Here is a 1,144,576-nt window from a genome sequence, read left to right on the forward strand (position 1 = left end):
CTGACTATCTAGTTCTATATTACTCTATTTTTCCCCTTTTAATTTTTTTTTTGCTTTTCCTGGGTTTTTAATAAAGTCCTGTTTAAAGGTTCTAGTCTTGACCCTGCCGTGTGGATGGCGCTGAAGGAAGATCAAGGGTCCCCCGTGGGGCCAAGGTGGGAAAGGAGGGCAGTACCCAATCGGATCCACCTGGGGGCGCAAGGGGGACTCAGTGAGGGAGTCCAGAGAAGGTGAATATGGTGCAGCACGCACCCCTCAATTCCACTCCCACCGACTACAACCTCAGAGGGGCAGGGTAGTTTTTCTTACAGATCCCCTTTGGGCATCAAGGACTCCAGTTGCCCTGTCACTTTCCTTTGACGGAGCAGCCGTCCCTGGCAACTTTCAGTTCCGGGCCAGAGCTTCTTAGAGGAGAAAAAGAAATGGTTGTTACTTTGAAGACCCTACCTCTGTGAGGCCTCCTGGATTCCCACCCCAGTCATGCCAGAAAAAGACTCTTTAAAAATGTGACGTCATCCATGTCAGAATTTAAAAATAATTATATTAATAATAAATATGTTAAATTACATTTAAAACAATAAATAGAAAAATAAACTGATAAATAAAATCAACAGGTACAAAATGTTTCCAAATTTCAACCAAAAAAACACACAGACGACAGACGCGACAGATGACAGAACGGGAGGGTGCTAATTGCCGTCGGGGGGCCCTTCACAGTTTACACCGCGGCTCCCTCCTCGCCTGGTCACCCTCTCCTGTCCCCAACTTGGACACCAGGGGACTCTGCAGCTGATATCTTTGGGGACTCTGGCCAGTGCGGGAAAGCATCTGGTCCACCTCAGTGCCCTTCTGCGAAGCAGCCCTGAACCCCGGCGTGGGGGTTCGGGGCACAGGAGCGGGAGGCGGAGGCTGGGCCGGGCGGAGGAGGGGCGCCCCTACAGAGGCAGGTCGGTGCTGTTGTGCCGGGTTTTCCGGGCGGTCCCGTCGTCGCGGGGCAGCGCCCTCTGCAGGTTGGACATGGCCACGGTCTTTTTGAGGTCGATCACGGCGTAGGAGTCTGAGCTGCGGGTCGGGTGCGTGGTGGGAACAGGGGCTCGGGGGGCGGAAGGGTTCGGGGGCCCCTTGGGGCGGTCTCCACCCCAGCCCTTCAGCTCCACCTGGATGTAGTTGAGCTGCCTTGGGGGCTCCGGGCCCGGCCGGCGGAAATCAAAGTTGAAGACCCTCGGGGAGCCTCGGCGCCGGGTCAGCGGCACGGGGAAGCTGCCGTGGCTGCGGAGGGCAGCCCGGGTGCTGGTGGGCTTCTGCAGCGGGGTCTCGTCCTCCTCGCCTTCCGGGAAGCCGTTGGAGGAGGGTGTGAGCCCGTCCCTTGAGTCACCGTCATCCCCGGCCTCCTCCCCTGGCTGCGGGGCCTGGCTCTCCCACACGGGGGGCAGGGAGGGCAGGTTTTCATAGTGCAGTAGTGCAGCCCGGCGCTGGGCCAGGCCGTTCCAGCCCGGCTCCTCCGGGCTCAGTCTCCAGCCCGCCCCTGGCCGCAACCCCCCGCTGACGTTCTCGTAGGTGCACTTGGGCTGGGCCGGGCACTCCGAAGGGCCCTCGTTGTTATTGTTGTGGTGGGGGGCGTCCTGCAGGCTTGGGCACAGGCCTTGGCACTTGGTCATGTGCCGCCGAGCTGGGGTGGGGCCCAACACGAACTTCACCTGGCCCGGCTGCAGGAACACCTGTGGGTCCCGCTGGTCGGGGCCCCGGGCCTGTGGCGTGAAGGGCGCCCGGCCCTCAGGCAGGGGCTGCAGGCAGTGCCGGCTTCGGCGCTGCTCCTCTTCGCCGGCTGGCGTGTTGACGTAGGTGTGGGACTGGGCGTTACAGTCCAGGGCGGGAGGGTCCAAGGGCAAGGAGGAAGCAGAGAACAGGGGACAGGATGAGAGGAGAAGCACGTGGGAGGAAGGCTGCAGTCTCCTCCTCTTCCTTGCCCTCCAAACCTTCCAGGGAAGCAGCCTCCCTTTCTTGGGACAGGAAGGGGCCCTGTCCACTTTCTTCCCTCCCATGAGCCTCACCTTGAGGAGGTGTTGTATTTTCCCACCCCCAACCCGACCAACAGGAAGACCCTGGGCAGCCACTTGCTCACCTGCTCATCTGGGGCAATGAGGGCATGGGTGGACTCTTCACCAAGCGAGGGGTGGCGGAGGCTGCTCGTTGAGGGGCGCCGGGGTGCTGAGAATCGGGGACCCTCCCCTGGGCAGCCAGGGAAGCCATTGGAGAAGCTGGAGACAGTATAGCCTAGAGCTGGGCACACAGGAGACAAGGGGTCCTTAAACCACCTGGCAGCTGCCTGCAACCGTGTGTGTGGCAGCCTGGGGCTCTCCCAGGGTCCCTGCGGGTCCACCCCATTGAGCTGGCAGTCCCCACTGTCTTCACCTTGTGTCTGATCTCTGCAATTCTTCTGAAAGCTCAGCTTGAACTCCACTTCCCCCATCAAAGCCTTAACTGAAACACTTAAGGCACACCTTGCTGTCACTGACCCTACACTTCATTCCAGCTCAGCCACTGAGCTCCAGGGAAGCTCCTCAAAATCAAGGACCGTGTGTCTATTTCTTCTGTCCCTCAGGGCCAGCTGATGCAGGGCAGGACACGGAGCAGGTGTTCGATATGATTCAGTGAATGAACAAGCAGAAACTGTGGGAACCTCTCCAGACAGCCGTGGGCAGAGATGGTGCACCAGCTGTCAGGAAAGGTATATGGGTATGACCCAGTAGACAGAAGGAAGGAAGCAAAGTGGCTCCAGACTGCCGTTTCCGTGGAAACCCAATGTCCTCCTGTCTGCTCCCCGACCATCCGTCAATACAAGGCTCTGGACTCCCCAGCCTTGGCTTAAGTCACCTGATTGGTCCAGGCCAGGACTTATCCATCCCTGGGAGTTGTCTGATGATGGATGATGGTCCTGGAAGCCTGGCTCGCCCAGCCATCCTCCACCTGCCTGCCTGACTCATGTCTCCAAGACCAGTGCTCCCTGGACCTATGCTTGTGTGTGCGCTGGGGTGCTGAGGAGAGGGGTCTCCTCACCATTGGGAGGCTGGGGGGCCCGAGGGAGGTCAAGCTCAGCCGGGTGGCTGTTGCGGGTGATGATGACTGGCTCTTCCATCACATTGATGCTGTTGCACTGCATCAAATCCTGGAGGAGGTTGAAGATTTCCTCAGCCCTGGAGCACTTAAATGCAAATATCCCTGAAGAAGGAGAAGAAGAAATAAGGTTCCTCTGACCCTGCATCCTATAGGGGAGGACCAGAGAGGCTGAAAGGATGCACAGAGTTCAGGAAATGTCCCTGAACTTCAGTCCCAGGCCTGAGGGGTTAGGGTTAGCATCCAGACTGTTCTCCGCACACTCTCCAACATCCAAGAGCCATGGGAGGAGCCGGCTCAAGGCCTTCACTCCCCTCCCCCAACACACACTATCCATTACCATCATCTTAAGATCTAGCGTGCTGTGCTTAGTCGCTCAGTTGTGTCCAACTCTGTGGCCCCATGGACTGTAACCCGTCAGGCCTCTCTGTCCATGGGGATTCTCCAGGCAAGAATACTGGAGTGGGTTGCCATGCCCTCCTCCAGGGGGTCTTCCCAACCCAGGGATTGAACCCAGGTTTCCCACATTGCAGGCAGATTCTTTACCATCTGAGCTATAAGATCTGGTACTTCAACTATATTCCTCTGAGGTTAAATCACTTTCATAAGGATGTGTGTGCACAGCGGTGAAGGAAAGTGAAGTAAAAAATCCAAGTGGAAAGAATGGTGTCAGATACCCCTTGCTCCCCAGAAAAAAAGAGCTCTGCCAGGGCCCCAGCCCTCAGCGCTATGCCCAACAGTCTCTAAGCTCTTTGAGGGTGGGAGGGTCTGTCCTGTTCACTGTCTGTTCACTGTATTCTTAGCCCAGTGCCTGGCCAGAGAGTGACTATCTACTGTGTACGGGCTTCTGACCTCATGGAGCTTGAACTCTGGTATAGAAAGGAAGGATGGGCTGTCTAGCTAAAGGACAAATATGGCATGGCTACCATGTGGGTCCTCCATGCGGGTACCCTTACAGCCCCTCAAACTCCAAGGCAGCAACACACGGTCCTCAGCAGGATTGGGCTGAGGATGCATGACTCAGGGAATCCAAAGATGTCCTTGGGGTGTTGGGCCAGCCTGGGATTCTACATCCTCCTTTAACAATGGGGACCAGGACTCAGGGAAGCTACTTGGGATGTGCATGTGGGTGTCCACACAAAGACAAACTAAGCTGGGGTGCCAGGTCTGCAGGATTGGAATGCAAAGGGTAGAAGGGAGGAGAAGAAACAGGACTCTTCTTTCCTCATTCTATTCTATTACATCTCATTCCAAGATATGTCAAGGGCTTAGAAAAGGCTGAGAAAGACTGGAGTTTTATAAGAACCCCGTGTTGGGATCTATGGTGTTCCTCTGGGATCCCCAGTGTGGATTAAACCCCACCAGGAGCAAAAAGCCCCCTTCCTCCCCTCTCGCCGCTCAGCCAGCGTTAACTGTCTCTGCCTCTTGAGTTCCACAGAAAGGTGCATGGAGGGGAGGGCTCCCCGGGCCACTACAGCCACAGAGATGCACTGCTGTGCTGGCGGCCTCATCAGAGGAACTCACTAGTTCCATCACTGCCATCACAGCCCCATGCTGCACTGAACACAATCCTGTGGGGGATTCCTTCTAGCAGCTCAGCTCAAAGTCAAGCCCAGACCATGCTTGCCCTTCAAAGAGCAATGGTTGGCCCCAGACTTAATATCATGGAACAACCCACTCCTCCTTGACCTCCAGCTGCAGGGAGAAAGGGGAGGAAGGCCGAATATATCACACTTCACTGTCCACAGGTGACAGGAGACAAAGATTAACCTTGTGAGGGTTACTCTGTACACTGTGGACCTCTCGGAATCTATCATTCCCACCCTGCACAGGCCCAAGGCAGTGAGCGCTCCTGCCTGAACTTTCATTATACACAGGGACCTGGGCATATGATGTGGGGCTGTTTGCTCTTACTGAGGGGGCAACAGGGACCCTGAAACTAGAGTAATAAAGGGAGGAGGAACGGCTTGATTTCCCATGCAGGCTCTGCCTGGGACCACTGCCTGCTTCCCATGGGTTGTGCAACAAACAACCCCACAAAGCCACCCAGGCTGGAGCTGCAGTGACTGAAGAGAAAAAGCACCGGCATGGGAGTCCACTTACTCCTGTGCACCCTTGGCCATGACCCTCCCCTTCTTTGGGCAGCACCTGCCGAGTCAATGGACTTCCCTACTGACCCTCCAGCTGCGACTTCCGGCCGCAGAACCTGTTTCCCATGGACAAGTCCCCATCCCAGCGTGGGGCAGGGGCTGGTACTCACCCTGGCCAGTCTGACACCGCCGGCCACTCTCAAAAGAGAAGAGGTTGGAGTCGTAGCCATAGCGCCTCAGGCAGAGGTAAGGCCAGCGGACAGCCTCGCGCCGATGCAGGTGCAGCACCAGCTCACTCTGGGTCAGCTCCATCACTCCGGAGCCCAGCTCCACCCCCTCATCATCCACATTCGTCACCTGGCAGGCGCACAGGACAGAGGGGTCAATGACTGAGTCCCTCAAGTGTGTGTCGGTCCGTGAGCCACTAGGAACGCCACACGATTACTGGGACATAGATGAGGCAGTGTCAGTGACCCAAGGCAATTCTCTAGGCTTTAGTTCTGTCATTTGGGCAGTGCAGGGAGGGGTGGTGAGTTGACCCCTAAGGTCAGATAGTTAGACATCCAAGGTTAGATGACCCCAAACGGTCCATGGCTAGTATCCAAGGACCAGATATTAATGCAAGAAAAGGTTTCATCGTGAATTCAAAATCCTAAGACCCTGGGAGAGTCAAATTCAAGCAGAACAAATATAAAGGTCTCCACCCCCTCTCCCAATGGAGGACCTTGCTGAGGGCTCCCTCTTCTGGTAAGCGGGAGAAACCTGGGCTTCAAGATGCACGGGTGAGGAGGAGGCGCCCCCTACAGGAAGTGGAAGGAGTGGGCGGTGTACACAGGTCCACTGGGCCTGGCCTTAGCCTCCCAAAGCAAGCAGCAAACTTAACAATGCAGACTTTCGTTGTTTAAAGACACACTGACGGGAGTGAACGTCGGTCGTGATGAAAGCACAATCTTTACTACTCTCAGCATTTCTTCATTCTTAGCAAGACTAAGAGCTGCAAAAACGGCAGTGGACTGAGCCTGTTTTCCTTGGGCCTGCTCAGAGATCCTGAGCTTGAGAATTCTTAATAAGTCTTAAAAAAGGCCACAGGCTCAGCAGGTCATTTCACCTTCTCTAGGCAGGCAACTCGACAGCTTGGGCAGAACCCAGGAGGCCATTCTGGGTACGCGGGAAAGGAGGGGGCTGTGGGTACCTTGAACTTGGTGGGGTGGTTGTCTGAGACGCTGTCTCGGTTCAGGCAGCTGCAGCAGCTCCCCATGGTGTCAGAGCAGCCTGCCTGCCCTAGGGAAAAACACAAAGGACAGTAAGGTCATCAAAGCCAGCTCCCCAAAGCCCCACTCTGGGGAACTCTGGCAGAACCACCCCGCTGTGATCACCTACTCTGTCCAAGACTCACACAGTCCCTTCCTCAAGGAATTCACACTCTCAATCCAGGGCCAGACACACACTGGATAAACATTAACTCGAGTTAGGATGTGTTAAGGATTAATGCTGATGGGGGGATGGAGAGAGCTTCTCAGGGGTAATGCTTGACCTGGACCTTGAGAAGTATGTAGGATTCTGACTGACAGTATGATAGGGAAGGGCAGCCTGGGCAGCATAAAAAACATGGCTAAAAGGAGGGACCTAGAGGAACAGATCTGCATCAGGAGCTGAGTGCCAGCCGGGGGCCTCATCCAGATTCAGCAAAGAAACTGCAGGTGGGGAGTCCCAGACACTTTGGCCTAGAACTTTCTCCTTTTCCTCCTGTCCTACCTCACTCAGATCCTCTCTTTTCCTTTCTTACCACCACCCCAACATCTCAGTTCAGTTCAGTTCAGTTGCTCAGTTGTGTCTGACTCTTTGCGACCCCATGGACTGCAGCATGCCAGGCTTTCCTGTCCATCACCAACCCCCAGAGCTTGCTCAAACTCATGTCCATTGAGTCAGTGATGGCATCCAAACATCTTTTCCTCTGTCGTCCCCTTCTCCTCCTGCCTTCAATCTTTCCCAGCATCAGGGTCTTTCCCAATGAGTTAGTTCTTTGCATCAGGTGGCCAAAGTACTGGAGCTTCAGCTTCAGTCCTTCCAATGAATATTCAGGGTTGATATCCTTTAGGATTGACTGGTTTGATCTCCTTGCAGTCCAAGGGACTCTCAAGAGTCTTCTCCAACACCACAGTTCAAAAGCATCAGTTCTTCGGTGCTCAGCTTTCTTTATGATCCAACTCTCACATCCATACATTACTACTGGAAAAAGCATAGCTTTGACTAGATGGACCTTTGTTGGCAAAGTAATGTCTCTGCTTTTTAATATGCTATCTAGGTTGGTCATGACTTTTCTTCCAAGGAGCAAGCATCTTTTAATTTCATGGCTGCAGTCACTATCTGCAGTGATTTTGGAGCCTAAGAAAATAAAGTCTGTCACTGTTTTCACTGTTTCCCCATCTATTTGCCATGAAGTGATGGGACTGGATGCCATGATCTTAGTTTTTTGAATGTTGAGTTTTAAGCCAGCTTTTCCACTTTCCTCTTTCACTTTCATCAAGAGGCTCTTTAGTTCCTCTTCGTTTTCTGCCATAAGGGTGGCGTCATCTGCATATCTGAGGTTATAACATCTATCTCAAATTTATTTTTGATGTTCTCTTCAAATGAGACGTTATGTTATGGTTAAGAGATATATTCAGGCAATTGAAATTGAAAACAGAGCACTATTTTCATAACCTTGAGTAGGCATTTCTTCATTAAAAAAACAAACACTCGGTTTATTTCCCTTTGTCCAAACGGGAGACCAGAGGCCTTACTATCTGGCTTTTCCCTCCCAGATTGTGGCACTCAAATTAGATGTCACCACATTTGGGCCTGTGGCTGGAATGGAGATGACACCACCAGGCTACAGTGACCTAAGGGACCAAGCAAACCCATGGACCAATCCCAACCAGAAATTATGGGTTTGCAACTTGCTGCAAGAAATGAATCGGTGGGACTAGATACCTTCTAGAACTCCCATTGAAAGTGTAAAGTCTTGAACAATCCTGACCTGCACCCTCAATTCCTCCCAACTTGGGAAATTCCAGAAAAGTGGCTCCTATACACAGGTCTCACCTCACCCAGGCCATCGGAGAGCTGACCATGGGAGGGGCATGGGGAAGGACCCCCACTTTATTCCCCCTGTTCTTGGTGGGGTGGCATGGCAAGCAGTCTGCAGAGAAGTCACCTGGATCTCCCTGTGACACACCTGGGGCTCACCTAGCATAGGAGACAGAGACCACAGGTTAGTGGAAAACTTCTATCCTCACCCATCAATGGTTAATGAAAATGACTTGCTGTCAGTCCATCCCACTGGGATATCCGTTCCAGGCTCTAATGGTATATAAATGCCAATGAAGAAAGATCAAGGCCAAAGGGACCACAAATTCTAAGCCCTGTAGGCCCTGAGAGGGAACGACTCCCCTGGAAACAGTGACTTTGAAGTCCGAGACAGGCCAGAACATTTTAAGTCACTTCTAGACCTCCTCTGAATCCTGTTACAACCAATACCAAGATCATCACCTTACCTTTGCAGAGAACTTGAACTCTACAGAGAGATCTCTCAAGAAGACACGAAGATGTATTGGAAAGAGCAATGGCTTAAGATTCAGGAAACCAATATTCTAGTTTTTATGTTGCTGCTAAGTATCACAGAGAGTGTGCCAAGCAGATCCTCCATCGCCACCCACAACTCCCACCCCAACGCCTTTAAGGGAAACAGCTTTCCAGTTTTTACAACAGCTGTAAACTATGGAGCTTCACGTCTAGAAGTAAGTACATAGGACAAACACCACTAAAATCAACATTTTCCTCTTCTAGGACAAGCTCCTTCAATCTCACATTTGCAACCTTGATAGACTTTCTGTTCTCCAAGCTCCAAAAGGCCTATAATTTAACATAAATGCTATCAACCAAAATTTCAGTAATCTGAGCCCTAGGTGGACAAGTCAACAAGCCAGGACCCTGGAGATCCTTGAAATCCCACTCTCCTGGAAAAACAAGGTCATTTCCCAGGGCCCCAGGTGCTCCCCATTTTTGGGTACTTTCCAGGTAAAAGGACCCCTGCCCTCTGTCTGGCTTACTCTCTGGAAGGGGCAGCGGGCTGAGGAAGATGTGCACAGCTGGGTAAAGACGGGCAGCTGGGTAAATACTGGGGCTTGAGCCACCAACAGGGAGTCTGGGGGTGAAGCCAAGAACTGCAGGGTGCAAGATCGGTGAGGGCGCTGTATCTTTTCCTGTTTCCTTCACTGCTCTTAAAGATACCAGGACATATGACAGCCCAGCTAAGGGGGTGACATCGGGTGACAGGAGGAGAAGGCTCTGCTCTGAGACAGGTGTGGACTGGGTGTAGGAGTTTGAGGTTATGGGGACTCAAAACGTGTGAAAGGGATTGGGGAAAGGTGGACAAATGCTTTGGATTTGAGCACGGTGCAAGGAGAATGGAGAAGCCTGAAGACTTGGAGGAATTTCAGGACGGTGGAAGCATCTGGGTTCATCCCAGAGAGAATGGTGGTTCTGGGGGCGTAGCAGGGGAATTTGCAGGAGACAGGGGTTCTCGGGACTCCAGGACACGCGAAGGTGTGTCGGGGGTGGGGATGGGGTGGTTGTGGGAGGTTAGAGGCAGATTTAGGTAACAGAATTGACGGGAATTTCTAGATGCCGGGAAGGAATAGGGGAGGTCAGGGCCGCGCGTAGTCCCTAGATGCCCGCCCCCAGCCCCGGGGCTCCACCGCCCGCCCTCCCGGGACTTCCTCGGGAGGGAGCGGAGACTGCGGCGAGGCGCGGTGCGGCCTCGGTGGAGCCGCTTCGTCCCCGCCCCGCCGCACCCCGACTCACATCGCCCCACGGCCCGGGCGGCGCCGGGCCCCGCTCCCGGGTCCCACTGCAGCAGCCGCCGCCCGCCCGGAGCTAAGGCCTCCCCACCCGGCAGCGGCGGGGTCGGAGGTCACCGGCTGCACCAACGAGACGCTGCGGGCAGGCGGACCCGATCGGGGGCGACCGGCGCGCAGCCTAGAAGGTCCCTTTGGAGGACTTTGCAGCAGCGAGCAGGGAGCATGCGCAGACACCAGAGGGCGCTCCGGGCCAGCGGCAGAGCTCGCCTAGCGGGGACGGGGCGGAGCCTGGAGTGGGGGCGGGGCTAAGGGCGGGGCTGAGGGAACCAAAGGTTTCCACTCCCGGGATAAGAAAAAGGACCCGAGCCGGGGCGGGACCGGGGAGAAACACGAAAGATGGGGGAGGAACTTGAAGGGATGGAAAGGGGAAGGGTGGTACAAGGGACCCCCAGAAAGGGGCTGGGGACAAGGGGGAGGGAATTAGGTGGGAGTAGGGACACACAGACAAGGACGGGTCTAGGAGACCAGAAGGAAGGTTTGGGGGGTCCTGCAGGCTTCGAAAGGCGTTCTGTTCAGCGAGTGCTTGAGGACCCGGCATAACGATGGCTCCTGGGTGTCTGCTCAGCGCCCGCAGAGATGCGGTCCCAGGACTAAGCCCACGGGCGTGGGGGCAGTGGAGCCTGCACCGTTTTCACCCGATATCCCTCAAATGCTTTCCTTCACTTAGCAGCTCTAGGCCCCTCCCCGAGCCGTCGGGCCCTACCAGCCCGGGAGAGGCGGACGGGGCCCGCCGGGCGGGGAGGGGGGTGCTGGGAGAGGAAGGGCCGAGCTCCCGGGGGCGGGCAGAGGCGGGCGCCTAGATCTGGAGGTGGAGACTGGGTGAGGGGCCCGACAGCGGCGTCTGTGCAGAACCGCCCAGAGACCGGCGCTCTGCAAGGTGAGACCCCAGCGGACTCCCGTCCCCTCTCCTAAACTCCAGCAGCCGGACTGGGAACCCCAACTGACTCGGGAACCACACCGCGTCCCGCTTCGGAGGTGGGCCCCGAGAAACCCAAGAAAAAACTTGGGGATCTGTCAAGAGGGCACTTGGCAGTACCAGAAACTTCTCGAACCTTTCTTCCTCTCTCTGTCCGGGAAATCTTTCATCCCTTACACCCCACCCCCCAACTTCCCAATCCCTAGCCTCTGCCTTTCAGGAAAGTAGAACTCCTGAGCCCGTTTACACCTGCGCCCGACTGGGATGGGGTTCAGTCTTGTATTATTTGTAAGGGGGGGAGGAGAATTCTGGAAGGAATCCAGCATGTTAGTAAGATGGAGTCCAGTGCTAAGTGAACGTGCAGTTATCCAGTCCAGGGGTGAGGGTGAGGACTGATTTCTGAGCGTTGGTCCTGTGTGAGACGGTTTCATGCAAACTAGACGGAGGAGCCTGGTGGGCTGCAGTCCATGGGGTCGCGAAGAGTCGGACACGACTGAGCAACTTCCCTTTCACTTTTCACTTTCATGCATTGGAGAAGGAAATGGCAACCCACTCCAATGTTCTTGCCTGGAGAATCCCAGGGATGGCGGAGCCTGGTGGGCTGCCCGTCTATGGGGTCGCACAGAGTCGGACACGACTGAAGCGACTTAGCAGCAGCAGCATCAGCAGCAGAACCTGGAAAAGAGGGTCTCAGTCCCCTCCTGGCCCTGGGTGTGAACAGCCCATCCTGGTTGCTTTCCACAGGAAAGCTGACCTGAGGGACAGAACAGGAAGGAAGCCGATGGGTGTGGAGCCAGGAAGCTGGGAAGGGTGTCAGAGGGTGAGGGCTCAGGGCTAGGAAGCCATATAATTTTTATGGTCCAAACCCTGTACCCAGCCCTAAAGCTGGGTCTCACGGAGGCTAGGGATTTGATGATCCCTTCCGGTGCCCAGCTGCCATCCCAGCTCTCAAAGGCAACTTCCTCCTCTAAAGCTTCCCTTAGCCTTCTAATGTGACCTCAGGCAAGTTAGTTAACCTCAGTTTGTTTCAACCGTAAAATGGGGTAATAGAAACTACTTCACAGGATTGTTGTGAGGATGATTATGTAACATGGTAGAAAAGTCTCTGCATGCAGTGGGTGCTAAGTTGCTTCAGTGGATTGCCATGCCTTCCTCCAGGGGATCTTCCCCACCCAGGTATTGGACCTGAGTCTCTGACTCCTGCATTGGCAGGGGGCTTCTTTACCACTAGCACCACCTGGGAAGCCCCAGAAAAGCCCCTGGCACAGAGTAAATATTCTAGAAAAGTTTAGTCTTTTTTTTTTTTTTCTTCCTAGGATGCTGTGTCTATCTGCCCAGAATCCTGGCCCCATGCTGTCTGGTTTCATCCATGCCTGACCCAGTAGACGATGAGCTTGTTATGGGCAGGGTTCATCCCTTTACCACTTCAGTAGTCACCTCCCATCCCCAAGAAAATGTAGCCATAGCAGGATTCGCCCAGAGGAGGGCTAAAGAATTGCACTTAGAATTATCCACTGAAGTTGCTACTAGAGACAGAAGATAGAAGCACAGGATTTTCCTGTCCTGGAAGAGCTGATAGACCAGATGAGGAGCTGAGAGAGGCATGGGGGCAAAGAGGAACACTAGGTGAGAAATCTGGTGACACTCACTGTACCTATTTCTGGAGCATAGGGAAAGGTGAGCTGGTATGGGCTGGAGAGGCTAAGAAGTGGTTCTTTCACCTGGCCGAAGCCTAGTCGGAGAAGTGAGAAGAGATGAGGAAGCAGGCTTCCTGGGTGCCGAGTGCCCAGTGAGGAACAGTGGGAGTTATGACTGGGGAGGTGGGGAACAGGGGCCAGTCTACCCAAAGGCTCACGGGAAAGGTGGCTTGTCTCCCTCTTCCATTACAGGGCTCTGCTTTCCTCCATCCCAGTGCTGGGAGACCCTAGAGTTGGAGCTTCAGAAACTCTGGAGCTGAAAGCTTTGGCCTCAAAATCTGACTCTGCCATTTACTAGCTTTGTGACCTTGAGTAGACCACTTACTGAGCCTCATTTGGACCATCTGTAAAATGGTGACCAGAATACTACCTAACTCATGTAGTTGATGGGAGGACTGATGGAGATAATGCCTGTAAAGCACTTAGCCTGCCTAGCTCATTGTTATGGTCAAATAAATGGGAGGCCTCTTGCTGTTTTCTATGCAGACTTTACCACCAGTGTCACTGCTGAATTCTGGCTGGCCCCACCGAGTAAAGAGGCTGGCCTCTCCAGAGCTGAATCCACCAGTCAACTCAGACAGCGATCCAGAAACCATGCCCAAGGAGGACCCTGAGGAGACCTCTGCTCAGGTGGGAGGAGTCCTGCCCTTCCCTCTGAGATTGCCATCCCCTTCATCCTCTGGACCTCTTCCCATTTCCACCAAATGGGAGATAGTTAGTTAGCCTTTGTGTCCAGCTTCTTGCAACCCTTTTCCTTTGCAGAAATCCCTGTCCATATAGCCCCCTCAGAACACAGGGGTTCAACTTCTCTACCTTATTTTTTTTTTCCCCAATTTGGTTGTGCTGTACAGCTTGTAGAATCTTAGTTCCCCAACCAGGGATTGAACCTGGGACCTTGGCAATGAAAGCACAGAGTCCTAACCACTGGACCACAAGGAAATTCTTCAGCTTCCTTAAACTTATTCACATGTATACATGAATTCTCTCCTACTGGGCTTATGTTGCCAAAGCAGAACCTCGGGGGTTTGGCCCTAAGGAGTGAAGGGGGTGATTTCAAGCATAAGAAGGGAAGATGTTTTGGGGTGTGTCCCGCTAACCTGCCTCAGTGAGACCACAAACACGAGAGTGGATCAACTGTCCTTGTGATCGTGAAGGAAGAGTCTCCAAATGCAGGAGGGTGGACATTGTTGTGGATTGATGAAGAGGTGGCGATGAAGGAGGAAGGGCGGGAGGGGAAGGAAGGACAAACCGAGCTCTGCCCCTCTCCTTTTGCTGTTTCCTCAGGATCCTGAAGTTCTGAGCTGGGGGCATCCTGGCCTGGACACCACCCCAGCCCCCAGTTGGCCTGTGCTCCGGAGCCTCCTCCAGCAGCTCCCTCCACAGGACAGTGATGTGGGTCTCCCTCTCCCCAGCTTTCCTCTCTCTTGCCTCCCTCTCTTTACTTACTGTGGGAAGAAGCGAGGTACAGAAGGGATGGAGGCACAAATTTACAGCCTAGATATGCCACTAATTGGGGGAAGTCATCCCCCCACCCCTGGCCTGAGCTTTCATGTCTACACAATGTGGGCAGTGACATCCGCTCTGTCCACCACCACACTTAGCTGAAGAGCAAATGAGAAAATGAACATGACCAGCTTTTGAACCTGATAATGGAATGTACAAATGTAGAGCGTATGGTGGTTAAGTATTTATTGAGGCCCCTATGTGTGCCCAGCCTAAAGGCTTACAATTCAACTGGGGAGGTGAGGCAGGAGAATATGGAATAGGGGAAATCCAGTGGGAAGTGATAGTGAGCTACAGCTCATTGGGAGCCAGGATCTAAATACTGGGTTGGTCAAAAAGTCCATTTGGGTTCTTCCATTTGATGTTACGGAAAATCCTGAATGAACATTTTGGCCAAGCCAGTACAGGAAGATGGGCTAAGTGCTACAGGGCTGTCAGGACCTGAGCGATCACCATTCCTTGGGGGAATGAGACACAGGTGGATGTACTCCACCTCTCTTCCCTCTCCTCAGTGCTCATCTGTGCTGTTATTTCCTGCAGCTCCTTGAGGTTTTACAGTCTTTCTTTGACCAAACAACTAAACCTCCTCTCACTAGTCAAACTTCAATCTTGCCTCCTGGGGCTCTCCCAGTTACAGTGGACACCTATTTCTGCAGGAGCGCTACTGCCTGGCCCTTGGGGAGGAGGAGCTGGCCGAGCTGCGGCTCTTCTGTGCGCAACGGAGGCGGGAGGCCCTGGGACAGGGGGTGGCCCGCCTGGTACCTCTCAAGCTTGAAGAATGCACCTGTGAAAATGTATGTAACACCCAACCTGGCTACCATATTCCTCTTCCTCCTCTCTTTGCCCTCTCACTGCTGCAGAAGGGGATGGCTTTGGGGACTCCAGAGAGGAAAAGGGGTTTGGGGATTGACAGTTTGGCAACATTCAGGAAAAAGGGAAACCAAATGTAGGGGTTCTTGGTGGAGCCTGCAGTGGAGGTGGGTTTGCTGGAGGTGTGGGAAGAACAGTTAGGTTGGGGTTGGGATAGAAGAGCCTGGAGGGTGGCATACACAGCCTGTGACCAGCCCAGCACCCACGCCCCGCAGTGCAGGGAGCGGCTGAGGCCAGGGGAGTACGGAGTGTTCGCAGCTCGGGCAGGAGAGCGGCGCTGCTGGCACCGGGCTTGCTTTGCCTGCCAGGCCTGTGGCCAGGCCCTGATCAACCTCATCTACTTCTACCACGATGGGCGTCTTTACTGTGGCCGTCATCACGCAGAGCTGTTGCGGCCGCGCTGCCCGGCTTGTGACCAGGTACAACCTTGAAGGGAGGGGCTGGAGGCATCTGCCCAGGGTTAAGAGTGGCAGGGTGCAAGGGGATGCCTCTTTCCGTACCACGGAGTAGGGTACAGAGAACTGGAAACCAGCCTGGGACTTCTGTATTCACCTTGCTCTGACTTTTGAGCTCTGGGCACCTGGGGCCCGTTGCCTTTGTGCCCTTCCCCACTGCAAGCAGAGTCCCCCAGTTTTTTTGAACTGAATTTCTCCAGAGCAGGGACTCTAAGACAGACGATCATCTCAGTACGCTAGTGCTGTGCCTGCTCCAGCGAGGAACTCGTTCAGTGTCTGCACAAGAGGCAGTATGGAAACCTGGGTTGGGCGTCCAGGCGACCCGGGTCGCACTTCTTCAGGATGTGCCACCTGCTAGCTGGGGGATCCTGGCTAATCCAATCAGCCCTCCCCGCGTCTGAGAGTGTTTGAGTAGATCAAATGGGAATGTCTGGAGACGTGCTTTAGCGTCAACTGGGTATAAGGCGCGGTTATTGGATGAATGAATGAGTGAATGAATGAATGAACCGTTCCCTTCTCCCTCTCTCAGCTGATTTTCTCCCGGCGCTGCACCGAGGCCGAGGGACGGCGCTGGCACGAAAACCACTTCTGCTGCCAGGACTGCGCCGGGCCCTTGGGCGGGGGACGTTATGCCCTGCCGGGGGGCGGCCCCTGCTGCCCCAGCTGCTTTGAGCGTCGCTATTCGGATGCGGGTTCGAGTCCGGCCCCGACACTGGAAAGCAGGGCGTCCCCGGGTAAGGGAGGAGAAGGTGAAGATCAAAGGGGAAGGGGATAGCGGCTCGGGCTGGGCTGAGGGGGGTGGTTCTCCCGGGCTGGGACCCTCACCCCGGTCCCACGCCGTCCCGCCCCTCCAGCAGCGCCCCCCACCCCACCGCACCCCCAGACCCGAGCTTCGGGGCCCGCAGCTCTCACCGCGCGTCCCTGGCCGGCGCGCTCCGAGGGCCTCCAGAACCCACCCCGCGCCGCCGTTGGGGCTGCGGCGCGGGACTCGCTCCTGGGCTGGGGCCGCGGCCGCCCTCTGCTGGGCGGAGGCGGGGAGGGGCGGGAACCTGGAGCGGACCCACGGCGGCGGCGCGCACGGCTCGGGGCGGGGCGGGAGGCTGGGCCCGGACTGGGACTGGCTTCTGGCCGCTGCCCCGCCCGAATCTGGGAGGAGACTCGCGGCTCTGAGATGGGCGTTTCTGACCCCGCCCGGAACAGGAGAGGAGGGGCTCTGCAGAGTTGGAGCCCCGGACTGCGCCCAGCTGAATGCCGCGACCATCTCCCGGGCAACCCTTCTCGCCACTGCCGCCAGCTCCAGTCTGGAAACCCGGACCGAGATGCTTGGATCCAGCGCAGAGCAGGAGTATCGAGCTGGGGACCAGACGGAGGCACGCCAAGGGCAAGCGCAGGGCCGCCTAGAGACGCCCCTTGATCCTAAGGAGGACGCTCCCTGCCCCACCTGCTCCTCTTCCTCTGAATCGGAACCCGAAGGCTTTTTCTTAGGCCAGCGCCTTCCCCGGCCCTGGGAGACCCCGGCCTCTCTCCAAACTGGGGACAGCGACACCTCCAGGAGGCACTGTACCATTTGCTAGTGGCGCAGCCTGGAGAAAGGGGGGATTGGGGGAAGTGATCTGTTAAGGCGAGAGAGCGAGGCTGTCCTACCCCTCTAAGTCCTAGACTGAATGCCATCAGGATCACGTCTGGGGAGGAGCGGCGAGATGACAGGTTTGAGTGCCTCCTCTCAGCCCGCGCACTTTATGACTCTTCATGGACACTCTTGGAGAAGCCCATTCCTCAAAGCTACGCATCACCCGCAGAGTGCCCCTGCCCCACCCCCACAGGCTGGGCGGCCCCATCCCCAGCGTCCTCCTCCCGAACCAATGAAGTGATCATTCGGAGAACACCTGGACTGTGAGCGGGTGCGCCGGCCGAAGGCCAGGAAGGAGCTGGAGGTGGAACCCGACCAGGGAGACTGGAGCGCGGAGGCGCTCCACCCCTGGCAGAGGTGGCGGACGCGCACATGGGAAGTTATGTAGGCTCCTGTCGGAGCGCGAGCCGCTGCGCCCTCTGTTGGCGGGTGGCCGGCGGAAGTATGAGGCCGGAAGTTGCGTAATCTGTCGGCGCCCACCCGGTGCGTGGTGAGCGTTCCTACAGAGCGCGGAGGTGCTGCTATGGCTTCGAGTGGGGCCGGCGTGACCGCTGCGGGCTCAGCAAATGAAGCTCCCGAAATTCCAGACAACGTGGGGGACTGGCTTCGGGGCGTCTACCGCTTCGCCACCGACAGGAATGACTTCCGGAGGTAACCGAGGCCCGGGGGCTCGGTCCCTTTCCGGCCCTTCGCGCGCGTTATGCGTACCCCCTGGATTTCCGTTCCTTGGAGCTGGTTCCTCCAGATTTTTTACACCACCCACATCTTGGCCTCTTTGTGGCTCTGGCTGTGCTTTGCTGAGGTCCTTGATCGGGAGGATTTCCGTGCTGCCGGAGCGCTCTTTACAGTCACCGGGCTCTGTCTAGAGAATCACGGGGACCCTGGGGGAGGGGGCGCCAACAAACAGGCTTTTTGGCCCTGGACAAGTGCTTAATTGGCCTTTGCGTTTGACCCTGCTCTTATTCGACGTAGAAACGAATGTTAAATAACCATGTGGTTTTGGGCAACCTATTATGTACCGATCAGTGCTGCTTCAGGAGGGGACGGTTTCCTCCTGTGTGTGATGATGGGAACCCCACCCCCGCCTCCGCCCACCACCAAGTTTCTCGTTAACCAGACACGTGACTCGGTGACCACAGGGTTAATGGAATGCGTTTTTTCCCAGGAACTTGATTCTCAATTTGGGACTCTTTGCTGCTGGAGTTTGGCTGGCCAGAAATTTGAGTGACATTGACCTAATGGCACCTCAGCCTGGGGTCTAGCCTGTGAAGGTAAGCACTAACCACTGTTCTTTCAGAAGTCCTAGAGGCTGGGAGAAGAAATAACTTAGATCAACTGTTCACAGACTAATAGGAAAGAGACTTGACAAAAGACCCTTGGCTGTTCCTAGTTAGATAAGTTTCCAGATGTTGCAAGGGATTTGAGTCTCTTAGCAATTTTTACTCCAGTAATTTTACCTTTCTAATGCCACCTGTTGTCTGATTGCAGACACATGGAACCCCTGTGCTGTACTCGACCCCTTCAAAAACAGCCTCCAGTCTGTGACCATCACAAGACTTGCCCTGATGGCGGCTGAAGTTTGATTCAGATGGCACCTTCCCTTCCCTTCCCTGCCTGACTTCCTTTTCTTTGCTGAGTCCACTCAGGACACCCTTCTGTGGTCAACAGGCAGGTCAGCTAAAGTGTTGTCTTCTGTTCTGTAAAATGCTGTACATAGTTCCTAAATTTCTGCAGGGGATGATCTTTGCTCTTGTCCTGAGGAATAATCTAATGGTATTTTAACAAATAAAGCGTGTAAACAAAGACATTTTATTCTTTTAATAAGAAAACTTCAGCTTACAAAAACAAGGTGTAAAAAGTCAAGATTTACAAAAATCATAAAAACATGATTTATATTTCACACTCAAAAGAGACAGGAACAAGTCCCAAACATGGATTTTAACAGATGGTTTGCTTCATAGTAAAAGAAAAATAGAAATGAAAACTGTAGCCACCATACAGTGATGTTAGCATAGGTAATAGCTTATTCTTGAGGAATTTCCATTTTGAGCAGTACTATGGGAAGAAGCCATTTGGTGTTGCATAGCATTTTGGTGCACCAGGTGGGTTTTCCAGGCACCAGGGAGGCATTGTTGCTATAATACAGTGGGATTTGAGGGCAGTAATGTGCAGATGGAGGCAAGGTGTGAGGAAGCCTGGACAGTGGGCTCTGAAGCAACACTGCTTGCGGAAGCTGCTTCCTTCACAAGTAAAGAGAGATTTTTCTGACCCTGAAATTCAGGGTAGTGCCACTGTCCAGGAGCTTGGGGTTCTTTGGAAATGGAGTATGTAAGGAACTGGCATGGAAAGAATGATGTAGGCTTAGAAAGGTGTGGACATACAGACAGGCTCCCCTTGGCGATTTTTTCTGGTCGATTTGCTCTACTAGGTGTTTAAAAATACACATACTCCTTTTTTGTGCCAAGTCTCCTCTGGAACTGGTATGGGATTAAAGGGTAAGAATTGGGAAGGAGGGTCAGTATAAATATACCACAGTGGCCTAATTGTAAGTTAGGCGTTATCTGTAGCAGTCTGTTCACTAAACATAAATAGAATAAAATGGTCCTTCTTGACCTGCTGGCATAAACCTAAGAAAGCCGTTAAGAGAATTAGGCTTTTTATATGTTAAAGAAAAGCACCATCTTCTTATGAGCTCTAATCAGGGAGGTCCCAGCTGTTAGGGGGAAGGAGTTTGAGCCTGTATGAATTGAGGCCTGTGGCTGGCTTAACATGACGTCAGGACCCTTTAAGAATCTACATAGGGATCACAGATGCTCTGACAAGTTTATATCTTACTAGGCTGTTAAGATGAGGAAAAGTAACATACATTAAGTAAGGCTTTGGTTTGAAGCCATCACCCCCCAAATGGTGACCAGGAAGGAAACTTTTAAGCCCCAGCAGCCTGCATGAGACCACTGCCAAGCCGAGAAACACCAGCACTTGTTCTTTATAGCAGTGAAACTTACGTCCTTGAAGTCTGCTACCTGAGCTACTCATAATTGTGAAAAGTTCTATTTGATAGCAATTTTCAAAGGTAAAATTCAAAACATGGCCAAAATTAAGGACATGGCAGCTTCCAAAAGCATAATTCAAGTTTCACTTGTAATGTCTTAGCTTCAAGTAACAGTGTTGCTGTTGGTTTATAAAGCCATAAGCTGATAAGGTAAAGTTTCATTTCAACTGGCTTAATTCCTGAAAGCGGTAAGAATTTAGCAGGTTAAAGCTACCAAATCTACACCAAATTTTGATGGATAATTATGATTCTGTAAATGAAAATCCTAGCTTTCACCATTTCAACACATTTTTCCTCAAGGGAAGTCAGTTTTACATCCTGTCATGAGGTGTTTAGCCCAGGCTAGTTTAACACTATTATGAAAATCTCCTACACTACCTAGTTAGATCTGAAATAGAAACATACCAGCAGAAGTTAGTATGGAAACAGTCCACAAAAATGACCATTCACTTCAGTGCTCTAGTGACTGAGGTGTGCTTAGAGCAGTGTTTGGGTTGAATACACAGTGGTTAAAGTCAAAGTCCTAGACCAAGAAAATGGTTAATTTAAACATGAAAGATAGAAACTAAACTCACAGTCATATTTAGAAGGCGCTTTTCAATTTTAGTGCTAACTTCAAAAAAGAATCAACCACTAGGGAGATGCATACTTACCTGGTAAGGAAACTAAGTGGCCGTGGGAGGTTTTATTCCAAAGATACAACCTCCTCACCTAATTAGGCCAGTCATTAGGCTGAGGGACCCAATTATCAAATGTGCTTTGAGTAAGCTTTTTAAACACCCTTTGGTGAAGACTCAGGAGCTCAGTGGAAACCTTAAGGTGGGAGTAAAAGGAACACGCTGTTTACAGCCCTGCAGGTGAGCAGGCCGGGTCTTCTCGTCCACAGCTACTCAGTATCGTCCCCGTCAGTGGGACTGGGTTGCTGGGACAGGTTCTTTGAGCCTTCTTTTTTGCATATTACACAGTGCACTGGCTTACCTTACAATCTAAAGGTTCACATATAGGGGATTGTGTTTTACACTGCTTCCTGAAACTTTGTGCAAAAGAACTTCAGAACTAATGAAGGTACCACTTCAGGAGGAACGGTTTTTGACTTGTACTATGTTGCCTAGCATTAGAAAAACTAAAATACCTTTTTCTGAACATTTGTGCTCTCCCAACCAGCTGGAAAAGTAACCCTTCCACTTAAAAGATAAAACCTTAGATAGGGATACATTATATGTTTAGGAAGGGGAAGCCCTCCCAGCCTGATTTTTAAAAAGGCCTGAGTTAATGTTCGGAACATAAGGGGTGGTAAAAAAGAATAGGGTATATAGTTTGCCTTGAAAAGGAGACATTGATGAATAATCAAACACAAAGATTTTGGACATTACAGTAGAATTTTCAGAACTTGCTGGTAATAATTTGCTTTCACACACACAAGATACGAAATGTTTTTAAAAAGTGATACCAAATGTCCTTTACACTATACAGACCCATTTGCCACTTGAAATGATAAGAAAGAATCCTTTCCCTTAATCTTTTCAATCCCATGCAAACCATAATTAGGTACAAGGCACCAAATTTTATGAATTGTATAAAATTAGTTCACAAAGCTTTATCAGTACATAAAACAAACTCCCTTCTCCCTCCCTGCCCACCCATACCCCACCCCACCCCCACACCCCCAAGTGTTCATTCTGTACTACTGTCAGCCTCTCACGTTTACGCTGGGACCTGGCTAGGGCTGTGCCCACTGCCCGCCAACCCACTTCATCACTTCTTACACTTGGATGGAACTGTAATCATAGCCAGAGGGGAAAACTCATACAATCATTGACTCTAGAAACCTTGACATTAAAAACAAAAATAAACTCTGCTATTGAGTCCATAGGACACATTAACACTTCTATAGTTCCCAATTTTATTCACGACATTTAAGAGACATCTGGAAATTCTTTACAATGCGGCACTGTCCGTCAGCCTGAGAGGGACTGGATCAAAGCAGGCAAGAGGTTTGCCATCTTGAATAAGAGCGTCAGTTCCTAGCCATTGAGGGCATTTGTAATTTTTTTTAACACTAGCATGAATGCTTGTCTCCGAGGCAACCACAAGTATGAGGGTCAAGCTAGATTGAGGTAAAATTTTGAGGGCCAGGGTGCATTCATCTTGGCTGGCTACAGCAGGAAGTAAACACACCAGCCAACCACAAAGGGTTCCTAGAACAGGGATGTAACTACTTGTCTGGGAGAGAAGCAGGCCCGTAAGGTTCAGTTAGGAGATCTTGGATTTGATTTGGCAGCATCTAGTCAACTTCCACCTGGTTCTTATTTTCTTCTTTACAATGTTTTGACTTAAAGTAAGATGCAACTAAGAAACTCATATACTTCCAGTATGTAAATAAATTAAAGGCAAAGGGACATTTCCCTCACAACAGCCATTGGCTTAGGCAGCAGGAAATTCTTTTCTTTAATAAAAATCTCCATAAATACTAACTTCTCAACAGCGTCTATTGCTGCTGCCTCTGGGTACCTGAGGTGTCTGACTGCAGGGGCACCTTCAAGTGTGTGCAGCTCTTTGAGGACTCTGGTACTGGTTTCTGTTCCAACTCACTTTAAATGATTTTATTAATTTGAAGCACTTACCCTATTAATACAAAGTCCTTAGTCTGCTTAATTCTTTTGGTATAAAACTTTTTTAAAATTAAATTTGAAAATGTTTTAATTTTCCATGAGATGTTTATTTTTCTTATTTCTCCCGCCCGGGACAGCCTGAGGGATTTAGTAGATGCTGTATAGTATTTCTCTATTTGTCAGTTCTCTTTTTCTAGAATAATAAATATAGCATTCAGTGAAAGATGAGGCACAATTTATATTTTCCTTCCCTTTTTACTTTTTTTTTTTTTTAAGTCAGTGCGCTTTTCTTTTACCACAAAAGGTCATCACCAATCACGCCAACTTAAAAATGTGGATCTAGAGACTATAGTCTCGTATCAGAGCCTCTGGCAGCATGGGCGGCTGTGACACTTTAAAACAGTGTCCAGGTGAGGGTAAGCCCGGGCCAAGCTTGTACAAAGAAGCCTGCAGTAGACAATATAAACCAAATAGCATAAAAAATGCCATACGCTATCGCTTCCAAATAAAAGCTAAATATTACAGAAACCTCACAGTGTTGGAAAAAGCAAGTTTAATTTAAAGTATAGTCACTCCCTTTCCTTATCACAGTGAGCCATCTTCTGTCTGATTTCCTCCAAATCTCAGTGCTGTCTGGTAGGTCCTATAGGAGAATTCATCTCAAAAGAGGTCAACAGCAAATGCTATACAGATCTGCTTGGGAAATGTGGCCCTTCAACATTGCTAAAGCTACACCCCTCATCCTTTAGCCTCTCATTTCCCAACTTCCCACCCCTCCCCAAACTTCTTCACACCTACTCCCTTCAGGTGACAGCTGTACTTCTACCTGAACTGAATGTTAGTATGACACAGTCAAAAGATGAGCATCCCGAGTGACAGGCTGAGGTGCTGTGGCACTCCCACAGTGGGAGTTACAGTACGCATTCACTTTTACTAGTGAGTCGAAGTGAAGGACTGAGGAGGGAAATTCAGTGATGCCTGACAGGGCAGAGGGCTTCCATCTGGGCAATTTCATGCCACTTAGAAACTGACCCAGTTTAAAAAAGAAAGCTATATCTTACTAGCACTGAAGTGAAGGACAGGACACTTTTTTTCTCTGATGGACTGAGGGTGGGTGGGTAAAGAAACCGTAGGGATTAGATTTTGGAGGAAACCGGCCAGGGCTGTCAACAATAAACTGTTCAGACATATAGGAGGAAGAGTCCTAAGCCTTCGAAAAGCAAAAGCTCCCACACCTTGTGAACAGGAAATAAGCTGCAGGTAAAGAAAAGCTGCATGCTGCACCAAGGTGAGAACGGGGGACAGGCATTTCGATAAGCCCTGGACCACTGGCTCCCCCACTGCCCCCCTCTGAGTTCTGAGAAAGCTTCAGAAACCTGACCTAAAAAGACCAATTTAAACCAAACTATGTGCTTGCCCTAGACCCGAACCAGGAGTTTGCTACAGAACTGGGTATCCAGGAGTGCGTTTAGGCTCAGTGTGCCACAAAGAGCATGTCATGTACCAGTTTCTTGCTTCCCCATATGAACTGCTCCTTCTTTAGAATGAAGGGATGTTTGTGCCAGCTCAGAAGATGTGGAATGATTAAATGACAGCAGCAGCCAGGTAGAATATGACACGTGAAAAACCTCCCATTTTTCATGGAGAAATTTGCTCCATGCACCTCCTTCCATTCTTCAACTGCTATCTCCTAAAAAAGGAAGTCTCTAAATTTTCAACCCTTGAGGACTACTTCCTCTGTAGGAAAAAGTCCTGACTTCACCTCCCGCCTTGGAACCAATCCTGTCCAGCAAGCTGCCAGCCCAGGGCCCCTCCTTGCTCTCCAGTGCTCTGCCGAAGGCTGCTCACGTCAGGGGGCTCTTCCAGTGCTGCAAGGGGTCCTGATTAGCAAGGGAATCACATAATAGGAAGAAACACAGCTGGATATGACAAACTCACTCCCTCTTTCCTCCACCCCGATCCCTCTATATTCAGAAGCAACTGTTGAAAGAGTCTTCATAGAAGTTACTCTTTTTGATTTGCTTTAACAAAGGAGGGAATTTTCTAAACCCATTTAAAAGAAAGTGACTACAGATTTTGTGATAGGACACCAGTCACCCAGCACCTTCTGCTCTAAACCCAGTGAGGCAAACCTAGTGATCTGTTCCTGTAGTAAACCTTATTTCCTGTAAGAGGAAAGATGTACCAATACCAAGAGTTTAAAAGCAAGTCAGTCCTTGATAATGTGCCTCCCATTCAGGGGAAGGTCCGTGGTCTGCCCTCATCGTTGTTGCTGGAATGCACCTGAGTTTGGAGTTGGGTTTCTGAGATTCTTGCATTGCCCTGAACTGTTCTTTGAGTGTAAAAAAGGATGTAGGCTTGAGTTTTGCACACTTCCTCGACACTGCATACATTCAGCTTTGAGTCATTGCAGTGGACCCAAAAACCTAGGAAACCAAATGAAAGAAAGAGAGAATATGACTACCCAACTTAAATTTCAATCAGCAGGCAAACGAGGAGATGAAAATAGTGACAGAGAAGTTCTGAATAGATCCAACCTTTGATTGGTGGTGGTGGAGGAAGAGTTAAGTAAATGAAACCATTGGTTTTAGCCCCACAAACCCCACCACAATACTGCTTACAGTATTGACTAATTTTTGTCCTCATTTCATTCAGGCTTTTTCACTGCCCATTAGGGACATCTACAAAGACAGACTGGGGGCTAAGAGATGTGAAAAAAAGGGGGAGAGGGAAAATGTACATAGACAAAGGTACGGAAGGAAAGGAAAACTTAGAAGGAATAAAGTTATTTTTCACAGGCTCACTGTGGTAGCCACCCCAAGGGCTGAGGGGTTCAAGATGGGTAAACTGTTAGAAACACATCCATAACCCACCTGCCTTAGCACAGTAGCTGGGAGGCTCTGCTCTGGGGGACAAGGACTGAAAGAAAGCTCCTTGGAAGGGCCCTTGGATCCTCACACCTCCCATGTTAAGGGAGGTAATCAGGACATAGTATTGTAAGTGCTCAGAAAGTGTCCTCAGCTTTACTATGGGCTGATGCTAATGAGACTCTCACAGTATGAATATGACCACAACATAGCTAGGTCACACTGTTTATGTAAAACCAAGAAGGAAACAGGTCTGCAGCAGAAGTATGAACAACAGCTATAACCTCTAGCATTAATTGACCATTATGTGCTAGGCACCATGCTCAGCACTTTTACATGTTAGTTCCCGTCAATTCTTAGAAGAGTTATATGTTGTCACTTAGTGATATAGTCAAAATTTGAATCCACCTTTCATAATTCTTTCCACTGGATTTTAATGTATGTACTATCCCCCTACAGATTAAATAAAAGGAGAGGAATGAAATGTGGACAAACCAACCCTTTTTGGTGTCCCCCACCCCACAGAGTAAAGCGCACGCACCTCCCTCTGTATTGTAGCAATAGGCTGTGTAGTGTCCTGAGCCAAACCCTTTCCCGTGATGCATGACCACTGCGGAGAGATCATAGGCAAAGGTCTCTTTGTCAAGAGAGGAGAGCATGTCCCTGCAGCAGTAAGGTTCCATGGTTAATACCTGGTCAAAGACGACATGGACCCCAATCTTCTCTCGGTGATTACGGCCAGACCACCTGTAACATGGATATAAACTTCTCACCAGTAAGAAATGGCATGTGTGATCATAGGCAGAGGTAGGTAAAACGGAAGTGGAGAAAACTTAACCTGGATTTGGTTTTCACAGCAAGGTAGGGGTACTCAGTGTTCACATGTATTTTCTGTGAACATTCAGATGTTCTCTGAAACCAGAAATCTCTAAACAAGCAATCCAGGCAATACTCTTTATAGTTTACTTTCTACCCTTCTTTTCACAGATTATCTCATACTTTATTCTGAAGATGGCTCTATATAAGCCCAAGTGAGGCTATTAAATTTTCAAGTACAGACACCCACTGCAGCCTAGCTGGTTTAACAGGGCTGTGAGAGCAGAAGCCCCGTCCTGGCCCCCAACATCCGCTTGCCTCACCGGGCAGGTACCATACACTCCATGGAAAGCCTAAGGACTCCAGGGAGCAGGCTTCTCCCCCCAGCACCAAAGACATTTGCCCTCACCAAAGTCTTTGAAGTAGCTGTTGCCATAGCTCACCAGCCACCTGGGATGCCCCAGAGCAAGCTCACCTGAATCTTTTAAGGTGCAGCCGGAGGACCTGAGGTAGTCTGTAGATCATTAACTGCTTTCTAGCTTCACTCAGAACAAGGGGTTTTGGATTGGATTTTCGTCGTTTGCCTAGATGGTTTGGGAAGGTATAAGACATGGGTCGTGAGGAGACTCATTCTTTCCGAGCCGTGCAGAGACAATGACTTGCCACCCAATACGCATTCTCCTAGTTTCTCAGTACTTCAACCTCAGTTTCATTTGGGCAGCAATGTGACCCTCTCTGAGACTGCATTTCCCAGCCTCACATGCCCACATGGTATGGCCACGGAAGTTCTGGCTGAGATGAAAGAAACGACTGTGTGGCTCTCTGGGGATGGCCGCTTCAAGAAGGCTGATGCAGTTGTAAGGTGCCTCCTTTGTCCTTCCCACTTTGAAAGGAATCTCAGTTTCCTTTCCTGTGAAATGGGGGATAATGCATGTATCTCGGGTTTAGGGAAAGGGTAAGAGGACACGGGTTTTCCCAGGTGGTTCAGTGCTAAACGATCTGCCTGACAAGGCAGGAGATGCAGGTTCGATCCCTGGGTTGGGAAGATACCCTGCAAGAGGACATGGCAACCCACTCCAGTACTTCTGCCTGGGAAATCCCATGGACAGAGGAGCCTGGTGGGCTACAGTCCATGGGGTCGCAAAGAGTCAGATACGACTTAGTGTTTGAGCATGCATGCATGCAAGAGGCACAGGATTACCAAAGGACAGTGTATTTAGAGATTTTTTCCCCCACATGACTTGCTTGTGGCCTATACAAATATTTAGAAAATAAACTTCACTGTTTTGTATTTTTATGCCATACTTGTTTTCTGAAACGTGTTTCTTGGTAACAGCACTGCTAGACATGCAGAACAAGGCTGGCCATTGGCTAAATATACTCCATTCAAAACAAAACCAATGCTCAGGACTCCAATTTTGTTTCTAAAGATACTGAATTGTGGGTGAAATGCATTTCTAAATTACAGAGAAATGAAGTTCTCTTAATTTCCATCAGAAGCCTTCTCTATAACCATTTACTGATGACTGCTCTGTTATATTAATTCAGTCAGTGAATGGACAGGAATATAAAATTCATGGTCCACTGTGGTGTCTGTTGATTGTCTCTGAGCTGTTGATATCATGGTCTCTGTCTGAGGAGCCTGGCACCTGATTCGAAGCTTGTGAAAAGTAGCAAATCACAGGCAGATGACGTATCGTGGAGCTTTCTCTGACAATAGGTTGTGGAGCTGTTACTTCTCATGATAGACTGCAGCAACTAGATGGCAGCTTTTACTAGGGCTGGCAGTCATGGTATGTGAGGGCATGAGCAGAAAGAGAATTCAAAGAGGGGCCTGGCCTTATTTTACATTCCTGTTCACCAGCAGACTTTTGAAAATTACTGCAGCTCTCTGCCTGGGAATCCTGGCAGTGACTGCTGCTCTCAGCAGAGGGAGTATGTGAGCTAAATGAAGACAATATAGAATCTGGCTTTGTTTCTCTCAAATGAAATTCATGAAGAAAAATCACTGATTCTGTTAAGACTGATCAGTTCTGTCTCCCATTTGATTAAGCTGGCTACACAGAGAGGTGAAAGACTGATAGTTTTGAAACTTTCACAAGCAACAGATCAGTGCATCTCATCCCTTCACTATAGCTTTCCTTCCTTGCTATTTGAACCTGTCTACAGAAATACTGATAAATGGGCACATCTGACAACCAGAAAAACAATCCTTTCTTGCAAAAATAAATAAAAGTGTTTCTTGCCTAATCTATCAGGTCCGAGAATGACAGACTTAAGGCTGTTAACATCTTTCTGTTCCCTACAAGTATAAAACTTCATGAATCACTATTTTAAAAAGAAAAAAAATACATACTGTTCTAATAAGATAATTTAAATCACTGCCTTTATATATCTCTATGTAACAGGATAGATAGGTGAGTTTATGCTTAATCAAGTACAGGATTCACATTTTGTTTTAAAATGGCAAAACGGTATCAGAAGTGTGACTTTTGATTTTTGACTTGATTGTTCAGAGAACAGGTTTCCCACAATTCACTACTTTAAAAAACCATATGCAAAAATATTAAAGGGCTACCATAAAATTGTTATTCCCAAACCAAAACTTATAGTCTGAACTATAATATGGTTGCACATTGTTCTCAGATCTCTGCACAATCCATTCATCTTAGTATCCAAATCTCTATATGCCAAAACCCCCAAACATCAGTTTCAAAGTATTTGCTCTGCATTTCCTATGTACATGCTGGGTTAGCAAAAGCATTGCTAGTGTGTCAAGACACGGGGTTGGGGGATGCATAAGGTGCTCTCAGAACCATATGGAAAAAATTCCACTTTACAGTTAAAGCCATGATAGAAAAATACTTCCTCTGACCCTTCTGAGATGTGAACCTTTCAGGCATGTGAAAATAATGATGAAGCTGCCATGGAGCAATGTACCATATGTCTTCCTCTCTTGGTCTCACTGTACCCTTAGCATCACTTCTGACTGACTTTAATTCAGAATAAAAGCACACTTTTCTGATACATAGCCCTCAAACAGGCTATGCCACCTGAATTTAGACTAAATAAGAACTGTCAAACTCTATTCATGAATTTAAGCAGGACCCCCATAACCCATGAAGCTAAATACTCACATTCTTGGAGTCCCCATTTCAGGGTCCATACTTTCAAATGCCTCCCAAGATAACAACTAACTTCAATCACAGCAGGAGTCCAAGGAGGTCCAACTGCTAGGTTTGGTTTTATTTTTTTAATATATAATGTCCATATGTTTTTCTCAGGAAAATAGGAGGAAAAAAATCTTTAAAAGATGCTTTAGAACCACTCAATATTACAGTGTTATTTCTGACTAAAAGGGCAAATTAAATACCTTAAACTGATATTCTAGTTACCCACACCCCCCCAGCACTCACTGTTACACTGGTCACAAGCGTAGATTCTGCCTTCCAGGGCCTCTGTCTCTGTGAACTTTGCCAGCATCTCAGTGAGCAGGCACTCTGTCTGATTCAAAGGGACAAACCCCTTTTCTATGCAGTGATAGCGTTCAGGGAACTCCAGGGACAGATCCCAAAAGGGCTCAATGGTATTGGATTTGTAATTGCATGATACACAAGTGACCTAGGATGAAAAAATTAGTTTATAGGTTATGTAACTTACATGCTTCCCACATTCATTTTTGCTAGCACATAACAACCAAAACTAAGTGTATAGTTTTCAAAAAATATTTAGTATTTAAATGATAAACATAACTTTTAAGAGAATTAGAGCATATTACTTCTGGTATGTATCTCTATGATGCTAGCTGGAACTGGACAACCACACAGCACAGACAGTATTACCTACTCCCCTTTCTCTCTTCTCTCCCATTCAGTGCCACAGTATTACAGATAGAAGTTATCACGGAGTCATCAAGCCATCAGTCTGAGATGGAGAATTTATAGATTCCTGTCTGCTTCTCTCATCCTCATACTCTATCCTCCTCTAGACTCTGCTCCTTCCATCCAATCCAGCTTTCCTCTCTTTTTGCTCTTGTTTCTAGCAGCATCCCTATACTGATGCCTGTGCTCCAAGAGCCTCGAAGTACCTTGTGATTTGCCCTCCTCCCCAACTATAACCTTCCCAGATGCACCTTTCTTCCTACAAACTTTCAGGGAGGTTGAGGAAGTGCTGAGAAATACTCCCTTTTCACAAGCTGAAAAACAAAAGCCGAAATAAACTTTTCTTCCCCTTCTACTCATCATTCTTTTAAAACCCTAACTACCTCAGTAGCACAGTGTAGAGGTTTTACCTGAATCTCTCAAGTTGCCCACTTTTTTAACTCTATCAATTCTTTCTGCATGTTCTCACAAAGCCTTACCTGAGTCTTCCCTCATACCTTACATGGCTAAGGAAACGAAAGGTAGTGGGGAACCGGAGGGAGGGTTGCTTAGGCATTTGGCATCTTCCTAGCCACCTCCCTCCCTTGTATGTTGAATAAAGGCTTTAGAAGGAATGATGCTCTTTCAAACAACCATGGAACCAAGGTTATAGACAAACTCTTCAATTTCCTAAGGCTGATCAAATAGGATGGGATGCCAGCAATGAGTACTTAATTGTAACAATGAGAATATTACATTACCGTATCATCATTATAGGTTAAAAGACATTTCCTGAAAGTGAAGTGATCTGGCAAGTTAAACAAAAAATCTGCCTGGGAAGACAGGAGGCAAGTTCACCAACGAAGCCCTCACATAGTACTGTGAAAGGCACCGCGGCCGCCCTCCACTGTGCATAGTTACAGCAAACGTACCCTCGTTAGGCCCACAACTTGGGGAAGGCACTCACGGGAAGCCTAATACTATACCAGCCCCGCTCCAGCGTGGTGGGCAGTCAGGGCAGGCCCGAGCACACACCTACCTGGCTAAGTAGCTGCCCGTGAAATATGGTGTTCACCACCTTTAAGACCTGTTTGGTGAGCTTCCTCTGGGAGAAGGGGATGAGGATCCGGCGCGTCGTGCCTTCGGACTCGAGTTCCTGCTGCACTTTGTGCAAAAGCTCGCAGAGAAACTCCTGCGCGTCCTGCTGGTCGTAGCCGCGGAAGGCGGGGATCAGGCTCCACACCGAGTGAAGCATGGCGAAGGGCGACACCAGGGCCCACTTTCCCGACCACATGACGCGAAAGAGGGTGTGCAGTTCGTGGCAGAGGGAGATGTGCTTCGAGCTGGGCTCCTTGTTCTGGATGAGCTCTAGGCTCCTGCTGAGGGAGGTCCCACCGTTCAAGCAGAGGCCCTCGCGCTCGCAGGCCTCGGCCCCATCACTCCGGGTCGACGACAGCTCTGTGGCCGAGCTGCTGGCTGGCCTGCCTGAGAGCGGGGCCTTGCCGTTGGCGGCCCTGGGGAACAGCTGCTCCGTCTTGGACGGGTCGAGGTTCAGAAAGCACTCGCGGAATTTGCGCAGGTGGCTGAGCACCTGCAGGATGGAGTTCATATAGCAGGTGTTGCCCAGGTTGCGCAGGCCCGTGACGCCGGGCGCCATGGCGGGCGCGCGGCGCGGCGCGGCGCGGGGCCCGGCGGGCGCGCGCGTGGCGGGCACGCGCAGCGGTGCGGTGCGGGGCGCGTGCAGCAGCAGGCGCGCGCTTTTGCGCGGAGGGGCGCTGGCCAGCTCCTCCAGCAGTCGTCGCTTCACTTCGCGCCGCCGCTGCCGCGCCGCCTCCTTCTTGCGCTCCAGCGCCTCTTCCCGCCGCTGCTGCTCCAGCTTGGCCTGGCCCCGCGAGGTCTTCTCGAACCAAAGCCGCAGCGTCCTGGCCAGCAGGCGCTGGCGCCGGTACCACAGAGCCGTGAGCATCTGCGGCTGTCCCTGAGGAGCGCGCTGCGGCGGGACTGCGTCCTCGCCCGCCGCCATGGACCGCAGCGTCCGCCCGCGCCTCAGCGGCGGGTCCTGCGTCTGGCCCCTGACCGCCAGGAGGGAGCTTCTCAGCAGCTTCAGGTCCCCCTCCGGGTTGTCGTTAAGCACATAGTCCTTGCACAGGTAGCAGAACACGTAGAGATCCCGGACCTCCATGGCTAGCGGGTGTCTGGTCTCTTCGAAGTGTTTGAGGGCATGATCTTCGATGTAGCGGCCGCAGGCCACGTGCGAGCACTTGAGACAAGCCCACACCGACTCGGTGGTGGCGCACTCCCGGCAGTACCACTTCTGCGGGTTCAGGATGGAGTGGTCCTGGGCGAGCCGCAACCGCCCTACATGTTTGCATCTATCCATGTCTTAGGGAAGGCTCCACTCTTTCAACCTGGCACGATAAGGGCCCCCAAAGAGAGAGAGAGAAAAAAAAAAAACTTTCAGCAAAATATTTTTCTAGAAAAAGGCTTGCAACCGGCATTTCCCACTAAGTATTCATTAGTTTTCAATTCAAAATTGGTTCCTTTGGAAGGAATTTTTATAAAAGGAAAAAGCAGTTTTGGCATAGACCGGGAATTACAGAAAGACAATTAAATTCCTTAAAAAAAGGAAGAATCACAAAATACTAAACGACAGACCTTAATGTGTAACTTTACATTTTCTAAGACTGTTTTAGTTCTTGAGTATCAGCTAATTTTTACGTAAGGCTGATTTAGAAATGTCATTACCCTCATTTCACGTTGCACCCAACTGGCCACTAGGGGAAAGAAGCCCATATTCTGATCCATCTCTGAATTGATGATGTCCTGGAAGTGAAAGCCTCTCTGACTCATGGTGACAAGATCCTGGCTGTATGCAAAAAGGGACAGGGCAGAGGAAAGGCGAGGAGAGACAGAGCTCACAAACCAGTGACACCAGGACCTCATCACAAACCAGGAGAGATGAAGACACTCAAATACAAAGGCAATCTTAGGTCAATTTCACTGTATTTCAAAGTAGAGAGAACAAAATATGGTTAAAAAAAGAGAGCGAGAGAAATGGTAAGAGAAAGTCCTTTGCAGTACAAAGTAATATTATTTTCTTGTGTCCAAAGATCCTGGTTAAGTAGGTAGACTGAGCCTCAATCTAACATTTTGTCTTCTGTGGTCTACAAGTTTGTGCTTCATTTCATATGCTAAAATCGTAAACCCCCTCCCCCAGGTGATGGTATTAGGAGGTGAGGTCTTTGGAAGATGCTTAAGTCATGAATGGGTTGACCCTCATGGCATAAGCCTTCAAGAATGGGATTAGTGCTTCTAAAAAGAGCTCCCTCACCCCTTCCTCCATGTGAGAACACAAATGAAAAGCCAGCCACATGTCTGTGAACCAATTAGTCTTTGCCAGATATGGAATCTGGTGCCATGATCTTGGACTTCCCAGCCTCCAGAACTGTTATGTATAAGCCACCCAGTCTACGGCATTTTTGTTACAGTAACTCTGAGGGACTAAGCCAAAGTGTCTGTCTGTAAAGAACATTTACATCTTGTAAAAAGGATGGAAAACATTTACCTTCCTTACTGAAAGAATAAGTAACTAAAGAACTAGACGAATCTGACTTGGTGATATAGTGGCTACTGGTTATTACAGTATTTAATCAAACTATGAGACCAGAAAAAAAAGCAAACCTTCCAGATAATGTATGCACAAATGCTTTTTATTTTTAAAACAGTGGTAACTCACTAAGCATTTTTTTTTTTTGGTCTTTCTAACATTGCTTCAATATTGTTCATCAGAGAAGCCTAATAAGCAATTTCTTCAAGGGAAAGAGGCTATTTTAAAATAAAACATTTTATTCTTTGGAAAGCTGACCTTCCAACAATATCAGCATTTAAAATTCCCTAAAGGGAGTTCCTCTTATAAAGTGGACTTCCTTCACCTCATTTCTTGTCCACTCTCATTTCTGGGAGCAAATACAGTTCTGTCACGATGGGGTCACCCAAGAGAAGTTCTAAATCCAAAGCACTCTAAGTAGTTCCTTCAGTTGGTTTTCCTTTCTGGCTTGGCCCTATTGCTAAAACTCACAAATATACCACAGGACCAACCAGAGACCCTTCTCATTTTAAAATTGCCCATTCCAGCCCATTCCTATATAAGAAATCCTTAAATCGTCATACAAAGGAAACCAACCTAGATTATCTTCCATCAAATCAGATCATCCTTTGAGTACTGTCAGGATTTAGTTTCTACTATGTTATTTTTCTAACTATTGACTTGTTGCTAAGTGCCCTTTAAGTCATGTCTATGGATGTATTTCTCCATACAACTAGATATAACCTCCTTCAGAGAGGAGATCAAGTGTTATATTTCTTTTTTTCTTTAACCTTTATAATTTCAAGACTTGTGGGTGTGCTCACCTCTTTAGTGGTCAAAGGTATTCTGTCAGAATTACTTCTCCACATAGCCCAGAACAGTACTGAAATAACCATTTCTGTTTACTTTTTGTAGGGCATAGTCAAATTAAAAGACATGTTAGGAAGATAAGATGGTCAACAAATGAATTTTCTTTTTGCTCTTTATTACCAATCAAGAGTTTAAGTTGCATACACATGATGCTTACAACCAATTACTGGGGACACAAATAAAAGTAATAAAAGAATGAAAAGGGGAAGTCAAAAGATTGGTAATTCCCAAGTTTGTCATTAACTTGATATTTTTCAAAACGTAGTCGCTAAACCACCTACGTAGCAACAAAACTCCTTAGGATACTTGTCATATGTACAGATTTCTGGTGATGACCCCAAACTTGATGGTTTGGGGGAGGGGTCTAAAATCTCCATTTTCCACAAGCTCTACAGGTGATTCATTTTTACATTAAAACCTTAGAATGTAATCCAGGAAGTTATATAGGGATGAAGAACATCTCCTAGAAATCAAAGAAAGAATTTTATTTCCCAAGATCTTTCACTTAGACCAACGCTGTCCAATAGAACTTTCTGCGATGATGGAAACATTCTTTATCTGCATCACCCAATACTGCACTACTGTCCCGTGTGTCTCCTGAGCACCTGAAACGTGGCCAGGGAGACGGAGGGGCTTACTTTTATTCTAATTAATTTTAATTTAAATAGCCACATGTAACTGGTGGCTGCAGTATTAGCAAAGATTTAAATACACCAGGACATACTATCTTTAGCTCACTTGGCTTTTCTGTTTTCTCCCTCCAGAAGATTCAGTACTCACTGAATCATGTCTGAATAGCCTCTTCTTATAACTCAAAACCTGACAAATCCCCACTTTAGCCAAGAGGAACCTTGATGTGTCTTTAGAAATTTAATTGCTACTGAGATCTTATCACATGAAACACAGCACAGCTTCAAATTCTATAAAAAGAGAGTATATCTGTGAACAAGAATATAGCAACACAACACCCAGAACACTGGTACCTTATAAAATCAGCTTCTGTCTAGAAAAACAAAAAACAAAGCAAAACATGTTGGAACAACAACAACAACAACAAAAAAACAAAATAGAAAAACACTAAAAAACCATTCCACACCCTCTGCATGGAATGCTGCCAAATGGAAAGGGCACTCTGGAAATTCTTTCTTCCGATTTCATTTTCTGATCCATAAATCTGCTGAGCACGCGTATCCTTTCCTGCACAGCCTTTTTCCCGTTACAAATCTGTCGTGGCGATTCACTAACCTGCCATATGGCAGAGTAAATCCATTCAGGAAGACACGAGGCTACTCTGTACCTTACCACACTGATTTAACCTAGGCAGACTAGCTTCTCTAGAGGAAAGACATATCTGAGGCATGAAATGGAAATCACTCAAAAGTGACACAAAAGCCAATACACAATAGAGAATAAAGAGAACACAATCATGGGTATACTCAGTTCAAGAAATTTTGATTGTATTTTCTTTGTATATTATAAACATTTACTTAATTTGTTGCAGTTTGAAGTAAAAAAAATTTCCAAAATGTATGCTCAACAATAATCATTAAAATGTTTGCAGCGTACAAAAAAACAAAAACCAAAAACACACCAAAAGGAAGACCATGTGCTTCACTCACCCCTCATACAACCTCCAGCCACTTTAGGAACAAGGCCTCATCTCATGCTCATAGGCACAAAGAGGACATTTCTTTTACATTTTTCTGACATGTACCCCTTTTCCTTCATAATCACTGAAGGTCATAAAAGTCCTGATAGTTCCAATGAAAAAATATATCATCTGGTGTGCAGGCACCCAGCTTCCCAGTGTAACTTTAGGGAATTAACAAGATGTGCCTTAATAGTTCTCCATCATTAAGTAGATCAGTAACTGTAAATAAATGTCCAGGACACCTTGGATTGATCTGCATATAGGGAAAGCAAACCTGACAAAATACTGGCTTTTGCTTCTTCAAGTACTATAGCTTTATATTTAAAAATCTGAATCAGCTCGAGCTAAAAACCATAATTAATATTTAAAGGATTCTACTATAGTTAATGTCACCAAACAGTAAAAGAAGCTAATGAAATCTATTTAGTATGAGCGTTTTGTTCTGAGGAGAAACTTCTAGATTATTTAAAAGGTCCCTGTTTGAGAAAGATGACTGAATGTTACAAAATCTTTCAAAAATTTATAGCTTGAAAATATGATTTGCTTTTTAATTGGAACATTCCTGTTCTCAATTAGCAGATTTCTTAGCCAATCTGAAATGGATAACAGCATCTCATCACCAGAAATAAAATTTCTGGGGAGAAAATCAACAAAAATAAAATAGGAAAAATTTAAAAGAATCCACTTTAGGGAGATTTCCATTTCTTCTCTCTCATCGTTTTGATTTCTTCTCAGTTCTTAACTATGGATAGTGGAAAAATCCTGCTTGGTCTTGGTGAGACCAAGTGGCATAAATTCCAGCTTCAGAGCGAGTAGACACTATGGTAACATGCTGACAGCCTTCATTTACATAAAAGAATACTAATTACGTGGTATCATCAACATCTGCGATTCTGCTCACTGCCATATGCGACAGTGCAGGGTATTTTAACCCTTCAACTTACTACACGTATCCTACATGACATGTCCCACAAAACCTGCAAAGGATGCCTGAAAACACAGTGAACATGTGTTTACAAATAACTAGCGTTAAACATGAATTTTATTTTCAGCTAACGGTTTATTTCTGAGAGAGATTGGAAAATGTAATTTAATATCAATATACAATTAAGAAAAAGAATTATTTTAAAACAAAGTAGACATCACATTAAGATACAGTTAATAGGACTTTCCTGATGGTCTAGTTAAGACTCTGTGCTTCCAGTGTAGGGGGCACGGGTTTGATTCCTGGTCAGGGAAGTAAGATCCCATATACTGTGTGGCACAGCCAAAAAATAAAAATAAAATAACTAAGATACAGTTAATAACCCAAAAGGGAAGAATGCTACATTTTAGAGTATTATATGGGGCTTTAAAAGGTTGTATTGTAAGTACAATGAAACTAGCATTTTGAATTTGTGAATTATGGCTAAAATAAAAATAAAACAAAGAGATACAAAATAACAAAAACTAGGGACAAAGACTGAGAAGGGTGAGGTTAGCCTCTGGCTAAGTGCAGTGTTGGCTTGAGACTCAACATTAAAAAATCAAAGATCATGGTATCCAGTCCCATCACTTCATAGCAAATGAAGTGGAATGACGGGAAGCAAATGACGGGAAAAAAGTGGAAGCAGTGACAGATTTTTTTTTCTTGACCTCCAAAATCACATCCAAATTGTGGATGGTGACTGTAGCAGGAAATTAAAAGATGTTTACTCCTTGGAAGGAAAACTATAACAAACCTAGTGAAGTGAAGTTGCTCAGTCATGTCTGACTCTTTGCAACCCCATGGACTGTAGCCCACCAGGCTCCTCTGTCCATGGGATTTCCCAGGCAAGAATACTGGAGTGGGTTGCCATTTCCTCCTCCAGGAGATCTTCCCAACCCAGGGATTGAACCCAGGTCTCCCGCATTGTAGGCAGATGCTTTACTGTCTGAGCCACCAGGGAAGTCCTAACAAACCTAGATAGTGTATTAAAAAGCAGAGACATCACTTTGCCAACAAAGGTCCCTACAGTCAAAGCTATGGTTTATCCAGTAGTCGTATTCGGATGTGAGAGTTGGACCATAAAGAAGGCTGAGTGCTAAGAACTGATGGTTTTGAATTGTGGTGCTGGAGAAGATTCTTGATAGTCCCTTGGACTGCAAGGAGATCAAACCGGTCAACCCTAAAGGAAATCAACCCCAAATACTCATTGGAAGGACTATTGCTGAAGCTGAAGCTCCAATACTTTGGCCACTTGATGTGAAGAGCTGACTCACTGGAAAAGACAAAGGCAAAAGGAGAAAGGGGCAACGGAGGATGAGATGGTTAGACAGCATCACTAATCAGTGGACATGGATTGAGCAAAGTCCAGAAGATACTGGAGGACAGAGGAGCCTGGCCTGCTGCAGTCCATGGGGTTGCAGAGAGTTGGATACGAGTTAGTGACTAAACAACAAGGAAGTGCAGTGTGGAGACTGGCTGGGCGCTGGGGGATGATGGCTAAAGGGGTGGAGAGCCCTCACAGCTGCTGCAGTTTCCCTTGTCCCCTCCATTACCATTCTTCCTGAATGTGGGTGCCTGTGGTAGATGGGTGAGAGATAACCTGTAGGTCAGAGCATCCCTCAGAGACTCCTCCAGAGGCTGAATTCTCTGAGATGGGTTTGGAAGCTCTAAGTCAATGTGTTCTTGAGCTCTTAGACCTGAGAGCAGACTGGCCACTTGAGCAGTGGCTCTTGGCCACAGGTGATGGTATGCTGATGTGCTAGGTATGTCGGAGGCTTGCAAGGTGGGCCATCACCATCAGTAACCAAGTGCTGATGTTCAAGAATGAGTCTGTCTAATCATGGGTTATAGCAGATTCAAAGTTATGTCCACGTGATAATGTCTCACTTGCATTAGGATCTGCTCTCTTCAAAGATAAAGGAGGAGAGTTCATCTAGAGAGCCGGCCAGCATACAAGCCTGACTTGCCACAGCGCCAGGAGATGACAGAGGACAGAACCTCCGGCACTGTACAGATGCTCCGCTCTGTGCCAAGTACCAACTGATCTAACTGTATGAAGAGCCAGCACTGGGCGAAGCCCTCTGTACCTCCCGTCTCTGCTCTTCTGTTTGCCTTCTTCCTCTCCAGGTTCAAACGTGCCCAAGTCTCTCCTGTCTAAAAGACACACAGGCCCAAGTCTGCCCTGCTTCTGGACTCTCCCTGACGTTATTTTTAGGTTCTTTCTCCTTCTGCCTGCTTTACTTCTGGCAAGAGGAATGTGCAGCTTCATGTTTCTCACAACTCACTCCTTCACACCTTTATTTCATAGAAACCGTTTTCTCAAAGGCCTTTGCAGTTTCCTCAGAGCTGAGTCCATCGGCTTTTTCTCAGTCCCCATCTACATCTATTTTGCCCGACAACTGAACACACACTCACTTCTGCATTTTCCGTGACTGCTCTCTTCTGGGTTTCCTCCTGCGTCTCTAATACACCTTTTTTGTTTTCATGTGTGGTCCTTGAAATGTGAACTCTCCTCCTTAAGGTTCTATCCTCAGCTGTCTTCTTGGTGATTTCATCTGGTGATTTCATCCCAGAACATCATGTATCATTTCTATTAATGTATTTTAACCTCACACTTTAGAAAAAGCCATTTTATTGAGATATAGTTGACATACTGTAAAATTCACTCATTTAAAGCACACAACTCAATAATTTTTAGTACATTCACAGAGCCCCACAAATACTCTTGCATATAACATCTGTCCATTTCCTTGCAGAGGCTTGGTCTCGGGTTGCATCTTCACATTCTGATACCTGCATTATGGTACACTACTGTTAATGTTATTTGCAGGATGAAGCTTCTGAACATTTGGTAGCAGGGATAATCATACATTGAGCTATACACACTGTTTCATCCAAGTCTCCTGATGATCAGGACATATAAGATGACAGACAGGGGGTTAAGGATATGCCATCTGTGGAACAAAGCTAAGTAGCTGCCCTTGAAGGGATCTGGTTTTTTTTTTTTTATTCATTAACCATATACTCTTTCCAAAGAGATCTGTGCCTAGAACTGAATCCAGGAGGATAGTAGACTGGGCACAAGGAAAACTGTTCATACCAAATTCAGAGAAATTCTGAATACAGTGCGAGCACACACACACCCACCCACCCACACACACACAAATGTCATCTGTGACTCTATACGAAGCGGCACACAAGAGAGGAGGAGAACTAAACTGGCTGTAAGGGCTGAACACGTCTGCTTCCGGGCTTAGTCGTTCATGCTGCTTACAGATCAAACCTGATGATGCTTTCAGTTTGATCTCCCTGACAAGCCAGTGTTCAAGCAAGGTCCAAACTAAAGGCTTCCTCTTCTGCTCCATGTGCTGTGAGTCTCAGTTGTGTCCAACTCTTTACAACCTTAGGGACTGTAGCCTACCAGGTTCCTCTGTCTATGGGATTCTCTAGACAAGAATACTAGAGTGGGTTGCCATGCCCTTATCCAGGGTATCTTTCCAACCCAGAGGTCGAACCCGAGTTTCTTGCATTGCAGGTGGATTCTTTACTGCTGAGCCACTGGGGAAGCCCTTCTACTCCACAGCCACAGGGAAGAAGTCTATTGCTGCTGCTGAAAGAATGAGTTTGCCCTTTAAATATCTGACCACCAGGAACTATGGTTTGTCCCTGCAGTGTGACTCCAAAGCACTGTGTCTAGAGCAGCTGGGCAGTCATCAAAAATGCATACATATGTCAGACTTCCTGAACTGTACCCTTTAAATACATGCAGTTTATTGTACATAGATTACATCTCAATACATTTGTTAAAAATTGCATAGACACCCACACACAGACACATACATGCACATACCTCTAATGAAATAATAGATCTAGCCAGCAGCTCTGTCAGCGTCTAGGTGAAAGCTGACAGGAAACTTTACAATGGATGCATAAGGCTGACAGCACCTGACTCCACTGACCAATTTTACATCGAAAATAGGACAACCAGACATTATATGCTTTCCTGATGGAATGCAATAAGAGGTTCACAGGAATATCACCTACTGTCATACTCTTCCTAAAATAACTAAACCTGAGTCCACCAAAGCCTTTGGATCTGGCGCCAGATCATAAGCAATGTGTGACAGGAACACGCTGCAAGGCTGCAGTTAGCCAAAGCACCAAGTCAGAGTGTGGCAGATGTTACAGGATCAATGGTCTGGAGTCTTAACAACAAGAGGAAAAAAGCAGGTGGGTAGACCTGCTATAGGTTCTAAGAAACCTAGAAACGTATCAACCAAATGCAATGTGTGGTTCTTCTTTAGAGCCTAATCTGAACAAGCCAAATATAAAAATGTATTTTTGAGAAAACTGGGGGAAATGTTTAAAATACTGTTTGTCTCTCGCTATACCACTCTGTATTTTTTTTTTTTAAACCATTTCGTTGATGTAGAACTGACATACAATGAACTGCACATATTTAAAAGGTACAACTTGATAAATTTTGACATATCATATTTACTTGTGAAATCACCACAACCAAAATAATGAACATGTCCATCACCCCCAGAAGTTTCATGCCCCTTTGCAGTCCTTTCCCCCAGCTGCCCTCCCCTAAACCCTAAGTCCAAAATTGGAGAAATTTAAATACAGACTAAGTATTAGATAATACTAATTATTAGTTTGATGTGACAATGGCATTATGGCTGTATTTTTTCAGTTTTTATATGTTAGAGACATCTCTGAAGTATTTACAGGTGAAATATGATGATGTATAGAATTTGCTTTAAAATACTCTAGGGGGAAAATGTGGCAGGAAGATAAATGAAACACAATTGTCAAAATGTTCATAATTTTTGAAGCTGATTGATGGGGACATGGAGTTCATTATAACTAGTCCCTTTATTTTTGCGTATGCCTGAAAAGTTCCATGAAAAAAAAAATTTAAAGACAAAAAAGCAAACAATATACTCTCTGATAGCAAAGAAGACCTTGAGCTATGAAGCATTCACAAATTAGACAAGTTACAAGACACCTTTCCTCTCTGCCATTTACCATCGTATCTAGTTTACCCTGCAACGCACCCTCCCACCCCCTACGACACCCCCAATCAAGGCGGAGCAGTTTTTTGAGGCAGTGTTAGTCACAGACATGGCTTGCATAGTCCTCTGGTCTGGGCCTCAAGAAAACAGCCTTTAGACTCAGGTGGCAAACTCTGTAGCTTCCCCAAGAAACTTCATCAGAATTCTGCTCACAAAAATTTCCAGAGGATATTTGTCTTTAGCGGGCACAAGACCACTTTAGTGGATCTGTTGAAGTGTTCTTGCTTAGTCTAATGTTTTCTTTCTTTATGAAACTTCTTTATTGGGAAAGAAAAATGTTTTTTTTTTTTTTTTTGCAATTCTGCTTCTTCCTCACTAACTCTGATTTATCCAAATGGCAAGGAGCTCATCCTATGCCTTTCCGAGTTTCACTGTAGTCACAGGAAAAAACAGTAGCACAACAAATACTTGTGTTCCTCTGACTCCCGTCAGATGAAGGTTACTCCCAGTCCATGCGATGTTTGCGGAAGCAAAATTCAGCCACACAGAATCAATACAATATTCACAAACATACTGCTTTGTATTTGGCCCCTCCTCTTTGGACATTTGTCTTCTTTGCTCTTGAAATAAAATGCTCAAAAGTTGTGTTTTCATTCATGCAAAATAGGATGGACCTCTGTCCTGACAGATGTGCTCTGGCATATTGTTGAGCCCATCATGAATCCTTGGTTTCATACCAGAACACCAGTGATACCACTATAGAAGTTAACTCTCAAATGCATTATTCTGAGAAAATTTATTCAAAGTTTCAACTTGAAATGCCAAGAACTGCTTTCCCAGCTGCAGCCCAGGCAACGAAATTGGGAATCTCCCTCCTCCCACTTTCCCCACATGGCTGAGGAGGGCTTTCCACACGTGGCCATTTGTATGGGAGACACATATATACATTAGGAACTGCCTGCAGAGGAAGAAAAAGGAACAATTTCTGTGAATAGAAAATAAATCTGACTAGAATTTAGACACGGATCATCCGGATGAGATGGTGATTTCAGTGGCTGCTCTAAGGAAAGGAAACCCCATCATGCTGATGTCTTGTTTCTTAAAAAAGGATGGTAGTATATTTAATCCAGTGCTTTCCCGATGATATGCCAGGGCACATCCGTCAGGATTGAGGCCCTTCATATTTTGCATCAATGGAGAGACAGCTTTTGAGCACTTTATTTCAAGAGCAAAGAAAACAAATGTCCAAAGAAAAGGGCCAAATACAAAGTGGTGTTTGTTACATACACACAAAAGGAGAAGACTAGAAGCTACAAAGAAAACACTCAGGCGCTTTAAATGAGAACAAGTTATACAAAGTATAAACTGGCCATATAACTGAAACTACCAGTCGTTTTTCGTTTTGTTTAAAGAGGCAGGCCTATGTATACAACACTTTAAAATACAGTATGTGAAGGAGAAAAGGGGTAGACGAGTGCCTATAATATGCCATCAAGACTGGAAAACACTACGCAAGCACAATCTCCCTCCCTCTTATCACATGCCCTGTAGTGGCAAACTGGGGTGGAGGGGAGTAAAGGTAGGAAAAAAAAGAGCCACTAACATTTGTACCTTTTGGGGGAAAAAAAAATCATGTGTTACCTATTGTCCAAAAGGATACAACACTAAGGAAACTGTTTCAATAATCTTAAAAAGTCAGGCATCAGCAAGATGGCAGAAGATAAGCACAGAGCATACATGATTTACTATATCTTTATTAGAAAATAGGATTCGGGGACAGGCAGTCTGATGGTACTTATGGCATATGGAGAACCTAAGGAGTTATATTCTAGTAGCACTCAACGTTGCAAAAGGAACCCCCTCACACACTTTTCTACAAGCTTATGACCTGCAAAGTGCAGACCTCTTTGGCTTATTGCAGAAGCCTCAGTCGGTCATGTCAATCACCTGAAATTTCATATCAGCCAAGGTACCAAGGTAATTTCTACTCTGCTTCCCCAGAGGCCACTACCGAAAATTGTCAATAGAAGGGAATTCTGTGAGCAGACTCTTCCAACTCTCAAGAGAGCTTCATTTCCTTCATGGACAGCTCCTAACATTATTCCAGTTTACTGGGCAGCAAAGTAATTCTCTCAACACCCAGGCCACTTCCCTGAAGGAGCGTGAGTGTGACAGTGCAGGTGTGGTCGGGATGGGGAAGGCCATCGGCTGGGTGATGGAGGCCTCCTCCCTCTGCACCACTCCAAGTATATCAGGTACATTATAAGCCTCAATTTCTTAAGTCTGTAAAACTGAGGAGCAATAAAACCTACTCCAAAGAGTTGTTCTGAGGGAGATGCAAATGAGATGGCCGTGTAACTGCATTCTGAAACTGGCTGACTCTAAACAAAGTACTGGCTGACTTGGCTACCTTGTCACTCATTCCCCAAAAGTTATTTTTGCTTCCACAGGGCTTAGAGTTGGGCTGGCTAATTGAGCAGCTTACAGTAACTGACTACCTGGCCTTGACTTTATCAATAGTTTCATCCAAGAAGCCCGTCATACCAAAATATTATTAAATAAGAAAACTGAGGATACTTTCATATTAAAAATAAGAAAAATCACTACCTTTCCAAAACAAATGAGAGTTTTATTATTCATTATCTCTTTTTCTTAGGTTTTTGAAAAATTGTGTTTAACAGTAACACAGAGCAAGGATAGTGAAAGTCCAAATAAGATGTTAAAAACAAACCCAGAACACCATAAAATGCCACTGAATTAAAGAAGCAGACTTGGTCTCAGCTCACACTCTCCAATGGGGGTATGCCCATTGAATACTTACAGGTCCAACAGAATGTGCTGCGTGGCAAAAATATAAAGGGGGCCTTCTTTCAAATAAGGCATAGAAGGCATTTCAAAGACATGAACTATGCATGAACCCTCATCTCTCATTAAGAATAAAGCAGAAGTACTTCTGGGAACTCAACTATAGTGAGCTGGCACGAGAGAATAGAAGGCCAGTGCACACCCAGGCAACCAACTTCATGTAGTTTAAATCTCACAAGTCCCAGCCACTTCTTCTCCTATTTTAAATATATCCTGGCCTGCCAGTGGATCCCACCATTTAGATGAAGGCACTGACACGCCCATTAATGGCAAATAGAGAATCTTATAAGGGAAACACATAAAGCCAATCAACTGCTATTAATTAATTGTAGGTTAATTTACAACAGCAGGAAGTGGAAAACTGGTGCTAAGGGGCAGGATACTGCACAACTGAAATGCAAGGAGGAAGAAACTAAAGAGTGAAAGGAAAGTATGAATCACTGCCTGAGACCCTGGAGAAGAAAGACTCGAGCCTTAAGGAGTATTTGACAGCAAGGAGGGAGGTCCCTAAAAAACAATATGAGAACAAAAAATAAGCTTTACTGACATCATCATTTTTTCCCCCTGTATCCTTCCCATGTTGCCTGCGGTAACTGTGCTGAATGTTGTCCATACCCATCAAGTTATAACTTCAGTGGGGTTTAACAAAACAAGATTCCGGCAGGCCAGAATTAGTTATTCATATGTATTAAAAGCTACTCATTATCTGTAGCTTTTAATACATATGAAGAACTAGAATGGTAATTTTTCTCAAGTTAAACCTTTCATTTCTGAATATGTGCTTTCTGAGTCTGACATCTCAGAAAACTTCAGTTTGTTATTTTTAAGTTACTGGTCACTGACAGCCTACAGTCAAAGGTAAAGTCCCCATCAAACAACCCAATTCCACTACAGCCAATTTATCAAAACATATATGTTATCACTCTACCTATCACTCACATAAGAACTTATCAGGATTAATAAGAACTAAACCACTTTGAAGGAACTGTCAGTAAAAAAAAAATCTTATCTAATATTGGCAGAAGCTAAATAACAGACATTACATATTCCAAGAGACCAATTAACAGTCTTCTGAGGGACCACTTAATGCATTATTTATTCTAAGAGGCCAGCCTGAGTCTGCCAGTAAAGAAAATATCTCAGAATTTAGTGGGAAGTGTGGCAGGACACATTAATTAATTAATTAATTAATTAATTAAGGTGTTGATGTCATTAAATAGTTTTAAGAAATAAAGGAATCCTCACTTTGTGTTCATATGTGAAGATGATGCAGAATGTCTCTAAAACTGCAGATAAGGCTTTATCTTCTAAGGCTGAAGTTCAAAAGAAGAAAAATGTATTGGATACAATAATCCATCTGTTAAAAACACCAAAATCCTGAGGTCTGGATGACTGCAGAGTTCTAGGGCCCCCCAAACCCATTTATGAAAAGCCCAGGCAGGGCTAATATCATACTCAGTGATGAAAATTGAAAAAATTACCTCTGTTCATAGATGACATGATATTATATGTAGAAAACTCTAGAGATAACACACACATACACACACAGTTAAAACTAATAAATTCAGCAAAGTTGTAGTATACAAGATCAATATATAAAACTCAGTGTGTTCTATACACTAACAATGAAATATGAAAAGGAAACTAAGAAAACAAATTCATTTATAAAGAATAAAATAAAAAAGAATACATACTTGGGAGTAAATGTCACCAAGGAAGTAAAAGACTTATACTGAAAACTACAAAACACTGTTGAAAGAAATCACAAATACATGAAAAGACATCTCATGTTCACAGACTGGAAAACTTAATATGTTAAGATGTCAATATTACCCAAAATAATCTACTGATTCAATGAAATCCCTATTAAAATTCCAGTGGCTTTTTTTTTTTTTTTTGCAGAAATAGGAAAATATATCCTAAAATTCATATAGGATCTCAAGGGACTCCAAAGAGTCAAAACCATTTTGAAAAAGAACACCATTGGAAGAACATACTCATGTTCTCATTTCCAAACCTACCACAAAGCTACAGTAATCAAAACAGTATGGTACGGGCACAAATCCACCGGTGGAACAGAACAGAAAAACCCCGAATAAATTCTTGTGTATATGGTGAAATGAACTTCAGCAAGGGTGCCAAGACCACTCAGTGAAGAAAGAATTGTCTCTTTAACAAATGTTTTTAGAAAATTAATATCCACATGTAAAGGAATGATTGGACCCTTACACCATATACAAAAATTAACCCAAAATGGATTAAAGACCTAACCATAAAACCTAAAAATATACAAGTCCTAGAAGAAAACATAGGGGAAAATCTTCATGACACTGGACTTGGCAACGATTTCTTGGATATTATACCAAAAACACAGGCAACAAAAGTAAAAATAGAGAAGACTATATCAAACTTTAAAATCTTTGTGTATCAAAGGATACAATCAACAGAGTGAAAGGCAGCCTACAGAATAGGAAAAATATTTTCAAATAATTAATAACCAAAATGTATAAAGAATTTCTACAACACCAAAAAAAGAAAATCAAGCAACCCAAATAAACAATTAAATATAAATCAAATAACCCAAAGGACTTGAATAGGCATTTCTCCAAAGATGATATGCAAATGGCCAACATGCACTGAAAAGACGCTCAACATCAGTAATCATCAGAGAAATGCCCATCAATGGATGAATAAACAAACTGATACATGTATAATGGCACAGATTCAGCCTTAAAAAGGAATTCTGACACATACTACAACATGGATGAACCTTAAGAACATTATGCTAAATGAAATATGCCAGTCACCAAATGACAAATCAATATGATTTCACTTACATGAGGTATGGAAAATATTCGAAGAGTCAAATTCCTCAAAACAGAAAGTATAATGGTGGTTACCAGGGACTGAGGAGAGGAGGAAAAGCTATGTATGGATGGGGTTTTAGATTTGCAGGATGAAAAAGTTCTGTTTCACAACGAGGTAAATATCCTTAACACTACTGAAATGACTAAAATAGTAGTTTTTAAAAATATTTCTTTATTTAGCTGCCCTGGCTCTGAGTTGTGGCACACAGGATCCTTTAGTTACAGCCTGTGGGATCTAGTTCCCTGACAAGGGATCGAATCCAGGCCCTCGGCACTGAGAGCGAGGAGTCTTAGCCACTGGACCACCAGTGAAGTCTCAGTAGTTTTTTGTAGTTTTTTTTGCCTTTTTTTTTTTTTTTTACTTTACCACATTTTAACCAAAACTAGTTAAGATGATACTTTTATATGTTTCTTTCTTTTTGAAGAAAAACCATTAAAACATTTGTTCAGCACAAATGAGACCTGTGAACTCAAGAGTTTCCAGTCTCACATGGAAGATGAGAAATAGAGAGAGCCTGACTAGATAAGGGCCCCTTATGAGGCCGCCAGAGCAAACACAGTAAAAGCTTCACTAAGAAGCAAGGTAAACTACACGTCAATTGCTATTTCCTGAGTGTGCTTTCAACTGATATGACTGATTCAATCACCTGGGAGTCCACTCTACCCCAAGGTAATTTTTACCCCCACAAATGGATCTAAACCTACCAGTCTAGACGAAGACATTCCCCAACTACTCTCCAGACCAATAATTCCACTGGCCAAGGTAAGATGCCTATCTGTTTTGTTCTTGGGAAATACTGTTCTTTGTTAAGAAACTACATCTGTCCAATGTTCTTGGTGTTAGGTCCCCTTCTTTACAGTGATAATAGAGAGACAGTTTGGGTTGGCATACATGTGTGCATGCAAGTGTGTATTTTATAGATCCATGAAATTAAAAAAAAAAATCTGGGAACTACTGTTTTAGATAAAGTCCTCTTAAACCAAAGCCTTGGAGAGCCTTCTAACCTTCTGAGCCTATGATCCTAAATGGCTCAGAGAAAGGCTTCTTCTCATGGTAATTGCCAACATTGGTTTTGGGCTCTTGACTATGTTTTCTTTTACACAGAACTATTTCCTTATTAAAAGTACTTTTATTTCATCTTCAGCTTCCTACCCTATAAAATAGTTATGGCACATATTTTTAATGTGTCATTTACAAATAAACTAGAGGCAATACGTGTGTGTGTGCTAAGTCATTTTAGTCATGTCCAACTCTTTGTGACCCTATGGACTACGGCCTGCCAGGCTCCTCTGTCCAAGGGATTCTCCAGGCAAGAATACTGGAGTGGCTTGCTACGCCTTCCTCCAGCGGATCTTCACAATCCAGGTATCAAACCTATGCCTCTTATGTCTCCTGCATTGGCAGGTGGGTTCCTTACAACTAGCAGCACCTGGGAAGCCCCCAGAGGCAGGATAGCATCGCGCTTAAATGTTCAAGCCAAACTGCTGGGGTTGGAGTTCAAGCTCTATCGTTATTAGTTATATATGACCTTGGGAAAATAATCTTTCTGGGGCTCAGTCTCCTTCTCTGTAATATGGAGACAATAATAGTTTATACTTCCTAGGGTTGTTGTGAGAATTAAGTGAGTTAATATCTGTAAAATGCTTACAGCAATGCCCAGTCAGAGCTCAAGAAATGCCCAGCACAGTCAGAGCTCAAGAAATGACTGTCAGCATATAAAGCGACCCTGTAGCTTGCTCCACATCACAAACTGGCACTGCCAGTGAAGGATTATAACTATGATTATGCTCTCTGCTGAAATCCTTCCACTACCCACACAAACTCCTCTTCCCATTGGTCCAAAAATATAAGGTAATGTACAGGTATTTGGGGGCAAATTCTTACTCTGGGCTCTTCTCAGTCACCTTACATTAGGTTCCTGGACCCACTTCAAGGGTGTGTGTGTGTCTGTGTGGTGTGTGTAGGCTTCCCCACACCAACAAGCAATTAGTTCCTGGACGCCATCAGCGTGTCTGAGAATTCAACTGAATTCTGACACTATTTACCCAGAGATGGAATCAGATTCCACAGGTAAAGGGTTCAGTCCTACAAAACCATCTCTGCTTCAGACACCAATTGAAACCCCAATTTGTGACCTGTGGTTCTGACCAACTGGCTATTAATTAGAGGTTCCCATGACTCCCTCTTTGGGTTTGAAGCATTTGCTAGAATGGCTCACAGAAGTTAGGAAACTGTTTACTTACTGTATTACCAATTTATCATAAAGGATATGAATCAACAACTAGATGAAGAGATACAAAGGGCGAAGTCCTAAACGGGACTTGTGTTCTCATGGAACTCAAGGCTCAGCACAGCAGCACATGGAAACATTCTGGTTTCCCAGCGTGGAAGCTCTTTGAGCCCCATGTCACAAAGAGTTGGACATGACTAAAATGACTTAGCATGCACACACATATTGCCTCTAGTTTATTTGTAAATAAATAAACCCATTTTAGGTTTTTATGGTGGCTTCATTACATAGGCATGATTTCTTAAATCACCGAGCACTGAGGACTGATTCAATCTCTCCCCACTGCAGAGGTCAGGTGGTGAAATGAAGAGTTCCCACCCTCTAATCACATGGGTGGTTCTGTGGGCAACCAGACCCTGTCCTTAGGTGCTTTGCAAAAGTCATTTCATTAACATAGCAAAATATGCCTCCATCGCTCAACACTTAGGAAATTCCACGGGGTTTTGGAACTGTGAGCCAGGAACTATGCACAAAGACCAAATATACGTGAGAAACATATTTTGGTCATCTGCATGATCTATATATATATATATATTTTATAAATCACATTACCGCACACCTCTTCAAGGAGAATCCAACTTAGTCCCTCACAATCTGATCCTGCCATTTTATGCAGCAGGTTTGTTTACAATTTAAAACTACCTTCTTCTAGATATTTTTCAGACGAAAAATGTTTGCCCAATTAGAAATCTGACACACTTAAGGCTTTAAGAATATGTAATATTAATCAGCTTCACCACTTTCAGGAGCCTCTCTCTCAAGCATGCTCTCTGAGATGCTCTGCTTTGCATTCTCAAGTAGCTGTTGTGTGATGAGCTGCACAGATATAACTCAAGCAGAATACGGAAAGGAAACACTTTGAAGACATACCAAAGCAAAACTTCAAATGATATAGCACCACTGGGGACTCAGAGAAATCACAGCGGCTGATAAGCCTAGGGAGCATCGACGAGCACCTGCAGTATCTCTTTCTGAAGAGAGGATGGCAGGTGCACACTATGCCAAACTCCACACAGCTGCAAATCATGGACCAGCCTGGGCAGCTGGTGGGGACCCGCTGGCTAGATGGTAATTATTGGTCAGGCATCTTCAGCTACAAAGGCTAAGGTGTAGCTCATTACATCTGTATTCTTTGATGGGTTATTTATCTCAGTGCTAAAGTGATGGTTAGCCTCGAGGCATGTTTACCCATCTGCTAAAAAATAAAAATAGAAAGAATCATACACAAAGGGAAAACATATAAAGGGCTTAATAAAATTTGTAATGAGTCCTATGAGATATCATCTCTTCTCAATCCTCTCTGTACCTTATTATAGAAAAGTCCCTTAAAATCTGAGAACGAAGTTAGATAAGCTCTAATAAAGTCTAAAAGTAGGAGTTGGTCTCTCTTTGCTTGCACCTGGAGTAGCCACTCTTCCTCCGCAGGGCCATGTGCTTCAGCAGAAGCTGACTTCAGCACTAGCTCCAGGGATGGGTCCTGTGAGGTCTCAGCCAGTTTGTGCACAGGCAATGGTCACAAGTCTAGCAGTGGGCATGTGGCCTAGCTTTGCCAAACTGAAGGGGAAGGGCATAATCCACATGCAGGTAGAATAATTTTGTATTAAATCTTGGACATTTTGAATATTGTGAGATTCTGAGTCTTGCTTAAATCCTAAGGAAAATGTTAATATTTGCTTTAATAAGTAATCAACCTGCTGGTTGGATTCAGATCACAAGTCCCAACTAACCCTTCTGTGAGGTATGGTTTAAATATCAGTTCTTCTATTGAGCCTGTGCTCCAGAGCATGGGAGCCGCAACTACCGAAGCCCACGTGTTCCAGAGCCTGTGCTCTGCAACAAGAGAAGAAGCAATAAGAAGCTTCTCACAGCAATGAGAAGCCTCGCAGCAACAAAGACCCGGCACAGCCATAAATAAATATATAAAATTTTTTTAATTATAAATAAATAAATATCACTTCCTCGGTGAAAGCCTTTGCAGAAATATTAGGACTGTCTGGCATGAGTGCTAGCCAGTAGCCTAGGCCCTGGGCAGTTATTTATGGCATAATCAATTCTAATAGTTTTTGTGTGCTCTTCAGGACCAGATTCATGCAGCGTGCTGTTGAGGAGGGGACCCGGGAGTGCACAGATAACTCTGCAGACTTGGTTTCCTGAGCTCCTCCTCCTCCACTGTCTTCCCAGGTACCTTTCAGTTCCTTTCTGTCTTCCAGCCAGAAAGCCAAGGCCTTTGTTATCCTGTTCTCTCACATATTTTGAGGGCTAGGCAGCAGTAAGACAAAGAGAAAGAAAAAAAGTGAGAGGTCCTTTTTAGGACTATCGCTTCTCTAACTGGAGGGAACTCAAGGAGATCGTGAAGGACAGGGAGGCCTGGCGTGCTGCAGTTCATGGGGTCTCAAAGTGTCAGGCGCAACCTAGTGACCGAACACCACCAGCAACTGCAGGGGACGGTTCCCCTGCCTTAGGACTTTCAGGCAGCTGTGGGCCCTGCTGCCGTCACGCCAGCACCGATTCCACAAGACTGCCTGGCGGCTGGGGCCTGGGAGAAGGGAGGGAGGCTTTTTTAAGGAAGGAAGTTTCTACACCTCTTTCTCTGAGTGTTAGAAGTCTCCTTCCCCATCAAGTCAAGATTGGAGGGTTTCTCCTGGAGCTCTCTCTTTCCATGCCTGATTCCCACTTCCAGGTGTGGGCTGCACGCCACCCAGGCCAGGGAATATTCATAGCTGTACTTCAAATCCTGGTCTTTTCTAATCCACCTGCTACTATTGACTTCTCAGAGTCCTTAAATTGCTAGTCCATGAGTTCTATCCAGGATTTTAGCTGCATTCAGCAGGAGACACTAGGCAGAGGGTGCTTACTTCGTCTTATCCAGAAATGGAACTCTCCAGAGGCAAGTATTTTTAAATGCAGTAGTCAAATACGGTTATGTGTCTTATAAAATAATAGAAAATCCATAACTCCGTAGGTATCTTTTTTAGGGTGAGGAAGTAGGCTTTTAGGTTAAAAAAAAAAAGTAATCTGGTTTACAGAAAAATATTAAGTTAACTCAACAGATGTTACCAGACTGAGGTAAAAATCATGCAGTGGTATACACATGTCATAAGTTTGAGAAATGCCGATCTACAGAAGTGACTCACTTTTTAGAGCTACTTACAAACAGTTCTATTTTACTACATATGAATCTGCTTATACTATTTGTTTTATTAACTGACCTTGTGGTTGTGTCCTTCTGGCTATTATAGTCTATAGAATGCTGGGGAAGAACAAGCAAGGTCATTCAAAAGCAGAGACATTACTTTGCCAACAAAGGTCCGTCTAGTCAAGGCTATGGTTTTTCCTGTGGTCATGTATGGATGTGAGAGTTGGACTGCGAAGAAGGCTGAGCGCCAAAGAATAGATGCTTTTGAACTGTGGCGTTAGAGAAGACTCTTGAGTCCCTTGGACTGCAAGGAGATCCAACCAGTCCATTCTGAAGGAGATCAGCCCTGGGATTTCTTTGGAAGGAATGATGCTAAGGCTGAAACTCCAGTACTTTGGCCACCTCATGCGAAGAGTTGACTCAACGGAAAAGACTCTGATGCTGGGAGGGATTGGGGGCAGGAGGAGAAGGGGACGATAGAGGGTGAGATGGCTGGATGGCATCACCGACTCGATGGACATGAGTCTGAGTGAAATCCGGGAGTTGGTGATGGACAGGGAGGCCTGGCGTGCTGCGATTCATGGGGTCGCAAAGAGTCGGACATGACTGAGCGACTGAACTGAACTGAACTGAAACAAAGCTTTCCTCGGGAAGATGGGTCTGAGGGACTTCCAAAGGAAAGACAGTAGAAGGGAGTGTTACACACAGATCAGGCAGTAAATGAAGAAGGTATGGATTCAGAAGTTACCTTCTTCTTTTAGAAGGTTGCCAAGGGAGGTGGTGGAGGCCAGTGTCCGGTGTTGCTCCTGGCCTGGCTTTGGCCCACAGGCCTCTCAGCCTGGATCTTTGCATCTGAGCCTGCTTAGCCAATGCCACAGCAGACAGGATGTCTAGGCAATTCACAGGCATGATCAAGGATCCCCATGACAGATGATGGCAAGGAGCCATGCAATCTACCATAATTTCTTCATAGCTTGACTGTACATTAATTCAACCCCCCCTAACAAAGAGTATTCCAGAGTATGAATGGATTCTCCGGAGACCGCAGTCTCTTTCAGTAGTGCTTCACTTGACAAGGTCCTGCTAAGTGTTACCAGAAAATCTACCCAGCTTCACCATTACTGTGACATCTGAGGCCGAAGAAAGTGATGAAACTGTTCAGATCCTCAAATCCTCAAATCTACATACAGTGAGAAGTACCTGGATGAAGCACCCCTCTGGGAAATACTCTCCCAGGTAAACTGAGAAGATAATGACGTCACAGAATAATTTCACAGCAATTATGAATAATGTCGCAGACATTAAATTATCAGCGTTGCAGGCAAGAAGTAAGCCCTGGTATGGTGATGCTCTTTACTTTAGTGACAGCGATGCAGGAAAAATTAAGTGAAAGGGCAGATCAAATAAAAACTATAAGAGAAGAAAAGCAACAAAAAGAAGCAGAAGCAGCTGGAAAGCAATTATTTCATGGCATTCCTGATACAATTGAGAATTTCTTAACGTGGAAGGCCAAGTTTGATGCAGAACTCCTGAAAATTAAAAAGGTTAAAATAATCTTTAGAGATGACTTTTGGCCTACAGATTTTGCATGTCAGCTTCTTTTTCCATTAATATTCTAATGGTATTCCCAGTCGTGTGCATTCGGAAATGGCTGAAGTTGTGAGTGATACAAGAGACATCCAAATGCTGAGGAGGAGCCTGACGGCCGCATTAGTTAACTTTGCAGTCATTATTAAGTGATTCCATCTAATGAGCCAAGTAGTCTCCTTCTGTATAAAAGTCTATTAAACAAATTATAGGGTCTTGGGAGCAACTCACTAGGGAATGAAAATCTCACACATATCTGAACATTTTTTCTTCAACAAATAAAAAACAATTAGAATAAATTTAACATCAGGTACTGAATTTTTTTTTAAGTTACACTTCTTGACAAAAGTGGTGCTAACTTTGAAAACAAGATAAGATTAAAACCACCACAATACCGGTGACTGGATAGGCCCACTTTTATTCTTATACTGGCGATCTAGATAAGATTTGAAAAATCCCAAACCGTTTGGTGCCTTAAAAAAGAAAATTGCAAAATGTCAAGCAGCTCCCACTTTATTCTCGGTTCTTAGCTACTGAGAAACACCTGCTGCTGCTAAGTCGCTTCAGTCGTGTCCAATTCTGTGCGACCCCATAGACGGCAGCCCACCAGGCTCCCCTGTCCCTGGGATTCTCCAGGCAAGAACACTGGAGTGGGTTGCCATTTCCTTCTCCAAAGCATGAAAGTAAAAAGTGAAAGTGAAGCTGCTCAGTCGTGTCCGACCCTCAGCAACCCCATGGACTGCAGCCTTCCAGGCTCCTCGGTCCATGGGATTTTCCAGGCAAGAGTACTGGAGTGGGGTGCCATTGTCTTCTCCGTGAGAAACAGCAGTCGGTGTTCAAGATCCACCATAGCTTCACTGCCATGAACTCAGACTGCCCTGAAGAGGGAGCTGTCACTACAGCAAAAGACTCAAAGGCTGGGATGGAAGCCCCATGAGGGTAGAGGGGTTTTTTGCTGTTGTTGTTCACTGATATTTCCAGCCCTAGAACAAGACTGGGACATCACAGATGCTCAATTAATACTGAAAAATAAAAGCCTGTCCAGGAAGGCCTTCTGGTCCTCCCAAAGTTGGGAACAACCGATAAAAGAACATTCTGAACCTGGGATTTATCAGTGGGGTCACTGGCAAGGTTGGATGGTGTGCCTTCTTAAAATCAAACCCTCCTTTCTCCTTTAAGTGCAGGTTTCCACAGATCCTGATAATCTTTATCATATTCTCTAGCACAATTATGAAAAAAGGACAGCATTTTCACTTTTCTAATCTGGGGGACACAGCTGCACTCAATTGGGATGTCATTAGAATCTGCATAGGTTGCTGTGTGGCAGGCACAGTCCGCCTAGTCACTAGAGAGAGCGCCATGACTTTCTTGCCTACATTGGGGTCACTGTAATGTGCTAATGTAGAAATAAACCTCAGTAATTATCATTATATATCTAGTGAGAAAAATGGTTGTATGTTACATTTTTACAAATCTTTTAAATGCCTGGAATAAGTAAGACAGCTGGATTTTGCTACTTCTTTTTTTGTTTCTTTCTGAGAAGAGGATATGTGTTTATTTATGTTTAAACTTTCTGTTTTATACTGGAGTACAGCCAATTAACAGTGTTGTAATGGTTTTAGGTACACAGCAAAGGGACTCAGCCACACACATACATGTATCCACTCTCCCCTAAACTCCCCTCCTGTGCAGGCTGCCACATAACATTGAGCAGAGTTCCCTGTGCTGCACAGTAGGTCCCTGTTGGCTGTCCATTTTAAATACAGCAGAGTATACATGTAGATCCCACACTCCCTATCTCCTCCCTCCATTCTTTGTACATCATGTTGTCTTTGGAAAACTCCACTGCATACTCATGTGCAAGTATGTTTTAATACTGTTATGAAAACAGCTTTGACTCCCAAAAGTTTCAGGGGCTCGGCCACCCTTTAAGACACTGTGGTAAAGAGTATCTAAGTGTGGTAAAGAGTACACTGAGAGCCGTAACTGTTATGAACATTCAGAAGGGATTCTCAAACAAGGAGAGAGAGTTCAAAAAGATGGAGAGGGGAAAACATCACTGCTTATAGCCACACTTTACAGGAAAGCCGAAATATTTCATCAGTGTGCTTGTGTTACTTTAAATGTTGCTTTCTCTTTGTATTTTACCATATTTCAACAGGAAATGAAATTGCTATCTGAAGAAAAGAAAAGCCAGTATTTCTCTCTGACAAGACAAAACAGAACAAAAACCAAAAACCACGGACTCTAACTCCTTCCAGTTCCTATATAAATGTCGACTGCTCATGTACATTTACTTTTTAGATCATCACTTATAATTGACACTCTTATAAGACCCATATCGCCTTTTCTCCTGCCTTTTCTTCTCTTCAACAACTTCCTGCTCACTGTCAGTCAAATGTTATTTAACAGGACAAAAGAACAATTTCTAATTACCAATCAGTTACAAACTGCTGCACAGTTCAGTCTTTCTGTCTGCATGTTTCCATGATCAGCAATTAAATAGTAATCTACAAATCAACTCACTTCTTAACATGTACTGTTCCTTAGCTAGAGTCAGGTGATTTCTATCTACTACAAACAATTCATAAAGAAGTAAAACAGTTGTATTCATTTAAGTATGGTCAAGAAAAAAGTAATTATTTATGAACCTCACTTCATCTCACACCATTATTTTTCCCAAACTTAAGAAGAAGCATGATTTTAAATTTTCTTTCCCAAAAGCAAGCAGAAACAGATTGGTTATGGTGACTTTTTCAGGTGATATTTGACTTTATTACCTTACTTAAATCCCTGTGCACCTTAGCAAATCTTCTAAGTTGATCAAAAACTAGGCCAGCACCCCACTGGTCAACAGCACAGGCTCCAGAGCGGAGGACCTGGGTTTGAATCCTGAAGCTGCCACTTGCGATGTGACTTTGAGCAAGTTCATCTATGCCTCATTTTTCTCAGCTTTTAAAATGACGATAATAACAGCATCTGCCTCGTAAGTGGAAGACAGGATTAAATTCACTAATGAATAAATGAGCAAAGCACTTAAAATGGTGGCTAACACAGAATAAATACTCAGTGAATGTCAATCTCCGTTTTTATATATTTGTCTTCTAAAATAAGTCACAGCAGAAAAAAATTGTCCATTATCATCTAATAGAGCCCTGGAACAATACAAAAGGGAAATATTAAAAAGATGACTGTTTTAGTGTCCTTCTCTCTTAAAATAAGTAGCTGCCTGTATCACCCAAGGAAGTGCTGACTAGCCATGGAAAAGATACCAGACATTTTCAAAACTATTGTGATTCTGTGAAACAAGAAGAAAAGAAAACTCAAGAAGACTTGTCCTTCAAAATAGATTAAAGGAATCTTAACAGAAAATGTAACACAGCTATCTAGAAACAAGAGAACTGTGCATCCTTTTTGACAGAGATACTTTTATGGACAAGATAAAACTATCACAGCCCGAAGATGCTTGTTAATTCATACATACCTGTAAGCAATATTTACACCATATGATATGTAGTAAGAGATGAGGGTGTATAACTATTCTCACACATAGTCTTGTAGCATACTCTGAGAGAAATGAAGCTTGAAGCCAAAAAAGAAAACATTCATGAAAAAATTTAAAAATCCTTGACATCAGGGTTGACTTTATCCAAGAAGGCTTACCTCTTGCAGTGTATCACAAGATTCATCTATGGAAGGCTGGTACATAAAAATGCTAACTGGGATACATAAGAAAACTATAGCTAACATTTACTGAACACTCACTATGTTTTGGACATTATTCCAAGTTTTTTTAATATAGATTAATATATAATATATAAGATTATATATAAAATATATACGATTAATTATATAATTAATTTTCAACATTGCTATGAGATAGGCATTTTATTGTTCCCACTTATACCCAAGAAACTGAGGCAAAGAGAAATTAACCTGCCCAAATGTCAAGCTAATAATGGCTAGTCAAAAACAGTCTGGCTCCTAAGCCCAAGTTTTTAACCAGCAGGCAAAGAAAAAGACATATTATGCACTTACATATATGGGACAGGGTTGCGGGGGTGGCTAAGATTCTAACAGAACGTTTTTGTTATTTGTAATGTTTGAATTATTGACAATAAGCATGTATGGACTTTATAATTTAAATTTTTATATCATAAACTTATTAACACCTTTTTATCAGGTTTTCCATAGAATTCTATTTGATTACCACCTGACACAAAATCTGCACTTGGCTAAAGAACAGGAGCTCCAGGTGAGCCTACCAGCACAGCAGCTGGCAGTGTTTGGAGAGCGAGAACGGGTTGCTAACACTCTTGACAGGTCATGACAGATACGGTCTCTATCCAACCAACAGTAAGCTTCAAGACTTACCCAAGAACTGTTTTACTATGGGGGCTGGTCTCCAGGTCCTGTGTTTATTTTCAAATATAGCCATGTCTCCTCTTAAGTTAATTCATAGCATTTAAAAAGTCACAAGGGTAAGAAGAAAGAAGGCGATGAAAGTTCAGAATGGTGATAAGACAAAGACAGTGACTGAGCGCTCACTCTAACAGGATACCACTCTCGGCCACCTGCTGAAGCCTAGTATTATTACATAATACTATTGTGAATAGTTTCCATAAACAACTCTTTATTACAATTTTATTTCTTACCCATTAAACAAGTTTTTCCCATCTTCTTCCATATTACTCCACAGTCATTGGTTAGGTTTCCTCGTCTCTATTACCTACAGGGGGGGAAAATCTGTAAGGTCAGGCTGCTATATAGCAAGAGAAAAACAATTTCATGAATTTTATTTATAAATTCAAAAAACAGGATCAGTATATTACAATGCAGTTTAGTGAACTCCCCACAAGTCCTCTGAATTGAGGTAAAAGAGTGAGGATAAAAAGCTGTAATTTTTTTTTCAGCTAAGAGCAATCAAACATTAAGTCATTTATGAACAGACTGATGGAACTGTGAAAGGTTTACTTCCTGAAAAGATGCACTTCTGTGTTTATTTTAGGTTTTAAAGATTACACACTGCCTTGACATATAGCTTGAAACTGTCAGAAAAATCAAAACAAATTTATGGCAACAAAAATAATTGTGTTTCAAAAGCCCAAATTCTTTTTGTGTAAGTGAAACATGTGATGATGCAAGATGCCAAGTGGTGACATCTTTGTGTTAGGTGGGTTCATGACTCTTAGGCATGCAGCATACATTCTATGCACAAGAACACTGTATTAGTCTAAGCTATCAGAATTTGGACACATTATGTGCACAATCATTTTTTAGGTTTCTGACACTGTATTCAGGAGGCAGGATTCAATAAGCTTGAGATTAATACACTGTGTGCCACCATGTAACAAGATGAAAAGTTAAGACTTTGCTAACACAAGAATTCCTCTTAGAAGACACTCTTGGTGAAAATATGTTCCCTCAACAGGGTCTCCCACCACTCAGGTCCAGTCCCCTTGGGATGGATGGTTCCCTGCAGAATGGCTGTCAAGATCCAGAATGCTGGTCAAGAAAGGGGAACTGCTTTACATTAGATGAGGAGAACTTGTTTTTATCTCTGAAAGGAACAGAGAGAAGGATGATGAGAGGAACAGGAAGAGAAGAAAGGAATAGTATAGCAGAGTGAAGCTGGGGCTGAAGGGGAGGTGAAGTTCTCCAGTCAAGGGAGGTCTGTAACATTTCCAGAACAAGAATGCCTTAAAGGGAAGTTGCATGAATGCAATATAGGGCTCACCCACCTGTTTTTCCTCCTTTCTTCAGTTAGGTGTACTAAAAACACAAATGCCCTGTATGAACAGGGCCTTTCTGAGAATCAGAATCCTTTCTGAGGACATCATGCTGCATATCAGAGGCACAAGGCAAGAAAAACAGGGGCCCAGGAGGCAGAAGCAATTGCATGATGGTAAAATCCAGGAAATGCGCAAATATTTTTAGGAAGAGAAGAGCTTACAACTTGCACACATTCTTGGTTAGGGGTTTGAGGCAACCTTATTCAGGAAGCTAAGCTGACATTGTATGGATGGGTGTTTTACAACTATATGCTTTCCCCTGTTACTTTAGCTGGGGGGAGGGGCACACTGTGCCACTTGCGGGATCTTAGTTTCCCAACCAGAGACTGAACCCACACCCTTGGCGGTGAAAGCATAGGATCCTAACCACTGGACCACCAGGGAATTCCTCATAAAATTTCCCTCTTTTCTGTCCAAATTTTCAACCCTACTTTTAATATAAAAACAGCAAAATGATTAAAAGTTAACTTAATTAATTTTAAATCCAAGTTACTTGAATTAATTCTGGATGTAACCAAAAGCTGGCCAAAACAATCAGTTCTATACTGAGCACCCAGTATACATAACTACACAGAGGCTAAGCTTAAAAGACCTATGAAATAGCTATTAATTTGTCGAGCAGTGACTTCAATACTCATGATGGTGATCTTGAAAACTGGAAAATTATAATGGGTCAGCTTAATTCTGCAAACTATTAATAAGACTGCTGCTGCTGCTAAGTCGCTTTAGTCGTGTCTGACTCTGTGCGACCCCAGAGATGGCACCCACCAGGCTCCCCCATCCCTGGGATTCTCCAGGCAAGAACACTGGAGTGGCTTGCCATTTCCTTCTCCAATGCATGAAAGTGAAAAGTGAAAGTGAAGTCTCTCAGGTTGTCTGCTTGAAAGTTACACAGTCGTGTCTGACTCCTAGCGACCCCATGGACTGCAGTCTACCAGGCTCCTCTGTCCATGGGATTCTCCAGGCAAGAATACCGGAGTGGGTTGCCATTTCCTTCTTCAGGGGATCCTCCCAACCCAGAGATCTGAACCCACATCTCCTGCATTGACAGACGGATTCTTTACCACTGCGCCACCTGGGAAGCCCAGCCTACCACAGAGCTGATGATTAACAAAAGTTTAGTTTCCTTCCTTTATCTTGCTACATTTACAGTAATTTTCAGGGGTTGAGGAGAAAATTCTTTCTTGAGAACTTTACTCAATTTACTTTTATCCTGCCAAACAATAAAAACCCAAGTGAGCTTTTTGACCAGCCCAATATTAACTCAGTCAGTCCTCACAGTAACTGTGAGGTAGGTATTATCTTTATTCCCATTTCACAGACATTGAAACTGAGATTCAGAACTTCCTTGGTGGTCCAGTGGTTAAGAATCTGCCTGCCAATGCAGAGGGCATGGGTTCAATCCCTGGTCTGGGAAGATTCCATATGCCACGGGGCCACTAAGCCCGTGCACCACAACTACTGAGCCTGTGCCTGAGCCCCCAGGAGCTGCAACTACTAAGCCCATGTGCCGCAACTACTGAAGCCTGCAAGCCCTAGAGCCCATGCTCTGCAACAAAAGCAGCCACGGCAAGGAGAAGCCTGTGCGCTGCAACTAGAGAAAGCCCATGCACAGCAATGAAGACCCAGTATAACCAAAAATAAATCAATAAATAATAGAAATACAATGAAAAAAATTTTAAAGAAAGAAACCGAGATACAAATTAGTTCAACAGTTTAAAAAGTGGCAGAGCTAGGATTCAAACCCAGGTTTCTACTCTTAAGAAATACTGGCTACCAGGGACTGACATCAAGGTGGCAGCAGCAAGGTGCTTTCCTTAAGAGCTCTCTAGGGACAGCGGAGCCTGGTGGGCTGCTGTCTATGGGGTCGCACAGAGTCGGACACGACTGAAGAGACTTAGCAGCAGCAGCAGTATTAATGTAGGGAATGTTCTGATGGTTTACCAAGTAGAACAGATCTATATTTTAGTTATTAAATTAAAGTTATCTAAACTGTATATAATTTATACATCATTAAAATACAGTTTTACATTTTATTACATATTTCATAGTTTTATATTTATTAACCTATGTTGTCTCTTGCCTGTAACTGTCCTCCCCTGCAAGCTCCTGGAAGACAGCAGCAGCATCTTATTTTACTAATTGTGAACATCAGTGGTGTCCTAGTACTCACTAGGTGCTCAATAAATGCTGATGAAAGAATTAGGAGACTGGTTATTAAACTGAGAAAAAATGTTCATCTGCTATTTCCATGGTGGCTTATTTCCCACCACCCACTCACTCCTTATCTGTAAGACTTTGCTGGATTTAAGTGTTTTCCTGGTCTATTCCATTTTTGGTCTATTCCAACTTATGAGCTCATGTAGCAAAATTTCTTATGACAAAAAGTCTCAAGCATACAATTAATCAGAAGACTCATGCATGAATGCAAGCATGTAACATATTGTTATGGTTTTCAAATGCTTCCACTCACGTGTCTGAGATGCCTCAAGACAACCCTGAGAGTACAAAGAAGGTATGATAATCCAGAAAGCTACATCAATGCTGACTGCTTTGGAATGAAAACGTATTCTCATGCCTGAGCCACAGAACCAATGGCTCAGAACCTGAGTTCAATGTTTTCTCTGTAATTGGGTAAAAAGTCTATGAATGATATATATTTTTAAGTCATAATGTCATAAATACATTTTAAATCATGAATGTTCAGTCACATCCAATTATAAAGAGAGGTCAAAAGGCTTGAAGATACAAAGGCAGAGGAAACTCACATAACTAGGTAAGGAAAAGTTTTACATGCACCTACAACTAAATAAAGAGACCTCATATAAAATTTAAGAACAACACAGTACTTTTTTTTTAAGATTTTTTTAAAATGTGGACCATTTTCAAAGTCCCTATTCAATTTGTTAAAGCATTGTTTCCGTTCTTTGTTTTGGTCCACTGGCCACAGGGCATGTGGGATCCTAGAACCCTGACCATAGATGGAACCTGCACCCCTGGCATTGGAAAGCAAAGTCCCATCACTGGACCACCAGGGAAGTCTTGGCAATACCTTTTTAACATTAATAAAGTATTCATACTTTCAATTAAAATTTCACATGGTATTCACCACTGCAAATTTTACCATTTTTCCATGGATACATTTTTGTGTTAGAATAAAACATTTCATGGTGTTTTACCCTTCTTAAATAAAAACAATTTGGGATCAATACAATGTACAAGAAATCCAGAGTCTCAGACTGAAAGATAAGCAAGCCCCACATTAAAATTTTTCTTCCCTAAACGCCTGTGTGGTGGTTAGAATCAAAAAAGTTTTAGAAATCCACCTGCCTTATTGATTGATATCTGTATCTGATAAGATACTAAATGGGTCTGTTAATTTATAATGGGAATAAGAACATGGGAGAGTGAGAAAGCCTTAGATTTAGAATCAGAAGACTTGGGGTTAAGCCTCATGTTATCCACTTATTAGCAATGTGAGCTTGGGCAACTCGCGAATGCCTTGGGCCCCCATGTCCGCACTTGTTAATGGATATAATATCAGCTCTGCTCCTTTGACTGCTGTGAAGATCCAATAGGAAACTGCGTGTGCAAGCGCACTGCAAACTGATGAGAGCTGCCCGTGGTGGGCTTCTCTTCCCCTCCCACCAAGGAAAGCAGAGGCTCTAGATCACTACTCTGGTGTGAGGAGGCACAGACATTCAAATGTTCCAGGGACTTGGGGGCATGCTAGGATAAAAGAGTTTGGTCACTCATGCAGAGCTCAAGAATTTTAAAATGTATTTGGTATCTGGGTCTTCATTTTAGTTAAATGACATGCTGGTCTTAATTAACTGTTTAATAAGAAATAAAGAACATACAACCTTAGCCAGATTGGGAAATCCTTTTCACCAAAAAATAAAATGACCTAAAATCAACAGCATAATATGCATCTTCAATTATGTAAGATACATATATGCCAACAAAAGCAATACCAATTCCCACGTAGTTTGTAGAGCAGCAGCGCCAGCCACAAAAGACACCTTACGGAGTTGCTATTTCATCACTGTGCTTAAATATAATCCTGGTCTTTTATAATCCCCACATAGGACAGATATTATTAATTGGTAGAGTTCAGACAGCCAGCATTCATAGAAGCCATTTTTAAAGCATTAGTTTGGTCATTACCAAGCACATTTTATAAATACTATACAATTTTGTCAGCATTGAACAGCACTGTAAAATGGGAAGAGAACACATAAAAATCATACTTTTACTAGATACCATGCTGTGTGTGTGCGTTGGGGGGATCACATTATTTGCTTAGTTAATTCTCACAATGAGGTAGGTGTCAGCGGCATTTTACAGATGAGAAATGGATACTCAAATTGGTGATTAGATGACTAGTCCAATATCTTATAGCAAGAAAAGAGCAGCGCTTTGCAGGGAAGCTCAGTTGTTAAAGAATTTGCCTGCAATGCAGGAGACCCCGGTTTGATTCCTGGGTTGGGAAGTTCCCCGGGAGAAGGGATAGGCTAGCCACTTCAGTATTCTTGGGCTTCCCTGGTGGCTCAGACGGTAAAAAATCCGCCTACAATGCAGGAGACCTGGGTTCGATCCCTGAGTTGGGAAAACCCCCTGGAGGAGGGCATGGCAACCCACTCCAGTATTCTTGTCTGGAGAATTCCCATGGACACCCTGAGGAGCCTGGCGGGCTATAGTCCATGGGGTCGCAAAGAGTCAGACATGACTAAGCTACTAAGCACAGGCCTGATATAATTGCTTAAAGTTGCCAGTAATTCCACATGAGTGGCAAAGAACAGGAGGTTTAGGTGAAATTTTGCACCATGGTAAAACTTGGTTGGCAGATACCAATATTCTAAGGCACTTCACATGGCTTGTTCAAGGAGTTACTGAGCTGTAAATCTGCACTCCTTCTGTAGAAATGATATCTAATTTTAAAATTTAAACATAAAGACCTGTCACTACAGCTAGCTGTTTTCAGAGAAAATACTGCAAAGGAAACATTAATTCACTAAGTAGAGTCAATAACTGTTTTATAAAGAAGCTACCTCTTAGTGATCACATCTAAACAAGTGCCAAAAGTTACTTGTGTCTTACAGATATGAAATATTTTTAGAAGAATTTTGAAATATCATATTAAAAAAATACTCTGTATAATCAAAGCTCTTCTTTTAAAAGTTTCAGTTCAGTTCAGTCACACAGTCATGTCCAACTCTGCGACCCCATGGACTGCAGTACTCCAGGCTTCCCTGTCCATCACCAACTCCCGGAGCTTACTCAAACTCATGTCCATTGAGTCGGTGATGCCATCCAACCATTTCATCCTCTGTTGTCCCCTTCTCCTCCTGCCTTCAATCTTTCCCACCATCAGGGTCTTTTCAAATGAGTCAGTTCTTCGAATCAGGTAGTCAAAGTATTGGAGTTTCAGCTTCAACATTATTCCTTTCAATTAGTATTCAGGACTGATTTCCTTTAGGATGGACTGATTGGATCTCCTTGCAGTCCAAGGGACTCTCAAGAGTCTTCTCCAACACCACAGTTCAAAAGCATCAATTCTTCGGTACTCAGCTTTCTTTATAGTACAACTCTCACATCCATACATGAGTACTGGAAAAACCAAAGCTTTGACTAGATGGACCTTTGCTGGCAAAGTAATATCTCTGCTTTTTAATATGCTGTCTAGGTTGGTCATAACTTTTCTTCCAAGGAGCAAGCATCTTTTAATTTCATGGCTGCAGTCACCATTTGCAGTGATTTTGGAGCCCAGAAAATAAAGTCTGTCATTGCTTTCATTGTTTCCCCATCTATTTGCCATGATGTGATGGGACCAGATGCCATGATCTTTGTTCTCAAACTATCACTATTCACTACACTACAAACATAAGTGCGATTATGGGTTTTCCCGGAAAATTCCCATAAAAAATTATAAAACAAACATTTTAGAAGTGCTCTGAAAGGGACAATATAAAGATATAGTATGGTTTAGATAAACTGACGGACTGTATATCTGCATCAAGCAATGAGAAGTTAAGATACTGGGATAAGATCTGAAGCCTACAGAGCTTTCCAACTCCTTTGTTTTAGCAGAAACAGCACAGAACTTGATGGCTACCCTGTGTTCTGGTTAGAGTATTCAAAGACACAAAAGACATAGACGCAGATGTTAAAAATATAAAATTGCATCAAATTATAAGACAATACCTTGATTAGGCGTAGTGGTTAAGAGAGCAGATTTAGGAGTCAGACTGGCCAGATTAGAATCCCAGTGGGACCCAGTTCCTAGCTCCAAGACTCAATTTTCTCATCTATCTCATACAATTATTGGGGAGTTCCAATGTGTACATAGTCCAGGAAAATCAATGGCAAGAGGCTAAGTGATCCATAAATGTTACCTGTTATTTCTCTAGTAATACCTCATGTAAAAAATAAAATATACCTGTAAAAACACTGAAGGCCTTTCATTACTGAGCTATTTTTCAAATGTAGAAACTTTAAACATAATAAAGAGAATCAAACTCCTAACTTTCTTGGTAATAGGGTACTGGTTAACCTGGGGTAGGGCATAAGGAACAATCACAAAGGGAATTTTACACTTGTAGGATGTTACCCCAGCTTTTGTTTTATTAGTCTTTAATAAAACACACCTATGTTTTAAATGTATTTCATGTTTCACAATTTTTAAAAAATTGAAAAAAAGTAAAAGTTAATATATTTCCAAAGCATAATAATGAAAGAGCATTATTTAACTTTAGAAGAGGATGAGAGGGAAAGAAGAAACAAGAAAACAATGCTTTATCATTCTAAGTCTTCTAGGTTACCTCAGATTATGAACGTAACAGCTTAGCTCAGTCATGGAACAGTGTTCACCCGATTCCACTCAATCCTAAGAGACATCGTTTTTCTTTGTGGGTCATTTGTTTTAAAGGGTGTCATTGATTCACTGGGAGCACCTCTTTATGATCCTGATATCTGGAGGTTGTAAGGACGCTCAGAGGGCTTTTAGTTCGATGTGGTCACTTTCCAGTGGAGGAAACATTCGACTCCTTAGTTTCTAGCAACAGGCTGTCCCTGCTCTACTCCCAGCTATTACTGCTACTCACCAATGTGACACATAACTTCTTAGATGGCACTAGTGGGTAAAGAACTCACCTGCCAATGCAGGAAACATAAGAGACGTGGGTTCAAGCCATGGGTTTGATCCCTGGGTCAGGATGATCCCCTGGAGGAGGAAATGGCAACCCACTCCAGTATTCTTGCCTGGAGAATCCCATGGACAGAGAAGCCTAGCGGGCTACAGCCCACGGGGTTGCAAACAGTCGGACAAAACTGAAGCAACACAGCACAGCACAGCACAACATGACATGAAGGAACGGGCAAGACCATTCTTTCAATCAGGTTGTAACAGTGACTGGAGAAAAGGTGAGTATTTTATACCAACCATCAGCATCTGTCAAAGACCTAACATGGACCCCAAGATGCTGGCACCTACAGAGGAACCCAACACCTCAATGAAGGCACTCCTAAATATATGTAGAAGTGAACTTATTCAAAAGTATAAAGAAGGGTTTCTGACCCCAAGAATTCTACATAGAAATGAAAACCACCAAAGAATCCTAGTCAACAAATAATGCATTTGGTGGTGTTCTGGGGCAAATTGTACAAAGTACAAAATACAGGAGGGAAAGGAAAATAAGACAGAAGAGTTCTATTGTGGGATAACATGCAGAAGGGGTCCTGGAAGAGAACTGAGAACTGCATTTTGAAAATTCGGTAAAGAAACCATTCTAGTATTTCTCCAAATAAACTTGACATTTGAACAACATGTTTCCTTTTCCCATTACTGAAACATGGCAACAGGTGTACTAATTTGTTCTAAATAGTTTTATCTGCTACAATTACAATCAGGAAAGAGTTTCTGCCCTCCCCCACAAAGAACTTTTGGAGGCCACTGAAAAGGGAACAGTAGGAAGAAAAAAGAAAACTTTTCAATGGTCAATATAAATTCCTCAAAACAGAAACAACTTTAGGGGTAAGATAGAAATTTTCTTGAGTTTTAAGGTTCATTCTAATAAAACTAGACCCCAAACTTTAAGAGGAAAAAAAAAAAAGTCCATGACTGCAACTTAAAGCTGACACTAAATTAACAGGACATTTGGGTGACATAAACCATGGTAAAGAGCACCTATTTACAGCTACGTTAATGAAAAGACAGAACCACATTGGCAAGAAAAAGAACACCAAAGGGACTTCCCTGCTGGTCCAGTGGCTAAGACTCCATGCCCCCAGTGCAGCGTGCCTTGGGTCGATCCTTGGTCAAGGAACTAAATCCCACACATCACAATGAAGTCTGAAGATCCTAAATGCCAGAACTAAGACCCGGTGCAGCCAAATAAATTAGTATGTAAATAAATATATTAAAAAAGAACACTGGAGAAGAGACTCAATTCTAGCTCTAGATGGATGAATGAACATAAGTAAGCCACCTCTGTTCTCAGGGTCACAGTTTCCATGTCTGTAAAAGGAATGTTTAAGTTACTTTATGACCTACATTTCTATTATATTATCCTCAAACTTCCTGAAGTCATTTAGATGTCATTCTTCATAGCAAGGCTTCCCTGGTAGCTCAGTGGTGAAGAATCCACCTGCAATGCAGGAGATATGGGTTAGATCCCTGGGTCAGGAAGAGCCTCTGGAGGTGAGCATGGCAACTCACTCCAGTATTCCTGCCGGGAAAATCCTATAGACAGAGGAGCCTGGAGGGCTATAGCCCCTGGGGTCACAGAGTTACACACGACTGAAGCAACCAAGCAAGCATACACGCTCTCATAGCAAGCTATAGGTTAGGCATTAATGCATTAGGGTAGCAAAAGACCAAATGAATTTATATCCTGTACAATTCTGTTACTGTAGCAAAATTTTGCAATGGCTATAAACCATAAGCCTATTAAGTTTTATGTTGAAACAGGGCATCAAAGAAAGAAATTTGGATCTTCAATGATACACGATGCATTGAACACCTTTATTTACCTCCCAAACTCCACTAAAATGGCATTAAAAACATAAAATTGCTAAGGACAAAGACTAGGAAAGGAAATGACCATAACAAAGTTTTTGGAAGCTGAAAAGAAGATTGGTAAGTTACTTGATGTAGCACAGCAAAGAAACCAAAACTAAGAGCATCCTAAGAGGAAGCCCAGAGCAAAGTGAACTTGCTTTATATTCCAGAAAAGCTCAGAATGATCTGAAAGTGGGGACATCAGGCAGGGCTTCATAAAGGAAAATAAGGTGAAAGTTCTACCCAAAGGTTCCCACCCTGACTCCAAGCAGCCACCGGTCAGAGCAAGGGAATTTACTCTGCAAAATAAAGAGCCTCTGGACCTAGGCACAACGAGACGCAGGCCTACCAGTCTAAAAAGACGGGGATCAAAAGAAGACTGAGATCCTGAAGGCAGATATCCCCAGCTCTTTTCCCACTCAGTTCCCCAAATGTTGTAGGCAGGAATGTAGGCCAATGATTGAAGCATTCTGTTTGGGGAAAAACCTGGCTAAGAGAAAAGAAAACACCTATAAACACGGATTGCTAGAGGTGACCCGCTCCCCCCCTCCCACACAAACACACACACACACACACACCCCCAACACACACACATACACCCCCAAACACACACACACACACACACAAAGGGTTCTAGGTTAGTCACCTCATAATGAAGACCACCAGTTAACTTTTAGAAGCCCCAACTCAGGCAAATTCAGTTTTCAGTTTTTCAGCATCTTATTCTGGAATATGAGTAAGACAGCCAAGACCATACATTTAAGGAAATTCCCTAAAATAAAGACCAAAACAAATGATAAAGTAAGGTACTTTAAGGAAAACAGAGATGTATTGGAGGCTGCAGAAAACTTTTAAAACTGTAATATAGAGAAGAGCTATTCCATCCATGAAACAAAAATATAATAGTCTTTAATAGTCTTATTAAAAAGCAACATTCAGAAAAAAAAATCTTGAAAATTAAAAATATGACAAAGAACATATAAAACTAATTAGAAGAATCTGAAGATGAAGTTCAAGACACTTCCCAGAAAGTAAAACAGAGACCAAAAAATAAAATGAGAAATACATAAGATGGTAAAATTAAAGGACTCATCAGTCTCTAAGTTCCACACACAAATAATAGTAAGAGTTTCAGAGAGAAAGAATAAGAGAACTAGGGGCAGCAGAGGGGAGGGGGAAGAGGGTATTTGGATAGAACTTAAGAATTAAAGAAAATCTCCCAGAACTGAAAAAAATCCTTATTTCTAAATTGAAATGGCTCTCGGTATACCCAGCACAACAGAGAAAACAAGCCCTCGGTGACAGATTATCATAATATTTCAGAATATCAGGGACAAAGATCAGATCCTCAAAGTAACCAAGGAGGGGGAAAAAAATCAAGAATCAGAATACCACAGGGTTTCTCATAGCAATAATAGAAGCTAGAAATCAACACAACAATGCTTCTTAAATTCAGAGAAAATATCCTCCAATCTAGAATTCTAGAACTAGATAAACTATAAATCAAGTGTGAGAGAAAATGAAGACATTTTCATACATGCAGATTTACATCCCATGCACCCTTTTCTTAGGAACCTTCTGGAAGAATTGCTTAATTGAGGTATAAACAATGAAGGGGGAAGATATGGGGTCCAGGAAACAGGGAGTTCCAACATAGGAAGTGAAGAAAATACCTACGCTCTTCAGAAGGTAGATCCCAGGATGAGAACTGTTCTGATCTACAGAAAACCCATACAGATTTTTAAACATAGCAGCCTAATATTTTGGCCACCTGATGAGAGGAGCCAACTCACTGGAAAAGACTTTGATGCTGGGAAAGATTGAGGGCAGGAAAAGAAGGGAGCAGCAGAGGATAAGATGGTTAGATAGCATCATCGACTCAATGGATATGAGTCTGAGCAAACTTCAGGAGATGGGGAAGGACAGGAAAGCCTAGTGTGCTGCAGTTCATGAGGCCACAAAGAATCGGACACGTCTTAGTGACTGAACAACAAAGGCTACTGTTTAGGAAAAAATGGCATTAAATTCCAAAAGAACAGCTGGAAGAGCAGAAAATGGAGGTCTCTGGAGAGGCAGAATGTTGGGGAGAAGAAAAGCAGGTAGGATACTTTTTATGCTCTATTCATACTTAGCACTGATAAATATGAAATTTTAAAAGATTCTTGAAAAGGTTAAAAAGAGTATTTTAAAATCACATCTAAAAATCTAATTTTCCAAATAAGATTTCTGAGTGAAAAAATAATGAAACAAAAACAGTAATCTTCAAGGCAGAACAAATCAAAGCCCTTGAAAAACTACATCTTAGCATACAGTGTAGCTTAGTCTGAAAAAATTAAGAGCAGGAAATAATGTTTTGCTGATAAACTTAAGAGGCATAACCACAAAAATCAGCAAAAACAGAACAAGGAGAAATTTTTTTTATCATATTATGGTATTATTGGGAAAAGTTCACGGTTTATGGCTTTGTCAATCACATCACAAATTAAAATTCCTTTTCCACTCAGTCAGGCAGATGCTAAACCAAAGTCAACACAACGATTTGATTGCATCACATCTTGGTCAGAAATGAAAACACTTAAAAACTGTACTGCTTCCTCAGAAAGGAAAGCACAAATACTGGGAACCTGTTTGAACAAGGAAAGAGCATTTTGAATCAGAGTCATTCCTTCTTTTCTGAGACCTGAAATGAATAGGAATAAGATTCACGTGCAAACCTGAAATTGCTACTTAACTTTCTCTAAGACCCTGAGAAGTGGCATCTCAATTAGGAAATATGCTTTTCTCCAACCACTTTAAAAATCGAAACGTTCATACTTGCTATTGGGCTTCCCACATGGTGCTAGTGGTTAAGAACTTGCCTTGCCAATGCAGGAGACATGAGACTCAGGTTTGATCCCTGGGTTAGGAAGACCCCCTAGAGGACGGCAGAACAACCCACTCCACTATCCTTGCCTCGGTTCAGTTCAGTAGAGTGTGACCCCATGCACTGCTGCACGCCAGGCTTCCATGACCATCACCAACTCCTGAGCTTGTTCAAACGCATGTCCATCGGGTCGGCGATCCCATGGACAGAGGAGCCTGGTAGTGCATAGGGTCGAAAAGGGTCAGACATGACTGAAGTAACTAAGCAAACATACATATTTTCTATACCCTTTCATAGAAAAATGAGAAGTATAATATGGTATTTGTTATTTTTTAAATATTATCTGCTTATATTCACGGAGAAGGCAATGGCACCCCACTCCAGTACTCTTGCATGGAAAATCCCATGGACGGAGGAGCCTGGTGGGCTGCAGTCCATGGGGTCGCTAAGAGTCCAACACAACTGAGAGACTTCACTTTCACTTTTTGCTTTCATACATTGGAGAAGGAAATGGCAACCCACTCCAGTGTTCTTGCCTGGAGAATCCCAGGGACGGGGGAGCCTGGTGGGCTGCAGTCTATGGGATCACACAGAGTCGGACACAACTGAAGTGACTTAGCAGCAGCAGCAGCAGCAGCAGCTTGTATTCAATGAGCGCTAAGAAGTACTTCTCAATCAAGTGTTGAGCTCTTCAGAGACAGGCAAGTTAGAGGCGATGTGTCATGTACTCAGTTGTGTCTGACTCAGGGCCTCCCTGGTAGTTCAGCTGGCAAAGAATCTGCCTGCAGTGTGGGAGACCTGGGTTCGATCCTGGAGAAGGGCATGGCAACTCACTCCGGTACTCTTGCCTGGAGAATCCCATGGACGGAGGAGCCTGGCGGAGGCTACAGTCCATGGGGTCGCAAAGAGTCAGAGCAACTAAGCACCATGGACTATAGCCTGCCAGGCTCCTCTGTCCAGGGAATTTTCCAGGCAAAGAGATGATGCTTCCTGCTATTAACTCAGCTTTCTGACACCTAGGGAGATTGTAAACAGGGAGAAGCAGCTGGATCTAATTTTTTTTGATAATCATCCACTGATTTCTGACCAGGGGAGATTTTCTTTAACTAACACAATGAAGCACTTTTCCACCAAATCTGTTCTGGCAAAAGCACTTGCTCTCAGTGTTCAGCATACATGAAGACAATGAGAACAGATTAGTAAGATGCTTTAATTGTAGCATACTTTATGGCTTTTCAAATTGAATACTTAGAAAAAGGTTTGTTTCATCATCTCTTGGAATCAGGAAGAAAAACAATAAGATTCTGCATAAGGATGACACTCTTCCCTTTTTGAAGTCTGAGAAAATACATTAACATCTTGCAAAATACAATGTGTAACCAAAAGTTCCTCCAGCTTAAAAACATTAATAAAATACTATGTTCAATCCTTCATGCTCATTTCACAGAAAGGAAACAGCTAATTAGAATATGAAGAAATGCACAAATTTACTAGTAACTAGAAAATACAAATTAAAATGAGACATTATTAAATGGCAAAAATTAGAAATGCGGACAATACCACACGTTGGGGAGGTTGGGAACACAGTGTCTGTGAGGTGTAGAGTGATACAACCATTCAGCAGCCTGACAATATGCATGCCACAACACCACTCCTGAGTCTATATCCCGAAGTTCTCAAATGTGTCCATAATGGACATGGACAAGATTGTTTATTGGTAGCACGGTTTGCGGTAGCCCAGGCATCTATCACTATGGAAACGATGCACACCACCGAACACTATGCTGCAGGGAGGAGCAATTACTAAATGTACAGCCCAACACACACAGATCTTAAAACGGTGCTAACAAAAAAAGTCAAGACTGGAGTAACATCTACAGCATTTTTACCAGGAGAATTCACTAGCCAAGTTCTACAGCAGTGTAGTATGATGAACAATTTCAGAATTAAAGATACACAAACAAAAAAACCACTAAGTATTTTATAAAGATGTATATAGAATCAAGGACCTGTATCAAACACATCAGAGAGGGTGTTTGTGGGGAGAGGAACATGGGCATGGAGACGGGAGCTGAACAGAAGGCCTTTATACAGCAATGCTAGGCTGTGCCCAAATCACAGAGTATGAAGTCCAAATTCAGAATAATATTATTCATTCATGTGTGTATTAATTTATTCAATAAAAACTTACTGAACACCTCTTAAGTATGAAGTGCCGTGCTTAAATATAAACTTTTCTTGTTATTTCTGCTGACTTTTTTAAACCTCAAAAAGATAACTGTTTTAAGATACATTTTAACTGGAAGTGGAAAATAACTTACATTACAATATACAGTATAAAATGAGAAATCCACCATTCTTAAAAGTTTTATAAACATTTTTCACGAAATAGAAATATACCTTGAAGTTCTTTAAGTGACAAACTTCAGTGAAAAATCAAAATGCAAAAAGAATTTGCTTTACAGCCCTAAAAAACTACACTGTCACATCCTTAGCCCACAGGTAGAACATCTTTTCTCATGGCTCTCAGTGGTGAAATAATTTCTTTTTGGTAGAGAATTTTTTTCTACTTTATTTGTTCTTTGTAATTCCCACTCCCCATCACCCCTCAAAGATACTTCAATTGCTCAGGAATAATTCTCACCAGATTCCTGTTTCCTAAAAGATTTCACAAGAGGACTGCTGGCTGCCAAGGAAGGTGTTGTAGCTAATACGCTCATTACATTGCACTGCTAACAAAAACTGATTAACGCTTTTGGTGCAAACTGACATTCCTATTCCACATCCCATGGGCATAGAAAATGATGTTTTTCTCCCCAAATTATCTGTTCCCATCTTTTTACAGGCCCCAAATGTTAGGCAGTATACATGATAATACTGGTAAACAAACCCAAGAGCAACTTGTAGCACATCATATGTCTAAAGCTCTAGAATTTCAGATTTCAGATTTTCATCTAAGTGTTAGCAGGTGGGAGGACCAAAGGTGAAGAACAGGAATGGCCAGGCCAACCACCAATACTACTGGGAAAATCCAAACTACATGTCTGTCAATGGGATTAGCAGAATTAGCACCACACAACACATAAATTTATCCAGGCTTACAAAAGATGAGGTATTTTCATTCAATAGTAATAGCCAACATTGAGCACTTACTAGGTGTCAGTCACTGTTTTAAGTACTTTATACAGGACGTCCCTGGTGGTTCAGTGGTTAAGAATCCAACTACCAACGCTGGGGACACAGGTTCGATCCCTGGTCTGGGAAGATTCCACATCCTGCGGGGCAGTTAAGCCCGTGTGCCATAGCTACTGAGTCCTCATGTTCTAGAACCCGTGCTCTGCAACAAGAGAAGCCACTGTAATAAGAAGCATGTACACCACAACTGGAGAGTGGCCGCTGCTCGCTGCAACTAGAGAAAGCCCGTGCAGTAACAAAGACCCAGCACAGCCAAAGATAACAATTGATAAATTAGTTAAAATAAATATTTTATATGCAGTATTTACTTCAATCCCGACAACAACTCAATAGGACTAGGTACTATCCTCATCTCCATAGATTGTTTTTCAAATCAAATGCAAGCTCTTTACCACTGCCTTTCAAATCTCCACCAAATGTTCTCGACTTCCACCACATCTCTTCCTGCCATCCAGTCCTTATTTCTTACTTAAAAGCTTGACTGACATACCTCATCTATCTCTTATGAACAGAGCAGTTCTCTGACCAGCCTCTCACTCCTCCCTTACTACCATGGAAATTTCCTTCATGAAAATGCTCTGAATTAACCCCTTCTTCACCTGCTTATAAAAAGCAAGCACTACAGAAGCACATAGAAGAAAACGTCAATTTGTTGTTGTTTAGTCTCTAAGTCATGTCTGACTCTTTTGCGACCTCTATGGACTGTAGCCCGCCAGGCTCCTCTGTCCATGGGATCTCCTAGGCAAGAATACTAAAGTGGGTTGTCATTTCCTTCTCCAGGCAATCTTCCCTACTCGGGGATTAAACCTGCGTCTCCTGCCCTGGCAGGTGGATTCTTTACCACTGAGCCACCAGGGAAGCGCAAAAAAGTGAACACCTTCCCTCCTAAACAGCAACACCTCAATAGCACTTCTTAACATCTTACAAAAATATGAATATTCTATATTGTCCTATATTGTGACTTAAAAAAAACTTTAAAATGGACATCTTTCTACAACAGCAATAAGAGATTCATTGTATTCCTTAATAGCTTAATGGTATTACATTGTATGGACTCCCTATACATTATTTAGCCAGTCCCTAGCTGATGGACATCACTCTTCTTGCAGGGACAAACAATGCTATAAAGAAAAACTTTATACTCATTTTTCCAGGAAAGTGTATAAATATATTTATAGGACAAATTTCTAGAAGTAAAATCTCTAGGTCACAGGATACGCACATTTAAAATTCCAACAGGGCTTCCCTGGTGGCTCAGTTGGTAAAGAACCCGCCTGCCAGTACAGGAGATGTAAGAGACATGGGTTCAGTCCCCAGGTTGGGAAGATCCCCTGAAGAAGGAAATGGCAACCCACTACGGTATTCTTGCCTGGAAAATCCCATGGACAGAGGAGCCTGGAGGTGTACAGTCCACAGGGTTGCAAAGAGTTGGACACGACTAAGAACGCACATTGCAGTGGAGGTACACGTACGGTCCCTTTGCTGCACAGTGGAAACTCACACTACGTTGTGCAGCTGCTGCTAAGTCGCTTCAGTCATGTCCGACTCTGTGCGACCCCATAGGCCGCAGCCCACCAGGCTCCCCCATCCCTGGGATTCTCCAGGCAATAACACTGGAGTGGGTTGCCATTTCCTTCTCCAGTGCGTGAAAGTGAAAAATGAAAGTGAAGTCGCTCAGTCGTGTCTGACCCTCAGCCTACCAGGCTCCTCCGTCCATGGGATTCTCCAGGCAAGAGTACTGGAGTGGGGTGCCATTGCCTTCTCCGTGTGAAATACTCCAATTTAAAAAAGTTCAGCAGACGCTGACAAATTTATCTTCAAAGAAACTTACATTCCCATCAAAAGTGAGATTTCCAATTTCCCCACATCCTCATCTACTACTGGCCACATCAACTTGTTTAATCTCTTAATCTAACAGGTTAAAAAAGTGGTAATTGTGTTTTACGTTATATTTATTTAAAGGAATAGAATTAGAATTTATAGCTTAAATACGTTTTGAACTTGTTAGTTGTAGGCAAAGCTGAATGGCCTATGAAGAAAAAAGAATTCAGGAAGTATATTAACAGGGAACAACGTTAATGTTTAACCATTTTGGGAATAGACAGTGATGCCACCACAAATGAGTTTGATCTCTTCACTGCTGCTGCTGCTGCTGAGTCACTTAGGACGGGCTCCCCCGTCCCTGGGATTCTCCAGGCAAGAACACTGGAGTGGGTTGCCATTTCCTTCTCCAATGCATGAAAGTGAAAAGTGAAAGTGAAGTCTCTCAGTCGTGTCTGACTCTTAGCGACCCCATGGACTGCAGCCCACCAGGCTCCTCCGACCATGGGATTTTCCAGGCAAGAGTACTGGACTGGGGTGCCATTGCCTTCTCCGATCTCTTCACTAAGGCACACTTATTTACCTTTCACTTGAAACAGTTATCAGTTCTTCACACTATGCCATATATTGTAGAAATGTTTCTTTTAAAAGAATATATTCAATTCCATAGTTATACATTCATTTTCTTACTTTTAACTCACAATACCCATATGATCAAACCACTTTGATATTTTATTTTTTCATATGTTGTTTATTAATCTGACCTTTGACCTCTTTTGGGTGTGAAAGCACCAAAGTGTAATCAATATCTCGCCATGAACATCTAATATAAATAAGACAATGGATACAGGTGGTTATACTAGAACACAGAAAAAGGAGAGTAAAGAAAGTAAATGTTAGCAATGGCCAACCATAGAAACATTCAAAACACTAGCATAGCCCCACATACTCAGTGAATGCTAACATAAACGAGATGTCCTCTGTTCATGAATACTGATTCACTGTTGAAAGCTAGACATCTATGATTATAATGCTATTAGCAATGATGGCTGAACTGAGCTACTCACACATTTTCTTACCTGATTTTCTTTGTGGTTACCTCCAGGTAACAATTTTTGTCAGGGAGACTCTAATTAGCTCTAACAGGGATTGTGACCTTATTATTCTGATAAATGATGATTCCTGACTGCAAAAATAAGTACCACAAATTATCAAGCATTCTAGAAAGGTTCTGGCTCAAAACCAATACATCAGTAAACCCCTCTCCACCCTTCCTTTAATTCTCAATTTAAATTTCTATTCCTCACAGAACAAATTGATTCTTAAGACTTTTATTTCAAAGTCAAAAGCTCCTGCTGCATTACCATGCTCACATCACACGGTCTATCCGAGTGAACACAAGACAGACACTACTCATCGATGTCAGAGTCCCATGTCAGAGACTGAAAGAGAGAGCATGGGGCCAGGAGAGAGCGGAACACCAATGTGACAGAGTGCTAAAGCCAAGCTCTAAATGGTCTTCTGCTCACTAGCGGCTGCACTTTGAAAATGCTGATGAAAAGGTAGGGCCTGTCTTTGCTTTGCAGAGAATCAAGTGTCATATAAAAGCATGGTGTCCTCCCACCCCTCACACAAGTTGCCCGGCAAGAGAGGCACTGCTGGCTCCTAGAGACAATGACAAGGAGCTCTGTATTCTGTCCAAGGGAGGGAGCAGTGAAGACCAGCTTCCTGGGCTCTAAACTATGCCAGACTGCCCTGCTAATCCCCCCTAAATCCTACAGCGTGGGGGTGGGGTGGGGTGGGGGCGAGGGTGGGAGACAGAATAGAAAACAATCCAAAGTTGAAGCAAGGGCAGTAGCTCTGGACTCTAAGTCACAACGTTTCTATCTGAATGGGGGAGGGGCAGGGGCAGCATGGCAGGGCACGGGCAGATACAAAAAGCCTGTATGTTTATAAAAACACAACACAGAAATAAATTTTATCCGTGATCCTTCTGATGTGCTAACCAACATCTGCCCCCCATCATTTGCCAACCCGGGCTGCATGGAAGGCGCAGAATAGCAGGCATTTTCACACGCTGAAAATGCGAGGCTGAAAGAGATGTTACTAGAGTGTAAATTACTAATTAGCTCAATAGGAGACAAAGAGAGAAAATACCTGTCACAGAATGCTGTTTACAACTTGACACATAATAAAAACAACCCTGGAAATTTCAGAAGAGTGTCTTACTTTTCAGACTTCTATTAACATGTAAATGGCAAAGGAACAGTAGTATAGTCTTTAAAACTGCCCATGACTCAGAAACAATAACACATGACTGGAAAGAAAGCTTTTCCAATAATTTGTAATTTTCTCATCCTTGTAAAAGCAAAGTGTTTTCATTATTATCACCAGCTTTAATAAGAGCTGTATTTTATAGCTTTGATGATCACTTAACGGGGGCAGGAGGTGGGGGCTGGCTACAAGTGCTATATTTCATCTTGGTTAGAATTCAGTTCATAATCCTTTCAGCTGAAATCAGACAGGCCTCATTCTGTAGGTCATGCCTTTATCAAATGGACAAGCTACCATTTTCATAAAGATGAAGGATGAGCTGGACGGTGGCAATGGGGAGAGGGTCAGTGAAATCCCTTCATATCACAACAATTGAAAAGACTCCCCAGATTTAGGTTTATTTGGGGGGAGGTAGTAGAATGTTAAGATATTTATATTCATCTCTTCACCATAAGGCAAACCTACTTGTATTAATTGCAAGCAATGTTTCTCAGGCAGTCTATTTTACACTTAGATCTTTTCCAGTTTCTCGAAGCAACAGAAGGGTCTTTAGGTAACATATGTACTTCACTTAAATACGTTTCAGTCAAGGTGTTGGACGGTGCTGTGGCTCCTGTTTTTACGCAGTAATCACCCACACATTACCCAGAGTTGGCACATGCTGAGGACCACTTTGTGTGAGCATACCGTCCAATGTACTAAGGAGGCCCCTACAAAAGGGCAGACCAGGACAGCTTTTGCTGATGAGGAGTGTTTTTGAAAATAGCATGAGGACAACAAACCATGAAACCGCAAAATCCACTCAAAGTCCAATCTTGAGATTCTTTTGCTTCACATGCTTAACAGAAATCAAACACATACCAACTTGCTGATATACTGAAACCATTCTTCCCTTTTCTTTTTAAGATTAAGGCCTTCATATCCATTTTTCTTTCAAACTTACTTCTTTAAAAATACACAGGTGAGGATATGTGTGGCTGAGTCCCTTCGCTGTTCACCTGAAACTATCACAACACTGTTTGTTAATCGGCTAACCCCAATGTAAAATAAAAAACTGCACAAGTGAGAGAAAATGGTAAAATGGGGCAAAATAAAACAATTCCTGGATTTGAAGAAAGGTATATAGAAACTCCTTGTATCATTTTTGCAACTTTTCTATAAAATCTGAAAACCGTAAAAAAATCCAAAGTCACAAAAAAAAAAAAAAAAAAAAAGAGTAAAATCCCCACAGAGAAGCCTTCTCCTAATGTTGTTTTGCGTTTCAAACAATTCACATACTTAACTCATGCTGGGTACTTAGAAAACACTAATAATAAAAAATTATTACTTATTTTTTAAAATGTCAATTGTAAGAAACCACTTTGGTGAGGGATATTGATAATGGGGGGAGGTTATGCAGGTGTAGGGGCAGGGAAATCTCTGTACTTTCCCTTCAATTTTACTGTGAATCTAAAACTGTTCTAAACAAACAAACAAACAAACAAAAGAGTGGATCAATTATTTAAGCAAGTTAAAGCATGCACTGGAGTAGGAAATGGCAACCCACTCCAGTATTTCTGCTTACAAAATCCCACAGACAGAGAAGCCCGGTGGGCTACAGTCCATGGGGTCGCAGAGTCGGACACAACTTGGTGACTAAGCAGCAACAGAAAGCACGCATAACTGCATTCAGCGTGTTGCCTGCAGGGGCACATACAAAGAGAATACAGGGGGAAAGTCAGCAAGAATCTGAACCGAGTTTGTTTATGGATAGATATCCACACTGAAACCTGAATTCCATTTTTTCCTCCGTGGGCAAACAATCTCTCATCTACAAACCTGTGTGGACTTGTTATATACCATAGAGGTCTGTAGATGAGAGACTGTTGCCCACTGAGGAAAAGCCAAGGGCCTCTTTCTCGCTAAAAAAGTTGACAACAATCAATCTGAAATACAGTTAGGCATCTTATTGATTTGGATTTGTTTTGTTTTAAAAATACAATTTTGTAAGGAAAAATACACAACAACGTAAGAACCCTGATGCAATCTCTGCATCAAACGCAGCCCTTACGGTGTCTGTCCCAAGTTCCCCATCTAGGAGGGACTGAGAAATGGTTAGTAACAGAATCACAGGGCTAATTTAAGGACTGGCAAATAAGACTGGTTAGGGATAAAATAATCTGAAGAGCATGGTGATGGATCACTTCACAACAGTCAAGCAGAGGTAATACTAAAGTAGACTGGCCATAAAACGCCAAGGTTCAAACCCTATCCCCACCTCACCCTACCTTATAAACTAAAAGATTAAATCCATCCTTTAGTTATTACCTGATTTAAAAAAAACAATGTATAATCTGTACTGCAAGATTATCAACTACCAAACAAGTAGCTGTAGAAATGTCTGAATATAACCTTGGGCAAGTCATTTAATCTCAAGGACCTTGTATTTCATCACATGTAAAGTGGGAACAGTAGGATGCCACCCTCATAGGACTACTGGAAGGAGTAAATGAGTTACAGTCTGCAGAGAGCTTACAACAGTGTCTGACACAAAAGCACTATACATGGGGAGCTACTGAGTTTACGAAGAAATAAGGTCATCTTGATTTTCGAGTATAAATATCTGCTTACTGTAGTATCAAGAATGGGGCAAGAGAGAACAAGCACAAATACTGTATTTTTGTTCTGCATTTGTTCTGTATTCTGGATAGAATACAGACTGTCCTGTTAGAGAAAATAATTACATGCTGGAAAATATTACCTACAAAGGTTGCCACATTACCCCTGAAGATTTACACAAAGAGGATAAATTTTTATCTACCTGGGATGATTTAAGTGGGATATTGACTGAAGTTGCAGGATAAACTAGAGGTCCTTTCAAGGTCTCTTCCCATCCAAAGAATCTACGATTAACCAGAAAAACATTTAATTATATACAACCTACTGGTTGAATAAATAAACTTAAAAGTTTTTGGCTTAGCAAATAAGGTTGTAGCCAAAATAAACTGAGTAGAATTCTGCTTGATGAAAAAATGGAAATAAAACTTAAATTTATCACTGAATTCCTTACTGACAAATAGTATTATTTGTACTAAAAGAGAAATATCAACTGAGAAATAACCATTTACGGTGAGAAGTGGAGATTTAACACACCACAGTAGCATATAGAAACAACAGCTACAGCCCAAATGGACTTTCCTTAGTTTATACTTTCTTCTTTATCACTACCAAGTCTAAAGTAATTTATATTAAGGTATCAAGTACAAAACAATCATAATATAAAAATGGCAATACCACACACAGAATACAACCTACTAGCACTGCCAAACACATCTCGAAAGGCCGGGAACACACACACACACACACACGTTTCATAGAAACAGGTGCCTCACGTCAAAGTTACTCTTCAGTTTGAAAGTTAACATTTCAGACTAATCCTCTTGAAACTTAGCAGGAAGAATAGTCATTTTAAAAAGTCCTGTCAAACTGCTAAACCAATCTAGTCGCCTTGAACACCTGCTCCACAGAATCTGGAATCCATGAACAGAGCAGCTGAACTCAGAAACTTAATTTAATATTCTACATTACTCACCTACATTAATGACCAATGTTTCTGATGTCCACTAATCAAAATCTAATCTTTGCTAACTATCACAGATGCCATAAAGGTGATATTTGCTACTTATACAAATACCCAGAAAATAGTGGCAATCCAAAATTTACACAACTTTGAAGAAAAAGCATCTTTGTGTTTCTGAACGTACACCAATGAAATAACCTCATATAAGAGTCTCAAGAACAGTTTGTGGTTTTTTCTTAAGTAAATTATATGCTATCCTTTGGTACTATCAAATGCAAAGTAATAATCGTTCATATTCTTAGCTAAATGTAAAAGCTTCAGGATTAAAAATCATCAAAACAAAATACTTGGTTAAGAATAACCTAAATTTTGTCCCAAATTTATCTTCCTTTAAATTCCCCAGAGTGTCTTAAATATCAAAAACTTATTCTAGAAAAACATTAATTTTTTTATTCACAACTACAAAACAGGAGAGGCAGTGGAGCTGTCCAAGGCTCCAGCATGCATTATCTTACAGGTTATGATAAAATTACTCATAAACCTATTATTTAACTGAAAGATAAATCCCACTGTAAAAGCCTCTACTATTCTAAATCTCCCTTTCTTTATTCCATTTTTGTCAAATGGGTGAGTTCTCTTCTACAGTATGAAAAGTCACACACAAAGCTAAAGGCAGCTAAAACCCTCAGCACCCTGATTTAAATCTCTTACCCTGCAAACTTCCCTGGTTGGCTATTTGCCTTTCTCTGAAATGATTTAAATATTCTCCAGCCATCAAAAACAAGTAGGCAGAAATCTGGTTGATTAAACAAAACAAAAAGATTTTCATCTTTATCTCAACAACAGGGTGCTCGCCACTGAAAATAAAAATGCTGCTGAGAAAGCACTGCCTAGCGCTTGTCAGGTATCACACTGCTCCAGCACAACACAGTCACACCATACAGGCACAACCACACTGGAAATACAACCCAGTTTCCTATGATCACAACACCAGTAAAAGGCAGAGCTTCTCAGCACCCAGGTGACACTTCATCATTCATACGAGAACAAAATCAAAATGGGTCTCATCTTTTCAAAGTGGACATGAAAAGTCGATTTAAAAAACCATGAAAGGTGGAAGCAGATTCAAGATTCCTTGAAGAGAGAAAGAGGTTTCTGGAATTTCCTACTTTCATGGACAAAAGGACTCACACTTTCAATACACTAACAGTTCTCTTCTCAACAAAGAATTCCTTTCCTGCACCCCCACCTCCACTGTTACTTTTTAGTTTTTGCCCCTATCTCTAGGTCTCTTTTCACTCACCATGGCTCCTCCTCTTCTGCACCAAAGGCTCCCTACTCTTGATCCTTCACTACAGCGTCTGTGCCCTGACCCATGCAGACCTTCTGGAGCATCTCCCCCAACTGCACACTTGATCCCCACCCCTGTGCAGTCTCCCCCAGGTTGAAATCCATCAGGCTTCCCCAAGCTTCCCTTAACCCTGTTCTCTTCCCTCACTCCCCATCTCATCCTTTAAATCCTGGGGTCCATCTCTTCCTTGTTTCTCTCACCCTTTGCTTTCAGCCTTGTCTCTTTACCTCAGTCTGGACCTTGGATCTGGCTGAACCTCCGCGATTAACACAATTCCCCAGTTACCCTGTCCCAGACCGCCATCACTTCTCACACCCTCACTCTCTTCTTTTAGGTTTTCTGGCCCCCGAATTGTCCTACAAACGCCCCATCTCTCATGTCCATTGCTTTTCACCCTTCCAAATCGGCCGCACTTATTCCTAACTCCACCTGGTTACTAGTCCAGTGTTTAATTCCCCTCTTCCTCACTTTCAAGAATTCACACCCACTGCCCATCCACTAACCCATACCTTTCTCAGAACCTCGCAGTTTCCACCCATCGCCGGTCCTAGTCGTTCAGCTCATCTCGCTCTGCACTAGTTCACACCCTTGTCACGTCTGGCTCTTAATCACTCTCTCTCCTCTACTCCCAACTACTCCCCCAGCTCTGCCCCTCCTTGCCTTCCACTTCCAACTCTTACCCCTGTAACCCTCGCCCCACTACCATCCCCTACCAAGCTTTCCCCTCCAGAGCCCAGCTCGCACACCTAACCCGGGGAGCCCTTTTCCCGGGCTCGGTCCTCCTAACCTCATTCCCGGCCCGGATTCCTTATCACCCAGCCTGGGCTTTGCCTCCTTCCCACCTCCTTGGCTGGCTTTTCCTCACTCCTTCTCTCCCTGCCTTCTACCCCTTTCTCCCCTTAATCCTCTTCATCTCATTCTCAGATCCGTTCCCCCGAAACGCCCCCAAGCCTGCCCTCCCTTCTACCCTCTAGGCTTTTACCCCAAACCCAGCGGTCGCCCACCCCGCCAAAATAAAGGGCCGGCGCGACAGGACAGCCGGCTCTCGGCTCCCGCGGGCCCCCGCCCCGGGCGCCCCCAGCCCGCCGGCGCCGCGGTCCCGCCCCCTGCCGCCACTCCTCCCGCCCGCTAGCCGCGCGCCGCCTTTGTCGCCCCTCACCCGGTGTGTGAGGATTTTGCTTCTTTAAAGGGGAGGGCCAGCGTGCCGGAGACTCCTGTCCCCGCCTCCGAGTCTCCGAATGGGATCCCTGGCCGTCGCGTCCTCCCCGGTTCCCGTCCCCCCACCCCCTGGAGCTACCCCCTTTGCGGCCGCCCCACCTCCTCCGCCCCCTCCCCCGACCCCCCTCTATTTACCGCCATCATCAGCACGCGCGAGCTGTCACCAGGGCGCGAGACAACCGAACGCGGCCCCGCCCCCTTCCCGCCCATTGGCCCACCCGCCGGAGCCCCGCCCCCGGGCCCCGCATTGCGCCAACGGCGCAGCCCAGGGCCCCGACCCGGCACAGACATCCTCTCCCGGGGTTAGCGCGGCGGCCGCCAAGTTTAGGGTTAGCCACCGACGCGCGGCCGACTTGAGCCTGGCGTAAGGGGCGGTGGCGTAGAGGGGCGTTGTGAATCGCGGGTCGAAGTTTGGTTGAAGCACAGGAGGGTAAATAAGGAGGTTTCCAGACAAAGAGACTCTTAAAGGTACAGAGTCTTACGGCCGTCCCTCCTCCTTAAAGGACTAGAGATTCACAAGAGCCCATCTCCGCCCCCTGCTCCGCAGCCCTTCAGCCTGCGGAACTGTAAAGGAATCTTGCGGTAGTTTCCGCACTCCTTTTGAATGGATTGTCTTTAACATCTCTTCCCACTGCCAAGCGGGAAAGCCTTCCTCATTATACCGTCTAGGTTTTTGCTTTGTTCTGTTAAAAATAAGACTATCAGTTTTCACGGTGTCCGAAAGATCCTGAGTCAGCTTTTGAAGAAGTTACTATTGGTTCCCAGGCGATTGAGCATGTGTCTGACTTTTGCCACTGATGACCCAGTCAGGATTCCGCCTTTTTATGGAAATTCCCCTAAGGAAGTGGTTCGCTCCTGCTGTAAACTGAAGAAGTTCAGCAGAAGGTGGGGGTGGAGACCTCAGGGAAACAGAACTGCGGCTATTTACAAATCTTCTCAGCCTCAGAAAAAGTTTCCTTCCCGAGTAGCCTCTTGGGTGCATTGTCCTGACATAGTTTGGGCGGGGGCGGGGCGGGGGGGAGTTCCTCCAAATAAGACCAACATTGTTACATCACCCAACTGCAAGGCTGAAACAGGTAAAGGCTTACGTTTACATACAAGCGCAAGGAAAAGAAACATTCCTTACTACCTACACTGGCTCAAAGCTACACACTTGTAAATATGAAATAGAGAAGCAACAGAAACCAAAGAACAACAAACAAAATAAGAAGGGGAAGGGCATGTGCATGTGTAAGCATCAATCTACAACGCCTGCAGTCAACTCTGTGAAATTTCCAAAGGTAACTAACTTAAACACTTTAAAAACTTCTGATGAAGCGATAAAACCTAGTGATTGAGTAATTGATTTGATGAGGATCTGCCATGTGGTTCAAGAGTTGTGTTCCTGTTCAGTGTGTGACCCTTGGCCATCCCATGGACCAGCCCTCCATGGGATTTTTCAGGCAAGAATACTGGAATGGGTTGCCATTTCCTCCTCCAGGGGATCTTCTTCACCCAGGGATCAAACCTCCATCTCCTGCACCTAGTCACCTGGGAAGCCCGCAAGTTAAGACCTAAAATTTAGCACTCCTTTTGCTAACACCTTTAACATAATTTTAAGGAATTCGTATCTTACATTTTAACTCCTCGATTGTCTATTTTCTCCTCCTGCTCCCCAAACCCTCAAGAAAATTTCTGGAGAATAAAGATCGTATTTTATTCAATGTTCCTGACACATTTATAGGTGCTTTTTTGAGCGAAGGATTTTGGAGTCACTTAAAACTTCTGAAGGAAGGGGTGGCTTGCAAAAAAGCAATTCTCAGTACTGTAAGTATCAGACCAGTGGTTCTCAAAGTGTGGCCTGTGGAGCCCTGGTGACCGAAAGACTTTCAGGAGGATCCCTGAAATCAAAACTGTTTTCAGAGTAGTAAGATACTACTTGCCTTTGTCACTGTGATGACATTGGCGCTAATGATACAAAAGTAACAAAGGGTAAAATTGCTGCTTCCATAACACAAATCGAGGAAATGGCACTAAATTGTACTAGCAGTCAATGCAGTCTTCAGTGCCATCCAGTCACAGGAAAAAAGAATTATACCTGTGTCACTTTAAGGAAGTGTTTGATGAAACACTAAAATAAAAACTTTGTTTTATGTAAGAACATATTTTTTCAATAATACTGTTCTATGTGATTAAGTAGAGAGAGACATAAAGCACTTTGGTGCCTTATAAAGTTTCTCTTAAGGAAAACCACTCGTTCAATTTCTCTGAATTTTGAGCTGAATTAGCAATTCATGCAATACCATTTTCATTTGGAAGAATAGCTAACAGTCATTCAGCCTTGGGTATCTGACAGATATTTCCTCAGAAATAAACAAATTGAGCCTGACAGCATTTGTTAGTAATGATCAAACTCAAGCTCTCAAGCAAAACTTAGGATTTTTGAAAATATATCCACCACTCTGAGCGTAATAGCTTCCCAAGACTTTTCTGTTGAGATTGATGGTGATATTAACAAATATGATTTTTTGATATTGTATAATGAAATGTGTCAACATTTAAAAGATCTGCAGTATTTTCCAATGACCAATGCATGCTACAAAATCAGGTATGGTTAAAAGAGCCCTTCACAGTGCAAAATAAACTAATCAATGTTAATATAACAGAGTACAGAAAGCTCACTGATAGAATTTGAGATTCCACATTGCAACTAACCTTTAGCAGAGTTGTGATGGAGTATCAGAGAACAGCCCCAATTATTGGGAGACAGTATCACTGTGGTGGTGGTGGTTTAGTCGCTCAGTCATAGGTCTGACTCTTTGCGACCCCATGGACTGTAGCCCTCCAGGTCCGTCTGTCATGAGATTTCTCAGGCAAAAATACTGGAGCAGGTTGCCATTTCCTTCTCCAGGGAATCTTCCTGACCCATGGTTTGAACCTGCAGCTCCTGCGTCTCCCGCTTGGCAGGTGGACTCTACCCCTGAGCCACCTGGGAAGCCCCAGAATGTGTGAGGTTGGATTTCTTCACATTCTTCAACTGAATAACAAATTTCAACAGACTGACTAAAAAAGCAGACACTAGGATCCATTGTCTTCGACTATGCCAGACATTCAAGAGATTTGCAAAAATATAAAACAATGCCATTCTTCTAAATTTTTTTGGAAAAAAGTTACTTTTCATTAAAACATTTTATGTTAACATGTGATGGGTTATTACCTTTAGTTGAATTAATACTTTTTCATTATAAATAAGTTTTAATTAATCATTTTTTCATTATAAATAAGTTGTAATTAAATATCAATTATACAACCCACACTAAGGCTCTTCGGGGTACTCAGTTAATTTTTAAGAGCATCAAGGAATCCTGATACCAATAAGTTTGAGAATTGTGCATCAGATGGAAGCAGAAAGAATAAAAAGGCTATTTTACTTTAGATAATTAAAATAGGAAAAGCTTATGTAGGATAGCTAACAAAAAGGTTTTATTATAGCTTCAGAGTTAACAGCTTAGGTGGTTCATCAATGAGGAATGGAAAACACAATCAGGAACACTGAACTTAGCCACCACTGGCTGCAAGTAAAGCCACCACATACATCCGTATCAAAAACAGTTCAGCAGCAGGCACAACTAAGACGCGGGAACTGAGGAGAAAAGGGATGGATGTACTGCATAAAGAAGATACAGTAATTTCTACCCCCCGCCTTTTTGTTGTTGTTGTTAGTTCAGCTCCTTTTCCTTTAGGCTATAGGAGAACAAGTAAACATCTCAACCCTATGAGTGAATATTACAGTCCCTGCAACTATGCTCACTGGTCTGATTACAAAAATACACCTGCACGACAGACACTTTCTCTGGACCCTCTCCCCACATTGCCCGCTCTCTATTACAACTATTTCCTGTGCACTGGAGCAGAATTTTAATCTGCTACCAAAGAGTAATGACCCCGTAGCTTCCCGTCTTCAACATGCTAACCACACACTGTACCTTTGGTGCCATTAAAAAGATGCAAGAGCAGAGGCAGCATCACTTGCCTACAAGGCACTCTCATACCTCTTCTCCTTGAGCCTCTCAACAAGCCTATGAAACACAAAGGGCATCATCACTCCCACTACACAGATGAGACCCAGAAGGGCCAACGTGACTGAAGCTACCTGGCAGGGTAGGGACAGTATTGTGGCAAGCACGCAGCCATCTGTCTCCTAAAGCCGTGTTCTCCCCTTTAGGAGGCTGCCTCAGAACATCTGTTCTGTCACCTCCACATCCCTAGCCGCGCCTTTCCCACATGACAGAAGAGCTTCAATACTGAATTCTGCCTTTGTACAATCTAGAATGTACAAACACGGGCCCTGAATTCTTTTTTAAAGCCTCCAAAGAAAACTTGGTCTGTGCCATCTGACGCAGCAGGGCTGTAGTGGTAAATAAAACAGAGACCACAAGAGAATTAGGGATCTTTGCCCTCAGAGTTCCAAGAATCTTTTCAACTCACTAATTTCATTTCAGAGGCGACGAACTATTTCTCGCCTCATCGATCACACCATCCTGAAAAATGAAAATACATTCATGAAGCCAGATGCCATTCCAACAGGGTAATCTTCACACCCCATGGGCTGAGTCACATGAAGAGTAACTCCTGGGCCACAAAGTGGGCTATAAAGATGCTCCTGACATAATTCCTCCTACTCATTTCTAAGAGGTTGTGTGTACATAGGGAAAAGAGGAGAAGCAGGAACCTATAAGAGAGAAAAGAGCAGGGACACAGTGCAGCTTCCCAGAACCTGACTGAAAGGCCGAAAGGACTATAAAAAATGAAGGAGGGATAACCGTGGAGGGGATGGACCTGAGATGAAGGTCCGAAAGGCAGGGGAAGGTCTCGTGTGTGGTAAGTCACCTGGATGTATCTCACACCTGCTTTATCTTCGCCTTCCTGTTCTTTCCTTTCAGGATGCTCTCCTTTTAGAGATTCTTTTTTTTTGGATCACAGATCTTTGAGATACTTTAATGAACCCTATAAATCCTATTCCCAGAGAACTGCAATTATCCACAAAGCTGTGTCCACTTTCGAGGCATCTGAGGCTTCCTGAGGCTCCCTCAGGGGTTGAGAACCTGCAGTAGGGTTAGAACCATAGTCTGATCATACTCCAGCACCAACTAGTGATCAATTCCCTCATTAAGCACCAGACGGTGTCCACAATCTGGGAGGGAAGGAACGGGTAGGTTTTGATTTTTGTCTCAGAGGTAGTGACAAAAGTGAAACAGGGAAGAGACTTGACCTAGATGAGGTCAAGTCAAGCCTTCATGATCGCTGGAGGGATGGTGTAAAGTTATGGGTACTGAATGACAGTCAAACTGTGTGACCTCAAGGGTCCCTTGTAACCCAAGAGACTGATCTTGGAATGCTCCACACAATGGCAGAAACGCACCTTGGGGGGAGTTTAAGTCTTAACTTTTGACACCTAGAGGACACACTTAAGTGGGAATTTCTAACCACTCCCCTCACCTTTGGAGGCACAGGTGACCCACTCCAGTACTCTTGCCTGGAAAATCCCATGGATGGAGGAGCCTGGTGGGCTGCAGTCCACGGGGTCGCTGAGAGTCGGACACGACTAAGTGACTTCACTTTCACGCATTGGAGAAGGAAATGCCAACCCATTCCAGTACTCCTGCCTGGAAAATCCCATGGATGGAGGAGCCTGGTGGGCTGCCGTCTATGGGGTCAGACACGACTGACGCAACTTAGCAGCAGTAGCAGCCCCTCACCTTCTAGGATTTGGGAAGAAAATTTCTCACTACCCCTCTCATCCTGAAACTTCAGGAATGAACACTGGATACAGTGGGCTGGGACAGACCTGGCAGTAGGGAGGAGTGATCAATCCCTGGGTATTCCTTCAGTGACGCAGTGACACTCAAACACAGCGTGGGGGACATGGGATGACTTGGTCCTTCAAGACCAAAGAAAAGCAAGCAAGCAAGAAGCAGCATGGCAACAGGGGGGACAGAGAGTCAGAAGAGCACAGGAGAGACGGGGGCGAACACAGCACAGGAGCACAGGGCAGGAACCATCAAGGGATACAAGCAGCGGACGACACACAGGAGAACACAGCATTTCCCCAAATTCTAACATCCGCCTTCCTCCTCCAGAGTCTGCCTCTTGTAAGCATCAGTTGTAGTATAACTTACTAGTTCCCTTTAAGAAGACTCTTTCTAAAAAACTTATTTATCCTCATCATATAAGCAAAAGTGCCAGTTATATTTCTAATATATATTAGAATAAGGCATAAGTATTAAAATAAAAATCCCACAGTCCACTTAAAATCACCTGGCCCCACAGAGGTCCAGGTGCTACTCTTTGACACATGCTGGGAGCCATGAGTCCTGAGTCTGAAGTTTTGGTCCTGACTCCAGCCTCACCTCTCGGCATGACCCCCCATCTTATAGTGAAGGAGAACCAGGTAAATCTCAATGCTGTCCTGCATGGCTCCAACAGGTCAGCGGATTTCTCTGTGACTGGCAAAGGTACCCACCAAGGTGACATGTTAGCAGGATCCTAGAAGCATCCTGGTTTCTGCTCTTTTGGGGTTAGATACAGATGGTGACGGGGTAAGGCATCTGGGAAAAAAGGAGGGAGGGACAAGAAGGCAGTCTGGTGTGGGAGGAATGTCAGACTTGAACCCAAAATACTGCACGCCCACTTTCTAGCTGAGGGTAAGTTTTTTTTAATTTTAAAATGAGGCTAACCACGCCCCCTTTCCCTTATTCAAAAGCTTCTCAACTTTCACTCAACCTCATCTCTCAAAAATTATATGCCAACAATACTAAACTAACTCTTGAAAGTCCCATTCAGACGTACATACAGAGGGTGGATGACATTTGGCCTTTCCCACTAGTTATCAGTTCAGTTTTGGCAACTTTGCTGGTGGAGTCAAATTAAGAAATGTATTGCATTACTTGCCTTTTTTTTAGTAATAAGCTTTCTTTAACTGACACAAAGGACAAAGATGGACAAAAGTACGTGAGGTGGCAACTCTTACAGATTGATCTGGTGTTCACTGGACTTAAATCTGGTCAAATGTATGCTCAAAATAAGGGAAAAGAACAAAAGCGAAGACTTTCGGGAAATTTATGAGCCAAGACTGTATCTAAAAGACACAGTTAGGGAGTTAGTAATAGGAATCCCTTCTTATAATGCATAAATCTAGAGTCATATTTACCACGTTCGATTTCTGTTTATTTTCAGGAACACATTATGCTCAAAATGCTATCTCATCTCATAAAAGATTTAAAGCAGTCTACAGCAAAATACAAACAGGTAAGTCTGGACAAAGCCAAAATAAATCAGAAGGCCAAAAACATTTTAAAAAATCTATGTATTTTATTATGTATAAATTAATATCTAAAACACATCTCCATTTTAAAATGTAAAAAAAAAAAAAAAAAACGAAGAAACAAACAAAGCCAGGGGAAGGTGAGAACAAAAAACACGGATGACAGATTCTACAGTCAGAAAGTCGAACTGAGCTTCCTACAGCCAAAGTTAAAAGGGAAACGTGACCACTAGCTGATTCTTGTCACAGAGGCTCAGATCTGAGCACTGAGATCTGAAAACGGTTTCTCTTTCTGGGTTTTCGATGAGAGACAGATCCTAGGACAACCCACAGTACATACATGAACTCGCTTCCTAAGACCAGCTCTGACTGTGACCTCAGGGTTAGCTGGACTGAGCATCTCTGCAGCAGGAGGGCGGTGGGCAGGTGACGGAGGTCAAATGAGCAGCTTGGAGGCTCCCATGAAATGAGGAGTAAGAGCTCAGGACACCATGAAGCGCAGTGTGAGCCCCAGGTCAACTGTTTAACCCTGAGCTCTGGGCACACGAGAACTGGAGAGGTCTTGATGCTGAGACTGACTCAAGGGGTGCAGAAGTGACGTCCCCATGTGAATAATCCAGCTAAAATGGCTCTGACATCAGCCCCATCCCAGTCCAACTCAGAAACAAATGGCTTACTTACAGGGGTGCTCTTTGCAAAACAGCAAGAACAGTCTTGGGCACGTCCATTGAGCTCCCTGGAGCAGAGGCTACTAACTGGGCCCCCACATCCATTTTCTCCTTCACCTTTCAGTCACAGAACCCCCGGCATTTTAACTGGGCACATGACCACCCAAATAAGAGGCTCTCTGTCCCAGAGCTCCTCTCAGCCAGGGGTAGCCAGAGTGACTGGAGCAACTCCAGGTCATGGCCTTTATAAAAGAAAACTGTTCTCTCTCTCTTACCCCAGGGGAACCGGACATGTAGCTGATGATGCTCTAAGTCGCCCAAGGACAACACCCCAGGGGTGGCTGGACAACAAGCTCAAAGGAAACCAAGTTCCTGATGACCTTGTGGCGTTAAGACTGCCCTGGGCTATCTGATTACCTCTGTACTATTAGAGAAGAGAAAAATAAACTTCTAAGAGCCTCTGTACTTTAGGTTCTCCTTATAGCCACTCAGCCTGTGCTTTAGTATTATTCCCTACAGAATGGAAAGATGGCCAGAGGGGAGACTTCAAAGGACTCAGGCAACACCCTAGAAAACTGAACTCACGATTTACCTCAGCAAACATATCAGAAAATGACAGCCATCAAATAAGCTTGGCCTCCTGCTTCTTCCCCAGGAAAGGCCCAGCCACATTCTCTGAGCGAAGCGCAAACGCAACACACAGCCTGTCCACTGTGTGCCTGGACCAAATCCTCAGGAGCTGCTAACACAGACTGCCTTCCCACCGACACTCAGCAGGGACACCCCCATCCGACCGTCTCCCCTAAAGCAGGGGAGCTCCAGACGTCTCCGCCCTGGATAATCACTGTTCCTGAGGACAGGCCAAGCCCAGCAAGACGGGAGCTGAAACAGCTGTGGTGGGGGAGGCGCAGGAGGGACTGTGTGTGAGGCTCAGTGGAGGGGAGTCCAGCGCCCCAGAACAAAAGCCACAGCTGGGAACTAGACAGGGAAGGACACCTTCCCGTCTGCCCAGGATTTCCAGGGTCCAGAGGCCTGAGGGTGCAGGGCCTGCTCCTTCTGTGGAGTTCCGCCCCCCGCCCGCCCCCCGGTGACAGAGCTCAGCCCAGCAGCTGCCAGTTGCTAACGAATCCCCGCCACCGGCACCTGCTGCTGCTTGCGGATCTTGTTGAAGAGTTCCATGTACTGGACCATGGTGTCTGCTGGGCTGTAGACAGCGTCGTGTCTGTTCCCAAACACTGCGGGCGCCCCTGGGGTGTGGCTGCCTAGAAAGCTCTGCAGGAACTCCAGCAACAGGCTCCAGCAGTCGCTAGCTACCACACAGGGGCCATACTCCACCTGGGGACCAAGAGAAGGGAGATGGAGGGTGAGTGAGAGCAAGGACAGGTCGTTTGCCCTCTGCATCCATCTTCCCCAACCCGGAGACCACGACACACACCTTCCAACCCAGAGCTGCCCCGCAGGAAATATCCAGATCAAACACCAGGAATTTGAAACCCTCAGCATTGTACCCTTTAAGCTCAAACATTCTCATCTTGGGATTATCAACTCACAGCCCTATGCACAAGACCCAGAGGCATAGCTTGGTCCCTTCAAATTATTTCTGAACTTTATAGTCCCAGCTATGATGGGTGTAGATTCATGGACAGCTCGGGAAAATTCTATGAGAGAAAACGAAGAGCAGGAGAAAGAGTCTGCGAGTGTGTGTGAGTTGGGGGAATTGACAAGAGGGCAAAAAGATATATAGGCCCGTAAGTCACTTCAAGACCAACCATTACTCCCAACGTAGATACAACCTGGGCTCTGACACTAAGAAATAATTTCCCAACTCATGTGACAGGGGCTGAAGGATACAGATCTTAGGCTTGCTCATTCTCCTCTCCCAGTTTTTCACTGGAGAGGTGGCAGGGGAAATTACTAGCAACTACAAGGAGAAATAAGTAAAGAAACTTCTGGGTGTGTTTGTGTTGCAAAGTTGAAAACGTGGAGGATAAACAGGAGTTTCCCGTGGGTCTTGGAAAATTCTCTGTGTGTTATGAATGAAAAGAGTCAGGACATCTTAGCTCGAGATCTCTGGAGTGTCGCAGTAGTCATGACCACTAACGCCCTTTTCTCCTCCTGTGCTGCTTTTGAGGACTTACCTATCCCCAGGTCTCCACATTTTAATTCCCTCCTTAAATGCTAATCCTGCAGGAGGTATCACAGTCCCCAAAGTCAGCAGTGCTCTCTGCCCTGAACTCCCAGAGCAATCTGTGCTTCCTTTATGGCATTTCTTACAGACTAACTTCAAAAACAGCTTGCGTGTTTGGGCCTGGCTCTCATTATTAAGTCATAAACGTTCAAAAGGAAGGCCCTGCAGTTTACTTATTCTTTTCTTTTTTAAAATCTCACACAGTGCTGGGACTGTGTTAGATGGTGCAGACTCTCACTGGTCCCAAAGCCAGCTACTGTCACACTCCATCTTTGTCATTTTCAATATATGTCAGATGAAATCGTCACACATACCACGAAAGAAAGTGGACAGCATGTCAAAGAGAAGGACACGTCTTTGCTTCAAAACTTTGAATATGTAATAGTTCACCTGCCCCTCCTTGACTATCCCTCTTCTTCTCCAGCAAGCCAGCCTTCCTAAGCTTTCCTGCTGTGAATCCAGCTCCCCATTCCCATCCTGGTCTGCTAGAGCGTCCCTAAGTGATTAAAGAAAGGGTAAAAAATGCAGGGCAAGGAAGTGTAGCTGCTCTGCAGACAGCAATCAGGGAGGCAGACACATCTGCCTGCATTCAGGGTCGCGGGAATCTGCAGAGCCAGGCCCTTCACCACATCTGCTCTAGTCCACCGAGGACTTACCTCCACGGAGATGCCTCGGGCACTGGGCCCCATTGTGACCGTGCCCACCTTCACTAGGAAGTCACAGTATTGGTAACGGGTGCCCCGGGTCTCGATCTTGCTGGCCTTGGCACTCTGGAAAAAGCCCTTGAGTTTCACCATGAGCACGTCAAAGTTGGTGTCGGCAACAAGGCAAGGGCCATTCTCAAAGAGGGCGAAGCAGCTCAAAGGGTACTCAGAATTGTGCATCACATACATCAGCTTCCCGGCCTGACCTGCAAGGGATGGAGATCCTGCTCAGTGACAAGACCTTCCTCAGCACATCCCGGAGTAGAGACCAAAGTGCTGAATGGGGCCAGGAGGCAATCCAGCATCGCCCCAGCAGTCCTGGAGGGCGGTGGAGGCAAGGCCCTCACCAACAGCCTTTTCCAGAGGAGACCAGCAGCCAGGCAGCATGTGGCAGAACCCACCTAATCTATAGAAAAAGGTGATGGGTACACTGGAACTTTTGACGGTCCAGATAATGGTTTAATTCACTTTTTTCCCTAGCTCTTATATTTGTTTCTGATAGTTGGGAGTAAGTTTTGCGCCCCATTATTTGTAGTCAGCCCTGCATTTCTGCGTTGTTATGCCTTTTGGTGTTTAGCGTCTATTTTCTTCTCTCTTGCTCTTTTTTCTTTTAGCCACACCATACAGTATCGGGAATTTCCCTGGCCAGGGACCAAACCTGCACCCTTGCAGCAGAAGCACAGAATCTTAATCACTGGACCACCAGGGAAGTCCCTGGTTTAACTTTAAGTTGAGTGATGGGCTCACAGATAGATGATTAAAGATGATGACTAATAACTCACACGAGATTTACATACGGTCTTCTGTATAGTCATATATTACGTAACAAGGAAAATAAAAGTAACAGCTTTTGAGCACACCACACGAAGCAGCTGCTCTCTTTTTTGCCCATCACTCCCTTCCTTGGCGTCCGCCCTCTTTGAAACAGGAAGTGGCCCCACAGAAGCAGCATGGGGGAGAATCTGAACACGAGGCTGGACGGGAGGCCAGAGCCTTGTCTTCTGTGCCCAAGTTTAGACTTCATCCTGAAGGCAATGGGAGGGGGGCTTTGGAGAATTTTAAGACATCTAGCTGACTCAGGAAGCAAGCAGTACAACCACAGCAGAAAGAACTTGGGATCTAGATCAGAAGATCCAGTTTTAAATCCCAGCTCACCGGTTCCAGTTCCTGAGAAGTGAGTTTTCCAAGTCCTTAAACTAGCCCCAACACTGTGCTAGGGCTGAAAAGGCATGTAAGTAGAGGACTTAGCCCCTGGCCTCAAGAAGCTGACAATCTCACTGATGACTGTCATTGTCCTTCCCTGATAGCTCAGTTGGTAAAGAATCCGCCTGCAATGCGGGAGACCCCTGTTCCATTCCTGGATTGGGAAGAGAAGGGATAGGCTACCCAATCCGGTATTCTTGGACTTCCCTTGTGGCCCAGCTGGTGAAGAATTTGCCTGCAATGCAGGAGACCTGGGTTCAATCCCTGGGCTGGGAAGATCACCTGGAGAAAGGAACAACTCCCCACTCCAGTATTCCAGCCTGGAGAATTCCATGAACTGTATAGTCCATGGGGTTGCAAAGAGTCGGACAGGACTGAGCGACTTTCACTCTCATTGAAGATAGGTGGAAAACTTTTTAGAAGACCATGAAACCAAAGTGTTTGCCTGATGATAGACCAGAAGTCTTTGGAGTGAAGGAAAGACTTCAGGGAAGGAAGTGGTCAAAGTGGCAAGAGTCAGCTGGAAGAACCTTCATGGAAAAAACAGGACCTGAAGTAGGGTACAAAGAGAGGGTAGGATTCAGGCAGGGATGAGAGCGTGGCAATCGGGTGAGTGCAGAGACAAGTGCGGGCGGCGAGGCCTCTGCAGGCTGCCACTGCGCTGCCACCGCCTGATCTCCAGCGGCTCCGCACCAACCTCGCCACACACCCTCCCAACTGCCCGCTGCGTAGTCACACCTTTCACCTGGGAAGTCCAGTCCAAACATTTTAATCCTCCAATAAAGACATCCGAAGCTGACCTGTCATTCTGTTCTCATGCAGACTCACTTGATTACATACTTAATTCACATTACGGGAGTCTGGAAGTGTTTTTACTCTCTCGAAAAAATTCTGAAAAGCTTTTGGTCCCTGACCAGCCAGCACCCACATCACTACCTGGGAATCTGTTACAAATGTATATTCTCCACCCTACCCCACACCCACTGGGTCAGAAACTCTGTGGGGGTGGGGAGGAGAGGGGAACCCATCCATCTGTGTGGTAACAAGCCTTCCCTCTAGGTGATGCTAAAGCTAGAAGTGTGAGAACTTCTGATTTAAAGGCACAGAGCCAGTAAGCGACAGAACTGGAACTCTAATCCAGGCATCCTGACCTCCTTCCATCCTACCCCACTGCCCACCAAGAACCTGCTGTTTCTCCAACTAGACTGTAGCTCCTTGAAAGCAAAGGTCTGATCAGGAAAACAGAGACCAAGCCAGGGAGTGTCACAGAAGTAGTATGTCATCTTATATCTGTATACTGCTGCTGCTGCTGCTAAGTCACTTCAGTCGTGTCCGACTCTGTGTGATCCCATAGATGGCAGCCCACCAGGCTCCCCCATCCCTGGGATTCTCTAGGCAAGAACACTGGAGTGGGTTGCCATTTCCTTCTCCAATGCATGAAAGTGAAAAGTCAAAGTGAAGTCGCTCAGTCGTGTCCGACTCTTAGCGACCCCATGGACTGCAGCCCACCAGGCTCCTCCGTCCATGGGATTTTCCAGGCAAGAGTACTAGAGTGGGGTGCCATTGCCTTCTCCATATCTGTATACTAGTGTTCTGTTTTCCAAATGCTTTCATAACTGTTCTTTAATTCTTATATTCTGCCTTTTGCAGGCAAAACAAACATTAACATTGCAATTGCACTGATCATGAAATTCAGTACAGCTCTTAAGCTACCATTTATTAGCTATTTATTCCACGACAACCTTGGTTCAAAGGGCTTTGTGTGTACTAACTTATTTAAGCGGAGAAGGCAATGGCACCCCACTCCAGTACTCTTGCCTGGAAAATCCCATGGACGGAGGAGCCTGGTAGGCTACAGTCCATGGGATCGCTAAGAGTTGGACACGACTGAGACACTTCACTTTCACTTTTCACTTTCATGCATTGGAGAAAGAAATGGCAACCCACTCCAGTGTTCTTGCCTAGAGAATCCCAGGGATGGGGGAGCCTGGTGGGCTGCCATTTATGGGGTCGCACAGAGTCGGACACGACTGAAGTGACTTAGCGTATTGTAGCGTAGCATAACTTATTTAAGTAGGAGATAAATACTGGAATTATCTTCATTTTGCAGATAACTGTACTGGGAAGGGTGCAAAAACAGAGTCCACACAGGTAAGTTTCTTTAGAGGGGATTTAATACAGGGAACGAAGTACAAGGGTTGGTAGAACTGAAAAATCAAATGGAATGGTGAGGTCACCCAAAGATTAGTAACACAGGGAGCCGCTGCCATCCCTAGGGCTGGAAGGAAAAAGGGCAGATGTGCTATTCTGAGAGCCAGGAACAAGGGTTGCCTAACAGGAGGTAGAACCAAGGAAGAAACACAGCCACAGCCAGAGACACAGCCCATGGCAGAAGGACAGGAAGAGAGGCTGTCTCTCTCTTTCCTCCTCTCTCCAATTTTTGCCAGTGCCTTTCACTGGCCAAAGGGAACTCAATGGGGGCCAGGCAAATGCAGTTCACAGGAGCAGGGCAGGGAATAAATCCCTGGGGAAACAGGCAAGTGACCTGCACAGGAACAGTCAGACTGCAGAATTACCTAAGGATGCAGTTAGTTGTGGCAGACAGGACTCCGTAATCCGGGTCCATGATTTAGGCTTATGCACTGTGCTGTGGAACCATCCAAAGTCAAGTTACTGAAGAGCCAAGACTAAAAGAACCCAGGTTCCCTAACTCCTATTCAGAGATCCTCTTTACCTCCCTACCACCACCAGCCACAATGCATCTCAATTTGAAATACATTTAAAACAAAAGTTAATTCATAAATCAAGGTTATGCTAAAGTGGTAGCCAAGGCCACTGGCTAGGTATGGGAAACAGGAAGCTTTTCTACAGAAAGTTCCCCAAACTCTAAAGCTCCAACAGAATCATTTACAAAGGCTTCCATGTTTAAAAGGAGACTTTTTCAAACTTTGGAGTGCATAAAGATCACCTGTGAAACTTACTATAATGTAGACTATGACTGATTACCAGTGAGTCTGTAAGCTGGGCCAGGAACCTGCCCCTCTAACAAGCGATCCAGATGATTCTGAGGAAATTAGTGACCAACACTTTGAGAAGTGAAAAGTGCTTTAAAAGTGCAAAAAGACTACAACACAGGCCCAGACTAAGAGATGAAGGAAAAAATTAATGAATTCAGAAACACATATACCACCTAGCCAAGAGCACCACCCTCAGCAGAAGAGCAGAAAGATTCCAATGAATATGAATGTCTATTAACTCCAAACCAGGTTCCAGCCATCCCACAGGCCCATCTCTCACTGACCTTGGCTGCCCAGGGTAGAGGCAGCTGTGTGATAGGTCTCACAGTCCACACAAAATGTTCCTTGCTTCTCTGCTCCAAGCATCTCCAATTTCCGGGTGAGGAGCTCCACAGTCTGCTGGACGCTCTTGCCCTCGGCCACGGGCATCTGAGACACACTGGAAGGAAAAGGACGAAAATCATCAATGAGTCATTCACTTGCCTGCAGAATCAGCTCATCAGGGCCAGTATGTGCACAGACACCATCAACCCGAACCTTCTCATTTTAAAAAGGAAACAGAGGCCCACAGTCTCTTGAAAACTCCACTAAGAACCAGAGCAGGTCTCAGGACACATACCAGTGCTTTGGACTTCCCATCTAGAGCACCTCTGTTTATGGAGTGTGGCAAGTATGCCAACGTTCAAGAGAAGATTTTAGGTGGCACACAGAGTGTTCAGTAACACAGAGTCATACAATGAGAAAGGGATTTCTTCTGCGTTTCTTTCAGTTTTGACTACATCAAGAAGAAAGCCTCAACTTGGAATTATTATTCCAATTATTATTACTCTCTTTAACACTTTGCATGCAAGCTGTCCAGCACAGTAGCCACAAGCCACATGCGACTATTTACACTTAAACGAACAAAAAAATTAAAACCTCAACTCCTCAGCTGCAAAACCCACATTTCAAGGCTTGACAGCCACAAGTGGCCGGCAGCAGTGCTAATACAGAACATTTCCATCAAGGCAGAAAGTTTTAAGGATCCTGGGACCAAAGAGAAAGTAAGCCTCAAGTTTCTAATCCTCGGACATGAAAGGCAGCAGCATGTATATGAATTTAACCAAAACAATGAAACAAACAGTCATTTCCAAGATTTCCTTCTATGGTGAGGGAAACTGGCTCCCCCTTTACAGAGTGGCAGGAAACAATCACCAAGGACCAGCTATGTGCCAGGTGGTGCCCAAAGACCTTTCAATGAACTAACTCTTTGAATCCTCACATCAGCCCCATAAGATATACAATTATCTCTTTGTTACCAATGAGGAAAGCAAAGTACACAGGGGTTAAATAACTTGCACAAGGTCACAAAGCTTGGTGTGGTGTGGCCAAGAGTCAAAGCCAGGCAAGCTGGCTCCACGTCCATGCTCTTAACTCTACCAGAATGCTTCCCCAGAAATATAGTTGTCTGTTAAAATACTTTTAAGGAAAAGAAAGAGAATTAAAAGACATTAATAAATAATAGTTCAAGTGCTACATGGCTAGTTAAAAATCTTAAGTAGAATCATATGTGGCTGAATGTTGGGGGACACTGCATTACTTTATGATCAACCAAAATCAACTAAATGAAGCTATAGAGTCCTACTGCTGCTAAAACTGTCTCTAAACTCCATCAGAAAAAGTACTAACAAGTAATGATGATGATGTGCCTTATTTTGAAATATAAGAGAATCCCTAAGGTGATGCTACTGGGGTCAGAAGTTCAAGAAGCCTGAAAAAGTTGAGAAGCATCCCAAGAGAGAGCCCTTTCCCTGCTTGCCTTCTGCCCTGAAAGAACAGGTACTTCTAGGGTTTTATTCCTCTTTGCAGCAAACTTTTTTTTGGCTGCGCCACAAGGCATGCAGGATCTAATTCCCCAATCAGGGATTGAACCCGTACCCCCTAAAGTAGAAGGTGCTTCCTGCAGTGGAAGCGTGGAGTGTTAACCACTGGAAGACCCTAGCAAACGTTTCATTCCCATTCTTCGCATCCCTCTTACACTACAGGACTTTGAAGGAGGCTCATGATGTCAACTTCAGGAAGCAAACGTGCAGTCACTGACAAATCTGCAAGACCTGGGCTACCAGAAGGAGGAGTTCCCACAGGCTCTTATTTGAGAAGCCTAGAGCCATTGCCTTCAGATAACCTGGCCTCTAAGCCCTCTCTGGGAGACATGCTCAATATATATATTTTTTAAAGCCCTGAAATCTAGCATTTTGGAACTAAATGACTCCAAGAGAATTAAGCCCATACCTTTCCCTGTCACACTGACTTATAACATGTTAGAAATAAGTCCATAGAAACTAAACCAACCATGTAATTAAACAGAATAGGAAACAGGCCCTGAAGAGGTGATGTGCCTGGAATTCCTATCTCCTAATTCCCAACAGCTCCTTTTTTCCTCCAGACTCAAGATCTTACAAAGGCCAAACTAGAACCAGACACACGCTGATCTAACTGCATTTAGTGGCTGTAGGCAAGGGCAGGCAAAAACCTAAAAAAGATACTATCTCCTTGTTGCCTATCCCCTACCCATCCAAGCCCTGCCTGCAGACGGGTCCGAGTTCCGACATACTACTTTCAACCCTAAAGTTCTACCCCGGGCTTCACGGTCAAGAAATTGTACCAAGAAAAAAGGAAGGAGGTACACGATCATTAACGGGTTCTTAAACCCTTTTACCTGCCGCCTTCCAGGAAGAAGGGGCGTACCTCCGAGGAAAGGGGCCTGCAGATTCTGCAGCCCTCGCGGTGGCCCCCTCACCCACACAAACCGAGGACATTTTGCTCATCTTCCGGGGGACTGCGGACCCTGGTCGGGATCCTACTCCCGGGTATATTCGAGGCTCCAGGGGCCTTCAAGTCCCCAAACCCCGCCCCACAAAGTCCTCTTTAGTCCTACCAAGTCACTCCCATGGTGTCGGGCCAGGAGGATGGGAGGATCAAACAACTGAAATGCGGTGTGCTCCAGCAGCCCACACGAGGTGAAACCACCTCGCTAAAGAGAGCTCTGATGGAGGCAGGCGCTCCGGAACTTACGTTAAAAACACAGCGCCCAGTCGACACGCCCACGAGGAAGGGCGTGTCTAGGTCCTTCGGTGACGTCACTGTCCGACTCCGCCCCGCCCCCCATCCCCCGGTTCGCCGCTCAGGGAATTCCCATTCGCCTGGGCACCCTGGACCCAGACCCATGAAACTAGGAAAGTGTAGCTTGGACTACAACCACTTAGAGAAGCCAACGTTAAATTCGGGAGGACCCAGCTCCAGGACCCGTGAGCTCTTTTTGGTGGGTGGGATGGGGCTTCTGGCACACCCGACCTCCAGACGCGAGGGGGCGCTGTGAGCTCCGGTGGGCTCTTGGGTGCTGGGTGTTTACTGCGCAAGCGCACTCGGGGCCTTTTTCCCTCCATACCCACGTGGGAAACTTCACGGCCCGGTTTTCTAGAAAAATGCCCAAGTTCAAGGCGGCCCGCGGGGCCGGGGTTCAGGAAAAGCATGCGCCGCTGGCCGAGCAGATCCTGGCTGGGGACGCGGTGCGGGCAGGAACCCGAGAAAAACGGCGGGGTCGCGGAACCGGAGACGAGGAGGAAGAGTACGTGGGGCCCCGGCTGACCCGACGGATTTTGCAGCAAGCGCGGCAGCAGCAAGAGGAGCTCGAGGCCGAGCATGGGAGCGGGGACAGGCCCGCAGTGCCGCGGGAGCGCACTACGCGGCTTGGTGAGTGGCGGGGATGGGGTACAAGGAGGAGGGTGGGTAGCTGGGGTGAACGGCTGAAGGGTGTCCGGCAGGGGAATAGCTTGGAATTTAAAAACACACACACACACATACAAACTGAGCCCTTGGCAAAGGTGTTGGGGTGGAAGACCCAGCTCTGGGGCAGATTGAGGGTTGCCGGAGCCCTCCACGCCCACTCCTTAGAGTGGCACTCTTGTAGGCATCCCGGAGGTTAGGCCAACAGGAAGTGGTTACTCACGCCGCTAAGTTCTCCTAGCATTTATTTATGTGTTTTGTAAGTAATCATGGAATGTCTACTACGCACATCCAGCCGTGCTAGGAGTTTAGATAAAAAAATGTAAACAGGATAAAGGTATACCTGACGTCAGGATCTTACAGGGTAGCCCAAGAGAGAGAGAATTAAGTAAGCAATTAGAATAATGCACTCGTGATAAAGTACAGTTTCTCTGACAATAGCATTAGTCTTGGGAGTCAGGTTTCCCAGGTTGCATGACCGTTGAGCTGAGAACTGAAAAGTGGGGAGTGCTCTGAGCACAAAGAACAATATTGTTTAAGGGCCAGAAAGGGAGTGAGATTATTTAAAAGATGGTCATTTATTTTTGTTATTACTCTGAGAGTGTTGACCTCCAAGCTGCTTAATCCATTTCTCAACACTCATCTTTCATTTGTCTGCGAGCAGCGTTCACAAACGGAGAAGGCAATGGCGCCCCACTCCAGTACTCTTGCCTGGAAAATCCCATGGATGGAGGAGCCTGGTAGGCTGCAGTCCATGGGGTCGCCAAGAGTCGGACAGGACTGAGCAACTTCACTTTCACGCATTGGAGAAGGAAATGGCAACCCACTCCAGTGTTCTTGCTTGGAGAATCCCAGGGACGGGGGAGCCTGGTGGGTTGCCGTCTATAGGGTCACACAGAGTCGGACACGATTGAAGTGACTTAGCAGCAGCAGCATTCACAAACACTAGTCTCCTTGCTACAGTATCTTTACTGCACTTCGAAGACATCACATCCCTGTTTTGCTAGTTTTTCACCTCTCAGTGGGCTTCCCAGGCGGTGCAGTAGTAAAGAACCCACCTGCCAATGCAAGAGATGCTGGTTCGATCCCTGGGTCAGGAAAATCCCCTGGAGAAGGAAATGGCAACCCACTCCAGTATTCTTACCTGGAGAATCCATGGACAGGGGAGCCTGGCAGGCTATAGTCAGGAAAAGTCCACAGGGCCGCAAAAAGTCAGACACGGCTGAGGACGTGCACCCACCTCTCAGTATCCTTTGCTGGCTCCTATTCTCCCCCTCCTGACGCCTGGCTGGTGGGATCTCAGTTCCCCCACCAGTGATTGAACCCTGAGCCCCCGCAGTGAAAGCCCAGAATCCTTACACTAGGCCACCAGGGAGCTCCCTCTGCTGACTCCTCAATTATCGCCAACCTCTTACTGTAGTGCCATAGCGTTGCATCCTTGGAGCTATTCTGTTCACCTTTGATGACTTCTCTGGTGCTGTCATCAGGTTCAAGGTTTAAATACTGTCTATTTGGTAACTGCTTCCAAGTTCATATTCCAGCCTCCATCTCTTCCATGAAACCCATATTCTTATATTTCAGCTCTCTCTTTAGCTTCTCCAATTTGAAGTCTAAGAAACATCTCAGATTTAGCATGTCCGGAACAGAAATCCTGACCACCTTGCCAAACCTGCTCCACTCCCAATCTACTTCATCTCAATTAATGACACGATGTCCTTCCATTTGCTCCAGACAGAAAACTCAGACTTGTCTCTTTCTCGCTCCATATCCAAACAATTAGGAAGTCCTGTTGAGTCTACCTTAAAAATATATCCAGAATCAGATCACTTGGCACCATGTTGGAACAGCATCCTGTTCAAACCACAGTTATCTCTCACCTGGACGATTGCAGTAGCCTCTTAGCGAGTATCCCGTATCTGCCACAGTCTACTCTCAGCTCAGCACCTTGAGGATTACCTGATCTACAGAGACCTATATGATCTTCACCTGTTGTCAGTCTGACCTCTCCTGCTCCTTTCCCTTTGCCCTCTTCTCTCCATCTGGATCAAACCAGTCAATTCTAAAGGAGATCAGTCCTGAGTATTCACTGGAAGGACTGGTGCTGAAGCTGAAGCTCCAATACTTTGGCCACCTGATGGCGAAGAGCTAACTCACTGGAAAAGACCCTGATGCTGGGAAAGACTGGAGGCAGGAGGAGAATGGGACAACAGAGGATGAGATGGTTGGATGGTATCATCAACTCAAGTCCATTCATATAGGCTTCATCGCTTCTTAAACATGGCAAGTCAGGGCCTTCACCCTGGCGGGGCCTTCTGTCTTTATACTCCTGTTGGTTTCCTCCCTTAATTCTTTATCTGCTCAGAGAGGCCTATCCTGACCACTCCATTAAAAACTGCAACACATCACCCCTGTCTCCACATCACAACTTCTCTACTCTGCTGTATTTCTTTGTCGTGGCATTTGTGTTTTTTTGAACATAACCTATATCATATTAGTTCATTGTCTGTGTCCAACCATTAGAACGCAAGTTCTGTAAGGGCAAAATGTCTTTCTCTTGTTTGCTGATATATTTCTGGCACCCAGAACAGTGCCTCACATACGGTAGGCACTCTCAGCGTTTACTGAATGGTGGTGAGGTAGATAAGAGCAAAAGTTACAAAAGTCTCAGTGGCTGCCCTGAAGAGTGGAAAACGAATAGAGACTAAGGAGACCACTTAGGGGACTGTTGGGTTAATCTAGACAAGAGGTGATACTGACCTAGGCTTTGACAGGGCTGTGAAAGCTTTGAGAGAAATTGTGTGAGGTTCAGTGGGAAAGGGCTTGGTAGTTGATTGGGTGTTGGGAGTGGGGGCAGTGGACGAGGCAGGCCTGCCGCCTAGGTTCTGGCTTAGCATGGACTGGGTGGTGCTCCCACTGACTTAGATGTGGAACATGGTGAGTAGACCTAGGAGGGAACGGGAGTGACAGACAAGATCGTAGTGCCCGTGGGTCGTCCGTGAACAAGCTGTACAGGAGGCAGCTGCTGTTAGGGTCTGGAGCAGAGAGAGACTGTAACCCTACAGGCACAGATTTGGGGGTTGTTAGCACGTGAAGACAGAGCGTCTGGTACGTGTAACCCTCCCCCTTTATTTAACTTTTATCACACAGTATCTGGGGTTTTCTGTGTGTGTGTGCTGCACTCAGGCCATGTGGGATCTTAGTTCCCCAACCATGGCGTGGATTGTACTTCTCGCTTCTTGCAGTGAAAGCATGGAGTCCAAACCACTAGACCACCAGAGAATTCCTAGCAGGCACTCTTGGGCTTCCCAGCAAGCCCTCCTGCCAGTGTTACCCAGGTCTAGAGCACGCTCCTCCAGCTCCCATACTGCCCATCCAGAGCCTAGGCATCCTTCGCATCCATCGTCTCTTCTGAGTACCTGTGGTATACATCGTCTCTGCCGCTCATTTTGACACTAATCAAGCCCTGCCATGTGTGTAAGAGAGAGGTGGTGAATGTATAATCTAGACGCAGACTGCCTGCGGTAGGCAAGTCAGTCAACTTTTCTGTGCTTCAGCATCCCCATCTGAAACTGGGTATGATAATAGTACCTACTCCTTACGGTCATGGCGGTTATGTATGTTGTATAACAGTTTAGTGTGTTCGCTCTCGTTTGAGTCTTGAATGAGGCTGTTATCACTGTCTCTTCGGTTCATACGTGTACATTTGGGTTCTCAAGCAGGATTGCACACCCCTGGGGACTGGAAGGTAGCGTGCATTTATTAGAAGCATGTGAGGCCCGGACCATAACCATAATGGTTAGAGTTGAGTTGACCTCTGAATTCCTCACCCGCCGCTTGGCCTTGCTCACCCATTTCATCTCCCTCTTCCAGGTCCAGGCGTGCCGCAGGATGGGTCAGACGACGAGGAGTGGCCCACCCTGGAGCAGGCTGCCACCAGGGCAGGGCCGGGCTATCAGGCGGAGGTGGTCGTGGACCCCGAGGATGAGCGTGCCATTGAGATGTTCATGAACCAGAACCCTCCTGCCAGGTAGGGCTGGCACGGCCCGGGATTTGGGAGAGCAGGTCCTCGTAGCAACTGCGTAGGAAAGAAACATGAGATGCAGAGAAGCGTATGCTCTGGCAGAGTTTTGAGTCCCCATCTCTGGGAAGGGCCTGAGCTTTGCCAGTTTGGGGAGCCACCTTGACGAAAGTGGCGCATCCTCTAAGGACTGCTCTGAATGGCAACGATGCAGACTCAAGATAGCTCCCGCCCTCTGTCCACCTGTCTTAGAACTGCCTGGATTGCCTGGTGACGTCACTGCCAGGCCTTATTCTGTCTCTGGGCGATCCGCCCCGTTGCATTTGGTCTTGGTATGCTCAGTTTTCTTAGCAGTAGGCTCGGTTTCTTTGGCCACATCTCTTTCATACCCCGGCTGTCATTTTATCCAGGGTTTTCCAGCCCTTGCACCACTGGCATTCGGGGCTGGATAGGTCTCTTCTGGGGAGGCTGTCCTGTGCGGTGTCGGCTGTTAAACAGCATGCCTGACCTGCACCCGCCGGACAGCAGTAGTGACCCGCTCCCCCAGTCTGTGGTAACCAGAGATGTCGCCGGATGCTGTCAGGTGTCCCCCAAAGCACAGAATCATCCCCCAGATGAGAACAAATTAGAACCGCTATGCTGGGTCAAAAACATGCAGGTTTTTAAGCTGCTACAGTCAGGCTCCGGATCCCGGGGTTTGGGCCCAGGAGAGAGGCGCCTCCGATGAGGGCCCTCAACCACTCTGCTGCTGAGATGACACTGTGCTTGGTCCCTCAGGTTGGTTGTGGGTTCACGCACGCTGGCATCATTAGTATACTATTAGCGCTATTTACGCTACGAAAGACGGGGCTGAACGGCGAGTTCCTCGGCCGTGTATTTGAGGGCACAGTGAAGGCACAAGTCCCTTTCCCAGCTTGCCGCCCAGGATCCAAGGTGGATATCACAGAACGTGTGCTGGTCTCTCCAGAGAGCCTCTCAGGTTCTCACTCAGCACCCGTAATACCTCTGCCTTGGCAGCTCATTCTGATGAGCTCGGCGGGATGGTTTTCAACAGAAGAGTAAAACGGCTAGGAACAGGGGGTCCTGACAGTTTGAGGGGCGACAGCCGGTGTCTGCAGAGAGCCGACTAGATCCACGTGGACTCAGCAGTCAGAGGCAGCTTAGCTGGGGGGCATGCATATACTGTAAGGTACCTGACCTTCAGACCTTGAAAGACCAGGCTTTGACTCTTTCCCCCACTCAAGAGCTCTGAGACCGAGGATGGGTTACTGATCCCTCTGCCTATTGGTTACCATGTCTGTCGCATAGATGGTACAAGGGAATGTCTGGCTTCTGCCATACATTGCTTTAAAGTGCTATGGTGGAAGGGGACATCTGGGAAGTCCTGCCCTCCAAAGACAGGAGTGGTTTTTAAATAGACTTCAGCAGCCCCTGAAGATGCCCTTATCGTACTGAAGCCCAATGTAATGATAATTCTGAATCATCACAGTCAGATTGTGTGTAAGGAGGCTGGGATAAACAGATTATTCATCTTGGACCTCTCCCCATCAATTTTAATAAATTGAAACAGGGGAGAGGGTATGCCATGCTCTCTCCCTAATGATCCCAGCTCCCAGAAATCTCAGTATATCACTGAGGTGCGTCTGGCACTCTGAAGAGGTCAGAACAGGGTTTTATTCCATGTGTTAACTTTATGTAGGTAGGTATGTTACCATCCCTGTTTTATAAGGGAGGGAGCTGAGGCTTAGAGAGGCAGAGTAGCCTGCCCAAGGTCACACAGGGAGCGGAGGAGCCATGACCTGAACCCAGCAGTCAGTCACCTTCAGAGCCCAGGTTCCTCCCCTCCATGCAACTTGAAGCTCCATCCTAAGCTGGATGACTGCCTGGTCCATTGTGCTCTGCAGGGATTCTTTGCTGGGTGGGTAGGCCCAGTGGGGATTGAGGTCATGCATCCCAGCAAGGTTGCAGGTTTATCAGGGCTCTCGAGAGACGGTGTGGGGCGTCCAGAGCTCCCTAGACTGAGAGCGTGGCCCTGCTGCCCACTCCCTCCTGTTCCCCCAGGCGCACCCTGGCTGACATCATCATGGAGAAGTTAACTGAGAAGCAGACGGAAGTCGAAACAGTCATGTCCGAGGTCTCAGGCTTCCCTGTGCCCCAGCTGGACCCCCGCGTCCTAGAGGTCTACAGAGGGGTTCGGGAGGTAAGGACTGAGAGGAGAGCCATGACGGGACACCCCCACCAGGGCTCTGGGGGCCCACATCTCTTGTAGGCTGAGGGCAGGCTCAGGGGTCCTGCTCCCCGCTATGACTCTAATCTCAATTCCCCACTGAAAAATGAGGATGATACTAGAACCTCCTTACAGGATGGTTGTGAGGATTGAGTGAGTTAATGGATGCGAGGAACTCAGATGGGCGCCTGACAAGCAGCGATGACGATGGTTCTGTTCCCCCCTCTGCAGGTGTTGTCTAAGTACCGCAGTGGGAAACTGCCCAAGGCATTTAAGATCATCCCTGCCCTCTCCAACTGGGAGCAGATCCTCTACATCACAGAGCCTGAGGCCTGGACCGCTGCTGCCATGTACCAAGCCACAAGGTAGAGCTGATGGGAGTGGGGCAGCCTTGGGTCAATAGGGCAGGCTGGGTGTGGGAAGGACAGGCTTTCCCTCTCTTTGTCGTTACATTCCCTCCCAGAGCTCTCTTGTGCTTCTTTATGGCATCACTTCCCCAGCTTTTCCTGTTTCCTGTTCTGGGGTCAAGGTCCTGTTAAGAACGTCCTGTGATGAGTTTCTAGGGGAGACGCGCCTAACTACAGGGACACAACCCTGCAGTGTCAGGGTGGCCTCAAAAGTCTGTGGCTCCCCAGGCGTGTGCAGGTCCCTGGTCACAGCAGGGTACAGGGGACCCCTGAAAGAGAGGGGAAGGTGAACAGCTGGTTCCTGTCTGTCTGCAGAGCTCTGGCTCACCTGAAGACAGTGTTCACCCCCATTCAGGTACATCTTGCAGCCCCTCCTGTTCCCTCTCTAATCTGACCTGGGTGCTGCACACACCCGGCTCCCTCCCCGGACCCTCTGATCTCTTGCATGCAAATATCATCCGCAGTGGTATTTGAAGGGCCAGTTCTATCAGCTGACCTGGGATCTTCCCCCTTCCTTCCAAAACCACTAGGATTTTTGCCTCTAACCTAAAGGAACGGATGGCCCAGCGCTTCTATAACCTGGTTCTGCTCCCCCGGGTACGAGATGACATTGCTGAGTACAAACGACTCAACTTCCACCTCTACATGGCCCTGAAGAAGGCCCTGTTCAAGCCTGGAGCCTGGTTTAAAGGTGGGGACCCAGGAGGCGATTAAGAAAGGGCAGGGCCAGAGCTCTTGCAGGACCTCCTTTCTCTCACTCTGGACTGCTAGTGACTGTGCCCCTCTGCCCCTCCCCAGGCATCCTGATCCCGCTGTGCGAGTCGGGCACCTGTACCCTCCGGGAAGCCATCATCGTGGGCAGCATCATCACCAAGTGCTCCATCCCCGTGCTGCACTCCAGGTAGTGTTGCGGGGTGTGCAGGACCACAGATCAGCCCATTTCGACAGCAGAGTCCCAGGACTCGGGGCGGGGTGGGGACACATGGGGAAGGAGTCAAGCATAAGCCTTTGGGTTTGCGGGTAAGTCGATGGTATATGATAACTCCACAAGAATGTCAGTCCCGTGGGAACAAGGTCCCAGGGCCTGGCACATGCTAGGTGCTCAGTAAAGAGTTGAATGAATGAATGAGAAAGAGGGGAACATGGGAAGAAAGTAGGTTGGGGCAGAGACATTTGGACACACTCTGAGACAGAAGCAGTCTGAGCCAGACATGGGGATTTGGCGTGAGTCAGCATAGCCCTGGTAACAGGTCGAGGGAGTTAGGGGAGGGGAGAAGAATGCAGAGATTTCCCTTTAGGGACAGCACAATTTAGGGGCCCGTGGCAGGGCCGGGGTAAGGAGAAGCTTTCCCCAGCGTTTCCCTGCCTCCCTTCCCCATTAGTGCGGCCATGCTGAAAATTGCAGAGATGGAGTACAGCGGGGCCAACAGCATCTTCCTGCGGCTGCTGCTGGACAAGAAGTACGCGCTGCCCTACCGAGTGCTGGACGCCCTGGTCTTCCACTTCCTGGGCTTCCGGACAGAGAAGCGTGAGCTGCCCGTGCTCTGGCACCAGTGCCTGTTGACTTTGGTCCAGCGCTACAAGGCCGACCTGGCCACGGAGCAGAAGGAGGCCCTCCTGGAACTGCTCCGGCTGCAGCCCCACCCCCAGCTGTCCCCGGAGATCAGGCGTGAGTTGCAGAGTGCCGTCCCCCGAGATGTAGAAGATGTTCCCGTCACCATGGAGTGAGGATGCAGCGCTCGTCCGGGTCTGCGGAGCGTGGAAGGACTCCAGGATCCCTGCTGGTGACTGGAGGTGATTCTGAGCCTTGACAGCTGAAGACCCGGATCAGGGCCAAGACAGGTCTCGGGCCTCTGACTCCCCAGTTCTCAACAGGGGGCCATAGTAGGGCCGGTTCCCTCTTGCGTTCTAGGCCTGCATACCTGCTCAGTTCTGGGACCTGACTTGAGGTCCCACAGCCCAGCACTCCCAGGTCCCAGCTAGGGATGGAATGGGTACTTCCTTTCAGGCTGTTGTGTCAGGTCACTGGGAGGTGGATAAAGACAAAAGGCAGGTATTTATTGAATGTCAGTGTTTTGATGTGATGGATGGAGATCTTTGCTTTCCTTGTTTTGCTGGAAGCAAGCACTGCTTCCCTCTCATGCACAGCAGTGGATTCTTACCTATTTACAAGGGAGCCATGCACTTCCCCCACCTTATTCTACAAGTCTTCTCTAGGCTGTTCCCACCCTGCCAGCCCCTAGAGGGCACAGCCTTTACCTGCCCCTGACACAAGCTACTTGGGGACAATGCCAGCAACCAGGAGGTTGTTCGAACACGAGGAGGTCTCAGATTGGTTGGAAGAGCTACAAGAAAGCACCTAGAGGAAGGTGGAAATTCAGGATGAGAAAGGTCAGACCCAGGGTCACCACCAGACCAGTTAGTTCCCTTTCTAACTTTCTTAGCCAATGAAAGCATTCAACCAGGGGTTGGTAAATCAGGGTTGTGTATGCCTGTTTTCTTATAGTCCATGAGAGAAAAGTGATTTTTACATCTTAAATGGTTGTTGGGGGAGGTGGAAAAAAACAGCAGTATTTTGTGATAGGTGAAGATTATATGAAATTTAAGCTTCAGTATCCCTAAATAAAGTTTTATTGGGACACAGCCACATCCATCCACTTCCAGGTCCTCTGACTGCTTTCACTGCTCCTGCAGCAGAGACCAGTGCGGCCTGGCTAGAACCCTGTTACTTGCTTTTGCAAATATGAGTTTGTTCCAACCTAAGTACTCTATTTGGTCATAAAGCAAATTTCATATATATAGTTTTGTCTTGAGACACTAGATGAAAGCAAAAAGCTACCCCCACTGCGCCAAGCCAGATGATACACAAAACGCACATACCTCAGATCTGTGCCAACGCCCCGAGCTCACCTTGTGGGTTGGCACCACACCCACATCTGGTGTCACAACCTGCCTTCCACATCCTTCCAACCTCTGCTTCCACAGCCAACTTCAGGTGTTTGTTTTTCAAGATAAAGGGCCATATTTATTACCATATGTGTTTCTTAGCCATTTAATGTGTAAAAACACTATCTTTAAAAAAAAGTGTCCTTCATTGAGTATTTGAGTATTGTCTCAAGCCCCATTTTCCCCATAAGCCATGTGGCTTGAATTGTGTTGTTTTGCATGGCGCAGTGCTTTTTAGAAACGTGCCCATCAGGTTCTACAGCAGAACTTCGGATAACACAGGCAGAGACCAGATGGCCCACAAAGCCTGAGGTATGTACTCTGGCCCAAGACGGAAAAGGTGTGACAACCCCTGCTCCAGACGTTGATTTCTGCCTTTTACCCCATGCAGTCTAGAAATAGGCTTTCCCACAGACTGCCCTCTAATCCAAGAAGCCAAAGTCAATTTTATTCCAGAATCTTTATTATAAAGGTAGCATGATGGTCCTCGGCCACCAGCCTGGACCTTGTGGCCTCAGGAAAGACCTGTGTTAACAGGGCCTGCCTCCCTCTCCGGACAGGGGGCTTGGTCATCACCAGGTCATCCCCTGCTTCATTCCGCAACGCCCCCCCGCTCCTGGAGGATGGGGCAGAGGGCCAAAGGGGAAGGAGGGCATGGCCCCACTCCAGGCATAGCAGCTCCTTGGCCACGAAGATCCTCTAGCGAGTAGCAGAGGGGAGGAATACAGCAACCGCCAGGGTTACCACCCCTGTGGCGGGGGGAGAAGGGCCCCACCACACCCTCATACAGTTGTACTCAAAGTAATTAATAAATTAAAACAACTTCCTTCCGTACTAACACCCCCCTCCCCCCAATCACACAGGAGAAGCTGAGCAGAAAGCAAAGCAAGGAGGTTGGTTCCTGCCCCTGGACGGTGGCCGGGGCCCCTCCTAGGAGCAGCTAGGATTATGCAGGGCCTCCAAGTGCTTGGAGAGGGGATGTCCATTCTTGCCCCTCATGTGTATCTAAAACATGTGAGGCTTCTTCAGAAAGACCCCAATCCAAATGCAGTAAGTAGGGAATCGCCTGGCGGTCCAGTGGTTAGGACTCCAAGCTGTCTCTGCCAGGGGCTCGGGTTCAATTTTGGCAGTTGAGAGCCCCAGATAAGGTAGCCCCTAGAAAGGAATGCTGATACATGTATTAAACTTGAATGTCATCTCTGGCCAGCCCGGCCAACCCCCCGGGAGAGCTGAGCTGGCTGGATGCAGGCAGGAGGAGGAGCCGGACTGGCCCCCAGCCGTGGCCGGCCAGGCCCCTTAGTGCACACTGCAAGGATAGGTAGGACCTGACCCCTCTGGCTGGCGAGGGACAAGGGGAAGGAGCCCCCTCAGGCTTCAGCTGTGGCATGATTCCGTTCCTGCAGCCAGGGAGGGGGTGGTAGGGTCCCCTCCTGCTGTCGGCAGCCACTCGAGGGGGCCTCTCCAGGGCTACAGGTGGATGGCCGTGACGTCTGTAGGAGTGCTGGTCTGGCTGGGCCCCTGGCTGCTGGAGCCCCTGGGGGCTTTGGGCGCTGGGCTGGGAGAGGTCTGGGCGGCTTCCCTGAGGCTCTCCCTGAGGGCAGCTTCAATCTGCTCCTGACAGGCCCGCAGGCAGTCCTGGGGACAAGGGGGAGTGGTGAGAAAGGTCCGCTTCCCACCCCTTCTTCTCCCCCTCCACCTGCAGCAGGCAGCAGGTACAGGAGGACACCTCCCAGCACACAGGGAAGTCTGGGGAGGTTAGGCCACGGCCCAACCCCAGGAATCAGCCTTCAGTTCTCAGAAACTGGCAAGAGGATGTGGCAAGAGGGTGTGAGAGCGGCCCTACATCTGACACTGAATCCTCCACCCCCACTCCTGCATACTGCTTGGCAAGAAAAGGGTACCCAGGGGCAATGCCTTTCGGCCCACCCGCAACACTTGCTCTTCTCCAGACCAAGGCAGGAGATAAAAGACCACAGAAGCCGCAAAGGTGGGGCACTTGAAACCTGGAGTGGAGACCAGGCTGGGGGTGGTCCACAGCACCCTCTGCTGGAAGCTCCGGGGAAAGTGCTACCTCATGAGCTGAGGCCATTTGCCCAGCTGCCCAGCACTCACCACTTCAGTGCCTGTGATCCCTGCCAGCAGCTCCGTGAGCTCGTCCCCAGATGTGGAGCAGGCACCCAGGCCTTGCACTGCAGCTCCGATGCTGCCTGTGGCAATCATGGATGGGGGGTACATGGCAAAGGTGTAGTCTAAGAGAGAGAAGGGACCAGGAGGCAAGGATGAATACCAGCGTGCACCTTCTATTTCCCAGAAAGTGCCAGGCTGTATGAATAGAGCACAGGTATACCGGGACACCCCGGCAGTGAGTGGTGTAAGAACAGCCGGGGAGAGGGTCAGTGTAGTAAGTGATCCAGGCCAGGAACCAGTGAATGGGTCTCTTCCTGGTATGGACACAAAATTAAGGTTAAGAGACCTGGGTTCTCGGCCTGGCTTAGTCACTGAGACAGCCTGGGCAAGTCACTTCTCTCTAAGCCCTTGGTGTCTCCAGCTACATACTCGGGTGGGGGGTGGGGGTGGGGGGCTGCAGCATCTCTGAGATCCCAGACAGCTCTGCTGCTTTCCTGTATTGATACTGGGGGCTCAGAGGATAGAATTTTCACAAATTTGGAAGTTATAAACTGAATCTCCTAGTTCCCTCTCACCCTTCCAAGTCTTCTGATTTCCCTGGCTTGGCACATGTGTGTGTGGGACTCTTACCTGTAGCACAGAGGGCCAAAAAGGTCTGGGCGTGCTTCTTGACCAAGGCTTGTCGGTCGCGGGGCAGAGAGAGCCGGTGCAGAATCAGGGCCAGGAAATCATGGGCAATCACTGCGGCCAGGTCCCACTTGAGCTTCCCCAAGACCAGCACCTCCCAATCCTGGAGGCAGAGGAAGAGGGCGGGCTCAGTGGCTGAAGAAGGGAAGGGGAGGAAGTAAAGTGGAAGTCTCACAGGGAGCGAAGCCCATCACACTTGAAGGTCAAGACTCTAGGTCTGCTTTTGAACTTCAGGACTGGCGCTGTGGAATGGGGAGTCCAGGGCAGGGAACAGCTCGGGGCACTTGCTTTGAGCATCTATTGATCAACTTCCTAGATGCCAGAACTACATGCTTTACATAAATTGCCTCTTTTAATCCTGCTGGGTTATCTTTTTGGGGTCCAACAGTCCAGGCCTTTTCTCAACTTCCTGCAAGGCTCTGAGCAGGCCTCCAGTCATGGTTGAAAGAAAAGTCTGCAGACCACCATCACCAGGAACTGGAGGCTCTTCTGGCATGAAGCAGAAAGACTCTCCATAATCCCAAGGATATGTGAAAGGGGAGATCGCTAGCCTCTCCCCCAACTCAGCATGCCCGCTAAGTCCACACCTCTTGAAGAAACTGGGGTGAGCATGAGGCCCTTCCTCCTCTGACACAGCCCCTGAGCCAACCCCGAGGTTCCTCAAAGTGGAGGTTGCCCAACCCAACCCACATCCCCTTGGGGGGACACTGGGGTGGGGGGCTGAAATAGAGCACCCCACTCCACCTCTCTGGCTGAAACCCAGTGCCTAGTGTCATTTGAGTCTCAGGGGGAGAAGTGGAGGTCAAGGCAGACAGGATGCGTCCAGGTGATGATCCCTGAGGGCCCAAACCATCTCTCCATCAGTCCCAGCCTCCCTACTACTGCTGGGTCCTTGAAGGAGACTGAGAGCCCCACCCAGTCCACTCCTCTGGGGTTCCCAGCCCTGGCCCTATTTCTGAGTTGCACACAGGAGGATTTCTTCATTGTTTTATCTCAGGAAGGAACTCACGGGTTTGACCCCTTAGTGGGGTAGAAATGGCAACCCCACCCAATCTCTTTTCGGCCCTCTGTCACAGCTGCCCCGCTCCTGGCCCCCACCTAGGTGTCATGATCTTCAGCCTCTCACAAAGCCTCACAGAAATCAGCCCGGCCTAGAGCCAGAAGTTGTTGAGCAGAGAAGTTAGCATTCTACTCCCCGCGCTTATTCCAGGGGTCAAACTCCTAACTCAGAAGTCAACAAAAAGCATCCAGCATCCAAGGAAACATCTGGAAGGCAGCTCGGAGTGGGGACGCATAGGGTCCTGCGTGGGGGGAGGGTGGCCACCTTACCCTCCATCTGGGCAGAATATCTCTGAGAATCTCAGTCCTCACTTGACAGAGAACACACCCCTAGCAGCTTCCATCACATCCCTCACCTCTGAGGCCACCTGAGCCCTAGAACACCTCATCACCCTCAGCGCAACACTGAGCCAGGACCCTTCCTTCCTCCTCTGGAAGGGCCCCCACCTTCTTTGTGACAAGGATTATTTGGACTGACCGGAGCTCTCTGATGTCCCTTCCGACTCTGACCTTCTAGGAAGTCATCGATCGGCATGCTCCACCCCCAGCTCATGCAGGGGGAGTGGGAGGAGAGGACTTTTGGCCTGTTCTGAAAAACTGCCCTCACATAAAGGCACACATCCCATGCTAATCTTTTCACAAAAACGAAGTCCCCTTCCACTAGCCCAAACTCCTCCAGAAACATCTTGCTCTCCTAGCCCTGGAAACCAGCTCCACCTTCAGACTTGCCCAAAACTACCAGATTCATCACAAAGAGCTGTGGAGCCTCCCAGATTCCCAACTCTGGCCTCCTACTCCCATCTCGGAGAGCTACTTGGCAGGAAGAGGAATCCCGTTCCCCGACAAGCAGCACTCAGGGGCCCCAGTACCCTGGCTTTCCTGGCCAGCCAATCACAGCAGCCAGCACGCTGCCCTCCTCCCCGGGAGATGGGGCCCAGAGATGCCTCTCCTCTCGGGTCAAGAGAAGACTCGACCGCTGTAGAGCAAGGTGGAGGAAGGTGCCAGCTCACCCCTCTCCCCTGGGTCCCCCGGGAGATGATCTGCACGCTCCCAAATAACCTCTTCCAGATCCAAGCAACTCCCCACCTCCTCTCCAGGCTCAGTGGGGAAAGAGAACCATGACTCCCCTGCCCTGCCTCGGGAAGAGCCCAGCCCAAGTTCCCAGCAAGAGGCCCAGGGAGCCACTTCCCAAACCACAGGAGTGACAGCAGCTCCCCACAGGGTTATGAAAGACCTTGGTCAGGGTGGGTGGGCCAGGGGAGAGGGCATCATTATCACATCGGAAGCAGCTGCAGTTCAGCCCCAGTCTGTGCCTCAGCACTGGCCTTTGGCTAAAGGGGAAAAGATGATTCCACCAGGCCTGAAGCAGCTGCTTCTGAGAGCAGAGTTTCTCAGGGTGAGACTAGGGAATGGAGAATGAGGGAAGGAGCTGGTTCTCCTGGGATATAAAAGGAAGGAAGGAAGCAAAGTGGGATGGAACTCCTAGGCCCTTCCTTAACAGCAGCTGGGGCCTGGCTTTAATCGGATCTGGGAGACTTTTTGATCACAAAGTCCACACACTGGGAGACAAGGCTCAACCAGGGCGGCCCGTTCCCCCACGTGAAGCACATTCCACTCCCCCACTCCAGTGGGGGTGCACAGGCATGTCCTGCTGCTGCCAATAAATAACTCATGGTGGCTGTGTAAACCCAGAGGCAAAGTACTAGTGACTGTAGACACGCAGTTTGACTTGTTGCTATCTGGGGGAAAGACCATGAAGGAGTGGCACCCCCTGGAGGTCAAGACGAGGGGATCTGGTTCATGCTGGCAGTGCAAGCCTGAACTGGGGCCACCCTGACCATCACACCACACTGTCCCATCTTTTGTCAAAAGAAAAAAATAGCTGCTACCCTGCCCAGGGGCAGAAAGCCTCCGGAAGTCTTAGTTTTCCTCCTCCTGGTACGTGAGGAAGAAGGCAGGGGTGCTGCGAGGTGGGGAGGGTATGCACGCACCCGCAGCTGGCGGGGAGAGACAGAGTGGTCGGTGTAGATGCACAGTTTTTCGATGGTCAGGGGCGTAGTCTCGCGCAGCTTGGAGGCCAGCAGCATGCAGACCGCACCCAGGAGCTGCAACTGCGCCTTTCGGGTGGGGACGCAGGACAGGTAGCGATCCAGGTAGTTCATGGCCAGGGGGAAGACTTCCTCTTCACAGCGCTGCTCCTCACACACCTGGGGGAGGGCGCATAGTCACTTCGGGGGCAGAGGCTTAGGAAACGCAGCAGCAACTAAAGGCGGGGGGTGCGGTACGCTGAAGGGAAGTGGAATGGGGAGCAAGACACGGGAGGGGGTAGGTGAACTCACAGTGACAAGGACTAACACGCAGGATGCGCCTTCCCCAAGGTGACACCCTCCCACTTCCTCTGCGGTGCCTCCTTTCCCCCGGGGTGGGAGTTGGGGGGGGGGGGGGCGGGATACGCCAGAGGCTCCCTTCCTTCAGGAATCCAAACTGAGGCTGATCCCCCCCAACCCATACCGAGGGTGAGGGGCTCGGAAAAGTCACCCATAGGAGCCAGAGAACTGGGACCTTACGCCCATTACTGCCACCCAGTGTACACACCCAAAAGGAAGGGAGGAGACTCCAGCGGCTGCCTCCCGCACTTTTCATTTCCCTGAGGGCCGGAACAGCGCGCCACCCCCACCGGCTTCCCCGCCAGAACCCCCGCGACACAACCAAGGAACCGGCTCTGCGGCGGGGGCGGCCGAGCCCAGGGTTTTCCAGGCGCGCTCTCCCGAGAAGACCGGGGGTGGGGTGGGGGAAGACTTTTGAGAGAAGTCAGAGGGGAGACGGTGCCCCTCGCCCCGCTTTCCCGGCCCGAAGACAGGGTTATTTGGGGGTGCCAAACGCCTGGCGGTCAGGGTCAGAGAAGGGCAAGAAAAAGACAGCACGGAGGCAGCAGGCTAAGGGCGCGCGACTGAAAAGTCAAGGCCCCGGGGATCTGCGCCACAGAAACATCTTGCTGATTGTTGCTGAGGACCAGGATGTCCCGACAGGGCGGCCCCGGGATGTCCGGAGCCCGGGACGCGGGGGTGACGGGGGAGGGGAGACCCGCCCGGGCGGTACCTCCAGCATCCAGTACGCCAGCATCTTCCGCATGTGCGGCTTGATCTCCCTCTGCACACACTGGAAGTAAGAGGCACGGGGCACGTAGCGCTCCTCCAGGCGGAGCAAGCTCTGCAGGACACGCTGGTCCCCTAGCAGCCGCGGGTCCGGCCCGGCCCGGGGCGCGTGCCGAGTGCCCTCGCAACACAGCAGCTCCATCCTCGGGTAGCGCGCGGGCAGGGCTGGAGTGCGGGGTCGGGAGCCAGAACGCAGGCGGCGGGCCGGAGAGCGCGGGGCGCGGGACTGTGGCGCTGGCGCTGGCGCTGGCACTGCGCGGCCGAGCCTCAGCCCGCCCCCGCCGCCGCGCGCGCGCCGCTTCCCTGACAGGCGCCCCGCCCCTCGCGACCGAGTAGCAACCGTGGAATGCTCAGACGTCGCGACGCTCCGGGGCGGGGCCTCCGGCGTCCGGACGGAAAGGGCTGGCGGGCGCTCCCCCTCCCCGGGGCGGCCGCATTGGTCGGCTGGGCGCGGGCCCGCCGGCTTCCGGGCGCTCCGGATCCTTCTGACCACCCGGTGCTAGAGGAGTGTGCTTTGGAGGTGGGCCTCTCCCCGCCCTCCTCCCCCCCCACCTCCGAGCCCTTGCATTTTTGCTTCTCCCGACTCCAGGCGCCCCCAAAGGTTATTCATTCATTCGTCAAACCCTACTTCACCCGCTGCTTGCTCTAGGGAAAGTAAATAATAACAAAATAGCTAGATCTTAGGGGAGACTGGTCTGAGCACTTATTAAAATCTTAATGAAAAAGCTGTGGGTTATACTGATTTTGCAGCTGAGAAAACTGAAGCAGTAACTATAATAATAGTTCGTCTGCGGCAGAGCTAGGATTGGGAAGCGGACGATCCGCCTCCAGAATCCCTGCTCTACCCCATGGCTAAACTGATCCCCGAACCAGCAACATCTGCATTGCCTGAGAGCGGGTCAGAAAAGCAGAACCTCAGGCCTATCCCCTGACCTACTGGATCAAAATCTGCCTTTAACAAGATCCCTGGTGATTCCTATACCTATTAAAGTGTGAGAAGAGACAGTCCTAAATCCGCACGCTTGAGAACTACAACAGGGCGGAAGGGTCATGGATTCAAGGCCTCACCTTGTCTGTCACTAAGTTGGCTGTGTGGCCTTGGACAAACCCTGACGTTGGCCTTAGTTTCCGTTTGAGGAAATGATGGGCGGAGAAACTAGCTCCTTTCTGGAGGAGTTTCTTGCTCAGATTCTATAAAATCTTCCAGGCGCCACTTTTACCTCCCAAGCTTTGGGACTTTGCAGTGTTTCCAAAGCTGGATTCCGCGTGACCAGGAGGCAAACACACCACAAGCCTCTAGTAATGCTCCAAATGGCAGGAGGCCATGGGGATCCCTGCCGCTCCTGGGGTCCTCCAAGGATGTGAGACACTAAGGAAGTGAGTTACTAGAGAAATGACACTCTATAGAAAGAGGTCAGTCCTGCGCTAAGCATTGTCCCAGTGAATTGTTCTTTTTTATACAATAAATTTTTTGTTGTTTGCATATCATGGAAATATTCAATGCATTGTAGAAGACAGAAAATACCGATGTCACACAAAAAAAGTAAATGGTAAATACTGGCAGTTTCACCATCCAGATTGTTGTTGTTCTTCAGTCACTAAGTCGTATCCAACTCTTTGAGACCCCATGGATTGCAGCATGCCAGGCTTCCCTGTCCTTCACTATCTCCCAGAGCTTGCTCAAACTCATGTCCATTGAGTCAGTGATGCCATCCAACCATCTCATCCTCTGTTGTCCCCTTCTCCTCCAGCCCTCAATCTTTCCCAGCATCAGGGTCTTTTACAATGAGTCGGCTCCTTGCATCCGTTGGTCAGATAACCCTTTAAAATGACAATGTTTATTTTTCTAAAATTGTTCTATGAATAAACATATTTTTAAGAATGACATCATTGCAAACTATTTTGTAAACTGTTTTTTTTTTCCACGAAAAAGTGTACTGTCAGCACTTTTCCATCTCATTAAATATTCTATAACTTTTGAAATAACTACCTAGTAAACCATTGAGTGAATATAACATAATGTATTTCACCAAAGCTGTATTATTGGAAATTTAGGTAGTTTCTAGTTCCTCCGTATTACAAATAATACTGTAAAATATTTTTGTGGTAATATTTTTGTGCATACTCAAGATTATTTCTAGAAGTGAATTAATTTCTAGAAGTGAAATTTCTCAATCTGAAGTTATGAAACATTCTAAGGCTTTTGATACAGTTCTTATTACCAAATTTCCCTGCTGAAAGGCTGAACCAAACTAATGAACAAACATTAGATATCTACTTAAAAAAAAAATACCAACTGGCAAGATGAAAAGTGGTTTATTAGTAATGTGTATAAATTTTTAAATTCAAGAGTTCTTGTTATATCAGTGTGAATGTGGGCTGTGTACCTTCTCTGATCTTGTAAGTCTTCTACTCCTGTCTTCAAAAATACAAGCAAGAAGTTTCTTGAGCTAACTAATCATTGCATTGCACTCTTTTGTTAAAGAGAACAGTGTATTTAAAATTATAAAAATTAGGTACGAAGTTAAGGGGAGGCAAACATGTTGAAGCGTACAGGGCTTTTAGGGTGCAGAAGGACTAAAAATGTAGCTTTTGAAGTTAGTACATAACCAAAAACCAGTTCTGTCCTGGCTGCTTCTTTACTTTCAGAATTATCGAGTAGGACTGTTCTGTTAAGAAGATGGTGCATCTTTGATGAGAGAGTAAATCATCATTTTTGTTTTCCCATAAGTATACTGTTATTTCCCCCCATTTTACAGAAGGGGAAACCAGTACTTTAAAGTGGCTAAATAATTTGCCCAAGGTCACAAAGCTAAAGTGGTCGAGGCTAGATACAATCTAGTGAGTCTGGCTGGAGAATCCATGCCCTTAACTACTTTATTCTATTACCTCTTGTGCTGATCTATGAGTGCAAATTGACTTATTAGTTGTTGATTTAGTGAGGAAGGGGGACAGAAACTACCCCATCCTGGAAGCTTGGGAGTGAGCCTGCACCCTGGGGAAGGAGCCGGGCATTTTGAAGGATACCTCTGCCTCGCCCTTGACTGGGACTGACATGCCCAGAGCAGAGTCATCCGGGACCTCAGGCCAAGGTCAGATACAAGCCGGCTGGCTGTTCTCCATGGAGGCAGGTGAGCTCAGTGCCGGGTCAGGGCAGAGGAGTTCCTGGAGGGTTGGCTGATCTGCCTGGGAACTTCACCAAGCACCTCCATCTCAAAGGAACAGGGGCTCCCCTCATATTTCATAAAAGAAGGGGGGAAAAAAAAAAAAAAGACAAAGCACTGACCAGGGCCACTATGGGGAGGAGTTTCTGCCCAGGTGCATTCAATTAGAACAAGTTGCTCAATGAAATGGGAAATGAGAGGCGGGGTGGGAATGGAATGTCACAAGCCAGATGAAAAGCCCCAAGGAGGAAGGAAACAATGATTTCTTTCCCTTCTTCCTTCTCCCACTCCTCCTCCTCTTCAGCACTGAAATGTCCCCCTCTTAGAATTGAGCAAGTGAACAAGGTGATGGGTGAGGCCCATCACCCCACAGGCTACATTCTACAGCTCAGTTACCTTCGGACCCATTCAGATGACAGGTAGAGAGGCGAGGCAGCTTGGGTGGGGGCTGGGGCAAGTCTGCTTGCCTTCAAAGCCGGGCTCTACCTTTTCTTTTTTTGTTCCGTGAGAATAAGAATAGTTTCAGCCGCAAAGGGGTTCTGAGGACTAAATAGGCAGAAAGCATCTTGCCTGTGCCTGGCCCACTGAATGCCTGTGAGCATTCAAAGACGGTAATTTGTTGCTATTACTATCATTCCCTCTCTTAAGGAGTACCCTTTACTCTATGAACATACACCCAGAACCCCTCAGAGAAAAAGTTTGAGCAGCAGGAGCCATCCTTCTAGAATGGCAGCTCCATCACATTTCACAGTGTAAAGTAAGCGGTCAAGGGGACGGTGATGAACACTGGAGGGCTTGGGGCCACCTCACTCTGTCCTTCACCTACCCTGGCTGTGTGACTTTGGGCAAGTTGTACCACCTTTCTGTGCCTCAGTTTCCTTTTCTGAAACTAAGAATGACAGTAATGAAACTGTGCTTCTGTGGCATGGTTTTGTTGCTAAGCAAGCCTGTTGGGTTTGGTAGTTAGGCAAACCTGCTCTCTTGAGTGATCATTAACTTGCAGGGGTCTCCTACACTTTTCTTACTTCAGTCCCCTAGTGGGATTAACTCTTTAATTACTTGCTTTGTCCCTTTACTCTGTCTCTACGAGTAGTACCTCCCCTTCGAGTGGCTAGAAGGATGGAACGCACTCATTCGTGTGAAACACATGAAACAGTGCCTGGCATATGGTGAGCCATTTTTAAAAAGTTCATTCTGATTGTGGTACTTACAGACACAAACTGCTTTATGTGTACAGACTATTTATAATAAATGTAACACAATAGATGTGGAGGCACATGGAAAATAAAAATGCCAGGGATTACTGTAGTGGTGGTGAAGATTTGGCAAATTCTAATATATGAAATCTGGTCTGATGGCCTATTATCGGATATCCTAGTTTTCTGAGAACTGGAGACACTTATATGAATACTATTCATACTGTTCCCAACCCCCCGCCCCCAACTTTTTACTTGGAAATATTTCAAAACTACAGGAAAGCTGCAGGAATAGCAGTGACCACTACCACACCTTTCACCTAAACTCCTATGTGTATTTTGCTTAACTATTTGAGACCTAATTACAGACATTATGATTTCTCATTTCTACGTGTTTCAGTCTGGGTTGCCCAAGAATGCAAGTCTCCCAGTAACCATGAAACAATGATCCCAATTAGAAATGTATACTAATACAATACCACAATCTGCATACCAAGGTAATAACCAGCTATTCCAGTAATAACCCTTCATAGCTTTTCACTTTCTCAACCCAAGATCCATTCAAGGACCGTGTTTGCAATGTAACCTCTTTAATTTCCTTTACTCTAGAACAGTTTCTGACCCTTTAAAAAAAGTTCCTGATGTACTTCCCCGGTGGTCCAATGGTTAGGACTGTGCTTCTACTCCAGGGGGCACAGGTTTGATACCTGGTCAGGGAACTAAGATCCCACATGCCTTGCACTGTGACCAAGGGGTGGAAACGTCTTTGAGAACACTGGTATTTTGGAAAGCCAGTTGTTTTACACAATGTGCTCCAATTTGGATGCATCTGATTGTTTTCTCCTGACTAAATGAAGATTAATAAATATTTTAATATTTCTGGTAGAAATATTACCTAATGATGTTGTGTTCTGAATGTATATTTTTGAGTGGAAAAATCAAGCACTAAACCCAACGGGGGGCTTCCTGGGTGGCTCCATGGTAAAGAATCCACCTGCCAATGAAGGAGACACGGGTTTGATCCCTGGTCTGGGAAGATCCCACATGCCGCAGAGTAACTAAGCCCGTGCACCGCAACTACTAAGCCTGTGCGCCAGAGTCTGGGAGCCGAAAATATCGAGCCCACATGTTGCACCTACAGAAGCCTGAGAGCCCTGGAGCCCATGCTCCACAGCAAGAGAAGCCACCATAATAAGAAGCCTGTGCACCGCAACTAGAGAGCAGCCCAAGCAGTGAGGAAGACCCAGCACAGCCAAAAGTAAATAAAATAAACAAATTTAACAAATTAAAAACAAAACCCAAACATTTTTTTGAGGACTCAGGAGACACTTCAGGGCTTACAGTGATCAAGGTCACTATTTTCAGCATCTGCTGTACAATATTTTAGATCTGTACTCTTCAAAAGTTCTCGTTCATCCATTCCTCAGTAAAAACGGAGCATACTCTTCCAGTAGATATGGAAGACTTAATTTAGAAACTATGTCCAAACCTGCTACTCTAACATATTATGTCCATTATACAACACACTAAAAAAATGTAAAGAATAAGACAAAAATACATAGATCAGAATTTTTCACATTTTCTTCCCACTCTGCAGTGGAACATCTTACACCCAGTGTTCACCATTATTTGTTTACTCAGCTCCCAAGACAGGCTTCGCTACTGATCGAAACACTCCCAGTGAGCCTGGACGGACCTTAAAAATGTCAACACAGCACTCTGGGCAGTGCTACCAAATCAGAGCAGGCACATGAGCTGACCTGTTTTCTGTTTCTGTTTTACCCAGGAGGCTGCCTTCTTGACAAGTTCACACAGCACCTTTACACCCAACTTCTCCAAAATGGAGATCCTCAGCTTTCCTTAAAAACCTGCTCCTCCCACCAGCTTCCCCCATATCAGCACATGGCAACTCCATCCTTCCAGCTGCTCAGGCCAGAACACTTGGTGTCATTCTTGACTACTCTCTTTCAAGTCCCATATCCACCCATCAGCAGACCATGGAAGAATCTACTTTCAAAATATCTGTAAAATTCAACCCTCTTTTCTTCTCTTCCTCTGCTACCTCCCTGGTCCAAATTCAGTTCTTTGTCCTGACTGGTCTCCCACATCCAAAGCATTACTCATTTCTGGTTGGTCCTATGTCCAAAATACATCTCCAGTCCTTGCCTTTTCTCTGTTTCCGCTTCTCCCACCCTGGTCTAAGCGGCATCATCTGTTGCCTGGATTGGGCTGGTGGCTCCTAACAGGCATCCCTGGTCCACGCTTGCCCCCTCCAGTCTAGTCTTAACCCCCAGGGTTCTCCATTCGCTCCTGTAATTGTCTCTCACTCACCCTGCTCTGGCCACACTGGTCTCCTTATTGTTCCTGGACCACACCAGGCATACATGTTCCCTTTGTATTTGCTGGTCCATCTGCCTGGCATGTTCTGCCCCCAGTGGCCCCATGGCCCTGCCTTTGGGCTTTGACTAAAGTCACATTTCTCTTACAGCCTTTCCTGGCCATCCTACTCCAACCCTGATTGCCCCTGGGCCCCTTCACTGCTCGATTTTTCTGCTTACTACTAATCACTGACATACCACACCTTACCTCTGTGTTCTATTTGTAGTTTGTCTACTCTACCCCACTGAAACAGAATGGTGCCTGGTTCATAGTAAGTGTTTAAACATTTTTTGTTTTGCCTGAATAAATGAATGCATGAATGAGACAAATTGGAAGTGAGAAAAACACCAGCACAGTCACATGGTTGAAGGCTGCTGCGTGTGGAGGCAGGTCTGGAATTAAGCACCAGCACTTCCAGCTTTCCTGGATGGCGGTGGGCACAGTGGGTCCTGACAACGGAAAGAGCCATCAGGCAAAGTCACAAGGCTGGTGGCTTGGACCGGGGGGACTGCTGTACCCTAAAATGTGAGGTCCATGGGCATCGAGGTGGAAAGCAGCTGCACATGCTACCTCATCAGAGTAGGGATTCGAATGCAGCTGGGCACCAGAGCATGAGTTATAATCCTGAGTAAATGTATTTTTAACAGTTTTGTGCACATTCGAAAGTTGCGTGTGCACCAGAACATCAGAGCTGGGCCTTTATCAAGCTTCCTTTTAAGATACATTTATTTAATGAAAAACTATTAATTTTGAAAATATGAAGTAGGATGTGGCGGTTGTGAGGGCACCATGTGAATGACAGACAACTGGGAATTCATGGAAGAGGAAGAAAACAGCAGATTTTGGTAATTCCTCGGCGGTCCAGTGTTTAGGACTCTTCGCTTTCACTGCAGGAGCCGTGGGTTTGATCCCTGCTTGGGGGAAATAAGATCCCACATGCCCCGGGGTCTGGCAAAAAAAAAAGGCAGAATTTTGAACCCAAAGACTTCAGTTTAAGTCCCAAGACCTGGTTCTGTGCCAGCTATAAACCCAGAACCCAGCAAGTGCTTTAACTCTGGAAGCTTGTTTCCCCATCTATAAAAGGGGATAACAAGAGCCCAAACTGCTTAGGGGATGGTTCTAAGACCAGATGAAATAAGGCACTGGTTAAAAAACACTAAGTTGGGACTTCCCTGGCAGTCCAGTGGTTAAGGCTTTGAGTTCCCAATGCAGGGGACCCAGGTTTGAGCCCTCGTCAGGGAACTAGATCCCACATGCCCCAACTAAAAATTCTTCATGCCACAGCTAAGACCTGGCACATCCAAATAAATAAATACTAAAAACAAAAAAAAAAACAAAACCCACTAAGTAAACTGTGAAGTGCTAGGCAAATCTAAGGGGTGATTCGAAGGAATATCATGGAGAACCAGTAGGGATGGGGAATCCTACCCTGCCCTTCTTTGTGTGACCCCCAAAGCCCCCACTATCACCACCCCAACTTCAGCCTTGCAAACAGAACCCAGATTTTGTTGTGATATCAGATGACTGTTTCAGGAGAGGCTGGACACTCCTCTGTCTCAGAGGTTAAACCTAAATTATTCTAAACCAAATCAAGACAATTCCATAGCTGGTTTAGGAATGGGCAGTTGTCATATTCTGGCCATAAGGTATGAAATAAGTCTGCTAAGGGGCTTCACTAAATGCAGCGCAAAAGAAAAAGACTCATTTCTGCCTTATGTGAGAATGGAGTAAGATATGCTAAAATTTACTGGATGCTTACTATGTTTCTAAGTGCATGATTCTAAGAGTTTAAAAAACTAATTCATTTAATCCATATAATATTAAACTTCTGAGGTAACGGACTATTACCATCCCATATGACAGAGAGGTTAAGCAATTTACCCAATATCAGATACCTATGGGATCTGAAACCAGGTTTGGCTACAGAACCCACACCCTTAGCCATGTTGCTGTGATGTCCAGAGCAACTGCAGCCATCTTGCAACAATGAGGGAAGGAGCTGACACCTGAGGATGACAGCTGAAAGATCAGAATGAATTTCTCCCCCTAATGTTGTTGCACTGCTGATTTAACCAAACTTGGAACCACCTACCACGGGCTTTTTGTGATGTGCGAGATAGTAAATTTTCCTCATTGTTTAAGTTACTTTCACTCCCCAAATAAAAGTTCATTTCTCTACTCTCACCCTTCAATAGGTGATAGGACACGATAGGACACCCTTCAATAGCAAATAGGCAAAGAGCTCCACCAAACATTCAAGAAAACAGTAATTTCAATACAAATACTGTATTGTATTGTATTCAATACAATACAGCAATTTCAGAGAATATAAAAGGAGGGTTCACATCTCAACTCATTTTTAGTATAATTTTGATTCCAACAAGTGCAATATGAGAAAAGACAATTACCCTTATGAACATGAATTGTAAAATCCTAAGCAAGATATTAGCAAACTGACTCCAGCAATATATAAAAAGGGTGATATGTTATTGACTTTATACAAAAAATGCATAGTTTATTTTGAATAGAACCACTATATTTTATCACACTAAAAGATTAAAGGGGAAAAAAACCATATGATCATATCAACAGATGCCAAAAAAGTTTTTTATAAAATTCAACATCCATTTACAATAAGAAAAAACTCTTGTCAAAGTGGGGATAGATGGAAACTTTTCTAGTCTGATATAGGGCATCTATAAAATCCTACAGTAAACACCTTATTTAGTAGTGATGCACTGAAAGTAAAGTAAGCAAAGTGCCAAGGATGCCAAGCCACTGGACGCAACTCTGCAGGCTTTAGCAGAGGCTGCAAAAGACCAAAGGTTACTGGTTCCTTCTCCCTGGCCGCCCTTTGTTCTCAAGGCCACCTGCGCCCAATGATCTCAAGGTAGACCATCATCTTCCCACCCCTCTCTTGCACATTTTTTAAAGATATCAGTTATCTCTTTTAATTAACTAATTCAGGCCACATGGTGTGGCATGTGGGATCTCAGTTCCCTGACCAGGAATCAAACTTGCACCCCCTCCACTGGCAGTGCAGAAGCTTAACCACTGGACTGCCAGGGAAGTCCCCTTAACTTGTACATTTTTTTTATGACTTGCATCATCTTTCTTCAGAGTCCTCAGATTTTAAGCTCTAGTGCCACCTTAGAGTTCTTCCTTTATTGGGTTTCCTGTACCCAATTAGTTCCCTGGGCCAAGAAAACCATTCCCTGAAGCTCGCTTAGACCCCACTATTCTTATTCCTCTGGTAGGCTTTTGGCAAAGTTCCCAAAATTTGCCACGAGTGGCCCAGTGGTTAAGAATCTGCCCGCCAATGCAGGGGACATGGGTTCGATCCCAGAGTCAGGAAGATCCCACAGGCCTCGAGGCACCTATGCGCTGCGCCACAACTACTGAGCCTCACAGTGTTCTAGGGCCTAACAGCCGCAACTGCGGAGCCCAGGCGCCGCACCCACAGAAGCTCGAGCGCCCTAGAATTGGTGTTCCTCCGAAACAAGGGAAGACCACCACAGTGCGATGCCCGTGCATCACACAGAGAGCAGCTCCTGCTCTCCTCAGCTAGAGAAAGCCCTCTCCCAGCAACAAAGACCCAGTACAGCCAATAAATTAATTAATTAATAAAAAAAAAAAAAGACTTCACCTTCCAATGCAGGGGGTGCTGGTTTGATTCCTGGTTGGGGAGCTAAGATGCCACATGCCTCAGGGCCAAAAGTCCAAAACCTAAAACAGAAGCAGTACTGTAACAAATTCCATAAAGACTTTAAAAATGGTCCACATCCAAAAAAAAAAAAAACCAAAGCAAACCCCCTTCACAGCAGAGAGAATTCGTCTCTCTGAAGAATCCGTTTGCATGATCTAAAATTGCTTTCTGTAAACCTGAAAGTCTAATGCATGCATGCTCAGTTGCTCAGTCATGTCTGATTCTTTGCCACCCCATCGACTGTAGCCTGTCAGGCTCCTCTATGCATACGATTGTCCAAGCAAGAATATTGGAGCAGGTTGCCATTTCCTCCTCCAGAGGAACTTCCTGACATAGGGATCGAACCCGAGTCTCAAGTCTCCTGCATTGGCAGGAGACTTTACCACTGAGCCACCAGGGAAGCCCAAAGTCTAATACTCTGTCTTTAAAATGTATGTACATTTGGCATGAGCTCCATAAAACAGCCATAATTGCTAAAATATAAAAATAATGGTTTAAATTATCAATGTTAAGGAAAATGAAACTCCATGGAAGCCATATACATCATAAGACTGACCCCAAAGGAGTTTCAAACCTTCTTCTGAAAGGCCGGGGCTACATTACAATTATAGAAGCCTCCCTCAGAGGCTCTAGGTCTTCACCCTGCTTCCAGATAGATTCAGGATCCATGGCCCAGAGCCATCAGATTAATCTCTCACAGACACACCTTTCATCTCCAGTCCAAGGACCTGCTTATCAGTCAAATTTAAAAGTCAACCAGCCTGCCTTTTAAAGTTCTTCAAGAGTGCCAAGGCACCCTATCCCATTTTATCTCAGCTGGAGCACTCCAGCCCACCTCAGAGCCTTATCACCCAGCACTGGCATCCTGCTCCTTCCTTCAAATCTACCTCTTTCCTTTAAGGCCTAGCTCCTGACCCACCAATTCCAGGAACTTCCAAGATTGTAAGATTGAAAGATTCACAGGGATTTTGAGCCAAAAAGGTTGATGACACCCAGTCATACACAACCAGTACGACACCCAGGCATACAACCAGTAAAAGGGTGTTACAACTGCAGCCATGAAATTAAAAGACACTTGTTTCTCGGAAGAAAAGCTATGACAAACCTAGACAGCATATGAATAAGCAGAGACATCATTTTGCCGACAAAGTTAAAGCTATGGTTTTTCCAATAGTCATGTATGGACGTGAGAGTTGGACTATAAAGAAAGCTGAGCGCTGAAGAATTGATGCTTTTGAACTGTGGTGCAGGAGAAGACTCTTGAGAGTCCCTTGAACGATAAGGAGATCAGACCAGTCAATCCTAAAGGAAATCAGTCCTGAATATTCATTGGAAGGATTGATGCTGAAGTTGAAGCTCCAATACTTTGCCAACCTGATGCAAGAACTGACTCATTGGAAAAGACCCTGATGCTGGGTAAGATTGAAGGCAGGAGGAGAAGGGGACGGCAGAGGATGAGATGATTGGATGGCATCACGGACTCGATGGACATGAGTTTGAGCAAGCTCCGAGAGCTGGTGATTAACAGGGAAGCCTGGTGTGCTGCAGTCCATGGGGTTGGAAAAGAGTTGGACATGACTGAGCGACTGAACTGAACAAACTGTGCTCATTGTATTCCCCAAAGGTTGGAAACTCCTGGGAGTAGGTATCACATTTATTCCTAAAGTTTGTTAACCTCCTGTAGGATAAAGACATGGCTGTGGTTCCAGACTTCCTGCTCAGGCAACTCCCCTGTGTGGAAGGCCTTTGCTCCACCTCTTGTCAGTCATTTACACTGGCAAAATCCAGTTAAAGATTCCAAAATCAATAACCTCAGATATGCAGATGACACCACCCTTAAGGCTGAAAGCGAAGAGGAACTGAGAAGACTTTTGACGAAGGTGAAAGAGGAAAGTGAAAAAGCTGGCTTAAAACTCAACATTCAAAAAACTAAGATCATGGCATCCAGTCCCATCACTTCATGACACATAAATGAGGAAACAATGGAAACAGTGACAGATTTTATTTTCTTGGGCTCCAAAGTCACTGCAGCCATGAAATAAAAGACACTTGCTCCTTGGAAAAAAAGCTATGACCAACTTAGACAGCATATTAAAAACCAGAGACATTACTTTGCCGACAAAGGTCCATCTAGTCAAAGCTATGGTTTTTCCAGTAGTCATGTATGGATGTGAGAGTTGGACTAGAAAGAAGGCTGAGTGCCAAAGAATTGATGCTTTTGAACTGTGGTGTTAGAGAAGACTTTTGAGAGTCCCTTGCACTGCAAGGAGATCAGACCAGTCAATCCTAAAGGAAATCAGTCCTGAATATTCATTGGAAGGACTGATGCTGAAGCTGAAGCTCCAATACTTTGGCCACCTGATACGAACAGCCGACTCACTGGAAAAGACTGATGCTGGGAAAGACTGATGCTGGGAAAGACTGAGGGCGGGAGGAGAAGGGGGCAACAGAGGATGAGATGGTTGGATGGCATCACCTACTCACTGGACATGGGTTTAAGCAAACTCCAGGAGATAATGAAGGACAGGGAAGCCTGGCGTGCCGCAGTTCATGGGGTCACAAAGAGTCAGATACAACTGAGTGACTAAACAAGTGTTGTTAATGAGCAGAAAAGATCCATACTTCCCCCAAACACACAAATCCAAGCCAGGTGACTTTTCTTTTTTAAAAATATTATTTATTTATTTGGCTGTGTCGAATTATAGTTGTGGCATGCAGCATCTAGTTTCCTGACAAGGCATGGAATCCGGGTACCCTGAACTGGGAGCTCGTCGTCTCAGCCACTGGATCATCAGGGAAGTCCCAGGTGACCTTTTCTTCCTTTTTTTTTTTAAACATTTCCTCCAAGAGTGTTTGTATCATTTATTCTCTTATTCATTCATTTATTCCACAGATCTTCACTGACACCCGATCAAATGCCAAGAACCTCCTGAGGCCATGAACTGCGGCACGCCAGGCTTCCCTGTCCTTCATTATCTCCCGGAGTTTGCTCAAACCCATGTCCAATGAGTAGGTGATGCCATCCAACCATCTCATCCTCTGCTGCCCCCTTCTCCTCCCGCCCTCAGTCTTTCCCAGAATCAGTCTTTTCCAATGAGTTGGCTGTTCGTATCAGGTGGCCAAAGTATTGGAGCTTCAGCTTCAGCATCAGTCCTTCCAATGAATATTCAGGACTGATTTCCTTTAGGATTGACTGGTCTGATCTCCTTGCAGTGCAAGGGACTCTCAAAAGTCTTCTCTAACACCACAGCTCAAAATACAATACAAGAACAAATAAAAGACAGCTCTTTTCTCTTAAAGGGAACACAATCTCCTGGGGGAAACAAAATGCACTTTGCTTTCCTTCTTAATAATTTACCTTTACTAGATTCTTTAATTGACTCAAGTATGTGGCTTTGGGGGCTTTGACTCATCCTGTGGCCTGCAAGTTCTCTGAAATCAGGAATTGAATCTTCTAAATTTTTTTGTATCTAAGTAGACTATGTTCCAGTTAGTAGCATTTGTCCTAGTATAATTATAAATGGTGCACCCTTTCACTCTCAAAAGTGTCCCAGATTGGAATAACAAGTGTTGCTAAGGATATGGAGAAAGTGGAGCCCTCCTACACTGACTGCTATGGGAATATAAAATGGTGTAGCCACTTTGGAAAACAACTTGGAAGTTCCTCAAATGTTAAACAGACAGTTACCATATAACCTAGTGATTTCACTCCTAGCTAGATGCCCAAGAAAAAATAAAAACATACATCTACACAAAAACTTGAATACAAATGTCAGAGCATTATTATTATTCATGATGCAATCAAATGTCCCATCAACATATGAACAAATATAATGAATCGTATTCAAGAATGGTCTAATGAGTGGAATTCAGACAATGGAAGATTGCTGAGACATTCGTAAAAAGGAATGAAGGGACCTCCTTGGTGGGCCAGTGGTTAAGAAGCCAGCTTCCACTGCAGGGGGCGAGCGCTGGAGAAACAAGATCTTAGATGCCCTGCAGCATGGCCAAAAAATAAATAAATAAAAAATAACATAACATAAAAAGGAATGAAGCACTGATGCATAGTACAACATGAATGAACTCTGAAAGCATTATGGTAAGAGAAGGAAGCCAACCAAAAGCCCCATGCATCGTATGATTCCATTTATATGAATTGTTCAGAATAGGCAAATCTATGGAGGCAGAAAATAGATCAGTGGTCAGCCTAGGTCTGGGGTGGTGGTGCTGATGAGGACTGACTGCTAATGGGTACTGTATTGCTTTGGGGGATGATGAAAATGTTCTAAAATTAGATTATAGTGATGATTGCACAAGTCTATAAATATGCTAAAAACCACTGAGGTGTGCACTTTATATAGGTGAATTCTATGATATGAAAATTATATCTCAATAAAACTTTTTAAAAAGCATTCTAGACTGGGGACTTCCCTGGTGGTTCACTAGCTAAGACTCTGTGCTCCCAATGCAAGGGGACCGGGTTCGATTCCTGGTCAGGAAATTATATCCCACATGCTGCAACTAAGAGCTTGCATTCTGCAATTAAAAGATCCCACGTACTGTAATGAAGACTGAAGATCCTGCGTGCTGCAACTAAACCCTGAAACAACCCCCCAAAATAAATGCATACCCAAAAAAAGGCGTTTCCGATTGGATAATAAATTATATGGTCACCTTTTACCTAGGGAGGCCTTAGCATGAATTATTGAGAGCACAAGGTCTTCTGAGTTAGACCTGGGCCTGAATCCCACCTCTGCCACTTAACTTGTTATTGTGTCCTGGGAGAAAGCCTCGGAGACTTGTTGTAATGTAAATAAGGTTATGCATGAAAAGGGCTGGGAACCTCCCAATCCCATGTTCAAAGTCCTCAACTTCTAGTGGCTATTGACACAGGGAAATCTGATCTAGAATGGATGGAGGGACCAATGGGTGGAGCAAGCCTGAAGCAACTCAAAATTCAGGGGACTCATCCCACAAATGGTATGTTCTTCTTAAAAAGGAACTCAAGGAGAATCAGCAGATTGGGTTCCCCGCTGCCACCCATTCTGCTTGGTCATTCTGCCCACACATCTGGTGCTCTATAGGGTGCAAAGCCCTGGGCTGAGCTTCCTGGAGAATAATGGGGGAGAGGTCAGGATCTCCACTTTCAGGAGTTTCTCTCCCCACCCCCCGACTCCCCCCACCAGCCCCCCACCCCCACCCCCAGCAGTAGGAAGCTGGGTGTGTGCAGAGGAAGAGGAAACCTGCACAGAGGCCATGTAAATAACCCCCGGCTGACCGGAAGCACCGCTAGCTGGTCTGAGTGTCTCTAAGCAGATAACCCAGACTTGGTCAACCGTGTGCCCTCACTGAAATGTGTCCTCTATCACCTACCATCGGACGCTGAGGTGTGTCAAACAGTCCGAGGGATGCTTTAATCAAAACACTCTTCCACAGTCCCCCACCCCCAGTTAACCTGCCTCTGGAAGTACAAACATCTTCCAGGCCTTAAGGCCCTGGTTTTCTCTTCTCACCTAGCACACCTCTTAGACCTCACTCCATTCCTTCAGCCTCAGCTCTCACGCTTCTCCAGCTCTAACCTCCATCCCAAACTCCCAGCCCACACCACATACCTAATGTCACAGAGACGCCTCAAGCACAAGATGCTCAAAACCTGTCCTCAGTGAACCACGATCCACTGTTTCACCACGTGGATGAAACGTGGACAGTATTCTTTCTCAGCTCCTCTGGCTCAGGCTCCACATCAACCTACAAGCCGATCCTGTTACCTCTTCTTCCAGCCATCTCTGGAATGTGCTCCCTCCACTCTGCCTCCAGCACTCTTGCCAAAGCTAGGCACTCCTGCCGTGCTCTCTTCCCACGGTCCTCCACCTCCATTCACCCTCTCAGCATGAGTTCCCAGGATTGCCCAAGTACTCTTTCAAAACTTCAGGAATGCACACACACTTCCTTTGCTTCTTTAAACCTTAAAATCTCTATGTCTACAGGGCAAAATCCAGATCTCTTATCTGAAATGCACATGCAAAGTCAGCCATTTTAAAAAAAAAAAAAAGGTTGCCATGATCTACCCTAAATTCTCTCTCCAGTCTTATCTCCCCAACAACATGTTCCACCCACCCCCACCTATACTCCTGGCCACTGAAGGGTCCAACAACATGGATGTTTCTGCTCAGCTCATACACTTCTTTCTGTCTAAAACCCCATCTCTCCACCGCTCTTAAAATGCTCCATGTCCTTCGAGGCCAGCTCATACACCACCTCTGCAGAGACACCCGCCTCAGTTCTTCTGCTGAAGTCTGAAAGGAGCTGTGGGATGAGACACAGAGGCCACTCTGACCACTGACCAGCCAGGGGGAGTTTACCTTTGCCAAGCCACCATAATCCAGGGTCTGGTCCTCACCTTTGCAGGAAAAAGCATTATTCTTATTATTATTTACTTGGCTGTGTCAGGTCTTAGCTTCAGTTTCCTAGATTCGGTGCAGGATCTTTTAGCTGGGGCAGAAGGGATTTAGTTCCCTGACCAGGGATTGAACCCGGGCCTCCTGCGTTGGGAGTTTGGTGTCTCAGCCACTGGACCACCAGGGAAGTGTCCGAGAAAGTGTGCTTTTTGAAGCTGCCGGGGGAGGAGACACAACTGCACTGTCTCCAGTAAATACCAAGGAAAGAAATGGATGGACAAAACAGAGAAACAGAGCCGCAGATGAGTAACAGCCGATCTGCCTATGCCGTATTTGACGTGGGAAGTCAGACTCCAGCCAGAGTGTGGCATGGTGAACGGAGCAGCCCGCCCTCAGCCAAGGCAGCCACTGTCCCCCCAAAAGACCATGTAGAGTAATGGCCCACAGTGAGAGTCAGGAGTTACTGAACTGGGGTTGAAGACCCAGCTCAGCCACTTTGTGATTCTGGATGACAACCTAGACTCTTGGCTTCCTCATCAGTCCAAAGGGGCTAGGGATCCCTTTGTCCTGGCTATTCCATCTGCCTGGACCACCCTTCCCCTAGATTCCCACACAGCTCCCTTCCCCCCTTGTCTCCTGTCTCTGTTCACTGTTCACCTTATCAGAGACGTTTCCTGACCTTTCTAGATAAACAGGAACCCCTTCTCTCACCCCGAGCATTCTTACCTCCTAACCCTGCCACATCCAGGCACCAGGGCTGGACCAGAGGAAAGTGCTCAACAAATGTAACAGAATGGATGAAAGAAGCATACAGACCTCAGAGAGGCATGAGGATGTAAGGTGTACAGACCCGAGCATGGCCCGCACCAAGCAGTGTCACACTTTATGAGGAGAGCCTCCAACTGCCATGTACCCGCTACCCAGAGATGCTGAAGGGGAATTGGGGGCTCAGAGTCTTGTTGGAAAAACAGACAGAAACCTCAGGAGAAGCGTGCCTGCTCCAGCCTATGTGTGTGTGGGGGTCTACGTGCGGTCTTCCAGCAAAGACTTAGTGATGCTTAGTGAGGTGTGAGAAACTGGAATATTTGTTATGTGGTTCAGCACAGCCAACAGGTAGGGCCCAAGACAGGATGGCGGCAGGAACAGAGGCCAGACCGAAAGCGGGGCTGACCATGAAGGGCCCTGTGGCTGTAGCAGTATCTGAGTTGTGCTCCAAAGGCAATGGAGAGCTATTAAAAGGTTTTCATCTGGACTAGAGCCTGAGTACAGAAGCGTTCGGAGTCTGGAAAGGAGCAAGCTGAGTGAGCAGTTAAGAGGTTCTTGTAATAACTTGGTGAGAAATTGCAAGGACAGCTTATGATAACAGAAGAAATGCAGGAGACAGAAACACTAAAAGTCAGTGGCCATTTGAGTGGTGGCCAGGGAAACAGTCCAAGCTGACCACCCGGAATCTGGCTTTGACGATGTGATGAAAGGTGTTTCTGTTTCTTCAGATTAGGAATCTATGTGGAAGAACAGATTTAGAGGGAAAGAGCCTTTGAAGTCTCCATATTCACAGAAAGTCCCACACTGGCTGGACATAATAAATAGATGCCCTTTACAGAGTTCTTACTGTGTGCCTGGAATACCAAGTCTATTTTCATTCTCACAACAATCATTTAAGATAGCTGTTACTATCCCATTTCACAGGTAAAGAGATGGAGACTAAAAAATAAAATAACTTCTAAGGTCCACAGCCAAGATGGACCCAGCTGGACTGTGAACTCTGGTCCTAGCAGACGATGCCCTCCTCTCTCCTCGACCTTGACCTTGACGTCTTGAGTCTGGACATCAGGGATACAAAACTCTGAAGTCCTTAGCACAGGCAGCCCAACTCCGGACTGGAAGCTGCCACCGAGGAAACCTGGTGGATTGGAATGCAGAGATACGCCACACTCAAGGGGTAAGCAGAGAAAGAAGAGCTTCTGAAGGAAATTAACCACCAGAGAGGTTTGGAGAGAAGGAAGAAAGAAGCACAGAGCTGATGCCAGGGACTTCCCTGGAGGTCCAATGGCTAAGACTCCCAGTGGAGGGGGCTCAGGTTCGATCCTTGGTCTTGGAACTAGATCCCACATGCCGCAGCTAAAGATTCCACGTGCCACAACTAAGACCCGGTGCAAATAAATAAACACGTTTCTTTTTTAAAGAAAGCTGATGCCAGATCAGGACTCCCAGAGGTCAGCAGGGGTGGGTCCTCTCCCTCAGCCCAAGCACCCCCTCCACCAGCCCCAATGACGCATTCTTTCTGTAGATATGTTAATAGAGGCCAAGGGTTAAGGGCAAGACTTCCTTGGCTCCCTAAGCCTCTGGATCTCTTTAAATCAGTTTGCATATCTCTTCCAACCCATCATGTATGGATTTTACAGTTTACATCAGAGCAGAGGATGTTAATGTCAATTTCTGGGAAGTTTCTCCCAGGCGGACCTTCTGCAGTGTGGAGTGGGAAGCTGCTGCATAGCACAGGGAGCTCATCTCTGTGCTCTGTGATGACCTGGAGGGGTGGGATAGGGTGGGATGGGGTGGGGGGGCGGTTCAAAAGGGAGGGGATATATGTATATGTATACATACATAACTAACTTATTCGGTTGTGCAGCAGAAACTAACACAATACTATAAAGCAACTATACCTCAATTTATAATATATACAAATATTTATATTAGGCCTTTCAACTCAGACCTAGATTTAAATAGAAGCTCTTCTGTATGACCTTGACCCTCAGTATTCTTACCTATAAAATGGGGATAATATAAGCTGCTCGCAGGGGTAGTTCTGAGACAGGGCAATGCATCTCTGACGTCCAGTTTATAGTATATGTTGTCATTATTACGTTGTCTCTAATTACTGCTTGGCCTCATACCTGATCACCTGGGGAGCTTGAGGAGAAGAATTTTTTTTTTTTGGCCACTCTGCACAGCTTGTTGGGATCTCAGTTCCCTGACCGGAGGCTGAACCCAGGCCACATGAATGAAAGTGCCGAACCCCAACCACTCACTGGACTGTCAGAGAAGTCCCAAGCTTGTGAAGAACTCTGATACCTCTGCTCCACTCCAAGACCTGGAGACCAGCATCTCTAAGCCTGGGGCCCAGGTTTGTATGCTTATCCCCAGGTGGCTATAAAACACCTCCCGGGCTGAGAGCCACAAGTCCCCCTTCACCCAAGAATTACTCTCTTCTTCCCCTGATGCCAATATACCTCCGCACTGAATTTCTCAGTCGATCCGGGAACTATCCCTTAGAAAGCAGGTCTGTCTCCCAAGATTGGACATTCTCAGAAGAGGGCCACCCCCTCCTAGGATGAATGTGGTTATTCCCAAACCAACAATCCACTGAGTCATGCTTCTTATCCATTTACAAGAATCTCATTTTCAGAGGTCACCTCGGCGCTTTCTAATGTATTCACATATTCCCTCATTTACTGTCGCCCCCTTTAGCTCTCTGCATTAGTCGCTCAGTCGTGTCTGACTCTTTGTCACCCCATGGACTGTAGCCCACCAGGCTCCTCTGTTCATGGAGTTCTCCAGGCAAGAACACTGGGGCAGGTTGCCATTCCCTTCTCCAGGGGATCTTCCTGATTCAGGGATCAAACAGAGTTCACACACATCTGGGGTGAAATTAGAACCAATGCAAAGAAAAGACGTTTAGCAGGAGTTCATCCATGTCTCATCCGGGTATTAATATCTGCTTTGTAATTCATGACAACAATAGTTATATAGCAACAGTTATATACACTGTATGTCAAGTGTGGTTCTAAATGTTTTACATAAATTAATTATCTTAATTCTCAAATTTATTGTTATCCTCACTTTACAGAGGAGGAAACTGAGGCACTGAGAAGTGAAATGACTTGCCCAAGGTCATGCAGCTAGTAAGAGGATCCCAAATTTCAACCCAAGGAATCTGCGTCTAGGATCTGGATTTAATGATTCAAGGACAAGCTAAGGAGACTTGGACTGGACAAACCCCCTGCAGCCTCAAACCAGAGACCACAGAAGAAGAACTGACCTTGTCCCCAGGCTTGGGGAGAAAGCGGGAGGAGGAGGGGTGAGTCCCAGGAAATCAGACCAGGGGGTCACAGCTGACCGCAGGCCAAAGGCTTCCTGGATTCCCTGGCAGACGAATGAGCAACATGGAAAAGACATTCCTCCAGGAAAAGACAACATTTTTGAGGGTTTTTCGGCCTCATCTCTGATTTCAGACCCATGGTTTCTTTGCTGAGTCATGGAGGACACTGAAAGGGATGGGGCGGTGGTGGAGTAGCATGTCCCCTCTCCCAAGGCCGGACTGGCCAGGGGCCTCCTGGGCAGCCCAACTCCCTGCCCCTGGAAGGCTGACACCACCCAGCACCTGTTCTAAAAATAGTTCACCAGGAGGAAGTAGCTTCTATGCTATTCTTCGTCTTCCCCTGAGTCTCTTCAGTGAATAAATTAAAACACGTATGAACGCTTGAATGAATAATCAAGTCAGTAAGTAACATTTACTGATCCCCTACTGAAAGCCTTGGAATCAGACACTCCTTGGTTTCCAGCTCTGCCACATGACCCTGGACAGGCGATGGAGCCTCAGTTTCTTCATGCATAAAATGGGGGGGTATGTGGGGACTTCCCTGGTGGTCCACTGGTGACTCGGGGCTCCCAATGCACGGGTCCTGGGTTCGATCCCTGGTGGGGAAACTAGATTCCACAGGCTGCAACTAGGATCCAGTGCAGCCAAATAAATAACTAAAAAAGTATTTTAAATGGGGGGCGGGGAGTGTTTGTTTCAGCCTACAAGCTTAAGAAGAAGGCCACGGGAGGTAAGACAGGCAAAGCTCTTGGCACCCAGTGGACATCCCATAATGGTAACTCTTGCGTGCCAGGCACTGAGAGGGGTTGGAAATCAAAGAGGAATACCCCACGGCCCTCTAGTTGGCAGTCTGTGGGAAGGGAAGTAGAAATACAATGAATCAACACAACGGATGGGTACCAGAAGACAGGCTAGGTCCCAAGGTGAAGGACACAGAGAAGAAAAAGACCAGCTGCCAAGTTGGGATGGGGGTAGCTCTGGAAGATTCTGCTAAAGTCTCTGGTGCAGGGCTTCTAAGACAATCCCCTGCACAGAATCACCCAGGACTTGGTGAAGATGCAGACTAAGATTTAGCAGTTCTGGGTACAGCCTGAGAATCTGCATTTCTTTTATTTTAATTTTTATTGATTTCTGGCTGTTCTGGGTCTTTTTTTGCTGCACGCAGGCTTTCTCTAGTTGTAGCAAGCAGGGGCTACTTTCTAGTTGCAGTCTGGGGACTTCTCATTGCAGTGGCTTCTCTTGTTGCAGAGCACGGGCTCTAAGCGCAGGGGCTTCAGTAGCTGTGGCACACAGGCTTAACTGTCCTGCGGCAAGTGCAATCTTCCCAGACCAGGGATGGAACCCGTGCCCCCTGTACTGGCAGGTGGAATCTTATCCACTGGACCACCAGGGTAAACCAGATTCTGCGTTTCTATCCAGCAACCCCAGCAATTGAGGGCCAGGGGTCAAACTTTGAGTCCACAGCAAGGCAGCTGACAGCTGGCCACACATTCACAGATTCCTCTGCTACTCTCTGTATCCATTTTAGGACACCTGCTCAAGGTGCCTTCAGAATGTGTTAAACTGAGCCCCTCCCCAGATCCCAGAATCAAATTCTCAGACACACTCTGGCAACTCTTGTCCATTAAGGTTCATATCCTTGAAGATGGTTATTTATTTGCTTCCTCCAGCCTTTCTGCTTTCTAGGCCAGATCGTCCAAATGCTTCAGATGTTTTCGCATCCGGTATTTTGTAATGAATTCCCTTTAAAAGGTCATAGATTTAGAAGAAAGAAGTTTAATTATTAGCCTTTTTTTTTTTTGAGCCTTTTATTAATGTAAACAATTTTCATTCCATCTCAAAGAGTAGGAAAGGGGAAGCTATTAAAAAAGATTAGAATTTTTTTTTTGCTGACTTGTCATAAAACAGTGATTATCGACAAAGATAACATTTAGCTGACACCAAACAGCATAAGACATATGACTAATTTGAAGACTATTTTCGATAAATCACTGCATCAGAAAACACAAATTGCCCTAAAATCATATGGTTCACATACGGCAGGAATTCTGATGGAGACTTTCCCAAATGTGACAACTACAGGGAAGCCTGGCTTGCTGCAGTCCATGGGGTCGTCGTACAGTCAGACACGACTGAGAGAATGAACTGAATTGAACTGAATCCTAATATTTATATGACATTACCAGTCACTTGTAATGCCAAAATAAACTTCTAAACTATGGATAATTTTAAAAAACTTCCAATCAACTGTGCTAGGTAACACTGGGTTATCTTTTTGATTTTCTCTATGGAGATTGTCATAAGACACAAAAAAAGGAAGATGCAGCAAAAGATGTACGGAAAAGTAACATAGAGGAGAATCAAGTAGTTAACACAAATGTTCTATTATTTTTCTGGATTTTGTGATGTTTGTGACATTTTTGAGTCTTCACATTTGTTCTAGTATGTCGAGATTTCATTTTAAAATCTAAATAAATATTCGCTTTTGTACCGTTTATATTTGTGATATTTGTACTATTTTTCTTAAAGCGGGCCCCCCAAATTATATAAGCTTTAGGCCGAACAAAAGCTGAATCTAGGGACTTCCCTGGTGGTCCAGCGGCTAAGACTCCATGCTCCCAGTGCAGGGGGCACAGATCCAGTCCCTCGTCATGGAATCAGATGTCCCACGTGCCACAACTAAGATCCAGAGAAGCCAAATAAATAAGTAATAAATAAAATAAATATTAAAAAAAAAAATCTGAATCTACCCTGAGCAGAAAGTACATGGGCTTTGGGGTTAGTCCTGGGCTTAAATCACAGACCTACCCCTTGCTGGTTATATGCAGTATGGCCTTAGACAAATTAGTTAACTTTCCCTGAACCACAGTTTTCTCCTTTATCTAAAATGGGATGGTAACATCTATCTCTCAGGCTGGTCTTAAGGATTAAATAAGATGCTGCATGTAAACTGGCTATTATGTGGTCATCTCAATGACCTTGTGGTAAAGAGAGAATTGAGACCATGAGAGGTTCACTTGAGGTCACACAGCTGAGGACATGTACTTTACAAAAAAAAAAATCTGATTTCAAGTTTATATTAACAATCCTCCTTCCTCTCCATCTCCCCCACCCCTTTCAAGACAGGAAGCAAAAAGCAATCCTGTGTTATCCCTGAGCCCAAGAAACTCTCACCCATCCCTCTTCACCAAACAGAGGTCAGAGCTGTTTCTCACCACCAGCACCACCCGCCTCCATGTGGGGAACGTGAATGAGCACCCCCCCGACACTGCCTGTGAGAAATCGTGAATCAGATGAAATTAAGAAATACTTGGCCTTTCGTTGAAATCATATAGTTGGTTACCAGTTTTATGTTCTCTTTTTTCCACCAACTCAGACAACCCCAAGATTCTTCTCTTTTTTCCACAAACTTGTGCCAGTTTCTTTACCAGCATTATCTCATTTCTTTCTCACAGTGGCCCCATACGCTAAATACTTATTACTCCCATTTTGTAGGAAAAGAAACTGAGGCTCAGAGAGGTGAAGCACCTTGCCTGGATATGAATCCTGGTCTGTCTAACGTCAGAGCTCAGGCTTTTCATTATCAGGCCACTTTGTCTTCCTGCCAACTGTCCCCTCCTATATTTTTCAGGGGGCTGGCTTTCCTGGTGACTCAGTGGTAAAGAATCAGCCTGCAATGCAGGAGCCGCAGGAGATGCAGGCTTGATCCCTGGGTCTTCAGGAAGATCCCCTGGAGGAAGGCAAGGCAACCTACTCCAGTATTCTTGCCTGGAAAATCCCATGGACAGAGGAGCCTGGTGAGCGGGCTACAGTCCAGAGGTTCACAAAAAGTTGAACACAACTGAAGCAACTTATTAGCACGCATGGGAACATATTTCTCAGGACAATGGAATTGAAACGACAATTAGAGAATCCCGGTGCCTGCACAGGGCCCCTGAACCCCAGCCTTGCCCAGTGGTGCCAAACTAATCCCTCCTCCCTTCAACCTGTCTGCTGACTCATCCTTTTGCTCCAATCCTCCCAACAGAGTAGAGCTAAGAGCTGCCTGCCACTTGAGGAGCTATGGGGTAGGCATCAGAAGACTCTAGTTCTAATCTGGTTGGGCTACCATCTCGCCCTTAGGAAAGTCAGTGGATCTCTCTGGATCTCCTTTGCCATAATTTTAAAATAAGGTAGGAAAAGAGACTCCCAAGATCCTTTGCAATTCCAACATTCTCCAAGTGAGCCCACCTGGTATATACATATGCAGGTAAGTGAACATGTTCTTGCTGATTTACTGAAGACTCCTCCCTCCCAGAGATAGAGTGTCCTCTATTTACAGTCCACCATGAAGGTTACAAAGTAGACATGGGGGGTAACACGATGTGGCTGCGGAGTTAGATTAGTCCTGGCCACTCCTGGCCCTGGCTACATGGTCTTGGGCAAGCCCTTAACCTCTTGAAGTTTCCTTTTCCTCCTCCACAACATGGTGGTCTCAGGATTTCCCCAGTGGCCCAGTGGTTAAGACACTGCGTTCCAATGCCAGGGGCATGGGTTCCATTCCTGGTCAGGGAACTAAGGTCCCACATGTTGAGGGGTGTGGCTAACATTTTTAAAAAAACAAACAAAATGGTGGTCTTACAGTGGTTCCATCCCATAAAGTTGATGTGAGTATAAAAGCGATGGAGCCTGGAAAGCTCTCAGTGCCAGAAAGAAGACTCAATCAATAAAGGCCATTACAATAATTACCATGTGTGATGTCCTCAAGCTTCCTTGTCTGTTTTTGACCTGGGATATATGGCTCCCAGGTGGCACAGGGATAAAGAATTTGCCTGCCAATGCAAGAGATGCAAGAGACACAAGTTCGATCCCTAGGTCGGTAAGATTCCCCTGGAAATGGAAATGGCAACCCACTCCAGTATTCTTGCCTGGGGAAATCCCATGGACAGAGGAGGGCTACAGTCCAGGGGGTCACAAGAGTTGGACACAACTTAACAATTGAGCATGCATACAGACACTGAAAGGAATACCCCAGAAGGGAGACTGAATTGTTGGAGAGGGGCAGAAGGAGCAAGGGACATGGGATGGACAGATGGTGAGACTTTGGATGGCTGCACCTGGCTGATCTGGGGGAAAGAAGGGCCTCACCCTCTGCCCGCCCCACCCATGGGTGTCTGCACAACATCAATGAGATGTTGGGCTGGAAAATGCTAGAGAACATGAAAATATCCAAAGTGGGAATGACAGATATTTCTGAAATGCATTTCAAATTTTCTATCTCGGGAGGCAATGCCAAATCCCCGGGCTCAAGCATAGCGTCTGTTCTTTCCTTCTCTCCACACTGGCACCATTCCTAATCAGAATTTCATTCTCCATTCAAGCAGTCAACTCAAAGTCTCCAACTCTTCAGCCTCAGGGAGCTCAGCCCATCTGCTCTAAATCCTTTAAAACAAACAAATAAACTGGTAAAACAAACAACATTCCTACCATTTCTCTCTCTTAAAAAAAAAAACTTGGCATTTATTTAAAATGCTAAAAAATGGAATCAACCTAAATGTCCAACAATAGGGGATTCATTAAATAAGTTATAACCTTATAATAAACTATTATACTACAATAGGATATTGTGCTATATATTATGGTTGAATATTATAATATCAACCGTGGATGTAGGTATTTAGCAGTGTGACCCCTGGAAGTAGACTGACCCCAGGTCTGCTACCTAAGTTGTGCGGCCTGGACAAGTCTCTCTCTGCCTTAGGTGTGTGTTGGAAAACTGACAATAATAATAAAAAAGAGCTCCAACTCCACAGTTGGACTTCCTGCCCCATTTAAATCCCAGTTCTGCCATATTCTAACAGCTGTACTATCTTGGGCAGGCGAATTAAGCCTTCTGTGCCTCAGTTTCCTCAACTATAAATGAAATCTACCACCAGGATTTGGGGAGGTGCAAATTAAAGAAAAGATGTAAAACCCTTAGAATAGTACTCAGCACAGCTAATCAGATACCGTCTTTTCCCACCCCTACCCCACTTCTAAGCCCCTCCAAGTGATTTCTAAATATAAATGCACATCCAAGTCGCTTAGAAGGTGCCACCTCAAAAAGGCACACCTGAGGCTCTCCAGTTGTGCAGCATCAGCATGCATCCAGCTCAGATGGGAGCCTTGGCAGGGGCTTCCGTCATCCGTCAGCGCTGGCTGAGCAGGCACTGACCCTCGCCCCTTCCCCTCTGACAGTAGCAGCTGGGGGTTGCTGGGGTTCAGTCCGGAAAATCAACAGCCTGAGCTCAGGGTCTGGTGAGCCACGTGATGGGGCGCGCTGCCCTTGAGCTTAACTGGAAGCTCGCTGGCTGGCTGCAGCGGGCTCCTGATGAAGGGTCCCAAGCGCCCTCGTTACCCTCAACAACAGCCCGACTCGGCCGGGGTCACAGGGGGGCAGCCACCTGCTGAACCACAGCACGGTTCAGTTCCCACCTTAGCTCTTCCTCTGGGTAAACCCAGGCCCTGTCATCAATGCAACCCTGAAAAGGGGGCAGGGAGGTGGGGGGGGGCAATCTGCTATTGCTCTTGAGCTTAACTGTCAATTTCCCACTGTTTTGGCTTCCAGCAGAACCACGGTAATTCATACGGCACATTACATTTTTCATAATGTACACACACACGATCCCATTTTAAAGTGACAATCGTCATTTACGTGTGTACAATGCTGAACCATGGTTAGAAAGGGCTTTCTCCTCCGCTCATTGGTTTCATCTTCACAAGAACACTGGGAGCTGAACTGGAGAAACTGGAGCGAGGTGAACATAGCGGGTGTTGCCTGGGGAGGCAGCTTCAAGGCCACATGGGCAGTGTGACCTCAGGGAGGGCACTTCATGCCTAGACCTGCCTCCTCAGTCTCTGAAATATGACCACCCAGCATGTCCAGAGGAGCCTCCACTCCTGGGGGCACCAGGGAACCAGCACTCCAAGAAAGCGGTGCACCCCACACAGCCAAGTATTAACCGACAGTAGGGGACACAGTTTGCTGAAAGACCAAGACAGAAACACCCAGGGGCCCTCAGTCAGCACGTTCTCTCCCAGTAGGCTCTTCCCCAGGGGCTGGCGGAGAGGAATCTGAAGGGACTTGGTGAGTGAGGGGGTGAACTAAGGGAAGGGGTCTCAGTGCTAGGGATACAGCCTAAGTGGTGACTCTTATCCACAATAGGGAATAATCACCAGGCTTGGCCAGGCCACCTGTCTACTCAGTGACCTCTTGCCGCTTTTAAAAATTATCCAGGGCTGGGAATTCCCTGGCAGCCCAGTGGTTAGGACTCTGCACTTTTCACTGCTGTCCTGGGTTCCAGCCCTGGTCGGGGAACTAAGATCCCATAAGCCATGCAGCATAGCCAAAAGGAAAAAAAAAATAAAAAAGTCTCGAGGGCTAACAGACCTTTCTCAGAAAATAGGTAGATATGTTAGCTTTCTGGTCCAATGACAATTAGGCCTTGTTTTTCTGGAAGCTATTCTGTCTCTTTAAGGTAACTCTGTACACCTCTGCTCTATCCATTATCTTTTGACCCATGTCTACCTCTCAGAGTCTGATTCTGCTTTCCAGCTCTGGATGGAGGTGAGGGAAGTAGAGAGGGATGCATCTCTGAAGCTGTTAGATTGTATTAAAAATAATAATTTTATATATATATATATATATATTTAGCCACACTGCATGTGGGATCTTAGTCCCCTGACCAGGGATCGAACCCACAACCCTTGCACTGGAAGCTTGGAGTCTTAACCACTGGACAACCAGAGAAGTTCCCTAAATTGTATTATTATTACTTTTACTCTCATATTATATATGAGGAAACTGAGGCTCTGAGAAGTAGTGAAAACAAAACTGTCTTTTGTACATAAAGGTATCATATTATCAGCTCCTTGGAGTGGAGAGCCTGTTGGAATGACCTGGACAACCCCTCCTGGCCCCACAACACACACAGTCTCCCTACCAGGAACCTTTCTCTCCTACTTGCTGGTTCAGATGCAAGGCTGTCTGAGGCTATTCTTTGCTCGAGGGCCACATGGCATATGTCCCCAAAACAGTCTCTTCCGGGGGGTGTATCTGAAGAGCTAGACCTCAGCTGTAGTGGCAGAGCTGAGTGGATCCAATCACATCTTTACCCAATCCTCCCAGCTCAAAGCTCACATTTGCAGAATGACTCATTGGATGAGGGGTCCAGCCAGGACCTAGAAATGAGAGGATCTCAGGGTCAGAAGGGGAGTCAGGGGCACCTCATTGAGCCTAACCAAATCATTCACTTTCCCCACAACTCTAGTTCCCAGAAATTTACATTTCAAAGACCAATAAAATTTCCCCCAAAATTTTGGAGACCAAAAAGTAAAACAGTTGTCAAGGTTATCAGGGGAAAAACCTAGTCTATATATACCATATTTCATAAAATAAAGAATATCTGAACACTAAACCCTTAAAGAGGGCTCAGAATAAAGGACAGTACCTTTAATGGAATGAATCTAGTTATATAGAAAAAAAATTAAAACCCAGTACATCCTCTGATGAAAACTAATTTGCAGACACAGTCCTGTACCCGCCCCCTATGATCTATGTAGTACTTATGGGAACTTCTTCAATGATGGGAACTCACAATTTCTGAGATGGCCCAACCTATTTTCAAAAGAACTTTACTAAGATTTTTAAAAGATTGTATAATGTCGGGCTTCCCTGGTGGCTCATTGGTAAAGAATTTGGCAGCCAAATGCAGGAGACGCACGTTCGATCCCTGGTCCGGGAAGATCTCACACGCAGAGGAGCGACTAAGCCTGCGTGCCACAGCTATAGAGCCTGTTCTCTAGAGCCTGGGGACGTCTGGGAACCACAGCTTCTGAAGCCTGCCTGCCCGAGAGCCCATGCTCCACAGCAAGAGAAGCCACGGCAACGAGAAGCCGGCACGCCACAACGAGGAGTAGACCCTGATCGCCGCAATTAGAGAAGAGCCTTGGCAACAACAAAGACTCAGCACAGCCAAAAATAAAAATAAACAATGTATCATGTACAAATATATTCTTATAAAAATTAAGCTGTTAAGAATAATGCTTCGATAACCCTTGTCTACCCACTCCACTCCAATACACATTCTGCACCCATCTTCAGCACCAGTTCCACTAAGGTTGAGACTAACAGCCTTAGTTATCCTGGGAGTAACAAGAATAGAGTTAATGTATTGATTGCCTACTATAAGCCGAACACTGTTCTAAGTGGCTAATACGTATTCACTCAGTTACTTCCTAGACCAGTCTTCTGTAGTAGGTACAATTATTATTCCAATTTATAGATTGTAAACAAGCAGAGAGTGATTTGCCCAGTAAATGACCCAAGTTCAGACTCAAACCCCAGCACCCTGGCCCCAGGGCCCATTCTCCTAACCACTATACTTGTCTGAGGTAAGGCTTCCATATGTATCCATTTGATGGCAAAATACATGTTCTACTTTCCTCATCCTGTGGTCCCTGCCCCAGTTCATCCTCCCCTTCCCTTTCTGTTGGACTCCTGCAATGAACCTAACCCACATCCCCACCTTCATTCTCCCCATTCAAAATACTCCTTCAATCCTGGACACATTTGTTAGTTTAAACTTATTCTCACTATAAAATTAGTTATAGTGCTCAATTAAAGTTATACAGGCCAATTTAAAAAAACTGGAAAATATAGAGAAGTAGAAGAAAAAAAAACCAATCTATTTATAGTCTTACCAACCACTGAAACCATCTGTATTAAACATTTTGATAAAGTTCCTTCCAGTTTCCTTTTTTATATATGAGCCTTTTTATTCATACATGAGGTTAAAAAAAAAAAACAACTGGGCTCTAATCAGCCTATATCTAAAATTTTAGTGAAAATGATCTCACGGGCATTTTTCATGTATGTGGGTCGTGAAGCTCTTTTTTGTACAGTTCTGTGCACTCTTGCCACCTCTTCTCAATATCTTCTGCTTCTGTTAGGTCCATACCATTTCTGTCCTTTATTGAGCCCATCTTTGCATGAAATGTTCCCTTAGTATCTCTAATTTTCTTGAAGAGATCTCTAGTCTTTCCCATTCTGTTGTTTTCCTCTATTTCTTTGCATTGATCACTGAGGAAGGCTTTCTTATCTCTCTTTGCTATTCTTTGGACCTCTGCATTCAGATGCTGATATCTTTCCTTTTCTCCTTTGCTTTTCGCTTCTCTTCTTTTCACAGCTATTTGTAAGGCCTCCTCAGACAGCCATTTTGCTTTTTTGCATTTCTTTTCCATGGGGATGGTCTTGATCCCTGTCTCCTGTACAATGTCACAAACCTCCGTCCATAGTTCATCAGGCACTCTATCTATCTCACTTCCACTGTATAATCATAAGGGATTTGATTTAGGTCATACCTGAATGGTCCAGTGGTTTTCCCTTCTTTCTTCAATTTAAGTCTGAATTTGGCAATAAAGAGTTCATGATCTGAGCCACAGTCAGCTCCTGGTCTTGTTTTTGCTGACTGTATAGAGCTTCTCCATCTTTCGCTGCAAAGAATATAATCAATCTGATTTCAGTGTTGACCATCTGGTGATGTCCATGTGTAGAGTCTTCTCTTGTGTTGTTGGAAGAGAGTGTTTGTTATGAGCAGTGTGTTCTCTTGGCAAAACTCTATTAGCCTTTGCCCTGCTTCGTTCCGTATTCCAAGGCCAAATTTGCATGTTACTCCAGGTGTTTCTTGACTTCCTACTTTTGCATTCCAGTCCCCTATAATGAAAAGGACATCTTTTTTGGGTGTTAGTTCTAAAAGGTCTTGTAGGTCTTCATAGAACCATTCAACTTCAGCTTCTTCAGCATTACTGGTTGGGGCATAGACTTGGATTACTGTGATACTGAATGGATTGCCTTGGAAACGAACAGAGATCATTCTGTCGTTTTTGAGATTGCATCCAAGTACTGCATTTCAGACTCTTTTGTTGACCATGATGGCTACTCCATTTCTTCTAAGAGATTCCTGCCCACAGTAGTAGATATAATGGTCATCTGAGTTAAATTCACCCATTCCAGTCCATGTTAGTTCGCTGATTCCTAGAATGTCAACGTTCACTCTTGCCATCTCTTGTTTGACCACTTCCAATTTGCCTTGATTCATGGACCTGACATTCCAGGTTCCTATGCAATACTGCTCTTTACAGCATCGGACCTTGCTTCTATTACCAGTCACATCCACAACTGGGTATTGTTTTTGCTTTGGCTCCATCCCTTCTTTCTGGAGTTATTTCTCCACTGATCTCCAGTAGCATATTGGGCACCTACAGACCTGGGGAGTTCCCCTTTCAGTATCCTATCATTTTGCCTTTTCATACTGTTCATGGGGTTCTCAAGGCAAGAATACTGAAGTGGTTTGCCATTCCCTTCTCCAGTGGACCACATTCTGTCAGACCTCACAAACAAGTGGAGGTGATGGAATTCCAGTTGAGCTATTTCAAATCCTGAAAGATGATGCTGTGAAAGTGCTGCACTCAATATGCCAGCAAATTTGGAAAACTCAGCAGTGGCCACAGAACTGGAAAAGGTCAGTTTTCATTCCAATCCCAAAGAAAGGCAATGCCAAAGAATGCTCAAACTACCGCACAATTGCACTCATCTCACATACTAGTAAAGTAATGCTCAAAATTCTCCAAGCCAGGCTTCAGCAGTACGTGAACTATGAACTTCCAGATGTTCAAGCTGGTTTTAGAAAAGACAGAGGAACCAGAGATCAAATTTTCAACATCCGCTGGATCATCAAAAAAGCAAGAGAGTTCCAGAAAAACATCTATTTCTGCTTTATTGACTATGCCAAAGCCTTTGACCGTGTGGATCACAACGAACTGTGGAAAATTCTGAAAGAGATGGGAATACCAGACCACCTGACCTGCCTCTTGAGAAACCTATATGCAGGTCAGGAAGCAACAGTTAGAACTGGACATGGAACAACAGACTGGATCCAAATAGGAAAAGGAGTACATCAAGGCTGTATATTGTCACTCTGCTTATTTAACTTCTATGCAGAGTACATCATGAGAAACGCTGGGCTGGAAGAAGCACAAGCTGGAATCAAGATTGCTGGGAGAAATATCAATAATCTCAGATATGCAGATGATACCACCCTTATGGCAGAAGGTGAAGAGGAACTAAAAAGCCTCTTGATGAAAGTGAAAGAGGAGAGTGAAAAAGCTGGCTTAAAGCTCAACATTCAGAAAACTAAGATCATGGCATCTGGTCCCATCACTTCATGGGAAATAGATGGGGAAACAGTGGAAACAGTGTCAGACTTTATTTTTTTGGGCTCCAAAATCACTGCAGATGGTGATTGCAGCCATGAAATTAAAAGACGCTTACTCCTTGGAAGGAAAGTTATGACTAAACCAAGATAGTATATTGAAAAGCAGAGATATTACTTTGCCAACAAAGGTCCATCTAGTCAAGGCTACCGTTTTTCCAGTGGTCATATATGGATGTGAGAGTTGGACTGTGAACAAAGCTGAGTGCTGAAGAATTAATGCTTTGAACTGTGGTGTTGGAAAAGACTCTTGAGAGTTCCTTGGACTGCAAGGAGATCCAACCAGTCCATCCTAAAGGAGACCGGTCCTGGGGGTTCATTGGAAGGACTGATGCTGAGGCTGAAACTCCAGTACTTTGGCCACCTCATGCGAAGAGCTGACTCATTGGAAAAGACCCTGATGCTGGGAGGGATTGGGGGCAGGAGGAAAAGGGGACGACGGAGGGTGAGATGGCTGGATGGCATCACTGACTTGATGGACATTAGTTTGAGTGAACTCCAGGAGTTGGGGATGGACAGGGAGGCCTGGCGTGCTGTGATTCACGGGGTCGCAAAGAGTCAGACATGACTGAGAGACTGAACTGAACTGAACTGAAACATAGAATTGTCGTTGTAAAGTTATTTTTTTATAATTTTATTTTCATTTTAATGTTAAGTTCTGATCATATTAGTTATCGCTCAAAAATTTCCAATAGCTCCCCCCATCCCATCAGATAAATTTCAAATTCCTTAGTCTGGCATTCAAGGCCGACCATAGTCTATCGCAGTGAGTTTTATCTCCTGTTTTTTCCATATCTGCTCCAATACATACATAGTCTTGCTTTCAGGATCTCTATTGTTGGAACACTTCTTGCATTTTTCCATACCCCTGGGTCTTTGCTGACATCTTTGTTTTGGATTTTAGAGGACACATCCAATGTTCATTGGTCTATGCTTAAATTTAACTCTTATTTTCCTTCTAAACCCAATTCCACCCCCTACCCTAAATCTAGCTCCACATCATTTGCTCATGACAAAACTCGGAGTCATCTTTGACTATTCTCTTCCTCATGTCTGACACATCCAGTCCATTAGCAACTCCAACGGGCTATGCATTAGAATATCTACTGAGCAATTCTAAAGGAAATCAACCCCGAATATTCACTAGAAGGACTGAGACTGAAGCTTAAGCTCCAATACTCTGGCCACCTGATGTGAAGAGCCTACTCACTGGAAAAGTCCTTGGTGCTGGAAAAGTTTGAAGGTAAAAGGCGATAGAGGTGGCAGAAGATAAGAGGATTAGATAGCATCACCAACTTAAAGGTCATGCTGCTGCTGCTGCTAAGTCACTTCAGTCGTGTCCGACTCTGTGTGACCCCATGGACTGCAGCCCACCAGGCTCCTGCGTCCATGGGATTTTCCAGGCAAGAGTACTGGAGTGGGGTGCCATCGCCTTCTCCGCTTAAAGGTCATGAATTTGAGCAAATTGCGAGAGAGAGCAGAGAACAGATGAGACTGGAGTGCTGTAGTCCATGGAGTCGCAAAAAGTCAGACATGACTTAGCAACTGAACGACAACAGCAACAACAAATCTACTGGGGATCCAGACACTTTTCAGGACCTACCCCAAGACCTCTTAAATCCCTGGTGCCCATATCTGTCACCCAAGTCAATGTAATAGCTTATATCTGGGCCTTTCTACTGCACTTTGACCTCCACACAGACTGTTTCAAATGCAGCAGAGTCTTTTAAAGAAGTAAATTAAAGCAAACCATTTCTTGCCTTAAAAGTGACCAACGGCTTTTCATCACATTTAGAAATAAAATCCAAAACGCCAGGTCCTGACTCTGTTACCACCCTCACCCTCCTTTACTCCCCTTCAGCTCACTTGCCTCCTGCTGCTGCTGCTGCTGCTGCTAAGTCAATTCAGTTGTGTCCGACTCTGTGCGACCCCATAGATGGCTGCCCACCAGGCTCCCCCGTCCCTGGGATTCTCCAGGCAAGAACACTGGAGTGGGTTGCCATTTCCTTCTCCAATGCATGAAAGTGAAAAGTGAAAGTGAAGTCACTCAGTCGTGTCCGACCCTTAGCAACCCCATGGACTGCAGCCCACCAGGCTCCTCCATCCATAGGATTTTCCATGCAAGAGTACTGGAGTGGGGTGCCATTGCCTTCTCCGCACTTGCCTCCTAGTTGTACCTAAAACTCAACAATCTGTCTGGATCTTTTGCTCAGAAAACTCTTCCTCTGTACTGGCTGATACAGTGGCCACAAGCTTCTACTGAGCACTTGCAATGTGGTTCGTCTGAACTGAGATGCACTTTTTTTTTTTTTTAATTATTTATTTATCTTTGGCTGTGCTGGGTCTTCGTTGTTGTGAGCAACCTTTCTCTAGTTTTTGTGCATGAGTTCCTCTTGCTCTAGTTGTGGAGCACGGGCTCTAGGGCGTGCAGGCTTTAGCAGCTCTGCACAGGCTTAGCTGCTCCATGGCATGTGGGCTCTTTCTAGACCAGGGATTGAACCCGTGTCCCGTTCACCAGCAGGCAGATTCTTATCTGGATCACCAGGGAAGTCCTGAGATGTACTTCTGTATGTAAAATACATACCGACTCTCAAAGAGTACAAAAGATGTAAAATACCACACAATCAATTTTGATATTGGTTACATGGCAAAATAATGTTTTCAATGTATTAGGTAAATTAAAATGTTATTACAATTAATGTCCTTGTTGTTTAGTCGCTAAGTCGTGTCTGACTCTTTGTGATCCCATGGACTGTAGCCTGTCAGGCTCCTTGGTCCATGGGATTTCCCAGGCCAGAATACTGGAGGAGGGTTGCCATTTCCTTCTCTAGGGGAATCTTCCCAACCCAGAAATCAAATCCACGTCTCCTGTATTGGCAGGTGGATTCCTTACCCATGAGCCATTAGGGAAGCCCACAATTAATGTCACCTGTTCCCTTTTCCTCCTTAAACAAGGTTGCTAGATTGTTTAATACAGTTGGGACTTCCCTGGTGGTACAGTGTATAAAAATCCACCTCCCGGGCTTGCCTGGTGATTCAGTGGTAAAGAACCTGCCTGCCAATGCAGGAGGCACAGATTCGATCCTTGGTCTGGGAAGATTCCACATGCCACAGAGCAGCCAAGCCCATGAGCCACAACTATTGAGCCTGTGCTCTCGAGTCCAGGAGCCGCAACTACTGAGCCCACGTACTGCAACTACTGAGCCCACGTACTGCAACTACAGGAGCCCACATGCCCTAGAGCCCATTCTCCACAACAAGAAATGCCACTGCAATGAGAAGCCTATGCAACACAACTAGAGGGGTGCCCGTGCAGAGCAATAAAGACCCGCACAGCCAAAAAAAAAATCCACTGCCAATGCAGGGGACATGGTTTCAATCCCTGGTCCAGGAAGATTCCACAAGCCATGGAAAAACTAATAAGCCTGCGTGCCACAAATAATGAGCCCAAACGCTAGAGCCTGCAAGTTGCAACTGAAGCCCTCGCACCTAGAGCCTGTCCTCCACGGTAAGAGAAGCCACCACAATGAGAAGCCCGCACACCAAAACAAAGAGTAGCCCCCACTCACTGCAACTAGAGAAAGCCCAAGCACAGCAATGAAGACCCAGTGCAGTCAAAAAAAAAAAAAAAAGCGTGAATTAAAAAAATTATACATGCGGTTTGAATTGCATTTCTATTGTCAGAGCTAGCCTAAGCCACTGGTTCTCCACTCTGGCTGCACATCAGAACCACTCAGGGAACTTAAAAAAAATACAGGTGCCTGGGTTCTAGAGGTTCATGTTCAGAGGGCCTGGTGCCTGGCATATTTCTCTGAGGGGAGAGGAGGGAACGCCTTGCAGCATGCAGGATCTTAGTTCCCTGACCCTGGTCAATCCCTGACCAGGGATTGAACCCTCCTCCACAGCGTACACACACTGGACAACCAGGGAACTCCCCAAAGCTCCCCCAGGTGGTTCTCATGTCCAGCCAGGACTGAGACTCAGGACAGCTCTAGATTTTCCTATGGTTCCTCACTCAGGTCTCAGCTTTAATGCTACCGCCCTCCCTACCCAGTCCAATTAGAATGGCACTAACACGCCCAGGCAGTTGCTCTCCATGCCCAGACCCAGCTTTCTTTTTCTTAACTCTTCCACTGTCAGACATATTACACATTCATTTGTTTAGATGCTTATGTTCTGACTGCTTCATCAGAAGGTCAGCTCTCCAAGGGCAAGAAGTTTGCCTTCTCTTTGCAGCACGTTCTCTTAGAACAATGCACGGCAAGCAGACAGTGCTCAGTAATATTGGTTAAATGAATAAATGAATGTTTAAGCCATGGACCCATGAAGCTGAGGGCCCTGGTCTGCTGGAAGGAGCCACCAGCCATCAAGCTAGCCATGTTTCAGTGAAGCCACCATGAATAATGACCATATGTTGGCCACCCCCTACCTCCCCCCGCCACTTCCTCCCCATTAAAATATTACCTCTAGAGTATAAATCTGATATGTTTCTGGAAGACAAAGGCCAATAAGTAAACATTTGTGGGGGGGGCATGCCACGTAATGTGAAATTTTAGTTCCCCAACCGGAGATTGAACCCAGGCCCTAGGCAGTGAGAGTAAGGTGTCCTAACCACTAGACCAGCAGGGAATTCCTAGCACCAAACATTTTAAAAGCATTCATATTCTTCCAGGAATCTGGTCAAAAGAAGCCAAAGAAGGATACAAATATTTACATATAACAGGATAATCATCCCAAGATTCTGCAGAATTTTTGAAAATACGGAAAAATATTCACTGTATTAACTCAGGGGAAAAAAATGGAGTAGAGAAAGATTAAGATGGTTAAAAACGAAAACAAACAAACTTAGCTAGAGAAGATGATTATGACTATAATAAAGTATCAGTGCCTGATCTGGGGTGGGGGACACTGACGTGTTCTATCTCCTGATCTGGGCTGGGGGACACTGACATGTTCTATCTCCTGATCTGGGCTGGGGGACTCTGACGTGTTCTATCTCCTGATCTGGGGTGGGGGACACTGACGTGTTCTATCTCCTGATCTGGGGCATTGTGCGTGTCACATGACAACCTGTGATTTGTGCTCCTGGTCTATGCCCAGAAAGGAATATTCTAAGACATTACTATGTCATTTCAACATAGCAGAATTATGGGTGGATCTGAATTTTTTCTTTAAAAATGTTCTTTCTTGTCTATAATAATATATTTCTATACTTAGGAAAAAGTAGGAAAAAGATGTAAACCTCACCCCTGTTAGAAAGGATCATGTGAAGGACTTCCCCGGTGGTCCACTGGTTAAGACTCTGTGCTCCCAGTGCGGGGTGGCCAGGTTTGATCCCTACTCGGGGAACTGAATCCCACATGGCGCAATTAAGGGTTCTCAAGCCACCTCTAGAAGATTTTGTATGCCACAGCTATGATCCAGCACAGCCAAATAAATAAATGATTAAATATTTTGGAAAATGTTCACACCTTATTATAGGTCTTTTAGAAAGCAATTTATCAATAGGTATCAAGGATTTTAAAAATATTCAAACCAGGCAGAGAAAACATTTGGAAAGGGAATTCCCTGGTGGCAGATGGTTAGGATACCAGGTGTTCACTTGCATGGCCCAGATTCAATCCCTCGTTAGGGAACTGAAGATCCCACAGGCCACGCGGTGTGGCCAAAGGGGAGAAACAAAGTTTGGAAAAATCCACAGCAAACCATTAATAGTGATCACTTCAGTGGAGCCTGTCTGCTGAAGGGGGTTGTTAGGAAACTTTTACTTCTTTACTTGGTATATTTCTATCCAGTTTATTTATTTAACAATGAGCATGTACTACTTTCAGAGTCACACACACACATTAAACTCTTGACAAGAAATCCTACCTCTAGAAATATATCCTTAAAAAAATTACTAAAGGACAATTTAATAGCCCTATATCTATTAAAGACACTGATTCAATAATAAAAAGCCTTCCAAAACAGAAAGCACCAAGCCCAGATGTGTTCACTGGTAAATTCTACAAAATCTTCAAAGAAGAAATAAAAATTCTCTACAATCTTTTTCAGAAGATAGATACAGAATAAATACGTACTAACTTATTCAATTGGAGAAGGCAATGGCACCCCACTCCAGTACTCTTGCCTGGAAAATCCCATGGACGGAGGAGCCTGGTGGGCTGCAGTCCATGGGGTTGCTAAGAGTCGGCACGACTGAGCGACTTCACTTTCACTTTTCACTTTCATGCATTGGAGAAGGCAATGGCAACCCACTCCAGTGTTCTTGCCTGGAGAATCCCAGGGACGGGGGAGCCTGGAGGGCTACCGTCTCTGGGGTCGCAGAGAGTCGGACATGACTGAAGCAACTTAGCAGCAGCAGCAGCAACTTATTCAGTTACATTAGTACTACCTTAATATCAAAACAAGACAAAAACATTATAAGAAAACAAAACCTCAGAGAATTCCCTGGCAGTCCAGTGGTTAAGACTCTGTGTTCCCACTGCACAGGGCCTTGGTTCAATCCCCGGTTGGTAAACTAAAATCTCATAAGCCAAGCACCATAACCAAAAAAGAAAAAACCCACAGACCAAATCTTTCATGAATATAGATGCAAAAATCCTCAACAAAATATTAGCAGATTGAATACACTAATACAGAACTGTACAAAAATTAAACACCATGACCAAGTGAGATTTACTCCAGGTGTGCAAGGCTGGTTCAACATTCAAAATCAACTAATACAATTCATCAAATCAACAAGCTAAAGAAGAAAACCTAAGGACATCAATAGGTGTGGAAAAAGCATTCAATGAAACCTAAAACCCATTCATGATTAAAAAAAAAATAACTATGACTCTCAGCAAACTAGGAATAGAGGGGAACTTGATAAAGAACATCTACCAAACTCAATTCTGACACTATCTAATCTACCTGGACACAGTATTGGATCCCACAGGTTCAGGGCTCAGTCCCCCAAGACTGCCACACAGAGATGCCAACTGCAAGCAGCAAGTCTCTAGATTTCCCACAACTTCTGTCCCACTTGGCTACAAATCAGCGGTTCCCATAACATCCTTGGATTCAATTCATTCACTAGAGCAGCTCACAGAATTCAGGGAAATATTTACTTAAGTTTACCAGTTTATTAAAAGATATGATAAGGGATACAAAGGAGCAGCCAGATGAAGAGATACATATGGTGAGGTCTGGGAGGATCCCCAGCAGAGCTGGTGTTCATCACCCTCCTGGTATCAGAAGGTGTTCATCCTCCTGGAAGCTCCTCCAACCCCATGCTATTGGAATTTTTAATGGAGGCTTCCTGATGTAGACATGATCAGTTATTAACTCCATTTCCAGTCTCTCCTCTCCAGAGACCGGGACGGAAAATTCCAAGCCTCTAATCATGGTGTAGTCTTTCTGGTGGCCCACCTCTATCCTGAGGCCATCCAGGAGCCCACTCAGAGCTATCTTATTAGAACAAAAGACTGCTATCACCTAGGAAATTCCAAGGGATTTAGAAGACCTGCATCAGGAATGGGGGTGCAGTTCAAAGACCAAATATTAGAACAAAAGATGCTCCTAGTGCTTATCCGGAGAAGGCAATGGCACCCCACTCCAGTACTCTTGCCTGGAAAATCCCATGGATGGAGGGGCCTGGTAGGCTGCAGTCCATGGGGTCGCCAAGAGTTGGACAGGACTGAGTGACTTCACTTTCACTTTTCACTTTCACGCACTGGAGAAGGAAATGGCAACCCACTCCAGTGTTCTTGCTTGGAGAATCCCAGGGATGGCGGAGCCTGGTGGGCTGCCGTCTGTGGGGTCACACAGAGTCGGACACGACTGAAGCGACTCAGCAGCAGCAGCAGCAGTGCTCTTATCACTTAGGAAATTACAAGGGTTTCTCCTCTGTGCCTGGAACCCAGACAGACATCAGTGTACATTTGTTCTTTATTTCACACCACTGTATACTATGAGTTAATTCAGACACTGACACACAAAACGCTGGCAAGGATGTGAAGCAACAGGAACTCTATTCAGTGCTACTGGAAATGCAAAATGGTACTGCCACACAGAAGACAATTTGGTGGCTTCTTTTTAATTAATTAATTGATTTTGATTGGAGGATAATTACTTTACAATATTGTGATGGTTTTTGCCATACATCAACATGAATCACCCACAGGTACACATGCATCCCTCCATCCTGAAGCCCCCCTACCTCCCTCCCTACACTATCCCTCTGGGTGGTCCCAGAGCACCAGCTTTGGGTGCCTGCTTCACGCATCACACTTGCACTGGTCTTCTATTTTACACATGTAATATACATGTTTCAATGATATTCTCGCAAATCATCCCACCCTCACCTTCTCCCAGAGTCAGTTTGTGGTTTCTTACAAAACTCAATATATTCTTGCTATACGATCCAGCAGTTGTACTCCTTGGTATTTACCCAAATGAACTGAAAACTTATGTCCACATAAAAGTCTGTACACGGATGTGTACAGCAGCTTTATTCATAATTGCCCAAACTTAGAACAAACCAAGATGTCCTTCAGTAGGTGGATGGATAAATAAACTGTGGTACAGGCAGAGAATGGAATATTCAGTGCAAAAAAAAAAAAAAAGGAATTATCAAGCCATGGAAATACAAAGGAATCTTAGATGCATATTATTAAATGGAAGAAGCCAATCTGAAAAGGCTACATACTGTGTAATCCCAACTATATGACATTTTGAAAAATGCAAAACTACAGAGACAGGAAAGAATCTGCCTGCAATGCAGGAGACCAGGGTTCAGTCCCTGGGTTGGGAAGATTCCCTGGAGAAGGGACTGGCAACCCACTCCAGTATTCATGCCTGGAGAATTCCATGGACAGAGGAGCCCTGAAGGTTACAGTCTACAGGGTGGCAAGCGACTAACACACACACACATAGAAACAGTGAAAAGATCAGTGGTTGCCAGGGTTCAGCAGGAAGAAAGGGATGAACAGGCAGAGTACAGAGAACTTTCAGGACAGTGAAACCATTCTGTATGATACTACAATGGTGGACACATGTCAAAATCTATAGAATATATGACCCCAAGAATGAACCCTGATGTACACTGTGAACTTTGAGCGATAATGATGCAACCCTGTAGGTTCATCAATGATCACAAATGTACGCTCTGGTGGGGGATGTCAAGAGTCGGGTTGGAGGGCTTCCCCAGTGGCTCAGTGGTAAAGAATCCACCTGCTAATGCAGGAGACACAGTTTGATCCCTGATCCAGGAGGAGCCCTCATGCCCTGGAGCAGCTAAGCCCATGTGCCACAACTATTGAGCCAGTGCTCTAGAGCTCGGGAGCCGCAATTACTGAGTGGCTCTGGAGCCCGAGAGCCTGGCTCATCAACAAGAGAAGCCACCGCAATGAAAGACGCCTGCGCACAGCAGCTATAGAGTAACCTGTGCAGCAACAAAGACCCAACACAGCCAAAAAATACATAGATAAGACTATATTTTTAAAAAAGCATGGGGTTGGTAGTGGAGGAGGTTGTATATGTGTGGGGACTGAAAATATATGAGAACTCAATGTATTTTCCTTTCAGTTTTGCTGTCAACCTAAATAAGAAAGTTTATTACTTTAAAAAAAGGACTTATGTATAGGAAAGGCTATTCAGACCAGCAAAAAAAAAAAAAACTGTAAACAAGCTTACAGCTCAACAGAAGGAAGTGACCATAGGAATTCCATCCACAACCATGTAGTATATTTATGAAGCGTTTATAACAGCAGGGCAAATGCTGAGATGTTGAAAAGGACAGGGATGTATAATTGTATGAATGGAATGAAAAACTTGTATATTGCAAAACAACTAAGAGGATAACACACTGAAAGGTTAGCCTGAGTTGTCGTTGGATTTTAATTTTTTTGGTTTTTATAAGTGTCTAAAACTCATGACAGAAAACTTAAAAATACAGAAATGTAAACAAAAATCACCTATAACCCCATTATCTGGAGATAACAGAGCTCACCTTGAACTGTGAGACCGTGGGTGATTTTCCTTTCTTCCTGTGCGCTAGTATTTACAGATTTTCTAGTACTCAACATATAAAACTTACCAGCAAAAAGTTAAATATACTTTAAAAGAGTCCTCTTTGGGACTCAGTTTTAAGGCTACCATTGGCCTTTTCATGGAATCATCAGGACCATCCAGTTTGAATGGATCTCTCGCCTTGGTCTATACACTGATTTGTGTCTGTGTTCTCATGTGACATAGTTTACTTTGCAGGCTTATTAAATGGGTACTTGCATTTCCCTCACTCCTGGAAGGCACGGACAAGTATTAGCCATTTTCATATCCTGCCCCACCCGCTCCAGCACCAAACGCTGTCTAGAAATCCACTGACTAAAGGTCCCTGTCATGTGCACCTGCTGTGTCTCTGCCAACATCCTCATCCATTCCCTCCCCAGCCAACAGGAAGGAAGCTCAGAGAGAAACTGTCTTCTTTTAGGGCATGTTGATGGCCTTCAATCTTCCCGACTCCCCAGCTGGAACGCTGTTCCATCTCTCCCTCCCACAGACCAGGACACAAAGGGTGGGGCATTTGCTCCAGAGGGCCCCAGTCATAATGCACCTTTGTATGAAGCAGCAACCTTTGTACCATTTCTAATTAGTACTTTCAGAGCAATCCTTTTATCAGATTAACTAGTTGGCACTGATGTGCAGAACGTGATCCCAGGACAGAGATCTAGCAGAACATAGGTGGGGTGGTGAAGGGGTGGCAGAGTGAAGATCTGGGTGGTGGCGAACAGTGTTCCAGGGCAGGAAAGCCAGACTGGGGGAAAACAGGCAAGGGTTGGGGCAGGGATTGGGCTGGGGCAGCCTGGACTTAGGAAGCCATTAAAATAAATTTCACCTATTGTACCCAAGAGCTTAGAGCTATGGTGTGAGCTGAAAACCAGAGGCAGCACAAGAATCCAACTAGACACCAAAAACAGCCCATGGAGCTGGAGACTAGATCGAGTCCCTGCTAATAGTCCTTCCAGTCCATCGTTTTAGGATTTCTTACGACCACTTCTTTTCTGTCCCTGACAGAATGATGACAATGATGTCAATAATGATGATAATATCTATTACAGAGCACTTAATTGGGCCAGTCACTGATCTATGCTTTTTATTATATTGACCTGCTTAATCTAAAAACCAAGGGAGGGAGGTATTATTACCTTTATAGTACAGATGAGGAAACTGGCACAAAAAAATTAAGTGACTTGTCCAAGTTTCCACAGTAGACAAGGTAGACTATAACTCATCAGAGTCTGCGCTTGGCGCTTGGCCACGCTCTGAGGGCTCCCTTCAGAGCCAAGTGCCAAGAGGGCACAGTGAGAGCTTCTCTTCCAGTTCCAGTCCCTTGGGGCCTCTGCTCTGCCATGTTACTTTTCCTTTTAGATTCTACGGAAGGAAGTAGCCATGCTGGAAAGCCTCTAGCACTGAAGTGTTTTCATTTGCCTTCAGGGGCAGTCCAGCTGTGACCAATAAGCTCTTTTTTTTTTTTTAAAAAGAGGTCCTCCCAGCCCTGATTGTGCAGCTTTCAAAAGCTCTCCTCCCTCCCGCTTCCCCTCCCCATCACCCCCTCTCCATCTCTCTCTCTCTCTCTCTCACTCCACCCAAATGCTCAGCTTAATTTACAGTTCTAAGTACTCTCTAAGCAATTCCTAGAGCTGAGAAAATTCATTCACTTCAAAAATACTTCTTGTATACCTACTAGGTGTCAAACACCAGTCCAGGTGCCAAAATAACTTTTCCTTGGCTAGAAGGATTATGAAAGAGAGCAGGAAAAAAAAAAAATATTGGTCTTATCCAGCTGGGATTGAACACAGGGATTATCAAGGTGATAGCCCTCTGCTCTGTGGCCTGGGCTTTCACAAGCACAGCAAAGGGTGCAAGTCAGGACTCTGTTCGGTTCAGTTCAGTAGCTCAGTCATGTCCAACTCTTTGGGACCCCATGGACTGCAGCACGCCCAGCTTCCCTGTCCATTACCAACTCCCAGAGCTTGCTCAAACTCATGCCATCCAACCTCTCATCTTCTGTGGTCCCCTTCTCCTCCTGCCTTCAATCTTTTCCAGCATCAGGGTCTTTTCCAAAGAGTCAGTTCTTCACATTAGGTGGCTAAAGTATTGGAGCTTCAGCTTCAGCATCAGTCCTTCCAGTAAGTCAGGAGTGGCTGCTGTCAAAGATGTCTCTGAGACAGCTATGGCTAAGATTGGTTAGAAGTCCACCAGTCCCTTTTCCTCTTCCTGGGTACACAAAGAAACTACAATTCCCAGTATCCCTTGCGGTTAGGCCACAGCCAGCCACTGGGTCTGACCAGTGAATGTGGGCAGCAATGACGTTGCCTCGTCAGGCACATACACACCTGGCACAGTCCTCACTGTCACTCAGTTGAGCAGAGTAGGATGCAGAAGAGCTAATCAAGAACTTCCAGAACATGGACACTGTGTCACCACAAAAGTAAGAAGCCTGGATCCCTGACTTGGGATAACTGCTTGGGAGTTATGAAGTGAGAAGAGCTGTTTAGTTTTATGAATCCCAGTTTGTTGTATTGGGAGAATGACAGACAGAAGATTTATACAGAGATGCTCATCAGTGCTTTATTCACAACAGCCCAAAACTGGGGACAATCCAAACATCAACCAATAGAAAATGGGTAAACAATAGTGTACAGCCTCCCATATAATGGAATGAACTCAGATGATGTTTCTGGTATGTTTGTTGGAAATGGGGAAATGGGCTTCCCCTGGTCCTGGAAGCTTTCCCAGGCTTGGCCACCCTCATCCCCACAGGGCTCATCTCTTCTGTAGAGTCTCCTGAAGCACCTGGTATGAATTTCTACAACGGCACTTCTAGCAGATGTTTTAGGGTCAGTCTTCTATTATGGTGAGCTCCTTAAGGGTGGAGCTTGACATAAGCCCATCACTCTGGTGTTCAAGAAGCTGAGATGATTTGATGGGGAGAAAGGATAAAGAATTTAGCTTTAGACAGAAGGCTTTAAATTGATGGTAAGATACTCAAGTGGACCTACTCTGCTAGCATTTTAAATAAGGGCTTCAAGCTCAAGTAAGAGATTAGAGATAATTTGAGATATTAGAAAAGTGCCAACATTTAAAAGAGCTCTAGAGACTTCCCTGTTGATCCAGTGGCTAAGACTCTGAGCTCCCAGTGGGGGGTGTGGCATGGTCCCAGGTTCAATCCCTGGTCAGGGAACTAGATCCCACATGCCTCAAATAAGAGTTTGCAGGCTGCAACTAAAGATCCCGCATGCCGAAACAAAGATCGAAGATCCCACCTGCCGCAACTAAGACCTGGCACAGACAAATTAATTTAAATAAATATTAAAATAATAAAAAGAATTCTAATAGTAGAAGAGATCATCAAGATCGAGATCATGGTAACCCAGGACGGTGCCAAGTTCTTTTCATCATCATTTTACACAGAACAACACTATGAAGTAGTTATTATTATTCTGGCTTCAAAGATGAGGAAGCTGAGGCTTAGAGAGGTTCAAGAATTTGCCTATGGTCATACACTGGTAAGTTGAGGAGCTAGAATTCAGGTAAAAGCAAAAACAACATAATAATCGTAATCATAAAAATACCGACTTACTATTTATTGAACACTTACTATGCTCCAGATACTTTAGTACTTTTAATACATTTAATCTTGGAACCACTCTATGAAATAGTATTTGCAAATGCAAAAGCATGACTTTGTTAACCAACTAAGCTCTTAACCACTATGGCTTTAAGCAAGCTTCTGAGGACTCTCATTGTTATGTGGCCAGGACAATAATTTGCAAAATACTTTAAAGTTCGCAAAGTGGTTTCACATACTTTATCTCATTTGAATCTCATAACACTGGTGAAGAGGAGCATACAAGGTAAGTAGTCTTTTTTCCTTAATTTTTTTTGGCTGCACCACATAGCATGTAGGATCTTAGTTTCCCAACCAGGGATTGAACCCGTGCCCCTTGCAGTATAATTTCGAGTGTTAATCACTGGACCACCAGGGAAGTCCACGGCAAGTATTCCTACACCCAACTGAACAATGAGACTAGAAGGGAGGTCTTCTGACTTCTAAACTAGGCCTCATTAAAAGTATTGGTAGACAAGAAATAAAAGCTCAACATTCAGAAAACTAAATCATGGCATCTGGTCCCATCGCTTCATGGGAAATAGATGGGGAAACAGTGGAAACAGTGTCCGACTTTATTTTTGGGGGCTCCAAAATCACTGCAGATGGTGACTGCAGCCATGAAATTAAAAGGCACTTACTCCTTGGAAGGAAAGTTATGACCAACCTAGATAGCATATTCAAAAGCAGAGATATTACTTTGCCAACAAAGGTCCATCTAGTCAAGGCTATGGTTTTTCCAGTGGTCATGTATGGATGTGAGAGTTGGACTGTGAAGAAAGCTGAGTGCCGAAGAACGGATGCTTTTGAACTGTGGTGTTGGAGAAGACTCTTGAGAGTTCCTTGGACTGCAAGGAGATCCAACCAGTCCATCCTAAAGGAGACCAGTCCTGGGTGTTCATTGGAAGGACTGATGCTGAGGCTGAAACTCCAATACTTTGGCCACCTCATGCGAAGACTTGACTCATTGGAAAAGACCCTGATGCTGGGAGGGATTGGGGGCAGGAAGAGAAGGGGACGACAGAGGATGAGATGGCTGGATGGCATCACCGACTCAATGCACATGAGTTTGGGTGAACTCCAGGAGTTGTGATGGACAGGGAGGCCTGGCATGCTGCAACTCATGGGGTTGCAAAGAGTCGGACACAACTGAGCGACTGAATTGAACTGAACTGAAAGTTAAATGATGGAAAATATATACTGAATAAATACTAACTGAAAGAAAGCTGATGCCAAATACTCATGTGAGATAAAACAGGCTCTAAGGCAAAAAGTGTTGTAAGAGATAGTCACCATAGAATGACTTAGAAATTTGCTACAGTAATAATTTATTGTTTGCTAGAATGATATACGATAATTCTAAACCTATACATCCCCAATAACAAAGGTTCAAAATATATAAAGCCAAATTTGACAAAACTATAAGGAGAAATTGATAAATTCACCATTTATCAGTCAGGTAGGAGATTTTAATAAATCTTTTCTTAGTAATTGATAAATAGACAAAAATCAAAAAGCATTTGGAATATTTGAATAATGCCATTAACAAGCTTATGTCTCAGTACTTTATTCACAACAGTCAAAAACTGGAAATAATCCAAACACCAATCAATAGAAAATGGGTGAACAATAGTGTATAGCTTCCTACATAATAGAATAAACTCAGCAGTAAAAAGGAACAAATTTAACTAATGCACACAACATATGCTGAGTGAAAGAAGCTGGACACGAAAGAGACTATACGGTATGATTCTATGAAGATGAACTTCTAGCCAAGTATAGTTCTAATGCTGATTAACTCTGGTGGTGAAGAGGAGATGGATCCAAAATGGGCTTCGCTTGAATGGAGCTTTCTTGGATGAGGCAAATATCCTAGATCTTGATTTGGATGATTTTAACATGTAAGTTTACATGTGCCAAACTCACAAAACTGTATAATTAACATCTGTGCATTTTATGATAGGTATGCCTGGCAATGCAGGAGATGCAAGAAATGTGGGTTCATTCCCTGGGTGGGGAATATCCCCTGGAGGAGGGCATGGCACCCCATTCCAGTATTCTTGCTTGGAGAATCCTATGGACAGTGGAGCCTAGCAGGCTACGAACCATAAGGTTGCAAAGAGTCAGACATGACTGAAGTGACTTAGCATGCATGCATGTACGGTTAATAAAGAAAAACCACTTACATGATGCAACCTAAATAACACTTATTGGGAAATATATAGCCTTAAGGGCATATATTAGAAACGAGAAAGAGGATTCAAAATTGATAAATCAAGGATAGAAATTAGGAAGTTAAACAAAGAGTAGCAGAATAAACCCTAAGAGAAGAAAAATGAAAACAGCAAGATGAGGGTAGGATAAATTAGCATCACAGAATTAACAGTTATCCACTACTATATAAAAAAACATAAATAACAAGGATTTAACGTACACCTCAGGGAACTATATTCAATATATTGTAATAACCTATAATGGAAAAAAATTTGAAAACCATTACATATATATACAAGAATATGGGCTTCCCTAGTGGCTCAGACGGTAAAGAATCCGCCTGCAACGTGGAAGACCTGGGTTCGATCCCTGGGTTGGGAAGATCCCCTGGAGGAGGGCATGGCAATCCACTCCAGTATCCTTGCCTGGAGAATCCCATGGACAGAGGAGCCTGGCGGGCTACAGCCCATGGGGTCACAAAGAGTCACACACGACTGAGCGACTAAGCACAGCATATACAAGAATATAAATATACAGGAATATATACATATATATATATATATCCAAATCACTTTGCAGTACACATGAGACTAACACAACATTGTAAATCAACTACACAGAAAGAAAAAAATAAAGTAGAAAAACAAAAACTGAATAAAGGCAAAATGAAGTAGAAAATAAACAGAAAATCAATAAGGTCAAAAGTTGCACATCATAAAGACTAATAAGAGAGACAAAACTTAGGTAATATTGATCAAGGAAAAAGATGCAAATAAACAACATGTGAAATTTTTAACACTGCATCAGAGTTTTAAAAATGAAAACTGTGAACAACTTTGGGCTTCCCAGGTAGCACTAGTGGTAAAGAACCAGTCTGCCAATGCAGAAGACATAAGAGAGGCAGGTTTGATCCCTGGATCGGGAAGATCCCCTGAAGTAGGGCATGGCAACCCATTCCAATATTCTTGCCTGGAGAACTCCCTGGACAGAGGAGCCTGGCGGGCTACAGTCCACAGAGTTGGACACGACTGAAGTGACTTAGCCCACATGCACGAACAACTTTATGCCAATAAGTTTGAAACAAACTAGACAACATTACAGAAAAATATGATGTACCTAAACTAACTCAAGTAGAAAAAGCAAAACCTACATAGTCCTATACATAGAATACTCACATATATTTTATTATGTGAACAAAGACATCTTGGAAAGTGAAAGGGAGCATTAGTAATAAATATGCCAGGAAATAGGTATAACCTGATACTAGCCCAGAAAAACCAGGATGCAAATAGTTATTTTTTTGGCCACGCCCAGTGGCATGCAGAATCTTTGGTGATGGACAGGGAGGCCTGGCGTGCTGCGATTCATGGTGTCGCAAAGAGTCGGACATGACTGAGCGACTGAACTGAACTGAACCAGGGATCAAACCCACATACCCTGAAGGGGAACTGTGGAGTCTCAACCACTGGACCGCCAGGGAAATCCCTGAATATGGTTATTTACTTTATATATAATGTTTTATATATAATGTAATGTTAGTCGCTCAGTTGTGTCTGACTCTTTGCAACCCCCAGGACTGTAGCCAGCCAGGCTGCTCTGTCCATGGAATTCTCCAGGCAAGAATACTGGACTAGGTGGCCATTTCCTTCTCCAACTTTACATATAACCATAAACAAAATTTAAATTAGTACTTTAAGATCTTCCTACAACTCAGCCATATATGAAAAAGATAATATGTCCCAAATGAATTTATCCTAGAAATGCAAAGAAAGTTTAACATAAAAAGATTAATGCAATTTATAGCATTTGCAGATGAAAAAAGAAAACCCATAAGATCATCTCTACAGAAGTAGAAAAAGCACTTCATAAAATTTAACAATAGACTAGAGATAAAAAGAAACTTCCTTAACCGGTTAAACAGCATCTACCAAAAATGTAGAGCAATCCTTATCATTAGTTGGAAAACATTAGAAGCATTTCCTTTCAATTCAGGAACAAGTCAGGGATGTCTGCTATTCCTGCTTCTAGTTGACAGTGAATTGGAGGTCCTAGCAAAAGCAGAAACCAACGGAAAATAAAGAGGTAGAATTGGAAAGAAACAATTTCATTATGGATAGTGATAGACTTCTCTAGCCAGAACCCCTTCAAATTTACAACTTCTTAAAATTAATTAGGAGAAGGATAAAATAAAGTTTTGGAGTATTTCAGTGGAATGTTATCAGTTTTTAGATGAATGACCCAGAAAAGGAGACACAGGAAGCTTCCATGGAACTGGTAATGTATTTCTGCTTCACAATTTATATATATATATATATATATATATATATGGGCTTCCCTGGTGGTTCAGCTGGTAAAGAATGTGCCTGCAATGTGGGAGACCTGGGTTCGATCCCTGGATTGGGAAGAATGGGAGACAGGAACGCCTACCCCCCACTCCAGTATTCTGGCCTGGAGAATTCCATGGACTGTATGGTCCATGGGGTCGAAAAGAGTCGGACACGACTGATCAACTTTCACTTTTCATATATATATTTAAATATATAAATATAATTCATAATTCATTTCTTGAAATGTAAAATAAATGTATTTTTACTTCCCACAGTATCCATTCACTGTTATTTTTTTTATAGTGAAAATGTAAAAAAGAAATGTATTTAAAAGAAAACAAGATTAAAGAAAGAAAAAAAAAGCCAATGAAGGGAGACTGGAATTTCAGGGTTTGATGGATGGGCTGGTGGGCGGCAGTGAAGATGGGTAACAAGGCCAAGTCCAGTTAAAATCAGGACAAGGGCTCAGTCAAGGACTAAGAAGAAGCTGGTAGATATGGAGGGAAGACCGAAAGCAGTGACCTTTAAGAGGGCAGTTTTTATAGGCTGGCAGGAGGCGGGGCCCAAAAGAAGGGGATGAAATCATGAATGAATAAATAGCAAAAAAACTGGAAACCACCCAAAGGCCTAACAATCAAGGCCTGGTGAAATAACCATAGTTCCATTCAGAGAAGAAATGATGCTGTGTCCATACACAGACAGGCTTACAAAATTAGGTGACGTAAAAACATTTCAGGACACAAAATAGTACTTGTGCAGATTACAATGATGAAAGGGCATGAGGGTGCAGTGAGAAGCAGATAGGACTGGACCAGATCGGGTCCTGTTTGTGGATGCTGTTTGAAGGCTATGGGATTTTTCTTTTTTTCTTTTTTGGAATGCTGGTTATCGGCAAACAAAAACATGTGATGTTTCTTTAAAATCAACAGAATGGCTGTTGAAGAAATGGAGGCAACAAGTGAAGGCCACTCAGTGGAGAAATCTGACGGTGACAGGAAGGAATGAGATGGCCCAGCAGCTGGAGGAGTGTGGAGGGCTTGGGGGCAGCAGCTGGTGCGGGTGAGCCAAGAGCTGCCAGGGAAAGGATGGGGAAGCCGGGGAGGCCATCTATTTCCTTTAAGGCCTATATTTCCTTTTTTTTTTTTTTTTAATTAAGGCACAGAAAACTAAATAATCCTCCTTTTAACAAATTCAAACAGTCCAGTGTGTGTTTGTGTGTGCGGTGACAGACCCCACAGTCCTACTTCCTACTCCCTACTGTTAATAGTTCAGTACAGCTTTCCAGAGCTGTACCATTTTTTATTATTTGCAGTTCAGTTTTTGTTTTTCAATTGAAGGATAAGTGCTTTACAGTATTGCATTGGTTTCTACCCAACACCAACATGAATCAGCCATAGGTTTACCTATGTCCCCTCCCACTTGAACATCCCTCCCACCTCCTTCCCCATCCCACCCCTCTAGGTTCAGTCCACTGGCTTTTAATTAGCATGAGATGGACTTGTTAAAATATAGGATTAGAGAAAGTAAACGGTGAAATTTCACATCTTCCTGAGCTGTTTTTTATAATCTTTTAATTATTTTTTAATGTTTATTTATCTGCATTGGGTCTTAGTTGCCCCACAGCATGTGGGATCTTAGTTCCCCAACCAAGGATGGAACCCGAATTCCTTTGCATTGGTATGTGGATTCTTAGCCACTGGGCCACCAGGGAAGAGCCTGAGCTAACTTCTGATGGCAATCTGGAAAGGGTCCTTCCAGAATTTTTTTTTCTGGTCTGCGTGCATGTAAGTTAGTATGTATATGTTCATTTATAACTTTATAAATTGGCTGTTTTTCACAAAAGCAGGAATATTTTCTGCCTGTACTTGAGCAGTTTCACTCTATAATATGTCATGGTAGATCACTCCAAAGTCACCACATAAGAGATTAAATTCATGATTGGAAGAGCTGCCTAATATTCCATAGCAGATAGCTGAAGGGTAAGCATCAGAGAATATAGGGGCATCTTTTTCCCTACAACTGGCAGAGAAGAAGATATGGAAACAAAAGATTCAAGATGGCAGGAGGCATCGCTTGGAGGGGGTCTGGCCATGGGAGTGAGGGGAAAGGACACAGGGAGGGTCTTCTTTCTGTACTCTTAAGCCACAGTCCCACCCAAACTGAGCTAAATCACACAGAACTGCAAAGGGGAAGGGTTGGGATTTGAGCCTCAGTGATAAGGCCACCGCTGGGGACCCAACTTCCTTGAGTGACCCGTTCTCCCAGGGGTGTCTCTGCAGAGCCCATGTATCAGAAATCTTAAGGGGAGCTCTAGGACAGTGGTTCTCTAGGTGTGGCCCCTGAGCCGGCAGGAGCAGCATCAACTGGGAAGCAAATCAGAAATGCAAATCGTCCGGCCCCACCTCAGTCCTGAGTCCGAATCTCAGTTGAACAAGCCCTCCAGGAGACGTGAATGTACTCTCAAATTTGAGTACCTTTGTTCTAGTGAATGTGAGTATGGATCCAATTCCCCATCACTACCCACGCTCATTCTTTTAGGAGACAGGTAGGAGTCTGTCCAAAGGAGACGGGTGGGCCAACTTCAAAACCAAGGCTTCTCAGTGCCTGAGAGACCATAGGTAAAGTCAGCGACTCAGGGCCCCCAACTGCCCTCCCCTCCTTCCCCTGGTTCCGAAGATACCATTCCCCTCTCTCCACCTTCCTGAAAAACAAACAAAACAAAGCCCACCAGAACAGAAAGGGAGGTGGCAGTGCAAACCAACGGCTTCCCACTTTCCCTTGATCATGAACCCCTCAGCTTAAAGCAACCCCTCCCCTTCACACACACTCGGTGAGGGGGAGGGTGTGCTGCCCTTTGATGAATGAAGGGTGGTGGGGTAGCAGGAGAAATGCTTCTGAATGTTGGGGAGGAAATGGGATGTTGTGGCTTCAGAGTGGCTGGGTTGGAGGAGGGAGCTGGAGGGAGAGGAGAAAAGAAAGGAGAGGAAGGCTGTCCTCATTTCACCCAGCTGCTTCTGCCTGCACCTGTTCAGCTGAGGCGGGAGGAAAGACGCCCGTAAATGGAACGCGGCCCCACCCGGTCTGGAGGGGCCCCTTCCCACAGTGCCCCGCGGCCGGGTTAACTGACAGGAAAACTGTGAATGGGTTCAGGTGGCTGAACCGAGGGGCTCGGAAACAGCTGGGCTCCTCTGGGGGGTGCAGCAACTGTCTCCTGTCACCCCCAGGCTCTTGGGAGTGTCGGGCAGGGGGTGAGGAGAGGGTGGTGAGACCAGGTCAGGGACCTGCCGATTTCCCTCTGATTCTGAAGAGGGCCATGCTGCAGAGAGGTTTTAAGTAGAAATCGTCCCTGCCAGCCATACCCCATGGTTTTCAGTCCTACAACATCCCACGACATTCTTTATAGGCAACGACCTTCATTTAAAAGAAAAAGAGTAGGCTTTATTTTTGGAGCAGTTTTAGGTGCAGAGAAAAACTGACCTGTGAAAACTGGCAGGAAATTTTTAAACTTTCCTCTTGGTCTGTCCCCCATAGACGCACACTGCTGAGGTTCATCTAAGCAGTCAATGGGTCATTCAGTCAAAACATCATTTTGTAAACATCCCATGAGGGTTTTCAACAGCAATTCTCAAACTTGTGAGAATTACTGGGAAGTTTATTACAAAGGCAGGCTGTGGGTCTCCCCACCAAAGATTTGGTTAGGTCTGGAGTGCGGTCCTGGCTTGTATATTTTTGACACACCCCACAAAAGATGTTGCTAATTTGGAACAGTTTGACACACTGGGCCCCACTCTGAGGAGCTTGGGCTTGATTTAAGGTGCAAGGGTCCAGGGGCTCCAGTGGGAAGGGGGAATAGAGTGAACATAAAAGACCGAATCCCATGCCTCATCCCCACCCAAGAACTGAGGACACAGTATGGATCAAGGTAAACTGAGGCCCTGACCATCTCAGACGGGGAGGCCACCAACCAGAAGGCTTGCCAGCACTGAGATCTTTTTTCTCCAGCAACCAGCAGAGACTCAAAAATAAGAGGGAAATACGCCAGAAAAATGTCAGAATCTTCTTGTTGAGAGGCCTTGAGCAAGTCAACATTTCTGTGCCTCCATTTCCTCATCTGTAAAATGGGCGCATGATCTTCACCAGGTAGGGCTAAACGTGTATACTGAGTAAAGAGTTCAGAACACTGCCTGGCATAGGATAAGTGCTAGGCAAATGAAAGCTGTTATCACTAGGAAAAAGTGGAGGTCCGATTAGCAGAGACGAGCAGAGAAGGCCGGAAGAAAGCCTTGAGTCTGGGAGAAAGGAAGTGTCAGAAACGTCCCCTGAGGATGAGGAGTGTGGTTGCAGCAGAGGGACCATGTATGAGGAAATGCAGGATTAGGCTAGAAAAATGAGGAGCGGGGAGTGTTACAGTTTGAACTGTGTCCCCCAAAACAGTATGTTGACATTTCTAACTCTCAGTACCTCAGAGTGTGACCTTATTTGGAAACACGGTGGTTGCAGATTTAATTAAGATGACGTCATATCACAGTAGAGTAGCCTTTAAATCTGATATGACCGGTGTCTTTATAAGAAGAGAAGGAAGGTAGCCATGTGAAGACAGAGGCAGACCGGGGTGATCCAGGGACAAGCCAAGGAACAGCTGGGGTTACCAGAGGATGGAAGAAATAAGCAATCTCTCCTACAGGCTTCGGAGGGAGCATGGCCCTGCTGACACCTTGATTTCAGACTTCTGGCTTCCAGAACTGTGAGAAAAATATATTTCTGTTGTTTCAAGACACCCAGTGTGTGGACCTTTGTTATGTCGGCCCTAGGAAATGAATACTGGGAGCATGTGGATTCTTGGTGGTGAGCAACATGGAACCACTGTGGCATCTTGAACAGGGAAGTCATTCTTGATGAATAAACCAAAGAAGCTTGAGGATCCATATCCAAACCTCCTCCTAGTCTCAGCTCATTTTTTAAAAAGACTGCTAAAGAGTCCTTTACCTACCCATCAAAAATGAAGTCATGAAAGACAAAGAAAAATTAAGGAACCACTTCAGGTGAAAAGAAACTTACAGAGACACGACAACTAAATACAACCTGTGGTATGGGACTTCTTTCTTTTTCGGCTACAAGCTTATCATTGAGACTATTGTGACATCTGAATAAGGTCTGTAGATTAGATACTAGCATTGTATCAGTATAACTTTCCTGGTTTTTATCATTCCATTGGGGTTATGTAAGAGAAGACCTTGTTTTAAGAATATACACTAGTGTTTAGGAGTAAAGGGATATTGTTATGTTTTCAATTTACATTCAAACAATATGTGTGTGTGTGTATATATATATATAAGAGTTAGAATGACAAAACAAATGTGATAAAACATTAACTTTTGGGGAATCTGGGTAGACTATATGAGGATTTTCTGTACAATTCTTGCAATTTTTCTTTATCTGAAATTATCAAACTAAAAAGGTGAAGGGGGGAAAGTCCACTGACCATGCTATTCCATGGCCTTCCTGTTGAACTTTTTAAAGAAATCCTTTGAAGATACTGGAGCCCAGGCCAGGACACCAAACTAAGGTGATGAGTGAAAGAGCTCTTGAAACTTTGGATTTCTACATGTTGAGATTCTACTTATGCCCTTGGTGATTGTTGGCTATTGTGGAAATTACTGTGGAAATAATATGTGGCTGATGTTAGAATTATCTATGTTACAAGTTATATGCAGAAAATCCTTCCTTCTTCTCATGCACATTAAGACATGGAACTCGAAGGAGCCATACCGATTAAGTCCAAGTTCCTACCAGACTCATTATATCCTCATTTATACCCTGAGATGGGTGAATCCAGGCTTTTTTAAAACATTTTTGGAAAATGGACTCTGATCCTCTCACACAGCCCATTCCATTACTGGTCAGTTCTGACCACTAGAAAATTCTTCAGCTTGCTGAGTTGAAACCTACCTTCTGGAACCTCTATCCACTGATCCTGATCCTGTTTTCTGGATGGTGTTACAGCATATCCACCCCCATGATCTATCCTATTAGACAGATCTATCTATTAGATATCCTATGTATCTATTAGTTATTCTATCCTAAATTCAGGTTTGTCAGTGTCCTTCTAGAATATAAATGCAACACTCCAGGTCCAGCTTGACCATCAGAAGCGGGGCAAACACAACCTTTCTAGTTCTGAGCATTCTGTTCGCCCAGCCTCAGAGAGAATTCGACTTTTTGGCAACTGCATCACACAGCTGACTCAATGAGTTTAGACTCAAACCACAGTTCTCTTGTGAACCATGGTTCACTGCTCTTGGTTTCAGCAGTTATCACCACCCAGTATCGCCCTGCATCTCTGAGTTTGCTCAGCATCAGTTTCTACCCACTAGAACATAAGATTCATGAAAGCAGAGGCTTTGTCTTGTTCTGAATCCCCAACACCTAGGACAGGTCCAAACCCATAGAGGATATTCAATAAATACACGCCAAAGAAATGAATATATATATTTACAACATATAAGCCATATCTCACTTTTTCTATACTTGTGTAACTTATTTATCATTCACACCCAGTCTACTAACAAGAGGGATTTGGGATGACTTGCTTTGCATGACTTTTTAACTTCAGAGCAAATGTGTTCTTTTTAAAAAAAATCAATCTGGCCACACCAGGTCTTAGCTGCAGCACCCGAGATCTCCGATCTTTGTTAGAGCATATGGAATCTTTCACTGTGGCATGTGAACTCCTAGTTGCAGCATGTGGGATCTAGTTCCCTGACCAGGGATCAAACCTGTGCCCCTGCACTGGGAGCTCGGAGTCTTAGCCACTGGACCACCAGGGACATCCCACAAACTTTGTTCTTGTTTATATTTTATTAGATTTGTATCATTAGTTACAGCCTGTTGAGATCTAATTCCTGGCTCTCAACCAGTATATTGGCTACCTCTCTGAGTATCCAGTCATTCATTCCACTGCGGCCACACTGATCTTGCTATTCTTCAAACACTCTAAGAGGCTCAAACACGCTCCCAGGATTTCTACTTTGACTCTACCCTCTGCTGGGGAACCCCTTCCCAACTCGTACCCGTCCCCCCATATAGTTATATTACCAGTTCCTCACCTTTATGTCACTGTTCAAATGTTTCCTTCTCAGAAAGGCTGACCTGGTCATCCTACTTAAAACTACAAAATGTACCCCCTCTCCAGTCCTATCCTCCTTACCCAGCTCCATAGTTTTGTGTTGTCCATAATGCTTATCACCCTTCGATGAGCTTTATGGGACTTATGGGCCTTAGGAAGCATCGCTACGAATAAAGCTAGTGGAGGTGATGGAATTCCAGTTGAGCTATTTCAAATCCTAAAAGATGATGCTGTGAAAGTGCTGCACTCAATATGCCAGCAAATCTGGAAAACTCAGCAGTGGCCACAGGACTGGAAAAGGTCAGTTTTCATTCCAATCCCAAAGAAAGGCAATGCCAGAGAATGCTCAAACTACTGCACAATTGCACTCATCTCACATGCCAGCAAAGTAATGCTCAAGATTCTCCAAGCCAGGCTTCAACAGTATGTGAACCGTGAACTTCCAGATGTTCAAGCTGGATTTAGAACAGGCAGAGGAACCAGAGATCAAATTTTCAACATCCGTTGGATCATCAAAAAAGCAAGAGAATTCCAGAAAAACATCTACTTCTGCTTTATTGACTACACCAAAGCCTTTGACTGTGTGGATCACAACAAACTGTGGAAAATATTTAAAGAGATGGGAATACCAGACCACCTGACCTGCCTCCTGAGAAATCTGTATGCAGGTCAAGAAGCAACAGTTAGAACTGGACATGAGACAACAGACTGGTTCCAAATCAGGAAAGGAGCACGTCAAGGCTGTATATGGTCATCTTGCTTATTTAATTTATATGAAGAGTATATCATGCGAAATGCCAGACTGAATGAAGTACAAGCTGGAATCAAGATTGCCAGGAGAAATATCAATAACCTCAGATATGCAGATGATACCACCTTTATGGAAGAAAGCAAAGAGGAAGTAAAGAGCCTCTTGATGAAAGTGAAAGAGGAGAATGAAAAAGTTGGCTTAAAACTCAACATTCAGAAATGGCATCTGGTCCCATCACTTCATGGCAAATAGATGGGGAAAAAATGGAAACAGCGAGAGACTTTATTTTTTTGGGCTCCAAAATCACTGCAGATGGTGACTGCAGCCATGAAATTAAAAGATGCTTGCTCCTTGGAAGAAAAGTTATGACCAAGCTAGACAGCATATTAAAGAACAGAGACATTACTTTGCTGACAAAGGTCCGTCTAGTTAAAGCTATGATTTTTCCAGTAGTCATGTATGGATGTGAGAGTTGAGTGCCAAAGAATTAATGCTTTTGAACTGTAGTGCTGGAGAAGACTCTTGAGAATCCCTTGGATTGCAAGGAAATCCAACAGGTCCATCCTAAAGGAAATCAGTCCTGAATATTCATTGGACCGATGCTGAAGCTGAAATTCCAATACTTTGGCCACCTGATTCGAAGAACTGACTCATTGGAAAAGACCCTGATGCTGGGAAAGATTGAAGGCAGGAGGAGACAGGATGACAGAGGATGAGATGGTTGGATGGCATCACTGACTCGATGGACTTGAGTTTGAGTAAGCTCTGGGAGTTGGAGATGGACAGGGAAGCCTGGCGTGCTGCAGTTCATGGGTTCACAGTCGAACGCAACTGAGCGACTGAACTGACTGACTGGTGGGACTTCCCTGGCAGTCCAGTGGCTAAGACTCTGCATTCCCAATGAAGGAGGCCCGGTTTCCATCGCTGGTTGGGGAACTAGATCCTGTACACCGCCAACTAAGACTCGGAGCAGCCAAACAAGACCTTACCTCCGAAAAGAGCCACACTGGGGATTAGGGCTCCAACAACAACAACAACAACAACGAGCTCTGTAAGCTAGCTTATTTCTTGGGTGTAGTGTTTGCTCTCTGCCCTACCAATCCTGCCCCTTGCTGTACAAGGGAAGGAATTTTTGCCTGTTTTGTTCATTGATGTATCCCAAAGTACATAGAACAATGCCTGGCACATGATGGATACGAAATAAATATTTGCAGAATGAATGAAAGAACAACTGCTCAGGACCCAGGAATGTATGTGACATCAAGACGAATAAGACACCAAGAGGCCAGCTGATCACATGCCACTCATGTTATCTCCCAAGTCACTGGTGAAAATATGCAATGGAACAGACCTCCCTTCCTCCAGAACAGTATCTATTTATTCATCAACTCCCTCAGTGTATTGTCTTTGGATCAGCAAAACAAAATAAAATGAAATACCATTAATACTATTTCAAAAAATATTTTGATGGCATTCGAAAAGGCTTGTTTGACATACAACCAGGTCAGTGGGAGACAGAATATAGCACGTGGTCAGTAAGATAGCCAACTGTTCCAATTATAGGACGATAGCTACCTACATAGATATAAGGCTGAGAAGAAATATGCCAAAATGTTAACAGTGATTATGTGGTTCAGTAGGTAAGACTCCACCTTCCAATGCAGGGGATGTGGGTTTGATCCCTGGTTGGGGAACTAAGATCCCACATGCCATGGGGAAACTAAGCTCACAACTAGAGAAGCCCACAGTCCACAACAAACACTCAGTGTAGCAAAAACCAAAACAAACAAAAAAACACAGTGATTATTTGTGAGAAATGGGACCGTGGTTTATTTTTTCTTTTTCTTTTTCTAAGTGTGTACAATGAGCAAGTATTTCTCCTGTAGGGAGAGGAAGATCAACATATTGCTACTTGTTATTCTTGTTGTCATACCATTATCTGGACTACTGCCCACACATATCCTCATCAAGGCAGTGAGAACTCAAGATGATACCTTACTGGCCCTCAGGAGGTTTCCAGCCTAGTTAATGTCAGCACACACATGCACAGAGTACCATTATCATTACTATATTATAGAAGAAGAAACTGGAGCTCAAAGACGTTAAAGTGATTTGGCCAAGGTCATTTACGGGATGGAGTTCGGTCATGGAGCTGAGCCTAGATTTTTTTAATTTAATTTATTTGGCTGCAACGGGTCTTAGTTGTGGTTCGAGGTCTCCAGAGCACGCAGGCTCAGTAGTTGTGGCACGTGGGTTTAATCACCCCATAGCATGTAGCAATCTTAGTTCCCCAACCAGGGATTGAACCCAAGTCCCCTTCACTGCAAGGTGGATTCTTAACTACTGGACCACCAGGGAAGTCCCCCGGGCCTAGCTTTTGAACTTGAACAGCCCAAATCCAGAATGGATATTCTTAAGCCCTCTACCAGGTTAAATAAGCTGAAACTAGCCCCAACCAAAGAATGATGATCCAGAATGATAGTGGTAAAGGCTATAAGGAGGGGGTGAGAGACCACACTTATTGGGTATACCAGGTGCTTGATATGTATGAACTCATTTAGTTCTTACAACTGTCCTGGGGAAAAGGTACTATTTTCCTTTCTGAGTTATAAATGAGGAAACTGAGACTCAAACAGGGGTGTGACTCTCTGTTATATTTCACACTTACTAACCCCTTTGGCCTTCAGTTTCCTCTTCTACTCCATGGGATCATAATTCCCACCACCTGACTGTTGGAAAATATTAAATGAGAAAATAGATTCAAAACACTCTCATCACATGGGACTTCCCTGGTGGTCCAGTGGTTGAGAATCTGCCTTCCAGTACAGGGGACTTGGGTTGCATCCCTGGTCAGGAACTAAGGCCCAACTGCCTCAAGGCAACTCAGCCTGTGCACCACAACTAGAGAACTAGAGAAGCCCATGCGTTGCAGCAAAGACCCAGCACTGTCAAAAAAGAAAAAAAATCCCTCACCACAGTGTCCAACCTATGTGAAACGTTTCATACATGTTAGCTACTCTGGCTATGACTCTTGATTCCAAAGTTCACACTCGTTAATGGCAACAGGGCGACTTGCTCAGTGAGCGCAAGAGAGGAATCAGTTCTGATCGACGCCATCGGGACGCATGTCATGAATGAATGGGGTCGCAAAGGAGGTGCCAAAGGAAGGGGCCTTGATGGAGCAGGGTCTACCAGGTGGAGGAAGGCAGGGACCCACCCTAGCAGCACAGAGGGGCACGGTTCGCTCGTTTCTGTCCTTCGCCCCAGCTCTCCAGTGCCCTTCCTTCCGGTTCTCCCACCCCCTCTGCCCTGAGTCCTTTGCCTCAGCTGTTTCCTTAATCAGGGCCCCACAGCCTCTGCAGCAGGGAGTGGGAGCCCCTGGCCCTGGGATGGCCCCAGATAAACAGCTGGAGCCCTTGTTTGCAGAATCTGTCATGTCCAAAGGAAAAGTAGAAAGAAACCTCTGGGGCCGGGAGGATGGCTGATAATAAGTCACAGCACTACTGGGGCCCCTGCACTCTGTCCTCTAGCCTCCGCCTGTGGAACCTCCCACTTGTCGTCAAGACCCAGTGTAGCAAAGTCATCTCTCCACAAAGCCTTCCTTGATGGCACCCCGACCCCCACCTCTTGCAAGCTTCCGTTGCAAGCAGCACAAAAGCCACTTCCAGCCATGTATTCATTAAGTGGAAACTGCTCAGGTGTTGGTGTCTCAACCAGCCTGGGAGCTCCAGTGAGCAGAGTTTGTCTCATGGGCCTAGCACAGAGCCTAGGAAATGTCTGTGAGAATTCTGAATAAAATATGGGTGGACAGTTACACACGTATTCAAAAATCTGCATGTTCACATAGAAAAAGCTGTTTCTTAAAATGGTATGGGCCTCTTGCCTTCTGAGATGGCCCACACTCTCTGGAGTGTGTTTCTCTCTAAATAAATTTACTTCTTACCTAAAAAAAAAATCAGGACTTCCCTAGTGGTACAGAGGTAAGACTCCAAGCTTCCACTGAAGGGAGCATGGGTTTGATCCCAGTGGGGGAACTAAGATCCCACAAGCCTAGTGGCACAGTCAAAAAAAAAAAAAAACAGAAACAAAAATAAATTCATTTTGATTAATCAATGGGCTATTTCAATCATGTTCTGAAAAGTACAAAGTAGATATTTCTGTGTTTTCAAGCAAATTATTCCATATTTTCAGTGTTGTAAATTACAACCTAAAACTGTATCATATGTAATGCATTAACAATATGGATTAATTTTGTATAATGTCAGATACTTATTTAAATTGATGTGGCATAAAAAATGGTTTTTTATGAAAAAAGGATATGCAACATTGAGTGCAAAATGATCTTAACTTTGTAAAAAGAAAAATAAGTGCATATGAACAGTATCCTATAATCTTATTTTGAAAAAATAAAACTGAGTGTATATACACAGAAAAAAATGTTCAGAAGGACACATACTAGCCCTTTACACTGGTTTTCCCCAGGGGATGAAAGTTGGAGGGTGGGGCACCTTTATTTTCTTCCTGTCTATAAAGTGTTTTTAAAATGAAGGTGCTTATAAAGTTTTACTTTCACAATTACATTTCTTACTATTCAAGTTAATGAATTTTTCCTTAAAAATTAAGTACAAAATTAACAATTACTTAAATAACTGCTTAAATAATTGCAGGGTAATTATTTAAATAATAAAGAGAGAAGGCTTACAAAATGTAAACTAAGGCTGTCTTTGGGTGGTAACATGATTTTTCTAGCTTTTTCCTATTTTTGTGTATTGTCCAAATTTCCTATACTGAGCAAGTATTCATTTTATAATTTTTTAAACCTTAAAAATAAAGGCTGAATGAATGAATGCACGACTTTCCCAAGCCCTCCTCTGTGCCTAAATCTGACCCAACATGCAAGAGATCCATGGCTATCTCTCTGTCCTCCCTTGCTTCACCATACGGATCAGGCCTTCAGAAGGTCTCTGTCCACAGATGTGCACGGTTCAAGCCTCCTTCCTCAGCGCCCTACCCAGATCTGGACACCGGCATGGTCGTGAGAGCCGGGAGCAAGAATCCTGGGCTCGGGTCAGGATGCTCAGGGCTCCTGCCCTGCCCTTGTCTCCATGTCCCAACCCTCCAGACTCCACCTGTCCACTCCAGAGACTGCTCAGCTCTCCCGGAAGCCCTCCCCTCAATCCCGCCTTCCCTGCTCTCCCTCACCTCGGAATGCCCACAGCATAGAGACTCGCACCCCGAGACTTCGTACTTGCAGCATCATCTGTCGGACCAGCATTGATCAAGAGGATATCATATACAGTGATGGGTACATTAGAGAAACAAGGACAGGAGTCATCACGCACAGTCACCCTTCATATGGGCTAAATGAATGAATGAAAGAAGGGTCCCTGGCAGTCCGGTGGTTAAAGCTCTGCTGATGCAGAGAGTGCAGGTTCAATCCTTGGTCAGGGAACTAAGATTCTGCATGCTGTGCGGTGCAGTAAAAAAAAAAAAAAAAAAGGTGGAAGCCAACTAAAACACAGACCCTGTTCTCAAGGAATTCACTGTCTAGTAAGGACAAGGAGTTGCACCCACACCCAACGTACAAGAGGATATGCTATCCAAAAGGTGGGATGTGTCAGGAGAGCAGCCAGGTAGATTTAAACCAGGACGTGAAGATCAGCCAAGTTTGGACAGATGGGAGTGGATGAGAGAACAAGGTGCATCCCAAGAAGGGGGGAAAGTGTGAGACAAGGGATGGGAGCAGGGACTCCCCAGGATGTCTCAGTATGCCTGTTGGGCAGAAATAAGGTGTGCTGTGCTGAGTCACTCAGTCATGTGTGACTCTTTGTGACCCCCATGGACTGTACCCTGCCAGGCTCCTCTGTCCTTGGGGATTCTCCATGCAAGAATACTGGAGTGGGTTGCCATGCCCTCTTCCTAGGGATCTTCCCAACCCAGGGATCGAAACCCAGGTCTCCTGCATTGCAGGAGGATTCTTTACCATCTGAGCCACCAGGGAAGACCAAGAATACTGGAGTGGGTAGTCTATCCCTTCTCCAGGAGAACTTCCCAACCAAGGAATTGAACCGGGGGTCTCCTGCATTGCAGGCAGATTCTTTACCAGCTGAGCTACCTAGGAAGCCCAGGAATAAGGTGATGGAGGTTGATTGTGGGTAAAAGGGCTGGATAGGTGGGTTGAGCCCAGATGCAAGGAGACCCAGAGCACCATGACAAGTTGAATTTAACTTCACAGGCCCAGAGAAGGAAGTCTCTGATGGTCTTCGAGCAGCAATGCTATGGAAACACACAGTAATCCAGGCAAGTGCTCACGGAGGCCTGGGGTGGGCAGGCAGCCATAGGAGCAGAGAAGAGATGCAGTGGGAAATACCGCAACTTGCTTCCCAAGTGCAGTGTGTGTCCTTAAAGGAAGAAAGTCACACCCCCAGGCCAAAACGCCCTTTCCCCATCCCACCTTCTTCTATACATCCTATATATCTGTCTTTTACACTCGCCAGCATCTGACACTATGCTGCTTCAGAGCACACAGGACAAGTGAATGAAGCAATGGATGAACAGGGACGTCCCTGGTTGTCCAGGGCCTAAGACTCCCATGCCCAATGCAGGGGGCCAGGTTTGATACCCGGTCGGAAAACTAGACCCCACATGTCAGAACTAAGAGTTTGCATGTCACATGCGATCTGCATTCCTGCATTCTTGCATTCCACAACGAAGACTGAAGATCCCCAGTGCCGCAACTAAGACCGGCGCAGCCAAATAAATAAATATTTTTAAAAAATAAACAAATAAAGCATAAGGTCTTAAAAAAAAAAAGAAATGGATGAACAAATGATTGGATCCTGGACTGGCAAAGAATGCCTCTGGGCGCACATTAAAAGGGTGGAGGTGGGGAGGGATAGGAGGGTAAATGGAAAATAAACAATTGTTCTGTTACCACTTCCTCTGGGGCCAGGCCATGGTTTTTAACGGTGTGCAGGAGGCACACACACAGTCTGGCACGCGCACATCCACACAGACACACAAAGAGCTATTTATTTACTTCCTTTGTGAGGGGTAAATAAAGATCGGGTCAAAACAGGCTCCCCCAAACCGCCAGGGGGTCTTCCCCAGGTGTTGGTGCAACACTCGGCTTGGAGAAGTCACAGGTGGCTGCCTGCTCGTGTCACCCCACCTCCTTTTATGCACGTGTGGGTCTGGTTCACTAGGGAGGCCTCATGTGCAGTGAGAAAGTAGGGGAAGGGGGAAGGGTGGCAGAGCAGGGCTTCTTCACCCCTCCTCCAGTGCAGGCCAGGCCAGCGAAATTCACCCACCCACCCAAGAGAGGCAGCAGTGTGCAGTATGGGTGACGGAGGGCCATGCTGGGCAAGGCAGCCCATCCTTAGATGCTGAATGCTGCGGGGAGGCCTGGGGCAGAGGGCATCACGTATCTACCAACCCCCGTGGAGGTACAGTCATCCTCTATATTCACGGATTCTCCATTTGTGAATCTGCCCACTCTCTCTCAATGCTCCTGCTGCTTTTGTGGTTATTCGAAGACACTCACAGAGGTGTGAAAAATTCGAGTCACCTGATGCGCGTGTTCTCAGCTGAGGTTGAACAGGGCGACGTTCCGCCTCCTTGCTGCATCTCTCATGCAGTAAACAAGTGTCCTTTTCAGACTACTCAGTGCCACCTTTCCAGCCTTTTTAGCCTTTTTGTTGATTTCACTGTTTAAAAATGGCTCCCATGCATGGTTACATGGCTAACTACAAGAAGGCTGGGGTGTGCGTGAGCTAAGCTTCGTTCAGGCATGAGAGGCCACTCAGGGTCCAGAGCAAGGCTGTGCCTCAAGGAATAAAGTGAGAGACGCCAACATGAGAAGGCGGACGGCAGGTCTGGGTGTGGGTCTGGCACTCGGAGGAAGCAGGAAGCCAGTGAGCCCTCTGTGGAGGCCGGGGTGTACAGCCTCTCTTCCTGGACTAGCTAGGAGGACTGCAGGGCAAGAGGGGCCCAGAGAGGAGCTCAGAAAGCAAAGGGCCCACAGAGGAAGTGTCCCCACACAGATTTCCACCCCCCACACTCTGCTCTTTCCTGGGGTCACAGGTAATGGGAGGAAGGATCCCACTCAGACCAGGGTGCTGGAGGAGGGGCTGGGAGGGGACGTGTCCCCCCCGGAGCAGAAGAGAAGTCACCAACTGAGAAAAAGCAGATTCCACGCCTAGTAAGTGAGGGGGAAGTGAAACACCCACTCCAATGCCTGCTCCTCCCCCCACGCACCCCCACCCAGCCCCACCCGGCCGCCCCAGGACAGCACCCAGGTGAGACCTGCCATGTGCTTTCAGGGGCTACCTGTGGGCCTTTCACGCTCTGAGCCACAAGAGCCACGCTCAGAGCTGCGATGGCTTGGTCTGTCCTCCGTGGGGAGGCAGCAAGGGGACACTGAGGGCTTGTAAGATCCATGAGGTTAGGGGCTGTGCCTGTCATGCTCTTTTCTCTTTCACGTGAAATGAACACAGCATCTGCGCAGTAGGCGCTCAATACACAGATAATGATGAACGAACGAATGAATGAACAAATGAATGGATTATCAAACGAACAATGGGTCCAGAAGACTGCATCCAGAAATTCACAACTGCAGAGGAAGAGAACCATTCCCCTCCTTTGGACAAAGCTGGACCTCCTGCCTCAACTCCATGTACTTTGTCTCTGAGACTGAGACTTGGCCCTGAGAGCCCCGGGACTCTCCATCTCCTGATGCTGAGATGATTCCACCTGCTCACTAAGGTGAGGGGACGTGACGCTTGCCTACTCCATCTGAGGACAGCAGAGCCTCCCAAAGGGGCAGGAGTGGTGCCCTTCACTGAGCCTCCTTCCCCTATCCTATGGTGCTCCTGAGACCAGGGCTCTGGTCAAAGCACGTGGAGTCAAATCCTCCACCTGTGATCAGAAATGAGGTATCCAGGGGAGAGGGCAATAGCTGGCCACGCTGCCCTAGGCCTCCCCCAGAGAGAAGTCCATCTGGGAACCCTTTGCTCAGAGGTTCCACGTAGAAAAGCCATCCTCACGTACGTGACACAGGCTCTCCTGGTCCCTGCCTGTCAAGATCCTGGGACGAAGCTTCCTAACTACCCCACAGCATCCTTTCCCCTTCTTACACCTTTCATACTAGAAGCTCTGCTCAGTATGATCCCCAAGACCCTCTGTAGCTCAATATGGTGGGTGACCAACTTTTGGCTAATGGGATAAGGGATCTGGCAATTTGGAGTCATATCCTGAAAAGGAAGAGTTGTGCCCCCTCCTACCCTCCTCCCCCTTCCCACTGGCTGGGTCATGGACCCAGGGGATGGGGTGGTGTGCTATCTTCAACATCCGAGGGCCTGGACAAACAACAGCCTGGGAGAAGTGTGGGTCCCCAACACTGTCAAGGGGTCCAATTGCCCACCCGGACTTGTATGCGAGAAATTTCCATTTGTTCAGATGCCTGATTTGGGGGTCTCTTATTCCAGCAGTCTGGGCTTGCCAGGTGGGGCTAATGGTAAAGAATTGGTTGCCAATGCAGGAGACACAAGAGACGCAGGTTCGATCCCTGGATCAGGAAGGTCCCCTGCAGGAAGGCATGGCAACCCACTCCAGTATTCTTGCCTGGAGAATCCCATGGACAGAAAAGCCTGGAGGGCTACAGTCCACGGGGTCACAAAGAGTGACACGACTGCAGCGACTTAGCACACACGCGTGCATTCTAGCAATCGAACCTCTCCCAGTGCCTGTCTCAGTCCATTCTCTGGTGCCAGTGGGTAAAATGTGTGAGAGGGACCTTCCTCTGCATCTGCGTCCTCAGCCCTTCAGCTCCCCGTCACCTCATGCCATCAAGTCTGCTTTCCCGAGTGTCAGAGAGGGCCCTCCAGGTAGGCAGTGGAGTCGAATCCTCGCCACGCCACTGCAGCCAACGCAAAGGAAGTGACCGTCTCCCTCACTCACAATACATAATCCACTCCTCCCTCAAACTGACCATTTCTCAAACTCTCTCCTTGCTGAGAAAAGTCTCCTCCATGCTCCGGGACCACCTCACCTTATCAGGCCAACCCGGCCCTGTGGGATAGGCAGTGAGGAAGGGCAGAACGCCTATGTAACGCTGGACAAATCTCTGAGCCCCTCTGAGCCTCGATTTCTTCCTTTATAAAATGTGGATGATAACCCTCGTTTATAGGTTGGCGGAGAGAATTCAAGTTTATCTATTTATAAAATGCCTAGAGGACTTCCTTGCTGGTCCAGCCAGTGGTTAAGACTCCGAGCTCGAAATGGAGAGGGCCCGGGTTTGACCCCTAGTCGGGGAACTAGATTCCACCTGCCCCAACTAAGAAGTCCACATGCCCCAGTAGAGATCCCAAGAGCCACAACTAAGACCCAGTGCAGCCAAAATAAATAATGTTTTTGTTTAATGAAAATAAAAAAATTAAGTGCCTAGCAGTGCAACTGGCACATAGTAGGTGCTCACTAAACCGTGGCTGTTACTGCTATGGAGATACTGAGGACAGAGCTGGAGGAGAGTCCTGAGTGAGGCTCCCCCCACAACCCCCAGTGAAGGCTGGCTGGAAAGGGCACGAAGGAGAGAGCTGGGGAGCAGAGACCACGGGGGGAAAGAGGAAGAGAGACAGGCAGAGCTGGAGGTGCCATCGGGGAGAGGTGGGGGAAAGGCTCAGCGATGCCCACACTGGGCGAGAGGGTGGAGGGCACAGCTGTGGTGTCTATCAGCCACCTCCAGTTCACACGGTCCCCGGGCCCATGTCACACCATCTCCACCCAGCACTTCTGTCTGGGTTGGCTGCCCTCCCCGCCACTGCCCCTGTTGGCACACCGTCAGCTGCTGTTTGTTGCCTCATCTTCCTTCCTGCCCCTGACAGGACAGAAGAAGGGGACGGGAAGCAGCTGCCTTGCCCAGCAACCACCCCAGCCCTGTGGGCTGCAGCAGCTCCTGGGTGGTTAAGAGCCCAGGCTCTGTAGACAGACAGGCTGGGTTCTTTCCCCCCACTCTAGCCCTTAAGAGCTGATGACCTCAGCAAGTTATGTGGCTTGTCTAATCCTTCAATTTCCTCGTCTGCACAATAGGGAGAAAAGGGCCGCTGAGAGGAAGGAATGAGATCATGCGTGGTGAGCACCCAACACTGGGTCTGGCATCACCGAGAGTGTTCGATGAAGGGCAGTGACCCCAGGGCTGGCTTCACAGGCGCGTGATCCAGGCAGGCACACAGAGCCCTGCACTCAGAAGGGTTCCACCCCTGGTTCAATGCTCTGTTGACACCATCTTGAAATTCTCAATAATTTTTGAACAAGGGGCTCTGCAAACTATGTCGTCGGTCCTGGCTAGTATCAGCATGCATACATTGAATCTGCTGGCTGGGGGGACTAGACCCAGGTTTGGGGGGGGGAGTTGCCCAGCAATCTGCTGGAGATGTGGGACATTAGAGGGCATTGGGGAATTCAAGGGGGTCATTTAAGTAGAGTGATGTGGGACTCTGCAAGGTTGCCTGCAGTTAGGGACTGAGAGGGTGGTAAGACCCCTATGCACACCCTCCCTAGGCTTTGGGGTGGGTGGAAGTGTTCCCCCCACCCCCAGTCGAGATCTTTCGTTGTGGCACAAGACTCTAGCTGTGTCGTGTGGGCTCAGTAGGTACAGGGTGTGGCACAGACTCCAGAGCAGGCAGGCTCAGTAGTTCCTGTGCTTGGGCTTAGCTGCGGCATGGGCGATCATAGTTCCCCAACCAGGGCTTGAACCTGTGTCCCCTGCATCACAAGGCAGATTCTTAACCACTGGACTACCCGGGAAGTCCATGTCTCCTTGATTTTAAGTCCCAGATTAGCACGTCTAGAAAGTGGTCTGGGGTACTGACTTGAACCCTCAGGAGTCAGGGAGCCTTGGAAGGGCTTCCATAGGGCTGGGGTTGCCTCTGGGCTCTACAGGGAGTGCCACTAACCCCTCAGAGGTACACCTTGGACCTGCTGTCTCCCCTTACTGGACTGTGAGCTCCCAGAGGGCTGGACCGGGCCCACCCACAGCGAGGACCAGATGTTTGCAGAGCCGGCCATCAGGACCCCTGCTCGCCCCTCCTCCCAGCCACCCCACGCCACCCTTGGCTTCCCAAGACTGGCCACCACCACCATCACCACCACCCTCTTCTGTTCCCGGGCCTTCCTGGGGTAGCCCCCATGTGAGTCTGAGGGTGGCCCAGTCTGGCAGGTGGAGTCCGGCCCTGAATGAGGCCCCTCTCCATCCGCCTCCGGCCACCTGCCCGGAGCACTCACTCCCTTCCCGACAGCTGGAGAGCGGCCCTGGAACCTCTGGTTAAGGGGTGGGGGGTAGTGTGGGAAGGTTCTGAGGGACCTAAGCCAAGGCTGAGGGGAGGCCCTTCTAGCTGATGGGGGTGCTGAGTGTGCATGTGGTGGAGGGGAAGGAGAGAGCGAAGTGGGAATCGGGGGTGGGGCCAGAGAATGGAATGTGGAGTTCATTCTCCTGGGGGCGCAGCTGTTTATTTTGATCTTCTCAGTCAGCTGCAGCCTATTCCTTATCTCAGAGCTCAATCCAGACTCCACCTCCTTCCCTGTTGCTGAGCTGCGGAAGGCAGATACTGTGGGACACAGCCCCGCACCCGGCTCTCACCGCCATAGTCCTCCCCGGCTCCAAGCTGCTAAAAGGGACAGGAGAGAGCAGCGCCCCGCCCCGCCCCCCACAACCAGAAATGCCCGCTCCATGCTTCAGAGCCACTCTGTGACCGACCATCGGTAACTGGCTCTTGAAAGTGAGTCATCTCACGTTAAGATGCACACCCCAACTGCCAGGACAACCTGAGCTGTCCCCCTGGGTTTGCCAGGGTATTTCAGCTTTATAGGTGGTGGCCTTGGACTTGAAGGGTCTGGCGGATAGTGCTGGCTTAGCTGGGGACTTGAAGCAGAGGCAGCTGTCACCTCCCAGCCACACCAGGCTGTCCTCTCGGCTGTCACACTTACTACTCCTGCCAACTTTTTTTTTTTTTTAAACATTTTTTCCTTTTTCGGCTGTGCCACCCAGCAAGTGGGGAATCTTCGTTCCCTGACCCGGGATCGAATTCACACCTACTGCATTGGATGAGTGGAGTCCTAACCACTGGACTGCTGGGAAAGTTGCATCGTGCCAACTTTTTTAAAAAAGTAATTTTTGGTTGTGCTGAGTCTTCGTTGCGGGGCGGGCTTTCTCGAGTTGTGGTGCACATGCTTCTCACTGCGGTGGCTTTTCTCATTGCAGAGCGTGGGCTCAAGGGCACACGGCCTTCAGGAGTTCCACCTCCCAGGCTCTAGAGTTGTGGCGCATGGGCTTAGTTGCCCTGCGGCCCGTGGGATCAGGGATCGAACCCGTGTCCCCTGTACTGGCAGGCAGATTCTTAACCACTGGACCGGAAGGGAAGCCCCGTTATGCCAACTTCTTACTTGGCACTTTATGTCTCCAATGCGATGATGTGAAAACAAAGACTGATTTTCTATATGCTTATGGAAACACAACTCATGACTTGTTTTGCATTTCTCTTGTTATTACAGAACTGGAACATTTAGAAAAAGGGGGAAAAAGTAAAAAAGAAATCACCCATAGTTCTACTGCTTCCCCCAAACAACTGCTGTTAACATTTTGGTATAGTTTCTTCCAGTCTTTTCTCTATGTGTGTGTATATGTCTACGTGTGTACAACAGACGGTTGTCAATGTTTTTTTAATGCTATACATTTATTTAAAAGGTCAAAAGTTTAAAAAGACTAAATATATTGGCTAAGGATATGGAATAACTGGAAGCCCCAAGCTCTTCTGGTAGGAATACAAAAGGAAACAACTATTTTAGATCACAGTTTGTGCTCATGTGCTCAGTCTCTCAGTCTGGCTGACTTTGAGACCCCATAGCCTGTAGCCCGCCAGGTTCCTCTGCTCATGGAATTTTCCAAGCAAGAATTCTGGAGTGGGTTGTCATTCCCTTCTCCAGTAAATGTATTGTATGAACACTTTTACATCCTAATTTTCTCCTTAACATTACAACATAGGTAATTTTTGTGATATCACGGATTTTTGCAATTGACATTTTTAATGACTACCCAATATTCCATGTACTAGATATAGTATATCTTGCTTAACCATACTCTATTGGGAGATGTTTCAGTTGTTCCAGTTTTGCATCACTATATACCTATCATCACGGACAAAATTTTTCCCTACATTTAGGACAGAGCCTGGAAAAGTGGGATGACCAAAGCAGCGGGTCAGAATATTCTGGAGCCATTTGATTTGACACCTTTAGCCAAGATGCTTTCTGAAGGGAGAATTTATCACACGGCAAGGTCATCAACAGGCAAGAACACACCCATTTAGACCCACTGCTATCATGTAGGGGCACCACTCTCTCTTATTTTTTCTTGGCCACACCACACACCACACAGGGTCTTAGTTCCCTGACTAGGGATCAAACCCTCAGGCCCTGCAGTGGAAGTGGAATCTTAATCACTGGACCACAAGGGAAGTCCCTGTTAGGTATCTTTTTATATGTCTAAGTCATGTTACCTTTTGCAGACTGTTCTTTTTTGGCTGCTGATCCCCTTTCCAACAACATTGTTGCTTCCTTTTGGGAGGTTACCTCTCCCTTAGTGCAAATCGAGGAGCCAACTCGCAGCATGGAAACCAGAGCGTCTGGCCTGACCATCCCAACCATGCCGTCGGTCCTTCTGCTCAGCCCCTGGGCACTTTGTCAGTTTCTGCTCATTTCCAAAACTAGTTTTCCAGCCTTTCTGATGAGTCTATGGGTTCCCAACCTTCTTCCAATAAATTCCTTTTGCCTTATATTGGACAATCTGTTTCTGTTGCTAACAGAACCTTGAAAATATTGATACCTCGCCAACTTACTGTTTTTCAAATTGCAAGTCAGGACACTTTACTGGGTCATGAAGTCATGAAGCTAATCTTGACCAACGTTTTTAAAAAATGAAACAACAACAGAATAAAAAAGCTAAGTAAAGGGAAGTATTGTCTAGTTAATGAAACTCGTTTGTTTTATGTATACATATATGTGTGTGTATGTGTGCATAAGAAATAGGTTAAAACGAAGACATGTCTAATTTTGAAAAACATTGCCCTTATTGAACTTGAATAACTTGAGAATAAAGAATAATCAAGAGTAATCTCTCCTAGATGTATTATCTATTTCTCCCCAAATCTTTAGTACTTAGGAAAATGTACTTCCTTTCCAAGAGAACAGTATATTTCAAGGTCCACCCACTATTTTATCTCTATTAATAGCTTGACATCTCCACCCACCCTTTACTTGATGATACTTAATGATAATGGACATCTTTTCCTCTTGGTCTTTAAATGTCTGTTAATGGCACCAATATTCTGCCACCCACCTAGGGTGAAATATCCCGCAGTAGTCTAGTCCTTGAACTCTCCTCTATTCATTTACTGACTACCTACTGTATTCCAGAAGGACAGAAGACGAGAGAGCAGCAAACGATAACACGTGGCCACATACTTCATCTTTGAAGTACACGTGGTACCCAACAGGGAAGATCATGGCGATTTCACAGTGCCAGTGACTCTTCATACCTTCCTACCAAATAACTACTAACTTCAAAATATTTTGCCAAATCAACCCCCTTGTTTCCATTCCTACTGCCTCACCCTAGTTTCAATCCTTTTTATTTTGTGTAGGCTCTCTCTTGCCTACTGCCCTACTGAAATCTATTCTGATCACGTCACTTCTTTGCTCACAAGTTTTCAATGATGGACTTTCCTGGTGGTCCAGGGGTTATGAATCTGCCTGCCAATGCAGGGGACACGGGTTTGGTCCCTGGTCCAGAAGATTTCACATGCCATGGGGCAACGAAGCCCATTCACCACTACTGAGCCCTTGTACCTAGAGCCTGTGCTCCACAACAAGAGGAGACAGACATCACAATGAGAAGCCCAGGCACCGTAATGAAGAGAAGCTCCCACTGGCCACAACTACAGAAAGCCTGTGAGCAGGAACAAAACCCCAGCACAGCCTAAGTCTTCAGTGGCTTCCCATTACCTCCTAAATGACTCCAAACTCTCCAACCCAACAGTGTTGATTTGGCTTCTCCACCACTGCTCCAAAGTTTCTTTCTAGCTGCATTTCCACTAATCCACAGTCCACCGGGTCCTCTCTTCCCAACCACATAACTGTGTGAGGCCTGATCTTCTTCATACAAATCAATCAAAACAACATACTGAAACAGACTGAAGCAGGAGCAGATATGAGAACCCAGCTGTCTTCTATTAAGCCGGGCATTAAAGAGATTTTTGAAAAATGTAAAACAAGGCCACACTGCACATTTTTTTGTTTTGGAAAATACAGTTATTATCTTATTAAAAATATGATGCTATGTTAACATGCAATGATTTTTATTGTTACTTTAAAGGAATTAATAAACATTTTTAAAATTTTGCACTTAACACTTTTTATTAGAAGTCAAACGTCGGTAGCTACCACTTTGAAAAGCAAAAACTCTTTGGGATTCTAAATCATTTTTAAGGGTGTAAAGTGATCCTGAGATCAGAAAGCTCGAGAACTGCTGCCTGAGATCTAACAAGTCAGTTAAAGCATACACGGGGTCTCTGAAATGCCCCAGACTTGCCCCCTTACTCATGTTTTTTAACTCCCTGCCCCAGTCTGTTGCTGGAGTTTTTAAACCATTAAAAAAATAAGTAGTGGTAATAGCAGAGACATTACTTTGCCAACAAAGGTCCATATAGTCAAAGCTATGGTTTTTCCAATAGTCATGTATGGATGTGAAAGTTGGACTATAAAGAAAGCTGAGCACCGAAGAATTGATGGTTTTGAACTGTGGTGTTGGAGGAGACTCTTGAGAGTTCCTTGGACTGCAAAGAGATCAAACCAGTCAATCCTAAGGAAATCAACCCTGAATATTCATTGGAAAAACTGATGCTGAAACTGAAGCTCCAATACTTTGGCCACCTGATTTGAAGAGCCGACTCATTAGAAAAGACCCTGATGCTGGGAAAGATAGAAAGTGGGAGGAGAAGGGGATGACAGAGGATGAGATGGTTGGATGGAATCACTGACTCAAAAAAAAAAAAAGGAATCACTGACTCAATGGACATGAGTTTGAGCAAGCTCTGGGAGCTGGTGAAGGACAGGGAAGCCTGGTGTGCTGCAGTCCATGGGGTCACAAAGAATCAGACATGACTGAGCGACTGAACAACATATGAAGAATAATTATTATTACAGAAATAATAATGACTATAGAAACAGTCGCTCAGTCTTGTCTGACTCATTGCGACCCCATGAACTGCAGCCTACCAGGCTCCTCCATCCATGGGATTTTCCAGGCAAGGGTATTAGAGTGGGAAGCTTCCCTGGTGGCTCAGAGGTTAAAGCGTCTGCCTGCAATGCGGGAGACCTGGGTTCGATCCCTGGGTCGGGAAGACCCCTTGGAGAAGGAAATGGCAACCCACTCTAGTATTCTTGTCTGGAGAATCCCATGTACGGAGGAGCCTGGAGGGTTACAGTCCACGGGGTTGCAAAGAGTCGGACACAACTGAGCGACTTCACTTTCACTTTCATAGAAACAGTCATTAGTTGTACTAGAATCAATAATAATATAAAGAATAAATAAGCCTGGGGACTTCCCTGGGGGTCCAAGTGTTGAGGTCTCTGCACTTCCACAGCAGGGGGCATGAGTTCCACCCCTGCTTGGGGAACTAAGATCCCATAAGTCATGCAGGGGGGTCAAAAACAACAACAACAAACAGAGTAGGGACTTCCCTGGTGGTCCAGTGGCTAAGACGCAGGGGGCCACAGGTTCGATCCCCTGTCAGGGAATTAGATCCCACACACTGCTACCAAGAGTTCGCTTGCCTCAACTAAAGATCTCGTGTGTTCAGAAAGATGGTAACAATGACCCTATATCCAAGACAGCAAAAGAGACACAGATGAAAAGAACAGACTTTTAGACTCTGTGGGAGAAGGTGAGGGTGGGATTATTTGAGAGAACATTGAAACATGTATATTACCATATGTGAAATAGATTGCCAGTCCAAGTCTGATACATGAAACAGGGCACTCAAAGCCAGTATGCTGGGACAACCCAGATGGATGGGATGGGGAGGGAGGTGGGAGAGGGGTTCTGGACAGGGGGACACATGTACACCTGCGGCTGATTCATGTCAATGCATGGCAAAAAACACCACAATATTGTAATTAGTCTTCAATTAAAATAAATTAATTTTTTAAAAAAGATACCGTGTGCCGCAACTAAGACTTGGTGCAGCCAAGTAAATAAGTATATATATTAAAAAAAAAGAATAAATAAGCCTAATAATTGCCATAGGCTTTCAGCTTAGAAAAAAAAAACTCAGATATTCAGAGAAGAAAAAGATACAGAAACAACCATTACTTAAAACTGCTCCTGAATATCTTCCCATCAAGTCCACTCCTCTTTCATTTTTCTCAAATGGCACCTATGCAGAGACGTTCCTGGTAAATCCATCCACAAGAAACCATTCCTTCCTCCAGATTCCCACAGCACTGTCACTCCAACCTTTCCTGCCAGCCAGGAAACCAGTAAGAGTCCGTAAGTGAATGCATACTGAATTCCTAAATATGCACACTGAACTATCACAAATTCAGTACTGTCCACTGGAGGAGGTCCCCAACAGCCTCAGAAAACCACTTACATGGGTTTCATATGATGTGAGCCCTTCCCCAAACTCAGCATAATGTTCCACCAAAGACGCGGCCATCTGTCTCCATGAAAACAGCTATGCTGGAGATCCTTAGATAATGTCCAAGCCATGCACACTGCGTTTTATGAGCAGTTTAAGGAGACCTTAATAGTAACGTCGATGTGTTTTGCTTTTACACTGACTGTGAACCCAACACAGCACAAAACGTGGCTCTAGGGCTTCTCTACCCCACTCCAGTAGTCTTGCCTGGAGAATCCCATGGACGGAGGAGCCTGGAAGGCTGCAGTCCATGGGGTCGCCAAGAGTCAGACACGACTGAGCGACTTCACTTTCACTTTTCCCTTTCATGCATTGGAGAAGGAAATGGCAACCCACTCCAGTGTTCTTGCCTGGAGAATCCCAGGGACAGGGGAGCCTGGTGGGCTGCCGTCTATGGGGTCGCACAGAGTCGGACGTGACTTAGCAGCAACAGCAGGAGCAGCAGCAGCAGGGCTTCTCTGGTGGCTCAGGAGTAAAAGAATCCACCTGCCAAATGCAGGAGACGGGTTCCACCCCTGGGTCAGGCAGATCCCACATGCTGCCACAGAGGAGCTAAGCCCATGCGTCACAGCTCTTGAGTCTGAGCTCTAGATCCTGGAGATGTGAAGACTGAGCCCTCACACCACAACTACTGAAAAACCCGTGCCCTACAGCCCACGCTCCATGACAGGAGAAACCACCACAATGAGAAGCCCCTGCACCACAACGAGAGAGCAGCCCCCACTCTCCACAACTGGAGAAAATCCTGCGCAACAGTGAAGACCAAGGACAACCAATAATGAAATCAACAATAAAAATAAATAAACTGTGGTTCTACTGTCAGTGAGGAATGGATAAGCCCTCTGAGGATTACAGATATTGTTGGAGAGACATGCCAGGTGGCTGGGCCATGAGTCCTGCATCGATGCAGTCCTGTCCTCTGGGCAGGGTGCGTGGCCGCCACCCTGGGCTGGGGCTGCTGCCCATCCTGGGCTGGAGTATCTGGAAGGTGAAGGTTGCAGGGCCAGCACTAGGACCCAGCTTCACCACCAACTCCAGAGGTGTGCCGCAGCCACTGCCCTGGTGCCACACCCCTGCCAAGGAGAGAAAGGAGAATGGGGGGGGAGGGGAGGAGCTGGAAGAAAAGCTTGTTTGCACCATGTTGCAGTTAGGGCGGCTGTGGTTGGGCTGATTCATCCAGGGCTCCCCAGAAAGGTCAGGGCCCCAGCCCCACCTAGCAGAGCTCACATCGCCACCACCCACCCCTGCTTCCTGGGTAGCTACAACACCTGACCTGCCTGCTGGGGCAGGGTGGGGTCCTCCTGGTTCCTTCCCTGCCATCTTGCTTGGCTTAGGGGACAAGCCTGCAGCTCCAGCCAGGAGCACCGAAGTTTGGGCGAGGCTTTGGGACATACAGAGGCAGCTCAGGGATCTACCTGCCTGTTCTCCCCCATCCTAATGCTGTGTTCAGGATGTCTCGACAGGGAACCTGTGGTCCACTCACACTCCTTGGTGGGAGTGCCCTCCAAAGTGCACATTCACACACACACACACACACACACACACACACACAGTGTGCATGGAAGGTCCGAATCCAGTATGGCTGAGTTCCTTCATCGCTCACCTGAAACCATCACAACATGTTTAATTGGCTATACCCAATATCAACTTATTAAACCTTTTTTTTTAACTAAAAAATATAAAAAGAAGTCTGACTCCAGTCAGAGTTCTTTCAGCCACTGGGCTCTCAACACTGACCGGCTGTATGACCTTGGGCAAGTTATTTAACCTCTGTGCCTCAGTTTCTCTACCTGCAAATAAGGAAACCTCAGAGGATTCTTGTAAGGAATAAATGAGAAACAAGTTAATAAATATCCACATTTACTATCAATTTCCATGAGCTTCCCAGGTGGCATAGTGGTAAAGAATCCACCTGCCAGTGCAGGAGATGCAAGAGATGTGTGTTCAATCCCTGGATTGGGAAGATCCCTTGGAGGAGGAAATGGCAGCCCACTCCTGTATTCTTGCCTGGAGGGTCCCATGGACAAAGGAGCCTGGTGGGCTACAGTCCACGAGGTTGCAAAGAGCTGGATACCAGCACACACACACCCAGAACACATTAGAAATTTATTTACACATGGTACATATTACTCATAGGCACTTCCCACAGTCCCCAGCACATGGAAGTATTGTGCAAACATGTGCTCTATTATCCCAACATCTTCGCTGCCACCTGTCTGCAAAGAAATGAAGGTTCAGAGAAAATCCACACAATAGATTCCTACAACACCCAACTCTAGGAGCTGCACGTGAGGTGAAGCAGGGGACACACAAGACTTCTGAGGACCACCCAGGAGGCACCAAGCTCATGTCCAGTGGCTATAAAGAGAGTTTTGAGTTAGAGCCCAAGAGGTTGGGCCCTGGTCAGAAAAAACTCTTGTTTCCTTGGAGACCAAGAGACCCAACAGGAAGAACTCTGCTTGGTCCTAGAGGCAGAATTCTAAGAAAAGATGGTGGCCACCCCTAAGACCAGCAGGTACCAGCTGACGGAAAACAAAAAGACACTGGAAACCATTTGAATGTTCTACACTCTGGCCTACGCTCAGCCACCCAGTACATCTGAGAGTGCGTAACCCTAAGATCCCCGCATACTGTGATGAAAATAGATTCCATCTCTGAACAGTCTCCCGGTCTGTGGTTCTGTAGTAGATCCTGCTTAGAGAAAAGGGAACAGGACTGGAAGGAAAGCAAAAAGCAGTCCTGACCCCCGGGGCCATGTGCGGGGAGGAAAAAACACTCTTCCCTCCATAATCCAAAGACAGCTTGTGATATCCACTTGCCAGAGAGGAGTAAATCCTCCCTGGGGTCTTATTCCAGGCTGTTTCCTCAGCACCCAGCAGAGTCAGCTTAATAAACAGGAGCTTAGGAAGAAGAGTCTGTGAAGAGCAGAGATGCCTTCTGGGGGACATGCCGCCTGGCTGGGAGTGCCCTCTGTACCCCATCCTCCCGTCCCCTGGCCCTTCCTCCCTCCTCCCACAGCCTCTAACACCCCCAGCTGGAGCCCAAGCTCTGCATCTGTCGGAGGCCCTGCTCCTGGCTTCCTTTCCCAGAACCCAGGGGCCCCCAGGGGAGGGGCTGGGAGGTGCAGCCTGGAGGGAAGACGACAGAGAAGAGGAGGCAGGACGAGCTGGAGCAGACAGTGCGGGGGCCAGAACTGGGAGTTTCTGGGACAGTCCCAATTTCAAGTATTCTGTCCAACGGTCTGACCACAGGCCAGAACTGTGGGCCGATTTTTATTCTAGAAAAGATGATGAGATGAAGTCATCGGTGGGATGGCGAGCAAAGATACCAGGGCTGCCCTCTCGTTGCTGGATGGCCCCCATGCCCAGCCCCTGGAGCTCAGGCTGGGGCATGATCGTGAGGATGATATGATGGTGACAGAAGTGTCGCGTGTAAGGGTGTATGACCTGCTTGGTAGTTGGCAGGGCTGTGAGCGTATTATCTCCTAAGCCTGGTGCAGAGCATGGGCCCGGAAGCGTCGGCCCCTTAACTCTGTGTAACCACTTTGTGCCCCGGCTTCCTCGTCTACATAAAGGCATCACGAGGGACTTCCTTGGTGGTTAAGAATGCCCCTGCCAATGCAGGGGATACGGGGTCCATCCCTGGTCCGGGAAAACTCCACGGGCCACAGGGCAACTTAGCTTGTATGCCACAAACACTGAAGTCTGGGCACCCGAAAGCCCACACTCCACAAGAGAAACCACCACAAGAGGCTCGTGCACAACTAGAGTAGCCCCCAGTTCACCACCTGCCCCCCTTACCCCCGCCACAACTAGACCCAGGAGCAGCAGCAAATACCTGGTGCAGCCAAAAAGAACAAAAAAGGCATCATGATAGTATGTCCCTCACAAAGCTGCTGCTGCTGCTGCTAAGTCGCTTCAGTCGTGTCCGACTCTGTGCGACCCCATAGATGGCAGCCCACCGGGCTCCCCCATCCCTGGGATTCTCCAAGCAAGAACACTGGAGTGGGTTGCCATTTCCTTCTCCAATACAGGAAAGTGAAAAGTGAAAGTGAAGTCGCTCAGTCGTGTCTGACTCTTGGCGACCCCATGGACTGCAGCCTACCAGGCTCCTCCGTCCATGGGATTTTCCAGGCAAGAGTACTGAAGTGGGGTGCCATCGTCTTCTCCGCACAAAGCTGCTACGAGGACACAAAAAGATCCGATCTGGATATTATAAAGTGCTCAGGAGTGTCAGGACAATTAATCCACACAATGACTCGGTGAGGAAGGGGCTACCGTTACGCCCACTTGACTGGTAAGGAAACAATTTCACACAGCCAAGAAGGGGCCAAGCTTGGACTCAATCCAGGGTGGTTTCTGTCTTGAGTCCAGGCTCTGAGCCACTCCACTAGAGAATGCACGGGTTAGGTGGTCACGTGCACAAATCAGACAGGCAAAGGGCCACGACAGACTTCCAGCTCCGAAACTGTCCTGCTGCTTAACCCTCGGTGCCTTGCCTTGCTCCTTCCATACAATGGACCTCCCGCCTCACAGGATGCTGGGTGAGGGGTGGGGAGTGCTTGCAAAAGGCCCATTAAGGAGCCTCTCTCTGGGCGTGGCCTCCATGGCGCCCCCTGGCCCCAAGGTTTGTAACTGCACTCTCTGCCCTGGCACATGGTAAGCCCGGCCTGCCCTGAGGGGTCGGGGAACCCCAGCGGTTCTGGGCATTTCTAAAGGTCTGAGAGGCTAGAACGCAGATCTGGGCCAACAAACGAGGCACCAGGCAACCCTTTGCCGCTCCCTCCTTCCTGGGGACAACGCCTGGGCCCCGGCTGGCTCTCCTTAGGAGTGGCTGTCCTAGGGTGGTTCTAAGCACGGTGGGAGAACTGGGCAGGTTGCTGAGGACAAATAGTTTATGAGAGATGCGGTTTTGGAGAACCTTAAAAAAAGATGACATGTTGCGGGTGTCATGGCCTTGAAGGCTATGAAAGGCCACGCTCACAGGGCTGCTGGACTTTCCCTCGGCTCCTAACGCGGGTCCTTCTGTCTTCAGGACAAAGGAAGACCAGGGAGAGGAAAGAGCAGGAGGGGAGGGAGGGCACCCCGGACCTGGGAAGGGAGCCTGCCCTAGCCGGGAAAGGAGCCTATCCCAGGGGCCCAGGCCTGCACGTTCTGACCCGAGCCACGAGGAGACCTGCGAGCACATTTCATGGGGACGGTGCTGGGTCAAGAGTGGCTCTCTGAGCCCTGGTGTGTTCACAGCTGGGGATGGGGTCGGGGAAAGGCCCCAGGAAACCAAGCTGGTAGCTGGAGGACCAAGTGGCGCTCTTCAGCCCATCCAGCAGCCTTGGAGCCACGCGCTGGGCAACAGCGCCACCTGGTGGACACATGGGGAGATAAGTGAAGTGCAAGTCTCAGTCGTGTTGGACTCTCTGCGACCCCATGGACTGTAGCCCGCCAGGCTCCTCTGTCCATGGGATTCGCAAGGCAAGAATACTGGAGTAGGAAGCCGTTCCCTCCCCCAGGGTATCTTCCCAACCCAGGGATCGAACCTAGGTCTCCCGCATTGCAGGAGGATTCTTCACCATCTGAGCCACCAGGGAAGCCCAAGAATACTGGAGTGGGTAGCCTAGCCCTTCTCCAGGGGACTTCCCGATCCAGGAATTGAGCCGGGGTCTCCCGCATTGCAGGCGGATTCTTTACCAGCTGAGCTATCAGGAAAGTCCTGGGGAGGTAAGCCAGTCAATAATCGCATGGGAGGCTTAGAGGCTTAGAGGGAGTTTGAGGGCTTCCCCTGGCAGAAGCCTCACCTGAGCATGTGCTCTAGACACCTCTAGATGAGGAACTCACTTCTGCATAAAGAAGATTAGGCAGTTATTTGTTAATAAGTGTTTAGGCTTTGTGGAAATCTGCCTCTACCAGTCCCCTACCTGGGGGCTTCCAAAGGCAGCCTTTCAAATGTCTGAACACAGCTACAATAACCCTCCTAAATCTTCTCCCCATTTGCCTCAAACTTTCAGAGTTGTTTAGCACCCACTTAATCTTCCTTTCCTTTCCCTCAGTTATATGGTTGTCTTCTTTCTTTTTGGCCTTACAGAGTCCTGTGAGATCTTAGCTGTTCCTTGGACCAGGGATTGAATCTGGGCCCTTGGCAGTGAGAGCGCAGAGTCCGAACCTCTGGACCCCCAGGGAATCCCATCCTTTTTAATATTAACTTCCAGAGAATCCCTCTTCCAACTCTATATGCAGGCCACCTCCCTCCCCACACTAGCAGAACCATTTTAAAGCATTTTTGGATTGGGATTTCCCTGGTGGTCCAGCAGTTAAGACACCCAAGTTCCACAGCAGGGGGGACAGGTTCAATTCCTTGTCAGGGAACTAAGATCTCTGCATGCCACGCAGCTCAGCAAACAACAACAACAAGAAACCTTGGGATCTCAACTTCCTACTGTGCAGGGTCTGTGTTCAGGAAGTTGATGCTCTGATCTGAGGATTAAATAGACATCTAGAGCACAGGCTCTGAAATCAGACCAGGGTTCAAATCTGGGTTCTGCCACTTACTAGCTCAGGTAAGCTTCTAAGCCTTTCTGAAATTCAGTTTCTTCATCTGTAAATTGAGACTAGAAGCATTTACTAGTTGGCATTATGGTGAATGTGAAATGAGATAAGGCATGTAGAACAGCTCCTGGCAACATCATTCAGCTCCTAAGTGGCCACTATAACCGCATTTTCTAGTGTTTGGGGCTGTAGTGAGTGCTGTGGGCAAGAGTAAGTTAAAAGGGCAGAGATGAAAAGAAGACTTTGTGGAGTTAGCTAGCCAAACAACACAAATCCCAGCACAAAATCCAACAAATGAGTACCGTGTTGCAATCCCCTTTCCAGGGGGGTCTCTGACCACCTCCACAGTCACCCTACCCACCTACACACACACACACACCCACACACACACACACAGAGTACAGGAGCAGGCCCTGACAGCTCTTTGAAACTCAGAGGGTTTAAAATTTAAATGTCTTTGAGGGCAAGAGAAACACACCAAAACAAACACACCTCCGCACAGCAGAGAAAGGGAAACTTGGCAGGGGCCCCAGAACTTTCCTCACCCCCAGCCCTCCCTAAACTTCCTCTTGTGGTTTCAAGAGTACAACCTGTTCTCAAGCAAAAGAACGGCGCCTGGGGCAGTGGGCTGGGGCATGCCAAGGCTTCCATCACACCCCACCCTACAGGAGGAGGAGGGGGTGTGTGTGCAGTGGAGCTGCCTGGAGGTCCACACAGTTCTGATCTTCACATCCTGCTTACCTGTGTGACCACCCTCTACCCTCAACTCCCAGCATCAACACCCATCCCCCCCCACTCCCCCTCCTAGTCTGACTATAGGCAGAGAGGGACAGCCTCTGAGCCTCCCCAGATCTGTTTAGAGGCCTCCTGTGAGAAATCTAGTTCCAGAAAGATAATGGAAAAACAGCAGGAATCCATGGAGCCTCTGCCCTGTGGCCTGGCTGGCACCATGGGTAAGTCCCAGTCCGCCTAGAGGGACGCATCTCAGATGTGCAGATGCAGTTTTGGGGATGCACCTCTGGGATCCAGCAGCTATGAGGAAGAAAGGTGCGTATCTTAAATTGCTTAAGGTCACTCCCTGATCATCTTCCTGACTAAGCTACCAAGTTGGGGTCCAGAACGGTTTCTGCTCTTCTTAAAGATTCCCAACAAAAGAAGTGTCTTGGTTTCCCATCTCCCTAGATTCTGGCACATCACCTCCATGCATCTTTCCTGCATCAAACCTTGGTTTATTCCTCTTTGTGAGTGAGGCTTACTCAGGAGAACACACACACACACACACACACACACACGCGCGCGCGCGCACACGGTCATTAGGAAGGGATACAAGCTCTGTATAGTCCCCACAACTCTGATCCAGGCCTGCTGGGGCTCCCTGTAAATAGCGCCTGCACCCACTCAGCTAACAAGTTGCTCTTCTCTGCATCATTTGAGATACAGGACCACAGACTCCCTTTGGGAAATTCCTAAGCCCCTGGCTTAAGGGTGCATTCCATGTGGTCAGTCAAGGAGGTGGGCTAGCCCAGTGGTTAAGAACAGGGCCTCCCAAGTCAAGTAACCTGGGTTTAAATCCCAACCCTGTCCTCTGGAAAATTATCTCCCCCAGGCCCGAATTTCCTCATCTGTAAGATGGGATATCCCATGGACAGAGGCGGCTGGCGGGCTACAGTCCATGGGGCCGCAAAAAAGTTGAATATGACTTAGTGAGTAAACAACAAAGATGGAGATAATACTAGTGTTCACCTCACAGGACTGTTGGGAGGATTAAAGGAGACATTACACCTAAAACATCTGGAAGAGTACCTGACGGTGCTATATAAGCCTTAGCTAGTATTCTGAACCCTTGAGGGAAGGAAATGGGAAAGAGAAGGCACTTGGGACCGCGGAGGTCATGGTCTCAAAGACTGGGCAGAGACTGGGATCTTGGTGGAATCCTCAGAGATGCTTTCGATCCTGAATTCCAGGGGAGTAGAAGCTCTGACTTGTTTGCCATTATGTCCCCACTATTTAGCCTGTGCAGATAGTGGGGTCTCAGCAGACAGCTGAATGAATTCATAAATTGTTGTGTCAGCCATCTCTCAAGTGAGCCTGGGAATTGAAAATGCAGAAGCAGCAGCAGGAAAACAATGGCAGATCCACTTCTTTTCACTCACGTCTAGTGCCAAGGAGAACTGAGCTGGGGGCTTAGATTTGTTACAGGAAACAGTCTTAACATCCAGGGGTGGGGGGTGGGTACCCCAGCATTGTGTGGACTGTTATATCACCCCTGGGGTGGACTCTCCCTGCTGCACCTACTTGGGAATTTCTGGGGTCCTGGGAACCAACCCAGACACACGCCTTTCCCAGAATCCATCCTGTTCATTCCTGTCTCTTCTTCGTGTCTAGACAGCAGGGTTAAAGAGAGCAGCAGCAGCTGTTTCTGTGTCCCCATTTCCCAATGCCCAACACCTCAGCAGGGTTCAGTCCAGCTCTGTAGAATGAGTAAGTTGCCCACGAAGACCCTACAACTTTTCTGCCTGCTGACTTTCCATCATTGAGAACCCAACTTAAATGTCCTCTTCTCTCTGAAGCCTTCCCAGCCACCCCAACTTGGCAGCTTGTCTCTGTTGTTCTATGACTCAGGCGAGATCACGGTGGATGAATAACACCACTGTGCCCTCAGCATCCCAGCCAAATCCCAGACACACAGTAGGTGCTCAATGTTTGCCGATGAATACAGTAAGGCTCCCTCAGTAACAGCAACCAATGTCTTCAGTTATTCCTCTTGTTGACACAGTAAAAGACACAGAAGAGGCTAGAGCCATCACTTGTGGATAGATGCCATCTACCCATCAGACACCAGAGAGACCACCACTGCGAGACCCCTCTTTCCGGTCCTGTCCTCCAGCCTGCTCCCCCGGCCCTGGCTGGCAGGAGGACCCCAAGGCTCCCTGCCCACCCTAGTTCTGCCCTCCCTCCGTCTCCCAGCCCATCTCTGAGGTATGCAGAACGACAACAGACAGCCCAGTGACCTCACTGGGCTTCCAGTTCAGCTTGGAGGGGGACTGTGCGGACACAGAAAAAGCGGAGAGATTTGGAGGGGCTTCTCTGCCCTTCAGCCACGTGCAACTCAGACAGAAAGTGAGTTGAGCTTTGAGAGACAACGGGAGGTGATGAGACACGGTGACCTCTTTAACCACCGCCCCCCATCCCCGATCCCCCGCCAGTCTCAGCTTGGAGGTTCCAGGAAAGCAGGGTGTCGTTGACACCCATCTATCTCGGTTTCTCCAGCCCTCAAGCCTACCTTCTCGGCAGGTGAGCCCCGCGGAGCATCGACCGTGGCCGCACACACTCTCTCCCGCCGCCTCTGGCTTCTGTCTGGGGAGGTGTGTGTGTGGGGGGGTCGCCACCTCCAGCCTCGGGGAGGGGCGTGCACCCCTCCCCCAGGCGCCCAAACAGAACCAGCCTCCGCCGCCGCAGACGCGGCGTGTTTACAAAGTCGGCGCCTAGCCGCCAATCCCGAGTTTAAAGCTGGGCAGGAAGTGGGGAAGAGGGGGCGGGGGAGACAAAGGGGCTGGGTGCTCCGCTCTGCGAAGGTTTGGGCCCCGACTCCTCCCGGCGGCTCGCCAGGCGCCGCGACCCTGACCCTCAGACCCCGCCCCACGCGTCCCACGCGCCCCAGGTGAGGGGGTGATGGGGGTGCCCCCCAGGCACAGGTGCTCCCGGCGGGCAGGCGCGGTGCAGGTTTCCAGACATCGGCCTCTGAGCATTTTCCACTCATCCGTTCGCCACGCAGGAAATAAACAACATTAGGCGTTGTTTCTTGACCTCTTACTCTACGTCTGCACAGTCATAGACCCTTCGTCTGTATTAGCTCACCCCCAACCCCCATCCATCTCATTCCATACTAGTTTTACAAGAGAGGAAACTGAGGCACAGTGAAGTCAGGCAATGTATCCGAAGACCCAGAGCTGGCGAGTTCTGGGGTTCAAATCCAACCTCTGCGTCCTGCCAGACACTCGCAAACAGGGGTGCATGGAAGACCCTCCCCCCCATCCTGAGGAGGCTGACCCGCGAGCGAACCACAGATAACCACAGGCACCGCGTGGACGCAACGGCCTGGGAGGGAGACGGGCCAGCGACAGCCTCCAGCCAGCAGCGCCTTCAGGCTCACCCGCAAACACCTGCAGATTCACAAAGGGCGAGAGGGCAGCGTGATGCACCGGAACACCGGAACTGGATGGCTGTGAAGCTCTAGTTCCAAATGGGGCTCCTGGGACCCCAGCACAAAACAGGGTTTCCCTTCAGATTTCCCTCTCAGGAGAATCACCTGGATACTTAAGAATACAGATTCCCAGGCCCCTCTCCTAGACTGCAAATCATGGGGACCCAGCGGGATCCCACACAACCATCCAGGAAAGTTCGGGGCGTCCCAGAGATGTGCTTTTCATGAAAAAGCGATTTCATTTAAAAACAGGTGTGAAACCTTGGGCTCATTTTCCGGGGCAAACTTCCGGGTCTCACTGAACCCACCGCTCACAAAAGGTCACGTGAGCCGGGGTGGGGGTGGGGGTGGGGGAGGTCACCTTGCGGACCTCGCAAGGCCTCGGAAAGCTCCCCTGGGCGCGCGTCGCCCCGCCCCCTGGCTCCCGCCCCTCCCCGCCCCCTGGCTCCCGCCCCGCCCCGCCCCGCCCCGCCCCGCCCCCTGGCTCCCGCCCCGCCCCGCCCCCTGGCTCCCGCCCCGCCCCGCCCCCTGGCTCCCGCCCCGCCCCGCCCCCTGGCTCCCGCCCCGCCCCGCCCCGCCCCTTAACTACAAGTCCCGTCGTGCCCCGCACTCGCGTACATTACGCCAGGGCAAGATGGCCGACGCGGCGGCCACTGCCGGGGCTGCGGGCTCCGGAACGGTAAGGGCGGGAGGCAGTCGCTGGGCCGGAGCCGAGACAGTCGGAGTATTCGGCAACTTTCCCCTTACCCGGGCTACGAACCCATACCCAGAAACCCAGCCCCACCCTGAACCCTACGTGGAGGAGGGTCTTTCAGGCCGTACGTGACTCTCCATCTCCCCCCCCACGCGCCATTCTCGAGACTTGGCAGCGGCCTCCGGAGTCGGTGGACCTGTGTACTGATTGGCCCGTTCTTTGTTGGAGGGGGAGGGGTTGGGAACCCGGAACAGCTCCTGATTGGTCCAGTGAGGCCGTTTTCGCCTTCTTATTGGCCCGCTAAAGTTGGGAGGGATTCCCATTTCAAAATAATTTAGGTTTCCTACTTTTTCTGTCGTCTTCTCAGCATCATGTGTTGTTTGTTGCTTTGACTCTCCTCGTTAGTGAAATGGTCTGGAGATGGGAAGAACGAGAAACAGAGATCACTTTTTTTCTGGGAGATGGGCACGAGTTCCAATCCCATCATCCATGTTTTTTCAGCTATATATTCTGAAAATCTGCTAAAATAGAAAAAACAGCCGCTTTGTGTTATGGAATTGTTAAGTGTTAGGTAGGCAGAAAGTTTGTCTCCGAATTTAGAGCCCCTAGGATGCTCAGTTACTGTTCATTTGGCCAAGAGCTATAAATCCAAAGTACCTGTAAGTATTTAGCAAAAGAACCTTTGCTTGCCAGTGACAGTATGTGAGCTCTAATTGCATCATTGTCCAGTGAATAAAAATGTTCTCTGTTTCTGGGCTGCTGATTCACAGAGATCAGGAAGTAAACAGTCCACTAACCCTGCTGATAACTACCATCTGGCCCGGAGGCGAACCCTGCAAGTGGTTGTGAGCTCCCTGCTGACAGAGGCAGGGTTTGAGAGTGCTGAGAAAGCATCTGTGGAAACATTGACAGAGATGCTGCAGAGCTGTAAGTACCAGGAAACGATAGGAAACAGTAGGCCTTCTTCCAGTCAAACATCTGTTCTGTGTCCTGCATCATGATAGTGTTGAAAAGGTTTAAGAAAAGGAAGGACACTGTTAAGCGACTAACAGGCTTTAGAATAAGATAGACCTGGGTGTAAGTTCTCACTCTGCCACTTAATAGCTTGGGTCAACCACTAAACTTCCTGAACCTCAATTTCCTTATTTGTGAAAAGGGCTAATAATTTGCACATTTTGGACTTTTGAGTATAAGTGAGATATATATGTAAAACAGTCAAAGCTGAAAATGTAAGCCCTCAATGACTTGTAGGTGGTGTTATTATTACTGTTTGTTCTCTATGCTCAAAGAATTTGCACTTTTATTGGAGAGTCAGGATTAAGTCCCATGAAATAGATGCCACACATTATATAATCAAATGCTATATTATGTGATACAAAGAGTGAGGGAGGATAAGTTTTACAAAATGGAAAAAAAAAAAACCCACCACTGCTTTTAAAAGAAAGTATCTTAAGATTTAGGAGCCTGGAATGGTCTCACACAGGGTTGTGCATAATCAATGTATTTCCCTCTTTGGGCCTTGGGTAGGGAAGGGAAGGATGAGATGAGGGATGGGGCATTAAGGTGTTTTGGGAGGAATCAGCCCTGTGAATGGAAGTGAGAGAAAGGTTTAGGTAGAGAGGGAAAAGTTCAAACAAAGAATTGGCCAGCTCAGCAGGGAACCCTGGAGGGATTATTGCCCATCAGAGTTTCTGACAGTAGGCCCCCAAAGCCCTGCCTTTGTAATCTTGATCAGTCATGGATGTGGGCTGCTCCAGGAAAGGTGTGATCTGGGGTGAGATGACTCTGCAGCTGATGTTTGGGACTTCAAAATACCAAATGTTTTCCTAAAGCAGCTATCTCAAACTCCTTTAGATTCTTAAATATTGAGGGTCCTAAGGAATTTTGTATACATGGGCTTTTTTTTATATAATATTCTCTCTTTTTTTTTTTTTAATTAAGCTCTTTTGGAGGCAGGGGCTGCTCTAGGTCTTTGTTGCTGCGTGCAGGCTTCCTGCAGATGCAGCGAGCAGGGGCTACTCTAGTTGCCGTGCATAGGCTTCTCATTGCAGTGGCTTCTCTTGTTGCAGATCACAGGCCCCAGGGTGCATGGGCTTTAGTCGTTGCAGAGTGTGGACTCGGTAGCTGTGGTACATGGACTGACTTGCCCTGCGGCATGTGGAATTTTCCTAGACCAAGGATTGAACTTGTATCCCCTGCATTGGCAGGTGGATTCTTAACCACTGGACCACGAGTGTAATATCAACATGGGCTTTATATAGAGAGATTTTGCCACATTAGAAAATGAAATTGAGAACATCCTAAAACAAGGATGCACATGGACACATTCCATTAGCCAGCAAAGCCATGATGTCATCACAGGTGACATAGCCTCTGGAAAACATGACAGAGAGTGAGAGTGGAAAAAGTCAAAGAATGTCTCATTTTATTATGAAAATACTTAAGTCCACAGGCTTTTTGTGTTTGTGTAAAATGGAGCACAATTTCAGAATTTTCCTGAAACTGCTCATCCACCTCTGAAGCCCATTCATGGAGCCTAGCCTCCTGTTTCCCCTTTCCCCTGAGGGACTTCTGAGTGACTGAAAAAGAGGTTTCAGCTTCAGGTAAAAGAAAAAAAAACTGACACCCAAATAATAAGACCTTTATTTATTTATTTTTTTGATGGCACAATATACATACCATAAAATTACGATTTTAATTACTTTTAAGCATTCAGTAGTGTTAAATATAGTCACAGTGGTGTCAGCCATCAGCACTGTCCATTTTCAGAACTTTACTTTTTCATGGTTCTGAACAGTAACTCTGTAGCCATGAACAACAGCCCCCTATCCCTCCTTCTTCCCAGCTCCTGGTAACCTCTAATCTAATTTTTGTCCCTATGGATTTTCTTTTTTTCTATATACCTCATGTAAGTGGAATCTTAAAATGTTTGACTGGTTGGCTTATTTCACTTAGCAGGATGTTTTCGAAGTTCATTCATGGGCTTCTCTGGTGGTCCAGTGGTTAAGAATCTGCCTTGCAATGCAGGGGACACGGGTTCAATCCCTGGTTCAAGAAGATTCCACATACCATGGGGCAGCTAAGGCTGTGAGCTCTAGAGCACGTGCTCCACAATAAGACAGGCCACCACAGTGAGAAGCCCGCGCTCCACAGGGAGGAGCAGCCCTCACTCTCTGCAACTAGAGAAAGCCTCTGGGCAGCGACAAAGACCCAGCACAGCCAACAACTTAAAAATTAATAAGTAAATAAATATTTTATAAAAACACAGGAAACCTAGATGGGAGGGAGTTTAGAGGAGAATAGATACATGTATATTATGACTGAGTCCCTTTGCTGTCTACCTGAAACTGTCACAGTATTGTTAATTGCATTGGCTATACTCCAATATAAAATACAAAGTTAAGAAAAAAACCAAAAAGTTCATTCATGTATCTTATATCAGAATGCCATTCCTTTTGAAGGCTGAGTAATACTCCGTTAAAGGTATAGACTACATTTTCTGGATGTGTTCCTCTGTGGATGGACGTTGGGCTGTCTCTCCCTTTTGGCTGCTGTGAACAGTGCTGCTGTAAACATGCAGACGCAAGTGTCTGTTTGAGTCCCTGTTTTCCTTTCACTCGGGTGTATACCTAAGAGTGGAGTTGCTGGCTCATATGATCGTTCTGTGTTTAACCATTTGGGAACTGAGAACAAGACTTTCTGCTTTTGATCCTTCCTTAGACATTTCAGAAATTGGAAGGAGTGCCAAGTCTTACTGTGAGCACACAGCCAGGACCCAGCCCACACTGTCAGATATTGTGGTCACCCTTGTCGAGATGGGTGAGTACATCTCCAGTTTCCATTTCTTCGGTGCAGCTGAGTTGGGAACATGAGAGAGAGAGAGGAGTCCCCAGGAGGCAGGCTGGTCTGCTGAATGTCCTTGAATCTCCTCGTGAGTCTCTGGTTTGCTTTCAGCTTGACAGTTATCACAAGAGGGTTCCTCTGAACCCCTGTAAGAGACCTCTTAACTCCTCTGGGGGACTCTGTTGGAGCTTCCTTTGAGTGGCAGCAAAGTCGGGAGTTTAAACTATTTCACCGCAGCATTACTTCCCGTTCCATGTTGAGTGGCCTAGGCAGTGATTTTTGTTTTCCTGTCTTTTAGGTTTCAATGTGGACACTCTCCCTGCGTATGCAAAACGGTCTCAGAGGATGGTCATCACCGCCCGTAAGTGACTGTGAACCAAGATATCCGATAGTGCTCAATTAATGCTGGTAGAGTGAAGTAATTGAATAGGGCAGGGACTGGTTATAGCTACTGCCTCACTGCAGGCTCCTTTCCATTATTTGGGGCTACCTACAGTGTAATCTTGATTTGGGCCGATGGAATTAGGTTGTGAAATTCATCTCGATGCTACTTGAGAAATATGAGAGTTCTTGTTCCTGCTTAGATCAAGAGTCAGTAAACTATGGGTACTGTGGCCCACCACCTATTTTTGTAAATAAACCTTTGTGGGTACACAGCCACATTTACTTATTACCTATGGTTGCTTTCTTGCTGTAATGGCAGGGTTCAGTAGTTGTGACAGACTGCATGACTTGCGAAACCTAAAATATTTACTTTTTGTCCCTTTATAGAAAAAGTTTGATGATCTCTGCCTTCGATACACTGAGCACCATAAACTGAGTTGGAGTAACTAGTTTGGGTTTATGGAACCTGGCAAGAATTCACTAGTTTGTTTTTGTTTCATCGCTCTTTTCAGGCTGGCATCTTTTTAGGAATCTCTCACGGCAGCAGTGGAAGGTGCCGTTTTAATCCCCTCCTCACTTAACTTTCCCTGGCTCAGTGTTTGTCTTTGTCACTTGGGTTCTTGAAAAGAGCGAGCAGCCCACCTAACTTGCTTAGTTCCTCAGGCCTCTCGTTTACCTAGTTAACTTGTCACAGCCACCAACTCACCTACCTGAGAGGCACACGGGCAGATTATTGTACATGGGAATGTCATCCCAGGTTAAGCAGAGGTTGGGGGCAGGGGTACCCTTTCAGGTCCTCAAGCCATTGAACGCCTTTTATTGGTAGAAGTACAAAGTGCCTGTTGCATAGAACACTGAGGTCCAGCGTTTATTTTGAGAAAAGGAGGGTCGGGTTAAGGACGCAAGACCTCTGGTGGAAGAGTAACCAGTCGTGACTCTGTTGCAGCTCCGGTGACCAATCAGCCGGTGGCCCCCAAGGCCCTCACTGCAGGACAGAACCGACCCCACCCGCCACACATCCCCAGCCATTTCCCTGAGTTTCCCGACCCCCACACCTACATCAAAACTCCGGTGAGTGACAAGGCCATGCTAGAGGCTGTGACTGATGCAAAAGCAGACTCAATTCTACCTGGCTGTCAGACTGGAGTCCATAAGTTTATCGGTAACAGGGTAGTTCAGGACTCAGAATGTCTCTCCTCGAAAATGTCTCCAATTTGGCTATCTTCTGCACTTTGCTGGCAAAAATAGAGTTAACGAAGAAATTGAAGCTGGCACAATTTTGCCTCTCCCATCCAGACACAAAAGTCAGTTCGGTTGCTCAGTTGTGTCTGATTCTTTGTAACCTCATGGACTGCAGCATGCCAGGCTTTCCTGTCCATCACCAATTCCCGGAGCTTGCTCAAACTCAGGTCCATCAAGTTGGTGATGCCAACCATCTCAACCTCTGTCATCCCTTTCTCCCCGCCGGCTTCAATCTTTCCCAGCATCAGGGTCTTTTCCACTGAGTCAGTTCTTCGCATCAGGTGGCCAAAGTACTGGAGTTTCAGCATCAGTCTTTCCAATGAATATTCAGGACTGATTTCCTTTACAACAGACTGGTTGGATCTCCTTGCAGGCCAAGGGACTCTCTCAAGAGTCTTCTCCAACACCATAGTTCAAAAGCATCAATTCTTTGGCACTCAGCTTTCTTTATAGTCCAACTCTCACATCCATACATGACTACTGGAAAAACCATAGCTTTGACTAGATGGACTTTTGTCAGCAAAGTAATGTCTCTGCTTTTTAATATGCTGTCTATGGTGGTCATAGTGCTTCTTCCAAGGAGCAACTGTCTTTTAATCTCATGGCTGCAGTCACCATCTGCAGTGATTTTGGAGCCCAAGGAAATAAAGTCTTTCACTGTTTTCATTGTTTCTGCATCTATTTGCCATGAAGTGATGGACTGGATGCCACGATCTTAGTTTTCTGAATCTTGAGTTCTGAGCCAACTTTTTCACTCCCCTCTTACACTTTCATCAAGAGGCTCTTTAGTTCTTGTTCACTTTCTGCCATAAGAGTGGTGTCATCTGCATATATGAGGTTATTGATATTTCTTCCAGCAATCTTGATTCCAGCTTGTGCTTCTTCCAGCCCGGCATTTCACATGATGTACTCTTCATATAAGTTAAAGAAACAAGGTGATAATATACAGCCTTGACGTGCTCCTTTCCCAATTTGGAACCAGTTTTTTGTTCCATATCTGGTTCTAACTATTGCTTCTTGACCTGCATACAGATTTCTAAGGAGGCAGGTCAGGTGGTCTGCTATTCCCGTCTCTTAAAGCATTTTCCACAGTTTATTGTGATCCACACAGTCAAAGGCTTTGGCATAGTCAATAAAGCAGAAGTAGATGTTTTTCTAGAACTCTTACTTTTTCAATGACCCAACAGATGTTGACAATTTGATCTCTGATTCTTCTGCCTTTTCTAAATCCGGCTTGAATATCTGGAATTTCACAATTCACATACTGTTGAAGCCTGGCTTGGAGAATTTTGAGCATTACTTTGCTAGCATATGAGATGAGTGCAATTGTGCAATAGTTTGAACATTCTTTGGCATTGCCTTTCTTTGGGATTGGAATGAAAACTGACCTTTTCCAGGCCTGTGTCCACTGCCAAGTTTTCCAGATTTGCTGGCATATTGAGTGCAGCACTTTCACAGCATCGTCTTTTAGGATTTGAAATAGCTCAACTGGAATTCCATCATCTCCACCAGCTTTGTTCATAGCAATGCTTGCTAAGGTCCACTTGACTTCCCATTCCAGGATGTCTGGCTCTAGGTGGGGGATCATACTATTGTGGTTATCTGGGTCATGAAGATGGTTCTGGTTCTTCTGTGTATTCTTGCCATCACTTGTTAATATCCTCTAGATACAAAAGTACCTAGCCACATAAAGAAAAGACCTATTCCACAAAACATTGATAGTAATTCTTGGTTAGAGTGTAGCCAAGTGTTGTTTTGTGTATGCTTTTCTGGGTTTTCCAAATTTTCCATAATAGGTAAGAGTTATTTTTGAAATCAGGGTAAAAGTTACTTAAAACATACTTGGTGGGACTTCCTTGGTGGTCCAGTGGTTAAGACCACTGTTCCACTGCAGGGGCATGAATTTGATCCCAGGTCGGGGAACTAAGATCCTGCATCCCATGTGGCACAGCCAAAAAAAAAAAAGCTTGGTAATATGAAATGTAATTTATCATAGGAGAAAGCAGTGGCACCCCACTCCAGTACTCTTGCCTGGAAAATCCCATGGACGGAGGAGCCTGGTAGGCTGCAGTCCATAGGGTTGCTAAAAGTCGGACACGACTGAGCAACTTCACTTTCACTTTTCACTTTCACGCATTGGAGAAGGCAATGGCAGCCCACTGCAGTGTTCTTGCCTGGAGAATCCCAGGGATTTGTTTGCTCTTTTACGTGCAAGTTATAATGTAATTCCATATGAAAACAACGTACGTTGGAAGATTATCTGACCCTTATTCAAGGTTCGGGAAACCTGTTGGCTCCTTTTTAGTGGCAACTACATGATAGCCTATGCTCTTGCATTTTTTGAAATCTTGGTTTAAATCTTGGTGGAATACGAAGTCACAGGTCTGATTCTAGGTTCAGTTTATTTTGAAACTTTAACAGCTCTCATAGTTGAAAAAGATACATTACAAAGATAGGTGGCATCTTAGGCTGTCCTTAATAAACCATAAGAGTAATTTTTTTTCATTCTCACCTACCAATTATTTGAAGAATTTTGTTAATTAAATTTCTAACTTTTATAATAAATGTCAAGCAGTTGTCTTAAAAATAATCGTAAGATCTTGCTTTTTAATGTTTTTTAAGCAGAGTGTTCAGGATCTCATCAAATTCTTCATTTGGGGAAGATTTCAAACATGTCAGAAAATCTTGTTATCACATTACACCAAGGGTCCTGGGTGGTCCCATCAGGGCTTGGAGGGGGTTAGAGGTGGACAATTCCCCATTCTCCCTTGAGGATACATTTCTTATGCCTGAGTCCAGCTGTCATGGTAGCTAAATGAAGGCCTAGGATCAATCACTATATAAATATTTGTACATTTCTTAATTTTTAAGATTCAAAGTAAATGTTAATGATAGTCTTATTGCTTTCTTTGTGCCCTTCCACCGCCCTTGGAGATCTCTGCTCTGGGTGACGGTAGAGGGTCATTTAAAGGGTGGGAGGACAGAGCAACAGCAAGGCAGGGACTCAAGAGCAGTGCGATCACGGGTATTTTCTCTGCGTCTTTGCTACTCTCCCTTTAGACGTACCGCGAGCCCGTGTCAGACTACCAGGTCCTGCGAGAGAAGGCCGCGTCCCAGAGACGCGACGTAGAGCGGGCACTCACCCGTTTCATGGCCAAGACAGGCGAGACCCAGAGTCTTTTCAAAGATGACGTCAGCACGTTTCCACGTGAGTCTTTCCCCTCTGTGGACCCTGCCTTCTCCTTGAGGCATCGTCCTCTCTTCCCTCCCTCATTGTGGTTGGAAGAAACAAGTAAGCTTTGTCCTTATCTTGGGTGGAACTTGTTCTTCAGATTTCTGGCTCTTTTTTCCAGATCTTCAGGGCCTGTCCCTAACGATCACTCTAAAATAGTCATGACCTGTGTTGGAAGTGGATGCTTGAGGTTCGTTGAGTTGAGGTCACCTCAAGGGTGACTGAGCCCTGGGCGTTGGGGAGGCTCATCCGGTGAGAAGGCAGCCCTGGTCGTAGAAGGACCTGGCGTCAGGGTCCAGGCAGTTACAGAGCCAGGCTTCACCTTCGTGGTATCCTCTCACAGGGCCCACCACTGAAGTTCTCATCTCAGCACTACCATTTCGCTCTGTGACCAAGTTCCTTCCTCCATCAGCCTCAGGGTTTCCCTAGGGGAGCGAGGGCGATGGGCTTGGATGGGTCAGCAGGCTCCTCGTGGATCCTCGCTGTGTTCCTGGCCATGGATCTACAGCAGCTAGGTTACTAAGTCCAGAAACTATGCTGATCACTTCCCTTCTGTTACCTTGTGAGCTCCTTGAGTGAACCTCTGAGTCAGGAACTATTTCCACTGCCCTTCCAAGAAGCCAAGGCTTCTAGAGAAAAGCAATGGAGTAATTTGCCGAAGGTCACATGGTGAGCAGATGGTATTCAGACCTAGTTCTTTCTGTGTGCAGGACCCACACCTGAGCCATGTTGAAACGAATCTTTGAGTGTCTCCTGTTAATTCTACCATAGAAGTATACACAGAGACTTTCTTTCAATTTTTTTTAAACAGTAATTTCTCCTCGGCCTCATTGCTTTTTGGAGGAATTGGATTGCTCCTTTACCTGGAGTGCCCTCCAGCTCCATGGATATACTCCAGGCCAAGAGTTCTCAGGTCCACTGTCAGGACTTGGTCCTTCAGGCTGAAGGGATCCATATCTTTGCTCTAGTAATGAAGCTGAGGGGCTAACTGGCCTCGGGTATAAGATCCCTAAGCTGATGCTTCGCTAGGATTCAGCCCCAGTCCTCTCTGGTGCTTGGTAAAAGAAGCTCTGAAGTCATATTGCCTGGGTTCATATCCCACTCTGCCACTTCCTGTGTGTTTGAGGGGGTCTCATAACCTCTCCATTCTTCAAGTTCCCCATCTGTAAGATGAGGCTGGTAATTGTACTTGTTTAGTAAGGTGGAGATGAGGATTAAAGGTAACGTGTAAGTGTTACCTGGCCCATGGTGAGTGCCCCAGCGTGTGAGCCATCCCTGCCGCTGGGTGCTGCTCACTGATGTGTCGTAAGGCTCCTGGCCTCTCTTCCAATCCCCCAGTGATCGCTGCCAGGCCTTTCACCATCCCCTACCTGACGGCTCTTCTTCCGTCCGAGCTGGAGATGCAGCAGATGGAGGAGACGGATTCCTCGGAGCAGGACGAGCAGACGGACACAGAGAACCTCCCTCTTCACATCAGCCCGGTGAGTCCAGCCTTCCGTCTGCTTCAGCGCACCCCCCCACCCCCACCCCCGCAGTGCTGCTCACTGCCTGTCTCCCCAGGGGTTGGACAGGACCCCCTCAGTCTCTGGCCTCTTGTGAGGGACTTGCATGATGGGCCTGTGGTGATGTGATCTCTTGCTCCCTGGGGATTCGTTCAGTCATCCAGCAGATACTGAATGAGCCCCTGCCAGAGTCAGGCATGTGTCAGGTGCTGCGAAATTAGCAGAAGGCAAAATAGACAAAACATCCTGCCCTCACGGAACTAAGGAAAAATGAGACCTTAGGGGACAGGAGTAGGTATGGGCCTGGGGGGTGTGGTATTAGACAGGGTGAGTGAGAGGTGGATAGGTAAGCGAAGGCCTGAGGAAACAAGGCCTGCACTTTTCTGGGAGGGGAGCCTTCCCCGCAGAGGAAATGGCAGATGCAAAGGCCCCGAGGTGGGAACTGCTGTGTTGAAGAAGAGCAGAGGCCGTGGGGGTGACCAGGGGGACGCGAGTAAGAGGGGAGCAGCAGGGGACGGGGTCAGGGAGCTCCCGGGGCTCAGGTCTTCACGGTACACCAGCACTTGGGCTTTTTGTCCGTGAGATGGGAGCCGCGGGACCTGCTAAGCAGAGGTGGGTCTCGGGATGGGTGAGGTTGTGCGGTCGAGGTGGACTACACAGGGTGAGGGCGGAGCAGAGCCCGCTCGGGAGGCTGGTGCAGGAAGCTGAGAGACGGTGGCAGAGGGAGAGACATGGTCAGGTAGATTATTTAGCCAAATTCTAGATAATTTTCAGAAAAGAACCGACTGATAGAGTGAATGTGAGAGAAAGAGAGTCAAAGACAAATGCAAGGTTTTTTGCCTGAACAGTAGGAAAGAAGCACTTGCCTTCAGCCAAGAAGGGGGAGGTTTTGCGGTAGAACAAGGGTAGCGGGGGAACCAGGAGTTGAGGTGTACATGAGGTAAGTTTGAGATGCTTATTATATCCGGGTGGTGAGATCAGGTAGGGGCCTCCCTAGTGGCTCAGTGCTAAAGAATCCTTCTGCCAATGTAGGAGCTGCAGGAGATGCAGGTTTGATCCCTGGGTCGGGAAGATGCCCTGGAGAAGGAAATGGCAACCTACTCCAGTATTCTTGCCCGGATAATCCTGCCCGGATAAACCCGGAGGAGCCTGATGGGCTGCAGTCTGTGGAGTCACAAAAAGTCATGGTGCTGTCAGGTAGGAAGGTGTTTGGGCTCAAAGTGCAAGTCTGGGAGTCCTCAGCATGTAGATAGTGTTGAAAACCACGAGAGACCAGATGAGTGCCTAGGGAGCAATGAGGATAAAAAAGAGAAGTACCAGGACTGAGCCCTGGGGCTCTGCACTGTTCAGCAGGTGAGGAGACAAGGAACCAGCCAAGGATGTGGAGAAGGCACAGCAGGGAAGGTGGCGCATCCTGGACGCCAAGGGAAGAAAGCTTCAGGAGGAGGAGAGTGATCCGCTTGATCTGCTATGTCTGCACCTGTGGCTGGTTCCAGCCATGTGAGGACCGAGACTTTGTCGCTTAGATTTGGCAATGCCATTTCAGGAAGAATGAGAGCAAGTGAATTCAAAGAGAATGGGAGGAGAGAAACTGGACTTAGTGAGTACAGACTTGTGTTGTTCTTCACAGTGGCGAGTAGTCCACAGGCAACTAAGTCTAAATTGATGTAAATTAAATATAACAAAAAATTCAGTTCCTTAGTCACACCAGCTGCATTTCTGTAGCCACCTGTGACTCCTGCTACCCTGCTGGGCAGTGCAGACATGAACAGTTAAATCATCACATAAAGTTCCATTAAATGTAGACCGTGATTTCAAGGAATTTTGCTGTGGTGGGAAGGAGAGAAATGGAGTGGTAACTAAAGGGAAAGAATTAAGGTCAGAGAGGTGTGACAAGATGCCTGTGCTGATGGGAGTGATCTGGTAAAGTTGATTCAGGAGAGGAAAACATTTTGGAATGATGATCTTTGGTAGGGCAGGAATCCAGTACCCCAAAGGAGGGGTTAACCTGATTGTGGACTTTTCCCAGCCAGGATAGGAGACAAAGAGTGTGGACAGAGACAAAGGTTGAGGAGGGGAGTGTGCGCGTGGAAACTTGGGGGTGTTCCTTTCTGGTTATGATGTATTGTCCTCCGCAAGTAAGAGGGTAAGAGCCACTCTTATTTATGCATCAGGAGAGAAAGTTCCAAGTAGAGGCACAGACCTGCCAGAAGCTCTAATGCCTTTAAGGCTTATTGGACCCTTAGAGTGAGGTTGCCATATTCATCTGTCCTTTAAGGCTGGCCCTGGCTTTTAAGCAAGAGGTGGCTCAGTGGTTGTAACCAGACTGAGGCTTCTCTGAGCTGTGAGGCCCCAGGTGGTAGCCCGCAACCCTGGGATGCAGGCGGAGAGTGCCAGTTCTGACTCTAGTTTATTGACGGTCTCCCTTGCCTGATCACATATCTCTTTAATATTGAATTATTCCTTTCAGAATTAGGGCTGGCGGCCCGTGGCTTTACGTAAAGCAGAGGAGCTTGTTATCCTACGCTTCTGGTTTGGACTCTGTTAAGTCGGTCTAAGATATGGTGATTGGGTCATGGACTAAGATGAGGTTCACCTTATGAGAAGGAGGAATCTTCTAAACAAGCATCACAATCCCTTTGTAAGTAAGCTCAAGAGCTTGCAGTTGAGTTACTTAACACCCTGGGGAGTGACTTAGATGAGGTCATGGCGGTGAGTGCAGCAAGGCGGACTGGATGCCAGGAGCTGCCTGAGGACTTCAGGATCCCTGGAGGCCAAGCCAGACAGCAAAGAGTAAAAAGACCTGAGCCTGGGGAGTCAGACTGGCCTGGCTGCAAATCCAGACCGGGCTGCTTTCCACTACGTGATGTTGGTTGCCTGACCCAGCATCTGAGTCTGTTTCCTTACAAATGAGAATGCCTACTTCAAGGGGAAGTGAGGAGCCTGAGATAAAATCAGCTCATCTATGTTGGGTGCTTGGCATACGGCAGCCCAAGGCACCCCTGCCCACCCCCTCCCCACCCCTGTTGTATGGCCGTGTGCTCTTCTGTACAGAACAGAGAAATAAAAATCTTCAAGAGAAGGATTCCAGCAACAATTTTTGGACAATCAATTGGGCTTGTTATTTTGTTGGACTGGCAACAATCAAACATTTAAAATCCGGAATGTACAAAAAGATGTGTGGTGACCCTCTTTCACTCTCCCTTTCCCTCCTACAGAGCAGCCAGCATCACCACTCTCTTGTGAATCCTTCTAGAGACTTTGTTTGAATTTATTTTTTTGGCCATGCTGTGCAGCACGTGGGATCTTACAGTTCTCCGGCCAGGGAGCAAACCTGTACTCCCTGCATTGGAAGCGTGGAGTCTTAACCACTGGGCCGCCGGGGAAGGCCTTAGAGATGCTTTTTAATTGTTGTTTTGAACATACGCAGCAAATTGCAGTTTTTACCCCTTGCTTTCTTCCCTTGTGGAGCTACTTGGCGGTCATTCCACATCCTTGTATGCGGAGCTGTTTCGCCCCTCCCTATAGTTCCACCCTCTTGTGTGGACTTTACAAGCCAGTCCCCTGTGGACATTAGGTTATTTCCTGTCTTTATACACACATTGTTAACAAGGAGTTCACTAACTGGTGTTTTAACGTGTTCTTTTATCTGTGGAGGACAAAGCTCTCACGGACTGTTGCTAGGTAGTTACTTTGTTGAGCTTGGTTCTAGTTTCTCTATCTAGGAACATGAAGGGGCTCTTCATTTTAAATTGGTGTATCAGATGATTATTTTCTCGTACATTCGAACCAGCTGCCGTCTGCAGGCAATCCCAGTGCCTCACCCTTTACTCTTTTCTGAACAATATACCATTCACTAATTCAACAAGTATTTACTTAATACCTGGTAGGTGCCAGACATTGTTCTGGGTGCTTGGGACACATCAGTGACCAGCACAAAGACAACCGCTGCCTCTTGGCAGCCCATGTGCTGGCAGTGGGGGCTTGACCATGAAGCGTAACACGTAAATCCGTCACTATATCGTATGTTAAAGATGAAAAGTGCTCTGGGTGCAGGCGGGGGCACTGAGTAGGGAAAGATCCAGGGTAAAGCTGGAGGTTTCCGTTTTACGTAGGGTGCTCAGGGTACACATCATAGGGAAGGTGACATCCGAGCCGTCTTGAAGGAGGTGAAGGATTGAGCCTTGGGCTCTCTGGGGCAGTGTCCTGGAAAGGGAACAGTAGGAAGGCGAGAGGGGCTGTGACTGAGGCCGGTGGGATGGGCGTGGGGGAGAGGAAGAGGGAGAGGTCAGGTCAGGAAAGGCCTTGTGAGCAGTGTGAGGAGCTGTCTTCCCATTGGGTGAAGTGGGAGTCATGAGAGGATGTGGGGCGGAGGAGGGGCAGGTCTGAGTTGCTCCAGGGAGCATTGGCCGTGCTGGTGACCACGGGCAGGCAGAGGATGGACTGTGACGGGATGGCTGTTAGGAGGCGGCTGTCCATCCAGGTGGGACACAGCAGGGGGTCCTACCAGGGGGTTCCACTAGAAGTAATGGAAGTAGATTCTGCCTATATTCTGAAAGTAAGGCCGAGAAATTTTCCTAACAGATTGGCTGGGGGATATATCAGAGAAAGAAGAAAAGCAGGCATGACCGGATTTTGGGGCTTGGGCCAAGGGGAGAATGGAGTTGCCATCACCTATGGCAGTGGGAGGAGCTGTTTGTGCTCGGGGTTGTTTCAGGCACATTGAATTTGAGATGCCTGGAGATGGCAGGTGGTAGAGTGACAGTGGCCGTGCAGGCCTGGAGGTCACGGGAGAGGTGACAGCTGGGTGGGTTCAAGTGGGAGGTGTTGCCGTGGAAATGGTGTTGGAACCCGAGGCTGGAGGCAGCACCCTTGGGTGCCTGGGGTTCACACAGAGCATACACATTGCCTGAGTCTGGCCTTTCTGAGCCCAAGTCACTCCTGACAGTCCTTTTTACTCCCACCTTTTCTTTACAAATCTCAGTTTAGTTACTTTATTTCTTTCATCTACTTCTCCTATCCCTGATGACAGCGTCCTCTGCCCTGCTGTCTTCTGACAGCGCCATCTCCTGCTTGAGGTCAGATCCTCTTTTGCCTCAAGTTATACAACAGCTGACCTGGTGGCTCAAATGGTAAAAAATCTGTTTTTAATGCAGGAGACCCCGGTTTCATCCCTGGGTCAGGAAGATCCCTTAGAGAAGGAAAAAGCAACCCACTCCAGTATTCTTGGCTGGAGAATCCCATGGACAGGGGAGCCTGGTGGGCTATAGTCCACGGGGTTGCAAAGAGTCGGACACGACTGAGTGACTAACACACGCAGACCAGGAACCTCAGTGACGGAGCCTTTGGCCTGTCACCAGGGGGTGCAGCCCAGCCAGCAGCTTCTGGTCACTTACTGCCACTTGGGCCTGAGCCCTTCGTGTGATTCCCCCCAACGCCTCTCCTGCAGCTTCTGCTCATTTTAAAGAAGTTGGAAAATAGAGAGTGTAAAAAAGGAAGGGAAAATCAGCCACCCGTATTTCCAGAAGCAGTTTGTAAAACTTCAGCATCATCGCTGTTTTCTATGTCTGCATCCCATTGTGCTTTAAAAAAAAAAAATCTTCAAGATCGTATTGAATATACTCAAACGTATAAACTTTTCTCCAAAAATCACTTTTCTTGAAAAATGAACAGTGAGAGGCCTGATCCACGGGCCACATGTGGAGGTGGTGGATGCCATTCCCATGTTGGTGCCTTCGTGGGAGCTCTCCGGGCTCCAGCAATTTCCGGCCTTCGCTGGGATATGACCATTGGCACCACGTTGCAAGTACCAGATGCTTGAGAATTTGTGGGGAAGGAGATCATGATTTACATGAAGTTAGCTCCAGGAGGGGCTCCGTGCACACGATCTGTTCTGGTCCGGTACCTCTCAGTCCTGCAGGGGACCGAGGGCCCCTTCTCTCTCTCTCTAAGTTTTAAAAAGTATTTATTTGATTGCGCTGGGGCTTCCTTGTGGCACTCCGGATCTCTTATCTTTGTTGTGGCATGTGGATTCTAGTTCTTTGACCAGAGATTGAACCTGAGCCCCCTGCCTTGGGAGCAAGAAGTCTTAGCCACTGGGCCACCAAGGAAGTCCCACTTCTCTTTTTCTTTATGTCCCCACAGGCTGAAGCATCTGACTTGTGGTCCCTGACTCCCTGGCCCCCCAGCTCTCTGTCCCCTTCCGACTCCTGTCCCTGCCTTCTCAGGATCTTGTGTTCTGTGCTCCACTGTGTCACCTGGCACTCCCGCCTTCCTCTGATCGCAGCCACTGCCTGGCCTCCTCTGGGGCAGAGAGAGGCCCATTAGCCCAGCTTCTGATTTCTCAATGAGAAGGGTGCTTGTAGTGGTTCTTAGCCGCAGGCATGATCACTTTCCTTATGCTGCTGGTTGTTTTGCTTTATTTCGGCTTTTGCTCAAAGGATGATTCTGGAGCCGAGAAGGAGAACACCTCTGTTCTGCAGCAGAACCCCTCCTTGTCGGGGAGCCGAAATGGGGAGGAGAGTATCATCGATAACCCCTATCTGCGGCCCGTGAAGAAACCCAAGATCCGCAGGAAGAAGTGAGTTGGAGGCTGGGGTGCAGAGACGCCTCCCCGTCCAACCGAGGTGGTCTTCTCTGCTCCTGGGCAGAAAAGAGAGGCTCATGGTGGGTCTGAGCCTTGGGCAGAGCTACTTGGGTGACAGGAAGTGTTCCCCCCCTTCCTCTCCATCCTCGTTTCCTGCACGTACCTCTTTCTTGTTGCATGGAGGTTGAGCATCCTGCAGCCCAGGAACCAACCCGCACAGCCCAGCAGTTTTTGTTCCCCTCACCAGAAGGAGAGCTGGTGGGGCCCCGCCAGGTGGGCTCCAAGGATTCCTCTTCTTTCTAGGTCCCTCTCCTGAGCCGAGAAGGAAGCCTGCCTTGTACAGAGGTGTGGATGCCACCCTCCTGGGCGAGTTAAAGCCACTCGAGGGAAGAGGAAGGTGGTCGTCTCGGGTTGAGCCGAGGCTGTGGGGTGTGAACCAGGCATGATTTTAATAGCCAACTCTATTACAATTACCTATTCTCGCTGGATTTTTGGGTTGATGAAGAAATGATGAGACTTTTAATCAGCTGGCCATACCATGGGGTACAGGAATGGTGAATTCATTTATAATCATGGAACTTGATTCTTTGAAACCTGGGAGACGAGAGAAGGTAGCAGAGAGAAAGGGCTCTCTGCCTGCTGTGCTCGTTGCCAGAAAGACAGTGTGCTTAGTTTGTGTTTCAGGATATCTGGACCCTTTCCTTGGCCAACAGTTTGTGGCACCAATTTATCATCCTAGAAACTCCTTATTTCTCTGCTTGCCTGGGCTGCAAGTGCCCTGTTGATTTGGTTGAAGGTGACTTGCCCTTTTTCAATATGTTGGAAGCAGGAGGCTCACCAATTGCAGCCTCATTGTAGGGCCAGCAGGAGTCAGGAGGCGTGACCAGATGCCTTCATGGGGAGGAGAGTGGAAGACAGCACTGACTCTCATCAGCACCTGATGCAATCTCCCTGAGGCAGGGCAGTGCCCTCTCCTGAGAGGTTTATCATTTACTGTCCTGTCATGGAACATGTGCCTGGGAACGACCAAGTTCTGCACCATCCTAGGAAAAGAGATTTTTCTTTGGCAAGACCCTACATCAGTGGATGTACTATGCTATGATTTGATAGCAGAATAATTGATTTTATACAATAGGAAAAGGATCGATGGGACTGGGAGGTGGTAGGGATGAGATTTTGAAGGCCGGGCTTGGCCATATGGTCCAAAGGCTGAGAAACCTGGCAGGTCTGCTGGAGGCTGGCATGGATAGAAGGCCATGTGCCCACCTTACGGCAGAAGTGGGCCAAGAAGAACCCGCATGTCTGAATCTGCCCAAGCTCTTTGCCTCTTCATCCTTGATGTGCCTACAAACCAAGAAAGGAAGATGCTGGGCAAGCTGATACCTTTGGCTGATCTCCAAAGGAAAAGGTTTTCAAACTTAAGTCTGAGGAAGAGAAATGCCAGTGAAACTTGGAAGTTAATACACAGAAAACACGAGACCCTGGGTAAAGTCCTTAGGTCCATCCTGAGCTCTCCTGATACTCAGCCTCTGCAGTCATCTCTTAGTCTTCCATCCTTTTGGTTGAATTTGAAAACTCAAAAAGCCTGGCAGCCTGCTGACAGCAGGCAGCAGGCTCCATGTGCTGGCCTCACTATTCTCTAAACACATCATCCCACTGGCTGGAAGGAAAGTGCTGCTATCAGTAACTGAACAAGGGAAGCAGAATGAGAAAATCGGATTCCCCAGCTCTAGACCAAATAAGAGTTTCCCCCGTCTGTAGTGACCTGAAACCCTTCCAGTTACAGTCGTCAGATCGGACCTGTGCTGACCCCTTCCAAGCTTGTCATTTGGCTCTTTGTTAAGTTTAAATACAGTTCCAGGGTCGAGCCATGGCAGGTACAGGGAAAAATTCCACTTCTTGGAGTGGTCATTCCAGCAGTTTCTCCTGATACTTCCCAGAAAAGCCCCTGTTGATGCTGTAATGCTGAGTGATGAGGTGAAATTTGGAAAAGAATTGCCCTTGTGCTGTTGAGACTTCAGAGGCCATGCTGCTCTAATTCTGTCCTGAACGAAACACTGGGATATGCTTGGACAACCTGAAACTTTGACCCAACTCTTACTGTGTAAAAACTGCATGATCCTCACTGTATATTTATAAATGTTTATTTTTTATAACTTTGGGAGAATGCGTGGAGGGAAAAAGTAGTCAATGAAATCAAATTAAGCATGTGATTTATGAGCTCTTAATAAAAGGTCATGGCACCCCACTCCAGTATTCTTGCTTGGAAAATCCCATGGACGGAGGAGCCTGGTAGGCTGCAGTCCATGGGGTTGCCAAGAGCCGGACACGACTGAGCGACTTCACTTTGACTTTTCACTTTCATGCATTGGAGAAGGAAATGGCAACCCACTCCAGTGTTCTTGCCTGGAGAATCCCAGGGACGGGGGAGCCTGGTGGGCTGCCGTCTATGGGGTCGCACAGAGTCGGACACAACTGAAGCGACTTAGCAGCAATAAAAGGTCATAATAAACTTTGTGAATGAAACAATTACAAGCATTGAACTCAATTTGTATGGAAAAGTTACAGCATTGAGTAAGGCTGTGTAAGTTAGGCTTAGTCCTAAACTAAATAGTCTAAAGTTTTTCATTTGGGAAGTCTGCAAACACAAAACTAGTGTTTTCCCTATGTATTATTCACCCAGCTTCAACATTTAGCAACATCTTTTCAATTCTGTTTCATCTATGTCTTCTACTGTTTTGTTTTTTTAATTACTAGAATATATTTTAAAACAAACCTAAGAGCTGTATCATGTAATCTGTAAATATGTTGTTATGCATCTCTGATAGACTTTTTAAAGTTTTTTTTCAGGTAATTACAGATTGAGAGGATGTTACCCCCACTCCAAAAAAAAAATGTTTTACCAGGGAGGTTACTGGTAGCATCTCAAATAACTAATATCAAACCCAAGAAAATGACGTTGGTACAATCCACAGAGCTTATCCAGATTTCACCTTTGTGTGTGTGTGTAATTCTATATAATTATGTTGTGTAAATTCACAGTCAAGATATCGAACACTGGGGAGCAGGCAGGGATAAACTGGGAGGTTGGAGTTGACATACGGACTACTACAGATGAAAAAGAGGACTTCCCTGGTGGTATAGTGGATAAGAATCCACCTCCCAACGCAGAGGACGTGGGTTTGGTCCCTGGTCTGGGAAGTATCCACAGGCGGAGGAGCAACTAAGCCCATGTGCCAGAACAAGAGTAGCCTGAGCTCTGGAGCGTGCAAGCCCCAACTGCTGAGCCCACGTGCTGCAGCTGCTGAACCCTGAGCACCCAGAGCCTGTGCTCGGCGACGAGAAGCCGTCGCAGTGAGAAGCTCGTGCACAGCAACGAAGATAGCCCCCGCTCACCGTAACTAGAGAAATGCTGCATGCAGCGACGAAGACCCAGTGAAACCAAAAAAAAAAAAATCACCATCAAAGTTATAGATAACTAGTAAGGACCTACTCTGTAGCACAGGGAACTCTACTCAATACAGTGACCTATATGAGAAAAGAATCTAAAAAAGTGGAGATATGTATATGTATAACCGATTCACTTTGTTGTATAGCAGAAACTAACACGACATTGTAAATCAACTTGCCCCAATAAAGTTTTTTTAAAAATTCAGAGCATTCTCATAACCATAAAGTTCCTTCGTGTTGTCTTCTTATAACCATATCCACCTCTCACATCTTCCCCATCCCTACCCTCCGGCAACCACTGCTCTCCTTTCTCCATTTCTTTAATTTTATGTTTAAAACATCACATAAGTGGAATTGTGAGGTTTGTAACCTTTTGAAATTGGCTTTTTCACTCAGCATGAGGAGTGAGAGCCGTCCAGGTGGGTGTGTGTCAGCAGCTCCGCTATTGCCGAGTGGTGTTCCAGGTGTGGATGTACCGTGTTTGTTTAACCATTCGGCTGTTTCCAGTTTGGGGCTCTTACGGCTAAAGCAGCTGTGAACAGCTGTGTATAGGTTTTTATGTAAACATAGGTTTTCATTTCTCTACAAATACCCAGTAATGCAACCACTGGGTCCTATGGTAACTGTATGTTTCATTTAAAAAAACAACTAACTTCCACAGGGGCCTGTATCATTTTGCTTTCCTACTGGCAATGTATGAATAAGTCAGTTTCTCCACAGCCTCACCAGTATTTGATGTTATCATTTAAACAGTTGTTTTAGCCCTTCTGATAGGCATGTGATAACACTCACTGTGATCTTACTTTGCCTGTCCCTGATGGCTAGATGTTGAACACGGTTTCATGTGCTTTTTGCTGTCTGTGTATCTTCTTTGGTTAGTTACTCATTTAAATCTTTTGTCCATTTTCTAACTGGATTGCTTCTTTGTTTTTAGATTTCTTTATATATTCTGGATACAAGAACTTTGTCAGACATGTGGTTTGTAAATACTTTTTCACACTCTGTAGCTGGTCTTTTCATTTGCTTCACAGGGATCTTTTGGAGAGCAAAAGTTTTTAATTTTCATGAAATCCAATTTATTTTTTCTTTTATAGATTGTTTCTGTTGACAGGCCTAAAACCTCTTTATTGAGCCCTAAGTCCTGAAGATCTTTTTCTATATTTTTTCTAATATTTTAATAAATACATGTTTTATGTTTTAGGCCTTGATCTATTTTTTTTTATTTTTTATTGAAGGATAATTGTTTTATAGAAGCAGTCATAGATATACATATATCCCCTCCCTTTTGAACCTCCCTCATATCTCTCACCCCTTCCCACCCCTCTAGGTTGATACAGAGCCCTTGTTTGAGTTTCCTGAGCCATACAGCAAATACCCGTTGGCTGTCTATTTTACATATGGTAATGTAGGTTTCCATGTTACTCTTTCCATACATCCCACCCTCTCCTCCCCCTCCCCATGTCCATAAGTCTAATCTCCATGTCTGTTTCTCCATTGTTGCCCTGGAAATTCTCCAGTACTGTTTTTCTAGATTCTGTATATATGCATTAGAATACAATATTTGTCTTTCTGAGTCACTTCACTCTGTATAATAGGTTCTAGATTCATCTGCCTCATCAAAACTGACTCAGATGCATTCCTTTTTCTCAGTGGCTGAGTAATATTTACTCAGTATTACTTAGTGGCTGAGTGATATTCCATTGTGTATATGTACCGCAGCTTCTTTATCCATTCATCTGTCCATGGACATGTAGGTTGCTTCCATGTTCTAGCTATTGTACATAATGCTACAATGAACAATGGGATACATGTGTCTTTTTCAGTCTTGGTTTCCTCAGTGTATATGCCTAGGATTGGGATTGCTGGGTCATATGGTGGTTTTATTGTTTTTTAAGGAATCTCCATACCGTCTTCCAGAGTGGCCGTATCAATTTACACTCCCACCAACAGTGCAAGAGCGTTCCCTTTCCCCACACCCTCCCCAGCATTTACTGTTTGTAGACTTTTTGATGATTAGGCTTTGATCTATTTTGATATACTTTTTATGAAGTTGGGGTTTAGGTTGAGTTCACTATTTTGCCTGAGGATGTCCAACTGATTCAGTTACCCTTTGTGGAAAAGTTACCCTTCTTCCACTGAATGATGTTTGTGTCTTTGTCAAAAATTAGGTTTCTGTATGGGAGTGGTGGCTCAGATGGTAAAGAATCTGCTTGCAACGCAGGAGACCCTGGTCAGGAAGATCCCCTGGAGGAGGGCACGGCAGCCCACTCCAGTATTCTTGCCTGGAGAATCCCATGGACAGAGGAGCCTGGCGGGCTAGTCCATGGGATCGCAAAGGGTCAGACACGACTGTGCAACTAGCACTTTGACTTTCACCAGGGAAGTACCCTGAACAGTGATTTTATAACATCCTCCCATATCCAGTTCATACTCAAATTTTTCCTATTATCTCAAAGATGTTTTTATTTTTTAATCGTTGGCTGGTTTGAGTCAGGACCAAAATAAGACCCACACGTTGCCTGAGGTTTTCATATATCCTAAGTGTACGACAGTCCCTCCCAGCTCTGGCCTGGGGATGAGGGTGCTGGGCAGGTCCTTTTCTTCTTTTCTGATCATGAGGCAGTTAAATAAGGTGGAAAACTAATAACAAAGTGGCCTGGTTTGGGGGGTGGGTGGGACAACCCTAAATGGAACTAGCCTTCCTGAACTTTGATTTTCTGGAATCTTAAGTTGCTCAACTTAATGGTGGTGGTTCTGTAAAACAAGACTCAGTGACATTTATTTGTATTTATGGCTCTCCCACAACCTACCAAGTGTGTGTGCACACGTGCTCAGTTGCTTCAGTCATGTCCAACTGTTTGCAACCCTATAGACTTGTAGCCTACCAGGCTCCTCTGTCCATGGGATTTCCCAGGCAAGAATACTGGAGTAGATCGCCATGCCCTCCTCCGGAGGATCCTCCCTACCCAGAGATTGAACCCAGGTCTCCTGCAATGCAGGCGGATTCTTTACCCACTGAGCCACCTGGGAATCAGCTGTGAGATGGAGGGCAACTCCCTAAATGTCCAAATCAGTTTCCATAAAATGGATAATGATGATGCCTCATCAAGAAGATTTAAGGAGAACATCTGTACCTGTGGTTTGTAACTGACAATGTTACTCATTTGCCAAACTGTTTTCCTCTCTGTTGCTTTAAAAATGACATACAAGCTAATACTAAGAGAGAACTTAATGCTGGTCAGTCACTATTGTGTTTTCCACATATGGACTCATTTAATCCTCACAATCACCTCAAATGTAGATGTCCTTACTGTCCCCACTTGGAGTGGAGACCCTGGAGGCCCCAGAGCTCCGAAATACCTCAGTCTGCCTGGCTGATAAGGAGCAGAGCTGGGGTCCTGCCCGCAGACATCCCGTTCAAGTCCACGCTTGTTAACCTTTCATGCTCTTGCTTCACGGCCACAGGATTCTGTTCCTCAAAGGCGTTGCCACTACTGTGTGCCACGTGGGTCCACCCGCACACACACCCACACTGTCCCTGGGAGCTGGAAATGAAATCAGTTGCAGAGAGTGTTGGTGAGGCTTCTAGTCACTGTTATTCTTTCCTTGACGGAGTAGATGTCAGGTTTACCAAAGTTTTTATCAAGGATTTTGAGTGGTTCCTGAGTAATGGCTCGGTAACAGATCTGTAAGGAGACATAATTCCTGGTGTGTGGAGAGTGTGAGTCTTGTCAAGGGACACGCCACAGGCGTGTCCCCCTATCACTGCCCCTTGGGGCCCCTGGCAGAGATGGGCTGGAACGACTTTTGGTCTGACCCAAAGTGGTATTTCTGCTGGGTTAAACAGTATGTTCCAACCTGAGTTAGGCTGCTCTCACAAAAAGTCCCCCAAATAGAGTCACTTAAGACAGACTGTATGCCTTCTGTGAAAGTCGGGGTGGGTGTTCCAGGCCGGCTTGCTGGCCTGATGATATCAAGTCGCCGTCAGTCTCATGGCTCCCCCATCACCTCAGGTGACGCTCACGTCTGTGCGCTGGAAGACAGCTGCCACCCCTTCTGCAGGGTCCACATTCCAGTGGGGAGGAGGGGAGGGGTGGAAGCATGTGTGTGAAGGGAGCTCGGAGCCCAGAAGCTGCCCCCCTCCCAAGCCCTGCCAAGTTGCACAGCAAGTGAGGAAATGGGGCTCTGTGTCTAGGACAAATGTGGGAGGCTTGTCAGCAAGGAAAGAATGGATTTGGCAGACAACCGGCTGTCTCTGACACAATGAGGGTTAGGACACGTGCCTGGGAAGGCTTTGGTGGGACAGGCAGCAAACCCTTCTCCAACAGTGGCCGCACCTGACTTGGCACCGTCAGCTCCCCCAGCCGGTCCAGAGGTGGCAGAAAGATGCTCCTCAAGGATGCGGCCCTCAGCGAGCTCTAGCCCGGCCTCGCTTCTGACGAGTGGCCTGCTGACTGCCCCTTTCTTCAGAGTCGTTCCTTTGGCTCCAGAACATTGCCCCCGTCTCCTGACTGTGCTCCCTCTTGGCCTCCCTTTTCTTAGCTGGCTCTTATTCCCCTCCCCGACCCACCCAGCTGGGTGTGATCCCAGACCACCCTTTGCTTACACGGAACGTGGCTCATCTGCTCTTCCACCCCCGGCTGTCACCACGCCGCAAGTCCTCAACATCTGCCTGTGGCTCTCCACTGAGCTATCCGGTTATACCCTCAAAGTGACAGGTAGGTTGGATTTTATTCACTCACCCCTCCACACACACACAAACCACTTCCACTCCCCAGCTCTCCCACTTCATGCAGAAGTTATAGAATGAGTGAGGCCAGTAGCAGCTGGGCCCAGAGTACTTAACTTGGGCCAGGACCACTGGCTTTGCAGCATCATCTCATCCTCCAGATGGTCTGGACTCCTCATCCTTCATCTGCATTTGATCGCTCACCGGTTTCTGCCGCCTCTTCCTTCCCTGCCCGCTGGAGGCTGCAGCAGCCTCCTTGCTCATCCCCACGTCCCCCCCCACCCCCACCAGGCTTTCTGTAAGCTCTTTCTGTAAGCTCTGTAAGTCTTTCTGTAAGCTCCACCGTTGTCATCCCCGCCCCGACTCCTGCCCTAGACTTGGAAGTTCATCCCTACCACTCTGCATGAAACTTCCAAACTGCCCAACCTGGCTTTCCAGGGCCTCTGCCAACTCAGTGTTTCTTTTGGATAACTCATGTATCTTTGATTTATCTGACAAGTGTGGATCTAGAGCCTTTTATGTATGTCAGGCACGGCGCCGGGCTCTAAGGACACCAGAGTGAACAAGACATGGACACTGCCCCTGGGGAATCCGTTCTAGTGGGAGGACATACAAAGAAAACAAACTATGATCACCGCAGATCGTGACGTGCTAAGAAGGACATACGCAGAGGTCTTTATGCTGGCGGGGAGGCGACATCCTCATCACTGCTGCTCTTTTTCCCCTTAGCCTCCTAAAATCTCATCCTGTCCTTCCCGCCTCCAGAGCCCCTCTCCAGATGACATGGATCCTTCCCTTCATTCACTCATTCGACAAATATTGAGCTACTATGCACAGGCGCTGAATCAGACATTGGGATGCAGCAGAGGATAACTACACTGCTACATTCTCTGACCTTCTGCTCTAATTGAGGGCCAGTTGAGGTTTGTGAGACAGCTCATAAACCATAGACATGTAATGGGTGGTGAATTGGGGTCCTGAAAGAAAAGCCACGGTATACTCGGGCTGGGGAATTTGAGGAAGGTTTAATAAAGGGATTACCTCCTAAGGTGTGGACGAGCTAATAGGGGAGCACAACACAGGTAGCCGGACCTGGGTGAGTACAGGGAGGGGAGGGTGCAGTTACCAGACCTGGAGAGAGGCTGTTGTGAGACCCTTTTGCCAGGAACTGGGGCCAAGGCCATTGAGGGGGCCAGTGGGCAGCAGCCACCCTGCAGGGAGAGAGGCGATCCAGGGATTAACACCCTGGCCTCCTATCCACTCCCTTCCTGTATCCTGCCTGTTCTCTGCTGAATGGAAGCCAGAGGGCATGGTACCTATCCAGGCAGGCAGAGTGGCCAGCCTCCCAGGCCCTGTGCAGGGTGGAGAGATGGAGAGTGAGCAGATCGGATCAGGAGGAGCAAGTGAAAGGGGCTAGGTCAGGGTGGGGAAGGAGAGCTGTCAGAGCAGGGCCCTCCCTGCATTAATGGGGCCAGCCGCATGGAAAAGCATTCCGAGGAGAGAGGGAAGAGCAAGCACAGGAGCTCTGAGGCAGGGTGTGGGTCCCTAGACCCTGGAGAGCAGAGGGAGAGAGGGTGCTGGGGAGGATCAGGGGGCCAGGGGGCAGCACGGCCCACACAGCACAGAGCCTGAGTCAGGGCTTTCGCTGCTCTTCAGAGTGAGATGGATCACCAGGCAGTGACAGTCGTTGACTCAGCTTGTCAAAGGGTCATTCTGGCTCCTGGGTGTCCTGGCTAGAAGGACATGAGAGATGCCATTTCTCTTCAGTTACTTTCCTGTGGTCTGGTATTTAACAAACACGATCAAGCTGGGGGGAAGCGAGTTCTGGCCCCAGGACTGCTCCCTGCATCCTGAGCCCTGAACCTAGGGGAGAGGAGGAAACACAAACACACACAGATAATTAATTCCCTCCTCTGGGCGGTTGCAGTGTTGTCAGGGAGACAGATAAACACCAGAACCTGCTTACCACCACTCACCAAGACAGAGGAGCCAGGGTCAATAGAGGGCCGGACTTAAGGGATAAAGCAGCGCTGAGATCTGAAGGGGAAGGGAGGGTGTGAGCAAGTGAAGCTTCTGGAAGAGGTAAGGATTGAGGAGGGCAGAAAGAGCTTGACCCAGCCTTGGGTGACCCAGCCTCGGGGACTCAACTGCCCTAGTGCTGCCCTCCTGTAGTCTTCTCCCGTGAGGTTACTTTGCTGTCAGCGGGAACCAGATTCTCCTGGTGGAGCTGGCGGAAGTCCTCCCACCCTCGCCAGGGCACTGGCCCTCAGATTGTACCCCCGCGGGGCAGGTTGGGTTTTGGAGTGTGTCTGCCAGCTCTGTACCAGCCTTGCCCCAGGAAAGGGGTCACCTGATCTGGCAGGGTCCAGGGCTGGAAGGGGCCCTGGCCCAGCCCCTTTACTCAGATGAGTTGCTGATGATCTGGGAGGCTTTTAAATTGAAGGACCAGGATCCTCGGAGGCTCTTAGAAGTGCTTGTTATGACCAGAGGGATGACCCAGGCCTTGTCAGTTATTTGCCATCATGAAAAAGCCCTGGGGCCCCAAATTCTAATGGTGCTTCTTTTGGATTTTTAGGCATTCATTTATGCATTTTTTTTAAACTACTGATCTAGTAGAAGTGGGTCTACCTTACTCCTGTTTAACTCAGGCTCGTACTGAAACGAGTCTTTAATTCTCTGATGTCACCTGACCGTGCCCAGGTACAAGTGGGGAGCAGCTGGCCTGAGGGTACAGATTTCCCATGGACACTCTCACTCCTGGAATCGAGTTCAAGGTATTTTGGGGAAAATACCTCCTGTTGGAGCAGGGGGCTCACCATCATCTCTCTTTTATTATGGTATTGTTGTTTTTTTTCCTAGTTTACTAAAAAGTTATTTAGTCTTGAATAGATAATAGATATATGCCTACAATATAACATTTAAAAGACAGAAAAAGATATAAGTAATAACTAAGCGTCCCCCTTCTCCCCTCTTTCCCACGTGTCCAGTTCTCTTCCCTGGAGGCCTCCAGGACGTCAGTGTCAATATCACCTGATGTATTTTTCAAGAAATAGTCTATGCATCAAACATGAATGCCTGTATATACTTTCTTCCCTTTTTATATAATGGGAGATGCTGCATAAACTACCCATGTTTCAGCCCCCACCCCGCCCTGCCGACTTCCCAGTGTATGTTTGGCGATGGTTCCATGTTCATAATAAAAAGCTACTTCTTTCTGTTTTATGGCTGCACCGTGTCCCGTTGTATGGCTCTACCATGGCTTACTTGTTTAACCCATTCCAAGTGGAGGGTCATACAGGTGGTTTCCAACCTCCTCCTGCTATTTCAAGCATGAATGTGACAAGTGGCTTTGTGCCTCTGGGATTTCATTGCCTGTGACTACTAGCTAGATAGATGTGCAGGTAGGACGTTTGCCTTCCCAACCTTCTCTCCACCCCAATGCTCAAACATCTCTGACCACCATCACCAAAGCCTGCTCTCTGCTGCTGCTGCTGAGTCACTTCAGTCGTGTCCGACTCTGTGCGACCCCATAGACGGCAGCCCATCAGGCTCCCCCGTCCCTGGGATTCTCTAGGCAAGAACACTGGAGTGGGTTGCCATTTCCTTCTCCAATGCATGAAAGTGAAAAGTGAAAGTGAAGTCACTCAGTCGTGTCCGACCCTCAGCGACCCCATGGACTGCAGCCTACCAGGCTCCTCCATCCATGGGACTTTCCAGGCAAGAGTATTGGAGTGGGGTGCCATTGCCTGCTCTCTAGTGGGCATCAAACTGGGAGTCCTTGAGGGTAAAAGCAGCTGGGAGACTGGGCTTTAAAGCAAGATTACGGCGTTTCTCAACCTCAGTCTGGGCTTCCCTGATGGCTCAGCGGTAAAGAATCTGTCCACGATGCAGAGACGTGGGTTCGATCCTTGGGTCGGGAAGATCCTCTCAAGGAGGAAATGGTAACCCACTGCAGTATTCTTTCCTGGGAAATCCCATGGACAGAGGAACACACACACACACACACACACAATTGTAGTCTACTGATATTTGGGGCGAGATTTGCTTGCATTGTAGGACATTTAATAGTAACTGTGACCTCCACCTGCTAAATGCCCTTAGGATCTCGCAGGTCTTTTGTTTGTTTGTTTGTTTTTAATTTATTTATTTGGTTGCACCAGGTCTTAGTTGCGGCATGTGGGATCTATTAATAGTTCCCTGACCAGGGATTGAACCCAGGCCCCCTGCATTGGGAACAAGAAGTCTTGGCCACTAGACCACCAGGGAAGTCCCTTCTCCCAGATCTGACAACAACCACCACAATAAATATCTCCAGACGTTGCCAAAGTTCCCCAGGGAGCTACACGCCTCTTCACCTTAGGAACCACTGAACTAAAATTAGGCACCAGGGCTGCATATTCAGACATCGGAGAGAGCTGTCTGAAAAGAATTGGGAGCAGTCAAGACTTTTTCCCCCCTCTCATATCAGAATAAATCTCCTTTGGCTGATTCCTTTAATTTCTTTGAAGCTAGACCACAGAAATGTTCTAGAAGACAGTGTGTGTAACACTTCAGAGCTTGCATAGGAATCCTGGCTGTGCAGCTTGCTAGCTCTGTGACCTTAGGCAAGTTACTTTTCTCATCTGTAAACCGGAGATAATAGAAATACCTACGTCCTGGGGTCCCTGGGAGGATTCCTTGAAATAATATGTGTAAATGCTCAGAACAGTGCGTGGTGTGTGACCAGTTGTGGCAGGACAGGTTCCTGGGACACTGTGATTTGTGTACAGGACATGTTTGGGGAGAGCCTTTAGGATGCATACTTGTCAAGTAGGGAGGGGTGAGGGAGGGCAGGGAGAGAAGGCCAGCCTCCCTGGGGGAGCCCAGGAGTTGTGAGGAGTCTTCAGAGCTGTCCTGGCTTGGAAGGAGGAACCATCAACAAACATGGGCTGCCTCCAGGGAGCCGACATGACCTTGGGTGAGGTGGCTCTCTAATGGAAAGGACAGTCAGCCACATGGAAAAAGGACCATGTGGAGGGACCCGGATGAGCACAAACAGTTGCAGCATCTCTGCCAGCAGGGGGAGCCAGAGCGTCAGTCCTGAAAAGGGAGGGTCCGCCGTGTGAGTGCTCATTGGCCAGTATTATGAGGCTATATATATATATGTTTTTTTTCCTCTCTCTTTCTTCTTTAAAATATTTACTTATTTGACTGTACCAGGTCTTAGTTGTGGCATGTGGGAATCTAGTTTCCTGGCCAGGAATTGAACCCAGCATTGAGAGTGTGGAGTCTTAACCACTGGAGCACCAGACAAGTCCCTCAGACTATATTTCAATAGAAGGAAAGTGCTTTTAAAACACTCTGGACCCCCAGGAATGCCTCCCAGACTAACAACGCCTCATGCCTGCTTTCAGCACCCTGCTTATCCCTCCCTTGTTCTCTCTTCTTACTGCCCTACTGGAATCAGGAGGGGTGCTGTCAGCCACCCCAGCCACAGGGCCCTTGAGGCAGAGGGCGGGGCCCCAGGTGGTTGGATCTTCCCTGTCCTCCGCCATGTGGCTTAGGCCACATCTCTTGGCCTGTTGAGAGTTTAGTTTCTTCGTTGATAATTGGATGCTGCCTTCCCAGAGAGGCGTGGGATGATTAAATAAGATACTACACCACAGCAGTTCTCACAGTGTGGTCCTTGGGTCATCAGGACTGGGATGACCCATCTGGGAACTTTGTGTTCAGTTAAGTTGTGTCTGAATCTTTGCGACCCCATGAACTGCAGCACGCAGGCTCCCCTGTCCTTCACCATCTCCTGGAGTTTGCTCAAATTCATGTCCATTGAGTCGGTGATACCTTCCAACCACCTCATCCTCTGTCACCCTCTTCTACTCCTGCCCTCAATCCCAGCATCAGGGTTTTGCCAATGAGTTGACTCTTTGTATCATGTGGCCAAAGTATTGGAGCTTCAGCATCAGTCCTTCTAATGAATACTCGGGGTTGATTTCCTTTAGGATTGACTAGTTTGATTTCTTTGCTGTCCAAGGGACTCTCAAGAGTCTTCTCCTGCACCACAGTTCGAAAGCATCAATTCTTCGGCACTCAGCCTTGTTGATGGTCCAACTCTCACATCTGTACATGACCAGAAATGTGAATTCTCAGGACCCACAGCAAACTCACTGAATCAGGAGTGCTGGGAATGAGCCCCAGGGATCTGTGTTTTCACAAATCCTCCAATATACCTAATGCAGCTCGAGTTTGGGAAATACTGGCAGATGGGGCAGCACTTAGCTTGGTGCCTGGATCCTAAGGGGAGCCCTGTCAACCTTAGCATGAACGTCATTTTCTGGGCTTGAGGTCAGGTACCTGTGAGCAGAGCGCCACCTGCTGGTCCCACGCACAGCCAACCTCACATGTACACATGAGGTTCACACGCAGCAACTCAGCCTAGCCCTCTGGGCAAGGACAACAGTGCTATGACACAGACTCCTCTCCTCGTTCCCCTCCACTCTGCCTGGAGAGATCAGGTTAAAGTGAATGTCAACGGCAGCTTTAAAGGGCCAGGACAGGTCATCGAAGACAACAGCAGTGTGTGTGTTTGCATCAGCAATAACAGGTACCCTTTCCCAAGGGTTTGTGTGTCAGACACTGTAGAGGAAGCAGATAAATAGATGCCTGCCCTCCTTCCTCTGCCCGCTCATACATGAACTCCCACTGGGGCCACAGGGCTGAGGGCGGCCTTGATGACCTAGTCACAGGCCAGCAAGGGGGGCCGCCTGTGGTGCTAGGCCAGCAGCGTGTCCCGTGTGGTCACCTGCTCTATTTGGCCACCCAGCTCCCCTGGGTGGGAGAACTTTGAAATGTCTTGCTTTATATCCTAGTTATTTGTGTGCGTGTGTGTGTGTGTGTGTCCTGCACTCGACTGTGAGCCTCTTGCCCAACTCCTTGCCTTTGTTTGTTTTCTGCCTGTACTGGGTGACTTGTGGATCTTAGTTCCCTAACCAGGGATCGTACCCAGGCCCTTGGCAGTGAAAGCATGGAGTCCTAACCACTGGATCTCCAGGGAATTCCTGGTGGCTCCTTGCCTTGTACTGTGCAGCCCTCTAGCACTGTGGGATATTAGGTTTGTGCTGCCTCGGGTATTTGGAACAAATGCTGGAAAGTTTTGAACCAAAGGGCAGGAAGATCACAGATAGAGCAAGAGAGAGAAAGAGAGGAAGCAGGTGCCCACTAAACCCTCTCTGAGTGGCTCAGAAAACAAAGGACAGTGACACGAAGTGGCAGGAGACAGACCTCTCCTGGGGGAAGTCTTAAAGGAGACTGGAGGCTCGGTCTGGGGAAGACAGATGGAAGAAATACAGTTTTCAGGGATGAGAAGGGAATGCCCCACAGATGGACCTCTAGCAACATCCCACCTCAGTGGCACCGGGAACATGATGCCACACTGCAGTGGGAGAAATGGAAGACGGCGATGTCGCTGGGTCCCCATTCTGTGTGTGGATCCCTCCTAAGGCCGAGAACCTTGAGCAGGGAGCTCGCTGTTTAACAGGGGGTTGAAAAAAAGCAAAAACAAACCCAAACCCCTCGAACTGTAAGGCTTCCTCCTGAGGGAGGGCTCTGTGGCATGGGGGTGGGGGGACAGTGAACAGACTGATCCTGACTGGCTTCTGCCACCCTGGCCCCCAGGGGTGCTGCTGCTTCTCACTGTCCGGCCCACGTTTGACAGAAACATTCCCGGTGACGCTGGTAGCACAGGGACAGGCTGGAGACCGATCACGGTGCTGAGGATGGAAGGGCAGAAGGGGAGTGAACGTGGAGTGTGGGTCATTGGGCTGCCTGGCGCTGGCAGCTCCAGGGGGCAGCAGCCCTGACCTGATACGAGGGTCATCTGAGGCTCCCACGCCTAGCCCTCTGAGGACCAGATGGACCACACCTGGTAGTACCCAGCGCCTTCTGCCTCCACTTAGAGGGCATCAAAGTTTCAGCGCACCAGGCAGGAGCCTCTTCAAGGCATCTTGATGCCTTTATGACGAAACCCACGAGGCCCATCCCTAAAACCATTACTTTACATCCTGCAGGAACCTCAGCATTAGATCAGGTCACAGACATCTAGAAACAAGAGGGTTGGGATTTCTCTGGTGGTCCAGTGGTTGAGAATCCGCCTTGCAATGCAAGGGACGCAGGTTCGATCCCTGGTCCGGAAAGATCCCATGTGTCGTGGAGCAACTAAGCCCAGGTGTCGCAACTATAGAGCCCTCATGCCACAACTAGAGAGTCCATGTGCCCTAACGAAAGATCCCCAAGAATACAACGGAGATCCTGCATGCTGCAGCTAAGACCCAGTGCAGCCAAAAAAAAAAAACAAAACCAGAGGGTTGTGTGATCACGAGTCCATAGGAGACGTGGCCTTTGCCCTCAAGGAACTTAAATAGTGCATGACAGCATCTGATTATATACTAACAGGTAGCCATTCAACAAACGCATATTAGTACCTGGTGCGCCCAGGAGCAGCCTGAGATGCTGGGGATACTGTGATGAATAAGACAGGCATCCTTGTGGAGCCAACAGGCTGCTGGGGGAGGGAGATGTAGAGCGTCTGAACACCACGTGAGGGGAACCGGTAGCTTTAACAGGAGCTGAGGTGGCCGAGGGCGTGAGGGATGTTTGGCGGGGCCTGAAGGATGAGCCAGCCAAGGGAAGTGGGTGCCGCAGTGTGGAGGACAGAGGGGTCTCCGAGCGGCGCGGGGCTGGCTGGGCCTTGAAGAGCAAGTCAGCCTTGAGGAAGCCGAGGGGCGGATAGCGAAGCCATCGGTCTGGCTGCTCTGGCCTCACGATTGTGTGAGAAGGAAGGAGGGGAGAGGAGAGGCCGAACTTGAGTGGCCCGCAGGATCCACAGGGAAATGGCCAGGGACAGAGTACTTTCAAGTTAGCAATGGGGAGCTCGGGTGCAGGCCAGACGGGGGTGCCACTGAGTCTCCTGACACGGACGCTAAGAAGGAAGACTGGTTGGCAGAGGAAGGAAGGAGACAGGTCTCCTAAAGGACAGGAGACCTCAGAGAACCGTCTGTAGGAGTTCGGAGAGCAGTTCTCAAGGAGGGGAGCGGGAGAGGCTCCCCTGCGCCAAGTGCTGACGACGGTTCTAGAGCTCTGAGAACTGGGCAGGAGCACAGGACCGTCCCGGTAAAGACGAGCATCCGCAAGGCACTGCCTGGGTCTCCACCTGCTCCCAGAAGAGCACTTTCCTTCTCTCACTTTCTTGGCCAAAAGCGCCCCCAGAGGCCCCAGCAGCGGGTCCACAGCGGCCGGCCAGCCCCGGGCCGGGAAGAGGAGGCCCAGCTCCTCTGCCTGGACTCAGGGGCCGCCCATTCCGGGCGGCTAACTGACTCATGGTGGGAAACCAGCACTGCCCTCGAGCTGCAGAGATGAAAGTGGCCACAGGCCGCCGAGGGGAGGCAGGTGGGGGATGAGCAGGCGGGGGCAGGCCTCCGCTCACCCCTTCACGCCTCCCAGTGGAAGGCACCTCTCTCTCCTGCAGCCTCTGGCAGGGGTGGGAGGAGGCCTCTCTGCTTCCAGGAAACCCCACCCTGGAGAAAGCCGTGCTTTCTCCTTTGGGATAAGAGGGCCCTTCAGACATCACTGCAGGCCCCAGGACCAGACCCACTACTGCTTTGGGCCAGGCCTCAAAGGGGGATGAGGGGGTGGCTCTGGGTACCGGGACTTGGGCCACATCCAGGGAGCAGTGAGGAGGCTCCAGAAACCAAGGTGCGACCACCCCGATCCAGGAACACCTGTGCCACCTACAGCCATTAACTTTGCCTATTAGCTTTTCCCTCCTCAGGCCCTCCCCCTTCCCTGCTCTGACAGGTACACAGTTTGGGGGGGCCGTGATGTGACTGGGAGAGGGATGAAACGTGGGAATGGTGGGAGGCAGGCAGCGGTGAGGAGCAGAGGTTGGAGGCAGGTGGGCTATTCTGAACAATTCACTCTTCTTCTTGGAGCCCGAATTTTCTCATCAGCATGGAAGTAGGAGTATTTTGAGGCCGGCACTCCTTAGACAGCTGTCGGGAGTAAACAAGCAAAGGAATGAATTTTCCAAACTGTCAAAATTAAGTACACTGTTGGTGGTTGCCACGACCATGATTTCATCAGGAGTTCTCAGCGTGAAGTCCATGGAGCCCAGTCTGGGGGGATCTGTGGAGTGTCTGAAATAACGTGTAAAAATGCATGTGGGGGCGTCTTTCTGGGGTGAGCATCCATAGCTCTCAACAGCTCTTTAAAGAAATCTGGGACTAACAAAGTTTAAGATTCAGACACAGGGTGGTCCAGTGGTTAAGACTCTGTTGCCAGTGCAGGGAGCACAGGTTCAATCCCCAGTCGGGGAACTAATATCCCACATGCCATGCAGCAGGGTCAAAACCTTTTTTTTTTTCCAAAAAAAAAAAAAAAAAACCACACACACACACACACACAGCACACATCCATCCCGGTCACTTTCGAGATGAGTTAGAGATGACTCAAGGTGATTCCTCGATCTGCCCCTCCCGCAGAGCAGCCAGAGGCAGGGCCCCATCCTTGCTCACAGTTCAGGGTGTGGATGGTGAGAGACAAGAGAACCAGGGAGCCCCGGGATGGGAGAGGGGAGGCCCTTCCAAGTTGCTGGACAAGTGAGTCACCCTCCCAGCATCCCTTTCCCAGAAATCCCCCCAACAAAAGGCTCAGACACAGGAAACACAACAAGCACACCCTCTCCCTCACACGGTCCTGAGATGACCTCTGGTTCTCAGTTTCCTCTTCTGGGGAAGTTAAAGATGCTTTATGGAAAACCAATTACTGAGTACCAGATTCATGTTGGATGCTTGGCTGGAATCCCATGAAGGGCACCCTTTCAAGAGGCCTCTCCCTGACCAGCCAGTCAAAGTCAATCCGCTCCTCTCCCCCACCCTCCAATTATTCTCCTAGTCCCTGTTTTCTCCCCTCCCTACCATTCTGTATAATAGAGGCTGTTTCCGTGCGTTCCTTCCATTCTCTCTCCTCCACGAGACTACAGTCTTGCCATGGGTAAGAGGCATGTCAATGTTGATGGCTGTATATCCACGCTAAGCACAGTGCCTGCTATCTCGTGGCCACTCAGATCCCTGTTAAATGAATGCACGACTGTCTCTAGTTGTCACAACAGCCTCATGAGGTAGGTTATCACATCCATTGTACAGAAGAAGAAACTGAGGTTCAGAGACTCAGAGATTTGCTTTGGGGCACAGTCTGTTATCACCAGACTTTAGCTCTACTCCATCCCCTTGAAAGGACTTGGAGAATGAGAAAACCTAAGGGTCAGAAGAGAGAGTTGGGCCCAGCATCATGGCTCCAGTTCAGCCACCACCCTGTGCTCGGCCTTCCCCAGCTGAGTTCCCCCAACCTCTCGTCACAGCCCAGGACGTCTCAGTCATCAATCTGCAGCCACAGGGCTGGAGGCTATTGAGACTGGCCTGTTTATTTCCAAGCCAAGAGAGAATCAGTCCTTCCCTGCCAACCCCAGAGCAAGATACAGCTGGGAGTCCACATCCCACCCCTCAAGCCTTAACATAGCAGATAAATTAGTGAAATCTTGTATAAAACATTGTACAGGGGGAAATACATACATATATATAGAGCCAGTGCTGGCACTGGGGTGCGGTTGGCTTTTTAGACACAGGTGACCAGATCCTGCCCCATCAGAGCACCTGTCCACCCCAGCACTCTTTCCCTGAAGTGGTCATCTGCTACCCTCTACCCTGGTACTGTGAGTGGTTAGCACACATCAGAGGTCCAACATCGTGCCCCCAAAGGGAACTGCTTCCTGGGTGCCCCCACCAGCCTGATCCTCTGAGGTGGGCACCCCCTGCCCTATCCCCTCACCCAGGTAGCCTGCCTTGGCCTGGCCCCAGGAGTTCAACCCCCCAAGACCTGAAGACAAGATGGACCAAGGAATACTGTTCCCTGATATGTCTGATGGCCAGACACCATCTACACCAGGACTTTTTTTGAAAGTGGAAGGGGTTCTAATTCACTGGAAAACAGGCCTAAATCCAGACTTTCCACAAACAACAAATGGTCACCCTACTGATCAGGCTTCCCTGCTCTGAATGGGCCTGGTCCTGCACTCTTGACTTTCCAAATCACAGTCCCTACTCGCAGCAAACTCTTCTCAGACCTCTATTCCCATCTCTGTCGCCTTCTACTCTCCAAGGCCTTCTGGCATCTTGGTTACACATCACAAGGCCTCAATAATATTGGGGACCTGTAGTCCTGGGGTTGGGAGGGGTGGTTGGGATGATGCCCCTCCAAATCCCATACAGGACCTGACCACCACTCAAGGCCTTTGGTGTCAAGCCCCAGGCTTTCTGGCTCCTTGGGCCCAACCCCCCAAATCATGGCTGCCTGGGTCTGAGTAGAAAAGCAAGCCTCCACCGTGCCCTCCATCCCAAACTTGCCAAGTCTCCCCTCTCTAGGCCCTTCTGTAGCTCAAGGCCAGGGAGAAATGAACCACCAATTCCCCCATCCCCACTCACGGACAGTGCAAAGCACTTTGTTCCGGTACCTTCCCCACTTGTTGTGCCTGCATATTCCTGATCCCACTTCAGTGTGGCTTTCATACCAGCAACCCCAGGTATCACCTCTGGATTGGCAACTGGTGGACAGGTGGAAGCTGAGAGCAACCTGTAGCACCCTGCACCCCCACCCAGAGCTGGTCCCCAGCCCCTCATGAGAGCCTGACCGGCAACCACAGCCATTCTGATGGGTTCCCACTGGGTTCCCATTGGGAGCCAGTGCCCCTGCCCTTGCTTTTAGAACCTGCTCAGCAGGGCTGCTTGGAAAGCTGCTTTCAGTAAGCCCTACTAAAGCAAATAGTCCCAGATAGTGAAAACTCAGGCTCTGGGTCCTTAAAGGTTCTTTCTCTTCTCCCTTCTCCTCCCTCCCACCCTCTTCTGCAGACAGTCCACAGCCACACCAAGGCTTTGGGAAACAGAAGTCCAATCCTGATCTTCCTGGGGCCAAGGCTTCACTCGTTGTCCATCTGTCTGTCTTTGGGAAACAAAGACTCTTCTGTGTCTGAGTGAGGCCACCTAACACCAGTTGCATCCCTCCCAACCCCACCAAAACAAGCGCCTGGATCCAACCCCTTGCAGGAGAGCTGAGAAAACCCTGAGCTCAGGACGGGGCCTTCCAATGGGCCCCTGAGTAGGCATAGGAGATGGGATGGCGGGTCCCAGGCCTCACAGTGAATGTGTTGATGGAGCTTCCGTACTGCGTGTTGTTGTGGGGAGACCTGGCAGGAAGCAGGAGAGAGATGAGGTTAGTATCTGCAGCTGGTTAACCATCACCCCGAGAATCTCCCCAGGGCCATCAGAGGAAGGATGGAGCTGCCCCTCAAGCCCAGGGCTTATCCTCCCCAGTGGAACCCCAGTATTGACTCATCAGCCACAGGGTTCCCTCCTGTCCAGGCCCTGTTGCCAGAGTACATGCCCAATACCCTCCTTCTCAGAACCCTTCCCTCCTAGCCTGGCTCTGGATGCAACTCGGTGATGGGAAATCTCAGCACTCAAGGACCACTCAGCTCTCCCCGACCCCACACGGGGACTCTAGGAAGACGGAGTCAGGAGAGAGAAGACAAAGAAGACAGTGGGTGTTAGGGAAGCGGGCCTTCCTGCCCCTTCTCTCTGCCCTGAGAGCCAGGAGGGAGAAAACCAAATGTCCAGGCTGATGGCTGCAGCCTGGCCAGCTCCGGGTGGTCTGGGGGTGAGCCTCCCTCTCCCCTGCTTTCCCAGCCCAGCCCCGCTCTCCCCTGCCTTCCCTGCCTAGCCCCCGTCTCCCCTGCCTTCCCTGCTCAGCTCCCCTCTCCCCTGCTTTCCCAGCCCGCTGCTCACCTGCCGGTGGCCTGCGTGCAGCGGTAGTCGCCGCCGCCGCCGCCGCCGCCGCCGAGAGCTTTGTACTTGGCCTCTCCGCGAGGGGCCTCCAGGGACACCTTCCGCGAGTGCAGGCCGCCGGGGGGCCCGCGGCCAGCCGAGTTGACGCGCCGCATCTCTGGGCCGCTGGGCGCTGCGAAGGGGCCCCCGGGCTGCGGCCCGAAGCAGTTGGGGAAGCTCAGGCTGCGGCCGGTGCCGCCGCGGGGCGGCCCTGGGTTGCGGTGGGGCTCCCCGACGTACAGGCGCTTCTTGATGAGCGAGCGGCCCCCACCCACGCCGGAGAAGCGCTCTAGGCCCCGGGCTGGACCTGGATCCGCGAAGTGAGAGAAGACGCGAGGTGGGCCCGCATTCGCGGGCTGCCCCAAGTCTGAGAAATTGTTCCGGGGAGGCGAACCCCGGCGCCCCAGATACTGCAAGGGGGCGGCCGGGGGCTCGGGGTCATTGCTGAATTCTGGCGGCGGCGGGATGACCTCAAAGTTGAACTCCTCCTCCTTGTCTTCCTCCGGCTTGTGGGAAGGAGAAGGAGGGGAGGAGAAAGACTTGGGCAGCAGGCGGCCCTGGAGGAGGCTGGAGGGCGCTGGTCTCTCCCAGGCCGCGCAGGCCTGGGGCTTCACCTTTGTCCAGCTGGGCCCGCTGCACGACTCCGTGTCCTCTGGGTCCCTGCGGGGCTGGAGTTCCCACTGACAGAGTCCTTTGGGTTGTCCTGGCGAGGTTAGCTGGGGGACCTTCTCAGTCTCCTTGGACACCTTGGGGACCACAGTGAAGGAGTTGGGCTGGCCCTCGTTGTACAAGATGGTATCAGACCCTGCCTTGGGCTGGCTGGGGCCTTGGAGACTCCCTGGCAGGGAGGACCGGCCCAGGGCGGCCCCCCTGGGCCTCCCCTTCTGGGCCCTCTGCTTGGCCGCAAGGAGCAGGGCCATCGGGGAGCCCCTCTCCACCACCTCCCCCGTCACCGGGTGCCTGAGGAGTTCGTCAGCAGCCTGGGATGAGACTGGGGCTTTGGGTGGCAGCTCCTGGGGCTCCTTCACCTCCACAGGCTTGCCTGACCCTGCAGCTTCTCCTCTGGACAGGGTGGGCATCACCACAGCCACCTCTCTGCTGGAGCTGTTCTGGTTGCAATGGGGCTTGTAGAAACACGGCACCTCTTCTCGCCCAGGTGATATCTTTGGGGGGAAGGCTGGAGATGAGAGGGCTCCCTGTGTAGGAGGCTTACTGGTCTCTGAGGAGTGCCTCTCTACCTCTGGCTTGGAGGGCACTGCAAGTTCTTCATGTTCTGGCTTCTCCCACTGCCCAGCTGGGACCAGGTTCTTTTCTGCTATCAGTTGGGAAGATGTGATGGGTAGAGGTGTGGCCTTGGGTGGTGTGGCTGGCCCAGACGTGGCTTTGGGTGTTGTGGCTGGTCCAGGTACGGCTTTGGGTGTTGTGGCTGGTCCAAGCATGGTCTTGGGTGGTGTGGCTGGTCCGGGCATGGCCTTGGGTGGTGTGGCTGGTCCGGGCGTGGCCTTGGGTGTTGTGGCTGGTCCAGGTACGGCCTTGGGTGGTGTGGCTGGCCCGGGCGTGGCCTTGGGTGGTGTGGTTGGTTCAGGTGTGGCCTTGGGTGGTGTGGCTGGCCCAGGCGTGGCCTTGGGTGGTGTGGCTGGTTCAGGTGTGGCCTTGGGTGGTGTGGCTGGTCCGGGCGTGGCCTTGGGTGGTGTGGCTGGTTCAGGTGTGGCCTTGGGTGGTGTGGCTGGTCCGGGCGTGGCCTTGGGTGGTGTGGCTGGTTCAGGTGTGGCCTTGGGTGAGGTGGCTGGTCCAGGTGTGACCTTGGACTGGAGTGGTGTGTTTGGCAGAGGGGTGGTGGATAGAGGTGGCAGATTCTTGGCCACAGGCTTGGGGAATTTGCTGTTATCATCTCTGTTTTCAAAGATTCTTCCCCCTTCTGGCTGAGGTTTGGGAGGCAGAGACCCTCTGCTGGGCCTGGCCTCCTTCTCAGCTAATGAGGAAAGCTGGGCCTCCAGCTTCTTCCGGATCTCCCAGACGCTAGGAGTTGGTGCGTCTTGGGGGAGGTAGTCCACAGGAGGGAGGATCAGGCTGGTGGCAGCCTTCTTTGGCCGGCTGCAGGGACTCTCCTCAGGAACACTTGAGGGGGCCTCCTTCTCTGGCGGGCTCGGGGGAGCCTCCTTCTGTAGCAGACTCGGGGGCGCCTCTTTCGCAGGCAAGCTGGGACGCTTGTGGTCCTCTCTTTCCTGAGAGGCTGCCGTTGGACCTGGTCTGTGACTGGCGAGCCGGTCCTCTCTCCTGGAGCCGCAAAGATAGGCTGACAGCTGGTCCCGCAGCTTTGCCATCTGGCTGGGGTCCCGCCAGTCCATGGGTTCCGAAGACGCTGTCTCCTCCGGGCTGGGGGGTTCAGGTTTGGGTTTGGGAGCAGGAGAGCCAGACTTGGGTCTTTTCATCAAGCCAGCAGGTGCAGGGGCTGCCTTCTCAGCAGGTGGCAGAGGAGGGGCGGCTGGGGGCAGCGGGGGTGCTGGCGGAGGGAGTGGGGGTGCAGGAGGGGGCAGGGGAGGGGCTGGAGGTGGCGTCTCGGCTTGTTCACTGCTCTGGACCTGAGGCTGGCCCCGCCTCGGACCGGCCGGTGCCACAGCACCGGGCTCCTTGGGGAGCGCTAGCTCAGCAGCCCTGTCGGGGTAGGCCTGGCACGCAGAGCGGATATGGAAGCTGGGAGGCAGTGAGGGTCGAATGGGGCCCTTCTTGGTGGACTCTTTGTCCTCAGGAGGAGTCCCTTGTGCCTCTGGAATAGAGATGGACGAAGTCCTGACTGGGGTTGGGGGAGGCACCTTGAATGACCGGGGGAAGGTGAGGTGGGACTCCGGACCTGGGAGGGCCTCTGTGGGCTCAGCAGGGCTCCTGGGGGCGCTGCTTCTGGGGGCCTCTGGCTGCCTGCCATTCAGCGCCACTTCCGATTTCCACTTGGTGACACCCCCAGCGGGGAAGAGGCGTGTCCCCATGGTATGAGGAGACCCTGGGGCTGGGGGTGTCAGGGCTGGCAAGAGGGGTAGAGGTGGGGCTTGAACGGCCTGGGGTGGGGCGGGCGGAATGAAGTCAGGAGGCGTGGGTGTGGATGGGGAGGAAACGGTGGGTGGCGGGGGAAGGGCCCCCATTCCTGGGGGCAGAGCTGGGGCTGTGCTGGGTGGGGGTGGGGGTGGTGATTCTAGCAGGGGAGGAGGTGGGGGAGCTGTGGAGGGTGGAGGTGGCGGTGAGAACTCTGGAGGCTGCAGAGCGCCTAGGGGTGGCGCCGGCGCTGGGCCTGGAGGAGGTGGGGGGATGAGTAAGTCCTGGCCATAGTGCCCAGGCCTTAGGTCCCCCACAGAGCTGTATAGTCGGAGGTTGCCATTGACGAGTGTGCTGGTGCCTGAAAGGAGGGAGAGGCAGAGGTGAGGAGGGTGAGTGGGCAGTGCGGGCTTGCTGACCTCCTGAGAGAGCAGCTGGCTGGTTTTGTGAACACCAAGCGAGAAGCAGCCATGTCTCCAGTCTCCTGACCTCTCCTGGGAGGGACCCCTGCCCCTGCCTGTCCCTGGCACAGCCTCTGGAGCCTGTGCTGAATTTTCTCCATTGGCTTCCGAGGCTCAGGCTTCACGCTTCTCTGCCCTGCTCACAGTCCTATATATAATCCCTTTTCTCTTCAGTTAGCCCCTTGGAGTGCACCGGGTGTTTCTTACAGGTGCCTCAGCTGGTACAAAGCCAGAAACGCCAGGGTTCAAATCCAGGCTCTCCACTTACTAAATGTGTGACCTTGGACACACTGGTTAAACTTGCTGAGCCTCAGTTTCATTATCTGTAAAATGGGAATAACGTCAGCAATTGCCTCTTAAAGCTGTTGTGAGCATTAAGAGAATTTATGTAAAAGCATGGAAAGAGCTTATCAGGTGCTGCTGTTGCTACTGCTGAGTTGCTTCAATCGTGTCCGACTCTGTGCAACCCCATAGATGGCAGCCTGCCAGGCTCCCCGGTCCCTGGGATTCTCCAGGTAAGAACACTAGAGTGGGTTGCCATTGCCTTCTCCAGTGCATGAAAGTGGAAAGTGAAAGTGAAGTTGCTCAGTCGTGTCCGACTTTTAGCAACCCCATGGACTGCAGCCTACCAGGCTCCTCCATCCATGGGATTTTCCAGGCAAGAGTACTAGAGTGGGGTGCCATTGCCTTCTCCATATCAGGTGCTAGGTCCAGAGAATGGTAATCACTTTGATTACTACCACCTGTGCTTAACTTTTCATTCTGCATAAGACCGGGAAGCTGGGAAAGATAGGAAGTCATGGATGGAAGTAGGGGCCTGGACACCTCGGTGAGGAAGTTTGGGTGAAAGTTTGGGAGGAAGAAATCTGCGTGAGCAACTCCTGCTTTCTAAAGATCCTGAATCTACCAAGAACCCAGAGAACCTCACAGAGAACTGGAATGGACTCTGGACTGCCGGATGGATGGGGTGTGTAGAAATGAATTGACTTGGATGATTCAGGCACTAGAGAGATACTGAGTCCTCCACCCTGGCCCCAGAGGCTCAAATCCCTATCCCCCGGCCCCAGTCCCTGCCCCCTCCCTAGTGTCTGCAGACCACCAGGATGCCCTGGTTACTCCTCTTTGAGGGGCACATATCCTTTGCCTCCCCCACCTCTCAATTTCTGGCACAGAATGAAACAAACCCAGAAATGTGCAGCTCTGACGGGCTCCTCCCAGTTTCCTGACTTCAAAATAAAGACCAGACAACATCCATTGAGCACCCAAGTGTTAAGAGCTGGGACACAGCAGAAAAGACAAACCAAAAAATAGTCAAAATACTGGCCCTCTGGCAGCTTGTGTTTTAATGGGACAATTTAATAGACAGTGAATATATTAGTAAATTTCCAGCACATCGAGGTGAAGAGTGATACGGAGGGGAAACCCAGGAGGGGTGCCGAGGGTGCAGTGTGAATAGCAAGGTCCGGGAAGACCTGGCTGAGAAGGTGACATTGGAGCAAAGACGGAATGAGAGAGAGTGAGCGAGCTGTGCACACGTGCAAGGGAAGAACAGACTGGACAGCAGGAAGTGCAACGGCCCGAGGCTGGAAACGAGCCTGGATCTTGAAGGAGCAGCGAGGAGAGTGGGATGAGACGAGAAAGCCAGCATATTAAGCCAGGTGGGGCCGGATTCTGGCTGTCCTGGCAAGAACCCTTCCGTTAGGTGACAAGGGAAGTTGCTGGTGGGTTTTGAGCAGGGATCTGACAAGAAGTGACTCACTTCCTATCCAGTACTTTGCGCCTCCAGAACTGGAATTGTCTTGCCGGAGATAAGGAGGGGCAAGGGGTTAAGTGACTTGCCCCAGGGAGTGAGGCTAATATGCGGGGGAGCTGGGATTCAAAGCCAGGGCTGCCTGACTCCAGGGTTCTTTCTATCACTCACGCTGCCCTTGTTCCTGCTCTGGCCGCGTCCCTAACCATCCTTCCTCCCCTGGGCCTTAGCCCTGGCTCTCCTCATCTCCCACCCACAGCAGCTAGCAGCCAAGAGGCCTGGAGACTCCAGCTTTATCACCAGCTGGGGAGGGAGGTCCAGATGTTTGGGCTTAAGGAGGAAATTAGAAAGATGGACAAGTCTCAAGCCTGGGGTCCTCTTACCTGTCGCTTGTTTGTCTGCAAAGCTGTCTGGCACACAGGGTGTGGGTACAGCCAGTCCATGGTTCTCCTGGGCATCCTGAAAGACAGCAGAACCATCAGGGGACAGGGAAAGACAGACAGTTCTTAACTTGCTGCTCCGTGAGGCTGTTATAATTGCTGGAAAATCCACAGGGATAACCTTGTAATTATACTGAAATATGGGCTCAGTTAAAAGGGTGAATTCTGTGATATAGTCAAGTCTTATTATTTGTGGTAGTTAGGGTCTGTGAAATTGCTGCAAATAGTGAATTAGTAAAAACTGGAGCCATGCCTTGAGGGAAATACAGGGTAAAGATTCTGTAAATCTTGGTCAAGTCACTTTCATCAGCTGATCAATATACAACTTTGTCTTTATGCGTGTTTCTCTTTAAAGATACCTTATTTAATGTCTGTTGTTAACTCCCTGATATTGAACTCATGGCCAGCAGCACCATAACTCACGCCTTGGAAGCTTACCTAACACACGTATTTTCTCTGTAAGGCACCTCGTAGCTTCCTTGAACGTAGGGATATTAGACAGCACATCAGCCCTGTGCTTAGGGGGCATTTTATTTAATTTTTAAAACTAAAAATGTTTTTCTAGCCATTCCACACAACATGTGGGATCTTAGTTGCCCGACCAGGGATCTAACCCATGCCCCTCTGCATTGGAGACACAGAGTCTTAACCATTGGACTACCAGGGCAGTCCTTGAGGGCTATTTTTAAATAGCAAAACCACCAACAAAAAGCAAAGAAATATGAAAAGCACGGCACTAAACAGAAAAGGACGCTTATTTACAGTGCAAGGGCTGAAACAAGGACGCAAAATGTCCTGTTCGACCTCAGCGGGTTCTCTGTGCAGCACTGGTAAACTTTTCACTGCTCCGCTCGAGCCGAAGTGTCTTGAATACTGATTTGGGGGGTTACAAATAAATTTTAGCCAGTAGGCGAATTACAGATACCGAATCTGCAAATAATGAGAGTCAACTGTATATACATCTCAACTGAAACAGATAAAAACAAACAAAACAAAACTGTGCATGACTCCCCAGGGATGTCCACAAGATCAAAAGCCAACCCCCCTTGGCCTGGCCTCCCGTTGACGCTTAGTTTTCATTAGGTAGTTACAGAAAAGTAAATAAGAAAAGAGCGGTGACCTGGAGTATTGACAACACTGTGGATACCTTTCAGATCTCTAGGCTTGCAGACCATAATGCGTTTACACAGCTGTTGGTCTGTACATACTATTTTGCATTCTATTTTTTTTCCCCTCCAAACACACATTTCCATATGTCAACAAAGTCCACACACCTGTCCTTTAGTGGAGCTGTGGGGCGTTTTATGGTAGCTTTCAAGGTCCTCAACACCCTGGCAGTATCCTTCAGGCTAGTGTTAATTTCCATTCACCTGTTACAGCAAATCCAACAATCTAACTGAACCAGCTCCCTCTCTAGGATCCTTCCAACCCACCCCTCTGGTTCACGTTCATCCCTGATACTGGGTGTTGGTCAGGCTGTGCCCCTCTTCCCACCGTCCATTTCTAACAGTAACACCCCTTGCTCTGTGCTGTAAACACATGCTCACCATCACACCACCCTGCAATGAAGAAGTTGTCCCCGTGAGCCAGAGAACGCAGAGGTTTAGAAGTCTGACAAGTTGTTTACACTCTCACGACCAGTGGTGCTAAGCCCAGGTCTGTGGAGCCCCCACCCCTGAGTATTTTGCTTCACTAAAGTCCAAGTCTCTAACCCTAAAAGGATTCACAGAGCCCCTCTAGAAAGACGGTAGAGGGAATGAGAAAATTCTGGAGCCAGATTGCTTGAATTTGAATTCTAGCTCTGCCTTCCACTGGCTATATGACTCAGCCAATGACTTAGGTTCTCTGTGCCTCAGTTTCCTTGACTATGAAACTGATTTAAAAATAAAATTTACTGGGACTTCCCTGGCAGTCCAGTGGTTAAGACTCCACACTCCCAGTGGCAGCGGGCACAGGTTCGATCCCTGGTTGGGGAACTAGGTTCTCACATGCCACACAGCATGGTCACAAAAGAAAAATAGAATTTACCTATTCTAGGGAAGTTGTGAGGATTAAGTGATGCAATACACAAAACACACTTAGCTCCTGGCATGCAGTGAAAACCCAACAAACGTTGCTGCTGCTGCTGCTAAGTCGCTTCAGTCGTATCCGCCTCTGTGCGACCCCATAGATGGCAGCCCACCGGGCTCCCCGTCCCTGGGATTCTCCAGGCAAGAACACTGGAGTGGGTTGCCATTTCCTTCTCCAATGCATGAAAGTGAAAAGTGAAAGTGAAGTCGCTCAGTCGTATCCGACTCCTATCGACCCCATGGACTGCAGCCTACCAGGCCCCTCCGTCCATGGGATTTTCCAGGCAAGGGTACTGGAGTGGGTTGCCATTGCCTTCTCCAACAAACGTTAGCTCTTGTTATTCCTACAGAGCCATCCCTTGTCTGCACCAGGCCATACTGACCGACTGCTGTTCAGAGCAACCCGCAGCCAAGTCCCACAAGGGAGGACTCCTGTTCGCGCTCTAGATATTCCCCCAGTTCCTCCTATGAGATCTGGTTGCTCCTTGGAGCCCACGGACATGTCTTATATGAATCCCCCAAACATGGACACATAGTAAGCCAAGCTATTACTCACTGATGGGCTGATGGCGCCAACTCTCTAGACTTAATGGTTTAATATATACGAAGGGGGATTCAAGGCAGATGTTTCACAAACATCCACAAGACCTCGGGGTACCAAGGGCAGTCTCAGAATTAGTCTCTGGTTATATGAGGGCAGCAAACAACTCATTTTATTCTTAAAGAATTCTGAAGAACTGGAATGGCCTTGCTCTACCATCTACTTTTTTTCTGCCTCTGTTTGAGTCAAATGGCCACATACTTGTTCTCAACCTCTCTCAACCCTGCATTCTGAGATGCGGTACATAGTGCACGAGAGGCAGTACACAAGACTGTCTAGCTGTTCAGTCGCTAAGTCCTGTCCAACTCTTTGCAGTATACCCACGACTGATTGGCTAATAACCCTCATGGGGTATGTATACTCTGATTTTGATGAGATGGAGGCCAGGCCTTTAAAAGCCAGGGTTGAGCTCTCATTACTCTTTTGCACATAATTGGAAAGTAGAAAGACCTAGGGACTTTTCATCAAGAGTTTTCAGAGTCCAGTCGTGCTCTGGATTTTGCCTGTGCGTGTGTGATGTTGCCAGGAGTGTGAGCTTGGATGAGCCGTAGCAACTATGATGTTCATCTATCATTTATGCACCTACTGTGTGCCAGCACTATGTTATCTCAAATCCCTTAAGAGACAGGGTGCAAACCTAGGCCTCCCAACTTCCCTTTTCTACAAATCAGAGACTCATTTTCTTCATGTATAAAATGGAGGTATTTCCTGCTTTGTGGGGCCATTATGACGACCACAGGAGATAATGCTCCTAACCCAGGAATCTGTGTTCTAAATCTTCTTCCCACAAAAGTGAAAATATTGTGAGCAATCAAAGCAGGCTGCCTGGAATCCCAGAAGCACCTTCTGGGTCACCCTATAATTATGTGTGAATGAGGAACACAGACGAACTTTATGGGCTGGAGGTAATACTGTCCACCCCACCTTTGATCTTAACTCTGAAAATGCATTAGATCCCAAAGACCACAGGATGGAAGTCTGTCTCCTGAGCGGCCTTGGAACGCACACACACATACACACACAGAGTCCAGAACACACCTATCACATCCCCACAGTGCTTGAGGTGCTGTGGTACTCTGTTACCCTTGGGGTAGGTCCCAAAGTCCAGCCTCACTCCTTCAGTTCAGTTCAGTCGCTCAGTCGTGTCCAACTCTTTGCAACCCCATGAATTGCAGCATGCCAGGCCTCCCTGTCCATCACCAACTCCCGGAGTTCACCCAAACTCATGTCCATTGAGTCGGTGATGCCATCCAGCCATCTCATCCTCTGTCGTCCCCTTCTCCTCTTGCCCCCAATCCCTCCCAGCATCAGGGTCTTTTCCAATGAGTCAACTCTTCACATGAGGTGGCCAAAGTATTGGAGTTTCAGCTTCAGCATCAGTCCTTCTAATGAACACCCGGGACTGATCTCCTTTAGGATGGACTGGTTGGATCTCCTCGAAGTCCAAGGAACTCTCAAGAGTCTTCTCCAACACCACAGTTCAAAAGCATCAATTCTTTGGCACTCGGCTTTCTTCACAGTCCAACTCTCACATCCATACATGACTACTGGAAAAACGATAGCCTTGACTAGACAGACCTTTGTTGGCAAAGTAATGTCTCTATTTTTTAATATGCTATCTAGATTGGTCATAACTTTCCTTCCAAGGAGTAAGCATCTTTTAATTTCATGGCTGCAATCACCATCTGCAGTGATTTTGGAGCCCAAAAAAATAAAGTTTGATACTGTTTCCACTGTTTCCCCATCTATTTCCCATGAAGTGATGGGACCAGATGCCATGATCTTAGGAGCCCCCAATACTGAAATGAACGCAGCCCCAAGCCCCAGCTGGCCCTGCTTCTTCCCCTCCCACCTGCCTGGGCTAGCTGTCCCTTCCACCAGCGTGGACTGAGGAAGGCAAATACAAACTCATTTTAATGCAAGTGCTAGTAAAACAGACCTGGAAGGTACGTCACTCCCCTCTCAACACGGGGACCCAGGGAGCTGGCATCCAGTGCCCTGGCTTGGGTGGTGACAGAGTTCAGTGTGCAAATGCACAGGTGTGAACAGCATCCATCTCCATGGGGAGTGAACTTCCTCACCTGCCTCCCTTAGCCTCAGAGGACTGAGGTGAAGCCTCCTTTGGAAGAGGGGCTGGAGGTACATCTCAATGCGATGTGTGATCCTGCGATGGGGGAAGGCTGTGCTGTAAAAGGGTCTTAATCAGCGATGATTGAATGTAAAAGGTATATCAGGTAATAGTATCGTATCAATATTAAATTCCTGAATTTGCTAGTTGTGCAGAGAATGTCTGTGCTTACATAGCACACGCATAGTATGTACGATTTTTTTTTTTTTTGAAGAGGAAGGTTTTGGTTTTTTACTAATTGCATTATAATTGATTTACAATGTTATGAATAGGTAAGTAGGAATAAAGGGATCCGATGTCTCAAATTACTCTTTAACATTTGGGAAGAAACAATGTGTAAATAACAAGAGAAGGAGAGCAAATTAAGCAAATGGAGCACAATGTGGTGAATCTAGGTGGCGGTGCTAGGGAGTCCTTTGTACTATTCCTGCAATTGCTCTGCACATTAGGGTTGGTTAAAAAGAAAGAGTTACTTAATACCCTTGAATGGTCCATTTAAAAATGGTTAAAATGGTAAATTGTATGTTATGTATCTTAACAATTTAAAAAGTTAAAACACAGCAAACAAAAGACCAAGGGCTTCCCAGGTGGCGCTAGTGGTAAAGAACCTGCCTGCCAATGCAAGAGACTTAAGACAGGAGAGTGCAGTCCCAGGTCAGGAAGATCCCCTGGAGGAGGGCACAGCAACCACGCCAGTATTCTCGCCTGAAGAACCTCAGGGACAGAAGAACCTGATGGGCTACAGTCCATAGGGTCACAAAGAGTCGGACACGACTGAAGCGACTTGGCACACACTCCGGCAAACAAAAGAACAAGAACACCAAGAAAGAAAGTCTTGAGGGAGACTTAGAGCTTACCCATCCACTGGACAGACATCAGCATCTCACTTCTTTCTCTTGTTTCTAATATTCCCGACCTTAACCATAACCATAACAGCTGCTCAGTTCAGTTCAGTTCAGTTCGACTCTTTGCGACCCCATGAATCGCAGCACACCAAGCCTCCCTCACCAACTCCCGGAGTTCACTCAGACTCATGTCCATCGAGTCAGTGATGCCATCCAGCCATCTCATCCTCTGTCGTCCCCTTCTCCTCCTGCCCCCAATCCCTCCCAGCATCAGAGTCTTTTCCAATGAGTCAACTCTTCACATGAGGTGGCCAAAGTACTGGAGTTTCAGCTTTAGCATCATTCCTTCCAAAGAAATCTCAAGGCTGATCTCCTTCAGAATGGACTGGTTGGATCTCCTTGCAGTCCAAGGGACTCTCAAGAGTCTTCTCCAACACCACAGTTGAAAAGCATCAATTCTTTGGCGCTCAGCCTTCTTCACAGTCCAACTCTCACATCCATCTGTACCACGTGCTCTGTCTTCCATCTCTTAATTCATTTACTTTTCACAACATGAGATGCGATCGGTGTTATTACACCTCCCTTTACAGATGAGCAAACTGAGGCAGAGAGGTTAGGTGACTTGCCTAAGAACTCATAGCTAGTTAGGTATCACTGTCTTTCCAAGCATCTACCCGTCACCCACACCCCCAGCTTTTCACCTGGCTCTGCCAGGCACATCCTGTGTCCCTCCCTTCCTGCTACCCCGAAAGCTTGGCCCTCCTTCAGTCCTCACTGTCTCTTACCCAGACAGACAGACTACTGCTATCATCTCCCTGGCTTCTGCCTCACCCCATTTTTTAAGCCTGATGCCAGGATGTTCTTTCTAAAATGCATCTCAGGGAGTTCCCTGGTGGTCCAGTGGTTAAGACTCTGCCTCCCAATGCAGGGGACACAGATTCAGTCCCTGGTTGGGGAACTAAGATCCCACCTGATTCGGAGCAACTAAGCCCGGGGGCCACAACTGCTGAGCTCCCATGTCCCAACTAGAGAGAAGCCCTGGAGTCACAATTAAGACCCAATGCAACGAAAAATAAATAAATATTTTTTAAAAAAGAAAGAAAGAAATAAAATGCATCCCAGAGCAGGTCCCTTCCCTGTTCAGCGTCCTTCTGTCGGTCCGGAGGATGACACCCAAATGCCTTCGCATGGCGTTCTAGACTTTTCATAAGCTGTCCTGTCCATAGCTCCCGCCACATTCTCCCACCCACTCCACAAACTCTGGGCTCCAGTTAGTGGTTCTCGTGTTTTTCCACCAGTGTCCCTGGAGACCTGCCTCACTCAAGAGCAAATGGGCTCCCTGCAGCAGGGATCTTCAGTACGGCAGACAGACCACTCCTTGGAGGGAGTATTTGGAGGTTCTGGGGGTGAATCTATAGCTTGAAAAAGCCCCTAAATGATTTGGCTCTACTTCTCTCCCCCACCGTGCAGAATCACTGCAGCTGCTTGAGATTCACTCCCACATACTCTCAGACCTCCCAAATCTTGCTTTGCTCTTTTTTTTAATTAGAGTATAGTAGATTTAAAATGTGTTAGTTTCTGCTGTACGATAAAATCAATCAGTTATGCATATAGCTATATCCACTTTTTAAAATTCTATTCCCATATGGGTCATTACAGAGTATTGAGAAGAGTTCCCTGTGCTGTACAGTAGATCCTTATTAATTATCTCCTTTAACTTTGGCTCTTATTCTTAGATGCCCTTCTTTGTCCAGCTAACTCCTACCTATCCTTTAAACCCTAGATTAAATACCCCTCCTCCACGAAGCTCTCCTTGGCAACCTCAGCCCGAGTTCATTTCTCTTCTCAGTGTGTTCCTCACCCTGTGTGTGCATTCTGATACCTGACATTTATTAGGTGCCTACTATGCGCTAGGCACTGTTCTGAGTACTTCACATGTAGCAACCTAGTTAATCGTCGTAGTAACCCTAAGAGGTAGGTTGTTGTTTTTATTGTATAGAAGATGAAACAGAGGCACAGAGAGGCTGAGTACATCGCCCAAGGTCATAGAGCTAATAAACAGCAGCGACGATACTGGAACTCGGAGCCTGCCCTCTTTGCCACTATTCACACTCACACTTTTCCTCCAGCATGCTGCTGCTGCTAAGTCGCGTCAGTCGTGTCCGACTCTGTGCGACCCCATAGACGGCAGCCCACCAGGGTCCCCCGTCCCTGGGATTCTCCAGGCAAGAACACTGGAGTGGGTTGCCATTTCCTTCTCCAATGCATGAAAGTGAAAAGTGAAAGTGAAGTCACTCAGTCGTGTCTGACTCTTATCGACCCCATGGACTGCACCCTACCAGGCTCCTTTGCCCATGGGATTTTCCAGGCAAGAGTACTGGAGTGGGGTGCCATTGCCTTCTCCTCCAGCATAAACGAGGCCTGTTGCAGGTGGCCCTGGTCTCTGCTGGCCCAGCCCAGCCTGTCTGTGGGTAGGGGGATGGCTGATTCTTTTTGCCCCACCTGGCACAGACAGGGCAATTCAGTGAGAGTTGGATGAGTGAAGAAGGCTGGATGAATGAATGAGAGGTGGCAGGAACACAGGACAGGGAGGTGTAAAGTCTGTGTTCTGGCGCCAGACCCACCACCAATTAACTGGGAACAAAGGGCCTCCTTCCCTCCCTCCTGTGAACGCTCTTTAGGATCATCTCCAGCCTGGCGTTCTGTGAGTCCCGGCCCATAAGTCCCACCTGTGCTCAGCTCACCTGTGCCATGTGGGCAGCGGCCTAAACACCGGAGGCCACACTTCCACGACCAGGTGTTGAGACAGACCTCCGCCTTTGTCTCGGGAGAGTTCTTGGGGTGAGGGGGGCAGCGGAACAAGGAGGGGCAGGGGAAGAGGAAGGGAGAGGAGGGGGGAGGGAGGAGTCTGTGAAGCTGCTTTTCCAGGAGTCACAGGGCGAGGCCAAGCGGGCAGGACTGGGCCTGAGGTCACCTCTGGCTCCAACGTGGGCCTGTGACTGCCGCAGTCAGCCAAGGGCTGCCCCACCCTCAGCACGCTTGCCCTGGGAAAATCACAGACCCCACGCCCCAGGGGGCTGCCTGCAGGGGCTGGCGTACCCCTCAAGCAGACTCAGGAGGGAGACGTGTCTGGCCCTTAAAGGACAGTGGCCCCACATCAAGGGACAGGGTGTGGCCACCCGGTGGGCAAGGGAAATGACCAAGAACATGCAAATGAGCATCTGAGCCCCTCTGCTGGGGCAGCCTCTTGGTGCCTCCATCCTCAGCCAGGCCACCCCCACTCCGCAACAGCAGCCTTGCTCAATGCCTGGGGCAGAGTCCAGGTGGGGCATTCCCCCTGAAGCTGGGCCTCAGCCCTTCCCGAACCCACACCCGGACAACACCCAGAAGCTAAGATCCCCGTCACCTTGCCCACTCCCCAGCTCAGTCAAGCAGCCCCATCACAGCCTTGTATACTGAAAGGTCACCCGGCAATGATTAGCTGGCAGGGAGCCTAGGGACGGAAATGCCATTCTGAGAATATTTATATATATTTCCTTCCTTATACTTGTCTCTATTTTCAGTTCTGAACAATGAACTTCTGTTTCCTTCACAATTAAAAAATACACACACACAATCCGTAGTTTTTTGTTTTTGTTTTTTAAGTTCTTGTAATCAAGAAGAGCATGGGACTTACTTCCCTGCTGCTCCAGTGGGTCAAAATCCACTGTGCAATTCGAGGGGTGTGGGTTCGATCTCTGGTTGGGGAACTAAGATCCTCCATGCTGCATAGCAACTAAGCCTGTGAACCACAACTAGAGAGTCCAGGTGTTGCCACACCAGTTCCTGCGTAATGCAGTGAAGATGCTGCATGATGCAGTGAAGATCCTGTGTGCTGTCCCTAAGACCCAGTGCAGCCAAATAAATGAATACTTAAAAAAAGAAGAAAAGCATGGATTTTGTAGGTGGGTAGACCACACTGGAGAAGGCAATGGCACCCCACTCCAGTACTGTTGCCTGGGAAATCCCGCCTGGTAGGCTGCAGTCCATGGGGTCGCTAAGAGTCGGACATGACTGAGCGACTTCACTTTCACTTTCCACTTTCATGCATTGGAGAAGGAAATGGCAACCCACTTCAGTGTTCTCGCCTGGAGAATCCCATGGACGGAGAAGCCTGGTAGGCTGCAGTCCATGGGGTTGCACAGAGTCGGACACAACTGAAGCGACTTAGCAGCAGCAGCAGCAGACCACTCTGGCAATCTTAATTTAACTCCATCGTCTCAAAGATAGAATCACACACTCCGTGGTCAGGAAGTGTGCCCCCTTCTTGCCTTTTGAGGTTCAGTTTTCTCATCTGTAAGATGGGGTTGATCCCACCTCTGTGGGTTTGCTGTGACATCAGAGGCCTCCCCACACCTAAAGAGATCCCACAGAGAAGCACTCAAGGAGCGGGCATCTCTCCGGGCCCCCACCCCTCAGGTCCTAACAAGGCTCAGTGGGTGAGCAGTGGCCCGAGTCCATGGATACTCTGTTCTGGGAGGGACTCCTGGGAAGTGTCTGTCTGGTTGGGCTTGAAGAGATAGATGGGTGCTTCCCCGAAGTCAGGGCCAGGTCACCGGGAATCCCCTACTGCCCTTTTGACCACAAATATTTCAGAGTTAAAGAGAAGGAGGAAAGAAAGCAGAAAAGAGGAGGGGAGGAAAGCATTCACTATTTGAGGACTGAGGTTGTCTCCCCCTTAAAGTTATAGGGAGTCAGAGCCCACCACTAGCCCCCTGATGCACCACCAAGGATCTGGGGGATAGCCTCACCCCACCGATGGCCTCAGCCCAGTCCCCTTGCCCTCCCTGGGCCGGGACACACATCCTCATACCTGGGGTTCCTCAGATCGCAGGCCAACCCCAAGGGTGGGTCACAAGGGTTGGGCCAACGGGCTACACACAGTTGACCTTGAGTGCGAGCCAGCTCAGAGCCTTAGTGACACACTATGGAATGCAAACTTCCTCACAGATTCCTCCAGGAGCCTGGCTGGGGCACCTCAGGGGGCGGTGCAGAGCTCGGGGGGTGAGGGAGGTGACCCTGAGTCAGAATCAGAGCCGGGAATGGTTGGGAACACTGCGGAAGGCTGGGGAGCAGGGGGACGGGCCCCCGGAGTGAGGGCCACAAGGAAACCCCTCCCGGCACCCAGCGTCCCCAGCTGGGTGAAGCCCTGGCGGTTGTTTCCCGGCTTTGGGGGACCCAGTGAGCATTTAAAATCAAGAGCTCCAGGACCTTCCTGGTGGTCCAGTGGTCAAGACTTCACCTTCCAGTGCAGGGGGTGTGAGTTTGATCCCCGGATGGGGAGCTAAGACCCCACATGCCTTGTCAAAACCCCAAAATAGAACAGAAGCAATACTGTAACAATTCAATAAAGACTTTTAAAAAAATGGTCCATGTAAAAAAAAATAACCTTAGGAAAAAAAATTTTTTTTAATATAAAAAGAGCTCCAGGACTTCCTTGCCCCAGCCCCTGCCCTCTGCTGAAGCTCATGCCTCCTTCCTGGGGGACGAATTCCACCAACAATGCTGTCTTACTCTGGACCGACCTGCCACCCCAGGATCTCTCTCATCTGTAGCGGGCTGTGCTCTGTTGCCCTGCAGGGCAAGGAGTCCATGGGGTCAAGGAGACAAGCCCTAAGAGCCCACCCCGCCCCCTTCCTGACCTTGCTCCAGACACCAAGGTCCCTAGAATCCTCCATTCAAATGGCCCTTAGGCCTCTTCTGGTGCCTCAGTGGTAAAGAACTGCAATGCAGGAGATCCAGTTTCAATCCCTGGGTTGGGAAGATCCACTGCAGAAGAAAATGGCAACCCACTGCAGTATTCTTGCCTAGAGAATCCCCACGGACAGAGGAGCCCAGCAGGCTGCAGTCCACGGGGTCAGAAGGAGTTGGACACAACTGAAGCAAGTAACACTTTGACACTTCAGGTCACTTCTAGAGCTTCTTTCCCAATCAGTCCTTCTGAAGGCAGCCTGAGTGGGGGGCACAAATCCCTGAACCCACAGGGTGGCCAAGTGTGTGTGCTAAATCACTTCAGTCATGTCCGACTCTACAACCCTATGGACTATAGCCTGCCAGGCTCTTTTGTCCATAGGATTTTCCAGGCGAGAATACTGGAGTGGGTTGCTATTTCTTCCTGCAGGGATCTTCCCGACCCAGGGATATAGAACCCGTGTCTCTTACGTCTCCTGCGTTGGCAGGCGAGTTCTTTACCACTAGCACCACCTGGGAAGTCCCATTGGTGGCCAAGGGGCAGTCATATGTGGTGAGGATGAGGGTGTATGCTGGGCTTTGGGGGTTCAGGCTGAGGCCCTCCCTGTGGAAGAAGAGCCAGGTGGGCAGAGGCAGGGTGGCTTCGGCGGGGAAAGGGTGCTCCATCTGTTCACTGGCTGCAGGCTTCCGACACCCACTCCCACAGGAACACCTGGAGCTCCCCTACCCAAGAGCCCTGCCAGCTAACATCAGCCAAGAGAATCACTCAAAAGCCAATCATGACCGACCGCACTCCCCAGCTCACCCAAAGGAGCGCCAACCCCAAAGGGAGCCTGGGCCTTGGCTTCCAAGACAGCTCCTGGGGATGGGGATAGAGAGGAAGGGTGGAAAGGAGAAATCCAGCTGACTCGGGCTGCATCTCTGCTGAGTAGAGGGTGGGCCTCCAAACAGTCAGGCTTCCTGCCCGGAGCCCAGCCTGACATCTCCCCAGGCCCTGCCAGCCCTGCCTGACTCAGAGGGTGGGGTGACCCAGGGAGCTCTCACCGCCCGAGGCACCCTGGGGGACCTGTCCAGCCAGTTTCCCCATATTTGCCTCATTGGCATTTCTTTTTCAATTCCTCATATGCACTGCCCTGGAGATGGTCGGGTTCAGACTGGGGTAGGGCCAGAGGCAGCCCCAGAGACAAGTTTGCCCTTCCCACCACCAGCCGTCCTACCGTCTCAGCTCTGAGAAGCTAGGGACAGACTCTGGCTTGAATTCTGGGCCGAGCTTCCCCTTGGAGGGAGAAGGAAGTGGGGAGAAAGGCCCCTTCCCAGACTTAGCCCAGGCCCATCCATGGTGGTGTAGATGGGAATTGGGAGAAGACCTGGGCTTGGGGTCTGTCTCTGCCTAGGAGCTGAGGGAGTTGCATGCATCCCCCCTCCCTGGGCTTCAGTTTTCTTATTCCAATGCTCACCAAGGTCCGTGCCCACCCCCCACCCCCAGTTTTGAAGTTTGCCATGCTAATCCAGCTCCTTGGAGTTCTCAGAGCAGGAAGTTGGGGCAGGGTGGGGTCGGGGAAGCCCTGGTGGCTAGAGGGCCTCCTTTTCAGAGGGCCTGGCATCTCTGGGGGCCTCCAGAGAGCTGACCCCACTTCCTGCCCCTCTGTTAGTGAGTTATTTGAACACAGAAAGTCACAGCTGAGGGGACCTTTGCAGACCATCCCATGTAACCCTGCTGATGGGTGAGGAGCCAGAGGCCCCGGGAGAGGAAGGGCCTCATGGCCCAGAGGCAGAGCTGGGACTGGTCACCCAAGGATCAATCCAGAGCCCATCCCAGTCACCGAGAGATCCCAGGGTCCTTCTCGTAACTGGCCTTTGGCGGCCAGCTGCTTGGGAAAGTATGGAGTAGGCCAGAATATTTCTCCATCCTTTGAACTTTCACCTCAATAGGCAAGGAAGGTCTAGGAAGGAAGCAGAAGCGCCAGCCACGCCTGTCCCCTCCTCATCTTGCCCTCCCCTCTCACACCATCCCACGGGGGGCTCATGAGGGGTCATGGGAGCAACTGTGTGCTCAGAAGACGGCCCGGCCTGGCTGGCACTCAAGGAAGAGCATGGGCCTGTCATGGGCACTGCAGCCTGGCACCTCCCCTGCCCCAGGGTCAGGCCTGGGAGGTGCCCCCTGAGTGTGGGAAGGCAGGACAGGGAGGGGCGAGGCCCAGCTGTGAGGCGGTGTCACAGCCCAGCTCCCCAGCCAACCTGGCTTGGGGGTGGGGCTGGGGGCAGGGTGTGCACGTCTGCGTGTGAACCTGCAGTTCTGTCCTCCTGCCTCTCATTCTCCTGGCCTTCTGTCCCAGCAAGGGGAAAGCAGAGGCCCCAGTCCAGAGCCTAAGGCAGAGGAGATGGGTTCCCCATAACCCAGATGCTGGAGCTGCTTTGTATCTTAGGACCTGAGTCAGGAGCAAAACAAGTCCCCAGGACACAAGCGGCCAGGCTCAGGGCTCCTAATCTCGAGGTGCATCATAGGTGGGCTTCTGGGGCCTGAGATCCCTGTGTTGGAATTGTAAGCAAGATCGTGCGGATGTGGCCCACAGCCTCAGCATGGTCTCAGAGGGGTGTGTGATCCCCAAAAGGCCAGGCAGGAGTGCAGAGAGGCAGACACAGGAGATGCAGGTGGTTCTGCAGGCTGATGTTGGGAGGGAAGAAGGAAAAGCTTCTAGGTCGTGGGTGGAAGGGCAGGTAGGATGGCCCAATAGAACTTGGACCCGGGAGCCTGGCTACAAACCCCAGCTCTGCCACTTATGAGCTGCCTGTCCTTGACCAAGTTACTTCCCCATCCTGACCTTCAGCTTCTCTATCAGTTCAGTTAACACATGCTAGGCACTTGGGATGGTGCCTGACACACAGGAAGGGCCCCCCACGAGTCAGTCACGATCTCATGGCCCTGCTGTTGGCTAGGACCACGCCAGCTGCACAGTTGGCACTGAAGGCATGGAATGACCTTCCCTTTCTGGGTTCAGTTCCTGCCAGCGTCTAGGGAGGCTGGTGTGGACCCCACGAGGTCCCTTTCAGTTGTGGATTCATGGTGTGTTCATTCCCTCGTCCTCACCAGTGAGGGGCTGTGAGTCTGCTGGGGAGAAGCCCCCATCTCCTGGGACTGGGTCTGAGGCTTGCCCTGAAGGACTGTTCCCAAGCCAGTACCAGCCAGCAGCCCCTAACCCTGTGCAGCACTCCCAGTCAGGCCCTGGTGGGCCCAGATCAGAACCAAACCAGAGGACCCAAACCAGAAGGGAGGAGGGCAGAAAGGTATGGACCTGTGCTGTTAATCAAGTGGTCCAAAGTGCATGGGTGGGTAGAGGCAGGGATACAGGATGCTGACCAATCAGAACAAACTCAGTTATGCCTCATTAATGCTTTACTTGCTGGTGCAGACCTGAGAGAGGAGCTAAGAGACCAACAGCCACTCAAGGGGCAACAGCCATTTATTTCAATATTTTATCAACCACAGTGGGCACGGGTGTGTCAGCCCTGGGTGCCCACTGCTGTAATTCTGAGTATGCGGTAGATGAAGGGAGAGAATCAAATTCACCTCTAGTGACAGACAATCTCAAAACTGTTTCATCTGCATATATGGGTGCGGTAACCCTGGAAACAGTTTTATGCATCTCTGGAAACAGTGAGGAGTGGACTCATCTGCTTTATACCTTTTCACTGGTGGTGTTGTACTTTCTGTATTTGTCTGCGATGTCCGTGAATTGCTTTTGTAAGTGGAAAATAAATTAAAGCCGTATGCCCAGCGGTCTGTATGCTCAGCCCTCCACATACAGGCCTTGGGGACACAGCAAGGAGAATGTAAGATTCAGTCTCTCCCATCTAGAATCTCAGGTCTGTGGCGAGGCTGAACAACCAGAAAAAAATTGACGATGGTGCGAGGGAGGTGGTTGTGCCAGGCAGTGCTGGGCAGAATTTGTGGGTGGGGGGACCAAGGTGTTGGGTGCTGTGAGGTCTAATGGGCCCCTGAAAACTCAGATCACGATTTGGTGCCTTTTGAGCTGAGGCAGAACAGAGCCTCATGGAAGCATGAGATGCTGTGACCCCCGTGTCACTGTCCCAACTGGGACCCAGGTCTCACAGATGGTAATGAACCTAGAATTTATGAGGCTGGCTGTTTAGGTCTAAATCTGGGCTGTTGTATATGGTAGCCACTGACCACAAGTGGCTACTGAGCCCTTGAAATGTCACTGCTCAGAAGCAGGATGTGTGCTCGAAGTGCGACACGCTAGACTTTGATGACTTAGTGTGAAAGAATGTAAAACATCTCAGTCGTACCTTCTACGCTGGTTAAATGTTGAAATGATCATCTCTGGACTAATTTTACCTATTTCTTATTCATGTTGCTACTAGAAATAATAGTTATACCTGACGCTTGCATTGTATTTCTATTGGACAGCACAGGCCTAGGCTGTCTTGGAAAAGCCAGAGCTCTCGTCACAGTAAATAGAACCAGTCACGGGGAGGTTGTTTTGAGTCTCTTTCCCTTGTCAGAGAACAAAAGCCCAATCACAGGCTCCAGAAGGGAGTGTTTGGTTTCTGGCAGTTTCAGACCCACAAATAAAGCAGTCCACATGCTCTTCTCCCAAGGGTCACTGCTATTTGACCTTTGAGACAGTTCCGGTGTCACCTCTTCCAAGAAGCCTTCCTTGACCAATCCCTGTGGCTAGGTAGGCTGCTCCTGCTCTGGTCTATGTATTAACAGTCTCTTTACTGATTTATCCCCTATACTGGGCAGAGGGTTCCTTGAGCAATCCTGGGTCAATCATCTCTGAATCCCAGCATCCTATGCGAGGCCTGGCATGGAGCAGGCAGCCCCCGGTGAGTGTAAAATAGGAATCCCATTGAGCTGGAGGTACCCACTGCTGCGTTGCTTCTGCACTCAAGTTCCCCATAACCCCTCCTTAGGTTTCGACTCAAAGGAGCTGACATCCCTAATCTCAGCCTTCCTGTCGTGAGCCATGCCTCCTCCCAGTAGCCACCCTCAGTTGGCATCAGGAAGGAAGAGGATGGACAGAGGGTGAGGCTGATGACCACTTGGACCAGGGCAGGTGGGGCCGCCTTCTCTGTGGCAGCCCAGGTGGCCCGCCCAGAGCAGACCCTCTGACCTCAGGGCAGAACGTACTCACCAGCGGAAGAAAGGTGAGCAGGGGCCGGACTCTTGGCCGAGCTTTCAGCGTGGCGGTTCCCGACTCACTCACAGTGTCAAACCGGTTGTCTCCATAATAGATCCCATCTAGAGGAGACAAGACGGGGGAAACCATGACTGGGGATCAAGGGCATGGGGGCCGACTGAGTTTAGTCTGCCCTGCAGTTCCCAGTAAGGACAACCAACCCCTTGGTGGCCCCTGCTTGGCCCTGCCAGGCGCCTCTTCATGACAAGATCCTACAGGTGGACGTGCGCTGATGGGGCCACCGGAATCAGCACTGCGAGGGACTCCAGGGGTGATTTCTCGGGGTCTCCTGGGGCTTTCGGCCCCCAGCTGCCATCTGTCTCCTGATCCACCCACTGCGGGATCTGAGCCTTCACTCCCACAAGACCCTCCTTTGGGGGCGCTGAGAGCTTGGCCAAGGCCCCAGCTAATGCTTATCTCTGAGAGAGGGAAGAAAACAAGCTGTTTTCTCTCAAGTGTTTGAATTTCTAATCTGAAACTAGTAGAGCAGATGAGGCCACCCAGTGGCTCAGCACCCACCTTCTGGACTCTGCTAACCTGAGATCTCTTTTATTTGTTTATTTATTTGGCTGTGCCGGGTCTTAGTTGCAGCATACAAACTCTTAGTTACAGCATGTGGGATCTAGTTCCCTGACCAGGAATTGAACCCAGGCCCCCTGCATTGGGAGTGCAGTCTTAGCCACTGGACTACCAGGGAAGTCCTTAACCCAAGATTTCCTTAGCCCCCAAACCATGAATGATTGGGGGTCATGGCTCCATTTGAGGTGTCCTTGAGGGCAGAGCAGAAAGAATAGGACAGTAGGGTTCACCTGATTTAATACAGATCCCAGCTCTGCCATGGACTTGCCATGTCATATAACCAGTCTGGATCTCAGTTTTCTCATCTGTACAATGGGAGCAATGATGGGGCCAGCAAATGTGGTTCTGTCCCCTGTAGAAAGATGATACAGAACATTTCTCTTCCTCTAGTTGCTAGCCCTGTGCTCTGGGTTGTTTCTACAGGAGTGGGAGGGAGTGAGACGCTAGTCACATTTTCTCAACCAATCGCCCTCATGACTCTTAGCACACATGGATGGGAATTTCCCATCCTGCCCCAGATTCACACTGTCACCTCCAAGAGGCAGGAGTCACTGCAGACCTCCTATTACATGGGCCATGAGCAAGGAGGACTTTCTCCATTTATGGGACATGGGGGACTTCCTCTTTAGCCAGGGAGGACAGAGGAGAAAAGTCAAAATTCCATGAACTAGTATCCTACTAACTGAAACTAGTATCCTACTAACTGAAACTATTAATCACCATTGGATGAATGGTGATTAATTTTCCTCTTGTATGTGACTTTAGGAGGAAATTACAAGTTTACAGATCTGACATAGAGGGCCTTGAATATGACATGGAGGCTCCAGGGGGCATCTTAGAAATGGGACCCAGAAACCTTTGTGTGTTGCCCTACCAGGCAGAGAGCTGGCTGGCACATTCCAGATTCTCCACCTTTCTGAGGGACCAACATGGCAAGCTTTCCCCTCGTCCCCGGAAATTCCAGTTCCCAGCACTGCCCTGTCCCATACACTCCGGGCAAACCCGATTTCCCAGTGTGGCTGCCAGGCTCCACGCCTGGGCCTGGAGACCAAGATGCCAGGGGGTGGGTGGGGAGGGAGAAGGAGGTTGTAAGAGTGTAGATTTGGCCCAATCAGAAACAAGAATAGTAGAGATAACCACACCTCCAACCACTAACACTAAAGCCCACCCAGTTCTCACTGGCTCTAATGTCTCACCAGCGTGTTGACACCAGGGTTTCTGAGGACATTCTCTAGACAGGGCTTTGAAACCAAGGACCTAGATCTGACCTGGCAGCCAGGTCCATGGCTGCCTGGCCCCTTATTAGGACATGGGGTAGGGTGGGGACTAACCCAGGCATGCTCCCCTCCCTCTCACTATTTCATTTAAATCTGTACCAGTGTTGGGGTCAAGGGAGCATCCTCTCTGCAGTTGAGTTACCACAATATTAATAGTTACTATTATTGTGTACCAAGGAGTTTTAGAGGTTCCCTGGTAGCTTAGCTGGTAAAGAATCCACCAGTGATGCAGTAGACCCTGGTTCAATTCCTGGGTAGGGAAGATCCCCTGGAGAAGGGATAGGCTAGCCACTCCAGTATTTTTGGGCTTCCTTGGTGACTCAAACAGTGAAGAATCCACTTGCAATGAGGGAGACCTGGGTTCAATCCCTGGGTTGGGAAGATCCCCTGGAGGAGGGCATGTCAACCCACTCTAATATTCTTGCCTGGAGAATCCCCATAGACAGAGGAGCTTGGTGGGCTACAGTCCATGGAGTTGCAAAGAGTCAGACATGACTGAGCTGACTAAGCACAGGAGTTTTAGAAGCAAGCAACCTGGCAAGCTGATCACTATAATAGCAGTAATAATATAATACCAGGTAGAATTTATTGGACACTTGTAATGGGCCAGGCACGCTTCTAAGCATCTTTCATGCATGCTCAGTCACTCAGTTGTGTCTGACTGCTTTCAACATCATGGACTCCTCTGTCCGAAAATGCTGGAGTGGGTTGCCATTTCCTCCTCCAGGGGATCTTCTCAATACAGGAATCAAACCTGCGTCTCTTATGTCTCCAGCATTAGCAGCAGGGTTCTTTACCTCTGAGCAACCTGGGAAGCCCACAGATTCCATGACTCAGCCCATCTTCTGAGGCACTGTTGTCGGTTGGTTTGTGGTTATTTTGAACTGGGGAACCCTTTCTAAGAATATGATTGTTCTCTAGAATACCTGTGGAAAGGGAGCAGCTCTGGTAGAGACAGGCGTGGAAGGCCCAGGTGACTCCCTTCCACGGGAGCACCTCTTGGAAATTCAAGTTGCTTTCCCAGTTCTAAGAGGTGTGGCTGGGATTCAGGGAAGGAAATATGATGAGGGAAGCAGAGGCAAAGTGGTGTGATGTGTGAAAAACTCAGCTGGCCGTTGCCAGCTCTGAAGATGGAAGGGGCCGTGAGCCAGGGAGTGCAGGCAGAAGGTGGAAAAGGAGAGAAAACATTCTCCGCTAGAACCTCCAGAAAAGAACAAAGTGTTGCTGACATTTTAATTTTAGTCCAGTGAGATCAGACTTCTGATCTACAGAACTATGAGATATTAAATGTATGTTATTTCAAGGGGGAAAAAAGAAAAGAAAAAGAGGTGTGTCTAGAACCTGATACACTTTCCTGGGCCCCTCATACCCGGGCACAGTTCCCAGCTGGTCAAGTTACACCAGCAAGCGGGGTCAGTGTGACCGCTGCCATAAGCTGGGATGCCCGAGAGTTCAAGGTCAGGGCTGGGGCTTTCTGAGCCTCAAGGTCAAGGTCCAAAATAAAGAGAAAGACAATAGAATCAAACTTTGGGGATTTTCCTGCAGAAGTAAATGAACTCTGCTGGGATCAGTCTCAGGGACACTAGAATAACTTTCTGGGAAGCGCCCTCCTCAATAGAGGAGATAAAGGAGGGCCTCTTGAGGGAGATGAAGTCAGGAGATAAAGCTGCTGACAGAGAGGAGGCTGGACAACTCTACCCAATGGGGCAGAGCCACCAGAAGGCGGGTGGCCCTTTGCTCCCTTGTCAGGGAGAATTCTAGAGTCTGGACCCTTGGGGCTGCCCTCTGTGCCAATGGGGAGACTGAGGCCCAGAATGGCTGGTGAGGGGTGCTGGCCCAAAGTCTCAGAGCAGCAGTGGTGCCAGGGCCCAAACGGGGTACCCCCTTGCAGTGCTGGGCTCCAGGCTCAAATAAGGGGGTGCCCTACACATGGCACATGGCTTACTGCCTCTCCCCAAATAGGCTGACCTAGTTTTCTCGGTTTGGCGCGGGGTGTGTGTGTGTGTGTGTGCGTGTGTGTTATGTGGAGGGTGGAACCGCCAGCTCTGGGGGAGCTGAGGACAGGGTACCCATGGCTGCCTCACTCCCAGCCCTTCCTTTCTGCTTCACCCCAAAAGGAGGAACCTCTCACTGGGCCTTCTTTCCTCACAGAGCTCAGGGTTGAAAGCCTGACAAAATGCTCTTCCTCCCCAGCCCCAAAGCTGCCCATGGGTCTCCATGGAGGCTGAAGTCCAGGACAGTTATTTAGCTCCTTCCTCAAATCCTAGATAGGTCCAAACTAGAGAGGAAATGAATGATAAAAATGTAACTGTCTGGGACTTGCCCGGTGGCCCAGTGGCCAAGACTCCAGGCACCCAATGCAGGGGGCCCGGGTTCGATCCCTGGGTAGAAACTCGATCCCATATGCCGCAACTAAGAGTGTGCTGCGACTAAGCCCTGGCACAGCCAAACAAAATAATTTTTTTGGTAACTGTGTGATACGTAATTTTTTTATGTAACTGTGTGATACCTGATACACAGTATTATGAGCTAGGACCATTCTAAGCTCTCTTTACATCCCTCTTCACACACCTGTGTGGGAGGCACTTTTACTATCCTCAATTGCCAGATGAGGAAACTGAGGCTCAGAGAAGTTAAGTCCCCGGCCCAGGGTCCCACAGCTGGTGAGAAAAAGAGGCCAGGATTCAAGTCCAGGCAACCCGACTCTAGAATCCAATTCCCTCTGGCCAGCACAGCAGGGATTCGACATCCCTTTGCTCCTCTCCAGTGAGCTTGAAGTGTTGGTGAGGTCTGGAGGAGACAAATGCATCCGGGAATCAGATCTGAGGTCATGCCCCAGCTCCTCCGGGTAGCACTCGAGGACTCTGAGCACTTGCTCAGGCTGGGTTTCCCCTCCGCCAAATGGGGATCTTTTAGGGAGAAGCCTCCCAAAATCAAGGGAGAGAAAAAAGCTAGCAGAGCTGAGAGGAAGGCTGGGGTGACAGTGCGGGGTCCCAATTTGCCAGGAGCCCCCACATGAACCCACGAGCACTGGCCACGGGTCTCATCAAATTCCAGGTGCTTGGGGCTTCTCTGGTGGCTCAGTGGTAAAGAATCTGCCTGCAGATGCCGGGGACAGAGGTTCGATCCCTGATCCGGGAAGATCCCACATGTCGTGGAGCAACTAAGCCTGTGCTCTAGAGCCGGGCAGCCGGAACTACTGAGCCCTCATACTGCAACTACCGAACCTGCGTGGCCTGGAGTCTGTGCTCCAGAGCAAGAGAAGCCACCGCAATGAGAAACCCGTACACTGCAACTAGAGGAAAGTCAGCGACGAAGACCCAGCACAGCCAAAAATAAATAAATAAATATTATGTTTTTTAATAAAAAATTCCAGGTGCTTAAAAAGGGTGGGGTTTCCAGCTGGGAGAGTTTGTTACCTTGACCAGAGTAACCCAGAACCCCAAAACAGGCCCCAACCTCCACCTCACCGAGGTAGGGCATGGGATCCTTGTCACTTGGCTGGAGCCCCAGACTTTCAGGGACGAAGCTAGGGGGCCCCATGTGAATGTAACCCACAAACGGCTGATGAGGCCCTTCCTTGCTAATTAACAGGGCCACATGACAGGAACCTGAAAAGGCTGGTGTGTCCCAGCAAGTCTCAGCAGGTCTGACCCAGGGTGCCAGAGAGAAGCCTTTGTCCAAGGGCAGAGGGGACGCGGAAGGTGGAGTTGGGCTGGGCTGGGAGAGCCACAGAATAGGGGAGGGGAGACCACGGTGGGGAGGAGCCTCAGGGTTGGGGACTGGGGGAGGAGGAGCATAACAAACAGGCACCCCCTACAACCCCGCCTGCTTCCAGGCTAGGACACGCTCCCCAGAGTACAGCCTACAGCCCTGGTGAACTTCACCTAAGAACGAGTCTGAAGTGCATCAGAATCTGATCTTAACAAGGTCCCAGGTGACTGGATGCACTAATTTTTGAGCTGCCTGGAGTCAGACTGACAGCCTCTGAGTGTTTCCTCAATTGAGAAAACAGTTTTTAGCATGGTGTTTGTTTCAGTAGATAAGCGCTTGCTAATGCAGGAGACTCAAGAGACATGGGTTCAATCCGTGGGTCAGGAAGATCCCCTGGAGAAGGAAATGGCAACCTACTCCAGTATTCTTGCCTGGAGAATCCCATGGACAGAAGAACCTGGTGGGCTACAATCCATGAGGTCGAAAAAGAGCCGGGCATGACTGAGCATGAGGGGGAAAAATAATAATGATGATGATGGTATTATTATCATTAATTTATTGGCTGGGAGAAAAGGGGCACCCTGTAGCCTACAGTGGTCAAGGAAGGGCCTGGCTTTCTAAGTTGAACTACAGGAACAAGAGGAGCTTATATAATAGGACAGCAGAGTCGGGGTGTGTGTGTGTGTGTGTGTGTGTGTGTGTGTGTGTGTGAAACCACAGCACACCTCCAGGGGATGGGAGTAAACAGAAATCTCCTTCACACCCCTGCCACGCACAGGTCATCTTTCCTTTCAGGAGGCTGGTGCCAGCCTGTCCTGGGCCAGAAATATGTGCTCAGCGCCATGAGTTCATGGCTTTCTTACCTGTTAGCCTGGCCTGAGACACGAGGTCCCCAGGAGCAGGAACAGTAGAACCAGCAGCCACCTTAGGGAGAACGCCCAGGGGTTCTCGTGGATAAGGAACTGGGATAGGCACTATACATTTATGTAGAACTGCAGGAAGTCCTCAGTGGGAGAGAGAACGGCCCAGCTCTATCTGGGGAAGGATTCTCAAATTTTCCCATACAAAAGAATCACCTAGGGGACTTCCCTGGCAGTCCAGTGGCTAAGACTCTGTGCTCCCAATGCAGGGGGCCTGGCTTCAATCCATGGTCAGGGAGCTAGATCCCACATGTTGCAACTAAGAGTTTATATGCCGCAACTAAAGATCCCACACAGCCAAATAAATAAATTAATTAAAAAAAAATCACCTGGCAGTTGGTGAAGTCCAGAATCTGGGTCTTAGCCCAGAGATTCTGACTTCCTATACCTCAGGTGGGGCCCCCAGGAATCTGCATCTCAAATAAGCATCCTAGGTGGTTGTGAGGAAGGTGACTTACATTTTGGAGGAAGGGCCCCCAGCAAGCAGGGTGTCCTATTGGTGGGGTGGGGTGGAGTGACGGAAGATAAGGAAGCTTGGCTCAACTAATTCAAGAGCCAAGGGAGGAGTCCAGAGCCACTGCAGCCACAGCTGCAACAAGTCCCTTATCGTGAGATTTAGAAAGATCGACATCTCTGTTTTCTCACGTACTTTAAAAACAATTGTGTGGCCTTTTAAGACCCTTGCGTGAGCCCAGCCGGGAGGCCTAGGCTTCATTAGGAATGCAATTGCATTAAGGGCTTCTAATAGTTACTGGATAAATACCAGGGAATTCCTGTAAGGAAAAATCTACCCATCACCACACTCACATGACTGTTTGCATTTTACCTGCTGCACCCAGCCTACCCTTGTGCAAACAGATTTTTACATGACTGTAGCCAAACAGCAAGTACGTACTTCTTAATTCCCTTACATACTCCCCACTGATTTTCTTCCCTCTGCATCCTACCAGCTGTTCTCCAAGAGTATGGATACTGTCAGCATCGCAGAGAACATCACAGACACAGGGACCCTAGGAAACTCTAATTCCAACCCCTTTGAGACCGCTTCACAGATCAGTTTCCTCTGGTCTACAGCAATGTTAGGAGGAGGAACTGAAGCAGGAAGTGCTCAGAGCTAGACATGCCCTGATAATAATAAACCATGCAGGAGTTGACAGATTTGTTCTGTAAAGGGTAGCTAGTAAATATTCTTGGCTTTGTGAGCCACACTGTCTCTGCTGCAGTCACTCAATTCTGCCCTTAGTAGCAAAAAGGTAACCACAGAAGATATGCAAATGATGGGTGTGACTGGGCATGTTCTAATAAAACTTTATTTACAAAAACAGGCCATGGGCCGTAATTTGCCAATCCTTGTTTTAGTGTCTTTCCTTTCAATGCTCTTCAAAGCACTGCCATATACAAAATTCAAGCAATTATTCTGTAAGGAGCCTGGACACCAGACTGCTGGACCCACTTAACAGAAGCAAAAAAAAAAAAAACAACAAGAAACACTGAGGCTCAGAGAGTGGCCAGGTCCCCAATTATTAACAGAGGTGGACTCCAAAATAGGTCTGAGGTCTTCATCAAATCTGAGAATCCTCAACACTAGTCCTTCCTGTCCCTGCCTCCAACACATGTCCTGCTTAGCAGAAAGACTTCTGCTACACCCACTGGTGCCCGGGAAATACCCTGGAAACACTGGAGATCCATTCTTTTGGCTGCGTGTTGCTTCCCACCTCTCCACGTGGTGCAAGCAGGCTAAGTCAGCTGGAGACCCAGCTGTGCCCTAGGTAACGGGAGGCTCCCTGGGCTCCAAGCCCTGCTGGTGGAGACAGCAGCTGGCCAGAGGTGACTGGGCACCATGCCCACATCTCTTTACTAACTCCACCAGAAGTCTGTTCGGAGTAGGAAAAATATTGGGGAATTTACCTATGGCAAAAGTATGTAAAGCAAAAATGTACATAAGTGTGCAAGAAAGGCATTCCCTTTGGGGAAGGAGTGTGGGGGGAGGTGTTCTCAGGTAGATGCCTCTCCATCCAAATTCCCCCTTGATTACCTTCCACTTGCGAGGCTTCCCTGGTGGCTCAGATGGTAAAAAATCCGCCTGCAATGCAGGAGACCCGGGGTTCAACCCCTGGGTCAGGAAGGCCCCACGGAGAAGGAAATGGCTACCCACTCCAGTAGTCTTGCCTGGAGAGTTCCAGGAGAAGTCTGGTGGGCTACAGTCCACCGGGTCCCAATGAGGCGGACACGACTGAGTGACTTTCATTCATTCATACCTTCCACAAAGTCACCTCTGCAAGCTGGAGTGTGGTCTCTGGAGCCCCACAACCTGGGTTCAAATATTGGCTCAGCCCCATGAGGGAAATCTGGGGGCAATGAAAATGTTTTAAAACTGAATTGTGCTGACAATTACACAACTTGATAAGTCTACAAAAAAAAAAGAAAAGAAAAAAATCCGTGAACTGTACACTTAAGAAAATCCTGGCTCTGGCTTCCCTGGCTCAGTGGTGATCCGATTCCCGATCTGGGACGTGCGTAGAACAACTAAACCCGTGCACCAAAACTACTGAGCCTGTGCTCTAGAGCCTGGGAGCTGAAACTAGCAAACCCCACGCACCTTAGAACCACGTTCAGCAACAAGAGAAACCACCACAGTAAGAAGCCCTCGCACCGCCAGCTAGAGAGTAGTCCCCACTTGCCCCAAGCCTGTGCAGCAACGAATACCTAGCACAGCCATAAATAAATATTTAAAAACAGAAAAAAAAAAAAAAAAATCCCGGCTCGATCATTTAAAGCGGTGTGCTCTTGGGCATGTTATTTAACCTCTCTGCGCCTCCGTTTCCCCATCTGTCGAACAGGAATAACAGTCCCTACATCACAGGCTAGATGAGGATTAAACAAGTCAACAACAGGAGGACTTTAGTACCTTGCACCTAAGAAGGGGTCAATAAATGTTTGGGATTCAGGTGAGGAGAGGTGTTTAGGCCTTACAGAGCTGTACTTGGCAGGACACATGTGTTTGCTAAGTTCCTAAGCCCTGCCTCCAAACTGCCCTGGCCCTCCCACCTTTGCTCCTGCTGTTTGCTCTGGAAATGCTGGGTGCCCTTCTCTCTCAGCTTGCATGCTAGTTCCAATCAGAGGTCACCTCTCTGTTCCTTTTGCACTTACTCTTTTATAGCAAAGGCTCAGAAAGGGCTAAACGGCATTTGGTCACCTCTGTTCACCAGCCAGCCGGAGATCCTTGGGTCAGAGAGAGGCAACGTCTCATTTGCCCTCTCCTGTCCGGGTGTCTTGTGTCCTGCTTCTGATAAAGCTGGGGGCTAAACTGACTCCAAGAGCAGGGGGTGAGGCTGTGACATCCTCTGGGCGTCCCCTCACTGTGGCCATAAAGGTCAGTGAAGGTAACAGGGTGACAATGAAGGCAGGTGAGCTAAAGCAGTGCTGGGTGACCCTCCTTGGGCCAGAACCTCAGATCAGACACAAGAAGTGAATTCCTGGCCTCACCCGACTAGATTCCCTCTCAGTTATAGAAGGTACAAATTGCAGAAAGATGCAGTGATCAGATGATCCACAGGCAGAGCCCAAAGGCAGGGCAGGTATGATTTCAAATACCTGCAGACACATCAACCTGATTCAGGGGCCAAGGGCGGCTGGCAGTCATGGGGGGCTTCATAGGCACCCGGGGTTGACCTGACAAGGGCCTGTGATCCCAGAAAGAGACTGGGTGACTGGCACAGCCTGCTATCCTGATGGAAGCAGTAGCTCTGGTCCTCCTCAGGGTAGAGGCGGGTGTGTGGGCACCTAGATAGCAGCTCCTTCTCTGCCTACAACGCCAGGCCAGGTGAGGCCCGGTTGGGAACTGGGAGAGGGGGAACAGAGGAAGAGGAAAGAGTAGGGGTTGAAGGTACCATCCCCAAGTCCTCAGATCCAGGCAAGGCTTCAGACTCAACAGAACTGCTGGGGGAAGGGTGAGGGAGGGTACAGCAAACCCCGGGAGCCCTTTCTAGCAACAATAAAACAAACATAACTTCCTCGGAGGAGGGAAAACAAACACCTCGGGACAGGGACAAGGATCAGATGCGGCCTACCCCCTCAAAGATCTCTGACCTTGCGGTGGGGAGGGGCCCCTCCTTCTCTTTCCCAGAGACCTCCCTTTGCCGAAGGCTCCTGCCCGGCCAGCTCACAGGTTCAGACGCGTTGCTCCCCCTCCGCCCTGGCGAGTCTCCCGCCCTCGCCGCCGCGGATCATCCAGAGCCCGGGGAGAGGGCCGCCCTTGGGGTGGGGGACCACGCGCAGGCCCCCGCGCGCTCCCGCTCCCGGGCGCACTCACCGAAGCCCCGGGTCCCCTCCTCCGGGGCCTCCTGGGTGAAGATCCAGGGAGGGTTGGTGGCGTAGAGGGAAGTGGCGGGCGGGTTGGCATGCTTCTTGCCGAAGAGTTTGCTGAAAGTGCCCTGCACCGTCGGGTTCTTTTTCATGCTGCCGCCGGCCGCGCGGGCGCCGGGGGAGGACCGTCCCTCCCTCGCCTGCCCTGCTCGGGACTGGACTCCGCACCGTCTCCCCGGGGGCCTCTACCAGGCCATGCCCCGCGCCGTCCTCCCCGCCCGCGCACCGGGCGGCAGGTGCTGGGGGCGCCGCCGCTCTCCGAGAAATGCGAACTACCTGGACAGGTAAGAGGCTGCCGCTGCGCCCCGGCCCCGCCCCCCGGCCGCCGCCGCCCCGCCGCCCGACTCCCCCGGCTGCATTCCTGCCGCCTCCTTCCACAACTGGCCATTGTTGGCGGGTCCCGGTGGGCCGGGGAACCTCGCCCAGCCCACGCCCAGCGCGTAGACGACCCACACCCTCCCCGCGGTCGCCTCCCGGGCCTCTTCCTCCGCCCTCTCCCCCCGAAGAAGGGAGGGGGCGGGCCAGGTCCCCGCTTCCAAGGCGGTTCGCGACCAGGACAGTCCAGAACTTGGGAAACAACTCGTGCGTCCAGCACTGGGGCGGCGGCTGGCCTCAGCGCGCACGCCGATGGCTCCTAGAGGCCCTGGAAGAGTGGGCCGGGAATCATCCATGCCTGTAAGGAAATGCCCATAGGAAAAAAAGGGAAAAGCGATACATAAAAGCAATAAACTAGTGTCCCAATCTGATGACTAGGGTGGAAAATATCCTCGTTGACAAGCTCCAAAGAGAATGCAGGATGACTAAATCGTGGCGCGTTTTTTTTTTAACATCAAATTCTTTATTTTTTCTGTGAAGTTGTGAATATATATATATTAATTGAAATACAGTTGAATCACAACATTGTATTATTTTCAGGTGTACAACATAGTGATTTAATATTTTTATAGATTATATACCATTTAAAATTATCATAAAGTATCAGCTATATTCCCTGTGCTGTACAATAGGTCCTGTAGCTTATTTATTTTATCCATAGTAGTTTGTGCCTCTTAATTCTCTACCCCTATTTTGTCCTTCCCTCCTTCCTTCTCCACTATCCCCCTCCCCCAACTATTAATAGTTTTGTTCTCTATGTCTGTGGGTCTGTTTCTGTTTTGTTACATTCATTCGCTTTATTTTTTAGATTCCACAAATAAATGAAAACATTTAGTATTTGCTTTCTGTCTGACTTTATAAGCATAATACTCTCTAGGTCCTTCTGTGTTGTGGCAAATGGTTAAGTTTTCATTCTTTTTATGGCTGAGTGGTGGCTCAGTGGTGAAGAATTTGCCTACGATGCAGGAGACACAGATTCAATCCCTGGGTCAGGGAAAATCCCCTAGAGAAGGAAATGGCAACCTGCTCCAGTATTCTTGCCTGCAAAAATCCCATGGACAGAGGAGTCTGATGGGTGACAGTCCATGGGGTCACACAAGAGTCAGACACAATTAAGCAACTAGACAACAACAAAAGTATTCCATTGTGTGTATAATGTATATATACTTATATGTATACTTATAAATAAAATATCTTCTATATCCATTCATCAGTCGATAGACAGGCTGTCTCCATGTCTTGCCTATTGTAAATAATGCCTCTGTGATCGGTGGGGTGAGTATATCTTTGGAACTGGTTTTTTCATTTTTTTCAGATCTATACCTAAGAGTGGAATTGCTGGGTCACATAGTAGTTCCATTTTTATTTTTTTGAGAACCTCCATACTGTTTTCCATAGTGGCTTCACCAGTTTACATTCCCTTTCCCTCTCTAAGTGAATGTAATTTTTAAAAACTTCTGGTGGGTCAAGTCCACTGAGGTTCAGTTCATTCTCCAGGGAGATGAGCTGTGCACCTTTAAGATGCTTCAGGTATTATTCTAGCTTGGCCAGGGGGTGGTGGCCTTCCACCAGGGGAGGTCCCATCAGATGAAGACCTGAGACACTTCGTGGAAGATTCAGAGAGTCAGGCCATGGGGGCGGGGGGACGGGGGGAGGTTAGATTTGAATGCTTTCTGGGCACCAGGGGTGGAAGGCTAGTGTGCGGGGGTGGGGGGGTTGGTAATCGGGTCACAGAATCGAGGTGCTTCCCCTGAGCTACCCCATCAGAACCCCCAGCTGCATTTCCCCTCCTCTTTCTCCCAGACAGTTGGAATGGCACCCCTTTGTTATCACAGACCTTTCTCCTCCAAATTTTTCATTTTGAAAACATTGTAACAATAAAATGATCACCTGCGTGCACACACACACTTCCTTTTCATTTTGCTGACAGTTCATAGGTGTGGGTATGGCACGTCTCCCCACCCTCACCACTACTTCAGTATCCATTGCCTAAGATTAGGGACATTCTCCTTAATGACCACAATGCAGTTATCACACACCAGAAATTTAACATCGATTGATACACTATTAGTATCTAAAATATACTCCCCGTTAAAAATTTCCCAGTTATCCCCAAGGTGTCATTTTAGTTTTTGATTTTTTTTCCAACCCGCAATTCAATCAGGATTCACACATTGTGGGACTTCCCTGGTGGTCCAGTGGCTAAGACTTCCTGCTCCCAGTGCAGGGGACCCAGGTTCGATTTCTGGTCAGGGAACTTAATCACACAAGCGGCAACTAAGAGTTTGCGTGCCACAACTAAAAGATCCCACATTCCGAAACGAAGATCCCTCATGCATGCCGCAACTAAGACCTGGCACAGCCAAATAATTTTTTTTTTTTTAAAGACTCACCCATTGAATTTGCTGGTCATACTCCTTTAATCTCGTAATTTAGGGCAATCCTCTGCTTTTGTTTTTCATGACTGTGGCATTTTTGAAAAGTCCACTCCAGTGTCAAAGGACAGGATGAGAGGGACCCTCAGGGCTTGTGGCTGGGAGGTCGTTTTTCCCACCAAGAGAGGAGGGATTGAGGAACAAATTGGGGGACAGAGCATCTTTAAAGACACTGTGTTCCCCAAATGTTTTTGATTGGTGACACATCTGTGGTCAACCTTGTCCTACCCCACCCACTCCCAGGGCACTGCTGGAGCCAGTTCCTGTTCAGAGCATTTGTGGAGGCTTCCAGTTGCCTGTTGCCGTGCTGAAGGTTTGAGGTAACTGGAGCTAGAAGAGAATTATAGAAGTCTTATTTCTACCTTGCAGGGTCTTGAGATCTCATCAGGGAACTGGGTTTACATGATTCAAGGTGGCAGACCACGATGACTAAGTACAGAACAGTGACAGCTGCCAGTGATACATACACAGCAGGAATTCAGAGGAGGGGAGAATAGCATGGGCTTCCTGGAGAGGTCCAGGAAGGCTTCTTGGAAGAACTGAGGCTTGAGCTGGCCTCTGAAGGATGACAAGGATGTTGACAGAGACAGGAAGAGCTTCCACACATACCCACAGGATCCGCCCCTCCACCCCCTACCTGTACATCATGGCTTCTCCCATTGTCCACACGGGAAGGGCACAAGGGGACTCCTGAAACCACATCATGCCCTGGACATCATCACAACCCAGTCAAGTGCTCTAGATACTCAGGCACGAGATAGGGGCTTCCTTCATGGAGACCTCCCACCTTGGGTAGCTCCTAGGCTCTTACACCCTGAAACATCCCCAGGAGAGTTACCATCCAGCAACTCCATTCATACACAACTTCCACCATATAAATAATATTCTTGTTTTTAAATATTTATTTATTTGGCTGCAGCAGATCTTAGTTGTGGCACGTGAATCTCGTTCCCTGACCAGGGATTGAACCTGAGCCCTCTGCATTGGGAGCTCAGAGTCTTAGCCACTGAACCACCAGGGAAGTTCCTATAAATAATCTTGAGAATGTCTGTGTGCCCTGCTCTAGACTATGAAGGATCCAGAGAAATCAGAGACATGGTTCCTGAGTTCAAGTTGCTTTAGTCTATTTGGGGAGACAGTGAGAGACACGTGGAGAGGTGAAGGGTGGGGAGGTAAGTGAAGAGGGGGAGACTAACAATGGGATTAACAGAGATTCAGAGTAGGAGAAAACAGGGTGGGCTGGAGGATCTGAGGAGGGCAGGCAGGAAGGGCGAAGACCTCTGCAAGGGCTCGGGGTGGTGGAACTAGGAACTGGGAGATGGGAGAGAGGTCACAGCAAGGTCAGCCAGGGTGTGACAGGCTTAAAAAGGCAGAAACAACACAGATTGTCCAGTTAAAGATGACTGGTTAAATAAATGATGGCATAATCACACAATGGAATAATCATGCAACTCTAAAAATGAGTGAGTCAGCCAACTGTGTCCAGTTTTCTACCAGATAAACTGATAAACTGTTGACAAAACCATGTGTACACGTGTGTGTGTGTGTGTTTTACCATTTGGGGCAGAATAGGTGGCTCAGACAGTAAAGCGTCTGTCTGCAATACAGGAGACCCGGGTTCAATCCCTGGGTTGGGAAGATCCCCTGGAGAAGGAAATGGCAACCCACTCCAGTACTCTTGCCGGGAAAATCCCATGGACGGCAGAGCCTGGTAGGCTACCATCCATGGGGTTGCAAAGAGTTGGACACGACTGAGCGACTTCACTTTCACTATGTATAATCTTATTTGCTTGTATTGGCACAGAGACACTAAGGAAAGATAACCTAAGAAACTAGTGAAAGTGGTTTCTGGGGGGACGTGGTGGGAACTGGGCAAAGAGAGTGGGAGGGAGAATTCTCACTGAACATTGTTCTACGCTTTCTAATTTCCAAACCATGGGAAATACATTTGCTGTTAAAAAATTTAAAAATAACTCAGCAGGAGAGTTTAGTTTAAAAGCACCATGGGGCTTCCCTGTTGGCTCAGTGGTAAAGAATCTGCCTGCAAATCGGGAGACTCAGATTTGATCCCTGGGTTGGAAAGATCCCCTGGAGAAGGAAATGGCAACCCACTCCAGTATTCTTGCCTGGGAAATCCCACGGACAGAGGGGCCAGGCAGTCTACAGTCCATGGGGTCGAAAAAGAGTCAAGACATGACTTAGTAACTGAACAACAACAAATGGACCCACCACAAAGCAGCCTCTGCATCACCTGGGATTTTACTAGAAATATAGGATCTCTGGCTCCATTCCAGATGTTGAGCAACCTCTTGAGACGTCCATTTGTTCATCTGTAAAATAAGCTGTTAATTTAAAATCATTATGGAATCAGTGAGCTGTTGCTCACTGGTACCCAGCAGAAGATCTGCAATATATTTTTTTGAGAGTGTAATTTAAGCAGTTTTTAAAAAAAAATTCTATTGCAGTTTAGTTGATTTAAAATGTTAGTTTCTGCTGTACTGCAAAATGAGTGAGTTATATATAACAAGACCTCCAGGTAATTCAGGAGCATGTTATAGTTTGAGAAGTTCAGGCCTAGAGTTGGTGGTTACCAGGTGATGGAGCAGGCAAGGGTAACTGGTGGTAACAGCTCTTTGTAAGGATCTTTAGCAGCTGGATGAAAGACCAGGAGAAGGAGAAAGAGTAGGCTGAGGGACTGTGGGAGGCCGTGTAATTCATCAGTTAATTGCTTAATCATTTGGTTAACTACATAAGCAGGAGGGGATTTGGACACGTGTGCTGGTGGTAGAAAAAGAAAAAGTTGTTAGTCTGTGGGACACTTCTTAGGAAGAAGGGAAGGGCATGGTAAACAGTTTGCATATAGGGAGATAAAAACAACTCTGAGCTCGTTTCCTCATCTGTAACATGGGAGTAATAACAGTACCCTCTCTGAGGGTCATTAGGAAGATTAAATAAGATCATAGATGTGAAGTGCCAGCACAGGGCCTGGCACCCAGGGGCCACTCCTTAAGCGTTTGCTCATTTCTTCCCCTTCTGGTCCCTTTGCCTTAGGGGTTAGCCCTGGTTGGGGGTGGAGGAAAGAGGGGAACCAGGGTGACACATGAGCATCCAGAAGGGCTTGAGGCTGCCAAGTAGACAGCAGGGCTCTCCCTGCCCTCTATCCTCATTTCACCCAGATTCCTTTTCCATGTTGGTGTGTGGAGAGGTAGGGGGCTGTTTCTGACAACTTTGGAGGCTGGGTTCCCTGGGGCAGGCTCGGGGCTTGATTCTCTGTCCAGCTCAGCCCCCTGTTGTAGCCCCACTCCATCTAATGATGACATCTCACACCTGGTCCCCCAGGAAAAGAAACAGCCAAATAACAGGCTCCCCTCCAAACAGCCAAAAGCCCAATCCTGTAATTAAATCTTAGCTTGGCAGTTACTTAGTCACCTCCAAGAGCCGACTTTCCTGGCCGGTTCTGGAATGTGGGGTGGGATGGGGGCCCGGCAGGTACAGTCTCCCCAGAGACCCAGCCGGGCCTTTGTCAAAGTGGTAGTCTCCCCTCCGACAAAGCCAAATGCTCCTGGCTGGGGGAGTGCACTCCGAGTGTGGGAAGGGCAGGCTGAGAGACACCAAGAGTCACCACCCCAGGTCTCTGTGGTGAGTTCTGCAAGGGCAAAAGTCAAAACTCCCATCATGCCAATTCCCATATCCACTGAGCTGTGGATCACCTCGTCCTACCGCATGCTCCAGGTTGGAGATGCCTTCTACCAGACCAGCTCCTGACACTGTTCCCTTCAGCCTGCAGGGTGGAGTGGGCTTTAGTCTCCACCCACCACCTCTCCCAACCCCAGCCTTCCTCTGGGCTGGGCAGGTGCCAGGAAATGTGGTCAGGCTAAGAGGAAGCCTGGCTAACATGGACTCCTACATCCTGAGAAGGTGGTCAAGTCAGTACCTGGTGCCTGAGAGTATGAAGATCCAAGATCCAGCCCTGAGTGGGGAGTGGTGTGTTTGAGGGTGCTGGGAAGGGATGCATTTCCCTTGGTAACCGTGGGCTCTGTGGGTGGGACCATGGCAGAATGGGAAAGATCCTTGCCGGGGAATAGGTTTGAATCCTGACTCTGTTGTTTAGCAAGGGTGTGACCTTGGCTGAGATACCACCTCTCTGAGCCTCAGTTTGTTCATCTGTAAAACAGGGGCTATTAATGTAGGTGGTTATGAGATTCAATGAGATAGAGAGTTTAAATACCAAGCAGAGAGTCTGACTCATGGTGGGTACTTACTACCTGCATGCTCTCACCCCAGTTCCCTGCCTTGACTTTGGGCATGGACATGCTGAACAGAACAACAGACAGAAGAGAGGCCCTGAGAGGCTGCACGAGAGCAGTACCCATTCAACAAAGAACCTCAAGAAGGAAAATTCCATGGGGGCCTAGGAGACGGGGCGGGGTAGGTGTTTACAAGGTTAGGTTCAAAAGCCAGGCAAAAATATTCCATTGTAAAACACATCCCACCATCTGAAATCATTAAAAAAGAGAGAGATTGTTTAGTACAAAAACAAAAACCCAAATCTCACGTAGATTGTGACTATAGGTAGATAAGATGTATTTGTGAATGAACAGCCAGGGGTTTGCAGGGACCAAGACTGTGGAGCGGACTGGGAGTGTGGGGATAGTTGGGGCGGAGCAGGTGGGAAGTGCTAGGATGACAGGCGGGGCTTTTACTTTTCAGTAATGTCCTCTGCTGGTAGATCATTTGTCCTAACTTAAAATTCTACAAATAATAAAGAACATTGTTTATGTTTTAATATTGGCCATGCGGGTTCTTTGTTACGGTGAGAGAGCTTTCTCTAGCTGTGGCTCACAGGTGCCCTAGCTGTGGTCCATGAGCTTAGTTAGATGCCCCACGGCATGTGGGATCTTAGTTCCCCAACCAGGGATCGAATCTGCATTGGAAGGCAGATTTTTTTAAACCACCGGACCACCAGAGAAGTCCCAAAGAACATAGTTTAGCATGGAATGTATTTTCCCTTTTTTAAAATAAAGAACACTGGATGGGGGCCAGCATGGAGATGTGGATTTCAGTGCCACTAAGCTCCTGTTATGACCAACCTAGAGAGCATATTAAAAACCAGAGACATTACTTTGCCAACAAAGGTCCATCTGGTCAAGGCTATGGTTTTGCCAGTGGTAGTGTATGGATGTGAGATTTGGACTGTGAAGAAAGCTGAATGCCGAAGAATTGATGCTTTTGAACTGTGGCGTTGGAGAAGACTCTTGAGAGTCCCTTGGACTGCAAGGAGGTCCAACCAGTCCATCCTAAAGGAGATCAGTCCTGGGTGTTCATTGGAAGGACTGATGCTAAAACTGAAACTCCAATACTTTGGCCACCTGATGCAAAGAGTTGACTCATTGGAAAAGACCCTGATGCTGGGAGGGATTGGGGGCAGGAGGAGAAGGGGATGACAGAGGATGAGATGGCTGGATGGCATCACCGACTCGATGGACATGGGTTTGGGTAAACTCCGGGAGTTGGTGATGGACAGGGAGGCCTGGCATGCTGCGATTCATGGTGTCGCAAAGAGTCAGACACAACTGAGTGACTGAACCGAACCGAACTGAACTGAACCTCCTGTGAGACCACGCAGGCTTCCTAAGCCTCAGTCTCTCCATCTGTAAAGTGGGATGCTCATGCTCAGTCCCTTAGTCATATACAACTCTGCAACCCTGTGGACTGTAGCCCACCAGTCTCCTCTGTCCACGGGATTATCCTGACAAAAATACTGCAGTGAGTTGCCATGCCCTTCTCCAGGGGATCTTCTTGACCCAGGGATCAAAACTGCTTCTCCTGCGGCCCCTGTATTGGCAGGTGGATTCTTGACCACTGGGTCACCTGGGAAGCCCTATAGTCACGTGGTGCACTCCAACACTCAGGTGTAGTTTCTCATCTGATTAATGTGTTCCTTGGCTGGCAGAGCAGAGGCAGAACAGCAGATGAGGGTTTCTGGTGCCTCCTGTGCAGGGGGCGCCCCGGGGAAAGAGAGGTGAGCTCTGGATGCAGGGAGTATTTCCCCAGGGCGCGGCTGGCTCCTCTGCACCAGCTCTGTGCTCTGCTTCTAGCCTCCAGGATCCGTCCCTACCCTCTAGGAATCAGCGGAGCCCCGTACACTTTTCACATGTTCTGGAGACCAACACTTGAATGGGGACTTTGAGCCCTGGCTGTGTTTCCATGCAACCTCTCGTGGGTCCATCTTGTCTCTCCCTGTCTTCCTGAGACCTGAAAGTCACAGCAGCTGCATCTACCATTCACTGAGCATCTTTGCTGTGTGAGGCACAGAGCCGAGTGGACTAGGTGCATTAACCCAATACCATCTTAAGAAATTTTTTTTTCATTTATTTTTTGGCCACACCACATGGCACGTGGGAGCTTAGTTTCCTGACCAGGGATCAAACCCACGCCCCCTGCAGTGGAAGTGTGGAGTCCTCCTAACCACTGGACCACCAGGGAAGTCCCAACCCACTACCAGCAAGTCAGCCCTACAAAGGAAGAGGACAATACATCCATTTTGTGGGGGGAGGAAAAAAGACTTCAAATGACATCTATTGTTTAGTCGCTAAGTCATGTCCAACTCTTTTATGACCCCATGAACTGTAGCTCGCCAGGCTCCTCTGTCCATGGAATTCTCCAGACATATGGGAATGAGTTGCCATTTCCTTTTCCAGGGGATCTTCCCTGACCCAAGGATCGAACCCCAGTCTCCTGCATTGGCAGGCAGATTCTTTACCAGTGATTCTTCAGGGAAGCCGCAAATGACATCTACGCATACCCTGTGACCAGTCAATTCTCTGTTAGCAGTAGGCCCCAAAGAAACCTTCACCCTGGTCCCTAAAGGCTTGTGGATGTGATGTTATTGCAGTGCTGTCTGTGCAGATGGGGAGTTGGAGGCACCTGGGAGGAAAGGCTTTGGAAGCAAGGCATGAGGCTTATGCAGCAACACAGATGGATCTTAAAAACAGAAGGTAGAGATCAAAGTAAACAACAGAATGAGATCTAGAACACACAAAACCACTTATGTAAATGAACACTACCTGCACACAAAACAATATGTATTTTGAAAACACAGTTGAAAAAGAAGATCCTTATTAAGAACATTAGAATAGCTGCCTCTGGTGGGCGTGGGTGGAGAGTGTGGTTGGAGACTGGAGATAAAGAGGGAAAATTAATACAACAAGAGAGGAGGCCTTCATGGAGCAGTGGTGATAAGGCACCCTGGTGTGAACTGTAGGAATAGCTCAGTTGTTTGTACTTGAAGTCCAACAAAGGAAACTCAAGTAAGGATCAGAGAGGTTAAGTAATTTGTCCAAATCACACAGCAGACAAGGAGGAGTGGAAAGAGGATGTTCGAATAAGTAGGCTCCTTAAAGCAAGACGGTAGCAGGACCCTGAAAGCCACATGTCTGCACTGTAACAGCAAAGAGGGCAGGAGGGGCAGAGGGATAGAGGACAGGTGTGTGTGGCAAGGCCTGGGGATCTTCTTGGGCTCCACAAGTCAGCCCGGCGTGTCACCAGCTCTCCCCATCCTTCCCAAACACCCACTGAGTGCCGTGGGGTACAGATCACCCTCCTTGCCTTCCAGGAATTATGATGAGGAATAAAATGAGCTCATGCTTGGGGTGTGGCAGAGAAGTCAGAAAGAGTGGGCTTCCAGGAGGCAGGACTGATTCAGTGCTGTCTGGGGCTTAGAAACGATAATAACAATATAACTCAGCACTGGCCATGCAGCAGGCCCTCCTCCCCACCCTCTCCCAAGCAAGATACCATCTGCCCAGAGCCTTGGAGATCCCAGATCAGAGGCTCCGCCGGGGCTGCCCTTCCTCCCCCCTCCTCCCTGCCTGCCTCCCCTCCTGGTCCCTCCCATCCTCTCCAGAAATTAGGGGTCATTACCATTAGGGTGTGAGATCTGAGCACAGCTTACAAGTCATCAACACCCCAACTCCCAGTCCGCCTGGGGGCCCCCAAGTCTACGCCACACTCAACAGGCAGTGCTGAACAGGAAGGAAACAGTCCTGGGCCCAGCCCTGGCCAGCGGGCCGAGGGCAGGAAGTCGACAGCTGCCCTGCCTCCCTCACCCCGGGCCCCCTCCTTTCCTCCTCACTGACCCAGGGAGAAGCACAGGGCAGTCCGACATGGGGCATTTCTGACACATTCCTGGAAGTCTGATGTTGGGGAGATGGGACCCGAAGGAGGTGTGTCGGGGGAGACATCTGGTTTTGAAGATGGCAAGAGGGCAGCCCATTCAGCCACCTATCCCTCAATACAGTTACCCACCCACACATAATAACAGCCAGTTTTATTTATTTATATATTTTGGGGTCACATCATGCATAATGTGGATCTTAGATCCCCAACCAGGGATCGAACTCATGCCCTCTGCATTGGAAGCACAGAGTTTTAACCACTGGACCAGGGAAGTCCAATAATAGCTAATATTTACTGAGTGCTTCCTCTGTGCCAGGCACTGTCCTAAGTGCTTTGCCCTACTCTATTATTAGTAGTTAGGGACCTTTAGTCCAACCATTTCACAGATGAGTAAACAGAAGCACAGAGAGATGTTATTTATGCTTGCCCAAGGTTACACAACTAGTAAAACGGTAGAGCCAGGATTCAAGCTCATGAAGTCTGGCTTTGAGCCTGCAGTCCCATCCTCTATACAACAACCCACCATCTATCCACATGGACCATCTTCCCAACCACTCACCTGTGGCCAACCCACTTAACCACCTGTTTACTCACTCATGCATCCATCCCTTCATCTTCTAACCCCTTGTTTGAAGTGGTTTAGGAAAGGGAAGAGCAAATACAAAGACTTAGAAGGGAGAGAGCAGGGCATGTTAAGAAAGTAGCTGCTGCACAGAGTGAGGGAAAAGATAGCAAGAGATGAGACTAAGAAGGTGACGAGGGCTCCAATCAGGAGGGTCTGCTCATCCGTCGTCTATCCAACTACTCACATCCATCCATCCCCACTCTGCTCTCCTACTCCTCTGTCCATCCGTGTGTCCATCCATGAGTTCATGTGTCCATCCATCCATCTATCCATCCATCCATCCATCCATCCATCCATCTATTCATCCATCCATCCATTCATCCATCACCCTTCATTCCTGTACTTGAGAAGGCAGATAGAGAGGAAGAAAGAGAATAGAGAGTTAGCTGGTTACATTTCTTCCATGCCAGTGATTTTTTGTGAACTTTTGTGGGGCTGGGGCAACATTAGGACTCCCCAAGGTACCTGAATAAACAGAATGATTTCCTCCACTCTCCACTTACCCCACTACCCATAGCTCACCAGTCCTGGGCACCATGGGAAGAAGGAATTGCAGAGTGACTAGGTATTAAGGTTGGAAGAACCATCCAGACCTTGAAACTTCTGCCCCCAGCCCCACCCCTGTATCTCCTTAGGAAGACAGAAGGAATTATGTTGTCAAAGAGGTGTCACAATGCCCCCAGCCCCATACAAGTTCTCCTACCTTGGTGTCCCAGTACCCTCCCAAGAGTCCCTGAATACCTCTGGAGCCCTTGGCCACCAGAAGTTCCATCTCACCACCAAGGAAGGCACTGGTCAAGGATGTTCCAGGTGGGATGACATCATGGTGTGGGATCAGGGCAGCCCAAAGTAGCAAGAAGTTTGATTGGCAGGAAGGAGTGTGAAGGCCTCAGCCCAGCCCAGGCAGCCGGGAGCTGCCTGACTCCTGTTCCCCAGCCGTGGAGCTGTCCTTGTCTCCCCGGGTGGGGGGAGGGCTGGTGACCACCATTCAGCTCCTTTGTTCTCTGCCCCTTCACTTCCCTGAGAGGCTTCCTGGACCCTTAGTTTGCACGGCCCCATCTCCTAGGCACACTTGTGATAAGTAATAATGCTGGTCAACATTTACTGAGGGCTAAAGACGTCCAGGTGCCTTAAGGAGAATATCTCATTAACTCATAGTAACCCTATGAGATAGAGTCTCTATTATCCTTCGTACATGGAAAAACAGGCAGAATGTATTATAAATTACCAGAGAGACTCTCCTGGTGGTCCGGTGGTTAGGACTCTGAGCGTCCTCTGCCGGGCGCACGAGTTCGATCCCTGGTTGGAGGACTAAGATTCTGCACGCTGCGTGGTGTGGCCAAAACTAAATAAATAAATAAATTACAGGAAGAGCAGGTACCCAGTGGGTGGTAAAGGCTTCCTGAGGAAGCCGAGGCCCCCCGACTTGGCTTCCTCACTGACTCCCTTCAGAATTCCCGTCCCCTCACTGAAGGCAAATAAGTGCTCATAAAGCTTCAAGCATGGGTGACACCTCTGTGTAACTTCTGGACGGGGCTGATGATAATAACGACTTTCTTTTACAGCTCCCACGACTCATGGTGCCCCCTCCACAAGCTGTGCAGTAGATAGCCTTATTAGCCCCATTTTGCAGATGAGGCAAGTCAAGCTCAAAGAGGTTCATTGACTTGCCCAAGGATGCCTGACCTGTAAGAGCAGAGTCACGTCCCGAGCTTAGACCTTCAAACTCCAAAGCCCGGGCACATTTCCAGCATCAGGTGCCCTGGGAGGCTTCACCAGCTGCCTCACCCAGTGCTATTTGCATTTTGACAGGGCACAAGGCCTTCCACGAAAAAGGGAGGTGCAAATGGTGGCATATCAGGCACGGGCTAGGCCAGTAGATGGGCAGGGGGCCGAAGAGGGGCCTGAAGTATTGAACCTCATCTCACATATGAAGTCTTCTTGCCTTACTCAGAAAGTGCCGCCCTGAAGTCTCCCTCTTCCCCATTCTCGGTCCGGGTATAAGGGACAGATGTATACATGATATATCTAAAAAGCCTGGGTGGGTCTGCCTGCGAGTGTGGGGGTCATGGAAGGAGAGGGTCAGATTCTTTCTTTTGGCTCTTAATTCAAAACCCAAGTGAAAACAGGGGAGTGTGATTCATCAGGGAGCGAAAGGGCTGGTGGGACCCTCTCCTTGCCCTTTAAACTTCATTGCCCTCTATGGAACGGGAGGACTAGGAGGCTTAAGGCAGCAGAAAGCAGACAGGGGAGATGGAGCCCTTCCTTCCACCTCTAAACTCACCACCTCAGCATTTCTCCACCTCAGCATTGTGAGCTGATGATCCTTTGCCGTGGGCAGGGCGGGGGAGGCCGGTGTCCTATGGGATGTTTGGCAGCACCCTGGCCTCTGGACTCCAGAAGCACCTCCCAGTTCTAACCTCCGAAAATGTCTCCCCCGCATTGCCACAAGTCCCCCAGGGGTGGGGTGGGGGCGGAAATGCCCCCAGGTGTGAACCACTTCCCTAAGTGCACACACACTGTGCATTTGACAGGGAGGACCTGAGAGGGGAGGAGACGGTTAAATGAAACCAGATGTTAACCTGGAAAGTACGCAGTAGGGCCCCACCCTGCCTCCAGAGCTGGCCATGCTGGGCTAAGCATGGGATGGGGTGTTCTCAGTGCGCGGAGCTTAGTCACCTGGAACCTGGCTGGGCCCCCGGAAGGGGTGGGACAAGGCTGGGGCTGCCCAACTTCCTCCTCCTCTTCCCATCTGCCGCCTCCTTTCTCTCTTCCTCCTCCCTCGCTCCCCAGTTCCTGTGCGAGCCTCATCCCTGGATGTGCTGGGGGTCCTGGGTTGCCCAAGCAGGGTCTCGAGTATAGCAGCAGCAGCAGCTGGGGCATAGCTGACAGGAGACTCAGGGTCTAGGCTGGGGTGGAGCAGGAGAGGAGGATTCAAACCCTGGTTCCTGCACTAACTGGTCACTAGTTGTGCAACTTCTGCAAGGTTCTTACACGCCACTCACTAACCATGTGCGCTTACACCAAGCTCAGAGCTTCAGTTTCTGCATTAGGAAGATAGGAGGTTCCTCTGTCCATGGGGATTTTCCAGACAAGAATACTGGAGTGGGTTGCCATGCCCTCCTCTGGGGGATCTTTCCAACCCAGGGATTGAACCCACGTCTCCTGCATTGCAGGTGGATTCTTTATCACCTGAGCCACCAGGGAAGCCAGAAAGATGAGAATAACATCTCACAGTGGCTCTTTGGGGCTTTTGCAGAGGTCAGTGGTTAGTCCCTGGCAGTTGGTAGATTCTCGATCCTATTAGTAAAGAGTGTTGCAAGCCCTTCCCCTTGCAGGAAGAGCCCTCCACAACAATTCTGAAAGCACCTGCCTCTGTCACCTCTCACACCAGCTCCGGAGCCTGAGGGGCAAGGCCCAGCTGGCCAAGAGCTGCTGGGGAGCAGGGACTGGTTGGGGGCAGGGTCTCTGCAGTTCCCTGTCTCCACAGGCACAGGCCGAGCCTCCCTGCCGTGTCAGGAGGACCAGAAGCCCACATCCTCGGATTCATGCTTAACATGAAAAACCCGAGCCACTTGTGAGCCCCAGGAAAGGAAAATTCTACAACTCCAGGCTATCAGCCTCAACACTGAGGATAAGGAAACTGTCATGGACTCTATAGCACTGATTCTCACCGCCCTTGGAAGGAGCTGGCAATACCGAGAGATGTTTTCGGCTGTCACAATTGGTGGGGGGTGCCACTGGCAGCTAGTGGGCAGAGGCCAGGGCTGATGCTAAGCATCCTTTGATGCACAGGGCAGCCCCACAGCAGATGTATCCAGCCCAAAGTGTCAACGGGGCCGAGACTGAGAAGCACTGTTCCCCAGGGCTTCATATTTGTGTTCATATGTGTAGTGTCTCTGCTACTTGTATATCCAGAGCCTGGTACATAAGAGGAGCACAAATGGATAGAACAACTGACGTCACATCCTCAGCTGCGCTGAGAGATACTTCATAGAATAAACCTCACACTCCTTGGGGTGTCACCCTGTCTGTGCCAGGTCCAAGGACCCAGAACCAAAACCCAGCATTCAAAACCCCACAGTGTCCCCGCCACACCTGGGACATCAGGCCACCCTCTCTCACCAGCGAGCCTGGGGACTGGGGAGGGGTCGCCCTAGCTGCTCACCTGCCTCCCAGCACATCTAGCAAGGAGCCAGCAAGATGATGAAATGAGGACAGAAATGAACTTGCAGGCCCCATCCCCATGGTGCCGTGGACATGGCATGTACTGTGGGGTACAGGGTGTGGCCCCTGGAGTCAGCCAGGCCTGGGTTCCCATCGCAGCCTAGCTCCTCACCAGTCACATGACCTTAAACTTGGGAATATCCTCCTGACTTCTGTTTTCTCAATTATAAATGGGACTCATAATGATACCTTCCTTAAAGGGTTATTGTGAGGATTCTCAGAGGAGATCCACTGAAAGAGTTTGGCACTGTGCTCATGGGTGGTGGTGAAAAATGATCGTGGATTATGACTATTCATACCTCATTTCCGGTGTGAGCCCCTCTGTTTGTCATCTGTGTCCCAAGGCTGAGCCTGGACGGGTCTGGGAAGGCTGCTGACCGCTCGTGCACCCCTCTCTCCAGGTGAATAGGATGTGGTGCTGACCTCTGAGAGCATGTACAGGCTGTTGGGACATTAGCCAGAGCCCTGAAGGACCACTATTTGGGATTAAGATGAGGCAAGCACAGGACCTAGGGCGCAAAATATTTGAAAGGAAGCACTCACCATGCCTTTGCATGAGTCTGAATATGAGCCCCTCCTGAAAATGCATAGCCTTGCCTCACCCTAGTCCCAGCCCAGCGAAGGACCACCTCCCAGAAGGAGGGCCTGATGGCACGGAGGATGGTGAGATGGATGCAGAGGCCACAGCATCTGAGGCTTCCTGAAGGAGATGCCGTGAGAGCTGCTGGTGTGGGAGGATAAGGGAGAATTTTGAAGTGCAAGGCTGAGGGTCATATATTGCTAGGTGGGAACTTATGGGAGCAGAGACTGCCTTGGAGAAAAGCCCTGGGCAAGTGTGAGTTGGGCAAATAATTTATAAATTAAACACAACAGAACATACATTATGATTTGAGTAGTGGAGGTTTTGTCAGATGGCAGGGGTTCAACTTCCAATAGCTCTACAGCTAGGGGTTTCCTCCCAGTTCCCTGGGGTCTCTGCAGACAGGAAATGGGTCTTCTTGAGAATTGCAGCCTGGGGGAGTGCAACAGAGCTGCCTGACACTCAGGGATCTCAGCCTTTGGGTTGTTCCATCACAGCTATGAAGATTCCTAGTGAGAGGGCACCCAGGATCTGGGAGATGGTATGGGGGTTCAAAGGTGAGGAAGATGATTCAGCCACAGGATGGTCAAGGAGGGTGGCAACAGAGGACCACATAAATGTCAGTACCAGGAGATAAAGGCTGCAACAGGGGCCTCCCAGGAGGGTGGACCTCCATACCCAATCACCCAAGAGTGGTTATGAAGGGCAGACATTGTTGGGTGGGAGACACAGTCTGTAACAATGAGAAGTGTTCTAAATTAGAACGGGGCTGGCTGGTTGGAAGGCCAATGACCCCTTACTAGAATCCAGTTCTGTTGAACCAATAGTTATTGAGCGTTCGCTCAATGTCTTGGTCTGGAGTAAGAGAAGGAATAGGATTTTGGAGGTTATTATGTCAAGGGTAAGGGTGAGAGAGCGCTGCTCTTAAGGGGCTCAGAGCTGAACAAGAAAGAGTATCCCTGATGGGTGGGAGGGAGGGCAGGCTAGTCTGGGGTGGACAGCCTGAGCTAAGGTGAGAATGCCTGGAAGGATCAGGTGTGACCAGGAAGTGACAGGCAGACGGGATGGCTGGAACTCAGGGTTTGGGGGAGCCCTGTCCTTCCAGGCTAGGGACTTGGCATTTATTTTCTGGGCAGCAAAAGGTGCGTTGAGGACAAGCCATACATTCTGGCCATTAATATATTGGGTTGGTCCAAAAGTTCATTCAGGGTTTTCCGTAGGATGTTATGGACTTTGGGGCCAATCAATAGAGAGACTAATTCAGTGTGTGAAGGGCAGGCTGGGAAAGCAAGAGATAAAGAAACAGGAAGAGTCGGTAGAAAGCTGGAGTCACCTTGTAGGAGAGAGGATGGAGGCCTGGCAGGGGGCAGGGAGAGAAGGATGTGGGGGACATGGATGGACAGACCAGATGCAGGGGGAAGGGGCAGGCGTGGGGTTGGAGATGAACCCCGGGTTCCCAGCCTCTGAGCTGGTCGAGGTCTCCAAGAAGCAAACCAAGTCTGTAGAAGCAGGTCCGGTGGGGGGACCTTGAAGGCTTTCTCCTGCCTGCAAGCGTCTAGCTCCAGGGCCAGCAGGGCTGGGCTCCAGGCGTAGCTCTGTGGGCCTCTCAGCAGTGCCCCTGCCCCCTCCTTCCTGCCCTTGGCCCTCGCCAAGTCCCCAGCTCTCCGCTTCTTTCCTCCTCCCAGGACTCACAGAAATCCTCAGTACCCAGTCATGGGCCGAAGACACCCTCAGGCCAAAAGGTGAAGGCTCCACACCGTCCCCTGTCCCTGTCGTGGAAGCAGGACCGTGAGCAGACTCTGGCGGCAGCCTACGTGCCCGTGGTGGTGGACCCCAGAGGGCAGAACCCGGACAAGCTCAGGTTCAATTTCTACACCTCCCAGTACTCCAACTCCCTGAACCCCTTCTACACCTTGCAGAAGCCCACCTGCGGCTACCTGTACCGCCGGGACACCGACCACACCCGCAAGCGCTTCGACGTGCCTCCTGCCAACCTGGTCTTGTGGCGCTCGTAGGCCTGTGCCAGTCAGAAGCCCCCTACCCTGCACCCTCACCCCCACAATGCTGGGTCCCCAAGGGGAAGGGCTGCTTCCTCCCGGAGGAGCAGAAAGTGCCTGGGCTAGGACAGCTATGCCCTGCCCACTGTCAACAATGGCAAAGGGAGGTCTCGCTTTTCAGCAGCCATTAAAGTTTCTTCTTCCTTTCCCTGGCATCTGAATGGGTGGCTGTGGATGGGTAAACTGAGGCCACAGGGGTGCTGTAAGCAGGGTTATAGCCAGAGGTGCCTGAAGACTTGGAAGGACCTGATTCTCATCAGCTCACCCCAAGAGTAACCCCAACTTCCCTGCAGAGCCTGAGTCCCAAGCAAAGCTCATGCTGGCCACAGTCTGCCTGTGGTCCCAGTTTGGCAACCTCTCCAATAAGAGCTACATCAATCGACTGTGATCTGGGGTTGGAGCAGCCACTGGGGAAGGGGGACGTCCTGCAGGGAGTGAACCTGATCTCCAGGGAGCCTCCTCTCTAGCTCCTAGTTTTACATAAAACTGCCTCTTCTGACTGGTAGTTTTTTTGGTGAGGGATGGACTTCCCATCTCAAGTCTCCCCTCTGGCCCAGCAGAGCTGATGCTGAGTTTAGTTAGGCTCATGGGCCGTGGTTCACGGAGAAGGAGAGTAAAAGCAGAGTGCGCTTGACTCCTAGCCAGAGTGAGTCCTTGGTCACTGCCGCCCAAGGCTGGATCCAATGGCCTGCTGGCGCCAGCTCAAACTGGCCTGTGAGAGCTGGCAGTGGGCAGCTCCCAACTCCACAATCAGTGACTTCATGCTGGTAGCTTGAAACCAGTGAGTGGAAGTATTTACACCCAGGAAACCAGCAAACATCTATAAAACAGGATTTCTTTTTTTCCAGAGAGCCAGTGGTTAAATATTTACCAGCAGATGACTGAGTGATTCTAACTGGTTTCATTTCTAGGAATCATGTCTTATTGCAGGTAGAGTGGTGGATTCAGTGGTGCATACTTCTAGGGCACAGGAGACAAGGGGGCTGGTGTGGGATGAAGAGACAGGATGCTGGGGACCCAGACAAGCAGCCAATGCACTGGCCAGATTTCCCTGGACACCCTTCTCTGAAGAGAAGATGGCAAGCCAGAGAAAAAGGATGAGAGGGTGTCCTAAATATATCACCTAACATCAAAGGATCCAGGTTTTTCTATATATTATATTTGAAGTAGGCTGTCTTTCAAATTAGAGGCTTTCCTCGAATGTCTAGTGATCCTTGGCTGGAAGCAGGCCATTTGGCATCGGTATCAAGTCTCTCCTTCCTGGTTGTTCATGGAGCCAGTGTGGGAAGGAGCTGGGCTGGGGTCTCACTTTTCATATGCAGACTTTGCCATAACTTTCTGGTTTCCAGAGCAGCCCTTCTCTCTCGAGCTATCTCTCGAGGCTAGAGCTTGTCCAGTTCAAGTCTCAGAATAACCTTCTCCCACGGCCAGGAGGAGAGAGATGACACCTTAAGATGTCTGTTCTGCTGCCTTGAGGAGGGCCTCTGGGGAACTAGTTGCTCCTGACTCATACTTTCCACCAGTACCCCTCCTTCTGTCCCACCTCTCCAGTACCCCAGCCCCCACGACACCTTCTGTGCCCACCTCCTGAGCTTCCAGAGTCCTGTGGTGGGAATTTAAATTTTTATTTATTCTTAATGTATTTATTTGGCTGCACCGGGTCTCAGCTGCTGCACTGGGGATCTTTAGTGGCAGCATGCGAACTCTTAGTCATGGCATGTGGGATCCAGTTCCCTGACCAGGGATGGAACCCAGGTTGTCTGCATTGGGAGCATGGAGTCTTAGCTACTGGATCACCAAGGAAGCCCCCCTCCTGCTCTCTGAGCACACTCAGGTTTCAACTTTCCGCACTCTGGGAAGGCACCACTCGTCCTTCTGTTTCTCTCGTCCAAAATTTGTATTAGAACCTGTCATCTGCTGTCTTCTTCTTCTTGGTCTCTCTGGATCTGCAGCCTTTAGAAATGAATTGCCGTTTCAGTGTGCTTTTCAAGAGACAGAGATAAATGCAAGTTTTCAGCACAACCCGAAGCTGTACCTCCCAACAGTCATCCCACAGACACTGGGTGAACAACTAGCGCATGCTGGGCCCTTGGGCTACAAAGACGAGCAAGAATCATCTCTGCGCCCCCAGACCCGACAACCTTGAGGAGTGGGGGCGGGGCCCGTATCTGCACGCGCTCAACTGACGCCTCCTCCTCGCTCCTGGAGAAGGTCGCCCCCTAGAGGTTCACCTTGGTAAAGCGGCCTCCACCGACGCTTCCAGGACACCTTGACAAAAGCCAGCCAAGGTGCCAGGTCGGTCTGGGCGGGACACTCTCTGGAGGCCCAGAACCTATGCTTAGGGCTCTGTTGTGTTTCTGTGGAGGTGGCCAGTGGGCAGACGGGCACGTTGGAGCGAGTCAGTAGGGACTGGGATTGCCACCCCTCCCATCCCTTCCCGGCATGGCTTCTACCTCTACACCCCTGCCCGCCATGTTCCCTCTCGTTGGCATCATTCAGCCCCGTAGGTGCTCTCACTCTGGTGTGGCATCTGTCCCGGGAAGGAGTCCTGCAGACAGAGCAGCCTGGGGAGGCCACGGTCCTCTCTCACGCGGCCACAGCACGAGCCGTCCACTGAGACCCTCTGTACTCCTCTCATGGGTCCCAGTCTTCCTCCTCCCACGGTCTGTCTCTTCCTCCTCCCACCGGTCCGTCTCTTCCTCCTCTCATGGGTCCCTCTCTTCCTCCTCTCACTCTTACGGGTCCGTCTCTTCCTCCTCTCAGGTATTCATCTCTTCCTGGATGCCTCGCTATGGAGCCCCATCTCCCTGACCTGGCATCTGTGTCTCTGGGGGAGGGATGGGGGGCAGGACTGCTAGAGTCCCTGCAGAGGGAGAGGCTGGGCTCTCGGGCTGGGGAGCTGTGGGTTCCATTCGCACCTTGGGCTGGAGTGAGGGACAGGGCCCCACAGCCAGCCAGAGTGAGCTCCCTGTGGGGGGATTGCTCAGGCAGAGGGGCCACAGGGAAGGCACTAGACTCAGGGGCTTATAGATCCTGTAGGTTCATCCAGCCTTTTGCCCAGAGACTTATTTTTCCCCCCAGCAGTGTGGCTTATGGGAATCTTAGTTTTCTGACCAGGGGAAAGGTTGGCGTGCTGCAGTCCATGGGGTCACAAAGAATAGAATAGGACTGAGTGGCTGAACTGAACTGACCAGGGGTTGAACCCTGGGCCCTTGTCAGTGAAAGTGGAGTCCTAACCACTGGACTGCCAGGAAGTTCCCTTCCCAGCGATTTGACGACTTAGGCTAAAAGAAAGAATTAACATGGGAAAACTTTGGTACATTACCACTTAAAAATTTTGTGAACCTGAGAATGTGATTTTTCTGCCCCCAATTTCTTCTGTCTCACATGGAAATAACAACATCCATCCCACAGGACTGTCGGAGAAGGCAATGGCACCCCACTCCAGTACTCTTGCCTGGAAAATCCCATGGGCAAAGGAGCCTGGTAGGGTGCAGTCCATGGGGTCAATAAGAGTCGGACACGACAGAGCGACTTCACTTTGACTTTTCACTTTCATGCATTGGAGAAGGAAATGGCAACCCACTCCAGTGTTCTTGCCTGGAGAATCCCAGGGACGGGGGAGCCTGGTGGGCTGCCGTCTATGGGGTCGCACAGAGTCAGACATGACTGAAGCGACTTAGCATTAGCATAGCACAGGACTGTCTTGAGCCTGTTCATCGAGCTTAGCCTGGTGTTTTAGACAAGCTCTAGTCTATATTAGCTCTCTTGAATCTTATCTTATCATTCATTCATTCAATAATGTTTTATTGAGCCCCTCCCAGTCAAATGTTACTCTCAAAAAGATAATTTGGGGGGGGGTGTAATGAAGGAACTGTTCACAGATAACTGGGCATGGTTAAGGGACTGATGATATGCCTAGAGGGTGGCAACAGAAGGAAGCCCTTCTTACCCCTAAGCCTGAGGGGTAGAGGGATGAGGCTTTGTCACAGGAGACTGGAGAGAATTCTAGCAGGAGCTGTAGCTGAAAGTCAAAGAAAACAACCAGGACCCAAACTGTGGCCCAGCAGGGATGGGGGGAACAGATACCCAGCCTCGGTCTTCTTCCATCCTCCAGTCTCCTAGCAGTGCTTCTCAAAGGATGAACCTAGCTTGAAGCCAGAGGGTCAGGGAGCCCAGGTGATCCAGTCCACAGGGTTCAGCCTCCTGGGGCTCAGAGCAGACCAACAAAGGTAGAGAAGGAGTGAGGCAGGGGCCAACAGCATAACCAGCACATGACCATGTGGGATCCATGGTGCTGGGTGCTGGAGTGTTGTAAAAAAATGAGGAAGACAGAGGTCTCTACTGGGGAGCTTGCTGGATTCCTGAGGACAGGCTGGTAATAACCAGCTGCTTACAATTCCAGAAAGAAATGAGTGTTCTGTCTGTTATTGTAAAAGTGTGACTATCATAGACTTTAAAGTAAGCTGTAATGACTTCCACCTGTTGTTCCTGCCTTTCTACAGTCCCCTCCCTCTGAGTGTAGGTGAGACCTGTGACTTGCTTCTACTCCACAGACTATGGCAAAGGTCATGGGTGTCACTTCCTTGATGAGGTTCCACTATATGAGATTCCATTTTAGCAGATTACAGAGAGGATCGCCTTACTGACTTGATAAAATAAGCAGCCATGTTGAGGAGTCTATGTAAAGAGGAACCGTGGGCAGCTTCTAGAAACTTTGGGCAACTTCTCGGACCTGAGAGTGTCCTCCAGACAATGTCTAGCAGAGAGCCGTGGCTTCAGTCCTACAGTCACAGGAAATGAGTTCTACCAAAGACCTGGATGAGGTAGAAGTGGTTGCTTCCCCAGTCAAGCCTTCAGATGAAAACATAGCCCAGATGGTACCTTGTTTCCAGCCTTGTGAAATCCTGGGCAGAGGATGCTATTGAGCCAGGCCTAGACTCCTGGTCCACAGAAGCTGTGAGATAATAAATGTGCATAGTTTGAAGCTGATGACTTTGTGGGTAATTTGTTATGCAATGTCGAAAACTAATAGAACACATAAGCAAAATGAATCAAGGGAAGGTGAATCCTGCAGATTCAGAAGGCTTCACAGAGGGGGTAACTTTTGTGCTCACGCATGAAGAGTGAGGAGGATGTAAGCAGAGATGGAAAGATGAGCTGTCACCTCCTCCTTGACCTCTTCATTTCAAAACCTGGGCCTGAAAGGACTCTGCAAGGACATGGATCCTAGCCTGGGTCCCAAGCGAAATAAAGGGAGGAGCCCTCTCTGCCCTCTCACCCCTGGAAAAAACCATGCTCTGGAGAACTTGATCAAAGCAGGCAGATCCCAGAGCCCCCCTCCCCTGCAATGCACCTTAAGTCGATCGTTTTAGGTGAAAGAGAAGTAAAACAGTCCCATTTGATTCTTTTTTCAAAAATGGTTATCTTCTGTTTATGTGAGCAACATATGTGCATTATGAAGTGTTATTTTTAAATTATTTTATTTATTTTGGCTCTACAGCATGGCTTGTAGGATCTTAGTTCCCCGACCAGGAATTGAACCTTGGCCCTAGGCAATGAAAACACCGAGTTCTAACTATTGAACTGCTGGGGAATTCCCATGAACCATTTTTTGAGATGCAGATTATTTTTTTTAAAGCAAAGATTAAAAAATCACTGGTGATCTCATAACTTAGAGATGACCCTGTTAACATTTTGGTGATTTCCTTCTCATCATAGGTATCATGTTCACAAGTGACAAGGACAACTGTATTGGCATCACTCTGGTCTCAGTCTTTCTCTCTCTCTGGTCTTCTAAAGGGGCATTCTTAAGTCGGGTCCTTTGGATGAACTTTCTCAGAATGGGCAAAAAGAGCTGGAGAACTGGAAAGGAGACCTTCTAGTGGATAATGGAAAGGAAGAAAACTGCTCCCTGGGGGAAAACCTGGTCTGAGAAGGCAGAGACCTGGTCCAGAGCACGTAGTCCCCCCACCCCATCCCCTCCTCTGTTATATCTGGCAGATGCCTGTAGATCAGGCCAGAGAAACAGCCCCAAGAGGTTCCTCTGTCAAGGAGGGAAATCTCTCCCTGGGTGCCCAGGGTTCTGCTTCCGGTGGTTCTTCTGTGCCCTGAGCTATTGGAAGGGGGTGTCCCCCTGAGAGAGGGCTTCTAGAACTGAGCAATATTCAGGGGCACAGATCCCATCACTCCAGGCTCCTCCCTCCATCCAGCCAGTGCTCACAGCCTGTGGATACACAGGACTGGGCCCTGATGGCTGGAAGGCTGTGATTGCCCTTCTTTGTTGAGCTGGCCCATCTCTCTGAGCTGACCTCTCCAAACCCAGTTCCTTCTGTCCAGTTCTTAGGAAGTGATCTTAGGATGACAGCCTGACACTCTTTCCACAAAACTGTATAAGAACTACCGTCTTCCTGGTGCCTCCATCCTCAAACTGCCTCTGAGGGTTCTAGTTTGCTTTTTTTTTAATATGTTTTTGATGTGGACCATTTTAAAAGTCTTCATTGCATTTGTTACAGTATTACTTCTGTTTGATGTTTTGATTTTTTGGCCGTGAGGCATGTGGGATCTTAGCTCCCCAAGCAGGAATCAAACCCAGGGATCTAACCTGCACCCCCTTTATTGGAAGGCGAAGTCTTAACCACTGGCCTGTCAGGGAAGCCTCCTCTAGTTTACTTTTTTATTTAAATGAAGAGAGGGTGGTCCATGTAGCAGATGAGAGAAGCAAACAGGGAAGGGACAGGACAGAGCTAGGGCTTAAGTGCACTTGAACGCTGGCTGGGGACTTCTCTGGCGGTCCAGTGGCTAAGAGTCCACGCTTCCCACATGCCACCACCAAGAGTTCGCATGACACAACTAAGGGTTCTGCGTGCTGCAACTAAGACCTGGCAGTGCAGCCAAATAAATAAATATTTTTAAAATTATATATATATATAAAATAGTCTATGGCCAGAGAGTATGCCACTAGAGATTAGAGAAAGATGTTGCTGCATAGATGGGCTTCTATTCTCAGCCAGGGACGCTTCCAGGACCAGCAGGTAGCAGCACACTCATGCACCTGTGTGCCTGCACTCACAAACACACAAACACACACACACGCATGCCCCAGGCCACTAGGCACACACTCAGTGTCCCCTCCCCCATGCCCCTGAGTGGTGATGGTGTCAGGTTCAGAGTGAGATGGAGGGCTGAATTCAAGCCTCCCATGATGGGAAAGATGCAGTTTCCAGGAACATAAGTGTGGTCAAAACAGGACCAGTGTGTGTGTGTGTGTGTGTGTGTGTGTGTGCGTGCGAGGCTATGTGTATTTGTGCAGTTTTATGTAAAAGGGGTTTCCCTCTGACTTCTCTGGTCTCATCTGGGGAGCCTATAAACTCAGCATCACCCAGGCCCTCTCATATATTAACTGTCCGTGGTGTGATTGGAACCCCTCTGTCATGACGGCCAAGTGCAGTGCACAGCCTGGGTAACTGTACACAGCAGTCCTCTCAAGGGCCCTCAGCTGGCCCAGCTCTGGAAGAGAGACCAGATCTTTCTCATAGGTACCTCAATTCCGTGTCCGAGGACAGGAACCAGAAACACTGAGCACCCATTCAAACCAGGAGAAGGGAGTGGCGGTGACAGGATAGGAACAGCTGTTGGCTGGCCACCCACTTTGTCCCCATAAGTAGGGATCAGGAGATTGCAAATTGGGTAAGAAAATCCTCTCACCTCCAGCTCAAGACTGTAATCCTGGGCCTCTGGTCCCCTAAGCTTTGTTCTATTTTCGCTCCTCTTCTTAGAGTGAGCGGGTCTCCATTGGCTGCAAGAATTTAGTGGGGACTTTTAACACAAGTTTTCCGGCAGCCCTTGGATCTGGTGTAGGCTTGCACAGCCCCCGTGACCTCCTCTCCTCTGCTTACCTCCTCTAGTCATTTCCCTGCGCTTTGGGATTCAGGCCCTTCCTCGCTCAGATCTGGGGAACTCAGGCTTGTGAGCGAGGAGGGCCCAGTGTTAGGAAGCCCAGCCGCGCTGGTGTGGGGACCAGCGGTGAAAAGAACCGGTCCCCCTTGGGCATCAGCCTCCCGCAGGCCTGAGCGATGGGGAACATTATGGACGGTAAGTCGGTGGAGGAGCTGAGCAGCACCGAGTGCCACCAGTGGTACAAGAAGTTCATGACAGAGTGCCCCTCCGGCCAGCTCACCCTCTACGAGTTCCGCCAGTTCTTCGGCCTCAAGAACCTGAGCCCGTGGGCCAGCCAGTACGTGGAGCAGATGTTTGAGACCTTTGACTTCAACAAAGTGAGCTGGGCTCTGGGTGGGGAGCGCTGCAGGGATGTCCCTGGGCTAGTGTGGGGGTGGGGGGGCAAGTGTGAGGACAGCTGGAGGAATGACTGTTTATCTGGGAGACTGAGTATCTACATCAGTGACTCCAGTTTTCTAACGTCCATTGAGCACCTACTGTGCGTCAGGCACTGGAGGTTTGGAAATGAATCAGCCCTCATCCCCAAGGAAGAGAGAGAGAGGGAGACCCTGGTCAGTGCACTCGGAGGCTAAACGTTGGTTTCCTCTGCCTCTTCCACATGCGCAATTTACCCCAGAACAACGTGAACACTTACAAGACGGTTGACAAGCACCTACTAAGTGCTTGGTGCTGCACCTGGTGCCTCTGCACAGGCCCTCAGATGCTCCCGGGATGCAGAAGGCAGAGGCGCGGAGGGCAGAGAGCAGGGTGATGAGCTTCAGGCTGGCTTCAGGCCCACTGGTCTGGGGTGGGCAGGTCCACGTTGTTTGGGTCACCCATCCCATGATGATCTGTGGACCCTAGAACTGGGACAGTCAGGGTTGCCTGGTCACCGGGGAACCCAGGCCACTCCAGCTCCCAAGTCCCCAGTGACCTCAGTTCATCCTAAGAGGGCCTGAAGGTCTGTGCAGTGGTCAAATTATAGATGTCTCCCCAAGGGATCACCTGAACGCACCAGGTGAGGGCTTCCTGAGAAGATAGAGGGGACACTGTAAGTTTCTGTCCCTAGTTTTCATCAGCTGGGTGGCCTTGGAGCCCATTTCTTCCCCGCTCTGCCTCAGCTTATTCACCGTCAACTGTCATGGACATCAGGAGCATTAGTTAAGATGTTTCTTGGTATTTCAGAGCAAACCTTCCATTAATTTGGAGCAATTCAGTCAAGATGTAGTGGTAGAAGAACGTAAATCCATACATCTATCTCCCCTCACCCTCTGGCCCCCAGCTGCCTCCTCCAAGGTGAGGACAGGAAGCTGCCAAGTGTCCACTGCACGCTGGGGAGACATTGCCCAGGGCTTTTCCGGCTCTCCTCGCTGCCCAGAGGGTCCCAACATCATTGTAGGTGGGGCTTCTAGGGAAAGCTGAAGCTCAGAGTCTATTTAAAAACTCACTAATGTTTAGGATCAAGGGGCCAAAGCAGCTTATGGGCTTTGAGCCCCAGCCTCAAGGGCAGCACTGTGGTGCCTGAGGGCTTTCCTAAAAGAGGTGCAGGGTCAGAGTACTGGAGCCCAAGGTATAGAGACCAAGAAGGGATGGCATCCTCACGCTAGACCCCTGAAATACTCCAGAAGAAATGATCTTTCCTGAAAAGGTGTCAGAGTCCGTGGTTGAGCCTCAACTCATACCCAAATGCACTGAAAGAGCTCAGCTTCTTGCCTGTTAAGGAAACGCTTTGAATCAAGATAACCCTTTGGATCTCAGATCTAAGATGACACTTATGACACCGGGGCGTGGCAACCCCTCAACAATTTGGCTAACTGAGTCATTCAAATGCTAGCTCTTCAATTTCTGTCACATGTAGGCACCACTGATGACTCAGTAGAATTCGCCTGCAGTGCTGGAGACCCGGCTTCTATCCGTGGGTCAGAAAGATCCCTTGGAAAAGGGAATGGCAACCCACTCCAGTATTTCTGCCTGGAGAATTCTATGGACAGAGGAGCCAGGCAGGCTACAGTCCATGGGGTCACAAACAGCCGGACACAACTGAGCAACGAATACTTTCACTTTTTTTTAAAGCGCCACTTGTATTGTCCCAAACCCCCGTCTTTGATTCTACTCACACCCCTGCCTTAGGGCCTGGTTCCACCAGGCAGTCTTCCTCCAGAATTCCACTCAGCTCACACCTTCCCCAGCTGCAAGGCTCTGGTCAAATGTCTCCTTTCCACTGATACTACCCTGATGTCCTGGTTTCAGCCCTATTTAACTGGGACTAGTCCTCACCTGGGCATTTCCTCAACCTTCCCTTTTCCCCTAGAGCATGTCTCGTCTTTGTATTAGAAGATGATGTCATCTTCTAATACAAAGACGAGACATGCTCTATGATTATGGTCAATCTCCCTGATGGAATGTGAGCTCCACAAAGGCAGGGATTTCTGTCTTTTTCATTGCTGTATCCTTTGCACCTAGAACAGTGCCTAGAACACAGTAGGAGATCAATCAGTATTTTTACTTGAGTGAATGACTATATGAGAAATTATTAGTTTTATGGACTACTTATATATAATATATATTAATTAACATTCATACTTGCTAAACTGAAGAGCATCTTTGTAACATTTGAAGTGTCTTGTACACTGAAGGCAGAAATCACACTTTGGACACAACTTCCACCCACTGTCACCAGTAAAAGACAGTGGGGCAGGTTGGCTACAAGATGAGACCCAGGACTAGGAAGCTTTGATACAGAAGACTGGAAGTTTTGGATAGTGCAAACAATAGCCCTTGGGCCTATTTTTGTCAATGAAGTTTTGTTAAAACACACCACATACTCCTTTTACAGATCATCAAAACTGAAATATGTGCTATGTGCCCTTTGTAGAAAAAGTTTGCCAGTCCTTGAACTAGAAGAGAGTTGTATCCTAGGGTACTGTGGCAGATGGTCAGGGTTTGGGGGTACGGCCATGAGTAGGGAATGTGACCAGGGCAACCTGCATATGCTTTGCTTACTTCAGAGTTTTGCCTGAGCTTGAGTGTGCCTGGCAATCACACAGGTGCACACAAATCAATGTAAATCTCCCATCCTTGCATCTGAGCGCTGGGTGGCAATTAAGAGACTCAGTTTATTAATATTTATTTATTTGTTTATTGGCTGCGCCACAAGGCTTGTGGGATCTTAGTTCCCTGACTAGGGATTGAACCCACGCTCTCCTGGCAATGGAAGTGCCAAGTCCTAACCACAGGACAACCAGGGAATTCTCAAGGAGACTCAGTTTCTAGGCAAGGCTTTATCATTCACTAGCGTGTGGCCTAACCTCTCTCACCTTCAGCTTTTCATCTGAAAACAGAGATAGAAATACCCAGAGGTGGTTGTGAGATTAAAGGAGTAAAGTGAGTGAAACACACCTCACCTGAAGCACACAAAACAAGTTAGTATTGTTGTAGTCTTATTACAGATCTAACCCAGACCACAATCCTGAAAAGCACACACTGTCTTTCCGTCTCAGAACTGGGACCCTGAGGCTGACTTGTCCAAGGCCACACCTCTCCCAAGACATGGTTTAGGTCTTTCTGGAACAAACGCACCTGCCTTTCCATTGCCCCATTCTGGCCATTTTTTAATTACAAAAAGTTACAAAATTAAGAAAAATTTTAATTACCAAGAAATGACAGCTCACTGTAAAAGTTTCCAACAATATAGAGAGATAAAAAGTGGAAAGCAAAGTGTCCTTACCCTCTGTCCCCTTGCTTGGGGGAAATCTCCACAGTGGTAAGAAAGCAAACCTCTTGCTTCTCTGAGCATGGCTGCAGGGGGGCCTGGCTCCACCGTGACAAAGACCCTGAGAGGAGGGTTGGTCAAGGGCTGATTGAGGGACTTTCCTGGTGGTCCAATGGTTAAGATTCCGCATTTCCACTGCAGCGGGCATGGGTTCGATCCCTGGTTGGGGAACTAAGATCCTGCATGCCCCATGGCACAGCCATGTGTAGGAAAGCCCTTGAACATGGGGAAACACCCTGAAAATATTCACTATGATTTTGACTTCCATTGTGGAGCTCAGAGTGGTTAAGGCCTCACCTAAGGCCAGCACATGATTGGGAACTCTTGGAGGCCTTCTTGTCCCATGTCTGCCACATCCCTAATAACAGTACCCCAGCCTCTGCTTGCATACTTTCAGGGACAGGGAGCTCATTACTGCACGAAGCTGTCCCTTCCACTGTGGGTAGTTCTGTCTGTTAAAGAGTTCTTCATACAGATCCCAAACCTGCCACTCAGTAACTTCCCAGTTCCAGAGCGAGGGTTGTGAGTAAGTGGAGCAATAGAGGCTGGACTCTGGGTTCACAGGCTCTGAGTCCAATGCCCCTTTCCTTTCAGCACTCATCCTCTCTGCAAGACACAGGCTTCCCTTTCCCAGATTCACTTGACTTGGGCGGAAGGTGGGCAGAGGCAGGCCTGTGTTTCCTGCTTCCCTGACCCTATTGGTAGGGCTGGCAGGGCCAGGTGGAAAGTCAGCTGCTGAACATATGGGGGCTCCTGGGGAAATATCCTGCAGGAATATCTTGTACCACCTTCCCCCATGGCCAATCCCTCCAAGACTCAGTGAGGGCACGACCTCCCCCAGGAAGCCTTTCTGCTGCTTTTGCCTGGTCACTGTCCTGGTCTGTGATTCCATAATGTCCCGTCCAGATGTGCTGTCCCTGAACATATGTCATGATGGCACCATGATTTCCTTATAGTGATGGTAATAATAATGTATGTGTTAGTCGTTCAGTCGTGTCCGACTCTGTGACCCCATGGGGTATAGCCCGTCAGGCTCCTCGGTTCATGTGATTTTCCAGGCAAGAATACTGGAGTGGGTTCCTTCTCCAGGGGATCTTCCTGACCCAGGGATCAAACCTGGGTCTCCTGCCTGGTAGGCAGACTCTTTACCGTCTGAGCTACCAGAGAAGCCTTGGTGGTAGTAATAATAATAATAGCTGACATTTACGGAGTGCTTACTATGCGCCAGGCAGTGTTGAGTGCCTTACATACCTGCATTTATTTAAGTCCACATCAATTCCATGGAGGTGGGAGCTATTATAACTACTACTGATCAAGGGTCAGAGTCATGTTGAATCCTTTCTCCCAGATCCTACATATTTGAGAAGGTGGGGCCAGGATTCCAGCCTGTGTCCTCAACGCGGCGCTCCCGTCAGGACGGGCTTTATCTTACTGAGTTCTGAATCCTCAGCCTATCACAGCGCCTAGTCGGTGCTCAGTAAGCTTCCAAGAATAAAGGGAAGAAGGAGAAAAGAGCTCGATCCCTCCAAGTCTACCTCTATCCCTTATCCAGGCGCGTTAGAACGCATCCAAATTACGCCCCTATTCCTAAGGGGTTCGTGTCTCAACTACACACATCTTGCAACCACACCCACCAAATTGGAAGGGCTGAAGTTTGAGGATCACAGCGATGGCTGGAACCAAAGTTAACTGTGAAGTGATAGCAATAAGCCATTTACACTCCAGTGGGCGGTTGGTTTATCCGAGACGCTCAGCGTCTCCTGGGCCCCTGGGGGCTTCGGGGGCGGGGCCGGGGCCGGGGGCGGGGGCGGGGCGTCGGTCAGGGCCTGGGCTCAGCGTCTCCTGGTTCCCCCAGCGGCTCCGGGCAGGGGGCGGGGCCGGGGCGGGGCCTAGACAGAGGGGCTCAGGCGGCCACGCCCCCCGCCCAGGACGGCTACATTGATTTCATGGAGTACGTGGCGGCTCTGAGCCTGGTCCTCAAGGGGAAGGTGGAACAGAAGCTGCGTTGGTACTTCAAGCTCTACGACGTGGACGGCAACGGATGCATCGACCGCGACGAGCTGCTCACCATCATCCGGGTAACTCCAGGTGCCGAGGGCCGGGCAGGGGCGGGGCCGAGCTGAGAGCTGGGGTTGGGTCTTCAGCCTGCTGGGGTCGGTCCGCGGGGTCGGAAGGGGACGGGATTGAGACTTAGGGTCCCCGCTGCGGCTCGGGCCTTCACCAGCTGCGTGACCTGGGCCAGGTTCCCCTGGGACTCAGTTTCTCTTCTGCACCAAGAGCTGTAGAAGCGCATCCCCTGCTCCGTCTGAGGTCCCGGGCCACCTTGACCTCTACTCCCCTGGCTCCCCGACTGTCCCTTCGGGAGCTTGACTAGCTCTCTCTGCCCCATCCACCGCTGAGACGAGTTAGGACGGGTCCTCTCACTTCTTCCCTTCCAGGCCATCCGAGCCATTAACCCCTGCAGCGACTCGACCATGACCGCCGAGGAGTTCACCGATACAGTGTTCTCCAAGATTGACGTCAATGGGGATGGTGAGGCCGCGCTGGGGCTCCCCAGGGAAGGGGCACTGGGGCTGTCACCAGTCTCAGAAAGGGAGAGGGCAGGAGGGGAGAGGGAGGCACCAAGGGGCTGCTGCTGGCTACCTCCTCCGCCTGCCTCCGCCCTGGCCACAGAGCTGGCTTTTGGGGATGTCTGCACCAGACTTTGGTCTCTGGCTCCTTGGCCGGCTCTGTTCACAGCCACTTCCTCCAGCCTTGGTTCTGTCCCCCTTACAAGGTTGCAGCTCTGGGCCCCGGTCAGCAGACGTCAACGCCTCCTGCCCATGATGCCCTTTCTTTCCACCCCAGGGGAACTCTCCCTAGAGGAGTTCATGGAGGGCGTCCAGAAGGACCAGATGCTCTTGGACACGCTGACCCGAAGCCTGGACCTTACCCGCATTGTGCGCAGGCTCCAGAATGGAGAGCAGGATGAGGAGGGGGCTAGCGGCAGGGAAACGGAGGCCGCGGAGGCCGACGGCTGAGCTCACTGCCTGCTCTTTCTGTACTGGGGAGGGTGTGTACGGTGGTGCCTGCTGTTTCACTGTTGTTTTAATACTAGATAGAGTCTACTGAACTCGAAGGCTCAGCTCACTTCTTAGGAGTCCATGGTGGCAGCACAGGGGCAGTGGTCCAGAGCGGGGGACCTTTCCGGAACTCTCTGTGTGATTCAGCTGATGGTGACTGCTCCTTGCTCTGGGCAGCCTTCAGCATCCGTCAGGCTCCTCCCTACTCCCTTCCTGCACCTCCCCCAGCTTTTACCAGCTCTTCCACTGAGCTCTGGTTCCACGCTCTTTTAGACACGGAAGCTCTCAGGCAGAGGTGGGCTTTCCCAGGACTCCAGTGGGACCCTGCAGATCTGGTGGCTGCAGCCTTCAGCTGGGTACTATCACATGCCCGTCCTGCCCCCAGCATCCCGGAGCCTACTAGAGTGGTCTGTGTTGACTCATTCCTCCCTTCAACAAGCGTCGAACAGCTACTTATATTAATGCTAGATGTTACATGTGCAAAGAAGAGGACAGTTCGCATCCTCAAGAAACTCACAGCATCCTTATCAAACAATAGGCCAAGAGAAGTTATGATACTATAGACAGTCCTCCTTAATCCTTTGGAAATGTGTATTTATTCAGAAGTGATTGCATAACACCCTCATTTTTCCCCTGCTGGCCCCTTGGTGCCACGTGGTACCACACGGTACCCCATAGGATTGCGACTCATTGTTAATGGCAAGTGTGCCGACCATCCCTGATCTAAACTAAATCCCTCTTACCACAGTGAGACCTGACACCCGTTGGGAAGTGGAGCAGTCTCTTACAGGGGGCCCTCTCCCCATTCTTTGCACACTCCAGCTTTAGGAACATCTGACCAAGACCCTGGGGAGACACACAGGCTGGAGTAGTTGTGATCACTTTTTTCAGAGATGCTCTTTCCTTCTGAACTTTGAGTCTTCACTTCAGCTGGGTGTGGGGGAGGTTCTGGAAGCAAATGAAAATCCAAGGGGGTGGAAGGGAACAAACAAGGGGAAAGTAGGGGGTGGAGCCCCAGCCTGCAGAGAGCCCCCTGGGATGGAAGGGAGGGGGCATTTCATTCACACCGGTCCTGTCCATCACGGGGACTGCTCTAGATTGGAAGTCAGCTGGGGCCGGAGCACAGACATGGAGGGAAAGTGGAGCTCAATGCCAGGGGCAAAAGGGAGTTGACATTTCTGCTTCTTCTCTTGGTGGCTGCCTTTGGGAAATGCTGGAGGTCAGAGCTCGGAGGGTATCTGGATAGAATTGGGACATTTCCCCAGCCTCATTCACATACCAGCTTCATGATTTGGGGCATATCTGTATCCCAGCTGGGTTACTATTCTTTTTTAATTGACTATTTTTTTAACCTTACATTTATTTCTACCGTTAACTTTATATGGATATCATGCCCATGAAATCACAGGATCTACAAATTAGTTTTATTCTTCATATTTCAACACAAAAACATATCTATTTACATGGGTTTCTTTTTTGAGTTCCTCAGTACCACCCCCTGCAACCAGAGTGACTGCCTTTTTTTTTTTTCCTTTATTTTTTGGCTGCACTGCATGGCTTATAGAATCTTAGTTCCTGACCAGGGATTGAATCCAAGCCCTCAGCAGTGAAAGTGCAGAGTCCTAACTCATGGATTGCCAGAGTGACCGCCTTTTAATCTAGTTTCTGTATGGAGGCTGCACATAGAGTTTGTATAACAAAAAGAATCCCATATCTAAAAAAGTAATAATCTGAAAACTGCTTGTCGAGTCCAGCCTGCTCATGGTGCAGACAAAACATCTAGGTCAGGGGAAAGAAATGCCCGCTGCAGGTCACACAGGAGTTGGAGGCAGAGCCTGTCCTAGAACCCGGGTTGGCAGGCCCCAGTTCTCCCCAGAGATAGAAGAAAGGTTCCACCATCCCTTAAGGAGACATACTTGGCTTGTGGGCTTGTGATGGCGAATTGTGGAGGGTCCATTCTGGGGGTGGGGGTTGGAGAGCTGAGTGTAAGGGATGAGGGGTAGGGAGTGGAAGAGGAGGGTTGGAAGGGGCTGGCGGAGCAGCACCAGGGCAGAGCTGAAACAGCCCCTTTAAGTACAGTCTACCCCCTCCAAGGGCAGGAAGAACAGTCCTCGGGATCCTGGGGAGATGTAATTGTTATCCATCCCTTCTCCCCAGTTCCTACCATTTCTTCAGTCAACACCTGCCAGCCCCACCCTTCTACTAGTCAGTTTCACACTGTGTGGGCCTTTTCATTTCTAATTTCATCTATGGAACCCCTACCCCTAGATCTCCGTGCTTCCAACTAAGAACCATGTAGGAATCTGTGGGAACCCCACAGTCACCTAGCAAGGCGTAGCTTTCCCAGAAGCAGCTGAAGGGGGAGAGGAAGCCAAGTCCCTTCAGTACCCCATGAATCCTCCCAATGGACCAGCCCTGTTGGCCATGTCAGACTAATGACCCCTGCCCTCCCCACTCAGCCCCACCCCCTGCAAGGGGATGCCAGGAAGTTCAAGCCAGGATAAGAGTGGGCATAAGCAGGTTGAACCAGGGACCCTCCCATTGCTCTGGAAACCTGGTGAGCCTGGAGTCTTGGAGAGCTCTCAGGGCCCCGGAGCCCTCAGAACATGGCACTTTTCCGCCTCTGCTGAGAGATCCAGCTACTGGGGTTCAGATCCATCTGCAGCATCTTCATCACCCACTTGTCACGACGGGCACCTTCAACGAACTCATTCAGGGACAGCTGACCTGTGCAACGGGTAGGAAAGACAGTCGTGCCAGGTCGGGGAATGGAAGAAATGGGGTGGGGATGTACACAGATGAGCCTGCGGTCTCAGGGCCTAAGTTTGGGCTTTCCTCCAGGAGTCTCCTAGAACCTCCAAGGGTTTCTTCAAGGGACTTGCTTTGCAAATGAATTCAAGTTTTACTCCTGCACATGGGACCCTTAAAATGTTTTTGAGGGCTCTTCTGGGTGTGTTCCAGCCAACTGCCTCTTTGCACAGCCTGGGGCTGGAGCGCTGAGCTACAGCAATGAGAGTCCAAGTGCGTGACCCCATTTACTCCTTTCAGTTATTCTTATTCCCATTTTCCAGGTGAGGAAACAGATCAGGCTGAGAGGGTACATGAAGCATCCTGGTCTGCCTGACTCCAAAGCGCCTCTTCTTCCACGGCACTTGCCTGGCAACTCCAGTAGGAGTTTTAATCCCTCTTACAAGCCTCACGGGGCTTCCCCGGTGACTCAGCGGTAAATAATCCACCTGCAATGCAGGAGACACAGGAGATGCTTGTTCGATCCTTGGGTCGTGAACATCCCCTGGACGAGGGCATGGGAAGTCACTCCAGTATTCTTGCCTGGAGAATCCCCATGGACAGAGGAGCCTGGTGGGCTACAGTCCATAGGGTTGCAAAGAGTCGGACACGACTGAAGCGACTTAGCATGCACGCACAAGCCTCACGTGCTAGTGACATTCTTGTTGTTATTTTATGATCTCTTCTCCACACCCATCTCACTGCCGGGAAGTGAGGGCCTAGTCTAAGGTGACGTGGAGAAAGTGGGGTGACCCAGGATGGGGAACCCCCTGCCCCTGCCCCACCATCATCTCTGCTCCAGTTACCATCTCCATTTTCATCCACCAGAAGGAAGATCCTGTCCACGACCTCCTCGGGGGTGAGCAGCTTGCCCTGCTGCTCGGCCTCCACCTCCACACTGCAGGCTTTCTTCAGCTTGTAGATGGACTGTGGGAGGGAAGCCAGTGACATCCCAGAGACCCTGCGTGCTCTGCCCCGACCCCACCCCCCGCCACGACCCATGTCCCTCGGCACCTCGTCCTCAGCACTGCCCCCCAGTCTGTACATCTGAGGATCACAGGACCCAGGTCCAAACTAAAAGTGACCTGTGCCAAGGCCATTTCCTCAGGGTTTCATGGCCTAATTCCCACCGAGGAGTTCCTGGCTTCACCCACTGCCCCATTCCCACACCGTTGGTGTTTCCACTGTGAGCGTCAGAGCTGACACCCAAAACCTCTAATGAAGGCACAGGTATGGCCTAACCTCCACTTTTCAGCAGAAGACATGGAGATTTCAGAATATTTGTGGGTCTGTGTGATGTGTATGTGTGTGAGACAGGATGATGGGAGACACAGGTGTTGGGCTGGAGGGAAAAGCACAGGTGTCTCTCTCGCCCTGTTTCCGGCAACAAGGCAACGTTTAGAAGTGAAAAGGGGCAGAAACAGACAGACATGAGGAGTATCCTCAGGCCTTGGCTGGGGCTCGCCTAGGACAGAGGTGTGCACGGGGGGTCCCCACGGCCTCTCTGCCCAGCACAGGACGTGGCACAAACGAGGCTCCACTACAGGCAGCCCAGCATCCCGGTGATGAACTTGGGCAAACCACACAACCTCCACGGGCCGATTTCCTTTTCTGTAAAATGGCCAACGTCTCCCTCCTCAGAGTGAAGTTCTGGAGAGTAAAAGGCTAATGAGGGTTTCGTGCAGAGTCTGAGCCAGAGCACTTTTTCCCCTTGCTCATTCTTGCTAGTAGTCAATCAGCTTTGTTGATCTTTCCAGAGAACCTACTTTTGCTTTCATTGACTTTCCTTGTGCATTTGTGTTCTGTTTTGTTAAATCTCTATTCTTTATTAATTCTTTTCTTTTGCTTTCTTTGGCCTTACTTTTCTTTTCTTTTTTTTTAATTTGTTGAGATGACTTCTTGGATCATTGATTTTCATTTCAGTTTCTCTTATTTTCTAGTATATACATTTTAAGGCTACAGATGTTCCTGTAAACTCAGCTTTAGGCTGCATTCCAAAGTTTTGTTATGTTAGTATCATTACTCAGTTCATGATATTTTGTGTGTGTGTGTGATACTATTTTTTTGATTCATGGAGTATTAGGAAGTAGCATGATTTTCAAACAGATGGGGATTTTCTCATTCTCCTTTTGTAACTGATCTCCAGCTTAATTTCATGGTAGTTGGAAAGCACACTCTGAATGATTCCAGTGCCCCTTCCCACCCCCAGGCCCAGGGGCCCCCCTTCAGCATCCAGCGTGCCCAGGTGCCTGCCCCGCCCCCACCCCTCAGCAGACACTGACCTCCACGATGTCCAGCAGCTCCTGGCGGTCGATGCAGCCATTGCGGTCCTTGTCGTAGATCTTGAAGGTCCACTTGAGCTTGTGCTCCAGGGTGCCCCTCAGCACAAGGTTCAGGGCTGCCACGTACTCCAGGAAGTCAATGGTGTTGTCCTGCATTGGGGGTGGGAGCTGTGAGGCTCCCTTCAGCCCCCCACCCCGTCTCCCGGGAGCACCGGTGGGAACTCTATTCCAGGCCACCGTCCCTGAAACTCAGGGCTTGGCCTCCCCCGTGCATGCATGTGCCTCTGCATCTGTGCTTGTGGTGTTCTCTGCCCTGGGATCCATTCTCAGTCTCCATGATCACCCAGTCCTGCCTGTCCTTCAAGGCTCAGCTCAACGGTCCCCTCCTCCAGGAAGCCTTCCTTCTCACACCACTTCAGCCACAGTGACCGCCCTCTCCCTCTTCTGACACTCCCAGCTGTTGTTGTTTTAGTAGCTAAAACAGTCAATCCTAAAGGAAATCAACCTTGAATATTCACTGGAAGGACTGATGCTGAAGCTGAAGCTCCAAGACTTTGGCCAAGTGATGTGAAGAGCCGATTCACTGGAAAAGACCCTGATGCCCAAAAGATTGAAGGCAAGAGGAGAAGGGGGTGACAGAGGATAAGATGGTTGGATGGCATCACTGACTCAGTGGACATGAGTTTGAGCAAACTCTGGGAGACAGTGAGGGATAGGGAATCCTGATGGGCTACAGTCCATGGGGTTGCAAAGAGTCGGACATGACTTAGTGACTGAACTACAACAATATGGACTGTGGCCCACCAGCCTCCTCTGTCCGTGGGGTTTCCCAGCAAGAATACTAGAGTGGGTTGTGATTTCCTTCTCCAGGGGATCTTTCTGGCCCAGGGATCCAACCTCCGTCTTCTGCATTGGCAGGCGGATTCTTTACCACTGACCACCAGGAAAGCCCAGCACCTACCATCTCTTCTACCCTTAACTGCTCTGTACGTGTGTCTCATTCTCTAGCAGCAGTCTATCCTCCAGGAGAAAGGAGAGTGGTTTACATTGCTTCTGTTTCTCCTCCACGCCTAGTATAATGCAACTTCTGCCCAGAGTCTCATAACTATTTACAAATTTATAAAGAAATGATTGACTTAAGTCTGAATATAAGACTAACAGTTTTGAAAGGAGATTAGAAAGCAGGACCTCACATATTTCAAGGTTGGGATCTCAGCTCTCCAAATCAAAAATGGGGATCATCAGCTCCCCCAGGAGCATCTGTCATTCCCATGACTTTGTAATCAGAATGGCATCAGTAGCCCAGAGCCCCTCTGTCCCACTGGGTCGGGCCAAGTGGGAGCCTCAAGCCCTGTTCAAGGGGTGCCTGGGTGGGCAAGGTGTGGACAACAGGAGAATACAGCCCCACATGAGGGAAAGAGCAAACGCTTAAGGAAAAACCAAGAAAATAAAACGCGCCTACCTCAACACCTCCAGAGTTTAAATCAACATCCTTTACATAATTCCTCTGGTCCTCCATACTGCTCACTGTGTAAATATTAACCTATAGTTTTAGTTACTGGATTTTTATTTTAAAATTTCCCATGCCTTCAAAATGATTTAAAATAATACCTTTTTCTTTTTTTGAGGAGTACTGGGCAGTCCCTCTTGTTGAACATGGTTTTGATATTTTATATTACACAATGAACATCTTGTGCGTACATATTTTTTCTTATGTCTTTGGTAATTCCTGTAGGGCAGATTCTTAGCAGTTGCTATTCTGTTTTTTTTTTCCCCCCACTAGTCTTTAATGCACTATTTTTGTAGGTATATAAGCTCTATGAATTTTTAAATTGATGTGTAGTTGATGTGCCATATAAGTTCTAGGTATACAATATTGTTGTTTAATCGTTAAGTTGTCATACTCTTTTTCGACTCCATGGACTCCAGCCCACCAGGCTCCTCTGTCCATGGGATTTCCCAGGGAGAATACAGGAGAGGGTTGCCATTTCCTTCTCCCAGGGGATCTTCCCAACCCAGGAATGGAACCCAAGTCTCCTGCATTGATAGGCAGATTCTTTACCACTGAGTCACAAGGGAAGTTCCTAGATAGTGATTCATAGTTTTTAAAGATTTACTCTATTTGGTGTTCTTATAAAATATTGGCTATTCCCTGTGTTATACAATATATCCTTGTAGCTTATTTATGTAATAGTTTGTACCTCCTAATCTCCTACACCTGAATTGCCCCTACCTCCTTGTTCTACAAGATTGTATCACATGTGTAGACACATGTAGATACGTAGATACCAGTAACTCTCAATACAAAGAACCTCTCTTGTGTTACCTCTCAAAGGTCACATCTTTCTCCCAACCATAACACTTGGCAACCGCTGCTTTGTTCTCCATCAATAATATTTTCACTCTGAAAAGAGTATAAAAATAGAATCATATAGTGTGTAATTTTCTTTCACTCAGCACAGTGCCCTGTAGACTCATCTCAGTCACTATAAGCATCAGCAGTTCCTTTTTTTTAAATTGCTGAATGGTGCGCCATTGTAGGAATCGTCCCTGCTTTTTGTTCGCCCATTGAAGGTAATTTGGCTTATTTCCTGGGTTTTTTTCCCCCCAGCTTTATTGAGGTATAATCGCACAATAGCCTTTTAAAGAACACTGTGTAAGTTGAAGGCTTACAATGTGGTAATTGGTTGTCCTTTAAAAGACTATTTTCATTAGTAATTATTATTTGTCAGGCTTTCTAAACATAGATCTTCGGTTTCTTTTCATTGGCCATGCCCTGGGGCACATGGGATCAAACTTGCACCCCGTGCATTGGGAGCATGGATGGAGTCTTAACCACTGGATCACCAGGGAAGTCCCTTAGGTTTCTTTTAAAAAAGAATTCAGTTAGAAAATTATGCAAACTGGACCATTTGTTTGACATACATCATCTCCCTCAGGTCTGTTATCCCCATTTCATGGATGAGGACACTGAGGTTTAATAAGTTGCCCAAGAAATTCCCACCCAGCAAGTGGCAGAGTCTTTCAAGCTACATGCCTTCTGCAGTTCATCAGGTTGGGAGAAATTTCTTACTCCACGCAAGGTCTATTACTGTTTAAAAAATGAGCCTGGTGGCTAGCACCAAGGGGAGTGAAACACACAAACAAACCCCAAATCACCAGCAAATTCCTACTCTTCAGCTCTCTAGATTTCCCCCTCATTTTTTGTCTAGAACTTTCTGTTCTCACAACATCCTATCTCAACATGATACGGCTTCCACAATGACCCCTCACCTCACCTTACATGAGTCTCAGTGTGGAGCAGCCCTTTCCTGACAAGTGATCTCACGTGTGAGTTTACTTCAAACCCCAGGACTAGTTCTGGGAAGCTCCCAGCAGGGGCGATGCTCATCCACTGCGCACGCGCTCTCGTCAGCTTCAATTACCCACAGAGGCTGAAGATGACGGAAACGCCTGTCTCCTCAAGAGTTGGAGCAGAAGTGACAAGCGTGTGATCTGCTCTGTGGGATTACCTGCCTCGTTTCTCCCTGAATTGGCGGCATTTGTGAACCAGCCCTGACCTCCACCCAGCACTCGTTACATAAGGACCCTGAAGGACATTTGACCTTCATCCTTCCTTTTCCTCCACCCAAAGCATTACAGGCAAGCACCAGAGATGGTGTTACTACCTCCACTAGGAGGGAGCATAGCAGCAGAGACCAGGTGCCCTTACCTCCTTGCCACCACAACACTCTGTTTTCACCACCACAGATCTTGACGTGTGAGCTAAATCTAAGAGCTCTTTTGATTTTGTCTGCCCCAGAAATCTCAGATCAATTGCCTGGAAATGACACTTGCTGATTATAAAGGTTGTTCTGAGCTGGGAAGTGGAGTCGGGCAGGAGTTTGCAGATAAAGACTAAGTGGGAAAAGAAAAGGAAGAAGGCTTAGCTCCTGACAGAGGAGCTGAAAACACCTGCTAGGAGAGCTCTTCCTTACAGCAGGAGGCCAACTAATAAATAGAGAAGGGACAGCGGAGATGGAAAATTATCAGTGGATGCCAAACCTAGGGGCTGATTATTTGATGAGCAATAGGAAGTTTACTTAGTCTCAAAGTATTAATACCTCCTTATAAGATGCTTATTAATTACAAAGAAGAAATAGTCACTTTACAGTGGTGAAATCTGGCAGACACCACATAGCTAAATGATCAAAGGGACAAACCAACATCACGTGCCTTCTGATGTCCCATGCTCAGAAGCACACAGCATCTCTTCCGGGGCATTAATTTCTGCCAGAAGTGTAACCTGCATCTCATCACAAGGCAACACAGGGTAAAACCAGATCATTGACTTGCGGTCTTCAAAAATGTCAGAGTCAAATAAGATAAAGAAAAGCTGAGACTAAAGGATCCAAAGGGCATCAGGTCCGGGGCAGGGGGTGGGGGTGGTGAGGAAGGGAAGGGATGGACAAACTGGGAGATTAGGACTGACATATATACAATACCATGTGTAAAAGAGATAGCTAGTGGGAACCGCTATAAAGCATAGGAAGCTCAGCTTGGTGCTCTGTGATGACTTAGAGGGGTGGGATGGGGGTGGAGTGCAAGGGAGGCTCAAGAGGGAGGGGATGTATGTATACGCATGGCTGATTCGCTTCATTGTACAGCAGAAACTAACACAACATTGTAAAGCAATTATACTCCAATTTTTAAAAAAAGGCTAAGGGGCAGATAGGACATTAAATGCAATGTGTGATCAAACTTAAAAAAAAAGGTTGTAATAGATGTCATCAGGACAGTCAACCAAACATGAATGTAGATTGTCAATTAGCTAACAGAACTTATTAATGTTGAATTTCCTGATTTGGATCATTTATTAGGTTAAGAGAATGCCCTTGGTTTTAGAAAATACATACTAAAATACTTGGGGTAAAAGGGTGTGATGTCTATATAATTCTGTCTATAAAATACATATATTTATATGCATAATATACACATATATGAATACATTGTGTACATATATGTATACATGTGTATATATATATATAATACATCACACAGAGAAAAGAGTAAAGCAAATGAGTCAAATGTAAACAATTGGGGAATTTTGATAAATTGTAAATGGAAATTACTTGCACTATCCTTATAATTTTTCTGTAAAGTTAATGTCACCAAGATTAAAAAGTTATTTTAAAGATGACTGATGAATATTATATGCTAACTTAGAAGAAATGAGGTATAAGAGGTTGCAGCTGTTTTGTTTCCAGGGGCCTCATAATCCCTTTGAAATCTTGAATTGTTATTATATTGAATTTTAAATGAATTTGAAGAAAATGGATAAATTCATGGGTGTGAACCTTGCCACATACTACCTGATATATCTGTTTACTTTTCTTCTGACATTCAACACTTCAAAAAAATCATTTCCTCTCTTAAACAGCCCAACACACTGCCTTCTGGGCAGGAACGCTTGCCTGGGATGCAGGACCCCTGAGTTTAAGATCTTGGACAAATCAGATCACTGAATTTGGAGTAACAACCTCGGCCTGCTCCCTTTCAGGGCTGCCGCGGACTCAGAGACGTCTGTAGCAGGAACTTTGGGAAGGCTGAAACTCAGTTGAGATCTGGAGTTAGGGTTCACCTCCAAGGTTTTTGTTGCCGCGATGATGCTGACCCCGCCCTACCGCCCCCTACAGGCGCAGAGGAGATGTGCACGGACAGTACCAGGGCAGAAAGAAGAAAAGCGTTAGTCGCTCAGTCATGTCCGATTCTTTGCGACCGCGTGGACTGTAGCCCGCCAGGCTCCTCTGTCCATGGAGCTCTCCAGGCAAGAATACTGGAGTGGGTAGCCATTCCCTTCTCCAGGGGCAGAGTGGGAACTAAGAAGCGTTCCCAGTGACTCACTCTGAAAAGTGAAGATCTCCTTCTACACAGAAGTGGGGTATCTACTGCTTTTTCCAGATTAATTATCTAGGTCAAACCCACTGGCCCCTCAATTTGAAGGAGTGAAACAGGGGTTTGAGGCAAACTTAATGGTTTAAAGGACTGTGGAGGCGGCACTGGACTGCTGCTGCTAAGTTGCTTCAGTTGTGTCCGACTCTGCGACCCCAGAGACGGCAGCCCACCAGGCTCCTCTGTCCCTGGGATTATCCAGGCAAGAACACTGGAGTGGGTTGCCATTTCCTTCTCCAATGCATGAAAGTGAAAAGTGAAAGTGAAGTCGCTCAGTCGTGTCCAACTCCTAGTGACCCCATGGACTGCAGCCCACCAGGCTCCTCCGTCCATGGGAGTTTCCAGGCAAGAGTACTTTGGCCTTAAATAATGAAGGAGTTTCAATGTTTAAGGGCTTTCCTGGTGGCTCACATAGTAAAGAATCTGCCTGTAAAGCAGGAGACCTGGGCTGGATCCCTGGGTCGGAAAGATCCCCTAGAAAAGGGAATGGTAACACACTTCAGTATTCTTGCCTCGAGAATTCCATGGACAGAAGAGCCTGGTGGGCTTACAGTCCATGGGGCCATAGTCGGACAGGACTGAGTGACTTTCACTTTTACTTTTTTCTATGTTTAAATTCAATTCCCAGGTGTGCATTTATAAAATATATTATCTTCTTAGTTCCTGGTGCCAACTAAGGACTTGTAGAAACTCTGTGGATGAATGATTTCATGGGATCTCCCATGGGCTTCCCTGTGGCTCAGATGGTAAAGCGTCTGCCCACAATGCGGGAGACCCAGGTTCGATCCCTGGGTCAGGAAGATCCCCTGGAGAAGGAAATGGCAACCCAATCCAGTACTCTTGCCTGAAAAACTCCTGAGGAGCCTGGTAGGCGACAGTCCATGGAGTCGCAAAGAGTCGGACACGACTGAGCGACTTCACTCTTCTTTTTTCTTCCCATGGCTTGAAGAGCAGAAAGGGACTTCTGTAGTAATCCTTGAACATCCAAGTCCAGGAAGGAGCCTCCTCCAGCGTTCTGGGCGGGAAGAGCTGATCTGTCTCAATTAGAAGGTGGCTCAGAGGTTAAAGCGTCTGCCCGCAATGCAAGAGACCTGGGTTCGATCCCTGGGTCGGGAAGATCCCCTGGAGAAGGAAATGGCAACCCACTCCAGTATTCTTGCCTGGAGAATCCCATGGATGGAGGAGCCTGGTGGGCTACAGTCCACGGGGTCGCAAAGAGTCAGACACGACTGAGCGACTTGACGTTCACTTTCACTTTCAGTAAAGGGGCACTCATGGGCTGTGCCAAGATAGCTCCGCCCATTAAACCCCTTATCTTTAGAGCAAGGGGAGCCCTGATGGATGCGGAAAAACCATGTCCTGTGACTGCAGAGTCCTGTCCATAAATACACGTAGAGAGGACCCTGGGTTTTTCTGCAGAGCCTCCCTTCAGCTCTCAGGAAGAGGACAAGTCAGATGAAAGCGGAGAAATGGAAAGAAAAGATGGGAAGAAAGAATTATTGGAGAGGGAGAAGAGTTTGGAGGAACAGTGAGACAGAAAAGGCGAGAGAGGATGGAGAGGAAAGAAGAGCCGAGGCCGAGCAGGAGGGCTGGCGTACGGAGCTCCCACCGAGGGTGCTCCTTTAGTCAAGGATGAGCCCTGAGCTCTCGGTCCTCCCCCTTGGGGCACCTTACCCCATTCGTGTCGAAGGCTCGGAACATGGCCTCTACGTATTGGGTGGCCTCCTCGTTGTCCGGGACCTTGAAGAAGCGCTTGAACTCGTGCATGAAGAGCGTGCCGCTGGGGCACTCCTCCAGGAACTTCTTGTACCACTCTTGAAGCTGCGCCGCGTCCACCGCACCGACTGCGCCGTTCTCCTCCGCCTCCTCCCAGCTGAACTGCTGCCCCATCCTGGCCCCAGGACGGCAGGGAGCAGAGCCTGTGCCTCCTGCTGAGACGCTGCCAACCGATTCCTTAGGCGAGGGCCCTCTTCCCACCTTTCCTCTGCTCTGCCAGCCTCTTGATCATCTCCTGGCCAACCGAACGGGACGGGCAGCGGAGGGGGTTGGCTGCGAGGAGGCGGGACCAGGCCAGCTAAGTGCCTTAAGATTAGAAGATTCCTTCCAGGTCTGACCTCCAGTCGGCTAAGCTCCCCTAGCCTCACCCCTCCCTTCAGTCTGGTCAACCACTTAAGTAAGCTGTCCAGTAGGTTCTGAAAAGGGAGAAGGGGTGGAAACAGAGGTAAGCAGATGGAGGGGGGAATTGGGAAGGCAGGCTGGGACCCTCCCATCTTACGCATGGACCCTGGCACTTTCGGAAGGGCACCATGCAGCTCCAGGGAGGCCCACCTTGGAGACACAGGAGACTCTGATATCCAGAGAAGATGCAAGTACAACTTCTAGCCCATAAAACAGAACTGCTGGTGAGCAGGGGCTGGCCCTCCACTTGGTCTAGTGAAAAGCAGCAGGATCTATGATGTGAAGGACTCTGGGTGAGCAGGTCTGTCCCCACATTGTCGGTTCCCAGCACCAGGGGTCCCCAACCTCTGGGATCTAATGCCCAATGATCTGAGGTGGAGCCAATGCAACAATAATAGAAATAAAGTGCACAATAGATGTAATGCGCTTGAATCATCCCCAAACCATTCCCTGCCCCCAGTCTGTGGAAGAATTCAGTTCAGTTCAGTCACTCAGTCGTGTCCGACTCTTTGTGACCCCATGAATCGCAGCATGCCAGGCCTCCCTGTCCATCACCAACTCCAGGAGTTCACTCAAACTCACGTCCATAGAGTCAGTGATGCCATCCAGCCATCTCATCCTCTGTTGTCCCCTTCTCCTCCTGCCCCCAATCCCTCCCAGCATCAGAGTCTTTTCCAATGAGTCAACTCTTTGCATGAGGTGGCCAAAGTACTGGAGTTTCAGCTTTAGCATCATTCCTTCCAAAGAAATCCCAGGGCTGATCTCCTTCCAAATGGACTGGTTGGATCTCCTTGCAGTCCAAGGGACTCTCAAGAGTCTTCTCCAACACCACAGTTCAAAAGCATCAATTCTTCAGTGCTCAGCTTTCTTCATAGTCCAACTCTAACATCCATACATGACCACTGGAAAAACCATAGCCTGACTAGACGGACCTTTGCTGGCAAAGTAATGTCTCTGCTTTTGAATATGCTATCTAGGTTGGTCATAACTTTTCTTCCAAGGAGTAAGCATCTTTTAATTTCATGGCTGCAGTCACCATCTGCAGTGATTTTGGAGCCCAAAAAACTAAAGTCTGACACTGTTTCCACTGTTTCCCCATCTATTTCCCATGAAGTGATGGGACTAGATGCCATGATCTTAGTTTTCTGAACGTTGAGCTTTAAGCCAACTTTTTCACTCTCCTCTTTCACTTTCATCAAGAGGCTTTTTAGTTCCTCTTCACTTTCTGCCATAAGGGTGGTGTCATCTGCATATCTGAGGTTATTGATATTTCTCCCGGCAATCTTGAGTCCAGCTTGTGCTTCTTGCCTTCTATGAAAACAGTCCCTGGTGCCAAGAAGGCTGGGGACCGCTGTCCAGCACGATACCTGAAGCTCCTTTACAGGCCAGACCCTTGAGTCTTAACCCGTGACCCAGGGGAAGCTTGCAGTCTTAACTACGGGACTACCAGGGAAGTCCCTCCTCTTTCCCAGAGATGACCATTCCACCACCCTTCCAACCCTTGAAACTTCCTCTCACTCCCATATTCAGCTGATGACCTTGTCACATCCTTCATGTCACAGAGAAGATGTATCAGACGCACCTCTCTGCACCTGCGCTCACATATCCAGCCTCTCTTCCTGGTTCGATGGGCGCAGAGTCCCTTCCCCATCTCCACCTGTCAGCTCCTCCGCTTGGTTTCTAGCTGTCACCTCCCTTCACCCAACCAAGCACTGCAAGTCCACAGCCATCCCTTTCTCTTCTGCATCCTCCACGCATCCTGCGCTAATGGATCATTCCATCTGTAGATGTGCCTCAACATTACCCCTATTAAAACAAAATAAGACAAAAATTCCTCCTTGACCCCACAGTCAGAGGCCACCTGTGACTTTCTGGGGCCTACTTTTGCCTTCATGGGTTATAAGATATATATTGATAATTAAATAGTAACTAATTAAGTATTAAAAGTGCTATTTTGGGACTTCCCCAGTGGTCCAGTAGTCGGGAGTCCACCTGCCAATGCAGAGAACACGGGTTTGATCCCTGGTCCAGGAACTAATATCCCACATGCTCCTGAGACCATGCACCCTGGAGCCTGTGCTCTTCAACAAGAGAAGCCACCACAGTGAGAAGCCCATGAACCACAAATGGAGAGTAGGCCCTGCTTGCCACAACTAGAAAACACCTGTGTGGAGCAACGAAGACCCAGCACAGCCATAAATAAATAGAAATTTAAAACATGAAAGTGCTATTTTATCATTCATTGGTAAAAAGAGGAATATAACCCAGTTCCAGTCCAGACTGCATTATATTATTTTTGAAAGAAATTAAAACATTTAAATTAAAAATATTGTGGGCCCTAGACACGGTGCCCACTAGATCCAATAGTCCTGCCAGTTACTGCTCCCCTCCAGCTGCTGTCCTCACCTTGGCCCCTTCTTACAACTAAACCCCTAGGGGAAGATGTTATTTCTTGAAAATGGCACAGCAGTGGGTCTGGTCTCACATGTTCTTCGCATCATGGGGAAGAGCCTCTTTCTCCCTCTCTTCAACCTGGATGGGACTTTGCCATACTCAACGAAGAGAATGGGCAGAAGTGACACTATGTGACTCCTAAGGCTGGGTCATCAAAGGCAGTAGGGATCATGCCTGGCTGTCCCTCAGGACTTGTCCTCGGAACGCAGCCATCATGTTGCGGGGAGGCCCAGGGCTCCCGGGTGACAGCCAGCGTCAGCCACTGGACGTGTGGGGAAAGGGGGCCAGTGAACCTGCTGATGCCTCCTGCCCTGGCCTTCCAGCCACCCACCTGATACCACACAGGGCAGACCGTGTCCCCACAGAGCACTGACTGAGCTGTCATGAAGCCATGACGTGTTGGGCATTTTTGAAGGCAGCAATTCACATCCCCTTCTTCTATAATTTTGGCTGCACTGGTCTTAGTCGCAGCACATGGGCTCTTTAGTTGCAGCATGTGAAATCTAGTTCCCTGACCAGGGATTGAACCCAGGCCCCCTGCATGGGGAGCTCAGAGACTTAGCCACTGGACCACCAGGAAAGTCCCTCCTCTTCATTTCTTATTCTCTCCTCAACTTACTCCAACTGGACGTTCATCCCCGTCACTCCGTGGAGAAGGCCTTACGATGACCAACTTGCAGATTCAGCACCACTTCCCAAGTTCTTTCTTCAAACACTTTAGGGTTCAAGGACTCACATGGAGCCTGGTTCCACTCCAACCTCACTGATTCCTCATCTCCTTTGCCAGCACCTCCTCCTTTTAAACAAATCTCTCCAAGCTTGGGCGTCCCAGGCTTGTCCTCAGGACTGTGCTCCTCTCTACTCATATGTGCTCCCCAGATGAGCTCATTCACCCTGGACATCACACACCATTTGTAGCTTCCAGATTCAGGACCCCAGCTGCCTACTGAACATCTCCACTCAGATTGCAGATTTACCAAGGCCAAAGCCAACATACTGATAGCCTTCCTAAATCCCTGCTCAACCCTTCTCCACCTCAGTCATGGCATCACCATTTATCCAGCTGCTTAGACTGAAATCAAGGAGACATCCTGGAGTCCTCTCTTTCTCTTAGATCTCCTTTCAGCCTACTAGGAGGTCTTTCTGTCAGCTCCACCTCCGAACTTATTCTTAATATAACAATTTCCCATTCCCTCCATCCCTGCAGCTCTGTCCAGGCTACATCCTCTCACTGGCCCACTGCAGCAGGTTCTGCCCCACCCTTCCCATCACCCCTTCCTTTCAGTCCATACCAAGCAGCCAGAGGAATGTATTCTAAAGCGTAAATCAGATCCAATCACTGTCCTGCTTCAAACTCTCCCATGGCTTCCCACTGACCCTCAGGATAAAAGCCACACTCCTTCCCCCGGTCATGATCTAGTCCCACCCGCTTCTTCTTCATGTTGCTCTGCCCTTGTCCTCAGACACTTTGCACTCCCTGGCCCTTAGCACTGACTGGTCCTGCTGCTTGGACTGCCCTTCCGCAGGCTCTCACACAGCTGCCTCCTTCCTGATAGTTTCCTCTCCTCGGAGAGAACTTTCCCAAATTCATCTCAAGTAACAGTGAAAGTATCAGTTGCTCAGTCATGTCTGACTCTTTGCGACCCCATGGACTGGAGCCTGCCAGGCTGCTCCCTCCATGGAATTCACCAGGCAAGAATACTGGAGTGGGGGATCTTCCCAACCCAGGGATGGAACCCAGGTCTCCTGCATCGCAGGCAGATTCTTTATCATCTGAGCCACTATCAGTGGCTTTTGTCCCAAGTAACCACTCAAGTAATTTTGTCGTTATCTTACTTTACTTGCTGCCTAGTGCTTAACTCAGAGAAGGCAATGGCACCCCACTCCAGTACTCCTGCCTGGAAAATCCCATGGACGGAGGAGCCTGGTAGGCTGCAGTCCATGGGGTCGCTAAGAGTCGGACACGACTGAGCGATTTCCCTTTCACTTTTCACTTTCGTGCATTGAAGGAAATGGCAACCCACTCCAGTATTCTTGCCTGGGGAATCCCAGGGACGGGGGAGCCTAGTGGGCTGCCATCTCTGGGGTCGCACAGAGTCGGACACGACTGAAACGACTTAGTAGCAGCAGCAGCAGTGCTTAACTGCATACCTATGAAATGATCTTATTATTTCTTCCCCCATATCATGTTTTCTCCACTAGAGTCTAAGATCCCAGAGAAGAGGGGCTTCACCATACACGGTGCAGAATTTCCAAAGCCTAGACCAGTGCTTGGCACGAACAAGGAATTCTTGGCACAAACAAGACTTGTTGAGTAACTGAGCAAAGCGCTTGGCACATGGTCAGAGTTGAATTCATGTGAGCTATTACTTCATAATTTTACAAGACAACTGCCCTTGATTCCTTGGAGTGTCTGGGTTAGCAGATATATGTTGATGTGAAAAGACAAGGTGATTTTAGCACTGAAGAGGTCTCCAGTGATTTTCAACTCCGTCCCCATCTCAGAACACCTGAAAACAACACATGCCGTCACTGTGGCTGTGTGAAGGTGGTGTCACCCCTATCCGCCTCTTCACTTTTGTCTATGTTTAGGCAACGTTGAGAGTAATTAAAGGATGATACCTGTGCTCCAGAGACCCTATGAATGAAATAGAACTTGATTTAGCCTCTGGCTGAGGAATCTAAAATTCAATGGGCTTTTCATGTGGGTCAGTTGCCCATGACCTGCCCTTAAACACCGCTGAGCTGTTGGGATATAAATATATCGTTTTAAAGAGGATTAGGACTCCGCAGACAATGATAGCTCAAAGTGAATAACAATAGTAAGGCTTTAAGGAGGGCAGGGTTAGGAATTGAGCAGGGATTTGCAAAGAGAACTCTGGGGATCCCAGGCATTCAGCCCTAAGCCTGGCTGCAGGGGTATGGAAATGCATGTGAGCAACAAACCAGAGTGTGCAGAGCCCGACACAGGCCTGGCCTGCAGCCCCACAGCTGTCACTGCACCAGGCTTCCTGTGACCCAGCAGGCTCCCTGACTGGAGCTTAAACTCTCCTGTGGCTACGGTAGACAGTCAGGACCAATGTCAGCCTTGAGACCACAGGGATCCAGCTGTGGGTTATGCTTCTGGCCTTTATTCATGTCCATTTACATCTTTTATTCCTTATTCCCCCCCCCCCCCCATCTCTTTTATTTCTAATCCTTAGGGGAAATGAGTAGTATACTTTGCTAATGTACAAGGGGACATAATCTGGATTTTAGGTTTGAATAGTCTGCCTTTAATATGCGGGCATTCCAGTACATATTTCCAGACTTTCTTTTTTAAACATCTTTTTAAAAAAGGATTTCTGGCTGCACTGAGTCTTGTCGCTGCGCGCGGGACTCTCACTGCCCTGGAGCATGAGCTCTGGGGCATGTGCGCCCAGTAGTCGGGGTGTGTGGGGCTTAATCGTTCTGTGGCATGTGGAGTCTTCCTGGACCAGGGAGCGAACTCATGTCTCCTGCATTGGCAGATGGATTCTCAACCACTGGACCACCAGGGAAGTCCCATCCTAGCCTTTCAAAATTAGGTTCTGAGGCGGCTGTCTCTGTCGTTAGTAATTGGAACTCATCAGTTTCACCTTTTTCGTCTGTTTTATCTGTAAACTGAAAGGGCAATTGAGTGGGCAAGTCAAACTTGATTTTCTCTTCCATAAAACGGGGATCATAAGAGTAACTATTGAGTTGTTACAAAGATTAAATAAGATAGGATCTGTAAAAAAGATAGTATCTATAAATGCTTGGTAGAACGCATGGGGGTTATTATAATGAGCATGCTACATGTTTTCTCATCGAAATTAAACTTTGCAACCATTGTAAGGTAGTATGCTTAGCTTGGAGATATTCTGAAGGCCGTTCCTGCTGGTTTTTAAACTGTACAGCACACGAGCATCTGGAGTACTGTTTGTTCTGCCGCCTGTAATAACTGTCAACTGAGCAAAACGCCCAATCTACAAGTGAGAATTATGTTTTATTTGCTGAACAAAACTGAGGACTTGGGCTCAGGACACAGCATCTCAGATAACTCCGAGAGGCTGCTTCGAAAAGGTGAGGGGGGAGGGCCAGGATGTATAGGCGTTTTTGCAACAAAGACTAGGTATTCAGAACATCAAAACATTACTGTAAAAGAAAAACCAGGTATTTAGAGTTAACGAATTTAGCGTTTTTCTAGGTATGGGAAGATGCAAGAGTCTGGGTTCACTGAAATCCTTTGCTATCTGGAGCCAGTATCCTGTGCTTCTCATCCTGCGTCTTCTCAGGGTGCACAGTCGGGGTGGCTGTCATGTGATGGCTTAATGGCTGTGACATTCTTTGTTCACTGATATGGCAGGCAGGATTTCTCATTTACACACCTGATACTTACTGAATGTCTTATTATCTGCCTGGTACTGTGGTACTCTGTGAGGGGCTTTGTAAGTTATCTGATTAAATGCTCCAACCTTCCTAAGTAGATTTCCTACGTTTTACTGAGTAAATTGAGGCTCTGACAGGGTTAAACATCTTGCCTAACTTTATACCAGTTAGTGGGTTATCAACTCTTATCTGCCTCAGGCCTTTTAGGCTCCAGAGTCCATATTTTCTTTACTTGGCTATTCATAAATGTTGTAGTAAAGCTCATTTAATAATACAGTTTAAGGAAGGAGGAATGGTAGCTGACCAACAGAAATGTGAAGAAAACAGACCACATTAAAACCACTGCTTCACGTGTTTACTGCGGCATATCTAAGTGGCCAAAGGACATATGAAGTAATTCTCCTTGAAATCAAAACTACCAGGTGCTGAACAAGTTTGAGTCTACCAATAGTTTAAGACAGACCTTAACACCATCTTATATACTATAAAAAGAAACTATACTTCAGAGAAAGCAACAATGAATTCAGGCCTTCACTTCAATAAAAGACCACCTTAGTTCATACCTGCCTTCTGGTCCATCCTGAGAGCAGGTCTATGCTTCTCACTACCTCTCATCACCACCACGAACAGACAGTGAGACTTGGGCATTAATTCTAATTTTAAGAATGCGCATTTTACTCAGGAGACCCAATTCAAAAGAACAAACAAAACTTCCTCAGTCTGAGAATAAAGAAGTTACCTAGTTTATATCAAGTAGGCTTCAAATATGCCAATTACTTATGTCAAGGAAACACCACTCATTTTAGTTGTGTGTGTAGTTTATTTATCTTAAAATGAGACTTTAATATGTAATGTGAAGAGCTAAGTCATCTGGTTTACAGGCTACTTTAGTCTGAAAACAGTTGGAAATGGAAGTATACCTTTAAAGGAAAGCCACCAGATGCGAGAGTGCACAAGGCACCCTACTATGATCACGTGACTGACACCGTCTGTAATAAAAGCACCAAAAGGGTTAGATGTGGGTCTGTATTTATTTTTAAAGAATCTTTTTATAGTGAAAATGAGCCACAATGGCTGCTTTGTTATGTATATTTACTATGATATTGGTTCTGTTTTATTGATCAGTTCTCAATCCTGAGGCTTATACCTGGGGTAATCACGCTTTATTCATTTGTGAATGAGAGTCCACAACTGAGGTGAAAACAGAATGAGGTCCTGGTGGACAAGGCTGTAATTCTTTCTAAGTTAATGACGGTAATGTAAGCCTGATACCTAAGCAGTGTGCATTCAGAACACGCATACCTGATAGCAGGTCAGGAAAAGAGAACAGGGATTCCAGTTTAAGGGGGGAAAACTGAGAAGTCATAACTACCCCAAAGATGAGAAGGAAACCACAAGACAAGCACCCGATTCTTCTGTAAAAAGGAAACGAGCCAGTCCCTTGGGGCTGACACACCAGCAGTCTCGGCCCACTGTCATCCTGCCTCTGTCAGAGCTCTTTACCACTATCTAATTTCATGGAAAAGTAGACATCTCCAAACAAAAAGAGTGCTAGTCAGCAAAAGAAAGAGGTCTTATCAGCACGGAACTTAATAAGGAAAAGTTTTCATTTGTGCCTTGCACAATTTTTGAAAGCCATTATTGCTATTCAATTTTTGGTATTTACTACAGTACTGGGTGCAGAGCTAACAAAAGAAAAGCTTACTGAATAAACAAATTACGGGATGAATGAACCAATAATCAGTGATTTCTCGAGAGCTCAAATTCCATTACAGTGACCCTTCTAGGCAGCACCAGAGGGGTTCAGCATAAGCCACAAACATGCTTGATCTGCTGCAAAGTACATCCATTTTTAAGAAAGTAATGCTCACATGAGGCAAAACTTGGAGGTCATCATCCCAAACTATCATATGCCAGCCTACACTAAGGTAAGTATCAAAAACTCGAACTGCTCAATGTTTAATTAACCAAAGGTTCCTTTTAGGTCCCTCAAAAGAAAAAAATGTGTGTGAGAAGTATGTGGAATACTCATTTTTAGATGAATGAAAAAACAGAAATCACAATCAGTATAAACTAATAACGAAACAATAGTGGAATAACAAAATGTCAATTTGACTGTTTTGGCACAGAGTGGTCCAAATGGTTTGCTCATATTTGTTAAAATCAGAACTGAAATACATGAGGCTTACAAAAGAACAGATAAAGCGGTTCTTGCACAACAGTCCAGTGGATCGTAAAGTTCTGACCCCCGAGTTCCACTGATCAGGCCGTGAAGCCTCAGGAGCGCAGTCGGGTAGACCTGAAGTAGTCCTCACGGGAGGGTCCCTCCGCTTGACACGTTCACTCCACACCCCGGCACAAGTGGTCACTGTGGGACTTTATGACTTGCTGTCTCCTTTTTCCTCTGGTGTTGTTTCCCAGACTGGCTTCTTGATGTGTTCTGGCAACTGTTCTAATCTTGTCTAGAGAGAAAAACAAAATTATAGTATAATGGACTTAACTGAACTCTTCAGCCACAAACTGAAAGTATTCATTCTCTTCCCTCAAGGCCTCTGACCTTTTTCTTTTACCCCCTCAACTTGTTGCAGGACTTTGAAACAAAGAGAAGGAAACTCAATGGCAGATAAACTCTCACATACATAATCTGCTGCTCCTCGGTGATCTCCAGCGACCACCAATCAATGTGGAACCTGTGTTGAGACAACTGCTGAGAGGAATGGAGGCGTCACAAGTTGCTCTGGGAGGATGTGGGCTGCAGTCTGCTGAGCTGCCCCCACTGCTCTGGGGGCGCGGGGGGCAGGCAGAGAGCCCAACCACTGGGACAAGTCTCCCTCCAGGTCCTCCCCTCCACCGGGGTGGCTGCAATCAGGCGGCAACGTATCCACACAACAATACAGATCTCCCCGCAACTGAGACAGAAATTCAAGCCATACCTTTGTAACTTCCATGGCAACTCCCTCAGGTAAGTTTCGCTGAATATATTCCAAGTAGACATCTGCTGTACTTCCAGTGAGATGTTCTAACTAAAATTTCAAACATGCTATGCTGTTGAAGTAGAAATTTTAAGATTGGGGGGGGGAGCAAAATCAGCAGTCATTTCTTCATCAGTGAAATCTTCAGAATCCCAATTTATAGGAAAAAAGTGTAGATCCTCTGGTTGAACTGGGGCAACATTACTTCCAAACGCCTTAATGTCAGGGCTCCATGAAACCCAGATGGCAAACATGGTATCGAAACAGCACAAGAATGTCACAAAACAACTCAAAAGCAAACAGAAAACTAAATTATAAGACAGTGTAAGATTTTCTGTATGCTCTATGGTGAGGTGAATAAAATTGTGGATTTTTCTTTTTCATTTAAGGGTAGGGCAGTGTCTTAATACAATGCCTAGTACAGAGCTTCTCATATAAAAGATGCACAAACACTTGTTTTAATAACATTTACCAATCATTTATCGTGACAAAATAGTCTAAGTGCTTTAGATAAACATCTCATTTAATCCTCACATTAACCTTGAGAGATGAGTCCCATTATTATTTCCAATTTAGAGATGAAGGACTTGAGTAAGGCACAGGCCGCACAGCCAGCAAATGCTAGTGCTTGGACCTGGCTGGCGGACCCCAGATCCCATGCTCTTCTCAACCACAGGGCTGTGCTGCCCCGGGTGGCTGCACAAATGAATGATCATCAATGAATGAAAAACCTTAATGTTGGCTATCATGGATGTGGAGAATTCAGTGAGGATGAGAAAAGAATTATTAGAGCTGTGTGAAAACTTGGCTAGAGTTTCTGAAATATAAGCAAAATTATTCCAACGCTAGCTTAGTGTATAAAAATCAGTCAACACAGGGACTTCAGTCAACATAGGGACTTCACTGGCTGTCCAGTGGTTAAGAATCTGCCTTCCAACACAGGGGATGTGGGTTCAATCCTTGGCACTAAGGTCCCATATGCGACAGGGCAACTAAGACCGCTGTAACTAGAGAGAAGCCCGTGCACCACAATGAAAGATCCTGCATGCTGCAACTAAGACCTGTCACAGCCAGATAATTAAAACAAAAAACAAAGAAACTGCCTGTAGTTTCTTATTAAAAATACTAGTCAACATAATGTGCACTCCTGAGTTAAATTCTGAACTACTTCGAAAAGGGTTTCCTTGGTGGCTCAGACAATAAAGAATCCACCTGCAATGCAGGAGACCTAGGTTCAATCCCTCAGTTGGGAAGATCCCCTGGTGGAGGGCATGGCAACCCACTCCAGTATTCTTGCCTCGAGAAACCCATGGACAGAGGAGCCTGGCGGGCTACAGTCCATGGGGTCACAAAGAGTTAGGTACAACTGAGCGACTAAGCAAACACACTCTGAAGGATGGCTTTACTTCAATATTTTTCTATCACGTTCCTTCCATAAACACACAAAAACCACTCATCTTCTCTACAACTATTGGACATGGACTGACTGAAAGGAAGCCCACAGGCCAAGTTAAGGGAAAGTTATAATGTGCTCATGTGAAATTTGGGGCATTAAAAAAAAAGCCTGAATATCTGAAATAAACTCACCTCTAAACATCTATAAAGTGTTCTCATTTCATACTGAACTCTGTGCTTCTTGAAAATATGCACTGATTTGAGAAGAGTAAATCGTTCTATTTTCCTTGGAGGTTCATGTCTGGAAAATTAATGGGCAAAGCAACACACTTAAGTGATGTTAAAACCTGAGTCACTGATATCAAAGCATGATTCCACAATCTTGTAGGTCAGGCTCATGCTCAATTATAGGCATTAACTATCATTTACAGACTTCCATTTGTTAAGACTGTCATCTCTAACGACTGCTGCAGTAAAACTTAGGCCAAAATAAACCCACAGACAGCAACAGGAACATTTGCCACAGACCCAAAAAACAAGCCTTGGCATGCAAGTGCTCGTGCACACACACACGACTCTGGCTTTCACACCGTTGAGGACCTGCATAGACCAAATGTATGAGCTGGGGGAGCGGCAGCGTGTGTTGGACGCAGCTGTGGTATCTGCTGTGTGCATTACAGACACATTGGTAAGCACAAACTATAGTCTGTTAGAGGAAATGCGCGTGTTCCTTCAGTTTTGTTAGAAGGCAAGACTGGCAAAGCTCCAAATGGGCCTCGTTCAGCATCAGAGAGCAGATGACAAGACAAAGGAGGTATAGTTACACTTGACCCTGCAGAGACGTCAAGGCCATATGAAGCTCACTCTGCTCATGCATCCAAGTATTGGGTTGAGCGATGTTTCTTAAGGCAGTTTTAAAACAATGGATATAATAGCAAAGATCATCAAATCCAACAGGTCTGAAAAACTGTGTGTTCACCTAATCCACCTCCCTGCCCCATGGAGATTCCAGACACACAGGCTTCTTGGGACTCCTATGTCCATGCCATTTCTAGAGAAAGGATTCCTTCATTTTCCTTGTTCACTCATTCTAGTATTTTAAAATTCTGGTAGACAGGAAGGAATGATTCTGCTTAGAATAACAAACCTCAACTCTCTCCATCATGAGTTTCTGTCCTATTTTAAGAGCTCAGACCTAGCTGGGACTGGCACCATTTTCCTGACTGTGTTATAGCTGCTAACAGGTCAGATTAAGAAATTTCATACTTACACTTTAACAGAGATACCAAGTTCTTTAGCAGCAAGCACTGCAAAATATTCGTAACTGTCCAATACAGCCTTATCATGGCCTTTTACTAAAACTGACAGGCGCTTATATAATGTGTCCGGTTCATCAGAAATGGTTATCTGCAATTTTAAAACCAAGAAGAAAAGCTTCAGTCATGGTTCCTCTAATATTTATACTGGAAAATTTAAAATACTATCCTCAACTGAACAACTTCACAGTTTACTTAAGTGGGGAGAAAAACGCATCTTTAAATATCTAGATACGACTACATTCAGATTCCAGAATGACCCTTAAGAATCAGTTATAATACAGTTTGAATCAAAAGGATTTTCAAGCAACCTACAAAATCACCAATGGAACCCTTTAGCTTAAGTTACTGAACCTCAAATACACAACAGGAAAGGACTTAGGAGTTTGTTAATAAAACTAGCCTGGTCAGAAGAACTGGACTGAGAATTAAACTCTCCCATTTCAAGCTCAATCACAACAGGCAAGTCATATACTAACCTCATTGCACTTTAGTTTTCTTATATATAAATAGGACAATACCTGTGCTATAGTTCATGGCATTTCTGCTGGGAACAAGTAAGAAAGCACAGATTTAAGTGCTTATAAATTATAAACATCATTAAACAAAAGCGAGCTATTGCTACTCATCTTCTTTTTATTAGGTCTATCCATGTTTATTTAGCCTGCCCTAATAGAAAAATGACTCATTTCTAATCAAAATGACTGTACATTTAACTTCTACCTCTTCTACCCTAATACTTACAGATCTTAAAATAATGGGTTTGACATTTCTGACTTTCTTCCAAGAGGTGAATTACCCTCGCTTCATGCATCCATCAAACCAATAATTTATATTGCTAATCCGATATTTCAGAGTTAAATCACTTTGCCCCTGAAAGCAGATCTACTTACTCACCAGGAAACTAGATACTCACTCGCAAGTACCCCCAAATATGGTTGTTGGAAGAACAAAAAATATTCACATACTATCCATAAGTGAAGGGACAACAGAGGGGGAATATGGCCCTAAGATGTGTAATGACTAGTCTCTATAGGGTTTTAAAGATATTTTGAATCCGTTACAAATACTAAAAATCAAAAGATTTCACATAAATATTAGAATTTCATTTCATGTGGAAAACGTAGACAATATGACATCCCTAGGTCTGATTTTCCACATAACACAAGTGGCTACAGCAAGTAGCAGCTGTCTTGCTTAAAAAGGGCACAGCCTGCCACTGTGGCCACCCCGTCACCTTTCCTTACAGGTCTGGCTCATGTAGGCATCTGGAGACTCAGCATTTATATATGCTATTAAGTGAAAACACTGAACCAGCAGTCTATTAGATATATCACAATTCCATTTTGGTGTGTGTGGTGTGCATAGATGATTATATATAGAGGTCTAGAAGGATTCATACCAAACTGTTAAAGGGGATTATTTTTTAGGGGTGGGACTGCAAGCATTTGGTTTGGAACTTGTAAGGATTTTATAAAAACTACAAATAACCCAAAAACTGGGTTGATGGAACCATGACTTTCAATGAAAGGAAACAAGGTTACACGGCTGCTCCTGGATTTTGCTTGTGATAATGCTCACTGTGAACAATAAAGCATTGTCCAGGCCCAGACTTACTGTCTTAAAATGAAAATAAAGACTTGAAGGCCACACACACACACACACAAAGACGCTTCTATACTATAATACCAAGTATTCAACATCATGGATTATGACAACTCTGCACACTGTATTGAGCTAAAAGCAAAAGACTGCTCAATCCCAGTTATCTGGGGTAAATAATTTATTCAATTAGCTCTCACCCTGACAGCCTGAACGCGACCCTGAGCACTCAGGGACATCAGAGAATACTTTCCTCAGCTCACTGTGCGCCTGCCAGTATTTTAGAACACATTTTTTTTATTTGTAAAGTGTTTGGGAAACAGCCTCAAATGAATAAGGAGGAAAATTTATCACTAATGTAGCTTCTTATGCCAAGAAATAGGGAGTGCATACCGTAGGCTTGGTCAAATCCTTGGGGACATCAACGTGTAGGTTTGAAAACTGTACCCACTTCATACTGGTGCTGCTATGTGTGGAAACAAAGAGAAATCTAAGTAAAACAGCCTAAGAGTCTATTTTCTTATCAATTTAGCAAATCCAATTATATACTTACAGAAGAAAGCCATCGTTTTTGGCTATATTGCTCCTAGAACTGCTTACAGAAAAATTCTTTGAACCCTTAAAAAAAGAGGAGATGTGTATTAGAATTGAAGTCAATTTCCAAACCAGTCATTGTTTCCATTAAAACCCAAGAGGATGCTTCAAACAACAGGTTTTCTCTTTATTTTAGATGAAGATATTGGGATAACTGGGGCTTCCCAAATAGCGTAATGGCAAAGAGTCCACCTGCCAATGCAGGAGATCCTTGGGTAGGGAAAATCCCCTGGAAAAGGAAATATCAACCCACTCAAATATTCTTGCCTGGACAATCCCATGGACAGAGGAGTCTGGCGGGCTACAATTCATGAGGTGACAAAAGAGACACAACATAGGAACTAAACAAACAAAACAAACAATTAGGGTAACTGAACTGTCAAATTAGGCTTCATCAGGAAAAAAAAGAAGACAATGGTAGAGCTGATAATCAAAAAGGACTCTCAAAATACCACAGACTATCTTTTAAACTCAGGAGCAAGAATTTTTTTAAAACAAGCAATTCTCACATGAATAGCTATGAATTAAATATGTGGATATTAAGGAAAAAAACATGTGACTTCATTTGACCATTATTTTTTACAGACTAAATGTATTTCAATATAATACACATTATACTTAAATATTTTTGAGCATTAAGAAAAAGTGCCTTTATAATTTACTGGGCTGGAATAAGAATTCTAAAGTACTCTTGAAGCTTTCAGCCTTTTCCAGCATATTTATTTCTTGCTTTGGCTGGGAAAACTAGCTTATAAGTAACTAGCTATAACAACTAGCTTATAAGAAAACTGAAACACACATTGGAATTTACACCCATCTTCTATCACTCCTGTGCCTCATACTGCATCAATCCAGTATTCCCAAATCCTGTATTATCAGCTCCCCCTGGTGGAACAAAACTTGCAGTTGTAGGAAATCTATCTTACTGTATGTAACACAAAATCGGCCACTCGCTTTTTTTTTTTCCTTAAGCTTTCCTGAGATTTAAAAGTGCAACCTGAGAAACTAGAAGCTTAAAAACACTTCAAAGTTGAGAATACCAGTTTAGTACAAACAAAATTAAAACAATGGAGGGTCACCTAAGTTGTTAAGAATGCCTACTCATAGCTTATTATCCTTTTCCCTCTCTTTACTGAACAAGGAGGCAAATCAAAACTTTCATAGTCTCCCTTGAATCAAGGGGGAAAAACAAAAAAGAAAGGAAATCAAGCACAACACCACCAGGTGATAAGAGGTACAGGCCTTTCTCCACACACACTCACAGAGAAGACTGCCTCCCGTGTTTGTGGGCCAATGAGCCGAGAAGGAACAGCAAACCACTTCAGTATTCTTGCCTTGAGAACCCCATGAACAGTATGAAAAGGCAAAATGATAGGATACTGAAAGAGAAACTCCCCAGGTCAGTAGGTGCCCAATATGCTACTGGAGATTAGTGGAGAAATAACTCTAGAAAGAATGAAGGGATGGGGCCAAAGCAAAAACAATACCCAGCTGTGGATGTGACTGGTGATAGAAGCAAGGGCCGATGCTGTAAAGAGCAATATTGCATAGGAACCTGGAACGTCAGGTCCATGAATCAAGGCAAATTGGAAGTGGTCAAACAAGAGATGGCAAGAGTGAATGTCGACATTCTAGGAATCACCGAACTAAAATGGACTGGAATGGGTGAATTTAACTCAGATGACCATTATATCTACTACTGCGGGCAGGAATCCCTCAGAAGAAATGGAGTGGCCATCGTGGTCAACAAGAGAGTCTGAAATGCAGTACTTGGATGCAATCTCAAAAACGACAGAATGATCTCTGTTCATTTCCAAGGCAAACCATTCAATATCACAGTAATCCAAGTCTATGCCCCAACCAGTAATGGTGAAGAAGCTGAATTTGTACGGTTCTATGAAGACCTACAAGACCTTTTAGAACTAACACCCAAAAAAGATGTCCTTTTCATTCAGGGGACTGGAATGCAAAAGTAGAACTCAAGAAACACCTGGAGTAATAGGCAAATTTGGCCTTGAAATACGGAATGAAGCAGGGCAAAGACTAATAGAGTTTTGCCAAGAAAATGCACTGGTCATAACAAACACCCTCTTCCAACAACACAAGAGAAGACTCTATACATGGACATCACCAGATGGTCAACACGGAAATCAGATTGATTATATTCTTTGCAGCCAAAGATGGAGAAGCTCTATACAGTCAGCAAAAACAAGACCAGGAGCTGACTGTGGCTCAGACCATGAACTCCTTATTGCCAAATTCAGACTTAAATTGAAGAAAGTAGGGAAAACCACTAGACCATTCAGGTATGACCTAAATCAAATCCCTTATGATTACACAGTGGAAGTGAGAAATAGATTTAAGGGCCTAGATCTGATAGATAGAGTGCCTGATGAACTATGGAATGAGGTTCGTGACATTGTACAGGAGACAGGCATCAAGACCATTCCCATAGAAAAGAAATGCAAAAAAACAAAATGGCTGTCTGAGGAGGCCTTACAAATAGCTGTGAAAAGAAGAGAAGCGAAAAGCAAAGGAGAAAAGGAAAGATATAAGCATCTGAATGCAGAGTTCCAAAGAATAGCAAGAAGAGATAAGAAAGCCTTCTTCAGCGATCAATGCAAAGAAATAGAGGAAAACAACAGAGTGGGAAAGACTAGGGATCTCTTCAAGAAAATCCGAGATACCAAAGGAACATTTCATGCAAAGATGGGCTTGATAAAAGACAGAAATGGTATGGACCTAACAGAAGCAGAAGATATTAAGAAGAGGTGGCAAGAATACACAGAAGAACTGTACAAAAAAGATCTTCACGACCCAGATAATCACGATGGTGTGATCACTGACCTAGAGCCAGACATCCTGGAATGTGAAGTCAAGTGGGCCTTAGAAAGCATCACTACGAACAAAGCTAGTGGAGGTGATGGAATTCCAGTTGAGCTATTCCAAATCCTGAAAGATGATGCTGTGAAAGTGCTGCACTCAATATGCCAGCAAATTTGGAAAACTCAGCAGTGGCCACAGGACTGGAAAAGGTCAGTTTTCATTTCGATCCCAAAGAAAGGTCATGCCAAAGAATGCTCAAACTACCGCACAATTGCACTCATCTCACACGCTAGTAAAGTAATGCTCAAAATTCTCCAAGCCAGGCTTCAGCAATACGTGAACCGTGAACTTCCTGATGTTCAAGCTGGTTTTAGAAAAGGCAGAGGAACCAGAGATCAAATTGCCAACATCCGCTGGATCATGGAAAAAGCAAGAGAGTTCCAGAAAAACATCTATTTCTGCTTTATCGACTATGCCAAAGCCTTTGACTGTGTGGATCACAATAAACTGTGGAAAATTCTGAAAGAGATGGGAATACCAGACCACCTGACCTGCCTCTTGAGAAATTTGTATGCAGGTCAGGAAGCAACAGTTAGAACTGGACATGGAACAACAGACTGGTTCCAAATAGGAAAAGGAGTACGTCAAGGCTGTATATTGTCACCCTGTTTATTTTACTTATATGCAGAGTACATCATGAGAAACGCTGGACTGGAAGAAACACAAGCTGGAATCAAGATTGCCGGGAGAAATATCAATAACCTCAAATATGCAGATAACACCACCCTTACGGCAGAAAGTGAAGAGGAACTCAAAAACCTCTTGATGAAAGTGAAAGTGGAGAGTGAAAAAGTTGGCTTAAAGCTCAACATTCAGAAAACGAAGATCATGGCATCTGGTCCCACCACTTCATGGGAAATAGATGGGGAAACAGTGGAAACAGTGTCAGACTTTATTTTTCTGGGCTCCAAAATCACTGCAGATGGTGATTGCAGCCATGAAATTAAAAGACGCTTACTCCTTGGAAGGAAAGTTATGACCAACCTAGATAGCATATTCAAAAGCAGAGACATTATTTTGCCAACAAAGGTTCGTCTAGTCAAGGCTATGGTTTTTCCTGTGGTCATGTATGGATGTGAGAGTTGGACTGTGAAGAAGGCTGAGCACCAAAGAATTGATGCTTTTCAACTGTGGTGTTGGAGAAGACTCTTGAGAGTCCCTTGGACTGCAAGGAGATCCAACCAGTCCATTCTGAAGGAGATCAGCCCTGGGATTTCTTTGGAAGGAATGATACTAAAGCTGAAACTCCAATACTTTGGCCACCTCATGCGAAGAGTTGACTCATTGGAAAAGACTCTGATGCTGGGAGGGATTGGGGGCAGGAGGAGAAGGGGACGACAGAGGATGAGATGGGTGGATGGCATTACTGACTCGATGGACTTGAGTTTGAGTGAATTCCTGGAGTTGGTGATGGACAGGGAGGCCTGGCGTGCTGCGATTCATGGGGTCACAAAAAGTCGGATACGACTGAGCGACTGATCTGATCTGATCTGATCTGAGCCCACAATGCAGTTGTGCTGAAGGACCACAGGTCTAAGGAATATGACACTTCCTAAGAATCTTCCCCTGCTTTTAAAATCTCAAGTCTAAAGTGCTCTTACATCCACAAATGAACCTTAAGAAGTTCTTACCTTTTCTTTCCTTTCTTTTTTTGAGGGAGTGGAGCCTCTGCTCTGGGTAAATGTGTCTTAAAAATAATTCAAAATTTCAACCTCTAACGCTACCTGACTTAACGACAGTGGTTCTCAAAGTGTGGTCTAAAGACCTCTGAGGGACTTCTGAGACACTTTCAGAGGTGGCTCCTGAGGCTAAACTTATTTTTTTATAATAACAGTAACATGCTATTTTCAGCTTTCCCACTCTAGTCTCTCATCAAAGTACAGTAAAGTTTTCCAGAGACTGTATGACCTCTGACATAGTAAGAGACTGCAGAAGCAGCTAGAGAAGCTGTTTTCTATTAAGCCAGACATTAAAGAGGTGTGCAAAAACATAAAACATACCACTCCTCTCTCTCTCAATTTGTTTTGGAAAATCTAGCTGCTTCCCATAAAATCGCTAATTATGTTAACATGTAATGAGTTTATTTGTATTATTTTTAATTAAGGATTTTTAAGATTCTCGTTGTATTTTCTAATAAGCTAAAAAACCGATAGCTTAAAAAACACAAAACCCAAAGCTCTTTGGAGTCCTTAACTATTTTTTTAAAAAAACTTCTTCTACTGTATGGGGTGTAGCCGATTAACAATGTTATGACAGTTCAGGTAACAGTGAAGGGAGCAGAGGGGTGCTGAAGCCAAGAACGAACCGCTGCTTGAATTTTTTGCCTTTTCTCCAAAAAACCCAGCAGAGGATAGTTAACCCACTCCTCTGACTTCAGCGACTGTCATCTGAGTCTCAGAAACCTGGGTATCAGGAAGGTATCCCAAACTGATTCCGTAAGAAGCGTCTGAACTCTCAAGCTACCAAATTTTCGCGAGGTGTAGCTTCCTGACTTCTCTGAGCCTATTTCGCAAACGTGAAAAGCGGGGTCTGCAACATTCGCTGTCCAATATCCTTTCCACTTCTTTTTTTTTTTTCTTTTTTTTTCCTTTCCACTTCTGATAGTCTACTCTTCTCGTTCCTGTCTCTGCCCTGACTCATTAACTTCTGTTTTATCCTGAGAGAATTCGAGATAAAATCAGCCCTTTTCTCGCCACCTTCTTCCAAACAGCGGGTCAAGGTGCGAAATAAATATCGCAGAAAATGGGAAGAATGACAAGTGGCAATCAGACGTAATGGTAACTGTCCCTGTTAGGCCGCCTAATCCGCGTAGCGCGCTCCTTACCTGCCAGAAACGCCGGCCCAGGGCCCCAAACACCGCTCGCACCGCCATCTTGCCGTTCCCGCTCCCCAGGATCGCTTCCGGGGTCACAGAGGCGTCCTCTGACCATAGAGTTCCGCAGAAGGAGAGAGTGTATCCTTGTGTTCCGGCACAGGAACAACCATAGAGACGTGATTCCACGCTCTCTTAGAGTGAACACAGCCGGCTTCCTTCAGGTCCTAACCTGGCTCATCCGCCTTCTTATTATAGCTTCAGCTTGTATCTAGGTAGTTACCGAGTTCCGTCAGCGCTTTCCTCTTGAAATCGTTTGTCCTTTGCAGTTCCTGTTTTGTTGGAGGTAAAAATAACCACACGCTTGGAACAAATGTATTGACAGTGGTTATCTCTGAGTTGATGGTTGATTGATAGTTGATATTTCTATTATAACGGAGCAAAGTGTTTGTGTGCCTGTGGCTCGCAAAAAAAAAGCAGACTGACAGTGGGAGGTTGCAGGGAGTAAGGATTTATTGCAGAGCGCCAGGCAAGGGAGTATGAGCCAAGCCTCAGATCCAGTCCATGTTTGTCTTTGAGTTAGGGTTTTCTTGTCTGTCTGTTTTTTTAAAGGGGAATAACCAGGAGGCTGGGTTTAATCGTCTTTTGAGTCATAGTTTTGAGAGTCAGAATTTCTCTGGTTTAGGATTCCCTGGTCAGGTGGTCCACGATTTGGGGTCTGATACTCACCTTGCCCTGGAGAAACAATCAGCGTTTGTAACTTAGAGGTGACAGCTGTAACAGCAATAGCCTTGGTAGGCTGCCCAGTGTCCTTTTCAGAATCAAGCTCCCTCTTTCAGTTGTGCATTCAAAGTTGGCTGGTCCCTTTTAGACAGTGGAGTTTTCCTAGAGCTCTCCAACTCTGGCTGCTTCTAAAGCACCTGTCTCTCTTCTGGGATGGCTCCTCAACCTGCCTCTGCTGCCTTGAACAAGCTGAGTGAAGGTTCTGCAGCAGCTGATGATGGTGACATTACAGCCTGCAAACAACATTTCCCTATGTTACTAATTGGATCCTCACAAGATAACGTACATTTTATCCCAATTTAATAAGTGAGGAGACAGGCTCAGAGATGAAATGACTCAGAGTCATGTGGTGAATTTGAACCAATAACCAGCTTCAACATCCTAGTTCAATGCCTTTTCCACCCCTGCGGCACCTCTGGAGTTGACTCTGTGATAAGGTCCAGTTCTACTTAAGTCTCTAGGATGTGAGGCATAGGGGTCACTGCTTCCCTATGCTCCTGCAAGAAAGGAGTTTGTTTTTTAAGACTGAGATGGCCTTTCCTACTCCTGAAACTGGAAAAGTGGGCTCAAAACAGCCTTGGGAACTGGATGCCCTCTCCACCCCTCTGGCCAAATATGGTCTCTCTATGGATGGCCTTTGCTTACACATTGTGTCTGCTCCCTCAGATTTCTGCCTTGCACGTGACTGCTGCTTGCCGCTTTGGCTCACCAGGTTTCTCCATTCATACTCTAAAATATGGGAATTGGATTTGGGCCCCTTGTTTTCCAGGGCTAAACTGTGTCATCAAACAGACTGTGGCCCTACTAACTTTTGGTTAGGTGCCAGCCCTGTACCAATTAGCTGGGGGCAAGGTGGGAGTCATTGTGTGGGGCCAACTGGGGTTTCGCCAACAGTGGGGTTGTGGACAGGGTCTTTTGGTATGGTGTGTAGGCATAGACAGTGCAGGTTTTTTGTTTTGACACATTAAAGTTCTTAGTTTATTAGCATGGACAGTGTTCTGAAGCTTGGCCAGTCCATTATAAGTCTCTTCCCTTTGGTGGCTCAGATGGTAAAGCGTCTGTCTACAATGCGGGAGACCTGTGTTCAATCCCTGGGTCAGGAAGATTCCCTGGAGAAGGAAATGGCAACCCATTCCAGTACTCTTGCCTAGAAAATCCCATGGACGGAGGAGCCTGGTGCAGGCTACTGTCCATGGGGTCGCAAAGATTCTGACATGACTGGGCGACTTTACACTTTCACTTTCTCTATGAATTAACCCTTCAAACCTCTGAACTAGTGTAATTGAACAGGAGATCAAGTGATTCTAGATGGTTGATGCAAGTCTACCTTGCTTTATATCCAGGAAAAATAAGTGTGTGCATCAAATATTTCTAAATTAAATCATACTTTGATTGCACCGGTTGTGCTGTTTTAAAAGACAGCCCTTCTCCCTTGATTGTGCTGGTTTCATGGTTATACACTTATCTCCAAACTCATCAGGTTGTACACAGTAAATATCTATAGCGTTTATGTGTCAAACGTGCCTTTAAATAAAGTGGTTGGGAAAAGAAGAAATATCAAGACCGTCAAAAATAAAATTACAGAAGCAGCGGAAGTAATGACCCCAAACAGCCCAAAGAGCGATCCGTGTTGTATGTTAAGGGTGTGTGTGCTGCAGTGTAGATCAAGCATATGTGACTGCTTGGCCTTTACATTCAAAACAGAAACATTAAACACATCCCTTGAGGGATGGCTGGAGGATAGATTTTTTCAAGATTGTCTCTCATGTAAAGTAATAATCAGTCCTTTGGCTCTCATATAAGGGATATCTGAGACTCAAAAATCTATTATCTAAATAATAAGATATTAATTAATATTAGATTAATAATAATATATTATCCAGATTCTTAACATGACTTCCTAATTATGTTTTGCTTATGTCAACATTAAAACTCAGCCTCAGTCTCCAGCTGGCTGGCTATGACCAAGGAAGGTAGACTGGAGGCCTGTGGAACTAAGAGTTGACTTTAGGTAAACTCGGAAGAGGTTTTATGTACACATACACACATGCAGATAAGCATACCTGGAAGATTAGAGATAATCAATTTAACAAATAGTTGCTGAGCACCTATTGCAAATTGCTGTGACTATGTGGGTGATGGAGAAGGCAATGGCACCCCACTCCAGTACTTTTGCCTAGAAAATCCCATGGACAGAGGAGCCTGGTAGGCTGCAGTCTATGGGGTCGCTAGAGTCGGACACGACTGAGCAACTTCACTTTGACTTTTCACTTTCATGCATTGGAGAAGGAAATGGCAACCCACTCCAGTGTTCTTGCCTGGAGAATCCCAGGGACGGGGAAGCCTGGTGGGCTGCCGTCTATGGGGTCGCACAGAGTCGGACACGACTGAAGCGACTTAGCAGCATGTGGGTGATGGTGAGATGGTTCAGTAATAGTAATAAACCATGAGCTTTGCTCTTCCCACTGGTGGACTTGGATCTGTTCCCAAGACACTATATGTTTTTTTCAAGTATTAAATACCTTGGCATGCAGGCAGGAATGATGTCACAGTCCTCTTTGTCCACTCAACTCCCCCATGTGTAATACAGCATAGAATAGTGCCTGCTAGATTTGTAATGAATGAAAAACTTAAAATCTTCAGATTGGACACCTGAGCCTCTGGAAGCAGAATTTAAATGTCCAACACTGGCTAAACGCAGTGTTTGTAAAGGAAGAGCTGTTTTCTTTGGTACAGGACCAGAATTGCCCAAATTAAAAGTATAAAATCCCCAAAGCATGTAGAGGATCAAGGTCTCGAACAGCTATGCCCCACTTAAATCAAGTTCTGTATAAAATCCAGAATTTCAGATTTCTTCCGAACTTTGCTGTTGAGTATTAAAAAGTAAACACACCTTTTAGAATTTGGAAATTGAGATTAGCCATGCCTATAAATCAGGGTGGGCTGGATTTTGTTGGCGGTTCCTTGTGAGATAACTCGTGTATTACTGAACTGCCTGAAACGGCACTGTGACTGCTGCGGGTTAGAGACCATCAACCCTTCACATGGCTCATCCACTGCTTGGAGAAGCAGAAATGTTCAGCTTGGCCTCCAGAGTGGGGGTGGGGGCACTTATATGAGCATTAGATCTGATCAACACCCCTCTAAACCGGTCTCTAGAAACCAGCTAATGGTAAATTAGCATTGAGAAGTCACTTCAGCAGCTAAAAAAGAAGGAATGTTAAGCCAAATGAAACTCAAAAAGATAACATTTTATTTTCAGAGCAGCTGATGCAGTATCGAATCAGGTTTTCACAAATAAATATGACAGTGTCTATTTGGTTACATCTCTGATGAATGCCTATCTATAAGAACTGTAATAAATTTCTGAGAAGGCTAATGGCTGGAAACTTTTAAGTAAAATTCTCCTGGCTTTCTGAAAAATAGTATTGTGGCAATTTAAAAAAAAATGCTCATCACTCAGGGGGAACCAACCTAGAATGCCCTAGTTGTTTTTGTATTTTAAGGAATGCAACTTTTGAGGACAAGTCTATAAAACATCTTTATTTATTTGTTACATATGATGTTTAAATATAACTTTGCTTTCAAGCTTCAAACTTTTTTGTTAAACCCCTGGGAAAATAAGACTTTTGGTTCACCTTAACAAAAACTGACCTAGGAAGAAACATTTTTAGCAAAATGTATTATAAAATTCACTAGAAAATACTGTCCTCTTTTTTTGCCAAAATGTTACATAAAATCCTTATTAAAAATACACACGTTACAAAAGAAAAAGGTATGAATATGCTATACATAGTGCTTTTGATATGGACCAAGGGACCTGCATTCCCGGGGAAAATACAGTGAAGCACATTAGATATTATGATGTCAACTAAAAATAGTGCAAACCGGAATAAATTACATCCTAACATGGCAAGGCATGCAAAACATTTCCTGCGAATAGAACACAATGAAGCCAGAACAGGAAGCAATCACAACCACCATTTAAAAATGTTTTCGTTTTTATTACATTAATTTTTTTCAAAAATACTTTTCTTTACAATAGAACTCCTAGAAAATATTTACAACCTTCCTCTAATAAAATAGAACAGCAGTTAAATATATTTGAAAATAAGATGGGTTTTTCCATAAAATATATCTTTTAACTTTTTATATACAAGCTTTCTCAAAGAGGTCTAAATTCACTAATGAAAAACTATCTGATAGTAAACAGTAACGGGTTGAAGACATAAACCATCGGGAAGAAAAGTTCTTTGGGGTAAGGAGAGATGGGGGTGGGGAACTAAAACACAACACGTACATGCAGGCAGAATCATTTCAGAAAAAAAAATAAGTGCAATATTGTACTATGAAGTCAATCCTCTACGCTAATACTGTGAAGAAAAAAACTAATTCAGCAAAGTGAACTGTCTCGTCAAGGAGGAGTTCTTTGGTTATTTCAAGTCAAAAATGCTTAAGGTATACTGCATGGAAAGTCAAAACTAAATTGTGCATTATATTTTTGCCTTGGCAACTCAGTTTATTTTAATGTTTTAAACTGGAACAGCCGGGCAAATCTCCAAGCAGAATGCATACATTTGCTTTATAAACATTTTTCCTGGGTGTCTGCTCCTTTGCCAGATAAACTTTCAGAGATCCACAGAACCCTTCCAGAACCCTCTCATATACCCACGTGTGGAGGGAAGTAGTCACTGGGCAGATGGGATCAGCTGGTATTACACTTAGTACGGTTCTCAAATAGCTCTGCCACAAAGCTGATGCCCTGCCCAGGCAGTTCTGAACTCAAACACAGAATAACTTGTCAGAAATGGCAGCAAATGACACGTTATTTCCCTCCCTAAAAAAAAAAGGTAAAGGAAACTTGCAAGACCTCTTTTTTTCTGAGAACAGAAATGATGGCATGAAAGGAACCATTGTATTGATCTTCTGTCCATGGCTTTCCTGAGATTCAGAGGACACTGCCTGCGTGGGGCCGCTGTGGGTCATGGCTGCCCGCTAAACGCTTTTGCAGAGACAACGTAAACGATGCTTTGTTCCTATCCTCATCCTTCCACTGACATCCTCCTTCACGTCAAGCTAGTTACTGTGTCAGCAAAGTGCCCTGCAGGGTTGCCACGCCTACAGGAGCTGGGGCATCAGCCTACCTGGGGTGGGGGAAGGCCGGAAAGCCCCCTGCTCAGAAGTCACCAGCCAGACGCGTCAGCTCTGAGCTGGGACCGCATTCCAGTCTGAAGGCGTGCACTCGTTTGCCCTGACGGAGGCCAGAGAGCAGTCTGACTCAGCTCAAAAGCCTGAGCTGAAAGCCATTTTTGAAGGATTACAGGTTTAATACCGTCAAGTACAAACAGCAGCCCTGCCGGCAGGGACAGGAGGCAGAGCAGAGTTATGTCGCTTGGAGAATTCTAGAAGAGCTTTGGTAAATGACTTTAATGAAAAACTCACTGTTTGAATGCAAACAATGGAGCCAAAGGGGCATCTGAAACTGTTTTTGTTGGCCTTTAATGCTATTTCCCTTGTATTCACCATCAGATTTGCTAGAAAACCCAGAGTTAGGAAAACTCAGAGTTAGCGTCAAAGTAAACTTCGGTCCTGCACAGATGCGTAGCAGCAGAATCCCAGTGAATCAGGTTTCATAGTGCTTCCAAGTGGCACAGAGTAACTTGGAACCCCACAGACCGTTAACAGTGTGGCAAAAAGGAACGGGCTCTTCTGAGCTAGTTTTTGGGCAAAAGAAGACTGCTTGGCATTCTAGATACTTTAATCTGTGCTCCTTGACTATCTTCCCCTAAAAACAACCCTGGCAACTTAATAGTTGGGGTTATTTTCCTCTAGACGGACTTGCAGTCAGTCAGCTCAGGCCAAAGTATGCCTCTGCCAATTGGTGAATTGGAGTCAACCGGTCCTCAGGGAACTGGGAAGAGGACACGCTTGCTCTATGAACCACCTTCTCAGTAAACCACTGTCCGGGAGGGAAAGCCTGAAATGATACAGTACTCAGTTTTTAGAGCCAGGCTGAGTGATGGGCAGGGCAGGCAGAAAAATTATTTTTACATTTGGTCAACTCTTCCAATGATGTGTATGCTGGAAGAAAGCCGTGGAACACAAGGCTGACTTTGCTCACTGGAAAGCTACTTCCTAGCAGGGTCTCCCAGCAAAGATGCCAAGTTCACTGCCAACTGTGGAATGAGGTCAACACAAAAATGACTGTTGGTGGGGAAGGATGGTCCAAGACCCCAGCAGAAAGAAAGCAGCCTGCTTTACACACACACAAACACACACACACACACTCGCTCACTCACGCAAGCTTTGGGACAGAAGGCAACCAGGATGGTTGGCATCTAAAAAGCAAAAGAACATGAATGTCAAGTTCATTCCCAGCCAGGAATGAGTTCTTGGGAATGTAGCCTAGCCCAGATGAAACACATCTTAAAGTAGAATTGTGCCAATTATTTATTCCCCCCAACCGCCCATAAAAACAATTGTTTTTAAATAAAAGGAAAAGAAAAAACCGATTTGTTTCTAAACCTGGAAAAAAAAAAGACCACTTTTTAAACAGGTAGTTTAAAATGATTACAAAACAAGCGGGCAGTCCCAGTGTCCTGATGAAGGAGGCTGGAGGCTGTGGGTTTTCGCTGTCTCAAAGAGACACGCGGGGCCTTTAGAGTTCCGTGTCACCCTGAAGCAAAACTGAAGCCTGATCATCCAGGAGGAGACCGGTGTCCACAACCTCGGCCTCTGCCATGACGCCTCCTAGCTGCTGGACGACGTCGTCGTCGAGGAGGTCCACGTCCTTGATGGGTTTGATCAGACTCAGCTGGTCCAGGGGCAGCAGCCCCTGCGGCCCCACCGGCCCCGTAGTCCTCTCGATTGTGGCTGCCATCTCGGCCGCGAACGCCGCCTTCTGCGCTTTCTGCCTCTGCTGTTCCTCCTGCTGTCTGTGAGTTTTCATGTGTGCATTTCGGCTTTTGATCTTGAAGAAGACTCTATAAAAATGAGAAAAAGAAGCATGAGACATTTAGAGCATCAGAGTTCTTGGAAATCCAAGGGGTCCTAAGGGAACAGTGGGTGTGTGGTCTGATGCCTGCTTTGGGGTGGTGTGACAGTGTTCTGGTCTCCTTAGCTCCCAAGACCTCCTCCCCCAGTGACGTGTCACCTCTCTTCTCTCCAAGGGAAGAAGATGGGGACAGGAACACATTTATGTGTGTTGGGCTTTCTCCCTGTGACAATGGAGGATGAATTCTCAAAGCTTTCCTGTCCATCTGTGGCCTGGGCCCACGCCCCTTTCCCTCCTTCTCTTCCCTCTTTCTATCTCCATTGCTAAGTAAGCCCTCTCAACCAACTGAGAATCCCCAAATCATGCAGCCCAGCTCCGCTGGTTCCCACCATAAAACCACCCCTCCCCTGCCTCTGGCCTCCAATCCTGTTCTTCCTGTCAAAATTCCAGGGGGTCTCTGCAGACACGGACTGCTCGTCCGTCCTCCACACTCTCCAAGTGGAGCACCGTCCCCTGTGTTCAGCCCGAGTGCTCGAGATCGCTCGCTAGTAATTGTGTGGCCAAATCCAACAGCCCCACCTCGGTCTTCACTGTACTTGACTTCTGCACCGAGCAGTCCTCTTTACCCAAGATCCCTTCTTGTTTTGGCCATCATATATCACAGTTGGCTCCTGTTAGCTTTCGAATGAGACAGTGGTTCTCAGCTGAGGGTGGGTCTGCCTCCCAGGGAGTAACGTCTGGAGATATTTCTAATGGTCACAGTTGGATGGTGCTGGCACTTCTGGCTTTGAGTGGGGTAGAGGCCAGGGATGTCACTAAACATTCTACCATATTGAGGGCAGGCCCTCTACCCCAAACAAGGAATCGTCAGACCCAGGTTGAGAAATCCTGGGACGAGGGGTCTGCCAACCACGGTCAGTGGCCAAATCCCATACGCTGCCTGCTTTTGTAAATAAAGTTTTCTGGGAATACAGCCATGTCTCTCTGTTTATGTATCGTCTATGGCTATTTCTGCACTAAAATGGCAGAGCTGAGTAGCTGTGACAGAGACAGAATGGCCTGCAAAGCCTAAAATATTTCTCTCTGGACCTTTTCCAGAGAACATTTGTCCAGAGGTGAGGCTGCCTGTTTTAGGGGAGGGTGGGTAGCATAAATATTCATTCCTGAGCTCATAAAGGAAAAAAAGACCTGATTTGTAAGACCTGTGTCTTAGAACAGAGTTGATGAATCACCACATGACACTGAAAACTGTCTAATGTGATGAACATAATTTCAGCAGCTAAAAGAAGCATTCTGCAAACATTTGCCTGATGTTATTCTTAGTGTGGAAAACCATAAAAAATATTTTTATTTTCCATAAAATCTTAACTGGAGTTATGCTTGAAAAAGATCCCAAGCAACATAAAAACAGGACAAGAAAACAGCGAAAGTCACTGAAAGAGCCGGAAACACTTAGTTCTGGTCGTTCTGTCCTTTGCTGCCACCTAGTGGAGTAAGGCGTTGCTGCCTGTCTGGGGGAAGTGAGCAGAGGGTGCTGGTTCCCTGCAGAAGACACTGGTGTGACCCTCTTGTCTGCCTCTCTCTTCCACCCCAGGGCAAGTAGATGGAAGTCAGACTAAGGAGGTTTCATTGTTCCAAGTAAATAAGGCTGATGGTCAATCCAGGGGCTCCCTTATTTCTTGGTGACATGAAGATGGCATCATGCCCTGGCTCTGGAGGACATCAGAGCCCCGAGGAGGGGGCCCATCCTAAATGTCTCCCCATCTCTGCAGGAAGAGAGCTGCTGGTTCCAACTCACCTCGCAGGTGCCACTGACCTAAGGCTAAGAGTACGTACTGGGCTGAGGAATAAATTAATACATGTAAACATCCTTTCAAACAATGCCAGGCAAGCACTGAGTAACTGATAAATGGAAGCAAAATGCCTGAAATATTCCATGAGGATGAATATTATAAACAGAGGTCCTCGGTGGCCTCACTCATATAACCAAGGATGTTCCCTTGGTAGAGTTCTGGCAGCTACCTGGTGGGTACCTCTCCAGGTAACCCTGTGTGTCTGCAGCATTGCAGGTTACAGGAAGAGCAACTTGGTAAGGCTCCTAAAGGAAGTCACTTGTGACAACCCCTCTTAGCAGACTCACTGAGAAATAAACTGGAATTCTATACCGGATGCTGTGGGAGGGGACTGTGTGTATCTTACCAGTGATAAATAAGCAAACAAAGCAAACCCATGGGATGGAACAGTGGTCAGACACCCAGGCTCTGTATCTGAACACTGACGGCTTCAAATCTCCGTTCTGCTCTTTCTGGGGGTGTGACCTGGGGCACATCAATTTAATTAATGTTCAGTCCTTATTTGTAAACCAAGGATAAAATAGTATCTGCATCACATGGAGTTTTTGTGTGGGGATTAGAAGAGCTCAGGCACATAAAGTATGTGACAAAATCAAGTGCTCAGTAAAGGTTAGCTGTTATTACTGCCCATTGTCAGTTTCGCCCTTTTCACTGTTTTAAATTATACTTAAAAGGGCAGAGATGACAAATAGGTTTTCTCTCATGGATCAAGTCTGATCAACTGGTTGTGCCTGCTTGAAGCATGAGGATTTAAAGGACTGAAAAGCATTGGAGTCTTAACTTAATACAGTAGCAAAGAGCGTAGCAATTGATTAGTGATGTCTGCCCCGGGTGCAGGAGTCATCAGTGGTGCTAGAAAAGCCATTTCTGCTACAGAGAGTTCCTGACTAGATGTTTTAGAGCCATTCTCAAATCACTGGGCAGGGATGCAAAGAGAGCAGTCCTGGTGAATATGGTTTCGGTGTGAAGGGAAGAGGTGGGAATCAGTCCCATCCATCATTTCTGGAAAAGAGTGAAGTTCTGTCACTAGAGATCTGCTCTCTGATGATGTCCATCCTTATTAGAGTTTCAGTTCAGTTCAGTTCAGTTGCTCAGTCGTGTCCGACTCTTTGCGACCCCATGAATCGCAGCACGCCAGGCCTCCCTGTCCATCACCAACTCCCGGAGTTCACTCAAACTCACTTCCATTGAGTCGGTGATGCCATCCAGCCATCTCATCCTCTGTCGTCCCCTTCTCCTCCCGCCCCCAGTCCCTCCCAGCATCAGAGTCTTTTCCAATGAGTCAACTCTTCTCATGAGGTGGCCAAAATACTGGAGTTTCAGCTTTAACATCATTCCTTCCAAAGAAATCCCAGGGCTGATCTCCTTTAGGATGGACTGGTTGGATCTCCTTGCAGTCCAAGGGACTCTCAAGAGTCTTCTCCAACACCACAGTTCAAAAGCATCAATTCTTCGGCGCTCAGCCTTCTTCACAGTCCAACCCTCACATCCGTACATGACCATAGGAAAAACCATAGCCTTGACTAGATGGACCTTTGTTGGCAAAGTAATGTCTCTGGTTTTCAATATGCTATCTAGGTTGGACATAACTTTCCTTCCAAGGAGTAAGCGTCTTTTAATTTCATGGCTGCAGTCACCATCTGCAGTGATTTTGGAGACCCAAAATATAAAGTCTGCCACTGTTTCCAATGTTTTCCCATCTATTTCCCATGAATTGATGGGACCAGATGCCATGATCTTCGTTTTCTGAATGTTGAGCTTTAAGCCAACTTTTTCACTCTCCTCTTTCACTTTCATCAACAGGCTTTTGAGTTCCTCTTCACTTTCTGCCATAAGGGTGGTGTCATCTGCATATCTGAGATTATTGATATTTCTCCTGGCAATCTTGATTCTAGCTTGTGTTTCTTCCAGTCCAGTGTTTCTCATGATGTACTCTGCATATAAGTAAAATAAACAGGGTGACAATATACAGCCTTGACGTACTCCTTTTCCTATTTGGAACCAGTCTGTTGTTCCATGTCCAGTTCTAACTGTTGCTTCCTGACCTGCATACAGATTTCTCAAGAGGCAGGTCAGGTGGTCTGGTATTCCCATCTCTTTCAGAATTTTCCACAGTTTATTGTGATCCACACAGTCAAAGGCTTTGGCATAGTCGATAAAGCAGAAATAGATGTTTCTCTGGAACTCTCTTGCTTTTTCCATGATCCAGCATATGTTGGCAATTTGATCTCTGGTTCCTCTGCCTTTTCTAAAACCAGCTTGAACATCAGGAAGTTCACGGTTCACGTATTGCTGAAGCCTGGCTTGGAGAATTTTGAGCATTACTTTACTAGCGTGTGAGATGAGTGCAATTGTGCGGTAGTTTGAGCATTCTTTGGCATGACCTTTCTTTGGGATCGGGATGAAAACTGACCTTTTCCAGTCCTGTGGCCACTGCTGAGTTTTCCAAATTTGCTGACATATTGAGTGCAGCACTTTCACAGCATCATCTTTCAGGATTTGAAATAGCTCAACTGGAATTCCATCACCTCCACTAGCTTTGTTCGTAGTGATGCTTTCTAAGGCCCACTTGACTTCACATTCCAGGATGTCTGGCTCTAGGTCAGTGATCACACCATTGTGATTATCTGGGTCGTGAAGATCTTTTTTGTACAGTTCTTCTGTGTATTCTTGCCACCTCTTCTTAATATCTTCTGCTTCTGTTAGGTCCATACCATTTCTGTCCTTTATCAAGCCCATCTTTGCATGAAATGTTCCCTTGGTATCTCTAATTTTCTTTTCTTTTTTTTTTTTTTAATTTTATTTTATTTTTAAACTTTACAGAGATCTCTAGTCTTCCCCATTCTGTTGTTTTCCTCTATTTCTTTGCATTGATCGCTGAGGAAGGCTTTCTTATCTCTTCTTGCTATTCTTTGGAACTCTGCATTCAGATGCTTATATCTTTCCTTTTCTCCTTTGCTTTTCGCTTCTCTTCTTTTCACAGCTACTTGTAAGGCCTCCCCAGACAGCCATTTTGCTTTTTTGCATTTCTTTTCCATGGGGATGGTCTTGATCCCTGTCTCCTGTACAATGTCACGAACCTCATTCCATAGTTCATCAGGCACTCTATCTATCAGATCTAGGCCCTTAAATCTATTTCTTATTTCTACTGTATAATCATAAGGGATTTGATTTAGGTCATACCTGAATGGTCTAGTGGTTTTCCCTACTTTCTTCAATTTCATTTAGGACATCAGAAGGACCATATTCTGAGTCAGAGACAAGGTCCACCTGCCACGATGTACCATGCCGACCCCAAGGATGGTATGAGAAAAAACTGGAGAGTCTGGGTTCTTTTTCTACCTGGAGACATTTTAGACTACCCTGGCCCAGACCCCACAGTGGCCTTATTCATCACACACTTAGATCCAGTCCCTGGCCAAATTCTACCTACTTGCCGCACTCTTTGCAGGGGAAGATGGTGGTGGGGTCTGTCTCGCCGCTGGTGGTGCTGTGGGAGGGTGAGCTCTTCACCGAGCAGTACCCACTCTGGGCACTGCCAGGCTTCTGCTTCCCAGAGGGAACAGTGCCCCGAGCTTTGGTCACCTGGTTGGTGCCACCATGGATGCGGGCGTGGCCGTTCAGTGCCTGCCGGGAGCTGAACACCTGGGGAAGAAAGGGAGTGACATGACATCTACAGTCCTGAAAAGGAAATTAGGGTTATTAGTTACTCATCGGTAGAACATGGGATACTTGAAACAGAGTCTAATGACAAGGCACAGGGGTTTTACATAAGCAAACTCTGGGCAAATGCCACAGAAAGCAGAGATCAAATACCACAACCACAAATGCTGTGCCAACAACAACAACAATCACTGTTACGACCAAAGACTGGGGGCTCAACCCAGAGCCTCCAACACACACGGAGGTCATTGGGCCATCTCCCCTCTGAATGCCTTATTTTTTCCATCTATTGAATGAGGGGGGTCTGAACCAGCTTTCCAATATTTTTTTTCAGCCAGAAACTTCCTTTCACTTTTTCCCCTTTATTTTCCCCTCCTCTTTCCTTTTTTTTTTAAACTTAAAAAATCTTATTCAAAAGCTCAAAGTTAAAAGCAGAGGTGCTCTGGCTGAAAGAGACAGCATCCCAGAACTGGGTCTATTTGCTCAGCTCTATCTATCTCCCCTAGGAATCCCTAGAAGCCTAAGAGACACGGCTCTGAAAACACTGATTAGCTGCTCTGCTCTATTCTATGTTATATCTAAGCCCCAGTCAGTAGCCCAGTGCTAAAGCCACATTTCAGACCCCCAAATTTTACTGCAGGATGATAAAAAGGGGAATGACTCAGTCTTTTGAAGTCTGCCGTAAAGCATGGTTTCCCAACCTCAGTATTGCTGACATTTTGGGCTGGATGACTGTTTGTTGTGGGGCTGTCCTTTGCATCATGGGGTGTTTAGCAGCATCCCTGGCCTCCACCCACCAGATGTCAGGAGCACCTCCCCAGATGTGACAAAAATGTCTCCCTCTGGACACTGCCAAATGTTCATGTGGAACAAGATCATTCCCCAGTGAGATTCACTGTTGTAAAGGGAAGTGATCCACCCCCTGAATTCCTAGAGCCCTGACTTCCAAATCGCTAAATGCACCAGCTAATGTGAGTACTCACTGAACCACCTGGCCACAGACAGTTGCTGTGTTAAGTTCATGAGTTCTGTTTATAGTCTTGCAGGGGAAAAAAATCTTTGGTTGATTTAGCAACCAAAACTTCCACGGTTAGGCAACGAATAAAACCAACACACTTTTTTTTCCCCCTGTTGTTTTTTTGAAGTCATGAAAAAACATTCATCCCGCTGAGCATTTTTGATTGGGTAAAGTAAAAGATGATTCCCCTCACAGTAAAGAATTTACTGTAGACCCAAACTGTGAACTGAGAAAGCAACCAATTTCTAAACAAATTCACCAAAAATACCGTCATTTAAAGTCACTTTTTGAATGGAAGTGTTCTATACAGTACGGTAATGATGGAGTGAAGCATCTAGGTCTTTAAACATCAAAGACAGAAACAAGCTAGCAATTTATGTTCTCTTCAAAGGTAATGCAAGATGTATATATCATTTTTTTTTTTACTTCTTAATTTTTTTCTTAGATGTGAATCAAGTAAATTTCAGCTTTAGAGTCTAAAATATTTGAAAGACTGCTGCTATCTTCATCTAAGTGACAGACTCAATAAACAGCATTCAATACACTCTGGAAAAGTGTGTTATCCTATGTAACACACAAGCAGAAATAAGCACTAACTTGGGGGAAACAGGGCTTCATATGAAATGAATCATATGTTCTAATTTTTTTTGCATAATACCTCTAGAACTTGCCTGTACAGTTGTGTACAGCTTTAAGAAACCTGATCTGAGAAAAGCTCAGCAACTCAGATGAGTAGGAAACCACTGGCCTGGAGAAGGAAATGGCAACCCACTTCAGTATTCTTGCCTGGAAAATTCCATGGACAGAGCTACAGCCCATGGGGTCGCACGAGTCGGACACAACTGAGTGACTTTCACTTCACAGGAGACCAGTGGATGACTGACAGTCCGAAGTTAACAATTTAAAAAATCTATTCTTCAAAATACACAGTCTTACATCAGCCAGTACAGATTCTGTAAGGCTTTAGCACTACGAATGATCAAATGGGAATTGGTTTTATTTTAGCAAGATGATGCTTCTAACGTACTTATTAATAAAAAGTACTAGGTTAAGTAATTAAACAGACACGCTTTCAGCCTGTTTACAGATTAATTTGCTTAGTAAATCTTTTTTTTTTTCCTTCCCTCAAAGAGTACAAAGATAAACTTCAGCCAAATCTTTGTAATTATGCCATAAAAGGAGACTCCTCTGGGGGCTCTCTCACGGCATTCCAATGCATGTTTCCAGAGCACGCCTGGTGCGACAGCTCAGAGGAGTCGGGAGGCACCAAGAAACAGGAAGTGTGAGTTCTGGAGGCCAAGGCCGCTGCAGAGCCTGAATCACCTGCTTCCTGAGGCCAGGAAAGGACTTGCGTCCTCTGAGCATTGGCAGTGTTTGACTCTGCTTGACTCCAGAAATATCTGTGGGCCAAACAAGTAAATGGATGAAAGAAAGAAAAGCCTGGCTACGTGGATTCTCTCTGCCCAGCTTTCACTGCTGGAAGAGCACCCTCCTTTGTAAAAGGCATCATCTCTTTAAGCCAGCTGTGCGCACGGCTCTCACCAGTCCCAGAGCCTCTGAGGACGCGGAGACACTTACCGCCCCACAGTTGGGCATTTCACAGATGAAGGAGCCCGAGGGCTGGCCCAGGGCCTGCAGGGGCGGCCCCTCTGCGGGAGCCAGGACCGGGCCCTGCGGCGGCTCCGGGGACTTGGGCAATTCACTCTCCTCTTCTCTTGTGGATTTCCTGTCTTCTTCCGGATCCTCCTCCTCCTCTACCTCTTCATCTTCTTCACTCGTCTGGTGTTAAGGGAATACAAGAGAAAGGGGGAAACCCCCCCAAATGACATTTTTAGTGATGAACAGAACCCAGGGGCCAGCAAAGAGGGCCTGGACGCTGGGGCTGTGTCGGCATCTTTGTGCATGAGGGAGTGTCTGGCAGAGGCCTCTCAGAAGGGACAAGGTTGGTCACTGGACACCTGGAATTCTGAGAGCAACCAAGTCCCCGAGGCCCACTCTGGGTCCCCTCATCACTTACTTAAAAAAAAAAAATGCTAAGGCAGACAGGAGAGATTTTTCTATGTAGAGTTTCTCTCCCTTGTTGGAGACCAGTAGAACATGACATCGACCAAAACCCAGGCAGGCTGCCCCATTTGTAGCTGCTCTGCCTTCCAAGGGAGTAAGAAGGGTTTTCAAGCAGCAATGACATCGTGGAACTCCGTTGGGCAGAGACCAAAGCCCTATCATTTTTTTTAAGCTTACTACTTATTTTGGCTGCACCTGGTCTTCATTGTGGCTCGAGGGCTCTCTAGTTGCAGGCTTGATCCCTGACCATGGATCAAACCTGGGCCCCCTGCTTTGGGAGTGTGGAGTCTCAGCCATTGGATCACCAGGGAAGTCCCCATGTTTGTTTGTTTAATTAATTTATTTTTAATTGAAGGATAAATGCTTTTCACTATTGTGTTGGTTTCCGCCATACATCAACATGAATCAGCCATAGGTATACATATGTCCCCTCCACCCATGGTTTGTTTTTAAAGGCTTTCTATCACACTTCCTTGCAAGACGCCCAAGATATTGATTTGACCTTTGGCAGGCACATGACCCATGGCATTCTGATGCGTTCCTGCTCTGTTCTTGTCAGAATATAGGATCAAAGAGTGAACCACAATGGCTCTGAAAAGGGGCAGAAATGGAAGGGGATTGGTTATTTCCTTTTACTTCTCATGTTTTTTTGTTTGCTTGTTTCTGGTCATAGGCTCTTGAAGAAATGCCTTTCCAAGGCACTCTATAAAAAAGAACAAGAAAAATATTTCTATGAATAATTATCTTCTCTGCAACTGTGTCCCCTCCGTCTACTTCAGAACAGCAACGAGATGAATTACGCAGAAGATCCTGACCATCCTTGAAGTTAACAAGACAGTTAAAGGAGCAGCCTGGAGGAGGTACTGGGTGGGCTGGGAGGGAGGGCAGGAACCCAGGCGGCCCTTTTATTGAACTGAGTGCCCTATTTTACAATCTCCATCCGCATGAGGAGGCGGGCTGAGGAGGGCTTGCTCCCAGGGCCTAGAAGGACTGAGGACCAAGGATGGGAACTCTGTGTTCCAGCAGCCTCATTTCAGCTTCTGTTTTACAGCACTTCATGGTGTATGAAGTGCTTTCACATTTGCTTTGTCATTTGATAGACTGTAAACAGTCCGCCTGTTTAACAAATGAGGAAACAACATGGGGGTGGCCACTGCCTCCCTCCCTGATGGGTCACTGGTTTCTGCTGGGCTCTCTGCACGCCCACTGCTTGAAGCATGTGGGCTCCAGTTTGGTTTACCCTGGACAGTGATGTAATGCTGGTTGAGCCTATGAGTCTTAGAACCCGGAAGCCAGAACTCCTGGGATCCAGAAACCACCAGCTTTCTTTTTCCAGTCTGGATTGGAGATGGGAGTGAAAGACAATCCCAGTAATATGGGCATTTAGCACACTCCTCACTCTTTCAGTTTTAGCCTTATTTAATATGGTATATGGGGCTTCCCTGGTGGCTCAGACGGTAAAGCATCTGCCTACGGTGTGAGAGACCCAGGTTCAATCCCTGAGTCGGGAAGACCCCCTGAAGGGAATGGCTACCTACTCCAGTATTCTTGCCTGGAGAATTCTATGGACAGAGGAGCCTGGCAGGCTACAGTCCATGGGGTTGCAAAAAGCTGGACATGACTGAGCAACTAATACTCATTCACTCACAGTATGCTATATATGCCTATTTGAGACTATGTATTAATAGGGTGTACTTAAGAAATTATCCCAGTTTCCAGTGGTTAATTAGGATTACTCAGTAATGATTACATTTGCTGAAAGACTTCAATGAATTCAGATATAGGCTTAATTTATTTTACAGAGTGATTTGTGATATAAACTTATAGTCTCTTACCAGTTTAGAACAGACAGGTTGATTTCACTTAAATGGCCTTAGTCTCGTATGAATCCACCACCTTCCAATCTCAAGAATTTTAGGTAAAACCATGTTATGTCAAACCCCACCGGTTCACTCCATTCCTTTACAGAACTGGAACTTTGTGGTGTCAAGTATCAGGTTATTAAGCAGACCAGGGCCTACAGCTCACCATTTAAAGTAAATTACACAGTAACTTTCAATGACAATGGCATTTATTTCATGGCAGTTGTTATAATTACAATTTTCTCACTGTGCCATTGTTTGGGCTTAAAAGCTCTTAGAAAAAAAGTTCCATAGAGCCATTAAATTACAGACTAAATTATACTGTCCTGTGATTATATACGTCTCAGGAATGCAGACAGGTTTTAATTCAAATGGCAATCTATGCATGTTCACAAAATGATTTATCACCAAGCCAAAGGGCTCACCAAGGTGACTAACAGATGCAAAGACGGGATGAAACCCTAACATGTAGGACTCTGTATCTACAAGTTGGCCATTTCCTGATGTACTGTGAAAAGGAAACATTTGGTAATATTCCAAACCTGGTGGAAAGGCAGGCAAATACAGGGCTGGGAGATGGTTCTATATGATACAAGGTGCTCAAAACTTTGAGAGTCCAAGTAAGAATTTGTTGAGGAGGAGGAGATTTTTATTTCTCAGGCCTGCAAATGGCATTTATATTATGAGAAATTTACAAGTTAAAACACAGATGCTCAATAATCCAAATTTCAATGACACAAATTTGAGTGTTACAGTCACCAATGAAAGATGTTGGTGATGATAACACACTGAAGGCCTGCTTTGGATCAGGGACTACACACACACACACACCCACCCACACACAGCTAGTTCTCACAAAATCTCTGCATATTTTTTTTCTTCTTGTTTATTTTTTCCCTTTGTTTTTTTTTTGGGGGGGGGTGGGCAATGACATGCAGCTTGCAGGATCTTAGTTCTCTGACCAGGGACTGAACCTGGGCCCTCAGCATTTTGGCAGTGAAAACATGGAATTTTAACCACTGGACCGCCAGGGAATCCCCTACAAGTTTTTATTTTTTAAACAAATAAGAAATTTGCCAGAGAACTGATTTTCCCAAGAGCACACAGCTGGTAAAGAAGCTGAATTGAGATTTAAATCCTGCACTGTCTGATTGTAAAATCTCAGCCTCTGCTCCTCGCCTGCCTGCACATGTCCATAGACGCACATCTGTCCATCTGGGCATGGCTTAGATTTTCAGCTCAAACACAGAGCTTTTAAACCTCTCAAAACCATTAAAGCCAGCTGCTTTTCTGTGTCAAAGGGAAGAGGGATGTTTCCCAGGCCCCTTGTCAGGGGACCCCGCTGCAGGTGACTCAGGCCGGGGACCTGGGGGAGCTGTGCTCTTGGTGCCCTGACTGCTGTCTTCCGAAGTCAGTTACATTTCTCAGCTGGTTTCTTGAATTGCGCTGAATTTTGCTCCTAGTCAGACCCACGGATTCACCCTGAGTGGGGGCAGGAGCCTGGGCAGGAGACAGGACGGTGTGATCAGCACTTCCCTCCCACCTCCGCAGCAGAGCACACCTTGGCCCCCTCTTCTGCCCAAAAGGGTGGGAGAGGAAGGCTTGTGATGGTCTCAGGCCAGAAGTCAAGTCACCTACAAGGTGAGCGATGTGCTATGCTGACCCCCTGGCCCCTCAAGAGCAGTCACTCCCCATCCTTCTTCATCACCCTTCTCCCCGGGGAAGTCCCTGAGCTCCGGACTGTGCTCCATCCAGGGGGAATAGTCATCTGTCCCTTTAATAAATTACTGAGCACACATGGTCAGGAGAGCTACCCAGGTAGGCCCTGAGGACTGAGAGAAGGACGCCCTCCTAGGACGGTGCTTCCTACAGCCTCTCTGTCCTTGCCGGGTCCTGGTTTTTATCTCCACTTGGCAAACTATCCTCAGAAGGTGGACTGTGGGACTTCCCTGGTGGTCCAGTGGCTAAGAATCTGCCTGCCAATGCAGGGGACATGGCTTCGAGCCCTGATCTGGGACGATTTCACAGGCTGCAGAGCAACTAAGTCCGTGTGCCATAACTACTGAGCCCACACGCTCCAGGGCCCATGTTCTGCAACAAGAGAAGCCACTGCAATGAGAAGCCTGGGCATCACAACTAGAGTAGGCCCAGCTTGCCGCAACTACAGAAAGCCTGAGTGAGGCAGCAAAGACCCAGCACAGCTAAACAAACAGGCGCTGAGTCATCTACGCACATGGCTTTTTGTTCTCTCTAAGCTCACAGGTCACAGGTGTGGCACACCTGACCCAGCTTAATACCAGCCCCTGGCAAATAATCCCAAGAAGGTGGGGTGCCTGAGTGCCATCTTAACCTTTCCTCCTGGGTCTGAGGCTACACGCTGGCTCGGGCCTTTCCAGACACCCACGAAGGCCTGCTGGCCCCAGATGGCACCTCTGCCTCCCATAGTGACACCGTCTTCAGCAGCCCTCCTCTGCTCAGAAGCCCCTGGTTCACCCCATCTCCTCCCAGGGAGCTCATAGAGGGATTGCTCCCATGACCCAGAGTGACTCCTAGCTGGGAAAAATTTTCACTCATTTACTCAACAAACATTTACCGAGTGCCGATATTATGCCAGGCACGGTCCTGGGCACTTGGTAACACCCAAGCCAAAGGTCTGCCTTAGGAAACCATACCCTCTGATTTTGCTCTCCTCCAAAACATGACTCTGAACATTCCAGAATCGGAAGGGACCGTCCAGGTTATCTAAACCATCGGCCCCATTTTACAGGGCAGTAAGCTTAGGGGCCGGGTCTTAGGTCTCCCAGGCTGGGAGTCTTGGTGCTTCCTCATTTACTGTCTACCCCCTCGGAAAGCAATGCTCGTGTGACCATGGGCAAGCCCCTTCCCCTCTCTGGGCCTCAACCTTCTGCCTGAGGACTGGAAGAGCTGGATAAGAGAGAATTCCTGAAGGTCATATCTAATACTTTCTGGTTTTCACCTCACAGTGTTTTTAAAGACTTGAAGTTCACGGTAAGTTTTCTCTTCAGGTATGCCACGTCTTCCAAACGGTAACATATGCCCTGGGGCAGGGGCCGAGGCCAGTCAGCAGCCCTGGCTCACCCACAGCACTATGGACACAGCGAGGACTCAATTTCTTTTAGCGGACTGAACCAGAAGAGATCACGCTGCTTTCTTAAACATTAACCACAGATGAGAAAAAGGCTATTCAGATGTAAGGCATCACTACTTAAGCCAGTCCAACAACAGTCCTGATCACAAGAATACTGCCATCTCTCATCAAATGAATGGCAATACCATTCTATTCTACAGATGTCTATTTTTTTTTTTTTTGATATTTGGGTCCACATATAACTGTATATACGTGTTTATATTTTGTAGCTGGGATCAAACTCTTAGTTAGGAACTCAGGCTTTGAAATCTTAATGACTCCAGGTGTTTTTAACTTCCCAGAAGGCACAATGGTAAAGAATCTGCCTGCCAGTGCAGGAGACGCAAGAGATATTGAGCTTGATCCCTGGATTGGGAAGAACCCCTAGAGTAGGAAATGGCAACTCACTCTAGTATTCTTGCCTGGAGAATTCCATGGACAGAGGAGCCTGGCAGGCTACAGTCCAGGGGGCTGCAAAGAGCTGGACATGGCTGAGGCCACACACATGCATGCATGTTTTTACCCTTCTGTAAGAGGATTAGCATTTGCTTGCTCCTGAGTGTTATACAGGGGAGTCAGTCCCAGACAACACACTCACCAGCCTTTGACCATGGCTAAGTTACCTAGGCTCTGTGCCTCAGTTTCCTACCTCATAGAAATGGTACAAGGAGTAAATGAGTCATTATACGTTAAGTCCCTCCTAGTACAACGCCTGGAATGTATGAAGTGCTATGTGTAAGTGTCTGTGAAAGAAATTAACCTGCATATGTGCTAGGAACACTTATGCATGGATACAGTTGGGAATGAAAGTATAATTGTAAAATTCACGATATTTATGAATTTGAAACCATTTCCTTAATGGCTGCAGACTGGAGTTTAGTAATCTGTTGTAAGACATAATTTCTACATACACGTATGTGTTTTCCACAACATGCAAGATTTTCCTTGGCTATGGATGCAGAGAAGAGAGTTAACCACAAGGATGAAAGCAGTAGCCATTTCCAAAGCCACAAATAAGGGGTTTGGAGAAGATTTCGATCTCGTGACGCCTTTAGTAGGTTCTTCATCTTAATCTGCAGACAACTTTGGATTTGTCTGCTAATGAAGGAAATCGATATTAAGGATAAATGGTGATGTGAGGACCAGACTAATCCACACACTGCTAACCAGCTCGCCAATGATGGAGGGTTCCTGGCGCCATCTAGAGGTCAAAGCTGCTTCTTGCGCATGCTTCATAGAAGCTGTGTAAAATCCCAGAACCTTCGTCTTCCTGAGGCAGGGCTCCCCAACCTTTTCGGCACCAGGGATTGGTTTCATGGAAGATAGTTTTTCCACAGACGGGGGGTGGGGTAAGGGGGTGGTGTGGGGATGATTTAAGCGCATTACATTTATTGTGCACTTTATTTCTATTATTATTACATCAGCTCCACTCAGATCACCAGGCATTAAGATTCTGGAGGTTGGGGACCCCTGTTCTAAGGCATGTTAGTTCTCTGGTGAGAACTATTGTGAAAAGATTGGGAAGGGCTATCCCAGGACAACAGGGTGCCTCTTAAAAACCACACACATCAAGGCTGGGACCACCACAGTTTAACTCCCCTGGCACCTACCTGCCAGAATGCAAGCCAGCCCTCACTTCCTTAACCGATCACTGGGCTGCAGGTCAAACTGGAAGCTGCCCTTCCCTTGCCTAGTTATCCCAGGAAGTCAAGGCCTGAATCCTGACTGGGAAATGGCCCATCACCTACTCACCACAGCTGCCTGGCAGTAAAGCCAAGCCCAACACTAGCCACTTATGAACCTGGGCGTGGGGTGGGGGTGGGGCCCGCAGAAGCAGCACCCGGGCACCTTCACTCACCACACAGTCATCGATGATTTCTGAGAGCCGTGTCCGATGTTTCCTCCCCAACCTCATGATTTTTTTCCACGTGTAATAGTACTCCACACACTGAGCCACCGTCTTGGACTTCACCTGTTGGGAAAACCATCTCAAGATCAGCTCCAACGGTGGGCAGGGTGTAAGGCAACCAGTTTTCATGCAATTTTAAGTTTGTTAATAGGTAGGAAGTTTATGCAGTTAAATAAAAACATGTACATGGTGGAAAATCTCCTCCCCAGCCCTGTTCTCCAGCCATCCATTCATCCGTTCCCTCCCCACCCCTGCAACTCAGCTAGCCTCCCTGGTTCATATCTTGGGGGATGTTCCAGAATTTCTCTACATGTATACCAACAACACAAAAATATATTCCTGCCCACCATTTTGCCTCACACAAGGTAGTAAGTACACTGTATGTATTGTTCCGCATCTTGACTTCTTCACAAGAGGGCTTGGAGATTTTTTTTTCACAACCATCCATAGCAAGCTCCCTCCCTTTTTTAACCCACAAAGCAGCATGCTTTTTCAAATGCTTGAATGAGTTTGGCTCTCCGAGTTGCTGACCTTCAAAATCTATTTATGAAAAATGTTCCTTAGTAATCGAACAGGAATATAAGGCAAAAGTTATGATGACAAGAGCTTAGTGTTTGCAGAAAACAAGCCTTGTCCTGTTCTCCCCCCAAAGGGCAAAGGTAAATGTGTTTTAAAGAGAAAAAAATTCCTTTGTTTAGTTCACAGTTCTCTAAGCTCAAAGTGGGGTTCAATAATGTGAGTTTTCTGGAGGCAGGCTGGCTGTCCCATTGGGTGTGGAAAGAAGGCCACCCACACAGTGAGAGTGAAAAGGGCACCTTCCAGACATCTGGTCTCCTCGAAGTTACGCCCTTCACACACACCTGATAGAGTGAATTTCTACATTAGAGTTGCCCAGGGAGGGAAGATAGTGAGAATCCCAGAGGATCCTGGTTTAAAATCCCGAACTGCCTGGTGAGCATGTCATGTGAATCCGTCATCAGTCAACAAGGTGTGGGACCTTTAAGAAGTAATAAGACCTAGGACAGGAGGGGGTGACTCAGGACAGACAGGAGCTGCTGGAACACAGGGCAGCAGAGTGCGGTGGCCTCCAAGACAGAGTAAGCTGGGTGCGCATTCAGATCTGCAGATGGAGGCAAGTCGGAGAAAAACTCCACCTATTTCCGTTTCTCATTCACTCAAGGCCCAGGGTTAAGGACAGGAGAAGGAACCTGGGACAAGACTGAGGTCCAGCCCAGAGCCAGCGGCAGCTGCCGTCTGAAACCCTGCTCTCTGTGGGCCTGAGCGTTTTCATGACCTTAATAACTCAGTATGGTTCCCTCATTCATCGGTTTGCTGAAACACTCCGAATCATTGTAACTTTCAGCCTGAACCACTCTCAGCCAGTTAAGGCCTATTCCATTTATTACGTGCTGGACAAATGCTATTTCATCTTGGTGAACTCTCTTTTGCTGCGAGATGCTGTATATGTAACATTTTATTGCTATTGTTACTGTCCTTATGATCAGGGGCCCCACAGCAGAAACTCTGCTACTGGCTAGGGCCAGGGCTCATATTCTCCCTTCTCTGGATCCCCCTCCTCCCACCATGTTCTGTCAGAAACATGACAGATCTGTCAAACACACATGAAATAAATTATATAAATTGTGAACCAGCAGCCCCAAGCTTATTTTATTCTGATAGAATGTATAAATCACACATCTTTATTAAGATACAAATACCCCTCCCCACCACTGCCACATCCAAATAATCTATGCCCACCTCCCCCCACCTCCTCAACACCAGGGCCCCGCCATCCATAACAAATACCATCCTTTACCAACAAAAGATGGAAGACATTGTTTTGGTGACAGTCTTAAACCAGCAATAAAATAATTCTATATGTATCTTTAGGTGCGCAACTTCCCAAATTTGGTTTCAAGACAGCAGTGGGAAAAAGCATGCTTACCATCTTCTGTACAAAAATAAAGTCTTTGCTGTAAGTGGCTAGTGCTTTATTAAACAGTTTTCTTTCTAGGGAGGTCCACTTGTCCGAACCTACAACAAAACACAAACTTCATAAAAAAACAGCCCAGTTCTTCCCACTTGTAGTTGCTGGTTCACTTAGTGAAGTTAAAAACTACAACTGTTCGTGTGTGACATGTAAATACCCACACTACACTTCTTTCTGAACAAAAAGCCAGTGCAGTGTAATGGTTAACAACCCTGCCACCTGGATTCAAAGCTTAGCTGTGGCCTTGACTTGGCAAGTTACTGAACCTAAGACTTGATTTCTTTACCTACGAATGGGAATACTTCTGAGTGTCTCCACCTCTTAGAGGACTTTTGTGAAGGTTAAAGAACCTAAACTCCCTAAAACTGTCTCTTAGTAACTGGAAAATTGTGAGCACTCAGCAGATTTTAGCTATAGTTTTAATATAATTAGGGAGGGCAAGCATTCACGTAGCCAGTGCTCCTCGTGCGTGCTGGACTCAACAGTCTAGTGGGGAGAAAATCAGGAGGCAGTGCATTCAAGGGGATGACTGCAAGGATGAGGGCAGGGGTTGGGTGCCAGTGGGGCACAAAGGAGGAACACCAGACTCAGAGAAGCTGGGAAGGCTTCCAGGAAGAGGAAACACCTGAGTAGGGTTTAAAAAGACACAGAAGCAAGTCAGGCCAGGAGATGGAAGGACTTCCCTGGTGGCCCACTGGCTAAGGCTCTGCGCTCCCCATGCAGGGAGCCTGGGTTCAATATCTGGTTGGGGAACTAGATCCCGCATACCACAGCTAAAGATCCCACATGCCACAACTAAGAGTTGGTGCAGCCAAATAAAAAATAAATAAAATAAATATTTAAAAAGAAGGAGATGGATGGGAATTCTGGGGAGCGGAAGTGGCGAGTGCACAGTCAGAGCCAAGTAGTGAGAGGATACATTTCATTCACTTGTTCAGCAGATATTTATTAGATATTTAGATCGCTGGGTGGAGAGGACCCCCCGGAGTAGGAAATGTCAACCCACTCCAGTATCTTGCCTCGAACATTCCATGGTCAGAGAAGCCTGGTGGGCTACAGTCCATGGGGTCGCAAAGAATAGGACACAGCTGATCAACTGAGCACACACACATGCAAGACACTAGGGGGGAAAAAGCTAATGCTTATAAGTGCTTGCTATATGCCAGGTTCTAAGACCCTCGAAGATACTAGTCATTTGCTTCTATAGACAACCCTATAAGATTGATATTACTTCTTCCCATTTTACAGATGAGGAAATGGAGGTGTTCAAGGAATAAGCAGTAATCTGGTATGGCTCGGCTACAGGGTCCCAGCAGAGGGAAGGCAGATGAGGCTGGGAGGTAAGAGGGACTGGTTCCTGATAAACCTGTAAACCAATGAGGAAGAGGCCCAGAGGTGTCAGGCTGGGGTACCTGCCTGATGGATGAGCTTGACATTCATGTCAAAGTGGGATATGCAGACAATCACAGAGGATGGTCCTGGTCTAGTTCCAAGGGAAGTCCTATTCTGTGGGCTGCAGAGAAGGCTCAATTTCTGTGGCTGGTTAGCAGAAAACTCGGCCTCATTCTAATTTTTTGAATTCCCTATATCTCTGATTCTTTGGATGGTATATGTCTGGGCCTTTGACAGGCTTCTACTTTTCAAAGCTGTAATCTCCAAACCATAGTATTTTTCCTTCCAAGTAGGACAAGCCCAAGATTTCCATTTTGCTATGGTTCACTGAGGGGCTGAAGTATAGAAAACCTGAATTGCTTCTTCCCTCAAAAGATTCGGCCTGAATCAGTTGATTAGGTGAAATCATGCCTGGCAGGCAAGCAGGAGGTGAAGATCCTAGGATCCTTGAGAAAATATGTGACTCGGTGATGTCAGCTCAGATTTCTGAAATAAACACCTTCTCCGTGGGACTCCCTGAGGGGTCCTTAAGCCAAGAGCTCTGGCTCCAGTACAGAATACACTCTCCACATCGCGGCTGTTCCAGGTCTCTAAAAATCACCACCTGACTCCTTTGGTTTGCAAATTTCTCTAAAAGAAAAGCAGCTTTCTAATTAATCCTCAGCAGAATGAAGCATCTTACACTGGTTCTAGAGACCAGGACATGTCTGGTCGTGCAAACCGTCGTGACAGGGAGAAGTAGGGCCAGGGCTTTGATGAAATTCTGCTAGCGTGGATGTGAGCAGAGGAGGTCGGTGGGATTTCAGGCTCTGGAGTATTTTCATCACCATTCCTCAAAATTCTTCCAACATTCAAGAACTTGGGGTCCTGGCTCTCATCTGCTCCCGTTGTCCAGAGGCAGAGACAGAAAGAGTGAAACAGAAAGGATAGACCAACAATTGAGCGACCACAGAGGGGTCACGGTTCCTTTTAGGCATCCATCAAAACAGCAAAGAGAGATCAGAGAGCAATGGTGTAAGTGGAACACGACAGGGACGTGCCACACCAGTCGAGTCCCCTGACAGACGTGTAAGGATAGTTTTGTTCTGCCCTGATGCAGGTCCAGTCTGTGCAGCTCCAGGTTGCATCTCAGTTAGGAAGTTAGGGAACACTCTTTTTTTTTTTTTTTGCTGTGCTGAGTCTGTTGTTGCGCATAGACTTTCTCTGCTTTCGGTGTATAGGCTTCTCATTACAGTAGCTTCTCTTGTGGAATGCGGGCTCTAGGGCTTGCAGGCTCAGTTGTGCACAGGCTTAGCTGCCCCCAGGCAAGTGGAATCTTCCCAGACCAGGGATCAAACCCATGCCCCCTGTATTGGTAGGCGGATTCTTAACCACTGGGCCACCAGGGATGTTGGTTAGGGGACATTTTGCTGATGAAACCCCTCCCAATGAGATGAGTAAGAATCCTTTCCATCTTCAGCTGGACCCTACGTTTCCCCAAAGTGCAGCTTTAAACCCTCATGAGACACTCAAGGGCCATGCGGCCTTCTCAGGTCAGCACCCAGCCTCACACTGGGTACACTTCCACCCCACACCAAGCTCATCACTGGATTACTGCCCAAACCACAGTGTGAAGTCCCCAGGTCAGTATACCTGTGAGATGTCCCTTCATGTCCCCAGATGGCCTGCCAGTTGTAACCCCACAAAGGGAAGTCACTTCCTAGACCATCTGTTATAGGGGACCCTCAAGCCTCATAGGGGAAGGAGGCCTGCTCCCCATCAACTCTCCAGTGATTTGAGTTTTTTTTTAAAATAATTTCTCTAGTTGCAGTGAGCAGAGGCTACTCTCTAGTTGCGGTGTGTGGGCTTCTCATTGCGGAGTACGGCCTCTAGGGCTAGCAGGCCTCAGTACTTGTGGCTTGCAGGCTCTAGGGCGCAGGCGCAGTAGTTGAGGTGCACGTGCTTAGTTACTCCTCACCACGTGGAATCTTCCCGGACCTGGGATCAAACTCGTGTCTCTTGCATCTTCACCACTGAGCCAGCAAGGAAGCCCTTCTCCGTTGGCTTTTAGGGCTGCTGCTCAGTGATGGGGCCTCCAGTCTTCCTGATTCCGGGGTGTTCACTCCACACCACCAGTCTCCGATTGAAGTAGAGAAGCCTCTAGCTTTCCTCTCTGTGCTGGCCAGAACCCTGATGGCCAGGGCGGGGAGCATGTGCTCAGACGCTGAGAGACGGCTCCTCTACTCAGTCCTAGGGTCCATGGTTTAGCACACAGGACTGTGCTGTGCGTGTGTGTCTGTCCAACAGGGGTGTCCATGAACTGAGAGACACAGGTGGGGCCAGACAAGCCCATCCGTTCTCACACTCACAGTAGCAGGCTCTTTACCGCACCCTGATCACGGATCACCCATGGGGCCAAGAATCTACTCCAGGTCTCTTGGGCGGAATTCTCAGGCCAAAGCCTGGTGTATAGACATAATATCTGAATGTGCTCACCCCAAATAATGAGGTCACTGTGCTGTGATTAAAAAGGGGCAACTTTAATCAGAAGACGGTTTGATGCGAACCTGGTTCTGCCACTTAACTCCTGCAAATTTACTTCTCTGAGCCTCAGTTTCCTCTCTTGCGATTTAGGGATTTTGACAGTCATGCAGTGCCTAACAGCGTTTGGTCCTAAGGAGGGGCACAGTGAATGTCTCAAATCTGGCCACTTGGACGGAAGATTCCAAATAAGCTTGCCGCCGTGGAAAACATGCTGTCCGTGCTGATGTCCATGTTAGCGGCACTCGTGAAGCCCACTGGTCCCTGCCGGTGTTCCGTGTCGCGTGTGCACACTCACAGTCTTACTCCAGGCCGCTTGGCACTTGTGCAGTCTTCCTCTCCCTGCCTCGAAATCCTCCTGTAATCCATCGAGGTACGGTTCGGCATCTGTACTCCTGGAGGCTGTCCGGCAGGAGTGTTTTCCCCATTCTAGGACAAGGTGTTTTTTGTTTTGTTTTGTTTTAAGCCAGCTCTTCTGGGATTCTGCTTCTTGGACAAAGTCCAGGATAAAAATGCAAAAACCGAGGCAGAGGGCTGCCCCCACTTCTCGCTTGGCCATCCTCCCTCTCTGAGATCACTGCTGTCCACTCAGCACGTCCCTAGGGTCAGTGGGCTGACACCCTCCCCCTCCCCACCCCACACTCATTCATTCTCCCTGGGGATTCCTGGCTAGTGGACTATTATCAGCAGGGGTCCCTAATAAGATGATTAAGCCTAATTACAAAGAGCCTAATTAACAGGAGGAAGCCGGTGCTGGAACAGTATCCAGAGGAGAAACGTTCTGAGCTTTGGTTGCCGGGAAACAGGCTCTGGATGGTGGTGAAATTTGGGGCAATCTATAGAGAACGCAGGCAATTAAAGAGAGACCTGGAGGGGTGAGAGAAAGTTTGGGCACAGTGTCTTTTAAAGAGGGCCTTTCGGTCTTCCTTTCAATCTTTTAAAAACTGTTATTGATGCTGTCACAGAGGTTACATAAGAAAGACATGTTCATTGCAGAAAAAGGAGGACTTGTTTTTATACCACATCTTCATTTAGTGAAAGATTTTCCATGATGGGTGAAGGCTGAGTAATTTTTTTAGGGGTGCATGTGAACTGGGTGATACCAAAGTTCCCTCTGGAGGCAAAGGGCAAGGAGGCCTTGGTCTGAATCCAGAACCTGAGCTTGTCCACTAACCTTCTTCTCTCTAAGCGCCGTGTCAGGCCAAGCAGCAAAGTGCATAGTAACTTGGTTCCTGCCCTTTGCGGGGGTCAGTCTCCAGCTAGCAACATGGGCTAAGAATGCCTGCAAGGTGACTTCACAGTTGTGGTTCTTTCAAAGTATTCTCTGGAGCATGTAATTCTGTTTCCCCACCAAACTGGGGCAACTTCCAAGACGTAGACCAGCCTCCTCCGCCTGAATGGGTATTTCCTCCAGGTCTCTCCCATCTCTGGAGTCAGGTCAAGGTTCAGGACCCCTTGAGAGCTTGGGCTGTGGGGGCGCCCATACGAGCCTCTGCTGAACTCTTGCCAAGAGTCCCAGGGCCAGCTCTGACGCCCCTCCACTCTGCACCCATCTGCAGGAATGACCAGCTCAGCGAAAAACCAAGGATGCTGAAGTCCTCTAATCACAGCCAGGCATCCTCGCCCCCTCGACATCCCCATGCTTAAGCCTTCTCCACCCAATCCAGCCGCTGACTGGGAGCCACTGCAAACAACAGCTGCCCACACATGGGTGGAGGGTGCGGAGAGAAAGCTGGACCAGGCGCTTTGGTGTCAGTTTGAGAGCCCTGAAGGCCACAGCAACAGCGCCACCGTCTGAGGATTCTAACAGAGCTCCTCCAGGTTTGCCGAGCAGCCCACCCACACCAGCGTCTCTTCTGGGCTCCAGAACTGGCCGTTCTTCCCTTTTCTTTCTGAACTGCTTGGGGTGGGATGGGGTGGAAGGGCAGTCAGGAGTAAAGTCAGAGAAGTGATTTTCAAGGGCCCCTGTCTCCCCCAAATTTAGTCTCCCCCCGAACCCAGTCTTTCCACCTTCCTTCCAGGGCACAAGCCAGGGAGGTCTGACCTCTCTCTAGACAACTGGGAGTCTGGAGTTCAGCCCTTCCAGTTGTGTCCGACTCTCTGCGACCCCATGGACTGTATAGCCTCCAGGCAAGAATACTGGAGTGGGTTGCCATTTCCTCCTCCAGGGGATCTTCCCAATCCAGGGACTGAACTCGCGTCTCCTGTGTCTCCTGCTTGGCAGGCAGATTCTTTACCACTGAGTCACCTGGGAATCAAAGTTTTTAGTCCTATTTCAATGTTTTTTTCTTGTTTAGGGTGGGGGTAGCTTCCAGCCCACAGTTTTCCCATCTTTTTCACGTCGTGACACACATTAAAGAAAAAAAAATCACAATTGTTGCTTGGCATGCGGGAAAGAACCAGAGGGGATTTAGGTTCCAGAAGAGGTTGCTCATTGCTGGAGCTGACCCACCCCGAGACGCTGGCCACCCCAGTCACCCTGGGGGCGGAGGGCAGCCGCGGCAGATGGTTGGGAAGTCTCACCCACTGAGCAAAGAAGCTTGACACAGGCTCCAGGAGGCTGGACGGCCTGTCAGGGTTTAATGGGTAGCAGATGACGCTGGGAATTAAGAGAGGATTGAATTGTTTCCACAGCAGATTAGGGAGAACTCCCACATCTTCTAGCCACACTCAGGGAAGACACCGAGCAGGAAATGATGGAGACAATATTAAGAAACTGGCTCCTTGAGGCAGACAGTGGAGGTGGGGACAGGGAGCCGTCTAAGAGCACCGTGGTACCTGCAGAACAGCCCTCCCCTGAGGCCACATTTGGCCACCTGGACCAAGGCCTGGAAAAGGCACCACTGGGTCCCGAAGGCCACTGAGGTAGTCAGCACCTACTGTGCAGGGTCCCCCCAGGCACCAGAGACACCTTCAAACGAATACCACCAAGGGGCACTGGAGGATCCAGCCCTCTCGGAAAGAGAGAACCTGGGCAGGCTTGTGGAGACGCCAGAACAGATAGGGCTACCGCTTAACAGAATACAGACGCTGACTCCGACTTCACTTGTCACCACAGGCTCCCCAACCTGTTTCCTTGTCTTTTCACCATTCTCACCACATTCAACTCTCTAAGGTGTGTGCTCCTTCCCTCTTATTGGTGATGCCATCATTAATCCACCGGCTTCTAAGACAGTGTACATGCGTGTGTATGTGTGTATCTATGCGTACAAGTACACATAAGTGTATATGTTCGTGTGTGTGTGCTCAGTAGTGTTCCGCTCTTTGCAACCCCATGGACGGTAGTCCACCAGGCTCCTCTGTCCATGGAATTCTCCAGGAAAGAACACTGGAGGGGACTGCCATTTCCTACTCCAGGGGATCTTCCCGACCCAGGGATCGAACTCGAGTCTCTCATGCCTGCATTGGCAGGTGGATTCTTTACCACTAGCGCCACCTGGGAAGCTCCATGTGTATACGTATAGGTACAGGTATACATACGTGTCTTTCTCCTGCCATTCGTGTGACCTGTTGTTTAATAACTGCCTCCTCCTCAGACTCCAAACTGCATAAGGCAAGACTGTGTCAAAATCCGTCACTGTCACTTCCTCATCTTAAATTGTTCAATAAATGAATAATAATGGCTACTAGAATGTGCCAGGCAAGAGGCTCCATATGCTCTCTAGTCTTCACAAAATGCCATAAGGGACGGACTATGAGCCCCACTTTACAGGTGAGGAAACCAAAGCCGCAGAGGGCCACGGGGAGCAGGCAAGACTGGATTCCAAAGCCGAGGGGCCACTGCGAGTTGTTGCCTCTGTGCTACCCTCTGGGGCTCTCTCCCCTGCCACACGAGGGGCCCCTGGCCGCTGCTGCCCAGCTCTTAGCACACCCAGGAAGGGAGGAGACAGACAAATGCCCAACAGCGACCAGTCGGTGGACACAGCTGCCCCACTGGCCACGCCCCAGAGGCCCAGGGAAAACAAGCGGCACTGAGGAAAGAACAGGTGCTCTAGTAAAGGGGACACGAGCGACATGCAAACAGTGAGCCCCGGCAGGGCCCTGGCACCTACCGGCATAGTGGTAATTTGCTAAAGGATGACATTTTAACCTGACTGGTTTCCGCAACAGCAGCATTTCCAGAGCAGCCTGCAGACCCACGGGAGAGAAAAGGCGAGAGTCATTCATGGGGCTGTGCATCCTCGGAAGACCAACTATCCCACAAGGAAGATGAGCCAGCATGGCAGGGCCCAAGGTGGGGGTGCTGGAAGGGAAAAAAGGGGAGACTCCCCTATTTGGGGTCCTTCTTCCAGTCAGCACCCAACAGGACTCGTCATTCTAATACCTCCCTTGCCCATGCCTGCAGCTAGCTAGTCATGTCACAGAAACACAGGTGGCAGCCCAAATGCCACGCCTTCCTTGGTGAGGGCCCTGGTGTCAGAGATACGGGGGGGCCTCCTATGAATGGAGGCTGAGTCTCTGGGGAAGGGTTCTGAGGAAATGAGTGGGTGACTTGGAACTGTTTTTGCAGAAAAAAAAAATTACATGTTTCACTATAACTGAACACAAACAGCTGTATTAGTAATAACTGTACTGCACATTGTCCTTCCAGGGAGCCTCACTAAATAACCTATTCAAATCTGCCTCCTTCAGCCTTGTTGGGGTTCTTTAAAAATGGCACAAGTGGAGTTGAGTAGTGGATGGTTTAGGGGGCAGAGCAAGGTCTGGAATCTTGCTACTCCAAGTGCAGTCCATGGGCCAGCAGCCCCAGCATCCTCTGGGAGCAGGTTACAAATGTAGCACCTTGGACCCCAACCTCCTGAACTGCTGTATTTTAACAAGCCTCTCCAGGGGATTCATGTGTGTGGTAGAAGTTTGAGAAGCACAGCTCTGCAGCACTGATCTTAAAAGGTCAAGGGGAGTTTTCCAGTGTTCTAGAGAATCTCTGAAGGGTATCAATAATCTTGTGAGAAGGTAGTACTGGGACATTTGTTTGCTTATGCATTTTCATAAACTTACAAAGCAGGAGGCTAGCTCTGGTATAAGGATCATGTATTTACTGAAGGGAAAGCTGAGGCTAGTGACGTAGTGCTCCAGCCAGGGGTCCTGGTTGAGCAGGTAAATGATCAGCTCTGATTCTGGGAGAAGAGTCCCAACATCCTGGCCTGGGTCTGGCAGAAAACTGTGTCAAAAGTGGAAGAATGACACCAGATGGTGTGCAGCAAACATCTCTCTTTGATTAGGGCAGCAAACGGTTCTATGGACATCAAACTCTGATTTCCATGGTAGGGAAGAATGAAGAGCAGAGAATGACAGGCTTTTTTAGGCCAAGTCTTGTTTTAGGAAGGCCTTCTACCTCCACCATTGCAGACCTGTTTCCTGATGTGAATTACAAGACTGCTGAAAAGAAATTCTAGTTTCCCAAGACAGATGTTCAAATCATCATCACTGAGGAACAGATGTGTATACAAAAGTCCAACTGGAGGTTTTCTTGCAGGCTTTCAAATTCTGACCTATTCACTGAGATAAGGAATATGGGAGGGCACACTGACTGGTCATCATCTTATGAGTTGGTTACACGGGACGTGAGACAACACAGGAACTTGGGGAAATGCTTTTCAGAATTTCCACATGAAGAGTATGAACTGGGAAGCCTCCTTTTCATGGTTCCTTACCATCACATCACCTTTGGCCTCGAAGAGAGAGTGCAAAGCAAATTCAGAATTGGTCCCTCCACCTGGCAACGCACTTGAACAGCATAAATTCAGGAGATTCTCCACTGTTGGGAACAAAGACAGGGCACTGCATCAGACAGAGCTCAGTGTCACCAGAAAGACACACTGATCCTAGAGCCAGAGGCCCTTGGGAGAAATCCAGCCCTTCCTACCCAGTTCTTCCCAGGCTGTCAATACCTCTTTGCTGGAGGTCGTGGTTTTCCAGCTCTGGCCAGGGCTTCCATACTAGTGTGGCCCTGTGTGTGTCCTGGGCCAGGGCAGAGACATCCTGGAGTTCTGGGATCTCCGCTTGGAATCGCAAGCCAATGTTGATGCGTCTTTAAATCACAAGAAGAAAAACAACAGTGTGGTCTTCAATTTGAGACCAAAGGTAAATGTCAGGGACTTGAAAATGAAGGAAACCAGCTCCTTCTGCAAGAAGAATGCAGGGGCATTTCCTTGCACTGTGATCTGAAGATTCCAGGCATGACTTTTTCACTGGGATAAAGAACAGCTTGAAGATTGGGGAGAGATGCCACGGGAAGCAAGGGAGAAGGCTGGCTGGGGATTCTTAGCTCCCTAGAGCTGGGGAGGGGCTTCCCTTGTGGCTCAGCAAGTAAAGAATCCACCTGCAATGCAGGAAACCTGGGTTTGATCCCTGGGTTGGGAAGATCCCCTGGAGAAGGGAAAGGCTACGCTCTCCAGTATTCTGGCCTGGAGAATTCCATGGACTATACAGTCTACGGGGTCGCAAAGAGCTGGACACCACTGAGCGACTTTCACAGCTGGGACAGGGAGGGTGCTAATGCCAAGGGACAGCTGCCCAGAAAGTGGCCAAAGGTACCACTTGACCCAGTGAAACAAATACAAAGTCCTTATTTTATTTTTGTCCTTTCAGGCCACTTTCACATAAATGATCCCATCAGAACCTCACAAAGGCCTGTGAGGTAAGCAAAGCAATGAGAAGTATTCCTACTTAATAGATGAGTTAACTAAACTCTACAAAGGTTAACTTTATCAAGATCAAATAACAAAATGGTGCTGGAACCAGGTTTCTTGATTCCTGACTCAATCTCCTTACCACTCTACCATCTGGCCTCTTTTGCGTTTACCCAGGAACAGGAAAAAAAAAATTTTTTTTCTCTTCAAATATATCCCCCAACTCAAGTATTCAACAAGCCCATTTGGCGGCCCAGCCAAGAATCTTAGGGAGGGGGTAAAGGAGCAGGGTGGTGGGTGGAGCCTCCTAGGGAGCTAGGTACCCTGAGAGAGATGTCACTGGGGACGTGAAGGCCTGTGGCCCCCAACCAAACTGGCTCATGGAGCTGGAGATGGGGACACTAAGGTTCTCCAAATACGAGGCTCCACATTCTTAATGCCTTTAGTCTGTAGAAAAGGCCTTGAAATACTGGAAATCATAGGGTAACCATCATACTTGAGAAATACCACGATTCTACACTTTCTACAACTTCTTGCCCAGTGGCCACTCGGCCCCCAGAAGTACTAGCTATACTTCTTAAAGCTCCTCCTCCCTTTTCTAGGTTGAGGCTTCTGTTCTAAAGAATAATTGGCTCTTCCTTACGGTTCGACATCAACGGTCTGCTCTCCAGGCCCCGGGGTGACCGTCAGGTTGCTGCCATCGATGCTGTCTGAAGCACAAAAACCAGAGGTCACTGGTCAGCAGAGAAGGTACTAAAGAAACTAAACTAAACAAGCAGTTACCTGAACAGTCATGGTAGGGACCCTCTCCTACCCAAACCACGCAAGAGTTACCCCCGCAGTCCCTGAGGAGCTGGAGTGTGGAGCAACTTGGCTTAGGGTTTCCCCATTTCTTAACACCTGGCTTCCCTGGTGGCTCTTAGGGTAAAGAATCTGCCTGCAATGCAGGGGGCCTGGGTTCGATCCCTGGGTTGGAAGATCCCCTGGAGAAGGGAATGGATACCCACTCCAGTATTCTTGCCTGGACAATCTCATGGACCGAAGAGCCAGGCAGACCACAGTCCATGAGGTCACAGCAGAGCCAGACACAACTGAAGCAACTCAGCCGTACACACACGCACTTCTCAGAGTAAGGAGGGCCAGCTATCTCTCTGGTCTACTACTCTTTTTTTCATTTTTTTTTTTGGCCTGCACTGTGCAGCTTTCAGGATCCCAGTTCCCGGGCCAGGAGTCACACTTGGGCCCTTGGCAAGTGAAAGCCCGGGGAGTCCCAACCAATGGACCGCCAGGGAATTCCCCTGTTAAGCTTTCTTGTTCTATGACATTCCTCTTGCTCTAGAAAGAGATCCTGCTATAGGCCTTGATCTTTACACCGCGTGCTAAAATGTGGAGGTGTGGTCTTGCCGCTAATCCTATTTGTACGTGTACTTAGTACATTTACTTTGGGTGTTTGAACACGATTCTCCACGGCGCACTTCGACTGTTTTTTTTTCCTCCCTCATCCCAGAGAAACCCTAATGAGCTTTATGCGTTGGTCTCCGCGACTAGACTGTGATTCCCTTGAGGGTAAGTATTCTAAGAATTCCTAGCACGCAGCACACGGTCCGAGCCACCTCAAAGGTCTGTGGGCCACCTCAAAGGTCTGTGAGGTGAATGAGACAAGGACAGAACGCGAGCCTTAGGGCAGCACCCACAGCCGGGGTGGCGGCGGCGGGGTTGGGGGCGACTCACTGGAGCGGCAGAGCAGCACGCGCGGCGTGGGCGTCAGGGGCGTGAGGGGCAGCTGCGGGTGGGCGCCGGGGCCGTGGCCGGCGATGAGCACGTTGCTGAAGAGCCCCGAGCCCTGGCGCACCGGGCTGAGCATGGGCGGGGGCGTGTAGGGGGGCAGCTCGTGGGCGGGGTCCAGGAGCAGGTGGTCGCCCAGCACCCGTGGGGAGCGCAGCTGGCTCTGGTACAGGGTGGCGCCCGAGTGCGAGGCGGCGAGGTTGGGCGTGTAGGAGGGCGGTGGCGGGATGAAGAGCGGCTCCGGCCGGTGCCGGAACTTCTTCTTCTCTGCTGGCGCGCTCCTGAGGGCTTCCTCGGCTTTGGCCGCGCCTGGCTGGTGCTTCTTGGGAATTTCCTACGACGGAAGAACGATCCGATTCAGATACGGGGGCTTTTCCCTCAGGCCCTTGCCACAGGTTGAGGGGAGGGGGAAATCCGCGTTCTAACGGGAACACGCCCCCCCCCCCCCCCCCCGCCCCCGGTCTGACCCCAGCATCCCCTGCCTTGAGAAACGGTCACAGCCATCTCCGACAAGGCGAGATCTGGTGGCCTGGTTAAGGGAGCCGACTTTGGTTTGGGAGGAAATCCCTCATGTCTGGAGACGGATTGGGGGGATGGGGCGGGTAGGAACAGTGGGTGGGCAAGAAAGAATAAATTCACATTCTTTACTGCTTATCACCGCATTCCCATCTGCTGAGTGGACTCCAGCTGAGTGGGCCCTTTAATTCCCCCCGGGCTCCCCAGGGACGGGACTTCGGGGACAGATAACACATGTTCTAAGAAGGGGACAGAATCGTCTATTCAGGGAAGCTGGCAGAGGCTGTGGGGCAGGAAGACCGGGGGCGCGGGGGGGGGGGGCGGTGGTCAGGCCTCAGCCAAAGCTCCCAGGGCCAGTGACCCACACACTGGGCTCCCCCTTGGAGGTAACTGTCAGGGTGGAGGAGGGCCAGCTGGGATCTCTGAGGCCCCCCTCTCATGTGCTCTCCTAGAAGTAGATCCGCTGACCCTTCCCCCTCACCGCCCTTCACTCCTGCTCCCAGCACTGGTGACTCTCCTCTGTGGCAAACCCTTCTCCTAGGTTGGTTTCCTGTTAGCGGGGTTAGTTTATTTTATTCCAGCAGGACCAAGCATCTTCTGGAAGGAAGATTTGCCACATGGAAACAGATATACTAATAAGTAAACATATGCATGGAAGGAGATAAAGCAGGGCATGCCAAAGCCAAACATAAACAGATTTGGTGTGTGCCAGCATCAGCTCAGAAAACCCAGAGCTGGGTGAGGCTGGAGAGACAGTGATGCTGTTGGGGGGGGCACGGTGGCGGGGATGCAGAGGGGATACCTGCAGGGAAATTCCGGGCAGTCTGTGGTCCCCTCCCAGGCCCTGCAGGCCAGCCTGTCACAGCTGTGGTCCCTGGCAATCCTGGTATCCACCTTGGTGCCTTAGTAGGAGGCAGCAGGGGGTGATGGGAAGGGTTGGCCATGGTCATGTGACCTGCCCCAGTCACCCCTCAGCTCTGGGCTTCTCTCCCTCTAACCCCGCTGAAGGCAGTTCTGCTGCCTTCAGCACTTCAGGCTGCCCCTCCTTGTCTCCCCCTCAGTTTCTGGGGTGCCATCCCAGCCCCTAGCAGGGGAGTTTAGGGAAGCAGAGAGGTGGGGAAAGAAGGGGCAGAGGGACTCACCAGGGGGCTCTCCTTAGGCCACAGAGCCCCAACCTGCTTTCTTTCCCCACCAGAGGGCTCCTCACTGCCTGATGCTGAGATGGAGTGGAATGGGGAAAGGATGCCTGTGCCCCCCAACTAGGGGAGCAATCCTGATGCTTTACACCTAGTTCCTGGGTGACTGATGAGGTCAACTGAGGACTCTGCATGTCTTCAACACTGCACCGGAATCCAGACCTCTGACCACAGACAGGGCCAGAGGTCCCTTTGGGGCTCTCTCTCCTTGAGCCTCTGGTTCAATGACAACAGCTCTGAACTGGAACTTTCCAATCCTCCAGGCAAGGCTCTGAGACTGTGGGCCAGGGAAGGCCCCCAGAAGGTCAGACCTGGATATCACCTGGGAGGAAGTATATACAGAATTCCAGCCAAGCAGGGCCAAGCGCTGAGAGGTTTTAAAAGCTCCTCAGAAAGGTGACAGCCACTGAGGAAGCCCACTCCCTTCCCCCTGAGGTCACAGGAGAAACCATGGTTCTGAGAAGCGAAGGGTCTCAGCTGTCTGTACCCCAACTGACTAGGAGCACAGTAGAGATTAAAACCCAGGGCTCCTCCCTGAACATTTTCATCTCTTAATATATTAAGTGTCATGACCTTGCTCACATGTACTCAGTCCTACTTTATGCTTCCACTTCGGCTTATCTCCTCACAGTATCTTTCTCACCCTTGCCACAAAACCGAGTTCATCTCTGCCTTCAAAACTCTGTCTGGAACTCTCCTCATGATGGTCTTCTAACACCAAACGTCCCTTGCCTTGTCTTAGTCCCTAACGACCTTAGCTCTTGGGGTATATTCCCCACCAGCCCCATGCAGGGCAATGCTGCCTTGGTGTCTCTGTCTTGAATTGAGGCAGACCTGCTGCCTGGGGCTCTGATCCCTGTGTCACTAGGAACCTGACTTTCTCCAGCTTCAGGCTGAAAGTTTCGAAAGGGTAGAAACAGTATCTCTCCCACCAAATCAGGCACTTCCTGGGCAAAGAGGGGGCCTGGCGGTGTGGTTTCATCTCTCTCCCTGTTGCTGGCCCCCAGGACCTGCCAGCTGATGGGAATCCTCACCTCCAGAGGTTCTCCATCTGTCTTTTTCCTCTTCTGAGCCTTGATATTATGTAGAGAACCAAAAAGGCTCTTTCTGGACTTTTCTAGTTCTCTTAATTATTCTCCCTATCCTTCTCCTGGCCCAGCCCCTCCTTTATGCCTCCTGGAATCCCAGTGGCCACTTATTCTGTGAGAATAGGTATGACCCAGCACAGCACTTTGTGGGGAGGGGACAGGTCTGATGTAATGAACCATAGGGGTTCCAGACTCCACGGCGGTTGGGGGCAAGGGTGGGGAGGGAAGGAAGGGGAGAAGGAAGGAGACAGAGAGATCTCTGTCCCAGAGCCAGGCTAAGCTGCTTGGGTGAAGCACTTGGAAGCTGAGAAAGAGAAGGACAGTAAGAAACACGAATCTCTTTGCTTTCTTGAGATTGGGGGTGGGTGTCTCAGTGGAATTACTTTGGGAACCTCAATGAATCAGGTCCTCTGAGAGTATTTATTTATGCAGAGGTGATATTGAAAATATTAAGCATCTACTAAGGCTGACCATCAGCATGGATGCCTGGAGGACCTACTGTGCCAGGGGTTTACATCTCTGGTGGATGGATCTGGGGAGGTCTGGAGATCCTGGGGGAGAGACCAGGGAGGGCCCTGGGCAGTAGCTCTTTGTGATCCGGAACAGTACTTCCATATTTTAATCACTGTGATCATCAGCTGAGTTATCACCTCTGTTTTTAATCCAGGAACATCTTCGGTTCTCTCAGAATCTAATCTGGAACGTGAGCCTGGTAGAGTACTAGGCATTTACTGGGTAGCAGGTAGATTGGAAGCAGATAGGAATTCCCAGGGTAGCCACAGGGGCTCAGCCCCAAGGAGCCATGCCACGTCTGAGCTCTGGCTGGTGGCCCGGGCAGATCTGTCCCCATCTCCAAGAGAGCAAAGGGATGTCCCCACCTCAGGCAGGTGGGGTGGAGCTGCAACTCACAGCAGGCGGGTTGGGGGCAGCCCCTTGGGGCGAGTGTGGGGGAGAGAGGGTCATCCTCACGAGCACGGGCATCTCGTCGTCCGACATCGAGCTGGCTGGCTTGTCTCTGGCCGAGGGGGCGGCAGCGACGCTGTTGGCGAAGCCCTGAGAGCTGGGCTTGGGCGGGAGAAGCTTGACAGGGACAGACACGGGCATGACCATAGGCGTGAGGCTTTCCGCCTCGGGAGGGAGCTGAGGTGGCGGCGGCGGAGGCGGCAGTGGCGGCTGGGGCTGAGGCGGAGGCGCCGGGGCCTTCTCTCCTTCCTCCTACACAGACAATAAAGGCTTTGATCCTGGGCTCAGAGCAGCTCCCACAGTGGGGCATGCAACTTCGCTCTCCCTGCAACGTTCCTGGACATCACGCGTGGGTGACAGAGAACCACCGCAGGGCGGCTTCCTTCCCGCCACCCTGAGTCTCTCGGCTCCAGTGATGCCCATGAGCAGTGAACAAGGCACTCTATTTTCTACATTAAAAAAATCCTGACCACTTGTATATTCAAACAGACAGTGAACAAAAATTTTTGTGTGGTTGTCATTGCTTTTAACGAAAAGGATCTGGACTTAGAATCAGGCAAAAAAAAAAAAAGAAGGAAAAACCCCACATAAGCTCTCATGTAGGACCTTTTAATTCTTTGGGCTGCAGTTGACTCATCTGTCAAAGACAAAGATCTTTTAACTGGCATCGTCAAGAGACGGAGTGACCTGGATCACATCAAAGTTTTTGGTGAACAGCAAGTTAATCTCATAGACTTAAATTAAGATGCAAAATATTCAAAGAATCAAGAAAATTCTTTTGAGTTTTAACCTAACTCTAAAACTGCGTGGATAGTTCACCACAAGCATATCCTGCCTGGATAATCCCGAGGGCATTTAAAGGTCTCTAGACTCTAAATGCTAGAGTCTAACACTGGTGCCCCAGTGAATAGAAAATAATGGCTGGGAGCCTGGTGGTCACACTAGCTCTCCCTGGCCACTGACTACTGATCTGGAAGGCCTAAGGGACCCTGGTCTTGAGTGCTTCATGCAACAGAAGTTAAAAAACAATATTGCATCTCCATGTTTTCTTTGCTGTCTTCTCCAGGACGCAGAGAGGCTAGGATCCCCTAAAAGGATTTCTACCACCTCAGTTCTGGATTTTTGTTCATGGTGCCAGTGGAAGTGGGGACTGTGTGACCTGGCTGGCTCCCAGCATCAAAGCTTGAGCACTTCTGTTAGGGAAAGACTACGCCTCTCCAGGTCCCCCAGGTGGGGCTCATATTACTCCATCTGACGGCAGCAAAGCAAAGCAAGCAGCACATGGCCTGGAAAGGATAGGGGGTGGATTCCTGCTCACCTGTTTGAGGCTGGGGGAGGCCCTCATCCCCCCATGGGACCGCATGTGGCCATTCAGGGCGGGCAGGCTCTTGAACTCCTTCAGGCAGATGGAGCATGTCAGCTTGTTCTTGGCATCAAACTGCTCCCCAAACACTCCTTTGGGTTGGCCACTGCTCAAGGGTAGGGCCAAGTGGAGAGGACACGCACATCAACGAAGGGAAACAATGACTCATCACAAGGCCACATACCCCACAATGAACCCGTTTCATTCACCCAGAGCTCCCACGGCCATGGCCCCTCACCAATTCCCTTCAGAGAACTGAGCCCAATTTGCAGATGGAAAACGGAGGCTCAAAAGTAAGAAAGGGTATGCTTAAGATCATGCAAAAGATGAACCAAACATCCTTCTTCATTCCAGGCCTTCACGTGCTGTCTTTTTTCCCCACCTCTGGCTTACTACCCTTCTAGAAGCAGGGTGCTTGGGTCCTCCTCTTCTAGAAGCCTTCCCTTAGAGATATGAGTCTCAGTCCACTGATTAAGTCTTCAGATTACACGTCTTAAGTTTGTCAGGTTCTGGCTAAGTCTTTAATGATTTACAAGACCCACGAGGGGAGAAAGCAAGACTGTACTATTTCACTCAAAGCTTAGTTCTATGTCTGGCACACAGTAGGTACTCAACAAACACTCACCAAATGGATAAGAGGGCAGAAAATGGGCTTTGGAGTCTATGCCAGCACCCCCGCTTTCTTGATGTGCAAACTTAAGCTCTCTGAGACTCAGCTTTCTCATTTGTAAAATCATAATGATAATAACAGTTAACAGTGGTTGAGTGCTTACTACATGCTAGGCACATGGTAATCACACCTACCCTCACTGAGTTACTTTTATTAGACATGATATGGAGTAATGGTAAGTGGCTCAACCACAATAGCTGCTATTATTGTCCTTATAAATTTTTTTGAGGAACTGACTTTGAATTTGGAAATGAATCATGAGACAATCCAGGAAAACCTCCCAGTCCCCCCGCACGCCAACAAGCCTCCACGCATCCATCCTACCTTGACTCAGGAGACCCTGGCTGGGCTCGGCCATCAGGTAGGTGCATCTAATTTTGAGCAATGCAGGACACCAGAAGAAAGAAGAAAAAAAAAACATGTTTCTGACAGGAGGGGTCCTTGAGCAGTGGGAATACCAGGGCCTGCCCTTCTAGGATTCTTCCCTCTCTGCCTCATGGTGACCGGGCTCATAGCTACTCATACCCTTGCCCTTCCGCACCTGAAACTTCCAGTCTTCTTTCCCTCGATGCTCCTGGGCTTGGGGCCACACCCCTGAGGATGCCCCGCCAGCCACAAGCCCACTGGGACTCAGTCCCTCGCCTCCTTTCCTGTCCTTCCCGTCCACCCCTCTGTGCGTGGACAGACTCCATTCCCAAGAGAGACACAGAATGGAGAGCTGGATGATACAGCCTCACACAAGGAGACCTCCTGCTGGAATTCTTTTTAGCCTGGGCCATGTCATCTTATTCTTGTATTCACAAAGGCTCTCAGTTACTACTGGCCTGAGTCCTAAACAAAACAGGGTCAAAGGGAGTTCATCTCTGGCCTTCAGCCTTCATCGGAGCCCTCTCTTCATCTACCCTGGTCTTATTCAAGGTACCCTCCTCCCTTGAATCTGTTGTCACTTGAGTGTAGCACTTGGAACACGCCAAAACACGAACGGTGCCCAGCACACAGTAGGCAATTTTATGATCAAATATATTTGGGAAACAATTAAGAGTTAATACCTGTCACCCGCAGGCTGACTCTGATCTGCAGACATAGTCTGCTTGGCTGGACTGTTTTTAAAAACCCTGACTATGGATATCATTAGTTGGCGCATTGGCCCTCCAGTCCACACAATCCATACCAGGCCATTCTGCTTATTGACTTTACCTGCCTGGATCCTGTGGGCAGCTAAGGTTTTTCGCCTCTGCAACTACATGAGGTATCCCCTCATATTGATTTCTCCCAAGAACCCACTCCCCTCCCCCGAGCAATGCCCACTAAACATTCTATGGAACTCCTATTCTAAGCAATAGACTTTGAGAAATGCTGTCACAATATGGTCTCCCTCCCCAGAAGGGAACAATTTCATAGGAAGTCCCCTAAGGATTCAGATCTAAGGGGACAAGACCACTCCCACTGTGTGGTCCCTGGGCACCTGATGAGGCCTTGACCATGACATGCATCATTTGGGACCTGATATATATTTTGGCCACCTCTTTAGTGAGATTATAAGATCTACGGGCAAAAGACTGAGTCACAGTTGATTTCGTATTCCACAGTGTCTGATTAACGTTTGTGGAATAAAGAAAAGAACGGAAGTATCAGAGGGGTTTGGAGGACAGGACTAGGCACTGCACTGGACTCAGCTCTGGTTGGCACGCACGCACCCTGAGATCCCTGAATTAACGTCCACTCTGAGGATACCTGGGGCCACACGGCACTGGGAGACAGCTGCTGGTGCTGAGACCCCATGTTGTTGAGGTGGATGCTGCCAGGGGACAGGAGCGGCCGGTGCGGGAGGGCACTGCTGGCCCGGTTCAGGTCGGAGCTGGCTGCGTCTCCCATTCCTGTATCTGGAGGTCCCAGGTCCCCGTGAGAGCTCAGCATGGCCTGGGCCTGCCTGTCGCCTGGATAAGTCTTGGGCTGACCATCCTCAGGCTGCTGGTGCTGAGGCAGGTGGCTCTGCTGGTACACGGGGTGGCCGTAGGGCTGCTGGGGCTCCTGGTAGTAGTACTGGGGCATGGAGCCCAGCTGAATCAGCTGGACTGCATGCGCCTGCTCTGGGGTGTATTGATGGGGGTCCCTATGATAAGAAGAGGGCTGTAGATGCATCTGGGGCTGCTGCGGCTCTGGCAAAGGCTGTATCATGGGTGGGGACTGGTAATACTGAGGTATCTGCATTGAACCCTGCCGTGGCTGCGGCTGCGGCTGGGGCTGTGGCGGGCGAATCTGCTGTTGTGGCGGCGGCTGCATTTCTTGCATGGACACCCGCTGTTGCCCGGCGTGTGTCTGTTGCTGCGGCGGGTAATACTGATGCGGCTGCAGCTGCTGCATGTGCTGAGATAGCATCTGGGGGGCCTGCAGCGACTGTCCGCCCTGCACCGGCATTTGGGCCAGCGGCTGCTGGTAGTCGTAATACAGGTGCCCTTGGCTCGGGTGCTGCCCGACCTGGAGAGCCGGTTTGGACAGCCCACCAGTGAAACCAGGGTGAGGCTGCTGGGACGCCTGCTGGTAGCGGGACGGGAGAGCCGCTGCTGGGGCCTCCATGGGCTTCTGGGACAGCAACTGGCGGAGGGCGCTGTCGGGCGCTCCATCCATTACTGCTGACTGGGTGTGCAGCACCTGGGCCATATTGTTGACCTGAATTCGCAGGTTTTGGTTGGCAAACACCTGGGTGAAAGAGTCTAGCTTGTGCAGGACACCGCTGGTGAGCTTCTGGGTCCGGATCTCGCTGGCCTGCGAGTAGGTGTACTGGTAGCCATCGGTGGGCTCCGCCTGGGCTGGCGCCCCCCACATCATGTTCGAATTGGTCAGGTTTCCACGTAGCTGGACATGGTTTCCAGGCCCTGCGTGGCCTCCCCACCCTCCCTGCCTCGAGGTATCCACTTGGCCAAGGTTTTTGGAGCCAACAGCCAAGCCTAGACCATCCCGAGTGTCTTGAGGGAAGTGGGGGGAGATGGGTGATGCCTGAGGGGCATCCATTCCAGCCCCGGGCACTGTATTCCCATAGCTGTGGTTCAGCCCACCGTGGACGCCAAGTGGTGGCTGTTGGTAGAAAAGGTTCTCACCACCGTGGGCCACATGATTGGTCTTGTATAGCTGCTGGTCTCCCATGGTGCCTGCCCTGGTTGTGAATGTCCAGCCACAAAACCATACAAAAAGGTCAATGACACAAACCCGAAAGGACTGAAACCCTGAGAAGCAGAGAGAAAGCGTCCACACTACTCCACGGCTGACATGTCCGTGACCGTGGCTGCAGCCAGGTGTTCCTGTTGGCCTCTACCATGCATGTGCAGAGCGAGGGGTTTTACATCCTCACCCGGGCTAAGGGACGGACCAAATGCCACCGTGGTGAAGAAATGCTGCTCACACCTGCAAGACAAGTTGCAAAGGACAGGAAAGACTTACTTGGCTGTTTTGCAATGAGCAACTGTATCTACCACGACTCATTAGAGAAATAAACACAAAACGGGAGCCTGGATTAGAAATAGCCAGTTTCATACACGCCACACCTTTACACTGATTCCGCAGATCTTGACCCTCACGTGAGATGTGAACTCTCTTACTTTCAAGCCATTGCTCAACAGCTCATTAGTTCATCGATTCGTTAATTCATTGTTTTGCTCACTGATTAATTCATCCGTTCTTCTGGGACCCTGCTATTGAACGCCTAGCACTACTGTAGGGCCTAAAAGGATATGAAGAAATTTAAGACACTCATAAATCAATTCATCTGGTCAAAAATACTTATTAGACACAGACATTTACTAAGTGGAAGACGCAATGCTTAAAGGAATGATTAAGACATGGGCCAGATCTCGAGGAGCTTACAGTGGAAAAAGAAGTTGGTCACATGAATAACTACAGTACAAGGAGGAAAGAGACGCATGTATAGAAAGGGAAAAATAACAGATATGGAACTCATAGGCTGGAGGGTATATTTCTAGCAGAAGAACAGTTTCAAAGAAGAGTAGTGCACGTCAGTACACAGCTACCTGATCCTTGGGAATCCCTGCTCAAAGAAACATCTGGGCACAGTGCTGATCACCTGGCCAGAGTCTATGATGTGCCTGGACTCAATAAATCAATAAATAAGTAGATAAACAAATAGGCTGAGCCAATCAAGTTCCCTCTCTTAGAAACATGAACTAGGGGATTTCCCTGGTGGTCCAGTGGTTAAGAATCTGCCTGCCAGTGCAGGGGACATGAGTTCGATCCCTGATCCAGGAAGATCCCACATGCCACAGAGCAACTGGGCCCCTGTGCCACAACTACTGAGCCCACACTCAGAACGCTGAAAGTGAGACACTCTAATAAATACGTAGTAAATCTTATTTGCAAGCTAGGTGGTTTCCAATTCTTGTTTTTCATTAGGAAGGCCCAGGAGAATTAAAATACAATTGTCAGTGATAGATCGCTATGTGATTTTTGGTACATAACTCAGAAGCAGATCAAGAACACACCACTTTAATAAAACTCGTATTTTTTATCTATTAGTTTATATGAATGAGAGTTTTCAGTGTTTACATCTATATAAATGAAAAATGGAAATATAATAGATGCTGGTCTGTGTCTCATATCTCATGCAACAAATAGTATTCTTCCATGGACAGATAAGCAAAAACAATAAACAAGAAACAACCCAGCACCAGCAAGAGCCTACCTCTGGATCTGGGTGACGACTGCATGGGTGGCGGGGTGCTTACTCTGTGATAACCCGAGTTGCACACTCGGACTTCATCACATATGTATATGTTGTGCCTCAATTAAAAAATGACTTAGCCAAAGCATGGAAGCAAGCTAAATGTTCATCAACAGGTGAATGGATAAAGAAGACATACACACACCCACACACACCACACACACACACACATAAAGGAACACTACCCATCCATAGAAAAGAACAAACTAATGCCATTTGCAGCAACATGGATGCAATCTAGATTGTCATACTGAGTGAAGTAAGTCAGAAGGAGAAAAGCAAATATATCACGTAAAAGTGGAATCTAAAATATAGCACAAACGAACCTAACTACAAAAAAGAAGCAGACTCACAGACACAGAGCTCAGACTTGTGGTTGCCAAGGGAGGAGGGTGGGAGAGGGATGAACTGGGAGTTTGGGGCTGGCAGATGTAAACTATTACATTGAGAATGGATAAACAACGAGGTCCTACTGTTTAGCACAGGGAACTATATCCAGTCTCCTGGGATAAACCATGACGGAAGAGAATATTTTTAAAAGAATGTGTAAAACTGAGCCACTGTGCTGTACAGCAGAGATTGGCACAACATTGTAAATTAATTATACTTCAAACAAAAAAAAACCCCAACACCGCAAATAAAAAAGTGTATTTACTTGAAAAACAATTAAAAATTACTTTAAAAAGTCTCCAGCATCACCATCTAAGGTATATTTTCAATATAATTTTAGTTTTTATGTGTATTATTTATCCAAATTAGAATATACTTTATGCTATCTTGATCAACTGCACACTTTTAATAATCATTATAATGATAACTCAAACAGGAAGAAAATTTTAGAACTTAGAACTTTATGATTTCAGGAAATTTTAAAAGTTTTAACTTCATATAAAATTGTTACAAAAAATTAGGACAGAGAAACAATTAGGATAGAGTTTTAGGGACAAAAACATATTACATTAGCATAAAATTCCACGGGGGAAGTGAAACAAATAAAATTTCAGGAGAAAAAGGAACACTGACTATTAATGAAGAACATGTTCATGCATTTTTAAAATGGATGATGTGGGTATCAAATTCCATGGTGTTTAGATTCCACTGGATAAATTTAAAACAGTGATGTCATAGTTTTACTTATAAATATCAATGTTTACAGTGTACTGGAAATTGCATCTTCTGCAGACATATGATAAAAAATGTAGATGTAAACTTAAAAATGTGTGAGGGGGTAAATGGTTTTACAATATCCTTTTATGGAGGATTTTAAGCAGGAAGTTTTTGAAGACCCTCCCTCCAGCTGGGAGCAAATCTAAGTTGGTCTCTGTCCCTTTCTGAATAAGAGACGGAGATGGACAAATTCAGGGTGAGGCATTTGGTTTGGTGGAATGAAGGGTGGAACAAGGAAAGCAGTGGGGTGGGACAAAGGCTGGGTAAACGTGGCTGGAGCAGACCCTGAAGATGAAGTCTTGAGGACTCCCAGGGACCACCCCCAAGAGGGTCTGACCTCCTGATCAGCCTCCTGCTCCACACCCCCATTTCCAAGTTCAAAGCAAACTCAACATCTTCTCCCCACAAATGGATGCTCCTCCAAAGCCCTTGGGACTTCCCTGATGGTCCAGTGGTTAAGACTCCACGCACCCAGCGAAGGGGGCTCAGGTTTGATCTCTGGTCAGGGAACTAGATCCCACATCTGAAAAAAAAAGATCCTGCAGGCCGCAACTAAGACCCCTGAGTGTTTGTGTGCTAAGTCACTTCCGTCGTGTTTGACTCTGTGTGATCCTCTGGATTCTAGCCTGCCAGGCTCCTCTGTCCATGGGATTTTCCAAGCAAGAACACTGGAGTGGCTTGCCGTGCCCTCTTCCAGGGCATCTTCCCGACCCAGGGATGGAACTTGTGTTTCTTATGTCTCCAGCATTAGCAGGTGGGTTCTTTACCGCTAGTGCCACCTGTGAAGCCTAACTAAGACCCAGCACAGCCTAAATAAATATTTTAAGATAACAAACCAAAACAAAGTCTCACCCTTGACTCTTGCTTCCCCCTTAACCAACCACCACGACCCATCAGTTTACCACCTAGTATTTTCTGAACTTGATCCATCGTCCTCTGGTTCCACTACCAGCACCCTAGTCCAGGGCACTGTGGTTATCTTCCGCGCCACCCCCAGAGCATTCTGATTGGTGGTCTCCCTGCTTCCATTCATGTCCATTCTCCACACAGCAGCAGCAGATCTTTCCGAAACGTACTGTGGTAACATCATCCCACTGTTTAAAACCTTTCCATGGCATCTTTAGTACCGTTTAAAATTACAGTTTAAAATAAAAATCATAACAGGGCTGACAGGGTTCCCCATGGTTTGTTCCCAGCCTCAGGATATAACCCTTTCCTCCTTGTTCTCCCCACCAACTCCCTGTCCACATTCCCAGTCACTCTGGTCTCCCAGACTGACCAGGTTCCATGAATCTGCCAAGCTGTCTCTTACAACAGGGCCTTTGCACATACTGCCCCTCCCCAGTTTGGAGAGCTTTCCCCTTCCCTTCTCCACCTCTTTATCCAACCAAGTCCTGGGCACCCTTCGGTTCTCAGCCCAAACTATACTTTCTTAGAAAGTCTATCCTAACCTCAACTCCCAAGGCTACATCAGGGTCATTTCTTTTATGTTCTCATAAAACCATATCCCTCTCCTTCAGACCACTCTTCTCAGCCTGTAACTGTATTTCCACCAGTGTAATTATTTGATTCACGGATCTTTTCTTACCAGGGCAGGGACCATGTCGTTTTTTTTGCCTATTATGACCAACCTAGATAGCATATTAAAAAGCAGAGACATTACTGTGCCAACAAAGGTCCATCTAGTCAAGGCTATGGTTTTTCTAGTGGTCATGTATGGATGTGAGAGTTGGATTGTGAAGAAAGCTGAGCGCTGAAGAATTGATGCTTTTGAACTGTGGTGTTGGAGAAGACTCTTGAGAGTCCCTTGGACTGCAAGGAGATCCAACCAGTCCATTCCGAAGGAGATCAGCCCTGGGATTTCTTTGGAAGGACTGATGCTGAAGCTGAAACTTCAATACTTTGGCCACCTCATGCAAAGAGCTGACTCATGGAAAAGACCCTGATGCTGGGAGGGATTGAGGGCAGGAGGAGAAAGGGACGACAGAGGATGAGATGGCTGGATGGCATCACCGAATTGATGGACATGAGTTTGGGTAAACTCCGGGAGTTGGTGATGGACAGAGAAGCCTGGCGTGCTGTGATTCATGGGGTTGCAAAGAGTCGGACACGACTGAGCGACTGAACTGAACTGAACTGATGATTCTATTCCCCAAATCTACCATAATTCACAGTATATGGTAGGCCCTCTGATAAGAATTTCTTGACAGAGGGGTAATATTATTGAATGAATGAATCAATAAATGGAAAAAAAATTAAGAGAACAATGATCAAGTGTCCTGGTGAACTGATATACAGAAAAAGATATTCAGTGTAGGCTGAGCGAATATTAAATCCTCATAAAGAACAATTATATTTTACCTGGTCCTGATGGACAAACAGGGTTTACAGAGCTGAGAGGACCAGCAGGGGTATTCCACCTGTGGGAACGTGCACAAAGGCAGAGAATCAGGTGCAGGGGTCCGTGCTGAGGCTCCATGTCCTTGTGAGGAACTCACTGATGATCAGGCTAAATTTGTATGGTCAGGGATAAATTGTGGGGGTCTTAAAATGATGTTCAGGGACATCCCTGGTGGTCCCTGGGACTCCAAGCTCCCAATGCAGGGGGCCCAGGTTTGATCCCTGGTTGGGGAACTGGATCCCACATGCCACAACTAAAGATTTTGCATGCACAATTAAGGATCCTGCGTGCTGCAACTGGGACCCAGCACAGCCAAATAAATGAAAAGAAAAAAAAAATTATGTCCAGCAGTGTTATCCTGTGGGCATTAGCCTTGGTGATATCAGAATGGCCTGCCTGGCTTAAACCTCACCACGTAACGTTCCTTGAAAGCCTTGCACCACGGCACCTCCCCCAGGAAGAATTACTTGCTGAAACTCACCAGACTCTAACCATGATCTGACTCTGTGTCTCTCCATTAAACACCGTGGGTGGAAGGGAAGCCAGATCATTTTATGTCTGTTGACCTGTCTGCTCTGTTGTGTTCCCAGACTGCTGCGCAAGAGGGATTACTTGGTGTTCTGAGCTACTGTATCCGTTATTTGTGGATAATTTCAGAACTGGGAACGTAGTTTATTTATAAAGAACCCTAGAAAGCAGAAAACACTAGAAAGTCAGAGGCCAGGCTCCCAAAGTGTTTTTTCCCAGGCCAGCAGCATCAGCATCACTTGGGAACTTGTAAATGCTGATTCTTTTTCTTTTCCTTTAAATTTATTTTTTATTGACATATAGTTGAATTACAATGTTGCACTAATTACTACTATACATCAAAGTGACTCAGTTATACATTCTTTTTTCATATCCTTTTTCATTTTGGTTTATCACAGGGATTATAGATTATAGTTCCTACTCTGCTTTACAGTAGGACCTTGCCATTTCTCCATTGTATATACACCAGTTTGTGTAAATGCTGATTCTTGAGCCTCACCCAGACCCACTGAATGTCAGGGGTGGGGTGGGGTGGGACCCAGCAGTCTGTGCTTTTTTTAAAAAAACATTTCTTTTTTGCTGTGTCGTGCAGCATGCAGGATCCCAGACCAGGAATCAAACCTGAGCCCCACCACCCCCGACATTGGGAGCACAGATTACCAGCCACTGGGCTGCCAGGGAAGTCCTGGCAGTCCGTGTTTTAATGAGCCCTCCTGTTCGGTCTGATGCCCTCTCAAGTTGAAGGCTGTCTGTAATTTCCAGACCTAGAAGAGCACCTGACTCAACAGTAGTAGGCAATCAAGAATCATATACTCTGTGTAATGGCTCTAGGTCCATCCACCTCAGTTCAACTGATTCACATTTGTTCTTTCCTATGGCTTAGTAATATTCCACCATATATATGTACCAAAACTTCTTCATCCATTCACCTGTTGATCGACATCTAGGTTGCTTCCTTGTCCTGGCTATTGGTGGGAGGTAAGCTCTAGAGGGAGGGGATATATTTATATATGTGTGTATGTGTGTATATACACACATATATACAGCTATGACTGATTCACATTTTTGTACAGCAGAAACCAACACAACATTGTAAAGCAATTGTTTATTGCTCAGTCACGTCCTACTCTTCTGCAACCCCATGGGCTGTGGAACGCCAGGCTCCTCTGTCCACGGGATTTTCCAGGCAAGAATACTGGAGTGGGTTACCATTTCCTTATCCTCCAGTTAAAAAATTAATTGAAAAAAGTGAATACAGATATCATAAAATGGGAAAAAAAAGAATCATATACTGAATGGAAAAGAGGAAAAATGACTTCCCTGGGGAGATGTATTGAGGTAACGGCAAAACCATATGCTACTTATTTGATTAAGTTTATATATTTTTGAATAGATACTAAATTCACATGGTTCAAAATTCAAAAGGTATGAAAAACATACAAAAGGTATAAGAGCATACAAAAGAGTGAAAATAATCTCAAATAAATGCTTGACAATGAAATGAAAAGTTAGAGCAAATTTTTTATAAAGGGTACTTCAGCCAGCCAGCACCCCTCCAGACAATCACTCAGGTTTGTATATTCTAGAGACACTTTATGCTCATACAAGAATGCTTGTACATAGCCCCACCCCTACCCCATTTATACAGGCAGCAGCACACAGGGCCCACAGTTTAGCATCTGGTCAAATGTTTCTACATAAAACATTTAAAACCTGGAAACTGTTCTTCTTGGTGGATTAGTCAATCCCACAGGACTGTTATAATACTAACTCAAGATTCAGGTCTTTATTATTTTGCTAATAAGGTCACTGCTTTTCTCATTATGTATTACACTTCCTATTGGGTAACTGGCACCGGGAACTTTTTCATTTATGAATGAATTAACAGAACAACTGCTTTCACATTTCTTTGGTCAAGTCCTTCCTTAGAACAAGACTCCTGGATTTTGGATTCAGCTCAACAAAAATGCTGCCTGCTCAGAACCTGAGATGCTCACTCTGATTCCTCTGAAGCATTAGAGTCAAATGACCTGCTTTGGTGTTATGCCCCCATCGGCTGCCCAGTCCTTCTAAGGCAGGGGCAGCATCCTCTCCATTTGGGTTCCCAGAGACACTCATTGAGCTGCAATGCCAAGTCAGACAAATGAGGCCTAAAGCACTTCCCCCCCAGATTCCTATGCCTCTGACATGGACCGAGGGCCAGAATTTACTATTTTCCCAGGGTGCTAGAGTGCCAGAGTCATGGAATGCTGTACATAGTAAGAAGGCTCTACGGAGATGTTTTAGCACAGGGCTTTTCTGTACAGGGCCAGAGAGTAAATATTTTCAGCTTTGTGGGCCATACAATGTCTGTCACAGCTCTGCGGTTGCAGTGTGAAAGCAGCCATAAACCATATATAAATGTGTGGTTGTGTTCTAACACAATTTTATTTATGGACACTGAATTTTATATAATTTTCACATGTCAAGAAATAGTGTTCTTTTTTGGATTTTTCTTCAACGTGAAAAACCCTTCTGGGCCCACAGGCCGTTCAAGAACAGGCTGGGGCTGGATTTGGTCCCAGTCACGGCATGCTGACCTCTGTTCTAGTGCATCAAAGTCCCTCTCCCCTCCCCTCAAGCCCCCCGGGGGTACAGGAGACAGGACGCAGTCTGCAAAGAAGGATGGAAGGGACCATCCTTGGAATCAGAGAGAGAGAGGAAGTTGATTTTGGCCAACGGTTCGGCAAGACTTGTTTGCTTACAATTCAGGGTAACACCATGCTCCCGCCAGACCACCACCGCTTGTTTGAGGAAGAAAAACCAAAAAGATTTTCCTTTTTCTGACACCAGGCTATCCTTCAGGGACTATACACACAATTCCCCTAGTGACTTGGCTTCGGTCTTAGGCAAGACTTCCTCTCAGGTCTGTCAAAGGAGCTTAACTTGGATGCTCCTGGAATTCTGTTCCCCGAAGGAAGCAGAAGCCAAGGGCAGTTCTCCAAGACATGGACTCGTGGCTCACGGTCTCCTTTCTAGCAACACTGTCGTTCTAAATGCTTTCTGATTAGTCTTCTAAATAAAGCCAGTGGGTGTTCTATAATCCAGTAACCCAATTACCGCCGACCAGTTCTGCCAGTGCGGGCGATTAGAGCTGAGTCTTCCTCCACGCAGAGCGCCTGGCCCGTCCTCGCTCCCTCCAGCCCCCACTGCTCCCTACCCCCAGTCTCACGCTGACTCTCAGCCCTGGGCGGGTTCACAAGCCTTCCTTTGGACACCAAGAGACATTTATTTCTACATCTTTCAGTCTCACCCCGTAACATCAATTGCTTCCTCCCAAGCCCCAGGAACCAGGAAGAAGCCTGACTCACAGCCTGGAGAGTTTGGACTTCACTTCCTGGGGCCGACTCTCCACCAGGGCACGGAGATGGGAGCTATTTCACTTTCTGGGATGCAGTTCTCACTGTCTGTGCCCTCTCTGGGCCAACGGGAGTTCTACCAGAGAATTAATTAACATTGTCGTCCCCAGCCCTCGTGACTGCCACATGCCGCTTCCTTCCCACCCTAACTGGTATGAAGCAGTGTGGATGCTGAGGACACAGGGAGAAAAGGGGAGGGCCTCAGGAGTCTAGGGGGGCTTCCTGGAGGAGGCAGACATGGTCTGAGGGGGCCCTGTTGATCCATTCCTGGATACAGTTTTTCAAATCACCTCTCCTTGACAAATGGTTGGGACTAGGTGGGGAGATTAGGAATAAGAACTAGTGGGACTCCCCTTTGTGGTTCAGTGGCTAAAACTCTGCACTCCCAATGCAAGGGGCCGGGGTTCAATTCCTGGTCAGGGAACTAGATCCTGCATGTTACAACTAAGACCTGGCACGGCTAAGTAAACAAATAAATATTTTTAAAAAGGAATAAGGACTAGCCGGAAGTTGATGAGAGATGTGCAGAGAGAAGGCAGGATGGGGAGACACCAGAACCATTCACACGTGAGTCCCTGGGCGACCTGAACACCGACTACTTCCTCATCACACGTCTCTCCTAAGGAGCTGCTGCTGGGAGAATTTTAGGAGTCACATGACCATATTTTAAAGACCTACTTTGCGCCAGGAGAGATGACTAGGTCATGACCACTGGCCTCCCAGCCCGGAGACTGGCATCTGGGCCTGGCCTTATCCTCCATATTCCTTCCTGCAAACTCACACGGAAGACCTACTGTGCCAGCACCCTGCTAGGAGAGACAAAAGCCTGCAAACCTGTCTTGAGGCCCACAGCCTTGGGGTGGGGGCGGGTGCCAGGCTTCCTAAAGAGCCAAAAAATTTCACAAGGAGGAGGTGGAGGGGGCAGAGGAAAGCCTGGCGGGGGCTAGGGTCACTCTAGCCAGCACTCAGGAGGTGCTGTGGGCCAGTCCCCTGCTGCTGGGGACTCAGGGAGGGTCTCGGCAGGGTGACCAGATGGAGGGGTCTGGGCCAGGGTTGCAGGGAGGAGCCTCCACTCCTGCCTCCAAAGACCTGAGGCTCAGGGCTGTGAATCAGCACTGGGGGGTGCAGCCAGGGAAGAGCCCTGTTCCCACAGCTGTCCCGGGCAGGGCAGGGCAGGGCTGGGAGACTGGGAGGCTTCCCTCTGACGCAGCCTGAGGGAGCACGGAGTGAAAATGGAGGGAAGGAGAGGTGGCTGGCAGGTAGATGTAGATTCACTGGCCCCACTCCCAGCGACAAGAAACCTAAGAAAACACAAGTCAAGCACCTGAGGACTCTGCTCCTCACTCAAGCTCCACACCCAGCACCCTGGGCCGAGCTGCTGGGAGGGACTCCAGCTGTTCAGGCACCACAGACTGGCTTCCTCTGCAGGGGAAGGGAGGGGCGCGGCCAGCACTGGCCCCTGGGACTGCACCAGCCCGCATCCCCAATGTCGCCCAGGATTCCAGGTAGGCTGCATGGTTAGGGGCTCAATTCACAAATGGAGCGGCTGGCTTGGCTTTGGTCTGTGATGTTGAAGATGTTCGATTGTGCAAAAAACAAATGCCCCTTGACACCCAAGGCCTGGAGAAGGAGCTGGTGTATCAGGGAAACCACCTCCCTTCTTTTTGGTAAACAGCCCACAGTTCATTGGGTAACAAAGCCTGGGATGCTCCCTTGTGTGGAAATAAGTGCATGAAGGTTCTCGTGCTCTCTTGATTCTTCTCTCTGTGTTTCAGGCTTCTCTGGTGGCTCAGACGGTAAAGAATCCGCCTAGAATACAGGAGACCTGGGTTCGATCCCTGGATTAGGAAAACCCTCTGGAGAAGGGAATGGCAACCCACTGCAGTATTCTTGCCTGGAGAATCCCATAGACAGAGGAGTCTGGCGGGCTACAGTCCATGGGGTTGCAAAGAGTAGAACATGACTGAGCGACTAATATGTACACTCGGCCCTTCTGTCTGCATTTCGGACGGGAGGTACCCCGGGTTATGACGTCAGTGCCACACTGGGCCATCCTGTCAACACAGGGCCCCAGCCTGGGGCAATGCCACGGCCCTTCTGACCCAGAGTTCTAAGACTTTGGGGGGAATTCTGGGAATCAGGAAACAAGCCAGAAGGACCTCTGGTGTCTGGGGCTGGAGGCTTTCCCAGCGGCACTTCCTGAGTCGGTCCCTCCTCCTGGCCCCTGTGAACCGGGTTCTGGCAGATCATCCTCAGTCCGCCCCCACCTTCCCAGCGGGGGTGAACTTGTCGAGGGCAGCTGGAGGCCCCTTCTTGCTTGTCTCCAGGACCCAGCCTGGGCCCCATACCTGGCACTGTGCTAAGCAGGCGTTCGCTCAGTGGAGCCAGACACAAGGCCTCAGCCCCTCTCTCATTTCCCACCACCCCGGAGCCCCTGGACTGAAGTCTGACTCAGTGGCTTGGCTGCCCCTGGCGATGTCTCTTTAGTCCTTGTGCCAAGCGAGGGAGGCCAGCCTTCCTCATCAGAGAAGAGGGCACCCTGACCAGGATCCTACAGCCCACAGGAAGCTGTCAAGGGAGGGGAAGCAAAGGGTGGACAGCCCCGGGGATGGAATAGGGAAGATGCCCTGCGGGAGACAAGCTGACGTGAGCTGTCGCGACCACTTTTGAGACCACTTTTGGGAGGGTCCTGTCCCAAATGACAGCACACGCCAAGACTGAGGAAAAACTGCATGCTTTAAGTTACAGATGCTTCTAGGAATTCCAGTATTACAGAAAAAAGTTGGAAGTGAATATTCACCTGAGAATCCTGCTGTTCATGTTCTGTGTGCAATAGTGGGAGGATCACAGAGCCTGGCTTCCGTCTACCCAACAGGTTCTGAGAGGCCTCAGGAGATCAAGAGGCTGTCCTGCCCTTTGTGAGGTTTGCCCCCTCCTCTGGTAACCTCCATCCCTCCTGGGAAGCTCCCAAGCCTGTCTGGACTCGCTCAAGACCGATGTCCCCTTGGTCACTGGCTCTCATTACCTCACTGCCTCCATTTCTTGCCAAAGTAACTTTCCTTGGGACTACCCTGGTGGTCCAGGGGTTAAGAACCCGCCTTGCAATGAAGGGCATACAGATGTGATCCCTGGTCAGGGAACTATGATCATGGATGCCTCAGGGCAACTAAGCCCGAGCGCCACAACAAGAGAGCTCGCGTGATGAAACGAAGAACTGATGCAGCTGAATAAATAAATAAATAGTACAAAAAAAATAACTTCCCTTGGCTGCTCTAAGATCAGAGGGCCGAAGTGATGCATCCACCAGGGGCCCCAGCAGCTGGAGCAAGAAGGCAGGCATGGGGTTCTCAGAGCCTGGGGGGCCTCAGGGAAAGGGAGGACCAAGCCCTGGGCAAAGATCTGTAGGCCCAGACACATGTCACTCCTCCAGGTCAGTTCTCAGACGAGAACCAGACCAGAACCTTGGGTGTTCTACTTCTCCACCATTGCCAGACTCTAAGTTCTATAGAGGCAGAGCTGCCTTACGAGCTCTGCTTTTACATCTCTCCCTTGCTTCTCCATGATGGCATGGGCAGTGTTTGACCCAAAGCCAACCCACTCAATGCTTAGGGAAAGCAGTCAACAAGCTTGTCAAACTTCCCTTCTCTTTTGCATCCACAGGTCGTCAATTTACGTCACATTGAATTAACTGAGATCTTGTGAGATCTTAGTTTGTGAGATCTTAGTTCCCCAATCAGGGATTGAACCCGGGCCCATAGCACTGAAAAGTGCCGAGTCCAAGCCACTGGACCGCCTGGGAGTTCCGTCTCTGTGCATTTCATGTATTAGTTACATGTCTTCAGGTCGGGTGCAGACCCTCTGGGGGCCAACAGCTGGGTTCCCCATGGTGCTCAGAGCAGAGGTGGGTAGGGCAGGGTCTTGGTGAACATTTTCAGAGATGAGTGCAACTCTTTTTTCCAAAGGCTTTCACAGTAGGATTTCTGACAAAGCTGACATCTAGACATCACGTTTCAGGAAATGGGTGAGCAAAGACAGGTCTCTTAAGATCTCCTTGAGTGCCTGTTTAACCCCCTAAGGAGCTGTTTGGGATAGAAATCCCCAGCCTGAACCCCCAGCTGCTCCTGGCCGAGTTGAACCCCTCAACACTTTAGAGGGGACATGGCACCCTCTGCTTGAAAAAGGGAGAAGAAAAAAGCCTATGACCTGAACCTCAAAAGCTTTTCGTCTCAGCAGATGACCCTAACTCCACTTCATAGAGAACAGGTTCTCTATGAACACCTCCACTTTCTGACTCTCACACAAACATCCACCTTCCACCTGCACCCCAACAACTCTCTCTCCACTCATCTTAAACACTGGAAGGGCCTGGATCAGAAACATGGGATCCCAAGAGCTCACCTCCCCCACTTCCAATCGGCTATCAATTCCAGTTGGCTTCTCCTCCATAACATTCCCTGACCACCTTCTTCTCTTATCCCCACTGTCCCAATCCACAGAACAGTCCTTTATAGCTGGCCTCACCCGCTCTAGCCCTACCCCTCTAGCCCACTGTCCACAACACCTCTCTGCTTCAAACCACAGGAGAAGCATCCATAGAGCTTAGCCTAGCAGAGGGCACCCCACGATTTGGCCTCACCTCCTCTTTCAGTGATTTACCCCACCATTCACCCATACACGTCTTGAACCCCCTACGTGGAGCCACACAGAGTCTCCAGAATTTGGTCCCTCTGCCTGAAATCCTCTTTTACCCTTTCTCCTTTTTCTCAACCTATAAGTTCCTGTTGAAACCTATCTTTTATAACGCCTTCCTTGATTCTCAGACATTCAATGAAATGAAGTTTTTACTGAGGGCCCTCTATGTCCCAGGCACAGTGGACACGGTGAGGGGGGTGCAAGACGTGGTGTCAGGGGCTTGCCATCGAGGGATGGGGGAGTGTCAGACAATGACAGATCCAAGTCTGTGACTGTGATGAGGGGTTACAGCAGGGGCTGTGACCTCAGCAGAAGGTCAGGGGAGAATCCTCTGTGTGACTCAGTGATACAGCCACTTGCAGGATGAGAAGGGTGTAACAGGAAAAACAGAGCCTCCCAGACAAAGTCAAGGACAGTACAGGCAAAGGCCCTGTGGCAGGTGGGAACGCGGTGGACACAGGAGCAGAAAGAAGGCCAGAGTGGCCAGAACAGGAGCACAGCAATGAAACTGGACAGGGGCAGGGGCTGGACCACCCCAGGTTCCCAAAGGCTAGGGGTTTTATCTTTACATCCAGAGCAACTGAGGAACAAGCCAAGTGTTTGGAGCAGTGTGTTTCTGTGTGTGTGTGTACAAGCATGTGTCCCTGATCAGATTTCCATTAAGCAAAGGCCACAGGATGGAGGAGAGATCAGCAAACCTTTTCTGTAAAGGGTTGGATAGCATATATTTTAGGCTTCACAGCCAGGAGGCAAAATTGAGGTTATGATATAGACATTTGTATCACAAGAGGAAAAACAGATTTCTACAAACTTCTTGAGGAAAACTCAAAATATAAGAGTAATTGAGTATAATTTTTTATAATGTAGATCTAATGAGAAGAATGGGATTATTTTTTGGAGGGATAACATTTTGTTGAATTGGGTTCAAAGTCAGTGTCCCATATCATCAAATCACCCTATGGACAAAACATTTCTAGCTCGTGGGCTGCACACACAATCGGGCAGTGGCTGGATTGGCCCCAGGGCCATAATCTGTGGACCCCTGGTCAGAACAACGGGCTGCAGGAGGGTGAGTGATGATACGGATGGATGCGGGGGGCACTCAGCTTAGTGATGGTCCGAACCAGGCAGTTCGGATGTGGGTGGTGATGGAAGGGCATCTGGGGGTGAGCCTGACAGGACTTAGCGATGAGATGGGCACAGGGGTGTGGGAGAAGTGAGTGTCAAGATGACGCCTAGATCTGCATCTAAGACGGAGCACCGCGAAAGCACTTTCATTCCGAGACCTATGACAGGAGCTGTCACAGAGGCAGCTGGACCGAGGGCTCCAAGGTTCAGCGAGGCTGGCGAATCCCCTGACAACAGGGGGGAAGTGAAGACAGAGACAGGAGGAAGGACGGCTGGAGGGCAAGTGAGAAGGCAAGACTCGGGCTGCGCGTCTTGATTACACCACTTAGTGCCCCGGTTCCAGCTGTTTTATCTGCCTCAGCCACCAGACTGGGCCTCCTCTAAGGAGTACCTACTGGGGTCAGCACGATACAGGGCACTGCTGGGAGCTAAGGACACAAGACAGGGAAGAGAGAGGAAGCGGGCACATTTCACTTCTGCAGGCTCATACAGAGAAGAGCCCCCTCCATTCACAATGGAAGCCCACTTCCCACTTCCACCCTCAGAGCCCACCACCTCCCTGGCTAACCTTCCACGGGAGCTGCTTTCTGTAAGGGTCATGGGACCTTGCCTGATCTCTTAAAATCATTCAAGCATGTGCGTGCAAACACAAGCACACACAAATCTCCCACCCACCAACCCTGGCCACATGATTTGTAGTGATGTATTGACAACATGCTCATCAGCTGTCAGTTCAACATGTCTAAATATTATGTTCCATCACCCAGAACATCTTTTTTTTTTTTTTTTTTAATTAAAAAAAAAGTGGCAGTCCCAGTCACAGCAAGGAGGGGAGAAAGGGAAAAAAGCCATAGGTTAATGAAAATCAATTCTCCTTTCTTCCTCCTTTTCTTTTCTTTCTCTTGCCTTTTTCTAAACAGAAGAGTGACAAGCTTGTGGCTCCGTCTCTCCAACAGCCCTGGGATGAGGAGGTCAGGGCTGACATGGAGACTGACCCGCCCTAGCGGCCGTGGGTGTGTCTGCCTGCGGTCAGTGGAGCTCAGAGCAGACCCGTCCCCTGAGGCAACGGCCACGAACCCTTTGGCCCACGTGGAGTCTCTGGTAAGGACAGTGAGAAGTTCACGGGAGGGCGTGCTTGTCCTCACGGCCAACAGTAGCCTTCTGGAAAGCACTGGACAAAGCACCGACATCCACTATTTTGTTTTGTCCCCACCACAGGCCTGTGAGTTCAGAATTGCTTTCTCCATTTCAGAGATGAGGAAACTCACATGCACGGGATGATGTACCCATGGCTACACACATGCAGCTGGGGGCTAAACCTCCAGCCCTCTGATGCCAGGACGGGGTGTCCTCTGATACCGTGCAGTGCCCTTCGTTCATCTGTCACAGATCAGAGTAGCATGAAGTTACTTGCCCTAGCTGGACCCCTGCAGCGCTCCCCAGTTCTGACGGGTCAAGGAGAGCTGGCTTATACCCTGGTGTAGACACGCCCTGGCCATCAGCTCCAGGCAGCCTTCAACCGTCCAGCATACAGCTATGGAAGTATGAGAAAGAATCTGATGCAACTTATACCCCAAGTTCTTTCTCTTTCTAGGTTTAAAGGGCTAGCTTCAGTTCTCTGAAACCTTTTTTTTTTTTTTTTAATCATCAGGAACTTTTCTCACTGGAGAGAAACAAAATGGATTATGTGGCAGGCGTTTCCCTTACAGAGGCACCCAAAGCACCAGACTCTGGAGTCAGAAGACCAGAGTTCAAATCATTAACATTCCATGGCAAAGTGAGAACTGGGCAGGCCTATCTAATCTCTTTTTTGAGTTTTTCTGGGGCCTCAGTTTTGACATCTGTCAAAGGGGCGTAACAACACCTCGTTGCTCCAGGTTTTGGGTGAAGGTTAAACAGGAGAAGGCTTGGGACGTGCATGGTGGCCAGGGAGGACTCACAAAGTCTCACCGCCTGGGTGGGGTTTCTGCTGTTTTGTTTTGACTTGGGTACAGTTTAGATCAGGCTCAGTGACTCAGGGATGATTAAATATGTTTAGTTATTTGTTTCCTGGGCAACCTTCAGCCTTCCCTTGTGTTTCAGTGAGCAGCACAGCTCTCAGGGGCAGAAATGGCTAGACGTGGACGCAGCAAGGAAGAGAGAAAAACCACAGCTGTGTGGGCCCCTCTGGTGTGGTGATAGGTAACCTCTCTTCCCCTGACACCCCTCTGAAGCACCACCGCATCGGAGAACATGCACCTTTATCCCCAGGGAAGATCCAGAGTTGCCGTGGAAAGGCTAACGTCCATTTAATATACTGTTCGCCAGGCGGAGGAAGAAGCAGGGGGCGCACAGGCCCACATGACTTGCTCATTGATGAAAGATGCTTCTGGGGCAGGCTGGTCCCTGTGAGAGAGGCCTGCAGATCTCCACAGGTCAGTGTGACTTGGTGGTGCCCGAGGGACTCAGTGTGGCCGTGGGTCAGGCCGAGCTCTCCAGTGAGGCTACCGGTAACTAAGAGGGTATTCTGCTCTCTGGGGTCTGGCTCGCAGGCTGCTCAGGCTCCAGGAGAAGGAAAGAGAGGTAATTCTTGAGAGGCCACCTCAAGCTTAGGGATATTAGAGGTTATCATTAAAGCAAGAAGCTGAAAGGGGTGCCGCCCCAGTTACCCGGAAAGAGACATTTCATTCCCTCTACCGTGCCTAATAAGGAGATAATCTACTTCCTTTCCTGTTTCGAGGGGGGCTCCAGTTCTCAGATTCCAGGAAATTGGCAGTAACTGTGTCCATATCTGATGTTTCCTTACTTGCAGTTACAGCCTCCTGGCCTCTCAAACAACAGCCCCCTTTAAGGGACGTGGGACATGCTGTCTGGCAGGGCTGGCCCAGGCAAGCAGGCCTTGGTGCCCACATCTGCCACCTAATGTGATGGGTGAACAAGACCCTTTCTAGTGGAAGCTCTGAGTCCTTCAGAGTCCATGCCAGCCTCCCAGAAGTTAGGGGGAAAAGGAGGCCAACCCTTGAGATTTGGGGAACACTTCTAGACCTGTTGTTTTTCTGTGAGTTTTGAGCTAAACTATGGAAGCTCCAAAGGAGGAAAAGAGTTCCAAAAGATCGCACGTGGCAGGAAGAAGCCAACCTGAGGGAGAAAGAGCGGAGGCCTCTGGTCGTTGGCCAAAGAAGCTCTCAGAACCACACACGACCAACAAGAGCCTCCGCATGACTCGAGTGTGCCCCAAGACATAAACAAGAAGGCATCATGGAAGTGCAGAGGAACAAACCCCGGTTATTTCTATTCCACCGATGACAGCAGCACGGCCTCTCTGTCTCTCCCGCTAGTCCTCCTCCTTGTCCCTCCACTCTCCGTCTTCTGGACCGGAACCAAGCCTCCCCCCTCCTCTGGATCATGTGCACACAGATTATCTGCCTCTTCATGGGACACTCACAGGAAATTTAAACATTCTCAGAAGGGGTTCTTCTAAGCCCACTTCCCCTGCCCTCTGCCCCACCCCCCACCCAGCTGCTGTGTATTCAGGAAATGCAAACCCAATATAAAGATAACCCGGGCCAAACAGAAAAGGAGACTGGCCCTGTGACCTTGTTGGGCAAATGACTTCCCCTCCCTGCATCTCAGACTCAGCTTCTGCAGAATGAAGAGGCTGGACCTGACGGGCTGCAAGAAGCTCCCACTGCCTGCAACCAGCAAGGGCTCAGCTGGGGGAACCTTCCAGACCCTGCCTGTCTCGGGGACACCCAGCAACCTTGAGGCAGAATATTGAAGCAGTAGGGTTTTCTACCACTGACACCTGATCCTTAAAACCTCTGGCTCCCTGGGTGGGCGGGGAGCACTGGGAGTCGGGACACCTGGATGCCTGTCTCAATTCTGCTGTATTTCGGAAGAGGAAAGTGAGTGAGTAGGGGGAGGTTATCAGAGCGGACTGAAGCTCCAGCTGGAGTGTTTTAATTTTTTTAAAATAGAATAATCTAGGGACTTCCCTGGTGGTCCCACTGGAGGGGGCATGGGTTTAATCCCTGGTCGGGGAACTAAGATCCCACATAACATGAGGCACAGCCAAAAGAGGAAAGATACAATAACATAAGTATTAAAAATAGAATAATCTATATGACTAGTAAAATAAAGATTATTAAAATAGTTTTAGAACCAAGACCACCCAACAGAGAGGAGAGGATGGTCAGCTTCCACAGAGGCACTTACAGACTCAACCAAGAACGCATTTCCATCGGCTTTTATGAGGCCAAGGCAGCATATGCGTCCTGTGCCTGGGGCGCCTCCTGCCTCTCTACCATAAAAACCTCAGCCCCCAGACTCCTCACATACTCCCGTATGTGATGTGTCCCAACTTCCTGGTCTGGAAAGGGTTTCCACATCCACGTCTAGCAAAAACCCTGGTCTGACTGTATGGACTCTGCTGACAAGGAGAAGTCAACCAATGAAGAGTATTTAATCTACCAGTTGAGCTCCCCATGGGCAAGGCCAGTTGGACGGTGTAAGTAATCAATCTTGGCTCACAGCCCTGAATAACTAAAACGGAGGAGGGACAGGAAGCATGAATCATTATCTGGAGAGAGGCTGTTAATAAACTTTGAGGTTTGTAGGCTGGGTGGGGATGGGGTGGGGTTGGTCTGGCCCCTCAGCTAGGTCGAGAACGTCGGTGGACATCTTCCTGGGAGCCAGCCCCGCTCCCGAGTGCAGCAACATCAATGGTTAGGCACCTAGAAACCCCCAAAGTCCTAGATATTGGAGCCATACTCAGAGAAAGAAGACGAGTAGTTGACTCCAAATAATATTTTGATCCTCAGAGACTGAATTGTTAAAGTCACCAATCCCTGTTTTACGAAAGTTAGTTGGTAGCCTTTATAGAGAGGCAAAAGGCAACTGCATATCCATTCAAGACCATCATGGTCACTGGCCATAAGTGACTAAACAGAGGAAACCCAGTGAAACACAGTCAAACATTAATTCCAGGACTTGTCGGGGGCTTGATATGCTGATGGATCTGGCTTTGTAAGAGGGGCCGCAGAGGCCATCTGTGGGGCTGGCAGTACCGCACTGGGTCTCCCTGGTTCCAGAGAATGCCCATCTCTAAACCTCAGTTCACACTACTTTTACATCCACCATGTACAAGGTTCCTTTTCCAGCCACCTCACCCTACCTTTCCCCAGGGGCCAGCTCCAATCTTTTGCCTGGCCTTCCCCAGAAAGCCTTCCCTGCCCAGTCGAGGACACATGGCTGTCCCCCTTGAAAACCGACTCTGAATACCTGGCATTAATCTTTGGAAGGCGTTTTCCCCTTTATGCATTGTTTTGGTCATAAAGTCTTTTAAATGAATAGACTATTTCTCAGAGTAGTTTTTGGGTCTCAAGCAACTTTGTGCATTTTTCATAACATTTGCCCACGGTACAAACCCCAGAGTTACTACAAATAGCAGGTGCTAAAACACGGTTGCTTGATAGATACCGAATCAGGAAGTGACACAAATCTAAGCGTAATATAAAGTCACTGACTTATGAAAAGGGAGTGTGAAATAATAAGTAGTAAGCTGTAAGGTTGGACATAAAAGGAACAGTGAAGACTACCCATCCTGCCCCTCTGGACAGGTGTCTAACAGAGTGGGTGTGCCATCCACCACCTGAGGGACTGGGGCTCCACAAGGGAAAAATTCCCAGCAAGTGGTGTCACGAGACTCCAGCCCCCTCATGGTTCCATGACAGAGAAAACAACTTGGAGGGAGGGCCAAGATGCTGAGGTGTTCCGTCTCTAGAAATGACCATTTCTAGAACCCATGGTTTACAGCTGATGCAAATACTGGCCAGACCGATGTGCTTTGTTTTCCCTCAGATTATTATTATTTTTTTAAAAAAAACATACCCCAGTGAGGCTGGGAATCCTACACTGACCCTAGATTTCTGCCTCCATTTCCATCCCATTTCATAAACCAACTCTGCCAACATGAGTGCATCACTGAACAAAAGAGTGAGCCCTGAAGGGGACTCTTCTCAGTCACAAGGATACTGACTACCATGGACTGAGTGCCTGTGACATACTGTAAGCTCTTGTTACGAGCTCTGCATACACATGTCATCTCATTCAGTCCTTGAACCGCTCTGTCTGTGGTCCCCACGTTGCAGATGGAGAAACTGAAGCGCTGAGCAGTGAAGCTAGGGCGTGGCAGAGCTGGGTTCAAGCCCATGAAGTCTAAGCACCCTGCTCTACGGTCTCCCCTCTGCTGAAAGGCACACAAAGAGAAGACAGGAAAACCGAGAGCAGGAAGGATGGGGCTGGGGGTGTGGAAGAGAGGCCCAAGGGAGGGAAGACCCCAGGAGAGAGAGCACGCGGAGGAGAGGAAGCCGGGGTCTGGGCAAGGTGCACGCGGGATCTGGCTGTGGGTCTAGGAGGCCTTTGCCAAGTGGGAACGAGGCAGGAAGGCTGCTGGTGGCCACAGGAGAAACACGCCACCAAAAATGCAGAAGCCATTTCCTCTCTCGAGGAAGATAAACAATAGATTCATAAACAAATTTTACAAAGCTGCTCAGCTATTTAAAGCATTCTGGTACGAACTTGTATCCTTTGAGAGCATAAAGCTAATCCTGACAAATGGTCAACAGTTATTTTGGGGAGAGAAAAGGTAGGAAAGCGGGGTGGGGAGGGATGTACTCCTTCTGAGTCCCTCACCAGCTACATGTGTGCCTGCAGCCAGTTACATGTCCTTTCTGAGCCTCCTGTGAACAAGGAATAGCAATTCTTGCCCCACAGGCTATAGTGGAGAAGAAAGAAGATAGACCTTCCGGCAATATGGCCCACCAGATACCCTACTTGACATTCCCAACTGAAACAACTAACGTACTATTTAAAATTTAAAATATAAAAATTGTAAACACACTACAGAACTGGTAAAAATGGAAGGATTCTTCAAAGACCAAAACCAAAAGCAGGAACCTTGGGATGTAAGAGAACACCAAAGCTGGCTTTTGCCCTATGGGTTCCTGCCACAGCCTATGGATTCTAAGTTTCCCATGAGAACTGCACATGGCTCAGGAAACAGGAGAAATATCTCAGTTCCTACATAAAACTGGGACTCCAAAAGGCTCCCACTTCCAGTGAATAAGAAAAAGACCCACAACCCAAAAGGAGACCACAAGGAAACCTGACCTTGGGCTGGGTAGAAATGTGAACTCATAAGCTGGACCTCACACAGCTTTGCAGTCTGAATTCAAGCCCTGGGTAGAAAATGAATTTAAAGTGATTTTTTATTTGGGAGTGCCCCGAGACAACCAGCAGACGTTAATGCAAAACCTCTCTGGAAAAATCGACTTCAACCCATCCATCAAATACTTCTCAAAGGTAAATATCTAAGGAAAATGAAGAGCTCAGAGAAACTAACAACAGCAAGGAAACAAGGCACTATGAGGAAACTAACACACAAGGAAACAGGGCCAGCAGAGGCAACAGACAGCAGAACCAGACCCACAAGGAGCTCAGATTCTGCAACAACCAGACATGAAATTCTACAATGTCTAAATAGGAATTTCAGTGTAGCAAAGAAAGAAAGAAGTTTGTGAATATAAGCAAGGAGTGAGAGGTCATAAACTCACCAAGCAGATTTAACAAGAATGGACCTGGTGACTTCCCTGGTGGTCCACTGGTTAAGAAGCTGCCTTCCAATGCAGGGGACATGAGTTTGACCCCTGGTCAGGGAATGAAGATCCCACATGCTTTAGGACAACTAAGCCCCTGAGCCACAACTACTGAACCTGTGCACCACACTAGAGGGAAGCCCATGGGCCACAATGGAGACCTGATACTGCCAAATAAACACTTAAAAAATAACGGACGAGAACGAATAGCAATGATAAATAAAGAAGATGAATGGAAACATTTCAATGTATGGATTAAAGAGCATTTGAGATACAGAATAAATTAAATGGAAGACACGTTTGAAGACATTATTCAAAGTTCAGCACAGAGGGACAAAGAGGTAAACAGCATGGAACAGAGGCTGAGAGATACAGAGAACAGAATGAGAAAGTCCACCATATGCCTACCTGGAGTTCCAAACAGAAGTATCAGAGAGAATGAAAAGAGGCAGTAGTCAAAGAATGAAGAGTGAGAATTTTCCAGAATTGTTGAAAGTCATCCATCTTTAGCATTAGGAATCCCAAAAAAACCCAGAATAAAGACAGAGAAACTGACACCTAATTACATAAGAAGGAAGTAGCAGAACACCAAAGGGAACAGCAGCATCTTTAACGTTAACTAGAGAGAAATGCTGGAGAAGGCAATGGCACCCCACTCCATTACTCTTGCCTGGAAAATCCCATGGACGGATGAGCCTGGTAGGCTGCAGTCCATGGGGTGGCTCAGAGTCGGACACGACTGAGTGACTTCACTTTCACTTTTCACTTTCATGCATTGGAGGAGGAAATGGCAACTCACTCCAGTGTTCTTGCCTGGAGAATCCCAGGGATGGGGGAGCCTGGTGGGCTGTTGTCTATGGGGTCGCACAGAGTCGGACACGACTGAAGCAACTTAGCAGCAGCAGCAGAAGCAGAGAGAAATGCCAGGCCACTTATAAAGCAAAAGTAAAGAGACTGACAGCCAACTTCTCAGTAACGCTGAGAGCCAGAGGCAGTGGAATAATGGTTTCAGTGACAGAAGAGAATATATTCCACTAAAGTTCCCTCTCAAAACTGAGAGCAAAATAAAGACAGGTTCAAGTCAACAAAAACCAAGCCAAAATAAAACAAAAACAACTTGAAAGCTTACCACCATAGATTCTCACTAAAAGATAATTCAAATGGATTTATTTTAGGCAGAAGGAAAATGATCTCAGGAAAGAATGGTGAGAAAAGAATATGAATAAATCTATACAAACACGTATTGTATAAAATAATGATGTCTAACTTGTAGGGGAAAAAATAGAATAGAAGGAAAACACAGGGTAACAATTGTACATAAGTCGGAAGAAGCGGTGGTTAGAATTAAACCAGTTTATGATTCTTGAATTTTGGGGCAGGAAGGTAAAGACATTGTTTCATTTTATACTTTGTTTTGCTAAGTATGCCTATTAAAATAGATGGGATAAACATTGAAAGAACAGACACAGAGCACATAACTTCTACATAGGAAGACAGAAAATGGAATGAGGAAGGAAAAAATCTCAATCAAAAAGAAACAGTAGAAAAAACTGAAAGTATATAAAGATGGTGGAAATGAATCTCTATTCATCAGTTAGATATACCTGTTCTAAGTATCTATGTGTCAAATAGCACTGCCCTAAAATATACAAAGCAAATTTTTTTGCAGTACAAGGAAAAATGGACAAATCCAACAGGAGATTTTTAACAGGTCTCTCAATAATTGAAAGGCAGATAAAAACAGAAAAGGACATAATATACATAATTTGAATAGCACAGTGAACTATATTATTTTAATGATCATATATAGAAAACTACTAAATATGTAATAATTGGAGAGTACACACTTTTTCAAGCACTCACGAAACATTTAAGAAAAAATTTGAAAACATAAAATATTTAAAAAGAGCATACAGAAATGGTTCAGTGCTTATTTCAAAATCTTTCCAAGGATCTATATCTGTTTTGTCTTAAAAAGACAAAGGCCCTGTCTTTTTTGTTCACTGATGTAACATAGATAGCATACTAAAAAGCAGAGACACGACTTTGCCAACAAAGGTCCATCTAGTCAAGGCTATAGTTTTTCCAGCGGTCATGTATGGATGTGAGAGTTGGACTGTGAAGAAAGCTGAGTGCTGAAGAATTGATGCTTTTGAACTGTGGTGTTGGAGAAGACTCTTGAGAGTCCCTTGGACTGCAAGGAGATCCAACCAGTCCATCCTAAAGGAGATCAGTCCTGGGTGTTCTTTGGAAGGACTGATGCTGAGGCTGAAACTCCAGTATTTGGCCACCTCATGCGAAGAGTTGACTCATTGGAAAAGACTCTGATGCTGGGAGGGATTGGGGGCAGGAGGAGAAGGGGATGACAGAGGATGAGATGGCTGGATGGCATCACCAACTCAATGGACGTGAGTTTGAGTGAACTCCAGGAGTTGGTGATGGACAGGGAGGCCTGGTGTGCTGCGATTCATGGGGTTGCAAAGAATCAGACACGACTGAGCGACTGAACTGAACTGATGTATCTCCAGGGTCTAGTACAGTGACTGTCACAAAGGGGGAACTTAGTATGTCCTGAAGAATGAATGGTGAATGGAGCCTGTGTTGAGGAAGGTACAGGTCAGGTGGGCAACTGGCAGGACCAAACTGGAGGTGATTAAGACCCTTCCAACATGGCGGGGACAAGAGAACAAGGTGAGTGGCACCAGTCTCCACAGAGAATTTTCTCTTCAAGAAAAGCAGAGTCATGACAGTCATCATCAAATTCAAAGACGGTCATGTGGAAGAGTCTTTGAAAGCCCAGTCTTTGTGGCTCCATGTGGCAGAGCAGAGGAGAAAAGACAGAAACTGCAGAGAGGAAGTATTTGTACCAATATTAGCAGGAATTTTCTAACAATTCACTGTTCAACACTGGCCAAGAATTGGCCTGGTTGATCCTTCTAAGGCCCCTTACAACCCTGCGTGGGAAAGGAGACTCTGTCTAGGGCATTCTGTGAGTCCCAGGCCATCCACCCAGTTCTATCCTATTCCAGAGATTCCTTCACCCCCAGAGTCCTGGATGCTGTTGTTGTTTGGTCACTCAGTCATATCCCACTCCTATGATTTCATAGGCTGTAGCCGCCAGGCGCCTCCGTCCATGGCGTTTCCTAGGCAAGAATACTAGAGTGGGTTGCCACGCTTCCCTCCAGGGGATCTTCCTGACCCAGGGATCGAACTTGAGTCTCCTCTATTAGCAGGCAGATTCTTTACCACGGAGCCACCAGGGAAGCCCAATATACCTGATCCCTAAAAGACCTGTCCAAGGTCCCAGATTCAGCAGGTGGTGGAGGAATAATGACAGCTTCAGTCCCCAGAAACTCAATCCCCTGTCCTTTCTGCTTCATCACTGGCTTCTCCATTAACCGAAACAAAGACATTTTGCCCCATTAGACTGACATGCACCTTTTCAGTCTACCCGTATCCCAGTAAACACTCTTTTTCCAGTACATGGCAAATGATTATAAAATCATAGCAAATTAGTTCAAGTGAAAAATGCCCACACCTTCCAGGAGAAGGGGAACGAGCTTACCTTGACTTCTGCAGCAGCTGGTTGAGATGGGGGCCTGGCTCTGGGGGCTTCTCCTGCGGCCGGCCAGTCATGCTGCTCTCATGCTGCTGGGCAGGTGGGGAGAGGAGGCCTGGTTCTGTGGGAAAAAGAGAAGAGAAAGCCACTCCATCGCTTGTTCCCAGCTCTCCATCACCAGCGTGCCGAGGACACTATCCAGATGCCAAGGGAGCTCACCCACTTTCATGTCACTAGGGAGCAGACGTGCACGGGATGGATGTTTCCCACGCCCTCCAGTGTGCCAGGCAGGGATCTAAGGAACGAGGCTACAAAGATGAATTAGACGCAGTCCCCGCTCTCAAGCAACAACAGCTTAGCAAGACAGAGAGAGACGTACACGCGTTTCATTACAAGATAATTTGGTAAGTGCTGCGATTTCCCCAAATTCATTCAACAGCCTACCTGTCCCACAGGGAGCAGAGACAACTTACAAGCGCTACAGTACAGGGCTTCTCAAAGCTATTTGCGATGAAGGACCAGTTCTTTGTTTCAATTTCCGATCCATCACAGATGAATACTTTTATAAAATATAAGATAAAGGAAGGGGTAGAAAAATGAAGTGACAAAGATATTCACACAAAGTACAAGCCTTCTTCTAATGATTCAACAGCTTACTTGGTCAAATTGGCATGGAAGCATCTCAGGGCTTACTCTCAATTTCTGTACTGATCTGGTCAACAGTTTGCAGACTAGCACCATTCCACACACCATGGCTGAGAAACACCACTATAGGAAAACGTTTACACAATCTGCGACTTTCCTAAGATGGCTGGCTGAGTTCTTGGTTGAGACAGAGAGGCTAAAAACAAAAAGATGTCAAACTCACCCTCTAGACTACAGTTCAGATTGCTCAGAGAGTCTCTCTCCAACAAGCAAGAGATATGGCATAGATGTTGGCAAAGTGTGGCGTTGGGGTGTTTGTTCAGAGGTGGTGGCACCAACTCACTGGGTTCATGGGAACCTAGTCAGAAGTTGTGCCTGGAGCCCTGTCCTGCTCTGCCTTGAACTTTTAAGCGTAACTATGGCAACCCCAGCCGAAGCGACCGCCCAGAATGGGAAGAACAAAGTGTCATCTATTAAAATGGACTGAGACGTTTCAGAAAATAAATCATTTCCAAAATGTCAAGAGGGCTGCTGCTGCTCATTCCTACTATTTAACGCTATAAAAATGATTTTTTTTTAAATCGAGAAATCTTTTGTCTGTGACAGCCAGCTCCCAAAAAAGCCTTTAAATGCCTATTGCCTTAATACTTGAGGGAGAGATTACAAGTCATTTTCCCCCATTTGAATGCTTAAGAGAAAGTGCTCATTCCTCTAAACTTGCAGCTTTTAAGTAGTTCTTATTTTAAACTTTAGAAGAAGATATCTCTGCAGAAGAAAAACTTCCCTTTTCAAAGTCTTTTTTTTTTTTTAATGCATATACATATACGCTCTCACTCCCTGCTTCAAATGCTAAATCATCTGCAATTTGGGAGTTTGTTGCTCATGAAATTCTAGCGATAAGCACATCATAAACATTCCTATAGCAAGAGAATGCTTTTGAAGTGACGTCTGTGATGCTATAAAGATCGTCTATCATTATCTCTGAACGTTGGCGAAGAGAAGGTTATGGGAATAACTATTTATGTATAAATAAGTCAACAGAGTAACTGGCAACTTCCACAGCAGACCTTACCAAGAAGCTAAACCAGAGCATGAGCCGGGAAGCAGGGATGGACCCCCGTCAGGTTCCATGAAGAAGTGTGCCATCCTCACTCTCAACATGGGAAAATAACTCTCCAAGCTCCCCGACAGGAGCAGAAGCCCTTGGATCCAGTCTCAAAGGCGAGATTAGCTTAAACAACCACACCACCAGCTTTTATATATCAGGTGCTGGGTTACATTCTAATGATCCCAAAATGCATTCTTCTTGAAAGAGACACAAGGGAGATATATAAACAGGCGATCCCAATCTCCCTTGCCTGTAAGACAAGTATATTGGCTGGAATTAAGGGAAAGGAAATGAAGTTAACTAGCTCCGTCCATCAATCCAACCATCCAGTGGTCCATCCATTGCTGACTGAGTGGCTGGCACAGAGCAGGCAAGTACAAAGCACTAGGCATACAACAGCTGAGACTGATGTCATCCCTGGCTTCATGGAACTTCTCCTCTACTGGGGAAACCAACATCAAAACATCAGAAAGAACTATAATAGCAGTGTGCTCTGAAGAAAGCATGATGACTGTCGTAACAGTATATATCAGAGGCAGACCTAGCACGGGAAAGGGTCAGTGGTGCATTTGCAAAGAACTAATCTTTAATCTGAGCCCTAAGAATAAATTAGTGAAGCAAAATAGGGAAAGCAGGAGGGAAAAGATAGAAAGAAAAGGTGCTGTAGGCAGGATGAACAGCCTGTGCCAAGACCCTGTGACAGAAAGAGCGTGGAATGTTTTAGCTATGAAAAGAGGCTCTCAATAGGGATCAAATCGGTTCTTGACCTCACTCCACGCTTCCACTGCTGTGGTTTTCAGGGCATGCATTACAGATGTGCAGGTTTTTCCAAAAGTGCCCAAGAAGTTACCTAGAGCAAGCCAGGAAAGAAAGATAGATGTGTGTCTGCTAATTTTCCTTCTTCCTAAACTGGCACAGGGCATCCAACACAGGGGCCACCATGCCCACCCTCTCAACTTACAGCAAGTTTTGGGATTCACCTATTTTTCTCTTCAACAGTGGTAACTGGGCCAAATCCAATTTGACCACTGGTGAAAATTAGCTGGTCAGTGCTGGCATAGGCAGATAGTGGGTGTGGGTTTGGGGATGTGAATGAGCATTCAAAGCCGCATGGTCAATGCTACTTTACGGAAGGTCACTTTCATGCAGAGAGCATGAGCTTTGGGGCCAAGCAGTTCAATTCAGTTGCTCGGTAGTGTCCGACTCTTTGTGACCCCATGGAATGTAGTTTGTGGAATTCTCCAGGTCAGAGTACTGGAGTGGGTAGCCTTTCCCTTCTCCAGGGGATATTCCCAGTCCAGGGATCGAACCCAGGTCTCCTGCATTGCAGGCAGATTCTTTACCAGCTGAGCCACCAAGGAAGCCCAAGAATACTGGAGTGGGTAGCCTATCCCTTCTCCAGCGGATCTTCCTTGACCCAAGAATCAAACCGGGGTCTTCTGCATTGCAGGCAGATTCTTTACCAGCTGAGCTATCAGGGAAGCCTGGGGCCAACCAGACCTGTGTTCAACTCTGGCCCCGCCCCTCACTGGCTTGAACCTTCCACAAAATGGAGTTAGCAGTGCCTTCTTTGCTGGGAGATCAGCAAGAGCGTGGGTCTCTGACTGAGCACATTTCCCAGTTCCCACCCGGCCGTGGATAAGTGGCAGCATTACTATCACACACCAGTCAGTGAAGACAGTTCAGCTCCTCTCTCAGCATAGAAATCAGCAGGAAGCCATGACACTATTTCCCAGGTGGTACGGGGGCTAAAAAGCAGAGACATCGTTTTGCCAACAAAGGACTGTATAGTCAAAGCTATGGTTTTTCCAGTAGTCATGTATGGATGTGAGTAGTAGCAGATCAATCCCAGTCATGTCCGACTCTTTGTGACCCCATGGACTGCAGCACACCAGGCTTCCCTGTCCATCACCAACTCCCAGAGCTTGCTGCAGCTCATGTCCATCGAGCCGGTGATACCATCCAACCATCTTATCCTCTGTCATCCACTTCTCCCCCTGCCTTCAATCTTTCCCAGCATTGGGGTCTTTTCCAATGAGTTACTTCCTCATGTCAGGTGGCCAAAGTACTGGAGCTTCAGCTTTAGCATCAGTCCTTCCAATGAATATTCAGGACTGATTTCCTTTAGAATTGTCTGGTTTGATCTCCTTGCAGTTCAAGGGACGCTCAAGTTTTTTCCAACACCACAGTTCAAAAGCATCAGTTCTTCGGTGCTCAGCTTTCTTTATGGTCCAACTCTCACATCCATACATGACTACAGGAAAACCCATAGCTTTGACTATATGGACCTTTGTCAACAAAGTAATGTCTCTGCTTTTTAATATGCTGTCTAGGTTGGTCATAGCTTTTCTTCCAAAAAGCAAGCATCTTTTAATTTCATGGCTGCAGTCCCCATCTACAGTGATTTTGGAGTTGGGCCTTAAAGAAGACTGAGCACCAGAGAATTGATGCTTTCAAATCGTGGTACTGGAGAAGACACTTGGGAGTCCCTTGGACTGCAAAGAGATCAAACCAGTTAATCCTAAAGCAAATCGACTCTGAATATTCATAGAAGGATTGTTGCTAAAATTGAAGCTCCAATACCTTGGCCACCTGATGTGAAGAGCTGACTCACTGGAAAAGATTCTGATGCTGGGAAAGACTGAAGGCAAAGGAAAAGAGGGTGGCAGAGGACGAGACGGTTAGCTAGCATCACCAACTCAATGGACGTGAATCTGAGCAAACTCTGGAAGATACTGAAGGACAGGGAAAGCTGGTACACTGCAGTCTAGGGCGTCACAGAGACTCAGACACACGACTTAGCGACTCAACAACAGTAACAACAATGGGGGCTTCAGGGCAGCTTTGCAAGAGCGCAGGGTTCCCAGTGACTCAGTTTCCTGTGCCCTCTGGGTTCCCTACCGCTATGCTCAGAGTTCCCAGAGGGCAGTCCCACCACACCAGGGCTGACTGTCACTGAGTCACGCTTGTCAGTCCCAGGTCCACCTTCTCTGAATGGGACTTACAGAGGGCTCCACCCAAGGGGCTGAGGGCTGGCAGCCAATGGACTCAGATTCCAGTTCCAGCTCCACCACTCATGGCTGGGGTTCCCTCTGGCAAGCAGCCGAGTTCCAGAAGGTAGAGGAGATGGAACAACTACCACATCCTGAAGGTCTGGACACAGGGCCTGGTGCTGGGCCTTCCCGGATGTGCCCAAATCCTGAAAACACTCCTGCGGGGTCACTGCTGTACCACCAGGTCACAGGTGAGGAGACAGAGGTCTGCTGGTTCATCCCAGACTTGTCCCAGACCTGAGCGTTGGAGCCAGAATGGGAAGCTGGGAAGCCCTTCCTCTTTAGCACTGCACCACCTTCAGTTCAGTTCAGTCACTCAAGTCATGTCCGACTCTTTGCGACCCCATGAACCACAGGCCTCCCTGTCCATCACCAACTCCCAGAGTCTACTCAAACTCATGTCCATAGAGTTGGTGATGCCATCCAACCATCTCATCCTCTGTCGTCCCCTTCTCCTCCTGCCTTCAATCTTTTCCAACAACAGGAATGGAAATCTTAGCTCTTTCCCACACGACCAATGAGCATGCAGCCCGGGAAGGCTCTGTGACTTTCCAGGGACCAACAGGCAGCCAGCCATCAAACAAGGCCAGACTATTTCCCTTGTCCTCACACGGCTGTCAGGGCCTCAACTCTCCTTCTGCACAAGTGGTGACTAACATTGCCTTACTGACCATTCTGCTGTTAGAGTGATGGAGAGAATGAAGATTTAAGAGCCTTGTGAGGGAAAAGTCTAATACGAGACATGAACAATTTAAATGGCTATCGAGAGGCTCAAACCAAAGAGGAAGGGTCCCCATCGGCCACAAAGCAGTTGAAAAGAACTGCTCCCATCCCCCTGGGCCAGGAGCAGGGTGCAGCCGGGAGAGGGGAGAGGACAGAGGAGATAACTGTGGAGCTTCTGAAATGGGAAGCAGGGCCCAAGGAAGTGTAAAGAATTCCCTCCATGCCACCCACAAGAAATCAGAAACTGGCACAGATTTTTAAAAGAGGAGACCAGGAGTGGGGAGGAGAAAGAAATTGAGGAGGAAGAGGAGGAATTCAATCTGTAAATTTAATATAAGAACATCTAAGAAACAGGGTGGAGAGTAATCAATGCTGTGAGAAATCTTAGACTCCAGTCGCTTGAGGGCCACCCATCCTGTCAATGAGTTCTCCTGCATAGAGATGATGGTGACATTGTGGAAGATCTAATTTTCAAGTGAGACACATCCACAGCCAGGGAGGCCTAGAAGCTTCTCTGATGCAGTGAAAATCCCCATTCTCTCTCCAGACAGTTCTCCTCCTCTGTTGATGCCTCCCTCCTACCTCCATGGAAGTTGAGGCAAGAATAATTCACAGGACTAGAAGAGGGGGGTCCTGCCCAGACCATTATGGGAGACGTGTGGCCACTTTATCAGGCCTTCATGCTCTTGGGTATTCCAGAACACAGAAGCTGGACCATATAGCAACTCAAACACTGAGAGTGTATCAGAGGACTCATAGTAGATCAACAGTGGATGGCAGACCTCCGTCCACTCTCCAACCTCCTCAGGACTCCTATGCCCTCGCTCACAACTCCATCCAGCTTGTCTTTCAGGTTTTCATATACTCCAAGCTCTTTCCTACCCCAGGGCCTTTGTACATGCTGGTCTATTTCAATAGGACGCTCTTCTCCTAGCTCCCCACTCATTAATGTCTAGTTAGCTTTCAGAGTACAGCTTCAGTGAGACGTCTTTGACTCTCCAAAAAGCAAGTGTTGGAACAGTACTTATCACAGTTGCAATTAATTAATTATGTGATTAAGGAATGGGCCTCGCCAATCAGGACAGTAATCTCTCTGAGGGCATGGCAAGCGTCTGCTTTTTGCACCGTCATGTCCCATGGGTGAGCACAGCAGTTCTCAGTCCTGTCTGCACATCAAAACCACCTGAGGGAGCTTTAAAAAACACAAATACTTGGGTTTTACCAAAACCTATTAGACAACAGTGCTTCAAGTTTGCCAGAAGATGGTAACACGTGGCCGAGGCTGAGAACCGCTGACCTAAGGAGGCCGTGGGTGCTGGACCTCTGCCCTAGAGCCGTCTTGAAGTGGCCCAGGGAGTAAGTAACAGTAGGACCTTGCTCCCTTTCCTGGTGGATAAATGTATCGTTTAAAGGTTGTTTTCCACCGCAGAGATTAAATTTGAGGAAATTCCGGAAGAGGGAAACAAAATCCTCATTGTTAGAGAGGAATACTATTCCTTTCGCAAAGCACTCCCGCTGCAACCCCCGCCCCGACACGCCTCTGCCCACTAACCCCAGGTTATCACCCTCATCCTCAGAGCCGCGGGATTAACCTGACATGTTCCTGAAATACACTTAACTCTCTGGGGTGATACCCCCTAATTTTAAAAATAAAGTCAGGTCCAGCTATACTATGCAGTAGAATGCAAAATTTCACAGGACATTTTATTAAAACAGAAGAATTCAAAGCCAGTTCATGCCAGCACAGGCCCTCCAGGCCAAGCCCCAAGCTGCAGGTTGAGGTGCTTTGCTGAAACTTGCCCATGGGGCACAAGGGTGGGGGGACCTCACCCGGGGTGTGGGCAAGCCATCTGCAACTGATCTGGCCTTTCCAGGGCAAGCTGAGAGCAAGTCACCCCTACTCACTCAGCTCCCCTTACTAAAGAGGAAAAAGTGCTACGTGCTAAATGTTCTATGGTTCCCCCGTTCCCAAATACTTACGTTGAAATCTTAACCCCCAAATTGGTTAAGATTGGTAGGTGGGGGCTCTGGGAGGTGTTTAGGTCATGAAGGTGGGTGGGGGTCTCACGAATGGGATTAGTGCCCTTATCAAAGAGACCCCACAAGCTCCCTCATTCCTCCTGCCACGTGAGGACGTGGCGAGAAGGCACGGGCAATGCACGAGACGACGGGCCCTCACAGAAGGCGGCCATGCCGGCTCCTTGATCTTGGGCTTCCAGCCTCCAGAATCGTGTGACATAAACCTCTGCTGTTTAAAAGCCACTCTCTGTGGTATTTCGTGGCAGCCCAAATGGACTAAGACAGTAAGATGAGTGGAAAAAATCCAACCTCTTAATCATACACACAGGAACAACGCCAATTCCTGCTAGGTTTCACCAGCCCAACAAAAGCACTGTTTGATCAAGTCCCACATCCCACCGCCCTTGAGAACCGGACCATCACTTAACCCACTGTAGCACGAGCTCTCCTGAATATGGCTCGAGTACCCAGAGGGACCACCTGGAGAAGTTAAGGACAAAAGTTCACTTTGTAATCACTAGGTTGGCAACAACAACAAGTGTCAGTGAGGGTGTGGAGAAACTGGAACCCTTCTGCATTTCCGGCAGGAATGGTGCAAGCTGCCCTAAAAAATAGTGCAGCTTAAAACCTTAAACACAGAGTTACCAATGACCCCTAAGAGCAGTAATTCTGCTCCTAGGTATAAACCCCAAAGAGCTGAAAACAAGTACTCAAACAAAAACTCATTCATGAATGTTCAAAGCAGCTCTGTTCTGTTCACAACAGCCACAAAAATGGAAATGACCCAAATGCTCCATCAACTGACGAACAGATAAATCTGGTACCTACATACAATGGAATATTATCCAGCCATCAAAAGAATGAATTTCTGATACATGCTCCAACATGAATGACTTGAAAACATTAAGTGGAAAGAGACACAAAAGATCACATATTGAATGGTTCGTTTTATCTGAAATACCCACCAGTGAGTCCATGGAGACAGAAAGCAGACCAGTGGTTTCCAGGGGCTGGGGCTGGGGGGTGAATGAGAGATGGCTACTTAAGGGGTATGGGGTTACCTTGCGGGGTGATGAAAATGCTCTGGAACCGGACAGAGGTGATGGCTGCGCAACACTGAGAATGCACGGAACGCCACTGACCTCTATCCTTTAACAGGGTCAGTGGTTAATTTTATGCTATGTCAATTTTACCTCGATTAAAAACAACAATAAACTAAGCTTCCAGGGCCCCACCACGAGAGGCTCTGACTCAGCAGCTGTGGGCTGGGCCCAGGGACCTGCTTTTCCAAAGAACATCTGAGTGTTTCTGATGGGGGTAGGGGTTGTCTCAGGCATGGCCCGAACGTCAGGGCTGATGTGTGTAAATTGTGCCTTTTTAAAAAAAAATGTTTTAAATTTTATACTGGAGTATAGCCAATTAACAATGTTGTGATAGTTTCAGGCCGACAGCAAAGGGACTCAGCCACACATATACATGTATCCATTCTTCCCCAAACTCCCCTCCCATCCAGGCTGCCATGTAACATTGAGCAGAGTTCTCTGTGCTATATGGTAAGGCCTTGTAAGTTACCCATTTTAAATATAGCAGCGTGCGTATGTTGATCCCAAACTCCCTAACCGTCCCTTACTCCCATCCTTCCCACCTGGCAAGCATAAGTTCTTTTCTAAGGTCATGAGTCTGCTTCTATTCTGTAAATAAGTTCATTTGTATCTTTTCTTTTTAGATTGCACACTTACGGGATGTCATTAGATATTTCTCCTCCTCTGTCTGACTACCTTCACTGGGTATGACACTCTCTAGGTCCAACTGATGCCTTTTCTTTAGATGGATTAGTAATACCTGCTGTTATTTCCCAAGGGCCCAGTATGGACCAGGCAGACACTGGGCTTGGTGCTTTCAAGTAGAGTATCTCAGAATCACACTGCAAGGTGGGAATGGTCACTGTTTCATTTTATAGATGAGGAAACAGAGGCTCAGAGAAGTTAAGTAAGTTGTCCAGGGCGCACAGCTGAGTAACAGCAGATTCACACCAATATCCATCTGACAGACTATATTTTTCCCATGACTTAAACTACACCACTGTGTCTTTTAACAACCCCTTCCAGGTGGCAGACCTGCATTTCTGTGTTTATAGACTCTTCAGGTTAGAGACTTAGTTCATCTTACTAAAACTGTGGTTGGCATCTCCTGGGAATTCACTAGAAACGCAGACTCTCAGTCCTCACCCCAGCTTTGCTGAATCAGACTCTGCTCTCCCCAGATGACTCGTGTGACACTAAAGTGTGAGCCACACAGGTTTCTCTAGAGCTGTGCTATCCAGGATGGTAGCCACTAGCCTACTGAAGTGGTTACTGAAATGAAAATTAACTAAAATGAAATAAACTTTAAAAACTCAGTCCTTTGGTTGCGCCAGCCACATTTGAAGTGCTCCATGGCCGCATGTGGCCGGTGGTTACCTCTGGGCAGCCCAAAATAGAACGTCTCCATCAGTGCTGCTCTGAGCAGGGTATCCTCTGGGCTGGATAATTCCCTCTTGGGGGCGGGGCTTCCAGCACATGGTAGAGTAGTAGTTTGCAACCTGGGAAGATTTTGCCCCTCAAGGGAATGGCAATGTCTGCAGACATTAATTGGTTGTCAAAGCTGGCAGTTCTACTGGCAACATATGGGCAGAGGCCAGGGATGCTCTTAGACACCCTACATCCTACAGGGCACAGGACAGCACAACAAAGAATCATCTGGTCCAGAGCGTCAGTAGTGTCAAGGTGAAAAACCTCACTCTAGAATAATCAAAAATATGTGCTCGACACTGCCTGGCGGTCCATTGGTTAAGAATCCGCCTGCCAACGCAGGGGACACAGGTTTGGTCCCCAGTCCAGGAGGATTCCACATGCCTTGGGGCAACCAAGCCCGCGCACGACAACTATGGTGCCTGGGCTCTGCAGCTTGGGCACAGCAACGAAGCGCCAGCGCAGCCAAAAATAAATAAATAATTTTAAAAAAAAAGCATGGCCATTCTCAGTAAAACTGGAGGCAGGAGACTCACGACACCAAAGTGTTCGCCCCCCTCCTTTGCCAAATTCAGAATCCAAGAAGAGTATCTATTTTCTCAGAGTGCAGAGTAAGGAGTCCTACTTTCCAGAATAATCGACGAACTCGTTACTAAAACGAAATCCCTACACTTCAAATCCCAAGGGCTGGGAAAGGAAGACACTCATCTTTGATGTTTGGAATGCCTGATAAATTCCACAAGAAAGCGCAGTCTATTTGCCAGGTGTAGACATAGCATTCGTTCGTTTGGTTATCCACTTATTTACATAAAGGTTATTTTCTGATCACCCATCAAGTGTCAGGTACTTTTCTAGTGCTAGAAGCAGAGCAGCCAATGAAATGAACCAGGTCCTTGCCCTTGCAGAGCTGGCATTCTCGTGGAGGAGCCCAACAGGACCCAAGTAAACAAATACACCAGCAGTGAAACGGAGGTGATCAGTGCTTCGAAGGAGAGGAGGGCAGAGGAGTGATGGGGATGGGTATCTGAGGTCATCTATCTGAAGTGCCCGGGGCACCTGAAGAGGTGACATCTGACAGAGATCTGAATGAACTGAGACTGTACCCGGTAATTCGAGGTGGGACGAGAGTCCTAGGCACAGGAAACAGCGGCTCCTGAGTTCCTTGGTGAAATGAACTTGTTGGAGCTGGAAAAGTTTGGCGGGTGAGGTCAGCAAGGCAGGCGGGAGCCAGGACATGAGGCTAGGAGCCCACTGGACCTCTCTGAGCACAAGAGAGGTGGGGCTTGATTAGTTTTTCACATACAGAATACACTACAGGAGAATAAGAGTGGAAGAGACCAGACCTGTGGTCTATTTGCCTGCTACAGGCTTCCAGGCAAGAGACGGTGATGACTTATTATTAGTTAATTGATTAATGAAAGGTTGCGGCATTAGCAGTAAAGAACCTGGCCTGCCAATGCAGGAGACACAAGAGACTCGGGTTTGATCCCTGGGTAGAGAAGATCCCCTGGAGTAGGAAATGATAACCCATTTCAGTATTCTTGCTGGAAAATTTCATGAACAGAGGAGCCCGACGGGCTACAGTCCACGGGGCTGCAGAGTCAGATGCAACGGAGCTACTGAGCACATACAATTAATGAAATCATTAATATTAACACTAGCTCTCTACTTGGCCGATGCTATTAATACTCTACCTCGGATATGACAGCATCATGTTCAAGCTACATCTGTGGGGAAATGCATTCTGAGTTCCAAATGATCAACCAGAAACCTTTTCCATTCACCTGGGTTTTCAGTTGGGGATTGTGTGACCTGGGAGAAGACAGTAAGAAAGGGACTTGGGGGCTAGGGCACATTAGCAGGAGGAAAAGAGGGTGTATTCCCCAATCAGTCCCTTTCTCCAGAACTGTCAGAGCAGAGGTGACTGAGAGGGGCCTTCACATCCAATTCTTCCAAGGGTTGTTGGGTAGCAGGTGGTGGAGAACCTGCCGTTCTACTACAGGCAGAACAGAAGGGAGAGGACAGGTTCTCCTGAAGGAGGGCGCTGCGGCTGTGCTGGAAGGAGGGTATGGAGTGTTTCCCGAAAGCAGGGGAGCCTCTATTTCTGGGGTTTCTGAAGTTCCACGGCATCACAGGGTCAGGGAAACAGCCACAGTGTGGGCAGAGTTAGGGCAGAGGAACGCAGCTGTGCTGGTCACTAACTACACAGTGCTAGGTGTGCCATCCACCTCCCTGATCCTCTGAAAAAGGAAACGACACCCCTGCCCCTCGGAGTGGTTACGAGGGGTCGAGTCAGATGATGCCCAAGCCAAGAGCGACGACAGCTTCTGGTCCACGTGCCGAAGTCTGGGCACGCGCGCCCTCTGGAGCAGGGGCACCATCCTCCACAGCATGCGGCTCTGGGCTGGACACACGCTCGGGTGGTTCAGCTTTACATGTGAAAATGTGCTTCCCTGTCATTAGTTTCTTTATTCAACACACATTCCCTGGGTCTTGGTGCCAGGAGTGGTTGGAGACATGAGAACAGGTTGTTCTTTTCCCTGGGGACCTTGTGACTGCTTTCCAGGTGGTTTGCATGCCTTTGGACTAAACCCACCAGCCTGCTGGGGCCTGGTCTACATGCAGCCTGCAGTGCCAACCTTAGCGGGGGGGTGGTCAGTGCCCTCTCTCCTCTCCAGACTGGCAGGCCGTCCTGGTCATTTCTGCTGGAGCAGAAAAGGATGGTGAGAAAAAGGCAGGGCTGGCCTTGGCAGAGGGAAACCGGGAGAAGCAGTGGTTCAGCAAGGCCTTCCTTCCAGCCCCCACTTCTGGCCCCCCGTGGACATGGCTCCAGAGGGGTCAGGGGGCCAGGACACCCTCTCTGGCCCCCTGCTCGCCTAGGGCACAGCATCTCCCTGGCGTTTCCCAAGGAACGTGTTCAAGAGAAGGCCCCAGCTCTGAGTCATCTGCAGCAGAGAGGAGACCTTGTAAAAATAACTCCAAGGATGAGGCTCCTCCTGCAGTCACATTATTCACCATACAAAGAACAAAAAAGCTGAGCAGGAAGCAGAGGAGGAAAAGTGTCGTTCACATCAGTTTTCTTCACATGACAAGCAGCCAGGGACTCGCTTGCTGAGCCCCACCGCACTCTCTCCCCGCAGAGTGATTATATAAGCCGGAGAGAGGGGCTTCTTTGCAACCTTCTGACTCTGCCACCCACCCCTCTTCATCTCTCCCCTCCAAATCTGAGGCTGTGTGCCCCAGAGAATCCTCGTGGAAATATGACGGAGCAGCTGGGCTGTGCTCAGGAAAGGCCCTGGGGAGGTGTGCGTTGAGCTGAGGCCCGGATGGCCGAGCAGTGGAGATCTGAGTGGAGGACGCTGAGCAGCCAACGGGGGCAACTGAAGCGAGGCCCCTTGGCAGGGATCAATGTGCACACAGCAGGACAGAGCAGAGAAGGGGTGTGGGAGGGGAGGTCCCCATCATGTGGGGTACGGGTCCTCAACCCACAGCACCTTCGTCCTCCAGAGGAGATCTGACGATGTCCGGAGACATATTCGGTGTTAACAACTAGGGAGTGCTATTGGCATCTGGTGAGTAGAGGCCAGGGAGGCTGCTAAGTACTTTTGAACACGCAGGACCGCCCCTCTCAACACAGAATTACTAGGCTCAAATGTCAGTAGTGCTGGGGCTGAGAAGCCCAGTATAGGGTTTCACAGGTCACCATAAGGATTTCTTGTGCACACAGACACACATGGGTGCCTGTGACTGCCCGAGTGTGGTCCTTCCACATGCCCGTCCATCACAGGCGTGTCCGGGGTATGTGTGTGGAGACAAAAAAAAAAAAAAGAGGAAGCTAAGTTCAGTTCTCAGAACGCAGGAGCCAGGGCAGAGGCAAAGAGCTGGGATAAGTTTCCTCCAACCTCATCTGGAGGGAAAACGCAAGAAACAAAGACAGAGGAGGTTGATCACAGAGAGGCATGGAGGCTATGGCCAAGCAAACGCCGGCCATGGGAGCTGCGTTCAAGCAGCTGATGTCCCTGGAGACTCGAGAGAGGCCCCTGGGTGAGGGGAGAGGGCCACCCTGTCCTAGTGAAGGGGCTAAGGGCTGCAGAATGTGACGCATCTGATGAGTGTGGAGGGCACACAGGCTGAGCCAGTGTGTAGACAACCCAGGACTCAAGAATGACATTGCCAGAAAAAACAGCCAAGGGCTAAAGAGAAGGAACTCAGGTGGGTGTGAAACAGGAGGAGGGAGGGCCCCCGGACCCAACCACTTGATACCTGGAAGAGGCAAATGAGGAACCAAGAGGGACCCAGCCAATTAAGGGCGTTTCAGTACGACCTTGAACTTGGTTAGGATGGCGGCATGGGTTGCTCTCTCTGCTCTGCTGGTGGCAGGGGCACCTGGAAGTCAGGCCACTGTAGCTGGTGGTCAACACAGACAGCACTTTGGGGCGCAAGTGATTTCATTTCTCCTTAAAGTCTAGCAAGCCCACAGGGGAGTGGCCGAGATGACCGATGCCTGTGACACGCAGTTAACCCCAGGCACACCCCTCCTCCTCACCCTATTGATAAATCTCGATGATTCATCCAGAGAGGCTGGTCCCGCCTCAGCGGAAAAAGAATTGAGATGAGGTTCTCATCACTTAGAAATGAGAAGAATTTCTCAGCAGAGAAGCAGGCTGGAACCCTTCCACAGTCGCTATGTAAAGACGCCTTTCTCCTCTGAGGGAGGGTGAGCGGCACGGGCTGCCTCAGAGGACTTGTTCGGACAGAGTTGCCAACGGCATCCTTGGGCCCACGCGCGTGCACACGAGCGGGCGGACGCCCCGTCACCACTCAGACTGACTCTCTCTGCCTCTCTAGTTTCAAAACAGCATTTATTCTTCTCTGCCTAGAAAGCATGCTCACTGTAAAAGTTTTAAACATATACAAAAGAGAAAGAAAAGCCACTCATCATCCTTGTGAGAATATTTACCCCCCCTTTTTTTTTTTGACTAAATTTTTAAGACATGATGGTTGAGATCATATTGTATATATAATTTTACATCCTGTTTCTAACATAAATATATGGCCATGTTATTATTCACCTTCATCACTGAAATAACCCATTGAAAATATGGTGTATTCTTTCATGTTATAAGAAGCAGAGGCCCAGATCCTCTGAGGGCTTAATTCACCTCCTACGGGTACTTTAAAGGGTTGAGCATTGAATATAAGAACTGTCCCCATATTCTGACCACTTACGATGTGTGCCATGGCTGGTGGCTGTGGAGATTAGGTGTGGGGGTGGCTTAATATATTGTCACAAGCAAAATGCATTCCCTTTCTCCAGACTTGGGACCTCTGCGCTTCACTGGGCTGGGGTGAGTCATACTGCTTCTCACAGAAACCACGAACTCACGCTCCTCACTCAGTTGAGGGCAGTTGCAGGTCCCATCTAGGGACAGGGAATGGAGAAAACGTGGGTTAGGTCCTGAGACACAAGGAAAAGCGGACAATGGAAAAGCTCTGGAATGGTCACCAGGTGGAGAGATGAGCAAGGGTTGGTCAACCACAGCCTGCAGGTCAGTCAACCACCTGTTTATGTAAATAAAGCTTTATTGAAACACAGCCACACCCATTCATTCCAGCAATGTCCGTGGCTGCTTCTGGCCACCAGAGGCAGAGTTGGGCAGTTGTGATGGAGACCGCGTGGCCCGCAAGCCTGAAATATTTACCACCTGGCTCTTTAAGACAAAGTTTGCCGGCCCCTGTGTTTGGAAGCCAGCCATTCTCCAAAATGTGTGTTTCCCCCTTATTTAGCTAGTTGTCACTGAGAGGCTGCTGCTCAGCCCAGACCTACACCTCCCAGCTCCTCCTGTGTCAGGATGGGACCCGTGACTAGTTCTCATCGATGGAATGTGGGCTAAGAGATCTCGGTCATTCTGGGGCCAAGATGGTTAAGAAGTGAGTGAGCCTTCACCACTTTCTTTCTTCCCTTTTACCTGAGCACAGGATGCTCCTCGGCCCTGCAGCCGTGTCTCTCAACCTTTTTCATCACTGTTGCCCTTGTAAGCGGTCTTTTCAGGCACTTTTTTCAGTTTCTTCCTCTGTGGAATTTTAATGCACTGTGTATCTCTTTATGGACCACATGTATGTCTGTGATTCATGTATCAAAATGAAGGATTTTTTTGTTTTTTAGCCCCAAGAACTAATTTTGCCCCAGTTGAGAATATATTCTCTTAAGGCAGCAGTCTACAACCGTTTTGGCAGCAGGAACAGGTTTTGTGGAAGTCAATTTTTCCATGGATCAGGGTAGGGGGTGGTTTTGGGGATGATCCAACTGTATTACTCCATCTATTGGGCACTTTATTTCTATACGATTACCTCACCTCCATCTCAGATCATCAGACATCAGATCCTGGAGATTAGGGATCCCTGCTCTAAAGTATAGCAGAGTCATAAGATGGAAGATGCCTGGGTCCCCGCATAACTTTGTGGAAGAAGGCCAGTCGAGTCATAACACTCCATTTGACTGCTGGAGCTGTGAGAAACAACGTTAATCATGGTAAGCCCCTGAAAATTAGGAGACGATTATGGCAACTAACACTGCCTTAACAATGGTAGTACGAGATCTAAACCGATAGTTAAAACAAAGTAAGAATTGGATAGACATGTTTATAATACAAGGAACTCATAAATCCTAAAAGAGGTAAATTTAGGATTGAAAATGCCTAATTTAGATGGTGGACAACAAATTAACTGTATTCATTTATAGTCTCATCATCTATACACATCATCACCAAGACGAGAGTGAAGTAATTTTAAACAACAAAGGAAACATGTAAGGGCTACTGGAAAAGAGACTGGGAAAAAAGATAGAGTATGCAAGATTAGAAACTGATATTGTAGCCACAGGGAGCCTGAACCTGGGCTCAGATGCTAAGAGTTCATCAGCCTGGCAGAATGGCCAAGGGGCTCATGACTCAAAGATGCCGGGGCAATGGAGGGCAGGAATCAAGTGTGAGGCTAAAAAGCAGGGGGATTATATAAAACCTGAAGTCAGAACAGTTGAGCCACTGGTACCCATGGGGCAGATAGATATCTACTCCCCCAAGCACAAAAATTTTAAAAAAAAAGAAGGGAATTTCCTTCTCTAAAGAAACTAAATGGACACAAAGAAGAGATGAGATCCAGGAAACAGCAGAGCTAACCTAGTATAATAGTACAGGAAAGTCCCAAATGTCAACTGTGTAGCAGGCCTAGACAGCAACCAGGTCAAACTTGAGGAAGATGGAGAACTCTGGGAGGAAGGGAGAATAGATAAAATACCCAACTGGCTAGAGAGTCTGGGGGGGGGGGGGAAGGGATATGATAATAGCAAATAGTGGGGAGGAAAAAAAGAAGGCAATGACATACTCGGAAAACTATAAAGCTATATATATAAAGGAAATTCATAATATTGACTGCAAAGAGAGTAACAGATCAGGCATAGGATCACACACTTAAATGCCATCAGGGTCAGGCAAATACGTAAATGAACACAGCAGGCTAGGAGTCTGAGCACTTGCCTACCCCGTCTGAGTAGTAGGGACTGCAGCAAGCTGGAAGGAGGCAAACTTATTCTAAAGGAAACAGTGTTGCCATATGGAAAGTTAGACAAGATACTACAACCTTTAAAACAGTATCCCAAACTCTGTATCTTTTATGGAAACTCTCCCGACTTTTAGAATGTTAGCTGAATTTTTTTTGTTTGCAATCACTAGGCAAACTAAACATGTATGTCGGAGAGGAGACTGCCACAACTTGTTTCCACACTCACAATAACATACGCCTTATCCATTGATTGTTCAGTCTTTAGAGTCAACCTACAGACAGAGCACATTTTTTTACTGGCAGTTAGAAAATAAAGATGTAAATGTTATCACCCTTAACAATGTAAAAGAAAAAACAGAGATGACAGAAATTAGGAAGTTGGAAGGCAGTTGGGGTAAGGACACTAATATCTTCATCTTACTGTTCAAGGGAATCAAGAGATACTGCTGTTAATAAGCAAGAAATATGATAGTGAAAATATTACTTATAAAGCTAACCAAATAGAGGAACTATAAATAACGATGCAGCTATGCTGTGAGGATGTGGGGAGGGGAGGTAGAAGCGTGGTATAAGTGAGTGGAGTCGTCATCATAACAGGAAGTAAGCAGATAATTTCTAAAATAGGAGTAAAACAAAAGCACATTATTTTTAAACATGGAGGTAAATGTCAGAAAAAAATAAATGAAAGAGTTAAAAGAAGTTGCCCCAAGGGAGAGGTACAGGTTAAGAAGGAAAGAGGCCAGGAGACTTTTCATTTCTATTATAGAATCTTTTCAGTGTGCACCCCACTGCCCCAAACCCCCAAAACCCTCTGTAAGAAAATGAAACAGGTCAATTCACAAGTTGATAACCAGATCAGACAACTAAGCCTACAAGGCTGACTCTCAGTAATACGATGAAAAATGAAAGTGAAAGTGTTAGTCACTCTGTCCCATCTAACTGTGACCCCATGGACTATAGACCACCAGGCTCCTCCAGGGAATTTTTCAGGCAAGAATACTGGAGTGGATTGCCATTCCCTTTTCCAGGGGATCTTCCCCATCCAGGTATCAAACCCAGGTCGCCCACAATACAGGCAGATCCTTTACCATCTGAGCCACCAGGGAAGCCCAGACAGCATGGTGGAGGGACCCAAAGGCCACCCTCAGGAGCTGGAACTTTACCTCTGGGACAGGACGTGGCCCAAAATTTCAGAACAGATGACGTGCCTGAAACAGTACGGGAATGATATGGGTGGGAAATGAACCAATGTCAAAGCAAGAGGAGGTGGGGATACACACAAGGAAGGGACTTGGATCCTAGTAGGTGTTAGTATCTGTGGAAGGATGAGATGTCAGGAGGGACTGAGTGATATAAGTAAGGACACAGCTTGTCTTTTAAGACTCGACAGTCATCTCTTTTGTAAAAATTTTCTTGACTAAACTCTGCCTTTTCTTGGTACTGGGAATATTAAGCCCCCAACTAAGCATGGAACACTTCATGGAACTCAGGTTTCCTATTATTACTGTATGAATCCCTTGAATGCAAGGATGGTGACCTACTCATCTCTGTATCTTCAGGTCTTTACTCTGGGTCTGATTCATAGTTAAGTGCTCAAAAATAAGTACTCCACTGGATAGATAGGTGACTATATGTATGTATGTATGTATGGGCTTCTCTGGTGGTTCAGACTGTAAAGAATCCTCCTGAAACATGAGAGACCTGAGTTCGATCCCTGGGTTGGGAAGATCCCCTGGAGAAGGTCATGGCAACCTACTCCAGTATTCTTGCCTGGAGAATCCCCACGGACAGAGGAGCCTGGCAGGCTACAGTCCACAGGGTCACAAAGAGTCAGACACAACTGAGCAACTAAGCACAGCACAGTATGTATGAGTGTACGGATAGATGGATGGATGGACGGATGGATGGATGGACGGATGGGGTATGGATGGGGTGACGGGCGTCTACAGTACAAAGAATGAAAGAACAGAATCAATGGGCTCTGATGCCTGGATGCTTCCCAGAATGTGCTGGGCTTGATGCCTCTTTAGGAAAGTAGAATATTATAACATTATTGCTTTATCACTCTGCAAATATTCCCCAGCTTGCAAGGGCATGTTTGGTTAATAACAGATCGTGCAACAAATTAGACACAGGAAACAAACCAGGATGACAGAAAGGCGGGTGGGGCCCAGGGCAAGAACCAGCGACCAAAGCACCGTCTCACATACTGCTTAGGAGGAAGGGGTCAGACAGGTTGGCCTGCTTTACTTGAAAGGTTTGGTCACTCCATTCTTCAAAGTCCATCTCAAGAGGATGACAAGGAGCAAGGGCTTCACAGGGCTGTTTCCCCATCACACACCAACATCCCGTCTATTACCACAAGCTGATTTCTAACTCATGGCCTTGGCAAAAACCACAGAAAGCAAAACATTGCTCTTGCCTTAGGTTCCAGAATAACACCAGCTGTTGGAATTAAACAGCCAGGCTAGTAGCCTAATGATGACTAAGAAGAACTTCCTTCCAAAAGCACCATGAGTAGGTAAGGGATTTTGGGGTCCTTGGACAATAAAACACCACTTCCAGTTAATGGGAGGGCTGCCCTAAGTATCATAATCCTACTGACCAGTTATAAAAGTACAGCATCTCATATCAGTGGGTCAAAAATTGATTTTGAGATTCTAGCTATCCAACTCTCCAACTATTTTAAGACATTTAAGAATTGCTTGATACCATAAAATGACTGCAAGAAAGGGAAGGGGGTGAAATCTGATAAAGACTTAGGACGAGCAGGACAGGTGTGTGTGTGTGTGTGTGTGTGTGTGCATGTGTGTGTGTGTCTGTGTCTGTGTGTGTGTGCACGCACACAGCAAGGTGCTTCAGTCCTGTCTGACTCTTTTCAACCCTACGTATGGACCTGTAGCTCTCCAGGCTCCTCTATCCATGCCCTCCTCTAGGTGATGCTCCCAACTCAGGGACTGAACCCGCATCTCTTACATCTCCTGCATTGGCAGGCGGGTTCTTTACTACTGGCGCCACCCAGAAAGCTCAGGACAGAGATGAGTGTCCTCTGCCTTTCCCTCCAGCAGGTAGGAAAGCAGAACATGTCTGTGGTCTCCTAGTCTCAGAGTGAGGAACGGCCAATGACTCCCTGCATCTGTACCTGTGCACACCCCAAAGTGATACTAGAGTGATGGATCACCTCAAAGTGATTTCAGCAACAAATCCTCCAAACCCAGAGGAGCAGCTGGGGCAGGTGCCTTTATCTCTATTTTTAAAAATCATTAATTTTCTTTTTGGTGGCACTGGGTCTTCGTTGCTGCTCTTGGGCTTTCTCCAGCTGTGGCGAGTGGGGGCTACTCTTTGTTGTGGTGCACGGGCTCTAGGTGTGTGGGCTTCAGTTGTTGCGGCTCGTGGGCTCTAGAGTGCAGCTGTGGCCCCTGGACTCAGTGGCCCCGAGGCGTGTGGAATCTTTTCAGACCAGAGATCGAACCAGAGTCCCCTGCACTGGCAGGTGGATTTTCATCCACTGGACTACCGAGGAAGTCCCCTTTATTTCTATTTTACAGATGGGAAAATTAAAGCACATATATCTGTGTAAGCAACTTGTTCCAGGCTCTCAGAGAGGAGTCACCGGCCCAGACTGGTCTAGAACACTGGTCTCCTGATGACTTGAATGCAGGACAGTGACTTTCTCATTTTTGGATCCCCTGATCCTAGCACAGAGCCTGGACCTGGTCCACAGTAACTGTTTAATAAATGTTTACTGAATAGAAGACTCCCAGTGCCAAACTATTACATGAACCTCTGTCTGGGCTCGATTTCTTTATCTGTAAAACAAGAATAATAGTGGTCTTCTCATATGGTTAATGGGAGGATCAAATGTATTCACACAAGTAGAAGTTTTTTATAACACTTCCTGGCACATGGTTGGTACTCTTTAATAATAGCTATCATTATTATTGTTGATATTGTGTCTGCTATGAAGAAGAGAGAATGAGGCGATATGAGAGAGAACAGCACAATGAGGGATGTGCTACCTTAACTAGGGTGGTGGGGAGGGGCGACACTGCAGAAAGACCCAAATGAAGAGTCAGGTGTAGAGGATCTGGGGGAGGGCAGGACAAAGGCGGGGAGATGCAAGATTAGGTATGTCGGAGGAGCAGAAGGAAGTGGCATTTTTGTGCTGATCACAATCCAGCTTGGTTTTTACATTCTAATGAACATCCTTAACTTTAAGGAGAAAATGTCGAATTACCCATCTGAACAGACAGCCCACGGTAGACACTCCTAAAGGCCACTCTGAAGGTTTGATCACAGTATCTCAAATAGGTCTGAAGATCTCACTTTGCTGAGAGTTTAAGAAAACTCTCTTCAACACTGTTCACACATTTCTGAAACACATCTAATTTCTAGCTGTTGAACCAATGGCGGAGGGGGAACCGAGGCTCCAAGTCCCTCCCCATCCTGGAAGTCCCCAGCTGAAGCTCTGAATGCAGCTTCCCAGCATCCACCCCCGTGGCCCCACTCCCCAAGCAAGTCTCACCAAGAGCAAATCTGGGAACTTGCAGAGGAAGTAGGCAAGTCAGTACAGTAAGCACCGCGGAGAAACACAAACTGCAAGCAAAACCACGGAGGCGACCCTGTCCTGCGTCATTTGAGGCTGCTCTGTGCTGTTATTCCCTGGGGGCTCCAATGGTAATCAATCTGCCTGCAATGCAGGAGACTCAGGTTCAATCCCTGCGTTGGGAAGATCCCCTGGAGAAGGGAATGGAATGACTAGCCACTCCAGTATTCTTGCCTGGAGGATTCCATGGACAGAGGAGCCTGGTGGGCTACAGTCCATGGGGTCACTAAGGGTTGGACACGACTGAGCAACTAACACTTATGCTATTATCACAGGAAGCCTGAGTTGAACCAAGTCATGCGGGTCCTTTTAAGTCCTGGTCCCACTTGTCTTGTTCTGACTTCTGAGGCTCAATGGAAAAGGATTTGGACAGAAAGAGCCCCTCCTCTTATTCACTGGCCCTAGTGGGCAACACTGCCGCCCTGAGGCCAGCTGATAGTGAGAGACCAGCAGCCATGCCTATTCACATCACGTTCCTACCCCTCATGACATCTACCCTCTGGCTCTGGATCACCCCAACGGCCAGCTGCATTCCAGGTTGGTAACTCTGGGTCTTGGGCGGGGCTGCCTCTTCACCAGCACCAACCTCGACCCCGCACTGTGGGTGAGCAGCCTCTGGAGAACTGTCCATGGTCACCTTGCCCTGCTTCTGAAGGACCTGGGGACCATGCCTGGAACTGAGGCAGCAGCCCATCACCCAGGCAAATAAAGACATACAGGATACCTTAGAAGGATACCCAAAGTTCAGGTAATTCTGGAAGCACATCACAAAGACAAAAGGCTGGTAAACATTACTGTTTAAAACATTAGCTGGGACTTCCCTGGTGGCCCAGGGAATCTGACTGCCAATGCAGGGGACATGGGTTAAAGATTCCACATGCCATGGGGCAACTAAGCCTGAGTGCTGCAACTACCAAGCCCATGCTCTAGAGCCCCTGCTCTGCAACAAGAGAAGCCACTGCAGTCAGAAGCCTGTGCACCGCAACTGGAGAGTAACCCCTGCTCCCCACAACCAGAGAAAGCTAGGGTGCAGCAGCAAAGACCCAACACAGCACCCCCGCAACCAAAAACTTATCAGCTAGATATATAAACAGACAAAAAGGGCAAACGAAATGTCAACAAAATTTAAAAAACAATTTGTTATATGCATATTAGTTTCCTTAATATATAAAGAGAGCTTAAAAATCAAGAAAATGATAAACACTCAAGGAAAAAAATGGGTTACAGGCAATCCATGAAAGAAAAATACAAATGGCATAATATATGAAGACCTGTCAAACTCTGGAGAAATCAATAAAATCAACCTACTAAACTGGAAAAGATTTTCATATCCTGCTGCAGTGTTGGCAAGAATGCAGAAGAAACAGGCATGTTCATACGCTGATGGTAAGTTGAGTAATATCCATCCAAGCTTTGATGTGCAAGCGTTTGAGTCAGGGATCTATCCCACAGGATGTTCACATTATATACCCAAATAAACATGCTGAAAGACACCCAGCATCAACAAGAGGGTGGAGCACATTCACGTATGGCTAGTGGGGATGCAAATCAGTGTCATATTTATGAAGAGAAATTGAGCAATATGCAGCGAAAACACCTTTAAGTTTTACATATCCTCTGACCCAGAAAGTCTACTTATCAGAAATTCACTCTTAGGAGGTGATCATAATATGACTAAAGGTTTAGCTATAAAGATGCTTATACGTTATTTTTAAGGGACAAGCGAAGGGGGGAAAATATAAAATGTATAAAATGTTAAGACTGGATAAATAGATGACATAGACACAGTGGAATTCTAGGAAGTGATTCCAAATTATGCCACCGGTCTTCCGGTTTTTAAAAAATTGTAGATGAAAAACATGTGTTGATCTCCTTTTCCTTCTAAGACTGCACTAAAATGATAGTAAAGGAATTATTTTAATTGTGTAAACCTAAAACATTGAAAAGAAGGGGAAAGAGGCAACCACAGGGACAGTCCCTTATGACCTCCGCCTCCCCTTTCCTCTGAGCACTGCCAGAGTTAGAAATGGAGAATTTGTTCCCAAAGAAGGAACATGTGTCACTGACCACTCTCTTCCTGAACAGTCAAGAGACGGTCTAAACCAGGTGAGTCCTCTTTACAAAGAAGAGGCCCCGTGAAGCGTGGGTGGGATGAGGTTTGGGGGCTGAGCCCAGGGAAGCTCGGTCTACTCCGAATTTTCCTCAGATCTCCACACAGAGAGAACAACAGCTCAGAAAACAGACGATCCAGGACTGGATTCTCTCGGCCGGTCAAGACCCCCTTACCTCCTCGGGCTACAGATGATACTGAAAGTGAGCGAGACCACATGGGGGAGCGGGTGTCGAGCAGGAGCATCCCTCCTCGGCCTTACAGGCAGGGGACAGTCCCAACTCCCCAACGGGCGGGATGGTCCTGGCTAAAGGCAAGCGGACAGCTCTTGTTCCTTTTCTAAGTCTCCGTGTCCATCGCCATGAATGTGACCCCTGTGCTCAAACGGCTCTCACTGTACTTGGGGCCTGTGTGAGGAAGACTTTTCCACTGGCTTTTCTCAGACAGACAATATTTATTTTCTTGTTGCAGAAAATAATTCTTTCTAAGAATTCCAGAAGGCTGCGTTCTGGCCTTTAAGATCCAGGTCAGGAAGGGAAAATGGTTGCAGTGGGATAAGAAGAGGGTCTTCCATGGAGCCCCTGGCTCAGTGATCCTACATCTTGGTGCCACGCTGAGAGCAAAGGACAGGAAACGGGTCTGCTTTTATGGATCTGTTGTGTTTCCAGTTAAAAATAAATAGATAACCAACACAATATTGTAAAGCAATTATCCTTCAGTTAAAAATAAATGAATTAAATATATATATATACACCTACAGTGACTTCTCTGGTGGTCGGTGGCTAAGACTGCTCCCAATGCAGGGGGCATGGGTTCAATTATCCTACATACCATGCCGTACAGCCAATAACAAATAAGTTAATTAATTAAAAGAGAGTGCGTGCATGTGTGTGTGTGTGTGTGTGTGTGTGTGTTAGTCACTCAGTTGTGTCCGACTCTTTGCAACCCCATGAACTGTAGCCCGCCAGGCTCCTCTGTCCATGGAATTCTCTAGGCAAGAATACTGGAGTGGGTTGCCATTTCCTCCTCCAGGGAATCTTCCCAACCCAGGGATTGAACCCAGGTCTCCTGCATTGCAGGCAGATTCTTTACCATCTGAGCCACCAGGGAAGCCCCAATTAAAAGAGTGTGCAATTCTAAAAACAAAAAAAAATAGACCTTACAAATATATATACATAGAAAGAAAGCACTCCTGATGTTCCAGGGACTACTGGAAAGCAAACAAATCGGTCCTTGCCCCCAAGGAGATCCTAGTAAGAAATGGGGTTGGAGGTTCATATAAAAGTCAGGTGAGGGAGCACCAGAATGAACCGATCTCTCACAGCCCAGCACAGAAGCGTTCACTCATCACCTCGGGGCTTGTTCCTTTATAATGACCAGTCCTACCATTGGCTGGTGTTAACTCAGACGGGTCCTGATTCAAAGGAAAGGAAAATGTATCTTAATTTTCACAAGCTTATTTCATGTTCTGCTTTTATCATCCTTGGGGTCCCCGTAAACTGGGGAGCTAGGTTCAGGCAATATTTAGGGGGTGCTCATGACTGCTGTCAGTGTTTAAGGACATATATATTACCATCCTCCTGGTGAGCTGTGAATGGGGCGCTGGAGGGGATATTTTCAAGTTCTTGGAACGTGGTTCTCTCAGGTACTGGCCTCCTCTACTGCTGCTCACCTGGCTGGACGGGGACCTGCAGCAGCCATGTGAGAGCCAGCAGCAGCCCTCTACCCCATGAAAAAAGTCCTTCCCGCCAGAGAGCAGGCCTGGGTCCCTGAGCAAAGATGCAGGGTTCTTACCACCGTTAAGTAAAAGGACACCTCAATCCAACTGGCACAAGGGGCGGAAAAAACCCACGAGATCCAAAGGCGGCCCCCCACTACTGACTTCAGCCTCCATGCGAGGAAAATACAGGAGTCTCCAAGGGCCACACGGGCCCCTCCAGTGCTTACTTAACATGAAGAGGAAATTGCCCCACAGACATCCACCAACGGATGCAGAGAACGGAGGCCAAGGGTGGTGACGAATCCCAACGGCCAGATCCGACCACCTCCCAGCCACAAGGAAATGGAAAATTTCAGGGATACAGCAAATTCATTTTTTCTTTTCGGTTGGCAGTCCGAGATGGGCTTTCAGTTGGGGCCACTAAAAAGACAAACAAAACAGCTATACAGACACATGTAGCTCACAGGGGTGTGTAAGTGTGTGTGTGTGTGCATACTCAGAGGGGCACATACACATGCATACATATGAACAGGTGTGTGATACACAAATCAAGGAGCCCCAAGGGCATAAATATGGAAATCTAAAAGTAAAACAAAGAAAACTTCAGAAAGGTGAGTGGAACCCAACGATTTCAAGGTGGTTGAGTCGTGGGGGGTTACGGCAAGCCTCAGAGAGCCCAGGAGACCTGCCGGCAGCAACCACTGGACCCACTCATTCCTTCCAGAACAGTGATCTCAGCAACTTCCACCATTACTACCCCCTTTCAAATTTTAAAGCTACTCAAGTCCCAACTCTAATATTCTCAACAATTATATTATCTAACGTTATTATAGAGGCCCATCTCATCCATCAAATCTCATTACAAGAAGAACTGCTTGGATGGGCCAAGTCATGGTGATGTCTAGTTCTGGCTAGAAAAAAAAAAAAATCTCTCTGTGAATGAATCCTGGGCAGCAAGTCCTTTATCTAGGTCTGATTGTGTAGAGTGGTCCCTCTCTGTGCTGAGAATCGCTGGCTCTGCACTGGCAGCAGGACAGACCTGAGATGCGCCAGTGGAGAAGGTCATGACTCTGCTCATGGCCTCAACTCCCTCATGGGGAAAGGGATTAAAGCTTGAGACCCCACCCACGTAAGGCCACCACACACCACAGGCCCAGGGACGCCGGAAGTGGAAAGATAAAGGGGGGATCCTTTGGTATTTCCAAGCTGTGAGTGATCCACCTGGCCATGATAGCTGCATGACAGCAAGAGGCCATGCGGGAACCTGCGGGACACATCGTCGGGGGCAGGAAGGGGCACTGGGGTTCCAATCTGATGGAAGTTGGTGAGATGCTTCCACCTCTGGAGTCTTAACACCCAAAATGATGTGAATCTGACACTTTAGTGTAGGACTTGCTGGATTGTTTATAGGCTCCATGGCTCACAGGCCATGGAGATGAATACAGTGAATACAACTGCTGTGACTTCTGTACAGCCAAATTAAGCACTGACAGGGTCAGCTGGGAGGATTAAAAGCAGAGAGGACAGGGGCTTCCCTGGTGGCTCAGTGGTAAAGAATCCGCCTGCCGATGCAGGAGACACAGATTTGATCCCAATCCGAGAGGGTCCCATATACCTTGGAGCAACTTAAACCCATGCACCACAGCTACTGAAGCCTGAGTACCCTAGGGCCCATGCTCTGAAACAAGAGAAGTCACCGCAGTGAAAAGCCTGAGCACCACAACTAGAGAAAAGCCTGTGTAGCAACGAAGACCAGCACAGCCAAAAATAAATAAATATATAGAAATATTTTTTTAAAAGAGAAAGCAGAGGGGACAGGGTTGGCAGGGTGGGGAGAGGGGTACAGGATCCAGAACTCTTGGTTCACCTGGCAGTGAGAACTCGGAGTGCAGAAGCTCTGCCCCCAAGTAGTTGGGGGCCAGCACCAGGTAGGGACTCCTTGATCATAGCAGGAGCTCGAGGCAGGGCAGCCCCCTGCTGACAAGTCACTGGCATGGGTAAGAATGGTAGTAACAGCTAACAACGCCAACAACACTCACAGTGGACCAGCACCCCTAGGTGCTTTTCGCGTACTGACTCAATTCTCAACCACAGCTCTATTGCGTACGTATTATTTTGCCCATTTTACAGATGAGGAAACCGAGGCACTAGGAGTTTAAACGAGCAGATTTGAACACAGGAAATGTGGATTCAGAGCCCGTGCGTGCTCGGGATAGCAGAGTCCATGCTTCCACACAATTCTGGATTACACAGTCAACAGAGCATGCATGGGGAACACCATTTATGAAATGCCAGCGAGCAAGATCTCCAGGCACTTTCACATGCTTTAACTCTGTAATTCTCTCTTCTCCACTCTTCCCCAACTTCCCTGCCAGCCTGGTTACCTGACTCAACTCCAACTCACCCATCACTTCCTCAAGGAAACTCTGGTCCCTCTGCACTAGGTTATTCACTGGTAAGGCTCCCTCTACTCAGTCTCTTATCACTGTCCACGGCTCTACACTATTTGGTTGGATAGTAAAGAATCTGCCTGCAACGCAGGAGACCCTCATTCGATCCCTGAGTTGGGAAGACCCCCTGGAGAAGGGAATGGTTACCCATTCCAGTATTCTTGCCTGGAAAATTCCATGGACAGAGAAGAGTCAGACACAATGGAGCGACTAAGACTCACTTAATAAAGGTTTCTCTCCCTGGCTCGACTCTAGGCCCAGTATCGTTCAGTAGAATTCTCTGCTATAGTGGAAACATTTTATGTTTGTGCTGTCCAATGCGGTAGCTCTAGCCACGCATGGCTGCCGAGCACCTGAAATCTGGTTAAGGGCTGAGATCCTACTTCCTGAACCAGAGGCATCACCATCACCTCGCAGCTAAAAAGTACAGTCTCAGGTTTCACCCCAGACTTCCTGAATCAGAATCTGCCTTTTAATAAGATTCTCACGCGATTTACATGCACGTGAAAGCTTGAGAGACCCTGCTCTTACAGTATTAGAGGGAGAACAAGGAACTGCATTTAAAGCAGCTGGTTTCCATTTTTTGGATCAAAGGCATCTGACTCACTGTTGTGAGTGAGTAGCAGGGCCCTAAACGATATCCAAATGACTCAAAGCACCAAGAACCGTGGATCTACTGAGCATCTACTAGAGAGCTGCCTCTACTGGGCATCGTGGGGAAAGAAGAGTCACCATAAAGCACACATATAGGAAAGGGGAGAAGCTAGGGGTCAGGGGAACCAGTGTTCTGACAAGGCTGGGATTCTGTGAGGCCATGAGAAGAAAAACTGTTCTGGGCCACAGGGGTGTGAATTGAGGGTGCATCCACGTGCAAACACAGAGGCATGGAATTCAAAATGGCGCTAAAGGGGTATCAACCTCTGAGCTACTATCAGAAGCTCAGTGTTCTAAGTTAAATGCATCTGTTCATTAAAATGGAGTTTACAAAGAAATTAACAAGCTCTACTATTAAGTTTTGAAAACCAGCTGTCCTGCTTCTGAGAATCATGGGCTGGAAATGAGAGCAAAGGTGGATCCACAATGATGCTACTTTGCCTCCCCTCTTCCTGTGCACCCTTCCTGCCTAGCCAGCTCTCAGCTGGCTTTCCCTGAATCCAGCCTGCACACTGACTTCAGTGGTGATCAGCTACGGGGCTGGAATGGGACCTAAAAGATGTCCTCCCATACTATAACACGCAGGTACTCAAACTCCATTCACACACAGGAAACTACACAGGAGCATCTGGGTTTTTTGTAGTGATGATTCATCATATATTTGTTTTTCTTTTTTTCTTTTTTCACCGCTAGTCTATGCCCAATGGCTGGCTGGATAACCCTCCAATCATTCCTCACCCTTCTTGTCCACTTCCGCTATCAAGGCTGGAAAAGCTTACTCATCCCCTCACCAGCCTCCCTTGCAGCTCAGGGCGACCACATCACACCCCTGGAAGTGACAAGACTAAGAAGCCAAAACACTACAGAGGACAGGGCAGAGAAACTGAAAAAACTCCTATCTTTGACGTCACTGTTGAACTGCCAGATCAACACCAGACAACCACTGTATTCACCCCAGATTCTTGTTTCATGAGATGTGTTACTCAGGCCACTATTCGTTTGCTTTTTTTCTGCTTACAGCCAAAAGCATGCCTGTGGTCATTTCCTATCCCCAACTCCTCTCACCTGACTTGCTTCGCCTCTTTGCTCACTTACTATTTCCATCTAGCTCCTGCACCAGCCCCCAGACTGCTCCAATTTCCCTTCTTTTCCTATTCACATCCTCCTCTCACAGCTCATAATATAACAGTAGGCTCAGATGCCCAACTCCCATTTTCATTTTTTTGGAATATTTATTTCGTTTTGGCTGCATCAGGTTTTTGTTGCCGCATGCAAGATCTTTCTCGTGGCTTGAGGGTTCACTAGTTATGGCACACAGGTTTAGTTGCCCCAAGGCGTGCGGATCTAAGTTCCCAGACCAGGGATCGAACCTGCGTCCCCTGCACTGGAAGGTGGATCCTTAACCACTGGACCACCAGGCAAGTCCCCAGCCTCTATTTTTGAAAGGTCAAGTCTGAATACCCAATCTTTGGTCCTCATGTAGCAACCCTTCTGATCCCTGGAAACGATCTTAGCTACAAATTTTACCCAAAGCTGTAAGAACAATGAGCAAATTCCATTATGATGTTTCTTTACTTCTTGGATTACTGTTATGAGCTAATAAAAGTATGTAAGGATATTTTTCAAATGCATTTAAATTGAGCAAATCTCAAATTTCAAAGCAGGTATGCAGACTCGGCCAACCCATCCAGGCTGACACAACAACCAAGAGAGAAGGCTTGAATAAGGAACTACTCCTGCGAGCAGATGTGTACACGGAAACAGTTTATGAACTAGCTCAGGGCTCTTTCTAGTGCAGACTGATGTAAGCTACCTGGCTGGGCCCTGCAGCCTCCCTCTGGCACTTAATTGGATCTGTGATTAGGAAAAATATATTTTAATCTTGATTAAGCTTAAGATTTCCATCTTTCAGTTTACCACTTAATATATGTTCAAACCAACCTGTTTCCTGCAACTATGGACATGCCTTGGCCTCCTTTGGGTGATGAAGTGCCGAAAGGCAGGAACCGAGTCCAAATGGCACTGTGTCCTTCCACACGGCACCCACCCCGGGGCCAGGTCTGATCCCATCCCCAAAAACAACAGCAACCAAGTCAAAATTAGAAATTATATGGCAGTTGCCAGTCACAACCAAACAGCCATTTCTTACCTGTACACGCTACAGAAATGAGTCACATTTTCAGGGCTCCTTCATCTCAAGAATGATTCACAATTTTTTGTGACTCAGACACACCACCCCATTCCTGCTCCATCTCAGAAGGAGTGTGGAGTGAAAACGTCAAGGGATGGACACGTACTTCAAGAGGACCTTAGGGGGCAGGCAGGCAGACCAGAGAGGGATGGGGGGTTCACCGGGACCATCACACAAGATGGAGCGCGTTCCCCAATGGCAATGCTCGAGTTGCCCAGGCAGGAAACTTGCCGTCATGTTCAACCTCTATTCATCAGCGCCCAGACAGATCTATTTGTTCTTTTATAAGTGGTATTCTCCCCACCTTCAGCTTTGTTTCTTCTTCACATATTGCATATAAACTTCAGATGGGTCACCTTTCCCCAACCACGAAAATGAGCAAAAAAGAAAACTCTCTTATCAGATCACATTAAATGAACATTCTGAAGAATCTCCTGAAATGATAGATTTCTTTCTGGAACATTCTCTGACCAGTACCTCATTCCTTCATAACACGGCTGGCTGACTGCTTTTATATGCTGAGCACTTGGGTATGGGTGCTGGGAAATCATTCAGAACCAATTGCCCCGAGGCCCCTGTGGGTTCTGAGGTGTTGAGGGCCCATCAGCAGTGACCGGCTCCTAAGCAGTGCCCCGCTTGTGGGCAGGAGTGAACCCAGCCCAGCGGCTTCCCCTCATATCCTTCCGGATTTGGGTATGGGACTTTTATGACCCCAAATCATTTACCAGCAGAGCAAGAGAGTAGAAAGAACAAGATGCTTTATAGATACAGAGCTCTGGGTATTAACACAGCTTTGGGCAACCCCAGGCACCTTATTTAATTTCTCTAAGCCTCATTTTCTCAACTGTAAGTTAACACTTGCCGTGCAGGGCTGTTTTGAGAATTACAGCGAGTGCGGGAAGTTTCTGGCCCAGAGGGGATGGGCAATACTTGTCAATTACCAATAATTGTCATCCTCATCACCAAAGTGAGAACACTCCAGAAACTCACCTATGTGATGCAGAATCACGTTAGTACAGAACCTGCCTGGTCTGTGTGTGCGCAGACAGTCAGGGTTTTCATTCTCTGGCATGTCTGTGGGTCTGTTTAGATTCTAAGGCCCTAGGGATGGAACAGGGGTGAGGACAGGGCAAGGTCTGGACAACACAGCAGAAAAAAGCACGTTCCCTTTGGAAATGAGACACCTGTTATTTTTCCGGGAGATGTGGCTTATCATCACAATTCAGCAGGTTAACCAGCTCTCTGGATTGTGCAGGGTCCCAGGGCTAACCCTGACTTGGCTCCTTCCAAAGCCATGGAGCCCACACCCCTTCCACATCTTGACCTGGCCAGGTGTTTGATGAAGAAAATGGTTACCAGCCACAAACAGCAAGTTAGCACAACCTGCTGGCACCCCCAGAAGAAAATTAAAAATCTGTTCCTCAATTTATCTTGGGGACAGGAACTTCAACTTTAGTTGTAGGAAGAAGGCCATTGAAGTGTTCAATATCAATTCATATGCCAACACCCCTCCTTGCTGCAACCCCAGGCTTTGGTAATTATTAGTGGAGCCATCTGCTCATCCTAATGAAATGTGCAATCTCCTGTACATATAATTAGTGAAGCTATTTTAATTAATTGAACAAATTAATTAATTGCAAAGATAGTGCAACCATCTCCCAGGGACTGCATCCAACTCATTTATGCTGCATGTGTCTATGGGGCTCCTGCAGAGGGCAGAGCCCCACACTCACACGCTGAGAAGATGAAGATGTTCCTGTATCTTCTCCATCAGCAGAAACGGAACCCAATACACACAGTCACTGGTGATCATCTGTCCTACTTGGGGTGACCAGTTCATCCTGGTTTTCCTGGGTCTGTCTTGGAGTCAAAGTCCCGAAGGGAGGGCCGCCTTGATCCCAAGCAAACCAGGATGGTTGGTCATCCTGCTTATGCTTGACCTGAGTCCGAGATTACCACCACCACTGGAAAAGCGATGGCTAGGCTGGGTATCCTGTAACATAGCCTCCTGCCATAGCAAACACTACTAATCGATTGAGGAGCTCCTACTTGCTTAACTCAGACTGAGCCAGGTCCCAAGCATTCTCATCTTTGCTTTAGGCAGTCACTATTAAACACACTGAATAGGAGGGTCAGAAAATTAATTTTCCATCTGTGTCCTAGAATCATAGAAGCTCTAGGCTAGCAAAGACTTTCGAAGTCTAGTCTAATCACTCATTCAGGGCTTAAATCCCTCTACAGTATTCTCCACAAGTGACCAGCCAGGCTCTCCTTACATACATCTAAAGATGGTGAACTATCTCTTAAAGCAACTCGTCCTATCGGCAACAGTGTTGGCTGTCAAACGCCTTCCTTAGATTACTGAAACCTCTCTCTTATCAGTTTCTTTTGGGGGACTATATCATGGTGCTTCAAATAATGACACTCAGTTATTAAATTCCTCCCAAGTTGTCTCTTTTCTAGGCCCAATTTCTGCTTATGTTACTCATATGGCTTGGTTTAAAGTTGGAGTGTTGTCCCAGTCTTCCAACATGCCGTCTAAGCCTCTCTTGGGGTGTGGAACCTCTCTTGAGGTGTGTGTCCCCCACACCAGTTACCCTGCTCCTGGTGGATTCTCCACCAGCATCTGGCAGCTCCATCAGGCACTGACTCATACCAACATCCCAGTGCCATTTCTAAACATGCTACTGTTAAGCCACAGCTCCACTCATCTGCCACAGGACTTCCCCGGAGCTTATGCTTCATCTGGAGTCCCGGGATAGGAGAAGCCCCATGAGACGGTTAAGAAATATCATATAAATTACTGGCAGCCAATTTCCTTGTTACAAACAACTTGCTCTAAAGGCTTGCTTAAAAGTAATTGTTCAGAATCTTGACAGAACGTAGCCACAGAAACCATATTTTAAATGATGGTTAGACTCCCAGGCTAGCCCACAAAAGCCTTCTGAACTCACAACGTACTTGCAGCATAAAATGAACAGTGCTATTTTAACTACATGCAGCCACCATTTATATTATGGTTTCCATGGTAACACACACTCGCACTCCATTTCAGAGAACCAGACACGAGGTAAACCCGGTGCTGCATTTACTCTCGGTGTCCTCGTGGGTGGCAGGGTGGGTAGGGGTGCTGACCCCAGAGGAGAAGTGACCCTAGACACTAGCCCCCGCCAATCCAGCTCTGTTCAGACCCACAGGTCTTTTCAAGTGTGTGGTCCTAAATGTACAATATCCTACGCACATGAGGGCCTGTCGGGACCAGGGGAGTCAGGGGACCCTTGGAAAGAGGCCAGTCATCATGGGTATGAGGTGTGGTTGTGTTTGTGATGGTATTGCTTGTCAGCAAGTTCCTGCAGACACAAGAAAAGGGACAGTTCCCAAAGTCAGAAATGTAAACCTAAAAAAGCCACTGATTATCGTGTCCCTCTCTAAATCCTTCAGAGGCATGGTTACAAGCTGGTGTCTGTGGCGATGGGAGGGGAGGAAGAAGACGATGCACTGAGGTCTTAGTGGACCACAGTGGGGATGCCGAGCAGAGCTGCTGAGTCTCCGTTCTTCCCTGTAGAAGTCCATACATTTGCTTCTTTCCGCCTTGACCAACCATGCCCCCCTCCCTACTGTCCTCGGTCACCTCTGAGATCCACTTCTCTTCTGAGGAGACCGTGGAGCAATCAGGAAGGTCGTGGCCCATGTCTCTTGGGCATCCGCCTGAAACAGGAGCACCTGCCCCAACCTGGAGGAGGGCAGTGCCTGCATGGACTGAATAAGACCCCAGAACCCACTTGTGCCCTGAACTTGTTAACTAGAGAGCCCAGCCTCCTCCAGCCTCATCTTCCACATCTCTAAACTGAGCACCATGTCCTCGCTGGGTGGTTGTGATTAATAAATGAAAGGCAATAATAATAATGATGATGATGATAATAACAGCTGAACATTTTGGTGATGGGTCTTACCAGCACTGTTCTCTATGCATTTGCATGAACTCACTTAAACTGTATGAGAGTCCTATTATTTCACAAGGAAGGAAACCAAGGCCCACAGAGGGTGGGTAATTTGCTCAAAACTGTGCAGCTAATAAGCAGCAGGGCCAGGAGTAACAGATAAAAAGCTGCTTTGGAAACTATCGTGTTACCGAAACGGTGGTCACTCTTAATGGTTACTGAACAGCATAGGGCCCTGCCTGAATGCTGTTTTCTTTTTTTTTCCCTTTTATGATTTTTGGTTTTTGATGTGGACCATTTTTAGTATCTTTATTGAATTTGTTACATTATTGTTTCTGTTTTATGTTTTTGTGTTTTGACCACAAGGCATGTGAGATCTTAGCTCCCCATCTCCCTGCATCGGAAGGCGAAGTCTTAACCACTGGACCACCAGGGAAGCCCCCTGGGTTTTCTACCACAGGGGGACCTAAGTGGGTCCGGTCCCAAGCTCCCAAGGCTCAGCTGGTGTGTCTCCTCCAGCCCCAGCCCCGGACCCTGTGCAGTCTCTCAGCAGCGCACATGTTTGCTAAACATCACCGCCACCAGGGCTTCCCTCTCACATGACCACCCTGCTCAAAACTGTGAAATGCACTTTACCTCCTTCCCTCCCTCTCACCCTCCTTATCTCATTTTTTTTTCCCTATAGCACTTAACCACTTTGTAACCTACTACGTATCATTTTTATTTATTGTCGGTCTCCCCAAGGAGACCACAGGTTCCAGGAGGGCAAGGAATTTGATCTCTTTTGTTCAGTGCTTTACCTCCAGCACCCGGGACAGTGCTAGACACGTGGCAGGCATTTGGTGAGTATCAGCTGAATGAAGGACAAATCCATTTTTATTGACGTAGGGAAAATGTCCTAGCATAGTGTTCAGCAAAAGAAAGGCCCCTAAATTTTATATAAAATGATCCCACCTGTGTAAATACGTTATGTGTGTCTGAACACAGAAAGAAAATCTAGAAAGATACCCAGGAAAATGTTCACTGTGGTGGTTTCTAAGGAGTAGGAGTAAATTAACTTCCTTCCAAATGTTTTACAAAGACCATGCATTATTCCTATACATTCCTAAAGCTATTTATAGTTGAAAACAAACACACTTGTGTACGCTCGTGGGCAGACACACAGCAGAAGCATGCAGCTGGTTATCAGTGACCAGAGCAGGAAGTCAGGACAGTGACAGCCCTGAGCACCCACCTCCCGCATGGTGGGCTATAGCACATTCCCACCCATCCATCAGCAACGCCAAGAGAAATCACAGGATGACTTCTACAGGGTCTGGGACTCAGCAGTGCCTCCTTCAGAATTCCCCCCAGAAGGAAATGAATCAAAAAAGGAAAACTCTCTAAGATCCAACCCCATTCCCCCACCTCTCTAGAGCCCTCTCAAGAATTGTTTAATCCTATGATTATCTGTAAATTACATTAGAATGTTCCAGAAAATGTACAGTGAATCCAAGACATCAAGTGAGGCATTTTGGAACTAAAAACTCACTTTGCAATTAAAAAAAAAAAAAAAAAAAGCCTCTTTCTCTCATGCCTGTGTTAAAGAGGAAGTCAGAAAGAGGGAATTCCCCCCGACACCTTTGGCTTGGGCCTGGCTCGGGTGCCAGCCTCCGTCAAGCTCCCCTCCTCCACGCCGCCCGCCGATGTGCTCTGCATACAGGTGCTCACAGGAGCCTACCCACTGACTCACGTATCCTTAAATCACATGAACAGTAATGATGTGCTAAGTGAGGGCCAGCTGTGGGCCAGCACAAGGTCAGGTGCTGTGAGGGGGAAGGAAAGGAGACCTAAGATGAGACATGTGCCTTCAAGGAAGGGGAGAAAGACGGAAGAAAACAGTCATACTTAATGGGGCAGCACTCAATAGCCATGTAGTAAGAGTTCTTCCCTGGTGGCTCAGTTGGTAAAGAATCCGCCTGTGATGCGGGAGACCTGGGTTCGATCCCTGGGTTGGGAAAACCACCTGGAGAAGGGAAAGGCAACCCACTCCAGTATTCTGGCCTGGAGAATTCCAGGGACTATAGTCCATGGAGTCGCAAAGAGTCGGACACAACTGAGCAACTCACTTTCAATAAGAGTTCTGAAAACAAACAGGTGAGTGTGGACAAGGAGGCTGCAGGGAAGAGGGCAGGCTAGGCCCAGGCCTTGCTGAGAGCCAGGCCCGAGGTGCCCACGAGACAGGGGCTGAGGGCTGAGGCCCGGGCCCAGGCAGGTGGGCCTTGATGCCCGCCACAAGCCCTGCCACCTTCCTGCCCTACCTCCCCGGCACAGCCTGCCACTCTGAGCAGTGCGTGTGCCTGGAGAGCCCCCCCACCAAGAGAAGACATTCGCATCCTAAACCAAGGGAGGTTTACCTCTAAGTGACAAATTCTCATAGCTCAGTTGATTTCTGGAGCCAAATGGAACCAGAGAGGGGGACAAGGTAGCACCTGCAATTCCATCCAGATCTGGAATGCTGCTCAATCCACCGTGATTCAGAAAATGGTCCGAAAGGCCTCTAAGCATGGAGATGCAGGCAAGGCTCATGGCTTGGCTTGAAAAAGCTAGGTGAGAAGTGGCAGAAGGGGACAGATATAAAGAGAGGAGGGGGAGAGGCCAGATGAAGGACTTCGCAAAGGGAAAAGAAATCAAGAGATCCAGCCAGGGCAGGGATGGGAGCCAGTGGTATCCAAAGAGACCATGTGTCCTGGTTTTCTAGGGACGGACAGGTGGCCCAGGACTCAGGACTTCCAGGACTAACACCAGGACCACCCCAGGCAAACCGGGATGAGTGGGTCAGCCCAGTGGTAGCACGCCACTCAGGGATGCTAAGGGGTTTGTCATCCCTGGGAGCTCTCCCTCCCTTCTCAAGGACCTGTCACTGCCCACCTGTACCTGTGGGGTGATGGGAAGGACGAAGTCAACATACAGGGGCAACCACGTACCCCTCCTTCTGGCTTAAGTCCTCTCATCTCAACCGTGCAGATGTCTGAAGAGGCTCAGGAAGCAGAGAAAATTATTGTTAAAATACAACGCAGAATCGCAGCCATTCTCCTTTCCTCAATGGTTCCTCAGGCACCTGGCTCATCGGCTGCCCAGCCAGGAGTGGACACAGCACCTCACCCTCAGGGAAGTGCTGCTTCTATACTTGGACATCAGAAGCAGCAGACGGGGGACTTCCCGTCTGCTCCAGTGGTTAAGACTCTGCACTCCCCAGGCAAGGGGCCGGGGATCGATCCCTGGCCAGGGAACTAGATCTCACACGCTTCAAGAGTCCACAGGCTGCAATGAAGATTGAGGATCCCGCGTGCCTCAACTAAGACCTGGTGCAGCCAAATAAATAAGCTAATAAAGAATTTTTTAAAAAGAAAAAAAAAAGCAGCAGCAGAGGGGTTGACACACCCAGCTCCTCAGCCCAGCTCCATCCAGTCTCCACCTCCTCTGCCCTTTCAGAGCTTCACTTCCCATCTGCCTCTCCCCAAAGCAGGTCCCAAGAGGGTAAAATCCACTCACTCGGCAAGGTCTTACTGGGCACTTACTGTGTGGCAGAGGCTGTAAGAGACCGTGAAGAACACAAAGAAGTTATGGTTCAGTGGTGGGGGGTGGAGAGGGGTGGCAAGGTGGGGCTGGTTTAGAGAAGGTGAGAATGATTCAATTAGTCAACATTTAATCACACAGCCCTTAATATAACAGAAGCCAAGAACTGCAATGGAGGAAGAGAGAGAACTTACCAGACAACTACAAAACCACTGTAAGGACGATGATGGTGATGCAGGGGCACCTCCTTCGGTTACTGAACCAAATACCAGTGCACTTCACTTTAGCCTGGAGGTAAGTGCCATGGAGAAGGAAGGAAGGGAAGGAGGGAAGGACAAGGAAAGAAAGAAAAAAAGGAAGGACAGAAGGAAGACCAAGCACTGACCTGAAACAGCTAACAACCCTACCATACAGGAAACAATTAGTGCACTGGTGCTGACCTGGAATACGGACCTTCCGCACACAGAGATGCAGAGCTGGAGAAAGTCCATCGCTTCCCAGAGGAAGTACAAGCAAAACCTGAGATGAAATGCTGATGGAGGAGGGTCTTCCAGGCAGGGAGAAGACAATAGGCACTTGCAATTTTTCCCAAAATGAGAAAGCAAGGGTATGGTTGTTATTCAAAATGGCACACCTATCACTGGTCCTTGGTTTGAGTATCTTGCCAGTGGTGACTTTCATAAATGTAAGTTACATTTAAGTGGAAAGGCAGGCATCAAATCTAATTCAGTCGTCCAGACTAAGGCAGCAGGGAATCAACACATAATTTTCTAACACAGATCTGTATGCATGCTCCTACACACACACCCCCACACCCCTTAGCCCTTCTCTGAGTGTCTATCCTCAAGTGATCCAAACCCCATCTCTCTGTTAGGAGAACTCTGTAATACAGGGAAAGGGAAAGGGAATTACTAGGGACAATCTACAAATTAATAACTGGGAATTGACCACACTGGTGGTTTGTTATAATGATATTCGCAGAGTATGAGCAGAAAAGGCCACATGTGGTCTGACGGTATATTGGTCAGTCAATAGAAGTTAACAACTATTGACTGACTGTCTGTTTAATGAAGAACCCTTGGCTGGTGTTGGGGGAGTGGGCTGGAGGAGCCCCTGGGCAGGTCTGGTAGGAAGAAGGCAGGATACAGTGAAAACAAGCGGAAGACACAAGACACCGAGCCTGAAAAGGCCTTGGGCGAGTTGATCCCGGGTGAACTTCCCTTCCTCATCTATGCACATGTCCTACCTACTTCTCAGGCTCATTTCCTGAAGTGAGAAAATCTAAGCCTGAGTACTGGGCAAGCAGAAGGCTCTGTTGAGGTGTCATGGAGCTTAGAGGTGCCCCCCAGCTTCCCTTTCTTCAGTGGCTACCATAAAAGAGAATAAGAAAACATCTGGAGGAAACCTGCAAAAATAGAACTGAGACAAAAACTCTGATTCTTCAGCTTATCATGGAGGGTTTTCCCTCCTGCCATCTCTTCCATCACTAGGACCCTCCCTGCTCTTGAAGGACAGGAAGCAGATGAAGGCAGGCCCAGCAATCACTGAAGGCTTACTCCATTTTCTCAGCACTCCCCTGAGTCCCCCAGGTGGTCAGTTCATCCCATCCCATCCATACAGTTCTGGTTCAGAAGAGCAGAGGATACAAGTTGAGCCGACCAGAGGAAACCAGACTCAGTTACAAGCCATTGGCCAGCCCAACAGGAAAGTCATCATCATCTTCTCCCACTGACTGAGAACAGAGAAAGAGAAGCCTGGGCGGCCACCTTGGGGGCAGAAGGGGAGATTGTGCCTGAGAAAGGAGCTCACAATCAAGGAGAGAAACGGGTTTCAGACACATCACAGGAAGCTCGGGAAAGCCTCACCTGATGCCAGGATCTGGACTTCTCCTGGACTTCTCCATCACATATGCCAACCCATTTCCTATTTTTCCTTAAGCCAGTTTGGGTTGGTTTTTAGTTCATCTGTCACCTAACTGACATAAAAGGAGGGAAAACGTGGCTCATCAATGCTATAAACCTCTCTAGTCCCTCAGCAAATCCACAAACTACACAGGGATTCACTTCCTACTTACGGTCCTCCTGAGGGGTGGACCTCAAGGAAACAAACAAAAAATGGCAATCGTAAGCAGTAAGTCTTCAGTGACTGCTTGGGCCTGCCTTTATCTGCTTCCTGTCCTTCAAGACCAGGGAGGGTCCTTGTGATAGAAGAGATGGCGGGGGCAAAACCCTCCATGATAAGCTGGAGAATCAGAGTTTTTGTCTCAGTTCTGTATTTGCAGGTTTCCTCCAGACATTTTCTTATTCTCTTTTATGGTAACCACTGGAGAGCCCAGAGGAACAATACGGGTATCCCTCTGATTTATTTTATATCTTAAAAGATTATGTAGGGCCTGCAGTACTGAGCTCATGTTCAAATTAAGTTTGCTGGAAATCTAATTTGGGATGAGTAATTTAATTTGGCTACTACAATTAAAAGTGGCACGGTATTTGTGTTTTAGAGGAAAACCACATTAGATTCATCTAATCTTATTTGGTGAATATCACATTTAGATCACATTATATCTAGGACAGATATATACTGGATTGATTTCTTTCATAAATCACTCAGGGGACCAAAAGAGTAATCTTCTCCCTGCTTCCCACCCACTCACCTAACACAGGTCAGAGTAGGGAGTGAATGTGGAAGAGGACTCGTGGGGAACTCTGCAGCGTAGCCCTGGAATTCGTGTGCCCAAAACACCACTTAAAGACAATCCCTTGGGGACTTCCCTGGTGGTCTAGTGGTTAAGAAGCTGCCTCGAAATGCCGGGGACAGAAGTTCAATCCCTGATGGGGGAACTAGGATCCCACATGCCACAGAGCAACTAAGCCCAAGAGCCACAACCAGAGAGTCTGTGCTCCACGATGAAGATCCTGCATGACACAACGAAGATGCTGTGTGCCACAACTAAGACTCGATGCAGCCAAATGAATGAATGAATAAATACTTCAGAGGAGTAAACTGAGGCGTTGGTCGGACAAGAAACTTGCATGGGGTCGCAGTGAGTGAGTGGAAGAGTTGGGACTACAACTCAGCTCGCTGATCCCTGGTTTGGTGCCCGCCATGCTACTAAATAAGATCTAACATGAAAAATAGCCAGAGGGCCTCTGCTGCTACTCACTCAGCTAAAACCATGGGGTTGTCAGGTATCACCTGTCTTCCTGCCTCTCCTAAGTGTCCTGGGAAGATAAAGAAGGAGGTCTTACCATCTCCATGGGTGACTTAGACCAGCACCCCAAATTCTTCTGGGGAAGTCTATTTTCTTGATGAAACCCCCTCACTCCCAGATAACTAAAGTTCACATTAAAAGCATTCCAACCATATGATGGATCATAAAAAAAAAAGAATCTGCTTTGCTTGTTTAACCTCAGGAGTACTGCTAACTGGGAAGATTCAGCGGGTGTGATATCACACATCAGAGTTTCAACTGTAGAGTTTAATCTAAAAAAATTAGGTTACAAAAGAAAATCAAGGCAAGAAGTTAGATAAAAAATATTTGTAACATGGGCTTCTCAGGCGGCTCAGCAGTAAAGAATCTGCCTGCCAAGCAGGAGACTCTAGTTTGATTGCTGGGTTGGGAAGATCCCCGGAGGAGGAAATGGCAACCCACTCTAGTATTCTTACCTTGGAAATCCCATGGACAAAGGAGCCTGGCAGGCTACAGTCCATGGGGTTGCAAAGAGTCGGACGCGACGGAAGCAACTTAGCATGCATACATGCGTTTCTAACATATGACAAGTCAATACGCACACTGCATGAAAATCTCTTATCAGTGATTGAAAAAAGATGGAACACTGCACAATAAAAATGAGAAAGGATGCAAAGAGGCAATTCACACACACACGAAGATTATCAATGACCACACGAAAAAATGTTCAGACCCATTACTAAGCAAAGCTTTCAAATTCAACAATGCAAAACTATTTTCAACAAATTGACAAAAATTTAAACAACTATAATGCCCAGGACAGTCAAGGGTGCTCTGAAATAAGAATCCTTAAACACTACTGATGGCAGTGTAAATTAGTCCAATTTCTGAAGGGCCATCTGGTATAATATATCACCAGCCTTAATACTAAGCAAGAATTTTCCCCAAGGAAATGATCAGAGGAATGCTCAAAAATTTATGCACAAGGACAGTTATAGCAGCACTAATCACAATAATAAAAATCTAGAAAAACCTAACTGTACTATAATAGAAAAATGGTAAAATGAAATACAAGGAACACCGTGTAGACATTAACACTCATGCTTTTGAAAAAGATTTAAAGACACAGGGAAATGCCCACAAAATGATGCTAAAATTCAACACTCAGTAGGATAATACCATTTTGTAAAGAAAATATATATCATATACTTTATATGTATTATAAATGTAACGCATATTTATATCTATACAGGCTTCCCAATGGCACTAGTGGTAAAGAAGCTCCCTAACAATGCAGGACATGTAAGAGACGCAGGTTCAATCCCTTGGTTAGGAAGGTCCCCTGGAGAAGGAAAGGGCAACCTGCACCAGCAAGAAAATTTTCCATGGACAGAGAAGCCTGGTGGGCTACAGGCAGAGTCAGACACGATTGAACACACCTACTTATACAGTATATATTTATATGCATTATAAATGCAATAAATGGTGGCAGATTCAGCCGAAAGTCCAACAAATATTCATATTCCTCTTGCCAGACTGTAAGGTTTTCACTGGAAAACAGCTGCCCAGCCAGGGACTTCGTTTCCCAGCATCCCTTTATCTAGATGGCCCCACGTGACTCTTCCCACTACTGGAATAGAGGCGGAAGTGAGGAGAGGTGGCTCGCTTCCAGGCTGAGGTGGTAAGCTCTCTTTCATCTGCCAACTGTGTAAGATGTTTCAGGAAACCCAGATGAACTTTTTGGCTAACTCAATAGAGGCAGAGACCCCAAAGCCCTAGCAAATGCAAGAGTCATAAGATGGAACTGCTCATTGGAGGGCTGAGCACCAATCAGGAGCATCTGTGCTGGACTGAGTAATCCTCCACTGTGTGAAGTTATAATTGGGGTTTTGTGTCTTCAGCAAGTGTTACTCTAACTAATACACACATATAGAAAAATTACTGAAAGGTAAATTACCGAATTTTATCTGATGCACTGTATGATAAATTATAAGGTAAATTTTCAAGTGTATTCTTTCCACCACACACATGCCTTATTTGATAACCAACAAAGCTATTAAATAAAAAAGCAAACTTTAGAGGGCATGCTATGTAATGAGATCTCTATTAAGGTACTTAATAAGGTAACAAAAATTAAAACTTAGAAAGTTACAAAGACTCAAAAAAAAAAAAAAACCCAGATGCATAACATTTAAAAATCTACTAAAGCAATTCCAGACAAATGATTGTTCAAAAATGACCCAAAGTTAAATGACAATAAACCTGGAAATATTGCAACTTACATAATATATGAAATATTTGTAACTATTAATATGTAAAGAGCACTTAGGAAACAATAAGTGATGGATAAATACAATCATTGGGGGAAAAGATATAAACACCCAGTCACAAAATAGAAAATACTAACATGCCTTATGAAAATTCACTAATAAATAAATGCAAATTAGAATAAGAGAATCTTTATCCTTTTATCAGATTGGCAAACATTTACAAGATTGTGAATATAGCACCTAATGTGGCTGAGCTTATAAAATGGAGGGAGTTCAAAATGGTATCATATTTTCAATAAACAGTTTGGCATGATAGGAAAGAAAAGCTTTTAAAAATGTCTTTGACCTTCTACATATTTGTCAAAAGAAATAAGCAAGTATGTAGAATTGTTTGAATAGTGAAAACCATGAAACAACTTAGATACTCATCTGTAAGGTACTTGTTAGATATATAAACGATGGCATGTGTGTGTGTATTCACATACTGGAATGATAAATAGCCATATTTTTAAATTATGATGAAGATCTAAATGTGCACAACAGTGACCACAATATAAAAAAGCAGAGTACAAAACAACACAGTTAGTATACTTTCTTAATTGTTTAAAAGTGTATATGTATAGAAAGTTATAAGTGCATACAGAGAAAGTACAGTGAGATTTTTATCAAAATGCAGTTCTCTCCCAGGGGTTGGATTATGGGTAACCTTCACTTCCTTCTCTATACTTTTTTATGCTTATTTTATGTTTTATTGTAGAAAATAATAAACATACACAAAAATAGCAAGAATATACTTACCCACGGCCCAGCTCCTATTATTATACATAGCTGACAACATTCCATCCATATCTCTAGATGCCCCCTATCCCTGGATGATTTTAAGGTAAATCCTGGATGAATATACCTGAGACATAAGGACTTTTATAGTTAACATACTCAAACTCTCCACTGTACTATTTTAAAGTAAATATCCAATATTTCATTTGCCAAAAATCTTTAGCATGTATTTAAAAAATATACTCATCATAACAATATCACACCTAAAAATTAATAATTTCTTATATCAAATATCCAGTCAGTGTCCCAATTTCTCCAGTTATCTCATAAATGCTTTTTTACAGTTGGTTTATTTAAATCAAGATCCAAACAAGGTTAACATTTGTATCTGGTTAATGTCTTTTGACTCTTGTAAAATTTATTACCTAGTGCCCCCCCATCCTTTTCCGTGCCATTTTATTTACTGAGAAAATATGGGTCTTAGCTCCTAAGAACTTCCTGATCAAATCCCTGTGGTGTCTTTTAACAGGCTTCTCTATTTCCTGTATTTAATTTCAACTGAGATATAGTTTAAATGTCTAATCTACTTCAGGTTCTATTATATTTTTTGTAAGACTATTTAAAATCAATTGCATTATTTTATAACCAGACAAAACAATGAAGCTAAAAAACAATTTTTTAAAGGAATTCAAAGAAACACCAGCCTTTCTAATTCACCCATTTCAGCAATTCATCAAAACTCAGTGTCCAAAATTTTTTTGGAAGGCAGGCGAAGCCAATGCTGTCTTACAGGAAAGATGCTCAGTAACTATTGATGGACTGATCCATTTTTCAAACACTTTCCTTTTACAGTTGAAATCCATCTCCCCTTCTGCCTCAGAGCTATAAATCAGTCCACCACCCTCCGAGCAATGGCACACCCTCCAAGGGAGGAAGCTTACGTCATCCTACAACTGCGTTGGTCTTCAATTTTCCTTTCCTTTTTTAAAAATAATGTAAGCACATACCTGAAAATGTGGAAATGAGAGAAGATGAACGAAGGAGACAATCACCGTTACCTGCACACTCCGTCCCGTCCTTATTGCTGTTGTTCAGTCACTAAGTTGTGACCGACTGTTTTGCCCCCATGGACTGTAGGCCGCCAGGCTCCTCTGTCCATGGGATTTCCCAGGCAAGAATACTGGAGTGGGTTGCCATTTCCTGCTCCAGGGGATCTTCCCGACCCAGGGATCAAACCCAAGTCTCCTGCTTGGCAGGTGGATTTTTTGCCACTAAGCTGCCTGGGAAGCCCACCATCATTATTAGGGATACACATTTTGTACCTAAGTGTAATCTGTGAATACTGGTTTTAATATTCCTTTAGTTAACATTAAATGCATTTTAAATATCTGCAGTTTATATGAAGGGTATAAAAAATAGCAATAATAAATGCAGGTGTGTCCACAGACCAGCATAAGGAAGAGATTTTTACCATGCTCCTAGCTCACTCTATGGGCTGTTCCTTCATCCTAGCCTTGCCCCCATCAATATTCTGAACCTCTGTTTACACTCACTTGGTCTCACAGGTCTTGCCACATGCATGTGGATGTGTAAACACTGTATCACTGGTTTCGCGTGCATCTAAACCTTATGCAATTGGAATCACACCGCAGCTATTGTGCAACTTGCTTTTTTATTTAACATTATATTCCTGAGATCCTTCTGTGTTGTCATAGCAGCTATGGTTCATTCATTTTAACAGCACAGCTGATAAGAGTTACATTCCACAGTAAGACTATGCCACAGTTTATACTGCAATTTCTGCACATAAAATTATATTGTAAATATCTTGTCACAATGCTACGTATCCTGAAAATAATTATTCATTATAGTAGAGTATTATGCTGAGAGAAGAACTATTTAATTTCATAGTTACCCAACTGCTGGACATTAATTGTGTGAATGTCTGTGTGTGTTTGCTTTGTAAATAATGCATCAGGGAAGCATCACTGTCTAAACAGCATATTAAATATTTGGTATTATTTCTTTTGGAGGGGGATGTGGAAAGATAGTCCACAGAAGTGGTATTTCTGGATCAAATGTATGAATGAATAATATAGCTCCTTAATACATTGTAAAATGGCTTCATAATAATGTAATAACATCAGAATTGGGGTTATCATTAAAAAATGGGTTGTTTTGCTAATTTGTTAAAATAGCACTTTACTGCTGTTTTAATCTACATATCTCTTGTTGCAAAACTGAACATTTTCCACATATTTGCTTAGTGTTCTCTTTAGGTTTTCAAGGGCTCTACCCAGGTTTCAGTGTCTTCCTTTTTAAATTGTTGAGCACATAAGAAAGAATAATTTCTGTTAGTTACTTTTCCCAGGCTATTGTTTTCTCATTTGTTTTTTACATGAAGAAATCTTTGACTATCCTGTAGCTTGATGGACAATTCTTTTCCCTTTTTAGTGTTCTTCTTTTGCTTCTAAGCAATATTCAATTCTATTGATTTCCTATGCATCTACATTTTGCACTTAATTGTTTAATCCATCTGTAATTCATTTGGATGAAGTCAAATGATTTTTTCCAAATTGCTAACTAGGCATCGAAATTATTTATTGAATAATTTTCCCTTTCCCACTGATTTGTGATGACTTCTTTATAATTTATTAAATTATATCTGTGAGAGTCTATTTCTGAACTATCCTAGTTCACTTATCTGCTCCCCCCTTTTCTTCTAGCACCACAATATTTTAATTGCAAAAGCTTTATAATGCATTTTAATATCTGAGAGTGCTATATATTTTAATATCCAGTAGATCTAACTCCCTTCCTCCAAAACCATTTTCATAATTCCCCTTGAGGTTCTCATATATGTATTTTTCCAAATAGACTTAGAACCATCTGGTGAAATTTTTAAAAATCCTGATGAGACTTTTGAAAGGAATGGCATTAGACTCATGAACCAGTTCCACAAGTATCCAAATCCTTAATTTTAATCTCACCATTTAGAAATAAGGATTTTAGCAAATCTCTTTAACTATTAATTTACAACTAAGCAATCTGTAGTTAATGATTATTTTATTATTTTCTTTACAGTATTTATTCTCTAAAGTTACTATTTTTATAACTTTCTGCATTGGCTTTTTGCTTTGATCTCAGTTCATATCCAGTGATACCATTCTGGGGCTCCAATAAAGTATAAAGCCAATGGACTCCACGAACTCAATTTTCCTTATCAGATTAAGGAATGGTCATCTTACATAGTGCATTCCTCCTTTTTAAGTGGTTTGCTGAAATTAGAAGTTGAATTGATTGAATGTACTTTTGATATTAATGAGATTATTACATATTTTTACTTAAACCATTTCGTGAATCAAATGAAAATATAATGTATATGAAGCCATTCCTACATTCCAGGAATACAACTGACTTGGATATGGTAGAACACTCACATGCTCTAGAATTGAAATCTACTCACTAGAATTTTATCTCATATTTTCACATTCCTAAGCAAGATTGGTAATAGAGCCTCCCTTTGGGGACTTGCCAGATCTGTTATCAGGGTCATGTTTGCTTGAAAATAGGATCTGGAGGTTTTCCATCTTTCTTCTAAACCCTGGAACATTTTATACAACACAGAAATTATTGGTTCTTTGAAAGTTTAAAAGAATTTTCAAAGGATAGGCTGAAGGGTGGGATGGGGAGGGTGATGGGAGGGAGGTTCGGGAAAGAGGGGACATGGGTGTACTTAGGGCTGATTCTTGTTGATGTACGACAGAAAACCACAAAATTCTGTAAAGCAATTATCCTTCCATTAAAAAAATTTAAAAAACAACAACAAAAAATTCCACCTGGCATGTGTGTGTGTGTGTTCCTGTGTGCACATCTCTGTCCATGTGGACATTACTGTGTTTGTATATATTTAAAATGACACTGTAAGATACTGATCTCTCATGAAACAGGGAGCAGTTTTAATTTACTGCCTTTTCTTCCCCCCATGAAACAGGAAGAAATGCCCAAAATGATTAAGTGCTAAGAAATAACCCATTTTCCCAGGCTTTGGTTCCAAGAGCCTCCTTTTCAGAGGCCCACCAAGTTATAGAATACTTCATGGGAATACTGAGTGCTAAACCATCCAGATTTCATTGAGGCTGACCAAGTTTGGCAACCACAACTTTACCACTGACATATGAAACTAAGAAATCGAAGCTCTGAAAAGACAAGGAGATCACCAGGCTCCTGCAGGTTCCCTCCAGCTCTGCGGTAGATGTCGTCCAGCTTTCTAGTCCACAGAACCATCTGCTCCAGTTGGGAACACTGCACCTCTCCCACAGCAAGGAAAGCTTGTAACTCTAAGGCCTCCTCTGCTTACTGCGGGGCTCCTGGACCTTCCAGGAGCATTGCTATGTGCTGTTTGTCCCCATGCCCCCACATTCTTATGTTAAAGTCCTAACCCCCAATCTGATGGGATCAGGAGACGGAGCCTTCAGGAGTCAATTAAGTTAAAATGAGCCACAAGGGTGGAGCCCCCACGACAGGAAATGTGTCCTTAGAAGAAGAGGGACTTCCCTTGTAGTTCTGTGGTAAAGACTTCTCCTTTCAATGCAGGGGGTCCAGGTTTGGCTCCTGGTCAGGGACCAAAAGATTCCACATGCCTAGTGGCCAAAACAAGCAAAACTTAAAACAAGCAATATTGTAACATATTCAGTACAGACTTTTAAAAATGGCCCACATCAAACAAAAAAATTTCTTTTAAAAAAGCCAAAGGAAGAAGAGGAAGAGACACAGAGCTTCCTCTCTCCACGAAGAAGAGGTCATGTGAGCACGCAAGATGGCAGCCACCTAGAAGCCAAGAGAAGAGGTCTCAGAATGAAACCTACCTTGCCAGCACCTGGATCTTGGACTTCCTAGCCTTCAAAACTGTAAGAAATAAACTTCTATTATTTAAGCCACCCAGTCTATGATATTTTGGCACTACGGCAGCCCAAGCTGGCTAAGACAAGAGGGTTGTGGGAATGTCGGCCCAGAAGCACACCAAGCTGTAGCTGTGCAGACGGCATAGCCTGCTGTGGAGATTCACCTTAGGAGAAACAAGTGGCGCAGAGTCTGAACCAGTTAAGACCGAGCGTCTACTAGACCATGCAAGGACGGTGCCATATGAGCGTACGGGACAATACAAACAGGACTCCAGGAATGAGGCAGTGAAGAGGGCAATCACTGCAGACGCGAGTGTCTGCTTAGGATGGTCTGCTTTGATCCCAACTGATTTTTGATCCCAACCCAGGTATCAAACCAGCATCTTTTAAGTCTCCTGCATTAGCAGGAGGGTACTTTTACCACTGGGCTTCCCAGGTGGCTCAGCGGTAAAGAATCCACCTGCAATGCAGGAGCCCCAAGATACGTGAGTTGGATCCCTTGGTCGGGAAGATCCCCTGGTGGAGGACATGGCAATCTACTTCAATATTCTTGCCTGGAGAACCCATGGGCAGAGGAGCCTGGTGGGCTACAGTCCATAGGGTCGCAAAGAGTGGGACACAACTGAAGCGATTTAGCACACAAGCATGCACTTTTACCACCAGTGCCACCCAGGCAGCCCTGCTTTTTCTTGAGGAAGACAAATTCTACAGAGGATCCATGAAACATCAGAGATCCACAAAACGTCAGGATTAGGTGCCCTTTGGTCAGTCAAGGTGATGAGTGTCAGGATAGCCTGGCAGGATGGCAGAAACCTCACAACCCTCTTTGGCGCTAAGATTCCACGATTCCATTCAGGGTTTCACACAGACACAGCGAGCAATCTTTTGCTCCCCTCATCTCAGTCATGGCCCCACACAGAAGCTTAATCCTGGGCTGGAAGGCCAAATGTATTTGCGGCAAAGCCATGCAGGCGGGTGAAGCAAAGCAGAATGAGAAACATTTTGTTGCTATTTTGGATGCTAGGGGCGGTTGGGTGTACGTTTGGTGTTTTTTATTTTTTAATGACTTCAAAGGCATCTTAAAAAGTCACCCTCTTTTGACAGCTCCAAGATGTAATTGCTGCTACAAGTTCTAACACTTATTAGCAACTGACTGGTGGACACACTGCTTTTCTCAAAAGTACCCTTTCCTTTCTGAGGCCTTTCAGACCAAACTAAGTTTTCTCTGTGTGTGTGTGTGTGTGTGTGTGTGTGTGTGAGCCAGGGCCTACGCACACACAGAAACACAGCACACCACTGAAAGCCAAAGGAAACTGAACAAATTTGCCATTTTCAGTGATAAGTGGTGGAAAAGGAAAAAACTACTGACATGCCTTTTCATTTGAACTATTTATTTATTGCAAGATCTTCCTATCAGTAGAAAATTAAACTAACAATTCTAAGTTAATGACTTGAGAGTAAACAGCTCCTCTTCTTTTAGAAAATGAGTTGGGCTTATCAAAACTTGTGTTTAAGTGAATTTCTCCTGTCCCTTTAAATCAAATAAAGACATGATGTCAGTGAATGCCTAGGCTCCATGAGAAGCTTCCTAAAACTATGATTTTTCTCCGTACAGTTGCATAGTAACTCCATATATCCCCAACACCTGTTAGGCACAGTTGCAAGGAAGCATCCACCTTTAACACTGTTTTCACAGGTGTTGCCAGGAAAATAAGGAGTGAAATAATCATTCCCAAAGCTGAATGTTTTCAGTGTAAAGATTCCACTCCTTAGACTATCTCTTTCCTACTATTTTAGCAACAAGATGGTCCTTTCTTTTATGAAATTGTCCCTCCTTGGCAAAATAGAAAAAAAATTGGTAGCCTTAAGCTAATCCCCTCAATTCTTTTTTGTAGTTTCTTGGTCCAGGAGATCTATTGTACATTTGAGGATCACTTCTCTACAGCATCCTCCAAACCAAGGAATTTAAGGTCAGTCGTTCAGTTATCACCAGTTCTCATCTACTTTATCACCATGGTGACCAGCCAGTCTTGGGGCAACAAACAACCTACAGAAAATTTAAGTCAGTGTTCAGCAGGGAGGAGAATGAAAATTTTTACAGTTTATAAATTTGTGGTCTGTAAGTTCCTGGTCACTCTGGAACTTTCCCCTCCATCCATAAGCCCCTCACTGTGCCCTATCCATCCTGCATCCTCACAGTTATCACCTCCCATTTCAGAAATCAATTTCAGGGTGCTGTGCCAACTTGTGCTCTTCCCACCACTGATCTGAGAACCCCAAACCAAGACCCTTCAGCTCCTAGAATTCTGAGGTCAGCCTGATGGCACCCAAGGCTCTCGAGAACAATCCACAGCATTCTATCAGATAAAATTCCACTGAAATAAAAGCCCAAGGCTAGCTTCTCTCTACTCCAGCATCTCACCCAATCCAGATGATCCTAAAGTCTATCCCATCCACCCAGGAAAGCTTAGCTGTGGGAAGCCAAAGCTGAGGAGGGCCATCTGCCCCTCCAGGAACTCCAGACAGAGAACGGCGGCAAGAAAATCAGTTGGTCGTAACAGGCTCTCAGCTACTTACAAGATTTTTTTTTAACCAAGAATACATTAATATGTAAAGTTAAAATTCCCTGTTTTCCAGGGATTATGAAAGTGAAAGTGAAGGTCACTCAGTCGTGTCCAACTCTTTGTGACCCCATGGACTATACAGTCCATGGAATCCTCCAAGCCAAAATACTGGAGTGGGTAGCCTTTCCCTTCTCCAGGGGATCTTCCCAACCCAGGGATCGAAACCAGGGCTCCCACAATGCAGCCAGATTCTTTACCAACTGAGCCACAAGGAAAGCCCAAAGATCCTTGAGTGGGTAGCCTATCCCTTCTTGCGGCGGATCATCCCGACCCAGGAATCGAACTGTGGTCTCCTGCATTGCAGGTGGATTCTTTACCAACTGAGCTACCTTTAATTTAACTGTGGGCTACTTAAATTTTTCTTTATTTAATTTCCCCCCAAAATTAATTCAAAAAAAAAGTTTAAAAATTCATAAACACTAAATATTTTAATATCTTCATTTACCTTGTTTCTAACTGAGCTAATCAGTGACATATATTTGTTGTAAAGAGTTAATTTCCCAGATTAAACATGCACATAAACATGTAAATATGACAGTATTTTGAGTTATATGAAGCTAATAGAGATAACATTTATTGGGCTAGCCACTGGGCCACTGGGCACTTTGCTTGGATTACCTCAGTTAATGCTAATAACAAACCTATAAAGAAGCTGCTTTTCTTATTCCCATCTTATAGATGAGGTTATAGAAGAGCAACTTCATTACTGTAATTTAATCTCCACTAACTCAGAATTCGAGTAGAGTGTTTATTCTGGCTATAAAAAGCTTGAATATGCATATTAGAAATAAAACAGCATTATACAAGGCATAGTTAACCTCCTAGAAAGTCCTATGTTCTAAGACATACTGAAAAGCAGATCAGTTGCAAGACTTCCAACGGAACTGTTTGAGAAGGTTCTGTCTGAAACTATGCTATGTTGAACACTAAAATTCAGACTTCCACTATCTAAGAGTGGGTTTCCTCTCACTGTTACCTCAACAATTGGTAGCTAGTCTATAGATTATACAATATAATACATAACATTTGTCACTCCCCGCATGTCTATCTCCCTCCTCCCACAACAGTATCCAGACCTGTGCTTTCCCCAACCCAGGTGCTCTGAGGAAAGCTGACACATCACCCAGTGTAGGGATAAGCCAATTAGGAAATAGCTCCCATCCCTGTCAATCAACAGGGGGTGTTCACCTAGCCACTGTGATTGGCTAAGGAATGAACATATGACTCAGTTCAGGCCAATGAAATGCCAGGGTTGGCTTTCTGGGGAGGGACTTCTGGAAAAGATAGTTTCTCAGTCTTTCAAAGAGTTACTGGAAAGGATGCTTCTTTCCTTCTGGCTGGAGAGGTATGCAACAATAAGCTCAGAAACTTCTGTGGCCATTTTGCCTCCAGGAGAAAAGCAAGGCCTAGGATGCACTGACACCATGGAAAAGCAGCTGAGAGAAGGGAAGAAACTGGACTGCTGATGACAAGTTGAGCTTCTACCACACATGTACCCTATAGTCCATCCCATCTCTGCATTTTGCTGGTACAAGTCACTTCATTTAATTCCCTGTGCTGTGGGAGCCCCTTTGAGTTCCGTTTTATGACATTCACAACCCCAAAGAATCCAAACTGAGAAATGGGAAATAAGCAGTCATCCACAGCTTTTTCCTAGCACTTGCTCATATTTTGCTTTGCCCTGTTTCCAGTGGTTTTGTGTTTTTTTTTCTTGAAAAAATACAACGGACTTTCAAGAAACACTTTCATGAACTAATGAGTGGCCGTGAGCAAGTCACTTGATCTCCCTGTGTCTTTTCAATTCTAGAATGGGTAAAGTTTGACTGGAGGGTTTCTGGGCTCCTTCCAGCCCCCACAGCCAATGATCGGTTCCATGTAGCTGACCTAATAATGCAAAGTTTCACTCACTCAAATCAACGAAAAGCCCTATTTGGGTTCTAAAGTAGAAACATCTCTTTTAATATATTCCAAGTGAGAATATATTAAGAGCGCATCTCTTGGTCGATCGGGTATTTTCCATTTGCGCCTGGATATCCACCCCTGAGGGGGCTTCCCTAGTGGCGCAGAAGGTAAAGAATCTGCCTGGAATGCACACACGCCTGTGGGTGTCCAGGCCCAGTGCAGCTGACCTCCAATCTGTGGGGCATTTTCCACACCACAAGGATCAAAGAAATGAGCATTCAAACACCCAGAATGTCAGAGAAGCTACCTGTTTCACGATTAAGAGGCTTAATCTCTCAGGGTCGTCCTGCTTCTGTGTCTTCCTCTTTCAGCATCCTCCAGAGCCAGGGCCTGTAGGGGTGACCCAGAAAGCACATTCAGGATATCTGGCTTCACCATGGGGACAGATCATATCAACCAGGAGGGACTGAAGAAGCAGCTAAGGATGGAGCCCTGAAGAACCCAGCAATGGAAGGACCTGCCTGGTGAGAGGCCCTTGCAGGGTTCCTGGGGGTAGAGAGGATTTAAGAAAGAAAGACACTCAATTCTAAACTAATAGTCACTCAGTTCCGAAACCCAGGAGTCATTGTGACTCCCCTCTTTCCCTTACACCCTATGTCCAACCCATCAGCAAATGATGTCAGCTTTATCTGCAAAATACATGCAGACTCTCACCATCTCCACTGCTATCACTTTGGTCCAAAAAGCTTCTCTTATTAGCATATTGCTCTAACCTCCTAGCTGGTCCCCATACTTTCATCCTTGCCCGTTATAATCCATATATTGTGGGTTGAATTGGGTTATAGGTTGAACTGTGTCTCCCCACAATTCCTACATGAAAGTCCTAAGCCCAGAACCTCAGGACATGACCTTATCTGGAATAGGGTCGAAGGCAATGTCATGAGCTGTTAAGCTGAGGTCGTACATCATACACTGAGCAGTAAGTGTGTTAGTCGCTCAGTCGTGCCCGGCTCTTTGTGACCCCATGGACTGCAACCCACCAGGCTCCTCTGTCCATAAGATTCTCCAGGCAAGGACACTGGAGTGGACTGCCATTTTGTTCTTCAACACTGAGCAGGGTGGGTCCCTAATCCAATGTGACTGGTGTCCTTACAAAAAGGAGAAACTTGGACACAGACACCTACACAGTGACAGCACCATGTGAAGACTGGAGTCACACTGCCACAAGCCAGGCAATTAGCAGAAGCTAGGAGAGAGGCCTGGAATGCGTCCTTCCCTAGAGCCTGCGAGGCAGCGTTGCCCTGCAGACATCTTGTTCTCGGACTCCTGGCCTCAGAACAATGAGACTATAAATTCCTGCTCTTTAAGCCACCCAGCTTGTGGTACTCTGTTATTGGAATACTAGCAGACTAATACACTAGGCTCCTCAGAGCCTCCTAAGTGATCATTTAAAAATCACTCTTCTGCTCAAAACATTCCCGTGTGCGTGCTGAGTCACTTCAGTCGTGTCCGACTCCTTGCGACCCCATGGACTGTAGCCTGCCAGCCTCCTCTGTCCTTGCGATTCTCCAGGGAAGAATACTGGAGTGGGTTGTCATGCCCTCCTCCAGAGGACCTTCCCGACCCAGGGATCGAACCCATGTCTCTATGTCTCCTGCATTAGCCAATGGGTTCTTTACCACTAGCACCAGCTGGGAAGCCCAAAACATTCCTAGAGTGTCTCATCTCTCTCAAAGTAAAAGGCAAAGTCTTTGAAATGTCCCACGAGATGCACACGACCTGGCCCAGCCTCTTCCCTGAACCCCTCTCTTCTACTCTGCCCTTCAGTTTCCCCCAAACACAGTGGCTTCCTCTAACATCCCAAGCAGGCTCCCACCCCAGGCCTTTCATGTGCTTGTCCCCTGCCTGGAATACTCTTCCTCTAGGCATCCTTCACTTCCTGCAGGTTTCCATGATAATGTCACCTTCTCAGTAAGACCCTCCTAACAACCCCAGCACCCATCCCCCTTCCCGGCTGTATCTTTCCTTGTTTCGCTCATCACCACCTGACTTTTATTTATATTTTTATCCATCTCCCCTCACACTAGATTAGAAACTCCCTGAAAGCAGGGACCTGATAGTATGGTATGCCCCAGAGCCCAGCACACAGGTGATGCTCAAGAAATAGTGGCTGAGAGGTTTATCTGCAGAATGAAAGAAGGCAAGAGAAAAGAGAGTTGCAAGAAGGAGGAAGTTGTCCACAGTGTCAGAAGTAGCAAAGGCTCCAGAAAGATAAGGACCAAAGTGTGTGTTGGGTGTGGTCACATGGAGGCCACAGGTGACATGGGGAGAGCAGTTCATGTGGAAGCAGGAGCCCTGTGCAGCGAACCCATCGCATCCTCCCTTGCACCCCTCACACCTCCCAAGGGCAGAAGCCGGCCTGAGCGGGCTGCCTCAGTAAAGGACCAAAACCCAAGGGTAGGTTCTTTCCGTCTGGGAAAGAACGGGAAGGAAGAAGAGAGGCAAAAGACAAAGAGGGGGTGAAGGTTTGAGGAAAGACTCCAGCAGCATGACTGCAGGGGGTGAGGTCCCAGGAACTGAAGGAGTGAGTCCCTGGGTGCAGGAAGAAGGTTCCCTCTGGCCAGGAGGAAGAGGGGCATGTCCTCCTCTGAGTGGAAGGAAACCAAGATGGGATGAGCCCAGCTGGAGATCATGGCATGACGGGGGAGGAGAGAACCTGGGTGGGCTTGCTGCTGAGCGAGGGGCTGAAATCACTGAAGGAAGGTTGTCTCCTGAGTGACCAAGGACAGACAGGAGGGGGACTGGAGGGCGTGGGGACGGTGGGGAACGTCTCTCAGGGTCAGCCCTGAAACCCAGCACCCCCACAGGTCTCTCTCACATCACCCAGTACCCACCCTGACGGGAGAGAGAGCAGGTCACAGGCCAGCATCACTGAGGTCGCAGCTGAGAGGCCGTGGGCTCAGACACGCACAGTCCATGTGGCTGTGGGTTTCTGGGACAGGCCCGTGGCAGCCTGGGTTTAGGAGACGGGCCTTTTCCAAATGAAGAATGCTGGGACCCCACACAGCGCCACCCCTTTCTGTCTGGGCTGCCTCACTCTCCCAGGCCCCCACATTCAACCCTTCCGGTCCTCATTCTCCGCTCCCCTGATTCCTCCCCGTCAGTCACCAATCCTGCCTCTTACATTTGTGTGCTGGGTGCGACCCAAGTTAAAACCCTCACACACTAGTCCCGTGCAGTGTTCTGAACGTCTGCTTACACTTGATGAAACTAAGCCTCAAGAAACGAAGTCACGTGCTCCAGGTCTCACAGGCAGCAAGTCAAATCCCAGTCGGGGTCTGAAATCTCCCATCTCTCTTTCTTCTTGTCTATATTCATACCTCCACCCTGGTCCAAGGCCTCAACATTTCATTCCTAAAATTTAATATAATAAACGTCTTCTAACTGACCTTCTAGCATCCCCCCTGGTTCAGGGGACACATCCAGATGAACCTTCCCACACCATTGTCTTGTTTGGTTTTTCTGTTCCAATAAGACTTTACATACAAAAATAGGCTCCAGGCCATAGTTGGCTTGCAAGTCACAGTTTTCCAATCATTGAATTATAGTCTTCACAGAATTATGAAAATTTTTCTCCATTATTTGTTCAAGTATTTTTCCTCTCCCACTGAGACTTCACTTACAGATATGTTAGATCACTTAATGTTGTCCCACAAGTCAATGCTATGCTTTTGTTTTAAATATCTCTGTGCTTCTTCTTGGACAGTTTCTATTGCCGTGACTTCAAGTTGGTGTCTAATCTACTTTAATCTCATCCAGTATGTTTTTTTGTTTCCAATGCTGTATCTTTCAGCTCTAAAAGCTCCACTGGAATCTTTTTTAACATCTTCTGTTTTCTTCTCTTTTCTGATCTTGTTTTCTCTCCTTGTTGAATATGTGGAGAGTATTTATAATAGCTCACAGCACTGTTTTTACCCACTGCTGTCCTATGTAACCGGAAGGATCCTTCTTCACTCTTGTTTCCCACATGCATGCTCTGCTCCACCCCATGCACCCCTCAAGGTCCCAGTGCTGGGACATTCATCCCCTCCCTCATCCCCATAGCTCCACCCCTCTGAGCACCCTATTTGAGTCCCAACTTGCTGAGCAATCTGTGTTCTTGTGAGTTCACTGCATTTAGCTTCTCTTGGCAAGTGTTCCGTCTGCTGAGTTTCTGAGTAGATGGCACACCCCTTGAGGGTAATTAATATATATGTTGAATGCTTGGAATTGCCCACTGCTTAACAGAGTCTACAAGGGTAGATGTCACTTGATCTACAGAACAATTCTGATGGAGTGCAGATGATATACTTCTAGAAGTATAAATATAAGAAAATACAGGAGAACTGGGACAGGTAAAGGAAGGGACACAGGGCCTTCTTGAAGTTTTAGAAGGGTAACTATTCTTCCTTTGTAGGAGCCCCCAGAGTTTGACACCATGGAACAGCCACCATGATAATAATGAGGGTGGCTTGACGGAGCTCTCTGCCTGCCTCCTGCATATTCAAGGTCTTGGAACCCCTGCTTAGCTATCTGCTTGCACTCACACAGATATCCTATCTTCCTCCCTCTTCATGGGAAGAGCTTAAAATGTGAGCAATTCAAATCTGGCTGAATGGAGTTCACGGTGACCAGCAGGATGGTAAATGTAGGGAAGAGGATCCTCCACTTCTGGGAAATAGGGAGTTGGCCCTAACCCATTTCAACTATCAGCTGGGGACAACACACACACACACACAAAATTAAGATTCCCTCTAGAAAAATGGTACAAATGAACCTATTTGTAAAGCCGAAATAGAGACACAGATGTAGAAAACAAATGTATGGACACCAAGGGGAGAAAGGGGTGGGGGGGCGGAGATGAACTGGAAGACAGGGATCGACATATATACATTACTATGTATAAAATAGAGAACTAATAAGAACCTACTGTATAGCACAGGGAACTCTACTCAATGCTCTGTGGTGACCTAAATGGGAAGGAAATCCAAAAGAGAGGGGATATATTATACATATAGCTGAATCACTTTGCTGCACAGATGAAACTGTTGTAAAGCAACTATACTCCAATAATTTTTTTTTTTTTTAACTCTAAGAATTCCGGGGCCAAAGCAGGAGGATGGTTGGGAAAAGTGAAAGTCAACAAGGCACTCAGGAGTCTATGCAGACAGAATGGACCGCACCTGAATAACAGGGCTCTGGAAGGCTTGGGGACGCAGCAGGGGCCGGAGAGAGTGGGACAAATTGAGAGAGTAGCACTGAAACATATGCATTGCTGCTGCTGTCGCTAAGTCGCTTCAGTCGTGTCCGACTCTGTGCGACCCCGTAGACGGAAGCCCACCAGGCTCCCCTGTCCCTGGGATTCTCCAGGCAAGAACTCTGGAGTGGGTTGCCATTTCCTTCTCCAATGCATGAAAGTGAAAAGTGAAAGTGAAGTCGCTCAGTTGTATCAGACTCTTAGAGACCCCACGGACTGAAGCCTACCAGGCTCCTCCGTCCATGGGATTTTCCAGGCAAGAGTACTGGAGTGGGGTGCCATTGCCTTCTCTGAACATATACATTACCACATGTAAAACAGAGAGGTAGTGGGAAGTTGCCCTATAACACTGGAAGCTCAACCTGGTGTTCTGTGACAACCGAGAGGAGTGGGATGGGCTGCAGGGTGGGAGGGAGGTTCAAGGAGGAGGGGACATGTGTGTACTTATGGCTGATTCACGCTGTTGTACGGCAGAAACCAACCCAACACTGTAAAGCAATTATGTGCTATGCTTAGTCGCTCAGTCGTGCCCGACTCTTTGCAACCCCATGGACTGTAGCCTGCCATGCTCCTCTGTCCATGGGGATACTCCAGGCAAGAATACTGGAGTGGGTTGCCATGCCCTCCTCTGGGGGATCTTCCCAACCCAGGGATTGAACCAGGGTCTCCTGCATTGCAGGCGGATTCTTTACCAGCTGAGTTACCAGGGAAGCCCTCAAAGCAATTATACTCTAAACTAAAACAAACAAACAAGGGTCCAGGAGGAACCTATGGAGGGGAAGGCAATCCTGTCCACCAAGATGCCCACTAAGAAATCAAGATCTCCCCAAACCCATGGAACCAAAGGCACAGTGTGGTCCTCGAGACACAGTGGAAATACCAGGAGCTCTGGAGTCAAGCCTGGGATCAAACCCTGACCCTGACATATAGTGGCTGGCCAACTTACGCTGGTCACTTCCCCTCTCTGAGTCTGGCTCTGCATGAGCTAATGTGAAGCCTAAATAAAACAAGAAATGTGGGGATACATCCAGCACAGTGCCTGGCATTATATAAGGGGCCCTATAAGTATGCTGCTCTCCCTTCTTCCAACCTTCAGATCTCACAGCTCTCAACCCCCCCTAAGAGGAGCTAGTGCAGAAGCTAGAGAGCATTTCCCAGGGGGAAGGTTTGCAAAGAAGGGTGGCCAAAATCAGCAAAAGGCAGGAGGACAAAAGGAGCTCCTCATGACCACGAAGAGAGAAGCACTGGACTTCTGTCAGTGCCAGGGTTTCGAAACACACCAAGCCCCAGATCAGACCTAAACAGGAAGTTTGTGACAAGCTTAGAAAACACACTAGCTCAACTGCAGGAGGTTGACAGCACTCAGAAAAGATGGAAATGAGCACTTCTGGGGGGCAGGGGTAGGTATGGAATAAGGAGCGTGCGCAGTCAACATTCCACAGACACACAACTCCTCCCAGTGCCCAGAGCACCCGCCCTGTGCTCCCCTCTCATACGAAGCACAGGGACCAATCCCACACAGCTGCCCTGGTTTTCTGGCTTCCACGCGGAGCCTGTCAACATCTCCCCACTCTCTGTCCCTCTCCTCCCTCCCCAGGCATCAGGAGCAGTGGACACTTTGATCAGCTCTCAGGGATCTGGGGGACTCAGGTGTTGAGATCATTTCTCAGGTGGGAGAAATTAGCACAGAACGAGGAAGTGATGTGTGGAGGTCCCACAGGGCTCTCCACCAACATCTGGTTGGCTCCCAGGAGGGCCTCCTGGCCCTCCACCATGGGTTCTCCAGGCTGCCATGTTTCCTCCTCTGAAATCCTGCCTGGGACTAACATTTTCACTTGTACTGTTCACACTGGTACGAGACACTGTAATTTCAGATCGCTAACTTGTAAAGGCAGGAAATACAGACATGCCTGACCTCCATGATTTGTGTCCGTCCCCAGATGAAGTGAAAACTAGAAAGCTCCTTCCCCTTTGTTCTTAATTTCCTAGCACATGTGGATTGAGCCTTGATACCAGGCCCTATGCCTGTTGGGTGTGTTCCAGAAAATACTTAGTAAATTGATAAACAATATCTTTACCATTTCATCCCAACTTCCCCACCCGCTCCCCACTCCCCCATCACTACCACCAAACTGTCCCACTGGTCCTGATATGCCCTGGGCAGACAGGTCCTTAGCTCCGCCCCTCCTGGGTCAACCACCCAATTGTGAACTCAGTTCCCTGATTGTCAGCCTCAGTGCCCGCCCCCTCCTTGGCACCTCCCAGCAGTGGTTTCCCCACCTCCCCAAGTTAGGTTCCTTTTTAAAAAATGACTCATTTAGGAAGAGACAAAACCAAAAACTTCAATGGTGAAGATAAAACAGCACCGACTCTCTTTAAACACCTCCTACTCCATGTAAAACTTAGATCCGATAAAGACACCCCAGACTGGACCTCCTCTTTTTAAACACCTCCTACTCCATGTAGAACTTAGATTCAATAAAGGCACCCGAGACTGGACCTCCTCGTTTTGAACTTACGGTATACACAATTCTTCTAGCAAAACACATTTCCAGTAATGTCTTCTCTCTGAACTCTTCAGGGTCTTCTTTACAAATGGAGGTGTCAGTACCTTTTTAAAAATGTGGGAATGAGAAGTGAAAGTCCATGCTTTCAACTCCTGGGTCAACAATTATTTCATGTTTTACTACATTTATGATTCTGACGTACTGGACAAAGGACATTGACATTATACCACTGGCCTGATGAGAATTATGGGGAGTTGTTGTTTTTTTTAATAAAAAGTAAGATTTCTTCATATGTGAGAAGTTTATAATATTTTGTGCACAGTATCTGAAAGAAACAACATTGTAGGATATAAGATGTAGAATCATAACATTTTAGGACAAAAATGTGCAATTAGGATGATCCTAATCCTGAGATTCTCAACATTGGCTGCAATAAAAAAATTCCCAAACTGGAAGAAAACTTAACAAAAAATTCCCAGGCCCTACTCCCAGAGATTTGGATACACCTGGACTGTACAGGGGCTCTGACATTGGTTTTTTCTCTTAAGTTTCCTGGTGATTTTAATGTGCAGCCAGGGTTGAGGACTCCTGATCTACGGCAGATAAGGAAACAGAGATCTAAAAAAATTAAGGTGCAGCCCCAAGTTGCATAGCCGGATACAAAACCTGAACCAAATATGACATTTACAAACCTCCATCCAGTTCTGCTACCTTGCTCAGATTTTCAGTATTCATCCAATTGTTAAAACCTTTTTTTTTTTTTAATTTGGGGGACTAACACAGACATGCCAACTTTTCATTTTGTCAAACAAGGGTATTTTTATAAATATCTATCAGTGACTGTCACTGCTTCCTGACATGTCTCATGCTTATTTGCATGCCTGCCATCTCTCCATCCCAAACCATCTATCTCTCCACGCCCAAGAGGTAAGATTGGACCATAGCTGGCCCTGTTCACAGTCTTACTCACCTCTACTCACCCTGCCCCTCACCAGCACCCACAGGACAAATCCAGATACGACCCAGGAACTCAAAAATTCTCCATCTTCCCCTTTCCTGACCTCCACAATACTGATTTCTGAAAACCCCTTCCTTGACCACAATCTACTTCCCAGTCCCTCCAAACCCACCCTTGGCCTTTCTCCTGACCAATGCATGACAGCTAATATTTATATGAGTCACAAAATTCAATATTTACAATTCATTCTTCCATACACATTATCCCTTTCAAATCTCTCCCTCATCAAGGACATACTGGAAATTTTTTAAAATTGAAGTCTAGTTGCTGTACAATATTAAATGTTACAAGTGTACAATATAGTGATTCATAATTTTTAAAGGTTATATTGCATGTACAGTTGTAATAAAACATTGCACATATTCCCTGTGTTGTACAATATATCCTTGTAGCTTATTTCATAGCTAACAGTTTATACCTCTTACTCCCCATCCCTATTTTGCCCCTCCCACCTTCTGCTCCTAACAGGAAACCACTTGTTTGTGTCTGCTTCTTTTTCTATTATATTCACTAGCTTGTTTTATTTTTTAGATTTCACATATAAGTGATATCATACAGTTTTATGTCTTTATCTGACTTCTTTCACTGAGCACAACGCCTCCAAGATGCACTGGAAATTTTTAAAGAGGCGACCTCTGAGGAGTAGGATTAGAGGCTGAAGTGGGAAGGTGGGCAGGGGGTTTCTCTTTATACCCTTCAGTCTGAGTTTGAGGCAAGCATGTAATTTTTAAGTGGGATAAAAATCACACATACATGCACACACAGAATAAAACAAAGCAAGTTACAAAATACACCTACAGTTTGCTTCCACCTTGTAAATACACATGTCTCGGGGAAGTCTCCATACCCAAGTTTTCAACGTAAATGATATTTCAGTTCAGTTCAGTTCAGTCACTCAGTCATGTCCGACTCTTTGCAACCCCATGGACTGCAGCACGCCAGGCTTCCCTGTCCATCACTAACTCCCCAAGTTTGCTCAAACTCATGTCCACCAAGTCAGTAATGCCATCCAGTAATGCCATCTGTTGTCCCCTTCTCCTCCTGCCTTCAATCTTTCCCAGTGTGGGGGTCTTTCCTAATGAGTCAGCTCTTCACATCAGGTTGCCAAAGTATTTTGGCCACCAGATTTCGTTGAGTACGGTGTTCATGCTCTCAAAGTTATTTTATGGCTTCCATATCTAGGTGGCGGGATGATGGGTGACGTTAATTTCACTTCCTTTTTCTCTTTGCTTATCTTTATTATGTTTTATTTATGTAATAAAGAATATTGAAAGTTTAAAAACTGTACCAAAGCATTATCTGATCTCTGAAACCTACACAGTATCAAGACGCCACAGCACCAGAGCATGATTCAGTCTGATATGCAGAAATATCTCCTTTTTTGAAAAATGCAAAATTTCTCCCCAGTCAGGTCTTGGCTTCTGCAGCCTTCCCAGAGGGCAAATCTACCATTACAACTGACCCCAGCCACACCCAAGCCCTGGCGCTTCCCAAGAACTGATGTAGAAAAGAAGCCCAAGTGCAGCAGTCAAGTCCCTTCTGGGGCCCAGCTGGCCTTTTCAGCTTCATCTTCCCCTTCTCCCCACGTTTCAGCCACACGGAACAGTTGCTCTCTCCTGAGTGTCTCCACTGGCTCCTGCCTCTAAGTTTTCACCCAGGCTGTGTCACCCACCCCTTACTTGTTTCCTTCCTGAGTCTCTGCCAAAGCAAGCAGCCACACCTCCTCCAAGTAACATTCAAACCCACAGCTTGAAGATCGGGAGCCCAGAAACTCTCATGATGGAGGGAAAGCTGTGGAATTCTCCACAGACCCCACTGCTCCCTAGTATCTAACAAGGCAGTGCAGAGGGTGAGCGTGTTTTCCAGGCAGCAAGAACCATGAGCTCGAGGGCCTGGAGCTCAGAGGGTGTGTGATGAGTTCTGGGGAAGAAGAGGCATTTAGAATGTCTGAAGCACCTCCTGGCCATCCAAGGCTCAGCAGAAAGAAAAATCCAAAGACGTTTAGCAAAATATACAAGGGCCAGCACAGAGAGGCCCAAGAGAAGGGCTCTTAGCCTTCCATTTGCTACTCCTCCTTCCAACTGCTTCCCCGCAATTCACTCTGCCCTTCCAGTGTATATGGGCTGAGGCTAACAGGAGTGGGTGGAAAAAATAGGAATAGAGAAAAATGAGATTAAGCAACACCACACTGAGGTTCTTCCTGTGCAACACCAAGTACTCGGGTGATGCTTGGGGCAGGCTGGAGAGAGTGGGGAACGTGGTGCTTGGCCCTCTCCTCGGTGTCAGGCCCAAAGGTGAAAGATGTCTGCAATTATACAAAGTTCCAAGAACCTTCAGAGACATTTCAAAAGAACCGTGAGGCTTTAAAACTGTCGAGACACAGACTGGTTATGCTCCACCCCGCTGCCTCTGTGGCCTGTGTGAAGCCTTTGGGGAAATCCTCCTGGGGGCCGTGGGACTACCCTCCCTACCTTCTGTCCTGTAAGAAGGAGACTTGCGACAATTCCAGCTCCTCACATGTCCACCTCCATTGGGTGTGGTCACCAGGCTGATACCCGGGGGGAGATACAGCTCTGTGAAAGCACAGTGCTGTCGCAGACTTCGTGTCTGTCACCTCTCCTGAAAACACTCAACGAGACCATAAGCTCCTCATCTCTAGCTTATTCTCTTTCCTTTTAAAGAACCCTCCCTGCTGGCTCTCAGTGGGCATTTACTAACCAAGGAGAAAACCAGCCCTCTGATCCATCACCGCCTGCCACGCGGCCCCTCTCCCAGGGCCCCGGCCCTCCCTGGGCTCTGGGGCAGATCCCTCTGAAGAAGTTCCCTCAGGCTTTGCAGGCGTAATGGCATCTCCCCCATGTCACTGGTCCGTGGGCACCATCGCTGTTGGTCCCCTGAACCCTGGAATAGTTACTCTAGCCTCTTCAATTAAAACTTCAGAGCAAGGGAAGGGTTCCAAGAACACTCAGGACCCAAGATCTGTACTGAAGGAAGCTGGAGCCTTCTTGGAGATTGAAGAGATGGACACTCTCAAAATGGCCGGAAAACACACCCTGGAGGGCATAGTGGGCAGTCCCCTGCCGCTGCCTGCGCGGGGGAGACGTGGGGGCTGGAATGGCTGGAGAAGGGCTCGCAGAGGAAGTGAGATCTGAGTTGGGTCCCAAAAGTGGGTTTAATTGGGTCAAGTGGAGAGGAAGTGGGAAGACCATCCCAGCACAAGCGCAGCACTGACCACAGTGTGGGTAGGGCCCCACTGCGGGGGAAGGGGACCCAGGGAGGCAGTGGTGGGTACACGTGTGCATGCAAGAGTCAGACAAAATCTCTCTGATTTTGTCAGAGCGATTCACAAAGACAAAATCAACTTTGCCTCTTGTTAGCTGTTGCAACGGGGCAACTCACTAACTCCCTCAGTCCCACTCTGAAGATGAGGATAAGAACGGTGCCTGCCCGTTGGAGTCATTGCGAAGACTGAACAAGAGGATGCCCGGAAAATGCTCAGGATGCTGAGTGCCTGCTGTCAATGAACATCATGTTATTCCTGCTACAGTCAAACACCCAGTGCTCACCCTGCTGATGTCGACAGGGTACTTTCTTCTTTATAAGCCACGATGCTGGGAGGGAGGAGACACTGGCTGACCAGTCACATCCTGAATAACCTAAGAAGTGTATAAGAGCCAGATGGGCTTGGAATGCCCCAGCAGCCAGGGGGTGGTGGGTATTCTCAGCCACGCATGCACGCACACACACACACACACACACATACAGAAGCACACATGCTTCTCTGCCTTACTGGACCACGTACTGCAACACCTGGGCTCCCTAAGCTTCCAGCTGAACTGGGCAAAGGGAAAGCATTTATTCCCCTCTTCCTTCTGTTTCCCTGGTGGCTCAGATGATAAAGAATCTGCCTGCAATGCAGGAGACCTGGGTTTGATCCTTGATCCAGGATCCCCTGGAGAAGGAAATGGCAACCTACTCCAGTATTCTTGCCTAGAGAATCCCATGGACAGAGGAGCCTGGCTACAGTCCATAGGGTCACACAGAGTTACACACAACTGAGCGACTAACACTTATACTTTCCTTGGCAGTGGTTGTATCCCTTCAGCATCACAGCTATTGTCAGGGGCCCCAACTCCCCAACTCCAGAGCTCTGTCCTCTTAGCCAAAGGGGAGATAGCAGCTTCCCACTGCTGCCAACCCCACAGGTGCATGCCTACCCTTTGGCTTCCCTAACCCTGACCATCCTTCTCCAAATACTCCCCTTCACTAAAGTCTCCCCAGTAAACCCTTTGCCGGTCATCTCATTCTGGGACTCTGATGGACAGAGCCAGGGCCGCGTCCATCTGCCAGATACATGGGGTGGAACTCACAGCCCTGTCTTATTCTCACTCCATCCCTTCCCTCAGAGGCAGGGTGTGAACAGCAGTGTTTAAGACAGAAGCACCAATGCACTTTTCCCATGAGCCATCACTCAAGACTTTAACATCCCTAGGAATCTGGAGAAAACTCAAGAGGCTCAAGGAAAAGCAACTCTTCCAGGCCAGGCAGGGCATATTCAGAGGCGCTGTGGTCCTCCACCACCAAACAGAGTTCCAATCAAGTGGCAGAATCTAGATCAGTGCCTGGCAGTACACACAATAAATATTTGTTCATGCAGGTCCTTCTGGCTAAGGATGAAGCCTGAAATCCAAGACATCTTTCAGGAGAGGATACTCCACAGAAGCAGCTCCTCCACGAGGAAGCTCCAGAGATGCCCTGAGCTCATGACATGAAGCTCTGAGGTGCCCCCAGTCTCCCACCCTTCATACCACACAAGCTATTTCCTTGTCTCTTATCAAGTCATTCCTGAGGCTTATAATGTCCTCGGCATCTCCCTCGCTGAGTTCATTTTTCTCATAGGGTCAAACACCATCTTGGTTCAGTGTAAATCAAAAGCATTCATTAAGGGCTTACTGTGTACAAATACTGTGTTAGGCATTGAAGATCCAAACATGATTAAGATAAAGGTCTTGGGATCCAAGAGCTGCAGAAAATATGAAGGAAGAGGGCTTAACAGTGACTAAAGGGGAATCTCAGAGAGACCAAGCTTGGGCCACATCAGATCTTGGAGGATGGGGCCGTGACAGCCGGGAAGACGGCAAGAGATGTGAAGAGGGAAGTGGGGGGTGGTGGTGAAGGAGCACTGGGGAAGGACAAGTAACACTGAACTGACAGGAACAAGAGCAGAGCAGAGCCAGGGAAGGGCTCTCTCCCAAATAGGGCCCACCTGATTCAAGAACCAAGGGCAGCCACAGAGCAAAAATGAACCTGACCAGAAGGGTATTTCTTCCCAACAGCCCCCCACAATCAAAATGCCAACCTCTTTGGAAAATGTCAGAAGAAGCCTGGGTGGGTCTGGGGCAAAGATGCTCCTCCTGAAAGGGTGTTTCTCGGCCTGCTTACTCATCACCAGCATGGCCCTGCCTCGGGGTTGGCCAGATCCATGGGCGGAAAGGGGACCTGCCGCCCTGGAGCTTCAGAGGCGCTGAGAGCACTCCACCCAGTGAAAAATAATAACTTTCCACACACGCTTGCTTGCTCTTACTTGGAATTCTAAAATTAAACGTTCCTTCTTCTCACCTAAAAGCTTTCTCCCTTTAGAAGCTAATATGCAAATGCCTCGGGAGAGGTCTTAGCAGCCGCAGATCCGCTGAGGATGAAGACTTCCAATAGTTCTTTCCTGGAAAACAGGCTTTGCAGGAGAGCTGCTTGAGAGAGGATCTGTGACTGAGGGTGAGGCAGGAAGAAGAGGGAAGGGGTTCAGGGAAGGGAAGAACGGCCACTCCTTCAAGGAACCAGCCACATCCACCAAGGGCAGAGGGGTAAGAGAGTTAAATGCCAAGCCCTCAAAAGACCTTAGACCTTTTTTTTTTTTTCCTTTTAGTTTTAAAAAAATTGAGATTCGGTTCACAAACCATAAAACTGACCCTTTAAACTGCCCAATTCGGGAACTTCCCTGGCAGACCAGTGATTAAGACTCCACTCCCAATGCAGGGGGCATGGGTTCCCTCCCTGGTCAAAGAACCAGATGCTGTACACCATGCACAGCCTGACCTAAGACATGAAATAAAGAGATAAATGAAGATTAAAGTTTCTTGAAAAAAAAAATCCTATCCAATTTGCTGGTTTTAGCATATTCACAAAACTCACAAAGTTGTATAACCATCATGACCACCTCATTTCTGAATATTCTCATCACCTTCCCCTCAAAGAAAAAAACATTTCCATCAGTGGTCACTCCTCCTTTTCCTTGTCCCTTGGCCACCAATTTCTATCTTATGGACTTGCCCATTCCAGACATTTCACATAAACAGAACTATACAGTCTGCAGCCTTTCGTGTCTGGCTTCTTCCATTTAATGTTTTCAAAATTCATCCATATTGTAGCATGCATCATTACTTCTCACCTTTTTATGACTGAATAATATTCCATTGTATAGATAATTCATCCAAAGATTTTCTAAAAGGCAAAACAAATGATGTTCCTGCAAGAAAGGACCCCCTAATATCCTTAGGGCTGCTTGGGCAACACAACCCCTTGTAAACCATCCCTCTCTGCATCTCCCATCAGCACCCATGAACACCATCCAAACCCTGTCCATTGGGCTGGAGTGATTTTCCAAGCACACAGAGGCTCAGGACAGCTGCCCTGAATCACACAGGCCATGACAGAAACAACTCAAATTCCTTCTGAGGGAATTTATAATGACTCTTAAAATGTGTTTTATAAATCTCCATGGTCCTGGTATTGAAGATAAGAGAGCAGAGTCCAGCTTCACAAGCTTACAAGGCCCCCGACTTGGTTTAATGCTCTGTTGTTCCTGTCTTGAAATCCTTAGTCATTCTTAAACAAGGGGCCCCTCATTTCCATTGCACTGGGCCCAGTAAATGTCTGGTCCTGGGCAAGAGGTAAGGATTTGGGAAGTGGTTGGAATTTAGATACTCTTCCTGAGTAGACGGCTGCATAACAAACAGCTCACTTGAGTCAGGTTGGGGAGGGGGGGTGGTTTGCAGACAAGTGGCAAAGAGGGGCCAGGTCTATAGCAAAGCTGAAAATCCAGCTTCGAAACTGCCTGAAACCACGTCTTCCTACCCTAAGACCTGAACAGTGTGGCTGATCAGGCCTCCCCAGAACAGCCAGACTAGCTGAAAGTAAATGTGATAAGCCAACGTGATATAGGTTCAGACTGTAAAGCAGCGAGGACTCAAACTGAAACTTGTTTGATCTTGTAATCGCTTACAGGTTAAGACCAAGAAAAAGAAATAAAGAAAAAAAAAAATCCCACACTTACTAAAGTAACGGGCACTGAGAAAACTTTTTAAACATTTATTTTTTTTAAACTATCACATTTCCAGCATATCAAGGAAGCCACGGTTTCACCAAACATCTGATATTTGATCCAAAGAGAGCAGTGAATCTAAATGCAGCTGACGTTAGGGATGTTAAATTAGAAGGGACTTTGGGGACCACATCCACATGGATCCCCAGGAGCCTTAACCCCAACCCCCACCGAGGGTTGGCCCAAAGCTCACTTTATAGATGAGGAAGCTAGGCTGTGAGAGGGGAAGTAACCCACCAAGGCCACCCACAAAAAGGGGCAGGACAAGAACCCAGGAGCTAGCAGCTTCCCGTTCCTACCTCCCAATTTCATGAGTCCATACAAAATTCATATGCTGAGTGTATGCACCCCCACACCCAATCTTCTCCTGAATCCTCAACTCAAATCTTCTAGTGCCTCAGGAGGAGTCTGGTGGTGCAGATAAGATTCGCACACCGTAGGGAAGAAGATGCCGCTTCCTTCCAGCAGTGCAATCCCCAGTCCGTCATCTGGCGAAGGGCCAGGGTGCTCCAACGCAGTTTTCAGAGCCCCTCTATATCCAGGGCATTCATAAAACACTCTCTTTCTGGGAAGAGTGAAGTCTAACCTGGTTTCTTTGCAGTTATAGGTATAAGGAACGTGTAAGGCGGATGGAACTCAGGGGCAAACTGGAAATGCTGCCAGCCTACCACCATACCAAAGAGAAAGGTCCAGATGCCCACTGGAAAGTGATGGATCTCTGCCACCCCAATACATTTCATCCTTTTTCTACATCACAAACTAACCCAGTCAAACCATCCTTAACACCACGTGCCTGGATTTCAATTTGTGTTGTATGCTCCCCACCTTTATTCTTCTCTTCTTCCCCTGAACAAATAGATTCTGAGCACTTACAATGTGCCAGGCACATTCTGGTTGCCTAGGATACAGCAGCAAACAAAACAGATCATGTTTTGGTATTTATGTTCTAAAGGCAGGAAATGAGGAAGAGTTAATAAATAAATGAATATATACCCTTTAAGATGGTGACAAAGGCTCTGGGTGAAAAGATAAAACAGGGTAATAAAAGGGATGGAGAAGGGCAAAGAGGGAGAGCATTTTATCTAGAATGTCCAGGTAAGGATTCTCTGACAGAGGTAAAGGAGTGAGCCATACAGATATCTGGGGGAAGATATTCCAGGCAAAAGGATCAGCAAGTGCAAAGGCCCTGAGATGGGAATGTCCTAGTACATCCAAGGAACAACCAGAAGCCCAGTGTGGAATGTGTGAATGAGGAAGAAAGTGGCAGGTCAGAGAGGCAGCAGGCGGGAAGTCAGATCAGGCCGGCCCCAAAGCCATGATAAGGCTTTTGGCTTTTTGGTTTTTTAATTCATTCATTCATTCATTATTTTTGGCTGTGCTGGGTCTTCATCGCTGGGCAGGCTTTTATGTAGTTGCGGTGAGTGGGGGCTACTCTCCAGTTACGGTCTCTCCTTTGGGTGAATTCCCTGTTTCCGGAGCACGGGTTCCAGGGCATGTGTAGTTCAGGCTCAGCAGTTGTAGCACATGGGCTTAGCTGCTCCGAGGCATGCGTGATGCTCCCAGATCAGGGACTGAACTCCTTGTCTCCTGCACTGGCAGGTAGATTCTTCACCATTAAGCCACCAGGGAAGCCCAGGCCTTTGGCTTTTAACTCAAAGTGGGATGTGAGTGTACAGGGCAGTGAGCAGGGGACTCATTGATCTGACACAGGGTTTACCAGGAGCTCCTGAAACCACTGTTACCAGGCCTGTGCTGGGGACAAGATGCAGGTCACAAATCCAGCACAGCTACTAAGCAGCACTGAGAAGTACACTTCCCTCCCTCTGGCCTCCACATTCTCCTCTGTGAAATGGGAAGATAAGACTAGGTGATGCCTAGTGATATTTCTTTCTCCAATATTCTTATTTTCTGACTCTAAGACAATTGTTCAAAGGCTCTAAAAGTCTCACTCTCTGGCTTGGGAGAAGGCAAAAAATAGCAGCCGGGTTTTAGAAGTCTCCAAACATTCCCCACGGCCTCCCCTGCCCCAAAACAAATTCTCACCCTGCAAAAGGCCCCAGCTCTCTAGGGAGAAAGGTCCAGCCCAGGAAACAGCCACGTCAGTAACGTCTTCTAAAGATTACGAAGGGTGACCACTAAAGATAGCACAGCCCCCACACAGGGTTTCAGGGTGGGGCTCGGCCAGCAGCCAAATCATAGGCCACTCGTGAATCTGTTTCTTTGCTGGGTGGCCAAAGCTTCTATCTCCCCTACTTCCATCATGTCGCCAGAAAGAAAGTTTGGGTTGAGAACTGCCCGCTCCTATCCATTTCCTTGAGGACTCTGTGTCTCACACAATCAAAGTCTTGAAAGCAAGACTCAGGTCTCCTTCATCAGGCTGAATTAGCAGACTTTGTCCCTCCCCCATCAGACCGAGAGCTCCCTGAGAATATGAACAATCTCACCCATCAGACTGTGAATTAACCCTATGCCATCAGACTGGGGGTTCCATGAGGGCTGAGGCTGTGTCTCCCCCAACAGATTGGGAGCCTCTATCAGGGGATGTGCCACGCCACCCCCATTGGATGGAAGCTCATTGAGGACAGGGCTTATCTTCTCTTTTCCCTCACCGCATCCCATGAGCCTTCTGTGTATTTAGTGATGTCTTAAAGTGCTGATGAAAGCTTTCAGGTTAAACCATCCCCCAGGCATGAGACCCTTGTGATCCGCCACCATTAAACAATCCATGAAAACTATTAGAATACGAACCTCAAGGTAAATGCAAAGAAAACAAAATTAAAAGTTGGCTTCACCCAACAACTTTTGGGCAGACTGTTTGTTTATAGGCTCTGGCCAAAGGCTGTCCACGTTTTATAAATAACCCTTTCTGGTGACGGTGGTGGAGGCCAAGCTGAAATGGACCTAGAGGACGGAGGGCAGGGAGCCCACCAGCCCAGGCCTGACTAAAACTGAGTCCGATGTGGGAGGGTGGCCCACGGTCCAGAAATGACAGTCTTCTCTTCTTCCAACTAGAACTTTTCCAAAGCAGTCACACCAAATGATGTGGTGAGAAATGAGAAACTAGAATCAGGAGAGTGGGATGAGGAGGAGACCATCTCAGAGAGGCAGGCCCAGGGGACACGCAGGAGGCCACAGTGGGCAGGTGGAGCGGGGGACAGAGAGCTAAGGGCTGGTGCCTCCCGGAGAAAGGAGCGCCCAGCCCAGACTCTAGGAGGGGGGCTATCTACACGAAAGCCACCCCAGCCTCCCTGGAATCTAGGAAGCTGGCTCATCTCAGCAAAGGGTTTTCCCCCCAAAACACAGAGAAGGGGCAAGAAGGCTGGAACTTCCAAGAGCTGAAACTAGTAATAATAATAGCTAGCACTTCCAGGCACTGTGCTAAGTACTTTCCATCTGCTAACTCAGTTCATCTTCCTAACAATGCTACTACTACCCCTCTTATACGGATGAGACGACTGAGGTCTGCCCGAAGTTAGGCAAAATAAAGATTTTTTTATTCTTTATTTCAGGAATAAAGATTTCAGCTTGGTGGTCTGGCTCTCCACCCTGTGCTCTCACCCACCTCCCTCTCTGAAAACAAAAAAAGGGGAAAATCCAAAAAACAAAAAAAGGGTATTTCTGCTGGTTCCTCTGAACCTCTGGGGTTGAAGGCCCCTATGTGGGAGATTGGGGTGCTGGAGACTCAGACAGAACCCAGCAGGGTCCCAGCACCACCTGGGCTCAGAGCCTGGATACCCAGAAAATGTCACTCTGCTGAGGTATTGCTGACTCTCGCCTTTCAGGAGTCTCAGGTTGAGAAATTCCTACCCGGTCTGAATCTGGAGTGAGCACAGGGCAAAGAGTGAAGGCCGTGAGGAGGGGCAGGTGGCAGTGACAGCCCGGTTCCCACCAGAAGCCCACGGGGGGTCCCCAATCAGCAAACATAGATTAGACTTCTTTCAAAACAGTGTGCTAGTTACATTTCCAAATAAAATTCTCAGTATGTTTTCCTTCAACCACCATACCTTTTCAGGTTAAGTTCCTCTAAATGTAATAAATCAGTGAGTTCAACCATGACACTACAGAGTGTCCAGAATATCTGAAAACTAAAGGAAATGTTATTGGGCTGTCTTTTTTTTTCTTCCAGATTAACAACTGGACCTCATTGCCTTATACAGTGTCCAGAATATCTGAAAACTGAAGGAAATGGTGGATCTACTGGGCTGTCTTTTTTCTCTTCCAGATTAACAACTGGACCTCATTGCCTTATATGAGGCCTTTCCACGTATTGACACTATTGACATTTGGGGCTGAAAACTCTGTTGTGGGGTTGTCCTGGGTGTTGCAGGATGTTCAGCAGCATTCCTGGCCTCTACCCACTAGATGCCAATGGCATTCTCCTTCCCTCTCCCCCGTGAATGTGACAACAAAAATGTCTCCAGGCATTGCCAAATGCCCAGGGCTAAGGGTGGGGGCCGGCCGAGGGGGAGGGCTCACTCTCAGGTAAGAACCAATACGTTATGTTTGGATAAACTTCAAGTGAAAAGGTGTCTAAAAGCTGAAAAAATAAACATACCAAGCATCATACTGAAAATGGAACTGACGTATTACTTAAAAATAAGTGTGCCCTATTTGCCTGACTTCCCAGACACCACGTCTTTGAACTTTTTCAGTGTGGCTGCCGTCTTTCTTTCCTGAGAATCTGCTAAATGCAAATACTCAGTGCCCAGATCCCCATGCCCCATGGCTTCCTCAGTCTCATTCATGTCCACCCCCCAAACCAATCCACACTCACGTGTTTAACACACCAATAGGCACTCACTGTCTGCCCGAGTCAGACCGCTGTCACCTCTGAAGCAGCACAGACGGGGTGAGACCAGAAACCACTCAAGGACTCCAGCTGCCTCAGAGGCTACGATGGCCACACCCAAGAAAATGGACCCATTTCATCATCCATTTCACTCTCCAGAGCCTCATTTGAATGCATGTTCTGCCTCAGCCCCCCAGGAGAGAACTATGCCAAATACAGAAATGAGCCAAAGAGATAACACAACTAAAAGACTTGTGAACGACCCAACAACCTGGTAGAAAAATGGGCAAAGACTATGAATTGCAAGAAAAGGAAATACAGATGGATCTTCACCTTGTGAAAAAATGCTCAACCGCACTCATAAAAGAAATGCAAATTGAAATGAACTGAGATACCAATTTTCATCTATCAGACTGGCAGAGATCAAAAAGTCTGATAACTCACTGTGCCGGCGAGGATGTCTCATTCATTAAGGGTGTAAATTGCTATAACCTCCTTGAAAGGATACTCGCAACGTCTACCAATACCACTGACGTGTATGTGCTTTTACCAGCAATTCCACTTCTAAGAATTCATCCGGCAGACATACTCCTACATATGCAAAATGGTATGTACATGAGGATACTCACTGCAGTGTGATCTGTAATGACAGAAGACTGGAAACAGCCTCAAAAGCCACTGTCAAGGGAATGCTTTAATAAATTATGGCTTATCCGTAAAATGGAATGCTATGCAGATGTTAACAAAAACAACGAGGGCATTCTGTATGTCATGATATGGGATAATCTTCCATGTATACTGTTAGGTAAGACAATAAAGCACACAACAGTATGCCAGTAGTTGCTCAAAAATACTACGGGTTTATATATGTATTTAGATGCATAGATTACCTTTGAAAAAGATAACCCAAAAGTTCTGGACAGGGAAACTGGAGGACTGGGGCAGGAAGGAGAATTACTATACACCACTTCAGACTTTTTGTAACCTCCCATTTTTATACCCTGTGCACACACTATTTAGTAAACAAACAAATAAATAGGAAGAGATCGTAACTGATCTGGCTCTACCATCATGATACGTATATACATGCAACAGATATTACAGGTCAGTTTCAATGATAAATTCTCTTCTAAGTATTCATGTATGTCAGTCCAAATGTCTCAGGGGTTTTTGCTGTTGTTGTTGTTGTTGTTATTCAAAAGTAGGATGATCAGAAGCAGACTCACAGACACAAAAAACAAACTTATGGTTACCAAAGGGGAAAGGTTGGGTGGGGGATAATTAGGCTTTGAGAATAACACTACTGTATATGAAAGAAAACCACAAGGACCTACTATATGACACAGGGAACTACACTCAGTATTTTGTAATAACCTGTGTGGGAAAGGAATCTGTAAAAGAATATATATATACATATCTATGTATAACTGAATCGCTTTGCTGTATACTGAAACTAGCATAACGTTGTAAATCAACCGTGCTTCAATTTTAAAAATGATTTTTTAAAAAACAAAACAAAGACATCCTGTCAAGTTTCAACGGTGTTCAACCAGGTGCATCCACTGATTGGCTGGCTGGAATCTTGGACAACCCATTTCAGATGGTCTGAACCCAGATTTCCCAGCATGACCCATTTCAGATTGTCTGAACCCAGATTTCCCAGCTTTTGTGTCTCAAAAACCAAAAGACAACCAATTTCTGAGAAGCATTGACAATTTGCCTCCTGAGCCACCCAGAGAACTGAACTTCATTTTTCTCTTACTTGGCTAGTTCTAGAGCTCTGTGCTGTCTGATGTGCTGGCCACAGATAACTCTTGAGCATTTGAAATGGGCCAGTTCAAACTGAGATGGTTCCAAGTATAAGATCACAGTAGAAGTTGGAGATGTAGTACCCAAGAAAGGGAAGATATCTCATTAATAATATTTATATTGATTACGTGTTGAAATAGTGATGCTTTTGATATAATGAACTAAATAAAATATATTACTAACATTTAAATAAATGTTTTTAAAGAAATGATTTGAGAAAAAAAAAAAAAGTAGGCTGATCACCACGTCCAGAATATGAAACTGGCTTTCTTCCTCAGTTGGGTTTGGTGAGCATTCATCCTCAAAGCTACTTTCTTTATCTGAAAAATGGACCATCATTGACCCATATTACCTTGAAATTCCATATGCAGGCAAGTGAACTCCTTCAGAAGATGCACTTTGGCATCAACTTCTAGGGACCTGGGGGCACCCACACTTTTAATACAGCTTCTAAGTACCATCAGCTGGGTCTGTGTATCACAAAGTGATTTGGATCCTGATACCTACTGGGAGAGGCAGAAACCCCCAGAATCCACTGAGGATCCTCCTAGCAGCTCTCCCTGCAGCAATGTTTTAATGGCATATTACTCAAAGGTGCCACAGCCGTCACTTTAACCCTACCCCACCGCCACTGCCACTTCATCATACAACAACCCTTATATATTTTAAGCTGTAAATCAGCATTTGTCAAGTTCTAAATTGGGCTACAGCAATATTTATTCATCGAAGGATAAATCTTCCCTGCACAGTCATAAAACTGCCTAATAATTTAATATGCTATCATTCTTACCTGAGACTTGTCAAAAAGTGGCCTGAAAGAGGCGTTTGTTTTACAGGTGACTGGTGCTAAGTCCATAGTTTTTTAAATAGTTCATATTTTTGATTCTCTATTGGAGGAGGGAGAGAAAATGGCACATGGGACCCATCTTATGCAGAAAAGCAATTTGGAGACTCATTAACCTGTTTTAGGATAGAGAAGATTAGACTCCCCAAAGAGGACCAAGGGCTTATCCAATACAGCTTTAAGATGAGTGGTAGAGATAAAAAAGCATGAAAAATTCAAATTAGAGCATTTTGTATGGGGTAGGGGCCAAACACACTAAGTTAGAGAACTCATGTTGGGGGAACAGGTTCTTGGGGCATCAAGATGGAGAACTGTTAGAAGAAAAGTGTAAAAAAAATGACTCGAAGCTGCAAAATTATTGCAACTGGACCAAGATGCCAATTCCTGGGGCCCTTTCAGATCTTTGGAGCGGCAAGCCTTCCGGACCTGGCAGTTCCACTCCAGTAGAAGTGTGTAACTTAACACAGCCCAGTGCCAAATCACTGCTCAGTTGAAGGATGAATGGATAGCAACCTAGCCCTGAGATCGAGGTTTCTCAATCTCAGCCTTGTCACTCGGGGTGGATCAAAAAGTGGCCTGAAAGAGGCATGTGTTTTACAGTTGACTGGTGTTAAGTCTATAGATTCTTAAATAGTTGATATTTTTAATTCTCTATTGGAGAGGGGGGAGAAAACGGCCCATGGGACACATCGAATCATTTTTTTAATCATGAGGGCTCTCCTAGGCAGAGTGGAGTATTTAGTAGTATCCCAGGCCTCTACCCATTAACTGCTAGTAACAGTCCCCTGGCCCAAACAGAGAACCAAAGATGTCTCCATTTTCTTTTTCTTTTTTTTCAGCCATGCCACAGGGCTTGCGGGCTTTTAGTTCCCAGACCAGGAATTGAATCCCCCCAGACCACAGCAGCGAGAGCACTGAATCCCAACCATTAGATCAACAGGGAACTTCCAGACATTTTCAAATGTCTCCCGGAGACAACATCATCCCCAGCTGAGAACCAGTCTCCTAGATGAATTAAGTCTAACTTGACAGAGGTGGGTTGGTGGAGATAAAACCACTTCACTCCAACAAACATAAACCGTGTCCTCCATGCTGCTTGCTCTGTGAAGTTTTAACATACATATCTAGGCGGTCCAGGGGTTAAGAATCCACCTTGTAGTCCAAGGGACATGGGTTTCATTCTTGATCAGGGGACTAAGATTCCACATGCCTCGGGGAAACTAAGCCCACACGTCACAACTAGAAAGTCCTGTACAGCAACGAAGGTCCTGAGTGCCACGACTAAGACCCAATGCAGGCAAATAAGTAAATACTATGAATCTTGCAACCAGCAAAAATATTAAAAAATAAAATACAAATCTAAGGAAATGAAGAAAGGAGAACATCAGTGCTTAGTTCACACATTGTGAACCTTCTCTCTAGCAAAGTCCGAGCCTGCGGAAGGCCAAGGATCTCACCAGTCTGCATTCCTTTTTCCTCCCTCTATTCTGCAGCCCCCACCCACAACCAGCCTTCACGTTTTACTACAAACCTACCCCCCATTTCCTTTACGTTTTTCCACAACCTTGCGGTTTACTCTGGCACAAGAAGAGGTTTCAGGCTGGCATTCACCAGTGGTTAATGACAGAAAAGGTGGGTTTCTAAACCACAAACACTATTAATTCTAAACTGTTCAAATTTGTTCTCTCTGTTCATGGCGAGCGGGGGAGGCATTCCCTCCCCACTGCTGAACACTGAACTCCTTACAGAGCTTAAACAAATAATCAAAGATAGAGAACCACTTTTTAATTAAAAAAAAAAAAAGTTCAGTTCCCATGTTCACATTCCGGGCCACATTTCCCACAAGAATTTTACAATCAACAGACCAAGATGCTACATTTAATTTGCAAGATTCCACTGGGGAGCTATCTGGCTCTTAGGGTATTAAAACCAACTGGGAGATAACAGAACATGGGCTGTACTCCAATAAATCTGTGGTAAGATTCTTCTTTGATTTCATTGTGGAGAGTTTTTTTTAAGTTAACTTTATGAAGGTAGTGTTGGAAGAGGATGGGAAACATTGAAATGAAGCTGGACAGGAAGCTGAGAATGATTTTTCATCTGTTTATACTGTTCTATCAGTTAGATGGTGCCAACACCCAGCAGCAGAAAAACCAGAGAGATATGAGCTGGGCCCACCTACATGGTCCTCCACTGACCACAGGCAAGTGGTACAGCTCCCAATTGTGCAATCCAACCTCTCTGCCTATTTGATTCATAGAAAACTGAAAACCACACTGCCACGAGAGCCCTACCTTGCCTCTTCAAGTCTCATTCACTTGAAAAACTACCAGCTATCGCCACATGCCTAGCACGCCTCTGTATAGCTTGGTAGCATCATCAGAGTAAGAAACACCAGAGGCTTGGATTGGTCAGAAGGTAAACTCCACCAGCAAGTTGTTTAGGACTCCCCAAATGAGCCTGTGAATGCCAAGTTTCTGCTGGAGACGAAACTGCTCAGGGTTTTAAAAAACTGTTTCAGCCCCATGTCCTATTCGTCCCACGTGCTGTATACAAGTTCTCTGAATCAGCTGATCATTCAACTCCCTATGCCTTCCACACCGCTACTCCAAGACTGAAATGCAAACAAAGCTGAAATGAAGCCACAAGAAAGTAGGAAGGCGCCCAAAATCATGTGAAAAGAGCCCACACCACACAGCCCTTCCACCAAGCCTTGAACTCAGGCACTCAGAGCAGGCCTTACTAAAATCTGATCGTGGCAAAGATAAAATGCCATAACATGGAGTAGAACTGTTGTTGAGTCCCTAAGACTCTTGCAACCCCATGGACTGTAGCCCACCAGGTCCACGGAATTTCCCAGGCATGAATACTAGAGTGGGTTGTCATTTCCTTCTCCAGGGGATCTTTCCAACCCAGAGGTTGAACTTGCATTTCTGCACTGGCAGGTGGATTCTTTACCACTGAACCGCTAGGGATGCCCAGAAATAGGGACAGAGGTACCTTAAAAAAATTCAATTTTTCTTTGGAATAATCCTCACTCTGGTGCATTTCCAATGGAATGCAGCTGACACACGAATCTACAAAGCTGCAAAGGGTATCAAGTTGCATCTGTATCCATGGCAAGCCTGCCTAACCATCGGTAAAGCTAGTGGAATCAGGGTGAGGGCATCCCCTGGACCTGCAAGGTTCCCCCAAAGAGACATTCTAGGGCCAGGCCACGCCCTAAGCCCAGCCATCTCAGAAACCAATGTCAGTGACCACAGAGGGCAATACGGGAGACACAAGCTGTGACTCAAGTGAACTTCGGGACAGGACACCCACTTCATCTCAGGTTACTGAACTCACTGCTCCCTGGCGCAGTGGCCTCCACTGGCTATCTGTACAGTGGAGTTCCTTCAGCAATAAATAAGATGATGCCTCGGACCTAGTATTCCCAAATGTGCCTAGTAAGAGCTGGCTTACCATTGCTATCTCATTATTTCATTATTATTATTACTATTATCCAGCCATCACTGAGCACCAGTAATAACTTCCCTCCCAACTTCCCAAGCTTGGGAGGAGATTAATTTGTGAAAAGGCAGGTGAAGCTTCGACAAACACACGGCTCTTATCACACAGCACCGTTATTGCTGGCTGCACCCCACTCAGCCCTGACGTAGCTAACTGAACCTGAGTTAACTGGGCTCCGATATCCAAAGAGGGAGCACCCACTGGTAGCTTGCATCCTCAGGACTGTATCTGCTCTTCAAATGAAAAGCAGTTTATAACAAACATTCCCTCTCGGTGCAGCCAGCCAGCGATGCATCCCCGAGTTGTCCCCCATGTGTGAAGTGTGTCCTCTCCAGTGGGAGGCACCTCAGGGATCGACCACTTAACAGGGTCTTGTTCCAGTCAATGGACGGGCCGCTCCGGATACCGGAAACAGGTGACTGAATTTGCCTTCTCTCCTTTTTGCAGTCATTGGCAGAAAATAAGAAACTGAGACAGAGGCACAAAAAGAAAAACCCTGGGGGCAGAATGCCACTTTCCCCACTGTCTTCAGTCAGGGTCATGCAGAGTCCTATGAGGGAAGGTCTAAAAGAAGAGAAAATTTAAATAACTTTCCCCAGCCCTCAGTACAGAAAAGTGGAGTGAGAGGATGAAAGGGCCTGAGAACACCAACCCGATGTGAAATTTGCATACTTTTGCCAAGCACGGCGGCGTGTGTGTGTTGGGGGGCGGGGGTTGGAGGGGCAGTTTGCATCGTCCCTAAAGGTTGTTTCACTCCACCACGTGCTCTCTCCACGGGCCTCTCCAGAGGCTGAACTTTTAAAATAAACAAGAACTTCTATCTCAACCATTTAAGAGAACTCTATGATTTTTAAAAGGGGAGGGGAAAAAAAAGGTCGCCATTCTGAGCACACATCGCAAGCTTTGTTCTGCTCCCTTCCCCACTTCCTGTTGCTGCCTCACCTCGTCACATTTTAGTTCTGAAGCCTGTGTGTTTGCTCTGGTATCACTGTCAAGTTTCGGTGGGAGGCCGCCGGCGGGACCAGGATGAGGACAGTACGGTTCTGAGACACAAAATCCCAACCGCCTGACCGTGAGGAAAGTACAGCCAGCCTCTCACCCGCCCGGAGGCCAGCAGCGCACCCACTGCTAGGAAAGCGTTTGTGGGCGAGTTTTACTTTGTGGGGAACTATCTGTGTGGGCAAGGGCCACCTAACCACCAGCCAATACCAGGTGGCTTAAAACTGGGAACCACGGGGGGAAAATACTGGGCACCCACAGACCAAGAAATGCCCCGGAGGCGCCCCAGCCCCCCAAACCTGCGCTCCAGGGAGCCGTCGCCACCTGGGACAGGAACTGAGAGACTGAAATGCTTTGGAAGCGGGTCCCTGTTTAATCTCCGGCTTAGAATAAAGGTTAGAGCGGAAAAAGAGACGTTAAACCGTTTGGCCAGGCCCCTCCGGTTACAGGGAAGGAAACCAGACCAAGACCTGCCTCACACAGCTGACTTTCTAACCACAGAGTGGACACTGGATCCCAGCTCTCCATCTCCCAGGGTGGGGATTTTCAGTATCTTATCAAATGAACGTGGAGCCAATGGTGAATAAATGTTGGCTCAGCCATACTGGACACTGGCTGGTCCATAACACAATGGGGTCCAGGTGGGAAGGGCAGCCTAAAATACTTTTTGGCTCTTACACACCAGGAGGGCCCATCTTCTAGCAGCATGTCTTGTGGGTAAGAGTAGCCCGTCCTCGTAACTTACTCCAACTCCTGGGTGCCTGGGGTTGGGGTTGCCCTTAAACTAGCTTACTGCAGCTTTAACTGTTCCTAAACTAGCTTACTGAAGCCATGTCCCATTATTCCCCAGCCAGAAATTAAAAAAAAAAAAAATTAAAGCTGGTAGACGGTGGTGTTGCACAGGCTCAGGACTGGGAATGCAACACTGGGCTTCACCCGTCAGTGAACACAAGGGTGGCCTCGGGAGAGCTATCCTGCCCTTCTCATCTTCCTGGGTCCACATGGACCATGAGAACATCAGCCTCCAAGAAGCTGCCAACCCCACGGGTCTCTGATTCTAAACCTGTGTATCCTCTCTCAGGCCCTGAGCCCCACGGAGCTTGCTCTCCTCCTGCATTCACCGCTCAGCCCTCTGGCTCATGCCACTTGCCCAGCACATCTTGGGAGTCCTCAGTGGGGTATGCTGGAGGGCGCAGCGCCCTGTGCGCCTGACTCGAGCTCACCATGAGCTCCCCATCTGTCTTCCTGTATCATCACCACGGAGGGAGGCTTTGCTCCCAGGCACCCAACCAACAACAAGGTGAGGAGGGGCTGCAGCGCACAGGGTGCCCGCTGGCTTCAGGGTGGGCTCTATTTCACGGGCAGTGAGACACACCCCCCCCCCAGCCCTGCCTCATCAGCCTGTGTCTCCTCCCCCTGACTGGTTTTCTTCATAGCCTACGACTGACATCGCAGTACTGTTTGCATGTGGATTTACTGTCTGTCTGGCTCACTAGAAGGGCTGTTCCGTGAAGGCAGGAGCTGGCTTGGCACTTCATCCTGGGAGCCAGGAGGCATCCAGCATGTGGCAGGGGTTAAATGTATGCTGAATGAAAGGAGGATCTCCCTCAGTCGTGCCCAAGTTACTTAACGTCTCTAAGTTACACGTGTTCCTCGTTTATACAACAAGGATCATATTAATGTACTTTTTAGATGACTGGAATGAGGATTAAACTAGAAAATGATTATAAAAGCATTAAAGATGTACCTAGCACACAGCAAACAACCAGTAAATGTTAGCTATGACTTGCAAGCCATTACTATCACAGTCACTGATGGAAACACAGGGAGATAAAGCCTCTTTATTATACCCTGGGCAGTTTTAAGGCTAAATAACTAAAATTCTGTGTAAGATCCACCTATAAGAGGTCATTAAGAGAGGACTGGGCCATGGGCTCGTGTAGTTACTAAGAATCCCACAGAGCGCAAGTCTTAGCGTAAAACCTTTTCATGTAGTTTACAGTAATGAGATCATTTGTGCAAATGCTGCTTTACAGGTTCTGGTCATAAAAGTCTTAAAATATCTAATTCTTGCTCCAAAGAGTTTATAGTCCAGCTGGGGAAGATGAGACAATAATACCTGAACTACAGACTCAAAACAATGTATGTCAAATCAGCACAGGAGACACTGGGGCTGTGAAGTGCTGGTAAATGTTTAACAATCAGCCCTCAAGAAAAAAAAAAAAGCCTCGACTGCAGTTTTTGTCAATTTTCAGGGTGTAAATACTCTCAGTATGGCCCACCTCAAGCTACCAACTCGAGGGCCAGCAATCCTGGAGTCAGGAAGAGATGGGCAGAATCGAGTCTCAAGAGCTGGTGCAAGCCAGCTGCAGCAGCCCTGGGCCGGGTCCTGTGACCAGTCCTCAAGGACAAGGGTCACCACTAACAACCAGCACCTTTACGGTACTTCAGGTTACACGGCACATCTGAGGCCAGGACCCTCATCCTCTGGTCAGAAACATATTATCACTCTCATTGTGTAGATGAAGAAACAGAGGATTAAAAAGTATCCACATTTCTGGAAACTTCCTCAGTGGTCTAGCAGTTGAGACCCCACACTTCCAAGGCAGGGGGTGCAGGTTCCATCCTGATGGGGGAACTAAGATCTCACACGCCGTGAGGCACAGCCAGAAAGAAAGAAAGAAAGAAAGGATCTTAACAACAATTAAAAATAAATAAATATCTTTTTAAAGTACCCACATTTTTCAGGGGTGCTCTGCAAGTGAATGACATAGTCAGAGCTTGAATTTGGATCTCCTGGGGCAACTCTGATCTCTCGTTGTTTTCTGTTCCCCTGATGACCAGAGAAGTAGTTAAAGGGTGAGCCGTGTATGGAGCACACGGTGGAAATTCAGAAGAGGCACAGAGCTCACCCAGATGGTGAATTCACTATAAAGCCCAGAGATCTAAGGAACATGTTAGGCATGAAAATAAACTCAAAACTAATGAACCCATTCCGTTCAGTGTGCTTCACCTGAGAATTGCTTTCCTGAAACAGTGATCCAGTTATGAAAACCTGCATCCCCGAATCCACTGCAGCATGAGGGGAAGGAGCAAAAGGAACGGAAAGCAATTTAAATGATGGAACAATAAGGGGGCTGGTTGAATAAGTTCTGGAATATCCGCATAGCGGAATGTTGTGCCCCCACCCAAAGCCGTGTTTTAAAAGAACAGTTTACAACTAGGAAACGCTCACAGAATATTGTTTTAAGAGCATGTTACATAACAATATGTGCAAGATGATTCCAGATCTGTGGAAATGAACCAGAAGGAAACACACCCTATGTGTACAGGCACAGAAAGAAACCAGAGGCACGGGCTTCAGAATCCTCATGCTTGTTTCTCCCAGAAGAGTGAGATTATGGATAGTTTTTATTTCCTTCTCTATGATTTTCTGTCTGCTCCCACTTTGCTCTAACATGCTGCTTTTATAACCAGAAACACAATATTTTTTAATTTGGATTTTCAAACGCTGAGAAGACTTAAGAGCGACGAATCAGTGAGGGTAAAGCCCAGGAAGACAGTTCTAGATGCTCAGATCTCTAATATTCCTGCAAGGAGACAAGTCAAGTTCCCCTTTAACTCCAGTTCCCCTACACACACACACACACACACTCTCTCTCTCTCTCTCTCCAGGACGTGCTTCCCCGCCACTCTCCTCTCCTCCTCCAGGAGGCCATCATCCTCTCAACCTCATCCCCAGATCCAGTCCCACCTTGCTGGGAGGCGAGGCAGGGAAAGCACAATGGAGGATGGACAACCAAGAAAAATTCCCAAGTACCTTCCGTGTGGCACATGACACGCCAGGAGCTTTCAACACATGGATTCAGATGCAAGGCAATTCTAAAACTTAGGTATTGCTACCAACATTACCAAGAGGAAAGTCAAGTTTGGAAATTATAATCCAGGGTCACGCAGCCAGTGAGTGCCCAGAATTGGGAATGAGACCCAAGTCCAATTAGAGTTTATCTATAGATGGTTAACAGGCCTGCCCAACAACTGTACCCTAGCCTCACAAAATGCAAAATAATAATATTTCCGTTCAACCTACTTTAATCTCGTTCAGCCTGAAAGCAAAATGCACCACCAGTCCCGATTCGAGAATATAGAGATTTAATAATTTCAAAAAGAAAGAAAAGGAAAGGGGGAGAAAAAACCTACAGCTCTGAGCTCATCCCTCATTCAGTGAAGTAAAAATAAAAATCGAACCTTCCCCCAACACATTGTGCTTTAATGAAAGCACCAAGCCAATCTTCTTCACTACCACCCACCCCAGCCCACTTCGTTTAAATTTAGGCAACCACCAGGCAAACTGTACCCAACTAACTGCATTATCTGAAATGAAGTCATAAAGTCCTCATCTGAAACACCAGCCCTCATTCCAAGGAAAACAGGGCAGGGCACACAGGGCCGGCATCTCAGGGGAGTCTGAGGCTGGGCCTCGCAAGACTTTTTGCAAAGCTCCCTGGCGCTCTGAGTGGAGCTGTGGGGCCTTGCGGCAGCAGCTTCCCCTCTCTGGGTCTCAGCCACCCCTCTATAAAGTCGGGGTGGAATGACAAAAGGGATCTCGAAGGCCCATCTCAAGGCACAGCTCCTATCATTCCTGGGATCCCGACGTGCAGGCTGCTGCGTAAAGGCCCAGACACCCCACCCCACAGACTGAATAAACAGCAACCCAAGGTGTGGCTGATCAGGGTGACATGAGCTGGCCCTGCCTGGAGCTGCTGTAGTTCTTAAGCTCCAGCTTTGGAGTATTCAGTTCTCAGTAAATCTGTAGCAACAGGAGGGAGAGAGAGGACTGAGCCTCCAGGAAGGCTCTGGGGCTGGTCACCCTCTGTCCTGTCCAGGCAACACAGGGACTCTGCCCACTGGGACTCAACAAACCCGGAGTCGCTGATCCCTCTTCTGCCCACACTTGACTTTTTAAACGTGATTGCACTGGAGAAAGGAGGGGGGTGTTCACTAGATAATGAAAAATGCTCCTTGCTTTTCTGGATGAATCTGAGGCTCTGGGAGCCTATGAGCTAGCTGGATTTTTCTTCCAGCAACCAAGTCCCTGGATTTCTTTTCCAGGTTTCCCTCTTGTGTTTCAGGAGTGTGTCTAAGCCCTATGGTAGGACTATATCCTCTCCCTCAAGTGGAGGTATGGGGCACCCTGGAAAGGGGAACAAAGTTAATAATCACAATTTGAAGAGAAGCATGGCTGTAACAACAGCAGATAGCTCCACACTGGAGACACCATTAAACAACTCTGTGCCCAAGGGCACCCATGACTGGCTGCACTGTCTCATCAACCAGGGGCTCCAATTTCTGCCTTCGGTGGAACAGCAACCTGGAACTGATCAAAGGCCTCCCACACACTCAATTCCAGTCCTCCTCAAGCTGTGCCCCTATTCATACACTTCCAAGCAGGCTGATCCCAGTTCCTCATCTGCTGAGCCAAGCTCTGAAGACTCTATGGGAAATCCAGGGGAAGACCGAAAAGCATCAGAGAAAGATTTAGAGAATGAGGAAGGCAACCAGTGGTCTCGGGGCTCTGAAGGTCCCAGACGCTGACTTTAATATCCAGTTTCAGGAACTGGGAGGTCAGCCTTCCAGACCTCTCCCCTGACTCTGACTTTGACAGAACCGAAGATCCTAAGCACGGGCCCTCCAATTTCCCATCTCAGTCAGACATCCAAAATAGGACTTCCAAGGTAAATAAAACTGAGATAAGCATAGCTTTTGAACTATGTGCTGGAGAAGACTCTTGAGAGTGCCTTGGACGGCAAGGAGATGAAACTAGTCAATCCTAAAGGAAATCAACCCTGAATATTCATTGGAAGGATTAGGGCTGATGCTCCAATACTCTGGCCACCTGATGCAAAGAGCCAACTCATTGGAAAAGACCCTGATGCTGGAAAAGACTGAAGGCAGGAGGAGAAGTGGGTGACAGAGGATAGGATGGCTGGATGGCATCACTGACTCAATGGACATGAATCTGAGCAAACTCCAGGAGACACTGGAAGGCCTGGGAAGCCTGGTGTGCTGCAGTCCATGGGGTCGCAAAGAGTCTGACACAACTGAGTGAGTGAACAACAACAACTGCTGTACCCAGTGCTAAATTTACCCGCCCCACCTCTCCAAGAGGGACAAACGACAGAGTAATAAACAGTTCTGGTTGTAGGTAAAAGTGCAGTTGATGCATATACAGTAGTAAAAATGATGAATTTCAAATCAGATCTGGATTCAAACTTAGACCAAATCACTTATAAACTGTATGACCTCAAGCAAATTAATCAACCCCTCTGAGCTTCCTAGTCTGGGATATGAGTATTACAGGAGAGAGCATATATAATTGGGGACTTACTCACTGACCCACAACTTGTTTTCCTCAGCAGACTGGGATGAAAGGAGGAGAATTATGAGCCCCTGAAGAACTAGAAGCAGAGGAAGAGCAACAGGACAGACACATCGACCCCCACCTCCCACCACTGCCCCCACAATACTCACAGCAGGAGGTGGAGCCCTCACTCACAAGCCCCTGGAGTCACCCGTGAAGACCATGAACACTGCAGAAATGCTTTAGACATCTGGTTTTCAAACTTTTTTAGCAGCAGAATCCCAGACCCCACCCCCCCTACCCCATACAGAGAACAGAGAGATAAAAAGCAGGATGCTCTTGGAGAAGTAGATTCTAAGATTAACTGCTCGGCAGCCCTGCAAGAATCTAAAATTGCACTGTAATGGAGAAGGAGCCGGGAGAGGAAGAAAGCAGAGGGAGTCATCAGAGGAGAGCAGTGACAGAAATTATCTATGGAACAGGACTGGTATCGCATAGGGATGGCACCTCCCTCCTATGACAAAACTGGCAGCCCCAGGCACCTTCCGCGGACAGCGCTCACTGCACAAACTCCTAGCTAGAGGGATCAAGATAGAGGACCATTGCGATATACTCCAGGACTACAATATTTTTTCACAATTGCCAAATATTTACTAAGATTCAAGCACCCACCCTACTCCTTGATGACCACCATCTACCTTACACCCCCAGCCATGTCTCAAGACATCCCTTGGAAACTGGGTCCAAGTAGTCCAGCATCCAGCCTACTGCCTCTGTTCCAGGAAGTCCACCCTATACTAAGTTGCTGCTCCTCAACCCACCCACTCTCCTTGTTTCTCACATTGTTTTCATGGGACAGCACTGTCTGTCCAATAAAAACACTGTCCCACCAAACAGAAGGATATGGGGCCAATTCTGCCAGCTCAAATACTTGTATCCTTAGGAAGGCATCAACAACCCATTTATGCACAGAACGTGACTTGTCAGCTTGGGCAGGTCAGAGGTCAAAAGATACCCGCTCATCATAAAGTAATATACATAGCAACTGTCAGAAAAGCCAGCCAAATAGCAGCATCACAAAAGAATGGCACCACCAAGGGTCATCCAGAAAGCATAACCGAGGCAGAAATACTCCCTCCACTAACCACAGGAAGTCTCAATGATGTGAGCTAAGGCGACAAAATATTTTCACAAGCATTCTCATCAGGCCACCCTAATTTGCCACCTGAATCCTGAGACACGGGAATGACTGTTTAGCATCAACAACTTCCCAGGAGAAGGTGATAAGGCAGGCATGTGGGAAGAACAGGGGCCCTGAGAGCAGAGAGCTCTGAGTTCAAATCCCAGCTCAACAGCTTGCTAGCTATGTGTCCCACATTAGATGATGTAGGTCAACTGGATAAATGTAAGTAAAACACCCAGTAAATACTAGCCCTCTCCGAAGGCCAACCTTCTACCTCTAACCTTAACTTCAAAGTGAAGGAGGTCCAAGCAATTCTGCAAAACCATTAATAGGCAAGTACCATTAACACCTGGGCTTTCCAGGTGGCTCAGTGGTGAACAATCTGCCTGCCAATGCAGGAGACACAGGGGACGAGGGTTGGATCCCTGGGTCAGGAAGATCTCCTGGAGGAGGAAATGGCAACCCACTCCAGTATTCTTGCCTGGGAAATCCCATGGACAGAGGAGCCTGGCGGGCTACAGTCCATGGGATCTCAAAGAGTCAGACACGACTGAGCAACTGAGCATGCATGATGCATGCACACTTAAATGCACGCCAGGATCCCTCTATGTTTGTGCAGTGTGACATGAAGGAAGCAAGAGTGGCGACAGCATCAGCCTTTGGTCCTTCTTTCCCCAAGTCTACCCATCATCTATTCATCCTGCAAAATTCAGCTCCAATGCCATCTTTGCAGCTCTGAGAAAAAAGTCACCCCTCCTTCACAACTCCATTTGGCTTGATGCTTATCATAGTACTTACTTTGTTCTGTCTGGTATTATTGTTGTGTTATAGTTCTGTGCCCCAACCCCATAGAAAACACTCTTCAGAAGTGGAGTTTTGACTCTCTCATCCCTCCAACCTGCCGGCACATTGCCTCATGCAGAGCAGGTCAAGAAATACTGTGGTTGGCTGGCTGGATGGGTAAGGAATCCATTCGAGACTGTCCAGACACTACATAAATGCATGATCCTAACAATTCTTTGGTGAGAGCTCATATTCAGTAAGCCAGTGAAACCACAGGGACCCTGCATCTAACACCAGAGCTCTGGGCAGAAGCAGAAGCACTGGCCTGGAGCCTAAAGAGTACAGCCCTACTCCAGTGTAGTCTTCAAGCCACTCCCATCCCCTCCATGGGCCTCAGCTTCTCCATGTCAACACCGACCTGCTCCCCCATCAGACTCATGAAGAGACTCAGCCAGATGGTGGGAAGAAGGTGTCGTGGAGGGAAAAGTGTTCTGTATTCCCCAGGGTCTGATTTTATTTTTCTAAATGGTTTTGGTTTGTATAGTATGTTGTTTGTGACTTTTCTAAAAGAAAAGTCCAGAGGAAGAGAAATGAAACAGCATGCACAGAATTTTTAAAAATAAAACAAAAATCAAGAGGAAGTGGGTCCCTCTCACAGGTTTCTCATTAAACCAATAGTCAAATTTTAGTAATCAGCTTGTGTTATGGTTTCCATTACAGAGGAGAGTGTATTAAACCTAAAACGATCAAAGAGAAAGTACAGGCCCCACTGCAACTAGATTCCACCCCCAGAGGTCCCCTGACAAGAGGTCTGATCCTCCCCAATTACCAACTGGGGGGCCCTGGGTACCTCAGTACCTGCCTGCATGAAAAGAAGAGAAGCAGCTCTGCTGAATGCAAGCTGATCCCCAAATGTCAATGCTTAATCAGAAAAGGACCCACATCTTCCAAGTGGCTGCAAGTGCTGGGTGCCCAGGAAATGTGAACCTGATGTAATTATTCTAAAAACCCTGGGACAAGAGAGTTCTTCCAGACAGAAAGCTTTAGAAAAGCAATGTACATGGCCGTAGACAGTACCAGGCTTAATGCTGATTGGAAGTACCCAGAAACTGACAATGGGGTCGGGGTGGGGGATGGTGGGGGGAGAGCTCCAGGGATGCTGAGACCAGGACCACGGAGTTCCAAACACGTCGAGTGGAACAGAGGGCTCTGGGAACAGTGGCCAGCTTCAGTGTTCTGATTTCTGGCTCCCATTCCTCCTGGGCAGACCCTTTACAGTGTGGCAATGAGTGGAGAAAGCCACTGCTGGTGACCATCATTTATCACACTCTCTCAATTTTCCAAGCAGGTCCCACAGGACCCAGGATGGATGGAAATTCCAGAGTTAGAACGTTCTAGTATTTCAGAGGGCAGGGTGATGCTGCAGAAGGAACACTGTCTTTGGACTGAGAATGGCATTCGAATCCTGATTATTATACACAAGATATCACTAAACCTCTCTGGCCCACTCGACATGAATAGGCTTCCTTTCTCCCGTTGGATCCAGTTATGACAAATCCAATGCGAGAAAGGAAAGAGGAAGGTCATTGGATCAGCATCTTTTGTGCAGAGAAAAATACTCCTGGTCCTAGCCAAGGACTGTCCCCTTGATCCCAGCCAACCACCCCAGAGATCACATCATTACTACACCAGGGACAACCCAGCAAAGGGGTCTACAGATCAACGTGCTTCACCTCCAGTGACAACTACACAACTCAGCACACAAACGCACACACAGAAGAAAGAACAAGTTATAACCACCCTCTTCCTGTAGGGGTGGGGACCGCACTCTCACCCTGCCTGCGTTTTTTCCCATTGTGAGGAGCTGTCATCTGGCCCTTCATTCACTCTCTCAGCACTGGCTCATGAGGGCATGTCTTGGGGAGGCAGCTGCAAACAAGACACAAAACTCCCCCAGCTCTACTGCAAGGACTGCACCCTGGGAGAGGGCAGTAGAGGCGACCAGACCGTGTGGAGGCTGGCAAATTCAAGCAGCAAGCGTGCTCTGCTCTTCTCCAGAGCTGGGGATAAAGAAGAGGATGGACTTAGGAGACACTGCTCATGAGAAAGGAGACAAAAACCAAGGCCAGCCCCTTCATCTTTCACTGTAGACACTGTCCAGCTACAGTTGGCATCATCGAGTGTCCCCAAGCTCCAACTTCAAATATTCTGTCACTACTGTCCCGTAAACCCTCGGCCATTCCCAGAGAGCCCTGAATTTCAGAATCCCAAATAGATGTCTTTGACAGTCTCTTGTTCCCAGGGGAAGCATAAAAATGTCTGGGAAACCCTGGGGTCTGACTGGGGCCTTGGGACCACCTCCTCTAGAGCAAAGGGGAGGGTGTGAACTATACGGCAGGGGCTTGTGGCCATCCTGTATATACACCAGGAAAGCGTGGACTGGCCGATCATGGAAGAAGTTCAAGAGGACGGGATGGGCCAGCACCCATTATTTCACATGGGCCAGCACCAAACCCAAGGTGGAGAGGCAGAAACTAGGCAAAGGAACACAGAGGACAACTTAAGATACTGAATTAATTACCACCAAGAACCAGAGGTGACCACCTAGAAGGAATATCTTAACTTCCCTCTTCTCACTGAAAGACTCCACCATCCACACTCTGAAAACAGATTCATAGGACTTCTTGTAATTACAATGACCATTTTTTTGAACCCTACTATGTACCAGGCCTGTACTTGGTGCCTTAAAATATCTCATCAAATCCTAAAAGTCACCCAACTGAGAAAAGTGTCAGTATGCCCATTTTACAGAGGAGGAAACTGAGGCTGAAAGTTCCCATAACTTACCCAAGGCCCCATGGCACAGATCTACTCACAGACATGCACAGTAAGGGCTATATGAGTTCAGTCAGATTGGAAATTCCATGAGAGCCCCAGGCCCTGCTACACAGCCCACTTGCAGGGAAGCTGGGCCCTGGCACAGAATCAGGCATGTGCTGGGCACTCTGTGAGTGCCTCTCCAGCCACTCACCATTCCCCACACCCTGCCCCATCCAGTCCCACCTGCAGGAGAAAACACGAAGTGCTTCTCAGTCTTTTTGGTTCTTTACAACCAAGTTCATTTACAACCAAGTTTTTTCAAGGGCAAAAACTGAAATGCCCCAAGCCCTGTCTACCGTTCGAGACCAAATGGAATTTCACAGGTTCATCTCTTGAAAGGAAAAGAAAACCATCACATGCAGGCAAAGAAGACCCAAAGACAGTTCTACTTAAAAGGATAAAAAAAGTCTCAGGCTTTGAAGCACTGCTCTCAGTGGCCAATAATTGAGAAATGGGAGTAGGTCCCTTTAAAAAAGTTAATATTCCACGTAAAATCAAAACCAGACAGAAGCATAAATCTCTAACTTAGAAGCAAGCAGACACAAATTTGCACAGACTTATTTAAGTGACTTGAAAATATGCCTACAGATCAAAATAAAATTCCAATAGGAAATTTGGGAAGGAGGCTATGGACCCTCACCTAAGACCTTCCTACCACTTGCGCCCACAAGTAGTTCTCCCCCTTGTTATATGCTCGTGGCTGGGGTGCCTGATCGCAGAAGGCCCTCTCACTCCTGACTGGTATACGTCTGCCGGGCATCTGAAAGCTTTACAGTAAATGGTGACTCATCTATTGCAGCCACCATAGGTACCGCGAATGTAAAAAGCCAGAGTTTGTTCCATCCACATGAAAGAGAAACAGCAGGTATGGAGCTGAGCCTGACTCAAACTGCGACCCCCGTTCACCGCCACTTGTCAGCATTTAGCTGAAACTCAAAATGCAATTACCCAGCTCTTGGGGACCAAGGGCAGGAGGAAGCAGGGCTTCTAAGGGGGTCCCATCCATAAACACAGCAGTGTTCCTTCTCATCAAGCCAAGTCTCCCCACGCAATCACTTATTCAACAAATATTTTATACAGCACGTAACATACCAGACACTGGACCAAGTGCTAGAAACACAACGTGAATTAAAAAAACACGGCGGGACCTCCCTGGTGGTCCAGTGGTTTAGACTCCAAACTTCCAGTGCAAGGGGCGTGGGTTTGATCCCTGGAACTAAGATCCCACATGCCATGTGGTGTGGCAAAAACAAAAACCAACAAAACAAAACAAAAAACCATGGCAACCACCCTCAAGGAGACCCCAAGCCCCTCACGAGGCTGCTTTATAATACTTTTTCTCATTGAATGTATTAAATTCCATGTAATAGCTCCATCTGACAGATGGGGAAACTGAGGCTGGAGGGTTAGAGCAGGGTCACATGGTCAATTAAGTGGAGAGAGAAGATTCAAATCCATTTCTCTGGCATTCTGAGGCTGGGCTCTCGAACACCAACTTACTTTGCAGTGAGCAGGGGTGGGTGAGGTCCGGTCCCCAGCCCAAGGAGCCCAAGACTGGCAGAGGACATGTGCCATTGAGGAGATGTTGGGGTGCTCACAGATGGGGAAGCTCACAAAACCAAGACAGTGAGCCTGAGCTAGGGTCGGCTCTAGATATCTTCCCCGAAGGATGTCATGGTTGGGGGAGGCAGGAATGAGGCCAGAAAGGCAGGAAAAGGTGAGGCCCATGCTGTGTTGAATGGTGCCCCCTGCAAAATTCAGAACCTCAGAATAGGCTCTGATTAGGAAATAGGGTCTCAGCAGATGTAACTGTTAAGATGAGGTCACAGTGATCTCAAACCCACCCGAATCCAACAACTGGTGCCCTTACAAGGAGAGAAAAGAGACACAGACACGCACAGGGCTGTGTGATGACGAGGCAGCGATGCAGCTACAGGTCAGGGAACGCCAAGGGCTGCCCGGAGTCACCGTAAGCTGGGACAGAGGCATGGAACAGACTTGCCTCCAGGCCTCTGGAGGAGACCAACTCTGCCCACACCTTGACAGTGAACTTCTGGCCTCCAGAACACCAGAGAATGCATTTCTGTTGTTTCAAATCCTCCAGCTTGCTGCTATGTCATCCCAGCAGTCCCGGGAGGCTAGTACAAGGCCTGCTCTGGACAGGCCCGACACATCAGGTGGAGGAGTCTGGCCTCCCCACTGCAGGCTGTGGGCAGGCTTTAAGCAGCAGAGTACAGGTAGGTGTGGGGTGGGGGTTGGGGGGGCGGTTCTAAAAACCAATCCGGAGGGGACTTCCCTAGTAGTCCAGTGGTTAAGACTCTGCAATGCCCAGCGCAGGAAGCCTAGGTTTGATCCCTGGTCAGGGAACTAGATCCCTCATGCAGCAATGAAGATCCCGCATGCCGCAACTAAGAGCTGGCACAGCCCCCGCAAAAAGCCAAAAAAAAAACCAAAAACACCAATCCGGAGCTTATGTTTTTCCAATTGGCGGCCTCCAGCCCAATCCGCTGAGCGTTCACCAGGACTCCACCACCACCAAGTCCACCCTCTGCTGCCGGACTCACCCACAGCTGGGGGCTTCCAGGACCAGGATCTGTTTGCAGATGGCACTGGCCTTCAGCCGGGATGTTGTTCTTGACCAGATGTCCCCACCTGCCATTCTCACAGATTCTCAACCCCTACACACCCATGTCAGTTCCAAGCTTTCCCTTTCATCCTGCTTCTGATGGGTTCCTCTCTGTCATCGCCCTAAAACTGGGGCTCCCCTTAGAGTCCTCTTTTCTCCTCCACCTTCAGAGAGTCACCAACCGGCAAACCACCTCATGACCTGGAGGATACGCCCATCTCCTCTCCCTCCTGGATGTCTCTGTGGCTGCGTCATGGGTTTCCATCCCTCTTGGGGGGACTCCCCTTTCTTCTCCACCCTCTACCCCAATCCAGCTGGCCTGGACACCACGACCAAGGCCAACTCCAAGAAGCCCGGTTATCAGAACACCTGACCTCTGGCCCCTCTGCACCCAGCCTGGAGGCCTCTGGCTGATCCACAGGCCTCTACTGGGTCAGGGGCCCCACCCAGCCCCATTTCCCAACCCTCCCAGCCTAGCAATTCACTCTCCTCCCTCCTCTCAATCCTGCCCTCTAACTGCTCTTCCTGCCAGCTCCTCCTTCCTGCCCCAGCTAAGCAACTGCAGAATCAAAGGCCCCAAGAAGTCAAGACCTTAGCTTTCTCGTACTAGGGAACACCCACACTGAGTCTGCTTTGGATTCATCCAAAGTGGAAATAAGTTCACACTGTAATGCTCGGCAAACTCCTCTTAAGGTCCCCTAAAACATCTACATATTTAGTCAAAGCTATGATGCCCATTGGGCTTTCTGGATGGCTCAAGCGGTAAAGAATCTGCCTGCAATGCAGGAGACACAGCAGGCGCGAGTTCAATCCTTGAGTCGGGAAAATCCCCTGGAGGAGGAGATGGCAACTCACTCTAGTATTCTTGCCTGGAAAATCCCACGGACAGAGGAGCCTGGTGGGCTACAGTCCACAAGGTTGCAAAGAGTCGGACATGACTCAGCACTCATGCACTCACACATAATATCCATTCTCCAGGCTAAAGCTGACAAACAGGCCCCTTTCCCAGGGGCTGGAGAGAGTCTGAGGCTGGAGACAGGGGCGATGGCAGCCACCACTTGCAGCTGTGATCCAGAGCTTTGGGTATTATCTTGTTTAATCTCTACAATAACCTTCCAATTAATTGCTGTTATCACTGCCATGTAACCACAGAAGAGTAAGCCCTGGGGTTAAATACTTTGACTCAAAACTGCAATTGTGAGGGGAAAAGGAAATGAGACTCCCCTCCAACCCCCCGCCCCTGCCAGCTTGGTCCCAGTTCACTGACTAGGAAGGGGCAAGGCCTGGGCTCACCCAGGCCCTGCACCCAGTGCCCACCAGAAGTTTGCTCAGAGTCAGAGTTTGGATCCCCTCTTGTCGACTCTCTAAGACTCCATTTCCCTATCTTATGAATATGAATACTGGGACCTCCCTGTTGGTCTAGTGGTTGGGCCTTGGCCTTCCAATGCCGGGGTGTGGGTTTGATCCCTGGTCAGACAGCTAAAATCCCACATGCCTCAGGGCCAAGAAACTGTAAAGTATAAAACAGAAGCAATATTGTAACAAATTCAATAAACACTTTAAAATGGTCCATATTAAAAAAAATTGTTTTAAAGAACAAGAATACTTAACCCCCTCTTCCCAAAGAGTTAATGGGAAGATTTAAATGAGACAATATATGTGAAATTACAGAACAAAATGTCTGAAACACAAAAGGTCCTTAATAAAGGTTAGTTGCTTTAAATTGAAAATAAATTAGGGCAGAGAGAAAGAAGCATTTACTTGCCCATGTGAAGCAAAATGTGTTACTGATCCACCAGGCAGCAAAACCAACTATTCATTTCTAAGAGGGGCCAATCTTTCATAATTACAAAAAACAAAGTAAAATAATAACAACAATCGTCATCATCATCATCATGGCAGCTATCGTGTATGGAAGCCTTCAGTTCAGTTCAGTTCAGTTCAGTCGCTCAGTCGTGTCCGACTCTTTGAGATCCCATGAACCGCAGCACGCCAGGCCTCCCTGTCCATCAACAATTACCGGAGTCCACCCAAACCCATGTCCATTGAGTCGGCGATGCCATCCAACCATCTCATCCTCTGTCATCCCCTTCTACTCCTGCCCTCAATCTTTCCCAGCATCAGCATCTTTTCCAATGAGTCAGCTCTTTGCATCAGGTGGCCAAAGTACTGGAGTTTCAGCTTCAACATCAGTCCTTCCAATGAACACCCAGGACTGATCTCCTTTAGGATGGACTGGTTGGATCTCCTTGCAGTCCAAGGGACTCTCAAGAATCTTCTCCAACACCACAGTTCAGAAGCCTCAATTCTTCAGCGCTCAGCTTTCTTCACAGTCCAACTCTCATATCCATACATGACCATTGGAAAAACCATAGCCTTGACTAGACGGACCTTTGCTGGCAAAGTAATGTCTCTGCTTTTTAATATGCTGTCTAGGTTGGGAGTGCCGAATATTTTCCATACATAACTCTAAATGAGTTAGTCCTCCCAGTCTCCAGGAGGTAAGCTGAATGGCCCCATTTTACAGAGGGAGGAACTGAGGCTCAGAAAGGTTGATTTACTTGGTCACAGTCACAGCACCTCCTAAGCTGGGACTCACCCCAGTGACTGACTCCAGGTCCCACGTTCTATCACTGCCTCTTGAAAAGTCAGTCAGAGCCCCTCACAACCTTCACCTTCTTCTCCACCTCAGAAACTTCCTGCTCTTCATCTCCTCCACAGCCCCTATCCTCAGAGCGAGAAGTCCAGGGCCCGCTCTTTCTGAGAGGGTGCGTGGCTCACAGGAGCAGCACAGCAGGCGAGAGGACTCTGTGCTGGACCCAGTCAGCCCGGGAGGGAGCTCGGGTCCTCCAGGCCCTGCGAGCCTCAGAGCCCTCACCTCGCAGGTTGGTTGCTTAAGGCCCACACAAGGTAACAGCCACAGATGTGCTCAATACATCCTGCAGGGCTCTGAAATCCACCTCAGGCCTTCTGGAACCTTCCCCCACCAAATACCACTTCTCTCTCTCAGGCATCCCCACACTCTGCCTCCTAACTAGCTCCTCACTCCTTGCCCTGAATGGTCCAATTTCCTTCATCCTAAAAACATCACCCCGACTTTGCTACCTTCTCATGACATACTTTTGCAGGGGTTCATGCACTCACCCGGCTCCCGGCTATACACGCTCCCCAAAGGCCCGAATGATCACTCAGACTGCTCTGCACTCCCTACGGGACTCAGCGTCATGCCATTTTTTTTGGCAGGCATCCAGGGAAACCTGGACAAAGAGTGACTGAAAGCACAGAGAACACTCGGGCACAACATCTCAAGTCCTTTGCACAACAGACTCGGAAGAGGTTATCCTCATTTTTCAAAATGAGGAAACTGGGGCTCGGGTTACGAAGTTCAAGGTCATCCAGCTTCCAATTAGAAGAGTTCAACACTAGAATTTATTAGTGAGGCCCCAAAGTGTCCCAAACACACCAGTTAAGCAGCTGGGCTCCTTCCCTTCTTGCCTTGTCCACAAGTACATCTTCTAAAAAAATTCAACAGCCTGATCAATCTGCATTTGCTCACCAGAATGTTCTCTTTTAAGGCTCTTTTTCTCTTGAGCCACATCACTGGTTCTGAAACAGAAGGGGTCTCTATTGCTTTGTTTAATGCTTCCAGGGGGCTGCAGTACCTTCTCGGGGCTATTTGCAATGGCTCTGCTGCCTGTCTAGTTCTGGAATATGTTCTTTGTCTGCCCCCCATATCTGCTGTCACCCTAGAAGTGGAGCTGCCCAGAACTACAAACATTCTGTAGAGATGGGCACAGCACGAAGGACACCAGCCAGGGCCCCCCCAGAACTCTGCAATGCTGGTTAATGAAAGTGTTTGCTCGGAAGGCAAGAACTCCTGGGATCGCATTGGTGGTTGTCCCCATTACCTCGTTTTGGGGTGGAGACAAGGGAAGCTGGAGAAGATGTGTGACTTGCCCCAAACCGCATGGCAACGCAGTGACTCAAATCCAGCCCACGTGGACGCCCTGCCCAGGCTGTCTCTCCACCATACTCTGCCCACGTTTCCCCTTTTTACTATCAGAATTTCCTCCCCTCCTTTCTTCTTTGAAAAACCTGCCTTACATATTAACAATTTTACTGGTGGGGGGGAGGGAAACTTGTTCAAAAACACATCAAATAAACTCTGCCCTTTTGCAGATTCTTTTCAGTGTGCATGTGTGGATGTTCACCGGCTTGCCCTGAGCACCAGTGAGCCACTCCGCGCCATTCTGGGCACGTGTAAGCAGCCCTCACTCTCTATGTGGGCATGTATTCCTCTGCACTGCTGTCACCGAGTTTATGCAACCCTTCCTGGGTTATCTACATTTGGATGATTTCCAATTTTTTCCCATCTTTGGACGAGTTGGTTTTCTGCCCCTTTAGGATGACTTCTGTGGGACTTATTTTCAGAAATAAAAATACTAGTCAAAAGGTATAAGCAGTGTTGGGACTTCCCTGGCAATCCAGGGCTTAAGAATCCGAGCTTCCACTGGCAGAAGGCACGGATTCAATCCCTGGTCAGGGAACTAAGATCCCACACACCGTGCAGCAGAGTCAAAAGAAAAATTTTTTTAATTTTTTAATTAAAAAAAAAAAAAAGATATAAGCAGTGTCACCAAAGTCGCCATGCTCCCTAGAAAAACAGCTCCCCTTTCCGATAATGCCAATGGTACCCTGTTTTCTTTCCCACAGTCCTCAATAGTGAGTTTTATAAATTTGATCTATTTGTCACTAATAAGATAGGCCAACTAACTCAGATCTGTTTTAACTTAAGTATCTTGTGTGTTTAGGAAGTTGAACTGTTTTCCACGTCTCACTTTATTAACTGGGCCTTATATGAAACGATCTGTTCCCATGTTTTGGTTATTTTAGCAATACAATCTGAATATTTACCCTAAAGAGCCTGATCAGTTCTGTGCATGCTTTTGACAACATGTTCTTATAGCTATCAGTTTCTCACAACTGTTTCCCTCTTCTATACCTTCCCCTTTAGCACAATTTAATTACTAGGGGGGGTTGGGGGGAAAAATCCACTTTACTGAGTCACCCCAGCTGTAAACGTGTCACTGTGAGAGCCCCACCCCAGCCCCAGGCCGACACAGTCCACCGAGAGACGACTGGGTGTATGGTTATTATTTTTACTTTACAGATTTTACTCCTTTACACCATATCCTATTTCCTCAATGATCATTTTTATGGAATTTTCACAAATACATTTGCTCTCCACAGCAAGGATAAACACTCCATCTACTTTTGCTGAGTTTTAAAGAAGTTTTAAAACTGAGTTTTAAACACCTCTAGAATTTATAACTATAAGACCTATCTGAGTTCATTTTCTCTATACTGTTACTTAGTTCTTCCCAAGAGTCATTTACTGTATTTTATTTATTTATTTATTTATTTTTGCCATACCGCAAGGTTTGTGGGATTTCAGTTCCCCAACCAGGTACTGAACTCAGGTCTTCAGCAATGAGAATGCACAACCCTAATCTAACACTGGATGGCTAGGGAATTCCCAGGAGCCATTTACCTTAAAATAATGTCTCTCACTATTGTCTGCCTTTCCAAATTCACCAATAGCAATGCCTTCTATTTATTTAGATTATTTTATTGTATCCATCTCTTCTTTTTCTGTCTGATCCTAATACTGTATAGTTTAAATAACTACTGCTTATCTGCTTCATTTGCTGAGAAGAGCCCACTGCTAAAAGATTTTCAAGACATCCTTCAGTACGCTTGTCCACCAATTTTTCCTGATTATTAGGAAATAATCTAATCCTGATCGTTTCCTGATCGTTACTCATGCCTTCTGAAGTATTTCACTGGAATTTTAACTGCCTAAGCATGAAATCTAGGCAAAAACCTGGGATACTGACCCTTCAATACTGCGACTTCTGATCAGAAGCAGTCACATAGGATTTTGTAATTTTCTTTGAATAGAAATTGTGTCATTTGCAAACAGCGATGTTTTTATCTCTTCCTTCCCTATACCAATCCCTCTAAGTTTCTTTTTGTTCCTATATTGGTATGACAAGCATCTGTTAAACTATGTTAAATAAGAGTAGCGATAAGGGACATTTTAGTTTAGTTCCTGTTTTTCAGAGCACACTTCTAGAATTTCTCCACTTGGAACCTGCAGCCCCCATGCAAGGCTTGGTACATGATTATACACAGGTAGGTTCTTTATCATATTTAGGAGTAAATCCTCTAAGACACTTAGTTTTAGTTTTATGATACTTTCTAAAGCACATATAATTATTTCCAGTATATTTCTGCATCTACTGAGTCTACATTCATTCATTCATCAGATATTTGTTGAGCACTGATTATATTCTAGGCACTATGCTAAATATTGGGGGTTCTAATTTTTGTGGTTTATTTCTATTAATATTAGTCTCTTTGATTGAACCAGGCACATATTACTGGCATGAGCCATGGTTGGTAATTTTTCAAAACTCATCTTTCAAGACCCTGGTACATGACTATAAAACTTATCTGAAAAAAATTAAGAGACAAAGATATAGAGATATCGACCTCCAGGGACCTAGTCAAATGCCACCTACTCCATGAAGACTTCCAACCCTTACTTTTTGGAAACAGAGTTGCCGGCTCATTCCCCTGGGCTCCCACAGTCCTCTCTTCCTCCACTATCACATTTGTCACAGAGCCTGTAATGTAATCAAATGTCCACATGTCTGTTCCACCCCTCCCCCCAACCCCCAGGGGCCTCAGGACTCCATCATGGCCCCGAGGACAGAAGAATCAGCAGTGCTAAGGACCATGACTAGTGGATGGGAGTTACACAATAAATATTTCCCAAAGTACTGAGGCCATTAGTTTAGTCCACTGATGATTTCTGCAGCTGTATTTTTTAAGTGAAATTGATCTGTAATTTCCTTCTTGGGATCAGCAGGGAGTGGACAAGCCAGTCCAATCCCATACACACACAGATCAACTGTGGTTCATTGGGCAGGCCTCCTGTCCAAGGAGATACTAGAGAAGTCCAGCTAGAGTTAGAGCTTACAGTGACTTTGGGGAAGCGAGTGGCATAAGATGAAGTTTGAACTGTCCCAACAAGTGGGCAAAGCCCTGTGATGGAGTGGGGGAGGGGCACAGGTGAGCCTCAGTAACACAGGTATCGAGACATCTGTGAAGGTTACCAAGGCCCCAGGTGGCTGGATCCAGCAGATCCAACCCCTAGGAGCAGGACCAGTCGTGCCAGTTACTGGTTAGTAACACATACTAACACACAGTTCTCTTTCCCTCTGTAGAGGTATATTCTACAGTTCCCATCACCCATATAGGGAAACCGAGGCCAGTCGGGCTACATAATATACCAGAGTCACATGGCCAGTGAGTGAATGGGCTGGGATCCCACCGCACCCTGTTGTCTCAAGCAAAGCCCACGACAGGGTCTTGGCCCCAGCCCAGGACCTGGATACCAGGCACGTCAGCAGAACAGGAACCAACACAGAAGCCTCTGAGAAGAACTGAGACTGAGAGAAGGGAACAGGACGCAGGAACAAGGCAGGAGGTTCTGCCATGTCAAAGCCAGAAGAGCGTCTGAGCCCAGGATCCTGGCCAGAAGGGATCTGAGTCTCCGCTTCCCCAGGCCAGCTGAGGGCAAGGCTGAGCTGCAGGAAGTAATATGTGGGGCTGCCCTCCTCCGAGACGATGCAGGCTGAGTCTGGGTGGGTCTGCCCGCTCGGCTCAAGAGACCACATCTAGGGGAACCAGTGTCCGGCCAGGCAGGTCCCCGATGGCCACAGGGAGCCATGTTCCTCCTCTTGGGATTCTTCCCCTTAAACAAGGTGTCAGTTGAATGGTTTATATAGATTGGCTTTTGGGTGCCTAAAGCCCAAACAAGTAAAAGAAAAACTGGAGTTTCAGTATGCACAAATGGAGGTGGAGTATTTCTGGAGAGGAAGTCCACAGCTTGCATCATATTCCTACTAATAAGTCCATGGACTTCCAAACAGGCTCAGAACAACCGACCCAAAATGTACTTAAAAAGTCAGCTAAAGCAGCAGAGCCCAGACAGCTGTGCTGAGCAAAAGTGGTCAGCTCAACCAACCGAATATGCCCTAAGAAATTCTGCAGCCATGAACCCTTCTGTCCTTTCAGATCACCTGGAAAAGTGTGTGGTGGTCAGTCCCGCCTGGAGCCAGAGGGTGAGGCAGGATATCCCATCTTCACTACATTAAAGGAGATGAGTATGAATTTTTTGGACATACTTGGGGCATCATATTTATATAGTTGGTGGACTCGCTGGCTATTAGACACTTGAATACTTGGTGCCCTAAGGTCAGAGGAGAAGCAGGGGCCACTGGACCCACTTTCTGGCTCCTTGGAGGTCAGCCCCAATTGGAGTGGGTTCGAAATGCAGAATCTGGGGTCTCACCACCAGCCTGCTGGATCCACATTTAACTGAGGCTCCAGGCCCCATGTGATTCATGGGCACCCTAAAATTTGAGAAGCACTGCTGTTGAATGAAATTTGTAGAAGGCAAAAAGGAAGGAGAAAAAGGAAATGTGAAAACCAAAGTAACAAACAAGAATACAAACAAATGTCAGAGAAGAGGATGAAAGTCGAAGTTGGCTCTTAGAAAAAATATCTGAGATGACTAAACCAGGGATCCAATTAATTCCCAAAGAATAAGCTGGAAAACTTAGAAAAGACATATAAAGATCCAATAAATGAGCCACTGATAACACTGTTTAAAGAATTTTATGTACAATCTTAAACTAAAAGCTGAAAAACAAAGTTAACAAGCTGATGTGAATTTATAAGATACTCAATTTAAAGCTAAAGGAAAGACACTTAAACTGATCAGGAAAATTAGTTAGAAAAACGCAAATCAACAGAGGGAAAAGCATGGGGACTTAATGGATTTGTTGCAAAGTCCTTCTATAATGCGTAAACATTTTCTGCTCATTTAAATACACAAGTAAAACACGCATACTTTCCCTTTGACAAATTAAAGCATGTACTTTAAAGCCAAGGCCTCTTAATACCACGCCAGAAGGCCTCTCTGATATGAGCCTGGTGCACATATTTCAGGCCTGTTTTGTATGAATACATGATTCCACCAAAAATATACATTCTCAAAAATGGCATACCAGTGCACATACCATTATGCAACTTGCTTTTTTTTTTCACTCCACATTACATTTCTCAGACCTATTCTCACCATAAGCCATCAAGCTAATATATTTCTTTCTACTTTTCTGGCAGTGTTTTTCCAACTTCGCTGACTGAGTCCCACAGTAAGAGATATGTGACCCAGTTCACACTTGTGAATATGCAAAACTGAAACAAAAATCTCACCAAATATTTACCCACTCCGTGCAATGCACTCCGTTATTTTCTATTCTTTGTTTCACACTGTGTCACAACCCACTAAGTTGATTTATTGACTCACTAATGGTTTGAACCACCTGTTTTATTTTGCCCTTACTAAATAAATAAATATTTACTTCTCCATCCAACGGATATTTACATTACTGTGCCTAATTTTCCACTATTACAACAACGTTCAGTGAAGACTGTGCACGTACGTGAATGGATCTCTAGAGCAGATACCTAGGAAAGAGAACCGCGGGACCCTAGGATATGAGCACCTAACAATTTAAATAAAAATCACAAATTGCTTTCCAAACCAGTGTATTCGTTTATTCTCACCAGCAATGTACAAAAGCATGTTTTCTTTATATCCTCACCAACTTAGGTTTTGATCTTTCCTCATCTGATGGATTACAAGCGCCATTTCACTGTAGTTCTGCTTTGCATGTTTTACTATAAGAGAGCTTGTGCCTCTTGTCTTTTAAAGATTCATTTACTCTTCTTTTCTCATGATTTTCTGTTCCTGTCCTTTGCCCATTCTTCAATTAAGTTAATGCTCCTTCTTGGATTCTAAGAGCTCTTTGCATATTGAGAGAATTAGCTCTTTTTATCACACGCAGCAAATATTTTTTCCTCAGGGTATCGTGTATCTTTTGACTTTGTGGATGCTGTCTTTCTCATTACAGACGTTCTCATTTCTATGTTGTCAAAGATATCAATCTTTCATTTTATGTCTTCCAGGATTTGTGTCAAACTTGGAAATGCCTCTCTATTCCAAGACCACAGAAAAATTCTTCTAGAACTCTAATACTTTCATTCTTCATTTACATCTTTGATAGACTTATTTTGACCTAAGACAGAAAGTAGAGCGCCTGCTAAATGTACTCCCCCAAGGTGGTAATACGGTATGAAGTTACTATCTTTCCCCACAAATTTGAAAAACTGCCTTTATCACAAATCACACACACAAATATGCATCACCACTATTTATTTCAGGGCTCTCTGTTCTGTCTCATCTGTTCAATCTATTCAGTACCAAGGTATCCTAATCACTATAGCTTTTAAAATATTTAATATCTGTTAGAACTATCCCCTCTTCTTTCTTTCATGTATTTTCACGTAAGCTAATTTTCCCATGTGAACTTAGAATCAGTCTTCTACTACCAAAATAATCCTATTGGTAATTTTATTGTGATCACATCTTAAATGAATAGGATTTTTATAACACTGACCTTCTAGCCAGGGTTATATTATCTTCTTGTTTAAGCCTTTCACGCATTAGCCTTAGTAGCATTTTCATGCATTGAGCCTTAGTAGCATTGAAGTTACACATAAATATATTTTTTATTGAGCTCATAACTAGTTTTTTCCTCTCTTTTGCTGCTTACATAAGTGAAAATTTTTTTTTTCTTCCATCATGTTTTCTAGTTGAATACCGTTTCTATGGGAGAATTACTGATTTCTGTGCATTAATTATACACTCAGTGACCTTACTGAATTCTCTTATTGTTTTTAGTAGTTTTTGTATCTCTTAATTCTTTCTCTTATCTAATTATACCAGCTTATCCCTCCAAAACAAGGTTATATAATTATGGTACTTAATAATTTTAGCATAATGATTTGGTTTACATATATCATGAAGCAATTACTGCAGTAAGTTTAGTAAACCTGAACTTTTTAAATTGGAATGTATCTAGTATCCACCACGTCAATACTAAGCAAAATCTGGCTACCACCCTGATAAAGACATATTTTCTCACGATGAGGAGGTATCTAATTATTCCTGTATTATGAGTTTTTATTAGAAATAGATGCTTAATTTCTCATAAACCTTTTCAGCATCTTATTTTCTCCTTGAATCCTTTAATATGGGGAGCTTATTAATAGAAATCCTAACATTAACCTATCCTTGCATTCGCGTTCTGAAATCCACCTGCCCATGGAGTTCTTCCTGTGGGTTGCTGGATTCTATTTGCTGGTTACGTTACTAGGATTTTGCATTAATATTCAAAGCCAAGATGACTTTGTAGTTTTGTGTGTGCCCATGGTGCTCTTTTGTTATGTTTTGTTACACTAGCTTCATAAAAAGAATTTAAGCATTCCTTATTTCTTTGCTCGAGAATGATTTAAACAGCAATAGAATGCCCTGCACCCTCAACATTTGACAAAATTTACCTGTGAAACCAGCTGGTCCTACACTATTTTAAGGAAAAGCTCTTTGATAAGTTTCTCAGTTTCTTCTATGGTAACTGGTCTGTTTAAGTTTTATTCTATTCTACTTTCAGGCTTTTTTTTTTTTTTTAAAGAATACATACTCTCATATTACATAAACTATTTCTAAACATAGAAAAAGATTCTACCAGCATCACTGTAAGAAGTAAATATAGCCTCTACCCCAAACTCTGCCAGGACAACATCCAACGGCCTGGTTCCTCATCTCTGCACCCCTTTGTCCTCGTCCCTTTTCATCCCCCTTCTCTCACCACCAAGCGGAGAATTCCTTATTCTTTACCGGCTGATCCATCTGGGAAGCCCCTACACTCGTCCTCATCCTTCCTCGCCCCTCTTCTCTCACCTCCAGATTCACATAAAATGAAAACGGACAGGTTTGCAATTAATCAGAAACACGCTGGCGCTCCTCCTCCACTTCTGGTACCATCAGGGAAGGACTGGAAGTGAACGGCCCAGTTCCTCCCACCTCCCCTCAGTGGAGTCCCCTCCAATCTCCCCTGGGCTTCTCTTCAAAGCTCTCACCGGCCCCAACACATCTGTGAAACCAGTAGCCACCTCACCCTACTCACACCAAATCCTCAGCCTCCTGATGACCAGTACCAAGAAATCCACAGGTGTTCAATCATCAGACACCTGCCAGGTGCTTGGGGTCCCTGACATACAAGGGTATTCCTACCTTCGAAAAGCATGGATCCCAAGAGTTCCCATCACAAGAGGAAAAAAAAATGTTTTTTCTTTTATTATCTATATGAGATGATGGAGGTTCACTAAAACTTACAGCAGTGATTGCTTCATGATGTATGCAAGCCAAATCATCATGTTTAATAAATAAAGTTCATTGAGAGTCTATGTAATCTGTTTAAAAAATCATTGAGCTGTACACCTTGAACTTACACAGTGCTATATGTGAATTATATCTCAATACAACTGGAAGAAAAGAAATAAAAGTGTGTTATCTGACTGAGGGGTTAAGACCTGCCCGCAAGTAACCACAAGGCCTCAATAAGCATCCCAGAACAACCAGGGACTCCATAGTACAGCAGAGCAAATCAGAAGGGCAGAGAACAGAGAAACCACTGACCACCAGGAAGATGGTGGGAAAAACACTTTAAGCGAGGGACCCAAAGCCAGGCTGCAGGGAAGATCAGCCCAGTATGTGCCAGTGGTACAGAAAGTGGGGCAGATAAGCCTGGGAGCCCCAGCGAGAGGTTTGGACGTGACACAGCAGACAGTGGGAGCCACCGTGGGCTCCTATGCAGAGGAGTACAGGAAGAAAGTGGTGTTTGGTCACACTCCCCACATTCTAGGATGCCAGACTTGCATTCAAAGAAATGACTAGCTGTGCCAAGAACTCGGCGAGCTGTGGGGAGGACTGTAAACCACAAGCCTATGCTGATGCCACAAGTGACAATGGACAGACAGACAGACACACACACACACACAGAGTCCAGGCTCTAATTGAAGACACGAAACTGGGAATTATACCTCTGCATTAGGGTTTAAATAGTTTATTGCACTACACAATAAAAACCACATCGCCACAAATCTCTAACCTCAAGGGGCACAGGTGCTAGCCCAAGCACTTCTCAAACCTAAAGGGCACCCAGATCACTTGAGAATCTTAACACAGATCCTGATTCTGCAACCTTGGGGTCTGGGTAATGCCAGATGCCACTGGTCCAGGGGCGACGCTCTGAGTGGCAGAGGACTCAGTGATACAGAGGGCGCTCCCAGGCAGCAGATTAAGGGCATTAACCACAGGCAGGGAAAAAACTGACGGCTGTCTGGAGTCAGTAGCAGAGCACCCAAACTAACCAACTCATTTTCTTGAAAAATTCACCATGGGGGTTCAGTAACTGGCAGGGCTCCCTGCAAAGCCGTTGGTAAACAGAAACCACCCCTGCATTTCACAACTACCACTTAATTACTCTCCCCATAACCTTTAACAGCAGCCCTCAGCCAGCTCTTTCAAATGCTGATGCCACTAATCAAGTCATAAAGCCTTAAAGTGTCATATTAATAGCTTTGATAACAGAGTGTAAAACAAACCCCAACAACAATCACATCTGCCTACCCTCTCAGCTGAGGCCATCAGGCAGGGTAACATTTGTGTCGCAACCTGGGTCAAAGGAATGACGACTTTAACCCAAGAGAAATTTATCAGCTCTTTTAGGATCCATCTGAGATGAGTCTGGAGGCCAATCACAATGCGACAATCCTAGTGACTTCCTTACTGTGCTCAGCTCCTTGGGTAACTTTGAAGCCTAGAAAAAGCTTCTGCCTGTCCCCACTCCCCTTCTCCTGACCCTCCTCCCTTGGGTTGCCTACTTAGGCACAGAGCGACCCACTTCAAATCAACCCCATCACAAACCACAGAGCTCCTCGACATGACTTGATTCTGAAGTCGGACAGCCTATGTTTAAGCTTCACGCGGACAGTCCATCAACAGAGCAAAAATCAGACTATTTGAATGTAGATCATCCCACTTCCATGTGACCCACAAACTACTCACACAATACACACATACACACCATCAATTCAGTGAATCAGGCGTCTATAGCATGCAGAACCTCAGCACTCTACCATGCACAGTAAGGATTCAGAAAACACAATCCCTGAATTTGAGGAGTTGATCAAAGAATTAATCTCACACCTCATACTCATGTAGCAACCATACTGTATACGTTCCCCAATGGCTGGCACCTACCAATCTGGAGAATCTCCTCTACTGTGGCCTGAAGTTCTAGAGAATATCACTAATGGCAACTCCACTGTGAAGATTAGGCCATTGGCTCTGGAAGGAAATAAGCCTGAGGACATCTTCTGCTGGGGATGAGTACGCCTGCAGTGTGTTGACTAAGCAATACATGAGTAACAAGAATTAATCTGTCCTCCAACAGTGAGTAAGTGATTCAACCAAGTTTACACAGGGAGTTTTAAAGCTGGGAGCAGAACTCAGGTCAACTCCCAAGCTGAGATTCTTCCAACTAGACCACATTCCCCTCACCTCCATTTTGGAACTCTCCTATGAAATTAAAATTAGAAGGTTTGCCACTTCTTTGCTCTTTATTCCCCCCACAAACTCAACCAACTTTCTGGACCCTCTTTCTTTTGGGGGAAGCAACATAATCTAACCCATCTGAGAGGTGATCCCAGTTCTGCTCCTCATGCAATGGGTCAAGAGCAAAGCTAAGTCACATCCCTTCTTTAGGACTTCAGTTTTCTCTTATCTAAATCAAAGAGGTTAGTGGGGATGACTTCTAAGATCCTTCCCAGCTTTAAAGAGGATTAATGGGGGACTTCCCTGTTGGCCCAGTGGTTAAGACTCCGAGCTTCCACTGCAGGGGGCACAGGTTTGATCCCTGGTTGGAGAACTAAAGATCCCATATGCTGTGCAGTACGGCCAAAAACACAAAAACAAAAAGGGAGAATCAATGGAAGCTTCACTTCACAGTTGAGAGGGAAAAGGGGCTCCCCCAAGCCACAAGCCCTGCCTCATCCTGCTCTGTGCAGGGAGGGTGGGCTGGTCCAGGCAACTGATGAGAAGCTGCAGTCCATGGCCTCCTGTGGTTCACACACAGCTTCCCCAGCCCACACAAAAGGGAGAGCAGCAATTGCCAGCTGTCTTCAGAAACTTGCCAGCAAGAATTCTTAATTAAAGTCTTTTGTTGCAATGCAGCATTATTCTTTTCAATGACTTTTGTAAATTATAAAATTGATTTGTGTTCACTCCAGAAAACCAGAAAACATTTCATTTTTAATGACTTTTTGTAATCATAAAATAAATGCACGTTCATTACAGAAAAATGAAGAAACTTGTTTAAAAAATCCCACCTAAACAAATCTAAATCTATGTTAATCAAATCACATTCCAATTGATAATCAAAGAAACTCCAGAGTTGGGACTGATGTTAAAGAGGGACAAGGGACAAGTGGCCTCCTAGGCTATGCCACGAGTGTCGGAGGGCGACCATTATGACAGCACAGTCCCTCTCCACAGCCCCTGACAGGTGGTCACCTGCTCCAACAATTCTCACTTTTCCAGGCAATCCCTGCCGTGTGATGGACACTCCAATGGTTCTTCTTGCATTGGAGAGTGGTCATAATTATATGCACAGGAGTTGTGTTTTTTTTTTTTTTAATTAGGGTTTTATTTCACAGACTTTTTATTTATTTGATTGAAGTATAGTTGATTTACAATGTTGTGTTAGTTTCTGGTGTATGGCAAAGCAATTCAGTTATACAGGTACATGTTCCCTTTCATATTCTTTGCCATTATTGTTTACTATAGGATACTGAATATAGCTCCCTGTGCTATCTAGTAGGACCCATTGTTCATCCATTCCATATACGTCAGTTTGCATTTACCACAACCAGCCATCCTTCACCCACCCCACCCTGGCAACCACAAGTCAGTTCTCCGTTTTCCACGTTTCATAGATAAGCCTGTTTCTGTTTCATAGATAAGCTCATTTGTATCCTATTTTAGATTCCACCTACAAGTACATATTGCATGGTATTTGTCTTTCTCTTTTTGACATACGCACAGGCTTTTAAGAGACCTGGACTTGAGTTCAATTCCAAGCTCAGCCTCTTACATGCTCCTTGACACTGGGAAAGTCACTTGGCCTCTGTGAACTTGAACTTGCTCATCTCTCAGATGGGAACAATAATACCTGCTTACAAAGATTGTTGTAAAATTGAAATGAGAAAATGTATATAAAGCATTTAGCAAAGTGCCTGCACAGTGGAAAGGGAAAGTGAAAGTGTTGGTTGCTCAGTCATGTCCGATGACTCTGCCACCCCATGGACTGTGGCCCGCCAGGCTCCTCTGTCTAGGGAATTTTCCAGGCAAGAACACTGGAGTGGATTGCCATTCCCTTCTCCAGGGGATCTTCCCAACCCAGGGATCAAACTCAGGTCTCCTGCACTGTAGGCAGATTCTTTACCATCTGAGCCATCAGCTCAATAGATGGTAAGTATTGTTATTAAATGCTCATAACCGGTAGCTCATAACAATGGCCTTCAAACTTTTCCACCTCACCCCCAATAAGATATTATACCATGACTTGGTACATAAAATATCAACATATACATATAAATATATAAAACTGAACAAATATTTAATAAATAAAACTGACCCATACACATCTGATCCACTCAAGTCTTTTTCTCCAATTCTATTTCAACCTTTGTATTCTATTTCATTTTTAAAAAACTGCTGGTTTAGTCACTAGATTGATTGCACAACCCACTAATGGGATGCCAACAGCAGCTTGAGAAAGACTGATATATACACTAAGCCCAAATACCTCCTCCTGTAGTTTCCACCCCTTTCCATTCTAGCTTTACCTTCTGGAACCACATGGAACTACTGTGCTCTTCACGTGCTTGTTAAATGTTCAAGCACGAGAAACATTTCCCATTCTCTTGAGCAGCCACTGTGTGTGATCTGGCTTCCCAATCCCTCTTCGTACCCATCTGCTCCTCCTCTGGACTCCTTCCTCCCTCTGCAAGTTTTCCTCCTTCAGTTACCACTGCCCAGGATGCCCTGCTCGTTTGGCAGCCCTTCTGCTCTTCTGGTGGCTTCTATGTTGCCTCAAGTCAAGCAGCCTGATAAGAGCATCATTTTGAACCTTCCCAACAGATGCACTATTCATCCCAGAGGAACTCAGCTCTCCTTCAGCCCATCCCCAACTCCTCTCTGTAAGCTGGTTCGTTCATACAAAGGTGTTCCCTCCACCTCCTCTTCTGCCTTTCCACAAACGAGATAAGGATGCCTCAAGGCCCACCGACCAGAAGAGGGAAAGTGAGGAAGAGTTTCAATATGCACAGTTGAGCTTGAATCTACAAACAGAAAGTGCCCCCTTCTTACTCATTTCTGAACTAGCTCTGCCTGCAAACCCTGGCACCAAACCGAGAAGGCCTCATCACCCAGTCACATCTGTCCCTTCATGGTGACAGCAGCCTTGTGACAAGGAATCTCACACCTGGCTGCAAACACAGCCCTTCAGTGCTGACATCTCCCAGCACCACCTTGCATATGCAGGAAATGATACATATCAGATACAGCCAGTTTCCCATATCCTATCTGCATTTGTAGTCATCAAAAACATACACTTCTAATGATAAAAAAAAAAAAAAAGAAATGCACACACTTGCACCTAATGTCACTACTTTGATGGGTAACATTTCATAATCTGGTCTTTAAAAAGTTTCCAAAGCAAAACCTAAAAAAAGCCTACTGTGCCTTCAAACTGAGAGCTGGCTTCTCCTGGCTCCCCTATCTATCCTGCAGGTGGGGATCTCATCACAAAAACATCCAAATGTCTTTCCCACAGAAGAGAACCCATCAACTCATATTTATGGGTTTATAATTTAAGTTTGGGCTTCCCTAATGGCTCAGACAGTAAAGAATCTGCTTGCAATGCAGAAGACCTGGGTTGGATCCCTGGGTTAGGAAGATCCCCTGGAGGAGAATATAGCAACACACTCCAGTATTCTTGCCTGGAGAATCCCATGGACAGAGGAGCCTGGCCGGCTACAGTTCATGGGGTCACAAAGAGTCGGACATGACTGACTCACTATCACTTATATATATCTGTACCCCTAAATAATGTATTTTAAATATTTGTTGAGTTTTTAAAATATATTCCAAAAGTATCATATGGTATGGAATACTCAGGGTATTGCTTTTTTTTAAGTTAATTTTTCTTTTTTTTTAATGTTTTGGCCATGCCCTACTGTATGCAGGATCTTAGTCCCCAGACCAGGGGTTGAACCCGTGCGCCCTGCAGTGGAAGACAGAGTCTTCACTACTGGACTGCCAGGGAAGTCCCCAGGGTCTTGCTTATTTAAATTCAACCTTAGATGACTAAGATTCACACAGATCATTGCAGGGAAATGGTTGTGCATTCGTGTTGCTGCCAGATAACAGCCCATCGTGTGACCAGAATGTTTTGACCCATCCTTCGGCTGATGAGCATCTCGGTTTCCAGTTTTCAGCTAGTATCAACAGTGCCACAAGGAACATTCTTAGTATACCTCACCTGTGCCCACATGAATGAGCTTCTCATGGCAATTTTACGCTCAGAAGTAGAAATGCTAGGTTATGCAATAGGTGCACATACAACTTCACAAGATAATACCAAACTGTTTTCCAAAGGGGTTGCATCTGTTTACACGCCGACCAGCAGCACATAAAAAGCCAGTGATATATGTTCTTTCCAATGCTTGCTACTGCACAACTTCTCAGTGTTTGACAATCAAATGGCGATATGGAATCTCATTGTGATTTGTATTCACCGATTACTAACGAAATTAAGTGTCTCATAAAAAGAGAGAGAGAGATCCTCCCTCAACCTAAAGGCCCTGTACTTTTCTTTCACAGCTCTTATCATGGTCTGTAAGTACACATTTGTGGGGTGATTTGATTAAAGTCCATCACCATGCCTGTTTTCTTCGCCACTGCATATTGGACCAAGGCACAAAGTTGGGCTTCTGTGTGTGTGGCGAATAAATGAATGAATGCATAAAGAGCTGAGTAGGGACTTCCCAGGTGGCTCAGACGGTAAAGAATCCACCTGCCAATACAGGAGATGCTGGATTGATCCTGGGTCAGGAAGATCCCCTGGAGAATGAACTGGCAACCCACTCAAGTATTCTTGCCTGGAGAATCCCATGGACAGAGGAGCCTGGCCGGCTATAGTCCACACGATCACAGAGTCAGACACGACTGAGCCACTGAGCACATACGCACGCACAATAACAATAAAACAACATCTAGTCTTGTAAGCTGCAGGCCTAACGGGGACCACACACTTCACACCAAATAATAAAAACTATCATGTACATAGCATGCTTATTAGACTCCAGGCACTGTATTATGTGCTTACGAGATTATTCTGATCCTCCCAACATCTCCATGGAAGGGATATGACAAGCCCCATCTTACAGCACAGAAAATTGATGTACACAGAGACTAAGAATGTACCCAGTCGCAGCACATGAGGGACAACCCCAAGAGTCAGAGTCGAATCAAGGTCAGTCTGGCTCTGGAACCCGGGCCCTTTCCACACACCTGCTGCCAATCCCTCCCTCCGGGCTTTCCTCCTCCTCCACGTAGGCTGCTTTCCCTCCCCATCTGCCCCCACAAAGACCCTCTGACTCCCAAGTATTGCTTCACAGCCCATAAATAACTTTCCCTGCCCTTGGGGAACAGTACTCTAATGATCACCTGCTATCTGTCACTTAAACGTCTGCACCGACGACACACTTACCTAGCAGGTCGCCGGCTACAGAGGCTGGGTGTCACCTGGCAGGCAGGCACGAGGACATCACCCATGCCAGGCTCTCCCAGAGCCTCCAGAGCCACAGTTCCCACCAGCAGAGCTTCTGCGGAAAACAGCGCCTTTTCAACTCTGGGTTTTACTGAACCTGGAAACAAACGTCTAACGAGTGCCTACTAAACCCCAGCACATGACTCGCCTTAATTCAGCAAGAAATACTATGTAGCCACTAAAATCATACACTCTAGACCAATACATAGAAATATGCATGCAAAATTATGTTAAGTGGGGAAAAGAACAACTCAAAAATAGTGTCTACCAAATTAAGGACACACAGTACCCCCCCACCCCCACCCAGACCCCACTACACACCCATAGATAATATAAATAGAACTGAGTGTTCACTGGAAACTTTCTTCAGTAAAGTTACTTAGGCTTCCAATGCTCCCCCCAAAGCTACTTGTCAACTATTTATAACAGGTGTGTTTCCAAAGCAATGCTATTAACAATAGCAAAGAATTATTCCCAAGGGAATGAAAGCGCCATGAGGGTTATAATGATGTCAGGTTTGTTCATAGCTGTGTCTCCAACAAAGGGGTCAAAAGGGTCAGACCAGGGGTCAGCAACTGTGGTCTGCTGCTAAGTCCCACCACCTGGTTCTGCAAGTACAGTCTGCAGGGAGCACAGTCACTCACCCATCTATGTGTTGTCTGTGGCTGCCTTTATGCTACAGTGTGGAGTGGAGTACTGGGGACAGAGACATGGCCCACCGAGCCAAAATATTAACTCTCTGGCTTTTTATAGAAAAACTGCCAATTCTTCAATAAAATATGTATAATATCATATATGAAATGAGTCGCCAGTCCAGGTTCGATGCACGATACTGGATGCTTGGGGCTAGTGCACTGGGACGACCCAGAGGGATGGTACGGGGAGGGAGGAGGGAGGAGGGAGGACGGTTCAGGATAGGGAACACATGTATACCTGTGGCAGATTCATGTTGATATATGGCAAAACCAATACAATATTGTAAAGTTAAAAAATAAAAAAAAATAAAAGTAAAAAAGAAAAACTGCCAATTCTTGATCTAATGCTTAGCCCAGTATTCTGCATATAGTGAGGATTCAATCATTTTTATTGAATTCATCATTGCCAATTAGACTAAGTCGAGCTAATACATAAGAATGAAGATCTTATTGACCCAGGGCACAGGATAACCAATGGCTGAATGCTAAGTCACTTCAGTCCTGTCAGTTCAGACTCTTTGCGACCCCATGGACTGCAGCCTACCAGGCTCCTCTGACCGTGGGATTCTCCAGGCAAGTATACTGGAGTGGGTTGCCTTGCCCCCTCCAAGGTGTCTTGCTGACCCAAGAATCAAACCCCTCTTGTGGCTCCTGCATTGCAGGCAGATTCTTTAGCACTGAGCCACAGAGGGGAATAGCCACCAATGCCTAGCAAATGCGAGATATGTTCTTTTTGTTTTGGAAATATCTCCTTTTACATTACAAAAAAGGAAGGGAGGGACCCCTGACATCCTCAGTAGGAGAAAAGCCTTGAAGACGGATCACACGGAGTCACCCATAGAGCTACAGTGAGAGACAGCTGGCAAGGGCTTGGCAGGCCATCTAAGGTCAGAAGTAGGAGTCAAGTCTGGACAACCAGTCAAGATGCTGTCATAATCCCCACATGGGCTCAAAGCAGGATTCTGGCCTCCGGAGCCTTCATTCTAAATAAGTCAGCTACATGCCGAGCCTTCATTCTAAATAAGTCAGCTACATGCCCAGGACCTACTAGGGTGAAATCATTTATTTCCTTTGTAACTTCTGGTTGGGACAACACATCAGCAAACAACTGTAGACTCAACTGCTGCTGCTGCTGAGTCACTTCAGTCGTGTCCGACTCTGTGCGACCCCACAGACGGCAGCCCGCCAGGCTCCCCCATCCCTGGGATTCTCCAGGCAAGAACACTGGAGTGAGTTGCCATTTCCTTCTCCAATGCATGAAAGTGAAAAGTGAAAGGGAAGTCGCTCAGTCGTGTACGACCCTCAGCGACCCCAAGGACTGCAGCCTACCAGGTTCCTCTGTCCATTGGATTTTCCAGGCAAGAGTACTGCAGTGGGGTGCCATTGCCTTCCCCAGTAGACTCAACTATTTCCCCCTTAATTTATCAGTACATCTGCATTATAATGCAACCCTGTATTTTTAGTTCTGTAGGGTTGATTATTCACGGCTGATCATTTGGCTAGTGGCTTTTAGAAGCTTATTATGGCCCCAGAACCAGAAGACAGGAGAGAGGAAATGAAAGGCGGTGAAACTCAAATCGGTTGGTGTTGCTACTTTATTAGCTGATGAGATGCTAAGATTGGGGCAGAGAGGGTGGCAGAGGGTGAAACCCCTGGTCTGGAGGGCAGAGGCTCCCTGCAGGCATGTGTCACCATATCTCCACATCTCACATCCCTGCGTGCTGAGAGTCTATCAATAACTTCGTATAACTGGCCTGTCCCTATCGAAGAACTTACTCCCTAAACTCTCTTCCTTTTTTCATATAGAAAAACCAAAAGTCACAAGGAGATTCAGAGCTAAATGAAGCTCTAAGGCCTACCTACAGCAAATCCTTGGCCTCCTGGAGTCAGAGGACAGGCCTGCCCTGACTCTGAAAAGCCTGAAGATGAATTCATTTAGGAAAATGTTTAGAAAAGAATGCTGGGAGGAGCCGAAGCCACTTCCTCATCAACCTCGATGTCCTCCTCCCTCCCATCCACACACATGAATTATTGCCAGCGGGCCTTCCCACTTCCCAAAGACCCACAGATCCAGGAGAAGTTCAACACGCTGGCTCTGAGCCACTGGGTTCACCCAGGGTCCCCAGGGACCAGCCACCCCGCAGCCTCTGAGTGGTGACGGGAGAGCTGACTCCAGCCCAGGCCCATGGACCCTTCTTCCTTCTAGCCCATCTGTATCCTAGCAGCCTCTCCATGACTATGGATGAGCAAATGAATGCCATCCACCCATCACTTGAACCGAAAACTAACAGTCACTCAAGGAGGACCACACTCCTCATTTCTCCTTACAAAGTCACTCCTCCAACCGAACCGAACAAAAAACACACCTCACTGTCCCCTCTCGCTCTTCTCCTCTCCAGCCTGCCTCCTTCTTCCTTCCGCCCTGGGTACTGGCAACTGGCGAAAAGCCTTCACTGCAGGAAGGCAGGCGTCCCCTCTCTGGCTGACCACACACTCTCCCTCGGATGCACCCTGGGAGGTCTGGGACTGCTCCCCTCGACTCTGTGGGCTTTGGGACATCCTAAGTGAACCAACCACGCAGAAAAAGCCAAGGAGAGGGGGCCGGCGGGGAGCTGCCACCGCCGCCTCTCACTTTCCTCAGGGCCTGAGCGCCGTCAGATTTTGAAGCATAATGAGTTTTGTTTCCTAACAGTCTTAAATGAACTGGAAGGGGGAAGGGGTTGACAATGATAAAAATCTTAATTAAAAAAAATTCCTACAGGCAAAGAGACTTTCCAGATCCTAAGATGTGATGAAAATCTCTTGAGTTGGGGGCTCTACAGAGGACCCTCCCCCGACAACCACCCAGCATTCAACATACACCTATAAGGACCTACTATGTGCCTGGCATGATTCGGGGTGCTTAGGATACTGCAGAGAACACACACACAAAGATCCTTGGCTTCCTGGGGGCTCATATTCTAGGAGGGAGGAGGGGGCAATAAAGATACTTAGCAGGTAAACAATACAGAGAGCTTCCCGGGTGGCTCAGTGGTAGAGAATCTGCCTGCCATGTAGGAGATGGGGTTTGATTCCTAGGTCAGGAAGGTCCCCCAGAGAAGGAAATGGAAACCCACTCCAGTATTCTTGTCTGGGGAATTCCATTGACAGAGGAGCCAGGGAGGTGGGGAAGAGTAGGGGGAAGGAGGTGGGGAAGAGTGAGGGGAAGGGGTGGGGGAGGGGAAGAGGGTGGGGGAGGGGAAGGGGTGGGGGAGGAGGGGAATGGGGGAGGGGGAGAGGGGCCCTACAGTCCATGGGGTTGCAAAGAATCCAGCAGGACTGAGCGACTACACAACAACAACAAACTATCTGGAAGGCTAGAAGGTTAAAGAGCCTGCGGATAAAAGAAAAAGTCAAGGAGATAAAGAGGATGGAGACCTCAGCGGTGAGGGAAGCCTCAGTAAAGAGAGACATCTGAGTGAAGACTGGAGGAGGAAACGGTGAGCAAGGCAGATGGGTATCCAGGTTCTGGAAGAGCCATCCAAGCAGCGAGGGCAGCCTGGGCAAAGGCCCTGAGGCAGGAACACGGAAGGTGCATCCAAGGAATAGTCAGAGAGTCACTGTGGCTGGAGCGAGTGGGCAGGTAGAGAACAGTAGAACATCCCATCACAAAAGCGGGGGGAGGGGGCAGGGTGTCACCAGACCATCTGAGGACTTTGGCTTTCACTGACTGAGGTGGGGGCCACTGAAGGTTATGAGCGGGGGAGGGACAGAGCCCCTTCAATTCCCTGTTACACTGTCATTCCTTCCTGGTGACCTGCTTGAATATATTTAATAAACACATCTCTTCTGCAAAGCCCTCGCTGATTAATCACTGCAAGTTATAAACTCAAACCACTCTTAAAAAACCAGCAAACCCAACCCCTACCTTTCCCTCAAATCAATATTAGACCCAAAGGGAAGGAGAGTCAGAAGGTGAGGGAGGGGAATAGGACCAGGAAAACACAATGACAAACAGAGAGAGGCAAGGAGAAAGAAGATACACGTGGGAATGAACACGAAGTTCCAAAGAGAGGCTCCAAGACAAAGGAACAGGAGTCCAGCTGCTCCTAAGGTCCCTTATTCTTCATCTACTCCATCCAGTTTATAAGGTCCACAGCACCAGTGCTTAAGTTTTCCAATCCCTGCTGCCCTGTGGCCGCCCTGACATTCCCATCAGTCGGGAGCCCTCTCTTTATACATCTTTACTCTATATCCTGATATTCAGGGAAGGAAGAGACAGAGTCCTTTACTCTTACTCTCTAACCTGCAAAGGCCCAGCAAATACTAGCCCAAAAGGTAGAAACAGAAACTCCCTTGTAGGGATTTCCCTGGAGGCTCAATGGTTAAGAATCCTGGCCATGGCAGGGGACACTGCATTTGGACTGAATTCAATCCCTGATCTGGGAAGATCCCACATGGCATGGAGCAACAAAGCCTGTGCGCCATAACTTGAGAGCCCGTGCTCTGCAACAAGAAAAGCCACCGCAGTGAGAAGTCCGCGCATCACAAGCATCACAACCCATGCTTGCAACAACTAAACAAAGCTCAGGCACAGCAACGAAGACCCAGCACAGCCAAAAATAAAATAATAAATTAATTTTAAAAAAGAGACTCCCTTGTCATTGAATCCACACCAGATCCCCAAAAGATTCACTACAGGCCACTGCTGCTGCTGCTGCTAAGTCGCTTCAGTCATGTCCAACTCTGTGTGACCCCATAGATGGCAGCCCACCAGGCTCCCCCGTCCCTAGGATTCTCCAGGCAAGAACATTGGAGTGGGTTGCCATTTCCTTCTCCAATGCATGAAAGTGAAAAGTGAAAGTGAGGTCGCTCCGTCATGTCTAACTCTTAGCAACCCCATGGACTGCAGCCTACCAGGCTCCTCCGCCCATGGGATTTTCCAGGCAAGAGTACTGGAGTGGGGTGCCATTGCCTTCTCCGACAGGTCACTAGGCAACCTCAATCAGCCGATCTACAAAGTGAGCGGCCACCACAAAGCCCGAGTTCCAGGAGTCACTTCTGTCCATGGCACCTCCTTCCCCAAACTGTCCCCACATTCACACTCATCCCCCAGCTACCACACGGGAGAAAAAAAATAAATGCCTAATTGTAAGAAAAGGCTGGGGAAGCCCTGGAAAAGGCCAACGTTGGTAGAAAGGAAATAATAAATTACAACAATTAGCTCAAGGTGGTACAGTGTGGTGGCTAAAAGCACCAGCTCTCGAGCCAGAACGCATGATCCAACTCTGCCACTGAAGAGTGCGTGGCCTTGGACGAGTCATCTTGTGAACTTGGGTGAGCTACCCATCCTCTCTTGCCCCAGATTCCTCATCATTATTAGTTCCATTATGGCCCTAGGACTATTAGGAAAACTAAAGTTAGTGTTATATTAAAGCATGTAAAAGAATGTTGGCACACGGTAAGCATTACAGGAATATTTTTAAAGAAGGGACGTCCCTGGCTATCCAATGGTTAGGACTGCGCACTTTCACTGCCAAGGGCCTGGGATCAATCCCGGGTAGGGGAACTAAGATCCCACAAGCAGTGCAGCATGGCCAAAGAAAAGAAGGAAGGAAAAACACGTTTTTAAAAAAGGATAGCTTCTTTCTAAAACATCTGAAAGAGAAAAAGACTAGTTTTATTTCCGTACCTGACATATACAATCAATACTGATAATATTTTCAACTCTGATCATTCCCATCCCATACTTTTAAAATAGTAATACAGTACTACGGCACAAAGATTGCACCATTACTTATATATGAGCTTAATGGGAAATGACCTAAGTGTCTGACAATAGAATGGTCAAGCAGATTATAAAAGCTGTAAGAAGGGGTTCTGTGTAGATATTAAAAATCACCTAATGATTTTTTTAAAGACATGGAAAATACTCATAATGTCAAATAATAAAGGATACAAAAATTAGCCTTTGCTTTCTGCTATTATGACACGTGTCTGTGTGCATGCTCAGTCACTCAGTCATGTTTGACTCTGTGGCCCCATGGACTGTAGCCCGCCAGCTCCTCCGTCCATGGGATTTCCCAGACAAGAATATTGGAGTGGGTTGCCATTTCCTCCTCCAGGGGATCTTCCTGACACAGCGATGGAACCTGCATCTCCTTTTCTCTTGCATTGGCAGGTGGATTCTTTACCACTGAGCCACCTAAAAAGCCTCCATTATGACATAACTTCCAGTAAACTGTCCTGTACAGAACAACCATGAAAACCACTGTAAATAAAATGTAAACCATTGTAAATAAAATACAAAACAAAACAATAATAATAACTGCTGGTGTGGCACAGGAGTACAACGAGGCAGCTAGGACTTAAGAAGCCGAGCTCTTAGGAAAGGGACGCTTCTGAGACGCATATTAGTACTAATGCTTCCCCTGAGGACGTTTGCCGATTTGGTAGAAGCAACATTAAGGTGAAAGAGAAGGCAGCAAATTAAAGCTTGCAGCAGCTTCCTCCCTGGACTGAGAAGACAGAAACTGGAGTTCAGGGCCATGACAATAGCCAGGATTTGAGAGGCCAAGATTCCAGACAAAAAGAACACACATAAGTGAGCCCAATATTCAGCAGCAGTTTCCCCTCAAGGCGTTGGCTGACACCTAACCCAATGTGTGTACAAGGCTAGACGCTGGGAACCTAGCAACAACAAGCTATTAATAGGGGTCCAGTGGTTAAGGATCCACCTTGCAATTCAGAGGGCACAGGTTCAATCCCTGTTCTGGGAACTAAGATCCCACATGCCACAGAGCAACTAAGCTCTGAGCCACAAGTACTGGGTTGGGGGTTGGTTTCAGCTATGTGTCAAAACTAGAAAGTCCATATGCCACAGCTAGAGAGTCCATGCACCGTAAAAAGATCCCGCATGACGCAATAAGACCTGACGTAGCCTAATTAATTTTTTTAAAAAGAAGAAGCTATTAAAAGACTTAAAAGGTAGGTAGAGATTTTAGTAGTTTCACAGGGGCAGGAAGACAAAATCTGGAGATCAGGGCCTATGAAGAAAAAGGGACCCTAATAAACACCCACCTTACAAGTAAGGGCAAATCAGAAATACCAAGCTTAAATGAATCAAGGTGATACAGCCTGAGCCTCTATATTTTCCACGTAAAATGCCCAACATTCAGACAAAAATGACCAAGCATGTCAGGAAAAGGCCCAAACCAAGAGAAAAATACAATCATTAAAAATAAAGATATATTTTATCATAAATCAAATATTTCCAACAATAAAAACAAACTTAAGAAGTAAATAGATGAGTTTTATAGCAAAAAAAGAAACAAGAGAAGAGATAGTGGATGAATTAGAAGATAGAACAGTAGGAAAAAATATTCATATTACAGCACAGAAAAAACAAGAACAAGCTCACGGGGCATGCAGGACACCATGAAATGGTCTAACACGTACAGAGGTCTAAGATGAGAGGAATAGCGGGGCAAAGGAATATTTGAGGAACTGCCCAAGGCTTTTCTAAAACTGACCAAAAAAACACCAGCCCATGAATTCTAGCAGCTCTCCAAACTCCACAGGGCTCACACACCAAGAGTACCATACTTTTATGCACAGCATAGTAAAACTGGTGAAAACACAGCACCGAAGGTGGGAGGAAATACGTTCATTTCAAAGGAATCACAATAAAACTGCCAGATGACATTTTAACAGAAATGAAGGAAGGCAGAAGACAATGGAATGATATCTTAAAAGGACTAATTCTATACCTGGTGAAAATATCCTCCAACTATAAAGGCGAAAATGACATTTTCAGACAAGCAAAAACTGAGAGAATTGTGACACCAGCATACACACACATATACACATAACAAGGGGGAGTTCTCCAAATAAAAAAAAATTAATCTGTGAGGAAAGCATGTATATGTTTTTACAGGGAGAAATGAAGAACACCAAAAAAAGGAAATATGTGAATTAATCTAAAACACTGTTGACTTTTAAAAACAATGGGATTAAATTCTTATGATAATTTTATATTATTTTATAAATAACATATTTACATATTTAACTTAAATATATATTAAAATATATCTATTTGACCTAAATTTATATTTGAATATAAATATATTTATTTTATATTTAAAATATAATGTATTTATTTTATTTTAAAAATATAGATATATTTATTTTATATTTTAATTATGTTTTATATTACACTACAATAATTTATAGGATAAAATTCTTAGGAGAATTAAAATCACAACAAGACTTCAAAAGGAATATAAAGAAGGTATAACAGTCAAAGCGTTCTAAAGAGCTTGCATTGCCCAGAAAATGGTGAAATGATCACTTCAGGGTAGATTCTTAAAAAAAAAATACAAAATCACAGACAAAGCATTCAACTGTGCAAAGGTGTATCTATTGAAAAAAAAAAGGAAAAAAACACCACTTTTTAAAACAGAGGTTCTACCTAGACGATGGAATGAGGTTCTACCTAGACGATGGAATGAGGTTCTACCTAGACGATGGAATGAGGTTCTACCTAGACGATGGAATGAGGTTCTACCTAGACGATGGAATGAGGTTCTACCTAGACGATGGAATGAGGTTCTACCTAGACGATGGAATGAGGTTCTACCTAGATGATGGAATGAGGTTCTACCTAGATGATGGAATGAGGACTGGTTTTCATTTTCTTCATACTTTGTGGCATTTTCAGTAGAACAACTTTTCCCCTCAATATCTAGTTTCATATAACACTAGTCAGTATTTTCTTATACTTGCAGGGGGTAAAAGTAGCCTTCATTTTCTTATAAAGATTTAAAAAGAACAAATTTCTAGAAAATTGGACCAAGATCCTGTATTTCTTCAGTCAATTATTAGCAACATTTATTCTAAGAATGCTGCTTGTCTACTGACCAACTATTTGACATATCCCGTGTCCTGGGCACAGAATGACTACTCATGCTAGGTTTGGTGAGAGACACCACATCTAAGTCCTTCTCGATAAGCACGAGGAAATTCTCTCTTCACTTCTGAGAATAACTCGGGTCATCTGTTTGGTCTTCCATAACAGAAATCCAAAGAGCCTACTAAATTAACAAGTAACAGTCATCAAGCAAGAGGCAGTTCCACTCCACTTTGCAGCAAGGAAAAAACTGAGCCCCAGAGAAGGAATGCATATTGTTTACAGAATAATTCATGTTACATAAGAAAGACCATTTTTTGAAAAACAGTAATATTAGGGTGGAGGGGATGCAGCATACTCTCGTATGCTGGTAGTAGGAATGAAAATTAATTTTATAACTGTGTGAAGAACAATTAGGAAATATTATCAAGAACCTTAAAAAACACCCACTCTCCTTAACACAGTAATTCTCCTTTCCAGGAATTTAGCCAAAGAAAACAATCCAAGATGTGATCAAAGATCTATGTATATCTATGTTCCATGATCTATGTTCATCAAAGCACTATTTATTGTATAATAAATGATAAATTAATAATATAATAAACAATATTAACAATACATAATAACAAATGAGAAGTAAAGTAAATCTCTAATAAAAATGACTAGTTAAGTCCGGGGACCCAATGCCTGGTATACAGTATGTGCTACATAAATATATATTGAATACAGAATCCAAATAAGAGAATACTAAACAAGTGTTTCAGAATAAAAATGTTTCCCAAGAATATTTAATGAGCTAGATATTAAAGCATATGCAAAATAACCCCAATACTACTTTTAAAGCACAATATCATAGCTAATGCTTCTTGAGAATTTACTCTCTGCCAGGCACAGCCCCAAATGTTTTACACGTACCATCTCATCTCATCTCAACCAGTCCTAACAAGTTGTTGTTGTTGTTTCCAGTAACTGAAGGATCCTGGATTCAAACCCAGGCAGTCTGGGTTTGAATTTATATTAAGAACTTATACTCTTAATATACTCTTAGCCACTAGAGTACACTCAAAAAAAAAATACTGGATGGAAATTACTAAAATGTTAATAAGAGCGAATTAAAGAGAACTTAACGACAATTTTTATTTTGTTCCTTAGACCTGCCGATATTTTCTAAATTCCCTATGATCACTATGTTCTATTTACAGCCTCTTTTTCCAAAACAAAGTCTTATGAACTCTTTTCATTTACCATTTACACAATTTCAGTGAAAAAGTCTTAGCTCTAACAAAGCTTTGAATCATCTTTTTTTTTTTTTTTGGCCCTTGCAGGGTGCAGGATCTTAGTTCCCCAACTAGGGATCGAACACATGCCCCCTGCAACAGAAGCTTGGAGTTTTAACCACTGGATCACCAGAGAAATCCCTGAATCATGTCTTCTCCAGGCCTTACAATCAGGAGCCATGACATTCTGATCAGAGAAGAGGGACGAGCCTAGACTGTGGACTTCTATTCCACAAATACAGGTTACTCTCTGGCTGCTGAGGTGCTGATTTTTACATATATTCTGCTGTTAATCTTCCCAATGGCCCTACCAAGTAGATGTGACTATCTCAGGAAATGGAGGTTAAGGAAGGTGAAGTGACTTTCCCAAGGTCATGAACACCACTCCAGCTCTGGTCAAAGGTCTGTCCACCAACCATCCCTCACAATCACGTAGAACAATTGGGGCAGAGCTGAGAGCATGTCCAGGCCCGATCACTACATCCCTTGGTACCTCCATTCCCTCACTTGTATGATAGGGATAATAACGCCTTTCTCACAGAGTTGCTTTGAGGCTTAAATGAGGTAATATATGTAAACTGGTGGCGTGTATTTGCGCTTATTAGGGAGCTGTTACACTCTGAAATGCATCCTGCCCCCAAACGTGCACAATGTGAGGTCACCACAGCTTCATCTACTGAAAGAAAAGAATCCTCTTATGCTTCTCTAAAGCCTACCATCCTGGTTCCCTCTTAACTATCTCAGAGACTGGACTGATCTCAGTTACATCCCAGGCTCCTTTTCAAAACTCTCTACACAGGCTTCTTCAGTTTAAGCCCCCAAAAGTATCCTCAGAGAAGAACCTGGCACGAGTCTGCAAAAACAGAAAGGCTGAAATCCCAGCCTCGGAGCCCTGCACTTCTACTCGGATTTGATCACAAACTGAGGCTTGGGATGACCCAGAGTGAGACGTTCCCTGGAGGGACATGAATAGGCGGGCATAGGGCAGCAGGGGAGGGGGAAAGAGGACAGCCACCAACCAAGCAGAGAGTGGACGGGGGTGGGGGAGGGTCCCAGTACGTGGCAGGGGGCCTCAAAAGCAAAAGGGGTGCAAGGACCCAGAAGAAGAATTCTTCTTGCGGTCTCCCTTAGAACTGGAAAGGAGCGTCTAAAATGGAGAGACACCCACTTCTCCAGTGGTCCAGGGTTAAGACTTTGCCTCTCAATGCAGGGGGTGTGGGTTCAATCCTTGGTCAGAGACCTAAGCCCCACAAGCCTCCATGGCCAAAAACCAAAACACAAAACAGAAACAACACTGTAACGAATTCAGTTCACTTCAGTTCAGTTGTTCAGTCATGTCCGACTCTGTGCGACCCCATGAATTGCAGCACGCCAGGCCTCCCTGTCCATCACCAACTCCCAGAGTTCACCCAAACTCACGTCCATCGAGTCAGTGATGCCATCCAGCCATCTCATCCTCTGTCGTCCCCTTCTCCTCCTGCCCCCAATCCCTCCCAGCATCAGAGTCTTTTCCAATGAGTCAACTCTTCACATGAGGTGGCCAAAGTACTGGAGTTTCAGCTTCAGCATCATTCCTTCCAAAGAACACCCAGGGCTGATCTCCTTCAACAAAGACTTTAAAAATCATCCACATTCAAAAATTTAAAAAAAAAAAAAAAAAAACTTTAAAAATAAATAAAATAGAGAAAGAAATGGTAGAAAGCCCTGACTCGGCAAGATGGCAATGCTACTCTTTCCGCATCACTGCCGCAGCCCGGAAGTCCAGACCCTTAGCCCTCTTACGCCTGCACTTCCAACATTTTCCTAACTGCTCTCTCTCGGCCTGCAGGCTCAGCAAGGCCAGCCTGTCTTTCCACACCTCTCAGGGTAATTTTTCTAATACATAAATCTGATGTGGCCCCATCCCAAACCCTTCAGTGACTTCTCTACTGCCGACAGGGTCAAGATTAAGTTCCAGACCATGGCACTGAGTACCCCCTGCCCAATCCTTTGCTTATTCCTCCAGCCTCTTCGCCTGAAATGTCATTAACTTCTTTGTGCCAGGCCTCACCTGGGGTCTAGGTATACAGTGATAAGCAAGACATGACACAGATGAACAAGACCCAGTTCATGCCTTTAAGAAGCTGAAAGTCATGCTGGGGAGATAGATACATGAGGGGATGCTGTAACCCAGACGGACAGGGAGACGGAAGTCCTGCCTGTCTGGGGTGTTTAGGGAATGCCTCTGGAGGAAGTGGGAGTGAGCCAGGTGAGGGGCAATGGAAAGAACATTCCATGCTAGAAAAAGCCTCAGAACACAGTTTGACAGCACTCTCCTGACAGAACTTCTCCACGAGCAGAAATGTCCTACATCCATGCTTTCCAATATGGCAGTCACTAGCCGTGGGTGGCCACTGAGCACTTGACATATGGCTAGTGCAACTGGGAAACTGCATTCTAAATTTTATTTATTTTTAAATTAATTTAAATTTAACTGGACACAAAGAGCTAACTGGACACACATGCTGCACGGCACAGTTCCAGAGCATTCAACTAAGGGTGATGTGAAATGAAGTTAGATGGGTAAGCCTTGAAACAGAAGTGGCACTGCAGTGAGGCCAGACTGTATGTGGCTTCCTATACTAAGCAAGCTGCAGCGGTCCCCTCCCCCTGGTCTAGCTGTAAGCACCCCTTGAACCCACACAACCCACCCACATACCACCTCTCTCTGAAGACTTCCCTCCTACTTACTATTTCTGAAGTTTTGTCTTTTTCTAGGGAGGCATCACTGTGTATCGTCATACTTCTATGTTCTATATATGTTCTTCTAACAGTCCTCCACTAGACTTTGAGCACCTTCTCTTACTTTTCTAGTACATCCAGCCACTGGAACAATCCCAGCACACAGGAGATAATCAGTAAATGCCTCATAAACAAGCGAGTTATCAGGTGTTGGGGGGGGCGGGGGGAGCGGGGCATTCACCTCTTCTAACAAAGACGTGAGCCCCTAACGTGACCTTTCTTAGAATGCCAGCTCTGTCCAGGAGGGCACCAGCTCTCATGATCGCCCTGAGCACTTTACCCTTACCAACCATCAGCATGCCTCGTGGTGGCTCTATTTTCCCCAAATTCCTAGAACCCAGACGCCTGTACAAGGACGGTGATGAGCCAAATTTTAAAGGCGGCGTGGCCTAGCGATCAGGAGCCAGTCTTTGGAGTCAGTCCTAGGTCTGGAGACCAGCTGGGCAACTAGCCCCTGAATGTCCTGAAATGAGTTACTGAGCCTCAGTTTCTTTGAGTGTAAAGTAGGCATCATGTCTGCCTCTTACAACTGTGCAGATGACACTGACACTCTACACAGTCAGCTCTCTCTAAGCTCTCTCTAAGCAATAGCTACCATTCCTAAAGCCATGTGGAACCCTCACTTGGGTTCCCTGTGGCATGTGCAATTCCTGAGCCTCTCAATTGGCTCTTCACGATGCTCCCCCAGATGCAAGGGATATAATCCAATCTCTGACTCACAACACAGTTGCCAAAAATCTCCTCAAGTTCCCAGGAGAAATTTTATTTTAATTCCCTCTAACTTTAAAAATTAAACAGTCTTCACAGCATTTTGGGGTGGCAGGGGTGAGGACGGAGACCGTGAAATCCAACAAGCCGCTTCGAAAAGGTTACAAACTGATTGGAGAAAGAAAAGGAGAAAGAAGCTGGAGGGGGTGGGGGGGATGGGGACAATCCCCTGAGTTTCTGCTATTATTGAATACCCCAACTCTCAAAGCAGCCCAGCAGCCCCCTCCTCCACGTGGGCTAAGCTCCGTTAATGAGAAAGCGGAGCTCTGCCTACATTACCACAATAATGATTTCCCCGTTGCATTTTTACATGCCTGCTGCTTTATCATAGCAGAAGTAGACATATATTTTCAATAAATCCCTTCTCTCTCCTTCCTCCTCCCCAACTCCAGCTCTCCCAGTAAATGTCGCTCCCTCCGCGCCCTCCCCCACCACAATCCCAACCCCGGAGCACAATGAGTTCCACTAATCAAAACAGAAAGAAAAAGAAAAATGGAAAAATCACAGCTGCTGAAAAACAGCATTCGCTACAAGTCAAAGCCCTCCACATTTTTTCTGCAGGCAGCGTTTACTTCTTCAAGGACACAGCACCCCTCCCCTATCAGAAATCTTACGTAGAGTTGCTCCAAGGGGAGGGAGGGGGGGTGGTGAAGAAATCTAATATTCACTCTTTCCTATTTTGACTAAGCCAGCACAGACAGAAATATAGATAAGGCCTTGAATAACTGATTTAACAAAATGTCACTTATTAAAAGAGATGGGGGGATGGGGCCACATTTGCATTTGAGAGCTCAGTTAAACCATCCCACTAAAGCCTGCCAGGCCAGAAAGGCAAGGGGGAAGCAAACATTTCTCTGGTCTGGTCTCCTTCAGGGGCTGCAAGAGCTGACCCTGGTGGCATAGAGGCCGGAATTTCTCCCTCCACCAAGAACTGATGGGGAGAGAACCAGAGAGGCAAAACCGAAGCAACAAAGCAGCTGGAAGCATTTACAGTGTACTGTATTAACCAGCGCCAGGCTCTGCGCTAGGCGCTGGGGGTGCAGAATTGAGTGGTGACCCAGTTCTGGCCTCCCCAGGGCAGTCTAGAAGGAGTGAAAGACACGCCCAGTGGTCAAGATGACAACAGTCCTGCAAGCCAAGGGCTGCAGGGGCCCAAGGGTATGCCCCCCTCCCCAACCCCCGCAGCCCACCCCACAGTTTGGCCCAGGACCAGGCACATGGAGCCCTCAAGAAAGACTTCAGGAATGAGGAGCTGCACTGTGAAATTGTCTGAATTCCATGCTGGTCTTTAGAGACCAGCTCAGACCCTTCAAAAGGAAAGAGGCCACCAAATGTCCTTACCTACCCTGGCTCCCCTTGAAAACCCCTCAGCTCACGTGTGTTCCCCCAATTAAAACACAGAAGTGGACACGTCCCAGCACTTGAAAATCAGCTCATTATGGGTAGCCTTCAGTTGAATTTTAAGGGAGTTGGGTATCTCCCATTGTGATGACAACAGAGGGAACTCAAACGACCCTCCTACTAAAACTCCTTGGGTATTGACTCCATTATTTTTTTCTTTTCCTTTTTTAAAAAGCTTTCAAAGAAGTGGGACTGGAGGTGGTTTCCCAAAGATGAGGACTGGCTCTCAGGGCAGCCTCTGTTAAGACAAAGAAACCCTAGGGGCCCTCAGGAAGCCTCCCCAGGTAGCAACCTGTTCTGGGCCCAGTTGTTCAAAGGCAGAGCCTGCAGACTGAAGGCCAAGATCTATTATAGAAATGACCACGGAGGGGCCCCATAGAGGGGCCAGGCTGAAAGTAGGAGGTCGATGAAGAATAGCCACTAGATCTGTTAAAGTCAAGTTTTTTGGCTTTCATCACGAAGCAGACTTAAAGCTATGTGCTACAGCACGAGCCAGACGATTGAATTTTTTGAAAAATGTAATGCCCAAAACATGCTTAAGTCATCTGAATATTTCCAGCTAAGGTCCTTGGAGTTCTAACCCCCAAATTCCCAGAGGATCTTCTTGGCTTCCAGGATCCTTAGCATTTACTCTGTACCACACCTCTTATTGAATACTATATAGCATTATCTGTTTGAGGGTACACAAAATTTGGAGGCCATTCAAATTCTGGCATTAAACTAGAGCTTTGGATGCTGGCTGGACATGTGACTCTGGGTTAATCACTTATTTATATTTTTTTCAATTCCACTTCTTTAGCCTCACTTTCCTCAGCTGTAAAATTAAAGTAAAAGCTACCTCCTATGGTTGCTGCAAGACAGTTAAAAATAAGACATGCCTAAGAGGCTCTGGACCTGTAACATGATAGGTAAACACTAGTTATTACAATGACGTCATCCATTTCCTCTCTCTCTCTGATTTCTCGTTGATTATTTTCCCTCTCTATGAAACCAAACTGATATCGGTTCTACTGATCTCTCATAACTGACAACTCGTGTTTATTTTACAAATACAGGAAGAAGTCCCCTTATCCACAGGTGTGCAAAATCTCACTAACTTCTGAATCTAGGAGATGGGTACAGTGGAGTTCATTATACTAGTCTGTCTGCTTTTGTGTGCGTTGAAGTGTTTTCATAGTAAAAATTAATTCTAAAATATATAAATAAAGCCTCAACCTCTGAGGCAGAGGCCAGGGGTCTGATTAGTAAGAAGCACCAGTTACTTTTTAAAACTAGAAATGACTTTCCAGCATACACAGTAAGACTGAGTGCTAAGGACTGTTTTCAGGTAGACTCAGCTTTATGGAACAGTCCTCATTTGCAAAACAAATTCAGAAGGTGAATGAATCACTGCTAAGACCACTGGACCACTGCTGGCGTTCTTCCCTGGGTTCAAGGTTCCCCTGTACCAAATTCACAAAACAAGTTCATTTGGCCCTTTGAGTGGGCAGGTCTCAAATTCTATATATGGAATCAGACCGTGAACCTATAAAGACTGGCATTTCACAGCCAGCCCTGCTGATGCCAGCTTTCCGGCAGTAAGAGCAGTTTCACTGAAAGAAATCACAGAGGACTTGAAAACCCCAAACAGAAAGCGGCTCCCAGCAGGGAGCAAGAGTGAGAGTGGACACAGTGTACCGGGAGGGGGGGTTTCAGCAGAAGCTTCGGAGAACCGAGGGAAGTTGTTCATTGGTTGTCAGGTTTCACATCTAAAAAGAGATCCGGCTGAAGATCACTGCACCTCGCTGCCGCCCATGTGCCACACCGCTTACAGTTTACATCGCACTTTGCGTACATTATCTGATTCCATCCTCACAACTCTCACAGAAGAGGCGGCAGATGGTATCACCTTCTTCTTACAGATGCGGAGACAGACTCGGAGGCTGACTTGTCCAGAGCCACACGACAGGGCTGAACCCCCAACCCAGATCTTCTGACCCTCTTCTCGCGCACTCACCTGCCAGACAGACCCCATCAATGGGGCCACCGGCGCAGTCTATGGCAAATTTTTGTTAAAGGCCACCTGAAGAAGAAACAACCCTTTCGCCTTTTATTTTTTATCCCTCCAAACGTATGACACCAGTGCCCACCAACTTTTGAATAGGGCTGCAAAGCTCAGATGTCTTTTCCCAATTATAGTTTTCAAATCAGTCTAACGCGAAGCTCAAATTACTTTAACTGAAGACTCTTTTCCCCAAGCGAAAGAATCCTGTCTTTCCTCTGTACTGCTCCGTAATGCAGTCAAATGTTCAGAAAAAAAACGCAGTACAATTTTCTGATGCAGTCTTAACCCTTGTCGTCTCTGGCTGGTGTCAAAGCCCGACCTCAAAGCCCCTGCCCAAGGGGAGTGGGACCTCAGCCTGGAGAGACAGAGCACATAGCTGCCCCAGCAGCTCCTCAGCTTTCCCTCATTGCCACCTTCACTCTTTCTGGATCTTCCCTCCAGGTCATCATGAAGGAAGTGTCCCTCCCTCCTCCCACCACGGCCAGATCTTCCCCACAGACTTTCTCAAGGACTTTTGCTCAGGCTGACCCCACCCATTGCTCAAGATCAATCCCTCCCTCTCCCTGATCTTTCCCATCATCACACACATAGACCAGCAGCACCTGCAAACCCTTCCCTCTACCTGCACATCCTGCCAGCTCCCCCTCCATTTCTCTGCCCCTCTTTCACAGTGAAACTTTGCCCCAAAGTTGTCTACACATGCTATTCCGGGGTTCTTCACCTCCTATTCCCCTCCCGACCTCCTCCAATTTTGCTCCCACCTAATCCATTGCTCCACTCAAACTGTTCTTTGCAAAGTCGCCAGTGGCTTCCATTTTGCCAAATCTAGTGGTGACGTTTCTGGCCTTAAATTCATGAAACATTTAACACACTTCTGGCCCAAACACACACACACACACACACACACACACACAGCCTTTTCTTATATCTCAATAGACTCTTTAGAGCACCTCATCCAGTCTCCTGGATTTAAATACCACCCTTTGGCTGACGGTTCACACATTTTGATCTCCTGCCTGGCCATTCCTCTGGGGCTGGATGCTGTAACAGACTGCAAGCTTAACATCTCCATCTTGAATCTAACAGGCATCTCACACTTGGCAGTGCCCAAAGTGAAATCGCTTTAGTCTCCTCCCTGGGACTCTCCCTTGCCCCCATCTCAGCAAAGAGTACCACCTGTGTATATGCAACCACCCCCATCAGAAACTTCCTCTTTGGATTCCTCCTCCTCACCCTCCACCAGATCCATCAGCAAACCCTGCCCATTCTACCTTTAATGTGTGTCTCACACCCACCTGCTCCCCTGCATTCAACTCCTGTCACCTCCCCAACTTGGCCTGCTCCAAGTGCCTTTTACTGTGCTCCCTAATTTCACTCCTACCCTCTCGACCAATACCATCCCCTTTAAACATAAGTTAGGGGATGTCACTTCCCATCACAAACTTTCAGTGACTTCCCACTGCCCTTCAATGAAACTCAAACCTTTCCAAGGCCTGGAATTCTGCAAGATCATTTCAAACGCCCTCTCCCCCTCCCTCTTACCCACCTTGTCTCTTCTTAGCCCCACCCTCACCCCGCACCAAGTTCTTCCACATAGACTTCCTTGCTCTGCCTGATGCTCCCTGTCTTCCTCCACTCCCAATCCCCAGAGAGGCTTTTTGAGGCTACTTTAAGTAAGTCCAGGTCACTGCCCTCTGTGGTTTCATCTGAGCATTTATGGCATTTTGCAAGATATATTTCTTTACATGTCTGCCTCCCCTCTGGACTGTAGAATAAATGGTAGGGTAGGGGATGCGTAGAGAAAGATGATAATGTCTCTTTTAATTATCAGTATATACCCAGAGCAGTAACACAGTGCTTAGGAAATAGTAGGTGCTCAATAAGGAGCTGCCAAATGTACGCATGAATAAACCAGATCCGGTTACAGCATGAAAATAACTGTTAACCTCCAGCCATTTAAGCACATAGGTTCTTTTTCCCCTTCCTCTCTATCAAAAAAAAATTTTTTTAAGTGTTACTAAGCCAATAGCTCAGTACATACCACTCATCCCCAGCTTGTCTTCCATGAGGAAAAAGCAAAAATCGTCTTTCTTCAGTAAACTCAAATTTACCAGAAGTCCCTACAAGCAGCTGCTGTGAGAACTTAAACATTTTTAGACAAAATTCCAGAAGTTTTTTGTTGTGTATTTTCTTTAACCCAGAGGAAAAGTTTATTAAGAGAGCCATGGAATCAAACTTACATAACCAGGACTATATTATTCTTTAATATGCCACAGCACCCTAGCTGAAAAACACGCCAGTATCTCCAGTTGCTCCAGTCTCCCCTCCCCACAAAAGAAATCATCTAAGTTTTAGTCTCCCCTTTATTTCATTGGTTCCTCTCTGATGTGCAAATTCAGACGTATTATTAATCCATGAGATTCCAGCTGATTCTCCTCCCTAAATCACAGTTTCATGAGGTCAGAAATAAAATGAGCTGAATTCAACTGTTTTTAGAGCAGGACAGTCAACACCCGTCTCTACTGTCTGAGGTCTGAACCACTTGTCTGGATCCTTACTTCTCATGTCAATACTCAAGGTCAATAAAAACATCAAGAGCTTTTCCCCCAAAAGTGCCTGTGGTAAAATATACGTTATTGCAGAAGGGACAGTAATACAATATCATTATTATGAACCTTATCACAAATACATGACCAAATCCCAATAACCCACTTGTGAATTCTCCACAGAAAGTGGGTAAAGCCACACTGGGTGTTCTGGTCTCCCACTCCTCCCAGGACTACCTCCCACTGCTGCCTGGGAATAACAGCTCAATTAACCTTAGATTTGACCAGGCATAATTAGGCAGGTGAACCAGTTGGCTGGAGGGGAAAACTTCCAAGATGAACTGAAATTATTTTTGGTGTCTGGGATTATATGCCCCACTCTTTATTAGCACATATAATTGGGAAATGCACTCCCCCCACCCCCCGCACCACCCCCAGCACTTTTTTCCCCCTAAGACAAAAGTATTTCCTTGCATTTGACAGTCAAGATTATCAGGTCACTCAAGAGTCCTTGTTGGAATGCCAAGGTATAAATCCACTCTCTCCAGGAGAAGACAAAAAGAGAAGTTAATCAACGCCCAAGTCCATGAGGCAATCTGGCCGTTGGCCCAGGAAGAGACGGACTGTGGAGATCTCTTGAGACTTCTCTCCACAAGACCGAGTCACAGAATTTCAGAGACGGATGCAACTCTCGGATCAAACCATGCATTTTTAAGATAAAAATTCTAAAGCCCAGAAATGGTTAGATGCTGATAACCTCCCCACTTTTCTTTCCAGTGACGCTGTCCTCCTCGCCTAAGAATCAAATTACCTTAAAAGTTCTTGTCATTTTACAGATACTGTAAACTGAGCCAATGGCTGAACACAAGACAATTTTACCATTTCCTGATTAATCAGCTTTATAGACAATTCTCATGCTTCTCACAAAAATAAAACAATGCTTCTGATTCTTAGGACCAAGCCACCCATCAGAGCAGGAGAAAAAGAATTTTAAGTAAGTCTTGTTTCTGTGACCACATATTTTATTATATAAGCAGCAAAGAACACTACAGACTATCGCCTCTTTTACAATGAAAGCTCCTACCTCAACAAAAACCACAGGCCCAAGTGGGTTAAAAGAGGCAAAACTGAGTACTTTCCACACAGTTCATAGAACAACTGTTTTCACAGCAAGCTCACATAAACGCTATGTGATATTAACACATGCCTGCTATGTGGAAGCCTGCTTACCAAGCTGTGAAAAGACCCATGCTTACTATGGAACCCGCAAAATTAATCTTCTCAGTGCTCATAAAGCAGAAGGGAAACGCTTTTTTTTGAGATGTCAAGCAGGCTTCTTAAACAATTCTTTGGCGAAAATGGACATGCCTAAAAGGGCGGAGCCCAAAGAGGTGTGTCACTGCCTGTATCAATTCCTATAAATCAAATCCTGACAATATTTTTAAAAGAATGAATTATGATTCATGGGCCTTCAAACCTTTATTACCACAAGAACATTCTCAGAAGAGGGAAAAAAAGCTCCTGTGACTTGATTAATGGCCAAAGCAAGACAATAAAATAAATCTCATAAATTAAAAAAAAAAAACCTGAATGACTGCTCTTGGCTTCAAGGGTAGACATGTAAATAATTCCCCTTCCCTGGGATAAACACACATAAAGATTTTGTTTACCTTCCCAGCATATACATCAACCAGACTTAGATTTTCAGCAGGGGAAAAATAATAGCTAATTTGTTTAACGAATGCCTAGTTAGGAACACTTGATAAGTGGCAATAATATTTAATTCCCAGCTAACTCAACTCTCAAGCTGCCAAATATCAAATTCTCAATCTGGAAATCTGATGACAGGAAGGAAAGAAAAAAAAACAACTCTCCATCAGTAACATGTACAGAGCTCATTTTTTTAAAACAGATTTTTTTTTTCCCCTGCTAGTATTGAGCTTGTCTACAGAACTGCAGAAAGCTTAACCAACTTTAGTTAACCACATTGCTTACTGTTTACTCCCTGACTCTTCTAAACATGTCTTGGTTTGAATCCCTGATGCTAAAATTATCCTGACCAAGTTAAAATTCCTAGCATATTTATGGTGGTGATCATTTCATAATGTACAAAAATACTGAATTGCTGTGTTATTCAACTAAAACTAATACAATGCTGCAAGTCAATTATACTTCAGTTAAAGGAAAATAAGGAATAAATAAACCTCCCAGCATAATAAAGGTACGTGACAGCCAAAGACCTACAACTCATCTGCAGAAACCAGTAGGCTGAGGACCAGGAAAAGAGGCACAGAGAAGCAAAGAGGGCAGGTTAACTAGCTAAGCGCTGACTACTCCTCCTTGTTATCCTTCCACTGAGCACCAAAACCACATTTTCCATCACCAGACTGCTTTCCTGAGACAGTAAGTGATGCAGGAGGTTGGTACCAGTTGGGACAATGTAAAACTCCTTTCTTAAAGCTCTGCTCCATGGCCTGCTAAAAAGTGCAAACAGCCGGCATTTTTTAAAGAACTCTTCAGCCATCCCTGGATCCGTCATTCCTAAGCATCACTTCCATGCACTTCACGAGACAGCCGGGGCCATGCTGTTAGCAACCCGCTTCACCACGTTCACTTGCCAAAGCCGCGTCTAGCGTGGGGAAGAGTTTCCACAAAGCTGGCTCTAACGGGCCAGTCGAAGGCACACGGAGGAACCAGAAGTCATTTTCTTTTAACCTAAGGATGGCAGGCGCACATGCTCCAGCCCAGTGCCGGCCAGAGGCTGCCCGCCAGGTGCTCTTGGCCTCTGCCAGTGAATGGGTGGTTTTGTGCTGTTTTTTAAATATCTATTTCTTTAGACCACCAGCAGTAACTTCCCAGCCTCCCCGAACTGAAGTTGGGGAGTGAAGGGATAGGTTTACTCCCTTATACATTTCTCCCATCTGGGTGGCCACTTTAACTTCTGGGGAGTACCCATGCCCCGAAGAGCCCACAGGAGCGTATACATACACATATGCATCATGTCAAAACCCCCAAAAAGCACATCCCTAGAGTCCTGCGGTTTCTTGGCTGGAAGAATGAAGGCCTTATAACAGCACAACCTTCAACTGCAAGCTTCACCACCACCATCACCCTTTAAGCTGGGGCTGCCAATTACAGCGCCCACCTCACCCCTCCCCCTTTGCTGGGATGCTGTGCAGCGCAGAGAGGGGAGAGGGAAGAAGGGAAGCAGAGAAGGCCCTGCGAACATACTGAAAGTAAAAAAGTGGGGGGAGACGTCTCCTAATCCATCCCCCCACTTTTTCCTTCCCCTCCCCTGTCTTCTCACGGAGCATCCCCCAACTAATTTTTTTTTTTAATGTAACTTAACAAGCTTCTTGCCTACCTTGGCTGTTTCTGCAACAAGTGCATAGGCAATCCGACAAGAAGACCAGTCTTCGCCTGGGGGGTGAGATGAGGGGCGAGCAGAGCTGATGGAGTAATTTCAATATTAATTTATGTCAGAGCCGCCTTCTCGAAGCGCTACTCACTTACAGTACTGCCCTTAGCCTGTAAACAAATATCGCTCCGCCAGGAAACATACTCCCCAGATGCAAGCCCCTCTCCCCAACAGGGAACCTGGCCCTTCGCCCCCCCACCCCACCCCCCGCCACCCAACAGCGTGCTTCCCCACCCCGGGTAGGAAGCGCTGGGTTTCCAAAGCACCAACCCAGCAGCTCCGCCACCACCCCAGCAAGAAACTTACTCGGTCCGTCTACGCCTCCACCCTCCCTTCAGGAAATCTACTCTCCATATGCATTCAGCCTCCCCGCAGGAAATCTGCTCCCCCCTCCCCCCTTCTGTATACATGCACCCCTCCCTCTCCTCCTCCCCACGCGCCCTCCCCGGCCAGAAACTTACTAGCGAGCAAGCGTGCAGGCTCTCCCGATCCTGGAAACTTACTCCCAGATATAGCGCCCGCCAGCCCCCTTTCCCGGCCCTGCTCCCCTTCCTGCCCTCCGCCGCAAGCAACTCCAAACTCTCTGCATCCAGCCACTCTCCCTCCCCGGTGGAAATTTGCAGCGCGGGGCCGCGCGCGTGCATCCACCCTCCCCTTCAGGAAACTTACTCCCCATCTGCATGCACCGCCTCTCAGCCATCGCTTAGAGGGAAGGGGGTGTGCTAGGGAGACAGAAATACATATGTATCTCTCGCCCCTCCCCCGGCCGCAGCCCACTCGGGGCCGAGCCGCGGTAACCTGGCCTTACCTTTTGCATTGCTCCCCACCCTCGCCCCCTCCCTTAACCCTCCTTATCCGCTCCCCGGCGCCCCCCTTTTTTCACCCATTACCCACCCCTAGCAACCGTTCCCAAGCTCCTCTCGGCCTTTTTTTTTTTTTTTTTTTAATCCAGGATGCAAATTCCTCCCCTGTCAGCAAATCGACTGTCAAATTATTTTCTTGCAAAAGGAGAAAGGCGGGGTGCGGTGGGGGGGGGAAGCAGAAGCAAAAAGGAGGGGGGGGGCGGGGAAAGGGAGAGAGAGGGACAGAGGAGGGGAGAGATATCCCTCCGCAGAGCTGGGTCTGGCCGCGGGCGGGGAAGCAGGAAGTAAGGTGTCCAGCGCCTCGGCCGGCGGGTCCTCCGCCGCGGCCCCCGCCCGCGCCCCCTGTCCCCCGGGGCGCCGCGCTCTGGCGGGCGCGGGCCGCCCGGCGCATTGTTCGCAGCCTCCCCGGCGATGCGCTGTCGACCTTATTATGTGTGCTCTGCTTGTGCGTGAGGTTGCACCTTTTGTAGGCTGGCGAGACTCTGGACGAGGATGGGGCAGAGGGCGCGGACCAAGTTGCTGCCCCGCGCGGGACCTGTCAGCCCCGGGGTGTGGCAGAGTCTCCGACGAGGCCGGAAAATCGAGGCCCGGGAGAAGGCGGCGTGGCCGGGGAGCTGCCGCTCGAGACCCGGACCAGTGCAGGATTGTTTCCTGCGTAGCCGTCCCGGTTATTGTAACGCGCTTTGCAATCTAACGACTGGGCTTTGGGTTTTCTGTTTATTTTTTAAGGGGCTGCAGAGATGCCAAGGTCTGAGTGGGCTGCGAGGAGACGGTCTGCGCCTACCCACCACTGCACCCGGCCTCAATGGGGCTGGGAGAGGGGCTGAGGCTCCCGGGAAGGGGCTGGAGGTTCGCGAAGCGCGCGGCTCCCGTCCCTCCGCCCCTATGGGGGCGGGGAGGGGGTGCTGCAGTCGGCGCTGGAACGGCAGCCCTCTGGGGAGGGGTCTCCATCTCCGCTGCGCAGCAGGCCGGGGAGGGAGGTTGCCTAGGAGAGGGGCCGGAACCGGGCGGCGGAGGGGAGGGGAGGGGGCGCGAGTGCCGCCGCGGCGCGCGCTCGCCCCTCCTCGTGCGCCATGACTGTGGAACGTGGTGCCGGGGAGGAGGGCCGGCCGCCGGGGGCCGCCCGGGGCTGCTCGGCATTGGTGCGGAAACCCGAGCCGGGAGCCGCTCCTCGCTCAGTCTCCTCCTCCTCCTCTGCGGGGGAAACCGCTGCACCCGAGCCGAGAGCAGCTGCGAGCAGGGGGCAGGGCGCGGGCTGAAAGGCGAGCCAAGGGTTCAAACCTCGGCGGCGCCAGGGGGGCGAGAGCCGGACAGCCCCCTGGTCCCTCAAAGGCGCAGCCGGCCTTTCGGTCCATCCTGGGACGCCAGCCTTTCCAGGAGGCTTCACGAGTTCAGGGAAACGTGAACCAAAGATGGTTGGGTGGCACAGACCACCTCGAGCCGGGTAGGGGGCATCTCTCTCGTTGAGGTCCCACAAGACAGCGAGTGCTTTTTGCTCCGGAGAAAGTTAAACCATGCGTTTTTCACTATGGGAAAATCGTTGCGCCCGTTCCCCCAAATCTTCGGGCAGCACAAATAAGGTGCTCCCGCTCCCCGGACCTTCGCCACTGTCCCCCACCCCCACCCCCACTCGGGCGCCGGGTGTGGACAGGGCGGGGGAAGGCTATATGGGAGCTTAAAGCATGAGGTCATGGGCAGAGAAGGCTGCTGCCAAAAGCGGCCGAGGTTTTTGTGTATTTTGAGGGGTAACGGTTCTCCATCTTCAGAAGTGTTGAGTTCTCCCGCATAACCCTATAAATTCTGGGGCACCTGGGCCAGAGAGCCCCCGAAAGAAGAGGGGGCTCTGCGCTCTTTTAATTCTATGAGCTTTTGGCCGGTGCCCTACCCTTTTAGGGAGCCCTTCCACAGAATCAAAGAAAGTCGAGGGACAGCGCACAGTGTCGTGAGGTTTGAGAAAGATTCTGATTCCTCAGTCGTAGGTCATCTTCCAACCCGATTGCTTTCTGCGATGGCCTCCTGCCCCACCTCCGACCCATTCTTCCTAAGTGTCCAGAAGAATCTTCCTACAACTCCGGACTACACTCCTTCAAACCCCTCCCATTTGCTCTTAGAATAAAGCTCCGAAGCCCCCCCGCGATCTCGCCCCTACAGACCTCCACTCTCACGGCTCCTCCTCCTCTACTGTAAGCAGGGTAGTGCTTCTTTGTTCTGTGGCTGGGGGCGGGGGTAACCCTTCCCCCTCCACCTCTTCTTACTAACTCCTGCTAGACCTTCAGACTCGACTCACTGTCACTACCTCCAAGAAGCCTTCCTAAGGATACAGTCTCAGCTCTAACTCCCTCAGAGAGAAAAGACCCACCCTCGACCTCGCGGCAGCGGGGCTGTGGCCGAAGCTGGCCGCAGTGGCAGCCTTTTCCAAGTGGAGGAGGAATAGCCAAGCTTGAGCGCCATCACTGACTGGGGACCGGACCTCCTGGGTGGGAGTTGACGAGGACAAAACCTCAAAACACCCTGTTTCCTCAAGAGACCTAGGAAAGGCAGCGGCAGTACCGCCCAGAAACCTCAGCTCCACCACCTCCCACCCCCGGCACACACCCACACTTGTAATGCAGGGAGAGGTCTTTTAATCTAAAACTCCTCCCTGGGGCAGATAAGGAACCTGAGACTTGAAGGGAGTAAGTAACCTGCCTAAGGTCAGTGAGGAAATTGACACCCTGGTCTTTCTTGCTCCTAAGCTAAAAGGAAGGATTGGGGACCTAAAGTATTGCTGCTGCACAGCCTAGGATGCCCGTGTCGCCTTCCAAGGACCCCTACATGCTTAGCCCACTACCAACAGAGGGGTAGTAAGCCCAGTTGTTAGCCGGGCAGGCTCTGACCTTATTAGGCAAGTTACTTAACCCCACTTGGTTCAGTTTTTTGCTTGTAAAATCAGAATAATGGTACCCGCAGTGTAGTGTTTTGTGAAATTTTTATGAGTTTGTACATGTAAAGGCCTTAGAACAGAGTCTAGGCAAGTTCTTGGTTACTTGTGAGTGGGGTTTTTTACCCTCTCTTCCCAAGGACTCTAGAAAATCAGGGCCTCAGAGTCTTACCATCAAAAACTGCCTAGGGCCTAGTAAACTTTGACAGCACCTATAAATGCACAGACAATACACATTACAAAGGATTTAGTTAGCCAACAGATCCAGCCCTCAACAACCCCAAATCTGGGAGCACTGGTTCTGGACTTTTAGAATGAGTGTCAGAGGGAGGGTGACTAAGGTTAAAATATTACCTGGGATCTTTGAAATCAGTGTCAGGCTGAAATAGTCCCATCCTGGTGCGAAACCTGCCTGAGATGACAGAAGCCTTCCCAGGGCTGCAAAAACTGTAAGGGGACAGGAAGGGGGTATAGCTCACTGGTAGAGCACATGCTTTGCATGTATGAGGCCCCGGGTTTGATCCCTGCCACCTCCAGGCATTGGTTCTGTTTGGGGGCTTCACTGGTGGCTCAAATGGTAAAGAATCCACCTGCCAATGCAGGAGACACAGGAGATGGGGGTTTGATCCCTGGGTTGGGGAGATCCCCTGGAGACAGAAATGGCAACACACTCCGGTATTCTTGCATGGAGAATCCCATGGACAGAAGAGCCTGGTGGGCCCCAGTCCATGGGGTTGCAAAGAGTTGGTCACCACTGAGCCACTAACACTTTCACTTTCATTATTATTATTATTATTACTATTATTATTGTCATTAGATCTTAGTTTTCCCATTCTCAGCATTTACCCCATGATAAGAGAGGGTTGTTTTTTTCAATGAAATTCATTTTCTTGGAATTTGTTTGATGCCTTTATAATGGTTCCAAATTCGAATAAACATTGAGACGTCTCCCTCCTTCCATCTCTACTCCTACCAGTTTTCCCTCTGTGGAAGGTCAGAAGACATGTTCAACTGTTGTCCAGCTGAGGTCTCTGGAGAACTCTTCGGACGCCTATTTAAATTTTTATGTCCAGGGCTTTCTTCTCCAATTCAGGCAGAATCAACCCCCTACTCCCAACCTCTCTACCCCTTCAGACTCAATCCTAAACAGGTTTGTAGTAACAGTGATGAAGCACCACTCCTGGACTACTAACAAAAGCAGAAAACTTGTTTGTGATTCTTTCTCCTCTACACTAGAAATAATAGCTAAGGTTTACTGAGTACTTTCTATGTGCCTAGCACTATGCTAAATTCTATATGTGCTTTCTCCTATTTTATCAGCCCCAAACCATCATCATTAATCTTATTTTACAGATGCAGACAGAAGAGGAGGATCAGAGAGATTATGTAACTTGCTCCAGTTTGCATCCAGGCCAACCTGAGCCCAAACACTCCCTTAACCACTAGGCCTTTTGCCTCTCTCCAATGCAGGAAAAACCCTGGTAGCCTGAAGAGGAAGGAGTGAAAAAGAGTTTGGGGACTTAAATTGTGGTTAGTTGCACAGTCGTGTCTGACTCTTTGCGACCCCACGGTCTATACCCTACCAGGCTCCTCTGTCCATGGAATTCTCCAGGCAAGGATACTGGAGTGGGTTGCCATTTCCTTCTCCAGGGGATCTTCCTCACCCAGAGATTGAACCCAGGTCTCCTGCATTGCAGGCGGATTCTTTACCATCTGAGCCACCAGGGAAGCCTTAGGCAGATCTTAATTCAAATTCTGGGTCATGCCCTAAGCAATGAGAACCTGGAAAGATTTCTTAACCTTTCTGAGCCCCAGTTCACCCACCTATGAACTGGGACCATACAATTCTTCCTTGGTCAAATGAAGTGAAAGTCAAATGCCTGTGAATAATGAGTTTTAAAAGGCATAGTAAACCAAATGCAATGTTTAGATCTTGTGTGGCTGTGATTAGAATAAACCAATTGTTTAAAAGACATTGTTGAGACAATCAGGGAAAGAAAATGTCAACTTGATATAGATGTCAAGAAATTATTAATTTTTGTTAGACTTGATGGTATTGTGGTTATGTTTTTTCTTATGCGTCTTATGTTTTTTCATTATGCATCTTTTCATGCATAATGAAGAATTTAGGATGAAAGTTGTTTTGGATTTATTTTCAAATACTCCAGGCCTCTCTCCCAAACCCAAAAGATAAATACAATAAGATTAGCAAAGTTTGGATAATTGGTGGAACTGTCTATAATACTGTTTATCCTACTTCTGCTGAATGTTTCAAATAAGTCTGAAATAAATTTAAAAATAAAATAAATATTTTAAAGCACTGAAATTTAAAATGATCAGGCTTATTTAATTACTATGAAAGGTTATCAGTAACGATGAACTTTTTTAAAATTGTTGTAATAATACAGTAGTGGCTTATAGGAGATAGGTAAAGATGGCAATTTTGTCACTGTAAGACATTTGGAGCAACTCCTGTGTCTGGAAGGTAAACCAGGGAAGGGGCAGAAATGAACATCACAGAGAGCAAAGTAGATAGGTAATTGTTAAGCACCCTCCCCCACTTAACCACACAGAGAACAATGTACAGGAAAGAAAATGGCAGGAATGGGTGATGGAGGAACAGGCACATTAAAATGGGGGGCCAATTTTCCCCCAAACTGTGTGTCTCCATAGAGCCACTTCAAAATTGCATGGATTAGGAATCTGATACCTTGGGCAAAATTCTCAACTCTGTGCATCAGTTCTGTCACCCAGTCCAGAAACGTTGTCCTGAGTTTCCTCATTTGTAGTTTGGGTATAAGACCTCTCAGACCCTTCCAGCCATCCAGACTAAAAGTCTAAGCAATTCTATTGTTGGCTTTCACAAGAGAAGGCTCATTTTTGTGGCCACACTGGTTATTTGCCTAGCTCAAGAACAGACCCCAAATGAATGGAAATGTAGCCGATTCACAAACAAACGAAATGTTTTAGGCCCAATGAACATTCTGTGTATTGTTCTAGGAGTAATTTTTCTATGCTCTGGATTTAAACAGTTGGATTTTTTTTTTTCATATGACCCCCTTTTGAAATGAAAGTTTGTTCTTGAGAGAAAATTTGCATTTCAGAGAAAAGATGAGACAATATATTTGGTAAATCTTCAAAGAAGTGAACTTTTCTGTATAATACTTTTTATTAAAGGTGACTGTTCAGGAGAGTTTCTTAAAAACTGAGACTTCCCTGGCAGTTAAGTGGTTAGAGCTCTATGCTTCCAACGCATGAGGCTTGGGTTTGATCCCTTATTGGGAGCTAAGATTCCACATGCGGAGTGCATGGCCAAAATTTTTTTTAAAAGAATAAAAACTGGGAAAACGAGGCGTGGAGAAATGGGCAGAAAAACACGGAAATCCCACTTCTGCTTCCTGCTCTATCCAAGGCTCTGAGATGCAACATGACCAAATCAATGGACTGTGTGTGTAGAACCCATCAGTGTATACCTTAGAAATGAGTGATACTGCTATATTTAAAATGGATAACTAACAAAGACCTACTGTATAGCACAGGGAACTCTGCTCAGGTAACCTGGCAGCCTGGACAGGAGGTTGAAGGAGAATGGATACATGTATATATATGGCTGAGTCCCTTCACTCTTCACCTGTAACTATCACAACATTCTTAATCGGCTATACCCAACACAAAATAAAAAGCTAAAAAAAAAAAGAAAAGAAACAAGTGATGGATGTAACTCCCACAGTTGTTGAAGAAGGCTCAGTGGTCAAGGGCAAAAAAGCCTGTGGCAAGTTCAAGCAGTGAAACACAAGAGTTGTAGAGTATTTCTGAAACTCATGTTTGTTTGCCACCAAAGCAACAAAAGCAAAAAGTCCTGGCACAAGAGGGCTTATGGGACTCCCATTTTGAAACCAATAAGATAGCATGATATGTTGACTGTCACCTTAACCCCCAAGTCTGTTAAAGACGGTGTTGAGAGAGCAGGCCTTACTCAAGACAGGAGGCCTAACTGGTGTTTATTTAGTAATACTAAGAGATCGCTATCTCAGGCAAGTTTCTAGCCAGAGAGAGAAAATAGGTTCCAGACTATGAGACGGTTCTCAGTTTAAGTCTTATTTCCAAGAGAGAGGAGAAAAAGCTAGCCTATTTGGTAGATTCTGTATCTGGTACCAAAAAAAAAAAAAAACCCCACACATACACACAAAAGCAACACATTGGTTGAAATTCCTGCTAAAAATTCCTGCACCTGCCTAGAAGGCATGCTTGGGAGTCACACATTTCAGCTAGGGTACCAGCCCATGGTGAGTCAGACTCAAGGGTTATGGTGGTGGCCCCCGCTGGTTCGCAAATGAGTGGCTTTTTTCGGTATAACGTTGAGGAAGAAAAAGTAAGTGAATTTCCTACTGGAGATGCAAATCTACTAAAAAAGTTTTAAACTGCACAGTTTTTAAATCTAAATATAGATCACAACTACTGTTCCAGAAGCCCCAATGGAGTCACAATTTTTTTTTTTTTTAATTGGAAAGAGAACACTTAAGACCTCATATTAGAAAATTAACCTGGCCGGCACACTTCAACAGGTAACAGAGGAGCATTTCGGGTAAGAATTGTTTAAAATAGTGTGCAAGAAGGGCGGGCTTCGTGTGTATGCAGCTTGTGTAGTCACATTAGACCCCGCACTTAGAAGGTCCCAGCACTGTTCAATCAAGATGGCGATGGTGGTCGCCATCTTGAAATTCATTGTGGTTTTTGAACGAAAAGTTCTGCGTTTTCATTTTGCTCTGGACCCGGTGGTTTAGATGGTAAAATCTTCTGCTTGCAATGCTGGAGACCCGGGTTCAATCCCCGGGTCAGGAAAATCCCCTGGAGAAGGAAATGGCAACGCACTCCAGTATTCTTGCCTGGAAAATTCCATGGATGGAGGAACCTCGTAGGCTACAGTCCATGGGGTCGCAAAGACTCGGACACGACTGAGCGACTTCGCTTGTGCAGAGCTGAGGGAAACCAGGAGCAGACAACATAGCACCAGAGGACTAAAAGCAGTGTGGAACCTTAAACAAACCCATAAGTCAGAAAGGGCAAGAAAGAGAAATATCTGGAATACAGGGAAGGATGTTGCTGAAGTCATGTGTGAGAGGGTTACACAACATTAGTGACTGTCTTCTGTAAGAACACAACACAGAACACACCCACAGTCAACCGGCAGCATGCAAAGAGCACTCTCTGCCCCTGCCCTCTGACCTCCAGCACGTGCCTCCCATTGGCTGAACCCTACAGGAAGTCAGAGACTCTGGAGCCTATTGAAATCCGTATAGGTCAGCCTGCCGGGGTACAGGATACGCTAGGAGAAGGTAAGAGTGAGTTTGGAGAGGGCAGAAAATAGCCAGCTCAGGACTTCTATCTGAAATTTTCAGGATCATGGTTAAGAGTAAATAACACGGAAATGGAAAATTCAAACAGTGAGTTTCAGTAAATGACTTTGTGTTGATTTTTTTTTTTTTAAAGGATAGTCATTTGCTAGGCATCATGAAGAGGGTCTTACGTACTTTCAAAGGAAAAACGAGGTAGTCCAAGAATTTTTTTTAAAAAATCAGATGTTTGAAAGAACCATCGTTAAGTGAAGAGAGAAGCCTAAGATTTCAAAATTTTTAGAAACATTCCAGGCCCCAAAGTCGAATTTTGTAGGTAACACCTCACCTTTACTTCTCTCACGCTTAAACCAACATCACAACAAAAAGGTACCTTTGACAGGCACTGGATCCCAAGAATTGCAAGGACCGTTAGGGTTCAAGAGATTCTTTTCACACATGAATAGCCTATACAAAGGGAGTTCATTATGCTGATTTGTAACCATTTGTAACCGACTACTCAATTCCTCTGAACATTTTTAGACTATTCAGATCACTTTCAAAAAAGTGCATATCACTGATTAATTCTCATGCCACTCAGAGTTCTTAACTATTCAGATACGGGCTAAACTAAATTTATCCTTTATAATTTCCTTGAAAAACAAAGATTTTTGCTGCAAATGTGAAGAAGACTGCAGGGACACACTTCATCTCTTTTTTAAAAATTGAGGTAAGAGTCACAGAACACAGAATTAAGCATTTTAAAGAACATAGTTCAGTGACACATCTATGTAGTTCCAAACATTTTTATCACCCCAAAGGGAAACACAATACATGTTAAGCAGTCACTCCCCATCCTTCCCTTCCTCTAGGGCCTTGCAACCACTTACCTGCCTTCTGTCTTTAGGTTTACCTATTTTGGATATTTCATATAAATGGAATCATATAAAACGTGACCTTTCCTGTTTGCCTGCTTTCACATAGCAATGTTTTCAAGGTAAATTCATGATGTAGCATGTGTCAATACTCATTCTTTCTTATGGCTGGGTGATATCCCCTTACGTCGGTATTAATATTTTTTCATCAGTTCATCAGTTGATAACATGGGAGCTGTGTTTCCAGCTTTTGGCAATTGTAAATAATGCTGTGGTGAACATGAGTGTATATGTACTTATTTGAACCCAGGTCTCCCGCATTGCAGGCGGATTCTTTACCAGCTGAGCCACAAGGGACGTCCAAGAATACTGAAGTGGGTAGCCTATCCCTTCTCCAGGGCATCTTCCCAACCCAGGAATTGAACCGGGGTCTCTTACACTGCAGACGGATTCTTTACCAGCTGAACTACCAGGGAAGCCCTACTTATTTGAACACCTATTTTCAGTTTTTTTGGGTATACACATAGGAGTGGAATTGCTGGGTCATATGGCAATTCTGTTTAACTTTTTGAGGAACTGCCAAATTGTTTACACAACCTTTTAAGGGAACTCTGAAACCCTTTTAGAAGCACTCATTTTACAACCACTAGATATCATACCTAGAGTAACTAAGCCCATTCTTGCCTATAAATTAAAACATGGTCCAGAAATTTTTCTATGTGGAAGATACTCCAGTTAGCAGTTGACTTTGGTTCTTATAATTTATTTAGGTTATTGGTTTATAAAGTAATACATGTTCACTACAGAATTTTTAAAAAAACAATAGGATGCAAAAAGAAAACATCATTTGTAACCCACTGTGAACTCTTATGGAGAAGGCAATGGCAACCCACTCCAGTACTCTTGCCTGGAAAATCCCATGGGTGGAGGAGCCTGGTAGGCTGCAGTCCATGGGATCGCTAAAGTCAGACAGGACTGCGCGACTTCACTTTCATGCATTGGAGAAGGAAATGGCAACCCACTCCAGTGTCCTTGCCTGGAGAATCCCAGGGATGGGGGAGCCTGGTGGGCTACCATCTATGGGGTCGCACAGAGTCGGACACGACTGAAGCGACTTAACACCAGCAGCAGCAGTGAACTCTTAATACACACTTTTTTTTTTTACAAAAATAGCCTCAGAGTGCTTATCAATAAATCCAGCCTGAAATAGAAAATGAAATTAAGTCAAAGAATAAAAACAACACAGTAAACCTCTGAATGGTAACAATTTCACATCAGAAAGCACCCCTGTCTAGCTTTTTCAGTTCAACCCGTTGCTCTAAAAACCTGAAGCACGATTGTATGATTGTATAGGATAATTCAATTCAGTTCAGTTGCTCAGTCGTGTCCGACTCTTTGCGACCCCATGGACTGCAGCACACTAGGCTTCCCTGTCCATCATCAACTCCCGGAGCCTGCTCAAACCCGATCCCATCACTTCATGGCAAATAAGTGGGGAAACAGTGACAGACTTTATTTTCTTGGGCTCCAAAATCACTGCAGATAGTGACTGCAGCCATGAAATTAAAAGTTTCTTGCTCCTTGGAAGAAAAGCTATGACCAACCTAGACAGCATATTAAAAAGCAGAGACATTACTCTGAGCCCTGAAGAACTGATGCTTTTGAATTGTTGTGTTGGAGAAGACTCTTAAGAGTCTTAAAGGATCAGATGCCATGATTTTAGGTTTTTGAATGTTGAGTTTTAAACCAACAATAAGTAGGATAATTACTCTTTGAGTTGCTGAGCCTGCATATAGAAGGTGTGGTTTGGGTTGGTTTTTTTTGTTTGTTTTTTTTTTTGCTGTTGTTGTTTTTTTAAATCTATTTATTGACTTAATATTTATTTTCTCCTTTGGAATTGAGTTGAGAAGAGTGAAGGGACTCAGCCATATATATTGGGTTTCCCTTGTGGCTCAGCTGGTAAAGAACCCACCTGCAATACAGGAGATGTGGGTCTGATCCCTGGGCTGGGAATATCCCCTGGAGAAGGGGAAGGCTGCCTACTCCAGTATTCTGGCCTGGAGAACTCCACGGACTGTGATTGCAAAGAGTCGGACATGAGTGAGTGACTTTCACTTTCACTTTTCACTGAGATCCTATTATATAGCTCATCGGATGAAAAAAACATCAGTAGCGACAAAAGCCTGGCAGTATCTACTGATGGCAAGGCTGTGGAGCCATATATACACATGTATCCATTCTCCTTCAACCTCCTGTCCAGGCTGCCAGTTACCTGAGCAGAGTTCCCTGTGCTATACAGTAGGTCTTTGTTAGTTATCCATTTTAAATATAGCAGTATCACATCAGGGACCATTCTAAAAGCATGGTAATATTATCAGAATTTTTGGTTGTTGCCATTTAATTATTGTTGCCATTTAATTATTTCATCAATAATTTTACTTTTTCTTTACAAGTCTTTAATTATTCAGCAAACACACTGACTGGTTACTACCTGCCAGTTACTATGCTAGGGCTTGGAAATAAAGTGAAAACTACCCTCAGGAGACACGTTAATACTGTAAAATAAGAAAGGTTCTGTGATAAGATATGCACAGGAACTGGGCAAAGCACAGTGGAAGGAATATGGAATTCATATTTAAGGGGCTGATCTAGAAGAGCTGATCACTTAAATCAAACTGAAGTGAATAAAGTGCTTACTTATACTTTTCCTGTAATATTGATATTAAACAGAATTAATTTTAAACCTCAATTATTTTTGTTCCCACCTACAGTAATGTAAAGACTTCCCCGGTGGCTCAGACAGTAAAGTGTCTGTCTACAATGCAGGAGACCTGGGTTCAATCCCTGGGTGGGGAATATCCCCTGGAGAAGGAAATGGTAACCCACTCCAGTACTCTTGACTGGAAAATCCCATGGGCGGAGGAGCTTGGTAGGCTGCAGCCCATGGGGTCGTGAAGAGTCGGACACGACTGAGCGACTTCACTTCACTTCATAGTAATGTAAATTATCCAGAAAGCACTATATTTTAAAATGGCATTGAAACCAAACGAAAGACATTGGTCATCATTTCCTATCAAGATAGGTATCTTTGGGGGCTTTCCTGGTGGTACAGTGGTTAAGAATCTGCCTTGCAATGCAGGGGACACTGGTTTGATCCCTGTTCCAGGAAGATCCCATATGCTGTCGAGCAGCTAAGCCCATGTGGCATAGCTACTTCGTCTGTGCTCTAGAGCCCTCAAGCCACAACTATTGAAGTCCATGCCCCTAAAGCCCGTGCTCCACAACAAGAGAAGCCACCACAACAGGAAGCCCAAGCACCGAAACTGGAGGGTGGCCCCAGCTCACCACATAGACAAAGCCAGCACACGGCAATGAAGATCCAGACCGGCCGAAAATAGATACATCAATAAATGACAGGTATGGAGGGGCCTGGCAGGCCACAGTGTACGCAGTAGCAAAGAGTCAGACGTGACTTAGCAACTAAACAACTTTTGTTTTAAGGATTATAAGAATTAAACTGTAACAAGATGTTCTCCTCGTTTTTAGTTGGGTTGTTTGCTTTCCTACTATTGAGTTTTGAGAGTTTTTCTAGATACAAGTCCTTTGTTGGGTATATGATTTGAAAATACTTCCCCCCACATCTATAGCTTTCCATTCTCTTGATGTCTTTCACAAAGCAAAAGGTTTTCATTTTAATAAAGTCCAGTTTGTCCGTTTTTTTCTTTTCTGGGTTGTGCTTTTGATATCAAGTCTAAGAAAGCTCCCTGATCCCAAGTCATGAACATTTCTACTCTAATTTCTTGTGAAAGTTTTATAGTTTTACACTTTACATCTATGATCTATTTTTCAATGAAGTGTGAGATTGAGGTCAAGATTTTTTTGACTTTAGCTTCTTGTGGCATACTTTTGCATTTGGATGTTCAGTTATTCCAACATCATATGTTGAATAGACTATCTTTTAACCATTGAATTGCTGTTTTACCTTTGTCAGTAATTGACATTTTCTGACTCAGTTGTTTGATACAGACTGATCCATTGGTCTCTGCCTCTATCCCTCCACCCGCACCACAGCATCTTTTTTTTTATTTTATTTTTAAACTTTACAATATTGTTATTAGTTTTGCCAAATATCTAAATGAATCCGCCACAGGTATACATGTGTTCCCCATCCTGAACCCTCCTCCCTCCTCCTTCCCCATACCATCCCTCTGGGTCGTCCCAGTGCACCAGCCCCAAGCATCCAGTATCGTGCATTGAACCTGGACTGGCAACTCGTTTCATACATGATATTATATATGTTTCAATGCCATTCTCCCAAATCTTCCCATCCTCTCCCTCTCCAACAGAGTCCATAAGACTGTTCTATACATCAGTGTCTCTTTTGCTGTCTTGTACACAGGGTTATTGTTACCATCTTTCTAAATTCCATATATATGCATTAGGGTACTGTATTGGTGTTTTTCTTTCTGGCTTACTTCACTCTGTATAATAGGCTCCAGTTTCATCCACCTTATTAGAACAGAATCTTGATTATTCTTCCTTTATAGTAAGTTTTAAAATTGGGTAGACTGATTTCTCCTACTTGATCCTTCTTTTTCAAAATTGTGTTGGCTATTCTGCTCCCTTCCCCTTTCCAAATAAATGTAAGAACCAGCTTGTCTATATCTGCAGAAATCTTACTTTTGATTAGACTTTTGATTGGAATTGTATTAAATCTATTGATTTCTTGGAGAAAATTGGCATGTTCAACTAAATTGGATCTTCCAATCCATGAATCCAGTATGTTTCTCCATTTATTTATGTCCTTTGATATCTTTCTTTAGTGTTTATAGTTGTCAGCATGCAGATCCTGAACAAGTTTTGTTAAATTTATATTTAAGTATTTCTCTTTTAAATTTTTTAAATGAAATATATTTTGAATTTTGATTTCCGAATTGTTTAAACATATAGAAATATAATCGTTTTGTGAATTAGCCTTATCTCTTATAGTTGTGCTAACTTCATTTTTTAAAAAAAAATATTTATTTTTATTTATTTATTTGGCTGCACAGGGTCTTTTGTGGCATGTGGGATCTAGTTCCCCCACCAGGGATCAAACCAAGGGCATCAGCATTGAGAGCTCAGAGTCTTAGCCACTGGACCACCAGGGGAGTCCCTTCATTTGTTAATCTAAGAGTTTTTAGTAAATTACTTGGGATTTTCTATGTAGAAAATCATGTCATCTACAAATACACAATATTCTGTATTTTTTCTGTATCCAAAATGTGTTTATTGGGATGGTTTCCCATTCATCCTGATACAGGGTACTTTAAGTGCTGCTTCCATCTGAAGAAGCATCCTCTGTAAGCCTTGCTTTTCTCCTATAGGCTGGCAGAGGACAATAGAGCAGCCAAACTATGATTTGTGCATGGCGAAAGATAGTGGTGATTTTATAGCATCCTGGGCATTTCACATCCATGAAATACAAATTGGAGCTCTGCATCAGGCACTTCTTCCTGTGTTTCCTCTTTTCCACTTCTGGAGAGGGATGAAGGTGATCCTTTGCGAAAGTCACGTTCTCATGGGGAGGTCGTCACTGCCAGAAAGGCCATATTTTCTTTCATATGCTTTTGTATGCCTTTTATTGCTACTTTCTCTGACTTATTGCACTGACTAGGACTTCCTGTATTACACTGAATAGGAGTGATGAAAGGACATCTTTGCTTTGTTCCTGATATTAGGGGAAAGCATTCAGTATTTCACCATTAAACATTACATTAACTGTAGGTATTTTGTAGATGGCCTTTATCAAATTAAGGAAATTTCCTTCTATTTCTATATCGCTGAGAGTTTTTATCATGAATGGATGCTGGATGACTTCAAATGCTTTTTCTGCATTGTTGGATATACTCAAGTCATTTTTCCTCTTTAGTTTTTTAATATGGTGAATTACACTGATTGATTTTTATATTTGGAGCCAGTCATGCATGTCTAGGATAAATCCCACTTGGTCATGGAGTAGTAGTCTTTTTATATATTGCTAGATTTGATTTTCTAGTTTTTTGTTGTTGTTGTTGCTGTTTCACGATTTTTGTGTACTGTTCATGAGGGATAGTGGTCTATAATTTTCTCTTCTTGTACTGTCTTTGTCTAGTTTTTTTGGTATCAAGGCAATTCTAGCCTCATAAAATGGGTTGGGAAGTGTTCCTTTCCCTTCCCTTCTGTTTGCTGGAAGAGATTGTATAGAAATAGTGCTATTTGTTTTTTTAAAGTTTGATAGAACTTACCAGTGAAGCCATTGGGTCTGGAAGTTTGTTTGTTTTTAAGGTTTTTAACCTGTGGATTCCATTTCTTTAATACATATGTTACCTATTTCTTCTTTGGGTGAGTTTTGGAGTTTTGTGGCTTTTAAGGAATTGGTCCATTTCATCTAAGTTATTGAATTTATATACATAGGGTTATTTAGAGTACTTTTTTTTTTAACATCTCTGAGGTCTTTAATGACATCAGTAATTTGTGTCTTTTCTATTTTTTAATTGTTATTAATAGTACTTTGATTTCATTGATCTTTTCAAAGAACCAGCTTTTGATTTTACTGATTTTATTATTTTTCGGTTTTAAGTGGCTTTTTTTTTTCTCGCTTTATTATTTCCTTCCTTCCACCTTCATTTGGCTTACTTTGCTTTTCTTGGTTTCTTAAGATGGATGCTTAGTCTGTTGATTTAAGACCTTTCTTCTAATATAAGCTAATTTATAATGCTATAAATTTCCCTTTAAGAGCTGATTTAACTTCATTCCACAAAATTTTATGTGTTGTGTTTCATTTTTGTTCAAAAATATTTTATAAAATGCATGCATCCCAATGTTCATTGCAGCATTATTTACAATAGCCAAGACACAGAAACACCTAGATAACCATTGACAGATTAATGAATAAAGAAGATGTGGAATACTCAGTCATAAGAAAGAATGAAATAATGTCATTTGCAGCAACAAGGATGAACCTAGAGATTATCATAAGTGAAGTAAGTAAGACAGAGAAAGACAAATATCATATGGTATTGCTTATATGTGGCATCTTAACAAAAAAAGATAGAAATGAACATATTTATAAAACAGAAAGAGACTCACAGACATAGAAAACAAATTTATGGCTACCAAAAGGAAAGGGAGGAGGAATGAATTAGGAGGTTGGCATTAACATATATACACTACTATACATAAAATAGATAACCAACAAGGACCTACTCAATAGCACAGGGAACTATATTCAGTATCTTGTAATAACCTATAAGGAAAAAGAATCTGAAAAAGAATATAGTTGCTACCTCCCCGAGTTGCCTTCCATTAGACCACTATTCTCCTTCAGGAAACAGCAAACCTTCCTTTAATTTACTGACTAAAGAGTTAATATTTGGCCCATTAGGAAACCTACCTGACTGAGCTCCAGTGCTGTGATTGAAGACTATTCTGATTGGTCAAGGCCAGTGCCTACCGGTCATTAAATATTTGAAACATCATCTGTGCCAGTACCTTATGTTTGTACAGCATTTTTAGCTTATGAAAGATATTTACATATATTATCTCAGTTAAGTTTCATGCCAACTCTGGGCCATCAGTAGGAATTGTTATAGACATCATAAAATATTTTAATTATAGAATTAACACATATGAGTGTGGAAAATGAATTATTATTTGGGGACTCTCTGCTCGGAAAAATGATCACTTACCCGATGGCATCCCACTCCAGTATTCTTGCCTGGAAAATCCCATGGACAGAGGAGCCTGGTAGGCTGCAGCCCATGGGGTCGCTATGAGTCGAACACGACTGAGCAACTTCACTTTCACTTTTCACTTTCATGCATTGGAGAAGGAAATGGCAACCCACTCCAGTGTTCTTGCCTGGAGAATCCCAGGGACAGGGGAGCCTGGTGGGCTGCCGTCTATGGGGTCGCACAGAGTCGGACACAAGTGAAGCAACTTAGCAGCAGCAGCAGCAAGATCACATGGTTATAGGAGTTGGGGTCTAAACTCCTAAAAGCTTCAAGAACAGTCATATCTTACGTGCTCGGGTTGAGGGAAGACGATTTCACTCAGCACTAGATAGATATCCAAAGGCAATTCCAGGAAGAAGGCACCAAACTTGTACTGAGGGAAAAGTGGGGTGTGGTTCACAGAGAGGAAGAGCAGGGATATTTTACTAAGGAACAGTGTGAAATGTGGCCCAAAATGTAGTAAAAGATCCTATTTCCATGATCATTTCAGGACACCCACTCTGAAGGGGTTGGAACTGAAATTCTCCAATGCAAATTCACAAAGAGCACCCAAGGCAAAGCCTACTTTGCTTGCTCAATTCTAGAGTGCCGTTGAGGGTGGCAGGAAACGCATTCTGAAGCTACTGAAGCCGAATTACATTTATTGGGTCAGTTTTTCTCCGTCACACTTGGGTCCCTCTAGATCGAGCAGTTGATGAGAAAGCAAGTGAAGAAGTCTGAAATATTATTCACAGCTCCTCAGCGGCTGTTAGCAAGTTCACAGAGGCTTATCCCAGGAGAGAATGGTACTCTAGACCACCATAGTCCTAAAGTTCTTTGTGTGTTTGTGTTCTGTCTGCAATAGCAATGGGACCAATTTCCTCACATCACACTCCTTAGGTCATTTAACAGCAGCATTGGGCCATTCCTTAAGATGGCGCCGGGTGGCAAGATGGCAGTGCCAGTGTCCAAGAGGTCTCTGATGGCGTCCTCAAGGCTGAACTGAACAAGCCTCTCACTTGGGTGCTGGTCAAAGATGATGCCCCTGTTGAAGTCCGACTTCAACCAACAAGGACAGAAATCATTATCATGGTTCCCTGGACACAGAAATGTTATTGGTGAGAAGGGCCTGCGGATTCAGGAATTAACTGCTGTGCTTCAGAAGAGATTTCGCTTCCCTGAGGGCCATGTAGAACTTTACAGGGGAAAGGCAGACAGGAGAGCTCCATGAGCCATTGCCCTGGCGGAGTCTGCAGCACACACTTCTAGGAGGGCTTGTTGGAGTGTGCTATGGGTCATCATGAAGAGTGGGGCCAAGGCTGCTAGGTTGTAGTGCCTGGGAAACTGAGGACAGAGGGTTAAATCCATGAAGTTACGGATGGACTGATGATCCACAGTGGAGACCCTGTTAACTCCTACGCAGACACCAGCTGGCTCCATATGCTGCTCAGACAGGGTGTGCTGGGCATCAAAGTGAAGATCATACTGCCTCCAGACCCAAGTGGTAAGAGGGACCCTTAAGAAGCCCCTGCCCACCACTACCATCCCCACTCCAATTGAAGGGAGGGAAGCCATGGATGCCTGCTGTGCCCACAAGTACCCGCAGCATAACACGGTCATAACATGGTCTCTTCGGCAGCTGGATCTGGAGTCTGGATGTTGCTCTATAATAAAATCTTTTTTCTTTTTTTTTAAAGTAGGGTTGGGGAATTCCCTGTCTGCCCAGTTGTTAGGACTCTGTACTCTGCCCGGGGGCAGATTCAGTCCCTGGTGGAGGAACTAAGATCTCACAAGCTGTACGGTGTGGGGGAAAAAAAAGTTAGGGTTGCCTCCAGGTTTCATGGAGCCTGAATCTTATATTATACAATACAATTTGGGGCCTTTTAAAAAAAGAAAACACAATTACAAACAGAAAATTAGCTATAGAACTTTGGAAAGAACTCTACAAGTGAAGGTCCAGGAGCTTTAACTTTATCAGCATCCCAGTGCTTAACAGATCTTATAAAAAGAGGGGAGATTATTCAGTTAAATAGCATAGGAGTATTTTTCACCTCTGCTTAACAGTAATTTTTAAAATTTGCTAAAAGAAAGGGAAACTACCCAAGGAATAGCATAGGAGGTTTTACTGTTTTGTTTGTTTGTTTTATGGACCTGTGCTTCCAAGCTGGGTTTTTTTTTTTCTTTCCAGTACTTTTTAAACAGTTTTATTTAGATAAAATTGACATAAACTTGTATTTAAAGTATACAATCTACATTTTATAAAATCATCAGTATAATCAAGATAGTGAATATATTCATCACCCTCAAAAGTTTCCTCATGTGCCTCCCCCATCCAGGCCCTCCTTGTACCCCAGCACCTATTTTTTCATATATTTTAATCTGCTTTTGTAGTTGTTGAAGGCAGAAGGATAAATCTGGATCCTGTTGTTTTATCTTGTCCAAAAGTAGATGCCTTCAGGCTTTTTGTTTGGTCTGTTGTATTTTATTTTTGTGTTTGTGTGTGTGTGCTCAGTTGTGTCCAGCTCTTTGCAACCCCTTGGATGCCAGCTCACTAGGCTCCAATGTACATGGCATTTTCCAGGCAAGAATACTGGAGTGGGTTGCAGTTTCCTACTCCCAGGGGATCTTTCCCACCCAGGGATCAAACCTGCATCTCCTGTGCCTCCTATATTGTCAGGTGGATTCTTTACCACTGTACCACCTGGGAAGACTTTATTTTTACTGGAGTATAATTGTTTAACAATGTTGGGTTAGTTTATGATGTACAACAGAGTGATATATGCATTGTGATATATGTATGATATCCATATATCCCTTCTCTTTTGGAACTTCTCCCCACTCCCATGCTCTAGGTCATCACAGAGCACTGAATTGAGTTCCCTGTACTGTACAGCAGATTCCCAGTAGCTGTCTGTCTGCACCCCAGTTGTCACTGCAGCGCTTTTTACAATAGCCAGGACATGGAAACAAGCTAAATGTCCAACAACAGATGAATGGATAAAGTAGATGTGGTGCAGGCTTTTTTAACACAGAGAAAAACATAAACAACCCAAATATAAAGAAGTGAAGAGACACTCCTTTCGGGTAAGTATGGTTTTGAACAGAGAAACCAGAAGAACAATAATCCACGATGAACTCCTCAATCTTAATTCGAGCAAAAGGGGAGGAGAACACACCCAGGAAGAGGTGTGTCCAGTCCATATGGGTCTTTCTTTACAAATTCACAGATGCACTTTAGGGATGTAGTCATCAAGGCAGAACTCATGTAAAAGAAGCAAAGACATTTCCTCCCATACCTGACTTGTCATGAACCCACAATGAAATTAATTTTGGTTTCAGTCTATGTGTCCTGGGTATGAGCCACTATGATGTGGCTGGATGTGTACTCGTGCCAGAGTGCAGTTTCTGTATGAATTCAGTAAATGTTTAATTCTTCATAGTGTTCACTGAGCACCTGTACCTACCCTGGGGATTTGCACAGACCCTTGAATCCTCCCTTGCCCTCCGCTTAGGCTCTGGCACGTTTATCATCCAAGGCTGGGCCCAAACGCTTCTTCTAGGTTCACTCAACCTAGTCATTTTTTTCTTCCAAAGTACTTGCCAACTGTACTTTTAGTTCTCAGTGAACACTGTTTCCTGAATACCTTGTCTTATTATGAAATGTTTTTCCAGTGTATGTATGAACAAGATCATAAATCTCTTGAAGGCAAGTCTATATCCATATTACTTCTTAGAAGCTCCACCCACATCACAGAGCCTAACACAGTTTGATATATATTTATTTTATTTTAATATCATTATTATGTAATTAATACTTGTCCTTGATGGAAATATTCATTATGGAAATGTTAGATGATGCAGATAAGCAAAAAGATTTAAAAATTAACCATAATTCCAATATTGGAGAGTAACTACTACTGATATTTTGTATAAGGTGTACACCAAATAGGATGTATAGAGGAGCCAAAATTTTAATGGAATAAATTGAAATATACACAGCCACAAGTAAGATGGGGTTACAGGGATGCAGTGACATTTCTTGAGAAGCCAGGAAGATGATGTATCACTTGTGACCCAGAGCAGGTAGCATAACTGTGCCTTTAGAGACTTGGCCGAGCATGTGGTCCAGAAAATACTTCTCCCGTCACTTCTTGGAATTCTTATAGCAGGAATAAAGTCCTCTCGCGATAATATTCAAACAATGTCAGGAGACATGAGGTCCCCAAACCCGCAACATCATCTGGGAACTTGCTAGAAATGCAAATTCTCAAGGCCCATCCCAGACCTACTGAATCAGAAATCCTGGTGGGCCCAGCAGTGTGTGTTTTAACAAGCCTTCCAGATGATTCTGACGTACAATAAAGTTAGAGAACCACAATGCACGATTGCGGGGGGTGGGGTGTATCTTGTTCATTATTGAGTTCTCTGTCCCAGAAGGTCAGGAAGAATTTGCTAAATCAAGAATACAAACACCCCTAGAGATGCATCACTTGTTAACATTATTTTTATTATGGCATATTTCTCATCAAAATATATAAAAGATATAATGAGTACCCAGTATATCCAGCACTATCTATAGCAAATTAAATCTTAACAGTTGGCCACATTTCCTTCAGATATTTTTTTGGAGAACAAAAGCATTGCAGATTCAACTGAGAGCTTTCTGCATGTTCTCTTTCCAATCTCATTCTTCTTTCTACTTCTTCAGAAATAACCAAGATCATGAATCATTAATCATTCTTGTACACGTTTTATGCTTTAACTGCATATTCATGTATCTGTAAACAATATATGGCACTATTTTGCAGGTTTTAAAACTATTTAAATGGTGTCACACTCTACATACCCTGCAATTAGCTTTTCTGAATTGTTTTTAAGATTTATCACTGTGCAGACCCAAAGCTGTGATTCATCATTGTAATTGCTGTATAATATTCCCTTCTATGAATACCTGATGATATATGAATCTGATCTTCTATTAATGACATTTAAATGTCTCCAGTTGATTTAGTTTTTCACTATTAAAAGTAATGCTGCCACAAACATATATATCTTCTGGTGTAATCAAATTGTTTCTCTAAGGTACAGACCAAAGAGTCGATTTTGTGGGATGTAGGAATCAGAGCATTTCCAATCTTAATAGATAAATTGCTCCCCAAAGTGGCTGTACCAATTTCAATACCCTTTTCCAACATTTGCTATCGTTGAAGTTTTAGATTTTTGCCAACCTGATGAGTATGAAATAATATTTCATTTTTATTATAAATTTCTCACTACCTTAATTTCTAGCGAGGTTCAGCACCTTTTCATATTCTCACAAGCCATTTGGATTTGAGAGATGTACAATTAACACATATTTACATAAAAGATAATAAATCCCTAACATCATCTGTACTTTTTTTAAAAATTAACTTTTGGCTGCACTGGGTCTAGTTGCTTCTTGCAGGCTTTCTCTAGCTGTGGCAAGCAGGGGCCATTCTCTGTTGCAGTGCGCAGGCTTCTCTTTGCAGTGAGTTCTCTTATTGCAGAGGACGAGCTCTAGGACCCACAGTCTTCAGCAGTTGCAGCACGTAAGCTCAGTAATTGTGACACTTGGGCTCAGCTGCCCAGTGGCATGTAGGATCTTCCTGGACTAGGGATCAAACCCATGTCCCCTACCTTGGCAGACAGATTCCTAACCACAAGGGAAGTCCTCATGTATGCTTCTGAAAGAGTATACTAGCTTGACAGGGAAGAGAAAGTGGAAATCCCTGCCAGATGGGAGAAGATGGAGTGAGAAGGTAGAGGTATCATTTGCCATCCTTAAGGTCCTTTCCAGGGCTGGTCCTGGCTGATTGTCACATCAGCTGTGTTTCCTTCCCCCTAGATCTGGAGTCCCTAGGAGAGGCTGAGGGAAAGTGGAGTTGTAGTTCTCCTCTTCATCAAGGAAGGACTTTTCTGGTCCCGAGTTTTTTCAGCCTTCTTGGACTCAAGACTAATTAACCCAGTGATTGTCAATGAGAGAAGAAAATCCCTATCTGGGGGGATTTTTTATTATCACACTGATTAGGAGACTGGTATTACTGGCATTAGTAGATTAGGACCAGGGGTGCTATACCTCCTTCCACATATGACACAGTCCCACCCAACAAACAATTTCCATGGACACTCCAAACCACTTTCAAAAGCCCATTTATACGGGTGGAAAGCCTGTTCCAATGATCAAACCTAGCACCTAACTCTGTTTTCCACATAATCACAAAGTGTACTGTCATGGGTTTACACTGACTTTTCCAGGAATGTAGACTACAGTTTAAACTGAGAGAAGATTCTAACTTTGTTTTATTCAGCATCTGACAACTTTATTATATTTTGTATTATAGTTAAGCCTACACATTTTATATAGCTTTATGGTAAACAGCTCTTCTTTTCTTTCTCCTTTGTATGTAGGTATTATAATTATTTAAAACTGCTCAGTGTAGAATGATCATATTACCTATGAATTTCATTTTGGTATTGAAAAAGGACCTTCCGAAATGTTTATTGAGAACCAGTGAACTAATGGTTCCTTGATAAGGAAAGTTAGGCTAAGAGAGTGAAAAAAATATCCTAACTTACCCCAAGATGCCACGGTTGGTAACTGGGAGAATTACAAGACCCCTGTAGGATGATGAATCTCAAACACTTCCAAAACCAGTGGGGAAAAAAAAAACACATTGGTCCAAATCTTTAAATGGGAAATTCTATCAGAGAGGATCTTATAACTAAAAAGGAAGTATATAGTGAGGTCTATCCCAGAGTAGACTTAAGGAAAATAATTTCAGAGGATCACCTTATAAATAGGTCTTAAAAGAACAATCTTGTGCCACTAGGACCTCTGCAGGGGGTTGTTTAGCTGTGCCCTAGCTGAAGGAGCAAATGGAGTTGAGTTCCAGCCAGCAGTCTCTTCACTAAGCTGTGTGCCCATGTGAAGGGTCTACTTTTTATTTATTTATTTGTGACCATGACTCAGGTCATGCGGGATCTTAGTTCCTCGACCAGAGATCTATCCCATGCCCGGTACATTGGAAGGGCTGAGTCTTAACTACTGGGCCACCAGGGAAGTCCCAAGGGTTTACCTTTTAAAAATTTGCACAAAGGAGATTATTCACACACAGTCCCGTGTGCAACCACCACCACCTCCGCTGGTTCATACTATAAAAATCAGCTAGGTTTCATCCTCAGATCTAAACTATCATCACTAGCAATATATTCTTCATAACAATATTCCACTGATCTAGAACAAAAGCAATTTAAAAGCCTCGGGCTGTTTGTTATAATGGAATTTTCCTGATGTGAAAAAGTAAGCATTACTGTTGTATTATTAATGGAGTTTTATTCTCTTTTCCACCAAGTTGACAGTTTTAGGATCATGTTGGTACGATTTACTCTACTAAATGATTAGAATACTTCTGTGTCACATTTCTATCTTCCTTTTCTAAATTGGAAATATTTGTATTCTTGCTCTAAAGTCCAACATTTAATGAGATTTGAAGTTGTTTGCTTTGTGTTGAATGGGATTAACCCCCTGCCAGAGCCTACTCTCGAGTCTTTGTGTTGGGGAGGCCTTGGTTATGTGGGCAAATGGATGGTTATTCTCAGCAATAAAAATGAGCAAATAACATGAAAGCGCCCATACCTCAAAAAGCAGAAGAGTGACCTCTGTTTGACCTTGAGGTCTGTGCGCTGAAGAGAAAAATTCTTTAACAGACAAAACAAGCTTCGAGCCAGAGAGAAAGAAGAAGATTGCTTACTTTCTGATTACTTTTGTTTAAACCAACCTCCTTTCTAGTTTATAATCCTTTATGGGAGCATATTAAGAAGAGGCGGTTTAAGGTCTGTTTGGAGTAGAGGAGAATTGTGAAATAAACAATTAATATTTAGGAAAGAGACCCAGAACCTTCTATTTGTCGGGTTTTTTCCTTCCCCTATTTAATGAATATTAGCCTTTGGCTATGGTCTCAGGCATCCTATGTGTTTCTTTTGATTGCTGCTGTGATATATTCATTCACTGGTTACACTCCATGTGTTATTTTGGACAATCCAAAAACTAGGGGAACTCATTGGAGGAAATAATGCAATTGTTTCTGCTGGCATGAGTTGTTTATGGCATACAGGATTGTCAATTCAGTAGTCATGTTTTGTCCTGGCTAAGTGGTCTTGGAACTTTTGCCTTAAGGAATTAAAAAAAAATCAGTCCTATTCCTTCCTTTTTCAGCCAAAGACTCCATTACATGGAAGCTTAACGTTTGGTCTCTGTTGGTCCTGCCCCAGGCTGATCTGCATTGTCCAGCTTCTGGGCTTCTGCTCAGGTCAATGCCTCCTGCTGGGGTGCCCTCCCAAGCTTTTGTGCCTATTGAATCCTTCTTATCTTCAAAGGGGAGTTCAAATCTCAGTCTTTCCAAGAAGCCTTGACACCTACTCTTCCTCCTCCAAATTTTGGCAACCCATGGCTTGGTCCTTCCCAACAGACTATTCATTGTCTTTTCAAGCCTACAGGTTCTTATTTCCCCAAGTAGATTTTAACTTCCTACAGCAGAAATTGTCAATTGCCACCCAATATCCATTCAATACCCCACTTTTCAGTAATAGAGGTACACTGCCACCCTCTATTAGAGTAGAACTTTCTAGTAGAAATTGGTCTCTCCGGGGCTTTCCTGGCAGTCCAGTGGTTAAGAATCCACCTGGCAATGCAGGGGACACAGGTTCCAGTCCTGATCTGGGAAGACATACCACAGGGCAGCTCAGCCTGTGAGCCACAACTACTGAAGCCCATGCACTCTAGAGCCTGTGCTCCTCAGCAAGAGAAGCCACCACAATGAGAAACCCATGTACCATAACTAGAGAATAGCCCCTTCTCTGCACAACTAGAGAAAGCCCTCACGCAGCAATGAAGACCTAGCACTTCCAAAAAATAAAAATAAATATATACATATATATTTTTTTTTTTTTTAAAAATTACCCTCTCCAGCCTCCCTTTACATGGTAAAGTATGGTCATGTGACTAAATTCTGATGAATGAGATATTAAGAGAAAAGTTTTCTGGAACTTACAGGAAGACAGATAAAGGAGAACAAATTCAGATGGGAGGCTGAACATTTTGTCCTTTCCTCCTTCCACCTTCCTGCGGCCTGGGGTGAAGAGGGAATGGCTAGAGCTAAGAAAGCCATCTTGAATAATGTAATTTGCAGCAATATGGAACGACCTAGAGATTGTCGTACTGAGTGAAGTTAAGTCAGACAGAGAAGGAGAAATATTGTATAACATCTCTTATATGTGAAATCTAAAAATAAATGATACAAATGAACTTATTTACAAATCAAAAGCAGACTCCCAGACCAGAGGAGGAACTTACAGTTGCTGGGAGAAGGGATAGTTAGGGAGTTTGGGATGGACATGTACACACTGTTATATTTAAAATGGACAACCAACAAGAACCTACTGTATAACACAGAGAACTCTGTTAAATGTTATGTGGCAATCTGGATGGGAAGGGAGTTTGGGGGAGAATGGATACATGTATATGTATGGCTGAATCCCTTTGCTGTCCACCTGAAACTATCACAACATTGTTAATCGACTATATTCCAATAAAAAGTTAAAAAAAGAGAAAGCCATCTTGGATCATGCAGTGACCTTCATTATGAACACCACCAGTTAAGGATGATGAAAGAGAAAGATAGAAGGAGGCCAGAATCCAGACTGAAACCACTAGTCCAACCCTGGCTTATCTCCCCTAGACTTCTTTTCTGGAAAAGGATCGATCTTTTTATGTTTCAGTCATTGTTGCTCACTACAGTCAAATCCATCCAGCTTCTCTCATCCAGCTTCTTACAAGCAGATCAGCTTTTTAATTATTATATCACCAGCAGTGCCTGACACAGTACATGATAAATTCTGAACAGTTCAGTTTAGTCGCTCAGTTGTGTCCGACTCTTTGTGATCCCATGGACTGCAGCATGCCAGGCCTCCCTGTCCATCACCAACTCCTGGGGTGTACCCAAACTCATGTCTGTTGAGTTGGTGATGCCATCCAACCATCTCATCCTCTGTCATACCCTTCTCCTCCTGCCCTCAATCTTTCCCAGCATCAGGGTCTTTTCAAATGAGTCAGCTCTTCGCATCAGGTGGCCAAAATATTGGAGTTTCAGCTTCAACATCTGTCTTTCCAATGAACACTCAGGACTGATCTCCTTTAGGAAGGACTGGTTGGATCTCCTTGCAGTCCAAGGGACTCTCAAGAGTCTTCTCCAACACCACAGTTCAAAAGCATCAATTCTTCGGTGCTCAGCTTTCTTCACAGTCCAACTCTCACATCCATACACGACTACTGGAAAAACCATAGCCTTGACTTGACAGAACTTTGTTGGCAAAGTAATGTCTCTGTTTTTGAATATGCTGTCTAGGTTGGTCATAACTTTCCTTCCAAGGAGTAAGTGTCTTTTAATTTCATGGCTGCAATCACCATCTGCAGTGATTTTGGAGCCAAAAAAAATAAAGTCTGCCACTGTTTCCACTGTTTCCCCATCTATTTGCAATGAAGTGATGGGACCGGATGCCATGATCTTCATTTTCTGAATGTTGAGCTTTAAGCCAACTTTTTCACTATCCTCTTTCACTTTCATCAAGAGGCTCTGTGGTGTCATCTGCATATCTGAGGTTACTGATATTTCTCCTGGCAATCTTGATTCCAGCTTGTGCTTTTTCCAGCCCAGCGTTTCTCATGATGTACTCTGCATAGAAGTTAAATAAGCAGGGTGACAATATACAGCTGTGACGTACTCCTTTTCCTATTTGGAACCAGTCTGTTGTTCCATGTCCAGTTCTAACTGTTGCTTCCTGACCTGCATACAGGTTTCTCAAGAGGCAGGTCAGGTGGTCTGATATTCCCATCTCTTTCAGAATTTTCCACAGTTTATTGCGATCCACCCAGTCAAATGCTTTGGCATAGTCAATAAAGCAGAAATAGATGTTTTTCTGGAACTCTCTTGCTTTTTCCATGATCCAGCGGATGTTGGCAATTTGATCTCTGGTTCCTCTGCCTTTTCTAAAACCAGCATCTGGAAAAACATCTGGAAGTTCATGGTTCATGTATTGCTGAAGCCTGGCTTGGAGAATTTTGAGCATCACTTTACTAGTGTGTGAGATGAGTGCAATTGTGCGGTAGTTTGAGCATTCTTTGGCATTGCCTTTCTTTGGGATTGGAATAAAAACTGACCTTTTCCATGGCCACTGATGAGTTTTCCAAATTTTCTGGCATATTGAGTGCAACACTTTCACAGCGTCATCTTTCAGGATTTGAAATAGCTCAACTGGAATTCCATCACCTCCACTAGCTTTGTTCATAGTGATGCTTTCTAAGGCCCACTTGACTTCACATTCCAGGATGTCTGGCTCTAGATGAGTGATCACACCATTGTGATTATCTGGGTCGTGAAGATCTTTTTTGTACAGTTCTTCTGTGTATTCTTGCCACCTCTTCTTAATATCTTCTGCTTCTGTTAGGTCCATACCATTTCTGTCCTTTATTGTGCTCATCTTTGCATGAAATGTTCCCTTGGTATCTCTAATTTTCTTGAAGAGATCTCTAGTCTTTCCCATTCTATTATTTTCCTCTATTTTTTTGCACTGATCACTGAGGAAGGCTTTCTTATCTCTCCTTACTATTCTTTGGAACTCTGCATTCAAATGGGTATATCTTTCCTTTTCTCCTTTGCTTTTCACTACTCTTTTCACAGCTATTTGGAAGGCCTCCTCAGACGCTATTTTCTTCCTGACTCATTTCAACAGTTTTTCATCATCATTAATATTGCAATTTCTGTTTTTCAAATCATGCCCATTAATCTTATGCTCCAATTTCAAAAGTTGATATTGTTTCCACTGCATAAAATTTTTTATCCTTACAGATGAAGTCATTTAAGAAATAGAAGAGATAGCAGGGCGGGGGAAGGGAGAATGCCATTATTAGATAACAGAGAGAAGGAGGCAAGTTCACCCTATGACCCAGAGGAACCCATATAAAAGATGTTTTCTTGGGTTTAATTTCATCTGGTTAATTTTGCTCCATTTCAGGCAAAGGAGAAACAAGGCATTTATATGCCTGTATAATTCTCTGAAGCCCCATCTTCTTTATTTGATCTTCTGATAATGAGGTCATCTGTGATCTATGATATGGACCCCAGTCACTTAGCAAGAAGAAGTACTCTAGAAGTTTTGAACCATGTTATCCAGTATGTCAGTCAGAACTTGGTCAAGAAATAAAAGTCATTCCAGATATTACATGATGCTCAATATCGCTCATTATTAGAGAAATGCAAAACAAAACCACCATGAAGTATCATTTCACACTGGTCAGAATGGCCGTCACCAAAAAGTCTACAAAGAATAAATGCTGGGGAGGGTGTGGAGAAAAGGGAGCCCACCTATACTGCTGGTGGGAATGCAAACTGACACAGCCACTATGGAGAACAGCACGCCTTTTGCTTCTCTTCTTTTCACAGCTATTTGTAAGGCCTCCTCAGACAACCATTTTGCCTTTTTGCATTTCTTTTCCTTGGGGATGGTCTTGATTCCTGCCTCTTGTACAATGTCACAAACCTCTGTCCATAGTTCTTCAGGCACACTGTCTATCAGATCTAATCCCTTGAATCTATTTGTCACTTCCACTGTATAATCGTTAGGGCATGATTTAGGTCATACCTGAATGGTCTAGTGGTTTTCCGTACTTTCTTCAATTTAAATCTGAATTTGGCAAGAAGGAGTTATTGCCCTATTATTATTTCCTAGAACATCGATGGTGCCAACCCTCTTGTTTTAAATTGGAGTATAGCTGCTTTACAGTGTTTGTTAATTTGTGCTGTACATCAAAAAGCCAATCAGCCACACGTATGCACACATCCCCTTTTTCAGATTTCCTTCCCATTTACGTCACTACGGGGCACTGAGTAGTTCCCTGTGCCATACAGTCGGTTCTCATTTGTTGTCTATTTACAAGGGCTGCCAGTCTTGAATAAAATTTTATTTATAAACACCCTTCCCTTGCCTTTCTCCCAAATATAATAATTCTTAGGAATAAATGGAGGACAAATGCTCTTCCAAAGCTATACAGAATATATGGCAAATCATAGCTTTGTTATTTTAATGAAAAAGGAGTTAAAACTCAAGCTTATAATTTTTCTTTCCATTTACCATTCCCATGCTCTATTTATGTGCCTTGGGGGCAAAATAAAATGGAAAGCTTAAAGTTTAATTGTGCTCTTGAATTTTAAATATGTAAAAACCCAGAACTAGAAAAGGATCTTGAAAGAGTATCTGATTTTGTACTCTTCATTCACATAGATGAATAACTAAACCATAAAAAATATGTTTCAGTCCATTCCATTCATAAAGTCCCTAGGAATCAAAAAATACATTGATATCTCAGATAGTCTTGTCCAGAATTTAAAAGTTCTCTTTGATATTTGACCAGAGTATCTACACCTCCAGCTCCATAATTGCCCTAGAAAGGTGCCTTAGAAGAATACCACCACTGCATGAATCTTTTTATTAGGAGCCCAGTTACACGTAGTGAAGTGGCAGGCACTACGGAAGGAGAATTTCTGTCTCCATCTTGCTAATTTTTCACTGAACATGAACAGGCACAACTGCACACAAATGGTGGAGGGTTTTTTTGTTTTTGTTTTAAATCAAATCAATACCTAAGTGGACAAGGAGACTGTCTTACATAAGAAGCCTTCCTCCCACTGGCCAGGTAATGAATTCTGTCCAGGAAATTCGTTTACAGAGGAAAGCGACTTTCTGTAAAATAAGGGAATAATTTTTCTAGGAAAATATTCCCCAAAAGGGAGAAGGATTGGTGAAAAATTGGGTTGATAGCCAATCTATTTGAAATCCATATTTAAAACTTGGTCATTCATCCTCTTTATACCCAAATAATTATACCCATAATTATGATTCAAGCCCCTAGCAAACTCCTTGCTATAAATAACCACACACATCCCTCAACATGTTTGAGAAGCTCCTCTATAGTCCACATCATGATTCACCTTTCTCCTGGACCCAGCTTTCTTCGGCTGACTGATATCGCTAACCGTCTTCATTGAGAAATTAGGGATTCCACTTTTCCTTCTAATTCATTGCTCCAAGCCTGGGCATCAAATCTTTCCTAATTTCTCCCGGCAGCATTGAGACCAAGATAATAACATTAATAACACCTACTGGAGGCAATTCCCTGGAGGTCCAGTGGTTAGGATTCCATGTTTCCATTGCAGGGGGCACAGGTTCAATAACTATAGATAATACCCTAACACCTTGAGTTTTTGTTTCATCAACCACCTTTTTATGTTTTTTAAATAGAATTAAGATATTAACTCCGCAACCAATCCATTTAACAATTCCACAGCTCAATTCAAAATTTTCATTATCAAGGTTATTCCTAGGTTTCCTAAGCATTACCCAAAGGTTGGTTATGAACAACTAAAAATCAATTAAAACTCTCCTGTTGGCAATAAATGCATCATGATTACAGAATCAAATACTGTTCAATATAGCATTGTCTTATCTCCTCTCATTTTAACTCCTTACATAAGAAGGCTCTAAAGACTTGCTATGTAGCTGAAAAATATATAGATATACTGGGGAGAGACAGAGACAAAGAGAGACAGATAGACAGACAGAGATGACCAAGGATATAAAGGCTATGATCTGCTTGAGAGTTATATTTTATACCTAAGTGAACAACATATTACTATGGCATGAAGGGCATAAAATCCTTGCAAAAATTAAATACTCACATATGTAACATATATACATCATTCACACACACCTGTGTAGAATGAGAGGAAGAGAGCAAAAAAAAAAAAATTCCCTCTTTACATTATTGTTATTGTGAAAACACTGTTCATTGCAGAAGCTGTAATCATTAGGTTTCCTTTTTTACTGCTTTTTGATTTTTTCTGGAGTTTCTAGCTGAATTTATCTTTTGGTTCAGTTCAGTTCAGTCACTCAGTCATGTCTGACTCTTTGCAACCCCATGAACCACACCACGCCAGGCCTCACTGTCCATCACCAACTCCCAGAGTTTACCCAAACTCATGTCCATTGAGTCAGTGATGCCATCTAGCCATCTCATCCTCTGCCATCCCCTTCTCCCGCCCTCAATCTTTCCTAGCATCAGGGTCTTTTCAAATGAGTCAGCTCTTGGCATCAGGTGGCCAAAGTATTGGAGTTTTAGTTTCAACATCAGTCCTTCCAATGAACACCCAAGACTGATCTCCTTTAGGATGGACTGGTAGGAGTCCAGGGGACTCTCAAGAGTCTTCTCCAATACCACAGTTCAAAAGCATCAATTCTTTGGCGCTCGGCTTTCTTTATAGTCCAACTCTCACGTCCATACACGACTACTGGAAAAACCATAGCCTTGACTAGATGGACCTTTGGCAAAGTAATGTCTCTGCTTTTTATTTTTATTCTATACTATTTATAAATTTTTATGAATGTATGAAAATTTCCCACATTATTATTTACATATTTCCAATAGCTTTTTCAAAACTTTGTGCATTTGTGTGTGTGGGTATATGTGAATGTATGTGTAAAGAGGGTTTTATTTTGTAGGTTTGTTCTATGTCTTATAACACAGTACACGTGGTTCTTTGACTTGTCTTTTTAACTTCCTTTAACTCTCACCTAAGTACTGGTATGGTTATATCAGTTTTGTTCATTTGTTTGTTTTGTTTTTCTAAAATTGTTTGTTTTGTTTTTCTAAAATTGTGTTGCTGCTGCTGCTAAGTCACTTCAGTTGTGTCCGACTCTGTGCGACCCCATAGACAACAGCCCACCAGGCTCCCCTGTCGCTGGGATTCTCCAGGCAAGAGTACTGGAGCAGGTCGCCATTTCCTTCTCCAATGCATGAAAGTGAAAAGTGAAAGTGAATTTGCTCAGTCATGTCCGACTCTTTGCAACCCCATGGGCTGCAGCCTACCAGGCTCCTCTGCCCATGGGATTTTCCAGGCGAGGGTACTGGAGTGAGGTGCCATTGCCTTCAAGAACTCAGCTAAAAAAATGTATCGACATGATTTGATTATTCATACACCTTAGTTATGGCCAATTTTGACTTTCATTCCCTACCCCCATTATTCCCCCTTCACTATAGACATCTACTCTCAGATATTTAATGTGTATCCTTTTAATTCACCTGCCACATTTTTCTTTGATAACATACAGCATTATTTTGTGAGCTTAAAAACTGTTACAAAATTGGTTTCTTTGTATATGACTCTTTGCTTTTATCATGCAAATTTCATTTGATATCCATCCACATTGATAAATATGTGTTTTTATTCCTATTAACTGCTATATAGTAATCTGTCATATGGTAAGACCACGCTTTATCTATCTATTCCTTCATTATTGTCATTTAAGTTGTTTTTAAGATTTTCTACTACAAATAGTGATGCAGCTAACATTATTGTACATGTCTTCTTGTGCACATGTACAATCCATAGATCATTTAGTTCACCTTAAATTTTTATTATTATAGAATCTCTTTGTCACATGTGCATATAGTCTCATAGTGTATGCTATGTAAGTAGTGTGCTTACATAAAAGGATGTGCATTTTTAGAATTCTGATATTGCTAAATTATCCTCTAAAAAGATTGTATCAATTCAAATTCCCAACAACTGAAATTAGGGTATCAATTTTTTCCCTATTTGCCTGTGCTTAATATAACCGGTGTGAAATTCTTGACTATATCATAGTTAACAAAATAGTTTCTCATTGTTAAGATCTGGATGTCTCTGATAAACTATATAAGGGATATATCTCTTAATATCTTTATGGGGTTTTTATTTTGTTTCTTTATAGTGTTTTACAATTTTTGTTTAATTTCATTTTTTCTTGTTGACTGGCTAACATATTTGTGATGGTAGTTCTTTGTTACTCTATATAAGATGAAAATCTTTTCCTCTAGCCTCTCGCTTTTTCTTTCATTTTGGTTTTGATGATGAAATAATCAAATTTATAAAAATTTTCTATAAGGTTTTTTGTGCAAGCACAAGTATGTCTTGCTTTAGAGAATTTTCTCTACCCCATGGGTTATAAACATTTGCCTGTATTTTCTTGTGTGAGTGTATGTATGTTTGATTTAGAGGATCATTCCTTCTCCGTAGTTAAATATATAAATTTGTCTGTATTTTTATCTAATAATTTCATAGCTTTTTTTTTTTAAGTTTAGCCCTTCAATCCATCTGGAATTTAATTTTGAAAAGGCTATGTCATAAGGATATATACTAAGTTCTTATATAGAGACAGATCTATTTCTACAGTCTCCATTCTGCCTCATTAATCTAGTTACATATTTCTATGCCAAAACTAAACAATTTTAATTGCTTTAGAATTAGAAAATATATTTGATATGGCAGGTCCTAATTTCTGTTTCTAGCAGTATAGTAGGCCAGATAGTCTTAACTACTTCTTTCTGCAAGACAAGTAAAAATTTTGGACAAAATAGATTTGCTTTCAGTTTTAAGAATAAGTTAGCAAGATAGTTAGATGAGACAGGTAGCATCACCAACTCAACAGACATGAATTTGAGCAAACTCCCAGAGATAGTAAAGGACAGAGGAGCCTGGCAAGTTGCAGTCCATGGGGTCACAAAGAGACACATTAGAGACTGAGCAACAATAACAACAGCAAGAGAGTCACAAAAAGTTGCATAGGTCATATGAGTGAAAGGAGCAATCTAAGTGGAATGCCAGGTGCCTTAAAGTCACCTTTTATGACCTCAGGTTTCTATCTTGACATCCTCGCAAGGTCTAGAGAACAAAAGTCCTTCCAAAGTTAGGGAAATGGATAGGAGACCCATGCACAAAGCTAAAATACCCAACGATGAGCTAGGAAAATCCAGCATACAGAAAAGCACAGTAAGAAAACTTACCTGCTTCAGTCTTAATGGTGGGTGGGAGGGAAAATACAAATATCCTCAGAAAATATGGAATCACAGCTAGGCTTCACATAGGTGCATGACTTAAATTCACATGGCCCATGTTTTCTGAGAAATCTCTATCTGATCATTGATTTGTAAATAGTTCCAGAGCAAACACAACATTGATATCAAAACCTGACAAGGACTGCACAAAGAAAGAAAATTATAGACCAGTCTTACTTATAAATATCAACATAAAAACATTAAATAAAGCATTGTTGTTGTGGTTCAGACGCTAAGTCATGTCTGTCTCTGTGACCCCAAGGACTGCAGCACACCAGGCTTCCCTGTCTTTCACTATCGCCCAGAGTTTGCTCAAACTCATGTCCATTGAGTCAGTGATGCCATCAGACCATCTCATATTCTGTCATCCCCTTCTCCTCCTACCCTGGCATCAAGGTCTTTTCCAATGAGTCAGCTCTTTGCATCAGGTGGCCAAAGTATTGGAGCTTCAGCTTCAGCATCAGTCCTCCCAGTAGATATTCAGGGTTGATTTCCTTTAGGATTGACTGGTTTGATCTCCTTGTAGTCTCAAGGAATCTCAAGAGCCTTCTCTAGCACCACAGTTTGAAAGCAACAATTCTTCAGCGCTCAATCTTCTTTATGGTTGAACTCTCACAACTGTACATGACTATTTGGAAAAACACAGCTTTGACTACAGTGATCTTTGTTGGCAAACTGATGTCTCTGCTTTTTAATATGCTATCTATGTTGGTCATAGCTTCTCTTCCAAGGAGTAAGCGTCTTTTAATTTCATGGCAGCAGTCACCATCTGCAGTGATTTTGGAGCCCAAGAAAATAAAATCTGTCACTGTTTCCACTTTCCCCCCATCTATTTGCCATGAAGAAATGGGACCAGATGCCATGATCTTAGTTTTTTTTACTGTTGAATTTAAGCCAGCTTTTTCACTCTCCTTCACCCTCATCAAAAGGTTCTTTAGTTCCTCTTCACTTTCTGCCATTAGAGTGGTATTATCTGCGTATTGAGGTTGTTGATATTTTTCCCAGCAATTTAACTTATAGCTTGCAAATAAAATATTAGCATTCAGAATCAAGGGATACATTTAAAATAATAATCAAGAGTTGTTTATTCCATGAATGAAAAGATGGCTTAATATCACTGATAGTTCTATATTAATAAAAACAAGGAGAAAAATTATCTCAGTGATAATAAGGATTTGGGAAAAAGTAAAAACCCATTCTTGATTTTTAAAAACACACCATGGGAGTTTAGGGGAGAATGGATACATGTACAAGTATGGCTGAGTATCTTCGTTGTTCACCTGTCACAACGTTATTAATCAATTATACTCCAGTAGAAAATAAAGTTAAAAAAATAAAAATAAAAAACTTCCCATGAAATATTAATGGATGATTTATTTAACATGATTCACATAATTTATTAATCCAGACACCGGAAACAATCTTAATGGAGAACAACGGAAGAACACATGCTAAGGTAAGAAATAAGCTGAAGATGCCCCCTGTCAATAGCGCTATTTAATACTGTCCTGGCCTGCCTCTTGAGAAACCTACATGCAGGTCAGGAAGCAACAGTTAGAACTGGACATGGAACAACAGACTGGTTCCAAATAGGAAAAGGAGTATGTCAAGGCTGTATATTGTCACCCTGCTTATTTAACTTCTATGCAGAGTACATCATGAGAAACGCTGGGCTGGAAGAAGCACAAGCTGGAATCAAGATTGCTGGGAGAAATATCAATAACCTCAGATATGCAGATGACACCACCCTTATGGCAGAAAGTGAAGGGGAACTAAAAAGCCTCTTGATGAGAGTGAAAAAGTTGGCTTAAAGCTCAACATTCAGAAAAACTAAGATCATGGCATCCGGTCCCATCACTTCATGGGAAATAGATGGGGAAACAGTGGAAACAGTGTCAGACTTTATTTTTGGGGGCTCCAAAATCACTGCAGATGGTGATTGCATCCATGAAATTAAAAGACGCTTACTCCTTGGAAGGAAAGTTATGTCCAACCTAGATAGCATATTCAAAAGCAGAGACATTACTTTGCCAACAAAGTTCCGTCAAGTCAAGGCTATGGTTTTTCCAGTAGTCGTGTATGGATGTGAGAGTTGGACTGTGAAGAAGGCTGAGCACCAAAGAATTGATGCTTTTCAACTGTGGTGTTGGAGAAGACTCTTGAGAGTCCCTTGGACTGCAAGGAGATCCAACCAGTCCATCCTGAAGGAGATCAGCCCGGGATTTCTTTGGAAGGAATGATGCTAAAGCTGAAACTCCAGTACTTTGGCCACCTCATGCGAAGAGTTGACTCATTGGAAAAGACTCTGATGGTGGGAGGGATTGGGGGCAGGAGGAGAAGGGGATGACAGAGGATAAGATGGCTGGATGGGATCACCGACTCAATGGACATGAGTCTGAGTGAACTCTGGGAGTTGGTGATGGACAGGGAGGCCTGGCATGCTGCGATTCAAGGGGTCGCAAAGAGTCCGACACAACTGAGTGACTGAACTGAAGTGAACTGAGAATATTAAGAACTACAATCAGACAAAAGAAAGTATAAGAATTGTAAGAGATGGCAAAATTGTCACTGTTTTCAAAAGATACAATTTTATATTTAAGAGAATCAGCCGAAAAACTACTACAAATATTAAAAGAATGCAATAAATTGCAAAGTATAAAGTTAATATACAACAATGAACAGTTTTCTTACATAAAACAATACCAATTTTAAAAGCACAAGAAAACCACATCTGCATTAGCAAGAACAACAAAAAGATAAAACACTTAAGAACCAACCTAAGAAATAGACATCTTGGGACTTCCATGGTGGTCCAGTGGCTAAAAATTTGCTGCAATGAAGGGACTCGGGTTCAATCCCTGGTCCAGAAAGATCCCACATGCCACAGAGTAATTAAGCCCACATGCCACAACTGCTGAGCCCACTCGCCCTAGATCCTGTGCTCTACAAAAAGAGAAACCACTGCAATGAGAAGCCCAAGCGCTATAACGAAGAGTAGCCCCCGCTGGCTGCAACTAGAGAGAGCCCAACATGCAGCAACAGAGATGCAGTGCAGCTAAAAATAAATAAGCAAATATTTTAAAGATTGATTTTTTAAAAAAAGAAATATATAACTTTATGAGGAAATTTTCAAAACACTACTATGGGAGTGAAAGTAGAATGGAACAATAGAAATGTTTGCCTTATTCTTTAGTAAAAAAAATTCAACATGATAAAAAGTCTGTTCTCTCTGAGTCAGTTTATAAATTTAACCTGATCTTTAAAAAATTACCAATAGATTTTTTTCTAAGAGATAGATACGTTGTTTCTAAATTCATTCCAGAAAATAAATAAGCAAGAGTAACCAGAAAAACTTGAAAACTGAAGAACAATGTGATGAAGCTATCCCAAACAGATATTAAAATATGTTAATAGGTCCCAATAATTAAAACAATATCATTTTGCTTGACTAGACAGGCTAAAGGAGTAGAATTTAAGTGCAGAAATAGAGCCAAATACATACAAAAACTTAGTATATGAAAAAGTGGCAACTCAAATTAGCATGGCAAGAAAACAGTTTCAAATAAATGTTGTTGAGAAAAGCAGATAACCACCTGGAAAAAATACAGTTGGATCTCTCTCTCATCATGTACCAGGAAAAACACTACTATCTTTAAAATCTTGATGTTAAAAATTAAACTATAAAACTCTCAGAAGAAAACATGTAACTTCTTTATGAGCTTACTATGATTCAAAATGCATACACAAAAATAGTAATTTTTATTACACAAAAATTTTAAGTACATAGAAAAATATGCCATAAGAAATGTTGAAAGACAAATGATAAATTGGGAAAATACCTTTTTAACTTGCATCTTTAGACAAAGTGCTAATTATCCAAATACATGGAGAACTACAATACATCAATACAAAGAGACCAAAAATGATCAGTCTTTTTAAAGAAAAATGAGCAAAGTACAGAAACTGAAAAGTTCATAGAAAAAGACAAATGGTCCTCACGTATGTAAAAGGAAACTTTCTTCAACTCATAAGAAAAAAGCAAATTGAAACGAAACTGAGGTAACTATTAAATTAGGAAAACCCCCAAAAACTGAGCAGTGGTTTCTGTCAGCAAGGCTGTGGGGAATCAGGTAATCTTAACCATTGTCGGTAGGAGTGAAAAAAGACACAGTTGTGGGGCTTCTCTGGTGGTCCAGGCGTTAGAATCCGCCTGCTACTGCACGCGACACAGGTTCAATCCCTGGTCCAGAAAGATTCCACCTGTCACAGGGCAACAAGCCCATAGGTCAGTCGACTGAGCCCACGCTCCGGAATCTGTGAGCTGCAACCTCTGAAGCCCAAACTCTCTGGAGCCCATGCTCCTCAACACAAGAAGCCATGACAGTGAGAAGCTTGCACACCACAACCGGAAAAAGCCCGCACACAGCAACGAAGACCCAGCACAGCCAAAAATAAAAAAATTTTTTAAAGTGACACAACCATAATAAAAACCAATTGACAATATTTCCAAAATTTACATTTACCCTTTGACCTGACATTTCCACTTCTGGAGATTCTATGTTTCCCTCCACAATGACAACATGATATAGGGGATAATTCATCATTGCATCATTGTCCACATAGAAAAAGATCAGAAGCAACCACATGCCCATCAATAAGGAATAGATTAAATAAGCCATGCTATGTTCACACATGAGAACACAATACAACTAAGGTCCTAACACTTCTTTTGCAACACCATTAAAATTCAGTGGTCCGTGCTCGCTTTAGCAGCACATATACTAAAATTGGAACGATACAGAGAAGATAAGCATGGCCCCTGCGCAAGGATGACATGCAAATTCGTGAAGCGTTCCATATAAATAAATAAATAAATAAAATTCAGCGGTCCAACATTACATGGGTTAGACGTACATTTAAATTTCCACACATTCTGATTTTGGAAATAGTTGCACCTATTTTTCAACTTGGTTTTTCCAGTAATCATGTATGGATGTGAGAGTTGGACTATAAAGAAAGCCAAGCGCCAAAGAATTGATGCTTTTTAACTGTGGTATTGGAGAAGACTCTTGAGAGTCCCTTGGACTGCAAGGAGATCCAACCAGTCCATCCTAAAGGAGATCAGTCCTGAATATTCATTGGAAGGACTGATGCTAAAGCTGAAACTCCAAACTTTGGCCACCCGATGCAAAGAACTAACTCATTGGAAAAGACCCTGATTCTAGGAAAGACTGAAGGCAGGAGGAGAAGGGGATGACAGAGGATGAGATGGTTGGATGGCATCACTGACTTGATGGACATGAGTTTGAGCAAATTCCGGGAGTTGGTGATGGACAGGGAAGCCTGGTGTGCTGCAGTCCATGGGGTTGCATAGAGTCGGACATGACTGAGCGACTGAACTGAACTGATCTTTCAACTTTCACTTTCTCTAGTAATGAAACATGAGTCGCTTTCATACATATTAAGGGTAGTCCCTTCTGGCCCCCTCAAAGAAGACTAATAACTGCCTTATATATATATTCTATATAGCTTATACCCCAGGAATTCTGAATTCATGCGCTATGAAAATTAAATGAGCAAGCACGTGTGAAAGTATTCCTTGGCACTTAGTAGGCTCATGACAAGTAGATGTTGTGAGTTAGAAACATCTCCAGTCTCTACAGATGGGTGGCATCTAAGGTTGATTTTTCAAAATGCAAATTAAACTCTCAAATGCAGTTGTTTCCAAAGGTACATATATATACATATATATATATATATATATATATATATATATTTGTCTATATATCTATATAGATATCTGGCCTGCCAGATTGTGAGTTTGTGTTTCCATTTCTCAGGTGAGCCTGTGTAAGCTCTAGGAAGCCAGCAGTGACTTATACTCTGTACTCTGAGTCCTCCCCTACCAGAGGGTCTTATGTCCCATATGGCTTCTTTCTATACACATGATGGTGTTCATAGCTGGCCTTGGTGTATGGGAGTGAACCTCCAGGCACCTTGGGGAAAATGAAGCTGTTCCCCACCCTTCTCCCATGTTACATATCACAGTTAGGCTCACTCAGCTCCATTCCAAGTCCCTTGAACTATGCTTCTCTAAATACTTCAGACTAAAAAAGACAGACTAGGGGCTTCCCTGGTGGTCCAGTGGTTAAGAATCCATCTTGCAATGCAAGAGACTGCAAGGGATAAGGGTTTGATCCCTTGTCAGGGAACTGAGATCCCTCATGTCACAGGGTAACTAAGCCCACATGCCCCAATGAAAGATCCCACATGACATAACGAATATCCCAAGTGCTGCAACTAAGACCCAATGCAGTCAAATAAATGTTTGTTTTTTTTTTCAATATTCTTCAACTTAAAAAAGACTACGTATTTCCTAGACTCCTTGACAGGGAGAGTTCCGAGTCCATCAAGGAAACACATCTGGGGATTTGGAAGGCAGAAATACGGGGCAGGCCAGGCTTCTGCTGTTTTCTGTTATTTCTGCTGGCACACATGCAAATAGAGGTGGGCTGGGCCCTCCTGAGACATCAGTGGCAAGAGTCCCAGGGTCTGTTTCTCAGCTCTGTGGGTGTCAGGAGCGACGTGGTCCTAGTACTTCCTGATCCCCCAGCTTACTAGTATTGACAGAAGTCAGAGCTCCCTTTGTGGGCCACCATCCTGTTCTAGGCATCATTCCTGGAAGCTCAACCTAGGGCTCTTCCGACAATCCTTCAAACAATTTTTTAAGCACATAATTCCCTTATTTAAACGGTTGTTGAAATCAGCCAAAGTGGTTTCTGCTCTTGCAAATGGACCCTGATTGAGAGACCCTATAAATGCCCCCTTTCTCTCACTACCCCATATTCCCTCAAGGCTGTGGGTGGAAAATGTATTCCATTTATTCGAGCCTCTGAATCCTACACGCTTACTAAACATGGGAATATATAACCCATTATAGGATATTCTCAACCAATTATAGGTCAGAATAATAAATATAGAAAATTTCTCCTGGTGAAAGATTTTGAATGTGTAGAGAAAAAGAAAGAGAGAGGAAGGAAGGAAGGAAGAGGAAAGAATACAAGTATACAGAGATTCCCCTGGTGGTCCAATGGTTAAGACTCTGCACATCCAATGCAAGCGCCCAGGTTTGATCCATGGTCAGGGAACAATACCCCACGTGTCACAACTAAGACCTGGTGCAGCCAAATAAATAAATTTTTAAAAAACATGTAAAATATCATGTAAGAAACGAGCTGCCAGTCCAGGTTCGATGCATGATACTGGATGCTTGGGGCTAGTGCACTGGGACGACCCAAAGGGATGGTATGGGGAGGGAGGAGGGAGGAGGGTTCAGAATGGGGAACACATGATACCTGTGGCGGATTCATTTTGATATTTGGCAAAACTAATACAATTATGTAAAGTTTAAAAATAAAATAAAATTTAAAAAAAATAAAAAATAAAAACATTAAGGTGAATAAACAGTAAAAAAAAATAAAAATAAAATAAAATAAAAATAAATAAAAATACAGGTATCTAAGGCAGCTTTGGAGAGTTGACACTGAGCGGGGAGAACCAGATGCTGAGCCGGAAAACAAATTTTGCCACCCTTACACTTTTACCCACAGCTTCCCCTGATGATGGTGAGTTTGGTTTTGGGCAGAGCTGACCATTAGGAAAACCAAATAACTGAGATAGTGGCTGAGGAATCACCCATCTCAACTGGCCTACTTGCCTGGGTCTGCATTTGTGATGCAAATTTTCCAAAACGCTCTGTTTAGCAAATAAAGAGCTGGCTGTGGGATCTAAAGAAAAATCCCTGATACTGTGTTTGTGCCCATTCCAAGTACTCTTTCAGGAGGAGTTTTTTTTTTTTTTTTTTAATTTAAAAGTAAAATGTAGTTATTTTTATTTAAGGCAGTTCCCCATCTTGAACACATTTACATTTTTCTTCCCCCATTTACAGCCTATTTCCTGAAAAATGCTGCGAAGATTTAAGTGTCTAATATTTTCCAAAGCCATCTCATGATTCATCAGTTTATTGTTTGTTAAAATATCAGCCTCAAGAAACTGGCTTAAATGGGAATGTTCATCTGGATTTTCTCTTCTGATTTACTTCATGGATGACATGAGAATGAATTAAAAGATTAAAAAGTCAACATTGTGCTGAGGCCCCTGAATAACAAGGAGGTCCTGTAAGAATCAAGTGAGGCTACAACAGACACTCCTCATTCTATAATCTAGAATCATATATTAATAGAATTTGTAACTGGGAGGGGCCTGAGACCTGTCACCTTATTTCACAGAGGAAGAAGCCAGGCCCTAGAGAAAGAAAATGACTAACTCAAGATCACACCCTCAGCCACTGGCATAGCTGGGACTAGAGTTCATATCTCCTGAGAGTCACCCTCCAGTGCTCTCTCTTGCTTATTTTCAATTATATCCTTTTCAATCGCTCTTCTCTTTCCTGCTCTGCAGCTGTTTCTACTTTAGTAGGAGTCAGACACATTTCTGAGTCTCTACTTATGAGAAGTAAGAGATCATTTAAATAGCTGAGAATTTCCTTCTCATCTAGAGGTCCATAGAAGTCGGGACCCCCGGTCCCATGGTGCAGAGATAAAGTTCAGAGATGAAGTTGACTTGCCAGAGGCCGCACAACTAAGGCTCAAATTCAGGCCTCCTAACAACCAAGCCAGAGTGCTTACCAGCACATTGTAATAGGTGGCCTGGTACATTCCATGTGCTTTTAAGATGTAGATTGCAAGCAGAATTTGGTCTAATAAAAGGTCATTCAGGGACTTACCTAGGAGTCCAGTGGTTAAGACTTTCCCTTCCAAGTTGGGGGGTGGGACGGGATGCAGGTTCTGTCTCCAGTTGGGAAACTAATATCCCACATACCTTGGGGCCAAAAAACCAAAACAAAAAAAAACAAAACATAAAACAGAAGCAATATTTTAACAAATTCAAAAAAGACTTTAAAAATGGCCCACATCAATAAATCTTTTTTAAAAAATGTCATTCAATTAATGAAGTACAAAAGGGACCTCATTAAAAGGATCTGTCCTCTACAAGGCAGGACAATGGCAGTTATCTTTCCAAAATGAACATTAGAAAGCAGTTCCTGTGTAATTTTCCAATCATTTAACTTCAAGATTTCTATCTATAGAGCACATATGGGTTTGCATGTCCTTTTATGATGGTCTGAATCTAGGCTGACTTAGAGGAAAGCTGCTAAAGGTCAGTGATCATGAGCTATTACCTTTATTCAGGTATAATTGTTTAATAATAAAAGTAATACAAGCACATTACAGAGTTTTGGAAAATTCAGGAAAGAAAAATACATACCCATAATTCTACCATTCCTCATGTTATTGCTATTATTTTGCATATTTCCTTTCTCTCTTTTTCCTAAAAGTGTTTTTACATAATTTTAAGTGGTCTTCCTCTCATTTCTGTAGCATACTTATAATTTTGAGTCCTGCTTTCCCCTCTGGCATTAGATCATAAATATTTTTCTTGTAATACATTGTCTTCATAAGCATGTTTAATGGCTGCAATACATTCTCCCTCATAAGAATCTCATAAAGTGTCTGTTATCCTTTGCAAGGTCCATGAACATTATTCCAGGGAATTCCTCAGAATGTGGAATGTTTTACCACATTCAAAGTTGGCAATTGCATTTGTTTGAATTTCAAAAAGTAGCTCAATTAGTTATTTAAAACATTTCTCCTGGACTTCCCTGGTGGTCCAGTGGCTAAGACTCCATGCTCCCAGTGCAGGGGGCCTGGGTTCAATCCCTGTCTGGGGAACTAGATCCCACATGTCACAACTAAAGATCCCATGGTGCCCCAACTGAGACCTGGTGCGATCAAATAAATAAATAAAATATTAAAATAATGATAATACTAAAACATTTCTCCTTTAAAGACCAGCATGAGAGAACTCTGGGCATGTTTTCAGTGAGTCACACAGACAGAATTTGAGGAAGTCATGAACTGGTCCCTCAATTCTTACCCAGGTCGATACAACACCATGGGCATTAACTCTTAAGAAACCTATTACACAATTATAGTCTTTATTCCTTACTGCCTTCTTTAATATACACTCATAATGATTTAAGACTGACAAAAGAAGAATAAGGAATTCTGTTATTAAAAAGCCTCTTGATCAAAGTGAAAGTGGAGAGTGAAAAAGTTGGCTTAAAGCTCAACATTCAGAAAACGAAGATCATGGCATCCGGTCCCATCACTTCATGGCAAATAGATGGGGAAACAGTGGAAACAGTGTCAGACTTTATTTTTTGGGGCTCCAAAATCACTGCAGATAGTGACTGCAGCCATGAAATTAAAAGACACTTACTCCTTGGAAGGAAAGTTATGTCCAACCTAGATAGCATATTCAAAAGCAGAGACATTACTTTGCCAACAAAGGTCCGCTAGTCAAGGCTATGGCTTTTCCTGTGGTCATGTATGGATGTGAGAGTTGGACTGTGAAGAAGGCTGAGCGCCGAAGAATTGATGCTTTTGAACTGTGGTGTTGGAGAAGACTCTTGAGAGTCCCTTGGACTGCAAGGAGATCCAACCAGTCCATACCCAGTCCTGGGATTTCTTTGGAAGGAATGATGCTAAAGTTGAAACTCCAGTACTTTGGCCACCTCATGCGAAGAGTTGACTCATTGGAAAAGACTCTGATGGTGGGAGGGATTGGGGGCAGGAGGAGAAGGGGACGACAGAGGATGAGATGGCTGGATGGCATCACTGTCTCGATGGACGTGAGTCTGAGTGAACTCCGGGAGTCGGTGATGGACAGGGAGGCCTGGCGTGCTGCAATTCATGGGGTTGCAAAGAGTTGGACACGACTGAGCGACTGAACTGAACTGAAGTGAATGAGAACATTAAAATGATAATTGTGTACCGATACATACATAACATGGACAAACCTTAAAATCATCACACTAGATGTAAAAGACCAGGCACAAAAGGCCATATATTATATGCTTTCATATATCTGACATGTCCAGAATAGGCAATTCCATAGAGACAGAGAGATTATTGGTTGCCAGGGACTGGGAGGTGGAGCAATGGGGACTGACTGCTTAATAGTTATGGACAAAACTGCTTAATAGTTTTGGGGTGATAAAAATATGGGGTTTCCTTTTGGGGTGATAAAAATGTCCTGGAATTAGATAGTACTGATGGTTACACAACACTGTGAATTTGAATGTGCTATATGACATTAATGGTAAATTTTATATTCTGTGTATTTTACTATAACAAAAGATTATAATTCTGAAAATTTTACTTGAGATAGTCTTTATCAGATATGTAAGTTGGTTTTATTTTATAATTATAATAACATGAATTCAAACTTCAAAATATGTCTTATACTTTAAAATCTGTTTTAAAAGTGGGGAAAAGCAATCTAGCAATTGATACATACTAGATTTCTAATTTATATTCACTCAAAACTTTGATATAGTTTCACATATTTTGTATCTAGTATTACTGCTAAAAGTAAAGAAAGTTTATCTTAGTGATTTTTTTTTTAATTTGAATGAGGCTTGAAACTTCTAATCCAATTCTGAGAACATAAAGAAATACTATGTCGTTAAAAAAACAACAACAGGAAATTAACATGATACAGTATTAGTAACTGAAGTACAGATTTTGTTCAAATTTCACAAAAATTGTATGCTAGTGTCCATTATTTGTTTTTACACCTTATTCAAAATTCTATATTGTATTTAGTTGCATTGAGCAGCTTCAACTATGTGTAACAGATTCTAGTAAATTCTTATTTCATTTTTATTCTGTTACAAATATTTCTAATTTTCCTTGTATGGGCTTCTTAGATATACCTATCATTTAAAAGTGGACATTTAATTACCAAATACACATTTGATATTAATTTCTCATTTTGATACTAACTTCTCATTTAAATGCTTTCCACTTTGCAATCACCCTCTGGGTTTTTTTCAATCTTCTAACTTTACTGAGGCTTTCAGTGGCTAAGTCAAAGATCTCTCTTGGTAAATGTCACACTGCACTTGAAAATACATGGATTACTTTCAATTATCTTTAGATATTGTCTTCTAACATAATTCTTCAGTGATAAGAGAACAGTCTCTGTATGATTTCAATACCTTTAAACCATGAGATTTTTGTTCCTTGTTTTATGTCCCTGGGTATGTTCCAGTGTCTACCAGTTTGTAGGTTATGGGAACTTGAACAGAATTTGTATCCTACTGTTGTGTGAAAATTGTATAAATCTTAACTATGTAGAATTGGTTCATGGTGCCTTTTAGGTCTACTACATCCTTCTACTTTTTTGTATATTCATTCTATTAATTTTTGGGAGTTTGGTATTGAAACTTCAACTAAAAACTTTCATTTATCTACTTTAAAAATAACTGCAATATATAGTGGAACTATATGTAATTTTGTTCTGTATTTTCCAAGTCTCTTACAAATGTGGTCATACTTTCATAATTATCATACTTTCATAATTTAAATATTTTTTAAAAGAAAGAGTAAAAAAAAGAATTGCCCACTATCATTATGGGTCCTTAGGCCATGTCAATAAGCACACAAAAAAAGCAGATTTATGCACATCAAATAAATAAAAAGTAAAAGTGGAAAGAAGCAATCCACTTACCAGAGTACTAATCAGCCACACCAAAATCCCTTTCCCAAATATATTTGTAGAGAAGTATCTGTTAATTACAGTCTGAAATCTCTCTCATCTCTTCACTTGGAAATACAATTTGAAAATTATAAAAATAAAACATTGATATTTTAAGTTAAAATATAAGAATTCTAAGCATTAGGCAATGAAAACAATTTTTGCCTATTTTAATGGCAGAGAATGTAGTTTCTTTTGATCTATATTAAAAATAGATTTTGTCCCTAAACTAAGCACAATAAATTATTCTATTTAAAAGGCATATCATAGATTATTTTCTTATGTATTTTAAAGTATTTGTCATGTATTAATAGGAAGTTAAATTTTGTCTTAGTAACGTGGATATTAATGAAGTTTGCAGTGAATCAATCTTTATCAAACAGCTTTAATATTATTTTGTTAAAAGTAAAATATTTTATAAAGATTTAAAATATGTATCAATGATTTAAAACATAATATTTTAAGTTTTTAAAATAATGCCTGATACTTATTAGGCATCATACGTGTTTGTTAAATAAAAATAATGAAATGATTTTAAAAATACTATGAATTTTATGAGACTATATATGTGTTGACAAGGGAGACTTCAAAGTAAAAAAAAATCTATATATTTACATATAATATATATATGCAGGGAAAGGCAGATTTATATAATGATTCCCCCATTGTTAGCTATTTGGGTTACTGCCCATGTCTTTTTTCAAAAAAATTTAAATATAATTGACATACAATATTATATTAATCTCAGGAGACAACATAGTTATTCAATATGTACTATAAAAAGATCACCACAGTAAGTCTAGTAACATCTGTCACCATAGAGAGTTATTACAATGTTAGTGACTATATCCCCTATGCTGTACTTATTTATTTTATAGCTGGAAATTTGTACCTCTCAATCCCCTTCCCATGTTTTACCTGTCCCCCAACATCTCCCTCTGTGTAGCTTTTATAAGGATTACTATAACAAACAGTTTTCAAGCATAAAGATAGCTCTGTAGGTTGTTGTTCTTTTGAGGTATCGTAAGAGAATTAGGGTTACTGGTCCAAACGTTAGAATAACATATATTACTTTTGATATGTGTCATTATTGCTAACCTTATCTATGTGGAACTTAGCATAAGGAAAATATAATGTCTCAATTCATACAACCTGTTGTATCAACCTTATCATTTTGATCTTCGTAATGACTCTATACAGTAGGAGGTATTAAAATTCTCTTCTCTAGATGAGCAAACTGAGACTTGAAGAGCTGATTCATTATGACTTAATATGTAGCTAGGAGGGAACAGTGAGTTTCAACTTCAGGGACACCAAGCAGAAAGACTGTGTGATGAATTTCTTTTTCTTGGTAAGGGGGCCAACTTACTGTCAAATTGGATGTAGGCCCCACCTGAATCCAGCATGGCTTCATCTTTTCTTGACTACATCTGTAAGGACCCTATTTCCAAATATGGTCATATTGACAGGTTCTAGGTGAACATGAATTTGGGGAGACACTTCTCAACCCACTACACTTGGGTAGGAGGACGCTGATCGTCTGCCCCTCCTACTTCCTACTCTGTGCTGTGCAGTAGTTAGCAGAGGCATGTGCTCCTAATCAGTGAAGGGAGATCCTGGGGCCAAGAGGCAAGGCAGCACCCTGGGAGACTCCCCATACTCAAAAGGCCAGACAATGGGCCCATCCTCATCTCCCTCCCCATCAGTGGCTGGAAGCAAGTTTCAATAAACAGCTCCTCCCATAGTCAGAATAATAGAGACTCACAAAGGAAAAGATGTGTACAGAGCCAAGAATTACTAGTACTTCATGAAAGAGAAGCATAAAGTGCAACACAGGACAAATATCTAAGAAACAGTTACTAGAACTCACAGAAGGTGATTTTAAGGAAAATATAATTGAAATCTTCACCGAGGTAAGAGAGATAATTAAATCCACAAGACAAAAAGAAGTTATGAAAAAGAACCAAGTAGAGCTCTTGGAAAATAAAAATATTCAGAAGAAGGGGAAATAGCAGAATGAGCTAGAAATAGCTGAGAGATTCTCCCAGAATGCGGTACAAAACAGAATGTATGAAGAAATGTTTAGAAACATGGAGAATAGAGCCAGAGTCTCCCAACCTATTTATACATGTTCCAGAAGAAAATAAAAGACATAAATGATAAAGCAGAGGAAAAGTTCACGAATCTTCAGGTTGGGAATAGAGTCAGATGAATGAGAGATGATACACATCGATAAATAGAGAGCTAGCTAGATAAGTAAATAATTTTTTTAAAAAAAGAAGAAAGGACTACAGTGTATATGAGTGAAATTTTAGAACAATAGGCAATAAAAGAGAATTTCTTAAAATCATCCAAAGATTTTACAAAACATTTCTATGAAGACTGACATCAGAATTCTCAGTGAAAACATATTGGACGCAAGAAAACAGAAGAAATATATCTCCAAATTTTTGAGATAAAAATGATTACAAATTTAGAATTCTATATACTCAGCTATTATTCAAGTGTGAATGTAAAATAAATATATTTATAGATATTCAAGGATGCAGAACATTTGCCAGCCACAAAGAATTAATAGAGAATGTACATAGAAAAAAAGGAAAAATAGTAATCCTAGAAGTATCTTATTAAAGAAATCAGTGAAACTTGTAAAATCCATATGTTAGGGTAACCACTAAAAGAAACAGCAGACACAAGTTCCAATTTTAAGAAGGATAAAATAGGACAAGGAAAATTCAATCAATCTTACAAATGACAAAAGGAAACAACAAAAATCTAGGTGAGTAGAAAGGGCAAAATAAGTTGGGAGTTCAGATGTATCAGTATTACTTGGAATGTGAATAGATTTAGTTCATGGATGAAAAGAGAATCTTATATTGGATTTTTAAAAATCTAGCTATTACAAGATATACATCGAGTTAGGGACTTTGAGAAGGTCATATATATACTGCTAAATTTAAAATGGATAACCAATAAAGACCTACATGTATAGCACATACATGTAGTTCCATGTATACATATAGTTCCATGTATAGCACATGGAACTCTGCTCAATGTTATGTGCCAGCCTGGATGAGAGGGGGGTTTGGGGGAGAATGGATACATGTGTATGAATGACTGAGTCTTTTTGCTGTTTATCTGAAATGACCACAACATTGTTAATCGGCTATACCCCACTACAAAATGTTTTTTGTGTTTTAAAAAAATTAAAATGAAAATATAAATATATAAAATTTATGATATCAAAAAGAAATAAATAAAAGTCATCTAGGGGATTCCCTGGTAGTCCAGTGATCAGGACTCCATGCTTTCACTGCTAAGAGCCCAGCCCAAGTTTGATCTCAACATTCAGAAAATAAGATCATAGCATCTGGTCCCATCACTTCATGGCAAATAGATGGGGAAACAGTGGAAACAGTGGCTGATTTTATTTTAGGGGGCTCCAAAATCACTGAAGATGGTGATTGCAGCCATGAAATTAAAAGACACTTACTCCTTGGAAGGAAAGTTATGACCAACCTAGACAGCATATTCAAAAGCAGAGACATTACTTTGTCAACAAAGGTCCATGTAGTCAAGGCTATGGTTTTTCCAGTAGTCATGTATGGATGTGAGAGTTGGACTATAAAGAAAGCTGAGTGCCAAAGAATTGATGCTTTTGAACTGTGGTGTTGGAGAAGACTCTTGAGAGTCCCTTGGACTGCAAGGAGATCCAACCAGTCCATCCTAAAGGAGATCAGTCCTGGGTGTTCACTGGAAGGACTGATGTTGAAGCTGAAACTCCAGTACTTTGGCCACCTGATGCAAAGAGCTGACTCATTTGAAAAGACCCTGATGCAACTAAGATCCCACAAACCGCATGGGAAAAAAAATCATAAAGATCACCTAAGAAAGTTGAAAATAAAGTGATGAAAAAAGATATTCAAATAAAAAATGAATAAAGAGACACTATGAGTGACTATATTTAAAGTAAATAAAATTGAAGGAAGATCTGGAAAATGGATCCACCTAGTTGCAAGTGAGCACCCCAATATCTAAAGAGTGGCCTCTAAACATCATTTTCCACTAAAAGGAATTAGAATTCACTTGAGAAAAGGCTGATTTCAGGTCTGGGGCAGGAAAGGTATAAGATGAGTATGGAACAAATTGTCGTATCAGAGACAAGAAAGCCAAAGGCCACGGAGACCATCAGAACCACTCAGGAGTCCTCATACAATTTAGTAACAACAACAACAAAAACAATCCAGCCGAAAAATAGGCAGAAGACATAAACAGACGTTTCTCTGAAGAAGATATACACATATGATCAACATCCACATGAAAAGATGCTCAACATCATTAATTACTAGGTTCATCAAAAAAACTAAAAATAGAGTTGCCATAAGATCCAGCAATCCCACTCCTGGGCATATATCCAAACAAAGCTACAATTCAAAAAGATACATGCATCTCTATTTTCATAGCAGCTCTATTCATAATAGCCAAGACATGGAAACACTGTTTCATCAACAGATGAATGGATAAAGAAGACATGGTATATATATATATATACACAGTGGAATCCTACTCAGCCATAGAAAAGAATGAAGTAATGGCATTTGTAGCAACATGGAGGGACCTAGAGATTATAAGTGAAGTAGGTCAATTGCCATATGATATTCCTTTTAGGTGGAATCTAAAATACGACACAAATGAACTTATCTACAAAACAGACTCACAGACACAGATAGCAGACTTGAGGTTGCCGAGGGGGAAGGAAGGTGGAGGAGGGATGGACTGGGAGTTTGGGAGTAGCAGATGCTAAGTACTATATTTAGAATGGATAGGGACTTCTCTGGTGGTCCAGTGGCTGGGACTCTGTGCTCCAAATGCAGGGGGCCCAGGTTCAATCCCTGGTCAGGGAACTAGGCTGCAGGTGCCACAGCTAAGACCCAGCACAGCCAAATAAATAAGTAAAATATACATAAAAATATACCTATTTTTAAAATGGGTAAACAACAAGATCTTACTGTATGGCACAGGGAACTATAGTCAATATCTTATGATCAGTCACAATGGAAACAAATATGAAAAAGAATGTATATATATGTATAACTGAATCATTTTGCTATATAGCAGAAATTAACACAACATTGTAAACCCACTATACTCAAATAAATTTTTTAAAAACCCACTTAGAAGTCAACTTGAAGAGGCTCCTGTTGGCAAAAGATGTGACAGTTTTGCATTAATAAAAAATAATAACTGTACTGGATTAAAACACTTCAAGTTTATGATATGGAATAATTTTTTAAAGTCAGTATTGGCTATTTTCTATAAGGAACACAGTAAACAACACCAGAGAAATATAAATCCAGACTGTAGGAAATTCTACATAACAAGTGATCCAGTTCCTTCAACAAATAAATCCCAAAGAAAGAGAAAGATGTGTGTGGTATAGTGGACAGGGGAGATCTATAAATTAGAAGAGACCTAAAAGACACATCACCCAATTGCATGTATGGCCCTTAACTGGATCTTGATACAAACATTGTTAAAATATTGATGAGACACAAAAGGAAATTTGAGCACCAATTGGATATTTTATGTTATATTGTGGTAGGTTTTTAAAAGTTTTTATATTTCAGAGATATGTGCTGAAATATTCATAAACTGTAATGTCAGGGATTTGTTTCAAGATGATAATTGCTGTGTATTGATCATCTGGGGCTATGAGTTAGTAAATAGATGTTTATTATACTATTTTCTGCATTTTTTAAGTTTCACTGTTTTTCCCTTGCCCATTGCCACACAGCTGGTGGGGATCTTAGTTTCCCCCCTAGGAATCCAACCAGTGGCCCCCTGCAATGGAAGCAGAGGGTCCTAATCACTGGACTGCTGAATTCCCATAGTGTCTTTTTTTTTCCCCCACTGACATACAATTGCTTTACAATGTTGTGTTATTTTCTGCTGTAGACTACTGTGAATCAGCCATATATATACAGATATCCCGTCCCTCGTGAGGCTCCCTTCTACCATCCCCTTTACTGTCTTCTTTTTAAGCTTTATAAACTTTGTAAGGGAATTCTATGGAGGTCCAGGGGTTAGAACTCCACACTTGCACTGCCTGGGTTTAATCCCTGGATGGGGAACTAAGATCTCTCAAGCCAGTCACAGCCAGGAAAGAAAAAAAGAAAGAAAAAAAAGCCTAAGAAGTTTAATGGATAAGCACTAGGAAACCTTCCAAAAAGAGATAAATTTCTATGTTATATACATTATTCTGGGCTTCCCTGGTGGCTCAGATGGTAAAGAATCCACCTGCAATGCGGGAGACCTGGGTTTGATCCCTAGGTTGGGAAGATCCCCTGGAGGAGAGCATGGCAAGGAGGTCCACTCCAGTATTCTTGCCTGGAGAATCCCCATGGACAGAGGAGCCTGGCGGGCTACAGTCCACGGGGTCACAAAGAGTCGGACACAACTGAGCGACTAAGCACACAGCAAAAGGTTATTCTACTGTTGGAAAAGTATCTAATTCGTTTTGTGCGTTCAGCAAAACACCGAGGCCAAAACTCAGTAAGATTAACCTCACCTGGAACAGAGATGCAACAATTCCATTTAAATTTCAACAAGGCAAATACAATAGTGTATCAAGGAAATATATTATGACAAAGAGGTTAATTACAGAAGTCTAAGGATCTAATTTTAACTTAGAAAGTTTATGTAATTCACTACATTTACAGATTAAGGCATCTGATTATATCAACAAATGCTAAAAAATAATTGGCAAAATTTAAATCTATTATTGATTTTTAAAAAAACCCACAAACTTCTAAGCAGCTAGCTCTAGAAGAGAAATTTCTTATCTTAATAAAAGGACTTACCAAAACCTACAGTCATTATAATATTTAGGGGTAATTTTAGAAGTAATCCTATTAAATCTGGAATAAGACAAAGATGGCTGCTTTCATGCTCTATACAACATTACACTGGGAGAGCTAGTCAGTAAAATAAAATAAGAAAAATGAATGAGAAACCTATAAATGAGGATGTTTTCATCTACTAATAAGAGAAAATCTAATTTGAAATAGCTTATACAATAAATAAATTTTATTATCTCACATAATAAGAAATCCTGAGGTAGGAAGTCTCCAGAGTTGGTTAATTCAGTGGTTTGCTGACCTCATTAAGTATCCAGGTTCTTTCTATTTTCTAACTCTACCATCCCCTGGAGGTCAGATTTGTAAATCTCCCAAGCTTGCCTCTCCCAAGTCAACAAGATGGCTCCCGTATTATCAAGCATCCTTTGTAAATCTGGCCTGTGTGAGGGATATCTATTCCTGTTTGTTTCTTTTCAAGAGTGGGAACATTTCCCTGAAGCACTCTGGGATATTTTGTCACCTGTCATTGGCCAGAACTAGGTTATATACCCATCCCAGAACTATGTAATAGAACTCCCAGTCTGTTATAATGGAATTTAGCGGGAGAAAGAAAAAGACCACTGAGACTTTGGTGTGATTGTAACTACCACATAACCAAGCCTATCCTGATTTTTTTTTAACATTTATTTATTCAGCTGCACTGGGGCTTAATTGTGGCACGTAGGATCTTTGATCTTCATTGTGGAATACAGAATGTCTAGCTGCAGATTGTGGGATGTTTAGTTGAGGCCTGTGAAATCTAGCTCCCTATCCAGGGATTGAACCTGGGCCTCCTGCTCTGGGAGCAAGGAATCTTAGCCACTGTACCACCAGGGAAGTCCCAAGTTTATCCCAACTTGATTAACAAAACCTCAAGTTAATCAACATCTTTACCCTCCTCTTTCAACAGTAAATCCAGTCACTCTCTTTCTTGATATGCTACTCCCACTCCCTTCTCTCTGTAGTCAAGCACTTTTATAAATTTCTTTTAAATACTTCCAATATTTTTCTATGCAGGTACATATTCTTGCATAAAAGACAGAAAATTATATATTACTATTCTGTACCTTCCTTTTATTGCTTAAAATAGACCTTGAAACTCTTTCCATATCAGTACATAAAAGGTTCCTAATTCTTTTACAGCTATACAGTACATCCCTGTGAAGCAGCCACTATCACTTTCTGCATTTACAGATGAGATGTTAGGAAACTGCCCATGGTCACACAGCTATTAGAGTAGCAGAGCTGGGATTTCAACCCAAGCAGTCTAGTTCTAGAGCACACACTATTCATCACTATAAATCAGAAGCAAAAGGACACTATTCAATAAGAACATACAGATTTTTCAAGTCAAATTTCTAGAAACAAAAAATAGTCACTCTTTCATTCATTCACTAAATATTTATTGAGTTCACAGTACATGCTGGACATGATTCAAGGCTCTGGGATCATGGCAGTTAACAAAATAGATTTTTTAAGAAGCTTAGTCTAATAAACTTTACATTTTAATAATGAAGAGAGATAATAAATATAATGGGGCTTCCCTGGTGGCTCAGACAGTGAAGAATTTGTGCTTGCATTGTGGGAGACCTGTGTTCAATCACTGGGTCAGGAAGATCTCCTGGAGAAGGGAATGGCTGCCCACTCCAGTATTCTTGCCTGGAGAATTCCATGGACAAATATATAGTATATGAGATAGAAGATAAGTAAAAAGGGTTAAGGAAAAAAATAAAGTAGGGAAAGGGGTATGGAATGTCAAGAGGGAGGGGTTAAAGTTTTAGATAAATTACCTGCGAAAACTTCACTGAGCAAGTGATGTTTATTCAACATCTGAAGAAGTAAGAGAGCAAATCACAGGGATATGTGGGGAAGAACTTTCCAGGCAGAGGAAACAGCCAGAGCAAAGGTCCTGACTGGGAACCATGCCTGGTATTTTTAAATTACAGCAAGGAACAGGGTGTGTGGGGGAGTGGAGTGAAAAAGAGAGAGCACACAGTGGGAGATGAGTCTCGGAGGTAACAGGGAGCTGGATCATGCAGGAATCCTTGCAAATCACAGTGAGGACTTTGCTTTTACCATGAGTGATAAGTGAACAGTTACTCTGGTGGGTTCTGAGCAGAAGGAGACAAGGATTTGACGAACACTTTAATGGGGTCACTCTACCACATTGAGAATTGGCTGAAACCCTACCAGTCATGAGGCTGCTGCAATAATCCAGGCAAGAAGTGATGGTGACTTGGACCAGCGACAGCAGTGAGGATTATAAGAAGTGGTCCAATTCTGGGTTCATTTTTAGGTAAGCTGCATAGAAACTGCAGTATCAGACAAAAAGAGGACGTAAAGATGACTCCAAGGATTTTTCCCTGAATATTTATAACAACAGTTATCATTAACTGAGATAAGAGAGAACTTTGGGGTTTGGGGATGAAGATCAGGAGCTCAGTTTTTTTTCAAGCCTCATATGATCTTTAATAAATATAAACTACAATGCATTGTTTGCTATATTTCAGATTAACTTGTTTTGGAATTTTTTTCTTCCTCAGTACATATAGACAGCTTTCTATAAAGAATCAATAAGCTGACTTGGGTGTCAACATGATGGATCAGAATCTGCAGAACCAATGGTCTTAACACACATACTTGAGAACATCGAGCTTTTTATTTAATATATATCATGTTTCCATGTCATTATATATGCAGCTCCCTTGTTCTTTGTATCAAGAGTGTAATGCTGTAAAATATTCTTAATTCTCTGTTGATGGGTCGTTTCCAATTTAATTTGAATTAAAATAATGCATATTTTTGTTGCTAAACAAATAAGGCCATCTTCCCCAACAATTCCTAATCCATAGAACCTGTAAATATGTCAGGATGAGTTGATTATCCTACTAAAGGGAGTGCTGATGCTAAGAAGGACTTTTAGAATTGTCCCCCATTGAGACAAGAAGACTGGCTCTTTGTATCCCTGCAAGCTTTGTATCCCTGCATCGACCAATCCCAATCGTTGGATGCAAGCTTCCCTTCCCTGATGGCTCGGTTGGTAAAGAATCCGCCTGCAATGCAGGAGACCTGAATTTGATCCCTGGGTCAGGAAGATTCCCTGGAGAAGGAAAAGGCAACCCTCTCCAGTATTCTTGCCTGGGAAATCCCATGGACACAGGAGACTGGCAGGCTACATGGGGTCGCAGGAGTTGGACACGACTTAGCAACTAAACCCACCCTTAGGAAGGGGTGTAACCCTGTGAGCAAGGCAGCACTATTCAGCTGCAAGTACTTCCTGGAGAAGGCTGATATATAAGCATTGTCTTCTGGAAGTAGCCCCAGCTCCTAGCATCTAGGGGGTTTGATCCCTCAGTCCTGAGGAGGGTACAGGACAGTGTTGAACATAATGAGTCTTTCTAACTAAAGTAGTAAATTGTCTCGAACAGAATAAATAATGCAAATCTACACCTAAACACATCATCACACCTGCAGAACAATACAGACAAAGAGATAAATCTGGCCAAATTGGAAAGACAGACTGTCTACAAAAGAACAACAATTACTGAGAACAGACTTCTCATCAAATAACAAATGCCAGAAGAAAATGAAACAATATCTTCAATATATTACAGGAAAGTAATTTTAAACCTGGAATTCTATATTCAGCAAAATCATGTTTCTACATTAAGCATAGAATAAAATAAAGACATTTTTAGACAAACAAAAGACTCAGTTCACCTCTCACTAAACCTTCAGGGAAAGAATTCCTGAAGAACATTCTTCAATAAGATGGCTGTTGAAGGACTGTGATGCAAGAAGCAGTGGGGAGCAAATGGGTAATCTAAACCTAATAAACATCAACTATTCAAAACTACTCATTTGTGTGGGGATGTTTAAAAACAAGATGGAATACATTTTAGCCCACAGTTATATGGAACGTGGGAAACAGAGAAAGGAATTAAATCATTATAAGACCTTGTATTTTTCTTCAGGAGGATAACCGTACCAATTAGATTTGTACTTTATTATGTCAAGAATGCATATTAAAATTCTGAGTATAACTCTTAAAAAAACAAAATAGAATACATAACTTTCAAATTTGTAGAAGTAAAAAAGGGGAGGATAAAAAAACTCTTCTAATATAATAAAAAGCAATAAAAGGAAAAAGAAAAACCATCATAAAAGAAAAGCACAAAAAAAGGAACTAGAGGGGCTTCCTTGAGGGTCCAGTGGTTAAGAATCTGCCTTGCAGCAATTCAGGGGACACCAGTTTAATCCCTGGTCTGGGAAGATCCCACATACTGTGAGACAACTTAGTGCATGTGCCACAACTACTGAGCCCACACTCTAGAGCCTGAGAACCACTGCTGAGCCCGTGTGCTGCAGCTACTGAAGCCTGAGCACTCTAGGGCCTATGCTTCACAAGAGAAGCCACTGCAATGAGAAGCCCGAGCACCGCAACTAGAGAAAGACTTCATGCAGCGATGAAGACCAAGCAGAGCCAAAAATAAAAAATAAAAACAAATGAATAAAAATAAATAATTTAATAAATATTTGTTTAAAAAATGTAAATAGACATAAATCCAAATAGATTACTAATGTCTATAAATTTAAACAAAGAAACCCAGTTGTTAAAGGACAAACATTCTCAGACTAGGAGATAAAGCCCAATTGTGACATTCTTTTTAAAGAGACAAACCTGAGACGTAATGATATAAGAAGGCTCAAAGTAAAGAGCTGGAAGTATAAACACCAGGCAAATACTTGTGGAAGGAAAGCTAGTGTGGCAATTGAAGACAAAAATAGATATTAAGGCAAAAGCATGACTAAAAATTAAGTAGACCTCAACTTCTGGCCAAGATGGAGTAACAGGAAGTGGATCTACCCTCTTTTGCCCTAAACAACTAAAAAACTGGACAGAATACTAGAAACAAAGGTTTTTCAGGCTTTGGACATCACACAGCACCCTGATCCCCCAGAGGTGAAACACAGTAGCTGACCCTATGCTTGCTCCAGTTAAGTTCTGGAGAGTTTCTAAGCCAGAGCTAGGCAGGGAGAACCTGAGCAGATCCACAGGGCCTCCAAGTAGAAGAGATATATCTGGGAGTCTGAGAAAGCCAAAGCTGTCGGAATTTTCGGGCACAGAGAGGGAGGAGACTGCTCACAGAGAAAGCCCATTTCAAAGATGTGCCCAGGATCCCCATTGAGTCTTCAGCTGAGAGTTCATCAGCCTGTGAGTGTGATACATCCACCCATGGCCAGAGAATGAATGACCCAAAAGGAGCAGAGATAGCAATCCACGGAGATGACACAGGGCTGAGAAGAACCGGACTCCCATCAGACAGAGTGGAAAACCTTGCCATTCATACGGCCTTGAGTAACCAGAAAGGTACTGCCTCAGTTGTGGAGAAATAGCCTCAGACTAAAGTCTACTTGGGTCCTGCCTAACAAAGCTTAAAAATAAAAAAGCATTAAGAGGATCAAACTCATTCCAAATAATTTGACTGTGTCTCAGAACAAAGCTCCGGAATATTTACAGGCATACAAAGCATCCAGCATTTAACAAGATAAAATACACAATGTCTGGCAACCAATCAAAACTTACCAGGCATGCAAAGAAGCAGGAAACGCTGACCCACAATGAGGAGAAAAATAATCTATCAATAGAAACACATCCAGAAACAGCACAGATGACAGAATTAAAAGATAAGAGCATTAAAAGTTATTGTAACTATATTTTATAAACTCAAGAAGGTAAAGATTGAGTATGTTAAGTGGAGACACAGACGATGGAAAGGAGACCCAAGTTGAATCTCTGGAGATGAAAATGCAAGTTTTACTGAAGGGTGTGAAGATTAGACACTGCAGGAGATAAAAGAAACAATTCATCAGGAAGTTGGGCTTCCCAGGTGGCTCAGCAGTAAACAATTCTCCTGCCAACAATGCAGGAGACACACGTTCAATCCCTGGGTCGGGAAGATCCCTGGAGAAGGAAATGGCAACCCACTCCAGTATTCTTGCCTGGAGAACCTCAGGGACAGAGGAGCCTGGTGGGTTACAGCACACAGGGTCACAAAAGAGTTGGACATGACTTAGTGATAAAACAACAACAGCAGGAAGTTATAAAAATCCTGAACTGGGGCACCTACCAAAGAATCCTCAGAGTATAAGCAAAAATGAACAGTTTTAAAGGAGAATCTGATAACTTCATGACCGCAGATTTTAACATTGCTTATTCAAAAATAATAGATAAAAATACTAATATATTAATAATATTAAATACTAATATTAAAATAATACATTAAATATACACATAAATTAAAATATACAAATACAGATTGACATTGCAGGTCTTATATATTCATTCACTGAGACGTCTGTTATCTACTATGAGCTCCATGAGGACAGAAACTGTGTACTGATCAGGAATGAATCCTCAGAGCATTGGGGCCTGGCATGGGGCCTGGCATATTTTAGTTTATCAGTAAGTTAATATTATATATAACTTATAAGTTAATATTATTAACTTATATATATGTTATTATTAACTTAATATAAGTTAGTATTATATTTATAATTTTAAATGAAATACCTAAAATATTGTAAGGCTATAGAGGACATAAATGCACAATAAACAAGCTTAAATTAATGGATATGTTTAAAACTGTACCTCACAACAAATAGAGCATAGAACTTTTTTTTCAAAAACATCTAAGACATCTATAAAAGTCAACCTTTCAGTAGCCATTAGAAAAATGTGCTATTATGCTATTGCAGGATAATCTAACTGGAACTTACGCTTTCTGACTATGTCAGCAATGAATTCAGATACTTTTGACAGTTCTTGTGAATAGAGTTATGCACATGGTTTTGTTTTCTGGGAAACTGAGGAGGGGGCCATACTGCCCTCTTCCCTTTCTTCATGCTGACAAGCTACTATCACATCAAAAATTAGAACACAGCAATTCCCTAGAGGTGACTTAACAAACCTCAATCAGAGAATTTAAAGATTCAGACCAAATCTTTGTATTGATCTTCACCTTATGGATAAGACGAAGCTAAGAATATTAACTGTAATATTACATTATATTAACTGTATAATAAACTGACATTCAGCTCTCATCTCATGTTGTTTTGATAAACTACCCCATCAAAAAGCCTATTCAAGTGCTGTTAGCTCTCTGAGTTGATTTAGCCTTATCTGATGACAGGCAAGAATCTAGTGCCCAAAGCAGGCAAAATAAAATAGATATCAGTCTAACAGGAGATTGCCTTTCTTGTTTTTTTGTAACACCTTTATTGAGCTGCAATTCACATATCATACAATTCACCCATTTAAAATGGGCAATTAAATGTTTTCAGTATATTCACAAAGGTTGAAATCATCAATCTGTTCAATTTTAGAATATTTCATTATACCAAAAAGAAGATCTGTACCCATTAACAGTCATTCTCCATTGCTACCCAGTCCTAGGCAACCACTCATATAAACAGGATTCTACAGTATGTGGTTGTTGTGACTGGCTTCTTTCACTTCATTCATTTTCAAGATTCATTCATGCTGTAGCATGTATCCATACTTCATGTATGTATCCTTTTTATTCCTTTGTATCTATACAGTTCTCTTGTATAGATTATACCACATATTATTTATCCATTCATTAGCTGATGGACATTTGAGTTGTTTCCACTTTTCAGCAATCATGAATAGTGTTGCTATAAAAATTCCTGTACAAGTTTTTATGGGAACATATGTTTTCATTTCTCTTAGATATATCCTTAGTAGTGGAGTTTCTGGGTCGAGTGCCAGCTCTATGATTAACATTTTGAGGAACTGCCAGGCTGCTTTCCAAAGCAACTGCACCATTTTATATTCCCATCAGCAGTGTATGAGGGTTCCAATTTCTCCACATCTCTGTCAGCACTTGTTATTATCTGCCTTTCTGATTGTAGTCATCCTAGTGGTTATAAAGTGCTATCTCACTGTGGTTAGAATACTGCTTTAATGAGGCTTGTTTTTTAATGATTTTTTTCTAATGTGGACCACTTTTAAAGCCTTTATTGAGTTTGTTACAATATTGCTTTTGTTTCATGTTTCGGTTTTTTGGCCACAAGGCATATGGGATTTTAGCTTCCCTACCAGGGATTGAACTTGCACCCCCTGCACTGGAAAGTGAAGTCTTAACCACTGGACTCCCAGGTAAGTCTCTAATGAGGCTTATTTTTTTTTATTGGGTGTTTTAAGTGAATGTTTTTCATCACTTTACTATAGTATACATTTTTATCAACACTTCAATTCAGTTCAGGTCCGTCATTCAGTTGTGTCCGACTCTTTGCGACCCCATGGACTGTAGCACGCCAGGCTTCCCTGTCCATCACCAACTCCCAGAGCCTGCTCAAATTCATGTCCATCAAGTCGGTGATGCCATCCAACCATCTCATCCTCTGTCATCCCCTTCTCCTCCTGCCTTCAATCTTTCCCAGCATCAGGGTCTTTTCCAATGAACCAGTTCTTTGCATCAGGTGGCCAAAGGATTGGAGTTTCAGCTTCAGCATCAGTCATTCCAATGAATATTCAGGAATGATCTCCTTTAGGATGGACTGGTTGGATCTCCTTGCAGTCTAAGAGACTCTCAAGAGTCTTCTCCAACACCACAGTTCAAAAGCATTAATTCTTCGCCGCTCAGCTTTCTTTATAGTCCACCTCTCACATCCGTACATGACTACTGGAAAAACCATAGCTTTGACTAGACAGACCTTTGCTGGCAGAGTAATGTCTCTGCTTTTTAATATGCTGTCTAGGTTGGTCACAGCTTTTCTTCCAAGGAGCAAGCATCTTTTAATTTCATGGCTGCAGTCATTCACTATCTGCAGTGGTTTTGGAACCCAAGAAAATAAAGTCTGTCACTGTTTCCATTGTTTCCCCATCTATTTGCCATAAAGTGATGGGACCGGATGCCATGATCTTAGTTTTCTGAATGTTGAGTTTTAAGTCAACTTTTTCACTCTCCTCTTTCACTTTCATCAAGAGGCTCTTTGCTGCTGCTGCTGCTGCTAAGTCACTTTAGTCGTGTCTGACTCTGTGCGACCCCATAGACGGCAGCCCGCCAGGCTCCCCTATCCCTGAGATTCTCCAGGCAAGAAAACTGGAGTGGGTTACTATTTCCTTCTCCAGTGCATAAAAGTGAGAAGTAAAAGTGAAGTTGCTCAGTCGTGTCCGACTCTTAGTGACCCCATGGACTTGCAGCCTACCAGGATCCTCTGTCCATGGGATTTTCCAGGCAAGAGCACTGGAGGGGGGAGCCATTGCCTTCTCTGTGTTAAGGCTTAGATATGGTCAATTACATCCTCCAACCCCACTGAAAGCACACACACACACACAAGCTGCTAAGTGGTTCCTCTTAACTTTCTGCCATAAGGGTGGTGTCATCTTCATACCATAGTTATTGGTATTTATCCTGGCAATCTTGATTCCAGCTTGTGCTTCATCCAGTCCAGCATTTCTCATGATGTACTCTGCACATAAGTTAAATAAGCAGGGTGACAACATACAGCCTTGACGTACTCCTTTCCTGATTTGGAAACAGTCTGTTGTTCCATGTCCAGTTCTACCTGTTGCTTCTTGACCTGCATACAGATTTTTCAGGAGGAAGGTCAGGTGGTCCGGTATTCCCATCTCTTTAAGAATTTTTCACAGTTTGTTGTGATCCACACAGTCAAAGGCTTTGGCGTAGTCAATAAAGCAGATGCTTTTCTGGAACTCTCTTGTTTTTTCGATGATGCAATGGATGCTGGCAATTTGATCTCTGGTTCTTCTGCCTTTTCTAAATCCAGCTTGAACATCTGGAAGTTCATGGTTCATGTTGTTGAAGCCTGGCTTGGAGAATTTTGAGCATTACTTTGCTAGCATGTGAGATGAGTGCAATTGTACAGTAGTTTCAATATTCTTTGACATAGTTTTCTTTGGGATTGGAATCAACACTTGTTTCAGTTCAGTTCAGTAGCTCAGTCATGTTCGACTCTTTGTGATCCCATGAACTGCAGCACACCAAGCCTCCCTGTCTATCACCAACTCCTGGAGTTTACCCAAACTCATGTCCATCGAGTCAGTGATGCCATCCAGCCATCTCATCCTCTGTCGTCCCCTTCTCCTGCCCCCAATCCCTCCCAGCATCAGGGTCTTTTCCAATGAGTCAACTCTTCACATGATGTGGCCAAAGTATTGGAGTTTCATTGTCAGCATCAGTCCTTCCAACGAACACCCAGGACTGATCTCCTTTAGGATGGACTGGTTGGATCTCCTTGCAGTCCAGGGGACTCTCAAGAGTCTTCTCCAACACCACAGTTCAAAAGCATCAATTCTTTGGCGCTCAGCTTTCTTTATAGTCCAACTCTCACATCCATACATGACCACTGGAAAAACCAGAGCCTTGACTAGACGGACCTTTGTTGGCAAAGTAATGTCTCTGCTTTTTAACACTTGTTTGCCCATAATCAATTTTGCTATATGAATATGAAATGTGTTTCGTTATCTATTACTATGTAACAAACTATTCCACACTCAGGAGATTTTAATAACAAGTCTTTTATTACTTCTCATGTTCTATAGGTTGGTTAGGCTCAGCTGGTTGGTTCTTCTGCTCTGCGTGATATCAGCTAGGGCTGCAGTCACCTAGGAGTTCAACTACACAGAACATTCAAGATAGCTCAGATACATGCCTGGTGCCTTCCCAGGGATGGCTGAAAGGCTGGACTAATGAAATACTTGAACAGTTGGGACTCTCTCTTTCCACATCATCCTGGAATATCTCTTTCTCTCTCCATGGTCTCTCCAGCATGACAGTAGTTGGATTCATACACAGCAGTACAAAGTTCCCAAAAGTACACAAATGGAAACTTTAAGAATTTTTCTAAAATTGAGGCCTGGAACTGGCATAGCATCACTCTCACCACATTACATTTGGGCCAGTCTAGATTCCAAGGCATGAGTCCCAGGAGGCATGAACCCTTAGTGACCATCCACGGAGATTAGCTACCTCAAAAAGAATAGTTAATTCAGGCATCAATAACAAAGTTTCTACTTTACTAGCATTACTGTTAAATGCTCTCCATTTTTGAAGCATTTAAGTCATCTATCATTGAGGATGTTTTGAGAGGCAGGAAAGAATGTGAGCTCAAAAGAAACCACCAAGACTCTAAGAAAGCATCCTCCCCACCTTCCAGATTTCTTGTTAAGCGTAAAGGATCATTTTTACAAAAGAAGATAGAGGGGGGAAAAAAAGGGCCTCCAATGTCAGCTAATAAAGATTTTGCTGTCAGGTCATTCCCATTTTCAAAGCATACATTCTTCTGATGTTTTTGGATGGTTGCCTTGTCCATCATTCCACATGTTAGATACTTTCTTGATGTTCATGCTTAGATTTGCCAATGTAGGCTACCTTCCTTCTGCTGTGTGCCCCACTTCAAAAAGGGAGAGAAGCAGAAGTCTTCATGCTGCAGAATTTCAGACTCCAGTCCTGAATAGCACACCTAAAAAATTCTGTATTTCACAACTGAAACACCACTTTGCCAGCATACAGTCATAAAGTAAATTGAGGTTTAATATTTGGAAAGTACTCATTAATTTCAACAGAGGAGCTGACCCCTGGTGAGGGATGAAGCTCTCATCCCCAGAAGAGGTCAGGCAGAGCTGGGTCACCTGTCAGGGATGCTACTGTAAAGATTTGGGAAAGCTGAAAGAGACATAACAAATTCCAGATTTTATTCTTTTGAACCTATTAAATGTAGACAAAGCATTGCCCACTAATGAGAGACTCAGTTTCTGAAGTCAGATCTGGATTTATAATCTGGCTTCACCATTTACCAGCTGTGTGACTTCAACAAGTTTTTTAAACTCTGTCAGCCCCTTTCCTCATCGTAAGGTGAGTTTAAGAACGTTACCTATATTTCAGGTGTGGGGCTGCTGTTGAATCAGAAAGCATACAGATGCTCCAGCCTTGGAAAAGCCTGGAACCCTCTTCCATATGAGGCCATGGACTTTTCCGAGAATCTGAGAGCTTTGGCTCCTCCACATTGCCCCAGTCAATATATGTATAATGAAAATTGCTACAAGTTCATGGGCCTCACATATCCCTAGTTGTCCATCCATGGTCCTCGTAGAGAGTTATAAACCATGGCTCTAGACTAAACACAGCAGCCACAAGCCCACAAAGAGAAGGCAGTAACTCCTCATGAAAGTTGCAGCAGCTCTGAAGGTGAACACAGCTCTTGTCTTTTGAGAGTCTTGGTCTGCCTCTGAAGTCTGGAAGTGTAATCTTCTGAGACTGAGCAGACCCTACAGAAATTTCCCTTATTTTATGGTTTAAAGAAATATCTTGGGAGGGATAAGGCTGAATACACAACCCATGACCATCTTATCTTTAATGTTTTATATATACATCTTTCATAATCTAACATTTTCATTTCTTTGAGTTCTCTGAGGAAAACCTAATTTTTACTTTTTTTCCAGAATTATCTCTGGATCTTTTCTCTTGGTTCTCCCACATAAAGACTTGACCTGAGGAGATTGATAAAGGGACCTTTAAGGCTACGTCTGTGATTAAAAAGGAGGAAGGGGAAATTTGTTCATTTTCGGTATCTCACTCAAGCCCTGCCCTAGAGTACGACCCAGGAGCTTATGAACCCTACAAGTGTCCAGTGGTTATCAGTTTTAAACTCTGATGCTCTGTGGGTAAGAAGATCTGGTCCTCTGGTAGATAAAGAGAAATAACAGGTTAACTCATCTCAGGAACAGAGTTATTTTTTCTAAGTCTTTACCCTCTGAGAGGTGGGTTGGTAGGGTCTCTTCATAAATGAAGAGACATTATGATACCTTATGAGTGTATTATTGTTAATCATTGATTTTTACCAAGAACAGATGGAGAACATCTCTTGTGCTTGAAGAAGGAATTTTTATGTCCCTTACATTATTGTATGCAACTCCTCTTAGGCTGTTTTAAGCCAGAGCTTAATTTTTAATAGTTCAATAATGAATCTTGTTTAATCTCTCTTAATCCTCTTGCCTAATTCTCTTTTACATTAAGGGATTAAACACAGAAAAGTAGACGTGGCCAAACGATGAGTCACTCCTCTTTCAGTACTGATCCCCAAAGGCAGATAGACGAGAAGAAATGTCCCAGAAGTGAATGAAACACACAAGTCTCAACTGAGAAATAAATCATCTGATTCTCAGGCTATTTACTCTTAACTTCCCCTTTCTGCCGTGACACAAAAATTAGTCTTAAAAGGTTTGCAAATGCTATTTATTGCTGCACCTTCCACAAAATATTCTCTAATGAAATTGACATTACTCAGTCACCATCACAGACTATTTGCTTTGAGCTGTTTCTCTAATAATGGGGATGGGCCACAGTGAGTCATCCACACTCTTGCCCAGTCCCCTGAGAACCCAGGAGATTCATTAACTTGACAATTGGCCAGGATTAGCAATGCAGGGACTGTGGCTGTGGACTGCAGCCTAGGGCTGGTGGACTGTGGACTTTTGGAGCCCTTAGGCTGAGGAGGCTGACTTCTCAAACGGCTTGGAGAGAGCCTGATCAGGTCAGCTGACTCTCCAGAACCTAGAAATGGTGCCCTGGTCACATTCACGGGGCTCTGTGTTGCCCTCACCTCCTTCCTGCTTCTGCCCAAGCTGGTGAAGTGCATCATGATGGGGTAAGGCTGGAAGGGTCCCTGCTCTGGGGCCACCTGTGCTTTGCTCCTTCTGAATTCAACCCGGAAAATTCCCCCTTTTCCACCGCATTCTTAGCATCTTACAATAGCCTTGTGCGATGGAGAATAAAGTAGAAGCTTCCTATACGCCCTCATTCAGGGGTGTCAGATCAAGCCCTCTCCCTGAAGAGACCTGGCTCATGGCTTACCAGGCCTACAGGACACCTTTTTTCAGGCAAGACATTAAAAGTGGTTGCTAAAAGGCAAATGAGGTTTGGGTGGTAGTCTACAATAGAAACCTATTTTTCCCCATTAATGCCTTTCAAACTGACTTATCAGATTTGCCCACTGGGATATCTGAACTATGAAAATAGCACTCTGGACTAGTTACTTTTATGCAACCTGGGGCCCAAACTCTCAAATTCAGAATCCTGAGTATTTCTGCCAATGATCTGTCCAGCCGTCACATTAAGATTTTGTGGAGAAAGTATCCAATACCATGATATCAAACATGGAAACAGTCCATGTTCTGCCATCCACATTCCTCAGCTGGTTCAGAGGCTGCTGCTGTGTTCAGTCATGTCCAACTCTTTGTGACCCCTGGGACTGTGGCCCACCAGGCTCCTCTATCTGTGGGATTTTTCATGCAAGAATACTGGAGTGGGTTGCCATTTCCTCCTCCAGAGGACCCTCTCAACCCAGGGATTGAACCCTCATCTCCAGTTTCTCCTGCATTGGCAGGAGGATTCTTTACCACTGAGCCACCTGGGAAGCCCTGGTTCAGAGGCTACATTCTTCATATTATAAAAAAGCAAAAGCTAAACCAAGGTTCAGAGAAATATTTAATACTGTGTCTTCTCAATAATCCAAACCAGGAGAGGAAAGTGAAAAAGATTTTAGAGAATGCACAGTACCAGTTCTACAGCGTAGAAGCTCGTGCCTTTGTACATACTCCCCTGGCAGGCCTAGCTTTCTGAACTCACTTTTGCTTGGGAACCTGCCATGAGGAGTACAGGTATATTCTGGTCTGTTCCCCCAGTCATGTGGCAGGCCAAACAGTTTCTTCCCAACAGGGGTAGAGGATGGCATTTTGGAAGGTAATTTTGAAATAGGAGGGTATTAGCAGACTCACTTGACAACCAAGCTACATCCTCCAATCTAACTTTATAATGAATCCAAATTTTTATCTCCAAAAATATTAATATTTTTATAAAAAATAATATTTAAAAAGGATCCTAAGAATCCAAATGGGAGAAGAGATATACTCTTTTTAATTGGAATACAGTTGCTTTACACTGCTATGTCAGTTTCTGCTGAACAGCAAAGTGAATCGGCCATATGTATACATATATCCCCTCTTTTTTGGATTTCCTTCCCATTTAGGTCACCACAGAGCACTGAGTAGAGTTCCCTGTGCTATACAGTAAGATCTCATTAGTTATCTATTTTTTACACAAAAGTGTTATCACTCAGTTGTTTCTGTTTGTGACTCCATGGACTGTAGCCCACCAGGCTTCTCTGACCATAGAATTCTCTAGGCAAGAATACTGGAGTGGGTTTCCATTTCCTTCTCCAGGGGATCTTCCCAATCTAGAGATCGAACCCAGGTCTCCTGCACTGTAGGCAGATTCTTTACCGTCTGAACCACCAGTGTATATATGAGACATACTCTTCTGAATTGTCCCACCCTGCCTAGGATGGCTTTTGGTTCTGTCTTCCAGTTTTTAGGAGTGCACTGTTGGGGGCTCAGGGCTGGGAGCTCTCTAGGGTATTTCTGACTCAGCCTTTCCCGACAGGCTCCCCTGGGTATATATATGGGCTGTTTACCACTTTCCCACACTCTCAAGAGACAGCGCCCTTCACGCCTCCCAGAACAGTGAAATAGGAAGTCCTGACACCTACTCAAGAAATGTTTCTGAGTTACGTACCAAGAGAAATACTGAGGTTACAAAAATGAAAGAAAATCCACGAATTCTTTGGATGATCTCACAAACATGTCAATGACTATGAGAGTCTATGTTAAATTCTAGAATGGAAGTACAGACACAGGGGTTGTGGGCACACAGAGGAAGGGATGTTTAACTCTGTCTTGGGAGGGGAGGACTTCAAAGAGAATGCACATAATTTTTGGCCGTTAAGTAAGAGAATGCAGTAGCCTAAGTGGTAATAATATTAATGTGTGTGCTAAGTCGCTTCAGTGGTGTCCGACTCTTTGCAACCTCATGGCCCAAGGCTCAAATCTGCATCTCTTACATCTCCTGCATCGGCAGGTGAGTTCTTTATCAGTAGCACCACCTGGGAAGCCCAATAACATTAATAAGATATTAATATTGTAAGATATTATAATACCTTAATATTATAATAAGATATTAATATCAATGAAGTTTATATTAATAAATAATGTTGTTGCTATTAATATCTCATATAACAAGAAATGCAGGAAGTACCTGAATGCTTCGTTTTATCCTGGGCCTGGGGAGAGAAGCTTTCATTTTACTTCAAATCTTCTCCACTGTGGATCTGATAGGAATATTCCATTCTTATATTCCTCATTTCTGATTCAGCAGTTCTGAATTTCTCCACTAAATAAAACATATTAGAGGACGTTAAAAAATTTTAGTAACTCACTCAGGCCAAACAAGTTTCCTATATTTATGCTGCACGCATGAAGCAATACCTTTCAGTTCTGCAATGGTGACTGTATAACCTGGATTGTCCCCAAGCACTGGTGAGTGCTCCTTATAACAATCGTTTTAGGGAGACAAAGCAAGGCTGCAACTTTTACTGCTTTTATTTGATTACACAAGAGTAATACATGTGTGTTTTAGAATCTATGGGCAATAAAGGAAGTTGCATAAGCCGAAGGTGCGCAGAGAGACAAACGGGGCCTCTGGAGTTGTGGAATGCACAACTTATGAGATTATATATGGCAGCCTATTTCTGAACACAGAACGGGAAAAAATTCCCAATGATTCTACCTCCCAGCAACAACATTATTATTTTGCTAAGTTTCCTTCCAGTCTTTCTTCTAGGTAAATTGGATTTTAAAATTGTATTATCATGTGTACCTGCTCTATAATCTCTTTCACTTAACAATTAATGATAAACAGTTTAAATATTCTTGAACACATCATTCTCTATAGCACATTTTATTATTTCATTTAACAAACACATAGTATTTTTCCCTTGCCAGTCACTATCTTAAACTATTAAAAATATCAATTCATGTAATCCTACACAGATATCTTTGTTTGCCTCTCTAGACATCTCTACCCTTTTCTGCCCTGCTCTGTGCCCCGGAAAGGCCCTGTACAGAGAGCACCACCCAGCTTCTGTGCCCCTTGGATGTGGCCAACGACAAGTTGTCACTGGATTATCATTCCCAACCCCACTCTCTCCCTCTCTGCCTGTGTTAGGATTTGCCATGGGAGCTTACCTTCTACTAGAGTGTATGGGATAGAAATGTCTCTACTCTATTTACTTTAGCCTCAGTCATGGGACACGCTTTGGCCAATGGAATGTTCGTACACTTGGGGTAAGCAGAGGACTGAAAGGGACTTGCCTGTTTGGTTTGGCCTCTTGGCGGCTGGTCCTAAAATAAGGGGGCTAGGAAGCTGACCTGAACCCAAACAACCCAAAGCCTGAAGGAGCACTGTCTCAGTCAACCTGGGAGTGAGGAAAACAAATGTCTGCAGTTTGTAGCCAGTGAGATTTGGGATTATTTATATGTACCATTATTGCAGCAGTGGCAGACTAATTACAGATGTCTCAGAAGAAGCCTGAAGGGTGAGGTTAAGGTATGAAGGGTCACTGAGCTTTTAACAAAGACCACAGCTCCTCCGAGGAACTCTTTCTCGCTCCAGGTTCCAATACCTGCCTAGATGCTCTCTATGACTTCCTACCATTACTAGCTGAGAGTACTACACTATCCTTGGGGGTTTCAAGACATCCTGTCCACAGCTCTGCACAGAGTCCCTTTATTAAACTCTCTTCAAATTAACTAATTTGAATGTGTCATCTGTTTCCCACATGGGGTGTGATTTAAAAATCCTCATAACCATCCTATGATGTAGTACTATTGCTATCCTCATTTTATGGGAGGAAATTGAAACAGAGGCTAAGTAACTTGTGCAAAGTCACACAGCAAGTGGCAGAGCTGAGATTTGAATCCAGGCAGGCTGGATTCATGCTGACTTTACTATGTCACTGTAGGTTCATCTAAGGGGCCTGTGTCATAATTTATTTAGCTTCATATTATTTACATGATGTTTCTATGTCTGTTATCAGGTTTTTTCCTATTGTAAACACTGTTATGATGAATCTCTGTATAAGTAAATATTTGCTCATATTCAGCATTAAGAACATTTCTAAAAGTTGGAATAAAGAGTATGAACTTCTTTGTTCCTCAGCCCTTTATTTTTTAATATTGTTTCCTTTTGACTATAAAAATGATAAAATTCAATTAAAAAAAAATTCAAGCATTACAAAAGTATGTATCATAGCACACAAACGTCCCTGTATCCATACGTTTGATAAAAACATTGATCCAGGTTCTAAGTTCTCTTTAACAATAATTAATAGTAATTATTAGTCTTATTAAAAAATCAATAAATGTATACTGTAGAAATGTAGAAAAGTAAAAAAGAAAAAGAACAATCATGAGTAATCCATGTCATGCTCTGTGTGTATGTGATTATGTGTATATGTGTATATATGTGTATAAACAAACACGGGATCATGCTATGAATACAGCCTAGTAACATGCTTTTTTCACTTAGCAATATACATTGTCATGGATATTTTTTATGTAATTAAATATTCATCTACAATATTAACTGCAGAGTATATTTGTTTAATTGCCTCTCATCCCACTAGAACAATAGTGTGTCATTTATGCAACCAATTCCTTAGAACTAGATATTGTTTCTTCCTTTTAACTTCAATAAATAAAATTTCTACACACATGATTATAAAGAGATATTTGCACATATTTCCAATTATTACTTTAAAATATAGACAGACATGGCATTGCTGGATCAAAATTAATTCAGGTTAATAAGGTTTTAATTCCTGTTACAACTGGCCTTACAAAAAGACTACTGATTTATTCTCCCATCAGCAAAGGATATTATGGTTTAAAATTTTTTTCCAATATCATTAGGTAAGATAAAAAGTGGAGAGAGAGAGATCTTTTTGGTTTGTATTTACTTTCATTTGCTTATTAAGGAGATAGAAATTTAAATAATTTATACTTCTTTGACAAATTGGGTACTTTGCCATTTTTCTATTAGTATGTTTTTTTTTTTCCTATTTGCAAGAATTCTTTCAAATCATCATATACGTAGCAAAGGTTTGTCCTACACTGTCATTTATATTAAACCTTTTAAAAATTTATTTTTCATGTAGTCAAATTTAATCTGTTTTCACCCTTATGATGTCTGCCTTCTGTATTAAAATTAAAAAGGTTTTCTTCTCCCAAAGATCCAGAAACATTCACTGGTTCTTCTTCTAATTCTTTTGTAGCTTTATTTGTTTACATTAAAAGTTAATTTATTTTGGAGTTTTGGGAGAGATAGAGCCCTACTTTTATTAACATCTAAATGATCAGTCTATTTGCTCAATATCATTTACTAAATAAACAATCATTCCCATTGACCTGAATCAGCTTTAGCATATACCAAATTTCTAATATGCTTTGGGTTCTCTTTCTGGGCTTTTTATTTCATTCCACTGATCAATCAATTTTGTGCCAACCTCACTGCTTAAAACACTGTAGTTTAATAACTTTGAAAACCTAGAAGGAGAGTTATCCTCCTTCACAACTGTTTCTTTTCAAATTTTTCTTGAACTTTTCTTCAAGTTCATCTAGCAGATGAACTTAAGAATAATTTTGTTACATTCTAAGAAAAGTCTTGTTGGAATTTTTGTTAAAACTTCATTCAATTTAATGAAATTTGGGGAAATTATTATATTGAACTGTTCCACTTAGAAATATGATGGTATTTATTCCACGTTTCATTTGTGCAAGCCTTTTGGATCTCAAACTACAATTTGGGTTTTTCTTCACAAAAGTCATGCACAGTTATTCAAAGTGATGGAAGCTCCATGGTGGGTATTTTCAAATTCCAGGAAGCCCTGATTAGGAATCAAAAGACCTAATTCATAATTTTGGCTACTCATTTACTAGCTGGAAAAATTTACAGAACTCTTCTCAGCCTCACTTTTTCTCAAGTGGACTAATAACCCCTGCCTTTTCCTGCTGTCAGAGTTTGCCTGACGATTATATAAACACAGCAGTAGGAGAGCCATGCTAATATAGGGGTTATTATTTTGACACTGTATTGCTAAAAATGGGAATGTGCTTAGTAGGGATTTTGCCATATAAAACAATCCAACCAATCAAGTTATAATTATCCAATCAAGTAAGGACCAATCAAGTAAGGGACTCAAGAAGTGCCCAGCTGACTTGTCAGGACTAAATGGGTTTTCTGGAGGTGGGCCTTTCAGTGCTAAAACCAGCAAAGTCCCAGGCAAACCAGGAGGCACTGGCCATCCCAGCTGTCGAGCATCCCCTTCAAACTCTAAAATGCTATCCAGGGTTCTATAATAAGAGGAAATAGGCCTATGTTCCCAGGTTGCTTCTGGTCTAACAGTGGAGACATAGTGAATGTTTATGAAAAGATGAAGGAACGGGTATGTATATAATCATCTCCTGAGGACTGTGGTCCAATAGCCATCTCAAACGCAGAAGACTGGTTTGGACTGCAGGCTCCAGTGAAGGTGCTAGAACTAGACTTAAGAGCACTTGTATGGGATGGAGTCCAGGTGGGGGATGAACAGGAGGCACAAATCAGTGTTCTGTCGCAAGGAAGAGATGACTGAGCATTCAGTCCCCAGACTGGTACATGGGAGCGACTCAAGGATCATGTTGGCCAAAAAGTTCTTCTGAGTTTTCCCATAAGATGGTATGGAAAAACTCAAATGAACTTTTTGGCCAACCTAATATTTTGATTGAATACAAGTTGGTACCACAGAACGAGGATATGCGTGCAGCATCTATTTAGGGTTGCACATCCTGAAGTTCACAAGAGTAAACAATTAGAAATGCAGAAAACCACCTAAGAGGCTCTCTCATAAAACATGAAATAAAATACTATGAAATTTATACAATCAACATGTTTCTTTTTTTACTTTGGCTGCCAGAGTTCTAATGCTAAATTTAGTGCCCCAAATGACCTCAAAGACTAGTTCCCACTTACTCCTTCCACTTCCTTTAAGCAGGCATTGTTCTTTCATATCCTGAAATATCTTCGTTTGCATTGCTCTAGAAAAATCGCTACCTAAAGACATTATGAAAAAATCCGAATATAAGGAAAAAATGTAAAGAGGAAAGTTAAAACTTCTGATATTCCTTCTAAAAATAGCCACTGTTAATGTTTTAGTGCTCCCGCCTCCACACGTACCCACTGGCTCTTTCTTCCTGGATATGGTACTGAATATGTTTTCTAAATTGCTTTTTTAACTTAATAATACTTCACGAAGATTTTTTCCATTTCAGTACATCACTTCTATATCAGGACTCTTAGCTGTTACATATTTTTTCATTTTATGGTGATACTCTAATCTGTTTAAACAAGTCTCCTATGAGAATAGGACACTGAGATTTTTCTAGGTCTAGTTGTGTTCTCAATTATGCAACTGTCTGATCATTTCCTTGAATAAAATCCTAGGACTAAAACCATGGGGCAAAGTTCATTTTATATATCACTTAGAGGTCAAGAGACAGATTCTAGGACAGACTACTTGAGTTCAAATCCTTTATTTTCCAACTCTTGTGGCCATGGGGTCTGTCCTCTAATCCCTCCAGCCCTTGTTTTGTTTTTTTATCTGAAATTAAGATAGTTATTGTACCTGCTGCATCAGATTGTTGTGAGGATTTTTCAAAAATTATTATTATTTTAAAATTTTGGCTGCACCCTGCAGCATGTGATTCCTTAGATCCTGATCAGGGATCAAACCTGCACCCCTTGCATTGGAAGGTGGAGTTTTAATCACTGGACCGCGAGGGAAGCCCCTTTATGAGAACTTAATGTGTGGGTGAAGCATTCAGAACAGTGTCTGACATTGAGTGAGCACTCCATAAATATTTTCTGCTATTATATTGCAAAAGGGATCCCCAGAAAGAATATAGCACTTTTCATTGACACAAAGGTCAAGCCCTTTGAGTTATAAGGCTGAAATGAAAGTTAAAAAGTAGCAGTACAAGCTGCTCCTCTGCCCACCAGGAAGACAGTGCCAATTTACCTCCCCTCTGAGGAGTTTCTCAAAGGGACAAAGGCTTCTATCCTTCTGCAAGTGTTTTCATTCAATCCCCCTAGTGGCCAAAGAATGAGTTTTCAAGATAACTAAATAACCCTGTTCTTTGAGGACTGATTCACGCAACAGAAACAAAGCAACCTCAATTTTTTTTTTAATTTTAAAGAAAATATATAAGGACCCAAATAACACCCTCCAAGATCATCTAAGATGTCTGCTTTCTACAAGTTGCTAGCCTACTTTCCCAGACAGCTCGCGTTTGTTCCCAGGGAGGAAGGATTAAAAAATCTGGCTAAAGCAGTGGTTTTCAATCTTGGCTGAACCTCCTCGGTACCTTGACAAATAGAAATTCTCTAGAGATTTTTATTTGATCAGAGGGTAGTGTGGCTGAACATCAGGATTTTAAAAAGTTCTCCAGGAAATTCAAAGGTTCAGCTAAAGTTGAGAACCACCGGGCTAAAGAAAGTTGGCAGGGATGCTCTCAAACTCATTCTTTTCCAACCAGTTCTCAATCAGACAGAGAGAAGCTGCTTCCTCTCTCACCTTTTCCTCTGCCCTTACAAGGGTTCCAAAGAGAATAAACAGCAAACCTAAATAATCCCCCTGGGCCTAACTTCTAGTTGCCTCTGCCTGGCTAGAAATAAAGTATGAACCAAAAAGGCAAGCCACATAAGTAATTTTTAAATTTCTAGTAGTCACATTTAAAAAGTGAAAAAGAAATAGCTGAAATAAAGTTTAAGAATATATTTTATTTATTCCAAATACATCTAAAACAGTATCACTTCAATATGTAATTAATATGAAACATTATTAATGAGCTATTCTACAGTTTTTTTTTGTTTTCATGCTAAGTCTTTTTACTCTGGTGCTTATATTATGCTCACAGCACATAACAATTCAGACCAGCCATATTTTAAGTGCTCAACAGCCATATGTGGCCAGTGGCTGCCATATGGGACAGCATGGGGCTAGGGCTTAAATGCAAATTAAGTAACCTCTGTAGGGCTCAGTCTCCTTTAAAATGCGGACATGGTAATGCTGCTCCTTGGCATTATTACAAAGGTAATGAACTGCCTATAACAATGCTGGCAGTTAGAGAGCTCTCAGCAATGTTTAGTTTCTTTTGTCTTAAGGGAAAGAGATGCACCAGGTCAGGTGGTAGATGGAAATGACTCCTCTTTTTCCTCCAAAGCAGGGTTTGTCAGCATTTAACTCGTGTTCCCTTTTGCTAAACATTAAAAGCTCATGCTTCCTTTCTGAGATAGTTTTTAATCTCAGAATACAATTTTCAGGTCTCCCTGGTGGCTCAGTGGTAGAGAATCTACCTGACAATGCAGAAGACACAGATTTGATCCCAGATCCGGGAAGATCCTACCTTAGGAGGTGCTGAGGACCTCCTAAGTCCACGTGCCACAACTATTGAGCCCACACTCTAGAACCTAGGAACCACAGCTACTGAAGCCCCGAAGCCCTAGAGCCAGTGGTCCACAACAAAAGGAGCCTCCACCGTGAGAAGCCCACACACAGCAACTAGAGAGTAGCCACCGGGAGAAGAGTCGCCCCCGCTCACCGCAGCCAGAGAAATGCCTGCCCAGCAACAAAGATGCAGCACAGCCAAAAATAATTAAATAAAATTCTTTTTTAAAATACAACTTTAAGAATTTAACATCATGACTAAACATAAAAGAAACAGCACAACATATTGCTTTGTTTCACCCTCCCTCCCCCAATCTGGGAACATGAATCCTGCTCTGAAACATCTTCCTCACTTCAAGGCTAAACCTCAGATGAGCCTTACATCCATTTAGAGCTTTTTAATTTTAAATAATGTTTTAAAATCATTAACAGAACAATGTGTGCATGCTAAGTCGCTTCAGTCGTGTCTGACTCTTTGCAACCCTATGGACTGTAGCCCACCAGGCTTTTCTGTGGGTTGCCATGCCCTCCTCCAGGGGATCTTCCCAACCCAGGAATCAAACCCACATATCTTATGTCTCCTATATTGGCAGGAGGATTCTTTACCACTACAGCCACCTGGGAAGCCCAACAAAATAATACACATTCCCTAAACAAAAATCAGAAAATACACAAAAGCAGAAAGAAAAAAATGAGAAGCTCCAGGTTTGCAGCAGCCACAGAATAAGCACTCTAACAGCTTGAGTGAAGGTGCTCAGCAGGTGTTTCCAATCCTGGCTGCTCCTAGGCATCGGTTGACAGTTCCAGGATATACGATGCCCAGCCTGACTTCAAAGAGGCGATTTAGTTGGTCTAGGTGCTACGAGGGCATCAGGATTTATTTTTTACTGCTCCCAGATGAATTCTGATGAGCAGCCAAGAACCAGTGTTCCAGAGTAGTGAGTCTCAGACTTTACTCTGCATCAACAAGGCAGTGATCATGTCAAAAAAACACATATTCTGATTGAGCGGGTCAGGAGACAGGCCCCAGATTCTACCTTTCTGTGAAGCTCCCAGGTAATGCTGATGCAGCAGGTCTGCCAAGCATGCTTATTTTTTAAGATTTATTTATTTTTGGCTGTGGTGGGTCTTTGTTGCTGTGCGTGGGCTTCCTCTAGCTGCTGCAAGCCGCAGCTACGCTCTAGCTGTGGTGCGCGGGCTTCTCTTGCTGCGGAACACAGGCTCTAGGTGCTTGGGGTCAGTAGTCATAGTGTATGGGTTTAGCTGCTCTGTGGCGTGTGGGACCCTCCTGGACCAAGGATCAAACTGGTGTCCCCTGCACTGCAAGGTGGATTCTTAACCACTGGACCACAGGAAAGCCCAAACATACCTTTAATACTCCATATCCTTCATTATTCATAGATACCTATATGTATTTTTTTCTCTAAAAATTCCTACCATAGCAACTATACGCCAATAAAAGTTAATGAAAAAAATAAAAATTCCTACTATAGTCTTGTTTTATAATCTGCTTTATTCAACGATCCATCATGATTTCCTTTGCATGTTAAAAAACATACACACCTGCAGAAATCATTTTGTTTGGCTACATGAGATCCCATGTTAAGGACATATTTGACTTCCCTGGCAGTCCAGTGGTTTAGACTTGCCCTTCCATTGCAGGGGGTGTGGGTTCAATCCCTGATTAGGAAGATAAGAGCTCACATGCCTCACAGCCCAAAAAAAACAAAACATAAAACAGAAGCAGTATTGTAACAAATTCAAAGAAGACTTTTAAAATGGTCCACATAAAAAAAAACTTTAAAAAATAAAAAGGATATATTACTGTAGGTCATTTAGAGCAGTACTTTTGAGGGTGGGATTTGGAACTCGTATACAATCAGCAAAGTTCAACCCCTGGCTCCATTCTGGTGACACAGATCAGGGATGAGGTTCTCCAAGCAATTCTGATATACTATCCCTTTTTCTCCTCCTAGACTTTGAAAACCACTGATTTAACAAGTTCCTATTTAGGGGGCATTAGATTCCAACTGTTTTTCATAGCAAACATAGCACACACAAAAATATGAAAAAAAGAATAACCACATCAATCTAATGAGATAAGTGTTATTACTGTCTCCATTTTACAGATGAGTGGCTCCTAGAAATTTGCATATGTAAAAATTTGCCCATGAGATGGCTGCTATTTATTCACTTGGTTTGGGAATCATCAGGATTCCAATTTAGCCCTTTTGTGCTTGTGGGAAGGATAACCATGTTTCCTGGATAAAGCCCAGTTCAGAGTGCTGAGCACAGCCATGGCCCTGCCACATCCCTGTCCAGAGGAGCAAAACCCCAGACAGAAACACATGTCTTCCATGGCCACAGATGGATGGATCAGAAGTAGTGGATCAAGGTCAGCCAGTGAGTGGCCCAGCTAGCAGCTTACAAGGAGCTATACTATGAAAACTCATGCTCATTAGATGGGAGGCAGTACCATGGGGTAATAGATGCCACAGAGGCCCAGAATGCTCGATAAGCAGCAGTTTGGAGAGAACACAAACTATGAGGCAGAGAAAAGAAGAGGGCAAGGTAGGCTGGCAGAGACAGAAGTGTGAGAAGCAGAGGCAGAAGGGGGCTGTGTTGCTGTCATGCTGAGGGGTGAGCAGTCTCCTGCCCAGGTGGTGACACATCACTGTCTTTAGGGCTCTGGGTTCTGAACCCCTTTCTGGTCTCTGAGCTGTGTTCTACATCCAAAGCCCAGAGACGAATCTACTGTAGGTGCCTGCAGAGCCCTGATCAATTACCATGTGACTCTGCAATCATTGTGTAACCCCCCTCCCACTGGGGGAAGGGAATTATTTGAGGAAAACCAAGGAAGATCCTGTTTATAACCAGCAAGAGAGTCTAACACACTCCCAGTAATTTGATTCATTTATTAAATTTGACAAATAGAAGATATAAAATCTGATTTTAATGGGAAGAAAAGTGTAAACACAGGGTAACTGAGGGAGGAGGAGACTGGGGGACCCCTGGGGAAGCAGGAGCAAAAGAGGGGAGAGGACATTGCAGGGGTGGACAGAGTAGGGCAAGAAGAAAATGAACTTCATCAGTGGCCAGTCTATTTCTGGGAACCTGGCTGGCCAGTCAGAAAGCGGACCCAGCTGTTGGCTGGAGTAAAAGGGAAAGGCAGCTGAGCTGCACAGTGATATCCAGAAAGTGTGAGGGGCATGGGATGACCAGAGAAGGCTCAGCTGGCGCAGAAAGCAGTGACTCCCCGGAGGCGACCTTTGTGCTTTTGATGACCAACCAGAAGTAGCAACCAGATTTGCCCATCTGGAATCCAGTCTCTAGCCATAAGCAGAATAAAGAGTCTGGTCTAGGGACTTCGCTGGTGGTCCAGTGGCTAAGACTCCATGCTCCCAATGTAGGGAGCTTGGGTTCCCAGTCTCCTGGTCTTGAATTAGACAGCCAAGTCAAGCTGGTAAAATGTATCAAACACCATCTTTCAGTGGAAAATGGGATCATCGACTCTTTCTATTTGTTAGCACATGGCGACTCCAGACCTGTTCCAGTACACATTTCCCCTGGGGAAGCTTCTACAAAGGTGACTGGGGAGACCACAGAATTGTGGAGCCAAGTCTCCACAATTGTGGAGAAAGGAGAAGTAGAAATTCCTTTTACTTTGTCCTATGTTATCAGGCCTGCTGAAGAGAAACAGGGTCTGTTGAACTAAATTCTAGTCCAAACAATACAATTAACTTCCTCCTCCTCCTTTTCCTTTTCCTTCTCCTCCTTTTCCGGCTCCCTGAAGCTTCCAGAAAGTAAATTTTACATTTTTCATTCAATATTACTTCTGTCATGCCTGATGATACTAAACTGTATAATATGCATCTACTTAGAGGAAGGTGTCACCTTACAGACTATAATTGAGTTTGAAGGATGGTGGAGAGCCAATCTAGTACTGGACACTATTATTTTAAAAATTTACTCATCGGTTCATTCCAATGCTGTTAAATAGTTCCAACGCTGTTAAAGGAAGTTTTTGGACTGTTTTACAAAGCCAATATTACATTGATACAAAACCCTGGAAAATACAGCAGCCAAAAGAAAATCACAGACAAATATCACTCATGAATACAGATGTTTTACACCTGAAAGATTCAACACTAATTTCTGATAAAAATCTCTTAAAAGAAACAAGGAGTATTTTCTTAACATAATAAATGTATGCAGTCAAACGGAAACCAGTGTCAGGCTTAATGGTGAAATTCTAAAAGGATACCCAGCAAATCTAGAAAAAGACAAAGACCCCCACATCACTACTATCATTTCATGTTGTTCAGAAGGTATAAGGCAACGCAATTATAGAAGCTCCCGTATCCTAAAACATCTTGGCACAAATAAAACCCAACTGCTTTTTATAAATATATTTAGTCTTTGTAACGGGAAAACCTGGGAGCGGGAAGTGGGACTCTTCTGGTCTGGAGGAATTAGGCACATTTTAGGGCAGGGGCACACTAGCCGACAGAAAACGGGATTAGGCGTCAGGTACCGGATGTTAAACGTGGGTTCGATCCCTGGGTCAGGAAGAACCCCTGGAGAAGGGAATGGCAACCCACTACAGTATTATTGCCTGGGAAACACCATGAACAGAGGAGCCTGGCAGGCTATAGTCCATGGGGTCCCAGAGAGTTGGACATGAGTTAGCATGCATACACACGCACATTGGATGCTAAAAACTCTGGCCTCCTCTGCTTCTACTCCTAGAAGATGTCAGCCTGCCTTGCACCATTCCACAAGGAGATGGAAGAAGACTTATCTGGGAAATCTGACCAGCTCACAAGGAAAGACATGAAGATATATCAAGGGTTCCCTTAATGAAACCAACCAGCCAGAGCACTCAACAAATCCTGCCCTACACCATCAAAGATTCCAGTCAGGTTAAACAAGAGCAAATGACCAAAGATCACCCAAGCATCTAGGAAAACTTATAACATGAAGCATAGAAACCAAAATGTGCAAACAGAAAAAGGAACTTGGAGGAAATGGATTATGGCCATCAGCCAAGGAGAAAGAAAAAAAAAAAAAAGCAAAAACTATCATTAACATCCTTAACTGCCCGGCAGTCCCATCTAACACCAATCCCTGGCAGTGGTTAAGACTTTACCTCCCAATGCAGGGGGTTGGGGTTCCATCCCTGGTCAGAGAGCTAAGATCCCACGTGACTCATGGCCAAAAACCAAAGCATAAAACAGAAGCAATATTGTAACAAATTCAATAAAGACTTAAAAAATGGTCCACATCAAAAAAATATTTTTAAAAATCCTTAGAAAAATGAAAAGCTATTGTGATACTGCATCCATAAAATAAGAATAGACTGCTATAAAGAAAACATATTCAGAGAAAAAGAGTGAGAAAGAGCTCTTGAAATTTAAAGACATGATATCAGAGATTTGTTTTCAATCTACAGAAGGTCTGGAAGATGATAGAAAATCTCCCAGAGTACAGAGCATAAAAACAAAGAGATGGAAAATAGGAAAGAAAAGATAAGAAAATTGGAAGCCTGATCCAGGAGGTCCAAGACCAGAACAATACAAGTCCCAGAAAGAATAAACAGTGAACATAAAAGGGAGGAGACCATTATAGAATAACTCAGGAAAATTTCCCAGAACTGAAGAGCATGAGCTTCTAAATTAAAAGGGTTCCACACAAAGAATTAAAATAGACCTTTACTAAGGCATATCACGAAGGCAATGGCACCCCACTCCAGTACTCTTGCCTGGAAAATCCCATGGACGGAGGAGCGTGGTGGGCTGCAGTCCATGGGGTCGCTAAGAGTCGGACGTGACTGAGCGACTTCACTTTCGCTTTTCACTTTCATGCATTGGAGAAGGAAATGGCAACCCACTCCAGTGTTCTTGCCTGGAGAATCCCAGGGACGGGGGAGCCTGGTGGGTTGCCGTCTATGGGGTCGCACAGAGTTGGACATGACTGAAGTGACTTAGCAGCAGCAGCAGCAAGGCATATCATTGTGAAATTTTAGAGCAAAGGGGACAAAGAAAAAAAAATCCTCCAAATTTCTAGAAAGGAAAACAAAAGACTCATGTAAAAGATGAGGAGGGACTTCCCTTGTGGCCCAGTTGTTAAGAATCTGCTTCCCACTGAGGAGGGCATGGATTCAGTCCCTGGTCAAGAAACCCACATGCAGCAAGGCAAGAGAACCCGCACACTACAACTAGAGAGAAGCCCACGCACCAAAGGAAAAGATTCCCGCGTGCCAAAACAAAGATCCCATGAGCTGCAAGGAAGACCCAATGCAGCCAAAGAAATAAATATATTTTTAAAAGATAAAGTAGTGCCACAGTCCTCAGTGTTGTCAAGAATATGGGGAAACAGTTATTCTCACAAGCTTTTAGTGGGCATGTAAATTAACACATTATCAGAAGAGAGGAAATTGGCTGTATTTATCAATACATGTGGTATACATACCATTTGAACCAGCAACTCCTTATACTGTAGATATATTCTTATATGTTTATGAAACCATGTGAAGAAGATTTTTTGTGTTAGATCTCTTCAGCAGTGACTTCTGTTGTGTTAACAGGACTCAAGATAACAGATTTTAATGAGGAAAAGTCAGGGCCAGCAAGAGAAGGCCTGTGATCCTTAATAACCCGTTTGCCCCTGGAGACATATATTAGGACCAGGCAGTCTACTGTATATGCAGTGTGGGTCTGTGTTCCATAGGAGGGGCCCCCATGCCCTAAGGGGCTCCCCTCTTTCAGGGCACACAAGAGAACCATCTTATCAATGAAGCACAAGGTTAGACATTGTGCCACTTGGATATGGTGCCAGCCAGAGTCTAGACATTAGAGTGAGGCAAGTAAAGCACTGATCTCTGGTGTAAAATTTAAGAGAGCACCAGAAAATTCAGTAATCAAAATAAATCATATTTTAATAAAATATTTTAAAATAAAAATTAATGTATGATCCAAAAAGGACTTGGCACCACACTGTTACTGCTCCTATCTTCATTTAAAATTCTGATATTCTGCTCTTCATGGATTTTTGTGGCAATTAATATTAATTTAAAAATATTGCATTAAATATTATTTTTCTTGATTACTGGGATTTGAGTACCTTCTTAATTTTGTATCCAAGCATGTTAGTCTCAGCTCTTTTGCTATTGTTTACTGCGTCCTCTTGGAAAGCCAACTGCCAGTACCTGGATGGGGGATCCACGTTCCTGGCAACAAGTTCAGTTGTAGCTCCACCCACTGGGAGAAGGGTGGAGGGAAACACCAAGTTCTGGTTGGCTCACTGTCCAGACTACCCAGAGGAAGCACTTTTGGACAATCCCTGCAGCACAAAGATGTTCAGTGAAACAGTCAGGCAGAAAAGGGTTGGCAACAACCTAAATGACCATCAATAGCCATCAATTAATTGGTTTGTCTGGTCACACTACATGGCATGCAGGATCTTAGTTCTCCAACCAGGGATCAAACCCATGCCCTCTGCAGCGGAAGCACAGATTCTTAACCACTGGACCACGAGGGAAGTCCCCAGTAGCAACTAATTAATTTTAATCTTTGTACTGCATTAACTGATACAATTTTATTTTGTATTGGGACATAGCCGATTAACAAAACAATGTTATGACAGTCTCAGGTGAACAGCTAAGGGACTCAGCCATACATATACATATGTTCCTTCTTCCCCAAACTCCCCTCCCAACCAGGCTGCCACACAACATTGAGCAAAGTTCCATGTGATATACAGTAGGTCTTTGTTGGTTATCAACTTTAAATACAGCAATGTGTACATGTCCATCCCAAACTCCCTAGCTATCTCTTCCCTATTCGTCCCCCCAGGAAACCATAAGTTTGCTCTCTAAGTCTGTGAATCTCTTTCTATTTTGTAAATAAGTCATTTCTATAATTTCTTTTTAGATTCCACATATAAGGGATGTCATATGATACTTCTCTTTCTCTACCTGACCTACTTCACTCAGTATGACAATCTCTAGGTCCATCCATGGGCAACTAATTAATTTTTAGAAAGGAATTCTATGCCTCTGTGAAAAAGAATGAGATATAAAAAGTGAACAAAAGCAAGGTATGGAACAATTCATATAACATATCTCCATTTGCAGTTTTAAGAATGATACATGATATTAGTGATTAATAATTATCATTCAGTGCTTTCTATGTGCCAGGTTCATTTCACCTCCATTAACACTCTATGAGACTAATACTATTATTATCCCCATTTTACAGACAAGGAAACTAAAATCCAGGGAAATTAGATAACCCTTTCAAGGTCACCCAGCTAGCAACTGGAGGAGCCAGGGTTTGGACACAAAGATAGTATATTCACAAATAGTTTATGGAAAGACATAACCAAAACCCTTAATATTTATCTCTGCCCAGTGAGATTGAGAACCTATGTTCTTTTCGATTGTTTGAACTTTCTTTTTACAGTTAGGGTGTCCGGATAAAATACAGGACACCTATTAAATATCTGAATCTGATAAAAAAGTTATTTTAGCATAAGTACATCCTATACAGCATTTGGGACGTACTTATACAAAAAAAAAATCATCTGTTGTTTTTCTGAAAGTCAAATGTGACTGGGTGTTCTATATATTTTTTATTTCCTATATCTGACAACCTACTTATGGTGACCTTTTCTTTGGCAAAGCCAGAAGTTCTCTTGATACTGCCATCATGAAATATCGGTTCTCCATCAGGGTGCCACCTTTGATAAAGCAGGATTTCAACAGGTGGCCTAATTCAGATATTGAAGTTACTTGATTCACTTATGACATTAATTAGGGATGATTCAGAAACAACTATGCCTGAAGCTCTGTCTTCCCTTGATTTTTGATGAGATGTGATGCATCATCCCCCAGGAGAAAATCCAAGGGCCCTTAAAGATACAGTTTGGTTCTACCCCTACACTGTAGAGACATTCACCCTGGTCCAGGGAGAGGCTTTTGTTCTTCCAGCGCCCTGTCACCAAACAGCAGGCATAGATTTTAATGGGCATATGGGACCCTGGGGACAGACGTCCCACATTTGGGTACTGTATCAGAATTTGTATAGGGTTGGAACCACAGACTGTCTCCGAAGCTTATAAACAGCTGTACTTGCCACCCTTCCTCTGGGTCCCTATCAGCAATCAGTGTAGGAGGTGTGTCTCTGTGGCTGATGGAAGCTAGAGCCTTTTGGGATTCCTGAGCGAGAGGAAAGAATTGGCCTTAGGATTCTCCTCCTGAGGATGCTGAAGCCCAGGCTCCTTTTGAATGTCAGTTATATCAGCTGCTTATTGAATTCAAAACAATAATTGGACATCAAGTATTTCTGCGTCCCAAGCTGTGCAACGGGAATTGGTCACGTTCAGACAAACGCAAGCTCCCTTGTTAAAGAGGAACCCCAGTGATAGGAAAGCCCAGCCCCACCAATGTTCGTCTCTCCTCCCGGCGCTGCAGAAGCCAGCCCTGGGCAAGAGCGCCCCCTGCAGACACCCGGCATCACTGCAGAGGAAGCGCTGTATTAGAGCTGAGGCTTCCATCTTCCTTTAAAAAAACTGCCTTCAGCGGCAAACATCCTACACCTCGCCTGGGGTGGGGGTTATTTCGAGAAGAGCATGAAGGGTCTTATCTCTATGCAAGATTAAAGGCAGTCTCCATGACACGAACCTGGTCTCTAGAGATAAAAATGGGACATTCTCTTAGTTATTCAAGTTCTTGGGCTGTGATTAAACGTTTACACCATTGGCTTGGCTGCTTGATTCAACTGACTGGCAGTTCTCACAAAATTAAGATCCTGGTTCCTCTTGTGGATGCCACGAAACCCCTGGTAAGGAATCCTGTTGGAACAAAGCCGGAGATACTTTGACAAGATGAGGGAGGCAGGCAAGCCGACACAAGAACAGAGTGATCACAAGGGAAAACGAACGCTGCCTTGGCAAGGGTCTGACAATGTATTTAACAACCAACATGCTGCATTCAACAGCCCCATGAGGTTGGCCTTCCCCCACCTACTTCTGTGCCTGGAGGTAACACCCTGCCCACTGCTGAAAGCTACACAAGTTTCCCTGCTGCCCAGCCCATCAAGGCCAAAAGTATGTTCTCAGAACAATTAATACTTAATTAGTAAAAGCTGCCATTATGGAATCAACTCTTAGGGAGCTTACTAAGGAAACGGTGCAGAAATATGATATTCCTGATTCCTTATATCTGGTGATGACACCTGTAAAAGAACCTGGTAAATACAAATAAGGAGTTTTTTAGTTTTTTTTTAATTCATTCATTAATTTGGCTGCCTTGTCATAGTTACAGTGCGTGGGCGTCCCCAAATAAGTTTTAAACTTAGCTTTGATAAAGCACAAGTGCTTTAAGGATTGCAAAAGAGTGGGCAAAGGATTATGAACTGGGAAACATACAACTAAACATATGAGTCTAAAATGAAATTTCCCTCTGCCTTTTGGGTTTTATACAATGTGGGCAACCAGCCTGATGCTAATTCACTGAGTAATCTGGGACAGGAACTTATTTCACAATTCACCAAAAATATTAACATAAAAATGAAAACGCCTTTTAACTAAATGGTAGGTAAACTTACTAGCTGGGAATCAATCAGGATAGTGAGAAGGAGGGAGGCCCAGGAAATGCTGAATATGATCATAATCACAAATTTAGTGTCCAAATCATGTGAGGAGTCTGATTGAATTTCCTCTGCTAATATAGCTCATCTGATCTTATTTCTTTTAATTCTGGCTCCTGCTGGTCAAAGACCAATCCTTGATGTATGTGGCATTATTCCCTCCATTGCAAAGCAGTATAACCTACAGCATGACTCCTCATGCATTAGTTGTGGACTAACTGAACACATAAGAATCTCCCAAGCCAGGGTGAAGTGTATAATAAAAAATAGCCAGGTACTCTAATTAATAACATTGGATTCTCTGGTGGTTCAGATGGTAAAGAGTCTGTCTGCAATGGGGGAGACCAGAGTTCAATCCCTGAGTCAGGAAGATCCCCTGGAGAAGGAAATGGCAACCCACTCCAGTATTCTTGCCTGGAAAATCCCATGGTCAGAGGAGCCTGGTAGGCTACAGTCCATAGGGTCACAAAGAGTCAGACATGACTGAGTGACTTCACTTTCACACAGTCTTTGCAGATAGAAGATTATGTGAGTATAAGCTCAACTACGGAAGGATTCAACATTCCATTGGTAACAATAAGTAATGGATCAAAACAAATACCAATAGTAATTGGTGTCTACAGGCCCTAGATCATTGCTGCTGCTGCTGCTGCTGCTGCTGCATCGCTTCAGTCATGTCCGACTCTGTGCGACCCCATAGACGGCAGCCCACCAGGCTCCCCTGTCCCTGGGATTCTCAAGGCAAGAACACTGGAGTGGGTTGCCATTTCCTTCTCCAATGCATGAAAGTGAAGAGTGAAAGTGAAGTCACTCAGTCGTGTCCGACTCCTAGAGATCCCATGGACTGCAGCCTACCAGGCTCCTCTGTCCATGGGATTTTCCAGGCAAGAGTACTGGAGTGGGATGCTATTACCTTTTTCCTAGATCATTGGGTATGCCTTTTTAAATGTACACTAGTGCCCTTTTAGAAATACAAAGTGAATACATCCCTCCCTTCCAGTCTACAGTGAATTTGTTTAACTGACTCAATCTGGGAGGCTGGGAATTCTATTCCTGCAGGTTCTGACTCTGCGTGCCATATTGCACTAGTCCCTTGGCAGTGGGGAAAAATAGGACCATTTACATTTCAGGCAAGAGAGTAAGTGTGTTCTATGAGAAATCTGACTAGACTAAGGGGAAAGACCTAGATATACTGACATCAGAGATTTCCCAGTGAAATGTCCCAGGCAGATCATCCTATAGCAAAGTCCACAATTGATATACCCTACCCATGCATTCAGAGCGTCTTGTCAGATTTTTAGTCTCCCACTCTTAAAAATGAGCCAACAACCACAGATTGCAGCCTCTAACAGAAGAAACAATAAAACTAACAGAAAAGAAGAAACCTGGATAAAACTGAAGCTATATAGGAGGGAAGAAAACTCCAACAACAAAACACACCCACAACCACACCTATAATTTATATCCTCAGAGACACACTATTGAAACCATAAAAGAATAAGATATTATTTAAAGGAGTCAATGAATGAAATTGAAATCCGAGAAACCAAAAATGGAAAGAAGAAATGAAAAACTGATCAAAAGAGGAGAGGGAGGCTCAAGAGGGAAGTGATATATGTATAACTGTGACTGTATAACCAATACAACATTGTACTCTTCTTCCAATTAAAAAATAAAGTAAAAAAATAGAAAAATTGATTAAATGGAAATCTCCCAGAAAGAAAACCAGAGAGAGGGAATTCTCTGGCGGTTCAGTGGTTAGGAGTTGGCACTTTCACTGTTGGGGCCCAGGTTCAATCCGTGGTTGGCGAACTTTGATCCTAAAAGCTGTGTGGTGCGGCCAAAAAAAAGAAAAGCAGAAAGGCAAAGAGACAGAAATAAGAGAAAAGATACAAGAAATAGAAGACTAGCCCAGGAAGTATAGGAGGGAAAAAAAATAGAAGAGAACATTATCTCATTATCTTTAAAAACTAATTCTTTAAAATTTCCCAGACTGTAAGGACGTGAGTTTTCACACTGAAAGGGCCCTCTGAGTGCTCAGCATCAGTGAATAGAAATTGACCCACACTGAGTCATATCATTGTGAAATTTCTAAGGATAAAAAGAAGATCCTTTAGACTTGCTGCTGCTACTTCTGCTAAGTCGCTTCAGTTGTGTCCGACTCTTAGCGACCCCATGGACTGCAGCCTACCAGGCTCCTCCGTCCATGGGATTTGCCAGGCAAGAGTACTGGAGTGGGTTGCCATTGCCTTCTCCAAGACTTTCAGAGATAGAAAAACTGATCATAAATAAAGAATTAGAAATCAGAATGTCTAGATTTCTCAATAGGTATACTAAAAGTTAGAAGACAACTAGAAGCTGCCTTCAAAATTCTGGAGGAAAATTATTTCCAACCTCTAACTCTATACTCAGGCAAACTATCAATCAAGTGGCAGAGCAGAATAAAGATAATTTGACAATCACAAGGTCCCTAAAGTGTATTTCTCATGCAACCTTTCTTTGGAAACTACTGGAATATCTGGTTCATCAAAATGAAGGTGAATCAAAGAATGAAGAAGATAAGAAGACATAGAATCCAAGACACAGGAACTGCAACACCAGGAGGATGAAGGGAATCTTAAGGACAATGGAGACTGGAGATTCCAAAGAGAATGTGGAAAGAGATTTCAGAATGTTGGCTATGTAGCAGGCAGGGGTGGATCCAGGCTTTATGGAGCCTGAAGCTTATACAATTCGGGGATCCTCTTTAAGAAAGTAAAATACAAAATTACAAATACAAATGTTGGTATGAAAATGAATGTTTGAATATTTGAATAAATGAATATTTATGTATTGATAGAATGAGCAAGCAAAACAAACCACAAATTTGAAAGAGCTGACAAATACCACAAACATCACAAAAATTCAGAAAAATAGAATATTATTTTATGAGTTAACTACTTGATTCAAGTTTCTAATATCTTTACTCTATATTTTTCAGCTGCATAATTTTTCTCCCAATAATTTATGAAAAATTTAAAGCCTATAGAAAAAGTTACAAAACCTTTACAATAAATACCAATACCTATCACCTAAATTCTACAGTTACCATTTTACTATACTTAATTTATCAAAGATCTGTCAATCTATCCAATTCTCCGCTGCTACTGCTACTGCTAAGTCACTTCAGTCGTGTCCGACTCTGTGTGACCCCATAGACGGCAGGCCACCAGGCTCCCCCGTCTCTGGGATTCTCCAGGCAAGAACACTGGAGTGGGTTGCCATTTCCTTCTCCAATGCATGAAAGTGAAAAGTGAAAGTTAAGTCGCTCAGTAGTGTCTGACTCCTAGCGACCCCAAGGACTGCAGCCTACCAGGCTCCTCCATCCATGGGATTTGCCAGGCAAGAGTACTGGAGTGGGTTGCCATTGCCTTCTCCATCCAATTCTCCAACTGTCCATCAATTCATCTTATTTTTTGATGCATATCACACGGAACAATGTGCAGATATTAGTACATTTCCTGCCATCTACCTCAGCACAATGAAGTGAAGTGAAGTCGCTCAGTCGTGTCCGACTCTTTGCGACCCCGTGGACTGTAGCCTACCATGCTCCTCCGTCCGTGGGATTCTCCAGGCAAGAATACTGGAGTGGGTTGCCATTTCCTTCTCCAGCAGATCTTCCCAACCCAGGGATCAAACCCGGGTCTCCCATATTGCAAGCAGATGCTTTACCATCTGAGCCACCAGGGAACCTCAGCATGCATGCCCTAAATAGGAGATCAATTTTTTTTTTTTTTTTACAATTCTTGCCCTTTTTTCATTTGAGGTAAAATTTACATACAATGAAATGTAAAACTCTTAAGTGTATGCTGTATACTTTTTGGTCATCTCTACATATGACAAAGATTTTGTGATATTTTTCTCTAGAGAGAATGTGGAGATAATTCAGTCTTTTCTCCAGCATGATTAATCAAAATTTGTTTTTATTATCAATCGTAGAGATGTATACAAAACAAGCAACTTTTGTTTGTTGTTTTAATAGTGCTATTTATAAAACAATTGTTTATTTATAAACAATTTATAAAACAATAAATAGCACTATTTATAATACTGCTACAGGCTTAAACAGAATTCTGATAAATTCTATTTAGGTGTTTCACACCAAAAAAGAAAAATTGTACAGTACATTTATAATTCTATGTGTTGCATTAATCAGTTTATTCTTGATAGGCAAAAACTAAAATGTTAGAAACTGAATCCATCACTTATAATTTCCTACAGCTGACACAAGGAAAAAACTTTTCCATAGACTATCTTCCAGCTCCATACATTCAGACCTTGTTTTTCTGCCCCTAGTCACCTACTTCTGTCATTAGGCACCACAGGACATGTTCACATCTTGTTATAACCTCTGCACCTTCGTGTTACAACCCAGGGTGAATTAGCATAGTATTAATAGAAGGTAGGAATATTCCTGAGTTGGTGCAGTGGTGAAGAATCCGCCTGCCAATGCAGATAAATATAAGAGATGCGGGTTCCATTCCTGGGTGGGGAAGATCCCCGGAGGAGGAAATGGAAACCCACTCCAGTATTCTTGCCTGGAAACTCCCATTAACAGAGGAGCCTGGTGGGCTACAGTCTATGGGTTGTAAAGACACAATAGAGTGACTGAGCACACACACACACACACACACACACACACACACACAAATATTCCTATAGCAATTCCTACTAGGATGAATGACAATAACTGAACTTTATACAGATGTGACTACAAACTACATAAATAATCCAACTAAATACAAGCTGAATGGATCTCCAACCTAATTCCCCTTGCTTGGATCCCAAAACTGTAATGTGAGAGCAAATGTGACAGAAGGAAAGAGGAATAGGAAAGAGACAGTGTATTTAACCAAACACAGTTAAAATGTCTCGCTTTTCAAATTATACAAAACTTGTGTATCATGTGGATACGTTGCTAAGGCAAATGAAGGTTCTTGAAGCTTAAGCTTCATAGTGTCATGCTGGCTCTAGGCTAACAGGACAGCCAGTCCATTCAGGGTTTCTCTTTTTTTTTTTTTTTGGCCACAAGGCATATGGGATCTTAGCTCTCTGACCAGGTGTCACACCTGCCCCCCGCCCCACCCCTCTGCATTGGAAGGCAGAGCCTTAACCACTGGACCACCAGGGAAGTCCCATGCCATTACCACTTTGGAGGAGGTCGGAACACTCCAGTAGAGATTTCTACAAGATATAATTTAAAGGTAACTGGATGTGTCTCAGTATAATGAGAGACTTAGACAATTGGTAGAGAACTGTAGCTTGAACATCTTGGTGTGCTCACAGAAAATGATGAAAATGAAAAATAAGACAATTATTAACTCCATGGAAAACAAAAAGTTGTTCAGGAAAAGAAAAGTCATCACAATTTACTGGTTGGCTCAGCAATAAAAAAACTTCTATCAGCCTAATAATGTAAACTCTGAAAGTTTGTCTATCTAAACGACAAATATAACTACATTAGGAGAGTAGAGGAATATGAAGGTGGGGGCAGGGGATGAAAGCGTGAAATCTTCTTTCCTAACAGGAAGTGCATAGATGATGCCTAAAATGGAAAAAAATCAAGAAGTAATACAAGGAAGTTATTTTGAAATATGGCAGCAACTAAAATAATTCAAAGTGATTGACTCCTCTGAGAAGACAGAAATAGGGGGAAAGGGACTAGGGACTGCTCTGCTTTTTTTCATTGTTTTTAAACGAACTCTGTAGAACTGTAAAATTTTTGACATTTGCACATGTATAATTTTGACAAAAATTAAAAACTCTCATCCCCTGTAGTCTAGGGATTCTAACTCTAAAGACTTTATCTGTCCCACAGACACACTTACATGTACATAATAACATTTTTACAAGGTCATTTATTGCCGTATGGTCTGTAAGAACAAAAGACTAGAAATGATTTAAACATCATTAATAAGGGATTGTTAAGTAAATGAAACATATAGTCACTGGAATACTACATAGCCTATGAAGGAATCTCCTAAATGAAAAAGTGAAATGCAGAAAATATGCATATATGCTACCACTGGCATGAAAACAAAAATACACCGGCAATATACAGAAACTCTCTAGCAGGACACATGAGAAATGGAAACAGTAGTTGTCTCCAGGAGAGGGAACTTAATGGCTAGGTTCAAGTGGCAATATTATCTATTAGAAAATAAAATTTTAATTAAAAAGCTTTAATACAAGATGGAAAAACACAGAATTAATTAAATGAACCCAACAACAAGGCAAATGGATATTTGCTAATAGTAATCGTATCAGTCAGGGTTCTGCAGAGAAACAAAGCCAATAGATACACATCTCCAGGACCAAGCTTGATGTCAGTAACGGCCAGGAACAAGATAGTCTCCAGCGCACTTGCAACTTCTAACTCTCACCTGAGCACATACAATTGATGGAATCTAATTTGTTTCCAGGACTCTAGTTGCAAAGGAGTGTAGACAATGTGGTGTTTAGCTGACCACACTTTAGAGGGCATGAAAGCGTATCTGGAGATGACACTGTCTGGGAAAGCCGACCCACAGAGTTTGCCGCAGTAATTGAACTTGTGAATGGTGGTTTCTGAGAGGCTGATATAACAGAACCCATGTCTGGGGCAGCCTTATGCCCTTGTCCTCCTTGGCCTTGGTGTTACTGGTTTTCTAATGCCTGTGTAGAACCAGAAAGACACTATTTTACCTTCTTTCATTTGGCCTCCCATAATGACCAAGTACAATAATTTACATCCCTTAAAGAATATATTGCACCTGTCAAAGAAAATAAAAGTATTCCTGAGTCTTGTTATAGATGGTAAGGGAAGGACTCCTCTGATAGTTCAGAATCTAAGACTCCAAGTTCCCAGTGCAGGGGGCCTGGGTTAAATCCCTGGGCAAGGAACTAGATCCCACAGGATACAACTAAGAGTTTGCATGCTGCAACTAAGATGGAAGATCCCACATGCCACCACTAAGACCTGGCACACCCAAATAAACATTTATTTATACATAAAATAAGGGCCATAAAACTGATTCAACCTACCACAGTGACTTTGGGCAAGTTACTTTATCTTCATGAAGCTCAGTTTCATCATATCTTAACTAAAAATAGTAGCATCTATCTTGAAAAGGTTTTAGTAAAGAATAGGAAAAATAGAATGGTTCTATTACTAGTGAGCATATGTGCGTGCTAAGTCGTTCTAGTTATGTCTGACTCTGTGTGACCCTATGGACTGCAGCCCGCCAGGCTCCTCTGTTTGTGGAATTCTCCAGGCAAGAATACTGGAGTGGATTGCTATTTCCTTCTTCAGAGGAACTTCCTGACCCAGGGATCGAACCTGGGTCTCTTATGTCTACCTGCACTGGAGGCAGATTCTTTACCACTAGCGCCACTTGGGAAGCCTAGTATTTATTAGTTTATCTGAAAACTTTTTGCCACAAAGCCACAGCTTTCTTAATGTTCTTGATTCATTCCACGTCTGTTTTAGCCTCAGGGCCTTCTCATTGCTGTTTCCTTTGTTTACAATGCTCTCCTGACTCCCTCTTTCTTTTCACTCAGGGCTCGGCACAATTCTCCCTTCCCAGCTATGTTTCGCTAACCAACCTATGTAACAGCTACCCTCCCACTGGGAAGAGACATCAGAGACCTCTTTTTCTCCACACACACAGAGGAAAGGCTGTGGGAGGATGCAATGAGAGGGTAGCCATCTGCAAGCCAAGAAGAGAGCCCCCACCAGAAACCAACACAGCTAGTTCTTTGATCTTAGACTTCGGCACTCCGAACTTTGATAAAGTTAGCTTTAAGTCACCCAGTCTGCAGTATTCTGGTATGGCAGCCCAAACAGTCTAATTTAGAGTTTCATGCCTCTGACAGATTTTCTTTTACGCTATTTTGTCTCTCTAGAGAAGACTCTCTCAAACTTCTGCCTGAGACATATAAGCCAGACACTGGTATGCTTAGAGCCAAGGGGGTGAAATGCATTTGGGGTGAACCTATTCAGTGTATCAACTTTGAATTAGGGCCCTAGTATTCATTACAGTGTCCCTGTTCTTAGTTCTGCCTTAAGTCCCTCAGTCCAAAGGCCCTCAAGTGCAGCCTCTCTAGAAGATAAACCTTTAGTCTTCTCCCAGGGTGGGAGATGAGGTGATCTAACTTCTTGTTATCATTTTCACTCACCTTCACAGTAGCATGGTGCTTTATTTTTCTAAAACTTTCAGAGCTCTGGATATGAATTAGCATGAGTCTGTACTGCTTTACTACTGGCTTGAAAGTGAAAGTCACTCAGAAGTGTTCAACTCTTTGCGACCCCATGGACTATACAGTCCATGGAATTCTCCAGGCCAGACTACTGGAGTGGGTAGCCAATCCCTTCTCCAGCAGATCTTCCCAACCCAGGAATCAAACTGGGATCTCCTGTATTGCAGGCGGATTCTTTACCAGCTGAGCTACCAGGGAAGCCCAGGTTTCAGCATTCACTGACAGCAAAGTCAGTTACTTCTCATCCATTTGCTTTCCACCTTCCAAAAGTTTGGTGCTATCATCTCCATACCTACCCTATCTTTCTCCCCACCCCCCTTTACTGTCATGAGGTATTCAATATGCCATGTGTAACTGAAAATTGGAGCTTAGTGTTTAATGACCAACTGGGAACAGAAGATAAGACTCTGGGTCAAGGAACATAAATTGAAACTGAGATTCCCACATAAAGCCAGAGCTTTCAAAGGAATGGAATATCAGTGAAAGGATAGATTAAGAAAAAACTCGTCGACTGGCAGAGGAAAATAACAAAGAAGCTTTTAGACTAGACTCTGAGTAGGGAAAAGAACTCTCCCTTAAGAATTTATAAACAGGGACAATGTCACACAATTCAATTAATACTATTAGGGAATCCCCAAGCCAAGAGACTGACATAAAAATTGATCCTAGTGTGCCTGGCTCTGAGTATATGATGTTCCTAGAAAATCTGGCCTTGTAGAAGCAAATGGAAAACTGTTTTGAAGGTCATGCTCTAAATACAGGCCTGCTGAGATTCCCATAGCCAATGCTAAGTGGAAATCATCTCAAATTTGATAATCACAAAGCACAAAGGAGCAATCACTTAAACGAGGATCTGCACAGACACACAAGCTAAGATTCAGCTCCCAAGTCCTTTATAAGTACAACAGCTACAGAACACTACTGAATAAGCATTTTCATAAGTATGAAAGATATCAAAGAAAGATTTAGTACCATAAGTAAATAAGGCATTATAAAAGAACAGGACTTTCTGAAAGTGAATTAAATGTAATTTCTAGAAATGAGAAATGAAGTCATTGAAAATAAAAACTAAATAGATAGTTAATATCAGATTAGTCACAGATGAAGAGAGAATTTGTATGCTAGAAGATATATAACCAGAATGGAACAAAGTTAAAAATATGGGAAAATGAAAAAGAGATCGAAAGTCCTGGAAAATACAAAAGGAAGTCAAACAGAAGTTCCACAAAGAAGAAATAGAGAGAATGCAAGAAAGGTAATATTTGAAGAAATAATGGCTTTGGAGTGATTCCTTGATCATATACCCTAGTCCACAAGGCAAATGTCATCAAATACCAAAGATCTATATCATATAAACCATTTTCTCTGCCCACAATACAGTACAATGAGAAACCAGTAACAAAGGATAACAATGCCAGAAGTGGCCGAGATGGCAGAGGAGGAAAAATCTAAGTTTACCTCCTCCCATGGGCACACCGAAATTTGGGGGAAAAAAAGCAACTATTGATGAAAAAGGCCAGAAGACTAATGGAAAAAATCTTCTATAACTAAAGATGTAAAGAAAGAACCACAAGAAGACAGGTAGAAGGGGTGTTATATAGTCAACACCCATCCCCTGAGTGGGTGACCCACAAATGGGACGATAACAACACTGTAGAGGTTTTCCCCAAAAAGCAAGAGTTCCAAGACCTACATTGCTCCCGCAGTGGTCCTGCACCAGGAAGATGAGCTCCTAGAACACTCTGCTTTGAAGGCAAGCAGGGCTTACTTTCAGGAGAACTAGAGGTCTGTGGGAAATAGAAACTCCACTCCTAAAGGGTGTACACAAAATTTCACATGCTCTGGGCCCCAGAGCAGAAGCAGTAATTTGAAAGAAGCCTGGGTCAGATCCACCTGTTGATCTTGGAGAATGTCCTAGAGAGGCAGGAAGCAACTGGAGCTCACCCTGGGGACACAGACACTGGTGGCAGCTCTTTTGGGGTGCTCATTCTATGAGGACCCTGGTGCTGGTGAGGGCCATTTTGGAATCCTCCCTCTAACCTATTAGAACTGGAACATGGCCCCCGTGGCATTAGTGCTGAGACATCTAGCTGAGCAGCTAGCTGGGAATGGGGAACACAAGTCTACCCGCCAGCAGGCTGATTCCAGCCCTGGGATGCCCCTGGGCCCCAGCCCCACCAATCCGCAGGCTAATACAAGATCCAGGACCCTCTGCCCCATAACCTCTCACCAGTGTGCCAGTACTAGGCCTGGAAAGCCATGGGCTTCCACAGCCAGCTGCCTCATGACCCAGCCCCACCCTCTAGTGGCTGGCAGCCTCCACACAGTGCAGTTTGGCAACCAACTGGGCAAGAGGACAGCCACACCTATCAGACCACCCACAGCGATCAGTCTCACACAACAGAAGGGCCCCTGCAGCCCACATAGGGGGTACTCCTAAGGCATAAAGCTCTAGTGGCCAGGGGGAAAGCATACTGCTGGGATGCATAGGATGCCTCCTACAAAAGGCCACTTCTCCAAGGTCAGGAAATGTAAATACTTACCAAATACATAGAAATAAAAACAGCAAAGTAGGCAAAATGAGATAATAGAGGAATATGTTCCAAACTAAGAACAAGATAAAACCCAGAAGAACTAAGTGGAGATAAACAACCTACTCAATAAAGAGTATAAGGTAATGATCATAAAGACGTTCAAATAACTCAGGAGGAAAATTAGATGAACAGAGTGAGAAGTTAGACATTATCAACAAAAAATTAGAAAAATATAAAGAAGAACCAGATATAAAGAATACCATAACTGAAATGAAAAATACACTAGAAGGCAATTTTTAGTAGATTAGATGATACACAAGAACAGATTGGTGAGCTGGATGACGGAATAGAAGAAATCACAACAACAAAAGGAATACAAAGAAATGAAGACAGTTTAAGAGACCTCTGGGACAGCATCAAGCATGCTAACATTCAAATTATAAGGGTCCCAGAAGAAGAAGAGAACAAGAAAGGGTATGAGAAAAATATTTGAGAAGATGTATAGTCGAAAACCTCCCTAACATGGAAAAGGAAGTAGCCACCCAAGTTCAGGAAGCTCAGAGAGTGCCATACAGGATACACCCAAGGAGAAACATGCCAAGACACATATTAATCAAACTAACAAAAGTTAAACACATAGAACAAATATGAAAAGCAGCAAAGGAAAAACAACAAATAACATACAAGGGAATCCCCAAAAGGCTAACAGCCAATCTTCCAACAGAAACTCTGCAGGTCAGAAGGGAGTGGCAGAATAAATTTAAAGCGACGAAAGGAAAAAAAAACCCACAACCAAGATTACTTTATCCATCAAATATCTCATTCAGATTCAAAGGAGAAATCAAAAGCATTACAGACAAACAAAAGTTAAGACAATTCAGCACTGCCAAACTAGCTTTATAACAAATGCTGAAGGAACTTTTCTAGACAGGAAACACTAGAGAAAGAAAAAGCCTACAAAAACAAACCCAAATCAATAAAGTAAATGGTAACAGGATCATATATATCAATAATTACCTTAAATGTAAATGGACTAAATACTCAAGCCAAAAGACACAGATTGGCTGAATGGATACAAAAACAAGACCCCTATATATGCTGTCTACAAGAGACTCACTTCAGACCCAGTGACACATACAAACTCAAAGTGAGGGGCTGGAAAAAGATATTCTATGCAAATGGAAATCAAAAGAAAGCAGGAGTAGCAATACTTATATCAGATAAAATAGACTTTAAAATAAATACCATTACAAGAGACAATGATGGACACTGCATAATGACCAAAGGATCAATCCAAGAAGAAGATATAACAATTATAATATATATGCACCTAATATAGGAGAACCTCAATACAAAAAGAATACAAAGAAATGAGGACAGTTTAAGAGACCTCTGGGACAGCATCAAGGATACTAACATTCATATTATAAGGGTTCCAAAATGAAAACAGAAAAAAGGACAGAAAGGATATTTGAAGACATAATACCTGAAAACTTACCTAACCTGGGAATGAAAAAAGACATCCAGGTTCAGGAGTCACAGAGACTCCCAAAGGCTATCAGCTGACTTTTCAGCAGAAACTCTGAAGGCCAAAAGAGAGTGACATGATATATTTTAAGTGATTAAAGAGGAAAGACCTACAACCAGTAACATTCTATGCAGCAAGGTTCATTTGGATTAGATGGAGAGATCAAAAGTTTTACAGACAAACAAAAGCTAAGAGTTCTACACCACCAAACCAGCTTTATAAGAAATGTTAAAGGGACTTCTCAAAGTGAAAAAGGAAAGGCTACAACTAGAAATATGAAAATTACAAAAGGAGAAATTTCATTAGTAAAGGCAAACATACAGCAAAGATACAAAATCAACCATGTATTAAGCTAGTAGAAGGTTAAAAGATAAAAGTAGTAAAATCATCTATATCCATACTAAGTAATAAAAGGGCACAGAAAACAAAAAAATATAAAATATGATGTCAAAACAGTAAACATAGTAGGGAAGAGTATAATTAGCAGGATTCTTTTTTTTTTTTTTTTAAGTATGTATTTATTGGCTACATGGCATGTGGGATCTTAGTTCCTTGACCAGGGATTGAACCTGTGCCCCTTGCATTGGAAGCACAGAGTTTTAACCACCAGACTGCCAGGGAAGTCCCAATTAGCAGAATTCTTAAAAATGCATTTGAACTTTATAGATCAGCAACTTAAAATAATCACATATAGATTTCTATATGTAAACCTCACAGTAAACACCAACCAATAATTTATAATACATACACAGATGAAAAAGAGAAAGGAATCCAAACATAGCACTAAAGATAGTCATCAAATCACAAGGGAAGAGACCAAAACAGGAAGAAAAGAACAACCAAAAAAAAAGCAAAACTACAGAACAACCCCACAATTAGTACATACCTATCAATAATTACTTTACATGTAAATGGACTATGTTCCAACCAAAAGACACAGAATGGCTGAATGGATATGTAAATAAGACCCATCTATATGCTGCTGACCAGAGACTCATTTCAGATCTAAAGAGGCACACAGACTGAAAGTGAAACAATGGAAAAAGTGATTCCATGCAAATGGAAATCAAAAGAAAGCTAGGGTAGCATTACTTACAACAGACAAAGTAGACTTTAAAATAAAGACTTATAAGAGACAAAGAAGGACATTAAATAGTGATCAAGGGATCAATCCAAGAAAAAGATACAACAATTATAAATACATATGTACCCAACAAAGGAGCACATAAATACATGAAGTAAATATTAATAGATATAAAGGGAGAAACTGACAATAACAATAGTAGGGGACTTCAACACCCCACTTACATGAATGGACAGATAATTCAGACAGAAAATCCATAAGGTAACACTAGCCTTAAATGACACATTACACCAAATAGACTTCACTGATAATAGAGAACAAATCATCCAAAAGCTGCAGAATACACATTCTTTTCACGTGCACATGAAATATTCTCCAGGATAAATCACATGGTAGACCAAAAAATGAGCCTCAATAAATTTAAGAAAACTGAAATCATATCAAGCATCTTTTCTCACCACAACACTACAAGACTAGAAATCAACTATAAGGAAAAAAAAAACTGCAAAAAACACAGAAATCTGGAGGCTAACAATATGCTAACAATCAATGGATCACTGAAGAAATCAAAGAGGAAATTTAAAAGCACCTAAAGACAAATGAAAATGAAAACATGACAATCAAAAACCTACGTGATGGGACTTCCTTGGTGGTCTAGCGGCTAACACTCCATGTTCCCAGCGCAGGGGACCCACATTCAATCCCTGGTCAGGGAACTACATCCCACATACCACAGCTAAAGATCTCACATGCTGCAACTAAGACCCAATGCAGCCAAATATTGAAATATTGCAGCCAATACATAAATATTTTTTAAAACTTACAAGAAAATTATGTGATGCAGCAAAAGGAATTTTAAAAGGAAAGTTTATAGTGATACAAGCTTACCTCAACAAGAAAAATATTGAATAAACAACCTAACCTTACACCTAAAGGAACTATATAAAGAAGAATAAACCAAACCCAGAGTTAGTAGAAGGAAGGAAATCATTAAGACCACAGCAGAAATAAATGAAATAGAGACTTTAAAAGCCCAACAGAAAAGATCAATGAAGCTAAAGGTTGGTTCTTTGAAAAGATAACCAAAATTAGCTAGACTCATCAAGAGAAAAAGGGAGAGGGACCAAATGAATAAAATCAGAAATGAAAAAGAAGCTAAACCAAAACACCATAGAAATACAAAGGATCATAAGAAACACATGAGAAATAAAGGAATAAAAAAAAAAAAGAAACTATATGAAAAACTATATGCCAATAAAATGGACAACCTAGAAGAAATGGACAAATTACTAGAAATGTACAATGTCCTAAACTGAAACAGGAAGAAACAGAAAATCTGAACAGTAATGAAATTGAATCTAATAAAACAAACTCCCAACAAAAAGAACTTGAAAAAGAATAGATACATGTATATGTTTAAGTGAAATACTCTACTGTACACCTGAAACTAACAAAACATTGTTAATCAACTACACTCCAATATAAAATAAGAATCTTTTAAAAAACTACTAATAAACAAAGATCTAGGACTAGATGGCTTTACAGGTGAATTATATAAAAATTTATAGAAGAGTTAGCACGTATCCTTCTCTAACCATTCCAAAAAATTAGAGGAATAAGGGCTTCTGAAGGCAATGGCACCCCACTCCAGTACTAGTGCCTGGAAAATCCCATGGACAGAGGAGCCTGGTGGGCTGTAGTCCACGGGGTTGCTAAGAGTCGGACACAACTGAGCTACTTCACTTTCACTTTTCACTAGCATGCATTGGAGAAGGAAATGGCAACCCACTCCAGTGTTCTTGCCTGGAGAATCCCAGGGACAGGAGAGCCTGGTAGGCTGCCATCTATGGGGTCGCACAGAGTTGGACACGACTAAAGCAACTTAGCAGCAGCAGCAGCAGCAAGGGCTTCTGAACTCATTCTATGAGGCCAGCATCCCCCTGATACCAAAAGCAGACAAAGCTATCACACAAAAAAGAAAATTACAGGCCAACATCACTGAACAGAGATGGAAAAATACTCAACAGAATATTAACAAACCAAATTAAACAATACATTAAAAGGACCATGATCAAGTGGGATTTATCCCAGTGATACAAGGCTGGTTCAACACCTGCAAATCGATGTGATACACCACATTAACCAATTGAAGAATAAAAACCATATGATCATCTAAATAGTTGCCGAAGAACTTTGTCAAAGTTCAACATCCATTTATGGTAAAAACTATCCAGAAAGTGGGTATAGAGAGAATATACCTCAACATAACAAAGGCCAGATAGTTCAAGCCCTTAGCTAACATCATACTCAATGGTGAAAAGCTGAAGGAATTTTGTCTAAGATTAGGAACAAGACAAGAATGCCTACTTTCACCATCTTTATTCAACATAGTATTAGAAGTCCTAGCCACAGCAATCAGACAAGAAAAAGAAATAAGAGGAAGACAAACTAAAAAGGAAGAATTAAAACCGTCACTGTTTGCAGATGGCATGATACATATAAAATCTTAAAGATGCCACCAAAAAACTAATAAAACTAATCAATGAATTCAGAAAAGCTGCATGATACAAAATTAATATATAGAAATCTGTTGCATTTCTATATACTAGCAGTGAATTATCAGAAGAGAAATTAAGAAACAATCCCAGTTATAATCCTGACAAAAAGAATAAACTATCTAGGAATGAATCTAACTAAGGAGGTAAAAGATCTGTACTTAGAAAACTGTAAAACACGTGAAAGAAATTAAAGATGACACAGATGGAAAGATACACTGTGTTCACAGATTGAAAGAATTAATTTTGTTAAAGGACCATACCATACCCAAGCCAATCAACAGATTCAGTGCAATCCTTATTAAAATACCAGTGACATTTTTCACAAAACTAGAACACATAATTCTAAATTTGTACGGAAACAGAAGTTTTTTCCAAAGACACATAGACAAAACAATCTTGAGAGAGAAGAACAAAGCTGGAGTTATCATGCTTCCCGATTTCAAACTTAATTATCAAACCAGTATGGTACTGGCACAAAAATTGACACATAGATCAATGGAACAGAACAGACAGCCCAGAAATGAACCCACATTATATGGGCAGTTAATCTGTGACAAAAGAGGCAACAATATACAATAAGGAAAAGACAGCCTCTTAAATACATGGTGTTGGAAAAACTAGACAGGTATGTACGAAAGAATCAGACTGGACTACCCTCTCACACCATGTACAAAAATAAACTCAAAATGGATTAAAGATGTAACAGTTGAAACCATATGAAACCATAAAACTTCTGGAAGAAAACATAGGCAGTAAGCTCTTTGACACTGATCTCAGTAATATTTTTTGCTTATGTCCCCTTAGGCAAGACAAACAAAAGCAAAAGTAAACAAGTTGGACTCTGCACTGTGCTTAGTTGCTCAGTCGTGTCTGACTCTTTGTGACCCCATGAACTGTAGCCTGCTAGACTCCTGTGTCCATGGGGATTCTCCAGGCAAGAATTCTGGAGTGGGTTGCCATGCTGCTGCTGCTGCTAAGTCGCTTCAGTTGTGTCCGACTCTGTGCAACCCCATAGACGGCAGCCCACCAGGCTCCCCCGTCCCTGGGATTCTCCAGGCAAGAACACTGGAGTGGGTTGCCATTTCCTTCTCCAATGCATAAAAGTGAAAAGTGAAAGTGAAGTCACTTAGCTGTGTCCGACTCTTAGTGACCCCATGGACTGAAGCCCACCAGGCTCCACCATCCATGAGATTTTCCAGGCAAGAGTACTGGAGTGGGGTGCCATTGCCTTCTCCGGGGGTTGCTATGCTACATTAAACTAAAAAGCTTTTGATCAGCAAAGGACACTATCAACAAAATGAAAAGACCACCTACTAAATGGGAGAAAATATTTGCTAATGATATATCTGATAAGGGTTTAATATCTAAAATATGATAAGAACTTATACAACTCAATATTTAAAAAACAAACAACCTGGACTTTCCTCACAGTCCAGAGGTTAAGTCTGCATGCTTTCACTGCAGAGGGTACAGGTTAGATTCCCTGGCTGGGGAACTAGAACCCCACATGTTGCATGGTGCAGACCTAAAGAAAAAAAAAATTTTTTTTTAATTTAAAAATAAAAAGATAAAAGTAAAAAAAGCAAACAACCTGATTAAAAAAATGAGCAGAGGATCTCCACAGACGTTTTTCCAAAGAAGACATACAGATGGCTAACAGGGACATGAAAAGATGCTTAGCATGACTATTCATTGGGACAGCAGTCTCCTACCTTTTTGGCACCAGGGACCGATTTCATAGAAGACAATTTTCCCACAGACCTGCAGGGAGGGGTGGGGAATGGTATCAGAATGATTCAAGAGCATTATGTTTCTTGTACACTTTATTTTTTTTTTTATTATTACCTCAGTTCCACCTTAGATCATTAGGCGTTAGATCCCAGAGGTTGGGAACATCTGCATCAGGGAAATGCAAACCAAAAGCACAAGTATCCTCTTTCACCTGTCAGAATGGCTATTATCAAAAAGACAGTAAATAGCAGGATGTGGAGAAAGGGAACCCTCATGCACTCTTGGTGGGAATGTAAATTGGTGCAGTCACTGTGGAAAACAGTACAGAGATTCTCCAAAAAGTCAAAAATAGAACTACTATATGATTCAGAAATTCCACTTCTCCATATTTATCTGCAGAAGATAAAAACACTAATTAGAAAATATATATGCACTCCTATGTTTGTTGCAGTATTGTTTACAATAGCCAAGATTCGGAAGCAACCTAGGGACCCATCAATAGATGAATAGATAAAGAAGGTTTGGTACATACACACAATGGAATATTACTCAGCCACAAAAAAGAATGGAATCTTGCCATTTGTGACAATATGGGTGGACCTAGAAGGTATTATGCTAAGAAAAATATATTAGACAATAAAACAAATACTGTATGATTTCACTTATATGTGGAATCTAAAATTCAAAACAAATGAACAAATATAACAAAACAGAAACAGTGCTATATGTACAGAGAACAAGCAGGTGGTTGCCAGAGGGCAGCAGGTGGAGGGAAGAAAGAAAAAAGTGAGCGAGATTAAGATGTATAAACTTCCAGTTACAAAATAAATGAGTCATGGATATGAAAAAGAAAAAAGATCACAAGGTCATACACACTAGAAAATTTTAAATCATACTAATAATGATAAAATATTATATATCAAAATTTGTGTAACATAATTAAAGCAGTATATAATGGAAATGCATTGCATTAATAAATCTGTGATTCTTGAAGTTAGTCCCCAAGCCCACAGATTGACCCAGGAACCTGACGGAAATACAATTTTCAGACTCCATCCAAAACCTATTGAATCAGAAATTCTGCAAGTGGGATCCAGAAGTCTGTATTTTATCAAGACCTCTAGGTAATTCTGATGCATATACTCAAGTTTGAAAACCACAGCTTTAGATGTACATTTTGAAAAAGAACGGTTAATAGAAATATCCAACTCAAGAATTTAGGGGAAAAGAATATTAAAATTAATCCAAAAATTAAAAATAATAAAGTTTCTTTAAAATGCATTTTAACGGCTTTAACTCTACATTAGGACTCTTAAAAAGGCATTATCTTTGCCTCTGGGTTATAAGACTCCCAGGCTTCCTCCAGGTTGTCTCTGGTTAGGGAGCCCATCAGGGCAAGGAGGTTGAGCAAAGAAGAAAGTAACATATATGTATATATAAAAGACCCTTTCAAGATCTCTCATTCTAGGTATTTATGTATATATGCATACTTTTTTTTTTCTGGATAGAATCATAAGAAAGTATTAAAAATGCTTTTCTTTGTGGAGAAGGACTTTGGGTAAGAGGCATAGTTATCATTTTTCCCTTTAAAAATATTTCCATTAAGTTTGAAGTTCTAACTTATACATATATTAGTTTCATTTTTTAAAGCGATAACAAAGCTTATTTGGACTGTGGGATTATGAGTAATTTTTATTTCTTTTTTTTTAAATTTTTATTTCTTTAAAAGAAAAAACTTGGGTAATATTATAGTTTCGTCAACAACACTAACACCCAGCAAAAAAAAAATTTCCCAAACCTGGATTCCATCAGAACTTTTTTTGCCTAATGTAATTCACAATTTCTTTGTGGGAATAAAGCTCATACCTAATACAACGTGTTAAGCAATTTTCTGACAAACTCTAAAGGAACTGAAGACTTGTTCTAAGAAACCCACCCACCTGTCAGTCAAGAGTCTAATCACCTCTACCGAAACATAATTTCCTTTTGTGTCCAACCTAACAATGATTATCTATTTCTATAAAACGTCCCGATCAAGAGTAAATCTTTGAATTGGCTCAGTAGACTCCTCCTTTGCAACAAGATTTGTAATAAATTTTAATAATTGGTCATAACTAAATCACTTGAAATGTTTCCTTTCACACCAGTTTAACATGTTTTAAAAACCTTCAAAATCCTGGGGGATGTACACCTTCGTTACCAGTGTTGATGGATGACAGGGCCATAAACACTATAGAAATGTAACTATAGGAACGTTTATTCGTTTGACAAGTATTTGAGTTCGTACCCACTCCAGGCTTTGAAAAGTATTTGAGTTCTACCACGTGCCAGGCACCGTTCTAAGCTCTGGGATACAAAAATGAACAAACGGTGTTGAGGGATAAAGCTACAGTACCACACAGTATCTCGCGCTTCTGCCTCTTCCCAGGTGGTCTCTTCCCACGATTCTAGCTGTGCAGAAAAGCCCCGCCCGCTCATCTGCCATTTCTCCAAGCTCTTAGGAGACGAAGGGACTACAACTCCCACAATGCCATCCTGGGTGGGAGGATGGGTTCCTTGTAAGGGTTCCACCTTTTCCCTGGCCTTACGGAGGACGACTACAACTCCCAGAGTGCTCTGCTTCCTCTTTGGGGTGTTATTGCCCCTTTCACGGTGCCGGACGCTGTAGAAACGGGCTAGAGTGCCAGGTCCGATGTTTTCTGTGTCCTTCCCCGAGGCAGGGACGAGGCGGTGACTTGACTCTTGGGCGCAGAGCCCGGGAGGGAGCGCAGGAGACGCTGTCCCTTCTGCCCGGCTCACCTCGCCCTCCTCTTCGTCTTCTCCACCCGCAGCCACCTGAACTCCTGCTCAAGACCGACCGCCCCAGGCAGGGTGGTGACTTTGCACCCCACCTCACCGCCCCGGGCCGTGGCGAGGCCGCTGCCCTCGGGGCGGCAGTAGCGGCGTCAGCGCTGGGGAGGCGAAGGAGGGAAAATGGCGTCGGAGCTGGAGCCTGAGGTGCAGGCCCTCGACCGGAGTTTGCTGGAATGTTCAGCTGAGGAGACCGCGGGGGTGAGTGCCTGGACCGGGGCTAGGATGTCCGGCCGTGGCAGGCCGCGCCCCGGGGGAGGAACCGACTCCTGGGAATCCCTGGGTGGCGGGCCCTGACTTGGGGTGACGACCCGGCGCGCGGGGCCTCGCCGTGTAGGTAATGGCCCGGGGAGGCCCCGGATCCTGCCCCTCTCCGTCCCTCTTTATCCACAAGGAGCCGGCAGCGCTGCTGGGTGCACCAGCCACCCTCGCGTTCCCTTTCGCTCTTCCGTTAGTCCTTCTTTCCCCCTCACTCCCAGTAAGTCCCCCAGCACAGGGCCTTTGCCCTCTGTGCCAACTCTGCTTCCTGGTTTTTTGGATACTTTGTCTTCCTGATTCCTTTTAGGGAGATAAGCGGAGCCTTGCCTCCTCATTTGAAACCTGCCGCCTTTACTTTGTTTCTGGCACCGGCCTTGGCATCCAAAGATGCCAGCAACACTGTTCTCCGTCTTTACCCCTCCTTTTCATTCCTTTTTTGCCCTGGTTTGGTCAGTCGACGTTAGTGAACGTGCGAAGAGTTAGTGTCTTGACACATTTATGGAGTGTGAGAAAGTGGTCGTTGAGACTGGGAGATTAAAACAATAATTCGTCTAGGAGTTGGGGGTAGTTGGACGGAGAACAAACGTTATATAACTTTGAGAGAGCGGCTGTCAGTAAATGGAAGCTAATAATGTGGCCACAGCATGGTGAGAGCAGTTAATGCCCCAAACTTAAAGCATTCAAAGCCAGTCTTGTGCTGAACCCGTAGTATGAATATGCTCATATAAGTAGCAGAGTTATAAAACAATTTAAAAAACTCGATGGTATCTTTCCTCCAGAAGGACAGGGAACACCCATTAGAACAGATTGCCCAGAATGATTATGAATGGACCAAAACAGCTTAGGCCCCACCTTTCGTGCTTCTGATTTAAAAAAACTAATAGGGAGGAAGTGACCTTTGAGCACAAGTCAACAATCTGAATGTTAGGAACAAAATTGTAGTAGGGCACTATGGGGCTGTTGGTTAGTAAGGAGTTATTTTGGGCGAATTGATGAGGGCACTAGATCATAGGGGAAGTAAATGTCAGTAGAGGTGAAAAGTTTCAAGAAACACGTTGTTGAACGATACGTCTTTGTTTTTAAACCAACTTTAGTTCAGTTTTCATTTACTTTCTGCTTAATATTGCAACAACCCAAGGATTTTCCCCATCTGCCTTTCATTTATCGAGAGATTTGGGGAAAAAAAAAAGAAAGCTGTGTTTGAAGTAAATAGTAAAATGATGATAACAGCTGTTCCCTATCCACGTCGTCCTGTCAGTATCCATGTTGATATCTGTCCTGTTATTTACCTGACGTTTTCTTTTTTACTCCACCGAGTTTTGCCCGTGACCCAGTGGTACAGGCTATGTACTCTATTTTCCTAGTTCTAAAAGTGCAAGCTGTTGTACCCCTGAAACTAACACAACATTGGTAATCAACTAGACTCCAATATGAAATAAAATTTTAAATAAAAGTGCAAGTTATTTAGTGAGAGCTTCTCAAATTTGTTGAGATTTCCTGAGTAAACAGTTATAAAACCAATGCTAGAGACCAGTGCTCCTAGTCCCTGCATAGTGAAATTCTCAGTCAGATGTAGTGGGGGAGATTAAGGGAAATGCAATCAAAGTTTAGTACTCTGGACTTGGAGTTTGTGAAGATCAGAGTCTGAGCTACATTTTAGTTTTGCTCTGTTTCCTTTTAAATGGATTTCTGAATAATAAGATGGAAAAAAATTTAGTCTGAAGGCCAACAAAATTTCTTAAAGATTCAGGCTAGTAGTAAAATACAGGATTCTTCAAGCAGTATAATTTGCCCGTACTTTGTGAAGCATTGATTGTCTGTATTTGGTTAAAACAGCATAATGCCTTAGTATTCTTCCAGCTTCGGCTCCAGCCCAGCCTTTGTCACAAATTAAAATGAATAAAGTTTTCTCAGGTTAAAATAAACTTTAGAGAGAATAAACAAGTAATAAACAGTTACTGCAGCCTTTAGACCTCTGTAACTGGTAACTGGTTGGGATCACATCCGTCTCAAATTACTTAATAAGCACTGGTGTCATCTTTCCCACACTGTATTTACACACTGGCTTTTCTTATTTGAATGAGGAGGAAGGACCATTTGTGACCCCATCTATTCTTTACTAGAATGCGTCACGGAAGTATGAAAGTACTCCAGTACTTTCAAGTTTAGGATAGTAAAGTGACTGGCCCTGTGTTCTAGTTTTCTCTTTCCTTTGGTAGAGTTGATTCTGCAAGTATGTTCAGTTCAGTTCAGTTGCTCAGTCGTGTCTGACTCTGCGACCCTGTGGACTGCAGCATACCAGGCTTCCCTTTCCGTCACCAACTCCCGGTTGTGCAAGTATATATGACTCCCCAATGGCACCCCACTCCAGTACTCTTGCCTGGAGAATCCCATGGATGGAGGAGCCTGGTAGGCTGAAGTCCATGGGGTCGCTAAGAGTCGGACACGACTGAGTGACTATCACTTTCACTTTCCACTTTTGCGCATTGGAGAAGGAAGTGGCAACCCACTCCAGTGTTCTTGCCTGGAGAATCCCAGGGACAGGGGAGCCAGGTGGGCTGCCGTCTGTGGGGTCGCACACAGTCGAACAGGACTGAAGCGACTTAGCAGCAGCAGCAGCAGCAACACTTCTTGAGTCTATCTACATCTTATGCTCCACAGATTGGATTATATCTTTAAGTGGATGATTTGCTGCTGCTGCTGCTAAGTCGCTTCAGTCGTGTCCGACTCTGTGCGACCCCATAGACGGCAGCCCACCAGGCTTCCCTGTCCCTGGGATTCCCCAGGCAAGAACACTGGAGTGGGTTGCCATTTCCTTCTCCAATGCATGAAAGTGAAAAGTGAAAGTGATAGTTGCTCAGTCGTATCCGACTGTATCGACCCCATGGACTGCAGCCTACCAGGCTCTTCCGTCCATGGGATTTTCCAGGCAAAAGTACTGGAGTGGGGTGCCATTGCCTTCTCCGAAGTGGATATATTGTTTCTCCCCAAGTCTGAAAGAACTATGTATTCCTTACAGAAGTTTTGTGTAGAGTATTATATCTATATTGATTACTTTTTACCTTAAAATTTTCAGCAGTTTTATATATTGCAATGTAATTCACATATCTTACAGTTCAGTTCAGTGGTTTTTAGTATATGCAGAGTTGTACAGCCATCACCACAATCAGTTTTAGAACATTTTCATCACCTTCCCAAAAGAAGTCTTGTATCCATTAGCTGTACACTCCTCCTAACCTCCCAGACTCTAGGCCACTGCTGACCTGTTTCTTTGTTTCCATAGATTAGTCTCTTCTGGACATTTAATATAAATGGGGTTATGTAATATGTTGTCTTTTGTGACTGGTTTCTTTCCGCTTAGCATAAGTATTCAAGGTTTGTCCTTATTGTAGCATGTATCCTCAATACTTCATTCCTTTTTACTGCCAAATGATAGTCCATTATGTGGATATACCATATTTTATTAATCCATTCATCAGTTGATGGCTGTTTGAGTTGTTCAACTTTTGGGAGATTATGAATTGTGTTAGTATGAACTTTTGTGTACAGTTTTTTTGTGGGAACATATGTTTTCGTTTCTATTGGGCATATACCCAGGAGAGGAATTGCTGGGTCAGGAATTGCTAGGCAGAAATGACTGCATCGTTTTACCTTCCTGTCTGCAGATGCGGTTTTCAGTGGGTTTCACATCCTTGTTAACACTTGTTAGTTGTCTGTTTTTTCATTATAGCCATTCTATTGGGTGTAAAGTTGGATCTCTTCATAGTTTTGATTTGTGTTTCCCTCGTGACTCATGATGTTGAACATCTTTTCATAAGCTTTTTGGGTATTTGTTTATATTTTTTTTAAGTGTCAATTCGGATCTTTTGCCTATTTTTAAGTTAGATTTTTCTTGGTTCTAATTTTTTCTTAATATAGTCCTGAAAGCTCCGTTTCAGCATTAGTGATTGTTGCTTTAGATTGTTGTTTTATAGTTAACTTACATGTTGATTATCCTTGTTCAAAAGCAAAACCAAATGTGGTTAAAGAACACAGCTTTAATTTGGCAAGCATTATAGTTAGATACTGTGATACAAGCTTCCCTTGTGGCTTACCTGGAAAAGAATCCGCCTGCAATGTAGGAAACCTGGGTTCAATTCCTGGGTTGGGAAGATCCCCTGGAGAAGGGAAAGGCTACCCACTCCAGTATTCTGGAGAATATTCTGGAGAATTCCAGGGACTGTATAGTCCATGGGGTCCCAAAGACTCAGACATGACTGAGCGACTTTCACTTTCACTGTGCTAAAAGAACTAACCCCAAGGGATTCTTTCGTTTTTGTGTTTATTATACTTGCTCTCCATCCCAAGGCTGAAAATTAGCTTTCAAAATAGGAGAGAGCCTAGAAGCATTGTCATAACATGTTTACTATAGTGGAATGAGTTGACAGTTTCTCCACATCCCTTGTGGAGGACTTCTAATAAGGTAGTGCTTGTTACTGTGATGTGCACGTTACATGGTCTGAAATAAGGACAGATTAACATGCAGCCGAATTGGGAATCTGGTCATTTTTCCTGTTGAAGAAATAGTTACAATTAGCTTATGTTCCTGAGAACTAATACAAAAAGCTATAGATTTTTTTCTTTTGAGAAATATGTGAACCATTGTTCTGAAATGCAGCCAGAAATTTTTTCCACCTGCTCATTTTCACTTCACAGCTTTTTCTTCTAATCTATACTGTTGCTGGTCACTAATTCTATATCTCTGGTATATAATTCCCATGTAAAGGTACTTTGCTTTGTTTATTAAGTGTTTTAAGTAAGGTGACTGATTTTTTATTCCTTAGCCAGAAGCTGATATTAGTTTCTGAATTTTTTGTTTAAGAAATCTATGAACATATTTAGCCCATCAGTGTTGTTGGAGCCACAGACAACATTTTCTTTTACAAAGCACCATCCTTTATCCTCCCTGAATCAAAATTCTGCAAAAGTAAACTTTTAAGAGAAATGGCAACATAAAATATAAGACAAAAAATCGCTGTTAAACAAAACCTTTAAATATGTTGTAAATTAAAATTGAAGCATAGTTTTCTAGGATCCTGGGGGCGAATTCTTAAATCTTAATGATTGTCTCCCTCCAAGTACTATTTTCCAGGCAAGAACACGGACACGACTGAAGTGACTTAGCAGCAGCAAGTACTGTTTTAAGAGTAATTTAGTCTCTTTCCTACTTAATAAAAGGAGACAGAGCAAAATTAGTTACATTTGGAAAGGGGTTTCACTTCAGGGGTAAAGACTTTTCCACTGTTTTCAATTGTAAACTTCCATCCAGCCCTTATCTTATGAACAACAGTTTTACATTTTTAGGAAAAATTTTCTCAAGTGTGAAATTAACTAGAAAGTTAGTATATACTACCTCATGAATATTTAAAATCTCTCTGTAGAGTTATTTTTCAAAAAAAAGAAGTGGACTGAAGATTATGCAAGTAATAGTTAAAAAGAAGACCTTGTACTCTTTTTTTTTTTAATGTTTTATTTTATATTGGAGTATAGCCATTAGAAGACCTTATACTCTTGTCTTATGGTGTTAGACATCACTTGAATGCACTCTTTCTTAACAAGGATGTAATTTGAGACATAAATGTAGTCTATAGGTAAACATGAGACCTATGAGTTAACAGATAACTGCATTTTTGTAGAAGTGAGTTGTTCCATGTTTTCTGATTTCAAATTTTTATTTGGTTTAGAGACAGAAAAGGTTGGTTGTAATTAACACAAGGAAATATGGAGGACAAGTAAACGTAGATGGAATTGGTATGGGAGGCAGGAATAAATAAATGACAGAATATGAGGAAAAATCTTAAAGTTTAGGGAAATAGAAAGAGAAAAGAATGGAGGTGGTTTGATGGATGCCTTATTATAGGGTTTACTTGGTTTGGTTTTTAGAGCCTGCACCTGGATTGGCTTTATTTATGCTTCCATAAAAGCCACATGGAGCATCTTTCTGTAATATCAACGTTAAGTGACAGTCAGTAGTACAGATACATTTATAGTCACTAGGTTAATGGATTTTGCTAAATGCCTGCTGGGGCTTGGTTCTGTTATAGATTTGGGGGTTGTTGGGGGTGGGGTAGAGGAACAGGAGATTAGGGTAAGGAATGGGCAGAGAAGGCGTCTTAGAGAAAGTGAAACATAAACTGAGATCTGAAGAATGAGTAGAAAATAGCCCTGGGAAGCAGAGAGGAGCAATGCCAGTCAGGAGGAGGAGACTAGTAAGTATAATACAAGACACAGGCTTTGTAAACCGTGTCAGTGGACTTGACTTGATCCTAAATAGAAGGGGAAACAGTGACACGATCAGAATGGCATTTTGCAAGAAATGCTCTGGTAGTGAGTTTGGAAAAATGGACTGTAGAGGGGCCAAACTAGTGGGGATCACCAGTTAGAATATGGTTGCACCAGTCTGATGGCTCTGGGCAGTTTGGACTAGGGTAGTGGGGGCACTGCCAGTAGGGATGGAGAGAAAGAAATGGATGGATTCAACAGATGTTGAGGAATCCTAATAGACAAGACATGATGATTAATTGAATGTTGGAGTAAGGAAGAAAGATTTCTGTGTTTTTTTTCTGGTTTGAATACCTGGTAGATGCTGGAGTTTAAAATAGGGAAATGGAGGAAATAGCAGGAGGTTTTGTGTTGTGGAAGATCATGAGTTCAATTTTGGACATATTGAGTTGGTGTCTGAAAGGAAAAACTGTTTCTTCTATTTCTCTTTACATTCACACCAACACTCCCAGCCACCAAATGTAGGGGATTGTTTTTCCCACATCAAGCAGTTCTCTCCTTCTCAGCAGACACCAATTGGGTGCCCTACAAGTTGGTCAATTCTGACATTATACACCTGGAGATAGCATCAGATCCCAAAGATTAAGGGCTCAGTCCCACAAAGCTGCCCCCATTACTACTTCAGATGCCACTCACAAGCAGGGGGTCCTCAGGTTACCCACAATTTATGTTGCAAATGAGGGGGGTTCCTGTTACCCCCTCTTTGGGTTCAATAATTTGCTGCAGTGGCTGCCAGAACTCAAGGAAGCAGTTTATTTACTAGGTTACTTGTTTATTATAAAATGATACAACTCAGGAATAACCAAATGAAATAGAGGAAGGTATGTGGAGCTTCCATGCCCTCTCTGGGCATGTTAGCACCTCTGCCTGTTCATCAAGGAAGAAGGTGGCTGAACCTCAACACTTTGGGATTCTTATGGAGGCTTCATGCCTCCATAGGCGTGATGATCAAATCATTGGTCATGAGTGATTAACTTCACCTCCAGCACCTCTCCCTTCCCTGAAGTTGGTTGGGGTGGAGGCTGTAAGTTCCCACCTACTAATCATGTTCCTGTGGCAACCAGCTCCCCATCCTTAGGGGCTTTCCAAAAGTCACCTCAGTAACTGCAGTTCAGGTCTGATTGAAAGAGGTTTGCTTTGAATAACAAAAGACACTCCTTTCTTTATCTCACTTAGGAAATTTCAAGAGTTTTAGGAACTCTGTGCTAGGAATGAGAAAACCAAAAGTGTATTTCTTATTGTAAATTACAATATCGCAGCATCTGTTAGATATCTAAGTAGAATTACCACAGGTAGTAGGACATGAAAGTTTGGGTACAGGAAACAGTGGCTTTTTTAAATATTTTTAGCGTGGAGAGCAAAGGAGAAAGGGTTTAAGCAGAGGTTGATCAGGGGGAAAAGAACATAATCATTAAAACAAAGTCTCTTGTGGAGTGTCATTTATTAATCATTGAGAAATAGAATTAGTATATTGGCTGTTCCTGTTTACTGTATGTTCTTGCTATCAGCAAACTGAAAAGAGAATCCAAATCACAATCAGTGTATCATTTGAGCAAAACAGTTGAAATTAGAAAGGAAGTCAGATGGGCTCAATGGCTAGCATCTTTGAGATGATTTGTTGTGGTTATTTTCCTGGACTGCCCATAGAAGGTTGCTTCAGGAGTCGTTTTGAGGAGATGGGCTCATTTCACTGTTGATTTTGCTTTCACTTTAAGTAGAATTCTAAGATACTGGCTATTGTAGTTAAAATCTAAACGTTTTACCCTTTTTGAAAAGGCATACAGTGATGAATGTTGTCAATAAAACAGTTTATAAGATTCTTTTGTCATTATTTTTTGTGTCTAGAAGAAAACAGAGTAGATTTATTCAAATTTGCAGTTTATTGACTTTGTTTAAAATTATTTTTTCTTTTTTTAAAGAAATGGCTGCAAGCAACTGACCTCACTAGAGAAGTATACCAGCATTTGGCCCACTATGTACCCAAAATCTACTGCAGGGGTCCCAACCCTTTTCCACAGAAAGAAGACATGTTGGCACATCAAGTTTTGTTGGGACCAATGGAATGGTACCTTTGTGGTGAAGATCCTGAGTTGGGATTTTCCAAACTTGAACAAACAAATAAACCTTCTCATCTTTGTGGTCGTGTTTTTAAAGTGGGAGAACCTACATACTCTTGCAGGTAAGATATTGCCATTTTCTTTCTTTCCTTCTTGTTTTTACTTTTTTCATGAAACCTTACATTTTAATTTTTAAATTATGAAATATTATATAAATGTGTGTGTGTAAGTCTACACAACAAATATATTTGGTTTAATAACTTATTATAAACAAATATTATTTTCCAGGTCAAGAAATAGAGCATCACCAGGACTGCAGAGACCCATAGTGTGCTTTCTTCCTCCTCCATAGTTAACCCCTACCTTGACTCTTGTAATGATCACTTTCTTGCTTTTCTTGATAGAGTGGTTCTTTTTGATGTTCGAATTACCCCATGTTTGGCCTTTGAATGCCCCATCACACTAGCTTCTTGGTCATTTTCACATGCCTTTCATAGTCTTTGGGTGCTTCTTTGCTTTCTGGCACAAGATGTCCACACCTCACTTTGTACTTACTCTGACCCATATATGCAATCAGCCACTTATGCAGGGAGTTTCCTTTTAGTTGGGAATGTTAGGAACCATGGTCTGGGTACTATATGTACTTAGTACTACTAGGTTGACTTTAAATTTCTTGTTGAGAATTGAGTGTACAAGGGTAGAAGATGGAGAGGAAAGTGCTCTGTTTCCTTTTAGGACTATCTTCTCCTATTTCTCAGAACTAATCATTATTGACAAACTCTTACATATCCTTCCAGAAATTTTTTGTGCCTATACATGCCATATATGGGGCTATCTTAAACATATATATGCAGACATACATAGAAAAGGGACTATGTTAGATATACTGGGCTAAGTTTTCCTTTCTCTACAAAATCTTGCCATTGACATCTGTCCATATCGGCTCATATAGCTAGGTAATATTCCATTGTGTGGATACAGTATTGATTGTATTATATTTTTTTCTTTAAGACTTTTTCCCATGCAACTTAATTTTGGTTACAACTTCTGGGTGTCTGTGGCAGTCTTTCTTTATGGTTAGAATACCAATCAAGAGCTTTTTATATATTGAAAGACTGTTAGATCTAGTTTTTTGTTTGTCTATACAGAAACCTAAGTCCCTTATTGGTATTTGGAGCAGTAGATCTAGTTTAATCTCATGATTTACAGATGAGGAAACTGAGATCCAGTTGTTGCAGTAACATCCTTTGTGTCAAAAATATCCAGTTCCAAAGCATGCATTTGTATGTCGTGTCTTTCAATCTTCAGTTTGGAATGTTGCATTGGTTTTTCTTTGACTTTCATGATCTGGACACTTGACAAGTACAGGCCATTTATTTTGTAAATGCCTCTCAATTTGGGTTTGTCTGTATGCTTCATGGTTAGAGTCAGGTTGTTTCTTTCACAGAAATGTTACAAAAATTACATGTTCTCAGTGTTCCAGCTTTGAACCAAAGTGTTCCAGTTTGGTTCAATAGCTCTTTAACTTTGATCACTTGATTTCTGCAAGGCTTCTCTACTGTGGAGTTACTCTTTTTCCCTCTCTAATCACTAAATATTTGGTGGTGAGATACTTTGAGACATATTAAATATCCTCTTTCTTACCAAATGTTCAGTTTTTTATTTGTATCAGTATGTATTCATGGAGTCCCATTATTCTGGTGGTCAAAATTGTCCTAGATTTGACCAGTGGAAGGCCCTTCAAGCAGTTTCCCTGGTGGCTCAGACAGTAAAGAATCTGCCTGCAATGTGGGAGACCTGGATTCCATCCCTGGGTTGGGAAGATCCCTTGGAGAAGGGAAAGGCTACCCACTCCAGTATTCTTGCCTAGAGAATCCCCATGGACACAGGAGCCTGGCGGGCTGCAGTCCATGGGGTCGCAAATAGTCAGACACAACAGAGTGACTAAGCATGCACACACAGGCCTTCAAGCTGTCTTTGTTCTTTTTTATGTCCCCATCATTCTTTGAGCACTTCCTTTTTCTGACACAAGATGTTCTGAACACATCTTGGACTTTTCTCTGCCTTAGTTCTGAAATCAACCATTTCTCCAAGGAGCCTGTTCCTTTTTAGTAGAGATCAGTGTTCAGAAATAAGATAGTAAGTCTACTTGTTGCTGTTGGTATGTCACTAATCCCAAACCCTGTCAATGGATCTGTGTATCTGTATGTAGGTCTCTCTAGTTCCAGTCCAGCACCACAGGATTCTTTATTGTTTTCTTCCTTTGCATATTTTGTCTCTTCTCTAATGATGCCATGTGTGTCTGTGTATGGGGCCATCCCAGGGGAGAACAGGTTGGGTGCTAGTTTGAATGCTTTGTAAGGAGGGCTTGATTAAATTGACAGTTCTGAGAGCTTCCATGACTAGAAGAAAAAGAAGTAGAAAGAATCTTGTTTTCAGCAGTGATCATGGAATTGGCTTTTTTGGGGGTTTGGAGAAGTGGAGGTGGGATGACAGGAGGAGGAATGTATTTATTCCCTCAGTGAAAGTGGTGCACTGAAAAGCTGTTTGCCTATATTTGAAGATTAAGTGTGCCTGTAGGATTTGTTGGTGAAACCAAGTCAGGATGATCTCAGAAGAGTTTTCCTGTATGTGTATGGTAGAGGCTGGAGTCTTTGAGATATAAAATCATTAGAGTGTGGAGGTATAGGTTAATCCATTCATACCTATCATGGGTATTCTAACTGTATATTTAGAGAATGTATAGAATCAATGAAAAGGAAGGTTCCTTGGGTAAGAATTTCCATGTTCATGACATCATCTAAAGGGTCACGAAAGTGAAAGTGTCTCAGTTGTGTCCAACTTTTTGCGACCCCATGGACTATACAGTCCATGAAATTCTCTAGGCTAGAATACTGGAGTGGTTAGCCTTTCCCTTCTCCAGGGGATCTTTCCAACCCAGGGATCAAACCCAGGTCTCCCACATTGCAGGTGGATTCTTTACCAGCTGAACCACAAGGGAAGCCCCAGAATACTGGAGTGGGTAGCCTATCCCTTCTCTAGCAGATCTTCCCAACCCAGGAATTGAACTGGGGTCTCCTGCATTGCAGGTAAATTCTTAACCAACTGAGCTATCAGGGACATTTATGCCCAGAATGGTTGAAGAAAGAAAGCAGTATGCAGTAACCTGTACTTGGACAGACAAGTACCCTGAAATGGGGGAGAGGGATATAATTATGATGGCCTCCTAGGACTCAAGCTAGAACCAGACTCTTAGAGGATATTTCTAAACTTTGTTGTTACTTAAAGTTGGCCAACTCCAGGTTATGAGCACAGACTTCTACAAGATTGTCTAAAGTACAACTGAAAGTTGGGGACCTCCTGAGCCACACTCAATTCTGATCTGCTGGTTACAAATTTCAAGCATCTCCATAGATTATCTTAGGTTGGATAATCACTGGAACAATTCACAGAACTCAGGGAAATGCCGTAGTTATGATTAAAGTTTTATCATAGCAAAAACACACAAATCTGAACTAGCCAAAAGGCAAGATTTCCAAATGCAATGTTTTCTAATTCTCAGGGACATGTTGTTATCTTCCCAGCACATTTACTGCATGACAACAAAGTATTGCCAACCAGGGAAGCTCACCCAAGCTTAGGTGTCCAGAGTTTTTATTGGGGTTTCTTATATTGAATACTGATTTATTGAATCATTGCCCACATGACTCAGTTTCCAATTCCACTGCCCTTCCCAGTGGCAGAGCTGTGCCTGAAAGCCCCAGTCCTCTAATCACATGATTTAGTTCAGTTCAGTCGCTCAATTGTGTCCGACTCTGTGACCCCGTGAATCTCAGCACGCCAGGCCTCCCTGTCCATCACCAACTCCTGGAGTTCACACAAATTCATGTCCATCGAGTTGATGATACCATCTAGCCATCTCATCCTCTGTCGTCACATGATATTAGCCCTCTAATCACATTGGCCCTCTAATCACTTGCTCTAATCACATGGTTAGTTTTCTGGTATGGCCAACCTCCACTCTGAGTTACTTAATTCTGCCTGCGCTCTGTGACAACCTAGAGGGGTGGCATGGGGAGGGAGGTTCAAGAGGGAGGGGATATGTATGCCCTTGGCTTATTCATGTTGATGTATGGCAGAAGCCATCACATTGTAAAGTAATTCAGTTCAGTTCAGTCACTCAGTTGTGTTCGACTCTTTGCATCCCCATGGACTGCAGCACACCAGGCTTCCCTGTCCATCACCAAGTACCAGAGCTTGCTCAAACTCATGCTCATTGAGTCGGTTGTGCCATACAACCGTCTCATCCTCTGTTGTCCCCTTCTCCTCCTGCCTTCAATCTTGCCCAGTATCAGGGTCTTCTCCAGTGAGTCCGTTCTTCACATCAGCTGGCCAAAGTATTGAAGTTTCAGCTGCAGCATCAGTCCTTCCAGTGAATGTTCAGGACTGATTTCCTTTAAGATTGACCGGTTTGTTCTCCTTGCAGTCGAAGGGACTCTCAAGAGTCTTCTCCAACACCACAATTTAAAAGCATCAATTCTTTGGTGCTCAGCTTTCTTTACGGTCCAACTCTCAGATCTATACATGACTACTGGAAAAACCATAGCTTTGACTAGATGGACCTTTGTTGGCAAAGTAATGTCCCTGCTTTTTAATATGCTGTCTAGATTGGTCATAGCTTTTCTTCCAAGGAGCAAGTATCTTTTAATTTCATGGCTGCAGTCACCATCTGCAGTGATTTTGGAGCCCCCCAAAATAAAATCTCACTGTTTCCATTGTTTCCCCATCTGTTTGCCATGGAGTGATGGGACTAGATGCCATAATCTTACTTTTCTGAGTGTTGAGTTTTAAGCCAACTTTTTCACTGGCTTCTTTCACTTTTATCAAGACGTTCTTTAGTTCCTCTTGGCTTTCTGCCATGAGGGTGTTATTATCTGCATATCTGAGGTTATTGATATTTCTCCCAGCAGTCTTGATTCCAGCTTGTGCCTCATCCACACGGCATTTCGCTTGATGTACTCTGCACATAAGTTAAATAAGCAGGGTGACAATATACTCCTGTCCCGATTTGGAACCAGTCTGTTCCATGTCCAGTTCTAACTGTTGCTTCTTGACCTGCATACTGATTTCTCAGGAGGCAGATCAGGTGATCTGGTATTCCTATCTCTTGAAGAATTTTCCACAGTTTGTTGTGATCCACACAGTCAAAGGCTTTGGTACAGTCAATAAAGCAGAAGTAGATGTTTTCCTGGAACTCTCTTGCTTTTTTGATGATGCAATAGATGTTGGCAATTTGATTTCTGGTTCCTCTGCCTTTTCTAAATCTAGCTTGAATATCTGGAAGTTCACAGTTCATGTACTGTTGAAGCCTGGCTTGGAGAATTTTGAGCATTACTTTGCTAGTGTGTGAGATGACTGCAATTGTGCTGTAGTTTGAAAATTCTTTGGCATTGCCTTTCTTTGGGATTAGAATGAAGACTGAACTTTTCCAGTCCTGTGGCCACTGCTGAGTTTTCCAAATTTGTTGGCATATTGAGTGCAGCACTTTAACAGCATCATCTCTTAGGATTTGAAATAGCTCAACTGGAGTTCCATCACCTCCACTAGCTTTGTTCGTAGAGATAATTCCTAAGGCCCACTTGACTTCACATTCCAGGATGTCTGGCTCTAGGTGAGTGATCACACCATCATGATTATCTGGGTCATGAAGATCTCTTTTGTATAGTTGTTCTGTGTGTTCTTGCTACCTCTTCTTAATATCTTCTGCTTCTGTTAGTTCTGTACCATTTCTGTCCTTTATTGTGTCCATCTTTGCATGAAATGTTCCCTTGGTGTCTTTAATTTTCTTGAAGAGTAATTATCTGCCAATTAAAAATAAAATAAAATTTAAAAAAAAGTTACCTCATTAGTATAAACTTTCAGATATGTGGGTGGAGTGGAAGCGTGAATAACAAAGACACTCCTATATATGGGAAATTTCAAGGATTTAGAGTTTCTTCCTAGGAACCCCAAAGGTCAGCCAAACTCTCTATCACACAGTTGTTAAGAAAGTAAGTGAGGTCCTTTGTATAGTGCTTTCCGCAATATTTGGTACATAATAAACTCTTGGTAAATGGGGTCTGAGGATGAACGTGTTATGTTTAAAGTAGTACATGAAACCCAGTACCTTGATAAGATGACATGGAGTCTGTTATTTGGAAAGATGAAATACGGTTATTGGAATTCTGGGAGAGTTTCTAAACTAGACCCTTTAGGAGAAAGGTGAGTTATGTCTGTAGGTTGGAGATTTTCTTTAACCAGAAAAAATGATACCCAGGAGTCTTTAAAATGAATCTGTGAAGGAAATTAAGTTAATTTTTCTGTTATTTGTTCATCATTTCTAAAATCGTGTAGATCTCAGATGATCTCGCTGAAGCCGCTGTGATGTCAGAAAAGCTATCTGTTTTCAGACAGTAGAGTAGTTTTTATATTTGTCTATACTTAGTTGGGAGAAGGCAGTAGCAACCCACTCCAGTATTCTTGCCTGGAAAATCCCATGGATGGAGGAGCCTGGTAGGCTGCAGTCCATGGGGTCGAGAAGAGTTGGACACGACTGAGCGACTTCACTTTGACTTTTCACTTTCATGCATTAGAGAAGGGAATGGCAACCCACTCCAGTGTTCTTGCCTGGAGAATCCCAGGGATGGCAGAGCCTGGTAGGCTGCCGTCTGTGGGGTCGCACAGAGTCAGACACGACTGAAGCGACTTAGCAGCAGCAGCAGCAGCAGCATACTTAGTTGGGCTTCCCTGGTGGCTCAAACGGTAAAGAATCCGCCTGCAATGCGGGAGACCTGGGTTCGATCCCTGGGTTGGAAAGATCCCCTGGAGAAGGGAAAGGCTACCCACTTCAGTATTCTTGCCTGGAGAATCCCCATGGACAGATGGGCCTGACAGGCTACTGTCCATGGGGTCCCAAGGAATGGGACACGACTGAGCTACTTTGACTTTCACTTTTTCATACTTAGTTCTCTATTAGGAAAAATGGAATCAAATGTGGCACTTGTTATTTCTTTCTAAATAGAGATGATTGTTATTAGGGACAATCATGTTAGTGTGATGTTGATCATAAGTACTTATATTTTGATATCTCATAACCATTAAGAAAAAGAAAATACTAGTAAAATGTGAAATCATATTTTGGTTTATGAGTTTAACATTAAGTTAATTCCATTGTTTTTTGTTGCAAAGTTAAATTAAAAACATTCTTATTTAACATTTAAAAGCTTACTGCTTAAATATTACAGATAACCAGAATTTGGAGTTGGGAGTTATGCTGCCATCAGTTAGAAATATTCTTAGTACATGTTTCCAGATAGTACTTTATGATTCTTCGTTATGAACAGTTTTGCTTGTTTAATTTTTTTAAACATTGAGTCTGTCAGTAATGATAGATGAGGTTATGTTAAAAATAACCAACAAACTTACCATCTCAGAGACTTTAAATACCCAAAATACATTTATTACTCAGACTGTGTGACCAGATTGGTGGGGGTGATGAGTGGGGGCTCTGCTCTAAGTAGTTACTTTATACCATGTGGCATCTTGGTCAACTTAATATTTTTTTAAGGGTCACCAGAGCAAGGAAATAGGAGGGTCTTACACAGCAAATAAATTGCTCTGGCTCAAAAGTGACCACCATGCCTACATCCCTTTACCTAGAACTGGTTAGAAGGCCTCTGACTCCAAAACAGGGCAAGGAAGTGTATTTTTTCTGTGTCTGGTAGAGATGCAGACTTGAAAGTGGATGAACATTAGAAGTGTTTTCAGTGATCTTTGGAGTTTGGGTGTTATTTTTCCTTCCTCACAGGATTGTTAGGATAAAAAGAGGTATAGTATAGAAAAACACTTAGGGAACTATAAGGAATTTTTATATGTAAGATTTTTTAAGCCGAATACTCAGTCTTAAAATTCATTATTGAGCCATGAGTAATAAATATCTTAGGCAGAGGGAAAGAGGTGGTTTCATTCCTTTTCTCTCTGGAAATATAGAACTCTAATATGGAAGAAACACTTATTTTCAGTAAGAAGAATTTGTTCAATTTTTTGCTTTTTAAAAAACTTAAACACTTGATGTTTTTTTTAGGAGAGTTCTATTTTAAGACTGTTTTTTAAAAACATGAGTGGTCCAGAGATTGAAATCAATGCTGTTAGTTTAAAAAATATATGGATGTGATACATGAGTGAAATTGTGCTGTGTGTATTTGTAAATGTGGCTTTTTTTCATGAAACAATTTGTCTTAGAGATCTTTCTCAGTCAGTTTATATAAATCTACTTCATTCTTTTAACTGCTGTATTTCCACAGTAAGGCCAGGCCATGATTTATTTGTTTGCCCTATTAATGAAATGAGAAATGGAAAATTTCTAGGATTTTTTTTTTTTATCCTGTAGCAAACCATGCTGCAGGGAACATTCTGTACCTATTTCTACACATCTCTTTTTATACACATTTTAGTGTTTTTCAAGATAGATACCTATTAGTAGAAACAGAATTTCATTGCTGGGTATTATCACTGTGTTCTTCAATGTACTGGAATTTCCCTTGTCTACTTTGCTCTCTCCAACCTGGAAAAGTAACAGAAAGTGGGTAGTTGATATCTCCTAGATAAGTTGAATTTCTGTGGTTGTCCAAAATGAATCTTGTATTCTTGGTTTGGATATTTATGGTCATTTTTATTTACTTTTTTTTTATGCACCAATTTGGTGTAAGATTGAACATAGCCATACATGGGGTATGTTCATACCATAGCCATAATACCAACTTTACATGTATGCCTTTTATCCAGTTGTTGGGGAATAGTAGATGTATGAATAGGTTACTGTGGGGTAATCCTTTTAGATAAGGAAACTTGGATTTATATCACCAACATTTTCCTAATGATATCATATTTGAGTTCTTTATTTCTTAGAGGAAAGTTTACATATTTCAAAAGGCACAAATCTTAATTGTACATTTTTGACAATAGTTAACCTCATGTAACTCACATCCTGTCAAGCAGAGAACATTTCCATCTGACTGGAAATTTCCTTGTTAAGGACTTCAAGCCCTAGGTAACCACTATTCTGATATTTTCACCTTAGATTAGTTTTGTCCATTCTAGAACTTCATCAAAATGAAATCATACTCCTTTGTGCCTGGCTTCTTTTACTCAGCATAATGTATATCTGATTGATCTAGAATCCTATAATTATTAGAAATTGTTTCCACTTGTATTGCTGAGTAGTTGTCCATTGTATGAATGTACTTTAATTGCCCATAATCCATTGTTCTACTGATAAACATTTGAGTTGTTTCAGTTTGAGGTTATCATAAGTCTTCTGTGGCTTTTTTTTAATCAGTTCATTCTGGTTTTTGGTAGAAATTTAAAATATTTAAAGGAAAGGAAAATGGTAGTTTGTTTCATAAATCATATCAGCTTATGCCAACATTATTTAAATGCAACTTATTCAAGTATTAAACATTATTATTTTAAATCTCTGTGTTTAAAATACCAATAAAGAAACTCCCTGGTGGTCCACTGGTTGGAATTCAGCTTCCACTGCAAGGGGCATAGGTTCAGTCCTGGTTGGGGAACGAAGATCCAGCATGTTGCATGGCACAGCCAAGCAATTTTTAAAAATAAAAGACCAAATAATAAATATTACACTATTAAAAGTCTTCAGCTTTTTATGACACACTTTAGGAATATTAAGACACCATTAGTCGTTGGTTGTTTATTCCCAAATTGCCCAGGCTCCTCTGTCCATGGGATTTCAAACCCACGTCTCCTACATTGCAGGCAGATTCTTTACCACTGGGCCACCAGGGAAGACACCAGTAAGATAAGCTTTTCTATACTGTTATTATTCTGATAGACTGTCTATACTGTTATTATTCTGATAGACTGAACACTCTTAGCTGATCCATTAGTTACTGGCCATGACTATTTGCAAACAAGTCTTTGTGTGGACATATGTTTAATTTTGGGCTTCCCTGGTGGCTCAGTTGTAAAGAATCTGCCTCCAGTGCAAGAGATGCAGGAGACATGGATTTGATCCCTGGGTTGGGAAGATTCCCTGAAGGAGGAAATGGCAACCCACTCCAGTATACTTGCCTGGAAAATTCCATGGACAGAGGAACCTGGTGGGCCACAGTCCATGGGGTCACAAAGAGTCTGACACGACTGAGCAATTGCGTGCACACACACACACACATTTAATTGTTAGTGGATTCTACCCCAGGAGTAGAATTGCTGCATCAAAGGACAAGTATGTTTGAACTTAATAAGAAACTGTCAAAACTTTTTCTAAAAAAATTTTTTTTTCCCGCCAGTAGTGTTCCACTTGCTCCATATTCTCACCAACATTTGATTTTGTCAGTCTTTTAAACTTTAGCTGTTCTATATAGTGATATCTCAATATGGTTTTAATTTTCTTTGATGACTAATGATGTTGGAGCAATTTTACATGTGTTCATTGCCCGTTGAACTAATGAAGTTTTTCTTCAAGTCTTTTTTTTTATTGGCTTCATTATCTTTTTATTACTGAGTTTTAGAGTTGTTTATGTATTCTGGATACAAGCCCTTTGTGAGACAGATTTTATGAGTGTCTCCTCCAAGTCTGTGACTTGCCTGTATGCTGTCTTATGATGGCAGAAGTTTTAAATTTAATGGTTTAACTTTCCAACTTTTAAATTTTATGAAGATTGTTTCTTGTGTTAAAGAAATTTCTGCCTTTTCCGAGGTGACAAAAATATTCTCTCAGTTTTGTCCTATAAACTTTGAAGTTTTAGGTTTTATATCTGGGTCTGCGATCTGTCTCAAAACTTGATTTTTTAAATCAAGTTTGAGGTATAAGGATTGAGCTTCACTTTCTTATTGCTTGTGGGGATCCAGTTGTTCTAGCACCATTTTTTGACTTTTCACATTAAATTGCTTTGTTCCCTTACCGAAGACCTCTTGACCATATGAGTGTGGGTCTATTTCAAAATACTGATCAATTCCATTCATTGATACAGCTATTCTAATGCCAATAACCACATTAACTTGATTACTGTAACTTTGTAGTAAACTTCGTATTGATTCCATTTTTGCTTCTTTAAAGTTTCTTTTCTCTATTTCAGATTCTTTGCATTTTATAAATTTTAGAATTAGCTTGTCAGTGTTTATTTTTAAGAAAGACTGCTGAGATTAAGATTGGGACTGCATTGACTCTATAGACCAGTTTGGGGAGAATTGACATTTTAACAATACTGAGTTTTCCAGTCCATGAACATCTTCTATCTCTCCATTTATTGAGGTCTTCTTTAATCTCTTTTAACTGTCTTATAGTTTTTATATAAAAGTTGTACATACCTTTTGTTACATATTTATTCCTAAGTATTTTATGATGGTGTTTTTTCCTTAGTTTTAATTTCAGTTTTCTTTTGTGAATATAAAGAAATAGAGTTGGTTTCTGATATCAAACTTGTATCTGTGAGCTTGTTACACTCATTTGTAGTTCTAGTAGTTTTTGTTTTCTTCTGGTTTTGGTTCTTTAGGATTTTTGCATAATTGTGTCCTCTCTGAATGGGGACAGTTATATTTGTTCCAGCCTTTCTGCCTTGTATTTTCTTGTGCCTTACTACACTGGTGAAAGAGGACATCCTTGCCTTGGATGAAGGCATTCAGTCTTTTGTGATAAAATATGTTGTTATAGTTTTCTCATAAACACCCTTTATCTCATTAAGGACATTTCCTTCTGTTCCTAGTTTGCTGAGTTTTATTATTATTATAATAAATGACTGAATGTTATCCAGTGCTTTTATTATATCTTTTAAGATTATTATAATTTTCCTTTTTTATTTTATAAATAGTTGTATTGATTGATTTTTTTTTCCCAAATGGTTTTCATTACTGAGATAAACTCTACTTGATCATCATGTATTATAACCTTTATATATTGCTGGATTCAATTTGCTAGTGTTTTATTAAGGTTTTTTGTGTCTGTAATCCATGAAATATACCATCTGTCACTTTCTTGTACTGTCTTTATCTGGTTTTGGTAACAGAGTTATGCTAGCCTTATGAAATGAGTTGAGAAATATTCCTTTTTTTCTATATCTTTGAGGAGTTTGTATAAAATTGGTATGAGTTCTTCCTTCAGTGTTTTTGTTTTTGTTTTTGTTTTCATTTTTGAAAAGTTTTATTAAAATTTTTTTAATTTATTTTTTTTATTGAAGGATAATTGCTTTACAGAATTTTGTTTTTTTTTTTTTTCTGTCAAACCTCAACCTGAATCAGCCATATATCCCCTCCCTTTTGAACATCCCTCCCCATCCCATCCCTCCTTCAGTGTTTGATAGAATTTTCCAGTGAAACAAATCATCAAAGCCTAGTGTTTTCTTCAGAGAAAGATTTTGGTAACAAGTTAAATTTCTTGGATACTTTATGAGTTATTTAGAACTTTATTTCATCTTGTGTCATGTTTGGTACATTGTGCTTTTTGAGACATATGTTTCATTGTATCGTGCCAAATTTATTGGCATTAGGTTCTTAGTCATTGATATCTATGGTATCTATTGTGAGGTCTCTTCCTTTGTTAAATTAATAATTTGTATTTTCTCTTTGAAAAGATTCATAAAACTGTTTAAAGAATCAGTTTTGGGCTTTATTAGTTTTCTATCTGTTTTGTTTGTTTGGTTTCTACTCTTCTTTCTACTTATTTTTGACCTAATGTGCTCATATTTTATTCTTTGCTACTGCTAAGTCGCTTCAGTCATGTCCAACTCTGTGCGACCCCATGGACCACAGCCTACCAGGCTTCTCTGTCCATGGGATTCTCCAGGCAAGAACACTGGATTGGGTTGCCATTTCCTCCTCCAATGCATGAAAATGGAAAGTGAAAGTGAAGTCGCTCAGTTGTATATGACTCTTAGCGACCCCATGGACTGCAGCCTACCAGGCTCCTCCATCCGTGGGATTTTCCAGGCAGCAGTACTGGTGCGCTATTTAATTTTCATATTTTTGAGGCTTTCCAGGCTTTGTGACTGGTTTGTAACACAGTTAAAGTTCTGTAAGGTTGCAGTCTTTGAATTTATTGAGGTTTGTTTTATGACTCAGCAACACAGTCTTGTACATTCCATATGCACCTGAAAAGAAGATGTATATTTTGCAGTTACTGGATATAATAATCTATGACTGTTGATTAGAACAAAGTGGTTGATCGTGTCATTCAGTTCTTCTATACTTACTGATTTTTATGACTAGTTCTTTTAGTTACTGAGAAATGGGAATGAAAGTATCCATATATGATTACCATTTATTTACTTTTAGTTCTATCAGTTTATATTTAATTTGTCTAAAAGCTCTTTTATTAACCACATACATAGATATTTATAATTTCTATTACTTCCTCATATATTGACCCCTTTATCATTTATTAATTCTTGTAAGAGTCCTCTTTGCCTGATAAAGTTTTTCTTTCACTTTCACTTTTGGAGGATAATTTCACAGGTACCGAATTCTAGGTTGGTAGGCATCTTTTCTTTCAACACTTCAAATATTTCACTTTACTTTTCTGTTGTTTTCATGGTTTCTAAGAAGTCAGATACGATTCTTTGTTCTGCTACAGGTAAGATTTTTTTTCTCCTCTTGCTTCTTTGACTTCCTGTATTTTGAAAATGATATGCCTGGGTACGAAGTGTTTTGGTGTTTATCCCACTTGATGTTCTTTGAACTTCTTGGATCTGTGGTGTCTGACAGTCATTTAAGGAAATTTTCTCAGTAAATGTTTTCTCTTTACTTATTTATATTCTTCTTCTTTTTTTTTTTTGGTTGCACTGGATCTTTGTTGCTGTATGTGGGCTTTTCTTTAGTTGTGAGCAGTAGGGCCTGGGCTTCCCTGGTGGGTCAGAGGTTAAAGTGTCTGCCTCCAATGCAGGAGACCCGAGTTTGATCCCTGGGTCGGGAAGATCCCCTGGAGAAGGAAATGGTAACCCATTCCAGTGTTCTTGCCTGGAGAAGCCTGGTAGGCTACAGTCCACGGGGTCACAGAGAGTCGGACACAACCGAGCGACTTCACCTTCACCTTCAGCAGGGGCTACTCTTTGTTGCAGTGCACAGGCTTCATTGTGGTGGCTTCTCTTGTTGTGGAGCACAGGCTCTAGGCATGCAGGCTTCAGCACTTGCAGCACACGGGCTCGGTAGTTGGGGCTCATGGCCCTGGAGCATGCGGGCTCAGTGGTTGTGGCACACGGGCTTAGTTGCTCTGGGGCATGTGGAATCTTCCCAGACCTGGAATTGAACCCATGTCCCCTGCATTGGCAGGTGGATTCTTATTTACTGTACCACCAGGGAAGTCCTACATATTGTTTTCAATATTCTGTTCCTTTCTCTCTTTCCTCTCTTTCTTTTGTTTCCATTACATATGTGTTAAACCTTTTGTAGTTGTCACACAGTTTGTAGATATTCTGTTCAGTTTTCCTTCCAGTCTTTTTTCTCTTTGCTTTTCAATCTTAGCGCTTTCTATTGAGGTATCCTCAAGCTCAGATATTCTTACATCAGCTATCTTCAGTCTGCTAATAAATCCATCATTCTTCATTTCTGTTTCAGTGTCTTTGATCTCTGGCATTTCTTTTTTGGTTCTTTCTTAGGATTTCCATCTCTGTTTATATTGTCCGTCTGTTGCTAAACACTATCTACTATATATATTAGAGCTCTTAGCATGTTAATCATAATTGTTTTTAATTCTGTGCCTAGTAATTCCAATATCTGAGTCTGATTTTGATCCTGGCTCTGTCTCTTCAAACTGTATTTTTTGACCTTTTAGGATGTCTTAAATTTGTTCTTGGTCACTAGGCATACAGTATACTGGGTGAAGGGGACTCTTGTAATTAGGCCTTTCATAATGTGATGGTACAGACATAGAGAACAGACTTGCGGTTGCTAAGGGAGAAGGGTGTGGGGGAGGGAATTGCTGGGAGTTTGGGATTAGCAGATACAAACTGTTACATATAGGATGGATAAACAGCAAGGTCCTGCATTAGAGCACAGGGAACTATATTCAGTATCCTGTGATAAGCCATAATGGAAAAGAATATAAAAAAGAGTCTATAACTGACTTACTTTGCTGTAAAACATAAATTAACACAATACTGTAAATTAACCATACTTCAATAAAATTTTAAAAAGCAAAGCATCTGCTAGAAAATGTATAACAACAACAACAAAATAACATGGTGGTAAAGGGTCAGGGAGGGAGAAGCATTCTGTAGTCTTGTGATTAGGTCTCGTCTTTTAGTGAGCCTGTATCTCTGGGCTGTGAACCTCAAATGTGCTTCTTGATGCCCTCCCTAGCCCTAATTTGGTTGGGCCAGGATGGCTAGAGCAGGCTAGAATTGGGTATTTCCCTTTTTCCAGTCAGTTTGATAAAACCCCAGCAGGTTAGGCTCTGATTAAGGAAAGCTAGGAGAAAAGGAAAGATATAAACATCTAAATGCAGAGTTCCAAAGAATAGCAAGAAGAGATAAGAAAGCCTTCTTCAGCAATCAATGCAAAGAAATAGAGGAAAACAACAGAATGGGAAAGACTAGGGATCTCTTCAAGAAAATCCGAGATACCAAAAGAATATTTTATGCAAAGATGAGCTCGATAAAGGACAGAAATGGTATGGACCTAACAGAAGCAGAAGATATTAAGAAGAGATGGCAAGAATACACAGAAGAACTGTACAAAATAGATCTTCACGACCCAGATAATCACGATGGTGTGATCACTGACCTAGAGCCAGACATCCTGGAATGTGAAGTCAAGTGGGCTTTAGGAAACATCACTACGAACAAAGCTAGTGGAGGTGATGGAATTCCAGTTGAGCTGTTCCAAATCCTGAAAGATGATGCTGTGAAAGTGCTGCACTCAATATGCCAGCAAATTTGGAAAACTCAACAGTGGCCACAGGACTGGAAAAGGTCAGTTTTCATTCCAATCCCAAAGAAAGGCAATGCCAAAGAATGCTCAAACTACTACACAATTGCACTCATCTCACACGCTAGTAAAGTAATGCTCAAAATTCTCCAAGCCAGGCTTCAGCAATATGTGAACCGTGAACTTCCTGATGTTCAAGCTGGTTTTAGAAAAGGCAGAGGAACCAGAGATCAAATTGCCAACATCTACTGGATCATAGAAAAAGCAAGAGAGTTCCAGAAAAACATCTATTTCTGCTTTATTGACTATGCCAAAGCCTTTGACAGTGTGGATCACAATAAACTGTGGAAAATTCTGAAAGAGATGGGAATACCAGACCACCTGATCTGCCTCTTGAGAAATTTGTATGCAGGTCAGGAAGCAACAGTTAGAACTGGACATGGAACAACAGACTGGTTCCAAATAGGAAAAGGAGTACGTCAAGGCTGTATATTGTCACCCTGTTTATTTAACTTATATGCAGAGTACATCATGAGAAATGCTGGACTGGAAGAAACACAAGCTGGAATCAAGATTGCCAGGAGAAATATCAATAACCTCAGATATGCAGATGACACCACCCTTATCACAGAAAGTGAAGAGGAACTCAAAAGCCTCTTGAAGAAAGTGAAAGAGGAGAGTGAAAAAGTTGGCTTAAAGCTCAACATTCAGAAAACGAAGATCATGGCATCCGGTCCCATCACTTCATGGGAAATAGATGGGGAAACAGTGGAAACAGTGGCAGACTTTATTTTGGGGGGCTCCAAAATCACTGTAGATGGTGACTGCAGCCATGAAATTAAAAGACGCTTACTCCTTGGAAGCAAAGTTATGACCAACCTAGATAGCGTATTCAAAAGCAGAGACATTACTTTGCCAACAAAGATCCGTGTAGTCAAGGCTATGGTTTTTCCAGTGGTCATGTATGGATGTGAGAGTTGGACTGTGAAGAAGGCTGAGCACCGAAGAATTGATGCTTTTGAACTGTGGTGTTGGAGAAGACTCTTGAGAGTCCCTTGGACTGCAGGGAGATCCAACCAGTCCATTCTGAAGGAGGTCAGCCCTGGGATTTCTTTGGAAGGAATGATGCTAAAGCTGAGACTCCAGTACTTTAGCCACCTCATGTGAAGAGTTGACTCATTGGAAAAGACTCTGATGGTGGGAGAGATTGGGGGCAGGAGGAGAAGGGGACGACAGAGGATGAGATGGCTGGATGGCATCACTGTCTCGATGGACGTGAGTCTGAGTGAACTCCGGGAGTTGGTGATGGACAGGGAGGCCTGGCGTGCTGCGATTCATGGGTTGCAAAGAGTTGGACACAACTGAGCGACTGTTCTGATCTGAATGTTAATTTCCTTGTACTTTGGTTAACATTAAGGAAAGCTTTTAAGGAAAAGTAAGGGTGTAAAGGGACTCTACTATTTTTGCAACTGTTCTATAAATAAAATTATTTCAAAGATAAAAAAGGTAAACATGGAGTTCAAGAAGTTAGAACAATTGAGCACACTCAAAAGAAGAGAAAGAAAGGAAATTAAAAGATCAGAAAATGAAACACAAGTAAAAAGTTGGGATACTTACTCTTTGGAATTATTAAGGCAATTTTCTGAGAAGACCTAGTAAGAAAAAAAGAAGCTGAACATATATAAAATTCAGAATGAAGATTGATACACTCACTGCATTCCTTTTGGTGGTGTCATTTCTTGCAAAGCTGGGTCCTCACTGTTGCTAATTTTTAAAAAGCAGATACCTGTGAAATAAGAAATGAGGGTGGCAGTATCCAGTTTGATTCTAAAATTTGATAAATTGTGCAGTGTCCAACAGGTGCTAAATTTTTCGAGTCTAACTGTTTGATCACAGAATTGTTAGGTGTTTCATTTGGTGTAATGGTGCCCTGAAGGAAACTATTGAAACACTAAAGATGCCATGAACCAAGAGAGTGTGACAACCTCTGAAATGCAAGAATTATGAACAAGTAAATGCAAGAAAAGAAAACACAGACAAAAATTGAAAATGTAGATGAAATGGATAAATTTGTAGAATAGTGATAGACAACTTGAATATATTATGTGAAATAGTATGAAACATGGAAGGGTAATCAAAGATCTTCCCTCCCTAAAATCCCATACCTGGATGACTATTCGGGTGAATTCTATCAAATTTTGAAGGAACAGTTGATTCTTTTCTTAAACAAGTTACTACAGAAAATGGGAAAGTAGTGAAAATTGCCTCTTTATGAGGCTACTTATCAGCTTGATTTCAAGCCCTGATAAATTCAAGCAGCTGTATAAAGCCATTTCCCTCATTCATATAGATGAAAGAATCCTAAATTATTAAATATATGAATCCAAGAATATACTAAAAGAGTGATGCATCATGATCAAACAGAATTTAGTTCAGTAATCCAAAGATGGAGAAGGCAATGGCACCCCACTCCAGTACTCTTGCCTGGAAAATCCCATGGATGGAGGAGCCTGGTAGGCTGCAGTCCATGGGGTCGCTAGAGTCGAACACGACTGGGCCACTTCACTTTCACTTTTCACTTTCATGCATTGGAGGAGGAAATGGCAACCCACTCCAGTGTTCTTGCCTGGAGAATCCCAGGGACGGTGGGGCCTGGTGGGCTGCCGTCTATGGGGTCGCACAGAGTTGGACACAACTGAAGTGACTTAGCAGCAGCAGGAGCAGCAATCCAAAGATAGTTCATCTTTAAAATAATTATTAATGTAATTCACCATTTTAATAGTTGAGAAAAGAAAAATGTTTTACTGATTTGAATCAGAAAAGTGTTTTATAAATTTTAGTTATTGTTTGTGATCTAATTCTTAGCAAACAAAGAATATATAAGGGAACTTATGTTGAGTATTTGTATATTAGATTTCTCTAAGTTTTTTTGTTATGGATATTTTCAAGCATAAAGGTAGAGTGAGAGGTCTAATATACCTGAGAGTACTCATTGGTGAGCTTGAGTAATTACCAGTATATGGCAGCTCTTTAATCTTTGCACACGTACAGGCTTATACACTTTTTCTTGCCCTGCCAGATTATTTTGAAGAACATTCCAGATAGCATACTTTTTAAAAAAATCAACACTCACTATGTGCCTTTTTTCTCTATAACCATTAATGTCTTAAGATAATTAACACTAACTCCTTAATATTATCTACTGTCTAGCAGGGTTGAACTTGTCTTAATTGACTTATAAATGTGGCTTCAGAATTCACACATTGCATTTGGCTGTTAATCATTTTTTTCTTTTAAACTATAATAGCTCCTTTACTTCTTTTTTTCATTTTTCTATTTATGTTACTAAGAAACCAGGTCATTTGTCCTATGGAATTTTCCACATTCTGGGTTTGGCTGATTGTGTCCACATGATATTGCTTAACATTTTTCTTTTTTCCTGGTCTTTCTTCTAAACAGGTAGTTAGGCTTGGTTAACTTCTATTATTAGGGAAGGGGGTGGATAGTAATTTTATAATTATTGATGCATAACTGGCCTGCCCATCAGACACCTGCTTATTTATTATTTATTTTTGGCTGCGCTGGATCTTTGTTACTGTGAGTGGATTTTCCCTGGTTGCGGTGAGGAGAGGCTACTTCTCATTGTGTTGCACAGGCTTCTTGTTGCGGTGGCTTCTCTTGTTGGAGGGCACGGGCTCAAGAGCGAGAGGGCTTCCGTAGTTGCAGCACACAAGATGACTGGTTGCAGCGTGTGGGCTCCAGGGCGCGGGTTCGGTAGTTGTGACATACGGGCTTAGTTGCTCTGCCGCGTGTGGAATATCCCCAACCAGGGATCAAACCTGTGTCCCCTGCCTTGGCTGGTGGATTCTTATCCACTGTGCCACTCCAGGAAAGTCAGAGGCATAACTTCTTATTTCCTCATATCAGGAGGCATGTAATGCTTGGCTGCTTTTAAGATTGACCAGTAGGTTTAGGTACCTAGCAGATGCAACCATTGTAAAGGTCTCCGTCAGCCTTTCATTTATTTCTTTATTTTGCCGCATTATGCGGCTTGTGGGATCTTATTTCCCCAACCAGGGATTGAACTCATGCTCTCTGCATTGAAAGCGTGGAGTCTTACCGACCAGACTGCCAGGGAATTCCCTCTACCAGCTTTTTTGCCTAATGTTTTAGCAGTCAGTGATGGTTTGCTGCCTGGATCTTTATTTTGTTAGGTGGTCACAAAATGGTGCTATTCGAATTTATCATCTCTTTTTTGTTTATTAGCTAGTCTTCTATAAAGAAGAAATACAATCCCTCATCAACCCTTTGATTACCCTGAGGCACAGTTTATATAGGAAAGGCAAGATAAATGCTTGACTCTTTAGAAGAGCACTTTCTTACTAAACCTACAGTGAACATAATACTTAATGAGTGATATCACTAAGTTTATCACTTTCTAAGTAAACTGACAGTGAATGTAATACTTAATAAGAACCTTTAGATGTGTTTAATATCTAAAGCCAAGACAAAGATGCCCACTATTACTGCTGCTGTTTAACATTTTACTCAAAGTCCTTGTCCATAGTATAAGGGAAGAAAAGTAAAAGATATAAATATTGTAAGGAAAAAAATTAAATTGTCATTGTGTACAGACTATATACTCATTTACTTCAGGGGAAAAAGAATCAGCAAACTATTAAAATTGCTTAAGTTTATCAAGGGTATTAAAAATCGATAATGTTTCTTTTCATCATCCTTAACTAACTAGAACATGAAAAAAAAATTTACATGTGTGTCATTAAAACAACAAAACCTAAAAAGTACCTAGATAATTTACTCTTAAAAGGATGCTATTACTCCTGAAGTTTATCAATAAATTCCAGGTAATCTATGTCAAAATTTTAGCTGAGTATTTTTGAGGAACTCTGTAAACTTACGTGATTAAGCCTTTAAAAAAGGAGAATAAAGGGGAGTTTATCCTATCAGGTATTAAGATATTCTACAAAAAGCCATAGTAATACAGTGTGGTTTAGTATAAACAAATAGGTCACTCAAACATATTAGAGAACCTAGATACAGACCTAAGTAATGGAACTTAATATGTTTAAAGGTGACACCACAATAGGTAAAAATTAGATTGTTTACTAGATGGCTTCAGACAAAGCAGCTCATTATGAAGAAATAAAAGTTATCTCTGTTCTCTGTTATGTGCAAATGTAGATTCCAGATGGATGAAGCACCTAAATGTGAAAAATACCAAAAGATTTCGTGGAAGAAAATTATTTTCTTCAAAAGCATATATTTTTGTGACCTAGGATTGGGAAAAGAAGTTCTAAAAATCTCAAAGCACAAACCAATTTGTGTGTAAATTTAATTGCATCAAAATAGGGAGTTCTGTTTAACAAAGGACCCCGTGGGCAAAACTAATACACACGTGACACATGGGAGACAATATTTGCAATGTCTAAATGGCCAAGTGATTAATGTTCACTAGACTAAGTTATATAGGGAACTCCTGCAAATAAGGGAGATGAAGCAATCCCAGCAGGAAAATGGGCATAGGATATAACCAGGCAGTTTATAGAAAAGGAAATCCTCAAAGCAGTAAGTATATGAAGAGTTGCTTAAATGTATTAGAAAAATACAAATTAAAATAGTAAAGTATTATTTCATAGGGCTTCCCTTGTAGCTCAGTCAGTAAAGAATCTGCCTGCAGTGCAGGAGACCTGGGTTCGATCCCTGGATTGGTAAGATCCCTTGGAGGAGGGCATGGCAACACACTCCAGAATCCTTGCCTGAAAAATCTCATGGACAGAGGAGCCTGGTGGGCTGCAGTCCATGGGGTCGCAAAGAGTCGGGCACGACTGAGCGACTAACACTAACTTACTTCATATATGTTACGCTGATTGTTGTATAGTTGCTGAGTTGTGTCCCACTCTTTTGTGACCCCGTGAACTGTAACCCACCAAGTTCTTCTGTCCGTGGGATTTCACAGGCAAGAATACTGGAGTGGGTTACCATTTCCTTCTCCAGGGGATCTTCCCAACCCAGGGATTGAACCTGTATCTCCTGCACTGGCTGGTAGATCCTTTACTGCTAAGTCACCAGGGAAGCCCCTGTTAGGCTTGTACATATAAGCAAACCAGAGAAAAACTTAATGCTAGTGAAGATGCAGGGCTATAAAAACCCTTACACACTGCTGGGAAACATGCAACCACTCTGTACAGTAGCATGGCACTCAGAATAAAAACTTTATGTATGTATGTATATGACCCAGCAGTTCTGCTCTAGAGTTGATTTACCAAAGAAAATCTCAATCAGATCTATAGAGAACATTTACAGGGATGTTCAGTGCAGGATTATTTGTGGTAGAAAGGCATTGGAGGTAACCCAGGTATCTGGTGCAGGCGTAGTATAGAGAAAAAATGCTTTGGAACACTCCATGATGTATTAGAAGCTTCTGTAGTGATTAGAAGCAGCACATCAAATGTACACATACAGAATGAATGGATTGTGTTACAGAACTGAAAAAGTAAAGAACAGAATGAGAGAATGATACATAACAGTAAGATTTGCACACATCAAAAATACATGCACTTAGTAAACACATATTTACTGTACAGCACAGGAAGCTATATTCAGTGTCTTTTCGTAACCTATAATGGAAAAGAATCTGGAATATATATGTGTATATGTGTATCTGAATCACTTTGCTATATACCTGAAACGAATAAAATATTGTAAAACAACTATTTTAAAAAGAATAAAAAAAATACATGTACTCAAAAACATTTTGCAAGAACATATACAAATAAAGGGCTTCTCTGGTGGGTCAGCAGGTAAAGAATCTGCCTGCAATGCAGGAGACCCGGGTTCAATCTCAGGGTCGGGAAGATCCCCTGGAGAAGGGAATGGCTAGCCTGGAGAATTCCATGGACAGAGGAGCCTGGCGAGCTACCAGTCCATGGGGTTGCAAAAAGTTGGACACGACTGAGCCACTAACATACACAAATAAAAGACAAGGATATTAGGGTGGTTGCCTGAGGATACAGAAACAGGATAAGGGGAAATGTAAAGATTTTCATGACTCCCATCTCATTTCATAGAATCATAGAGATTCTCTTATTTAAAGTATGATATGTAAGTATATCTAACTGACAGTATGATAAAAGCAAATGAAGTGACTGAGGCTACCATTGTCACCCCATGCACCTTGTGGAATCTTACTCTCCCATCAGGATGTCTTATGAACCATAAATGTTGTGCGACCATCAGATATACAAGTGTAGAGACCCATGTCAGCCTCTATATTGAACGCTTAGTATGTGATTACCTTTTAAATTAGTGAAAATTTAAATAGATATATGTTTTAATATTATCTTCTTGCATCTTGCCTTTGGGGAGTGTACATAGAAACCACTTCGATGACCCTTGGTCTGATTTATCTGTTTGGATAAAGTTACTTGAAATCTCAGGATATGTCTTGCTGCTGCTAAGTCGCTTCAGTCGTGTCCGACTCTGTGCGACTCCATAGACGGCAGCCTGCCAGGCTCCCCTGTCCCTGAGATTATATCTTAAGAATGTATAATATGTAAAATTGATTCCATATACATCTGTGTGTTTTCATATAAAATACGATTTCCCCAAATCTTTACGGGAAATTGCCATTCTGGTAATATGTGCCCTCTAAGACCCCCTAATATACATCCAATATGAGAAACAGCTTCTTAAGCAGACGTCATTGATCAAAGATCTGACAGATCTTCAGGAGCAATAATTTTTTTCTTCTTACAGCAAGGCTTTTCACTATTCTGGCTCTTCTAAGATAGAGTCTAGTTTGAAATACTACATTGTAAAATATACAGTTATTTTATACATTCTGATTTTTTTTTCTTTAACTTTACAGAGACTGTGCAGTTGATCCAACTTGTGTTTTATGCATGGAGTGCTTTTTGGGAAGTATTCACAGAGACCACCGATATAGGGTTAGTAATATCCAGATGATAACCACACCTAGTATTGAAATTTATACTCAATAAATTTTCTTCCTTTTTAAAATTCCAAGATTTAACACTGAAACTGGGGAGAGTGGTTAAGAAATGTGTTATTTAAGTACTGTTAAACATGTGATGGCAGTGTAGAGACAAATTATGAATCCAGATTTCATGGAATACATGGTTTAAGAAAGGCAAGACAGATGTTCCAGTATTGGTTTTCAGCTAGTTTGCTTTGCTGTTTATTTTTAATGTTTATTATCTTGCTAATTCTAGCTTTATAAAGGAGGTTATCAAAAATTAAAGAATAAAGATGAGAGTTAAAATGTGAAAGGGAGACTGAAGGGAGAATGACTGAGCAAAATAAGGAAAAGTGACAGGATTATACCTTTAAGAAATATTCTGTTGGTGAACTTCTACAGAATATTTGTTGTTGCTTATTGTTAAAGAGGCAGCTGTTATTATACAGTGTAGAAGAGAGCCAACTCTAGAACATAAGGCTAACCAGGTTTTGTTTGTTTTACTGCTATAATACAATCAGTACTTTTCCAAAAATCAAGTGTGTTTGCTTTTAAATCAGGGCCACAGAATACATAGGCAGATTATTGCTAAGCCTGTCCTGGTTCCTCTACTGGAAATTGAAGCCAGAGCTATGAACATTCAAAAATTTAGGGAGCTGTTAGTAGCTGGAACTTCTAACACTAATCTCAAGTAAAATGATAGAGAAGAAATATTGCACTCATTCTGTTAGTTCAAGAGCTTTATTAGTTCAGGACTTTTTCTCCTGTTTGTTTTTATTTACTCTACCCAAGTATTGATAATAATCAACTAAAACAGCTGCAAAATTAAATTCATATATATTTTTTTTTTCATAAATCAGCAAGAGCATCCTAGTTTCCTTTAGGCTGTTCTACCTATCTTTGGTAACCAGAGCACACCTAAGAGCTATAGGGTGAAGTTACCATTTTCCATATGCCTGCCTCTCATGTTTCTTGGTATCTTTGCAGCCCTTAAGAATAACTGTCATTTGTGAGTTTACATTAATTATCTTGTGATATGTAACACATAAATACTTTCCTTGAAAATATGAAAGGCTCTTTCTAAAATTTGCACCTATACCCATGCATAGACTCACAGCATGTTTTCAGAAGCAGAATTTCCAATCTCCTAATTATTAAATAATAAGTTTTATCTTGCCAGATTCCTTGAATCATTGCTGTATTTTAAGGAAGCAGGAATAATTCTTGACCCCCACAAGTGGTAAAAGGAAATACCAGGTGGTATTTCGAGAGTTTTCTTCCTTTTCAAAGAATGCTATTTAGAGAGTTTTAGAAAAGAAAAAATAAATGATTTCTATACTTTTCATTGGTCACTTTTCTGATACACATGCAGCACTCTTATTAGACTTTTGTAGAAGATAGCAGTTATAGGAATCTTTGTAACTCTTGAATCTGTTCTAGTATGTTGTAGCCTGGTGGCACAGATACCAACAGTGTATCAGTTTAGCCAAAACCTAGCAAGAAAACCCTTGTGATTTTTACTAATTAGAAACTCGTGCAAGTGGACATATTTTACCTCTTTAAAATAGATATAGCCTTGTTTGGTAGAAACCAATGCAATACTGTAAAGCAATTATTCTTCAATTAAAAATAAATAATAGATGTTGCTTACTAAACACTATAAAGTATCTTATTTTGATATCACTTAAATTAGCCTATTTAAAATGAGTTTTAATATATGAAAGTTTTAATAATGAAAGATTTGACATTTTGATTTTATCCTCCAAAGAAATTAAACATTTTAGCAATGTTATTTCCTTAGCACTTGATATTCCTATTTATAAGCTGATAGTCCTCAGTAAATACTTATTGACAGATACTTTACAATTTCTTTTCAAGATGACAACATCAGGAGGTGGAGGTTTCTGTGACTGTGGTGATACTGAAGCTTGGAAAGAGGGTCCTCACTGTCAGAAACATGAACTTAACACCTATGAAACTGAGGAAGAAGAGGTAAAAACATTTTCACAAAGTTGTTACTAAGGAAATACTATTTTAACTATGTTTTTGAAATATTTTCAGACCTAGAATTAGGTTGTAATATAGAATTATTTAAGTAAAATAGTCCTCTCACAATAAACTGTCCAAGTATACTTGAAAAGCTTTTTTGCATTTTATGGATGCCATACAGTTACTAATAGAACACACTTGAAATTCTAGATATTTAATTTAATTTGGACTTTTGCATTTGTTTTATTTTAAGCATATATGAGTTTTTTTTAAGTCTTCATTTTTTATTAAAAGGATTATTTTTGTAGACCAGTTAGCTTAGCTGATTTTTATTTGTGTTGTGACCAAGACTTTGTAGACTGGATACCTTTCTTTTCTATAGTCATCCATAGCAACCAGTCCTACTCATCGTGTCCCAGTAAATCAGTGTCGTTGGATATGTGATGGGCAGACATTGGGATGATAACTCAGTGCAGATTATACTTACTCCAGTAAATACTGTGCTTTCTAAAATTATCATTGATCCTTCATTGTTTTACTTTAAATGATATTTGGAATGATTCAGTGGATTCCCACTAAATAAATAATTTCAAAGTCTGCTGTTGTGGCAGTTGATAGTTGATTTAGGATCTTATTTCAGATTTTAATTTTAAATGGCAGAGAGGTGGGTATATTTAAAGTACTTATGCATTGTTAGTAAGTAGATCTCATAGAGATTTGGGGCAAGTGGACATTACTAGTCCTTCCTCGTGCATATATCTTCCTGGTCTCGAGTATTTTAACAGAATGACCAGAGAACTTATAGTGTAGGACAGTGTCTTTTAAATGTGTTCCACTGTGTTTTGGATGGATGAAGTTTGTGCAAAATGATTCAGTGCTATAGAAAACATACTTGTTTGTGTTTCATTCGCTTTGTGCATGTGTTCTGCGATTATTTGCTAAAGAGAGATGCCAAGTGATCAGGGTTTCTGATTTCTCCACTGGCAGTTGGAACAGCTCCATTTTTATCTCTTACATATTGGATTGTGATTCTGTATATAAAAATACAAGCAAGGCAAACAAAGATAAATTTGGAAAAGGGGATTTTAATTTTTGAAAAAAAGTTGAGAACTAGTATAAAACTTTAGGATTCTGGGAGAAAATATTTACAAATCATATCTGATAAGTGTCTGGTATCTAGAATATATATTTTATAACTCAGCAACAAAAAGACAACACAATTAAAAATGGGCAAAGGACCTGAATAGACATTTCTCCAAAGAAGATATAATAAAAATGACCAAGAAACACATGAAAACATGCTCAAGATTATTAGTCATTCAGTCAGTTCAGTTCAGTCACTCAGTCGTGTCCGACTCTTTGCGACCCCATGAATCGAAGCACACCAGGCCTCCCTGTCCATCACCAACTCCTGGAGTTCACTCAGACTCACGTCCATCGAGTCAGTGATGCCATCCAGCCATGTCATCCTCTGTCATTAGGGAATTGTAAATCAAACCACAGTGAGATACCACTTCACACCCATTAGGATGGACATAATCAAAAAAGTGGTAACTAGATTGGAAAGAATATAGAGAAATTGGAATTCTACAATGCTAGTGGGAATACAAAATGATTCAGCACTGTGGAAAACAGTTTGGCTATTCCTCAAACGGTAAACATTGCCATATAAGCCTGTTGTTTCATTTCTAGGTATATATGCAAGAGAATTAAAAACAAATATTCTGATATGTACATGCACAAACATGTTAGTAGCAGCATTATTTGTAATAGCCAAAAGGTGGAAATAGCCAAAATGTCTTTCAGTGTGTGAATGGATAAACATACAGTGTAATATTACTCAGTTATAAAAAGAAATGAAGTAATGAACTTTCAAAACATCATGAAAGAAGCCAGACACAGAGGGTCATATATTGTATGATTCCATTTACATGAAATATCCAGAAGAGAAATCTGTTTCGAACAGACTGGTGGTTGCCAGGGGATAGGGAAGAGAAGAATGGAGAAAAACTGCTTAATGTGTAAGGGCTTTTACTCTGAAGTGATAGAAATGTTTAGGACTAGATACAGGTGATCGTGGCTCAATATGAGGTACTAGATACCAGCAGATTGTTCACTTTAAGTTTTCTAAGAAAAATTATGAATCTGCTTGCAGTTACTCTGTTGGCTTTATCCTCATACGTTAGTGGGGAGCTATCAAGTAGTGAAGACAGGTTAATTTCCTAAATTTTAAGAAGATGCTGAGACTTCAGGTGGTCTAGTGGTTAAGAATCTACATGCCAGTGCAGGAGACACAGGTTCAGTCCCTGGTCCGGGAAAATTTCACATGCTGTGGAGCAACTAAGCCCGTTAACTGCAACCACTGAGCCCGAGTAGTTGCATGCTGCAGCTACTGAGGCCTGAGCACCTAGAGCCCGTGCTCTGCAACAAGAAAGGCCACTGCAATGAGAAGCCCACACTCACCACAACTAGACAAAGCCTGTGCACAGCAGTGAAGACCCAGTGAAGTAAACATTAAATAAGTAAATTTTTAAAATTTAATACTGTTGGAAAAAAAAAAATGCCAGCAAGATACCTGCTTGAGTGAAATTATATGGTCCTGCCTGGAGAATATATATTCCAGCAATTTGATAGAAAATAAAAACTCCAGACTCTGCCATTTTATTCCTACTTAAGAATTCAGTTAAGAGAATGCAGTCTTTGAGGAAAGACTGCTGCTGCTGCTAAGTCGCTTCAGTCATGTCCGACTCTGTGCGACCCCATGGACTGCAGCCCACCAGGCTCCCCGTCCCTGGGATTCTCCAGGCAAGAACACTGGAGTGGGTTGCCATTTCCTTCTCCAATGCGTGAAAGTGAAAAGTGAAAGTGAAGTCGTGTCTGACTCTTAGCGACCCCATGGTCTGCAGTCCACCAGGCTCCTCTGTCCATGGGATTTTCCAGGCAAGAGTACTGGAGTTGGGTGCCATTGCCTTCTCTGAGGAAAGACTAGAAGATATTAAAAAGATAGCATTCTGTTTAGCATACCTGGTCCCCACTCACTAAATTCATACATTATCTCGGTTTTCTGTATTTTGTGCTTGAAATGGAAGAAAGCTATGTAATACTTGGAACATGGCTTTTTAGTCTGTCATAGAATTGTTTTTATTGAACATAATTTTATTTTTGTTATACATTCAGCCTACATCTTAAGAAAAAGTTGGAAAAATTGGATTATATACTTCTGTTGGGATAGTGTTTAGAACAGCTGTGTAAGATAATACTACTGTTACCCATATTTTGTAGCTGTGGAAACTTGAATCTTATTTTAAGAAAGTTGTCTGCAGTACCCCACACAGTAAGTGTTGGTGCTGGGCTTTAAACCCAGGTATTTCAGACAACTCTGATAGTACATTAACTGATTTTTTTGGAAACATTTTTTGGCGGTGGAATTTTTTTATAATGAAATTTTAATTAAATCCCAGTAGTAAAACATAAAATTGATATTATTAATGAATTTATTTTTTATAAGTTGGAATGTATATTATTTACTTGTTAGAAAGGCATTCATGATTATTTTGTTTCTAGTTAATTTCTAGTTTTAGTTGGGCAGTGTGAAGAAAGCTCTCACTCATACCTTATTCGCATAAGACAGCAGTTAAACTCTAAATTATAAGGTTACTTTTTTCCCCTTCTTTTTTTTTCTGTTTGGCTGTGTCACTTGGCTTGCAGGATCTTAGTTCCCCAACCAGGGACTGAACACATGCCCTCAGGAGTAAAAACTCAGAGTCCTAACTACTGGACCACCAGGGAATTCTCTTTTTTTTTTCTTTTGACATTCTGAAAATTCAAACATTATAGAGGTATAGAAGTGTATCACATAAAAGATTAAAGTTCTCCATAATTCCCATGGTCTTCCAAGATAACGGTAGCCTTTTTAACTCACTGACAAAGGCTTGCATTCTCTAATATAAATGTCATCAAAAGCATTATTAATCATAATAGGTAATACAACATAGGATAAGACAGTCATTTATTTTCTCATTCTGACTGACTTATGCTGTGATAAGAGCACTTTGAACAGAGGTCTCTTCAAATAGCGTTTGATTTCCCATTGTGCACATGAATAGACTTGCACAGCCTAGCATCTCTTCACTGCAGAAATGTTTCTTAACCTGTAACCATTTTCAAGAAGTTAACATGTGCATACAGAGATGTCAGAGAATCTTTATCTGGAGACTGTTTAAAAATGTAGATAATCATATTGTTTAAACAGATGTGTATTTCAAATAAGAAACATCTCTGCCAGGCCCTGGGATGTTGTAGAACAAAGTTTGAACACTACTGGCTTGGATTCTCAAGAGGTGGCAGTTGTTTCTATCCCAACACCATTTAATTCTTATAAATCCTGTTTATCATAATTCTTCAGTCCTCTAAAATGCCTTGTATTATGGGACATAATTGTAAGAAATGGAATGACTATATAGTGAGATACTATAACCTAGAAAACTGAGTTTTGGTTCTACTTTTTATTTTAGTTCTGTGTGAGGTTCATTTTATGATTACTAGCCACTCTTCTATGAATCCCCAAAAGGTTCCAGTTCCAGTACCTTCTTTATAATAGGTGATTTTACCATGTTAACTTCTAAAGTCTCCATAAGAAATAGTAGCAAACCTGGTAGCAGTATAAAAAAAATTTTTTTGATGAAACATATAAAGCATAGGTAGAAAGTTCTGTAAGACTTTGGAAAACCTTCTTACTTTACTTTTTCTTACATTCTTTAAGCCCTGCACCCATCTTCTTTAGGAATCTGTCCTTTTTTCTTCATTCTTTTTATTACTCTCCTCCATTTGATTTATATCAGTTCCATTAAGCTGGTCCTTGGTGAGGATGTACAAAAATGTTTCTGTATCCTTATGTATATTTGCAAGAATGTGCTGGTTCCCATTCCATCATGTTGGAATATATTGATTTTCTTACTGAGAGATGAATATAACACTTTTAGCCATTAAGCTGAATAACATGTTTATCTTAAGTCTAAGCATAAGATAAAGCATTAAGATTAAAGATTGTGGAAAACATTTTGCCAGCCTGACTGAAAGATACCATGATAAACTTAGTGTATATTTATAGTAATACTTTTTTACATTAGCTTTGAAATTTAGTGATTTATTCACTGTTAAGTCTAATGTGTGAAGTTCCATGTTACATGCGTACACAACTTGTCTCATTGAAAGTGAGTGATTCTTAACTGCATGAAGGAGCAGTGTACTGATCTTGTTGACTTCTCCCCTTTAAAATCCTCAAAATCAGGCTTTCCTTTATACCTGTAAAACTAAATATTGCTTGTCTGTCCTTAGATAACATTTCTTTGTTTATCCTGGAAATTGGGGGTTAGAGGGATATGAAGCTGTAAACAAGCTTAAATTTTAAGATCCCATAATGCCATTCCAAAATTTTTAGGTTTATTAGGCATTGGCTGCTGCTGCTGGTGGTGCTCCTGCTAAGTCGCTTCAGTCGTGTCTGACTCTGTGCGACCCCATAGACGGCAGCCCACCAGGCTCCCCCGTCCCTGGGATTCTCCAGGCAAGAACACTGGAGTGGGTTGCCATTTCCTTCTCCAATTAGGCATTGGAGAGCCTTGGAATATTTTGATTCAGAAGATTTAGTAATAGGGATTATTGTGGACAAAATGTTTTAGAAGTTTGATTTGCTGAGGTATAACAAATAGGATCAAATTGAAGAGAAATTGACGCTGGAGGATCAGTCAGCCTTTTACAGTAGTATTTTGAGGAGGAAGGCAGAATGGAAAAAAGGAGCATTAATGCGCGTTTAACATGGTTGTTTTTTTCTTCTTCCTTCAGGATCCCCTTGTCCATTTATCAGAAGATGTGATAGCAAGAACTTATAACATTTTTGCTATTATGTTTCAATATGCGGTAGAGATACTAACCTGGGAAAAAGAAAGTGAATTGCCACCAGATTTAGAGATGATGTAAGTACAACCCATTTATTCTTTGTATTTGCTTATACTCAGTTTTAACCATTTTGATTCTAATTCCTCAAATGAATACAGCTAGGATTGAACATAATCTTTTTTAATTATTAGTTTTCAACAAAATAATAACCTTGATTTTATAGTTTTAAAATATATGTGAGCCATTTAATTAGTAGAGGTTTTTCCCTGTTGGTTGCTTTAGCTGATTTATAGCCATATTTTAGCCACATCAAAGCTGTACCACTGATTGCAAGCACGGGCATTTTTCTCTTCTTTTTGCGTTAAAGCTGTTAACTCGATAATTCTTTTTGTTTCATCTGTCAAATTTGATTAGGGAATGAGCACTGTGACCTAAGTGAAGTGAGTTTTTTGGTTTGACTAAGTGCACAAATTCAGTTTTAACCATTTTGATTCTGAATTTTTTAAAAATTTATTTATACTTTGTGCTTCTTTGGGTGTACATCTTTTTTTTTTTTTTAATAACCATTTGTTCTTAATTATTGAGGAGATTGTAAATTTGCAACCAGAGAGCTGGATTCTGCTATAGCTGTATTACAGCTAAGGACTTACTTTTTTGCATGAATGTGCTTACCTCGAGCAGCCTTCTCTTTTAATTCTAACCAAGCTTGTTGGAATCATACTCATGCTTAAGGTTGAATACAAGTGAGAGTCTAAAGGACATTGGTGCTGTATCTTTTTTGCTTTCTCAACATTGTTCCAAATAATCAGGTTATAGTTTATGTTTCTTAATGAAATGAGATGTTAACATTCCTTTTTGGAAATGTTGAAAATGACTTCGTTAACCTCATAACTTTATCTTCATGTATTTTGAGTTGGGAACCAACTAAGATCTGAATTTAAAATCCAGATTGAGACCCTAGAGAATAGAAAAGTTGTGTTTTTATTTTTCTATTCCATTGTAAGTTTGGGACCACCAGCATAGAAGGGAAAACAATCTAACTTACTTCTCTTGTAATGTTTTCTCATCTTAGTAAATGACGTTTCATCTACCCAGAAACCTGAATCACCCATATATCCACTTAGATTTCGGGTCCAGTAGGTTCCCCCTGTATCAAGTTGTTCTACTTTTGTTCATCTGCATTACTACTCTGGTAGTCCAAATTACATTAATTTCATCCTTGGACAACATGATACCTTAACCAGACTGCCATATCCACTCTTGTCTCCCTCAGTTCATTCTCCATACTGTAGCCACAGTGAATTTTAAGGCAAATCTGACTATAGCTCCTATTTCACCATTTCAAATCCTGGATTGCTCTTAGGATGGGAAAATCCAAATCTATTTCAAGGTCTTTAAGATTTCTGCCTCTCTCCAGACTAACCTCCTCCTTCCTCCCTGTGCTCCACCTCCCAGTTTACCTTTACCACCTCAGGGTCTTTGCTTTCACTTTTTTCTAGCCCATAGTTTCTCAGCCTTGGCACTGTTGACTTTGGGGGCCAGATATTATGGGCATGACTTGTGCATTGTAGAATTTTTAGCAGCATCATTGGCTTTTACCCACTGGACACCAGTAGCACTCCTATCCCAGTCATGACGACCAAAAATGTTTCCAGACATTGCCAAGTGGTCATCTATGGAGGGCTGAGGAGAATTCCTCCCAGTGAGTACCACTGATACCCAGTTCTGACTTCAGCTCTCAAGTTACTTCTTTGGCAGTTCCCTGAACTCCCAGACTGGTTTTATCCCACTGTGGCATCCTGTTCTTGATAAAAGCCAGTTTACACAGATTATATGTGTGTATCTTTCGCACCAGCTTGATAACACCATAGAATGTGGGGACCACAGATGACTTCGTTACAGATATGTGTCTAGTACGTAGCACATTCCCTAGGACAAAGTGTCTGAAGTGAAAGTGTTAGGTGCTCAGTCATGTCCAACTCTTTGTGACCCACGGACTGTAGCCCTCTAGCCTCCTCTGTCCATGGAATTCTCCAGGCAAGAGTAATGGAGTGGGTTGCCATGCCCTTCTCCAGGGACTCTTCCCAACCCAGGGATTGAACCCTGGTCTCCTGTATTCTAGGCAGATTCTTTACCATCTGAGATACTAGAGAATCCCAGGACAAAGTGTTCTCTTAATAAATCATCCTGGAGCAGGGTGATATGCAAATAGATGATGTATAATTAATGTTTTATCCCACAGTGAGAAGAGTGACACCTACTATTGCATGCTGTTTAATGACGAGGTTCATACCTATGAACAAGTTATTTATACTCTTCAGAAAGCTGTTAACTGTACACAAAAAGAAGCCATTGGCTTCGCAACTACAGTAGATCGAGATGTAAGTAATTTCGTTACGTTGATGTTACATAATTACACTTTTAATACAGGTAAGGTATCCTAGAAAATCATGTTAAAAGTTTTGTCTAGGTTATTTTTTTTAATTTCATATGAATATTGTCCCAAATATATATTAGATGTAACTGTAGGCTCTTGTCTGAAAGTTTAGGTGAAAACATAAATTGCCTTCATTCTACACAGAAGAACAAATGTAGTGTTGTTCAAAGGTATATACTTACTGATGGCTTGAAAATATTAGGATTGCTTTGAAGGAAAATATTTTAATTTACTTTCTAATTAGTGAATAAAATAAACATTGTAAATATTAAAAATTGACCAGAGTTGTTATATGCTCATATAACACTGTTTGTTTACTAATTCAAAAGTTATTAATACTGAATATAAACATTTTTGCAAGTTAATCTCAAATGTCTTTATTTATAGGGACGTAGGTCTGTTCGATATGGAGAATTCCAGTATTGTGAACAAGCAAAATCAATAATTGTGGTAAGTAATATAAAAACATGTCTACACTTGTATTTTTTATTAGTATAAAACTAGTCCCATATTTTGGTGTTTATGAACACATTTTTCTGCCTTCATGAAAGCCGACATCAGCCAAAAATCATGTTTAAGGATACGTTAGTTTAACATTGCTTGTTGCTTTACCTAGTTTTTTTAAGCTGTAAGATTGATATAAAAAAATGAATGTTTAGATGCAGTATATATGTATTTTTTCTCTCTTCCTATTTCTTCATTAGAAATGTCTTAGAAAGCTTTTTGCTTTTTGTTTTGCTTTTGATAGGGTTTCATGTTACCTTTTTAGGAATTAAATTGGCCTTTAGCACCAAGATTAGAATTCAAGGGAGGTTGTTTCTTGGTACCTTATAGCAAGGTATGCTGTATATCCTAATAGTATTTAGTGTATAATACATCTGAAAGAAAACTATTCCCCACATTTAGATTTATTTTTAAAAGTTAGCATTTATTGTTTTAAACTATTCCATGTAACTGCATTTTATGTAAATGTCCTTTTAAAGTATAATTTTATATATTGTAAAATATTTTAAATATATAGATAAAATATGGAGATAACACAGTAACTGCCTGTGTGCTACATTATATCTTATTTTCTTCATGCTTATTTTAAATAAACAAAACAGTACAGAGGCCCTTGTATTATCTCTTCTAAATCCCATTCCCCTTCCTCTTTCACTAGAGATAACTACTTTTGTTAATTAATTTTTCATTTCCATACATGCCTTTATACTTTATCTGCTAAATATCTATCAATATTATATGCATTGATTTGGAGGTCTTTAAACATTATATAACAAGATTCATACTGAATGTATTATATTGTAACTTGGCTTTTCATTTCAGTGTTATTTCTAGATTTATCTGTGTTGATACATGTATGGTATAAAGTATTCCATTGATGACTATACCATCAATGGTGACTTGTCTTTTCCTGTCAGTGTTGTTTCTAGATTTATCTGTTTTGATATATGTATTTGTAAACTATTCCATTGATGACTATACTATAATTTTACATTCTCCTATTGATGGAGAGTTTGGATATTTCCAATTCTTTGTGTGACTTGTCAGTCCTGCTATGGACGTTTTTTGGTCCTCTTGTTGCATAGAAGCAAAAGTTTCTCTAGTATGTATACCAAGAAATGGAATTGTTGAGTTGTTAAGTTATAAGCATTTTCAGCCATACTAGATTTTGCCAAGTTAATCTCCAAAATAGTGGTGGCCAGTATACATTCCAACCAGCAGTGAAGTACAGTTCCCACGTCTCTACCACTTTGTCAGAACTATATTGTCAAATTAAAAAATTTTGCCAACCTGCTGTGTATGTATGGCATCTCATCTGTTAAATTTGCACTGCCTTGATTACTGAATATCTTATTTCATATTTAATGTATTGGTCACTTAAGTTTTCTGTAAATTTCTTGTTTATACCCTTTACCCATTTTTTTATTAAGTTATTTGTCTTTTTCTTACTAATTCATAGGGGTTCTTTACATAATCCGAATCCTGATCTTTTGTTGCAGTATCTTTTCCTGACATACAGTTTTATATCTTATTTGTGATGCCTCTCCTTGAGCAAAAACTTTAATTTTAATGTAGCAAACTGTATTTTTCTGTTTATGAGTTTGTGTCTTATTTTAAAAATTCTTGCTATCTGGACATAGTCAATTTAATAATGCATTAGAAACAATACTGTGGTAGAACATTCCCATTCTTAGGAACTATATACTGAAGTTTTTAGGAATAAGAGGACATGATCCATATAAGTTACCTTCCGTGGTTCTTTTTTGTTTGTATGTGGAAAAAGAAAGATAATGTGTAAATGATAACGCAATTAGGATAGAATTTTACAGAATCCAGGTAAAGGAGATGACATTTCTTCCCTTTAATTTGTTGTTTAATAGTATTATTTCAGTTTTTCCCTAAAAAATAAGTACTTGTAGTCTCTGGTAGTGTCTGCATAGATATAGCAATACTATTTTCATAATATAGAATAAAGTCCAGAAATAGTTACTAGGATGAGGAAAATCTAGGACAAAGATATATTCTAAGGGAGGAGGAGAGCTTCTTAACCAAGACTAGAACCCCAGGAGTTAAAAAGAATACATTTTTTTGGCTACATAAAAAATTTGCGTAGCAGAATATTATTAAAAATGTCAGTAAACTTAGAAAAATTATCTCTAACACAAAGGATAGACATTTAATGTTTATGATGAACAGAGAACTCAGGTTATCAAGTAGGGAGGAAACAACAGAATAGAAAAATGGACATGAGGTATGGAAAGACAACCACGGCCGAGATAATCTCAGTGGTATAAATACATGTAAAAAGAGACTCAAACTCACTAGTAATTACCAAAATGACAGGGAGATTTCATATCCAACAGATGGAGAAATCAGAGTGATAAAGTACCTTGCAGGCAGAGATGCATAAATTACTACCATGTATTTGGAAAACAATCTAGTAACATATATTAAAATTTTGCCTCTCCTAGAAATTTATCCCATAAAAATACAAGCACCAGTTAGTGTGTGTACAAAGATGTTCAGTACTACCTTTGTTATAGTCATAGAAGATTGAAACAGAATATGAATACCCTTCTCTAGAGAATGTTTAAATAAATCCACACCACAGAATATGATGAGTCATTAAGCCCCCCCAAAAAAATCTGTTAACACAAAGATGCAAAAGAGTATGATAATATTCCATTTTTTTGCAAAATCAAATAAAAGTCTTTATAACTGTGTACATATATGATACATATAGGTGGATAAAATATGCAAAGGTATACTGTGCTAAAGTGGGTTATGGAGATGGGATGAGATGGATAGAGAGATGATTCAAAAGGAAAATGGGGGAAAACATGTTAAATGAAAACTTTTAATAGACTTAAATACATTTCTCCAAAGAAGATATGCAGATTGGCAAAGAACATGGAAACATGCTCAATATTATTAATCATTAGGGGAATGAAAGTAAAAACCAGAATAAGATAGCACCTCATATGCATTCAGTTCAGTCACTCAGTCGTGTCTGACTCTCTGCAGCCCTATGAATTGCAGCACGCCAGGCCTCCCTGTCCATCACCAACTCCAGGAGTTCACACAAACTCACATCCCTCAAGTCGGTAATGCCATCCAGCCATCTCATCCCTTGTCATCCCCTTCTCCTGTCCCCAACCCCTCCCAGCATCAGAGTCTTTGCCAATGAGTCAGCTCTTTGCATGAGGTGGCCAAAGTACTGGAGTTTCAGCTTTAGCATCATTCCTTCCAAAGAATACCCAGGACTGGGTATGGACTGGTTGGATCTCCTTGCAGTCCAAGGGACTCTGAAGAGTCTTCTCCAACACCATAGTTCAAAAGCATCAATTCTTCGGCGCTCAGCTTTCTTCACAGTCCAACTCTCACATCCATACATGACCACTGGAAAAACCATAGCCTTGACTAGACGGACCTTTGTTGGCAAAGTAATGTCTCTGCTTTTGAATATGCTATCTAGGTTGGTCATAACTTTCCTTCCAAGGAGTAAGCATCTTTTAATTTCATGGCTATAATCACCATCTGCAGTGATTTTGGAGCCCAAAAAAGTAAAGTCTGACACTGTTTCCCTATCTATTTCCCATGAAGTGATGAGATCAGATGCCATGATCTTTGTTTTCTGACTGTTGAGCTTTAAGCCCACTTTTTCACTCTCCTCTTTCACTTTCATCAAGAGGCTTTTTAGTTCCTCTTCACTTTCTGTGATAAGGGTGGTGTCATCTGCGTATCTGAGGTTATTGATATTTCTCCCAGCAATCTTGATTCCAGCTTGTGCTTCTTCCAGCCCAGTGTTTCTCATGAGGTACTCTGCATATAAGTTAAATAAGCAGGGTGACAATATACAGCCTTGACATACTCCTTTTCCTATTTGGAACCAGTCTGTCGTTCCATGTCCAGTTCTAACTGTTGCTTCCTGACCTGCATACAGGTTTCTCAAGAGGCAGAAACCTGGTATTCCCATCTCTTTCAGAATTTCCCACAGTTTATTGTGATCTACACAGTCAAAGGCTTTGGCATAGTCAATAAAGCAGAAATAGATGTTTTTCTGGAACTCTCTTGCTTTTTCCATGATCCAGTGGATGTTGGCAATTTGATCTCTGGTTCCTCTGGCTTTTCTAAAACCAGCTTGAACATCTGGAAGTTCACAATTCATGTATTGCTGAAGCCTGGCTTGAAGAATTTTGAGCATTACTTTACTAGCGTGTGAGATGAGTGCAATCGTGCGGTAGTTTGAGCATTCTTTGGCATTGCCTTTCTTTGGGATTGGAATGAAAACTGACCTTTTCCAGTCCTGTGGCCACTGTTGAGTTTTCCAAATTTGCTGGCATATTGAGTGCAGCACTTTCATAGCATCATCTTCCAGGATTTGAAATAGCTGAACTGGAATTCCATCACCTCCACTAGCTTTGTTCGTAGTGATGCTTTCAAAGGCCCACTTGACTTCACATTCCAGGATGTCTGGCTCTAGGTCAGTGATCACACCATAGATCTTTTTTGTACAGTTCTTCTGTGTATTCTTGCCACCTCTTCTTAATATCTTCTGCTTCTGTTAGGTCCATACCATTTCTGTCCTTTATTGAGCCCATCTTTGCATGAAATGTTCCCTTGGTATCTCTAATTTTCTTGAAGAGATCTCTAGTCTTTTCCAGTCTGTTTTCCTCTTATTTCTTTGCATTGATCACTGAGGAAGGCTTCTTACTTCTCCTTGCTATTCTTTGGAACTCTGCATTCAGGCTTATATCTTTCCTTTTCTCCTTTGCTTTTCGCTTCTCTTCTTTTCACAGCTGTTTGTAAGGCCTCCCCAGACAGCCATTTTGCTTTTTTGCATTTCTTTTCCACGGGGATGGTCTTGATCCCTGTCTCCTGTACAGAATGTCACGAACCTCCATCCATAGTTCATCAGGCACTCTGTCTATCAGATCTAGTCCCTTAAATCTATTTCTCACTTCCACTGTATAATCATAAGGAATTTTATTTAGGTCATACCTGAATGGTCTAGTGGTTTTCCCTACTTTCTTCAATTTAAGTCTGAATTTGGCAATAAGGAGTTCATGATCTGAGCCACAGTCAGCTCCCGGTCTTGTTTTTGCTGACTGTATAGAGCTTCTCCATCTTTGGCTGCAAAGAAATCTGGTGATGTCCATGTGTAGAGTCTTCTCTTGTGTTGTTGGAAGAGGGTGTTTGCTATGACCAGTGTGTTCTCTGGGAAACCTCTATTAGCCTTTGCCCTGCTTCAGTCCGTATTCCAAGGCCAAATTTGCCTGTTACCCCAAATGTTTCTTGACTTCCTACTTTTGCATTCCAGGGCCCTATAATGAAAAGGACATCTTTTTTGGGTGTTAGTTCTAAAAGGTCTTGTAGGTCTTCATAGAACTGTTCAGCTTCTTCAGCATTACTGGTTGGGGCATAGACTTGGATTACTGTGATATTGAATGGTCTGCCTTGGAAACAAACAGAGATCATTCTGTCATTTTTGAGATTGCATCCAAGTACTGCATTTCAGACTCTTTTGTTGATCATGATGGCTACTCCATTTCTTCTAAGGGATTCCTGCCCACAGTAGTAGATATAATAGTCATCTGAGTTAAATTCACCCATTCCAGTCCATTTTAGTTCGCTGATTCCTAGAATGTTGACTTTCACTCTTGCCATCTCTTGTCTGACCACTTCCAATTTGCCTTGATTCATGGACCTGACATTCCAGGTTCCTATGCAATATTGCTCTTTACAGCATCAGACCTTGCTTCTATCACCAGTCACATCCACAACGGGGTATTGTTTTTGCTTTGGCTCCATCCCTTCATTCTTTCTGAAGTTATTTCTCCACTGATCTCCAATAGCATATTGGGCACCTACCAACCTGGGGAATTCCTCTTTCAGTATCCTATCATTTTGCCTTTTCGTACTGTTCATTGGGTTCTCAAGGCAAGAATACTGAAGTGGTTTGCCATTCCCTTCTCCAGTGGACCACATTCTGTCAGACCTTTCTACTATGACCCGCCCATCTTGGGTGGCCCCACACGGCATGGTTTAGTTTCATTGACTTAGACAAGGCTGTGGTCCATGTGATGAGATTGACTAGTTTTCTGTGATTGTGGTTTCAGTGTGTCTGCCCTCTGATACCCTCTCGCAACATCTACCGTCTTACTTGGGTTTCTCTTACGTTGGACGTGGAGTAGCTCCTCTCGACCCTCCTGCGCCTGTGCAGCCACCCCATATGCATTAGGATGGCTGTTATAAACAACAACAATAACTTAAAATCACAGGTATTGGCAAGGATATGGAGAAATTGGAACACTCAGATGCTGTTGGTGGGAATGTAAAATGGTGCAATCACTATGGAAAACAGTATGGTGCTTACTCTAAAAATTAAAACTAGAATTACCATATGATCCAACAGTTTTTCTTCTGATTACGTACACAGAAGAATTGAAAGCAGAGTCTCATGTTCATAACAGCATTATTCAGTTGACAAAAGGTGTCTGTCAATTCATCCACTGATAGACACTTAAGGAGCAATTTAACTGGGTGAATGGTTAAACAGAATTTATATACATACAATAGAATTTTATCCAGCCTTAAAAAGGAAGAAAATTCTGATACACACTACAGTGTAGATTAACCTTGAGGACATTATGCTAAGTGAAATAAGGAGTCATAAGAAGGTAATGTATGGTTCTGTTTGTATGAGGTACCAGAGTGGGTACAGAGTTTCAGTTTTGCAAGATGAAGAGTTCTGGAAATGAGTTGCACACCAGTGTATACTTTGCACCACAGAACTGCACACTTAAAAATGGTTAAGCTGGAAAGTGTTGTGTGTTTACTATAATTTTTTTAAAAGTATTGATAACATCGCATTTGTGCAATGAAGTAAATTATTCAAATTAGTGTAATTACATTAAGAAATTAGTTTAAAAACATACAACCAGTTTAGCACTTAAATAACTTATAATTGATGGGGCACATTTTCAGATATAAGACCAAGAATTCAGGTTAAAACTGTAACTTCTTACTTTTTTGTAAGAATCCTAGGATTCCTTCTAGAAAATTAGAATCTGAATAAAGCAACCCAAGTCGTGTTTTTCTTACACACATACATGAATAACTCACCTATAATGATGAGAGTGTAGTTATATTAAATAAAAATTTGACTTATTTTCTATAAAATAGGCTTTTTAAGTTTGGTGTTTTTTTTCATTCTGTCATTTCTTTTTAAGAGAAATACCAGTAGACAGACAAAGCCACTCAAAGTTCAAGTTATGCATTCGTCTATTGTCGCACATCAGAATTTTGGTTTGAAAGTGTTGTCTTGGCTGGGAAGTATTATTGGATATTCAGGTAGGTCCATAAAACCTTTTACAAATTGACTTAAAAATGAGTTCATATGCTCTAGCAAAACTATTTTGGAAAAGTAACAAATGGAATCAGGTGTTCTGTTTTTTTTTTTTTTGCTTTAGTTTTGTGTTTTAAAATACCATCTCAAAAAAACAAACAAACAAAAAGAAATACCATCTCAGAATATCTTTATATACACAAAAAAATATTTCCCAAATTTTGGTCTATGAGATCTTTTTCATATGCATACATTTATGTATTTTCATACATAAATAAAAGATATTTATATATCTTCAAATAAATAAAGGAAACAGTGGATTAAACATTGTAAATGATTTTAATATGCTAATGAATCTAAATCTTACCAACTTGATAAAAGAACCTATTTTTAATGGAGCATCCTGTGGAATTCTCTTCCACAAAGCAAGCTGGAAAATGCCACTGTAAACAGAACTTTAATGGTTAATTGTTTAAAGGATATCTTTGTTTTGATTTCTACAATTTGTGTTTACCGATAATTTGCAACCCTGAAAATATGCAAATTTGAAGTTACTGTGTATTTGAGTTTTTGTTTTTCCACAGTCTACAGGTTAGATAATCTTTTAAAAGTAGTGGTAACAATTAAGAGCCTTCATGTCCAATGCCAAAAATACAAGTTTGTTGTGTAACACTGAAGAATAAACTAGGAATACATCTAAGCTGTCTGTCCTACATTTCTTCAGGCAAGGGATGTGGTTTGAATAGATGATATTCCAATGTTTGCTATAAAGAAAATTTCTAAAACATTTGTATTAAAAAGCTATTAGAAAGAGTATTGCCAACTGTGAACTGACAGGTGAAAATCAGGAGGTGTGGAAATTTAGGAAAACATGTTTGCTTGCCTTTTAAATGTCTTTCCAATTAGTTTTCTTAACCTTTTTTAACTTTGTTGTTTTCCATTGGGTATCTATCTGAATGCCAAATACTGTGCTACAGAATTAATAAATAGTATCATGGAAACAGTTTTCTGCTAAAAATTTTCTTTGAGAAAATGTATCATCAACAATTTAAAGACCTTATCATCTATTATTTAATATGTATATAAAGTTTTCTCTGTAGCCTTCTAAAAATTTTCTGTTTGGTGGCTCTTACAATTAAATTAACAAAGAAGTTTCAGATTATTTTGCATGATTGTAGATGACTAAAAACTGTGATTTTAAATATAAAATATGAAACTGGAAGGTATTAAAGTTCTAGTTTTGTTAATGCTTACATTAATATTTGAACGTTTTTTTTTTTTTTTAAGTTTAGCATTTAGAATATGTAGGAATTGCCTTCCAAAGCCTCTCATATAGTGGGTATCCATAAGTACATATTTTTGTATTTTTGTTTAATGAACATTTTGCATAATAACAATAACATAGACTGGTATATATAAAGTACAGAGCATGTATTCTTTGAAATGGTAGCATAATTTCATATTATACCTATCTTCTGTTATCATAGGATATATAATTTTACTAATATATAATTTTACTAATACCTGGTTTAATTAGCATAGATGCTTAGAAAACCATGTTTACTTCATTGGCTTTTGGATTCTTTGTTTAAATTATTTAAGCATAAAAGATCATTGCCATTCTGATAGACAAATATTTTGGTATTTTCGAATAAAAATTGGTATATAATGCAAGATTTGGAGTTTTTCTCCATTTTGTGAAAATGTTAATAAAATAGTTAATATAGTTACTTTTTCTGAATAAATTTGACCTTTTAAAAAAGCAAGTAAAAACTCTATAGTAAGTCCATTTGAACATTTTTACTAATATGTTATTTTAATATTTGAAGTTAACTATTTCTTGACTATTTTTCTTTCTGTTTTAAGATGGCCTTCGCCGAATTTTATGTCAAGTTGGTTTACAAGAAGGGCCAGATGGTGAAAACTCTTCTCTAGTGGATAGATTGATGCTTAGTGATTCCAAATTGTGGAAAGGTAAGTATCTTAACTACTATAAGGTATAGGGGAACTTTCATAAGTAATTGGAATGTTTAAGTTTCTTTTTCATTTGAGGAAATATTTAATAAATATATTTATGGCTTTTAGAATTAGCTCATGCAGTCTTATTCTTTGGGGAAAAAACAGATTTGAGGATCCATGACTCAACCTTTATGTTTTGTTGGAAGAATACATTTAGGAAAACTGATTTTTAAAGAAGCAGGTTTCACATGTTTTAAGGAATACATGTAGAGTTTTGCTCTTGAGACTTAAAAATACAATTGATCATATGAAAACTTTGGAAATGTAGTTTTTGGGTTGTTTGGTATATCCTCATGTTCCGTCTGCTCTTTTTGTGAAAGGTGCTAGGAGTGTGTATCATCAGTTGTTCATGAGCAGTCTACTTATGGATTTGAAATACAAGAAACTGTTTGCTGTTCGATTTGCAAAGGTAAGTAGTTTCTCACTTTTGAAGAGTAATAGGTTATATACAGAATAGCTGTAGTCCATGATTATATCCAGCATTTGTAAAATTAGTAGCTAATAGTAACGTGTCATTATGTTGCTTTTAAATTCTAAGAAACTTCATAAATTATCTTTTTATCTTTTATCAATAGAATAAAAGTCTAGCAGTGAGGTTTTTCATGTTTATAACCTGCCATGATAATATGAATATTCACCTATGCAGTGTATATGACATGAAGTGATAAATGGAAACTTTAAACCTATGCCATTCTGAATTATGATACTATTCCTATTAAATGTTGTGTAGGAAAAGATAATCTTAGTTGAAACGACATGTGTATATGGATATGATTTAAAAATCATGAACTCTAGATTGTTGATATCATTGAATTATGTTCTTCTCCCTTAAGCTAACTGCTTGGTTATTTTTATTCACCTGAATTAGGGATTATTAACAAAGGAAACATAAAAGAATCATTTGAGGAACTCTTTCAAAATATACATGTTTGTGTTTTCCATTCTCAAACCTGCCGAAGCAGATTCACCAAGAATAGGGTCCAGTCATGTGTACTTTGAAAGAGCTATCAGGTGACTGTGATAGGCATCCAGAAGTAATGAAAGTCTGATTTCATCAGAGACAATGTAAAGCTACTGTGATTTAGCTCCACCTATGTTCAGTGACAGCCCAGGATTTTAATAGCTGTTGCTGTTACTCCTGTTTGAGCTCATAAACTGCCATTGTGCTCAAGAAGATTGAATAGTGCATCAGTGTTTTTACAGATTAGTATATTGGTAATTGGTAGAAATCATTCCAGTTATTCTCATAGCACATCTTACTGACTCCTCCAGCACTGATTTTTCATTATAATCCTTAAACATTTGGTCATTGTGGATTAGAGGTGAATCTCCCCCTTGTTGTTTAGAATTACCAGCAGTTGCAGAGAGATTTTATGGAGGATGATCACGAGCGAGCAGTGTCCGTGACTGCTCTGTCTGTCCAGTTCTTCACCGCACCTACTCTGGTGAGTAGTGCTTGCCTCTTCTTTGTCACTGATAGCTGGCACTCCTTGCCTTTTTTTGCCTTCTTAATAGAACTATGAGCGTTTGCAGAGTGATTATGTGACAGATGACCACGACAGAGAGTTTTCAATCGCAGACTTCTCGGTTCAGATTTTCACAGTCCCTTCACTTGTAAGTACTAAAAGACTAAGAAGAACTTTCTTGTTTTCCGCTAGAAGGAGTAAAGCCTTAAAATAATAGAGAACTGAGATCTGTATATTTCTGAATAGAAAAATATTTTATTAATGGGTGATAAGACTTCAGATGCCTTGTATACCAGAAGATATAACTTTGAATGTGTAATCCAGAGGGGGAAAGTTATTTGAACTCAACCTGTACTTTCTCATAGTACTTCTTGAGGTTTTGAACTGACAAGTTAATTAAACTTATTATTAGTTTAACAAGTTTATCCATTAGAAACAGCATATTGTGCGAATTTCTTGACTGTCCAGTGGTTAGAACTCAGTGCTTTCACTGCCGGCTCCTGGGTTCAGTCCCTGGTTGGGGAACTAGGATCCCACAGACGACTCAGTGTGGCCAAAAACAGAAAGACGGGAAGGAAGAAACAGCCCATTGTATATAATCTCACATTTTGAAAAGCCTCCTTTTCCACCCTAAGGGAAGGTATTACTAAGGCAATTGAATCATGATGATTCACTTATCTTGTACTAAGTTTCACTAGTTGTTCCAGCAGGCACCCTTATGTTTTCATAATATTGAATAATTAATATTTAATTCATTTAACAAAACTTTGAGCACCTATTATTTATTTAGTTCTGTGTTTTGGGAATGAAATGGTGAACAAAAACAGACATAATCTTTGCCCTCATGAAACTTACTGTAAAGGGAAAGACTAACATAAATGGTTAATTAAAGCTATAATAAAAACTGAAGAATTTGGTTGTTTTGAGAGAATAGTAAAAAGATCTGACCTTTTCCCACAGTTTGGAAGAGGATTCTATGTAGCTTTATGCAGGCTCATGAAGGAAAATCTATTCAAAGGAACCAGCACTTGAGAAAACCCTGAAGTAGGGACATTCATATAAAGGGAATAGAAGGAGAGAAGGAATAAAATGAGACCAGAAACATAGGCAAGGGCCTAACTGTATGGAGTTAAGAGTATGCTACAATTATTTTATTAATAAGGTATCTGTTCCAGCTTCTTTTTTTAATGACTCTTTTTTCCTCAGATACTTTTATATTCAAGGATGTATTCTAGCACAGCTGGAGCTATCTGAAGTCTGTTTACCCACTAATGAGATATTTTGGTTCAAATTAAGGATTTTGATTTTTATCTTAAGAGCATTGGAAGGCATTGAAGAGTTTGAAGTGGCACTTACATCATCACATCTGTGATTTTTAAAAGATGAAGCTTTTTGAAATTTGGAGAACAAATTTGCTGCGGCAGTAGTGGTTGTGGGGAGCATGTTAGGGATTGTGGCAAAGGGTATAGAAGTTGCAAGACAGATGTAAGTAGTGAAATCTACTGAACAACCACACTTTGGGTTTCAGGGATATTGGGTTTGGTGAGTCATTGGTTATGGGGTTTGAGGGGAAAATGTAAAGGTGATTCGTGGGTTTCTGATTGTAACCAAGTAAATTTTTCTGCCACTTGCATAGGAAGTTTTGGAGAATGAGTAGAACTTGTAAAGAGGGAAAGTGTTGCTTTCAGTTTAGTCAGCAGTGAGTTTGAGAAGCCTCTGAGACAATCCCATGTGTAGTCAAATCTGCATTTCTCCTTCATTGATCCTTTTGTCCATTTCCATGCCAGTGCTCAGTTTTAATAATTTTAGCTTAATATTCCATTTTAATATTTTATGGAGCTCTAGATCCCCTTTTATTATTCTTTCCAAGAAGTTTCTTGGGACTTTCCTGTGGTTCAGTAGCAAAGACTTTGTGCACCGACCCCCCAACCCCCGCAATGCAGGGGGCCCGGATTCAGTCTCTGCTTAGGGAACTAGATCCCACATGCAGCAACTAAAGATCCCATGTGCTGCAACTAAAATACCTGATGCAAGTAAATAAATAAGAACTGAACTGGAAAAAGAAAAAGAAAAAAAATTTTTTTCTTAATTATTTTAGGCTTTTTTTTTTTAAAGGACTAAAATCATTTTGTCAATTTCAAAAAAAAAAAACACACACACATTAGGGTATTTGACTGAAAACCTACTGGCTCAGTGTTAAAGAATCCTCTTGGCTGCACAGGAGACTCAAGTTCAGTCCCTGGGTTGGGAAGATCCACTGGAGAAGGAAATGGTAACCCACTCCAGTATTCTTGCCTGGAAGATCCTATGGACAGAAGAACCCTGTAGCCCATGGGGTCTTAAAAGAGTCAGACATGACTTGATGACTAAACAGCAACAAACAAAAATAAGTTTGTCAGTTTCAAAAACTACGGAGTTTTTGACTGAAAAAATGTTTTATTTATAGATAATTTGGGAAGAACTGATATTTTTGCAATATTGAATATCCCCATCTAGGAACATAATTTGTCCTAAAAGTGTTTTATGTTTTATATTTTTGACACTATTATAAATTACTCACAATTTTAATCTCATTATGGATAATTTTTATATATCCATCTTGTATCTATCTGGTTTTCTTATTAACATTTTCTCTAATATTTTGTGTTAATGCCTTAGAATTTCTAGTAATCTGCATATAATAATTTTTGTTTTTTCCTGATATTTCAGTTTTTTATGTTTGCTTCTTACCTGACTTCTTTAGCTAGAAGTGCTAGAAAAATAACATGTATTTGTAATTCAGAGCATATTTATTTAGAATTTTTATTAACTAGGCATTGTTTAAGGCTCTGGAGATAAGTAGAGCAGTAAACAAAAAAGACAAAAGACCTTGTTCCCATGGAATTTATAATCTTAACTAGGAAGAGATACATGTATGTAATACTACTTATAAATCAAAGGTCGTTGAGAAGTGCTATAAAGTAGGAAAGCAGATTAAAAGGTTAGAGAGTGACAGTGAAAGGGTCATATTTTATACAAGGTTTTCCCAAAAAAGCCTCTCGGAGAGATGGTGTTTGAACAGACATGAGGGAATAAGTGATGTGCCTAGCTGGTGGAAGTCTCCTCAGCAGAGAAAAATAGCAAGTGCAAAGTTCTGAGGTGAATGTGCACTTGATATTTTAGAAGAAAAAACCCAAATCAGGCCCTTGTTGCTAGAGTGACTGAGGAGGAGAATGATCCGTGAGGTCATTGAGTTTGGGGATGGGGTGTGATGGGAGTGGATAGTGCCAGGCCTTGAAGGCCATTGTAATACAACTACTTCTGTCTTTTATCTAAAGGAAGTAGAAAAAGGGAAATAGTAAAGAACACAAATTAACAAAACAAAACGTACAAAAAATTTTTCTTTGAGGATAAGAAAAGCAAAACTGGTGGGAGATAGCTCTCTAGAAAGTCTAATAAGAAAAATAGAAAAAATTTTAATTTAAAAAGGATTGCAAAAGCTACAAATCTTACAGATTTCCAATAGAAAATAGGCAATATTAGGATCCAGTTAATATAATTGGAATCTAGATGAGATGAACAGATCCCTAAGAAAAAAACACCAGTTATTACAAGAGAAACAAGAAATAGAAATTTTAATTAATATAAATATCTGCTCACAAGGAAGTCCCCAGGCCCAAAGGCTACACTGGGAAATTCTTCCAAATATTTAAGAAAAAAATAATACCTGTCTTATGTAACTTTTTCTAGAAAACAGAGAGAGAATATACTTGACACTTTAATAACGTATTCTGTAATCTTATCACCAAAACTCAGATTGAATTGCAGACAGAATCAAGCAATATGGGAAAAGGATAATGTATCATAACCAAGTTTGTTTTATTTCTTTAAGGCAAGAATAGTATACCATTTGAAAACAAAATCAGCTTGCATAAAAGAGCTTATTAACAGACAAAAAGGAGGAAAATTGATCATATCAGATGCTTATCCCGAATTCATGATTTAAAACAAATTAATAAAACCTCATGAAATAGGAATAAAAGAATTTCTATAATCTGATACAGTACCTAAAAGCAAAGCAAAAAGTGAAAACTGAAAGCAAACAGTGTGCTTGATGGCAAAATAGTAAAAGCTTGTCCCTTGAGACTAGAAGTTTTTAAGTCAGTGAAATTGCATATACGTATTTAATTGTCTCAAAATTGACTAATACAGCAAACAAGAAGGAAAATCATTTTACTTGCCAATTCCTCCCCTCCTTCAAACTTGAACTATAGTCTTCACTGTCTAGGAAAATTAACATAAATTAATCCTATTGACTTTGAGCTTCTTGGAGCCTAAGTCCTGGCAATGAGATGATGATTTAAGAGTTTTTCAAAGGGATGTTTAACTGTACATTAATAGATTTTCTCCTTATCTGATGACTTTACCACTTAACCTCTACATTAGGTATCTTTTCTTCTTTGACATCTTTGTCTTCTTTCAGGAGACAATTTGGAGTTTGGTGATATCAGTCAAAATTTATAATGTATATTACCTTAACCCAGTAATTCACTTCTAGGAAATTATTTTATGAATCTCCTTGCAGCTGTACACAGTAGATAATTGTTGTAGTATCTTTTGTGATAAATAGCATAAGATTGGGAAAAACCCAAATGCTCACCAGTAAAGGGCCTGGCTAATAAAGTATGATAGAAGAGAATAGTTGTGATAGTTAAAAAGAATGAGAGAATTTATGTTAACTGGTTGGGATAATCTCCAAAATATATCAGGTGAAAAACCAAGTGCAAAACAGTGTTTATAATAGGATATCCTTTGGGCAGGAGACAGGGGGCAGAGATCATTTTACATACCCATACTTATATCTACTTAATAACACTTACTCATGTATACTATAAATGTATATATCTATGTATGTGTGTATGCATACATGTATATGTTATACACACACCACTTCTGGAAGTATATGTAAGAAAACTGCTAACAAACATTGCCTTTGAAAGGGGAACTTTGGGAGCTAAGAGACTTACCTTTTTACTTTTTTTTTGCATCATTTAAGTGTATTTGCTTATTCAAAAATACATAGATATGTGTATCTATACATAGAAAGAAACAAAAAATAAATCTCAACTACGATTAAAAGAAATATGGTTTCATATTTCATACTGAGTTCTACAGAATCTGTGATATAAGCCTGTGGATCCTAGAATAATTATACCATACCATTATAGGTGTCTAAATGTCTCAGTTAAGGAAAATTTGCAGCCTGGTTCAGATCCCCCACCCTGAATTGTCTTTGAATAATGAGCCTTGGATCTGTCTCCTTACATTCTGGCATCTTTCTCCGTGATATAATTGTTGCTTCATACACGTGGCAATTGGAGTAAGTAATTGTTATTTAGAAATACACAATAATGCATTTATAATATTATGATATTATATAGTTGTATTGAAAAAGGTCTAAACTGAAAGAACTAACCAATGTTGGTGACTTTTTTTTTTTTTTAGCTTTCTGGTAAATAGTTTTTTATTACTATATATTCTCATATACTTTGTCTTAGGCTCGGATGCTTATCACAGAAGAAAACCTGATGACCATTATCATTAAGACTTTCATGGATCATTTGAGACACCGAGATGTCCAGGGCAGATTTCAGTTTGAACGATATACTGCTTTACAAGCCTTTAAGTTTAGGAGGGTTCAGAGTCTTATTTTAGATCTCAAGTAAGTTTTTGTTCAGTTGTTAAAACAGTTGCAACTTGTAAAAGGTCATTGTTTATTCATTTACTCATTGCTGTTTTTATCTTGTTCAGGTATGTGTTAATTAGCAAACCAACTGAATGGTCAGATGGTCTGAGGCAGAAGTTCCTGGAAGGATTTGATGCCTTTTTGGAATTACTCAAATGTATGCAGGTACATATAAATGGATACATTTCAAAAGGGAAACGTTTACTTTTTTCCTTTTTGGCTCACTGATCATTCTGGGCACATTTTTAAAAGAATAATTTGGATAGCTACAATTTGGACCAAGAAGCTCCTCTTAATTGGAAACTCTTAGAAAGATGTAGAATGCATAAGATCCCAGCAGAGGTTCTGACATCTGCTGTTCTTCTGTATTTGGTTATTCTTTTGCTTACCATTAATGTTCTTTCTTTGGGGGCTTCAAGTTAGTTGTTTTGTTTTGAATATGCTTGAATGGAAGTATTGTCAACTTAGTTAAGAAGCTATGTTTGTGTGTTTTTTTAATGTTTCCATATTTCTTTTTTTGTTTCATGGATGTCATATTTATATGATATAGTATAGAACTCTCCTCACCAGCTGCCCCATTTAATTTTCTTTTTGGAAACACATCTGTATACAAAATAAAATCTAGAAACAAATTAACTGGTATAGTTAACCAGTTTTGTTATTGTTGTTTTGTATGTTTTTAGCCACAACTTGAGGCTTGTGGGATTTTAGCCCCCAGATCAGATCAGTCGCTCAGTCGTGTCCGACTCTTTGTGACCCCATGAATCGCAGCACGCCAGGCCTCCCTGCCCATCACCAACTCCTGGAGTTCACTCAGACTCACGTCCATCGAGACAGTGATGCCATCCAGCCATCTCATCCTCTGTCGTCCCCTTCTCCTCCTGCCCCCAATCCCTCCCAGCATCAGAGTCTTTTCCAGTGAGTTAACTCTTTGCATGAGGTGGCCAAAGTACTGGAGTTTCAGCTTTAGCATCATTCCTTCCAAAGAAATCCCAGGGCTGATCTCCTTCAGAATGGACTGGTTAGATCTCCTTGCAGTCCAAGGGACTCTCAAGAGTCTTCTCCAACACCACAGTTGAAAAGCATCAATTCTTTGGTGCTCAGCCTTCTTCACAGTCCAACTCTCACATCCATACATGACCCCAGGAAAAACCATAGCCTTGACTAGACGCACCTTTGCTGGCAAAGTAATGTCTCTGCTTTTGAATATGCTGTCTAGGTTGGTCATAACTTTCCTTCCAAGGAGTAAGCGTCTTTTAATTTCATGGCTGCAATCACCATCTGCAGTGATTTTGGAGCCCCCCAAAATAAAGTCTGACACTGTTTCCACTGTTTCCCCATCTATTTCCCATGAAGTGATGGGACCGAATGCCATGATCTTCGTTTTCTGAATGTTGAGCTTTAAGCCAACTTTTTCACTCTCGACTTTCACTTTCATCAAGAGGCTCTTTAGTTCTTCTTCACTTTCTGCAATAAGGGTGGTGTCATCTGCATATCTGAGGTTATTGATATTTCTCCCGGCAATCTTGATTCCAGTTTGTGTTTCTTCCAGTCCAGCGTTTCTCATAATGTACTCTGCATTTAGTCCCCAACCAGGGATCAAACCTCAGCATTGAGAGCATGAGTCCTAACCGCTGGACAGCCAGGGAATTCCCCTGGCTGTAAAAAGATAGATAACATTTCAAAAAATATGAGCAATATCATTATGCTTTCTTTAGTACCTGTCCTTTTTAGGATATATTCTAGTTCCCATGTTATGTGGTAGTTTAATGGATATTTAATTTATTCTAGTACTTCTGTTTTTTGCTTTCTGCCTGTAGAAACAGTAGCTACCTTGGTTAATTTGAATACTCAAAATGTCCTATATTTTCCACCATTTAATTAGCTCTGTTACACCAGGGTAGTTAGGCTAGTTTCTAAAGAGGTATATTCTTTTGTATTAAAAGCTGTTTATCTTTTTCTAGTTTTGCTTCCCTTCAAACTCTGAAAACTTGCAGTTGCAAAATACAAATAAATATAAAATTTTTATTTTAGCATTTTATAGAACATACTTATAAATTCAATAGCATTTTAAAAGCCTGTCAAATTTCTTCTGACAGCTTTTTCTATAGATGATAGAACTAAAAAGGAATTTTTGAGGGATTGTTGCAGTGAAGTACAAATTTTATTGCCTAAAACATGTAGAAGATTGCCTCTAAAGTAATTCATTCTATATTTTACTGGGATTTTTTTCTTTATAAAATTTTAGGGAATGTTACATTAAACATGTAATTTAAGAAGTTGGACTTCTCATACTGCTTGAAGCTTCCTGTTAAAACTCTTGTATGTTTTTGTAATCAGTATATATTTCTTCTACATTATGTCTTAAGTTTCTGTGTAGAAAAACTAATTTTAATTTATTTAAAATCTCTTCACTTCTTTTAAGGGAATGGATCCAATTACACGTCAAGTAGGACAGCATATCGAAATGGAACCAGAGTGGGAAGCAGCCTTCACACTACAAATGAAATTAACACATGTCATTTCGATGATACAAGACTGGTGTGCTTTAGACGTGAGTCTCTTCTGGGGTCAGGGATAGGAGATAAATTGGAGGAGGGGCAGAGATAAACAGTTTCCTAAGTAAAATATGAGGCAGTTTGGAGAGGATAGTAAGAAGATCATATTTTATGATATGCTCATAAAATAGCATATTTTCCTGTTTGACCTATACATTCAATAAAAGTTATAATTCTAAAGCCTTAGAGAAATCAGAAAATAGAGGGAGATGTAATCCACACTCTTTTCTCTTATGTTGCTGTCTTCTTTTTTTTCCCCCATAATCCTATCAAGATTTTGAGCATATAAAAAGTTTATAAATTACTCCAAAATGAAATTTTACTATTAGTACATTTGTCCTGTGTCTTTAAACTATGTTGGCCTCCTTTGGCTATAAAATCTAGATGAGAAGTGTAAGTTAGGAGATCAGAGAAGGCTTCCATGAGATGTAAACTGTGTGTCAGAATTAACTGATCAGAGTAAAGAATATTCCTGACTGAGGAAAAGCTGTATCATGCTCTCTGATGAATAGGAGTATGGTTGTTCCAGAAGCTGTGAGAGGCTGTAGTTGGAGCAGAGGTTGAAGAGGGCCATGTTCAGAAGTTTAAATTTTATTCTGACTGAAGTGGATGCTATTTGAGACTCCCAAGCAGAAAAGTGACATAATCCAGTTTACATGTTTTTGAAAGTTATATGTGTGGATAACGGATGAAGGAGGGCAAGAGTAGAAGCAGGAAGTTCAGTGGAGACACATTGGCTTTCCTTTAAATGACTGAGATATCAGTGGCCAGGTTTGGGAGCATTTTAGGTACGGTTGCTAGCTTGGTAATAGATTGCACAATGGGGAATGAAGAAAATAGAGCCCAGAAATAAACCCACACAATTATGGTCAGTTAATCCACAACAAAGGAGACAATATGCCATGGAAAGACAGTGATCTTTTTCAGTAAGTAATGCTGGAAAAACTGGACAGCTGCATGTAAAAGAATGAAATTAGAACATTTCTTCACACCATATAAAAGAATAAACTCAAATTGGATTAAGACCTAAATGTAAGACTGGAAACCATAAACCTCCTAGAAGAAAGCATAGAACACTCTTTGACATCAATCTTAGTAAATTTTTTGGATGTATTTCCTAAGGCAAAGGAAACAAAAGCAAAAGAATAAACAAATGGAACCTAATTAAACTTAAAAGCTTCCACACAGCAAAGAAAACCATCAACAAAACATAGAGACAACCTACTGAGGAGGAGAGAATATTTGCCAATGAGATGACCAATAAGGGATTATTATCCAAAATATATAAACAGCCCATACAGCTCAATATCAAAAAAACAGCCCAATTAAAAAATGGGCAGAAGACCTGAATGGACATTTTTCAAAAGTGGACATACAGATGACCAATAGGCACATGAAAAGATGCTTAACACTGCTAATCATAAGAGAAATGCAAATCAAACCACAATGAGCTACCACTTCACACGTGTCAGAATAATTGTCATCACAGAGAGCACAAATAACACATGTTGGCGAGGATGTGGAGAAAAGGAAACCTGTACAGCTGTTAGTGCGAATGTAAATTGTTGTAGCCACTGTGGAAAACAATATGGAAGTTCTTCAAAAAACTGAAAATAGAGCCACCATAAAGTCCAGCAATCCCACTCCCAGGTATTTATCTGAAGATAAACAAACACTAATTTGAAGAAATACATGCTCACCAATGAGCCTGGGAGGCTACAATCCACTCACAAAGAGCTGGACTTGACTGAGTAACTAAGACTCCAGTGTTCACAGCAGCATTATAATTGCCAGGATACAGTGTCCAATAGATGAGTGGCTAAAGAATATGTAGATGGGTGGGTAGGTGTAGTGGAATATTACTCAGCCATGAAAAGAATGGAATTTTGCATTAGCAACAACATTGATGGACCCTGGAGGGTATTATGCGTAGAGAAATAAGTCAGAAAAACAAAAAGTTATGCTTAGTGAAATAAGTCAGAAAGACAAATCCTATAATCACTTATGTGTGGAATCTAAAAAATAAAACAGAAACAGACTCACAGGTACAGAGAACAGACTAGTGGTTACCAGTGGAGAGAAAGAAGACCAGGAGGGGCAAAATAGGAGAGATTAAGAGGTACAAACTACTGTGTATAAAATAAATAAGCTATAAAAATATATTGTACAACACAAAGAATATAGTCAATATTTTATAATAACTAAATGGAATATAATCTATAAAAATTTTGAGTCACTGTATTGTACACTTCTAACTAATGTACATCAACTATGCCTCAATTTACAGGAAAAAATGGGGAATGAGGGAAAGGAATATATTAGAATGACTTCTAGATTTCTGCAGCTCTGTAGAGATGTTCCCTGAGACAGGTCCTTGGATAGAGGGAACAAGTTGCGAGGGGAAGATTGAGTTTGCCCATATTGATATTTGAGGTAAATATTCATCATTGAATTTGAGATTCTTGTTTAATATTGTAGAAACTTAACATAAAATCCTCTTTTATAGGAAAAAGTATTAATTGAAGCTTACAAGAAATGCCTTGCTGTATTGACACAGTGTCATGGTGGTTTTACTGATGGTGAACAGCCAGTCACATTAAGCATTTGTGGACATTCAGTGGAAACTATCAGATACTGTGTTTCCAAAGAAAAAGTTAGCATTCACCTCCCAGTTTCTCGCTTACTTGCAGGTAAAACATTTTTCCCTAAAAAGAGAAGCCTGAAATTGTCTTTTGAATTGTTGTTTGTGGTTAGTATTTACTGAATACCTACAATGCTTTATTTTGAAAGTGTTCTTGTTCAGATCAGTCTATCACTTAAGTGATTGTTAATAAATTGAAAACACCCTAGACTTCCTCTCTCTCTCAGCAGTTTCTTATTGATAAATTTTTTAATCATCAGGTTGAAGTGAGTTACAAATTGTATTGATAGGTTTTTTTTAATTGTAAGTAGCTGATTTACACACTATTTATACATGCTCAACTATTTGAAGCTGCTACCTCAGAGCAGCCAGAAACTCTGCATGTGCACTGGTCTGTCTCTATAGACATCGTAACTTTCTTCCACATTTCTTGAGTGCAGGAATTCTTAGCCTGTTCACATACTGTTCCCTTTAGTTCCGTTTTCAACTCAGAGAGTAGAAAAGTAAAGTTGTAAAGGTAAATATTTTCACTCATTGCAGAATTTACAATGTAGCTTAAGTGTGTGGCTCAGTAACTTAATAACGTGAAAGTAGTTTGTGTGTGTGTGTGTAAGTGTAAAAGACTGGAGAATTGGTATCTTTTCTTCCTTAAGTGTTTGGTAGAATTCACCAGTAAAATAGTATGGAACTGATACTTTCCCTTTTTTGGTAGGCAATTAATCATTGATTCAGTTTCTTCAGCAGATATACAACAGTTCCTATTATCTGTATCTTCTTGTGTGAGTTTTGGTGGTTTGTGTTTTTCAAGAAATTGGTCCATTTCATCTGAGTTATCAAATACGTGGACATGGAGTTGTTCATAAAATTCCTTTATTATCCTTTTAACGTCTGTGGGATAAATAGTAACAATCCCTCTGTCATTTCTGAAGCCTTTTTTTTTTAATTGTTCTGTGCATTACCACATTATCTTACCAATAGATGTTAGCATTCCAACAATTTTTTTAGATTCTTATTGAAATTGTGGTGATTTAAGATTGAACTTAGACATGTGAATTTAAATAGTACAAGTAGAACAATAAAAAGTACCTGAAATGAAATTGTGATTGTAGGCAGAGATCTTTTTCCTGTAACTTGTTAATGCCCAGTTTTGTTTTCATAAGTATTGATACTTGCATGCTGAACTATTGATCTTCAGTACAGGCAAGTGATGGCATGGTGGTGTGGCATAGTGTTCAACTAGAATGCAGGGAAGTGGATCTTTAACTCAGCCACTGATCTTTTCTGCCCTTTGAAAATCTGAGTGGAAGCTAATGCTGATAATTATCCACAGGGAAAACAGTCAGTACTCTAAAAATGTAGTAATTTTGCCAAGGTATTTACCCCCCTCAGTCCTCTAATATTTTGAGCATTTTATCTTCCTGTGTTTGGCAAACTTTGGCCTGAATGCTTATAATCTTAACTGGAGAGCCAAGTGAACATACACAGAGCGGTTCAAGAACAACTTGGAGGCTATGCTCATGGAGGCTGAGTGCACATTGTTAGAATGGAATTCTCAATACAGGTGTTCTTGGATGAGGAAAGCTTCAAACCAGGCTTGACCAAGCAGCCTGCATCTATTGATGAGACTGTAAAAAGCACTTTCTGTTTAGACAACAACATAAATAGGACAGTTCTTAGCTAGCAGAATTAACTAAGGTTGAGCTATGAAAAGCCCTTTGCAATTAGGGACGAAAGAGGCTTTGATCCTAAACTGGAAATTCTGGGGAACTGAATTCTGAGGTCAGAATCAGTAGACCTTGAATTCCATGGCCAGTTTCTCAGTTCAGTTGCCAGGAGGATCTCTTGCTACTGTACTTTAAATGGAACAAACTTCATGATCCAGTCGATTATGACCCTTAAAATTGGTTTAACATATAAATTGCTTTGATAGTTATATAGCTGCTTTTGCTATGTTTGCACTTCTAACATTTACTTCTGTAAAATTTAATCAGTGTATGTTGGTACCTGTAATTAAGACTCTGGTTCTAAGCATGCCTTTAATACAGAGGTTCATGAAAATAACAGTTGGAAAGCTTCTTTTATGGATGCAGTTCATTTTGTATCTTAATGTGTAATATGATAGGTTTCCAAAGAGACACAGAAAGGGAGTTAGATATAAAGTTGAGCAAATATTTGGTTTAGTTTTTTTTTTTTTTAATCTAAATTACTTTCACCTATAGAAATACTTCTATCTTTGTTTTCCATGCAGGTTTGCATGTGTTGTTAAGCAAAAGTGAAGTGGCATATAAATTTCCAGAGCTCCTACCTCTAGTAAGTAGTGCAAACATTTAAAAGTAAATACCTATTACAGACCTCCAGTTAGATAATAAATAAGTTATGAGAATATAATATCCAGCACAAGGAATGTGCTGAGTAATATTGTAATAACTTTGAATGGGGACAGATGGTTACTAGACTTACCATGGTCATCATTTCATAATTAGAAAAAGTGAAAGTTGCTCAGTCATATCTGACTCTTTGCGACCCCACGGACTATACAGTCCATGGAATTCTCCAGGCCATACTGGAGTGGGTATAGCCTTTCCCTTCTCCAGGGGCTCATCCCAACTGAGGGATCAATCCCAGGTCTCCCGCATTGCAAGCGAATTCTTTACCAGCTGAGCCACAAGGGAAGCACAAGAATACTGAAGTGGGTAGCCTATCCCTTCTCTACCGGATCTTCCCAAGCCAGAAATTGAACCGCAAATATCAGATCATTACATAGTATACCTGAGTGTGTGTTTGTATATGTGTGTGTATACAGGAAAAGACAGATTAATTTATTGTAGGGATTTGGCTCACATACTCAAGGGATTTGGCAAGTCTGAAATAAACCTGGCAATCTGGCGGATTAAGAGTTGATCTTATAGTCTGAAATCCAAAGGCAGGCTGGAAGCAGAATTTCTTCATCCTTGGAGAAACCTCAGTCTTTTCTTTTAAGGCCTTCTAGCTTATTGGAAAAGGCCCACCAATATCATGGAGAGTAATGTGCTTTACTCATAAAGTATACTGATTTAAATACTAGTCACATCTAAAAAATGGCTTCACAGCGACATCTAGACTGGTGGTAATCAAAAATTGGGTATCATGGTCCAGCCAAGTCCACACATACAATTAACTAGCACACGGACATACCTTAAAATAGTTTTGACTTGTATTTTATATAAAGTTTCCATCTCTAAACCAGTCTTCTTTATAGAATTGAGATTTTTGTCATTTTTTTGTATACACAGAGTGAACTTAGCCCACCCATGTTGATAGAACACCCTCTTAGATGTCTTGTTTTATGTGCCCAAGTACATGCAGGAATGTGGAGAAGAAATGGTTTCTCTCTCGTAAACCAGGTAAGTGGTTTTTAATTCTGTGAAGAGTTCTCAGTCCATTCTCTAGTTTCTGTGGAGGTTATAATAGTCATCGAAAGTCATCTATATTAAAACTATTGAATGGCCACTGGAAATGAACCTTAAAAATGTTTTATTAAAAACTGTTTGACAAGATAGATGTAATGTTAAACCAAAAGTTTCTTAGAGCTTTTATTCATATTTTATTAAGAAACAATATCAAAAGTAGAAATGAACTTAATTTTCACTTGAAGTCATTTTTAGAACAAAGCTTGATATTTTTAAAAACATAATGAAAAATCAAGATTTCACCTACTTTAATTATAAAATTGGTTTAAAAAAGATAAAAGTTCTGTTAGTATAGCTCTGAAATTGAGGTTTTAATTTTTAAACCTCACTGAGACTTGGTATAGGATTTTTCTCTACTTTTGATAGCTATAAATCTCATTGAAAGAACTTTATTAGGAGACCCAGAAAGTTCGTTGCAAAATGTGAACCATAAAGTTCCATAGAGTTTCCATACTACAATCTGGAAATGTCTAATTAATCTCTGTTGAGATAGCGCTCACTGCTGGGGAAACCGCATTGTGTGTGCATGTTTGCATGTTCATATACTCACGTGCACGAAAGCCATGTGGTCTTTTGGTGAGTGGGGAGAGGAGAGAACTGCACAAATAAAAACCTGTTTACCCAACATAATTACTTATGTTTTTTTTTTTTTCAGATTTATTACTACCACAATGTGAAATGTAGACGTGAAATGTTTGATAAGGATATAGTAATGCTTCAGGTAATGAATTAAAAGCATTAAATTTAAAGGTTTGAGGGAGTTTTTCTTTTTGTTATTTTCACTGGACCCAGACACTTAGGATCACTCTCAAATCTGTAACTTCGATCTATCCGTTATCTGTTGTTGTTTAGTCGCTAAGTTGTGTCCAACTCTTTTGTAACCCCATGGCCTGTAGTGCATTTGGCTCCTCTGTCCGTGGTATTTCTCAGGCAAGAACACTGGACTGGGCTGTCGTTTCCTCTCCAGAGATCTTCCCAGCCCAGGGATCGAACCTGCATCTCTTGCATTACAGGCAGATTCTTTACCACTGAGCTGCCAAGGAAGCCACCTAGCCCTTATCTACTAAGCTCCAAATTCATATGGCTAAAATAACTGAACATTTCCAGCTGGTTTCCTGAACACATCTTGTATTTCACATATTCAAAATAAATCCTGTGTCCTCCATACCTTCTTCCTATCTTCAGAGTTTCTCTACCTTGGTGAATTGTTCAACAATCTATACAGTTATTAGAGTCAGAAATCTGAAAGCCATCCTTTCTTCACTGTCTTCTGATTATAAAGCCCCAAATCCCTCAAACTGATTTTCAAGGCCTTCAATACTTAACTATGTGAAAAACTCCCTGAATTTGTCATATACCATTAAGTCTTAAAATTTGTACGTTTCTTTCTTTTCTTACCTAGGTTGTGCACCCCACCCTCTTCCTTTTCTGTTTGCTGCCTGTCTTGTTTTCCTGCATATCTTCATGTTTAGTTTAGCATCACTTTCTCCAGAAAGCTGACATACTAAACATGGCTGTGTATCCTTTTGGGGAGGGCCCATAGCATGATGCTTATCCCCACCAGAGCATTCGTAACTCTGGATTGCGGTTGCCTATTCCCTTTCCTTCCTCTACACTAAACTGTGACAACTCCCTTGGTCCTTTTTATGTCCACTTATGTAGCACAGTGCTTGTCACAAAGCAGTGTTTCCATATTATTGCTCAGTGGATTTAGAAATTATAGAATAAGTTACAAAATGTAAATTTCAAAAACTATTGGTTCAAAAAATCAGAATGCAAGTTGATTGAGAATCTATACAAATGGAATTATAAGAGAATTAAAACTAATATTTAAAAGCCAGCATTTCACTTAGTATAGCATTTATTACTAAAAATTAGTTTGAGTTCTTGAAGAGTTTAATATATATGCATTTTTTAAAAAATACTGAAAGTTTTATTACTATACCACATTTCTCTCAGAGTCGTATCCCTGACAGTGACAACACTGACATAAAACCTTGAACTGAATTTATAGGGATACAACTAATTCAAAGCATAAAAGGGAAGAGAACGTATAGTCCATGTTATTATGATATGTGGGTTCAGGGCGTGTTTTGTTTTGTTTTACCAGCATAGATTCCTGTCCACACTTGTAGCTATCACAAGTAAGGACTGGGGCTAAATGAGTCCTCATCTTTTATTGGAATTGATGAATGAGTAAGCTGCTTTCTCTTGTGCAAACCAAAATATGTCTTACTAATTGTTTAGTAGCCCTTTTGACCTTCCTCTCTTCCTTTCTTTCATACATTTTAAAAAAAGACAGGTGTCTCCATGATGGATCCAAATCATTTCCTGATGATAATGCTTAGCCGCTTTGAACTTTATCAGATTTTCAGTACCCCAGATTATGGGAAGAAAATTAGTTCTGAGACTCCTCATAAGGTAAGAGCATGCCTTATGAGACCGCAACATAATTGTTAGAGAAGCGCCTTTCATTCTTTTTGGTTATTTTAATCATCTGAGGTAATACAGATGATTCTTATTCTTATCTCTGAACTTGCTCTCTTCCATTGCCCCCGATGGTTTCAGGATTTAGTTCAGCAGAACAACACTCTAATAGAAGAAATGCTATACCTCATTATAATGCTTGTTGGTAAGTTTGGATATTTTGAAACATTTATGTATTATATTGACTTTTGAAAAACTTTTAAAATTTTTATTTATTTATTTTTGACTGTACTGGGTCTTTGTTGCTATGTGGGGCTTTCTCTAGCTGGCGTGCACGGGCTTCTCATTGTGGTGGCTTCTCTTGTTGCAGAGCACAGTAGTTGTAGCGCATGGGCTTAGTTGCCCCACAGCACATGGAATCTTCCCGGGCTAGGAACTGAACCCATGTCCCCTGCATTGGCAGGCAGATTCTTAACCACTGGATCACCAGGGAAGTCCTGTATTGAATTTTGTGGTAGCAAGTAGTTTAGAATCTGAACTGTTTCTTCTGTTTGAACAGTTACTCAGTTTTAGGGGAAGGAGATTAGAGTATATATTTTTGTTTTCCCCTCTGGTTACTGTAATGATGAGAGTAATAGCACTGCAGTGCTTTGGAAGAAGGGAAGAGGACAACTGCTAACGCAGGATAAACTGGAAAATTGTGAGTTAGGAATAAAACGGGACAGGAGAATTTAGCAAACAAGAATAGGATATTTAGGAGCTATTTATTGTTACTTTATATCTTAGCTGTCTTTCTGCCCATGGCTTTGTGGTGCGCAAGTGTTCTCACTATCTATATTTTCAGTCCCGTCGCCTCCATCTTTCCTGTTGTGTGCTTTACTTTCTCCCTCTTCCCGTATTGTTTCAGACTCTCAACAGTCCTGGAGCAAAGAATCCTGGCTGCTGTCAGGATGTAATACCAAAGAAGGAGATCTCAGAAGGTGATACCTTATTTGCCACTAGGTCAAAGGGCAAAGGAGGGCTCCCTTCCTCCTACCACATGGCAGAGGACTTGAAAGCAGTTTCCTAGGCTGCTGGTACAGCTCTGTTGCTAGTCCCTTCCCACCTTCTGATCTCATTCTTTGAAAACAGCAACCAGAGTTCTCTCTCCATGGCTAAGGACTACACTCACCTGCTTTGTCAGAGGCTCAAAAAGATGACTGGGAGCTGCTTTCACCCTGCTTTATTGCCTGACCAGTCATTGCTTTTCCAATGTACAGAAAGAAAAATATATTGTGTTTCATGAATTATAAATATGTGTTGCTTACAAATATTATGATTGTTAAGTGTGTATATATGTACTTATTCATTGTTGACAGGAGAGAGATTTAGTCCTGGAGTTGGACAGGTTAATGCTACAGATGAGATTAAACGAGAGATTATCCATCAGTTGAGCATCAAACCTATGGCTCATAGTGAATTGGTAAAGTCTTTACCTGAAGATGTAAGTACCTACATTTTAAAAAATACATGGAAATCCTTCCATAAACCCTTCCATAAATATATGGAAACATTTAACCTTTAACTGTCCGTTTAGTGTGTGTATAGACTGACTTCTGTATACCTTCTCCACAGTTGTAAAAACTACAGTGCTAGCACATGTATAACTCTAGTCACTCTTATTAGAAATAAATAGAAAAAGAAAATACTGGTACTAGGAGTGGAAAGCAGCAAAGAAATAGAATCCTTCATAGTGAAGCCTTGAAAGAGATAAGGCTACTGAGTAAAAGAAAACGTGTTCCTTAGAACGGAATTTACATATCCATTAAAGAAGAATTGTTGATAGGATGTTTAGTACAAAGTTGTGATGGATAGAGATAACGCTTTATAACCTAGAAATTCCTACTCAGCTATGTTGAATAAACTAAAGTTTGCTAGAGTTTTTTCCTTCTAAAGCATCCAAAGACTCTGCTAAGCCATTCCTCTCATTTTAGTGAATGTAAATTAACATTCATATGGGCATTCGTAGATCAGTTGTAGCTATTTTTCCTCCTAGAATCTTAAGGTCCCATGCCACCTATTTTTCAGCCCTGGGGCTTTTCAGAAACCCCAATTACAGTTGGGAAAGGTTTTTCACAATGTTTTCCCATATTTGAAACATAGATTAGAACTCTGAACCTTAATTTTCATTCTTCTGGGATTTAAACATTGTGGAGTTGTAATACTTATCTTAAACTTTGTCTTATTTCAAACTTATTTCAAACATCTATAGGAATAGAGAACATAGTATAATGAACCCATCGCCAGTTTCACCAGATGACCAGTCTTATTTCTACTCTAACCACTAATCTGTACACCCTCACTGGGTTATTTTGTGGAGAATACCAGATTTACCATTTCATCTATAAATAGAATTGTATGTATCTAAAATAGTGGTTCTCACCCAGGGACACTTTTGGCACCCCCCACCCCGGGAGGGGACCATTTGACAGTGTCACTACTCAGGCCTGAGTGTGTGTGTTCCTGGCATCCATTCAACAGAGGCCAGGATACTCTTAACATCCTACAGTACAGGACAGACTCTCACAATAATGACCTATCTAATCCAAATGTCAGGAGTGCCAAGGTTGATCCAAAAGTTACAAGCTTTTAGAAAAACACCTGTGCATTTGCTAGTTATCACACCTAAAAAAATAATAATTTTTAATATCACTAAGTATCTATTCAGAATAAAAATTACATGTACTTTTTTTTAGGTCTCTGTTAATGGGCTACTTTTGCCATTTCCATTTCTAGTTGTGTATGCAGGTACTTTTTAATGCAGGAAATGAGGGAACAATTATAGTTTCACTTAGATGTTAGAATAGGAAGAAATTTAAACAGCATTTTAAAAATGCAAATACCTTGTACAAAGTGATGGCATCTATATCTACCAAACATTTTTGACCAGAGAATTCTTTTATTCACACAAGTCCTGTTAACATCTTGTCACAAATAAGATATGATTTGGAAAATGCTGTTTTAATGAAGATAGATAAGAAATTAGTATAGCTATTTCAGAAAATATTACAAAGATATAAATTTTGTTTAAATGTTATGTATACTTTGTGATTTTATTTCATTCCTTTTGAAAGCTGTCACCTTGATTTCATATGGTGACTTGTTTTTAATTGTATCAATCTGAATGAATGTTAGCTTACCAAGTAAATTTCCCCAACTGCATATTAATCATGTTTCCTATGGAATCTTCATCTGTAGAAACTGAGATAGTAGTATATTCACTTTATACAATTTCTTTATGAAGCTTAATGAGATAAAAGCACAATGCTCAGACTGCTAGCAGATACTGTTATTAACATAAAACACATTTATTTCCTGTACCTTTAGGAGAACAAGGAGACTGGCATGGAGAGTGTGATTGAAGCAGTTGCCCATTTCAAGTGAGTTTATTTTCTATTTTTTCACATTTGATTTGATTTTATACATTAATTTTTCTTAGAGTGTTTCCTTTGATGGAAGTAAGAATAAAATTGTTGTTTTCAGAGAGTGACAACCATTTTCAGACTTGTAATTCTGAACTAGATTTCTCACTGACATTTCTCTTTTATGATCTAGCCCTATTTAGCAACTTACAGTAGATATATGAGAATTTTCATTGTATTCAAAATAGGTGTTCATAGCTGATAGTTTCAAATGGCTGAAATTAACCTGATCTTAAGGGCCTGCACTGTGCTTCCTTTGCTTCCATTTGTATGTGCCGCCTGAGCGGTGGGTCAGCCTCCGAGTCATGCTTTCCTTGGTGTCCAGTGTGTCAGCCAGTCAGTAAACTAGTTTCCCCTTAAGGTTGTTGAGGCAGTTTCTTAATCCTGCTTTTTCTTTGCTCCTCACTTCAATGACAGTGTCTTTATTTCTATTGATTTTAAAAACAATACATGTTTTTTGGGGAAGTATAAAAAGAAAAAGACTAGAAAAGAGACTCTCAAGGACTTCCCGGGTGGCTCAGTGGTAAAGAATCCACCTACCAATGCAGGAAAGCTGGGTTCAATCCCTGATCAAAGAAGATCCCACATGCCATGGAACAGCTAAGCCCATGTGCCACAACTGCTGAGCCCACATTAGATCACAACTGCTGTGGTCTAGAGCCCAAGTGCAGCAGCTACTGAAGCCATGCACCTAGAGCCACTGTTCTGCAATAAGAGAAACCACTGCAAGAAGAAGCCTGTACACCGCAACCAAGAGTAGCCCCTGCTCTCTGCAACCAGAGACAGCCCATGTAGCAGCAAAGACCCAGCACAGCCAAAATAAATATAAATAAATTATTAAAAAAAAATTCTCTCAACCCAAATTACACCTGCTTTTTTCACTTGGTAGAACTTTTCATAGACATCTTTACATGTCAAAATATAGAAGTTAACATCACTTTTAATAGTTTTCGATTGTTTGGAGATGGCGTAATGTGTGTTACCTGTCCCTTATTGTTAGACTTCAAATTGCTGTCACTACAATGACCGTCACATTCCCGTATCCAGTTAGAATAAATCCACAGTGGACATGCTAGATAAAAATGGATGCACATAAAGCTTTGGATATAGATTCCCAAATGAATCCACAGAAAGCAGTTCCAGCTTATGCTCACCAGCAGGTTATGAGATCTTTAAATTATTATTTTTTTTAAAATTTTTGGCTGCCATGGGTCTTCATTGCTATGCATGGGCTCTCTCTAGTTGTATAGGCTTCTTACTGTGGTAGCTTTTCTTGTGAAGCACAGGCTCTAGAGCATGGCTTCAGTAGTAACAGCACACAAACTTAGTTGCCTGGTGGTATGTGGAATCTTCCCAGATCAGGGATCAAACCCATGTCCCGTGCATTGGCAGGCAGATTCTTAACCACTGGACCACAAAGGAAGTCCAGTATATGAGATTTAAGAATTTTTTTCTTCCCCAAAGGAAACCTGGATTAACAGGACGAGGCATGTATGAACTGAAACCAGAGTGTGCCAAAGAGTTCAATTTGTATTTCTATCACTTTTCAAGGGCAGAGCAATCCAAGGTAATTGGGAAAATTAAAAGTATATTGGGAAAGGGTTGCTTGGAGTTTTTTTGTTTTTGTTTTTTCCTAAACAACTTTTACTGCTTTTCACACAGATTGAAAAAGGACACATTTTTATTGTAGGAAATTCGGAAAATATGAAAAGGTATAAAGAAGAAAGTACAGATTACCTATAATACCACCACTTAACATATGGGGTTTTCCCCTTAGTACTTTGTGCATACATAAAAGAGATCTATATAATTATACACGTACCTACACATATCGAATTGTATGTATTTTATTGGCTTTTGAAGACAAATCATCAACCTTATGGTAATCAGTTAACCTGTTTTACACTCATTTCGGAATTGCTAGTGCTTAACATTATGTTTTCCCATGGTGACTTATGGAATTTAACTAGTTAAATTTTGCCTTTTAGCAGTTTACTCTTAAAAATAAGTTTGGAATAAATGGCATTAAACGAAACTTAAGCATGAAGCTTTTGTTTCCTAGTTGGTTGGTTGGTTTTTTTTTTTGAAGTATAGTTGATTTACAATGTTATGTTAGTTTCAGGTATACAATACAGTGATTCAGTCTTTATATAATATGTAGTTTTTCAGATACTTTTCCCTTATAGGTTATTATAAAATATTGATTATAGTTCCCTGTGCTATGTAGTAGGTCCTTGTTGGTTATCTGTTTTGTATATAGCAGTGTTTATTCATTTTTGATACATGATATAGAGCTCAAACCTAAATAATTTTTTGACTTTGGTTGATACATGTTTCCCCTGAATTTTAAACCAAGAAAGAATCCACCTAGGGGATTCTCTTAGTGGAAGGGGAAATTAACCTTGATATCAGTTTCAGGGTGATGACAAAATTAAGGATAGAAATTTCCTAAAATCAGAAGTTAGTATGAGAAAGATTAACTTATATCAGTAGTTTCGGATATAATTTCATATTACTTATTCTGTGTCCAAATTAATTCATTTTTATTAGGCAGAGGAAGCTCAACGGAAATTGAAAAGACAAAATAAAGAAGATACAGGTATTTTTAATCTTTCCCAAAATCTCATGTCAGTCTCTTAATTGTTAAAGGTTGTTTTGTATAGACTATGATAATGATCCTTAGTGAAGTGAAAGATTTAAATGTAAGCTTTCTGAATGAATGAACATTTAAAGGGCTAATATAGACGTAGTCTTGTACTGAGTCACCTCTGAGTTTATCTCAGTTTTATCTCAAATCTTCAGATATTTCTAGGGGAAAGGAAGACATTCTTTTATACTACTGCTATTTACGGAGCTACTTTTATGCATTTAACTGATCTGAGAAGGTAAAATATAGCTTTAAGATGCAAATATTCTTTGAAGGCTATCAAAAGTATGTAATAAGGTCATAGTTTTTTTGCTTTGGTTTGGTTTAAAGCATGTTCTACAAAAGAAGCCAATAATATCTTTATTTTCAGCACTTCCACCTCCAGTTTTGCCCCCATTCTGCCCTCTGTTTGCAAGTCTGGTTAACATTTTGCAGTCAGATGTCATGTTGTTAATCATGAGGACAGTGTTGCAGTGGACTGTAGAACATAGTGGACATATCTGGTCTGAGTCCATGCTGCAAAGGGTAAGTTTGAAGACATTATTATTTATATTTCAGTGGTTTTGTAGTAGAAACCAAAGTACAAAATAGTCTTTCAATATCTGTACATGGGACACTTCAGTTAAAATGTAGTGTTATCTTACTTTGAAATAAAGTATTTTATTTCTATTTTTGTGTCTAAGGATAAAAACGAGAGCTTGGCAGATGTTTTTACACCACGTGTTTGTGATTACCCTGCTCTTGTTGGCAGATCTGCCTCTCACTGACTGGTCCTGATCTGTCTTTGTTTATACAGTACTCTGATATTTGTATAATGTGTTATCTTTACATTTGTTTTTTACTTAATTCTCTTTAAAAACTTGTGAGTTCATTAATACTTATATTTTGCAATTGAAGAAATTGAAAGTCAGGTACCTATGGTCCTATAGCTAATTAGTGGCAAGTTCAGAACCTTTTGTTTGTATTTTACTTTATAGCTTTAATGAATGTAAGTCATTCATAAATTATTATCTCACTAAATTCGCATAATACCCCTATGTAGATAGTAGATAGTTTTTCTTCTGTATAGATGAGGAAGGCAGGGTTCAGTGAGAGTCAATTAACTGGTCCATGTTACTCAACTAGAAAGAAAGATAATAATAATACTCAGTTAATAGAATTAGCCTATTCTTGCCAGGCACTTTTATGTACCATACTGGTAAGCCTCAAAACTCTAGTGGGAAGCTAATGTTTTTTCCCATTTTAAAAATGATGAAGTTAGGCTTAGAGGAACTCCCTAAAGGCATGTAGCTTCAAAATAGCAAAGCCAGAATTCAGATGGTGAGCCTTGCTTCAAAGCTACTGTTTCCCATTGTCTCAGCAGCCTCAAGTATCCCACTGGCTAAGATATTTGCATATGTATACTCCCCTCCTGTTTATAAACATACACTTAAAAATGTGAAAGCATGGCTGGATGGGAGGGCATTTTGGGAGAGAATGGATACATGTGTGTATGGCTGAGTCCCTTCACTGTTCACCTAAAACTATTACTGCTGCTGCTGAGTCCCTTCAGTCGTGTCCGACTCTGTGCGACCCTGTAGACGGCAGCCCACCAGGCTCCCCCGTCCCTGGGAGTCTCCAGGCAAGAACACTGGAGTGGGTTGCCATTTCCTTCTCCGATGCATGAAAGTGAAAAGTGAAAGTGAGGTCACTCAGTTGTGTCCGACTCTTCACGACCCCATGGACTGCAGCCTACCAGGCTCCTCCACCCATGGGATTTTCCAGGCAAGAGTACTGGAATGGGGTGCCATTGCCTTCTCCGGAAACTATCACAGTATTGTTAATTGGCTATACCCCAATAATAAAAAGTTTAAACTAAAAAATAAAATTAGATTACAGAAATTAAAAATAATAAAATGTAAAAGCATGGAGTTGTGGTGTACTGGAGACGATCAGTATTATATGAGCAAAAGATTTGTGGGAAACGATGGAGAAAAGAGGAATGAACATCATTTATCTTACGTATACATTGGCTTTACGTCATTCACACCAATGTTCTTCTAAGTATTTTGACAATCACAGCAGCCCTATGTATAGGGAAAGGTACAGAGACACCACACACGTATCTCCTTCAAAAATTGGGGAGAAGGGTAAAGAACAATAAAGATCAGACAGATTCAGTGTAGTTATATTCTTAGAAGTCTAGCAATGAATTTTTCATAGGTATGCTGAACATCTTTATAAATGATGTGGCATTAGAGATAAAAGTATGTCTCTTTCTGAGATGATTTTTAGTCCTTAGAAAAACTAAACTAGTATTATAGATTAGATAATTATGTGATCGATGCTTTCAGGTCTAATTATTTGACCACTGATCCTTAGAATCAGTGGTTTTTAAGACTGTAGTGTAGGGATGGAATATTGGAGAAGGAAATGGCAACCCACTCCAGTGTTCTTGCCTGGAGAATCCCAGGGCCGGGGGAGCCTGGTCGCACAGAGTCGGGCACAACTGAAGTGACTTAGCAGCAGCAGTAGGGATGGAATAAAACTGAAAATTATATGAATTGCTAGTCACAGCTGTTAGTAATTTTAACTTACCTTAAGAATTTGCAATTGAATTTTCTTCCTAGCTAAAATAGAAATTTTTGTTTCCTTGCTTGGAAATCTTTATTAGAAAATGAACTTTAGAGTTTGGATTTAATAAAAATTAGTACTTTGAATTATTTTTTTACTATACTTAATCTTTAATAGTTTGATTTCTCTTTTTTCAGTAGTGGATTATTATTTGTTTTTTCTTACAAAATTATGTACTTGTATTTTAGGTATTACATTTAATTGGAATGGCACTACAAGAAGAAAAACAGCATTTAGAGAATGTCATGGAGGAGCATGTCATAACATTTACCTTCACACAGAAGATATCGAGTATGTATACAACTTCTACTAAACTAACTCAACATATCAGTGATTTTTTAAGTGTAGTATAACCTCTTTTATTTGATCATACAGGTTTGAAGTAGATTATATTGAATCCAATTTTCTGAGGTTATCTGTATTTACCTGTGTATTTTATCAGAGCCTGTGTACTTATCAGATCTAATTCATTTTCCTAGACTTGTAAAATCTCAGGTAGACCTTTCAGCTGGGTTTTTATTGAATTTTGCTAGAGGTTATCTTAGAATAATCATATGGTGTAAGACGTCAGTTTTTGAATGATGAAAGCATTCTAGTTGTTAACAGCTTGTTTGTGAAATACAAATATGTCACATTTTGAGAAGTATTGAAAATTTCTAAAAGAGCTGTAATCAAATGATGGGCCAATATTATAAGCAATTTCATTTTATCTTCTTTTGCCTGGTAGTAAGCACTATTGCCTGAAGAACCCCAGGGATGGGGGAGCCTGGTAGGCTGCTGTCTATGGGGTTGCACAGAGTTGGACACGACTGAAGCGACTTAGCAGCAGCAGCAGCAAGCACTATGAAGTCTTAACTGTTATTCACATGCCCATTTTTTCTTCCACCTTAGAACCTGGTGAGGCTCCAAACAACTCACCTAGTATACTAGCTATGCTGGAAACACTGCAGAATGCTCCCTACCTAGAAGTCCACAAAGATATGATTAAGTGGATATTAAAGGTAAAGTTTCCTACATCACTCTGCTTTTTGTGAAAAATATTAAATGTTTATCTTTAAATTTTATAATGTTTCATAGCTTCAGAGTAACTGATACTTTTTTTCATAGACTTTTAATGCTATTAAGAAGTTAAGGGAGAGTTCATCCACCAGTCCTGTGGCAGAGACAGAAGGAACCATAATGGAAGAGGTAAAAGATGTAAAGTGTAATACTGAAAAGTTGTGGCAAGGTCACTTTAAGCAATTAAATGTATCTGCAGTAAGTTGGTAGTTGATATTATTCACAAACATGTAAATCCAAAGAAGTTGTGGCACTGTTTGTTTATTTTTGTAGCAATCTTTTGGACTGCCTTTTTTTTTTCTTTAGCATGTTAAGTTGATTAAAAATCTAATTAGTATTTACAATAAAAATATTTCTCTTTTGGGGGAAACATGTGCATTTAGCCTCTAGTGGTCTAATTAAATGAAGTGTAATTTCAGAGTTCGAGAGACAAAGACAAAGCTGAGAGGAAGAGAAAAGCTGAGATTGCCAGATTACGCAGAGAGAAGATCATGGCTCAGATGTCTGAGATGCAGCGGCACTTTATTGATGAGAACAAAGAACTCTTTCAGCAGACGTTAGAACTGGATTCCTCTGTCTCTGCTGTACTTGATAATGGGTAAAAATTAATCACAGTTTTTGAAACTCTTGACCAGGGGTTCTCAATTGAGGGAGATGTTTGGTTTTTTTTCCTTTTTTGCATGCATGTGTGTGTGCTAAGTCGCTTCAGTCGTGTCTGACTCTGTGACCCCATGGACTATGTAGCCCGCCAGGCTCCTCTCTCCATGGGATTCTCCAGACAAGAATACTGGAGTGGGTTGCCATTTCCTTCTCCAGGGAATCTTCCCAACCTAGGGATCAAACCTACATCTCCTGTGTCTCTTGCAAGGCAAGGAGATTCTTTATTGCTGAGTCACTGGGGAAGCCCCTTTTTTCTTTATAAGTACACTTAATCCTAGAGTAATTTAGAAGAGTTGATAGAAAAATTGTGTGGCCTTGTAGTTGGAGGATTTACTCTTAGAAATCTGAGCTAATTAGCATATAATTATGAGCATGTCTCTGACTATAGATAGAATAATTCCTGTGTATACTTAAAATGTAAGTTATTCAAAAAACCCTTGACATTCATAAATGAATGAGTGCACTAGGCTCAGTTAACTTAGCATCTGGCTTCTGTGTTATATATTGGATTGCTGTGAGAACTGAAGGAGATAATTTTGATACATATGAAAGACTGTCTCTCAAGTCATCAAAACTGTGTTTTAAATATGTACATACCTAAAATCTACTGTTCTGTGATTCTATAGAAACTTCTTAGGCTCATTAATTATTCTCATAACCTTTTTATTGCAGCCCTGTGGTTTCAGATATGACTCTTACAGCATTGGGCCCAGCACAGACTCGGGTCCCTGAACAGAGACAGTGTGTCACCTGTATATTGTGTCAGGAAGAGCAAGAGGTGAATGCAGAAAGCAAGGCAATGGTCCTGGCAGCATTTGTGCAGAGATCAACTGTGTTATCAAAAGACAGAAGTAAATTCATTCAGGATCCAGGTAAGTCATAGCTATGTCCTCAACTGGCCTATTAATAGTGCCACTTAGTATGGTAAGTGACATACAGAGATTTTATTAATCTGATGATAACTCTCTAGGCTTGCTGGTATCTTGGGCAGGTAACTTGGGTGGGAATTCCTCACTTGGCAAATGCAGAAACATTCCAGTGGGTTAAGTATTATGCCTGAAGTACACAGCTGACAAATAGCAGGGATTCGAAGGAAAGCTGTCCTTTGTGATAGAACATTAACATACTTTGGTACTTAACAGTCTTTCCCATTCTTCAGACTTGTAAAGTTCCAATAATTAGTTGACACACTGAAATAACAATAATTATTTTTTCTCATGGATGGTTCCAGGGTGTAATCCTGATGAGTAAGCCTTGTGAGAAGCAGTCCTTGAGCCAGATTCTCATTTAGATTATTGAGATAGAGACTACCGTGTAGTGCAGGACCTTCTTCAGGAGTCTTGGAATCAGTATCTATGGAATGGAGGGGAAGGAAGCAGGTTTGGCCAGAGGGAGAAGTTGAGCTGTGTGGTACAGTTCCCAGAAGACCTTAGCCAACCCCATAGGCGCTCTGGAGCTAGATAGAGCTCAAAGCTGTCCTGAGTTGGGGTAAGGGGGTGGGTTTTTTATACCCTGACACTGATAATAAACTGGTTGTGGGCTGCCTCTGGAAAGAGGTGTGACCTTGAGCAAAGCAGTGTGACCCTGAGCAAAGTCTCTTAAAGAGGGATAATAGTTGAGTGCTCCCTTTTAACAGCTGATGGAGTAAGTCATTCATTCCTGCAGGGGCATCTGGGCTACACCTTGTGTCCACCATAGATATTTTGATGTTTCTACTCTTCTATTTGTTTATATGTGCATGTGCCTCAGTGATACCAGTAAACGTCGTGAGAGCAGGAGCTGTCTTAATTTCCAAGGCACTTGTTTAGCCAGTGCCTTTCACACTGTATTACTAGAAGGAAGTTTGAGAGCTCACTGGTAAAATTGCCTTTTCCCTACATGGGAAGTCTTCAGAGTGTGGCTCTCAAGCCCCCTTGTTAAGAAAGATTGGTCTGCTTCATCTTAAGAAATGATCATTTGTACCAGATGGTTTACAAATTTCATTCTAGGCTGAAGATAAAGTTATCACCTGTATTTAGTTTGTTACCTGCTTAGGAAAACTGACTGGCTATAAGTGGATTTTTTTTAAGGCTTTCACAGTTTAGATCATTAAAGATTTCTTTATGCTGTGAAATTTGCACTATTCTATTATATAAAGCAAATTGAAATGAGTAATTTTACTGTTAGAGAATTTCTAAAATTATGCTAACTAATGTAGAGAATTCCAAGAATTCCCAAAGAAGTCAGCTAGCCAATTTATGTTTGTCTTCATTTTTCATCTCCTTTGAATATAAAAATTAGTGCCAGAACAGAAGACTGTGAATTGCCCTTTTTCCCTGCTCTGGACTGGGCTGCTGTCCTGGTACTTGGCTGCACCTATGACTCGTACAGTAATTGTGGCTCTTCTCTGCATGAGTGTCCTTAAGCAGAATCTCCTCTAGGGAGCGCCCCACTACTGCCAGGACATATTTTTTGTTCGAGATCATTGTGACCCAGCTGCCCTGAAGGCATTAAAGACAGCTCCATCATTTGTGGGAAATAGGAGTCTCTCAGTGCCCTGAAAACGTGATGTGTTCAAAAAATTAGATGTACTTAAGTACAGAATTCCCTGGAGAAGAAAATAACAACCCACTCCAGTATTCTTGCCTGGAAAATGCCATGGACAGAGAAGCCTACAGGGGGCTATAGTCCATAGGGTCGCAGAGTCAGACATAGCTGAGAGTCAGACAAAACTGAGCGACTAAACAACAACAGGATTCCAGTTTCAGTTCACAGTTCAAGGAAGTTTCACTAATTTGCTCAGGGTAATGAAAATTAGAGAGTCCTGTATTCTAAATAATCTAGGGTCTTGCATAAATTACTGGTATCTCAAAGGAATAAACTAGCATTTCATTTGAAGTTTACAAGCTCTTAGTAAGGATTTCACAATTTAACGTTGTACATTTGTTATAGGAATATTAAATGCTTGAGTTTTCTCTTATGTTTTCTGTTTGTTTTATAATGCAGAAAATTATGATCCATTATTCATGCACCCTGATCTGTCTTGTGGAATACATACTGGTAGCTGTGGGCATATTATGCATGCACACTGTTGGCAAAGGTAATTTATATTCTTAATATTAGTCAAGAGAAGCTTACCCAAAGACTCAAAATTTAATTTTTTAATAAAGGAAATTCCATTCTAGAAAAAGGGGAGAAAACTAAACACATTGGAAGAAAAAAAGACTCCATTATTACTGCCTAACAGATAACAATTAAAATTAATTTGCTTTGTCAGTGCATTTAAAGGAGTGACTTAGAAACTTCATAGTATATCAAATATAATTTTTAATTTAGGGGTCTGTATTTTTTAATATGGGAAATCTAACAGACTGGATGAAGAAAAGGATTTTTACAGTGGTATAAACCTGAGAAGAATGTCTTTCTTCGGGTCCAAGGTGAACAACTCTTGATTCTGAAGATGCTAGCACTTGCCTAGTTACCTCTCAAGATTGTCATGGCTCCCTGAGCTAATATGGAATAACTTCAAACTTACTCTGTTTTGGTGCTTTCTATGCTTCTGCAGCAGCAGAAGTGCCGTTATTCTAGTACTCTGCTCATTGAGTTGTACTGAACCACCCCTAGTAAGTAGCACTAGCCCTGCGGGAATAACCACAGAGCACTAGGGCCAAGAAATATGCTACTTGGTGAATGACTGTTTGCTAATTACTACAACTTAAAATTAAAGTATCACTTTTAAAAATAATTGAGGTCATTTTAAAATTTTAATTTTTAGATGTTTTGTGGAAACAAAATGTTGAAGCTTGTGGCTCTCATTAAAAAAAAAAATTACCATTGTTTTTGATACCTCATGTTTTCTAATTGTGAAGGTATTTTGATTCCGTTCAAGCTAAAGAACAGCGAAGGCAACAGAGATTACGCTTACATACAAGCTATGATGTAGAAAATGGAGAATTCCTTTGTCCCCTTTGTGAATGCTTGAGTAATACTGTTATTCCTCTGCTGCTTCCTCCAAGAAATGTTTTTCATGGGTAAGTTTTGGTTCATAAAACCTTTGTATCAAAGAAGTAGTTTCCTTTAGAAGGTAATGAACTGATAAACCACAGCTGGGTGGGAATATCACTCTAGGTAAATGCATGTTTTCCAGGTACTTTCCAAACTTTTTATTTAGTCATTTCTTCTAGCTGACCTATGAGATACAATTTTAGTTTTTAGAAAGGAACAGACCAAAATTTTAAGTTTCTTGATCACCCATAAACACGATAAAGGATATAAAATTCCCATGGGTTCATGAAAACTGTCTCCTTTATTTCTAAGACCCTGCTTTAAATATCTCCTTCATACTTTTTTGAGACACTCAATAAATCAGTGGGGGGAGGGGCAGCCTAAACTGACCTTATTTAGCATACTAACAATTAAATATTATTTTTTGCAATTGACTGGCCAATTGAAGAATTGGGCCAAAAAGTGCATATCTGTTAGTGTATTTAAAATGTAAAATTTTGTTATTTCATGATGTTTAGTGTGCTTTTTAGTTATTCATGATCATTTTCCTTTCAAATATGAATTCGATGGTATCTCCTATTCAAACCTGACATTAAGTTTTATGAATATGAATCATCTATTTATTTCTATGCTACTATTTGGGTTTAAATTAAAGCAGAGTCAGTTTTTTTCTCTTCAATTTTAAGAGTTCAAACTATGGTGTCTTAGTCTATGCTACCACAAAATGCTCTTAAAATACCATTAGATATGATGTAAGCTCATGCTTTTTTAATTAGAAAAGAAATATCATGGTGCTGACTTATATCTGTATTTGAACTGATAAAGAAATTAGTCACTGTAAGATTAAGAATAGAATTCTCTGTGTGTAAAGAGAAAAAAGTCACTTCTGTGGTTCGGGTTTTGCTTTTTTTCCCAGGAGAGTCAGTTATGGCACATTTGTTAAGAACACAAGCTATCGTGTCTGATGTAGCTGGGTTTGAATGCCACATCTGTCCCATATACAGCCTTAGTCAAGTTACATAGCTCAAAACCTCAGTTTCCTCATCTGTAAAATGGGGACAATAATATAACCTATTTTATTAAGAAAATTTTGAGGATTAAATCTAATACTGTGAAATGCTTGCAACATAACTAGGTGCTTGCAGCATAATAAGCACTCAATAAATAGTATCCATGATGTGTTGGTTGTGATATTTAAGAAATACTGGCAAATTCTGATACTGGAAAAGTGAAATTTTTGACAAATAACTCAATTTTATGCTAATAATTAGTAGCATCATATTGACAAATAATACATTTTCATTTCCATTGACAAATACCTATTCTAACTTTTAAAAGTAACAAATTTTCCCCAAGTTTTTTTGGTTGTTTTAGTATTTTAATGTTTGAAGTATGTTTAAAATATACCCGTGATGATTTAAGGAGTCTTTGTATCTTAAACTAAGCAACAACAGAATACTAAATACTGTCTATAATCTTTTCTAGCAGGTTAAATTTTTCAGACCAACCAAATCTGACTCAGTGGATTAGAACAATATCTCAGCAAATAAAAGCATTACAGGTTCTTAGGAAAGAAGAAAGTACTCCTAGTAAGTTCTGATAACCTGCTTTCATTTTTCCCTAACATCTGAGACCATTGGAAAATACAGTTCCAGATTAAATTGTTTTAAAATATTTAAAAAGTGAAACCTCACATTTTAAAATTTGACTTACTCAAATTTTCTTTATCTTAATGAACTAAATTTGAAACTGCTACATTGCTCCTTATTCCTTGAACACACAAACTCATGTGTAGTTTATGATAGATACTTCTCACTTATTTCCCCCATTTTATTGAAGAGCTTCTGGGGGTGGGGGAGATGTAACTGAGTATCGAAGAGCTGGCTTTATTCTCCATGGGCTGACTCACTTTATTGTTGGCATTACCAAAACCTTCCCAAGTTTGATAGGTATGCACTGCACTTCCGACCTTGAGGGAAAGTGAGCTGAGCAGAATTTATACCATTGGTTTTAAGGAAACAAAACAGCATACTCCTCCAGTGGTTGCACTATCAGGAGAAGCACAGTGATTGAGGAAGGTGTCTAGCTCATCCAGAGCAATAGTACTTTTCATGCTTTGAATGTATATTTCTCCAGTTATCATTATGGGAATTTTTCCTGTTTTAATTTAGAATGAAATTTATGGCTGAAATTTATAGAACTATTGGGGACTGAACATAAAATGCTTGTTTCTGTAGTTACTGCCTCATCGAAGAATTTAGAAAATATGGATGAATTGCACCTTCCTGAAGGATTTAGACCTGATTTTCATCCTAAGTGAGTATATTATCCCTTTTACATTTGGCCCGCTTGAAATGAAAAATGAAATTAGCCATTAGTAAGAATATAAACTTGTCAAGTAGAGGAGCAAAATGCTACAGGACATTGATCTTAATAAATCCTGAGACTTAATGCAGGAATACTGATAAACACTTAAGACCTACATGGCATGTTTAATTCTCACAAACTTCTCCTAGGTGTTGCTGACTCCCTACTGCACCCCTTTATCTGGCTTTCCTTGATAGCACCTCATCCATGCATCTAAATCCAAGCTGCTCAGCCTCCTCACCAAAGTCCATGCTTCCTGCTGACTTCTGTATTTCTATTTACGGTCCCACCAACCTCTTAGTAACTCTGGATCAAAACCAGAGTGTTTTCAGCTTTATTTTAGTTCAGTCTCTCAGTTGTGTCCAACTCTTTGCAACCCCATGGACTGCGGCACGCCAGGCTTCCCTGTCTATCACCAACTCCCGGAGCTTGCTCAAACTCATGTCCGTCGAGTTGGTGATGCCATCCAACCATCTCCTCTCTCATCCCCTTCTCCATTTGCCTTCAATCTTTCCCAGCATCAGGGTCTTTTCCAGTGAGTCAGTTCTTTGCATCAGGTGGCCAAAGGATTGGAGTTTCAGCTTCAGCATCAGTCCTTCCAATGAATATTCAGGACTGATTTCCTTTAGGATGGACTGGTTGGATCTCCTTGCAGTCCAAGGGACTCTCAAGAGTCTTCTACAACACCACAGTTGGCCACATTTTACCCCATAACCAGTAAGTTACAAAGTATAGCCCAGATTCTAAAACTAGACTGCATTTGTTCAGTTCCAGCACCACTGTTTATTAGCTGTGCAACTTTGTGCAAATCACTTAACCTCATTCAGTTTCCTCATCTGTAAAGGGAAGAAAATAACACCTACCTCATATGTGTTACAAAGTAACATAATGCACTTAAAGTTACCTGGCAGCTGTGCCTGGCACATACGAAATATCTCAGCAAAAGTAGTGCATGTATGCATGCTCAGTCGCATCCATCTCTTTATAACCCTATGGACTGTGGCCCACCTGACTCCTCTGTCCGTGGGACTTCCCAGGTAAGAATACTGCTGCTGATGTGGGTTGCCATTTCCTGTTCCAGGGGATCTTCCTGACTCAGGGATCAAACCTGTGTCTCTTGCATTGACAGACAGATTCTTTACCACTGTGCCACCTGGGAAGCTGGCAAGAACAGTACTAAAAGGTTTAAATAGAATAAACATCAGTCATGTGCTCCCACATTCCCCCTTCCCGTCCCCAGTCCTGTCATTTTGTTCTTTCTACTATTTACTTCCTTATTTCTAATTAAGATGCTTAATCAACTGTGTTTTGATTCATCATTTTTTTTTAAAGTATCTTTACAGAGACTATAGTAATGTAGGATTCAGCTTTTACCTCTTCCCTATTCACTTACACCTCACCAATCTTCCTGTAGAGTTATTCTACAATTTTTGGTTAAATCATTTGTCAGATTTTACATTATAATTGTTAATACTGATAAGTTGTGTGATAAATCTTTCTTCTACAATTTTGTTTTCCTGTGGTTAATAATTAACCTTTTCTTTTTTTTTTATGTACTTGGTTTTCTGTGTATATAATACTTTTTGTCCTAAATGCTGCTGTAGGTCTGCCTAGCAGTAGCTATTAGTGCTTGGATCCATCTGATGATCTTCTTCTCTGAAGCCCTCCTCCCACAGCCTCTGTCCTCTCGCACCAATGAGGACAGGACACAACTCTTACCCTAACACTCGCCCTGACCATGCTCCTCTTGTTTGCTGGATCTTGTATCCTTCTCTCTCTTCATTTACTCTCTCACGTTGCATGCCTCAGCAGATTCCTGAGGAAAGGTGCCTGGATGTTAAATTTTCCATGTCTGAAAATACATTGCTTGTATCCCTATGCTTGATGGATGGTTTGGGTATAGAATTATAGGTTAGAAATAACTTCACATCTAAATATTGAACACATTATTTTACTAACTTGTAGCACCTATTGAGAAATTAACACCTGATTCCTATTCCTTTGTAATTTTATTACTTCTGGAAACTGTTGTGGTCATCTCATTAATTCCCAGTGTTCTGGAATTTCTCTGTGATATTCCTTGGTGTGTGAATCTTTCTTCATTCATTTTGTTATGTGTGTTGTCAACAGGCTCTTTGAAGATTCAGTACAGTTCTGGGAATTTTTTCTGGTTTTTCCTTAGATAATTTTCTCTTCTTGGATTTTCTGTTCTTCGAGCTAGTCCTACTGTTAGCTCATTGTTGGCCCTCTTGGACTGATTTTTTTCTTAATTAATTTGCTGTTTTCTGCACTGTCTCCCCTTCCCTGAGTTCCTTTTTCTGCTTCTCTGTTCTGGTGTTTCTCTCTTTGATGTTTGATTCTTTCCTTAAACGTTTATTGGCCCTTGGGTGACTGTTCAAGAATGAGTCACTAGGAAGCTCATTGGATACCTGGTGGGCAGGTTGGAGCTTCCTGACAGATGAGCCTCGCAGTGAGGAGATCAGGCCCCTATCAGTCTTTTTTTCTTGAGACTCCGAAAATGTCATTGTCTAAAGCTGGCATTTCCATGAGGATTCATCACTGGAGAAACTAAAATCTACGGCAGTGGGTATACATTGCTGATGTTCATGAGATGGAGGAAGAGATCAAGGGTCCTGTAGTTTAATATGTAGACCTTCAGCCTAATACCTTGTTTTCCGGCCTGTGCCTCATCACCACCAACCCAAGTTGAACATAACTACTCTCAGGCAGGGACTGTCTGCATGTCTTTAATTCCCCCTTTTCACACAACTGTCTTTAGATAGTTTAAGGGGTTCAATTCCAACATAGAAGATAGCTGTTAAGAAACTGAGCCATTTGATTGATGTGAGCACATTGTTTTGACCTAATGCTATGCATGTTCACTTCAGGAACCCTTATTCTGAAAGCATAAAAGAAATGTTAGCAACGTTTGGAACTGCTACTTATAAGGTGGGATTAAAAGTTCATCCCAATGAAGAGGATCCCCGTGTGCCCATAATGTGTTGGAGTAGTTGTGCATATACCATCCAAAGCATAGGTAAGAGATTTAGAATTGTGTCTTTAAATCTAAAGCATACATTGACATGAGTTGTGTGCAGATTTAAATGTGTATTTAAATGAGATATTTAAAGTGGGCAACAGTCTTAAGCAATAATATAAAAACTTTGAAGCAGGAAGTGTAGTATACTGACAAAATATTAGATTGACAGTTTATAAATTAACCACAGCCACAAGAGCACTCATTTTAGTGGTGGTTATAGCTGCTAGTCAGTCAGAGTAATGTGTTTTCACTTTTACTTCTCATGCACAGTTAATTCTTGTGAAATGACTTAAAGATTTCAAAACCTGACAATATTATGCTTTCGGCAGAAAGAATGTTTTTTTACTTTTTTTAAAACTTGAAATATACAAAGCATGAAATTTATCATCTTTACTATTTTTAACCACAGAAAGAATTTTAAGTGATGAAGATAAACCATTGTTTGGTCCTTTGCCTTGTAGACTGGTAAGTTATTACTGGATCCATGGAATGGGAAAGTAGAAATTAGGTTGTTCTGCTCTTTTTAATCCAAAAAACCTGTAATGGTTATTTAAGCATAGATTTATTCCTTTTGTAGTAAAACCCATTTTCTATAACAATATTGAAGCAGTAATGTTTGTAATTTAATTTTTCATGATTTTTCATTTAAATAGACTTCATCTCTTTTGGTTAAACATGTAGAAAGATGGGGGAAAAAACTAAAAACAAAGTGCTTGTTCTTAAATTTTTAGTTCTATAGTTGGAAATACTGAACAGAACATATCCTCTACCACATTTGACTACCTGTTGTAAGCAATGTGTAAATAAATACAAATTAATGTCAGAACAGAGTAATTTAATGCCTGGAAGAGTGAAGGAATATACAGCTAAAGCTTGCTCATTTTTACTGTGTAGCTAGTATCAGCTTCATTTACTACATACTGTTCAAACTTACAGTTGTAAAAATGCATGTAATTTTATTCATGTAACATCACCTGAGGAGCTTTTAAAAATGCCTAGGCCCTACCTCAGGTCAGTTAAATCAGAGTTTCTGAAGATGGGCCCCAGGCATTAATATTTTTTAAAAGCTTTGCCCAAGGCCAGGATTGAGAACCACTGATATAAGAGCGATCTTTGGAGTTTTTAAAAATACAGACACCTGGGTCACTTTGACTTATTAAGTTGGAATATTTAGGAGTACGCCCTGATATTAAAACTGCCCTGAATTGTATTCTTATAGTAAATCAGTAGAATAGCAGTTACTGTAGTCTTAGCTATGATATGTGACGGGTAGGATGTGACTAGCAGTGTTGACTGTGACACTTTTTTGCTGTAGTAAATAAAGAGTTGATAAATATGCTGATAAGGCTGTCACAAATGTATAGAATAGAGTTTATTTTATCTGGTTTTTAAGGCAGTTCTTCCATTTTCTAGATTCTATATACTTCACACTACCTCTTTGGCAGCCTATTTCTCTGCTAATATGATTGTGTGTAATCTGTTTATATTGATTGTTATACCAGTCAGCCTTGCATCCCTGAAATAATCCCAACTTGGTCATGTAGAGCAGGGGTCCCCAACCTCCGGCTGCGAACTGTACCAGTCCTGTCAGGAACTGGGCAGCAGAGCAGGAGGTGAATACAGGCAAGCGAGTGAGGCTTCATCTGCTGCTTGCCGTCACTTGCATTACCACTGGAACCATCCATCCCCACCCTCACCCTGCCACCCCTGTCTGTGGAAAAATTGTCCACAAAACTTATCCCTGGTGCCAAAAAGGCTGGCAACCACTGATGTAGAGTAGCCTTTTTATATAACATTATATTTGATTTGCTTATATTTTATCTAAGTTTATTTTTCTATGAGAAATTTCTAAGAGAAATTTAATTTTTTGAAGTATATAGTATATAGCCATTAGGGACAAACTTCTATTTTTTGGACTTCCACTTTTTATCTTCATTGATCTTTGTCTCCTATATCAGATGATAAGGGACCTTCATAAGGTGGTTTATCTTTCCCCCAACCTATTGATTTCTGTGACATTCCTGGTTTTCTCCCTATCTTGCTGGCAGCTTCTTCTCCATCTGCTTTCCCTCCTTTGTCCTATAAATATTATTTTAAACCCCCAGAGTTTGGCCCATGACTCAGTCATGATATTCTTCCCTGCTCAGCCCTGTGACTCTGATTTGAGTTACTTCCAAATGATTCCCACCTGTGTATCTCCAAGCCTGATCTGTTACCATATTGCCTGCTTTATTTTTCTCACCTGGATCTCCTAAAGGCACCTCAAATTGAACAATCCAGCTTAATTTTGCTTCCTGTATTCAGTGTCTAGTTAATGCCACCACTGTCCATCCAGGTGACCGGGCCAGAATCCTGGAGGTGCTTTAGGATGCACCATTTGGTCTGGATGTTCATCTCCGGTTGATCAGCAGAGATTGTTGAATTCCTCTCCTGCAAATTTGAATTTCCCTCTCCTGAAATTTGTCCTATTTCTTCTATTCAGTTTATTTGGTTCAGCCCTGTATCTTTTCATGCCTATATTATTATGATCATAACCATAATAATAAGATTATTATGATCATAACCATAATAATATTATTATAATCATAATGATAAGATTATTATACCAATATTAATATATGTATAATTATATATTTTATAATTGTAATTATAACTTTGTTATATTTATAATTATATAATATAATGATGTTAATTTAATTATTATTAATACTATAATTATATAATGATGATAATAAGATTCTCTACCCTGAATCTCACTTTCTCCTAATGTACCATCAGAGGGGTTCTCCAAAAAGTAACCCCAATCATACATCTTAAATGTTATTTCTCCATTATCACTCACTTCCTGCCAGTCTCCACATCCATTGTCCAGGATTGCAGAATCATTACTGGTCCCCAGATGCTAGTTCCAGGCTTTTGCCTCTGCTCAAGTGCCAAAGCAGACAGCTCCTCTTTAAGAAGCTCTTCAAGCTTTGTCTTCCCTGGGAAATTTCTGAGCCATGAATGGGATATCGCTCATCTGGGATCCTGCCTCCTTTAGTTGTCCCCACCCCCCTTTTCTTTCCCTTCCCACCCTCAAGGCTGTGAGCTCCTTGACAGAAGCAGTTGGGAGGGTTGAGTTTTCATTTTAAGATCTTCAAAACCAAAACTAGTGTATGGTAGGTCCTCAATATCCACTGAACCAAACAACATTATAGAAAATTTAGAAAATAGAGAAGTAGGAAGAAAACTTAAGTCAGTCACCCATTTGTCTTTTTTCATTACCATGTTTATACTTTTATTATAATAGATATTTACATGTAGTTTTGTTCCTACTATATTCTTCACTTTAAAGTTTTCTTTAAAACTATATATTGTTGCTACATAGTCCCTATAACAGTTTTTGATGTTTACTGACACCCTGATTTTATACAGCCATCTTCCATGAAGTTTCCCCAGTATTGGGAGTATTTCCCATATTTTAGTGTATTTCTTTAGACTAAATACAAAGAAATACTGCTTCACATTCCTGAGAGTCTCTGTTGTTTACTGTCTGTCTTGACGCGTGTATCCTTGTTAACTTTTCCATACAGAACTAGCAGCATGGTGATAGGAGATAACTTTGTTTTATTCAGTGTACAATTAGATATTTTCTATTCCATTCATTTCACGTTAGAGACATGTTGGTAAAGGTGTCATAAGATTCAGTACCATACCATCTAGAGATTTCATTGTGCTTCCAACTTTACTTCAATTAGCTATGCTTTGAACGAGCATTCCTAGAAGAGAACGACTTCATATGCTGGCTTCTTTGTTAACTGTGTCAGTCTCTATTTCAGGATGACTGTCTCAGGTCACTAACAAGATTTGCTGGAGCACATTGGACAGTGGTGTCACTTTCAGTGGTGCAAGGACACTTCTGTAAACTTTTTGCATGTGAGTATTAATAGATGTACCATATGTGTTAGGGTAATTTCTCATCTTCTGTAATTTTGTTTTTAGTAATGAAACTTTCCTCCACTATGAAAAAATATTTTGGTAATACTGTTTGTCTTATATGCAAGTTCTAGCTATGAATTCATTTATAGCTTGCAAAAAATAAATTCAAGTTAGGTTATATGCATGTTAAAAATATTTTAATACTTACATTGATATAAAAATATGATCTCGTATTTTTCTTTAAATATCAGCATTGGTGCCTGGTGACAACCACAGAGACCTTCCATGCATATTAGATATCGACATGTTTCATTTATTGGTGGGTATTTTATAATTTGTGTTTGAAATTCTCTCTGTCATACTCTGTAGCTTTATCTTAGACTTGAGTAATGTAGAAGCAGACAAGAGGAATTATCATCTATTGTTCTTTAACTACTTCTGAGTATAATTCTTTTCTGAAGATACTTAAAAAAAAAAAGGTTAAGAAATCTAGTTGAGAGACTTGACCTGGGTGTCTAATCCAGTCTCTTTCATTTTTGCCTTGTGGCTGAGGTCGGTACTGTAACCTCTCTATGCTTTTTACAATAAAGAAGTAAAAATAACACTGGTAATGTAAGGGCTACTGCCAGCCCATATAGTGGTTTGGGGCAGATACAGCCTTTTGGTTCCACTACTTAGTAACAGACAGTCCCTTTGTGTGATTTAGGGCAAGTCTTGTCTTCTGAGCAAGTGCAGTCTGGTGCTAGATCAGCCCTGGCCAAGCAGTGCATGGCTGAAGTTTAGCCCCACCTCAACCAGGCTCCCTTTCACAGGACACTGAGTATACCACCACACACAGCAGCCCCAATGCTGCTCCCTTAATCACTTTTGGGCATCAGATTCTATACCTTTAAGTTAGTTAATACCTACCTGATATGATTGTGTCAAAACTCAGTGGGATAATCAATGCAGAGCTCTTAGAGCAATGTGTCCCTAGTAAATATTAGCCATTGTTATTGTTCCCATTTCTCCTTTGAGAACTACCACCACTGACACCATCATACAGGCAGCAGGAGACTCACAATGGAGCTAGCATTTAGTGGGCACCTGCCTGCTTTCACATTCATCTTCATTTAGTCTTTACATCCTTACTACTAAGGTTTTTAATCCTAAGGTATTAAAAACACATATATTATCTCAGAAGAATTATATAAAAGGCTCATAATAGAATCTGGGATTCATACTTGGATCTTTGTGGGTCAAAAATTCATGCTTTTTCTGCTGCTTACTACCTAGAAAGATTTCAAGCTTTATTTCTGTTATTATTAACAATAAATGTAAATAGGGGAATCACTGGATAAATGAGATAAAAATGTTCTAAATAATTGTCTTTAGTCAGTCCTAGTGGAATTTCTAACACATGTACCCTTTAAGAACAACAGATTTCTTAAGAGGAGGAACTGAGATCCTTAACAGAAGGATCGCATTAAGAAAGTGCAAATGTGTTCCGCAGTGAAAGGAAAGGTGCTGTGTCTGACCCTGTGTTTGCTGTCCAGGTGGGCTTGGTCCTTGCCTTCCCTTCGCTGCAGTGTCAGGACTTTTCAGGGATCAGCCTGGGCACTGGGGACCTTCACATTTTCCATCTGGTTACCATGGCACACATCGTTCAGATCTTACTTACCTCGTGTACAGGTAACTCCTTTTTGTCAGATTCTTAAACAAAATAATTGAGTTTTCTCAGCTTAAAAAAGACACAGTACTGAATGAAAAGGTGCTTGGATGAGAATAATACATAAATTTATAATAAGGCTACTTGTAACAGTAAACAGTGAAATAAACAATAAAAATCTGTTTATCCTCATGTGAAAATTTTTGAAACCATTTCCCTTCTGTTAAAAATCCCTTAGTGATGTGAATGTTTTTACTTATTTTTTTTTATTTCACATGTTTAGTAATATTTGAGTACTACAGACTATATATTTAGCAGATTTTACTCACCACTTGCTGCCCGGCACCCTGGGGCACATTCACGTCCTCTGCCTAAGAGGTTCCTTGTTACGATAGTAAACTGTGCTCCAGCCTGAGGGGTGAAAGTTCTGTGTGTTTCGTGGGAGCATTTTCATATTACATGTGACTGGGTGAATATATTTGAGTGCTTAAATGATGTGGTCAGCAATCCACTTAGTAGGCAAATGCAGGGTACTAGTATTGCCTTGTCTTTCAGAAAAGAGTGGCATGGATCAAGAAAATGCTGCTGGCAAAGAAGAAGAACTAGCAGTTCTTGCTTTGTGTAAAATGATTCAGCAGTATACAGGAAGGTGAGGTCATACATTCTCTTTATATGATAGGCAGTTCCCCAAATACTGGGAGGCGATAGCATGAAAAAGGAACTCATTTGGGGCTTCCATGGTGGCGCAGTGGATAGGAATCTGCCTGCCAATGCAGGGCACACGGGTTTGATCCCTGGTCTGGGAGGATTCCACAGGCTGTAGAGCAGCTAAGCCCCTGCGCCACAACGACTGAAGCCTGCGCACCTAGAGCCTGGGCTCCACAAGAGAAGTCACCGCAGCGAGAAGCCCATGCACCACAACTGGAGGGTAGCCCCCACTCACCACAACCAGAGGGAGCCTACGTGCAGCAGGGAAGACCCAGCACAGCCAAAAATAGAGAACTATCGCAATGTGTACATGTCAGAAAAAGAGGGGGGCAAATGGAATTTGTTTGTTAAATAAAGGAAATTGCTATCTGTTGATATATTTAAAAAAGAAGATGGGGGATCTGCAGGACTCCCGAACTTTAATATACTAACATGATTGGGAATCTCTGCAAGAAGGGTAATATACAGTGCTTCCCACACATTTTTAAGATAATGTCCAGGGCTGGTAGAAGTTCTCAGAACTCATATGTTATTGAGGCCGTTGTGATTTAATTACAACAGTTTCACTTGGCTTTCCAATAGTAGATCTCAGGAACCATACTGTTTGTTCTTTAACTAAATTATCCTATTTCTGAGAATCCATATTAACAAAATAATCCACATATAGAAAAACCTGTAGACATTGATATTATTTATATTAGAGTTTAAAGCAATCTAAGAGTTTGCTTACAGGGGAGTAAGTGTAGGTTATGATAGGTATTATCCAGAGTATTAAAACTCTGATAAAAATTATGGTTTATGGTATTCTGAAAAATGTGGGGGTTTTTTATGTTAATTTTAAATTTCATGTTACGCTTATAACTGTGTTAGACTGATTAGTATGAAAGTAGTTTGCCAGAAGAATACTCGCTAATATAAAAGTTACAGGATAATGGATAGTGTTTTTATTTTCCAGATTTTCTCTTTATGTAGCTATATTACTTTTATAAATTTTAATAACAGTGTGGAAGGTATATCACCAGTTATACTTGATATCCTGTAATAGTCAGGGCTACCCACACCTTTGACACCAATCTGCTATCACTTCCCAATAGCAGCTGTCTGTTTTCACACTGTGCTGTAACTAGAATGAATCATTTTTAAATTAAGTTTCCCACTTATCATTTTTCTCTTTTTTAGTGCCTTGAAAGAAATGCCATCTGGTTGGCATCTGTGGAGGAATGTCAAAGCTGGAATCATGCCTTTTCTGAGGTGTTCTGCTTTGTTTTTCCATTACTTAAATGGAGTTCCTTCCCCACCTGAAATTCAAGGTAATTTCTTTTTTATTTTTTTGATAATTTCTAATTTATTTCAAAATGTAGGAAATGTGTGTTGTCTTTCACTCCAGCAATTTCAGAATTAAAATGCATTGCAAAAATTAAAACTTACTAAACTTTAGATCGTAGCTAGTTGAGTGGTGATGTACAAAATTATAGAATTAAATGCATATTTATGTAAATATCTGATTTTATTTGGATCTCAGTAATGTACTGATTTTTTACATGTATAAAAATATAGTTTTGCTGTCGGATGTTAAAATGTTCAAGTATATATTATTTATAAAATGGGTTCTTCAGATTTTAAAAAGGGAAAACTGAAATTCAAGTGGTTTTTACACGAGACATGTGGCATTGAGGTTCAAAATACTCATAATTGCACGTAAATCTCATTTTAATATAGGAGTTAATTTGCTGTTTCACAGTTGTTCACTGTGTTCTGCTTCAGTTCATTTCTTGAAAGTAGTGTAAAGGTAGACTTAGAGTATCTCGTGGTGCCTGGCCCAGAGCATGGGGTACCTGCATGTATTGTCACTCTCTACCAGTGTGTTGAATAGCGTCTCCATCTATCTAGTTGTCCAGGCACCATTGAGAACGGTTTAGACTTCCTAATCATTTGCAGTGATGATTAAGTGAATGTTTAAATCCATCTCTCAGTGATAAAGTTGTCTTATATTTCTGTACTGCTTTATACTTTTCTGGAGCTCCCCATATGTTATTTTTGTCATTTAATGTTCACAAATAACCCCATAAAGTGTATCACACAGGACAAGTGTCCCATTTTGCATATGGTAATACTGAAACATCAAGAAATTGTGGCCAGTTTAGTAAAGGAGTCGCCTGACTCTATGGATTCCTTCCTGTGCCATCTCATTTACTTCCAGGTTATGTACCTGGCCAAATTGAACTCTTCCGTCTTGTGCTTTTTTTTTTGTTTGTTTTAAACTCTGCTGTTGCTTACTCTAATATAGAATCTGCTCTTAATTGTTATATCTGTATCTCTTTCCTTCTCTATTTGCAGCTTCTGGAACAAGCCATTTTGAACATCTATGTAACTATCTTTCCCTGCCAAACAACCTTCTTTGTCTTTTTCAAGAAAATAAGGAGATAATGAAATTACTGATTAAAAGGTAATGATGATACAATTTTCTTCTTTATGTTAAAATAAATATATATATATATATATTTGGAAACACATATTTTACCAAATTCTCAGATAGTGAGCCTGGCAAAATTCAATCCTTGTGATTCATTAGGCCTTCTTAGTTAAGGGTTTACCTTTGTGACAAGATTTTTGCCAGGCCCAGTGAATAGCATAAGTAGATTTGCCTGGACAGAGAATAGTAGTGGAGATGTTTATTTCCTCGTACATTTAGTTCTAGCCCTTCAAAAGTAAAAATGTTTTATTTTTTCCTCCATTTACATTAAAGTTGGTGTCATAACATCGAAGTTAAAAGATACCTGGAAGGTGAAAGAGACGCTATAAGGTAGGTTGCTGCTGCTGCTGCCACTGCTAAGTCGCTTCAGTCGTGTCCGACTCTGTGCAACCCCATAGACGGCAGCCCACCAGGCTCCACCTTCCTTGGGATTCTCCAGGCAAGAACACTGGAGTGGGTTGCCATTTCCTTCTCCAATGCATGAAAGTGAAAAGTGAAAGTGAAGTCGCTCAGTTGTGTCCGACTCTTAGCGACCCCATGGACTGCAGCCTACCAAGCCCCTCCGTCCATGATATTTTCCAGGCAAGAGTACTGGAGTGGGTTGCCATTGCCTTCTCCATAAGGTAGATTAAAGATTGTCAAACCTCTTGGTTGCGGGCAGGAGGTAGGGAGGAAGCAGGATACAAGTGTACAGTACTGTCTGTTGTCCTGATAATTTTTATGCTGAGTTCTTTAAGTAAAATGTGAATCCTAAGGCCTGGTGTTATAAGAGTGCATTTTAAATTTCTTGCTATAGCTTCTTGCTGCTGTAGTAGCAGCTAGTTTCCTTTATTTGACTAAGTCAAGAGTTACTTTGTTATCGTTAAACAATATGTCCTCCTATTAACTGAGTTTTTGTGTGGTTTTTGTTTTGTTTTGTTTCTAGTTATCCAAGAGAATCTAACAAATTAATAGACCTTCCAGAGGATTACAGCAGCCTCATTAATCAAGCATCTAATTTCTCGTAAGTTTTGATATTAGCTTATTGAGCGTTTCCTGCCACTGTAAACACTTGTTCTCTACACAGAATGTGAAAGATTTTGCTGTTCTCTTCAGTTTGGGTAGAGAAAGTGTAACATCAGAAGGGCTTTACACTATTTAACTCATAAAAGAATGATCCCACCATCTTACAGAATAAAATAGGAGAAACAGGATGCTGAGGAACAAGTTTGATTCATTACAGTTTATCTAAACCATTTGCACTTTAAGTAACACATTAACTACAGATAGTTATATTCCTAAGCAGTATATATTATTTTGCATATATCATTATTTTAAGCTTTAAAATAACATTGTACCTCTTCCTGTGGCTTTTTTCACTAGCATTGATTGTAAGATTTACTTACACATTTGACATACATAATTTTTAATTCATCACTTTTCACTGTTGTATAGCGTTTCATTATCTGAGAGTAGCAGCATTTACCTATTTTTCCCTCCTATTGATAATTTTATTTCTCCTTTCTCCAATTGATTGTTTCCAGTACCTGATGTTGGTGTATATGAGTGAGATGTTATCTATTCCAGAGTGAATTTGCCTGGGCTGTAGTCTGTATGGATCTTCAGCTCTACTTGATATTGCAGAATTTTTTCCCAGGACAGTTTTACCACCATCAGCTCTTTAGTCTTCACTTGTACTTTTTTTATTCCCTGAAGGTGCCCCAAATCAGGTGGTGATAAGAGCAGAGCCCCAACTATGTGCCTTGTATGCGGAACCCTGCTGTGCTCCCAGAGCTACTGCTGCCAGACGGAGTTGGAAGGGGAGGACGTGGGGGCATGCACTGCTCACACCTATTCCTGTGGTTCTGGGGTGGGCATCTTCCTGAGGTAAGGCCCTGGAAAGAGCTTTCTAGTTTTAGATCTGCCGCAATAGATGGCCTGTTGAGGAATGGACACGAGAAACTGCTACATTGAAGAGGATTAGAGGCCACCGTTTTTATTCATTTGAGGAAAACGGGGAGCCTTGTCTCCACACCTCATATTTGGCTCATGCTCACTCTGTGCTGATTCTTCCATTGTCATTTCCATCCCCATGACAGTTCTGTTCTTCTTTCTTTGCACCTCGTTCTAATGTGAAACTGCTAACTGTCTTTGATTTTCTACCCAGACACAGTCAGAATTACTTACTTCTTTTGTTGTAATGGCAGGATTCACACATACCACAGGCTGATGCAGGTGGTTGTGTGTATTCAGCAGTGTACGGCAGATGCTTACTAGTGACTGTATGAGGCATTGAGAATGCAGTGGTCAACACAACAGACAAAAATCTCTGTTTTCATGGAGTTCATTTTCTCGTGAGGGAGATAGAAGATAAGAATTTAGAAAGTGATCCATGCAGAAGAGAAAAAATAAGGCAGGGAGGGGAATATGAAATGGCAGCTAAGGTGGATTTTATTATAGATAGGAAACCACAGAAGGTCCCTGGGAAGGTGTCTTGAATAAAAACCTAAAGAAGAGGGGAGAACATCCTAAGGTGCAGTGAGCAGCAAGTGCAGAATTGCTGGGGGTGTGCCTGCCATGTTCAAGAAACAGAAAGGACAAAATTCTTCAAACTGTGTTCTAAAAATGGATACATTTTATTTAAAAAATAATACCTCCGTAAAATTTATTTAAGAAAAGAAGGAATTCCCTGGCAGTCCAGTGGTTAGGACTCCAAGCTTTCACTGCCGAGGGCATGGGTTCAATCCCCGGTCCAGGAACTAAGATCCCACAAGCTATACAGGATGGCCAAGAGAAAACAGCATGGAGGCTACTGCCACTGGAGCAGCAAGTACAGTGGGGAGTCATGGGCTTGGGATGGCCCCTTGACATCTCTGAGTGAGATGGAAGCTGTCACAGGGCCTGAAGGAAAGAAGTGACGTGAGTTTGAGCTCCTCTGGGACATAGATTTTAGGCACATCTTAGTACCCCCAATATACTACAGGTTCTCAGTAAATGTTGAATTGAGCTGAATTACTAACACCAGAAAAAGTTAAGCAAACCTCTCAACAGAATCAGGAAGCTTTCTTTTAAAACCCTTAGGAGAAATACGAAAGTAGCGGTTTACTTTGTTCAGCGTATTTCAGAATGCTTTTGGTCGAGTTGGGGTTGCTTTTTGTTTAGGTCAACATAATTTATAATGTCTGTGTACCATTTTTTTAATCAATAATTTTCTCATAATAGTGGTTGATACATCAGTAACTACTTTTAGAAGTTAACGTTTTCATATTTAACTTTTTCAATGCCAGTTTTATATGAGTTGTTGAAATCGAATCCTAAATATCCCTCCTCATCCTTATATTGATAACAATATAGTCCTTTTAGTTATTTTTAATACTTAGGCATGTGTTGAGAGGGGAGTTGGGGAGAGAATGGATATACACATATATCTATGGCTAAGTCCCTTCACTGTCCACCTGAAACTGTCAAGTGTCTCTACTATAAATACTGCTTGCCTCAGCACCAGTTTTGTTTGTGTACATTTATTTATTGATGTATAATTGACTTAGGATATTGCAGTAGTTTCAGGGTACATCACAGTGATATAGGGGTTTTTTGTTTTGTTTTTTTGCAGATTATATTTCATTATAGGTTATTAGAAGTTACTGGGTATAATTCCCTGTGCTGTACAGTAAATCCTGATTGTTCATCTGTGTTATGTATAATAGTTTGTTAACCCCATACTTCTGGTGGTTTTGTTGATTTCTCTAGGACTTCAGTCCATTTGTAACTGAATCCAAATCTTGGTTCCTAATATATAAATTGGTCTCTCTACAGAGTACGAGAATGTCAAGTACTATTTTTAGCTGGCAAAACCAAAGGCTGTTTTTATTCTCCTCCTTACCTTGATGACTATGGGGAGACTGACCAGGGACTCAGGTAAGGCCCATCCTGGGGAACTACGTTGGCTGGCTCTGGGCCTCCAGGACCTTCAGCATGAGGTGATCCTGATGAACCCTGTGGTCTGGAGGCCTGCCTGCTACCTGCCCGGGGTGCTAGCACAAGTGGCTGTTGTCTATGGACTCTTTCAAGGAAGCTCCCCTTGCTGTCCGGTTCGCCATTCCCATTGCTAGCCCTCAGAAAGTCATGAGGGCCATCACGATACATAAGGGGGAGAAAATGGGGCAGAGTGCAACTTTTTTCCATGTCTTACTCCAGAGAACTGTTTGAATGGTCCTGTGGCATTAAGCGCTGCGGGGGGAGCACAGTGTGACTTGTGCAGTTTTGTGTGTGAGACCCAGTATTCTTCAGGTGACAAAAAAAGAGCAAATCTTAACTGATGAGAGAAGCACTTATCTTACTACATAAGAATCTGGGGGACAAAGACTTAGAACATATAGAGCAATAAACAGTATCTGGGGCAGTATTCTACTCAGGTAGCACCTATTGAGTACTCTTGCCTGGAAAATCCCATGGATGGAGGACCCTGGTAGGCTGCCGTCCATGGGGTTGCAAAGAGTCGGACACGACCGAGCGACTTCACTTTCACTTTTCACTTTCATGCATTGGAGAAAGAAATGGCAACCCACTCCAGTGTTCTTGCCTGGAGAATCCCAGGGACGGGGGAGCCTGGTGGGCTGCTGTCTATGGGGTCGCACAGAGTCGGACACGACTGAAGCGACGCAGCAGCAGCAGCAGCACCTATTGCATCAAGAGCAGTATACGAACAGTAGTTCCTTTGAGCACTATTAAGGAATTTTCAGATCGTTTATTTTTGCCAAAATGGGGTAAAAATCTTAACCTAGATGTAGCTTCCCAGGCTTGGGGAGCAGAAGTTGAAGGCCTGGAAACCAAGGCAAGATAAGTAGTTGGGCTCCCCAGACACTTGACTGACTGCAGGGACACACTTGTGCCGCCAGTTGGTGGTCCAACCTGGTGCTCTGAGAAATGCCTTAGAGCCCTTAACTTTGGGGTGATTTGTTACATGACCACTGGTAACTGAGAGTTTTATTTCTGTCTCTTCTGACTTCTGGGTATTCCTTGCATATTCCAGATGAGTTCCTGGTATATTTCTAATGACTCTGTGCCACCCCTACCATCCCCCTTCCTCCCATACCACCATAAGCACAGGGCTGACTCCTGCGGGCCTCAGTCCGGTGCCACCTCCTCAGAGAAGTCCTCCCTGACCACCCTGGCTAACGTGGCCTCTGAGGAGGTTTGTCACATTGGCCAGTTTGATTTTCTTAGCCCACGTTATGACCCAGAGTCCCTGTGTTTACCTGCCTACTGCCTGTCTCCCGGGCTAGTTTTATGTGGCCGGGACAGTGAACTAGCATATAACAGGTTCTAAATAAATACTGTTGGATGAATAAATGGAAGAATGAATGAAAAAAGAAATGAGCCAAACAGGAAAAAAAAGGAAAGAAAAAGAAATGTGGGCTCTTAAGAGGAGGAGCCCTGGATGGAGAGAGGACTGCTGCTCTGAGTCAGGAGCCAAGGCCTCAGGCTCACCAACTCCTATTCTCTGGTTAAGTTGGAAACCAGAGTTATTCATGTTTAGCTGCTTTGCTTAAACATTGGATCTAAAAGACATACTTGGAAGAACATTTTTACCTGTGTAATGTTTTCATCCTCCCCCTTACTCCCTGTTTTACATTTTACCAACAAAATGGACAATGAATGCATAGTTTTAGCCTCTCAACGTTCACCTCCTGCTCAACCCCACCCTCCTGTTCCTCACCCCAGCCTGAATCAGTGTAGTTTATTTGTTTTCCTCTTCTTTTCTGCACTTACTCCCCTTCAGCTGCTCCTAGCAAACGGTCAGAGCTAACATATTAATAGCCACAGACGCCTGCCAAAGAGACATTTTGCAGAGGATCTAAAACCAATAAACTTGTTAACTTTGCCTAAACCAGGAAAGGTTGGAGTAGAATAGATGAATACACCACCAAATACCTCCTGAGTGACATGTGTCTTCTTTCTAGACGGGGAAATCCTTTACATTTGTGCAGAGAGCGATTCAAGAAGATTCAGAAGCTCTGGCACCAGCACAGTATCACAGAGGAAATTGGACACGCACAGGAAGCAAACCAGACATTGGTTGGCATTGACTGGCAACACCTATAGCTACGTCACTACCAAATACATGAACTTGGATTTTTGTAAACCAGCTGGCTTTTCAAGAAAGAAAATAGGAAATAGCTTCTTCTGAATTTGGAAATAAGTTATTTAAGCTTTTTTTTCCCCCCAATTTTTATTTTTATAGCTTCTGGCTCCAGGAACTAATGAAAATCATTTTCTGCCAGCAGATTTTCTTGCATCATTTGCTGTGTCCTTCAAACATAACTTCTTGAATTTTCGAATCCAGGAAGGAGCTTCTCTTCCTGGGCTGGACTCAGCCCATTTGCGGGCATCTGACTGCGTTTGACTGTTCCCCCGTCATCTGAGCCATGTCACATTACTGAACACAGGGAACTCCAGGCCGGAAGCGGATTCAACAGCAGCAGGAAGCAAAGTCTCTGGTCTTTTGGGGGTCACACTTCCTGGTCCCACTCAGTGACCCTCAACCTTGAGGCTGGGTCAGTGTACCCACAGCTGATGGGACCCTACCTCTAAGCAAAGCAGTGTATTTGGAAAGTGGCATTCCCTGTCTCCACTGGCTGTGAGGGGGTTGGGGGACACTCTTGCTGGAGGAGCCTGTGGGAATCCAAAGGGGAGATGGTGGTGTCTCTATGTGCCAGCTGATTTTCCGGGCTGTACAAGGTTGGATTCCCCCCTCTTTTTTTTTTTTTTTTTCTTTTTGCAAGGCTTTTGGCTTTGAGGAAAAAATACTCGTTTTAAAGGGCTTTTTGAAAACTCAAAAGAGTATCCTAATTTTTCAGATGATATATTGTTATTTCTAAGACTAAGTTGAAAGAATGTATTCATCTAGAATCAAGCACTTGCAAAAAAAATGAGAATTCAGTGTTTTGAAATTCCCTCACCCCCACCCTTCCAGCATTTTCTGGAATAGATGAATTGCTGTTTACCTGCTAGTTCACTTAGGACATTCCTGGGACAGCCTGTGTGCCCAGGCTTTTTATTATTTTTTAACCTTATTGTTCTTACTAAGAGGTGCCTTCCTAGAATGATAGCCGCTTAGTAAAATAGTTTATAACCACGCCATGCCACACACCACCCTGCCGTGATCATGTGTGCTAAGAGCTTGGGTATGCAGAGAGTGATGGCAGGTTTGGTGGAGGAATCAGTTCGGAGTCTCTCTGAGGAGGGACTAAGGGATGAATGAGTAATAAGAGGTTTTTGGGCTTCTTTAGCCAATGCAGATAGCCATTTCGCTCAGTTTTCTTTGAACTGCGTCTGAAAGTTGCATCCTGCTCAGCTTTGCACCCTCCACAGTACACCCAGGAGGAAGGCCGGAAATCCAGACGCTCAGCTAAAGGCAGTGGGGGTGCAGAAGCCACACTCGCTACTTCACCGGGGTGGTGTATGAAGAACCCCTTCCTCTGAAAGGATGAACTGGACCCTTCGTGCCTGGGACTGACTCACCCATCTGAGAGGAGGCGCTTCTTGCCCAACAGGAAGAAAATCCACGTTAGAACCCAGCACTCATCCCCCTCTTCTGGCCTTTCTCCCTTTCTGGTGGTGTGGTCTGTGGATGGCATCATGATTTTAATGTTTATTTTGGCCTTGGTCACATCCCCACTCCTTTAGCTTTTAAGTCCAGCTTCTTTTGGCTTTTCTCCAGTTAACCAAGCTTAAACTCCGAATAAAACCAGTTTTCTCCCTCTGTAGTAGCATTATAAACTTCTTCACTAAATCATAACAATACTTCAACTTTTAAAACTGACTTCATATAAGCCTGCTGTTAGCAGAGGGTGTCCCTGGATTCCGTTTTCTGAGAAGGTCAGGGAGTCTGAGAGAAAATGAATTTACATCAAGTAGCAACACACACCCTTTTATCTTCTGGTGTGTGTATCATTAAGCTAATTGTCTTCCCCAACTAAGGAATCATCTTAGTCTTATGATTTGTTCCGCATGTATTATGTTTATTGTAGAAATGTTTATATAAACATGCTTTCCATATCAGGGAAAAATCATATCTGTTTAATAAATTGGCTATAACTTTATTATCTGTGGACAACTTGTAAAATTGGGAATGTATCATATGTAAAAAGTTTAAAGATATCCAAATAAATGCTTTAGGTGTTGACATTACTTTGGGTCTGCCTACATTTCCTTTATTTTGTTTCACACGTAAAATGCAGTGGAATTGCCCCCCATGTCACCTTGCTACAAATAAAGTGGGACATCTGTATTAGCTTGAAGTTTAAGATGCTTATATTATTAGTGTCAGTAATTATGGCTGTTAGCCAAACTATTTTGACCTTCTGAAGAAAGCTTGCTCATCATTTCAGCTGATTAAGTCTCATATTGATTGACTATGACAGCTTGTGACCTTTCTGAACTCTCTTGGACCTCAAATCACTGGGAAAACAGGGCCCTCAAAGCCTCTTCCAGCTGGAAGTTGTTTCCGGATTTAAACTCTGCTTGCTTGCCTATTCTTACCTAGTGATCGCCAGGTCCTCCTCCTTACACAGTCCCCAGACACATATACAAAGGAAGCTGCGTGCTGCATTTGCAAGGAAGTCATTGCCTACGAGTGCTCTTGAAAATCCTCTTAGAAGGAAAGCATCAAATAAAACAGTTTCCATTGTGTTTCCTCTGTCTCCTGGTCATTAATGCTGCTCCTAGCTGACTCCCTTCCCTGATCTAACATCGAAAGTTCCAGGACTCATTAAGTCCCTCTGACATGCTCCCTTCTTTCTTTGTCCCTACTTCTGTTTTTTTTTTTAAGTCAGGTTTATTGAAGTTTATTCTCCAAATAGTGAAATTCACCCTTTCTAGTGGATGATTTTATACATTTTGACAAATGCATACAGATGTTTTCTAACAAACCACACTCAGTTTGGTTCCATTGCATCACCCTAAGAAGTTCTCTTGTGCCCCTTTTAGGACACCTTCCCCAATCATGACCCCAAACAACCAGTAATTTTTTCTGTCCCTTTGTCTTGCATCTTCCAGAATGTTATGTAAATATATCACACGTAGCGTTTTGAGTCTGGCTTCTCTCTAAGAAGACTGATGCATTTGAGAGCCATCCGTGTTCCTTTTGGTTGGTGAGTCGAGCTCCATTGTGCAGATGCTTACACGGTCATCAGGTAAAAGACTTGGGCGATTTTTTGTGATTAGGAACACAGCCACTATAGACTTTGCTGTTCGGGTTTTTGTGTGGACCTGTTTCCATTTCCCTCAGGTGAAGAACTCAAGAGTTGTTGCATATCTTAATCTTTATACCAGGCCCATATGACCTTCTTCACTTTGCCACTTAACACGCATCCTCTGATTTAGAGGACAAGATATAACGCCCTCAGGAATCAAGGTCTGATATTTCCTCTCTTCCAGCCAATCTCGTCCTCTTAAGACCAGGAGGGCATCCTCCCCCAGAAGTGAACTTGCTCAGTCGTGTCTGACTCTTTGCAACCCTGTGGACTGTAGCCCACCAGGCTCCTCTGTCCATGGGATTCTCCAGGCAAGAATGCTGGAGTGGGTTGCCATTTCCTTCTCCGGGGATCTTCCCGACCCAGGGATCAAACCCAGGTCTCCCGCATTGCAGGCAGACGCTTTAACCTCTGAGCCACCAGGGAATCCTCCCCCAGAACTTCCATGTTATTCCCGCACCTTCCTAGCCCTTCACACACAGTGCTGCTGGCTGGCTGCACTGCCTTTGGATCTGGTAGCAGGTCAGAGGCCCTGACCGTCCTGCAGCACCCCACGCCTGCCCCTGACTAAGCTGCAAACCTGCTGGCCTAGCATTACAGGTGCCTGGAGAAGGAGAGAAGAGGCGGGAGAGTGTGCAGAGCAAGCGCCTAATCTTATTAACCTGAATTGAGGTTACTCAGGGTTTATTGACTGGTGGCTCAGTCCTAGGCTTGAAAATGCTGCAGGAGACTGTGTGGTCTTGAGCTGAGGCCACAGATCTTAAGACACTTATTAAATGTTCGGAATAGCTGTTACTGCTCCTTCACTGTGGAGTAGTTGTTTTAAAAACAGAAATTCTAAGATACTGTCTGTATCTCTCACCTTCCCCCAGGGTTAGTCTGACAAGATTTGAAAAGCAGAGTCCCTTGGGAGAAATGAACTTACACTGGCCCAAAGAAAGACTGAGGTTAGACACAGGAAAAAGCTGGTCCCAGTCCTGCTGGACACTTACAGAGGACCAAACAAGATGGGCAGTTTCCTCTGGCAGCTACCTGAGACGACTGTGAGGATGGCATACTGCCTCAGTCAGAGATGCAGTCTGTATGCTGAGAAAGCAGCTATCGGGAGTTGCTGCCTATGCATTTTGCTGTGTGACAGCCCAGCTCAGGACATTCAGACAAAGACCTGAGCTTAGGTTTCCCTCCCCCAGTATTCCTACTTAGCTTTTCCTAAGGCTCCTTTTAAACATTCCAGATGGAGCCTAGCCCAACCACTTACGTAATGGGTGCTCACTGCCCTGTTCTCTGTCTCCTGCTCGCCTGACCTGGGATGAAAGACCGCCCTCCCACTGGCTCAGTCCACAGCCCCAACCCCACCCCACCCCTTTCTATTCTGGGACCTGTAAGTAAGAGACTTTGTGAATTTACTCCCTTTGTATGAGCGCACTGCCTCCAGTGGTATCACTTTCCCAATGTGGGACGTAGGATGCTGAGGGAGCTTCCTGCATTGTGTCTTTTGCCTCCTCCTCCTCCAGATTGTCATCTGCATGTTCTTAATTCAGTACACCAGCTCCGGGCTCTCTACACAGTCTGCTCTGAATCAACTGATATTTATTGTAGAGTCTGTTCAACCCTTCATCTTCTCAACAGCACTCAAATTCTGACCAGAGTGGTTGTTGGGTGCGGGGGGGTGGAGGGGGGCAGATTTGGAACTTTTGCTTAAATCCCTAAATTGAGATTCCACATACTAAAATACTAAATTCCGTTCTGGTCCAAATACTAGGAAATGTTGAGATTATTTGGATAACCTGATGGCCCCTGTTCTCGCAGATCAGAGGTGAGGTGACACCCAAGCTGTTGAGACAGCTCCCTGATCGTGAGGAGTGCCTCCATTCAGTGTCAGGATTCGTTTGGTTTTGTTAGCAAGTATGAGCAAGAATCTGGGTTCCTGTACTAAACACATTTAGCACATACATTTAAGACAGGCATTTAACAAAGGTGATTTTTGTATAATATAATTTTTAATGTCTATTGTACAGCTGTCAACAGCATCGTCAAGCATGTGGGCCTGGAGTGGCATTTTCTGGATGGTTCTCAGCACCCCTGGGAGGGGAGAGCTCCGGGACCCTCATCCGAGAGGTTGACTCCCTCAGTGTTGCCCACATGGATCATCCCTTGCTTGGTCTCCACACTCAGAAGTCTAATTGAATTCAACCTGGGACCAAAGTCTGACAGGATATTCAAACATCTTTGATCTGGTCTGGGAGAGTTCAAGCCCCAGCACATAGCCCACGCAGCACCAGAAGTCTTACTATCTCCACACTGAAGACTCAGGACAGCAATGAAATCATTCCCTCCTTCCCCTTAAAGCTTCTTTCTTGTTTGCGGAAGGAAGTGAAAACTTCTTTCATAGTTACTAGCATGGGAAGAGGAGAAGTTGCAAAGAATCTTTTAACGCACAGGTGTTCGGGAAGTACCCTTTGCAGGATGGATATGTGGGGGAAGAAGCAGGGCAGAGCTTGCAGAGGACCCCACCCTCCACTGTGGATGGCTCGTGTTGTCCAGGGGCTGTCACAGCACCTCTTGGGCATCCCTGGGCCCACTGCGGGTGAGGCTCGGTCTCCAAACAGTGGACTCTTGTCTCATTGTTGCTCCTTTGCCGCAGACCCGGCGCTTCCGCGGACAAGCCCAAGGAGGTCAGCCGGCACGTTATCTGGAACCTGCAGCAGCCCCACTCCCTCAGCCTGTGGCTCACTCCTGGCTAAGTGCTGAGGGCTTGTGAAGGTGACACAAAAGCTGTGTTTTTGCTGGGGGATATAATCCCTTCTCTTTAAATGCTCTTGCCTCATGATTGAGAATTCCTCTTTGGAGCCCTCAGTGCTTTGGAGAGACCATTACTCTTAAAAAAATATAACTGTCCCTCACCATCTATAATTAGTAAAATGGCTGACCTCTCAGTCTTTGCATTTGAAAAAACTGACAGCATGTCCAGTATGTTTTTCAAATTCCTGGGCTTATGCACCAAGTGACACTTGGAATATAGAATGACGCAACTTGGAGCTCACCAGAATGGCCGGCGTGTGAAAGGAGAGCAGCCCTCAGCTGTGGCTAGTAGCCCCCGGGTGGAACCGAATTCCTGTGACCACAGAGTCACCTGCTGAGAGGCCCTCCATGAGCCCACCGTGAAGGTGCATCCAGGGCGGTGGGGCTGAGCAGGACTCATGCACTCACAGTGAGACATTCATTCCACAGAAGTTTTTAGGGGCCCTGAATATTAAATCCCACATCCAGAAGAGCCTCTGTGAGACGGCCGCCCTCTTTGGGAGATTCTGATGGGATCCGGGGGGTATCCGAAGTTCCTGGAGTCCACTACTTTTCAGTGTGCAGAGGGGAGGGGGCCGCAGGGCCGTCAGCCTGCCGCCGGGGCCTGGCCTGCGTCCTCGCCCTCGGCTTCCACCTGGTTGCCCTTGCCCAGCTTCTTCACACTCTCCAGAAAGGCCTTCCAGGTCTCCGGCACGCTCTTCTCCAGAAGCCAGCCCTCACTCTCGCACTCAGGGTCTTCGGGGTTGGCCATGCCTTCCAGCGCCGTGTGCAGGTAGCGTAGCCCAACAGTGATGGTCACCTGGTGTGGGGAGAGGAGACTTACAGGAGCAGGGAAGTAGCAGGGGCAGGCATCACCCAGAAGCCACGGGGGCCCTTCAGACAAGGCTCTGTTGGGTCTGAGTTGACGAGGGCCTGCCTGCCCCAGCCATGCCTGAGTGCTCAAAACACCTCCCGCTGCCCCTGCCTCACCTGTGACCCTGTTCTCCCTTGCCAGTCCCTCCAGGGTTCTTTGGATCCTGCCCACCGCAGCCTTTCTCCTTTCCAGTTTTACCATGTGCCGTTTTCTCTACCTAGAGTATTAGGGGTGCCCCTCCCCTGGGTCTCCCCTGTCCTGGGGGGCATTAATCCTGGGCTCCTTCTCTGTGCCCACCCCCACCTCATTTCTAGCACACTGCTTGGTACATATTGGGTGCTCAGCAACTATTTGCTGGACAAAATAAAAAGTCATCTTTTACCTGCAAACAAGGTAATAGATGGTTTCCCTCTATTTCTGTTATTCTGATTAGTATGGGGATGAGTGGGTGATTGGTTTGAATTTGTTCACTGGCAGTCACTGCTACAGACTCTGGTGCCAGAATGCCTGGATTCAAGCCTCAGCCCTGGCACCTAGCCAGCCACGTGACCAGGAAGCCTCAGTTTACTTGTCTCGTTTGCAGATTTTCAGATGAAGTACCGCCTGTTCCATGGGCGTGCTGTGACACTTCAGTGTGTGTGGAGTGTGGCAGCTGTAGTTGGTTATTAGACAGCGTGGTAAGTATTCTTTCTACTCTTCTCACCCTGTATTGTGTTGGCCACTTGCTTCTACACAAATTCCTGCTTTGCTTGCACTCTTCCTTTGATAGTATAACGAACTCTGTGAGAGGCCTAGGCCTGCTAACAGAGAACATCCACCCCCTGAGGGCAGGAGTGGCCTTGAAGCCGCTTGTTCGCCTGCTGTTGCAGCCCCAGAAGGGCACCCCATGGTGGTAGGGCCTCAGTAGACATCTGTGAATGAATGCTCTGGGAGTATTCTATAATTATGATAGTGCATGGTAATAGTAACTAGCAGTTTTAGGGTTTTGTTATAATTATTGTTGACTGAAAGTTTAATAAGATATTTTTACAGTGAAAAAATCCTTCCTCCAGGAAGTCCTCCTGGTACCCACATGCCCATTCTGATTCTTTCCTTCTTTCCTCAAGAAGGCCTCCTGCCACACTATGAATTTTGCACTAGTGTTAGTATTGAGGTGTCATATCCTCACTGGATTGTGAAACCCAGGAGGGCAAGGCTGAGAGCAGAATCTTATCAACTCAGCCACCCTTGTGCCCATCGCAGAGTCTGCCACTAAAAGCCTCAAGCAAAAGTCAGGGGCATGCAAACTCCCTGTTCCCAGCGAACTGTTCCTCTTCTTAAGCAGTCGCTAGATTTCTGGAAAAGTGGATAAGTGGAGAGGCAGCCAGTGGAACTCCATTTTCCCACTGACTTAAGTTACCCTTTCAGTCTTCTTTTCATGGGTTTTCAAGGGATGCGATCTTCCAACCTATCCTCATTCTACCTTCTAACCTTTTCTCCTCATTGTACCCATTCGTTCCTAAGACTCATTCCTAAGACTGCCTTAAGGAGCCAGGGACTAGTAAATCTCCATGAATATGCTTGCGTTTGCCTCAGTGTGAGAAGAAGGCCTCTTTCCCCGTCTCATCCCCCCTCAACAGGCAGTTCAACCCCTGTGGTGTGACATGGTGAGTTAGAAGTGGTGTGTCTCAGACGAGAGCACACCTACCTGTGAATTTCCATAGCACTAAAGTGAAGTGAAGTCGCTCAGTCGTGTCCGACGCTTTGCAACCCCGTGGACTGTAGCCCACCAGGCTCCTCCATCCATGGGATTCTCCAGGCAAGAATACTGGAGTGAGTTGCCATTGCCTTCTCCAGGGGATCTTCCCAACCCAGGGATTGAACCCAGGTCTCCCGCATTGCAGGCAGACGCTTTAACCTCTGAGCCACCAGGGAAGCCCAGCACTAAAGATAGACTTAGTTAAAGGGAACTTTCAGTGAATCTTCTCTGATGGGCAGTTTCCTCCCTAATATCCCTGGCTTTGTAATTTAGCTTTTGGAGGCTGGGTTTCCTGCTGTCAGCTCAAAGCAAAAGCCCATGAGTCACCCTCTGTACTACCTCAGCTTACCCCTCCTTGACATGGGCTCTTGTTCAGCACCGAGGACAGCGCCCAACACTCAGGTGTTTGAGAATTATTTCTTCAACAAATGAATGAATGAGGGCTTGCTACATCCCAAGCCCTGCAGCTACAGAGAGGTATTAAACCTAATAGGTGATGGAAAATGAACCTACAGATAATCAGAATACTAGGTAAAGTGCTACCAGAATTTCAAGAGAAGCACAAATCAATGTGCCTGTAACTCCTGTTGCCTCTCAGTAGCCCCAGAGCTAAGTGTTGTCAGCCCCCTGTAACAGAGAGGTTAAATAAGTTTCTGAGACCTCAGGTGCAAAAAGTGGAGACACAGGATGAACCTCAAAAACATCCAAAGTGAAAGAAGTCAGACATGAAAGGTCATATATTACATGATTCCATTTATATGAAATGTCCAGAATAGATAAAGTCACAAGGACAGAACAGAAATGGGTGGTTGCCAGGGGCTTAGCGGGAGGGCTGGAGGGGTCTGACTGCATAATGATTATGAGGTTTTTTTGAGGGGGTGGTGGAAGTATTTTGGAACAAGGTAGAGGTGGTAGTCGCACAACACTGTGAATGTACCAAATGCCTCCGAATTGTTCACTTTAAAATGATTGATTTTATGTGCTATGAATTTCAACTCTTCTTTAAGTGGTAGGACAGAAACAAAAAGTGGAAGTGCCAGTGTTCAAGCCTGGGGCTGCCTGCATGCCGGCAGAGGGCTGGTTCCCAGGAGGGGGTCCCGGGCCCAGCTCCACCCTGTGAACCCCAGTGGGGCAGGTGAGCCCCTCTTGTCTTGCCCCCTCATTGACCAGGGCCTACCTCAAAGAGCCAAACGAGGAGCGTCGCAGCGCCTGTAGTATTCATGAGGTTGCTGTAATAGCTCAGCAGGGCGGCCCTGCAGCCACGCAGCCACAGGTTGAGCTCCTCCGTCTGGTGGTCGTAGCTGTAGTGCGCAGAGTTGTTGGTGAGCTGGTACTGGATGCAGGGCCGCGGTGAGTTGGGGTTGCAGCAGCTGAAGGGGACACCGTCCACCAGGTACCGCCCATCCACATTGCTCTTGATGCGACTGCAGAAGAAACAGATAGATGGCTTGAGACTGGCCTCCTGGACTTCTCAGCAGATGCCAGTTTCTCTCATCCCTCATCTCTAAAAATCTGGGATATTCATTCACTCATTCTTCTCGAGAACTAATTTGCTGTTCATCAGCTACATGCCAGCCACTATTCCAGCTGCTGAAGATGGAGGAGTGGCCCAGAAAGCCAAGGCCCCAGCTTCCTGGAGCTTATGTTCACAGGGTTGAGACAGATGATAAACCAAGAAGCAAGTAAATAAGGAACATATGTATTCTAGCCCTTGTATAGCAATGGAGATTCGACAAAATCTTACAAGACATTTCAAGGATTCTATGGACCTGCTGATCCTGAAATGCCCTGGAAGCCTCTGAGCAATGTTTGGTAAAACTGAGATCCAGAGTGCTGTTCACTGTACTGATCTGCCAGAGGGTAGCCTATTAGAGGTTCAGTGTTTCTTCAAGATCCTGGGATAACTAGCAGTGTAGATAGGAAGGAAGTCATAGGACGGGGCATTTAGACAAGAGTGAATCACATACATGAGGAATGTGTTCATTCTTTTATTGCCCGTTGTTTTAACCCAACTGAACACAAGATCAACATGAGCACTGTACTCCTGGAAGCTATTATGTGTGTCAGAACATGGATGTTTCACTGTAGACAACATTTGACCCCAGTCTATGGAGCACCACATCGGTTTTTATAAAGTCCAAAATAAAGATTTATGCAAAAAAAAATCACCCAACAATTCTATGTGCTGCCAGGGCCTGGCATGCAGTGATTTCTTGGAGCCGTGCCAGGCTGGTAGGATGAGAGCCGCAGGAAAGGTTGTAAGTGTGAGACAAGGCTCTGCCTGGCACTTGTGACCATCAACATTAGCCCCCAGCCCCTTCTCTAACCTCATCTCCCCCTTACAGCTCTGGGGACCAACCGACGCCCCCTCTGGCCAGATCAGTTCTGTGTAGCAGATGTTTCCAGAAGGCCTGCTCTGGCCCTGGGCCTTTGCAGTAGGGGCAAGGAATGAGTCTTTGCCCATGGCTTCTCTCCATCCACAATGAGCTCTGCCCCACCCTTCCCCGCTGGGTGGAAGAGCCTTATTCACCTGAAGGACACAGTTTGCACAACTTTAACATTTCTCTATTAATTTATATTTGGTTAGAGCACACCATGCATTTATGTGGATTCAAAAGGGGCGGGGACTTCCCTGGTGGTCCAGTGATTAAAACTCTGCACTTTCACTGCAGGGGGCACAGGTGCAATCCCTAGTCAGGGAACTGTGGTTCTGCAAGCCTCATTGTGCAGCGAAAAATTAAAAAAAAAAAAGTTTATGTAGCTGTCTCTGTGCACTTAAGATTTGCACACTTAATTATGTGCACATTATCTTGAATAAAAAAATTTTTTAAGTTTATTTTTTTTAATTGCAAGGCATTATTACATAATAACAGCAGACTTCTACAACATAAGAATAGGGAGCATGTAGTTGCTCATAATAGAAGTTATTTCCAATGTTCGTTGAAATGGTAATTAATTATACTCTTAAAAAGATGTTCAGGGACTTCCCTAGTGGTTCAGTGGTTAAGACTGCACTCCCAATGCAGTGGGCCTGGATTCAATCCCTGATCAAGGAACTAGATCCCACCTGCCACAACAGAGATTGAAGACCCCAAGTGCCACAGCTAAGACCTGGCACGGCCAGATAAATATTTTTTTAAAAAAATTAAAAGATGTTCAGGGACTTCCCTGGAGGTCCAGTGGTTAAGACTGCACTCTTCCCCTGCAGGGGGCATGGGTTTGATCCCTGGTCAGGGAACTAAGTTTCTGCATGCCACTCGGCCAGGAAAAAACATGTTAATGTTTAGCTTCTAAGTAATATCTCCTTGATTGAAAAAATCCTCCCACTCTCTTGTTTCTTGGCCTCCAAGTGCCTTCACTGTGGCCAGCTCTGTCTGTCCTTCTACAGAGGCCTCACACATGGACAAGCAAATTCAGAATTTGCAAAAATTCTTCCTGTTTGTTTTGTTTTTACCCAAATGGTCACATTATATTGACACTGCCTTAAACCATCATTTTTTCCCTTAACAATACCTTGGAGATCTTTTATATCTGTCATGGGGGAGAGTTCTCCAGGTTTTAATGAGGTGCATGGTATCCCCAGTGTGCAGATAGCCCCTGGGGTACTATCAAGTTCCCTACTGATGGACATTGGGGATTCTCCCAGTTTCATGTTAATACAAGCAGGGACGGGGTCAGTTCACATAATGGGACTATATCTAGAGCATCAGTTGCTAGGAGAGGCGTCTCTGCATCAGGGCCCATCTGTGGTTGCACCCAAGCTCTGCTGTCTGTCTCCTCTGGGGGATTGTACAGTGACATCTCCACTGGCCACACCCACACAAGTCCTGTTTTTGATCTTTGCCAAAACCTGATAGATGAAAAATAATATCTCCAAAGTTGTTCTAAGTTTCTTTTTTTTTTCTCGTTATAAGTGAAATTGGGAATCTTTTGATATGTTTTAAGATCCATTTGTGGTTTCTTTTCAGTGAACTGTCTGCTGATCGGTATGGTTAAGACCATACCATACTGCACGGTGCGGCCTTGGTTCCAGAACAATCCGCGCCTGGGTCATGGCGGCAATATTTCCACCTGCCCTGCAGTCCCTGGCCTCTACTTCATGGACAGGACCCACAGTACAGCTGGCCCTGGATGCACAGGTTGTCTAGGACTAGGACCATGATAAGAGCAGGACAGCCTTAGTTTACTCCAGATCCATCCCTCTGGACCACCTTACCCTTGTGGGTCTCAGCTTACTTATCTGTAAAATGAACTTGACATGAGGATTGTGTGAAGGAATCCCTGTAAAAAGGCTTAGAAGAGTGCCTGGTACATATTAACTGTGCAGGAAATGTGGACTCCTGGGCCAGGGCTGGGCTGTGTGACTGAACAAGAGCTTTCGCAGGAGCCCTGTGTGTCCTCAGGGAGCAGCTGTGAGGGTGGAATAGACCACTCTAGTCTGCTGGGGAGCAGCCACGCATGAGCGGGTGGCATGGGCCCTGCCGGCTGTGGAGAAGAGGGGAGCCCCTGCTGTGACCCAGCCCTCAAGGGCAGAGCTCCCCGCTGGCCCTCAGCTGGCGCTGGGTGGCATCTGTCCAGGGACAGGAGGGGTCACTGCTGAAGCTCACCTGCCTGGAGCAGGTGAGTGCCTGGGAGCAGCCGTCTGAACAGCCCTGTGTGGCACCAGGCTCTACTGGCCGGGGTGGTCCCAGTGGGGGAACTGGAGCAGCAACCTTCACCTTGGGGCTCCCAGCCCCATCCTGAGGAGCCAGCTGCCCCCACAGCCCTGGTCCCCAAACACAGATGCTATTCGCCCCTCTTTCTGACCTGCAGGCAACCCCTGGAACCCACTCCCACCTAGGTCAGCCCCAGCATCTCCATGGAGGGCAATGGGTTAGAGCGCAGAGAGCTGGCCTCTGAGTCCCAAATCTGCACATGTGAGCTGTAGACTGTGTGAGGTGGGACAATCAGAGACTGTGGGGAGGGTGAGGTGCGGCAGTCAGCAGATGCCCAGGACACAGGCTCTGAGAGAATGCTGGATCCTCCCCACTCTAGGCCATCTGGGGGGACCCTGCAGCCCACTGGACTGTTCTACCAAGAAGGAAATGGGGCCCAGAGCAGGGCAAGCCCTCACCCAAGTTACACAGGAAGTGGAAGACCAGCCCACAGCAGTTTCCCACCTCTCCTCTCAGAGTTTCCTCAGAGTCTCCAGTGCCTTCCCGCCTGTTGGCTCTTTCTAGCTAGAGAAGAGTAAGTCACTCATTAATGTCAAACTCTTTGTGACCCCATGGACTATACAGTCCATGGAATTCTCCAGGCCGGAATACTGGAGTGGGTAGCCATTCCCTTCTCCAGGGGATCTTCCCGACCCGGGGATCAAACCCAGGTCTCCCGCATTGTGGGTGGATTCTTTACCAACTGAGCCACCAGGGAAGCCGAAGAATACTGGAGTGGGTAGCCTATCCCTTCTCCAGGGGATCTTCCTGACCCAGGAATCGAACTGGGGTCTCCCACATTGCAGACAGATTTTTCACTAGTTGAGCTACCAGGGAAGCCCTTTTCTAGCTAAACTCCCTAGAAAGGTATGAGTTCTCGCCACTGCTCCCTGTCCCAGGAGCCCTTCCTTGTCTACCATCATCTCTCCTGTGCACGCCCCATGTCTTCCTCAACTGGGGTAAGGCCTACAGACCTGTCTCATCCCCGCTGAGGCATACTGGGGCCTATGGGAGGGCAGCCCTGGCTTGATTGACATTGGGGTTCCCCCAGCCTAGGACCTCTTGGGGTCCCATATCTCTGCAACTAGCCCTCCCACTCCCTCGGGAGTACTGTCTTGTTTACTTAGCACTCGCCCTGGTTCCAACCACAGATTAAGGCTCCACTCACTCACCCTCTTAAGACAAAGTCAGGCAGAGGAGAGCTCCTTAGTTGGTGAGCTGGCTATTTATATCAGAGTATTTCCCAGGCTACAAATCTCTGCTCAGGGCTCACCAAGAGTTGTAGGGGTCTTGATTAAGGTAAGGCTTTGTTCTAGCTCACTCTCTCACAGCCAAGATACAATATGGGAAAATCATCACATTGGAATTTTCCTGGAAAAAACAATATAATTTAGTAGGCGAATTAACATCAATAAGGAACACCATATGAAAACAAGCATGGGAGGGGAGAGGAGGGATCCAGGAGTGTAAACTGATAAGAGTCAATTCCCAGCCCGTGTGCCAGCTGAGTGACACCTGTGAATCTTGGCAAATCGCTTGACCTCTGAGACCCTCAGTTTTCTCACGTGAGAAATGACAGTAAAGTCTCTGACAGTGGTGTGGTGGAGATTAATTGGGTTAATACACATAGAGAACCTGGTATACAGCAAGTGCAGTATTAGTATTTCTTTGAAGGGCAGGGGGAGAGGAGGGGACCCAGCCTTTTCCAAGGAAGCCCCATTCTGAGAGGAGACACTGCACTGCTTTCAGGGAGAACTGACCCGATGAGAGATCTAGACCTGCGCCAGAGAATCCAGTCTCAGCGGGAGAAACAGACTGGTACTCGGGGAGCCCCAGTCTGAGGGGAGACACAGCCCCGCCTCAGGGAGCCCCGGTCTGAGGGGAGTCACGGCCCAGCCTCAAGGAGCCCCAGTCTGAGGGGAGAGACAACTCTGCCTCAGGGAGCCCCAGTCTGAGGGGAGACACGGCCCAGCCTCAGGGACCCCCGGGCTGAGGGGAGACACGGCCCTGCCCTCAGGGATCTCCTAGCCAAGGTCGAGAATTTTTGAGATACCTCTTAATTGTTTAGGAAGAGTTTACTGTCCTGTGGGTTCCGTGGAAAGGACAGTAAAGTGCAAGAGCTCAGTGCCAGCTTCTCCCTCAGACTGAGGGCCCCAGGCCAGGCCTTCCTGGCTTACAGTTCCCTCAGGCTGGCAGTGCCAAGGCCTCTGAGCTTCTTCATGCTCTGCTTCTCATCCCAAGACCCTGAAGCAGCTCGTCATGAAAACAGGAAGAAACCTTGAAGGAATGAGTATAGGGACTTCTCTGGTGGTTCAGTGGTTAAGACTCCATGCTTCCACTGCAGAAGGCACAGTTCCATCCCTGGTCGGGGAATTAAGACCCCACATGCCAGTGGTGTGAACGAAAAAAATTATTCTTATAAACTGGTTGAAGACGTCATGTCTCACCTGGTGCCATAGCAGCACCCTGCTAGGTGTTCTTGCCAAAACAACCTGAATCCAGCCACACCTTAGCCCTACTGCCAGTTTACACAGGAACAAAGGAGACAGAAGACGCTGGATGACGACAGCTCTTGGCTGCGACGACCCAAGCTCAGAATGTGAGGAATTCTGCAGGACAAGTGGCTGACTTCCTCCAAGATGCACATGGCATGAAAAAGGTAACATTAAAAGTAAGAAAGGTTGTTAGGTCTCCTAACAACCAAATGCAAGGTGTGATTTAGATCCTGATTTGAACAAACCAACTGTAAAAGACATCTTGAGACAATCAGAGAATACTGAATATTAGTGGACATGATTACTATTGTGCATCTGTTAAACAAAAACAAAAAGGCAAAAAAACACAAATCCTCTTTATCTCTTGTCTACAGCCATACCACCCTGGACGCACCTGATCTCATCTGATCTCGGAAGCTAAGCAGGGTCGGGCCTGGTTAGTACTTGGATGTGTGTTTTGGGGGAGCGAGGGCAGTAGTGATGGAACGAGAAAGGGAGAATGTTTACATTTATCGAAGTAAGGTGACAGGTACATGGGGATTTCTTATAATCTCTCTACTTCTGTGAATGCTTGAAATTTTCTATAATAAAAGTTGAAATGCAAAAATAATAAAAGCAGTTCTGGTTAAGAACTCCAAATCTATATCCCAATTCCTTGCTCTGAAAACTCAAGAGTCTCTGAGGGAGGCGGCATTCCCGGACTCCCCTGAGGACCTCCCCCAGTTATAACAGCCTCCTCCCCTGCCCGTGTGCCAGCTGAGTGACACCTGTGGAACCTTGGCAAATCGCTTGACCTCTGAGAGCCTCAGTTTTCTCACCTGAGAGATGACAATAAAGTCTCTGACGGGGTGGTGGAGATTAATTGGGTTAATATACATAGAGAGCCTGGCATACAGCAAGTGCAGTACAGCTGGGAAGGGAGAGAGAAAGTAATCCCAGGAGAATGGAGCACAGTCCTGTCCCGGTGCCACAGCCCACAGGGAGTCTTGGGAGGGGGGTCCTGGCTTCTGGGGGCCTCATGACGATCTGAGATCCAGGCATAGAAGGATAGGAATCCCACCACGATCCACAGGTGTTTGTTGAGCCTGTGTCACACCTCCCACTGTGCCTCTGGAGAAGGAAGGAAAGAACAAGACAGAGACAGGAGGAGGGACAACATGAGGCAAACCGGCCCCCTCCAGAGGTTTCAGTCATCAGGGAACAAGCACTCACCTAACGCCTACAGGGTGGAGTGGAAACGGCGGAGTGGAAAGAGCAGAATCAAGAGCTGGATCTCCCCTCAGTGGGACAGTGTCCCAGCAGAAGAAGGAACAAGCGCTGATACTGCTGCGACATGGATGAAATCTGAAAACAGTGCACTGACCAAAGAAGCCAGACCCCAGAGGACAAATCCCACACTAGTCCATTCATAATGAAGTGGCCAGAACAGGGAAGTGGATAGAGACAGAAAGTGGCTGCTGGGACTTGGGGGCAGGGGAGGTCGGAGTGAACACTGAAGAGTGCAGGGTTTCTCTGCAAGATGATGAACACGTTCTAAAATCAACCTCAGTCCTGGTTGCACAGCTCTGTGAATATACTAAAAACCATTGAATTGCTCACTTTAGATGGGTGAGTTGTGTGGTGTGTGGAGTATACTGTCCATAAAGCTGGTTGGTTGGTTTTCCAATAATCTGTCCCACCCTGCCCCCAGTCCCAGCTTGCTAATTTCTGGTGTGAGATTTTTGAAACATCCCTTAACCTCTCTGAGGCTCAAATTTCTACGAAATAGAGATAACAACAACTAAAAATAATACAAACCCCCCCCCCCAGGAAAGGTTTTGTGCCCACCAAATAAGGATGCTTTTCCTCCCAAAAGCCCCAGCAACATAGCAACAGGACAGGCTGGGGTGAGGGGGTTGGGGGGGGTCAAAGGCTTGTAAACTCTTGTAAAACATCTTGCATTATTCCACTTGATCTCCATGATCAGGAGCCTTCAGGAACCAGCCGTTGACCTTAAAGATTCCTGTGAGAAATCTCCCAAAACCAACCATCTGTCCATGCTTGGCTGAGCCCACAAGTGCCAGGATCAGTTAGGGATGTTCAGTTTCTCTTAATGTTGTGACCATATGTGTGTGTGTGTGTGTGTGTGTGTGTGTGTGTGCAGCAGAGAAAATTTTTTCCAAGTCAGTGGAGTTAGGATAGTTTCACAGCAATAAGTTGGTATGGGGCACTGAGGTGATTTTGATCAAGTTTAATGCTGGCCTAGCAAGTTGGATATACCGACCGCTAGGAGTGAAGCGGCCTGGAACGTTGCTCTACCCTGGGACAGAAGGGGATTTGGGGATTACAGAGAGATCCTGTAAGTCTTGTCAAGGACTGACCCTGCAGAAGACATTCAAGGAAAATGATAGGATGAGAAACCCCTTGCTGCCCACCACAAAAGCTGGTTCTACCATCAACTCCCACTCTCCCCACTCTCCCCAGCCCCCAGAACTCTGCTTGTCCCTGTGCTTCACACCCTTCTGGGGCGACATATATAAATCATGCCACTTGGTGCCGTCTCTGCAGACCTGTCCCCTAGGAAGGGCAGAGTGGTTTACAAGCCTCCTTGAAAAGGGATTTATAGAAGTAATCCCCTCCGACAGAAAATACAGTCCCAAGCAGTGACCTTCATTCTGACTTCCCTTCCCTCGGGCTCACCAGTGTTGTCTGGGCTTCACCCGCATCCTGCAGCGGGTGTGCCTGTGTCCTGAGCGCCTGTCCCCCTGACTCACCAGCCTCACTCAGAGGATAAACTCCCTGGGGGAGCAACTGAACCCCTAGCCTCAACCAGGGGATGAGGGAGTTGGACAGAAAGAAGAGGTGGGGGAGAGCCACCGGCTCAGGGCCGGCCAACCTTTCCCTGGAAAATGACTCAAGGCTCTAATGGTGGGTCTCTGGGAAGAGGGGTATGCCAGGGTCAAAGGGTGAGAGTCTCCTCTGGAACATTCCCTTACATCCCCCTCAGGATGTTACTTTTACACAAGCCAAGAACATTTTAGAAACACTTTATCAAGTTGCACTATTATTACTTAAGTAGTGAACACCAGCAGGCATTTATTGAGCACCCATTGTATGCCAGGCTCTAGACAGAGCTAGGAGATAATCACCAAGGTTGTGTATTTTGGTGCCTTCATTTAAAAGATGGGCAAATATATAGGACTTCCTGGTGGTCCAGTGGTTAAGGACCCTCCTGCCAACGCAAGGGACACAGGTTCAATCCCTAGTCAGGGAAGATTCCATATGCCGCGGGGCCACCAAGCCCATGCACCACAACTACAGAAGCCCGTGCACTCCAGAGCCTGTGCTCCACACAGAGCCACACAGTGAGAAGCCTGCACACCTCAACTAGAGAGTGGACAGTAGACCCCTCTTGCCACAACTAGAGAAAGCCCATGCCCAGCAACGAAGACCCAGCATGGCAATAAGTAATTTTAAAAAGAGAGAGACGGTCAAGCAGGGGGCCCAAGGTGTCAAAGGCCTCGTCCAAGGTCACCGTCTAATGAACAGTAGAGACAAAGCTACAGCTTAGACCCCCTGACAGCCCCCATCCTCTGCTCTTTCCACCATATCCAGGGACAAACACCTTGAGAATGGATGCTCAGGGTTGGAAAGTTGGAAAACAAGGGAACAGCCCAGAAATTTATGCCTGCAGGACTGAATCCATTCACTTTGAGTGAATGAGACAAGCAGCCAGATACCAGCTCAGTATATGTGACCCATCTCTCCTGTATGAAGCAGACACAGTCCTGGCTGGGTCTCCCCTGGCCACCAGCATTCAAGCTGCTTCTATAACTTGACACTGTCTTCCCGTCTTAGCCAAACATTAGGTTGAACTGTACAATGCTGCTAATTTTATAGGTAAAAAATGATAGCATATTGACAATTCCGTATGTCCAATCAAGTACACCCTCACACACACACCAGTAATAAGTTGTATACCCAGAGCGCCCAATGGGGAGGAAAAGGCTGAACAGTGGGGAGTCAGAGGCTGGGGTCTCTGTGCCCCCATCACTCTGACCCCAGGACTGGAGGCCACTTACTCTTTGACTTCTTTGGAGGAAAAATCCAGATAGCGGTTGCTGATCCACTGAATCTCAAACCAGTCCCGAAAGCCGTTGTTGCCGCAGCACTTGAACTCGATCTGTAGCATGTCGATGGTCTTCTTCATGAAACACCGGCCTGGGGTGTCCGTGTCCCGGTAGAATTTCATGCCATTCTTGAGTCCGTGGGCCAGCGTACTCTCCAGCGAGCCCCGCAGGAGGAAGCAGCAGAGGGCCACCAGGAAGAGGACCACGTTGAAGAGGACACACACGGCCAGGTACGGCTTCAGCCAGGGCTTCCACTTGGCGTACTTGGCAGGGTCCAGGGCGTCGTAACAGATCTTGCCAGCCAGAGAATTGAAGACACAGGACAGCACCCCCACCCCGATCAAGGAATTGGGCACAAAATGGCTCTCAGAATTGTTCATCACATCGCTTCTCTTCCGGAGTTCAATCTTCAGGAACAGCCCTAAGCCGAAGATGATGATACCAGCCAACACGGAGAACCAGTTCATGAGCCAGAGCCCTTGGGCCAACTTGACCCGCTTCTTCTGGTCAAATTTGACTTTCAGCAGCGCCATACTTGCAGGGTGCAGTGCAGGTAGCCTCCCACAGCACAGCTCTCACTCCTGACCTCAATAAGCCCAGAGGCTGAAGACTCAGGGCCTTGGGAAAGGTGCAGACGGTCCAAGCTGAAGGGAGCTGCTCTGGGGGCTGCCCATGTTGTGCCCCCTAGCCCAGGACCCCTGTTAACCCTCAAGTGGGGGCAGGGACCTCAGAGTCACAGCTCATGAAGGAGCCAGTCCTCCCCGTCGTCGCTGTAGCTCCCTTCCCAACCAAAGAGGGACAGCCTGAAGGCTGCAGATTAAAAGTGGGATCCACAAGACATTCTGCTAATCTCTTTAGCCGGGTTCATCCCATTAGACAAAGCCGTGCCAGTTTCAGAACATGCTCAACAAGCGCCTCCATGGACAGCCTGGAGCAGAGAGCTCTGGGTTCAGCTTGGAGCATCAGGAGCAAAAAAGACGAGACTGGCCAGAGGAATGGGCTTCATCTGCAAGTCTAGCTCGGATCACATCATGTGTCTCCCCAGAAGCACATTTCCAGGCTAACCTCCTTCAAAATTTGAAACACTCTAATGGGTGGCAAAGAGTTGGACAGGACTTAGTAACTAAACAACAACAAATGGGACAAAAGAGATCATTATCCAAGTTGAAAAGCAAATGACAGATTGTGAGAAAACATTTGCAACATGTTAAAAAAAAAAAAAAAGCCACAGTTCCACATCTTAAAAAATCAACAATCACGTGAAAAAACAGGCAAAGGAAATGAACAGGTGATTTATAACAAGTGAATCTGGAAAGTCCAAGGATCTGGAAAACATGTCAATCTAAGTAGAACAATTGGGCAACGCAATTAAAACAACAATAAAAGACCATACTTGACCCATCAAATTGAACACCTGTCAAAATTCTGTCACCAGTGCAAACAAAGATAACAGAAATGAGATGTACATCCTTGATGAATCTGTAAATTTATTGTTATTTTTAAGTAATAGATTCTATTTCCTAGAGCAGTTTTAGGTTTACAAAAGAATGAACAGAAAATACAGAGTTTCTAGATACTCCTTTCCTCCAACCAGTTTCCCTATATTTAACATCTTACACTTGTGTGATACATTTATTACAACTGATGAGTCAGCTTCGGTATGTTATTAACTAAAGTCCATAGTTTACATTAGGGTTAACTCTTTGTGTTGCACGGTTCTATGGGTTTTGCTAAATGCATAATGGCATGTTTCCACCATCATATCATATTAGTGTTAGTTGCTCAGTCGTGTCAGACTCTTTTCGATCCCATGGACTATAGCCCGCCAGGCCCCTCCATCCATGGGATTCTTCAGGCAAGAATAGTGGAGTGGGTTGCTATTCCCTTCTCCAGGGGATATTCCCAACCCAGGGATTGAACCCCGTCTCCTGCATTGCGGGCAGAGTCTTTACTGTCTGAACCATCAGGGAAGTCCATCATATAATATCGTATAGTGTTATATCATTATTATGTCATATAGTATTGTACAGTGGAGAAGGCAATGGCACCCCACTCCAGTACTATTGCCTGGGAAGTCCCATGGACGGAGGAGCCTGGTGGGCTGCAGTCCATGAGGCCGCTAAGAGTCAGACACAACTGAGCGACTTCCCTTTCACTTTTCACTTTCCTGCACTGGAGAAGGAAATGGCAACCCACTCCAGTGTTCTTGCCTGGAGAATCCCAGGGACGGGGGAGCCTGGTGGGCTGCCATCTATGGGGTCGCACAGAGTAGGACACGACTGAAGCGACTTAGCAGCAGCAGCAGCAGCAGTATTGTACAGAATGTTCTCACTGCTGTAGATATCCTCTTCATTTTTCCTCCCCTCCCTGCCCAATCCCAGACAGCTACTGTCTCTACAGTTTTACCTTTTCCATGTCATATTGTTGGAATCATACAGAATGTAACTTTTTCAGACAGGTTTCTTTCCCTTCACAATATGCGCTTAATGTTTCTCCATCTTTTTGTGGCTTGATGTTGTTGTTCATTCACTAAGTTGTGTCTGACTCTTTGTGACCCCATGGACTGCAGCATGCCAGGCTTTTCTGTCCTTCACTGTCTCCCAGAGTCTGCTCAATTCACGTCCATTGAGTTGGTGATGCTATCTAACCATCTCATCCTCTGCCGTCCCCTTCTCATTTGCCTTCAATCTTTCCCAGCATCAGAGTTTTTTTCCAGTGAGTTGGCTCTTCACATCAGGTGGCTATAGTTTTGAAGCATCAGCTTCATCATCAGTCCTTCCAATGAATAATCAGGGGTAATAGCTCATTTCTATTTATCACTGAATAATATTCCATTAATATGAATGTATCATGGTGTGTTTATCAATTCACCTATTAGAGGGCAACTTGACTGCTTCCAATTTGGGGCAATTATAAATAAAGCTGCTACCAAAACTCTGGTCTGCAAGTTTTTGCGCAGACATAAGTTTTCAACTCATTTGGGTAAATATCTAGGAGTGCAATTGCTGAATCCTACGGTGAGACTATGTTTAGCTTTGTAAAAACCTGCCAAAATATCTTCTGAAGTAGCTGTACTATTTTGCATCCCCACCAGCAATGAATGAGAGTTCCCATTGCTCCACACCCTAGCTGCATTTGGTGTTGTTAGTGTTCTGGATTTTAGCCATTTTAATAGGTGTGTTGTGGCATCTCGCTAGTTTTAATTTGCATTTCCCAATGGCATACGATGCAAAGCATCTTTTCATATGCTTATGTGTTATCTGTATATCTTCTTTGGTGAATGTCTGTCTAGCACTTTTGCCCACTTTTTAATTGGAATATTTAGACTGTAAGTTTCTGCAGCCATTTGAGAGAGTAATTTATCTATCTGTATTAAAATTTTAAGTGCACATACCCAATGATAATGCAATTAGACTTCTCCAAACGGTCTATGCATAAGTACAAGGAGTTTTAAGAACAAACCCATCTTGTCCTCAAATTCCTGTCCACTGAATACTAAGGAAGTTTCCATGATTAGAATAAGAGGCGCGTGAACTCAAGGCAGTAAGAGGGTCTAATCTTCAACCTGGAATCTCCTTTGCTCCCTTCTGTGTTGATTCTACTAGACTCACCACCTACACACTCTTTAAGATTTCCTCTTTAAGTCACTAAGGAAAAATCAAAGGAGTATTTCTCTACGCATACGAGATGTGAGAACAAAGCAATGGGACATGATTTTTGTTTTTTCCCTTCTAATGTAGTCACCTCAGCAAACAAAACACTTATTCCATTGCTAGACCCAAGTTTGAACTCCAGTTTGGGACTGATCTCTGAGACCAGGTTCTGAGCCTTATGGGGAAAATCAGCCCTGCTATTTTGTTGTCAGACCACTTCTCACAGCTAAGATTCAGCTTCTAAATAGCTTTGGACCCTCAAAGGATTTCAACTCTTCATCATCAGAGACACTGAATAGAATGTGCTGCAAAGTTCTCCCTCCGCCTAAGAGAGGACATTCGGACAACCAGAAATATGACCATACTCATACCTCATATGCACAAAATCTGAGGACAATTGTTCCCAGAGAAAAGGGACGTGGATGATTGTGAGGCTATCAGAGAATCTATTAGGAGCACATATGCATATGAGAAAATCAAAGGAAAGAAGAAGAAAGATTTGACACTGAAAACAGAAACAAATGTTTAAAATAGCTCTGCAGGGATAAACCAATTAGTCAAGGACCTCTTTCTCCTCAGATGACCCCAAAGTGTACACCCTGAGGAGGGGCGCTGTGGAGTAGCCGCAAGTCAGTGGTTTCCCCCTAGTGGCCAAAAAGAGAATGACTTAAGTGGATGGAAGAGAGATTTCTGCTCTCAGGCTAGAATCACTCAGGATGTTAAATTACATAGAAAGGCAAGAGAGAAAGGACACGTCGGACATGTTCCTGGCCATACTTTTCAAGTAGGAAGCAAGGCAGGATATTATGTTGAACTAGCCAAGAAGAGCAAACTTCAGAGGAAAGATGCATCTCTGGAAGAGGATGGGGAAAGCTGGCTATCTTTCCCACTGAACCAATGGATGTAAGTCTAGACTCTGTAAATCTATTATAAAGAGAATAGCACAGGTTAATTGAATTAGGAGTGATTAGTTTTTCTTCCTTACTATTTCCTTTAATGGAATGAAAATAATGAATTTATACAAATAAAGGGGAAAAAAAAAAGAACCCAAGAGATCTTCTCCCTGCATTTTCTACCCAAGGAAATGAATGAAGCACACCTTGACTCTTTGAGGAATTAGCTGATCCTTGTTTTCTTAACCTATCTCCCTTATCATTCTGACTCTACTCTGAGCTCTTTTTCCTTCTCCCTTCCTTCTTCTTTTCTTTCTTCTTGTTAAATATGTCATACATGAAGAGCATAAAGAATAATGATCATTTACTACATAAAGGATGGAACTGCAAAGCAACAAAAATCTTTTCTCATGAATCTTTGCCCTCCCTCTTTCAGAGATAGTCCCGGTTACTCTTCAGAATGAAGACAAAACAGGGGACTTTCCTGGTGGCAGAGTGGATAAAAGTCTGCCAGCCAATGTCGGGGTCGTGGGTTTGATACCTCGTCCGGGTAGATTCTACATGCCGCAGATCAGCTTAGCCCGTGCACCATTTACTACTGAGTCCCTCCTCTAGGGCCCACAAGGCAAAAGTACTGGGCCCGTAAGCCGCGACTAGTGAAGCCCAGGTGCCTAGAGCCTGTGCTCCACAACAACAGAAGCCACTGCCTGTGCACCCCAACAAAGAGTACCCTCCGCTCGCTGCAACTGGAGAAAGCCTGTGCAAAAGCAACAAAGACCCAGCACAGCCAAAAAAAAAAAAAAAAAAAACCAAGCAGGACCATTGGAACCAGTTTAAACTTGAAAACTCCATAATGAACACAAGCTCTGATTTGATAAGAACGAACAAAGAAAGACCATAAGAACTGTTCAGTTCAGTTCAGTCACTCAGTCGTGTCCGACTCTTTGCGACCCCATGAATCACAGCACACCAGGCCTTCCTGTCCATCACCAACTCCCGGAGTTGACTCAGACTCACGTCCATCGAGTCAGTGATGCCATCCAGCCATCTCATCCTCTGTCATCCCCGTCTCCTCCTGCCCCCAATCCCTCCCAGCATCAGTCTTTTCCAATGAGTCAACTCTTCGCATGAGGTGGCCAAAGTACTGGAGTTTCAGCTTTAGCATCATTCCTTCCAAAGAAATCCCAGGGCTGATCTCTTTCAGAATGGACTGGTTGGATCTCCTTGTAGTCCAAGGGACTCTCAAGAGTCTTCTCCAACACCACAGTTGAAAAGCATCAATTCTTTGGCGCTCAGCCTTCTTCACAGTCCAACTCTCACATCCATACATGACCACAGGAAAAACCATAGCCTTGACTAGACGGACCTTTGCTGGCAAAGTAATGTCTCTGCTTTTGAATATGCTATCTAGGTTGGTCATAACTTTCCTTCCAAGGAGTAAGCGTCTTTTAGTTTCATGGCTGCAGTCACCATCTGCAGTGATTCGAAAGAATATTTTTAGAAAGAGTTAAATAGCAAGAAAATATCCCTCTGCATGTCCCTCTGTGACAGCCAGCTAACTACTCACTTCTGCCTTTGTAGTGTAAAAGCAGCCATAGACCATATGTAAACTAATGAGCATGGTTCTTTTCCAATAAAACTTTATTTACAAAAACAGATGACAGGCCAGGTTTCACCCGCCAGCTGTAATGCCTGCTGTAGAGCAGCATTGTTCAATAGAAATATAGAGCAAGCCACATTTTAGATGCTCTTGTACCCAGTAAAAAAAAGGTAGAATTAATTTGAATGTATGCAATATAACATTTTCAAAATATTATCATTTCAACATGTTATTAATAAAATAATAAGTTACTTTATGTTTTTTCATATTCAGTCTTCCAAAGCTGCTGTTCGCTTTATACCCATGGCACATCTCAGCTGTGACTAGTCCGTTTCAGGTGCTCTGAGGTCACACTCAACTAGTGGCTACTGTACTGGACGGCACGGCTACTGTACTGGACGGCACAGCCACTGTGGTGGACGGCACAGCTCTTTATTTCTGAAACTCTGATCAAACGATAGGTATGATCTTGATAAAAACACTGAGCAAACCAGGAACAGAAGGAAGCTACCTCACCATAATAAAAGCCGTATGTGAAAAACCACAGCAAAGTTCAGGTAAGGCCAATAGGGAGGCGAGGAAGTGATACAGGAAGGAAGGCTAATAAAGAGTGTGCTGTGAAGCTGGCTTCCACCTTGAGGAACTCCCCCAGGAAACACACCTCAGAATTATTCCCTTCATGGACTCCTGACTACCATTTAATTGGTCCCAGGGAGCAGTGCTTTAGCTCTTCTGGCCTGCCACACCAGGACAGCAACTTGGCTTCCAACAGCGCTGGGAACCAGAACCCTAGGGACCAAATCCTGGCAGTTGAAAGTCTACTGGGGCACCAAGGAATGAAAAGTCCAAGGAATATGAGCGGTCGGTGGCCCCTTCTGTTACTCTGATATTACTTAAAATAATAGAAAGTGCTCTTAGAAGAAAATTTCTGATAAGAGAAATCACAAGCAGCACTTTCTACTTATTTGTTTTTTTAAAGATTATACTCCATTTATAGTCATTTTTAAACTTTTGCTACATTCCCCATTTTGTACAGTATATCCTTGTTGCTTGTGCTGTGCTTAGTCACTCAGTTGTGCCCAACTCTGTGACCCCATGGACCATATAGCCCACCAGGCCCCTCTGTCCATGGAGATTCTCCAGGCAAGAATACTGGGGTGGGTTGCCATGCCCTCCTCCAGGGGATCTTCCCAACCCAGGGATTGAACCCAAGTCTCCCGCGTTGCAGGTGGATTCTTTACCATCTGAGCTACCAGGGAAGCCCTTAGTTTATATTTGATCGTGTGTACCTCTTAATTCCCTACCCCCTTGCCTTTCCCCACTGGTAACCACTAGTTTGTTCTCTGTATCTGTGAGTTACAAGCAGCACTTTTAAATATTTATTGACTTATTTAGCTGTGTGAAGTCTTAGTTGCAACACGCAGGATCTCCCTTGTGCCATGTGGGGCCTTTCATTGCAACTCACAAACTCTCCAGTTGTGGCGTGCAGACTCAGGAGTTGCAGGCAGGGGCTTAGCTGCTCTGCAGCGTGTGGGATCTTAGTTTCCCAACCAGGGATCGAACCTGAGTTCCCCGAACTTCAAGGTGGATTCTTAACCACTGGACCATCAGGAAGTCCCAGCACTTTTGATTAAGCCCGCTGGGGACACATCCCAGTCATAGGAGCTACTGGACTGAACAGATTGATTGCTTCCTTATTGTCAGTCACAAGTCAGGCTACTCAGGTCTCACTCATATTTCCAGTGCAGGCAACACATTTCCTACCATAAAAATGCCAAAACTGAAGATGAAAAGAAATGAAAATAAAATAGAAATATACAAGGAACATAAAGCAAATATGTATTATGTAAGTTGTTGATATTCTTTTTGAGGAAGTTTTATGTACAAGCTGGGTTTGCTAATGTTTCTTAAACTACAGCTTCAGTGTAATGTTCTTAGTGAATGTCCATAAGCTTTCTAATTGCTCAAGGACCTTAAAAAGCTTTCAACTTTCCAGGCTTCCTTCTTGGAAATTTCCATAACCAGTGAGATGTGTGTGAATGGCCCTCCCCTTTTCTTCCCTCCTCCATTTCCTTCTCTTCAAAGATTACAGCTCACTTCAGTGTGAGTCTTGGTACTTTTGTATTGGCGCTGGAAGCTTCACTTATTCTTTTCCCGTGGAGGTCATTCTTTGGTCTTTCTGAGAAGTTTTTCCTTTGATATCTTTTCTTAAATTTCTTAAAAGAGACTGATTGCTGAAATTATTGCTGGACCTAATTCTCTGTATCTGATCATGCTCCCAGGCCTTCTAAAGTTCTGTTATCACAGGAAAGTCGACCAAATTGGCCTACACTTGTCCATTTCTTCACATCTTTTTCTTTCCCTCAAAAATTGTCCCTACTAGAGAATGCAACTTGGCCTCAGAGACTGACTCATTTATTTACTTTTTTCTTGCTCCTATTGTCTCAAAATAGCATTCTTTGTTCTCAAAGAGACTGAGAGAAATCCTAGAAGACTTCCCAGAAGAGGTGGCAATTGGTTTGTGCAAAATTTTGGCAAGTGCTCATGGTCTCAAGCTGTGTGGGAACTACTTGAGAAAGGGCCAGGAAGAATGGCAGAATGTGTTTGTACCAAATATATTCCACTTGTTCCTCCAAATCTAACCTTCACTTTCCTCCACCCTGGAGCTCTGTGTTCTGGGAGTTGACCCATAGGGACTGCATCAACCGACCTCCTTGCCCTAAAATTTTAATTGGGCTCAGCCAGTGGAAGGCATCATGGGAGAGAGTTTGGAAATTCATGTTGCTCTCCCACCTACAGGTCACAGCAGATTGGCTGCGTCCATCCACTGAAGGCCACCGCTCTGTCCAGTAGCATGCTTTCTTTCTGGGTTCAGGGAAAAGTGTAGTCCCTTCAGCCCTAAGGGTGATAACAGGTGTTGCACTATCTGTTATTACTTTTCCTAAACTCTGCCCATGGCTTTGTAAATAGCTCCTGTGTTAGGCTCTTCTCAAATTATCTGTTTCAAGTATGCCATCTGTTTCCTGCCAGGCCCCTCACTGATACCGTGTGTTTGATTAATGGGTATTAGTTCAGACTAGTTGGAGCATGAAGTGTGTGTGATGAAACAGTAAAACATCATGTAGGAACAGTAGGCTAAAAGCCGGTGGTGAAGGTACTTGCCTTCCAGGCCAGACAGTCTAGCAGGCTCTGGGAATCTCAGAAGGTTTTAGACCAGGAGTGACATGCTTTAAGACAATGAATTTGGCAGCTGCATGCAGAATGGTTTAGAAACTAGAGCTGGGGAGACAAATTAGGACAGAATTACTATTACAGGAAGATAACATTTTGTAACTTTCAGATTGGCAAGGATCCAAAACCTTGATAACACAGCATGTCAGTAAACATGCGAAGAAATAGCACTCTCGATCTTTGATAGTGAGCGTGTATGTTGATAAACCTCTTCAGAAGGCAATTTGATAATATCTGTCAACATAGAAGTTGGCAGAGGAAGAAATGGTTAAATAGCATCACGGACTCAATGGACATGAATCTGAGCAAACTCCAGGAGATGATAAAGGACAGGGGAGCCTGGCATGCTGCAGTCCATGGGGTCGAAAAGAGTCAGACACGACTTAGGAACTCAACAACAACAAATCAACATGATAAATGTTTTATAACCGATTGATCCAGCAATTCCATTTTGAAGAAGGAAACGGCAACCCACTCCAGTATTCTTGCGTGGAGAATCCCAGGGACGGCGGAGCCTGCTGGGCTGCCGTCTATGGGGTCGCACAGAGTCGGACACGACTGAAGCGACTTAGCAGCAGCAGCAGCCTATTCCTTAATACACTGCACACATGCTAAATAATTCATGTATGAGGAAACTCATTATAGCATTTTTCTACTGGGTAAAGATTGCAAACAACCTAAATGTTCATCAGTTGGAGACTGGTTAAATAAGTATGGCACATTCCACATAACAGAACACTACAGCAGTTAAAGGGAATGAGATGGCTACATACTTATGTGGGAAGATCTCCAATATAATGTGAAGGACAAAGGCAAAGTGCCCAAGTGTACACATAGTGTGCTTCTACTGGGGTGGGAGGACAGAAAAGTATATTGTACATACATTTGTAACTGCACAGACCAAAAAAACACAAAGGAAACAGGTTAAAGGTGGTTGCTCCCTGAAGAAAAGTGAATCACTGGGATCAAAAGAAAGAAGGAAATTTTAATTTTTGATGCCTGTACATGAATGATCTGTTTTGAAAATCCATTGCTCTATCATCTCAGAATCAAACATCTACCTTGTTATCAGTTCCAAAAATTATGTATAGCTTTCTTGGTGAAATAAACACAAACTAAAAAATATTTTGTAATAAAGTACTTAAATGCTTGCACAGAATACTGAGTTTGGTTACCAGGTGAGGAAATGGCTTCAAATTGTTTGCTTGTTCTTGTCCATCCTCAAGGTTCAGAGTGTACAGCATCTGAAAATTTGGAAGGCAGGCCTTTGAAGAGTAACTGCCTCCTTCTGTGACTGCTGCAGATCTGAGTAGGTGGTGGGCAGTGTTGTTGTCCAGGGAACTCAGACCCTGGGTTGGTGGTTAATACAGAAGACTTGCTTAAGTTGCTTCTAGCCAGGAGAAGTTATACTAGTAGGGCACGGCCCTACTGGAGCCCTCAGGGTTTCTCTCTCATGATTGTTCTTTCATTTATCTGATCTTCAGCGAGGCTGTAGCCTCCAAGGAAGAGCACACACTTACCTTGCTTACCTTTGTGCTCTTAGCGCCCAACGTGGAGAAGGTGTGTAGTGGATGCTCAAATATTTATTCAGCTGAATCAAACATGGCTTTTGTGTCATATTGTCCATGCCCTTCCTTTTCTATGTATTTATTTCTTTTTGGCTGCACTGGGTCTTCGCTGCTGCCTGAGGGCTTTCTCTAGTTGCAGGGCACCAGCTTCTCACTGTTGGTGGCCTCTCCTGTTCTGGAGCATGGGCTGTAGGCACACGGGCTCAGTAGTTGTGGGGGACGGGCTTAGTTGCTCTTTGGCACGTAGAATCTTCCCAGACCAGGGTCGAACCCATGTGGCCCTGCATTGGCAGGTGGATTCCTATCCACTGTACCACCAGGGAAGTCCATCCCTGTCCTTCTTTGAAGCTTAAAGATGGCAAATAATGGACCATTCATCTAATTGTAATGGCCAATTTACTTTCTCTATAAGCGAAGAAAATAGTCAAATAGTGTGCTGCTGCTGCCATGCTTCACTCGTGTCCGACTCTGAGCGACCCCATAGACAGTAGCCCACCAGGCTCCCCCGTCCCTGAGATTCTCCAGGCAAGAACACTGGAGTGGGTTGCCATTTCCTTCTCCAATGCATGAGAGTGAAAAGTGAAAGTGAAGTCACTCAGTCGTGTCCGACTCCTAGCGACCCCGCAAGAGTACTGGATCAAGTAGTGTGAGTGGGTAATAAAACTTTTGAATTAAATGTAATTTAGCTGTCCAGTTTCTGTGGAGCTACAGTAATTCCATGATGTTTCTAAAACTGTATTACTAAGAAGTAACATTAGCCATAGGAAGTTGAATCTTTACATCTTACTGTTTTTGTTCATTTCTGCCTGATTAACACAACTATTTTTTTTTTGTTGTTGTTAAATAATGACTCTTGCATGGCAGTCAGAACTTTAGTATTAAAACTTTTAACTAAATTGACCATTTTCTCCTGTTCTTTTGTGGTTGGGACCCTGGAGTGACACTTTTATAATTATACAATACTCACATAATATCATGGGAGCTTCCCAGGTGGCTTAGTGGTAAACAATCTGCCTGTCAATGCAGGAGCCACAGTTTGGATTCTTGGGTTGGGAAGATCCCCTGGAGAAGGAAATGGCAATCCACTCCAGTCTTCTTTTTTAAATTAATTTTTTTTATTGAAGGATAATTGCGTTACAGAATTTTGTTGTTTTCTGTCAACCACTCCAGTATTCTTGTCTGGAAGATTCCATGGACAGAGGAGCCTGGCAGGCTACAGTCCATGGGGTTGCAAAGAGTCAGACACGACTGAGGGCCTGAGCACTCACACATGCATCTAATACCGCACTGTTGTATTTAACATAACTGATCATAAATGATCTTTAATAAGCTCTGATTGCTTGACTGCTATGCAATTTTATTGCTTTTCCAGAGTTGATCTTAGTGAAAATATATGGTCATTACGCTAATTGGTGAATATGCCCTCATTGCAATGATGATTGTCATTAGATTTAATAAAAACTTAACTAAAGTGACTTTAAGTCAATGATTTTAATTTAGGGGTATGACTTTAATATAGATTTGTTTTGTTTTTGTCTTTGTAAAAAAAAAAAAATCCGTCCCAGTTTAACCATAAGGCAAAGAGATAGGGTCTATCTTCCTGAAAGAGCAGACAGACCTGAGAGGACAGGATGAACAGGTGAGACCTTCTGGGAACGGAACTGACATGATCTGGGCATCACTCATCACTGGCCAACTCGGGGACCAGATGGAGACTGCAAAAAACGTTGTGCTTGTCTTGTCCAGTGTTTTTTAAACACCTGAATTTGTCTGCCAGGTCATCTGGTCCCCCACTCCTTAGTGACCTTCTCACAGCAGCCTTGCTCATGGACTTCGCCAGCTTCAGTACAGTTCAGTTCAGTTCAGCAGCTCAGTCGTATCCGACTCTGCAACCCCATGGACTGCAGCACCTCAGGCCTCCCTATCCATCACCAACTCCCGGAGTTTACTCAAACTCATGTCCATTGAGTCGGTGATGCCATCCAACCATCCCAACCTCTGTTGTCCCCTTCTCCCGCCTTCAATCTTCCCCAGCATCAGGGTCTTTTCCAATGAGTCAGTTCTTCGCATCAGGTGGCTAAAGTATTGGAGTTTCAGCTTTAGCATCAGTCCTTCCAATGAATATTCAGGACTGATTTCTTTTAGGATGGACTGGTTGGATCTCCTTGCAGTCCAAGGGACTCTTAAGAGCCTTCTCAAACACCACAGTTCAAAAGTATCAATTCTTCTCCACTCAGCTTTCTTTATAGTCCAACTCTTACCTCCATACAAGACTACTGGAAAAACCATAGCTTTGACTAGATGGACCTTTGTTAGCAAAGTAATGTCTCTGCTTTTTAATATGCTATCTAGGTTGGTCATAACTTTTCTTCCAAGGAGTAAGCGTCTTTTAATTTCATGGCTGCAGTCACCATCTGCAGTGATTTTGGAGCCCAGAAAAATAAAGTCTGACACTAGACCTGGTAAGCATTGGGTGCCTGGAGAAGAGTGACATCCTTGAACATGGAACTTGGGTGAGAAAAAGTGAAAAACGGAGAGTTTTAACAATATATGGAATTTGAGGGAATTTCCTGGTGGACTGGTTAGGATGTGGCACTTGCACTGCTGTAGGCCCAGGTTCTATCCCTAGCTAGGGAACTAAGATCACAGCCAAAGGAAAACAACAGAAAAAAAAGAATTTGGAATCTGAAAGGCAGGTAAGCCCAATAAGGGTCGAGGCTAGGGGCACAAACCCAAGACTGTGCCCATAGGTTGAGAGTTGAGGCTCTGAGAGAATTAATACAGAAAGAAGCTAAAGGGGACTGTGCTGGTGGTCCAGTGGTTAAGACTCTGTGCTCCCAATGTGGGAGTCTGGGTTCAATCCCTGGTCAGGGAACTAGATCCCACATGCTGAAACTAAAGACCCTGCATACTGTAATGAAGGTCTCCCATGCAGCAGTGAAAGTCCTGTGTGCTACAACTAAGACCCGACACAGCCAAACAAGTAAATATTAAAAAAAAAAAAAAAAAAAAGCTAAGTTTTGATGCTCAAAACTTTGGGCATCACTTATATTTAAGGGCTATAAATTACCAGAATCCCAATGAAGGGAAGCCGTCCTACCGGAAACAGGTTAGAGAAAGCTTATGGTCAAGGAGAGAAGTTCAAGGATAAGTGTAAACTGTATCTCAAACACAGAGTACACTGTACCTAGAGTAAAAAGGCTAAGTTGAGGGGAGGGGAAGGAGCCAGATTTGGTGATCAAGCCACTAATATACCCACTCCAGTATTCTTGCCTGGAAAAATCCCAATCCATGAGGTCACAAAACTGGGCAACTAAGCAACAAAGATCATCAAAGCGCACTTTCAGCAGAGAAGAGTTAAAATTACAAAGACTGAAAGACAGCATAGATATAGAGTAAGTGCACACAGCTGTTTTAGGGTGTCAGACACACAAGAAAGGAGCTGGAGCGTCATTCAGTGACGTGTAGGGTGGAGGGTCTCAGGATGGGATATCGTAGAAGAAAAAGGCCTGTGGATCATTCAGTGACGTGTAGGGTGGAGGGTCTCAGGATGGGATATCGTGGAAGAAAAAGGCCTGCGGAAAGGGCGGGACAGCCACAGGAGGTTGGTTCCACGAATGGAGCGTCATTCAGTGACGTGTAGGGTGGAGGGTCTCAGGATGGGATATCGTAGAAGAAAAAGGCCTGCGGAAAGGGCGGGACAGCCACAGGAGGTTGGTTCCACGAATGGAGGAGGAGGCTCTGGGCAAGAGGCGTGCCTCTAGTGAGGAAGATCAGCAAAGATGGAAATGCTTTCAAATATTGAGCGACACTGCGGGAGCTAGTTGGATAGCCTATAACTGGTTGGGTTGTCGGCAGAGTTACAGGTACATGAGTGTGAACTTAAGAAGGGGTTGGGATTTCCCTGGTGGTCCAGTGGTTAGGATTCCACTGCGGGGGTCCGAGTTCAATCCCTGGCCCGGGAACTAAGGTCCCCTCAACAAGCTGAAAAAAGAAAGTAGGAAAGGGTCTGGGAGACTTGGCATCATTCAGGAAGGCAGGACAGGCTTTTTGAGCAGCAGAGAAAGCTAGGCTGAGATTAGCAAGCATTACTATGGTTCACACTACCATAAGGTTTGCAAGCGATTCAAGGTATTTTAATCTTTAATTAGCAAAGTAAACTTTCCTATAAAAATGACCAGTCCACAGAAATGAATTGCAAGCCCATTAGTGTCACAAGCATGGTTTATTCTTGGGTAATTCCCTGACAGTCTAGTGGTTAAGACTCCAAGCTTTCACTGCCAAGGCCTGGGTTCAGTCCCTGGTCAGGGAACTAAGATCCTGAATGCCAGGCTGTGTGGCCAAAAAAGAAAAACAAGCATGGTTTATTCTTTTTTTTTAAACCTTTTTTATTTAAGCATGGTTTATCCTTAAGTGCACTTGTGTAAACTATCAGTCTCTAGGGGTATAGCTTTACGATATACAAGTTTCTAATGTAAAGATATGGTTGAGGATTTAATTATATGTTGTCTCTTTTTATTATCAGAATTAATTCTCCCAAGTAAATGATATTTTTCCCTCTTGTTTGTAAATGATGCAAATTGTGAAACTGATTGGGATCTCTTTTCAAGTCAGTTAATGGTTGAGGAAAAAAAAATAATCTGCATTCACACCCAGCTAAGGAAGCGAGTGTGGCAGCTATGTTTGTTTATTGGCTTCATTTCTGCCTGCATGTAGTTTGTCACTCTACCCTGGTTCCTCCTCGTCATGTATCATTTTGTTATATTTCACATATCCTAAAAGCCACTGTAAATCCTTTTTTGGAACAAAAGAGAACATATAATATTAAACATATAAAGACTTGAGATATTTAAACACCTTAATACTTGTAGTGGATATTAAATAAAAAGCACACCCAGTTACAAAGCCACTAGACCCAAAAAAGCCTTTTGAAAATCATACAACTTTCCATTTAATAATGAGTCGTAGTGTACAGAGCAGAAAGCCAAATTTGTAACAGCAGAGAATTACAGCAAAATGAGTTGAAAAATTAAGACTCAGCCATGTTTGCCTCAGTTCTTTTAGTATACGAGAATAGATACTTAGCACTATTATGCCAAAAGCTATTTGCCCTTCTTAATTTTGGAAGCTTTCTTCCCAACTCAATTATCAGTATCCAGTAGTGATTAAGCTGGACTCTGGAGCCAGAGTACCTGGTTTCAAATCCAGCCCACCACTCCAGCTGTGTAGCCTTTGGGCAACTTTCTTACCTGTTTCCTTACTTGAAAAATTGCGTTAACAGAACCTAACTCAAGATTTTGAAGACTTAATAAGTTTACACCAGGTAGGTGCTTACAATGGCGTCAATAACATTTTAAGTGCGCAAAAACTGGTAGCTATAACTACTGTGGCTTTATGTGTGGTTAAGACTCATGAGGCTCTTGGAGCCCACTGCCAAAACTGGATTCAAGTCAGTCAATGAGTAGCTGGATGCCAAAAACCCAAGCCAACATGTAGCTGAAGACCAGATAGGAGTCTTTCCATCGATCCACTAAAAAATACTTATGGAAGTTAAACCTGCAAGTCAAAAAAGCTCTTGGTTAATGGCAGTTTAATTAAACAAGACTAACTGGCTCCTACTAGAGCCCTAGTGAATTCGTTTATTAAACAAATATTTATTAAAGGCCTAATTTATCAAGCAATAAGTTTTAAACACCACAAAATCATTAAAAACCAACATACAATCACACTTTTTCACCTTATGGCTTCAAAGAATCACCGTCTAACAATAGGTCCTAGGCAGTACCAAAATAGCAAAAATTCTTTAAAGTGCTACACCTGCCAAAAATTTAATGGAAATCAAAAGTCAACCTCAAAATCTTAAAATAATGAAAACAGCATGACGACAGTAAACTTTGGAGTCCCATGAGCCGGACTCAGTCCCACAGGGAAGTATTTGGTGGAAGTGAAGAGTTACAACTGCTTAGTCCCACTGGATCCTTCGCTCTTCTTCAGGAAGAACATTCCAGTTTGGAGAGGCCACATCCCGAGCCAGCCAGTTGAAATCGTCAACGTCGTTCCAGTTATTTTTGTTCTTGTCTAAACCAGAGCCCTCGAAGTCCTTGTCGATGCCCGGGTAGCTCCAGGTGTAGGGGGCGAACTGGATCCCGGTGCAGTCCTCCATGATGGCCCTGCTGGTCACCTGCAAGAAGATGCGGGTGTCTTTTGTGGTGTGTACGCGGAGCTGCTGGCAGGCCACGGCCAGCACGCAGTCACTGCAGTCCTCCAGGAACACGGAGGTGGACACCGGGCCGCAGAGCAGCGTACAGCCTTGGGCCTTGGTCAGCCGCAGGGTGTTGGGATTGCCGTAGAGTTTGATCGTGCAGTTTCTCAGTTGGGTCAAAAGGACGTCCTGCTGGTGCAGCTCCTCAGCTCTCTTCTCCAAGACTTGGGACTGCAGATTGGAAAAGCCGCAGATCCAGCTGGAGTCGAAATCTCCCTCCTCCTTCAAGGGCGGCGGGGAGGTCAGGCTGCCTTCCGCCGCCGGGGCGTCGGGAGCCGAAGCTACTTGCGTGGCTGAAGCAGCATCCTTCTTGCGGGTCTTGAAAGCGAAACGCTTCTTAGGCTGAAGCTCCTGGCGCCGCTTGGCCAGGGCCGCCTGCAGCCGCGCCAGCACCTCTTGCGCTTGCCGCAAATCGTAGGCGGCCAGGAACAAAACCGAGTCGTTTATAAGTTTCTGAAGGCCCTGCAACCGAGCGGCCGCCTCTTCCAGCCGCTCGACGGACTCCCCGCTTTCCAGAAGCTCTTCCACGGCCGATCGCTCCCGAGCGAAGGCGGCGGCGAAAAAGTCGCTCTTCTCCTCTTCCACTTCCTGGTCCTGCCGCTTTTGCTTCCGCCTTTCTACCTCCAGTTGCCGCTCATGTTCTCGCTTCTGAAGCCGCTCGGGCACCAGGGTCCGCTCTCGCTGGGATCCCAAGTCCCCGTTCGCTAGGGCAGCGGCGGACAAACCACCAGTCTCCATCTTAACTTCAAGCTTCCTTTCTCCTGCCTTCCTTCCTCCGGGCGCGCCCTTTCGCGAGGCCTCCCACCAACGCGCCCTGTGATTGGCCGGGCATGCTGACGTCAGATCCCGGCCTTATTTTCTTCGCCCATTGGTTCCTCTGCACTGGAGGGGGCGGGGATGTGGGGCGGGGCCGACTGACAGAGGGGGTGGGGAGACAAAGGTCCTTGTGGATGGGTGGGGTGGGAGGCAGGCGGGGGAAGCTTTTTTTCTTCTTAAAGGGGCAGGACTTATATCCGGGATTGTGGGGTGAGTTGCAGCAGCGGCAGCTGCACATGTGGGTTTGTTTATAAGAACAAGGTTAGAAACTCGCAGGACTCCCCCTCCCCCCCAGCTCCTCCCTACTACCCCCTTACAGGCCGGAGATCCGCAACTGGTGGGGGGAATGTGTGCGTGTGGTGGGTGGGTGGGGGGGACAGGTAGTGGTGAGAAAGATGGAGGGGGGGTGAATATTACACCGCCCGGCCGGCGCGGGTGGAAGCGGCAGCTGGAACAGCTGGCTAGGGAGCCGCTTGCATGTCTCTTGGGTTTTTTTTTCTTTTTCCTTCCACCATCCCTTCCCCCAACCCATTCTTGCCGCCCCTAAACCCTCCTACCCACCCCCGCGCCGCTGCAGTTCCGCGTGGCCTGGGGCTCCTGGATTCCCTAAGGCAGTTACCCGGGCGGGAGAAGGCGAAGGGCACGTACGGGAGAGACTGAGGTCCTCACTGCAGCCGGGTCCAGGGGGCCCTGGAGGAGTCTAAAAACAGATTACTATTTGTTTTTTTTTTTTTTTGCCAATCGCTGCAGTCGAAGGGGTGGGGAGTGGGGGCGGGGGGAGGGTGAGACTCCACACCCCCTCCCTCTTCCTCCCACGCCCTAACCCCCCTGGGCCGTCACTCCCTGCACAGCTGGCCGCTGCTGACCGCGCGGGGTGCTGAAACCCCAGCCCCGGACTCCGCGGCAGTCTGTGGGGCCGTCGGTGGTTAGGAAAGTGATGGGGGAAATGTTACATTATTTTTAGAGGTGATGGGAGGGATTTATCACCGGAAGTAAATGAGCCTCCCCTAAAGTCGGGACCAGCCAGAGGTGTGAGTGGGCAGCCTGGACGGCGCAATCGCTGGCAAAACCCAGAACAGCGGGCTGGGCGAGAACCCGGGCGCGGCCGGCAGCCGGCGCGGGGCACCTCGCGTGCTCCGCTGAGCGCCGGGGCCTCTGACCCTGCCCGTCCTTACTGTCGCCGGTTCCACCCTTATCTCCACCCCCGGTTTCCAACCTCTGTCGGGGTAGTTAACTGCCCGAGAAACTGTCACTTGAAATGGTACTGATATACCTGCATTTTGATGCAGAAAAAAATGGGAGGAAATGAGAGGATTAAGATTCCTCTCCCACTTTTTCAATACCCACTCTCCTCCTTTCCTTCTCATTTAAAAGGAAAACCAAACATAAATTCCCGAGTTTCTCCGCTGAAAGTCAGCGCAGGTCACACTGTTCGGCAAATTCCACTCGGGGATGGAATTATAATTATTGTGTGTTTGTAGACATGCACCTGATCGAAATGACGTTGCTGAAAACATGTTGTGCTTGCGCTTGTAGTATATATGATAAATTTTAATTTGCTTTGTTTCATGGACAAGATAGATGGAGATTTTTGTGTGTGTGTGAAGTATGTTTTCAAGGCTGGTGAACGAAATATAACTGGTTATCTTGTCTTTGGGTCATATGGGGGAATGCAATTGCTGATTTATTTTGTGAAAAATTGATTTAACCAGGGAAGGTTTGAAGTGAAGTCGCTCAGTCGTTTCCGACTCTTTGCGACCCCATGGACTGTAGCCTACCAGGCTCCTTAGTCCACGGAATTTTCCAGACAAGAGTACTGGAGTGGGTTGCCATTTCCTTCTCCAGGGGATCTTCCCAACCGAGGGATCGAACCTGGGTCCCCCGCATTGCAGGCAGACGCTTTACCGTCTGAGCCATCCGGGAAGCCCCTAGGGAAGGTTTAGGGACGGTTTAGAGGAAGTTTATTTTGCTAGGGAGAAAAATCTGACCTGCCTCACCTAAGTATTTCAGCAATACAGTCTGTCCTGTCTCCAGTTAAAGAAGTTTGTAGCAAACAAGGTTTATTGGGCTTGGGTGTTGCAACAGGAGTGAGACAACGTTTTTAAATTAGCTACAGTGACCCTGGGGGTAGGGGATAGTGTTGTCTGTATCTGAAGTGGAATGGAAAGCCATTAAACCCTTCGAAGAACTTCACTTATGCCCAGTGAGCGGTTTGGGGATAGGGTCCAATAGATTTTGGAAGTTTCCAAGTATTTTAAGTTGGTTAGTTCAGACTTTAATGAGAAAGGGGCAGTAAAGGGCAAGAATGAATGGGTCACCCTGCAGACCCAGGGTGTGGGAAAGAAAGAAAGAAAGAAAGTGAAGTCGCTCAGTCTTGTCCTACTCTTTGCAACCCCACAGACTGTAGCCTACCAGGCTCCTCCATCCGTGGGATTTTCCAGCAAGAGTACTGCAGTGGGTTGCCATCAGTGTGTGGGAGGTGCCTTCAAAGACTAATGTGAGGCCCCAGTGGGAATGGACAGGGGTCAGAAGTCTGGTCATTGTGAAGCACTGGCTTGACTGTTCTTTTTTGTAATATATAATATATAATGTATTTATCATTTATTTTTGATTGCGCTGGGTCTTCGTTGCTGCACTCGGGCTTTCTCTAGTTGCCGTGGGAGCTACTCTTTGTTGCAGTGATTGGCTTCTGGTGGCTCCTGTTGTGGAGCATGGGCTGTGGGTGTGCCCAGGCTTCAGCAGTTGCAGCCCTCAGGCTCTAAAGCACAGGCTCAGTAGTTGTGGCACACGGGCTTGGTGCTCTGTGGTATGTGGGATCTTCCCAGACCAGGGAATGAACCTCTGTCCCAGGTGATTCTCAACCACTGTATCATGGAGGCGGTCCGGCTTGACAGTTCTTGACAGACCCCAGCACAGCTGCAAGCCAGGGAGGTACCGGTCAAGACATAGGTTTAAAGCTACATTTCAAAAGTAGGAAGGCATTGACAGGCTGTATATGTGTCTTCTTTATGACGTTTGAGGGCAGTTGATTCAGTGTGCATCCTTGAAAGGGCCCCAGCTCCTCAGAAGGACATGCCTGTTCTGATGGAAGGAAACAGGGTAATGCTTTACAGTGGAAATGTGGCAGAAGGCAAGCTGCCCATGAGTTCTGGATCCCGCCTTCAAGGATACTTTACAAAGCTTGTGAATCGAAGAACTGCTGTCCATTAGACGTCTTGGAAAGTGAAAGAATTGTAATGTGTTCCAGACTTTAAAAATTATTTAACAAAAATTTAGATGCTTTAATGGTTCTATTTGTTAGATACGTTTTTTAATTTTTTGAACATTTAAAAAGTAGAGAGGAGAGTGTTTACACGTACCTATCACCCAACTTCAGCAATTCACAACTGGCAGTCCTGTTTCTTCTAAAACCCTAGCCACTTTCCCACCCCACCTTACTCTGATTTTTTGTTGTTGTTATTCAGTTGCTAAGTCGTGTCTGATTCTCTGTGACCTCATGGACTGCAGCATGCCACACTCCTCTGTCCTCCGATATTTCCCAGGGTTTGCTCAAATCCACGTCTATTGAGATAGTGATGCTATCTAATCACTTCATCCTCTGTTATCTCTTTCTCCTTTTGCCTTCAGTCTTTCCCAGCATCAGGATCTTTTCCAGTGAGTCAGTTCTTCACATCAGGTGGAAAAAGTATTAGAGCTTCAGCTTTAGCAGTAGTCCTTCCAATGAATGTTCAGGGTTGATTTTCCTTTAGGATCAGTATTCAGGATTGATCTCCTTTCTGTCCAAGGGACTCTGAAGAGTCTTCTCCAGCACCACAGTTCAAAAGCATCAATTCTTTGGCTCTCTACCTTCTTTACGATCGAACTCTCACATCTGTACATGACCACTGGAAAAGCCACAGCTTTGACTATATGGACCTTTGTCAGCAAAGTGATGTCTCTGCTTTTTAATATGCTGCCTACGTTTGTCATAGCTCTCTTCCAAGGAGCAAGCATCTTTTAATTTCATGGCTGCAGTCACCATTTGCAGTGATTTTGCAGCCCAAGAAAATAAAATCTGTCACTGCTTCCACTTTTTCCCTTTCTATTTGCCATGAAGTGATAGGACTGGATGCCATGATCTTAGTTTTTTAATGTTGAGTTTCAAGCCAGCGTTTTCACTTTCCTCTTTCACCTTCATCAAGAGGCTTTTTAGTTCCTCTTCACTTTCTACCATTAGAGTGGCATCATCTGCATATCTAAGGTTGCTGATATTTCTCCTGGCAGTCTTGATTACAGCTTGTGATTCATCCAGCCAAGCATTCTCATGATGTACTGTGCATATAAATTAAATAAGCTGGGTGACAATATACAGCCTTGTCATATTCTTTTCCCAATTTTAAACCTATCAGTTGTTCCATTTCCGGTTCTAACTTGCTTATTTTAAAATGAATCCCAAACTTTATATTATTTAATATTTTACAATCCACGAATATTTCAATATGTCTCTCAAATAGATTAAGGCTGTCTTTTTAAAAACATAACTACAATACTATTTGTTGTTGTTTAGTCACTCAGTCGTGTTCAATTCTTTCCAACCTTATGGACTGTAGCCCACCAGGCTCCTCTGTCCTTTGGATTTTCCAGACAAGGATGCTGGAGTGGGTTGCCATTTCCTCCTCCAGGGGATCTTCCCAACCCAGGGATCGAACTTGCATCTCCTGCAAGTCTCCTGCAAGTCTCCTGCATTGCAGGCAGATTCTTTTACTGCTGAGCCACAGTCCAAAAAAGTGGCGACTGTTTTTCCATTACTATCTGAGTTTCAGGCTGTTAGGGGAACCACTGATCCAAACCAATATTCACATTTCTCTGATTATAATTTCCTTTTTAAAATTACTTTATGTGAATAAGGATCCAAACAAGTTCTATACAGTGAGCCTAGTTAATATGTCTCTTTAATCACTTTTAAATCCTTCCCCTCTCTCTCTCAAATGTTTTGTTGAGAAAAATGGTCATTTGTTTAATAGAGTTTCCCACAGGTTGAAGTTTCTGGTTGCATCTGCATACTATGTTTGTCATTTTAAATACTTGTTGTATTTATTTGATCTTTTAACATCCTTAAGAGAATATTTGTGTAGTGATAAGCCACAGAAAATCAGTAACTGAGGAATGAAAGCAGGTAACACAATAAAACCGTCTTTGGGTGTGGTCAGATAGCAAAGAATGAGGCCTTTTGTGTTCTCTGGTGTTTATCAGGAACCCTGTGCAGGCCATTCCTGGGCAAATAAACAAATCCAGGCTCTGTTTTCTACTAGCTGGATTCCAGAAGTAGGTGTCACCTATTCATCTTTCAGCAAATATTGAATGTGTAGTGGATTAAAAGGATTCACTACAAGTTCTGCGTGTCAGGTATGAAATATATAGCCAATTTTCCAGTCTGGGTGGCTGACTTCTGACACAAAGCCAGTGAGGGGTGTCAGCCGTGCAGGCACGTGCTATTCTGGAAAAGGTTCCACCTTGGTCTGGGAAGCAGAATGGGAGCAGCTTCTGCCTTCCTCCTCTGCCCCTGGCTTTCTTCACCTCCTCAGCTCCCGTCACTTTCTAGGATGTCCCTTCCTCATTGTACCCCTAAGACCTAGCACAGGGGCTGCTGCTGCTTATGGATCCACGCCCAGCACTGAGCCAGGGAGGTTCTCTGGCTGCCAAGTGCGTCAAGATAGGCAGAGTCCCTTTCCTCCTTGAGGAGGCCTAATCTGGGGCAGATAATTACACAAATGTAAAATCGTAACAGTGACAATTGACAACTGCTAGGAAGGACAGAGGAACAGTGGGTGCCCCTCATGGGAGGTTTGACCTTGTTGGGAGGTCAGCGAAGTCTTCCGGAGCAGGCAGGGTTGAGCTCTGGCTGGAAGGAGGAACAGGAATGAACATGGAGTCAGTGAACCCTGGAAGGTGTCCTCTAGGTATGTGGACTCAGGGGTCACTGGTCACTTTGTGGAGAGCTGTGTCCAGGAGGGCTGGGGGCAGGAGGCCGCAGGGGTTAGGTGAGAGGGAGAGGCGGGAGCAGATGCCGAATCCATATAACTCTTTGGAGAAGTTTGTGAGGAGGAAGGAGGGAATAAATAGGCAGTGCAGGGAGGCCAATGAGGTATTTCTGATTTTTACAGGAAAAAAGAAGACATAACCTAAGGGCCCTGAAATGACTGGAGGAGATGGGACACAAAACACCGGTGTGAGGATTAGCCGTGGATAAAGGGAAGGACAGCTTTCTCTATGGCAGTGCTATTGTATTAACTTTTTATTGTGAAAGTTTTCAAACATATGCAAACCTTTTGCTCCCAACTCATAGTAACAGATGCATAATTGAAACACAAGCTTTAAGAAACAGCAAATACTCTTGGGATATACAGTAGATGCTATTTTCTATTCTTTTTATTGTATTTTAAAATGTTGGCCAAGACCTGCTAATCAAACAGCAGTTTTAAGTTGATGTGTCAGTGGGAGAGGGTGCTGCTGCTGCTGCTGCTAAGTCACTTCAGTTGTGTCTGACTCTGTGCGACCCCATAGACGGCAGCCCACCAGGCTCCGCCGTCCCTGGGATTCTCCAGGCAAGAATACTGGCTGCTAAGTCACCTCAGTCGTGTCTGACTCTGTGTGACCTCATAGACAGCAGCCCACCAGGCTCCCCCATCCCTGGGATTCTCCAGGCGAGAACACTGGAGTGGGTTGCCATTTCCTTCTCCAATGCATGAAAGTGAAGTCGCTCAGTCGTGTCCGACTCTTAGCGACCCCATGGACTGCAGCCTACCAGGCTCCTCCACCCGTGGGATTTTCCAGGCAGGAGTACTGGAGTGGGGTGCCATTGCCTTCTCCAGGGAGAGGGTGCAGTTGTAGGTAAACTTGCATGTTTGATGAGTCTGACGGTGTCTGTGCTGTCTGTGAGTGGGCAGCGGGGTCCTCTGCTGGGTGTGAAAGGAAAGAGGCACGAGGCATCTGAAAAGTAGGGGGAACGTTTGGATGCCTTGTGGGAAGAGAGAGAGTGTGTTGTCCAGAGAGGCAGGGCTGGTGGTGTGGATAGTCAGCAAATACTTGAGAATGAAGGAGCAACCTTCCAGGGGGCCATCTAGGCCAGACACTGACTCAGGGGATGGAGCACGGCTAGGGGCAGGGTAGAGGAGAGAGGCTGGCATGGAGAGCCTGAGCCTCAGAAGGCAGGAATTCCTGTGGCGGGGCTTCACTAGAAAGGTCTGGAAGCTTGACTCCTGTGGCCCCTCCTGCATTCCCTCCAAAATCTTCAGAAACTTATGTCAGTCTTCGAAGACCCACACTACCTGTCAGCAGATGACCTTAACCTACTCTTCTCGGGGGCTTCCTGATAGCTCAGCTGGTAAAGAATCCGCCTACAATGCAGGAGACTCCGGTTTGATTCCTGGGTCTGAAGTTCCCCTGGAGAAGGGATAGGCTACCCACTCTAGTATTCTTGGGCTTCCCTGGTGGCTCAGACAATAAAGTATCTGCCCACAATGCTGGAGACCTGGGTTGGGAAGATCCCCTGGAAAAGGGCATGGCCACCTACTCTAGTCTTCTTGCCTGGAGAGTCCCAGGGACAGAAAGGCCCCCAGAGAAGAATCTCACCTCACCTCCCTCTTATAACCTCTCTGTGAAGATCCACCCCTTTGCCTCTTCCCCTTCTTCAAGGCCAACACCTCCACCTGATCTGCGTCCCTCCCATTTCCTGGAACCTTGAGCCACCCCCATCCTCTCTTCAGGATCTTTAATGCTTCTTCTTTGGTTTCTCTTCTGAACAAGCAAGTTCTCTCCACTTAAAACAGTTTTCTTTTTGAGTGGAGGGAACTTGCTTGTTCTTTTTTCCCTCTTTTGTCAGTAGACTTTTTAAAATATATATATTCTTAAAATATTTATAAGTAAATTTTTAAAAATTTATTTATTTACTTACTAGGCTGCCTCAGGTCTTAATGGCATTGTTTGGGCTCTTTGTTGTGGAGTGTAGGTACAGGCTTAGTTGCCTTGCAGCATGTGGGGTCTTGGCTCCCCAACCAGGGATCGAACCTGTATCCCCTGCATTGGAAGGCAGATTCTTAACCACTGGACCACCAGGGAAGTCCCTATTAATAGACTTTTTATTTTATTCAACTTTTTAAAATAAATTTTGTGGGAGAGGTAATTGGGTTTATTTTTTTCCTGGCTTTCTTGAGATATATTGTGTGAGTTTAGGGGACTCATTGTGATGATTTGACTTGTGTGTGTGTGTGTGTTTATATTTGTATTTGTTGTTGTTGTTCAGTTGTTAAGTCATGTCCAACTCTTTGCAACCCCAGGGACTGCAGCATGCCAGGCTCCCCTGTCCTTCACTCTCCTTGAGTTAGCTCAAATTCATGTCCACTCAGTCGGTGATGCCATCCAACCATATCATCCTCTTTCGCCCCTTCTCTTGCCCTCAATCTCTCCCAGCATCAAAGTGTTTTCCAGTGAGTCAGCTCTTCGCATCAGATAGCCAGAGTATTGGATCTTCAGCTTCAGCATCAGACTTTCATGATGGAAGGATCAGTCCTTCTTTTACTATATATATGACTGAGCCACTGTGGACGCGTGGATTGTTAACTGTGGGGCTTCCCTGGTGGCTCAGTAGTAAAAAAAACCCGCTTGCCAATGCCAGGGACTTGGCCTAGCGGGCTACAGTCCACAGATCGAAAAACAGTCTGACCTGACTTAGGGACTCAACTACAACATTGTTAACTGTAGTCAACATGCTGTATGTTACATTTCTAGAACTTACTCATCTTGTAACTGAAAGTTGGTAACTTTCTGTTTATTTCTGGCTGCATTGGGTCTTCATTTCTGTGCTTTCTCTAGTTGCAGGGAACTGGGGCTACTCATTCTTTCGGTGCATGGGCTTCTCATTGTGGTGGCTTCTCTTATTGAAGAACACAGGCTCTAGGTGCACAGGCTCTGTAGTTGTAGCCCACCGGCTTAGTTGCCCCATAGCTGGGGAATCTTTCCAGACCAGGGATCCAACCTGTGTCTCCTGCATCAGCAGGCGGACTCCTATCCACTTTACCACCAGGGAAGTGCCTGGAAGTTTGTATCTTTTGACCACCTTTGTCCATCTCCCATCCCACCCCTGGCAGCTGCCAATCTAGTCTCTGTTTCTCTGGGTTCAACTGTAACGGCAGACTTTTTTTTAAGAACAGTCATCTACGTTTGCTGTGTTCAGATTCTCAATCTTATTCCCTCCTTAATCCCTTATCACCTGATTTCTGCCTCTGCTACTTCAGTGGGAAATCCCCATTCCCTCCTAATGTTCAAGTCCGTTGTTCTTTGTAGCTCTCAGCACTGGATAACCAGTCTCAGCACTGGATAACCCCTTCTCAGAGTACAGCTCCCTGGTTCTGTGTGTTCTCTCTCCATCCCTGATCACTGTTCTTCATCTTCTTTACCAGCTTCTCTCCACCTGTCCCCTAAGTATCCACGGGGCCAGATTTCTGTCTTGGTACCAGTTTCTAGTTCCTCTCACCTCCGCTGGTGAGCTCCCCTCCTCCTCCCAGGGCACCGAGTCCTGTCCTTATGCTGGCTCCTCCTGCTTCTCTCCTGAGCCCAAACTTGGACTTCCAACACTTTTCTTGATATTTCTATGTCTCCATATTTCTGCTGTCCAAAATACCTATTTTAAGATGGCTTCAAAGGAAGTCCTTATTGTCCCAGTGATGTCCTTTTTCTTCGGTACATAGTTTCAGTTTATTTCTGTGTAGGAAACGAACCCAAAACTTACTGGTTTGAAATAGCAGTAACTTATTTCTCACAATTCTGTGGGCTGAACTGGGTCTGGAGCCTCCAAGTCAGCCTCTCTCATATGTCTGCAGCCTTACTGCACCTCGTCCCCTCCACCCAGCCTGTCTCCTGCTTCAGTCTCCTTCCTAACATTGCTATTGGTTTCCAGCTTTGCATGGTGGCTGGCTTCCCAAGGGCCAAAAGTAGGTGCCACCAGGTCTCTTCAGGCTTGAGCCGGAATTGGTACAGTGTCACTTCATTTGATCAAAGCACATCACAAAGCTGCCCAGATTCAAGACAAGGAGAAACAGACTCCACCTTTTGATGGGTGGAGCACAGGTCTTCCGAGGAGCGGGGGGAATTGTTGGCAGATCGTAACTCTTAGCAGATAATATGGCACATTGTATATAAATAATTTTGTGAACTCTCATATGGCGTGTACTTGTGCCAGTCAGTGGCTGAGCATGTACACCTATTACTCCTTTCAGCCTTCGCAACATCCCTGTGATAGAGGTACTACTTGTTACCCGCATTGAGCAGGTGAAGGAATGAGGTGAAGGTGACTTCCTTAGGACGGAGAGCGAGTAAGAGGTGACGCTAAGACTTGAATCGAGGTGGGACTTCCCTGGCGGTCCAGAGGTTGGGGCTTTGCCTTCCAGTGCCAGGGGTGTGGATTCCATCCCTGGTCAGGGAGCTATGGTCCCACATGCCTCTTGGCCAAGAAACCAAAACATAAAACAGAAGCAATATTGTAACAAATTCAGTAAAGACTTTTAAAAAATGGTCCATATCAAACCAAACCAAAAAAAAAAAAAATCGAGAAAAAAAGACTTGAATGGAGGCCATCAGGTTCTTTTCATACCCCTGTCTGGTTATGATACTGCATCTGGTCACAATCGTCACACCACAGTTGTAGTCTTCTGAACAGGAAATCAGTCATCCACAGAGCCTCATTCCTCCTTACGGGGCCACCAAGCCTCCAAACACTCTCGATTCCCTCCCTCTCTCTCTGGGTCTTTTGTCTCAGCCAGCCCCCTATCTTCAGGCCTGAGCCCCCTCCTCGTCTTCTTCCGGGTGGGCTATTGCTCTAGATCCCCATCTGGTCCCTGACCACTGGGCCTCCCTGACCTCCCCCGCTGCTCCGTGCCTCAGCCACTCACTGCCCTAAAATTCAAGTTGTTTGTGTTACTTTACCTAAAGTTTGCCCTGGCTCTCAGTTGTCTGATGCTGTTCAGAGTCTTTGGTGAGGACGCCTGGCCCCTCACGACCTGTCCCCAGCATGCCTCTCCCGCTCATCTCCCACCATTGCTATCACCCCAGTCATACCATCCTCTGCCGTTACACCCACACTTGTGCTCCTTCACTTCCACTTATTCCTGCCACACTTATTAAATCAGCCCTGACTCTGTGCTAGGCACTTCCCGGGGATGGAGGTGCTATACTGATGAACACACAGACAGGTCACCCTCAGAGCTTACAGAGGACCTGTGGGATGCAGACGATCACCAGGTGGGGGATAGATGCTATACTGGGAGAAATCTAGGCGCTGAGCTCACAGAGGATCACCTGCCCCAGAACAGGGGCATCGAGGGAGGGAGTGTCTGTTAGGAAGTCTAAGCTGGATCTTAAAGAATGAGTGTCATCAGACCAGGTGAAGGGAGAAAGCAGAATTGCTCAGGTACTGTTCTGGGTGCAGGAAATACTGCAGTGAATGAGACAGAAAGACCCTGGCCTCAAGCCAGGATAGCTCCAGGGCCTCTGATGGCAGAGACTGGGCTTCCCCGGGGAACCTGTCAGATGTGTTGGACTAGTGCAGTGTTCTCAGCTGTGGCTGCACACTAATATCACAAGGGGAGCTTTAGAATCCCCGAATGCTCGGGGTCTTCCCCTGAGTAATTCAGTCACAGTGTCTGGGAGTGGGACTGTGATATTGGGGTTTTTTTTAAAGCTCCCCAGGTGGTGGTGCTGGGCAACCAGGCTCATAAGCCACAGCTTATGAGGAACTGAAGATCAGAGATGAGGTTAGGAAGGTGAGCAGAGGCCAGACCGCCAAGGGTCTTGTAAATCCTGTTAGGGGGCTTGTCTTAATCAGGAAGGCACTAGGATCTAGTGAAGGACTTAAGCAGGATGATGACAGTATCAGGTGGTTCCCGCCAACCTGTGGCTACCCTCCCCCGGCCCTCGCCTTAGAGATTCAGTCTAGATGCTCTGCGCTGAGTGAATTCAATGGAGCAAAAGTAAAGTGGTGTCCATTTGGAGGCTGCTGCAGGAGCCAAGGAGAAATGGTGGTGCTGGGCTGCCGTGAAGGGAGTGAGGATAGAGAAGGAAGGGGAGATGTCTGAGAGACTTAGAAGGGGACTAGACAGGACTCAGGGATTCACTGGAGGTAAGGGCTAGAGGAGGGCAAGGAGTTGTGGAAGGTCCCGGCGTGGGGAGCTGGGTCTGTAATGGGCTTGGTGCCGGGACGAACGGGTTTGGAGAGAGAGCTGATGGGTCCACATGGGACCTGCTTCCTGCTCCCTTGTTCCACTGCCTGCAGTCTTGTGCCTTTTCTTCTCTGTGTGACAGGGCACCTGTCTCCCACAGAGCTGTTTTACACATCTCCTCTTCCAGGAAGCCTACCTGGATCCTCCCCTCCTTTGGCTCTGGGTGAGTGTCCAGGTGTAAAGTCAGTATCCTGCCTGTATTTTTAGGTATCCACTCTATAGCTTGGGCTCCTTCAAGGAGGGATGTGTTTTATTCTGTGCCTAACACAACACCTGATACATGTTAATAAAGGCTTGTTAAATTGAATAAGGATGGATGGAGAGTTGGGCCAGAAGCAAAGCTTTTCCTAGGAGTGTGAATGGAAGTGGGTCGGGGGCTTGCTGTTCTCATTCCTAGGGTAAAGAATAGAAGGAGTCCGGAGGCAGAGAAGAAGATGTTTGCTAAGCTGATCAGGAAAGAGACCTAGTTAAAGAGGTACCAACCTGCTGACTCTAAAATAGAGTGTTATATTTAGTAAGCTATCTGAATTGTCTTTTTTTTCTTATCAAGGTATAGTACTGTATAATATATAGATTTCAGGTGTACAACGTATTGATTTGCAGTTTTTAAAGATTATATTCCATATATAGTTATTATAAAACATTGGTTGTATTTTCTGGGATGTATAAGATATCCTTGTAGTTTATTTATTTTATACATGGTAGTTCATGCCCCTTAACCTCCTACCGTGTCTTGCCCCTCCCTACCCCCTTCGCCCCATTGGTAACTACTAGTTTGTTCTCTAGATGTGTGAGTCTGTTCTGTTATATTCCCCAGTTTATTTTTTTAGATTTCATATATAAGTGATGCCATGCACTATTTGTCTTTCTCTGTCTGACTTACTTCACTAAGCATAATACCCTCCAAGTTCTTTCATGTTGTTGAAAATAGCAAAATTTTATTCTTTTTTATGGCTGAGTAGTATTTCATTGTATGTGCACGTACCCACGTGTGTACGTGTGTTTATCACATCTTCTTATCCATTAGTCTGTTGACGGACGCTTAGATTACTTCCACATCTTGGTTATTATAAATAATGCTGTTATAAACATCATTTGAGCGCACGTATCTTATAAATTAATGATCTCTTTTTTTCAGACGTATCCCTAGGAGTAGTATTGCTGGGTCATATAGTAGTTGCAGTTTTAGTCTTTTGAGGCACCTCTATTCTGTTTTCCATGGCGACTGCACCAATTTACATTCCTTCCAAAGGTTTGAGTTTTTTAACGTAGTTTCAAATTTCTCTCATGTCAAAAGTCACATAAATCTCTTAAAGCCTTTCTGCATTCATTCTGTTTTTGATGTTTCTTCCTGCCAGGGAGGTGTGATTGTGGCAATAAGTAGATCTGAGTTTAAATTCTGATTACTTGCTATGTGACATTGGGCATGATACTTAATTTCTCTGAACTCAGTTTCCTCCAACTGAAAGGTTGAGATAAAGAGGAAGATATATTTCTCCTGGAATGGTTGTGATGTTAAAGTAGAGGGTGGGAAAGCACCAAGTATTGGGCTAGGCCTGTGGTGGCTCCTCAACAATTGTTCCCTTCTGCCTTCCAGTCACCAGCACTTGGTCCCTTTGCACTTTTCAGCACTCAGGGTCAAGGGTAGAGCCAGAATTTGTTGTGTGTACTAAGATTTTCTCATAAAGGACCCTGTAATGATTCTCCTAGGGACAGGTGTCTGGCCTGTCTGCAATTCTGGGGGATATACGGGTAGAATTTACATGTAAATAGAACTTCCCTAGTGGCTCAGATGGTAAAGAATCTGCCTGCAGTGCAGGTGACCTGAGTTCAATCCCTGGGTTGGGAAGATCCCCAGGAGAAGCAAATGGCAACCCACTCCAGTATTCTTGCCTGGGAAATCCCGTGGACAGAGGAACTTGGCAGTTCATGGAGTTGCAAAAGGTCAGACACGACTGAGTGACTAACCCTTTCACTTTTCACTTTACATGTAAGTAGTTGCTGCAAAAGAAAACCAAAGAATTCTACAAAGTCAGAGCTGGGCAAGTCCTGAGGGATCCTCAAATTCTAGGACAAAAACTGGCTTATATAGTAAAAGGGAAAAATGAGGCTATGTAATTTTTTTTTAAGTGATGATTCATTCAGTTTATAGAATTGTGAGATCATTTGCTTTTTTTTTTCAGTTTCTTTTATGAAAGCCTTTTTTATCTGTGAAATCTTCAGTTTTGAGAACCACTGATCTAATCTTACTTCACTTTACAGATAAGGGAACAGGCGATGTAACATTAATGGAACGTGAAGTATTTTCACAACCTCTAAGATCTTATTTGACTGCAGGCGCCATGAGGGCTGTAGTTGTGTCTCCTGTTTTTTTTTTTTACACCCCATAGTCTCTGCACATGGGCAGATCATGCCTGGCGTGGAAAGCTCACTGTAATTATCTGTTGGAGGAATAATTGACATACTCAGCCCAGACACTCCAGAATCCTAGTTTGTAATGATATTTATTGTTACTAATGGAACCAGTAAACTCCTTGTGGGATCCTCTGTCCTCTGTCACCCAGCAGGGCAGGTGTTCAGTGAATGAGCTCCCAGGTCACACAGAGTTCAGGCACGTCCAGGAAAAGATAACCCAAGAACCCGAAGGACAGCAGGAGCCTTCCCTCGTATTATCTCATTTAATCTTCACAGTCACCTTGCCGGGAGGGTAATAATTTCAAGCAGCACAACTTCAAAATTCTTTACAAGATACAGCCAGATTTTATTTTTAAAATCTATTTATTTGTTTTTGGCTGGGCTGGGCTTCCTTGCTGTGCACAGGCTCTCTCTGGGTGTGGTCAGCAGGCGCTACTCCTTGTTGGGTACATGGCTTATTGTGGTGGCTTCTCTTGTTGCAGAGCACAGGCGGGTTCAGCAGTTGTGGCGCCCGGGCTCAGTTGCTCTTGAGCATGTGGGATCTTCCCAGACCAAGGATCCAACCTGTGTCCCCTGTATCGGCAGGCAGATTCCTCTTCACTGTACCACCAGGGAAGTCCCAGAAGATACAGCCAAATTTTAATTCCCAAACAGATGTGCATTTTTAAACACTGCACATGGAAGGTGGGTGGGTGAGGTCAATACCTTTTCAACCTCCATTTTTTTCTTCTTCAGTATAAGGGGAATAATGATCCACAATGTTTTGAGATGGGTTTTTGTAGAAATGCTCATTTGCTGAGATAAAATGCTTTTAAAATGTCCTGGCAGTTGAAAGTTAAAAGAAGCAAAAATATTATTCCTCTTCAACTTTTCTGCCTAGAAGTTGAAAGTTTCTCTCCTTTAGATAGAATTTTATTATTTTCTACAAAGCACCACTTTTCTGTGAAATATCATATGCTTTCAAATTGCAAGTTCCAACATAATAAGGTCATGAAATCTGTTTAGTGGATAGAGGTCTGCATTAAAAAAAAGACGAAATAAAATGGAAAATGTCACAGTGCAATGTATTGCATAAGTAGGCTTATAGTATACATATATATTTTACATATACATATGTGTTACTTGCAGGATAAAATGTATTTCTTTTTAGAGTTTATGGTCAAAAAAGTTTGGAAAAAAGGGTTTGGTGATGATGCTTTGCACATTATGGTTCTGAGATGTGCTCACTGACATGGATAAAGGGATGTCATGTGTCATTAGGATGTGGCAGCAGTCCGGAAATGTGGCTGCACAGTCGGAATCCTTTTGTGCTGCAGATATTTCCTCCTCCTTCATTTCTCAGGATAATGCATGTTTGCTTACAAAATATGAAAGATGCCAACTTGGACATGGAAACAATGGCACCTACTGTTCAGGACCATGGGTGTGTGATGGGAGCTACCAGATAAGGCACGTGTGTTTGACAAGTGTGAGTTCTGCTCTCCAGGAGGGATCCAGTGGTCCCTAACCTGTGGTGATTTGAAATTTGTTGTTACCGTTGTTCAGTCGATAAATCGTGCCTGACTTTGCGACCCCCTGAAATGCAGCACAGCAGTCTTCCTTGTCCTTCACTGTCTCCTGGAGTTTGCCCAAACTCATGTCCATTGAGTCAGTGATGCCTGATGCCATCCAACCATCTCATCCTCCCTGGTCCCCTTCTCCTTTTGCCCTCAATCTTTCCCAGCATCAGAGTCTTTTCCAGTGAATCAGTTCTTCACATAATGTGGCCAAAATATTAGAGTTTCAGCTTCAGCATTGGTTCTTCCAGTGGACATTCAGGGTTAATTTCCTTTAGGATTGACTGGTTTGATCTCCTTACAGTCCAAGGGACTCTCAAGAGTCTTCTCCAACATCACAGTTCAAAAGCATCAATTCTTTAGCGCTCAGCCTTCTTTATGGTCCAACTTTCACGTCCATACATGACTACTGGAAAAACCATAGCTTTGACTATATGGACCTTTGTCAGCAAATGCAGCAGCAGCAGCAGCTCTTTAATAGAAGAAGGCAATGGCAACCCACTCCAGTACTCTTGCCTGGAAAATCCCATGGACAGAGGAGCCTGGTAGACTGCAGTCCATGGGGTCTTGAAGAGTCCGACGCGACTGAGCGACTTCCCTTTCACTTTTCACTTTCATGCATTGGAGAAGGAAATGGCAACCCACTCCAGTGTTCTTGCCTGGAGAATCCCAGGGATAGCGGAGCCTGGTGGGCTGCCATCTGTGCGGTTGCACAGAGTCGGACACGACTGAAGCGACTTAGTAGTAGTAGTAGTAGTAGTAGTAGTAGTAGCTCTTTAATATGCTGTCTGTGTTTGTCATAGCTTTTCTTCCAAGGAGCATCTTTTAATTTCATGGCTGCAATCACTGTCCACAGTGATTTTGGAGCCCAAGAAAATAAAATCTGTCACTGTTTCCACTTTTCCCCTTCTATTTGCCATGAAGTGATGGGACTGGATGCCATGATCTTAGTTTTGTGAATGTTGAGTTTTATGCCAGCTTTTTCACTCTCCTCTTTCACTTTCATCAAGAGGCTCTTTAGTTCCTCTTCACTTTCTGCAATAAGGGTGGTGTCATCTGCACATCTGAGGTTATTGATATTTCTCCCGGCAATCTTGACTGCAGCTTGTGCTTTATCCAGCCTGGTATTTTGCATGATATACTCTGCATATAAGTTAAGTTAAGCAGGGTAACAATGTACAGCCTCGATGTACTCCTTTCCCAATTAATTTGCTGAGGCACTGATCTGAGCACATCCCAAGCCTGTGGGTGGAGAGAGACAGTGATTTAGCTTCTGAGGGAGCCACGCCTCCTACCCTCCCTCTGCATTCTACGGAGCTTGTGAGGTTTTCTAATCTTTGTCGTTTTTTTTTTTTTTTTTTTTGGCGGGGTGGGGCCAGGGGGGATGGACTATAATTGCTTTACAATGTTGTGTTAGTTTCTCTGTACAGTGAAGTGAATCAGCTATAGTACACATATATCCCTTCCCTTTTGGACCTCCCTTCCACCCTACCCCCCATCCCACCCCTTTAGGTCATCACAGAACCCTGAGCTGAGCTTCCTGTGCTTTACAGCATGCATGCATGCTCAGTCCTGTCCAACTCTGTGACCCCATGGACTGTAGCCCGCCAAGCTCCTCTGTCCATGGGATTTTCCAGGCAGGAATACTGGAGCAGGTTGCCATTTCTTACTCCAGGGGATCTCCTCAGCCCAGGGATCGAACCAGAGGCTCCTGCTTTGGCAGGTAGTTTCTTTACCCCTGAGCCACTAGGGAAGCCCTGTTCTTTGTCTTGTCATTGTTCAGTTGCTGAGTGGTGTCCAACTGTTTGCAGCCCTATGGACTATAGCACACCAGGCTTCCCTGTTCTCCACTATCTTTGTCTTAAGAGCACAATTCTCTTAAAATAATAAAAAGTTGGTTTTTGTGTGAAGAATGACCACAAAGTGAGAGGTGAAGTTTGAGTAAAACTCTGGATTGTGAAGATAAGCCAAGAAAGATGACCTCTTGACAAAGTTGCGATTTTCCCAGAAAACAAAAGTCACCGTGAGAGTTCCCAGGTTCTGCAGGTTGGTGATTCCTGGTGCTCTGTGTATGCAGCTCTAAAGACTGTCAGGAGCAGGGCTACCCTGGTGGCTCAGACAGTGAAGAATCTGCCCGCAATGAGGGAGATGGTCAAGGCTCTGTGCAATATGCTTGGATGCCTTGTTAGAACCTGTAGGGAAGCCTTGATTTGAGGCAACATTCATTTAGCATATAACCTCTGGAAGATAGAAATTTAGAGGGTAGAAATCTTCACTTCTGTTTAAAAAGAGGAGAAAACATGCTCTTTTTTTTTTTTTTTGTCTTTTACTGGTTAATTCCAGATACTTTTTGACCCATTGCATTAGGAATGACTGTGTTATGTTCTCTGCTATGATCTTTGGATCTTTAGGACAGACCTGCCCATCTCAGGTCTGCCCAGAGCTGAGTCCTTCCCACAACTCTGGGAGGGAGAGGGAGAGCTGGGGACAGGAGACGGATTATCAGTGGACAAATCAGGACCAAATTCTGGATGGATGGATTCAAATCCTTCCTTTGCAGGTAGCTGCTGACTCTTTTGAAAGGACACTGAAGTCACTGGTGGGTTGAGCCATGTGCCCTTATTCTAAACCATATAAACTAGGTAACTGGAGGGTCACCCCCATCCCCATTCTCCAGAAGTTGTTATCCTAAAGCTTGCATTAGGATAACAATCTAATATGCATAGGATAACCTAATCCTATGCATTCCATAAGGTACCTGTGAGTCATAATTGCAACTGCAGAAAGAGGGAGAAAGAGAAGAAAGGAAAGTGGCATGTTAGTTTATCAGGATATGAGAAATCACACCTCGATTTTTATTTAAAAGAAAAAAAAGTTAGGCTGAGATTCATTCATTCATTGCTGCATGATGGACGTCACCAGGAGTCTGACTGCTTTTTCAGCTCTGCACCTGCAGAGGCTAGGTGGACACCTCTCCTGACCATCATCAGATCCAGGGGAAACTTGTTCCTGCCACCTGACTGACTGTCATTGATTTGGTGGCCATTTGTTGAGTGCCTGCTACCTCCAACATCAGCCAGGTGCCTGGATACAGAAAACATGCAATGAATGCTAAAGTGTTTATGCAAGATGCTTTTTTCGGCCTTGAGACGAAGGGAAGAGAAAAATGAACAAAGCCTAGTCTCCTTGAGGCTCACGATCCAGAGATAGACAAGAAGACAATTAATTATAAGTCAGGTCAACCCCAGTGTGGGTTATAAAGGAGAGAGAGGAATTCCATGGAAGTACAAAGAGAAGAGAGAGGAGGGCAGAGAGAGGAGTGGACTGAGAGAAAGTGGGCGGAGCAGGTGCCCAGAGGAAAGCGCGCCAGCAAGGGCAGAACTGGCACCGAGCAGGGCAGACACCAGTTGCACTTGAGGAGCTTGGGGTAACGCCAGGCAGCAAGAAGGAGTCAGGAGAAGTGTCGAGGTGTGTGGTAGAAGATGGGGCTGGAGCCTGCAGTTATTCCCAAGGCACCAGGAACCATCAGAGGTTTTGAGCAGGGAGCAAGGCATCGGGTGCTTTGTGTTTTAGGAAGAGAAGTTGAAGAGGATGGATTGAGGCAGGATGAGTGCCATGGGGAGGCTCCTGCAGTGGGTCACTGGATGAATGACAGGGCTTGGCCGAGGGCAGTGGAAATGAAATGGAGGTTACGCCGGAATGATTTGTACTCGAAAGCCAATCTGTGAATTTATAATGGGCATGAACCTACCCAACCACTTGAATGATTAGGTCAGCTGGCCAGAACACAGCTTTTTAAATTGAAGTACATTAATAATCAAAGGATTATTCGGTGAAAGTGGAGTTAAGGGAAAAGGAGTTTAATGGTCTGAACAGACCTTCCACTCGATCTATCGCTGTCTTTGCATAGCGGTAGTTACACAGCTGAAGTCTCTGGTGAGTTGTTACTCTTCTCTGGAAAGACCCTTGGCCCGCAGGAGGAACTGCTCCCCTGGCCAGAACTGGAGAGAGGCCGTATTCGAGGATCTTTTGGTTTCAAGAAAAGGAACTCACTCATCAATGAGCAAGTAAAATGGGAAATAATTATAAGGAAGGGGAATCTTCCACCCCAAATACTAGAAAGGGGCCAGACTTTCTGGGGCTTAGAAAATCCCAGGTCCTTTCTCCTTCCCACTTCCTTCCCTCTACATCCACTGAGAATCTGCTTTCTTCTGGACACATTGGCCTTTCTGTTCCCATTCACTTGCATGGACCCCATTATAACTGCCCCCAAATGGTGGTCTTGACCCCTAGTCAGACTTACAGTCCGCTCCTCACACCTGACCCAGTTTCTGTGTCTCAAGTACTAAAACTTGAAGAGAGGATCCCATTGTTCCAGCTTGGATCAGGGACCTTTCCCTTACCTAGTCAGGCCGAAAATGTGACATGATAGATTCTTAGAGGAAAAAAAAAATGGTAGTCAACCCTGGATAACTCTAGTGTACTGGCATTATTGTTCAGCTCTGTTCACTGATTCAGTATACTGGTTGTCTTTTGCTGTATAACAGAGTACTCCAAAACCTAGCACCTTAAATAATAAGTGTTTATTATATTATATACCCAGTTCTGTGAGTCCAGAATCCAGGGACAGCTTACCTGGGTGTTTCTGCCTCAGAGTCTCTCATGAGGTCGTCGTCACTATTCCGTGAGGCTGTCACCATTTGAAAGGCGGGCTGGGGGCTGACCTGCTTCCGTGACAGGAAGAAAGCCTCCTTGCCTCACTGGCTGCTGGCTGGTGACCTCAGTTCCTTGGCATGTGGGTGTCTCCATAGGCTAGGTATCCTTAGGACGTGGCAGCTGGCTTCCCCAAGAGCGACTGTTCCAGAAGGAGCACCTAAGATGGAAGCCGCAGCCTTTTATAACCTAATCTCAGAAGTGATGATCACTAGCGCCCTGTTCTGTTGGTCACACAGACCAACCCTGGTACAATGTGGGCGGGGGATACACAGAGGTGGGGATACCAGGAAATGAGGCTCCTTGGGAATCACCTTGAAGACCCGTTACCATATTCAGTCAGCAGACAGTGATTTCGTGCCTACATGTGCGCCAGGTGCTAGAAACGGAGAGCTTGTCACACAGAGTTTCGTCCCTGAGGAGCTCAGTGTCTGGTGGGGGACACCTTATAAGAACACCATCATGTGTCCCCGAGCCACCACACTTAGCCTCATGAGATTCACGTCTTTTCACAGCAGTCTCTTATTTAACTGTCCTCAAGTAGATCCCTTGTTTGCCCAGATGGAGTTTTGGTTTGCTTTTTTTAAGTCACAGCCACAGTAAGAAATACATTTTATGTCACAAACCAGTACATACATAGACACATTTATATTGGAAACAAATTTCACAGAAGAGTTTACACCCTCACTGCCTGCAATATATTCAAATATTTCCTATTCTAGGCAATTTCATTTTTTGCAAAAGTTGGTCACAATCTCATGGATTTCATAGCCTGTCGCGTTGTGACCTGCCGAGTGGAAAGCAGTAGTCTAAAGAAGTCCAAACTCTCTGCCACTCACAACAAAGCCCCTCACCATCTACCTGTCTGCAGCTCCCCCCCTCATTCATAGTTAACAATGACACCCTGCATAAGGCTCCTCTACCTGGAGCTCTCTCCTCTCCTTCCCCACATGGTTTGGAGAACTCTTATTCATCCTTTAAAACCCAGCTTTAAAGTGAGACTCCTCTTCTTGTTCCATCCTCTGGCCCCCAGAGCATTTCCTGGACACTTGGTCCCTCCTCCACTCCCAGCCTGTCCTAGGGCCAGCTACTCCAAGCCCACCCTGTGTTTTCACTGAATCTCTCTCAGTACGTTTAGGACATTGAGCAAATTAGCATCACACAAATGACGGTGCTGCAAATGAGCGGTGTGCAGAGTTGGGGGTGTTGCAGGCAGGTTTCCTGTCGATGGAGCCACGTGCTGCAGAAAAAGGATCCCTCCCCCACAGCCGGCCGTGTCCCCGCTCATCCATCACAGGTATAATTCGTACCGGAACTGGCTGCCTGGGTTCATTACTGTGGTTCATTTTAGCTGATCTGGTTTCTTTTTCTTTCTCCTTACTTTTTTCTTGTGCTTGTGTCGATGGGGACAGCCTAGTGAGAGAGGGAGCTTTAGGCAGCAAGATAGAAAGGCCTCTATATCTGCACCCGCCCTGCAGGAGGGGGGTTTCCTTTCTGAAGTGGTACGGAAGGAGGGTTTTGAGGTTTTTGAATATTTGCTTCTGAGTATCTTAAGTAAGAGATTTGTTTGCCCACATTTGTACTATCTTGGCAAGCTAGCAACCCGACAAAATATTTTCTGGTTGGTTTTGCCTGTGCCGTGGTTTTTATTTTTGAGGGGAAGAAAAATTTACACCTTGGTTAAATTGTTCTGAAATACAACGGCTGTTGTTTTAAATTGCTGTTAACTTCAAGGGTTGAAGCTAATATGATTTCCAGGCTCATGGGAGTTGCTGATAGACTATGCTGTGAACCATAACCAGAAATGAAAAAAAAAAAAAATTAGACACGCGCAAAAGCAATTAAATTATTCCTTCTCCAATATTCTCATTTCTGCATTTATCAACGGCTGGGTAACTACCCAAGGATATGCTGACTTCCTTGTGGTGTGTGCCCGATGGGGGGAGGGAAGTGGGGTGGGAGACAGACTATAAACAGATCATTACTGTGGAGTGTGATAATAGTCTATAATAGAGTACCTATCACATGCATAGAGAGGGGAGTTATTTATTCACGTTCAGCAGTATTTTTCAAACGAAGGTTGCCTCCCTTAGTGGATCGTGAAATCCATTATAAGGTGGCAAACAGCATTTTTAAAAATGGGATAATAGAATGAAATAGATCAAGTTGCATCCTCCACAGGAAGTTTAGATACTGTTTTCGGAAGCCTTTGTTTCAGTTAGGCATCTACTGCATTGCAATGTGAAATCTGTTTCTTGAGATTGAGTCTCAGGCAGAGATGTTTGAAAGCCACTGGGGGGTGGAGGGAAGGCTTCCCAGAGGAGGTGGCATTTGAACTGGGCCTTGGAGAATGGTGGGCTTGCCCCAAAAGAAGGACATTCCAGGCAGAGGGGAAAGGATATGGCCAAATGGGGGAGGAGTTTGTTCTTGTCCAGGGGTGGGTGTTCTCCATGACTGGACTGCAGGGTGCGGGGACAGGAGTAGCTGCAGGTGCCCCTGGGGAGGCAGGTGGAGCCAATAAACCACTTGTAAGTACCAGTATCAGGGCCTCAGTTCATCCCAGAAACTCCATTTTTCTGCGGATGAGTTTGGCCTTGGGAATCTGTGTTTCTGATAAGCTTCCCTGGGCAGTGAGGTGCTAGTAGAGGTGTGACACCAACAACTCTGGGTTTTTGAAAGGTGATTTGGGGTCATAATTTAGATAGAAGAGTGATTGGAGGGAAGGGAAATCGAGAGACCAAGCAAGAGATAAGGGCCTGAATTTAGGTGAGGCAGTTAGTGGAGCAAAGGGACTAGGTTGGAGGGAGATTTTGGAAGTGAGTTGCCTGGGTTAAGGGAGAAAAGAGAATAAGAAGTCACAGATGATTCTAAAATATGTAGAGAGTACATGTGCTTTGCTCTGATTGCCAATCTGTGAACAACCTCCCGGTTGTTAGACCTGACTCAGGTTAATCTAACTCTACAAGGGACTGACCAGTATACCTAGACTGCTAGTTGACTGGTTTGATTTACAGTGAGGGAGGTGCCTTAACCTTTTTGGGTACAAAGGTACTTGTATCTTTGCTCAGCAGTATCAGAGCACCTGGGGAATGGCACCAGTAATTAGAAGATTTAGGGAAGAAGAATGGTATGGTCTAGGAGGTATTTCATGGAGGCTTTGAAATTGCCTGACTGACCAACTTTACCCTGCTCACATTAGAATGTGATCAGAATACTCGTGGAGGTGATACAGTGTCTCTGCCCCTCAGTTTTTTCTTCCATGTTGAAGATGTATCTTGGTGTGTGCTTTGTACTTACTTATTTCTTTGTATTCGACTTGTATGTACAAGTCATCTTTTAGGGGTAGTTTCTTCTTCATATGTCTTCCCTCTTGGTTTCATTTTCAGAAAGGACACTGACATTTATTTACTGAGCAAGCCCCTTTGCATGGGTAGCTTATCTTCACGGTTGGCTTTCTCTCCAAATTCTGAGCTTGTGAGACCTCTCTGCTGCTGTTTCCATGACCCATGATCCTGCTGGGCATGGTGGAGTGGAAGGGACACTCTGCGGAGGACATGTTCAGAGTCCCGGCTCCACAGGGGCCTGGGAGCTGGTGACGCTTCCTGTGTGTGTGACGCCTCCTCCAAACCTAATGACTGTCCTCCCCTCACATATTCAGTGGGGAAACGGGCTGGATGTGTAAGACAGCAAGGCCAGTGGGAGGGACTGTGCCTCTGTTTTCTTAAACAGTTCTCTGTTCCTCATCCTTTACTAGAAGCTTGTAGGAGTTCAGATTTTTTTTTAAGTCTGTCAAGAAAAATAACCAGCTTGAAATATGTCAGGACTAGAATAGCCTTAGTCTCTACAAAGACGATTTAAAATGTTTATACTCATGTATCAAATAAAATAATACTGTAGGCAAGGTACTGAAAACATTTGTAATCACTCCAGTAATTTGCTTATTTACCACTGCTTTGAAAACAATTCCACGTTACTTCTAATAATAGTATTAGCAACCACAACAGTAACGGCAACTAATATTGAGTATTTATTGTATACCAGGCACTAAAGCTGGTTTTACATCCCTAATATCACTGAACTCTTCCCCTACTGACCCAAGATACAGACACTGTCACCTTCATTTTACATATAAGTAAACTGAGGTGAGAGAAGTTAAAAACATAGGCCACGGTCACATGGCTAAAATGCAGCAATGATAAAGCTCTTTGATGAGAGAGGAAGTGAAAGAGAGTGAGGAAGAACTTATAAACCATTAGGCAATACTGCCTGGGATCAACTGGGCAATGGTTTTATGTGATTCAGGGAGACTGACTCTATTATTAGCTTAATATGTAGCTGTCTACGTAGAAATATGATGATTTCTTGCATTCTTATACATCTGGTGGATGGGGTTGTTTTTCTTTTACTCCACAAGTACTGGTTGCGAGCTTAGTATACACAAAGTCTTCTGCTAGGCCCTTAGAAAATAAAAAGCCTTTGAGGAGCTCCTTATCCTGGACAGAACAGAAGAGAGATACGTTTGGTGGAATCATGTGAGATTGCCATTGGAAATTTACACGGGAAGGTTTCACACGACTTAACCTGACACATAACTAAAACGAGGTGATGGAATATTAGCTGAACATACTGACCTCTCATTATGTTTCAGGCGCCACGCTAAACATTTTACATGCACTAGTTCCTGAATCCTTAAAATAACTCTCAGACGTGAGTACTATAATTATCCCTGTTTTAGAGATGAGGAAGTTGAAGCTCTGAAGGGTGAAGTGACTTGCCCAGAGCCACACACCTGGTGTGTGACAGAGATGGAATTTGAGCCCCGGGCACTCTCAGTGCACAGCCAGTGCACTTAAGCCTCAGATTATAAGCACCTCAAGAGGTTCAAATAAAAGTACCAAGCTTATTTATGCACACTGAGGACTTATAAGTTTTTTATATCACAAACATTCATTGGGTATATCTCAGAGTTCTGTGATCTGGACACATCTGGTCATGCATATCACCACTTAATCTCCAGTATTTGCATTCTCCCCGCTCTGAGAACGGCTAACCAACTGAGGGGAACAGGTGGAGGAAGGATGCAAAAAACAGCAACATTTTCACTTTTACTTGTTATGTTGGTATTGAACCTGTTTATTTAGAGGTACAAGCCCATGCTAGAACATTTCAATTTTATCTTTTTTTTCCACCTGTGTCCAGTTGCCCTTCTTACTAGGTCACATATACAGACAAGCATCATAGGAGGGAGCTTGTACATAACTGTACACGATTAAAGTTTTTTGCATATGATCAAGCCATTTAAAGAACTTTCCTTTTTAAAAGTTTTCTAATCTTATATTCAGATACCAAAATCCTGTCTATATAAACCATCACTTAAAATTTTATGTACAAAGGCATATCCCTTATTTTAAATCCTGTCTATATAAACCATCACTTAAAATTTTATGTACAAAGGCATATCCCTTATTTTAAATGTTACTTTTTTTATTTGCATGTGGGAAATTTTAAGAAGTTGTTTTTGTTTTATTATTGCTGCTGCTGCTGCTGCTAAGTTGCTCCAGTCGTGTCCGACTCTGTGCAACCCCAGAGACGGCAGCCCACCAGGCTCCCCCATCCCCGGGATTCTCCAGGCAAGAACACTGGAGTGGGTTGCCATTTCCTTCTCCAATGCTTGAAAGTGAAAAGTGAGAGTGAAGTCACTCAGTCATGTCTGACTCTTAGCGACCCCATGGACGGCAGCCTACCAGGTTCCTCCATCCATGGGATTTTCCAGGCAAGAGTTTTATTATTAAATGATACCAATTTGGTGTTATACCTGGTGAGTCTGAGATTCTCCCCACTGCTGTCCCAGTATTTTGTGACCCACCTCTACCCTCCCAAATATTCTAAATTATCCTTGACAACTGGCAAAGTAAATCTTCCCCAGTGAGAAAGGATGGCCCCTTCTGCCTATGAGCCCCTCTGCCAATGAGAGAGGATGGTCCCCCTAACTACCACTGAACTTGGTTTTTATTGAAATAGCACAGACTGCTTGTTCCCAGGATCCTTTTGGGGACTTGAAGAGAGGGTGTGTTGAGGAGTCAACCAGGCCTGGGTTCCCCCCAGCTCTTCTTAGACTGATGACCTAAGGCAAATGATGAGAAACATTGGGAGACTCATCAGTGAAAATCTGGATAATTAAACAGTATTCTGTGGGTTTGTGTGAAGGTTCAGGCAATAATACATACTATAAGAATAAAGTATCTAGAATAATGCCTGGCAGGATTTAGTAGGCCCTTAATAAATGTCAGCTCTGGTATTTGGGCATTTGTGAGAAAGCCCGCAGTGCCCTATCCTCTTCTGGAGCTCACCTCTTTGTTAAGTGATTTTAAAGTCAGATTTGTATTTTTTTGGGAGTTTTGGCCTAGTAGGGAGCTCAGCTTTCTGAAATCCATTAATATTTCATTGGAGCTGTGAAGCAACAGCTGCAAAACTTGCTTGGTGGGCCCTAATTGCAATGAATAATCCATGGACTCCTTTGAAATGTAATTCTTCAAAATGTGTATAATAATTAAACTCTAGCCAATCCAAAGGCACTTTAAAACAGGTTTTAAAATTTCCCAAGCCAATTAGAAAACTGGTTGGTCCAACTGTCAAGTGTAGAGAAATAATGCTAATTTATGCAAAGGCTTCAGTTCCAGGAAGACCTTGGCTGAATGTGAACACAACACATATCTTCTGAGAAAACACCTCCATGATACTATGTGATACTAAATCACTGACTGTATTTGTTAAGGCGGGTCTAAATACAAAGCACACATTGTGAGTGACAGAGTGGCAGTTACTTGAACAAGATATGGTTTGTTTTTTGAAGAGATCTATCTTGAATATGACAACATTGTATACCAACCTTGACATATTTATTTTGTACAATAAAACAGCATAGTTACAGTATCCTTATAAAAGCAAATGTGGTATGCTGCCATTTTGTTTTTTTTAATGCTCAGGGGATTTTATTAGAAACTAACCAATTTCACTTAAATAATTTAAATCTAAGGATAATTTTAGAACTCAGTATCTGGGGGATATGGGTTTGAGCTTTCTATCAGCAGAACCCCATTGCTATATGTATTATAAACTAAAATAATTTTAAAGTATTTCTGGGGCCTACATATGTATTTTTAAAACTCTGAATCACATATTTGTACAATCCATCTTTTACTTTGATATTTATTTAAAATAAAAGACAACAAACCCCCAACTTTATTTTTGTGGGCATTTACAGGAAAAGTAAATGTAATTAAACCACACAGACACCTACTCCCAATCCACACTGTCATAATTAGCATTTCTTTAAGTGCTCTGGATGCTGGATGGTTTATGGAGATGTCTCAATTTGAGATTAAATATGGGTGGTAATTATACTTGGACTACAGAGTGTTAAAAGGCTAGGTAGCTCTCTTTCTCTTTTTTTAACCTATTCTATTTCAATGGATATTTGGGTAGCTCTCTTTAAGACTGGGGATCACATCGTGAAAATTCCACAAATGTGACGATACAGATATCTGCATAAAGAGTAAGCACTGGGAACTGGATGTTTTAAGAGTGACTTACTTCCCTCCTCACCTTCCTCTTGGCTGCTAAAGTGTTGTGTTTTTTTTTTTTTAATGTTGACATACAGGTTTACAGATAAGGTTTCACTACACTTCGGAATGGAAAGAGGGTGTTGCAAAGGAAAGCTTAGTAGAATTAAAAGTTGGAATGAATTACCAAATAAGTTAAAAGTGATGTTTTCGCTTTTGTTTTTTTAAAGCATAAGCAAAAAAGGATTTATTGGGACATATTCTAATTAGAGTTTAAACAAATATTGTGTTTTTTGTTTTGTTTTTAAACTACCCCCACTTCCTGGCGCTCCCCCCGCCCCCCCCCCAACTAAAACTAGCGTGTGTGTGTGTGTGTGTGCGTGTGTGTGTGTGCGTGTGTGTGTGTGTGTGTGTGTGTGTGCGCAGGGCGCCTGCTGAGAATAGCACGCATCTCGTAGATCTTTAAAAAAAAAAAAAAAAAAAAAAAACCCTGTTTCTTGAATAAACCACTACGTTTCTTGAGGTTAAAAAGAATCCCAAAGGAAGCAGGAATTATCAGCTTTGGAGTTTGATTTTTCTAAAAAAAAAAAAAAAAAAATTTTTTTTTTTTTTTAATTAAAAAAATCCTAATCTCCGCATTTTTTGCTAGGCGAGAACCGAAGTTTGGAGGTAGACGAACAGGCGAGCGGTTTGCCCGGGCGCAGACCATGAAGGCCGGGCGGGCGCGGGGAGCGGGCGCCCGCCGCCCGGCGCGGGGGTGAGCGAGAGAGAGAGCGGAGCGCGTGTGGCCGGCGCCGCTCGGCCGGGAGCTCCCGCGCCCGCGCCCCGCGCCCCGCGCCCGCCGCCGCCGCCGCCGCCCCTGGTGCGATGGCGCAGAAACCCCGTTGACAAGGCACTGCTTTTTCATGACGGTGAGTTTCCCTTTGAGTGTATTATAATTTTGTGATAAAAATTTCAAGGAGAAAAAAAAAACACACACAACCTTCTTCCTCTGCCTCTTTCCTTCGGGGAGGGGAAAAGCGAGGGCGGGGGGGCTGGAGATCTATCTCCAGACAGACAGAAAAGAAAGAGGAGCAAATTAAACACCGAGTTGCCAAAACCAGGATATTAGGTTTCAGCCCAGAGAGCTATTGGCTAAGGCTGTGTTTTTTTTTTTGGGGGGGGGGGTGGGTTTGTGGGTGGGTGATGGTGGTGGTGGGTGGATGTTTAATGGACACGGAGAAAAGGGGAATCGAGTGTTTATGCCTTTCCCAGCGATGCCCGGGCCCCGGGAAGACCAAGTTCAGTGTCGCGGGCGGGGGCGCGGGCGGGCAGGGGGCGGCGGGGCCGGGCTGGGGGCTCCTCTGCGGGGTGGGGGCCCTGGCGCCTTTTTTTTTTTTTTTTTCCCTTTTCGCGGATGCAAATTTCTGGAGCGGGGAGAGGGAGAAGCCTGGGAAGGGGGGTGGCGTGGCGGTTGGTGGTGGGGAGGAGAGGGGAGGGAAGCCTTTTAATGACTCATTGATTGAGCCGGTTTAAAATTAGTTGTGTGCGCGAGTGCGAGTGTGTTTTCCGCCCCCCCGGAGCCGCCGGGAGCCGGGAAGGAGGGAGCGGGGCTCGGCGAGGGGAGGACGGGCGCGGCGGGGCCGCGAGCAGGGGGCAGGGAGGGCCAGGAGTGACGGCGGGCGAGGAAGAAAAATAAGCTTTTCCAATCTCCTCCCCTCGGTTCCCCCCGCCTCGTTTCTTTTCTCTCTCCGAAGCTCTTGGGTGTGAATCGCATTTTCTTTCTTCTCGGCAAAATGGACCCCGCGTCTCAAGAGGGGGAGGGAGCGGGTGGGAGGGAGGCGGCGGGGACGGGGTTTATTTTTCATCCTGGCTTCCTCCTTCCCGGCGCTTGTGCCGCCGGCCGCGGCGGGGAGAGCGCGGGGCCGGCCGGCCTCTCCGGCCTGGTTCCCGGCGCGCGCGCCGGGGCCGGCCGGCCTGGCCCTTTCCCGGTCGCCTCGCCGCCTGGGCCCGAAGCACCGCCGACGACCCGCGGCCAGGCCCGGACGAGCCCTCGCGCCGCGCGGAGGACCGGCGGCTCAGCCGGGCTCTTCTGCGGGCCCCGCGCGGCCGGTCCGAAGAGACGAGAGGCTCGGTGGCACTCTTTTGGCTGAGAGTGCGCGGGCCCAACGCGGTTCGCGCCCCCCGACCGGCCAGGACGCAGGCTCTTGCGGGGGTTGTGCGGGGCGGGGTTGGGGGGGCGGTTGGAAGGCGCTAAGATGGCGCTGGGCCTGGCCCTTCGCCAGTGCTGGTGGCGCAGTTGCTCTGCGGGCGCCATCTTCCCCGGCGGCACGGGCAGCGCCCTTCTTGGACGGTTCGCCCGCCCGAGCGCCGGGAGGTCCGGGACGTGGGGGCCACGCTCCGCGGGCAGAAGTCTGTGGAGTAGCCTGGTCCTTCCCGGTGCCCCCAGACCCAAAAGAGTAGGCCGCCGGCTCCGAGCGGGAAGGGGTTGGGGACCGCGGCGTCTTGTTCCTTTTACCACTTGCCTTTGAGGGAAAAGAGTCGGGCCTTGCAGCCGTGGGGTCTCTTCCTAAACCCGCATCCCACCCCCAACCCCAGTCAAGATTGGAGATGAAGGCTTCTCCGTGTCTTCCTAGGGCTCGAACCTGGAAGACTTTGCTTTCCCTGGCCTGGCTGGGGGCAGATCATGGAGGCTTTCCCTTCGCTCTCTTGCACTTCATTTTGAGAGGAGAGTCAAACCCAGTTGCAGAATTGCAGAAAAATAGTCGAGGACAGTGTCTGCCTTCCAGTATCGTGGTTCTGTATGGGTCCCCTACTAGTTTTCTTGGTTGTGTTTTCACAACCCTGAACAACCTTTTCTCTGGTTGTCACATTTGTGGGAAGGTAATGGGTTCCAGTGATCTGAAACTTCTTTTTGGCTTTCATATTCCCTATTATAAATGGTAGTAAATTACAATAGTTTCTTAGACCTCTGATCTGAAAAATTAAACTCACTTTGGAACACCCCGGAGACTTTTTCCTTTCAAAAAAAAAGGGAGGGGGGGCTGTTATGGTTCATCTCTTTCTAATCACTATAAGACTTCTGAGTTCCCCCACTTTTTATTTAAAATGTTTCCTAGAAGCATTCATAAAAATACTCAGCTATCTTGTAGTAGCAGTATAACAATGGGTGTGTGGGTTTTAACTTTGTTACTGAAAAGTTTATTGGGAGGAGTCTGTAAAGCTCTGATCTTTCTAGGCGTCTAGATGGAAAGTAAATAGTTAATTTCTAGTGGATAAAAGTAACTTAGTGGCACCATTAGGTATGTCCTTGACTGTGGTGGATGTCTTTAGGCCTTTTAAGATTGTTGTATGCCAAGAACAGTGCTTGGTGTTTTTTAATTCCTATTTATCATATCAGCTCTGCAGTATTGGTTTTTATTCTCTACTTGCCAGGGAAGGAACTTAAAATGTTTGCCAAGATAGTTGAATTGTTCAAAGTCTCAAAGTTTTAAGTGATAGAACTGACAGTGGGTCCCAGAAGCCCTGTTCTTGGCTCTGTATCTAATTTCCAAATCTGAGCAGTAGAATCAACTGGTGAGATGTTTTTAAAATACGGATTTGTAATATCCATTATTTGTTAGGGACAGTTGGGGTTTTTCAAAAGGTCTGATGTATTGGACAGTCTCAGTTTTAAGTTTCTGACTTTGAATTTCTTGATGCTTGTAACTCCCTCCAAGAATTTTGAAATTCTTGCTCATCTAGGATCGCCTGGACTCTGTTATTCCAGGCTCTCCAGGTGACTTCATTGTGACCCAGAGACGTATTCAGAACATCCCTGTATTAAACTATGCACTGTGCTGCTGGCTATCTTTTGAACTGGAGCACGTGCTGCAGTTCATGGGGTCGCAAAGAGTCGGACACGACTGAGCGACTGAACTGAACTGATGAGACTTGAGGTTCATATCATTTTGAGTTTCAGCACAATTTTATTGCTTGCGTTATTTTTATTTTTCTCCTGCCATTTATCAAAATGTTGAAACGATTTTCTTACAGAAATCTTAGGTATCCCAAGACTTTTAAATCTTAGTATATTTTAAAATATATATATAGTTTCATTCTACTGAGAAGTTATATAACATACTGGCTTCAGGTCTAGCCAGGCCATCTAGTTTAGTCAAGACAGCTCTGGAACAAAAATAGAATTGAATCTAGGAAATACAGAAGTTAGAAGTGGGGTAGAAGATATACTGAAATCAAAACCTAGAGATAAATCCTTGAAAGAACGAGTTCTTTTCTGAATTTTAAATTGAGAAGATATTTCTTGCATTTTGGGAAGTAGGATGGGGAACTTATTCTAAACATGAGACTTAGTAGGAATGGAATATACATTAAAGACACAGAAGGTCAGGAAGAAACATCCAGAGCAGATAATGAATAGCCAGCCAGACCAAAATGAGAGAACCAAGTCAGTGAGGAAATCATTAACTTCTCTGGAGCAGAGATCACATATTTGAGTGATTTTGTGCTTTTCTTTCTTCTGAAATCGCTGTTGTTTAGTGATCGCTGGGGGAAATGGTTGAGACCTTTGATGCAGGTGTCAGAGTTACATTTTTGCCTATATCCATGTTCCTCTGCTATATTTTGAAAAGCTTTGTAAGGGGCCGCTGCGGATACCTGTGTGCAGTCCGTTGTCTAGTCTAGTGAGTGGGTGGAGTTCTAGTATTTGACTGTCCCATGTGGTTTTTCTCTGCTTGTTTTTCATGGCGTAAATGCCACAGCAATTATTTTCTTTGACTAAAATCCAGTAAAGCTTGAAAGGGGGGGGCGTGGCACGTGGATCTAAAAATCAGCCTGTTCAGAGGGAAAGAGAAGCGTCTTTATTTTAAAGTAGCCTTCAGTAGAATTCAAGACAGACAAGATCTCTGCCCTCATGAAATTTGTAGTATAGTGTGAAAAACAGGAAATAAGGAAACACAAATAATCAAGGAAATTAAAGATTAAGAAAAAACTTAAAAGAAGTTGAGCTTGTGGATCAAAAGAGTGTGTTATGGGGAAAAGAGTGTATTGTTTTGGCTAGTAAGAGTCAAGGAGTGTCCCTGTGAAAAGGTGACATTTGAGCTGAGACTTAACACATGAACTTGTGTTAGCCTTGTGAAAAGCTGGGGAGACATTCCTGGCCTGGGAACAAGTACAAAGCCCTGAAAGGTCTGGAAGGGCAGGGATGTTAGAACAGAAAGAAGCAGGAGGAGAATGCAGTGAAATGGGGTTAGAGAAGGTGTGCAGGGCCTCTTAAGACATACAGGGGCTTGGCGATTTTATTTTATGAAAAGGAGAAGCTATTATAGGGCTTTAATTAGGGGAGTGATATGTTTTTGTTTTTAAACATCACTGGCTGCTCTGTGGAACAAGAGAGGAAGCAGAGAGGGCAGTTGGGGAACTACTGCAATGATCAGCTCAAGTTTGATAGTATCTTAGGCGAGTGCAATGGAGATGGAGCAGAGTAGATGATGGGTTTCAGAGATATTTTGGAGGTTGAATCAGGAGTATTCGCTTCATGGGTTGGCTGGAGGAACAGGAGAAGGAATCAAAGGATTCCTTCAGATTCCTGGCTTACGGCTTGGTGGCTGGTGGTGCCAGTTGCTTGTAGAGAAGACTGGGGCGCGGGGGGCGGGTAACTAGAGTTCTGTGTGGAACCCGTTGGATGTCTCACAAGTGTTTGAAAAACCTAAGTGGAAAGTCAAGCAGGCGGTGAGTGTTCAAGTTGAGCTGAGGGTAGTGGACGTAAATTTTGAGAGTCACCAGCATGGAGATAGTATGTCATGGAACTGGTTGAGATCATCTGTGAGCATAAAAGACTTACGATCAAGCCTGAAACTCCCGTGAGTGAAGGGGGCGCAAAGGAGACCAAGAAGGCTCTGCATTAAAGCAGGAGAGTGATTTTATCTGTTTCAAGAAAAGGGAGTGGTCTGCTGTGCCAAATACTACTGGGAAGTTAAACCCTGAGGAGAGAAAAATTCCACTTGGATTTGGCGGTCTTGACAAGTAGTGTTAGTGGCACGTGGAATGGAGGCCAAATTGGAATGCACTGAGAGAATGATGAGAGTGAAAGAGGAGAGTGAAAAAGTTGGCTTAAAACTCAACATTCAGAAAACTAAGATTATGGCATCGGGTCCCATCACTTAGTGGCAAATGGATGGGGAAACAATGGAAACAGTGACAGACTATTTTGGGGGGCTCCAAAATCACTGCTGCAGATGGTGGCTGCAGCCATGAAATTAAAAGACGCTTGTTCCTTGGAAGAAAAGTTGTGACCAATCTAGACAGCATATTAAAAAGCAGAGACATTACTTTGCCAACAGAGGTCCGTCTAGTCAGAGCTTGGTTTCTTCAGTAGTCATGTATGGATGTGAGAGTTGGACTTTATAAAAGCTGAGCACTGAAGAATTGATGCTTTTGAACTGTGGTGTTTGAGAAGACTCTTGAGAGTCCCTTGGACAGCAAAGAGATCCAACCAGTCCATCCTAAAGGAAATCAGTCCTGAATATTCATTGGAAGGACTGATGCCGAAGCTGAAACTCCAGTACTTTAGCCACCTGATGTGAAGAACTGACTGGTTTGAAGAGACCCTGATGCTGGGAAAGATTGAAGGCGGGAGGAGAAGGGAACGACAGAGGATGAGATGGTTGGATGGCATCACGGACTCAATGGACATGAGTTTGAGTAAGCTCCAGAAGCTGGTGATGGACAGGGAGACTTGGTGTGCTGCAGTCCAAGGGATTGCAAACAGTCAGACACGACTGAGCAACTTAACTGAACTGAGAATGGGAGTGAAGCCAATGTGACCCGCTTGTTGGGAAAATTTTGCCATAAAACAAGGACAGAAATGGCACAGCAGTGGTTGGGGAGAGAGAGAGGTGGGGTCAAGGAAGCACATTTTTTAAACTGATGGGAAATAGAAGAGCATTTTCAATAAGCTAGTGAGACTGTCTAATAGGGAGAGACTAATGCAGAAGAGAGGTAAGACTACCAACGGAACAGAATTCTTTCTTTCTCTTTCTCTCTCTCTCCTTTGCTTTGCTTTCAGGATCTTAGTTTCCCAACTAGGAATTGGGCCAACTAGGCATCTGGGCCAAGGTAGTGAAAGCACCATGACCTAACCACTGGATCACCAGGGAATTCCTGCCAAAGGAACAAAATTCTTCAGTAGGAGAAGAGTCAGAATACAAGAGGGTTTGCCTTTGGTGGGAGCAGGATGACTTGCAGTGTAGCAGGAGAGAAGGCAGAGAGGCTTAGGAATTGGAGGTAGAATACGGGGCTTTTTGTTCTCATGGTTTCGGTTTTCTCAGTGGAGTCTGAGGCAGGGCCAGCACCTTAAAGGAGGAAGGGGTGTGGATGGTGTGAGATAAGGAGGACACCTTGCTTTGGACAGCAGGGCGGTGAACTCATTGGGATACTCGATAGGGTGGCTGGGCATTGCTGAATGCCTGGGTGCACGTTGGAGGGCGGGGGTCTGCATGAAGGTGGAACCAATCAGTCCAGTTAGTTGTGTGATTTTCTGCCACCAGCTAACCACCACCGTTTATTACAAGCGAAGTAAAAGCAGCCAGGTGATCAGTTCAACCAAGATTGGCATTTTTGCCCCCCAGATGTGATAGGAAGAGAGACGCCAGGGACTCGAGGGTGGTTGCAAGGGGGTAACAGTGATGAACCAGGATAATAAGGGTGGGGGCCGAGAACTTAACCTTGAGAATAACTTTTGGTTAATAAAAAGGGACGTAATGGTAGAGAATTTCAGCTGGGGATAGTGAAAAAGATAGTGACAATAGTTTTATTGGGTTGGCCCAAAAGTTCGTTTGGTTTTAAGTAAAAAAAAAGACACGTTTTTCATTTTCACTGAGAACTTTATTGCAGAACATATTCAGAATGTTCTTTTTGGCCAACCCAACACAATAGTGAGTATGTACTTAAAGCCAATGAAGTGTACGCTTAAGTGGTAAGTCTTGCGTGTTTTACCACAATTAAATGAATTCAAGAGTTCCCTGGTGGTCCAGTGGATAGGACTCTGTGCTGTCAATGCTGAGGACCCAGGTTCTATGGAAGAAAGACTTAGAAATCATATCTCAAATTATTGAGAGTGAAGAGATGGTAATCCCTCTTATCATGGGCCCAAACTTGAATAGGCGAAGCAGTCACCTGTAGACACGGAGCTTCTGGAGGAGAACCGAGAAATCTTACGTTTCCCTGTTCACTGACTTTTTCTAAGCCTGTAGCATGGCATTTAAAACACGCTGGGCACTCAGTAAACATTTGCTGGCTGACTACTTAGACAACCAGGTAGAACAGAATGATGGAACTAAATAAAAATTGTTTTTGAGATAGAAATCAGTAGGGACTTGTAGTGCATTCTGATGGCTGTGGGTGAGAGAAAAGTCGGGTTAAAGGGAGAGGGAGAGAACTAAGGGAAGGTCATTTTTTAAAAAATTCAGATAATACCAAGTGGAACTTTGTAGCACTGTCCTTAACCTCATTTTTTCTATTATTTCCTCACACTGCTGTTACTCACTTTTTCATAAGGTTCCTCTGTTCCCCAAATTGCCTACAGAAAAAGTAACAGTAAAATAAAAGGAGAGGAGAGCAGGGTAGATGATAGGATTCAGAATAGAGGTCTTTCCTGAGAAGATTGCAAGGCCATTTGTCAGGGGCAGAGGCAAAAGGTTTTGAGTTTGAGGGAAAGAAATGTGTGAAATGTGTGAGATGTGGGGGAGGATGGAGGAAAGGAGTGGGACTTGGTGGCAGTGAGGCAACGTGAATTAAACAGTATACCAGATCCACCTGCGTGGCATGGTTCTCTCATGATCAATAGTGTTCTAGAGTAAAAGTGAAAAATACAGTGGGTGAGGGGGCTGGCAGACGGTGGGGGTGGTTAAATGAATGTGCAGTGGGAATGTAGACAGAGAAGAAAGGCGGTGTTGCCTTTAAAGGATAGCCCTAAAAGGGAAACTTTGTAAGTGGTCCCTCGCCGAATGGAAGTGGGCCCAGAAGGCCGCTCTGCTGAGGCGGTTGTACACGCGTGAGGTAGCTCAGGAGCGCTCAGAACTGGCAGCGTGACTGGGATGGGAATGTGGAAGATAGAGGTCTTGGGGAGAGGCAGCTAGGGGCTTGATCTTTTCTCCTCCTTACCTCATATGTGCTTCCATTCAGGAAGAGACCTGAAACCTCACTGTACCAGATGTTTAACCCAGGTTCCCCTTCCCTGTACTCCCAATCAACTTTGATTTATGTAGTTGTGATTTAATTATGCATTTCTTTTTAATAAAGTTGGAAAATTGAACATTTTCTGTTTTTGTGGGTTTTTTGGCTTATCTTGCAAACACACTGAACGTTCATTTTACCTGAAATAAAAATCCTGAATGTGAGGGAATGAGATATGAAAAGTATTGCCTTTCTATGCGTGCTCAGTCGCTTCAGTCGTGTTCAACTCTGTGACCCCATGGACTGTAGCCCGCCAGGCTCCTCTGCCCATGGGATTCTCCAGGCAAGAATATTGGAGTAGATTGCCATACCCTTCTCCAGGGAATCTTCCCAACCCAGGGATCAAACCCTTTTCTCTTGACATCTCAGGCATGTTCTTTACCACTAGCACCACCTGGGAAACCCACATGAGGGCTTTCTAGGAAAGGCTTAGGCTTATTTCAGTTTTCTACTGAAATCCATGGTGCTTCCTAGTATCATTAGAAATTAAACATGGAGTCCCAACCTGTGATTGAAACATTTTCATAAGAAAGAAAATGGGGGAAAGGAGAAAGAATGTTGTTAAACCTTAATATTATTTCAGGCCCTGATGGGTGTTAAGGATTATAAAATTCTAAAGAACTCCCTGTAGATAGGTTTGTCTCCATTTTATAGATAATGAAACTGAGGTTTAGAAATGATAAATCGCTTACCCGAGGTTACATTATAAGGGGCAGAGCTGGGGTTTGAATATATACTGCATGTCCATACCTCATACAGTTTGCCATTGGTATTAAAACCATGTCTAAATTTTGTCTACAAATGACTGTCTACAAGTTAAAATATTTTGAGGCCCTAAAATTAAACTTGGATGACCTTCGTTTCAGTAGGAGAAATGGTAAAAGGTAGTGTTTTGTTGATAATTAAAAATGGTGACCAAAAAACCCAGAGTCTTGTTGTCAGTGGTCAGATTTTAGGTCAGAGCCATTATTCTGCTCCTTCTGCAGATAATTCAGTTTCAATTTGCATAGCATGGTGAACCAAACATAGGGCCCATTTTAGCTCTATACTTGGGAGCAATCAGAGATTATGAATCATATCTTTCACTAAACAAAAATCCTAACTGGAAGTGAGAACACTCAGAACCTTAATTAAACATGATATGGTGCCGCTCAAGTTGTTCCCTTGCTTGGAATGCTGTCAGTGTAATCATAGTACAGATTTGGGGGAAAGGATTTAAAACGGACAAAATATGATTCACTCTATAAGGAGACGTTCTTTTAAAGAGGCCTTGCTGTAGGTTGAATATAAGACCAGTGAGATAATGCGTCAGAAGGATTTTTTCCTTTTCTTTTTGACTCTGGGAAAAAGCTGAGCCCTGAGGGACAACAATAGTAAAAGATGATGAAACACTCGTACTGTGGATGTTTTAGTTTGCCCCACTGACTTATGGCTCTTGAGCATTAAGTGGCTCCCTCTATAGTCTGAGGTGGTACCTGGGTTCTTGGAATGCTAGAACTAACCTGAATTTTCCCTTTCCCTCCTTGAGAACCAGCCCTCTCACTACTTACTAGTGGTAAGCTTAATTTGGGGAGATGAAGAATTTCAAAATCTTGTGGTAAGTGTAATATGGGAGAGACTTTAAAAATTTTGTTATGCAGACTAAATATTTCAAATATAACTAAGGAATATTAAGACTGCTATTATATGTATTAAAATCACCTACTTTTAAAAGTTGCTTGCAGTGTATTTCAGATTTTTATTGTATTTTTTAAAGATAATCAGTTTACTTAGTTTCTTGTTTTTTATTTTAGAATTGGTATTCAACTCTCCTTAGAATAACATTTCACAGTGTTATAACAATATAGGTGGTCTCCTGCATTGCAGACAGATTTCTTTACATTCCATGTGTAGAGACTGTTATCCACACACACACACAAAATCAGGGTTTTTTTCCTCCTGATTCTTGAGAGTAAAGGTTGTTTTGATGGTGTGCTTTTAACTTGGAGGTATTTCTCCTTGGATTTAAAATAAAAATGCTTCTATAATTAAATTTCTTTTAACTCTGATATTTCCTAGAAATGCAAAGAAATATATTTAGAAATAAAAAGTAAGAATAAACTGACCTATTTGTATTCTGATTATTCAGATTTGTGAGAATCTTAGGATTGGAGAGATCCAGAGAGGCCAGCCTCTTTTCTCCAGGTGTGATCACACTTAATGGATGAACATTTTCACCTTGAGATGTTTGGAATTGTTTCTATCCATAAGCCTCAAGATAGGTTGCTTACCTATTTATTTTAGGTATTCCTTTTCACTTTACTGGTCTAGTTTAACAGGTAATAATAACTGATTTTTTTTTTTTTTTTTTAGTTCACTTCTCCCTCCAGCTACTGCCCTAATTCTTTGCTCCTCTAGGTTTTTTTTCCCCCCACATTTTGAAAAGTATTTTACTTGTTTCTCTTTTTTATGTCACATGATTTACTTAGAATAATTTTCTGTTACAGCATATATTATGTAGGTAAAACAATCTGAAAGTAAATTTCCAAAGAGAGTAATCAAAGAAAAATAAACTTTGGGGAACTATGTTTGAAAAAGCGGGGTGGGGAGGGCCTTAACTTATCTAGAAATGTAAAATGGACATTGTGCTCCAATGTGAAATGCCTGTGCATACCAGAGAAGATTTCCTTATCTTTTTAGTAGATTTTATGAGTACTGGATTATTACTGTACATTCTTGTTTCATTTGCACTGTTAAAGGTCTAAGCTTAAATTAGCTATATAATCAATTAAGAAATTACCAAAAGTCTTGCAGGGGGTCTGTTTACTTATCTTCCTCACCCATATTCACAAAATGAATTGTGCATATGCTACAGTCAAGATGACTGAGAAGATAGGGACTTCCCTGATGGTCCAGTGGTTAAGACTCTGCTCCCAGTGCAGGGGACTCGAGTTCAATCCCTGGTCAGGGAACTTAACCCACATGCCACATCTAAAGATCCGGTGTGCCGCAACCAAGACCTGGCGCAGCCAAATAAATAAAAATAAATAAATATTTGGACTTCCCCTGTGATTTGGTGGTTAAGAATCCACCTGCCAGTGCAGGGGACATGGGTTTGATCCCTGGTCCAGGAAGATCCCACATGCCACCAGGCAACTAAGCCTATGTGCCACAACTGCGGAGCCTGTGCTCTAGAGCCTGTGAGCCACAGTAAGGGAAGGAAGCCACCTCAGTGAGAAGCCTGTGTGTCACAACTAGAGAAATCCCGTGCAGAGCAGAGACCTAGGCAGACAAAAATAAAAATAATTTTTAAAAAATGACTGAAAAGATCCTAAAGTTGGCTAAACTGGTTTTTTAAAATATGCATATTGGATATGCAATGCAAAATGAACAATGTAGAGAGAGATGTTACAGTTTTCATGTAAATGGAGACTTCAGTTCTATATAATAAATTGTTTTATAGAACACATTATCATTATAATTTAGATGTTTCCCAGCTAGAACTGATACTAGATCAAAAAATGTGCCATAAAACCTATTTGACGTTAACCTTTTAATTTTGTGATATATTACATAAATTCTTGACTCATTATTTAAAATATGTTCTGTGTTCCAAATTACTTTACTATCCATTTAAGGCCCACGTTTTCTTATTGATTTTCTGTCTGAATGATCTGTCCATTGATGAAAGTGGGGTATTAAAGTCCCCAACCATTATTGTGTTACTGTTGATTTCTCCCTTTATGTTTGTTAGTATTTGTCTCACATATTGAGGTGCTCCTATGTTGCTGCTGCTGCTGCTAAGTCACTTCAGTCATGTCCAACTCTGTGCGACCCCATAGACGGCAGCCCACCAGGCTCCCCCGTCCCTGGGATTCTCCAGGCAAGAACACTGGAGTGGGTTGCCATTTCCTTTTCCAATGCGTGAAAGTGAAGTCCCTCAGTCGTCTCTGACTCTTATCGACCCCACGGACTGCAGCCTACCAGGCTCCTCAGTCCATGGAATTTTCCAAGCAAGAGTACTGGAGTGGGGTGCGATTGCCTTCTTCGGCTCCTATGTTAGGTGCATGTATAATTGTTTTATCTTCTTTTTGGATTGAACCGTTGATCATTATGTAGTGTCTTGTCTCTTATAACAGTCTTTGTTTTAAAGTCTATTTTGTCTGATATGAGTATTGCTATTCCAGCTTTCTTATGAGTTTCATTTGCGAGGAATACTTTCTCCCATCCCCTTACTTCAGCCTGTAAAGTCTGTGTCTTTTGGTTGGTGCATTTAACCCATTTACATTTAAGGTAATTATCGATACATGTGATCCTATTACCATTTTCTTAACTGTTTTGGGTTTATTTTTTTGTAGGTCTTTTCCTTCTCTTGTGTTTTCTGCAAATTACCTTCCTGTCCAAATGTAACCTTAAGCTTGACTCTCAGGAATGTCTTCAGTATATAGTACACATGGAGGTCACAAAGCAAATAATTTTGTTTTCAGAGCATGACACAGATTTGGTATGTGTATATGCATTATCTGTACATACCTTTAAAATATTTTATACCCTTTTAAGAGTAATCTAAAATATTTTGGGAATTTTCTGGCAGTCCAGAGGTTATGACTCTGTGCTTTCACTGTCAAGGGCCATGGTTCAACCATGGCTCAATCCCTGGCTGGGGAACTAAAATCTCACAAGCCACCTGGTGCAGCCAAAAAAAAAAATATATATATATATGTATTAAAAATATATATTAATGTGTATTAAAATATATATTAATATGTATTAAAATATATGTAATATATATTTAATATATTAAAATATATTTATATAAGTATATTAAATATATATTAAATATATATTTATACATATATATAAATATGCTTTTTTTTCCCTTTGTTTTCCAGGATGTCTCTTTTCTAAATGGAATGTCATGTTTTTAAAGGTTATTACTATAACTATCTACTCCAGGAGAAGAAGCCACTGTACTGATAATTCATCATCAAGTATTTATTAAATGCTAATTTTGTACAGGGCACTTGGAGGGTATGGGAACACATGATCTAGGTGGGTGGATAATAGATACAAGCAGAGAAGAAGGAAATGGCATTCCACTCCAGTGTTCTTGCCTGGAGAATCCCCTGGACAGAGGAGCCTGGCAGGCTATAGTCCATGAGGTTGCAAGAGTCAGACACAACACCTAAACCAGCACCACCATACAGCGGTTTGTGATGAATCTCAAATGCCTGATACAAGTGAGAGCAAAGGAGAGAGAGCCTTTGACTAAAGTGTATGAGCAAGTCCATCCATTCACTTGTTCAGCAAATATTATTGAGCAGCTAATATATTCCAAGTGCCTTCTAGGCTCCAAGGTGCCTCAATGAGCAGGGCTCTCTTGAGAAGACAAACTATAAACCTAGATAAACCATAGAGGGGAAAAGAAAGCAAGGAAAGAAAAACATGGAATGCTGAGGGGATGGAAAGAAGACCTTATCTGAGGGAATGACATTCCAGGCAGAGAGCAGCCAGTGCAGAGGGCCTGAGGCATGAGGCATGTGCAGGCCCGGTGAGTTCAAGGCATGGCAAGTCAGCAAGGGCTAGAATCAGAAAGCATTCAGAGATTTGGGGATAGTGGGAACAGTTATATAGGGTGTTAGGGCATTCATAGTTGAGCATAGAAAAGGATTTTGGTTTTTACAATGGGAAAAATGGGAATTCATTAAATGGTTTTGATTTATGTTTTAAAGGGATTACTCAGGAAGTTGGATGGAGAAGGCAATGGCACCCCACTCCAGTACTCTTGCCTGGGAAATCCCATGGACAGAGGAGCCTGGTGGGCTGCAGTCCATGGGGTCGCTAAGAGTTGGACACGACTGAGTGACTTCACTTTCACATTTCACCTTCATGCATTGGAGAAGGCAATGGCAACCCACTCCAGTGTTCTTGCCTGGAGAATACCATGGATGGAGGAGCCTGGTGGGCTGCAGTCCATGGGGTCGCTAAGAGTCGGACATGACTGAGCGACTTCACTTTCACATTTCACCTTCATGCATTGGAGAAGGCAATGGCAACTCACTCCAGTGTTCTTGCCTGGAGAATCCCATGGACGGAGGAGCCTGGTGGGCTGCTGTCTATGGGGTCGGACAGAGTTGGACACGACTGAAGCGATTTAGCAGCAGCAGCAGGAAGTTGGAATGAGAATAGATTGTAGCAGGTAAAAGAGGGAAAGCAGAGAGGCCAGGTGAGAGGTTATGACGGCTCAGACTAGGGAAGTGGCAATGGAGGCAGTGTGTGGTTGGATTCTGGATCTCTTTGAAAGTATAGCTGATGAGATTTCTTGATATATGGGATGTGGGGCATGAGTGAATGAGCAGTGAAAGATTACCTATACAAATGGCATTTGAACTGGAGCCTAAGAAATTCGTTGACCAGGAGAAGATGGCAAAGCAGAGGAATTTAGGTGGGAAAGAAACAAACTGAGAAGTGTATGGAAACGATGAGACAGTGGGGAAACTTATTTAGATGAAGAGAGAAGTTTCTAGAAGAGGAGAGAGAGAAAAGGAAGGAAGGCTGGGGTATGGGTGGGGGGACACTGGAGTAACAATTTGTGAAATACACTCAGTGCAAGGCCACAGTGTTTGAATTTTTCTTTATGTATAAAAAAATAAAAATCTGTCAAGCAAGGCAGTTATTTAAGAAAGAAGCATTATAGTTATTAATAGCTTTGGAACCAGACAGATGTGTGTTCCAGTCCTGGCTCTTTTACTTCCTTTCCGTGCTGACTCCAGTAAATTATGTAACCTCCCTGGGGGCCTGTGCCTTTGTTTCTTCCTCTGGATTGAGGATTTACTTTGTAGAGGAAATTCACCAGAATTAATTGTGAGATCATGGATGGAGGAGCCTGTTGGGCTGTAGTCCATGGGGTCGCTAAGAGTCGGACACGACTGAGTGGCTTCACTTTCACTTTTCACTTTCATGCATTGGAGAAGGAAATGGCAACCCACTCCAGTGTTCTTGCCTAGAGAATCCCAGGGATGGGGGAGCCTGGTGGGCTGCCGTCTATGGGGTCACACAGAGTTGGACATGACTGAAGCGACTTAGCAGCAGCAGCAGAATATCATAGGCTGGATGTCTTAAACAGCAGAAACTTATTTTCTCCTATTTCTGTAGGCTGTGCAATCCAAGATCCAGGGTACCAGCCAATTCGCTTGCTGGGGAAGGTTGCCTTCTTGATATCCTCACATGAGCCCTGGACCCTTTTCTTACAAGAGCACCAGCCTTACTGGATTAGGGCTCTCCCCTCATGAACTCATCTAATCTCAATTACTTCCGGAAGACTCTACTCTCTTTTCAGTCACATCAGAGCTTAGGGTTTCAACATGCGTTTTGGAGGGGACACAATTCAGTCCATGGCAGTCACTGCTAGGCAGTGGGAATCATAAGTGATCTTCATTTTCTTTATACATTTCAATATTTTGCAGACTTTTCTGCAGTTGAGGATGTTTGGGTGAAACTGGGTTCCACTTCTATATTCCACTTAAATGAGTTACCTAGAGTAGTCAAACTCACAGGGACAGAAAGTTGGAATGGTGATTGCCAAGGGCTAGGGGGAGGGGAAAGGGAGAGTTAGCATTTAATGGGTAGAGTTTCGGTTTTTACAAGATGAAAAAAACTTCTGGAGATGGATGGTGGTGATGGTTGCCCAACAGTGTGAATGTTCTTACAACCACTGGACAGTTGCAAATGGTTAAGATGGTGAATTGTATGATATGTTATTTTTACCACACATACACACAAAAATTCTCAGCCCTTTCTCCAGAAGGACCAAAAAAAAAAAGGTAGAACCCACCCCCCCGAAACTTCTAAAAAATATGTATTGCTTTTGGGGTTAAACAGACTGGGTTTACATGCTGTTTCTGTGTTGACCTCGTGGTGCTCAGACATGGGTGTACATCAGGACTACCTTGATGGCTTGGTTAACACCCGGAGTTCCTGTTGACTCTTGTTTCTCAGACATGGGTGTGCGTCAGGACTATCTGGATGGCTTGGTTAACACCCTGAGTTCCTGATCTCGTGGGTCTGGAATAGGCCTCAGAATCTGAATTTTTGACATACTGCCATGTGATTGAGGAGCCTACAGCAAGTCTTGGTTTTCCCTATTCAAATGGGTCTGAGAGCCAGTTGTGAGGCTTATCTGAGAGTACCTGATTGAGGAACTCTCAACATCAGTTTTAATTTCTTTTTAGCAAATTTTTGTTTGTTTTTTCCTTGAATAATTTATTTTTTTCTCATGTATTTAAGATAATTTTGCACAAACATGAAGAAATAACTTGTTTTTAGAAATACATGTTAAAGTCTTTAAGTATATGAGAAGCATGTAAAATTAACTTTGCTTCTTAGAAGATTAGGATTATTTCAGTCCAATGGCTAGACTAGGGTTGTCTTTGGAACTGATACTTAATATTCAACTTTTTCCTTTTCTAAATTATGTCCTTATGTATTGTGTGTGTGTGTGTGCGTGTGTGATACTCTGGTGAAAGCAAGTGTTATGGCAACTCCATTCCCTTCATCCCTCCTTCCTATAAAAAAAATCCCATCAACAAAATCTTTTGGAAGCCATATGTAAATAATTATTCATACCTTGTCAGCTGTTCTTAACTCTTAAGATTTCCACTTTGTGACTGTCCATAAAGACTAACAAGGGGCAAATGAGCCTGTAGGCCAGTGTTTTTCCTAAACTAAGTTCTTTAAAAGAAAGTCTGTAGATGATAACTGTCCAATATGATGGCCACAAGCCACATATTATGGCCATTAGTGCTTGAAATGCATCAGTAGCGATGTACTGTAATTGTAAAGTCCACACCAGATTTTGAAGACTTTGTATGAAAAAAAATGTAAAATATCTAGTTAATCTAATATTAATGTTGAAATGATTATCTTAAGTACTAAATAAAATCTTTAAAAATTTTGTCCAAATATTTTTGAGTGTTCTGGACAAAATAAAACACAGTTGACCCTTGAACAATGTGGGGGTTAGGAGCACCGGCCCCCTAGCAGTCAAAAATCCATGTACCACTTTTTATCCCTCCAAACTTAAAATAACTTATAACCTCCTGTTGAGTAGAAGCCTCACTGGTTAACATATATTTGGTATATTTCTTATATGCTGAATTCTTATAAAAAGCAAGCAAGAAAAACAATTGTTAAGAAAACCGTACAGACGAGAAAACACATTTAGAGTACTATACTGTATGTGTCCGTATCATAAGCTTACAATATCTGTTCACAAGATGAACTTTCTTGTCTGTCAATACCTATTTCAGTATTGTTTTATATAAAACGCTGTAGGTGTTACATGTCTTTCTAATCAGTTCAGTTCAGTTGCTCAGTCATGTCTGACTCTTTGTGACCCCATGAACCACAGCACGCCAGCCCTCCCTGTCCATCACCAACTCCTGGAGTTTACCCAAACCCATGTCCATTGAGTCGGTGATGCCATCCAACCATCTCATCCTCTGTCATCCCCTTCTCCTCCTGCCCTCAATCTTTCCCAGCATCAGGGCTTTTCAGATGAGTCAGCTCTTTGCATCTGGTGGCCAAAGTATTGGCGTTTCAGCTTCAACGTCAGTCCTTCCAATGAACACCCAGGACTGATCTCCTTTAGGATGGACTGGTTGGATCTCCTTGCAGTCCAAGGGACTCTCAAGATTCTTCCCCAACACCACAATTCAAAAGCATTAATTCTTTGGCACTCAGCTTTCTTCATAGTCCAACTCTCACATCCATACCTGACTACTGGAAAATCTAGTCTTTCTAATACTAGACATCAAAAATGAAAAGAAAATGTGAAAAAGATTTATGTATTTATGTTTAGGTATAGTGATTCATGCATTGGTAATGAAGAAGCAGCTATGTGATTGCTTTATGGTGGCCTAATGTCATTGTTAGAAGAAGGCAATGGCACCCCACTCCAGTACTCTTACCTGGAAAATCCCATGGGCGGAGGAGCCTGGTGGGCTGCAGTCCATGGGGTCTCGAAGGGTCGGACATGACTGAGCAACTTCACTTTCACTTTTCACTTTCATGCATTGGAGAAGGAAATGGCAACTCACTCCAGTGTTCTTGCCTGGAGAATCCCAGGGACAGGGGAGCCTGGTGGGCTGCCGTCTATGGTGTCGCTCAGAGTCGGACACGACTGAAGCGACTTAGCAGCAGCAATGTCATTGGTATGATGACTTCACAGTAGCCCAGCCTCTATGCTAATGAATGAATCATTTTCAAATGTTGACGGCATACAGTAACAGTCATATTCATAATACACTATTAGAAACATTGTTATATTTTTCTTTAAAAAAACCCACGATAGGCAGATATGCAGGTTCTCCCATTACAAGAGAGAGAGGCATAGTTTATGGTAATGTAATTGTTTGAAAGCAAAGTTATAAAACAGTAAGAATAGAAACACCATTAACTTTGTATTAAATATCACTCTCCTATGCCTGTGTAAGGATAGGCTATCATATACAAGTCTTGCATATGATGTTCTACATGTATATATTTGTAAATGTATCAGAAAAAACCTGTGTACAAGTGGACCTTCTCAGTTCAAACCTATATTGTTCAAGGATCAACTGTGTATTAAATTACACTTTAAAAATTTTACTGCTAGAAAATTTTGAATCTCAAAATGTGTGCTTCTCACTTGTGCCTCATGGTGTTTCTCTTGGACAGCTCTGCTGCTCTAGACCCACGGGAGTTCATGGGTGTTGGGAGTGAACTTGGGAGAGAATGGAGGGATCGGGGGCAAAGTCAGTGGGGGAAACAGTGACTTTTAAAAAGCAGGTGATCTGATGTGCACATACGAGAAGGGTATGTGATACGTAGCATCTCCCGAAGTTACTTCATTATGGAGCCTCTTCCAGCCTTTTCTATTGAAAAGACTCCTCTCCCCCAAGTCTTACATGGAAAAAAAGACTGTAAAATGTCAGCCACAGTGTTCCCACAGGTCCTTTATCCAAGCCAGTTCTAATATATTTCTCCCTACTTTTCATAGATTTACAATAATGTGCTTCACTTTTCTCAGCAAAAATTCCAAGTTGATTTAAAATTTTAGAATTGTAATTGATGGAATAGTGAGGGTTTTTGCTGTGGGAGAAAATGTGTTTCAAGATTCTCACCAAATCTCACCATGCCAAATGACACGGGAAAACGTTGACAGAAATCAGACCTTCCAAGAATCATGTTTCCACTCACAGAGATGAGCAGCAGCATGGGCTTGGGAGTTAGAGATTTGAGTTCAAACCTCTTGTCCCACTGCTTGTAAACTACAATGTTGGGCAAGTGTCTTACATTCTCTCTAAAAACAGGGATAATGATTCATACCTCTCAAGACTAAAGAAGGATTAGAACTATGTAAAGTACATGGCGGGGGGGAAGGTACTTAATGTTAGCTGCTACTACAGTTTTTATTTCTACTATAGTTTTTATCACATCATGTCCCTTCATATATTAATAGTAATATTAATTTATATTTTTATAATAGAAATAATTAATTGTAAAAAGAGCTTGTTATTATTGTAAATGTCCATGCTAGTATATGTTTATTTTCATGCACATTGATAATGCTTTCTACAGTTTGGAAGACTATTTCAGAGGTCTTGCCTTTCCAATAAGATTATCAGTTTCTTGAGAGCTGGGACATATATACTTGTGTGGGATCTTTTGTATTTCTTTAATCCTGTACCCTGCCCTTCCAGGACATGCTTATTTAATAAATAATCATTGAATCAAGTCATCATTACCATTAGTACAATAAATTACAGTACTGCTTAACATATCATGCTATTTTAATGTACTTTCTTAAAGAAAAATTGTGATATTAATGATCTGAGAATCATTAACAAAATTTACAAGCTTTCATTAGAAGTTTAAGGAAAAGTTAAATAATGACAAACCTTCATAGAAAAGTGATTTTTATTAAGTGAGGCAAAGTCAAAGAACTTAAAATATTTAAAGAGGTAAATAAGGTGTTCTACAGGCAAGACTACTAAGACACAATGAAGCAAAGAAAATTTATTCTAATTTGTCCAAAAAAGCAATATTGAATAATGGCAGTAATAGTGCTATGAGTCTGTCGTATTTCAGAGTCTGTCCTATTTCAAATGACCCAGAAGTAATAGAAGAAGGTCAAACTGAATGAAAAGTCTTTAATTCTTTCCTAAGGAAAAGGGTTGTGTTGTAGCCACAGGTCTCTCAGAAGAAGGGACTGTGTTCTCAGCAGGTCATACAGTTTCCCCAACACCACTTAGTCCTTTCGTTTTTTAAACTTTTTATTTGTATTGGAGTGTAGCTGATTAACAGTGTTGCGGTCGTTTCAGGTGAATAGTGAAGGGACTCAGCCATATACATATACACATGTCCATTCTCCCCCAGGCTGCCCTCCCATCCGGGCTGCCACATGGCACTCAGCAGAATTCCATGTGCGACACAGCAGGTCCTCGATGGTTTAACTTGTCCATCTCAAACTCCGTTTCTTCCCTTGGCAACCATAAGTTTGTTCTGTGCGAGTCTCTTTCTGTTTTGTAAATTCATTTGTATCGTTTCTTTTTAGATTCCACATATAAGGGATGTCATACGACATTTCTCCTTTTCTGACTTGCTTCACTCAGTATAACAATCTCCAGGTCCATCCGTGTTGCTGCAGATGACATTATTTCATTCTTTTTTATAGCTGAGTAATATTCCATTGTATATATGTATTAATACTACATCTCTTTATCCATTCCTCTGTCGTTGGACATTAAGGTTGCTTCCATGTCTTGGCTATTGTAAACAGTGCCCCAACACTATTTACTTCTAGCACATATGACTGCCACCTTCAGAATGATGTGGTTTTAATTTCTAAAATCTTTTAATTACACTGAGTTGGCCTTAAAAAAGAAATGTAGTATTTTCATTCTCAGATCTCCAGAGGCTGTTTCTAAATTACTTGACTCTCTTATATGAAGGTTCAATAATCTATAGCGGGATAGCCCAGAAGTGAGTATAGACAAAGGTGTTAATTTAGATACGTGTTCAATTCCAAACATTCATGTAAAAACTGGAAAAGTTAATGATTATGTGACTTGTTTTCTGCATTGGACATTTGGGAGAAGAAGATACAAATTTTGACTAAGCTTTCCAGAAAAAAAAAAAAATTGTTGCAAGTTTATCAGATGGAACTTGTAACTCACTCTGGTCCAAGGCTGAGAATGTTGATGGTCTTTTCCACTGCAGTGTCAGGCTTTTTAAATTGTAAAATGCATTTCTGTTGCTCTCTACTAAGCTTGCAGAAAACTAGGTTACTTGACCTTCCTCCCTCCGAGAATTCTTTGATAACTTTGGTGATGGTGAAGTGTCCTTTCTGCATTGTGAAAATTGGCAGCTTGCTGCTACTATTCTGTGTATTTGGCAGCACCTTCAGCATCTTTATATTGCAAAAAAGTACAGCGTGTAGAAATGGCCATTGTGTGCTTAGCAAGTATAAAAATATCTTATGAATTATTTTCAGATGTTCAGAATCCCATTGTGTTTGTTACTGGATTGAGTTTGTTTCACATGTTGAACAAACTGTGTTGGACCCCAGCAGTGCAAGGGCTCCGTGGAGTGACCCCTAAAGGATCTATGGATAGAACTGGGAAGAGGGAGGCCCATGAAGTTGGATATGAAAAATGTCGCATTTTAATTGGTCACATGGGTCCTCTCCATCCCCCAAAGGAAGATGAGGTAATCTGCCACACAGACCCCTTCTGTCCCCGATAGATAGGTTACCTAAGCCTGAAATAATCCTTTTTGTTTATGACTTTCTTGTCTTGCCTTTAAAAATCTTCCCTTACTGTAGCCCTGCTCACTGGAGGGGATATTGCGTGATTCATGAATCATTCAATAAAGCCAGTTAGATCTTTTAAAGGAAAAAAAATAAATTGCATGTTATTTTCACTAGACTCCAGTTGAAATCTATTATTTCCTAAATCTATAAGTAAAGGCCACTAGCCACAGTATTATTGATATTAACAGTGCCTGGAAATATTACTTGTAGAAACGTTATCTATCATATTACATTTGCTGATATCTTGAAAGATTACTCTCTCCTAAATGATGGTAGTTACTAGACTCACCACTGTGTGTGTGCGCGCGCGTTAAGTCGCTTCAGTCATGTCTGACTCTTTGTGACCCTGTGGCTTCTAGCCCACCAGTCTCCTCTGTCCGTGGGATTTCCCAGGCAAGAATACTGGAGTGGGTTGCCATGCCCTGCTCCAGGAGACTCACCACTACATCTAGTATATTAATACATTGATGAAAAACCATGTATATAACTCTCCTACAATATTTTTATAACCCTATTTCAAAAAATCTTCCATTTATTATGCGTTTTGAAATATTACTCTGAGGAGGGATCCATAGGTTTCACCAGGCAGCCAAAAGGCACACCAGGGGTTAAGAACCTTCCTTCCTTCGTGTGATGATTTCTTTCTATTAATACATCTGTGCCCATCGGTAGTTGTGGGGTGATCTGCCTCAGCTTCTTCCACCCCAATGATTGTTGGGGTTAATTTTAACTGATGAATCATGGGTCCCTCATTTCCCCTCATTGAGCATCTGTCCTGACACTGCCAGCTTGAGGGAGAGGATACTTTTCCAGAAATAGGAAGATTTTTGATCATAGATGTACAACTAGTTAGTTTCAAGCAAACCCTTTTGGGTATTTTTTAAAGTAGGAATATTCATAGGTGATTTTTGTGTGTGTGGTAAAATATACGTGACACAAAACCTACCATTTTCGCCATTTGAAGTACAGTTCTGTGACATTACGTACATTCACGTTGTTGTGTATTCATCACTACTGTTTTTCCCAGAACTCTTTCATCTTCCTCAACTGAAACTTTATATCTTATGGTATTTTGATTGAAATAACTATCAATTTAAATTCCAGTTCACGTGGCATTTCTTAAAGTTTGTAAAAAAATTCACACTAGAGGGAAGTTTGTTTCTTAAATGGAGTTTAGCAGAGTGAGATTAATTCAACTTCTTTACAATTTTTGTAGAAACCGGGAAATCTTTATTGGCATAGTATGCCACATGTATACTTGCTGATATTCTTTTTGAAATGGCTTTTAAGCTTTAAAAAGTTCCTTATATTTTCTTCTCCTTAAAAAGTGGACTTCATGCATACATCTTCCTTTTGAGCCTGCTTTTATAAAAGGGAATCTTCAGCATGTCTTCCTTGGTAACATTGTTGACTTTGTAAAATGGAATTTTGTTTGTTAATATTGTTAGTTGTTTTTATAGAGCTTGTTTTTCTTGGAACATACCATAAAACCAAAATAGTTTGAATGTTACTCATTGACCAACAGCAATAAGAGTCAAGAGTTTGCATAATAACTTTAACTGGATTCCTAATACTAAAGCTCAATAAAAGAAAAATATTTTTTGTTTATAATTACTGCCATTTCAAAGTATTTTAAAAAGCAGTTTCATAGAGACAATAACATGTACAAACTATGCTAACACAGAGCAATGATGTCCTATTATATTTGAGGAAATATAGAGAAAGATCTGGCTTCCCTGGTGGCTCAGATTATAAGGTGTCTGCCTGCAATGCGGGAGACCCGGGTTCAATCCCTGGGTTGGGAAAATCCCCTGGAAAAGGAAATGGCAACCCACTCCAGTATTCTTGCCTGGAGAATTCCCATAGACAGAGGAGCCTGGTGGGCTCCAGTCCATGGGTCACAAAGAGTCACATAAGACTTTGATTTTTTTAATAGCTTATTACCATATTGTACTCTATAGTGAATTTTGTGACTATGGGATGGAAAGGCAGATGGCAGTCCTTTCTCTGTATTTATGACTGGTATCATGCACTCATATCCATTGTTTTTCAAAATAGAAAAAAAATTGCATTGGATTTTTCTTTTACTTCATTTAAAATAAATGTTCTCTAAAAGAAATCCTTTTCTATTAGAAAAAACACAAATGACTCAGTAAATCTCCATTTAATAAAATATATTTTTCTGAATGAAACTAGAAATTTAAGAAGTGTCAAGGGCAGTTCGTGTTTAATATCCAGGTAGTTTGTTTTTATGGAGAGGATGCAAGTGAGACTTACTTTTGGCCTTCTTGTTTTTAATTCCTGTTCCTAAAATGTTGACTCAGTGTTTTTGGTTGATGCATAACCAGGTTTGTCTTCGTGAGTGTTTATTTCACCGTTGGCATTGTTTCCTTTTGCTAAGTCAGATTCTCACTGGAGTCGATTCTCTGAATGACTGATTATTTTTAGTGGAAGAAAATAATAAATATGGTAATCAGTGATTAAAACAAATTCACCTTTTATTTGGAAGTATAATAGAGTTCTTTGATTGAAATGTAGTAGTGTAACTGAAGAGAACTGACTCATTTTTTTTTTAGTACTTATTATTCTATGTAGTGATACATTGTGAATTATCACAAGGATAGTCTCAACTTAATTTTACTTATTTGCATTTAGTAGCAATTAGGACAGAAGCATTTCTTGGTCGTTTCTCAGTCATTTCCTGTGAATTGTTTTCCATCGTCATTAAAATCTTGTCAATTATAAAACACAGTAAAGACGTTACGAAAACATTTTTGGCAGAGCATCTGTTTTTCCTATATTGTAGAGTTGGGATTTTTTTCCTTGTAAAATCTAGTGTTGATGCCCTCAAAAACCCTACATGGCTATGCCAGAGACTCATCTTTTACTTCTGAGTCTTTTAATGAGCACAACTATTATTAATATCATAAATTAACTGCTCATAATTTGGGGACTCTAGGAACTATTTTATGTTCATGTTCAGTGCATAAATCCCTGTTTTAAGGAGGTTTATTAAATATTATGAGCTTTGTAGGTGGCGCTAGTGATAAAGAACCTGCCTGCCAGTGCAGGAGACTTAAAGAGACACAGGTTTGATCCCTGGGTTGGGAAGATCCCCTGGAGGAGGGCACAGCAGCCCACTCCTATATTCTTGCCTGGAGAATCCCGTTGACAGAGGAGCCTGGTAAGCTACAGTCCATGGGGTCACAAAGAGCTGGACACGACTTAAGTGACTTACACACACACACATTAAATATTAACAGGGTTATCATGGAAGGATAAACAATTTTTTTATCATATGGATCTTAAAAAATGGCATTACCTTATGCATCAGAGAGTTGAACCATCTGATCTGAAGCAGAGATGGGGAAACCAGTCAACCTTGCAAGGCTTTTTCTCCCCAGCAGGAATGCCTGGCTTGACAGATCAGGGCCCAGCGTAAGCCAGGGCATCCTGGATGGCCAACCCTGCCTTCAAATCCTGTGCTTTGTGGTTGTGCTGAAGTGCTCCTGTGTAGCCTAGCTGCATGTTCTTGGAAACCAAATGATAAGGAACTGATATCACCCCTGAAAAAGTGAAGACTAAAATTTTAAGTAATTCAACTGATGGAACATGTTTATTGGGCACATTTGTATCAGGTATTGCACTAAACTCTGGTGACATGAAGATGGAAGAACTGACGCAGCTTTCATGGAACTTGCAAGCTAATAGAGGCATCAGAAAAGCAAGGTTTTGTGATACATGTGTCAGATCTAGTAAAATGTCAGATGTGCTGTCGGGATACAAATAAATACGGAGTTTTGCTTCGGTAATTTTTTTTTTTTTTTTAAAGAAAGGCATGGGCTTCCCTGATGGCTCAGTGGTAAAGAAATTGCTTACTAATGCAGGAGACACAGGTTCAATCTGTGGTCCAGGAAGACCCCACATGTCTCGGAGCAACTAAGCCCACGCACCGCAACTACTGAACCTGCGTGCCCTAGGGCCTTTGCTCCACGAGAAGCCCCATGCACGCAACGAGAGTGCCCCCACTTGCTGCAACTAGAGAAAAGCCCACACAGCAACAGAGACCCCATACAGTCATAAATAAATTTGTATTAAGAAAAAGAAAGGCAAAATCATTTTACTCAAAGCCTTAAAAGATAAGGAGATATTGTCAGTTGGCCACTTGGAGATTGGCAGAAAGGCCTTTTATCTTCTAAGTAAAGAGAAAAGTGCAAAGCCAAAGAATTTGAAAAAGTAGCATGTTAAATTTAGGGGACCTTAAATGGTTAAGATGGCAAAGAAGCAAGGAGGCCAGAGCCTGTGTAATGGGCCAGGGTTTTCAGTTCACTGACGCCAAAAAACCATGCAGTCTACAAGTTGCTTGCATTTCGGATGGGAGAATTCACTGTACTCTTATAGCGTTTTATACTTTTTTTGTTTACATTTGGCTTCTGTTTTTAGTTGGGTATAAAGTCTTCTTTCATAGCCATAAAGCATAGGCATAATGAAGTTAATCACCCAGAACAGTGTCTGATCAATGTGAAAAGACATGGTTAGAATTGTGGGTAAAAGGACTTCCCTGGTGGCTCAGTGGATAAGAATCTGCCTGCCAATGCAGGAGACATGGGTTCAATCCCTGGTCCAGGAAGATCCCACATGGCGAGGAACAGCTAAGCCCATGGGCCACAACTGCTGAGCCCGTGTGCTGCCACTCCTGAAGCCGGCGCGCCTAGAGCCTGTGCTCTGCGATGAGAGAAGCCACCGCAATGAGTAGCCCACACACTGCAACGAAGAGTAGACCCCGCTCGCTGCAACTAGAGAGAGCCCTCGCACAAAGCAACAAAGACCCAGTGCAGCCCCAAATAAATAAACTTATAGAATTCCGAGTAGAAAATCCAAGAGACAACCTAAGGTTGTCAGAGAGAGGCTCACAAAGGTAGAGTCAAACTAAGCTTTGAATAATGGATGGAATGTCAGTAGATGCAGAAGAGGAAGAACTTTTCAGGTAAGAAAATTGTCACCTGGACAAGGGCAGATGCTGGGAAAGTGTGCGTTGTATTTGGGGGCTAGAAGAGTGGCAGTTTGACCAGAAATAGAGTGTAGGGGAATAGTGGGACGTAACTTAGCCCCACTGTACATTCTAGATTTAAATATAATTCTGTGTTTTCCACTTTAGATTGCTGTCCCGTAGGAATAACCTGGTGTCCAAAATAAGCATGCTTTCTTGGAAAAATGGTGTGTCTGATCCTGTTGCAGCTTCTTCCATTATGTGGCTGACATACTGGAAGGGTGATAAGTTCAATTCAAAAATGGTTCATTTGATCACAGCAAGATACCACCCCACACCTGTTAGAATGGTTGCTATCAAACAAGTGATGACAAGTGTTGGCATGGATAAAGACAAAGGGAACCCTCATGCACTGTTGGTACAAATGTACACGGGCGCAGCCACTGTGGAAACAGTATGGAAGGTCCTAAAAAAATTAAAAGTAGACCCACCATATGATCCAGCAGCCCCACTTCTAGATGTATATTTTGATGGAAATGAAATCACTATCTTGAAGTGATATCTACACCCTCGTTTTCATTGCAGCATTATTCACAGTAGCCAAGATACGGAGACAACCCAAGGGTCTGCTGATGGATGGATGAAGAGATTGTTACATGTCAACATAAACATATGGATAGTTGGATGTATACATACACGCACACAATGGAATATTTTCAACCATAAAAAGAAAGAAATCCTGCCGTTTTGTAACAAAATGGATGAAACATAAACGAAGTGAAATAAGTCAGACAAAGATATCTCATTTATAGGTAGAATCTTAAAAAGTTGACCTTGTAGAAACAGAGTAGATTGGTGGTTGCCAGGGACTGGGGTGGGGGTGGAAATGGGATGTTGGTCAAAGAGTACAAACTTTCAGCTAAAGATGAATAAGTTCTGGGGATCTAATGTATAACATGGTGACTATAGTTACTAAAATATTTTAGACCTGAAATTTATTGAGAGAGTAGACTTTAAATGTACTCACTATACCAAAAAATAAATAACTACATGAGGTGATGGATGTGTGTATAGTAATCATTTCACATTAATAGACATATGTCAGATCATCAGATTGTACACCTTAAACTTACATGGTCTTATTTATCAGTTATATCTCAATAACGCTAAGGATGTTCATTGAGCTCCTGACATGTGCCAGGCGCTGGTCTGAGGTTCATCAGTGATCAGACAAACCTCTGCCCTGGTGGAGCTGACGTCCTAATGCAAATATAAGTCAATACAGTAAAGAGGGGAAGGGAGAAATAAGTTATTTGAGAGGGACTGATACTGAGGCTGGTCAAGAGTGATGCATCCTCAAGTGAAATTTCACCCACAGCATTTCCTTCAGTCAGATCACCAAGAAGCAGCCCTTCACCTGAGTCTGGAGGGTTGGCAGCCTCAGTGTGGGCCTCTGAGCTGACCAGAGGTCCTCGTTTGAAGGTCTCCCCTGCCTGGTGCAGAAAGAGAAGAACTGAAGAGCCTCTTGATGAAAGTGAAAGAGGCGAGTGAAAAAGTTGGCTTTAAAACTCAACAATGCAGAAAACTAAGATCATGGCATCTGGTCCCATCACTTCATGGCAAATAGATGGGGAAACAATGGAAACAGTAACAGACTTTATTTTGGGGGGCTCCAAAATCACTGCAGATGGTGACTGCAGTCATGAAATTAAAAGACGCTTGCTCCTTGGAAGAAAACTTAGAATATTAAAAAGCAGAGACGTTACTTTGCCAACAAAGGTCTGTCTAGTCAGAGCTGTGGTTTTTCCAGTAGTCATGTATGGATGTGAGATTTGGACCATAAAGAAAACTGAGCGCCAAAGAATTGATGTTTTGAACTGTGGTGTTGGAGAAGATGCTTGAGAGTCCCCTGGACTTCAAGGGGACCCGACCAGTCCATGCTAAAGGAAATCAGTCCTGAATATTCATTGGAAGGACTGATGCTGAAGCTGAAACTCCAATACTTTAGCCACCTGATACAAAGAACTGACTCATTGGGAAAGACCCTGATGCTGGGGAAAATTGAAGGCAGGAGGAGAAGGGGACAATGAAGGATGAGATGGTTGGATGGCATCAACGACTCGATGGACATGAATTTGAGTAAACTCCAGGATTTGGTGATGGACAGGGAGGCTTGGCATGCTGCAGTCCAGGGGGTCGCAAAGAGTCGGACACGACTGAGTGACTGAACTGAAGGGGACTGCCTGCTGCGGGGGACAGATTCCCCAGTTTGCCTGAAATGTGCCCAAGTGTGTGCTGTGACAGGGAAAAAGAGGGACCAACCTCAGGGGGCCAGGGAGAAAGCCCCCTACAACCCCAGATTCCTGGTGGACCAGAATCTCTGGAGTGGGCAGGGGAGACAGGATTCCATGTTTTTAATAACGGACTCCAATCCATGTTGTTGTGAAGCAAATCCCAGACATCTTAAAAGTTAGTTCATTCATGCCTATTTCAGTGTGAGCTCTCTAAAAGATATGAGTTCTTTTTAAAAATGTGACCCGAATGTCATTATTACATCTAAAAAAATTTTATTGGGATGTAATGTATTTAATAAGTCACTAAATTGAAATTGCAAGTTTTCAATGCTGGTGGACCTTGGGAAAATTTACATTTGTTAGGATTAACCTAGAATTATGTGAGTTTTTAAGATAACACCTTTGGGAACACAATCTTTACACAAATCGCAGCTGCCCTACATTTAAACACTGAATATTTATTCAGTATTTATTATATCTGTTTATGTGCTATTTGCTGGGGATGTGAAGATGAATATGACAAGATTCCTTATTTTGAGGGTTCAGTTCAGTTCAGTTACTAAGTCTTGTCTGACTCTTTGCAACCCCATAGACTGCAGCATGCCAGTTCTCCCTGTCCATCACCAACTCCTGGAGCCTGCTCAAACTCATGTCCATCGAGTCGGTAATGCCATCCACCCATCTCATCCTCTGGCACCCCCTTCTCCTGCCTTTCAATCTTTCCCAGCAGCATCGTCTTTTCTGATGAGTCGGTTCTTCACATAAGGTGGCTAAAGTATTGGAGTTTCAGCTTCAGCATCAGTCCTTCCAATTAATATTAAGGACTGATTTCCTTTAGGATTGACTGGTTTGATCTTCTTGCAATCCAAGGGACTCTCAAGAGTCCTCTCCAACACCACAGTTCAAAAGCATCAATTCTTTGATGCTCAGCCTTCTTTATGGTCCAACTCTCATATCCGTACATGACTACTGGAAAAACCATAGCTTTGACTACTGGAAAAACCATAGCTGTGACTACTGGAAAAACCATAGCTTTGACTATGTGGATCTTTGTCGGCAAAGGAATATCGCTGCTTTTTAATATGCTGTCTAGGTTTGTCAGGGCTTCCCTGATAGCTCAGTTGATAAAGAATCCACCTGCAATGCAGAAGACCCTGGGTTCAATTTCCTTGGTTGGGAAGATCCTCTGAAGAAGGAATAGGCTATCCACTCCAGTATTGTTGGGCTTCTCTTATGGGTCAGCTGGTAAAGAATCTGCCTGCAATACGGGAGACCTGGGTTCAATCCCTGGGTTGGGAAGATTCCCTGGAGAAGGGAAAGGCTACCCACTCCAGTGTTCCAGCCTGAAGAATTCCATGGACTCCATAGTCCACCAGGTCGCGAAGAGTCGATGACAGCGACTTTCACTAGGTTTGTCATAGCTTTTGTTCCAAGGAGCAAGCATCTTTTAATTTCATGGCTGCAGTCACCATCTGCAGTGATTTTGGAGCCCAAGAAAAGAAAGTCTGTCAGTGTTTCCATTATTTCCCCATCTATTTGCCATGAAATGGTGGGACCAGATGCCATGATCTTAGTTTTTTGAATGTTGAATTTTAAGCCACCTTTTTCACTCTCCTCTTTCACTTTCATCAAGAGGCCCATTAGTTCTTCATTTTCTCCCATAAGGGTGGTGTCATTTGTATATTTGAGGTTATTTATATTTCTCCTGGAAATCTTGATTCCAGCTTGTGCTTCATCCAGCCTGGCATTTCGCGTGATGTACTCTGCATATAAGTTAAATAAGCAGGATGACAGTATACAGCCTTGACGTACTCCTTTCCCAATTTGGAACCAGTTCATTGTTCAATGTCCAGTTCTAACTGTTGCTTCTTGACCTGTGTACAGATTTCTCAGGAGGCAGGTAAGATGATTTGGTATTCCCATTTCTTTAAGAATTTTCCAGTTTGTTGTGACCTACACAGTCAAAGGCTTTACCGTATAGTCAATGAAGCAGGTCTTTTTCTGGAATTCTCTTGCTTTTTCTATAATCCAATGGATGTTAGCAATTTGATCTCTGGTTCCTCTGCCTTTTCTAAATCCAGCTTGAACATCTGGAAGTTCTCAGTTCACGTACTGTTGAAGCCTAGCTTGGAGAATTTTGTGCATTACTTTGCTAGCGTGTGAGATGAGTGCAATTGTGCGGTAGTTTGAACATTCTTTGGCATTGCCTTTCTTTGGCATTGGAATGAAAACTGACCTTTTCCAGTCTTGTAGCCATTGCTGTTTTCCAAATTTGCTGATATATTGAGTGCAGCACTTTAACAGCATCATCTTTTAGGATTTGAAATAGCTCAGCTGCAATTCCATCACCGTCAGTGAGGGTAGCACTGAAATCTTGTCTTATATATAAATCTGTTAGTAACATTTAGATTTGAGGTGAGTCTTTTGGTCCACTGTACTTATTGCTGTTGTTCAGTTGCTAAGTCACGTCCAACTCTTTGCAACCCCATGGACTGTAGCACGCCAGGCTTTCCTGTCCTTCACCATCTCCCAGAGTTTGTTCATGTCCATTGAATCAGTGATGCCATCCAACCATCTCATCCTCTGGTGCCCCGTTCTCTTCCCACCTTCAGTCTTCCCCAGCATCAGGATCTTGTTCCAGTGAGTCAGCTCTTTGCATCAAGTGGCCAAAGTATTGGAGCTTTAGCTTCAGCATCAGTCCCAGGACAGAGGAACCTGGTGGGGTACAGTCCATGGGGTCACAAAAAGTCAGACACAACTGAGCAACTAACACTTTCACTCCACTGTACCTGAGCCGTAACTTAATACCCAGAGCTCTTTCCCACCACAAGCCGTGCAACAGGAGAGCAGACGGTTAAGCGCGTCCTCACATGCCGCGTTACTCTCGGAGTTTGGTTTCTCTTGAACCACCTCAGAGACTTTCAGGATTCAACCCCCAACCTCTTTTGATGTCCTCCTTTGTGTTAGGCCCGCCCGTCTACCCAGCCTGGCACCACACGGCAGTTGACATTAAAGGATGATGAAGAGAGCTCTTTTCCCCGGGACCATCTTCACATCAGTCAGACAGTACATACACAGGTCTTCCGTCAGTGGGTTCCCGTCAGATCTCAAAAATTTGAGAGGCAGGCCTTCAGCAAACATGTTAGGCAGAATTTTTATCAGCCCTGAAATATTTCAGCATGTATATTTCTGGCTGGCTTTAGAATCTGTTGATGTTTCTCAAACTTGAGAACTCAGACCAGCCAAGATTATTTCTTAAGATACTAGTTTGAGAAACACTGGTCTGTGTATGGTTAAATGGTTCTATAGCCAGTAAACATAGGTCACTATTGCTGTGTTGGAATTTTGTGCCTGGACCCCTCAGAGAATCCAAGGTCTCCAGGGATCAGTTTTAAAATCACTATTCTGGCTATTAACTTCATTAAGGATAAAAAAACAAGCCCTGAAACATGGGAGTGTGTCAGTAGTTGTCAGTGTCTGTGTCCAGAATGAGCCCCTGACTTCCAAGTTCAGTGCCCCCCGATGTGCAGCCCCTGTAAAGCCTGGCCAGACTTCTCCCTAACCCCCTCAGGCTGCTCCTTCTTTCTCCCCGTGTTGTAGTATGTAGTGTAGTGAGCTGGTTGCTTAATTTATTAGGGTTATGTCTACGTCACCTCATTCCAAGTTGAAAAGTAAAGCAACTTAAAGGCTTTCAAAGTCTTTTTTTTTTTTTTTTTTTTTCTTTTCTTTTTTTGGCTGCACAGCAGGGTCTTAGTTCCCTGACTAGGGATTGAACCATGTTCCCTGCAGTGGAAGTCCAGAGTCCTAACCACTAGACCACCAGGGAATTCCCAAACTTTGCATTTCATGAGTTGAACCATGAACTACTGATAATTGCCTACATTAATAATGGTCATCTTTTCTGACTTCAAGGAATTCTTTGGTTCCTAACTTTTTCTGCTAGTAATGTTTTAGTTTTTTCCACCTTTCTTCCTTGCTGCTAGCGGGCTGTAGCTGGTGACAAAATAAATGAAGTTCTTGGTTGAATAACAACAGAAAAACTCAGAAGCCATCATGCTGAGTTTGACAGTTTCCTTTTATTACATATAGGTGTAACTGCGAAGATACAGTCATTTTTTTTTTCTAGCAAAGTGTCATATTATTTCACAAAAAAACGACCAGTGACTTCACGTGAAGAAGCTTGGGAACCCCCTGCAAAAGCTCTAGCACTTCTTACATTGCGTTGTGGTGAATTACTGCATCTGGCTTCCAAGAGAGAGTGAGTTCCTTACAGTTAGGAACTGTGCCAGGAAGTCTGACACAGCCTTACAATTACAAAATTTAACAGTCTGTAACAATAACAATACAATAAAAGAAATAAGATGAGAATACTTTATATCCTAGGTGACATAAACAGTTACTTTCCCTGGGTAAGTGGCTGTTTTATGGTGTAACTTGTTGATCATGACACTTACTGGAATATTGTTTGCTTAAATAAACACAGTAACTTACTTTTTGGCCTTGCTTTTACAGTCCTACAGAAATGCTAAGGGTATTTATATTGACCATTGCATTTTACGTCATACTCATTTGACATTGCCAGTCCTTAACACAAGACCTGGCACACAGTGGGCGCTGAGTGCTAGTTAAATATTTACTCTCTTCACCCACCGAGCAACTTCATTAAATGTAGTAATTAAAGAAGCAGGTTTCTCCGTTCCCTAAGCTTTTTTTCAGGGTAGAAAACAGAAGGAGGCAGGGCTAAAGCAATTTACTGTCCTCCTCTTCTCCTTCCCTCCTCCTTTTAGGATTCTCTGATCCCACAATTCATGCTAATGAACTCATATAAGCTGTTCTTACCTCCTAAAGTAATTTCTTCCGAAGATGGAATAATAAGGACTGGATTGACCTTCTTTCATAAAAGTTAAAAATTAGATAAAACATGGTTATTAGACATTGACTATCAGGCAGCCCAGGACAGTGACTCATGAGAAAGAGAAAATGGATAAGATGAGCCCTGTAACTTCCCCAGTGTCCTGTCTGGGGAGAGTTTCCAGGCCACAGCACCCAGAAAAGGAACCCAGATGGCATCTGGTAGTCTTCTTGAGTTGAGCTGATGTTGCTGGGGTGTAAAAGTGGCTAAACTCGTGGGGACAGAGCACCAGAGAAGAGAGCCGCACTGAGATAAATGTAAGACCCTGGAGAGTGTCTCCCTTGACTCTTCAGCTGATGCCCAGTCAGTTCATGCGTATGGGGAAACTACCCAAGTCCTGGGAAAGAACCAACCATAAGGATTAGAGGAATTCACACTTGGAGCTCACACAGGGCAGAGAATAGTTTGTGTTTCCACTTGTAAGAGTGCAAAAATCCATACAATTCTGCAGTATCAAGTGAAGTCCTCAGGTGGGTATTGGGCAAAACTGACCCGAGACTAAAGACGGACAAAGCTTAAAATCAGATTGTGTTCTAGACAGAGTTCAGAAATACAAAAATATCCAGTACTCAATAATGTAAAGTTAACAATGTCTGGAATCCAATCCAAAAGATTACTAGGCATATAAAGGAGAAAAACACTACCCATTATAAGGAGGAAAAAAATCAATCAGTAGAAACAGACCCAGAAATGATACACATGATAGAATTAGTAGAGAGGGATATTAAAAAGTTGTCACTCTGCTGCATAATTTCAAGAAGGTAGAGGAAAGATTGAACATATTGAAGACAAGGAAGATATTTTTAAAAATACCCAACTACTAGAGATGAAAGCTACAATGGTTGAAAATTTAAAAATACAGTGGATAGGAGTAATAAGTGATTAGACACTGCAGAAAGAAAGATTAGTGTGCTTGAAGACATAGCAATAGAAACTATCCTAAATGAAAACCAGAGATATAAAAGGACACTTAAAAAGTTTTGAAACAGCACCAATGAGCTGTGGAACCACTTAAAAGCAGCATAATCCTAGGTAATTGGAGTCCGTGAAGGAAGTGTAGAACATAGAGAATATGAAGTAATTCTGTATGGCTACAATTATTCAAGATCAGCTTAGCTGCCTCCTGAGAAACCTATAGGCAGGTCAAGAAGCAGCAGTTAGAACCAGACGTAGAACAACAGACTGGTTCAGAATTGGAAAAGAGTACTTCCAGGCTGTGTATTGTCACCCTGCTTATTTAATTCATACGCAGAGTACATCATGTGAAATGCTGGGCTGGATGACTCACAAGCTAGAATCAAGATTGCTAGAAGAAATATCAACAACCTCAAATATGCAAATGATATCACTCTAACGATAGAAAGCAAAGACGAACTAAAGAGCCTCTTGATGAAGGTGAGAGAGGAGAGTGAAAAAGCTGGCTTAAAACTCAACATTCAAAAAACTAAAATCATGGCATCTGGTCCCATCACTTCATGGCAAATAGATGGGGGAAAAGTGGAAACAGTGGCAGATTTTCTTTTCTTGGGCTCCAAAATCACTGTGAATGGTGACTGAAGCTGTGAAATTAAAAGATACTTGCTCCTTAGAAGAAAAACTATGACAAACCTAGACAACCTATTAAAAATCAGAGACATTGCTTTGCCCACAAGGGTCTGTTACAGTCAAAGCTATGATTTTTCCAGTAGTCACATACGGATATGAGAGTTGGATCATAAGAGAGTTGAACACCAAAGAATTGACACTTTCAAGCTGCGGTGCTGGAGAAGACTCTTTTGAGAGTCCCTTGGACAGCAAGGAGGTCAAATCAGTCAATCCTAAAGGAAATCAACCCTGAATATTCATTGGAGCTGAAGCTCCAATATTTTGGCCAGCTGATGGGAAGAGCTGACTCATTGAAAAAGACCCTGCTGCTGGGGAAAATTGAGGGCAGGAAGAGAAGGGGGCGACAGAGCATGAGATGGTTGGATGGCACCACTAGCTCAATGGACATGAGTTTGAGCAAGCTCCGGGAGATAGTGAAGAACAGGGAAGCCTGGCCTGCTGCAGTCCACAAGATCACAAAGAGTCTGCCACCACTTAGCAACTGAACAACAAACAGCAACAATGACTACAATTATTCTAAATTGGAGGAAGATTATAAACTTACAGATTATGGAAATTTAATGAATCCCAAGCGCAAGAAGCATGAAGAAAACATTGCCAAGGTAACATCATAATCAAAGTGCTTAAAACCAGTGATAAGGAGAAAAATCTAAAGTATTGGGGGTCGGGGATGAGGGTGGGGAGGGGAGACCTGTTATGTACAAAAGGACAAAAGTAAGAACCACAGCAGAATTCTGTTTAGAAACAGGGCAAGCAAGAAACAGTGTAGCAGTATCTTTGAAGAACCAAAAGAAAAGAGGCTCAATAGACAGGAGTTTGAGCAAACTCCAGGAGATAGTGACGGACAGGGCAGCCTGGAATGCTGCCGTCCATGGTGTGGCAAAGCACTGGACGCAACTTAGTGGCTGAATGACAGAGCTATATATATCCAGTGAAATACATCTCAAAAATTAAGGCAAAATAAACATTTAAAGACATATGAAAGAATTCATCACCAGATCTGTACTTCAGAATATTAAAGGAAATCCTTCAGGAGCAGGGAAATGATACCAGATGAAAATCTGAATTCGATCAAAGGATTGAACAGCACTGGAACTGGTAAATATATGGGTAAAAATAAAAGTGACTACAGCTCATTATACCTCAGAGATCACATGAGAAGACTGCCTGTTCCATGGCTCAGGACTGCTTAAATAAAGTGTCCTCCTGATCCCTGTGCTAGCTCAGCACCTTTTAAAGGCAAATTTGTGAATGACTGGGAAATTGTGACACATACTGATGCTATACCAAATCAATGCAAATAAAGCAGATGTCAGTAATTTTTTTTGTATGTTGGAAAGATAACCTGTTTATTGATTCTTGATGATCTTTTAAAGTTTTAGCTACTAGTCATCATTTTCAGTAGATAATGTTTTTGGAAGAAGAGAAAACAGAAAAGCGTATAAGGGAGAGAAGAGAATCATTTGTGATACAGTCACATACCAGATTTCATTTTGTGAATTATTTGAAATCCTGTGTTATGACTTTTAATGTTTTCTTCTGCTCCTAGATTATAATGTCTTAAATCAGTAGAATTGATTTGCTTAGCTAGCTTTCCTGAAATTTGTTCTTGAAACCAACACATTTCTTGATATAAGAGCTCAGATTTTTTTCCTCCTATGTAAAAAAAAAAAAAAAATATATATATATATATAGCCTACCATCTTCGTTTTTATCTCTGGCTTGGCAGTGTTTAAAATCTTTCTGTGATCTTCATGAATATCAAACTGTCTATAAGGTCTTTCTTCTGAGATAGCTGATGTAGGTTATTCTTGAGGCCACTGGACTGCTTGAAAATTTTCCCAGTATTTGATGTCCAGTATGCTTACCTAGAGTGAGCCTGACTTGAGGTTCTTGTGTTTCGTGGGTCTCCCCATCCTCTTTGTTTTATTAATTGTATTGGGGTGGGGGCCACTGCTCAGCTTGTTGGATCTTAGTGTCCTAACCTGAAATCAAGCCCAGGCCCCAAACAGGGAAAGCCCAAAATCCAGCCACCCAGTTTTCCCTCGCAGAAGCAGCTGGTATTGCTGGTTATTTGTGCCTTATTTCAGGGTCTGAATATTTATAAACACATGTATATATTTTCCCTCTACCCAACACTTGGGTATCAATTATATTCACCCACACAATGGATTGTTACACAGCCATTGAAAATAATGAGGCAGATGTATACGAACTGACTTGGAAAGGTATATGATCAAAGGAACAAGAAAGGTGCATACCTCTTTCATTTCATTTTTTTTAATGCTTTAAATATAATTTCAATACCATAAGATTCACCCTTTAAAGTGTACAGTTTTCCGTGGTTTGATTCCACAACATTTCCATCACGTTAAGAAGAAATCCCATACTCCTGCCATCTAGGTTTTTATAGTCTGTTGTTAAAAACCAATCATGCTGCAGTGGATAAGTCTTTTTTTTTTTTTGGCTGTGTTGCGGGCACATTGGATCTTAGTTCCTGGATCAGGATCCAACCCGTGCCCCCTGCGTGGTTAAGTGTGGAGACTTAGCCCCCTGACCGCTAAGGGAGCCCCCTGCATTGGGTAGTCTTATACACGTAGCATTTCACACTTGTGCAAGAAATATCTGTAGGACAAGCACCTGAAAATGTTTGCTAGGTGACATGATTCATGCATTTAAAATTTTTAAAGTAGTTGCCCTCTCCAGAGTTTATGCTCTCACTACCAAAGTGTAAAAGTCTCTGTTTCCCATTTCCTGACTAGCATAGTCCTTAATCAAACCTTATCTTTGCCAATCTGACAAATAATCTTATTGTAATTTTCATTTGCATTTCTCTTATTCTAAGTGAGGGTGATTACTTTTACATGTTTAGGGCTACTTGTCTTTCCTTTTTTATGGACTGATTTTTCATACCCTTTGATTTTCTGCAGGGTAGCTGACCTTTTTAAAAATATGGGCTCTCTATGTGTTAGGGAGAAAAGCTGCTTGTGATATGAACTGAACATGTTTTCCCCACTTTTTTGTTTGTTTTTTAGTCTTTGTTCATTTTTTTTTCTTTTATCATGCAGAATTTAAAAAAATTTTGTCATCAAATTTGGCAGACTTCTGCGTCTTGTGACATACTTAGCCTTCCCCTACTCCAAGATTATAAAAGCAAAATTCTCCCATATGTTTTTCTTAAACTGTAAGTCTCTTCTCCTCCCTCCCCCGCCCCCCACGTTTAACTGTTAGATCCATCTGGAATTTATTTTTCTGTAAGATAGGAGGTATGGATCCACCTTTTCTTCTCTAGAGGGCTAATGTTTCTCCTGCTGATTTGAAATGTCAGTTTTACATTGTCTTCTTGATTAAGAACAGTATGAGCAATTTTAAATATTAGCTTTTACTCTAGGAGTGGTAGTCAGGGATTTCCCTGGTGACCCATGCTTAAAACGTTGCACTTCTAATGCATGGGGTGCTGATTCAGTCTTGGATCAGGGAACCAAGATCCCACGTGTGGCCAAGAAATAAAAATAAATTAATTTTTTTAAAAAAAGTGGTAGTCAGGTGTCTGGGCAGTGCCTTCTGATCTCTTAGGGCACCTGTAAGAACCGCAGTCCCCTTCTCCCCCTGCCAGATCCTACTGCTGCAAACTGCTATCACCCAGGGGATGTGTCTTGCTCTAGTGTGTGAAACCAAGTAGTTTGTAACCTCTGATCTAGGGACTTCCCCTTGGAAGAGGGGCGGCCAGAGGCCCATCTTGTGAATCCAGAGTCATTACTTTAGTGAGGGCTTCAACGAGAGCCCAGAAGTAATGGGAGAATCTTTCCCAAAAAAACTCAGCTCTTCACTTCGGAGTCATTAGTTTCTATCCTCAGGTTGTCTTTCCGCTTTAGAATCCTAGTCAATTTCTACATGTTCACGCTAGTAGATTTACTCTGATGGGGCCATCTGTCCTCCTGGGGAAAGAAATACTGGCTTGGGCTGCATTGTGACTGTGTTTTGGCACCATGTAGAGCTGGGTGTGTAGAGGTAAGAGCCATCTCTTCTAATCTGAAACTGTTTAGTCGAAAAGAGTGTGGCCCTTTAAAAAGTAGAATTCTCAGAGTACCCCTGACTATAAAGGCTTGTGGAATTCTACCCAAGGGGCGCTGGAGGAGAAGGTCTGTCTGGCGAGACTGATGCCCTGAGTAGGGTGGATGTCCCCACCAAGTGTTCTGTCAAGTGTCTGGGCAGCCCACTTGGTTTGGTAGGGGAGGATGTGCGGTGGCTTTTAATTTCATCCCTCTTGTACAATTGTTCTTTTATTGGGTCTACTCAGGGAGTGGCTTGTCACTGAACTGTGGGGTAGCAGATGCTCTCTGTGCTTGAACGTTTTGGTGGCAGTGACACTTGGGAGGAGCAACTGGTGCTGCCTTCCTGTCTCGGTGTGTGTGCGTTAACCCTGGGCATCTCGTGTGCTGGAGGAGCTGATACAGGTGTAAAGGGAACCGGGAGAGACGTGAAAGGGTTCTGCCCTGATGCAAGCTGTTTTCACATACATTTAGTTTGTTCTGAAAACAGACACTTTAAAAATGAATTTACAGAGGGTACGGCGGAGCTCCAATTAAATAGTCATATTGAAGTAAAGAAATAATATGCATTTTATAGGCTTAATTATACATCATAATTAGCTAATGTAGTCCATGTGATTGTGATGTCTGGGAGACCAGCCCAGGGAACAGTTATAAGTAACAGCTAATGTGATTCCGCATGTTAAATGTCAGGATTTAAGTGCAGACCTTCATACAAATTTCTACCATATCTACTTGATGATAGTTTTCCAATTTCTCCTTCCTGTCCCTTTTCACCTCTCAAAAGCCATGTTAGTAAAGTCATCCTAGCATGCCCCTGGGTAACTCAACATCTGAGTCCTAGACACAGATTTCACTTGGCCCGAGCTCCTCCCACCATTGTGGCCATGGCTGTTAGCGTTGGATAAGCTGTTCACACTGACCTCCTCCTATCTCCCATCAGCTCTCCTCTCCACCGAAGATCCACTCAGATGGATAATCCACCAGCAGCTGAACCCTGTCACCCACCAATGGGGAGGTCCCACATGGGGGGATACTTACCCCTTCCAGACCCTTCCTGAGGAAAGCAAGTTTCCTTCCATGTGGCAGGAGTAATTTTTATATTTGTTTGGCCTTGTGACCAATAGGATGGGAAGTTGGGGGGAAGTGGAGAGGAGATGGCAGTTTTAACCGAGAAAAAAAAAACCTTAGTAGAAACTCTGCCTTCTTCGGGCGTGTCCCTCTTCTGGGCATCTCTTCAGGATTTCATTCCTCCGTCCAACTGCCGTTCACAACTGCCCTTTCCAACGGCTCCAGAACTCTTGGCCTTGGCATTCCATGATGTAAATTATTCCACGCATGGCTCGAAATGGGTGCAAAGCAATGTTACCAGGTGTCGGATCACTAGTGTAAGTTTCCCGGATCTCGGGGGAGGGAGGAGAAAGAAAGGGGGAGAACCACTCTTGGAATTTGTACAGTTGTTATTGTTTCAGCCAGAACACAGCGATTGCGCTGGCTGAGCTGGATGCTGTCGATGGCTGGGGAGAGAGGGAGCTTTGGGCTTAGAGCTGCGGTGAACTGGGAGTTGAGAGTTTCTACTTTAAAGATTCTAGGGTTAGGATGTACACTGTTTACAACTGAACAGTTGGCATTGCTGCTGCGGAGGGAGGAACTTGGGACCTTCAGTGCAAAGCCTGTCACAGTACTGCCTGGGGCAGTGGTGCCTCTTCTGTCTCAAAAAGTAGGGAGAATTGACTTTTCTGTTTTCCTAAAGATAGCTAAAATATGGCTAGAAATCCAGATTGCTTACCAGGTTTGGAAACATCTAGTCACAAAATTCAAAGACCTCTGTATGCACGGGATTTTTTTAAAAACAAAACTGTGATTGCTCCTCTTGTTGACTATATTTTTTGAGGAAGTGACTGTTCCTGGTTTACTGCCTCTTTGGGGAATTGCATGTGAAAGGTTGCTGCCAACCCCCTTAGGTTTGTCTGGATTCCTTTTTAACTTGTAAGTTAAGGATTTGTGTTCAATGAAAACAATTTAAATTGAATACTTGATCTCTTGAATGACCACAAAAATTTTAAAATCACATTCATAATAAGCAATTAGCGGGAAATGCACAGGAATTACAGTTATTTATCTAGGAAAGTATAAGGTATATTTTTGTGTTGCGTTGATGCTGGTGGCTTTAATCTGCTCTGCTGAAACAGTGCTTTCTTATTCCTTTTCTTTATAGTTGTCATGGATGATGATGACGACTCGTGTCTCCTTGATCTTATTGGGTAAGATGCTTATTCCGGGATTGGGGTGAATTGAGTGTGTGAGGTCTGCTGTACTGAAACAACCTAATAAGCACATTGAGACCAAGTGGGTTTTTTAAATAAAAATTAAGTAATCATCATAGGTATAGTAGATATATATAGGTATAGTAGATAAGTGTAGTATACCTACCTATAGGTATATATAGGTAGAGTAGGAGGACAGAGTGACATGGATTAACATAGGAGTCATCATTAGGTAATCCTTTATTAAATTTATTTTCTAAGAAACCCTAGGAGGCCGAAATGAGTGCTAATAGGAAATGGAATGACAACAAAACAAAACAAACAAAAACTTTTAATAGTTTTAAAGCAAGGAGAGGATTCTACTTGAGCTAATACGTCATTTTCTTTTTACCCTAGTAAAGAGGAACCCTAAGTATAAGTAATGTATTCATTTGCTGTTGTCTCTGTTTGGTTGTTGTTTTCTAGAGACCCACAAGCATTGAACTATTTTCTACATGGACCTAGTAATAAATCGGTGAGTAATACTCAGGCTGTCACAGTCGTACATTTTGCTTCTTCTTTTACAGTCTAAGTGATCATTTTTTTGAATTTGTACCTTGCAGAGCAATGAGGACTTGACTAACGCAGGATATTCTGCAGCCAATTCAAATTCAATTTTCGCCAACTCTAGTGTGAGTATTGGAAACTGCAGTGATCAGGTGTTTCTGTCTCATTGATGCCTGGTGACTGGAAGCTATAATTGCTTTTGGATCATGATGGGAATCCTCACTTCGTCTTTTGCAGTTGCCACAAGAGGAAAATCTATTGAATTATGTTGACAGTTTCTACTTTTAACTTAGCCTATTAAGATTTTTACTTTACTATTTTCCTAAGCTTTCAATTTTCTTTCTAAAATACCAGGGACACATAACCTGAAAAACTTAGAGGCTTTTGAACACTGTTACATAAGCTTTAAGAAAAAATCCTTCTGAATTATGGTTATGTTCTTATCCTTTTCATCTTAAACGAGGAAAAATATCATAGTAACTGACACCTATTAAGCACTCAGTATGTTCTTGGCACTACGAACTTAACAAATATCAACCCCACTAACCCTTACAATAATTCCATGAAGTGTAGTAGGTTCTATTAGTATCCATATTTGAAGATGAGGGAACTGAAGGTTGGTACTTACCGAGTATTACACAGCCAGGAGTTGCAGAGCTTGGAACTGAACCCAGGCCACCAGCTTCCAGGGTGCAGGTCCTTAAACTCTAGGAGCATCTAGACAAGAAATCTGACCTGGGGGACAGGTGAGTTCTGCCTGGAAACTGTATCCAGATGGCTGTGTTTAAGCCCATGTTACTTTAATCTTTTAACTGCTTTGTTCTCCACGGATGATAGTCCGGAGTCCCACTGCCCAAGTTTGAATCCTTGCTCTGCCACTTTCTAGCTCTGTAACCTTGCTTATATCACTAAATCTCTGTGAGCCTCAGGTTCTTAATTTGTTAATCCAGGAGAATGATAACTCTACTTCATAGACTGGTTAAGATGAATGGAACTAGTCCATGGGCACACTGTTCAGTTAATGTCAACTTGTTGTCATCATCAGGGTCTTTATTTTCTTCATCCATAATATGGAGTACCATTGGTGTAGCATTTAGAAAGTTCTTGGAAACGTACAGTTCTTTAACGTATTTGAGTGTGTACAAAGTATGTTAGATCGTAACATGTAAGACTCCTCCACATGCTAGAGGTGGCTTTAAAGTCACAACACTGTCTCCTGTAAGGCTTGTGAATCAGTAGCAATTCTGAAATTCATTCTGCATGGGCAGTAACTGCATGCATGCCTATAGCCCATAAAGGAGGTATTTAGCCTGTTTCCGACACTGCTGATGTTTACTCACCAGCTCTCCCCCTTCCGTGTGAGTATGATTCTAACTCTTCAGGCTTCTTCATTCAGGGTGGATTTTGGGGGAACTTGGATTATGTCATGGCAGTAGAAATATTTTAAAAGCTTTGAAAACTATGAAATTTTAAACCCATGGTCGGTTAGTTTGTGCACTGTGAAAACATTACCATGTCTCACCACTCAGGAGATAATCCACTGTCGCCTTGACCTTTCTCTGCAGAAACAAGCAAACACACCTCCTTGGTTTCAGTGGCCTTGCCCCACTTCCTTTCAAATGACTTCAAGTTCTAATTGGGTGTCAGGTGAACCAGTCTTGCTTTTCTACCTGGTTCTTCCTGTCTTCTAGCCCCCAGAACACCACACCTTACTAGCCTATGGCTGAGAATTTCTAGGGTTTTGAAAACTGGACTGTTCATTCTTCTTCTTCTTTTTTTTTTTCTCAATCACACTGTGCAGCTTGTAGAATCTTAGTTCCCCAGCCAGGGATTGAACCCAGGTCCTGGCAGTGAAAATACCAGGTCCTAACTGCTGGACCACCAAGGAATCCCTGGACTGTTTATTCTTGCTTGATCTAGTTTTAAATGTTTTTCTTCACCTTTAAAAATTTTTAATTATGTTACAATATATATAACCAGTTTACCATCCTAACCATTTTTAAGTATACAGTTTGGTAGTGTTAAGTATATTCACATTGCCTTCACCTGTGTTAAATAACTATTGATTTCATTTTTTTTCTTTTATAACCTTGTCGTATCCCATGATAAACTTCTGGCCCAGTGGAGTGTCTCTGATTTATCAGTAACTGTGTTCGGTTCTCTACATATGCCTGTTTTGTTGTCTCTAATTGGAATGCCCAGACCTTAAGGACTCATTACGGACAGACACTAATGCACAAGTGAGCACTTGACAAATGGTGACCAACTTTTGCTCTTGAATAGGACACTGATAGAGTTTTTAAAGCATCATAATGAGCTGATTACTTCTAAGAAATCAAATGCGCATTCACTCATTTCACATGGGAAGCTTCTTTTCATCCAGACTGATCTTGCCTGGATTGGGACAGGTTAGAACTAGGGGAGTTCTGAGAAACCTTGAAAGTCAAGGCTGAATCTGGGATACCTTCTGGACATCTAGTAGAACCACACTCAGAACTCCCAAAATTCACGTCTCCTCCTGTGGTACAAAGAACTAGATACTGCTGTCTCCTGGATACACACATACCCTAGGCTGAGTCCCATTCAGGCTTTGGACTTGGGAACAATCCTGAAAAATAATGCCTGTGCCACTGTCTCAAAGAATAAAGCTACTCAGGTAGCCATGAGTATGTTTGCATTATTGATCTGTTCCCTATAAAATAATTTACCAGAGCAATGAATGCTTATACTTACCAAAAAAGGAAAAAAAAAACCTTAAACATCATTACTAAGGAAATCAAGTATCAGAATAAGATGAGCAGTTTGGAGAGTTGAGTCTAAAAAGCAGACTGTTATGCTTTATTCATATTCAAAAGTGAGATTCGTTTTTTGTCTAAGAGTCTCTCTCAGAGGTGAGATACGCCGTGTAACCTCCCACTTATCTTTTTAGAATGCTGATCCTAAGTCAGCCCTCAAAGCTGTAAGCAGCCAGCTTGGAGAAGGGCCCAGTGATGGACTGCCACTTTCAAGTAGCCTTCAGTTTCTCGAAGATGAACTTGAGTCTTCTCCTCTTCCTGATCTCAGTGAGGACCAACCTTTTGACATTCTTCAGAAATCCTTGCAGGAGGCCAATATCACTGAACAGACGTTGGCAGAAGAGGCATATCTGGACGCCAGTATAGGTTCAAGCCAACAGTTTGCACAAGCTCAGCTTCATCCCTCTTCATCAGCATCCTTTACTCAGGCTTCTAATGTTTCTAATTACTCAGGTCAGACACTGCAGCCTATAGGGGTGACTCATGTGCCTGTTGGCACCTCGTTTGCAAGCAATACAGTGGGTGTGCACCATGGCTTTATGCACCACGTGGGGATCAGTGTGCCCAGCCAGCATCTGTCTAATAGCAGCCAGATTAGTGGTTCTGGACAAATACAGTTAATTGGGTCATTTGGTAATCAACCTTCCATGATGACTATTAATAACCTAGATGGATCACAAATTATACTAAAGGGTAGTGGGCAGCAAGCCCCCTCAAATGTGAGTGGAGGGCTTCTTGTTCACAGACAGACTCCTAATGGCAACTCCTTGTTTGGGAACTCCAGTTCCAGCCCAGTAGCACAGCCTGTTACCGTTCCGTTTAACAGCACAAATTTCCAAACATCTTTACCTGTGCATAACATCATCATACAAAGGGGTCTTGCACCAAATTCAAATAAAGTCCCAGTTAATATCCAGCCAAAGCCTATCCAGATGGGTCAGCAAAACACATACAATGTGAACAACTTGGGAATACAACAGCACCATGTTCAGCAAGGGATCTCGTTCGCCTCTGCAAGCTCACCCCAGGGCTCAGTGGTTGGTCCGCACATGTCCGTGAACATCGTAAACCAACAGAACACAAGGAAGCCCGTCACCTCGCAGGCCGTGAGCAGCGCCGGGGGCAGTATCGTTATTCATTCTCCCATGGGCCAGCCTCACACACCCCAGAGTCAGTTCCTCATACCTACAAGCCTTTCTGTCAGTTCCAACTCGGTACACCATGTCCAGACCATCAATGGGCAGCTTCTTCAGACTCAGCCCTCTCAGCTCATTTCCGGCCAGGTGGCCTCAGAGCATGTCATGTTGAACAGAAACTCTTCCAACATGCTCAGGACCAACCAACCATATTCTGGACAGATGCTGAACAACCAGAGTGCCGCCGTCCAGTTAGTGTCTGGGCAGACATTCGCCGCCTCCGGAAGCCCGGTGATTGTCAACCACGCCTCCCCTCAGATCGTCGGTGGACAGGTGCCTTTGCAGCAGGCATCACCCACCGTCTTGCACCTGTCCCCTGGGCAGAGCAGCGTCTCCCAAGGAAGACCTGGCTTCACCACCATGCCCTCGGTGACAAGCATGGCAGGACCTAGTCGGTTCCCTGTTAGTTCGTCCAGCACTGCCCATCCTAGTCTTGGGTCTGCGGTTCAGTCTGGTGCATCAGGATCAAACTTTACAGGAGATCAGCTGACCCAGCCAAACAGGACTCCAGGACCAGTCAGTGTGTCCCATCGTCTTCCAGTTCCTTCTTCCAAGTCTACCAGCACCTTCAGCAACACGCCTGGAGTGGGAAGCCAGCAGCAGTTCTTCTGTCAGGTAATGTTCCCTTTATCAAACAAATGCTTGGGTGATTATGGAATGGAAGAATGGAATGTGTATTTGTAAAGAATATAATTTTCATCCTAGGTTCCCAATTTATTATCTGAAGATGTTCAACTTACGATTGATTGCCTTTTTTCTTCTTAGTTAAAATGTTCTATCCCGCATAGCATTGTGGTTTAGGGTGGAGACTTCATGGATTTGAATCTAGGCTGTATGACTGGGAACAAGTCTTACCTTAACTAACCTCTCTAGACTTAAGTTTTTCCATCTGTATAATAGACTTTATATTAATAATACTACCATCCCACATAGTTATTGAGAAAGGTAAATGAGATAATCTGTATAAAGCGCTTAGCATGGTCCCTGGCAAGTGGCAAATACTCAGTGTGTGCTTAGCTCATTGTGTCCAACTCTTTGCAACCCGGACTGTTAGTCAGCCAGGCTCCTCTGTCTGGATTTTTCAGGCCAGAATACTGGAGTGGGTTGTCATTTTCCTCCTCCAGGGGATCAAAGAGCCAATATTAATACATATATTTGATGGAATGTGTTATAGGCATTTAAAAGGAAAGATTATTTCAGATTATTTACTTACATCATGGGGCTTCCCTGGTGGATCAGACAGTAAAGAATCTTCCTGCAGTGTGGGAGACCCGGGGTCAATCCCTGGGTTGGAAAGATCCACTGGAGAAGGGAATGGCAACCCAGTCCAGTATTCTTGCCTGGAGAATTCTATGGGCAGAGGAGCCTGACAGGTTACAGTCCATGGGGTCACAGAGTCAGACACGAGTGAGTGACTAATACTTTGGCTTCACTCCCACTTGCATCATATAGAAGCCACTGGGTCCTATGACTATGGACTGGGTAGAGAAGTCATGGCTGTTTCTTGGGTGCCAACTGGAAAGGCTCAGGGACCCACTGAGACTCAGCAGCGGGTAACTGGCCTGCACAGAGGGATGCATACAGAGGGAAGGATCCAGGGCACTGGATTGGACCAAGTACCTGAGCCTGTTCTTACCAGGCTGCTGTGCAGGTGAACGACTAGGAAGTCAGTTACACCATGTGAAGATGATGTCCCTGAAAAGCGTTTCAGACATTTGCCAGCGGTGGTCCCTCACCCCATCTGCCAGTCCCTGAACTCCTCTGGCTTTTGGCTCTCGCACATTGAGAATGTTCTCTAGCTCCAGTTCCATATCCCACCTGCCCGCTGTGGTATACCCTCTCAACTCCTCCATTTTCCCTGCCTTTCTCCTCCATGTTTAGAAGAACTCAAAAACTTCTCTCTACCACGTAGGTCAATATTTTTTAAACTGTATACCTTTGACTTAGTAATTCCATTAAGAATCCTAAGGAAACAAAGATTATTTATGATTAAGGATGTTCAGTGTACACTTTTGGTATCAAAACTGTTTGTTTGTGTGTTTTGTTTGTTAAATTTTATTTACATATATTTGGCTGTCCCACGTCTTAATTGTGGCATGCCAGATCTTCGATCTTAGTTGTGACCTGTGGGATCTAGTTCTCTGAACAAGGATCAAACCCAGGACCTCTGCTTTGGGAGCGAGGAATATTAGCCATTGAACCACCAGGGAAGTCCCTCTGTGTGTTTTGAAATAATGTCAGACTTACAGAAAAACTAGAGTTGTAAGAATGTGTACAGAATTTTCGTGTACGCTTCAGCAAGATTCTCCAAATGTTAACTTTTTACTCCATTTGTTTTATTCTTCTCTCTCTCTATTTCACACACACACATAAACAAACACACACGTAAAGTTTTGAAGAGTAAATTGCAGGCATGATGCCTCTTGACCCCTACGTACTTCAGTCTCAACAGATTTATTTCTTGAAGTCAGGAGCATTCCGCTACCTAACCACAGTACTGTTATCAAAACCAAGAAGTCAGCATTATTACAATGTTACTATTAAATCTATATACTTTATTCTGTGTAGCTCATTTTCCCAATAATGTCCCTTATGGCAAGAGAGAATAAAATATGTTTTGTTTTGTTTTTATGGTCCAGGATGCAACCTAGGATCACTGCCTAATTCTGTTGTCATGTCTTTAAATCTGAAATAGTTTCTTCATTTTTTATGACCTTGACTTTTTGAAGAGTACTAATCAATTATTTTATTGAGTGTCCCTTAGTTAGAGTTTCTCTCATGTTTCCTCATGGTGAAATTCAGGTTATACATTTTTGGTGGCATTCCCTGGTGGCTTAGCAGTAAAGAATCTGCCTGCCAGTGCAGTAGATGTGCATTTGATCCCTGGTTCAGGAAGATCCCCTGGAGAAGGAAACAGCAACCCACTCTGGTATACTTGCCTGGGAAATCCCATGGACAGAGGAGGCTGGTGGGTTGTAGTATATGGGGTCGCAAAGAGTCAGACTCAACTGAACAACTAAACAACAACACATTTTTGATAGGATTGCCACAAAAGTGGTGTATGTGTCCTCCTGAGGTGGACTCGTCCCATTCCTGGTCATGTCAACTTTGAGCACTTGCTTAAGGTGGGGTCTGCTTCATGTGGTTTCTGATGTGTCATTAACAAGCTTCTTTGGGGAGCTACATTGAGATGATGTAGATATAGTTTCTTGTCAAACTTGAACTAGTTTAAGCTTCCATTGATAATTCCCGACTGAATCAGTTATTACTCAGTCAGCTGTTACTGTGATGGTCACCACATAGAGACTTTCTAATTCCATCAAGTTTATTCTACCTTAATTTTTAGCATTCTGCTCTAAGGAAGAGCTTTCCTGTTTCTCCCTTTTACAAATTCTATCAGTATAGACTCATAGATTTTTATCTTATTTAATGGGTTAAAATTGTTGCAGTCATTTATTTTGATGCTCAAATTGATTTTTTAAAATTATTTTTTAACATGAAACTTGAGATCATATGCTCTTTTTTTTTTAAATTTCATTTTGATGCTTAGGTTTGTTGGGGTTTATATGTTTATTTAATTTTTGGGTGCATGGCATGTGGGATCTTAGTTCCCTGCCCAGGGGTTAAACCCGCATCCCCTGCTTTGGCAGCGCAGAGTCCTAACTACTAGAGCACCAGGGAAGTTCCACTCAGGTTGATTTGATGGCCATTGAGCGCCCCTCCAAATTAGCCGCTGGTCCCTCTGACATGTTTCCATTGTGCTTTGAGCACTGCCTTTTAATTTCTGGGAAAACATGATGTTGCATGTTCATCTTTCACTTTCCTGCCCCTGCCCTGGAATTCAACCATTTTAGGGGCCTTGTTCTTTCTAGTGGAGAACAATACTTAGAAGCCAGGATCTGAGCACTATGTATTCACTGCTACTGACGTTGTCGCAATTGGGACTTATATATATCTACACATACACAACATCTGTAGCTGTCTATTGTCTATATATCTATATTAAAAACAGAGAGTTCATATTGATACTTCAATTCTAATCCAGGACCACCAGATTCATTATTCAAGTGTCCTTTTCCATATTTGTCACTCCCTTTTCTAATTGGAGAAGGCAGTGGCACCCCACTCCAGTACTCTTGCCTGGAAAATCCCACGGACGGAGGAGCCTGGTAGGCTGCAGTCCATGGGGTCACAAAGAGTCGGACACGACTGAGCGACTTCCCTTTCCCTTCCCTTTCTAATAGTGAAAAAGCCTGCCCCATAATATATTTGCTTATTTGCCCAATCCTAGAATACATGGAAAATAGTTTTATAATCACTAATTCATGGGCTTCCCTGGTGTCTCAGAGGGTAAAGTGTCTGCCTGCAATGCAGGAGACCTGGGTTCAATCCCTGGGTTGGGAAGATCCCTGGAGAAGGGAAAGGCTACCCACTCCTGTATTCTGGCCTGGGTAATTCCATGGACTGTATAGTCCATGGGTCGCAAAGAGTCAAACACGACTGAGTGAATTTCACTTATAAAATCATTTTAAGTGCACATTTAAACATGAAATATTTAAAATGTACATTTAACTGTAAAATAGTTAATAAGCAGTTTGCTTTCTATTTTAGAAAAATGATGAAAGACAATATGGTGAACTAGAAAATAGAAAACCCTCTTGCTTACCAAACACTCAGAAACTTGATTAAAAGGAAATGTACTACTCCATTAACAGCTGTTCCTTGGGTGATGGAATTACAGATACTCTGTTTTCTTCTAATTTAAAAAATTTACTCATGTAGAGGAGGTGATACCTGGAAAGCATTTATCAACATATTGATGCATTTTTTTTAAAAGTAAAACTTCCCATTGGTAAAAATTAGAAACAGTTCCAAAATAGCTTAGAATGAAAAGTAAACCCTCCTCTTCCAGATTTCCCTACCAGAGGCCACCAGTGTTTCTGTGTTCTTTCTCTTTCTCTTCCCCCAGAGACATCCTTTGCATATCCAGCACACGTCACATATACACTTAACTCTGCAACACACCGTACCTGTTACCATACCCATTTTTACTTAATTAGATAACTTGAGGGTCTCATGATATCTGTATATATTGGTCTACTTTATGTTTATTATAATTAATTATACATAATCAGCCACAGCATGGTCATTTCCTTTCTTTTTCATTTTTTTCAATAATGCTTCAATGAAGGGGGGAAAAATCTCTCTCTCTAACTCCCCAAAGTTTCAATTATCCAAAGGTAACAAGAGGCATATTCCAGCAGCTCCAAAGTAATTTTTTGTGACTTTAATGTCAAAGAATATTGGGAACTAAATCTTGCATTATACCCCATGTGTTCTGCTCTAGGTTTTCCAGAACAATTAAAATGTCAGGTATTGTGGAGTAAGGAGGACATAACCTCGGAGGCTGCACAAGCTGGGAAAGTAGTGTTGAGGTGCCATCTAACATTTACACTCCCAGGAAATCCAGAAGGACAGTGACTCTTGTACTTTATAATTTCTGTATAAATTACCTTATAGAACATTGTAAGGAACAAAAATACCATTATCAAGGGCCTTCAATGTTTATCTACTTGGGGAAATTTCATTTAGCAAGTTTTGATACTATAAAGTGTTAATATTAAACGAGTCTTAAATGTAAACTGTATTTTTTTTGCCATCGATAATACACTTACTTGGTTCAAAATTCAAAAGGTACAGAAAGTTGTGTACTACAGTGAAAAATTTCCTTCCTCCTGTTGCCCGCCACCCAGTTGCCTCTAGTTTAACCAGCTTCTTAAAGAGTGAACTTAAGTCCCCGCCCCACCTTTTCTTTTATGAAAACTTTCAAAACCACAGAAAAGTTGGGAGAGTACAGTGAACCTCTGCACCGAGATCCACTGCTTGTTTATGTTTTGTAGCATTTGTTCTGTTTGTGTCTGGATGTCTCTGGTTCTCTCTCCAAACACAGACATACACACACACACTTTCCTCTGAACTATTTGAAAGTAAGTTGCAAAATGGCATGAGCCTTGACCACTAAATTCTTTAGCAAGTATCTCCCAAAAACAAAGACTGTCTTCAACACAACCTCAGTATCACTATCATGCCCAGGAAATTTAACATTTGTATAATAACATTATATCAGATTTCTTCCTGTTGAGCCAGTAAGGCCCTTTATGACAATGCCTCACTCTGGAAAGCACTGAGCACTTACTGTCACGTCTCTTTAGGCTATAGCAGCCTGGGTCGGTTGTTTCAAGGGTGGCCCTCAGAGCACTGACTGATTGTTTCCTCATGATTAGATCCTGGCCAAGCGGCTGGCATACAATGTTTGTTTGTCCCTTTATGGGTGATCACTTGGTTCCCGTGGCCCCGCTGGCCAGGTTTCTCCTCGAGGTATTCAAAAGTATCTTACACCAGTACAGGAGGACATAATCTCTGGGACGGTGTTTGGGACTACGTGACCCTCTTGTTTCTCAGCCTTTCGCCATTGACTTCACTGATAGATACTACAATTAGTGATTGCAAAATGATTTTCTAATTATTCTATCTACTGTTAGTGATTGAGATTTTTCCAAAAAAGAGAGCTTTTCTTCTCACATTGTGTATATATGTGAGCTGCTGCTGCTGCTAAGTCACTTTAGTTGAGTCCGACTCTGTGCGACCCCATAGACGGCAGCCCACCAGTCTCCCCCATCCCTGGGATTCTCTAGGCAAGAACACTGGAATGGGTTGCCATCTCCTTTTCCAATGCACGAAAGTGAAAATAGAAAGTGAAGTCATTCAGTTGTGTCTGACTCCTAGCGACCCCATGGACCGCAGCCTACCAGGCTCCTCCGTCCATGGGATTGTCCAGGCAAGAGTGCTGGAGTGGGGTGCCATTGCCTTCTCCAGTATATATGTGTATGTGTGCATATAACACTATGAAATCATAGTTGTTTTTTTTCTTTTTAATCTATTTAATTGGCTATGCCAGGTCTTAGTTGCAGCATGTGGGACCTAGTTCCCTGACCAGGGGTTGAACCCAGGCCCCCCTACATTGGCAGTGTGGAGTCTTAGCCACCGGACCACCAGGGAAGTCCTGACATCATAGTTTGTTTTTTCATTCACTTTAAAACTACTTATTTTGGGGGATTTTATTGTATTTATTTCCTTATTTACTTTGTTTGGCTGCATCAGGTCTTCATCGCGGCACGCAGAATCTTTATTGCATCATGTGGGATCTATCGTTGCCATGCACCGATTCAGTTGTGGCGTACAGGGTCAGTAGTTGTGCCCGTGGGCTTAGTTGCTTCACGGCATATGGGATCTTAGGTTGCCAACCAGCGATTGAACCCATGTCCCCTGCATTGCAAGGTGGATTCTTAACCACTGGGCCACCAGGGGAGTCCCTATGAGGAACTTCAAACATGAACAAAAGTAGACAAGGTAGTATATTGAACCCTCATGCTCAATCAGCTTCAGGGCTTACCCACTTGTGGTTGCTTCTGTGTTATCCATACCTGACTCAGGCTTCCCTGCCCAGTGTTATTCCGAAGCTATCGAGACACAGAAGTTCATCTCTAATTTTTTAGTGTATTTCTCTAAAATACCGTGTATTTTCTTTCATAGTTAATGTTGCAATCTATTGCTTTCCTTATTCTTTTAATGCTTAAATTGTCCCGTCTGGTCAGTGGAGGCGAGGGCTGCTTAAGGTGCCTTCTGTGCTTTTGTCAGCCCCCCACCTCCCTTGAGCACTCTGTGGGACAAGATGTTATAGGCGTGTCTTATGATTTCCTTGCCTCACACCTAGAATCAGTCATTTCTCTAAGGAGCCCTGTGAATTTAAATCTCTTCATGCAAAGAGTCATTTACAGGACTTAGGCTTTCTCATGAATGCTGCTGCTACTAAGTCGCTTCAGTCGTGTCCAACTCTGTGCGACCCCATAGATGGCAGCCCACCAGGCTCCCCCGTCCCTGGGATTCTCATGAATGGATTAATATTTTACAAATCACTGATTAAAGCAGTTTTCAAGAGTTTAGCCTATCAAACAAAAGTAAACAAAGTAAGTCCAACTCTCTTTAGATCCAGGCAAGATTACTGGAGGGGATTGCCATTTCCTTCTCCAGGGGATCTTCCTAACCCAGGGATTGAACCCAGGTCTCCCACATTGCAGGCAGACCCTTTAACCTCTGAGCCACCAGGGAAGCCCCTACTAACTAAGTAACTAACTAAAATTCCCTGAGAGCTTTGTGTGAGAGATTTCTGGAGTGGTCACCACTGAAGTCTCCAGCCATCCTTGCCCCTCCCTAATTCCTTCTGCATCCAGCTCAGCCTGCCTACCTTACCATGGAACCACTGAATGCTCAGACACTCAGACTTCATAATCTAGATGTTCTTGCTTTTTTCTTTTCCTTCTATACTTTTAATAGGTTACTAAATCCTACAAATTCTTCTTTGAATGTCTCACATCCATTCTTCCCAATAACAATGAAAGTAATAATATTATTAACAACTGGTACATACCTTGGGGCCACAGGTAGCATTATTGTTCCCATTTTGCAGTCAAGGACTTGGAGGTTCAGAGCATGGGCGAATTGCTGTAAAGGCAGACTTCACCTGCTAGCTGTCTTACCACACTGCCTCCCATTGCTCTGCTTTCTGCATCCGTACTTGGGGCTAGACTTTAAGAGGGACAGCAGTATAATGGGTAAAACAAGAGTTGGAGTAGCAATCAGAGCTCACTTGCAGGTCATCTTCTGCCAGTGACTGGTTTTGTGATCTAAGTTCATATCTTAAATTCTGAGCCCTTGTTTTCCTTGAAAATGAGGAAACCCTAGCCAAGCCATAGAATCATCTGGGGAGCTTTGTAAAAATATAGCTACCCCCATAAATTCTGACTTAAATGATCTGGATTAAAGGCTCTAGACATTAGCATTTTTCAAAAGCTCCCCAAGTGATTCTAAAGTGCAAACAGGAAGAAGGGCCAATGAGTAGATGGTTCCCAAGGCCCATTCGTATTGTCATTAGGTGGCTGTCACCATTGTCTGAGTGATTAATCTGCCTTCAGCCTCTTCCAAAAGTCTGGTTTCCATCACATTCATCTTCCCAAAACATTTGTTCAGTGACCTAAACCACAGCATCTGGGAGCTTCTCATTGCACAGGAGAAAAGTACAAACCCCCAGCCCAGCCCTTAAGCTGAACTCAAGCTGAACTCTTCAGGTTGCCAGGCACGACCCCTCATGGTTCCCCAGACAGGCCAGACTCACCGTGAGCCCCAAGCCTCTGCTGATGGGTATCTATTGAATGTCCTTTCCTGTCTGGCCTGACGGCTTTCCCTCCATCAGGGCATCCAGACTTCTAAAAGAGTGAAGCCTTTCTCACCCCATCCACTGATCCTTCTCTGCACTGTTTGTTTATACTGCCCACCAGTATAATCACTCGCTGTACTGTTTCCTTCGTTGATTCATTTGTTCAGCAGTGTGTCAGCCCCTGCGCGGCCAGCCCTGGGCCATGTCCCAGGGCTACGATGGGCTGTTGCAGGGCAGAAGGCAGCAGACAAGCTGGCCAGTATTCTCAGTGCTCCAGTGAGAGCAGCCCGGAGCTCCAGGCTCCAGAAAGGAGCCTCTCACCCAGATGGGGCAGGTTTCCATGAAATAGTGGTTTCTGACTGAGCCCTCCTAAGGGAGAAGGAAGTTATCCAGCAAGAGAGGGTCTAAGTCAAGAATGTTCCGGCAGTAGGATCAGCAAGTGCAAGGCCTTGGGGAGGGAAGAGAATGTGGTTCTGTGGGGAAGGAGAACAGGTTCAAGTGAGGCATGAAGATTTCGGTGGGAAAGGTAAGCGGACACTAAATCCTACAGGACCCTGATGCAGTGTCACAGAGCCATCATGGGGTCATAGCCTCAGCGTGACAGAGTGAAAACCGACTCCGCCTGGGCGGCAGTAGAAAGGGCAAGAAGTGAAATGGATTTGAGGCAGGTTAGACAGGATTTCTGATTGATTGGCTGGAGTGGCGGAATAAGGGTGACACAGATTCCTGACTTTTTTAACCAAAAAGTTGGCTTAAAGCTCAACATGCAGAAAACTAAGACCATGGCATCCGGTCCCATCACTTCATGGCAAATAGAGGGGGAAACCATGGAAACAGTGAGAGACTTTATTTTGGGGGGCTCCAAAATCACTGCAGATGGTGACTGCAGCCATGAAATTAAAAGACGCTTACTCCTTGGAAGAAAAGCTATGTGACCAACCTAAACAACATATTAAAAGGCAGAAACATTACTTTGCCAACAAAGGTCCGTTTAGTCAAAGCTCTGGTTTTTCCAGTAGTCAAGTATGGATGTGAGAGTTGGACTGTAAAGAAAGCTGAGGGCCGAAGAATTGATGCTTTTGAACTGTGGTGTTGGAGAAGACTCTTGAGAGTCCCTTGGACTGCAAGGAGATCCAACCAGACCGTTCTAAAGGAGATCAGTCCTGAATATTCATTGAAAGGACTGATGCTGAAGCTGAAACTCCAATACTTTACCCACCTGATGTGAAGAACGGACTCATTTGAAAAGACCCTGATGCTGGGAAAAACTGAAGGTGAGAGAAGGGAACAACAGAGGATGAGATGGTTGGATGGCATCCCTGACTTGATGGACATGAGTTTGAGAAAGCTCTGGGAGATGGACAGGGAAGCCTGGTGTGCTGCAGTCCATGGGGTCACAAAGAGTTGGACATGACTGAGCAACTGAACTGAACTGAACCGAGATTCCTGACTGTGACACCCAGGTTCACTGAAATAGAGAACAGGGGAAGACATCGTGGTTTGAAGGGAAGTTCTGAGTTTAGTTTAGGATATTTGTCAAGGATGAGGTGCTTGTGTGACAACGGAGTTGTATGGGAGATGGCTCCATATGCTGAAGCAGAGGGTGAAATGCCAGCTGAAGTAGGACTGACTTGCATGTGTATCACGATGGAAGCGGCCAGAGTGGAGGAAAGGCTTCAGGAAGAGTGTGTCAGTAGAGAAGGAAGAGTGACCAGAAGAGAACCCTAACACACTTCAACACTTTGGGGGTGGACACAGAAAGACAAAGAGATTCAGAATATTCTAAAAAAACCAAAAGGTCTTGGCGGTTTGGAAGCTAAGAAAGGAAAATGAGGCAGGCAGGGATAGCTGGGGTCCATAGAGTTGAGTGTCACTGAGGGGCTGGTGGAAGTCAGGATGGGAATGTTTCTGACATATTTAGCAACAGGGAGGCAGTTTTTGACCTTGGTAACATTTGTTTCCATGGAGTGATATGTGCAGAAGCCAGATTATAGATGAGGGGAGATGAGGAGTGTGGTGATGAGCATGGACAGCTTCCAGAAAAATGACAGTAACTGACCCTGCAGTAGCTCCACGGATGTGTGGAGTCCAGTGGGTGATTTTTATAAGATACAGGAAAGCCTGGACCTTTTTTCCAAAGCTCTTGGGAAGGAGAAGGACGTGAATTCCAGGGCATCGGTGGGATTCTTTGTAGAAAAAAAGGGGAGATGCTTCTTCCACTGTGACAGGGAAGGGAGAAGGGATGACTGGGGATCAGGTGAGGTCATACTTTGATGGTAGAAGGTGGAATGAATTCTCACCTGGCTTACAGGTTTGAAGACAATGAAATAGCCTTCAGTGGAAAATGAGCAGGGAGCTAGCCAGAGAAAGAAAGGGTTACTGGTCAGGCCTGAGGGCCTGAGATCGGCTGTTGTAACTGTGGTGCACTGATGGGCTGGGTTTGGGCCCGCCTGGGTGTTCTTTGGCTGGTAAATGTTCAGAAGGCAAGGCCTGTAGTGGTATCCTTCAGCCCCCCTCTTTGATTACCGTTGTATGGTGTATACAGTGAACGCCCAAATGTCTTAGTCAGGGTACTTTGGGTTGCAACTATCAGAAACTCACTCTAACTTGTTTAGCAAAAAAGAACATCTCATGGAGTGCAGCTTCTTTATAAGGTTCAGAACCAGGCTCTCTGCTGTTCCTTTGGCCTCTCCAAGATGGCATGTGCCTGCCTGTCTCCTTCACGGTCCCCTCTCCTTCTTCTGGCCCCAAGTGGCCAGCCCAGGCCAACGTCACAATATTTGCCAACCATTTAACAGAGACTGGAAAAAGAGAAAAAAGAAAAACAGAGACTGGCAAATGCAGTGCTTTCCCCACCTTCAGAATACATCAGAATCCACTGGAAAGCTTTGTTTAATAAAGGATTCCTAAACGCCACATTGGATTTCTGAATCCATCTTTGTGGATGGAACCCCAAAACTTTGTCTTTCAGAAGCTCCCCAAGGTGATCTTGGTACAATTAGGCTACAAACCTGCCCTTGAGAATGACTGCTCTTAGGTACCCACCCGCTCCCCCCATTCTCAACTCCAAGAGCATCTGATTGGCCCACCTGTGGTTCAGTCAGCCTTGACCAGAGGAGCCAGTCACGGGTGACCTGAGGGAGCAGCCGCATGGGGCCTCTGCTGCTCTGTACAGAGCCTTTGTTCAAATTAGGAAAAAGTGCGCCCTGAGCCGAAATAAAGAAAGGTACCCCTAGGAGGGAGAAGCTGCTCACTGGCAGGGTTGGCACTTTCCACGGGAAGAAGAGGTGCCCCTGCCCTGGATTCTGGCTCTCTACATCCTCTAGCCCTGTGTGTGTCCACCACGCTGGCTCCACCCATTCCCAGAGGAGGGCGTGGGCTGGGAAGATTCCCAGTGGCCTCCCTCATTCAGCAGATGCCTGATGCTTATAATCTTGCTAGTTTGCTGTGGGCTTCTTACAAAGGGTACCACAGAGCTGGGTAGGGATAGATTCTGTATTCTGATTCATTGGGGGATTTCTCTGTATTCACATGGTATCAAGATAATGCAGGATCTAAAGAGTTAAAATCATACACTGATGTGAGCAGAGTTCTTGGAGCCAAGTTTGCAAGAAAATAGCCTTCAGTAGCTTCTCTATTATAAAGAAAATATATTTCAAGAGAAAGTTTTCTCCTTAGAGCTCAGGGAAAAAAGACCAGAATGATAAATTTTATTTCTGGAAAAGACTGTCAGTTGCGGGCAACCTAAACTGGGAGGGAAGTGGCAGAAAGTTGTTGGCTGCTAGGGAGAGCTTTGGACTAGGAGGAAGTAGGGACCCCTGTAACTTACACTGCCGTGGAATTCACTCACTTGTTTTCATCTGACAGCGGTTCACCCTGTACTCGCTGTGGTGTCAGGCCCTCTTCCGGTGCTGGGGATTCAGTAGTGAACCAGACAAAAGTCCTGCCCGGAAAATCAGAGGACTGGAAGTGACCAGTGACATCTGGAAACGGAGCGGGCCTGTCGGGCAGCAGAGCTTTCCAAACATACAGACCTGGTGAATGGAGGTGTAAGCCACATTCCCAGGGGATTGCCATTCTCCCATCAGCCTGGCCCACCCAACCTCCATGGTACCCAGCATGCACCAGCTGGGGAGATCATTCCAGTCCCCAGCGGAGGGACACAGTCAGGGGCACGGGCAGCAGCTGGAGGATGAAAATGCGCTGATGCCAGTGTTGAGCCCCAACTCAGGTGGGCAAGAGGCCTGTAAAACACTCATACCAGAACCTGCTCAAACGAGAGGCATCCTGCAGAGAGCAGCCTTGCTTTCAGACACAGCGGCAATTTATTCCCTTTGCTGTTATTGTCATTCCATCGCTAAGTCGTGTCCCACTCTTTGCGACCTCATGGACTGCAACACACCAGGCCTCCCTGTTCGTCACTATCTCCCAGAGTTTGTCCAAGTTCATGTCCATTGGGTCAGTGATGCCATCCAACCACCTCATTCTCTGTCACCCTCTTCTCCTTTTGTCTTCATTCTTTCCCAGCATCAGGGTCTTTTCCAGTGAGTTGGCTGTTCGCATCACGTGGCCAAGATATTGGAGCTTCAGCTTCAGCATCAGTCCTTCCAATGAGTATTCAGGACTGATTTCCTTTAGGATTGACTGGTTTGATCTCCTTGCTGTCCAAGGAATTCTCAAGAGTCTTCTCCAACATCACAGTTGGAAAGCAGCTTTGACATTAGATTAGATTGTTCAGGGTATTTTTTTTTCTTGTTACTCTTCTATATTATGAAAACACACATTTAGGAAAATAAAGAAAACATAAATGTACAGTTACCAAATAATTATAAACAAATACCTGTGCAAGTAACAACTCAAGAAATGGACTGTTCTCAGCACCCGCACAGACCACCTCCTCCTTCCGTGTGCCTCCCTAACCCCAGCCTGCTCCTGACTTTCATGATGATTTCTTCCTTGCTTTTCTTATGTACTTTTTAACTTTTTTTTTTGTTTTGGCTGTGCTGGACGTCTTGTGGGGTCTTAGTACCCAACCAGGGATCAAACCCAAGCCCTCGGCAGTGAAAGCTTGGAGTCCTAACCACTGAACTACTGGAGAGTTCCCTAGTTTTACTCCTTATGTATGCATGAATTTTATTTGTCTGTTTAATAGCTAAGAGTCATTCAGGGTCATGACTGATAAATAAGTTGGGAGATCAGGCTGGGTAGTGCCATTTACGTATTCAGTTTTTCAAAGTTGTATGCTCTTAAGCAATAAGGATGAAATTCTTCTGTTTTATGTGAACTAGGCCTATTGAAAGAAATTCCAAAGATGTGTCCTGGCAGCACTGCTGTGAGGACTTTGGTCATTTGAACGTATTCCTTCTGGTTCATCTACTCATCTGTTGATCTCGTTATTTCAGAGTCCCATCTAGAATATAGCCTTGCCCTGTTAGACCACATTTTTCCAACTTTTATCTGTTTTTTATCCAAAGTAGTACCTTCCTTTCTTTTTTTTTTTTTTTTGACCACACCTTGCAGCTTGTAGGAACTCAGTTCCCCAACCGGGGGTTGAACCTGGGCCACAGCAGTGAAAGTCCAGAGTCCTAACCACTGGGTCACGGTGGCCCTTAGTGCTTGTCTGCTGGAAATACTTGTGAGGAAAGCCGCAGGCCTCCCTGCAACATGGACATCCTCCTTGTGGCTTCTCTGCGGTAGGAGAGTGTGGGGTTCTGTGCCAGGGGAAACTCTGTGAAGACTGGGAGGTTCTCCCCTGTGGTGTTCTCACTAAGAACGTATGAATATTGCCTGTAGACTTAAGAGATGCAGGTCCAAGCTTCCCTGCTAACGGAAAGATGAGCAAGGTGACCATTTCCGTCTTTGTAATGATCTCCTCCAGTCTCTCTTGGATGATGTCAAATCCCTCTTCATTTTTGTATTAGAAAAAGGAGCCAAATAGATCATTGTTTAGCATAATTCGCTGTTTAGAACAGAAATATTAACATATCTAGTTAATTGCATTAGTTGGCTAGTGACCAGGCATTACCCAGTTCTGTGAGCGGCCGCGTGTGAATGGTTGGTGGGAAACTTCTCCTTAGGCCAAAGTCACAGGCCATCACCCATGGAGATGGTTACGCTAAGCATCTGCTGGTGTACAAAATTGAAGGAAAAACTGAAAACTTACTGCACTGTGAAATAGTAATGACATAAAGGATTAAAAATTGGGTGTGGTGTAGAAACCCACCCTATATTGTGCGTGCGTGTGTGCTCAGCCGCTTCAGTCATGTCCAGCTCTTTGCAAACTTATGGACTCTAGCCTGCCAGGCTCCTCTGTCCATGGGATTCTCCAGGCAAGAATACTGGAGTGGGTTGCCATGCCTTCCTCCAGGGGATTTTCCCATCCCAGGGATTGAACTTGTGTCTCCTGCATTGCAGGCAGATTCTCTACCACTGAGCCACCAAGGAAGCCCAGAAACTGTTTATCACTTTAAATGCATTATAGAGATAACAGATTTTTTTAGAGCTAGAACTTGTTAGCCCTTAAACATCACCAGTTCATCTTCCTTATTTATAGAAAAGCACATAACAGTTTAAACATCAGATTAATTTTTCTAGCGATATTTTTCCCGGACTAATATTCAGTTGAATTTCCCAGTTACCTGCCACCTAAGGCTGTCATTTCATGAACCAAAGACCTCCCAGACAGCAGAGGTGAGAGGTCCTTCAGATCATCTATACAGCAAACAGCGAGTGTTGACAATAGATTTGGAGTTGGCACTTAGGCCCTGACCGGGTGCTCAGCATTCCTGCAGACCCCGAATAGTCAAGGTCATAATCCTTGCAGGTGGGATAAAGCATTCCTGAAGCTAGAAACTGTTGTGGGGTAGAAACTGAGCTCCACGCTCAGCTCTGCATCTGAGTACCATGGACACAGGAGTTCCAGGAGCAAGAAAGCAGCTGGTGTCAATGCACTCTGCATCCCTGAATGGTGTCAAGAAGACTCAGCGTGCCTGGAGGCTTTAGAGGGTACTCTTTGCAGTTCTTCCAATGTGACAGGGAAAATTGTTTTGTAATCTAACCTGAAGGCGATGCAGGAGACTCATTAACTGGCTTGGTTGGCATTTTAAGTGATCTTTTAAAGCTTTTATCATGGATTTAATTTTTCCATCTTGGCCATGTTTTTCACAGGCTCAGAAAAAAAGCTTGAATCAGACTTCCCCCATTTCTGCTTCCAAGACCACAGATGGCCTGAGGCCAGCGCCCATGCCAGGCCTCTTGAGCACCGCACTGCCAGGTCAGGAGTCCCCCCGTGAGCTCTCCTCAGTCTGTGCCCGTCTTCCCAGGGGGCACTCTCTGCATGCCCGTCATCCTGCATCTCTTCCACTCCGCCTCACCTCTGCTCTGATCCTACCTGCCTTCTGTATCCCTTCCACCCAAGTTATATACCATGCTGCATCTGTGCCATCATTTTATATAAAAAATGAGAAATTAAAACACCTCGGTTAAATTATGTTCAAAAAGTGTGCTGCTTAGAAAGAGTGAAATCTAGTATTTTGAAAATAGTGACATGAAAATAGTATTATATGGCACATGTGACTTTGCGGCTGTCCTCATGTTGCTTTGTATAGGTGTATTTAGAATTCACCCCTCTGAGACAGAAAGTATCATGGGTCATGTCTCCCGTTGCTTCTAAAGCCTTGAACACCCACACTGCTCAGTAAGTACCAGAAAAGACGACACTGTGAACACTCAGAGCCAGTCCCATTTGGGCCTCCCTTTCCTTAAGTTGTGAGTATTTGGAGGTTCGGTGGTACTGACAGATCACACTGGCTCGAGGCCTATTCCGTAGACCTTAGATGATTTGAAACTGTAGCATTGACAGCTTTTATTTATTCCCATTTGTGCATGTGTTTATGTATTACATAAATAATCTTTCATAAACCTTACCTCTGCTTTTTGCACCTTGGTAGATAAATGTACTTCTGCTTTCCTTTCTCATAGCCAACATCCACGATAAATCTATTTCAGCAAGTTCAGTAATGTGTGTATATTGGACTCCAGGGGTTACCTGCCGGGCCTGATTTACTGTTTCTGTTGAACGTTGTCTCATGTGTTCATTCTAATAGGGCAGGATTCTGGAAGCAAAGTTATACCAGCGTCCTTAGGAACCACACAGCCCCAACAGGAAAAAGTCGTTGGATCACCTCCTGGCCAGCCAACGGTGCAGGTAGAAGACAGTTGCCTGGCTTCTTCTTAATGTTCAGTGTGATTGAAAGAAAACGTCACATCCCCTTCTGCACAGTCAGCCCCGATGCCCTGTGTGCCCACAGAGGTGCTCGCTGAAGACCTTCCCCAAGGGCCAGGTCTTGTAATGTCAGTGTTTCTAGGATGAATGCATCTCTTCCTTACATGCTTTCAGTGCTATGATTTCCTCAGGAATCAATAATATACCAGCAGTTGTCCACCTGGAACTATCACAACATTATTAATCAGCTATACTCCAAAACAGAAAGTTTAATTAAAAAGAAAAAATTAATCCTCAAGAGCAAAAGTAAATAGAATGTGTCCCAAAATATAGTAATACATTAATACATTTGTTTAAAGAAAGAATAATTTATAGCCTTTGAATTACATTTTAGTTGAAAAAGTCCATTCTGATTTTTCTTGGAAAATGTATTCATGTGAAAATATTAAGTACTTGTTAAATAAAATAAAACAGTGCAAAAATTTATCTTTTAAAAATAAAAATGATTCTGAATACAAAAAATAATAATATACCAGCAGCCAACACATAATAGGCACTCAAAAAATGTAGTTTACTATTGAATGATAATGACCATTATCTTATCAAAAGTAGATCTGTTCCTCTTAGTTATACTAGAGATTTTCCCCCTGTTGTAGTGTATGAAGTAGTCAGACTCTATGGTCTTTTAACTCACCCACTGGTCTAAAAAGGAAGAAACAAATTTTTTTGTCTTCCATTTTCTAAGGCCTTAGTTTCTTTTCCATCAGTTTTACCACTTAATAGCCTAATGAAATTTGTGATCGTCTGGGCCTACCTGGATGCTCAGTGAAGGATCTGGCTCAGTTCTCAGGTTCTGACAGGAGGAGTATTTGTTCCTTACTGTGATCTGAGAAATACCCTGCTAGGTCACACACCTGGACTAGATGTAACGAGAGCTCAGATGTGTTTGGTTCCTTATTTACTACTGAGAAGATGAGTTAAGGACTACCTACTGAATTTTCAGCTGTTTATGAAGCTGGCACTTAAAATATTGTGTTTTCAAAATATAATGAAGGGACTTCTCTGGTCATCAGTGGCTAAGACTCTGTGCTTCCAATGCAGGGGTCCCGGGATTGATCCCTGGTCAGGGAACTAGATTTCACATGCTGCAACTAAGAACTGGTGCAGCCAAATTAAAAAAGCAGTAATAAGCATTTAAGGGCTCCCCTGCTTGTCCAGAGGTTAAGATTCTGTTTCTACTGCAGAGGGGCATGAATTTGATCCCTAGTCAGGGAAGTTTCACGTGTCACAAGGTGGCCAAAGGAAAAAATTAAAATATGATGAAGCGTTTGTGGAGGGAGCTAGGAATTCAGGCTTTAAGGTACAAGTGAATCCCTTCAAGGAGCTGATAGCACAGCTTTCTGTAATCTTGACACAGCGCAGCTTTGCTGCATGGGTCTGTGGGACTTCCTCGTTTCGCTTTCCAACATGGCAAGTTCTACATCCTTAGAGTGTGCTCTTGATAGAGAGCTGAAAAGGCTGCAGCCACAGTGACCTTTATGTGGAACTGTGTTCTGCTATGTTTTCTACAGAAGGGACTAAGAAGAGGTGTGTTTTGTCCTCAGGTGGATGGTCATCCGGGAGGACAGAAGAGGCCTGCTGCCAAACAGCTGACTAAAGGAGCTTTGTGAGTCCCCTTCGGAAATTAACCATTTTGAATGTTTTTCTAGGTTCCTAACCTTCAACAAATAGACAACAGCCGTCAGGTCATGATGCTATATGTTTTTTAAAGTATACTTCGGAAGCCTTTGCCTATAGTTTGTTAGCACCCGTATGTATATCAAATGTAGTTTGAGCCTACTGCTTACCCTTTTGTTCTTAAGAATAGTTCTTTGTCTTCTGAGCAACCACGTGCCCTTTGACTGGCCTCAGGATCTCTGAGAAGCATGCTTTGATAAATCCCTATGTTTAGAACAGAAATGTTAACCAGAAGCTTAGCTGGCCAGTTGTGAGGCATTGCCAGGGTCTGTGTGAGCACCCGCACTTGAATGGTTGGTGGGAACATGGTGCTTTAGAGGCCAGGGTCAAAGTTTGAGACTAAACTCAGGGTCAGACTAAACTAAACCCACTATGATGTACAGAGTATAAAACTATACTATAGATGATAACATCCCTGGGTGTCTCATTGTCTTTGCATGCGAATAACCATTGTGATTAGATTTCTTGACGTGACTCAACACAGCCATCGGCAATTTCTCTCTCTCAGCATTCTCCAGCAGTTACAGAGGGACCAAGCCCACGCAGTGACACCTGACAAAAATCAGTTCCGGTCACTCAGTGACGCGGTGCAGAGGCTGCTGTCCTACCATGTGTGCCAGGGCTCCATGCCCACAGAGGAGGACCTGAGGAAAGGTGAGCAAGCTGGAGCCCCAGAGCGCCTCCTGGGGACACGGCCCACAGGAGAACCTGAGCTCGTTGCCCCCAGATGGTCACTGGATTACTCTTTTTCACCGCAGACCTGCCATCTTCCCAATTTACTTGGTTTCCCAGGCCATGTTGAGAATTGTGACTTATTTTTCTCAGCATTCTGGGAAGGGATACCCAAATGTCTGGACATCTTATGGGCAAGTTTGAGGGCAGTGAATGCAGAACATTGTCTGGACTCTGGCTGCAGGTGGGACGGCCCTGGTCTAGGTGCTCTGCACAGTGATTCAGGCACAGTCCTTGGCGTGTAGGCTGAGTACACACATACCCTGAGCTGTCAGCGTCACCATTTTGAATTAGATACTGTAGCCCTCCAAAAGCTTTGTGGTTCCAAAGGCAGTCTAAGGCACCGCTCCACATCCAGAAACTGGCGAAACGTTTTGGAGGTAACATCCTCTTATCCCGCCTCGAGCTTAGCCCATTCCGATGCCTGGCCCTTCTGCCTCTCTCAGCCACGCTGCCCAGTTCTACTCTCCTTCCCACCATGTTCCCAGCCTGGACCCCGTTAGGCGCCCTCCACTGCTTGAATCAGCCCCTCAGCTGCCCCCAGCCTTGTCCTTCTGGCCAGGGTCTCTAATGGGAGCACAGCCATCAGCCCACTGTGAGCTTCCCTGGGAAAGCCAGGGTGCTCTTCATCCTCATCCAGCATGAAATAGGGATGTGGAGGCTCTGAGAAGAGTGAAGTGGAAACTGAGACGTTTGGAGACAAAGGACAGAGCTACAGGACCATGACCTGCGAGATGCCGTGGACTAGTTGGTGTGGTTGCGGGAACCTGGTCTGCCCGGCCCAGACAGTAGGACCTCATTGTCTCAGTGGTTTCAGATTTTCATGCTCTGGAAGGAAGTGGAGGCTTCGGTCACCTGAACTAGTAGATGATTCTCTGTTCATTGATATTTGCTGCTGTTCTGTGTTTCGTGCTTTTCTTTTATAGATGATCTTAAAGGAGTTATGTTTTTGGTTTCCTAATCAGAGTTAAAATAAGCTCGTATTAAAATGAGTTTCTGAGAGCACATGCCAGTGAACAGTAAGGGAAAGCCGTGCAGAAGCATCACGTCTAACCAGGGAAGAGCTAAACTGAGAGAGAAAGTGGAGGAGTGAAGGGCCTAGTGGTTGGTGTGCACTCTCTTACTATTTTTTTCTCTCTCCCTCTTTTTAAAGTTGACAGTGAATTTGAAACAGTTGCCACTCAGCTCCTGAAAAGGACCCAAGCTATGCTTAACAAGTACAGATGCCTGCTCTTGGAGGATGCCATGGTAAAGTTCCACTGAGCCCAGTTTGTTTCTTAAACTCCACAGGTCACAGCTACTAGTTCAGAGAGAAAAACTTCAAGGAATTACATTTTCCCACCATAGTTTAAAAGGAGCAGATACTTAAAATTGTAGAAAAAGTTACCTTTACCTGTACCTACTACTAACAGCAGCTGTGGGTTGGCCAAAAAGTTTGTTCGGGTTTTCTGTATATTTTCCGTACAAACTTTTTGGCCAACCCAAATACAAGTGCTGTGCTTTCCGTGACTGATCACTCTCAGTGTGTGCCAAGTGAGGATTTGGGGCTTGCTCACGTAATTTGCCCAACGCCATACAGCCAGTAAGTTTGTTCTGTAATTAGCAGAGCTGGGATACAGACCAGGACCCCCTGACCCCCGCCCCCCGTACTCAGTGCTGTCCACTGCTTCTCATCAACGGGAAGAGGCAGGAGAGGACCGGTGACAGTTCTGCTGAAGGTTGTTCAGAATAATATCTGAAAAGATGAGGTGACAGATGTTAAAATTAGTTTTGTTTTCAGTTGAGAGGTCACTAACGTCATAAAAATCATGCTTCATTTTAAAATGTACAACCTGATGGATTTTAATATGTTCACAGACTATGCCGCCATCAGCACTCCCTAACTCCAGAACATTTTCAGCCCTCCAAATAGAAACTAAAATTGATTTTAAAGCACAGCAAATTAGAGAAAGGAGTCAGATTATCTCCGAAAATGATGGAAGACCAAATCTATGAGATTTTAGAAGCAGCTCTAAAATCATACGGACTAATAAACTGGTCTCTTACAAGTGGCTATTTTTTCGGTTGCGCCAGGTCTTTGTTGCTGTGTATGGGCTCCTGTCTCATTGCGGCAGGCGGGGGCTGCTCCCTCGTGGTGCACAGGCTTCTCATTGCAGTGGCTTCTCGGGCTTGTGGGCTTTGGTAGTTTCGCTTCCCGGCCTCTGGAGCACAGGCTTAGTAGGTAACGGCGTGTGGGCTTAGTTCCCCGAGGCATATGGGAATCTTCCCAGACCACGGATGGAACCCATGTTCCCTGCATTGGCAGGTGGATTCTTATCCACTGTACCACCAGGGGAGTCTATAACTGGCTTTTAATTTGAAGTCAGCTTTGAGAATTTACCTTGGAAGAGTAAGTGAACTGTATTATATATGTATACAGTATAGTGGAAATATGTATGTATGTTTGTGTTTACTTTATGTGTGTGTGTGTACATATATATGTATATATATATATATATAAACAGGCATCAGTTCAGTTCAGTTACTCAGTCATGTCTGACTCTTTGTGACCCCATGAATCGCAGCACACTAGGCCTCCCTGTCCATCACCAACTCCCGGAGTTCACTCAAACTCACGTCCATCGAGTCAGTGATGCCATCCAGCCATCTCATCCTCTGTCCCCTTCTCCTCCTGCCCCCAATCCCTCCCAGCATCAGAGTCTTTTCCAATGAGTTAACTCTTCGCATGAGGTGGCCAAAGTACTGGAATTTCAGCTTTAGCATCATTCCTTCCAAAGAACACCCAGGACTCATCTCCTTTAGAATGGACTGGTTGGATCTCCTTGCAGTCCAAGGGACTCTCAAGAGTCTTCTCCAACACCACAGTTCAAAAGCATCAATTCGTCAGCACTCAGCTTTGTTCACAGTCCAACTCTCACATCCATACCTGACTACTGGAAAAACCATAGCCTTGACTAGACGGACCTTTGTTAGCAAAGTAATGTCTCTGCTTTTGAATATGCTATCTAGATTGGTCATAACTTTCCTTCTAAGGAGTAAGCATCTTTTAATTTCATGGCTGCAATCACCATCTGCAGTGATTTTGGAGCCCCCAAAAATAAAGTCTGACACTATTTCCACTGTTTCCCCATGAAGTGATGGGACTAGATGCCATGATCTTAGTTTTCTGCATGTTGAGCTTTAAGCCAACTTTTTCACTCTCCTCTTTCACTTTCATCAAGAGGCTTTTTAGTTCTTCTTCACTTTCTGCCATAAGGGTGGTGTCATCTGCGTATCTGAGGTTATTGATATTTCTCCTAGCAATCTTGATTGCAGCTTGTGCTTCTTCCAGCCCAGTGTTTCTCATGATGTACTCTCCATATAAGTTAAATAAGCAGGGTGACAATATACTTCTTTGATGTACTCCTTTTCCTATTTGGAACAAGTCTGTTGTTCCATAAACAGGCATACCTCAGAGCTTTTGAGGGTTTATTTCCCCAGACCACCTCAATAAAGTGAATATCACAGTAAAGTGACTCACATGAACTTTTTGGTTTCCCGATGCATATAAAAGTTATGTTTACACTATAGTCTGTTAAGTATGCAATAGCATTGTGTCCAGAACAAAAATGTGTATGTCTTAATTTAAAAATACTTAATTGCTTAAAAATGCTAACCATCATCTGAGCCTTCAGTGAGTTGTAATCTTTTTGCTGGCAGAGGGTTTGAAATATTGGGAGAATTACCCAAACATGACACAGAGACATGAAATAAGCAAATGTTATTCAACGTTTGCTGGGAAAACGGTGCCAATAGACTTTCCCAATGCAGGGGTGCCACAAACCTTCAATTTGTTTTAAAAAAAAAAATGCAGTATCTACAAAGCACAATGAAATGAGATATGAGATATGCCTGTAACGTATATATATTTATTTTAAATTGTGCCACTAAAGTCAAACGGTTGTTCTTACTTTGACAATCATTTCTACAATAAAACTGAGATATCAAGAAGACTGTCATTCATGAGAAAAGGATCATTTGGACAGATTTGGACAAATGAACTAATTATTTGGACAAATTATGTCTGCCATGAATTATTTTATGTTAAATAAATAAAACATAAATTATTTTATGTAAACTAAGAATGAATAAGATTTGATTCTGTACAGCAAGAAATAATTCTAAGGAAAGCCTTAATACAAAACACAATCATAGGGAATTCCCTGGCGGTCCAGTGGTTAGGACTCTGCGCTTGCAGTACCATGGCCCAGGTCCAATCCCTGATCAGGGGACTAAGATCCCACAAGCTGTGCTGCAAGGCCAAAATATGATTATAGCATAGCAAAATATAAAGTAAAAGAGTGTCTGAACAAAAAGATTTCCAACATATTATTAAGCAGAGGAGGAAATAAGCAGAGAACAGTGCATATAGTTGCTTGTCATTTGTGTGCAAAAAATAGAGAATGAATAATGTAAATGTGTGTGTGTGCATAAAATATCTCTGGAAGAGTTTGTTAAACTGCTTGGCAGAGGGTACCTCCAGAGAGGGCCCTAGGTGGGTGGGCAAGGCATTGCACAGGGCAGGTGAAGAAGGAAGGCTTACTTTCTACATCCCCTTTTAGTACCTTTTGAAGTTTGTACCAATGTTGTAAATAACCTTTTCCCAAAAAATACAATTTTAAAAAATATGTCAATGATAAACACATTTTCTTCTCTGATTGCTTCCTCTGTCCCCCAAATGCAGCAAGATGTTCGCAGTTGTTAAAAGGCATCTGAAATGACTAGACTCTCTCATTTTTAGCGGATCAACCCCTCCGCTGAGATGGTGATGATTGACAGAATGTTCAACCAGGAGGAAAGAGCTTCTCTGTCCCGGGACAAGCGTCTGGCGCTCGTAGACCCCGGTAAGAACTGTCAGAGTGAAAGCCAAGGAGAGCTCCTGCCAGGGTTCCGGGGCCATGGCTTTGGGGAGACCATCTGAACTGACCTTGCGGGATAAGACCTGAAGGTAGATCCTGGATTCCAGGGAGAAAAAATCCGGAGTTGAGAGCACGATATGAATCCTCTGAGAAGGTCTGTGTTCTGCAAAATCCAAACCAGAATTTGACATTCGGTTAACTGAATCTTCTTCTCTCCTGTAAACTCACACTTCTCAATCTTTCTCTACTTTTTGAGAACTAAGTAAGTCAGAAGCCTTCCCAGAAGCAACTAAACCTCAGCCAATTATTGAGTTGTCTTACTATGTGCCAGACCTTGCTGGGGGGAGTCAGTGAAGCATGGTCCCTGCCCATAAGCTAATGGATGGTAATGCTCCTTGTGGGTGCCCTTTGAATACCCCATCAGTTTCCTGCCATTTGCATCATGCTGGAGTAACCCACATTCCGCCTTTTAGAAATGGATTCTCAGGACTGCCCTGGTGGTCCAGTGGTTAAGAATCTGCCTGCCAATGGAGGCGGCGTGGGTCCCATCCCTGATTGGGAAACTAAAATTCTGCATGCCACATGGTATGGCCGAAAAATAGGGAAAAAAAAAGAAAAAAAGTATTCTCCATACTATTTTCTAGCCTCTGAAATTTTTAAATCCAATAACATTATAACAATTTGTGGAGTATGGATTTTCACCCATGGTTTCACCATCCTATAAATGTTTTTATTCCCACAAGTTTTCTTCCACTCCTGGTTCCCACTTGCATATATCATTTACAGGTTGCTTTTATAGGACACCCTCCAACTGTGCTTCTGCACATTCCTGGATGTGAACCACTGATTTAGAGGGTGGGATGGGGGCAGTTTGCACCTGACCCACTGAGGGGCTGCTGTCTAGTCCTCACTGCCTCCTCCTTTCATTAACATTCTTTTCGTTCCCAATTGCAGAGGGTTTTCAGGCTGATTTCTGTTGTTCCTTCAAACTCGATAAAGCTGCCCATGAGATGCAGTTCAGCCGGAGTGACCAGCATGGTGGTAAAACAACAAGTTCTGTGCATCTGACGGCCAAGGCCCAGAGCAGAGACCGAGCCAAAGCAGGCCTGGCAGAACCAATGAATCATGACCAATTTCATCTAGTGCCTAATCACATCGTTGTCTCTGCAGAAGGAAACATTTCTAAAAAAACCGACTGCCTCGGCAGAGCACTGAAATTTGACAAAGTGGGCTCCGCTCAGTACCGGAGTACGTCTGAAGAGAAAACCAGCCGGAGAGACTCTGCAAAAGGCAGCGAGTGCTCCCCCGGCCCTGAAGGCCACCGGAAAAACTCGTCCAGACCAGATCACGGTCCTGACAGCAAACTCTCAAGCCTCCTAGTAGATTCGCAGCTGGAGATGACCTGTAATAGCTCCTTCCAGGACAAGACGCTGCGGAATTCTCCAAAGAATGAAGTTTTACACACAGACATCATGAAAGGGTCAGGCGAGCCCCAGCCCGATCTCCAGCTTACTAAGAGTTTAGAAACGACATTTAAGAACATTTTGGAACTCAAAAAGGCTGGGCGGCAGTCCCAGAGTGACCCCACGGTTAGCGGCTCTGTCGAGTTAGATTTCCCCAACTTTTCTCCAATGGCTTCGCAGGAAAACTGCCTGGAAAAGTTCATCCCGGACCACAGTGAAGGCGTCGTAGAAACTGACTCTATTTTAGAAGCAGCTGTAAATAGTATCCTAGAGTGTTAATAGCGCAGTCCTCCCCGCACCCGCCCCAAGACCCCGCCCTGGACAAGTTACATTCTTTCCTGGCAAAAGCAATGGAAACGGTCTCCTGTCTCCAGCCTGCTTGATCTTTCATCACAGGTTATTCTTTCTAATTTCAATCCCATTCTTTGTTTAAGAGCAATACTCATCGTGGTTACAGGGAGATCCTTTAGTAAAGCTGATCCTTATTAGAAAGCAGTCTGATAGGCCCTATACATTTCAAGTGTTTTAAAAGTGCTTATCGTCATTTTTGTTGTTGTTTATTTTTTTTCCCAAACACTGTAATTCAATGAGATCACAGTACACTTGGCCCTAGGTAAAATTCTGACAATCATAAGTCATTTGAAAAGAACAGACTTTATTAAAGAAAATCAAACAGGACTGTTAGAAGATACTTTTTAAAGAATATCCCCACTGTATCTCCAAATTTGGGCTTTGAGGGGGGTGGGTCTTGGGGTTGTCATGGGCCAGGAGACCACATGGCTCTCCCCTCGGCCATCTGTGAGCAGTTAGTCCTGGCTGCTCTGCTGGGACCCACAACCCCAGCCTGAGCACCTATAGCACACAAGCAGGGCTTCCTGTTCATTCAAGTGCTTTTCTGATGCTCCCTGAGCAAAACCTCACCTCTTCAGCATATCCACGTTGAATTTCATCTAGGGAAAACTTTGTTTTGAGTTGCGACAGCATGACTTGAGATAATCTCACCAGGCAAAATAAAGGAAAAATGGAAACCAGTTAAGTGGCACAGTGTACAGGGGAGGCCAGGATCGAGCCCTGAGGAATATAATATGTATATATGTAAAAGCATATATATTATGTTCACTGTTGAGAAAAAAATAAGTGTTTTGCATTCTACAATTGGATCTAGTCAACATACAATGTATGTTTTTGTTAGTTGCTGGGTTTTGTTTCATTCGACCTCTCTTCGCACCCCCTCCCACAACAAATAGCCAAGCATCGAAAGCACTTTCATTTGAAAACTGTGTTATAATTTTTCAGTTTAAATGTTAAGGGAACTTTGGCCTTGTTTCTGCTTCCTGTTGTCTGAGAACAGTAGTCACACCCCCTGGCAGCAATCATTACCAAAACACAGACAAACCAAAGGTAACCAGGCAGCCCACCACTGAAAGGAAAGCTCTGAGACCCAGATGCCCACTTGAGAGCCAAAGGACACGCCCTGTCATGGTTTGTGTTTGGCCCATGTTCGTGTTCATGGGTGTGACTTACTGCTTTATTTATTGATATTTCTTTTCAGGGCGCTTTCCCATTTTCCTTTCTTGTATGCCTGCCCCAGCTCCTCCCATTTCTGTTGTCACTCTCATTCTCAAGGTCACCGCAACCATCAGTGTCCCCTCACATTGGGAACGCTACACGTGGCATTCTGTGTGTCCTGACATACGTGTGTGCGTGTGTCTGGGCTGTTCAGGTACAGAGGTTATTTTGGCTACAGAGTGTACACAGTCACCCTCCCTCTTATGTGGACAGGCTCTCATCTCTTCTGTCCATCTCTCTGGCTTTAGAGGAACTCCCGCTGGTCTTCACTCGAACACGTTGCCAAGATCTACTTCTGGCCTTCCCCAACATGAGGACAACCCCTGTCATCATGTTGGACATTTCTTTTCCAGATTGGCCTGCAATGGAAAGGAGGGCTTCTGATTCCTAGAAAACACGACAGAAGACCTAGACTCTGCCTGCCCCTTAGTGCCCCCTACACACACACGCACACAGAGAAATCCTGGGGGACTGCCAGTCTTCGCAAAAGCAAAATACCTTCTCCCCACTCCCACCCCTGAGCCAATAGAAACCGGAAAGTCTGGGCCATTTCACGGTTGCCATGTTTTCCTTATTTGTGCCAATGTCCAAGTTGCAGATTTCCCCTTTTTTCCCGTATTGTAACATATTAGAAAGATAAGTTGGTATTGCCAGTTGGAACTTTCTGTTTGGGCAGCCCTGGGATAACACCCTGCTCTGAACCCCATGATGTCACAGGCTCTTCTTCTCTTAGGGCTCATGCTTCCCTAATTACTAGCAAGCCTTAAAGGTGGTTCCTCCTGATCAAATTCTTCTCATTGTGGAAATTTATACCTGGAAGCCTTCTTGGAGGCTACTAATGCGTTACATTAATTACCGAATCAGTGGAATTCTTAAGAGACAAGATAGATTCATGTACATTTGTCACCTCTCTCCTTCCCTGCCTGCCCTGCTCCCCCAGTCCCAGCTTTTCAATATACCATCTTAAAGGGTTTTTTAAAGATTTGACACTTGTCTAGAAAACAGAGAGCCTAATTTACCAAAATGAAACTTGTAAATTTTTGTGTCCTTGTATGTAAGTTTACTTTTAATGGAGGAAAGATTCTAGATAATGACAAATGACGATTACGAAGTATATTTGATTCCTGTGATTAGGTCATAACTCGCATGTCGAGGCCCCTCTGGTGGAGGGTGAGAGCTCAGCCTCGGATGGCCAACGTTCAGTTGTTAAGGTTCATTAGTCGAAGTTAAGTTTTAGAGCTACTCGTACTCAGTAACAAAAATCATTTTCTTTTCTTTCTTTTTTTTTCTGTTGTTGTGGAAGAGTGTGAATTTGTTATTAAGCATTTGATTTTCTGTGTCCTTAAGTACTGCCTAAAGATAAAGCAAATTTTAAACTGGCAATTACGAAAAAGAACTATTTTAGCGCTGAAGAGTTTAGTAGACTTTGTTAGATTAGGGGGGCCTTACAGACTGACTTGACTTAAGAGGACGCGTCACTCACTGTCAGTGTGGTGTGGGCTTTATTTGCTTAAATACCTTCATTTGTATAGTATGTCTCACTTGAAATTGCTTTGTATACATTTTGTAAAAATATTTATAAAATGTTTTGTAAAAAAAAGTATAACAAATTGCAGTTTATTTTGTTATGTTGGATAAATACTGTTAAAAGAAACCAGTCAGTAACTATATTGTTAATCCATGGTTAGGAAATGTTTAGTTGGAGATTACAAAATGAAACAACCATTGCAATACAGCCAAAGATTTGGGAAAATGTGCAACTGTGATTGTCTTGATTTTGCAAAGAATGGCTGCTTTTCCCAGAAGAAAAGGGTAAGTAAGTGTCCATCGGGCTTTCTGTTATTAAATCCCGTTACCCAAAACTAGCTCTGCCAGTGAAGGGGTAGGATTTTAATTGATCGGCCTTTCTAAACAGTTGCCAATTAAAGTTGGTCATTGAGAAAGTTTAGCCATGCACATGTCAGGCCTCCCTCCCGGGCCTCCTGCCATATGGGCCCTTAACTAAGGAAGGAAAAATGAGGTCACTTAAAGGTCTCAATCTGCAAGAAATTTCCTTTAGTCATTATATTTCTTTTGTTTCTGCAGGGACAAGAAGGCTAAGGGATAGGTTAAAAAGATTAAGAACTGTTTGACATGAGACTTGTTCCAGAATGAACACGTTTCCCTTTGGATTCACACATTTGACCAAATTATATTGAGAAATAACCCCTGTTATGTCTATAAAGTCAGCCCCAGGGGCACTTCTGAATTCCTATACTCCCTCCCAAGTGTAACTTTACTGAAATGGTCAGGAAAACTACCAGAGTGGAAACTTCATGGAGTAAGGGTCTAAGACTCCTTACCTTTTTCTTTGGGGCCTAGAATTTATACTTAGCCTCCTTATTTTATGGTTTAATGGCTCCCTTTCCCACCCCCACCATTAGGTGGTAGCAGTTCGGATATCAAGATTCTTCAGCAATCAATATATAAAGAGGAAGTCCTCCTATATCTTAACAGAAGTTAGAATAATGACGTCAGTGGACGGATCCCTTAATATCTTCTGCAGTGGTGTCCTGCTGTTGAGCTTCTCCCCTTGCTAAGGACAGATACGTGTCCAACATGACACTCGCCCCTCTGCCCATTTGCTGTGGGTGTGCCCCGTGAATAAAGAGAAGGATCATCTGGCTACTTGGTTAGGAGTGAAGTCTGTGTGTTGCGCGGGAGCATGCACAGAGGAAAAAGCTTCTCTTAAGATGGTTAGAGCCCTGAGCCCTGTGTACGAGAGGCCCTGTCCCAGGAGAGGGGCCCTAGCACTACCTGATGTGGGGAGAGTAGCCAGGGAGTTACTGGGGGAAAAGGGAAGGGAAAGGAAAGAAACTCTACCATCTTGGGGCACAGCAGCAGCATCGCTCAGGCAGGATATCTGTGGCACTGGATCTGAGCTCTGGCTCTGCTTCAGAGACAGAGGGCGGACTCCCTGGCATCTGGCATTAAGTATCAAACTATCAAGCAGTTTGTAGGCAGTGTGCTAAACCCTGGGCATCTACAGATCACTCAGGTGTGATGTCTATGCTCAAGCAACTCAGTCTAGAGAGGAAACAAGTCCATAAATAGCTACATTCCAAGAGAAAAGAAACTTGGGGCTAAAATGTTTCCAGATCTCCACTTGGTAGAGAGCCACAATCTATATGCCCATGCCTCTCTTATTTCCATGGTTCTTAGTGCAATTTCCTAGGGTACGTTTGAGAAAAAATAAGTATGATACTTTTTGCATGAATGAAGTTAGAGGAATTTTACAGTGTTAACTATATGGGGAAATCTGGTGCAGCAGACACACAAACTGCAGGAGCACCTTTGCAGTATCAAGTGGATTCTAAAGGATACATACAGGCTAAAGTGAATAGCCTGTGTGTATCTACACTGCTACTGCTAAGTCACTTCAATCGTGTCCGACTCTGTGCGACCCCATAGACGGCAGCCCACCAGGCTCCCCCGTCCCTGGGATTCTCCAGGCAAGAACACTGGAGTGGGTTGCCATTTCCTTCTCCAATGCATGAAAGTGAAAAGGGAAAGTGAAGTCGCTCAGTCGTGTCCGACCCTTAGCATGGACTGCAGCCTACCAGGCTCCTCCGTCCACGGGATTTTCCAGGCAAGAGTACTTGAGTGGGGTCCCATTGCAGGTTAAAAGGCCTTCATGAGTCCCTGATCTATATTCCTTGTAGGCATGTGCTAGAGCAAATCATGTGTGAAGGTCAAGGAAAGTGGTACAATGGGAGGTGGGAGTGGGTGGGCACAGAAAGTGTCTTTAGCAGCAGAACCTGGGAACAGAACCCAGGACTTCACCTAAACTCTCATCAGACAGCTTCGTGCAAGTTACTCTCATCCTTTGCTTCCTTGCCTATCAACTGGGAAGACTTGTCCTGATTCTCCACTTTTTAAGTTGTAAAATGAAGCATTAAAGGAATGTGGAAGGTAGGAAAAGCTAAAGTTCCATTCATTATCCCCTAAATAATTCACAAGAGGTCTGGGTGGTTCTGTTTTGCATTTGCTTTTGCCTACAGCATGCTCTCTGCCCACCCCCTCAGCTCTCCTGTGTCTACCCTCGACCCTCAGGAGGCTGCCGCCCTGACCAGTTCTCCTTTTCCCCTTTCACATTTGCTCCCTTTGCTCGTTGTTTATCAGGACCTAAAGCTTCTGTCCTGGAGACAGCAATGGCCACACAGTCCAGTACTCTTGCCTGGAAAATCCCATGGACGGAGAAGCCTTGTAGGCTGCAGTCCATGGGGTCGCAAAGAGTTGGACACGGTTGAGCGACTTTACTTTCACTTTTCCCTTTCATGCAACCCGCTCAGGTACTTTTGCTCCCTTTGCTCATTGTTTATCAGGACCTAAAGCTGCTGTCCTGGAGAAGGCAATGGCCACCCACTCCAGTACTCTTGCCTGGAAAATCCCATGGACGGAGAAGCCTGGTAGGCTGCAGTCCATGGGGTCGCAAAGAGTCGGACACGACTGAAGCGACTTAGCAGCAGCAGCAGCAAAGCTGCTGTCCATGTTGTCTTTCCCAACTCCAGGCTCTCCTCGTTGCTCTCTCCCACCTGCCGCCTGGGGGCCCCGTAGCACTCTCTGAGGAGGCAACCAGGAAATCCTGAAACAAAGTCGACTGCAAGGAGGGTCCTAATCCAAGAAAGGTTTGGGGTGGATGGGAAATTGCAAGTTGGGCCCACTTTGGGGTGTGTGGGATGTGATGCTTTTGCCTCACTGAGAAGGCATGGATTCCAAGTAATCCCAAAATGCAGATATGTTAGGAAAGGAATCCTGGGGCCAATTCAGAGAACCACAGAACGTTGGCTCTGAATTTTTCATTATGGATCCTAGTTCCCCCATCAGGGATCTAATTGGTGCCCCTGCACTGGTGTCTTAACCACCGGACCACCAAGGAAGTCCCTTGCAAGGTGTCCTAAAAAAACAAACAAACATAGTCAAGTGGTTTCTAAAACAGGCAAATCACAAGAACCTAGGAGAGTGCTTTCTTAAACTAATACATAAGTGATAAACAAAGGGCACACCACAAAGTGTAAGTCTTTCTCCCATTCCAGGCCCTACTCCCATTTCCCCAAAATGACCTCTGTCAACACTTTCCTATGTGTGTGTTAGTTGCTCAGTCATGTCCAACTCTGCAACCCCGTGGATTGTAGCCTGCCAGGCTCCTCTGTCCATGGGATTCTCCAGGTAAGAATACTGGAGTGGGTTGCTATGTCCTCCTCCAGGGGATCTTCCCAACCCAGGGATCTTCCCAAACCCAGGTCTCCCGCATGGTAGGCAGATTCTTTACTGTCTGAGCCACCAGGGCAGCTCACACTTTCCTATATATCCTTTGTACTCTATTCTGTATCTTGATTTTTCAAATGTAGCCAAATGTCTGGGAGTTTTATAGTTAGGATTCTTTAGTTTTATGTAACAGAAACCCATCCGGTCAATTAACAGCATAAAGAAGTTTTATAGGAAGGATAAATATTAAAGGGAAGATTGAAGAGCTTGAAGACTTAAGGGAATTTTCTGCTAATCCAGTAATTAGTACCCTGTGCTTCCACTGCAGGGGCCATGGGTTTGATCACTGGTCAGGGAACTAAAATATCTCAAACCAAACAGCATGGCCAATAAATAAATAAAAATTAAAATTCTAAACTTAATTAGCAAAAAATTAACTTAGAGTATTTGGGGGTCAAATTCCAAAAACAAAAGAAGACTTGAGAAAGAGAGGAATAAGAAAACTCCAGGAGGCCTTAGGAGGTAGAAATCCTTAAAAGTCTTGCCCTGGACTAATTCTGTTTCTTCCACTGTCACTCTGTTGAAGATTCAAAGTCTGGAGGAGAGAAGGTTAGGGTCTTATGGGCAGGTGGGAGTTGAAAAGATGTTCCAGAGACCCCTTCAGCAGATGTATTGGGAGGTCAAGTATGTTTGGATTTGACACCCCACCCTCCAAAGACTGTACACAATGAAGGAGAGCTCACTCAGCCCACAAGAGAAAAGGGGACGGAGGCCAGTAGACCAAAAAAGAAAAAATACCACTGAGATCTCAGGACATAAAGACCTACCTCACTGCAGATATCAATAATTGCATAGTCTTCCGTAAATTGTTCTAACCATTCCCTAATGATGGACAACTGAAATGGTCAAGAAAAAAGAACTGAGGACTGTGCGGTCTGGCTATAAAGAATCAGATTCTAGAGGCTGTATATGGCCATGCCCCATTCTCATCTATCTTGCCCAGAGCTCAGGGCGTATACTCAATTCACTATAAACATGTAGTCAGTGAACATCTGGGCTTGAGAAGTACTCCATCTCTTTTTCTCTGGATCAGTCTGGTGGAATGACAGCTTTGGGTCTGAGCTAAGTGTTCTGCTAGCACCATCTGCTGGCCCTGGAAAGCCTCTCCTGACTCCTGGCCTCCAAGTCTCAGCCAAGGGTGTTACAAATTACTAACACCTCTGAAAGAACTTTTAGTACCACAGAACCTATCTTGTATGTGCAGAGGGGAACTTACAAAACATTTACTTTGTTTCTTGTTTACTATGTAATGGATGTTTCAGTTTGCTGGCCTTTCTGTTTTTGCCTTTCCACAAAGACACATGGTGAGGTGCTGAAAGAGCGAGTAAAAATGAGCCGCACACCACGGTTCACACCACGGTCTAGGATTCTGAAGACCATGTTGTCCTTCGACATTTATTCGTCAGGTACTGAGCTCTGTGCATGGGTACTTTATGGCTGAACTATTAATAGTTACATAGCACTTACCAAAATGATGTTTTGAGCTTAGATGGTTAATAAGTCCCTGCAGGTGTCCATTGTTTTGAGAGGTGCTGTAGAAGATTCAGAGAAGTCTGTGACAAGTTCTCAGCCTTCAGAGAACCCAATCTAGTCAGGGAAACAATAAGCCAGACAATACAGGATAATATCTGTGGATATGCCTGCAAGTGTGTGCCTGCACGCCTGCTAAGTCGCTTCAGTCCTGTCCGGCTCTGTACAACCCTATGGACTTCAGCCCCCCAGGCTCCTCTGTCCATAGGGATTCTCCAGGCAAGAATACTGACATGGGTTGCCACACCTTCCTTTGGGGGATCTTCCCAACCAGGGATCAACCCCATGTCTTTTGTGTCTCCTGCTTGGCAGGCAGGTTCTTTACCACCAGTGCTACCTGGGAAGCCCCCATACCTGTAAGTACTAACTGTCAAATAATGACATTGCTTTAGACCTTAAGATAAATATATATAAGATAAATATATGTACTCTGCTAGACATGTGACAGTGCCTGGAGCATTTTGTTTCTTGTCACAACTTAAATAATATATATTTGAAAGATAAATATATGTACTATGCTAGACATGTGGCAATGCCTGGAGCATTTTTTTTTCTTTTTTGTCACAACTGAGGATGCTAGACATCCTATAATGCACAGGACAGCCATCCCTGTCCTGTCAAAGAATTTTATGGCCCCAAATGCCAGTAGTGCTGAGACTGAAAAACCTGTGCTTATGACCCTTAGATCAGTGATGAGCAAAGCAGGTATGATCTCTGCTCTCCTAGTATCATGGGGAAGAGATGTTAAAAATACAATAGCTTCCTGACAGAATTCAAGAACAGAGACTGCTCAAGAACCTTGCTTGATAAAATTCAAGACAGACTACTCAAGAACCTTGCTTGTCAAAGTGTAGTTTTCAGACCTGAAGCATCCGTATCACTTTGAAGCATGTTTAAAATGTACAGTATTGATCCCCGCCCCTTCCTGAATAAAAAGCATGTATTTTAACAACATCCTCAGGTAACTCCTATGCACATTAATGCCTGAGACACGCTGCTCATAAGGTTTCCAGAAAAGACAAGACGTGAGTTTTCATTGTTTTATGAAAACCAGGAAAGGAGGAAGCATATTCCAGGCGGTAAGAGCTGTATGAGGGAAGGTCCTGAGTTAGTAAATTGGAATTTCTAGTTTTCGTATCAGCACCAGGAACAATTAACATAGTGTTAAAGTTCGCTTAGCGCCAGACTTTGTGCTAAGAGCTTTAAATGGAGTAGTTCACATAACTCGCCTGAGGCTAGTAATAAGGCAAGCTCCATTATGTCTATCTACGGGAAAAAGGAACTCAGGGACACAGGGGTCAAAGAATTTGCTCAGGGATCCACTGACGGAGCCAGGCCGACGGAATCACAGCTGCGTTTTTCCACCATCCTGCTGCTGCTGCTGCTAAGTCGCTTCAGTCGTGTCCGACTCTGTGCGACCCCATAGACGGCAGCCCACCAGGCTTCCCGTCCCTGGGATTCTCCAGCCAAGAACACTGGAGTGGGTTGCCATTTCCTTCTCCAATGCATGAAAGTGAAAAGTGAAAGTGAAGTCGCTCAGTCGTGTCCGACTCTAGCGACCCCATGGAGTGCAGCCTTCCTCCGTCCACGGGATTTTCCAGGCAAGAGTACTGGAGTGGGGTGCCACTGCTTTCTCCGAGGTGGTTCTTATTCACCTTTACCCACAAGAGAGCGCCAAAGCCGTAGTCCCAGCTCTACCCACCCAGCCACGCAGACGCGTAGCGCAACGAGCGGAAGCCGGAGGCCCAGCGCCCACACTCCACCGGAAGTCAGTGCGTTGTGGGAAGCGTCTCGATGTTTATTTACATCCCGGCCTCCAGCGTAAAGCGAGTACACTTAGAATGGAAAGGACTGGATTCTGAAGATGACACGGCTCCGAAAAGCTTCCAAGAAGTGCGAAGGAAGCTTTGTGTAACTTTTGGCGGGAATCAAGGCTAGCAAAACCTCAGCGGTTTACTACTACTAAGACGGCCCGGGCCGCCCTGCCTTGAGCTAGAGTAGACGTCTCTATGGTTAGAGTAAACATAGAGAGGCGTCTCTCGGCCCTACGGGGTGGAACTGCGCATGAGTAGTAGCTGCAGCGTTGGAAAAATGGCGGAGGAAGAGTAAGTGTTCGGGGAGGTGTATCTCTGGCGTGGCTTCTTGAGCATCCGGTGCCATCCACGGTGTTTATTTCTCGCTGGGGGAAAATAAGGGTACTTGTGGACTGAAAGAAGAGAATAGGAAAGGCTCCAGATTACAGAAAGAGGAGTGAGGCGCCGTACGGGTTGGTGTGGGTGGGCGAAGGGGGCCGCCGCGGAGCTCGGGTCATCTCAAGCGGGCGAGGATTGACTTTCGGGCAGCGAGCTGAGAGCAGGCTGGGTTCCCCCAACTGTGCTTAAGTGTTACCACTGTAGCTGGGTCTGCACGCGACCCAACTCCACGGAGCGGAATCTCATCGCTGATAGTGTCTATAAAGCTGTGGCAGCATTAGCTCTGTTGACGTATATGAGGACCAGTGGCTGTGGGCTTCGTGACTTAAGTCTTTGGATCCTAGGAAATATGAGGGGTCCATTTTGAGGGCTAGTGTTAGAAACCAGATTTCGGAAGGGCCATAGCCCTTACGAATTTGAAGATAGTGTTTCCCTAGGCCCGGGATATCTTTTGGAAATCTGGTGCATACTTGTTTCTTAAGTACTATCGCTGGTCTCCATTTTCTGTATTAGGCCAAGAAGAAAGATCCCTTTGGTTCCAGAGAATCTCTTGAAAAAGAGGAAGGCGTATCAGGCCCTCAAAGCCACCCAGGCAAAACAGGCGCTTTTGCAAAGGAAGGAGGTAATGGTGGGAACCAGGTGGAGGGAATTAGAGTTTGTGTTTGAGTTGTATCCAGCACGTGTTGAACTAGGCTTGGTACCGATGGCCCCTTCCCCCATCGGTTGGGTTATACCTGATACTGGTTTCTTGTCTTTGTTTAGCAAAAAATGTATCAAACACTTTCCACGGGCAAAGTACTGGATTTGAGTTGTTGAGGAAGAAAGTAATTGCAGAGTTCCGGATTCATACCAAGTGATTTGAGAGACCCGAATTTGTACCTGGAAGATTTTTAATGTACCAGTTTTGTACAATTTTTGCTATTTGCTACATGATTTTGGAGAAATACATTTTGGAGGCAGTTTATGATGCCTAACACAGTGTTAGGATCCCTAAACACTTGATGGTAAACATTGCTGCTGCTGCTGCTGCTAAGTCCCTTCAGTCTCGTCCAACTCTGTGTGACCCCATAGACGGCAGCCCACCAGGCTCTGCCGTCCCTGGGATTCTCCAGGCAAGAACACTAGAGTGGGTTGCCATTTCCTTCTCCAGTGCATGGAAGTGAAAAGTGAAAGTGAAGTCGCTCAGTCGTGTCCGACTCTTAGGGACCCCAAGGACTACAGCCTACCAGGCTCCTCTGTTCATGGGCTGACAGCATGTACATTGGGTTTTTTGTTTGTTTATCGGGGACTTTTCCCAATAGTTCCCACGGCTTCTCAGCTTCACTTCTTTCTTGTCAATCTTGTTTTTAAATTATATAAGAATAGAGGGGACTTCCTAGCATTCCAGTGGCTAAGAATTCTCTCTTCTATCCCAGGGGGCACGGGTTCAATCCCTGGTTAGGGAACTAAGATCCTGCATGCTGAAATGTAGCCAGAAAATAAGTAAAAATAAATTAAAAAAAATAAAAGCAGGATGTTTGTTTGTGCCCCCTTCCAGAGGATAGGGGAAATAAGCTCTGTGAATAGTGACTAGTGAATTAGCATTGTGAAAGAAAAAGATGACTACAGAGGCCAAAAAATGGTGATGGTGGTCTGCCTTCTCTGTAGCAGAGGAAAGGAAAACAAGTCAAGTTTAAGCGACTAGAATGGTTTGTACATGATTCCTGGCGGCAGCTACGGGACAGAGTGCGACTCAGACGGCTAACAGTGAAACCTCATGGCTTGGAAGTGCCAGACAAACATTCCTTGGCCTTTGTTGTCCGCATTGAAAGGTAGGGAACTTGGGGGATTCCATGAGGCTGGGGAAACTGTTGGTTCAGCTTTAGGCCCTTTTTAGGGAGATGAGATTTAAGCCCTTAAGGCAAGCTGTGCTAGGAATTCTGGGCTAAGCAAAACAGATTTTGTCTTCAAAATTAGGGAGACTGGAGGACTTCCCTGGAGGTCCAGTGGTTAAGACTTCACCTTCCAATGCAGGGGCTGTGGGTTTGATCAGTGGAACTAAGATCCCACCTGCCTTTGTAGCCAAAAAACCAAAACATAAAACAGAAGCAATACTGTAACAAATTCAATACAGACTTCTACTAAAGTTAGTCACATTAAAAAAAAGACTCGGAGATTGGGACTTTCCTGGTGGTCCAGTGGTTACGACTCTACACTCCATTGCAGGAGGATAGGTTTGATCCCTGGTGAGGGAACCAAGAGTCCCACGTGCCACAAGGTGCAGCCAAAATATATATAAATATGTTAGGGAGACTGACATTAAGGAAACAAACATGAAAGTACACTAGTTGCTGTGAAGGCAAAGTGCTGGAGTTAGGACACGGTGGCCACAGTGTGATCTGTGGTGGTTTAGGACACTTGGAGCAGGAAGCTGCGGCCTGCCCACATGAAAAGTTTGGGGGGCAGCTTTCCAGGCAGAGATGCAGCAAGTTCAAGTGTAGGATCAAGGTGGTTTCTTAGGAACTGAACCAGGGTCCAGCAGATGGTGCATAGTCAGTGCTGGGGAGGGCTGTTTCACATTCAGCGATAACCTTGCCCATTCCTACCTGCACATACAGCGTTAGCTCTTCCTTTCATACCCAGTCATCCAAGTCAGAAACGTGGAGTTTTGTTTTTATTTGGCTGCAGCAGGTCTGTTTGAGCACACAGGATCTTCGATCTTCACTGTGGCATGTGAGATCTAGTTCCCTGACCAGGGATTGAACCTGGGCCTCTAGCATCAGGAGCACAGTCTTAGCCACTGGACCACCAGGAAAGTGCCAGAAACCTGTGGGTTTTAAGTATGTGTGAGCCTCCTATCCTTGCCCTTGCCCATAATCTCTTCTCCTTTTTGCCTTTTATTTGTATTTTTTAAATTAGAGTGTAGTTGGCTTTCATTGCCCATGATCTCTTTCCTGGACTATCACATCAGCTGTCTAGGTAAACTTCCCAGACTTTGGTGTCACTTTCTTGTTTCTGTTTTATAAGCTCTCTTCGGTGATTGTCAAATCTGGTTACGTCTCCTTTACTTAAAATCTTCTCTAGCTTTTAATACCCACAGACACAAGTCCATTGTCCTTAGCTTGACAAATACAGCCCTCCCCATTACAAGTCCAGGGACCATTTCTGTCCCTCTAGCGCCTCGGGCGTTGCTCCACATAGCGTGGTGAGTGATCTGTTTACATAGCTGCTTCCCACTCAGTTAACTCTGTAAGTCATGCTCTGTCCTGCCCTCTGGGTGCCCATTAGTGGCACACACTTGATGGTGCTTGCTGGGCAGAGCCTGACTTTGCTGTTCATTTCAGGATTAATGGGGTGAGTTCACTGGTGCAAAGGACCATTGCCAGACTTCGCCTGAATAAGATTTTCAGTGGTGTCTTTGTGAAGGTGACCCCTGAAACCATAAAGACGCTTCGTATCGTGGAACCTTATGTGACCTGGGGGTGAGTGTGGTTTTTGTGTGAATTCACATTATATTATACTGGAGAATGCTGAGAACATTGGGTGCACAGGGTACTGTTCTCCAGCACTGTTGCTGAGTCAGGGGAACATCGTGCCACGACCACAGTCGTCAGGGGTCAACTGCTAGCCTTAAGAACCTTGGAACATGGAGCAGGTAGAGCAGGGGTTATTGGTACAGCTCATAACGGTTTGAACAGGGCTGTGGTAGGGCTTGGTCAGCTGTAGATTAAGGCTGAGTAAGATAAGAGATTTGTATCTGTAAATTTTAATTTCTAATTACATAGTAGTTGGGCTGTGTGGGTTTTTTCCACCTCCTTTGGGTGTATGCTTCCCAAGTATCCCAGCTGCCGTGTGTTGAGGACACTCCTGGGGAAGGGGGTTGGGAGACTCCTTAGCCAGGCTACAGGACTGCTCTGCCATCGTGGTGCAGCCTGCCAGGGGCAGGGCGGCACTGTGATTGAGCTTCGTTCTGCCTCACATAGATTTCCAAATCTGAAGTCTGTTCGGGAACTCATCTTGAAACGTGGACAAGCGAAGGTCAAGAACAAGGTCATCCCTCTGACAGACAACACAGTTATTGAGGAACACCTGGGTGAGTGAGCGTCTGAGGAGTCGGCAGAAAGGGTCCCCAGAACTTGCCAGAGTGCTGAGCTCTGGCATATCAGAGCCTCGTGGTATGTGCTGGAAAAGTGCTAGATACAGAAATCTGAACCTTGTTTCTTAGGGAAGTTTGATGTCATTTGCTTGGAAGACCTCATTCATGAAATTGCCTTCCCGGGGAAGAATTTCCTGGAGATCTCAAGGTTCCTACGCCCTTTCCAACTCTCAGTGGCCCGTCACGCTACCAAGAATAGAGTGGGCTTCCTCAAGGAAGTGGGCTCACCAGGCTATCGAGGTGAACGCATCAATGAGCTCATCCGGCAGCTGAACTAAACCCAGGTGAGGTGGGGCTGAAACTGCCCTTTGGTGGACTCTCAGTGGGCCAGGCCTTGCCCCCTGAAAGGTCATCTTGCATTTACAAGTGTATGAGAATAACTTTGGGTGGGAGGTGGCTGGTACTCACAAATGTAGCAGATGGAGATACTTGAAACAGTGAGTGCCTGGTTAGGACGTGGGGCTGTGTGTATCTCAAGAGTTACAGGATAGAAAACACTTGAGTGACCAGAAAACCCTCTGTGTTGTTATGTTCATTTTAGCTGGAGATGGAGAGAGAATAAAAAACTAATTTCAAAAAGGATATTCCTTCCTCTGTTGAAGGAATCTTAGTTCTTGAAAACTTTTACTGTTGTGGTTACGCTTAGGTTAGGGTTCCAGTACATCTGTATTAATGAAGTTGTTTTTTCTTCCTCAGCGTACCTGAAAACAGTGCACTGGAAGCGTGTGTTTTTGTTTCATGGGATTGTTCAGCATCTTCAAGGAAGATTGCTTTCTGCTAGAATATATCTTCAGAAACTGGAGGAAAGGGCTAGGGGAAACATGGTGATGTTCCCAGCAGGCACTGCATCCCACCTCAGTTCCAAGGAAGAGTTTCTTTGTGTTTTCTGTGATGACCACCGTCCAGCTCTGAAACCAGTAGAAGGCTCATGCCATGGAGGAGGACGTCCTCTTTTGTCACGTCCATCCTGGGCGTTACTGTTGGTGACTGAACACTTAGCTATGAATGCAGACGGCAGTGGACCAAGCCCAGGAGCATGCTGAACCTTGGCTTCCTGGGGCCTTGTTTTTGGAAGAACCTGAAGCTAGAATCGAGTTAAATTCGAACTTGAAATTAAAATTGAAAGCACACAAAAACTGCTTGGCTGTCTCTCCCGCAAGTTCATGTTCTAACTTCAGTGACGGTGTGGCACGCTCTCGGGCTGGCTCTGGGTATATCCAGTGTCTTAGCATTGCAGCTGGCTTAGTGATTTTCTCTAGCTCAGGATTTTAACCTGCTCTTGGATCTGTGAGAAGGGCCCTTTCCCAGAAAAACATACACTCCGGTTTTTTCTTGGAAGTTTAGGATATTTGTAGATCCTTCTCAGGGACCCAGGGACCTTATGTGAAGAAGTCCTGCGCTATCAGGATTGGTCACACAGGCTGTGATCTTGCAGCCTCCTCTGGTTCTGTGCCCTGTGGGAAGACCAAAGCTTACCAGGGTTTATTTTTCCCCCTTTCAAGCCAAGTGGATGTTTCCTACAATATGGTAGAATGCTGAGCCCCTGTGCCATTAATCAGTCGATCTAAAAAGAAGTGGAAAACTTAATCCAAGCCAAATTTAAGAATCATAACTCAGAAAGAGCATCTCAGAATGCTCTAAGAACTGTTTTGCCCATTAGAAGTGAAGACAGTTACATAAATTTTTTGAGAGAGGAGGGCTATACATCAAATAACATTGACAGCTGATACAGACCTGAGTGCCATGGGGCCCCTTATCAAGATGGAATGTTACCTCTAAGGGCTTGTCTTAGGAGAATATTGCTCTTTATGGTGGGGTGGAAGTTTCTGCCAATGGGGAAAGTTTGGTCAGTGCATAATGCAGCTAGACACAAATGCACAGTGGCAGGAGAGAGAAGGCCACAGAGAAGGTTTCTTGTTTTGGAGATTTCCTTAGTCCAGTGGCTAAAACTCCGCTTTCAACGCAGGGGGCCAGGGTTCAATCCCTAGTCGGGGAACTGGATCCCAAATGTCTTAAGTTTGCTTGCATGCTGCAAAGATGGAAGACCCCATGTGGAAGATCTGGCTCAGCCAAATAAAACACTTACAAGTCTTGCCGAAAGGTGTATACTTCACAGTTTCCCTCTGTTGATCTTTAATCTTTTGACAGAAAGTGTTAGGTGACCAAGTGTTGGGTCCCTCAAAGCAGGGATGGCTGCTTGCCTGCTGCAGGGCCATCAGGCCCCTTGATGCCAGGTCCTGATTGCCCGGTTCTCTCGGGGTTATGCTAGCAGAACGTTCGTCAGGGACTGACAGTCAATTCTATATTGTCCAATAAGGGACTTGAGCTAATTTTCCTTGTATGTCCATTATTTTATAGAAAACTACAGATGTGATCTAGTTTCAAGTCATTCAAACATCTGAACGTCAGATCAGAAATTTGCCTCTTCATGGGTCTTAAGATGAGGGAACAAATACCATGGCCAGATGGTTCTGTCACTGGAAGACAGAAGCCAGCGTCCTGCACTGAAGGCAGACGGACAGCTGCAGGGCCTGTCCTCGGGCTGCCTGTGAGCATCCTGGAGCCCAGGGAAAACGTGACCGTGCATCCCCCTAACCAGCCTGGGGAGAGCTGAGGTCATAAAGTGTACCAAGAATTTCCTGGGTCCTAGTAGGATATACCAGACACTAATATAAAGGATTATGTATTGCGGAAAGAATCCACCTGCCACTGCAGGAGACGGATTCAACCCCTTGTCTGGGAAGACCCCACATGCCATGGAGCAACTAAGCCTATGTGCCACAACTGTTAGGGCTTCCCTGGTGGCTCAGCGGTAAAGAATCTGCCTGCCAATGCATCCCCCCATTGAAGAAAACAACAGCCCACTCCAGTATTCTTGCCTGAAAAGTCCCCTGGACAGAGGAGCCTGGCGAGCTACAGTCCACGTGGTCGCAGAGTCGGACACAACTTAGTGACTACGCGACAACAGCATGGCAGGAGAGGCATCGTTAATTGGCTGGTGAAAGGGTCTCAGTGATATTGGCAGTGTAACAGCTTGCGCAGTGCTAGACTGTCTTAAAATAATTGGGTTTTGAAACTTGGATGTGTTTGAGCCCAAGAAATACATTTGATTCCTAAGCAAAACTACAAGCAATTGTCAAAATAGTATACAATCTTGGGTCAGCTGTCTTATTTCAGATGTCTTCTCACCATGGTCTGGTAGTGCTGGTCTTAACATCAGGTGTCAAAACAAGAGTTTCAGTTCATTCAGGAAAGGCCTTCTAACATGGCTTTAAGGAATCCTTTATCCCATGTCTTTTCCAGTATGAATAATATCCTGATTGCAGGTGATGGTGAATCCAGTCTTCATCCAAGGTTGGATTACTGTTGTAAAGCAACTATACCCCAAACAAACGCACACAAACAAAAAACCCCAAAGTTAGATTATGGTGATAGACTTCAGAAACAGTGTCTTTTTAATAACTAAACTTACAAGGAGCTGTCTGGGAAGTGAGTCTTAGTAAATACTTCAATTAACAAAACTAGAATGTTCACTGAGAACAATCTTTTTCTTTCTAAAATTACCCTCGTTTCTACTAAATAAGTGGTTAACTGACCATATTGTTAGCTATATATGACAAAAACTTTAAAAGTCAAGGTTAAAGACTTTGATTACATTGCAATTGAAATGTAATTACAAGCAACTTGATTACTGACTGCTGTGATATACACTAATCTATGACTGATATCACCAGGTCACACGAGAATTTTACAAGTTCCTTATAATTTCTAGTATATATCTATTAAAAATGTTTACCCATAGGACACAACCCAAGAAGTTTTATCACCACTTGTTTAACAATGCTTCTCACTTAACATACCAAATAAGTCTAATCAGTTTAATATTCCTCTGAAATGGGAAGAAAATAAGTATTTTGAGGTGCTCCAGGGACAATTAGGAAAACCTCAAAGTTAGCTAGAGAGGTCAAACAAACTTCACTTAGAATTTGATCTTTGGAAAGGTCAAAAGTATCAAAAGTTTTAAAACACTTGGTCAAAAAAAAAAAACAACACTTGGTCAAATAGAATCACAGGTCACTGTGAATTCCCATTCGCCTGACCAAAGCAACAGCGAAAGACCTCGATGGCGAAGTCAGGCCACTCAAACACAAACTCCTAATCTACTGACAAAAGCAGCTCAGTATTTTAAGAAAAATCTGTCCTCTTAGAAGGCCAAATTCAGGTTTTGTACCACTTTAAAACTTTTTCTTAATTAAGTTCAGTCTTAGCCAGTCTTGACCGTGCACAAAACTCTCACAATGTCCTTTTTAACAAACCTCCATGAATTTCTCTATCTGTAAAGAAACTACCAGCTCTAGGACACCACCTTTTTTTTCCCTTTAACAAAATGCATTTTCATTCCTTATACTTTTCTTTGTTGAAAACACACATCCTACCTTCCTTGCATCCTGAAATGTCTCCTTTATAACTCTTAACCTTAAAACCTTAAAATTTTAGGATTTCCTTGGTGATCCAGTGGTTGACTCTGAGCTTCCACTGCAGGGGACACAGGTTTGATCACTAGTTAGAGAACTCAGATCCACCTGACGTGCATGGTATGGCCACACACACACACACACACAAAATCTCCAGTGAAAACAAAGAAGCAAGTAATTGTAAACTGCTGTGAGATCAGCATTTCCTGATTGACAAACCTGTGTGTTAGTTTTCCTCTCTTAAGAACAGACCTCTCCAACAATTAATGTTCTGGTATTTCATCCTATTTGAAATGACCTGGATAGCAAATGAATTCTTGTAATTTAATTTGGTTTAATTTCTAGTTACCAAGATCTGGAGATACCTCACCACACAGTTTGCTGGAGCTCAGTGAAAGCGCCAAGTCCCAACCACTGGACCATCAGGGAATTCCTGGCTCAGTTTCTCTCATTGACACCGTCATGAGTGCTTGAAGCACCAGGCAATCAGCCTCTGTCATGCCCCCAGATAAGCAGTACTTACTTGATGATCACAGTGGGGTTTCCTTATGGGACGGCTACAGGTCATGAAAACTGATCCTACGACACTTCTGGGAGATCCTCTGTCATCTAAGAGTAACTTGTAACTGGAAGGAGTAAAATGTCCCTTTATTCTTTGGAGATGAGAAATTCAGTCTCTGATTTCACTAGTAAAATTTTATTCAGACCATGTATCAACTCATTTTTTTTTTTTTCAATTTAAGCCAAATTTGACAAAAACCCAGCCACACATTTCCCTGGTCCTCTTGCCCAGAACCCCTAAGTTCCTAGGAAATGCACCAGTGCCCCAAAGACAGCAAGTCTTAAAACCAGCTCAAATAAAAATTTTAGGATCAACACCCAGACAATGAGATTTGAGTATCAGGAGAACTTATCAAGAACTGAGGAGTGTTGAGAAGCTGGTGGGGCTCAATGGGCCCATGCCAGTACGAAGCGCTGGTTCTGAGTGGACCCCAGGTAGCCTCTGGCAGGAATCTCTGATAGCCTACACCAAGCATATATTAATGAAATGAAAAATAGATCTAAAAAAGAAACTTAAGCTTTTATTTGAGCCAAATTTGAGAATTATAATCCAGAAAGAGCATCTCAGAAAGCTCTGAGAACTATTATGCCCGTAAGAAGTTATATAAGTTTTTGAGATACAGGGCTGTACATTAAATGACATATTGTTGACAATTTACATAGTCCCGATCTGAGCACCATGTAACCTCTTATCAAGAAGGAATATTACCTTTAAGGAGTTGTTTTAGAAGAATGTTGCTCTTTACTGTTGAGTGGCAATTGCGACTGATGGGGAAGGTTTCGACCAACAGGGAAGGCTTTGATGCAAAATGCAGGTACATAATGCACAGTGCAGGGAGAGAGGAGGCGAAAGGGCAGAGATTTTTTGGTTAAAATTTTTCTTCTCTTGCCATAAAATATGAATTTTATTTGTTAATTGGCTCAAGAGTTAACCTGCCAGGAATAGATGTTACTCATACTGTAAAGCACAGTGAAGTCAGATTTATTTAAAATGATGTATCAAGGGTTCAGGATGGGGAACACAGGTATACCTGTGGCGGATTCATTTCGATATTTGGCAAAACTAATACAATATTGTAAAGTTTAAAAATAAAATTAAAAAAAAAAAAGAATAAGACCACTCTTGAGTTTTACAAATAAGGAAGTGAAAAAATTATTTAAAATGTTGCTAGACTATAACATTCATTTTTTAAAAGATTTTTTGCTCAGAAGACATCTGAAGACTGTAACCTTATACTTCAAAAGTGTGATTCCAACAGCTATTCTTAATCCTGTGTTGTTCTCAATGAGTGTTATCATTGATTAGCTAATAAATACATTCTAAATACAAAAATAAATAAATAAATAAAATGATGTATCAAAGTCATGAGAAAAGAGCAGTTGTGAATGTGGAAGCCCAGGGTTTATAGCCCAGATCTTATGCTAAATACAGGAATGTTCCTACTTTTGCCTGTAAAATGGAACTAATACAGTCTTGCCTGTCTGCCTCTCATGGTTGAGTATTATTATAAAGGAGGTTTAAAAACTTACGCTCTTCTGTATTGTATACCATAATATATACCATTCCCTGAACAGACTGTGGCACTATCCTTATTTCTGGGAAAAGCTAGTCCTTTTAATGTGTGCTAATACGAGTTCATGAGTCATGAACCGGATATGTTCTAGGTGTAGGTAGAACAAAAAAACCTAGTTTCAGGAAGCAAGAGCAGGTACAGTGAGCCAGTAGCTGATTTAAGGAGACTGACTTTAGAAGGTAGGTAGAGCTTTGCCTCAGCTCTCAATCCTCTGGCCCCTTGCCTGACCCAGCTGGTTCCAGAGCCTAGGGTTCTAGGGCGTGTTGTTGACTGGCTCTTTTTATGCTTTGAGAGTTCATTCATTGTCATTCCAGGGCCAGGTTTTCTCATCAGACCTTTTTTTTCACTGCTTATCTGGAGAATGGTTATCTGAAATCAAAATGCCACTTGGATCCCAAATTCACTTCCACAACCACCAGTATAAACTAAACCAGGAGATAAACACTGACGTCTAAACTCCTAAGAAAGCATTCCCAGTGGGTCAGAACCATTTAGTGTTCCCTCAGTTCAGTTCAGTCGCTCAGTCGTGTCCGACTCTTTGCGACCCCATGAATCGCAGCACGCCAGGCCTCCCTGTCCATCACCAACTCCCAGAGTTCACTCAAACTCACGTCCATCGAGTCGGTGATGCCATCCAGCCATCTCATCCTCTGTTGTCCCCTTCTCCTCCTGCCCCCAATCCCTCCCAGCATCAGTCTTTAACAATGAGTCAACTCTTCGCATGAGGTGGCCAAATTATTGGAGTTTTAGCTTTAGCATCAGTCCTTCCAATGAACACCCAAGACTGATCTCCTTTAGAATGGACCAGTTAGATCTCCTTGCAGTCCAAGGGACTCTCAAGAGTCTTCTCCAGCACCACAGTTCAAAAGCATCAATTCTTCAGTGCTCAGCTTTCTTCACAGTCCAACTCTCACATCCATACATGACTACTGGAAAAACCATAGGCTTGACTAGATGGACCTTTGTTGGCAAAGTAATGTCTCTGCTTTTGAATATGCTGTTTAGGTTGGTCATAACTTTCCTTCCAAGGAGTAAGCATCTTTTAATTTCATGGCTGCAATCACCATCTGCAGTGATTTTGGAGCCCCCCAAAAATAAAGTCTGACACTGTTTCCACTGTTTCCCCATCTATTTCCCATGAAGTGATGGGACCAGATGCCATGATCTTTGTTTTCTGAATGTCGAGCTTTAAGCCAACTTTTTCACTCTCCTCTTTCACTTTCATCAAGAGGCTTTTTAGTTCTTCTTCACTCACTTTCTGCCATAAGGGTGGTGTCATCTGCATATCTGAGGTTATTGATATATTTCTCCCAGCAATCTTGATTCCAATGTACTCTGCATAGAAGTTAAATAAGCAGGGTGACAATATACAGCCTTGACGTACTCCTTTTCCTATTTGGAACCAGTCTGTTGTTCCATGTCCAGTTCTAACTTGCTTCCTGACCTGCATATAGGTTTCTCAAGAGGCAGGTCAGGTGGTCTGGTATTCCCATCTCTTTCAGAATTTTCCACAGTTGATTGTGATCCACACAGTCAAAGGCTTTGGCATAGTCGATAAAACAGAAATAGATGTTTTTCTGGAAGTCTCTTGCTTTTTCCATGATCCAGCAGATGTTAGCAAGTGTTTCCTAAGTAGCATTAAAAAATAAAAACATATCTATGCACTGCAAGTAGTAACATTATGATATTTGTTTCAATTTATATAAGGACTGAAACAGAATCTAAAAAGATAGTTTTTTAAATGGAGGCTCCCAGTCCAGAGATACAAATGCAAAACCACTGCAGTGATGCTCCCAGGAGGCTTGAGTCCAGCTGATAGGTAGGGGTGAAGCACAAGGAAGAGCCGAGTGGCCAGCACCCAAGGTCTGAGTCTACGTGGGACATGGTCCTTCCCTCCAGGTCTCAGAAAAACACACAACTTTAAATTGGAGAATTATGTTTTATTTGGTGAACATTCTGAGCAATCAAGCCTGGGAAGCAGCCTCTCAGACAGCTCCGAGGGACTGCTCCAAAGAGGAAAGGAAGGAGCCAGGATATTCAGGAGTTTTGCAATAAAAATCAGGTAGTCAGAACATCAAAAGATTAGTTAATTAAAGAAAATCCAAACATCTCAATTTAACGAATTTAATACTTTTCTATGTATGGGAAGATGCAAGAGTCCAGGCTTACTGAAACCATTCCTTTGATATGTACCTGACCTATCCAGGACCAGCATCCTGTTCTTTCCCATCCTGAGTTCCCTCAGGGTTCACCCAGGTGGGTACAGCGGCTGAGGGCCTGGCAGCAGGCAGCCCACCTGTCTCTCCTGAGTTCCCTCAGGGCTCATCCTCAGGGGCAGCTGTAGTAGCTGATGGTCTGCTGGCTACAGCCCCTTTTGTTTGTTGATATGGCAGGCAACATTTTTCATCCACAGTGCTTCCCCTTAGTAATAAAATTCGACCAACATTTGGGTGACATTTCACAACCAATATGGTCCCATGGTGCTAGGAAGGCTCATTTCTAGATCAGGCAAAGATTCTGTTGATAAGCTACTCAATGTATTGAGAAGTCTTCTTGGAGCAGGCCCTGTTGATATCTAAAATTCTCTGGCTCCCTTGTCTTACTAGTCTATTATGATCGAGGAAAGGTTTTTCACTGTTGCTTCTTCCCATATCTAGAATCACACTATTACAATCATTGATCTATTTCCTTGAGATGTTTAGCCATCATTAATTTTGTTAGAGACCTGGTTACACATTGAGTAATTCAAGAGACAATCTTATAAACTAGCTGGGATAAGTATAGAGCTAGTAACATTAATAAGATCATAGTACAACAGAGAGAGACACAAACCATAAACAATCTGAAAACAAAGAACAAACTAAAACAATGATTAGTATGAAAGTGAACACGTTAGTCACTCAGTCATGTCCGACTTATTGTGACCCATGAAATGTTGTCCGCCAGGCTTCTTTGTCCATGGAACTGTCCAGGCAAGAATACTGGAGTGGGTAGCCATTCCTTTCTCCAGGGGATCTTCCTGACCCAGAGATTGAACCCAGGTCTCCTGCATTGCAAGCAGATTCTTTACCATCTGAGCCACCAGGGAAGCCTATAACTACTTTAATTTGGTTGTAATAAGCCATCAAGTCCATAGGAGACCTAGCTGGAGAAGCCAAATTCTGAGAGCATTAGGTATAGAGAAAAAGACAAATGTTTCATTTTTATAAAGGTATATTTTATCAACATCGGAGGAAATGTTTTTCTGGAAAATAAAGATTTAAAACCAGTATTTTGCAGAAAAAGTCATAAAATTATAAATGTTTATTTACCAGTTCATTCAGTCCTATGTAATTAATTTCTGATGATCTGGATGAAGTACTCAGGTTTTCCATTAGAGTTTTATAATTTCTTACCCAGTTCAGTGGTATGATCTAAAAGTTATCAGAAGTTACATTTGTCAAAATTCCTTTTTATGAATTTTTTAAAAGATTTTTATTTTATAGAAGCATCAGAGTAAAACTGTCAACAAATGATAAGACTTAAATGGCATGGTTAAAGATCTGATTGCAATGCAGCTGGCAAGAAACTTGGATATTTCTGTGACATAACATTTTAAGATAATAACTAGAATTATGACTAATAACATTATACCAAAGCGTATCAGAATTTTAGAAATTTCATATAAAATTTAGAATATCTATAACATTTATCTATATAATATAACCTAGGGTTCATCTCCAATCATTTGACAATGTTTCTCAAGTAATTGAACATATCAAAGAAGCCTAATTAGCCTAATAGGCTAATTAAGATGCCTTACATTTTAGTTCATCTGAAATATCCCAGACTTAACCAGAGGTCAAATGAACCTTAAAGTTTGATATCTGGGAAATTTGTCAAAAATATTATCACTTGGTCAAATAGGATTACAGGCTTCCCTGGTGGCTCAGACAGTAAAGAATCTGCCTGCCAATTCAGGAGACCCAGATCCCTGGATTAGGAATCCCCTGGAGAAGGGAATGTCTACCCTTCCAGTACTCTGGCCTGGAGAATCCCATGGACAGAGGAGCCTGGAGGGCTACCATCCACGGGGTTGCAAAGAATCAAACACAATTGAGCAACTAACTGTTTCAAACAGGATCATAGGTCACTGTAAAACAATACTCGCTTAACCGAAGTGACAAAAAATTTTTTTTAAAAGCAACAAAAAACAGATCACTTAAAAAACTTCACACAATCTGTTACCAAAAGCAGTATATCAAGAAAACTTCATTCTCTTAACAGACTAAATCAAATCCAAGCTTGCACCAGCCTACTTTTAATAACATTATCCATTTACCTAATTAAATTTATCTAATCTGAGCCTGCCCATGTACAAACTTTTTCATGGCTCCTTTTTTTTTTTAACAAATTTTCTACAACTTTTTATATTCGTATTGTCCATTTTTTAAATTCAGAAATAACCAGCTTTAGGGAATCATTCTTTCCCCTTAATAAAATGTATTTCCATTCCTCATGCCTTCTTTTGCTGAAAACACATATCCTATTTCCCTTGCATACTGAAATAGTTCCCTTATTATCTTTAGTAGTTCTAATTATATACGACAATTTTAACCATTATAAACCTTAATCTTGGGATTTCCCTGGTGGTCCAGTGGCTAAGACTGCATCCACCAGAGTTCTATCCCTGGTCAGGGAACTAGATCCCACATGTCCCAACGAAGACCTGGGGCATCCAAATAAATAATAAATATTTTTTTAAAACAACCCTTAATCTCTAGCAAAAACCAACAAGCAGCAAGTAATTATAAACTGTCACATCAGCCTTCCCTGACTGGAATATTCCCAAACCTCTAGAAACATATATCATGATTTCTTTCCTCAATGTGGTACAAGATATGTTTCTAATAAACACTTAGTTTTCTTCTCCTAAGAAAAGTGGTTAAATGTAGAACTGTTTAGCAATTAATGTATCAGCATTTTCTTATTTGAAATAATGTGGACATTCAAAACATTCTCCTCATTTAACTTAACAAAACTCAAGTTACCAAAACTCTGGAGAAACTTTTAGATAGACATACCCAAGATATAATTACTTCTAAAAGAGTTCACCTGAAACTCTCATCATAGTTACATTTTACAACTTATAAAAATACTGCCATACCAAGTAAATGTGCTGTTGGCAAACCATAACAGAAACAGCATGAATCTATTGACCTTCAGTAAACCTAGGTACAATAAAGACATGTCTATATTGATTAAGCTAGCAAGCTTAAGCTACTTTTAATACCAGATTTTATACTATACATAAAATAGATAACCAAAGAGGACCTACTGTATAGCACAGAGAACTATACTCAATATTTTCTTTTCCCTTATAGGAAAAGTCTGAGAAAGAAAAAAAAATATATATATATATATTTGTATGTGTGCATATATATGTATATAAACTGAACCACTGTGCTGGACTAACACCTGAAACTAACACATTATAAGTAATGATATGTCAATACAAACATTTTTTAATGAGACATTAATATTGAATATTTCTTAGATCATGTAAACCTGAAATTCATTCTGGCCAGTTTCTTTCATATTCAGAAATATTTAGTTTGTAACATCTTACTTTTAAGTCAATTATATAGAGCTCTTTTTAAAATTTAATTTTAATATTTCCTAGAGGTAGACATCTCATAATAATGTCTCTTATTAATGTACACATGGACACATAGACAAAACTAGAGATCTCATAGTTTCACTTTAAAACTTAGTTATGAATCAGTCATTACAATATAAGCTTACTAGTTCATAAGTAAGCTGGAATAAATTAACTTTGCTTGCTAAGATGACGAAGGCTTTATTGCTTGTGGAAAAGACTTTTAAGATTTGTATTTGATCTTGATAAACCCTTAAGGAGGCTATGAATTAGATTTTGGTGGAGGGTGCCTTTCCAACTGTTTAAGTTTTAAAAGGCCACCTTTTCCTTTTTTCTTCCTTGGTTTCAGGTTCTTTCTGAGTCAATCAGGCTCAGTTTCAGGTTCTTGTGGCTTGTATTTACATTTCTGATTTATCAAGACTTGTGAGACAAAAACGTTTAAATTTCCAAGAACTTTTTAGTCACCTAAATTACATTAAAAGATTTCTAAATTTCAGAGTCCTGTGTTCTAAAAGTTTCGGGTTTAATTTATCATGCCTTCAAAAACTTCTCTGGTGGCTCAGAGAATCCACCTGCAAATACAAGAGACACAGGTTCCATCCCTGGGTGGGGAAGATCCCCTGGAGAAGAAAATGGCAACCCACTGCCTGGTAAATCCCATGGACAGAAGAGACCAGCAGGCTACAGCCCATGGGGTTGCAAAGAGTTGGACTTAACTTAGCAAGTAAAATAACAAAAACTCACAGAAGGCATTCAAGAAAGGCTCTCTTTTTGAGTGCACAGGTTAGGCCCAGAGCAAAATCTCTTATTAACTCCTGAATATGAATTCTCAGGTTCTTACTTTATATGGTATGGGCTCAGATAAGCCTAAGATTTCCTTTAGTATGTTTAGTATTTCCTGAGGGGTAGATATATATGCCCCTTCTTATAATATCAAGCAAGGGAAGCATTCCCCAGCAAAACATGTCTACTCCACAATATAATTAAGCAAAAGAGATGTAACTATCGAATATAAGGCCTATTTAAATAAATACTTACTAACTTTCATCTCAATTCTATCAGCTTTTATACCTTTAACTTTAGTTTTCATTAGGACCCAATGAACAAGTTTTGGTCTTACAAGGAATTCTAGAACTTTTTATTTCCCCGGACTATTTTACCTACTTTGTATTTTTATACTGGGGCTCTGGAGTCCCCAGTCGAGCCAAGGGATTCAGGCCCTTTTGTCAATCTTTTAACTTGATTGATTAGCCTGTCGCCCCAAATAACTGTTGGTCAAGTATCTCGGTGTATTTTTTCCCAGCCCTTTAAATACATGTTTTAACTGGGGTAAATAGAGAGGACTTGTTTGGTACCCTTTAAAGTTGGAGACCACTAGGGGGTCCCTTTGGCCCATCCAACCTTAGGTAGTGTTTTATCAAACCTTTGATTTAATCCTATTAACGCCTGTTTTATTTATCCCACTTTTGAGTAACCATCTAAGGATTTCTTTCTCCATTTGGGACCAGTCACCTTAAAATCTCCACCTTGTTGGGGGGAAGTCTGTAGACTTTCCCTTCAGTTTTTTCTTGTTTTCCTGTTAATCAACCTAATTAATTATTCCAGTGTTTTTATTATCATCTATAAGACCCACTGAGGGGAAGAAGAGACCACAATAAGGCTTCCCAAACCTTGTTTGTTTTAAACTAAGGGAGTTCTTAGGTTAACCATCATATTTTTTTCCCACCTTCCATTCTCCTCACAGATACCAATAAAACAGCTGTTTATAATGAGAGCTCTCTAAAATTTTACCAGTTTAGAGTTTCTCCAATTTAAAGGCTCCATCATCTGGCCATTCATGAGAGGTATCTTAATAGTGCCTCAAACCAGTAAGATGCAGGAGGCATTCCCCACAAGATGCCACCTAAGCAAGACTCACAAAGTTTATTCCCCAAAAACAGTCTAAGAAAGGAAAGGCCTTTGTGGTACAGGCTGCCACCACCAAAGTTCAGTTGGCAAAAAGCCTCAGAGGAAAACATAGGAAGCACACTCTTTGAGATACATCGACATACATCACAGCAAGATCCTCTTTAACTCACCTCCTAGAGTAGTGGAAATAAAAACAAAAGTAAACAAATGTGACTTAAACGAAAAAGTTTCTGCACAGCAAAGGAAACAATAAACAAGATTAAAAGACAACCCTCAGAATGAGAGAAAATAATTGCAAACAAAACAACTGACAAAGGGTCAGTTTCCAAAATATACAAGCAGCTCATGCAGCTCAATACCAGAAAAACAAACAAAAAAATGGACGCAAGACCTAACAGACATTTCTCCAAAGAACACATAAAGATGGCCAACAAACACATGAAAAGATGCTCAACATTGCTCATTATTAGAGAAATGCAAATCAAAGCTACAATCACCTCACACCTGTAAGAATGGCCATCATTAAAAAATCTACAAACAGCGAATGCTGGAGAGGATGTAGAGAAAAGGGAACCCTCTTGCACTGTTGTTGGGAATGAAAATTGACACAGCCACTACGGAGAACGGTATGAAGATTTCTTTAAAAAACTGGAAATAGAACTACCATATGACTCAACAACCCCACTATATATACTGAGGCATATATATATATATGCCTCAGTATATGTATATATATATATATATACATACACACACATATACCCATTATATATACTGGGCATATACTGAGAAAACCATAATTGAGACACCTAACCTAGATAGCATATTGAAAAGCAGAGACATTACTTTGCCAACAAAGGTCCGTCTAGTCAAGGCTATGGTTTTTCCAGTGGTCGTGTATGGATGTGAGAGTTGGACTGTGAAGAAGGCTGAGCGCCGAATAACTGATGCTTTTGAGCTGTGGTGTTGGAGAAGACTCTTGAGAGTCCCTTGGACTGCAAGGAGATCCAACCAGTCCATTCTGAAGGAGATCAGCTCTGGGTGTTCTTTGGAAGGAATGATGCTAAAGCTGAAACTCCAATACTTTGGCCACCTCATTCGAAGAGTTGACTCATTGGAAAAGACTCTGATGCTGGGAGGGATTGGGGGCAGAAGTGGACGAATTTCTTGTGTGACACAGGGAGTTCAGCCCAGTGCTCTGTGACATCCTAGAAGCGTGGGAGATGGGAGGGAGGCTCCGGAGGGAGGGGACATATGTATACCTGTGGCTGATTCATGTTGATGTATGGCAGAAACCAACACAATATTGCAAAGCAGCTATTCCCCAATTAAAAAATACATATATATGGCAAAAAGCCCATCAGAGTTGGTAGCCAGACAAAAGACTGCTCAGAATCCCAGCCTATATGACTGTCTGCCAAGTGTACACCATATGTGCACCTTCCAGATGGCAGAGACCAAGTTCTCAAAAAACTAAAGGCCTGACACAAAAGGCCTGAAAGAGATGAGGTGGAATATTTACATCTCAAACACACAGAAAAATGCAAGCTCCCCCTACAAGGGCTTTTGCTTTTGTTTAAGGTCAGAATTCAGATTTTTTTTTTATCAAGCTGTCTTTTTCTAACTTAACTGCATAGTCAATAAGAGAGCCCCAGCTTAAGTCATTTTCAGGGTGGGATTTCCTTTAATTCCCAATTAAGTAGGTACTTACAAGTATGAACTCTGTACATTCACAAATCTGGCTCGAGTGTTGTTAGTCTGAGGTGGGTTTTCTGATGTCCCTCATTTTCGTTTGAGAGAATCTATTTCCCATTTTAAAGATGAATTTCTCGGGGATAAGATTTACTTTTAAATCTTTTATCCCAGTGAATTCTTTTTAAGGTATCCAATTTGAGGAAGGCCTCAGGTGAGCCTCTTACTGAAACATGCAGCCCAGACTCCTCCTTATCTTTTCTACTGGGCAAATCCCAGTGTCTTTTTTTTTTCCCCCAGTGTCTTTCAACCAGGCTTCCTCTGTATCTTTCCGCTAGAGGGTACTTTCTTCCGGAGTCTTTCAACAGAGCTCCTCTAGTATCCTGTCAACTAGGGAGGTCCCTCCCCAATATCTTTCAATTGCGGAGCCAGGCACCTGTGAGACACTGCCAAGCAAAGCTCAGAATACTCCATCAAAAATCAGGAGATCCGAGAACAAGGAGAGACTCACCCAAATTCGTCTGAACTCTACGAGGCGGTGGGTGGGCACAAGAGGTCTCTGCTAGTACCAAGGCTCCATTTCCTCGTAGAGTTCAGGCGAAGGAAATAAGTCTGCTCTGGGTTCCCTCAGTGGTCATCAAAACTGTGGACTGGAGAAAAAAAAAAAGCAAAACCTAAAAGTGGAGAATAGTTTTATTTGGCAGACTGAGAACTCAAGCCCAGGAGGCAGCCTCACAGAGCTCTGAGGGACTGCTGTGTAGGATATACAAGAGTTTTGCAACAAAACCAGGTAGTCAGACCATCAAAAGATTACTGTTAAAGAAAACCAGACAGTTCACATCAAAGAATTTAGCTTTTCTCATGCATAGGAAGTCATAAGAGTCCGGGCTCACTAATATCATTCCTTTGCTATGAACCTTAGCTGTCCAAGGCCAGTATCTTATTCTATCCCATCCGGAGGCACCTCAGGGTGCACGGTTGGGAGTGTCCGCAGTGGCTGAGGGTTCAGCAGTAGTCAGGCCTTCCTCCATTCTGGGGGTGTCCCTTGGGGCTGCAGTGTCCTTTGCCGACAGGGCAGCAAAATTTTTCATTCACAGCTGCAAAGGACCTGGAGCCTCAGAAACGGCCGAGCCAGGCTCCTCCAGGCGGCTCCTCTGCCCACTCGGAGGGTCGGCGAGCCCGCGGTCCCCAGTCTGGAACTGTGGCGCTGGGTGCTCCGCGGAGCGCGCGGCCTCCCAGGGCTTGGGTCTCCGCGGGAGTCGGGACGCCGTGGGTTCGTCAAGGGTCGCAGCGACCTGGCGCCTCTCCAGGCCGGGGAGCTCCTGGCCCTGCTGGACCAGCTGCAGGAGCTGCGCAAGTGTCACTGAGGCCTGGGTTGACTCGGCGGGCGAGGGAGCCGGGCCGGACTCACTCCGACAGGCAAGAGGCTCCATGGCGGGCGCGGAGCCTGGGCGCTTCCGGGTTGGATGGGCGCAACCACGGCCGGAAGAAGTGAAGGGGGACGCAGACCGTACCAAGTGGCCCAGAGAGCGGGGGGCAAGCTCCGCGCCGAAACGCTTTACCGACACATAGAGCCCTTAGCTCGACCCAGAGGCCCTGACATAGAATGCTTTAGAAGCCGGTAAGGCTTGCACAGAACGGAACTGTGTGCGCAGACGCGGATACAAGCAAAAAAAGACCCGAGTTTGCACAGATGCCTGGGTCATGGCAACTCACCTGCTTTCACGCACGGGCTGAGACTACTGCGTAGACACGTGGCGCGTGGTGGGGTGCGGGGATAACCTCCATCCCGGGCCCAGCAGTGCCAGACAGAAAATAACGGAGGCGATGTCTCCGCTGGCCTCAGGAAAACTGGGAACAAGCGACGCCCCTGCAGAGCCTAGCCACTCTCCCCCGACGTCCTGCGGTGGAGACTATCCCTGGCTTTCACAGAGTGGAGGAGTGAAGATGAAGGCAGGCCAGGAGGGCTACATTCCCTTCAGCTGCTTGGGAAATCATTGCCAATAAAACCCAGGTTTCTATGTTTATCGAAAGCTAGCCTGATCTGGCGTACACCGCCTTAATCAAGCGAGCAAAGCTTAATTACTACTAATTGGACAAACTAGCTTCATCTGTCTCCTGAAGTGATGGAAGCACACTACAGGTTTAGAAACACTACATCTCTGTAGCGTTCCTGCCAAGAACGTTCGCTCTGAATCTAAACTGGAGGAATGAATAGACACAGTAGGAGACATTCTAAAAAATGACTGACCTGGACGCTTTATAGATGTTGAGGTCATAAAACACAGAGACAGAAAAAGACAAGATTGAAGGTCTATGTCAGACTAAAGGGCATGTGGAAAATGCAAAGTGTGCATCCTGGATTGGAGGAAGATAAGGGGGAAATCAGTTACACAGGACATTTTACTCTTGGGAAAACTTGAATATGCTCTATGTATTAGATGACAATATTGTATCAGTGTTAAGTGCAGTAATTGTGTTTTCCTTATGTGGGGAATAGGAGATACATGCTGGGTGAATGTCATGATGCGAGAGAAAAGGTTTATATGGCAAAACTGCTAAGAATTAGTGAATCTAAACAGTTTGAAATTTGTCAAAAAGTTGGAAAGGGTGAGCTATAGAGATCAGTCTGGAGGAAACTGACCACACTAGTGTCGTATAATAAAGAATTTGCCCTTTGTCCCTGGTTCCTCACAAGGAGACTAAATCCTGGGAATTTCCCAAGTATTACAAGTGATATTCATGGTGGGCCCTGATCATTTATGCAAAGAAAGTGACTCGTGGTGGCCCCATTTAGGGGTTTCAGGACTGGGAACGACCAGTCATATGATTAGAGGGTTGGGGCTTTGAGCCATGAGGGGTCCAGGAAGTGGGACTGAGTTCAGCCTCCAGCCAATGGTTTAATCAGCAGTGCCTATGGAATCAGTTCAGTTCAGTTCAGTCGCTCAGTCATGTCCGACTCTTCTCCTATGGAATGGACCCTCTATAATAACTTTGGACACAAAGCTCAGTGGAGCTTCCTGATCGATGAACTCATCAATGTATCGGGAGGGTAGCATGCCCTGGCTCCACCAGATGACACAGAAGCCCTGAATGCAGGCCATCCTCAGACCTTGCCCTAGGTGCCTCTTCATCTGACTGGTCCTTCTGATTCCCTGTGGCTCAGATTGTAAAAAATCCACCAGCAATGCAGGAGACCTGGGTTTGATCTCTGGTCTGGGAAGATCCCCTGGAGGCAGAAATTGCAACCCACTCCAGTATTCTTGCCTGGAGAATTCCAAGGACAGAGGAGCCTGGCAGGCTACTGGCTGGCTACTGTCCCTGGGGTCACAAAGAATTGGACTCAAGAGTGACTTATACACACACTTTCACTGGTTAATACCCTCTCTAACAAAAGGTGGCTCAGCTGGTAAAGAACCCGCTTGCGAATGCAGGAGATACAAGAGATGTGGGTTCGATCCCTGGGTTGGGAAGATTCCTTGGAGATGGAAATGGCAACCCACTCCAGTATTCTTGCCTGGAGAATCCCATGGCCAGAGGAGCCTGGTGGGCTACAGTCCACGGGGTCACAAAGAGTGGGACACAACTGAGAGGGTGTGTGTGCACATGCACACACACACTCTCACACATACTAACAAAACTGTAATCCTAAGAATAGAACTTTCCTGAGCTCTGTGAGTTGTCTAGCAAATTACTGAACTCAAGGGGTTGTGGCATCTCCCAAATTTGTACCCAGTGAGACAAAAGGGCCTGTGGCCCAGGACTCTGAATTTGCAGTTGGCATCTGAACTAAGCGTAGTCTTGTTGGGGACTGTGCTCTTGAACTTGTGGGTTCTCTGCTAACTACAGGCACTTAGCACTAGACTACATGGTACTCCAGTTGGGGTTTTTAACCGAACACTGGATGAAGGGAGAACTCACCTTCTCTCTGTGGCCTATGTCAGTTTCAGTCATAGGTGACCTTCTGATGGCCTCGGGAACACTTGCAGGAGAAAGGAGATCTGGGAGTTACCAGTGCCTGATGAGGAAAGTGAGTAAGCAATGTGGACTCCTTGATGGGACCTTGAAGGAGTCCCTCGCCTTCTACAGATAGAGTTCATTGTTGTTGTTGTTGTTGTTTTTTAATCGCTAAGTCGTGTCCAGCTCTTTGTGACCCCATGGACTGTAGCCTGCCAGCCTCCTCTGTCCATGGACTTCTCTAGCCAAGAATACTGGAGTGGGTTGCCATTTCCTTCTCCAGGTGATCTTCCCGACCCAGGGATTGAACCTGCATCTCCTAGAGAGGGCTTATGTGGCTTATTAAATACCTATAGGGAATTCCCTGGCCATTCAGTGGTTGTAACTCTGAGCTTTAACTGACAATTGGGAAACTAAGATCCAGCAAGCCATAGCCAAAAAAAAAAAAAAAAAAAACCTCACCCCTCTAGGTCTCTTATGCTAAGATGAGGGCATTGATGGGAAAGGGTGGACCTTGAGATGGGGACATTTGGGCAGACACGGACAAGACTAAGAACTTGAATTCCCAGATTCTCTTGAAGTGTCTTGTCCATAGAGACAGCCTCCTCTTGTCGTGATCCTGTCTCCTAGGAGGCCAGTCTCAGAACCCCTCCCCCTCCATCCCTTCTGACCCCAGGCCCTTCATGAGTTAGATCTCAGCACAGCCTGGGTGGAGGAGCACAAGGCCCACGCTGAGAAAACGATGCCCAGAGTCACAGGCCCTTGCCAAACTGCCTTGGCAGGAGCCATGGGAGCATGTGTGGGAGAAGTTCTAAGGGAAATAGACCCGGGAGGGTGAATACAGTTTGGCCAAGATAAGATACAGTTTGGCCAAACTCATGGCCATGGATGCTCATACAGGATTTGGGGTTTTATGTGTTGGCTCAAGCACCTGGGAGAGGAATTAATAGTCTGCTAAGATGCTTAATTAAAGCCTGGACTTACTGGTAGCCTAGAATTAATAAACTTGAAATGCCAGAATTTCCCTGGCATACTATAAAGGAAGGAATCCAAAATCTCAGAGAGATGGGAATGCTGGATTGGATTTATTATGTGCAATCTGCTTAACTACTCCTAGCCGTGTATTTTAAGGTGGTCTGGAAAACACTCCCTTTTACCAGAGGATTAAGAAATGCATTGGTGGACTTCTCTCGTGGTCTAGTGGTTAAGAATCCCCTGTCAGTGTAGGGGACATGGGTTTGATCCATGGTCTGGGAAGATTCTACACACTGCAAGGCAGCCTGTGGGCGAAACTGCTGAGCTGGCGCTCTGGAGTCATTGAGCTGTGAGCTCACTCCAGAGCCCATGTGCCACAAGTACTGAAGCCTGCATGCCCTACAGCCTGTGATTTGCAACAATGAGAAGCCCTCACACCACAACCAGAGAGTAGCCCACGCTCGCCACAACTAGAGAGAGCCCACACTTGGCAACAGAGACCCAGCACAGCCAAAAATAAGTACATAAATAAAATCCAAAAATGCCTTGGTGAGGGCCACCAGCTCCTAGACTAGCTCTGATGGCCATCCTCTGTAGGCTGGAGATGCTAATGAGGGATACCAGATAGTGAAACTGAATTCCCTGATCTTGATGAGAATAATGGTATCCTAGTGGGGTAAACAGCAGGTGGTGATGCTTAACAACCAAAGAATGACCCAGAATAAAGCATGGGAAAGAATGGTCAGCAGTTGGGCAAAAATGACAGGCTGTGGACCACGGTCAGCCTTTTCCCCTGGCACTCCAGGGCTTGTTCAGTGGACCCATGGTAGCAGGCATGGAAGCTATGCTTTGGCTTAATAACATGGTCTTCCCTGAGGACTTCCCATGGTCCTTGAGGCTAGTCTGGCTGTGGCCAGTGCTGAATGACCATCCTACTTACAGCCTGACAGAGCACCATTCTCATTTTGACTGATTTGCCCCCCCTAGAATGGATGCGCTGTGCTTTATCTTCAAGAGAACCCATGTTCCAGATATGAATTCACTGTTGCCTCCAGTGCTTCTGTCATCACCACTATTTATGGACTTAAAGAATACCTTATCCATCTCCACAGCATGCCACATAACATCGCCTGCAACATGGGCACATGTATTATTGCCAAGAAAGCATATAGATGAGCTCATACCCAAGGCATTCACCGGTCTTACCAGGTGCCCCATGACCCAGGAGCAGCTGGCTTGATAGAATGGAGGATGGACCAGCTCTAGGCTCAGTTAGAGCAGAGAAACTACAGCCTACAAGGTGGATGTTCTATCCTGTAGGATACAGTGTATTCTTTAAGCCAAAACCAAAATTGTGTGTCCCAATACACTGGGACTTCCCTGGTGGCTCAGTGAGTAAGGAATCTGCCTACAATGCAGGAAATGCAGGAGACATGAGTTTGATTCCTGGGTTGGGAAGATCCCCTGGAGAAGAGAATGGCAACCCACTCCAGTATTCTTGCCTGGAGACTCCCCATGGACAGTGGAGTCTGCAGGCTGTAGTCCATAGGGTCGCAAAGAGTCGGACACAACCGAAGCGACTGAGCACACACACATATATACAACCAAGAGGTCGGGGTAGCTTCAGGCTTTTCCCTATTATAGCTAAAGTTTAGGATCTACTGGAAGAACTTTTGCTACCCATCCCCATAACCTTGACCTCAGGGAGTCTGGCAACCTAGCATTCAAGGGAGAAACACTTGCACTGTGGAATGATCCTAGTACTGATGATTTAGAAAAGCTGAGATGACCCCTGGCCATTTTGGTTTCTCATGCTACTGAACCAGCAGGCAGAGAAAGAGGTTAGTGTAATATCTGGGTTGACTAATCTCAATTACCAGAGAAAATTTTGCTTGCTACCACACTCTAGAGGTAGGCACTAGATCTGGAACCCTGGGGATTTACTAAGTGCCTCTTAAGTCACTGCTCAGTGCTGAAACTAAGACCCAGTGCAGTCAAATAAATAAATGTTTTTGTTTTTGTTTTTGTTTTTTTTAAGAATCAGTTCCCTAAAAAAGAATTCTCTGCTTAGTTGTCCTGGTTAACAGAAAACTTCAGCAACCCACTATGTCAAGATTCTCAAGGACTCAGACCCCATAGGAATAAAGGTTTGAGTCACCACCAGGTAAAGAACCCAGTCCAGCCAAGGTGCTGGCAAAGGATAAAAGGAATACATCACTGGAGGGCAAAGGAGGCAGCTGTGAATATGAACTTAGTTCTCATAACCCCCATTGTCCCCTGCTACCTTATGTGAACAACACCGATGGGAGCTAATATTTTAGGTTTCGGTTGACATATGACATCACTTCCCAATGATACAGTAGTTGATGGGTCCCTGAGTGTTCTCTGTGTTGGGGATGTGGATTTTTCATCTGCACAAAGCTTAAGAGGAGCTTCTCTGTGACCTTCCAGATTCTCCCTCCCTCTTCCCATCCCACCAGCCCAGTGACCTGGAAAGTCTCAGAGGACTCCCACACCCCCTATTTGTCAGTGGGGGACCAGCCAGAGGCCTAAGGATGGGAAGATGGCAAAGTCAGGTCCTTTATTCTCCTCCTTCCCTCCCTGCCAGATCAGCAGCACCTCCATTATTGGGAGGTCACAGCTCCTTGTGTGTTTTCAAGGACCCTGTCCACACAGCTGTCTCTGGGTCTGGGTTCCTGTAACTGCTCCCCTCCCCTCTTCTGGCCTCAGGGGCTGACACCCCACTATTACTAGCCACGGGGTGCTGCAGCAGCCTTAGCGATTTCTTTATACCCTGCCCACACCTTTACAAACAATGCCTTTATTAAACTCTCTTCAAATTACCCATCAGTGTTTCTGCTAGGACCATGGCACATACAACGTGTATTTTAATTAGGATTAGTTTGGCAATGAGCAACAGAAACCCTAAAATAACAATAGTGTACACAGAATAAAATTTACGTCTCTCTTATGTAAATTAAACTTGGTGTTAAGCAACCCACGCTGGTGTGGTGTCTCCATGAACATCCTTTAACATCATAATAAAAGTTTTCCATAGCATTTGTCATTGTTCAGTCGCCCAGACATGTCCGACTCTTGGCAACCCCATGGACTGCAGCATGCCAGTCCGCTGTGTCCCTTACCATCTCCCGAAGTTTGCCCAAGTTCACATCCATGGCATTACAAACTTTTTAGAAAGAATCAAGACTTGGCCCAAGCATCATCTTCTAAAGAATTTTCCTGATTCTCACTCCAGATCTAGAATAATCATCTCCCTCTTCTAGTACCCCATTCTCTACCTCTAAATATACACACATACATGCTTCAGTCACGGCCTCTGTCATACTCCAAGTCCCTGATCTGTTTCTGAGTCTGTCTCCTTCCATGACCACAAGGAGTTTCTCTTTTTGTCTTATTATGTCCAGCCCCAAACTTTGGCATAAAACAGACCAATAAACGGGTCTGAATGAAAGGACATTTTAAGGCCTGCATAATATTTCATCATGTAGACTTATCCTAGTTTATTCAGTCATTACCTTAATATTGAACATTGAGGTGATTTTAATTTTTCATTTTAAATATTATTGTAGGGGGGATATCCTTGGGGGCCCAGTGGTTAAGACTCCACCCTTCTACTGTGGGGTGTGCAGGTTTGATCCCTGGTGGGGGAACTAAGATCCTGAATGTTGCCAGGTGTGGCCAAAAAATAAGTAAATAAATAAAAATTACTGTAGGATTTTAAGTTGATCAGTGGACTAGGTATCCCTGTCAATACTTTTTTTAAGGCTGCACTGGGTCTTCGTTTGCAGGATGTGGGATCTAGTTTCCTGACCAGGGATGGGACTAGGGCCCCCTGCATTGGGAGCTCAGAGTCTTAGCCACTGGACCATCAGGGAAGTCTCCCATTGATGTTACTAAAAGAAACTTCTACTCGATATTTCAGTAGAAATACACATGCTGACTCCCTGTTTGCCCCTCTGGTTACGGTTGAATCAGGTATGTCAGATTCACACTCCGTAGTTATTGGCAGCATCAGCAGTCTTCTCTAGTAAGCATTGCTACTTTCCCTAAACTTTCTTTTTCACATTCTATGTGGCTCATCTCAGTTTAACAACAGCCCTGGGTTTTCTACCTGTGCCTGTGAAAACAGAGGGGAGAAGGATAATACGCTGTGTACCCAGCAGTCAGGTGGGTCCCCATATTAAGTTGAATTCTCCCCACAACCTTGTGAAAAAAGCTTTGGAGAGAGACAGACCTATGAACACATACCTGGAATGAATGCCCAACTTCACGTGCCTACCAGAGAATCCTCTGCGATGTAACTGCATTTTTCAGAGCCTCAGTTTCCTCGACTGCAAAATTGGGATGATAACACATGATCTGAGAGGTTGAACTGAGGATTAAATGAGATGTCTGTGAACACTCTCTGGCTCTATGTTGTGGATCTGCAAATGGCAGTTTCTGTCCCAAGTGAGGAGCTCAGAGAAGGGATTCAGTTCTGGGATCTAAAACCAGCATCCTCACCATCCTGGGGGGAGGGCATCTTTAGAACCTGCCAGGCTGTGGGGTCGGGGAGGGGGTAGATTCCTGGGGCTGCTGGAAGGAGGGAACCAATGTAAGAGCAGGCAAAGAAATCTTCCAGGCCAACCTGTGTCAGGGAGCTGGGAATGGGCCAGTAGAAGGGTAGCTGTCCCAACTCGAGGTGGCCCAGTCAGACAGCAGGTGAGGCAGGCTGCTGATGGCACGGATGGGGGTGGGGGTCTTCAGCCTTCTTATTCTGGGAAGATCTTGAAACTCAAAAACAAAGCAAGCCAAAGGGCTCTTCCCCATCTGTATTGTGGTAACTGAGCCCAAGCCAGCACCTCCACCGGCTGGAAGGCAGGAGAGTCGTTAAGGACACCTGCCTCTCTCCCTCCCCCTCCCGGGGGGAACCCACTGAGACTTCAAGACTGAGAGCACCTGGGCCAGGGTGGCGCCTGGGAACACGTGGCACCCGAGGCCTCCAGGCTGCCCCGCGGGAAAGGGGTGGGAACTCAACCTGGGCCATGGGGGTCCCTCAGGACACCGGGGAGTGCCATCGACAAGATTATTAAAATAACCATCCAGGCGGAAACGAGTGAAGATGGTACCAGGATAAAGAAATCAGGGAGCCAGGAAGAAATAAACCCGCCAATGTAAAAGATATTAACATGTAATAAAGAACGTTTTGCAAATAGTGAGGACAAGAAGGATTATCTATGAATAATCCTGGGATAATTGATTTGTTCTTTGGGGGAAAAAAAATGAAATTTACAGGCACATCTTCTACAACATACCAAAATTAATTCAGTTCCCGATGGCGTTAAATGGGAGGTGGGGGATTAAACAACACTTGCACAAAAAGACAAGTGGGAATGTATCCATCCTTTAGAGGGGAGAGGATTTTCTAGGCTTTAAAAGTATGAGCTAAATCCCAATAGGGAAGATGGATATGTTGGTTCATACAAAACAAATAACTGCAGGGTTTTTTTAAAAAGTGAAATTAAAAGTAGTCAGTGAATTGGTAAAAGGCTCCAGCCAAGTGCATTATAGGGCTTCCCAGGTGGCTAAGTGCTAAAGAGTCCACCTGCAATGAGGAGACTCGGATTTCATCCCTGGATCAGGAAGATGCCCTGGAGAAGAAAATCGCAACCTTCTCCAGTATTCTTGTCTGGGAAATCCCATGGACAAAGGAGCCTGGCAGGTTACAGTCCATGGGGTCACAAAGAGTCAGACGCAATTTATCGACTGAAACAACAATGACGAAAGTGCATTATACAAAGAGTTGATATCTTTAATATGTTAAAGCCCTTACAAAATTAATTAGACACTACGACTAAAAGAGGACTATGGACAGCTCAGTAAAGGAAACAACTAAAAATGGGAAAACAATGTCATCAGAGAAATGAGATGCCATTAACTGATTAAAGTAGGATTTTTAAAATTTTTACTTTATTTTTTAATGAAATGCCAAAGATTGAAGGCAGGAGGAGAAGGGGATGACAGGAGACGAGATGGTTGGATGGCATCACTGACCCAATGGACATGAGTTTGAGCAAGCTCTGGGAGATGGTGAAGGGCATGGAAGCCTGGAGTGCTGTCGTCCATGGGGTTGCAAAGAGTCGGACACAACTGAGCAACTGAACAATAGCAACGAAGCTCTGGTAGGGATGGTGTGGGCCTTCCGTACATTGCGGTGGTTTTATACTAACATGAATCATAAGGGGCTTCCCAGGTGGTGCAGCGGTAAAGAATTTGCCTGCCAATGCAGGAGGCACAAGCGACATGAGTTTGATCCCTTGGTTGGGAAGATCCCCCGGAAAAGGACATGGCAACCTGCTCCATTATTCTTGCCTGGAAAATTCCATGGACTAGTATAACAAGTATATCAGGGAGACTTAAAACACAGAGGCCTCAGATGCACAACAGCACTAATCATTAGGGAAATACAAATTGAAACCACCATAAGATAACACTTCACATCCTTTCCAATGGCCACTATCAAAATTAAAGTTAGAATTAAATTACTGTATGATCCAGCAATTCTACTTCTGGTATACATATAAAAGAACTAAAAGTAAGGTCTTGAAGAGAGATTTGTACACCCGTGTTCACGATAGTTATAACAGAGAAGCAACCATTGAGGGATATCCACTGAGAGATGTACAATATGAATGTGAATGTACTTAATATCACTGATCTTAAAATGGTACATTTTATGTTATGTGTACTTTACTGTGTGGTAAAGAATCCACCTTCAATGCAGGAAACCTGGGTTCAATCTCTGGGTCGGGAAGATCCCTAGAAAATGAAATGGCAACTCATTTCAATATTTTTGCCTGGGAAATCCCATGGACAGAGGAGCCTGGTGGTCTATAGTCCATGGGATCGCAAGAGTCGGAGACCACTTAACAACTAAACCACCACCACCACCACTTTACTACAATTGTAAAAACTTTTAAGTTAAACAAAAGCCCTCAAAATCATTGAGGCCTTTAAGCCAATTTTAAGGAAGTAAGTATGAATTTGGAAAATACTTTATGAATAAAGATAACTGTTGCCCCAAACTGGAAAACCCAAATATCTACAAGTAAAGGAATGGCTAAATAAGCTCTAGTATGTCTGCAATTTTATGTTTTAATAATGTTTATTATCCTGATTTTTAATATAATACAGGTTTGTCATAGAAAATTGAAGAAATAAACAACTATAAACATGAAAAGAAAAACTATCCAATATCCTCACTTGCAGAGATAGCTATTGTTAACATTTGGTCTGCTTCCTTCTAGGAATAATCATATATTTCTTATGCAAAATTGGGTGTATATTTTCCATTTAAATTTGAATCCTGTTTGTTTCAGTTTTCTGTGTATGTAATTTAGAATACACATATATAAAGAAAGAGAACACTTATTGACTTCTTACTATATAGAGAGAATAATGCTAGGCCCACTTCATAGGTGATCTGTTTAAGTTGAGGTATTATTCCCATTGTACAGATGAGGAAATTGAGATTTAGGGAAGTCAATAATTTGGTGAAAATCACACAACTCCTGAATGTTCTGGCTTCACAGCCCACACACTGAACCAAACTCTAGTCTATATCCTGAGTCATTAAATATTCTTTTAAAAACATGGTTTTAAAAGGTACTGCATACAGAATTCCCTGGTGGTCCAGTGGTTAGGACTCATCACTTTCTCATCACTCATCCCTGCCATCCCTGATTAGGAACTAAGATTCCCCCAAGTGGCCAGGCATGGCCAAAAAAAAAAAAAAAAAGCTGCTGCATAATATTTACTAACATAAATACGCCAAACATTAATTCATTCAACTCTTCTCCAAGCATTGAACATAGGTAGTTATTTCTCTTGGTTTGATTTTGTTGTTTTGGGGCTTTTTTTGGCTACACATTGCAGCTTGCAGGATCTTAATTCCCCCACCAGGGATTGAACCTCGGCCCTTGGCAGTATGAAGTCCTAACCACGGGGCCACCAGGGAATTCCCTCTCTTGGTTTCTAATATAATACTTAGAAGAACATTTTTGTGCACAAATCTTTGTCTTACAATGATTGACTCTCTTATTCCATCAGAATATATATCTGGATGTGAAGTATCAGGGTCAAATTGATAGCTACAGCTAAATTTAGGGGAGTCACTGAAAATGGCATTTTTAAAAGGGGGCTTGAGGACTTCCATAGTGGTACAGTGGATAGGAATCTGCCTGCCAATGCAGGAGACATGGGTTCCATCTCTGGTCAGGGATGACTCCACATGTTGCAGAGCAACTAAGCCCGGCATCACAACTGCTGAGCCCATGAGCCAAAGCTACTGAGCCTGTTCGCTTCAACCACTGAAGACTACTCGCTCTAGAGCCTGTGCTCCACAACAATAAGACACGGCAATGAGAAGCCCAAGCACCAACCAAGAGTAGCCCCTGCTTGCCGCAACTGCCCCCACCCAGCAACATAGACCCAGCACAGCCAAGAATAATTTTTTTAAAGGTGGGGGAGGTGGCTTGATGCGATGGGGCAGGGGGTATATGGGAAATCACTTTTGCTATTAACCTGAAACTGATCTAGAAAACAAATTCTATTTAAAAGTGTTATATTTGACTACATGGAAATAAGCTTATTGGGCTTTTTGGCTATAGTAAGGCTAGCCATCAGAAAATAGTTCAAGCCCTGGCTCTGCCACTGGCCAGCTGGGTGGCCTTGGGCAGGTCACTCCATCTCTCTGAGCCTCAGTTGCCTCACCTGTGAAATGGAACTCAGTAGTTGGGTGATGGAATGAAGTGCTGGATGTTAAGCCCCTGACATACCGTCAAGTGCCCTAGATCCTGCAGGTGACCGGGGCAGTGGCTGGGAAAAGGCCTTGCACGCTGTGGAGTGCTCCTCAGATGGGAGGGGGTGTGGTGCTCTGAGTTCCCTGGACCGGTGAGAGAAGGCTGGGTTTGGGGGCCAGGGTGGGGGCGGGAGGCTCCTCGCCCGGGGAAACGGCTCCGTGGTGGAGCAGCTGACATGCAGCTGTGCCTGTGGCCTGCGAGGCCGTCTTGTGGCTGCCTCCTCCCCCAGCCCACACGCAGGTCTGCAGCTGGGTCCTGCCTCCTCTCAGGTGGGCCATGGCTGAGTCTTGGTTGCTGCTTCTCCTGGCCCTCGGGTGTCCAGCCCTGCCCACAGGTGAGCAAACCCCTGCACCCTTCTCTGTGCCCCTCTAGTGGGCCCAAGCCCACACCCTCACTCTGGGCACCCCTGGTGTGGGAGGGATGCAGGGAGGCAGGACAGAGGTATTTGGGGTCCCCTGAGGAGGGTCTTGCCAGAAGCCCATTATCCCCTTCCCCATTGTACTCCACCTCCCAGCTATCTTGCTCTGGGGCCCCCAAGTCCTGCTCCCCCAGAGTCCACCGTGTTGGGAGGGAGGGTGCTCACCTCTTGGAGTGAGCTGGACAGGTGTGCATGATGGGTGGGGGTGGGGTAGCCTGGCTGTGGCGGGCTGTACAGGGCCATAGGACACGGGCCACACGGTGAGTCCCCGGCTCCTTCCTGTCCCGTCTCCTGCCCTCAGGGCTCAGGGTATCTCATGTTCGCTCCCAACCCCCTCTACCAATAGGTGCTTAGAAGTCTCAAGGCCTCAGTGACTTTCCAGGTGTATTGACCCCTGACCCCACCCCTACAAAGATGGGGGCTGGAGACGAAGGACTAAACTTTTGAGAATTCCGGGTTCATCTAGTAGCATGTGCATGTTCGTATGTTTGTGGTGGGGAAAGCTCCTTGACCTTTGAATCAGGACATCTCCTTGTTCTAAAGCTGGCCCCCAGTATGTCACCAGCACTCCCTTGCTAGGGAGATAAATCACACCCATGTGGAGCAGGGAGAGCCCGTGGTGGGAGACCTGTGCTCTGAAAAGGAAGCAGCCAGGGTGAGAAGGAGCAATTCTGGGAGGCTTCGTGGAGGAGGTAGATGCTGAACTCAACTCGAGGAGTGTTTCTCTATGTACAGCTGGAAAGGTTCAGGAGGCTGAGGCTCCTGGAACCCATTCTCAGCCTTTTCTCCTCCCTTTGTTCATGATGCCTTATTAATACTAGTATTGATGATACTAATCCTCATCTGCCAGGTGTTTTATGGTCATGAGCTTCATTATCCACTACAGTTTCCTTGGGTTGGTGTGATTAACCCCATTGTATTGATGGGACAATTAAGACTCAGTAAATTAAGTGGATGAATCAAAAGTCAAACCAACTCTGTCTGAGGCCATGTTCCAGGCTTGGTCCTCTGTGACATGTAGGAAAATCTTGGTCATCTTTCCAAGTGGGTTGGTCTGTGAGATTGGGAGTCACAGAGGTCTGAATCCAAACCCTGAGTGACTACTTACCATCTGCCTGCTTCTAGGTCAGTTATTTGACCTTCAAGAAATCTTTTGTGGACTTCCCTGGTGGTCCAGTGGTTGAGAATGCACACTTCCACTGTAGGGGGCACAGGTTCAATCCCTGGCCAGAGAACTTAAGACCCCATGTGCTGCATGGTACAGCCAAAAAAAAAAAAAGTTTTGTGAGCACCCCCTACCTCCAGGTCCCACAAGATTTTCTAGTGCCTTCCCTGAACCCTGGGGCATTTCTTTAGCTTGGCTGCACTTAACTCATGGTGTGAATTTGTAGGTTTTAACTTTTTTTTTTAAATATAAATTTATTTATTTTAATTGGAGGCTAATTACAATATTGTTTTGGTTTCCCCATACATCAACATGAATCCGCCATGGGTATACACGTGTTCCCCATCCTGAACCCCCTTCCCACCTCCCTTCCCTAGGTTTTAACTTTTGAGATTCTGTTTATATGAAAAGACAGCCACCCATTCAAAAATAGCATTTTGTTATATATTAAATGAGTCATCTTTATTGCAAAGAATAAGTTTGTGGAACATCAGGACTATTCTGAAAAATACAGGACAAATGTTTGCAGTACTTACATGACTTATTTTGGCTTTTTTAAAATTATAAAATAATACGGACATACACATTAAATGGGTGAATTGTATGGTATGTGAATTAAATCTAAACAAAATGCTACAGACTTAACATAAAAAAAAAAAAAAAAAACTGAGACTAATACAACAAGCACCCAAGCATAGGCCACTCAGATTAGCAAATGGTTAAAATGTTGCCACATTTGAATCAAATAGTTTTTAAAAAGAAACAAAAAGGTGCAGAGCATTTGAGTTTCTTTGATCTCATTCCATATCCTACCTCTTTCCTTTCCTCCCCAGAGGTAACCACTCTCCTGAGGCCGGCACAACAAGGTACTATGAGTATTTGTTTGCATCTGTGGCCTTTCTCATGGGATTGAAATCACTGAGAGCAGGGACAATATTTTAATTGATGTTGTATCCCCAGTGCCTGGCACACAGAGATTCAGATGTGACAGAAGTATGGATGGATGAATGGAAGGAAGGGAAGATGGATAAATGGATGGATGGATATATAGAGATTGAAAGTAGAAAGAAGAGATGTAGGGAAGATGGATGATGGTAGAAATGATGGAGGGAAGGAAGGTGGTTAGGTAGGTAAATGCAAGGAGAGAAGGATGGATGCCCGGGTAGGATAGATTGATGGTTGGTGGAAGGACTGATGGAAGAGAAACCCAGATGGAAGGATATGAGATGCGGACCTGGGAGGGCATGGACAGTTCTAGGCCCCCTACAAGTATGTGCTCTCTTGCAGGTATGGGCAGCACACCCTTCCCTTCTCTGGCCCCACCAATCACACTGCTGGTGGACGGGAAGCAGCAGACGCTGGTGGTCTGCCTGGTCCTTGACGTTGCACCCCCTGGCTTCGAGAGTCCCATCTGGTTTTCAGCTGGCAATGGCAGCTCACTGGATGCCTTCACCTATGGCCCTTCCCCAGCAGAGGATGGCACCTGGACTCGCTTGGCTCAGCTCTCCCTGTACTCCGAGGAGCTGGCAGCCTGGGACACCTTGGTCTGCCACACTGGGCCTGGGGCTGGGGACCACGGCCAGAGCACACAGCCCCTACAGCTGTCAGGTGGGGACAGGGCCTGGGCCCCCGGGGGTTGCTCCCTGCCCCCTTTCACACACTCTGGAATCAGGATGTGGTGGGAGGGAGCGCAGGCACCAGACCAAACATCTAGGTGAGGTGATGCCTGGGCTCAGAGCTGGGTGGCCTCAGGGTCCCTGAGTCCTGGGATTTGCAACTGTGATATCTCATTCAGATCCAAGCTCTGATGTGTGACTTCTGAGAGATAGTAATGGCTCCTCCATCCTGAGGTCAATACCTTTCTATGTATGCTATGCTGTGCTGTGCTTAGTTGCTCAGTTGTGACCCCATGGACTGTAGCCTGCCCCGCTCCTCTGTCCATGGGATTCTCCAGGCAAGAATACTGGAGTAGGTTGCCATGGCCACCCCCAGGGGATCTTCTCAACCCAGGGATTGAACCCAGGTCTCCCACATTGCAGGCGGACTTTTCTTTACCATCTGAGCCACAAGGGATGCCCCTCTCTATGTATACCCAGGGTTAATATCTATATCACCCTCTCTATGTATACCCAGGGTTAATATCTATATCACCGTACCTATTAGAACCAAACAATAATTAAATAGTAAATTGCTATCACTTACTTATTGTTTGCTCTGTGCCAGGGACTGTTGTAAATACTTTACATTTAGGTCATATTACCATATTACAAGTAGGCCATGCTAGTCTTCTCATTTTATAGGCACAGAGAGGTCAAGTAACATGTCCAAAGCCAGCTGTTATTATTACTGACTAGATGACTTACTTCTTTTTTTTGGATTATGTTAGTTTTCTCATCCTCCAAATGGGAACATTTGTTGAATAAATGTCCTGACTTCCAAAGAAGACTGCTAAGAAAACTGATTCCTTGTCTAAATGTGCTGAGGCATCTCTAGGGGCACAGAACAGGGAACAGTCAGGAGAGAAGATCTGGGCCCCTGACGGGACTTGCCACAGATGGGCTCAGGGTTTCCACTGCTGGTTCATTTGTCTATTTATCCAACACACCATTAAGAGTTGCCCTGAGCAGGGCAGGGGCATAGCACTGGGGTGGAGAGCACTGCCCATCCCAAGGACTCACTCCCTTTTCCTTGGTTGCCAGGAGATGCTTCCTCGGCCAGGACCTGCCTCTGGGAGCCTCTCAGGGGTGAGTACTGGGACCCAGGACCTCAGGCCCCGCCGGGCTCTGGGCTAATGTGCTCCCTTGAGGGGGCAGTGCAGGTTGGTGGGTATCCCCTGAAGAGGTTGCCTCCCTGGGTTGGGGCAAGCTGGTAGATCCTCTGACCCCAGCATCCTTTCTGGACACCAGGTTGAGAAGCGCAGGTGAGAGGTAGCAGAAGGGTCCCTGGGCAGCCCAGAGGGTTGGCCTCAGCATGAGGGGCTTGGGAGACTCTTGGGAGTCTAGGGAGCCTCAGGAGACTGGACATCTGCTGGACATAAGAGTGGTGTTCACAGCCAGGCTCTGCTTCCTGCCTGGCCTACATCCTCTTGGTTGTTGGGGGATGAAATAACATGAAGGCTAGGAAGGTGTCTGTTATTATTCCCAGCAGTCAGAGCTGAGGTTAGACATCAGGAAGGCCGTCTCCTGGTTCCCCTTCTCTGGGGAATGTTCCGTTGCGGGTGGGGCCGCGCCAGCCTCCTGGCCGCTCACCGGCTCCTCCTCTCCCGCAGGGACGCGGGCCCTGGTGCTGCGGCTCGGGGCGCTACGGCTGCTGCTCTTCAAGCTGCTGCTGTTGGACGTGCTGCTGACCTGCAGCCGCCTCCACGCCCCGCCCGCCGCGCGGGGGGACCCAGCCGGAGCGTCTGGCCCTGGGGCCCCCAGTCTCCCGGCGCCCCACGAGGTCCCCCGGGCGGATAGCCGCCTCCTCCCGCAGCCTCCGCCGCCCCGAGGATCGTCCTCAGGCCCCGCCGACCGGATTCGCCGCAATCATGGGGGCACCACAGGCCGAGGTCTCAGCGTGTCCGCCTCGCCGCCGCTGGAGCCCCGGGACCGCCGCCGCCGGGTTCACACCCGCCGCCCCCGTCGGGATCCCAGGAACCCAGTCTGGGAGGAGGGGCCGCCAGTGCTCAGGGCCTGGAGCTCGGGACCCTCCTTCAGTCTTCCCACGTCAAGCCTTGGAGCATTTCTCTGTAATCTGCCTCCTCCAGCTGACCCGAGCTTCCCCGGGGGCTAGGCTCGGTCTCCCCTTCAGACTGAGGTTCTTTCTGAGCTAAAAAAGCTTTGTCTCTCCCATTAGATTGGAAGCCCCTTGAGGGTGGTGATCCACCCAGGCACCGGGACATCTGATGTGCAGATAGTTGACAACAATTAAAGGAGAACTTATATATAACACAAGCAAACAAAAAGTATTTTAATTCATGTCTACTTTGGGAGAAGGGTATTTGGCACAATTAGAGGAGGCAGAAATCTGGGAAGGCTTCTGGAGGGTGACAGCCTGGGGAGTGGGGCTGGGGGTTGGGGAAGATACGGGCCCACCTGTCTCCTTTCCCCATCATCAGGCACTGGGTAGGCCCCCCCTCTGTCTCCTCACACTTGCCCAAACTTTCTGAGAGGTCAGGGGGAGGGGCCCAAGAACCCAGCAAGAGGGTGTGCTGGACCTGATGTGAAGGCTTGTATAGACTCGAGGGAAAAGAACAGGGCCAGGATTCCAGAGTAAAAGGATCATATCCAAGGGCAAGAGCACAGACAGTAATTCCAAAGTATACGTCATTAATCAAATAAGATCATTATTCACTTGACAAATATTCACTGAGCATCAACTCTGAGCCAGGCACTAGAGAGGTTTTTGTTTTTTGTTTCTTCAACAGGGTTCTTGCACTGATAGAATATGAGGCTCCCACAATGCAGTGTAACCTGTGTGTCCCCTGTTTATCCAGCGCTGGCAGGAAACCCAGGGTTTTCTCTCCAGTCATCACCCCAAGAATCTGGATGCTTACATGTGAATCCAGACATCTCCCCAGGGCAGCACAGGACAGTTACCTGGGTCACTGCCCCTACTGTAGTTTTCCTTCTCCCAAAGAGGCAGTGGCGAACTCCGTTCTAACACTGCCTGCCCCGCCCGGCTCCGTCCCCACCCCCCCCCCCCCACCCCGCAACACACACACAAGGTGTCAATGACATTTCCAGCTTCCCAGAGCCTCTAAGCCCTCTCAGCTGCTGCTGTTTCATGAAAACCCTCACCTCTCCTCCACTGGTCGTCTCTCACCAGCCTGTAAGAGGTTCTCCCACCTCTGTTTTGGATTCTCCGAGCCAGAGGACACAGCTTCTGGGGGTCAATCTGTCCACCAGTCCCACAGGGTCTGCTCCTTCCCTAACACACAGACTGAGGAAGGGGACGGCAGGGTGGGGGCAGGGGCGAATGCAGACTTTCTACAGCCACTGTCCCTTCCCAGCTCTCAGCCCACATGTTGAACCCAGAGCTCCCATCAAACTAATTTATGTAAGTGTGCTCTCAGAGGATCTTTTGTTTATTCTGGAAGCAAACCTCCCTGAGCTTCAGTGCTTCTCCCCATCTTGCCCGCCTTCCCCCAATCCTGCCCTGCCCCAGACTCTGAATCCCCACTGTGGCTGGCTTAACATCATTTCCCAGGAGGGCTCCTGGCCAGAGTTTGAGCCTCCCCAAGTCTTCTGAAGCCTAGAGAGCATGGAGGACCTCAGGACGGTGATATGATCCTCTCCATTGTGGAATTCTATACACCACAGCTCCTGCCTATCCAAGAGTGCCTTGTCAGCCACGGAACTGTTGGGAGCAAGAAGCTAAGATCAGGAAACGACCAGTCAATAGACTTGAGTATCAGTCCTTTAAAGTCTTTATAAAATACCATAAATATCCAACCTCCAGGAAGGAAACAGGAGGCACTGGAAACAGGGATTTATGGGCAAAAAACAGAATTTGCAGGCAACCTCCCAGAGAAGCAGCCTTGCTCTTTGTGTGTCCATAGACCACTGAGCTCAGGGGCAGAATGAAGCCATCCCCCAAAACCCAGAGAGTCCTCACCCTGATGACACAGCATAAGGAAGTTTCACTGAGCAACTCCTTGTGTCAAGAGCCCTGATGCTGGGGATGTGGACAGGGAATCAATCATTCATTAGTCAAGTCCCTGTCTGTGGGAGCTCAGAATCCAAAGATATAAATAATAGGCCAGAAAAGGAACCGAGATCACACACTAATATTAAAGTTAATGCATGAACTTTTTATAATCCTCTCGATAAGCTTTAATTCTATTAAGCTGTTCGAGCTTCCCAGGAACAAGTAAGCCTTGAACAGCAGCTAGGAGGATCACTTTGTCATCAGATAAAAACTGAGGCTCAGAGAGGAAATGATTTATTCTAGTTACCACCGGGATAAACTTAGGGTTTTATGCGACAGGCGTGTGCGTACTCAGTTGCGTCCGCGACCCTATGGGGTTTAGCCTGCCAGGTCCCTCTGTTCAAGGGATTCTGCAGGAAAGAGTAGTGGAGTGGGTTGCTATTTCCTCCTGAAGGGTATCTTCCCCACCCAGGGATCGAATCTGTATCTCCTGTGCCTCCTGCATTGCAGGCGGATTCTTCACCGTTTGAGCTGTCGGGGAAGCCTAGGGTTACTGGGTACAAAGAAAGCTGCTTGAAGGCAGGGGACTCTGAATCGTCCAAGTCTCATCCACAGCGCCTACTCGAGTGACAGTAACAACAAAAGCAATAATAATAATAAGACATAGGGCTGGCTGCTCTATGATCCCAGGGTAAGTGGCGTGCAAGAAGGCGGAGAAGGCAGTGAAAACTGTCTCTCCCATACCTTTCAGGACCGGAGCGTTGCTCCCTCTCCCCTAATCCTGGTCCTCGAGTCCCTCCCAGAGCCTCCGTTAGGAGGTGGGAAAAGATGTTGCCATAGGTCACTGAGGACACCATCCGTTCTCTCATTGGCCGAAGCCGAAAAAAGATCATCCTCCCATTCGCTAGAAGGCAAACCCCGAAAAGCCCATTGGCTGCCGAGTCCGCGGGCCTCCGTCGTTCTGGGGGCGGGCCGAGGTAGCTGGAGGGGGAGCGGGTGTGTTGGGGGGGGGGGCTCGCCGTTGCCCTGGTTACGCCGAGGCACGTGTGCAGTCCCGGAAGCGGCTCCGGGAAGCTGCCCAGCGCGCGCAGCCGGAGGAAGCACAGCCCCGGTCCGCTCGGGTCGGGTCCGGCTGGGCCATGGAGCCATTACCTGAGCCCGCGTCCGGGCCCCGACCCAGGCCCCACCGTCTTCTGCTTCTTTCCCTGCTATTGCTGCTGCTGCTGCTACTGCCGGCCCCGGAGCTGGGCCCCAGGCAAGCCCGAGCCGAGGACACCGACTGGGTTCGATTGCCCAGCAAATGCGAAGGTGAGGGGGCGGGGCCCGTGGGGAGTATCCTGCTGGGGGGCGGGGCTTGCAGAGAGGGTTGGGGGAGGGACCGTCCCGGGCTCTGAGCGGGTCTCCTTTCCTGGAACCTACTCTGTGCCTGGCACTGTGTTGGACGCTGGGAACGCAGGGGCGGCCGAGAGATCGGGTCTCGGTGCACCTGGAGCTCAGAAATCGCTGAAAACAAGCAGTTACAATGGGGGTGGTAGATGCCACGAGAGAGGAGACGCCGGGCTTTGGGGGCTGGGTGAGGAGCATCTAAATCTAGACCCCTAAATGCGGGGAAAGGCTTCCTCCTGGAAGCCCTGAGTGGTTAGGAGTTAGTTGAGTGAAGAGAAGCGAAGTCACAGATGCAGAGACCTACAGGCAAAGGACAAATTTGAGGAACTGAAAAGATTCACATGACCCGTCTTGGGGAAAGAACTTGAGACGCTCCCCTTGTGCCCTGACCACAACCGGCTGTGTGTCACCGGCCGTCTCCTCCATTAGCCGTGAGCTCCTCCAGGGCAAGGGACCTTGTCTAGGTAGCTGTTCACATACAGGCATGAGTGAACGTGGGTGAAGCTGGGGTGCTGTGGGAGTGTGTGGAGGAAGGAAGAGGGTCTGAGACCTAAGGGGTCACTTTAGGAGAAAAATAGAACCTGGGGGAACTTGGTGAGAGAGGGAGATTTTAGGGATATGGGAACACAGTGAATCCCAAAGACAGAGAGGTGGAAGTGTGGCACTTGTGTGTGTGTGAGAGAAACAGAGATAGGGAGGGAGACAGAGAAGGAGAGAGAAGCATGCCAGCACACACACCAGCCAAGGCCCTACCTTTTTTTCCCTCATCTCCATTTCTCAGTTTTGTCCTCAGACTTTTACACACACTCCTACGTTCTCACCTCTCTAACCCCAGCCCCTCACCCCTGAAAGCTGGCTATAAACCGGTTGCATCCTAATTCAAAGCCTGTAGCCAGCCAGATATTTCCTGAGCACTGAGAAGTGTGGGTGGTTTGGGAGGCGTAATCCTTTCATTTGAGAGATTAAAGGTGAGTTGCTTCAGAGATGAGCTGACCTCACTGGTCAGCCTTCCAGTATGGGTTCTAGCCTGTACTTTCTCCCTCACTCTCTTGAACAGACAGTCACAGGGTTCTAATGCCTTCCTTTCACTCTTCTGGCCACAGCTAAGATCCTTTGGGGATTTTACTTCCCCTTCTCATTTTCTATCTTATTCTGATGCCAAAGAGCCCTTATGGTTTCTCTTATTGTTCTCACAGCCTAAGAAGCACACACTTCTTTTCCATAGGAGACTCATAAAAGCCTAGAGCTGGCAAAAATCTTTAGATCATTCTAATCCAACCTGATTTTGTAGGTAATTGATAAAGAATAAAAGAGAAGAGATTTTCAGTCATGGGATGGCTTAACCTAAGTGTATATTTACTTTTATTATCACTGTGACACCTTAGTTATTAAGTGCTGACTGTCTGGCCCACAAAGCCTGCCTCTGGCTTAGTAGCCTGAGTAGAAGAGGCCTTGGCACAGAGAAAAGAGAACCTGCCCAGAAAGAAGTGGGTGGATGTTCACGGGGATCTAGGGTCTATGCCATGAGCCTCCTCCAAGTCTGGTTCTGGGTGGGATCCCCAGAGGGGGTCTTGAAGAGGTAAGGTTTGGGAGAGTTGAGAAGCAAGGTTGTATTTGATGGATATGAGAGAAATCGATTGATGGGTTCCAACCCCCTGGGCTTGGCATACTACATAGTGAGCACCTGGGAGGGGGGAGCACAGGAGTCAGAAAAATCATAAGCTCACACAGAGTACAGGACTGAAGAGGGCAGGAGCCTCGGTGGCCCTGGATGGAGAGCCAGGGAGGCGAGACACCCTCAGTTCATCCTGGACTCTGAGATCAGTGGCTGACGTTTTGGAATCTTAATGTGTTCCAAGTTCTCCAAGCCATCTATTAATGCATATGTTATAAAAGTTCACCAAGCAGGCCTGCAGGGGATTTGTTTGTTTTGGTGGTAAATTGGTTTTCTATCCAACTCTGCTGTTGTTATTAAAACAATGCTGTTGACATTTAGCCTGCAGATCATATTCCATTCAGAGGCATCAGAAGCTGCTCTATCACAAGCACAGTCTCTCCGGGCAGTATTTATCAAGTATCCAGCACATACCAAGTCCCAAAATAGAGGAATAAGGAAGAAATTCAGCCCATGATCCTCTCTTTGAGTGCCCTTGTAGTCTAATTGGAGAGTCACATGAGATGATCAAGGCCCTTGGTGAGAGCATGGGTCCTACAGTGTCTCAGGATGAAATCAAGAGCAGGTGGGACTCATCCAGAAGGGCTTCCTGGGGGAGCAGGCTTTTAAGATAAGGTGGAGAGAAAGGACAGACAAGCCCTGAAGCCCTAGAGGGCATCACGCACTTTCCTAAGGCCCCAAGCACTGCACACATTGAGTAGTAGCAGTCCTTATGCAATGGTAATTATTTGTTTACACTTCTTTCTGCTCCATTAGACTGAGTATCTGGGAGGGAGGGACCTTGTTTTCCTCTCTGTATCCCCAGGCAGTGCCTGACACGTAGGAGTTGCTTAATAACTATTTGAAGAAGAATAAGAGGAAATGAGAAAATAAATGTACAAAAACAGTAGAAACAGGCCTGTAGGGGGAAATGGAGCAAATTAACTTGGTAGGAATAGAGAACTGGTGTTGAAATAACATATGAAATCAAGAAATGAAATAGCCATAAAAAACATCTTGGGAACAATTGGGGAATTTGAACATGGACTGAGTATTAGATGAGATAGGAATTGTTGTTAAATCTTCCAAGCATGGTGGTGGTTTTATGATTAGTAGGGGAAGGTCCTTGTTCTTAGGAAGTGCTCGATGACTTGTTTAGGAGCAAAGATCATGATGTCTTGTAGCTTATTTTCAAAATGGTTTAGCAAAAACAGTGCGTATATTGTTGACATCTATTATTATCACATTGCTTTATATTATAAATTGGAAATAGTGGTAAATCACTGTTGTGTTTTTTGGTTTTTTTTTTAACTAACAGCTCTTTTTGTTCTTTTTTCTTTCTTTTTTAATTTATTTTTCTTCTTTACTAACAACTCTTGACTGTGGTGTAAGGTGTATGGTTATTCATTGTACTCTTTCAGCTTTTCTGTATGTTTGAAATTCTTTTCAGTGACATGAATGATTGTCGGGATAGGGGACAGGAAGGAGCTGGGAGAAATGGAGACAGTAGAATGAGGGCCCAGAGAGGACAGGGGGCAGTGGGTCTTGGAGCCTACTTTCACCCACTGAACTCTACTGCTGGTCTGGTGCTGACTCCTTTCTCTGCCCCAAGCATCAACTCAACCCAGTCCTGCGGAGGCGTCCCCTTGGGTCTCTTGCTGGGAGCCGGCTCCCAGCAAAGACTCAGATGCACTCAGTCGGTGGTGCTGTGTCTTCTTTCCCCAGTGTGTAAATATGTTGCTGTGGAGCTGAAGTCAGCCTTTGAGGAAACTGGCAAGACCAAGGAGGTGATCGACACAGGCTATGGCATCCTGGACCGGAAGGCCTCAGGCGTCAAGTATACCAAGTCGTAAGTAGAGGGGAGGGAGAGGGGCACCAGCCTGCCCTGCTTTGTTCCTTGAGGCATCAGCGTCGTGAAGTTCCCTTCTCCCTCCCCACTAGGCAGACCCACAAAAAGGAGGCAGCTCTAACTGAGACCCAGGTTTGCCCACTGATTCTACCCTGAACTGATTGTATGGCCTTCCGAAATCCCCAAGTGCCCCTGGGCTTCACATCCTTCATCTGTAAAAGCAAGACTATTGGACCTCACCAGTGATTCCCAGTGATTGGAATTTATGGATCAGTCTTTAAAAATATAGGATTGCTGGGAAATTCCCTGGTGGTCCAGTGGTTAGGGCTGGACATTTTTCATTGCCATGGCCCAGGTTCAATCCCTGGTCAGGGAACTAAGATCCTGCAAGCTGCTCAGGGCAGCCAGAAAAAAACAGGCTTACCAACTTTTATACCTTGCCAGGTATAAATATTGAAAACAAACCAAAAAGCGTTTCCATCAACTATGATCATCCTTTCAAAATGAAACACTATCTCGACATCAAATATCCATACATTTTGCTTTATTTTTTTTAATCTAGCTAATCATTTAACTTTATATTTAAAAAACAACAACAACAACTTTCTTCCCATAGAGCTGTTACAATTGTGTCTCTCTGGTCTGTGTTCCAGCATTTCAGAGCCCCCCTGATGACCTATCTCCCTCCCAGCTCTGCCTTCCCGTTGGTGAGCCGTGCAGGTGCTGGGGTTGGAGGGTTGGACCCCTAACCCGCAGGGTCGAGGAGGGGAGCTCAGGCAGGGACTGTCTTGTGCTGCTGTCTCGGCAGGGACTTAAGGTTAATTGAAGTCACGGAGACCATTTGCAAGCGGCTCCTGGACTACAGCCTGCACAAGGAGAGGACCGGCAGCAACCGATTTGCTAAGGTTGGCTTTGTATATGCCCTTCCTCCCCACTGGGGCCGGGCTTCGGGTCTCAGTGTGTCTCCTGGTCTGGGTGCCATCAGAAGATCATGCCCTGGGAGCTTCCCTCCTCGGCAGCTCCCTGTTCTTTATCCATTGCCATCTGCATCCCTCCCGTCCTGAGCGGCCTGACTTTTCAGTGCAGGTGGGCACATTCCTGATGTCTGGGCCTGCCCCCTGGGGTCCTGCCTCAGCCTAGGACAGAAACGCTCCCGGGTGGCAGCCCCCTTGGGGTCAGAGCACTTTGTGCAGGGAGAACTCAGGATTCGCAGAACTGTGGGAGTTTAGAGGAGATGTCAGAAAACTCTTGGGGAGGGGGTGATGGCTGCCGTATCCCTTCTCTGGGCCCATGGGGCCCTACCTGGACCTCCATCATGATGCCCTTTATGACATTTATTGCACTCACCATGTACACGAATGCTTCTTTCACTGGAGAATGAGCTTCCTTGCAGCAAGGCCCATGTTTCCTTTTTTAAAAATTTCCCCTTGTGCTATTTATTTTTCTATCCACAAAAGAAAGGTGCATGAATGTGTGAAAAAATAAAGTGAATCAGTTTAAGTTCTGATCCAAAATGAGATGTGTGATGGGAAAACAGATCCGTACAACAGCAGTCTTGCCCTGGCCCAGGGTTTTAAAGTCCCATCAAAAACTGGATGTCTTCCCTTTCCTCTTCTTTGCTCTTGCCCCACCTCACACATTCTGCTTGAAGACTGTGTCACACGGATGCAGTGGCTCAGAAGTCAATACACCTGTGTGAGCTCACCACTCTCATACCCAGAATCTACCAGCCACACAATTCCAGGGAGTGGCTTGACAATAAACTGACAATAAACTCTCTTCTGTGGCTGAATGATGCCAGGACTCCTGGACATTGATAAGATGTCATCCTACCCACCTATCTCCATACCCCTCCCCGTATACCTGTTGCCATGTGTCTTTCCAAAAGGATCCAGAGGGGGTTGTGAGGGGTCTGGAGGCTCATGTGTCTCCTGTCACTCCTATAAGGGCCCATGTTTCTTTATCTCTGCATCTTCTATGCCTGGTAGAAGAGCTGTCTCCCACACTTCTCCACCTAAGTACCCTTCTAGAAAAGGAGATCCTTCAGAAACCCTTGGGAAACCTAGAGAAATACTTCTAAGCCACAAAAGTCCTAGGTTTTATCTTTATAATTTGTATTAACATTGTACTTGGTAATAAACCCATGTTTAACGTAACAATGTTTAATTTTACTTTCTATAGCGAAAAAATTAGAAGCAGCCTGACCATTCACTAGTAGGGGAGTGGTTAAGTAAATTGGCCATTCAGTGGACTCTTAGGCAAACTGTACAATGAAGAATGAGGTAGTTCTTTATGAGTTGAACTAAAATCACCTCCAGAGTATAGTTGTTTAGTCGCTAAGTTACGTCCAACTCTTTTGCGACCCTATGGACTATAGCCCTCCAGGCTTCTCTGTCCATGAGATTTCCCAGGCAAGAATAGTGGAGTGGGTAGCCATTTCCTTCTCCAGGGGATCTTCCTGACCCAGGGATGGAACCTGAGTTTCCTGCATTGGCAGGCAGATTCTTTACCACTGAGCCACCTGGGAAGCCCTCTCCAAAGGATATTATTAAGTAAAAAAACGCACAGTGCAGAATGGTGTATATGATACGTACATACAGCTGCTTGTGCGGGGGTGGAGGAGAGGCTATTTTTGTGTGCGTAGTGGCTCGTGTCCACTTGCGTGGTCTCTGGGAGACAGAAGAAACAGGTAGTGTGTTGTCTCTGTGGAGAAGACCTAGGTGGCGGGCAGAAATAATTTCGTACAGAGCCAAGAGTCTTCCCTGCCTCGGCTGTGCTTCTTCCCAGCAAGGAAAGGTACAAGTTGTGGGAAGAACCAGAAGTAGGGAGTGGGCTGGACACGGGGGAGGCCACAGTGAGGGGAAAGAGACAGGACCAGTTTATTATCCTGGAAAGGAGTACTTGCTCAAAGGGCCCCGAGAGCAACCTTTCCGAAAGGAGGAGGTGTGGGGAGGCAGGACAGGCTGTGTGTGTGGAGGGGTTGTGGGACGCAGGCCACAAAGAGGGGAGGGGAAGGTGAGGATGAGCGTGAGAAGCTGGAGAGGGTCCTGACCTTAGCGGGGTCCCTGGGTCTCCAGCCGCACCGGGAGAGGAGCAGGGCAGGGAGGGGAAGGGTCTCTGCCTCTCACATCCCATCGTGTCTTCCAGGGCATGTCAGAGACCTTTGAGACGCTGCACAACCTGGTGCACAAAGGGGTCAAGGTGGTGATGGACATCCCCTATGAGCTGTGGAACGAGACCTCGGCAGAGGTGGCCGACCTCAAGAAGCAGGTAGGGGCCCCGCCGCCGCCCGGCCTCAGTGAGGGCAGGTCGTCAGTTGACGAGGGCCACCGGGAGCCTGGGGACTGTGGTCAAGCCGTCTCACCCCGCCTCTGGCTACGGCCTCCTTGGGGGAGTCACAGCCACCAGCCCGGTGGGTGGCGAGACGAGGCTTAGGCTCGCCCGGCTCCCCCGGGAGAGGCCAGGCCCGGGCGTTGCCGACGTGAGGCCTTGCGGTTAACAGTGCGACGTCTTGGTGGAGGAGTTCGAGGAGGTGATCGAGGACTGGTACAGGAACCACCAGGAGGAGGACCTGACTCAGTTCCTCTGCGCCAACCACGTGCTGAAGGGCAAGGACGCCAGTGAGTCCCAAGGCAGCAGGGCTGGGCCCTCCATGCTCCCCCCTCAGGGGAGGCGGGTGAGGAGAGGATGCAAAAGAAATAAGAAATGGCGGCGTTGGAGCCTCCATCCTCAGGGGGCTGGATGGTACAGGGCGGGGTCAGGGCCTGGTGCCTCAGATGCCCCCCCGACGGGCCGGGGGGACCCCAGCGAAGCAGAGCTGGGGCCAGATCGCATCACCGCCCCCAGTGGCTCTGCAGCCCGAGCTCCTCACTCAGCCAGGCAGCCAGCCTGTTGAGGGTGTGTCTCCTCCTCCCTGCAGGCTGCCTGGCAGAACAGTGGTCTGGCAAGAAGGGGGACACAGCCGCCCTGGGAAGCAAGAAATCCAAGAAGAAGAGCGGCCGGGCCAAGGGCTTGGGCGGTGGCAGCAGCAAACAGAGGAAGGAGCTGGGCGACCTCGACAGAGACCCCAGCCCCGAGGAGGACGAGGGCATCCAGAAGGCTTCCCCGCTCACACACAGCCCCCCTGACGAGCTCTGAGCCTAACCCAGTGGCTCTTGCTGACTGAGAGCCTGAGCTGGGAGCCCAAGGGTCTGGGCCCCTGGCTTCCGCAGATGGAGCAGCGCAGGGCCTCAGCAGTGCCTGCCTGGCCAGTGCCGCCTCCTGCCGTGGAAACTCCAGCCCCGGGAGAACTTGGATCAGCTGCGGGCAGCCCGGGCCGGCCTCTTCCCTCTGCCCAGCGTTCCTATCCCGACCCAGACTTCAGGCGGGCCCCACGATCTCAGGACTGCCCAGGACTCCAGTGTGAACTCCAGTGGGCAGGTGTTGAGTTGGACCCGGGACTGGGGCTCCAGAGCCCCCCACCCCCTCTCTCCTCTAGCACCAGCTCCTCCTCCCCGCACCCCCTCTTCCTGTGGACACCTTGTGCTCTGCCCGGCCCTCCCCTGGGGCTCACAGAGTAAAAACCTTTCGGCCTTTTTCATTCATATTTCTGAGTCCCCTTCAGCTCCTCAGAGGGGCCGGAGCCCCCCTTCACTCTTTCCTGCCCCCCTGCTCCCGCCTTGGGGGCTGAGGATGGAAGGCTGTTCCTGTAAACCTGCCCGCTGTGGGGAAAGCAGGTTGAGGGAGGGCCCTGGGGTGAGGGCTGGGCCTTGGGTATGGGGTGGGCATAGAGCTCCGGCCCTGCCCCTCAGCTGCCTGTGGTTTCCCTGAGCTGCTCAGGCCAGGAGAGCCGTCCTCACTCCTTCCCGGCCTCCCACCTCCCCTCTCCCCCTGCAAGGCCTTCCCGTTGGTTGTGTAAAGTGTGCACGGTGACCCCACCAGCCCCAGCCCCCCCTCTCCACGTCCTGCCTCTTGGCTTCTGGCCTCTTGATCTTGACCCTTGTTCCCTGATGACCATACCTGACCACTCTGCATTCCCTAGCTCTTGTGCCAGGAACCCACAGGGGAGGACAGCCAAGCCCCCAACAACACTGGTTACACCGTGTTCTCTGGGAGCAGGGGACGAACAGCAAGGCTGGCCTCTGAGGAGAAGGGGTGGGAGGCACCTCCCGGGCTGTCCTGAGGGCAGAGATCAGTGGTGGCGTCAGAAGCGGTAGTGGTGACGGCTGCGGGTAGTCCGTGCTTTAACCCTACGGGTGCCCCAGACTCCAGCTTCTGGCAAAAATGCTCTGGGTTCCCCTCACAAGGGCTGGGGACAGCCAGGCCACAGAGAGTGGAGCAGACTGGAAGCTGCTGCTGCCCTGAGTCACGAAGCTTGGAGCAGGCCCCCAGAGGATGGTTCTTTGTGGCGTAATCCCCGCCTCACTGACTGCAGTGCAGAGACTATCCCCACGTTGGAGGGGCTGTGGGCCGAGAAGCCATTCGAGACTCTGGGCCCAGCCTGGACTGTTTTGAGTGTAGGAGATGACTGGGGAGGGGTCAGGCATTGGAACTCAGGGCTAGGGAACCATTTGCGGCCCCCTGTAGACAGTTTGGTGGCCAGTCTCTGACTCTCCCTTCCTGTCACTGTTTCACAGCTCTTCAGTGCTTGGCTTAATTCTGTCCCCAGAGCTTCGTTGTCCTGTGAGTAGGTTGAGACAAAGACTAGGAGCCCAATCCCAGGCCTAGGCCTGGACCGGAGGGAGGGCAGCATGGTGACTGCTCTGCTCTTTGACCTGCGGCTGCTGGAGGATGAGCGCCCTCACCCGCACCCCGCACCCTGCACCCCACCCCCTGGTCCCCACAAGGCCAGGTATGTTGCACACTCTAGCTCTCCACCCACCCACCCACTCTAGCAGGCAGCTTCTCCCTGGCCCAGCCTAGGAAAGAGCAGGATCCACTTCCCAGGTTTTCCTTTCCCTCTCCCCACCACACATACCAGCCTTTCTGAGCTTGACTACAGCCTCCCGCTTTCCCACACCCCTTCTCTCCATAAGGTGAGAGGTCTGGCTAAGCTCAAGTGAACCTGATCTCAGTCCCCTTAGTAGAAACCCAATCAGAATGGTGTCTTGTACCCTCACGTGGACCCGAGTCACTTGGATGCTTGTCAGCCAGACAGATGTCTGGGTGCTGCTCAGACTTGCCAGTCTGGGGATCTAGGAGTCGGCCTGGCTCTTAGGAGGAGGTCAGCTGGAACCCACTTCACCGGGAGAAATTTGGATGTTGTGTTAAGAGGGGCTGGGACCTCAATGAAGCCACACTGGAAGGAAGTCTTGTCCTCAGAAACGTGAATTGTCAGCACCTCAGAGAGGATGTGTCTCTGTTGAAGACTTTCATCATCCAGAACCTCAAAGGCTAATGGACTAGCCACAAGTCCAGTTTGTTCAAGTGCAGCGACAGTCAAGTCTCAGGGGTTGGGGCTCTGCAGGCTCAGAAGTGGCTGCATCAGGGCCCCTGTGTATCTGTTTGAAGGCACAGCTCCTAGGAGGCAGGCTCCTCTATTTCCAAGTCCCTGGGTGGTGGTTCCCTGCAACATGTTTTTGCACCTTAGCGGTGCTTTTCATATCTTTGACTCCCCTCTGTCAGACAGTTGTTTTAATAAAAAGTTTTGTTAGAATTAGACACTTGACCGCCAGAATTCCTGCCAGAAAATGATAGACAAGCCCCTGAGGCTTGGAGTTTGACTGAAAACCCCTTAAATGTGGAAACCGTGCAGTTCACAGCTTGTCCACACGTCAGAGCAGCCCTAAATCACTTTAGTTCACAAGTACAAACAAAATTCCTCTTCTTATGCTTTGATCCTGAAAGAAAAGCACATTTTTTTTTCCTGACAGATGCACAGTCCCTGCCTAACTGGTTTAAAGAAGGACTCTGTGTACTAATCCTAGCGGCAGAGCCAGCAGAATCCCTCTTGACCATCCCCTGATGGCCTGGTTTGTGCTATTGAGGAATTTCACTGGAACAATAATAATATAGTAGCCACTGTTTTTTGAATGCATATTATCGTGGCAAGCACCGCTCTACATGCTTTTACATAATTAACTGATTTAATACAGCTGTGATCTACACAAGGCCATGAAGTTTTAAACACATTATTGAATAATACACAAAGTACGTATATCATAAATGTACAGTTCAATGAGTTTTTATGAACTGAATACCAAAATCAACCAGCGTGAAGATCACAAAACACTATTACCACCAACCCCACACATTCTACAAAAAGAAAAGGGATTTTGGTCTACTTTGTTCACTGCTCGATCCCCAGTGATTAATACAGCCCCTGGCACAGGGTAGCTGCTTCCCCCCAGCTCCCTGCCACACTGCAGGGCTCATGGGATCTTAGTTCCTCCATGAGGGATTGAACCCAAGCCCTTGGCAGTGAAAGCTCAGAGTCCTAACCACTGGACCACTGGGGAATTCCCAGAGTATCTAAATATCTGATGAATGAGTGGAGCACAGAAAGGTCAAATAACTTGCCCAGACGGCACATTTAGGAAGTGAGCCAACCAGGTTGTGAACCCAGAAAGAATGGCTTCAGCGTCCTGTGGCTCAGCCTCTGACATAGAGCTTTGCAGCCACAGCTGGTTGGCTCGTCCACCCTCTTCCCCTTACCTGGCTCTCCAGAAGGCAGGCCGAAGACCAGTTGCTGTCCAGTAGTCTATTTATGTCTTCAGAGTTTAAAGCTGGACATGCAGTTAAAAGACTTGAATTAACCTTCAAGTCTTTCTCCCTGTTCAAAATTAACAGTTGTGTGTATAGCTTAAAGGCAGCTTGGGGGCTTCCCTGGTAGCTCAGTGGTAAAGAATCCCCCTGCATATACAGGGGAGACAGGTTGATTCCTAATCTGGGAAGATCCCACATGCTGTGGAGCAACTAAGCCTGTGCACCACAGCTATTGAGCCTGTGCTCTAGAGCTCAGGAGCCGCAACTACTGAGCCCTCGTAATACAATTGCTAAAGCCTGAGTCCCCTAGAGTCAGTGCTCCAGAACAAGAGAAACCACCGCAGTGAGAACCCCCTGCACTGCAATTGGAGAAAAGCCAGCAACGAAGACACAGTGCAGCCAAAAATAAATAAATATTATTTTTTTTAAAGGCAGCTTGACCCTTACTGCTGCCCTTAAGGGCTGACTTCTTACAATTTCTTTAAAAGGAATCCAATTTTACTCATTCTTTCTTTAAAAGTGTATTCTCCACCTATTAAACTTCCACTAAAATGGTTGTGATTCTCTACTGGGAGATGTAGGGACACCTGGAGATGGGAGAAGTTGACCGGCTGCATTACCAGCTCCAGGGGTGGTAACATCTCCTAACATCATCACTCTTCTAAAGTAGAAAAGGTTCTCTGTCCAAAAAACAAACAAACAAAGCAAGACACTCAAAAGTCAGGTGTTAGTTTTTAAATTTATTTATTTGTTTTTGGCTGCATTGGGTCTTCGTTGCTGCATGCGGGCTTTCTCTAGTTGCAGGGCTCAGGCTTCTCACTGTGGTGGTTTCTCGTTTCAGAGCGTGGGCTCTAAGGTGTGTAGGCTTCAGTAGTTGTGGCTCACTGGCTTAGTTGCCCAGCAGCATGTGGACTATTCCTGGACCAGGGATCGAACCCATATCCCATGAACTGGCAGGCAGATTCTCAACCACTGGGCCACCAGAGAAGTCCCCAGGTGTTATTTTGTTAGAATTGCTGGCCAAAGTGGTCTTGGTATTTTATCATTCCTTTCATCAATATGTGACAGCATGTGCCAAGTCACCTGTTTCAGTGAGCAGTGTGTTACCAGGGCTCAAATGGTGTGTCATTTTTACATGAGAGAACAGCTCAGTGAATTCCCCGGTGGTCCATAGTTAGGACTCTGAGCTGTCACTGCCTAGGGCCCAGGTTCAATCCCTGGCTGGGGAACTGAGGTCCCACAAGCTGCAAAAAACTAAACAACAAAACAAACAAGCAAATAATAATAATAAAAAACCCAGATCAGTGAGGTCAATATATTCACAAGAGATTTTGCTGGAGGTTAGCACATTGATGAAATACTCATAGATGCACTAAGCTTAATAGTAATGTTAGTTAGTTCAGTTAGTTCAGTCACTCAGTCAAGTCCAACTCTTTGCGACCCCATGAATCGCAGCACACCAGGCCTCCCTGTCCATCACCAACTCCCGGAGTTCACCCAAACTCATGTGCATCGAGTCGGTGATACCATCCAGCCATCTCATCCTCTGTCGTCCCCTTCTCCTCCTGCCCCCAATCCCTCCCAGCATCAGAGTCTTTTCCAATGAGTCAACTCTTCACATGAGGTAGCCAAAGTATTGGAGCTTCAGCTTTAGCATCAGTCCTTCCACAGAGTGTAATAGTAATGTAGCCACCACCAATTAGTGCTACCACCCACCCATATAGGGACCAATTTTACACTTACTTGATGGGACTTTATTAAAGCACATTGAGTCGTACATCATATGTTGAAAAGGCTAAGAAAGGATCCACTGTGATAAAAATCCATTAGCAGACTTCATGTGGGCATCACCGTGGTCAATCTGGGTAGTCAGCAGAGAAGATTTTTTTTCAGCAGCTTGAACTAGAGTTTGGAAATTGGCATCACTCCATTGAACAATGAATTTCTACCTGTTCTGAATCAAAACAAAGACATCCAGAAGGTCTTCCATTTGTAGTTACTGTAAATAATTCCAATCTTAAGATTTTAATGTGTCCTTAAATAGGTATAGTGTGTCCTTAAATAGGTATAGTGTGTTATAGGTATAGGTATAATGTGTCCTTAAATAGGTATAGTCATAGAGTTTGTTCCATTGCAGCCATATTCCCAACCTAGAATCTCTTTCTAAACATATACATTTGGGGAGGATTCCCAGGTGGCTCAGCGGTAAAGAATTCACCTGTCAATGCAGGAGCCTCAAGAGGCGCAGGTTTGATCCCTGGGTTAGGAAGATCTCTGGAGGAGGAAATGGCAACACACTCCAGTATTCTTGCCTGGAGAATCCCATTCTTATTTTCAGCCGAGTCAAACTATAAATTGATTTATATTATGACTTTCCCTTCCTCGGCCCAGGGCCTCAGATTTGGGTTATCTAAAATTTACAGTGACTAACCAAGTAAAATAAAAGGCAGTTTTGATATATTTCGGTGGGCAGAGAACACGGACAAATAATTTAGCAATGAAGGACTGCAATTACGTGGTACATTTTGGTAGTGATTAAAGAAGATTACAACAATTAGATACAATTTTCTACCCAGTGAGATATCCATGAGTAATATCTTCATGTAGAGAAGCGTTGAAACAAACATTTATTTTGGGTGACAGTATCAATTAATAGAAAAATTCCATTTGGAAAATGGTTCCATCATAACCATCTACATGTTCACTCTTTTGAAAAATTATGGGTGCATTTTAAATGTTCATAACATGGGGAGTGATTAAACAAGTCATAGCACATCCTCTCAGTGTAGCCAGAAATGATGCTCGAGGCCAGGTAATTTATGGTCAAGAGAAGAAAGTATGTTTTGACAGTTAAAAGTAAAAAGAAAGAAAAAAGGTCCATGAAATTTTATATGTACTCTGATCTTGACTTTTTTTTTAATGCCTCTGAATGAGAAAGAAATCAAATAATTACTAACTTCAGAACAAAAATCTTATCTTTGAAATGAAAAGTATATTTAGAAGCTATAATTTTTAATAAAAAAGAAACTATTTTTTTAAAAATCCAAATTTACTATCAGCATTCATATTATTTTTTTAAAAATCCTATTATAAACTCCCCAGTACAATGTCTTTCTAAGCATGTGGCCAAAGATCCATCTGTAGCATGGTGTGAGCACAAGATTCTACTACCTGCGGGTGGGCAGGCCCATTTGAGGTCCTTTGTGAGCTAATATTTTCTATTGAAAGATAAGAATGATTACATATCTTTGGGGTTCCTCCAGCTCCAGGATTCTATAGATGGTAAAAGTGGGAGGGGAGTGGAGGATCCTTTGTTCTAAATTCCGTATCTTAGCTCTTTATTTCCTTGCTGTGTGTTGGCTGCTCCCTAGTTGCGGTGTGTGAGCTTCTCATTGTGGCAGCCTCCCTTACTGCGGAGCACAGGCTCTAGGTAAGTGGGCTCAGTAGTTATGGCTGAAGGAGGAAACAGAACAGGCTCTATCTTGAAAGCAGGACTCCATCTTGGGCCGGACTGTGGACTTTGAGCTATATGCCCAGTATCTATGGAAATGACGTACCAACTGAAAAACCAGGCCCCCAGAAGGAGGACCCCCAGGGCTCTCCATCGCCTAAAAGAATACCCAAATTATCTGTGTAACAGAACAGAATCATACATTCTATTATGCTTATTGGGGTATGACCACAAGCCTATTGATAATTGTCCACTGTTAACTACCTAGGCTTAAGGCTTATGAATCATGGGTTAACTTTGATTGTATCTTTCTTTTTCCTTTGTTCAGAGTAGTTTCAGGGAATTTTGGGGAGGTGGGTTTGGGCACGTATGCTTAGGGTATATAAGGTTTTCACAAAAACTGGTCGGGGTCCTTGGCTAAGAGGAGATTCTGCCTTGGCCTCGCTGGTGTAATAAACTGCATTCTACTATCTGCATTGTCCTTCTGAGTGAGTTTGTTTCCCGGAATGCGGAACAGGTAGCTACAACATGGCCCAGGGGCTTAGTTGCCCTGAGGCATTGTGGGGTCTTCCCAGATCAGAGATTGAACCAGTGTCCCTTGCATTGCAAGGTGGATTCTTAATCTCTAGGGTTAGAAGCCCCACCCTGGTTCTTTCTGAAGCCAGAAGAACAAAGACAGGTAGGGAAGGCTGTTCTTGGTGTCTTGGGGTTCCCTGGGTAGCATCATTTTTCTGGGCACCATCCATCTCAGTGCAGGGTCTTGTCCCAGGAAGAGACCTTCTGCTTTGGGAAGGAAGGGTGGATGTACACTAATCAAGGCAAAAGACCAATTTATGAAATGATAATGAACAATGTGATAGCAAGAGCACTGGACACGCCCAGCCCTGACCCTGGACTTCCCACTCTGTGGGCACCTCCGTGGAAAGTAGTTGGGTCTTTAGAAGGGCGCGTGATTGGAGAGGAATTTGAACCAAACTGCATCTGAGGCATTTAGAAAAGGCTTGATGCCTCACCTACAGGATAGAGGAGCACCTGGCCCCAGCTGGGTGGAATTGAGCCAGAACCGCTCCTGGACTTGAATGGCCGAGCCAGCATTATCCCCCTTCCTTCCTTCCCTAGCTGACTAGGCCCTCCTTCAGCTGGACCGTCCTTCTTTAGATATGCTAATACCTTTCCACCCCTGCTACGAACGGTTCAGCCCTGGGCGCTCATCTCTGCGGACTCAAGTTTCTTTACAGCCTGGGGCGGGGGTGGAGCGGGCCTTCTCACTGCTGCCCTTCTCCTGCCCCGCTTCCCCGGCCCTCCAGCGACCTGGGGCCTTGGGAGGGTCCTTTCCCGCCGAGGGATGGTCCGGAGGGCCGGATCTTCAGGCAGGCGGGTAGGGCTCGTCCGGGATTGCCAGGCCGCGCCCTCCCGGCGCCCCCGGGCCGGGAGCCCGGCAGGGGCGTGTCCGTGCGCTCACCTGCCATTGGGCAGGTGGGGCGGCCGGCGCTCTGGCAGGGGCCGCATTATAAATGCGGAGCCGGAGCCGGTGGCCGCGGCGGCAGGGCCAGGCGCGTCGCAGGATGGTGGACAGCGTGTACCGGACCCGCTCCCTGGGGGTGGCGGCTGAAGGGCTCCCGGATCAGTACGCGGACGGAGAGGCGGCGCGCGTGTGGCAGCTCTACATCGGGGACACCAGCAGCCGCACAGCGGAGTACAAGGCCTGGCTGCTCGCGCTGCTGCGCCAGCACGGCTGCCAGCGGGTGCTCGACGTGGCCTGCGGCACCGGGTGAGCCCGGGCGGGGACCCGGGGACCGCAGTGAGCGCGAGCGGGGGCGGGGAGGAGGCCCGGGTGAGCGGGAACCCGGGGCACCGAGCGGATGGGGTAGGCTTGGCTCGGGCAGCCGGGCTGCAGGATCACAGGCGGGCACGTCGGGGCAGCCTCCTCCGCCGACCCGGGAGCCGAGGCTGGGGCGCGACGCCAGGGCGGGGAATGTGTGTTTGCCCAGGCAGAACGGGGCCTTGGAGACCCAGGATGAGAGCGAGGGTGTGGGCACAGCGGATGGGGAGGGCGGGTTCGCCAGGGCGGCGGCCCAAGGACCGGGTTTTGGGGCTAGCCTCACATAAGGTCGAATCCCGCTCCAGCGGCAGCGTTCACACTTAACACTTGTTCATCGTGATGTGCCTCTGCCAAAGCCTTGTGCCAGGTATTTCTGACACATCAGTTTTTAAAATCCTTTCAAAACCTCATAAGTGTGTGTGTGTGTTCGTTGCTCAGTCGTGCCCGACTCTTTGCGACCCCATGGACTGCAGCCCACCAGGCTCCTCTGTCCATGAGATTTTCCAGGCCAAGGATACTGGAGTGGGTTGCCATTTCCTTCTCCAGGGGATCTTCCCAACCCCGGGCCTGAACCCGGGTCTCCTGCACTGCAGGCAGATTCTTTACCGACTGAGCTACAAGAGTAGTGATAGCTATTTATGGTTGCAGAAATTTGGCCTCAGAGAGGTAAAGGTGGAATGAAGATGTGGACCCCGGTTGGTTAAGGTCTGGCTTGTGCTCTGAACCACCATCTGGCAGTTCCCTGGTGGCTTAGTGGTTAGGATTCTGAGGTTTCACTGTCCAGGGCCCCAGGGTTCAATAGCTGGTGGGAGAACTGAGATCCTGCGAGCCTCACGGGACTGCCAAAAACAAAAAGAAAAAAATCCACTATGCTACACTATCTCCTGTGCTCAAGTTACTTAACTTGCAGGAGCTTCAGTTTGCCCCACCTCTCAAATAGGGATAACACAACCTACCTTACTGGATTGCCGTGAGTTTTAATTACTTATTTTTGCTGTACCGAGTCTTCATTTTGGGGCACAGACTTCTCTTGTTGCAGTATGTGGGATCTTAGTTTCCCTACCAGGGATCCAACCTGGGCCCCCTGCATTGGGACTGCAGAGTCTTAGCCACAGAATCACCAGGGAAGTCCCTGGATTGCCATAAGGATTAACGCCCATTTGTACAATACCTGACTTGGTGCCAGGTCACTTGAGGTTAGCGGAGAGAGCCTGGGGACAGGAAACAGGGGTGGACTCTGAAGAGTGGAGGAGACAGGAGTGTTCAGCGCAGGGCCTCCTCTTTGCCTCTCTAGGCCTCCCTGACTGCCCCTCTCTGACTGTCATTCCTGGTCCTGCCCAGGGTGGACTCCATCATGCTGGTGGAAGAGGGCTTCAACGTGACAAGCGTGGATGCCAGTGACAAGATGCTGAAGTATGCTCTCAAGGAGCGCTGGAACCGGAGGCACGACCCTGCCTTTGACAAGTGGGGTACGTGGGTCTGGCCAGGTGCCCTCAGTTCTCTCTACCCTGGGCTCCTTTATCAATTGTGGTGGGGAGCTGTTTTCCTCAAAGGAGGAAATCACTGTCATTTCCCTGAAAAGGGAGGCTTACACACCAGAATGAGGTACTGAGAATGAGCGGCTAGTTTTAATTATTTTTATAGTGTCCTGTGAAAGTCGCTCAGTTCGTGTTCGACTGTTTGCGACCCCATGGACTATACAGTCCATGGAATTCTCCAGGCCAGAATACTGGAGTGGGTAGCCATTCCCTTCTCCAGGGGATCTTCCCAACCCTGGGATCGAACCCAGGTCTCCCACATTGCTGGCAGATTTTTTTACCAACTGAGCCACCAGGGAAGCCCATCTTGGACAGTGGGCTTGTTCTGGACCGTGGGCAGTGTCCTGTCCCCCCAAATAAAAACCCATAAGCACAGAGCCCTCCTTCCCAACCATGGTTTCCTCCTCCCTGGGCCCCTCGTTCCCTTCACCCTCCACGTCCATAATGATCCCCTTCCCTGACTGGATGGGGAGTCCCTTTGTGTGTCTTGAAGGGGAAACTGAGGCAGGACTGCCCTTGGTGGAGGTGGGTGCCACCCTGATCCCACTTCCCCTCCCTGGCCCCCAGTCATTGAAGAAGCTAACTGGATGACTCTGGACAAAGACGTGCCCCAACCACCAGGGGGTGGCTTCGATGCTGTCATCTGCCTTGGAAACAGTTTTGCCCACTTGCCAGACTGCAAAGGTGAGAGAGGGTGTAGCCTGGGGAGTGGAACCTGCTTTGAACTATACCCTTTCCAGAGTAGAAAGACAGGAGGGAGACTGGCGCTGGGGGCCCTGAGCAGACGCAGCCTCTCTGTCCCCGCCTGGTTCAGGAGACCAGAGTGAGCACCGGCTGGCCCTGAGGAACATCGCAAGCATGGTGCGGTCGGGGGGCGTGCTGGTCATTGATCATCGCAACTACGACCACATCCTCCGCACGGGGTGTGCACCCCCAGGAAAAAACATCTACTATAAGGTGGGGCCCCCTGGGGAGGGCAGGCCCAGGGCAGGAGGTGTGGTCCCAGGGTCCTGGCCTCACAGTAGTTGCAGAGGTTGACACAGCTGGCAACACTGCCTGCAGAGTGACCTGACCAAGGACGTCACGACGTCAGTGCTGACCGTGAACAACAAGGCCCACATGGTGACCCTGGATTACACGCTGCAGGTGCCGGGGACTGGCCAGAGCGGCTCTCCTGGCTTGAGGTACTGACTTGGCGAGGTGGCGGGGGAGGGGGGGTGGGGGGGTGCCAAGACCACCAGTCCTCACGGCGGGTCCGGGGCTCTGTTGCAGTAAGTTCCGGCTCTCCTACTACCCTCACTGCCTGGCATCCTTTACGGAGTTGCTTCGAACAGCCTTTGGGGGCAAGTGCCAGCACACCGTCCTGGGTGACTTCAAACCTTACAAGCCGGGCCAGGCCTACGTTCCCTGCTATTTCATCCACGTGCTCAAGAAGACGGCCTGAGCGAGGCCTCGGCTCCCACCCTCTGCCCCGGCGCTGCCAGGCTCCGTCTGGGGAGGAGGGGACCGGTGGCTGCACGGTGCGGCCCCTACAGTGCGGATCCTGGGGGTGTGGGGAGGGGCAGACTTCCGCTGCGCTCAGGAGGACGGAAGGCTGAACAATACAGTCTGTGCCTTTTCAGGTCCTGTTCCCCTTGTGTTCATGTCAGAAGGATGAGGCTCTCGGGGGTTGCGCCTCCACAGCCTTGCTCGTCCCCACACCGACCGCAACTCCAGCAGGGGGCAGCATACACTTTATTTTCAGACCCACCTGGGGCTTTCCTGGTGGCTCAGATGGAGAAGAATCCGCCTACAATGCGGGAGATTTGGGTTTTGATACCTGGGTTGGGAAGATCCCCTGGAGAAAGGAACGGCTACCCACTCCAGTATTCTTACCTGGAGAATTCCATGGACAGAGAAGCCCCGCAGGCTACAGTCCATGGGGTCGCAAAGAGTCGGACACAACTGAGTGACTTCCACGCTTCCCACAGGGGCTTACCTCAGGACCAGACCGCTCCTCCTGAGCAGAGGGGCCTGAGGGTTGGAGACGGCCTGGAAGGCAGTCAGGTCCAAAGAGGGTGTGTCCTGAGCTCTCCTGGGGCTCCTGATGGCACTTAGCACCAGGGGGTCGCCCGGAGGTAGGCAGCATTCAGGTGGGCGGGCGTTGGCTTTTGGTCTCCCAGGTCTCCGTGAGCCCCTGTGGGCAGGTCCCAGGCTGCAGGGGGCTCCTAGCAGGCGGCAAACTTGCGTTGGATGCGCTTGTACCGGAGCAACTCCTGCTCGCTGACCGAGGGCTGCAGCCGGGCCGCGGCCTGCAGCAGGTCCTCCATGGTGAGCAGCAGGGCCGAGCTCCCGGGCTCCAGGCCTAGGGGTGACAAGAGGAGGCTGTGGCCTCTGCCTGAGCAGGGGAGCGCCCCGGGTAGGCACCTTCTTGCCTAGAGTCTCCCAGGGGGTCAAGAGACCCTCCTCTGAAATCCAGAACCAGGCCTGGTGCCCACTAGTTTCTGGTGGACCTCTGGGCCTGGGGAGCGGCGCACCTTCCTCCAGGTCCCGAACTCGGCGTTTGAGGGCAGCCGTCATGGCGTCGGAGCACAGGGAGTAGAGGTCCGCGCCCGTCAGCTGGGGCGGGCAGTGGTCTAGGACGTCCACCAGGCTCACAGAGGGCTCCAGCCTGAACCTGTTGTAGGTACACAGGAAAGAGTCTTACTAGCTTCCCTGACTCCACTGGAAGGCATCCCTGACCAGCTTATTGTGGACTTGGCACTCATCTCCTAACCATCCCAAGGCCCAAGCCCCTGGGGGGACCCTCCCTCTAATGGGGCGTACTTGCGTGTGATGGCACTCAGAACACGGAGCTGGGAGGCGCGGTCCTCATTCACTCCCACAAACACCAGCTTGTCAAACCTTTAGGGAGATAGGTGGGTGTCAAGGAGCCCAGCATGAGGGTGGAGAGGCACAGATAGGGTTCAAGGGGCAAGTCCAGAGGGGCCTGGTGGAGGTGAGAGGGATGGGGCACACACCTGCCGGGCCTCAGGAGGGCAGGGTCCAGCAGGTCTGGTCTGTTGGTGGCTCCGATCACAAACACATCCTGGGTGCTGTGAAGCCCATCCAGCTCAGCCAGGAGCTGAGACACCACCCTGCGAAGGAGGGAGTGGAAACGAGAGTGTGCGCGGTGCATCCTCACCCTCTCACCTCCACGGGGTGCCTCTGCAGGCTGTCTCCACAGGGCCCCTGGCTGGTCATGCCCTGTGGACCCTCCCACCCTGGCTCCCGTCTCCTCAAAGCCTCACACCCAATTCCACGGCCCCTTTTAGCTTCTGCTACGGGATCGCAGAACCAGAAGGGCAGGAACCCTTTGGGCGGCCAAGACTAGTACAACCTGTCTCATACCCCTCCGTCTTGGACCCCAGAATCCTGGCTCAGACCCCCACCTGTCCATCACACCTCCAGAGTCTCCACTTCGCCCCCGGTTTGGGGCCAAGGAGTCCAGTTCATCAAAGAAGATGATGCAGGGAGCTGCGGCCCTGGCCCGCGCAAACACTGAGGAGAGAGGGGCCCATAGGACGGAGAAGCCCGGTTGGGTGGGGGTTAGATATCAGGAGATGGGGAGGGCAACCCAGGTTGGCAGCTGATCACTAGCACTTCAGGTAAAGGCCCCTCCAGGCAGGAACCTGACCTGGAGAGGAAGACTAGAGGCGACGGCCAGCAGCCTGAGGGCTCTCCCTCCGCCCCGACTCACTCACCTTCCCGTACATTCTCCTCGCTTTGGCCCACGTACATGTTGATGAGCTCGGGCCCTTTCACGCTGAGGGAGGTGATAGGAGAGGGTGAGACTCCTCAAGATGCAGAAACACACAACTGACCTCCTGGCCACCCGCTTCTGCTGCCCAGCCAGCCACAGCCCCCAGTCCACCTGCCCTCCTGGCTGGGCCCAGTCACCACCTGAGGAAGGTGAGGCTGCACTCCGTGGCCACTGCCTTGGCCAGGAGGGTCTTGCCCGTGCCAGGGGGCCCGTGGAGCAGAAGGCCAGAGCGCCTCAGGCCCAGGCTGAGCAGCTCAGGGTGCTCCAGAGGAAGCTGAATCGTCTCCAGAATCTCCTTCTTCACCTCCTGCAGCCCGCCCACGTCGTGCCAGGACACCGAGGGGATCTAGGAGGCGGGAAGGGTGTGGCTGGGCACCGGCTGGTGGAGGGTGCTCGGGTCCCACCCCCATGGGCCTCGAGTGTCTACCCTGGGGGCTCCGATGGCTTGCGAGTGAGCGGCCTGCAGCTGCTCCAGTGCTTGCCCAAAGTCCTCAGCCAGGAGAGGGAAGCCCGCAGCACACAGCTCCCCCTCATCCTCCTCACTCAAGCCGCCAGCCCAGCTGCAAAGAGAAACCCAGGGAGGCCTGTGGAGGACCAGCCCTGAAGCCTCCTTCCCACTGGGGCCCTCACCTTTCTCCCTTCCTCTCCAGCCCCTGCCCACCCAGACTGCCTCTTGCCCCTCCCAGGCCCAGCTTCCTCACCCTGAGTTCTTGATCCTGGTGCAGGCTGCCCGGCTGCTGTGGGTCAAAAGGGCAAAGAGGTCCCCCACCACAAAGCCCTGGGGAAGCACAGGAGAGGATGTGTGAGCAGGCACAGCAGGCAGCCCCCGTGCGGGGAGGGAGGGGCAGTCCCCTGGCTGGTGCACGGGCCCAGCACTGAGGCCTCGGGTTCTCCACCCTCACTGACTGCCTCCCACCAGAGCGTGCAAGGAGGCCGGCGCCCTGCCGGGCACTCACCGCACAACGCCGCGCCAGCTGCACCAGGTTCACCTCTTGGCCCAGGGGGAGGTGGGCAGTGAGAGCCCGGAGGACGCTGAGCCGCTGCGCCTCTGCCAGCACGGGCACCTCCAGCTCGTGAGGAAATGCTGTCTGCACATCTGCAGGCAGGTCCTGGGCCCGGCTGGTCGTGGCCACGACCATCAGGGGAGGGCAGCTGTGGACAGGGAGTGGGTACTGAGGGCGGGAAGGTGGCCAGCAGCCTCTGAGTGCAGCCTCATCTTGAGGCTGGTACAGGAGGGTGGCTGCAGGGCAGGGATGAGAGAGGGAGATGGGAGCCCCAAAGCTTCCCAGATGGGGCATCCCCCCACACACAGGGAGCTCAATGAGGGCAGAGGCCGTGCTTTAGCATTCCCCAAGAAACAGCCCATGGCTCAGTTAGTTAAGAATCTGCCTACAATGCAAGAGACCCGGGTGCAATCCCTGGGTTGAGAAGATCCCCTGGAGAAGGGAACGGCAACCCATTCCAGTATTCTTGCCTGGGAAATCCCATAGACAGAGAAGCCTGGTGGGCTACAGTCTATGGGGTCGCAGAGTTGGACACGACTGAGTGACTAAGCACAAAAACAGCAGGGTCCGCACCCTCCTCCCTGTGGGCACGCCCACCTCCTCAGCTCAGGCAGGGCTGCCTGGAGAGTAGCCAGGTGGGATGTCTGAAAGCCACTTTCAGGGTCGGGGAGAGAAGGCTGGCCCCACTACTTTCCCCGCTCAGTGCTGGATGCTACCTGGCGAGTGGGTCTTCATCCAGGAGGAGGTGCCGCAGCGTGGCCACCACCCGGGCGTCCTCACCCAGTCCATCACGGTCCCGGCCCAGCAGGTCCACAGCTGTCAGCAAAAGAACCACAGGCCGGCAGCGCCGGGCCCGGGAGAAAGCAGCCTGCAGCTTTGTCTCCACAGCGCCGCTACTGTCTGCACAGAGGCTGGAGCAGGGCACCTGGGGAGGGGGTCCCGACGGGCCTGTGAGTAAGGGAAGGGGCAGGCACGACCAGGGCAGGAGAAGGGGGGAGGGCTCAGAAGGGGCAAGCCATCTTTTTGGAGGGTGGGGATGGGGGAGGAAGGCAACACTGGCCAAGCCCTAACTCTTCTTTTCCCTAACCACATTCCCTGGACTGCCCACCAAAACCTTGGCAGTATCCTCTTTTTAATTAATTTTATTTTTGGCTGCACTGGACCTTCCTTGTTGTGCATGGGCTTTCTTTGCAGTGAGTGGGGGCTACTCATTGCGGTGGCTTCTCTTGGCACGGGCTCTAGGGCACGTGGGTTTAGGTGGTTGTGGTGCACGGGCTTAGTTGCTCTGCAGCACGTGGGATCTTCCTGGATCGGGGATCAAACCTGTGTCCCCTTCATTGGCAGACAGATTCGTAACCACTGGACCACCAAGGAAGTCCTGGAGTGTGCTCCTTCTTGAGAGCATCTCTCGGTAGCTCAGCATCACGGGACTATGCCTGATCCACTGGCCCAGTGGGCCCCGTGGTCAGAGAGGAGAGGGAGAATCTGGGCTGCAGAGGAGATGGAGTTGGGGGTCTACTCTCCAGGGACCCTCACCTTCAATAAGTGGAGCCCAAGGCGGCTGCAGGCTGCGGCGACTGCGGTGGTCTTCCCACTGCCCGGGGGGCCCCGTAGAAGGACACTGCCAGTCCCTGTCAGCAGGGCACCCCTGCAACCAGAGAACAGACATTTGCTTCCTCTATCTTGCCCAGAAGGGAGTCCCCAGTGACACAGGCCCCCTCAGATCCAGAAAGCAGACACTCTCCTTGATGCACCCCTTGCACCCCTCCCCGCCAGGGCCGTCACCACTTGGTGAGGCCATATTTCCCATACCATCAGTGGAATTCTGGCAGGGGCCTGGGGCATATCCAGGGGATTAACTTCTTTTTGTCATCAGTGAAACCTTGGCTGTTCTGTCTGGTCTGGATTGTATGGAGGGAATTAGGAAGGGGTCTGTGGCTACACATGGGCCAGCGGTATGAGGACCTTGTCTTTCAGGGCCCAGGTGGTGAAAATCGGGATGACTAGTGGGCTCTCCAAGGGAAGGGCAGCCTCAGAGACAAATGACCCTGGGGGAGAGTCTCCCTCCACAGCTGACCTTGGAGGGCAGAGGTTACTCCCAAAAAGAAGCCTGGGAATTTGCTTACGGACAGGACATGGGCTAGCGGCCTGGGCCCGATGGTTGGAGGGAGGCCCACCCAATCCCACCACGGCCAGGGCATCAGGTACTGCTTGTCTGGCCTGCTGCTCCTCCGGGGATGCTCCGGGCAGCCTTCTCTCACACCGAGGCTGCAGCATCCTCACTCACCCTGGCTGGAGGCGAGGCTTCAGGGCAGTACAGAGCTCGGTCACCAAGGCCTCCAGGCCTGGAGGAGACAAGCTGCTCCAGGGAGTGGAGTCCCCTGAAGGAAGCCTTGGAACCAGGCTCAGGGTAGAACCCACCTGTGAAAGGTGGGAGGAAGCTTTAGTTTCTAGAAGTTGTTTTTAATTTACTTTATTGAAGTATTTAATTTATTGATTTACAATGTGGTGTTACTTTCCACCATACGGCATAGTGATTCAGTTAAACACGTATATAAAAGTCTGCATCTACTAATCCCGAACTCCCACTCCATGCCTTCCCCAACTCCTTCCCCCTTGGCAGCCACCAGTCTGTTCTACAAAAATTCTTTCTGCTCCTTTCCCCAGGTCAATCCCCACCGCCAGGGCCTCACCAAGTACAAGGAGGTATGGGCGGAGTCGGCTAAGTAGGCTCTGGCTTGCCCGTCTGGAGCCTCCCCAACTGTTCTCTTCACTTTAAAAAACATCTCTTGCCACCTGTAGGGAGAGAGGCCCAATGAACCCCAGATCCAGAGCCCACATCCAATCCTTCTTAAGGGCAACGCGCTGTCTCAGTCAGAGGTCCACTGCAGGGACAAATGGAAAAGCAGTACAAAGAAATGCCCCCAGATGCGGCGGAGGTGGGCAGGAAGCGGGGGACGTGGCGGTAAAGGAAAGCAGGTGGTCTTCCTTATCTCTCTGACGGGATCATACACGTTTTAAGAGCAGGAGCTGTGCCTGTCCTTGGCACCCCTCATACCAACATCACCTTAGGGTGTGTTTCTCCTGCCTACTCACTCCGATGGAAGAAGCCACTGCCGCACCAAGCAGTGACCATTGCCCGTTTTCACTGGCTTGAGGACACAGACTCTCCCTCAAATATGCACCCACCAAAAAAAAAAATGTACCCACCAAGGCCACCTAAAACCTCGAAAGAAAGAGTCCTTCAGCTCTTAGTCACCCATAAGATATGATCGCAAGCAGATTCCTTCATAATGACATTTAGCGATTAATGTTTCTCTGTTTTGGCTGTACATTAGAATTATCTGTGAAACTTAAAAAAAAAAAAAACAACATCTCTCACATACTGTGATTCCATTCAGTAGAGGAGTGGTTGCCAGAAGCTGAGGGAAGGAGGGACCGGGGAGTGACTGCTGGCGGGTGGGGGTTTTTTTCTGGGCTGAGGAAAATGTTTTGGAGTTAGTGATGTTGATGGCACAACCTTGTGAATATACTAAAAGCCACTGAATTATATACTTTAAAAGTGTGAATTTTATGGTATGTGAATTATATCTGAATTTTACAATTATCATTTTCCTTCCTTTGGGAAAAATAAAATAAAAAGACTGCAGAGGCTCTAGCCTAACCCTGATTCTGCTCTAATAGGTCTGGGGTAGGGCTCAGGCATTTTTATTTTTCAAAAGCTCCCAGCCATAACCAGGGCTGTGCAGTCACTGGCTAGTGTTAGAGTGAGTTAGGCTTCTCAGCCTACCAGGGAGGTGAGGGTTGCTGCTGCTGCTGCTGCTGCTGCTAAGTCGCTTTCAGTCGTGTCCGACTCTGTGCGACCCCATAGACAGAAGCCTACCGGGCTCCCCAGTCCCTGGGATTCTCCAGGCAAGAACACTGGAGTGGGTTGCCATTTCCTTCTCCAATGCATGGAAGTGAAAAGTGAAAGGGAAGTCTCTCAGTCGTGTCCGACTCTTAGCGACCCCATGGACTACAGCCTACCAGGCTCCTCCATCCATGGGATTTTCCAGGCAAGAGTACTGGAGTGGGGTGCCATCGCTTTCTCGGGGCGAGGGTAGCAGACAGCAATTACTAGTCCAGTTTTCCAGATACAGAGAGGAACTACTGCTGTCTGTAATCCTCAGGCAGCACAGCAATGGCAGAGCCCGGGCCTCTTTCAGGTCTACCTGGGGTACAAATTCCTTTGCTTAGTATCCCACAGTCACACAGCTGCTCCCTCTGGCAGCAGAGAGGGGTGGGGGTGGAAAGGCCTTCAGGTGGAAGGGGAGGCATACTAGGTTTGGGACCACCACCAGAGGCACTGACTGTGAAAGAACTGGAACATGAGGAAAGCTGTCCCACTGGTTTTTTCTGTTTGTTCGGTTGGCTGCATTGTGCGGTTGGTGGTGTTTTAGTTCCCCAACCAAGGACTGAACCCAGCCCTGGCAATGGAAACACTGAGTCTTTACCACTGGACCGCCAGGTAATTCCCTGTCCTACTGCTGTTCATTATAAATAGGTATTGTGTTAGTTGCTCAGGCGTGTCCAACTCATGGGGTCACTGCTCAGGACCCCATGGACTGTAGCTCGCCAGGCTCCTCTGCCCATGGGATTCTCCAGGAAGCAATACTGGAGTGGGTTGCCATTCCCATCTCCAAGCGATCTTCCCAACCCAGGAATCGAACACAGGTTTCCCACATTGCAGGCAGATTCTTTACTGTCTGAGCCACCAGGAAAGCCCATAAACAAGTGATGGGTGGGTCTACAACCTAGACTCGCAATCAAGCAGAACCACCTCGGTCAGATGCATCTGGCAGCCAATGGAATCCAAGGAGGAAGAGCCCTGGGGCAGGGAAGGGAGAGGGAGACACGCCCACCTCTCCCCTCACAAGCCCCCTTCCACCCCTACTCTCCATCCATGGAGAGTGGATGGGCCACCTCATTGAGGTTGGCCAGACCTCTGGAACATATCTGGACACTGCTGGGGAACACGGGGTTGCGTTCCTGAGAGCCAGACAGTGGAGCTCGATCCCCGCCCCAGGCCTGGTGTGGGAGGTGGAGCAGGGGGAGCATGGACCAGCTGCACCACCGCCAGTGGACTTCTGTGCCAGGGATCAGGGGAGCCTCCATCCAGGGAGCCTCTTACCAAGTCCAGGGAGTAGGGTACAGCACTCATCTCTGTCCTTGGACCCATCTGCCCGCTCGGCCCTGCTTTTCCAAACCCACCCAGAGGTAAGAACTACATGCTCAGCACCCAGAGGAGGGAGGCAGGTCTCCAAGGTGCTGGTATAGTAGAGGTCCAGGAACAGGACTGGCTTGCTGGTCTGTCTCAGGAGGGTCGAGTGCCTGTTTTCCTTTAAAAGTACAAAAGGTAGGCATTCTGCAGCTTTCCTACAGAGAGCTAGCTCATAGACAGTTGCTCTATTTAAGATAGAGGTGGTGGCAGAGCGGTATGAAGAATTTGCAAGCCAATGCAGGAGATGCAAGAGACATGGGTTCAATCCTTGGGTCAGGAAATCCCCTGGAGCAGGAAATGGAAACCTACTCCAGTATTCTTGCCTGGAAAATTCCATGGACAAAGGAGCCTGGTGGGCTACAGTCCACAGGTCACCAAGAGCTGGACACGACTGAGCACACACACACACAAGATGGAAAACAGAAGTTGGAAGTGATGGAGAGCAGCTGGGCATTCTCCACCAGGCTCGTTGTAAATTTGATGGGAAAGCTCAAAGCAGCACCCTGGAGCACCAAATGGAATTACACATGGCACCACAGGCCCCTCCTCTGGGTACCACAGCCCTGAAACTGGAGAGACTGAGCACTGGCCAGAACCAAGCTCTGAATGTTGACCAAAGCTGAATTAGGTACTCCAAACAAGGCACTGCTCTCTTAGTAGAGGACCCAGGCTGGCTCGGCCTGAGACCCTGGGCATGATGGCTCCTGTGCCCAAGTTTCTGCAGGGTGGTCCCACCACCTCACTGGGACTTCCTGGCAAGTTGGGTTAGTGTCTTCTTCTTCTAATAAAGCCTTATAGGAAATCCATCTGGGGGTAGGAAGCTACACATTTTCCCCCTTCATATAAAGCCAAGCAGTCTCTGAATTCTGAATTTTTTTTTGGCTGCGCCATGTGGTATGTGGGATCTTAGTTCCCCCATCAGGGATTGAACCTGCTCCCCCTGCATTGGGAGTGCAGTCTTAACCATGGGAAGTCCCTGCCTTACCATTTCATATGCAGTCTCTGCAGTAAGAATCAACAGGAGGAAAGGTTGGCCTCCTTGTTTTGGGTCCCTGGCTCAGTTACGCTCTCTTTCTCACTCTCTGTTGAGGATAAGGAAAGACAGCAGGTCTCTCAAAGGCAAATCTCTTCCTCTCCTGTCTTGGGAGACAAGACTGAAAAGCAGCGTGTCCACATTCCATCCACTAGAGCAGAAATCATGATGGTACTGGGGCTCCTCTGGCTCAGTGTACGGGAGGTGTGGCCCAAACAACATTGGTTGAGAATGGAAAGCAGGGCTTCCCTGATGGCTCAGTGGTAAACAATCCACCTGCCAATGCGGGAGACACGCATCTGATCCCTGGCGAGGGAAGATCCCATATGCCGTGGGGCAGCTAAGGCCGTGTGCCACAACTATTGAGCCCGTGCTCCAGAGCTGGGGAGCCACAACTACTGAAGTCTACGTGCCCCAGCGCGTGTGCTCTGCAGCAAGAGAAGCCACTGCAGTGAGCAGTCACCACAACTTGAGAGCAGCCCCCGCTTTCTGCAACTCGAGAAAAGTCCACACAGTAATGAAGACCGAGCACAGCCAAAACATAAAATAAGTAAATAAACAAATAAAAACTTATTTTAAAAAGAATGGAAAGCAGGGGGGACTTCCTTGGAGATTCAGTGGTTTAAACTCTGAGCTTCCACTGCAGGGGCTGTGAGTTCAATTCCTGGTTGGGGGAGTTCCTCATGCCACGAGGTGCAGCCAAAAAAAAAAGAAGACAGTGAGGAATCCCACCTTGGACTAGGCCATTGAACCATTCTTAGTGCTTTACTATACCTAGGACCACCAATCAATTTGAGGATAAACACCTCCCAAAAGCCAGCAGGCAGTGGCTCTTAATTCTCTTTTCAGTCACATGCCTATTTGAGAACATGAGAATAGGTACCTTCTCTCCTGAAAAACATGCATGACAAAAACAAAATGCTCTTATGCACAGAATTATTCCATTCAACTTGAGGACTCCTGCACGCAGGTTAAGAATCCCAGCTGCAGGAGAGAAGGCAGCTCCATACCTGGGCAGTTTCTCTGGGCTTGCTTCCAGGATTTCTACTTGCCCAACTGTTGGCACACACAGGACATCCCCTTCCTGGACTGCCCTGTAACACAGCGGTAGCCCTGGTCAGCTCACAGTGGGAGTTAATAGCAGGCGCCTGACATATCCCCGCATGCCCCACCCCCTCAACCTGCAGACTGTTTCTCGGGGGTCTACTGCCCACCCAGAGATCCCAAGCAGTTGTCCAGAGAACAAACCTGACCTAGTAAGAGCTTTGGGATACGGCAGAGAGGGCATCAGAGTCCAGAGAGAGGGGCAAAGCAGGATCCTGGCTTTTGGGGGGCCTCCTCAAATCAAAGTGGTTTCTCAATCTAGAATGTCTGGATTTACCCTCCTGGCCCAGATTTCTCTTGTCTATCTGACACACCAGGAGGCTCAGAGGCTTTCTGGTATCTGAATCTCAGGCCTGGGATAGGAGGAGTTCACTGAGGGTGGTGTGCTACCCTCCTGCAAGGGGGAAGCGGCTAACCTGGGTGTCTGAAAATGCCGGTAAAGGACATGGTCATAGTTTCCATTAGTGCTGTAGTGAGGAGACGACACAATTTCGATGTGTAACTCTTTGGCAAACGGAGGCCCAGGCAGCACTGAGCAGCTTCCTTTGTCTTCAGGGGTGCTGGAGCCCTCCAAATACCTCTATGAGAGAAATAACCACCACCTTAGAACCGTCTCCCAGGGACTCAGGCTCTGCCCAGTCTCTTAGCAACCAACACTTCCATCCTTTATCCTTCCCATAACCACAAGGGCTGTGGGACGGGAGACCTAAGAAAGTAGAGCTGAAGACCTACATCTTCCTTAGAAAACAGAAACCTCTCCTTCTAACGGGCACCCGGAAGAGACTTCTGACTCTGACTTTCCTGACTCTAGCTCCAAAGAGTTCACCAGTGATGATAACCATTCTGTGACACCTTTATACTGGCCCCGAGCCAGTGAAATGGTAAAGACATTTAACTCCCACAAGTCATTTGAGTGACACCAGGCAGCCACTGGGAACATTAATTGGACAGTAGTGAGGACACTGAATTCAGGCTCCAGTTAAAGGACATGATCTCACTGAAGCTGAAAGGGCTGGGTCAGGTGAATGAGCTCCTGCCTGAGTGCTCCAGTATTTTTCCTCCATTTAGAAGGAAAGCCACACCTGACTCCCATTCACGCATATCTTTTATTTCTTCTTGACATCCCATAGCACTAACTGTCTATGGCAGCATTACCTAATATAACTTTCTACAGTGATAGAAAAACTCTATATTTACATGTGGCTACTGAACACTCAACATGTGACTAAAGCAATCAAATAACTGAATTTTTTACTTTACTTACTTTCAGTTGATTTAAAGAACCACCCAGGGGCTAGCAGCTTTTGTACTGGTCAGTGTGGGCCTAAATCATACATCCAGGTGCTTAATTAAACAGTAGACTATATTTGTCCCCCTGAACACAATTTTCTTTTTGAAGTAAGTTCCTTAAAGGTAGAAAGCAAAAACTCCTCTTGGATGTATTTAATCTAATATTAAAATTAAACACCAAGCACTAAGGATAATAAAAACCTGTCCCTTCAAGAACAATATACAATTGAGAATGAGAGTATATGATCATAACAAAACTATAAAATAAAAGCTCTCAGAAAGATAGAAAATGCTATAGGAAAAAGTAATGTTAAATTTGTGGTGTGAGATTTTGCAAGGCTTTAAGAAACAGTGTCAGGCTTTATTTTTGGGGGCTCCAAAATCACTGCAGATGGTGACTGCAGCCATGAAATTAAAAGACGCTTACTCCTTGGAAGGAAAGTTATGACCAACCTAGATAGCATACTCAAAAGCAGAGACATTACTTTGCCAACAAAGGTCCGTCTAGTCAAGGCTGTGGTTTTTCCAGTGGTCATGTATGGATGTGAGAGTTGGACTGTGAAGAAAGCTGAGCGCCGAAGAATTGACGCTTTTGAACTGTGGTGTTGGAGAAGACTCTTGAGAGTCCCTTGGACTGCAAGGAGATCCAACCAGTCGATTCTAAAGATCAGTCCTGGGTGTTCATTGGAAGGATTGATGCTAAAGCTCAAACTCCAATACTTTGGCCACCTCATGCGAAGAGTTGACTCACTGGAAAAGACTCTGATGCTGGGAGGGATTGGGGGCAGAAGGGGACGACAGAGGATGAGATGGCTGGATGGCATCACTGACTCGATGGACATGGGTTTGGGTGAACTCCGGGAGTTGGTGATGGACAGGGAGGCCTGGGGTGCTGCAATTCATGGGGTCGAAAAGAGTCGGACACGACTGAGCGACTGAACTGAACTGAAGAAGCAGGTGGCATTTGTAGAAGGGCCTTGAAGGAGGAGGAGGTTAACAGAATAGGAAGGAACTTGAAGTCAAGGACAGTGTGAGCAAAAGATGGGAGTACGATCTTCCATACTACCCAATACAATACTGGATGTGTGTGCGTCCGTTCTCAGTCATGTCCGACTTCCACCAGGCTCCTCTGTCCATTGGATTTTACAAGCAAGAATACTGCAGTGGGTAGCCATTTCCTCCTCCAAGGGATCTTCCTGACCCAGGGATCAAACCCACGCCTCCTGCATTGGCAGGTGGATTTCCACCTACTTGGTAAGCCCACAATACTGGATACATTGCAACAATTTGACAAATAACTGATTAGATTCAGTAGATTACTACACATGGTAATTTGGCTGTAATTCTCACCTTTCACCTGAATAGTGAAAGCCCTTCCCATGCACCAACATGTTTTAATTGTAGAGAATGGATAAATAAGGCTAAGAGGTGTTAAGGGAAAAGTCCAAGCTCTAAGGAGTAAAGGATCCGAATTTTACAGCTCTCATCTTCCAATTTAGTTAAGGCAAAGAAGAGATAAAGAGGAAGAAGCATTCCTGATCTCAGTCCTGTATCCTACCTGGATTTTGAGCTCTCCCACGTCCAGGGGATCACAACCGAGATTAAAAGCCAGAGTGGCAGGCACGAGGGCCAGTCCGTCAGCGAGAGGCTCTCCCGGCTGCCCAGAGCCGGGTCCCAGTCTTTCAGAGAGGTTCCAGCGAGGCTCTAGAACTTGGACTGTGGCCAGATGTGGCTGAGAAGTGTTCGATGACTCTCCAGCCCGGGTCACCCACACCCATTCGCCCTGGAAGAGGCTGAGGCTGCGGAGACAGCTCCGGCTCACCCCCAGTGCATCTCCAGTCCCTCCCAGAACGCCCCTTAGTCGCCGGACTGTGCCAGAGGCCGCGAAGGAGGACACCACCGGCGGGAGAGGGAGCCGGCTGCTGTTCTCAGCCTCTGGACCCAGTTTAGCCCGCCCACGGAGCTCAGTCACAGCTAGCCGCGTCCCTGGACCCAGCAACCCTTGCAACGCCGGCCGCGTCTCCAGCACCCGCGGTCCGGGCACGGGCAGGGTCTCTCCGCGCCTCACCAGCAACGGCCCGACTCTCGGTCCGAGTCCGGGCCCAGATGAAGTGCCAAGCAGCGCCCAGCCCAGCGACGGTGGCCGCCGCACCGGCCGCGCCCGCACCCACGCCCCGGAGCCCAGAGCCAGGAGCTGCAGCAGCGCGCGGCTAACCAGCAGCTGCGGGGGCCCCGGGCCCTGCTCTTCGGTGCCCGCGCCGGGTCCCTCCACGGCGGCCACCAGCAGCGCCGGCCCTGCCGGGCTCTCCCCTGCAGGCCTCAGCGCCAGCACTAGGCCCAGCCCTGCCGCAGGCCACGGGCCCCCGGGCGGCAGCAGCACCGCCAAAGCGGGTGTCTCGGTCGGGAAGGGCTCCAGGACTCGCAAGACTGCCAGCGCCATGGTGACAGGCGACCAAAGAGCACAGCGAAGAAGGGCGCCTTCCTGAGCCGGAGAGCTAGACGTCCCAGCGGCTCACACGCCACTTCCGCTTCCGGCAGGGGCAGCCCTAGGGAAGTGGGCGGGGCGTCGGGTGCAAGGGCGTGCTCCAGGAGGGTGAGCTGCGCCTTGGATAGATCGGAAAGGTGCCTCGGTGGCAGTAACACAGTCACTGTGGTCGGGTAGTCCATGCACACCGCCTGTGAGACGTGTGTACAGGGGTTTACCTTCCGCGCCTGCCTGGGGAGTAACGTCTGTCAACTAACCTCCCCACGGGCATATCCTCAACAGTTTATTGAATGATCAGTGAACGATCATTGTGGCCTGGACCAAACTTGGCCCACTGCTGGGAGCTGTGGGTGTAGTGTTTAGGAAGGTGTCCACTCGTGGAACTGTAGGCACTGAGGTTTGGAGGCTTGCGGGAAGGTTGCAGGAGGGAGTGGTAGGGTTATATGTCTCAGACAGGCATTTGGATGTGGAGCGGCTGCTGGCTGAATTACTGCAAGTGATTCATGTAGCCCTGTAGTGGTTGGTGCTGCCACACCTATTCCAACACATTCTACACAAAACCCACGTTCCAGTGTTTCTTGTCCTGCTTATTGTCCTGTTCATTCTGTTCCCACCAAGCTTGAAACAAAGACAAAGCAGCTTCCCTTTCTCATCTCTCCAAAACTAGATGTTCTCTCCTCCCAATCCTTGTAGACTGGAGATCCATTCCCATTTCCACCCTGGAGAGGAATGAACAGCAGAGCAGGCAGAAGAGAGAGATTCAAGGCTTCACTCATTGAGTACCAGACCAACAGCTTGTTTCCCATCTGTGTTACTTAACAGTCCTTCCTTGTCCCCACCTCCACTGCTCTGTATAGACACCTGGACACTAGCTGGCCACACTCCCAGTTATTAACAGTATACTTGCACTTAGAATCAATGGATTGGGGGATTCCCTGGTGGTCCAGGGGTTAGGACTGAGTGCTTCCATTGCAGGAGTCACAGGTTTGATCCCTGGCCAGGAAACTAAGATCACACATGCTGCTCAGTGTGACCGAAAACTAAAAAGAATCAGTGGATTGGTTGGTGGCAATCTCCTCTTTCTGGACCTTGCATTCTCTTCCTTGCCTTCTCTGCCCAACTTTCTCCTTTCCTTCATCTTGAGGCAGTCTTCTACTTTGTACATTTTGCATTCCTGAAAATTTCCTGAAAATCTGAGAGGTTAATATAAGATTTACATATTGTAAGGTATTTCTATCCCTAGAAAGACAAGAAAAAATATATATACTTAATGTTTTATTATAGTTTCAGGAGGTACCTCTAGTCCTAAACCTGAAATTGCCAAGTTGTACCTCTTTAAAGCAGCATGCTTCCCTGAAAGCTCAGTTGGTAAAGAATCCACCTGCAATGCAGGAGACCCCAGTTTGATTCCTGGGTCGGGAAGATCCACTGGAGAAGGGACAGGCTACTCACTCAGTATTCTTGGGCTTCCCTTATGGCTCAGCTGGTAAAGAATCCACCTGCAATGTGGGAGACCTGGGTTTGATCCCTGAGTTGGGAAGATCCCCTGGAGAAGGGAAAGGCTGCCCACTCCAGTATTCTGGCCTGGAGAATTCCATGGACTGTATAGTCTATGGAGCCGCAAAGATTTGGACTAAACTAAATGACTTTCACTTTCAAGAATGTACTAGGTACCTGAATTCACAAGGATAAAGTTCCCATTTCACGGACAGAGGAGCCTGGCAGGCTACAGTTCATGGGGTCGCATAGAGTCGGACATGACTGAGTGACTAACACTTTCACACTTTCTTAGCAGTTTTCCTGGCAGCTCAGACAGTAAAGAGTCCCTGTAATGCGGGAGACCCAGCTTTGATCCCTGAATCAGGAAGATCCCCTGGAGAAAGGAAATGGCAACTCACTCCAGTATTCTTGTCTGGAAAATCCCATGGACCGGTGGAACCTGGCAGGCTACAGTCCATGGGGTCGCAAAGAGTGACACAATTGAGTGACTTCACTTTGAAACTGTTATGTGGCTCTGTCCCCCGTCTCTCAGAAGACCCAAGGACTGAGAGGATGGTGGAGTGATTCCAAAGAGAATATGCCTCCTTTACACAGAATAAGTTAAGCTATGGTGTTCCTTGAGGTCTTGCAAATGGGTAAGTATATCTGGTATCCTGCCCGGGTTGGCATCCATATAGATGCAAATATCTATTCACAGATAAACGTGCTTTTCTCTTAAGTGTTTCCTTGAGCAAATAATGGTTAGCATGTCGTCCACTCTGCATTACCTTGAAATCATCATTAGTCAATGAAAGTAATTACTTCTGTAAGACAGCTAGCAGCCTAGATTTGTTGCCTTTACTTCCATATCTCTTGCTCATTCTTTAACCCACTATACCTTCCTTCCATTCTTTTGAAACTTTCCTGCAAAGATCATCTGTAACCTTTTTAAAAATAATTTTATTTATTTATCTTTGGCTGTGCTGAGTTGTTGCTGTGTGGGTTTTCTCTAGTTGCAGCAAGTAGGGGGTACTCGCTGGTCGAGAGTGTGCAGGCTTATTGAGGTGGCTTCTCTTGCTGTGGAGCTGTGGAGCATGGGCTCTAGGGTGTGGGTTTCAATAGTTGCAGCTCACCGGCGTTAGTGTGGGCTCAGTAGTTGTGGGCTTAGTTGCCCCGTGGCATGTGGAATCTTCTCAGACCAGGGATTGCACTTGTGTCCCCTGCATTGGCAGGTGGATTTTTAACCACAGAGAAGCCCTGATGCTATTCAATCTTTTTTTTTTTTTATGCTATTCGATCTTGATCAGCTTTTTTCTAGAATTTGACATTACTGACCAATCCTCTTATACTTCCTTTGTCATTATGACACACAGTTTCCTCTCACATCTCCGATGGCTTTCAGAAGTCATCCTGAGCTCTTCCTTTTCCTTTACCACTCTCTTTGCAATCGGATTACTCACCAAATCCTGTTAGTTCTACACGTTTCCCAATGTTGTCATTTCTTCTCTATACCTATACTGCCTTATAACACTGCTCTCCTGGGCAAGGACCACAGGCTTATTCTTGAGCCTTCCTCAGTGTCTTCATGTAGTCAACTTGCTGCTGGAAGTTGACCTTCTGAAACGTTCCTCCAGACACTTCTCAGATCAGATCAGATCAGTCGCTCAGTTGTGTCTGACTCTTTGAGACCCCATGAATCGCAGCACACCAGGCCTCCCTGTCCATCACCAACTCCCGGAGTTCACTCAGACTCACGTCCATCGAGTCAGTGATGCCATCCAGCCATCTCATCCTCTGTCGTCCCCTTCTTCTCTTGCCCCCAATCCCTCCCAGCATCAGAGTCTTTTCCAATGAGTCAACTCTTCACATGAGGTGGCCAAAGTACTGGAGTTTCAGCTTTAGCATCATTCTCTCCAAAGAAATCCCAGGGCTGATCTCCTTCAGAATGGACTGGTTGGATCTCCTTGCAGTCCAAGGGACTCTCAAGAGTCTTCTCCAACACCACAGTTCAAAAGCATCAATTCTTTGGCGCTCAGCCTTCTTCACAGTCCAACTCTCACATCCATACATGACCACAGGAAAAACCATAGCCTTGACTAGACGGACCTTTGTTGCCAAAGTAATGTCTCTGCTTTTCAATATGCTATCTAGGTTGGTCATAACTTTCCTTCCAAGGAGTAAGCGTCTTTTAATTTCATGGCTGCAGTCACCATCTGCAGTGATTTTGGAGCCCAGAAAATAAAGTCTGACACTGTTTCCACTGTTTCCCCATCTATTTCCCATGAAGTGATGGGACCGGATGCCATGATCTTCGTTTTCTGAATGTTGAGCTTTAAGCCAACTTTTTCACTCTCCACGTTCACTTTCATCAAGAGGCTTTTTAGTTCCTCTTCATTTTCTGCCATAAGGGTGGTGTCATCTGCATATCTGAGGTTATTGATATTTCTCCCAGCAATCTTGATTCCAGACACTACTAGTTTGGTGTAATTTATTACATTGTACCTTAATCATAGGTTTATACAGGGCTGTGCACTTCACCAGACTGTGAACTCCTTGAGGACAGGAACTGATCTTATCCTTTAGGACGCTGGCTTAGCGGGAGTAAGGGATGTATTTCCCGAGACGCTCAAGAATGAGGTAGCATGTCCACCACCTTCTCAAGTGCTCGTGTCTAGCTGGTTCCCCAACCCTAGGACAGATGCAGTAGGAACGGGGATCCTATTCCCAAAGCTGGAACAGATCCTGGATTCTCATCTCATTTCACCCCGGTCCCTTCCTGCCAGGCTTCCCCTTTGATCCTCCTCAAGCCTCCTCTAGGAAACAGGCCCTCGAGGACTCCTGGGAGCTCTCTCCAATTTTGCGTAGGCAATCAGTGTCACGTTACCCTGATGAAGAAAGGTACCCTTCATTTTAGGGCTTCTTTCCTTCAATTCGGACTGGGCGGAGTCGCAGTGGGGAAAGAGTGAGAGCCACTTTAGAGCGGAACGAGCTGCGAAGAATGGCCGAATCCAACGCACACCAGACGCCGAAGTGCGGCACTCGGTGCAAAGCCCGGGCTTCCCTTGACCCCCGCCTCTCACGCTAAGCTCGACCCCCTTTAGGGCGGGACCTCCCACTTTAGCCAATTCTGGGAGTCGAACCCTGGCGGTTTGTACTCTTCCTTTCCAATGAGAAAAAAAAGAAGCCGCTTGCTTCCAGCGACCAATCGGAGGAGGCGGCGCCTGGTTGTCAGGCAGGTTTGTAAGAGTTCGGGCCAATTGGAACACAGACACCGCTCGACCCGGGCGCAGCGCGCAGGCGGTGGCGAAGAGACGCCGAGCGGGCCGAGTGCGGCCGAGCAAAGCCGGAGCCGGAGCGGGGCCGCAGGAGCCGGGCAGGGTCCGGACGGGCCGAGATGCCCTATAAACTGAAGAAGGAGAAGGTGAGCGTGGTCCTTTTCCCCGCGCCTCCGCCTCGGGGGCCTGCGCGGAACTCTGGGAGGGGCCCGAGCCAGGCCCGGGACAGCCCCAGACCGACCCTCCCGTCCGGCCCCCGCAGGACTCCCCGGGGCCAGCCCTCCATCCCCGCTGCTCGTCGCACCTCCAGCCTTTGCCGCAGCTGAGAAAGCTTCCACCCTTGTCCGGGATAGAGTCCGCCCCACATGCACCTCCCTTCCTCTCTCCACCGACCCCCGGCCCAGGGTAACCTCCTCCCTCCAGATCCTGCCTCGCTCCCAGGTCACTCTCCTGCTTTTTCTCCCCCCATCACCTCCCCATCCCCCACCCGCTTGCCGTTTGGGACAGCCGCTTATTTGAGACAGCACCTCCCTCCAGAACTAGCCCCCCCTTTTCAGCCCCGCGCAGCCCCTTCTCGACCCTCCTCTTCTCACCCGTCTGGGCTTGGGCCTGGGCCTGCCTTCTCCACCGTCCCTTACAGCAACCTTCTCCCTCCCCGCCAAGCTCCTTGACCTAGAACAGCTCTGCTTTTCTCTCTCCTCCACCGAATCTGGCCTAGGCCCCTCCCTCTAGTTCTTCCTTCACACACAAACTTGTAAACCAGGACCGAACCCTTCCTTCTACTGATGGAACCTTGGAAGTCAGGGTGTCTGAGCGCATTCAGTGCAATCCCTTATGATACAGATGAGGAGACTGAGGCCTCGATCCTAGGGGCAGGGGAAGGGACTGGGCCAAGGTCACACAGTCTCCTGGAGGCCCATCTGTAATATCAGGTCTCCTGACTTAAAGGCCTCCTCTGTACCAAAGCCTTGATAACAGGCATCACCCCGCTCCCAGGTTCATCCTAAACCAGTCACCTTTCATCATCTGGGCAGGCCCCTCCCCTTATTCCTAATTGAGGATAACCTTTGCAGTTTTCCTTTTTTGTACCAGTGCTGGGTTTCTGTCTTTCCAGGGCCATACTATCCTCAAATTGGGAATCTGCCCTCACAGACAGATTAGCTTTTCTTCTTAGCCCACAGGCGAGCCACCCCTGGACACCCTTGCTTTTTGTCTGGTGTCCTGACAGGCCATTTCTTGATGTTGCCTTCTTTCACCTTCCTCCTCTACCTCCGAACTGCCTTCCCATCTTCTTCATTCCTGTCTTTCTGTATCCTTTATTTCCTGCTGTTGCTGAGGTCTGACTCAGAGGTGTGGTTCCTTTGAGGTACAGACTCACACAGAGGATGCTAGGATACCAGTTCCAGCCTCCCCTAGCTTCTTCTCTTCCCCGGGGCTGGCCCCTCGCGGTGGACGCCAGCTCTGGCCTGGTGTTCTCTTCACCCACTTTATGACCCCAGAGATGTCTTGTTTTCCTTTGCCCTCTGATTGGCTGGGTTGCTGCTTGTGCCATCTCTGACCTTATCAATTAGACTCCTTATCCTGGGGCCGATGGAGATTTGTCAGACGGCTCTGATTCTGGATTGTCCCCATAACCTCTCAGGGCCTGAGATTCTGAACGTTGGGTTAGTAATGGTATAGAAGGCACTGTACCTCCTAGGGAGCTGAGCTGGGCAGGTTTGGGTGCCCCACCCAGGCCCCGTGCCCTTGGGAAGCCGGCATGCTGAGGTGGTTTGGGCAGCTTAGCTGTAGGTGATACACGCACAAGTCAGCCACACCAGGGGCTGAAGGGCTTCTACGAGGAGTGTGGAGAGGGATGAAATTCAGAAGAAGCTGATGAGTTCCTTGCCGATCTGTAGCTTGTTTTTTTGTTTTTTTAATTTTTACTTTTTGGTCATACTGCCCAGCCTGTGGGATCTTAGTTATCCTATCAGGGATCAAACCTGAGCCTTTTGCACTGGAAGCATGGAGTGTTAACCATTGGACTGCCAGAGACATCCCTGATCTGTAGTTTTTAGTCTGATGGAACAGACACTGTCTCATCCACAGAAAGCCTTTATCTACTAGAGGACTGAGAAGAAAATCTCTTAAGACTTTCTAGGACCACAGGTGTAAGTGTTTGGTTGGGAAAGAGTATGAGAAGGATCGGGGTGCATGGGCCAGGCACCTCTGATCCCCTTTAAGGTGTAACTTTCTACTTTTGATTTCCAGTTGCATTTGGCCTCCTTCTATGGTTGACAAGTCCTGACAATGTGACTGGGGTTTGCCTAAGTGGGGTGGGGACAGAGAGGAGGAGGGGATGGAGGATCTGTATTGCTCATCTGTCGTTTCTCCCCTTTCTCCTTTATCTCTGGTGGTCCCATTCTTGGCCAAACATCATGGCCTCTTTCCTAAAGCCCATTGCAAACCCTTAGTTGGGGGTGAGCCCTCCCTTCTCCCCTGGATTTGCAGAACACTTGGTAGGTTACTTATGGCCTTTTTGTGTTCCCTTGGACTGGAACTGTGGACATGTCTTTTCTTCCCCCTGAGAAAATAACTAAGCTCCATTTTGGTTTGGTGTCATCCTTGTACACCTTAGGCGCTCAATGTATGAGCGCTGAGTCAACCCTTGGGGAGATTTGCATCCCTCCTCTTCCCTCACATTCTGATCTAGGACTTCTGTCTTTTTGGTTGCTGGGTGGAGGTGTCCCCACTCCCTCCCACTTTCTTGTTCATAATAATAGTAATAACATTGACTAACATTTCATTTTTCACGTGCCAGACACTGTACTAAAGGGAACTAGGGGGACTTCCCTGGTGGCCCGGTGGTTAAGACTGCAAGCTTCCACCGCGGTGGGTGTGGGTGCAGTCCCTGGTCCGGGAACTAAGATCCTGCATGTCGTGCGGTGCAGCCAAAAAATTAAAAAATAAAAACATTAAATAAGCAGAAGGAATCAGGTACTTTGATTGTCGGCACTGAATAGACGAGGAAACAGGCTCAGCGAGGTTAGTTAACTAGCCCATGATTGTGTAGCTACAAAGAGCTGGGCTGGGAACACATGGCTGGCTGTAAACCACAGTGCCGTGTGGCCCTGGACGGCTGGGATGGGCTGAAGCGTGTGCACTTTGCCTGTTGTCTTGCGGGGGCCAGGGAGCAAGGGTGGAGGCCTGGTTCCCACTGCCCACCACCCTTCAGCACACACCCCCGCAAGCAGCCGGGGTCTCTCTTTGGCACATTCCCTGAGAAAGATGTCTGAGCGCTGCAGGGTGGGTGGAGGGGTACAGAAAGGAACGAGGAACCCACGGTCAAGGAGAGAAGTGAGACGTGTGTGCACGTGGGCCAGCTGTGTCCCAGAAGCCCACGACTGGGGTGTGTGCAGACGGTCGCCCCAGTGTTGCATCCTGCAGGCACCCCCTCATCCTTCTCCTCTCTGCCCCATGTTCTGTGCCTCTCCCTGGCCCCTTGGCGAGGGGTGAGGGTGCCCAGCCCAGTGAGGGGCCACGGGGGAGGCGCTCAGCCGCCTAGAGCACACGCATGGCTCCTTCATGACTGGAGCTGCTCCACGCCTAGAAACAGCTCCCTGCCTCCCCGCCCCCAGGAAGCCTTCCCCCTGCTCCAGCCCACGCAGCGCTCGCTTCTCCCTGAAATCCTTTAGCCCCCATCAGCATAATCACTGGGTTTAACACTTCTCACTGAAGGGGCTCAGGTGCTCAGGAGTCGCAGGATCTCAGAGCTGGAAGTGATTTCCAAGTCCCCCAAACCCATCTGCCTTTAAGGCTGGGGTCCCTTTTGCGTCGTGCCTGGGAGGAGGCCTCAGTGCACCTCTGCTCGCGTGCTGTCAGGTGGGGCGCTGCCGCCTCCCTACAGCAGGTTTCTGTGCAGCTGCTCCAGGAGAAAAGTCTTCCTCGTTTGTAGTCTCAGCCTGTCTTCCTGCTACCTTAGCCCGTGGCTCTTAGGGCTTCTGGGTCCACGTAGAACAAGTTGCATCTTTAGTCCACATGGCAGCCCTTCATTTATTTGTAAGGATCCCTCTAGCTCCCCCACCCGCCAGGGCTCCTCCCTCCCATTGTTAACTATCCCAGTTCCTGCAGCTGTTGCTCTCAGGACATGCTTTTGAATATACTCCCAGTATGGGTTGTATTTCCCTCCTGAACAAAACCTAGGATTTGTCTTTGTCCCTCCCAAAGTCTGAGGCTCCCGATTGAGCTAGCCTCCAGGATGGCTCCGTCAGTGTCAAGGACACGCACGCTGCACAGGTCTGCTAACCGGACGGCAGGTCACATGAGCTGCCGTGGCAGCCACAGCACATGGATGATTTGTGTTGAGCTTGCAGTCGGATCGAAATCCCCAAGTCTTTTTCCCATTCTCCCCATCCTGTTCCCTGGGCAGTTGTTTTTTTTGGCCTGGAGCATAGGAAGAGATGCTGGGCAGGCCAGGGCTCTGAGCCCGCAGCCAGGTTCCCAAGGGAGACTTCAGACTAGTGCTCACTCTTCATAACCCTTCAGGGCCTTACCCCCATCCCTGTCCTTGTGCCTGTCCACCAAGGCCTTCTTGGGACAATTCCCATACCTGTCAGCATTCTTGGGCCCCACTGATTATGCCAGTAGCAGTTACTAGTCTGGGTGCTGTTTGTGATATCCAGAAAATGCTTCCCGGTCTTCCCAGATAGCCTCGGGTGTAGCGTGATGACCCTTCCCTCTAGCCTGAGAGCCTTAGGCCCGCTCTGCCCACTTTAACCAGAAGCCAGTCTGAGCAGCTTGTTCCAGGATTCGTTTCCCTTGAGCCTCCTCGCCCTCGTTCTTACTTGACAGAGGCCCTGACTCATACACCAGTCCTGTGAGGTGAAGAAGCATGATCATGCTGTATTATTGTGTGTTGGAGTTGTCTTTCTAACCAGATTCTAAATTCATTGGTGCCCTTGAGGGACCGATCTCCCTTGGTGTACCCCAAACCCCACCCTACTCCCCCAGGTTTAAGGTACATGCTCAGGGGTCCTGACTGATTGATTCAATTGGATAATTGGATAAGACCGAAGGGATGTGGATAGGGCCTCCCCCTGCCTGATCAACTGCTAACTCTCCATCTCCCCCTCTCAGGAGCCCCCCAAGCTTGCCAAAGGTACGGCCAAGCCCAGCAGTTCGAGCAAGGATGGTGGAGGCGAGAGCACGGAGGAGGTAATAAACGTGGGCACTGCCCTAGTTATGCTGCAGGCAGCAGCTCCAGCTGCGTGATGGCCAGTGGGATGAGGGGTCCCTGGGGGGGCCAGAGGTTATCGGGCAGAAGGGAAGGAAAGGCTGGCCAGACCATCCTCAGGCAGCATTTCACTTTGGCTGCCATGGACCAAAGACGCCTTCCAGTTTTCCCGACTCCCCAGCCATTCCTGTGAAAGTCAGTTCTCTGTCTGCCAAAGGGTTGAGAATTCCTTTTCTTTTAGGGCAAAAAGCTGGGGGGATCCTGGGTCCTGGGGAGGAGGGGAAAGTGCACAGGTGCTCAATGGGGGCAGCAAGTGACCTCAGCGTGGCTCTGGGTGGGACCGGGGGTGGGGAGTGGCTAGTGTCCCTGAGTTGGGCAGGGCTGGGCCTGCTGCCCTTGGTGCGGATCAGATGGGAGCTGCTGAAGGACAGTCATGAGCAGAGGTCAGCGCAGCCTGGCAATCTAGGGCCATAAAGTAATAAATGGCAAGCTGTGCGTGCACAGGATGGGGGAGGGACTTAAGGAAGTCTGGAGTGTGTCCGTGGAAGTTTGGGAAGTGTGTTTAGTAGGATGCTCAGATGCTGAACGGTCCTGGGAGCATCAGCAGGTGTCTGTGTTACCCGGAAGCTAGTGATCCTTGTTACTATGCTTCCCGCCTCCTGTGCTAAGCTGTTCAGAGGGATGGAGATGAAAAGGAAATAGAACTCCCTAATTCCAGGCAGGTCTTAGGGGTTGAGGTGGTGGGTGGAGAGGAGATGGACTAAAAAGTGTTTGGTTGGGGTTAACTGTGGCCCTTGATTCTTCTGGATACTCCTGGTCCCTGTCACTTCCAAAGAGGGCCAAGCACTTTTTACACCTATAACCATCATTTTTCGCTTCACTCAAGTGGTGGGAGGCAGCTGGGGAGGTTTGCCCCACCTTACAGAGGTGGGAGTTGAGGACCACAGAGGAGGAATTTACCCTGGTGTCTGGACACGTGTCTCGGCTTGTCCTTGTCACCCAGTGCTGGACAAGCAGTGGCTTGTCCCCAGATGTGTTTCCCCCACCACACTATGAAAGCAGCTGGCTTCCTCCTCTGTGTGCTGGGGCCCTCGGTTCACAGGAGGTCACCTGGAGATGCTTCTGCGGGGGGGCGCCCTCTCCGGGCTCAGTCTCCCCTTCAGGAGCCATGACATGTGGGACCTGCAGGGGAGGTGGTCAGAGCCAGCAACTGATTCCAAAACGGCATGAGAGACTTAGAAACAGGATTAAAATACATATTTATTTGGCTGCACTGGGTCTTAGTTGCAGCATGCAGAATCTTTAGTGGCAACACGTGAGCTCTCAGTTGCAGCATGCGGGATCTAATTCCCCGACCAGAGATGGAACCCAGGCCCCCTGCTTTGGGAGCAAGGAGTCTTAGTCACTGGACCACAGGGAAATCCCAGAAACAGGATTTAAAGGGACAGAATGGAGTAGCTCAGGGGCAGCTCCCACCTTCTGCCTGACCTGCTCCTGCTCGTTCAGTTACTGGACACATTGGCTGTCGTTTTCTGCAAGCAGCCCTCCTGAACCACCTGCCCCCATCCCCATGCCCAGGGCATCAGGGCTTCTATATCACCCCACGGCAGCGCTCAACCACAGCAGTAACGGAACAGTTCCTGGGAATTCATTGTGTGTCAGTTGTCTCCTATGTTAGCCTGTGAGCTCCAAGAGGCTCTTGTTCACACTGAAGGGCCTGGCACACGAGAGGCACTAGCATTTGAATGCATTCATGAGTGTGTGAGCAAGCAAACCAGCTTCAGGTTAGACCTAGAAGGAGCCTGAGAGGCTAACTGTCTTCTTTCATAGGTAGGGAAATGAAGGTCCAAGCAAGTTAAGAAAAGAGCTGAGACTAGCTGCTGTGATTCCTCTGCCGCCCTCTGGAAAAGGGGAGTGTTGCCTTCACCTCGGCCTCTGTTTTGTGAAACGGAGCCTCACGTGTCTGAGGCAACTGCAGGAGTTCTGCTTTGTGAATTTGCAGAAATGCATGAGGGTGGTCGTAGGCAGAGGGATGGTGGAATGGTTGGGGACCAGGCCATGAGGCCCAGGACATCAGACACTGTTTGACATAGTCCTTCTCTCTCTCTCTTTTTTTTTTGGCCATGCTTCCCAACTTATGGGATTTTAGTTCCCTAACCAGGGATTGAACCCAGGCCCTCAGCAGTGAGAGAGCAGAATCCTAACCACTGGACCATCAGGGGAGTTGCCAGGCACAGTCCTTCTCTTGCCCTTTTTCTAATCCTGAACTTTGGGCTCTTACAGTCAAACTTATCCTGTGTCAAACATTTTCCGGTCTTTCCAGTTAATCCTAATAATACTTCTAGCAGCCAATGTGTATTGTATTGAGCAGGTACTTGTATATAGTTTCCTAGGGCAGCCATAACTAGTTACCACCAACTGGGTGGCTTAAAATAACAGACGTTTACGGTCTCACAGCTCTGTAGGCTGGAAGTCTGGAATCAAGGTGTCAGCAGGCCACGCTCCTCTGAGGGTCTAGGGAAGACTCTCTTCCGTGCTTCTCTCCTTTCTGGTGGCTTTCTTCCGTCCGTGGTGTTCCTCAGCTCATGTACTCAGTCGTGTCTGACTCTTTGCCCTCCCAGGAGCTGTAGCCCATCAGGTTCCTCTGTCCATGGGATTTCCCAGGCAAGAATACTGGGGTGGGTTGCCATTTCCTCCTCCAGGGGATCTTCCCGACCCAGGCATCAAACCCGCATCTCTTGCATCTCCTGCACTGGAGGCAGATTCGTTACCACTGAGGCACGTGGGAAGCCCTTGGCTTGTAGGTGCATCAATCTCTGACTCGGCCTTCACTCAGCGTTCTCCCGTGCCTCTGTTGAGTCACTAAGTCACGTCAGACTCTTTGCGACCCCATGGACTGTAGCCTACCAGGCTCCTCTGTCCATGGGATTTCCCGGGCAGGAATATTGGAGTGGATTGCCATTTCCTTCTCCAGGGGATCTTCCCAACCCAGAGAATGAGCTTGCGTCTCCTGCGTTGGCAGGCAGATTGTTACCACTGAACCACCAGGGAAGCCCCCTGTGCCTCTATGTCTGTGTCCAAATTTCCCTTTTAATAGGATACCAATCATGTTGCATTTAGGGCCCACCCTAATCCAATGTGACCTCATTTTAACTTGATTACATCTGCAAAGATCCTGTTGCCAAATAAGGTCACATTCACAGATGTTGATGTAAATTTTGGGGGGACCCAGCACACTCTGACCCAGGCAGGGTGCTAATTACTTGGCATGCACTTGATCTTATAATCTTATCATTTAATCTTTACAGCACTCCCCTGAGGGCATCTGTTATCATCCTAAGCTCCATTTTACAGACAAAACTGAGGCTGAGTGATATGAAGTAGCTTGTACTCGGCAGTAAAACAGCAGAACTGGAATTCAACCCAGGCCTGTGTGGCTTGGGAGCCAGTCCTCTGGTGTTCTTAATGACCTGATAGGCTGGTGAAGAATCTTAGAATGGAAAAGAGTCTTGAGAGATCAGGTCAGACCTGCTGCAAGCCAGGGGTCTTTCCTGGTCTGTCTTTGGAGAGAGCAGTTCATATGCTCTGTGCCCTGTCTTGAGTTCTGGGAGCAGGGACAAAGGGAGGAGGAAGTAATCTGAGTCTCCTCCACTTCAGCCTGACACCCCTGTAGACAGAGTTGTTACCCTGAAAGCATTTTTGGTCCTATCAGGCCTTTTGCTGAAAAACTCCTGTTGTCATCTCATTGCTCACAAATTCAAATTCCCACCCTCAGCCCTCGTGGGCTGGCCCTGCCCTGTCTTCCAACCCCCCTAGACCTCCCACCTTTCAATGCTATGAGCCTTATTGATGTCATCCCATTAGTCTGGGGGCTTCCCTGGTGGCTCAGACGGTAAGGAATCTGCCCGCAACGCAATGCTGGAGACCTGGGTTCAATCCCTGGGTGGGGAAGATCCCCTGGAGGAGGGCATGGCTGTCCATGCCAGTATTCTTACCTAGAGAATCCCATGGACAGAGGAGCCTGGTGGGCTGCATACAGTCCATGGGGTTGCCAAGAGTTGGACACGACTGAGCAGCTAACCAGAGAAGGCAATGGCACCCCAGTCCAGTACTCTTGCCTGGAAAATCCCATGGACGGAGGAGCCTGGTAGGCTGCAGTCCATGGGGTCGCTAAGAGTCGGACACGACTGAGCGACTTCACTTTCACTCTTCGCTTTCATGCATTGGAGAAGGAAATGGCAACCCCCTCCAGTGTTCTTGCCTGGAGAATCCCAGGGACGGGGGAGCCTGGTGGGCTGCCGTCTATGGGGTCGCACAGAGTCAGACACGACTGAAGCGACTTAGCAGCAGCAGTAGAGCAGCTAACACGCACATTAATTAGCCTGGACTGCTTTTTTTCCCTCTCCTTTCATTCTTTTTATTTTAAAATTTTTTATTTGATTTATTTATTTGACGGTGCTGGGTCTTAATTACGGCTTGCAGGATCTAGTTCCCTGACCAGGGATCAAACCCAGACACCCTCGTTGGGAGCTCGGAGCCTTAGCCCCTGGACCACCAGGAAAGTCCCCTTTCCTCTCATTCTCTGCCTGAACCTGTGTTTATCCTTTAAGAGCCGAAGCAAAAGTCACCTCTTCAGGGATGGCTTCCCTAGGTCTTTAGGCAGCGTTTGTCACTCAGCCCTCTGTGTTCCCAAACCTTTTGCTGCTCTCTGGTTTCGTATTGCCTGTGTACTAATGATTGCTTTCGTGTCTGTCTTGCCAACTGAACTGTGAGCGCTTTGAGGGCAAGGGCCCTACTTTATTCACCTTTTCATCTGCAATGCATAGTGTGATTCGTGCATAAATGAAGGAAGGACTGCATTAAGCACAGGTGGGTAGAGCTAGCTCTTGGTGTCAGTACAGGAGAAAATGCCTCTCTGATTTCCAGAGTTTTAAACTACAATGATCTTCATTCAGCCAGTTAATTCACTGTGCAAAAGCTATAACATTAATCTTTCATTTTTCACTGATAATTTTATCTTTCATCTTTTTCCTACAATACCTTCTATAGTGCTTAAATTATATTTCTACATGCCAGTTTATGTTTAAATATATGGGTTTAATGATTACTGGTGCCTGCGTTAGGATCAGCTTGAAATGCGATTGGTTCAGAGTGGGCAAGTATGGTTGCAGTCTCTCCTGAGTGTGGGTATGATGCGTCAATTCACGGCCCCACTGGATTGCTGGAGGCCTGCATCCAGGAAGGCTTCTTGGAACTTGATCCTGTTGTAAGTTTAGAAGTGGGAGGAGGGGACTTCCCTGGTGGGCTACAGACCAGTGAAGTTGCTCAGTCGTGTCCGATTCTTTACACCCCATGGACTGTAGCCTACCAGGTTCCTCCATCCATGGAATTTTCCAGGCAAGAGTACTGGAGTGGGTTGCCATTGCCTTCTCCAGGGGATCTTCTCAACCCAGGGATCAAACCCAGGTCCCCCAGATTATAGGCAGATGCTTTACTGTCTGAGCCACCAGGTGATCTACTGGTTATGAATCTGCCTTGGGATGCAGGGGCTGCGGGTTGGACCCTGATACGGGAACCAACATCCCACATGCTGTGGGACAATTAAGCCTGCTCCCCGCCCATGTGCCACGACGAGAGTCCGTGACCTGCAACAAGATCCGACGCTGTGAAATAAATAAATATTAAAAAAAAAAAAAAAGAAATGGAAAGGAAGGCTCTTCAGGCAGAGGTGACAGCCACTATGGAGTCTCAGAAGTGGGAGCAGGCAGGATACAGGAGAGGGTAGCGGGCAGGTCACTAGCTTGCCCTTGGGCAGTGTCCACCCATACTTTGATGGCTGCAGAAGGTTCTCCTGGAGATGCCCCTGCCTCTCATCTCTAGCCCAGGTCAGTGAAGGAGACATTGGATGCTAGAGCCTTAAGGAGAAAGGGTTGAACATGAATGAGTTCCTGGCACACACCCATACTCCCTCTGACAAGTATGTTTCCTAGACCAGGACTTTGCTGGCCAGACCAGCTGTCTCTCAGCTGCTCCTTGTATCTGGGGCCTGGGAGCCAATGGTCCTTCTAAAACCAGGGTGGCCCAGTGGGGTAGGGACAGGGCAGGGCAGGGCAAGCTGGCTCAGCGGCTCTCTGGCCACCCCAGCCTTCAGTCCCTGCTGGGGAAGGGACCTTAGGCATCAACTCATTGGGTGGTTTTTTTAAAACTATGATTTTCAGCCATGCAACGTCTGTTTTCTTAAAACCTTACTTGGAGAATGTTTGGCAAACTACTGATCTAGTCCAACCCTCTGCTCGTTAGCACAGAAAATTGAGGTCTTGCTTTTCCCTTTTTGGGAAGAATGCCTCATTTCTCTGGATGTCCCCTCAGTCAGAAGTTCATGCAGATGCGGGTTTTTGCATCTTACCTGGACAGATGGAGAGAGATGTCTTATTCCTGAGTCTCACTCCTCAGCTGCCGCCGAGCCCATCACTGTCATCTCCTCGGTGTTTCTCGCTCCTGCTGTGCCCCAACCACTGTGCAGGGCTTTGTTTGGAGGGTCCCCGGCAGGCACAGGAGGGGCCTGTGGGGATGGGCCTGGGCTTGGCCCCTCCATCAAACAACCAGTCATCTGCTGAATGCCTGCTAGGTGCCAGTGCTGAGGAGACCTAGAGGCATACAAACCAGGGTCCTGGCTTTAAAGGGGCTTGCTTTCTAGTGAGGGGATGACACATACACAGAGCGAGCAAGAGGTGTCACTGGGGATGATCACAGAGCCAGTGGAACAGGCAAGCAGTGTCAGGAGGTTGGGGGCGGAGTGGGGACAAGCAAGGCCTGGAGAAGGCTTTTTGCGAGAAGGTGGGTCTTTTCAAATATTTATTTGGCTGTGCCAGGTCTTAGTTGCAGCTCTCGGGATTTTTAGTTGTGGCATGTGGAATCGAGTCCCTTGGCCAAGGATTGAACCATGGCCCCCTGCATTGACAGCATGGAGTCTTAGCCGCTGGACCACCAGGGAAGTCCCCCTAAGGAACGTTTGAGGTGCTCGTTTCCGGGATTTCCAAGGATGGGAAATGATAAGAGTATTAATAGAGAAGATACTACTTATAGGATACTTCCATGTGCCTTGTACTGTTCATTACAGCCCTGTGAGGTCAGTCCTGTCGCTGTCCCTGCTTTACAAATGAGGTGCAGAGAGGCTGTGACCTCCTGGAGGTGGTATTGTTGTTCATTCGTTAAATTGTGTTCAAGTCTCTAAGACCCCCTGAACTGCAGCATGCTAGGCTTCCCTGTCCTTCACCATCTCCCAGAGTTTGCTCAAATTCATGTCCATTGTGTCAGTGATGCCATCCAACCATTCATTCTCTGTCATCCCCTTCTCTTCCTGCCCTCAATCTTTCCCAGCATCAGGGTCTTTTCCAGTGAGTCAGCTCTTTGCATCAGGTGGCCAAAGTATTAGAGCTTCAGCTTCAACATCAGTCCTTCCAATGAATATTCAGGGTCGATTTCCTTTAGGATTGACTGGTTTGATCTCCTTGCAGTCCAGGGGACTCTCAAGAGTCTTCTCCAGCACAACAGTTTGAAAGCATGAATTTGTCAGTGCTCAGCCTTCTTTATGATCCAACTCTCACATCCATACATGACTACTGGAAAAACCATAGCTTTGACTAGATGGACCTTTGTCAGCAAAATGATGTCTCTGCTTTTTAATAGGCTGTCTAGGTTTGTCATAGCTTTTCTTCCAAGGAGTAAGCGTCTTTTAATTTCATGGCTGCAATCCACCCACAGTGATTTTGGAGCCCAAGAAAATAAAATCTGTCACTGTTTCCACTGTTTCCTCATCTATTTGCCATGAAGTGGTGGGACCAGATGCCATGAAATTAGTTTTTTGAATGCTGAGTTTTGAACCAGCTTTTTTACTTTCATCTTTCACCCACGTCGAGAGGTTCTTCAATCTCTCCTTGCTTTCTGTCATTAGAGTGGTATCATCTGCGTGTCTGAGATTGTTGATATTTCTCCTGGCAGTCTTGATTCCAGCTTGTGAGTCATCTAGCCGGGCATTTCACATGATGTACTCTGCATATAAGTTAAATAAGCAGGGTGACAATATAGAGCCCTGATGTACTCCTTTCCCAATTTGGAACCAGTCCGTTGTTCCATGTCCAGTTCTAACCGTTGCTTCTTGACCTGTATACAGGTTTCTCAGGAGGCAGGTAAGGGGATCTGGTATTCCCATCTCTTTATTTTATTATTATTATTTTTTTAAAGAGTATTTATTTATTTGGCTGCCCTGTGAGTTTTGACATTCAAACTCTTAGTTGCGGAATGTGGGATCTAGTTCCCTGACCAGGGATTGAACCCAGGCCCCTTGTGTTGGGAGCATGGAGTCTAGCCACTGGACTACCAGGAAAGTCCCTCCCATCTCTTTAAGAATTTTCCACAGTTTGTTGTGATCCACACAGTGAAAGGGCTTCCTTGGTGACTCAGTCGGTAAAGAATCCACCTGCAATACTGAGACATGGCTTCTATCCCTGGGTCAGAAAGATCCCCTGGAAAAGGGCATGGCAACCCAAACTAGTATTCTTGCCTGGAGAATCCCATGGACTGAGGAGGCTGGTGGGCTACAATCCATATGGTCTTAAGTATATGACTAAAGCGACTGAGCATGTATGCATGCACACAGTCAAAGGCTTTAGTGTAGTCAACGAAGCAGAAGTAGATATTTTGTTTTGAATTCCTTTGCTTTTTATATGATCTAGTAATGTTGGCAATTTGATCTCTGGTTCCTCTGCCTTTTCTAAATCCAGCTTGAACATCTGGAAGTTCTCGGTTCATGTACTGTTGAAGCCCAGCTTGAAGTATTTTGAGCATCAACCTTCCTAGCATGTGAAATGAGTGTAATTGTATGGTAGTTTGAACATTCTTTGACATTGCCTTTCTTTGAGATTAGAATGAAAACTGACCTTTTCCAGTCCTGTGGCCACTGCTGAGTTTTCCAAATTTACTGGCATATTGACTGCAGTACTTGCACAGCATCATCTTTTAGGATTTGAAATACATCAGCTGGAATTCCATCACCTCCACTTGCTTTGTTTGTACTAATGCTTCCTAAGGCCCACTGGACTTCACAGTCCAGGATGTCCAGCTCTAGGTGAGTGGCCACACCATCTTGGTTATCTGGGTCAGTAAGACCTTTTTTGTATAGTTCTTCTATGTATTCTTGCCACCTCTTCTTAATCTCTTCTGCTTCTGTTCAGTCCTTATAGTTCTGTCCTTTATTGTGCTTGTCTTTGCATGAAATGTTCCCTTGGTATCTCCAATTTTCTTGAAGATATCTCGAGTCTTTCCCATTCTTTTGTTTCCCTCTGTTTCTTTGCATTATTCACTTAAGAAGGCTTTCTTATTTCTCCTTGCTGTTCTCTGGAACTCTGCACTCAGTTGAGTGTATCTTTCCCTATCTCCTTTGCCTTTGGCTTCTCTTCTTTCCTCAGCTATTTGTAAGGCCTCCTCAGACAACCACTTTACCTGCTTGCATTTCTTTTTCTTGAGATGGTTTGTCACCACCTCCTGTACCATGTTACCAACCTCCATCCATAGTTTTTCAGGCACTCTGTCTACCAGATATCATCCACTGAGTCTATTCCTCACCTCCACTGTATAATCGTAAGGGATTTGATTTAGGTCATATCAGAATGGTCTAGTTGTTTCCCTTACTTTCTTCAATTTAAGCCTGCATTTTGCACTTTGGAGTTCATGATCTGAGCCAGTCAGCTGCAGGTCTTGTTTTTGCTGACTGTATAGAGCTTCTCTACCTTCAGCTGCAAAGAATATAATCAGTCTGATTTCAGTATTGACCGTCTGTGATGGTCCTGAAGATTACCCAGCTAATAAACAGTACAATCAGGGGTCAGACCGAAGTCTGTGCTCTTGACCATCAAGCTCCGCAGATAAGGATTTGGCTGTTCCTGCAACAGAGAAATGGAAGCCTGAAGCGGGGAAAGTCCGAGGCACACCAGGCTCTGGCCCCGCTGACCTTCTGCCTCTCTCCCCAATCCTCCACCGATGTGTGATCTGTCCTCCATGCACAGGAAGAGAGACCCCAGACTCCAGGGTGCCTTGCACTCTCTAACCAAGATCACGCTGGCTTGGTGTAGTCCTGGCAAGCGAGGCATTTGGTGGCCGCTCTTGCCCCACTTCTTTGGGTTCCCCTGGTCAGATTGGTGTCTGGGGTTCATTTCAGGTGGAGGAGAGGGCCAGATGGCTGAAGCGGTCGTGAGCTACACTGGACTCACCGCCTGCCCAGGCTGGACCCAGCGTTTGTCTTCTGCCTCTGATCCTGAGATAGGTCACAAGCTTGAGACATTGTTTTTATAAAAAATTCAAGAGCACACAAAGCATAGTGTGTGTCTTCCTCCTTCCCCCTTATTGCAGAGAATTTCATATTCTCCTGTTCTTTTTTTTTTTAAGTTTAATTAAAAAAAATTTTTTTTTGTTCGTTCGTTTTTTTGGCTGTGCTACATGTAGGATCTTAGTTCCTCAACCAGGGATCGAACCCGTGGCCCCTGCAATGGAAGGGCAGGAAGCTTGGAGTCCTGACCACTGGACCACCAGGGAATTCCCCCCATTCTTATTTTATGAAGTGCAAGTTTGTGGAGGGGGCTGCAGAGGAGGCAGGGATGGCAGGTGTGAGGACAGGAGCACAGCTTTCCTGTGGAGTGGGTCCCCAACCAGACGTGACCTCACTCCCATGGTCCCCCCACAGTCTCTTCTCTGGTGGGGGCAGGGGTTGTCCTGAGGCTGAGTCTCCCCTCTCCCAGCCCCGCAGACCACCTGGGTGCGTGCTTCTGAAAATGGGCTTCATGGGGCTCTGATTCCCGTGTCCAGGAGGAAGTAAAGAAACAGCTTTAGGAAATTAGCTGTCTTATAAAAGCAGTGTCAGCCTGTAAAAAAAGAAAGTTAGAAGAGTAGGAAACAGTCATGTCTAATTCTGCTGTCACAGGAGATAGTCATGAACACAGTGCACTTGTTCTTCTCTTTCTTACCTGGGTTTTGGGTTCTGTGCATGTGCTCTAAAGTAGGTGAGCTCATTTTGTATATACAGGTTTGCATTCTGCTTATTTAACTTAGCATAGGGAGCAGTAGGGAGCAGTTTTCTCTCATTCTATACTTTTAGGCTTTTTAATTTTTATCAATATGGTAATAGTTCAGAAAGCCAGATAGTGTACTGTTTATATATGTATGTATATTTTTCATTAAAAAAAATTTTCTGGCCACGTTGTGTGGCATGTGGGATCTTAGTTCCCTGACCAGGGTTTGAACCTCCACCCCCTGCATTGGAAGCACAGTGTCTTAACCACTGGACTGCCAGGGAGTCCCAGATAGCGCTCTTGGGCTTATAATGAGCAGGGCAGCCCTGTCCCTGGTCTTTGTTGTCCTGTTGTGGCAGCCACATTCAACTCCTAACTCTTTCCTTGGAGGTTGACTTTTCTACTCCAAATAACTTTTTTACTGCTTTTTAAAAAAAGTTTTCGAGGTTCAGCTATCTCTTGACTTCCGAATGTGGAAAGTTAAGGCCCCAGTGTCTTATACCTCTGTGCCCAATTTTCCCCTCCTCTCAAAATACTTACCATCCATTTTGGGTAAATTACTATGACTGTGTAAATATTGTTCACAGCTGAACCACGTATGATTACACTGAGTACATAGTTTTCATAAACATAATTTTAACTCTGTGATTTCCATGTATTCATTTATGTATTTGCCATTATATGACCATAAAAAGTATTTTCCCACTAAACCTTTTTTTATATTTAGGATTTTTCACTTTTTAAAATTTCCACGCCCTTTAAAATTTTTTATTTATGTGGCTGTGCTTAGTTGTGCCTTGTGGGATCTAGTTCCCTGACCAGGGATAGAACCCAGGCCCCCTGCATTAGGAGTGTGTAGTCTTAGCCACTGGACCACCAGGGAAGTCCCTACTTAGAATTTTTCTTAAACTGCATTTCTAGAAGTTAAACTACTAGAAGGAATTTCTTTCTTTTAACTTTTAACTAGAGAATGTCACATATTCGGTAAATGATAAAATCCGGTAATCTCCAGCATACTGCTTGATGAATTTTTACCTATGTTTGTGCTATGAACCACCTCCCTGATCCAGTCAAGATACAGAATGTTTCCATTAATCAAAAGGTTCCTCATGCACCTTCTCAGTCACTTCCCACATCCCCCTCCCCTCCCCGGTGCGCGCACACCACTGGCATCTCCGCCCTGGCAGGAGAGCCACGGGTCTCACTTCTGTCACCATCAGTCCGTCAGTTAGCTTTAGCTCTTGAAGAACACGAGTGAGTGTTCTAAAGGCTCTTCGTGCACAGGCAGTGGGCATCACTTTGGGTGACATGGCTTCTAGGCCACTCACTCCCTTCCAGGGCCACAGTCTGAAGTTGCCTGTGACTCTGGCCTTGGCTCCTTTGGGGCAGGAAGCAGCTGTTTGCTGCTCAGGCCTGTAGAGGCATAAATGTACGTGGGGCCGGGGGGTTTGTCGTGGAGGTGGCTGGAGGTGGGCAATGGAGCAGGGCAGGAGTGGGAAGTAGAGCTTGGCGAGTGGACTTCAGTGAATTGCTCGTTTGACCAGGCCCAGCCGCAGCCGCAGCCCCAGCCCCAGCCACAACCCCAGCCGCCATCATCCAACAAGCGTCCCAGCAACAGCACGCCGCCCCCCACGCAGCTCAGCAAGATCAAGTACTCGGGGGGCCCCCAGATTGTCAAGAAGGAGCGACGACAGAGCTCCTCCCGCTTCAACCTCAGCAAGAACCGGGAGCTGCAGAAGCTTCCTGCCCTGAAAGGTACTCGGGGAAGGTCAGGGGGGCTGGGGATCAGGCCGAGGGGACAGTGGGCGTCGGCAGAATAGCAGTTTGGGGGTATTTGGGGGGTGGACATTCTAGAGAATGTGAGGCGGATTGCCCTGGGGTGCCAGGGGAGCAGGATGGCAGCAGGAAGCGGGAGGGGAAGGCCCTGCAAGGCGAGCAGGGCAGCGCAGTGAAGGACCAGGGAGGAGACCTGACCACGGCCCCCCTCCCCGCCCCAGACTCGCCCACACAGGAGCGGGAGGAGCTGTTTATCCAGAAGCTGCGCCAGTGCTGCGTCCTCTTCGACTTCGTGTCAGACCCACTCAGTGACCTCAAGTTCAAGGAGGTGAAGCGGGCGGGACTGAACGAAATGGTGGAGTACATCACCCACAGCCGCGATGTCGTCACCGAGGCCATCTACCCTGAGGCCGTCACCATGGTGGGCGCTGGGGAAGGGGAAGGCAGGCAGGGCAGGGGCCCCGGAGGAGCGCAGACGGAGCTCTCACCTGGGCCCTCCCTACCCCTCAGTTTTCAGTGAACCTCTTTCGGACGCTGCCCCCCTCATCGAATCCCACCGGGGCCGAGTTTGACCCCGAGGAAGATGAGCCCACCCTGGAGGCTGCCTGGCCGCATCTCCAGGTACCAGGGCAAGGGGGGCCGGGGCCTAGCTGTGGGCAGTGGGGTGCCCTGCAGCAAGGGGGCGCTCGCAGTCCTGGGGGAATGCCCCTAAGCGCTATTCCTTTCCCCCGCAGCTCGTCTATGAGTTTTTCTTACGTTTCCTCGAGTCTCCTGACTTCCAGCCAAACATAGCCAAGAAATACATTGACCAAAAGTTTGTCCTTGCTGTGAGTCCCTGAGGTTCCGCCTCCCCCTCCAGTCCATCAGCTCTAGCCCCTCGTCCCGACTCATCCCAGCTGCCTCTGCTGAATATCGGTACTGTACTGGGGTTCAGCTGTGTCTACTGCAGACTGACTTGGGGGTCTAAACAAACCTGTGTTCATAGAAGCTTCCAGCATAATGGAAGAAAACACAAAAGCAGCAGAGTTACTGCTCACCGCCCCCCCCACCCCCCAGTGGGGTATGCAGGGTGCATACCCAGACATCACCGGGGGGACAGCGGTAGCATAGAATCACTCTTCCCAGGGGCTTGGCCCCACATGCCCTCTTCGGCCTCAGAGAACCTCTGGGCTTCCCCTGGCCAGGACCCAGGTCACCCCAGCCCCGGCCTTCCCCCAACTCCGGCCTCACTGCTGCTTCTCCTCCTGCCTGCTCCCAGCTCCTGGACCTGTTTGACAGTGAGGACCCTCGAGAGCGGGACTTCCTCAAGACCATCTTGCATCGCATCTATGGCAAGTTTTTGGGGCTCCGGGCTTATATCCGTAGGCAGATCAACCACATCTTCTACAGGTGAGGCCAGGAGCCGGGGCTCAGGAGCAAAGCAAGCCCCCCACTAAGGTGGAGGTGGGAGAAGGGCGGTAGGTGGGACTTGCAGAAGGGCGGAGGGGTGTTGGGGGTTATCAAGAGAGCCTCTGTTCCTCCCTCAGGTTCATCTACGAGACAGAGCATCACAATGGGATTGCTGAGCTCCTGGAGATCCTGGGCAGGTGAGAGGCGGGGCGGGGGCACACAGGTCTGGACAAGGTCGGGCAGGGGTAGCAGGTGCCTTGAGCTTGGACATGGCCCTTTGGTCCTAACAACCCTCCTTTTCCTCCCAGCATCATCAACGGCTTTGCCTTGCCCCTGAAGGAAGAGCACAAAATGTTCCTGATTCGGGTCCTTCTTCCCCTTCACAAGGTCAAGTCCCTGAGTGTCTACCACCCTCAGGTAAGCTGCCTTCCTCCTGGTGTTTGCTGGCCCTGGGGGCAGAGACAAGAGGGAGGGGGAAGCATTCTGGCTGCAGAGGGAATGAGGGCGGGATTCCTTTCTGCCTCCCCTTCTGTTCTGAGGTCTGGTCTCTGTTACTGATCTCTGTGACCTTCTGACCCCTGATGTCACCTCCTTTTTCCCTCAACCTCCCGCAGCTGGCATACTGCGTGGTGCAGTTCCTGGAGAAGGAGAGCAGCCTCACCGAGCCGGTAACTACCCCCCGGGCCCAGGTTCCATCTCTCCCCGTCATCAGTCCTTGCCAATGGGTTCCTTTTGAGCAGCGCCAGAAGCAGGTTCCCAGAAGGGATGTAACCCAACAGGTGACATGGTTTCCTCTCTGAAGGAGCAGGAAAAACCTTTGTGCACCCAGATCCAAGCTGGAGAAATACCAGTACTTAGCCAAGGCCACCCCGCGCCCACCAGGGTTGGCGGGGAGAGGGCAGGAAGGCTTCCTGGAGAAGCAGGCGGGGGTTGAGGGCGAGTTTTATTCCAGGTCCTCCTCCTCTCACAGGTGATTGTAGGCCTCCTCAAGTTCTGGCCCAAGACCCACAGTCCCAAGGAAGTGATGTTTCTCAATGAACTAGAGGAGATCCTGGACGTCATTGAGCCTTCAGAGTTCAGTAAAGTGATGGAGCCTCTCTTCCGCCAGCTTGCCAAGTGTGTTTCCAGCCCCCATTTCCAGGTGAGACCCAGGCCCAGAAAATCCCAGCCCCGGCCTCCCAGAAAACCGAGGCAGGGCTTCAGCCTAGTGAGCCATGTCCCCACTGAGTCCTGCTGGTCCCCACCAGGTGGCGGAGCGTGCCCTCTATTACTGGAACAATGAATACATCATGAGCCTGATAAGTGACAACGCCGCCAGAGTCCTGCCCATCATGTTCCCTGCGCTCTACAGGAACTCCAAGAGCCACTGGAACAAGTAGGGAACTGGGGTGGCGCTGGGCAGTGAGGATCTGGTTTTGGAATATGGGAGGGTGGGGATGGACTCAAGAGCCAGTGGTCTCACCTGGTCCCTCAGCAAGCCGGGGCTGGCACCCACTGTATATTAACAGGGCCTTGAGGGACTGACTGGGGAGAAAAGATACCCACATGGGAGATCTGTGCCATCCAGCACCAGATTAGTGGCCTCTATTGCATCTCTTCTTGAGGTCAGATATTCTGCAGCTTTGGAGAGTTAATTCCATGTTGTGAGAAGCTGATGTGATCCTCTTAGAATGTATTAAATCCTAGTGTTGTAAAAAAGCTTTCCTGCTAAAAGCAAGTGTGTGGGAGGCCATTAATGCTGGGTGGACAAATGAGAAGTAATGGGGAAGAGTGGGCTCTTGGAGTGCATGGTTCAGGCAAGGATGGACAGGCAGACCCATATTTGTAAAGGGCCTGAAATGCCAGTCTCAAGTCACATGATCTGTCCAGAGCAATGAGCTTATAGCTGCAGAGGCTGATGGGATGGGAGGAGTCCGCTGGAAAGCTCTCGGCAGAGTGAAAGCTCTGGGAGAGTGAATTGAGGCCCTGGCACAGTAAGGGTAGTGCCTCCTCTAATCTACCTCATCTTTCTTCCTGGCCGCAGGACAATCCACGGGCTGATCTACAATGCCCTGAAGCTGTTTATGGAGATGAATCAGAAGCTGTTTGATGACTGTACGCAACAGTACAAGGCTGAGAAGCAGAAGTGAGTCTCTCCTGGGGGGTGTTTCTCTTCCACACCAGCCCCCGGGCTTCTCTCTCAAGCCCATCCAAATCTTGTCTTTGCTTCCTCCCTAGGGGCAGGTTTCGCATGAAGGAGAGAGAAGAGATGTGGCAAAAGATTGAGGAGTTAGCCCGACTTAATCCCCAGGTGAGCTGGTTCTGCCATCGCCCTGCACTGAGAGGTCCCCGCTGGGGGTGGGGGAGGGACGTTTGAGGAGGGCGGGGAAGCGGACAGGGCCACACACCACCCAGGTGGCCACTTGTCTGCCTCCTTTCCTCCCAGTATCCCATGTTCCGAGCGCCTCCCCCTCTGCCTCCCGTGTACTCGATGGAGACCGAGACCCCCACGGCAGAGGACATCCAGCTTCTGAAGAGGACGGTGGAGACAGAGGCCGTGCAGGTAGGAGCGGGGAGCACAAAGACAAGACAGCCCTGGGAGGGAGAGGAGGCTGGAGCCGCAGAGCCGGGGACTAAGGGGAGGAAGACGGTGGGGTTACTCGGGGTACTCGGTCGTCATCCCCCACCCTCTGCACACGCACACACAGATGCTGAAGGACATCAAGAAGGAGAAAGTGCTGCTCCGGCGGAAGTCCGAGCTGCCCCAGGACGTGTACACCATCAAGGCGCTGGAGGCGCACAAGCGGGCGGAAGAGTTCCTAACTGCCAGCCAGGAGGCCCTCTGACCTCCTCGCCTCCCACAGCAGGGCAACGGCCCACTCGGCCCTGGGACACTGCCCCAGCCCTCCTCCACCCTCTGCTCCCCACTGGTTGACTTGGGGCAAGGCAGGGCCTCTCTGCTCTGGGGACGGGGGGACGTGGCCCTGGAAGCAGGGGCACCCAGAGAGTGGCCCCTCTTCTCCCCCAAAGGTGTTCATGCCTCCCTGCGCCTAGTACAGACAGGCTGGGCACGGCGGTGCTCGGCGCTCTGAGAGTGACATGGGGATGCCTGGCCCCCTCCTGCTCCTCACCCCACAGCTACCTGAGGCTGCTCTGAGAAATACACACAGAAATTAATACGCTCCTCTCCCCCTCAGCCCCAGGTGCCCCCTCCTCGTCTCCCTCCCCTGCAAGTCTGTAGGGGGCAGCAGGAGACGATTCTCACCAAAGTTCTGTCAAGCCCCACTGGCCCCTGGAGTGAATTAGCCGGTGGGGAGCCAACCCTCAATGGCCCAAATAGGCCCCCAGACCCAGAGGCGTGCAGGCTGATGGGGCTGCATTATTTCCTCTTACCCCTTGCCTGACCAAGACAATGTGGGAGGGCAAAAGGAGAAAAGCATAGGCTCTGGACCACAGCTGATGAATAGAGGGCCCAAAGGGACCGAGAGAAGGGGATGAACAGACACCGGACCCTGTGCCCCCTCTCCGGTGAGCAGCAACCCTGGGATCACTGACATGGAAGGGACCACCCCGGGGCTGACTGCTTTCCTGTGCTGTTGGTCCCCAAAGCCAAGAAGAAGGAAGCAGGGAGCAGTGCTCCAAGCATGGCTCCCCCCAACACCTATTTATTTCCTTGTTTGTGTTGATGCTGGGCAGGTCCTCATTTGTCCCTTTCAGGTACCTTGGAGGGGTGAGGGGCTGGGGAGGGCCAGACCCAGGTTCCGAGGGCACAGGCAGTGCAGCTTTTGGCTGTGTACATAGGGTGCTTTATTCTCCACAGAGTGATACATGCTACGGTGGGTTGGGCTTGGGCCGATGTCCCCATATGTACAGAACTGAATAAAGTGGGTCTCTGAGAAGAAGTCTGATTTGCCTTGATGTGGAGGGGAGCTGGGGAGGATGGAGATGAATGTGACACCAGGATATGTTCAGTCCTGTGCTGGTTCTGGCCTGGAATGCAGGGAGTTAGGGCAGCTCTCAGGGTGGTCACTTCCAGGCAGGGGCGGCCTGCCGGGCTTGGAGGGCCTTCTGTACCACGTCTTCCCACTGGGCATCTGATAGCTCGTGAGCCCAGGCAGGAACCCCTGGTGCAGGCAGGCTTATACCAGCCATTGTCCTTTTCACCAGCTCTACATGTTCTGAAATCACAGGCAGAGACCAGTTAGTGGGTAGGAACGATGGGACCAGCTCCCCTCCCCATTCGTTGAATCAACTCAGAGATTCTGGACTAGTAAGGTCACTGTATCTGTCCAGTTATTCCTAAGGAAGCCTGCCCATCCTGGCAGTCTAAAAAGAATAGCATCTCACCTGGATTCTGAAGTCCGCAAAATCTTAGATTACAAACTATTCTTTTAGGAGCAGGATGTTCCTCTGGGACTTCCCTCTATTGGCATTAACCAGTCCCCTTCTTCCATAATTATGCCAGAGTAAAAGAATGATCTCTTTTACCTGGGTCCATGGGAATAGAGCTGTGGTTGTTCAATGCTGTAGCTCCCTGCTCATCTTCGTCCTCACTTTCTAGTGGTGGGTCCGGCAAATGAAGCCCCAGGGCCTGCAGAACCCAAGAAGACAGTTCAGGGTCAGTTCTTCAGGGACTCCTGCTCCACCTGCTCAGGAACAATGCCTCCCCCACATACCTGGATCCGATCCTGGATATCAGCAACTACATCTTCTCCATCCCCCACTGGTGCCAGTTCCACCTCCTCTTGTTCAGGATCTTGGTTCAGAGGCTGGTAGGAGTAGCCAGCTGGTCCTGCCCCCGTTTCCTCTTGTTCTTCCTCTGGTTCCTCACTGCTCCAATCCCCAGTGCCTTCCGTGGGGCCCTGATGTGGCCCCAGTTCCTCAGTCTGATTGGGGAAGATACGTTCAGGACCCATGGTGTCGCCCCCTAGAACTACTGTTGCCATCGGGCAGGGGCTGCAAGAACAGGGAGGCAGGAGAACACGGGTCGGATGAAATTAAATCCACTTTCAGCCTCTCAACCAGCTCCTGGTGGTCTCCTGCTAAAGTCCACAAACATTTAAACGCCTCGAGTTTCCTGCACTTCATACCACCCAGCCTGTCCTGGCCCCTCACTTCTTAAAACCACTCTTATTCCTAATCGAGGCCCACCCGCCTTTCTCTGCCAATTCTTAAATAGCAGCCCAACCGGAGGCCATACCACCTCTCAAAAGACACCCCTTCGAGAACGCCCCCTCCCCCCAATCCACTTAGGAACTCCGGGTCGCCGAACAAGATACCTCGGACTAGGCATACCCGTCCCCTTCTCTCCCCTCCAAGGGCTTCCCCTCTGTACCGCCTGACAAACGCTCTTCGGGCCCCTGGGGCTCCCTTCAAATGGCCCGAGTTGCGGCGTTCCCCACCCTCCCCACTGATTCTCCGCAGTGGTGTTTCCGCGCGCCTTACCCGCTCAGAGCCCGCGACCCAACCCGCACCTTCACTTCCGGCGGGGCAGGACGTGCGGGTGGGGGCGGGTGCCCAGACCTCCAGCCCCGCCCCACGCTCGTGATTGACGGGAGCTTGGACGAAGAGCCCGCCCCTTGCCCCGCCTCCACCACCTTCTCCCAGACCCAGGACTACATTACCCAGTAAAGTCCGGGATCTTTGACACGTATCTGCGCACCACCTCCTCCGGCTCCTGCCCACTCTTCGGCAGCTCCAGGCCCACCGGAATCCCGTGGACTACAAGTCCCGGTACGCTTCGAGCACTCAGCTCGGACTGCACGTGCGCATCCAGCTGCCCGCCGGAAGGACACAGCCTGGCTGTGTTTATCTCGTTGGGGACGGAGTCGTCGGTTGGCGCGCAACGGGTTCTAGGCTGCAGGCAGCGCGAGGACCCGCGGCCCCGCCCCGGCCCGGCCTGGCAGGTAGCCCGGGGTGGGCTGAGGGACAAAGAAATTTGTAGGGGCTGGAGACGCCCCTGCCTAGCGCTGGGGTCTTGGGGGAGGGGCCAAGAAGCAGCTCACCTGCTGCGGTGGGGGCTGGGAGGGAGCTGGGGGGATGATGGGAAAGGAAAGTGTTAATGGGGAGAGAAGGGCTCGGGGAGGGTGGTGAGGAACCCGTGGGGGACACCTGGTAGCTGGAGGAGGCCCTGAAGGAAATTGGGAAGAAGATCGGGTTATGAAGGGAACAGGGAGGCTGAGGATAATGGAAGAAAAGGGCGGGGGTGTCTGGCGTTGTGGGGGAGGGGAGGTTGGGATGACTGGAAGGCGACAGGGATAGCGTCATATACAGGGAGGAATATCTCAGGCAGAAAGGGGTCAGTGAATATTAGCCTTTTTTCCCCCTTAATGGAAGAGCAAAAATGAAGGGCTGTCACGGTGGAGCTTGGAGTTGTGGGGGAAGGAAGAAAGGGGAAAAAAAATGCAAAGCTCTCAGGAGATCAAGAAGGGCCAGAAACTGGGAATGAAAATTGCACGAGAATAGGAAGGCGGGGGGCGGGGGGGCAGGTTCATGAGGCGATTGAAGATGCTTGAGAATGCGGCAGTGATGGAGGATGGGAGAGACCGGGAATAAGAGGAGCCTCTGAGACCCTGGGGGCTTGTTGTCCCTGAGCTTGAGTTGTTTTTTTGGAGGAGAAGCCATGGGGTTTTTCCTCCACCTTTGCACGGAATTGCTTCTCTCTTGCCTTCTGAATGCTCTACCTTGATCTAGCTGAAGGGGAAGGTGGAGTCTATGAGGGAAGATGAAGGTCTCCCATTCTTAAGCCCGTCAACCTCCTTCCTATCTGTCCCCATAAGCTCAGATCCAAGAGCTTTTGGATTGAGGACAGAGTAATGAAGTGAGAGTGGTTTCCTGCTGGGGCTATTTCAGGTTTGGCAGAGTAGCTATTTAAAGCGTGGGGTTGGGGGTTGAGAGAGGTTGGGTAGGGGTGGAGGACTGGCAAGCCAGCTGAAGCCCATATGTCTTTCTTACGAGGGCTGGCCATACTTGAGCTTTTTGTGTGCCTGAGGTTCTGCCTGGCACTTCCCTCTGCCAGGGCTTCTTGAACAGGGAGAGATGATCCACCCAAACCTATCAGGTGCCTGCCAGTGAAGGCAATAACAGCTATAGGAGACCTGCCTGATAGAGCCTTCAAATGTACCCATTATCACTAGGTTGGCGGGTTGTCTTTAAGAGACCATGACCTCTCGTGCCTGGGTCTTTTTCTTGTCCTGGCCAAGGGCATTTTTGCTTTCCTTTACCTTTCCACTGCACAATCCTACCCCTCTCCCCTTTCAGGGACCCGAGTAGGAGAAGAACTGGAAAACAGCTTGTTCTCTATCACAATGGGCAGGTTGGGCAAATGGCAAGAGGAGAAAACGCCTCCTCCCCACCCCCACGCCTCAGTCCCCAGCAGACACATACCTTTCTGGCTTAAGTTCTTGGCAGGATACCAGGTACAGCTGTCAAAGGGACTCCTCGTGCCCGTGAGGGGCCCCAGGTGACCTCGATGACAACTGCTTAGCTTGACAAGCGCCCCCAAAGAGGGGCTAGCCATCCATGGAGGTCCCTGTCCTGGATCGATCCCACCCCATTCTGGATCGAGGGACCGTTCCACTCTAAAAGCCTAAAAGCTTTTCTGCGTGGAGGCACTCGTGCCAGCTTTCAATGGACAGTCTGGGGCTGGCTGGGCTATTAATAACTCTTGAGTATTTTGAGATCCCTCTCCCCACCTCAGAGAGCACAGAGATTCTTAGAGAGGTGGCAGTAAGCAGAGCAGGGCCAGAGAGACGAGAACTCACTGACCTGGGAAGGGGGCTTAGAGCTTGGGCCAGGCCAGGGACAGGGTACAGCCTCCGTGGGGAGGGGCGACCATGCTGAGCCCTAGCTCAGCAGTCTGAGCTGTTAGGCAGGTCAGAGCGGCCCCACCCTTCGCTGTTGGAGAACACAGGGCCAGGGCTAGCTCCCTGACCTCAGCGGCTCCCCTGGGGCAGAGCCAGCCACCTGAGCTGCAGGGGGGTGGTGTGGGAGGGCCACCAGGGTGACACTTACAGGCAAGGGCTAGTCTGGGGCAGAGTCACGGTGAGCCAGGCAAAGGCCCCTCCTGAGGAGCCTGTGGCCCCAACTTGTGTGCAGGTAGCAGAGGCAGCAGGCCGTGCCGGGGGGGCATGTTGCTGTAACCAGAGGCCCAGGGGATGTTACGGTGGACAGTGCACCTGGAGGGCGGGCCCCGCAGGGTGAACCATGCTGCAGTGGCCGTGGGGCACCGGGTGTACTCCTTCGGGGGTTACTGCTCAGGTGAAGACTATGAGACTCTGCGTCAGATTGATGTGCACATTTTCAACGCAGGTAAGTGAATTCAGGGACTGTCCCTGGGTACCCACATCAGGGAGGGCAGTGGGCGGTGGGTGCCCACATCAGGGAGAGCGGTGGGTGGCTGAATGAGGTTTGATGGTGGTCCCTACGGCCAAAGAGGGTGGGGGAAACCAACGTGGTTGGGGAAAAGGTGTACGGCCTGAAGGGAGGTGCCCAGGGCTGAGCAGAGCTGTGCCCACAGTGTCCTTGCGTTGGACAAAGCTGCCCCCGGTGAGGCCCGCCGCCCGCGGGCAGGCTCCCGTGGTACCCTACATGCGGTATGGACACTCAACCGTCCTCATCGATGACACAGTCTTCCTTTGGGGCGGGCGGAATGACACCGAAGGGGCCTGCAATGTGCTCTATGCCTTTGATGTCAGTGAGTATGGGTCTCAGAGTGGCTGTGTTCTGCCAGATGGTGCCTCAGGGGGCCTGGGAAGGGTGTGTGCTGAGGGGGCTGGGAGTAAGGTGCCCTGGAGTCTAGGAGGGAATGTCAGCTTGCTTACCGGGCCCGCCCTCTGCCCTCTTCAGATACTCACAAGTGGTCAACACCCCGAGTGTCAGGAACGGTTCCTGGGGCCCGGGATGGACATTCGGCTTGTGTCCTGGGCAAGACCATGTACATTTTTGGGGGCTACGAGCAGCTGGTAGGTTTGGAAGCAACCAGAGGTTTAGGGTGGGAATGAGGAGGAAGAAGGGGAATTGAAGGTGGTGGAATGGGAGGCTTTGGTTTGCTTGCAGGTTCTGAGGTGAGGGGCTTGGAGGGTTGGGGAGTGACCCCTGCCCCTCTCTTTTATTCTTTCCTTCACTTCTTTTCTTGTCCCTGTCAGGCCGACTGTTTTTCCAATGACATCCACAAGCTGGATACCAGCACCATGACATGGACCTTGATCTGTACAAAGGTCTGCCCATTTTCCTCTCTTCCAGACACCCATCCTCAATTTAAGAAACCATAGGGAGCTCAAACTGAAAGCTGACCCTCTCTCCGTGCCATCTTTGCTCCTGCCCAGGGCAACCCTGCACGCTGGAGGGACTTCCACTCGGCCACAATGCTGGGCAGTCACATGTATGTCTTTGGGGGCCGGGCTGACCGTTTTGGGCCATTCCATTCCAACAATGAGATTTACTGCAACCGCATCCGTGTCTTTGACACGAGGACTGAGGCCTGGCTGGACTGTCCACCCACCCCAGTGCTACCCGAGGGGCGCCGGAGCCACTCAGCCTGTGAGTGTCTGTCAGGTCCCTGCTGAGTCCCTGTTCCCCCGCATTGTCCCCACACTATTGACACACCTCTCTCCTTCCAGTTGGCTACAATGGGGAGCTGTACATTTTTGGTGGCTATAACGCAAGGCTGAATCGGCACTTCCATGACCTCTGGAAGTTTAACCCTGGTAAAGAGCACTGCCTTTAATGGGGAGGGAACAGGGTGCCATGGAGGCGGGGTGTAAAAGAAAAGCATAATCCTGAGTAGGTGAGGGGTGCAGTGGAGAGGATATCTGGATGAGCAGGTACTGAACCTCCATTTAAACTTCTCTTCAGTGTCGTTTACCTGGAAGAAGATTGAACCGAAGGGGAAGGGGCCATGTCCCCGCCGGCGCCAGTGCTGCTGTATTGTTGGGGACAAGATTGTCCTCTTTGGGGGCACCAGGTCAGGAGGAGAGAAGGGAGGGCCGGAGCCCTTGGGAGTCAAACGACTCCCACGGGAGAGAGTGGGAGTGCCTAATTTGAGCAAGAGAGTCTCGGGGGTAGCCTTTGCTCCGCTCGTCATTTCTCTGTTTGATCCTACAGTCCGTCTCCAGAGGAAGGCCTGGGAGATGAATTCGACCTCATAGATCATTCTGACTTACACATTTTGGACTTCAGTAAGTACACTTATTCCCAAAGGGCTTCTGCCATCAGGGTCCCTGTCTTTGGATGGTGATATCCAGGACGGGACCCTTTCCTTGGCTTTGACCATCTCCCTCTCCCGTAACTCCTCCTTTAAAGGCCCTAGTCTGAAGACTCTGTGCAAACTGGCTGTGATTCAGTACAACCTGGACCAGTCCTGTTTGCCCCATGACATCAGGTACAGTGAATGGTTGGAAGGGAGGGATTAGTTGAGGATGAGAGGGCAGCACAGGCATGACCTGATTGACTCAGTCTAAGTGTGGAGGAGAGAGAAGATTTTGTTCTGTAGTCTACTTGTGGAGAGGGTGCTGGAAGGAAATATAATAAAACTGTCAGCTGAATAAATGAGCGTGAAAAAAAAAAAAATCCAGTTTTCAAACCAAGCTCAGAAGCATCACTTCCTGAGACCTGAGCTTATACAATTATTTCTGTTAATGTGCTGAAAAAGTTTGATTAAATCTTAGAACTGAAGAAAAAAGACAAGTTTAGGAGTCTCTGGATCACATTAATTCCAGAAATAAGGGCGGTTTTTTCTAGCCACTTCCCTTTTTCCCACTTCCTTTCCTAGGTCTGAATTCATAGGTCTAAAATCAAGCACCAGAAGCTACTTTGTATATAATTGTACTCTTCTGGGTCATTTTGTGACACTTTCCTCTCCGTGTATCAGTTCAGTTTAATTCCTCTTGCTGAGGTTCTGTGTGTTCAGTATTCAGTATTGATACTCAGGTGATAGAGGATACAAGGCTGAACAGGTGGGTCCCAGGTTGGCCCAGGATTCACACATGTCTCAAGTGCCTAATACCAAGTAGACTGCAGCCTTGGTATAAGGAGGTACTTGGTGAAATTTTGTAGAATGACCATTGTCAAAAAGAGAGGAACTGAATTTTAATATGGTGGGGGGGGGAGGTCTTTAAGAGGATGGGAGTTGAGAACAAAACCTGGCATTCCTGGTGGGAGGAGGGGCTTCCTGGTTGGATCTGAGCAGAGGAGGAAAGGTAGGTTGGGAAGTTTCATTGAGATGTATACACAGATGGTTTTCTCCAGGTGTTGGGCATAAGACTATCGATATATAAACAAAAACAGGAAGTTCACAGGAGCTTGCAGGTGGATGAGTGGGTGGTGGTGGTGGATTTGGTGGTGTGTGGGACCTGATTGTTAAACCTAACAGGGCTGTAAGGAAGAGGTGGCTGTGGGTGGCTGAGCTTTAGAGAGTTGAAGGGACTGGTGTGTTCATTGCTCTGTTTGAGCAATTCTGGATTTGGGGGTGGAGGCTCCCCCTTCTCTCCTTTCTGCCTGTCAATTTTGGCCTTCCAGGTGGGAGCTGAATGCCATGACCACCAACAGCAATATCAGTCGCCCCATCGTCTCCTCCCATGGGTAGGAGGATGTCTCTGCCACCTTCCTTCCTGAGCCTGCTGTTGTCTTCACTGCCCTTGCCCATCTCTTCCCCCGCCTGCCCCTTTAGACCTTGGACTTGGTATACCTCCACTTGGAGTTGTTGGACTAGAGGTGTTTTCTGTGCTGTGAACTTAGTGGGGAGCTGTAGCAGGAAGGGCTAGGTCCCTTCCTCCTTGGGCCGAGGGCCCCTTCCCCTTGGTGCTCTGTCCCATTCACCTCCCTCCAACTGCTCCTGGGTTCTGCTCTGCCCCAGGTCAGCCACAGGCTGCTGGGAAGTGACGGGAATGGGAAGGAGGGAGAAGCAAGCAGTGTGTGAGCCTCAGGAGCTTCCCCTCCCCACTCCCTTTTCCACCTGTTCCCCTCTGCTTGAGCCATGGGCATTGATTGCGAGCTGAGAGGAGTTGCAGCTGTTGGCATGAAATCTCCTTCTCCCTGACCTGGGGAGGCGAGGACCAGCAGATAATCCCATCCTTCCTTGAGCTGTTGCTGTACCCTGACACTCTCAGCCAGCTCAAATTTTATACAAATGAATTAAAAGTCTCCAAACGTGTGATCTCTTTTTTGTGGAATACGACCGGGATGGCAGGAGTTTACAGTGGGGGCAGGGTGCTGAGGCTCTGGCTTCTCAGCCAAGAGCATTAGGAAACCAAATACCATCACGACCTGGCTGGAGTTTCTCCGGTGTGGAGTGCAGCGTCTTGCGACAAAAAGGTGGCGACGTTTGGTCGACGGGTCGCCCATGGAGGGTACCCCGGCCGCCCACCAGCAACCCGCTCGGCCCCGCCTGCGCTGCTGACGCCAAGCCTTCCGGAAGGGGCGGGGCGGGAGCCTGTGTGGCGGAAGTAACGCCATTAGTTTTCTATACACCGCTGAAGCCATGCCGAGAGCAAGCTCCTGTGGCGGCGCGGTTGCAGGGTCTCCCAGCGAGGCTCAGGATGGCGGAGAGGATGACGGGAGTCTGCGCAATGGTGAGGGCACGGTGCTGGGACAGGGGGAAGCGCTGAGGGCCGGGAGAGGGGCCCTGCGTCTGGTGCGGGCTCACCCCGAGACTGCCAAGTTGTCTGAAAGACGCAGACACCGGGAGCGCCCCCCAACACCCTAGAAAGTGGGGAGTGAGAGGATACTGAGTTAGGACACCCTGAGCAGTTTTTTAAAGGGCAAAGAGGGTTTTTCGCAGGGAGAAAACTTATGTTCCAAAGCAGAGTCAGAAGGGCATTGATTATTGGGGAAGGCTTAGGTAAAGATTCAATAAATTTCGCCGACGTTATTGAACATCTCTTGTACGCAGGCACAGTAGATGCTGGAGATACAACAGTGAATAAAGCAGTCCAAAACTGCTCTCATGAAGCTTACTTTTTGGGGGTTAAAAAAAAAAAAAGGCACGGAGACCTAAGGAATTGCATATTTTTAAAGGATAAGTTTTATGGTATGTGAATTATACTACAGTTTTGAGAAAGGTGATAAGAGCTTTGAAGAGAAAACGGGAAGGGTTATGGTGTTAAGTAATCACAGAAGGCCTCACTGGATAGGTGGCATTTGAGAAACCCTGCGAAGGAGGTAAGGGAGCAAGCAATACAGCTGGTGTAAGTGTTACAGGCAGAGGCAAAGTCAGGTGCAGAGGAACTGAGATGGGAATATACCTGTTTGCTTAGGAACTGCTTGGAGGCCAGTTGACTGGAGAGGAGTAGGAAAGAGATAGTAGAAGAGATCAGAGACAAAATGGAATAGGTCACATGGGATCTTCATGCTATTACAAACCCAAAGCTTTTACTCTTGAGTAAGATGGAAGCCATTGGGGAGTACGGAGTCTGGAGTAAGTGATCTAAAAAATATGTATGTGGAAATGAGGTGGGAGTGTTAAGATTAATTTGTCTCTTTTTTTTGGAAAGAGAAAACTTTTATTATTTAAAGAAGTTAAAGTGAAAACTTCATGTCTCTAGTAGTTTCCTTCCTTTTTTAAAAAACAGTTTTTATTGGAGTATAGTTGATTTACAATACTGTGTTAGTTTTAGGGGTATAGCAGAGTGAATCAGTTATACCTATATCCACTTTTTTGGATTCTTTTCTGTGTGGGTCATTACAGAGTATTGACAAGAGTTCCCCTGTGCTGTACAGTTGGTCCTTATTAGTTATCTCTTTTCTGTATAATAGTGTGGATATGTCAATCCCAGTCTGCCAATTTACCGCCATCCCAGATTTGCCTTTTAGGCATCTCTCCCATGTTCAGTGAACATAAACTTGGGCAAACTCCGAGAAACAGACAGACAGGCCTGGCATGCTGCAACCCATGGGGTTGTAAAGAGTCAGACATGACTTAGCGGCTGAACACCAACAACTGAGGCTGAACTTGAGAGAGAGTTTTGAAAGCAGTGAGACTGGTGGTTGGGCGAGCGGTAAGGAGGCTAGAGCACTGAGGTGAGATGCTGAGCGTACACTGAACCAGAATACGGGTAGCTGAGCCACGAACAGAGACAGAGGTCTCTGTGGGAAAACCTGTGAAAGAGAAATTTAAAAGAGAAGGGGAAAACAAAGAGACTATGGGTTAGTCCATCTCCAGCCTTACATGTACACCTTCCTTAGCAAGGTGAGGCCCCAGATAGCTGGAATAGTTGGGGCATTAGGTGTCAGTGGAGCACTGTTACAACCTGTGTTGCTTGGAGCCTGCAGCGATCGGTCTGAAGGGGATATTGGAAAGGGTCACTTACCTAAGGAAAGAGCATGGGGCGATGTCTCTGCAGCAGTGGCAGATGCTGAGCTGAGTTGCAGTCCCCCCACCCTCCTTTCACAGACACGTCTCACATGTCATTTGAGGAGCTGTTGGAATTGCAAAGCCAAGTGGGGACTAAAGCCTACAAACAACTGGTAACAGGAAGCAGCACTAAGAAGCAGAGTTCTAGACCACCTGTCCAAAAAGGATGTGTCGCAGATAAGCACAGGTGAGGAGCAAGGCCTTTCCCGGGAATTGGGGGGAAAGACACCTACTTGAGTAGGTGTCTGCTTTCTTGGGTGGCAGGTGGGAGGCCTTTAACGAGACTGGAGTTCCCTTGACCTGCCCTTCACTTTCTCCATAGGCCTCTGGAAATGTCAGCCAAGGTCCGGGTGCCATTTTTGCGTCAGGTTGTCCCCATCAGTAAGAAGGTGAGGCGGAGGCAGTGAGCATTTTCTCAGGGAAAGGAGACGTAGCAGTTCTCTTACATTCTCTGTTCTCTCCAAAGGTAGCCCGGGACCCCCGCTTTGATGATCTGTCAGGGGAGTATAATCCTGAGGTGTTCGATAAAACGTATCAATTCCTAGATGACATCCGAGCCAGAGAGAAAGAGGTGAGTAGCGTGAGGCGGTTTGTGCGGATTCCAGGAGGGACTGGAGCACAGGTTAGAGAGGCAGAGGGGAGCAGGGTGAATCAGTTTGCTAGTTGTGTAATCATTGGCAAGATACTTAACCTCTTTTCAATTCAGTTCCCTTATCACAAAAAGCTAATAGTTCCCATTTCGTAGTGTTAATGTGAGTTAACATATGTGAACCTCTTAGAATGATGCTTGGCACAGAGTTTCAGCTAACATTTACAGACTGCTAACCATCATACTCATTTTCCAATGTGGAGCTGGTGAAAAAGCAGCTGAAGAAGCACCGTTCAGGGGAGGAGCATGAGAAACTACAGCACCTGCTTCAGCGAATGGTGAGCAGGTCAGAGTATGGGGTGGGAGGTGACTCACAGTCCCTGCTGTTCACCTGTCTCACCCCTCTCATCTCGGCTCCTCAGGAGCAGCAAGAAATGGCCCAGAAGGAACGAAAGCGGCAGCAGGAGCTGCGCCTGGCCCTGAAGCAGGAGCGGCGGGCTCAGGCCCAGCAGGGCCATCGGCCATACTTCCTGAAGAAATGTGAGTGGGGCACAGCTACGACCTGCGAGTCACAGGGACAGAGATTGGGTGGCCATAGTGACTGGATGCTGTACTGGGGGTCCTGGAGCTCCTAAGGGAGGCTTGAAGGCTGGATCCCATGGTAATTTAGAGGAAAGTAGAAATAGTAGTAGTAGGGAGTTGTTTGTAACCATTCTCATATCCCTAATGAGACTGTGGGCAGGGAGTGTCACTTATCTTTGCCACGCCCCTTCATATGTTGGGTTGGGCACAGAGAAGGAGCTCATAGTTCGTTGAATTGAGAAAGAGTGGAGTTGCGGAAGTCATCTTGCTTTTAGACACCAGTGAACCCCTGACGAGTCACATATCCCTGCGTAGTGGTTGAGAGTTACTGACCTGGGGCAAGGGGAGGCAGGGAGACTTTGTCCTCTGTTTACTGACTTTCTTTCTCCTTGTCCTCTAGCTGAGCAGCGCCAGTTGGTCCTGGCTGAGAAGTTTAAGGAGCTGAAACGAAGCAAGAAGCTAGAGAGCTTCTTGAGTCGAAAGAGGCGCCGAAATGCAGGCAAGGACAGACGACATCTCCCTTTGAGCAAAGAGTAGTAAGGAACCGTGCTCAGCTCTGCTGCTGCCCCAGTGAGAAGTGCATCTGTGGGGACACTTTTGGGCTTGGCCTGTTCTGGTTCTTTCCCATTCAACGGTGAGGGTCACAGCTGCCTTGGAACTTGACTGGCTCAGAGATGACTCGAAGCCTTTTGGACGGCCTGAGGGCTGAAAAGGAAGAGCAGCTGAGCCTTCTGCCATGCCACACTTCGTCTGCTTGGATCTGGGTCATTGTCCTCGTGTCCTCCCATCCTTGCCTTAGTGATTCTGATACAGAAGGAAAAGGACCTTGAGGCTGGTTGAAGGCCAGAGTCTGAGTGGCTCCCAGGACTGTGACTTTATGCAGGAGCAGTTCATAAACACTCCTGTCTCTCATCTTTTTATCCTGCTGCTTTTGTAGGTGGCCTAGAACTACTGTTTCAGGGGCCACATGTGGGTAGGCAGTAAACCTAAGCCTCCTACAAAGTGGGAACTCAGATCAGAGCCCCTTCCTCCTTCAGCCCAACAGATGACACCCTCATTCAAAGCAGGACCCAATCCCACAACTCATCTTCTTAGCTTTGGTTTTGGATACAAGGGGAGGTAGGAGGCGGGGACAGAAAGTGTCCCTGGTGATAGGTAAGCGCAGCTGGCTCTCAGTACTGTTTGGGTGGAGAATTCATACTGCTTGTGGACTGGAATATCTTCACGCTACAATTCAGTTTAAAGTGGTTTCTGGTTGGGAGTGCTTCCAGGTATACCTGGCAGAAGCAAATGCATTCCTCTCTTAAAAAAATATTCACTTATTTTGGTTATGCTGGGTCTTGGTTGTGGTTCACAGGATCTTTGTTTCAGCGTGCGGATTCTTAGTTGCAATATGCAGAATCTAGTTTCCTGGGCAGCTTGAACTAGGGAGAGTGGAGTCTTAGCCCCTGGATCACCAGGGAATTCCCAAAATGCATTTCTTTCTTGAGGATTGTACTTTAAACCCAGACTTCAAGGAATTCCTTAAGATAAAATTTCAAGGAATATGAGCTTACACTGAAAACAAGGCACAAGAGGAAAAAAAAAAATGCATAAACAAGTCATTAGGAACAACAGGCAACAGAATCAGACCAGCAAAGTCTGAGATGTTGGAAATGTAAAATACAAAAATATAAAATGTCTTATTTATGTTTAAAGAACTGTGACTGATGAAAAAATATCAAAAAGGACAGAATTGGTTTGATTAAAATTTTTTGTTTAATGAAAAATACACTGACATTGGAAACTTCAGCAGATGAGGCACACCTAGAAAGGAAGATGAAATGCAAGTAGATGTGAAGAAACTACACAGATGGAGCCCAGGGACAGAGAAATGGAAACTAAGGAAAAGACGTTACAGAAGTTGGAGGATGGAATGAGGAGATGTGACACAAATCGAGTTCCGGAAGGAGAGGGTAATTGTCTATAGTTGATAATCTATAAATCCTAAGAATCAGGAAGATGGGTTAATCACAGACAGGGGACGTTGGGAACCTAGATAAATCACAGCAACACAGGACATGGGAGGGACTGACATCTAAGCAGCAGCGTTAGGAACTTTCTGATGGTCCAGTGTTAGGGACAGAGCGACTCCAATTCCAGGGACATGGGTTCCATCCCTGGTCTGGGAACTAGGATCCCTTGTGCTGCTGGGTGGGCAAAAAATAATAGCAAAAGGCAGCCTGAAAGGAAGAGGTGGAGTTAGAGACTAAGACTTACTGCTTGATGCCTCCTGGTTGGGGGGAGATGATGTAGTTCGGAGGGAAGAAATGCATAAAACGTGCTTCTCTGGTGGTTGTTAGATGAAGGCTGTAGCTACCAGGATGATTGGCCTGGCCCAGAGAGTGAGGGAGCACTGCGGAGTCCCAGTTGTCACATGAATAAATCCTAATCTAATGCCCAGTGATTCTAGCTGATAAAAGCAGAAAGAATACTGAACTATTTGGCTCACAGAAACACTAAGAAGGCTGGAGAGAAGCTCCAAAAAGGAGCGAGGGATAAAGTCAGAGCAGTGAGAAGCACTCCAGGTCCTACTGCAGAACCAGAGTCACTGTGAAGATGTCAGCTCCACCGCCAAAGGTTCACTCCCCTTCCCTCTGCTCCAGACCGAGATGTTCCCAGCTGAGGCCTCTAGTCACCTGCCTGCAAGGGGGATGCTGGGAAAGCAAGTGTCTGGTCTTTAACGTGGTGGGAGGTGAGCTCTACCTTCTTCCTAGGTTTGTGGTAGGGTGTTTCCAAGCATGAGAAACAGGTTCAGGTGAAAATCGGTTGAAAACTGATACATGCCCACCACAAGGCTGTATTGGCCCCAACTTCCAACCTGCTACTTTCCCCCTTCAAGGAGGAGGCAGAGGAGATGTAGGAAAGCACTGAGCTTCAGTTTGGGTTAGTTTGGTTGGTTTTGGTTTTTATTAACAGCTTTATTGAGATACAATTCACATACCGTAGACTTTACTCATTTAAAGTGTTAACAGTTCAGTGATTTTAAATATATTCACAGAATTGACCATCACCACAGTTTTTTAACATTTTCAACACCCCCAAAAGAAATGCCATACCTTGTAGCAGTTACTCCTCAGTTTTTCCCAATCCCCCCAACTACAGGCAACCACTAAACCACATTCTGTCTCTAACTGGCCAACTGGGGGACATGACTATAAATGGGATCATTATGTGGTCCTTGGTGTGCAAACCAGCTCAAGGGCTTTAAGGATCAGGGAAGCAAAAGTCAAAGCCTGGGAATGTTTGCCCTGCAGAGACGGAAAGTCCTGAGGGCAGGGAAGGCTACTGGTGTGCGGGAGTGCACAGGGGCAAGGAGGAGCCATGGGAGCTGCAGTTCCTTCTAACCCAGATCCTAGAGCTTCCAGGTGGAACATGTTAAGGTCCTGGGGGCCTGCAGTGGCCACAAGGGTCCTTTATCTCACCTTCCCTGTCAGCCTTAGCTCCGGAGGGCACAGTGTCCAATCAATTCCACAAACGAGGAAAGTAGATCCCTGCTTGATGATCTGCTGAAGTTGCAAGCCATCCAGCTAGTGGCGAGATGGGCTTGACTCTCCAGCCTGCCAGGTGAAAGCTCTTCTGACCACATACCCTTCAAGAAGGCTCATCCCTGGAGTACACTTAATTCCCCCAGCTGAGAGGAGGGTGCTCAGTCCCACACAGCCTGCCATCCTCACGCAAAGGACCCTGGCATGGCATGATTCAGCCTCAGAGCTGAGGGCTCCTGTCTCCTTTCAGCCAGGAAAGTCCCCACCCTTGGCAGACCCCTGGCAGTTACCACACAGGCCAAGTAATCAAACTCCTGCATTTTATTCTGTGGAAAGCCCTGGCCCTACCTAGCCCTGACCCTGTCTCCAGGGCTACCGGAAGGTAGAGAAGCTCTGGGTGCTTGTGCAGGAGGCATAGGGCACGCCCCGGGAGCGGATCTGCAGGGTGTGGAAGGTGAGGGGTGGGTTGGGGCCCAAGGAGCCTGGGTTCAGGGACTCAGTGTGAGGCTCCATGACAGTCATGGGAACCGCATAAGACAGCATCTGGGGCCGGTCGTCCTGGCGTCTCACCGTGCCCTTGCCCAGCAGGTGCAGGATGCAGGAGAGAACGTCAGCACTGCCGCAGGTGGACCCCCTGCCAAGGCTGCTGACCAGGCCCCTGGGGGGACACGGGCCCTTCTGCCAAGCCTCCAGCACCTGGTGTAGAGGGCCAAAGGGAAAAGAGGTCAGGGACGCCCAGCTTACCCCACCTCTAGCCCCCAGTCCAAGGACAGCGAGGCCCAACCTCACTTCTCACCCACCTACAGGGTCCACAGTGAGCCAAGACTTTGCATGGGGATCCACCTCCTCCTGGAGACTGCCCCCACCCCGCAGGGCCCCCACCTCCTCCTGGAGACTGCCCCCACCCCGCAGGGCCCCCACCTCCTCCTGGAGACTGCCCTCCAACTGACAAAGCCCCCTCACCCACCACCCACCCCCACCTACCAGGCAGACAAGCTGGTCGATGTGCAGCCCCTCGTCCCCACGGGCTTTGAGGATTCGGACGATGAGGCAGTTGAGAAGGTTCCGTCTCTTCTCCAAGTTCCGGCCCTCTTCGTCCTCAGCTTTCAGGTATGTCTGAGCTGGGATGAGCCACACGTTGCCCCTCCGAGGCCTGGGTTCCTCACTGCTGTCTCGAATCTTGAGCAATCCTGAAATAAGCGCTGGTCACTTGGCAGGGGTCCCCCGAGGACACTGGCCCCAGCTCAGGACACAGGCCCCAGTGCCCTAAGTACAGACCTGCTGGGGTGTCCTTTGTCTCATCAAGGTCCAGGGGGCCCCTTGAGGAAGTCAGAGGCCCAACTGCCTGATTCAGCACATCTGGAGGGAGCCCCGAGAGTGCCAGCAGACTCTCCACAGAGACCGCCTTGGGAAGAAGAGGGAAGCATCAGGGCCTCCCAGGGTGAGGGGGCAGGGAAGAGAGAGGGTGGAGAGAAGAAAGAGGATGGACAGGTCGCGGGAGCAGGGAGGCGTGGGGGAGCTGGGCCACCTTCAGCTCGTTGAAATGCAGTAGCAGCCACATCTGCACGGTGGACACATGCAGCGTCTGGTCCCCGAACTGCAGCTCTGCCCGGCCCAGCCACGTCCACTGCAGTCGCCTTTGCGGGGCCCGCTCCAGGGCAGGGTAGGTCTGACCTGAGGAGTGTCAGGGAGGCGGCAGGAGTTGGGGAGTTGGAGAGGACGCGCCATCGCTGGAGTTTTGTCCTCACTAACCTCTGCAGAGCCTGGGGTCCAGCGTGTCTGGACACTGGCTCTTGGTCTGAGCTTCCAGAGCTTGGCCTTCCTTGAGTCTGCCTCCTGGGTCAGCCTCAGGTATCTGGGAGCCCACCCCGTGCCAGGCAGCTCATGATCAGTGCCTCCGAGGGGTTCTCCATTTTTTTAAGGGAGACAAAGCCACAAAGTGAGAAAGGACTGGGGCTCTCATCAAGTTGGAAACAATGTCTTGAAGCTGGTGGAGGAGCTCTCTGAGAGCAAGGTCTCAGTATCACCCACCTATTTTTCACTGCCCAGCCCAGGATCAGCCCCCAGTGGGGAGCTGAGGTTACGATGACTGACCAGGAACAGACACCCACCACCTTCTGTGGACCTCAGGTGCCTCCTGCCTCCATCCTTCCCACCATAAAGGAAGTCCCAGGTCATTATTTGAAAAATAGAAACAGCAAGAGTCCCGGGATCTGGTGCCCTTTCACCCCACCCCTACTCCAAACCTAAGCTCCAGTCTTTTCTCAAATCTACAGGCTGCCAGCCCCAGGTTATTTCCCAGCATCTCATCCTCTTCCCAGGTCCCCAGTTCCCTCAGCCCAGCTGCTCACGCTTGTTGTAGAAGTTGGAGTATCGGTTCAAGGTGCCCCTCAGGTAGGCAGGCAGGCAGGTTCTGGGGTTGAGCGTGTGGCAGATGGAGGCGGTGGGCCAGCAGCGTGGCGACAGGACGAGCACAGACACTTCTGGCATCGCCCCTTCATAGTAGAGGTCCTCGCTCTCGTCCTCCTCCTCCTCCTCCTCCCCCGCCACGCCGGCTGCTGCCGCCGCCGCCACAGCCCCAGCTTCCAGCTCAGCTTCCTCCCCGGTCCCTCTCTCATGGCCCCTGCCACTGGCGCTGGCGTCACGGCTCACCTGAAGATGGAACACAGGGTGCCCCTAAGCCAGCCGGCTCCTCGGTCTGTCCCAAGCCTCTCTCTGCCTTCCTCTCTTCTTGCTACTTTAGTTCCCTCCCCCGCTCCCACCTGTATCTTCTTCTCTGTGTCCTCCAGCTTCAGGAGCTCCTGATCCAGCCGCTGGAGCTGGTATACGTGGAACTGGCGCTGCAGCTCCTCCGAGGTGCTCAGGCTCCGCAACATCTGCTGGGGGAGGCGGGTGGGGAAGCAGGGGCCGATCTGCTCCAGCACGGCCCCCTCCAGCCAGCTCGAGCCCACGCCCAGGAGACGGTCCGCCATGTAGTGCCTGCAGCGTGCACAGCCCAGGCCGAGCCTTGGTGAGGCTGCCTGGCAGGGCCTCCCACTCCAAGACTCCAGCCTACCCAGACCCCAGCCCCCCAGACCCCGAGCGCTTGCCTTGCCCATCATCCTGCCTCCCCCCACCTCCCACTCCCTCGGTCCACACTCACTGGTAGTAATGCTCGAAAGTGGTGGCTATCTCCAGGCCAGAGAAGATGAGGACGGTTTCCAGGCATCGCTGCAGTTGGGCCAGCATCTCCATTCCCCGGGCCCCACCAATCCGGCTGCCCTGGATCCGCTGGTCGATGTGTCGGGCAAACTGCTCACTCACCTGGGCAGTGGGAAGAGCACAGGAAAACTGTGAAGGAGGCGAGATCGGGTGTGTTCAGGGTGGTATGATCGTAGTCAGAAACTGAAGGAGAGAATGAAGCTGGTGAGTGGGAGCACAGGGAGGAGGAGGGTCTGAGGAAGGAAATATGAATGGCCAGCAGCTTTATCAACTGGTCAACAATTTTATAAAATTCATAAAATCATTAACAACTGTGTACATTAACAATTCTGGGACTTCCCTGATGGTCCAATGGTTAAGACTCCATGCTACCAATGCTGGGGGCCCGGGTTTATCCCACGTGCCACAACTAAGACGTGACACCCCCAAATAAATTCAGTAAAATAAAGAATGTTTAAAAAAATACTAACAATGATAAACACAATTTTCACATTTAGCATGTCTGCTGCTGCTGCTAAGTCACTTCAGTCGTGTCCGACTCGGTGCGACCCCAGAGACGGCAGCCCACCAGGCTCCTCCGTCCCTGGGATTCTCCAGGCAAGAACACTGGAGTGGGTTGCCATTTCCTTCTCCAATGCATGAAAGCGAAAAGTGAAAGTGAAGTCACTCAGTGGTGTCCGACCCTCAGCGACCCCATGGACTTCAGCCCTCCAGGCTCCTCCGTCCATGGGATTCTCCAGGCAAGAGTACCGGAGTGGGGTGCCATTGCCTTCTCCTTAGCATGTCTAAAATCCAACAATAATAATTTAACACAAGGAGACAAGCACACAAGGCCACTGAGATAAAGTGAGTCACGTGAATTTTCCGATTTGTGAACTTGGAGGGAAGGGACTTCATCTATCTTCAGCTCTTATCACAGTGCCTGACACATATTAAGTATTAAAAGTGTTAGTTGGTCAGTCATGTCCAAGTCTTCGTGACCCCATGGACTGTAGCCCACTAGGTTCCTCTGTCCATGGGATTCAGCAGGCAGTAATACTGGAGTGGGTTAAGCACTTGTTAAATATTTTTGGAATAATAGGAATGGTGGAGGAAATTATAGTACATCCATTTGATGGACTCTATGCAAAAATTTGAGGACAAATAGCAACATGAAAATGACTTTTAATGTAAGGGTCAAAAGAAAACAGGATAAAGCATTTAGCTACTCGTGGGTAAAACTAAGTGAAATCAAGCACGCAAGTAGAAGAAGGTATGCAGAGAGATATTAGAATGGCACAAAGCAGGTCATTTTTTTCCTTTTATCTTTTTGTGTGTGTGTGAGATCTTAGTTCCTTGCCCAGGGATGGAATTTGGGCCCACAGCAGTGAAAGTACAGGGTCCTAACCATTGGGCAACCAGGGAATTCCCTTTTTTTTTTCTTTTTAGATTTTTGATAACATGGTCTATACCAATACATGCTTCTTGCTGAGTGGGAACATAGGGGGTGGGCAACTCTGAGGAGGGGAAGAGAGAGTTTGAGGGGAGAGGTCCCAGGGGAGGGGACACAGGAAGCTTACGTGGGCAGCTCTGAGGAAAGGCAGCTTCAGCAGGGCACCAGCACAGCCATTCTGCAGCGCCAGCAAAAAGGCTGCCCGTGGCCCAAACAGCTCGGAGCTCGCTTTCTGCAGATTACTGAAGTGTTCGCAGTAGCGGGGCACAAAGTCATCATCCCGCCAGCGTGAGGTCAGAAAGCTGTGCACCTGGAGAGTAGGAGGTGGCAGCGTGATGGCAACCCAACACACCAGGGGCACAGCTCCGCCGGCCCGCCCCGTCCGGCCCGCCCCGGCCCACCTGCTCCTCCACCACCGCCCGCCAGCAGCGCGTCAGGTTTCTCATGATGCTGCTGGGAAGCCCCCGGGTGGCCAGGGAGCTCCAGTCGTGGCTTCTGTTTCTGCCCTCTGTGGACACAGGGGAAGGGGCAGAGGAAGGGCAGGGGAAGCCCCTCAGCTCCTGGGTCCCCCATTCAGTGGTGAGCCCAGGGGATCTTTCCAGACACACTGCCCACCGAAATGATGCTCCCCGGTGGGGGTGACACAAACCAGGAGGCGAGCAGCAGGCTGAGCATGCAGGGAGGGGACAGTGAGGAAGGAGACGCCCCCACCCCCAAGCCAGCTCCCGGCACTCACTGGGCCGAGGCGTGGCCGCCACCGCGGGGGGCGCTTCGCAGGGCTCCACGTGCACCAGCAGGTGGGTGAGGCGGCGCACCCGCGAGGAGAATGCTGCCGCGCGGCTCTGCGGGTTGTGGGCAGCCTCCCGACACTCCAGGTACTGGTCCAACAGCCAGCCCAGTGGGCTGACGCCTTCTTCATCTGGAGGTGGGAAGAACAAGCTAAGGCAGGGCGAGTGTGCAGAGCCTGCCGAGGAGGCTGGCCTGGATGGGCGTGCAGAGGAAGAGCAGTGGACCGCATGGGAGGGGAGGGAGCAAGGGCCCTCCTGACTGCGTGGGGTCAGCTGACACTGGGACACATGGAAAGGAGGCGCCCCTGGGCTGTGAGAAGCGGGGGGCTTGGGGAGGCTGAATGAATTTCAGGTGCCAAATGGGCCAAAGGCGTCACCCAGGGAAGAGCAAGAAGGGGCTGGTGAGTGGGGCTGAGTGTCGGGATGGTGAATGGGTCGGGGCGGTTACCAGGGCAGGTGATGTTCTGCACCAGGGGGCTGACCAGGGCCTCCCAGCAGGTCTTGCCCAGCGCCTGGGCGGCCTCTTCATCAGGGAGGAAGCGACTGGCAAAGTTCTGCTCGTGGCGTAGGGCCCCGTTGAGTCTGGGAAGGGGAGCGGGTAGGAAGGTGTTGGGGGCTACAGGCCCAAGTCCACCAGCCTGAGACTGCAGGCTACCCCTCAGGCACACGGGCACGCCTGTGCTCGCACACCTGGAGCTCAGGTGCAGGAGCCCTCTGCGGTCCTCTGCGATGTCCTGGCTCCAAGCCTGTGCCCGGACCATGTAGAAGAGGCGCGTGTGGCGGCACAGCTGCTCCCGGAACACCGGCCAGAAGGTGGGCTTGGGGCCCAGGACCTCCAAGCCCCGAATGCGCGTGTCAATGCCGCCCTGCAACGCACATAGGCCCGTTTCCCCCGGCCCCACACACTCCTCAGGACGGGCTGGAGTGCTGGTCCGAGAACTACAAGTCACAGTGCAGAGCGTGGGGCCCACGGCCCCCACCCCACGTCCCCTAGCCCCACCTGCTGGCAGCGCTTTATGCGGATCTGGATGACGGGCCAGATGCGGCTCAGGTTCTCCAGGAGGACCACTCGGCTGGCGGAGGGCATCACATTCACCTGGCGGGGTGGGGGCAAGCAGAGAGCATGGTCACTGCCCGCTGTGTGGATGGGAGTGCTGAAGGCACCCTAGTCTGTTCCTGTTCCCTGCTGTCCCTCCTTCCCCCAGCCCTAGGGTGCATGGGGTCCTGACGGAAGGGATCCTAATACCACCCTCACCGCTCGGGGCCTGATGCCATCACAGGGGTGCAGGGGCGGACTTCATCTTCTATGGGGCTCAAGAGGGAGGAACACGGGCTTTTAGGGATCTGGGTAGGAGGGTTGATCCCGTGAGGGGTGGCCAAACGGCACAAGGGGCCCTACCGAGTTGAGTTCCGTGTTAAGGGAGGTGGCGCTGTCGCCCCCGAACACCACCACCCTGGCGGGCATGTAGCTCAAGTCCTCGCTAGCCACCAGCAGAGCCAGCTGCCTGGGAGGGATGAGGGCAGAGGAACCAGTCAGCACCAGATCCAGTCACGTCCCCACAGTCACAGCCAGGGGGACCTTTTGGTCACGTTCAGGGGGACGGGGGCCCTCCCCAAGACCAACAGCAGGGAAGTCACGAGAAGGCGAGGGTGTGTGCCAGGCGCAGGCCTGGGGTGCGCTACCTGATGAGGATGCCCTGCTGCATGTGCAGGGTGATGCGGTGGGAGCCGGCGCTGCCGTTGGACTCCCAGTAGGTCTTGGGGTTGCGGTCCGTCAGCTTGCTGGCCCGGTGCGGGTTGGACGACACCTCCACCTTCTCCCAGCACTTGTCCTCCTTCACCTCCATGCTGGAGCCTGCAGGCACGCGGGAAGGGGTGGTGGTCACAGCCTGGCAGATGCAGGGGGGAAAACACTTGGAGGTGTGGAGACTCGGGGTGGTGAGGGTACACGCACGAACCCTGGCACAGGTATCTGAGGAACACATCGAAGAAGGGGATGTTGATGGGGCGGTGGGTTCGTCTGTGGTCTTCGATCTGGCCCAGCACCATCTGCAGCCGGGACATGGAGAGAAAGGGTGCGGGGAGGGGGCAGGGACACGGAGACACGGGTGGAGGAAAAACCCAGCAGCTGTGGGACCACTTCCATGCCACTGGCAGAGCAGGGTCAGCGAGCCAAGAGGGGCCGAGAACCAACGCCCCCCAGGTTCACTAGACTCACCTGCCTTCCAGCTTCAGAAACACACACCCCTTCCCCTGCCACCGCTAGGGTTTCATACTCTCACCCAGCTGTGAACCACTAGTGTCCCCTGACCTTCCCCCTGACCTGGATACAGCCTCCCAGGATGTTGGTGGTGAGCTTCCGGTAGAGGTGGGCATGCTTCTCGCACTTGAACACCATGTCCCGCAGCTCCTGAGCCAGCTCCAGCTTTCCCAGGTGCTTCTCCAGGGCCTTGGAGATGGCATCCCGGGCTCCCAGCTGATTGAGCACCACAGCATAGTCCCTGCTCACGGAGGCCAGGCGGTGCAGGAAGAGGATCAGCTCCTGGAGCACCTGGGATGAGCGTGGGGGTGGTAAATAAAGGGGATGGACCACAAGGCATCTTCAGCAGTGCTGACTACACACCTACTGTGTGCCGGGCTACTGCGGTGAACACAGAGTGAGGAAGTGAAGAGACAGGGATGGGGCTTCCCACAGAATCCGCCTGCCAATGCAGGGGACACAGGTTCAACCCCTGGTCCAGGAAGATCCCCCATGCCTCGGGACAGCTAAGCCCAGGCGCCACAACTACTGAGGCCGAGCTCTAGAACCCATGAGCTGCAACTACCAAAGTCCACACACCTAGAGTTTGTGTTGCACGAGAGAAGTCATCGCAATGAGAAGCCCACGCACCACAACGAAGAGCAGCTCTTACGTGCCACAACTAGAGAGAGCCCACGCGCAGCCACAGAGACCCAGAGTGGTCTTAAGTAATACGCAAATTAATAAAAAGAAAATAAGCAGCTTGAAAACTCAGCATTAAAAGAGAGAGAGACAGGGATGGGGAGGTGTGAGGGCTTGGTGAAGTTGGAGAACCAAACAAACTGCAATGGGAAAGCCAAGAGGTGCCCTGGACCTGGGGTTGTGGGCCACTGACTACGCTGCCAACAGGTGTCGGGGGCATCTCTGGTTGTTTCTTCTCAGGCCCAGCTGTCCCAGAACCAGCTGTGGGGCTGGGTTTTGAGATGCTCAGGCCTCAAGCAGAGACACCTGAGGGCAAGGAGGGGGCCAAGAGGGAGCAGATGTGTGTAAGCCCACCACAGCGCTAAAACCTGGGGAGCAGCCAAAGGTGTGTGCTGCAAACATGCACTGCCTCCAGGACTCCAGTTCTCTGACCCCTTCCCCAAGCCTTCAGTGCCCAGGAGCGCTCCAGGGCAGGCGGCTGTGATGGCCCCCACCCCAACCCCGCCTCCTTCACTCCCCTTTCCTCCACAGGCTCAGCCAGACAGGAGCCACTGAGGCTCTTCTTTGTTGTTGGATTTTTTGGGGCATTCATTTTTTTTTTTTTTTTGGCTATGCCCCAGCATAGGGGATCTTAGTTCCCTAACCAGAGATTGAACCAGTGCCTCTTGTAGGGGAAGCACTACCTGAGGAAGTCTCCACTGAGGCTCTTAATGTAACATAAATATAACCTTTTATGTAACAAAAAGAGATGGCAAGTAAGATCACTTCTGGGCTTGTTTATCTAAGGAAACACAGGAAAGATACATAAATGAATACAAGTGGTTACCAAAAAGGGGCATGTTGGGGGGCACTGGGAAAACGGGACTCAGGTGGGAGTGAGAATTTTCAGTTTATACCTTGTTACACTGCTCTCATTTGTGAACTCTGAACAGTATGACCTTTTTAAAATATATATATAATTCAGTTTCAAACACAAAACCCAAACCAAGAGCACAAAGGCTCCATGGTGCCCCCCACACCCAGGGTGGGGTGGGATGTCTGCCTTGCAAGAAGCTACCTGGCCTCCTCCCCACTCAGTATCTCCCCAGGGCGGGGTAGGGGTACCTCTCGGTCAGTGTTTGGGGACCGCAGGCAGGCCATGCAGGCGTCCATGGCTTCATGCCAGGGGAGCAGCAGTGCCTCAGGGAAATCCACCAGCTGCATCAGGATTCTGGGGAGCGTGGGGGCGGGGTGGGAGGAGAGAGATGCGCAGTCAGGCTCAGAGACCCTTCTGCCCCGCCCCGCCCCGCCCCGCCCCACCGCACCCCCTCACCTCAGAACAGCCAGGTGCAGGGGCTTGTTGGCGGCAGGAGTGTCGAGGCTCCGCATGAGCACGAGGAAGGGCTGGGGCTGCCGCTGCAGCTGCAGGAGGAGGGGCTTGGCCTCTCCCTGCTGGGGCCCCTCTGAGCGGAACGCTTCCTCCAGATCCACGAAGATTTTCCCAGCCGGACCGAAACCCTCTGCCAGACGCTGCAGTGGCGTGTTGGAGCCCTGAGTTGGGGCTTCTTTTGCTACAGGAGAGGGGAAGTCACAAGAGTTGGCCACTGTTAGTGACGGGAAAGGTCGGAAAAGGAGAGACACATTCGTAACTCTCCTGTTACTCTTCTAAAAATATTTTTGATTTTTTTGTTCCCCCTAAAAGTTAGGTTCTGGGGATCTCAGAGCTCTTAATGACAGCTTCATGACAAACTTTTTGTTTTCTTAAAATAGCAAGGGAGAGACTTCCCCAGCAGTCTAGCTCTGTGCTTCCACTGTAGAGGGCTGGGTTTGGTCTCTGGACAGGGAACTAAAATCTCAAAAGTTGCGAGGTGAGGGCCCCCTTCCAAAATAAAGCAGCAGAGCTTCCTATCCGCAAACAGAAGAGCATTTTCCAGAAGCATGCAATAATCTGTTTTTCCCTCCAGCAGAAAAAATTCAACGTGAGGACTTCCAGGGCTTCAAAATCTCTTGCGATGTTTGTGCTGTTTGGCTGTGCCTCTCACCTTGCAGGATCTTAGTTCCCCGACCAGGGATCAAACCCAGGCCACTGTAGTGAAAGTGCCAAGTCTTAATCAGTGGACCGCCAGGGAACTCCCGCAACGTTCTAACCTTACATCCTCCTTCATTCTTTGGAGGGAGCACAACGTCTGCTTCTCCATTCACTGCTAATCTCAACATTTCAGACTCTTCCTAAAGTGCCATCGGTCTCAAGACAGGATTGCACAAAACCCAGCACAGACGTCTCTCCTGGGCTAACGCCCTTGGGCCACTATGCAGAGCTGCTGTCCATGTGGCACCCCACCTTCCACTCTGGCCGCGTCAGCTGATTCCTGAGGCTGGGCCCGGGCTTCCAGCAGGGACGGATGGGCCAGCTGCCCTGCCAGGGCCTCGGGCCCATACTTCCTGTAGACGCGGCAGTTGAGCAGGTCCCTGAGGGCGCTGTCGTCGAGTCGCTGTGGCAGAGCCAGCAGCAGGTCTTGGGCCAACTCCGTGGGCACGGCCAGTTCAGCCAGGATCTCGTCATCCAGAACCTGCCATCAGGGGAAACGCTCTCGCTGCAGGTGGCTCTACCCGCCCGCACAGGCGCTTGCCAGGGGATGGGTTCTCTGCATGCGCCTTCTCCACCCCGAACCTCTCATGGCAGGCTCCTCCCAAACAGTTTGCCAACCCCAAACATCCTAGACTCCTCCCCTGAAGCCCCTTACGCTGTCAGCCTCTGCTTCCCATCCCCAGCCTTCCACACCCCCCTAACACAGTCCGGCTCTACCTCCCCGTCCAGGTTCTCCTGAAGGATCTGGAGAACCTCCTGATGGTCAGGGCCGTCCAGCTTCTTGATGAAGAAGAGGAGCTCCCACCACTCGGCCTGAGTCAGGTGTTCACTCTCCTCAGTGTCCTCGTCCTCAGGCCACACGTAGGGCACAGCATAGAGCTCGGTCATGGGCATCCAGCGCCAGGATGGCAGGGCTGTGGAAATGGGCCACAGGGCGCAGAGATGTCGCTGCCCGCCCCCACCGGACCACTGCTCCGAGCTGACCCCGGCTTCCTCTCTGGGCTCACCTGTGCCCACGGCTGCACTGACCGCTGCCCCCTGGTACTCATCCGCAGCCTCAACCATGTTCTCGATGTCTTCCTCAAAGCCCAGAATCTCCAGCATGTGCCAGTGCACCCAATAGGTGCGGCCTGTTGACTCCCACAGCACCTGGGGGAAACGGGAAAAATAGGGAAGGGGCCAAGAGGTTACCTAGTGACTGGCTATGACCTGATGATGAATGTGGACCCACAGCCCTCAGGGTGACCACCTGGCCAGGTTTGGAAAAACCTCCAAAGAGCAGAACACACGGTATATGGAGAAGCCACGTGAGCACGTAAAGGATGCCTTCTCTAAACGGGAACATCTTTCTTCTCTCCTATCCTTGGTGGCTTTTTTTTTTTTAGTATTTATTTATTTGGCTGCCCCGGGTCTTAGTTCCGGCATGTGAGATCTTCGATCTTCATTGCAGCATGTGGGAGCTTAGTTGCAGAGAGTGGGATCTAATTCCCAGACCAGGAATCAAATTGGGGCCCCCTGCATTGGGAACGTGGAGTCTTCATCACTGGACCACCAGGGAAGTCCCTATTCTTGGCAGCTTACGCCCCTGTACTTCCTCCTGGCCTTAACCACAGTCTTGCTGAACTTGACCTTTGGAACGGTCTCATTGTTACCAGGTTCTTCGTGGGAGTGAGTCTCCCTGACCTCAGAGTCTTCTACAGACAAATTTTCTCAGCCCTCCAAATGGCTCCTCTCTCAATCGCTGACTCCCTTTTACCCTCCCAAGCTTACTGAGGGTTTTCACTGTGAGTAGCATGCTGGAGCCCCCAGCATGAAGCGTGAAGCCCCAGCGATGCCCCACGCAGACAGACCCCCAGCGGTGGCCCTCCTCACCTGCACAGGGGGCACGCCATTGTTGCTCTGCCGGAACTCGCCCTCGTCGCCCGCGCTGATCTCCTCGTAGTCATCCAGCATCCGCACTCGCATGCCCGGCTGCAGCGCATCCCGCACATACAAGGCATAGGTATTACCACTTGCGAACTCAGAGCGAGGTCGAAACCTCCTTGACCTCCTGCGGGAAGGCAAGGCCTGGGCAGGTGGGAGCCCTGGGCCCTCATCCACCAGCTGGGGCTGGAAGATGGAACCGGAGGGCTGTCCCGAGGGCCCCTGTCTGCTCCAGACCTGGTCCCAGCGCATGGCCTGCACCAGCTCTGAGATCAGCGTGCCCATGGCCATGCTGAACTCCAGCTCCAGGCGACCCCTCTCCCCACTCAGCTCCTCAGGAGTGGAGTTCGGGGCTCCTGGTTCCGCAGCAGTGTCATTCAACTGATCCAGGAGGAAGGTGACATGCAAATAGCGCTTCACCAGGGAGAAGAGCAGCCTTCCTGGGACCTGCAGGACACAAACTCTGGTCTACACTTACCTTGTTCCAGCTTTCTCTCCACACTGTCCTCTGAGGGCAGGTGCAAAGGCCCGGTCCCCAGGTTTTGTCCACAGCTCCCTCCCAATACTCCCCACAGAATACCTGTGGCAGCTGAATGCCCTCAAAAGACATCGGGTGTTCAGAGAGCGTGGCCTGTGCAAACAGTGCCAGCAGAGCACAGCGGCTGTCAAAATCCAGGTGTTTCTCAATGGCCTCTTGCTGGCTTAGTGAGAAAAGGATCTGGGTCCGGGTCCCTGGAACCCACATTCCAATCAGTAACAGCTCCTAACCTCGTCCTTCCCAGACCCCTCTTGTGGACCCTTTACTCTTAGTTCACACCTTTGCTGCCACACAGCAGAATGACACGATTTGCTGCTTTGCTCCAAAAGCCAAAGCTTACTATATTATTCTACCTTATTACTGCCTCATCTGCAAAAATTTAAGTCTAAACTCTTCCTCCGCCTAGGAAAACAGTTAATAGGAGGTTCTTGAAGATTCAGTCTTCCCTTTCTGCAGAGATGTCCACACTCACCTTCCCACCTCCCTCCCTGCAATGTAAAGAGAAGGGTCACAGAATCATTTACATACTGCTGAGATCAGGGGCGCCTATCATAGGGCCCTGTGAGATGTTAAGCTGACCCAGCCCCTTTCCAGCTCCCCTTTCCTCCCCACGCTGCCCCTCACCAGCATCATGGGAGGCCAGGGCTTGAATCATCCGGCCTGCGCTCCAGCGAATCTGATAATCGGGACTGCTAAGCATGTGCATGAGCAAGTCCAGGACCCTTGGGTCCTTGAAGACCCCGGTGAGGGGCTCAATGCTGGCGTAGGCACTGAGCACGTGGACAGTGTGGAGCAGAGGAGCGGGAGGAATGGTGCCCACACATTCCTCCAGCTGCCGAAGCGCCCTCTGAATCAGAGACTTCACGTCAGTTTCCATCTCCCCCAGCACGGATTTGTCCAGCGCTCCAGCCTCTCCTGCTGTCTCCTGGGAGGGCCCGATGACCTGGCCGTCCTCGCCCAGCATCTTGTGGCAGTTGGCATAGATTTCGTCATTGGACATCCATAGCAGGATGTGCTCAGCCTTGCAGTCCACGTGGTTGGAGCCCCCTTCCCCGTCATCCCCACGCCGGAGGATGAGCCAGCGGATCTGGTACTCAGGATGCCCATCATGGCCCACTCGCTGGCGGATCAGCTCCTCTGGATAAGCGTGCAAGCCGGGCCCCAGGGGCACCCTGAATTCCCTGTAACGGAGTTCCCCCACCATCTTGGCACCTGGCAACACAAGGGAAAGAGAACAGGCAAGCTAGAGTGAGAAGTCAGAAAATCAAGGACATCCAGGAGTTGGGACAGCAAATATGGCAACAGCTGTCAGGCTGGGTGGGGTGAAGCAGGGTCCAGGAGTTGCCTGCTCTAGGCTGGGTGGGGCCAGGCCTAAGCAGAGAATACCCGGGAGTTTGTTCTGAAAGAACTCAAAATTGGCGGGCTAAAAGGAGAGTCCAAGGCCCGGAGTGCAGCATGGAGGGAGCTCCTTTGGAGCAGTGGGGAGGGGACAGTGGAGGCAGGGAAGCCTTGGAATTAAAAGTGAATCCCAGGGCCCTGGACAGGCGGCAGCGGACCTGGGAAGGGGGTATGTGATGCCCAGAGGGATGTGTGTTTTGGGGTGTTGAGGATCGAGAACAGAGTGTGTATGCAAAGGGGTGGTAGTAGCTCTAATGGCTGAAGCACGGGAGAGTCTGCAGGAACAAGAGATCCCGAGATCTGGTGATGGAGTGAGGGCGCAGGGCCGGACGGGCTGGGAGGAGGGGCTGGTGGGCTGAAGGCACCCAAGGCTAGAGGCACTGGAGCATCAAGGTCGGTGGGGGCGACGTGAGGACCCGAACAGTGTGCACAGGAGAACTGATGGGTGAGGGGCGCGCGGTTTCGGGGGACCAGGATGGAAGGCCGAAGAAGCCAGGGGCGCGCGGCAAGGTCCGGGGGTAAGGGGCTAGGCCAAAGAAACCAGGATTCCGAGGCGCAGCGGGATGGGGGACTCGAAGCCCGGGGGTGGGGGGCTGGGGGTGAGTGGGCGGAAGGAAACCCGGGCTCGGAGCGGGGGGGGGGGGGGGGGGGGGGCGCCGCGGCGGGGCTCGGGCCACCTCAGAAGTCGATGGGGGTCCCAACGCGAGGCCTGTCCTTCGCCGAGCTAGGAACGCGGCACAGACGATGGCGGCGGCGCTGGCAGAGATTTGGGCTCCGCCTGGGCCCCCCGAAGGGGTCGAGGCGGAGAGGCGGGAGGGGGCGTGTCTCCGCAGGCCTGGAGGCCGCAGGGGGCGTGGCGCGCGGGCCCGAGCCCCCGGGGGCCCTGGCGGCCGTCAGCGCCCCACCCGCGCGCAGGTCCGCGGCCTCCCGGGCCCGAAAGGGCGGGGCCCGTCCCCCACCCGCCCGCCTCTGGGAGCCCGGCCGCCCGCCTGCCCCGAGCCGCCGCTCATTTCCGCCGAGCAGGGCGGAACACTGGGGGCCCCTGGGGAGCGCCGGGGCGGAGCCGCCGGTGCCACCTCGGCGACGCACGGCGCCTCCTCTCCGGCACCGCCCTTTCCTCTTCCTTTTGGTCCCCCTCCTTCTGCCACCGGAAGTACCTGCCCCTCTAACCAAAGTCAGAACTGGAGACGACTTTGGAGGTCATTTACTCCCTCTCCGTGACATATAGTGGGATTGAGGCCAGGGGGCGGCTGGAAGTGAGACGGGGGGCCGGCCCCAGTCCTCGCCCTATATTTTCCTTTCTCCTCCCCCAACGGTTGTTCACTTCCGTCCCCTCCAACACCTGTCCAGTAATGTACCATCCTCCCCAGAAAAACCAGAAACGTTAAAAAAAAAATAGGGGCCATTTTATTAGAGTCCAGGAATATCAGTTTTGGGCAGCAGCTGAGGGCAGCTTCACGTAACTCTTCATGGGGGGCAGCGGCCGGATCTTTCGGCCTGCCCAGCCCCCCTTGCGGTGCCATCGCCCACTGTTCGGCCTCTTTCCCAGCCAGCGGTTCCGCCCAGCCTTGCCGATGACCCGTTTGTTGTGGTCAACGTTGGAGACTCGGCCCACTGTGGCTGTGCACGTCTCCAGCACCTGATGCAGAGAGCAGATGGAGGGGAATGCACCATGCGGGGAAAGAACCTGACACGTTGAGGGTAGGGACTCTGGGGAACTTCTCAAACTCAAGGAGAGAAAGGGAGAAAATACGGGAAAAGCACAACATAACTGAACCCGAATGCAGGTCCTACAGTAGTTGAGAATGAAAGGCACTGCTCCCTACTGCCAGCCCGACAAGGCACACCTGGTCACATGGCAAAAAGGACAGACCTAGCTCCAGGCACTTCCCAACATAAAACACCTGGGAACTATCCTGGACAGGTAAGGTACATTCCAAAAAATTCCTCCTGTACTGACCCCTCCCACCCCCACCATGCACCTGCATCTGCCTCTTAGAGGGCAGCTGGATAATGGCTGTCCCGTTCACCTTCCGTAGCAGCACGCCACAGGTCCCTGGGGAAGGGAAGAAACAGCTGCGACCCTCCACAAAGCAGGAGGTGGGAGCCACCACCCCACACACTGCCCTTGCTTTCCCTTTGAGGAGTAGAAACAGTGAAGCAGGAGGCATATGTGGTTTTAGGTCAAAAACACAACCACCTCTTCAGCCTTGTTTTCCCTCTTTTTCTCTGCCAGTGGACGAGATGTGGGCCCATGGGTTCAGAGAGCTGCAACCTCAAGTACCCCCTGGCCTTTCAAACTGTAAGATCCCAACAAGTTCCTTTCTTCATACCGGCAGCTCGGATATACTGGGCCCCGCGGCCTGGCTCACTCTCCACATTGTTGATGAGGGTCCCCACTGGCAAGGCCCCAAGAGGATGGGCGTCCCCTTCCCGAGCAGCAACTAAAAGACAGAATTTCGTCAGCACCAGCACCCTTGAGCCTCTCAGCCCACACACATCTGGTGGCCATCACTCACCTGCCATTCGGCCTATGTGGTCAGAGTTCAGGATTGTGTCTCCAGCCTTCATGTTTTCTGTGGCAATGATCCAGCGTTTCCGGTTGCCCCCAGCAACCAGAGCTATGTCTGCTGACCTGTGCAGAGTGAGGGACAGGTAAGCAAACCACCTAGGCAGCCTCACATCTCCTGAAAAGCCACAGAGCAGTCAGCCAGCCACACCACCACTTCACATCCCAAACTTGCCTACAGGGATCATAGCGGACAACTATGACCTTCTCCTCAAAGGGTCCTGGCTTGGATTCCTGCTCAGGCCGGAACCGCAGAAAGTCAATCATTCGATAACGCTGCTTGTGGCCCCCGCCAATACCATGCACCTGGATACGGCCTGTGGTCAGGATAGCACAGGATCATGACCAGGTCAGATGAGTCAGTTCCCAACACTGGGAACAGACACATCCTAGGCAGAGGGCAGTGCTTTCCCAACATTACAACACAAGCAGAAAATGATTAAAATTTGCATAGCACAATGGGGTAAGTGGGAGTGAACACCCACGTGGAACCTGGTAAAAACACAATTACAGGGGGTGCTTCCCTGCTGGCTCAGTGGTAAAGAAGCTGCCTGCCAATGCAGGAGACAGGAGTTTGATCTCTGGTCTGGGAAGATGCCACATGCTATGGGGCAACTAAGCCTGTGTGCCACAACTATTGAGCCTGTGCTCTAGTGCCTGGGAACTGCCACTACTGAGCCCACATGCTTCAACTACTGAAGCTGGAGCGCCCTAGAGCCCGTGCTCCACAAGAAAAGCCAAGTGGCCCCAGCTTGCCACAAGCAGAGAAAAATCCTGAGCAGCAACAAAGATCCAGTACAGCCAAAAATACTTTTTGAAGGGTGTGCAGGAAAATGTCATGGAACTTCCTGAGTATGTCCAGTTTTCTTCCATTACCTACCTTTAGGAGCACCGGCTCTTTATGTTGTTTTCTATTCTATTCTCTCACTCTTACACACATACTACATGCAGGAGGAGTCCAATAAATGCTTTTTAACTACATTCCTCTGCCTGTATCAAAATACAGGCCAAGGGTCCTACCATGTTTTTGCTCTTTACTGCTGAAATCTTCTTGCCCTTGTTCTTACCTGTGTGGTTTCGGCCCCCAGACTTCCTCATCTTTACTGGCATAGTGGTATACTTCGTACGACTCTTCCAGGACACAAACTTAGCACTAAGGGCCACAGAGGTAAGGAGTGGGCGCCTGGGAAGCAACATCGACGCAGAGGGCAGCTGAAGGAGGACATTGTTTGTCACCTAGAAATAAACAGAAATCTTTTTCACTTGAAAGCTAATTGAAGGAGAAGCCTCAGAGAGCCAAGGGAGAGGGCACAAAGTTTAGCTTGTGGCTTCCTTCCTCCTGGAAGCGTCCCAGACCAGCTACCCCAAAACTCTACCCTTCACAAATACCAGTTCAGAATGCTTATCTAGGTGCATGTGTGTTGATCACCTCTCCTCATCTGATCCTCTCACCTCTGAAGTATTTCTTCAATGGAATGTTCTCCCCTTGGTGCATCTTCTTCCAAATTTGCCTCAAAACTCTCCTCTAAGAAACTTTTCCTTCCTTAAACAACTACCTTCTCCAGCGCTGGTTAATTCCTATATATCTATGTACCACCATCAGCACCAATGCCTTCTGCCCATTTTGCTGCATGTTTCTGAGAATTTTCCAAATATGAATGTAGGGGAGAGATCATTTATGTCTTGTTCCCTACTGTTTTCTCAGCATTTACACAGTAGGTTGGTTTGGTTTTGAATTTGAAGTACACATCTGCCAAACTCTACCATCAGTCTGAAAGGTCCAGAGAGGGTAAGACTAACTTTCCTGTAATCACTAGTTACCCAGGTCAACAAATTGGCACTTGCCATGGGTGCTTGCCATCTACCTCTACAAGGATTAAATCATGTGCTGCGGCAGTTGCTGACCTCCAACACCCCCTGACGGAGCTCAGGATGGAGAGCAGAAATGAGGCACCTGTGTTCCCAAAAACCTGGCATGACAGATCTTCAGATAATTAGATATTCTTGGAAGCTGATTTTTATGAGCCCAATTCTTTTATCTCTTCTTATCGAGAAAAACACTAAAATTCTTCATGCTGACAACTGTTTCTCGTGACTAGCAGAAGCTTCACAAAACCAGCAGAAACATTTAAAAAAAAAAAACCTGTGCTTGATTGCAGCCCACTCCCCCTTTACCAAAATCACATACATACTGTCCTTCCCTTCTGCCTCTCTGGAGCAGTTTCTCAGAGCTATCTGGGGTGTCATCTCCTGGGCTGCAGTCCTCACATTTCCCCAAATAAAACAACTCTCATGACATGCATTTTTTTAAGTCGACACCCTTGGGAACTTTGTGATATCTTCATGTTAGTCTCCAATTCTCGGTTATCTTGACCTTAATTCCATAATCTCAGCAGTAACTCATCCTTAATGGTTATAATAATGGTTAAGAGTCCCGGCTCTGAAACCAGACTGCCTAGCTCCAATGGTTGGTGTATGACCTTGAACTACTGATGTATTCTCATATATAAACTGGGACTGATAATAACTGTAAATGGTTAAAAGGGATTCACTTATTTAAAACGTTTATTATGCTTGGCTTATAAGAAGACAATAAATGTAAGTTACTGAAACTTGTGCTTTTGTCTACAAATCACTTCACCTCCAATATCTCGTTTGAGGACTCCAGTGACCCTGTGAGATAGCAACACTTAGGAAGGAGAAAGCTGAGGCTGAGCGTGACTTATTAAAGGTCACGGGCCGATGTGACTCCTAATCAGACTCTAATCTCCCACCTCGATTCTCCTGGAGGCCCCTCTCCGGCAGCCGGAGTGGAAACAACTACATTCCCGGGTAAGATGGATTACCTGGGCGGCCGGGAGCAGGCTTGGGCCGGGGACGGCGGCAATCCGGGGGGTCAGGCTCAGTGAGCCAAGAGCGCGGGTCACTACCCGCAGGGCCATGAGTTTGGCCAGATTCGGGCGTGCTCAGGACGCCACCATCACCTTTAGCCTGGCCGCCTGGCGCTGCTGGATGACGCTAACAGGTCCCCCGTGCCGTCGCCCCAACATGACGTAAAAAGAGGCGGGCCGAGAACCCGACACAAAGCAAGACACACACCTCCTTTCCTTCCTGAGCATAGTATAGCCAATCCCGGAGCGACTCTTGGGTCGCGTGACTAAGGAACAGGTCCCGCCCCTCGGAGCCGTCAAAACAATTGCCTCGAGCGGCAGCCATGATAGATTTAAAGGGGCAGTACCGGCAGGAGCGGCAGCCAGACCAGACTGCGGGTGAGTCTTTGAGGGTACCTCTGGGGCTGAGAGTTGAGGTCCCGCTACCTCTTTGCTGCATTCCCGGAGAGATGAACAAATGAGCCCCTCGGACTGAACTCACAGAACTCCAGACTCAAAAACTCCGCCCCCCGCGATTCTTCCCGCCCCTCGGCATCCAGACAGACGGACAGACGGCCTGCCCCGCCCCCTGTCTACCGACTGACTCAGAAACCTCGGGATTGTCAGGCCCCAGGTCTTTGCCCGCGGCGTGGACCTCGGTCGCCCACCCGCATCTTCTGCCGGCCCATTTCTCTCTATCCCCACCCTGGGCCTCAGGGCAGGTCGACAGCCTGGGACACTTCTCCACCGCAGTCCCAGGCCCGGGAGATCAACTCCCAGCACCGCGTTTCCCTGCTATTCCGCAGCTGCTCACGGACCTGCCATTTTCCCCTGCATCATCGGGCTTCTGGGAGTCACCCTAAGGTGACTCCTTTCAGAGTCTGTTAGTATGTGGTCATAATAGCACAAAGCCATAGAAGTGACTGGGCTAGGAGTGACCAGGTCTTCCTTCTCACCCGTTCCCAGACACGCCCCTTGCCGCAGGTCTCAGATTAAATCTCACTCCCTTCTTGGGAGAAAATAGCTCCCCAGGCTTGGAGTGGGAGGTTGGCTTGGGGAAGGAGGAGGGACGTTGGTCGTCTTTGAAGACCTGTAGGCAAGGGAGGGAGGGCGCTTGTCCTGGGTGGGGCTCCATGCCAGGTCCTCTGGGTGGCTGTGAAGTGGTGAGGGAAGGGGTGGGAACGCTGGACTTCTGGACTTTGGGCAGGGCAGATCCTTCTGGGTCCCTGGCTGCTTGAACAGAGTTTCTTCCGGGCTCCTGCCTGAACGCCACAACCAAGGGCTCTATACAGGTAAGAAGACTTCAAAGATGAGAAGCAAGGCCCTTTTGAGGAAGTAGGAAGACAGCCTGGAAGAAACAGAGCTGACCAGGCATGGAGATGCTGGGCTTAGCCCCGCGGGTGACTCAGCCTGAACACCTTGAGACTCTAGGCCCCTCTCATCTGGGTCCTGCAGCTCCTCTCTTTTTCGTCTCCCTCGCTGTCTTGATTTAACTTTGAAACTTATTCCTTCCCCTTTTTGGAAAACACTGCAGTATTTTCTGCATACCTTCTGCCTGCTTTAACTCCATTGCCTTTGCAGCTCTATCAGACACCCTCCGTGTTGTCTATGGTGCTGTCTCTCCTGATTCATTTTCCTAACCCAAACTCTCTCTTCTCCAGGTCCTTTGTTGTTGTTTTTAATTGTGTTAATTCTAAATCCTGCTGCTACTTCTCTGCACCTTTGTTCTTTCTACAGTTTTTCTTCTTTCAAGTCAATTCCTTTCCCTCTGTCTTTCCCACAACCTTAGCTTTGTGTCTAGTGTTGTTACAGGCTGTCTGCTCACTGGCCACTCTCCCTCCAATTAAACTTCAGGGTCCCGCTACCCCCACCCCTGCTATGGTCTCTTGTCCCTTCACTTGGATCCCTACCACCCTCTAATCAAGGCGCACAGCCACTCTTTCCTAATCTTTATCCCAGCTGAGCTCTGTTATTTCTCTGTAGCCCAGGCAAGGTCCCCCGGCCAGGATGTCGGGCCTGGTGTTGGGACAGCGGGATGAGCCTGCAGGGCACCGGCTCAGCCAGGAGGAGATCCTGGGGAGCACCCGTCTGGTGAGCCAGGGGCTGGAAGCTCTCCACAGTGAACACCAGGCTGTGCTGCAAAGCCTCTCCCAGACCATCGAGTGTCTGCAGCAGGGTGGCCATGAAGAAGGCCTGGTACATGAGAAGGCCCGGCAGCTGCGCCGTTCCATGGAAAACATAGAGCTGGGGCTGAGTGAGGCCCAGGTGAGCAGGAGGAGGTGGTGCCAAGTGGCCCTGGGTAGATGGAGGAGCAGTTTTCTGATTGGAGCTTTCGGGTTGTTTGGGATCCTCTTGTCCTAGCCGCTTGGATTCATTCACCCAATAAATATGTATTAAGTTTCTACCACGTGCCAGACACTACTGTCCAGATACATCACTGAATAAGAACAACCATAAATCTTGGCCATCTTGGAGCTTACATTCTAGCTGGGAGAGGCAGGCTTTAGACAAATAAATAAATGATTCAGTATGCCAGAGTGATAATCGTTAAGGACAAAAGGATAAAAATCAAGCAAGGAAGGGGGTTGGGGTGTACGGGGAGAGGATGCAGTTTTAGATAGGGTGGCCAATAGGAGCCTCACTGAAAAGGTGTCATTTGAGCAAAGAATTGAAGATGAAGGAACGAGTCACACAATAAATGGGGGAAGAACATCCGAAGCACCGTGCAAAGGCCCCGACCTGGAGCCTTACCGGTGAGTTCAGTGAAAGGCCCGCGTGGCTGCTGGACTGTGAATACGGGGAAGCAAAATAGAAAATGAAGTTGAAGAGGCAGTTGGGGTGGGGACAGATCACGTGGAACTGTAGGCCATCATAAGGACTCGACTTTACTGTGAGTGAGATGGAAGCTATTGGAATGTGTTGACCAGAGGAGTAACGTGGTCTAACATTTTGAAAAGATTGTCATCTGGCTGCAGGGTTGAGAACAGACTCTAGGGGAACAGGGGCAGAAACAAGGAGACCAGGGAGGAGGCAATTACCGTAATCCAGCTGGGAATTGATAGTGGCTTGGCCCAGGCTAGCCCTGGAAGTGGTGAGAAATTTGATTCAGGGTATGTTTGGAAGGTAGACTCATCACTACCCCACCCTACCTCCGGGTCTTGCCGGCTCCCCTCCCGCCTACCCCTCAACTCTCCTAGCCGGAGCCCAGCGCTCACAGGATGTGCCCACCTAGGTGATGCTGGCTTTGGCCAACCACCTGAGCACAGTGGAGTCGGAGAAACAGAAGCTGCGGGCACAGGTCCGGCGGCTCTGCCAGGAGAACCAGTGGCTCCGGGACGAGCTGGCCGGCACCCAGCAGCGGCTCCAGCGCAGCGAACAGGCCGTGGCTCAGCTGGAGGAAGAGAAGAAGCACCTGGAGTTCCTGGGGCAGCTGCGGCAGTACGACGAGGATGGGCACGCTGCGGTGAGCATGCGCAGGACAGCTGGGCGTCACCACACGCACAGGGCCGTGGCTGCGTCATCCTCTCGAGGACCAGCAGCCCTGCCCGATCTGCCCCGACCTGGCAGGATTCAGGTCCTGACCCCAGCTCCAGAGGACAGCAAGGGATAAGCCAGTCACTCGTTCAGTCAAAATTTGATTAAATGACTGCTATGTGTCAGGCGCACTCTGCTGGGGTGCAACAGTGAACAGGATAAAGTTCCTGCTCCCATAATAATAGATTTTTGGCATTTGGACAGTTCCAATTTAGAATCCTAAGCGCTGTAGGTGGGGAAAACACAGCCCAGTCGAGCAAGTCCTAAAATTTGCTCTCGAAATGTATGGAATTTAACCTTCACGCAGCAGGCATTTATATTTCTCTGTGCCTTAGGCAAGGCAAGATATGTGTCAGATCTGAGAAGCTACAAAACAGTTCCTGCCTTCTCGAGCTTATAATGTAGCTGTAGGAACAAGGCTTACGTGTGAGAACATGTATGTGACAACCCAAAGCAGCCAGTGCCCTGTGCTGAAGGAGAGGTTCAGGCAGTGTGGGAGGAGTCCCAAGGAGATAGGTTCGTAGGGGCCGGGATGGATTGAAAGATTCACAGAGGAGGCGGGGTAAAGGGATGGGTAAGCTTTAGGTTGGATTATTTTATTTAACTGGATTAGGAATTGGGGTGGATTTTGATGGTCTATGAGGGAGAAGGGGGAGCTCTCTAGACCAGGTGTGTGTGTGTGTGTGTGTGTGTGTGTGTGTGTGTGTGTGTGTGTGTGAGTGAGTCGTAAGGCACCAAGGCTGGAAAAGCGGCCTGACCCAGGGACAGAGGGATGATTTGACAGTGGGTCACCCTGGTGAAGCTGGGCAGGAGAGTTGGAAGTGTTTGTACAAGGCTACAGTGCTTGTTGGGGTGAAGCGTTTTTGCCTGGTATGATAGCAGGTTGACAGAACTGGGCATTACGTCCAGAACAAGCGGTGGCAGATGATGGACGCTAGGCAGAGCTAGACACTCTGGGTACGAGTCAATAAGATAGGACACACCCCTGCCCTCAGGGGAGACCGGACAGACATGTAATCAGCGTAAACACATGGGGATCAATGCAGGACTATAATTACCAGAGTCGAGGGAGAGAGAGATGGCGGGTGAGGGTACTTAGGAAGGAAACTCTCTGGATATGAAGGAACGGAAAGTCATGAGATTTTGGCTGAAGCGTCTCTTTGGAGTTTTTTGTTGTTGTTGTTTTGTTTTTGGCTGCACTGCATGGCTTGAGGATTTTAGTTCCCCAACCGGGGATCAACCTGTGCCCCTTCCAGCGGAAACTTAGAGTCTTAACCACTGGACTATCAGAGAAACCCCCATCTTTGTTTTTTTACGAACACGAGAGGCCTAGGCTTGGCAGAACAGATGCTGGCCTTCCCAGGGGCAGGGACAGCGACAGGGAATTTGTCCTAGACCCCACCTGTCAATGATGTCACGGTTTAGAGGGGGCTTGAAGAGGCTACCAGGGCTATCTCATCTCAGACATGCTGCTGCTTCCCTTCCAGGAGGAGAAGGAAGGTGATGCCTCCAAGGATTCCCTGGATGACCTCTTCCCCAACGAGGAGGAAGAGGACCCCAGCAATGGCTGTGAGTCTGCCTCTGGAGTTGGAGGGTGAAGTGGGGGCAGCAATGGGGCTGGTGAACACAGGATGCTCACCATCCAGGAATGGCTTATGCACTGCCTCTGGAGATGGGCTAGGGACCAGTACTTTGATTCCCTCAGCTTCCCCCTTATTCGTCAACATTTATTAAGCACGTAGCCCATGCCAGGCACTGTGCCGGGCCCCAGGGAGTCCAAGATGAGAACGACATGAGTCTTGCCGGTAAGGAGCTCACTCAAGGCTGGGAGAGTGCCCCTGGAGTGAAGAGCATGAACTCCTCACGGGAAAAGACCAGGTCTTTCTTACCTTTGTATCCCTGGTGCCAGCCTTCCTCAGGATTTCTGAGTAGTTGTTTTTTTTTTAATTGCGCTGGGTCTTTGTCCTTGTGCGCCGGCTTTCCCTAGTTGTGGCCAGTCAGGGCTGCTCTTCGTTGCAGTGCTTGGACTTCTCATTGCAGTGGCTGCTCTTGCTGCGGGGCACAGGCTTTAGGCACATGGTCTTCAGTGGTTGCAGCACTCGGGCTTTAGAGTCAGGGCTCAGTTGTTGTGGGGCATGGACTTAGTTTCCCTGTGGCATGTGGAATCTCCCCAGACCAGGGACTGAACACGTGTCCCCTGCACTGGCAGCCAGATTCTCATCCACTGTACCACCAGGGAAGTCCATTGAGTAGTTTGTTGAATGAATGAATGAGTGAGTGAACAAATGGGATTGTGATGGGCACAGAGGCAAAGAGGTGAGCAGAGCAGTAGCAGTTGAGGGACTTCCCTAGTGGTCCAGTGGCTAGGACTCTGAGCTTTCACGGCTGTGGGCCCAGGTTTGATCCCTGGCTGGGGAACTAAGATCCTGCAAGCTGTGGTGGAGCCAATAAAATTTTAAGAAAAGAAAAGAGTAGCAAATTGAGGCAGGTCTCTTGGCTGGCAGGGAGCCTGGTGGGGGTTGGTCACAGGCAGGGAGAATGACCTTAATGGGGAGGGGCGGGCGGACAGTGGAGGGAGAGCTGGTGTCATCTGAGGGAGTCTCTGTCGTCTTCTGCGATGGGGTAGTGTCCCGTGGCCAGGGCGCCCAGCACAGTGGCTATGAGATCCCGGCGAGGCTGCGGACACTGCACAACCTGGTGATCCAGTACGCAGCCCAGGGTCGCTATGAGGTGGCTGTGCCGCTCTGCAAGCAGGCGCTGGAGGACCTGGAGCGCACGTCTGGCCGCGGCCACCCCGACGTGGCCACCATGCTCAACATCCTGGCTCTGGTGTATCGGTGAGTGCTGCGTCCTCTCAGGAGCCTGCCTCCAGGCATTGTTCCACCTTGACCCGCCTCTGGCTCTCATTCCTCCTCTCCACAGGGCACCTCTTCTCCCCCCCACCAGGGGGCTTCCTTGTCTCATGCTTTTACACCTGAGCCCTTGACCTCAGAATCCTCACCCCTCGGGCTTTTGGCTTCTCCTGTCTCTCCTCTGGGGAGGGTCTTTTTCTCTGTCTCTGTCTCTTGCGTCCTGTGCCTTTGGCCTCCTCCAGGCATGGCCACTCTCTGGGGGTGGGGTGAACCCCTCTCACTGCTCCCACCAGGCTTCCTGTCTCCTCATGGCGGGGCTAGCCCCTAAATGTACCTTAGCTGTCCCGAAGGGAAGGAAGTACGGAGATGGCTCAGCGGCAGAGTTTGGGCTAACCCCTTGTCACTTCTGTGCTCTTACAGGGACCAGAATAAGTACAAGGAAGCTGCGCTCCTGCTCAATGATGCCCTCAGCATCCGGGAGAGCACCCTGGGCCGGGACCACCCCGCTGTCAGTACTCCTTGCCCTCCTTGCCCTGTGCTTCCTCCGCTTGTCCTTCTGCTGCCCTCAGCCCACTCCCCGGGGGTCTCAGGAGCGAGGCGTGGGGACTCTTTTCTCCTACTGTCCACTCATCGCAGTGGTTCTCAGCTCTCTCAGACCCAATATCTTCTTTTTAAAGAAAATTTTAATGGCAAAATAATTGCTTTCCAGTGTTGTGTTAGTTTCTGCTGTACAAAGGCATGAATCAGCCATATGTATACATATATCCCCCTTCCTCTTGAGCCTCCTTCCCACCCCTTTAGGTCATCACAGAATACACAACTGAGTTCCCTGTGATGACTCCCTCTTATAATGAATATTTTCCTGAAATTTAACTCATATAATGTAACCTACCTACCTGTATAATTTCCTCAAAAGTTGAATGATACTCTATTAATATGAGAGAAACAAACTAAAATATAATAAGATATATAATACTTTACAGTAAAGCAAAAATATAGTAACAGTTGTGTTGAGTACAGCAATGTTAGAAGACACAGTAGTCTGATATACAATGAATGAAAAAATTTAGATATGAAAGTCGCTCAGTCGTGTCCAACTCTTTGTGACCCCATGGCCTATGCAGTCCATGGGATTCTCCAGGCCAGAATACTGGAGTGGGTAGCCTTTCCCTTCTCCTGGGGATCTTCCCAACCCAGGGATCGAACCCAGGTCTCCTGCATTGCAGACAGATTCTTTACCAGCTGAGCCACAAGGGAAGCCCTTTAGATGTAGAAGAAGTAAAACTAGTAAGTCTTTTATGTAAAAGTATGTACTAGGAATGCAAAGTCAAGTGGGCCTTAGGAAGCATCACTGTGAACAAAGCTATTGGAGGTGATGAAATTCCAGTTGAGCTATTTCAAATTCTAAAAGATGATGCTGTTAAAGTGCTGCACTCAATATGCCAGCACATTTGGAAAACTCAACAGTGGCCGCAGGACTGGAAAAGGTCAGTTTTCATTTCCAATCCCAAAGAAAGGCAATGTCAAAGAATGTTCAGAGTACTGCATAACTGCTCTCATCTTACAGGCTAGCAAACTAATGCTCAAAATTCTCCAAGCCAGGCTTCAACAGTACCTGAACTGAGAACTTCTAGATGTTCAAGCTGGATTTAGAAAAGGCAGAGGAACCAGAAATCAAATTACCAACATCCATTGGATCATAGAAAAAGCAAGAGAGTTCCAGAAAAACATCCACTTTATTAACTATGCCAAAGCTTTTGACTGTGTGGATCACAACAAACTGTGGAAAATTCTTCAAGAGATGAGAAAACCAGACCACCTTACCTGCCTCCTGAGAAATCTGTATGCAGGTCAAGAAGCAACAGTTAGAACCAGACATGGAACAATGGACTGGTTCCAAATTGGGAAAGGAGTACATCAAGGCTGTATATTGTCACCCTGCTTATTTAACTTCTATGCAGAGTACATCATACAAAATGCTGGGCTGGATGAAGCACAAGCTGAAATCAAAAGATTGCTGGGAGAAATATCAATAACTTCAGATAGCAGATGACACCACCCTTATGGCAGAAAGCGAAGAACTAAAGAGCCTCTTGAAAGTGAAAGAGGAGAGTGAAAAAGCTGGGTTAAAACTCAACATTCAAAAAACGATGATCATGGCATCTGGTCCCATCACTTCATGGCAAATAGATGGGAAAACAATGGAAACAGTGACAGACTTTATTTTCTTGGACTGCAAAATCACTGAAGATGGTGACTGCAGCCGCGAAATTAAAAGATGCTTGCTCCTTGGAAGAAAAGCTATGACCAACCTAGACAGCATATTAAAAAATAGACATTACTTTGCCAACAAAGGTCCGTCTAGTCAAAGCTATGGTTTTTCCAGTGGTCATGTATGGATGTGAGAGTTGGAATATAAAGAAAACTGAGTGCTGAGGAATTGATGCTTTTGAACTGTGGTGTTGGAGAAGACTCTTGAAAGTCCCATGGACTGCAAGGAGATTCAGCCAGTCCATCCTAAGGGAAATCAGTCCTGAATATTCACTGAAAGGACTGATGCTAAAGCTGAAACTCCAATACTTTGGCCACCTTATGAGAAGAACTGACTCATTGGAAAAGACCCTGATGCTGGGAAAGATTGAAGGCAAGAGAAGAAGGGGATGACACAGGATGAGATGGTTGGATGGCATCACCGACTCGATAGACGTGAGTTTGAGCAAGCTCTGGGAGTTGGTGATGGACAAGGAAGTCTGGCGTGCTGCAGTCCATGGGGTCACAAAGAGTCGGACACGACTGAGCAACTGAACTGAACTGAGCTGATGTACTAGGAAAAGGACAGAGTAGGAGTTCCCTGGTGATCCAGCGGTTAGGACTCCGTGCTTTCACTGCCAAGGGCCTGGGTTCAATCCTTGTTCAGGGAACTAAGATCACACAAGCTGCATGGTGCAGCCAAAGTAGTAGTAATAGTAGTATCAACAATAAATAAATTTTTTAAAGTTAAAAATGACATAGCAGAAACATTGGCATATATAAGATTAAAATCCAGTGTTGGATTAAGTAATAATAGACCAGGTTTCTTTGTGACAAGAGAAAGAGAAATGACTTTAAATAGGGTCAGCATGTAAAACAAACGCTAGGTGTGTCAAAGGGAAGAAGACGAGACATAAGGTATTTTTGAAAATGAGCTGGCTGGAAAAGAATTCCTTGTGTTATGACATGTGATAGGGAAGGATGATGTGTCTCAGGAAGCATAACTCCTGTCTTGATATCCCACCAAGTGTCAAAGCTTATATTTAGTGTTTGAGTGTCTGGCAGGGCAATCAAAAGCTGCCTGAGCTGTCCCGTGCAGGCACCACATCTGTAGCATACTTGATCCCCCAAAGGTATTAGTGCCCACAGAGTTGATGGCAACCAAAGGAAACCCCGCCTCCAGAAATGTCTAAAAATCTCCTTTGAGAGTGAGACCACCCCCGCGGGGAATCTCAGAGCCTTGGGGGTCGGCACTTCCCGCCCCCCACTCACCTGTGGCTCGGGTGGCAGAGTCTATTTGTCTGCAAGCTGGGCGGCATGGGGCCTTGCTGTTCCAGGTCCTTTGTCTGATAGGGACAGGCCTGTCTTCCTAGGTGGCGGCCACACTCAACAACCTGGCTGTGCTCTATGGGAAGAGGGGCAAATATAAGGAGGCGGAGCCGCTGTGCCAGCGGGCACTGGAGATTCGAGAAAAGGTGCCTGTGTCCTTCGCCTGACCTTCCCTGTTGCGGTGACCCCTCCTCCCCCGTCTCTCTTCTGATCTACCCTTTTCCCTTCACTTTTTGACTCACCCTCCATCTTTCCCTGTTCCCTGTTCCTTCATTCCCTACCCCCTGCTCCCTGTGTGGGCGCGTGCGCACGCACACACACACACACACACACACTCATAGTCACAACCATCTGTGTCTCCTTTGCACCACTCCAGGTCCTGGGTACCAACCACCCGGATGTGGCAAAGCAGCTAAACAACCTGGCCCTGTTGTGCCAAAACCAGGGCAAGTACGAGGCTGTGGAACGCTATTACCGGCGGGCACTGGCCATCTATGAGGGGCAGCTGGGGCCGGACAACCCTAACGTGGCCCGGACCAAGAACAACCTGGTAAGGGAGGGAGGGGCAGACGCAGTAGGAGGAGGGGAGGGGTGCAGTCTGGTACACGGCCTCATCGCCTTTGTGCCCAGCTCGGGGGCTGCCTGTGGGTACTGAGGGGTCTGGTCCCTTCCTGTGGGAAGGCAGAAGTTCAGTAGCCTCTCAGGAGTGGAGTGGGAACACCCTGGACCCTGCAGCTGGACAAGGAGGGGCTGAGGAAGATCTCTGGGGAAACTCATAAAGAGACCAAGAAGTGGAAATGCCAGGCCTGGCTGACTTCGTCTCCACCTTTTGTTCCTGTGTTTTTGCCTTCCCGCCCCCAGGCTTCCTGTTACCTGAAACAAGGCAAGTATGCTGAAGCTGAGACTCTCTACAAGGAGATCCTGACGCGTGCCCATGTGCAGGAGTTTGGCTCTGTGGATGGTGAGTGGTGAGGGCCTGGGTGGGGCGCTGCAGGGAGGAAAGGAAATGCAGACCAAAGGTTGGTGGGGGGAGGGTTGACCACAGTGGTTCCAGGGGGAGCCAGACCCCTGTAGTCCCATGCTATTGGCCTCTGGGTCCTGGATCCCTGCTTAGTGTCCAGCTCTGTTCTCTAACCTCGCCACCCCATCCCGTGTATCACCCCCAGATGACCACAAGCCCATCTGGATGCATGCAGAGGAGCGGGAGGAAATGAGCAAAGTGAGTTAGGGGCCCAGGCTGGGGAGGCGGGGACTTTCGGGGCCTCTGACTTATTACTGCACCAGCCCTAGCTGCATGGCGCCTTCCCACACCCAGCCTGTACCCCAGCCCTGTGCCAGCTTGTATCCCAGCATCTCTGTACATTCACCTCTGGCTTTCCCTCCCACTCTGTCCTGCAGATCCGGCACCGTGAGGGCAGCACACCCTATGCCGAGTATGGAGGCTGGTACAAGGCCTGCAAAGTGAGCAGGTGAGAAGCCGGCATGGGCGTGTGGGCTTCACGCCCTCTATTGGCCCCAGATCCCCACTCCTGGCCCTTCCCCTGCTTCCCGGGGACCTTCCCTCAGCCTTGGCTCTACTTCCTCTCTCTCCTGCTTGTTTCCTGAGTCCATCTTCTCTTCCTTCCCTGGTCACCCCCTGCCGCAGCCCCACAGTGAACACGACCTTGAGAAACCTGGGAGCTCTGTACAGGCGCCAGGGAAAGCTGGAGGCAGCTGAGACCCTGGAGGAATGTGCCCTGCGCTCCCGGAAACAGGTCAGGGACCAGGAGGGGAAGGAGATGCAGAGGTGGGGCCCTGGGGACAGGAGCGGGGACCAATGAGGCTGTGTGTGAGTCTCTGAAGAGTAAGAGGACAGGCTGAGGAGGAAGACCGGAGAAGCTGGTGAGACGCTCTTGTGGTTGTGGTTGTTTTTAAGTGTGTTCTTACCCCTCACCTGCCCTTTGTGGTCAGGACTCCAAGTTCAAGGTTCATTTCACTAAATGGAACTATTAACAGGGAAAGACCGCCTTTTGACAACGTGAAGAATCTTGTGAGGAGGGGCATGGGCACCGTGGGTGAAGGGACTGCAGTTGAGGGAAGCTCTGAATCAAGAGTTTCTCAAATCACAGGTCTTGACTCACTGGGTCCTGAAATCAATTCATTGTGGGCCTTGGCTAAAGATAGATGTGTGTCTCTAACACATTGCAAATAGAAAAGGTGAGTGTCTCCTTTCCAGTATGTGTGTAATCAGAAGTCGCAAGGGAAACTCTTTCCTTTGTTGTGGCTGGTAGTGAGAAAAAGTTTAAAGTCCCACCCTGAAGAGTTCAAAAGTGGGAAGTCCCAGTTCCTTCCTTTCCTTCCAGGGCACTGACCCAATCAGCCAGACCAAGGTGGCCGAGCTGCTTGGGGAGGGTGACAGTGGAAGGACCTCCCAGGAGGGCCTGGGGGGCAGCGTGAAATTCGAGGGAGGTGAAGATGCCTCGGTGGCGGTGGAGTGGTCAGGGGTAAGTCTGATCATCGCCCCTTGAACTCTCCTGCTTCTCCTGCTGGTGGTGACGACAGGCTCTGAGCCCACAGGATAGGAGGGCACCTTGTCCTCATCCCAGTCCAGTTAGCCTATCCCTCGCGGGGGCCTCTCTGCAAGCCAGCTGTTGACAAGGCTGGGCTTCTGGGGAAGGGGCAGGTGTCCGGAATCAAAGGCAGGAATAGACTCAGAGCTCAATCTCCCTGGGATCCCTTAGCCTCTGTTCCCCATCCCTCTCTGCCAGGATGGCAGTGGGGCACTGCAGAGGAGCGGCTCTCTGGGCAAGATCCGAGATGTGCTTCGTAGAAGCAGCGAACTCCTGGTGAGGAAGCTCCAGGGGTCCGAGCCCCGGCCTTCCAGGTACGCACTGAGACTGAGATACGGCAAAGTAGGCAGGGCTCTGGAGAAGTGTCTTGGGAAAGAAACAGGGAGGAGGTCAGTAGGATGGCCATGGAGAGAGGGTGGGAAAAATAGTGCCCCGGTGCGGGGACAATACCTAAGCAGATGCTGGTGACTGAGGAAGACTAGTGTGTGTGTGTGTGTGTGTGTGTGTGTGTGTGTGTGTTGGGTGGGGAGGTCAGATGGTGAGGAGGCAATGACATGAGTATGTGTGGTGGTGCCCAAATGTCCCAAGCTTTAGGGTCACCCATGGGAAGAGAAGAGGCCTCAGTTCTTTCTTTTCCTTTGTAGCAGCAACATGAAGCGTGCAGCCTCCTTGAACTATCTGAACCAACCCAGTGCAGCGCCCCTCCAGGTGAGAGCAGTGCTCATTCAGTGCACTGTGGGTGAGAAAGAAGGGACAAACCCAGTGGGAAGGGGGGGAGTCACCTGGGATGAAATCTCTGTCAGGGGATTGGAGGTGGGCAGATAGGAATCAGGCAGACAACTTGTTGGGGGTGGTGACCCCCAAGGGACACTTTTGGGCCAGAGATAGCAGAAATAAATTAATCAGGAGGGGAACAGGAATTGATGTTCTCTTAACGGGTACTTTAGAATTATGAATAATTAAGGAATGATTTGGGGCTTCAGTGGTAAAGAATCCACCTGCAATTCCGGAGCCACAGGAAATGTGGGTTCGATCCTTGGGTCAGGAAGGTCCCCTGGAGGAGGAAATGGCAAGCCACTCCAGTATTCTTGCCTGGAAAATTCCATGGACAGAGGAGCCCTGGTAGGCTACAGTCCAGGGGTTTGCAAAGAGTCAGACACAACTGAACGACTGAGCATGCACGCACACGGGGAATGATTCGGGAACACTAATTCTCTCCCCCTATAGCCACCATACTCCTCACCCTGCAGAGTCAGCAGTAGATGAGAAGGGAAAAGGGGAAAAAAAAAAAGTATTACCTCATCTCCATTTGAGAAAACACAGCAATGATATTTTAATGGGAAATGACCACCTGTATCAGCACATTCAAAGTATATCCCCGTATTCATGTGGTTCTTCCAGGTATATTCTCCACCAGATCTTGGCCTTCTGGGAAGTCCTAGCAAAGGCAGCACAAGTCCTAGAACTTGAGGTTGAGGTTCCAGTTTCCATCCTGGGTCCTGAGAGAGACCGTAGCCGTGAGATGGACAGACTCCAGGGGACAGTCTTTGGGAAGCTGGGGTCTGTGGGCTGATGGCTTGGTGGTGTCTGTTTCAGGTCTCCCGGGGCCTCAGTGCCAGCAGTATGGACCTCTCTTCAAGTAGCTGACATTCAACTCACGCCCCACGTCTGCTGGGTCCCCCCACAGCCCTCACAGCATTCCCTGTTGCTCCTGGCTCTTCCAGCCCCAAGGTGGGACAGTGAAGGGGGAGCAGTTAACCAGAAGATTGCTGCTGCCCTTAGGGTTTCAGCCCCCTCCTCAGGAATCCCCTTCAGGAAGGACCCTCAGGACATCCTCCCCCCACCCTGTGGTCCTCTAGAGTAGCTAGCTCTACTACTGGGGCCCCCAAAGTGGGTAACAAGCAGGTACGCATCTCTGAGATGCAGCCTGCTGCTGGCTTTTCTGTCAGAGGGCTTGGGGCTGGCCAGCCAACCTGCCTTGCCCTGGCCTCTCTTGTTCCCTCTGCTGCCTCACTTCAGGTCCATGTATTTCACTTTTCTTAAATAAAAGAATCAGGTAACCACTGAGCCACTTGAGTCCTGATGGAGAGGGCAGGAAGCAAGGGTTGCGTCGGGGCCCTTCACAGAAGGGAGCAGGGTAGTGATGGATGGGGCAGCAGGAGGAATGTTGCTTCTTGGGTCTCTCCTCTCTTCCTTACCCTGTTTGTATTCTCTCCAGCAGGGCCTGCAGGAAGGCATCTGGGGGAAGGGGGAGGCCCACAACCCAAGGAGAAGGTGCTGTGGACTGGCTTGTCAGGGACATGTGGCGGCCATGTGGCAGGACCCTGGAGTCCTGGCGCCACTGCTCCCGGCCTGTGAGGCCCTCTGTGGCGGCCCCTCCTCCTCCCAGCTGCTTGGGGGAAGGGAGGTCTAAGAAGGCCTGGGGGGCCCTCCGGAGCCAGAGGGGGATGAGGCACTTACTATCCATCCCCTCTCAGCAGATCCTGGAGGCCCAGCAGCAGCTGGGGCCCATCTTCTAAAGCTTGACTCCTCCTGACCCGCCTCCTACACCCCTTGCTGCTTTCACAACAAAGAAAGAATGTGGGGGTGGTGGCGCTGGGGGGTGGGGGGTGCCTGGAACAAGGGCGGTACTGGGCCTCCCCACAGCTGGAGACTTGGCCATGCCTTGACATGGCCCAGACCGCTGGAGATGGACTTGGGATGAATTTGTCAGTTTAATAGCCTTCAGTCCGCCGTTCAGAGAGCCCAGTTTCTCTCTATCTTTGGGTTCCGATTGGTCCAGAGCCAAACCAGACCCTCATCATGCACTGGACCCCAGGCTACCTCTCTCCTGGGGCTCCACGGTAGCTCTAGTTTACCTTGCTTGGGGACACCAAGGACACCATTCTGTTCTAGATCTTCCTCCAGATATCAGGTTGCTGCAAAGTGAGCCAGAGCCCACCCTTTCCCCTCCCACCAGAGAATTTGGGGGAACTATTGGCCAGAGCCCTCAGGAAAGCCTAGAACCAACCATCTTCCCCAGGAGCCAAGGAATCACAAAAGTCCCTTTAGGTCCCCTGAGTGCCTGCACACGAGGTGGTAGGCACAGCGTCCGCTCTCCGACCTCGCTCAGGTCCCCACACTCCCCCGGGTCTCCTCGACTCCATCCATTCTTCATCTCCAGACCCCTCCCCCAACTACGAGCTCCTCCCCACCACGGCGAGGAGGGGGCGTCATGGGGCGGGGCTTGGCGGCGGCGGCGGCGCGCTAGGACTCGGAGGTACGGGGCGCGCGCTGCTCTAGCTCAGGACGCCTCGGGCTCGGGCTCGGGCTCCGGCTGTGGCTGCTGCAGCGGCGCCCGCGCTCCGGTGCGCTCGGCCTCCTGGGCCCGCAGGGGATCGCTGACCGCGAGCCCGCCGTGCTCCCGCGCGCTCCCTTCCCCGATCCCACCGCGATGGGAACCGCGCGCGGAGCCCCGAGCAGCCCCTGCCGGCTGCCTCTGCTCAGCGTCTTGCTGCTGCCGCTGCTGGGCGGTGAGTCCCGGCGAGCTGGGGAACCCCGGGAGCCCCGAGGGCCGAAGAGGGCACCGGGGAGGTGGGCTGGGGCGGGGCAGACACCGTGCGTGGGTCAGGGGCTCGCTGGGGTTGCGGGGAGAGGTCCTGGCCGCCGGGAGGTGGCGAAGCCCCCGCGCACTCGGCCGGGGCCCCTCTCGCCCCGCGCCCGCGAGGACGCGTCTCTAGCCTCCCCAGAGTTTTCCCGGCCTGAGCCGAGAGTTTGCTCGGGAACTGCCGGGAGTTGCCGACTTCCCGGGCTCCAGTGTCTCGTTTCTCTGCGGGAGAGAAACGACTACCTCCCAGTTAGGGGGTGCAGCGCGGTGGTTGGCGGTGGGGGAGGCGGGGTCTCCCCGGCAGGCTGAGCCTAGGTGAGGGAGGCCGGCCCGGGGTCGGATGCGGGACCGACCTGCGGTGCGCGGGGCGCACGGAGCTTTGTTACCTACGCCGGCCCGACGCTCCCGGCTTCCCTCCTCCAAGTTCCTGGGTCAGGCTGGATCCCGGACCGCCCCGATGGCGAGGGCGGAAGAAGGGGAAGAGTGAGGGGCCGTCCCATCTCCAGCTCCCTGGCCCGAGCCCTGAGCCCACTCCCGACCGGAGTCGGATCTAGGAGCTGAGAGTCCCGGGCTGTCGCGGTGACTAATGTGTGAAGGCCGCTGCCAAAATCGGGCATGGCCGGCCTGCAAAGGTGCGGACGGGGTTGGTTCTGTCTCTTTCCTGAATTCTCATTCTCTCTCTCCCCAGCAAGGAAAGAAACTTTCTTTCTACAGGCAGAAAGGCAAAAAAAGAGTTCATTCTGGCTTCTTGTAGGGCCTCAGGCTTTTGATGAGGGTGTGGCCGCTATCTCTAGGGCCGACTGGACCCGACCCGCTTCTCGCCTGTCCCCACCCCCGCCTTTATTTCCTGACTTGGTCACACCTGAGAGTCCTCACTGAGGTGTTGAAGTGCTTCGGAGCAAAGCGCCAAGCTACCCGCACACCCCCAAACACTCTGGACTGGAAGTATGCCTCCCCGCCCCGTCTCGTCCCCCCTTACAAAACCCAAAATCCTTGGCGATGATCCTCGCAGCAGCCCTCTCTGGGGAGACTGTGCCCAGGAGACCTGGTCCTAGCTTATCACTTTCCTCCTCCTTTGAAGAGTGGCCACTGGGAGGCTGGAGGTGGGGGGTGGGTGGGTAAAGAATTGCCTTTTCTGAGGTCTCCCTGGCCTGCCAGCTGTTGAGGGGGCTTAGTGTTGATGGACTTAACATCTCCCCCACCCCTGGTTGTAAAAGGAGAGGTAAGAACAAGTTCCCTGAGTTAGTAGGAGGTGTTCCCTGAGCCGCCCTGTGTTCCTTCTGCTGCCCTGTGTTCCTTCTGCCGTGTGGGGTAGTCATGCTCATGGCAGAACCCACATCTGCTCCCAGAGGAAGTAGGGAAGTTTTTGCACAACCAGTATGGGAGGGGGGCTGCCCAGCCATATGGGCTGGCAGCCGGAGCTCACAGGCTTCCTAGGTCTTCCTAGGCTGTTGGGGTTTCAGTGTGTGGGGTGCCAGATAGGGCTGCCTCCACTGCTGAAGTTTCTAGAGTTCTGGGGGAGATTCTGGTGGAGACAGGGCTCACATTCAACGAAAGCTAAATTCCTTCCGTGAGAAGACAACCCTGATGTTAATCAATGTTAATCCGCTGACTGGTGTTTAGCGGAGGGAAGGGTCCTGGTCGGGGGGCGGGGAGTTAGGGCAGGCTGCGGGCTGGGGACTGGAGGTCTGGAATCTCCTCTGGGGGTGGGGAGATGTCTTGTGCTCAACAAAGGAACATTTTAATGAGAGCCTTAAATCAATTCCACCAAATGTGTCTTGGTGTGGAACCTGCCCGTGTGTTGTAAACAGTTTCTGCCGAGGCTGAGGCGCCTGCTGTCTGTCTTCTGGTGAAACCCAGGGGGCTTAACCTACCCCTGGACAGCATGACTTCAGGGGGCAACGATTTTTTAAAAAATAGATTACAGTAGGTTTTTCTATCTCATTGTTAAATTGTGTAATTAGCTGGAGAGGTAGTGAGACCCCACTGTTAATAAAGTAAGAGTAAGGGACCTAGGTTGGCTAGGTTTGTGGATTAGGCCATTTTGAAGTTTGGGTAATTATGCTGTAAAGGGCTGAGGAGCTTTCTGAACTTTGAGATCCCCATTGTGATAAATATGGTGGAGGAGGAGGAGGAAAGGGCTTGATGTTTGAAACCTGGGCTTCTTCTCCCCACCATCGGAATGGTCGGTTGCGGTCATTACCCATCCCTGTTCCCACCCTGGTCTCTGGGTTCTTTCCTCCAGGCTCTTGTTTCTTTGGAGAGATTGAGTTGTTCCGTCCTGAGATTATGCAGCCTGTAATTCAGGCCATTTATCAGTGACGGGCTTTTCTCAGATGTTGGGATGTATGGCGGGCGGGCACGGGTAATCTCTGCCCATCCTTGCCAAAGGATCTAGTCAGACTCCTGGCATTCAGAGCAGGGTTGAGTGGTGGAGAGGGCCCAGGCCGTGGGGATGAAGTGTTTGGCAGTACGGCAGCTCGGATCCTTTGACAGGCCCTGTGGCCCTGGCAGGCTTCTTGACCTCACAGTTTGCCTCCTCTCTGAAGGGACTTACTTCCTGGAGTTGTGCTGAGGATTAAATGTAATGAAGTATATAAAGGGCCCCTTTCTTGTGCTTCCCTCTCCTGTGGTGTGCTGCCAGCATACCTTTCCAGCTTTACAGTCACCCCCAACAATAAACATTTTCCACTTACTCTCCGTTTCAACCCAGCTAGTCTCTTTCCCATCCCCGAAAACACCCGGGGGTTCGCAGACCTTGCTCTCCTCTCTGGCCCATCTGGTATGTGCCCATCCCCACCTCCACTTCCTCCCCGAAGCTGTCCCCCCATCTCTCCTGCTAGAAGGTGAATGCTTGGAGAACCTCTGGACCTTTAAGCCATCTTCCATATTTTTGCCCCCCCTTGGGTTTTTAACTTACTGAAGGGATTTACTTACTGTAGAATTCATTACCGTATCTTATTTATAATAGACTCTTATCTAGATTTATTAAAAAGTGAATGAAGCTTTTGGGTACAGGGCAGAGTGACCATTGGCAGAGGTAAGCAGCCCCATTTCCTGCTAGGCTATGTGTTGGGGGGTGGTCTTTATGCCTTTTCCCCGCTTTGGATTGGGGTTGCCTGCTCTACTGTGACCCAGCTAAGACACCTGACAGATCTTCCTCCCTATCCTGAGCTGTCTGTTCTTTGTGGCAGTTTTCTGAGTTTTGATGGCAGGATTTTTCTCCAGGAGTTCTGGGTTTGGGCATCCATCTCTACGTAGGAAACTGACCTGCCTTGGAAAGGCCACAGCTCAACCACTGTGAGCTTGGTGGGGGCTTGGGTTACCTATACCTTTGCCACTCGAAACAAGGTCCCCAGAGAAGTGGCATTAGCATTCTCTGTTTTAAAAAAAATTTATTTTATATTCACCTGGGCCAAGCTGTCAGTTGTGGCCATTCTTCGACTTTCATTGTGATGTGTGGGGCCTTTCCTTTGAAGCAAAGCCTTTCCTTTAGTTGCAGCACGTGGGATCTCGTTCCCTGCCCAGGGATGGAACCCGGGCCCCCTGCGTTGGGAGCATGGAGTCTTAGCCACTGGACCACAAGGAAGCCCTCAGTCTGCATTTTAACAAGCTCCCAGGTGACCACACCGAAGGTTCTAGGAGTCTACTCTCAGCGTCCCTCCTTGCATAGAGACTCAAGGGACAGAGCCTTCCTGTTGCAACAGTACAAAGCATGGGCCCCAGATCTTGCACGGTATTTAAAGACTGACCTTAAGTAACTTTTAGTTCATGTGAACACTCTCCAGCGTGGTATGTACACTTAAGAATGACCTCCCTTTGGGCTGAGTTTGAATTAGGTTTTGCCAGGACGTTTGTCCATTAAAGGTGTGACTCCAGAGGGTTTGCAACACTAAGTGTGAAGTTCAGTTCCTTGGGGAGCCTCAGTTTTTCCTAGAGGAGCATGTGTAACATTTTACAACAAGAGCCGGTGGAGAAATCGGATTTGTTCGTCAGGAGTTTGGTCTGTAGAGGACTTTTCAGGAACATGTTTGGTTCACAAAGGGAGGCAGTGTCTCTGCTAGGCTGTAACAGTCGTAGTTGTTAAAAGTTTGGAGGATTTCATATTTTGGAGTGAGGCGGGTTTGGGTGCGTTGTGTGTGTGTTTAAGCCAGTGGCAGCTTCTGTGAAGGAGAGTGGCCAGTTCAGACTCTAACATTTGAGCCAAGAGCAGTGTGGGGCCAGGGCTTCAGTCTTTGGTGAGTCCCTGATGGAAGAAAGGGTCATTAAACCGGGTTGGGTATCCTTGGCCTGTGTCCCTGAGCCTCCCTCAGCTCTCCCTAACCTCAGTACATACCTCTCTGCTCTGTGGCCCTGGCGGAGCCACGTGGTGGGGCCGCGGGCGCAGGCGCTGGCCTCGCCCACAAGCTGCCGGTTTGTCTCTCTCCCTCCTTGAGTCCTGTGCCACTCCCTGCCCCCCAGCTGTCTGGTCCTTTGTCCCGAGGGTGTGGGGCTTCTGCCCTGGTGGCTGGGGGCAGGTCCTGCCTTGGGCTTCTCTGAGTTCACAGCTCAATGCTCAGTCAGCCCTGCCGAGCCCCCTGGCACTTTGGTGGAGCTGGCTGGCGCAGGCGCTGCTGCAGCTAATCAGTGGTTTGAGGAAGCCCTCTGTAGTATGTCACTTTTTCCATCCTCTTTTCTTCTCGGAGTTCAGGCCATTTCCCTCCCAGTAATGCTACACTGTGGGGCAGCTGTGGGGCAGGGAGGAGGCCCTGTCCAAAGGGCTAACCTATGCGGGTGCCTTCTCCCCTCTTGCAGCTCGGTTTGGAGTCCCCGAGCTCTCGTGTCCCTGTGTGCATTAACTCCGAGTGAACGCACAGGTGAGTGGGACGCAGTCTCCCAGGTCCCAGGTCTGCAACCTGCAGACTCCAGGTCTCCTGCCAGAAGCTTAGACCCTAATGCACCGGACATGCACCTGCTGGCTTAGGTGTGTAGGTAACTTATGATAACTGGGTCCTGAGTCATGGGGGTAGGGATTGGGAATCACATGTTAAGAAGATGGGCATTTGTGTGTGTTTCTCAAAAATGCAGTCCAGAGTCCATCGGGGAATATAGTGGGAGGGCAGGTAACCAGAGGTACTGCTTAAAATTTGAGTTGCCTGAGCCTTACTGCAGGTTTGCCCATCAGAATCGTTGTGGTGGGGGAGCCAGAACATGTAGTTTACTTTCTCATTTGTTAGATTACATTAAAAAAAAAAATCTTTTGGCCACACTGAGCAACATATGGGATCCTAATTCCCTGACTAGGGATCGAACCCATGCCCCCCTGCATTGGAAGCACAGGGTCTTAACCACTGGGCCTTCAGGGAACAGGGATGTCCCCTACATTGTGTTTTTTGAATGACCAGTCCAGTCACATAGCTCAAGTCTCAAAAGGAAATTGCATTTTAAAAGCTTTCCAGGAGATTCTTAACCTAAACTCAAGTTTGAGAACCAGTGCATAGCCACAAGGAGAATTTGTCAGTCTAAAGTGGAGGTGGGGGGACTTCCCTGGTGGTGGTCCAGTGGCTATGACTCTGCACTCCCGATGCTGGGGGCCCTGGTTAGGGAACTAGATCCCACATGCTGCAACTAAGAGTTTGAATGCCACAACTAAAGATCCCGCAGCTAAGACCTGGCGCATCCAAATAAATAAATATTAAAAACAAGATAAAGTGGAGGTGTGGTGATAAAAAAGAGGTTGGTGTTAATACTGAGGGACTTAGGATGGGCTCAATTCAGTTTCAGGGTATCTTCTATGGAGGTGTCTCAGGTGGGGTAGGAGGCAGGAAGGAGACAAGATGATGAAAATCAGATGAAGTATGAGAGACAACACTTGGTCAAGGGTGCAATAGATGGAAGAACGTTCCAGAGTGTTTAGGAAGGTGAGTTCACCACGCAGAAGCAAATGGGGGAGTGGGAGGGCTTCGGAGAGGAGAGAGGATTCACTTTGCTGGTATCTGTAGTCCGCTGTGACCAATCAGAATGATGGAAAGACATTGATTGGATCAGGCGTCTGAAAACGTGGGTGCTTCTCTGCTAATATCACACATGGTAAAGGGAGAGAAGTGACACCCATGGCTTATTGCTGCCTGCCAGTGCGGGAGACATAAGAGACGCAGGTGCGATCCCTGGCTTGGAAAGATCCCCTGGAGGAGGAAATGGCAACCCATTGCAGTATTCTTGCCTGGAGAATCCCATGGACAGAGGAGCCTGGTGGGCTACAGCCCGTGGGGTCTCACAGAGTCAGAAACAACTGAGCGACTGAGCACAGCACACACATGACTGTGAGCTGGTTATTTAACCTTGCCAAGCTTTAGTTAACTCGTGTGCAAAATGCAAGTGATGCTGACGCCTGCCTTGCCCGCCTGGAAGTTAGGGGGTAGCGCTCCCAGCTGTGAAGGTGGTTGACTCGGGGAAGCAGCCCCTCTGGTCATCCCTGCTGTCTCTTCCCAGAGACGGTCCTAACCTTTTGTCTGCCTTTAAGGTGTCGGCCTTTCTTTCCAGTCCCCGTCTCTAGAGCGGCCTGCGAGGGCTCGACCTAGTCACTCTTAAATGACAGCTGTAGAAATAGTTTTCTCATGCTCAAGCAGATTTTCTAAATGGGTCTCCATATTCCAGCGGCAGGTCAGAAATGTGGGCACAGCCCCTTTGTGTTTCCTGGTGGGGCTCCTCCTCCCCGTGTTCCAGTAGTGGGTTCTCTCCAGGGCGGCCAGTGCTGGTCTACTTTAGACTACACCATCTCCCTTGGCCTGCTGAATTCCTTCCAGGGAGTAAACTGTGCTGCTTGTGGACGAGGCAGACTTTTATAATACCCAGGGGAGGGCTTTTATCATCGCAGGATGGTGTTGGGGTTTCCCCAGGCAGTTACTCTGTCTAACTTGTGGGAACATCTATGAGAACCGTGCGGGAGGTTCCTGAGGTGTGGTGTGGTCTCCCTGTGGGGGGAGGTTACGGTGGCCACAGTGGGCACAGCCTCTGCTCCTGGAGACACACTGGCTCTCTTTTGTCCCCTCCTTGGGTTGGTGGTGGTTTGAGGGGGCAGTGAAGAGAATGCTTGTCTGCTCTTGGGACTGCTGGGGTGTCCTAGCAGCTAGCTCATAAGGTGTCTTTGTGCAGATTAGAAATAGACGCCCTTCCTCCAGGTGACTGCAGCCCTGCACCAGGATGCAGGGCTTTGGCATGTGGAGCACAGGCAGTATTTCAGTATTAATGCCCTTGACTAGGCATTTGAGCAGTGCACAACCTGTAACGCTGTACATGACTGTCCCATTGAAGAAAAAGCCTCGCAGCAAGTCCTTCTTTGCTTCCCAGTTGGTGGGCCAAGATGATTTTGATGACCTCTATTCTAACAATATGTTTCAGATGAGCCCTTTTCATTGCTGTTCTCCCGCCTCCTGTGGTGGTGGGGTGGGGCACTGCTGCTCAGAACGTACAATAGGAGAAGCCTGGGAGGCTGAGCCCGCAGTGGTATGCCCACTCCACAGTATATGTTTGCGGTTGCTGAGGTCTCAGCCTGTTTCTGGGCTCCTTCCCCGCTGGAGGATTTTGCTGCCTTGCAGGCTTCTAGCCTGATGTGATAGTTGATGCAGAAGGCTGGCTGTCTTCGGGGAAGAAATGCTGCTGAGTTGATTTCTCGTTTCATGAAGGAGCTCCATGCTTACCTTTCTTTTCATGTCCTCTGTCCCAGGGGACCCCGGGGCCTCCCACAGCCCCAGGTAAAGTGTGTGGGCATTCCTGATTGAGAGGAATTCCTGCAGTAGAAGTGATATCACTTTATTTGCAAAGATGGACCCTAGGTCTTGCTGGGCTTTAGTTCTGGGTCCCTGGGGGTGTTCCCCCTTCCTAGGCTGAGACACTTGTTAGGAACACCAGGGTGGCACCCAGGAGGTGTGGACCCTGCCCCACATTTGCCTCAGATTGCTCGTGTGACCTTGGGCACATCCCACCTACCTCTCTGGCCTCAACTTGACAAGCCCTTGCCGGACCTTGCTGTGGTGACCTTTGAGGCCAGCACAGCCTTGCCATCTACCACTCCTTGTGCTTCTGCCATACAGTGTAGAATTGTCCTCCTCGCCTTTGGTGTTGGGAGAGTGCTTTCATCCGAGGGTTGCGTTTTATTCAGGAGTGTCTAGTGCGTGGGCACCGATGCGTCTAGACTCGATCGACTGGAATTAGGGTGTAATTGCCTGGGTGCCAAAGGGAATGAGAGGTTTGGGGAGGGAGTTCTTATGAGAAAAAAAAAAAAAAAAAAGTGAGAGTTCTTAATCTGAGTATGGGAAGGCAGCAGTCCTTACCTGGTTGTCTCAGTATTTGAGGGACAAGTGTCCGGGTGGGGGGCTGCTTTTCTTTTGCACAGAAGGGGAGGGCTACTGGAGGGAGGCTTGGAGCTGGGAAGAGGGTTGGGGTGTGCTTTGGGAGCGCCCTCTTGTGTGATAACCAACGGCTGTACCCAGTTCTGCAGTTTACAGAATGCTTTCACCCACACTGACAGTCCATCCTATCAAGAAGGCTCAGAGCCAGGATGAGGGCGATTGGGTTTTTGTTTCTCAAAGAGTGGAGGTGGGAGGCATTTGACAAGTAAAGAAACTGAGGCACAAAATGTGATCCCCTCAGGACTTCAGAGCTGATAAGTAATAGAGCTGTTCCCAGGCTCTCATATGTCCTTGTGTGAACCTCATCACTGGAAGCTATGAAATGCTGCACATGTGCCTTGAAACCAGGTAAATGTTGGGGAGTGGATTTTGCAGCCAGGATAACTCTCTGGGTGGGTTTAGAGGCAGTCCCGATAGAATCAGAGGGAGTGTGTCAATAACGGAAACCTAGTTCTGGGTACCTGGGGGTGTTCCCCCCTCCTAGGCGGAGACACTTGTTAGGAACACCAGGGTGGCACCTGCTCCACATTTGCCTCAGATTGCTCGTGTGACCTTGGGCACATCCCACCTACCTCTCTGGCCTCAACTTGAGAAGCCCTTACCGAACAGTGAGAGTTGTTGGGCCACAGCATTCAGGATTGCTGGTCTCCACCCCCAACTCCCGCCCCCTTTTGGATTACAAAACAGCCAGGTTAAAGTGTTCTTTTTTAAAAAAAAATTATTTAGTTTTGGCTGCGCTAGGTCTTTGTTGCTGCATGCAGGTTTTCTCCAGTTACAGAGATCCGGGACTACTCTCTAGTTTCAGTGCACAGGCTTCTCATTGCAATGACTTCTCTCGTGGTGGAGCCTGAGCTCCGGGGAGCGCAGGCTTCAATAGTTGCAGTGTGTGGGCTCAGTAGTTGTGGCTCTAGGACTCCAGAGCACAGGCTCATTACTCATGGTGCATGGGCTTAGTTGCCCCATGGCTTGTGGGATTTTCCTGGACCAGGGATTGAACCTGTGTCCCCGGCATTGCAAGGCGGATTCTTAACCACTGGACCACCAGGGAAGCCCCAGGTTAAAGTTTTCAGTGGCCCATTCAGAGATTTGTATACGCCTTAAAGTTTTTAGAGTCATGATCAGACTGTATGTATTCTGGAAGTCCAGAATGGTGTGCCTGCATCCCCAGGATTCGAGCTTTTCTCATGAACCCAGGAGTCCTAAGTCGCTTCCCCCTGGTGCTTCTGGAAGGTCACGGGCAGTTACAGGCCCTGGCTTGCAGCTGTGCTGCCACATTCCAGACTGGTATGCCTGCTGAGAGCTGCACACTGGGTTATGCTGCGGTGGAGACCATGTAGGTGGTAACAATCATCTCTGCTCTGAGTTTACCGCCTCTAATGTCTTTTATATGGAAAGATGTGCCTGTGCCCTGCACGTGGTAGGGAAATGATGGATGTAGATTTCCCTTCCGTTTCTGACTTTGGAGGCAAGTCTTTGAATTCTTGAGGGCTTTCAGAAGAGGTTGGACAATAACCTCTGACACCCTGGGAAACGTAAGTCCTTTGGAGCCAGGTGTATCTTGCTGACCGTGCTTGGCCATCTTGCTGAGTTTGTTCTTCTGCTTCTGAAGTCCTTAACTTACGTGCTATCACGGAGGGTGCAAAGGACACTTCGGTGTTCTGATTCTGGTACAGCTCATCTATTTAAAAAAAGCAAAAACCCACAAGGCTGAGCCGTCTCCTGGCTGGGAGAAGAGTCTCCTTCAAGCCGGCGGTTCCATAGAGAGGTGATGAGCCTGGATGGCATTTGTGATCCCAAGTTCACTTCCAGCCACCTGAATAACAAAACACATCACGGACAAAGAAAACGGTTGTCTTACGGTCTTGGGGGTCGGCGGTGGGGTGTGGGGGGCGGTCAGGAAATGCTGTTGGTCTTGGAGCTCCAGCTACAAAGAGCAAAATCATTCTATCTGGTTAATTTAGCGGATTAAACCAATTGTTAAAGTGACCAATTTAAAAAATGCCCAACTTGCCGGCAGCTTTGCCTTCTGCAATCCGGGCTCCTCCTCCACCCTTGGGTTCAGGCTGGTGCAGGAGGAGCTTGGGGAGGAGGGGGAATGCTGTGCCCTGGAACAGCCCTGGGGGACTGGAGGAGGATCTCTTGTCTTCTCTTTACCGCCACCCGCTTTCTGAAAACTCCTTAAAACAAAAGGCTTTTATTTAGTAAACATGCACACCGCACCCAGCCCCCAGTGTAGTGTCCTGAGTGGCTTGGTGTCCTGGATGGGGAGTTCGCCCCTTTATTTCTGTGTGAGAGGCTGGGGTGCTTCTCAGCCTCCATACACTTTACCTTTGTTTCGAGGGCCTTTTGAAGATGGGCTCCGAGGTCCTGCTGAGCCAGCTTGCTCTGTCTCCTTCGATCCTCCACTTGAGCCTCCCCCTGAGACTCACTTTCCCACCGCGCCTCCCCTGCCACCCCCACCCCACCCCACCCCCCAATCTGCCAGTGGCGACCCAGAAAGGCGGCAGGAGAGCCTGGGCCGGGCTGGGCCCAGGCTAGGATGGCACCTCCCTCCGTTCCCTTCCCACCCGGCCGGGATCAAAGCTGCCTCCTCGGGGAGCGGGGAAATGCCTCTCCCAATAGCCCCACCAGTGAGTAAACAGCCAGGGCCTCTTGCAGCTTTTGAAGCGCGGGGCTTCGGGCTGGGAGGAATGCAGAACATTTCATTTTAGGAGTGGACTTAGGTTTCCAGCGCTCTGGGTATTTGCAAATTTGAAACAAATGCCCTCATTTAGCAGCAGGCAGGCTGGGCAGTAAACGGGGGTTGTTGAAGGGCGTTTATGACGGTCACAGGTATTTGTGGGAAGAAGGACCCCAGCAGGTTTGGGAGAGCACAGAGGGTTTATGGTTAGGTGGGTTGTCCAGAGGCCCCAACCAGGTCTCCGGTGGAGGGTTGTTGTTAGGTGGGCTTCACCATAAAAAGCATTGCTGCCTCCTGCCCCCCAGGAAGTATCTCCTTCTGGCAGACAAAGGGGCTGGGGATAGTGTTTATCCCCCAGGGCTGATGCGCAGGGCCTTGCCCCTCTCACTTGGCTGCCAAAGTATCAGATTTCCAATGAACCTCTCCTTCTCCTACTCCCAGAGCTTGAAAGGCTCATTAAATGTGCTTTATGTATAACAAGTTGGCTGAGGGCTCCCCCGCCGCCGCCCCCCCTCCATTTCCAGCCAGTTTTGTGAGGAAGGAGCTAGGGAAACCTGTTTTCCTTTTGTTGTTTCTGGAAGTAGGATCTGCGAAGATGCAATTGCAAAAAACCCTGATTTTAGGAGTCAGCCAAGCAAGTGTTGTTTGCCCTTGATGGGCAACTTGACCAAGGCTGGTCTCTCTGAAGCCTGGCTGTCTCCCCCTTCCCCGCCCCTGGCATGCCCGAACTCCCAGGGAAATTCAGAAATGTGTTCAGGCATTGAGTTCTGGCTTTGTAGCTTGCTCCCTGAGAGACCTTAGAGAGTTCATGTCACCTCTCTGAGCCCTCAGGTTCTTCTTTTGGAAGATGGGGATGGTAATACCGATACCATTCGAGTTCTCATGAGAGTTAAGTGAGATCGTACTGAACTTCATGATCTTTGAGTTCTCCCCAGTTTTGCTTCTTTCAGATTGAGTGGTAACATAATTATTATGTAATGTTCCCTTTTGGCGGAACATATATAATGGTGCGTCTCAAAATCAGTGACATCTTTGAAGTTCAGTGTATGGGAAGGACTTTGTCCCATAGTAGATACTTGATAAAAGGTAGTTAGAATGGGATAGGGGTGATTTAGTTATAGACCTGCTTTTGCTTCCTGTCTATTAGTAACTTTAAATAGAAAATGTTTTCTTTTTAGCCTGGCGCATAAATAACTAAGACTGCTTAAGGCAGAAGGCTTCATGCTAGGTAATGTAGAAGGGAGTGGTTGGGGGACTTCTAAATCCTTTAAAAAGCAAGAGATCCAGAAGAGGAGGTAGCCATCCCTAAGAGGACAAACAGTCTATTGTGGAAAGAAAATACCTCTCTGATGGTTGAGTCTCCATTTACTTGTTTAGCCGCATGACACGGCAAACAGAGAGCCCAGTTCCCCAACCAGGGATCAAGCCCAGCCCCAGGGAAGTGAAAGCACGGAGTCGCAACCCCTGGACCACCAGATAATTTCCTTAGAGTCTCCATTGAAAAAGGCTGAATTGGGAATTCCCTAGCTGTCCAGTGGCTGGGACTCTGCACTCTCACAGCTAGAGCCTGGGTTCGATCCCTGGTCAGAGAACTAAGATCCCACAAGTTGAGTGGTTCCCCCCACCCAAAAAAAAAGGCATGAAAATGCTGAGCTATTCCTGGGTGGAGACTCACCCCAGGAATGGATTGTCTGGTAGGCAAACTAAGAACGAGAAGAGGGTAATGAACAAGCCAAGGACATGGAGAAGCACCAGAGAGGGGGGACCCAGTAAATCCCAGGTGCTCAAAGAATGGGGAGGGCTTCACTGGTGGTTCAGATGGTAAAGAATCCGCCTGCAACGTGGGAGACCCAGGTTCAGTCTCTGGGTGGGGAAGATCCCCTGGAGGAGGGCACGGCAACCCCTGTCCAGTATTCTGGCCTGGAGAATCCTCATGGACAGAAGAGCCTGGTGGGCCACAGTCCATAGGGATGCACAGGGTCAGACACGACTGAGCCACTAGCACAGAGGATGGGGACCTGAGTGGGGCAGGCGAGGGACCCACAGCGGGTGGTAGCGTGGGCTTCCCCGCCCAGCAGCACAGCTGCACTGCGTTGATCGAAGCTTTGTGGAGACAGCTGGCGCTCATCATTCTGCTTTGTGCTACCCAATCATGGCGGGAGGGGGAGTGTGTGCCATTCCTGCTCAGGACACAAGTGGCCTGAGGCTGGGGAGTTCTTTCTTTGCTGGATTCTGGTTCATCTGATGGTGGGATGGATTGGCTGTCGAGTTGGGGTTTGGATGGCACAGGAAAAGAGCAAGATAGGTCCCTTTTGTATGTGTTAGTGGATGTCTAGAGCAAAGCTTTTTCTCTTTTCTCTTTTTTTTTTTTTAATAGATTGCTGCTTAGATACGTGTTTTAGGCACTCCACCTTATAGGGGTTTCAGAACGTGTTCTTTCTGTGTGGTCGCCCAGAAATTTAACCCTTGGTGGGTGTGCCCAGTTGGGAAAGGGGCTGATTAAAGGCTTGCCTGCAAGAGGAGAACTCAAAAAGTTCCCGGGTCTAGGGACCCAGCCTCTCCATGGAGTGAGGGCTCTTCTTCTTTCGGAAATGTTATGTATTGATCGGCTGTGCCGGGTCTTGGTTGCTGCGAGCGGGGGCTACTCACCGCCGTGGCTTCTCTTGTGGAGCGCGGGAGCTAGGCACGCGGGCTCTGTAGTTGTGGTGCACGGGCTTAGTTGCTCCACGGCCTGTGGGGTCTTCCCAGACTGGGGATCCAGTCCCCTGCATTGGCAGGCAGATTCTTAACCACTGGACCACCTGGGAAGTCTGTTTGGGGAATTATTCAAGGCACAGATGATGTGCCTTGAATAATCAAAAGGGCATTGAGGTTAAGACAATTCCAGTGCTCTTTCAGGGCATTTTTGATGATAAAAAAACATTTTTATAAAACTCTGAAACTCAACATGAGTTTTCTTCTGGGGAGGCAGTGGTTCTTTTCAAACCAGGTCAACAGATTCTTTGAAGCCCTTTTTGCGTCTGAGTCACCCAGACCAATACCTGCAGGTATTGTCCTGAGTGTAACCAGTTGTCCAGTTTGAGAAGCCTCGAGAGGAGTTGTGTGGACCTCCATGGGGCTCCTGCCAGCTGCTGGCCTTGGGGGTGATGGCTGTGGCAGCTGAATTAACAGCTGCCTGTTCTGGGCCAGGCCACTGCCTCAGCCATGGAGAGAGGTGTTGATCAGGCTGACAGGGCAGCAAATACCCCTGAGCCCCAGGTTGGAAGTAAATTAGTTAAACGTTGCTCTTAGGCTCTGGACAAATTGCTTTCAGTTTTTGCTGCCAAAAGAGAACTCTGAAAACAGGGTGTAAATTGGGTTATTTACACTGTCTCTGTTTTTGTTGCTTCCATGCAGTCCGTGGAGGAGGGCGCCGGTCCAAGGGAGCTTTTCAGGTTCTTCTGGTACCTGGCATCAGGTGAAAAGGGGGTGGGCGTGTGTGTGGGGGGGTGGTGAAGTGCCCTTGAATGCAGGAAGTGTGGTGACCGGACAGGCCTTTGAGGTGCCTGGGACCAGCCCCTTTCGTTAGATCAAAGAAATACCTTTTGTTTTTCCGCTCACACTTTCCTCTGCCCTGGAGCCAGAGTCGTAAAGAGGCGGAGTTGTGAGGGTCTGCATCTGGTGGTTGGGATGGTGGGTGAGGTGTGGGGGATGGGGTGGGGAGGCGGGGCAGGCGGTGGAGGGGCAGGGGGTGGGGGGGTGTCTTCTCTTCTGCTGAACACTTCCTGGATCCTGCTCCCAGGCCTGGCATGTGCAGGGGTCTGCCTGGGCTAGCCTGGGCACCCCGGGGTCTGCGGGGCTGGCCGCCCGCCCTGGTAGGGCCCTGTCTGAGCTGGGCTCTAAGTTGGAGAAACCAGCCACACAAAGGTGGATTTCACTCCAGGCTAAGTGTTTTGTTGCTGAATCATTTGCATTCATTAAATGTAGTAAAGGGTGAGTGATATTTAAGGCAACGGGCGATGGGTTTGCTGGAGGCTGCTGTCTTCGAGCCTCGTCAAGAATTCTTGGGGCCAGGGAGAGGATGGGCGCTGCTCATTCAAAACTTACTTAACTTCTGACTGCCTTGGGCAGAGGCCAGCTGCTAAAATATGAAAAATGTTTGCCCAGAAGCCCCCTGAGCCTGGCCAGACTGCCCCGGCCAAAGACAACACACACTTACAATTCATTAGTTAGCTTCCTGCGAGTTTACTCGTGTCTCTTCCTCCCCTGGGACCTGGCTTAGTTGGGGGCACAAGCAGGGCCAGGAAGGCTCCTATAGATTTTCGGGGGAAGCCTGGCCTAAAGCAAGTGCTGTCCCCTACTGATGGACTGTAGGCTGTCTCTGAGGGTTTGCTCTGGTAAACCGGGCCACCATAAATATCCTTGTATCTATGCCCTTATGCTTATATACCTGAAGGGTAAATTCCCAGAAGTGGAGCTGCTCTGTCAAAGGATTAGAACTATATCAAAGTTGGGTACACCATTGTGTATGTATGTTATTTTTCTGGGGAGGAAATTTATAGCTCTCATCAAACTTCTGAATCACTGGCTGGGGAAAATCACACAGGTTAACATGTGAAAACTGGCAAATGTGATTCAAAAGTGAGGCATTGCTAGGGTGACTGAAGAATTTATCATCCAGCCTGGGGCCTTATCCATGATTATGCCCAGACAACCCTCAGAAGCCAGGGTTGTTCCAGGTAACTTGGGAGAATCGTAGCCCAGCGCCCCCCAGGGTCTTTTCCCCTGATCTCTGGGATGTCCTCTCTTCCACACCGTGGCGCTCTGAATGACCTGCTCCATTTTATTTTCCATTCTATCAGCTGTGTTCTTTTTGTTTCTCCCAAACAAAATGCTGAGCTTGGTAGGATAGGTCCAGTTCCTGACCTTTGTTTTCCCAGATGCTCAGTGGTTGTTCAAGTTATTCTTGGATTCCCAAAACCCAAGCCCTGGAAACAGTGTTCCTAATCTGCAGGATGAAAGTGATAATATCCACCTCATAGAGCCATGCGTGCTAAGTCGCTTCAGTCGTGTCCAGCTCTTTGCAACCCCATGGACGATAGCCCGTCAGGCTCCTCTGTCCATGGGTTTCTCAAGGCAAGAACACTGGAGTGGGTTGCCTTGCCCTCCTCCAGGGGATCTTCCCGATTCAGGGATTGAACCCATGTCTTTTCTGTCCCCTGCATTGCCAGGCGGGATCTTTACCACTAGCATCACCTGGGAAGCTATGACAAGGGGTTAATGAAGGAAAGTTTGTTCAGGGGCATTGCGATGTAGCCTTTATTTCTGGGAGGCAAGCTTCAGGGGCAGGCACGTTGACATATGTTGTCACTCTTTATTGGCGTATACTTTATTGATGTATTGAGTACTGCCAGCTGTCTAGATTTGCTTTTTTCCCGTTTCACCAATTATTACCATCCCCTTAATTGCCCTTGTATCTGTTCCCTCCCCTTATATCTCATTGTCCATGACTTCGTTATTCAGGTCTTGCCATTCCTTCCTTGGAATACTGCTGGAAAAGTGAATTTTTGATGGCAGGATCTTTTTTTTTCCTCCTCAAAAATATCAAAAAGACACGCACTTTATGAACCCTGAGATGGAAACATCCGATGAGATGTACCAGACTGAGATAAAAAGGAAGCTGAATGAGAAGGGTGAAGAAGTAAAAAGAAGACTGGCTGAGATAATGAAGGAGTGTGAGGAGACAAAACATGCAATAGCATATACACAACCATGTGTGACGTAGAGAGCGAGGAGGAAGCTGCTAAACAGCACAGGGAGCTCAGCTCAGCGCTCTGTGATGACCTAGAGCGGTGGGATGGGGTCGGGGGAAGGCTCATGAGGGAGGGAATATATGTGTACATACAACTGATTCGCATTATTGTACAGGAGAAACTAACACAACATTGTAAGGCAGTTATATTCCAGTAATTAAAAAACGAATTAAAACCCTCAGGTCACTGGAAAAAAAAAATGCAATGACAGAATACAGTTTCCAGTATACCCTTTAAGGAGCTGAATCAGCAGTGGTTGATCTAATCAATAGCATGCAGTTGAGGTGCTCTCAGAATCAGAGGAAAATGGACAGTGAGATGAAAATGATGAAAAAAAGGTGATAATTAGATAAATAGATTTAAGATTTTAAAAAGTAATGAAGGATAAACGTGCTCCTCAGTTGCGTCTGACTCTTTGTGACCCCATGGACTATAGCCCACCAGGCTCCTCTGTCCATGGGATTTCCCAGGCAAGAGTATCGGAGTGGGTTGCGATTTCCTTCTCCAGGGGATCTTCCTGACCCAGGGATCAGACCTGAGTCTCCTGCATTGACAGGTGGATTCTTTACCACAGAGTCACCAGGGAAGCCCAAAACAAAGGAGACACAAGTACAATTAAAAAGCATATCCTAAGAGGCAGATAAGACACAGTACATACAGCAAAGGAAGAACTCTAGCATTAGAACAGAAACCAGGCTGAAGCAAAGACAAATACATCAGTTAGTGAGATAAATTTCAGTGACATACGTCTCCCACAGAGATAAGACAAGATTGAGTTAGGAAGGTGTCGTGTTCTTTACATGAGACAAACCTAAAATGTGGGCAGAGTTCATTTTATTCTAACTTGAGGCCAGTAGCTTAATTTACTTCATTTATTATTTAGGAAATAATTTAAGGCTATTCTGAGTACAGCTTTGAAATGAATAAATTTGAAATGAAAAAAATATAGAATTGGTAAGTTCCGTTGCTTTAGAAAAAAGCAAAGAAACAAAACTTAGGCAAATCCAGTCAAGAAAAGGAAAGAAAAGGTCAATAAGCAAAGCAAGACAAGAAAAAGAAGCCTTAACCTCATCCTTAGCCTCAAACAATTTCTTGAGTACATACCAGGTACTTGGTAGATTTTGGAGACTTAGAGCAGGTAATGAGATGGAGCTTACTATTCAGTGGGGAGGATTCACTAAAACGTGTACTAATAATTCCAGTTGGAATGATTGCCATGGAAAAGATTTTTTTTAAGTTGTCAAGGGTTACCATGTTCAGTGCTATGCTGAGAAATCGATGCTGGGAAAATAAAAGTTATTGAAATGTATTCAAGAGCCATTAGGATGATTGACTAGATAGTAACTATTAAAAACAACTGACAACACTATTTATAAAATAGATAACTAATAAGGACCTAGTGTGTATGGGGAACTCATACTCTGTAATGGCCTATATGGGAGAAGAATCTAAAAAAAGAGCGGATATATGTGTAAGTGGTTCACTTTGCTGTATTGCAGAAACTAGCAACATTGTAAATCAATTATACTCCAATAAGAATTTTTAAAAATAATCGAAAGATAGAAAACAAAAACCTTCCACCAAGCTGTTGTATCAGACAGCCTTGAGGGGAAATTTCAAAAGACACAGAGGAAAATAGAGCCTTGTAGTGCTTTGTTGGCTGTCACAGAGCCAAGGAACAGATGGACGGCCATGCCATGCATGTCACAAAGTTGCTGTGACCTTGCTCCTAAATGCTGGCTGACAGCACAGAAGAGGAAAATGCACTACTTAGAAATATTGGTGCGAAAGTCTAAGAAAAATACTGGCAAATTAAGTCTAATACTATTTTTAAAATAATGTGTCATAAACAATTAGGATTTACTCCCAAAATTCATGGATAGTTTAATCTCATGTAATTCATCAAAATAAGAAGTCAAGACTCACACACTTATTTCCATCTTTGGCTGTATGGAGAACTAGATGCAAAAATAACATTAGATATAAATTAACATCTGTTCTTGTTTTTTAAAATTTCAAGCCAGAGATAGCATATGTAAAAATGAAATTATAATGCTGTTCTCTTTTAAAGTCACTAAGTTAAAATAGTAAGGTCTCTACCATTTAACATCATTCTGGAAACTGTAGCTGAAATAATACTGTAAGAAAACAGAAGTTGGACTTCTCTGGTGGTCCAGTGGTTAAGAATCCACCTGCCAACACAGGGGACACAGGTTCGATCCCTGCTCAGGGAAGATTCCACATGCCGGGGTAACTACTGAGCCCGTATGTCTTAGAGCCCATGCCCTGCAGTAAGAGAAGCCACCACAATGAGAAGCCCATGCACCCCCAACTAGGGTGTAGCCCCTGCTCGCCATAACTAGAGAAGCCCTTGTGCAGTAAGGAAGACCCGATGTAGCCATAAATAAATAAAACAGAAGTCAAAATAAAGTTAATGTCTTTTGCTGATGGTGCCAGTTTCTTATATGTGAAACCCAATCATCAACTGAAAGCCATTAGAATAGTAAGAGAGTTATTTGGCAAAACTACACAAAACTCAGAAGTTTCACTGCTTATCAGCGAGTAACCTTTTACGAAATACAATGGAAACATTTACCCCATTCACAAAATCAGCAACAAGAAAAACCCTAAGAGACTTAGGCATAGGGACTTCCTGGCAGTCCAGTGGTTAGGACTCTATGCTTCTGCTGCAGGTGGGGGCACGGGTTTCATCCTTGGTGAGGGACCCAAGATGCTACAAGCTGTGAGGCTTTTTCAAGAAGAAAAAATAAATAGGCCTAAAGCAATAGAATGGAAACTGTATGTTGAAGGAGTCAGTAAATATCACCCTTCTCTCCTCTGAATTGGAAACCAGTGGATGCAGGGAGGAAGGAAAGACAGAGGAACTGGAGAGAAGGAAGTCCGTGCATCACCTTTATTACAGGTAAAGGTGAGCTTGAGGAACAAGGTTTTAATCTGAAGAGGATTGTCTGGTTCATCCCTGAATTAGAGGGGGGTGGGTGGTGTGTGTGTGTGTGTGTGTGTGTAGGCTACGTGTATAAAATGTGTCCGGTCTGCAGGGGGTCTATTCCCCAACCCCCACCCTAAGGGGATGGGAGAGAGAGGATCTCAGCCAAAAATGCTGAGACATCACCCCTCCCTGGGACCTGGGAGAGAAGGTGGGATGAAGCTGCGGTGGTACCCCCTCCACTGAAATGGGGAGGGGTCATTCCTCCTCAAAATTCCCTTTGCTCTCTGAACTCACCCGGGTTTAACTGTTGAAGCCCCTGGTCACCTGGGGGTGTGGGTGCCTGGAATGTGACTCTTCCTTCTGAGGGAAAGGCACAGCAGTCAGCTTTTCCCGCTTATACCTTCACTAACCACGCTGCTGCTTCAGGGATGCTCCCAGGACACCTGGAGAACAGAGTGGGTTTTCCCCAAAGGCTCTCAAATGAATTAAAACAGGACAGTAGTTAAATGAATTCTAAGGCAGCCTCTGCACCCAAGAAAGTTCACTTGCTATCTATTTTCCAGCCCAAATCATGCACAAACACATCTCCTTCTGAAAAGTTAAAGAACAAGAACCTTCACGGCTCTATTCACTGTTGTACTCTCTAACACTTGGAACAATGTCTGGCACTTAGTAGGTACTCAATAACTTAATGACCATTCTCAGAGGGGGAAAGTGTGACAGGTAATGCAGAAAAGGCCTCATATTAATGATTTTATTGATTACAAATTAATAAGAAAAAGATAGCAATAAAAATAAATAAGGAAAAAGGTAGACAAGGAAGTACAGTAGAAAATTCGGCTAAAACCAGTAAACAAGATTGTTTTATGTTGTTAGGGACAGACTAGATGTCTTAATTGACTTGCAAAATAAAGAAAGGTATTATTTTAGTACTCGCAAATTGGCAAAGAATAAAGTGTCGGTGTTGGTAAGGAAAACAGATGGGCACAACCTTTTTAAAGAGCAGTTTGTCATTTATCAAAAACCTGAAATTGTATTCTCTGTGGTCCAGGGGCAGTTCTGTTTCTAGAAACATTCTCATTACCAAGCTGCACAGGTGCCTGCGCAGGGAGGTTCGGTGGGGGTGTTGTTTATAATGGCAAAAATTTATAACTATCTGAACGTCCACAATTAGATTAGGGTGTTAGACAAACAGATTATGGGCCACTGGTTGAATAATAATACACATGGTTGAAATGAATGGACTAGAACCATGTGAACAGACGTGGAAAGATACCTGTGGTTAATTGTAGAGCAAAAAAAGCAGTTTGCAGAATAGCAGGTGTTGTGGGTTGAATGGTGTCTCCTAAAAGGATATGTTCAAGTCCTAACCCCTGGCCCCTGTGATCGTGGCCTTATTTGGAAATAGGGTCTTTGCAGATGTGCTTAAATTAAGAGATGTCATTCAGGTGGGCTCTAATCCTACGTGACTGGTGACATTCTTGCAATAAGGGAAGTGCTGCAGGCATGCACAGAGGGCAGATGGCTACCTAATGGTGGAGGCAGGAAGTGGAGTGGTGCGGCTCCATGCCCGGACTTCCCTGATGGCTCTGCGGGTTAAGAATCTGCCTGCCATGCTGGAGACATAGGTTCGATCCCTGGGTTGGGAAGATCCCTGGGAGGAGGAAATGACAACTCACTCCAGTATTCTTGCCTGAAAAATCCCATGGACAGAGGTGCCTGGCGAGATATAGTCCACAGGGTCGCAAAGAGTTGGACATGACTGAGTGAGCAGAGAGAGATCGCTAAGCCAAGCAATTCCAAGGATTGCCTGCACCCACCAGAAGCTGGGAGAGAGGCCTGGAACAGACTCTTGAAGAACCTCCAGAAGGAACCAAGCTTGCCAACACCTTCATTTCACACTTCTGGCCTCCAGAACTGAGGGAGCATAAGCTTCCATTGTTTTCAGCCACCCAGCTGTGGTAATTTGTTATAGCAGTCCTGGGAAGCTAACAGAACAGGTATGGCATTATCCCGAAATGCCTCCTGTGACCGTGCCTGCTGCTCTCTCCATGACAAAGAGCTGCTTCAGTCCATTTTCTACCCTAACACCCACCTCCTCGGAAACAGGGAGGGACTCACTGTTGGTGATATTTTTTTGTTTTTTTCTATCCGGGGACAGCCTGAGCCAGATAAATTTGTATTTCATCTCCTTTGTCTGCTCCACCCCTCACAAACCAGTGTCCTAGCGGCCTTTAGCTATGCCCCTCTGACCCCGTCATCCCTTAAGCTCTGAGCATCCTCAGTGCCTCAAGTTCATGCTTTGTCTTTGTGCCTCTGTCTTTTTCTATTTGCCAAACCCCCTTCCTTCTTAAAACCTTGTTGTTAAGGTGCAGAGCCAGGTGGCATCTTGGTTCCCTGACCAGGGATTGAACCTTCGGCCCCTGGGGTGGAAGCTCAGAGTCTTAACCACTGGACCACCAGGGAAATCCCTTAAAATCTTGTTCTGAGGAGCCTTCTTCTGAGATGCTCCTCTGCATCCCCCTTTTACCCTCACTCTGGGTTAAAAGCTTGCCTTGTGCACCCACCTATCACACTGTGTGGTACCATGGTTAAGCCTAGTGGTTAGGATAGGTTTTTCCTTTGAGCCAGGCAACGAGAGATTTGAATCTTGTGTGTGTCATCGACTTGCTGTGTGACCTTGAGCAAGTGACTTTACCTTTCTGTGCCTTGGTTTCCTCATCTTCAGAATGGGGATCGGAGTGCCTCCCTCACTGGGTGGTCGTGAGCATTCACACTGGTTAAAACTCTTGGAACAGTGCCTGGCACGTTGCAACTGGTCAGTGAGGCCTTGCTGTTATCGTAATTATATGTTTACTTGTCTGACTCCCCCACTAAGCAGAGATATTTAAAGGCAGTAATTGTGTTTTTCTCTCTCTGTCCCCAGTGTTTTGCAGAGTACTTGGCACATGATAGGTGCTAAATAAGTATTTGTTGAATTAATAATGGTAATTAATGTAATTGCCAACCAGGATTCCAGGTTGGGCTTTGACCTCCACTCTGCTGGTTCCACATTATGCAGGGGTTAGCGAACCCTCCTCAGATGAGTGGGTGTTCCCTGAGCATCTCCAGTGGGCAAGGCAATCACAGTGGAGGTGGTGGAAGAGTGGCCGATTAGCTCCTGACCTCAGGGAGCTGACAACCTAGTGGGGAAAGCAGTTGAAGCTTATGAAATGTTAAGAGCTTTAGGTCTTAATAACCATTTGTGGGGGCAACAGAAGAATGTGGATTCAGAGTTCACTGTTTCAGTCCTTGTTTTCCAAATTCCTTTTAGAGTTTCTTTTTAATAGTGAAATGTAGACGTGGAGGCTTCGTCAGGTTTAGATTTGATTTTTTTTTTCTTCCAGGTATCCTTTCCTCAGTAGGCACATAACATTTGGTTGTCTCTCTGGATAATTAGTAGCTATCAGTAATCATTGCCGGAGAAGGCAATGGCGCCCCACTCCAGTACTCTTGCCTGGAAAATCCCATGGATGGAGGAGCCTGGTAGGCTGCAGTCCATGGGGTCGCTAAGAGTCGGACACGACTGAGCGACTTCCCTTTCACTTTTCACTTTCATGCATTGGAGAAGGAAATGGCAACCCACTCCAGTGTTCTTGCCTGGAGAATCCCAGGGACGGGGGAGCCTGGTGGGCTGCCGTCTATGGGGTCACACAGAGTTGGACACAACTGAATCGACTTAGCAGCAGCCGCAGCAGTAATTATTGCTAGATCCATTATTTCATTGCGGGGGTGGGGGGGGGCTGTAAAATGGTGATATTCTATTTATCAGTTGGAGACTTTTTTGAAGATCAGTTAGTTGCCCCTTGTTAACTGTTTGGTTACCATGAGATATAGCTGTTCAAGAAAGGGAAAGTAAATGCTTCTTGACCAGTTTTTAAAATAACAAGTTGTTTTTCTAGCATCCTTCAAAGGTGTCATTTTGGGCTCTTTAGAAAAAAATTGTTTTTAATTTTATGATTTGGCATTACTGGGGTCTTTACAATTTTTTATTGGAGTGTAGTTGATTTACAGTGTTGTGTTAGTTTCAGAAGTACAGCAGAGTGAGTCAGTTGTACATATATCCCCTCTTTTTAAGATTCTTTTCCCATATAGGTCATTTCAGAGTATTGAGTAGATTTCCCTGTGCTATCCAGGAAGTTCTTATTAATTATCTGTTTTATATATAGTAGTGCATATATGTCAGTCACAAGTTCCCAGTTTATCTCTCCCCTTGGGCTCTTTTTTTTTTTTTTGACATCATTATGAATTCATAGATTTTAAACTCATCCAATGTGTTAAGGGACTTCCCTGGTGACTCAGAGAGTAAAGAATCTGCCTGCAATGCAGGAGACTCAGGTTCAATCCCTGGGTCTGGAAGATCCCCTGGAGAAGGGAATGGCAACCCACTCTAACATTCTTGCCTGGAGAATTTCATGGACAGAGGAACCTGGCGGGCTATAGTCCATGAGATCCCCAAAACTCAGACATGACTATGACTAACACACACATCACCCACAATGTGTTAAGGCCGTGTGGTTTTTAACCTTTATGGATGCTTAAATGGCCCTTCTTTGCCTCACAGGAGCCTCTTCAAGGTGGCCCTGAGCCTTTTGATGCGACCCTTTGTCTTTGCTCATTCCTTGTGTGATAAGATGCTCCAAGTTCATCCTGCACATTTCCTGCCCAGACCTGGAATCAGAACTTCCCTAAGGAGGAAGGGCATGAACTTTTTAGTGTATCGGTACAACAGTAGCAAACCACTTTCCAGAAGGACAATATAATTTACAATCTCCGGAATTCACTGGTGGCCCAGTGGCTAAGATTCCACGCTCCCAATGCAGAGAGCTTGGGTTCAATCCCTGATCAGGGAACTAGATCCTGCAGTGAAGAGTTTGCATGCCGCAACTAAGACCTGATGCAGCCAAAAAAACAAATGATAACTAACACTCCCACCAGCAAAGCACAAGGACCGTTTTCTCCATCTACTCCACCAGTGTTAAGTGTTATTTTAAAAACTTGGCGTTCATTTGATAAGGCAGTGTGATTCAGTTCAGTTCAGTTCAGTTGCTCAGTTGTGTCCGACTATTTGCGACCCCATGAATCACAGCACGCCAGGCCTCCCTGTCCATCACCAACTCCCGGAGTTCACTCAAACTCACGTCCATCGAGTCAGTGATGCCATCCAGCCATCTCATCCTCTGTCGTCCCCTTTTCCTCGTGCCCTCAATCCTCCCAGCATCAGGGTCTTTTCCAATGAGTCAACTCTTTGCATGAGGTGGCCAGAGTATTGGAGTTTCAGCTTTAGCATCAGTCCTTCCAATGAACATCCAGGACTGATCTCCTTCAGAATGGACTGGTTGGATCTCCTTGCAGTCCAAGGGACTCTCAAGAGTCTTCTCCAACACCACAGTTCAAAAGCATCAATTCTTCGGTGCTCAGCCTTCTTCACAGTCCAACTCTCACATCCATACATGACCACTGGAAAAACCATAGCCTTGACTAGACGGACCTTTGTTGCCAAAGTAATGTCTCTGCTTTTGAATATGCTCTCTAGGTTGGTCATAACTTTTCTTCCAAGGAGTAAGTGTCTTTTAATTTCATGGCTGCAGTCACCATCTGCAGTGATTTTGGAACCCAAAAAAATAGTCTGACACTGTTTCCACTGTTTCCCCATCTATTTCCCATGAAGTGATGGGACCAGATGCCATGATCTTCGTTTTCTGAATGTTGAGCTTTAAGCCAACTTCTTCACTCTCCTCTTTCACTTTCATCAAGAGGCTTTTTAGTTCCTCTTCACTTTCTGCCATAAGGGTGGTGTCATCTGCATATCTGGGGTTATTGATATTTCTCCCGGCAATCTTGATTCCAGCTTGTGCTTCTTCCAGTCCAGTGTTTCTCATGATGTACTCTGCATATAAGTTCAATCAGCAGGGTGACAGTATACAGCCTTGACGTACTCCTTTTCCTATCTGGAACCAGTCTGTTGTTCCATGTCCAGTTCTAACTGTTGCTTCCTGACCTGCATATAGGTTTCTCAAGAGGCAGGTCAGGTGGTCTGGTATTCCCATCTCTTGAAGAATTTTCCACAGTTTCTTGTGATCCGCACAGTCAAAGGCTTTGGCATAGTCAATAAAGCAAAAATAGATGTTTTTCTGGAACTCTCTTGCTTTTTCGATGATCCAGCGGATGTTGGCAATTTGATCTCTTGTTCCTCTGCCTTTTCTAAAACCAGCTTGAACATCTGGAAGTTCACGGTTCACATACTGCTGAAGCGTGGCTTGGAGAATTTTAAGCATTACTAGCAGTATGATCAGCATTTCTTATTTGCATTTATGTTTCTAATTTGCATTCATTAGGTTATTGGTGCATTGGAACATCTTATATTTATTAATCATGTATATCTGTTTTGAGAAAACATGCTATTTTGACCACGTCACTATTTTAATGGTGGTTGCGATTGATTTGTAACTGCGCATCAAGGCCAGCAACCCCTCTTCTGTCCATTGCTAGAAACCGTTTTCCTAATTGGTGGTTTGCCATTGAGAGTTGTTTACAACCTCTATTTTATGGAGTCAGATATTTTCCTTCATAAAGCAAAGAATTTTCCAGTCCCCCCCTCACTGGGGCCTAATGGGATCAGAAAGCTGAACCCTAAGAGTTTACCTCCAGGCATTCATTCATTGGCATCTAAACATTCGCTGTGCTATCCTCACCTAACTACAGTCGGGCCCCTTGAGGCCAGAGGCCTGCCTCGTTCCAGCACGGTCTGGATCCGTTTTCACTGAGACAGACTTGTTCTGACTGTCCTTCCTGTGAAGGTGGGAAGTGACTGAAATGCTGAGCAGCTGCTAATCTGAGCACTGCCTGGAGGTTCCCGGGGCAGCCATCCCTAGAGTGGTCCCAGCAATCGACTGCTGCCCGCCCCATGGAGCCCTGCTGGAGTGGCCGGCTTCATCGGGCAGCTGTGCGACAAAGCTTCAGACCTCAGAGTCTGTTCAGAAACCTCTTACCCAGATGGCAGAGACTGAGTGGGTAGCACTTAGCAGCTCCATATGGTCTGCATGAGAGAGATGCCAACCGAGGCCTTCCCTGGGTAAGAGGTGGTTGTCATGGAACACAGTCCCTCAAAGATCTTGAACATAATAATCGCAAGCAATAATGGCTAAGAGCCCAAACTCACATGATACTTAAGTTAATATGTGCCAGGCACTGTTCCAAACATGCTACATTGGTTAACATGTGAATTTACTTTTCGCAAGCCTAGGAGGTAGATACTGTTATTAGCACCATTTTATAGCTGCAGAAATGGAGACACCGAGAGGATAAACAGCTTGCCCAAGGTCATACACTCGGTAAGTGGGGGAGGAGAACTGAAGTCAGACAGTCTGACTCCAGACTCTGAGCTCTTGTCATCTCCATCCTGCCCATACCCGGTGGGCCAGGGGTCTTAAAGTCATGCAGCGCTTCGGACTTCCCAGAGGGCATTTCGTCCCTGCAGGATAAGGAGCAGCTGGCTTTACAGATGGGGAAACTGAGGCCTGAAGAACAGAGCGACTTGCTCAGAGCTGCCTGTGCAAGTCAGATGCAGATCTTCTGTAGGTTCACTTATTTGGCATCCAAGTCAAACTTCTTGAACCTCCTAGGAACAGAATTGCCCTTAGACAGGTATTGTACAAACAGCGGTTGCCTTTTCCCTTTGGGAGGGCCCACATCTCTGGGTCTGCTGAACGGGGGAGTCTTACTCAGGACTTTCCTGGGCTCTTGAGGACCACGGTGGGTGCTCTTGAGGTCTCATGGTCTGAGCCGGGGCTGGCCATTTCTGGAAGTTGACTTCTTTGCCCTTGCGTGAGGAGCAGCCAGCTGAGTTCCCAGAGGAGCAGGACTGCTGGGTCAGGAGTTCTGGAAAAGTCGGGTGGGAAGTGCCCCACTGTCTTCTTGCTCCTGGCCTAATGGCTCGGACCATTTTTAGATGTAGGAAGTGTAACAGTGTACATTTATCTTGATGGATAACGGAAGAGCCCAGGGAAGGAACTGTACTTTTCCTGGTGAATTATTTACCAGGAGCCTCTAATTTGAGGCTCTCCATTTTAAGTGGATTGGGAGTATCTAGAGCCCCACTCCCCCATCCCTCCCAAGTACAGGTTGGCTGTAACCTTCCGTGTCTAGTGTTACACTGGGCAGCCCTGTGACCTGTGACCTGTCGCCAGAGACTCTGAGTATGGAGTCCCTGTGGCTTCTGGGTTGGCTGGCAGGTGGGGCTGGGGAAGATGTCCCTACTAGAGATGCCCTGTGAGGGGTTTTCCTTGGCCAGAGGAGGCTGGGGTCAGTGGGGCTGGAGGCTGCTCTGCAGGCATGGAGAATCCTTTGTGTGCATACATGCATGCTCCGTGTCTCTCTTTCTTGTCTCTCTGGGTCTCTAGGACTGTGTTACTGGCTCTGTCTCTCAGTTTGTCTCTGTCCATGTCTCTGCCTGTTGATCTGGGTCTCTCTGTGTCTCTCTCTTCCCCGCTGCCCTTCCTCCCCACTCTTTTCCTTCCTCTACCACCTCTCCCTTACCCCCTTTCTCTGGCTCCCTCCAGCCCCCCTTTTTCTCTTCTTCCTGTCTTCCTCTTTTCTCCATCAGTGTCTGCTTCTCTCCCTCTCTCTCTGCGTGACTGTAGAGGCCTGTGAGAGGCACCTCCTGGGATGGAGGGACAGCCAGTTCCAGACTTAAGTGAAGCCAGATCTTGGTGCCTTCCAGATCCTGACTTAAAGATCCACAGAGTAGGCATAAAATAAACTTTAGGTCTTTGTCATTTTTTTGGCTATCCAGTTATTGCATCAGCCACTCTTAGGGGCTTTTTTTCTTCTTCTTCTAGCTATTTGTGTGTACTTTATGTTTTATAACATCCCCGCCCCCGAAAGTCAGCTATCCCCAGGCTTTAAGCATCTGGTAATGAATTGCAAGTTTTTGGTGCTTTTAAAAATAACTTACAAGGAATGGTTTCTATCCCTTATTCTTCAGATTCTGTTTTCCTCATCTGTCGTTACTGATTTGAAGATTAATATACATCTTCTGCCATCTTTAGCCAGAATGCTTTTTTGAAACAGCTGATTTTTCAAAAACGACTTTTTTTTGGTTATTGTCATTTAAAAAAAAAGAAGCAAATCATCAGTGATGCAGTTAAGAAAGAAAAGAATAAAATTGGGTTTTACCTTATTAGAGAGTTTAGATTTTAAGCCATAAAGTGAAGTTTATAAGGAGTCAAGGAAGTGTCTGATGCTTTGATTCTAATTAAGTAGCTGGCCTGCCTTCCCCTTCCCGCTCTTTCCCTTGATCTCCACCCTCCCCCAGCTGGGCAAGACTCAATTGAGTGATGCTAGAGCTGTGACCCCAGCTGCAGTAGTTGGTCCTCGCCATAAGATAGCTTCCCCCGCCGACATTTCCCCGGCCACATGTGGTAGCTGAGGGGTTGAGGGGAGAGTTTTGGATGGCCACGGCAGATCTGTCCGCAGAAGGCAGCAGGGTCCTCTGCGAAATCCCACCCCTACACCCTCCGCAGCAGCCTAGAGGCCCGGAGGGCACCCTCACCTCTTTTTAAAAATTTTCCAGAACTTAACTTTTTTTAACTTATTTTTATATCTGGCTGCGCTGGGCCTTTGTTGCTGCTCAAGGGCTTTTTCTCATTGTGGCCGTCAGGGGCTACTCTCTGGTTGCAGCGCTCGGCCTCCTCATTGTGGTGCCTTCTCTCGTTGGGGAGCACGGCTCTAGGCACTCGGGCCTCAGTAGTTGCGGTTCTCGGACTCTAGAGCACAGGCTCGATAGTTGTGGCGCACGGGCTTAATTGCCTCTTGTCATATGGGATCTTCCTGGACCAGAGATTGAACCCATGTCTTCTGCATTGGCAGGCGGATGTTTTTAACCGCTGGACCACCAGGGAAGTCTGCACCGTTGCCTCTTGAAGCCAGTGGCTCTCCCAAGCCACCTCTGTTTTTCTGGGCTCTTCTCTTTGTGTTTCAGGTTGAGGCTTAAAGCCTGGAGCATCTCTTTTCCTGGGTGGATTTCCAGAAGCAGCTGTTGGTCAGACAGGTGGAGAAGGAAAGAAAGGAAGGCTGGGGGAAGGGCACTTGGAGGATGGTGTCGGGCCGCCTTGGTCTCCGGCAACATGTGTTTGGCATCGCCGCGTGTCAGCGGCTGTGTGGCAAATGCAGCCCGTCGCCGCAGGCCTTGCGTGGCTCGTGCTTTCCACATCACACATAGCAGAGCGATTTCCTCACATTCCCCACTCTTGTCTGCTCCGGGAAGTGGTTTGCAGAGCACTTCTAAATATAAAAGTATGAGACTGCCTCCCTCTCTTATCCCTTTGAAACCAGCTGAAGGCCAACCTCTTTAGTCACATTTTGGGTTTGGGGGGAGGAGGATGGAGGGGAAGGGAGAAGCTGGGGGAGTGTGTGTGCCTGCGTGCGTGTTTTCCCGGGCTCTGCTGGTCCCCAGATGCATGGGGGGAGCCGCACGGGGCTGGTTGCGGTGCTGGAGGGGCGCACGGAGAGGAGGGTGGAGGCTCACGGACTGACTTTCAAACTGTGGGCAGGTATGTTCAGCCACTTACTTGTTTTAAAATTTTTCATTTTCTTCTTTCTTCCCCATACCCAACAGTATGTTATTCTCCTGGGAAACAACAGCAGGATATAGGCAGTGGCCACAGGGAAAGCACTTTAGAACGCAGTGCTGAAGGGAATAAAATGAGAAGCAGAGTGAGAGATAATGCATTTATATAGGTTAAAAATAGCCACATGCAAAACAACAATCGCATCTGACCAGAGCACGTACAAAGAGAGGATTTAATTAAACAGGACGGAGTGGTTGTTGGAGGTGGCCTTGGGTAAAAGGGAATAAAGTGAAAGAAATGAAGAGCCGGAGTGGCAACGTGGCAAGAACACAGGGTCGTCCCTGGTGGTCCAGTGGTTCAGACTTCACCTTCCAGCGCACAAGGTGTGGTTGGGGAGCTAAGAGCCCATGTGTCTCCTGGCCAAAAAGCCGGAACATAAAACAATGGAGACGATAGTGTAATAAATTCAATTGATACTTAAAAAAAATGGTCCACATCCAAAAAAAAAAGCACACAGCCGTGGGAGTCAGATAGACCTAGGGGCGGTTCCCCCTCACTGTCACTGGGATAGCCTTGACCCCAGTTTCCACCTCTGTGAAATGAGGCTGGTCCCAGTGGAGGGTTCTTTGGATGAGAAATAATGTGTCTGACATAAGGGCTGACCAGAGCAGACAGAGTAGCTAAGGCCGTGCTGACCAATGGAACTTTTTGCAGAGACAGAAGTCTGATGTCTGTGCTGATCAGTACGGTGGCCACTAGCCACATGCAGCTCCTGAACACTTAGAATGTGACTGGTGTGGTGGAGGAAATGAATTTTCAGTTTCGCTTCATTTTAATTAAGTTACATTTTAATAGCTGCATGTGGCTAGTGGCTGCCATATTGGCTAGAACAGGTCAAAGGGATGTTTTTAACTTCTTTAAGAGATAGGGATGGCAACCCACTCCAGTACTCTTGCCTGGAGAATCCCATGGACAGAGGAACCTGGTGGGCTGCAGTCCATGGGGTCACTGGGAGTTGGACACGACTGAGTGACTTCACTTTCACTTTTCACTTTCATGCATTGGACGAGGAAATGGCAACCCACTCCAGTGTTCTTGCCTGGAGAATCCCAGGGACCGGGGAGCCTAGTGGGCTGCCGTCTATGGGGTCGCATGGAGTCGGGCACGACTGAAGTGACTTAGCAGCAAGAGGTAGGGAGGGGACTTGCCTGGTGGTCCAGTGGCCAAGACCGAGAGCTCCCAATGCAGGGGGGCCCAGGTTTGATTCCTGGTCGGGGAACTAGATCCCACATGCCATAACTAAGACGTGGCACAGCCAAATTAAATAAATACTTAAAAAAACAGAGAGCCAGGGAGGATTTTCCCTCATTAGTAGAGTTGAGATCACTCCACCTAAAGGACAAGGACTTGTGTTCTCCCCTAATGGGGAGTTTGGGGTGTGTGCTCACTTAGAGAGGGGTAAAAAGAGCTCAGAAAACTGAATCTCCCAGCATTTTCCGAACCTGTCTTGAAAATAAATAGATGAAGTCAGGTCCAGCTAGTCCCATAGTAGTGGTTCCCAGGCTGTCCTCTGCTTCGACAGGACAGGCTCTGGGAAGCTCACGCCCAGGCCCGCCCTGGCACTGTTCTCACTGTGGTGTCCCTGGGCCCCTCCCCACTACACCTGGGAGGGAGACCTGCTTGGGGCCTGGGTCTGAACCCCACCCCCACCCCACTGAATGGCTGTCCAGCCTGCATTGAGTCCTTTTCCATCTTCCCTGGAGGACGAGCACTGGACCCTTTGTCCCCTTCCGGGCCCCTGAGCACACCGGCTGAGCATCCCTGAGGTCTTCCTGCCTCGTTTCCCAGGCTCTTGGTCCAGCAGCCCCCTTGCCTGCCTGCAGTGTCTGTCATTTCCACAGTCCCCTCTCTGGTGTCTTCAGGAGACGGCTGGCTGCAATCTCTCCCTCTCCTTGGGGCAGAGGATGAACATGGAGGGTGCAGAGGACCCCTGGTTCCCCCTGGTGGTTCTGTCCGCCTCTCAAGCCCCCGTTGCTCACCAGGTGTTTGGACTCCCCAGGGATCACCTTGCCCAAGGGAGTTTAATCCGGAGTCCATAGTTCCCTAGAACCTCTGGGATTTCTTACTTCTCTGAGAAATATGCAGCCTTTTGTGGGTCTGTACCTAATACAGGTTTCATTTGAATATCCTTGGGGTCAGAAAAGAATCACAAAAACTGGGTGAGGAAACTGAGGCCCAGAAAGGATAATTAACTTGGCCAGGATTGGATCACGGCAGATGCAGAACAAGATTTCAGGTCAGGTAACTCTTTTTTTTTAGTTTATTTTTATTTATTATAAAAATTTTAATTTTTATTTATTTATTAGTGTGCGTTGGGATCTTTGGTTGTCCCCTGTGAGCTTTTAGCTGTGGCACGTGGGATCTAGTTCCCTGACTAGGGATTGAATCCGGGTGCTCTGTGTTGGAAACAGAGTCTTAGCCACTGGACCACCAGGGAAGTCCCCAGATAGACTCTTAAGTGCCTTCGTCTCCCCGTAAATGCGTGTATGGTATTTGCTGTGTGGCCCAGGCCCTCTGGAGGGGCACAGGGTACCGTTATTGGGCACGGATGTCTACCCCCCACTCCGCGAGCTTGCAGTCTAGCTTGGGAAATACAGCTCTCGGTCACAGCACAGGCGGGTGTCTCAGGGGTATCACAGGCAGTGAGCTCTCAGTGCAAGGGCATGGCCGAGGCAGAGGCCGGGTCTCCCGGGGAGGCAGATTGCAAGCCGAGCCGCGGGAATGGCAGCAGCTTGTTAGCAGTGATGCTGGTCCCCGGTTTGCAGCTCCCAGCTGCCTCTGACCCACACCTGCCATTTATAGCATCAATCTTAATCCTCCCGGGCCGGCCCTACATGTGGTGCGTGGGCTTTGGGGGCTGGCTGTGCAGCTGGAGGCCAGGGAGGGGGCAGGAAGGGGACTCTGGCCAGCCAGCCCTTTGTTCCTCTGACTGCCTCTCTCGGGCTCAGCGAATCCAGGGCTAGGTCTTGGAGACTGTCCAGTCACATCCTCGCAGTTCTCTAATATTTACAGGTAATAGAACTACCTGGTATGGGGGTGGCCACTGGCCAGGGTCACTCTGCTTGTTAGGGGTTGTATTGAGACTAGAACCCAGGTCTCTCCACCCTATGTTCCTTCTGCCTGATCACACTGTATCACTCTGGCTGGGTTTTTAATTCATTGCTGCCTCCTTGGAGACATCATAGGTGTTTAAGAGTTCCTAAGGGTGAGAGATATGTCCTAGATATGGTCCCCTCGGCCCCAGCAGAAGAGGAGTTTGGTGCCACGGTCGCATGGTGTGGCTGCCGGCTGGGGGATTGCTGCTGCTTTTTCCTTTTTAAGATAAATTTAGCCACGCCAGATCTTAGTTTTGATATGTGGGATCTGATTCCCTGAGCAAGGATCAAATCAGGGGCCCCTGCACTGGGAGTCTGGAGTCTTAGTCCCTGAACCACCAGGGAAGTCCCTGGGAAGCTTCTCAAACCACATCTCCCAACTGCTGTATCTGCCCCTCTCGGTTCAGAGGCACGTGATAGTGGACACGAAGACCTACTTGTGCTGTTAGAGATTCATCTTTCCGCTCCAGGGCCTCAGAGGAACGGGCGGGGAGGACTGAGGTGTGGTTTTCATCTAAGGTAGAAGCCTGGCCCTCTGGGTTGTTTCTGCCCTAATCCCTGGTGATGTTGTTCCGTTTCTCTAATCCGGATGTGGGAGCCTCTCCAGATATTTACAGTTAAATCCCAGGACAGGAAAACTCAGCTGGGTCCCTGGCTCTGCTCCCTCCCGCGTGGCTCTGAGCAAGGGCTGTGATGGCCTGTGGAGGGCTGCGGGGCTGCTGGCGAACCTCCGGCCTTTTGTAGACGCTGGGGAGACGGGATGGGGCTGGAGCCCTGTGCTTTGCCTCTGGGTCTTGGAGTCAGCCAAGGTGGATCCTCAGCGACCCTCTGAACCCTGAGGTTCTAGGGCGTGTCCTCAAACGGGGTTGCTGGTGCTAAAACCACATGTGGGTATTGGTGGTGGTGGGCGGGGGCACTCCAGACTCCCCAGATTCACAAACCCCACTGCGGTGTGTGTGTTCCTGCCAGCCCCGGGGGAACTGGGAAGGCGAGTGGGACTGCTGCAAACAACTTTTTCCTGCAGAGACTGTTCGTAAACCCCCTCCGTGCCCGGCCCCCTACAATGGCCCACGCCTATGAGCTATGGGCCCTGGGAGTAGCCTGGAACAGCTGAAAGTGCATCAGTGAGACCCCTCAAATCCAAGGTGCATTGGCCCCTTGGGAAGGAGGAGTGGGGTAGAGACCTTGGTACCCCTGGGGCCTCTCCCTTGGTGCCGTTAGAGTTTCTGGATGGAGGGGACCTGTGAGCAGTGCTGTCCTCCTGTGGGTGAGGGGGCCTGGGGGCTGTTCTCTTTCCCGGCAGGGAGCCCTTGTGCCCCTTGGGTTGAGGGCTGCCTCTCCTGGCCTGTGTCCTGATGCTGTCGCCCCAGGTAGGGCACAGGAAGTTGGCAGACATCTCCCTTGGGTCCATATGGCACAATATGAGCTTCCTTGGTTAGGGCTCTCTAGGTTCCCCTGGGAGGATGTCCCACAGGTATATGGGGCCTGGAGCCAGTCTTAGGTGTGGAGGGGTTAGCCTCGTGTGTGGGAGAGGTCCCAGTCATGATCACATGCACCCTCGTGCGAGATGCCTGGGCCGGGGCCAGCCAGGGTCATGTTGGTGCCTCTGCCTGGCCCCAGACAGCTGTGTGAAGGGTGGCACTTCTTACTAGGAGGGAGAGAAGGTAGGTGGAATCCCCTGGTGTCAGGTTTGGTGGGTTCTAGGGTCTCCCTAGTGGCTCAGTCAGTAAAGAATCTCCCTGCAATGCAGAAGACCCAGATTGGATCCCTGGGTCAGGAAGATCCCTTGGGGGAGGGCACGGCAACCCACTCCAGTGTTCTTGCCTGGAGAATCCCATGGAGAGAGGAGCCTGGGGGGCTGCAGTCCTTAGGGTCGCACAGAATCGGACACAACTGAAGCGACTAAGCACGCATGCACTCACAGGACCTCTGGAGCCCGGGGATGTCTTTTCGAGACCAGGAGGACTAGCCCCTGGGAGATGGGTCGTTGAGTGGCCCAGATGGATCCTTGGACTGGAGTAGCTGAAATTACTTCAGAGCAGAAAAACTTCCTGCTGCTCTCTGCTCTCCATAAAATCATGTTTACACATATGTGTGCGTACTCAGGCACACGTATACACACATGGATTGACTGGGCCTGGGGCCCAGAGAGCAGCGAGGAGGGCAGGCACCAAACCAGACGCTTGCTGGGGGATGGGGAGCCAGAGTTGGGCCACTGCCCACCCAGCCCTTTCTCGAGGGGCTGGGGCCAGGGCCCAGGCAGAGTGAGTGTCTGCATATAGATGGCTGTTGGGGAACCAAGGAAATGGCTTGGAAAATGTCCTTATTGGGTATTTGCAGCTCCAGCTTCGTTGGGGTCGTGCCTGGTGTGGGCAGATGGCTCTGTCTGCCGGTTTTGGTGGTGGGGGGTGTTCTTGGGCCCGCCCTGTGCCCTCCAGGCGCTCTGGGCCATGCTGTGGGCTTTTCATTTATGAATCCACTTAGTCTCATGCAGCCCGAGTGGTAGGAGTGGGGTTCTCATTTCATGGCAAGGGAGAAGGTCCAGAGAGGCAGTGGAGGTGGCGTTGCTAGGGAGTTGAAGCTGCTCTGCTGAGCGGTCGCCTCAAGGGTCACGTGGGCCAGATACTTCCCTTCTACACCCAGAGTCTGGGTGTAGAAGGTGGGGTGCACGGAGGGCCAGGCTGTGAAAGGGGGCAGCTTTGGGAGGCCCAGGACTGGTGTGCTTCCCTCACGGACTTTCTCCAGACCACAGCGCTGGGGCATCCTGGTCAGGGTTGTGCTGGGGACTGTGCCACCTCGATCCCCCCAGAGCCTTCCTCCTCCTCTTCCGCTGTTCAGCCGAAGCTTTCGAAGAGCTCCTGCTTCCCAGGACCCTCCTTGGTCTGCCCCGTTTCCCCTGACAAAAGACCAGACCAGCCTGTCCTGCAGATGGAGAGATGGCCGGACTGGGCACCCCTTGCAGTGTCTTCTCAGTGAAGTGGGTGTTGAGGCTCTGGGCCGGTCTCTGGTGTAGGGAGCTGGGTGGCCAGGATGTGAGCTCAGAGCAGGGGCCAGGGTCTTAGAGGAGGCCTGGTGGCTGCCCTCCCTGCCTTCTGTAACATCTGAAGCCTGCCCCCGCCAAGCAGTAACCAGGACCTGCTGTGAGCTGACGTCAGGACACAGGGCCCCTCGGGGCCAGCTTTGATGTTCCCCAGGCCCTGTCGAGGGGGCGCGGGGGGCTCTGAGTGGCAGTCTGGGAATGCAGTATCTCACCACAGCTCCGCCAGTGCCAGGGGGGGACGGGATGCTGGATGGAGGCTGAGCTGGGGTCCCTCTGAGTCATGCCATCTCCTCTCCCAACTCGGGTTTCTGTGGCAAGGGGTCTGTGCTTCCTGCAACCTCGCAGCCCCTTTCCCTCCACCCTACCCCCCGACCTGATGATCTGTTTAGAACTTCCCTGCAATGGCAGCTGCTCCCCATCTGGGGTCTGGGAGGGCATTTTGCCTCGCCTGGGGGGAGCTTTATAGCATCCCTAGAACTTGCATCTTTGGGCAGGAAGCGTGATGATGGTTAGGATGACGGTAGCTGCCTGCTGAATGGGCTCATCCAAGGCGTTGCACAAGAACTTATTGCATTTGCGAGTCACGAGAGGGCGAGAGAAAGCTGGGGTCCCAATGTGTTCCTTGCACAAGGTCAGGCGCACTGAGTGTGGCTGTCAGGATTGAGTCAGATCTGACAGCAAACCCTTGTAACTAACCTCCTGTGGGTGGGCGAGCCTCCTGGTCCCCACTGTGTCTGGAGAGGCTGAGCGGGAAAATGGGGGTCGTCTACACTTGGAGGCAGATAAACTCTCTCTGTCTTTGATGAGAATCTGTAGTTCTGGGTTGAAGGTCCCCAGATTTGAATGAGTCACGTGCACAGAGGCCCGCTGGGGCCTCTGCCCGAGGCTGCCCATCTGTGTCAGGAGTGGGTGTCGGGAAGTGTTCCGGATGCTTCTGTGCCTGCCAGCTCTCGCCCCGCAGTCCTTTGAGGTTACCTCCATTCAGCTGGTGTTCACTGAGCACCTTTGTGAGCCTGGTGTTATCTGTGGGAGGTGTGTCTCTCTCTGTACCTGGCTGCAGGGAGTGAGACCCATTCTGGCCTCAGATATTTCCAGGACTGGTTTGGAGTTCTTGGGCAGGGCTGGGAAGAGTGTGGTGTGGGTATGGAGTCGGGCTCCTTGGGTCACGGTCCCGGCTCTGCCACAAATGAGCTGTTTGATCTTGAGCAAATCCCTTCATCTCTCTGGACCTCAGTTGACTCATCCAGCTTACTCAGGGAGGGCAGGGACCGCACTCCAGTGAAGCGTTTGGAAGCTAGTGGGGGTGTTTGGGTTGTGAGGGTGACTGGGGGCAGCTTTGCTGATTGGCACAGTGGATGGGATAGCCCAGCGTGGTGGAGAATTATCCTATCCAAGGAGCCGGCAGGAATGCTGGTCCCTTTAGAATGTTGGGAGATGGACCTATATCAGGGGCAGCCCCTCCTCTGGACCTAGCCCTGGGGGATCCTGGACTTGTCTTGATGCTCACATTTTTTTTTTTTTTTTAATTTTTATTTATTTGGCTGTTCTGGGTCTTAGCTGAGGCAGGCGGGATCCATTTCCCTGACCAGAGATGGAACCCAGGCCCTCCAGATTGAGAGGGCAGAGTCCCAAGGACCACCGGGGAAGTCTCCTTGACACTGACTTTATGAGGAGACTGGTTCTTGTGGCCTAAAGAACCACTCCCCCTTCCATGCCCAGGGACTTGGAAGGGGCTCCAGTGGTTTGGGAAGGGGCAGGCAGGACCCCATTAGTCTCTCCCTTCCTGCCCTTGTGGGCCCGGTTTGGCCAGAGGCAGAGCCTGCTTCTTCACGTAGCAGCCGCAGGTGGCCTGTTTCCCTCCCTGGAGGGGCGGCACAACCCGCTCTGTGCCATCACCCACCCTTCCCCACCCCCCCGCAGTGGGTGTTCCGGGCCCCGAAGCTCCGGGCCCCAGCTGGGCGCCCACGCAGGCCAGGAACAAAGCCCAGTGTGTTATTCCTGTGCGGCAACCGTGCCACCTGCCCGGCCCTGCCCTCTGCCTCCCCCGCCCATCTGCTGCTCTGCCGGGGCCCTTCACCCGCCCCTTTGTTTGGTTCCACCTTTGGTTGCAGGGCCCCTCTCTATGAGGTGCCCCCCTGGCCCTGGCCAGAGCTGAACTGTAGCCATGCAGGAGGGGGAGACCTGGGACCACTTAGCTCACCTCTCAGTTAGCCCGGAAGAGCCAGCCTTGGACACAGATGGATCCCTAGGATTGGAGAGTAGGAGGTGGGGTGGCCCCGGCATGTCGTGGGGAATAACAGCAGATCCAGAGAATACTGGCTTCTCCTGTGATGGGATGGGTTCTGCCAGAGACACCCCTGGGGAATACTGGACTGCGGAGCATCTGTGGGTGGGATTCAGAGCCCCCCACCTCTGATGCTGGACCCTCAGCGGATGCATGAGAGCCAGTAATCCTTCCGAGAAGTTCTTTGGATCATGATTTAGCTCTGCTCTGTGACCTGGGTTCTGAAGATGGCGGGGAGGGTTGCTTGTTAATGTTCTCCACTCCTCGGTCCAGCATCTCCTGTGATCTGATCCCATAGCTCTGAACTCTTTTTCCTTTAGCAGAGTCCTGTGCGGCATTAACCCCCTCCCTCCTCTAGCCCTTGGGACTCTCCCCCTTCAGCGTTCTAGAGACACCGACTGCCCACGTCATTCATTTAGCGCGGGTTTTGCCTTTGTCCTGTGTCCCCCCTCCAGACCAGCCCCCTGGAGGGTACTGCGTCTTTGTTTCCTTTGGAGTACCCAGCACAATGCAGACGTTTCTCAGTAGACAGTTGGGGTGTCGTGATCCTTCTCACTTGCACTCACTTCTCACTTCTCACTTGCACGGGGCGATGGGCGGCCCATGTTAGGACGGTGGCTGTAGCTCCCCGTGACCATGTCTTTCCTGTGTTCCCCGCCTGCAGGTGCCCAGGCGGCCGTTGTCTTCATCAAGGAGCCGTCCTCCCAGGACGCACTGCAGGGGCGCCGGGCACTGCTCCGCTGTGAGGTTGAGGCCCCGGGCCCGGTGCACGTGTTCTGGCTGCTGGACGGGGCTCCCGTCCAGGACACCGAGCGGCGCTTCACCCAGGGCAGCAGCCTGAGCTTCACGGCTGTGGACCGGCTGCAGGACTCGGGAGCCTTCCAGTGCGTGGCTCGGGATGAAGTCACCGGAGAAGAGGCCCGCAGCGCCAATGCCTCCTTCAACATCAAATGTGAGAGCCGGGGGGCTGTGTCTGCCCCCATGAGACCCTCAATTCCTAAACCCTGCGAGGGGACCCCCTCCTTTGCCTCAGCTCCTCCCGTCTCCAGTTGAACGGGGCAGGGAGAATGCAACTGAGGTCAGCTCTCTGCTTGTATGGACAGGAGGAAGTTAAAAGTTTTCATTTTTCCAAGGGTTATTTTACCCCCCCTTCAAATCTTGGACCCAATGATCTGCTGGGTAGTTTTGCTAATGGCAGGAGCTGTGAGGCAGGGTGGCCCTGTGTCACTTGGCCTCCGAGTCTCCAGGTTCCGGCCTTTCCTGCTTGTCCTCCTTCCTCTCTGCACTCCCTCCCTTGCTCTGCCCCGCGCCCCTCACTCTGCAACCTTGGCCTCCGCTCCAGGGCTCGAGACCGGTCCCGTGGTCCTGAAGCATCCGGCCTCGGAAGCTGCAATACAGCCCCTGACCCAGGTCACACTGCGTTGTCACATTGACGGGCACCCTCGGTAAGGAAACTGTGGGGAGGGGAAGGAAAGGGTGATTGTTCTTGACTGGCAGACCTGTCTCCCCCAACTGTGGGCTCTGCCACCACCCTGCCCACATGCTGTTCCACCCTGGGCCCTGGTCACTGGAGAAGGGGCAGCCTTGTGCCATGGAGCGAACCTGGGAGCTGGGAAATCTAGAATCTCCGCCAGATTCTGCCCCCGGGATGGTGTGCCTCTGTGCAAGTCATGATCCCTCTCCAGGCCTCAGTTTCCCCATGTGTAACTGAGGGGTCTAGCCCTGCCTCTCCGGTTTTGCACCCTTCCTACCGGCCACCTGAGAACACCCCTCCCCCACCCCCCTGCTGCTGACCTGCTTGGCCCCACAGACCCACCTACCAGTGGTTCCGAGATGGGAGCGCCCTCTCTGACGGTCAGAGCAACCACACGGTCAGCAGCAAGGAGCGAAACCTGACCCTCCGGCCAGCAGGCCCCGAGCACAGCGGCGTCTATTCCTGCTGTGCCCATAATGCCTTTGGCCAGGCCTGCAGCAGCCAGAACTTCACCTTGAGCATCGCTGGTGAGCCCAGGGGGTGGGGGTGAGGAGCTGGGGGCGGGGGAGGGGTCTGCCCGCCTCGCCCGCTCACGTGTCCGTGCCTCCCCCACCCCAGATGAGAGCTTTGCCAGGGTGGTCCTGGCACCCCAGGATGTGGTAGTGGCAAGGAATGAGGAGGCCATGTTCCACTGTCAGTTCTCAGCCCAGCCGCCCCCGAGCCTGCAGTGGGTCTTTGAGGATGAGACCGCCATCACTAACCGCAGCCGGTAAGGCGTTAAAAGTTGTGTGTGCACACATGCTCAGTCATTTCAGTCGTGTCCGACTCTTTGCGACACTATGGACTGTAGCCCGCCAGGCTCCTCTGTCTATGGAATTTTCCAGGCAAAAATACTGGAGTGGGTTGCCGAACTCTCCTCCAGGGGATCTTCCCAACCCAGGGTTTGAACCCGCATCTCTTATGTCTCCTGCACTGGCAGGTGGATTCTTTATAGGTTGTTCTTTAAAGGATCTTAAAGACCCTCTTAAAGGGAGTGAGGTTCTTACCACAGGTATCCTAGCTCTATGCGTGGAATTACCTCAGCTTTCCAGCAGATGGCAGTAGAATGTCTTCCTGTTACAAAGTGAACCCAACAAAGGGACACAGCTCCAGGAAGGGCATCTTTTCCCACTTCCCGCAGATACACTGTGTGAGCCTGCAGTGACTCGTTCTTCCCCCACTTCTGCCCATAGGGTCTTCTGGGATGGGGGTCAGCGACTCGGGTGGAGGGACACGGGGAACCTGGGTGATCACATTGTGGACAAGAAGGTCCCAGATGGTAAATACACCTCACACACACACACACACACACGCGCGCGCACACACACACACTTTTTGGAAGAAGCAAACATTTCCAGAAATTTCTGGGAGGTATCAGGCCCACAGAGACGCTTCTGTCCTCATCCAGGCCCTAGAGAGCAGAGAGCACCTTGGTGGTGCCAGGTGTGGCTGTGGTCCTTGGAGGTGTGGCTCCCCAGGCCGGGGGCGGGGATCCCACTCGGCTGCAGCCCTGAGGACGTCACCTGTGGTCTGTCTGGTACAGCTGCGGGGCTTCTGATGCTGGAGCTTCTGCTCTACCAGCAGGCTTATCTTGGCTCCCTGGAAAGGTGGCCCCCCCGTCTCCACAGGCACGTCAACTCTTTGATTCCTCCCACTCACTGCTGCTGGCCTGGCTGCCCCAAAGCCGTGTCTCTTGTAGTTAAAATACACACTCCCACACACATGAACAAATGCATGCACGCACATGCACACACATGCACGCACCAGCACGGTGTGCCGGCTTCCTTCTCTCTGCCCTGTTCCTGGCCGATTCTTTCCTGCATACCTGGCCTGCACAGGTCGGGGTTCCATCAGCTCCCTTCTGGAGCGAGGCCCCTGGGCCACTCCTTGCCAACATCAGTCTCTCCCCTCCGCAGCCCCCCGCACCTCCGCAGAGCCACAGTGTTTGCCAATGGGTCCCTGCAGCTGACCCAGGTCCGGCCGCGCAACGCGGGGGTCTACCGCTGCATAGGCCAGGGCCAGAGGGGCCCTCCCGTCATCCTGGAGGCCACACTTCACCTGGCAGGTGAGTCTGAGGGTCTGGGATGCCGAGGTAGGGGCTGCCTTCAGTGTTGTTGCCCATGTAGAGGTTTGGCTTCCTGTTTCCTACTCAGAGCAGCTTGGAGGGCAGAGGGAGGAAGAAGATGCCTGGGGTCGGAAGAGGAGGTGCTAGGGGTCCCGGGGATGGCTCGTGCTGGGAGCGGGGAAGCGGGCTACGGAGAACATCAGGTGTCCTGGATCCCATGGTAAGCCGGCTGTCTGCTCCCGTCCCTACAGAGATCGAAGACATGCCACCATTCGAGCCACGGGTGTTCACGGCCGGCAGCGAGGAGCGTGTGGCCTGCCCGCCCCCCCAGGGTCTGCCGGAGCCCAGTGTGTGGTGGGAGCATGCAGGAGCCCGGCTGCCCGCCCACGGCAGGGTCTACCAGCAGGGCCACGAGCTGGTGTTTGCCAGCACTGCTGAGAGCGATGCTGGTGTCTACACCTGCCATGCGGCCAACTTGGCTGGTCAGCGGCGACAGGACGTCAACATCACGGTGGCCAGTAAGCACCTGTGCCCTGAAGGGCGAGGACGGGAGGAGCCCAGGTCCCAGGGAGTCTTGGGCTCTGGCTGTGATGATGCTCAGAGTCACCCCTGGAGCTCTCCTGAGGTCCCCCCTCAGCTCTGAGCCCTGCTTGCCTGGGAACCATTTCTCTGCTGGACAGAGATATTGGAGTAGAGGGTGGTGAGCCAGACACAGAGGTTGGGGTGACAGCCCTCCCTGAAAGTGGTCCTCTGGCTGCAGCGGACAGGGCTCTAGAGACCCAGGTCACACACTGTCTCCAGTGCACAGGGTGACCGTGATAGAGAGTTACCTGCTTTGCTAGGGCTCAGTTTCCTCATCTATTAAAATAGAGCTGATAACGCATTACCTCTCCTACAGGATGGTCGGAAAGATCAGTGAAGTAGATAAAAAAGACTTTTTTTTCCTTATTGGAAAGGTGATACGGACAACGTTATAGGTAGTAATTACTTTATTGTTATACTCACCAAATTTCTACAAAGAACTGACTACCTAGCGTGTCACAACTGCGATCTGGAGAAGGCATAGCGTTGTGCCACGGAGCAATCCTGGGAGCTGGGAAATCTAGAATCTCAGCCAGATTCCGCTTTGAAACCTGCGACATCACATTATAAAGAGATGCAAGGGACGGGAGGACTGTTTACAGGCATCTTTGCACACAGTCTGCCCCACCAAGTCAGAGGATGAGAAGTCCTTCCGGGAACTGAGCCTGAGTGCAGCATTTTCAAAAGGTTATTCTGGCTGTTCCAAGAAGACTAGATTGTTAGGGACCAGACTCTGAACAGGAAAGCAGTTAATAGAGGACCGTAATTATCTTGGGGATGTTGAAGGGACTTGAACAGCGGTGCTAGTGGTGGAGGCAAGAGGTGCTGACGTTCAGATACATTTTGTTTCTTTTTGTTTTTTTTCTTCTTTTAGGACCTACATTTTATTTCTTAAAATATTTATTTATTTGGCTGTACCGGCTGGTAGTTGTGACACGCTAGATATTCAGGCTTTGTTGTGGCATGTAGGATCTAGTTCCCTCATCAGGGATTGGACTTGGGCCCCCTGCATTGGGAGCACAGAGTCTTAGCCACTGGACCACCAGGGAAGTCCTGGGATACATTTTAGAGCTGAGGTAGATGGGGTTTGTGTAGAATGAATGTGATTGGGTGGGGTGGTAGGGAAAGCCGTAGAGAGAGAAGTCAGCTAAGTGTTTGGCCTATGCAATTGGCTGGATAGCGGTGCTGTTTACTGAGAGGAAACTATGACGAGCAGGTTTGGGGAGAAATCAAGCATTCTCTTTTGCACATGTAAAAGCCTGAAGTGCCTGTTAGATATCCAGCTGGAGATGCCAATAGGATTTGCAGGTGTGAAGGTCATGGGGGAGGTCAGGAGCCAGGCTCTAGGTTGGGACTCATCTACTTGGATAGTATTGAAGGCCATGAACTGGCCATTGTTCCAGGAAGTATTTAGCCAAAACAACAGAAATTCGAGGACAGAGCCTTGGAGGGTTCTGGTATAAGAAAGCAAGGATTCTGGAGTCATGCAGACCAGAGTTTTCAATCCTCTATCGTGCATTAGAAATCATATTTCTTTGAACCACTGTCTTATCTGTAAAATGGATATAGAAATGCATACTTCAGGGGTTTATTGTGGCTCTGAACTAAGATAATGTTAGGAAGGTTCTGGTACCTGGGCCTTTACTAAGGGGTCACGCAGTTATCACTGGAGCAGACAGGGTTTCTAAACTCAGGGCCTGAGGGAGGTGGGTAATTAGAATTTCCTAGGATTGGATCCATGGGTTTTGGGGACGTGTTGATCAACCTTCTGTTTCCTCCTTGTCCCTCTAAGCGGTGCCCACATGGCTGGAGAAGCCCCAGGACAGCCAGCTGGAGGAGGGCAAGCCGGGCTATTTGCATTGCCTGACTCAGGCCACACCCAAACCCACAGTCGTCTGGTACAGAAACCAGATGCTCATCTCCGAGGTGAGGACGAGGGTTGCTGCTGGGGGGCCATGGGGTCCTCTGTGCTCATCTGCCCAGTGCGCTTTCCCCCGAGGCAGTACCAGGGAGAGGCTGGTGGGGGGCAGGTGGAGACCCACTCATGGGCTCATCTCCTGTGCTGCAGGATTCGCGGTTCGAGGTCTTTAAGAACGGGACCCTGCGCATCAACAGCGTGGAGGTGTACGACGGAACGTGGTACCGCTGCGTGAGCAGTACGCCAGCCGGCACCATCGAGGCCCAGGCCCGCGTCCAAGTGCTGGGTGAGCTGGCGCCTGGCCCCAACGGGCAGGAGAGGACTGGGGAGGGAGCCGCAGGGCCCAAGATCTTCAGGCCTGCCGCCTCAAGCCCTCCCTTTCCCTCTCCTGAAACAGAAAAGCTCAAGTTCACACCACCACCCCGGCCACAGCAGTGCATGGAGTTTGACAAGGAGGCCACAGTGCCCTGCTCAGCCACGGGCCGAGAGAAGCCCACTATTAAGTGGGTCCGGGCAGGTGGGTACCCTGTGGGCATTTGGTGGGGGGGTGGAACAGGCAGTCCACTGGTCAGACATGTGCCTGTCTCAGGACCAGCTGAGTGCCTGGTACTGTAGGACAGACAAGGAATGTAGGGGCCGATTTATACTCCAGTTAGAAGAAGGAAGCCAGACGTAAACGAGGTCAGGTTACAGCGTTAGACGACGTATAGGATGATTCAAGGCACCAAGTGATTGGATTGGTCCAGACAGGGCCGTGAAGTCCTCCCTTTTCTAAATAGTCATCCTTTCCAACATAAAAGTAATCCTTTAGAAAACTTTGGGAGACAATAATGCATAATCCCACCATCAGTCATCTCTGGGTGTGTACCATTTTCTATGTACATCTTTTTGTTTTTACATAGCAGTTTTATTGTACATCTAATTTGCACTTACTATACTTCCATGAGTAAGTCATGCTTACTGTAGAAATGGACGATGCAGATAACTGAATGTAAGTTTATCTTTTTTTAGCTTAACATCATCAAGCATTTCCCCATGTTTTTATACATAAACATTGGACCATTGGTTTTGATGGTTACAATAATATTCCAATAGTTGGGTTCACTGTAATTTACTTAAATATTCCCTAAATGTCTGACATTTGCGTTGTTAGCCATCCTTGCTTCCTTTCTCTACTTCTCACTGTTTCTCTCACTCTCTGTCTTTTTTTTATTGCCGCAGTAAACATCTTTACGGCGAAGTTTTTTTTCTGGATTTGGGTTTATTTCCTTTGGGAAAGATTCCCAGAAATGGAATAATTATGTATAAAAGGGTAGGCACATTTTTACAACCCTTGATGTGAATGGCCAAATAGTTTTTTAAAGGGCTTTTACGTTCCCATTAAGAGAGTGAGGTTGTCAATTCTGAGAAGCAAGTGGGCCCTCTCTGCTCAGGTGTCTGGGGGAGCGTTCTGTGGGGGCTGAGGCTCAGAATGGGCAGGACAGTGGCAAAGAGCAGGGCTCAGTGCTAGGAGTAGGCAGTGACAGGCAGTGATGGTGAGAACAGGGCAAATTCCATGCCCAGCCAGAAGTCCAGTTTGGTGGAAGTGGAAGGGCACTTCTACAGGGCAGTAGAAGGAGGTGAGGCTGGAAAATTAGAAAAAGTGAGTAACAGGGACTCCCAACCCCTGGTTCAGGAGTTTGGACCTTGTCTGTGGGTAGGCTGGAGCAATGGCATGTTTTTGAGTGCAGGTGAGTGACTGAAGGCATTGCCGACCGTGATGGGACTCTGGTCCAGCCCATCATTCCCCCGCATTTCCCCTGCAGATGGGAGCAGCCTCCCAGAGTGGGTGACAGACAACGCCGGGACCTTGCACTTCTCGCGGGTGACCCGTGACGACGCTGGCAACTACACCTGCATTGCCTCCAATGGGCTGCAGGGCCAGATCCGCGCCCACGTCCAGCTCACCGTGGCAGGTGCGACTGTGCCGGGCGTGGGGCCGGGGCTGCGGCCCGCACCCCGCCAGCCCCATTGCTCACTGCTCCCTGCCCCTCGCCGGGCTCTTCCCATCCAGTGTTCATCACCTTCAAGGTGGAGCCGGAGCGCACGACCGTGTACCAGGGCCACACGGCCCTGCTGCGGTGTGAGGCCCAGGGGGACCCCAAGCCGCTCATTCAGTGGAAGGGCAAGGATCGCATCCTGGACCCCACCAAGCTCGGACCCAGGTAGGCCGTCTCCGCCTCCCCACCCCGCCGCCTGCCCTGCAGCTCAGGCTCCCGGGGCCAGCCAGGTGGGCAACGCTGGGGCTTCTCTCCCGGCAGGATGCACATCTTCCAGAACGGCTCCCTGGTGATCCACGACGTGGCCCCTGAGGACTCGGGCCGCTACACCTGCATCGCGGGCAACAGCTGCAACATCAAGCACACGGAGGCCCCCCTCTACGTCGTGGGTATGGGGCCCTCGGGGCTGTCCTGCACGGGAAGTGGGTGCCCGACTTCTTTCTCATCCTTGTTCTCATCAGCCCTGTACACAAAAGGCACTGAAGCCGTGTTTTGCAATGGCGGCGGGGAATCTGGGTCCCCTCCTCGGGGCCACCACAAGGCAGTCTCAGGTTCCTTGCCCTGACCTGGGCTGTTGTTGACACTTTCCACAGCCGGGCTGTGTGAGCCTGTGGTGGTGGGGGGTGCTTTTGTCCTGAGATGCTTCCTCCCAGGTCTGTCCTCATGGTCCTGGGTGGGTGGCGAGAGGATGCGGCAGCATGTGGTTCCTTTGCCCTGGCGACCCAGACGGTGAAAGGTGTAAGGCCCTGAGTAGGGCCTGGGACTGGGGATTTGGGCCTGACCTCTCCTGATCCCCAGCTCTGTGCTCCTCCAGGTGGTATTTCCTCTTTTTTTTCTCTGTTAAGATGACAGTGGTTTGAGCAAGAGGCTTTCAAACTTTTTTGGTTCAGCAGCAGAACTGGTTTTCTAAATATTTATGTATTTTTAATGTGTAATTTACTTTATCTGGCTGTTCCAAGTCTTAGTTGCAGCATGCGGGACCGAGTTCTATGACCAGGAATGGGAACCTGGGCCTCCTGCATTTGAGAGTACAGAGTCTTAGCCCCTGAACCAGCCGGGAAGTCCCAAAACTGGTTTTTAGACAGGGTTTTCCATGGAACTTTAAATGGGTAAAGTGAAGTGGTGGCCTCTTGGTTGAAGCCACTGGGTGTGTGCCAACTGGGGGATCCTGGACGGCCTCCCCCCTTGGGCCTTTCTCCCACCTGGCACCTCTTTCTCCATGGGACCCAAGGCCACTGAAAGCCTGTAGACTAGAAGATCCTTCTGCAAAAGTGTTTCTTGAACCGGCTCTGTGCTGGGCGATGGCTGGAGTTATAAATCAGAAGTTCCCACGTGCAGCTCTGTAGGGCCTGACTCAAGATTTCAAGTCACTAAGGATGCTTGTTAACAATGACATGGGTTTGTGATGGGGCCGACTGTGGTGTGCTTCTGATGTGTGTCCCAGGCTTGTGTCTGGGTGCAGAAACAGCCTGGAAATCACTCACATCCTGCAGAGCTCCCTCCGGCCTCAATGGGGCCCCAGGAACTGGCCCTTGTTGAAGCCAGTGATGGGGGTGACCCTCCCAGGTTGCTCCGGCTTGGTCAGAGCATCAAGTAGTCTGGGAGGCTGTTGAATCTGTGGGGTGGAGAGAGCCGGCAGAGCAGTAGGGCTGCATTTGCCCTAGTCGCCCCTGCCCACACCTGTCTGTGTGTCTCTCAGACAAGCCGGTGCTGGAGGAATCAGAGGGCCCAGGCAGCCCTCCCCCCTACAAGATGATCCAGACCATCGGGCTGTCGGTGGGCGCCGCTGTGGCCTACATCATCGCCGTGCTGGGCCTCATGTTCTACTGCAAGAAGCGCTGCAAGGCCAAGCGGCTTCAGAAGCAGCCGGAGGGCGAGGAGCCGGAGATGGAGTGCCTCAACGGTGAGGGGCCCTGGAAGAGGGAGGCGGTGTCGCGCACAGGTGCTGAGCGCCCTCCCGTGGCCGTGGAGGAAAGTGCAGCAGTTGGAGCCAAAGCCGAGCCGCACCCACCCCCTTCCTCCGCTCACCCCCCGCCCCCATGTTGGCTGATTCCCAGGGCCTCGGCTTCTGAGCAGCCTGGCTCAAGTCTTCCTCATTGGATTCTCAGGCTAGCCTCCCGTGTTTCCCTGCCTTTTCCCTGCAGTTCTAAACCACAGGCATAATTTCAGTATAGGGCTTCCCTGGTAGCTCAGCTGGTGAAGAATCCACCTGCAATGCAGGAGGCCCCAGTTTGATTTCTGGGTCAGGAAGATCCCTGGAGAAGGGATGGGCTACCTGCTCCAATATTCTTGGGCTTCCCTGGTGGCTCAGCTGGTAAAGAATCTGCCTGTAATGAGGGAGACCTGAGTTCGATACCTGGGTTGGGAAGATCCCCTGGAGAAGGGAACGGCTACCCACTCCAGTATTCTGGCCTGGAGAATTCCATGGACTGTATAGTCTGTGGGGCCACCAAGAGTCGGACACGACTGAGCAACTTTCACTTCCAGCCCCCACCCCTCCACCCGCCCCCTGGAGCTGGCTAATTCCCAGGGCCTCCGCTTCTGAGCAGCCTGGCTCATATGTTTTAGTGTTTCCTTGCACATCTTGTCTCTCCCTCTGCTAGTCTTTGAGTTTCCCCAGGATGGTGGGCTCTGTCTGTCTGTTTCCCTCCTCCTGCCCTTCCTCTCCTCCACCAGGAGCCCCCTATGGACACGGCTGGGTCTCCCCTCTCACTTTAGGGGTTCAGGAGCAGGACTGGAGTTTCCCTTGTTGTGATTTTTACAGCCTTTGTGCCTGTTTACAGCTTTGCACCTAGGAGACCCTATGAAAGCAAAAACCCTTATGTCACCAGGCTGTCTAGGGACCAGTGACTCAGCTGCGACTTGTGCCGTCTCTTTTCAAAGGTTGTAATCGGCTATGTCAATAAGTGGTCAGACCCTAAGGGGTGCTGGGCTCCCTCGCCCCAGCCCCTTCAATTCATTGACCGGATTGTGTGTGGACATTGTGTAGATCACTAGTATTAGATCCATTTGTTGGGAGTGGGAGACTGTGAGAAAGAATTGCAGTCCCCATGGTGGCCAGTCTCATCCTCACTCCCCCTTTCCCCCTCTTCCCAGGCGGGCCTCTGCAGAACGGACAGCCCTCGGCCGAGATCCAGGAGGAGGTGGCCTTGACCAGCTTGGGCTCTGGTTCCGCCGCCACCAGCAAGCGCCACAGCACGAGCGACAAGATGCACTTCCCGCGGGCCAGCCTGCAGCCCATCACCACGCTGGGTGTGTTGCCATGGCCTCCATCAACCCCCCTATTTAACTACAGGCTCCAGGTCTGTCTGCACCTGCACCAGGGGCTGGTGTCTCTGGAGCCCCTGAAGCCCAGAACCTCAGAAATGGAGGGAGCATCAGGGCGGCCGGGTCCAGTGCGTCCCCCATGTGCCCGTTGTCCAAATCCCACCCCCGAGATTTTTGTCATTCCTGTGTATTAGTCACTTGATGTTTTCTTTAGATTGACTTTCTCTCACCTTTAAAAAAAAACTGAGCTCTGTCAACTCGATGGACATGAGTCTGAGCAAACTCTAGGAGATAGTGAAGGACAGGGAAGCCTGGCGTACTGCAGTCCATGAGGTCGCAAAGAGTCAGACACGACTGAGTGACCGAACAAAAACAACAAGCTTAGTTGTAGGAAAAACTGTGGGAAGTTACGGATCTGTGTTTTATGAGTATAGCTTAAAGTATAGAAGTAAGACGTGTTAATGGTGAATCACCTAAAATTCTCATACAGACCACCTTCTAGAAAGTACTGTTAATCTGACCCCTTTATTTCACTGTTAGAGACTGCCAATCCCAGGGCAGAAGGGGAAGGGGTTCACTTGGAGTTACACACAGAGCCGGGGCCACTGCCCGGTCTAGCTGGGCGGGAGCAGAGAGACGCCCCCGCGTGTGACCCTGGCCAGGTGCCTCCCAAGTCGGGGCATCCTCGGCTGGCTGACTCAGTCCTATGCCTGCAGGCAAGAGCGAGTTTGGGGAGGTGTTCCTGGCGAAGGCACAGGGCTTGGAAGAAGGATCGCCTGAGACCCTGGTGCTCGTGAAGAGTCTGCAGAGCCGGGACGAGCAGCAGCAGCTGGACTTCCGGAGGGAGTTCGAAATGTTTGGGAAGCTGAACCACGCCAATGTGGTGCGGCTGCTGGGGCTGTGCCGCGAGGCGGAGCCACACTACATGGTGCTGGAGTATGTGGACCTGGTAGGCAGCCGGGGGCACCCTGGGGGCTGGGGCGGGGGCACCGCTGGAGCCTGCGTCGCCACCCCACCATGAGATGTCAGCCCCCTGTCCCCCGTTCCAACCCCGCCTTTCCTTACCCTCAGCCCCTTTCCCATCTGCTGGCCCCTGTCTGGGGTTTGGTCCCAGCTTCCTTCCAGCTTCTTCCTCAGCCCAACAGCAGGGACGCCTTCCAGGCCCTTTTCCCTGATTCTGGTTTTCTTTGGTTTGTCATTTTTCACTCCCCAGGGCCTGTCAGCCCTTGAGAATAAACATAACGAGAACCCAGCTTTCCTTCTTTCCCTGCAGCCGGTGCCACTGGAGGGACAGCATTCGCTTAGCCACCGGCCTTCTCTCTCTCCCCACTGGGGCTGCCCGGCCCTGCCCCTCACTCTGCAGTCCCGGGCTCACTGGGCCTAGTCCCCTTGGTCCTCAAAAACGGCTGCGTGGCAGACTCTACAGCTCAGGTGCAGGAAGGGCGAGGAGTGACCCTCGTCTTTCCATGAACGAGGGCTTACGAGCACTTTGCACATGTTTCTGCCACTAGGGCCCCGTCTGAGTTCGGTCTAGAGGACGAGGCTTTCCTGTCTGGGGTCTGTGAAGACCGAGGGTCGGGGGCCGTGTTTTCCTCTTGGCGTTCTCGGGGCAGGGGCTTCCTCTCCTGCCCGTCTGAGGGCTCCCCCGAGGGCAGCGATGACTGTCCCCCTCCCTTTCTGACCAGGAGCTTCTAGGACAGTGGTCCCCAACCTCTGGAATTTGATGCCTGATGATCTGAGGTGGAGCTGATGTAATTGTGGTAGAAATAAAGTGTGCCTGATAAATGTAATGCGCTTGAATCAGTCTGAAACCATCCCCTCCCAGTCTGTGGAAAAGCTTGTCTTCCACGAAACTGGTCCCTAGTGCCAAAACGCTTGGGGACCACTGTTTTAGGAGACGCTTCCTATAAGTTTTAGTTGCCACTGGACTTTCCCCGTGGGAAGGGGTCTGGGCTGAGGGGCGGGCATTCAGGTCAGGGGTCCTCGCCCCCTCCCCCCGGGGCAGGCGCCCTGTGAGCACTCGCTGGGGTTGGGTTTGGCAGGGGGGAACACCGGCTGGGCTGTGACCTGACAGAGATGCTGGGTTTTTCTTCAGGGAGACCTTAAACAGTTCCTGAGGATTTCCAAGAGCAAGGATGAGAAGCTGAAGTCGCAGCCCCTCAGCACAAAGCAGAAGGTGAGGATGGTGGGGGGTGGGGGGTTGGGAGCCGGGCGGTCCCTTAGCAGGTGCCCTGGTCGAGCGCTGCCCGCGGGCCAGGCCCCGGGGTGAGCACTCGGGGAGCACCGTGATCCTCTGGGATGGCGTCACTTCCCTGCGATGGGTAAAGAGGCTGAGACGGGCTAAGTGACCTGTCGCAGCCTATGAGCCACCCTGTGTGGCCCCACTGCCTTTGTGGAGAAGCACTGCCCTTGGCCCGGGCTGTTGGAGCTCGACGGCTGCGGAGGGCGCTGAGCTGAAGGGGCAACTGGCAGCCCGGGCGTCTCAGAGCCGGCGGGGCTGGGCGCAGCTCTGAGCGTGTTCCCTCATCCCCCGGGGGTGTGGGCGGGCTGCCAGGGTTTCACCGCCTGTGGTTTTCACGCTTTTGCTCTCACTCGGGCTGTGGGCTGCCCAACCTTTCCTTCCGGTTCTGCTCCTGCCTCTGGCATAGAGCCCTGGCTGGGGCCCTGTGGAGACACAGGCCTGGGCTGAAACAGTGAAGAAGGGAACGCTTCCTACAACGCCCTGCCCGCCTCAGACCTTGCCTTCCGTGCCCAGTTCTCCCTGCCTGCCGCCTCCTCCCCTCCCGTACCCCCTCCCCGCTTCCATGTGGCCGGGTGCTCTGTGTCCACGGTGACAATGATGTCACCACATAAGCAAGCAAAGCTCAGCGCAGGAGGCAGACTGCTGGGCCTCCTTTCCGGGTGACTGTTCCCAGCCTGGAGGCTGACCCGGGTCACGGCAAGGTGTGGCTGGTTGATCAGGCAGGAGGGTGGGGGGAACCCTGGCTGCCCTCGATCTCTCTGCAGGAGCAGCTCTGTGACCTTCAGGCTGACCTCTTCCCATCACAGGTGAATTCGCTGAGGCCCAGACAAGGCCATTGGGCTGGCCTCCTGGCGTGGTGCCCCTGCCTCCATCTCTGAGAAGCCACAGGACAGTTTGCAGTGGCTGGAGATGGGATACTGCAGGACAGGATAGCTCTCGCCAGCTGGGTGGGATGTCAGGACCCCAGAGCTCACAAACGAGAGCACGCAGGGAACCAGTGAATTGTTATTGGGCCAGTCACGGTGCCCAGGGCCCTTGGGAATCCAAAATTGAGACCGTGGGGTGTCCTTGGGCACTAAGGATCTGGGGGGAGAGCTTGGGTAAATGAGTGCAGCACATGCTTTACAGACTTCAGATAAGATATGAAAAGTCAGCAAGAGACGTAAAGAACGTCATAAGAGATGTAAGAGACCTTGAAGGTGTCCATGTCCTTTAGGTGGACAGACAATCTGAACAAAGAAAGCCATTCAAATTCAAGTCTTCAGGATAAGAAGTAGGTGAATGGTGGGTGAAGAGGAGCCTAGGTATGTTGTTGTGGCTGGGACAGGGGCGTAGGCAAGGGACAGGAAGTCAGTTATTTCCTTCACGTGACCCGAGGGACTCTGGCTGAAATCATCACCACCTTTGCTGAAGATCTCTTGCACACTTTGTTGCCCGAGCATCTTGAACTTGATGGGGAAACTTCAATAAGTTGGTTTCCACACTCTCCGAGGACAGTATTCTGCATTGGATGGTGGGCGAAGGACGAGACACTGTAAATTTCTGGACCGTACCTCACACATACGGCAGAATCTTTGCGAGTGGGATCTGAAGACCGAAAGTTTTCAAATAAGCTCTCCAGCTGATCCTTAAGCTAATTAAGGTTTAAGGAGCCCTGGGATAGGACAGTGGCTTGAAATGGTTTTGCTTAGAGACTCCTATAAGAAATGCATTTTGTATCATGGCCCAGCACATGCCCCAACACACACATATACACACTTAAAGCTAAAATTAAGCTTTCACAACACTGTATTTGATGCTCTTAATATTTCTTATCCTATATTTATTTTTAATCCACTAAATTGGTCTTGAGAACTATATGGGTCTTTTTTTAAAGAAATTATTTATTTTTGGCCAAGCTGGGTCTTTGTTGCTGCACGTGGGCTTGCTTTAGTTGCAGAGAGTGGGGACCGCTCTCTAGTTGCGGTGCACGGGTTGCTTCTTGTGGTGGCTTCTCTTGTCCTCGAACACAGGCTCTGGGCTCTTCAGTTTCAGTGGTTGTAGCATGCGAGCTCAGAAGTCGAGACTTGCTGACTCTAGGGTGTGTAGGCTTCAGTAATTGTGACACCAGGGCTCAATAGTTGTGCTGCATAGGCTTAGTTGCTTCACCGCATGTGGAATCTTCCCAGAGCAGGGATCGAACCTGGGTCCTCTGCATTGGCAAACAGATTCCTATCCACTGCCCTAGCAGGGCTTCCCAGGTAGCTCAGCTGGTAAAGAATCCTCCTACAATGCAGGAGACCCCAGTTCAATTCCTGGGTTGGGAAGATCCCCTGGAGAAGGGATAGGCTACCCACTCCAGTATTCATGGGCTTCTCTGGTGGCTTTACTGTCTGATGGTAAACAATCCACCTGCAATGCGGAAGACCTGGGTTTGATCCCTGGGTTGGAAAGATCCCATGGAGGAGGGCATGGCAACCCACTCGAGTATTCTTGCCTGGAGAATCCCCGTGGACAGAGGAGACTGGCAGGGACTACAGTCCGTGGAGTCGCAAAAAGTCAAACACAACTGAGCGACTAAGCACAGCCCAGCACTAGCAGGGAAGTTCTCATGTGGGTTTTGACTGGTAGTTTGAAAAACTTCCTTTGGGGGATTCCGTGAAAATGAAAATCCTTAAGAAAGACACATTAAACCTTGTTAGATGGTTTCTTGTGCCAATAATGTAGTGAGCCGCTTTGCCACTTTATGTTTCTAGGGTCCTTACTGAGAGGACGGAAGGAGAACACGATCAGATTTTAAAGGGAGACAGAGTGGTAGGCAGGCTGCTCCTTGGTCAGCTAGAGCTGGAATGAGAGTGCCGTGCTTGGTATGCGTGAGCTGGTGGGAGTCCCAGGAGGATTCCTGGTCCGAAATAGAGGAGATCAAAGATGTACGGGAACGTCCCTGGTGGTCCAATGGCTAAGACTCTGCACTCCCAGTGCGGGGGGCCCAGGTTTGATCCCTGGTCAGGGAGCTAGATCCCCCATACTGAAACCAAGCTAAGAGTTCATATGCCGCAACTAAATTTCCCACATACTGCAACTGAGACCCTAAATAAATACATAAAATATTTTTAAAAAGAACATATGAGGGCCCTAGGTATTGGCATGGTTGTAGGTGATGTGTGTTGGTGTGGTTGATAAGGTGAAGGGGGTTTTGAAATCTGAGCCCTGTAACCTGTGACTTCCTCGTGGATCACCTGCAGACTAATGACGGGCAGGAGCAGTCTAGTACACCTGCTGGACCCACTTTTGCTTTAAGCAGTCAGAAGCTGGACGGGAAGCGCTGGCTGTCTGAGAAGACCCAGGAAGTGTCACAGGGGCTTGGCCAGAACTCAGGCGAGCCCCCAGGGTAAAGAAGTTGGAAGGAAGGGTGGGTTACCAAAGTGCAAGTCTTTGTAACAGTGTTTGAAGATTAATCCCGTGGCCATCCGATGGCGGCTCGCCCAGCAATAGGAAAACACTTAATTGGCTGGGGTTGACAGGATTCTCTTTTACTGTCCTCGCTCAGCCAGTATTTCCAGAAATACTGCCTCTCTGGAAAGGTAGCAAGTTAGTCGCCGAGCCAAGTCCTCTCTCTTCTGCTCCCATGACTTGCAGCTGATTGAGGAGCCTGTGAGCCAGAGCAGAGAGGGCCGGCTGAGGAGGAAGGCGAGTCCGCTGAGAGCTCGTTACAAAAGGCTTTGTCTGCTGTTTAGTGACGACCAGGCAAGACTGGACAGTGCCCTGGGGTTCTGGCGCCTGAAGTGGAGTGTCCATTTCTGAGGCCTTTTTACCATCAATGGTACTTGAAGCTTTCTGAGGATGACAGCCTGGGAGCCGGAGCTCTTGGGGGAGCACAGTCTCTGCTTTTCCTTGGAGATAAACTGTCGGGCCCTGCACCCAGGGAGGGCTCAGTCATCCTGGTGGACCCATTGACCTGACCTCTCCTCACTGGCCCGCACAGTCATTTGGAAGCTCTCCAGAGATTTTGTGGCTTCACCTTAAACAAAAATTATTATTATTTCATTTGTCTGCACCTGCTGTTGTAGTGGCACACAGCGTGTGGAATCTCTACTTGTGACCTGCAAACTCTTAGTTACGGCATGTGGGATCTAGTTCCCTGACCAGGGATTGAACTCAGGCCCCCTGACTTGGGAGTGTGGAGTCCTAGCCACTGGACCACCGGTGAAGTCCTGTGGCTTCCCTTTTGATAAAGAAAATGCACCAGGAAGATGAGCTTTCCTGCTTGTGGCCCAAGTTCAGCCTGTCTGCACGTGCAGTGTCGGTCGATACATTGGATCTTTAGCGTGTCCAGGCTGGTGGTGGTTCAGGTCAGCACTGCTTAATAGAACTTCCCTCGGTGGTAGAAACATTCCATACCTGTGCCATCCAGTGCGGAAGGCCCCAGCCCTGTGGGGTTATTGAGCACTTAGGATGTGGCTAGAGAGACTGAGGAACTGAATTTTTATGTTATGAAGCTTTTATTAACTTAAGTAGCTGGGAGCTACTGTTTTGGACAGTTGAGGTATAGATCGTTTTTGTTTGTTTGTTAAAATGTCTGTTTATTTGACTGGACCGGGTCCTGGCTGCAGCACATGTGATCTTCAGGTGTGGCGTGTGGGATTGTTAGCTGCTAGTCGTGACACATGGACTCTCTGTTCCAGCATGTGGGATCTAGTTCCCTGACCAGGGATCGGACCTGAGTCCCCTGCATTGGGAGCACAGAGTCTTAGCCACTGCACTACGAGGGATGTCCCTATTGTTTTTTTTTAAACTATTCTTGACTGAGACCCACAGTAGCAAAAAAAAAAAAAGCGCTTTTTTTACATCACAACGCAACATAGACATATGAAGAAGGTTCCATGAATGATACTGACCCTTACTGAGTATGATGCTCTCTGATATTTTCAATTCCCCCCAAAAAATGCTGATGAAAATTCACTAAGTGGGTTTTGTGACATACTAATAGGTTGTGACCACAGTTAGCAAACCTCTCGTGGGGGCAGCGAAGCCTGCAGGGATCTCATGGGCCAGAGCATGCAGACCGAGGTCTGCTTTTAGAGTGACCCTGCTGCCAGTGTGTTCGGACTCGGGTCCTCTGTCTGCCCCGCAGTGACCCTGGGAGCCAGGCCGGTGAAGCTGCTCGGGGTCAGCCTGGGATGCGGAGGGGCCCGTCCACAGGCAGCAGCCCACCGCTTGCCTCACTGATGGCAGATTGCCGTTCCTGGGGCCCCTGCGTGGTGAGGTGACCCAGGAGGGCCAGCTGCAGTGCTGAGGGAAGAGCCAGGCTTTGGCATCAGGCTGGACTGTGGGCAAAGCTGAGGAGCCCACCTCACAGGGAGCAGGCAGGGGAGCAGCCAGCCTGGCTCAGCAAGTGCCCTGACCCCCTCTCTCTGACTCCTTCCTGCCCTGGGGTAAGGCGGGAGCAGCCCCTTGACCACTCACATTCACTTTTGCTCCCTTTTGAACTTCAGGGACAAAGAATCACACTAAACATAATCAGACAATATCAGGTGTGTCCAGGGTGGTATGGCTGTGTATGTGTGCCTACTCAGTCGCTTTAGTCGTGTCTGACTCTTCTGAGACCTCATGGACTATAGCTCACCCCATGGACTGTGGCCCCATGGACTGTCCACTTAGCCTGGTGGACAGAAAATCCTCTGTCCATGGGATTTTCCAGGCAAGAATACTGGAGTGCATTGCCATTTCCTCCTTCAGGGCATCTTCCTGACCCAGAGATCAAACTCATGTCTCCTGCTGCTCCTGCTGTATTGCAGGCAGATTCTTTACCAGTGAGCCACCCAAGAAGCCCTGGTATAATCTTGGTTAATAGACAATCTTGGTTAATCTGTGACATACTCTCATTGGTCCACACACAGGCTGCTTTTGTTTCTTATTATTTTTTATGTGTTTGTTGGCCTCTGTGTGTATGTTTGATTAAACTTCATTTTGATATTTCAGACTTAAAAGACTATAATAATAAGGTTCAAGGAACGCCTATCGACCCTTTATCCAGATTCAGTTGTTTATTTTGCCTAGTTTGCTTTATTCTTCTCTATATATATTATGATTTTTATGCATTTTTCTGAACCATTGGAGATAAGCTGAAGGCTGACTTTTGACATTTTACAATCAGATATATGGCAAATGATACCTTGTTGGGTCTTAATTAGTATTTTCTTGATCACCGATGACACTGGTCATTGGCCACGTTCTCTGTTTTTCTTTTGGCTGGATTGCGCGGCGTGTAGGATCTTAGTTCCCCTACCAGGGATCGAACCCATTCCCTGCTGCAGTAGAAGTGTGGAATTCTAACCTCTGGACTGCCAGGGAATTCCCAGGCCATGTTCTTCTCATCTTTTTGTGATCACACGTGTGATGGGTGGCTACTCCCTTATAGCTGCCCTGAGTGTGTCTGTGCTGGAAGAGACACACAGCTGGCCAGTAAGTGACCTTCCACAGGGACCTCTCTGCATTTCCGTTTGCCTTGTTTTTATACGCAGGGAAATGCTGCATGTTCTGTGTCCCTCAGTGTCCTCCTAAGGTTTAGATAAGGTGGCAGAGGTGAAGGGGCCGTTGGCCTTTACAAGCACTCCCTGGCGCCCTGACTTTACCTTTGTTTGGTGTGGTTCACCTTCCCCCTAGGTGATGGCACCCTTCTGCAGGTACCGTTCTTACCTCCTAGACTGCCTTCTCACCAGGAGCCCAGTCTTGCCATCCCTGTTATATTCCATCAGCACTCAGTTGTATGGCATTCAGTAGATGCTCAATTAATATGCATCCAATGCATTGATGTGTATTTTTTAAATGTTAATGTATCTTAATTATAATTACATTTAATATACTATATTATGGGCTTCCCCAATGGCTCAGTGGGTAAAGAATCTGCCTGCGATGCAGGAGACACAGGAGATGTGGGTTCGATCCCCCAGATTGGGAAGATCCCCTGGAGAATGGCAATCCACTCTAATATTCTTGCCTAGAATGGACAGAGGAGCCTGGCAGGCTACAGTCCAAAGGGTCCCAAAGAGTTGGATACA

At 46.0% G+C, this 1,144,576-nt stretch overlaps 32 protein-coding genes, 9 long non-coding RNA genes, 1 other non-coding gene and 2 pseudogenes across 150 annotated transcripts in view; 22 read left to right on the forward strand and 22 right to left on the reverse strand.

The window, feature by feature from the left end:
* Positions 1–521: 521 nt before the first annotated feature.
* Positions 522–10,235, reverse strand: FRS3 (fibroblast growth factor receptor substrate 3). 4 transcript variants are annotated; one of them, XM_086371605.1, is made up of 7 exons: positions 10,050–10,235; positions 8,289–8,432; positions 6,397–6,485; positions 5,375–5,561; positions 3,058–3,219; positions 2,123–2,280; positions 522–1,850 (listed from the first exon to the last, which is right to left on the reverse strand). In XM_086371605.1, the coding sequence occupies exons 3-7, from the start codon at positions 6,460–6,462 to the stop codon at positions 936–938; spliced, it is 1,488 nt and encodes a 495-aa protein (XP_086227731.1). In that variant the 5' UTR covers positions 6,463–6,485; positions 8,289–8,432; positions 10,050–10,235; the 3' UTR covers positions 522–935. The 4 variants fall into 4 exon arrangements, with proteins under 4 accessions (XP_086227731.1, XP_086227734.1, XP_086227733.1 ...); XM_086371608.1 differs by having other exon boundaries at positions 8,294–8,432; positions 10,050–10,184; XM_086371607.1 differs by lacking the exon at positions 10,050–10,235 and adding an exon at positions 8,741–8,767.
* A 682-nt stretch (positions 10,236–10,917) lies between these two features.
* PRICKLE4 (prickle planar cell polarity protein 4) lies at positions 10,918–17,431 on the forward strand. Of its 4 annotated transcripts, none has more exons than XM_086371619.1 (8): positions 10,918–11,080; positions 12,338–12,647; positions 13,205–13,348; positions 14,003–14,110; positions 14,878–15,015; positions 15,307–15,510; positions 16,076–16,280; positions 16,747–17,431. In XM_086371619.1, the coding sequence occupies exons 3-8, from the start codon at positions 13,313–13,315 to the stop codon at positions 17,118–17,120; spliced, it is 1,065 nt and encodes a 354-aa protein (XP_086227745.1). In that variant the 5' UTR covers positions 10,918–11,080; positions 12,338–12,647; positions 13,205–13,312; the 3' UTR covers positions 17,121–17,431. The 4 variants fall into 4 exon arrangements, with proteins under 4 accessions (XP_086227745.1, XP_086227746.1, XP_086227747.1 ...); XM_086371620.1 differs by having other exon boundaries at positions 10,918–10,982; XM_086371621.1 differs by lacking the exon at positions 12,338–12,647.
* On the reverse strand, positions 11,269–16,555 carry LOC147346786 (uncharacterized). The gene is made up of 2 exons (XR_015153194.1): positions 16,459–16,555; positions 11,269–11,696 (listed from the first exon to the last, which is right to left on the reverse strand). It is a non-coding gene; the product is annotated as an uncharacterized LOC147346786 (long non-coding RNA).
* Positions 17,432–17,663: 232 nt separating the features above from the next.
* TOMM6 (translocase of outer mitochondrial membrane 6) lies at positions 17,664–18,983 on the forward strand. The gene is made up of 3 exons (XM_086371624.1): positions 17,664–17,827; positions 18,342–18,447; positions 18,665–18,983. The coding sequence occupies exons 1-2, from the start codon at positions 17,700–17,702 to the stop codon at positions 18,436–18,438; spliced, it is 225 nt and encodes a 74-aa protein (XP_086227750.1). The 5' UTR covers positions 17,664–17,699; the 3' UTR covers positions 18,439–18,447; positions 18,665–18,983.
* Positions 18,984–23,376: 4,393 nt separating this feature from the next.
* USP49 (ubiquitin specific peptidase 49) lies at positions 23,377–95,604 on the reverse strand. 12 transcript variants are annotated; one of them, XM_086371593.1, is made up of 8 exons: positions 86,491–86,553; positions 83,028–83,109; positions 59,880–59,953; positions 31,423–32,791; positions 29,940–30,144; positions 26,999–27,107; positions 26,249–26,454; positions 23,377–25,266 (listed from the first exon to the last, which is right to left on the reverse strand). In XM_086371593.1, the coding sequence occupies exons 4-8, from the start codon at positions 32,761–32,763 to the stop codon at positions 25,076–25,078; spliced, it is 2,052 nt and encodes a 683-aa protein (XP_086227719.1). In that variant the 5' UTR covers positions 32,764–32,791; positions 59,880–59,953; positions 83,028–83,109; positions 86,491–86,553; the 3' UTR covers positions 23,377–25,075. The 12 variants fall into 12 exon arrangements, with proteins under 12 accessions (XP_086227719.1, XP_086227730.1, XP_086227718.1 ...); XM_086371604.1 differs by lacking the exon at positions 86,491–86,553 and adding an exon at positions 86,297–86,431 and having other exon boundaries at positions 26,400–26,454; XM_086371592.1 differs by lacking the exon at positions 86,491–86,553 and adding an exon at positions 86,297–86,431.
* On the reverse strand, positions 93,686–104,512 carry MED20 (mediator complex subunit 20). The gene is made up of 4 exons (XM_086371623.1): positions 104,356–104,512; positions 101,723–101,877; positions 97,171–97,424; positions 93,686–95,661 (listed from the first exon to the last, which is right to left on the reverse strand). Exons 1-4 carry the CDS (start codon positions 104,367–104,369, stop codon positions 95,446–95,448), a joined length of 639 nt encoding a protein of 212 aa, XP_086227749.1. The 5' UTR covers positions 104,370–104,512; the 3' UTR covers positions 93,686–95,445.
* Positions 104,513–104,838: 326 nt separating this feature from the next.
* On the forward strand, positions 104,839–114,502 carry BYSL (bystin like). Its single transcript, XM_086371610.1, has 7 exons — positions 104,839–105,170; positions 109,074–109,230; positions 111,283–111,421; positions 111,680–111,813; positions 112,386–112,546; positions 112,654–112,756; positions 113,238–114,502. The coding sequence occupies exons 1-7, from the start codon at positions 104,903–104,905 to the stop codon at positions 113,581–113,583; spliced, it is 1,308 nt and encodes a 435-aa protein (XP_086227736.1). The 5' UTR covers positions 104,839–104,902; the 3' UTR covers positions 113,584–114,502.
* Positions 114,503–115,242: 740 nt separating this feature from the next.
* CCND3 (cyclin D3) lies at positions 115,243–210,909 on the reverse strand. 7 transcript variants are annotated; one of them, XM_086371614.1, is made up of 6 exons: positions 209,708–209,904; positions 132,215–132,294; positions 120,666–120,881; positions 117,559–117,718; positions 116,914–117,050; positions 115,243–116,436 (listed from the first exon to the last, which is right to left on the reverse strand). In XM_086371614.1, exons 3-6 carry the CDS (start codon positions 120,834–120,836, stop codon positions 116,269–116,271), a joined length of 636 nt encoding a protein of 211 aa, XP_086227740.1. In that variant the 5' UTR covers positions 120,837–120,881; positions 132,215–132,294; positions 209,708–209,904; the 3' UTR covers positions 115,243–116,268. The 7 variants fall into 7 exon arrangements, with proteins under 7 accessions (XP_086227740.1, XP_086227744.1, XP_086227741.1 ...); XM_086371618.1 differs by lacking the exons at positions 132,215–132,294; positions 209,708–209,904 and adding exons at positions 121,270–121,472; positions 121,769–122,103; XM_086371615.1 differs by lacking the exons at positions 132,215–132,294; positions 209,708–209,904 and adding an exon at positions 210,578–210,909.
* A 335-nt stretch (positions 210,910–211,244) lies between these two features.
* Positions 211,245–231,766, forward strand: TAF8 (TATA-box binding protein associated factor 8). Of its 14 annotated transcripts, none has more exons than XM_086371628.1 (9): positions 211,245–211,307; positions 212,093–212,249; positions 215,043–215,141; positions 215,464–215,526; positions 216,496–216,620; positions 219,852–219,999; positions 221,362–221,504; positions 227,966–228,105; positions 228,415–231,766. In XM_086371628.1, the coding sequence occupies exons 1-9, from the start codon at positions 211,263–211,265 to the stop codon at positions 228,425–228,427; spliced, it is 933 nt and encodes a 310-aa protein (XP_086227754.1). In that variant the 5' UTR covers positions 211,245–211,262; the 3' UTR covers positions 228,428–231,766. The 14 variants fall into 14 exon arrangements, with proteins under 14 accessions (XP_086227754.1, XP_086227759.1, XP_086227755.1 ...); XM_086371638.1 differs by lacking the exon at positions 211,245–211,307 and adding an exon at positions 211,606–211,981; XM_086371633.1 differs by lacking the exon at positions 215,043–215,141.
* A 5,535-nt stretch (positions 231,767–237,301) lies between these two features.
* Positions 237,302–245,891, reverse strand: LOC147346793 (uncharacterized). Its single transcript, XM_086369698.1, has 3 exons — positions 245,751–245,891; positions 244,750–245,602; positions 237,302–238,153 (listed from the first exon to the last, which is right to left on the reverse strand). The coding sequence occupies exons 1-3, from the start codon at positions 245,889–245,891 to the stop codon at positions 238,080–238,082; spliced, it is 1,068 nt and encodes a 355-aa protein (XP_086225824.1). The 3' UTR covers positions 237,302–238,079.
* On the forward strand, positions 238,233–239,512 carry LOC147346794 (uncharacterized). Its single transcript, XR_015153195.1, has 3 exons — positions 238,233–238,372; positions 238,991–239,064; positions 239,278–239,512. It is a non-coding gene; the product is annotated as an uncharacterized LOC147346794 (long non-coding RNA).
* A 1,829-nt stretch (positions 245,892–247,720) lies between the features above and the next one.
* C23H6orf132 (chromosome 23 C6orf132 homolog) lies at positions 247,721–283,565 on the reverse strand. Its single transcript, XM_086371626.1, has 5 exons — positions 283,255–283,565; positions 272,408–272,514; positions 255,819–255,894; positions 250,159–253,585; positions 247,721–249,560 (listed from the first exon to the last, which is right to left on the reverse strand). Exons 1-5 carry the CDS (start codon positions 283,397–283,399, stop codon positions 249,443–249,445), a joined length of 3,873 nt encoding a protein of 1,290 aa, XP_086227752.1. The 5' UTR covers positions 283,400–283,565; the 3' UTR covers positions 247,721–249,442.
* A 17,603-nt stretch (positions 283,566–301,168) lies between these two features.
* CIMIP3 (ciliary microtubule inner protein 3) lies at positions 301,169–301,742 on the forward strand. Its single transcript, XM_086369699.1, has 2 exons — positions 301,169–301,243; positions 301,413–301,742. The coding sequence occupies exons 1-2, from the start codon at positions 301,169–301,171 to the stop codon at positions 301,740–301,742; spliced, it is 405 nt and encodes a 134-aa protein (XP_086225825.1).
* Positions 301,743–309,765: 8,023 nt separating this feature from the next.
* GUCA1A (guanylate cyclase activator 1A) lies at positions 309,766–316,606 on the forward strand. The gene is made up of 4 exons (XM_086371644.1): positions 309,766–310,060; positions 315,423–315,572; positions 315,933–316,026; positions 316,342–316,606. The coding sequence occupies exons 1-4, from the start codon at positions 309,860–309,862 to the stop codon at positions 316,512–316,514; spliced, it is 618 nt and encodes a 205-aa protein (XP_086227770.1). The 5' UTR covers positions 309,766–309,859; the 3' UTR covers positions 316,515–316,606.
* Positions 316,607–317,973: 1,367 nt separating this feature from the next.
* On the reverse strand, positions 317,974–329,560 carry GUCA1B (guanylate cyclase activator 1B). 2 transcript variants are annotated; one of them, XM_086371643.1, is made up of 4 exons: positions 329,231–329,558; positions 321,626–321,775; positions 320,150–320,270; positions 317,974–319,283 (listed from the first exon to the last, which is right to left on the reverse strand). In XM_086371643.1, exons 1-4 carry the CDS (start codon positions 329,444–329,446, stop codon positions 319,156–319,158), a joined length of 615 nt encoding a protein of 204 aa, XP_086227769.1. In that variant the 5' UTR covers positions 329,447–329,558; the 3' UTR covers positions 317,974–319,155. The 2 variants fall into 2 exon arrangements, with proteins under 2 accessions (XP_086227769.1, XP_086227768.1); XM_086371642.1 differs by lacking the exon at positions 317,974–319,283 and having other exon boundaries at positions 319,746–320,270; positions 329,231–329,560.
* A 7,350-nt stretch (positions 329,561–336,910) lies between these two features.
* Positions 336,911–350,352, reverse strand: MRPS10 (mitochondrial ribosomal protein S10). 6 transcript variants are annotated; one of them, XM_086371693.1, is made up of 7 exons: positions 350,171–350,352; positions 344,416–344,480; positions 344,256–344,328; positions 342,215–342,351; positions 341,137–341,245; positions 339,511–339,600; positions 336,911–339,039 (listed from the first exon to the last, which is right to left on the reverse strand). In XM_086371693.1, the coding sequence occupies exons 1-7, from the start codon at positions 350,270–350,272 to the stop codon at positions 338,956–338,958; spliced, it is 660 nt and encodes a 219-aa protein (XP_086227819.1). In that variant the 5' UTR covers positions 350,273–350,352; the 3' UTR covers positions 336,911–338,955. The 6 variants fall into 6 exon arrangements, with proteins under 6 accessions (XP_086227819.1, XP_086227815.1, XP_086227817.1 ...); XM_086371689.1 differs by having other exon boundaries at positions 344,256–344,325; positions 350,167–350,230; XM_086371691.1 differs by having other exon boundaries at positions 339,511–339,622; positions 344,256–344,325; positions 350,167–350,230.
* Positions 350,353–354,465: 4,113 nt separating this feature from the next.
* On the reverse strand, positions 354,466–672,649 carry TRERF1 (transcriptional regulating factor 1). Of its 28 annotated transcripts, XM_086371662.1 has the most exons (20): positions 672,519–672,647; positions 670,105–670,153; positions 634,478–634,612; positions 607,565–607,659; positions 477,625–477,707; positions 422,809–422,923; positions 395,298–396,965; positions 393,888–393,934; positions 392,849–392,999; positions 391,477–391,782; positions 387,714–388,101; positions 386,626–386,692; positions 385,242–385,381; positions 385,005–385,108; positions 383,403–383,478; positions 375,394–375,482; positions 373,398–373,511; positions 366,044–366,244; positions 363,218–363,465; positions 354,466–357,920 (listed from the first exon to the last, which is right to left on the reverse strand). In XM_086371662.1, exons 7-20 carry the CDS (start codon positions 396,705–396,707, stop codon positions 357,596–357,598), a joined length of 3,666 nt encoding a protein of 1,221 aa, XP_086227788.1. In that variant the 5' UTR covers positions 396,708–396,965; positions 422,809–422,923; positions 477,625–477,707; positions 607,565–607,659; positions 634,478–634,612; positions 670,105–670,153; positions 672,519–672,647; the 3' UTR covers positions 354,466–357,595. The 28 variants fall into 28 exon arrangements, with proteins under 28 accessions (XP_086227788.1, XP_086227789.1, XP_086227783.1 ...); XM_086371663.1 differs by lacking the exon at positions 670,105–670,153 and having other exon boundaries at positions 672,519–672,649; XM_086371657.1 differs by lacking the exons at positions 607,565–607,659; positions 634,478–634,612; positions 670,105–670,153; positions 672,519–672,647 and adding exons at positions 562,998–563,082; positions 563,946–564,161.
* LOC147346801 (uncharacterized) lies at positions 366,239–367,346 on the forward strand. The gene is made up of 2 exons (XR_015153197.1): positions 366,239–366,407; positions 367,203–367,346. It is a non-coding gene; the product is annotated as an uncharacterized LOC147346801 (long non-coding RNA).
* On the reverse strand, positions 578,331–578,614 carry LOC147346802 (small ribosomal subunit protein eS27 pseudogene; annotated as a pseudogene).
* Positions 581,657–582,451, forward strand: LOC147346803 (small ribosomal subunit protein uS3 pseudogene; annotated as a pseudogene).
* LOC147346804 (U6 spliceosomal RNA) lies at positions 603,537–603,643 on the forward strand. Its single transcript, XR_015153288.1, has one exon. It is a non-coding gene; the product is annotated as a U6 spliceosomal RNA (small nuclear RNA).
* A 128-nt stretch (positions 672,650–672,777) lies between the features above and the next one.
* On the forward strand, positions 672,778–780,731 carry UBR2 (ubiquitin protein ligase E3 component n-recognin 2). Of its 10 annotated transcripts, none has more exons than XM_086371649.1 (48): positions 672,778–672,810; positions 672,955–673,174; positions 681,472–681,731; positions 705,416–705,494; positions 707,402–707,515; positions 713,354–713,484; positions 715,650–715,788; positions 716,232–716,294; positions 723,581–723,701; positions 725,563–725,670; positions 726,036–726,124; positions 727,062–727,160; positions 732,719–732,882; positions 732,972–733,071; positions 735,332–735,460; positions 737,971–738,154; positions 740,354–740,415; positions 741,378–741,488; positions 742,210–742,275; positions 743,853–743,975; positions 744,123–744,186; positions 745,340–745,464; positions 747,348–747,400; positions 748,907–749,009; positions 749,993–750,041; positions 750,460–750,614; positions 752,891–752,993; positions 753,594–753,703; positions 753,810–753,890; positions 754,181–754,359; positions 755,094–755,293; positions 757,407–757,500; positions 758,270–758,431; positions 759,891–759,994; positions 760,643–760,721; positions 763,661–763,809; positions 764,222–764,277; positions 767,631–767,727; positions 767,982–768,049; positions 769,266–769,401; positions 769,934–770,027; positions 771,266–771,396; positions 772,424–772,532; positions 772,833–772,889; positions 773,485–773,562; positions 774,255–774,425; positions 776,355–776,456; positions 778,502–780,731. In XM_086371649.1, the coding sequence occupies exons 2-48, from the start codon at positions 673,097–673,099 to the stop codon at positions 778,641–778,643; spliced, it is 5,271 nt and encodes a 1,756-aa protein (XP_086227775.1). In that variant the 5' UTR covers positions 672,778–672,810; positions 672,955–673,096; the 3' UTR covers positions 778,644–780,731. The 10 variants fall into 10 exon arrangements, 9 of the variants coding, with proteins under 9 accessions (XP_086227775.1, XP_086227773.1, XP_086227772.1 ...); XM_086371647.1 differs by lacking the exon at positions 727,062–727,160 and adding an exon at positions 727,231–727,329; XM_086371646.1 differs by having other exon boundaries at positions 672,778–673,174.
* An 873-nt stretch (positions 780,732–781,604) lies between these two features.
* On the forward strand, positions 781,605–784,046 carry LOC147346806 (uncharacterized). The gene is made up of 2 exons (XR_015153199.1): positions 781,605–781,693; positions 783,814–784,046. It is a non-coding gene; the product is annotated as an uncharacterized LOC147346806 (long non-coding RNA).
* A 535-nt stretch (positions 784,047–784,581) lies between these two features.
* Positions 784,582–799,704, reverse strand: PRPH2 (peripherin 2). Its single transcript, XM_086371694.1, has 3 exons — positions 798,439–799,704; positions 788,366–788,612; positions 784,582–785,396 (listed from the first exon to the last, which is right to left on the reverse strand). Exons 1-3 carry the CDS (start codon positions 799,017–799,019, stop codon positions 785,184–785,186), a joined length of 1,041 nt encoding a protein of 346 aa, XP_086227820.1. The 5' UTR covers positions 799,020–799,704; the 3' UTR covers positions 784,582–785,183.
* LOC147346808 (uncharacterized) lies at positions 791,970–794,992 on the forward strand. Its single transcript, XR_015153198.1, has 2 exons — positions 791,970–794,541; positions 794,752–794,992. It is a non-coding gene; the product is annotated as an uncharacterized LOC147346808 (long non-coding RNA).
* A 14,650-nt stretch (positions 799,705–814,354) lies between the features above and the next one.
* TBCC (tubulin folding cofactor C) lies at positions 814,355–817,211 on the reverse strand. Its single transcript, XM_086371703.1, has one exon. The coding sequence runs from the start codon at positions 816,429–816,431 to the stop codon at positions 815,394–815,396; it is 1,038 nt and encodes a 345-aa protein (XP_086227829.1). The 5' UTR covers positions 816,432–817,211; the 3' UTR covers positions 814,355–815,393.
* BICRAL (BICRA like chromatin remodeling complex associated protein) lies at positions 816,659–922,357 on the forward strand. 7 transcript variants are annotated; one of them, XM_086371695.1, is made up of 13 exons: positions 816,659–816,719; positions 845,656–845,917; positions 888,122–888,167; positions 888,636–888,684; positions 888,773–888,841; positions 891,646–893,322; positions 909,149–909,254; positions 910,087–910,187; positions 911,810–911,871; positions 912,451–912,596; positions 913,828–913,922; positions 917,455–917,557; positions 918,527–922,357. In XM_086371695.1, exons 3-13 carry the CDS (start codon positions 888,127–888,129, stop codon positions 919,312–919,314), a joined length of 3,237 nt encoding a protein of 1,078 aa, XP_086227821.1. In that variant the 5' UTR covers positions 816,659–816,719; positions 845,656–845,917; positions 888,122–888,126; the 3' UTR covers positions 919,315–922,357. The 7 variants fall into 7 exon arrangements, with proteins under 7 accessions (XP_086227821.1, XP_086227826.1, XP_086227822.1 ...); XM_086371700.1 differs by lacking the exon at positions 816,659–816,719 and having other exon boundaries at positions 845,850–845,917; positions 890,839–893,322; XM_086371696.1 differs by lacking the exons at positions 816,659–816,719; positions 845,656–845,917 and adding an exon at positions 885,981–887,291.
* Positions 831,501–837,604, reverse strand: LOC147346811 (uncharacterized). The gene is made up of 2 exons (XR_015153200.1): positions 837,367–837,604; positions 831,501–833,973 (listed from the first exon to the last, which is right to left on the reverse strand). It is a non-coding gene; the product is annotated as an uncharacterized LOC147346811 (long non-coding RNA).
* A 7,161-nt stretch (positions 922,358–929,518) lies between the features above and the next one.
* On the forward strand, positions 929,519–934,904 carry RPL7L1 (ribosomal protein L7 like 1). The gene is made up of 7 exons (XM_086371704.1): positions 929,519–929,546; positions 930,147–930,255; positions 931,281–931,444; positions 932,957–933,094; positions 933,596–933,705; positions 933,838–934,052; positions 934,465–934,904. The coding sequence occupies exons 1-6, from the start codon at positions 929,533–929,535 to the stop codon at positions 934,044–934,046; spliced, it is 744 nt and encodes a 247-aa protein (XP_086227830.1). The 5' UTR covers positions 929,519–929,532; the 3' UTR covers positions 934,047–934,052; positions 934,465–934,904.
* Positions 934,905–936,738: 1,834 nt separating this feature from the next.
* On the reverse strand, positions 936,739–959,410 carry LOC147346813 (uncharacterized). 5 transcript variants are annotated; one of them, XR_015153202.1, is made up of 7 exons: positions 959,197–959,410; positions 958,818–958,900; positions 953,538–953,634; positions 951,333–951,598; positions 939,514–939,601; positions 938,767–938,869; positions 936,739–937,145 (listed from the first exon to the last, which is right to left on the reverse strand). It is a non-coding gene; the product is annotated as an uncharacterized LOC147346813 (long non-coding RNA). The 5 variants fall into 5 exon arrangements; XR_015153201.1 differs by having other exon boundaries at positions 951,333–951,601; XR_015153203.1 differs by lacking the exon at positions 939,514–939,601 and having other exon boundaries at positions 951,333–951,601; positions 959,197–959,406.
* On the reverse strand, positions 950,292–951,288 carry PEX39 (peroxisomal biogenesis factor 39). Its single transcript, XM_086371705.1, has one exon. It carries the CDS (start codon positions 951,047–951,049, stop codon positions 950,708–950,710), a length of 342 nt encoding a protein of 113 aa, XP_086227831.1. The 5' UTR covers positions 951,050–951,288; the 3' UTR covers positions 950,292–950,707.
* Positions 959,411–963,626: 4,216 nt separating the features above from the next.
* On the forward strand, positions 963,627–968,929 carry PTCRA (pre T cell antigen receptor alpha). The gene is made up of 5 exons (XM_086371732.1): positions 963,627–963,743; positions 965,826–965,858; positions 966,280–966,600; positions 967,692–967,736; positions 968,261–968,929. Exons 1-5 carry the CDS (start codon positions 963,686–963,688, stop codon positions 968,761–968,763), a joined length of 960 nt encoding a protein of 319 aa, XP_086227858.1. The 5' UTR covers positions 963,627–963,685; the 3' UTR covers positions 968,764–968,929.
* A 1,833-nt stretch (positions 968,930–970,762) lies between these two features.
* On the reverse strand, positions 970,763–971,617 carry LOC147346816 (uncharacterized). Its single transcript, XR_015153215.1, has 2 exons — positions 971,365–971,617; positions 970,763–971,238 (listed from the first exon to the last, which is right to left on the reverse strand). It is a non-coding gene; the product is annotated as an uncharacterized LOC147346816 (long non-coding RNA).
* A 71-nt stretch (positions 971,618–971,688) lies between these two features.
* On the forward strand, positions 971,689–980,092 carry CNPY3 (canopy FGF signaling regulator 3). Of its 2 annotated transcripts, none has more exons than XM_086371735.1 (6): positions 971,689–971,928; positions 975,386–975,509; positions 976,318–976,414; positions 978,657–978,779; positions 979,012–979,129; positions 979,429–980,092. In XM_086371735.1, exons 1-6 carry the CDS (start codon positions 971,760–971,762, stop codon positions 979,644–979,646), a joined length of 849 nt encoding a protein of 282 aa, XP_086227861.1. In that variant the 5' UTR covers positions 971,689–971,759; the 3' UTR covers positions 979,647–980,092. The 2 variants fall into 2 exon arrangements, with proteins under 2 accessions (XP_086227861.1, XP_086227862.1); XM_086371736.1 differs by lacking the exon at positions 971,689–971,928 and adding an exon at positions 976,163–976,216 and having other exon boundaries at positions 975,384–975,509.
* A 7,124-nt stretch (positions 980,093–987,216) lies between these two features.
* On the forward strand, positions 987,217–991,624 carry GNMT (glycine N-methyltransferase). Its single transcript, XM_086371733.1, has 6 exons — positions 987,217–988,414; positions 989,807–989,934; positions 990,571–990,687; positions 990,818–990,960; positions 991,066–991,187; positions 991,276–991,624. Exons 1-6 carry the CDS (start codon positions 988,158–988,160, stop codon positions 991,445–991,447), a joined length of 939 nt encoding a protein of 312 aa, XP_086227859.1. The 5' UTR covers positions 987,217–988,157; the 3' UTR covers positions 991,448–991,624.
* Positions 990,067–1,005,989, reverse strand: PEX6 (peroxisomal biogenesis factor 6). Of its 6 annotated transcripts, none has more exons than XR_015153211.1 (18): positions 1,005,034–1,005,989; positions 1,002,602–1,002,765; positions 1,002,092–1,002,175; positions 997,482–997,584; positions 997,076–997,209; positions 996,325–996,436; positions 995,505–995,713; positions 994,741–994,936; positions 994,486–994,562; positions 994,212–994,344; positions 993,925–994,130; positions 993,726–993,787; positions 993,414–993,522; positions 993,003–993,119; positions 992,809–992,886; positions 992,520–992,659; positions 991,879–992,347; positions 990,067–991,792 (listed from the first exon to the last, which is right to left on the reverse strand). XR_015153211.1 is itself a non-coding variant. In XM_086371716.1 (17 exons), exons 1-17 carry the CDS (start codon positions 1,005,913–1,005,915, stop codon positions 992,211–992,213), a joined length of 2,943 nt encoding a protein of 980 aa, XP_086227842.1. In that variant the 5' UTR covers positions 1,005,916–1,005,989; the 3' UTR covers positions 991,720–992,210. The 6 variants fall into 6 exon arrangements, 3 of the variants coding, with proteins under 3 accessions (XP_086227842.1, XP_086227843.1, XP_086227844.1); XR_015153212.1 differs by having other exon boundaries at positions 991,720–991,792; positions 991,982–992,347; XM_086371716.1 differs by having other exon boundaries at positions 991,720–992,347.
* Positions 1,005,990–1,010,725: 4,736 nt separating this feature from the next.
* PPP2R5D (protein phosphatase 2 regulatory subunit B'delta) lies at positions 1,010,726–1,034,035 on the forward strand. The gene is made up of 16 exons (XM_086371726.1): positions 1,010,726–1,010,860; positions 1,015,830–1,015,907; positions 1,028,534–1,028,744; positions 1,028,987–1,029,186; positions 1,029,276–1,029,386; positions 1,029,500–1,029,592; positions 1,030,024–1,030,154; positions 1,030,292–1,030,351; positions 1,030,463–1,030,571; positions 1,030,769–1,030,822; positions 1,031,125–1,031,295; positions 1,031,402–1,031,529; positions 1,032,178–1,032,279; positions 1,032,372–1,032,444; positions 1,032,580–1,032,696; positions 1,032,842–1,034,035. The coding sequence occupies exons 1-16, from the start codon at positions 1,010,834–1,010,836 to the stop codon at positions 1,032,977–1,032,979; spliced, it is 1,803 nt and encodes a 600-aa protein (XP_086227852.1). The 5' UTR covers positions 1,010,726–1,010,833; the 3' UTR covers positions 1,032,980–1,034,035.
* MEA1 (male-enhanced antigen 1) lies at positions 1,033,917–1,038,206 on the reverse strand. 6 transcript variants are annotated; one of them, XM_086371743.1, is made up of 4 exons: positions 1,037,516–1,038,206; positions 1,034,810–1,035,089; positions 1,034,622–1,034,724; positions 1,033,917–1,034,311 (listed from the first exon to the last, which is right to left on the reverse strand). In XM_086371743.1, exons 1-4 carry the CDS (start codon positions 1,037,650–1,037,652, stop codon positions 1,034,160–1,034,162), a joined length of 672 nt encoding a protein of 223 aa, XP_086227869.1. In that variant the 5' UTR covers positions 1,037,653–1,038,206; the 3' UTR covers positions 1,033,917–1,034,159. The 6 variants fall into 6 exon arrangements, with proteins under 6 accessions (XP_086227869.1, XP_086227867.1, XP_086227865.1 ...); XM_086371741.1 differs by lacking the exon at positions 1,037,516–1,038,206 and adding an exon at positions 1,035,758–1,035,963; XM_086371739.1 differs by lacking the exon at positions 1,037,516–1,038,206 and adding an exon at positions 1,035,579–1,035,630.
* On the forward strand, positions 1,035,949–1,047,423 carry KLHDC3 (kelch domain containing 3). 2 transcript variants are annotated; one of them, XM_086371731.1, is made up of 15 exons: positions 1,035,949–1,036,039; positions 1,038,231–1,038,443; positions 1,038,652–1,038,828; positions 1,038,981–1,039,096; positions 1,039,280–1,039,351; positions 1,039,460–1,039,673; positions 1,039,754–1,039,840; positions 1,039,989–1,040,097; positions 1,040,238–1,040,311; positions 1,044,523–1,044,670; positions 1,044,806–1,044,872; positions 1,044,950–1,045,054; positions 1,045,336–1,045,410; positions 1,045,495–1,045,612; positions 1,046,055–1,047,423. In XM_086371731.1, the coding sequence occupies exons 2-15, from the start codon at positions 1,038,290–1,038,292 to the stop codon at positions 1,046,189–1,046,191; spliced, it is 1,653 nt and encodes a 550-aa protein (XP_086227857.1). In that variant the 5' UTR covers positions 1,035,949–1,036,039; positions 1,038,231–1,038,289; the 3' UTR covers positions 1,046,192–1,047,423. The 2 variants fall into 2 exon arrangements, with proteins under 2 accessions (XP_086227857.1, XP_086227856.1); XM_086371730.1 differs by lacking the exons at positions 1,044,523–1,044,670; positions 1,044,806–1,044,872; positions 1,044,950–1,045,054; ... (1 more) ...; positions 1,045,495–1,045,612; positions 1,046,055–1,047,423 and adding exons at positions 1,040,436–1,040,514; positions 1,041,651–1,042,284.
* Positions 1,047,424–1,048,580: 1,157 nt separating this feature from the next.
* CUL7 (cullin 7) lies at positions 1,048,581–1,064,441 on the reverse strand. Its single transcript, XM_086371711.1, has 26 exons — positions 1,064,148–1,064,441; positions 1,062,697–1,063,284; positions 1,062,115–1,062,266; positions 1,061,484–1,061,981; positions 1,060,619–1,060,760; positions 1,060,329–1,060,525; positions 1,059,864–1,060,092; positions 1,058,856–1,059,093; positions 1,058,648–1,058,753; positions 1,056,926–1,057,153; positions 1,056,561–1,056,651; positions 1,056,286–1,056,457; positions 1,056,002–1,056,107; positions 1,055,603–1,055,698; positions 1,055,293–1,055,468; positions 1,055,051–1,055,184; positions 1,054,551–1,054,733; positions 1,054,216–1,054,322; positions 1,053,942–1,054,124; positions 1,052,324–1,052,484; positions 1,051,944–1,052,160; positions 1,051,533–1,051,833; positions 1,050,710–1,050,855; positions 1,050,460–1,050,586; positions 1,050,166–1,050,371; positions 1,048,581–1,049,877 (listed from the first exon to the last, which is right to left on the reverse strand). The coding sequence occupies exons 2-26, from the start codon at positions 1,063,274–1,063,276 to the stop codon at positions 1,049,554–1,049,556; spliced, it is 5,100 nt and encodes a 1,699-aa protein (XP_086227837.1). The 5' UTR covers positions 1,063,277–1,063,284; positions 1,064,148–1,064,441; the 3' UTR covers positions 1,048,581–1,049,553.
* Positions 1,064,442–1,064,854: 413 nt separating this feature from the next.
* On the reverse strand, positions 1,064,855–1,069,032 carry MRPL2 (mitochondrial ribosomal protein L2). The gene is made up of 7 exons (XM_086371734.1): positions 1,068,886–1,069,032; positions 1,067,107–1,067,275; positions 1,066,215–1,066,356; positions 1,065,990–1,066,105; positions 1,065,804–1,065,914; positions 1,065,453–1,065,526; positions 1,064,855–1,065,109 (listed from the first exon to the last, which is right to left on the reverse strand). The coding sequence occupies exons 1-7, from the start codon at positions 1,068,979–1,068,981 to the stop codon at positions 1,064,897–1,064,899; spliced, it is 921 nt and encodes a 306-aa protein (XP_086227860.1). The 5' UTR covers positions 1,068,982–1,069,032; the 3' UTR covers positions 1,064,855–1,064,896.
* Positions 1,069,033–1,069,258: 226 nt separating this feature from the next.
* KLC4 (kinesin light chain 4) lies at positions 1,069,259–1,083,490 on the forward strand. Of its 6 annotated transcripts, none has more exons than XM_086371722.1 (17): positions 1,069,259–1,069,773; positions 1,070,117–1,070,201; positions 1,070,893–1,071,174; positions 1,072,142–1,072,372; positions 1,073,931–1,074,012; positions 1,075,070–1,075,280; positions 1,075,716–1,075,803; positions 1,078,919–1,079,020; positions 1,079,251–1,079,424; positions 1,079,736–1,079,835; positions 1,080,041–1,080,093; positions 1,080,273–1,080,343; positions 1,080,520–1,080,628; positions 1,081,217–1,081,357; positions 1,081,622–1,081,737; positions 1,082,068–1,082,131; positions 1,083,020–1,083,490. In XM_086371722.1, exons 3-17 carry the CDS (start codon positions 1,070,917–1,070,919, stop codon positions 1,083,068–1,083,070), a joined length of 1,851 nt encoding a protein of 616 aa, XP_086227848.1. In that variant the 5' UTR covers positions 1,069,259–1,069,773; positions 1,070,117–1,070,201; positions 1,070,893–1,070,916; the 3' UTR covers positions 1,083,071–1,083,490. The 6 variants fall into 6 exon arrangements, with proteins under 6 accessions (XP_086227848.1, XP_086227850.1, XP_086227847.1 ...); XM_086371724.1 differs by having other exon boundaries at positions 1,069,259–1,069,308; positions 1,070,117–1,070,280; XM_086371721.1 differs by having other exon boundaries at positions 1,069,259–1,069,308.
* Positions 1,082,732–1,085,597, reverse strand: LOC147346826 (uncharacterized). Its single transcript, XR_015153214.1, has 2 exons — positions 1,085,400–1,085,597; positions 1,082,732–1,082,922 (listed from the first exon to the last, which is right to left on the reverse strand). It is a non-coding gene; the product is annotated as an uncharacterized LOC147346826 (long non-coding RNA).
* Positions 1,084,490–1,144,576, forward strand: part of PTK7 (protein tyrosine kinase 7 (inactive)) — a 64,323-nt gene continuing 4,236 nt past the window's right edge. For 2 of the 4 annotated variants that reach the window (XM_086371714.1, XM_086371712.1), the window contains exons 1-17: positions 1,115,053–1,115,413; positions 1,124,575–1,124,862; positions 1,125,253–1,125,355; positions 1,125,721–1,125,911; positions 1,126,003–1,126,153; positions 1,127,340–1,127,488; positions 1,127,740–1,128,006; positions 1,129,863–1,129,996; positions 1,130,139–1,130,274; positions 1,130,386–1,130,505; positions 1,131,794–1,131,943; positions 1,132,042–1,132,192; positions 1,132,289–1,132,416; positions 1,133,727–1,133,930; positions 1,135,124–1,135,279; positions 1,136,011–1,136,243; positions 1,137,390–1,137,470. In XM_086371714.1, the coding sequence (XP_086227840.1) occupies positions 1,115,317–1,115,413; positions 1,124,575–1,124,862; positions 1,125,253–1,125,355; positions 1,125,721–1,125,911; positions 1,126,003–1,126,153; positions 1,127,340–1,127,488; positions 1,127,740–1,128,006; positions 1,129,863–1,129,996; positions 1,130,139–1,130,274; positions 1,130,386–1,130,505; positions 1,131,794–1,131,943; positions 1,132,042–1,132,192; positions 1,132,289–1,132,416; positions 1,133,727–1,133,930; positions 1,135,124–1,135,279; positions 1,136,011–1,136,243; positions 1,137,390–1,137,470 (2,739 nt within the window). In that variant the 5' untranslated portion in view covers positions 1,115,053–1,115,316. Of the gene's footprint in view, positions 1,084,936–1,115,052; positions 1,115,414–1,124,574; positions 1,124,863–1,125,252; positions 1,125,356–1,125,720; positions 1,125,912–1,126,002; positions 1,126,154–1,127,339; positions 1,127,489–1,127,739; positions 1,128,007–1,129,862; positions 1,129,997–1,130,138; positions 1,130,275–1,130,385; positions 1,130,506–1,131,793; positions 1,131,944–1,132,041; positions 1,132,193–1,132,288; positions 1,132,417–1,133,726; positions 1,133,931–1,135,123; positions 1,135,280–1,136,010; positions 1,136,244–1,137,389; positions 1,137,471–1,144,576 lie in introns of those variants that run through there. The other 2 variants (XM_086371713.1, XM_086371715.1) reach the window with 2 other exon arrangements.

The sequence above is a fragment of the Bos grunniens genome, chromosome 23 (genome assembly GCF_055505025.1).
Source record: "Bos grunniens cultivar Pamir isolate PY7600 chromosome 23, Bosgru_T2T1.0, whole genome shotgun sequence".
Taxonomy (NCBI): domain Eukaryota; kingdom Metazoa; phylum Chordata; class Mammalia; order Artiodactyla; family Bovidae; genus Bos; species Bos grunniens.

Bases quoted from the DNA above. Each gene is read 5' to 3' on its own strand.
- FRS3 (XM_086371605.1), bottom strand. From the start codon at position 6,462: ATGGGGAGCTGCTGCAGCTGCCTGAACCGAGACAGCGTCTCAGACAAC. The intron at 3,220-5,374 runs GTGAGTACCAGC...CTCCTTCTTCAG, and splicing joins GCGGTGTCAGACTGGCCAGG to GGATATTTGCATTTAAGTGC. The intron at 1,851-2,122 runs GTGAGCAAGTGG...TGTAACGCCCAG, and splicing joins TCATTGCCCCAGATGAGCAG to TCCCACACCTACGTCAACAC.
- TRERF1 (XM_086371663.1), bottom strand. From the start codon at position 396,707: ATGGGAGACCAGCAGCTATACAAGACCAATCATGTGGCCCACGGTGGT. The intron at 388,102-391,476 runs GTGAGTTGCAGC...CTTCCGTCGTAG, and splicing joins CTGCCCCCAACCCGCCTGCT to GAAATTCCCAAGAAGCACCA. The intron at 385,109-385,241 runs GTATTGACAGCC...TGTTCCCAACAG, and splicing joins CCACGACCTCCAGCAAAGAG to TGGAGAATCTCCTGAATTTA.
- CUL7 (XM_086371711.1), bottom strand. From the start codon at position 1,063,276: ATGGTGGGGGAACTCCGTTACAGGGAATTCAGGGTGCCCCTGGGGCCC. The intron at 1,055,699-1,056,001 runs GTAGGGCCCCTT...CCACCCCGCCAG, and splicing joins TTAACACGGAACTCAACTCG to GTGAATGTGATGCCCTCCGC. The intron at 1,055,185-1,055,292 runs GTGTGCGAGCAC...TCCCCTTCCCAG, and splicing joins CTCCTGCACCTGAGCTCCAG to ACTCAACGGGGCCCTACGCC.
- C23H6orf132 (XM_086371626.1), bottom strand. From the start codon at position 283,399: ATGAAAAAGAACCCGACGGTGCAGGGCACTTTCAGCAAACTCTTCGGC. The intron at 272,515-283,254 runs GTGAGTGCGCCC...TGTCTCCTCTAG, and splicing joins GGAGGGGACCCGGGGCTTCG to ATGGGATCTATTATGGAGAC. The intron at 249,561-250,158 runs GTGAGCAGCGGG...GCTTCCTGCCAG, and splicing joins TGCACGCAGGCCACCGGCAG to GTCTCCCCACAACAACACGC.
- CIMIP3 (XM_086369699.1), top strand. From the start codon at position 301,169: ATGAACCCCGGGTTCCCAGCCTCTGAGCTGGTCGAGGTCTCCAAGAAG. The intron at 301,244-301,412 runs GTGGGGGGACCT...TCCTCCTCCCAG, and splicing joins AGTCTGTAGAAGCAGGTCCG to GACTCACAGAAATCCTCAGT.
- KLHDC3 (XM_086371731.1), top strand. From the start codon at position 1,038,290: ATGTTACGGTGGACAGTGCACCTGGAGGGCGGGCCCCGCAGGGTGAAC. The intron at 1,038,444-1,038,651 runs GTAAGTGAATTC...CTGTGCCCACAG, and splicing joins TGTGCACATTTTCAACGCAG to TGTCCTTGCGTTGGACAAAG. The intron at 1,044,671-1,044,805 runs GTGAGGAGCAAG...CTTTCTCCATAG, and splicing joins TGTGTCGCAGATAAGCACAG to GCCTCTGGAAATGTCAGCCA.
- GUCA1B (XM_086371642.1), bottom strand. From the start codon at position 329,446: ATGGGGCAGCAGTTCAGCTGGGAGGAGGCGGAGGAGAACGGCGCAGTC. The intron at 321,776-329,230 runs GTAAGGTGCCCC...CCCCCAATGCAG, and splicing joins GAGCCTTCGACACGAATGGG to GACAACACCATTGACTTCCT. The intron at 320,271-321,625 runs GTCAGTGTCTGC...TCCCTCCCACAG, and splicing joins AGCTGCTGGACATCGTGGAG to TCCATCTACAAGCTGAAGAA.
- USP49 (XM_086371602.1), bottom strand. From the start codon at position 32,763: ATGGATAGATGCAAACATGTAGGGCGGTTGCGGCTCGCCCAGGACCAC. The intron at 27,108-29,939 runs GTGAGTGCTGGG...CAAACCATCTAG, and splicing joins CGCTTGTGACCAGTGTAACA to GCAAACGACGAAAATCCAAT. The intron at 26,455-26,998 runs GTGAGCTTGCTC...TCCATGTTACAG, and splicing joins CTGCACCTTAAAAGATTCAG to GTGGTCTGGCCGTAATCACC.
- GUCA1A (XM_086371644.1), top strand. From the start codon at position 309,860: ATGGGGAACATTATGGACGGTAAGTCGGTGGAGGAGCTGAGCAGCACC. The intron at 310,061-315,422 runs GTGAGCTGGGCT...CCCCCCGCCCAG, and splicing joins AGACCTTTGACTTCAACAAA to GACGGCTACATTGATTTCAT. The intron at 315,573-315,932 runs GTAACTCCAGGT...CTTCCCTTCCAG, and splicing joins AGCTGCTCACCATCATCCGG to GCCATCCGAGCCATTAACCC.
- UBR2 (XM_086371646.1), top strand. From the start codon at position 673,097: ATGGCGTCGGAGCTGGAGCCTGAGGTGCAGGCCCTCGACCGGAGTTTG. The intron at 673,175-681,471 runs GTGAGTGCCTGG...CTTTTTTTAAAG, and splicing joins CAGCTGAGGAGACCGCGGGG to AAATGGCTGCAAGCAACTGA. The intron at 764,278-767,630 runs GTAAGTTATTAC...TCTCTATTTCAG, and splicing joins GTCCTTTGCCTTGTAGACTG to GATGACTGTCTCAGGTCACT.
- PEX39 (XM_086371705.1), bottom strand. From the start codon at position 951,049: ATGGAGCCTCTTGCCTGTCGGAGTGAGTCCGGCCCGGCTCCCTCGCCC.
- LOC147346793 (XM_086369698.1), bottom strand. From the start codon at position 245,891: ATGTCTGAAGGGCCCTCTTATCCCAAAGGAGAAAGCACGGCTTTCTCC. The intron at 245,603-245,750 runs GTGAGCGGAGGC...CCCTGAGTCCAG, and splicing joins CCACTGGGAGGCGTGAAGGG to GCAGAGGAGCTGGGCCTCCT. The intron at 238,154-244,749 runs GTACTAATATGC...CCTCTCCCCTAG, and splicing joins GCTGCTCCTGGGCGCACCAG to GTTCAGGGCTCAGGATGCAG.
- PRICKLE4 (XM_086371619.1), top strand. From the start codon at position 13,313: ATGCCCAAGGAGGACCCTGAGGAGACCTCTGCTCAG. The intron at 13,349-14,002 runs GTGGGAGGAGTC...CTGTTTCCTCAG, and splicing joins CTGAGGAGACCTCTGCTCAG to GATCCTGAAGTTCTGAGCTG. The intron at 14,111-14,877 runs GTGGGTCTCCCT...CTATTTCTGCAG, and splicing joins TCCCTCCACAGGACAGTGAT to GAGCGCTACTGCCTGGCCCT.
- CNPY3 (XM_086371735.1), top strand. From the start codon at position 971,760: ATGGAGCCATTACCTGAGCCCGCGTCCGGGCCCCGACCCAGGCCCCAC. The intron at 975,510-976,317 runs GTAAGTAGAGGG...CTGTCTCGGCAG, and splicing joins GGCGTCAAGTATACCAAGTC to GGACTTAAGGTTAATTGAAG. The intron at 979,130-979,428 runs GTGAGTCCCAAG...TCCTCCCTGCAG, and splicing joins GCTGAAGGGCAAGGACGCCA to GCTGCCTGGCAGAACAGTGG.
- MEA1 (XM_086371743.1), bottom strand. From the start codon at position 1,037,652: ATGGCTAGCCCCTCTTTGGGGGCGCTTGTCAAGCTAAGCAGTTGTCAT. The intron at 1,035,090-1,037,515 runs GTGTCTGCTGGG...CTGTTCTTGCAG, and splicing joins AACTTAAGCCAGAAAGGTAT to CCCCTGCCCGATGGCAACAG. The intron at 1,034,312-1,034,621 runs GTAAAAGAGATC...CTGTGATTTCAG, and splicing joins CTCTATTCCCATGGACCCAG to AACATGTAGAGCTGGTGAAA.
- GNMT (XM_086371733.1), top strand. From the start codon at position 988,158: ATGCGGAGCCGGAGCCGGTGGCCGCGGCGGCAGGGCCAGGCGCGTCGC. The intron at 990,688-990,817 runs GTGAGAGAGGGT...CGCCTGGTTCAG, and splicing joins CCACTTGCCAGACTGCAAAG to GAGACCAGAGTGAGCACCGG. The intron at 990,961-991,065 runs GTGGGGCCCCCT...CACTGCCTGCAG, and splicing joins GAAAAAACATCTACTATAAG to AGTGACCTGACCAAGGACGT.
- BICRAL (XM_086371695.1), top strand. From the start codon at position 888,127: ATGGATGATGATGACGACTCGTGTCTCCTTGATCTTATTGG. The intron at 888,168-888,635 runs GTAAGATGCTTA...GTTGTTTTCTAG, and splicing joins TGTCTCCTTGATCTTATTGG to AGACCCACAAGCATTGAACT. The intron at 888,685-888,772 runs GTGAGTAATACT...TGTACCTTGCAG, and splicing joins ATGGACCTAGTAATAAATCG to AGCAATGAGGACTTGACTAA.
- TAF8 (XM_086371627.1), top strand. From the start codon at position 211,263: ATGGCCGACGCGGCGGCCACTGCCGGGGCTGCGGGCTCCGGAACG. The intron at 216,621-219,851 runs GTGAGTGACAAG...CTCTCCCTTTAG, and splicing joins ACACCTACATCAAAACTCCG to ACGTACCGCGAGCCCGTGTC. The intron at 221,505-227,669 runs GTGAGTCCAGCC...ATGTCCCCACAG, and splicing joins TCCCTCTTCACATCAGCCCG to GCTGAAGCATCTGACTTGTG.
- PRPH2 (XM_086371694.1), bottom strand. From the start codon at position 799,019: ATGGCGCTGCTGAAAGTCAAATTTGACCAGAAGAAGCGGGTCAAGTTG. The intron at 788,613-798,438 runs GTAAGTGGCCTC...TTTCTTCTGCAG, and splicing joins TCCTCCAAAGAAGTCAAAGA to TCGCATCAAGAGCAATGTGG. The intron at 785,397-788,365 runs GTAGGCCCTGGT...TCCCCACACCAG, and splicing joins TCCTCGTTTGGCTCTTTGAG to GTGACCATCACTGTTGGGCT.
- PTCRA (XM_086371732.1), top strand. From the start codon at position 963,686: ATGGCTGAGTCTTGGTTGCTGCTTCTCCTGGCCCTCGGGTGTCCAGCC. The intron at 963,744-965,825 runs GTGAGCAAACCC...TTTCCTCCCCAG, and splicing joins GTGTCCAGCCCTGCCCACAG to AGGTAACCACTCTCCTGAGG. The intron at 967,737-968,260 runs GTGAGTACTGGG...CCTCTCCCGCAG, and splicing joins CCTCTGGGAGCCTCTCAGGG to GGACGCGGGCCCTGGTGCTG.
- TOMM6 (XM_086371624.1), top strand. From the start codon at position 17,700: ATGGCTTCGAGTGGGGCCGGCGTGACCGCTGCGGGCTCAGCAAATGAA. The intron at 17,828-18,341 runs GTAACCGAGGCC...GTTTTTTCCCAG, and splicing joins GACAGGAATGACTTCCGGAG to GAACTTGATTCTCAATTTGG.
- KLC4 (XM_086371722.1), top strand. From the start codon at position 1,070,917: ATGTCGGGCCTGGTGTTGGGACAGCGGGATGAGCCTGCAGGGCACCGG. The intron at 1,081,738-1,082,067 runs GTACGCACTGAG...TTTCCTTTGTAG, and splicing joins TCCGAGCCCCGGCCTTCCAG to CAGCAACATGAAGCGTGCAG. The intron at 1,082,132-1,083,019 runs GTGAGAGCAGTG...TGTCTGTTTCAG, and splicing joins CCAGTGCAGCGCCCCTCCAG to GTCTCCCGGGGCCTCAGTGC.
- BYSL (XM_086371610.1), top strand. From the start codon at position 104,903: ATGCCCAAGTTCAAGGCGGCCCGCGGGGCCGGGGTTCAGGAAAAGCAT. The intron at 112,547-112,653 runs GTGGGGACCCAG...GCCCCTCCCCAG, and splicing joins GCCTGGAGCCTGGTTTAAAG to GCATCCTGATCCCGCTGTGC. The intron at 112,757-113,237 runs GTAGTGTTGCGG...CTTCCCCATTAG, and splicing joins ATCCCCGTGCTGCACTCCAG to TGCGGCCATGCTGAAAATTG.
- MRPL2 (XM_086371734.1), bottom strand. From the start codon at position 1,068,981: ATGGCCCTGCGGGTAGTGACCCGCGCTCTTGGCTCACTGAGCCTGACC. The intron at 1,066,357-1,067,106 runs GTAAGAACAAGG...TCCTGACCACAG, and splicing joins TGGGGGCCGAAACCACACAG to GCCGTATCCAGGTGCATGGT. The intron at 1,065,915-1,065,989 runs GTGAGTGATGGC...TCTGTCTTTTAG, and splicing joins CCACATAGGCCGAATGGCAG to TTGCTGCTCGGGAAGGGGAC.
- MED20 (XM_086371623.1), bottom strand. The intron at 97,425-101,722 runs GTCAGTGAGAGA...CATCCCTTGCAG, and splicing joins CTCTACCCTGGGCAGCCAAG to GTCAGGCCGGGAAGCTGATG. The intron at 95,662-97,170 runs GTAAGTCCTCGG...CTTGGTCCCCAG, and splicing joins CCCGAGGCATCTCCGTGGAG to GTGGAGTATGGCCCCTGTGT.
- TBCC (XM_086371703.1), bottom strand. From the start codon at position 816,431: ATGGAGACTGGTGGTTTGTCCGCCGCTGCCCTAGCGAACGGGGACTTG.
- CCND3 (XM_086371613.1), bottom strand. From the start codon at position 121,971: ATGGAGCTGCTGTGTTGCGAGGGCACTCGGCACGCGCCCCGGGCCGGG. The intron at 120,882-121,773 runs GTACCGCCCGGG...GCCCTCCCCCAG, and splicing joins TGGCGTACTGGATGCTGGAG to GTGTGTGAGGAGCAGCGCTG. The intron at 117,719-120,665 runs GTGCGTGCATAC...CTCTGCCTCCAG, and splicing joins TCTCTCCCCGCCAGCTGCGG to GATTGGGAGGTGCTGGTCTT.
- MRPS10 (XM_086371687.1), bottom strand. From the start codon at position 350,214: ATGGCGGTGCGAGCGGTGTTTGGGGCCCTGGGCCGGCGTTTCTGGCAG. The intron at 342,352-344,255 runs GTATGCACTCCC...TTAAAATTGCAG, and splicing joins AGGATTTGACCAAGCCTACG to ATAACCATTTCTGATGAACC. The intron at 341,246-342,214 runs GTAAGTATGAAA...TTAATTTTCCAG, and splicing joins CTTGGTATCTCTGTTAAAGT to ACATGAACCTCCAAGGAAAA.
- RPL7L1 (XM_086371704.1), top strand. The intron at 931,445-932,956 runs GTAGGGAACTTG...TGTTCATTTCAG, and splicing joins TTTGTTGTCCGCATTGAAAG to GATTAATGGGGTGAGTTCAC. The intron at 933,706-933,837 runs GTGAGTGAGCGT...CTTGTTTCTTAG, and splicing joins AGTTATTGAGGAACACCTGG to GGAAGTTTGATGTCATTTGC.
- PEX6 (XM_086371716.1), bottom strand. From the start codon at position 1,005,915: ATGGCGCTGGCAGTCTTGCGAGTCCTGGAGCCCTTCCCGACCGAGACA. The intron at 1,002,176-1,002,601 runs GTTAGCCGCTTC...GCTGTGTTACAG, and splicing joins CGGCATTTTCAGACACCCAG to GGCAGTCCAGGAAGGGGATG. The intron at 995,714-996,324 runs GTGAGGGTCCCT...CCCCCTCCCCAG, and splicing joins TTGGGCTCCACTTATTGAAG to GTGCCCTGCTCCAGCCTCTG.
- PPP2R5D (XM_086371726.1), top strand. From the start codon at position 1,010,834: ATGCCCTATAAACTGAAGAAGGAGAAG. The intron at 1,030,823-1,031,124 runs GTAACTACCCCC...CTCCTCTCACAG, and splicing joins AGAGCAGCCTCACCGAGCCG to GTGATTGTAGGCCTCCTCAA. The intron at 1,032,697-1,032,841 runs GTAGGAGCGGGG...ACGCACACACAG, and splicing joins TGGAGACAGAGGCCGTGCAG to ATGCTGAAGGACATCAAGAA.